The 920,628-nt window shown below is 44.9% G+C and overlaps 10 protein-coding genes and 1 pseudogene across 59 annotated transcripts; 6 read left to right on the plus strand and 5 right to left on the minus strand.

The window, feature by feature from the left end:
- Window positions 1-1,925: 1,925 nt before the first annotated feature.
- On the minus strand, window positions 1,926-8,586 carry NCBP2 (nuclear cap binding protein subunit 2). The gene is made up of 4 exons (XM_048864387.2): window positions 8,341-8,586; window positions 7,283-7,464; window positions 5,178-5,316; window positions 1,926-4,144 (listed from the first exon to the last, which is right to left on the minus strand). Exons 1-4 carry the CDS (start codon window positions 8,419-8,421, stop codon window positions 4,073-4,075), a joined length of 474 nt encoding a protein of 157 aa, XP_048720344.1. The 5' UTR covers window positions 8,422-8,586; the 3' UTR covers window positions 1,926-4,072.
- A 121-nt stretch (window positions 8,587-8,707) lies between these two features.
- On the plus strand, window positions 8,708-9,390 carry NCBP2AS2 (NCBP2 antisense 2 (head to head)). The gene has a single exon (XM_048864388.2). The coding sequence runs from the start codon at window positions 8,789-8,791 to the stop codon at window positions 9,068-9,070; it is 282 nt and encodes a 93-aa protein (XP_048720345.2). The 5' UTR covers window positions 8,708-8,788; the 3' UTR covers window positions 9,071-9,390.
- Window positions 9,391-33,779: 24,389 nt separating this feature from the next.
- Window positions 33,780-76,419, minus strand: PIGZ (phosphatidylinositol glycan anchor biosynthesis class Z). 3 transcript variants are annotated; one of them, XM_075131996.1, is made up of 3 exons: window positions 75,985-76,419; window positions 43,461-43,679; window positions 33,780-39,924 (listed from the first exon to the last, which is right to left on the minus strand). In XM_075131996.1, the coding sequence occupies exons 2-3, from the start codon at window positions 43,666-43,668 to the stop codon at window positions 38,312-38,314; spliced, it is 1,821 nt and encodes a 606-aa protein (XP_074988097.1). In that variant the 5' UTR covers window positions 43,669-43,679; window positions 75,985-76,419; the 3' UTR covers window positions 33,780-38,311. The 3 variants fall into 3 exon arrangements, with proteins under 3 accessions (XP_074988097.1, XP_048720749.1, XP_048720750.1); XM_048864792.2 differs by lacking the exon at window positions 75,985-76,419 and adding an exon at window positions 70,565-70,898; XM_048864793.2 differs by lacking the exon at window positions 75,985-76,419 and adding an exon at window positions 69,435-70,898.
- A 493-nt stretch (window positions 76,420-76,912) lies between these two features.
- On the minus strand, window positions 76,913-156,417 carry MELTF (melanotransferrin). 2 transcript variants are annotated; one of them, XR_007358497.2, is made up of 17 exons: window positions 156,143-156,417; window positions 146,273-146,427; window positions 139,495-139,594; window positions 126,742-126,924; window positions 125,329-125,485; window positions 123,689-123,756; window positions 122,462-122,649; window positions 121,318-121,477; window positions 113,349-113,500; window positions 109,325-109,421; window positions 95,144-95,338; window positions 93,535-93,691; window positions 82,679-82,746; window positions 82,390-82,577; window positions 80,457-80,655; window positions 79,362-79,484; window positions 76,913-77,000 (listed from the first exon to the last, which is right to left on the minus strand). XR_007358497.2 is itself a non-coding variant. In XM_048864475.2 (16 exons), the coding sequence occupies exons 1-16, from the start codon at window positions 156,186-156,188 to the stop codon at window positions 79,417-79,419; spliced, it is 2,181 nt and encodes a 726-aa protein (XP_048720432.1). In that variant the 5' UTR covers window positions 156,189-156,417; the 3' UTR covers window positions 77,642-79,416. The 2 variants fall into 2 exon arrangements, 1 of the variants encoding a protein (XP_048720432.1); XM_048864475.2 differs by lacking the exon at window positions 76,913-77,000 and having other exon boundaries at window positions 77,642-79,484.
- Window positions 156,418-171,770: 15,353 nt separating this feature from the next.
- Window positions 171,771-700,963, minus strand: DLG1 (discs large MAGUK scaffold protein 1). 37 transcript variants are annotated; one of them, XM_075132004.1, is made up of 26 exons: window positions 700,774-700,963; window positions 699,951-700,054; window positions 609,794-609,925; window positions 594,065-594,231; window positions 504,837-505,001; window positions 428,078-428,176; window positions 405,094-405,147; window positions 373,032-373,082; window positions 370,258-370,382; window positions 355,986-356,155; window positions 355,070-355,206; window positions 349,600-349,744; window positions 318,363-318,489; window positions 294,276-294,432; window positions 290,310-290,412; window positions 263,702-263,816; window positions 247,126-247,302; window positions 240,745-240,814; window positions 232,264-232,297; window positions 205,117-205,158; window positions 193,609-193,659; window positions 189,466-189,567; window positions 189,013-189,185; window positions 186,787-186,896; window positions 176,753-176,844; window positions 171,771-173,504 (listed from the first exon to the last, which is right to left on the minus strand). In XM_075132004.1, exons 1-26 carry the CDS (start codon window positions 700,929-700,931, stop codon window positions 173,398-173,400), a joined length of 2,967 nt encoding a protein of 988 aa, XP_074988105.1. In that variant the 5' UTR covers window positions 700,932-700,963; the 3' UTR covers window positions 171,771-173,397. The 37 variants fall into 37 exon arrangements, with proteins under 37 accessions (XP_074988105.1, XP_074988099.1, XP_074988106.1 ...); XM_075131998.1 differs by lacking the exon at window positions 232,264-232,297 and adding an exon at window positions 233,066-233,165; XM_075132005.1 differs by lacking the exon at window positions 205,117-205,158 and adding an exon at window positions 203,296-203,331 and having other exon boundaries at window positions 355,070-355,209.
- On the plus strand, window positions 610,573-738,206 carry LOC125642767 (uncharacterized). Of its 7 annotated transcripts, XR_012669823.1 has the most exons (6): window positions 610,573-611,097; window positions 612,553-614,012; window positions 619,632-619,776; window positions 694,689-694,835; window positions 735,241-735,370; window positions 738,026-738,206. XR_012669823.1 is itself a non-coding variant. In XM_075132011.1 (2 exons), the coding sequence occupies exons 1-2, from the start codon at window positions 610,573-610,575 to the stop codon at window positions 612,634-612,636; spliced, it is 609 nt and encodes a 202-aa protein (XP_074988112.1). In that variant the 3' UTR covers window positions 612,637-614,111. The 7 variants fall into 7 exon arrangements, 1 of the variants encoding a protein (XP_074988112.1); XR_012669822.1 differs by lacking the exon at window positions 619,632-619,776; XR_012669824.1 differs by lacking the exon at window positions 619,632-619,776 and having other exon boundaries at window positions 735,246-735,370.
- Window positions 738,207-738,794: 588 nt separating this feature from the next.
- Window positions 738,795-780,526, minus strand: BDH1 (3-hydroxybutyrate dehydrogenase 1). Its single transcript, XM_048864542.2, has 7 exons — window positions 780,419-780,526; window positions 768,674-768,805; window positions 762,007-762,079; window positions 757,908-758,018; window positions 751,204-751,345; window positions 744,434-744,586; window positions 738,795-741,200 (listed from the first exon to the last, which is right to left on the minus strand). Exons 2-7 carry the CDS (start codon window positions 768,757-768,759, stop codon window positions 740,731-740,733), a joined length of 1,035 nt encoding a protein of 344 aa, XP_048720499.1. The 5' UTR covers window positions 768,760-768,805; window positions 780,419-780,526; the 3' UTR covers window positions 738,795-740,730.
- Window positions 780,527-780,543: 17 nt separating this feature from the next.
- LOC125642758 (D-beta-hydroxybutyrate dehydrogenase, mitochondrial) lies at window positions 780,544-821,181 on the plus strand. 3 transcript variants are annotated; one of them, XM_048864540.2, is made up of 5 exons: window positions 780,544-780,734; window positions 795,029-795,139; window positions 808,433-808,574; window positions 816,196-816,348; window positions 818,021-821,181. In XM_048864540.2, exons 1-5 carry the CDS (start codon window positions 780,558-780,560, stop codon window positions 818,488-818,490), a joined length of 1,053 nt encoding a protein of 350 aa, XP_048720497.2. In that variant the 5' UTR covers window positions 780,544-780,557; the 3' UTR covers window positions 818,491-821,181. The 3 variants fall into 3 exon arrangements, with proteins under 3 accessions (XP_048720497.2, XP_074988113.1, XP_048720498.1); XM_048864541.2 differs by lacking the exon at window positions 780,544-780,734 and adding an exon at window positions 782,066-783,085; XM_075132012.1 differs by lacking the exon at window positions 795,029-795,139.
- LOC125642762 (large ribosomal subunit protein eL33 pseudogene) lies at window positions 810,182-810,518 on the plus strand (annotated as a pseudogene).
- Window positions 821,182-838,895: 17,714 nt separating the features above from the next.
- On the plus strand, window positions 838,896-882,145 carry LOC125642751 (very long-chain specific acyl-CoA dehydrogenase, mitochondrial). Of its 3 annotated transcripts, XM_048864527.2 has the most exons (20): window positions 838,897-843,014; window positions 843,295-843,409; window positions 845,713-845,776; window positions 846,675-846,747; window positions 847,393-847,457; window positions 848,147-848,281; window positions 849,779-849,923; window positions 850,549-850,678; window positions 852,352-852,474; window positions 855,150-855,348; window positions 856,802-856,906; window positions 858,631-858,717; window positions 864,879-864,941; window positions 865,092-865,193; window positions 868,380-868,477; window positions 872,098-872,170; window positions 873,901-873,973; window positions 874,933-875,005; window positions 875,586-875,661; window positions 880,567-882,145. In XM_048864527.2, exons 2-20 carry the CDS (start codon window positions 843,327-843,329, stop codon window positions 880,702-880,704), a joined length of 1,905 nt encoding a protein of 634 aa, XP_048720484.1. In that variant the 5' UTR covers window positions 838,897-843,014; window positions 843,295-843,326; the 3' UTR covers window positions 880,705-882,145. The 3 variants fall into 3 exon arrangements, with proteins under 3 accessions (XP_048720485.1, XP_048720484.1, XP_048720487.1); XM_048864528.2 differs by lacking the exon at window positions 852,352-852,474 and having other exon boundaries at window positions 838,896-843,409; XM_048864530.2 differs by lacking the exons at window positions 838,897-843,014; window positions 843,295-843,409; window positions 847,393-847,457 and having other exon boundaries at window positions 845,714-845,776.
- Window positions 882,146-888,588: 6,443 nt separating this feature from the next.
- On the plus strand, window positions 888,589-897,959 carry APOD (apolipoprotein D). Its single transcript, XM_048864544.2, has 5 exons — window positions 888,589-888,801; window positions 890,855-891,008; window positions 891,647-891,768; window positions 895,749-895,834; window positions 897,495-897,959. Exons 2-5 carry the CDS (start codon window positions 890,886-890,888, stop codon window positions 897,728-897,730), a joined length of 567 nt encoding a protein of 188 aa, XP_048720501.1. The 5' UTR covers window positions 888,589-888,801; window positions 890,855-890,885; the 3' UTR covers window positions 897,731-897,959.
- The last annotated feature ends 22,669 nt before the right edge of the window (window positions 897,960-920,628 follow it).

Genomic DNA, 920,628 nt, shown 5'->3' on the forward strand with positions numbered 1-920,628 from the left:
CAGAGGGAGGAGAATACTCCATCACAGGGATTATTCCACTATGCTCACTGGGACCCATCACCATAGGTCCCTAGCACCAATTCACCATTCCTGCTTTGCACATGGGAAAGTAAAAATAATACAGTGAAAACACTTGCCCAAAATTGTGCAGTATGTCCCTGGCACAGCCTGGTGTCCTGACTTCCAGCCTGGTACCCACGTGACTGGACCATGCTGCCATCGTTGTAGCTATGCAGGCCAAGAAAACTGCTATACTAGTGAAGGGCTTGAAGTAGGGTATGGGCCCTTTGAGACAGTGACAGTTCTGGGCCCTGCCCCCAAGGGCAAGCATGTTCCTATGCAGAGCACCCAACAGCTGCTTGATCACCAAAAATCCCCTCAGAGCATCACACTCTCCAAATCCCTTTAACTCATTGTTTATTTAGTTGTTTCAGTGTGCTGCAGCTTGGGTATCTCCCCTGGCCCAGGGTGGGAGGGAGAAGGAGACTGCCTTGAGCAAGGTCTGGCCTGGCTTGGCCTGTGGGAGCAACTGACCTTAGGGAGTATCTGGCCTTCCTGGAAAGGGGGTCTGGCAGGGTGAGAGGCTCAGACCCCAACCCCAGAAGTAGGTCCTGTCCCACATCCTAGACAGAGCAGAGAGAGGAGCGAAGACACTTCCACAGGAGCAGTATTTTTCCTGCCCCACTCATTACACAGAAGAGGGTACAATATGGGGTTGACAGGTGTCCCCACCCCAATATAACACATCCTGATACCCACCTCCATATCACTCCTCCCAAAAAGTTATCCTGCCCCACCACAACCATCCCCATTTATCCCCCCAATCTCCCCTCACACCCCTCTGCTCTAATTCACTATCACCTCCCAGCAATCATTTGCATGTGTAATTTATTTTCTTTCTAAAAATATTTTGAGCACCCATTGCATTTTCTGCTGTATTGAGATTACACCTCCCCACAATTAAAACAAAAACAACATCTTTGACACAGGCAGTTTGTAGCAACATGCCTTCTTTATTTCAGGTTTTTGCTTAGCACTGGATTTGAGCTCCCAGTACCTGGGTGTTGTTGAGGTTCAATGGCACACAAGTCACGTGCGTCATGGTAGCAATGGCCTCTCTTTGCACACATGCAGTGTAATCAGTTTGGCGTATGAGACTTTGGAATGTCTGGTTCTCAGTTTAGGCATGTACCTAACTCTCTTTCTAATACTATTCTGACTTTTGCTTCCCCAAAAAGGACAAGGGGGATGCTAGGCACTCTTTAGAAGTAACCCTCAAGCAGTAACCCTGATCCTTTGGGCCAGGATCTGAACAATGGTTTCACCTCCAGTTTCATGCAAAGATATATTGGTAAAATGTCAACCTTAAGAAAATCGGGAGGTGGGGGAGAAGAGAGAGGAAGCGGGGTAGTCAGAGAGTGTTGTTCTCAGGAATTGAATCTCAGGAAGTGTTGAATCTCAGGAATTCCTTGGCCAAATGACCCCAAAAATTGGAGCACTAGCCCAAGCCAGCACCCTCATGAGGCACACCAAAATTTTAAGGCAATCAATCAGAGTAAGCATACAAATTTTAGAACACTTATAGTCAAGCTATAAACAGAAAGTTGGTCCAAACCTTAACTACAGTAGGCAGGGCAGTCCACTATAATGTTATGTTCAGGCTGCACCCCTGGTACCTGTGACAGAACAAATTACTTTGTTATATTAAGTCATTCAGGATCTGTTAACAAGCGGGTATAGTTGTGAGACAGTGTCTTAATTAAGCGATAGGAGAGTATTCACTTTCACTAAATTATGGAACACCACCACACTGGAATTACACAGAGACAGCCCAAAAAAGGCGTTTGGCTAAGAATGTGCAAAATGTAGTTACTTTATTCCCATCACTGCTTCTGTTAAGAAACAAATGACAATCTAAAACCAAGTCAATTTGAGTAGTGCAGCTTTATTTTAAAGTAGTTTGTGGTTTTGACAATCTTTTCATAAAAACTTGTGCAATCACAGATTATCCTTCTGAAAATTGCTACTGGACATGTTACAGAGCAAGTGGTAGACAGATCTGCTCAAACACATGCATCATTAGGCAAGAAAAAAAATAAGTTAACTCATTCTCTTTATAGGACTTTCCCCTAATCAAAGATCCTAGTACTAAACATTTATAGTACCTTCCATGACAGGAGAAACTTAGAAATCCACCATTTTATCGTCACATCTAAGGGAATTTAAAATGGTGTGTGTGCGCATTTTACTTCACTGTACCTATAACTTAATTAAAGTAATAGGTCTGAAACATGATGCATAGAGGTACCTGCAAGATACTTAGAAAGTCTGATTAAAGCTCAGTCAGTTAGTTCATTTTACCCTTCTTTAAATGTGATGTAAAAATAAAAATAGTAAGCTTATACCTTTCACATGAAGGCCTGAAAGGTTTTATATTTCAAGAAAAGGAATACGTTAAGCTTTCTCTTTACATAAATGCTGGTGCTGTCAATCCCTAATATTATGATTGGAAAACCAGGAGAATTAGTGAAATTAGGTAACTGTCCAGAGGGCTAAGCAATTTGAGAGAGGAAGAAGTTTTTAGGCAGATGAGTCTTAAACGCTGCCGGATTAAGGTGTTTAGACTCAATATACATCTCTCAAGATTCCCAAGTCCTCAAGCAAATCCAGGGAAGCCCGAACTTGACATTGTTGAAATTTCCAGATTTTGAACGTTTTGAGCATCAGTTAATATTTTAAAGAGTCCATACTACTATACAATCACTTAAGTCAGTTTTGACACAATCCGCAAAAGTCATACATGAAGTCCTAGAGTCACTATATGACTTCTCATCATAATGGACTCCGAGGTAGGGCTGGAGTTTGAACCTTGGCTTTTGCCAGTTTGCTTGTTATTTGAAACCAAAGCAGGAATTAATCTAGCCTGAAACAGAAGACAAGAAACTCACACCCTTTCACCTTTCAGAACTACTTTCCTTTTCTTTTACAATACCCTGTCTCCTTAGACAGCCACCTTTTGGAGGTAACCATGCAAATTCTCCCATCTGTGGAGGAAAAGGAAAAAAAATTCATCCACATAATAAAATTATTAACAAATCCCTTTTACTGGAGAAAACTGACACAGGAGCAACCCTTAAAAAAATTTTAAAAGTAAGAGTGTTGCCAAGTTTACAGAGGTAGCAAATACCATCTAGCACCAGTTTTTAAACTCTCAATTCTCTACCTTCCCCTTGCTCTCAGCAGTCCCCCCTCCCACCCACTGGACAAAGAAACTTCACACCACCTGTTTTACAGTACCAAGGTGACAGCCTCTAATATACACACACTACAGATATTACTGGGTATCAGACCTCATACATACTAGACTCAGTGGAAATACATATGGTCCAGGTCTTCAGTTAGCTGCTATGCTCCTATTACTTTGATGAACAGAGACATAACCCCAGGATAAAGAGTTTGTTCAGATGTGCCCTTCATGTTTGCTGGCTGTTATCAAAGAAAGACCTCTTATTTCTTGCTAGTCAAATACACATTTCAGAGAAATCTGGACCTTCTCTGCATTTTACCAAAAAACCTCAACTATTTCTCTCCTCTTAATTTTTATGTTTGGTATACAACCCACTCTTACCCACCCCCTTCACTACTAATGTAAACAAACAAACAACCTGATGCTTGTGTATCAAGTTTTGACAAATGGAAGAAATCAACATACCGTTAAAGAATTCTGGCTCAGTCTACTATAACACTTCAAACATTAAAAAAAAGCAGCAGTTAGCAATCACATATGTCTCGTGCATCAGTGCTATAAGTTTTACTCCCAGATCTTCACTATATTCTATTAATCTACCCTACAACACTTAAAGTATAGCTTTGATCCTGATTTTGTAACTGGTCTTGAAAAATGTAAGAGACATTGAATATAGTTAATGATCTCAGCAACACTGAAAATAATCTTCTAAGCCTCAGTTACCTAAACAACATTCATCTGCAACAGACTCCCTTCACTGCTCATCATAAGATCTACCACGATGCAGCTACAGTTCTCCTGTGATGCTCATCCGTCATTCAATATTCACTGGGGTTGAACAACTTTGCCATAACCTCCTCTCCCAGCATCATAGTCCTGCCGATATTCATCTCGGACCTGGATGTGGGGGGGAAAAGTGAACTATTAGAGCAGTGGTTCCCAAACTTGTTCCATCACTTGTGCAGGGAAAGCCCCAGCGGGCTGTGCCAGTTTGTTTACCTGCCACATCCGCAGGTTCAGCCAATCGCGGCTCCCAGTGGCTGTGGTTCACTGCTCCGGGCCAATGGGAGCTGCTGGAAGCGGAGGCCAGTACGTCCCGCAGCCTGCATCGCTTCAAGCGGCTCCCATGGACCTGGAGCAGTGAACCACGGCCACTGAGAGCTGTGATCAGCTGAACCTGAGGACGTGGCAGGTAAACAAACCAGCCCGGCCCGCCAGGGGCTTTCCCTGCACAAGCAGTACAACAAGTTTGGGAACCACTGTATTAGAGCATTCCAGCAAGTAAACTATTGCACAAGAGTTAATATACAATACCAACAAGGTAGTTGTTACCTGGGACAGGTAACAACAGTCCAGGTTATACACCAGTACAAGCTGTATAATATTTAGGAAAATTAGTGACCGTTTCCTTCTCTAGTTCATACAGCAAGAGTAGCTGAAGTGCAGCCTGCAGCATTTGGTATCACAGCATACAGCTGCCGCCTTCTTGATATGAGGGTCCTTGTGAGGCATATTAAAGATGGACCATCCCATGATGAGACCTGTAATCTACATGATCTACCCTATACACTAAAGATAAGAGCAACTGCTACTACTCCAATTTAGACAAGTTAGGTGATGTCCCATGGTTTTTGGCAGGCTACAACATAGCTCTTAGCTGGACAGCTTTTATGCTTGCTTGGCAAGTATAATTTCTCTTCCCACAGCAGCTGAACACAAGAAAAGGAACATGACATACGGTTTTATTCTTGGTGGGTAAATGTTTAAATGCATTATATAATGGTCTCTTAGATGTGATGAAATTTTACTCTGGTTATGGAAGTTAGTAAAATTAAAGTTAACTACTAAGTGGTCACTCAAAAGTGAAGATTCAAGAAACATCACTAATTTCACAAGCAAATAGTGAAAAACAGATTCTGAAACAACTTACCTGACCCCCTGACCTTCCACGACCATACTGTCTGCCCTCTTTAAAACCTGCATCCCAATCTGTCCTGATGATCCTATCATCAAGCCGTGTCCCATTGATGTATCTCATTGCATTTTCAGCATCTCCTCTTGAGTAGTATCTTAGGATTATGTTAAAGAACAAGGTTCAACAGTCTTTCAAACTTCTATAGAACGAAAGTATTCAAATGAAATGATCTCAACAAATATTTGATTGAGTTTGACTCATTACTTGGTTAGATTTTAAAAATCAATTCTTTTTTCACAAATCAAATAACCTGTATTTTCAAGTGTGATAAATGGCAGTAATCCAGGATTGTTATGAATGGTATGAAATATCAGATTAATTGAGCCCTATGGTTTGCAAAATAAAAATTAAACTATTAACTCAAGAAGAAACAAGCACCCACCTGGGTGCTGCATTCCATTTGAAGTTATCCCAATAAAGTCAACAGGAAAATCAACTAGCTTCAAAGAGCCCAGAATTTAACCTAGTCAAAAAGGACAGGTTTGCAGGATTACTACAATGAATTTTACAGGAAGTTTGCCTTGTATTTAATGGAAATTCAAGACAGTCACAAAAAAAAAAATACCCAGGATCTGTCTACCTAGGCACTTATGATATATTTATAATTGTGGTAGTTAAGCATCTAGAAGGTATTTGATTTAGTCACAAAAATGACAAGTTAGCTATTAAGCCACTTTCAACACTACCTGACAGAATATCACATTCTCAATACCACTCAAATATACTATCAGATCCCAAATAATTAAAATAATAGGATTCCCCAACATCCTTTTTGAGACTATTTTACAATCTACTAGATCTCACTGTTAGGAAACTTTTCCCTGATATGCATTCTTTTTCTTCATTCAGTTGTATATCATTATTCCTTGTTATACTCTACAGTCACTAAAAAGCAGGACAAAATTTGAGATCTCAGAGCTAATGTTATGTTTGTAAAAGTATGTTCTTATAAAATACAAGACCATTAGAAATATTTCCATGTATTTTTTTATTCAAATACAAATGAACTTGTAAACAAACACCGACTGTATTATTACAGTATTTCCAATCCAAACTGATTTCTACTAGTGAAAAGTGCTAGACAAGAACTGGCTCTTATGAGTACCTCAAGTATAGCTTGGGTAATACACAGTTGAGACAAATGTCAAACAGCATACATAGTTAAGAATAAATTATAGTTAAAGATTTTTAATTACCTGTTTTTGTAATCCCAAAAAATAGTAACAAGTCTTTTACATCTATTATCTTTAACTTGATAATATCCCTTCCAACAATTTTGGGGGCCTGAAGTTAGCTATTTTATTCAAACTGATATGAGGAAACAGAGTTTGGCTTCTCAAGCTCCCTAATCATACATAAAAAGAAAAGGAGTACTTGTGGCACCTTAGAGACTAACAAATTTATTTGAGCATATGCTTTTGTGAGCTACAGCTCACTTCATCGGATCCACTGAATGCATCCGATGAAGTGAGCTGTAGCTCACAAAAGCATATGCTCAAATAAATTTGTTAGTCTCTAAGGTGCCACAAGTACTCCTTTTCTTTTTGCGAATACAGACTAACACAGCTGCTACTCTGCCATACATGGAACCCTTATATGCTCTACTTATATCAGCTTCTTTCTTGTACTACACTCCCCAGAACAGTGACCCAGTGCCCTGGAGAGAGATTAGCACAAAAATACCCAGTCTCACACAATAGAATCATTTCAGTTGTAGGTCCCATCTATACAGTAATATCTTGTGTTACAATTTAGTCACCCATACTTTAAAACTTAGGTTAAATCTTGCAGTATAGGTGGGACTGCAGTGTTTACCATATTCACAAAGAGCTCCTCAGTCTGAGACTTTATCACTGATGTAACTCTTCAGGAGCACAGTTCAGTCTTATCTGCACTGCAAGGCTAAGCTGTATTTTAAATGGGTTGGTTATCACATTGTAATTGTACCTACAACAGAAACAAAGCCAAGCCTTTACAACTCTTTTACTCTGGTTAGGGTTGGCTAGATTTTTGGCTTCCATACCCACTGTACAGATGTTTTACTTTGCAGACAAGGATACTCAACAAAACAGAAGCCACAAGCAGTTTTCTTCACTTTGTCCAGGCCCATAATGATTTTCTTTATATCCCCACTTTTACCAAATAGTTCATAGATCTGCTCTTCTGTTGTATAGAAGGAGAGATTCCCCACATACAGGGTGCAGCTCTTTTTCAGCAGTCGCTCCTGGTCGTATCTGTTACCCTGAAATTTCAAACAGTAAAAACCAACATTTAGAGTCCACCCCATTCAATATCTTCAACAGTAAAGTGGCAACATGTGGGAGGAGTTGATCTGCAATACCTTAATAGTATGGGGAAATATTTTAGATAAGAGGCTGAACAAACACACTAGCCCACACATGCCCATTAAAAAAAAATTCTAGATCTTATGGTTATAAAGATAATCTTCCAAAAATGAAGAGAATAGAATACAAGATACTTTTCCAAATTTGCAGAAAGCACCAGTACTGCTGCTGCTCAGAGCCTTGCAATGCAGTTCCAGAGTGAACTGACACGGAATCCTCTTTTCACTGCTTTTATTCCCAACTGCCAAGCAGCAGCAGAATGGGCCAATTAAACCTAAATCAGTAGAGACATCCCAGCCTCCCTCACAAGCCAAGAAGCTCAGCAACAAGAGGGAAAACAGAATGAAAGTGCCCCTTGTCTCCTCCAGGAGCCACGGGGGCTTGTGGGTATATAGTTTTTCAGATAAGCAGACATGAAGTAGACAGATGGTCATAAAGAGGAGGGCCAGCATGCCCCTTGTCCAGCAGCCGAGGTCAGCTTTCCCCTGGTCACTGCACCTGGACAGCAGAGATTCAGCTTTTTCATCAGTTTGTGAGGAAGAGTTTAATCTTGTAGCCGTTAGGCTGCTGGTAACCCCTACGTGCAGGGCCCAATATTTCCACCCCCCTCTTCCCCACTACCGCACATCCCCATCCGATCCCGCCACGCCCGACCCCCTACCCCGCCTCCCACCCCAATCTGCCAAGTCCCTGCTTCCCGCACACCCCTCCCCATCTCTCCCCCGCCCGCCCCTCCAGGTCGCCGGCTCCACGTCTCCGCCCCAGTCCCTCACCCGAAAGTGCTGGTCCCGGTACTGACTCAGCTCCACATAGGAGTCGCTGCGCAGGACGCTCAGCATCGCTACCGAGCACATGGCGGACGGGCCCCGGGCAGCGCCTCGCAGAGGCCGGCTCCGGCACGGGACAGCCAACCAACCGCCAACACCGGCGCACGGCTCGCGAACACGGCGGCTACTGTGCGAGCACGTGACCTAGCGCCCTGAGCAGCCAATCACAGTGAGAATCACAGCAAAGGCAAGGCCGCCTACTCTCTCCCGCCCAGACGGGTAGGAGCCAATCCCTGAGGGAATTGGGTCACGTCTATCTTCTATTGGCCTCCTTTAGCCGGGGGCTATTCAGCCAATCCCAGCTCTGGATTCCACACGTGATGTGGTTCTTCCTCCCTGCTGGCGGCCATAGGCGCTTGTGGGTGGCTGGCGCCCGCAGGATCGCTGCCGAGAGATGGTGCTGCGGCGCCTGCTCTTCACGCTGCTCAACAACCCGCGGCTCATCGAGAAGCTGTCGGAGTCGAGGCCGATCCGCGTGGCGGCCCAGGTCACTGCCTTGGCCCTGACCCGGGCCCAGCTCGGGGGTCGTGAGGCGGCGCGGCGCCTGCTGCGGGAGGGGGGCCTGGCCCGCCTGCGGGAGACCTTCCTGCGGGAGCTAAAGGATGGGGCTCGGGCCCAGGCCTGGCCCCGACCCCCTGGGAACAGGCGGGACGGGAGCGGACGCGGAAGCCAGTGAGAGGGCGGGGAGAGAGCGATTCAAGCCCCCGGACTTTCCAGCTGTGGGCGGGGGGTTTGCTCTTCCCCAGCCCCACCAAGGATCTGCGGCCAGGAGGGCTACGAGGAGGCAGCGCCGAGCCAGGGCCCGTTCGCCCCACGCGGCCCGTAGCTGCTCTCGTCTGCGCAGGGGTAGCCGGCAGCTTTGAGCCCACCCAGACTCTGTGCATCGGATTACACGCAGTAACCCGGATCTGCGTCCTTCGCCGCCCGTGAGATTCGCGCTGTCTGGACAAGGAGTTCTGCTCGACCTGCTGTGTTTAAAATAAACATCTGTGCATAGTTCTATTTCCTTCATTTCCCTACAAAATGCAGTGCAGACATCGCATGTCCTAGGGCAGTCCTTTGCTGCTTGACCAACAAATTAACACCGAATATTGTGGTGATCCGTTTGGAATTTGTTTTTTATAAAGTGGAGTGGTGGAAATAAAATGCCATGGATCCCAAGGTTTGGAATGTGGCATCTGAGTGAGGGGAAAAGGGTACAAAATCTTCTTGCCTGTGGTAGTATTTAGTTGGACATGGTTGGTGAGGTAGAATCTTTTATTCAACCAACTTAAGTTTTGAGCTAGGCAGAGCTCTGCAGTTTAATAGTAATATACATGAGGACTAAGATTAATATTCTAGCAGTATAAAATAATTAAGTGGATTAAAATCAGTTGGTGAATGGGAGTTGAGCTCTAGGAGTTGATTTATTTTTAATCCATAGAGGAGTTTATAATTTTAAGCCTCTTCAGTTAAAATTTTATGAATATGATCTGACTTGGACCTGCTGATAGACCAGATGTAGTATTTCAAATAAAATGATCCTGCTGCATGCAGGATAGATTAGGAAGGGAAGGGAAGATAAGACTGTTAGGAGGCCTAGTTATAATAGTATAGATGGCACCTAACCATCTTTCCAGAATTAGGTGAAAGAAGTAATGGAGATGCTGGTATACTTACTCCAGTAGCACCAGCTGCCTTCCCTGTAGGGACAGCATCTGCCACTTTAAATGGGGACAAAAACAGATGATCTAGTTGCCCCAGAGAAAAATGGACCTCCCTGCTGATGTCCCTGCAGGCCAGGTGTTAGTTGCACAGGTTCACAAAGTGGGAAAGGACAATGGGTCCCTTCTTGCCAGTCATTCCAGAGCAGTGATTTTCAACCTATTTACCACTGTGGGCTGCATATGCAGCTCTGTGTTAGGTAGGCTGCGTCCACGCAATATATATGCTTCCTGTACATCTTAAAAAAAGAAAAGAAAAGGTTAGTATTTGTTACAACATCAATATGAATCGTATCATATCTTTCATTTCAACTCTGGCAAATGTCTACCAAGAGCATTTTTAATTAGCAAAATAAGTCAGAACCTTAATTGTTAAAATTAATTTACTGTAAAGGTGGAATGGCATGATGTATTGCCACTTTCACTTCTGCGCTGCTGGTGGCAGCGCGGAGAGTATGGCTGCGGAGCCTGCCTGCAAAGATAGGGAGCCCAGCCTAGTGTGGGGTTGCCGCCCAGCCAGGGACTGGCCCACAGGTTTGCACAAGTGTCTGCCTTGCAGAGACAGGGTGCCCTGTCATGGGCAGAATGTGGTCCATCCTCTCCCCCCCCCCCCCAACTGCAACTTGAGACCATTACTCCTTGTCCTGTCCTCTTCTACCACTGAGAATAGTCTAGAACCATCCTCTCTGGAACCACCTCTCAGGTAGTTGAAAGCAGCTATCAAATCCCCCCTCATTCTTCTCTTCTGCAGACTAAACAATCCCAGTTCCCTCAGCCTCTCCTCCTAAGTCATGTGTTCCAGATCCCTAATCATTTTTGTTGCCCTTTGCTGGACTCTCTCCAATTTATCCACATCCTTCTTGTTGTGTGGGGCCCAAAACTGGACACAGTACTCCAGATGAGGCCTCACCAATGTAGAATAGAGGGGGACGATCACATCCCTCGATCTGCTCGCTATGCCCGTACTTATACATCCCAAAATGCCATTGGCCTTCTTGGCAACAAGGGCACACTGCTGACTCATATCCAGCTTCTCGTCCACTGTCACCCCTAGGTCCTTTTCCGCAGAACTGCTGCCAGCCATTCGGTCCCTAGTCTGTAGCAGTGCATTGGGTTCTTCCGTCCTAAGTGCAGGACCCTGCACTTATCCTTATTGAACCTCATCAGATTTCTTTTGGCCCAATCCTCCAATTTGTCTAGGTCCCTCTGTATCCTATCTCTGCCCTCCAGCATATCTACCACTCCTCCTAGTTTAGTATCATCCGCAAATTTGCTGAGAGTGCAATCCACACCATCCTCCAAATCATTTATGAAGATATTGAACAAAACCGGCCCCAGGACCGACCCCTGGGGCACTCCACTTGACACCGGCTGCCAACTAGACAGGGAGTCATTGATCACTACCCGTTGAGCCCGACAATCTAGCCAACTTTCTACCCACTTTATAGTGCATTCATCCAACCCATACTTCTTTAACTTGCTGACAAGAATACAGTGGGAGACCGTGTCAAAAGCTTTGCTAAAGTCAAGAAACAATACATCCATTGCTTTCCCTTCATCCACAGAACCAGTAATCTCATCATAGAAGGCGATTAGATTAGTCAGGCATGACCTTCCCTTGGTGAATCCATGCTGACTGTTCCTGATCACTTTCCTCTCATGTAAGTGCTTCAGGATTGATTCTTTGAGGACCTGCTCCATGATATTTCTGGGGACTGAGGTGAGGCTGACTGGACTGTAGTTCCCAGGATCCTCCTTCTTCCTTTTTTTAAAGATTGGCACTACATTAGCCTTTTTCCAGTCATCTGGGTCTTCCCCCGTTCGCCACGAGTTTTCAAAGATAATGGCCAATGGCTCTGCAATCACAGCCGCCAATTCCTTTAGCACTCTTGGATGCAACGCGTCCGGCCCCATGGACTTGTGCACGTCCAGCTTTTCTAAATAGTCCCTAACCACCTCTTTCTCCACAGAGGGCTGGCCATCTACTCCCCATGCTGTGATGCCCAGCGCAGCAGTCTGGGAGCTGACCTTGTTAGTGGAGACAGGCAAAAAAAGCATTGAGTACATTAGCTTTTTCCACATCCTCTGTCACTAGGTTGCCTCCCTCATTCAGTAAGGGGCCCACACTTTCCTTGGCTTTCTTCTTGTTGCCAACATACCTGAAGAAACCCTTCTTGTTACTCTTGACATCGCTTGCTAGCTGCAGCTCCAGTTGCGATTTGGCCCTCCTGATTTCATTTCTACCATGCCCGAGCAATATTTTTATACCCTTCCCTGGTCATATGTCCAACCTTCCACTTCTTGTAAGCTTCTTTTTTATGTTTAAGATCTGCTACGATTTCACCATTAAGCCAAGCTGGTCACCTGCCATATTTACTATTCTTTCGACTCATCGGGCTGGTTTGTCCCTGTAACCTCAACAGGGATTCCTTGAAATACAGCCAGCTCTCCTGGACTCCTTTCCCCTTCATGTTAGTCCCCCAGAGGCTCCTACCCATCCAGTTCCCCACCCGGAGGCTGCCCCCAGCAATTGCACACCCCAAGCACTCAACTGCCCCCATTCAGGGACTGTGCCCCAGTATCTAGCCCACCCATCTAGAATCTGTCCCCCATGCACCAGCTGCACTCCCCTCCCTGCAGCCCTAGTCCCCTGCACCCCACTCTTCGCTGATCTCTTACCTCAGCTGCAAGTAGCTCAGCCATTCTGCCGGCCTGCCGCTGCAATCCTAGTGCCTGGGATCCTGCTCCAGTCTGGGTCGCTGGACCTGCAATCCTGTGGGGTGAGGGGGTGCTGAGCACCCTGACCTCCTGGTGATGCTGCTGGGCCCCTGCCTGCTAGGGGGAGGAGGGGCCTGATGTTGCTGGGCCCAGTCCTGTGGGGGGGTTGATGCTGGGGCTGATCCTGCACTGTCCCATTTTTGTGCACACCCCCCTACCGGCTCTGTGCATAAGGCAGGTGATTCTCCTGCCCGACCCTAGTTACAGCCCTGAGGATGTCACATCGGCCCCAGTTGTGTGCTGATTGGGCCGCAAGAAGGCCACAGGTTGAGAACCACTTTTCCAGAGTATGGGGAAGAGACTAAGGCTCCTATTGTATTTTTCACTGACCAAATAAAAAATTAGTGCCCCAATTAAAATACATTAGGATACTAAGGTCCAAAAGGGCACTTATTGCATTGTGTTGGGAAATGGTCCTATGAGGTTAATGTCATATTTTTAACTTGGTAGGTGGAAAACATTATAGGACCTTAATACTTCTCCCTGCGTTAGTAATGAGATCCACTGCTTGACCTTAATATTGCCATGCATTCCTCTGACAACAATGTCATATATTAAACTGGTAGATTACAAACATAACAACCTCTTAGTATTTTACTGTATTTCAGGGACTGCCCTGTTGGACCGTAACCACCCTCTACATTCCAGTGAAGGAAGTGTCAAGTTCATGCTGGACCCAAACCTCTCTCTAAGACTCCTCCATATCACCAAAGCCCATCACCAGTTAACCCTGCTCTGTCCTTTAAGTCTTCTAGTTTGACCTGTTGACCCTAGTCTTCATTCTATCAATGAGTTCAGCTTTGATTGCCTGTTTGTCTACTTCTACAAGTGGCTCTATGCTTTGTCCCACACTGACTCCTGTTATATTAATTTAGGTAGAATATATGGGCTCAAAGTGTCAAAGGCATTAACGACCTAGTCACTGTAGTTAAACAACTGGTGTACAGGGTTTCATATACAGAGACCTCAGCCTTCCAGTACCATGGCAGACGCATTAGGAAATTCATACCAAAGACTGTGAATTTATTGATTGAAGCACACAAAAGGAAAAGAAGCAAAGAGCATTGAAATGAAAATTGGTTAATTATGCAAAACAGTCAAACCCTATCAAAAGCCCTTTTTTGGAGACTGAATATTGGTTAAAGTCTCAGTCAAAGAGTCCTTGATGGGGAAGAAAGGGTTAGTTCTTCAACTCTGGCCCTGTGGGTGCACCACAATAGGATGTGTGCATGCCTGTGCACTCTTGACCAGAGATTGTAAATAGCTGTGTCTGGGCGTCCGCATATGCACAGAGCAGTGCCATCTGCTCCCGTGCAAGGGCATATAAGAAGGCACCAACCTGCTGCCACTCTACTACCTTCTCAACTGTGGTGTCCACTGATTTCAGCTACTTCTCGCCTTTTGTGTTTACTTTGTTTTATTTAGTTAGTTTTTATTTCCTAGTAAAAAATTTTCTTAGTTGTAGTACAATTAGTGCCTGGATGGGTTCCCCCCTTCCCCAAACTTCTTGTCCCTTGTGTTCTCTGGCACTTCCCTGGATTACGCCTAAGACCCTGGGGTTCAAGCCTTGCCAGCCATGTCACAAGGTCTTTCCCCCCCGGTGACGGGCACTCTGTCTCCAGTGTCTTGGAGAAACTCATGTATCGTTGAAGTGTAAAGTTTGCACAGCATTCAAAGATAGGGCCCACAAAGATAGAGAGGGTAGGCTGAACCTCCTCCAATGGAATGTGTGCAAGCTCCAATGGAATCCATTTCTCCAATCTGTACCCCATACATCTCTGTCAACCTCCTAGGATGCCCCAGTGACTTCTGGAGCTCGAAGGGCAATTCCAGAGATGAATCCCTCAAAAAGAAGAAAGCACCACCCTCCTGCTACAGATTCTAGAAAGAGGAATGTTACCTCATAGAGCTGACTCTCGGGAGATCTTGCATCCCACAATGGGTATAGTGCAGTGGCTCTCAAACTTTTTTACTGGTGACCCCTTTCAAATAGCAAGCCTCTGAGTGTGACCCCCGCCTTATAAATTAAAAATATTTTTTTATATATTTAACACCATTATAAATGCTGGAGGCAAAGCAGGGTTTGGGGTGGAGGTTGACAGCTCATGACCTCCCATGTAATAACCTCATGACCCCCGAGGGGTCCTGAACCCCTGGTATAGCGGCTCCCTCTGATGCCAGTACTGAAGCCCTGGTACTGCCTGAGAAGCCCCAAATGGAGAGCCTTCAGCCAAATAACACCCAGAAGCCACTACCTTAGAACCATCTGACACCTCCAGGCACCAAGATACATCTAAAACTAGGGTCTCTAAGATTATCTCAAGGGCTCTGGTACCGTCATCTCAGAGTTGCAGAGACCACCCAGACCGTCACCTGGCTCCCTCCCCAGTACTGCTGTCCTCTTTGGAACATTAGCACTCTGAGAACTGATGTAGTCTCATTGTCTTCTCTGGTACATAATACAGCATCCACAGCCCTGTTACCAGGGCCCCAGTACCACCTCAGGATCCTACCGTCTGTTACCATAGTTCTCCAGCACCCTCCAGATTCTTTTCCTCTGAGGATCACATCTTAGAGGAACCAGAGTCAGTGAGGGCCCCTTCCCCACTACTGCTTTGAAAGCTGGTGAGAGAACTCTTTCTTATAATAACAGGATCTGATCCATTGCCTCCAGTACCTGCACTCGCACTGATGCTCAAAGCCTCCTTTCAGCTCGGGGGATTGGCACACCCTCAGACACGGAGGTCTCTGTAGAGGGGTCTGTTTTTGGGACTGTTTGTCAACTACCAAGTTGTGGGCAGTTTCTCGTAATGGTTGGAGGAAGAGTATGGCCTACTAATTAGAGCTGAACTCACCAGGGGTGGGTTCTGAAGTGGAGCCAAGGGTCAGAGGCAGGAGTCAGAAGCTGTCAAGGCTGATTCCCCACTCTGGCACTTCGAGTGCAGAAGGTGGTGGCCCACAAGGACTCTAAAACTTAAAACTTGCCACTCCAGGCTTGTATTAAACTCCCAAGGTTACAGCTTTTCTCTGACCTTGGATTGGTAGATGCCGCCACCACCCAAGTGCAGAACCCCTTTGAAAACCCAGGAAGGTGCACTTGGGAATTCTTCCTGTGGGGTACCCTCAAGACCTTTCACATACACATACCCCCAGGGAAGAGCTGAGAAAGGAAAGAAAAAAAAAAAAGAAATCAGCTGTTGCCACCAGCTAATTCAACAACACGTGCACAAACCTCTTAAGACACAAAAATCTAATTCTGTTCTTAAAAAAGGTAAATGTTAATTTAAAAAAAGAAAGAAAATACATCTGGGAACTTAGGCTTTTGCTAGATTTTTTTAAAAAAAACTACAAGGATTAAGCATCAAGAATAGCTTTCTTGAGGTCCAGCTTAAAAGATACAAGCAAAACAAAAGCACTTGGGGGTTAGCACAGGGGAGTCCACAAGCCATAGAGAAATAAAAAGAGATAAACCTAATCACAACTTCCTAGACATTTCCTGATCTACTTACATACCTGGGGTTCAAATGAGTAGTTTCTAGGTATGATACTGAGGATTTTTCATACCTGGCCCCAAGCTTCTTACAGCATAACTGCAGCCCTGTCTGCCTCTCCCTGGAGAACAACTACAGATAGACAAAAGGGGTGTCGTTTTTCAATTTTAAAAAGTTTTAGCCTTCTCATTGGCTCTTTTGGCCAGGTGTTAACTCACTTCCTATGCATAGCAGTGAGACTTTTTAACCCTTTACAGGTAGAGCAATTAGAGAACAGCTACTCAGAGGGATTTTATAGCTACTGGCTGGGTGGGTGTCCATAAAAGGGAGCTACCCCCTCCCTTCCTTCATTTATCACAGAAGCCAAAGACTAAGCTGAAGGGTAAACTGGAGTCAAAGTCAGAAGGTGTAGAAGAGTTGGAGCTGGGAGTCAGAACCCAAAACATAAGCCAAAAGGTTAGCCGGAGTCACAGTCAGGAGGTATAGCCAAGAGTCGGACCCTCATTTTGGCGGGTCAATTGATCACTAGAGCCTCTGTGCAAGCCACTCTCAATGCTGCTGACATGGCTTCACAGTCCTTACCCACTGCAGTAGTTATGTGGCGAACATCTTGACTCTAATATGCTGGCCTTATGAGGGAGGTGCAAAATACTGAGGAAGACTTCCCCTTTGAAGGGCTCAAGCTTTTTAGCAGCGATACAGACTCCTCGCTCCACTCCCTTAAAGATTTGAGGGCAATATTGCAGTTGCTGAGGGATATACATGCCTGCAACAAAGAGACATTTCAACAAGTTTCAAACAACACAGTTCTCCTGACCATTCCAGTATCACCTGCAACAGATGCATGCCGGCTCTATAGAGCACCCTTGAAGAAGATCCAGAGCCAAGAATCACCATCCTCTAAGACCACCATTTTGACAATCTGGTTGAGAGCATCAAACAACCTCTCCCTCCAGTTCCTCTACTGAACGATTCTGTTATCTCTCCCCCCCCCTCCCGGCCCCTTTTGGACACCACCTGTTCCACTTCCTACTTGCCTGGGAGCTCATCATCTCAGATAAGTGGATCCTGGAGGTGTTTGTCATGGGACGCTCCATTCATCTACAATCCATCCACCCCCACCCCCACGTCCTTTTGAGATTCCTTTCGTGAGCAGGAAGTCGAGTCCCTCCAGCATCTTGTAGCCCATAGTACAAGCTTGCCCATTATATTCACCCCATTATATTCACTGGTTTGTCTTCACTATATTTTGCTGCTCTGATTATATTCAGCTGTAATGCAAGAAACCTGCAGGCATGTATCCTGTAAGATATTAGCTAAAGCATAAGTTAGCATAAGTGTGATTAAGTAGGTTGTAACTCTTGGCATAGATCAACAGTTACCTTATGATTAGGGGTCTAGAACACATTTCTTATGAGGAGAGGCTGAGGGAACTGGGATTGTTTAGTCTGCAGAAGAGAAGAATGAGGGGGGATTTGATAGCTGCTTTCAACTACCTGAAAGGGGGTTCCAAAGAGGATGGCTCTAGACTGTTCTCAATGGTAGCAGATGACAGAACGAGGAGTAATGGTCTCAAGTTGCAGTGGGGGAGGTTTAGATTGGATATTAGGAAAAACTTTTTCACTAGGAGGGTGGTGAAACACTGGAATGCGTTACCTAGGGAGGTGGTAGAATCTCCTTCCTTAGAGGTTTTTAAGGTCAGGCTTGACAAAGCCCTGGCTGGGATGATTTAATTGGGGATTGGTCCTGCGTTGAGCAGGGGGTTGGACTAGATGACCTTCTGGGGTCCCTTCCAACCCTGATATTCTATGATTCTATGATTCTATTTTGGGAACTAAGAAGTGCTTGTTCAATGGTAGGAGTTAGAATGTTTCAGTAAGTGCTACTGCAAGGAACATGGAAGTAATAACTGCAAATCCGCTTAAGCAAGGGTTGATGGTATGATCATGAGCTGAAATGGCAGCTACACGTATCAATATGTTAGCCTATAGAATAAGTATACCTCAGTATTATGTTGGTGAAAAGGCTAAATGTGGACATGGAGGATTGAGCATGAGCAGATGATGCACAGGCCCTATAACACAGCAGTCACTATGTGGTCTGGGGCTGTTCTTTCCTGGTGCTCTTCCATTGCTATATGCTTCTCTACTGCTTGACCCTTCAATTCATTGAGGAACTTGGACCATTGGACATTGTGGCACGTAAGAGCCAGGGCTGGTCCTTTTGTCCTTTTGTCTCTTACCATCAAGAGCTAATAGAATCATACGACTGGAAGGGACCTTGATAGGTCATCTAGTCCAGTCCCCTGCACTCATGGCAGGACTAAGTATTATCTAGACCATCGCTGACAGGTATTTGTCTAACCTGCTCTTAAAAATCTCCAGTGATGGAGATGCCACAACCTCCCTAAGCAATTTATTCCAGTGCTTAACCACCCTGACAGGAAGTTTTTCATAATGTCCAACCTAAACCTTCCTTGCTGCAATTTAGAATCATAGAAAATCAGGGTTGTAAGGGACCTCAGGAGGTCATCTACTCCAACCCCCTGCTCAAAGTAGGACCAATCCCCAACTAAATCATCCCAGCCAGAGCTTTGTCAAGCCTGACCTTAAAAACCTCTAAGGAAGGAGATTCCACCACCTCCCTAGGTAACGCATTCCAGTGCTTCACCCCCCTCCTAGTGAAAAAGTTTTTCCTAATATCCAGCCTGAACCTCCCACATTGCAACTTGAGACCATTACTCATCTGTCATAAATATAAAGGGAAGGGTAAACCCTTTTAAAATCCCTCCTGGCCAGAGGAAAACTCCTCTCACCTGTAAAGGGTTAAGAAGCTAAAGGTAACCTCGCTGGCATCTGACCAAAATGACCAATGAGGAGACAAGATACTTTCAAAAGCTGGGAGGAGGGAGAGAAACAAAGGGTCTGTGGGTCTGTCTTTATGCTGCCTTTGCCGGGGATAGACCAGGAATGGAGTCTTAGAACTTTTAGTAAGTAAACTAGCTAGGTACGTGTTAGATTATGATTTCTTTAAATGGCTGAGAAAAGAATTGTGCTGAATAGAATTTCAGAATAGAATAGAATAGAATTTCTGTCTGTGTATCTTTTTTGTAACTTAAGTTTTTGCCTAGAGGGATTTCTATGTTTTGAATCTAATTACCCTGTTAGGTATCTACTATCCTGATTTTACAGAGGGGATTTCTTTACTTCTATTTACTCCTATTTCTATTAAAAGTCTTCTTGTAAGAAAACTGAATGCTTTTTCATTGTTTTCAGATCCAAGGGTTTGGGTCTGTGGTCATCTATGCAAATTGGTGAGGCTTTTTATCCAACATTTCCCAGGAAAGGAGGGGGGGCAAGTGTTGGGAGGATTGTTCATTGTTCTTAAGATCCAAGGGTCTGTAGTCACCTACACAAATTGGTGAGGCTTTTTACCAAACCTTGTCCAGGAAGTGGGGTGCAAGGTTTTGGGAAGTATTTGGAGGGAAAGACGTTTCCAAACAGCTCTTCCCCAGTAACCAGTATTTGTTTGGTGGTGGTAGCGGCCAATCCAAGGACAAAGGGTGGAATATTTTGTACCTTGGGGAACTTTTTAGACCTAAGCTGGTAAAGATAAGCTTAGGAGGTTTTCATGCAGGTCCCCACATCTGTACCCTAGCGTTCAGAGTGGGGGAGGAACCTTGACATCCTCATTCTGTCATCTGCTACCACTGAGAACAGTCGAGATCCATCCTCTTTGGAACCCCCTTTCAGGTAGTTGAAGGCAGCTATCAAATCCCCCCTCATTCTTCTCTTCCGCAGACTAAACAATCCCAGTTCCCCCAGCCTCTCCTCATAACTCATGTGTTCCAGTCCCCTAATCATTTTTGTTGCCGTCTGCTGGACACTTTCCAATTTTTTCACATCCTTCTTGTAGTGTGGGGCCCAAAACTGGACACAGTACTCCAGATGAGGCCTCACCAATGTTGAATAGAGGGGAATGATCACGTCCCTCGATCTGCTGGCAATGCCCCTACTTATACAGCCCAAAATGCCATTGGCCTTCTTGGCAACAAGGGCACACTGCTGACTCATATCCAGCTTCTTGTCCACTGTAACCCCTAGGTCCTTTTCTGCAGAACTGCTGCCAACCCATTCGGTCCCTAGTCTGTAGTGGTGCATGGGATTCTTCCGTCCTAAGTGCAGGACTCTGCACTTGTCCTTGCTGAACCTCATCAGATTTCTTTTGGCCCAATCCTCCAATTTGTCTACGGCACTCTGTATCCTATCCCTACCATCCAGCATATCTACCTCTCCTCCCAGTTTAGTGTCATCTGCAAACTTGTTGACTGCGCAATCCACGCCATCCTCCAGATCATTAATGAAGATATTGAACAAAACTGGCCCCAGGACCGACCCTTGGGGCAGTCCACTTGATACCAGCCGCCAACTAGACATGGAGCCATTGATCACTACCTGTTGAGCCCGACAATCTAGTCAGCTTTCTATCCACCTTATAGTCAATTCATCAAGCCCATACTTCGTTAATTTGCTGGCAAGAATACTGTGGGAGACCGTGTCAAAAGCTTTGCTAAAGTCAAGGAATAACACGTCCACTGCTTTCCCCTCATCCACAGAGCCAGTTATCTTGTCATAGAAGACAATTAGATTAGTCAGGAAAAACTAATTTAAGCCCATTGCTTCTTGTCCTATCCTCAGAGATTAAGAAGAACAATTTTTCTCCCTCCTCCTTGTAACAACCTTTTATGTACTTGAAAATTATCATGTCCCCTCTCAGTCTTCTGTTTTCCAGACTAAACAAATCCAATTTTTTCAATCTTCCCTCAAAAATCATTTTTCTATAGACCTTTACTCATTTTTGTTGCTCTTCTCTGAATTTTCTCCAATTTGTCCACATCTTTCCTGAAATGTGGCACCCAGAACTGGACACAATACTCCAGTTGAAGCCTAATCAGCGCGAAGTAGAGTAAAAGAATTACTTCTCATGTCTTGCTTACACCACTCCTGCTAATACATCCCAGAATGATGTTTGCTTTTTTTGCAACAGTGGTAAACTTTTGACTCATATTTAGCTTGTGATCCACTATGACCCCCAGATCCCTTTCCATTGTACTCCTTCCTAGGCAGTCATTCCCCATTTTGTACATGTGCAACTGATTGTTCCTTCCTAAGTGGAGTACTTTGCATTTGTCCTCATTGAATCTCATCCTATTTACTACAGACCATTTCTCCAGGTTGTCCCTATCATTTTGAATTATAATCCTATCCTCCAAATCACTTGTAATCTCTCCCATCTTGGTATCATCTGCAAACTTTATAAGTGTACTCTCTATGCCATTATCTAAATCATTGATGAAGATATTGAACAGAACTAGACACAGACCCAATCCCTATGAGAGCCCACTCGTTATGCCCTTCCAGCATGACTGTGAACCACGGCTAACTAGTCTCTTGGAACAGTTTTCCAACCATTTATGCACCCACTTTATAGTAGCTCCATCTCAGTTGCATTTCCCTAGTTTGTTTATGAGAAGGTCATGCAAGACAATATCAAAAGCTTTACTAAAATCAAGATATACCATGTCTACCACTTCCTCCCTATCCACAAGGCTTGTTACCCTCTAAAAGAAAGCTCTCAGGTTGGTTTGATACAATTTGTTCTTGACAAATCCATGCTGACTGTTATTTATCAGCTTATTGTCTTCTAGATTTTTGCAAATTGATTGCTTAATTATTTGCTCCATTATCTTTCTGGGTACAGAAGTTAAGCTGAATGGTTTGTAATTCCCCGGGTTGTCCTTATTTCCCTTTTTATAGATTGGCACTATATTTGCCCTTTTCCAGCCTTCTGGAATCTCTCCCATCTTCCATGACTTTCCAAAGATAATTGTTCAAATATCTCCTCAGTCATCTCAGGATGCATTTCATCAGGCCCTGGTGACTTGAAGACATCTAACTTAGCTAAGTAATTTTTAACTTGTTCTTTCCCTATTTTAGCCTCTGATCCTACCTCATATTCAGTGACATTCACTATGTTAGACGTCCAGTCACCACTAACCTTCTTGGTGAAAACTGACACAAAGAAGTCATTAAGCACCTCTGCCATTTCCACATTTTCTGTTATTGTTTCTCCCCCCTCATTGAGTAACAGGCCTACCCTGTCCTTGGTCTTCCTCTTGCTTCTAATGTATTTGCAGAATGTTTTCTTGTTTCCCTTTATGTCTCTAGCTAGTTTGATCTCGTTTTGTGCCTTGGCCTTTCTAATTTTGTCCCTACATATTTGTGTTATTTGTTTATATTCATCCTTTGTCATTTGACCTAGTTTCCACTTTTTGTAGGACTCTTTTTTGATTTTTATATAATTGAAGATGTCCTGGTTAAGCCGGGGTGGTCTCTTGCCAAACTTCCTATCTTTCCTACGCAGTGGATAGTTTGCTCTTGTGCCCTTAATAATGTCTCTGAAAAACTGCCAACTGTCTTTAATTGTTTTTCCCCTTAGACTTGCTTCCCATGGGATTTTAGCTACCAACTCCCTGAGTTTGCTAAAGTCTGCCTTCTTGAAATCTATCCCTGGTCTACAATACAGGGTTAGGTCGAATTTAGCCACGTTAGGTAGATTTTAAAATGAATGCGTCTACAAAACCAACCCCATTCCGTTGACCTAAAGGGCTCTTAAAATCGACTTCTGTACTCCTCCCTGGCGAGGGGAGTAGCACTAAAATCGACCTTGATGGGTCAAATTTGGGTTAGTGCAGACACAATTCAACAGTACTGGCCTCCGGGAGCTATCCCGGAGTGCTCCAATGTGACAGCTCTGACAGTACTTTGAACTCCGATGCACTAGCCAGGTACACAGGAAAAGCCCCAGGAAATTTTGAATTCCATTTCCTGTTTGGTCAGCGTGGGGAGCTCAGCAGCACAGGTAATCATGCAGTCCCCCCAGAATTGCAAACGAGCCCAGCATGGACCGAAAGGGAAACACTGGGTCTGATTGCTGTATGGGGAGAAGAATCTGTGCAGGCCAAACTCTGATCAAAAAGAAGAAATGCTAATATATATGCCAAAATCACACAGGGCAAGGTGGAGACAGGCTACAACAGGGACACACAGCAGTGCCACATAAAAGTTAAGGAGCTGAGGCAAGCCTACCAAAAGACAAAGGAGGCAAATGGTCGCTCTGGTTCAGAGACCCATACATGCCACTTCTGTGATCAGCTGCATGGCATTCTAGGGGGGGACCCTACCACTATCCCACCACTGTCTGTGAACACCTGCAAGGGGGGAGTCTCACGCAACAGGGAGGACGATTTTGTGGATGAGGAGGAGGAGGAGAATGTGCAGCAGGCAAGTGGTGAATCCGTTCTTCCCGGCAGCCAGGACCTCTTCATCAACCTGGAGCCAATACCCTCCCAAGGTGGGACTCCCGACCCTGAAGCTGGAGAAGGCAGCTCTGGTTAGTGCACATCTGTAAGTACAGTACAGGGTTTAAAAGCAATAGTGTTTAATGTTTGATTTGCCCTGTAGACTTGGAATGCATTCACGGCCAATACAGCTACTGGAAAAGTCTGTTCACATCTCTGGAGATGGAGTGGGAATCCTCCAGGGACATCTCCATGAAGCTCTCCTGGAGGTACTTGGAAAGCCTTTGCAGAAGGTTTTTGGGGAGGGTTGCCTTATTTTATCCTCCACCGTAGGACACTTTACCATGCCAAGCCAGTAGCAAGTAGTCTGGAATCATTGCAGCACAAAGCATGGCAGCGAATGGTCCTGGGTTTTGGTCACATTCAAGCAACATTCGGTCTATATCTTTCTGTGTTAGCCTCAGGAGAGTGATATAATTCATGGTCACCTTGTTGAAATAGGAGAAATTTTGTAAGGAAACAGTAAAAGGACCCCATTCATGCTGGGTTGTTTGCGTTTGGCTAAAAGGAATCATCCTGGAGAATAGCCACACGTCGGGGGGAGGGTTGAAGGGATCATCCCTGAGAATAGCCACGTGGTGGGGTGGGGGGAGGTGTGTGCTGCACATCCACCCGAAAACCACAGCCCCTCCTTTTAAATGCGAAACCCAACTGGCATTGCTTGCTATGGGAAAGGATGGCCCTGCAGTTTAAAACTATTCGCACATGTTATGAAAGCAGAAGAAGCCAACCCCGCTTACCATGGCTGCTTGGAAATCGAATTCTGTTTCCCAGCCGTCCCTGAGGTTATCACAGATTAGGAGGCGAAAAAAACGCACTCGCGATGACATGTTTTCCGAGCTCATGAAGTCCTCCTGCACTGATAGGGCACAGCTTAATGCATGGAGGCATTCAGTGGCAGAGGCCAGGAAAGCATTAAGTAAGTGCGAAGAGCAGAGGCAGGAGGTGATGCTGAGGCTAATGGGGGAGCAAACGGACATGATGAAGCATCTGTTGGAGTCGCAGAAAAGCCAACAAGAGCACAGACCCCCGCTGCATCCATTGTATAACCTCCTGCCCTCCTCCCCAAGTTCCATATCCTCCTCACCCAGAAGCCCAAGAACGCGGGGGGGGGGGAGGCTCCGGGCACCCAGCCACTCCACTCCAGAGGATGGTCCAAACAACAGAAGGCTGTCATTCAAACAGTTTTGATTTGTAGTGTGGCTACAATAAGCAATGTGGCCTTGTCCTTCCCTCCTCCTGCACCCCACCCCACCCGGGCTACGTTGTCAGTTATCTCACTTTTTTTTTTTAATTAATAAAGAAAGAATGCATGGTTTCAAAACAATAGTTACTTTATTTCCTCTGCCAGCTGTGATCGAAGAGGGGCGGGTGGTTGGCTTACAGGGAATTAAAATCAACAAAGGGGGCGAGTTTGCAGCAAGCAGAAACACACACAACTGTCACACTGTAGCCTGGCCAGTCATGAAACTGGTTTTCAAAGTCTCTCTGATGCGCAGCGTGCCTAGCTGTGCTCTTCTAATGGCCCTGGTGTCTGGCTGCTCAAAATCGGCCGCCAGGCGATTTGCCTCAACCTCCCATCCTGCCATAAAAGTCTCCCCCCTTACTCTCACAGATATTATGGAGCACACAGCAAGCAGTAATAACAATGGGAATGTTGGTTGCGCTGAGATCTAACCTAGTCAGCAAAGAGTGCCAGCGAGCTTTTAAGGCACATTCTACCACCATTCTGCACTTGCTCAGCCTATAGTTGAACTGCTCCTTACTACTGTCCAGGCTGCCTGTGTACGGCTTCATAAGCCATGGGAGCAAGGGGTAGGCTGGGTCCCCAAGGATAACTATTGGCATTTCAACATCCCAAATGATAATTTTCTGGTCTGGAAAGTAAGTCCCTTCTTGCAACTGCTCGAACAGCTCGGAGTTCCTAAAGATGTGAGCGTCATGCACCTTTCCCGGCCATCCCATGTTGCTGTTGGTGAAACGTCCCTTGTGATCCACCAGTGCTTGCAGCACCATTGAGAAGTACACCTTATGGTTTAGGTACTGGTTGGCAAGGTGGTCCGGTGCCAAGAAAGGGATATGCATTCTGTCTATCACCCCACCACAGTTAGGGAAACCCATTGCAGCAAAGCCATTCACTATGACCTGCACATTTCCCAGAGTCTCTACCCTTGATAACAGAACATCGGTGATTGCATTGGCTACTTGGATCACAGCAGTCCCCACAGTAGACTTGCCCACTCCAAATTGATTCTCGACTGACTGGTACCAGTCAGGCGTTGCATGCTTCCACAGGGCTAACGCCACTCGCTTCTCAACTGTCAGGGCAGCTCTCGTCTTGGTATTCCTGTGCTTCAGTGCAGGGGAAAGCAACTCACAAAGCTCCATGCAAGTGGTCTTACACATGCAAAAGTTTCGCAGCCACTGTGAATCATCCCATACCTGCAACATTATGCGGTTCCACCAGTCTGAGCTTGTTTGCCGGGCCTAGAATTGGCGTTCCACTGTATCAACCAGCCCCACTGCCGTCATGATGTCCCAATTGCCACAGCCCGTGCTTTCAGGAACGTCTGTGTCCATGTCCTCATCACAATTGTCCTCATGCTGGTGTCTCTTAGCCCAGTTCTGCACATACTCCAGGATAATGCACAAGGTGTTTACAATGCTCACAACAGCCGCGGTGAGCCGAGCAGGCTCCATGCTTGCCATGGTATGGTGTCTGCATGGGTAACCCAGGAAAAAATGTGCAAAACGATTGTCTGCCGTTGCTTCCACGGAGGGATGGAGGGATGGAAGGGCGACTGACGACATGTACCCAAAACCACCTGCGACAATGTTTTTGCCCTGTCAGGCATTGGGAGCTTAACCCAGAATTCCAATGGGCAGTGGAGACTGTGGGAACTGTGGGATAGCTACCCACAGTGCACCGCTCCATAAGTCGATGCTAGCCACGGTATTGAGGATGCACTCCGCCGACTTAATGCGCTTAGTGGGGACATACACAATCGACTGTATAAAACCGATTTCTAAAAATCAACTTCTATAAAATCAACCTAATTTTGTAGTGTAGACATACCCTTATTCTCTTATTTTGCTGTCCTCACTCCTACCATTCCTTAGAATCGTAAACACTACCATTTCATGATCACTTTCACCCAAGGTGCCTTCCACTTACAAATTCTTAACCAGTTCCTCCCTCTGCATAGAATGATACCCCAGATAAAGATAATACAGTGTTGCGGTTATCTTGTTATGTGGCTTGGATCTTTTCTAGCTTTATCCATTATTTTAATAAATGTATCTAAGGTTTTACTTTGCCCTCAGTGTGCATGTCCTTGTCATCCACCCTGATACTCCCCACAAAATATTGAACTCCATAATGTGAATTCTGTGTAGCCTGATTCTGGGGGAAGAACCCTATCACACTCAGATCAATTGGCCATCAACCCAAACATTACTGACCTTCATAAAAGGTCAGGCAACTATCTGTGAGCAACTAAGACAATTTGCCTTGAATTTGTTGGAACAGGGTTCTTTTCCAAATATTTCCTTGTTCCCAAAAGAAGCAACGTCTGATGGCTGATTTTTAGATCTTAGGAATCTGAACACCTATGTCCTACTGCAGCGCTTCAAGATGGTAATGCTAGCTTCCGTAATCCCATCTCTAGATTCAGGGAACTGGTTTGTTGCCCTTGACCTCCAAGACACATACTTTCATGTGGCTATGCATCCCTCCCACAAGCACTTTCTATGCTTTGTTATATGCTCAGACCATTACCAATACCATGTCCTCCCCTTTGGGCTCTCCACAACCCCAAGGTCTTTACAAAGCTTTGCTCAGCAGTAGTGGCTGACCTGTATCAGTGCAGGCATCACAGTCTGTCCATATCTGGATGCGTGGCTCCTCAGGAGCTGCTCTGCCTAAGAGGCCCAGTCAGATAACCTCCAAGACCCTAGCCCTATTTTAGTCCCTGGGCTTGTGCATCAATCTAAAAAAGCCTACACTAACACCAACAGATAGACTTCACTGGAGCCATGCTAGACTCCCTAACTACCAGGGTGTACCTACCCAAGGAAAGATTTTCCACTATGTCCAGCCTGATCTCTACAGTACAGCCGCCAAACAACAGGATAGGCCTGCTTACAACTCCTAGGCTACATGTCAGCATCTATGTTTGTTACACCACATAAAAGATTGCTCCTCAGAGGTCTTTAGGCTTTGCTAAGGACTATATACGCACCAAACAGATTCAATCTTTCCAAATGAAACACTGTGCCCCTGCAAGTACTAGACTCTCAAGTGGTGGAAAGACCCAATGAAAGTCTGCATGGGAACCCCATTCTCATGTCCACCACAGTCAAAAATCTTCATGACAGACGCCTCTCTCCTGGGCTGAAGGTAGGGTTAGGGTGTGCATCTACAAGGGGCCAAAGTACAGGGAAAATGATCCCCACAAGAGATATTGGTCCACAACAACATCCTGGAACTATGGACAGTATGCTGTGTGTGTCAGCACTTCCTTTATGACACAGAGGGACACTCTGTCAGGTAATGTTGGACAACAGGGAGACTATGTACTGCATAAACCAACAATGGGGAGCAAGATCCCAGTCCTTATGTGCAGAATTTCTGAGACTGTGGAAAATGGTGCATTTCCTATCACATAGAAATCTCCCTGGTTTACCTACCAGACCTTCAGAACACAGTTGCACACATCCTGAGCAGGAATTTCCATCAGGATCATGAGAGGGCATTCAACTGTTCTGTCTTCCACAGCATCTGTCAAATCTGGGGCCTCCAGAAGGTGGACCTCTTTGCAACTCCAACCAATGCCAAATGTCACCTTTTCTACTCCAAGAGACAATATGGCTGTAACTCCTTGGGAGATGCCCTGCTAATACGTTGGCCCAGCATCCTGCTCTACGCTTACCTGCATGTATCTCTAATTCGCAGAATCTCGCTCAGATTGAGACAAGAAGGGGCAAGAGCTATCCGGATAGTGCCCTCATAGCTGAGACAAGTGTGGTATTCAGATCTACATCTCTCTCTCTGTGATTATGTCACTCTGCCTTCCCCTCAGAGAGGATCACCTGTCACAGAGCTCTGGTGCTCCGACCCATCCCAGCCCTTCATCTCTGAACCTGAAGGCTTGGCTCGTTAGTGGTTCTCAGGCACAGAGTTAAATTTATTAGCCAATGTTAAGTCACATATTTTGTCTAGTAGAAAAGCTATTACTCACAACATTTACCTGAAGAACTGGAAACATTTCCATACCTGGTGCTCTCACCACTCTTTGTAAACTTCAGAAGCTTCACATTCAAGGATTCTGGATTACTTTTGGATTTAAAGACACAAGGTCTGTCAATGATCTCAGTCAGAGTACACTTAGTACTATCATGGTCTTCCATTCACCTAAAGAAGGGGTTTAATGTTTGGCCCACCCAAATATGATAAAACTCCTTGTACAATATATTTCCCCCAGTCTGGAACTATGCTCCACCATGGAATCTGAATCTGGTTCTCCAGCCTTAAGAAAACCCCATTTGAACCAATGCCTACCTATTCTTTCTCCCACCTCTCCCTTATGACCATTTCTAATAGCCATCATCTCGTCCAGAAGAATGGGAGAACTCGGGGTGCTCATGGAAGACTCACCATACCCTCCTTTCTACCATGATAGTATCACACTATGCCCACATCTTTGCTTCCTCTCTAAAGTCTTGTCAGCATTTCATATCAACCAAGAGATTTGTTTACCAGTATTTCATCTGAAGCCTAATACCTCAAAGGAGGAAGCTAGTCTCCACATATTAGAGGAGCCCTTGCCTTCTACCTTGACAGGACTAAGACTTTTAGCGCTTCTCTCAGACTCTTTGTATCCTTTGCTGAAAGGATGACATTTTCCACTCAAAAGATTTTCAATGTGGGTTTTAGGTTGTATCTTTACATGCTACAAAGTGGCTGAGATACATCCCCCTGGTAGAGTGACAGCTCACTGTACAAGGTCTCAGTCCACTTCCATAGCTCTCCTCCAGGACATCCCCTTAGTGGAAATCTGCAGGACTGCAGCTTGAACCTCAGTTCACGTTTGCCAAACATTGTACCATCATACCTGCATCCAGAGTTGATAGTACCTTTGGTGATGCAGTCCTCCAGACTCTCTTGGATTTCCTGCCTCAGCACCCACCTCCATGTTGAGATAGTGCTTGGGAGTCTCCTGTGGTGGAACACTCATAGGGACATATACTCGAAGAAGTTAACCAAGGGACATATACTCGAAGAAGTTAATCAAGTTCCACCACTTGATTTCAAGATGTTCTGTCCCTATGGGTACTCCACCTGCCGCCCTCCTTACCCTGTGCTGAGACGTCTTCAGGCTTTATGGTTAAGAAGGAACTGGAATGGCGGCGGGTCCACGCCTCATTATATGCCATTGCGTGAAAGCACCAGGTGCTGCTCTACACAGGCATGGACCTGTGGACCCTGCTAATTGCAATATCCAGTCAAGAGTACATTGTCGCACACAGATCCTATGGTGGAGGCACATAGGAGCAAAACATCCCAAGGAACTCAAGTTACAGGTAAGTACAGGTAAGTAACCTCTCCGTCTGTTGTTCAGTTCTGAGGAGCTGCTGTAGACAAAACAGAAGGGAGAGAAGTGATAGGATAGTAAAGATGGAAAAAGACTACTTTTATTGATGTTCTCAGGATAAAGGGCAGCTAGTTAGTCATGGACAGATAAGAACATAAGAACGGCTATACTGGGTCAGACCAAAGTTCCATCTAGCCCAGTAGCCTGTCTTCCAACAGTGGCCAATGCTAAGTGCCCCAGAGGGAATGAACAGAACAGGTAATCATGAAGTGATCCATCCGCTGTTGCCCATTCCCAGCTTTTGGCAAACAGAGGCTAGGGACACCATCCCTGCCCATCCTGGCTAATAGCCATTGATGGACCTATCCTGCTTTGGGCTGACAGGTTGGCCACAACATCTGTTGATTTGGATCCTGACTCAGCTCTCCAGAGACATCATCTGGTTGGTCTGGTTAGGTCCTTCTTCACTGGTCCTTCTCAACTGAGCAGAGCTGGATAGGCTGTCTCATCTTGCCAGGCTGGTGCCATGTAGTTTTCAGGCTCAGGTGAAAAGCCAAGAGAGAGAGATATAGGACAGCCATGGTTAAAAAAAAAAGTTCCCTTTTTCTCTCCCAAAGTCTCTTTTTAAAGGCTGCAAAAAGGCAATGTGCAGAATGGTCCATCCACTTACATTGCCAGCCAACTAGGCCTAATGTCTGGTTCTTACCTCTTCTTGTTTACTAGTCATAATCCTAACATAGTCCTTGAGTGGTATCAGTAAACCCTTTATGTTTAAATTAATTCAGCCTTTCTGTCACCTTTTTACATCTTTTCTTAAACAATTTTATATAACAGCTCATTATGACAATTCATGAACCTTTACCCACTTTTTGCCAGTTAGGCTAACAATTAAAGTAGGCCAGCTAGGGCTCGGCCCCAATTATTACACCACCGTCAATGCATGGGGGAAAAAAATCTGTAAAAATTGACAAAGCTGTCACCTTATCCTTTAAATCCCTCCTCAAAACCTAACTTTACTTACAAATCATTCCCATCTAGTATTAGTTAGGCAAATGACATCTTCCCACACCCTGTTTGTCCATATGTCACATTCTGTTTGACACCTAAACTACAAGCTTTCTAGGGTAGGACCTATGTTGTTTGTCATCTTTCTATATGCTGTCTAGCAAAATGGAGACCTGATTCCTCTTTGGTGTTCTAAGGCATTAAATAAATAATAACTCAAAGATCTTGATATGCACACAGAAATCACTATAACATTCATTTTTATTGAAGCAGAAAAGTCACACCTTTCATCTAGACTTCAGGATGACTACAGTCACTTGACGTCACCTGCCTTGTGCTGGAAAAATTGTGACACATCTCTGGTTTAATGCAGTCTGGTCACATTGCTTATTGACACCCCAGTAGAGTGTTAGAGGACTGCTTTATAAAGTGATTCCCTAGAAAAATGAAAATAAAAAAACTGTCCACAAGGAAAACTGCACTAGAAATCCGCTAGTAATAAATGTGTTTAAACATGGTAATAGCTTTCATAGTATTCATCCTAGCCTGGGAAGGGCCTGTAAATGTCAGACTCAAGCAACATGCAGCCCCATAGCTTTAAAACACAGTGAATAGTAGGCATTAGTTTACTCTTTGAATTGTGTCAGTTTATATAATTTGGTTATTATTTTCACTCACTGCACATTTCTTGTCTTTTAAGAGATTTTTTAAGCTTCCATCTCAAGAAGATTAATTCTATTTTTTTCTAGTTTTCCTATTACCCTCATCACCATAGTCTCGGAGCACCTTGGGCTGCTGTTCAAGTCCAGTTTAATTTTAGTAGCAGAATAATTACCTATTTCATACTAATGTCCATTTAAGACCAAATCCTGCAGGCTTAACCAAGTCCAAGCTTCCAGTTAAGTCCTGTTGAGTTCTGAGTAGCTATGTCTGAATTTGTTCCTTAGACAAAGAGATTCATTTTGACACATTCTTAGATGTGAATGGGTTTTTAGTAACACAGAGAAATACAAGTGAAAAAGTTCACTGGTGAATATACCTGTGATGTTGCACTCCATATGTTTATGGAAATATGCTTATGAGTGTAAATATAATGTAACTGGAATATGCTTTCTGCAAAAGGTCTCTTGTAAGGTATCGTTACAAAGTCTATAATCTACTGAGTGCGTTCATCCTATTTGTATGTATGTATCATTCCTGTATCTAAGTTAACTCTGAGATCCTATTGTAATTATGCAAAGTGTGGGCCATTAATGGTGGTTTAGAATCTTGATGGCACCCATTGACTAGGACAATTGGCTGTAGATGGTTTATTTACCTGCAAGCCTTCTTGCGGACATGGGGGCCAGCCTGTGGGTAATGAAGAATGAGGTCTTACAGTGACAAGTGATCATGTCACCTGGAACTGGAATCCATCTTAAACCTGGTGCTTTTCCATTTAGGAGGGGTGGGAACCCTGAGAGACAAAAGATTCCTGCCTTATGCCAAAGATATTAAAGGAGGTGGAACAGAACAAAGGTGGCCAGTCATGAGAAATCCCCTAGTTACCACCTGAGCTGGAACAGGGACTGTACCAGGGGAAAGGATTGGGCCTAGACTAGGAAGGAGTCTAGTCTGTGAAAGAAGCTTATTGGAACATCTCTGAGGGTAAGATTTACCTGTATTCAGTTTCTTAATGTATAGGCTTAGACTTGCGTGTTTTATTTTGCTTGGTAACTTACTTTGTTCTGTCTGTTATTACTTGAAACCACTTAAATCCTACTTTTTCATACTTAATAAAAGCACTTTTGTTTATTAACAAACCCAGAGTAAGTGATTAATACCTGCGGGAGCAAACAGCTGTGCATATCTCTCTATCAGTGTTATAGAGGGCGGACAATTCATGAGTTTACCATGTATAAGCTTTCTACAGAGTAAAATGGCTTTATTTGGGGGTTGGATCCCATTGGGAGCTGGGTGTCTGGGTGTTGGAGAGAGGTGACCTCCTGAGTAGTTTTTGGTTAAAGTCTGCAGCTTTGGGGGCATGGACCAGACCTGCGTCTGTGTTGCAGCCTGCTAACATGCCTGGCTTAACAAGGCAGGGTTCTGGAGTTCCAAGCTGGCAGGGTGGCTCAGAGGTAGTTTCAGCACATCAGGTGACAGTTCCAAGGGGGTCTCTGTGACCGAACCTGTACAATACCTTTTTTCCTTCCTCTCAAATATGCAAAACATGCTTGGGGTAACATTGTGCTAGATTCTAGATAGACATCTAGTAAAAGACAGTCCTGCCCCAATGACATAAATAACAGTGTATTTTGAAAGTTGTAAAATGTGCCCATTGCACAGTCTTCCAGAATATGTGTTGGAATAATCAATAATATCTGAAATTATTAATAATATGGGAGACCATCAGACATTAATTTAACCATAATTCCTTTATTAAGTCCAAAGGCCAAATGGTATTTTATACAATTGCTCTAAACATGCCTAACAACCTAAAAATAAGCAGTCACTACATCCCAGTACAGTAACAAAGTAGTTGTAAGCATCTGATCAGTATACTTACTTACAGACAGACCAGACCTAAGTAAAAACCCTCTAATCCTAGTGTGCTCCAGCATGATCAGACAGTGTCTCACAACCTTCAGATTCATGGCTCTCTTTATATCCTTCAGCTAATTTTCTATCTTGAGCAAAAATCCCATTTGAAGCAGTATATCCTTGCTATTTTCCTTCCTCCAAGGGCTTCCCTTCTTATCTCCTCCCCATTCCTTGCTTATCAGCAGAACGGTGGGAAGGTTCATGCTTGTTTCTTTTAAGACCGTTTTCGTTTGTTTGTTACTGTAGCTCTTTATTTTATTGGTTACTTTTTGAACCAAACATCCTTCCCACACTACAGGCAATAAGTAATACTACTTATTATTCTCATGGCCTTCTTTTACTTGCTGACTGGGGCCTTTTCCTTACTAGCCACAAACATAAAGCAAATATATTATTTGCTTAACCAGACTTAAGCTAACTTTAATTCTTTTATTTTCATAATTATCCCCACAATATGCATGAAAGCATAAAATAAGATATGCAATTTATTGGCAGAATGCAACTGTACTTTCCCCACAATCATAACCTTCAGGCACAAGACTGAGCAGGTTATGCTGTGCCATGTCCAGTTCACAGTATAAGAACATAAATAGGGCAGAATTTTCCTCTCAGTTATCCTACATTGAACTTAATTGAGCAGTTCCTGCTTTATTTTCTGAAGAAGCATGTGTCACCATTCAGGGCAACTGTACCTGTACCTCCCTTCTGTGGCACCCAATCTAAGCTTGTGACTCCTGAGCTATCACCTCTCTTGGGCAGAGAGCTGTATTTTTCTCCCTCCTGACCAGGGTTTTTTCCAGGTTGCACAGTTCCCCTGCATACACTGTGATATTCTCAGCAAGCCAGACTGCCTAAATAGGCCAGTGTCTGCGCTTTGCTTTCTCTTTGAAAGCTATGAACAGCTGTAATTGCCAGTAGTTATGCATTACCATGCAGCCCTTTACAAGCAAGCACATTTATTCATAAGTTGAAAGCATTACAGAGAAAACATATTAAAAACAATAAAAGGTCCTATATGCATGCTAAAAGCTTAGCAAATGTCCTCCATCAGTCTTATAGAGCCTAAGTATACCAAAGATCTTCCAACCCTCCCAGGAAGGATTCGGGATCCTCTGGGACAGAGGGTCCTGTCAGTTTGTTGGATCAGAAAGAAGGCCCTGAGTCAGTTTAAATTCAGGCTATTTATCTAAAAGTCCACTCTTTGTCTGTTGGTCTCTAGAGAATCCAGCTTGAAACAGTATGTAGGAGCCTCTCCTAGTGGTGGTAACTCTGGAGAGGTTACAACCTGAGTAAATTTTCCAAATCACCCCCACTGTTCTTAGTTCCTGGAGAAGCTGTGTTCGCCCACCCCCATGGAATTACATACAGTGCCTTGCCCACAATGTTACATATTGTGACAAAGCGCTGTCCTTGTCTCCGTGGGTCCCACATTTCCTGGCAGATTTGGCTAGCCTCAGGGGCTCACTGTGACCCTCCAGGAAGCCCTTCTCTCTCTCTAGAGGAAAGGGTCACAGCTTACTAAGCCATTTTCATCATAAGCCAGCAAGGGCGGTGAGGAGAAGCAACCCCCCCTCGCAGTGTCTCTGTTGTCTCCCAGTCTCAGTGATTAATCAAGGAAGGGAGGGGGGAGCCCTCTACTCTGGGCTCCAGCCCAGGGACCCTAATAGTAGAAGCTATGGTAACTGACTTTTTGGAAATAGGATGTGTAAAATTCCCTGGGCCACTTCCCCACAGCAGCCCCCACTCAATATCTCCTTCACCGTTACCTCAGGGCTTCCTTCCCTGCGCCTGATATGGATTTGTACTGCTTAGTTCCTCCAACAGCACAGCTTCCCTCCTACAGCTTCTGTCACGCACGCTTCACTGACTAACTGGGAGGCTTTTAACTAGTTCCAGCTAGCCCTTGATTGGCTTCAGGTGTCCCATGGTACCAGGGATTTGTTTAGCCTGGGGCCAACATACCTGTTCCTCACTACTTTACTACAGTCATCTGGCCTTGCCCCGTCACAATATACTTAAAACAGCAAGATCTCTCAAAGATATTGTAGTAAATTGCAATACCTGTCACAGCAGGCATCTTATGTACAATAGTAATACTTTGCATTTATAGTGCCCCTTTCATCTGAAGATCTCAAAGAACTTTACAATTGGTGTGGTGGCTGTGGTGGGGGCAGAAAGAAACTTCAGTATTAAAATAGCTCTCAGAATGTGCTATTTGAAAGAATTATATAAAATGGTTACTATCTTAATGGGCAATACATCATAATACAGAGGTATATTAACCTCATTTCCCCCCAGGCAGTTTCAGTTGGATATGGTATTTCTCACTGCCTGTTTTTAATTTGTGTAATGTTGCTGTGTGCTGAAGAGTAATCATGGTCCATTACAGTAGCAGCTGAATTTCCTGTGTATACACATAATTTGTGTATCATTTTGTATGCTTGAGATGAAGAATGCTATTGAAATGATAAGATTAAATCTGACACACATAGAGGCTCGTAGTGCATCCTTTGCACACCTAAAAACTCCACTTGATGTCAGTAGGCATTTTAGGTATGCAAAGAATGGAGAATTGGAGGAAAGATGGGTTTGAAATTAAGGAGATGGACTAGCACTCAGGAGAGCCAGGTTCTGTTCTTGGATCTGCCACAGACTGCCTCTGTGACCATAGAAAAGCCACATGATCTCAGTGTACCATAGAGAATAATAGTTCACTACATCAGTGAGAGTTATAAGGCTTTCAGTTATTACAGTGATGGAGGTTATATACACTCCAAGATATAGAAAAGAAGTACAATTCTTTATGAAGAGACTTCACTAAATTCTGCTATGAACACCAAGGAAGGTCTGAAATATTAAACATGGTTCAGAAAAGTCAGTACAACACTCCCCGCCCCATGATACAAAATGTATGGAACAAGATTCTTTCCAGAAATATGTAGCAGCATAGAAAACAAGATAATTAACCTGAAAAATACATTTGGTATAGTATCAAGGTGTTTTCATAACTTCTTCTAATGTTACATAAAACAGCAAAGCAAACAAACACACATAACCTACATGCATTTCCACAGTTAGGAAAAACAACTTTTCCCCCTAGCATAAAGTGCTTTGCCGAGAACAAAAACTATTTACATTGATCAGAATGCCAAGTCTGGACATAGTCTTCTGTGAAATTTCTGTGAAATTTGGCAAACGATAAATTCTTCATACTGGGACTTGGTCTTGATTTCCCTTTATAACTTGGCCCCATAAACTAACTTCATAGTCTATTATTTGGTCTGCTTGTAAAATTGGCATTTAAGACTTGCAACTTTATGTACCATGCCCATCGTGTAGTATGACCGGCATTTGAACAGGTCCCATTTATCATTGGCAGGTTCATCTGAAAGAGACAGGCTTGACATATAAGGTTTGGATCAGGATTAATATTTCCCCAAAGTCTGGAAGTGTTTGTCCATAATGGCCAGAACCAAACTCCTATATCCAAAGGGGTCACCAGTGAAATTTCTATCCAGATCTTGGTTCAACTTCTGCAATTCCCCACTGTAGTTCAGGGATCTGTGAATCCAGGTTCAGATCCACTCCAAATAGAAAGGCAATTTAAAATATACTGTTTCCACAAATAAATAGCCTTGTAGCAGGAAAAGCTAAATGAACATTAAGACTAAGCAGTGGCTAGTTTTGGGATTGAACCTGGGTCTTCCATTCCTAGGATCTGACTTGCTAGTGATAAAACATTAGACATTACTAGACAATGAAACTAATCCCACTCCCTTTTCAAGGACATGATACAGTCCCTTGAGAGGATATATCTGATCATGCACCATCCTGTAACTGAGGTGCTTGTAAAGATGAATTGTATATCATGACTGGAGCCTGCTGTAACTACTAGGAGGAGACCCTGAATGCTTAGCTGCAGCATTAATACATATAAATAAAGTATAATCCAAAAGAGACACAATAAAAAAAATCAAAAAAACAAAACAATACACCTGACACGAGAAGAACTGATCCAAAACTATCTGGAAAGTTTTGTGGAGAGAACTTCAGCTTTTTTTCTCTGATTTTCTCCTCTCTCAGCAGCAAACAATGTTAAAACGATGCTGGAGATCGAACGAGCTCACACTTAGATAGCATCCATCCAGAACAGGGCTGAGGAACACCGGTGAAGGTAATAGTGGGGGGACAATATGGGGAAGTTTGCACTCCCACTGTTTGTGCTGTACTTGTGTCTGTGAATAAAGTGAGAGAGTGTCAATCTCCAGAACTGTTGATCCAGCAACTTTCACCAGAACTAAATAAAATTAAAAAGTGAGACATAACTAAAACTAATAACTAAAATAACTAAAAGCTCTGATCATTTCTGTCTATCTGAAGGATGTATAGTCCTAACTGACTTCTCCATTTTTCACTGAATAGAAAGGATATTTGTGGTGGATCTTCCATTGTCAAGTGTGGAAATATTAATGTCTCATTCTTGAACAAAACCCCACATTTTTGTATTGTTGTTCTGACTGTACCGGGGGTTATAACAAAAAAATTACAAGTTCTTTCTTTATCAGTCTCTCTAGTCCCACAAGCAATGTTGTTTGCTAATTGTCCCAGCATTTGGCAGAGGGTGTTTTCTTCAGTTCCAGCCATATCAATTATTTCTACTAGTGGGTCTCTCTTATTGATACTGAGCAGAAACCTGGGAGGCATATAGGTATGAGCAAAGAGTAGAGTATAGTGTGTTGGATGGTTCAGGGATTCTGGAGAATGTATGAGCTGTTCTAAATGAGACAGGCATGGGATCAGCCCTCCCTGGTGTAAGCACCCAAATAAAAGGGCACCAAGAACATTGAAAATAATAATGATGGGTTTCCACTTCAGGGTTCTATTCTGCTGTGTGATCAATAGAACTAGTGGTAAAATAAGAGGAATGAGGAATCGAGGTTCTTGGTGGCTGAACAGGGAAAGGAATGCCAAAGGAACAAAATAGAATGATAATAATGTTGGATTGCCCTTGGCAAGCACCAACATTGTAGGTGGCCTATGATTATGTAGTCTGATCCATGATAATTGATGGATGTTTATTTTCAGCATTTCTAAACCAACACTGATGGCCAGAATGTGTAGGATCCCAAAGAGCATTATCCCATTGACTACAAAATGAGTAAATCGTGGATGAATCCCATGCTGTGCAAGATTATGGGGATTAAGGTTATAGCGGAGAAAATTAAAAGGGGTCACTATTACTTTCTGATTTATTTGAGCTATGGTGCTTAACAGGCCATTCTTTTTAATGCTGTATAGGCTAATCTCTGATCCAATGGAGGTAAAATATAATGTGTCAGCTGCTGTGAAGATGATGGCAGTGAAAGCTGTGCTTGAAACAAGCTTCAAGAGGTGGTTTGCAATAGTTTTAATGCTGTGCTGAGAAGTGGCATTTAAAACTGTCCAGTAAAGCAGTGGCATTAAAGCAAATGCCAGAAAAGTTGGCCTGTTGAAAAACCCAGCAACTGTTATAATCCCTATGAGACTGCTACTGGTAGGTTTCACCTGGCTGATGTCTGACTTAGGTGCTGTTCCATAACCAACTGCTTTTGGAGATACTAGTACCATCAGCAGGGCAAACAGAAGTCCTTCAAGTGTGTTGGTAAATGTTCTTGTGTAAAATACTAGTGTGACATAGGACCCAGCAAGCAGAACCAGGGCATTCCACTGATCTGCACCCCAGAAAGGAGCTAGCCGATACACGCTATAGTCTAGTATGAAAGAAAAGGTGGTGAGGAGAAGACGAGGTGACACAAGAAGGGTGTAGCTGTTGATGCCATTTGGCCACATGCCCAGCTGTTGCAAAGACTTGATCATCCAGTAGGTAAAGCCAGATGTAATTAATGGGAACACAACGGTTCTACAAGGAGAACTGGAAAGGAATTCCCAGGGATAATAGACTTGTAGGTCTAAAATATCTCCTGTGGAGGGAGAAGAAAAGCAGATGACACATTTTGGTAAATTGACCAGTATATGTGTATTAAAAATACAGTTTAGTGTGAGAAGCAGCATGGTTTAGCGGACAATAATACTGTAACAAAACTATAACCATCTAGGACTTCAGAGTAGTTATTATGTTGTCCATCATGGCTATTTAGAACTTCACGGTGAGAACAGAAAGAGAAATCAGATCTTCCTGTTCCCAAAATAAAAACTTCTACCATCTGAGCTGCTCCAGCCCTGGCAGCTGCTCCGGTTATGGGGGCTGCTTCAGGCGAGGGCCTGCTCCGGCCATGGGAGATGCTCCAGCCCCAGCTGCTGCTCCAGTCCTGGGGACTGACTCAGCCCTGACCACCCGGGGTGCTCCAATCCTGGCTACTGCTCTGGCCCTGGAGAGTGCTCCAGCCCCCTGCCGCTGCTCCAGCTGTAAGGACTGCCACTGTTCCAGCCCTGGCTGCTGTTCCTGCAGCCAGGGAAGAAGCTCAAGAACTCACAGGGGTCTGTTAAAGTCACAGAATCCATGACCTCCATGAAAAAATCATATCCTTAATTATAATACATACAGAACCCACCTTACATGGAGGTTGTGAGGATTCGTTAGTACTTGTATAGTGCTTTTTGTAGATGAAAAATATTATGAAGGCTAAGTATTATTAATCTAAAAATGTTCAAATGGAAAGTTCAGCTCTCAAAATATTTTCAAACAACCTGCCCATTTTATATAAATATACTAGACATAGGTTTGTTATTAATCAATTATAATTCCTAGATAATAGAATTAGGGTCCAATGCTACAGCCACCCAGCATGCAGAATATCCATTATCTTCAATAGGTGTTTTGCATACAGATAGCCTGAAGAATTCAGAGACTTTAAGGCCAGAAGGGACCACTGTGATCACCTAACCTGACCACTTGCTTAACAAAGCATATAGAATTTCAGTCAATATTTGCTGCATCAAGCCCAATAGCTGTGCATTGTGTGAAGCATTACTTCCTTTTGTTTGTTTTATACCTCCTGCCTATTAATTTTATTAGGTTACTGTGTTATGTGAAGAGGTAAATAACACTTCCTTATTCACTTTCTCTAGACCATTCACAATTCTGTGAACCTCTACCAACCCCCCACCCCAAATCTTCTCTTTTCCCAGCTGAATAGTCGCAATCGTTTTAATCTCTCTGGCAAGCTGTTCCATACGCCTAATCATTTTTGTTGCTCTTCTCTGCCCCTTATCCATTTCTAAGATATCTTTTTTGAGATGTGGGGGGAACCAGAACAGCACACTGTATTTAAGGTGTGGGCATAAATGTATTTATATAGTGGCATTATGATATTTTCTATCTTATTATCCATCCCTTTCCTAATGGTTCCTAACATTCTGTTAGCTTTTTAGACTTCCATGGCACATTAAGCGGATGTTTTCAGAGAACTATCCACAATGACTCCAAGATCTCTTTCTTGAGTGGTAACTGCTAATTTAGACCACATCATTTTGTATTTACAGTTGGGATTATACTTTCCAATGTGCATTACTCTGCATTTATCAAACTTGAATTTCATCTGCCATTTTGTTACCCATACACCCAGTTTTGTGAGATCCCCATTGTTACTCTTTGCAGTTTGCTTTAGACTTAACTATACTGTATCGTCTGCATCTTTGCCACCTCACCGTTTACTCCTTTTTCCAGATAATTTATGAATATGTTCAACAGCACTAGTCCCAGTACAGATCCCTGGAGGACACTGCTATTTACCGCTCTCCATTCTGAAAACTGACCATTTATTCCTGTGCTTTGTTTCCTGTCTTTTAATCAGTTACTGATCCATGAGATGACTTTCCCTCTTTTCCCCATGACTGCTTACTTTGCTTAACAGTGTTTGGTGAAGGATCTTCTCAAAGGCTTTCTGAATGTCCAAATACACTATATCTATTGCATCACCCTTTTCCATATGTTTGTTGAACCCCTCAAAGAATTCTAATAGATTGGTGAGGCACGATTTCCCTTACATAAACCATATTGACCCATTCCCAATAAACTGTGTTCCTCTATGCATCTGATAATTCTGTTCTTCACTATAGTTTCAACCAATTTGCCTGATACTGAAGTTAGGTTAACCAGTCTGTAATGGTCAAGATCGCCTTTGGGGCCTTTTTTAAAAATTGGCGTCACATTGGCTATCCTCCAGTCACCTGATACAGAAGCTGATTTAAGCAGTTGGTTTACATACCACAGTTAGTAGTTCCGCAATTACATATATGAGATCGTTCAGAACTCTTGAATGAATACCATCTGGTCCTGGTTACTTATTAATGTTTAATTTATCCATTTGTTCCAAAACCTCCTCTATCAACACCTCAATCTGGGAGAGTTCCTCAGATCTTTCACCTAAAAAGAATGGCTCAGGTGTGGGAATCTCTCCCACACCCTCTGCAGTTGAGAGACTGATGCAGAGAAGCTACATTTTGCAATTTTGCAAATCTTTGCAATGGCCATATCTTCCTTAAGTGCTCCTTTAGCACCTGGATTATCCAGTGGGCCCACTGATTGTTTGGCAAGCTTCCTGCTTGTGATGTATTTAATTTTTTTTTTTTTTTTTGGCTGTTAGTTTATGTCTTTTGCTAATTGCCCTTCAAATTCTTTTTTGGCCTGTGTAATTACACTTTTACACTTGACTTGCCAGAGTTTGTGCTCCTTTCTATTTTCCTCAGTAGGATTTTACTTTCAATTTTTAAGGGATGCCTTTTTGACTTTAACTGCCTCTTTTATTCTGTTGTTTGGCCATGCTAGCATTTTTTTCTGGACCTCTTTTTTTTTTTTTTAATTTGGAGTATACATTTAATTTGAGCCCCTCTTATGGTGTTTTTAAAGAGTTTCCATGCAGCTTGCTGGAATTTCATTCTTGTGACTATTCCTTTTGACTTCTGTTTAACTAGCTTCCTCTTTTTTATGCAGTTCCCCTTTTTGAAGTTAAATGATACAGTGGTGGGCTTCTTTAGTATTTTGCCCCCCACAAGGATGTTAAATTAAATTACATTATGGTCACTATTATCAAGCAGTTCAGCTGTATTTACCTCTTGGACCAGATCCTGTGTTTTAGGAGCAACAGGCAGATTTGCTGTTTATAGATTGAAGACCAGTACAGGGGGCCATCTGTGCACTGTTGTGTTTGTAACCATTCTCACATAATCAGAATAGCACAATAATCCAATCAGAATCCAGCTGTACAATTACATACTTTACAAACATTGATGATTTTAGCCTCAGAGTATATTGACCTAGTGAGGTAGCAAGTACTATATTATTCTAATGTTACAGATGGAAAAACTGAAGCAGAGAGGTTCAGTTACCTGCTCAGAGTCACACTGCCTGTCAAAGGGACAGCCAACTGCTCAACAATGCTGCCTTTTTACGTCTGATAATGTGAATAATGTAATGTTTCCTGCTTAAACCACTAGAATGTAGAGTTCTAAATGTGGGTTTCTAAAAATAACCGTGCACAAATGCAGGAAAATTTACCTGCCATGACCTCAGGTGATTGGAAGAATTCATCAGGATGAAGGTAACCTGTCTGAGGAAGAAGGCACCAGAAAATTCGGAGCAGAGCAAGAATCCCCCAGAAAGTCTTGGCTGACATCCTAAGTTCACTCCGCTTGCCAGAACTGAATGATGTCTGGGTGAAGTCACAGACTTGGACTATTAGAAACATCAGTTGCCATGGGATCATTAACTTTGACCCTGAAATGGACAAAAAGTTTATTACAGGAACAAATCTTGCCCATCAAAGAGAGAAAAACATTGTCAATCATTCCTAAAAACTATAAAGCAAAGGTACATGGAAGTATGAATGAAAACTAATTAGGGATAAAGTCTCCCCTCTGATGTACAGGTTTATGGCTAATATTGGCCTTGAATGGGTGAAGGCCTTGCACAGCCTTTACGGACACATTCTCACAGCTGGGCCCACAGGATGAATACACCCTATCACATCTTTTCCCTTAAAAACATGAAGTAACTGTAGGCCCCAGTATCCATTTGCAAGCTCATTTTACTCAATTTTCATGCTCAGAGAATGTATCTGCATTTTTACAGACTTACCTACTGCACTCAGCTGGGAAAATAGATTACTTCCTAATAAAATTAACACAACCCACTTAAAACTATGAGAGCATGTACAGTATGAGTATAGCATGTACACTATGAGAGCATGTACAGTATGAGTATAGCATGTACAGTATCAGTACAGCCCAACAGGAACGAATGGACAGCATTTATTTCTTTCAGAATAGCTAGATTAGATTAAATATTTATTGATGTTCATTAAGAAACAGGTTTCAGAGTAGCAGTCGTGATAGTCTGTATCCGCAAAAAGAACAGGAGTACTTGTGGCACCTTAGAGACGAACAAATTTATTAGAGCATAAGCTTTTGTGGGCTACAGCCCACTTCATCGGATGCATAGAATGGAACATATAGTAAGAAGAGATATAGATACAGACAGAGAAGTTGGAAGTTTCCATACAACTGTAAGAGGCTAATTAGTTAAGATGAGCTATTATCAGCAGGAGAAAAAAAACCAAACAAAAACAAAAAACTCTGTAGTGCTAATCAAGATGGCCCATTTAGACAGTTGACAAGAAGGTGTGAGGATACTTAACTTAGGGAAATAAATTCAATATGGGTCACATTTTATATATATATATAAAATCTTCTTACTAGATGTTCCATTCTATACAGCCGATGAAGTGGGCTGTAACCCACGAAAGCTTATGCTCTAATAAATTTGTTAGGGTATGTCTACACTACGAAATTAGGTCGAATTTATAGAATTCGGTTTTTTAGAAATCGGTTTTATATATTCGAGTGTGTGTGTGTGTCCCCACAGAAAATGCTCTAAGTGCATTAAGTGCATTAACTCGGCGGAGTGCTTCCACAGTACCGAGGCTAGAGTCGACTTCCGGAGTGTTGCACTGTGGGTAGCTATCCCACAGTTCCCGCAGTCTCTGCTGCCCACTGGAATTCTGGGTTGAGATCCCAATGCCTGATGGGGCTAAAACATTGTCGCGGGTGGTTCTGGGTACATATCATCAGGCCCCCGTTCCCTCCCTCCCTCCGTGAAAGTAAGGCCTTTTTTCCTGAGTTACCTGTGCAGACGCCATACCACGGCAAGCATGGAGCCCGCTCAGCTCACTGTCACCGTATGTCTCCTAGGTGCTGGCAGACGCGGTACTGCATTGCTACACAGCAGCAGCAACCCCTTGCCTTGTGGCAGCAGACGGTGCAATAGGACTGGTAGCCGTCATTGTCATGTCCGAGGTGCTCCTGGTCGCCTGTGTGAGGTCGATCAGGAGTGCCTGGGCAGACATTGCCGCAGAGACTAAAGTTGGAGTGACTTGATCAAGTTATTCTCTTTAGTCCTGCAGTCAGTCCCATTGAACCATCTTATGGTGAGCAGGCAGGCGATACGGATTGCTAGCAGTCCTATTGCATCATCTTCTGCCGAGCAGCCATGAGATGTGGATGGCATGCAGTCCTTCTGCACCATCTGCTGCCAGCCAAAGATGTAAAAGATAGATGGAGTGGATCAAAACAAGAAATAGACCAGATTTGTTTTGTACTCATTTGCAAACCCGCCCCCCCGTCTAGGGAACTCATTCCTCTAGGTCACACTGCAGTCACTCACAGAGAAGGTGCAGCGAGGTAAATCTAGCCATGTATCAATCAGAGGCCAGACTAACCTCCTTGTTCCAATAAGAACAATAACTTAGGTGCACCATTTCTTATTGGAACCCTCCGTGAAGTCCTGCCTGAAATACTCATTGATGTAAAGCCACCCCCTTTGTTGATTTTAGCTCCCTGAAGCCAACCCTGTAAGCCATGTCATCAGTCGCCTCTCCCTGCGTCAGAGCAACGGCAAACAATCGTGCATCTGAGTTGAGAGTGCTGTCCAGAGCAGTCACAATGGAGCACTCTGATGGGGCTAAAACATTGTCGCGGGTGGTTCTGGGTACATATCGTCAGGCCCCCGTTCTCTCCCTCCCTCCGTGAAAGCAAGGGCGGACAATCGTTTCGCACCTTTTTTCCTGAGTTACCTGTGCAGACGCCATACCATGGCAAGCATGGAGCCCGCTCAGGTAACCGTCACCGTATGTCTCCTGGGTGCTGGCAGACATGGTACTGCATTGCTACACAGCAGCATCAACCCATTGCCTTGTGGCAGCAGACGGTACAGTACGACTGGTAGCCGTCATCATCATGTCCGAGGTGCTCCCGGCCACATCGGCCAGGAGCACCTGAGCAGACGGGCGCAGGGACTAAAGTTGGAGAGACTTGATCAGGTCATTCTCTTTAGTCCTGAAGTCAGTCCTACTGAACCATCTTATGGTGAGCAGGCAGGCGATACGGATTGCTAGCAGTCCTACCGTACCATCTTCTGCCAGGCAGGCAAGAGATGAGGATGGCTAGCAGTCCTACTGCACCGTCCTCTGCGGAGCAGCCATGAGATGTGGATGGCTTGCAGTCCTTCTGCACCATCTGCTACCAGCCAAAGATGTAAAAGATAGATGGAGTGGATCAAAACAAGAAATAGACCAGATTTGTTTTGTACTCATTTGCTTCCCCCCCTCTGCAGTCACTCACAGAGAAGGTGCAGCGAGGTAAATCTAGCCATGTATCAATCAGAGGCCAGACCAACCTGCTTGTTCCAATAAGAACAATTACTTAGGTGCACCATTTCTTATTGGAACCCTCCGTGAAGTCCTGCCTGAAATACTCATTGATGTAAAGCCACCCCCTTTGTTGATTTTAATTCCCTGTAAGCCAACCCTGTAAGCCATGTCATCAGTCGCCCCTCCCTCCATCAGAGCAATGGCAGACAATCGTTCCGCACCTTTTTTCTGTGCGGACGCCATACGAAGGCAAGCATGGAGGCCGCTCAGCTCACTTTGGCAATTAGGAGCACATTAAACACCACACACATTATCCAGCAGTATATGCAGCACCAGAACCTGGCAGAGTGATACCGGGCGAGTAGGTGACGTCAGCACGGTCGCGTGAGTGATCAGGACATGGACACAGATTTCTCTGAAAGCATGGGCCCTGGCAATGCATGCATCATGGTGCTAATGGGGCAGGTTCATGCTGTGGAACGCCAATTCTGGGCTCGGGAAACAAGCACAGACTGGTGGGACCGCATAGTGTTGCACGTCTGGGGCGATTCCCAGTGGCTGCGAAACTTTCGCATGCGTAAGGGCACTTTCATGGAACTTTGTGACTTGCTTTCCCCTGCCCTGAAGTGCATGAATACCAAGATGAGAGCAGCCCTCACAGTTGAGAAGCGAGTGGCGATAGCCCTGTGGAAGCTTGCAACGCCAGACAGCTACCCGTCAGTTGGGAATCAATTTGGAGTTTCCACAGTATGCATCTGATGAAGTGAGCTGTAGCTCACAAAAGCTTATGCTCAAATAAATTGGTTAGTCTCTAAGGTGCCACAAGTACTCCTTTTCTTTTTGCGAATACAGACTAACATGGCTGTTACTCTGAAACCTGAAATTTGGAGTGGGCAAATCTACCGTGGGGCTGCTGTGATGCAAGTAGCCCACGCAATCTGATGAGGTTCAATAAGGATAAGTGCAGGGTCTTGCACTTAGGACGGAAGAACCCAATGCACAGCTACAGACTAGGGACCGAATGGCTAGGCAGCAGTTCTGCGGAAAAGGACCTAGGGGTGACAGTGGACGAGAAGCTGGATATGAGTCAGCAGTGTGCCCTTGTTGCCAAGAAGGCCAATGGCATTTTGGGATGTATAAGTAGGGGCATAGCGAGCAGATCGAGGGACGTGATCGTTCCCCTCTATTCGACATTGGTGAGGCCTCATCTGGAGTACTGTGTCCAGTTTTGGGCCCCACACTTCAAGAAGGATGTGGATAAATTGGAGAGAGTCCAGCGAAGGGCAACAAAAATGATTAGGGGTCTGGAACACATGAGTTATGAGGAGAGGCTGAGGGAGCTGGGATTGTTTAGCCTGCAGAAGAGAAGAATGAGGGGGGATTTGATAGCTGCTTTCAACTACCTGAAAGGGGGTTCCAAAGAGGATGGCTCTAGACTGTTCTCAATGGTAGCAGATGACAGAACGAGGAGTAATGGTCTCAAGTTGCAGTGGGGGAGGTTTAGATTGGATATTAGGAAAAACTTTTTCACTAAGAGGGTGGTGAAACACTGGAATGCGTTACCTAGGGAGGTGGTAGAATCTCCTTCCTTAGAGGTTTTTAAGGTCAGGCTTGACAAAGCCCTGGCTGGGATGATTTAACTGGGAATTGGTCCTGCTTCGAGCAGGGGGTTGGACTAGATGACCTTCTGGGGTCCCTTCCAACCCTTATATTCTATGATTCTATGATTCAATCAAAGATCTGCTGATATCAAGGGTAGTGACCCTGGGAAATGTGCAGGTCATAGTGGATGGCTTTGCTGCAATGGGATTCCCTAACTGTGGTGGGACCATAGACGGAACCCATATCCCTATCTTGGCACCGGAGCACCAAGCCTGCGAGTACATAAACCGCAAGGGGTATTTTTCAATAGTGCCGCAAGCTCTGGTGGATCACAAGGGATGTTTCACCAACATCAATGTGGGATGGCCGGGAAAGGTACATGACGCTCACATCTTCAGGAACTCTGGTCTGTTTCAACAGCTGCAGGAAGGGACTTTATTCCCAGACCAGAAAATAATTGTTGGGGATGTTGAAATGCCTATAGTTATCCTTGGGGACCCAGCCTACCCCTTAATGCCATGGCTCATGAAGCCGTACACAGGCAGCCTGGACAACAGTCAGGAGCTGTTCAACTACAGGCTGAGCAAGTGCAGAATGGTGGTAGAATGTGGATTTGGACGTTTAAAGGCGCGCTGGCGCAGTTTACTGACTCGCTTAGACCTCAGCGAAACCAATATTCCCACTGTTATTACTGCTTGCTGTGTGCTCCACAATATCTGTGAGAGTAAGGGGGAGACGTTTATGGCGGGGTGGGAGGTTGAGGCAAATTGCCTGGCTGCTGGTTACGCGCAGCCAGACACCAGGGCGGTTAGAAGAGCACAGGAGGGTGCGGTGCGCAAGAGAGAAGCTTTGAAAACCAGTTTCATGACTGGCCAGGCTACAGTGTGAAAGTTCTGTTTGTTTCTCCTTGATGAAACCTCCTGCCCCTTGGTTCACTCTACTTCCCTATAAGCCAACCACCCTCCCCTCCTCCCTTCGATCACCGCTTGCAGAGGCAATAAAGTCATTGTTGCTTCACATTCATGCATTCTTTATTCATTCATCACACAAACAGGGGGATGACTACCAAGGTAGCCCAGTAGGGGTGGAGGAGGAGGGAAGGAAAATGCCACACAGCACTTTAAAAGTTTACAACTTTAAAATTTATTGAATGCCAGCCTTCTTTTTTTTCGGCAATCCCCTGTGGTGGAGTGGCTGGTTGGCCGGTGGCCCCCCCACCGCGTTCTTGGGCGTCTGGGTATGGAGGCTATGGAACTTGGGGAGGAGGGCGGTTGGTTACACAGGGGCTGTAGTGGCAGTCTGTGCTCCAGCTGCCTTTGCTGCAGCACAACCATACACTGGAGCATACTGGTTTGATCCTCCAGCAGCCTCAGCATTGAATCCTGCCTCCTCTCATCACGCTGCCGCCACATTTGAGCTTCAGCCCTCTCTTCAGCCCACCACTTACTCTCTTCAGCCCGTCACCTCTCCTCCCGGTCATTTTGTGCTTTCCTGCACTCTGACATTATTTGCCTCCATGCATTTGTCTGTGCTCTGTCAGTGTCGGAGGACAGCATGAGCTCAGAGAACATTTCATCAGGAGTGTGTTTTATTTTTTCTTTCTAATCTTCACTAGCCTCTGGGAAGGAGAATATCCTGTGATCATTGAAACACATGCAGCTGGTGGAGAAAAAAAAAAGGGACAGCGGTATTTAAAAAGACATTTTATAAAACAGTTGCTACACTCTTTCAGGGTAAACCTTGCTGTTAACATTACATACATAGCACATGTGCTTTCGTTACAAGGTCGCATTTTGCCTCCCCCCATCGTGTGGCTACCCGCTCAACCATCCCCTCTCCCCGTGGCTAACAGCGCGGAACATTTCTGTTCAGCCACAGGCAAACAGCCCAGCAGGAACAGGCTCCTCTGAGTGTCCCCTGAAGAAAAGCACCCTATTTCAACCAGGTGACCATGAATGATATCTCACTCTCCTGAGGATAACAGAGAGATAAAGAACGGATGTTGTTTGAAAGCCAGCAAACATACACTGCAATGCATTGTTGTACAATGATTCCCGAGTACGTGTTACTGGCCTGGAGTGGTAAAGTGTCCTACCATGAAGGACGCAATAAGGCTGCCCTCCCCAGAAACCTTTTGCAAAGGCTTTGGGAGTACATCCAGGAGAGCCGCGAATGCCAGAGCAAATTAATCCTTTCACATGGTTGCTTTTAAACCATGTATAGTATTTTAAAAGATACACTCACCGGAGGTCCCTTCTCCACCTGCCGGGTCCAGGAGGCAGCCTGGGGTGGGTTCGGGGGTTACTGGCTCCAGGTCCAGGGTGAGAAACAGTTCCTGGCTGTCGGGAAAACCGGTTTCTCCGCTTGCTTGCTGTGAGCTATCTTCTTCGTCCCCAAAACCTGCTTCCGTGTTGCCTCCATCTCCATTGAAGGAGTCAAACTACACGGCTGGGGTTAGTGGTGGCTGAACCCCCTAAAATGGCATGCAGCTCATCATAGAAGCGGCATGTTTGGGGCTCTGACCTGGAGCGGCCGTTCGCCTCTCTGGTTTTCTGGTAGGCTTGCCTCAGCTCCTTAAGTTTCACATGGCACTGCTTCGGGTCCCTGTTATGGCCTCTGTCCTTTATGCCCAGGGAGATTTTGACAAAGGTTTTGGCATTTCGAAAACTGGAACGGAGTTCTGATAGCACGGATTCCTCTCCCCATACAGCAATCAGATCCCGTACCTCCCGTTTAGTCCATGCTGGAGTTCTTTTGCGATTCTGGGACTCCATCATGGTCACCTCTGCTGATGAGCTCTGCATGGTCACCTGCAGCTTGCCAAACAGGAAATGAGATTCAAAAGTTCGCAGTTCTTTTCCTGTCTACCTGGCCAGTGCATCTGAGTTGAGAGTGCTGTCCAGAGCGGTCACATTGGAGCACTCTGGGATAGCTCCCGGAGGCCAATACCGTCAAATTGTGTCCACAATACCCCAAATTCGACCCGGCAAGGCCGATTTACACGCTAATCCACTTGTCAGGGGTGGAGTAAAGAAATCGATTTTAAGAGCCCTTTAATTTGAAATAAAGGCCTTCACTGTGTGGACGGGTGCAGGTTTACATTGATTTAACGCTGCTAAATTCGACCTAAAGTCCTAGTGTAGACCAGGGCTGAGTCTCTAAGGTGCCACAAGTACTCCTGTTCTTTTCTCATAAAGAAACAGACAATGAAAAGTACAAAAAGGTAAATGACTTACATCTTGTATGTTTCCAAATACAGTTTATATTTCTTAAGGTACAGTGACACTTTAATACTCTTAGACCTTGCCTATATAAGAGCAAAGTACAGCTCTAAGACCCATTTGGGCCTCCTAGTATACATGTAAAATACCTTGAGTCCACAGACAAAAGTACTCGAACAGTATACATACATGTGGATAAGCCACAAATTAAAGACATCTCAGCCTGCAACATTTTAGTGATGGTGTGATCGGAAGTTGTCATAAACACAGAGCTAAGGGTAGCCTAGAATTCCTCCTTACCCGTAAGGGGTTAAGAAACTCAAATAGCCTGGTTGGCACCTGGCCAACAGGACCAATGGGGAAAGAAGATACTTTCAGATCTTGGGGGCGGGGGGAGAAGGTTTTGTTTGTGCTCTTTGTTTCGTGTGGGGGTTCTCTCTTGGGACTGAGAGGGGCAAGACTGAAATCCATCTTCTCCAACTCATCCCAATCCAAGTTTCCAATATTGCAACCAGTATAGGTAAGCCAGGCAGAGCGGATTAGTCTATCTTTTGTTTTATGTGAATTTTCCCTGTGTTAAGAGAGAGGTTTATTCCTGGTTTTTGTAACTTTAAGGTTTTGCCCAGAGGGGGATCCTCTGTGTTTTGAATCTGAATACCCTGTAAAGTATTTTCCATCCTGATTTTACAGGGATGATTTTTACTTTTCTTTTTCTTTTTCTTTTTTTAAATAAAATCCTTCTTTTAAGAACCTGACTGGTTTTTCCATTGTTCCAAGAGCCAGGGGTTTGGGTCTTTGATGATTTTTTAACCAGTTGGTTAGGATATTATTCTCAAGCCTCCCCAGGAAAAGGTGTGTAAGGGCTTGGGGGGATTGCTGAGGGAAGAGGAACTCCAAGTGGTCCTTTTCCCTGGTTCTTTGCTAAATCACTTGGTGGTGGCAGCGTTACTTAAACCCAAGGTACAAGGGAGAATGTGCGCCTGGGGAGTTTTTAAACCTAAGCTGGTAGAAATAAGCGTAGGGGGTCTTTCATGCGGGTCCCCACGTCTGTACCCTAGAGTTCACAGTGAGGAGGGAACCCTGACAGAAGTCATTACCCTAATAGCAGAAAGGCCCTTATATAAAAAGTGACACCCGACCCCACATTGAGATTTTAGAATGCAAAGACTTTACTCTGACTGAGTTAAAGTCTAATGTTTCATCTACATTATATGCGAAAATAATGCTGGTGAAAATTGAGTAGATTAAGGGGGGACAATGATTGTGCATTGTTAGTTCATCATTGTTAGTGTGATACATGAAGGGACGGGGGAGTAGCTCCCTTTGATGGACACCCAGCCAGCCAGCTAGCTGTAAAATCCCTCTTGGTCCGTTCTCTGCTTGCTTTACCTGTAAAGTGTTAACACAGGTAAAAGAAAAGGAGTTGGCACCTGACCAAAAGAGCCAATGGGAAGGTAGAACTTTTTAAAATGGGGAGAGAAACTTTTCCTTTGTCTGTTGTTGTTCTCTGGGCTGCAAGGATGGAGCAGCGATGCTGTGTAAGGCTTCAACCAGGTATGAAAATTCATCGTTCATACCTAGAAGAAATTATTTGGATAGGGAATGTTTAGACAGACACAATCAGGTTTATTTTGGCTTGCGGATCTCCTCTGTGCTAACCCTAGATGCTTTTGTTTGCTTGTAACCTTTAAGCTGAGCACCCAAGAAGCTATTTTGGGTGCTTGATTTTGGAATTGCTCTTTTAAAAATCTAGCAAAAGCCTAAGTTCCAAATGTAATTTTTTTTCCTTTTTGTTTTTAATAAAATTTACCTTTTTTAAGAACAGGATTGGATTTTTGGTGTCCTAAGAGGTTTGTGCATGTTATTTGATTAGCTGGTAGCTACAGCTAATTTCCTTTGTTTTCTTTCTCAGCTCTTCCCTGGGGGGTGGGGGCTGCGCACGCGCCCGGAAAGGGCTTGAGGGTACCCCACAGGGAAGAATTCCCAAGAGCTCCTTCCTGCGTTCAAAGGTTGGGTTTTTTGCATTTGGGTGGTGGCAGCGTTTACCAAGCCAAGGTCAGAGAAAAGCTGTAACCTTGGGAGTGTAATACAAGCCTGGAGTGGCAAGTATTAATTTTTAAAATCCTTATGGGCCCCCACTTCTGCACTCGGAGTGACAGAGTGGGGATTCAGCCTTGACAGTTTTAAGTAAATTCTATGTTAGCTTTTATAGTATTTCTGTAGCTTTTAGCTCTAGCTTCTTCTAAGTCCTAGAGGCCAAATTTAGGCTGCTAGGTAAGAGCTTCAGAGTAGCAGCTGTGTTAGTTTGTATCCTCAAAAAGAAAAGGAGGACTTTTGCATCCGATGAAGTGAGCTGTAGCTCACAAAAGCTTATGCTCAAATAAATCTGTTAGTCTCTAAGATGCCACAAGTCCTCCTTTTCTTTTTAGGTAAGAGCTTGAAGTCCAGGACCTCCACGGTAGCATTCTCTGAAATGCTTCCAGTTCCAAGCGCAGGGCCAGTTAGACAGGCAGAACAGCAGGGTCTCAATGCATGGATGAGATGATGGTGTAGGGAGGAGGGGTTTAGATTTATTAGGAACTGGGAAAACTTTTGGGAAAGGGGGAGCCTATACAGGAAGAATGGGCTCCACCCAAACCAAAATGGAACCAGATTGCTGGCACTTAAAGTAAAAAGGTCATAGAGCATTTTTTAAACTAAGGGCTAGGGGAAAGCCAACAGTGCAGAGGAGCACATGGGTCGGACAGAGACATCCCTTTGGGGAGGATCTACTAATGGACATTCTCTGTGTCCTGGTAAGAAGGCGAGTATGGAAGATAATAAAATACAGGTAGGATCTGATGAGAAAAAGTCAAATGAAAAAAGTCTCATTCAATTACATCATCTAATGGGAGACAGCTAAAAAGTGACAAGTTTTTAAAGTGCTCATATACCAATGCTAGAAGTCTAAATAATAAGATGGGTGAACTAGAGTGCCTCGTATTAAATGAGGATATTGATATAATAGTCATTGGTGGAATGAGGATAATGAATGGGACACAGTAATACCAGGTGTAACATTCTATACCTTGGGGGAGCATGCTGTAACCCCTGTATTCCTCATTTTCATATAATTGTGATCTTACGTATAAAGCATGCCTTGTAAGGTATCAGGAGAAAGGTTACGATCTGCTGAAAGTCATTTATCTGTCCATATATGTATATCATTAATGCATATGAAGTTATGAGAATTGTGTAGTATGGTTGTCACTAAAACATGCTGTAAGATGGGGAATCAGCCAGATATTAGCTCCCCAGAGGCAACAGCAAGGAAAGTAACCAACACCCAGGCAGGGTGTCAATCAACCCATCAACAGCCATTGTCCAGCAAGGGAGCTACAACGCGATGACTCACCCGCATGAGGCCACACCAGGAGAATTGCTCAACCTTGCTTGGAGAGACTCAGTCATGCTCACCTGACTCTGAAGGGGGGTAAGCAAAGCCAAGACGGAAGAAAAGACAGGAGAGACATTTGCCATGCTGGCTCTCTCTCTTCACCTACATCTACAGACACCACCAAGCACGGTAACAGGTTTCAGGGTGGTAGCCGTGTTAGTCTGTAACAGCAAAAACAACGAGGAGTACTTGTGGCACTTTAGAGATTAACTCATTTATTTGGGCATGTCAAGGTTCCTCCCCCACTCTGAACTCTAGGGTACAGATGTGGGGACCTGCATGAAAACCTCCTAAGCTTACTTTTACCAGCTTAGGTTAAAACTTCCCCAAGGTACAAATTAATTCTACCCTTTGCCCTTGGAATTTCCACTGCCACCACCAAACTTTAACTGGGTTTACTGGGAAACGTAGTTTGGACACGTCTTTCCCCCCAAAATCCTCCCAACCCTTGTACCCCACTTCCTGGGGAAGGTTTGGTAAAAATCCTCACCAATTTGCATATGTGACCACAGACCCAAGTCCTTGGATCTTAGAACAATGAAAAAGCATTCAGTTTTCTTACAAGAAGACTTTTAATAGAAGTAAAGGAATCACCTCTGTAAGATCAGGATGGTAGATACCTTACAGGGTAATTAGATTCAAAACATAGAGAATCCCTCTAGGCAAAAACTTAAGTTACAACAAAGACACACAGACAGGGATAGTCATTCTATTCAGCACAGTTCTTTTCTCAGCCATTTAAAGAAATCATAATCTAACACATACCTAGCTAGATTACTTACTAAAAGTTCTAAGACTCCATTTCTGTTCTGTCCCTGGCAAAAGCAGCATACAGACAGACACAGACCCTTTGTTTCTCTCCCTCCTCCCAGCTTTTGAGAGTATCTTGTCTCCTCATTGGTCATTTTGGTCAGGTGCCAGCGAGGTTACCTTTAGCTTCTTAACCCTTTACAGGTGAGAGGAGTTTTCCTCTGGCCAGGAGGGATTTTAAAGGGGTTTACCCTTCCCTTTATATTTATGACAGGGCATAATCTTTTGTGGGCTAAAACCCACTTCATCAGATGCATAGAGTGGAAAATACAGTAGGAAGAGAATTATATATACACACACAGAGCACATGAAAAGATGGGGGCTGGTAAGGGCTACTAGGATGATCTGAGGAATGGAAAACCTGTCTTATGAAAGGAGACTTAAGGAGCTTGGCTTGTTTAGCCTAACTAAAAGAAGGTTGAGGGGAGATAGGATTGCTCTCTATAAATATATCAGAGGGATAGGAATTATTTAAGTTCAGTACCAATGTGGACACAAGAACAAATGGATATAAACTGGTCATTGGGAAGTTTAAACTTGAAATTAGATGAAGATTTCTAACCATCAGAGGAGTGAAGTTTTGGAATAGCCTTCCAAGGGAAGCAGTGGGGGCAAAAGACCTATCTGGCTTTAAGATTAAACTCGATAAGTTTATGGAGGAGATGGTATGATGGGATAACATGATTTTGGCAATTAATTGATCTTTAAATATTCATGGGTCCAATGGCCTGTGATGGGATGTTAGATGGGGTGGGATCTGAGTTACTACAGAGAATTCTTTCCTGGGTATCTGGCTGGTGAATCTTGTCCATATGCTCAGGGTTTAGCTGATCGCCATATTTGGGATCAGGAAGGAATTTTCCTCCAGGGCAGATTGGAAGAGGCCCTGGAGGTTTTTCGCCTTCCTCTGTAGCATGGGGCATGGGTCACTTGCTGCAGGATTCCCTGCTCCTTGAAGTCTTTAAATCATGATTTGAGGACTTCAATAGCTCAGACATAGGTGAGAGGTTTTTTGCAGGAGTGGGTGGGTGAGATTCTGTGGCCTGAGTTGTGCAGGTCGGACTAGATGATCATAATGGTCCCTTCTGACCTTGATATCTATGAATCTTTTCATGTACTCTGTGTATATATATCTTCCTACTGTATTTTCCACTCCATGCATCTGATGAAGTGCGTTTTAGCCCACGAAAGCTTATGCCCAAATAAATTTGTTAGTCTCTAAGGTGCCACAAGTACTCCTCTTTGTTTTCACCACCACCACCAAGTGACTGAAGCACTGTTCAAAGGGGAGAGCCTGGCTGAAGAGCAGCCAGCCTGTGGTGAGAAGCATCTAAGTTTCTAAGGACATTGAAAGTGTTAAGATCAGTTTAGAATGCGTTTTGCTTTTATTTCATTTGACCAAATCTGACTTGTTCTGTTTTGACTTATAATCACTAAAATCTATCTTTATAGTTAATAAATCTGTTTGTTTATTCTACCTGAAGCAGTGCGTTTGGTTTGAAGTGTGTCAGAGACTCCCCTTGAGATAACAAGCCAGGTACATATCAATTTCTTTGTTAAATTGATGAACTTATATAAGCTTGCAGCGTCCAGCAGGTATAATTGGACACTACAAGATGGAGGTTCTTAGGGCCGTGTCTGGGACCGGAGATATTGGCTCGTATCATTCGGTTGCAAATAGCTAGGAGCAGCTTACATGCCAGAAGCTGTGCGTGAGCAGCCCAGCAGTAGGGGGTTCTCACAGCAGTGCATGGTAAGGCTGGGTCCCAGAGTCAAGCATTGGAGTGACCTAGCAGATCACTGGTCCAGATAACACCAGAGGGAAACGTCACACTAGGGTACAAAATATGCTGGAAGGTCAGAACACGTCGTGCTGGTGGGGGAGTGGCACTATATGTGAAAGAAAGTGTAGACTCAAATGAAGTAAAAATCTTACATGAACCAAACTTACATGAACCAAACTGTACCATAGCATCTCTATGGATACTAATTCCATGCTCTAATAATAAGAATATAGCAGTAGGGATATATTACCGACCACCTGACCGGAATGGTGATAGTGACTGTGAAATGCTCAGGGAGATTAGAGAGGCTCTTACAATAAAAATAAAAATAAAAAATAATAATGGGGGATTTCAACTATCCCCATATTGACTGGGTACATATCACCTCAGGACAGGATGCAGACAGGGACGGCCCACAACATTTTTGGCACCTGAGACGGGAAGCTCAAATGACAGCCCATGTCCCCTCGCTTGGGACAAAACTTTGAAAGGTCTCAATTCTGCCTTCTTCCTGTTCTACTCCTCTCATGGTATTGCTCTGCTACCTACCCCAATAAAGGGGAACTAACAACTTAAAATGCCTTGTTCAAAAATTTTAAACACTTAACTTTCAAATGCCTGAACAGCAAATGTAACTTTTCTTGTCTGCATAGTAAACCCTGGCATTTTTATCTGTTTGAATTAATCAAAGTGGTACTTCCCGTGCCTTCTTGGTTGCAAAGATTTGAACTGCTTCCTGAAGGTCCAAAGTCTGGGCCAGCTCATGCTCTATTGAGATGGTTGCAAGGCCGACCAGCCTCTCCTGTGGCATTGTGGAGCGTAGATGTGTTTTATTAACTTCAGCTTGGAGAAGCTGCATTCTCCACTGGCAACTGTTACAGGAAGTGTTAGAAGTATGCACAGAGCAACAAAAGCATTTGGAAACAGGGTGGTCATCTTATCTGTGCACATATATTCCAGAACAGCCTCTGGAGTTGATCCTGCTGAACTGTACCTTGAAAGGGCTTTCAGTTCATCACCTAAATCACTCGCATGTCACCATGTGTCAACACTGTCTCTAGTGACCTGCATTGCTGGTGTAGGTCTTTTTCAGGTATAGTGAGGAGTTTTGGAATATCATATAACATCCCAAATATACTGCTGTGTTCCTTGGGCTGCATGAAACATTCTTCAACTGACTGTATTGCACAATCTAGCACCTGGGTGAAGAATTCAACTTTGAATTGTTGTTTGGGGTCTCTTATGGGATTATCCCGTGCCTCGTAATCAAAATGTCATCTTCTTCGGTCACTCTTGTATTCTTGAATGGGTGGCAAAATAGCTTGCACAGAATAGCATGCACAGAAGTTCCTCTGCCAACTTCTGTGCATGCTTCAGAATGTTTTGAAATCCCTCATCTGACCGGTAAGACTGTACGTATGACTTTGCTTTGTCCAATTGTTCCACTGCTCCAGATATATCAAGATCTAACACCTTGGAATCTCTTGCTTTCAACATTTATTTCAAACAGCATGTCATGCCACAACACTAAGCCACACAGCAATTTGAAGTTATGTATGTTTCTGGTGATCCCATTTCCCTCTGCTACTGTTCTCCTAAGAACAGTTCCTGTCATAGCATTATCCTCCATAATGGCAACTATGGCATCATCTATCTTCCCAATTTGGTGTTTGATAGGCTTTATCGCCTCCACTTGACTTTTCCATTGTGTGGCACTCAGGGGTTTCAGTGTCAGAGAGGATGTTCCCAGATGTTGCTTTAAAATTTGCCATCGATGAGTTCATGCAGAGAAAAATACATAGATGCTTTGAATTACATTAAAAAGATTCAGCAGTCTCACTAGAAGCTGATGCTGCATCACTGACCACCAAGTTCAATGAATGAGAACTGCATGGGACAAAAAAAAGCTTGAGGGTTTAACTCTCTGATCCGTGTCTGCACACCTCTGTTCTTTCCTCTCATGTTGGCATCATCATCATAGCCCTGACGTCTCATGTCAGCTATAGCAATTCCCGTATCTTTCAGCTTTTTAAGCAGCACATTTGTCATACCAGCTCCTGTAGTATCATCAATGTCAATAAATTCTAGAAAATGCTCTGACAGTCACCATTGCTGGGACATTTTCACTAGGTTCTGCTGTTATTACAAAATGCACCATTAAAGCCATTTGTTCCGTATGGCTGATGTCAGGTGTGCAGTCCAGAACAACAGAGTAATATCTTGCTGACTTCAGATCTGTCACAATCCTCTGTTTGACTTTTGTTGCCCGTAACTGTATGATTTCATTTTGAATTGTTTTCCCAAGGTAGTGGTGTGTGTACATTTCTTGGGTGGCGACTCTTCTTAGATGCTCCTGGAGTACAGCACCAAACAGCCATCAACTCCACAATTTTAAGGAAGTTTCCATTGTTTGGCACATACAGCTGATCTTAAGTGCCACGCAGTGCTAGGTTTTGGATAGCAAGCATTCTCACAATGGCAATGAGCCTTTTCAGAAAATTTTGCCAGTAAAGAGACTCTGATGCAATCTTCTCTTGATGCTGATCATCCATGGTGGCCTTTAATCTTAGTTCCATCTCAAGCTCTTTCTATGGAATGCTCTCCGGTGATTTGTTGCCTTCTCATGGCATGCCAAATTTCTAGCCAGATTTTTCCAGTCCTTTCTTCCTTTAGAACCCAATGTGGCTGGAACATTAGACTGGCAGAGTTTGCAACAAAAACAGTATGCAGCATTCTGGGTTTTTGATTGAGTACATAAGCCATGGCCTCTCCACTTTGTCACCACTGGGGATTTCATGCCAGTAATGTGTTGGATGGAAACTTCTATTTTCATTGTCTTTGGGGAACATGAAGTTTTTCACTTGCTGTGGCCCATGCAGTACAAGGAAGCCCCTCAGGCTACTGCTCAAGTGCGTCCACAGTCCTGGATCATCTAGACTTAAGGAACTAAACTCAACAGCAGCAGTTTCTTCACCACACTCTTCTCTGATCTACACTTTTCTTCAGGAATGTGCATGGTTACATCCATTTGAGATGGAGATATGGATGCTGCAGTGGCTGCCAGGTCACCTGCACTCTGACTACCTGGAAGATCAGGCATCTCCTCTCTACTCACATCTTAACTGGGGCCAGAAGCCTCACTGTGAACATTTGTGTCTATGTATCTCAGAAGAGCTCCTTCCCGCTTAGATAGAAAAGCTTCCTTTGCTTTCTTTCTTTTTCTAAATGCTGCCCCAGAGGGACGTTTTCTTCTTTCACTCATGACTGCTGTTCTGTGCCAGCTATAGTGGCTCTCAACACTCAATTGAAGGAGACAAATAAGCAGGCTGGTAGCAGGGCCTGAGTGAGGGAAGATATCAGCGTCTTAAGGGCCTAACTCGTTCCTACTACTTCAGTTGACTGCCTGTTCTCAAGTGGGTTCAGGGAAGCAGCAGGAAACAGGAAGCTCCCTGAGAAGCTGGTGTTAAGCTGGACCACCGGACCAGGGGGATGAGGTAGATGAGGCTTTCTTCCGGCAGCTCACAGAAGCTACTGGATCGCATGCCCTGATTCTCATGGGTGACTTTAATTTTCCTGATATCTGCTGGGAGAGCAATACAGCGGTGCATAGACAATCCAGGAAGTTTTTGGAAAGCGTAGGGGACAATTTCCTGGCGCAAGTGCTAGAGGAGCCAACTAGGGGGGGCGCTTTTCTTGACCTGCTGCTCACAAACCGGGTAGAATTAGTGGGGGGAAGCAAAAGTGGATGGGAATCTGGGAGGCAGTGACCATGAGTTGGTTGAGTTCAGGATCCTGACACAGGGAAGAAAGGTAAGCAGCACGATACGGACCCAGGACTTCAGGAAAGCAGACTTCGACTCCCTCAGGGAACGGATGGCCAGGATCCCCTGGGGGACTAACTTGAAGGGGAAAGGAGTCCAGGAGAGCTGGCTGTATTTCAAGGAATCCCTGTTGAGGTTACAGGGACAAACCATCCCGATGAGTCGAAAGAATAGTAAATATGGCAGGCGACCAGCTTGGCTTAATGGTGAAATCTTAGCGGATCTTAAACATAAAAAAGAAGCTTACAAGAAGTGGAAGGTTGGACATATGACCAGGGAAGAGTATAAAAATATTGCTCGGGCATGTAGGAATGTTATCAGGAGGGCCAAATCGCACCTGGAGCTGCAGCTAGCCAGAGATGTCAAGAGTAACAAGAAGGGTTTCTTCAGGTATGTTGGCAACAAGAAGAAAGCCAAGGAATGTGTGGGCCCCTTACTGAATGAGGGAGGCAAACTAGTGACAGAGGATGTGGAAAAAGCTAATGAACTCAATGATTTTTTTGCCTCTGTTTTCACTAACGAGGTCAGCTCCCAGACTGCTACGCTGGGCATCACAAAATGGGGAAGAGATGGACAGCCCTCTGTGGAGATAGAGGTGGTTAGGGACTATTTAGAAAAGCTGGACGTGCACAAGTCCATGGGGCCGGACGAGTTGCATCCGAGAGTGCTGAAGGAACTGGCGGCTGTGATTGCAGAGCCATTGGCCATTATCTTTGAAAAGTCGTGGCGAACCGGGGAAGTCCCGGATGACTGGAAAAAGGCTAATGTAGTGCCAATCTTTAAAAAAGGGAAGAAGGAGGATCCTGGGAACTACAGGCCAGTCAGCCTCACTTCAGTCCCTGGAAAAATCATGGAGCAGGTCCTCAAAGAATCAATCCTGAAGCACTTGCATGAGAGGAAAGTGATCAGGAACAGCCAGCATGGATTCACCAAGGGAAGGTCATGCCTGACTAATCTAATCGCCTTCTATGATGAGATTACTGGTTCTGTGGATGAAGGGAAAGCAGTGGATGTATTGTTTCTTGACTTTAGCAAAGCTTTTGACACGGTCTCCCACAGTATTCTTGTCAGCAAGTTAAGGAAGTATGGGCTGGATGAATGCACTACAAGGTGGGTAGAAAGCTGGCTAGATTGTCGGGCTCAACTGGTAGTTATCAATGGCTCCATGTCTAGTTGGCAGCCGGTATCAAGTGGAGTGCCCCAAGGGTCGGTCCTGGGGCCGGTTTTGTTCAATATCTTCATAAATGATCTGGAGGATGGTGTGGATTGCACTCTCAGCAAATTTGCGGATGATACTAAACTGGGAGGAGTGGTAGATACGCTGGAGGGGAGGGATAGGATACAGAAGGACCTAGACAAATTGGAGGATTGGGCCAAAAGAAATCTGATGAGGTTCAATAAGGATAAGTGCAGGGTCCTGCACTTAGGACGGAAGAACCCAATGCACAGCTACAGACTAGGGACCGAATGGCTAGGCAGCAGTTCTGCGGAAAAGGACCTAGGGGTGACAGTGGACAAGAAGCTGGATATGAGTCAGCAGTGTGCCCTTGTTGCCAAGAAGGCCAATGGCATTTTGGGATGTATAAGTAGGGGCATAGCGAGCAGATCGAGGGACGTGATCGTTCCCCTCTATTCGACATTGGTGAGGCCTCATCTGGAGTACTGTGTCCAGTTTTGGGCCCCACACTTCAAGAAGGATGTGGATAAATTGGAGAGAGTCCAGCGAAGGGCAACAAAAATGATTAGGGGTCTGGAACACATGAGTTATGAGGAGAGGCTGAGGGAGCTGGGATTGTTTAGCCTGCAGAAGAGAAGAATGAGGGGGGATTTGATAGCTGCTTTCAACTACCTGAAAGGGGGTTCCAAAGAGGATGGCTCTAGACTGTTCTCAATGGTATCAGATGACAGAACGAGGAGTAATGGTCTCAAGCTGCAGTGGGGGAGGTTTAGATTGGTTATTAGGAAAAACTTTTTCACTAAGAGGGTGGTGAAACACTGGAATGCGTTACCTAGGGAGGTGGTAGAATCTCCTTCCTTAGAGGTTTTTAAGGTCAGGCTTGACAAAGCCCTGGCTGGGATGATTTAACTGGGAATTGGTCCTGCTTCGAGCAGGGGGTTGGACTAGATGACCTTCTGGGGTCCCTTCCAACCCTTATATTCTATGATTCTATGATTCTATTCTATGATTAATCAGTCCAAGCTCCTGTGGGTGCTAGAAAGTTACATAATAGGCTCCTCCTCCACTCTCCCCCTGCAGCTCCTGTTGCTTTCTGTTATTCCCTCTCACCTTTTCTCCTGCCTGCCTATGTCTCTTGTGCCCTCCTTCCTCCAGCACAGCACTCCACCCTCTCTGTGCATCTAGAGCAGAGAGAATACATATGCACCAGCAGCAGACACAATTTTCTAAACTCTGGGTCCTAGTGGTGCCCCCCCACAGTCTGGCACCTGAGGCAACCGCTTCAGTTTACCTCATGGTAAGGCCAGCCCTGGATGCAGAGATAAAGTTTCTTGATACCTTAAGTTACTGCTTCTTGGAGTAGCTAGTCCTGGAACCCACAAGAGGAAAGGCAATTCTTGATTTAGTCCTAAGTGGAGCAGAGGATCAGGTCAAAGAGGTGAATATAGCTGGACTGCTTGGGAATAGTGACCATAATATAATTAAAGTTAACACCCCTGTGGCGGGGAAAAAAAATCACAATGGCCCAACACTGTAGCATTTAATTTCAAAAAGGGGAACTACACAAGAATGAGGAGGTTAGTTAAACAGAAATTAAAAGGTACAACACCAAAAGTTAAATCCCTGCAAGCTGCATAAAAACTTTTTAATATATAAAACTATATATAGAGGCCACTATAATAGAGGCTCAACTTAAATGTATACCCCAAATTAAAAAGCATAGTAAGAAAACCAAAAAAGAGCCACAGTGGCTGCCAGGGTTCCTTCCCCACTCTGAACTCTAGGGTACAGATGTGGGGACCCACATGAAAGACCCCCTAAGCTTATTCTTACCAGCTTAGGTTAAAAACTTCCAAGGTACATGTTAGGATACAGATATTCAGGCCTGTCTGTAAAGGCCTTTACTCTAAGAATTTAGCTGTATTCTTATCACTTGGCTAGTTAGAGGTATAAAAGAAAGAATAAAAATCACTGTCTGCCAATGTAAGGTCCTTCTCTTACTGTGACAGTCTGAGGCCCTGTTCTTAGGCTAAGGCCTTTGGCTAAGCAACAGAGGCAGCCATAAGCTGGGAAGTGACCAGTCACCTCCTCACATTCCAAACTAGTCACATTGAAATAAGGTGCTATTGGGCTGTTAGGAATACAATCCTGTCCTGATAATGCCTGTCACCTCCAGAGAAAGGGAAGTGCCTAGAAGATGTAAAAGGAAACTTAGTTTGATAGCATCCTGTCTGGCAAGAACTCACTTATCAATAGCTGGGATGTGAAATCCTCACTTCTGTATTGTTTTGTCATTATAGTTCCCACTTTGCTGTGCCACAAGTACTCCTTTTCTTTTTGCGAATACAGACTAACACAGCTGTTCCTCTGAAACCTGTCACTTTGCTATTGTCTGTATAATCTCTGTCTGGTTCTGTGATTGTTCCTATCTGCTGCATAATTAATTTTGCTGGGTGTAAACTAATTAAGGTGGTGGGCTATAATTGGTTACATAATCATGTTACAATATGTTAGGACTGGTTTGCTAAATTTCAGGAAAATGATTGGTTAAGGTATAGCTAAGCAGAACTCAAGTTTTACTATATAGTCTGCAGTCAATCAGGGAGTGGGTGGGTGGGGGATGGAAACAGAGAATGGGGATGGGGAAATTGGAATCATGTTTGGCTAAGGGCAGGAATGGGAACAGGGACACAGGTGTAAGGCTCTGTGGTGTCAGAGCTGGGAAGGGGGATACTAAGGAAGGAAACTGGAACCATGCTTGCTGGAAGTTCACCCCAATAAACATCGAATTGTTTGCACCTTTGGACTTCGAGTATTGTTGCTCTCTGTTCATGCGAGAAGGACCAGGGAAGTAGAAGAGTGAAGGAATAAGCCCCCTAACAGTACAAACTTTGCCTTGTCCTTGAACAGTATGCTGCCACCACCAAGCGTTTTAAACAAAGAATAGGGAAAGAGACCACTTGGAGACATCTTCCCCCAAAATATCCCCCCAAGCCCTACATACCCCCTTTCCTAGGGAGGCTTGAGAATAATATCCTAACCAATTGGTTACAAAATCATCAAAGACCCAAACCCCTGGATCTTGGAACAATGGAAAAACCAGTCAGGTTCTTAAAAGAAGGACGGATTTTATTAAAAAAAGAAAGGTAAAAATCATCCCTGTAAAATCAGGATGGAAAATACTTTACAGGGTATTCAGATTCAAAACACAGAGGATCCCCCTCTGGGCAAAACCTTAAAGTTACAAAAACCAGGAATAAACCTCTCTCTTAACACAGGGAAAATTCACATAAAACAAAAGATAAACTTATCCGCCTTGCCTGTCTTACCTATACTGGTTGCAATATTGGAGACTTGGATTAGGATGGGTTGGAGAAGATGGATTTCTGTCTGGCCTCTCTCACTCCCAAGAGAGAACAACCACATAAACAAAGAACACAAAACAAAAGCCTTCCTTCCCCCAAGATTTGAAAGTATCTTGTCCCCTTATTGGTCCTTTGGGTCAGGTGCCAGCCAGGTTAGCTGAGCTTCTTAACCCTTTACAGGTAACAGGATGTTGCCTCTGGCCAGGAGGGATTTTATAGCACTGTATACAGAAAGGTGGTTACCCTTCCCTTTATATTTATGACAGTGGCTAAACAAAGTAAAAAGAGCAGTGAGAGGCAAAAAGGCATCCTTTAAAAAAGGAAGTTAAATCCTAGTGAGGAAAATAGAAAGGAGCATAAATGCTGGCAAATGAAGAGTAAAAATATAATTAGGAAGGCCAAAAAAGAATTTGAACAGCTAGCCAAAGACTCAAAAAGTAATAGCAAAATTTTTTTAAAATACATTAGAAGCAGGAAGCCTGCTAAAGATTCAGTGGGGCCACTGGATGATCGAGATGCTAAAGGAGCATTCACGGACGATAAGGCCATTGTAGAGAAACTAAATGAATTCTTTGTAATGGTCTTCACTGTTGAGGATGTGAGGGAGATTCCCAAACCTGAGCCATTCTTTTTAGGTGACAAATCTGAGGAACTGTCCCAGATTGAGGTGTCATTAGAGGAGGTTTTGGAACAAATTGATAAACTAAACAGTAATAAGCCACCAGGACCAGATGGTATTCACCCAAGAGTTCTGAAGTGGAGAGACTGATGCAAAGAATTAATTTAGCTTCTCTGCAACGGTCTAGTCTTCTCTGAGTGCTCCTTTAGCACTTTCACTGTCCAGTGGACCCACTGACTGAATAGCAGGCTTCCTCCTTTCTGATGTACTTAAAAAATTGTTTGTGTTTTTTGCTAGTTGCTCTTCAAATTTTATATTGGGCTACCTAATCATATTTTTACGTTTGACTTGCCAGAGTTTATGGTCATTTCTATTTTCCTCAGTACTATTTGACTTCCATTTTTTAAAGGATGACTTTTTGTCTCCAATCACCTCTTTCACTCTGCTGTTCACTCTGAGTTTTTTGTCCTTTAACTATTTTTTTATTATTATTAATAGTATTATCATTATTATTTGGGGTATTATATTTATTTTGAGCCTCTGTTATGATTTTTAACGAGTTTCCATGCAGCTTGCAGGCATTTCACTCCTGTGACTGTTCCTTTTAATTTTCATTTAACTAGCTCTCTTGTTTTTGTGCTATTCCCCTTTTTGAGTTTAACTCTTCTTTGGTGGGGTTTCTTTGATATTTCCTTCCCCCCGCTGCAAAGATGGTAAATTTAATTACACTATGGTCACTATTATCGAGTGGTGCAGCTATTGCCACCTCTTGGACGAGACCCTGTGTTCCATTTAGGACTAAATTCAGAATTGCCTCACCCAGTGTGGGTTCCAGCAATACATGATCCAAGAAGAAGTAATTAATGGTGTCTAGAAATTTTATCTCTGCATGCATCCCATCTTGAGATGACATGTACCCAGTCAATATGGGGATAGTTTAAAGCCCCCATTATTATTGGGTTCTCTGTTTTTGTAGCCTCTCTAATCTCCTGAGCATTTCACTAGCATCATCACTATCCTGATCAGTAGTATATTCTTATTGCTACAAGCATGCCATTTCTATCCACAGAGATTCTGTGGTAAAGTTTGCTTCATTTAAGATTTTTTACTATATTTGACTCCATGCTTTCTTTCACATATAGCACAACTTCCCCACCAGGGCAACCTACTCTGTCATTCCTATGTATTTTGTATTCTGGTATTACCATGTCCCATTGATTATCATCAGTCCATCAAGTTTCTGTGGTGCCTGTTATATCTTTATCTCACGCTGTTGCCATTGTTAACAATTACCACGTTAACTGGGACTCATTATATTCTCATCCTTTAATTCTTTATTGATTGAATCCCATACCATCTTTTCCATTATTTGGGCTGGGATTTTAATCAGAGTAGTTGACTAAATTACCCAGATCATGCTGATTGTCTTTTTGGAATACTGGCATAGCATTAGCATTCTTTCAGTCTTATAGAATTTCCCCAGTATTCCAAGATTGAGTAAAAATTAACTTCAACAGGGCAACAATCACCTCAGAAAGCTCTTTTAGGACTCATGTGTGCATGTTATTCAAACCTGCTAATTTTAAAAATGTTAAGCCCTAGTAGATACTGTTTAACATCTTCCATAGTTACTAATGGACTGAGAAGTACTTCCTCGTGCCCAAGTGATGTGAGTAAAATATCCTGCTTCTTTCTATATACAGTAGAGAAATATTTATTGAATTTTACTATCTTAATTTATCAGTGGGTCTACACCTTATTACAGGGGTTCCCAAACTTGGTTCATGGCTTGTTCAAACAAAACGCTTTGTTTACCTGAGCGTCCGCAGGTACAGCCGCTCACAGCTCCCAGTGTCTGCGGTTTGCCATTCCTGGACAATGGGAGCCGTGGGAAGTGGCACGGGCCAGGCCACTGCTTCCCACAGCTCCCATTGGCTGGGAACGGCGAACCGCGGCCACTGGGAGCTGCAAGCGGCCGTACTTGCGGACGCTCAGGTAAACAAAGTGTCTCACGGCCCGTCAGGGGCTTACCCTGAACAAGCCATAAACCCCTGCCTTATTTGGATTTCTTCTGTTCCTGGTGTGGTTAGAAACATCTAGTTATTATCCTTAGCCCTGCCAGCCATGGATTTTTCCGATACCTTTAGCCTTCATAATCAATATTCTACCCGCCATAATTTCTAGTTTATACTGATTGTGAGCTACTTCCCCTTTTTCCATACTTTATAGAATGTTTCTCCTTTCTAACTGCTGCCTTTGTAACACTGACAGACCCCAGTTGTCAGTGGGCGGGATCAAACCTGGGACCTCTGGAGCTAAATGCATTAGCTAAAAGCCATATGGCTGTTAGCTAAGGTTGTAGAGCAGACTCATTAATCTGTCTCTTTAAGTGGCCTTCTTGCCACTAGATGGGACAGAACGCCACCACACCCAGGAAGTGTGTGGGTTTCATACTTCCGTTAGCTGAGAAAGCCCACCCCGAACTTCAGAGCCTTCCCAGCTGAAATCCCGGACAAGCCCTCTATAAGGGAACTCAGCCAGGGCTCATCCCTTGGCGGCGTGGTGGGGCACCACGCCGCCTCACTACACTCTTTGCTGGGTTGGGGAATACCCAGTCCATGGCCCAGTCCTTCAGGCTGGGTCCCACAAGCAGTTCAACATAAGCCCAGGCTCTGGGTCAGGGCGGGGCAGCAAACAAACAGTCAGGGGCTCAGGCAGGGACTGAGCCAAATAGTTCAGTAGAAGCCCAGGCTCCTAGCTTTAGCAACCAGGGGGAGGGGGAGACTGCCACCCGCGAGGTGGGTGGCAGGGGGGACGCAGGCCCACCCACTCCACTGCGTCCCAGCCCGGGGCCCTAGCAGCGGCCAAAGACCCGCTGCTGTGTCAGTGGGGATCCTGGCCACAATACATTGACATTGGCTCTGGCAGTGCTGCAGCCAGACTGTGGTCCGCTGCCCCCAGGCTGCTTCTAGACTCCCCCTCGTAGGGTACCTGGGTCAGGGTGGCATCCTCGGAGGGTTCCAGCACCATGGGCTCCTCTGGGTAGCTGGCAAGGGGTAGGCTCGGTAGCTCCTCTGGGTGTCGGTCAGCATCAGGCATTGGCCGGTCCGGGTTGGCCGCGGCTTGCTGGGGTCTCCCAAGCCGGAGCCAGGCCACAGGCGTCTGGCCTCTCCTGCTGTCGCCCAACTGAGCTCCAGGGTTGGGCTTTTCTACTTCCTGTCCTGCGCCTTGACCACCGGGGGGCGGGCGCAGGATCCACTGGCTCCGCCCACTTTGATGTCTGGGGAGGTTCTTCCCTCTGCAGGGTGGTGGGGCACCACACCGCCTAACCACACCCCCACTTGTAGTGCTGACAGACCCCAGTTGTTGGGGAGGGGCAGAATCAAACCCGGGGTCTCTGGAGCATCTCTCTCTCTCTAAGTGGTCTCAGTGCCACTAGATGGGACAGAACACACACCCAGGAGGTGTGGGGATTACACCCTCACATTGCTTTTTAACCACTATGGGCTTTTAACCAAAGTTGGCCTGATTTGGAATTGTGGCTTTTTGACCATCTCAGTGGTGCTGGAACTAAGGGTGCTACCGCACCCCCTGGCTTGAAGTAGTCATAACAAACACCAAATACATTGTTTCCATCAGCATCCCCCCCCCATAAAAACTGTTCCAGCACCCCAAGGACCCCTACTTAACCTACTCCCAATTTTCATCAAATTTGCTATATGATTTTTTTTTACCAATTTCACTCATAATTTTCCTCAGCGTTGGGCAGTTAGCCCATCTGAAGCACCATACACAAATCGGTTTTCACTGTTCAAAGTCACCAGGTGGCCGAGAGAGGAGGCAATTGCTAATGGAAGGCAGACTTGAGCAACAGCAATATATGATGCCACTGCACCCAAACGCCCAGCCCAGGGGCCCTGCCTGCACACGGGGCTATGCACCCGCCATGCCAGCCCCCTGCAGCCAGGGCAGGTGCCTTCCGGAGGCTCAGCGGCTCCCCGTGCCTATCAGCAACTGGCTGCCCTAAGGCAGGCGCGCGGCTGCAACTCTGAGAGATGCGTCTAACCGGTGGGGCGTGTCCACGGGGCGGGGCTACCTCAGAGAGGCGTCGTGCCACACACCTGGGAGCCAGTCAGGCGCTGAGGGCACTCGGCCTGTGCCCATGTCAATGAGCTGCGGGGTGGTTGGACGCCGCCGGTGGCATGGGAGCTCAGGCTGCTCCGGGCAGGGCTGTGCCCACGTGTGCGGTCGCCGCCTCTTGACTCCGAGGAGATAGGCTCGCTCCCCCTCCCGCCACAGAGCCGGCGCGAGTATCTGGTCCTCCCAGGCCAGCGAGGCAGCCGGAACCGCAGGCCAGACAAGCCATTGGGAGCAGCCATAGAGCGCGGGGCCTCCGCCATCAGGGAGATGAGCCGAGAGCGGGCGGTTGGGTCTTTCCCCATCCCCAAACCCCCCCTTTCCACCCCGCGCCGCCTTCGGCTGCCCTGCCCTTGAGCGCCCTCTGCTGCCTCGGCTGCAGCCTCCGCCACCGCTCCGCCAACCCGCTGGGCCGGGCTTTCCGCGGCTCGGGCGCGCGGAGCGTTCACCGCCCCGACTGCGTCCCGTGCAGGCGCTTGCGACGTGCTGCCGCGAAGCGGACCTGGCCGCGCCGGCCCGGCCTGCAGCCGTAGAGGGTGGCGAACAGCGCTGGCGTTCACGTTGCCGTGCGGTTGCAGAGCCAACAGCCCTAGGGCGAGGAACGGGACCGCAAATCGCTGCATCACGTATCCTCAGCTCACGTTTGATGGCGGTTGTGGGTTTCTTGCAACCTGAAGCGCGGGAGACCATTTCTTTTACAGGGGTAGCTGACATTTTGGCGTACAAGGAAGCAGCTTCCATTCAATAGTGCTGAACTCCTGCCCCATGATCGGAAGGTCACTACATAGCTACATATACATATGAGGGTACCAAAACGAAGCATGCGTTCCTGTATCTTTCTGAACGTGTGTAGAGCTGATAACTGCGGCACTCTCTTCTTCAGCATCACCAATATCTGCTTCACCTCTCTCAAATTGATCCAAAATATGCCTGATAATTCCTTGTCCTTCAATCTAACAAGTTACTCACCTCTTTGCATCTATCTACTGGTTTCCTCTTGCCCACTGCATCAAGTTTAAAATTATTTTCACCTTCAAGGCCCTGCAACACTCAACTCTGGCTCACATCTCAAACCCTCTGTCTTAGATCAATACTGCACCAACAATGTCAGTCTCCACATCCTACAAGTCTACTGTTCACTTACATCTTTTTTTTTTTTCTACGCATGGAATGCCCTCCCCATCCCTATTTTTCCTAGTTACAACCCTTTCCTCATTCCAGCCCTAAGGACTCATTTCTTCTACAATGCTCATAACTCACAAGTAAATCAAATAATTCAAAAGCCTCTCTAAATTATTACTACTTCCATTTCCTAGTGAGTTTTGTCGCATCTAAATCTTCCCAACAGCAATCTCTCAAAGCGAGGGCCTCTCTATTTTACCATCTGATACTTGTCCATGGATGTGAAATTAGTCTGAAACTAGTGCCTAGTGGACATTTATTCACATTACAAAAACTAAGAGTTAGCACCTGTGGTTGAATAAATAACTCCACTCTCTGTTTCTCATCACACATGTGGGGAAGTTTGCTAAGGTTTATCATCATCTGCTCTGCCATGTCTTATTGTGGCCACAGAGTGATGCAATAGATCACAAAATCATGTATCCGAGCTTCTGTCCTGAAAGCTGACTTTCTGTACAAACTTAAGCAGGTGTGTCTCAATCTCTCTGACACAATGAAGCAAACAGAAGGCAGAATCTTTGTGGGATAAGCTCTACTTGGGGAGAAAAGTACACCTAAAATGGCAGACATGCTAGTGATTCTAAGCCACTGGCTACAGTTATTATCAGGCCCCCATTTATACTCTTTAGTGCAAGACAGGAGAATTCTGAAACTAATGTGCTAATATGAGGTGAAGGAACATAAGGAATCTTAAATAAGGTTGGAACAGCTCAATGCAGGGAACATTGTTTGGAAGAGGAAAACAAGCTCTCTCTCATTTTCAACTCCCAATCAGTTTATTAATTTTAAATTAACTAGTCATTGAACTGAACCAGCTGAATAAATCGAAATGAAGAAAATATTCTCTCTGCCCCTGCAGAAGAAGCTATTGCTGTGAAAAGCTTGTCTAGCATTTCAACAAATTCTGGTTCCAGGTGTTTAACCAGTGACTTCCACCAGGTCAGTGGTTTGACTTTCTTTAAAACTTCAGCAGAAAACATACTGCTTAATTTTTTTTTCATTTAACTGAGATTATTTTAATAAAGTAAATTTAGGTCATTTCAAATTTAGTAGTACCTGTAGAGGGGCAGCGCTTGAACCTCGTGGCCATAGCCCCTCCCCTGGCCACATGAGGTGGCATCACCCTGACCCCCCCCTCAATTCCTGCACACCTAATGCCCTTGAGATCAGACTCTGATGCAGAGGGGACAGAGGGTGGGTCATGGAATATATGTCTGCATCACATCTCGAACAACCACCGATCCAGTAAATAACCATTTCTTTCCCAAGTAGATATACTTGTGTATTCTACTTAGGTGACTTATAAGCAGTACCTTTCTTAGGAGGCGGGGCTCAGAGTCTACCTAAATAAGGATTGCAGGACTGCCCTTTCAAGGCTTGCATCTGCTCTAGTAAATGTAGTAATGGCATAATGCTTCATAAATGTATAGATGGATGACCATGTAGTAGCCCTGCAAATGTCCAATATGGAAATGCCACTGAGGAATGCTATTGACGTTGCTTGTGCTCTTGTTGAATGAGCTCACACCCATGGAGGGGGTGTAGCCAAAGCTGTCTCATATGCAGTCTTGATACAGGATGTTATCCATTTACAGACGATCTGTGAAAAGACTGCTTGACCCTTCATGAGATCTCATATGTCACCTTAAGTCTTTGGAGAACTGAGTATGTATGTCCTACTATTTACAGCACCTGAGACATAAGCAGTTCTGGATTTGTACATTAGTGGTAAAGAAAATCCTGTGAATTAAGCTTTGAAATGCCTGTTCATCATTTCTGACAAGGACACACACATGCTGCAAGAGTGCAATGCACATTCTAGACCAGTGGTTCTCAACCAGGGGTACGCATACCTCTGGAGGTACACGGTGGTACATCGACGCATCTAGATAGTTGCCTAGTTTTATTCTGGGCTACATAAAAAGCACTAATGAAGTCAGTACAAACTAAAATTTCATACAGACAATGACTTGTTTATACTGCTATTCCAAATTTATTTATTTTATAATTATATGGTAAAAATGAGGAAAGTAAGCATTTTTTTCAGTAATAGAGTGGCTGTGATACTTTTGTATTTTTATGTCTGAATTTGTAAGCAAGTAGTTTTTAAGTGAGGTGACACTTGGTGGTACGCAAAACAAATCAGACTCCTGAAAGGGGGTACAGTAGTCTGGAAAGGTGGAGAGCCACTGTTCTAGACCAGTTTTCAGAGGAACAGCCGTGTTAGTCTGTATTCGCAAAAAGAAAAGGAGTACTTGTGGCACCTTAGAGACTAACCAATTTATTTGAGCATGAGCTTTCGTGAGCTACAGCTCACTTCATCAGATGAAGTGAGCTGTAGCTCACGAAAGCTCATGCTCAAATAAATTGGTTAGTCTCTAAGGTGCCACAAGTACTCCTTTTCTTTTTGTTCTAGACCAGTGGTTCTCAACCTTCTTTCATTTGTGGACCCCTACAAAAATTCAAATGGAGGGGTGGGCTCCTTTGGAAATTTTAAATGGATGTGCTGATCTTTTTGGAAATCTATTGTCTGTATATATAGTAGACTTCTGTTCAGTCAGTTTTCAGTCTAAGTCTTTTGCAGACCCCTTAGACATAGGCTAAGTCATGGGGGTCCGTGGACCACAGGTTGAGGACCACTGTTCTAGACAGTCCCTCCCAAATCATGTGCTTTTATGTTTAACCAATTAGCTTTTCGAAATAAAGGCTCTGCTTAGATAAGTGATTACTCTTCATCTGCAATTTAGCATGATATAAAATTCACAAGTACGGGGAGCAGGGCTTGAATTGTTGGTGCAGGGTTCAGTATAACTACAACTCTTCTAAACTGCCCTTTTGTGCTCCAGAATCTACATTTTCATTTTACAAACATTTCTAGTCCTTATGGTTATGAAGATAACTTTAAAAATATGATACACATCAATAACCAATGCGGTGATGGCTGCCTAAAGTCTGCAGAGAGTCTGAAAGAATGCCCTTGAGATGGGTCAAATACCCTTGTGCATTTCAGATTAAGCACCTGTAAAAATCAGGACCAGATTCTGTGCTGCATCTCCTGAGACTTTATGTCACCTTTCTGCCATCCAGATCCTGGGCTGCTATGGAGAATGAAATTACTTCCAGCATAGGATAGAGGCCGAGTGCTGAGAGCATGCCATCACACACCCAATTTGTTTTACTTTATTTTATATTATTTTATTTTTAACTGCTGCCTTCACCTCAGAACAACACCTATGCTAGGGTCTCAGGTGTAGCGGGGGAGGGAAGGGAAGATACAAGGTCAGTCTCATAGACTCTATGCTGATCCTACACTGAGGAACTTCTCCCCCTACCCATTGCAACCCCTTTACATACTCTATAAGGTGCCAGATTGGCATATGGGGACAGGTGTGGAGGCCAGAATCTGGCTCCATGATTATAAATCCTTTGAGATCCTGGGTTAGTAGGTGTGATAGAAGGGCAAGGGCATAACAATGGTGTGTCTGGTAGAATTTTATCACTATCACACCAAAATTCTGACAAAATTAAAAACAACCCAAAATGTCCTCAGTTTTCCTCAGCAAAATGTAAGGTTCCTGCTTGCAAAAACTGCATCTTGTTTTCATGAAAAATTCAAGGCAAACGAACATGAACTGATAAAAATTTGACTTTTTTTGTTCCTGAGTGTGAGAATTCCCCTGGACTGTAATTTATGCTGATGACCAAATGCAATACATTCATTCCTTGTATTGAAGTGGAGCTACTCATGCAAGAATGTAGTGTGTTAATTGTGAGTAGGTTACAGTTTAAAATGAATTAATTTTATTAATTTGAGTTTATTCTAGTTAATTAATACAAGTCTAACACCACCAAATAACATCTGCCTATATAATACCTATTTGGAGATCATTAATACTATATAACTCTAAGGCCATAGATCAAAGTGAGACTTTATGGAAAGTGTAGGGGAAGTTACATTTCCAGTTACACATACATTATCTTCAACTCCTACCTGTCTGAGTGTTCAATGCAAAGCTGATATAATGAACTGAGGCTCAAGGGATTGGTGATGGCATTTCACCATTAGATAATTCAAATCAAGCCCGGGGTCAGTGGTAACTAAAGGGTGTTACAAGTGGATAGCTATTTGGTGGCCTATATGAAGAGTCCCAGTTTTTAGTGGCCTAACGTCTTCATCCCCCAACCCCCACATAATTGGTATATAACAGTTCTAGCCACCTACCTGATTATTTGGCCTCCATCCCCATAGTATCTGAGTGCCTCTCAAAGCGAAAAGAAAGAAAAGAAAAGAAATAATAATATAAAGTTACCACAGAGAGGCCAATGATTAAGTTGGTTGTGGATACCAAACTAATATCCCACACTTAGAGGTGATCCCATGAAAACATGGGCGAGGCATATTGTGGGGTAGCTTTCATTGCCTCTTCCTGTATTGTACCTGGTCTGTGAGTATAAGGATGACTTCACTGACTTGGCCTTTGTGTCTGGAGCACTAAATTTACAAAGACAATTTACTTTTGAAAGAAAGTATTAACATGAAATTATTAATAGTGCTGTTCCTTCATACAGTAAAAAAAGGTAACCTTTCTGCCCACATGTTGTCTGCAGCAAGATGGACCGGGTTCAATTTTCTAGGAGTTCTTTCTGAATGCTTACACCTGCTTAAGCCTCCACCACCCAAAAAACATCGTAAACTATATTTAACCCTGGATGACCTTGATGGTCAATATTTCCCACTAACAAGCACTGAGTCTAAAGATTTAAAACAATGAGAACTTTATTAGGGGTAGGGGAGACAACAGAATGAATTTCGGAAAGCTAGGAATTAATAAATTAACAATATCTATTAAGTAAGATTCCCCTCCCTTTTGTGTTTTTTTAATAATAGTCCCAACCTCAGTCCATCTCTTGCAGTTGTGAGTGGCTAATGCATTTTAGTCACTTCCCTCATCCCCAATTTCCCAACTCACAGTTTGTTGGCCAAGATTGGTGGAGTCCAAGAATTCTGGGAGGTCATTCTCTAGACGCAGAGAGAAGAGCTGGCTAGTGTTCTTCAGGGGTCTCTACCACCCAGCCCAGCTGAAGTTATTTCAGCTTTGATTGCTGGGTATGAAGACCTGCACCAGAGTCTCTGCTCATTACAGCTTCAGTCCAAGGTACCTCAGCACCATCATCTGCTTCAGCTCTGGTTGTTGCCTTGAAGCCATCCGCTCTCTTGAGACTAACTCTGTGCTGAGCCTTCAGAAAAGGATCAGTAGTATATAGAACCCTTAACAGAGTCCTCATCATCAGAGAGACACTCCCCATGGAAGATAGAAATCTATCTTTTCTGTCAGGTCTGTCCAGGCTCCCTTCCCTACGGGTGCCTGACTATGGTCTAGTCAGGGTGACCCCTTGCCCCAGGCATATTTCATGCAGTTCTTCCATTTTCCCACCAAGAATAATAGTATTTTATTTCCCCAAACGCAAAACTTAACTGTATTTTAACTAAAATGCCCCAAATTGTCACATAACCAAAATGTGAATGAGGCTGGCCTATTCATTTGGTGTTCTAAAGAATCTCTGGGGCACTCTTCTCCTTATTCACCAATTGGTGTCAGTAGTAAAGTCCCCACTCTCTAGGGCTTCAGACATGAGGCTTACACCTGGAAGGATATAGGCAGCAAAGCCAATAGTATTAGATGTGACTTGGGGAAGCCAGGGAGAGAACAGCCTTAGAAAAGGGAGTGAGAACCTGCAAAAGTACCCTGAGATCTTAAAAGGATTATCCACAAGCAAAGGGGAAACAGCAAAACATTTAAAGCCAATATTCATGTCCCTTACAAACACCGTCAATGCGGAATGATGGAGACATAGATAGAGAATTCTCCTCTCTGATGTGTGTTTAAAAACATTCTTTATTATTATTCTTTATTATTGCTGAAATAGGGGATCCCTTAAGAAGCAGGCACACTGACCTGGCAACTAAATATTAGTTACACAAATGCATATACATATTGCAGTTGTCTGATTTCTTGTACAGAAAGACATGCAGACCACAAGAAGCAGGGGATCTCCCAATGAAATTAATAGGCAACAGGTTTAAAACAAACAAAAGGAAGCACTTCTTCACACAACACACAGTCAATCTGTGGAACTTGTTGCCGGGGATGTTGTGAAGGCCAATACTACAACAGGCTTCAAAAAAGAATTAGATAAGTTTATGGAGGATAGGTCCATCAATGGCTATATGCCATGATTGTCAGGGATGCAACCTTGTGTTCCTACACCTCTGACTTACAGATGCTGGGAGTGGACAACAGGGGGTGGATCACTTGATACTTGCCCTGTTCTGTTCATTCCCTCTGACGCATCTGGCATTGGTCACTGTTAGAGGACAGGATACTTGGCTAGATGGACCATTGGTCTGACCCAGTAAGGTCATTCTTATTGTAATCTTAGCAGCTGTATGTGTCCCATTGTGACTCAGCTTGACACTGAGCAGGCCATTAATGTTCCCGATATACTCTTTTATAGGGACTTTATATAGTTGTTTGTGTGTCAAGCTCCATGTCACTAAAAAAGTGAAAAAAGTTGTATTGAGAAAAAAGTGTGTTTAAAAAAAACACTCAAAAGTTTTAGTCTTGAGTGAGCCCGGCGTGAGTGACAGTGCTATGCTGGGACTCAGAGTCTGACTCCTAATCTCTTCAATCAGGACTTGGGAGCACTAAAGGGTGGCAACTCAGCACTTTGTGACCTGGGGGGACACTTTGGCGATGGAAGAGTCGCAAGGAACTCTTCATGGCTTAAGGAACAGAAATCATAACTCAGGTCATTTGAAAGTGGGAGGAAAGCAAGTGGTAGAATGGTTTAAAAAAAGAAGTAGATATACTAACCTAATCAAAACTTCACATTCCCCAAATGAGAAGTGGGTAAGCTGAATTTATCCTGAACTACACTACAAGAAGAGAGTAAGTAATGGGATGGTGAGAAGAGAAGAGGAAACCTTACAAAGGAAGATGCTTATCCATGAAGCTCCTATTCGTAAGTATTTCAACTGAAATTTAGTTCTTCAGAGAACAATACAAAAATGGTGTGTGTGATTCAAGGCCATATACAGAAATTATGCCCACTTCAGGTACTCCTCTGTGACAATGAGAATGACAAATGGGAGAGTGCTACCAGAGGCCTTTAATCTCTTCCATCAGGAAATGTTAAATGTACAACTTGAAAAAGTTTGAATTAAATTCTGAGGGCACCTTTTAAAAAAAAACATGACCAAAAATTATCCGTAGTTGTGGGTATCAGAAACCTGAGTCTATTTTCAGGACATGCAACAACAGGATTGTATTTGGAGCCTATTTCCTTTGGTATCAAAGTGCCATGGCTGGGAACAGCATCCGTAAAACAAATGGAAAGGGTAAGAGAGGCAGGGAAGCAAAGGGAAGGAAGCCAGGATGAGGCTGCAAACTGCATCCTTCTCCCACCCTCCCAGATCTCCCATTATCTTTATGGATATATAGAGCATCAGGGAATGGTCTGGATAATTCTCCTGCTCTTCACATGCGTCTCTCATTCATTTTACATGTTTTATTTCATCTTATTTATATTATTATTTACCAGTATTTCAGGTTATTATGCTGAATATCTGTTAATCCAAGGAATGGCCTAATGATCACGAGTAGAATCTAATCAGAAGGACACTAGCTGCTGGCAGCACAACGATGTTCATGGATATTGCAGCTACGAATAAAAATACAAATTGAACACTGAGAGTTAGAAGTTGATTTGACTGCTAGCTGATTGTGAAATAGTTATACAGGAGCAGGCTAATCCATTTAATCAGCTCCAAATACAGTTTTTAGCTCCTCAGAGGCATTGACCACACCATGCAGAAAGGTTCTAGAGCCAGATCACACCCAAATGATCACCCAAATCACTCCTGGTGAAGGCTGCGCCAATTTAAATATCACAGAGCAAAATGACATCTTTCGCTAAGCAGGGAACAGTGATACTGAGGTGCAAATATATGCTGATTATTCAAATATAAACAAATTCAGTGAACACATGTACTTGACTCATCTGCTCCTGAGCTCTCCTTCCCAGCTGCAAAACATAACCCCTGCAATCTCCCTAGTTTTCCTCAGCCCCCAGTGAATGCTGGGATTTAGTTGGGGATTGGTCCTGCTTTGAGCAGGGGGTTGGACAAGATGACTTCCTGAGGTCCCTTCCAACCCTGGTATTCTATGATTCTATGATCCCTTGCTTCCTTCCAGTGGGTGAAGAGCCTCGCTGAATACCTCTTCCCAGCCACCAGCATCTGCATGATGCAAGAAGCTACTCTGGATTCCACACTTTATCCTCTGTCCACAGCCTGCCCTCCCAGCATACACTCATCCCCTGCTGATTCCCAACTTCTGCCTGAAGTCAGCAACCACACAAGGGGAGGAAGGGGATAAGCCAGAACAGAGCCAGTGAGAGTAGGACCATTCCCATCAAGATGGCCAGACTGGATTCACTAGCCAGGAGTCCCAACACTGCTCTGTCTCCCAAGGTCCAAAAACTGTCCCTCCTGCACAACACAGAAACCCAGTGTCCATGTCATGGAACCTGGGAATTGTCCAGTCCATAAGGATCAGACAGCACCTTACAATTAATACAAAAGAGGAAGAGATAGAGAAAATCATAATCTCACACCAAAAAATGCTGGCTCACCTGCCCCAGAGCACTGTGGTGATTGTATCCCTTCAAGAGAATCTACGTATTCACTCCCCAGCCATTCTGCATAGGTTGTTTTCTCTCCTACTGGTACAATCTTAAAGGTGGAATCTTTAAAGATCAAATCTGTTCCTAGGAAATCTGAGGAATCAAACATTTTGAATCCATTTCCATTGCTGTCATTTCCAAAGAAATCCTGAAAGCAATGCAGTTTCCATTAGTACCAGAGTTTGTATTATATAGCCAGTGCTATATTCATCTTTAGCAACATACATAACACAGTGGAAACTCACCCTCTCCATTTCTCAGAAGCTCACAGACAAACAATTCTAACTTCAAATTATTTGCCCTTTATATTGTCATAAGTTTTTAAAATCAATTTGGAGTAACCTTTTGTGTTAGTTAAAGGAGTGCAATAGAATATTCCAATTAAGGGTGAAAAGCTTCTTCAGTGTCAAGCCCATTCAGTTCAGGGCCAGTCTGCTGAGACTCCCAGTATTGGAGCCAATTAGCAAGGTATTTTCTGTGATCGTTATGGCATAACTTGAACCTTTTTTCTATCTGGAACTCCCACCATAGTTGGCTTTCACATCCATCCATCTATTTAAAATGTAATACATAAGGGCCAAATTCTGCTCCCTGGTTCTGTGTCAAAGTGAAGGCAGCAGTTAAAAATAAAATAAAATAAAACAAATGGGGAAAAAGGAATATAGATAGCAATCACTATAAATTGGAAGTTATGAAGTGTAGAAATTTGCTAAAGAAAGCTAAAAACATCAGAAAAAAACCATGGCCAGCAGTGACAACAAAAACAAGGAATTTTTAAAAGATACAAAAGAAATCCCAACAATGTTATAGGACCATTACTAGTATCTTAGTATTAGATAAGGCACAATTGTTAAAAATGATGAATTCAAATCAACTTCTTCCTCCTTCTCTTCCTCCTCTGTGCTTCCAGGGTGCTAACAGGGGGAGCATGGAGAGTCCAGGAGAGACAGTCTCCATATTCTTAGTTCCTGCGTGGGGCATCTCAGCCGCCCTCGATAGCCAGTATCAGGGAAAGCCCTGCTCAGCTACTGCATCCCTGCTATGGCACATGCTCAGTGGAGACAGAATCGTCAGAGAATTTAGCTGCCAAACTAACATACCACTACAGAGTACGTGCAATCTCAGATTTTCATAAGCTTGTAACTCAGCCATAGTTGGACAGATTTCCAGGGGGCTGGCAAAAGGCACATCCCTGACTATAGGCACATCCCTTCCAAATTTCAAGTCCCTGCTCCAAAGCATGAAGTCATTAGCGGTCAACAAAATGGTGTTCTATTAACATGAGCAAAACAATGTATTTTCCTCTAATCTTGTGCTCAGAGAGAGTTGAACCATTTAGTTGAAACTTTCTCAAAACATTCATCTTGAAGCAGACACCCAGCATGGAAAATTTTAGTCCCACTTGTTTAAGTTTAGTAAAGTTATAAGCAACTGAAAATAGAGTCTTATAATGGACAGTGTTGGGCAGCCTTAAGTTTAGGTGTCAGTACCTGCACCACCTATAATAAACTGAATAGTTTGAGGGGTTGTTGTTGTTTTGGAGAGTCTGCTACTAAGCCCTGGAGGCATTATGCTTTCAAAAGTCTTCTATGTAATTACAATAATTTATCATACATGCTCTTTTCTCATGTAACTGTTGCATTTCTATTCATGAGTTTAGGAAGATTTCAGGATAAACAAGTATTCTGGTTGTGCACATTTTCTTTTATATTTTTAAATTATGAAATTAGGAGCATTCCTTAGGCTTTTGGAAATTTGCCGTTGCAGCCTGTGATTGGGCCAAGTTTGGATACCCCTGCTCATGATGATCTGAGAACGGCCTGCGTTGACTTCTTATATAGTGCCTAACTACCTCATCAGGTGAACTAATTGTAAATTATACCTGAGCTTTGTCCAGTAGTCCATATACAGCAAAAATGTTGGTGTCTGGGTGGACCATGACAACCTGAGCAGGCACCTGAGCCAAGTGACACTGAGCAAACTGAGTGATTTCAGCACGGGCTCCATTTGGACACAGTAACTGGAAATCACTGGACTGCAAGTGAAGAGCCCAGGAATCAGCATTGTTACCTGAAAAAGGAAACTCACCATTATGACTCACTGAATGCTTTAGAATAAAGACGACAACAAAAATAATGAGTTGTAATAAAAAGTTATATAAAACTAAATACCATCAGTGTTCTCAAAAACTGTTGAGTGCTTGACAAAGGCCACATCACCAGAATCCTCCACCAGACACCTTAAAATAAATAAGACAGATAAAATTCAATGCAATACAATGCAATGACATACAAACTCAATACAGTGCAATGTCATGAATGCATCTTTAGTTTGTATAGTATCTTTCATAAAAACTGTCTACCAAAATACTTCATAAGATTAGGATCTGATATGCCATCATGTGCCAGCAATGCCCCTCTGCCATGTACATTGGCCAAACCGGAGAGTCTCTACGCGAAAGAATAAATGGACACAAATCTGACATCAGGAATTACAACATTCAGAAACCAGTAGGAGAACACTTCAATCTCTCTGTTCACTTGATTACAGACCTAAAAGTTGCAATTCTTCAACAAAAAAACTTCAAAAACAGACTTCAGTGAGAGACTGCTGAATTGGAATTAATTTTCAAACTGGATACAATTAACTTAGGCTTGAATAGAGACTGGGAGTGGATGGGTCATTACACAAAGTAAAACTATTTCCCCATGTCTATTTCCCCTCTTCACCCCCCACTGTTCCTCAGACGTTCTTGTCAACTGCTGGAAATGGCCCACCTTGATTATCACTACAAAACGTTCCCCCCTTCTTCCCCCACCGCTCTCCTGCTGGTAATAGCTCACCTTAAGTGATCACTCTCCTTACAGTGTGTATGGTAACACCCATTGTTTCATGTTCTCTATGTATATAAATCTCCCCACTGTATTTTCCACTGAATGCATCCGATGAAATGAGCTGTAGCTCACGAAAGCTTATGCTCAAATAAATTTGTTAGTCTCTAAGGTGCCACAAGTACTCCTTTTCTTTTTGTGAATACAGACTAACACGGCTGCCACAGTGATACCTGCTACTGTATTTTCTACTCCATGCACCTGATGAAGTGGGTTTTAGCCCATGAAAGCTTATGCCCAAATACATTTGTTAGTCTCTCAGGTGCCACAAGAACTCCTCATTGTTTTTGCTGAGACACATTAACACGGCTACCCATCTGAAACCTTACTGACTTCAATACTTATGTTCTTCTTGTACATGGTAGGTTGCAGTGCTGCTATTAGCAGGTCAGGCTGCTGTATAAGTTATGGACTGAGACAAGCACTTCTTCCTCAGAGGGATACACACCAGATGTGTTCACTGTAAGATCCGTTAATGTTCTGCCAAGTATGACTGAGAGTCACTTAAATAAAATGTTACACATAGCACCACCTACTGGTTGAACAGAAGAATACAGTTTAGCAATCCGTTTCATCTCCTTTAACTTCTATGTTCTTACCATATATAAAATTTACACTATCATATTGTCTTTGAAGTTCAGTCTGTAACATGTCTCTAAATCATACTGGTTTTCTAACTACACAACTCAAACACATAACAACTTGGTCATCTAGTTGTCGGTGGTTTGTAAGTCTTGAGTCATCGTCTTCTTGCTCTGCATCCCCCATCTTTAGAGTTTGCTCTGTTGACTGTATTTTCTGAAGAACAAACTGTAGATGTTGATAGTTTCTATTAAATTTTCCCATGTTGATCTCGATCACATATGGCCTAGGTGCTGAATTCTTTTCCTTTATGACAGCTGGACATAGGCGGTGTGTGACTCTTTCATTTGGGGAGGCTTATGTGAGCGACAGCAGCTCCCTCTGCCCTGAGGCCCTGCCCCTGCGTGGCCTGTTCCCCCGAGGCCTGCCCCCAAGCCACCTCTTTCCAACCTGCCTCTTCCCCCGAGGCCCTGTCCTCGCTCCACCTCTTCCCGCCCCCCACTCCACCTCTTCCCCCAAGGCCCCCCCCACCCACCACTCGATCCTCTGCATCCCCTCTCCCCCCATCACTCACCCTTAAGGCAGGAAAAAAGTGGGAGGGCATAGCCCATCACTTTTAAACGCGGGACGACTAAGCACTCCCTCCTTTTTCCTGCCTTAACAATGAGCAACGGGGGGAAGGGGTGGAGAGGAGCAAGTGGCAGGTGGGGGAATCTTGGGGGAAGAGGCAGAGTGGTGGAAGGAAGAGGCAGAGCAAAAGAGAGGCTTTCAGGGAGAAGAGGCAGGGTGGGGGTGGGGCTTCGGGGGGAAGAGGCTGAGCAGCAGCAGGGTCTCGGGGAGGACCGGGGTGGAGCACAGGCAGGGACACGGTCCAGGCACCGGTGCCCCGCCTACTTCTACGGCTCTTCTGGTGGCAGTGCTCCAAAGGCAATGGGCCAGCACGCCTCCAAAGGGAGGTGACCTGTGCTACAGCTGGCATTTCTTGCCCCCCTGCACGGCCAGCCTTTTTTTGGGGAGGCTAAACTTCCCAGCCTCTTATATGTGCCGCCCATGCAGCTGGAATTGTCCAAACTTCTTCTTCATCCAATTTGATACAAATGGAGACACCAGGTTCTAAACACTGCAATTTTCTAACTGAGTGTCATCTCTTGTAAAAGCATTCGTAAGCTCTTTTTGCCTTTCATCCAGTATGGCTACTTTCTTCATATCTGTCCACTTGGAGATAGATTCTTTTGCAAATGTGGAACTGTACTTCTGAGCTGTTTTACCCTCAGGAGCTGTGCTGGTCTACATTGACCAATATATGCTGGTTAGCATATATATATCTATATCTATATAAAACAATCAATATTTATATCTGTCTATCTCAGGGGTCGGCAACCTTTCAGAAGTGGTGTGCCAAGTCTTCATTTATTCACTTTAATTTAAGGTTTCACATGCCAGTAATACATTTTGACATTTTTTAGAAGGTCTCTGTAAGTCTCTATATTATATAACTAAACTGTTGTCATATGTAAAGTAAACAAGGTTTTCAAAATGTTTAAGAAGCTTCATTTAAAATTAAATTAAAATGATGATCTTAGGCCGCCAGCCCGCGGTTCCATTCACCTAGGCTGGCAGCAGGCTGAGCGGGGCCTGTGGCCGGGACCCCGGCTGGCAAGGGGCTGGCAGCCAGAATCCCAGACCAGCAGTGGGCTGAGCGGGGCCAGCGGCCGGGACCCCAGACCGGCAGTGGGCTGAGTGGCCTGCTGCCAGTCTGGGATCCTAGCCCTGCCCACATATAGTGGGTACCTACCTTCTCCCTGGTTCTAGCCCATTCTCTTCCTCTCTCTCTCTCCATTGAGCTGAGGGTGGGAGTGCACTGAGAACAGAGCTGGGGGTGAAGGAGGAGGCTGGGGCTTGAGGTGTAGGGCCTAGCCAAGAGCTAGAGTGAGGGAGGGGGCTCAGGGTTGGGGCAGGAGGTTTGGGTGTGGAGTGCTTACCTGGGCAGCTCCCATTTGGTGCAAGGGGTGGGGGTGGGAATGTGGGGGTGCAAGAGTCAGGGCATGGGGTGTGGGGGGGTGCAGGAGTCAGGGCAGAGGGCTGGGGGCATGTGAGAGGGGTGCAGGAGTCAGGGCATGGGGTGTGGGGGGGGCGGGTATGTGGGGGGGGCTGGAGTCAGGGCTGGGGTTGTGGGGAGTGCAGAGGTCAGGACAGAGGGCTGGGAGTGTGTGAGGGGGGTGCAGGGGTCAGGGCAGAGGGCTGTGGGTGTGGGCTAAGGTCATGGGGGTGCTCCCAGCCCCCTGCTTAGAGTGGCTCACGGCAGGGGACTGGAGGGGATATGCCCTGATTCCACCCCCCTTCCGCAAGGCCCGTCCCCACCTCTTCTCCGCCTCCTCCCCGAAGCAGCGAGTGCACTGCAGCTCGGCTTCCCCCCCTCCCTCTCAAGGGCCATCAGCTGATGGGCGGCAGGGAGGGAGAGGAGGAGGGGCAAGAACCCAGCATGCTGGGGGAAGAGGCAGGGGAGGGGGGAGCTTGCCTGCCCTGCAGCAGTAGCCAGCAGGACCAAGCTTCTTCACCCTGCCCCCGTGGGGGGTGGGGGGGTAGAGAAGAGTGGGCCGGGGCAGGCAGGATTTTTCATGGCATGCTGCTGCCTGCTGGGGTTCCGGCCTGGGTTCGGCAGCGGGCTGAGTGGGGCCGGTGGCTGGGACTCGGCAGGCAGCAGCATGCCATTAAAAATTGGCTCACGTGCCGTGTTTGGCACACGTGCCATGTTGGATCATATTAAAGAAGTTCTGTATTAAAATCACAAATGAGTGTGATTCCCCATAGTTTAAATTCCAGAGTATTACTCATTAAGAGGTCTCTTGGTTTTTGGTACTGTTTCTCTCCCTCTATGTGTGAAACCTGCAAGCTGCTAATTGCGTTAGTACATTCTAAGACAGAGTCTGTTCTCAAAACAATTCACACAGAGAGAGACTCAAAGCAATACTCTGCAACAACAGAAACAGCACCCAGAGACTCCCTGCCCTTCTGTTGTATTAACAATTGTGATTAAAATAGAGCTAGAGGATGTATGTGGATGGATGCTTGGAGTGGATAATAACTGAATGATCAGGGAGGTGCCAGCCTAAGAATCCAGTGTCCATCGGCTGAAGAAGGCGTCAAGTGGAAATAACCAGACAACCCCCAGAGGGCAGACTGGAATCCACCCAACAGCCTCAAGAATGGGAGAACCAAAGAACAAGGTAACATCTAGCAGCACGGAGCCATCAGGAATGTGACATCTGCTGATTGATTTAGCAACAGCATGATGAAGCAATTCCCATAGACTGGCCTAGGAAGAAATTTCTATAAAAATGGACTCTAGAAAGTGAGAACTTTGGGGTCTGATTCTGCAAACCAACTTCCAGGATTCAGAGTAACAGCCGTGTTAGTCTGAATTCGCAAAAAGAAAAGGAGTACTTGTGGCACCTTAGAGACTAACCAAATAAATTGGTTAGTCTCTAAGGTGCCACAAGTACTCCTTTTCTTTTTGCAACTTCCAGGAGCATCAGATGAGCATCTGACAAGGCCCTGCTCCCTCCTCATGTCCAGGCCACCTGGCCAGTGGCTTGGCATGAGCAACTCTAAGGCTGGTAACTATGATAACAACCTTGCAGAACCTATGGGTGTGTGTATGAATGAATGTGTAAATAAATATGAGATTGAATGGAATGTTATAGCTATAACTAACTGCTTACTATGATTCTTTCTGTATTCACAATAAATGTGGTATTTTGCCTTTTCCCCTTTAATAAGATCCTGCTGGTTTTTATTTTATTGGTATAACAGCCATAGGTTGCCAACCCCTGATCTATCTCATATTAATACGTATTATCCAGACCATGTATGTGTTAAGCACAAACAGCTTTAAGCACAAATATTATAGCAGTTTTATAGCCTAAATTGGCCTATAACTTTACTATAACCCTGTTCACTTATGCTAAATAGCCCATAACACCTTGCATTAGCTGAAATAAACTTTGGCATAAGCAGATAGGAAAGCTGTCAGGATCAGGACATATGAGGTATTTTACTATAGCAAAAGGTAGGGAGTTAGTCTCTCAGGCCAGTACTGGAATATCCCAAAGGAAGAGGACAAGACATAATGGTTGTTCTACCCTGGTACAAACCTAGAAGATACCTTCATGGACCAGTACCTGGAGTGCTAGTAGCCAAAACAAAGATAAGGAATGGAACAGGACATGTTAAGGAACTAGAACAAATTGATTAGTTGAATTTTAGTGACATGTAAATAAATAATAATTTATAAAATTATCCTACAAATACAATCAGATGAAATATGTAACTTTGGGAACACACCTTTTGCATAAGGTGAATGTAACAACTCTACATGAGATGGTTTCCTGGAGACTGGTATTGTATAGAGCCTTTTTCCTGTACTATGTTATTATAAGCTCATACCAATACATTTGACTGACATTTGATCTCCTGAGACTATTTCATGATGAAACAAAGTGCGGTCAAGCAACTGACTATACATTTTATCAATAACTATATCCAGTAGCTGCTATTGGTATTGATCTGTAACTCACAAGAGCAAGGAATGGATCTTCCTGCTGTAGGATTTTCTTGGCTGTCTGTACAGCTCTCTCAGCCTCTCCACATACTTGTAGGTAATGTAAGCTGCTAGTAATATGATCAAAATCATATTTGGTTCAGAAAGATTTAAATTCCATTGCATTGAATTGTGGTCTGTGGTCTGTCACTAGTTATTATGGAATACCTCAGTGAACAAAACTGCACTTCAGTTTCTCTATAACACTGTCATATTATGTCTTTCAAGTACATTATTTCTATATATTTGGAAAAATAGTCCACAAAGATGAGGTAATGATATCCTTTGAATTTACATAAATCTTCAGCTACTATCTTCCAAGGTCTGTTTGTTAGAGGTGTTTGTACATTGTATCGTTCAGTATTTTCTCAAGTTTATTTGTACTGGATCTCCTTTCCAAAGTCCAATATCCTCAAATACTCCATCGAATTCTTCCACATTTCTCACTAGGCCCATCAAGGCTGCCATGCTGCGTCTAAGAAAGTTTTTGGTCTTTGATCATAGAATCATAGAATATAAGGGTTGGAAGGGACCCCAGAAGGTCATCTAGTCCAACCCCCTGCTCGAAGCAGGACCAATTCCCAGTTAAATCATCCCAGCCAGGGCTTTGTCAAGCCTGACCTTAAAAACCTCTAAGGAAGGAGATTCTGGTGTGTGCTGTGAACGCATATCCTTTGTCTTTGTAAGTTATTTCCATAGTGAACTGGCCCATGCAGTTCAGAATACCTTCAGGGCTAGTCAGAGCTGTGTCAGGTGACTTCAGCTCTGAAAGGGGTTGAAGGTTATTATAAGTCCTGTCTGAGTTGACTGTGAGGTCTGCTCCTGAATCACTTTTAAAGTCAATAGTCTTTCCATGAATAGGCAAGTTTCACTCTCCAAGCAGGTTCCGTGTCATCACACATGATAGATCTTGTTCCAAAGAGGATGGCTCTAGACTGTTCTCAATGGTATCAGATGACAGAACGAGGAGTAATGGTCTCAAGCTGCAGTGGGGGAGGTTTAGATTGGATATTAGGAAAAACTTTTTCACTATGAGGGTGGTGAAACACTGGAATGCGTTACCTAGGGAGGTGGTAGAATCTCCTTCCTTAGAGGTTTTTAAGGTCAGGCTTGACAAAGCCCTGGCTGGGATGATTTAACTGGGAATTGGTCCTGCTTTGAGCAGGGGGTTGGACTAGATGACCTTCTGGGGTCCCTTCCAACCCTTATATTCTATGATTCTATGATTCTATGATAAACAGTGACTCTTGATTGTCTGTAATATGAGTCAACTCCCTAACTGCTTTGGTGAGACAAAGAGCCACAAAATGCCCATATGCTGTGCATTTATTACACCTGGAGCCTTTGGCTCGATATGCATCATCTCTTGGGATATGAATTTTTCCATGTCTCCCCTTCTTCCCTTTAGCCAGTTCTTTATCCACCTTACAATTCTTCTACTAATCCCCAGCTTCTTTAATTTAACTAATAATTTTCCATGCAGTACAGTCTCTAATACTTCACTGAAGTCCAAGTATATTAGATCTACTGTATTCCCCTTATCTAGAACATGAGTTATTTTCTCAGTAAAGAAAATCAGGTTAGCCTGGCATGATGTATCTTTGGTAAACCCATGTACTGTGAAACCAATTTATCAACAACCTTCTTGAACTGTGGACACCACAACTGGACATAGCATTACAGCAGTGTGTGTACCAGTGCCAATTTGGGGCCCCCGGAAAAATCTCCCTTCATCTCAGCCCCGGGGCTGGAGGAGCTCTCGGGGGGACAGAGCTTCCCAGGTCTTGGGGCCGCAGCGGGGGGTGGTGTGCACTGGAAAGGGGAGAGCGGCAGGGCAAGGGCACATTGGGTTGGGGTCATGGGCGCCTCAGGCAGAGGGGGCAGAATGGGGTGAGGCCACAAGCAGATAGAGCAGGGCTGTGGGTGGAATGGGGGCGGGGTCACAGCAGAAGGGGAGGAATAGGCTGAGGCCATGGGTAGGGCCATAGGTGGAAAGGGTGGGCTAGGGCCACAATTCTAAGGCCAGGACCCCCCACCCCCACTTGCTCTGCCCCAGGGTCCCAGTAGTAGACCTTAATCCATCTCTAGACTTGAGAAACCTTCATAGTGGTACATTATCTTAGAACAAATGGCACAACTCAGCCACAATGACATTTGTTGCTTATCAGTTTGTTGACTGCTAAATTATTATCTGAAGCTATGAAGTGTGACAGAAGGTCTGGAGTCCGCCACTAATATACATTCCATGGCAAGGGAAAATTGCTTAGGTGGTTAAAAAACAAGAAGTCTGGATGAGCTGGATGCAGCCAGAGAAAATTATTTGTAAAAGGCTGTGCTTGAGTTCAATAGTTAGGCACTGGAAAGACAGCTATTATCTCCTGGAAGGTGGAAAAGCAAGTGCTTGCCAACCCTTCTGTATGTGTATTTATCTTCAGAAAAGTGTTTTGGGAAAATAGGGCTAGAGCAGGGGTGGGGTGGGAGAGGTTTATAAGGGATCTAGGGTGAAGAAATGGGAAACAGCTCTCTCTTTGGACACAGGAGCATGAGACTGATACATTGAACAGCAGAGGTCAGAGAAGGGAGTTGCTCTTTAGACATGTAAGAGCATTCTTTCTTCTCTAGCTAAGCTAAGGGAAAAAACCTCTCTGGGCTCAGATTGAGTATCCAAATGAGGTATGTTATGCAAACCATTTATTTTAATCCTCTTAATTTGTAATAAATCCTGTTTTAAGGCAGCTACTCATAGACTCAGACTTTAAGTCCAGAAGGGACTATCATGATCATCTAGTCTGACCTGCACAACAAAGGCTACAGAACCTCACCCACCCACTCCTGTAATAGACCAATAACATCTGGCTGAGTTACTGAAGTGCTCTCATCATGAATTAAAGACTTCAAGTTACAGAGAATACACCATTTACATTAGTTTAAACCTGCAAGTGACCTCTCCCCATGCTTCAGAGTAAGGCGAAAAACCTCAGTGTCTCTGTCAATCTGACCCAGGAGAGAATTCCTTCCCAACCCCAAATATGGTGCTCAGCTGGACCCTGAGCATTTGAGCAACACCCAAAAGCCACACTCCAGGAAAGAATTCTCTGTAGTAACTCAGAGCCCTTTCTATCTAGTATCCCATCACTGGCTACTGGGGATATTTGCTACTAGCAGTCCCAGATCGGCTATATACCGTTGTATCCAGTCTCATCGTACTATCCCCTCCAAACACTTATCAGGCTCTATCTTGAAGCCAGTTAGGTGAAGGTTTCTAACCATCCAAGGAGTGAAATTCTGGAATAGCCTTCCAAAGGGAGCAGTGGGGGCAAAAAACCTAATTTCAAACTTAGATTCATAGATATTAAGGTCAGAAGGGACCATTATGATCATCTGGTCTGACCTCCTGCACAATGCAGGCCACAGAATCTCATCCACCCACTCCTGCGATAAACCTCTCACCTATGTCTGAGCTATTGAAGTCCTCAAATCGTGGTTTAAAGACTTCAGGGAGCAGAGAATCCTCCAGCAAGTGACCCATGCCCCATGCTACAGAGGAAGGCGAAAAACCTCTGGGGCCTCTTCCAATCTGCCCTGGAGGAAAATTCCTTCCCAACCCCAAATATGGTGATCAGCTGAACCCTGAGTATATGGGCAAGATTCACCAGCCAGATACCCAGGAAAGAATTCTCTGTAGTAACTCAGATCAAATCAGACTTGTTGATAGCCAGTTTACATCCATTTGTCCACATAGTCTGCCTTAAATGAGAGCCAAGTCGTCAAACCTCTTTGAAGAGGAACAGCATGAAGAAAGGCATTGTAAGCTGTGTACAGCCTTCCTGCCCTAAAAAAGTCCTGATAGGTTAGGGGTGGGGCACATACCACACCCTGGTTTTTTGCCGTTGGCCTGCCTCCCATTGTGGGGGTGGTATAGTAGCTGGAGATTGGCTACTGACCACCTGATCAGCGATCCCCCATTGAAGGGGAGGAATGTCACTGCAGAACAGAGAGGGAATTAGCTGTAGGTCACCTGGTTGCTCTAGGTCAATCAAGCTGGCATACGGACAGGATTGGGAAAGTGCTGCTGCAGTGGCAGGCTGTTTCATTTTGTGGTGGGAGAAAGACATCAAAGGAGGGGACAGCTGAGAGCAACTGTGGAGAGTCAGGCAAGGGGCAGCAGCATTCAGCACCCCAAGCTCCCAATGCAGCCCAGCATCTGTGACTTCAGCAAAGCGCCAGTTGGTACCCGGGATGGGACAAAGCACTCTGGGTCAGTCTTCTTGGGCTTTTAATTGGGTTAGAGAGCATTAAGCATTGGGGGCTGTGCATACTGTACTATTGCTAGGAAATGTGTATATGTAGAGAGGGCTATACTCCTGGAATTTGCCTTGATACTGAGTGAGATTTGCCCTGCTTAGATACGAGTTGTTTTATTATTGAGAGAAGTGTTGGTCCTGGGATTAACTCCTGCTTCTCCAAGGGTGGGTGTGTGCGTGTGTGCGTGCAGGGGTTTGGATAGGAACAAGGGGAGATAGTATTCCCAGACTCATGGTCTAGGATCTAACAGTTTGCCTGGAGTCCAACCCCCACCATCTCAATCAGAAAGGCATGGACAGAAGCAACTTCTTTCAGCAAGATGTGCTGCCCAAGGTTATGATGGGTGCACACAAAGAGAGATGCTTACTGTACCAAAGAGGAGGTGTGTCAACAGAGACGTGGATGACATAAAGTGGCAGCTTTTTGGTATATTTTTATTGCTGGACTTCTGAGAGAGATTTGTGGGACAAGTGCCATCTTAAACTTATTAGACAAGGTGGGTGAGGTAATATCTTTTACTGGCCCTCACCCACCTTGTCTCTAATATCCTGGGACCAACATGGCTATAATTACATTGAATACAATAATGCCTCATCATCTTTTGCAAAATACGCATCCACATTGCACAATAATTATGTTTGTTCATTACCTGAAGGCTCCACTGTAGCTATAATAACGTTCCTGGGTACTTGCATCACATTTATTGTTTCCACTGTTATCTCCGATGCAAAGCTCACAGAGTTTTGATGGGTAATTGTCCATCTTGGCTGCAGGCACACAGCTAGCAGAGAAAAAGTCACTCACAGCTGAAAAAAGAAAGATGTGCCAACAAAAAGCATGGATAGGTGAGTGTCAGCCATTCACAAAACACCTAGATTACAATATCATTTAATTATATGGCAATGCAGGTTTCACTGAAAAGCCAGCAACATGCATATTATATTAGGCTTACTGGGACTGACTAATTATATCTTTCAAAACATCTTCAAAATTCAGTCTAGATTGTTAGCTGGCGAGATAGGCTGAAGAATAGATTGGATCAGATTCTCCAAGAGCACATGCTAAGCTTATAGTTGGTTAACAGGGGGTACAAACTGCTTTGATTACAATAGACACTTCAGCTACATTTCTGAAAGTTGGTTTAAGATTTTGCATGTCCATTTTGTTAAAACAAGCAAATCAATTAATTCAGTGCAAAAATGTGCCCCCTATGTAGAAAATACACTTGCACATTTAAAGAAGGCTACGTATAATACTGGGCCTGCCCACTTCTTTGTTCATTAATTTGCACACACATTATTGATTAAAAATGCAATTGCAGGGGTAAAACTCTACTTCGAGAACTACTCATTCTGGGCCAGAAGCCTGCAGACCTTGTTTAATCTTTACTCCAATAAGGTCTTGATGAAATAGAAAGTTTTCAGAATTTGGCCCATGCACAATCTGTACACCCAATTAAGCCACAACTTTTCAAATATTTAGCCCAGAAGTCTGTTCTTGCTCAGTAAACATAGGTTGGAAAATACACCAGAACTGTGGGCCAAATTCTCCACTGACTTCCAGTAAATCCTGTCTGATCATATTGTCTTCATTGGGGTTACACAGAATTTGGCTCTGTGTTTCTTCTTCATTTGGGACTTCCATACAAAGTATCACAAAAAGCCTAATCCTGCAAGCCTTACTTACACAAGCAGCCCCATTGACAGCAATTATCTCCAGAGATTCACACTGAGGTATAGCGAGTTCATGACACTGTGTAACCCACACACCTCTTGGGTGTGGTGTTCTGTCCCATTTAGTGGTACCAAGTAGAGATTAATGAGTCTGTTCTGCACCTTAGCTAACAGCTGTATGGCTTTTGTCTCATGCAGTAGAGGCTCATGCACTAAGCTCCAGAGGCCCCAGATTCAATGCCGCCCGCCGATGACCGAGGTCTGTCAGCATTACAACTGCTTCTGTAAGGACTGCTTGCAGGAGAGGAAGGGCTGAAGGACTGGGCCCATATTGTTTTGCAGTGAGTTAACCTTAAGATGAAATGGAAAAAAAGGTTTTTCTACTCTACAAGAGGAATTTCTCATGCATTACTCCCATGAGTCTTCCCAGGTGTAACAGACCTATTCCTCAGGCATCAAGATAAGCATTTAATACCAATATGAAACACACACAGAGCTAGGAAACTTCTCTTGGGACTTTTCTTCCCTGAATAAAAAAGGCACAACCAACCTGTCATTGCATCTTCTGATGTGTAGAACCCTTACCTTGAGGAATATTGCAGTCTGTGAGCCTAATAAAGCCCCTTTTAATTAGAACACCAATAGGGATGTTCCATCCAGCCATTCTCCCATATCCTGTGTGGCAGGACTTTTTCCCTTTCAGATCATTGATGGTGAAAGCATTGGAGGTGTTCCGTTTCACTAATGCCACAGCATAGTACATGTTGCTGTTGTCATCAGCTTGTTGGGAAGAAAAAAAATAATTATGCCTTTTCCTGAGTGGCCTTATTGTTTCATGAAAACCTGATTGATATGGCAGATCAATTATATCTCATTTGCTGCTAAATTCCTAACTCATCCTACATGAAAGAGATTGCACCAACAATTCCAGGTTATGGAACGTAATTTTTCCTCCTTTCATTATAAATACATAATTCTTAATTAGCTGTTTTACACTAACAATCTGACATTCATGTGGAGCCTTTCATTTATATAGATGCCTTTACTGCTGTCTTAATATAGAGATGGGTCTGAATTGCTTTTTCAAATGCCATGAAAATATTTCTATAAGTTTTAGTTTTTAGGAATTACCCCCCATCTTTTTTCCCCTTTTCATTTTGCAAAATCCTCCATTTGGGTCCTAAGCTACGTGACTAAGCTGCTTTAAAAAGCACATTGCTCATATGTAACTTTTACAGATTTGGAGCAAAAGCTCTAAACATTTTGCAGATTTCTATAGGCTCACCTTGATGACAAACACCACCACTAGTCAGCCTTTTATCACTCTACTTTTGAAAAGTATCAGTGAGGGGAAGAATTTGATCTCAGCTAGAACTTAAAATGTAAATTTCCGTATTATTTTCTTCTGTGAAAGTTCTTTCATTCATCCCCTGGGTGAAAAATGATGTTTGACATAGACAACAAAAGCTATGAACTAACACCACAAAATTCCAGAAACCTTCACATCTTTGCAGAACTGGTGAAAAGACAAAAAGTCACCAGTAACATTTTGGATAAACAATGTTACTCAGCCCTTTATTTGCACCTCATTGCTAAAGCACAAAATATTTGTTGTGGGTGGGTGCACAGAAAGGGCAGTAAGACATGCATGAGGTCAGATCATCAAAGAATAAGCACATAGAGCAGCCAGGGTCTGCCATTGACTTGTTGTGAGGCCTCCCCCCTCTGTGCCTCACTTTCCCTATTTGTAAAATGAGGATAACGATATTTACCCTCCTTTTTAAAGTGCTCTGACATGTATTGATGAAAAATGCTACATAAATACTGTCAAGGTTCCTTCCCCACTCTGAACGCTAGGGTACAGATGTGGGGACCTGCATGAAAACCTCCTAAGCTTACTTTTACCAGCTTAGGTTAAAACTTCCCCAAGGTACAAACTATTTTACCCTTTGCCCTTGGACTTTCGCTGCCACCACCAAATGTCTAACACCGGTATTATTATTATTAGGAAAGAGTTCGTTTGGAAATGTCTTTCCCCCCAAATCCTCCCAAATCTTACCCCCTTTTTTCTGGGGAAGGTTTGATAAAAATCCTCACCAATTTGCATAGGTGACCACAGACCCAAACCCTTGGATCTTAAGAACAATGAAAAAAACATTCAGTTTCTTAAAAGAAGAATTTTAATAGAAGAAAAAATAAAAAAGAATCACCTCTGTAAAAACAGGATGGTAAACACCTTACAGGGTAATTAGATTCAAAAAGTAGAGAATCCCTCTAGGCAAAACCTTAAGTTACAAAAAGACACAAAAACAGGAATATTCATTCTATTCAGCCCAGCTTATTTTCTCAGCCATTTAAAGAAATCAGAATCTAACGCATACCAAGCTAGATTACTTACTAAGTTCTAAAACTCCATTCCTGTTCTGTCCCCGGCAAAAGCATCACATAGACAGACCCAGACCCTTTGTTTCTCCCCCCTCCAGCTTTGAAAGTATCTTGTCTTCTCATTGGTCATTGTGGTCAGGTGCCAGCGATGTTATCCTAGCTTCTTAACCCTTTATAGATGAAAGGGTTTTTCCTCTGGCCAGGAGGGATTTTAAAGGTGTTTACCCTTCCCTTTATATTTATGACAAATACTAAGTATGATTATTGTGCAGCCCAAGTAGTAAGCAGGCAAAGTCCATTGACTTCTAAGGAGATGTGCACATACTTAAGCAGTGGTGAATATGGCTATGTAAAATATGCCATTGACAAATGCGAAGTTCTAAATGTGGGAGAGACTAATTGGAACTATTCATACACCATACTGGGGGTGTCAGCTAAGGAAAAGAATGTGGGAATCATTGTAGACAGCTCACTGAAGACCTCTGGTCAATGTACATCTGCGGTTAAAAAACTAACAAAAATTAGCAATGGAATAGAGAATAATACAGAAAATATTATAATGCCATTATATAAATCAATGGACTGCCTCCACTAGAATACAGTGTGCAGTAATGGCCACCCCAGCTCAAAATGGCTATTGCAGAAATATATGGGTGTGTCAAAAATGGGTTACAAGAATGTTTGGGGCCTGGAGAGACTTTCATATGAAAAGAGACTGAAAAGGCAGGAACTGCTTAATAGATTATAAGGCCAGAAAAGGACCATTGTGATCATCTAGTCTGACCGCCTGTATATCACACGCTGAATAAGACTTTCTGAATTAATTCCTGGTTGAACTAGAGCAGATCACTTAGAAAAAACATCCAATCTTGATTTAAAAATTGCTAGTGATGAAGACTCCACAACGACCCTTGGTAAATTGTTCAAATTGTTAATTACCCTTTCTGTTAAAAATTTGTAACTTATTTCCAGTCTGAATTTGTCTAGCTTCATCTTCCAGGCATTGTATGTTGCTATACCTTTGTCTGCTAGACTGAAAAGCCCTCTATTATTAACTTTCTGGTCCTCGTGTAGGTACTTGTACACTGTGATCAAGTCACCTCGTAACCTTCTTTATTTTGGTAAGCTAAATAGATTGGGTTCCTTGAGCCTTTCACTATAAGCATGTTTTCCAAGGCTTTAATCATTCTTGTGGCTCTTCTTTGAACCTCCAATTTATCAAAATTTTTCTTGAATTATGAACACCAGAAGTGGACACACCAGCAGCAATCACATGAATGCCAAATGCAGAAGTAATATAACCTCATATAGGCACCAAATTTCTAATCTGCTGGGGGGTGCTCCCACCAGCTCCACCCAGGCCCCTTCCCCACTCCACCCCTTCCCCCAGTGTCACCCCCACCCTGAATCTTCCCACCCCACTCCGCCCCTGCCCTGCCTCTTCCCGCCCCCACCCCACCTCTTCCCTGCCCAGTCCCTCCCTAGGGTGACCAGATAGCAAGTGTGAAAAATCAGGACAGGGGGTGGAGGGGTAATAGGAGCCCATATAAAAAACAGCCCCAAATATCAGGACTGTCCCTATAAAATCAGGACATCTAGTCACCTTAGTCCCTCCCCCTGCATCCTCACACCTCCTGACACCGCGAAACAGCTGATCCATGGCAGGCAGTAGGCACTGGGAGGGAGGGAGAGGCGCTGATCAGTAGGGCCTGCCAGTGGCAGGAGGCACTGGAGGGAGGGAGAGGCCTTGATAGCAGGGCTGCTAGTGGGGTTTGAGCACCCACCATTTTTTCCCCGTGGGTACTCCAGCCCCAAAGCCCTCATGGAGTTGGTGCCTATGTAACCTCCTTACGTCTACCTGAGAGTCACAGAATCATAGGACTAGAAGGGACCTGTAGAGCTCATCTAGTTCAGTCCCCTGTCATGGCAGGATTAAGTATTATCTAGCCCATCCCTGACAGGTGTTTGTCTAACCTGCTCTTAAAAAGCTCCAGTGATGGAGTTTCCCCAGTCTCCCTAAGCAATTTATTCCAGTGGTTAACTACGCTGACAGTTAGGAAGTTTTTCCTAATGTCCACCATAAACCACCCTTGCTGCAATTTAAGACCATTGCTTCTTGTTCTATCCTCAGAAGTTAGGAGTAATTTTTTTCTCCCTACTCCTTGTAACAACCTTTTATGTACTTGAAAATTGTTATCATGGCCCCTCTCAATCTTCTCTTCTTCAGACTAAACAAACCCAATTTTTTCAATCTTCCCTCATCGCTCATGTTTTCAATAATTTTTATTACTCTATTCTGGACTTTCTCCAATTTGTCCACATCTTTCCTGAAATGTGGCACCCAGAACTGGACAAAATACTCCAGTTGAGGCCTAATCATTCTGGAGTAGAGCAGAAGAATAACACTCCTGCATCCGACGAAGTGAGCTGTAGCTCACGAAAGCTTATGCTCTAATAAATTTGTTAGTCTCTAAGGTGCCACAAGTACTCCTTTTCTTTTTACTCCTGCTAATACATCCAGAATTACGTTTGGTTTTTTTGTGTGCAAGTGTTACACTGTTGACTCATATTTAGCTTGTGATCCGCTATGATCCTCGCTAGGTAATCATTTTCCATTTTGTACATGTGCAACTGATTGTTCCTTCCTAAACAGAGTACTTTGCATTTTTCTTTATTGAATTTCATCCTATTTGCTTCAGACCATTTCTCCAGTTTGTCCAGATCATTCTGAATTTTAATCCTATCCCCCAAAGCACTTGCAATCCCTCCCAACTTGGTATCATCCGCAAACTTTATAAGTGTACTCTCTATGCCATTATCTAAATAATTGATGAAGATATTGAACAGAACTGGAGCCAGAACTGATCCCTGCAAGGCCCCACTTGTTATGCCTTTCCAGATTGACTGTGAACCACTGATAACTACTCTCTGGGAATGGTTTTCCAACCAGTTGTGCACCCATCATCTAGTAGTTCCATCTAGGTTGTATTTCCCTAGTTTGTTTATGAGAAGGTCATGCAAGACAGCATCAAAAGCCTTACTAAAGTCAAGATATACCCCACCTATCGCTTTCCCCCTATTTGTCAGACTTGTTATCCTGTCAACAAAAGTTATCAGGTTGCTTTTACATGATTTGTTCTTGACAGATCCATGCTGACTGTTACTTATCACCTTATTTTCTTCTAGCTGTTTGCAAACTGATTGCTTAATAATGTGCTCCATTTTCTTTCCAGGTATTGAAATTAAGCTGACCGGTCTAATTCGCCAGACTGTCCTTATCCCCTTTTTATATATTGGCACTATATTTGCTTTTTTCCAGTCCTCTGGAATCTCTCCTGTCTTCCATGACTTTTCGAAGATAATCACTAATGACTCAGATATCTCCTCAGGCAGCTCTTGAGTATTCTAGGATGTATTTCATCAGGCCCTGGTGACTTGAAGACATCTAAGTAGTTTTTTATTTGTTCTTTCCCTATTTTAGGCCTGGTCTACACTATGGGGTTAGGTAGAATTTAGCCGTATTAGGTCGATTTTAAAATGAATGCGTCCACACAACCAACCCCACTCTGTCGACCTAAAGGGCTCTTAAAATCAACTTCTGTACTCTTCCCCGGCAAGGGGAGTAGCACTAAAATCGACCTTGTTGGGTCAAATTTGGGGTAGTGTGGATGCAAATCAATGGTATTGGTCTCCAGGAGCTATCCCAGAGTGCTCCATTGTGACTGCTCTGGACAGCACTTTGAACTCCGATGCACTAGCCAGGTACATAGGAAAAGCCCCGGGAACTTTTGAATTTCATTTCCTGTTTGGTCAGCGTGGCGAACTCAGCAGCACAGGTGACCGTGCAGCCTCTGCAGAATCGCAAACGAGCTCCAGCATGGACAGAAAGGGATACACTGGATCTGATCGCTGTACGGGGAGAAGCATCTGTGCAGGCAGAACTCTGATCAAAAAGAAGAAATGCAAATATATTTGCCAAAATCTCCCAGGGCATGTTAGAGAGAGGCTACACCAGGGACACACAGCAGTGCCGCGTGAAAGTTAAGGAGCTGAGGCAAGCCTACCAAAAGACAAAGGAGGCAAACAGTCACTCCAGGTCAGAGACCCATACATGCTGCTTCTATGATCAGCTGCATGCCATGCTAGGAGGGGACCCTACCACTACCCCACCACTGTCCGTGGACACCTGCAAGGGGGGAGTCTCACGCAACAGGGAGGAGGATTTTGTGGATGAGGAAGAGGAGGAGGAGAATACACAGCAGGCAAGCGGTGAATCTGTTCTCCTTGGCAGCCAGTACCTTTTCATCACTCTAGAGCCAATACCCTCCGAAGGCAGGATCACCGACCCTGAAGGCAGAGAAGGCACCTCTGATGAGTGCACATCTGTAAGTACAGTACAGGGTTTAAAAGCAATAGTGTTTAATGTTTGATTTGCCCTGAAGAATTGGGATGCATTTGCGGCCAATACAGCTACTGGAAAAGTCTGTTCACATGTCTGGGGATGGAGTGGGAATCCTCCAGGGACATCTCCATGAAGCTCTCCTGGAGGTACTCTGAAAGTATTCTGGAATTATTTCAGCACAAAGCATGGCAATGAATGGTCCTGGGTTTTGGTCGCATTCAAGCAACATTTGGTCTAAATCTTTCTGTGTTAGCCTCAGAAGAGTGATATCATTCATGGTCACCTGGTTGAAATAGGGGAATTTTTGTAAGGGAACAGTAAAAGGACCCCGTTCATGCTGGGCTGTTTGCGCTTGGCTAAAAGGGATCATCCCAGAGAATGCATCCGATGAAGTGAGCTGTAGCTCACGAAAGCTTTTGCTCAAATAAATTGGTTAGTCTCTAAGGTGCCACAAGTACTCCTTTTCTTTTTGCGAATACAGACTAACATGGCTGTTACTCTGGATCCTGGAGAATAGCCACTCGGTAGGGTGGGGGGAGGTGTGTGCTGCACATCCACCTGAAAATCGCAGCCCCTCCTTTTAAATGTGAAACCCAACCCATTGCTTGCTATGGGAAAGGATGGTGCTGCAGTTTGAAACCATTCCCACATATTATGCGTAAGAAGCCAACCCCACATACCCTTTGCCTTACCATGGCTGCATGGAAACTGAATTCTGTTGCCCAGACGTGTGTGATGTGTCACCATACCAGCAGGCGCTCAATATAAAAGGCAAAATGCGACCTTGTACCTAAAGCACATGTGCTGTCTGCTGTGAATTGCTTGATTCACTGTGAAAGAGTCTCCCTTTTGTTCTCAGAAGTGTAACATCTTAAAATTTACTTTCCCTTTTTATCTCCCCCCATATCATCTCCGTCCCTGAGGTTATCACAGATTAGAAAGCAAAAAAAAACACACTTGCGATGACATGTTTTCCGAGCTCATGCAGTCCTCCTGCACTGATAGGGCACAGCTTTATGCATGGAGGCATTCAGTGTTAGAGGCTAGGAAAGCATTGAGTGTGAAGAGCAGGGGCACGAGTGCGAAGAGCGGAGGCAAGAGGTGATGCAAAGGCTAATGGGGGAGCAAATGGACATGCACCACTTTGTATAATTAAGTATTCATTGGGCCAGAAAGAGAGACAGAGGAAGACATGAGAGATTGACTGGAGTTTGAGGCGCAAGTGGTCTTCTCGTCCATCCTCCCCATGGAAGGAAAAGGCCTAGGTAGAGACTGTCGAATCGTAGAAGTCAATGAATGGCTACGCAGGTAGTGTCAGAGAGAAGGCTTTGGATTCTTTGACCATGGGATGGTGTTCCAAGAAGGAGGAGTGCTAGGCAGAGACGGGCTCCACCTAATGAAGAGAGGGAAGAGCATCTTCGCAAGCAGGCTGGCTAACCTAGTGAGGAGTGCTTTAAACTAGGTTCACCGGCGGAAGGAGACCAAAGCCCTGAGGTAAGTGGGGAAGTGGGATACCGGGAGGAAGCACGAGCAGGAGCGCGCGAGAGGGCAGGGGTCCTGCCTCATATTGAGAAAGAGGGACGATCAGCGAGTTTTCTCAAGTGCCTATACACAAATGCAAGAAGCTTGGGAAACAAGCAGGAGAACTGAAAGTCCTGGCACAGTCAAGGAATTATGATGTGATTGGAATGACAGAGACTTGGTGGGATAACTCACATATCATGGATGGATATAAGCTGTTCAGGAAGGACAGGCAGGGCAGAAAAGGTGGGGAAGTTGCATTGTATGTAAGGGAGCAGTATGACTGCTCAGAGCTCCGGTATGAAACTGCAGAAAAACCTGAGTGTCTCTGGATTAAGTTTAGAAGTGTGAGCAACAAGGCTGATGTCGTGGTGGGAGTCTGCTATAGACCACCGGACCAGGGGGATGAGGTGGACAAGGCTTTTTTCCGGCAACTCACGGAAGTTACTAGATCGCAGGCCCTGGTTCTCATGGGAGACTTCAATCACCCTGATATCTGCTGGGAGAGCAATACAGCAGTGCACAAACAATCCAGGAAGTTTTTGGAAAGGGTAGGGGACAATTTCCTGGTGCAAGTGCTGGAGGAACCAACTAGGGGCAGAGCTCTTCTTGACCTGCTGCTCACAAACCGGGAAGAATTAGTAGGGGAAGCAAAAGTGGATGGGAACCTGGGAGGCAGTGACCATGAGATGGTCGAGTTCAGGATCCTGACACAGGGAAGAAAGAAGAGCAGCAGAATACGGACTCTGGACTTCAGGAAAGCAGACTTCGACTCCCCCAGGGAATGGATGAGTAGGATCCCCTGGGGGACTAACATGAAGGGGAAAGGAGTCCAGGAGAGCTGGCTGTATTTCAAGGAATCCCTGTTGAGGTTACAGGGACAAACCATCCCGATGTGTCGAAAGAATAGTAAATATGGCAGGCGACTAGCTTGGCTTCACAGTGAAATCCTTGCTGATCTTAAACACAAAAAAGAAGCTTGCAAGAAGTGGAAGATTGGACAAATGACCAGGGAAGAGTATAAAAATATTGCTCGGGGATGCAGGAGTGAAATCAGGACGGCCAAATCACACCTGGAGTTACAGCTAGCAAGAGATGTTAAGAGTAACAAGAAGGGTTTCTTCAGGTATGTTAGCAACAAGAAGAAAGCCAAGGAAAGTGTGGGCCCCTTACTGAATGAGGGAGGCAACCTAGTGACAGAGGATGTGGAAAAAGCTAATGTACTCAATGCTTTTTTTGCCTCTGTCTTCATGAACAAGGTCAGCTCCCAGACTACTGCACTGGGCAGCACAGCATGGGGAGGAGGTGACCAGCCCTCTGTGGAGAAAGAAGTGGTTCAGGACTATTTAGAAAAGCTGGACGAGCACAAGTCCATGGGGCCGGATGCGTTGCATCCGAGAGTGCTAAAAGAGTTGGCGGATGTGATTGCAGAGCCATTGGCCATTATCTTTGAAAACTCATGGCGATCTGGGGAAGTCCCAGAAGACTGGAAAAAGGCTAATGTAGTGCTCATCTTTAAAAAAGGGAAGGAGGAGGATCCTGGGAACTACAGGACAGTCAGCCTCAGCTCAGTCCCTGGAAAAATCATGGAGCAGGTCCTCAAGGAATCAATTCTGAAGCACTTAGAGGAGAGGAAAGTGATCAGGAACAGTCAGCATGGATTCACCAAGGGCAAATCATGCCTGACTAATCTAATTGCCTTCTATGACGAGATAACAGGTTCTATGGATGAGGGGAAAGCGGTGGATGTGTTGTTCCTTGACTTTAGCAAAGCTTTTGATATGGTCTCCCACAGTATTCTTGCCAGCAAGTTAAAGAAGTATGGGCTGGATGAATGGACTATAAGGTGGATAGAAAGCTGGCTAGATTGTCGGGCTCAACGGGTAGTGATCAATGGCTCCATGTCTAGTTGGCAGCCGGTATCAACTGGAGTGCCCAAAGAGTAGGTCCTCAGGCCGGTTTTGTTCAATATCTTCATAAATGATCTGGAGGATGGTGTGGATTGCACCCTCAGAAAGTTTGCAGATGATACTAAACTGGGAGGAGAGGTAGATATGCTGGGTAGGGATAGGATACAGAGGGACATAGACAAATTAGAGGATTGGGCCAAAAGAAATCTGATGAGGTTCAACAAGGACAAGTGCACAGTCCTGCATTTAGGACGGAAGAATCCCATGCACCGCTACAGGCTAGGGACCGAATGGCTCGGCAGTAGTTCTGCAGAAAAGGACCTAGGGGTTACAGTGGACGAGAAGCTGGATATGAGTCAACAGTGTGCTGTTGTTGCCAAGAAGGCCAATTGCATTTTGGGCTGTATAAGTAGGGACATTGCCAGCAGATCGAGGGATGTGATCATTCCCCTCTATTCAACATTGGTGAGGCCTCATCTGGAGTACTGCGTCTAGTTTTGGGCCCCACACTACAAGAAGGATGTGGAAAAATTGGAAAACGTCCAGCGGAGGGCAACAAAAATGATTAGGGGCCTGAAACACATGACTTATGAGGAGAGACTGAGGGAACTGGGATTGTTTAGTCTGCGGAAGAGAAGAATGAGGGGGGATTTGATAGCTGCTTTCAACTACCTGAAAGGGGGTTCCAAAGAGGATGGATCTAGACTGTTCTCAGTGGTAGCTGATGACAGAACAAGGAGTAATGGTCTCAAGTTGTAGTCGGGGAGGTTTAGGTTGGATATTAGGAAAAACTTTTCTACTAGGAGGGTGGTGAAACACTGGAATGCGTTACCTAGGGAGGTGGTGGAATCTCCTTCCTTAGATATTTTTAAGGTCAGGCTTGACAAAGCCCTGGCTGGGATGATTTAGTTGGATATTGGTCCTGCTCTGAGCAGAGGTTGGACTAGATGACCTCCTGAGGTCCCTTCCAACCCTGATATTCTATGATTCTATGATTGATTCTATAGCCTAGTGGTTAGGGCACTCAGTTCAATCCCTGCTCCTAATCAGGGATTAAACCTGGGTCTCCCACATCCCAGGTGAGTGCCCTAACACCGGGTAGACTGGGACACACACATGTACAGTTAGCAGCCCAAAATCCTGACCTGCTTCTCCTGGCTGTCTTCTGTGCAGTTTAGGCCTGACAGCATGCATACTGGATTGAGCCAGGCAGCTGAAATAGGCTGGGGATTGCCTAGTTTGAGAATCCTGCTGGGTTTTAGGTGTGAGCTAGGGTGCCAAGCAACTTGGTGCCCTCAGGACTTAGGCAACTTTGCACATGCCCACCACTTATAGGGTGATGTGGCAGCCGAGTGATGGTTTTGTGAAGGTCAGTGGTGCCTAAATGTTGATACCTTTGTGCTTTTAGCCCTTTGTTACTAAATGTTGCATCTGACAGTATTAGAATGAATGTGGCTAAAATAAATCTGCCTTATCAAGCAATCCATATTGCTCTGTATAACTGACCTGCCTCCACCGTTAGTTACCACTCTACGAAATTTTTTTGTCATCTGCAAATCTTACTCACAATGATCTAATATTTTTTCCAGATCATTGATAAGATATTGAATAGCATTGGGCCAAGAATACATTGTTGTGCGACTGTGATGCTCTGTACCTCGGGGGAACACCCAGTACCCCCATGTTCATTCTTGTAAAATGATTGTGTGGTATCCAATGCAAAGTTTGTCATGTCGGGTGTCTTCAGAAGGCTCATGATGCACTGAGCATTGTTGTTATAGTTATGTTATGAGTTATAATTTCATGTATATAGTTATGAGGCTGAAAATGTAGCCTCATGGCTTAAAGCAAGCCCAGACAAAAACTCTCCAAGAGCAGAGAGGCAGTTCACACCTCATCAGGGCAGGTATGGGACAAGCCAAGCTCAGCTTCACAGGAACAAAAGACACTGGCTTAGGCAGCAACAAAAGAATCTGTTAGACTCTCCAGGGAGTCACCCCCTTCCTTTGGTCAGTTTGGAATTGTGATGAGGTAATGCTCACCTGACTCTGAAGGGGGGAGGGCAAACCCAAGAGGGAAGAAAGGACACTATAAAAGGGAGAGAAATATGCCATGCTCTGTCTCTCTCTCTCTTCCACTAACATCTACAGACATCACCACCAAGCGACTGAAGCACTGATCAAAGGGGAGACCCTGGCTGAAGAGCAACCAGCCAGCCTGTGGTGAGAAGCATCTAAGGGCTTGTCTACACTGGCAATTTACAGCGCTGCAACTTGCTTGCTCAGGGGGTGAGAAAACACCCCCGAGCGCAGCAAGTTTCAGCGCTGTAAAGCTCCAGTGTAGATAGTGCACCAGCGCTGGGATGATACTGGACTAGAGAGATGATACTGGACTGGACACTGGACATGATACTGGACTAGATAGATCACTTGGTCTGACTCAGTATGGCAGTACCTATGACCCTGTGACTTTAACAAGATCACTCTTTAATAGCACAGGCTCTTTCATGGTGAAGTAAGGTTACAGCTGAATTGTGAGGCTCCCAAGCATGGGCAGCATGTGAACCGCTGGCTGGGGAGGCCAGCTCCAGCCCCGCCCCTTCCACCTGAGGTCTTGCCCCTTACCCCTTCCAGAATCCCCCCCACCCCAGGTTAGCCCATGCAGCCCCAGCCCTGGAACACCTGGCTGGGACCGCCGCACTGGGGGAGCCGCAGAGGCAGGCCTGGGGTCAGAACTTTGGCAGGGCCATGCCTAGCTGTTTGGGGAGGCACAGCCTCCCCCAACCTATGATACCCGCCACCCATGCTCCCAAGTTATAGCCTAATTAAGAAAGAGTTCATATTGTATTATAAAATGCTAAAACTCTATTATAATTTATCATAATTTCAATAAATATAACAAATAAACATGTTACATAGGGGAAGGTGCACCATAGTGCAGATTAGTTCTCTACACAGTCCTGTACCCTTCCTCCACCAATGACTAATGCCAGAGGGTCAGAGAGAGAGAGAGAGAGAGACATAAACTTTCTATAATGCACCTAGTTGTGCAAGACTGCATGTTTTACTTTGACAGTATATTGTAAGATGTCCTAACTGGTCAGAAAGGAGATGGATATTATTGACGTTCATGCTCAGTACATGAACGTGGATGAAGGGAAAACAGTGGATGTATTGTTTCTTGACTTTAGCAAAGCTTTTGACACGGTCTCCCACAGTATTCTTGTCAGCAAGTTAAGGAAGTATGGGCTGGAAGAATGCACTATAAGGTGGGTAGAAAGCTGGCTAGATTGTCGGGCTCAACGGGTAGTTATCAATGGCTCCATGTCTAGTTGGCAACCGGTATCAACTGGAGTGCCCCAAGGGTTGGTCCTGGGGCCGGTTTTGTTCAATATCTTCATAAATGATCTGGAGGATGGTGTGGATTGCACTCTCAGCAAATTTGCGGATGATACTAAACTGGGAGGAGTGGTAGATACGCTGGAGGGGAGGGATAGGATACAGAAGGACCTAGACAAATTGGAGGATTGGGCCAAAAGAAATCTGATGAGGTTCAATAAGGATAAGTGCAGGGTCCTGCACTTAGGACGGAAGAACCCAATGCACAGCTACAGACTAGGGACCGAATGGCTAGGCAGCAGTTCTGCGGAAAAGGACCTAGGGGTGACAGTGGATGAGAAGCTGGATATGAGTCAGCAGTGTGCCCTTGTTGCCAAGAAGGCCAATGGCATTTTGGGATGTATAAGTAGGGGCATAGCGAGCAGATCGAGGGACGTGATCGTTCCCCTCTATTCAACATTGGTGAGGCCTCATCTGGAGTACTGTGTCCAGTTTTGGGCCCCACACTACAAGAAGGATGTGGATAAATTGGAGAGAGTCCAGCGAAGGGCAACAAAAATGATTAGGGGTCTGGAACACATGAGTTATGAGGAGAGGCTGAGGGAGCTGGGATTGTTTAGCCTGCAGAAGAGAAGAATGAGGGGGGATTTGATAGCTGCTTTCAACTACCTGAAAGGGGGTTCCAAAGAGGATGGCTCTAGACTGTTCTCAATGGTAGCAGATGACAGAACGAGGAGTAATGGTCTCAAGCTGCAGTGGGGGAGGTTTAGATTGGATATTAGGAAAAACTTTTTCACTAAGAGGGTGGTGAAACACTGGAATGCGTTACCTAGGGAGGTGGTAGAATCTCCTTCCTTAGAGGTTTTTAAGGTCAGGCTTGACAAAGTCCTGGCTGGGATGATTTAACTGGGAATTGGTCCTGCTTCGAGCAGGGGGTTGGACTAGATGACCTTCTGGGGTCCCTTCCAACCCTTATATTCTATGATTCTATGATTCTATGATGTAAACCTCATTCCCACCTGATTATCTCAGTTAACAGACTACCAGGGCAACCCAGTTCTATCAACACAGAGTCATGTAAGTTCAAGGTGTGGTTTAGCTTCTGTCTGAAAAATGATTTTCCAGACAGGTCCACTGACCTCAAACTATGTTTCTAGAGTGTTTTCAAACAGCCTGGAAATAGAAACCCTATGTTCTCTGCTCTTCTTACCAGAGTAACTTTCCCCAGCAGCTGGCACTAGGCCATACATCTTTCCAGCTATGTAAATATCAACTCCATCCACACTTACAGCATCACTTTCTTTTTTCTGAAAGGCAATGAAATTAATGAGTTGTGTGAAAAGAAATCTTTCCTAGACACAGTGATGACACACATCTAGTTGAAGCATCTCTCAGAGCAAGGATCCAGGAGGCACAATATCAGCTGCCTCATCCTCTATCACCCTAAAAATGAGTCCTGGCCCAGTAAAAATAATACTCCCAGGTTTTACTCCACAGTCCAAACAACTTTAATCAGATTCTTCAGCTGGTTGTGGATAAGCTGAAGTGATTTTTCTGTCAAATCATACCCATAAATTTCAGAATAAAACCTAATAACCAAACAGATGCAAAAATGCAGACATGCAATCTCAGCAGCAACAGATTTAACCCTTAGGACACACTGGCCAGTGTTAAGGAGTTAAGAAGGTTAGATAACTAGAGTAATTGGTGATGCTGTGGTGGGAAGGCTTTTGGCCACTGAAGGTATGTTTACACGGCAAAAATCCCCTGTGGTAGTCAGGCCTCAGAGCCCAGGTCTATAGATTTAGGCTTGTGGGACTCACACCATGGCACGAAAAATAGCTGTGTAGATGTTTGGGCTGGACCTGAAGCTTGGGTTCTGAATCTCATGCCCCTATCCGTACTTCAGTGCTCAAGCTTGAACATCTACAAGACTGTTTAGTTGATTTAGTTGGGGATTGGTCCTGCTCTGAGCAGGGGGTTGGACTAGACCTCCTGAAGTCCCTTCCAACCCTGACATTCTATGATTTTTAGCACTGTAGTGCTATCCTGTAGACCTGGGTTCTGAGACTCACTGCCGCAGAGTTTTTTGGTCACGTAGACATACCTTGGAAGGCCCAGTCAGATTATGATTTTTGCTAAAGTGAGTTTCAACAAGTCCCATATCCTTTTGACAGAAACTCCTCTCCTCCATGGCATTCCTCTTCCATTTTCCCACCACTAGTCCTGGCCACATTCTCATGCTAGGATCCAGCCCTTGGATGGTGGATCACAGGGAGCCCAAAGCAGCCCTGTGTTCTGACATGGAGGTGAGAATTAACTGGGAAGACATAGAGCTTGTTTTCACTGCAACAGTTAGCTTCAGTTAGCACACTCGAGTCACTGTACTTGAGCTAGCCTCGCTCAAGTGAGAATGACCACACTTCAAAACAGCACTGGAGTTACACATAGTGATTGGATTAGCTGCTTCTGAGTTGTTGTAACTCAAGCTGTTGCATCCTTTCTGCATTACTAGCTCCAGCATCAGCACTGCCTGAGAGCTTCAACCCCTCCACCCTTGCCACATGGGCCAACTAGTTCACGTTTAGAGCACCATTTAACTTGAGCTCGGGATTTTTGCATGTGGATAGGAGTCGAGTTAGGGGTAACACTTGAGTTACAACTCATGGTAACTGTGCTATAAAGATACATCCTTAGATGTCTTATTGGGTCATGGGACATGTCTCAGCCTCAACAGGAACAGGACACGGTGGACCTCAGTTTTATTATTGATGTTTTAGCAAGTTTCCTCTAAAATGGACAAATACAATAAGACTGAACTCAAATTCAACTTCAGATTGCTGAAGAATTTATACAGAGGCCATTATTACTTATTTAACTGTAAAATAAATTCTGCCCCATGGATAGTTTCATTGAATTTCTGTGTGTAATCTAGTGGCATTCTTCTCCCTTCAAAGCAGCACAGTGGCCATAGTCATGGTAGCTGCAATTTAATATTGGATGATAGAGGGAGATGCATCTTTTTAAATAAAGTGAGTACATAACTAATCTTGTTTGTAAGTGGCACCGATGGATTTCAGCTGATAAAGGATCTGTGGATACATAATATTGTAATGACAGGTTTCAGAGGAACAGCCGTGTTAGTCTGTATTCGCAAAAAGAAAAGGAGAACTTGTGGCACCTTAGAGACTAACCAATTTATTTGAGCATGAGCTCACGAAAGCTCATGCTCAAATAAATTGGTTAGTCTCTAAGGTGCCACAAGTTCTCCTTTTCTTTTTTCATAATATTGTAACAAATCTATAGCCACCTAGGGCTTCACAGCTATCACAATTCTGCACCTCAGAATTATTCAGAACTTTACAGTGGTAATAGGGATAAAACTCAGATATTCAAGTCTTTCCCATAGCTCTTAAGCTAAATAAATTTCTAAATTTTTTCTTGTAAAACAATTTGTGTAATCCTCATGTAAGATTGCATGATCTTAGACTAATAGCATATATTATACAAGTCACAACTGCATTTGATGCTTACCAGCATGATAGACTGGGATATGACTATCAAATTGTGAAGACTATTTTGTACCTGTATTTAAAATACTGGCATTGTGGCTATGTTAGTTTGGATCTACCATGGAGCAGCCTGTTATGTAATATTCCAGACAGCCACCTTGCCCACAAAAGGCATTTGACACCTTGCTGAAGGACCACCACTGAGCCATCAAGGTTAAAAATCTATTGACTTTGACTCTCAGCTACTCGCATGGAGCAACGGAATTTCTACACAGAGGCCTACAGAGTGAAAGCGGGACAGGCAAGCACACTGGTGTATTTGGAACTTCAGCTGGCACAAAAACAGAGGATCTACTTAAGAGCAGGGTTCTGCTCTGTATAGGGGGGCCAAACATTGCCACATGTAAGCAGGACTGCAGGAGAGGAGCGCAGGAGGGCTCTGCACAGCCTGAAATACTGACAAACCATGGACTGTACAGACAAGGTAAGCCCAGACTAGAGAGGGTGTGCCTTGGGACTTTTGTTATTTAAAAAAAACCTGTAACTTTCAAGTGCTTTAAGAGTAAAGTCACTGTGGCATAGGTATTGGAACCAGGGGTGCAGCCACGCCCTGGCTGGAAATGGTTTCCATTATAGACAGGGTTTACAGTTTAGTTCAATGGCTCTCAGCACCCGCACTATAAAAATTGTTCCAGCACTCCTGCACAGTTGTTAGGAAATTCTTTTTCTAAGCCTCTGTTCTTTGCTGTCCTGCCATGTTGATCCCAAAAGGGTTAAACAAGTATGCCCATAGCCTAAGTAGAACTGGGGGGTGAGGAGGCACATATAAGCAACTGGCGCACTCAGGAGGTCTCAGAATCTGATTCTGGATTATAGGGCAGCTGGGCAGCAGTACCCATGTTAAAAGAAAGGCATCAGACAAGAGGTCTGAGCCCAGGAGTATGCGCTAGACTGCCAGAGCTAGAAATAGTTACTTGACTCTCCCCAGATCCACTTGGTTTGAAGCACATGGGATCATGCCATTGGGGCCACTTACAACAGACTGGGGATTTTACAGTGTGTTACTGGGCCATTTTTTAACAAGAAATGTATTGACTGGTAAATGATAACATTAATCTATGTAGTGTGACAGAAGGTCTGAAGTCTGCCAGTAATCTACATCCCCTGGCAAAGAAAAATTGTGAACAAATTAAAAAAAAAAAAAAAAAAGGAGTCTGGATGAGTTGGATAAAGCCAGACAAAATTATCCATGAACTGCTGTACCTGTTGTCAGCAGGTAAGCATTTGAAAGGCAGCTATTAATCACTGTTAAAGGACTTTCTTTCTCTCAGTGTCAGACCACCTGTTGGAGGGTGGAAAGGCAATTGTTTGCCAGCCTCAGTGTTTGTGTATTTATCTTTAAAATATTTTGAGAAAATAGAAGTGCAACAGATATCAGAGGTTAAGAAATAGGAAACAGATATCTCTCTGGACACAGTAGCATGAGATACTCACCCAAAATCTCAGGCCTCTACCACAAGACCTCCAGAGAATCCTGTATAATCTCCTGGATTTACCAGCCAGTGCCTGCTGCTTACATACAGAACCAATGTCACACAATTGAGTAGTTCTGATTCTATCCAGCAGAGGACAGTTGTCAATGTACTCATTAACTAATGCATTACAATATATTTCATAGTCAAGAATCAGTATGGTTCATACAAATCATGGTAATAAACTCACCTGGATCATTTCCATGCACTGTTCTGTTGTCTTGGCTGAAACACACTGGATCTCTGGTTTCAAGTTCTTTTCTTTAAAGGCAACAGCCATTTCACTACATTTCCAGATCTCCTCAGTGAGCACAACGCACCATCGCAGGCTTTCTGGTAACCCTGCATTAAATTTGAAAGAAAATAATAGGGATTAAATGTAATAGATGTAAACATGTATATATTCTGCTCATTACCATACACCTGGGCCCCTCACCTTGTTAAAAATGCACACTTAGAAATGAACACAACGGTAGTAAACCTCACAGTACACAATAAAGAGGCCTGGGGTGTAATGAACATGAAGACGATTCTTTACTGATACTTATGGCACAGACAGACTGTATGGTTCTCTCTAGCTCCTACACTGAGAAAGCCCTGCCCGTGCTGCTTAATGGTTCCACACAGGGTCTCCCTAACCACTGGGCTAGACTTAGCAGCCACGGAAGGAACTGCTGACTACACTACAAGTCCACTCGCAGAGGGTGGATAAATGACTCCTGCTACTGTCGCCCTATCCAGTGTGCTACTGTGATGCCGACAGACCCCGGTCGTCAGTGGGTGGGATCGAACTGGGACCTCTGAAGCTTAGTGCATGGGCCTCTACTGCATGAGCTAAAAGCCAGCTGGCTGGTAGCTAAGGCTGTAGAGCAGACTTATTTTATCTCTCTCTTTAAGTGGTCTTGGTACCACTAGATGGGACAGAACACTGCACCCAGGAGGTGTATGGATTACACTATCTCAAAAGGTAAACCATAGGCCAGCCTGAACAGATGCATCTGGTGTGTTCCCTCCCTCCCAGTGCTTCCTGCCCACTGCAATCAGCTGTTTCGCAGTGTTCAGGAGGCTGTGCGGGGAGGAAGGAGGAGCGAGGATGTGGCGCGCTCGGGGGAGGAGGCGGACTGGGGCAGGAAGAGGTGGAGTGGGGGTGGGAAGAGGCGGGGTGGGGACAGGACAGGGACGCGGGGGGCAAGCCCTTGGGGGAAGGTGCGGCAGAGCCAGGGGCAGAGCTAGGGGTCAAGCAGCCACCAGCACATTGGAAAGTCAGTGCCTGTGTTCTGTATTATAATTAAGGCTGCGACTCTGTCATGAAGGTCATAGAATATCAGGGTTGGAAGGGACCTCAGGAGGTCATCTAGTCCAACCCCCTGCTCAAAGCAGGACCAGTCCCCAACTAAATCATCCCAGCCAGGGCTTTGTCAAGCCTGACCTTAAAAACCTCTAAGGAAGGAGATTCTACCACCTCCCTAGGTAACGCATTCCAGTGCTTCACCACCCTCCTAGTGAAAAAGTTTTTCCTAACATCCAAACTAAACCTCCCGCGCTGCAACTTGAGACCATTACTCCTTGTTCTGTGATCTGCTACCACTGAGAACAGTCTCGATCAATCCTCTTTGGAACCCCCTTTCAGGTAGTTGAAAACAGCTATCAAATCCCCCCTCATTCTTCTCTTCCACAGACTAAACAATCCCAGTTCCCTCAGCCTCTCCTTGTAAGTCATGTGTTCATAGAATCATAGAATCATAGAATATAAGGGTTGGAAGGGACCCCAGAAGGTCATCTAGTCCAACCCCCTGCTCAAAGCAGGACCAATTCCCAGTTAAATCATCCCAGCCAGGGCTTTGTCAAGCCTGACCTTAAAAACCTCTAAGGAAGGAGATTCTACCACCTCCCTAGGTAACGCATTCCAGTGTTTCACCACCCTCATAGTGAAAAAGTTTTTCCTAATATCCAATCTAAACCTCCCCCACTGTAACTTGAGACCATTACTCCTCGTTCTGTCATCTGATACCATTGAGAACAGTCTAGAGCCATCCTCTTTGGAACCCCCTTTCAGGTAGTTGAAAACAGCTATCAAATCCCCCCTCATTCTTCTCTTCTGCAGGCTAAACAATCCCAGCTCCCTCAGCCTCTCCTCATAACTCATATGTTCCAGACCCCTAATCATTTTTGTTGCCCTTCGCTGGACTCTCTCCAATTTATCCACATCCTTCTTGAAGTGTGGGGCCCAAAACTGGACACAGTACTCCAGATGAGGCCTCACCAATGTCGAATAGGGGGGAATGATCACGTCCCTCGATCTGCTGGCAATGCCCCTACTTATACATCCCAAAATGCCATTGGCCTTCTTGGCAACAAGGGCACACTGCTGACTCATATCCAGCTTCTCGTCCACTGTAACCCCTAGGTCCTTTTCTGCAGAACTGCTGCCTAGCCATTTGGTCCCTAGTCTGTAGCGGTGCATGGGATTCTTCCGTCCTAAGTGCAGGACTGTGCACTTGTCCTTGTTGAACCTCATCAGATTTCTTTTGGCCCAATCCTCTAATTTGTCTAGGACCCTCTGTATCCTATCCCTACCCAGCGTATCCACCTCTCCTCCCAGTTTAGTGTCATCTGCAAACGTGCTGAGGGTGCAATCCACACCATCCTCCAGATCATTAATGAAGATATTGAACAAAACCGGACACAGGCCCAACCCTTTGGGCACTCCAGTTGATACCGGCTGCCAACTAGACATGGAGCCATTGATCACTACCCGTTGAGCCTGACAATCTAGCTTTCTGTCCACTTTATAGTCCATTCATCCAGCCCATACTTCTTTAACTTGCTGGCTGGAATACAGTGGGAGACCATATCAAAAGCTTTGTTAAAGTCAAGGAATAACATATACACTGGTTTCCCCTAAGCCACAGAGCCAGTTATCTCCTCATGGAAGGCAATTAGGTTAGTCAGGCACGACTTGCCCTTGGTGAATCCATGCTGACTGTTACTGATCACTTTCCTTTCCTCTAAGTGCTTCAGAATTGATTCCTTGAGGACCTGCTCCATGATTTTTCCAAGGACTGGGTAGCCTCTGGGCCAGCAGCAGCAGTTTGGGTGCATGGGAGGGGGTAGAGGAAGGGGGGTGCAGGGAGTTCGGGGTGGGGGGCTCCCCAGCTCCCACTGGCATGGCTCTGCAGCTCCTAGGCGGAGGTGCCAGGGGGCTCCATGCGCCCTCACGCAGCTCCCATTGGCTGCGGTAACCAGCCAATGGGAGTTGCGCAGCTAGCGCTTGTGGCTGGAGTAGCCCCTTGGCTCCTCTGCCACCTTGGAGCTTCAGGGACATGTGGAGCCTGGTAGGCAGCCCCTGCCAGCCCCACCAACCGGCCCCCCACAGCACCAGCAGGGGTCCTGGGCCGCACACTGATGCCCACCCCCCCAGCACCAGCGGGGGTCCCGGGCCACCTCCCCCAGCACCTGCAGTGCCCCCAGACCACCCTCCCCCTCCCGCTACAGCACCTGCGGTCTCCCACCCAAGTTTTAGGTAGGAGTATGTAGTAAAGTCATGGACAGGTAACAGGCCGTGAATTTTTGTTTACTGGTCGTGACCTGTTTATGACTTTTACTAAAAATACCAGTGACTAAAATGTAGCCTTAATTATAATCTATAGTCTGAGACAGGAGTGGCAGAAGGCTCCTAAAAAGTGAGAGGACCACCAGCATCGGAAACATGGCCCCCACACCCACCCCTTCCCCTGAGGCCCTACTCTCGTGCTGTCCCTTTCCCCGAGGCCCCGTCCCCACCTTGCCCCTTCCCCCAAGACCCCACCCCCTGCTCACTCCTTTCCACCCCTCCTGCCCCCCCTCGCTCACCCTATGGCTGACAAAAAATGATGGGGCCATGGCCCGCTGGCCACCCCTATTCCAGAGCTCCTGGTCTGAGGCCCAGAGCCTTGGTCCCACTATTGTTAATGTATTTTCCTCACAACACTGGTAGGAAAGTGCTATGAAATACCCATTTAACAGATGGGGAACAGAAGCACAGAGTGGCTAAGTCTCTTGCTCAAGGTCACACAGGAGTTAAGTGGTGGACTTAGTGTAGGACATGAAGCCAAGCCCTACGCTGGTGTTGTAACCACCTCCATCCTCTCTTTATATATAAGCCAGCTCTATACCACCCATTCTCTGCCTCTTCGTTGTAGGCAATAAACTGTGGATGGGACAGCGCATGGTCAAAGTACACTTCAGTCTGGAGATCCCTGGTTGATTTAAGGGCTGTGTGTGGTTGTTACAAACCAGCACAGTTTAGAACAGTCCTGAGGCTGCTCATTCAGTCTGGATTAAGGTTTCAGCATTCTAGGCCTATGCCTAGGGCCCTAGTTCATAAAGTCAGATTCTGGGATCAGAATCTCAGCTCTCATTAGAAAAAATAATATTTTTAGGATGCATGGATGCAAAGAAAAGCTTGACAAATCTGAAGGTAACTAATGCCTACCAAAGTGTGCTAGAACAATGACTTCAACAGGTGTGAGCTGCCTCATTCCTCTTACTCTGGAACCTGCTGCCACTCCAAGAGTGACTGAGCCATGGTGTTGGGTCAGGGCCCTAGTGAGCCCATGCTAAGTGTGCCCAGGGCTCCAAATTGCCTTAATTTGGCCCTGGCTGTTCCAAATTAGCCTAGGAGCTGAACCACTTTCCTGGCCAGCCACTGAAGAGAAGGGAAAGAATGGAAATGTGAGACACACACACAAAGGGCACAGAGCACTGCTACAAAACACCTGAGTCCTGAAAATGCATTAAAACATCTCATGCATTTGGAAAAGGAGCTTCTTTGTTTCTGCAGCTGGGGGGAAGTCTTCTAGAAAGAAATAAATTAGTTTCTGTCAACCAATTAAAAAAATGAACCATGATTAATTGTGCAATTCAAAAAATTAATCATGATTAATCACGTGATTAATCACACTGTTAAACAATAATAAAATACTATTTATGTAAATATTTTTGGATGTTTTCTACATTTGCAAATATATTGATTTCAATTACAACACAGAATACAAAGTGTACAGTGCTCACTTTATTTTTGATTACAAGTTTTTGCACTGTAAAAAAACAAAAATAAATAGTATTTTTCAGTTCACCTAATACAAGTACTATAATGCAATCTCTTCATCATGAAAGTTGAACTTACAAATGTAGAATTATCTACAAAAAACCTGCATTCAAAAATAAAACAATGTAAAATTTTAGAGCCGTCTAGTCCACCCAGTCGTACTTCTTGTTCAGCCAATCCCTCAGACAAACAAGTTTGTTTACATTTGCAGGAACTAATGCTACCCTCTTCTTGTTTACAATGTCACCTGAAAGTGACAACAGGTGTTCTTATGGCACTGTGGTAGCCGGCATCACAGGATATTTTCGTTCCAGATGTGCTAAAGATTCATATGTCCCTTCATGCTTCAACCACCATTCCAGCAGACATGCATCCATGCTGATGACGGTTCTGCTCAATAACAATTCAAAGCAGTATGGACACATGTTCATTTTCATTATCTGAGTCAGATGCCACCAGAGGAAGGTTGATTTTCTTTTTTGGTGGTTTGGGTTCTGTAGTTTCTGCATCGGAGGGTTGCTCTTTTAAGACTTCGGCAAGCATGCTCCACACCTTGTCCCTCTCAGATTTTGGAAGGTACTTCAGATTCTTAAACCTTCGGTTGAGTGCTGTAGCTATCTTTAGAAATTTCACGTTGGTACCTTCTTTGTGTTTTGTCAAATCTGCAGTGCAAGTGTTCTTAAAAAGAACAACATGTGCTGGGTCATCATCTGAGACTGCTATAACATGATGTGGCAGAATGTGGGTAAAACAGAGCCAGGAGACATACAATTCTCCCCCAAGGAGTTCAGTCACAAATTTAATTAACTCATTATTTTTTAATGAGCATCATCAGCATGGAAGCATGTCCTCTAGAATGGTGGCCGAAGCATGAAGGGGCATACGAATGTTTGCACGTAAATACCTTGCTATGCTGGCTACAAAATTCCCATGCGAATGCCTGTTCTCACTTTCTGGTGACACTGTGACTAAGAAGAGCATTATCTCCTGTAAATGTAAACAAACTTGTTTGTCTTAGCGATTGGCTGAACAAAAAGTAGGACTGAGTGGACTTGCAGGCTCTAAAATTTTACATTGTTTTATTTTTGAATGCAGTTATGTAACACACAATAAAAACCCAACATTTGTAAGTTGCACTTTCACAACAAAGAGATTGCACTACAGTACTTGAATGAGGTGAATTGAAAAATACTATTTCTTTTGTTTATCCTTTTTACAGTGCAAATATTTGTAATAAAAATAATATACACTTTGATTTCAATTACAACACAGAATACAATATATATGAAAATGTAGAAAAACATCCAAAATATTTAATAAATCTCAATTGGTATTCTATTGTTTAACAGTGTGATTAAAACTCCGATTAATTGAGATAATTTCTTTTAATTGTGATTAATTTTTTGAGTTAATTGCGTGAGTTAATTGCGATTAATCAACAGCCCTAGAATAAATTTTCAAGCACTGAAGGAATAAACCTGCTAACAGAACATAATGTAGTGGAACCAAACAGTAGGACAAATCCTGCCATTCTTACTTAATCTTTATTCAAGCAAAAGGCCCACCAAAACAATGAGAACCCATCCCATTAGTTTGCCTAAAGGACAGCAGAATTTGGAGCTGTATGTTTCACATGTTTCTGGCTACGTATGATACTTAACTGACTGAAATGTGGGCACTCAGCATATCAAAATTATACAAAACAAACCCTAAGTGGTCCAGGAAAAAGAAAAGGAGGAGAAGCTGTAAATGAGGGAGTCTTTTCAGGCAACAATACCAATTTACCAGACTAAAACCCCTCCCACTCATATGGGCAAGATGGGTCTACTTTTCATGCAGTTTGCAATGAAGCTCTGCTGGTCCAAATTGCAGTTTGGGGATTTTTAATATGAGTTTGTGGTTCAACACAGAGGCTACAATCATTAATGTGGAGAAGGAAGACTGTCGTGACAGGTGCTCAGGTACCACTGAGAGGGGCATGCTGCAAGAATCAAGATAGAATAGGAAAGAAACCATGAGATCTCATCACCAGTCAGTGTACATTTCAGGACTTGGGAACTACTGATGTAGTTAACACAACACAAATCGGCACATTTGTGCTGCCCCACTTGCAAGTATTGTGCATTCTCAGGGCAGTGCAAGGAGGTTTCATGCCCTAGGCGAAACTTCTACCTTGCGCTGCCCCCCCTGCAGCAGCTCCCTGCCCCACCCCTACCCGCCACCCCCTTCCATGGCCCGGGCAGCCCCCCCTGCGGCAGCTCCCCGCTGCCCTCTCCCTCGGCCCGGGGAGCCCCTCCTGCGGCAGCTCCCCACCGCCCCCTCCCTCTGCCCGGGGAGCCCCCCCTGTGGCAGCTCCCCGCCGCCCCCTCCCTCGGCCCGGGGAGCCCCCGCTGCGGCAGCTCCCCACCCCAGCTCACCTCCACTCTGCCTCCTCCCCGAGCACGCCGCCACTTTTCCCTCCTCCCAGGCTTGCGGCACCAATCAGCTGTTTGGCGCGCAAGCCTGGGAGGGAGAGAAGCAGAGCGGAGTGGTGCCCGCCAACCCCCCCCCCCGTTACTTGCTGCAGGAGGCCCTCCCCGCTCCCTCCTGCCCCAGCTCATCTCCGCCCCCAACCACTTGGCACCCCAGGCAACCGCCTAGTTCACCTAGTGGTTGCACCGGCCCTGTGCATTCTGTCTCAGGGCCAGGGATAGATTACAATTAAACGGAGCATCAGTCTAATATTCAAGGGTCCTGTCTCTTTGGTCTCCCTCTGGTCTTTGTACTGAGCTCAGTGATCAGCATTCTGCTTTCTATGCACACCCTGTGGAAGAGGAGCCACGTCCTGATCAGTTCGCTCAGCACAGCGAGCTCCTATACCATGGTAGGTGGATCCTTGAAGCAGTGTTTCATGGTCCCAAATTCAGAGTGGTCTCCTCTCCCACTGCAGTGTGATGTTTGGGTCTTCATGCTCCAAGGATTCTCCAAAAGGTCAGGATGCAAACATGAATTCAAACAAAATAAAGGTGGTCTCTCTTGTAAGAGCACCTCTACTTGTGATTACAGAGGCAAATCCAAAGGCCCAACTTACTGCTGAGATCGCAGCTCAAGCCTTGCATGGCATGCATATATTCGTCACCCAGCCAAGCCTGGTAGTTCTGATTTGTGATTTGAACCAATTCTGTGGTGGTGTCTTTGAAGAGAAGATTCTTTGCATTGTAAGCAGCAGAATCAAACATCTGAAATCTTTGCTGTAACATTAAGGAAAGAGAAAGTGTCTATAAGGCAAACACACCTTTATCTAATGCTTGGTCTATACTTAAAAAGTTAGATTGACATGGCTCCCTTAGTGAGGTGTGTTTAAAAAAACATACCCCTGACTGACATAGCTCTACTGACCGAAACCCCAGAGGAGATGCAGCTATGTTGATTGGCAATGCTTCCATTGATACAGCTACTGCTGTTCGGGGAGGTGGCATCTTTACACTGATGGTAAAACTTCTTCTGTTGGCATAGGCTGCATCTACACTATGGGGTTATACCTGCATAGGTACGCCAACATGGCTATACTGATATAATCTTTGTATTATAGACATAGGTCCTGTCTACACAACTGCAGCACAGCTACCAGGCTGCTACTATATTACTGTAGTGCCACAGAGTAGATAGTTCCTACATCAATGGAAGAGGTTTTTCCACTGATGTAGGTAATCCATCTCTCTGAGAAGCAGTAGCCCAGTTGATGGAAGAATCTTTCCGTCAATCTAGCTGCATCTACACCAGGGGTTAGGTCAAACTAACTATGGGGCTTAGGGTGCAAAATTTTTCACAGCCCTGAACGAGTTGCTAAGTCAAACTACGTTGTAGGTGTACACCAGGCCATAGCCTAAGTAATGTTTAAGTCTGGGGTGAAAAGATCCATGTAGTTGGAAATCTTGGCATTAAGGGCACTATCTCACTTGTACCTTCCCAAGCCATAAACAGTTGCCCCTCAAGAAGTTCAAGCCTTTTTCAGTCTCTTCATATCTGGGGGCAAAGATAGTGGTGTGAGACCACCAGCCACATTTTGTGGCTGAAATCCATCTTTAGGCCCGATCTTCCTAGCTGCTGAGTGCCCTCCACTCCCATTTAATTCTCACTGAGCTGAAGGTGGTCAGCATCCCACAGGATCAAGCCCAGTGGGTGGAAGGGCAACTAAAAAAACAGTACAACAGACACCAAAAAACGTAATCCACCTGCCCCTGCTTAAGCATCTGGAAGATGAGTGACCCATCGGTGTCAGGTCTGACAACAACAGCATGAGCTGGGACTCGGGCCAGGTGGCATTTCCTCCAGTCTGTAACCTCAGCTGTGCTGCCATCGCGGCAGAGAAGTTGGAAGTCCCTGGAGTGAAGCTCTTGGGCCCATGAGGAAGGAGTCTGGCCTGAAATCAAATAGAACACAGTTATGATACAGCTTTCAGAATCACACTGATGGACAAAGAGCTGCTGATGCATCTGTCTCCCTCTGACCCTGCTCTACACATCCAGCCACACTATTTCTAAGGTACCTAATCATATGAGCAGCAATTCTCCATTACATTCTGCCTGATTTTCCCAACAGCTGCATAAAGCAGGAGGAAAGCTGGCTTAACTGGCTACCCGAGAATTCCCCCTGTCTAAGGGTGCTCTCTAAGAGGTGAAAAACCACCAGAGCAGCTGTAGGCCACCCTATCACCTCGTATTCCCCAATGTATGGTTGGGGGGAAATATATTATGGTAGAAGCTATTCCTTTGGCTTCAGATATAACCCTATGAGACTGTAGGCAGTTAAACATAAATTAGAACAGCGTTCAGGCAGCTCTGAATTATGCTGGGGACCACAGCAGTGCTGAGATGGTCCTAAAATCCAGGGGCCACAAGGGTGGCCCAGAACAAACTTTTACACCCATGCACCCTGGTGTCCTGCACTAAATGGAGCTCCACTGGACTTAAAAATCAGGACCTTGATATCTAAGTGGTATATACTCACAGGTATACTCAATAAGTGCCATGGGTATAAGGGAGGTTGCATTGATTAGTGGTACTACAAACTAAGTTCCCTTCTGCCTGTTTCTGCAGAGATTCCTGCGTAGAGAGGAGCCTAAGCCACAGTTATTTGTATTCAACTTTTAAAATATACCAAAGACCAAGACTGTTTGGATCCAGGATTTTGGTTCAGGTCAATCTCTGCTTCTAGACTGCAATTAAAGATCCCACTTTACTTTTTGCTGAAATCGCCAGTTGATTTGAAAATGTCTGACTTGGGGGCATTTTTCTTTCCCTTGTGTTCACACAGTGTTCTGGCTTTATTGCTTTATTCCTTGCATCAGAATAAATTCTGAACATATGACATCACTCTGATTGTTGGGGTCACCAGACTTGCAATGCTTTAGAGACTACAGCTGGACTTTCAGTTGAGAGATTAACCCTTACATTACTCACCATCTGTGTTTTCAGACACTGTGCTGTGCTTCACGAAGGCGACATCTCCAGCTCCTTCAGCCAAACACCTACCATAAATCAGACTATATTTATACACTATTAATCGTAAGTATGGAATACTGCTTGGTGACAACAGTAGGCCTGTGCAGTGCAATGTACCCAAAGACCACCAGTAGGAAGATGCTGAACTATGCTATTTTTATGCTGTGTGTAAGGATCAAGGCAGAGGCTAATGCAGGGGTGGGCAAACTAGGGCCCACGGGCCAGATCCGGACTGTCAGGGCTTTGGATCCGGCCTGCGGGACTGCCAGCCCCATGCTGCTCCCGGAAGTGGCTGGCACCATGTCCCTGTGGCCCCTGAAGGAGGGGGGGACAGAGGGCTCTGTGCGCTGTCTCGCCTGCAGGCACCTCCCACCCCCGCAGCTCCCATTGGCTGGGAACAGGGAGCCGCGGGCAGTGGGAACTTCGGGGGAGGTACCCACAGGCGAGGGCAGTGCACAGAGCCCTCTGCCCCCCACCTCTCCCAGGGACTTGGTGCCGGCCACTTCCGGAAGCCTTAGCCCCGCTGCGCACCACTGCCATCCTGGAGCCACTCAAGGTAAGCAGTGCCAGGCCGGAGCCTGCACCCCAACCCCCTGCCCTGAGCCTCCTCCTGCACTCTGCACCCCCTCCTGCATCCCAACCCCCTGCCCTGAGCCCCCTCCCACACTCCGCACCCCCTCCTGCACCCCAACCTCCTGCCCCAGCCCTACATTCATGGCGCTGCATGCAATTTTTCCACCCAGATTGGCCCTCGGGCCAAAATGTTTGCCCACCCTGGACTAATGGCTAGTAGGGCAGGTGATGACAATGCTTGGTGCTATACAAGAGATACATATCAAATGATTTCCTGAAAAGTCTACAGTCTCGGACAGACACAAGGCGCATTGGAAAATCTGGAATGAGGTGTCACTGTTTAAAATAAAATTATACAGATTTTTAAATTTGTGACATCTGTGGGGGCCTAGTCCAGGCCACGGGGATTGGGAAGGTTGGACACCCACACACACACGCACACACAGAAGAGAATAAGGCATGCACAGAGGAGTGAGAAAAATAGAGGAAGGAGGTATTGAAGTTGGCATTGGCAAAGTGGAGGAGGAGGGGAGCACAATAAGAGATAAGAGAACTAATTGCACTTGAAATGGGAAGCTTCAGATTTACCAAATAGCTGGCTAAGCCCAATGTTCAGGTGTGAAAACTGTCAGGGTCCATCAGTTCTTGCTAAGATGGCATCAAATCCAAGCATGTTAAGCACTTACGGATCTGTGCTCAGGTGAATATCAAGATTTATTTTCCCATGAGGTGAATATTGATGAAGACAAAAGTAACATCAATGGGATTTCCATGCACAAAACAAGTTATGTGAGCTAGAGTTTGTATAGAAGAACAGATATGCCTTTGGCCTTAGTATCTAGTGAAATTATTTTAAGATTACCTCAAATTATAAATTCACTTAGTTTTATGTTTTAACAGATTTTCTACTAGCATTATTCATTGGCTCTCTGGAATTCTGCTGAAAGTCAATTGGGGGTCAGATATCTTGCCAATTGGCACAGCATACACAGACAAATGTTAAAAATTAAACACCAAGACTTTACCTGAAAGCCCCGCTGTAGTCATAATATTGCTCTTTTGAATTTCTTTCACATTTGTTCTGCCCAGATGCATCCCCTTTACAGAGCTGACAGAGGGATTTTGGGTAATTTACATTATTGGCTCCAGGAACACAGCTTGCACTGAAATATTCACTAACAGCTATAAGTAAAATTAAGGTAACAATATTTTAGCAACTAAAACCAAAACCAAAAATGGCAAAAACACATTTTAACAAACCTTAATTATACATTTCTATACATTAAAAAAGTGATAATAGCTTCTATGTATAAACTGTTTTTAAAAGCCAGCAAATACAGTAGGCTAAATTCTGATCTGAGCTGCTTCAGGTCAATTCTCAGTTAGAATGAGCAACAAAAGAAGGGGGAAAAAATCAGCTAGAATCATAGAATCATAGAATCATAGAATATAAGGGTTGGAAGGGACCCCAGAAGGTCATCTAGTCCAACCCCCTGCTCGAAGCAGGACCAATTCCCAGTTAAATCATCCCAGCCAGGGCTTTGTCAAGCCTGACCTTAAAAACCTCTAAGGAAGGAGATTCTACCACCTCCCTAGGTAACGCATTCCAGTGTTTCACCACCCTCTTAGTGAAAAAGTTTTTCCTAATATCCAATCTAAACCTCCCCCACTGCAGCTTGAGACCATTACTCCTCGTTCTGTCATCTGATACCATTGAGAACAGTCTAGAGCCATCCTCTTTGTAACCCCCTTTCAGGTAGTTGAAAGCAGCTATCAAATCCCCCCTCATTCTTCTCTTCTGGAGGCTAAACAATCCCAGCTCCCTCAGCCTCTCCTCATAACTCATGTGTTCCAGACCCCTAATCATTTTTGTTGCCCTTCGCTGGACTCTCTCCAATTTATCCACATCCTTCTTGAAGTGTGGGGCCCAAAACTGGACACAGTACTCCAGATGAGGCCTCACCAATGTCGAATAGAGGGGAACGATCACGTCCCTCGATCTGCTCGCTATGCCCCTACTTATACATCCCAAAATGCCATTGGCCTTCTTGGCAACAAGGGCACACTGCTGACTCATATCCAGCTTCTCGTCCACTGTCACCCCTAGGTCCTTTTCCGCAGAACTGCTGCCTAGCCATTCGGTCCCTAGTCTGTAGCTATGCATTGGGTTCTTCCGTCCTAAGTGCAGGACCCTGCACTTATCCTTGTTGAACCTCATCAGATTTCTTTTGGCCCAATCCTCCAATTTGTCTAGGTCCCTCTGTATCCTATCCCTCCCCTCCAGCGTATCTACCACTCCTCCCAGTTTAGTATCATCCGCAAAGAAGCCAAGGTTCTTGTCCCTGTGAGTGCTTCCGCTATCCAGGAAGCCCATATTCATGCCAGTGGTCAGTGACAGGGACTCTCTGGAAAGCAGGTTACATCCCAGCAGCCCTTACCTTTTGGAACATTGCATCCCATCACTGACATGCGACCACTATCAATGAGGTAGCCAACAGGAACATTCCAGCCAACTGTTCTGTTGATGCCTGTGTGGCATGACCTTACACCCTTCAAACTGTTGATGCTAATGAAGGATTTTTTTCTGACAACAGCCACTGCATAGTATGAAGTGCCAATTTCTGCATAGGAACAAAAAGGGATCAAAATTAAACTAATGTAGAAGCAGTATTACGATAAGAGACATTGACCTGACACCTTTTCATAATCTTCCACATCCATATTCAAAGGGCACAAAGCTCACACCCCTGGTATGACGCCACTGACCTCAGTAATAAATTCTGCCTGTTGTTTCTTCCTTGTGTAAATGTTTTTGTAAATAAAGCCATATTTAGACTTTAATTTGTAAAAGAAATGCCCCATAATTACCTTCTAATTTAATAATTTTTATTTTATAGCATCAGAGCCCATTAGCACCAAGAGTATGAAGGGGCAAACATTATTTTCACCAGTTTATGGCTGATGTGATTCACAAATTCATAAAGCTTAATGCCACAATGGACCATTAGATCATCTAATTCGACTCCTGTGTATCACTGGCCATTACATTTCATCCAGTTACTTTTATATTGAGCCAAATAATTTGTGTTTGACTAAAGATAACTTGCATTTGACTGAAGCATACCTTCCAGAAAAGCATCCAGTCTTGATCTGAAGACATCAAGGAGAATCCACCACTTCCCTTTGTAGTTTGGTTAATCATGCACACTGTTAAAACTTTGTGCCTAATTTCTAATCTGAAATGTACCTTTTTGTGAATCTTAATCTGGAAAACTCCTGAATGCTAACTGCACAAGTCCCATTAACTTACTCTCTGAGGACTTCAGGATGTCACCTATGGCTTGTCTACACTCACAGTTCTCTTCACGTTTCTCTCCCAACACCCAGCTGCACTAGCAGTTCCACCAGTGGTATTGATGGCAATGGGGGGAGCACTAGTGTAGACCAACTAGCTACCGTTTAACCAGCATCATTAAAGAGCTGCTTTTAGCTGGGTCAGAGGAAATGGAGGTTAAAATGCTGGTGGACTACCTACACTAGTACTTCCATCATGTTATCACTTGGATGGCTGCATCCGTGACAATGGGAAAATTGAAGGAAAATGCTAATGTCTGAGTTCCCTCTTAGTGAAATAGGGTCAGAAGGTCAGATTTTACAGGCTGTACTGATGTTAGTCCCGCTAAATGCCAGGAGAATGATCCTGCTTCCATTGAAATAAATGGCAAACCTCATGTTGACTTTAATGGGAGCAGGATCAGGCCCTGTGGGACTGTTCACGTGAGTGACACATCTAAGACTGGGCCCAAGCATTCTTTCATTAACATATATTAACTTATTTGTTCATTTTTGCGTAGTGTTTGGAATATAGAAAGCACTAATGGCTAAGTATAATTAATATAACCAGCTTCGGATTAATACTGGACCCGTGCCCAGGGGCTCTGGCCAATTTGGGCGCCCCTATAGGAGCACCAGAACCTGTGTAGAAGTGTTGGGGGAGGGCTCTCCGGCGCCAGAACTGTGGCTCTGCCCCCTGCTCCTCCTTTTTCCCCTGAGGCCCCACCCTCTGGCCAGGCCAGAAGCCAGAGGCAGGCCATGGTAATAGCCACCCAGGGAGCCTGTGCTGGTATGGGGAGCTCCAGACCCTCCACCTGCCCTGGGTGGGCAGGGGAAGAGTGCCCAAGAGCAGCCCCTGGCTCATGTCTCTGCCCCTCGGGCCATTCCACCCAGGGCAGGTGGAGAGTCTGGGGCTCCCCACAGTGGCCCGGGCTCCCTGGGTGGCTCTTACCATGGCCTGGCTCCAGCTTCTGACCCAGCCAGGGCCTCAGGGGGAAAAGGAAGAGCAGGGGGCAGGGGCAGCCCATCCATATAGGCAAACTAGGCGGTCGTCTAGGGTGCCAAGTTAAATGGGGCACCAAATTCGAGGAAAAAAATCAAATTTAAAAAAAAAGAAAAAGATGAAAATAAAATAAAACAACAAAGATGTCATTATTTCAATTCCTGTGCACGTATGGTGGAAATATGAATTATAATTCTGAGAATTTTTTAATATGTCAAATCTTTTATTTACTGCAAAATAAATAATATTTTAGCAATTTTTTTTTATTTAGGGTTAAGATTACCCTCTCCACAATTTTGATAAGCAATAACTCAGCCACAAAGAAACACATTCGCCAGCGGCAAAAGCTGCAATGCTAGTGACACCTAACTCGAATATACATCAAGGCTGCATAGCCGGAAATTCATGTATAGCAGAGATATTGCGAGTTGATACATGTCAAACGGTCATTTGAACACACGTCGCAGGTAGATGGTTAAGAATCGAGCAAATACTGTGGAAAATTGTGTTTCTTGGTGCCAAAGAATAAAGAATAACATCTTTCAGCATTATAAATCCAAAATGTGAGTATCTTTAAGCATTATTAAACCTTAGCGTTTTTATTGGGCTCTATAATTATGAACTTTTCTTTGTTATAACTGGTTCACATGTAATAAATAAGGTCCATAACAGAAAAGTAACAGCATTAACGCTTAACAGACTACAAAAGTGATGACGTCACACTCCAAGCGAGTAACCGTGAGGAAGCGGATTACTTTCCAAACAACCGGTGTTGGGTTATAACAGGGGTGGTCAACCCGTGGCTCCAGAGCCACGTGCGGCTCTTCAGAAGTTAATCTGCAGCTCCTGGTATAGGCACCGACACCGGGACTGGAGCTACAGGTGCCAACTTTCCAATGTGCTGGGGGGGGGGGGGAGGGGAAACGGTGCCCATTGTTCAACCCCTGGCTCTGCCACAGGCCCTGCCCCCACTCCACCCCTTCCCGCCTCCTTCCTGAGCCTCCCATGTCCTCTCTCCTCCCCCTCCCCGCAGAGTCTCCTGCATGCCATGAAACAGCTGATCAGGAGGTGTGGGGAGGGAGGGGGAGGCGCAGATCGGCAGGACTGCTGGTGGGTGGAAGGCGCTGGGAGCGGCCGGGGGGAGGGAAGTGGAGCTGATGGGGGCTGCTGATGTATCACTGTGGCTCCTTGGAAATGTACATTGGTAAATTCTGCCTCCTTCTCGGGCTCAGGTTGGCCACCCCTGGGTTATAACGTCAAAAAAGGTTATTTTGTTTCCATGTAAATGCTGTAACTAACTGTTTTAATAGGTAATTGAGTGCATGTTACTAATCACTGAAACTTTAAGCAGTAAAAAGATGTGTTGGGATGGCTGCAAAGTGGTTTAAATCACCAACCATGTGGTGGGTGTGTCAGCCATCCTTAATGCGATAATGCTTGCAGTCGGGATCACAGTACATAACAATATTCAAATGCCCCTTAGCAGAAAGAGGAAAAAGAAAACCCTCAGGAGCTCAGTATTGTAAATGAAAGGCTGAGAAGGAAAAGGACTAAGCAAAACTGCCGGGATCCTTCCTGAAATATCTTCTCTTTAATCCAAATAAAGATGGAAGCAGTTCACAGCATCCAGATTAAGAAACTGTACTTGGAGAGGTGGTTAGCTCACATCTGTGTGGAAGCAGTCTAGAACATCAAGATAAAGGTATATTACTTAGAGATGAGGGTAGCTCATATCCACAAAAATGGAGTTTGGAAACTCAAGATGATCATAGAGTATCAGGGTTGGAAGGGACCTCAGGAGGCCATCTAGTCTAATCCCCTGCTCAAAGCAGGACCAATCCCCAACTAAATCATCCCAGCCAGGGCTTTGTCAAGCCTGACTTTAAAAACTTCTAAGGAAGGAGATTCCTCCACCTCCCTAGGTAACGCATTCCAGTGTTTCACCACCCTCCTAGTGAAAAAGGTTTTCCTAATATCCAACCTAAACCTCCCCCACTGCAACTTGAGACCATTACTCCTTGTTCTGTCATCTGCTACCACTGAGAACAGTCTAGATCCATCCTCTCTGGAACCCCCTTTCAGGTAGTTGAAAGCAGCTATCAAATCCCCCCTCATTCTTCTCTTCCACAGACTAAACAATCCCAGTTCCCTCAGCCTCTTCTCATAAGTCATGTGTTCCAGTCCCCTAATCATTTTTGTTGCCCTCCGCTGGACTCTTTCCAATTTTTCTACATCCTTCTTGTAGTGTGGGGCCCAAAACTGGACACAGTACTCCAGATGAGGCCTCACCAATGTTGAATAGAGGGGAATGATCACGTCCCTCGATCTGCTGGCAATGCCCCTACTTATACAGCCCAAAATGCAATTGACCTTCTTGGCAACAACAGCACACTGTTGATTCATATCCAGCTTCTCGTCCACTGTAACCCCAAGGTCCTTTTCTGCAGAACTGCTGCCTAGCCATTTGGTCCCTAGTCTGTAGCGGTGCATGGGATTCTTCCGTCCTAAGTGCAGGACTGTGCACTTGTCCTTGTTGAACCTCATCAGATTTCTTTTGGCCCTATCCTCTAATTTGTTTAGGTCCCTCTGTATCCTATCCCTACCATCCAGCGTATCTACCTCTCCTCCCAGTTAGTGTCATCTGCAAACGTGCTGAGGGTGCAATCCACACCATCCTCCAGATCATTAATGACAGGTTTCAGAGTAACAGCCGTGTTAGTCTGTATTCGCAAAAAGAAAAGGAGTACTTGTGGCACCTTAGAGACTAACCAATTTATTTGAGCATGAGATTTCGTGAGCTATGCATCCGATGAAGTGAGCTGTAGCTCACGAAAGCTCATGCTCAAATAAATTGGTTAGTCTCTAAGGTGCCACAAGTACTCCTTTTCTTTTTGCAGATCATTAATGAAGATATTGAACAAAATCATGGAAACTTACTTCTAGACGAAGCCAGCTCACAGCACCAGGCTGATATGGAAGTGGAGAAAATTTATTCACCTTCAGAGAGACATGCAGAAATTGAAGTAAATGAAGTAGAAGGAACAAAGGATGAGGAAGTTACGAACAAATTACAGTATGGGGACCCAGGTTCATGGCCCAGATGTAATGACAGTGTGCGGCAAATTCTCATGGAACATGAACCTGAACAAGTTCATGAATTTCCCTTTCCTAAGGATGGAAATAAAAGAAAATTCTCTGCTCAGTATTACAAGACGAAACTCATTAATGGGGAAGAAATTAATCAAAACTGGTTACAATATTCAGTGCTGAAGGACTCTGTGTTTTGCTTTTGCTGCAAGTTGTTTAGAAATCAAGCAACTGGTACATCACTTACTGAAAATGGTTTGAAGGACTGGGAAAACATATCTTCAATTCTCTCTTCACATGAAAGAAGTACAGAACATTTGGAATGTTTTCAAAATTGGAAAGAACTTGAATTACGATTGAAAAAAGGAAAAACTATTGATGAAGAAAATTTAGGTGTGATCAAGGAAAAAGAAGAATATTGGCAACAAATATTAGAGCGACTGATTACTTTAGTGAGAGTTCTTGGTGGGCAAAATTTAGCATTTCGCAGCCGCGGTAGAAATGAAAAATTATATGCTCCAGGTAATGGAAACTTTTTAAAATTTGTTGAATACCTAGCTTTGTTTGATCCAGTCATGAAGGAGCAGCTACGTAAAATAACTGATCATGAAACACAGGTTCATTACTTAGGAAAAAATAAGCAGAATGAACTGATTCAAATCCTAGCAAATGCCATTAAAAAGAAAATTGTAAAAGCTGCCCATTCTGCAAAATACTTTTCAATAATACTGGGCTGTACACCAGATGTGAGTCATGTTGAAGAAGTGACAATGATCATTCGTTTTGTGGATATGGAAAAGTCTGAAGATAATGCTGAAGTGCTCATAAAGAAACACTTTTGGGGTTTCGTACCACTGAAGGAGACGACTGGTGCATTTATGACTGAAACTATTCTACAAGCGCTTGAAACAATGTCATTATCTGTTGAAAACTTACGTGGCCAATGCTATGATAATAGGAGTAATATGAAGGGTAAAGACAATGGTGTGCAAAGGAGAATGATGGAAATCAATCCTAGGGCCTTTTTTGTTCCTTGCAGTGCACATTCTCTGAATTTGGTTGTCAATGATGCTGCTAGATGCTGTTTGGAGGCAAGCAGTTTCTCTGACCTGGTGAAACATGTTTGTGTGTTTTTCTCAGGCTCAACACGCTGTTGGGAGATTCCCTCCCCTCCCCCTCCTCAGACGTTCTTGTTAAACCCTGGATTTGTGCTGGAAATAGCCTACCTTGATTATCATACACATTGTAAGGAGAGTGGTCACTTTAGATAAGCTATTACCAGCAGGAGAGAGGGTTTGTGTGTGGGGGGATGGGGGGGTGAGAAAACCTGGATTTGTGCTGGAAATGGCCCAGCTTGATTATCATACACATTGTAAGGAGAGTGATCACTTTAGATAAGCTATTACCAGCAGGAGAGTAGGGTGGGAGGAGGTATTTTTTCATGCTTTGTGTGTATATAAAAAGATCTTCTACACTTTCCACAGTATGCATCCGATGAAGTGAGCTGTAGCTCACAAAAGCTTATGCTCAAATAAATTGGTTAGTCTCTAAGGTGCCACAAGTACTCCTTTTCTTTTTGTGAATACAGACTAACACGGCTGTTACTCTGACACCTGACTCACCATGTGAATTCTCTGTGAAACCACTTAGTCAGACAAGATGGGAGAGTCACATTAATGCTTTGAAGCCTCTTTGCTATGAATTTGGAAACATTTATGATGCCCTAATTGAAATTTCTGATGATACTACCTTTACTGGATCATCTGGCAATACGGCACATCCAGATGCAGAAGCTCTTGCAAATGGCCTTTCCAAGTTCAAATTTGTGACTTCACTCATTTTGTGGTATAATATCCTTTTTCTGATTAACCTCACTAGGAAATGTATGTTCAGGAAATGTATGTTCAGGAAAAAAAACAGAACCTGAACATACATTCTGCAGTTCAAAAACTGCAACAAATTAAAAATATTCTGGAGGAATTCAGAAGTGATGAAGGGTTCGAAAGAACACTGGCAGATTCTCTCGAGCTTGCTGAAGAAATAGACCTTCTGACAGAATTTGAACCAGAGCCAGTTCGCATGCGGCAAAAGAAACAGCAGTTTTTGTATGAAGGCCGAGACACACTCATTCAGAACCCAAAACAGGTTCAAAGTGAATTTCTACTTTGCAGTCCTTGATACTGCTATTTACTCGGTTAACGAAATATTTCAACAGATGCAGCAGCTAGAGTCAGTATTTGGCTTTTCTATCCACAGCTTGCAAAAGAAAACAGCAAAACAGATATGAGAACTTTGTATAAAACTGGAGTCAGCACTGACTCATGAAAATTCAAAAGACATTGATGCTACAGATTTGTGTAGTGAGCTTCAGGCTTTTTCAGGACGACTTAAGAAACATTACACTCCTGAAGAAGTACTGAGGTTTGTTTGTGCAAAAAAATGCACAGTTTTCCAAACATTTTTATAGCTCTACGCATTCCTTTAACTTCGCCAGTTTCCGTAGCTAGTGGGGAACTAGGTGGACTCCTCCTGAAGGTTGAGACAGCAGACTGGACTTCTACATAGAGTGCTTCCGCCAATGTGCATGGGCTGAAATTGTGGAAAAGCAGCATCACTTGCCCCACAACCTCAGCCATGCAGAACACAATGCCATCCACAGCCTCAGAAACAACTCTGACATCATAATCAAAAAGGCTGACAAAGGAGGTGCTGTTGTCATCATGAATAGGTCGGAATATGAACAAGAGGCTGCTCGGCAGCTCTCCAACACCACTTTCTACAAGCCATTACCCTCTGATCCCACTGAGAGTTACCAAAAGAAACTACAGCATTTGCTCAAGAAACTCCCTGAAAAAGCACAAGATCAAATCCGCACAGACACACCCCTGTAACCCCAACCTGGTATATGCTATCTACTACCCAAGATCCATAAACCTGGAAATCCTGGGCGCCCCATCATCTCAGGTATTGGCACCCTGACAGCAGGATTGTCTGGCTATGTAGACTCCCTCCTCAGGCCCTACGCTACCAGCACTCCCAGCTACTTTCGAGACACCACTGACTTCTTGAGGAAACTACAATCCATTGGTGATCTTCCTGATGACACCATCCTGGCCACTATGGATGTAGAAGCCCTCTACACCAACATTCCACACAAAGATGGACTACAAGCCGTCAAGAACACTATCCCCAATAATGTCACGGCAAACCTGGTGGCTGAACTTTGTGACTTTGTCCTCACCCATAACTGTCTCACATTTGGGGACAATGTATACCTTCAAATCAGCGGCACTGCTATGGGTACCCGCATGGCCCCGCAGTATGCCAACATTTTTATGGCTGACTTAGAACAACGCTTCCTCAGCTCTCGTCCCCTAACGCCCGTACTCTACTTGCGCTATATTGATGACATCTTCATCATCTGGACCCATGGAAAAGAAGCCCTTGAGGAATTCCACCATGATTTCAACAATTTCCAACCCACCATCAACCTCAGCCTGGACCAGTCCACACAAGAGATCTGCTTCCTGGACACTACAGTGCTAATAAGATATGGTCACATAAACACCACCCTATACCGGAAACCTACTGACCGCTATTCCTATCTACATGCCTCCAGCTTTCACCCTGACCACACCACACGATCCATTGTCTACAGCCAAGCTATATGATACAACCGCATTTGCTCCAACCCCTCAGACAGAGACAAACACCTACAAGATCTCTATCAAGCATTCTTACAACTACAATACCCACCTGCGGAAGTGAAGAAACAGATTGATAGAGCCAGAAGAGTTCCCAGAAGTCACCTACTACAGGACAGGCCCAACAAAGAAAATAACAGAACGCCACTAGCCGTCACCTTCAGCCCCCAACTAAAACCCCTCCAACGCATTATCAAGGATCTACAACCTATCCTGAAGGATGACCCAACACTCTCACAAATCTTGGGAGACAGGCCAGTCCTTGCCTGCAGACAGCCCCCCTCAACCTGAAGCGAATACTCACCAGCAACCACATACCACACAACAGAACCACTAACCCAGGAACCTATCCTTACAACAAAGCCCGTTGCCAACTGTGCCCACATATCTATTCAGGGGACACCATCACAGGGCCTAATAACAACAGCCACACTATCAGAGGCTCGTTCACCTGCACATCCACCAATGTGATATATGCCATCATGTGCCAGCAATGCCCCTCTGCCATGTACATTGGTCAAACTGGACAGTCTCTACGTAAAAGAATAAATGGACACAAATCAGATGTCAAGAATTATAACATTCATAAACCAGTCGGAGAACACTTCAATCTCTCTGGTCACGCGATTACAGACATGAAAGTTGCGATATTACAACAGAAAAACTTCAAATCCAGACTCCAGCGAGAGACTGCTGAATTGGAATTCATTTGCAAATTGGATACAATTAACCTAGGCTTGAATAGAGACTGGGAGTGGCAAAGTCATTATGCAAGGTAACCTATTTCCCCTTGTTTTCCTTATCCCCTCTCCCCCTCAGATGTTCTTGTTAAACCCTGGATTTGTGCTGGAAATGGCCCACCTTAATTATCATACACATTGTAAGGAGAGTGATCACTTTAGATAAGCTATTATCAACAGGAGAGTGGGTGTTTTGGGGGAGGGTATGGGGGGGGGGGGAGAAAACCTGATTTGTCCTGGAAATGGCCCACCTTGATTATCATACACAATGTAAGGAGAGTTATCACTTTACTTAAGCTCAGGTTTCAGAGGAACAGCCGTGTTAGTCTGTATTCACAAAAAGAAAAGGAGTACTTGTGGCACCTTAGAGACTAACCAATTTATTTGAGCATGAGCTTTCGTGAGCTACAGCTCACTTCATCAGATGTTTACCGTGGAAACTGCAGCAGACTTTATATACACACAGAGAACAGTGGGGTGGGAGGAGGTATTGTTTCATATTCTCTGTGTGTATATAAAGTCTGCTGCAGTTTCCACGGTAAACATCTGATGAAGTGAGCTGTAGCTCACGAAAGCTCATGCTCAAATAAATTGGTTAGTCTCTAAGGTGCCACAAGTACTCCTTTTCTTTTTACTTAAGCTATTACCAGCAAGAGAGTGGGGTGGGGGGAGAGAAAACCTTTTGTAGTGATAAACACCATTTTTTCATGATTTGTGTGTATAAAAACAAACATCTTCTGTATTTTCCACAGTATGCATCCGATGAAGTGAGCTGTAGCTCACGAAAGCTTATGCTCAAATAAATTGGTTAGTCTCTAAGGAGCCACAAGTACTGCTTTTTGCGAATACAGACTAACACGGCTGTTACTCTGAAACCTAGTGGGGATCGTAGCTTCTCAAAGTTAAAATTGATAAAAACATATCTGCGTTCAACAATGGTGCAGGAGAGACTTGTTGGACTTGCCAAAATGTCAATAGAGCATGAAATAGCTGGAAAACTGGATCTAAAAGAACCAGCTAGTGAATGAATTTTCAAAGCTTAAAGCAAGAAAAGTGATGTTTTAAGAGCACAGAGTGTTTTTTATTTGGAGTGTTTTGTAAATACAGGTTAAAATTCATTGAAGAGTTTTCTTATTTCTTTCTGTATTGGATGTGGTGGTAATGGCAGTTAAAGCAGGATAGCGTAATGGATGATTTTGGATTTGTAATAATAAAAATTATAATTAACATTTTAAATGCATTTTTATTTGAAATCGGACTGAAATATCATCTTGCTGTCATGTACAAATCTGATTTGAAAATTTCATGTCTCTATTTTATCTGATCTCAGAAACATTGGTTGGACGGATGGACAAACCAAATAACTAAGCCTCTGTTTAAAAAAAAACAAAAAACACTTAAAAACAATAAAAGGAAAAAAGGTTTCCCAATTTACCGAAAACCTCAGCCTAGATCTGCCCTTGGAGTTTGGAGGTGGGGGGGAGGGGGGAGTGCGATAGCATGGTTCACCTAGAGCGCCAGTTGCTGGCAGCTAGTCTAGGGCCACCCCTGGCAGGGGGCGGGGCTGTGACCCACCTCAGCCTTTCACCACCACTGGGAAGAGACTGGCGCCACTAGCAGGGGCTTCACTTCACTGCAGGAGAGCTGATCACCTCACCACAAAGTGCAGCCCCTCCTACCATCACTCCACATCTTCATCCACGTTAAAAAATGGGGGGGCATGGTCCCTCTTCCCCCTCCAGTTCTAGTGCCCCTGATTGTGTGGAGCCCAAATGTTCTTTGTGCTCAGGGCCCGAAAACATCTTAATCCACCTCCGCATATAACAAATCATGTTGTAGGGATGGGGAGCCAGACATAGGAGAGACTAGACTTGAGGAAAGACACATTTTTAATGGAATTTGTAAAAAGCCCTTTGACAACGTCTAGGTACCTGGGAGGAGTGTGGAGAATAGGGGGCAAATAAATTAATAGATTTTAAGACCAGAAGGGTCCCTTGTGATCATTTCCTATAACCGCCTGGATAATATAGGCCATAGGACTTCCCTGAATTAATTCCTGCTTCATGTCCAATAGCTGTGGTTGAATTACAGCATGTCTTTTAGAAAAGCATCCAATCTTGATTTTAAAATTGCCAGTGATGGACAATCCAGTACAACCCTTAATGAATTGTTCAGATGGTTAATTGCCCTGCCTGTTAAAAATGTGCATCTTATTTCTTGTCTGAATTTGTCTATCTTCAATTTCTAGACATTGAAACTTGTTATAACTTTGTCCGCTAGATTGATAAATTTCTGTTTGCACTTAGGTGCTTGTAGACTGTGATCAAATCACCCCTCAACTTTCCCTTTGATAAGATAAATAGATTAAGCTCCTGGAGTTTCTAATTACAAGGTGTGTTCCGATCTAATAATCATTCTAATGGCTCTTCTCTGAATCACTCCAATTTTTCAATATCCTTTTTCAAGAGTTTACACCAGACCTGGACACAGTTTTTTAGTAGTTGGGGGCATCAGTGCCAAATAGAGAAGTAATATAACTTCCCTACCCCTCCTCTATATTGCCTTGTTCAGACATCACATAGACCTTTTGGCCCCAGCATCACACTGGGAGTTCAGGTTCAGCTTATTATTCAGTGTGACCCCCAAGTCTTTTTCAGAGTCACTGCTTCCCAGGATGAACAAGTGTCGGACTCTTTTTCAGCCTCTTATAATTTCATAGTGTTTAAGTCCAGAAAGGACAATTAGATCATCTATTCTGATCTCATGTATATCGAAGGTCATAATTTTTCAACCAGCTATCCCTATATTAAGAACAGAAACATTAGTTAAACTAAAGTATTTCAGTCCTCAGGAAAGGTAAACTGTGTGCCACATGGATAGAATGGGACAGACCAAAGTGTCCCCAATGTACAAGACCCCTGCAATGGCAGGAAATTGATTAGGTGAGATATACCCAAGTGATCCCAGCAGATGAACGTATTAAGTAAAATGACTTAAAAAAACCCTAGCCCCCCTCCCCACACATTTCACCCAATTCTCAGGAATCTCTGGATCCTATATCTGGGCATTTTCCGTTCCTCTCTGGCTTAAGGAAATGAGGTGATGGGTTGTTTTAGGAAAAAATACAGTTTCTCCTTTGATGAAAGGACAAGGTTTCCTTTCCCTTAGATATCATCATATTGTGATCTTCCTTAATTTATTATCATTAATTACATTGCTGTAGCACCCAAAATATTCTCGGCACTGCATAAACAGGTAGGAAGACACAGTCCTCACCCCAGAGATTACACAGTACACCTTATTAATTCTTTTGTGTATATATACCTTGATCATATACTTCTCCAACCACAGGTTTCAGATTATGTTCCTTTCCAGCTTGATAAATGGTGCCACCATCCAATGTCACTGCATCTGCCAAATTGTTCTGTGTAAAAACAAAGTCAGAATTTATATTTCATCACAGTTATTAACATCCCTTCACCAGCTGAGGGCAGAGCCTTCATAAATTCAATAAACCCTTTATGTACATAGTAGATATTAATCTCTAGCTGCCAGGGTTCTCTCTCATAGTCTTCTATGGCAATCAGATTATTAATATACTGACAGAGAATATGTGTCACCAAAAATTTGTATAGTCAGATTTGGGTCTTTAATTTAAAAACAGTGGTGAGGCGATTCCTACTGCTGCTGAATAGCACAGGACTGTGGTGACCCCCATGGTTTGTGTACTCCTCATTTTCAGAAAGGTCCCTGCATTTTGCCAGTGTGCCTCCCACCCCTAAGTATCTGTGAGTGAGTTTGTGGCCCCACCATTTTTGATCAGTTGGGCCCACTTTTAGCTTTCCATTCACCTCTAGGTAATCCTCTCAAACTGGAAGGTAGGGATAAGGATAAGGGACCATATTTTTAAGTTAACGAGCTGAGCACTTTTGTGGCAACATTTTGTAGGGATCAAAAATACTGATACCAAAGACAACTGTGCTTTATTTTAAAAAAAAAAAAAAGTATGCTGGTATAAAATGTAAAAAAAAAAAACAAAAAAAAAACGTCAGCAGAGACCTGGGTATAGTTCTTGGAGAGGAGGGTTTTTCCCCTCGTAACTTTGTATCTGAATGAGTTCACCGTGAAACTTGGAACAAGTGCCATTCATATTCACTTCAAAGAAAACAACAGCTCAGAGTGTCTGCACTCATTTAATTTTTCTCTTCACTCCAAACACTGTTTATCATACTGAACATTCGTTCCATTAGACTGTTTGTTCCTAATAAACAACAAATTTTACTTAGTATAGAAATACTCTTGAACAAATACTTTGGAGTTTGACTAATGAAATAAAAAACTGAGACGTTGTATCTGCCCTAAAGATGATCTTGGACCATTAGGACTTCATATGAAAAACCGGCACTGCCTAGAAAAATACCAGGACATATGCTTCCTTTAGAGAGGGAGGTTTTCTGCTATGGGTTTGGGGTAGGGTTGCCAACTTAATGACTGAACAAAACCGAACACCCTTGCCCCATCCTGCTCCCTCCCTCCCTTGCTGTCTCCCACCCTCACTCACTCACACATTTTCACCGGGCTGGAGAGGGTCCCTTTTTGACTGGGTGTTCGGTTGAAAATTGGACACCTGGAAACCCTAGTCTGGGGCTAAGCACCAATGGATAGACTAATCACTGTGTACGTCAAGGAAATTATGTTACCAATCAGCTAAGAATATACATTCTCTGTCTGATAACAGTTATAGGGCCAATGTCCTCAGTGATTAGTCTATTTTATATCTCAAGCAAGTTTGGTTAATGCCTATAGTACTTGTGACCTAAGATGAAGTAAAAGAGGAAGTAGGAGGAGCAAGAGGTTCTGTTATGGCAGATTGTGTTTGGCCTGATGGTGGAGCAGAGACACCTTAAATTTTATCAGTGCCCTATATGCAGTCGTTTCAAGAGCCCTGATTTCTGGGGCTCAACCCACAACTTGCACTTGTTGCTACATTTTTATTCACTCTACAGTTTGGCCATTATCAGCTGAGATGTTTATGTATATGCTGTACCCCCAGGAAGCTCATCCAAGGATATTTTTATTTGCTGTATTCTGAAACTTTTTATCAGCCCTAATTTCTTTTCTGACCCAGATTATATCCACATAATAAATGCTGGTTGCAGTACTGCCTTATGTATTGTTGATGTCAGTGATACTTTTGTGGGAGACATCTAGGGAAAAACATCCATGGAAGTATTTCACATCGGGGTTTTGATAAATATATTAGCAGGGCACTACTTTATCATGTTTACTGTTTTCAGAGAAACCCTGTCTGTCTGTCACACGGTATTTGTAAAGTTCCCATCACAGTATCTATCTGCCCACTCTCAATGCTGATTCTGTTTTAGTTGGATATTAGTTAGGAACAAAAGGATGGAGCATTTAGCAAATGCTTTTGAAATAGCTTAGGCTATTGATGGAAATTATGTTGTACTTTACCCTTAGTATGAAGCATGTTGGTGGAACTAAGTCCAGGTAACGTGGCACTATAAAACAGCAGACCTCTATCCACAACCCTTACCTACAACACTAGCCCTTCCCTCCCCTCCTCAGAGAGCAGAGTTCAGTATATCTGCAGGCTCAGAGATCACATGCAGTCCTATATGTAGCACAGCAATGAGCAAATGTTTAGTAGATCATTAGCACAGGGAAAAAAAAGAAAGAAAAAAAAAAAACCAGCCTCAAGGACAGAGCTGCGCCTGAGGCATAACTGTGCTAAGTTTCCTTGTATCAAAAAGCTATCTATTTGTGTCAACTCTCTGCAGGATTCTGAGTTGATCCAGTAAGCAGGAGGGAAACTTCTGAGTTGATCCAGTAAACAGGAGGTTTAGTTGTGCTCTGAGCATGTTTACCAGATTGTGAATCATGCCAGGGTTTAGGCACGGATTAGGTGCTAAACTGCCTGGCAATGCAGGATTTAGGCAGCTCAGCTTCCAAACTTTAGGTAACTAGCTAATTTAGTCACCTACAGGGTCTGCAGGAGAATGGTACTCGAGGGGAACCAGCATGGGGGCTGAGTGCTCTATACTGGAGAGGGGGAAAGACTTAAAGGCAGCCCAGACAGATGATGAGAACAGGGCCCAGAAGGCAGACTGAAGAAAAGCCCATGAAACGTGGAAGACCTTTTTGTTTGTTGAGACTTTTTTAGTTGGTTTGTGACGTGGCTGGAGGGCCAACCCCCATCTCCAGCACTGGCCCATACTTGTGGAGTTTATTAAGGAGTCCAGAGAAGTTGAGGCACGGTGCTGCAGAGCCACCTCTGGCCCCAAAGGGGTGCTTGGGAGATGGCTGACCCTGTCACATGGCAGTTAGATGCCTAAATCTCCCTTGTGAATACCACCCCAAGAGAATTAGATCTGCTGAGCTTAATTTGTGGAAACTTCACATCTCAGTGTATGAACCTGGGGTAGTCTGCTTCCTAAATCTTTTCTCTATCAGATACCACAATGTCACAGCTCTGCGATTACTCTGGTTTATTGTTGCTCCAGATAAGTGGAAATAACGAATGCCATGAAGAGGGTATCTACATACCAACCCAGAACCTGATACGCTCAATCTCATATCATGATCCTTCTCAGCTCGGTTGTTGTAGCCTTTGTGTTGGAAGTGCAAAGGAATTGCTAGACCACTGCAGTTTGTGTTTATCCATCTGCAACAAAATCTCTTAGAAATTGCATGACAGAATTTTTTTCCCTGGGCATGTGCTGATCGGGATCCACTTGGGTTATTACATTCAGCACATGAGTTAGATCTTGCATTCTTTTCCCCTTGCATCACAGAAGCAGCTGCATTTTATTGCTGGGTAAAGTGTCTTCTATTTTTATAAGATCAAATCCCAAGGTTCTTCTTTCAATTTTAGTCAGCCCCAGGAATTTGAGTATGGTTTTAGTAAAATTTGAGTAGGCTTCAAGATTTAGCTCAGGATTAATATTTTGCATTTATTTAGCAGCTTGCATATCAGGATATCAAAAAAAATTATAAGCATGTATTAATTAAGCCTCACTATGTGGTAAGGAAGTATAATTATCCCTCTTCTGCAGATGGGGCACAGAAATGACCTGCTCCCTCCCAAGGACACAAATAATGTATGTGAATGAAGTATTATCTGTTCCACTGAGGCTGAGCAATATGACCAAGCCCTCTGGACTAACCCCCATTAATGCTGCCTACCAAGCCTTTTTGCTGTTTGTGCATATACATGTACTGTAGGGTATTAATAACACTTAGCTCTACTCTAGCACTTTCTCTGTTCCTAGTGCTTTACGCATATTTATTAATTGACCGAGAGAAGCAAGGCACGACACTCAACTTGATGGCATTTCTCTGTCTGATAACTTCTGAACACCAAAGCTAATCAATGCCAAAATTTCAGGGAATGTTCTAGGCATCAAAAGGCAGACATCTATTGATTTTTGTTGAAAATCTGAAAACTCAAAGATAGACAGAGACAAGCTCAGCTCCCCACACAGCAACAGCAGCTCCTCCTCACTCAGGGTACTACATGGCACCCTGGACACTTCCACCTCTGCGCAGGAAGGAATCAGGCCAACCCTGTGGAGAAATATACTTCATTGCTTATGACAGGTTTCAGAGTAACAGCCGTGTTAGTCTGTATTCGCAAAAAGAAAAGGAGTACTTGTGGCACCTTAGAGACTAACCAATTTATTTGAGCATAAGCTTTCGTGAGCTACAGCTCACTTCATCGGATGCATACTACATGCCTCCAGCTTTCATACCACAGGATTGTGTGGTGTGGTTGGGGTGAAAGCTGGAGGCATGTAGTATGCATCCGATGAAGTGAGCTGTAGCTCACGAAAGCTTATGCTCAAATAAATTGGTTAGTCTCTAAGGTGCCACAAGTACTCCTTTTCATTGCTTATGTAAGCTGAGCTGTAGATCCCTGCTTCATCTTTACACACACCCATGGCTCCAGGTTTCTGCTTCCCCCTCCCTGACCCCCATTCCATTCCAGGTCCCTGCTTCCCCACTCCACACAACTTCCCTTCCCTCTGGGTCCCTTCTTCTTCTTCACTTCCATTCCCCCACTTTCCAGATCCCTGCTTCCCAAATCAGTCACCCCACCCCAACCCTTCCCCCCCCTCACCTTCCGGGTCTCTGATTTCTCTTCCCTACTCTGCTGTCCCTACCCCCACTTTCCTCCCCAAATCCTCCCTCTAATGCTTTCAGTTGGGGATGGGTGGAACCAGGGACCCAAACAGGGGTGGGCATACAGTATGGAGAGGAAAGCAAGGGCCCAAAAGGAAAGGGAAGCAGGGACCTGGAATTGGGGGGAATTCAGCTTAGCCTATAAAAGCAATGAAGTGTGTGACCCTCTAGAAAAAAGGACACATACACACACAGAACCCGTGGCATAGAGGGAAAATGGGGGGCACACAGAGTTCCTGGCATGGGGGGGGGGGCTGGAGGAATGAGACGAGAGAGGTTGCAGGAAGTCCCTGAAATGGAGCGGGGTGGGAAGGTGGCACACACAGAGCTTTGGGGGGAGAATGGAGGGATACAAGAAGCTCATGTTGTGCACAATGAGCTCTGCTGACAGAAGCAACAAAGATTACAACCCTCTAGTTAAATTTCACAGCAACCTTATGTGGTAAGTAGTTAGAATTATCCCTGTTTTACAGATAAGGATGCTGAGGCAGAGAGGTTAAGTGACATGTCTGTAGCCACAGAGGCAGTCTATGCCAGAATTAAAGATTTCCTAATTTCCAATACTGTGGTTCTAAGCTCTTGCCCCTTCACTACCCCTCCACAACTACCTTCCAAGGAGGGTGTTATACAATTGCCTGAATTAGAGGATCTTTCTTTTAAAGGGAAGATTTAAGGTTCTTGTTCATATCCCCAGTGACTGGGTCACAAAATTTCTGTCTGAACAGAAAAGACAGGACCATCTTTTGTTTTAAACCTCAGTCTTATCTACTGAATGCAAAAATAAACAAACAAACAAACAAACAAACTCCCAAGGCAGGGGATCTTTAAAAGTATAAACACCTGTACAAGAATACTCTTCTGCCTGATTTTATCAGAAACTCGATGTAGAACAGTCAACTTTAGTGACTGGAACAACTGTTTTCGCTCTGTTGCTTATCTTCCAGTAAAGAAAGACCAGGTGGGTGAGGTAATAGCTTTTAGTGGACCAACTTCTGTTGATGAAAGAGACAAGCTTTCAAGCTACACAGAGCTCTTCTTTAGGTCTGGGAAAGGTACCCTAAGTGTCACAGCTAAATGCAAGATGTGACAAAGTAGGAATGTTCTTAATGTTTTCTCTGAATACTGTGTGGGTGCCTCAGGTGGTGGGATAAGCTGTGTGATTGTTGTAGAGCCCTAGAGGGCCAGTGTGATGCTGTCCGCACAGAGAATGGTCGACACCTGGTCTCCTGGCAACTGGTGGCCTGGGCCCCTCCTCTGCAAAGGTGCCAACTGAAGGTGTTAGAGAACAAAGAGATCAGGTGACCTCCTGGCCTGGGAAAGAGACAAAGGCCAGAGGAGGGGTGGGGGAGTTTCAGTTTGGAGCTGGCTGGGGAAATGGAGGGAGGCCCAGATGGGGCTCTGGCCTCCCTACCCCCACAAGACCGACCTGACTGAGTGGTCCTGTTCTCTGTACCTACAAGCTCTGTTTTAGACCATGTTCCTGTCGTCTAATAAACCTTCTGTTTTACTGGCTGGCTGAGAGTCACGTCTGACTGCGGAATTGGGGCGCAGGGCCCTCTGGCTTCCCCAGGAGCCCCGCCTGTGCGGACTCACTGTGGGAAGCACACGGTGTGAAAAGGGGATGCTGAATACTCCAAGGTCAAACCCAGGAAGTTCAAAGCTGTGTAAGCTTCTTGCCCTGGAGACAGTCTGGCCACAGAGAGGAGGCTCCCCCAGAGTCCTGACTGGCTTCGTATGGAGTAGTTCCAGAGCATCGCCCAGAGACTCCGTGACACAAGGTCGAACAGATCATGTAGCATAAGTACTTAGTACATATTCTAAGTGACCATGCAAGGTGAAGTGGCCTTATAAGGCATAGCAAGAAGCTATATCGACACTAATGTAATGACTTCAAACTCACCTTGATCATATGGATGCAGTTAATGGCTGAGCCGCCATTAACACACAATACGTTGGGAAAGATGTTGGCATCAGTGAAGGCTGCACTCATGTCATTACACTTGGTCTGTTCTTGTTCAGAGACAGTGCACCACCTCATATGCTGCAGGCTCAGAGCTGAAACAAAGCACCAAGGGAAAACTCTGTTAACAAACAATGCCTTTATAACTGCGCTCCCTGCATACTGATTACAGAAGAGCCAGACCACAGAAATTCATGGCCTGTTCAAAGCTATGGCCTTAGGGCCCACTCCTGTTTTCATTCAAATCAATGAGAGTTTTGCCATTGACGTAAATGGGAGCAGGATTGGGTCCATCTTTCATATTGTCACATGCTGATATAGGCGCTGCATGCACGACAAAGCAAATAAGTGCATACAAAGAACCCACACCACCTATGAAAATGATACAACCTTGATTCCTCTGTATTTTATTTATTCAATCTCCACAGTTCCCTTAGTTGTGGGGCAAAAAGTTGAGCTTTGATGTAGCTAGCACTGTCCTACTCTGAGTACCTTCTAGGATTTGTTAACCTGAAATTGCTAGAGATATTGTAAATTATCAGCAGTAAAATCCAGTCACTTAAGACATGGTGTCTTGGGTTTATCTAACTTTTTATTATCATGAAGAAAAGAAATATCTATTTAAACTACATACATAGCAAGAGTAGTAATATTTAGAGTGAAGCATTTGACCTGAGAGCTGTTGAATTCATCTGTCTGTAGAATCACTATGAATATGGGGCATACTCAGAAGGTTTTATCCGCAACCTTAAGAGCTGGAATAATTGTTTAAAATTACACTGTGCAGCAAATGGCTCCTATAGAGAAGTCCCAATCTAGCATAGCACTAGGTACTGGCTTGGGTCAAGCCCAGTTCCTTTAGCAGCTTAAACAAGCAAACAAACAAACAAACAATCCCTGATGCTCAGAGACCATGGCATAAGAATTGGAAGAGAGTAGAAGAGAAAAGTTGCCGACATGATATGGACCGAAAGAGGTCCTCCCCCCAGTCACTCAATGAGATATACAAATAAATACATGGGAACAGGTCAGACATGGTAGATTTCAGTTACCAACGAAGGAAACTGATCTGGCTATCTAAACTGTACCTGCTAGCTAAACTGTAACACTTGTTTGGGTAAACAGATATTTGCATATGTAACTTGGGTAACTGTACATACAAATGAGCATATCAACTAATCAGTAGCTACAACCAGGTTTTGTACATGTAGCTGGCCTATGTGCCTTATTCACAAATGAAAATTCAATACACACTTTTACAATTTTGACTTTTTATGGACCCGGGTCAGGATTTGCTCTTATTCGCTTGCTACTTGAGGCTTCCTCCCTTTTAGCCTCTCTCCAAACCTAATATAGCTTGTACTCATCCACAGTGGCTGTACGGTTTATAGTCTGTATCAGACTTTGCTGCCTTTGTTGAGACTATTCCACCAGCACTCAACAGGCCAGGGCTATGACAAATTTTCCAGTTTGAAAAACTCTGGGTGCTGCAAATCTAACGACCTCACTAATCCTATAAACTTTGCTTTGCACTGCACCAGTTACTAAGACAGAGAGCCTGATGTTACTTACACCACTGTAACTCAGGAATAACTCTAGTGATGTCAGTAGTCTAAAACCAGTGATGACAGTGATTTTACTAAAAAGAAAAGGAGTACTTGTGGCACCTTAGAGACTAACCAATTTATTTGAGCATAAGCTTTCGTGAGCTACAGCTCACTTCATCGGATGCATAAACTGGAAAATACAGTGAGGACGTTTTTATACACACAGACCATGAGGAAAAAAAAAAGTGAGGATGTTATTATATACACAGACCATGAAAAAATGGGTGTTTATCACTACAAAAGGTTTTCTCTCCCCCCAACCCACTTTCCTGCTGGTACTAGCTTATCTAAAGTGATCACTTTCCTTACAATGTGTATGATAATCAAGGTGGGCCATTTCCAGCACAAATCCAGGGTTTAACAAGAACATCTGAGGAACGGGGGGAGGGAGGAATAAACAAGGGGAAATAGGTTACTTTTTATAATGACTCAACCACTCCCAGTCTCTATTCAAGCCTAAGTTAATTGTATCCAATTTGCAAATTAATTCCAATTCAGCAGTCTCTCGTTGGAGTCTGTTTCTGAAGTTTTTCTGTTGTAATATCGCAACTTTCATGTCTGTAATCGCGTGACCAGAGAGATTGAAGTGTTCTCCGACTGGTTTATGAATGTTATAATTCTTGACATCTGATTTGTGTCCATTTATTCTTTTATGTAGAGACTGTCCAGTTTGACCAATGTACATGGCAGAGGGGCATTGCTGGCACATATCACATTGGTAGATGTGCAGGTGAACGAGCCTCTGATAGTGTGACTGATGTTATTAGGCCCTGTGATGGTGTCCCCTGAATAGATATGTGGGCACAGTTAGCAACGGGCTTTGTTGCAAGGATAGGTTCCTGGGTTAGTGGTTCTGTTGTGTGGTATGTGGTTGCTGGTGAGTATTCGCTTCAGGTTGAGGGGGGCTCTCTGTAGGCAAGGACTGGCCTGTCTCCCAAGATTTGTGAGAGTGATGGGTCATCCTTCAGGATAGGTTGTAGATCCTTGATAATGCGTTGGAGGGGTTTTAGTTGGGGGCTGAAGGTGACAGCTAGTGGCGTTCTGTTATTTTCTTTGTTAGGCCTGTCCTGTAGTAGGTGACTTCTGGGAACTCTTCTGGCTCTATCAATCTGTTTCTTCACTTCCGCAGGTAAGTATTGTAGTTGTAAGAATGCTTGATAGAGTTCTTGTAGGTATTTGTCTCTGTCTGAGGGGTTGGAGCAAATGCGGTTGTATCGTAGAGCTTGACTGCAGACAATGGATCGTGTGGTGTGGTCAGGGTGAAAGCTGGAGGCATGTAGGTAGGAATAGCGGTCAGTAGGTTTCCGGTATAGGGTGGTGTTTATGTGACCATCGCTTATTAGCACTGTAGTGTCCAGGAAGCGGATCTTTTGTGTGGACTAGTCCAGGCTGAGGTTGATGGTGGGATGGAAATTTTTGAAATCATGGTGGAATTCCTCAAGGGCTTCTTTTCCATGGGTCCAGATGATGACGATGTCATCAATATAGCGCAAGTAGAGTAGGGGCGTTAGGGGACGAGAGCTGAGGAAGCGTTGTTCTAAGTCAGCCATAAAAATGTTGGCATACTGCGGGGCCATGCGGGTACCCATAGCAGTGCCGCTGATTTGAAGGTATACATTGTCCCCAAATGTTAAATAGTTATGGGTGAGGACAAAGTCATAAAGTTCAGCCTCCAGGTTTGCCGTGACATTATCGGGGATAGTGTTCCTGATGGCTTGTAGTCCATCTTTGTGTGGAATGTTGATGTAGAGGGCTTCTACATCCATAGTGGCCAGGATCGTGTTTTCAGGAAGATCACTGATGGATTGTAGTTTCCTCAGGAAGTCAGTGGTGTCTCGAAGGTAGCTGGGAGTGCTGGTAGCGTAGGGCCTGAGGAGGGAGTCTACATAGCCAGACAATCCTGCTGTCAGGGTGCCAATGCCTGAGATGATGGGGCACCCAGGATTTCCAGGTTTATCGATCTTGGGTAGTAGACAGAATATCCCAGGTCGGGGTTCTAGGGGTGTGTCTGTGCGGATTTGATCTTGTGCTTTTTCAGGGAGTTTCTTGAGCAAATGCTGTAGTTTCTTTTGGTAACCCTCAGTGGGATCAGAGGGTAATGGTTTGTAGAAAGTGGTGTTGGAGAGCTGCCGAGCAGCCTCTTGTTCATATTCCGACCTATTCATGATGACAACAGCACCTTCTTTGTCAGCCTTTTTGATTATGATGTCAGAGTTGTTTCTGAGGCTGTGGATAGCATTGTGTTCTGCACGGCTGAGGTTGTGGGGCAAGTGATGCTGTTTTTCCACAATTTCAGCTCGTGCACGTCGGCGGAAGCACTCTATGTAGAAGTCCAGTCTGCTGTCTCGACCTTCAGGAGGAGTCCACCTAGAATCCTTCTTTTTGTAGTGTTGGTAGGGAGGTCTCTGTGGATTAGTATGTTGTTCAGAGGTGTGTTGGAAATATTCCTTGAGTCGGAGACGTCAAAAATAGGATTCTAGGTCACCACAGAACTGTGTCATGTTCGTGGGGGTCACGCGATTACAGACATGAAGTTGCGATATTACAATAGAAAAACTTCAGAAACGGACTCCAACGAGAGACTGCTGAATTGGAATTAATTTGCAAATTGGATACAATTAACTTAGGCTTGAATAGAGATTGGGAGTGGTTGAATTATTATAAAAAGTAACCTGTTTCCCCTTGTTTATTCCTTCCCCCCCGTTCCTCAGACGTTCTTGTTAAACCCTGGATTTGTGCTGGAAATGGCCCACCTTGATTATCATACACATGGTAAGGAGAGTGATCACTTTAGATAAGCTAGTACCAGCAGGAGAGTGGGGTGGGGGGAGAGAAAACCTTTTGTAGTGATAAACACCCATTTTTTCATGGTCTGTGTGTATAATAACATCCTCACTTTTTTTTTTCCTCATGGTCTGTGTGTATAAAAATGTCCTCACTGTATTTTCCAGTTTATGCATCCGATGAAGTGAGCTGTAGCTCACGAAAGCTTATGCTCAAATAAATTGGTTAGTCTCTAAGGTGCCACAAGTACTCCTTTTCTTTTTGCGACTAGAGACTAAAACGGCTGTTACTCTGAAACCAGTGATTTTACTAAGTCACTAGAAAAAAAGACCCAGAAACTTGACATTTCTCAACCAATTTTCAGACCAACATGCATTACTGAAGAGAGAAGCAAGCTTCTCACTAGGCCACTAAGCTATAGGAGGTCTGAGACCCTAAGAACATAAGAATGGCCATACTGGGTCAGACCAACGGTCCATCTAGACCAGTAGCCTGTTTTCTGACTGTGGCCAATGCCAGGTGCTTCAGGAAATGAACAGAAGACTTAGTAGAAAAGATAAGGCGTCCTGTAGTGGGACAGTTTGGTTTGTGTTAGGTGATCAGGCAGTTCATGGATGCTCAGGGATACATATTGTCTTCTTTATTATTCCATTTACAAGTTCACAATAATAATTTTCCTTCTTGTAGTGTGGGGCTCAAAACTGGACACAGTACTCCAGATGAGGCCTCACCAATGTCGAATAGAGGGGAACGATCACGTCCCTCAATCTGCTGGCAGTGCCCCTACTTATACATCCCAAAATGCCATTGGCCTTCTTGGCAACAAGGGCACACTGTTGACTCATATCCAGCTTCTCGTCCACTGTAACCCCTAGGTCCTTTTCTGCAGAACTGCTGCCAAGCCATTCGGTCCCTAGTCTGTAGAGGTGCACTGGGTTCTTCCGTCCTAAGTGCAGGACTCTGCACTTGTCCCTGTTGAACCTCATCAGATTTCTTTTGGCCCAATCCTCCAATTTGTCTAGGTCCCTCTGTAACCTATCCCTACCCTCCAGCGTATCTACCACTTCTCCCAGTTTAGTGTCATCTGCAGACTTGCTGAGGGCGCAATCCACACCATCCTCCAGATCATTAATGAAGATATTGAATAAAACCGGCCCCAGGACCGACCCTTTGGGCACTCTGCTTGATACAGGCTGCCAACTAGACATGGAGCCATTGATCACTACCCGTTGAGCCCGACAATCTAGCCAATTTTCTACCCACCTTATAGTGCATTCATCCAACCCATACTTCTTTAACTTGCTGACAAGAATACTGTGGGAGACAGTGTCAAAAGCTTTGCTAAAGTCAAGGAACACCACGTCCACCGCTTTCCCTTCATCCACAGAACCAGTTATCTCGTCATGGAAGGCAATTAGATTAGTCAGGCACGACTTGCCCTTGGTGAATCCATGCTGACTGTTCCTGATCACTTTCCTCTCCTCTAAGTGCTTCAGAATTGATTCCTTGAGGACCTGCTCCATGATTTTTCCAAGGACTGAGGTGAGGCTGACTGGCCTGTAGTTCCCAGGATCCTCCTTCTTCCCTTTTTTAAAGATGGGCACTACATTAGCCTTTTTCCAGTCATCCGGGACTTCCCCAGATCGCCATGAGTTTTCAAAGATAATGGCCAATGGCTCTGCAATCACATCCGCCAACTCCTTTAGCACTCTCGGATTCAACGCACCTAGCACCCATGGACTTGTGCTCGTCCAGCTTTTCTAAATAGTTCCGAACCACTTCTTTCTCCACAGAGGGCTGGTCATCTCCTCCCCATGCTGTGCTGCCCAGTGCAGTAGTCTGGGAGCTGACCTTGTTCGTGAAGACAGAGGCAAAAAAAGCATTGAGTACATTAGCTTTTTCCACATCCTCTGTCACTAGGTTGCCTCCCTCATTCAGTAAGGGGCCCACACTTTCCTTGACTTTCTTGTAGTTGCCAACATACCTGAAGAAACCCTTCTTGTTACTCTTAACATCTCTTGCTAGCTGCAACTCCAGGTGTGATTTGGCCTTCCTGATTTCACTCCTGCATCCCCGAGCAATATTTTTATACTCATCCCTGGTCATTTGTCCAATCTTCCACTTCTTGCAAGCTTCTTTTTTGTGTTTAAGATCAGCAAGGATTTCACTGTGAAGCCAAGCTGGCCGCCTGCCATATTTACTATTCTTTCTACACATTGGGATGGTTTGCCCCTGTAACCTCAATAAGGATTCTTTAAAATACAGCCAGCTCTCCTGGACTCCTTTCCCCCTCATGTTATTCTCCCGGGGGATCTTGCCCATCAGTTCTCTGCGGGAGTTAAAGTCTGCTTTTCTGAAGTCCAGGGTCCGTATTTTGCTTCTTTCCTTTCCTCCTTGTGTCAGGATCCTGAACTCGACCATCTCATGGTCACTGCCTCCCAGGTTCCCATCCACTTTTGCTTCCCCTACTAATTCTTCCCGGTTTGTGAGCAGCAGGTCAAGAAGAGCTCTGCCCCTAGTTGGTTCCTCCAGCACTTGCACCAAGAAATTGTCCCCTACCCTTTCCAAAAACTTCTCTGGATTGTCTTTGCACCGCTGTATTACACATAAACAGAGCAGCAGATATCAGGGTGATTGAAGTCTCCCATGAGAACCAGGGCCTGCGATCTAGTTACTTCTGCGAGTTGCCGGAAGAAAGTCTCATCCACCTCATCCCCCTGGTCTGGTGGTCTATAGCAGACTCGCACCACAACATCACGCTTGTTGCTCACACTTCTAAACTTAATCCAGAGACACTCAGGTTTTTCTGCAGTTTCATACCGGAGCTCTGAGCAGTCATACTGCTCCCTTACATACAGTGCTACTCCCCCACCTTTTCTGCCCTGCCTGCCTTCCTGAACAGCTTATATCCGTCCATGACAGTACTCCAGTCACATATCCAATCCCTGTGTCTGACACAAGGGTCTGTGAAGATAAGGGTGCATTGGGCAAGGTGTATGATTACCTCTTACATTAATCTGTGAGATGAAAGATAAAAGGCCCCTGCCTAGCTCCACATTCTTCTAGCATGTGTAATCATAGAATCATCGAATATCAGGGTTGGAAGAGACCTCAGGAGGTCATCTAGTCCAACCCCCTGCTCAAAGGAGGACCAGCACCCACTAAATCATGCCAGCCAGGGCTTTGTCAAGCCAGGCCTTAAAAACCTCTAAGGAAGGAGATTCCACCACCTCCCTAGGTAACGCATTCCAGTGCTTCACCACGCTCCTAGTGAAATAATGAAATAGCATGAATCCACCTCTTTCTTCCTCACTCTGTTTACAGGGGCTTAACTGAAGTTTCTCTCTTGCCAAACTGCAGCTTTTCTCCCAGCATCTGGCCAGGTGCCTACTTGTAACAGAGGATGCCTTTTAGTCTGCCAGTGGGAGTTAACCTATTTGAGGTGGGGCTAGAAACATAGAGATGACTTGTGGTTTGAGTCCTCTGCTACAGCTGGCCAAGCATGCATTAAAACAGCAAGCTAGTCTCTGAACCCAAGTTTACTCAGTTTTCTGGTCTTCCACAGAAGTACACTAACTATGAGGTGGTGGGGGCTAGTAACTTCTATTTGAAATACATTCCTGGGCCCTATGTTAGACAGACAGGTAAACAGCCGATTAACTCCTTTAGCAACAAAACAATACTAGGTTTGTGCAGTAGTGGTGTAATATACTGCAACTTACACGTGTCAGGAGAATGTCTGGGGCCATTGATATTCTGTGGGACTTTCAACAGGAGCCATCTCAAAGAGGACTAAAACAAGATTATTTTACACATAAACAGAGCATCTTTCTTTCTGAAAGATTTCAAAGTGCTTGAGAAATAGCCATCCAGTAGGCATAAGAACAGTCAATGCACCTTTGAGCCCCTGAACATTCCAAGCAAAACTGTTTTTCTGCCCTGTGCTCATTGGCTGTTTGCTCCAACCCTATCTCTCCCTCTCCCCTCCCCTCCCCTCCCCTCCAATCTCTTTACCACAAATTCACTCCACATTTTCCCCCTCCCATCACCCTCCCCTTCAGCTGATCCCCTCCTAAGTAAACCCACACACTCCTTCAAAAAAGAAAACAAAATTGTGGATGTAACATGGCATTTGCCACTACCTCATGTTCACTCTGTTTGTGTGTTCTACCCCTTCCTGCACCCTGTATCTGTCCTGTCTATTTAGACAATATTGTCTCTTTGTACTCTACCTCCTGTTTGTAGCCATCTGTTGCTGTTTCTTGTTTTATACTTAGATTGTAAGCTCTCTGGAGCAGGGACTGTATTTTTTTCCCTGTGTTTGTACAGCACCTAGCACAACGTGGCCCTGGTCCACAACTGGGGCTCCTAGGTACTACAATGACAAAAATAATAATAAAAAATGCAATCACCTCAGGGGTGAAGGAAAGGCAACACAAAGCATGGTACATAACAGAAAAGGTTGGGGATATTAGGGTATCATGGATCCACAGAATCTATGCTATGCCCCAGCTTTTAAACAGACCTTTGGAGGAAAAGTGTGCCAGATCCCCAAGGGGGTCCCACTTGTTCTTAAGCATAGGTCAAGGGGTTTGCAACACCTCTGCAACTGAGCCTCTTGGTGCTAGCACTCCTGTTTCACACCCATGAGCTCTGCCCAGCAAGTCCAACTGAGATAGTCTCTGACCAAGACTCTTTTCACTCTTCAGGGAACAATACATCTCAGCAAGTATTGGCAGACACCAGGTAGCCTTTTTAAAACAGAGTAGAATTTATTAGTCAACTGGCATTTATTAGCATAGTGCAATAAAGGTTAAGACATAGTCCATTCTGACCAAGCCAGTATTCCACCTGGCCAAGCTACCATGGAATCCATTTTTGGCCCTTTCCATCTTTGTCAGTCCCACCTGAGAACTGCTGTCTCTTTCCAAAAGCCAACTCTAATCCCAGCCACCTGACACATTTCAGTCCATTGTCCAACACCTGCAGAACCATGCTGAATTCACATATTCCACCTGGCAGAGATTTCCGTGGGTACGTATCAGTTGTTCACTCGTTGGGTTTCCCATTGTCTTTGCGGTCCCTCCACTAATATGGGTCTATTTTAGCCAGTTTTTTAACAATCCATTCATTCCACTCTACACACTTACATAACACAACACCTCATGTTTCCTGCTCTTCCTCACGAGCAGCTTTTTAACGCTTCTGAACTCACTGAGTAGCAATGAGAAGTACAGAGGGAATCCAAGGCACATAACTCAGCTGCCTGTTTTCCCACCATATCCCTCCTTCCTTCAGAAATAAAGTGATTCTGAAATTATTTTAATTCTCTTTGTGCTGTATCATCTCACAGACCAGTCAACCCCAGACGTACCAAGTGGCCCAGTGAACTCTTCCCTCGAGATTACCAGGCACTTACCAGTGTGAAAGAAACAGAGACGACAAAATATGCCCTGGAAGTTCATGATGAGAGCTGCGTGTTCTCTGCTCCGTCTCCAGCCTTCAGAATTCCAGCAATCAATGCTTTTATAGTTTATTCTGGTCAGTCTGCTCCTCTTCAGACCACTCCCTGTTGGAAATCAAGTCCCTCACACTGCATAACAATTACTCTTTGTTACTCCAGCACATTCTAAAGGGAGAGGGAAAAAACTGCATCCGTTTACATTAACTTCAGTCTTGAAAAGGAAATGCAAACTACAAATGCAAAATTCCTGGGACACTGAAACAAATTATGACTTAAGCACCACCTGCTGGGTCAAATGGGTAATAACATGTCAATTATGGGTGTAGAGTGAGATTGTGAAATAAAGTGTCCAGGAATTTTTTTGTTTTGTTTTGAGCAGGTGCTATCAAGCTTTTTCCACATGGAGATCAGGAAGTGCACATTGATGCTGTTATGCCTTTCACTCAATATCACAGGCATAGTGGGCATGATTCACAAAATAACTTATGCCTACCTGCCACTTCAGGTGCCTAAATCCCAGAAGCAGGTCCCACTGGGATTCACAAAAACCCCACTAAGCTGCCGCCAAAAGCTCTAGCTACTTAACCTCCCTTGAGGCCTAAGTTTTTGCTTCTGTGCATGTGCACTGCTGCTCCCATCTAGGCATCCAGATGTCTAAGCCCCATTGTGATGCACAAACCCGAAGACTGCCATTCCTCTATCGCATCTATGGGGTCTGATCGGATATGTATGTGCAGAGCTTGACTACTGGATTAGGCCCTATATGAGTGTACACACAAAACAGCTGGGGCAGGGGCTCAGAGGGAGAATGACCTCCCTCATAAGTTTTACCCCGCGTGGCTGGGGTACTCACCTGGGAGACCCCCCCCAGTTTAAGTCCCCCCTCCAGCAGAAAGGGAGCAGGTATTTGAACAGGGACCTACTATCCCTTAGGAGGCCACTCTAACCACTGGGCTATGGGATATTCTGAGGTGGTAGGGAATCATAGAATCATAGAATATCAGAGTTGGAAGGGACCTCAGGAGATCATCTAGTCCAACCCCCTGCTCAAAGCAGGCACAATCCCCAATTTTTTTTTTTTTTTTTTTGCTCCAGATCCCTAAACGGCCCCCTCAAGGATTGAACTCACAACCGTGGGTTTAGCAGGCCAATGCTCAAACCACTGAGCTATCCCCTCTCACTTCCTCAGTATCTCCTGTTGAAGCAGTTCCACTGTGGCATTAAATAATTAGAGAGCCATTGGGCCAGAATAACTCTGTGAAGTGTGGTTAGAGAACTTAGCTATGTGGTGGGAGACCAAGGATCCAGGCCCCGCTTCCCGCGTTCTCATGACTCTTTAAATTATTTATCAGCAGTGGAACAGCTTCAACAGGAGAGATTGAGGGAGCCCCACATCAGCATAGCCTATAGCTCAGTGATTAGTGTATGCTCCTGAGATGTGGCAAATCCTTGTTCAACTCCTTTCTTCCCTCTTCTAGTAAGATGAGGGCCTGAAACATAAGCCTTGTATCAGAGGCCCGGTATGAGGCCAGAACTACAGTAATGGTCAAGACTTTGCTAACCTAAAGGAAATTTAAGCTGTGAGCCAGAGGCAGGCCTTGCTCACAGAAGTTGGGAAGAAGAAGGCTGCTAATTAGACATATACACATGCCTAAAGGTATCGAGTTCTAGTAAGATGAACATGTGCCAGGATGGCACCAGAACATCCCAGTACAAACACATTCCACAGAGATAATAAGGAACATGCTGACCCATCCTAATGACAGGGACAAAAGGATAATATGATGGATAGAGTTGTTTGTTCAAACCAACATGTACCAGGAGAGAGACAGCATCCTAACACGTACAGGGGTTGTACTTTAATGGGTCAGGAGTGATGTGTAACTTGTTTGTACCTGTGTATAAAAATGCATCCCTGAGTGGATATCTTTGTCTGGTCTAGGGGGCAGTGGTAAGACCCACCACTGACTGAGCCGGTCCATTGTCAGGGGGCACATATTTGTAGTATGTCCTGTACAATCTGCGGGAAACTATTACTCTGCTTCATTTGGCAACAAACCTGTCCAGGTGCCTTCATACCTTATTAGAGTCTGTGGTCCTTGGGGTTTCTCTCAGGGTCTGCTGTGTCAGATATCTGCGCAGAGCTGGGGCAGCACACGGAGGGAACACATGCACGCATCCGACTGTTATCAACATTGGACAGAGCAGAGCACCACACTGGTGACGTCTGACAACACTGGTGACCCCGACCGCTGATCTAGTAAGTAAGCGAGCTGTCCGCTGTAGGGAATCCCCTTATCCCCTCCCATCAAACCTCCACAGAGTTTGATAACTCATGGCCCACTGGGTTGCTAGCAAAAGAGGTCCATGTGAATTAAAAAAAATATAGTGGGGAAGAAACATGTAATGAAATTTGTAAGGCTAGGGCAGAAACTGTAGCCTTGGAATGTAGAATACTGCAAACTATAACCCATGGCTGTTAAATGGTTAAGACAAAATGCCACAAAATTGACAGGGCAAGTAACAGAAACAAAGAAAGTGTTAAAAGAATCAGAAGATGCTACAAAGCCCTGGACTATTTTCACTCTCCTTGTGGGGTAGTAAGCAGTCCACAGACAGCAAGCACAGGAACATAATAAAACATTGAAAACAGCTGTAAGAAACCTGCAAAAAAGAGATGTGCTGTCCCCGGTTATAAATATTTGTGGTCAACAACAGGCTTCAGGTAGCTACCCTGAGCCTGAAGAATAGGCATAGAAATGGAAAAAGGTGGCCCTAGCAAAATTAAAAGATGAAACGGTGTCCACTGCATTGCAACCACCACTGTATGATAAAAGCCAGGTTCTGGTAAAACCTAAACCTAGATTGGTGCCTGTCAGAACGGGACAAGTAAGTGCACAAGAGGGGAAAGTAGCAAACAATACTGTCACTGAATTGGTAAATCAGATGAAGTTAAAAATGGAATGGTTCACAGAGCACATTAGGAGACAGGAGCTGGGATTCAATGGCAGGGTAGTAAATAAAAAAGAATTTCAAAGTGAAAAACCAAGATTAAGCAGGTTCCCTCCTATAATTAATATATTAACACATGGAGCTGCCCAAAAAACAGTTAACTGCAGCAAAAAAGGGCACTCCTGCAATCCATTTGGCATGCACACAAAAGCAACAGACACTGGGGGAACAAATTCAGGTTTTACAAGAGCAGGTAAACCCCCTCTCTCCTCTCAAAGCCAGGAGAAAAAACAGGGGCGTGGTTCTCAACTGCTTTGACCCACGGAACCACACTCGCACTCATATCTAAAAATATAACCTTCTTTCTTAAATATTTTTACATACTGCTTAAGTTTTTTCCTTTATATGCTTTCTCAGTTTGCTAAAGTCGCTGCTGCTGCTGTCTGTACTTTCAAATACCTTGATAGAGTTAATCTCTCTTGGCTCAGGTCTCGCTACCTTCCTAGGTTGCTCTTCACCCTCCCCCCTCACTTCCGCTCTCTCTCTGTTTTAGAAGTTAAAAGTTATAGTTTTTACAGAAACCTCCAAAAGATAAAGGAATTGAAAACAGAACAACAACAACAACAGAGAAAACAAGGTAAAAACTTTTACTTTAAATAAATCCAGTAGATTATTTTAACCCTTCAGGAATGCAACAGCTGGAATTACTCCTAACTTTTTTGAAAATATGGTTGCCAAGCAACAGAAATGCAGACTCTGCTTCTAATCCTAACCACTTGTTAGGATATAGATATTCAGGCCTGTCTGCAAAGGCCTATGCTCTAAGAATTTAGGTGTAGTCTTATCACTTGGCTAATCAGAGGTATAAAAAAGAAAGAATCAAAATCACTGTCTGCCAGTGTAAGGTCCTTCTCTTACTGTGACAGTCTGAGGCCCTGTTCTTAGGCTAAGGCCTTTGGCTAAGCAGCAGAGGCAACCATAAACTGGGAAGCGACCCGTCACATCTTCACATTGCAAACTAGTCACATTGAAAGAAGGTGCTATTTGGCTGTTAGGAATACAATCCTGTCCTGATAATGCCTATCACCTCCAGAGAAAGGGAAGTGCATAGAAGACGTAAAAGGAAATTTAGGTTGATAGTTTTTTCTGTCTGGTAAGAACTCACTTATCAATAGACACAGCTGGGAAACCCTTATGTCTTTATAGATGTAGTTGTGAAATCCTCACTTCTGTATTGTTTTGTCATTATAGTTCCCACTTTGCTATTGTTTATCAGCATGGTCTCTGTCTGGTTCTGTGATTGTTTCTGTCTGCTGTATAATTAATTTTGCTGGGTGTAAACTAATTAAGGTGGTGGGATATAATTGGTTAGCTAATCATGTTACAATATGTTAGGATTGGTTAGTTAAATTTCAGTAGAATGATTGGTTAAGGTATAGCTAGGAATATTAGCAAAAAGAAAAGGAGTACTTGTGGCATCTTAGAGACTAACCAATTTATTTGAGCATAAGCTTTCGTGAGCTACAGCTCACTTCATCGGATGCATACTGTGGAAAATACAGAAGATGTTTTTATACACACAGACCATGAAAAAATGGGTGTTTATCACTACAAAAGGTTTTCTCTCCCCCCCTCCCCTGCTGGTAATAGCTTATCTAAAGTGATCACTCTCCTTACAATAAGAAAAGGAGTACTTGTGGCACCATAGAGACTAACCAATTTATTTGAGCATAAGCTGTAGCTCACGAAAGCTTATGCTCAAATAAACTGGTTAGTCTCTAAGGTGCCACAAGTACTCCTTTTCTTTTTGCGAATACAGACTTACACGGCTGTTACTCTGAAACCTCTCCTTACAATGCGTATGATAATCAAGGTGGGCCATTTCCAGCACAAATCCAGGTTTTCTCCCCCCCAACAAACCCACTCTAACTAACTAACACGGCTGTTACTCTGAAACCTAAGAATATCACTATATAAATTAGGGGCAAACAGGAAGTAAGTTGAAAAGGAGTACTTGTGGCACCTTAGAGACTAACCAATTTATTTGAGCATGAGCTTTCGTGAGCTACAGCTCACTTCATCAGATGTTATACCGTGGAAACTGCAGCAGACTTTATATACACACAGAGAATATGAAACAATACCTCCTCCCACCCCACTGTCCTGCTGGTAATAGCTTATCTAAAGTGATCAACAGGTGGGCCATTTCCAGCACAAATCCAGGTTTTCTCACCCTCCACCCCCCCACACAAATTCACTCTCCTGCTGGTGCTAGCCCATCCAAAGTGACAACTCTTTACATAATCAAGTCGGGCTATTTCCTGCATAGATCCAGGTTTTCTCACATCCCGCCCACCCCCATACACACACAAACTCACTGGATTTGTGCTGGAAATGGCCCACCTGTTGATCACTTTAGATAAGCTATTACCAGCAGGACAGTGGGGTGGGAGGAGGTATTGTTTCATATTCTCTGTGTGTATATAAAGTCTGCTGCAGTTTCCACGGTATAACATCTGATGAAGTGAGCTGTAGCTCACGAAAGCTCATGCTCAAATAAATTGGTTAGTCTCTAAGGTGCCACAAGTACTCCTTTTCTTTTTGCGAATACAGACTAACACGGCTGTTCCTCTGAAGGAAGTAAGTTGGGATTCGAAAATAAGGAAAAAGGAACTTGGATTTAAGCTTGCTGGAAGTTCACCCCAATAAACATTGAATTGTTTGCACCTTCGGACTTCGGGTATTGTTGCTCTCTGTTCATGCGAGAAGGACCAGGGAAGTGGGAGAGTGAAGAAATAAGCTCTCTAACACCACCGATTAAGATTTGAAACATGGGCTTTCCTTATTTCCAGATAGCTGAGTTTTAAAATAAAGTTTGATATAAAGTAATAAAAATGCCTTACTTTACTAAATTAATACAAGAAATTTGGCAAATAACTTACTATCAATTTTTATTAAAACTTTTAAATAAAAAGGTAACATCTTTATTTATATGTTTAACCTTTTATTTATTTTTATTTTTTATTTTTGTTTGCCTTATGTTGTATAGTTATAAATAGAATTCTGGCACCATTTGTTTTTAATTGTAAGTTTGTCCTGTATGTTGGCCTGTGTTGTATGTTGTGAGTGTCATGTGACTACTTTCTATTATTTTTATTTTGTTGCAAACAGTCAAGTTTATACTATTTTTTTTAAAAAAAAAAGTGGTACCACACTATTTTAAGATTATGGTTGGGTATAACCCTCATATTATTACCATTTTTTTTTCAAAGTTCAAAAAGGTCTCAGTTATAAATATATGTACATATATCTCTGCCTCAACAAATAATGCAATTGCAAACAAAAATAATTTTCTTTTATTAATCTCAGTTTTGTTTTTCATTTTTTTTTTTATTCAAAGGAAGAAAAATGTAAGGGGAAACCTCAACATTAAGGTTAAGGTAATATTGACAAAACGTTAATTTCTTGTTTGGGTTTTTATAAACTTGCTTGCACTTTTAAATATAGTGATAAAAATGTCATAGCAAAAATGTGTAAACACAACGATTTATGCATAAAGCTAACCAAACAATTTCAATAGGTTTCCACCTTTCCAGCATGCTTCCACCTTTGTCTCACAAACACAACCTAGTGTCAGAAAACTTTAATACCTTCAAATCATTTTCATCGACCTGTATTTAAAGTTCATTTTGGTTTAATTTTTATTCTCTTTTAAGTTATGTTAAAGAGAAGTAGTGGTTGCTAACGTTTGTGCTTCTAAACAGTTAACAAAAGTGAAATTGATATCACAAGCAAATTAACTCTAAAAAGCTTGTTAAAATTACGTTACTAACTCTTTTGCTAAAACAAAGTGTTCAGCAAAGGAAAGCAATACACCTTCTCCTGGAAGATTGTGAGCATCTATTTTAGCGGTTAAGCATTTTATTTAGTATAAAATATTAGTAATGCACCTCAAGTGAAAATGAACGTCTATACAACAATTGCAAAAGTACAGCTTGAGTTATAAAAGACTTGGTCTCCATCACATCGTAAACAAACTACGTTAATCAACTGTATTAGATTTGGATTACTGAAAACAAGAAGAGATGTAAAACAAACAAAAAACTGTGTTATGTTAACTAACTAGCTGTTTAAGGCTGAATCCCACAGACCAAAGACACCAGAAATACCACACCACAAAAACACCAGGTGATATCAGTATACAGTGAAGACACCTCCCAAGCATCAAGAAAAGAAAAATGAAGTGCTTTATAAATAAGAGACTGATCAAATACACCTCTGTCTCCCATATATGGACAATTAAGTTGGCAATCAGCTAGAAATCCCTGTCAGTTAATTTGAATTTGGCTATTGTGTAAAAACAACCATTATTGCTGTATTACTGTATTATTGTTGTAGTGTTGTATTATTGCTGTATTATTGCTCTATATCATTTACAATGTGCACTAAACCGTTTAACCAACACACAGGTAAAAAACAACAAACGAATGGCAGCAAACAACATGAAGGCAAGGAAAAAACAAAAGCGGTAAAAAAAAAAAGTTACATAGTAACTACAAATTGGGTAAACAAATTGCCTGTTAGTCCCAGTCATAATTTGGGTCAGTGACACTGAAACCTAACTGAGGCACATGTTACTCAGAACAATCTGGATACCAACCCTAAATCCTGACGCAGCAATACCTGATAAATTGGTTACTGTCCATTCAGTAGGTTGTCTGAAAGACGGCATCCATAAACAACAACTGGATCTACGTCAACTATTGGAACAGAGAAGCTAGCAGTTCCTGTTTCCTGCCCAGCAAAGCTTACCAGAGCGTGACAACCAGTGGTAAGGGTAACCTAGAACATAAATGGGCAGTACTGTGTAGTAGCTAATTACAAGACATTTATATATAAAGGCCTCATTTGTAGTGTCATTACTCCAAATTTCTGTTTTACTTCTCATATACATAATACTGAGGAATACACAGAGGGAACACATGCATGCGGCCAACTGTTATCAACATTGGACAGAGCAGAGCACCACACCGGTGACGTCTGACACCTATCAGGTGGAAGGGGACTTGAACTGGGGGATCTCCCACAGCTAGGTGAGTACCCTAACAACTGGGCTAAAACTTACTCCTCCACCAGGCTTCTTGCAAAAATAGCCTAGGTGCCAACTCTAAGAAAGGGGAATCTCAAGCAAATGGAGCAGCCCCACCTTAGGTGCCAAACTGCCCGAGGGACTGGGCTCAGGCCACAGTCCTCACCTTGGCATCTCCCATTGGCTGGGTTAGGCAGGGCATCACCTAGCATACTGGCTTTTGTGAATCCAACTCTCAAGCAATAACTCTACCCCTTCATTGTATAGAGTGCCTAACTCAAGCTTTGTGAATCCCAGTGATTTTCTAGATGCCTTTGTAAATCTAGTCCAGTGTTGTTACAATTCACACGATCCTATTAAGAATAAACACAACTAATAAGCAAACTTTACCATGATGAAAAGTGATGGGTCTTTAAGCACTCTATACGTGGCATACAGTGTGTGGAGGAAGTGTCCCATGAAATTTAATAGCAAATTATAACATTTTGATTAAGAAAATTAGTAGAGAATTATATCCCTCCTGCAAGATGATTATAGAAAGTATCTCATTCACTATGAAATTCTAGGGGCTATTAGTGTAATTTCTATAGAACACTATTGATTTAATCCACATTAATGTAACCCTTCGGAGATGTATTGTCAGCAGCAAAAAGGGTCAGTTTAAGGGTTTTGGGGTTCCAAACACCAGCTCAAGCTCCTACCCAGAAACCTGGGAAACTAGATAGACCACCTTTTGCACCCTTGGTAGCTATACTTCCCCACTTGTAAGAACCGATTCCAGGGGGTTAAAACAAAACATTACTAAAGGGGAGACAACAGAACGAACTTGGGAAAACCAGCAATTATTAAATTAACAATATTAAGTAAGACTCACCCTCCCCTAAATGTCTTAACAACGGTTCCAACCTCCATCCTCCTCTTGCAGTTGTGAGTGGCTAATGCATTCTAGCTACTTTCCTCTTCTTCCCCTCATAGTTTGTTGTCCTGGTTTGGTGGAATCCAAGGATTCTGGCAAGTCAGTGCTGTCTGGGGCTTTACCATTTGAACCAGCTGAGGTGATTTTAGCTTTGATTGTTGGGTAGGGAGGCCCACACCAAAGTCCTTCAAATAGGCTGCTGCTTACTGTGGCTTCAGCCCAAGGTAAATCAGTGCCACTCTGCACCACCCATCCCTTCAAAGCCACCTTAGCTCTACACCACCATCCATTGCCTCAAAGCCACCTCAGCTCTGCACCATCCAGTGGCTTGAAAGCACTTCAGCTCAGTTCTTTAGAGAGGAATCAGTACCATACATGACCCTTAATAGAGTTCTTACCACCACAGAAGCCCTGCTGTATTAATTTAGATGGAATAAATGGGTCAAAGGTGTTTACATGACCTGTCATTGTTCAACATTAAAGTCTATTAAAGAAGTTTTGGCGTTTGGTATATAAAAAGTTCAGCCTGCTAAGTACCATTGCAAACACACCATTAAATTTTTATTAAAAATAAATACATAAAAACAGTTAAAACATTTGAGATGTTAAAGTAACATTAGGCTTACATTCCCCCCCACCCACCCCAAGTTCCCTTTTCTTTAGCTAGAGAGAGTTTTTAGAAGGAAAAAACCCACAACCTTGTTTGGCAGTCTCTTAGATGGCATCAAACATGGCAATAAGTATCTTCTGGAGAAAAGACAAGGATTTATTTGAGATCGGCTGGAGATGTTGTTGTTAAAGACTGATCCCATTTCATCTTAGGTGGTGTTCGGGATTCAGCTGGAGCCAGTAGAGGTAATGATGTTGTCTGGGTCCCTCTCTGACCTGGTCAGGACATCCCTCAGGATCAGGGTGACAAAGGCCTGTGGTCCCAGGAGCTGGTGGTGGAGGTAGCTATGATGGTGAAGCTCACTCCGGTAACCAATTTTTCTCCCTAAGGTCTCTTTTTTTAAGGACCCACAAAGAGAGTGGTGAGCAGAATAGCCCATCCCCTTGTTATTTTGTTCACCAACTAGCCCTCATTTCTGATACACTAAATTTGGTACACTTATTTCTGATTCCACATTTTCTTATCAGACATCATCTTAACACAGACCTTGAGTTATAGCAGTAGGACTTTTTGTGTGGACTAATTCAGTCTGTCTCCCTTCATACTTCCCCCATCATTCGTTATCATGACATCTTATGAACTTTCAAATTTTTTTTTTTACAGTTGAACTCATAATTAGGATACAACAGCACTCCTAACAAATGATATGTAGGTGAATAGATCAGAGTTAGCACCAACATTCCCTCTAATTTTTTCCATCCATGTGTGGAATAAATTTTGTTATGTGCACCTAGGTATATGCCTATGTGTGCCACCAGCAGAAACAAAAAACCTAGTTATATCTTTTTTTGAAGTTGCCATAGGGATAATTACTCCAGCCAGGACAGGCTAGGCATTTTAGAACTCACTACTCAAAAGAATTAAATTTAAGTATAAGAGAAATAAAAATTATGGAATGCATAAACCAGTCAAAACACTAAAATAACATTTTGAAAGAATAAAATTACAGAGACTATACGTGCATTGCAGGAAGTACCAAGAAGTAACAACAACAATAATACACGTATGTGTTGGGAGGTGAATGTGAGAGAGAGTGTGCGTGTGTGTGTGTGAGAGAGAGAGCTCTCCTGCTCTGTCTTGAGCCCTGTAGTCTCCCCTCCCCTGCTCTGCGGAGATGAGGTACATGGGGAGGGGGAGACTGAGAGAGAGTATGCGTGTGTATGTGTGTGTGAGTGAGTGTGTGCTGGCTGCTGGGGAAATCTCAGCAATGGTGCACTGTCTCTTTAAGAAAGGCACTCAGACACTCACCATTCTGACTGCAGCAGCTCCCAGTCCTCCTAAGCCAGGCTGTCCCTTCTGCCCTGCGGAGATGGGTACCGGCTGGGGGGAGGGGAATACCCTAACCTCAACTCCCTCCTCCCCCCCGCCCCACTCTGCACAGCCAGCAGCAGGGCCCTGGGAGCAGCTGCAGGATGGAGCAACGTGGGGGGAAGGGCACCTGACCATACGATGGGGACTGTGCCTGTACCCGCTCTGCTATCAGCTGGGTGGCACGTACATCTCTCCTGTGTGGCAGGCCATGTGCACAGCTTACAGGGACACAGGTCAGCTCTGGGTGCACCTGTCACCAGTCCTGTCCAGGCTCCCTTACCTGATTGCGGACTTTAGTCAGGTTGACCCCCCGCCCTGCCCCAGGTACATTTGATGTAGGTCTCTTGTCCTTTCATTTCACAATAGGGACAACAGTATTTTATGCCTCCCCCCAAAACACAACTGTATTATAACCAAAAGGCCCCAAACTTTCACAATGCAAATAAAGCCTCATTCAGTCATATTCTCTTGCTCATCAGCAGATGCTGGCAGAGAGCTCACTTTCATATGGAGTTCTCAAGCAGCTCTTGATCGGTCTTCTCTCTATTCACCAATAGATGTCAATAGTGAGCTCCCTACTTTACAGGACTTCAGGCCATATGGCTAGGGCCCTACCAAATTCATGGTCCATTTTGTCAATTTCATGGTCATAGGATTTTAAAAATAAATGTCATGATTTCAGCTATTTAAATCTGAAATTTCACGGTGTTGTAATTGTCGGGGTCCTGACCCAGAAAGGAATTGTGGGGGAGTCGCAGGGTGATTGCAGGGGGGTTGTGGTACTGCCACCCTCACTTCCGTGCTGCTGCTGATGGCAGCGCTGCCTTCAGAGCTGGGTGGCCAGAGAGCGGCGGCTGCTGGCTGGGAGCTCAGCTCTGAAGACAGTGTCACCACCAGCAGCCGCGCAGAACTAAGGATGGCCTGGTGTGGTGTTGCCACCCTTCCTTCTGCACTTCTTCCTGCAGAGCTGGGCTCTCAGTCAGCAGCCGCCGCTCTTCGGCCACCCCGCTCTGAAGGCAGCCGCGCAGAACTAAGTGTGGCATGGTCTGGTATTGCCACCCTTCCTTCTTTGCGGCTGCTGCTGGCGGGGCGCTGCCTTCAGAGCTGGGTGCCTGTCCAGCAGCCGCCGCTCTCCGGCCGCCCCGCTCTGAAGGCAGCCGCGCAGAACTAAGTGTGGCATGGTCTGGTATTGCCACCCTTCCTTCTTTGCGGCTGCTGCTGGCGGGGCGCTGCCTTCAGAGCTGGGTGCCTGTCCAGCAGCCGCCGCTCTCCAGCCGCCCCGCTCTGAAGGCAGCACAGAAGTCAGGGTGCAGTACCACTACTGCCCTAAAATAACCCTGTGAGCCCCCTGCGACCGCCTTTTGGGTCAGGGCCCCCAGTTTGAGAAATGCTGGTCTCTCCCGTGAAATCTGTTTAGTATAGGGTTAAAGCACACAAAAGACCAGATTTCACGTGTTTTTCATGGCCGTGAATTTGGTAGGGCCCGACACATGGCATATGTTAAATTATGTAGCACATTTTCATTAGGATTGCCAGACACTGAAACGCAGCCATCCTTGGGACTGATAGCACAGCCGTTTTATGCCAGCAACAGTATGTAACTGCTTTGAGGAGAGGACAGAAACAATGTTTTCATCTGAATTACAGAGAGGAATTTAGTTGAGCAGAATGTAGTTACTTGTGTTGGAATTTGAACAGAATACTGGGATTAATACCCTTTCTCTTGTGAACAGTGCCATAGGAGTTTTGATCGGAAGTAGGCAGGGCCTGTGTTTTGTCTCATGTGACACACAACACCCTATAGTAGCATAGTACAGCTCAACACCATGCTGAAGCATTATGGATTCATAAGATATTATGGCCAGAAGGTGCCTTTGTGATCATCTAGTTGAACCTCCTGCAAAACGTAGGCCGTAGGAATTCCCTGAATTAATTCCTACCTCAAGTCAATAGCTGTGGCAGAACTAGAGCATACCTATCTTTATTTAAGGATTTCCAGTGATGGAGAATCCACCATAACCCTTGGTGAGTTTTTCCAATGCTTAATTACCCTCACTGTTAATAATCTTTGGCTTGTTTCTAGTCTGAATTTATCTAGCCTCAACTTTCAGCCATTGGATCTTGTTATACCTTTGTTTGCTAGACTGAAGAACCCTCTACTATCAAATTTATGTTCTACATGTAGACACTTAGGGAGTGTGATCAAATGACACTGTGACATACTATACCTTGGGGGAGCGTCTTTTAACCCCCATATTCCTCATCTGTATATAACTGTGATATTAAGCATACAAAGCATGCCTCGTAAGATATCAGGGGAAAGGTTATGATCTGCTGAAGGTCATTTCTCTATCCATACATGTATATCATTGATGCATATGAAGTTATGAGAACTGTGTTGTATGGGTGTCACTAAAACATGCTGTAAGTTGGGGAATCAGCCAGATAGTAGCTCCCCAGAGGCAACAGCAAGGAAAGTAACCAACGCCCAGGCAGGGTGTCAAACAACCCACCTACAACCACTGTCCAGCAAGGGAGCTACAATTCAATGACTCACCTCTGGTGCCAAGGGACCAGACCCAAAGAAACCTGCCTATGAGGCTGAGGTGACAGTGTCACACTCAGAGCGGATGCAGAAGAGTGGCCAAACTCTGACCACACTCCACTGGGCTCCCTGGGCTAGACTCTCTTCAGAGTCAGGGAACATCCCTTCTCGGTCCGCTGCTTCTTATGATTTTTCTTTGGCACTGGTGAAGGAGAATCGTGCCGAGAATCTCTCATGATGGGAGGAGCACTCCTCACCGATGATGAGGTACTGGATGCAGAATCAGACCACCTCAGCTCCAATGAGGGATGGAGCGCCACCTCCATCAGGTGGAACGTCAACCTGTCCTCCCTATCCTTCTCTGTATGGGGCTCGAAATCCTGACAGATCTGGCAGCAGTCCCCGATATGAGGCACGTAAGACAACAGGAGAGCAGGACACTCTTAGGCACGGATTTGCTGCAGGAGGCACAGGGCTTGAGACCCAGGGACCAAGGCATGCCCCGGCACTGGGAGTGGACAAAAAACTCTGCTAACAGTGCGAAAAGCGCCAACTACCTATATACAACTAATCTACAACAGTCCAAACCAGAAAATTAAAGAACTGGGATAGGGAAACAAGGGAAAAGGACTAAACTAAGGCCACCGAGTAAGGGTTTGTCTACACTGGCACTTTCGTCGCTAACACTTTTGTCGCTCAGGGGTATGAATGACAAAAGCGTTAGTGACGAAAAGTGTTGGTGTGAACAGCACTTCACTGGCGGGACCCGTGCTCCGGTGATGAAGCTACGGCTCCTTAGAGGTAGTTTTATTTTGTCGCCGGGAGAGCTCTCTCCCGGGGATAGTGGCCATGCAGCGCACCATACAACAGTACAGCTGCACCGTCGTAAGGTGTGCAGTGCACACGTAGCCGAAGAGTTTGCCAAAGTAAGAGCAGCTGTTCCAGCGACTGTCACGGGTGGTAAGAAGGAACTGAGATGGTGCGGAGCCAGCCGGGCCCCTTATAAGCACACGGCACTAAAGGGCGCTAGAGCTGGCCCCCTGGATACCACGGAGGGAAAAATTCGCTGGTGACTGTGCATGCAGCGCGTGTGCATCTAACGTGGAATGGACATGAGCAAGCGCTCAAAGAAGAAGAGACCTGAACAATTGAGAGGGAAAGGGATTAGCTCCTGGTTGTTTAAAACAATTAACACCTGACAAACAAACGGGAGAAAAGCTCCATGAAATTGAATTAAACACCCCTATCCTTTCAAATGAAAGTGGAGAGACCTCCATCTCTAGTTCTTCCATCTTGCCAAAACTCCTCCAGCAAAAACAAAGAAGAGAACACATGCCACTCCTGATGGGTAAAAAGGAAGCACAAAAACATTTAAAAAAACAATAAAGAAAAGGCAGTAAGAGACAAAAGCTTTTTTCTTTTGTAAGAAAAACGTACCATCTAAAAGCCTCACTAAGTGACACCTCCAAAAGTGACTAGTGATTTTGAGGGGTCTCAATTTTTAGGTACCCAAACTGAGATACCTTAAAGTAGCCTGATTTTCAGAAATTACTGAGCATCTAAAAGTCACATCCTTTTAACGCGTTTCAAGTTGTGTACCCCAAATCACTTGTTATTTCTTAAAATTTAGGCCACTGGTGCTTTCAGAGCTTTAGCTAGAAGGCTTTAATTTTGATTCATGCTAGTTAGTATCTGATGACAATCTCAGAACACTTTATAATTCCAGCAACAGGCAGAGAAACCCATAAAAATACAGCAAGAATGCACTCTCTTTACTAATCCAGTATACAGCCAAGATGGATTTTTTCACAATCACTGCACATTAGGCTGTACATTTACAGGATTCCCAATCTACCAATATTTTGCAGTACTTTGTTCTCTCACACATGCTTATTACTTTTAACTCCTTGCCCCAAGATCTAACCTGAATTTAATTTAACTACACTGAACTTCTTTGGCCCAATATTAGTTTTTCAATGCTCCTCTATCACATAGTTGCTCATTATTTACTGTTCCTGCCAATTTATTGTTTGCGAGCTTAATTTCTTAATTCTACATCACCTGTATTTCAGATTATCTAATTAAAGACACACAAAAATATGTTGTACAATAAACTTTATTAGCTGTTCTCCTCTTTCTGACAAATGGAATGAATAATATTGATAGGTTCTTTTAAACCATAGGTAATTTGGTTGAGAAACTGCAATCAGGCTGTCAGGAGCACATCTTTTTTTAATAAACAATTGACTCCAAAAGAACCATGAGCAAGTACCAAACAATGTTATTAATAACTGGAGTATTTTTCACCACTGATGTTAGTTCTATATTTTGCAGAAATATATTTATAATTGCTCAGCTCAGAGGCCTGTGTCTCTCCAGTGCAGGGCCACCATGGAAGATGTGACACAGATGCAATCTGAGATGTACATGAAAACTGACTGTTGACTCTGAAATCTCCCATTGGTTAAAACATGCACATCACATGGAAAAGAAAAAAATCCCAAAACCAAACATCTGAAATTGTTTGTAGAAAAGAGGAGAACTTGCCCATATTTTTTTCTTGTAGCTAATATCCCCCAGATGTTTTACCCAGCCACCATAACCCATTTCATTTCACATGATTAAGGAAGATAAATTCTAATTTATATTTATTCTCAAAACAAACAAACAAAAAAAGCTAGGAATAGGTGGGAAAAGAAAAATATATATATTTTATATATATGTGTGTGCAACTATGTAAAGAAAATAATTCCCATAGGTACAAGTTTATAGTTAAAGAAAGTTTTATAACAAAATAGGCAATTATTGTGAGTAAAATATTCATTTAAATCTGACACCCCTAAGGAGAGACACTATTTTAAACTACAAATCTGACTCTTTTCCTATTGCCTTAATGATCATCCATCACTGCAAGTGTTTTCTGTTTTGTTGCCAAAGAAAATTTGCTATTCATTTGTAAAATATAAGCTTCCCTAGCACCTAAACATGTTTTCGACTCAGAAAAGAGTGAACTTTTGTAAGATACTGTAAATAGTGTTGCATGAGTAAGATTAAAAACATTAAATATCTTTATCCCTAGCAACTGTATATGCAAAAAATGAATAAAAATAGACTATAAGAATATCATTATGAAATTTTGAAAATGAATATCCTTTGTGAATTAATGGAAGTTAATGAATACATTAATTTGGAAATTAAACAAAAGTTACATTAACTGCCTATAAAGAAAAATATTTGCTGTGACAACAGAAAGTCAACCCACAAACTAAAACTTGAAATTAAATGCCTTGACCAACCCATGCTATTATAATTAAAGCGTGCAAAGTTGCTCACGATTTACATCATTGGGTAAGATGCCTTTTCTTTCATATGTGATGCAATTTTAAAAGAATGTATGTAAATCTTTTCTGAAAATCTCTGAAACTTACTTTCCCTTAAACATTAAGGATTTTACCATACAATTCCCCACCCCTATCTTAATAGCTGGTCAGGCCATTTGACCTTCATGTTTGAAAAATGTCAAATGAACGCTACCACACAATAACACAAATTATTCAAACTAAAAGAGACACCAAATGTAAAAAAAATATGGGAACTGCAGAATGTGATGTTTAGTGTGTGACCCACACTGGAAAGAGCTAGAGGCAGGCTCAACTGAAAAGGGTTACAAGTTGTCAATGAGTAGGTGATGTCCGTTAGAAAATGAAAACCAAAAATCTCTCAATTTTCATAATTTTTCCTTTGCTGGTACCCAGATGTAAGGCCCAGACTGTTCTTCTATGATCTGCTTCACCTGGTTGTATATCTCTTCCAGTGTGTCTCCTTGGACAATAGCTGCAAAACATAGTATTACAGTGAGCAAGCATTTTTTACTAGCTTTCACCTTGCGTGCAGACATTCTCAGCCCCCTTCCCAGGGTGGGGATTTAACCAGACTGGAGAAGTAACAGACAACACTGGGATAGTGGTTTATTGTGAGCTAAAGGTGCGTGACTGTTCGGGGGTGTAGGGCTTCCCCAAGGCCTTTGAACTAGCCAGTGTATAGCGTCCTGGGGTCAAGAAGGAATTTTCCCACACTGTAGATTGGCATGTGCAGCTGGGTTTTTTTTGTTTTTTTGTTTTTGTTTTTTGCCTTCCTCAGATACCTCCAAGGATTGGTTTGGGGGTGATTTGTTATTTTCTGATTTTCTTTTTTCGTTTTCTTCTAGTCCCAACTTTTGTGCAGGTATCCAGGACAGGAGGGTAAAAGAGCAGGGCTAGTTAATAATCCTAATCCAGACAAATAAATCATTGAGACTTGTAGCAAGTGAAATGGTGGTGTGAGCTTCCATGTAATGTAGATTTAGGAACTGGTCATCTGGATCACGAACCAGGACATGAAAAATAGGTCATCTGGTAGATTCTGGTTGCTAGCAGTGTCCATGATTTGGGATGGAAGGAAGGGGTTAACACATGCATTTCTCTAATCCTCTACATCTGAGGCTTGCTTTAGAAACAGTTAATAAAGTTACAATCTACACTCAGACCATACAGATTGTATATATTATCACTGAGGCTAGAGAAGCACTATAAATGAATCGAGGTGGGGTGTGTTCTGACCCAAATCAGATTAAAGTATGGTCTGATTTGAATCAGGACTAGGGTTCTTGCAACACTTTGGATCCAAATCACAAAAATCTTGATTGCAGCTTCGTCTTAACTGGGGTCTTCACCTCCAGGCTGAGAACCCACTTAATAGAGTTCAACAGGAAAAAAATGTATAATGCTGCTGTTTGGGGCAGCACACTGTATTCCTGTGTTTGTGTTAATACACACCACACTAGTACGATTACTGAGCTCTCATTACATGCTAACAGTTGCCTCTTACTCAGCTTCCTAACTCCCAAAACATTTAAAATCTATGACAGCATTTTATTTTACATTCAATGGTAACAAAGCTTCCTTAATGGCTGTTCTAATTCAATTTACTTGTCAAACCTCTTAGAAGATTCTTATTCATTTTACAATTAAAAATTTATGCCTTCTTTGTAAACACACATACATGCATTCTACATCATACCACTACCAAACATCGTTATTTCTGTTACTTGGCAAAATATTTTATCAATAGTCACTATTCAGAGCATCCCTTGTCGATATGGTGTTATAGGAACCATAGTAGTTTAAAATGATTTCTGATACTTGCATGATCATGTACACTACACATTGTACATGCTAGGTAGTATTATTAGATAAAGGTGAATTACAGGAGCTCTACTAGCTACCGGTATAATTATCAATACTGCAATAGTGCCCAAAAGTACCAATCAGAATCTCCCCAGCTCCTCAACATGTTGGTCCTTCGCTGAAGCTTGCCTCTCTATAGGGAAGATTGTTGAGAAGAGGCAATCAGGCTGTGCTAGACAGGAGACAAGGCAGAGGCAGTGAGGAGACCAACATGCAGCCAGTGTGTTTTGTGGCCAGGGCAATCATTGCCAAAGAGCCCCAGGTATTGAAGGAGAAAAGCTGGGCTATTGCAGATGGGGGTGCTGAGAAATTATTTTTTTTAAAACCAAGGGAATTAAATGTCCCAAAACTTTAAAGTTGTCCAATGCTGCCTTGTGCGCTTTTAGAATGTGGAGAGTGGCTAAATATATACCTCTGAAAACTAGGGAAGAGTTAAGGTATTACAAACTTAAAACTTCTGAAAACTAGGAATACAGAGTTAAGATACATGCCAACTTAACCTCTTTGAGTGATGCCCCAGGTCAGCTTTAACACACATGTTAGCATTCCATGTTTTCAGATAGTGCAGAGCACTCAGGGAATAGGGCACATGATCACTGTAGGGCAGTGTCTAACACTTTATCTTTACTGACACAAAACTTTTGACTTATGTTTAGGTAAGATGTACTGAACAGAAGCTACCTACTCTTGGCTTAGGCTCAAATAGAGTTTGCTCCATAGAAACAACCCCCACTTGCTAAATTTTACAACCCCTTCATTCTCTTATACCAAGCCCCCTTCATCCTTATACATAGGGTTCCATTTAACATTAAACTTTCAGGTTTCAGAGTAGCAGCCGTTAGTCTGTATCTGCAAAAAGAAAAGGAGGACTTGTGGCACCTTAGAGACTAACAAATTTATTTGAGCACAAGCTTTCATGAAGTGAGCTGTAGCTCATGAAAGCTTGTGCTCAAATAAATCTGTTAGTCTCTAAGGTGCCACAAGTCCTCCTTTTCATTAAACTTTCACTTACCTTTTATTAAATCCACAGACCACTCTCATATCCCACCTCAGTGATGATAATCCTATAGCAAGACCACCCCTATGGACTGCTACTGACACAACCGAGAGAACTAGGCACTGACTTGAGGCATAAGGGATCCCTCAAGGTACACATGCAGCAATTTTCTTTGATCACACACAGGGGAGAGGGCACGGAGAAGGGCAAGGCTGCCACAGACCACCTCATGTCACAATCACTGCTCTGCCAAGCTGTTCCAGCTAATCCCTCTACCATTCAAGACAGCTAAACCTATCAGTGAACACAGCTGGAGTGAATGTAGATAATCCCCAATGGCTATTGCCTGCTCCATGGGGGCAGAGTTAGGGCTGCCTTAGTGTGTACCTTAACTCTGTATTTCCTTGTTCTCAGAAGTTTAAGTTTGCATTACTGTAACTCTTAATTTTCTGGTTTTCAGAGGTTTAGCCACCCTTCACATTCTGGAAAGGCATGAGACACCAGTTGGTGACCTTTACGTTAAAAGTTTCCAGACTTTTAATATATAAATAAGACTAACGTTTCTAGTTTCAACAGCTAGCAAAAAGCGAAAAGTTCTCATGCTCTAAAGTATAAACTGGCACCAGCTTAAGTAAAGAAGAAATTTCATCTCAATGTTAAACAGTGAATTGATACAAATATTTAATGAACAGTTGCAGTGCATTATGATGGTTTTACATGTTCTAAAACGTTCATCATAGACCAGTATTGGAGACAAGATATATAACTGAAGTTTATGGGCTCAGTCAGTTGTGACAATTCTTATGGTCCAGAAAACACAATTCCACGCTTTGAAGGGAACTGTAATGAGGGATACAAACCTGTGAAATGTTCAGTAAATTCTTGCTCCAGTTTCATGGCTCTCTCAAAGGTCTTCCTGGCTTGCTCCTCTGTTAAACGTTTGTTCATTTCCCTGAGATGAAATACATTATAAAATAATAAGCAGTTACCAAATACTGCTGATTCTTTTGAAATAAGGTTATTAAACTGCCCTCTGAATACGAATCCTAGAAAAAAACCAGCCCCATCCTGTTCCTGAATCTGAGATTTATTAAACTCTTGAAGGGAGACTTAAGTAAAGGGAGATAGTGGGAGTGCTGTAGACTAGCCTTCCATTTCTTGGCATCTGGAAAAGATGCTGGGGTTAACACTGAAACCCACTAAGCAACCTCAATATAAAATTAGAGGTTACCTGCCTGTAACTGGAAGTTCTTCGAGATGCATGGCCCTTGTCTGTATTCCACATGTGGGTAACGCACGTGCACCATGCGTCTTGAGTCTGGAAATTCTAACAAGCAATGTCCATTTTACACATATGTGCAGTAGTTTGCTTCGTGCTCCAGAGAGAGGGCATAAAGCATGATGCCAAAGATTCAAATGGAGGTGTGGTGATCAGTGACAGGACAAGATAGATGTCCCATTGAGGTACAGGCTTGAGAATTGGTGGAAAGGTCCTGATTAGGCCCTTCATTAATCTAACCACTGTAGGGTGAATGAGTGAAAATGGATTACCTGTCTACTGGAGGAAGAAAGGCACTGACTGTTTCAAGATGTACCCGTAGTGAGCTAATGAAGAGACCCGTGTTATTTTAATAACAGGAGATAATCTAAAATGACTGGGATATCAGCAGAGTTTGAGGAAGACTGATGATGTTGAGCCCAAGCACAAAAATGTTTCCATTCAGGTTGGTAGCAGCTCCTAGTTTAATCTTTGCAACTTTGAATAAGAATGGCTTGGATGGCTGTTGAGCAAGAGAGTTCTGATGCTCATCCAAACACCAGGCCATGAGGTGAAGTGGGTATGGATTGGGATATCTGATTTAGCTTCCTTCCAAGTAAGGGGAGCCGAGAAGAGATAGATCCTAACAGGAGGATGGACTGACAGTCTCAGAAGTTCTGGGAACCAAAACTCTTTAGGTCAGTTGAGTGCTAGTGTTGGGATTTTTTTCAAGCCCTTTTTTTACTTGGCTTTCTAAGAACTCAGTTCGACTCCAGCTTTCATCACTCAGGTATTTTTATTTGGCATACAGCAGTGCTATACTGAGTTGATCAGACTCAAATGCAGTGGGGATGGATGCAGGATGTATCACAGCTCCAAAATTACACAGAAACCCTCTCCATTTATGTACATTATATTTCTCATTGCATTTACTATACATTGCATTACTCATTTTTGGATTGGCTTGGTTACTTTGCAGGAACCAATTCCTGTGCACGCACTGTCCATACTTCAAATTCATTTTTACCTCATCTTTACATTTACATTTGTCCCTTGTTATATAGTTCATAGTAATTAGTTCCTCGGGTGTTCTCCCTCTTATCTTAGTTGGCTTAGACATTTTGTCGTCTTAACCTAGTGACCTATCTTATTTAGCACAAACATTTTGTTTTCAACCTGATGATTCATTTACATCCCTAATTCTATCTTCCAGAAAATGAGGCCACTCTCTATGTGTTAATTACTCACATCGGGCCAGGCCTCAGCTACATTGCTCTGCTTCTGTCTTTCTTTTTATATTAGTATTTGTTTTATTTGCATTACACATTATATATATATATATTTTGTATTACACCATTATATATATATTTATTGCCCAGCAGCACATTTCTAAGGACCACTGTGGCAGCTATTATTTGAATCACCATTAACATTGGGCTTAAAGTACAAACCAGGAGGTGCAAACTCACTTCCTCTAGTATAGCCCATCACAGTGTTTTCTCTGTCCAAACAATATTATTTCTAATTGCTTGCTGCTTGACTATTAGTTGGGCAATAGGCCCCAACTGCTTGAGTCTCCTTTGCACCAAACTAGTGGTTGTAGTAGGAAGAGGGCCTGAAACATAAACTTATGTATCAGAGGCCTGGTATGAGGCCTGAGCTAAGGTAGTCAAAATTTTGCTGATATAAAGCAAAGTTAAGTTGTGAGCAGAGGCAGGCCCTGCTCACTGAATCTGGCAAGAACAGGGCTGATACTGCAGAAACACACATTCCTAAGAGGTGCTAGGCACAAGAATATATATGCAAACATATTCCAGAAAGGGGGTACCAGAACATCTCGATACCAAACACATTCCCCAAAGATAACAGGAACATGCTGACCCATCTTAAGGATAAGGTCAGGATGACAGCATGATGAATAGAGATGATTTGATCGAACCAACATGTACAAGGCAATGGGTGGTGCTCTAATATGTCAGAGGGCGGCACCCTGATACATCAGAGGCAATACGTAACTTGTTTGTGTTGGTGTATAAAGATGTATCTCAGAGAGGGTGTCTTTGGCCAGCTGAGTGGGAAATGGAAAGTCCCGCCATTCACTGAGCTGCATCCATTGTCACAGGCATACATGTGTTAGTATAACTGTAGACATTGATCTGGGGAGTTAGGACTGTGCTTCGTTGACAATAAACCTGGCTAGCTCCCTTTGAACCTTAATGGATCTTCTGGTCATTGGGCGGTTCGCTCGATGTCTGCTGTGTCAGCTGTCTGCGCAGAGCTGGGACGACATACAGAGGGAACACACACGTATCCAAACATCTGACAACAGCGGTGTTAATGGACAAGGGAGGCACAAGTGCAAAGAGATTGGTCACCGGTGACTCCAAGTCAGTGTTGTCTGTCACATCCTTTGTCACGTTCTCCTTCATCTGCACACTAGGCCATAGGGCATGGGTTCCCATCTGAGTCAGAGAAGTGAGGTTTAGACAAAACCTATCCAGCCTCCCCAGGCACGGTGCTGTCCCTCCTGAGAAGCTGTGGTATCCCAGAGCACATACTGTGTACCCGAGCTGTACCACCTCTTTAACTCTCCTTTTAATGACTAGTCAGGTGCAACCTCCTTCGCTTGTGGTCAGGTTTATATAGGCTGACCACTCAAAGAACCATCTGTGCCTGATTCATTTACAGCAGGCTGTGTTTATTTCATCTCCTTATGTTGCCATTTTTATACTGGAATAGTGCTGTTTATAGGTCCCATTATCTACTGTACACTGTTAACATATACTAATTCTTTAGGATTCCCTGTTCATCTAGGAACAGCAATTATAATTGGCACACTTGAATTACTAATTTTATGTGGTGCCCAAGTCCAGCACCTTTTAGCCTTGCAAATTTTCTTTCCCAATATTATGAATTCCTTCTTCCACTAATGTGGTCCAGGTAAGTGTGCTGTCTAACAACCTTGATTACTCCCCTTGCTTTATCTTTTCTATTCCCTCCATTAAATGCATAACAAGCAGAGCTCTTAGCAGCAGAAACCACGCACCCTCAACCCTGCTGGGCATGCTCTAACTGCTGCGGCAGTATAAAAGGGAGCAGCCTAGCTCAGTCTGGGCTGACAACCGAGGAGGAAGGATACACCTCGCTGGCTCCAGCTGAGGAGCAGCCAGGTACCTGGACTGAGGGAGCAGGAGACGCTGAGGCCCAGGCACCTGTGGATGCTCTAGGGAGATTGCAGCCGCCACCTGAGGCACCCTGAGACCCCGAAGACACCCTGACTTCAGCTACAGGAGTCATGGTAGGAAGTAGCCCCAGGAGGGACTACCCAGGGTCCTGGCAACAGTCGGCGTGTTGCAGGTGGATTCCATGCCGAGTTAGTGGCGAACTGCATCGCCACTACCAGGGCCCTGGGCTGGGACCCAGTGGAGCAGGGAGGGCTTGGGTCCCCCAACCTGGCTGCCCCTCCCTTTTGGGAGGGGGGGGCTTTCCCATCAATCCCTGCTGCTATGGACTTTGGCCATTGGGCCTTGCTTCCCTGCCACCAAGGGGGGTCCTATCAATTTTGGCCATTAGGCTTTGCTTCTCTGCCATCAAGGGGAGCCCTATTGACTCTGGCCAGTAGGCCGCACTCCCCTGCCGCCCCTGGGGCACCCTACTGACTCCAGCCATTAGGCCACACTCCCCCGCAGATGAGGGGAGCCCTAGTGGTGCCAGCCATTGGATCACACAGGCCTGAAGCTGAGTCCAGTCATATTGACTTAACCGAGGGGCTACCACAACCTCACCCCCCTGTTCCATGTGACAGGGGTGGGAGGTACTGGCCCTGCAACAGAGACCCAAACTCCCGTGCCTCCCAGTATGGTTGCCACAGTGTCCCTTCTGGCTTTATACTTTTTGTGGAACACTATTTAAAAAACATTTTATGGTAGATCACCATATTTGGGATCAAGAGGAATTTTTCCCTGGGTCAGATTGGCAGAGACCCTCGGGGTTTTTCACCTTCCTCTGCAGCATGGCGCACAGGTCACTTGCAGGTTTAAACTAGTGTAAATGGTAAATTCTCTGTAACTTGAAGTCTTTAAACCATGATTTGAAGACTTCAGTAACTCAGCCAGAGGTCATGGGTCTTTTTCAGGTATGGGTGGGAGAGGTTCTGTGGCCTGCAATGTGCAGGAGGTCAGACTACATGATCATGATGGTCCTGTCTGACCTTAAAATTATGAGTTTGGAGGTGCTTACTTTGGGCTGGGGCAGGGTGTAAAAAATTGTTCTTTTTAACCGCTGAGGATAGCACAAGATTCAGTGGGCTTAAATTGCAGCAACGGAGGTTTAGGTTGGACATCAGGAAAAATTTCCTGACTTGTCAGGGTGCTTAAGAACTGGAATAAATTGCCTAGGGAAGTTGTGGAATCTCCATCATTGGAGATTTTTAAAAGCGGGTTAGACAAACACCTGTCAGGGATGGTCTAGATAATACTTAGTCCTGCCATGAGTGCAGGAGACTGGAGTAGATGACCTCTCAAGGTCCCTTCCAGTCCTATGATTCTATCATTTGTTACTTGCCATTAAAACAGCTGGATTTTATTTACATACATGTTTGTTAATTATTCTGAGCCTGCTAAAGTACAATTGTTTTGCCTTAGAAAAAACCCAGACTTTTTTATATGCCACAACATTCCGCACCTTTTAAAAGTGTCTATTTGGAACATATTAGACCCATAAACTCTCAAACCATACAATACCTTCCCCAGTTGTCCATTTGGGCCCACAGATACCATTCAAATGCACCCCTTGTACTTCTTCAATAGCCTCAGATACTACCCCAGTGTCCAAAGACAACACATTTTTCAGAAAGGTAGATTGATTTTGTTTAGTTCCAGATGGTGGTTTGTAGACTTTCTTTTTGTTTATTTTTATGGTGCAACTGGAGCCTGTTGTACTTCTGTGATGGTCTTAGGACTGATGCATTACCAACTGGACTGTTTCTAACCCTTGGGACCAAGTCCACACCCTTCACATTAGGGCACACAATGTTGTAAGCCTCCATCACTTCATGGCTGCAAATTTGTAAGACAAAGGGAAGAAAGCATTTCTCACTTCTTTCTTTCCTTACTTAAGTGAGCTTTGAGTTGGGTTATTTGAACCCAACTCTACCCTTTACTTCTCAGGTCTACCAAGCATACAGAGGGACCAAGCTGATTCAACACCAAGCATGAAGTGTACCACTTTGACTTTGGGAAAGGGTGGTAGGGAGCTTGATCCTGGATTATTGCTTTTAGATTCCATTTGATGCTTGGTTAGGTCTCCTTTGGCACTGAACTGCACCTTGGACTTCTGTACTTCCATCTTGTTGGTTGACACATTCTTCTTTCTCTGGTCTTATTACAAATGGCATTTTCCCCCCCAATCTGAACCAGGTGAGTTGCTCCAGTAACTTCCTCAATAAAGATGTTGAGATTTCAAGGTCCAAAATTGGTGTCTTCCATCTATCTTTTTTGGGGCTAACATATAAAAGGAATAGAGGCCTCTCCCTTGATATTGAGGTGGCACTTGATATTGTCCCTCTTCAGAGGAGAGAGTCTGCCTCCTGCTGAAGAATCAATTAATCAAAGTGGTCCCTAAAGTGGAGTCAGGAATGGGGTTTGTGGGGAGGGAAGGAGAGAAATTGGATGGTGTAACCTTGATGGACGATTTCTAAAACCCAATGGTGTGTTGTGATAGAGTCCCAATTATGGGCAAAAAGTGAGAGTCAGCTCCCAAAGACAAGGAGGGTAGAAGTGGGTGGCTTCAATAACTGTGAGCACTTGTCATCAGAAGCAGCCCTTGGCCTCTGAACCCTGTGTCTTTTAGGTGGAGGTTTAACTGGACGCTGGTGGTAGAATGTTTGAGGAGGAGGCGGCCTTGACTGTACACCTGTAGTTCGTGTTTTTGTCTTCGGGACTGGAGTATAAATTCCCAGGAAATGGAGGCTCAATCTAGACTCTTTCAATGAGTATAGGGCCTCATGCGTTTTCTTGATAAACAAATCTGACTTGTCAAAAGGTACGTCCTGTATGATGATCTTGACCTCTCTGGGGAACCCCAAAGAGTGAAAGACTCACACCTCATAGCTATGCCAGTGGCTAAGCTTGTAAGGATGTTTCTGACACTATCTTGCCTTTCTTGATAGAAGGATTGAAATTGGGTTCCACTCTTTTTGAGATAGCCTTTCCCATTTCCAAGATGCTTGGAGGCAGATCACTACATACAAGTGGATCACAGAGGTCTTAACATCAGGCTACATCATTCACTTTAGGTCTCTCCCTCCTTTCCCTGACCCTCTCCTGGGAGCCCTCTCATGAGCTTTTACTGAGACAAGAAATAGACTCGTTCCTTCGATTAGGAGTGATAGAGCCAGTCCCAGCTCCTCACAAAGGAAAGGGGTTCTATTTGAGGTATTTCCTTGTGCCAAAGAAGGATGGAAGGTGCAGACACATTTTGGATCTAGGGCTACTAAACAACTTTGTAAAGTCTCAAAAGTTCAGGATGGTGACTCTGGCAGCTATGATCCTTTCAGTAGAGGCAGGAGATTGGTTTTTGGCCCTCCACCTACAAGATGCTTATATCCATATAGCCATACACCCACAGTTCTCCTTCACATAAAGAACTCCCTTGACTGGTGGAAAAATCAACTCAACGTTGGTGCAGGCATTCCTTTCGTTTACCCAACTCTAGCAACAACTGTGACAACATATGCATCCCTATTGGATTGAGGAGCTTACCTCGATGAAACACTCATGGCTCAGGATAGATGGTCACCTCAGGAAACCACTCTCCACATGAACCTGTTGGAACTCAGGGAAGTCTGGACTGCTTGCCTTCATTTTCTATCCCTCATCAGGGGAAAATCAATCAGGATCACGATAGACGATGTGGCCTGCATTTTCTAGATCAACAAAAAAGGAGGAGCACGATCTCCCTCCATGTGCACAGAAGCAATAGAGTATAGCCCAACAGATCCAAATTTCAGCCATCTATCTCACTAGTGTTCAGAACACCACTCCACTGCCTATACTATAAGCAGGCATTTCTCCCAGGACTGTGAATGGGAACTGGAGTCTCAGTTTCTCCATGGTATATTCCAAAATTGGTGATTTCCAGAGGTGGGACCTCTTTGTTACCTCCAGGGGACCACTTGTACCCAATGCCATGGGCTCCCCTCAGCCACTTGGCCCCTCCTTTTGGCTCTGCTGAGGCTTATGGGACTCCTATTGCAGATGCCACAACTCCATTTTTGAGTCACACCACACATTGCCTACTCAGCATCCACTGGATCCATCAAAATACAAGGAGGAGGATGTTGATCTGCATCCTCAGGTACTGATGGTACTAACAGAATCTCATCCTCATCTCTGGATGAAGCAGTCACTCTATCCTCACCATCTCCACCAGGCAACCAGAGACAGTACTAGGAGCTACCTCAGAAGATAGCCAATAATCTTGAGATCTCATTAGCGAAGGTCCAGGACCCACAACACTGACTCCTGGATATTCTGCAGCCTACAGGTCCTAGCAAGGTGGCACTCTCAGTTAATGAGTCCATCTTGGAGCCAGCTAGAGTGGACTGGTATACCCCAGCCTCTTGCACTGCCATACACAAAGGGTTGAGAGATAATATTTCATGCCCACCATGGGAGCCAAATTTCTTTTCTCCCTCCAGCACTCAACTCTCTGGTGGTACAAGCAGCGATGGAGAGAAAAAGGTCACAACATCAGAAGACCACTCCACCTGACAAGGGTTCAAAGAGGTTGGACCTTTTGGGAAGAAAGGGGTGTTTTGTTTTGTTTTCCTCTGGAACCCTGCAGTTCTGTGTCACTATCAGACCTTGTTAGCAAAATATGATTTTAACAATTACTCCAGACTCGCAGACTTTAAGACAAGCTTCCCCATCAGGATAGATCCCCATGAGTGGGCTGTGAAGAGGAACAACATTAATCCTCTCGATACTTATCTACTAACTAGCTAGCTCACAACTATCTCATACACACTAGTACTAAACTATAAACAAGAAGCTAGCCAAGGCATGCTCAAGGCAGACACAGTAGGGTTCCATCTCCGGCTGAGGGGTTGAGAAGGATCTAAGGACAGTTCACCTGTGCAGGCCTATAAAGTCTGCAAGTCTGGGTTCTTCGGTGGTGTGTGGCACAAGGAGGTATAGGACATATGTAGGCCAAATTGATTCTGCTAACAGAAAATCTCCAATCAAGGGCTCGAGAAGTGCATGTGCACATGAAGGGACTAGAGTGGAGCACCCCTAGATACACTACTCAAAGAAGAAAAGATGGTTCCTGTCTCACTGAAGTAGTCTCATCTTCCAGTGTGGCAATGTCCCTGGAAGGATCAGGCTAGAGAAGAGAGGGTGACTGGGGGAGAGGGAGATAGATATCCTCCAGGGAAGTGTAAGTGTCCATCCATTCTGGTGTTTGGGGTGTTCCGATGAATGGGACTGACAGTTCCGATGTGTCCCAAAAGATTGCAGTTGGGTGGCCCTTTGAGAGACGGGCCAGTACCGCCAAAGAATCAGGTCCTGCACTCTTACATGGAGCCAGCAGATGTCAGTCCTTGTGCTTAGGAGTCAGAGCCACTGATGGATCCTTTTTCTTTTGCACTTTACCCTCCTGACTCAGGGTTTTCAGTGTTCCTGAGCCCTTAGGATCTACATGTGAAGGCTTACCCGACCTGATCAGGAAGGGATCTCATCTTTTATGAACAGATCTGGATGGGGATCTGTCCTTGTGACTGTGAGAGTGCAGCCTACTTTCACTGGAAGCATTGCATGAGGAGTCCTTGAGCTTAGCAGCAGTAGTCTCAGCTCCCAAGCTCGTGCTTGGAGGGATGCTGTTTGCCTCTTGAGGCCAGTGTAGAGTGCAAGCATCCTGCCTCGCATCAGAGTGTGGTCTCAGCCTTTTCCATAAGGTGTTTCTTCAGTTGAAGCTCAGAAGCTTTGCGCGTTCACGGAGGAAAGGAAAGACAGATACTGCACTTTGCAGATACCCAAATGGTAGAGGCAGCTTTGGTGTTCGTTGTTCACAGTGAAGGAGCAAGGGCAAGAGAGAAACTTCCTGAAATCCAGGACACTGGGCATAGTCCCAGACTCTGGAGAGGGACTCCCCAGTATGGGAAAAGAATTATACTAACTATACTATATTAAGTAAAACTATTTACTATATCTATTTATAGGCTATAAAGAGAAAACTGGAGAAATCTGTGGACACAGGGATTCTGACTCAGGTCATGCAGCTGTAAGAAGGAACTGGGGAGGATTTAGCTTGCACTGCCTCCTATGCCCACAGTCTGGAGCAAAAGGAGAACTACTGTGCATGTTTGGGCCAATGGATGCGGCTTGTTAGAATTTCCAGTCTCTGGTGGATGGCAAGTATGAGTACCCAACTGTGAAATACATATAGGAACTAGGAATTGAAGAACCACCCAGCCTTAAAATCCCCTTGGGAATTCAATGTAGAAAGTTACATACACAAAACAATTTTTTTTAAAAGTGGGTTTTATATTATCTTTCAAATGATTTATAGATATGTTTTAAAAAACCTTCACCATCTTCGAAACAATTGAGCTTCAGGTACATTGTTTTTACTCACATGATGTTTTCCACTGATTTGGGTTTAATAAAAATGGAGATTGGGTACAGCTGGGCTATCTGCAACCTCTTGATCGCATTGCCAGAGACATCAAGAATGCAGTGTTTCCCCTAAAGCAGAAGGGGGCGGGGGAGAAGAAGGGAAGAGCGAAAAAAGTAAAGTCCTCAAGTTACACATGTGCATATTACATGCAATTTAGAAGTGAAAGCCTGGCCCCAATGAAATCAGTGGGAGTTTTGCCATTGACGTCAATGGAATCAGGATTTCATCATCCTAACAGTTTCCAGTTGCTGTCAAATTTATTTCAGTAGTACCCACTGATTAAAAAAATTATATCTAAGGATAAGGCATTATTCCAGTCAAAACTCCAGCCTTTAGAGTTGTGTTGGCCTTAACTAATTCTAATTGAATACGGGTTGATAACACTTTGCTTTATAACTGGAAGTGACACTGGCCTAGCTGTACAATGCCCTATTTTTCACATATCTGTCACATATGTAATGCAGTGTCAGTATTTCAAGAAATTACCTTGCCTTTTAATATTGGTTGGGGATTTTATTCTCTCAGTTTTAAATATACCAGAGAGTTGCACATTTTGTTCCTTCTAAGCATACTAGGCTTAGTGAATAGCACATACCAGGTGCTCCTTGCATTCCTCCATTCGTCCCACAAACTCCATAGGTGTCACCCACCTTTCTCCCTTTATTTCAGGGAAGTCTGTCCCAATGTAATCACCTTCACTGTTAAAATTTGTGCCTTATTTCTAATCTGAATTTGTCTTCGATTTCCAGTCATTAATTCTTCTTATGCCTTTCTCCACTGGATTAAATAGCCCTTTAGTACCTGGTATTTTTTCCCCATAAAGGTATTAATACACTAATCAAATTACTGCTCAATTTTTTTTGCATTTCATTTTGCATGTAGTCCTTTAAATCTCACACAGTAAGGCTTTTTTTTGCAGCTTCTGAATAATTTTTGTTTTCCTTCCATACACTCTCCAATTTTTCAGCATCCTTTTTAGGATGTGGACACCAGAACTGTATGTAGTATTCCAGAATTGATCTTTCCTATTCTGTATACAGAGGTGAAATCACTTCCTTACTTTTGCTCACAATGCTCCCGTGTTTATATAGCCAAAGATTGGATTAGCTCGTTTTGCTACAGCATTGTATTGGAAGCTTATGTTGTTTGTTTACTATGATCCCTAAATCGTTTTCATGCATTTGGCTTTATTAAAAACACATTTTGTTTGCATGGACGCAGGTTATCAAGCACTTCAGACAGTTCTGTATATTACTGCCCTGTCTTCATCATTATTTACCATTCCATCAATCTCTATCATCTGCAAATTTTATGTGCATTGATTTTACATTTATTTGCAGTGAAAAATATTGAATAATGTCAGGCCTATCAACAATCTCCATGGAACTCCATTAGGAACACCCCCATTCGATGATAGCTGCCCTCTGACTACTATTTTTTGATATCTATCAGCTAGTTCTTAATCCAGTTACCGTGTACTTTACTGAAATTGTATAGTGCTTAGTTTTTAATCAGAATGTCATGCGGTACTAAGTCAAGTGCCATTCAAAGCAGTAAGTATATCACATCTCTGCAGTTACCTTTATCAACCAAACGTGCAGAATGCAAGTTTGAAGAAGATGGAGTACGTGTTGCTTTTTGGTATTTATTAGAGATGGATTACGAAGTGTTAGGAGCGTGTTACTGACAGCACTGTAGGCAATATGAACATTGAAAGGAATGCCAGGGGTCTTTCCCCTTAACTTCTTATTTCCATTCTTTTAAGGTTTTGGGTGGATGAGGTGTATCCTGATGTAACTTTGTCATTAAATGCACTTTTTGTTTGTGAATAGACAAGGTCTTAGTAATATGAGATGTCACTGTATCACTCTGCTGTTAAATCCTTGCTAGAGAAAATAGATCTTTGTGTGTGAAGGAGCAAGGTTTTTCTGTACATAATCGTATTAAAATAGTGGATAGAATTGGTTGTGTGTATATGTATGTGTGTGTGTGTATGTGTATATATATATGTATATATATATATATATAGTATTCCTATTCTCTGTTTATAATTCTATGTATTTATGCTATTTATTATGCATGTTCAGAGGAGCATGGTATATAAATGAGGACCTACCCATATAGCTGTGAAGCTTAAAAATATAAATTCAAAAAATAGAAGTCAGACACTAGCACTAGATTTACCTTTTCTGCTACTTCCCGCACTGACTGGACACTTGTTCCATAAAGGTGATTGTTGTACTGGCCAGCCTCAATGAATTTGTGATCCTGAATATCCTTCTCCATTTGCTCTCGAGAGGTGACAAAGTGGTAATCCCGTCCATCCACCTCATAATCTCGTTTTGGTCTGGTAGTATCTTTAAAGATAAGTAAAAAGCTCTCTAACAAAGCTACAACTTTCACCACAAATTAAATGTTTTCTACAATACTTGGTGGCAAATATTTCCAGAGAATGTCTTCCATTTATACTTTAAAATTGTTAAATGAGAAATGGATACAAATTTCACACTTAAATAATTCTAGGAGATAAAGACATGTCACAATATAAAAATTATTGAACTCAACACAGAGAGGTCACAGTAGGACTATGACAGAGCTTATTTGATTAAATTCGCTATGGTATTTGCTGGGACTTACGTGGAACGCATGATCCAAATTTGTCTGGAAATTCTGAGATTAAATCATCATTTATTCTGTCTTTCATGGGTCCCAAAACAATCACTGGCCGAGTGTAATTGACTGTTAAAGATAGATTGATAATGTTTCTTCATTATAGTCTGATCATTAAAACACCTTCAAATTTCACCAAAACAAGCTTTATTATAATTCTGATTATAGATTAGTTATATTATATTATACCATTAAGATACAGTTAAAACAGACAAAATTTATTCCTGGTGGGAGAAATTATTGAAGGTTGTAGGCCAATTTATACTCCTGGGGGAATTCTGTGTCACTGCGTGTACAAAGAATTCATGTCCCCTGCAGATTTCTTTGCTTCTCCACATAAAAAATGACTTTCTGACAGGGTAGCAAAGGGAAGCTGCAAGAGCAGTCATGCACCACTCCCTAGCAGTGCAGGTACATCGTTTCAGGCAACTGGCAGAGAGATAAATCACCGCAGGGCTGGGGACACCCCAGCCAGTGGCTTCTATCCTGAACCAGGATCAGCTACTAATCCCAGCTGGGCTGGAGGCAGGAGAGGACAGGACTTCCTCTTCCCCTGCAAGGAGTTGCTTGCGCTGTGTCAGACCCACCTCCAGAAACCTCCCCCAGCTGCAGGAAGCTCAGCATCCTCCCCTGCTTCCTGCCCCCATCTCTTCTCAGCTGTGGGGCGAGGGGTCACTGTACAGGGAGCTGCTCCCCCATCCACCTAACCCCCCCGTTCATCTGGACCTCCCATACCCAGACACCCTTGCCAAGCCTCAGCTGGTACATCCAGAACCCCCCTAGCCCTCCATACCTAAACTTCACCCCACTGAATCTCAACCCCTGCACCCAGATCCCCTACCACCCAACCCTGCACCCAAACCACCCCCCACAGAGCTCCCTGCAATCAAACCCCACCCTGATGAGCCGTACCCCTTGCACCACCCTGAGCCCCCACATGCAGAACCCCACACCACTGAACCCAACTAGCTGCACCCAGACCCCCACCAAACCCAACTTCCCCAGCACTGAGACCCCCACACCCAGACCCCCCTGCTGAGCCCCAACCACCTTCACCTGGAAGCCCCTTGCAGAGTCCCATTGCCCCTGCACCTGGAACCCCCAATGAGCCTCTGCGCATCCAGATCTCCCCACATCTAGATCCTGCACTCAGTTGCCTGCACCCAGATTGTCCCACACAGAATCCTTTCACCTCACACCTGGATCTCCCAACACTGAGCCTGCCTGCTCCACACCTGGTGTGCCTGGCACAGAGGGGCAGGGCCTGAGGGTGTGTCTGGGGCAAGCCCAGGTCTTGTGCTGTGTCAGCGTTGGGTGAAGCCTCACCACTGAGTCCGTACCCTGGGGATGGGGGGGCTGCAGGGTTATTTTTATTATTTTTGTTATTTAGTAACAAATAAAACTAGCAGAATTTTAAAATATTATGCACAGAATTTTTAATTTTTTGGCACAGAATGCCCTCACGAGTAAATCTATAATGAAGTCAATGTGAGCTGCTGAGTGCTCCACAGCTTGGAAAAATTTATCACTTATTTACATGGTAAAGGGCAAGATTTTCAAAAGAGCTCATCATCCATCAGCTACATTTATGAATCTAAATATAGTTGCTGTATTTTCAGACTTGCTATTCTGAGAACAATGGGACCTGCAAGATGCTGAGTCTGACAAACATTGCAAATATCTTTGGGGACCAAATTGTATTACGTGTATGAACGGTTTATGTATGCAGCTCTGCGATGGCGGGGAGAGTTGCCAGAGCTTTACCAGGAACTATGACCAGTGGGGGATGATTAAGGTGAATCCCTTAGTCTTAAATACCTCCAGAGAGGTACCATTCCCTGGGGAGGCTTGCATATACTGGTTCAAACCGGATTTTGCAGACACCAACAGAAAAAGAAAGGGCTTTTGATTTAAAGCCAGATTTAAACTGACTCAGTGCCTTCTTTCTGATCCAGCAAATGGACAGGACCCTCTTGTCCAAGGGCCCCCAACTCCTGCGGAAGGCTTGGAAAGACTTTGGCCTATTAGGGCCCTTTAAGAGAGACGGGTAACCTCTCATAAGCTTTTAGCATGTGTATCAGAACTTTTTTTTTTTTTTTTAAATTCTCTTTAATGATTTTACCCTAAGAATAAAGATTCTTGCTTAGAAAGAGCTGTGTAGTAACTTGTAACTGCTGGCAATGCCCTCATAGCAAGCAAAGCATAAGTGCTGGCCTAGAGGCAAACTGGCTCGCTGGGGATATTGCAGTGTAAGGCAGGGAGCTGTGCAGCCTTAAAACACCAGTTAGAAGGGAGAGAGATATGGGTCTCCACACAAGAGAGGTAATGGCCAGGAGTCAGAAACCTTAAGTGGGTGCCATTGAGGGACCATGGAGGGAGAATTCAGGTGCAGTTATCTTGACACTGAGCATGATGCTGATTCTGAGAAATCTTAGGTACTCTGAAGACTCCCCCTGAAGATCTCTGAGGATCAGGATAATTTTTAAAAGTACAAAAGCTTTATCTTGCTATAACTTTAAAGTGGACACTTTATTTCTGATGTACTTTACAAATGCTATTTTAATTATATACTGCACATGCAGAGTATTCTGAACAGACAGCCCTTTTACTTTCAGATTACAAATATCTGGTATAGATCCCGAACAACTCAACACCCAGTACCTCAGAAAATCAGTCCACAAATCTATAGCTATTTGCCTTTGTTCTGACCCCTTTCTAAGTCTGCAAAGAATGAAATGGTGGTTGCACCTAGACATAACTTAAAATGTTAAAAAGCTGAGCAGGAATTTTGGCCAGTTCAAAATTAATTGTTATCCTATTAAGTTTTACAACATTTTGACCCCCCCCCATTTTCAGACACATTTTTGAAGCAAATGAAAGTGGTCATGCAAAAATGCTGGGGTGGAAAGGGATATTTAGAGTAGGAACAAATAGCCTCCTTTTTTCACTAAAAGTGTTCAAAAACCAAAACATTTAAAATATTTAAATGTTTCTGTGAAAAGTTCAATTTTTGAAAAATAGTCAAATTCAGTGGAAAAAAATATTTTTACCAGCTACAGTTGGAACTTTGAACAGGTCAATAATTCAGTGAAATATGACTTTTTTTTTGCTGTTCTGGAACCGGGAAATGGAATTAGAGCAGATTGGAAGATATTAGAATATTTAAAAATAGGTAATCAAGCTCTAGGATCTGATAGGATTCAAATTCAGATAAAACTCTTAAAAATAAATTATCCCTGTGTAAAGTCAGTGGTGTATAGATATTACTAGCGACTAGCACTCATTAGTATTAGTGCCATTATAATGTATGTACTGGAATAATATTGTAATTCATATACTGTATAATAGATTTTTGGGGTGTTAAGTGTAATGTCAGTGTCTAGGGCAAGGGTGGGCAATCTTTTTGGCCCGAGGGCCACATCTGGGTGGGGAAATTGCATGCAGGCTGGGGTGGGGGGTTGAGGTACAGGATGTGTGGGATGGGGGGAGTGCAGTGTGCAGGAAGGGGCTCAGAGCAAGAGGTTGGGGCAGAGGAGGGGTGCGTGGTGTATGAGGGGGCTCAGGGAAGGGGGTTGGGGTGCGGGGTGCAGAGTGCAGAAGGGGGCTCAGGGCAGGGAGTTTGGGGTGCAGGGTGCAGCAGGGAGTTGGGGTGCAGAAGGGGTTTGGGCTCCAGCCCGGCACCTCTTACCAGGAGCGGCTTTGGCGTGGCAGCGGCGTGCATCGGTGCTAGGGCAGGCTCCCTGCCTGCCTGCCCTAGCCCTGCACTGCTCCTGGAAGTGGCCAGCACCACATCCCTGCAGCACCTGGTGGAGTGGGGCAGAGGGGTCCGCATGCTGCCCTTGCCTGTGGGTGCCTCCCCTGAAGCTCCCATTGGCTGTTGTTCCCCGTTCCTGGCCAATGGGAGCTGCGGGGGGCGGTGCTGGCTGCTTTTTGGAGCGGTGCGGGGCCTGTGGTGCCATGGGGTGGCAATCCTGTGGTCTGGATCCAAAGCCCCGAGGGGCCAGATCCGGCCCATGGGCCGTAGTCTGCCCACCCCTGCTCTAGGGACACTTGGAACATTTTGATATCTCAACAAATATATATTTTTTAAATTTAATAGGTTCTACAAACCTTCCTGTTGGCTGACTGGTTCGTAAGACAGGACGTATTCTTCTTGTCCACCTAAAAATTTAAACACATACGTAAGGAAATTTGCTGAAGTGGTAAGTAGCTTTTGTTTTAAAAAATTTGGCATACATGTAAAAAATTTTAGTCCTTTAATGAAAGAAAATTAGATCAGAAAATCCTCAACAAAATATATGTCATGATAATACTGATGAAGGAAGTTCTCTATAGAGTGATACATCAGAAAAATCACAAAGATAATCCAAACAAAAATTTCGTAATAAAATGGACATACCCGTTTTATTAAATACATAAAGTGTGAATAACCTTATTTACAGCATGAAGATTTTTATGGGAAATGCTGTAAATTTACATGAAGCATGAGATAAGAGAAGTTTTAGGCGCTATTAAATGCTCTTGCAAATGTTTTACTGAACACAATGCATGCATGCTGTCATTCATTGCTAGATGCAGAAGCACTTGCATTGAGATCCTTTCTACACTAGAAGGGCCAGCATTTAGACTGTAGATTTTCTTGTTTTATATTTAAACAAAAAATGCCCAAAACTTGTATACAAATGTCTTAAGCTGTTGTATAAGCTTTTTCATAAATTGATATTTAGCCAAAATATCTTTATATAGTACAGTTCTTAATTAAGAAAAGGCATTTTTATACTGTATATGCAAAATAATGCTTATCAACACATTTTATTTGTGACAAAGGAATTTTAAATTTGAACTAGGAAAGATGTAAATACTGAAACTGTTCTCAGCTCCAGAAAGCACATCAGTAGTGAATGAGATAAAAACATAACTTAATACTGACCTTCAACAGCTGCAAGCTTTTAAAATGTCAAATGCAAGGATCTGAAATATACTTCAGCTGCCATCACTGCACTATTAAAAAGTTTAGTGTTCAACATGATGAAAAGCTCTCACAACAAAATTTTATTAAAATCTATTAATCAAGTCAACTAATTGACAGACTATAAAATTAAAAATTTAAAAGCTAGAAATTCAGATTACACATTAATTATTCTTTAAACAAGATATCCTTTTGAATGTTCAACTAATACAACTAATTTGCTTGGCTAATTTTTGGAGAATTCACTGAAGTTCACCAGACACATTTATGTGTAATAAGTGATCCTAATGCTGCTACAATGCAATTGTATATCAATGGATGACATCTGAAGGTCTTTCTAAATTCATATATTGCTATAAATATTCCCCTACCCTCTTTTATTTCAAAGCAAAGAGCATGCTTTTTTAAAAAAAATGAAGTTTGTAATCTCAGAGGAAATGGACATTACTTACCTCCCACTGGAGGTTCTTCAAGATGTGTGGTCCTATCTGTATTTCACACGTGGGTATGTATGGACACCAGGCACCTGAGTCTGGAAATTCTAGCAAATAGGGTCCATTGGTCCACACATGTGCCACAGATTGTCTTGTGCTCTGAACCGAGGGCATAAAGGGCAGCACAGACTGACACCTGTCCAGTTCCTTTTCTTAGCGCAAATCTAGACATGATCCACAGCAGAGGGGGCAGAAGGGACAGATGGCAGATAGAGGACCACACATCTTGAAGAACCACCATTCCAGTTATAAGTAACCAACCTCCATTTCTTCTTCAAGTGATGTCCTCTACGTGTATTCCACATGTGGGAGATTAGTAGGCAGTATTCAAGGAGGAAATGATGGGATGCAGATGTTATGGCTTTCTGCAAGATTGCTGTCCTCACAGCTGTATCTGTAGTAGAAGACTGGACCAAAGCAGTGTATTGTAAAAGCCTGTAAGGAGCTCCAGGTAGCTGCCCTATATTTTTCTACTAAAGGTATGTCTCACAAAGATGCTGTAGAGGTTGCTTGTACTCTGGTGAAATGGGCTGTCACTAGGGCATCACTTGGGATCTCAAGCAGGTGGCTGTGAAGTATAAAAAATTTACCTCATGTTTCCCAAAATTTTACCAAATAGCATCAGCTTTGCATGCTAACTAAAACAGCAATTCTGCAGCAGATTGGAGTGTCTTGTTCTGTGGGGTGGGGTGGGGGGGTGACTAGAATCCACACCTGGTATGGAGGCCATGCAGGCAGGAGGTGGAGTTTAGGGGCTGGGGGTGTAGAGTAGGATGAAGAGACTTGGCAGGGGGGAGGTAGATCCCAGCAGAGGGATAATGTTGGGGTAGACACCCTGAGATTGGGTCGTGGGTATAGAGGATGGAGTTGGGTGAGCCAAGAGGGGTAGGGGACGGGCCTTAACAGATGTAATAGGATTGGTGGTTTTCTGTGCCATCCCCCCACCCCATGGTAGCATCCTCTGGTGGCCAGGCTGGCCCTTCACTCCAGCCAAATGCCTGGGACTAAGCCAGCCCAGCCCTGCCCCATGCTGCCTCAGGCATTACTAGGAGATGGCAGCAGAGTCCTGGGTGGCACCTGCACAGGCTGTGCAATAAAAAAAGGCCTGGCAGTGGCAACCCTGTTCCCCAGGCCATCACCCCAGTACCCCTTTCCCAGAGCCCGCTCCAAGTCTTCGCGTTACCTCTTCTCTACGGACAGCATGCAGGGAAACCTAGAAAGGCAGCACCACCCCTGCTGACCATTAGTAGTAGCAGCCCGAGCGCCTCTGCCACTGCCGGGGGAAAGGAGGGAAAGGGAGCCTTACCTGCTCCGCACTGCCCTGCCTCTGAGGCCACCCCAGCAGCAGAACTACCAGTCTGGGGACACTGTTCTACCAAATCTGCCAGGAGTGAGTGTTGGGGGAGGGCTTCACCCCCCTCCACTCCCTGCGGTGGCACTCAGGCTCTCACTGCCTCTGCGGGAGGGAAGGGGAGAATGCGAGAGTTGATAGCTAAGGGTAATGCAGGCTGAAATCCATTTAGAGAGCCTCAGGGCAGATACAGCTTGACTCTCTACCTCTCTGTTCTGGTAATAAAAAGCCTGGGTGTTTTTCTAATTGCTTTTGTTTTTTGCAGATAAAAGGCCAGTGCCTGTCTGATGTTTCAGGAGTGAAGACTTCACTCCTCACTGGAGGCCTGCAGCTTTGGAAAAAATATCAGTAAGTAGTTAGTTTGACTGATAAGAAACTCTGTAATTACTTTAGGGGAGAATTTTTGGGAGAAGGCAAAGAAAGTCCTTTGCTTTATGAAAAGTAGTAAATAGCGGATCTGCCATGAGTGCTCCCAGCTTGCTCACCCTTCTGGTTTATGTGATGGGGCCTAGGAAGGCAACTTGCATCCTGTGATGGGTGGCTAATAATTTGAAAGGAAGTTTAGTAAGAGCTGACAGAAGGAGGTTGAGGGCCCACTGAAACATTGGCCTTACCAATTGTGGAAAAGATCTAACAAGTCCTTAAAGGAATCTAGTTGTCAGAGGATGAGTGAAAATAGTGTGATCCTCAATAGGAGGCTGAACAGCACTGATTACTGTCCGATGGATCCAAAGCTAACAGAGAGAGACCTGACATCTTAAGAGTAAGTAGGTAATTTAGGATAGCAGGGATCCCAGCGGACTCTGGAGATAACTGGTGTTGTCATGACCAAGAGGAGAAATGTTTCCATTTGGCTTAATAACTTTTTATAGTCGAATCCTTTCTGCTCTGGTTGAGGATGGACTGAACCGCTATTGAGCATAAAAGCGCTACATGTGATGTCTATCCAAATACAATACCAGGCCTTGAGTTGCACTGGCACTGGTTTGGGACGCCTTATTGTGCCATTGTATTAAATCAACAGATCCAGAAATGGTCAGATGTCGATGGGTGGACAGGTCAAAATTCTCAGGAGGTCTGAGAATCAGCCCTGACTTGTCCAACTGAGCTCAATAAGGATGACCTGAGCTCTGTCATGACAGATCTTTTGCAGGACTTGTGGTATCAGAGGGACCGGATAGGAGGTCCCTCCAGGGTAATAGAAGGGAGCTGCCCTTTGAGCCTAAGCGCAGAGCATTCTGGAGTAGTAAAAAAGACGTTTTCTGTTCTCTTTTGAGGCAAACAGATCCCATGACAGTGTTTTCCCTACTGGCTGAAGATGTTGTTGAGAACAAAATTGTGAATCTCCCACTCGTGGTCTGTTGAAATATATCTGCTGAGTGTCTGCTAGGGAGTTCTACATGCCTAGTAGATACACCACTAAGAGAGCGATGTGATGTCTGATAGTCAACGTCAAGTTGGTGTATCTCCACATGGAGAGGGAGTGATCTTGTTTCTCCCCTGCTTGTTTACACAGAAGACAGTTGACATATTATCTGATATTACTTGCATGTGACAGGATCGGGAGCAGAAGGAATGCAATGCAGGTCCAATGGACTGCCCTTAGTTCCAGTAAGCTGATGTACATCCCAGCCTCTTGATGGGTCCAAATCCTGGTGTGGTATGATTGTTTGTTTGTAAGAGCTCCCCAACCCAATATGGAGGCATCCGACTATAGTTGCCTCTGATATAGGAGTCAGGAAAGGAAATTCCATCCCAACTTTCTCCAGCTTTGTCCACCAGGTGAGAGAGACCAATACCTTGTCTGGAACTGTTACTTTGGCACTGACTTTGTCTTCTTCTGGTGAGTAGATGGATTGAAGCCAAGTCTGTAAACAGCAGAATTGGAGCCTGGCAATTGGTGTAATGTGGATTCATGAGTCCATGTGGCCAAGGAGGGACAGGCAAGCCCTGACAGTGGTATGAGGTTTGAGGGTGATGTGACATTCTCCACTCCAAGTACCCGATACTTACCATATTGATGTAATTATATGTTTTGTACAAAGTATGCCTTGTGAGGTATCATTCTAAAAGTCTTGATCTGCTAAACATTAATATATCATTGGATTGTATGTGCTGTCATTGTATGCGAAGTTATAAATTTTGGCTATGCATGTGTTATTGAAAGATGTTGTGAAGTTGGAAACACCCAGAACTAGCCTTTCAGGTATCTAGACAGTGCTAGTGGCCCATCAACAAAGACAGTGGACCATAGAAGAGCATATTCTCAGACAGCCTATGGATAATGGATGCTGTGACTCAGCAAGGCATGCAAGGGCATGTGACCAGACCACATGACACTGAACTCCATTTTGGTACCTGTATTTTTCCACAAAGGGGCTGGTAACTTGGCTTAGAACAAAGGGGAGAGTCTTGCCATATGGAGAGACTATGAAAGATGGGGAGCGACATCATTTTGGAGGCTCACTCCCCACACAAGAGAACACCTGGAAACACCTGAAGAACAAAGACTGAACTGGGAGAAGTGCTGGTCCCAGGCTAAAGTGATTTCTAGCCTGTGTATAGAAGCTTGGTGGACTGCTTGTATCATCAGTCAGGGTGAGATATTGCTGATTCAAATCCTATCTAGTATATTAGGCTTAGATTGCAGTTTTGTTTATTTGCTAGGTAATCCACTTTGATCTGTTCGCTATCACTTAATTAACTACAGAAAGATAGATTTTAACTTGTTTTGTTTTATCTTAACCAGTGTGTTTTTGAGTGAAGTGTTTGGGAAAAATCTCAGCTCAGTTAACAAAGGCGTTGTGCATATTCCTCTCCACGTAGAGGGAGAGGCGAACTGGGTAATACATTCATACTGGTCAGGTTTTTGACCAGGGCAGGACGGTACAGCTCTGAGGTCCTAGGCTGGGGATTTGGGGGTATTAGAGAGGGTAATAGCCTCCTATTGTTGATTCATGCAGTGGCTGGACAGAGCCGGCATGCAACTGCAGCTGGGTATGTCCCTGCCTGTGTGACTGCTGGTGGGAGTGTAGGACTAGGAGTGGTCTGCAGCTTGTCACAGCAGCACAGTGCGAGAGGAAACCCAGGCTGGTAAGTCAGAGGGCACAGTGGTACCCCAGTTCCAGTCGCACTCTTGGGGTGACTCGTCACCATGGTAAATATGGGGTACTTTGGAGTGCAGAATGTCAAGGTGATGTGTTTTATTAGATTGCTCATGATGTGGTATCTCTCAGTGGGAAGATAGGCTCTTGCTGCAGTCAAATCCATGGTTGCTCCTATGAAGCCCAAGGTCCTCATAGGCGTCAGAGTAGACTTTTTGTAGTGATGGAAATTCCCAGGGAAGATGGAGTAGGAATGCTGTTGCTGACTAGCCTTCTGTGATGGACCTGTCTGTCGGAAGCCAGTTATTGAGATACAGAATGATAGTAAAACTATTTCATCTCATCCAAGCTGCTACTACCGAAAGAACATTTGTGAAGACTCTGAGTGATGCAGCTAGTGTGAATAGAAGGACTCTGAATTGGAAACGGTCCTGCCCAATGAAGAATCTAGGAAATCTTCTGTGAGAAAGGTGAATATCTGTATGAAAATGAACATCCTTCATGTTGAGGGCTGCAAACTAAGTGCCCTCTTCCAGAAAGGGGATTATTGATGCCAGTGTGACTGTGAGGAATTTCCAGATGAATACATTCAGTTGGCATAAGTCGAGAATCAGTCTCCTTCCATTGGATTTTCATTGGGACCAAGAAATATGGCAAGTAGAACCCAGTCCCTTGATACTGAGGAGGCACTGGTTCTAAAGCCTCTTTCTGAAGAAGAGAGTTTACCTCTTGATGCAGAATTTCCTCATGAGCGTGGTCCCTGAGAAGGGGCCCGAAAGGTGGTTTGTGGTGGGCAGGCAAGATAAACTCAATTGCACAGTGTTGGTGGTTATGATGTTTAGTACTCACCTGTCTATAGTTATTTCTGCCCAGTTGAGAGCAAAGTAGTAAGGTGACCACCAAAAGCAGGGGGAGTAATGATGCATGGCATCAATGTCAGCATGCTGTCCTCAACCGTATCATCTAAAGAACCCTTTGGTTATTGGGTGGTGGTTGTAGAGGTAGAAGCAGCCATATATCTAGGTCTTTGAGTCCTTTGCTTCTTACATGGAGGTTCATGTGACTGATGATAGAACACCTAAGGAGGTGGTCTGGGTGTATAGTGTTGCTTATGATGATTCCTCTTGGGGGCTGGGGTGTAAATGTCCAGGGAGTATAAGTTTGTTCTAGGGACTTTTAGAGTGCGCAAAGACTTCTCAGTCTTTGCATTTAAAAAGGCTAGACTCACCAAAGGAAAGGTTCTTGATGGTATTCTGGACATCCTTGGGGAACCCTGAAGATTGCAACCATAACTCCTTAGGACTACAACTGTGTTGATGGCTCTAGAGATAGTATCAGCTGTGTCAACTGCCCCTTGAAGTGATGTTTTGGTCATCAGCCTGCCTCTGACAATGAGGGCTTGGAACTGGGCTCTGTCTTGCTAGGGAAGTTTGCCTTTAAATTCTGTACGTTTGGCATAATTAAGGAAATTATATTTTGCATCATTGCCTGGTAGTCAGCAGCTCTGAATTAGAGACTAGCTGAAGAGAATACCTTCCTACCCCAAAGGAAGAGGCATTTAGTGACCTTATTAGTTGTGGGATTATTGGAATACTGAGCCCTGGACTTCTCTGTAGCTGATTGCACAGGTGTTGGGTACTGGATGGGTAAATATGGATTTAGCCCCTTTTGCTGGTACAAAATACCATTTCTCAGCTCTCTTTGGGGTAGGGCAACAAAAGGCAGGGGTGTGCCACAGTGATCTGGTGAATTTCATGATGGCTTGGTTAACTGGAAGGGCCACCCTCGAAAGGCCAGAGGGCTGGAAGGTGTCCAGTAGGCCCTGTTGTGTGTCTTGAATCTCTCTGATGTATCTGCAGCTCAGCTGCTACCCTTTGCAACAACTCCTGGTACAATTTGTGAACATCAGGTGGACAGTGGGATGAAGGGGCAACTGGTTCATCCAGTGAGGAGGATGATATACCATACAGACCAGACTTGATGTCTTCTTCCTCCACAAATTCTGATGGAGCCAGTTGTTATTGGCCAGGAGAGGATTCCTGCACACATCCCAGGCCTCTGTTGTACGGATCCTACAAGCCCCAATAAGACAAGCAGAGATCATCCAGAGGGGGAGGAACCAATGGCATCAGGTACCAGTAGTCCCCTGGAAAACCATATTTGGAAGGAGGCGGGAGATTCCAATACCTTTTTCGATCTCTGACTAACCTTCCTCCCCTTTTGGGGGTGGGTGGAGGAGCCTCATCAGGAGCATCAGATTCACTTGACATGATAGGCACCTGTCCTACTGGCAGCATCGATGGAACCAGTGGGAGGACGTTAGTTATAGACATCATAGGGGCTGATATTCCTTCCCTCAGGGTGGTTTCCCTGGGTGCAGGAATGTCTCTACAAAGAGCTGGATCTGATAGCAAGGGAGATTGTGGGCAGGACTAAGTGAAGATACCTTCCAGCGAGGTGAAGTTTTCAGTCCTCCTTGGTACCTGGGGGGCTCCTGAGGAAGGTAACAGTGGATCAAAGTCATCCATAGGTCTAATGTTTGGGGGATCCTGCATGGAGAACATTGGAGCTGTTGGATGGGATCCCAGCATTGAAAGCCCAGACAGACGCATTGAGTTCCACTCCTCAAGTTTGTAGGATGGATCCAAAGCCAGAACCAATAACATCAGATCCTTCTCCTTCCATGCCTTTCGTTCTTGGACAGAAGATTTAGGGCTCACTGACTTTGACTGAGATGGAGAGGGGTCCTCTCTGAGACATATCTGGACAGAAATATGACTATGTTCATGACCTGTAGTCTCTTGGGAGAGTTTGTTAGGCTTAAGAGTTTTTGTCTCAACTCTGGAGCTTGCGCTCAGAGGGGTACTGCTCATTATTTGAGGTTGTTGTATGGGGTGGAGATGGGGTGTCTCCCTGGCCTGAATCTGAATGGGGTTTCAGAGCCTGCTCCATGAGGTGCTTCCACAGATGGAGCTCTCATCCGTCCTGAGTTCAGGGAGGGAAAGAATGGCAGATACTGCACTTTGTGGCAATATCCCAACGCCAGTGGTCATCTCTGATGGAGAAGGAATGGGAACAGGGGAGACAGTTCTTGAACCCTGGAACTCTTGGCGTAATCCTCCTTCAGAAGGAGAAGCATCCCAAAGTGGGGAGTAACTAAAAACTAACTGTAAACTATAAAATATTAAAATACTAACTACTAAACTATTTACAAATTGTATTATAGTTTCACAAAAAAAGGAAGACTGAAATGGACATGGGATTTCAACTCAGGTCTTATGGCAGTAATGAGGAACTGGAGAGATGTTAATTCGCACTGCCCCTTCATGTCCTCAATTTGGAGCACAAGGAGATCTATTGTGCATGTGTAGATCCTGCTCACTCGAATTTCTGGACTCAGATTCATAGATACCCATGTGTGGAATACACATAGGGACCATCACTTGAAGAAGAACTGTCTTTTATTTTATTTACTTTGTGGTCCGAGTCTATTATAGCAATAGATGAGTGCACATCAGTTTGAATTTTTTTCTTAGTAGTTAAGACAAGAAACATGCAACTTGGATAACTGAACACCTCAAAAAATAACTCATGCAAATGGACTTAGAGAAAGACAGTATATACTTTCAGAACCTCTTTTAGGCTAGAGAGAGAAACAAAGTCACTCAACTATCAACTCAGCTATAAGGGACTCCAGCTAATATGGAACGAAATACTTTTTGAAAGAAATCACTTTGCTATAAAGTCAAAAATCAGTTAAGCAAAACATTAAACAGAAACAGAAATAGCAAATATAAACAACCCACTGGTTGAGGGCAAAAAGTATATATTGTCAATACTGTTGAACACTTTAGAAAAACAGATATTAATAGAATGGACCTTTTGAACAACCATACTCATCTGTAATCAAGATAACTTTCATATTAGACAGCAGAAAGAAAAAATTAAAGAGGTAACTTTAATAAAAATAATCATTGCTTAGAATTACACATTCTGTCAAATTCCACAGAACATTTATACTGTGCATAAAGTTTTTGCCAATGAAGAATAAAGCCCAAATATCATCACCTATAATGAATCACCGATCATAATAGAAGCAGCACTGATGAGTGACTGGAAAACTTAAGAAAACAGCAGCTTTCAAGAGACACTGGCAGGTTAATAAAACCCAGTTTTTTAAGAGTAAATTTACCTATGTGGCTAACATTACCAATTAGTTAACTTTTCTTCATCCTTGCTGTTTCTATTTTGTGTTACTCTGTTTCTACAATACACAGACTAGTCAGTTTCGCTTTTGTTAATAGTTTCTTATCAATTTCACTTTCATTTTCTCAAGAGTGCAGCAATATCAGGGTTGCAAACACAGAGAATACTTGTTTGCTTAAAATATTTTCTATTAATGATATTTCTATTAGTAAAATTTTGTTTTGTACCAAAATTGACTTGGCAGTGTCCATTTAAAAGGATGCAGAGCTCCCAAACTCATTTACCTGTTGACCCATTCCCCTACCGTCTGTCCAAACTCTATAACAACAGTTACTAAAATATCTTTCAGGAATTTATACTTGGCAAACAGACAACAGGTGGTGAGCCGTGACTAAAACTCACAGTGCAAAGGTATGCCTGTCTGTTTTCTTCTTCAGCTTTATCTAATTTCCTGTATGTTTCATCTATCTGTTCTATTGTACCCTATGTCTTAATCCCAAAAATCACTGTGTTTGGGACAGTCCTGTGCCTGCTTGGAGCCTTAGTAATTTTGTTGGGTGGGGGTCTGGCCATATGAAATAAATTTCAGGATCGAAGCCCTGAATAGTAATCACTTTGGGAAAGGGACTATCTTTTTAACACTACTTTGTTCAGTGCCTAGCACAATGGGGCCCTAAATCCCTGTGTGGGCCTTAAGGTTCTACTGTAATAAAAACAACAATACTTAAACTCAGTCTAGTCTTTAAAATGTATCATGCAATTAGAATGACACAGTCCAGGGGTTTCATTTAACAACATTAATTCTGGTGCTAAATACCAGTAATCCATTGTATAGCCTTTGAAGACAACTCAAAATAAGCAGCCCTATTTCACAAAACTACTAAGTAAAAGCTCGAAGAGAAGTAGAAATGAATGCTAACTTACCCTCACTTTCATTTAAAATATTTATATATCACACTTTTAAAAAAACAAGTATTCCATATTTAAGTGTGCAATGACACATTGAATTTATCAGCTTACATTGTTAGTACAAAATTTACTAAGTGCTTGTCTACAGAAGAAAGCTGCACCAGTTTAACCAAATGTGATATTTTAAACTGATTTAGTTAAACTAGTACAAAAGATCAAGTGGACCCTCTTACTTCAGTTTAAACCAGGCTGATCTTGATTCGGTTTAAGTCAATTAGTCACTCTTATATCAAAATAAGAATGTCCACAAAGGGTTTGCACCAGTTCAACTAAATCTATTAGTAACAATCTATTTAAGTAAAAATGGTGCAACTTTGTGTTGACAAGGCCTAAGTACACTCAGTTATATAAACAGAAAAATTCTCAGCAACTCATCTGAGCAGATAAAATAAGACCACCTGATCAGCTCCAACTGCAATCCATGTTTATGTATCACGTGAATATCTGGAAAAAAATACCCAGACAAACCCAAACTTAAAGGTAGTAACAAGGATTCAAAATAAAGAAGGAACTTATAACACTTACGGTAACTACTTTCACTATCGCTGGCATTAGAAGTTACATGTTCTGAAATTGCAACAGAATGGAAAAATAATGAAAACACACTAAATGATGGGGGTTCAAAAGAAAAACTGACAAACATAATCAAGATGAAAGACAATACTGACACTGATCAAGGATATGAGACCCATAGATAATGCATATAAAAGTCTTAAGGTATTTCTGATAGCTCTAATCATTTAGCTCAATATTACACAAAAAGAACTGTAGTAATAAAAAGGAAACCATTAAACATTGTTCACATAAAAGTAAGACTATGAAAAAAATATAAATCCATGTTTCATGCCCAGTCCTGCAATCCTTGTGCATTTACCTCATGAGGAATTTTTGCTGTGCAAAAGCTGAAGGACCCCATCTTTATTTACCCCAAAGTATTGTTTCATATTCTCTGTGTATATATAAAGTCTGCTGCAGTTTCCACGGTATGCATCCGATGAAGTGAGCTGTAGCTCACGAAAGCTCATGCTCAAATAAATTGGTTAGTCTCTAAGGTGCCACAAGTACTCCTTTTCTTTTTGCGAATACAGACTAACATGGCTGTTACTCTGAAACCTATCTTTAAGGTATGTTATTGTCCAAGCTTGTTACTAATGTAGGATGCACTCTAGAGACATGTCACTAATCTGCACGGAGAGTCTAGCAGCAGAAAATAATGGCGTATACACTGAATATAGCAATTAGTTCAGTAGTAGATACTTTACTTTTTATGCTATGTTAATTAACCATTTATAATTTATCTGAGGTGCACTGCAGAATTAAGATCTACTTTGTTTTCTGTTTTGCTTTGAAGAACGTAACAGTCTTGTGCTGAGTATCAATGTGGAACTCACGCTTTTCACATAATAACCAACCCATTTTATGGGTTGTTTATCTTAATAAAAATGTGTTGTGTGGTTTATCTTAATTAAAAATGACTGATTTACCAGATGTGAAAGTTTCTATGCTATATGTTGTTTAAAAGTGAAATATACTTTGCTTTCCATTTTAGAGACTTAAGCACAGCAACAGTTTATTAACACAGGTTAAGGATGTACTGAAATATTAAACTGACATTTAACTTAGATGAATATTTACCTTTATTTTGTCGACAACTTTTGCAATTACTTATAATGATCACAATATTAAAATGCTTGCCATTTAGAGAATGCATAAAGGGTATATAAATCAGCTTTTGATACACTTTCAGATCAAAACAGAAGATGGAAGTTTACATGGGTAGGCTTTTTCTGTGTTCTCTTTATGTCTTAAAGAATAATATACATGTTTTAATAAGAATTTTCTCATTCCCTTCCCAGCTCAGCTTCTCATCCTACAGTGAATTACTAAGCCTGTACTTGCAAGCTTGTTGTCATGGAGAGTATTTGTGATCTCACAAATGCAGCATGGCTCCTTCACTCCAAGATCATAAAGAAAGTGGATTATGAAGGAGGGAATCCATGGTTGAAATATAAATAAGCTTTCAGTGATTTAGCAAATATAATAAAAGTAAGTTATGCACAGCATGACAGATAACCTGATTAATGTTTTCAATATAGCATCTGACCTAGAGGATTGAGTGATAGCATAGTGTTTTGCAAACGTATGCTCTGAGGCCCATATCTATCACAGGAATATTGTTCAGGAAGGCTATAGATGTAGCAATGGCATGTGCAGAGTGGGATCAGATCCCTGGTAGGTGTTCCTTGTTATGCAGTTGACAGCAGAGTTGGATACAAATAGAGGTCCATTTAGATAGTCTCTGGGTTGATATTGCACATCCCTTGGAGCATTCTGTTGTGGAAATAAATAGTCTTGAAGATTTCCAGAAGGGTTTGGTTCTTCCTAAGTAAAATGCTAAGGCTCGTCTGACATCGAGTCTATGTAGGATGACCTCTTGTGAGGTCCCATGTGATTTTGGGTAAAACAAGGGAAGGTGTATGGGTTGGCTTAAACAGAAAGATGTTGATACCTTAGGCAAAAAATTTGGATGTGGTCACAGCGTGACCTTATCTTTAGTGAACACAGAGTAAGGGGGTTCTGCTATCAGTGCACCAATTGCGCTGGTGAAGTACCAGGTTCAAGTCCCATGGGGTTGTAGGTTGTCGGACTTCACAGTACATGTTTTGTACACCAGTAAGGAAGCGTCTGTGATTGGGTGAGCAAAGACTGATGTTCCCTCCACCTTGTGGTGAAAACAAATGAGGAGTCCTTGTGGCACCTTAGACTAACAAACTTATTTGGGCATAAGCTTTCGTGGGCTACAGCCCACTTCATCAGATGCATGGAGTGGAAAATACAGTAGCAGGTATATTTATACATAGTACATGAAAAGATGGGCGTTGCCTTACCAGGTGCAGGGTCAGTCTAACGAGACAATTCAATTAATAGTAGAATACCAAGGGAGGAAAAATTACCACTACAAAAATGATGAGGGTGGCCCATTTCTAATAGTTGACAAGAAGGTGTGAGTAACAGTAGGGGGAAATTAGTATTGGGAAAATAGGTTTTGTAATGACTCATCCACTCCCAGTCTTTACTCAGGCCTAATTTGATGGTGTCCTGTTTGCAAATTAATTCCAGTTCTGCAGTTTCACGTTGGAGTCTGTTTTTGAAGTTTTTTTGTTGAAGAATTGCCACTTTTAAGTCTCTTATTGAGTGACCAGGGAGGTTGAAGTGTTCTCCTACTGGTTTTTGAATGTAATTCCTGATGTTAGATTTGTGTCAATTTATTCTTTTGCGTAGAGAGCGGTGGATCATCTGCTATTTAAGAATATGTTTCACTCATTCTGTACATGCTAATTTGTCGTGTTGGAACCACGTAGGAGCCATGGGATGATTTAGTTGGGGATCGGTCCTGCTTTGAGCAGGGGGTTGGACTAGATGATCTCCTGAGGTCCCTTCCAACCCTGATATTCTATGATTTTATGCTTTGAGGTGAAGTTTCTCTGGATTTGGGTGGAGAGTCCGATCTCCGTTCTGTGAGAGGAGATCCACCAGCAGGGGAAGAGCTCATAGAGCACATACTTCCAGGTGCAACAGGAACCTAGTTTGTAAGGGAACCTAGTTTGTCTTGGCCACGTTGGAACAATCAGTATGACATGGGCCTTGTAGTTCCTTATCTTGTGAATGAATCATAGAATATCAGGGTTGGAAGGGACCTCAGGAGGTCATCTAGTCCAACCCCCTGCTCAAAAGCAGGACCCATACCCAATTAAATCATCCCAGCCAGGGCTTTGTCAAGCCTGACCTTAAAAACGTCTAAGGAAGGAGATTCCACCATCTCCCTAGGCAACGCATTCCAGTGTTTCACCACCCTCCTAGTGAAAAATTTTTTCCTAATATCCAACCTGAACCTCCCCCACTGCAACTTGAGACCATTACTCCTTGTCCTGTCCTCTTCTACCACTGAGAATAGTCTAGAACCATCCTCTCTGGAACCACCTCTCAGGTAGTTGAAAGCAGCTATCAAATCCCCCCTCATTCTTCTCTTCTGCAGACTAAACAATCCCAGTTCCCTCAGCCTCTCCTCATAACTCATGTGTTCCAGACCCCTAATCATTTTTGTTGCCCTTCGCTGGACTCTCTCCAATTTATCCACATCCTTCTTGTAGTGTGGGGCCCAAAACTGGACACAGTACTCCAGATGAGGCCTCACCAATGTCAAATAGAGGGGGACGATCACATCCCTCGATCTGCTCGCTATGCCCCTACTTATACATCCCAAAATGCCATTGGCTTTCTTGGCAACAAGGGCACACTGCTGGCTCATATCCAGCTTCTCGTCCACTGTCATCCCTAGGTCCTTTTCCGCAGAACTGCTGCCTAGCCATTCGGTCCCTAGTCTGTAGCTGTGCATTGGATTCTTCCGTCCTAAGTGCAGGACACTGCACTTATCCTTATTGAACCTCATCAGATTTCTTTTGGCCCAATCCTCCAATTTGTCTAGGTCCCTCTGTATCCTATCCCTGCCCTCCAGCGTATCTACCACTCCTCCCAGTTTAGTATCATCCGCAAATTTGCTGAGAGTGCAATCCACACCATCCTCCAGATCATTTACGAAGATATTGAACAAAACCGGCCCCAGGACCGACCCCTGGGGCACTCCACTTGACAACGGCTGCCAACTAGACATGGAGCCATTGATCACTACCCGTTGAGCCTGACAATCTAGCCAACTTTCTACCCACCTTATGGTGCATACATCCAGCCCATACTTCCTTAACTTGCTGACAAGAATACTGTGGGAGACTGTGTCAAAAGCTTTGCTAAAGTCAAGATACAATACATCCACTGCTTTCCCTTCATCCACAGAACCAGTAATCTCATCATAGAAGGCGATTAGATTAGTCAGGCATGACCTTCCCTTGGTGAATCCATGCTGACTGTTCCTGATCACTTTCCTCTCATGTAAGTGCTTCAGGATTGATTCTTTGAGGACCTGCTCCATGATTTTTCCGGGGACTGAAGTGAGGCTGACTGGCCTGTAGTTCCCAGGATCCTCCTTCTTCCCTTTTTTAAAGATTGGCACTACATTAGCCTTTTTCCAGTCATCCGGGACTTCCCCCGTTCGCCACGAGTTTTCAAAGATAATGGCCAATGGCTCTGCAATCACAGCCGCCAGTTCCTTTAGCACTCTCGGACGCAACTCGTCCGGCCCCATGGACTTGTGCACGTCCAGTTTTTCTAAATAGTCCCTAACCACCTCTTTCTCCACAGAGGGCTGGCCATCTATTCCCCATGTTGTGATGCCCAGCACAGCAGTCTGGGAGCTGACCTTGTTCGTGAAGACAGAGGCAAAAAAAGCATTGAGTACATTAGCTTTTTCCACATCCTCCATCACTAGGTTGCCTCCCTCATTCATTAAGGGGCCCACACTTTCCTTGGCTTTCTTCTTGTTGCCAACATACCTGAAGAAACCCTTCTTGTTACTCTTAACATCTCTTGCTAGCTGCAGCTCCAGGTGCGATTTGGCCCTCCTAATTTCATTCCTACATGCTCGAGCAATATTTTTATACTCTTCCCTGGTCATATGTCCAACCTTCCACTTCTTGTAAGCTTCTTTTTTATGCTTAAGATCCGCTAGGATTTCACCGTTAAGCCAAGCTGGTCGCCTGCCATATTTACTATTCTTTCGACTCATCGGGATGGTTTGTCCCTGTAACCTCAACAGGGATTCCTTGAAATACAGCCAGCTCTCCTGGACTCCTTTCCCCTTCATGTTAGTCCCCCAGGGGATCCTACTCATCCATTCCCTGAGGGAGTCGAAGTCTGCTTTCCTGAAGTCCAGGGTCCGTATCCTGCTGCTTACCTTTCTTCCCTGTGTCAGGATCCTGAACTCAACCAACTCATGGTCACTGCCTCCCAGATTCCCATCCACTTTTGCTTACCCTACTAATTCTTCCCGGTTTGTGAGCAGCAGGTCAAGAAAAGCTCCCCCCCTAGTTGGCTCCTTTAGCACTTGCACCAGGAAATTGTCCCCTACGCTTTCCAAAAACTTCCTGGATTGTCTATGCACCGCTGTACTGCTCTCCCAGCAGATATCAGGAAAATTAAAGTCACCCATGAGAACCAGGGCATGCGATCTAGTAGCTTCTGCGAGCTGCCGGAAGAAAGCCTCATCCACCTCATCCCCCTGGTCCGGTGGTCTATAGCAGACTCCCACCACTACATCACTCCTGTTGCTCACACTTCTAAACTTAATCCAGAGACACTCAGGTTTTTCTGCAGTATCGTACCAGAGCTCTGAGCAATCATACTGCTCCCTTACATACAGTGCTACTCCCCCACCCCACAATGACTTGTGAGATTAGAGTTATCGGTGGGAATGCATACAAGAGTGATGTGTCCCATGAGATAAGGAAGGCATCCCCTAGTGACTTGGGTGCTAGTCCTGCCCTGGAGTAGAAAAGTGGGCATTTGTGGTTTGTTGCTGATGCAAACTGGTCTACAGATGGATAGCCCCATTATTGGAATGTCGATTTGAGGACACTGTCATGTATTTCCCATTCTTGTTCCTTGGAGAAGTGTCTGCTTAACATGTCTGCTGTCATATTCTGACACCCCGGAAGCTAAGATGGTTATGTAGTAGTGAAAGTTCCACAATTTCAGGGCCTTGGTGCAGAGTGAAGGGGAGCGAGCTCCACCTTGGCGATTGATATAGAACATGCATGCTATGTTGTGGGTCAGTATGCAGATCAATTCATTGTGTATGATTGGGAGGAAGTGCCTGCACACACTGCATGCCACTCAGAGCTCCAGAAGATTGATGTGGAGCTGAGTTTCCATCGCTGACCACTTTCCTTGTATGGTGTGCTTGTTTAAGAGAGCACCCCAGCCTATCAACGACACGTCAGTCGTGATGATTAGTGACAGAGGATCCAGTTGGAAAGGGATCCTTGTGCAGATGTTTTCTGGTTTTGTCCACCACTTTAGTGACACAATGACCTTTGAGGATACTGTCACTCTTTTGTTTAGACAATGTTTGCTGGGAGTGTACACAGTGCTCAGCCAGCTATGTAGGCAATGCATATGTAATATCATGTGTCTGACTACGAACATCGTAGCTGCCATATGACCTAATAGTTGTAGGTAGGTTCTGGCAGATATTTGAGGGCTGCTGGTGACTGTTGCAACAGTGCCCTCTCCTATGTGGAATCAAGATAGGACCTGATGAATTCCAGTTGTTACACCGGGATTAGTGTAGTTTTCTGTATATTTATCTGCAACCCTAGTGTCTGGAACAGTTCAATGATTGTCTGCACCATGTGTGTCGCTTCTTCCTGAGTTGTACCTTTCAGTAGACAATTGTCTAGGTATGGGAAGATCATCACTCCTGTCCTTCATAAGTGGGCCACCATTACTGTGAGGGTTTTTGAAAAAACTGGAAGGGCAGTGGAAAGGCGAAAAGGTAGTATTCTGTATTAGTAATGGTTGAGCCCTACCGCAAATCTTGAAAATTGCCTGTAATATGAAAATAAGAATTTTGGAGGTCGAGGGCTGAAAACCAGTCCTGCTTATCTAGCGCTGGAATAATTGTGGCCAGTGTGACAATTTTGAATCTCTCTGATTCTGCACAAATTTGTTGAGTTTCCAAAGATCTAAGAGGGTCTCCATCTGTCATTTTTCTTTTTGATGAGAAAATAATGGGAGTAAAAACCCTTCCCTTTTTATTGAGTTGGAACTTGCTCCACGGCACTCAATTGTAGGACATGGTTCATTTCCTGTTGTAAAGGTGCTCGTGAGAAGGGTCCCTGAAGAGGGACGGAGAAGGTGATAGGGTAGGGGGTAAGGAGAGGAAGGAGATGGTACAACTCTATTTTATAATCTCCAGTACCCATTGGTTCATTGTTCTTGGTGCCCAAGCATGGTAAAACAGGTGCAGGTGGTGGCCAAAAGGTTTGGTAGGAGTATTTGACAGCACAGTATTGTGGGGGATGTCACTCAGACCCTCACCGAAGACTTTAAAACTGTGGCTTGGCAGTAGATGGTTGTGAGGACAAGGACTGAGTTTGAGGGGCCCTACGTCTTTGTGAGCGTTGTTTATTTCTATTCTGGTCAAATTACTGTTGTTGTGGGCAATGGAAAGAGGTGTCTCTGCCCTTTTGATATGGTGTGTACCAGCGTTGCTTATCAGGTCACTTATTAGGCCTGAAGTGTGCAGGGTGGCCTGAGAATCCTGTACAATGTGAAGGACGTCGTCCATTTTTGCAGAGAAGAGCTTCTCCTGATTGAAAGGGAGATCCTCCACCTTGAGTTGGAGCTCTTTTGGAATATTGGATGACTGTAACCATGAGTCCCTCCGCACTACGATAGCTGTGGCCGTCATTCTTGCAGCAGTGTCTGCTATACCCATCGAGACCTGTAAAGCAGTACGGGCAATTAATTGTCCCTTGTTCATGATGGCAGCGAACTGGGGGCGTTTTCCTTTGATAGAACCTCAAGGAATTCTTGTAGTTTACTGTAGTTGTCAAAGTCATACCTTGCAAGAAGGGCTGAGAAATTGGTGATCCAGAATTGGAGTGTTGTCGATGAGTACATGAACCAAAAAGGTCTAAGCATTTGTGTTTTGTCTTGGTGAGTGGACCAGAATTCGGGTTGTTGGCTGTGATGGTTGGCAGCTTCCACCACCAGAGAGCTAGGGTGAAGAGGAAGTCCATCTCTGTAGCTAGTACAAAGTAGTTCTTGTCAGCTCTTTCCCTTGTAGGTGGTATGGTTGTGGGGGTCTGCCTAATATTTTTCTGCTGGCTAGATTATGGTATCATTGATGGGGAGTGCAATTTTGGATGAAGAGGAAGTTACTCAACTTGTGCAGTAATGATGTTTTTTTGAGATGGGTGTCCCTATGGGTGGCTCCACAGTAGGTGTCTGTGTGCCCCGGCACCTCTAATTGGAGACTTTTGATAGCAGTGTCCCATTGAGCCCACACATGTGCTCTCCCACCCTCATGGTCTGCCTCGAGGCTATTTAGCACTGCACAGGCGAACCCCCCTCACTTCCTTCTCTACCACAGAGCCCTATAGAGAACTTCAAAGTAGAGGGGAGGAGGGCGGGTTGTGGAGCACCCTTAGGGACACACATCTCGAAGAACCGTCGTTACTGTATAAGGTGAGTAACTTCCTCTTCTTCTTCAAGTAGTGTCCCTGTGGGTGCTCCACAGTAGGTGACTCCTGAGCAGTACCCACCACTGAAGGCTGGGACTTCGGAGAGGAGTCTTTTACTACAGAAAGTACTGTGGAGTCGAAGATGGTGTCAGCAGCCAAATCTTCAGTGATCACATAATGTTCTGTGAAAGTATGGTCAGAGGCCCAAGTCGTTGCTCTATAGATTGCTGAGGTAGGAGTATCCCTACAGAATGTGATTGAGGTAGAAACTGATCTCGTGGAGTGCGTATGGACTCTGGACAGAAGCAAGTTGCGCCCTTGATAAGTGATTAATGCAACTAGAGACCCATGTGGATAGTCTCTGAGCCGATATCACAGAGCTTTTGGATCTTTTTGTGGACGAAAGGAAGAGTTTAGGGGATTTCCTGAAGTCCTTAGTCCCGTCCAAGTAGAATGTTAATGTCCTTCTAATATCTAGCATATGCACAATTGTCTCCCAGTTGCTACAATGTGGTTTTGGGAAAAAACAGGGAGATAGATCTGTTAATATGGAAAGTGCAGAGAAAGTAGGGAGAAACTTGGGATATGGCCTCAGAGTTACTTTGTCTGGGGAAAAAAAAAAAGGCTGTGAATGAAAAGGCCTGGGTAGAGACCGTCGAATCATTGAAGTCAACAAATGGCTACACAGGTGGTGTCGGAGAGAAGGCTTTGGATTCTTTGACCATGGGATGGTGTTCCAAGAAGGAGGAGTGCTAGGCATAGATGGGTTCCACCTAATGAAGAGAGGGAAGAGCATCTTCACAAGCAGGCTGGCTAACTTAGTGAGGAGAGCTTTAAACTAGGTTCACCAGGGGAAGGAGATCAAAGCCCTGAGGTAAGTGGGGAAGTGGGATACCGGGAGGAAGCACGAGCAGGAGCGCGCGAGAGAGCAGGGGTCCTGCCTCATACTGAGAAAGAGGGACAATCAGCAAGTTATCTCAAGTGCCTATACACAAATGCAAGAAGCTTGGGAAACAAGCAGGGAGAACTGGAAGTCATAGAATCATAGAATATAAGGGTTGGAAGGGACCCCAGAAGGTCATCTAGTCCAACCCCCTGCTCGAAGCAGGACCAATTCCCAGTTAAATCATCCCAGCCAGGGCTTTGTCAAGCCTGACCTTAAAAACCTCTAAGGAAGGAGATTCTACCACCTCCCTAGGTAACGCATTCCAGTGTTTCACCACCCTCTTAGTGAAAAAGTTTTTCCTAATATCCAATCTAAACCTCCCCCACTGCAACTTGAGACCATTACTCCTCGTTCTGTCATCTGATACCATTGAGAACAGTCTAGAGCCATCCTCTTTGGAACCAACCCCCTTTCAGGTAGTTGAAAGCAGCTATCAAATCCCCCCTCATTCTTCTCTTCTGCAGGCTAAACAATCCCAGCTCCCTCAGCCTCTCCTCATAACTCATGTGTTCCAGTCCCCTAATCATTTTTGTTGCCCTTCGCTGGACTCTCTCCAATTTATTCACATCCTTCTTGAAGTGTGGGGCCCAAAACTGGACACAGTACTCCAGATGAGGCCTCACCAATGTCGAATAGAGGGGAACGATCACGTCCCTCGATCTGCTCGCTATGCCCCTACTTATACATCCCAAAATGCCATTGGCCTTCTTGGCAACAAGGGCACACTGCTGACTCATATCCAGCTTCTCGTCCACTGTCACCCCTAGGTCCTTTTCCGCAGAACTGCTGCCTAGCCATTCGGTCCCTAGTCTGTAGCTGTGCATTGGGTTCTTCCGTCCTAAGTGCAGGACCCTGCACTTATCCTTATTGAAGTCCTGGCACAGTCAAGGAATTATGATGTGATTGGAATAACAGAGACTTGGTGGGATAACTCACATGACTGGAGTACTGTCATGGATGGATATAAACTGTTCAGGAAGGACAGGCAGGGCAGAAAAGGTGGGGGAGTTGCACTGTATGTAAGGGAGCAGTATGACTGCTCAGAGCTCAAGTATGAAACTGCAGAAAAACCTGAGTGTCTCCGGATTAAGTTTAGAAGTGTGAGCAACAAGGGTAATGTTGTGGTGGGAGTCTGTTATAGACCACCAGACCAGGGGGATGAGGTGGATGAGGCTTTCTCCCGGCAACTCATGGAAGTTACTAGATCGCAGGCCCTGGTTCTCATGGGAGACTTCAGTCACCCTGACATCTGCTGGGAGAGCAATACAGCGGTGCACAAACAATCCAGGAAGTTTTTGGAAAGGGTAGGAGACAATTTCCTGGTGCAAGTGCTGGAGGAACCAACTAGGGGCAGAGCTCTTCTTGACCTGCTGCTCATAAACTGGGAAGAATTAGTAGGGGAAGCAAAAGTGGATGGGAACCTGGGAGGCAGTGACCATAAGATGGTCGAGTTCAGGATCCTTGACACAAGGAGGAAAGGAAAGCAGCAAAATACGGACCTTGGACTTCAGAAAAGCAGACTTTGACTCCCGCAGGGAACTGATGGGCAAGACCCCCTGGGAGAATAACATGAGGGGGAAAGGAGTCCAGGAGAGCTGGCTGTATTTTAAAGAATCCTTATTGAGGTTACAGGGACAAACCATCCCGATGTGTGGAAAGAATAGTAAATATGGCAGGCGACCAGCTTGGCTTCACAGTGAAATCCTTGCTGATCTTAAACACAAAATAGAAGCTTGCAAGAAGTGGAAGATTGGACAAATGACCAGGGAAGAGTATAAAAATATTGCTCGGGGATGCAGGAGTGAAATCAGGAAGGCCAAATCACACCTGGAGTTGCAGCTAGCAAGAGATGTTAAGAGTAACAAGAAGGGTTTCTTCAGGTATGTTGGCAACTACAAGAAAGTCAAGGAAAGTGTGGGCCCCTTATTGAATGAGGGAGGCAACCTAGTGACAGAGGATGTGGAAAAAGCTAATGTACTCAATGCTTTTTTTGCCTCTGTCTTCACGAACAAGGTCAGCTCCCAGACTACTGCACTGGGCAGCACAGCATGGGGAGGAGATGACCAGCCCTCTGTGGCGAAAGAAGTGGTTCAGGACTATTTAGAAAAGCTGGACGAGCACAAGTCCATGGGGCCGGACGAGTTGCGTCCGAGAGTGCTAAAGGAGTTGGTGGATTTGATTGCAGAGCCATTGGCCATTATCTTTGAAAACTCATGGCGATCCGGGGAAGTCCCGGACGACTGGAATAAGGTTAATGTAGTGCCCATCTTTAAAAAAGGGAAGAAGGAGGATCCTGGGAACTACAGGCCAGTCAGCCTCACCTCAGTCCTTGGAAAAATCATGGAGCAGGTCCTCAAGGAATCAATTCTGAAGCACTTAGAGGAGAGGAAAGTGATCAGGAACAGTCAGCATGGATTCACCAAGGGCAAGTCGTGCCTGACTAATCTAATTGCTTTCTATGACGAGATAACTGGCTCTGTGGATGAGGGGAAAGCGGTGGACGTGTTGTTCCTTGACTTTACCAGCTGAGCGGCGGCGAACCAGCTGAGCAGCGGGGGACAGCAGAGCAGCACACAGCAGGAGTTTGCCTGGGATTGGTGACTATCCGAGTGCCTGTTTGCTGAGTAAGTATCCGAGCGTGTGTTTGCTGGGAGGGCAGCGTGAGAGCCTGAGCGAGTGTCTGATTGGCTGGTAGCCTGCAGGGGGCGGGCAGTGGGGCGGTCTGTTTGTTTGTTTGTTTGAGGGGAGCCTGGCTGTTTAAAAATAGCCAGAGCTTCGTGAACCAGCTGAGTGGCGGCGAACCAGCTGAGCAGCGGGGGACAGCACAGCAGCACACAGCAGGATTTTGCCTGGGATTGGTGAGTATCCGAGTGCCTGTTTGCTGAGTAAGTATCCGAGCGTGTGTTTGCTGGGAGGGCAGCGTGAGAGCCTGAGCGAGTGTCTGATTGGCTGGTAGCCTGCAGGGGGCAGGCAGTGGGGCGGTCTGTTTGTTTGTTTCTTTCAGGGGAGCCTGGCTGTTTAAAAATAGCCAGAGCTTCGCGAACCAGCTGAGCGGCGGCGAAGCAGCTGAGCAGCGGGGGACAGCAGAGCAGCACACAGCAGGAGTTTGCCTGGCAGTTCGCCTGGAGTGAGCCCAGTGAGGCTTACATCTTGCCAACTTCTCTGAGGAAGCTCATAGTAAGAAGGTGATATGGAAGGGAGGGGTTCAGCTATTGTGACCTGCACTGGATGTGCCATGTTTGTCTTTCTTCCACAGGACAGAAGCGACTTTGTGTGTACAAAGTGCAAGCTGGTCTCCATACTGCAAGAGAAGATTGAAGGTCTGGAGCAACAGATAACGACCCTGCATTGCACACGAGAAACGGAGGATTTTCTGGACAAAAGTCAGGATATGCTTCTACGGGCACAAAGCTCTAAAGATTTAGAGCAGGTTGCACAGCGGAGCCAAGAGGCCAGTGAAGAAGCTTGGCAACATGTGACCTCCAGAAGAAGAAGGGAGAATGTCCGGGTTCCAGCAACACAGACACAGGTAACTAACCGCTTTCATGTTCTCTCCACAGGTACCGTTGCGGAGAGTGGACCAGATGATATGTCTGGGGGGAGAAAGGAGAAGGAGACTCCGCTGGTTGGAAGGCATGAGATGCGCTGTCCTGAGATGGGGGGTTCCACGACCACCACTCCCAAGAGAAGGAGGCGGGTGGTGGTGGTCGGGGACTCTCTACTCCGGAGGACTGAGTCATCTATCTGCCGCCCTGACCAGGAAAACCGAGAAGTCTGCTGCTTGCCGGGGTCTAAGATTCGCGATGTGACGGAGAGACTGCCGAGACTCATCAAGCCCTCGGATCGCTACCCCTTCCTGCTTCTCCACATGGGCACCAATGATACTGCCAAGAATGACCTTGGGCGGATCACTGCGGACTATGTGGCTCTGGGAAGAAGGATAAAGGAGTTTGAGGCGCAGGTGGTGTTCTCGTCCATCCTCCCCGTGGAAGGAAAAGGCCTGGGTAGGGACCGTCGAATAGTGGAAGTCAACGAATGGCTACGCAGGTGGTGTCGGAGAAAAGACTTTGGATTCTTTGACAATGGGATGGTGTTCCATGAAGGAGGAGTGCTGGGCAGAGACGGGCTCCACCTTACGAAGAGAGGGAAGAGCATCTTTGCGAGCAGGCTGGCTAACCTAGTGAGGAGGGCTTTAAACTAGGTTCACCGGGGGAAGGAGACCAAAGCCCTGAGGTAAGTGGGAAAGCGGGATACCGGAAGGAAGCACAGGCAGGAATGTCTGTGAGGGGAGGGCTCCTGCCTCATACTGAGAATGAGGGGCGATCAGCAGGTTATCTCAAGTGCTTATATACGAATGCACAAAGCCTTGGAAACAAGCAGGGAGAACTGGAGGTCCTGGTGACGTCAAGGAATTATGACGTGATTGGAATAACAGAGACTTGGTGGGATAACTCACATGACTGGAGTACTGTCATGGATGGTTATAAACTGTTCAGGAAGGACAGGCAGGGCAGAAAAGGTGGGGGAGTAGCACTGTATGTAAGGGAGCAGTATGACTGCTCAGAGCTCCGGTACGATACTGCAGAAAAACCTGAGTGTCTCTGGATTAAGTTTAGAAGTGTGAGCAACAGGAGTGATGTAGTGGTGGGAGTCTGCTATAGACCACCGGACCAGGGGGATGAGGTGGATGAGGCTTTCTTCCGGCAGCTCGCGGAAGCTACTAGATCGCATGCCCTGGTTCTCATGGGTGACTTTAATTTTCCTGATATCTGCTGGGAGAGCAGTACAGCGGTGCATAGACAATCCAGGAAGTTTTTGGAAAGCGTAGGGGACAATTTCCTGGTGCAAGTGCTAGAGGAGCCAACTGTGGGGGAGCTTTTCTTTACCTGCTGCTCACAAACCGGGAAGAATTAGTGGGGGAAGCAAAAGTGGATGGGAATCTGAGAGGCAGTGACCATGAGTTGGTTGAGTTCAGGATCCTGAAACAGGGAAGAAAGGTAAGCAGCAGGATACGGACCCTGGACTTCAGGAAAGCAGACTTCGACTCCCTCAGGGAACGGATGGGTAGGATCCCCTGGGGGACTAACATGAAGGGGAAAGGAGTCCAGGAGAGCTGGCTGTATTTCAAGGAATCCCTGTTGAGGATACAGGGACAAACCATCCCGATGTGTCGAAAGAATAGTAAGTATGGCAGGCGACCAGCTTGGCTTAACGGTGAAATCCTAGCAGATCTTAAGCATAAAAAAGAAGCTTGCAAGAAGTGGAAGGTTGGACATATGACAAGGGAAGAGTATAAAAATATTGCCCGGGCATGTAGGAATGAAATCAGGAGGGCCAAATCGCACCTGGAGCTGCAGCTAGCGAGAGATGTTAAGAGTAACAAGAAGGGTTTCTTCAGGTATGTTGGCAACAAGAAGAAAGCCAAGGAAAGTGTGGGCCCCTTAATGAATGAGGGAGGCAACCTAGTGACGGAGGATGTGGAAAAAGCTAATGTACTCAATGCTTTTTTTGCCTCTGTCTTCACGAACAAGGTCAGCTCCCAGACTGCTGTGCTGGGCATCACAACATGGGGAATAGATGGCCAGCCCTCTGTGGAGAAAGAGGTGGTTAGGGACTATTTAGAAAAACTGGACGTGCACAAGTCCATGGGGCCGGATGAGTTGCATCCGAGAGTGCTAAAGGAACTGGCGGCTGTGATTGCAGAGCCATTGGCCATTATCTTTGAAAACTCGTGGCGAACGGGGGAAGTCCCGGATGACTGGAAAAAGGCTAATGTAGTGCCAATCTTTAAAAAAGGGAAGAAAGAGGATCCTGGGAACTACAGGCCAGTCAGCCTCACTTCAGTCCCCGGAAAAATCATGGAGCAGGTCCTCAAAGAATCAATCCTGAAGCACTTACATGAGAGGAAAGTGATCAGGAACAGTCAGCATGGATTCACCAAGGGAAGGTCATGCCTGACTAATCTAATCGCCTTCTATGATGAGATTACTGGTTCTGTGGATGAAGGGAAAGCAGTGGATGTATTGTATCTTGACTTTAGCAAAGCTTTTGACACGGTCTCCCACAGTATTCTTGTCAGCAAGTTAAGGAAGTATGGGCTGGATGAATGCACTATAAGGTGGGTAGAAAGTTGGCTAGATTGTCGGGCTCAACGGGTAGTGATCAATGGCTCCATGTCTAGTTGGCAGCCGGTATCAAGTGGAGTGCCCCAGGGGTCGGTCCTGGGGCCGGTTTTGTTCAATATCTTCATAAATGATCTGGAGGATGGTGTGGATTGCACTCTCAGCAAATATGCGGATGATACTAAACTGGGAGGAGTGGTAGATACGCTGGAGGGCAGGGATAGGATACAGAGGGACCTAGACAAATTGGAGGATTGGGCCAAAAGAAATCTGATGAGGTTCAATAAGGATAAGTGCAGGGTCCTGCACTTAGGACGGAAGAACCCAATGCACTGCTACAGACTAGGGACCAAATGGCTAGGCAGCAGTTCTGCGGAAAAGGACCTAGGGGTGACAGTGGACGAGAAGCTGGATATGAGCCAGCAGTGTGCCCTTGTTGCCAAGAAGGCCAATGGCATTTTGGGATGTATAAGTAGGGGCATAGCGAGCAGATCGAGGGACGTGATCGTCCCCCTCTATTCGACATTGGTGAGGCCTCATCTGGACTACTGTGTCCAGTTTTGGGCCCCACACTACAAGAAGGATGTGGGAAAATTGGAGAGAGTCCAGCGAAGGGCAACAAAAATGATTAGGGGTCTGGAACACATGACTTATGAGGAGAGGCTGAGGGAACTGGGATTGTTTAGTCTGCAGAAGAGAAGAATGAGGGGGGATTTGATAGCTGCTTTCAACTACCTGAGAGGTAGTTCCAGAGAGGATGGTTCTAGACTATTCTCAGTGGTGGAAGAGGAGAGGACAAGGAGTAATGGTCTCAAGTTGCAGTGGGGGAGGTTTAGGTTGGATATTAGGAAAAACTTTTTCACTAGGAGGGTGGTGAAACACTGGAATGCGTTGCTAGGGAGGTGGTGGAATCTCCTTCCTTAGAAGTTTTTAAGGTCAGGCTTGACAAAGCCCTGGCTGGGATGATTTAATTGGGTATGGGTCCTGCTTTTGAGCAGGGGGTTGGACTAGATGACCTCCTGAGGTCCCTTCCAACCCTGATATTCTATGATTCTATGATTTAGCAAAGCTTTTGACACTGTCTCCCACAGTATTCTTGCCAGCAAGTTAAAGTAGTATGAGCTGGATGAATGGCCTATAAAGTGGATAGAAAGTTGGCTAGATTGTCGGGCTCAACGGGTAGTGATCAATGGCTCCATGTCTAGTTGGCAGCCGGTATCAAGTGGAGTGCCCCAAGGGTCGGTCCTGGGGCTGGTTTTGTTCAATATCTTCATTAATGATCTGGAGGATGGTGTGGATTGCACCCTCAGCAAGTTTGCAGATGACACTAAACTGGAAGGAGAGGTAGATACGCTGGAGGGTAGGGATAGGATAGAGGGCCATAGACAAATTAGAGGATTGGGCCAAAAGAAATCTGATGAGGTTTAGCAAGGACAAGTGCAGAGTCCTGCACTTAGGATGGAAGAATCCCATGCACCGCTACAGACTGGGGACCGAATGGCTAGGCAGCAGTTCTGCAGAAAAGGACCTAGGGGTTACAGTGGATGAGAAGCTGGATATGTGTCAACAGTGTGCCCTTGCTGCCAAGAATTCAATTGCATTTTGGGATGTATAAGTACGGGCATTGCCAGCAGATCGAGGGACATGATCATTCCCCTCTATTCGACATTGGTGAGGCCTCATCTGGAGTACTGTGTCCAGTTTTGGGACCCCCACTACAGAAAGAATGTGGAAAGAGCCCAGCAGAGGGCAACAAAAATGATTAGGTGACTGGAACACATGAGTTATGAGGAGAGGCTGAGGGAACTGGGATTGTTTAGTCTGTGGAAGAGAAGAATGAGGGGGGATTTGATAGCTGCTTTCAACTACCTGAAAGGGGGTTCCAAAGAGGATGGATCTAGGCTGTTCTCAGTGGTAGCTGATGACAGAACAAGGAGTAATGGTCTCAAGTTGCAGTCGGGGAGGTTTAGGTTAGATATTAGGAAAAACTTTTTCACAAGGAGGGTAGTGAAACACTGGAATGCGTTACCTAGGAAGGTGGTGGAATCTCCTTCCTTAGAAGTTTTTAAGGTCAGGCTTGACAAAGCCCTGGCTGGAATGATTTAGTTTGGGGATTGGTCCTGCTTTGAGCAGGGGGTTGGACTAGATGACCTCCTGAGGTCCCTTCCAACCCTGATATTCTATGATTCTATGATGGATGTGCCATCAGGGCCGCTATTTCTCCTATGTGCCTAGCTGAGGTGATGGCAATTAGAAATGCTGTCTTCATGGAGAGGTGTAAGAGAACAACTTGTCCTGGACTCGAGGGAGGTTTAGTCAAAGCTCTGAGAATTAGGTTAAAGTCCTAGGCTGGAGCGGGTGGTGTCACATGCAGAAAGAGATTCCCAATGCCCTTGAAGAATCTACCCATTAGTGGGGAGCAAACACCAAGTGGGAAGCCGTTTTTGCCAAGAGATGTACCTTAAGGGAACTGAGTGAGTATTTAAAATGTAGTGCAGAATCAGAGGGAGGAAAGATGAGGTTGGGTCTGTGTGTTTGGAATGACACAAACTTGGAGTCGTTTCCATTTTGTAGATAAGTATGTCGAGTGGTCAACTTTTGGTTGTGTTGCAACACGTTCAGCTTGTCAGAGCATTCTGCCTCTAAGCCTTGGGACTAAGAAGGAACCAAACCTGGAGGCAGAGGACCCGCGGGTTGGGGTGAATGGTCAGCCCATTGCTTTGAGAGAGCGGGTGAGGAATGGGCTGAAGAGAAACAGAAGGGCATATTGCCATCTGTGTCAGGTAAGGGAGCCATACTTGTCATGGTCAAGAAGGGCAATCAGAATAACTCTCGCTTTGTCTCGTTGAATTTTCAACAGAATCTTGGATAGAGTAGGAAACTTGGAAATGACATACAAGTGGGCCCTGTCCCATGGGAAGATGAGGGCAACTGCCAGGGAATGTTTCCCCAGGCCGGCACTGGAGCAGTAACAAGGACCTTTCTTGTTCCATTAAGTAGTGAAGAAATCCATAGTCAGGGTTCCCCATAGGGCGGATATCTTGAAGCATCTTTGAATTCAGTACACACTTGTTGTGAGAAAATTCCAACTGAGACCTTCGGTTGTCATGTTCTGTATCATTGGTAGATAGACAGCTGAGATGAGCACATTGTGATGGGTGCATCAATTCCAAAGTTTGAGTGCTGTCTTGTACAGGGAGGGAGATCTGGCAGGTCCTTGGCAGTTTATACAAAACATACAGGTCACATTAAGTCCTTCATGACTTTGTGTGTTGTTTTTGATGAAAGGCAGAGAGTATGCACAGGCACTCCTAACAGCCCTTAGCCCCAAAAGGGTGATATGGAAGGTAATTTCTGTGGAAGACCATTTGTTTTGAACCTTGTGGTTGTGTAGATGAGCTCCCCAGCATATTAGGGTGGTGAATGTGGGTAGTGAGAGGAACGCTCTTGCTTTTACTGCATCAAGTTGGTGCTGATAAAGTCCAGTCACTGTACCGGGGTTAGTATGCCACTACAATGAAGAGAACCTTGGAGAATACCCTGTGTGGAGCAGTCTGTACTGATAATGATCCTGCTCCAAAGGTAAGCAGTAGGAAATCTCCTGTACAATGATTGTATCAAGATATGGAACTAGGCACCCTGTAGGTTCAGGGCTAGAAATCAATCTCTTTGCTCTCGAGCTGGTCCTAATTGCTGTGAAGTAGGGTAAGGTGACTTCTGAATGGCATGACCGGGTATATAGATTGCCGCTGATGCTGTAAGGTATCATTGTTCAGGCCCTCGACCAGCTCACCAAAAGTACGTATAAGAGGCAGTTTGAGAGGTCATGGACTGGGGTGCAGACTGTTCCCACTTTTGAGCCCTGGCCCTCTTACACTGTGGCTCATAACAGCACTGAGATGGTGGGTATTGAGAAGATTGTGATCTGTTGTGCGGTTGAGAGGTATATCTTCTCTTCTGGCCCATAGTATAGATTCCTAAGGAGTGTAACATGGTCTGAGAATCCTTCAGGATGTGGAGAGAAAATCTGAATTCTCCGCAAAGAATTTGGCCCTTCAAACTGGAAGTCTGTAACTCTTTGAGCAATCTAGAGAGGTGTAGCCAACAAAAAAAAAAAAAAAAAAGTGTAGGATTTGTAGCAGCTTGTCCTGGATTTCTTGCACCTCCTTAATGGAATGTCTTGGCTGGCGGCTACTCTTTTAAAGAGTTCTTGAAATTGTTTCAGGTCATCCACTGTAGTTGGAGGCGGTGGTATGACGGCTTCATCAAGGGAGGAAGATGAATTCTGAGCTGGTGAAAAGCCTTCCTGGTCCAAGCCTTCTTCCTCTTCATCTTCCATGCCTTTGGATACTTCTGATGTGTCCCTACTCTGGGAAGGTGGAGGAGAGTGAATTTCCCCTCAGCCTGGAGTCAAGGGTCTAGTATATTGGGCCCTATGTGCCGCCCAGGGATCCTGGGGGGGGAGCACTACAGAGGGAAAGGCATCGGAGGGCAAGTCCAGGACTGCCTGTACCATTGTTGCATCTCTCGAGTTTGGTGGGATGTGGTCTTAACAGCCTTACTTGGAGGTCTCCTCTCCATGGGTGAAGAGTGCTGGGAAGAGAACTGACTCCCACATATGTCCTCTTCATCGCTGGAGAGAGGCTGGGGAGCAGGTGAAGTGGTTAGCTGCTCCATTAGTTGGCCTGGCGATCCCTTGGTGCTGAGCAAAGGCAACTGTGGTACCAAAGAAACCGCTATGTCTTTCTGGTGTAGGAACTGTTGCGGAGCTGTGTGCTTCCCTGGTGGTGCAGTTGCTGCCGATGCGGTCAGAGCTGTCCTTAGCCTGTCCGTCAGTGCTGATGGGGATGGCACTGCCTGTGGTACTGCTCTCAGTGCCAACTCTGAAATCTGATGAGGTTCAACAAGGACAAGTGCAGAGTCCTGCACTTAGGACAGAAGAATCCCATGCACCGCTACAGATTGGGGACCGAATGGCTAAGCAGCAGTTCTGCAAAAAAGGACACAGGGATTACAGTGGATGAGAAGCTGGATGTGAGTCAGCAGTGTGCCCTTGTTGCCAAGAAGGCCAATGGCATATTGGGTTATATTATTAGGAACATTGCCAGCAGATTGAGGGAAGTGATTATTCCCCTCTATTCGGCACTGGTGAGGCCACACCTGGAGTATTGAGTATTGAGTTTTGGTCCCCCCACTACAGAAGGGATGTTGACAAATTGGAAAGATGGCAATGAAAATGATTAGGGGGCTGGGGCACATGACTTACAAGGAGAGGCTGAGGGAACTGGGGTAATTTAGTCAGCAGAAAAGAAGAGTGAGGGGGGATTTGATAGCAGCCTTCAACTACCTGAAGGGGGGTTCCAAAGAGGATGGAGCTAGGCTGTTCTCAGTAGTGGCAGATGACAGAACAAGAAGCAATGGTCTCAAGTTGCAGTGGGGGAGGTCTAGGTTGGATATTAAGAAACACTATTTCACTAGGAGGGTGGTGAAGCACTGGAATGCGTTACCTAGGGAGGTGGTGGAATCTCCATCCTTAGAGGTTTTTAAGACCCGGCTTGGCAAAGCCCTGGCTGGGATGATTTAGTTGGTGTTGGTCCTGCTTTGAGCAGGGGATTGGACTAGATGACCTCCTGAAGTCTCTTCCAACCCTAATATTCTATGATTCTATGACTCCCACACCAGGGTGGTCGATGCCATACAGGAGGAGTGTCTTGACTCCATTCCGGAGCGGTCGGGCTCAGCAGAGGTCCACAGAGGGACAGTGCCAGAGGTGCCTGGAACCTCAAAGATGCTCACTCTACTCGAGCTCGGCACTGAGGATAATGACCTCGCCAGGCACCTTTTCTTTCTCTGCCTGTCCCTATTAGGGGAGGTTGCAGCTCGCTTCCTGGATGATTTGGAAGACTGAGCACTCCAATTAGCAGAGGTTTTGTTCAGGGAACCATTTGCTGCTGTCGATTTTTGTCCCTAAAGAGGAGGCTGAAGGGACTTTTCCATCAAAATCATCTTGAGGCAGAGATCTTGATCACGCCCAGCCCTGGCTTTAAGGTTGTGGCAATGGGCACATTTTTGAGGGATATGGGTCTCCCCAAACAACGTACACACAATGAGTGGCTGTCTGAGATGGGTTTCACCTCACGACAAGAGTCACATCATTTAAACCCAGGCAAGCCAGGCATCGTGGGCGTTAAAGTTTCCCAACTGGGAAAGTGTGGGAAAAATAGCAATTAAAAGAAAATATCTATAGTAATTTTTTTTAAAAGAATAACTAACTAACCAAACTAGACTTACTAAGCTACAGCTAATCTAACTATTTCTATAGAGAGAAAAATGAAGAGGCAGCATGGCCACTGAGTTCCATCTGCAGCCCAGGATGGTTGAGAAGGAACTGAATGGGTTGGGTTGTGTGTGCACTACATGAGGTGCCAATGGCACCACAAGATGACTATTGCACACGCACGCCCTGACCGAGCATTGCTACAGAAAACCTCCGATCTGTGGCGCAGGAATGCATCAACACCTAAAGCGGAGCACCCACAGGGACACTACTTGAAGAAGAAAATAGAGAGATAAAAGTCTACCTATAGAGCATGGAAGAAATGCATCCTGCGAAGGACACACCAAGCAGTATGCACCTTGGAGACACCATTTCATCAGTTTATTAGACTAACCAGTAGTGTATGCAGTGTTACAGCTGTGTTGGTCCCAGGATATTAGAGAGACAAGGTGGGTGAAGTAATATCTTTTATTGGACCAACTTTTATCGGTGAGAGAAGCTTTTGAGCTTACACAGAACTCAGGGGTCAAGAAGATCTCTGTGTAAGTTCAAAAGCTTGTCTCTCTCACCAACAGAAGTTGGTCCAACAAAAGAGATTACCTCACCCACCGTGTCTCTCTAATAATCAGTAATATGACACTATAGTAATGGGCACGAGTTGTAAAGGTGTAGGACTGCAGGGCTTAATATCAGCCATGAGAAGAGAAGGAGATCCAACTAGCAAAGACTGCAGCAAAAGCTTTTTGGGAACTATAATGGGATACAAGAAATCTGGTTGGGCTCCTCTGACCCAAGAACCTCTTAATATCAACTGGCAAGGGGGGTGCAGAAGGGTTCAAGCATCTCCTGATTATGATATGCACATTCTGGGTCACCGAAGAATGTCCTTTGAGGTCTCAAATGAAAGCCATCAATATCATTGTGAAAAGTATCTACATGTACTATGCAAGGAGTTATATGTATTAGAAAATTATGTTCTTAAGCATGTAAGTTAAAAGCAGTTCACCAAAAGATGACACTTAGAAAGATTCCTCCAGACAGGAGATAAACACGTATCTCTCTGTTGGAATATAAATTAAGCATTTTAGGCTAACACAATGGATGCTCATTTACTAATGAAGTCAAACACTTACGAAGCGATATGAATTCAACAGGGGTTTAGCTTTTTTATGAGTAAAGACAATGAACATTGGAGGTATTTCTAGAAGGCAAAGAGGGCACTGTGGCATCCTGCACCTACAAACTAAACGGACTGTGCGTTTGCTTTCATAAAAGGAAAGTCTCAGCCAACGCTGGTTGAAAACAATGAACAGGACTTTGGGCGAGAGAAAATGTTTTAGACAGGAGGTTAACCAGTTTTAAGTTTTGTCTCTAGATAGTGTGTTATGATTTTGTTTTATATGTAACCATTTGTTTCCAATATCCTTACTCACTCTTCCCGTGAATCACTAGTCTTTGATAATAAAACTTATTCTTGTTTTCACTGCCAGTGTATCTAAGTGCTTTGCGTTAAACAAAGTGCTGGTCTTGAGTTGAATCTTACAACCTGGTGTGTACTGTTGTTTGAGAATATCAGGCCCAGTGCATGAGTGTTCAGTGGTTCTCAAACTTTTGTAGTGGTGACCCCTTTCACACAGCGAGCCTCTGAGTGTGACCCCCCTTATAAATTAAATACTTTAAAAATATTTAACACTATTATAAATATTGGAGGCAAAGTGGAGTTTGGGGTGGAGGCTGACAGCTTGCGACCCCCCAGCTAATAACCTCATGATCCCCTGAGGAGTCACGACCCCAGCTTGAGAACCCCCGGTCTGGACACAGAAAATGCTCCAAGTATTCAGGGGTTGGTGTGTGCATCTTGATACCTGTACAGAGAGTGAGGTCTATGGAGGCCTGCAAGGTAGCACTTATGCTGCCAGAAGCTCTTCATTTCAGGAAGCGGTTCCATAGCAAGCACACACAAGACTCCTTGTGTTATGTGAAGGAGTAAGTAACACTTTGCTATTCACTTTTCCACACTATTCATGTTTTATAGACCTCTATCATACCCAACCCCCACCTTAGTCATCTTCTAAACTGAAAAGTTCCAGTTTTTCTAATCTCTCCTCATATGGAAGCTGTTTCATACTTCTAAACATTTTTGTTACTGTTCTCTATATTTTTTCCAATTCTAATATATCTTTTTGGAGATTGGGCAACCAGAACTGCAAACAGTATTCAAAGAGTGGGCGTACCATGGATTTATATAGTGACATTATTATTCTTATTATCTATCCCTTTCCTAATGGTTCCTAACATTCTGGTAGCTTTTTTGACTGCTGCTGCACATAGAACTATCCACAATGACTACAAGATCTCTTTCTTGCGTGGTAACAGCTATTTTAGACCCCATCATTTTGTACGTATAGTTGGGATTATGTTTTCCAATGTGCATTACTTTGCATTTTTCAACATTGAATTTCATCTGCCATTCTGTTGACCAGTCACCCACAGTCAGCTTTGGACTTAACTATCTTTACTAATAGTATCATCTGCAAACTCTACCACCTCACTGTTTACCCCCTTTTTCAGATCATTTATGAATCAGCCTAAAATTTAGTCATGGGTATTTTTGGTAGTTATGGACAGGTCACAGGTAATAAGTAAAAATTCACAGCCTGTGACCTGTCCATGACTCTAACCAAAAATACTCTGGACTAAATCTCTACTTCTGGGGTCCTGCTGCTCCAGAGACCCCCTGCTCCAGGGGACCGCTCTCCGGCCGGCCTCCAGGTGCCCCATGCTGCTGCCCCAGAACCGCTATTTTGGCGGTCCCCAGGGCACCCCCAGAACCGCTGCTCTGGTGTTCCCCAGAGCCAGCCACACCAGCTGCAGTTCTGGCAGTCCCTGGAGTCAGTTGCCTGGGGCCACCCAAGCAGCGGCCAGTGTGGTTGCCCCGGGGACTGCTGCTAAGATGCTTCCCGGGGCTGCTGCTTGGGTGGTCCCCAGGACCAGCTGCACCCTCGGCTGCTCAGGTGGCCCTGAAGTCAGCCGCACTAGCCACTGTGGAAGTCACGGAGGTGGCAGAAAGTCACAGAATTCATGACTTCTGCAACCTCTGTGAAAGGATTGCAGCCTTATTCATGAATATGTTGAACAACACTGGTGCAAGTACAAATCCTTGGGGACTTGGCTATTTACCTCTTGCCACTCTGAAAACTGACCATTTATTCCTATCTTTTAACCAGTTAATGATCCAAGAGAGCACCTTCCCTCTTATCCCATGACTGCTTACTTTGCTTAAGAGCGTTTGGTGAAGAACCTTGTTAAAGGCTTTCTGAATGTCCAAGTACACTATATCCACTGGATCACCCTTGTCCACATGTTTGTTGACCCCCCTCAAAGAATTCTAATAGGCTGGTAGAATAGAAAGTTAGTACTCACCATAATGTTTTGTCTGTGGCCTCAAAGCCTTACCAATCCAGAAGTATGAGATAATTTGTGTGTCTTGATCACCAATATTTTAAAACTAAGCTACTAAATTTTAACTTTACCCGCAAATTTTATCCTTTGCTGGATTATCATGATAATGCTGCCTGAACACCCAGACAATTATACACAGATAGGTCTACTAAAGTAATTGGTAGTTTTTAAAACTTGCTGTAATTTAAATTACAAACTAAATTTTTCAAAACATGGCTATTACTAATCCAGCATTACTTATTTAGCATCCCCAGTGCTATTATGCTTCATGTAATAAAACAGATATGGTTTTGTAGGAACTGAAAGTGATACTTATACAGGACATGTGCTTAATAATGACCTCCTTACTATATGATCAGTATTCTTATGTGACTACCACATAAGAGACAAAATAGATCAGATAGAACCTCCTCCCCATCTTATCTCTGCCAGAATGCATTTTCCATCATGTAAGAGAAAATGAAGCTATTTTTACTGCTGCTAATTTTAAAATATGTAAAGGCATTTTAGTAGTAGCAGCCATTAAAAATACGATATTCTACAATAATAATTAAAAACTGAAGCAAATAAGCATTATTGCAATGGTGTGGCTCATAACTGTAGAATACTGTATTTCTTAAAAAAATTTATGGTAAAACCAATATAAAAATGACGTACTAGAAAAGATACATTAACTAGTTCAGAGAGAGCAGTCGTTATCTGTGACATACAGTATCTTTGCGTAAGCTTCTAAACCAAAAATAAAAAGTGATTTTCACCTGAATTAAATGAAGTAGGAAGATCTTAAAAGATAAAACCCAAGAATGTTACAAATTAAGAAAAAAGAAAAGGAGTACTTGTGGCACCTTAGAGACTAACCAATTTATTTGAGCATGAGCTTTCGTGAGCTACAGCTCACTTCATCGGATGCATACCGTGGAAACTGCAGCAGACTTTATATACACACAGAGAATATGAAACAATACCTCCTCCCACCCCACTCTCCTGCTGGTAATAGCTTATCTAAAGTGATCATCAGGTTGGGCCATTTCCAGCACAAATCCAGGTTTTCTCACCCTCCACCCCCCCACACAAATTCACTCTCCTGCTGGTGATAGCCCATCCAAAGTGACAACTCTTTACACAATGTGCATGATAATCAAGTTGGGCCATTTCCTGCACAAATCCAGGTTCTCTCACCCCCTCATGAGAGAACCTGGATTTGTGCAGGAAATGGCCCAACTTGATTATCATGCACATTGTGTAAAGAGTTGTCACTTTGGATGGGCTATCACCAGCAGGAGAGTGAATTTGTGTGGGGGGGTGGGGGGTGAGAAAACCTGGATTTGTGCTGGAAATGGCCTAACCTGATGATCACTTTAGATAAGCTATTACCAGCAGGACAGTGGGGTGGGAGGAGGTATTGTTTCATATTCTCTGTGTGTATATAAAGTCTGCTGCAGTTTCCACGGTATGCATCCGATGAAGTGAGCTGTAGCTCACGAAAGCTCATGCTCAAATAAATTGGTTAGTCTCTAAGGTGCCACAAGTACTCCTTTTCTTTTTGCGAATACAGACTAACACGGCTGTTACTCTGAAACAAATTAAGAAAATTCTATAGAATACTTTGAAATAATTAACCTCCTTACGTCCGCAGAGCAATATCACCAGTCTTAAAATGGATCTATAAAAATTAAGTTTACAGATGGAGGTTAAATATAACTTGGGCGTATTTTGATCACTTACTCAGGCCTTTTGATCCCATGTCGTCAGGGATCTCCTGTAGAGTAGTCCCCAGAGGGCAAGCAATAAAAAGATAATCACAAAAAAAAAAATAACTGTCAGTAATGTATAAAACTGGCGCTACGGTAAGAGACAGTTTCAAGAACATTACAGGGAGACACAGATCTACAGAAAGTTTTTTCACAGTCAGCTCCTAGGATTTAAAATGGCTAGCAGCTGAAGTGTTATCACTGATGCAAAGGCAGAGGGATCTTATAGTAGGTAAGATCTGAAAAATCAACTTTATTTTTATTGTAAAAATAAGATTTCTGTTTCAAAAATACTTTTTTCCAATGAAGGCAATAAAGAATTAAAGAAACACCCTTAAAATTAGGACAGTATTAAAATTAAAGATTAAAATAGAACAAATTTCAAAGAATGAGTCTAAAGTGACTGGTTATAGTTCATTTATAATCTAACAGTTTTAAAGCAGTGCACTCTCTTTATGAAGTTATTGATAAGGTACAATTAACAGAGTAACAGAACTTAGTTATCACCTCCAATTACACACATAATCATCATCCCACAGTCCCATCCAGTTCACTATGAACAAGGCTGCTCTTGGATTCCAAGAACAGTTAGGATGCACTGTAATAGCACATGGATCAATTTATTGATTTAAAAGGCTGTTTTGTCATTCACTTTGTTTGAGTTCCATTAACCTGTTGCAGCTCTTGAAACTGTCTCCAAGGTAACACCCTACTGGAAGCTAGCAGGCCCTTCGGTGTGTGTATGTTTTTCTCTCCACTGGATTCCACGTACTTACGGTCAATATCACTGGTTTCTTGCTCACTCTGGTCCTTGTTCTTGTAGAAGGGAAATTTTCGGGAAAAGAGGTTCTTTTTACGCTTGTCATTGAATGACTGCTGAAGAAGAGAAGGAGGGGCAAAACAAAGGGTGTCTAATGTCTGTGTGTACAAAGGCCCAGCCCCAGCAGCTTTGTGGAAGCTGACTCCTATAACCACATAATGCAGTTTATATTTTAATTTAACGTCATCACCCCAGCTCATCAGAAATAGAGTGGGCTTTTGGTTATGCTCAAACCCTCCATATTTTGCAATTGGAAAAGAATTGGAAAGCTGGTATCCATGGTTTATCATCTGTGGCCTTATGCTTCACAATTCAGATCCTTTGCGAAGAGAAAAAAGTGAGAGCCAGTAGGCTGCTAAAACCATCAAAAGTAAAAACCATTTGATAAACAGAATGGAGGAAGTCACAGATATTAGCTAGTACAGGGGTAACCAGGTATTCACAGCATTATCTGCTTGCAAAGGCACAACTAAATATTTGAACGACAGCCAATGTATATGAAAGCAAAATAATTAAATGCTGATACTACTTCCAGAAAAAAGAGTAGTGAAAACAACAATTTTACAAAAAACAATAGTTTTGCTCACTTAAAACATTCATCATCACTTTAAAAAAAAAATCTCTGCATTTTCCTTAATTCTTCTGCATCACCAATTCCTCACAAATTCATGGCAAGAAATGAACATTGCAGCGGGAAAGTCCACATCCCAGTGCCAAGGTCCATTCTTAACACTTACTTATTTCATTGTTCAGATTGTTAATTTTTCTTCAGCATTGTGGGGATGGGGCATAGGGGTGGAACTGTCATTTTAGAAATCAGACACTGCAAAGCTCAGGATGGTATTCAGCAAGAATTAGGAATTCTGGTATTGATGCTGAAGGATTTGTACAGCTCAGATGCTTTATCCTGATTTAGTGAGGATTTTTTTTATCACAATTTTTTTCCATTTGAGCTCAAGCTATTATTACAATCCTAGGCTACTTTAGAAATGAGATGAATATACACCTTTATGTACACTGTATGTGGAAGATGGCAACATAGATTTAACTAAAATTGGTGATGTCCACTGCTGAAAATATGATGAAAACCTCCCATCCTTACAGCGTAGTTCTATTCTGGAAAGTGGCTATATTAAAATGGAACCTTCTTACTGTGCACAACTGCTCCCTGTATCATTAAGTGACCTGTTTAATAATCAGTCAGTGTGCTTCATCTGGCCTGCAGAACTTCTGTTACTGGTGATGATGTGAAAGGAGTGGCTGAGTTTGCAGAGTTTATTTCTAAATTAAAAACATGTGATATGGACACTGTGCCAGAAGCATGGAGCAACACAATGCCATTTCTATAGAGCCATTTTTCAAAGTAAATTCTTCAAAAGAAAGTACTGATTTTCAGTTCTTGCTATAAGGATTCTATTAATAGTTATTTCTAGAATCTATAGCATAACTGCAATATGCTTTGTCCATCATATTTTATCCAGTTGGACCTTACCCTCCCTTAATCACAATGTGATCCAGATGAAGGTAAGTCTTATTGGAAGAAACATGTACAAAGTGCTTTTTTCTTCCCTTCCATTACTCCATGTGGAAGGAGATATAGCAGCAATTAGGGGGTCAGGCAGCGCTGTGCTTCTTTGACTTGCTGAGCTCTTTTTTCAGGGCTAGTGCACAACCAGCACAATGATAAGCTTGGCATTTATTCAGTGAATGCCTGCAGTGTATCATGTAGTTTGCACTCTACTACAATGTTCACAGCCTTTCCGGCCATCTGCTTTAACACAGACTTGTTTAGCAATGACAGATGCTGGAGGATGAACTGATGTCATCACTGCCACTGTTAAAATAATGTATTTTGTTGTTTAAATATTACCAGGTGCAAAAAAGGCATATGGTACCAGTGGAGCACACTGAGGCCTACCAGAGAAGGGAGAGTTCTGGAAAAAAAGCACTAAAAATATTAATTAGGAAGTTCATAAAACCTCTTAACTGGTTGGCATCAGTGACTAGCAAAACTGGTATTCAGCTGTGAGAAGTATTATCCAGACATATGGGCACGAGAACTGGCACCTAACCAATCGTATGTTTGCATGAACTACAGGTGGTATGGGCAGGATTCTGGGCTAAGGTACTGAAGCTCAGGAGGACCAAAGCTGATGGCAGCAAGTCATTGCTACTTCAGCATAGAGGTCTATCAATCATTCTTAAAATTGAAATTAATCCTAGATCTCACAACCACGTACACCAAGCATGTAACATGGATTTCCATAATCGGAGGTTTCACATAACAAATGCAACTGCAGCACAAGGGCAAAGGCCACCATGGAGCATAAGTCAGACAAAATGTTTCAACTTCAAAAGAAGAACGTTATGGAAAGCTCTGACAAAATTTTGGTGCAAGTCAAATAAGGAAGAAAGATTTAGCTATCTTTGACAATTAGAACAACGCAGTGGTGCTTTTAATGCACTTCTGGCAGAATACTCATTTTTGTTTAGATACCTTTTAAAAATATTTGATAAAACTAATCTTTGATTTGACTTCCTCTATAGTAAATTTTATTGATTTAAAACCATTTAACAATAATTTCATATACTGCATATGTAATGGTCAGAGTCAGTTTCATTGCAAAATAAATAGTAATAATGTACCAATTTTAAATAAAACATTAGCCAAAAGATGATTTTTTTAAAAAAGATATGATTATAAAGGCTAGAGAGAATTGCTTATTAATTGTAGACACATTAATTTTATAAATATTTCATAAACCCAATGCAAATGATGGATAGTTTACACAAAAAATAATTTGTTAAAAACAGAAGCAGCGCAAGCAAAATGAGATAAATGTGTATATTAAAAGAATAGAGAAGAAAAATCATAATCATGCATGCTCCAGTTTCTCAGTTTTCCTTAGAATAAATGAATTGGCATTTTAATGTTTTCTCTCAATATTATATTTAGGGCTGCAATATTTACTTTATCATTACATAAAATCCTTTAAGTAAGGATTCTTGATACGTGATATTTGAAAACGTCAAAGAAGTATAATATAATACATATGTAAAATACTGCAGGTAGATATCTTTCATGCAGTTACATTGGGGGAAAATACCCACATGACAATTAGGCTAAGTCTTCACTATCCGCCAGATTGGCGGGTAGTGATCGATATATTGGGGATTGATTTATCGCGTCTTGTCTAGACGCGATAAATCGATCTCCGAATTGACACCTATACTCCACCTTGGCAGGAGGAGTAAGCGGAGTTGACGGGGGAGCTGCTGTGGTTGACTCGCCGCCGTGAGGACGGTCAGGTAAGTCAAACTAAGATACTTTGACTTCAGCTACACGAATAGTGTAGCCCAGACCTTACAGTGAGATACTAAGGGTATTTTAAAGAGAAACTGAAATATTAAAATTTGCAGCTGAAGCAAAAGACTATGAACAGCTTAAGATTAATGAGTGCTTGGAACAGGAAATGTTATTATAGAGAAAGAAATGCAGTTCTCTATCAATGGCAAGCGTAGTTTGTTTTTCCACTCAGTATTTCATGCATATTTTTGGTGCTGTGTTAGTACACAGTGACTGTGTACAAACTTTGTTACAGTCAACATACAAGACTATGATTTAAATACATAGTTAATTCAGTTAACTGTTTACAATTTTATGGTAGACAAGTTACAAAAACATGCGATTATCTTCTCAAGGAATATGCTGTATGGTAATGTTTTGCAAAATTATTCTAATTTAATTAAAAACAATCACAACAAATATTTAAATGTCTAAGAATATTCCTTTTGCGACTATCTCAGGTTGAGGATGTCAGTTACAAGTAACGTGAAAAACCTGAAGATTAATGTATAACTTTATCACTGTAAGAAAAGTAACCTGCTCAATGGTAAAATGTTAATGCTATAAAATTAAACAGTAAATTCAAAATATATAAAAATTACTACACCCTCAGTTGGCATGGTATAATATTCCAATATGTAATTTTGCATGTACAAACTGAAAAGATATAAACAATGATCCGAGTAAGCCTCAAGGCAGTATTAAATTTGGCCGTCAGAAAGTCACTAAAGGTATTTGTTTCCATCTAAAACAGATTATGTGCAAAAATGCAGATACACATTCAGGTGCATTTTACTATTAATACAACTAATTAAAACTTTCAATATGTAACATGGGCATAACATGCATTATCTAGTAAGCAGGTACCCAAACAGGCACTGTTTAAACTGCTCTTTTGAAAGCGCTGATTAAACAAAATTCTTTTGAGGTTGCTCAGTTGAAGATATGCCTAACGGTACACCAAGCTATCTTACAAATACCCATGAAAGGCACATTGCATTTGCTGACAGGAACCATGTAATAAAAGAAAGCAGAAGTTGGTCCAAGAAAAGATAAGTCTTACTTTATCAGGACTATATATTCATATTCTTATTACCTCGTCCCTTCAATTTGATTCTGTGTATTTATAGAAACCATATAAAGGAAATGATTATATCTAATTTACTAAGTAAACACAATTAAAAAGAAATCTTTGGGATCTATAGCAGTAGCCTACTCTGGATATTACTGCATTAGCTCTCTCCACTTTTAAAATGATTATAGTGTATTTATTTGAACTAGTGTATTTATTTCCAAAAATTATGAAGCATATTTTGGCTAAAATGTCAACAGATTAGTAATTTAGATAAGTCCTTAAACTGAAAATGTATTTTAGCTATGCTTATTAGCATATCAGTAGTTGTAGAAGATCTGGAAACATCTGTTACAATCCCTATTTTACGGGATTTTATTTGACTGTAAAACTGGAGTACTTAGGGAAGATGTGGACAAGTTGGAGAAAGTCCAGAGAAGAACAACAAAAATGATTAAAGGTCTAGAAAACATGATCAGTGAGGAAAGATTGAAAAAGTAGGGTTTGTTTAGTCTCAAGAAGAGGAGACTGAGAGGGGCCATGATAACAGTTTTCAAGTACATAAAAGGTTTTTACAAGGAGGAGGGAGGAAAAATTGTTGTTCTTAATCTCTGAGGATAGGACAAGAAGCAATGGGTTTAAATTGCAGCAAGGGCAGTTTAGGTTGGACGTTAGGAAAAACTTCCTGTCAGGGTAGTTAAGCATTGGAATAAATTGTCTAGGGAGGCTGTGGAATCTCCATCATTGGAGGTTTTTAAGAGCAGGTTAGACAAACACCTGTCAGGGATGGTCCAGATAATGCTTAGTCCTGCCATGAGTGCAGGGGACTGGACTAGATGACCTCTTGTAGTTCCTTCCAGTTTTACGATTCTATGAGAATCATAATCATGGCAGAATATAATTATATTCTAAAATTTGAAAAATGGTTAGGCTATTTTAAAAATAGTAGTAACAGATTCTTCCTGAGACTATTATGCATTATAATTCTGTTTTCTGAGCATTTGTAATAATTTGGTGAAACATTAGTTTCCTAAATATTACCTCAGAGTGAATTTTTATCATTTTTTCCTCTAAAATAACAGTCTTTGACATGCATAAACTACCCTTCAGTTTCTGATGAACCAATAACAAAAACTCTAGGTTAACATTTAACTGACAGTGAGAATCTCTCTCACATAGTCCTTAAGTGACTCAAAATGTAGGTTTATTATCCTCAGACAGACCTTCTGACAAAAAATGTTTAGACTTCTTCATTATTAAAAAAATACTGTATAGGGTAGCCATTTTTTAAAATGAAGGAGCAAAGTCACTCTCTCCCCCAAAAGAGACCATTAAGGCTCTGGTCCACATTAATGACCCATAACTTTCAAATACTACACAAATTGTTTTTTGGCATTAATTTATCACCATATAGGACCATTTCCATTTATGGCTTTCTCTGTATATTATATTATTAGCAAAAACATTCACGCCTAACTCAAAAAAAGTAATTGCGATAAAAAAATTAATTAATCGTGATTAATCGCATATTTTGGATGTATATCTACATTTTCATATATATTGTATTTTGTGTTTTAATTGAAATCAAAGCGTATATTATTTTTGCTTACAAATATTTGCATTGTAAAGATGATAAAAGAAATAGTATTTTTTAATTCACCTCATACAAGTACTGTAGTGCAATCTTTTTGTCATGAAAGTGCAACTTACAAAGGTAGATTTATGTAAAACTTCACAGCCTACAAGTCCACTCACTCCTATTTCTTGTTCAGCCAATCGCTAAGACAAATAAGTTTGTTTACATTTACAGGAGATAATGCTGCCCTCTTCTTATTTACAATGTCACCCGAAAGTGAGAACAGGCATTTGGCATGGCACTTTTGTAGCAAGGTATTTACGTGCCAGATATACTAAACATTTGTATGCCGCTTCATGCTTCAGCCACCATTCCAGAGGACATGCTTCCACGCTGATGACGCTCATTAAAAAAATAACCATTAATTACATTTCTGACTGAACTCCTTGGGGCAGAATTGTGTGTCCCCTGCTCTGTTTTACCTGCATTCTGCTATATATTTCCTGTTACAGACATCTCGGATGATGACGCAGCACATGTTGTTCATTTTAAGAACACTTTCACTGGAGATATGACGAAATGCAAAGAACGTACCAATGTGAGATTTCTAAAGATAGCTACAGCACTCGCCCCAAGGTTCAAGAATCTGAAATGTCTTCCAAAATCTGAGAGGGACTAGGTATGGAGCTTGCTTTCAGAAGTCTTAAAAGAGCAACACTCCAATGTGGAAACTACACAACCTGAACCACCAAAAAAGAAAATCAACCTTCCTCTGGTGGCATCTGACTCAGATAACGAAAATGAACATGCGTCGGTCCGCACTGCTTTGGTTTCTTATCAAGTAGAACTTGTCATCAGCATGGACGCATATCTTCTGGAATGGTGGTTGAAGCACGAAGGAACATGTGAATCTTTAGCGCATCTGGCACGTAAATATCTTGCGACACCGGCTAGAACAGTGCCACGAGAATCCTGTCCTCACTTTCAGGTGACATTGTAAACAAGAAGCGGGCAGCATTATCTCCTGCAATTGTAAACAAACTTGTTTGTCTGAGGGATTGGCTGAATAAGAAGTACAACTGAGTGGACTTGCAGGCTCTAAAATTTTACATTGTTTTATTTTTGAATGCAAGTTTTTTTGTACATAATTCTACATTTGTAAGTTCAACTTTCATGATAAAGAGATTGCATTACAGTACTTGTATTAGGTGAATTGAAAAATATTATTTCTTTTGTTTTTTTACAGTGCAAATACTGGTAATCAAAAATAAATATAAAGTGAGCACTGTACACTTTGTATTCTGTGTTGTAATTGAAATCAATATATTTGAAAATGGAGAAAATATCCAAGAACATTTAAATAAATGGTATTCTATTATTGTTTAACAATGCAATTAGTCCCACGATTAAGTTTTTTAATTGTGTGATTAATCACGATAACATTTTTTTAATCGCTTGACAGCCCTAAAAATTACCATTTGTTAAATAATAATTTTTAGAATAAACTGGTTTTGTCTGACAGATGTTTTAGTTTTTAACTGTTATCATTAAATAAGGAAAGTTAAATCCACATACATAAGCCACTCAAACATGTTACCACCCATGTTAATGAAAAAAGTAATTAACATTTCATAAACTCACCCCTTTATCTCCTCTCATTTTGGAATTAAATTTCACTGTCTTTAAGCGGGCTCGCTCTTTCTTCTCAACCCTAAAAGAAAAATGCAAAAGGAAAAAACGTTACTCTCTCAACATGATCCTTATACTGCCAATCCTAATGCTATAAAATACTACAGCTTTCATATTCTAATAATCTGTTGAAGATGTGCTTGCAGCATGATGGTATGAGGTGTGCACAAATACACATATTCAGTCTGCACAGGCCAATATGAGAAAAATTGATTTTAATTCTCAAACAATAAACTGTAGATTCTGAATGGCAGAGATCCAATAAGGACAGAGACAAATTAGAATCTTTTGGCTATGAGGCCACAACTTTCTTATTATTCTTTAGTTTAAACCAAAGAAACTCCTTAAGGCACTCTGTCTAGGCAACAGAGCTAAATGAAGGTAAGCAACAGCTATGCTGAGCTGTCACTTTCCTTCCTTCACTTTTGATGCCCAAATTTAGAGCATCCTGTCACTTCCCAGGACTAACTCAGGCCTGTAGCCAGGGTGGATAAAAATCAATGATTTTAAAAAAACAACCAGATTTTTTTTTTTTAAATCGGATTTGTTTAATAAAATCTTTTTGAGGAAAAAAAACCTATCTAAAGATAGTTTTAATTAAGATACATTATTGCTCAAAGATATCTCATCATGGAACAGGGATTATAAATTCTAATTCTATAGTATGAGACACTATATTCATGTAATGTTTAAGAAAAGTTTTGTAAGCGAGTTCCAATAGTTCATGGATTAGGGACCCAATTTTATAGGGTTCTAGGGGCTTCTGTATAGATTATTTAGGTTAATCTTTCTATCTACCCAATAGGACTCAGTGCTCAGTCTAGAAGATACCATCAGAGATGCTTAGTTTTGCACTTCTCAAACTGTGGATTTGTGTCTCCAGAGATAACATGCTCGTTAACAGCAAAAATGTTTTAAAATAAATAATATATGGAGGTGAGAAATAACAGACCTCAACCCTCTTGTCCCTCTGCAAATTTGTGTACACAGAGTCAATCCCTCACCTCTCTCTAAAAGTGACAAGTTTCAAAAAGTTCAGTGAAGATTGTTGGGGGTGGAATAGATCTGGACAAGGAGAAGAAGCCTGGAGATAAATGTGAGAAGAGAGGCAGTAGAAACAAAAGTGAAACTGTTTGAGCAGCATATTCCAGAAGCCTTGAAGTCTTTCTGAGTGTAGCTAGCCTTCATTGATTTGAAATCTACCATACCATTCTCTCACTAGAAGGGAAAATCTATAATAGCAGCAGGCTGTTAAAGAGACCCAGTTTGGGAATATTTTAATGAAGTTCCTCTATCTCTGGGTAAGACAGGCATGTGTGCAAAATGCAAACAGTGCAACAAAGAAATGCAAGGCCCAGTTGCCCGAATGAAACAACATCATGAGAAGTGTTCCTTCTCAGCAGGGAGCTCCGTTGAAGATGATGAAAGGAACATGTCTGAACATGCAGAATCTTCAGGTTGGTAAACTTTTTTATTTCATAGATCTTTCTTAAGGACTGCCTGTCTTCCTTCTGGACTATTCTTGAATTCTCATGTTTGAGCAAAAAAATGTAGTTGTTACTCTATGGTCCTGTCATTTTAGATGCAGTTGTGATAAAAAATAAATAGCTGAAATAAGCAGAACTTCCTTTTTCAGTTTCACCTTTAAAGTAGTACTGAGTGTCAGTGAATGCAATGAGTAATACTAAATGAGCAGTATGGTAATAATAATTAAATAACTGCATTGACTTATTTTGTTTAGGAGACTCCATCCCCAATCCCTTCAGGATTCCAAAGACCATCCACCTTCAAGATCACCATCATTTTCTATAGTTTCAGAGTTATCTACCAATGATAGTTTTTCAGTCACACCATATATGTCATATAGCCACAGTATATCACCTAGCAAAAAGAAAAAAAATCTTCATCATCCAGGAACAACCATAGATAAGTTTGTGATAAGAACTAGCAGATTACAAAAAGAGAGGTAATTGATGAAAAAATTGCCCGGTTTGTTTATGCAACGAACTCTCCTTTCCGTATGATTGAGAACCCACACTTCATTAACATGGTTCAGTCATTAAGACCAGGATACAGTCCACACGTTGCAGGCAAATTGCTGGACAAAGTGTATGAAAGAGAAATTGAGCAGTGTGCCAAAGGTCTAGAGGGTGAAATTGTTAACCTGAGTCTCAATGGGTGGAGCAATGTCCACAATGATCCTGTTCTATGTGCTTGTGTGACCACAGAAGAAGGGAATGTCTTCCTTACAGAAACAATTGATACACCAGGAAATGCTCACACAGCAAAATACTTCTAAAGAAGTTGCAGTAAAAGCTATAACAAACTGTGGAAAAAAAATTCAAATGTCTAGTACGCAGCTTGGTCACAGACAATGCCGCAAATGTATCCTAGATGAGAAGAATTTTTTTTTAGAAGAGAGTCCCAAGCTAATAACATACAGTTGCAGTGCTCATTTGATGCACCTCCTAGCCAAAGACTTCAGTGTTCCAGAAATAAAGACTAATGTTGTTGAAATTGCAAAAATACTTCCATAACAAACACTTTGCAGCAGCTGCTCTGAAAAAAGTGGGAGGAACCAAGCTAACGCTCCCACAAGACGTGCGATGGAACTCAGTAGTGGACTGTTCTGAGCACTGTATCAAGAACTGGTCTAATCTGATGATAGTTTGGGAACAAAATCATGAAAAAATAGATGGCACTGTCACAGCCAAAGTTCTCAACATTGGGCTTAAGAGAAACATTGAACACATGCGAGTACCCTGAAGCCTATTTCTGTAGCCTTGAACAAATGCAGGGAAATAGCTGTTTTATTGCTGATGCCGTTGAAATTTGGAAGGAACCGAGTGAGATCTCAAAAAGAGAAATCTGCAATGACAGAATTAAACTACAAGCATTAAAAAAACGAATGGGACAAGCACTATCTCCAGCTCATTTTCTTGCAAATATTCTCAATACTCGGTACCAGGGTCAAACTTTAACTGCTGAAGAAGAGGAGTTGGCTATGACATGGACATCCAGCAATCATCCCTCCATAACGCCAACTATAATAAACTTCAGAGCTAAGGGTGAACCATTCAAGAAATATATGTTTGCTGATGATGTTTTAAAGACAGTCACATCAGTGAACTGGTGAAAAGTTAAGTACTTGGATTCAGAGACCGTTGAAGTGATAATCTCACTTTGAACAGCAGTAGCTTCTTCTGCCAGTGTAGAAAGAATATTTTCTTCCTTTGGACTAATTCATTCCAAATTGAGAAATCGTTTGGAACCTGAAAAAGCAGGAAAGCTTGTTTTTCTTTTCCAGATTATGAACAAACAGGAAAATGATGATGAAGGCGACTGAGTTAGCTGCAAAAGCCAATATTTTAAGTTTCTCATGTTTACCTGGCTGACATAGTCCATTTAATTTTTTTTAATATTTAATTTAACTATTTTAATTAAAAACAATTTGAACAAAAACAAACCTGATTTTAAAGAACTGGAATGTTTAACTAAATTCAAAAATTCATACACTTGTTTTGTTAAAATATTATGTGTTTACTGTTGAAGAAAAAAAATCCAGAATATATAACGTTGTTGTTTTAGTTAAATAAAACAATGTAAATGTCTGTCTGGTAGTGATCTCCTCCTAAAAGAGCACGGCAAGAAAATCCTCCAAACATTAATGATTAACCTGTTGAATTGGAGATAGTTCACCTCCCAATGACTTCATAAATATCTGCTTCAATTACCTTTGGTAAATGAAATAACCAATCATTCATTTTGTGAATTAGCTGTAAAACTAATCTGAAAAGTTTTCAAAATAAATCACTTTAAAAATGTATTGTGTGTACCTTCTAAAAATGAAACCTACATCTATCCCTGAGTTGTGAAGAATATGTATTAAAGTTATAACAACCAACAAGAATGCGCTTTTATGTACAAATGCATGATTAAATCGTGTCTTCCTGACTAGCGATTTAAATCAAATCCACACTGCCTGTAGCTGTTCAAATTATTAGCAAAGGGGGTAGCAAGGGTGAGATGGAGCAGAAAGAGGCCTGCTCTGCCCCATACTGCATTTTACAGGCCTCCTACGGTGCCTGCTGGCCAATCCCACTCTTTGCCATTCCTTGTCTTCCAACAAGGAAAAGTTGCCAGTGGTTGACAGGTACAGTGACTCCAAATGGGATGTGGCTTATTTTCCCTGCCCCACAATTTGGGCTGGCTTCTTTTTTCTTTCTTTCTTTCAGTAAGACCATGTAAGATCACACTTCCATAACAGACTGATAAATTTGTTATAAATCTCCAACCTACTTAGAAGCTGTGAAACAGAATAAAGACCCAATCTTACAATGGAACCAACATGAATTCAACAGCAGGACTAAGGCCCAAATTTCTAATACAGTAAAAATGACAGTTCATACACAGAAGTTATATATTGTAATAGGTAGATACCAACATCAGGAATGACGAACGACTGGACTGTGAAACACCTACACAGCAATATAGGTTTTGCCATACTGGATCAGAACCATGGTTCATCTGTCCACTATCCTACCTCTAACAGTACCCAGCACCAGAGGGGTGCAAGAAACCTCACTTTACGCAAATGTGAGATAATCTGAAGTCTGTATTAGATCTGCTAATCCCGTTAGTTAAATATTGTCTTAAATCCTGAAGGCTGAGATTTAACACCTCTTCCAAAATCTACATTAGCATTGATAACAACAACTTTGGATATTCTTTTTAGTCATACAAATGTCAAATGTATTTTGCACCAGTATTTTGGTGTGGAAGGCCATTATTTACAGATTATAATTCTTTAATTACAAATGCGTGCTACAGGATGTTTTCTTATAGTGTGAATTAAATAAACCAGTTGTTTTAAAATAGAAAACTTGAAAATCAATGTCACCTGCAACCACAATTCCCTGCACTTGAGCCATCAGCAAGCTCTGCTCTGTGGACCTTGACATCCCCACTTCAGGTCTCTAGCATTTGAGCTACAGGAACAATTGCTAGTCTGTATTTAGTTCAGCCATCAGAGGAGAGAAGGCGTGATACACAGATTCCAACTGGGTAACACAACTGCTTGGGAGACAGTATAGCATACTATAGAACCCTGGTTTCTAGCCTTAGCTCTGGGAGAAGATAGTAGGTTAGTGGTCAGAAATAGGATAATCTGAAAAGGAGTTTGGCCTAAGAGAAAAGATTTGAGTCTACCATATTAGATGCCTCTCATGGAATCCTGGCCATATGAGGGCCAATGGGAATGTTGTCACGGATTTCAATATGGACAGGATTTCCACCCTTGGCTTCTAATCTTGACTGTGCGTACAGCAACTCTATGTAACCTCTCTCAATGGGGTGACACAATGGCTTTCTAGGATTGGGGTTAAGGATCTTGGAAATAATAAGACCTATGAGGTGCATGGGAAAAAAAACACTGTCAGAGATTTTGAACTCATGGGCGCCTGTTTCCCAGCTCAATGAACTTTCCTTCAGACATCTCTTTCCCTCTCAAAGTGGATACGTTACATCATCACTGCTAAATTTAGCAGGTGCAGCTTGATTTCTTTTCAGTTATTGAGAAAAAGTTAAAACTCATGTCACAGATAAACACCTTCAATATAAATTATATTGTATTATTCAGCACACAAGGCGCAACATGTTGAGCGATGCATAGATATCAGAGCGATAGATTTCTTGCAAAGGATATCTTCCCCTCCTCCCCAACCCCCTCAAAAACAAATCCTGTGAAAAACTTTAAAAAAGGGTCAATTTAGAATTACTATTTTTTCTGTATCATCCCATTTTCATCAAACCACAATGAAAAATTAAAATAGTACACAAAGTATACTACGTTTCATTTTTTGTCATTTTATTGAAATTTTCACAAAATAAAGTTTTAAAGCTCCTGTTAAATTGAAAACTTCTGACTCGACTAACTTTGAAGCCATGACCAACAACTCCATAAGAAACAGTATTACTTTCTACTTCTTAATTTGTAGATGTCAAAGCAGTTAAGGGAAATGAAAAATGATTAAACCCACTTTTAACAGAGGCACAAGAGGTTAAGTGACATTCACAAAGTGAGAGTTGGGAACGGAACTCAGGTCTCCTGTCTTCAGCCATGTGCTCTAACCCGGAGGCTGCAAATGCCTCTTACTAATATGTAATAATCTAGTGTAGTGCTGACTGGCATACTCTTCCAGTTTCTCACAAAAACACTTTGGAGGAGCAGATGAGGGACAATTAAATTGAGAAGACACATTCTTAATTTGTGCATGAATAGAACCACTATTTCAATGGCAAGAACTCAGACTAAACAAATACCATGAAATATACCTCCGTTTGCTCGGAATCACTCCAGTTTCATCACTTTCTCCATCTGGTGTCACCTGCCGTGCCTGCCACCACTCATCATCAGAGGCATTGATGACATGGAGGATGTCGCCAAATCTGAAGTTCAGTCCCTGACTGGGAAGGCCACTGTCTTTAGTCTTGTCGTAGTCAAAGAGAGCTCTAAATTCAGAAAAAAATCATTAAGTATAGAGGACTGGCAGGAACAAAACAGACGAGCCTGAAGAAACCTATATTTTCCAATAAACAAATCACTCAGAAGAATCCATTTTAAATTACTTTTTTGGTTTTGAGTATCTTTAAAACATCGGACTACTGAATTATTGGCATTTTTTACTGAATGCAGAATGCTTGGCTGGCCCTATACTGAGTCATAGTAGTTGCTCTCAAAGAAGTCAATTAAGAAAGATATGGAAAGAACAGCTTAATCACAAGTCTCATTATGGTTGGTGTTTTATTTAAAGCCACAACCCTGGAGTCAAGTGAGTAAGTGAAAAACTTTAGCTTTCACTACAAAGAAAAGTAATTTCCTAGAACTTGTGACTGTGGAGGAAAAGGTTGAAAATATGACCTGAGTACAACCTAAAGGCTCAAACACCAAAAACCAAATTAGAATACCACAATATTTGTCTTAAATCTCATTATTTTTAAAGCTAATCTCTCAATTTTCTGAAGCCTGACTCATGATTTTTGAATGCATGGGGTTGGCAATTTTGGCTCATGGTCTATTTGGGGGAGTCTTATTACCTCTCTGGTGGCACTTCACATAAATTCATGCATTTTAAGGCTAGAAGGGATTATGATCAACCAGTCTAAGTTCCTTCATTACACTGGGCAAAAAAATCTCACTCAGTGATTTTTAAAGTAAGTTCATAACTTTTTTTTTGAGCTATAGCATATCTTTTAATAAAATATCCAATCCTGATTTAAAGACTTCAAGTGATGGAGAATCCATAACATCTCTACGTAAGTGTGACCCAGGGACTTCTAGGTGATAACAGGCAAAGGCTCAGGGGTGCATAGGGTTTTGCATAGATCACTAGGGTCTGATATCCTCATAGCAGTTCACAAAAGGGTGGCATATGATACTAAACTGGGAGGAGTGGTAGATACGCTGGAGGGGAGGGATAGGATACAGAAAGACCTAGACAAATTGGAGGATTGGGCCAAAAGAAATCTGATGAGGTTCAATAAGGATAAGTGCAGGGTCCTGCACTTAGGACGGAAGAACCCAATGCACAGCTACAGACTAGGGACCGAATGGCTAGGCAGCAGTTCTGCGGAAAAGGACCTAGGGGTGACAGTGGACGAGAAGCTGGATATGAGTCAGCAGTGTGCCCTTGTTGCCAAGAAGGCCAATGGCATTTTGGGATGTATAAGTAGGGGCATAGCGAGCAGATCGAGGGACGTGATCGTTCCCCTCTATTCGACATTGGTGAGGCCTCATCTGGAGTACTGTGTCCAGTTTTGGGCCCCACACTTCAAGAAGGATGTGGATAAATTGGAGAGAGTCCAGCGAAGGGCAACAAAAATGATTAGGGGACTGGAACACATGAGTTATGAGGAGAGGCTGAGGGAGCTGGGATTGTTTAGCCTGCAGAAGAGAAGAATGAGGGGGGATTTGATAGCTGCTTTCAACTACCTAAAAGGGGGTTCCAAAGAGGATGGCTCTAGACTGTTCTCAATTGTAGCAGATGACAGAACGAGGAGTAATGGTCTCAAGTTGCAGTGGGGGAGGTTTAGACTGTATATTAGGAAAAACTTTTTCACTAAGAGGGTGGTGAAACACTGGAATGCGTTACCTAGGGAGGTGGTAGAATCTCCTTCCTTAGAGGTTTTTAAGGTCAGGCTTGACAAAGCCCTGGCTGGGATGATTTAACTGGGAATTGGTCCTGCTTTGAGCAGGGGGTTGGACTAGATGACCTTCTGGGGTCCCTTCCAACCCTGATATTCTATGATTCTATGAGATCTCTACCAAGAGCCAGTAGCCCACAGGTTGTCATAATTATTGCAAGATGTTTCTATGGGAAATAGTTTAAGAGAGATGTAAAATATTAGGTTCCAACCCTGTTGAGGTAAAGCTTGTCACCTGAGTCAAGGCAAGCCTCATGGCTAACTCAGTCAGTGTACTGAAACATCAACATCCATGGAGACAGGCTATGTTTACTAACTGGATGGTTTACAAAGACAAAGGAACTCCAAGATAAGTCTTGGAAGAGGGGATCTCCTGGGCTAAGAGACAATAGCCTGTAACTGCATAAAAAAAGTGGACAGGGGACAAGATTTTATCCTTCACCCAGGAGGCAAGCTAACAGTGTGGCTGTCCCATGAATAAAAGGGTCAGAGACAGCCTTTTATTTTATAGATAACCATTTGTTTCCAATACCTCTACCTGCAATTACTTGAATCTCTATGCTTCGTTAAATAAACCTGTATTAAGCAAACCAAAGTGCTCTGTGTTAAGCAGAGCAGTTATCTGAGGTGGAACAGGTAAGCTGGGGTATACTGTCTCTTTGGAAGCAGCGAATCTGAGAGTGTCCAGTGGACTGGACACTCCAGGTTGATGCTCAGACAGCTCGGGGGTTGGAGTGTGCCTGCTGCTAACTTGTAGCGAGACAGCAGGGCCTGTGTCGCCTAGAGGGGAATGCTCATGTTGCCAGTTGCTGGTGCAGATGGAGAGCTGAACCCTAACAGGCACAGAGAAGGCTTCCTCACACTAAGGGCAGATGCTAGTAGGGTGCTTCATAATCCTGGGTACCCCTTGGGAAGCATCCCTGTAAGTTGATGAGAAGGTCCATTATATCTTATTTCTAGTCTGAATTTTTCAGCTTCAGCTTCCAACCACTGGATCACATAATGCCTTTTTCTGGTGCATGAAAGGGGTCATAGTTACCACATTGCATGTTCAATTGGTTATTTGCTGTGACCCAAGTCCTTTTCACAGTCACTGTTTACAAGGGTACATTCCCATAAGTGTGACCTACATTCTTTGCTCCTGGACTTACATTTGGCTTTGTTAAAATGCATGTTGTTCAAATAAGCCCCTTACTAATTGATTCAGGTTGGTCTGTATAATGACTTGGCCCCCATCAATATTTACCTCTCTACCCATGTTTGTATTATCTACAGATTTTACCAGCACTGATTTTATATTTTCTTCCAGATCACTGATAAAAATATTAAATATAATTGGGGCAAGAACAAATACCTCTAGGACCCCACAACAAACATCATCACTGGATGACTGATCTCATAAACTAATTATAAATGGAGAGTAATCAGTTAACAAATTTAAAATCTATTTTATATAATACAAAATCATTGTAGTGCATGCTCATTGTTTTATATATTTTTATACGTACATATATATATATATATATAAAAGAATGTCATGGAGGACAAAGTCAAATGCCTTACAGAAGTATAAGTATATTATGTCCCTAAAGAGCGTGCTTTCCATAAACCCATGTTGATTGCCATTGGTATTCATCAATGTTGTATTAATATTACTATCTTTTAATTCTGTACTGACAGCACGCCATACTAGTCTTTCCACGATTTTGCCCAGGACCGAAGGCAGGCTAACCAGACTAAAAGTTTCTTGGATCATCCCACTTTCCCTGTTAAATATTGGCACAACACTGGCTTTTATTCAATCCTCCAGAACTTTGTGATTATTCCAAGATTTGTTAAAAAAAATCAACCTCAATTGTTCAGAGATCTCCTCAGCCAATTTTCTTAATAATTATCAGCGTAAGTTATCTAGTCTTACGGATTTAAAAATGTTTAACTGTAACAGTTACTTTATTATTATTTATTGTTTGTATTACCATAGTGCATAAGAGCCCAATCATGGACCAGAAAACCCCTGTGCCATGTACTGTACAAATATAGAATAAAAAAGACAATCCCCTGCCTCAAAGAGCTTACAATCTAAGTTTAATATCGTCCTTAATGACTGACAGAATAGAAAGCATTTCCTTATCACTAAAAGATATGAACACATCCTCCTTCTTCTGAGCTCAGAAAAGAAATATTTGTTGAATAATTCTGCATTTTTTGCATCAGGATTGAGTCTAGTATCAGACTTATACCACTGCTAGGATTTTGTTTGTTCCCAATCTATGTAAATAATTCCTTCTTATTGTCGTTAATCCTACTGGCCACTGATTTTTCACTGATATCTTTAGCTTCCCTTATTATCTGTAAGCATTTCTAACTGCTGATTTGTACTCACTGCTATCAGCATCCTCATTTTCCCATGTGTTATATATATAATTTTTTTAAAATTTATTGTTGCTGCCCTGACATCCCATCTCAATCAGGATTTATTTTTTAACCACAGGACTTAAGAACTGTGGGGCTTTTGGGTATTTAATAAAACATTTTTAATTTCTAATTATCATTCACATTTTTATGTTTAAATATTTCCTCTCATTGAATTTTGCTCATAATTGATTTCACCTGTGGAAATTTGGACTTAAGCACCAAATGTAGATATTACTGGTCAGGACTACATTCTGTTTGCTTGCAGAAAATGAAATTAGATTGTGATCACTTGCACCTAGGAACCATCCATTTTTCATTTAGAGATCAATTTATCTTTATCCAACAGAATAACCATGTTGACTGTACACATTTTCTTTACTGGAAAAGATATATAACTCAGCGCTATCAGCTATAAAGAAAAATGTGCACATATTGTTATGGTTTATATATTTGTAAATATTTACTGTGCTATTATATTTCATGTCCATGTTTCTAATATTTAATATTAAACTGAGGCTTTAAGCTTCAAATGAGTTTTCAGCCTTAATGTTTTCTTGAAATGCAGGCAGTTTTAGAACAAGATCTTTCACTTATATATCCAAAGCTACACTGAGGAATTAAACTCAAGACATCTCAAATTAAAGCAAATTCTTTTGCCAAAAGACGCTATAAATATTTGCAACAGTTGAACAAGTCTGATTCTTAATTCTGAAATAGCTCAGTGACTGCACAAATAACTTTTGAAAATAATAGATTATGTAATTCTAAACCTACACATTCATTCCTCAAACTCTACTTTGCATAACTTTGTTGTTAGAGAAGAACACTGCACACATGTTGATCTTTTACTGTTTCACTGCCTTAAAATTAAATTTCCCCTATTCCATTATGACAGATTTATTTTACTTGTATTTTGACATGACTATTTTAATGCATGATGAAAAACTACTTAGTGTGTAAAAGTTCCTGTTAGTGTTAGCCATAATTTCTACCAGCATTTCTTTTAACTTCTAAGCTTTAGCTTTATTACACAATTATGCTCTCTACCAGCCCTGAGCTGGGCATTACTCCATATGGTCACTTCCCAAGAAGATAACAGGATTAAAGAGGAGTAAAATGTCAAGAGACAGTAAACAATCAAACAGGGACAGATAAAGTCAGCCAACCAGTAAATAAGAACAAAGAGAAAGCTTCTTTCTACCCATTCTTTGCATGTGAGAACATACATCAAACTTTCCCCAAAATCCCTATAAAAGAACTGGCTTTTGCAGAAAGTTTGGGCTATTTCAGACTTAGGACTAAGAGTCTCTTTACAAGAGCAAGCATAATTTATCCAAATTTTTAGTAAAGTTTTCAATTGTAAAGTGTATATTGGAAAGCTGCAAGTGGATGGTGTCGATTTTCTTAAATACCCAGTTCATCTACCTAGTTCCATTCCTTTTCAGTATTGCAGGTTTCCTCTCCTTAAGGATTGCTTCTTTTACACTATATTTGCTGACCGGAACAATCAGTGGGAGAAATCACTATTTTCTGAGTCCTGCATTAGCTGGGAGAAAGTGACTATGTGCCTTCTCTCATTAAATAAGAATCCAACTACATGGTTAGACCCAGCTATGTGGCGGCATGCAACTATACCTGGGAAGGAATTGTAGGGCCCTTCCATGCATACCTCCCCACCTGTTAGTGCCAGGATTCCTTCCCCACCAGATTTAGCTAGTATTTCTCATTACTATTTCAAAGTTGCAACCTTTCCTACCACTCTGAAATGTAACTATTGTCTGCTCTCATTCAAGTATGCTTCAGACCAGTGGTTTTCAAACGTTTTCCATTTGTGAACGCCTAAAAATTTTTGAATGCAGTTGCAGACCCTTTTGGAAGTCTTAGACATAGTTGGTGGACCCATGGGTTCGTGACCCACAGGTTGTAAACCACTGCTGTAGATAAACCTGCATTTTTTAATGATGATCAGGCTTTCCTTTTCCAAAGGCTGATGGATAGGTAATATAATGCAAGCTAATGTGACTGTGGTAAAAAGTTGTGTACTTCTTTGGGAAGAGGAGGTTACTCACTCTGCGCAGTAACTGACGTTCTTCAAGATGAATCACAGAATATCAGGGTTGGAAGGGACCTCAGGAGGTCATCTGCTCAAAGCAGGACCAATCCCCAACTAAATCATCCCAGCCAGGGCTTTGTCATGCCTGACCTTAAAAACCTCTAAGGAAGCAGATTCCACCACCTCCCTAGGTAACCCATTCCAGTGCTTCACCAACCTCCTAGTGAAAAAGTTTTTTCCTAATATCCAACCTAAACCTCTCCCACTGCAACTTGAGACCATTACTCCTCGTTCTGTCATCTGCTACCACGGAGAACAGTCTAGATCCATCCTCTTTGGAACCCCCTTTCAGGTAGTTGAAAGCAGCTATCAAATCCCCCCTCATTCTTCTCTTCCACAGACTAAACAATCCCAGTTCCCTCAGCCTCTCCTCATAACTCATGTGTTCCAGCCCCCTAATCATTTTTGTTGCCCTTCGCTGGACATTTTCCAATTTTTCCACATCCTTCTTGTAGTGTGGGGCCCAAAACTGGACACAGTACTCCAGATGAGGCTTCACCAATGTCGAATAGAGGGGAACGATCACGTCCCTCGATCTGCTGGCTATGCTCCTACTTATACACCCCAAAATGCCATTGGCCTTCTTGGCAACAAGGGCACACTGCTGATGAGTGTCCCTGTGGGTGCACCACTTCAGGTCAAGATGCACCCCAGTGCCTTCGATTGGAGATTTCTACAGCAGTACCCCTACAGGCCGTGCACGCGTTGTGCCTGCCTCACAAGCTGTCGATGTTTGAATAGCGCATGCATGGCCCGGGTTCCTCCGTTCCTTCTCTACAACGGAGGAGAGCAGGTAGTGGAGCATCCACAGGGACACTCATCTCGAAGAACTTCAGTTACCGCATAGGGTGAGTAACCTCCTCCTCCTCCTCCTCCTCCTCTTCGAGAGAGAGAGATGTACCTGTGGGTGCTCCACTTCAGGTGACTGAAAAGCAGTATCTCTTATGATGGTTGGGACTTCAGATCAGATAAGAAGGCTGCTGACAAGACAGCTCTACTCATCTTGGTGTCAGACGCTGCAGTGTGCATGACAGCATAACGACTGGCGAAGGTAAGTTTCGATGCCCAGGTAGCTGCCTTGCATATGTCAGAAGTATGACCGTATCATAGAAGAACATGGTATACGGAGGTTCCGCCATGAGTGCTCCCATTTCTCCTACTCATCTGGCAGACGTGATTGCTATCAGGAATCTTCATGGGTAGGTGGAGAAGGGAGCAGGTAGCCATTGGCTCAAAGGGTTTATCCATCAGGGCTTTGAGGACTAGGTGGAGGTCCCAGGGCGCAGCCGGTGGATTTACATCTGGATATAATGTTTGGATACCCTTCAAGAACCTTTTGGTTACTGGATGGGCAAAGACCGTAGTGTTGTCGATCTTATGCTGAAATATGGTGATTGCTGCGAGATGGACCTTGAGGGAACTCGCAGAGAGACCTGATGTTTTAAGGTCTAGCAGGTAATCCAGTATCAGTGGGAGCGGGGCGGAAACTGGGGAGGTCTGTTTGGCCATACACCAAGATGTGAACCTGTTCCATTTATGTAAGTAAGTAGTGCGCATGGTGTGTGTCCTGCTGTGTAGCAGGACTGACCAGACTTGTTCAGAACATGCTAACTCCTCATTAGAGAACCATTGATTAGTCAGGCACTCAGGTGGTGTCGCTGAACGTTGGGGTGAAATAGCTGGCCCCTGTGTTGTGATAGGAGGTTGCTGGGGGAGGGGGGAAGAGGAATCGGTGGCTTGACCAACATCCGCATGAGGAAGGGATACCATGGTTGTCTGGGCCACGATGGGGCTATCAGAATGATGTTGGATCTGTCTGTTCTTTTCTTCTGTATTCCTCTGTTCAACAGAGATATTGGTGGAAACACATACATGAGAGTGTCGGTCCATGGGAGCATGAAGGCGTCTCCTCAAGAGTATTTCCCCAGGCTGGTTCTGGAGCAGAATGTTGGGCATTTTTTGTTTATTTTTTTGTTTATTGCCATGGCAAATAGATCTAGTTGGGGATAACCCCAGGTCTGGAAAATGGTGGATAGAATGGCGTCGTTGAGTTCCCACTCGTGCTGTATGGGGGGGGTTTGACTGAGCTCATCTGCAGTGGTGTTCTGAGAACTGGGCAGGTATGAGGCGGAGATATGGGTATTGTGTTGAAGGCACCAATTCCATAGTTTTACTGCCTCTTTGCAGAGGGAGTGGGACCAGGCTCCCTCCTGTCTGTTCACATAAAACATGCATGCAATGTTGTCTGTCATGATCCAAATTCTGCAGTTTTGGATAATGGGAAGAAAATGGAGGCAGGCATTGCATACGGCTCTGAGCTCTAGTAGATTTATATGAAGCTTGGTTTCCGTAGAGGACCAGAGGCCCTGAGTGGTGAGGTGCCTCATGTGCACTCCCCATCCTGTGAGGGATGCATCTGTAGTGATGGTCAGTGAAGTGGGTTCTTGTCAGAATGGAATCCTGGCACAGATGTTGATAGGAGAGGTTCACCAGAGGAGTGAGTCCTTGACTTTTGGAGGCATAGTTAGCAATTTGTTTAATATGTGGATATTTAGTTTGTATACTGTAGCTAACCACCCCTGAAGGCATCGCATACACAGGCAGGCATTTGGGACCATGAACATGGAAGCAGCCATGTGCCCTAACAGCTGCAGGGAATCTCAGACTGTAACCCGCAGGTAGGCACGTATCTGGGTAATTAGGGTACCCGTTGTGTGGAATCTGTCCTAGGGAAGAGAGGCAAGACCCGCGGTGAAATCGAGGTGTGCCCCGATGAAGTCGATTTGTTGGGTAGGTTGTAAGCTAGTTTTGTTTCTGTTTATTGCAGACCCAGGGTGTGGAAGCAGTGCACAGTTGCAGAAGTTGCTCAGATTGCCTCCAAGCGAGTGGGGGACTTGAGACAATAGTCCAGATAAGGAAAAATGAGGACCCCTTTCTTTTGGAGATGTGCTATTACGACTGCTAGCACTTTTGAGAAGACACGTGGAGCAGTGGAAAGGTCAAAGGGGAGGACCCTGTATTAATAGTGTTCCATTCCCACGGCAAATCTGAGAAAACGTTGATGGGAAGAGTGGATAGTGACAGGGAAATATTGTCACACCCCAATGGCCCCCTCCCTCAGGGAGTCTCCGGGGAAGATCAGCATTGTATGTGGCTAACACTGTTGCAAGCATCTCAAAACATTTTGGGGAGGGTCACAGGTGTGTGAGTGAAGAGTGGAAGTTTCCTTTGCAGAATACGAGAGGCCGGGGGGGGGAAGAGGGGGGAAGAAGAAGAGCAGAGAATGGGTTAACTCAACACTTCAGCTAGCTCTGTGTGAAGATAAGATGCTTTGATAGCTGCTTTCAACTACCTGAAAGGGGGTTCCAAAGAGGATGGCTCTAGACTGTTCTCAATGGTAGCAGATGACAGAACGAGGAGTAATGGTCTCAAGTTGCAGTGGGAGAGGTTTAGATTGGATATTAGGAAAAACTTTTTCACTAAGAGGGTGGTGAAACACTGGAATGCGTTACCTAGGGAGGTGGTAGAATCTCCTTCCTTAGAGGTTTTTAAGGTCAGGCTTGACAAAGCCCTGGCTGGGATGATTTAACTGGGAATTGGTCCTGCTTCAAGCAGGGGGTTGGACTAGATGACCTTCTGGGGTCCCTTCCAACCCTGATATTCTATGATTCTATGATGCTGGCCCCAGCCCAAGGTCATGGGCTTGACGAGAAATCAGCAGCTGCCCAGCCGTGAGAAGAGGAGAACCAAGTTGAGCAGAGCTGCAGAGATAGCAGCGAGAACAGTGAGAGCAAATGAGATGGCAACAGCAAAGGACAACAGAAGGGAAAACAAAGTCTCCGGAGCCAGGATGTTTCAGGAAACCGAGGAGGCCACAGCAAGCCGTTTGGACTGGCACAAAAGGCACCAGAAGCAAAGGTCCCTGAGTGGAATGCCCCCCTCCCGCACCCCAAGGAGCCCAGGACTTAAAACCCTCCTGAGAGCTGGAGCAATTCGGAGATCAACAGCGGATCCTCGGACGACCTGGGCATAGGACACCACTCCCATCCACCCTTCTTCTGACGTTAAATCCAGGCCTGGCCAGTCTTGAATAATGTGTGTGTGAGTATGAAAGTGGGTTAGGGCTTGGGGCACTAACACTTTTCCCCCCCTGAGTGACGTGGGAGCGTTCCCAGCATGCTCTGCTGTTATTTTATTATTTTATCAATAAAGCTTTAAAACTTAAGACACTTGATGTGTTCCGTACCTCCTCCCCAAACGATCCTGCGGCATCAGCCTGATCACCTGACGTCCCAGGCAGATTGGTAACGAAAATCTGTCACAGTATAAGTCTTGGAGGTCGAGGGTTGAAAACCCATCTCCCTGCTCCAGTGTCGGAATTATCGTTGAAAGAGTAACTATCCGGAATTTCTGTTTCTTGACTAAGTTGTTTAGACGTTGAAGGTTGAGGATAGGTTGAGGATCCACTGTTTTTCTTTTCTGTCAAGAAGTACTGCGAGTAAAACCCTTTCCCTCTGTTTTGGGCTGGCACCCGCTCTATCACTCCTAGTTGTATGAGGTGTTGTACCTCTTGACTGAGCAACTGTTCATGAGAGGGGTCCCTGAAGAGGGACTGGGTAGGAGGGTGGGTGGGGCATACGGAGAGCAAGGGGATGGCATAACCCGATCTGATAATTTCCAGGACACATCTTTCCATAGTGATGGCTTCCCACTTGGCAAGGAATGGGTGCAGACGGTGTTCAAAGAAATGGATGGTTCAAATCAACGCTGAAAAGGGTGGGAGGTTTTCTATACCCTCGACCAAGACTTCAAATTTGTTTGTTTGAGGTAGGAGGGTGGGTCGCCGTTGATTGTGGAGGGTGATGTTGTTGGGTTCTGGGTCTATGGCATTGTTGTTGCTGCGTATCATATTGTCTGAAATGTTGATTTTGCACAATAGCATGGTAGAGTGGCTGTTGGTATGGCTGATATCTGTACTGCCTCTTTTTTTGTGGCAGGTGGCTGGATGCCCAAATATCTGAGTGTAGCATGTGATTATTTCATGGAATGGAGGACCTCATTGGTCACAGAGGTGAAGAGCTTGTCCCCATCGAAGGGAAGATCTTCGACAGTTCTCTGTATCTCCTTGGGAAAGGAGGAAGAAGTACGTCATGTGACATGCCTCATGGTTACGGCCATGGATCTGGTGGCTGCATCCGCAGCATCGAGGGCGGCCTGAAGTGCTGTGTGGGAGATCAATTGGCCCTCAGACACCACCGCTTTGAATTGTTGTTGTTTTGTCTTCTGACACATTATCAATAAATTGCATTACTTTAGAATAATTTTAGTGGTCATATTTTGCTAAGAGTGCCGTGTAATTCGCTACTCGAATTTGCAAAGTGGAAGATGAATACAGTGGAGAACACTTCAATCTCTTTGGTCACTCGATTACAGACCTAAAAGTCGCAATATTACAACAAAAAAACAATGGAAATGATTAGGGGGCTGGGGCACATGACTTACAAGGAAAGGCTGAGGGAACTAGGGTAATTTAGTCAGCAGAAAAGAAGAGTGAGGGGGGATTTGATAGCAGCCTTCAAATACCTGAAGGGGGGCTCCAAAGAAGATGGACAACAAAAAAACTTCAAAAACAGACTCCAACGAGAGACTGCTGAATTGGAATTAATTTCCAAACTGGACATCATTAACTTAGGCTTGAATAAAGACTGGGAGTGGATGGGTCATTACACAAAGTAAAACTATTTCCCCATGTTTATTTCCCCCCCCCTACTGTTCTTGTTAACTGCTGGAAATGGCCCACCTTGATTATCACTACAAAAGGTTTTTTTTCTCTCCTGCTGGTAATAGCTCACCTTACCTGATCACTCTTGTTACAGTGTGTATGGTAACACCCATTGTTTCATGTTCTCTGTGTATATAAAATCCCCCTACTGTATTTTCCACTGAATGCATCCGATGAAGTGAGCTGTAGCTCACGAAAGCTTATTCTCAAATAAATTTGTCAGTCTCTAAGGTGCCACAAGTACTCCTTTTCTTTTTGCGGATACAGTCTAACATGGCTGCTACTCTGAAATATTTCGTAGTTGTATTAGTACAGATTCTAGTGTGGATGCAATTATACTGGTCTAAAGGTGATCCTTGGATGTATAAACAGGGGAATCTGAAGTAGAAGTAGGGAGAGGTTATATTACCTCTGTATTTGGCATTGGTGTGACTGCTACTGGAATAATGTATTCAGTTCCAGTGTCCACAATTCAGAATTGATGTTGATAAACTGGAGAGCCATGAGAATGATTAAAGTATTGGAAAACATGCCTTGCTGTGAAAGACGAGAGGACCTCAATCTGTTTAGTTTAATGAAGATAAGGTTGAGGGTGACTTGATCAGACTTGAACAGATGTATAAGTATCTACATGGGGAAAAGAAATTTTATAATGAGGGGTTCTTCAGTCTATCTGACAAAGGTATAATAGGATCCAATGTCTGGAAGTTGAACCAAGACATATTCAGACTAGAAATAACTTGCAGATTTTTGAGAGAGGATAAATTAACTATTTTCAAAACTGGATGTTTTTCAAAATACATCCTTTAGTTCAAACAGTAATTAATTTAGGAAAGTCCTATATGGCCTGTGCTATGCAGGTCAGACTATATGATCGCAGCGGTGCCCATTGGCCATAATATCTAGCAATCTATAAATAGAGAGGGGTTTTGAAGACATGGGAAACAAACAGTGTCGCTCTGCTGCAAGACAGTGGGAAAGCATGGATTCACCAAGGGAAGGTCATGCCTGACTAATCTAATCGCCTTTTATGATGAGATTACTGGTTCTGTGGATGAAGGGAAAGCAGCGGATGTATTGTTTCTTGACTTTAGCAAAGCTTTTGACACGGTCTCCCACAGTATTCTTGTCAGCAAGTTAAGGAAGTATGGACTGGATGAATGCACTATAAGGTGGGTAGAAAGCTGGCTAGATTGTCGGGCTCAACGGGTAGTGATCAATGGCTCCATGTCTAGTTGGCAGCCGGTATCAAGTGGAGTGCCCCAAGGGTCGGTCCTGGGGCCGGTTTTGTTCAATATCTTCATAAATGATCTGGAGGATGGTGTGGATTGCACTCTCAGCAAATTTGCGGATGATACTAAACTGGGAGGAGTGGTAGATACGCTGGAGGGGAGGGATAGGATACAGAAGGACCTAGACAAATTGGAGGATTGGGCCAAAAGAAATCTGATGAGGTTCAATAAGGATAAGTGCAGGGTCCTGCACTTAGGATGGAAGAATCCAATGCACCGCTACAGACTAGGGACCGAATGGCTAGGCAGCAGTTCTGCGGAAAAGGACCTAGGGGTGACAGTGGACGAGAAGCTGGATATGAGTCAGCAGTGTGCCCTTGTTGCCAAGAAGGCCAATGGCATTTTGGGATGTATAAGTAGGGGCATAGCGAGCAGATCGAGGGACGTGATCGTTCCCCTCTATTCGACATTGGTGAGGCCTCATCTGGAGTACTGTGTCCAGTTTTGGGCCCCACACTACAAGAAGGATGTGGATAAATTGGAGAGAGTCCAGCGAAGGGCAACAAAAATGATTAGGGGTCTAGAACACATGACTTATGAGGAGAGGCTGAGGGAGCTGGGATTGTTTAGCCTGCAGAAGAGAAGAATGAGGGGGGATTTGATAGCTGCTTTCAACTACCTGAAAGGGGGTTCCAAAGAGGATGGCTCTAGACTGTTCTCAATGGTAGCAGATGACAGAACAAGGAGTAATGGTCTCAAGTTGCAGTGGGGGAGGTTTAGATTGGATATTAGGAAAAACTTTTTCACTAAGAGGGTGGTGAAACACTGGAATGCATTACCTAGGGAGGTGGTAGAATCTCCTTCCTTAGAGGTTTTTAAGGTCAGGCTTGACAAAGCCCTGGCTGGGATGATTTAACTGGGAATTGGTCCTTCTTCGAGCAGGGGGTTGGACTAGATGACCTTCAGGGGTCCCTTCCAACCCTGATATTCTATGATTCTATGAAAGGAAAGAAGGGTGGTAGGAGTCCTTGCAGAAGGTCCTCATTTCCTGGGTACCACGGAGATGTACTCTGCAAAGACTTCATCAGCAGCACTGATGAAGCAGAGATATAAGATCTGGAAGGGTTGATAGACCCAAGACTACATGGAGTCATCAGAGATTTTTCCCCCATCAAAGAGTAACAGAGCATAAATGGCACTATTGCTGTGAACGGGCTCTCATGCTGCTCCAAAGCCTGAGAAAGAGGATTTATTTTCTCAAACTTGGTGGAAGTAAAAGACATCTTGGAATTTTCAGTTACATATTTCTTTATTATTCTGAACTTATAAATCCAAGTCAATTGTCAAAACAATTGGTCGTAGTGAATTTGGACTTGTGTAAGATTTTCTTTTATTAAGGTACCTTTTCTGAGACAATTTAGGGACATAGCTGTTCTGGAATCAAAGATTTAGAAAACCTCATTCTTCATCCCAAACCCTACCTTGTCTGTTAACTCAGCTCTGCTTACTAGTCTTAGTACTTTATGTAGCTCCATCCAATTTTACATTTAAAGCCTGAATTTCATAAACAAATTTAACATACCCTCTAAAACAGTGGCTCTCAGCCTTTCCAGATTACAGTACCCCTTCCAGGAGTCTGTTTTGTCTTGTGCACCCCCCAAGTTTTACCTCAGTTAAAAAGTATTTGCTTACAAAATCAGACATAAAATACAAAAGTGTCACAGCACACTACTACAGAAAAATTGCTTACTTCCTCACTTTTACCATACAACTATAAAATAAATGAATTGGAATATAAATATTGTACTTACATTTCAGTGTATAGTATACAGAACAGCATAAACAAATCATTGTATGAATTTTTGGTTTGTACAGACTTTGCTAGTGCTTTTTATGTAGCCTCTTGTAAAACTAGGAAACTATCTAGATGAGTTGATGTACCCTCTGGAAGACCGCTGCGTACCCCCAGGAGTACACGTACGCCTGGTTAAGAACCACTGCTCTAAAAGAACTATTTTCTCAAAAAAGTCTGATTGGATAAAGAGAGAACAATTTAGTGAAGAATTGGGAAGGATGAACCAGACAGAAGGAACGGCTGGGCAATGGGTAGATACAATACCAGAAAACAAAAAAGCAGCAGTTAGAATAACACTAATGTTTTGTCAGTTAGCCTTAATTATCTAATGTTGTAGTAGTTCAGCCTTGCAAAAGAGTCATGAAATTTTGCTAGTACAAACACAAAATGTACTTGCCTATCCTTCATAACCGTTATTGATAATAATGAAAAACTGGCTATATTTTATTCACCTGTTTTAAGTAAAATTACCCTGGGCAACCAGAAATTTGCTGTACTAGTCCAATATTGATATATCACCCTTTACAAAATGAACAGGTCAAATAAAGTCTGATTTGTTTTTAGCACATGCTTTTGTAACCAAAGTCTATAATTTGAATGTCACTGTGTATGGTAAGCTGCTATGGCAGTTCACAGTTGCATATTAAGAATCTGCATTTCAGCAAAAAACCCACACATTTCCTAATAATTTGAAACTCTTTTCATGGTTCTATTTTCTTTTTGCATTTTTTGTGCTTCCTGTTCCATGTGTACAAATTTACTGAAGATATTAGTGCTTGTAAAATAGCTTACTACCTTCAGAGCATTGGCTTCTTCTCCTGATTGCTATGGAAATGATTATGATACAACCAACTGTGAAACCACTAATGGAGAATTAAGATTTCTAAATATAAACTTAAGATATAATTGAATCAGGCTGAAGGAACTATGTTACACGAAAACTGATTCTGAATGAGTTTGTATTCACATAACATCATAAGGAAAACAGTATTTTCAAAATATTCTCAATATGTAAGGTAAATAGTGAAATTATATTCCCCCCCCCCCCCCCCCCCCGCAATAGGCAGCTGAGAAGGTGAAGACTACCATAGTTTTGCAAAGTACAACAAATTTGCTTGATACATATGGTTACTTTTTTTTTGCAGGTATATTTCATTTTCTGCAAATCAATTTTCACTGAAGCCCTTGTACATCTGCATTTTGTGCAATTTAATGAATAAATGGAACACTAGAATGCACACTTGAATTCAGAAACAAAAGTATTTAAGCTTAAAGGCATGTGTGTGAAATTTGGGGAGGAAAATGCTTACCTGACATATAGGGACCTCTTCTGGCTGGTCCGCAGAGATCCTGATCCTGAGCTAATGCTACTGTTCATCATCTGCTCCCGTAAGTCATGTATTTTAGCTTCAAAACGACTGTACTCTGTAACGTGGGGAAAAAAATCAAAGAACCATTTATTTCCCCAAATATCAGCAATTAAGTTATTTGGTAAGATGTTGAGAGATTTATTTTTATCAAATTTTAAAACATAAGTAAACCTCTTTAAATAAAATAACTAAAATGCTATTTTAATTACTAGTAGTTTTGTGCTATGAAAATTATATGTTACACACATTTGCATTAATAGGCATTCTTTGAAATATAAAAAGAAATAATGAAAAATTCTTTCAATAAGAAAAATATTTATGCTTTTCTGACTAATTGTGATGTCATCAATTTAACAGAATTTGGATTCCAAAATTTGGATTCTAGCATTCAGAAAAAAAACCAAATACATCTAAATATTCAGTTTACATACAGATTACATGGGTGGTTTCAATGCACAGTAATTCACTATAATGTATGTGGAATTTTGCTGTAAAGACAACTGTTTTTATTTAAAACAAAAGAAAACAATTAACCATGTTAAATACAAAAATCACTTTTTGCATTAACAAAAAAAGTTTAATTAATCCACATAAACTTTACCCCATAACCAAAAGAAAACCTCACATTATATTATTATTGTGTTTAAAAGACTATTGAACAAAAGATTATCTTTTAAACCTAATAAAAGGTCTGTCTTAGTAACATGAAGTCACTTCTTAAATAAATGGTAGTTTTTAAATGAAAATAGCATTGGATAGGTATTATGTGGAGTTATTGTGTTCCAAATCATATAATGCATTCAGCAGTAGAAGTGAGCAATATATAAAACAAATTTCCTAAAGTGACGTTCAAGAGGGAAAATAATAATGTAAAAGACAAGAAAAAAAACTATCTAGGAATTTTGCTACAAATTCTTGATCCACTTGTAATTCTTATTAGAACCAGACTCCATTTACATAATTATGCACAATGCTAATCCTACTATAAACGGATTGTGTTCTTAAGCAGCACTGTGTGTTAATATAACTGTGCTAAATGCATTTGATTTTACCTACAAATAGAGACAGTAAAATAATAGGATCCTCTTCATTATCAACATCTTCTGAAGTGCTGTACTTACATGTTATCAGCATAAAATGTCCAGTCATAACAAGGCAATTTTTCTTTCAGTTGACTAGTTTGCACTTCAGTATCTGCAGATCACTTCTAAAACCTTTCTGATAAAAAGAAACGTTCCACAGCAACACTGTCCACCTTGCCTAAAACACCACGTGACTTAAGATTAAGGCAAGTCTACAGTGGGAGAGCTATGATATGCTGGCACAGTCACTGAGCTGAATTTTTTTTTTTTTTTTTTACTTCTCTCCTCCCTCATCACAATGGAAATCAAATTTGCCCTGGGAAATATAAGAATAATAAAGAGCTCTTCCTCAATGTAGAAATCATAAGCTTTTCTTTTTTTCCCCTATAACACAATGTTTCTTCAACAACCACATTAAACACTATGTTAGTGATCTCATTAAAATTCTACAGAATTTTTTCATAACATTCATCTTTACAAAAATACAGTCATGAATAACCAAGATATTTAGTGTAACTATAGACAGGAGAAAAATCATTTCAAAATCTATGAACAGGCAGCATGGAATATTTTACAAGAGAAAATTCAATGATCTAGGCTTTTTCTATAGCATATTGACCTTGTTAGCCAAAGTAGGAAATAGCTTTCTATTAGTCTAATCAACCAATATGCTAACCATAATGATATCAGAAATACAAGGTGGGTGAGGTAATATCTTATTGAACCAACTTCTGTTACACCTTGTCTCTTTAGTATCCTGGAATCAACATGGCTACAACAACACTGCATACAACAATAATGATAGACAAATGGTTTCCTAAACTATTCTGATGATCCTTAGAAGTGGTCAGTACTTTTTTTTAAATGGTATGGATGATGTACAGATTTGAATAGTTCTCCAACCCTAATTCAGATGCAGAAGTAGTTCTGCAATAAAATGAACAAAATCCTATAAACAGCAGTTATTCCTGTAATTGTTCAAAGCTGTCCATGTTCAAAGTAATACAGTTCAAAATACTGGGGAGGGGGAATTAAACATTACGGAAGCAGCATTGTGTAGTGGAAAGACCATTGGACTGCAATTTAGGACGGCTGGGTTCTATTCCCAGCTAGTTACTGATGTACTGTGAGATCCTGTGCAAATCTCTTCCTTCAATGTACCTTCCCCCCCTCACACTGTGTGTCCTGTCTATTTAGAATGAAAGCTCTTTGGGGCTGTCTCCTATATGCACAATGGGGTCTCAATCTAATTAGAGCCTTTAGGCATAATTAATAAAATTATTAATAATAATTCAATAAAATTATAGTCTCTTTTTATAATAGGAGAAAGATACATAACCATAACTTAAACTAAAATTCATTTGGTGTTAAATCACCATCTTGAACATGAGAAGTCATAGACACAAAACATCTTTACAATTAATGGGTTTAAGTGTCTTGGATAGTTTTCTTCTATCAATATCAACACTGCTTATAATAAATGCTCCTTATAGATTTTGCAGCATATAGTCTTGTACCTTTAGTTGGTGTTGGTCCTCCTTTGAGCAGGGGATTGGACTAGATGACCTCCTGAGGTCTCTTGCAACCCTAATATTCTATGAATTTATAAACAGTTTTTCACTTGAGTTTGTCTTTGCTAAATTGGATTTGTTTTGTAGTTTATAAGAGAAAGAACTGTCAAAGAGAAATCAGTGAGTTTTTGAGAGCAAGGATAGTCCTGGGATTAGGGAATTACTCTAGGACTTGTGAGACATGGGTTTAACTTCCTGTGTGAGCAACTAGAGCGATGTAGTGGTGGGAGTCTGCTATAGACCACCGGACCAAAGGGATGAGGTGGATGAGGCTTTCTTCTGGAAGCTCGCAGAAGCTACTAGATCGCACGCCCTGGTTCTCATGGGTGACTTTAATTTTCCTGATATCTGCTGGGAGAGCAATACAGCGATGCATAGACAATCCAGGAAGTTTTTGGAAAGCGTAGGGGACAATTTCCTGGTGCAAGTGCTAGAGGAGCCAACTAGGGAGGGCGCTTTTCTTGACCTGCTGCTCACAAACCGGGAAGAATTAGTAGGGGAAGCAAAAGTGGATGGGAATCTGGGAGGCAGTGACCATGAGTTGGTTGAGTTCAGGATCCTGACACAGGGAAGAAAGGTAAGCAGCAGGATACGGACCCTGGACTTCAGGAAAGCAGACTTCGACTCCCTCAGGGAACGGATGGGTAGGATCCCCTGGGGGGACTAACATGAAGGGGAAAGGAGTCCAGGAGAGCTGGCTGTATTTCAAGGAATCCCTGTTGAGGTTACAGGGACAAACCATCCCGATGTGTCGAAAGAATAGTAAATATGGCAGGCGACCAGCTTGGCTTAATGGTGAAATCCTAGCGGATCTTAAACATAAAAAAGAAGCTTACAAGAAGTGGAAGGTTGGACATATGACCAGGGAAGAGTATAAAAATATTGCTCGAGCATGTAGGAATGAAATCAGGAGGGCCAAATCGCACCTGGAGCTGCAGCTAGCGAGAGATGTTAAGAGTAACAAGAAGGGTTTCTTCAGGTATGTTGGCAACAAGAAGAAAACCAAGGAAAGTGTGGGCCCCTTACTGAATGAGGGAGGCAACCCAGTGACAGAGGATGTGGAAAAAGCTAATGTACTCAATGCTTCTTTTGCCTCTGTCTTCACGAACAAGGTCAGCTCCCAGACTGCTGCGCTGGGCATCACAACATGGGGAATAGATGGCCAGCCCTCTGTGGAGAAAGAGGTGGTTAGGGACTATTTAGAAAAGCTGGACGTGCACAAGTCCATGGGGCCGGACGAGTTGCATCCGAGAGTGCTAAAGGAACTGGCGGCTGTGATTGCAGAGCCATTGGCCATTATCTTTGAAAACTCGTGGCGAACGGGGGAAGTCCCGGATGACTGGAAAAAGGCTCATGTAGTGCCAATCTTTAAAAAAGGGAAGAAGGAGGATCCTGGGAACTACAGGCCAGTCAGCCTCACTTCAGTCCCCGGAAAAATCATGGAGCAGGTCCTCAAAGAATCAATCCTGAAGCACTTACATGAGAGGAAAGTGATCAGGAACAGTCAGCATGGATTCACCAAGGGAAGGTCAGGGGACTTTTCCTGTGACGATGGCACCATTTCCACAACTTGATTGCTCCCTGACTGGGGAGATGAGCAGGCATTCCTCTTAATTGTTAATACAAATTGAGAGGGAGTGGTCTGTCAGGATCTGTACTGCAGTCCCTTTCAGGAGCAGGAGAAAGGCTCTGCAGGCCAGCTGAATCTCCCAGAGTTCCAGCACATTGATGTGGAGGGAAGACTTTTTTCAGGATCATATGTTTTGAGTTTGTAGATGGTTCAGAGCATCATAAGACTGGAAGGGACCTCGAGAGGTCATCTAGTCCAGTCCCCTGCACTCAGGGCCAAGGCGGGATTAACTCTTCTGTAGGCTCGGGGCTATTAGATTTTGTGGGGCCCCTGTATACAAGTATTTTCCTAAAATTAAATTTCCTAATTAAAACAAAATGATCACAATTATGGCATCGAGGCTATTAACGTTATACTAAACTTGCCTTTTAATTAACAAAGACTGTTCTGTGATTACATTTCAGTCTTAAAACCAGTTGCTAACTTTCACGCGGTAAATAAGCACCCCGACTTTCACAATAAGCCAAAAATCAAGCTAATCCCATTTCAAAACAAGGCCAAAACAAGCCAATCCCTAAGAACCACAACACTGTATGTGACTAGAGCCCCCCAGCACGCAGTCTGGGACCATGGTGGGCCTGCTGTGTACCCCTGACTCTCTCCCCCCCTTTGCCCCTGCTTGTCCCTTAACCCTGCTTGCCGGGAGCACATCAAAAAAAAAGAAGCAACAAGCTACAACAAATGAAAAACTAGCCAACAAGCAACCCACAAGCCAATTAAGCCAAAACCAAGCCCAATTTCTGCATTTTTTTCATGGGTTTGGCATGTCTGCTTAAAACATGTAGAATATAGTTAAGTTCATTCAAAATAGCCTACTTCTTACCTTAGAACAGCTGTTATATTAGTTTCTTTCTGGGAGGGAGTTTGGGTGCAGGAGTGAGCTCCAGGCAGGGGCAGAGAGCTGGGGTGCAGGGCCTGGGAAGGAGTTTGGTGCAGGAGGGGATTCTGACCTGGGGCAGGGGGTTGGGGTGCAAGAGGAGCGGTGAGGTGCATGCTCCAGCAGGGAGACGCTTACCACAGGTGGCTCCCAGCCGGCAGTGCAGCAGGGCTCAGGCAGGCCACCTGCCTGCCTGCCATAGCCCCACGCTGCTCCTGGAAGTGGCTGGCTGCTGGCAAGTCTCTTTGCGCCCCTGAGGGGAGGGGGACAGCATGTCTACATGTGCTGCCCCTGCCCGCAAGTGCCGCCCCCGCAGCTCCCATTGGTTGGTTCATGGGTGCTGCAGGGATGGTGCTGGGGGCAGGGGCAACACGTGGAGCCACCTCCCGCCACCCTCCCACCAGGGGCCACAGAGACATGCCAGCAGCCGGCTGGTTCCGGGAGCGGTGTGGGGTCATGGCATGCAGGCAGCCTGCCTGAGCCCTGCTGCACTGCTGGACTTTTAGTGACCCGGAGATCACGATTCACGGGTTGGTGACCACTGAATTGTATATAATTACGGATATTTTTGTGGGCTCCCACCTTAGCCTGAGGCTGCTGCCCGTAAATTAATCCGGTCATGCTCATAGCAGGACTAAGTATTTATCTAGACCATCCCTGACAGGTGTTTGTCTAACTTGCTCTTAAAAACCTCCAATGATGGAGATTCCACAAACTCGCTAATCAATTTATTCCAGTGGTTAACCACCCTGACGGTCAGAAAGTTTTTCCTGATGTCCAACCTAAACTTCCCTTGTTGCAATTTAAGCCCATTGCAGCTTGTCCTATCCTCAGAGGTTAAGAAGAACAATTTTTCTCCCTCCTCTTTTTAACAACCTTTTATGTACTTGAAAACTTATGTCCCCTCTCAGTTTTCTCTTTTCCAGACTAAACAAACCAAATTTTTTCAATCTTCCCTCATATGTCATGTTTTCTAGACCTTTAATCATTTTTGTTGCTCTTCTCTGGGAAGGGCAAGTGCCAGGGGGCATGAGTGCTGCCCCTACAGATTTGAACATTGTATTAAAACTAACGTTAAAAAAATTATGTAATACTTAGGTTGGGAAAAGAGTGTCTGTACATCTGGGTATAGTGCTTAGATCATCCACAAATACAAAGTTAGTTTTTTAAAAGTCATATGACACATAGAGTACATAATCAGCAATAATCCAAATTTAGGTGAATAGATTTAACAATGCAGATTAGATATTAGAATCTGAATACTCAGGTACATCACTCATGAAAAGTACAGAGATTTGGTTGTGGAAAGCAAAATATACCAATGAGTGGAGATTGTCCCTCAGTAATTAAGAATTAGGTTGGTTGTCCATTTAGAAAATACAATCCATGAGGAAAGTATTTGTTACTTTCCTGACTGCACGTCTCATCTGCACTCCAGCTCATCCCTCCTGGTATTGCCGACGTCCAGTGATGTGTTCTATGTAGATGTCCCTCGACCACTTGATGGCATCTGACACCATGAGTTGCTGCATCAGCCGAGTGTACCGTTGACTGATTCTGCATTCTCTCAGCACTCGCTCGTCACTGGGGTCCCATGCGCCTAAGGCTCCGATGATCAGTGCGTGTGTCTGGACCTGGTAACCCTCAGCCCTCAAAGTTTCGGCTAGCGGGGCATATTTCTCTACCTTTCAAGCTCGGGCATCGTGGAAGGCTGGGGTCCTGTTCTCGAACGTCACTGTGATGTCCACCATGATGAGCATGGAGCAGGTCCTCAAAGAATCAATCCTGAAGCACTTACATGAGAGGAAAGTGATCAGGAACAGTCAGCATGGATTCACCAAGGGAAGTAATCGCCTTCTATGATGAGATTACTGGTTCTGTGGATGAAGGGAAAGCAATGGATGTATTGTTTCTTGACTTTAGCAAAGCTTTTGACACGGTCTCCCACAGTATTCTTGTCAGCAAGTTAAGGAAGTATGGGCTGGATGAATGCACCATAAGGTGGGTAGAAAGTTGGCTAGATTGTCGGGCTCAACGGGTAGTGATCAATGGCTCCATGTCTAGTTGGCAGCCGGTGTCAAGTGGAGTGCCTCAAGGGTCGGTCCTGGGGCCGGTTTTGTTCAATATCTTCATAAATGATCTGGAGGATGGTGTGGATTGCACTCTCAGCAAATGTGCGGATGATACTAAACTGGGAGGAGTGGTAGATACGCTGGAGGGCAGGGATAGGATACAGAGGGACCTAGACAAATTGGAGGATTGGGCCAAAAGATATCTGATGAGGTTCAATAAGGATAAGTGCAGGGTCCTGCACCTAGGACGGAAGAACCCAATGCACAGCTACAGACTAGGGACCGAATGGCTAGGCAGCAGTTCTGCGGAAAAGGACCTAGGGGTGACAGTGGACGAGAAGCTGGATATGAGTCAGCAGTGTGCCCTTGTTGCCAAGAAGGCCAATGGCATTTTGGGATGTATAAGTAGGGGCATAGCGAGCAGATCGAGGGACGTGATCGTCCCCCTCTATTCGACATTGGTGAGGCCTCATCTGGAGTACTGTGTCCAGTTTTGGGCCCCACACTACAAGAAGGATGTGGATAAATTGGAGAGAGTCCAGCGAAGGGCAACAAAAATGATTAGGGGTCTGGAACACATGACTTATGAGGAGAGGCTGAGGGAACTGGGATTGTTTAGTCTGCAGAAGAGAAGAATGAGGGGGGATTTGATAGCTGCTTTCAACTACCTGAGAGGTAGTTCCAGAGAGGATGGTTCTAGACTATTCTCAGTGGTGGAAGAGGACAAGACAAGGAGTAATGGTCTCAAGTTGCAGTGGGGGACGTTCAGGTTGGATACTAGGAAAAACTTTTTCACTAGGAGGGTGGTGAAACACTGGAATGCGTTGCCTAGGGAGGTGGTGGAATCTCCTTCCTTAGAAGTTTTTAAGGTCAGGCTTGACAAAGCCCTGGCTGGGATGATTTAATTGGGTATGGGTCCTGCTTTTGAGCAGGGGGTTGGACTAGATGACCTCCTGAGGTCCCTTCCAACCCTGATATTCTATGATTCTATGATCTTCTTCCGGTCCTCCTTGGTGACGATGATGTCTGGTTGCAGTTGGCTATCTGTTCCGGGGATGACGGAGTTTACGATAACCTTCCCCACAGGTGGCGGGATGGCTGTGGCCAGGAGATCTTGGAATGCGTTGTGTCACAGCTGCCAAGCTCTCGAAAGGGACGCATTGAGCCAGGCACTGCGGATGAACCTCCAGTTGGCAAATAGGGTGAAACTGCTACCAGAGAGGAAGTGGTTGCTGGCTTCCCACTTGCACGTCACCTCAAACGCCTTGCCCTGGTCTGGCTTCCATTTCAGGTTTTCCACGTATTGTCAGCGGATGGCACCCTTCAGGGTCCTCTCCAGAATGGTTCTAGCTCTCAGAGTGATGATAGTGTGATTTGTATTCTTCACCTGTGGCACCAGGACTCCCAGCTCCTGGCGTTCCTTGCACCACGTCCAGTGACAGCCAATACAAGAAACCACGTCCAGTGGCAGCCGCAACAAGAAAAAGGTCAGGGAAAGTGTGGGACCTAGTGACAGATGATGTGGAAAAAGCTAAAGTAGTCAATGGTTTTTTTGCTTGGGTCTTCACAGACAAGGTCAGCTCCTACACTGCTGTCCTGGGCAACACAGTATGAGGAGGAGGTAAGCAGCCCTCAGTGGTGAAAGAACAGGCTAAGGACTATTTAGAAAAGCTGGACATGCACAAGTCCATGGGTCCAGATCGAATGCATCTGAGGGTGCTGAGGGAATTGGCTGATGTGATTGCAGAGCTATTGGCCATTATCTTTGAAAATTCATGGCAAGCGGAGGAGGTCCTGGATGATTGGAAAAAGACAAATACAGTGCCCATCTTGAAAAAAAGGGAAGGAGGAGAACCCAGGGAACTACAGACCAGTCAGCCTCATCTCAGTCCCTGGAAAAATCATTGAGCAGGTCTTCAAGGAAACCATTTTGAAGCACTTGGAGGAGAGGAAGGTGAGCAGGAACAGTCAACATGGATTCACCAAGGGCAAGTCATGCCTGACCAACTGGATTGCTTTCTATAATGAGACAACTGGCTCTGTGGATATGGGGAAAGTGGTGGATGTGATATATCTTAACTTTAACAAAGCTTTTGATACGGTCTCCCACAGTATTCTTGCCAGCAAGTTAAAAAAGCATGGATTGGATGAATGGACTAAAAGGTGGATAGAAAGCTGGCTAGATTGTCGGGCTCAATGGGTAGTGATCAATGGCTTGATGTCTAGTTGGCAGCCAATATCAAGTGGAGTGCCCCAGGGGTTGGTCCTGGGTCCGGTTTTGTTCAACATCTTTATCAATGATCTGGATGATGGGATAGATTGCACCCTCAAAAAGTTCGCGGATGACACTAAACTGGGGGGAGAGGTAGATACTATGGAGGGTAGCGATAGGGTCCAGAGTGACCTACACAAATTGGAGGATTGGGCCAAAAGAAATCTGATGAGGTTCAACAAGGACAAGTGCAGAGTCCTGCACTTAGGATGGAAGAATCCCATGCACGGTCACAGGATGGGGACTGACTTGCTAAGCGGCAGTTCTGCAGAAAAGGACCTGGGGATTACAGTGGATGAGAAGCTAGATATGAGTCAACAGTGTGCCCTTATTGCCAAGAAGGCTAACGGCATATTGGGCTGCATTAGTAGAAGCACTGCTAGCAGATCGAGGGAAGTGATTATTCCCTTGTATTCGGCACTGGTGAGGCCACATCTAGAGTACTGTGTCCAGTTTTGGGCCCCCCCACTACAGAAAGGATGTGGACAAATCGGAGAGAGTCCAGCACAGGGAAACGAAAATGATCAGGGGGTTGGGGCACATGACTTATGAGGAGATGCTGAGGGAACTGGGATTGTTTAGTCTGCGGAAGAGAAGAATGAGGGGGGATTTGATAGCTGCTTTCAACTACCTGAAAGGGGGTTCCAAAGAGGATGGATCTAGACTGTTCTCAGTGGTAGCTGATGACAGAACAAGGAGTAATGGTCTCAAGTTGCAGTGGGGGAGGTTTAGGTTGGATATTAGGAAAAACTTTTTCACTAGGAGGGTGGTGAAACACTGGAATGTGTTACCTAGGGAGGTGGTGGAATCTCCTTCCCTAGATATTTTTAAGGTTAGGCTTGACAAAGCCCTGGCTGGGACGATTTAGTTGCAGATTGGTCCTGCTTTGAGCAGGGGGTTGGACTAGCTGACCTCCTGAGGTCCCTTCCAACCCTGATATTCTGTGATTCTATGAACCTGGCTTGTTTAGTCTGCAGAAGAGAAGAGTGAGGAGGGATTTAATAGCAGCCTTCAACTACCTGAAGGGGGGTTCCAAAGAGATTGGAGCTCAGCTGTTCTCAGTGGTGGCAGATGACAGAACAAGGAGTAATGGTCTCAAGTTGCACTGGGGGAGGTCTAGGTTGGATATTCAGAAACACTATTTCACTAGGAGGGTGGTGAAGCACTGGAGTGGGTTACCTAGGGTGCTGGTGAAATCTCCATCCTTAAAGGTTTTTAAGGCCCAGCTTGACAAACCCCTGGCTGTGATGATTTGATGTTGGTCCTGCTTTGAGCAGGGGATTGGACTGGATGAACACCTGAGGTCTCTTCCAACCCTAATCTTCTATGATACACTTCTCCAGTTGTCACGTAGTGTTGTGGGCATGAGTCCAGAGCGGAGATGTTGGTACGCTTGCCCGTCCTCAAGGAAGATCATGGGTTCACCCTGCATCTGAAATGGCGTCGCCTGTACCGAATCCCTTCTACTGCCATCGATATGCAAGGAGGCACATTTCCTGGCACTGAAGCGGAGTCCCATCCAGCTGTCTGCTGGAGACTCTCAGGGGTGTCTGCCATCAGGACCAGATGGTCCACTACTAGGCAAAGTTCTCCAGCTTTGGTGCACTGTGTGTATGCACACCGGAGTGGACTACATGTCTGCAACCACTGAAATAAGAACTTTAAATGTCAACTACTATTGCATTGTCCAAGCCTCAGAACATGAGACTGAGGTGGAGAAATCCTATGTGTGGAGGAGTGCAAACTTTCAAGTGGCAAGATGTGGTATGTTTCTTTTTTCTATTGTTTTTTCTGTTACCTGGGGTTATGGCCTCTGTCACATGTGTACAGGTCTTTCCAAGCATATACTGAGCAAAGTTTAAAATGTTTATACAATGACCTACTACTGATTTCAGAGATGGATTGTGGATGTGGAGTGTGCAGAGGAGGAACAGTAGGAATAAATGGTAAATTTTCAGAATGGAGAGGGGTAACTAGTGGTGTTCCCCAAGGGTCAGTCCTAGACTAATCCTGTTCAACTTATTCATAAATGATCTGGAGAAAGGGGTAAACAGTGAGGTGGCAAAGTTTGCAGATGATACTAAATTGCTCAAGATAGTTAAGACCAAAGCAGACTGTGAAGAACTTCAAAAAGATCTCATAAAACTAAGTGATTGGGCAACAAAACGGAAAATGAAATTTAACGTGGATAAATGTAAAGTAATGCATATTGGAAAAAATAACCCCAACTATACATACAACATGATGGGGGCTAATTTATCTACAACTAATCAAGAAAGATCTCTTGGAGTCATCGTGGCTAGTTCTCTGAAGACATCCACGCAGTGTGCAGTGGCAGTCAAAAAGCAAACAGGATGTTAGGAATCATTAAAAAAGGGACAGAGAATAAGATGGAGAATATTTTATTGCCCTTATATAAATCTATGGTATGCCCACATCTTGAATACTGTGTACAGATGGAAAAGGAGTACTTGTGTCACCTTAGAGACTAACCAATTTATTTGAGCATAAGCTTTACAGCTTTACATAAGCTGTAGCTCACGAAAGCTTATGCTCAAATAAATTGGTTAGTCTCTAAGGTGCCACAAGTACTCCTTTTCTTTTTGCGAATACAGACTAACACGGCTGTTACTCTGAAACCTGTGTACAGATGTGATCTCCTCATCTCAAAAGAGATATACTGGCACTAGAAAAGGTTCAGAGAAGGGCAACAAAATGATTAGGGGTTTGGAATGGGTCCCATATGAGGAGAGATTAAAGAGGCTGGGACTTTTCAGCTTGGAAAAGAGGAGACTAAGGGGGGATAGGATAGAGGTCTAAAAACTTCCCCCCTTCTTTTTCCTTCTCCTTTTCTCCAAGTTCCTCAGCCTTTCCTAAAGTCTTAGCGTCTTAAATACCCCATTTTAATGGACGTCATTAGATCTGTCAGAACAGGGATCCTTTGCTGTGAATCTTATATGCCAAACAGATTTAAACTTCTGATGTTTATTTGGGCTGAGGGGGCAGGGAGGTAGAGGATAATTCACCATGAAAAATGTTTTAAAAAAGTTGAGAATCCGACCCCACCAACAGAAATATAAAAGTTTATTCAAAAGTCAAAATAAATTATTAGGTGATTATAAAATCACCAAGAGATCCATTTCCAATACTCTCTTACTAGTTATCCATTTTCATTGTTGTGCATATTTTACAAATTTTAGGGGGCACTGTTAGGTTTGCATGGAAGTGTAAATTGGGTTAGGTGAGAGCGAGTGGTAAAGGATTATATGGTAAAATGGATCACTTCAGTGTTCTTTTCCAGATATTCTAAAGTTTGTTTTTCATTCTAAGGTGTATAATTTTTGTAAAGTCAGTCATATTGGTTGGGAGCTTTTACTGTACTTCTCTGAAACCTACTTTTGCTATTAACTATTTTTTTTACAATCTTTTTTGTTTGCAAATTTTAGTTTAGTGTCAGGAAGGTTTTTAATGTGGGTACTGCTTAGGGAGGTATATTTTCATAAAAATAAATAACTCCTACTTTAATATTCTTAGATAATATTTGCTAATTAAGGACTAGTATATATGAATACAACCTTTAACCTACACAGTATCTAGATACCACAGGAGGTATTTTACAACTACCCAGACAAATTTCAGAGGAACAGCCGTGTTAGTCTGTATTTGCAAAAAGAAAAGGAGTACTTGTGGCACCTTAGAGACTAACCAATTTATTTGAGCATGAGCTTTCGTGAGCTACAGCTCACTTCATCAGATGTATACCGTGGAAACTGCAGCAGACTTTATATACACACAGAGAATATGAAACAATACCTCCTCCCACCCCACTGTCCTGCTGGTAATAGCTTATCTAAAGTGATCAACAGGTGGGCCATTTCCAGCACAAATCCAGGTTTTCTCACCCTCCACCCCCCCCCCCCCACACAAATTCACTCTCCTGCTGGTGATAGCCCATCCAAAGTGACAACTCTTTACATAATCAAGTCGGGCTATTTCCTGCATAGATCCAGGTTTTCTCACATCCCCCCCACCCCCATACACACACAAACTCACTCTCCTGCTGGTAATAGCTCATCTAAACTGACCACTCTCCAAGTTTAAATCCAAGTTAAACCAGAACATCTGGGGGGGGGGGATTCATTTGCAAATTGGAATTCATTTGCAAATTGGATACTATTAATTTAGGCTTAAATAGAGACTGGGAGTGGCTAAGTCATTATGCAAGGTAGCCTGTTTCCTCTTGTTTTTTCCTACCCCCCCCCCCCCCAGATGTTCTGGTTTAACTTGGATTTAAACTTTTTCATAACTGCATTTATACTTTGTTAAAGGCCAAAATGTATTTAAAAATAAGGAAACTAACAAATTAAAAAAATAGTGTAGGAAATGACATTTGAAAAGGTTAAAACATAGTAAGCCTTCTTATACCTTTGTCTGGGAGGACTATTTTTAACAGAACCCTCTCTCTATTCTTGAAGTACCTTTCGAATCTGTCTCACTAATTGACTAATCTGGATTACTCAAAAATTAACAGAAACAGGTATAATAAACAGGAAAATAACGGGAAACTGCGAATTGCGTACCTAAGAGCTGTGTAAACTGCAACATTGTAGAGAATGTGTTTCAGTTAGTGAACATGTCAGTCTTTCCATCTAGTTTTAATTGTTAAGAATTAACAGTTTCATAACCTAAAGTGAGTGAAGTTAAATCATTTGATGTAAAACAAATATTTGGATCTCCTTAATTTTGCTAAAGTGCTATTGGCTTTGTGCTGCTTTGTTTAGCGTCTTAAGGAGTGTACGCAAGATATTTCACAGCCTCTGCATATGAAACAACTCTAGGAAATTCACATATGAATTAAATACTAATTTCCAGAGAACAGGGTTCAGTTGTTTCATTTAACTACGTATATAAGACAATGCCGGGACCAAATTTCAAAGGCAATAGTATTTTTTTTAAACGAGCACGCGCGTGTACACATGAATTCGGTAAAATCCGAGAGAATCGAGCTAATGCCCAATAAAATATAATACCCAATAATAGTGACCCGTCCACTTCATGAAGCATTTGGCAAGGTAAGGTAGGCATGAAACATATGAAGTTAATTATTTTAAAATGATAATAAGATATAGCACAGATTTAGCAGATGTGCATCTTCTCTCAAACGTTGCTCACTACAATGCAGACTTTAGGATACAGACACCCTTCTGGCTGGTGCCTGGTGTCTGGCTATGTGACAATTTTATCTAATTCTGCAGGAAAAAAAACCAGAATATCTGTCTTCATCAGCAACATTGTGAATTGAATCAGTCAGTGATTTTGACTAAACACTTAAACTGGACTCTGAATACATTCTGCATTGAATACAGAGAGATAAAAAATCCAAAAGAGAAATGTTGTCCAGCTATGTGAATAACACAATTTTAAATGCAGTTTTACAATACAACACCTTCCAATCTCCTCTCTAGCACTTTGATCCATCTTCTCTTAATCACACACTGATCCATCAAGCACCTAAGAATGTTCAACTAATCAGATCACTTAACAGTCTTATTTTCTCTTTTAGAAATGAGGTCGACCTGTTCAGTAGAACTGCAAACAGAAAAACACTTTTACATGAACACTGCGTAATAGGTACCTGATGACAGCTCTTTCGCTATTGGAGTATTACTACATTCTTACTTTGGCCAGTAGCTCTGCTTAGACTTGGGGCCTTTGGGCCTTACCCAAAAAGCACATGCAATAACTCACTAATCGTAATAGCTATATTATGCACATGTATTTAGTACAGAGGTGGGCAAACTACAGCCCATGGGGCCATCCTGCCCAACCCTTGAGCTCCTGGCCGGGGAGGCTAGTCCCCGGCCCCTCCCCCGCTGTTCCCCCCCCTGCAGCCTCAGCGCTCTGCGAGCGCTCTGGCCCACCACTCCTGCCGGACAGCGTGGCAGCATGGCTGGCTCCGGCACGATAAGGGGGCGGGGAGCGAGGGGTCCCGGAAGGCAGTCAGGGGACAGGGAGCAGTTGGATGGGGCGGAGGTTCTGGGGTGGGCAGTCAGGGAATGGGGAACAGGGGGGGCTGGATAGGCGTGGGAGTCCTGGGGGGCCTGTTGGGGGCGGGGTTGTGGATAGGGGTTGGGGCAGTCAGGGGACAGGGAGTGGGTGGGGGGGTTGGATGAAGCAGATGTTCTTGGGGGGCGGTCAGGGAACGGGGGTGTTAGATAGGCGTAGGAGTCTGAGGGGGCCTGTCAGGGGGCGGGGGTGTGGAGAGGGGGCGGAGCAGTCAGGGAACAGGGAGAAGGGGCGGTTGGTTAGGGGGTGGGGTCCCGGGAGGGGGCGGTCAGGGGACAAGTAGCGGGGGGGAGCTGGATGGGTCGGGGGTTCTGAGGGGGGCAGTCAGGGGGCGGGAAGTGGGAGGGGGTGGATAGGGGGCGGCGACCTGGTTGTTTGGGGAGACACAGCCTTCCCTACCCGGCCCTCCATATAGTTTTGCAACCCTGATATGGCCCTCAGGCCAAAAAGTTTGCCCAATCCTGATTTAGTAAGAACAGTAGCAACAACTCTAGTTAATATGTGGTCTCTGCATTTCCACCTTCATCCTGTTTTTAGTTACTCAGAGCTTTCATCTATCTGGCTTAATTTTCAGGGTTTAGTCCTTGCATGAAGGTGAGTTTTTGGAACATTTCAGCCAAAATGGTCCAGTGGAATGAAGAAGCCAATTTTGCCCATTTAAATAATTCTTGTAGCATTTTCAGGAACAGCAGTACTCCTGAAGCGGCTGGGTACAGAAAGTGGGGAAAGAGGCCTCAGTGAGAAGGTGCTTTTGAGCATTCACGTGAAAACTGGTATTGCTTTAACAGCGTAATCTTACTTTTGCATGCGAGTGTGACTAAATCACATGTATATTGCAAGGCAGGACCATATCCTACTTTTTTGCAGGTTTTAGTATCAGACAATAATAGGATGGTGTGTGGCCTTCCCGGAGCCAACAGAAGACATGTCACGCTAAGACTAGACAGCTTGTGAAGTGGATGGGGAATGATCCATTGATGACGGTTAAGGCTGTGAGTTTGTCACGGAAGTCACAGATTCAGTGACTTTCTGTGACCTCAGTGACTTCTGCAGCGGCTTGTGCGCCTGGCCCGGACCAGCTCAGGAAGCCCCTGCGCCAGTCACACTGGCCGCTGCTGGGGCAGTCTCGGGCCACTGCCCACACCCCAGCAGCAGCAGAGTTTGGGTGTGGGAGGGGGCAGGGGGTTGGGGCACGGGACAGGGTGAGGAAGGCTCTGGGCAGTGCTTATCTGGGGGCTCCCCAGAAGCGCAGAGGCGTGGCCAGGCAGCTCTGCGCACTGCCTCCGCCTACAGGCATCGCCCCCGCAGCTCCTGTGGTTTCCAGCCAATGGGAGCTGCCAAAGCCGCTACTCTGGCCATGCCTCCGCCTAGGAGATGAGCGAGGGGGATGTCACCACTTTCTGAGAGACACGGAGTCAGGTAGGGAGCCTGCTGGCCCTGCCAACCCCCCACCTCTCCCCCAGCACCAGTGGGGGTCCCAGGCCTTGTGCTGCTGCCCCCCGAACCTCTGCAGCGCCCCCCCCCCCCCGAGCACCTGTGGTGACCCCGGGCTGCCCCCACCCCCCAATTTATTCAGGAATATATAGTAGAGGTCATGGACAGGTCATGGGCTGTGAATTTTTGTTTACTGCCAATGACCTGTCCGTGACTTTTACTAAAAATACCCGTGACTAAAACGTAGCCTTAGTGATGATTCATATCAGCACTAATGACATTGCATCGCAGAATATCTCACAAATAATAGATGATTTCAGGGACTTGGAAGTGAGCTGAACAAGAAAAATGTCCAACCAATCTTCTTTGAGAGCCTTCCTGTTCCACAAGTGAAGGAAGACAAAAAGCAGAAGATTCTGGAAGTGAATCTCTGGCTAGGTAAGTGGTATAGGATGTAGGGTTTTGGCTTTGTAGAACATTGCTCCACCTTTTATAGGGTAAGGTGTCTGTATAGTTTGGATGGCCTCCACAGTGCTCCACCTCAGCAGAAGGGGAACTGATCTCAGGAGAGGTTGGCTAGAAGAGTCAGGAGGGTGTGAAACTAATAATAAAACAGGAGGGTAAAAATAGGGACGATATGAACACTCATTTAGTACAGAATCAAGAACAAAATTCATCAAGGAACCAAAGGACATGAAGAGAAGAAACTCTTGAGTTGCTTATACACTAGTGCTAAGAGCCTAGGAAGCAAACAAGAGGATTGGGAATTGCATTTATGAGCATAAATTTGATCTAGTTGGCCTTACTGAAACGTGGTGGGATGATGCACAATTGGAATGTTAAAATCAGTGGTTATAACCTATCTTTAGGAAGGATGTAGTGGGAACGGCGCTCTATATCAAAAATAGCATTAAGAGTTTCTGCGTCACTGATAGAAGAAAATCTTCTTGAATGCTTATGGATCATTGTTCTAACAGATAAAGCACAAGTAGGGGTTTTAGCTGGTGTCTGCTACAGACCACCAAATCACCCTAGGGACCAGGATGACCATCTCTTTATGTACCTACATATGATGTGTAGGAAAGATAGCTGTGTGATCATGGGGGGACTTCACAGGGATTAATGCCCGTAGCGACCACTTGATCTAGTTTGACCTGTATATCACAGGCCACCAACGCCACCCAAAACCACACACTAAACCTAACAACAATGGAAATGAGACAAAAGTAAATGAGACCCACAGGAGAATATATTGTCATGTACCATAAGCAGAGACTAGGAGGGACAGAGGTGTACCAGTACTTGAGGCATCTGCACTGGCAAAGAAATGATTACATGAGTTATACCCAGATAATCCTGGCAAGTGACCAACCCTCACACTTCAATTTGAGTGACATGCTGGAGGTCCAGACCTCAGTGGGGACGGGGGACTCAGGGCTCTGCGCCGGGGCTCAGGCATAGGTGTAGTTTGACTTCTATCTTGGGTGGACAGGAGCCAGCTGGGGCTTGAGACAGCTCCACACGGCGGGGTCCGGGGAGGGAGCGCCACCTCCACCTCCTGACTCACCTCAGCAGGCCACCCACCTGTCCGGGTTGGGGTGGGGGCACAATCAAAAATTATAACTCAAAGGTGGGGGCTCAGCTGAAAAAGTCTGAAAACAGCTCAGGGTGAGGGTTAGCTAGGGGCTGTGTGCAGGCAGGGGAGCAGCTCAGGATGCAGGGAGAGGGGTTGCTAGGGGCTGTGTGCGGGCAGGGGAGTAGCTCAAGGTGCAGAGAGAGAGATACTGTGGGCTGTGTGCAGGCACAGGGATAGCTCAGGGAGCAGTAAGAGGGGTTGCTAGGGGCTGTGTGCGAGCAGAGGGGTAGCTCAGGTTGCATGGAGAAGGATGCAGATGGAGAAGGGCCGGACGAGTTGCATCCGAGAGTGCTGAAGGAATTGGCGGCTGTGATTGCAGAGCCATTGGCCATTATCTTTGAAAACTCGTGGCGAACGGGGGAAGTCCCGGATGACTGGAAAAAGGCTAATGTAGTGCCAACCTTTAAAAAAGGGAAGAAGGAGGATCCTGGGAACTACAGGCCAGTCAGCCTCACTTCAGTCCCTGGAAAAATCATGGAGCAGGTCCTCAAAGAATCAATCCTGAAGCACTTGCATGAGAGGAAAGTGATCAGGAACAGCCAGCATGGATTCACCAAGGGAAGGTCATGCCTGACTAATCTAATCGCCTTTTATGATGAGATTACTGGTTCTGTGGATGAAGGGAAAGCAGTGGATGTATTGTTTCTTGACTTTAGCAAAGCTTTTGACACGGTCTCCCACAGTATTCTTGTCAGCAAGTTAAGGAAGTATGGTCTGGATGAATGCACTACAAGGTGGGTAGAAAGCTGGCTAGATTGTCGGGCTCAACGGGTAGTGATCAATGGCTCCATATCTAGTTGGCAGCCGGTATCAAGTGGAGTACCCCAAGGGTCGGTCCTGGGGCCGGTTTTGTTCAATATCTTCATAAATGATCTGGAGGATGGTGTGGATTGCACTCTCAGCAAATTTGCGGATGATACTAAACTGGGAGGAGTGGTAGATACGCTGGAGGGGAGGGATAGGATACAGAAAGACCTAGACAAATTGGAGGATTGGGCCAAAAGAAATCTGATGAGGTTCAATAAGGATAAGTGCAGGGTCCTGCACTTAGGACGGAAGAACCCAATGCACAGCTACAGACTAGGGACCGAATGGCTAGGCAGCAGTTCTGCGGAAAAGGACCTAGGGGTGACAGTGGACGAGAAGCTGGATATGAGTCAGCAGTGTGCCCTTGTTGCCAAGAAGGCCAATGGCATTTTGGGATGTATAAGTAGGGGCACAGCGAGCAGATCGAGGGACGTGATCGTTCCCCTCTATTCGACATTGGTGAGGCCTCATCTGGAGTACTGTGTCCAGTTTTGGGCCCCACACTACAAGAAGGATGTGGATAAATTGGAGAGAGTCCAGCGGAGGGCAACAAAAATGATTAGGGGTCTGGAACACATGAGTTATGAGGAGAGGCTGAGGGAGCTGGGATTGTTTAGCCTGCAGAAGAGAAGAATGAGGGGGGATTTGATAGCTGCTTTCAACTACCTGAAAGGGGGTTCCAAAGAGGATAGCTCTAGACTGTTCTCAATGGTAGCAGATGACAGAACGAGGAGTAATGGTCTCAAGCTGCAGTGGGGGAGGTTTAGATTGGATATTAGGAAAAACTTTTTCACTAGGAGGGTGGTGAAACAGGGAGGTGGTAGAATCTCCTTCCTTAGAGGTTTTTAAGGTCAGGCTTGACAAAGCTCTGGCTGGGATGATTTAACTGGGAATTGGTCCTGCTTCGAGCAGGGGGTTGGACTAGATGACCTTCTAGGGTCCCTTCCAACCCTGATATTCTATGATTCTATGATAGCTAGGGGCTGTGTGCAGGCACAGGGGTAGCTCAGTGTGCAGGGAGGGCTCACCTGCAGTTCCTGTTACAGAGACAGCCACAGAGCCGGTTCCCCCTGTCCAGGCAGCTCTTATTGGCTGTGTGAGCAAAAGGGGCTGCTTCAACCCCCTGCACCAGCAGGAGACGAGGGAACACCGTAGCTGCCTGCTCCATGGCACCACCCAGAGCAGCAGCTGCCTGCACTGCCCGGCTCTGGATTCCCGACTCCAATCTGGCCAGGGGGTGGGAAGAGAAAGAGATGGGGGGATGAGTGGAGCTGCCCCAGGACTGCCTGGCTCCTGCACTATAGTTTCGGGGGGGGGGGGACGACACGCACATGGCCCCCCAACTCTTCCTATGGGCTCAGGGCTTCTGCCCCCTGGGGAGCACCAGAGCTCGGAGCTCCAGAATTCAGCCCTGCTGCTCTTGGCTTCAGCCTCGTGGGAGATGCTGGGGCTCAGGCTCTGGGTTTTAGCTGCGGGGCACCGTGGCCCCCCTGTTGAGAACCACTGTTTTAGAGCACTTAAAACAGTCTCCTTTTAAACAGAAAGTGACACTCAACCTTTATAGTAGAAGTGGCGCTCTAGTGTAACAAAGGTGGTTTTGCAACTAGGAAAGCATCTTGGGCTCTATTACTTTCCTTGATGACTTTCAGCCACTCTCAATACCGCACTGAATAACTGTAATGTTTGTTAAAAATTAATTTTGAAAGTGAGGGAAATTGCACACTGACTCCACAGAGACAAATTAAGGCATGCTTGTTAGAAATAGGCGTGCGTGCTTGCCACATGCACTAGTGCTGGAAGTTTTCCCCCTAGCAGTACCCCTCGTGACCGCTGGAGTGGCTCCTGCCTGGCACGGTAAAAGGGGAGCTGTGCGCTCCCCCAACCCTCAGTTCCTTTTTGCCAGACAACTCTGACAGAGGGGAAGGAGAGCAGGATGTGGAATAGACATGAGCAACACATCTTGAAGAACACCAGTTACGGAAAAGGTAACTGTCTTTTCTTCTTCGAGTGATTGCTCATGTGTATTCCACAATAGGTGATTCCAAGCTATATCTGTTGGAGGTGGGTAGGAGTTCACAAGTTCCCAGGACGGAGGACAGCCCTGCCGAACTCGGCGTCATCCCTGGTTTGGGAAATGATCACATAGTGTGAGGTGAACGTGTGAACTGAAGACCAAGTGGTGGCCCTACAGATGTCCTGGATGGGGATGTTGGCCACGAAGGCAGCCGACGAGGCCTGCGCCCGAGTTGAGTGTGCCCTCACAATGGGTGGCGGGGGGACACCTGCCAGCTCATAACAGGAGCGGATGCACGAAGTGATCCGATTGGAAAGCTGCTGAGTGGAAATCGGCTGGCCCCTCACACGCTCAGCTGAGGAGACAAACAGTTGTGAGGACTTTCTGAATGGCTTGGCCCGCTCGAGGTAGAAAGCCAGAGCCCACCGCACATCAAGCATGTGGAGACGGCACTCTTCACTGGACGCGTGAGGCTTGGGGCAGAGGACTGGTAGAAAAATGTCCTGACCCATGTGGTAGGCGGTGACCACCTTCGGGAGGAACGCGGGGTGTGGGCGGAGCTGGAACTTGTCCTTATGAAAGACCGTGTATGGCAGCTCGGTGGTCAGGGCCCTGAGCTCCGAGACTCGCCTGGCCGACGTGATTGCAACCAGGAAGGCCATCTTTCATGAGAGGTGAAACCAGGAGCACCTGGCCAGTGGTTCAAACGGGGGCCCCATGAGAGGCGTCAACACCAGGTTTAGGTCCCACTGTGGGACCGGGGGTCTAGAATACAGAAAAAGACGGTCCAAACCCTTAAGGAACCGGCCAGTCATAGCATGGGAAAGTACCGTGTGCCCTTGCACCGGTGGATGGAAGGCCGATATGGCTGCCAGGTGCACCTTGACTGATGAGGGCGCCAGACCCTGAGCCCTCAGATGGAGGAAGTAATCAAGGATAAGCTGGATCAGGGTGGCCACTGGGAAGACACCCTGGTCCGCCGCCCACCTAGAGAAATGGCACCTCTTTGCCAAATAAGCGCGGCGAGTGCAGGGCCACCTACTTTCAAGGAGGACACGCTGAACCTGTTCTGAGCACATCCTTTCCTCTCCACCTAACCACTGAGCAGCCATGCCGTGAGCTAAAGCGCTGCTAGGTTGGGATGGAGGTGGTGGCCCCGGTCCTGGAGCAGAACCGGGGGCATTGCTGGTTTTGCTGAATCGTGAATATGTCCACCTGGGGAGTTCCCCACCTTCAGAAGAGCCAGTGGGCCACTTCTGGGTGGAAGGACCACTCGTGTTGCAAGAAAAAGTCCCTGCTCAAGCGATCTGCCCTCTTGTTCCGGGCGCCCGGCAGGTGGAAGGCCTTCAAGTGGATGTCATGGGCAATACAGAAGACCCACAGCCTGAGGGCTTCATGGCAGAGGGCAGAGGATTGGGCCCCACCTTGCCTGTTGATATAGAACATCGAGGCCGTGTTGTCCATGAGGACCCTGACTACCTTGCCCTCCAGGTGCGAGCAGAAGGCCATGCACGCCAGCCACACTGCCCTGAGCTCCTTGACATTTATATGTAGGATCAGGTCTTGAGCCGACCACAGGCCTTGGGTCTGAAAGTTCCCCACATGGGCCCCCCAACCCAGGTCTGACGCATCGGACACCAGCTCCAACGACAGGGACCTGTCCCTGAACCAGACCCCTTGGAGTATGTTGTTTGGGGCGGACCACCACCGTAGGGAGGTGATCACAGAGTCAGGCATGGTGAGGACCTTGTCCATCCTGTCCATGGCCTGGGAAAACTTTGAGGCCAACCAGAGCTGGAGGGGCCTCATCCTGAATCTGGCATGACGGATCACGTATGTGCACGCCAACATGTGACCCAAGAGTTGCAGGTAAACCTGGCTGTTGTCACCAGGAACCTTGTGACAAAGTCGATGAGACCTTTTAGGGTCTCAAATCTGCCTGGCGGGAGAGAGGCCCTGGCCGACCCTGTGTCCAGCAGTGCCCTGATAAACTCTATGCACTGGACTGGAACTAACGTGGACTTGGTGTTGTTTACCAACAGGCCCAAGGTGGTGCACATGGACAGGAGGAGCGCCACATGATTCCCCACCTGCGACCAGGAGGTGCCCTTCACAAGCCAATCATCCAGATAGGGAAATATCTGGACCCCCCGCCATCTGAGGTAGGCTGCTACCGCCGACATGCATTTTGTAAACACGCTAGGGGCAGTAGACAGACCAAATGGGAGGACTGTGAATTGGTAATGATTCTGTCCCACCACGAAACGGAGGAAGCACCTGTGCCCCTCGAATATGTGGATGTGGAAGTACGCATCCTGTAGATCGAGGGCAGCATACCAGTCCCGAGGACCCAGGGAGGGGATGATGGAGGCCAGGGAGAGCATGCGGAACTTGAGTTTCACCATGTACTGGTTCAGACCTTGCAGGTCCAGAATGGGCCTGAGCACCCCTTTGGCCTTCGGGATAAGGCTGACCCTGCCATTCCCTGTGGGTGGGTATACAAGTACTCATGCCCTTCAGTGGGTACAAAGTACTTGCGTTCCACCTTTTTAGAGATGGGGGCCAACGAGGCCGGTGTTTGTGTCTATTACGACACAGAATACAAAGTGTACAGTGCTCACTTTATATTATTATTTTGATTACAAATACTTGTACTGTAAAAACAATACACAAAAGAAATACTATTTTTCAATTCACCTCATACAAGTACTGTAGTGCTATCTCTTTACTGTGAAAGTGTAACTTACAAATGTAGATATTTTTGTTTGTTACATAACTGCACTCAAAAACAAAACAATGTAAAAATGTATCCTTCCCCCAAAGCGTTAGTGGGTACCTACAGAAGTGGGGTAAGCCTATTCACCTACAGAGATTGCACTAAAATGGGGGGTGATGCTGATTAACTGGAATAGGGCGAATTGCTGGACAGATTAAAATGGCAGCCCAGAATGAAAGCAGTGGATGGAAACCTTACTATCTCCTTAGGCCAGCTGAATGCACACAGTCAGTGCCTCAGATAAGGGTGGCATTTAGACTCCCCACTCCTTTGCAACGGAGTTGAAATATTCAACTTTACACTGAGCCAGTTGACTCAATGGGGATCAAAGTATGACCCTAAAACAGACTACACAGTACTCCTGGGAGAATTTTGCGCCGCTGCGTGCACAGAGAATTCTCGTTTCCTGCAGATTTTCTTCCCCGCCACAGAAAACACGTTCTGCTGCAGAAGCTCCGGGGGCTGCTGTGGTGCCAGAACAGAGGAAGCTGGCTCACTGCTCACCAGCCATAGCAGGCAGCAGCCCATAGGAAGAGAGTAGCGCCTGCATTCCTCACAGCACCCGGCCTGCAGGGCCAGGTGAGGAGGCACGGGGGTGTGGGGACAGACAGAGCAGGGCACGCAGGGCTGTGTGGGGGGTGTCACATAGACTGGGGTTCAGAAGGGCTAGTTGGGGGGTGCAGACGGGAGTGGAGGGTGAATGGGAGTGGGTTGCAGGGACTAGGGTTGCCAGGCATCTTGTTTTCCACTGAAACGTCTGGTTGAAAAGGGAAACTGGCAGCATCCAGTCAGCACAGCTGACCAGACACTAAAAGTCTGGTTACCTGCAGTAACCAGCCTCCACCACCAGCGTGATGGAGAGCACCAGCTGCTACTGAACCCTGGACGAGCAGCTCTGCTTAGCAACTGCTGCTCTTCCCTTCCCTCAGCCTCATGGAGGGAACGGGCTGGCTCCCGGACTTGGCTTCAAAGTAGGTACCGGCAACATCCAGGGTGTGTGTGTGTGTGTGTGTGTGTGTCCGTGTCCCCGTCCTGTCTGCCCCACACCCCAGTCCCTCGCTCCAGAGACTCCCCTGCTCCGCTGTGCCCTGATTTCCCCTTCCCAGCCCCTCGCTCCAGGGACTGAGCCTGCCCCCATTTCCCCACCCGGACCCTCGCTCCTGAGACAGACCCCCCCCCCCCCCCCCATGCTGCTGTGCTCTGACCCCTCGCTCCAGGGACTGACCCTTCTGCCCCATGCTCCAGGGACTGCATCCCCCACTCCATTGTGCCCTGATTTCCCAACCTCAGCCCCTTACACTGGAGACTGACCCCTGCCGTGCCCCACTTGGGCAGGCTCCACATCAGCCCCTTCCACCCTGGCTCTGCAGGTGGTGGATGAGTCCCGGAGGATGGGGGAATGAGCGACAGGGGCACGGGTAGGGGTTGGGTGGACCAGATGGGGCAGGACCTCAGAGGAAGAGGGCGGGGTTTCTGGGGAAGGGATAGTGTAGGGGTGTTCAGTTTTTAGGGATTAGAAAGTTGGCAACCCTAGCAGGGACACACAGGTACAGGGGGGTGGCTGAGTGGGGGTGCAGTGACACATGACGATGGGGTGGCTGGATGGGGATGGGGAAGGATATGCCTGACTGATTGGGAGAGGCTAGGGGTCAGCCAGGTCTGCATGGAGGAGGATCTCCAACTGCCTAACAATCTCTCGCACACCCCTCCACCCCTTCAAAAACCTGTTCCATACTTCTCCCTGCCCACACCCAACAACCCTCCAGGTTCACTCCCAGGCTCCTTCCCAGCAATTTCTTCCCTGTCCCTCAGCTCCTCCATTACCCGACTCCTGTATTTCCCGCACCCCTCAGAAATCAAACCTTTGCACTGCTTCTGAGGGGTGCGGGAAATACGTTTGTGTATTGTAATTTAAATGAATTATTACTCAAAGTTCTGTATTAATATGAAGAGTAAGGAATCTATTAGTGAAAAAACATTTTTGAATCTTTTTTAGTTGTCTGTAGTGTTACAATCATTCTTGTTGAACTGGTATTTTGAAATAAATTACCAAAATAATTGAAACTGGGATGATTATATTGTGTTATTCTGACAAAATACGCAGAATTTTAAAATACTGTGCACTGAATTTTTAAATTTTTTGGCACAGAATTCCCTCAGGAGTAATAGATCAATGACAATTACATTTATTTCTCTCCTTCCCTCAAAGCAGGTCTAAGTTTTCTTGTAAAAACTTTGACATCCATAGAAAGTTAATTTTTAAAACCTTTATGCTACACAGATGTAATATGAATAGGAAGAATTCTCTTGCCTTCTGGACGGTATTGTGCAACAATGGTTACGGCTTGGCCTGCATTCTTCAAGGCTGCTGCTGCTTGTTCATGGGTTGCAGCTTTAAGGTCTACACCATTTACCTACAAATAAAATGTAAACATCTATTTATCAGAGTAAACAATAATGCTAATTGAAATTTATCACAGAACATTGTTTTAATATACAAGTGGGTGAAAATTCATATGAAGTAAATAGGGCTGTCAAGTGATTAAAAAAATTAATCACGATTAATTGCACTGTAAAACAATAATAGAATACAATATAATTTAAATATTTTTGGATGTTTTCTACATTTTCAAATATATTGATTTCAGTTACAACAAAGAATACAAAGTGTACAGTGCTCACTTTATATTTATTTTTGATTACAAGTATTTGCACTGTAAAAAAACAAAAGAAATAGTATTTTTCAATGCACCTGAACTTAAAATGTATAAGTTTCAGACTTTTTAATGGATGAAAACTCAGGTTCCATCCACTGGTATAAATTCAAGTTTGCATTATACTTTTTGATACTCTTATTCATTTGTTGTTTACGTAGTTCATAATTTGCACATTCTTAATGGCCATAGGATATCAAGACTACAGTGTAACTTTTGGTGCTGCACATATCCCGTGAAGCTGCCAATGTTCTGCAGAAACAACTTGACCGATTTTCATCTATCCTTATATTTCAAAATAGATAAAAGGCATTAATCTACATTATGAACTAATGACCTCCAAAACTTCAATTTAAACATGAAGTCATTTGACATGCAGTACAAAATACAGTACAACTTTAATAAAGCAGCCAAAGCAGATTTATAAATTATCAGAAAAAAAAAAAGCTTCAAGCTCTATAATCATAGAATATCAGGGTTGGAAGGGACCTCAGGAGGTCATCTAGTCCAACCACCTGCTCAAAAGCAGGACCCATACCCAATTAAATCATCCCAGCCAGGGCTTTGTCAAGCATGACCTTAAAAACTTCTAAGGAAGGAGATTCCACCACCTCCCTAGGTAACGCATTCCAGTGTTTCACCACCCTCCTAGTGAAAAAGTTTTTCCTAATATCCAACCTAAACCTCCCCCACTGCAACTTGAGACCATTACTCCTTGTCCTGTCCTCTTCTACCACTGAGAAAAGTCTAGAACCATCCTCTCTGGAACCACCTCTCAGGTAGTTGAAAGCAGCTATCAAATCCCCCCTCATTCTTCTCTTCTGCAGACTAAACAATACCAGTTCCCTCAGCCTCTCCTCATAAGTCATGTGTTCCAGACCCCTAATCATTTTTGTTGCCCTTCGCTGGACTCTCTCCAATTTATCCACATCCTTCCTGTAGTGTGGGGCCCAATACTGGACACAGTACTCCAGATGAGGCCTCACCAATGTCGAATAGAGGGGGACGACCACGTCCCTCGATCTGCTCGCTATGCCCCTACTTATACATCTGTAGGATGTAGGATCTGTAGGAGCCAGGCGTGTGGACTTCGTGTTTCTAAGCCCGTGCTTGAGCATCCACAGTGTATCGTAAACCTGGGTTTACGACTGTTGGATCCTCACAGCTGTGCTAACATGTCCATACTACACTATGCAGGCCTTCTGCTTGATCTGCATCCAAACTGCAAAATGATGGGGCCTGGACGTGACCCACAGTAGGACTTGGGCTCTGAGCCATCCCACCTAGCAGGGTTCTAGGATCCAGATTATGAGTGCTTGCTGAACAATGTACATTTATACAGGGATAAAACCCCCATGTCATGGCCCTGTGGTTTGGAGGCCCTCCCACATCACAGGGTTCCACAGCACAGGCTACTTAAGTGGTTCAGGACTATTTAGAAAAGCTGGATGAGCACAAGTCCATGGAGCCGGATGTACTGCATCCGAGAGTGCTAAAGGAGTTGGCGGATGTGATTGCAGAGCCACTGGCCATTATCTTTGAAAACTCATGGCGATCGGGGGAAGTCCCGGACGACTGGAAAAAGGTTAATGTAGTGCCCATCTTTAAAAAAGGGAAGAAGGAGGATCCTGGCAACTACAGGCCAGTCAGCCTCACCTCAGTCCCTGGAAAAATCATGGAGCAGGTCCTCAAGGAATCAATTCTGAAGCATTTAGATGAGAGGAAAGTGATCCGGAACAGTCAGCATGGATTCACCAAGGGCAAGTCATACCTGACTAATGTAACTACCTTCTATGACGAGATAACTGGCTCTGTGGATGAAGGGAAAGCAGTGGACGTGTTGTTCCTTGACTTTAGCAAAGCTTTTGACACGGTCTCCCACAGTATTCTTGCCAGCAAGTTAAAGAAGTACGGGCTGGATGAACGGACTATCAGGTGGACAGAAAGTTGGCTAGATTGTCGGGCTCAACGGGCAGTGATCAATGGCTCCAAGTCTAGTTGGCAGCCCGTATTAAGTAGAGTGCCCCAAGGGTTGGTCCTCGAGCCGGTTTTGTTCAATATCTTCATAAATGATCTGGAGGATGGTGTGGATTGCACCCTCAGCAAGTTTGCAGATGACACTAAACTGGAAGGAGTGGCAGATACGCAGGAGGGTAGGGATAGGATACAGAGGGACCTAGACAAATTGGAGGATTGGGCCAAAAGAAATCTGATGAGGTTCAACAAGGACAAGTGCAGAGTCTTGCACTTAGGACGGAAGAATCCCATGCACCGCTACAGACTAGGGACCGAGTGGCTAGGCAGCAGTTCTGCAGAAAAGGACCTAGGGGTTACAGTGTTCGAGAAGCTGGATATGAGTCAACAGTGTGCTGTTGTTGCCAAGAAGGCCAATGGCATTTTGGTCCGTATAAGTACGGGCATTGCCAGCAGATCGAGGGACGTGATCGTTCCCCTCTATTCGACATTGGTGAGGCCTCATCTGGAGTACTGTGTCCAGTTTTGGGCCCCACACTACAAGAAGGATGTGGATAAATTGGAGAGAGTCCAGCAAAGGGCAACAAAAATGATTAGGGGTCTGGAACACATGACTTATGAGGAGAGGCTGAGGGAACTGGGATTATTTATTCTGCAGAAGAGAAGAATGAGGGGGAATTTGATAGCTGCTTTCAACTACCTGAAAGGGGGTTCCAAAGAGGATGGTTCTAGACTGTTCTCAGTGGTAGCAGATGACAGAGCAAGGAGTAATGGTCTTAAGTTGCAGTGGGGGAGGTTTAGGTTGGATATTAGGAAAAACTTTTTCACTAGGAGGGTGGTGGAACACTGGAATGCGTTACCTAGGGAGGTGGTGGAATCTCCTTCCTTAGATATTTTTAAGGTCAGGTTTGACAAAGCCCTGGCTGGGATGATTTAATTGGGGATTGGTCCTGCTTTGAGCAGGGGGTTGGACTAGATGACTTCCTGAGGTCCCTTCCAACCCTGATATTCTATGATTCTATGTCTAACAGAAATTTTTCTACCCCTGGAGCTTGAGCCCCGCAAGCCCAAGTTGTAAGCTGTCTGGGCCAGCTGTAGGTTTTCTATCCCCATGTAGAGATACTGTAGTAACTGCTAAAGATCACACAGGAAGTCTGTGGCAGAGCAGGGAACAATACCCATGCCTCCAACGTCCCAGTTTAGTGCCGTAACCAGTGCACCATCCTTCCTCTCTGTACGCCCACAGGCAGAGCAGACTTGTGTGGCCTGTACACTTACCCATTTTATTTTTATGAATCCAAAAAATTGATTTTCCCCTAATTTTAAACACAGTAATTTTTTTACAAAAACAGGTGGTATCAAGGTTTGTCAGTTGTGGTGTGCATTACACCACCTCCCCACAGAATGTTTGGCTTTTAAATCAGGTCTCTAAATCAGATAACATGAAGCAGAATACTTACTCCTTGTCCCACATTCTCAAAATTAGTCCAACTAGTTCACTAGGTTCCCTTGTAATGAGCCATATAAGCCAACAAAGTAAAACAGACTAAGAGGAGGAAATACATGTTTTTAAATTTAATGAATCCTACCGAAATTATACGATCTCCTTTCCTGAGCTCACCACTCAGATCAGCAGGCCCTCCTGCGAGAATGAAAGAGATGAAAATTCCTTCTCCATCTTCCCCTCCCACAATGTTGAAACCAAGTCCTGTTGATCCACGATGTAGTACAACTTTTCTAGGTTCTCTAAAAGACAGAAAGCAATGATGAGATCCTGGTCATTATTCATGAATCAGTGTCAGAGAATCAGTGTAAGGTTTTCTATTAAAACAACCTTTTTAATAAAATAAAAATGGCTGAAGATTGTCAGATAGCACACTCATTTTAAGGAGCCGTGCACATTTTTTTCTTGAATGCTTACATAAAAATACCCACCTTCTGTTACATGTGTACACTCATATTAGTTTTTACAGTGTATAAATCTGTTGACATTCTATTAACTATTTATTAATATACGATATGCATTCTAAATTTAACACAATCCTACACTTCTACTTGCCACTACACTGAGTCACGGATCAGGGCCCCATTGTGCTAGGCACTATACAAACACAACTCCCTGCCTCAAGGAGTTTATAATCTAAGTATAAGACAAAAACCAGCATGTAGATACAACAAACAGAGAGGGAAGCATACTAGTCATCTTAATAAGCAGAGGGCACTGATGTAATAATTGCAGACTAACAGCCCTATCCCAAGTATAAGCTTAACTGTGGGAAACTGGAACATTTAATACCTTTTTTATCCAGTCATCTATAACAAATGTTAATGGGAAAGGCACAAAAGACTGGGCTATGCCAAACAAAAAGGCCTATTGGTATAACTCAGGGACAGTGTTAATGTAAGGGGGCTATTGCCCCCTTATTAACATTCAGTGGGGTGTTTTAGTTGCTAGCTGTCAGTACTAAAAAGGGGGAAGGGTTGATGGAGAATCAGGACCCTGAGACTGACAGCCCCCAGGAACAATGGGGAGAGGCTAATGCTACAGGTCAGCCTGAATGACAGGGCGGGCAGGCTAATCAGAGAGGAGGCCAGGGAGGTCCTGTCCTCCATGTGAGCTGTAATTGCCTGGGTGAAACAGAGTGGGGCCGAGCTAAGGAGAAAGCAGGGGCCCAAGCTAAGCCAGGGAGCAGAGCTATGCCAGATCCAGAGGGACCAGAAAAGCAGCCCAGAGAGAGCAGACCCTGTCCTGGGAGCAGAGCTGCAGCAACCAGAGCCAGAGGGGCCAGAAAAGCAGCCCAGGAAGCAGCTCAGTGCTGGGAGCAGAGTCACAGAAGCCTACAGAGCAGACCTGTCTTGGGAGCAGAGCTGTAGCAACCAGAGCCAGAGGGGCCAAAGAAGCAGCCCAGGGAGCTGGAGGCAGAGCAGCAGCAGCAGCTGTGTTGAGACAGAGTGGTGGAGCTGGGGCTGGAGCAGTCCGGAGCTGGGTGCGGTGAGCAGCTGGGGAGGGTGAGGGGGACCCTGGGCAGTGGGCCCAGCACAGGCAGACGCCTCAGCCAAGACTCTCTGCAGGCCACGATTGGATTGTAACCCCGCCAGGGCGGGGGCGACACTGGGAAGAAGGGTTCTTACCACTTAGAGCCTGAGAGCGTGAGGCCACCACCAGAGCAAATGTCCTGGGACTTACAAGGAACAGACTGTGAACTGCCCTGACATTCCAGAGACACTGTTTGTGATGTTACCTACCACAGAGCGGGTTGATGTGTTTCCTTTAACCTTTCCCATTTTTCCTTATTCTTTTTAAAATTAATTGTTGATTAAATAACTTGCATTTCCTTTAAATTGTATGTAATGGTCAGTGGGTCAGAGAAGTGCCCAGTGCAGAGAGAGTACCTCAGATCCTATCGCTAGCCCACTTCACCGGGGTGATGCAGAAGCCAGGAAAGTTCCCCACAATAGTGGGACTATTCCCCCGCTTACATTAATATCATGTCTGGTAAATGAGAGGAGTGTGGGACCTGAGATCAATGTACCAAAAGTGGTGTGTTGGACATTAGACATACTGGTGGACTATGAGGGAATGGGCTATTCAACCAATCATTCCCTTTTAGGGTCCTTAAAAAAAAGAGACTTCAGGAGAAGGATCAAATAAGTTAAGCAGTTGGGCTAGAAGATAGGTGAACTGGAAGGTGCAAGCTTTACCATCTCTTGGGACCCCAGGATGCACCTGTCACTGTCACCTTCACCTTCATAGAATATCAAGAATCATAGAATATCAAGGTTGGAAGGGACCTTAGGAGGTCATCTAGTCCAACCCCCTGCTCAAAGCAGGACCAATCCCCAATTAAATCATCCCAGCCAGGGCTTTGTCAAGCCTCACCTTAAAAACTTCTAAGAAAGGAGATTCTACCACCTCCCTAGGTAACGCATTCCAGTGTTTCACCACCCTCCTAATGAAAAAGTTTTTCCTAATATCCAACCTAAACCTCCCCCACTGCAAATTGAGACCATTACTCCTTGTCCTGTCCTCTTCTACCACTGAGAATAGTCTAGAACCATCCTCTCTGGAACCACCTCTCAGGTAGTTGAAAGCAGCTATCAAATCCCCCCCTCATTCTTCTCTTCTGCAGACTAAACAATCCCAGTTCCCTCAGCCTCTCCTCATAAGTCATGTGTTCCAGACCCCTAATCATTTTTGTTGCCCTTCGCTGGACTCTCTCCAATTTATCCACATCCTTCTTGTAGTGTGGGGCCCAAAACTGGACACAGTACTCCAGATGAGGCCTCACCAATGTCGAATAGAGGGGAACGATCACATCCCTCGATCTGCTCGCTATGCCCCTACTTATACATCCCAAAATGCCATTGGCCTTCTTGGCAACAAGGGCACACTGCTGACTCATATCCAGCTTCTCGTCCACTGTCACCCCTAGGTCCTTTTTCACAGAACTGCTGCCTAGCCATTCGGTCTCTAGTCTGTAGCGGTGCATTGGGTTCTTCCATCCTAAGTGCAGGACCCTGCACTTATCCTTATTGAACCTCATCAGATTTCTTTTGGCCCAATCCTCCAATTTGTCTAGGTCCCTCTGTATCCTATCCCTGCCCTCCAGCGTATCTACCACTCCTCCCAGTTTAGTATCATCCGCAAATTTGCTGAGAGTGCAATCCACACCATCCTCCAGATCATTTATGAAGATATTGAACAAAACCGGCCCCAGGACCGACCCCTGGGGCACTCCACTTGACACCGGCTGCCAACTAGACATGGAGCCATTGATCACTACCCATTGAGCCCGACAATCTAGCCAACTTTCTACCCAACTTATAGTGCATTCATCCAGCCCATACTTCTTTAACTTGCTGACAAGAATACAGTGGGAGACCGTGTCAAAAGCTTTGCTAAAGTCAAGAAACAATACATCCACTGCTTTCCCTTCATCCACAGAACCAGTAATCTCGTCATAGAAGGCGATTAGATTAGTCAGGCATGACCTTCCCTTGGTGAATCCATGCTGACTGTTCCTGATCACTTTCCTCTCATGTAAGTGCTTCAGGATTGATTCCTTGAGGACCTGCTCCATGATTTTTCCAGGGACTGAGGTGAGGTTAACTGGCCTGTAGTTGCCAGGATCCTCCTTCTTCCCTTTTTTAAAGATTGGCACTACATCAGCCTTTTTCCAGTCATCCGGGACTTCCCCCGTTTGCCACGAGTTTTCAAAGATAATGGCCAATGGCTCTGCAATCACAGCCGCCTCCAGTGTAGCACCTCCCTACATGCCCCCTTGACATTCCAGACCACATCCCTACCCCTCTGACTCCACCCTGGGGATGTCATGGACGACCACAGCTTCATATACCCTGTGAGAGCCACGGTCGATGCATGTGTAGCTAAAATGGACATGACTATTCCATCCCCTTCATTAAGATCTAGCCCAGTAATTTATTAAGGTTTTAATATATTTGCTTTTAATTTGCAGAATATTTAGAGTAAGTGTTTTTGTTACTCAATAAAACTCTATTGTTTGGATAATAATTCCACTTTATTACTTCCCAGCCTATGCTGCAGACTGGCTGGTGGTATGGAAAGCGCCCACTTACTGCTGTGCCCTGTGACACAACTCACAACCTTCCTGAGCCTCAGAGATGTCCTGACTAGAACAAGCCAGAAAGAAGGTCCTTAACGACATCAACTTCTCCACTGGTTCTGGCTCAATCCCAATCATCACCTGGAATGTGAAATTTAGGTTTCTGCTGTCACCGCTTCTGTCATACATCATTTTCCATCCCCATGTTATTTTTTCTCTTTCCTATTGCTCTTTTCTCTTCTGTGCAGTAAGAGTCTGGCTTAGCTGGCCAAAACTACACATTTTGTAACACTGCTGAGAACCCGTGGCCTGTGAGGTAGCTAAAAGCAATGTCCTAAACAGACTGATTCTGGTACAAATTTGCCACATCTTGGAGTGACTGATAAAAGTATGTGCTGTGTCTGTGTTTCTCCAATAGGGAGGATGCAAGTAAATGTCACCACCAAAGACAGAAGCTGGATTTTGTATTTTTGCTGTTCTTTTCTGTCTCCTTTTGTGTGTGTGTGTCTTGTTTTGCCTTCAAGAAAGCAAGACTGGACTCTAACAGCAGCAGCAGCTCCAACCAACCATCTCAGTTAACCTCTCCTTTTCCCCAAAAAAAACAGTTATTACCATTTTAATGCCATCTAAAAGACTGCCAAATGTGTGTGGGGGGTGGGGGGGAGGGAAAAAGGAACAGTATTAAAATGAAAGTCTGAGTTAATATTTTATATTTCAGATGCCTGAATTGTTTTTCCTTCTTTTTCTGGATCTTTAATAAAAGGTTAAAAAAATGTAATGGTGTTATTTTCATAGGATTAAGCAGGCCAAAGTCTATGTACTTGAAATGAAACCTTTAACTGAGTTTAATTGTTTAGTGCTATACAGTGACATGTCATGTTAACACTTTTGACTCTCTGTGCCCATTTATTCCAACAAAATTAACACAACAGAACAGGTTTCAGAGTAGCAGCCGTCTTAGTCTATATCCGCAAAAAGAAGAGGAGTACTTGTGGCACCTTAGAGACTAACAAACTTATTAGAGTATAAGCTTTCATAGGCTACAGCCCACTTCATCGGATGCATAGAATGGAAGATATAGTAAGAAGATATATTTGTATACTTACAGAGGAGGTGGAAGTTGCCATACAAACTGTAAGAGGCTAATGAATTAAGATGAACTATTACCAGCAGGAGAAAAAAACTTTTGTAGTGATAATCAAGATGGCCCATTTGGACAGTTGACAAGAAGGTGTGAGGCCAAACAGGACAGTCTCTACGCAAAAGAATAAATGGACAGAAATCTGACATCAGGAATCATAACATTCAAAAACTGGTAGGAGAACACTTCAACCTCTCTGGCCACTCAGTAGAAGATTTAAGGGTGGCAATTTTGCAACAGAAAATCTTCAAAAACAGACTCCAATGAGAAACTGCTGAGCTTGATTTAATATCCTAACTAGATACCATTAACTTGAATAGAGACTGGGAGTGGCTGGGTCATTACACATATTGAATCTATTTCCCTATGTTAAGTATCACAGAATCATAGAATATCAGAGTTGGAAGGGACCTCTGGAGGTCATCTAGTCCAACCCCCTGCCCAATCCCCAACTAAATCATCTCAGCCAGGGCTTTGTCAAGCCTGACCTTAAAAACTTCCAAGAAAGGGGATTCCACCACCTCCCTAGGTAACGCATTCCAGTGTTTCACCACCCTCCTAGTAAAAAAGTTTTTCCTAATATCCAACCTAAATCTCCCCCACTGCAACTTGAGACAATTACTCTTTGTCCTGTCATCTGCTATCACTGAGAATAGTCTAGATCCATCCTCTTTGCATCCACCTTTCAGGTAGTTAAAAGCAGCTATCAAATCCCCCCTCATTCTCCTCTTCCACAGACTAAACAATCCCAGTTCCCTCAGCCTCTCCTCATAAGTCATGTGTTCCAGTCCCCTAATCATTTTTGTTGCCCTTTGCTGGACTCTCTCCAATTTTTCCACATCCTTCTTGTAGTGTGGGGCCCAAAACTGGACACAGTACTCCAGATGAGGCCTCACCAATGTCGAATAGAGGGAAACGATCACGTCCCTCAATCTGCTCGCTATGCCCCTACTTATACGGCCCAAAATGCCATTGGCCTTCTTGGCAACAAGGGCACATTGTTGACTCATATCCAGCTTCCCATCCACTGTCACCCCTAGGTCCTTTTCTGCAGAACTGCTGCCTAGCCATTCGGTCCCTTGTCTATAGCGGTGCATTGGGTTCTTCCGTCCTAAGTGCAGGACTCTGCACTTGTCCTTGTTGAACCTCATCTGATTTCTTTTGGCTCAATCCTCTAATTTGTCTACAGCCCTCTGTATCCTATCCCTACTCCTCTCAGTTTACTGTCATCCGCAAACTTGCTGAAGGTGCAATCCACACCATCCTCCAGATCATTTATAAAGATATTGAACAAAACCAGCCCCAGGACCGACCATTGGGGTACTCTGCTAGATACTGGCTGCAAACTAGACATGGAGCCATTGATCGCTACCCGTTGAGTCCGACAATCTAGCCAACTTCCTACCCACCTTGTAGTGCATCTATTCAGCCCATACTTCTTTAACTTGCTGACAAGAATAATGTGGGAGACCGTGTCAAAAGCTTTGCTAAAGTCAAGAAATAACACATCCACTGCTTTCCCTTCATCCACAGAACCAGTTATCTCATCACAGAAGGCAATTAGATTAGTCAGGCATAACTTTCCCTCACTAAATGGGCCATCTTGATTGTCACTACAAAAGTTTTTTTCTCCTGCTGATAATAGCTCATCTTAATTCATTAGCCTCTTACAGTTTGTATGGCAACTTCCACCTTCTCTGTGGGTATTGTGACGAAGTTCCTCCTCTACCTTGGTGGATCTTGCGCTTATTGGAGGATTTGCTTGCCTTGGAGTTTCATGGCAGCCCTCAGCTTGGCCATTTTTCTGAACCCACAGTCCAGGTTGACTCCTCCTGTGTCTGACCAGGAGTTGGGAGGTTTGGGGGGAACCCGGGCATGCCCTCTACTCTGGGTTCCAGCCCTGTGGAATGCAGTTGTCTAGAGTGCCTCCTGGAACAGCTGTGTGACAGCTACAACTCCCTGGGCTGCTTCCCCATGGCCTCCTCCCAACACCTTCTTTATTCTCACCATAGGACCTTCCTCCTGGTGTCTGATAATACTTGTACTCCTCAGTCCTCCAACAGTCCATGTTCTCACTCTCAGCTCCGAGTGCCTCTTGCTCCCCGCTCCTCAGACGCGCACCACAAACTGAAGTGAGCTCCTTTTTAAACCCAGGTGCCCTGATTAGCCTGCCTTAATTGATTCTACCAGCTTCTTGATTGGCTGCAGGTGTTCTAATCAGCCTGTCTGTCTTAATTGTCTCCAGAAGGTTCCTGATTGTTCTGGAACCTTCCCTGTTACCTTACTGAGGGAAAAGGGACCTACTTAACCTGAGGCTAATATATCTGCCTTCTATTACTCTCCTGTAGCCATATGGCCCGACTCTGTCACAGTATATATATCTATATGTTCCTATATGTTCCATTCTATGCATCCTATGTATACATATAATATGTATACATGTAATAATTCTATATATGTATAGAATTATTATATGTATATGTATATACATATAATATGCGTGTATATATATGTATATACATATAATATGTATATACATATACATATGTAACATATAGTATACATATATCTATATGTTACTATATGTTCCATTCTATGCATCCTATGAAGTGGGCTGTGAGAGTGATGGGTCGTCCTTCAGGATAGGTTGTAGATACCCTTCTGGCTCTGTCAATCTGTTTCTCCATAGTGTCCAGGAAGTGGATCTCTTGTGTGGACTGGTCCAGGCTGAGGTTGATGGTGGGATTGGAAACTGGTGGCTGAACTTTGTGACTTTGTCCTCACCCATAACTCCTTCACATTTGGGGACAATGTATATCTTCAAATCAGCGGCACTGCTATGGGTACCCGCATGGCCCCACAGTATGCCAACACTTTTATGGCTGATTGAGAACAACGCTTCCTGAGCTCTCGTCCCCTAATGCCCCTACTCTACATGCACTACACTGATGACATCTTCATCATCTGGACCCATGGAAAAGAAGCCCTTGAGGAATTCCACCATGATTTCAACAATTTCCATCCCACCATCAACCTCAGTCTGGACCAGTCCACACAAGAGATCCTCTTCCTGGACACTATGGTGCTAATAAGATATGGTCACATAAACACCACCCTATACCGGAAACCTACTGACCGCTATTCCTACCTACATGCCTCCAGCTTTCATCCAGACCACACCACACGATCCATTGTCTACAGCCAAGCTCTACGATACAACCGCATTTGCTCCAACCCCTCAGACAGAGACAAACACCTACAAGATCTCTATCAAGCATTCTTACAACTACAATACTCACCTGCGGAAGTGAAGAAACAGACTGACAGAGCCAGAAGAGTACCCAGAAGTCACCTACTATTGGACAGGCCCAACAAAGAAAATAACATAACGCCACTAGCCGTCACCTTCAGCCCCCAACTAAAACCTCTCCAATGCATCATCAAGGATCTACAACCTATCCTGAAGCACGACCCATCACTCTCACAGATCTTGGGAGACAGGCCAGTCCTTGCTTACAGACAGCCCCCCAACCTGAAGCAAATACTCACCAGCAACCACACACCACACAACAGAACCACTAACCCAGGAACCTATCCTTGCCAAAAAGCCCGTTGCCAACTGTGTCCACATATCTATTCAGGGGACACCATCATAGGGCCTAATCACATCAGCCACACTTATCAGAGGCTCGTTCACCTGCACATCTACCAATGTGATATATGCCATCATGTGCCAGCAAAGCCCCTCTGCCATGTACACTGGTCAAACTGGACAGTCTCTACGTAAAAGAATAAATGTACACAAATCAGATGTCAAGAATTATAACATTCAAAAACCAGTTGGAGAACACTTCAATCTCTTTGGTCACTCGATTACAGACCTAAAAGTTGCAATTCTTCAACAAAACTTCAAACAGACTCCAACGAGAGACTGCTGAATTGGAATTAATTTGCAAACTGGATACAATTAACTTAGGCTTGAATAGAGACTGGGAGTGGATGGGTCATTACACAAAGTAAAAACTATTTCCCCTTGTTTATTCCCCCTCCTCCCCCCACTGTTCCTCAGATGTTCTAGTCAACTGCTGGAAATGGCCCACCTTGATTATCACTACAAAAGGTCCTCCTCTCCCCCTGTTAATACCTCACCTTAAGTGATCACTCTCCTTACAGTGTGTATGGTAACACCTATTGTTTCATATTCTCTATGTATATAAATCTCCCCACTGTATTTTCCACTGAATGCATCCGATGAAGTGAGCTGTAGCTCACGAAAGCTTATGCTCAAATAAATTTGTTAGTCTCTGAGGTGCCAGAAGTACTCCTTTTCATTTTATAAACTATGTTGTAAATAGTAAGTACTAATTATATACCTCTCCTGTTTCGCTAAATGTCAACCAATATCCATTTCTTTCTTTTTGCTGAAGATGACTCAGCTGATCTGTTCAGTATTCAGGAAGCGGCATGAAGGACTGTGGGAATTTTTAAAAAATTGTGCAAAAATATGATGGGATGGACATGAGGGGACTGTGGGAATTTGACCCCAATTCTCCCACAATTTCCTGAGAGAAGTGCTTGTGTCCCCCAACACACTGCAAAATATATCCCAGAAGGCAATGTGCTGGACAGTGGTGCAGGGTACACTGAGATGCCTACATAATGCAGCATGCCTTTTGCTGTGAGAATGCTTTGCACTGGCAAAGGCAGCCAAGTATGCACACACTATAGCGAAACTGCAACATCAGCAGCTGAATGCCAGCACAAATACTACTAGTAAAACTTTCTGATGTAGTCATGGTCTTAGTCTTACTGCTGCCAGTGGATACAGTAGCAAGGCGATGAAGAATTTCAGTAGAAGACAAGGAATTTAAAAATAGGTGAGAAACACCTGTCAGGGATGGTCTAGGTATACTTGGTCCAGCTCAGCGCATGGGGCCGGACTAGATGACCTCTGGAAGTCCCTTCCATCCCTGCAGTTCTATGATAGTATGAATTTTCTAATATTTAAGTAGAAAAATTCTGCACTACATTCAAATGATCACTAGAGTGCACTAAATAACTAGTCTCTAAACATTTCTGTGTTTGAAGAGTTCCATTGAAATGATGAGCCAAAAACAAGCTGTATTTTTCTATGTTGAGGTTCTTGTCTCCTGTTTTTCAGTATCTTTCCAGGATTCTCGATCTGTAAAATACATACTTTCTCCTTGCCTAGACCCCTGTACCGACTCATTGTTGAGCCACCAGACTCCTCTCCACCACTCACCTTCAATCAGATTCCTGCCTCTGTAGAGAACTCTCTTGTTGGGATTACAAAGGCATACTGAGAAGGTACCACAAAGTTGAATGTGGCTCTGTATGCAGCACCTACTTGTGTTTCACTTATCTAAATCCCTCTCTGTAGGAGCTCCATATGACTTTGTGAATCCTTGATTTTTGGCCTAGGCAAAATGCTGGAGTAAGATTCTTAAAAAAGTTTGTCTTCTCATTAAGCAAACCCAAGTAAGAAAGAAAACTTTATTTTTTCCTAGCTTTTAGTGGTGAAGAGAAGAAAGTAGGTTTTCAGTATGATTCTATTTTAGGGATTTATAAAGGCAACCATTACTTTGGACTTTAAGTGCTGGTTCACTAGGAGGACAAATGTATAGAGAAACATGGACAAATATCAAACATGATCTGCAGGTATGGTATGGTATCAAAAGAGGGGTGGTAGTGTTAAGCCTGCTACCTACAATTCGGGACTGTTTGATAAATCAGAAATCCACAAAGGTTTGCTATTGTCAATTTTGCTCTTTGTATAAGAAGTTCTGAACCTGAGTGTATGTAGGTACTTTAGAGAGAAATGGAAGGACTGGCTACAGGCCATATACATTTTTATTATCCATAGCATACGTGTATGTAGAATACAATATCAAAAGCTACAAACTACTCCCTACAGCAACATACTTCACAATACAGGACTGATTCAGAGCCATATAGAAAAGCCTCCTTTATATGCCAACCAGTTAACAAGATTTTACAACTGTCAAAAGTTAATCAGCTAACTGTTTCATACTGACATCACTGAACACTACTGTATGCCTTTACCTACACATTACTCCTACTTTTCATTCCTGCTTCTTCATACATTTAAGGACAGCAATAATGGCATTTATCTTTGAACCAGACTAGATGGAGGCTTGTTCAACATCGCAAGGTTTAGAGCGAAAATCAAGGTGAAAGAGCTGGTTCTGAGTGTTTTCCTGTTTGTGGGTGATGTGGCCTTAGTTGCCCATAGCTAATCTTCCCTGCAAAATCTCTTGCATGATGCAGAAAATCTACCCAAGAGTTTTGGGTTGAGAATTAGTTTCAAGAAGACTGTGATCATGTACCAAGGGGCGGAAGAACCAGTCTCTGACGTCACTCTGGAGAGTAAATCTCTTGGTGTCATCGACAGCTTTGGCTACTTGGGTTCTACGATTAGCAGGAATCTTGACCTTCAGACTAAACCGACTAACAGAATCGGAAAAGCAGCTTAAGAATTTTGGGCTATTACAGAGATGTGCATGGAATAACAGCAAAATATCGACTAAGGCGAAGATGTGAATCTACGAGACTTTTGTGCTGTCATCCCTGCTTTATGGTTCAGAAACATGGACTACATATGCTAGGCACATCAGGAGACTGAATAGCTTCCACATAAGATTCATAGATACTAAGGTCAGAAGGGACCATTATGATCATCTAGTCTGACCTCCTGCACAACGCAGGCCACAGAATTTCACCCACCCACTCATGCGAAAAACCTCTCACCTATGTCTGAGCTATTGAAGTCCTCAAATCATGGTTTAAAAACTTCAAGGAGCAGAGAATCCTCCAGCAAGTGACCCGTGCCCCATGCTACAGAGGAAGGCGAAAAACCTCCAGGTCCTCTTCCAATCTGCCCTGGAGGAAAATTCCTTCCCGACCCCAAATATGGCGATCAGCTAAACACTGAGCATATGGGCAAGTTTCACCAGCCAGATACTACAGAAAATGCCCGAGTAAGAGTCTGAAAATAAAGTGGAAAGACAAAATACCAAACACAGAGGTGCTGGAGTGCGCAGGACGAACAATTAGAAACCACTATCAAGAAGAGCAGGTTGTAATGGCTCAGTCATATCAGCAGAATGGGAGGAGACCATATGCTCAAGAATATTTTGTACAGTGAAATTCGAGACGGTTCTAGAAAATGGGGTTGCCCTTTATTGTACCACCACAAAATGTGCAAAAATGATATGAAGTCATTCAGTGTCAATACAGAAAGCTGAGAGGAGCGCGCAGAATCCTGTCCAATTTGGAGGGAATATCTGGCACTGGGTGTAGCTCAACATGAAGTGGCTTTAATCCAGAGGACTGGAGCAAAGCAAGAAAGAAGAAAGCAGCGTGCTGTAATCTTGGACTATAACTCAGACAACATATAGATCTGTGAAATTTTTAACAAGCTGTGTTGCTCTTGAATTGGGCTCGTCAGCCATAAGCGGATTCATCAGGCACCTGATTAGACCTCTTACATGTATATCATGGTCCAGTTTGGATCAATGGTTGCCAATGACCCTCCTACTTTTAAATAAATATATGTTTTCATTTTCAAAGTATGATCTGATGTAACAATTTTAAGTGAAAAAAACTGAAATAAATATCCCTTAAGTTTTTTTCTTGGGGACATTATTTCATACATCAAAAAACAAAACAAAACAAAAAAAAACCCAGAGGGTGAAATGCTGGCCCTACTGAAGTCAAGAAGAGTTTTACCTTTGACTTCAATTGGATCAGTATTTTACCCAATGCATTCTATTTCAGCATGGCACCATTTACTAAATCTCTTATGAGATACATCAACAATTTAAAACAATTTTAATTTAAACAATGGCTATTACAGATGTATACTTCAGTTTTTCCCTTTGCAAATATTTGAATATATTTGTTTGGGAGTGTCATAAATATAAAGGGAAGGGTAAACCCCTTTAAAATCCCTCCTGGCCAGAGAAAAAAATCCTCTCACCTGTAAAGGGTTAAGAAGCTAAAGGTAACCTCACTGGCACCTGACCAAAATGACCAATGAGGAGACAAGATACTTTCAAAAGCTGGGAGGAGGGAGAGAAACAAAGGGTCTGTGGGTCTGTCTATATGCTGTTTCTGCCGGGGATAGACCAGGAATGGAGTCTTAGACTTTTAGTAAGTAATCTGGCTAGGTACGTGTTAGATTATGATTTCTTTAAATGGCTGAGAAAAGAACTGTGCTGAATAGAATAACTATTTCTGTCTGTGTATCTTTTTTGTAACTTAAGTTTTTGCCTAGAGGGATTCTCTATGTTTTGAATCTAATTACCCTGTAAGGTATCTACCATCCTGATTTTACAGAGGTGATTTCTTTCCTTCTATTTACTTCTATTTCTATTAAAAATCTTCTGGTAAGAAAACTGAATGCTTTTTCATTGTTCTCAGATCCAAGGGTTTGGGTCTGTGGTCACCTATGCAAATTGGTGAGGCTTTTTATCCAACATTTCCCAGGAAAGGGGGGTGCAAGTGTTGGGAGGACTGTTCATTGTTCTTAAGATCCAAGGGTCTGGGTCTGTAGTCACCTAGGCAAACTGGTGAGGCTTTTTACCAAACCTTGTCCAGGAAGTGGGGTGCAAGGTTTTGGGAAGTATTTTGGGGGGAAAGACGTTTCCAAACAGCTCTTCCCCAGTAACCAGTATTTGTTTGGTCCACCCAAGGACAAAGGGTGGAATATTTTGTACCTTGGGGAAGTTTTGACCTAAGCTGGTAAAGATAAGCTTAGGAGGTTTTTCATGCAGGTCCCCACATCTGTACCCTAGCGTTCAGAGTGGGAAAGGAACCTTGACAGGGAGTAATGATATATCTATAAGAAGATAAAAATTTATGCGATTTACAAGCTGCAGACTCATCAAAATATAGTGGTAGCTATATAGTATAGTCAAATCTAATTTTTAGGCAATTTCATGACATAAAAAGGTTATACACTGAGCACAACTAGTAATAGCTACTATTGTGCTTGTGCTCAGTCTCATAGAGGCCCAATTTAAGAGCTGCACATGGATGTGTTCCAAGCATTTTTCAAGGGTGGAACAAATCTTTTGTTTATCTGTACAATCAGATCATGCAGCTTTTCATATATTTCAGGCAACTGAAACGGCAGAAGCTATAGTAAAATTCTTATTCAACTTCGTAAGTTGAGAATTTTTCAGTAAATAGAACGAGAGCTCAATATTCACTTTTAAATGGCCCTTTTAGAAAAAGAAAAATTACAGGTTTCAGAGTAGCAGCCGTGTTAGTCTGTATCCGCAAAAAGAACAGGAGTACTTGTGGCACCTTAGAGACTAACAAACTTATTAGAGCATAAGCTTTCGTGGGCTACAGCCCACTTCATCGGATGCACAGAATGGAACATATAGTAAGAACATATATATATATATACACATACAGAGAAGGTGGAAGTTGCCATACAAACTGTAAGAGGCTAATGAATTAAGATGAGCTATTATCAGTAGGAGAAAAAGACTTTCGTAGTGATAATCAAGGTGGCCCATTTAGACAGTTGACAAGAAGGTGTGAGGATACTTAACATAGGGAAATAGATTCAATATGTGTAATGACCCATGTTATTTTAATTATAATAATTACAATATTGAATCTATTTCCCTATGTTAAGTATCCTCACACCTTCTTGTCAACTGTCTAAATGGGCCATCTTGATTATCACTACAAAAGTTTTTTTCTCCTGCTAATAATAGCTCATCTTAATTCATTCGCCTCTCACAGTTTGTATGGCAACTTCCACCTTCTCTGTACGTGTGCGTATATATATCTATATCTATATATATATATATCTTCTTACCATATGTTCCATTCTATGCATCTGATGAAGTGGGCTGTAGCCCACGAAAGCTTATGCTCTAATAAGTTTGTTAGTCTCTAAGGTGCCACAAGTACTCCTGTTCTTATTGTAGAAAAATTAAAGTTTTCATAGAATCATAGAATATCAGGGTTGGAAGGGACCTCAGGAGGTCATCTAGTCCAAATCCTTGATCAAAACAGGACCAACCCCAACTAAATCATCCCAGCCAGGGTTTTGTCAAGCCTGACCTTAAAAACTTCAAAGGAAGGAGATTCCACCACCTCCCTAGGTAATCCATTCCAGTACTTCACCACCCTCCTAGTGAAAATTTTTTTTCCTGACATCCAACCTAAACCTCCCCACTGCAACTTGAGACCATTAGTCCTTGTCTGTCACCCGCTACCACTGAGAACAGTCTAGAACCATCCTCTTTGGAACCCCCTTTCAGGTAGTTGAAAGCAGCTCTCAAATTCCCCCTCATTCTTCTCTTCTGCAGAATAAATAATCCCAGTCCCCACAGCCTCTCCTCATAAGTCATGTGTTCCAGTCCCCTAATCATTTTTGTTGCCCTTCGCTGGACTCTCTCCAATTTATCCACATCCTTCTTGTAGTGTGGGGCTCAAAACTGGACACAGTACTCCAGATGAGGCCTCACCAATGTCGAATAGAGGGGAACGATCACGTCCCTCGATCTGCTGGCAATGCCCGTACTTATACGGCCCAAAACGCCATTGGCCTTCTTGGCAACAAGGGCACACTGTTGACTCATATCCAGCTTCTCGTCCACTGTAACCCCTAGGTCCTTTTCTGCAGAACTGCTGCCTAGCCACTCGTTCCCTAGTCTGTAGCAGTGCATGGGATTCTTCCATTCTAAGTGCAGGACTCTGCACTTGTCCTTGTTGAACCTCATCAGATTTCTTTTGGCCCAATCCTCTAATTTGTCTACAGCCCTCTGTATCCTATCCCTACCCTCCAGCGTATCTGCCACTCCTTCCAGTTTAGTGTCATCTGCAAACTTGCTGAGGGTGCAATCCACACCATCCTCCAGATCATTTATGAAGATACTGAACAAAACCGGCCCCAGGACCGACCCTTGGGGCACTCCACTTGATACCGGCTGCCAACTAGACATGGAGCCATTGATCACTACCCGTTGAGCCCGACAATCTAGCCAGCTTTCTACCCACCTTATAGTGCATTCATCCAGTCCATACTTCCTTAACTTGCTGACAAGAATACTGTGGGAGACCGTGTCAAAAGCTTTGCTAAAGTCAAGAAACAATACATCCGCTGCTTTCCCTTCATCCACAGAACCAGTAATCTCCGCATAGAAGGTAGTTAGGTTAGTCAGGCATGACTTGCCCTTGGTGAATCCATGCTAACTGTTCCTGATCACTTTTCTCTCCTCAAAGTGCTTCAGAATTAATTCCTCCTCCTTCCCTTTTTCAAAGATGGGCACTACATTAGCCTTTTTCCAGTCATCCAGGACCAACCCTGATCGCCATGAGTTTTCAAAGATAACGGCCAATGGCTCTGCAATCACATCTGCCAACTCCTTTAGCACCCTACTCTTTCACTCCTTTATATACATACATGCCTCAGAAAAGTGGTAGCTTATAATGATCTGGACATATAGAAACCAGTTTTCAATGTGCACACAATCACAGGGACAGACGTGGTGGGTGTGTGTGTATAAATTGGAATATGTGTGCAAATGGCCAAATAGCTGCATAAGTGTACATCAGTGCATGCAATTCCCCACATAGCATGCACAAAGTTAAACTGTTTACATGAATATTAGATATGCAATTGTGTGGGCAACTGCATGAAAAAGTTATGCTACTGTGCCAAGTTTTTTATGTAATATTATTTATAAGACCTAAGAATACTACCACTGAAAGATTAGTAGGAAAATATTTTCCTCTTTTTTTTCCAGTTTACTTTGTGCATTTGACAGCGTATATTTTAAAGCCAGAAGGGACCATTAGACCATCTAGTCTGACCACCTATAACAAAGGCCATAGAATTTCACCCAGTTCTCTCTGTCTTGAATCCAATAACTTGTGTTTGACTAAAACATATCTTCTAGAAAGGTCCAATCCAAGTCTTTGATTTGAATACTTCAAGTGATGGAAAATCCACTGCTTCCTTGGGTAATTTGTTTCAATGGTTAACCACCCTCACTGTTAAAAAACTGTGTCTAGTTTCTAATTTGAATTTGTCTGGCTTCAGCTTCCTGCCATTGGTTCTTGTTATACCTTTTTCCACTAGAGTAAAGAGTGAGTGAGTTAGATGAGAAATGAGGATTTTTGAAGCTGAATCCAGCAACCACCTCAACCAGCCCTGGTTTGTTTTTGGCAGCTTTCTTAGCATGGACATATTATTAGAATGGAAGTCTAATGAATTCCAAAGCTTGTGTATGAAGGAACACTTCTACAGAGCTGGGAATCACAAGATTGCCAGTAACAGACAAACTGAATATACAACCAGACCACCCCAAGCAGCTTGCCAAAGATGGATCTGGATGATATTCAATTTGCAAGGAGGTCACACACCATTTTGATGATGATCAGAATTCAGCATTTTGTCCTTGTGAAGACACTTATACACTAATCAAACCATTTCTCAATCTTGTTATAAATTTAATGGATTGAGCTCCTGAAGTTTCCCACTATGCATCATTTTCTCCAGCCCACAAATCATTTTTGTGGCTCTTCTCAGCACTCTCCAATTTTTAAACATCCTTTAAAATGTGGACATGGAATTCCAGAATCATCCTTATCAACACAATATCCAAAGGTAAAATCACCTCCCCCTAACTCCTCTGTTTATACATCCATAAATCACATTAACCCGTTTTGCCACCATATCACACTGGGAACTCATAAGACCCCTAAATCCTTTTCAGAGTCACTGTTTTCCAGGATACAGTCCCTCAATCTGTAGTATGGTCTACATTCTTTGTTCCTATATGCATTTGGCTGTATTAAAGTGCACTTTGTTTGAATGGACCCATCTCACCAAAGTATCCAGATCACGCTGAATGACTGCCCTATTCTCATCGGTATTTACCACTTTGCGTCACGTGCAAAATTTTATCAGCACTGATTTTATATTTAATTCCAGATCATTGATGAAAATATCGAATAGTGTCAAGCCTAGAACCACGCCCTGAAAAACCTGTTGTATTAATTTCCAAATTATTACAACAAACCTCAATAGAAACCCCTTCATTTGATGATGATTCCCCACTGACAACTAATTTTTGAGATTTTCCAGTCAGTTCGTAATCTGTTTAACATTTGCTACACTTATGCTGTATAGTGCTAGTCTAGCACTTTAGGTGTAGTCAGTTTCACTGCTTTTAGTGTTGTTTCATTTAGCAACAGGGGAGAGAACAACATTTAAAATAGGAAAATGTGACTGTAAAAATTATAACTGAGGTATCTGAAACGACTTAACTCATTTTCGGAAACTGCTAGATGTCAAGTGGATTGTGCCTGTTTCTTTAAAAAGTTTGGAACTAGAGTAACTAAAGGTGGTTAAACTGCCCAGAAATGGTATGAAAATTATGAGTATTTTTATTATTAAATCAGTTATGAGTAGATATATGTAATTCATATGCAGGCAGGGAAATGTATATATACCACTCTGGTTTAAACTAATAGAACAAATCTGTGTGTAAATGTCTATAATCTGTTGCAGTAGAAAGGGAACTTTTTCCCTTTAACAAAAAGAGGTCAAAGTCCAGTTAAAAGGTCTCTAATGGAAATCTGCCGTAAAGAAGTAAAACAAAAAATATTTCTGAATTCTGCAACTTGGAAGGGAATAAACTTAAATTTTTTAGTAAGTGTCCCTCATTTATTTTTTAAAATTTCAAGAAATAAACAAATCATTTTGTAAATCAATGTGTAAAAACTGCACCTAACCTAAGACCACGTATACTGAGTCTCACTTTAGAGTAATTTTTGTATGAGGAAATTACTAATCCCTAAGATCAAGGACTTGTACAGTCCGCAATGAATGATCCGTAATTATATATTTATTTATTTCAATTTTTAAAACTGCAGATAGACCTATCTAAGGCTCTAGGTGGCCTTACACACATTAATATAATTTAAGTATCAGCAGCATTAAATGATTAATTCAGCAGAAGCTCAGCCAGCCATCTACAAAAGTTCCTCCCAATGTCTTCATTATTGAGGAAGCACACCTTAAACACACCTTCTCCAAAAACCCTACTACAAAGATGTTTTTTGCAGTGTGCCTGGAAGGTCACCAAATTCAGGCTATTTGCAAACAAGGAGGAAGCAAGTTCACTTCTTTTTAAGAACATAAGAGCGGCCATATTGGGTCAAACTAAAGGTCAATCTAGCCCAGTATCCTGAGACAGTCAGGATTTACTAGTCCTGCCACCTGAAACAAATCTGCTGCCTGAGCTTTTGCAGCTTCTATGTTGGAGAAAAATAACTTTTTCTTTGCCTTCTGTACAGCCACAACATAAAAGTTAAAAATATTTATGGTGCAGCTGTTCAGCCTCTGCATGACATTTCCACCACTAGTGTACCAGCCCTCTTCCCTCTTGCCTCATTTGTTGTATATCATCTGTACAGCAGGATGACCTGAGAAAATGATGTTGGCAAAGAGGGCATCTACAGGCCACTTCTTCAAAGCTGCAAGATAGAAAAGTACAATAATTTTCTACCAAACTACTGAGGGACTGGACTGTTAGGGGCTCTCACAACAAATTTTTTGATGGCCTCAGAGTGCGGCCACCAACTCTTGATGGTGGCTGCTATGAGAATTTTTCCTAAAATACTTAATTAACTTTAGGAAAAACAAATAAATATGCACAGGCCCAAATCATACTGGTTGCTTTATTAGGCTTTTTTTCCCCCATAATAAAAATAATGTACAGTTGTTTCTATTCTTTAGTGGACCTAAACAGAATAGAAACACAAATAAGGTGCTTTGCATGTTCTTGTCTTTTGTTGTTGTTGTTTCTTTTGCTTTTTTGGTTGCAGTTTTTTTAATACTTGCTAGCTAGTAAGTCTGCTGCTTTGAAAAGTGATATTTGAATGTTTGTTAATATCAGTTTTTGCAGCAGCAGACTTGCTAGCTAGCTGGGAGGCAGTGAAAAGTGATTTAACAAACATACAAATATCACTTTTCACAGTAGACTTACTCAGCCCTCTCAAGCCGGGTGACAAATTAAGTCTTGGATGGGGAGGTGGGTAGGGAGGCAGCAGGGACCAGGGGTGATCGGGGGGGTGGTGAGCCCGGAACCCACTGCTGTGCTTGAAAGCCCAGAGCCTGCTGCCTAGGCCCCGCAGGGCTGAAGCCAGAAGCCTGAGCCCCATGACCTCCGGGAAGGTGGGGAACTCACACTGGCTGTCTGCTCCTCTGGTGTTTGTGGCTCCAGAGGGGAGAAGGGCCCAACCCCTCCAGGCGACCCCGGCGGGGCTGCAACTTCTCCCCAGGAGGCTGTGGCTGCAAGAAAAGCCCTTGATGGCCGTATTTGAAAAACGCTGTTGGTAGAACAAGATTCACCCTAAGAACCCTCTGGAACCTTTTTGGTCCATTAATCTTTGAGGGTAGACCATTAGAACAGCTCCCTCACCCTGACAGGAGAGATGAACCCCAACCTGAAACGATGAGAGGGAACAATCACTTTATGACAAATGTAAGCTTTCTAGGGACAGGTTTCAGAGGAACAGCCGTGTTAGTCTGTATTCGCAAAAAGAAAAGGAGTACTTGTGGCACCTTAGAGACTAACCAATAAATTGGTTAGTCTCTAAGGTGCCACAAGTACTCCTTTTCTTTCTAGGGACAGTGACTGTCTTTTTGTTCTGTGTTTATCCAGTGCCCAGGTGCTACGGTAATACAATCAACAAAGCAACCAACCTCCAAGCCTCCAGTTCCAACCCCAAACCCAAATCTTAAGCGTGGCCAGCTGTCTGAGTTGAGCCAGTACCTATCTGGGATAACCCCATAGTTGTCATGATGGCCACGAAATCATGACCACGGAAGCTACTAGATCGCATGCCTTGATTCTCATGGGTGACTTTAATTTTCCTGATATCTGCTGGGAGAGCAATACAGCGGTGCATAGACAATCCAGGAAGTTTTTGGAAAGCGTAGGGGACAATTTCCTGGCGCAAGTGCTAGAGGAGCCAACTAGGGGGGGGGGGGGGGGGGGCGCTTTTCTTGACCTGCTGCTCACAAACCGGGTAGAATTAGTGGGGGAAGCAAAAGTGGATGGGAATCTGGGAGGCAGTGACCATGAGTTGGTTGAGTTCAGGATCCTGACACAGGGAAGAAAGGTAAGCAGCAGGATACGGACCCTGGACTTCAGGAAAGCAGACTTCGACTCCCTCAGGGAACGGATGGCCAGGATCCCCTGGGGGACTAACTTGAGGGGGAAAGGAGTCCAGGAGAGCTGGCTGTATTTCAAGGAATCCCTGTTGAGGTTACAGGGACAAACCATCCCGATGAGTTGAAAGAATAGTAAATATGGCAGGCGACCAGCTTGGCTTAATGGTGAAATCCTAGCGGATCTTAAACATAAAAAAGAAGGTTTCAGAGTAACAGCCGTGTTAGTCTGTATTCGCAAAAAGAAAAGGAGTACTTGTGGCACCTTAGAGACTAACCAATTTATTAAAAAGAAGCTTACAAGAAGTGGAAGGTTGGACATATGACCAGGGAAGAGTATAAAAATATTGCTCGGGCATGTAGGAACGATATCAGGAGGGCCAAATCGCACCTGGAGCTGCAGCTAGCCAGAGATGTCAAGAGTAACAAGAAGGGTTTCTTCAGGTATGTTGGCAACAAGAAGAAAGCCAAGGAAAGTGTGGGCCCCTTACTGAATGAGGGAGGCAACCTAGTGACAGAGGATGTGGAAAAAGCTAATGTACTCAATGCTTTTTTTGCCTCTGTTTTCACTAACAAGGTCAGCTCCCAGACTGCTGCGCTGGGCATCACAAAATGGGGAAGAGATGGCCAGCCCTCTGTGGAGATAGAGGTGGTTAAGGACTATTTAGAAAAGCTGGACGTGCACAAGTCCATGGGGCCGGACGAGTTGCATCCGAGAGTGCTGAAGGAATTGGCGGCTGTGATTGCAGAGCCATTGGCCATTATCTTTGAAAACTCGTGGCGAACGGGGGAAGTCCCGGATGACTGGAAAAAGGCTAATGTAGTGCCAATCTTTAAAAAAGGGAAGAAGGAGGATCCTGGGAACTACAGTCCAGTCAGCCTCACCTCAGTCCCTGGAAAAATCATGGAGCAGGTCCTCAAAGAATCAATCCTGAAGCACTTGCATGAGAGGAAAGTGATCAGGAACAGTCAGCATGGATTCACCAAGGGAAGGTCATGCCTGACTAATCTAATCGCCTTTTATGATGAGATTACTGGTTCTGTGGATGAAGGGAAAGCAGTGGATGTATTGTTTCTTGACTTTAGCAAAGCTTTTGACACGGTCTCCCACAGTATTCTTGTCAGCAAGTTAAGGAAGTATGGGCTGGATGAATGCACTATAAGGTGGGTAGAAAGCTGGCTAGATTGTCGGGCTCAACGGGTAGTGATCAATGGCTCCATGTCTAGTTGGCAGCCGGTATCAAGTGGAGTGCTCAAGGGTCGGTCCTGGGGCCGGTTTTGTTCAATATCTTCATAAATGATCTGGAGGATGGTGTGGATTGCACTCTCAGCAAATTTGCGGATGATACTAAACTGGGAGGAGTGGTAGATATGCTGGAGGGGAGGGATAGGATACAGAAGGACCTAGACAAATTAGAGGATTGGGCCAAAAGAAATCTGATGAGGTTCAATAAGGATAAGTGCAGGGTCCTGCACTTAGGACGGAAGAACCCAATGCACAGCTACAGACTAGGGACCGAATGGCTAGGCAGCAGTTCTGCGGAAAAGGACCTAGGGGTGACAGTGGACGAGAAGCTGGATATGAGTCAGCAGTGTGCCCTTGTTGCCAAGAAGGCCAATGGCATTTTGGGATGTATAAGTAGGGGCATAGCGAGCAGATCGAGGGACGTGATCGTTCCCCTCTATTCGACATTGGTGAGGCCTCATCTGGAGTACTGTGTCCAGTTTTGGGCCCCACACTTCAAGAAGGATGTGGATAAATTGGAGAGAGTCCAGCGAAGGGCAACAAAAATGATTAGGGGTCTGGAACACATGAGTTATGAGGAGAGGCTGAGGGAGCTGGGATTGTTTAGCCTGCAGAAGAGAAGAATGAGGGGGGATTTGATAGCTGCTTTCAACTACCTGAAAGGGGGTTCCAAAGAGGATGGCTCTAGACTGTTCTCAATGGTAGCAGATGACAGAACGAGGAGTAATGGTCTCAAGTTGCAGTGGGGGAGGTTTAGATTGGATATTAGGAAAAACTTTTTCACTAAGAGGGTGGTGAAACACTGGAATGCGTTACCTAGGGAGGTGGTAGAATCTCCTTCCTTAGAGGTTTTTAAGGTCAGGCTTGACAAAGCCCTGGCTGGGATGATTTAACTGGGAACTGGTCCTGCTTCGAGCAGGGGGTTGGACTAGATGACCTTCTGGGGTCCCTTCCAACCCTGATATTCTATGATTCTATGAAATCCTGAGCTGCTTCAGAAAATTCATCATCTACATGCAATTTCAACATAATCAGTCTTTGCGTTTCCAATGCCAATATAGTGAGAAATTCAATCAGCTCACTACGTGACTTGGCAATGCAGCAGAGTGAATGCTACACTAAAAGCAGTGCCATCTTAATTCCATAGTGGAACCCACATACTGAGTGGGCACAGTATCTGATCCAGTTTGGAGAGGGGGACCTTGTATACTTTAGGCTGAATGCGATCAGTATGGCCACAACCACAGCAGTATTAGTGAGCACAACTAGAATAAATCAGCAAAACAGTTTATAGGTCTTATGGAAATATTCACTAGTATTAAAAATATTGTTAGATTTACATTTATTTCTTGAAACATCACACACTGACATTTTGATCATTTACACATAAAATGTTAACTTTCCTGATTAACTAACCTGAACTCATCAATTAAAGTTGGATTAACCACTCCTTACCTGGTAATTTCCTCATCTCCAACCATTCCCTTAGGAATTGGGGAATATCTTCCTGGTGATGATGGTGGCAAAGATTGTCCCAAGTAAGTAGCTGGACTGATATGGTTATCCACTGGCTGAGAATAAGCTTAAAATAAAAGAAGTGTTTAGGTGATTTAAAAAAACGTAAAAGTACTTGTGCAAATGTAAAATACAGTATTATAGGGGGTTGTTTTAAAAACAAACCTATGTTTCTCTTCAGTCTAATAGTTTATTTAAAATGTCTCAGGTTTAGGATACTGTGCCATCATGGAAGCTAAGCAGATTAATGCAAATTTCCCATATTGCTTCCTCCCATATGTAAATGAGTAAGTCAAATAATTGTCAATTTGCTTGACTATAACTGCAAACAGTCTTTTTTATTTATGCATTTATTTTTTAAACAACAAGCATTGCAAATAATAAGCACCAGTGAGGACAGGAATTATCTTTTTTGGCAAAGTGGCTATAACTTTATTGAACCCAAGATCTAAAAGCAACCTGTCCTGGTAGCAGTGAAAAGAGGTGGGGATTTAAGACCACTGCTACTGCAGGCTGTCACCAGTTTCCCACCCTTTCAGTACATAGATCCAGAGCATCCTAACATTTCCTAGGCCCACCTGGGCTAACCTGATTCCCAGACCTAAACAAAACCATGGTATCCTGCACAGCCACTGCATGAGGCAATTCCTGGGCCTTGTGTAAGTACCTGTAGGTCTCTGCAAATCCAGCCTCCTCCTCTGGTGAAGCTGATGCCACATTCACAAGAAAAGGAAGGGGAATTAGTCCAGCTCCTGACATCTGTGGGATTGGGAGCACCAATCACCACCATATTCATTTTATGTCCACTGTGTGAAAATCTCATCCATGCTGCCAGCACCGGCTGCCACATATTTACAGATTCATAGATTTTTAAGGTGTGAAGGGCCTATTATGATCATCTAGTCTGACCTCCTGTCTAGCACAGGCCAGAGACACTCATGCAGTGATTTCTGCATCAAGCACATTCACTCTGACTGAGCTATAGCACAGCTGTTAGAAAAACATACGATCTTATTCTGCTAGGTAAGAGATTGAAGTCCAAGACCTCCATGGTATCATTCTCTGAAATGCTTCCAGTTACACATGCAGGGCCAGTTAGACAGGCAGAACTGCAGGGTCTCAATGAGTAGATGAGATGATGATGTAGGGAGGAGGGGTTTTGATTAGGAACTGGGGAAACTTTTGAGAAAGGGGGAGCCTACACAAGAAGGATGGGCTTCACCTAAACCAAAATGGAACCAGATTGCTGGCAAAATTAAAAAAAAATTAATTTTTAAAATTAAAAAGGTCGCAGAGCAGTTTTTAAACTAAGGGCTGGAGGAAAGCCGACAGGTATGGAGAAGCATGTGGTTCAGACAGAGAGATCCCTTAGGGAAGGATCTATTACTGGAGATTCTCTATGTCCCAGTGAGGAGGAGAGGATGGAAGATAAAATACAGGTAAGATCTGATGAGAAACAGTCAAATGAAAAAAAGTCCCATTCAATTACATCATGTAATGGCAGACAGCTAAAAAGTGACAAGTTTTTAAAATGCTTATATACAAATGCTAGAAGTCTAAATAAGAAGTTGGATGAACTAGAGTGCCTCGTATTAAATGAAGATATTAATATAATAAGCATCACAGAAACTTGGTGAAATGAGGATAATCAATGGGACACAGTAATATCCAGGTACAAAATATATCGGAAAGACAGAACAAGTCGTGCTGGTGGGGGAGAGGCACTATATGTGAAAGAAAGCACAGAATCAAATGAAGTAAAAATCTTAAATGAACCAAACTGTACCACAGAATCTCTATGGATAGTAATTCCATGCTCAAATAATAAGAATACAGCAGTAGGGATATACTACCGACCCCCTGTCCAGGATGGTGATAGTGACTGTGAAATGCTCAGGGAGATTAGAGAGGCTCTAAAAATAAAAAACTCAATAAAAATGGGGGATTTCAGTTACCCCCATACTGACTGGCTATGTCACCTCAGGATGGGATGCAGAGATACCTTAAATGACTGCTTAAATGATTGCTTCTTGGAGCAGCTAGTCCTGGAGCCCGTAAGAGGAGAGGCAATTCCTGATTTAGTCCTAAATGGAGCACAGGATCAGGTCTAAGAGGTGAATATAGCTGAATGGCTTGGTAATAGTGACCATAATATAATGAAATTTAACATCCCTGTGGTGGGGAAAACACCACAGTAGCCCACCATGATAGCATTTAATTTCAGAAAGGGGGACTACACAAAAATGAGGAAGTTAGTTCAACAGAAATTAAAAGATGCTATGCCAAAAGTGAAATCCCTGCAAGCTGCATGGAAACATTTTAAAGACACCATAACAGAGGCTCAACTTAAATGTATACCCCAAATTAAAAAACAGAGAACCAAAGAAGTTCCACCATAACTAAACAGCAAAGTAAAAGAAGAAGTGAGAGACAAAAAGCATCCTTTTAAAGTGTAAGTTAAATCCTATTAAGGAAAATAGAAAGGAGCATGAACTCTGGCAAATTAAGTGTAACAATATAATTAGGAAAAAGAAAAGGAGTACTTGTGGCACCTTAGAGACTAACAAACTTATTTGAGCATAAGCTTTCATGAGCTACAGCTCACTTCATCGGAAAGCTTATGCTCAAATAAATTTGTTAGTCTCTAAGGTGCCACAAGTACTCCTTTTCTTTTTGTGAACACAGACTAACACGGCTGCTACTCTGAAAAATAATTAGCAAGGCCAACAAAGAATTTGAAGAACAGCTAGCCAAAGACTCAAAAAGTAACAGCAAAAATATTGTTAAGTACATCAGAAGCAGGAAGCCTGCTAAACAACGAGTGGGGCCACTGGACAATCAAGATGCTAAAGGAGCACTGAAGGACAATAAGGCCATCACGGAGAAACTAATTTCTTTGCATTCATCTCCACATCTGAGGGTGCAAGGGAGATTTCAACACCTGAGCCATTCTTTTTAGGTGACACATCTGAGGAACTGTCTCAGACTGAGGTGTAATTAGAGGGGGTTTTGGAACAAATTGATAAACTAATAATAAGTAACCAGGACCAGATGGTATTCACCCAAGAGTTCTGAAGGAATTCAAATGTGAAATTGCAGAACTGCAAACTGTGATATGTAACCTCATTTAAGTCAGCTTCTATACCAGGTGACTGCAGTATAGCTAATGTGACAACAATTTTTAAAAAAGGGCTCTAGAGGCGATCCCAGCAATTATAGGCCGGTAAGCCTAACTTCAGTACTGGGCAAACTGGTTGAAACTATAGTAAAGAACAGAATTGTCAGACACACAGATGAACATGATTTGTTGGGGAAGAGTCAACATGGTTTTTGTAAAGAGAAATCATGCCGCACCAATCTACTAGAATTCTCTGAGGTGACTAACAAGGATGTGAACAATGGTGATCTAGAGGATATAGTGTTATGAGATTTGCAGAAAGCTTTTAACAAGGTCCCTCACTAAAGGCTCTTAAGCAAAGTAAGCTGTCATGGGATAAGAAGGAAGGTCCTCTCATGGATCAGCAACTGGCTAAAAGATAGGAAACGAAGGGTAGGAATAAATGGTCAATTTTCAGAATGGAGAGAGGTAAACAGTGGTGTCCTCCAAGGGTCTGTACTGGGACCAGTCCTATTCAACATATTCATAAATGATCTCGAAAAAGGGGCAAACAGCGAGGTTGTAAAATTTGCGGATGAAACAAAACTACTCAAGATAGTTACGTCCAAAGCCGACTGTGAAGAGCTACAAAGGAATCTCACAAAAATGGGTGACTGGGCAACAAAATGGCAAATGAAATTCAATGTTGATAAATGCAAAGTAATGCACATTGGAAAACATAATCCCAACTATACATATAAAATGATGGGGTCTAAATTAGCTGTTACCACTCAAGAAAGAGATCTTGACGTCATTGTGGATAGTTCTCTGAAAATATCCACTCAATATGCAGCAGCAGTCATAAAAGTGAACAAAATGTTGGAAATCATTTAGAAAGGGATAGATAATAAGAAAATAGAAAATATCATATTGTGTTGAATACTGTGTGCAGATGTGATCGCCCCATCTCAAAAAAAGATATATTGTAATTGGAAAAGGTTCAGAAAAGGGCAAAAAAAATGATTAGGGGTATGGAACAGCTTCCATATGAGGACAGATTAATAAGACTAGGACTTTTCATCTTGGAGACAACTAAGGGGGGGATATGATCGAGGTCTATAAAATCATGACTGGTGTGGAGAAAATAAATAAGGATGTGTTATTTACTCCTCATAACACAAGAACTAGGTGTGACCAATGAAATTAATAGGCAGCAGGTTTAAAACAAACAAAAGGAAGTATTTCTTCACTCAACGCACAGTCAACCCGTGGAAGTCTTTGCCAGAGGATGTTGTGAAGGCCAAGACTATAACACGGCTCAAAAAAAAACTTGATAAATTCATGGAGGATAGGTCCATCAATGGCTTTTAGCCAGGATAGCCAGCAATGGTGTCCCTAGGATAGGCAGGAATGGTGTCCTGTTTGCCAGAAGCTGGGAATGGGTGACAGGGGATGGATCACTTGATGATTACCTGTTCTGTTCAATCCCCAATGAAGTACCTGTCATTGGCCACTGTCGGAAGACAGGCTACTGGACTAGATGGACCTTTGGTCTGATCCAGTATGGACATTCTTATGTTCTTAATTTAAAGATTTTAATTGATGGAGAAACTACTACACCCTTAGGTAAGTTATTCCAGTGGTTAACTCTACTCACTGTAAACATTTTTCACCTTATTTCTAGTCTGAATATGTCTAGCTTCATCTTCCATCCATTAGATCTTGTCATGCCACTGTCTGATTCCATTTGACTGTATTAAAATGCCCGTTCTTCAAATGAACTCACCTTACCACCTGTCATCATTCCATAAGAACGACCATACTGGGTCACATCACGGTCCATTTAACCCGGTATCCTGTCTCTGACAATGGCCAGTAGCAGATCCTTCTGGCAGTAGGAGCTTTATGGACGTCCAACAGATTGGGTTGTGTTACCTAACCATGTTGGCCAAATGCCATTGATGGGACTATCCTCCACGAATTTACCTAATTTTTTTTTAACCTAGTTATATTTTTGGCCTTCACAACATCCCATGGCAATGAGTCCCATTAGTCGATTATGCTCCATGTGAAGAAGAACTTGCTCCCCTATCCCCCCCCCCCACCTGCTGTCTATTAATTTCAGCAGGTGAATCCTGGTTTTTGTGTTATGTGAAAGGGTCAATAGCTCCTTCTCTATTCACTTTCTCCATACCACTCGTGATTTTATAGACCACGATTTTATAGACCATGATTCTTTTCCACTCCACCCATTTTTGTGTGTGAGGCCCTCTGCTAGAAGACTTGTGCTCCTGCCACACCCCGCCCCAGAAAAGGGCAGTAGAGAGGTCCTCCAGGCTGCCTAGAGCGGCTCTGTGGGAAGCAGCCAAACAGGGTCCAGCAGGTCAGTATAAGAAAAGCTGCAGGGCCAGAGCGAGTTCCTTGCTCGAGCTGGAGGAGAGTGGATGGTGCTCCAGGCTGGCTGCTAGGACTCCACAAGGACAAGGCCCTGAGGTAAGGGTGAAGAACATATGGGAGCCATGGGGAAATGGCCCAGGGAATTATAGCAGCAACACAGTTTATTTAAAGGGACATTGCGAACAACTGCTATCTATAGGGTCCCTGGGCTGGGACCTGGAATAGCCTGCCCCCCCCCAACCAGCCGCTGGTGAAAGTGGCCTGGACTTTGAGGCATCCCAGAAGGGGAACGGAACCATAGTGGCCCAGCTGAAGAGCTGGGGCCAGAAAGGCCCTGAGATGGCAAAGACACTGCTCCAGGGAAGGAACCCTGGGACACTGCAATATTCCGGAGCAGGGACAAATTGAGAGAGACATCTGTTGGACTTTTCCCAAAATCCCCGAAAGGGATTTGTGTTGCTTTTATCTCACAGACAGATTGTGTATAACTTGGCAGGAGGGCTGAGTCATTGAAGACTCACCACAAACAGAGAGAGAGTGCAACCATATGCACTCGACCCGGGGGCGCTTGTGAGAGATGAGTGCCACCCCATTACAGTGTCTTTTGCACATTTTACCACTGGTGATTTTATATATTCATCTGATCGTTAACTGGATAGCACGGTGCCAAAAACAGACCCTTGAGGGACTACAATAGGAACAACCCATTGGTCGTGATCCCCATTTACAATTACTTTTCTAGATCTGTCAGTTAACCGGTTTTTAATCAATTTAATCATTAATTATACTGTCTTCCTTTTATTCTTTATCGACTACTTTGTGTATCAGCCTTTCCATGATTTTGCTGGGGACTGAAGTCAAGCTATCTGGCCTATAGTAACCCAAGTCATCCAAGCTACCTCTTTAAAATACTGGCACAACATTAGCTTTGCTTCAGTCCTCTGGAACTTTCTCAACATTCCAAAATGTGTTAAATATCAACATCAATGTGTCAGAGAGAGTGCCTCTACTCACTATTTTAAAATTGTTGGGTTCAAGTTTTCTAGTCCAGCAGATTTAAAAGTGTTTAATGTCAGCAGTCACTGTTTAATAGTTACTGTTGAAATAGAAGATAATTCATTGTCACTGTAAGCTGTGAATAAGCCATCCAGCTTCTTTCCAAATATAGACCAGAAATATTTATTTAACACTTTAGCCTTTACTATATGATTACTGACAGTTTTACTATCTCTATCTAGTAATATAGGTGTATAACATTCCTAGAGTTTCTTTGGTTACTGTTATATTAAAAACGTTCCTTCTTGTTGTTCTTAACCCTAACAGCCGTAGCTTTTTCATTGATACTCCTAGCCTCAAGCTTAGCTGGCACACCTCACCAGATGCCAGGACTCTGCATATCATATTACTACATCCAAGAGCTCTACACCATCTAAACATATTAGTTAGAGACATTTGCAAGAGATGTGCTTCCATGTTGATGTCCAGTCTCTGGCCGAGCGGGCAAAAACCTCCAACTGGCTCATCAATGTAATTCATCAGGCAACTACCATCAATTTGTGCACACCTCACCAAATGGTAACCACAGGTTGTATGATATCAGCACAGGCAATGCAATGGCCACCTAAGTCTAGGCAGATCCTCTTGGTTTTCTGAAAGAGCAGCATGTTGCTCCTCAGTACAACTACATTAGCATCTGTAAGCCAGGCATGATGAACCTGAACATGCATGAGTGGGACTGAGGCTGCAGTTTATCAATCAAGAGGATCCATACATCAAAACCACCTATGGAAGGCCATCCTTGATCTGTGGCGCTGAACTGTGGGTCTCCTGAAATCCCACTTGGTACACCATACCCCATAATCCTCATAGAAATAGTAGGCTTCTGATTTCTCCCATCATTCCCTCCTGCAAAGCTGGGGAAAGGGTACAGAGAATAGATACAGTTCCTTAGCAAATTCAGACTAGGGAAAAGTGCTAAGCAAAGGCATGCTTGTTACTGGCAAGAGGCCTGAGCATGTGTGACTGAAGTCTGAAAGCATGATGAAAGTGAACTTTTTGGAGGCAGAATTGCATTGGAACACAACCCCCAATGGGGTTTGTGGCACTGGTGGGCCTGGCCTGGATTTCTTGTTCCCAACACTGAGAATTGGGGGTTCTGTCAAATATTGATGCACCCAGCCAGAAGTGATTGCACTGTTTGCTTTGTTCTGAAATTATTGGTGAAAGAATAGGATTGGTTTTATGTCAGTGCTAAGGTTGCTGTGTTCTGATGTGCATTAAACCACTTTTAACACATAAAGAATGTTTACTGTATGGACAGTGTAAGATTTACCATGTCCTTAACTTCCTACTTCCTTGCTTTTCAGAGCTTAGGTTTTGTAAATGATGTGACAGGTAAATATACTGTTGTCATTCAGCAACCATAACTGGTTCTTTAAACAGAGCAGTTTGTTTTCAGAATTTCCAAGTTGGCCAGTGTGTGCACGTCTATTTTTACAAAAATCTCTCTCTCACACCCTTGTCATTTTTCTTCTTTTTTTTTTGGTAGTAAAGACACAATAAAAAAAATTAAATAAGTGGGATGGGATATGTCCCCAGATTAAGCAAGTGAGTGGTGCTGACCAAACTAATAATCTCTCCTGAAGAGCCTGAGCCCTGCTTAATTCAAAATAACCCTGACAAGATTACACATTTATATATGGCTACATTAGCCACACACACGTTATCAGAACCTAGGTTCACTTAGTCCTGGTCTGCACTACAAGGTTAGGTCGAATTTAGCCGCATTAGGTCAATTTTATAAGCAATGCAGCTGCACAACCAACCCTGTTCCATTGACCTAAAGGGCTCTTAAAATCGACTGCTGTACTCCTCCCCGGTGAGGGGAGTAGCGCTAAAATAGTCCAGACGCAATGTTGTGCAATTTGGGGTAGTCCAGATGCAGTGTTGTGCAATTTGGCGGTATTGGCCTCTGGGAGCTATCCCAGAGAGTTCCAGTGTGACAGCTCGGGACAGCACTTTCAACTCTGATGCACTAGCCAGGTACATAGGAAAAGCCCTGGGAACTTTTGAATTTCATTTCCTGTTTGGTCAGTGTGGTGAGCTCAGCAGCACAGGTGACCATGCAGTTCCAGAATTGCAAATGAGCTCCAGCATGAACTGAACGGGAAACACTGGATCTGATCGCTGTATGGGGAGAAGAATCTGTGCAGGCAGAACTCCAAACAAAAAGAAGAAATGCTAATATATATGCCAAAATCACACAGGGCATGGTGGAGAGAGGCTACACCAGGGACACACAGCAGTGTCGCGTGAAAGTTAAGAAGCTGAGGCAAGCCTACCAAAAGACAAAGGATGCAAACAGTCACTCCGGGTCACAGCTCCATACATGCTTCTTCTATGATCAGCTGCATGGCATTCTAGGGGGGAACCCTACCACTACCCCTCCACTGTCCATAGACACCTGCAAGGGGGGAGGATTTTGTGGATGAGGAAGAGGAGGAGGAGGAAGAGGAGAATGTGCAGCAGGCAAGTGGAGAATCCGTTCTCCCTGGCAACCAGGACCTTTTCACATCCTGGAGCCAATACCCTCCCAAGGTGGGTTCCCGGACCCTGAAGGCAGAGAAGGCACCTCTGGTCAGTGAACATTTGTAACTACACTACAGGGGTTAAAAGCAATTGTGTTTAATGTTTGATTTGCCCTGAAGAACTAGGACGCATTCGCGGCCAGTACAACTACTGGAAAAGTCTGTTAACATGTCTGGGGATGGAGCGGGAATCCTCCAGGGACATCTCCATGAAGCTCTCCTGGAGGTACTCTGAAAGCCTTTGCAGAAGGTTTCTGGGGAAGTCTGCCTTATTTCGTTCTCCACGGTAGGACACTTTACCATACCAAGCCAGTAGCAAGTAGTCTGGAATCACTGCAGCACAAAGCATGGCAGTGAATGGTCCTGGGTTTTGGTAGCATTCATGCAACATTCAGCCTTTATCTTTCTGTGTCAGCTTCAGGACAGTGATATTGGGGGATTTTTGTAAGGGAACAGTAAAAGGACTCTGTTCATGCTGGACTGTTTGTGCTTGGCTAAAAGGGATCACCCCGGACAATAGCCATGTGGAGGGGGGAGGTGTGTGCTGCACATCCAACCCAAAACCACAGCCCCTCCTTTTAAATGGCAAACCCAACTGACATTGCTTGCTATGGGAAAGGAGGGTGCTGCAATTTGAAACCATTCCCACATGTTATGAAGGCGGAAGAAGCCAACCCTGCATACCCTTTGGCTTACCATGGCTGCCTGGAAACTGAATTCTGTTGCCCAGCCGTGTGTGATGTTTCACCATACCGGCAGGCGCTCAATATAAAAGGCAATATGCGACCTTATCCCTAAAGCACATGTGTTGTCTACTGTGAATTGCTTGATTCAGTGTGAAAGAGTCTTCCTTTTGTTCTCAGAAATGTATCTTATATTTTACTCTCCCTTTTTATCCTCCCTATAGGTGCAAATGTTTCTATGCTCCCCGTATCATCTCCGTACCTGAGGTTATCGCAGATTAGAAGGCAAAAAAATGCACTCGCGATGACATGTTTTCTGAGCTCATGCAGTCCTCCCACACTGATAGGGCACAGCTTAATGCATGGAGGCATTCAGTGGCAGAGGCCAGGAAAGCATACAGTGAGTGTGATCAGAACATGCAGGAGGCGATGCTGAGGCTAATGGTGGAGCAAACGGACATGATCAGGCGTCTGGTGGAGCTGCAGGAAAGGCAACAAGAGCACAGACTGCTGCTGCATCCATTGTATAACCGCCTGCCCTCCTTGCCAAGTTCCATATCCCCCTCACCCAGACGCACAACAACGTGGGCAGGAGGCTCCAGGCACCCAGCCACTCCACTCCAGAGGATGGCCCAAACAACAGAAGGCTGTCACTCAAACAGCTTTGATTTGTAGTGCGGCTACAATAAGCAGTGTGGCCTTGTCTTTCCCTCCTCCCCGACCCCACCAAGGCTATCTTGTCAGTGATCTCCCTTTTTAAAAAATAAATAAAGAATGCATGGATTCAAAACAATATGGACTTTATTTCCTTTGCCAGCTATGGTTGAAGTGGGGTGCGGGATTGGCTTACAGGGAAGTAAATTCAACAAAGGGGGTGGTTTTGCATCAAAGAGAAATGGACATAACTGTCACACTGTAGCCTGGCCAGTCATTAAACTATTTTTCAAAGCCTCTCTGATGCGCAGCGTGCCTAGCTGTGCTCTTCTAATGGCCCTGGTGTCTGGCTGCTCAAAATTGGCCGACAGGTGATTTGCCTCAACCTCCCACCTCGCCATAAACGTCTCCCCCTTACTCTCACAGATATTGTGGAGCACACAGCAAGCAGCAATAACTATGAGAATATTGGTTGCGCTGAGGTCTAACCTAGTCAGCAAACAGCGCCAGCAAGCTTTTAAATGTCCAAAGGCACATTCTACCACCATTCTGCACTTACTCAGCCTATAGTTGAACTGCTCCTTACTACTGTCCATGCTCCCTGGGTACGGCTTCATGAGCCATGGGAGCAAGGGGTAGGCTGGGTCCCCAAGGATAACTATTGGCATTTCAACATCCCAAATGATAATTTTCTGGTCTGGAAAGTAAGTCCCTTCTTGCAGCTGTTCAAACAGCCCTGAGTTCCTAAAGATGTGTGCGTCATGCACATTTCCCGGCCATCCCACATAGATGTTGGTAAAACGTCCCTTGTGATCCACCACAGCTTGCAGCACCATTGAGAAGTTTTATGCGGTTTATGTATTGTTTGGCAAGGTGGTCTGGTGCTAAGATAGGGATATGCGTTCCGTCCATCGCCGCACCACAGTTAGGGAACCCCACTGCAGCAAAGCCATCCAGTATGACCTGCACATTTCCCAGAGTCACCACCCTTGTTAGCAGAAGGTCACTGACTGCATTTGCTACTTGGATCACAGCAGCCGCCACAGTAGATTTGCCCACTCCGAATTGTTTCCTGACTGACCGGTAGCAGTCATGTGTTGCAAGCTTCCACAGGGCTATCGCCACTCACTTCTCAACTGTTAGGGCAGCTCTCATCTTGGTATTCCTGCGCTTCAGGGCAGGGGAAGGCAACTGACAAAGTTCCATGCAAGTGGCCGTACGCATGCAAAAGTTTCGCAGCCACTGTGAATCATCCCATACCTGCAACACTATGCGGTCCCACCAGTCTGTGCTTGTTTGCCAGGCCCAGAATTGGCGTTCCACTGTATCAACCTGCCCCACTGCCGCCATGCTGTCCCAATTGGCACATCCTGTGCTTTCAGGAACATCTGTGTCCATGTCCTCCTCATAATTGTCCTTGTCCTGGCATCCCCTAGCCAGGTTCTGCACATTCTGCAGGATAATGTGCGAGGTGTTTACAAATGCTCACAACAGCAGTGGTGAACTGAGCGGGCTCCATGCTTGCCATGGTATGGCGTCTGCACGGGTAACCCAGGAAAAAAGGCACGAAACGATTGTTTGCCGTTGCTTTCACGGAGGGAGGGAGGGAAGGAGGGGAGACTGACGACATGTACCCAAAACCACCCGCGACAATGTTTTTGCCCCATCAAACATTGGGAGCTTAACTCAGAATTCCAATGGGCAGCGGGGACTGTGGGATAGCTACCCACAGTGCACCACTCTGTGAGTCAATGCTAGCCACGGTATTGAGGATGCACTCCGCTGACCTACTGCGCTTAGTGGGGAAATACACAATCAACTGAATAAAATCGATTTCTAAAGATCGACTTCTATAAAATCGACCTAATTTCATAGTGTAGACATACCATTAGAATGTTGATTAACTGCTCTTAAAAAGTCTTAGTGAATTAAAGCAAATCCACAAGGATGTTGATACTTCGGAGAGGGTTCAGAAAAGAGCCATAAAATGATTAAAGAATTAGAAAACATACCTTATTATGATAAACTCAAGAAGCTCAATCTATTTAGCTTAAGAAAGAGAAGGTTAAGGGGTGACCTGATAACAGTCTCAAAGTACCTACATGGGGAACAAATATTTGATAATGGCCTCTTCAATCTAATGGAGAAAGGTACAACAAGATCCAATGAAGCAAAACAAATGCAGACTTACAAATAAGTAGGGCTGTCAAGAGATTAAAAAAATTAATCACGATTAATCACGCGATTTAAAAAATTAATCACGATTAATCGCACTATTAAACAGTAATAGAATACAATATAATTTAAATATTTGTGGATGTTTTCTACATTTTCAAATATATTGATTTCAATTACAACACAGAATACAAAGTGTACTGTCCTCACTTTATATTTATTTTTATTACAAATATTTTCACTGTAAAAAACACAAGAAATAGTATTTTTCAATTCACCTAATACAAATACTGTAGTGCAATCTCTTTATCATGAAAGTTGAACTTACAAATGTAGAATTATGTTAAAAAAAACCCCTGCATTCAAAATTAAAACAATGTAAAACTTTAGAGCCTACAAGTCCACTCAGTCCTATTTCTTGCTCAGCCAATCGCTTAGACGAACAAGTCTTTTTACATTTGCAGGAGATAATGTTGCCTGCTTCTTATTTACAGTGTCATCTGAAAATGAGAACAGGCGTTTGCGTGGAACTGTTATAGCCGGTGCTGCAAGATATTTACATGCCAGATGCGCTAAAGATTCATATGTCTCTTCATGCTTCAACCACCATTCCAGAGGACATGCATCCATACTGATGATGGGTTCTGCTTGATAACTACCTAAAGCAGTGCAGACAAACACATGTTCATTTTCATCATCTGAGTCAGATGCCACTAGCAGAAGGTTGATTTTCTTTTTTGGTGGTTTGAGTTCTGTAGTTTCCGCAGCGGAATGTTGCTATTTTAAGACTTCTGAAAGCATGCTCCACACCTCATCCCTCTCAGATTTTGGAAGGCACTTCAGATTCTTAAACCTTGGGTCAAGTGCTGTAGCTATCTTTAGAAATCTCACACTGGTACCTTCTTTGCTTTTTGTCAAATCTGTTCTTAAAATGAACAAATGCTGAGTCATCATCCGAAACTACTATAACATGAAATATATGGCAGAACACGGATAAAACAGAGCCGGAGACGTACAATTCTCCCGCAAAGAGTTCAGTCACAAATTTAATTAACACATTATTTTTTTAATGAGCATCATCAGCATGGAAATATGTCCTCTGGGATGGTGGCCGAAGCATGAAGAGACATACGAATTTTTAGCATATCTGGCACTTAAATACCTTGCAATGATGGCTACAAAAGTCCCATGCGAACTCCTTTACTCACTTTCTGGTGACATTTTAAATAAGAAGTAGGCAGCATTATCTCCTGTAAATGTAAACAAACTTGTTTGTCTTAACGATTCGCTGAACAAGAAGTAGGACTGAGTAGATTTATAGGCTCTGGAGTTTTGCATTGTTTTGTTTTTTAGTGCAGTTATGTAACAAAAAAAATCTACATTTGTAAGTTGCACTTTCACAATAAAGAGATTGCACCACAGGATTTGTATGAAGAGAATTGAAAAATACTATTTTATCATTTTTACAGTGCAAATATTTATAATCAAAATAATACTATAAAGTGAGCATTGTACACTCTGTATTCTGTGTTGTAATTGAAATCAATATATTTGAAAATGTAAAACATCCAAAAATATTTAATAAATTTCAATTGTTATTCTATTGTTTAACAGTGTAATTAAAACTGCAATTAATCGTGATTAATTTTTTTTAGTTAATCACGTGAGTTAACTGCGATTAATCAACAGCTGTACAAACAAGGCATAAATTTTTAACAGTGAGGGTAATTAACCATTGGAACAATTTACCAAGGGTTGCAATGGATTCTCCATCACTGGTCATTTTTAAATCAAGATTGTATTATTATTATTTTAAAGATATGCTCTAGTTCAAAAGGAGTTGTTCTGGGGAGGTTCTATGGCCTATGTTATACAGGAGGTAAGATCACCACAGTGTCTTCTGGCTTTGGAATCTATGAAGTGTCAGACTCAAGACCAGAACCCACACTGTTTATTTCTAGAGCCACTATGCCAGGATTCCTCCTAGTCAAGTTACTGAACCCCTAAGCCTTAGCTATCCTGTCTAAAAACCTGACTAATAATAATAATAATACTTTGCACTTACCTACTGCATCTACATGTGTGGATCTCAAAGCAGCAGATAATTAACTATCTAACTAAATACAGATATTTGACAAATGTTTATATGTGCCAGGTAGGCTCCAGTGGATAAGGTCTATGGCCTGGGTCTATTGCTTTAGAAATCAGGCTTGTATTTCCAGTCTGCTATAAGTACCCTATGTTTTCTACTTCTCCATTACTCAGTCTGGAAAATAGACCTGTCCACATTCTTGCTAGACACAGGGAACATTTTCAGTGAGAAACACAGGAGTGACTGAAAAGTATCTGTGACCAATTTTGAAGTCAACAATGAAAATATTCATTGATAGTTTTTCCTTCACAGAGAATCATATCTAGTTTTCAAACAACAAGCAATTTATTGAACATTTTGCTATGCCTGCATTAAAAAACTTTATCTTGCATTAACCAATGTTAGTATCTGCCTACATTTCGAATTTTAGGGTGCAGTGTTTTAATTTGGCTACATCAAAGAATACGAAGAAACAGACACTGGCAAAATAACCCGAGCTTCCATAATAAGCAATGCTTTTCAAATGAAATAATTACTGAACTGCACAACACAATAAAAGATACTATATATAAATATTGGCTGGAAAAAAATATTTACTGCTCAAAAATATGCCAGCATGTTTTGATTTCTGTGTGTCTGCTATTCTTGTTAAAACAAGTAGTGCTTTTTAAAATCAACCATAATATACAAAAATTAAGTTTCTATTTTGCTTTACTCACTTTCATTAGAAAATTATACAGTTCAGAATCTGATGGTTAGAAAAGCATAAAAAAAGAGAAATGTGGATTTTCATCAGCTAGTTTGCAATTAGTGGCAAATGTGTTTTAACAAGTGACTCACTATGCAGTAGTTCTGTATATACTGTTCACACACTACAAATCTTTCCATTTCACCCAAATGAATTTACATTTGTTTTTTAAACAGAGCTATTATAATGCACATCTTTTAGTAAGGCTGTCATTTGGTCTTTTTATACAAAAATTAAAATGGTCTTTGCTGAACTGGTGTTTTTCTTAAAAAAGTTTGTTCAGATATACTTTTTTAAATCTGATTTTCACAAGGAAATTTTGTGGGTTAATGTTAATAAACGTATGTATGTTTAGAAATGTATCATGAAGATTTAAAACAACTGAACTTGGCTGTCAAACAATATATTCATTATAGCTCAGGGTCTTATTCCACATCAGTGCTGGCCAAATCCTTTATATCGTAAATTCTTTGGGGAAAGGACTGTCTTTTTGTTATGTGTTTGTACAGTGCCTAGAACAATGGGGCCCTGAACCATGACTGGGACTCCAAGGTGATATTGCAATAAAAAGATAAATATTAAGTAATAATGATTAAAAACCTGGTGCAAAGAGGAGGCATCAGAAAAGTCATGGTACGCTCCTGTGCAGATTATATTTTCAGTAGTAGCATTATCATAGCACATAAGAGCCCCAGTCATAGCCCAGAACCCCACTGCACTAGACCAGTGGCTCTCAACCTTTCAAGATTACTGTATCCCATTCAGGAGTCTGATTTGTTTTGCATATGCCCCAAGTTTCACTTTACTTACTTACAAAATCAGAAATAAAAATACAAAAGTGTCACAGCACACTATTACTGAAATATTGCTTACTTTCTCATTTTTACCACACAATTGCAAACTAAATCAATTTGAATATAAATATTATACTTACATTTCAGTGTATAGTATACAGAGCTGTATAAACAAGTCATTGTCTATATGAAATTTTAGTTTGTACTGACTTCGTTAGTGCTTTTTATGTAGCCTTGTAAAACTAGGCAAATATCTAGATGAATTGATGTACCCCTGGAAGACCTGTGCGTACCCCTGGTTGAAAACCACTGCACTAGACGCTGTACGAACAGAACAAAAACACTGTCCCTATCCTAGACAGCTTAAAATCTAAGAGTAAGATTAAGAGTAATAGTTTACAATATAGGTTTCAGAGTAACAGCCATGTTAGTCTGTATTCGCAAAAAGAAAAGGAGTACTTGTGGCACCTTAGAGACTAACCAATTTATTTGAGCATAAGCTTTCGTGAGCTACAGCTCACTTCATCCGATGCATACTGTGGAAAGTTTAGAAGATCTTATTATATACACACAAAACATTCCACACAAAGATGGACTACAAGCCATCAAGAACACTATCCCCGATAATGTCACGGCTAACCTGGTGGCTGAACTTTGTGACTTTGTCCTTACCCGTAACTATTTTACATTTGGGGACAATGTATACCTTCAGATCAGCGGCACTGCTATGGGTACCAGCATGGCCCCACAGTATGCCAACATTTTTATGGCTGATTTAGAACAACGCTTTCTCAGCTCTCGTCCCCTAACCCCCCTACTCTACTTGCGCTATATTGATGACATCTTCATCATCTGGACCCATGGAAAAGAAGCCCTGGAGGAATTCCACCATGATTTCAACAATTTCCATCCCACCATCAACCTCAGCCTGGTCCAGTCCACACAAGAGATCCACTTCCTGGACACTACAGTGCTAATAAACGATGGTCACATAAACACCACCCTATACCGGAAACCTACTGACGGCTATTCCTACCTACATGCCTCCAGCTTTCACCCTGACCACACCACATGATCCATCGTCTACAGCCAAGCTCTGCGATACAACTGCATTTGCTCCAACCCCTCAGACAGAGACAGACACCTACAAGATCTCTCTCAAGCATTCTTACAACTACAATACCCACCTGCGGAAGTGAAGAAACAGATTGATAGAGCCAGAAGAGTTCCCAGAAGTCACCTACTACAGGACAGGCCTAACAAAGAAAATAACAGAACACCACTAGCCGTCACCTTCAGCCCCCAACTAAAACCCCTCCAACACATTATTAAGGATCTACAACCTATCCTGAAGGATGACCCAACACTCTCACAAATCTTGGGAGACAGGCCAGTCCCTGCCTACAGACAGCCCCCCAACCTGAAGCAAATACTCACCAGCAACCACATACCACACAACAGAACCACTAACCCAGGAACCTATCCTTGCAACAAAGCCCGTTGCCAACTGTGCCCACATATCTATTCAGGGGACACCATCACAGGGCCTAATAACATCAGCAACACTATTAGAGGCTCGTTCACCTGCACATCCACCAATGTGATATATGCCATCATGTGCCCGCAATGCCCCTCTGCCATGTACATTGGTCAAACTGGACAGTCTCTAAGTAAAAGAGTAAATGGACACAAATCAGATGTCAAGAATTATAACATTCATAAACCAGTCAGAGAACACTTCAATCTCTCTGGTCACGTGATTACAGACATGAAAGTCGCTATTTTACAACAAAAAAACTTCAAATCCAGACTCCAACGAGAAACTGTTGAATTGGAATTCATTTGCAAATTGGATACAATTAACTTAGGCTTGAATAGAGACTGGGAGTGACTTAGTCATTATGCAAGGTAGCCTATTTCCCCTTGTTCCCCCCCCCCCCCCCCCGACGTTCTTGTTAAAACCTGGATTTGTGCTGGAAATGGCCCACCTTGATTATCATACACAATGTAAGGAGAGTGGTCACTTTGGATAAGCTATTACCAGCAGGAGAGTGAGTTTGTGTGTGGGGTGTGTGTGTGTGTGAGAAAACCTGGATTTGTGCTGGAAATGGCCCAACTTGATTATCATACACATTGTAAGGAGAGTGATCACGTTAGATAAGCTATTACCAGCAGGAGAGTGGGGTGGGAGGAGGTATTTTTTCATGCTTTGTGTGTATATAATAAGATCTTCTAAACTTTCCACAGTATGCATCTGATGAAGTGAGCTGTAGCTGTGAATAAATTGGTTAGTCTCTAAGGTGCCACAAGTACTCCTTTTCAGTTTACAATATAAGAGACAACAGATGGGGAAATACAAGGAAATGACGACAATATTGATCAGCATGACAAGCAATGGTCTCAGCACAGCAGCAGTCTACCGCTGTCAGTTTTTTTGTAGGCATCATAGAAATGCCCTTGCTACCTCCCTATGCATTTGGGTCAGGGGTCACAGCAAGCTCATACTTTTCCCCTCAAGCATTTGAAATCAAGAAGGAACTGTAAGAGTGAGGAACTGTTGGACAGGGAAGGCAATTTGAGCATTTAATTGTCTGACTGATTGGTGGTGGGTTATGCTGAATTGCACTGTTGCATTTTAGTTTCATCGGGGTATTATTTATGATGTATTTTCAAGTTATGGGAAGGGATCCCAGAGGGTATGGATAGCTGCCCCTTTTAAAACATATAAACACTAGAGCTCAGATACATAAGTACACACTACAGTGCATTGTTTTGAAGGAGCTCAGGGCAGAGAGAGGGAAATTTGACAATACAGTTTTCTTCTGAAATAGCAAGAAATTAGATTCAAATGGAAAAAAAAGATTTTTTTCCCTACTGAGGTGTATTGTGGTCACTTACAAAGGCCCAATCAGGATCCAGACCCCTGCTGACTGTCCTGGCCTGAAACTAATTTACATTGGCCTCACCATTTTTGTAAGTATGATTGACCAAGCAGACATCACTGCAGGCTGGGCCACAGAACAAGTTAATAATTATAAGAATAGGTGACTACATAAAATGACTATATCAACAAGCCTCACTGCTACACATCTAGCCATTGTCAACTGGCAATTTCCTGTAGGCATGATGGGAGAAACGGGTTTTGAGGAGAGAATTAAAGGAGAGCCCAATAGCTTTAATAGACTAGATTGGGATGACATTCCAAGCATAAAGAAGGCACACAGATATCTGAAGGAGAAGCTTAGAAGCTCAATGTCTTGCCGGTCAACCTAGACATTTGAAATAGCATCCTGTAATCCCATAGAAACCTGGTATCTGGGGGAAGCTGGTTATTGTTGACCACAGCTCTGAATCATTGTATTTAGAAAGATGCTCATGTACAGGTAAAAACAGGTAAAACTCTAACATAAAAGTTTTTCCCATAATTTGGTCTCTCTCCATTGGTCCCTGAAAAAAAGTGTACAAACCCCCAAGATTTTCTACGCCACCTGCAAGGTTTAGAGGATGCACAGCAAAAGGAAACAAAGGTTCTTGAAATGAATTGTAAACCTTCACAGTAAACACCTACATTGAACAAAAGTTTAAATATGGTCATGACTTTAAGCCCCAGGGACCTTGGTTTTAGAACACTGTTTTTTACAATGAAAATACAAATATGGAGGAGTTTATGAGACAATTTGGATTCAGTGTTGAGGTGATTTGTGACCGTGGAAATTTCATAGTCATTTACAATTATTAAAACATACATAAATCATTTCAAATTTTGAGTGTAGGATGATACTTATGACAACAAAATGAGGCAGATGAGCCTGGCATCCATCCACAGATAATGGCTTAGCCATGGCATTAAGGACATTGGTTGATGAAAAATGTACTTGATCTTAGACCTTTACATGATAAATGACTCATTCTTTTTCATACCCCACACTTTGACAGAAACTTTCCAATGATGACCACTGCAAGATTTCTCCACCACTTTGAGTTTGGGTATGTCTACACTACCCGCCGGATAGTGATTGATCTATCAGGGATCGATTTATCGCATCTAGTGTAGACGCAATAAATCGATCCCCGATCGTTCTGCGGTCGACTCCTGTACTCCACCTTGGTGAGAGGCGGAAACGGAGTCATGAGGGAGCGGCGGCAGTCGACCCCATGCCGTGAGGATGCAAGGTAAGTCGACCTAAGATACATCGACTTCAGCTACGCTATTCTCATAGCTGAGGTTGTGTATCTTAGGTCAATCCCCCACCCTAGTGTAGACCAGGCCTTTGTATCACCAACTAGTATATTATGTGCATCTAAAACAGACTGTATATTCCTTGGAGTACGGACAGTGTCATATTTGCACACTACCAATGCTATAATAAAATGAATTCACATGTATCTCAACAGAATGGTGACTCATTTTACATACAGCAGGCATCCATGCAAAGAAAAGTTTAAACAAACGCCCTCTCTAATAATTTATTACCATGGTATACAAGTGCCTCAAACTTATTAAGCCTACATATATTTAACATTATCTTGCCTTCAGTCTGAAGGAATTGGACTTTATTATTGCTGTGTGGTGTTACTGTGGGGAGGCTAACTCAGTTCACTGAAAGAACACAGAGTTAAGGTTGCCTGGTAGTATCTTGTGCCCTTCCAGAATGAGTTCGGCAAAACTCTGAAAACAAGGAAACACAGAGTTAAGATACATGCCAACGCAACTTTAACTCTGCCAATCCTGGCAATAGCCACAGGGAATTATCTCCATGCATTCCAGCTGCATTCACTGTTTAAGTGTAGCTGTACTGAATGGTGGAGGGATTAGTTGGAGTCGCTTGATAGAGCTGTGATTGTGATATGAGACCATCTGGGGTGAAGTGTCTGAGCCCCTCTTCCTGGCTCTGCCCTCTCGTGTGTTAGCAAAAGAAAGAGATGCACACATTCTTCCATGTGACATATCTTATGTCCGTGCAGAGTTCTGAAAATTGGGTCAGTGGCAAGGCACAAGGGTCTTCTTATGATGGGCCCTGTCAGCAGTGAGGAGGGACTGAAGAGTAGTCTGGGGGTTTAATGATAGGTAAGTGAAAGTATATTGTTAGATGGAATCCAGTGCATCGGGGGCAAAGGTAAAATGTAGCAAGTGTGGGACTGTTTCTATGGTGTAGGCTCAGTGTTTGAGTGCAGGACAGATGTAGTTATCTTTTGTTTTTTACACCTCACCTAAACACAAGTTTTGCCCTAGCAAACAGGTGGCATTAAATTCTGTCCTACAGTGGTCATGTGTCCCGTTCACGGAGCGTTCTACATGATCTGCAAAGGCAGAGTGAGTGTTTGTGTTTCGGGCATACTGGGACATCACACAAAGATGGCAGCGTTAATGTTTCATTGGTATGTACCTTAACTCTATTTCCTGGTTTTCAGAGTTCATAATTTTGCTGAAGTCAGTGTTCTGGAAGGGCATGAGATACCATTGTGCAATCTTAACTCTGCATTTATGAAGTTTGACAATGAATATTATTATTATTATTTTTTAAGGAGTCGGTTGTCATTTAGTCAGTTGTTGCTAACACATAGGTTTGCAGTTGAGGTGCTACTATAGGTAGCTAAAGGATGTGATGCGAGTCCTTCTTAAGGTGCCCACTCCTCTTCTGTACATTTTGTTACAGTGAAATGGTAACAGTGATTCTGGTTTTAAATATTGGAAGGTGTAGTTGCTGACAGGGCACAACTCCCAAAATCTTGACAGTGGTTCTCGGGTGCTTACAATACCTGAAAGCACAGAGAAAAGACTTGTCTCTCTCCCCTTCTCCATTCTTGACTCCCACAAGATGTATCCCTACCCCCACCAATATCCTCTGCTCACCCCCAGTACGTTCCTGTCCCAGTAAGCTGTTCGCACTTCAGATGCCATTAACACACAAAAAATTGCTACTTGGTCTCTGTCACACTGTGTTGCTGCATACGCATCATAGGCAGCAGCTTACTAGAGAGTTGCAAGCCCTTGCTTATGTAGGACAAAGCTAAGGCCTCGATGCCTCAAGTAAGCAGACAAGTGCCATACACTTTGTGAAGACCCTTGGAGCAGATGAAAGGCTGAAGGGCTGCGCCATGAACTGGTAATGGCAGTGGGCCACTACGAATTGAAGGAATCTCCTGTGTCCATGGAAAGTAGAAATATGGAAGTAGGCATCCTTTAGGTCGAGGGCAGTGTACCAGTCTCCCGGATCCAGAGATGGAATAATGGAGGCCAAAGGGAGACCGTGCGGAACCTCAACTACTTGAGATACTGGTTGAGGCGATGCTGATTTAAGAAGGGCCTGAGACCCCCCTTGGCTTTCAGGGTTAGGAAGTATCGGGAATAGAACCCCTTTCACCTGATGTCTTGAGGAACTTCCTCCACAGCCCCAACCTGCAGGAGAGTTTCCACCTCCTTGGCGAGTAACTGCTCATGAGAAGGGTCCCTGAAGAGCGAAGGGGAAGGGGGGAGAGGTGGAGGAGAACTGCAGGGTGTAACCAGATGTTATGGTGTGGAGCACCCAACGGTCTGAAGTAATTTGGACCCATGCAGTAAGGAACGGGGACAAACAGTTCAAAAATAAAGGGGCTGGATCCTGAGGTGAGTCCAGTGTGCTGTCTTCGTGCGCACCCTCAAAATGCCTGCTGCTGGCCACCTTAGTGGCGAGTGGGACTCGACTGCAGGGCCAAGGAAGAGGCGGCGGAGTGGCTGTGTTTAAAACCCTCGTCGTTCCTCCTGTAGGAGCTCTGCCAAGGCAGACCTGAGTATCTGGGTGGTGGCAGAGGTGGCCAGAAATGTGTCCTTGAGGCCTGAGGCAGGCAGACCCCAAAGGAGTGCAGGGAGCCCTCAAGTCCTTTAGCCCATGCAGCCTGGTGTCTGTCTGCTGTGCAAACAGGGTGTTGCCCTTGAAGGGGAAGCCCTGGATCTCGTTCGAAAGCCCTGAGGACTGCAGCCACAAACTGCGCCGCATGGTGACAACTGATGCTATTGACTATGCTGCTGAATCAGCTGCTTCCAGCACTGCTTAGAGAGGCACCCTGGCCACTGCCTTGCCTTCTTCCAAGATGGCAGAGAACTCCTGTCTTGCCTTCAGGGGCAGAGAGTCTTTGAACCTGGCCATCGAGTCCCAAGTGTTGTAATCGTATCACCCTAGCAGTGCTTGCTGATTGGTGATAAGTAGCTACAGGCTGGCAGTAGAATACACTTTTCTGCCGAAAAGGTCAAGTTTCTTAGCATCTTTATTTTTAGGGATTGTGCTGGATTACCCCTTGTCTGTCCCATTCGTTGGTGGCAGAAACCACCAGCGACTCAGGGGGAGGGTGGGAATACATATACTTGAAGCCTTGGGCCAGGACATAGTACATTTTTCTACCCTTTTTGATGTGGGGGCAGAGAGGACGCCATTTGCCACCGTGCTTTGACGAGTTTTAGCGTGCACAGAAAAGGTGACCTTAGATGGAGTCACCGCAGCCAGAATATCAAAAAGATTATCGGCTGGCTCCTGGAGCTCCTCAATCTCTAGTCCTAGGTTGGAGGCCACTTTCTTGAGGAGTTCTTGGTGGGCATGAAAATCATCAGGTGGAAGTAGGTTGGCTGATCCAGCCACCGCTTCGTCAGGGCAAGAGAAGGAGGAGGCAGCCACAGGGCGTGTGGTTGGTTCTTCCTCCACCACCCGTGCTGACTGCACCAGAATCGGTACCAGGGTCCGATTCTGAGTCGGTCTCTGGTGCCGATCATTTTACTGTGAAGTCACCCCTTAACCTTCTCTTTGTTAAGCTAAGTAGACTGAACATCTTGAGTCTATCACTATAAGGTATGTTTTCTAATCCTTTAATCATTCTTGTGGCTCTTCTCTGAACCCTCTCCCCCTGTTTATCAACATTCTTCTTAAACTGTGGGTATCAGAACTGTACACAGTATTCTAGCAATAGCTGCACCAGTGCCAAATAACCTCTCTTCTCCCACTTGAGATTCCTGTTTATGCATCAAGGATCGCATTAGGTCTTTCGCCTCATTATCACACTGGGAGCTCAAGTTCAGCTGATTATCCACAACCCCCACATTTTTTCCAGAGTCGCTGCTTCCAATGATACAGTCCCCCATCCGGTAAGGATTTACATATATCCATGTTAAAATACAGATTAGCTTGTACCAGTTTATCGAGTGAGCTAGATTGCTCTGTATCAGTGACCTGTCTTCTTCATTATTTACCACTCCGCCAATTTTGGTGTCATCCGCAAACTTTATCTGTGATTATTTTGTTTTCTTCCAAGTCACTGATAAAGATGCTAAATAGTTTCTGGCTAAGAACCAATCCCAGCAGGAACCCACGGGAAACAGATCCATTCAATGATGATTCCCTGTTTAAAATTACATTTTGAGACCTATCAGCTAGCCAGTTCTGGATGAGGAGAGACATGAGGAGATCCCTTCTTCACCACGAACTTTGCCATAGACCTCACTGCAGTACCTACTGCATCCAGGATGGCCTGTAGGATGGATCTGGCTACCAGTTCACTTTGTTGATCCGGGCCTGAAATTACTCTCTACTGAGACACCTTCTCAAACACAGTGAGACCGTTGTAAATTATGAAATCGTACTTGGCCATTAGTGACTGGCAGTTTGAAATCCAGAACTGGATGGTGGCCAATCAGTAGTGCTTCCTCCCAAAGAGGTCCACTCTCTCAGCCTCTTTTCATGGGCATACATCTTGCCTGGTGCTGCCTGCTACCATTACGACCAGCAAATTGGGAGATGGGTGTGAGAAAAGCACTCTTCACAGGGACCAAATATCTCTCTTCTGACCACCTGGATGTCAGGCCTATAGTAGCTGGTGTCTGCCAGATCATCCTGGCCGGCTTGAGGATGGCCTTGTTAATTGGCAATGTGACGTTGCTCAGGATCCAACTGTGCAGGATTTCCAGTATTATATGCAGAGCCTCTTGGACCTCTTTCAGGGGAATATGGAGACACACTGCCACTCTACTCAACAAGTCCTGAAAGGCCCTCTGGTCATCAGGCTAAGATGGGGGGTCAGGATCATTGTATCATCTGGGGAAGATGAGGTCATGGTCACGAGAGCCAGGCTATCCTCTACTTCTGGCTGGTCCTCCCTTTAAAAGGGTTGCCACTGGTCCAGGAAGGCTGAGGGAATTCCTCCTTTCCCAAGAGAGCCTTTTGCTTCCAGGGCTCCCAATCCACTCACTGTGGCTGTGTGGGGATGCAGGTCCCCAAGGCCCCAATACTGCCATATTGGAGACTCAGACCCCAAGTGGGAAGGGCTCCAGTACATATAGAGTGGGTACTCCCTGGGCTGAATACTTTGATATCCTAGAGACCTGAGATGTCTGGGCTAAACTCACGTGAAGGCCCTCTTGGAAAATAGTCTGTGGACAGACCTTCCTGCCCCCAGTAGTCCTCAGCAGATTTGGAAGAGTGAGTCCAAAGGGGAAGCCCTTGGACTGGAGGAAGCAATGACCTGCCTCTACTTGTGGATAGTACCAATGGAGACCTCGCTTTGTTCTGGCTGGAAGAGGGAAAAGGGAGCTAGGTATCACACAGGGATGGTACCGAGCGCAATCTCCACACAGCAATAGTGTCTCCAGTTCCAGAAAGATTAGCAGATCATCCAGTGGGGGAAGGGTGGCAGCTGGTCCTTTCCCTACAGCCAAGCTGCCTGGTACTGCAAATACAGGTGATGACGCTGCCAAGCTCGACAAGGCTGCAGGAGGTGCTCTAGTGCTGTTTTTGGTACCGGCTGGCATTGAACTCTTGCCCTTGGTCAATGTCCCAGCACCTTGATCTTCAGCAGAATCAGATGGTACCAAGCTGGAATACAGGGTTCTCACTCAACCCCAGGGACCTCTGCCTTTTTTTGAGGACTTGGGAGTGTCTGTGTTCCCGTCTTCTCTGAGCCCGTGGGAGGTCAGGGGCCCTGGATCTGGTTGAAGCCATGCTCAAAGGGGCCCTTCTTGCCATTCTCAGGCCAATATACAGTTGGGGGTCTATCCAGTCAGAGTTCAGGTCTTCCCTCAAAGGCATGTCCATAAGGAAGATCTTGAGGTGCATCTCCCACAATTTCTTCATCCTCTGCGGAAACAACCTACAAATATTGCACCTGGATGGAATATGGATTTCTTCCAGGCACTACAAACAGGAGTTGTAGTTGTCATTTACTGGGAAGGGGCACAGACAGATGACACCGTTCTTGAAGCTGGGGGGAGGGATGTCTTTAGTATACTCTCCACACTGGAAAAAGTGAGTGGCAAAAGAGGGGAACAACACCCCCAGAGAAAAGAGGATCCTACGGGCACCCCTACAAAAATAACTTTAACCATTAACTAACTGAAAACTATTTCTAACTATTGACAGATAAGAGCCAGAAGAGTATGAGGAGAGCAGGGTTCGTGCACGGACCAAGCAGACACTGCTAGGAAGAATTCTCTGCTCTCATGGGCATGCATAACCTGAAGTGCAGTACCCATAGAGACAAGAACTCAAAGAAGAATTACAGTTAGTCACGACAGCAGTACTTTGAACCCCTACCAACTTGGTAAAGGTGTGGTGCCCTGTGAGTAACACAGTACTTGCCACACCTGATCCTTCAGAGGAAAGTGCAAGACACCTTGAAGCAGACAGTTTCAGAATAATGCACCCAAAAGGGGAGTTTCTTCTTAGCCCCCAAAAATTTAAAGGGCATGTTATGGCCTGAAGTATGAAGGTTTAGATGCTGTCAGAAAAACCTCTTTTATTACTGTTGTGGCTTATTTTAATTAGTATTAATCCTTACTATTAAAACAAAATAACCCAAAACGCCAAAATCACAAAACGTTAGTTAAAATCACCCTGGATAAGAAAGGAAGTGAAAGATGCAATAAAACAAATAAAAAATAACAGATGGAAATGGCAATAATTACAAATATGGAATTATAAAATTAAGACAACTGATAAAGTCAAATGTATCAAGGAAAAATCCATGGCTAGCAGGGCTGAGGACAATAAGAAGGAATTTTTAAAATATATCAAGAGCAATAAATAAATAAATGGTTTCAGAGTAACAGCCGTGTTAGTCTGTATTCGCAAAAAGAAAAGGAGGACTTGTGGCACCTTAGAGACTAACCAATTTATTTGGGCATAAGCTTTCTTGAGCTACAGCTCACTTCATTGGATGCATACCAGGGCCTGGAGGTTCACTCCAGCAGCAGCCAGTAGCACCAGACAAAACACCTGCTACTGCCTCCTTCTTCAGCGCTGCTTCCCTGCATAGTTGGTCTGCAGAAGCCTAACTGAATGCCATGACTTATCGGGTGGGGGGTCCGAGTTCTGAGGTGGGGGGGGGGGCGGGGGGGCTGTTATTATTTTAAATAACCGAGGCTGCGGCTCCCGCAGAAAATTCCCTGGCCGGCTCCCCTGCTGCGGCCCGGCAGGCCCCGCGCTCGGCCGCCGCTGCTTCTGCTTCTTCTATGCCCCGCTGGCCTCTCTCCCCCATCAGGAGCGAGCCGGGCCGAGTGAACGTGTCAGGAGCCGCTCCTCGGAGCTGCCGGTGGCCATTTTAATCCGCCTCCACTTCCCGAGTGCCCGGCTCCCAGCACCTCCTCCCGCCGCTCCGCCTCGATCCCTCCCTCTGCCTCTCTCCTCCCCCGCCGGAGTGGGAGCGGGAAGGAGAGAGAAGTGAGGTGGGGGCAGGTGGCCCGCTCCCAGACAGCGCTGGGAGTGCCCAGGCGCTGCGAGACTGGAGCGGGGTCAGGGAGGACTCCGGCGGGGGGAGGAGAGAGGCAGAGGGAGGGATCCAGGAGGGAGGTGGCAACGCTGGGAGCCGGGCACTCGGGAAGCGGAGGCGGATTAAAATGGCCTCCGGCAGCTCCGGGGAGCAGCCCCGGCAGCTCCTGACGTGTCCACTCGGCCCAGCCCGCCCCTGATGGGGGAGAGAGGCCAGCGGGGTGTAGAAGAAGCAGAAGCAGCAGTGGCCGAGCACAGGGCCCGCCGGGCTGCAGTGGGGAAGCCGGCCAGGGAATTTTCTGCGGGAGCTACAGCCTCGGTTATTTAAAATAATAACAGCCCCCCTCCACCCCCCTCGGAACTCGGACCCCCCACCCGATAAGTCATGGCATTCAGTTAGGCTTCTGCAGACCAACTATACAGGGAAGCAGCACTGAAGAAGGAGGCAGTAGCAGGTGTTTTGTCTGGTGCTACTGGCTGCTGCTGGAGTGAACCTCCAGGCACTGGTATGCATCCGATGAAGTGAGCTGTAGCTCACGAAAGCTTATGCTCAAATAAATTGGTTAGTATCTAAGGTGCCACAAGTATTCCTTTTCTTTTTGCAAATAAATAAATAAATCCTAGCAATGATACAAGTTACATGCTAGACAGAGATGGTAAAATTGCCAGTCATGGTACAGAAAAGGCAGAAATTTTCAGTAAATATTGCTGTTCCGTATTTAGAAAGGAGGTGGGATGATGTATTCATATCTAACTGTGATAATGAAATACCTTCTATGCCAACAATGACTAGGCAGCAGATTACACAGCATATACTCATATTAAACATTTTTAAGTTTGCAGAACTGGATAACATGTGGACCAAGGGGATCCAGTGGCTATAACATACTTAGATTTTCAGAAAGCCTTTGACAAGATCCCTCACCTAAGGTTCTTACACAAGGTAAGCTGCTATGGGATAAGAGGGAAGGTGCTCTCATGGACTGGTAACTGGTTAAAAGACAGGAAACAAAGAGTAGGTATAAATGGTCAGTTTTCAGAATGGAGAGAGGTAAATAGTGGTGTCCCCCAGGGATCTGTTCTGGGACCAGTCTTATTCAACATATTCATAAATGATCTGGAAAAGGGGTAAACAGTGAGGTGGCAAAATTTCAGATGATATAAAGATAGTTAAGACCCAGGCAGACTGCGAAGAACTACAAAAGGATCTTTCAAAACTGGGTGACTGGGCAACAGAATGGCAGATGAAATTTAATGTTGATAAATGCAAAGTAATGCACATTGGAAAGCATAATCCCTACTATACATATAAAATGATGGGGTCTAAATTAGCTGTTACCATTCAAGAAAGAGATCTTGGAGTCATTGTGTATAGTACTCTGAAAACATCCACTCAATGTGCAGCAGCAGTCAAAAAAGCAAACAGAATGTTGGAAATCATTAAGAAAGGGATAGATAATAGGACAGAAAATATCATGTTGCCTCTGTATAAATCCATGGTATTCCCACATCTTGAATACTGTGTCATGGTATTCAGATATTGTTGCCCCATTTCAAAAAAGATATACTGGAATTGGAAAAGGTTCAGAAAAGGGCAACAAAAATAATTAGGGGTATGGAACGGCTTCTGTATGAGGAGAGATTAATAAGACTGGAACTTTTCACCTTGGAAAAGAGATGCTAAGGAGAGATATGACGGAGGTCTTTAAAATCCTGATTGGTATAGAGAAAGTAAATAAGAAGAGTTGCTTACTACTTCTCATAACACAAGAACTAGGGGTCACCAAATGAAATTAATAGGCAGCAGGTTTAAAACAAATAAAAGGAAGTATTTCTTCACTCAACGCACAGTCAACCTGTGAAGTCTTTGCCAGAGGATATTGTGAAGGTCAAGACCGTAACAGGGTCCAAAAAAGAACTAGATAAATTCATGGAGGATAGGTCCATCAATGGCTATTAACCAGGATGGGCAGGAATGCTGTCCCTAGCCTCTGTTTGCCAGAAGCTGGGAATGAGCGACAGAGGATGGATCACTTGATGATTACCTGTTCTGTTCATTCCCTTTGGGGCATCTGGCACTGGCCACTGTCGGAAGACAGGATACTGGGCTAGATGGACCTTTGGTCTGACTCAGTCGGGCCATTCTTATGTTCCTATAGTGTCACAAGAACCTTAACTGTACATTTCCATACTTCTACTCTGCATAGGTTCATATACCACCCTCACCACTGTAAATTTTGAGAATTTTCCAGTGGAGCATTAAGCGATATGACCAGGCATCTGTCACATAAGGTTTATTCTCTAGCTCATGCTCTTCCCAAAAGATAATTGTGTCTGCAGTGATGTTGTGTCCTTACTGGAGAAAAGCAGAGAGAATGCTCACATGTTCAGAGTTAAGATAAATTGAAAAGAAAAATCTAGTTTCTGGGTTTGGAATCTTTTTTTGTGTGATAGTCAAAACAAATCTGTAAGATGTTTTACTCTTCAGTTACTGAGACGTTTCTCCTCTACCTTAACTCCAGCTTAACGTGTTTTGCTTCGTTTTTTGTCTGGGATTTATAATAATCATGTTAGAACTGAGACGAACTTCTGAAAAAATTGGAGACTTTCAATTTCAGATATTTATTAATGAATTTGAAAAAAAAAAACCCACGTTGCTTATTTACATCTTTGTATATTAGTTTGCCCATTAAAGAGACACAGAGGAAATATATGCAAAGTTCAGACCTCTGTGAAATCTGAGGTGAAATTTGGATGCAAGAAAAACAAGCAAAATGAAAAGTTAAAATGTCTCTAAATTCTACCCAAAACAATATTCTATCCCTTTACTCATTTCAAACACCACACCACGCACACACTGCTTTATGAATATCAAATAACCCTCACAATATCCATCAGAGGGAGGCAGTATTCCCATCATACAAATCTGATATTGAGACAGAAATATTAAGTCACCTGCCCTAGGCACAACAAGCCAATGGCAGACCAAGAATTATTACTCAGGAGTTCCTGACTGTAGCCTCATGCTCAACATGCTAGCCCATGATGCCTTTCTGCTTAATTGTTATAATTCTTCTGATAACATTTTCATACCAATCAATAAAATTCTTAATTTTAAAACTTGAAATAAATGTTTAAAATATGTTAAATATTTTGTGTTAACTAAAATTTTAAAGACAGATATGTCTATTAAGAGCTAAGTAGTAAAGACAAGCTAAACTTACAGTTTGTGATGTCTGGAGGGACATAACTATCATTCATGAACATGCTGGTGGGTTTTGCAACTTTCAGATAAACAAAATCAGATGTGTTTTTTAAGGCAGTCACTGCTTCTTCATGTGTAACTTCTTCTAAGCAAACACTGTTCACCTAAAGATAAAGAATAAATGAACTCATCCTTAACATAAAACTGTAAGCTTTCATAAAGTTTCACAGAAAGTTTCTCTTAAACTTTTTGGAGCATTCCAGGATCAGTAATCCTTACTTTTGGTCCACAGATCTATTAGGTCTTACAGCACCATAGTTGATGTATGATGCTTTGTTTACAAATAGAGATGGCAAGTTCCTGAACAAAGAGTAACATAATCTATGTTGGACATAGCATAGCAAAGGATGGCATACGTGGTTTTCAGATACTGGATGAATGAATGTTACTAAGAAGAGCTTCCCATAAACATCCATGAATCTACTTAATTAGCCTCCTTCAAATCCCTCCTTAAAAACTCTCCTTTGCAGTGAAGCCTACAAAAAAACCTGACAAAGGTTAGGCCACTGTTGTGTTGATACCACTGCCTGTCATGCTGACCAATATTGTCTCACTGTTTCCTTGTATTCCCCCATCTGATTGTATCCATCTTGTCTTCTACTTAGATTGTAAGCTCTTTGGAACGGAGACTGTCTTTGTTGTGTATTTGCACAGCACCAAGCACAATGGGGTCCTGTTCTATGACAAGAGGTCTTATACGCTATGGGGATGATAATAATAGTAATAATATATCAGAATTTGCTTTTATTATGATGGTATCTAATTTGTTCCTTATGAATACAGAATTTTTATGTATAGTAAGTTTCCATTTTCCATGAGTTAATGTATTATAGTTATCTGAGTCACCAAATTCCTGAAGGAATTAAGGATTAAAGCGGCAGTCAGCACTGGAAGGTCAACTGAAGACACACTATTCATATCCAAAACTGGTTGTACTGTTGAAGAGCCTAAAACTAAAATCAAACAGCCAGCTGTTTCTAACCTCGTATACAAAGTATTCATTTATTCCTGTTTTTTGGCAATCAACACAGTAATCTGATTTCACTGTATTTTAAATAGAAAGAGTCCAATCTAGGCTCATGATTGTCCCCTCAGTTACCAGCACATAAAGTACTTGAAACGGAAATGCCTCTTTGTCTAAAGGTATGTTTTATGTCAATTAGTAAACTGTGAATTAGTACACAGCAAATAGTGAACTGCATATGGCTTGAAAGCTTCTGCATGAACCAAAGCCAAAATATTTAAGTATATTTGGATGTATGTTTTAAGAACACCAGCAAAAGCGGAGGATCTTTAAAGCACAACTTCAATCTGAAAAGAGATTCTATAAAATGGTACCATGGAGATCTAGGTTTTTCTTTTAGGGACTACCAGATCAAAAAGAAAAGGAGTACTTGTGGCACCTTAGAGACTAACCAATTTATCTGAGCATAAGCTTTTGTGAGCTACAGCTCACTTCATCGGATGCATTCAGTGGAAAATACAGTGAGGAGATTTATATACACACAGATCATGAAAAAATGGGTGTTTATCATGCACACTGAAAGAAGAGTGATCACTTAAGATAAGCTATTACCAGCAGGAGAGCGGGGGTCGGGGGGGAGAGAGAAAACCCTTTGTAGTGATAATCAAGGTGGGCCATTTCCAGCGGTTAACAAGAACGTCTGAGGAACAGTGGGGGGTGTAGGGGGGGAATAAACAAGGGAAAGTGTGTGTGGGGGGAAATAAACAAGGGGAAATAGTTTTAGGGTATCCAATTTGCAAATTGGATACAATTAACTTAGGCCTGAATAGAGACTGGGAGTGGTTGAGTCATTACACAAAGTAAAACTATTTTCCCTTGTCTATTCCTCTCCCCCCTCCTTCACCTCCCCCCCACTGTTCCTCAGACGTTCTTGTTAACTGCTGGAAATGGCCCACCTTGATTATCACTCTCCTTACCGTGTGCATGATAAAAACCCATTTTTTCATGTTCTGTGTGTATATAAATCTCCTCACTGTATTTTCCACTGAATGCATCCGATGAAGTGAGTTGTAGCTCACGAAAGCTTATGCTCAAATAAATGGGTTAGTCTCTAAGGTGCCACAAGTACTCCTTTTCTTTTTGCGAATACAGACTAACACGGCTGCTACTCTGAAACCTACCAGATCAAATTATCTCAATTCAAAAGCAAAAGACTTTTTCTAAGTGCCACAATTTTGCACTCTGGCATCTGAAGATCATACGGAGTTCTTTCAGGTTCATGCATTATCACTAGAAAAAGCAGTTACCTACCTTTCATAACTGTTACTCTTTGAAATATGTTTCTTGTGTCCATTCCATGCTAGGGTGTGAAATGCCATGGGCATGTCACAGAGATTTTTTTTCTCCTTAGTGGTATCCGTAGGGTCAGCCCTAGTGCCCCCTGGAGCCCTGCACATATGCACTGGTACAAGGGTCACTGCTGGCCCCACACCCTCTCAGTTCCTTCTTGCTGGTACCTCTGATAGAGGAGTAGGAGGGTCTGTCATGGAATGGACATGAGAAACACATCTCGAAAAACAGTTACGAAAGGTAGGTAACCGTTTTTTCTTCTTCAAGTGCTTGCTCATGTCAATTCCATGCTAGGTGACTCCCAGGGGTTCAGGGGCCCCTGGGAGGAAGGGGGGGCATGAACAGGTTTCAGGGGGGCTGCCAAGTAGAGCCAGCTTAGACTTGCTGGGGCTCAGGATAGAAAGCCGAAGCTCCACCGCATGGGGCTGAAGCCCAGGGTCCTGAGACCCGCCACCTGGAGCTGAAACCTGAGCTTCACAGGGGCCCCTGTGGCATGGGACCCCAGGCAACTGCCGAGCTTGCTACCACCTAACACCGAGCCTAGCTTTTATATACAGAAAACCAGTTATTGTGGCACAGGAGGCCCGTGGAGTTTTTATAGCATATTGAGGGGACCTCAGAAACAAAAAGGTTGAGAACTCCTGGCATAGTGGGATGCGAAAGTATGAATGGATGACATGTCACGGCCCTGCAGATATGAGTGGGTGGGTCGTGACACATGATATTAATTCTGACATCGTTCTGAACTGGGCTTCTGGCAGGTATGCTCTGGCCTGCATAGTCTAACACCGCTCCTATAAATTCTATTCCCTGAACCAGTACTAGTGTTGATTTTTGCTCATTTATTAGCAGGCCCAGCTCTTGACAGGTGGCCTACACTAGGTCAATGCTGCTCTGAACCTGAGTCTGCGAGTGGCCTTTAATTAACCAATCATCGAGGTATGGGTAGATCTGGATACCTCAATGCCTCAGATAACCTGCAACCACTGCCATACACTTTGTGAAAATTTTTGGGGCTGCTGACAGTCTGAAGGGAAGAGAGGTGAACTGGTAAAGATGTTGGCCCATCACGAAAGAGAGGAATCTCTTGTGTCCACGGAAGATGGAAATATGTATCTTTTAAATCGAGGGCGGCATACCTTCTCCTGGATCCAGGGAGGGAATGATGGAGGCCAGGCAGACCACGTGGAACTTCAACTTCTTGAGGTATGTGTTGAGGTGAAACAGGTCTAGAATGGGCCTGAGGCCCTCTTTGGCCTTCAGGATTAGGAAATATCAGGAGTAAAACCCCTTCCCCGTCAAGTATTGAGGAACTTCCTCTATGGCTCCCACCCATAGGAGAACTCCCACCTCCTAGATGAGAAGTTGCTTGTGAGAAGGATCCCTGAAGAGGGATGGAGAGGGAGAGACAGAAACTGGAGGGTGGGACCAGCTGACACCATACTGAGCACCCAATGGTCTGAAGTTATGCAGGACCATGCAGTATGAAGGGAAACAAATGGCCCAAAACCAAAGGGGGGGATGGATCCTGGGTCGAGTCTGTAACACCGTCCTCAGGTGTACCTTCAAAAGGCCTGCCTAGCTCCATTGGGGTATCTACCCGAGCCCGACTGTGAGGCTGAGGTGTACAGCTGGGGTTGTTGGCATTTATAGCCATTGCCCTTCCTCCTATAAGGCTCATGTTTGGAAGGCCCTGAGAACCTGGGAGGTGGTTGTGGGCGGAAATTCTTCCTGGAGGTTGGGTGTGTGTATAAGCCAAGGAAGCATAGTGAATCTCTCAGGCCGTGAATCTCTCATAGTGAATCTCTCAGGCCGTGCAGCTTGTCATCCATCTATTCATAGAACAACGCATTGACCTCGAAAGGGAGGTCCTGGACCAACTGCTGCACCTTGTTGGAAAGGCTCATCGACTGCAGCCACGAACATTGCCTCATAATGACTGCCGTCGCCATTGTTCTCACTGTCAAATCAGCCACGCCTAGGGCTGTCTGGAGAGAGGTTCTGGCAACAGTCTTGCCCTTCTCCAGGATGATAGTGAACTCCTGCTTAAACCCCTGTGGTAGGGAGTTTAATTTTTTTAATCATGCCATTAGTCGTGATTAAATTTTCTTAATCGGTTGACAACCCTAGCAATAATATAAAATGAACATTGTACACTTTGTATTCTGTGTTGTAACTGAAATCAATATATTTGAAAATGTAGAAAAACCTTCAAAAATATTTATAATAAATTTAAATTGGTATTCTATTATTGTTTAACAGTGTGATTAAAACTGTAATTAATCACCATTAACTTTTTAAATTGGGTTTATTTTGTTTTGTGTTAATTGCTTCAGTTAACTGCAATTAGTTGACAGACCTACTTTATTCTATGAATAGCTTCTTTGCTTTTGCAGAGTAAGATGCTGTTCAGTGTGAATAGGTCTGGCCATGAGAGCTGGAATTAGAACCTGTCTCCTAGTCTCATGCTGAGATCACTAGAGCATGCTCTGAACACAGTAGGATTACTGGTGACATCTGGGGCAGTTGAAAATTATTTTTCTTTCTTACACACTGAAGTCAGCTTTGAAGTGTTTGCTTTGAGTGGAAAAAAAACAACAACACTAAATAAACCAGTGATGAATGACAGTGGATTTTGTAAACTAATATAAGAAGATGCATCTAATTCCAGGCCAGCCATCCCTAGTTACTGGTATGCAGAAAATAAGTAAGTGGGTTCCTTACCCTTCAGGGATTTTTAGTGCAGTAGATGGTAGTGTTACCAAAGGCTATTTTAAACGTTAGAATTGCCCCGTGCCTCTAGAGACTTAATGGCAAACTCTGGAAATAAAGCATGTTCATTGCTATAGGACACAGTTCTGGATTTTTAAATAGAACATTTAACCCAGTTTGAGATCTCAGAGATTTTCTGAGTTGAGAGGGACTGAAGATGGAGAATTTATTTTAATATTTACATTTCTTGGTAAGACTCAATTTGTACTAGAAACAGTATGTATGACGCATATGTCTTGCCAGGCCTATGGACAGCTCCCTTAATACTTAGCTGAATTACGGCATTGTTTTGTATGTACCAATAAGTAGTATGTGCAGAAGGGAAAGTACAGCCTTTACTTACAGCTAGAAGTTTGTCTCCAATCTGAAGTTTGCCATCTTTATGTGCTGCACCTCCTTCAATAATTTTGGTTACATAGATACTGTTGTCACCAGGAATATGTTGATTTCCAACACCACCAGCTATGCTGAAGCCAAGTCCTGCTTGAAAATAAAGTCATTTTTCCAGAGACCTTTTAAACTTTTAATATCAATTTGATGTCATTCACAATATAATTGTGCCCCATGCAACTATAGTGCTACAGAAATAATTATAATTTAATATGACACAGGTTATTGAGCAGGTATAGTACAGCTGTTAGAGCAGTAACTAATGTTTTTTAAACACAGTAAAATGATCAGAATTCCTCCCAAAAAAGAGATTTAATTTTTGATGGAGAAGCAACAAACATTTATAGAGAAAGGTAGGTGAATCACTCAATTGCAACCACACAGCTCAATTACAGTAATTGTAATGATTACCCAAGTCTACCACTTCAAAGAATAGTTTGTATCATCTGTAAGTATGGAAAGAAGCAGAATGGTTTCTTCAAGTAGTTTTTTCCACCTTTGAAGAAATATCCAGAGATTTCATATGAAAAGTTTATTTCAGTGCTATGACCAATGTATTCCTCTTAAAAATGACTATATTATCAAGGAAGTGATTTAACTCTGCACAAATTCCTTGCTTTTAAAAGAAAAATATTCTGCATGCCACATGGATGAGGGCAGGTCTTTGCCAGAACTATTGATAGCTTTACTACTGCATTTAAAATTTATCTGTCTTCATTTGCATTATTCTGATGCTGCCAATCCTCAAATGTTCCATTAGTAATGTGAACTAATAAAATTTTTGTGTACTCACCGAGGAATAATGACCTGCAACCTACTGGCAACTTTATCTTATTTTGTATAACAGCAGCTTTATACTTGCCACATACCTTTCGGCCCTTTCACAAGTTTTATCTCCATTATTTTTTCTGTGACTGGTTTTCTTCTTTTGACATACAACCGCACAATGGATCCTGCCTCCTTTAATGCTTCAACTGCTTTGCTGTGTGTCACATCACGAACATCCACTTCATTTACTCGTAATATGCAATCGTTAACCCTGAAGACACCAATGCTTTCATTTAGTTGAGGTATGATAGTTAAGGCTACGTTAATATCACGGAGGTCATGGAAGTCACAGAATCCGTGACTTGCAGAGACCTCCGTGTCAGCAGCGGGAGGGAGCCCCCTGCAAGGTTACAGCGACAGGCAACAGCTGTGGGGGAGGGGGCGGGAAGGGGGAGCATGCCTTGGGCAAGTGGCTGGGGGTGTCCCGTTTTCTCCACAATGGTGGTGGGGGGAACCATGGAGCCGCAGCAGCAAAAGTCACAGACAGGTCACGGCTTCTGTGAATTTTTATTGCCCGTGACCTGCCCGTGACTTTTAATAAAAATAACCATGACAAAATCTTTGCCTTAATTATAGTGTACTGAATATATTAGGTGTCCAACAGCATTTTAACCAGCTGACACTGTCAATTAATACAATTCATTACACTATTTTTTGAAAATATATAGATTAAATGTTATTCTTTAAAATAAAAACATTACTGAAAATGCAACATAAATAAGTCAGAAGGAAATAACAAATGATTTTAAAAGACTATTTTGTTTACAACTAAAGATCAAAATGTTTTCTGATAAAGAGGAGGTTACTTACCTGTAACTGGAGGTTCTTTGAGATCACAGAATCATAGAATATCAGGGTTGGAAGGGACCTCAGGAGGTCATCTAGTCCAACCCCCTGCTCAAAGCAGGACCAATCCCCAACTAAATCATCCCAGCCAGGGCTTTGTTAAGCCTGACCTTAAAAACCTCTAAGGAAGGAGATTCCACCACCTCCCTAGGTAACCCATTCCAGTGCTTCACCACCCTCCTAGTGAAAATTTTTTTCCTAATATCCAACCTAAACCTCCCCGACTGCAACTTGAGACCATTACTCCTCGTTCTGTCATCTGCTACCACTGAGAACAGTCTAGATCCATCCTCTTTGGAACCCCCTTTCAGGTAGTTGAAAGCAGCTATCAAATCCCCTCTCATTCTTCTCTTCTGCAGACTAAATCATCCCAGTTCCCTCAGCCTCTCCTCATAAGTCATGTGCTCCAGCCCCCTAATCATTTTTGTTGCCCTCCGCTGGACTCTTTCCAATTTTTCCACATCCTTCTTGTAGTGTGGGGCCCAAAACTGGACACAGTACTCCAGATGAGGCCGCACCAATGCCGAATAGAGGAAAATGACCACATCCCTTGATCTGCTGGCAATGATCCTTCTTATACAGCCCAAAATGCCATTAGTCTTCTTGGCAACAAGGGCACACTGTTGACTCATATCCAGCTTCGCATCCACTATAACCTCTAGGTCCTTTTCTGCAGAACTGCTGCCTAGCCGCTCGGTCCCTAGTCTGTAGCGGTGCATGAGATTCTTCCTTCCAAGGTGAAGGACTCTGCACTTGTCCTTGTTAAACCTCATCAGATTTCTTTTAGCCCAATCCTCTAATTTGTGTGGTCCCGATCTGTATTCCACACATGGGTATGCATGCATGCCATGCGCCTGAGTCTGGAAGTGTTTCTTACCAGTGTCCACTAACCCGCATCTGCATCCCCTCATGCTCCCAGCCAAAAGTATAATAGGCAGTGTGGGTCGACATCTCTCCAGTCTCCCTCTTGCTACCTTAGAGTGTAGTCCGAAGCAGAGGGGATGTAAGGCAGTTAGTGGAATATAGATAGGGATCACACATCTCAAAGAATCTCCTGTTACAGGTAAGTAAGCTCTTCCTCTTCTTTGAGTGATGGTCCCTATGTGTATTCCACATGTGACTCACGAGCAGAGTTGGTTGCAAGGATGCTAATGGAAGTGCGGTCATGAGTACAGTTTAGCCAACCACTGTGTCTGTAGCTGCCACTTACTTTTGTGATGGCATACTGGTTATGAAGATGTGGACAGAGCATCAGGTGGCTACATGACAAATGTCTTGTTAGCGGATGTACCCTGGCAAGGCTGATGTGGCAGCTTGTGCTCGTGTAGAGAGAGCCATGATTCTATCAGGTGTGGGTACTTCAAACAAGTTGTAGCATTCCAGGATGCACCCCGAGACCCATTTGGAGATTGGTTGAGAGGAGAGGGCTTGACATGTGGACCGTTTGGCAATGGCCACAAAGAGCTTTAGCGATGTTCAAAAGGGTCGAGTACTGTGACGGTAGAAAGCCAGTGCATGACGGACCTTGTCAGTGGGGGAGATGTGCAATTTGGGGCAGAAAACAGATAGGTGGATGCACTGGTTCAGGTGGAATTCCCAACATGACCTTTGGGAGGAATTTAGGATGGAGCTGAAGGGACACCTTTCCCCTTGTGAAATATAGTGTAGGGGGAGGATCTGCCATCATGACTATCAACTCACTGACCCATCTGGCTGAAGTTATGGCTACCAGGAATGCCACTTTCATCAAGAGGTGGGAGAGGGAGCATGTTGCCAACAGTTCAAAGGGTGGTTTCATGAAGGCGGAGAGGAAGGGATTAAGGTCCCACACAGGTGTGCGCTTTAGTACTGGTGGAGAGGTGTTGAACAAACCCTTCACGAAGCAAGCAATTGTGAGATGCATAAACACTGAAGTTTATGTGGAGGAAGAAAGGAGCCGACTGCTGCCAGCTGCACCCATATACAGGTGATGGCTGGATGTTTTGAGGTCGAGAAGGTAGTCCAGAACAACTGGTATAGATACGGTATTCAATGAGTGACGGTGAACCCATAGCATGAAGCATCTCCATCTTGCCTGATAGCAATTCTGGTGGATTCTCTCCTGCTCCGAGTAAGGATTCACCACACCAGGATGGAGCATGCATGGTCCACCGTCAATCCCCAGCCAAATACCAGGCTGTGAAGTGAAGTGGCTCGGACTGGGATGTAATAGTCTCCCCTGATCTTGTGTGAGTAGATCTGGGAGTGTATGAAGGCAGATTGGTATATGAGTAGAGAGTTGAAGAAGGTCCATGAACCAGAACTGACAGAACTAGAATGGGGCTATGAAGATCACGGTGGCTCTGTCCAGGCAAACTTTGAGGATTACTTGCAGGAAGTGCGGAATGGGAGGGAAAGCGCAGTGGAGGTCTCCTGTCCAGGACAGAAGGAGGGCGTCACCCTGCATGTCCACCCATACTGCACCTCTGGAACAACAGAGGGGCAACTTCTGTTCTCATGAGTGGCAAAGAGGTGCCGTAGTTCTCGAAGAGGCACTGTATCATGGCATTGTGCAACCCCCACTCGTGATTGATATAGAGACGGCTGAGCACATTGACTAGGGAGTTCTCAATGCGTGGGAGGTACATGGCTTGAAGTATAACATGGTTTTTGATGCACCAGTTCCAGGGGCAGATGAACTTGGAGCAGAGGGAGGAAGGCTTGGGGCCACGCTGCTTGTTGATGTACATGACTTCCGCGATGTTGTTGGAGAGAAGTTGAACATAGACAGATCAAATAAGTGGAAGAAAGGGCCAGCATGGTCAATGGATCACCCGGAGCTCTAGCATATTTATGTGCATCCTGGCCTCCCACGGCATCCACATGTTCTGGGCTGTGTGGTGGTCTACCTGGGCTCCCCAACCCGTGAGGGAGGTGTCAATTGTTAGGGGTGACCTGGGATGTGGGTAGAATGAAGGGGGTGCCAATTAAGACTTTGGAAGGATTGGTCCATCATGTGAGTGAGACTCTGGGTAATGAGGTCTCTGGTCTGCATATGGTCCATGCTGGGTTTGTAGGTGAAAAAGAGCCACACTTGGAGGCAACGCATGTGGAGACGTGCGTGTGGTATCACATATGGCTGAGGAGAGAGAGAGGCAGCAGTGGACCATGGTACCAGGCCTGCAAGGCAGGTCTGTAATGACAGACATCAGTGTTGCGAAGTGGTCTGGTGGGAGGAAAGCTCTTGCTGTGATGGAGTCAAGACATGCCCCAATAAATGGTATTGTCTGTGTAGGTGTAAACATCAACTTGTCCTCGTTGATGCAGATACTGCAGATGCCAACAGTGTGCAATGGACGAGGACTGTGGAGGTTACTTCCTGGTGCGAAAACCCCATGAGGAGCCAGTAGTCAAGACAGGAGTATACAGCAAAGACCTTCGTGAACACTCATGGAGCCACTGCTATACCAAACAGGAGGGTCTAAACCTGGTAATGGTGGTGTCCCACTCAAAAATGGAGAAACTTGTGGTGGGCCAGGTGGATATCTACATGGAAGTAAGCATCCTTCATGTAGAGAGCTGAGAACCAGGCTCCCCGGGGGAGGGATAATCAATGCCTGTATTACCACAAGGAATTTGGATTTCCTGATAAAGCTATTGTGCACCCAAAGGTCTAGAATACGACACTGCCATCTAAGATGCCCTTCTTCGGGATGAGGAAGTACAGTGAGTAAAAACCCCGTCTACTGTAGTGACGTGGGACAGGCCCGATGGCCCCCTGGAAAAGCAGACTGCCCACTTCTTGTTGGAGGATGCATTCATGGGAAGGGTCACCAGAGGAAATCCGGGGTGGGGACAATGAGGTGGAAATGAGAGGAATTCTATTGAATATCTTTGATGGATGATCTCCAGTACCAACTGCCATGTGGGAGTAAGAGGGAACTGGAGAGGCATTAACCCTCACCATGTATTATACTCTCAGCTGGGAGCATGAGGGGATACACATGCACAAGGGGGGGTCAGTGGACACTGCTAAGAAACACTTCCAGACTCAGAAGCATGGTGCACAAGCACATACATGTGTGGAATACCAATAGGGACCATCACCGGAAGAAGCAGCTTCAGTTTCAAAGTATTTTAATCAGAATGTTGCACAAACTATTTTTTACTTGCAAAAAAAATGTGGTCAGCACTTAAAGGAAAGAGTAGCTAACTACTGTTCAGCAAACTAGGAAGCACAGGAGAAAAAGAAGTAGAGTTTTAACAAAGAACTTCCTCTGCTTCTGCTGTAAAACGTTTCCCTCCTGCTTTGGCAGGTTAATTAGGTCACTGATGGCTTTGCAGTCCATTTAATGTGCTGCTGGTGCTGTAATGACATTGTACTAAAATAAACAATGTCTAGACATACCTGATATGCCTGGTCTGACTGCCAGCAAGTTCTGGCAGATGTCAGTTGTGCATCAGACAGCAGTCAATAGGTTAACATGGGGCCCTGAATGACATGTATTAAGATTCTAAAACAGCAACCTGCTGCTGTCCTGGGGTGCCCCCTGCCCAGATCCCTTTAGTGGCACAGACCAGCTGCATCTGCCTTGCCCCTCAGATACAGAAAGGCAATGCACTCCAACTACTTCAGGAGAGATTTCTGCAAGCCTACCTTCACAGCATTATTCAAACATGTTTCTGTATGCATGTATACGTACACCTACATGCCTGTGTCCAGATGCCACTCACCCATAGCTCTAACAACATGCCTCTTTCTGCATCACAGCATCCATCCTCTTCATCCTTCCTTCTCTCCAGTGGCTCCATTTCCTCATCCTTACCCCTCTATAGTTTCCACCATACTTCTTCCCCTCCACATCCCAATCTCTACCTTCCTCCTAACAGCACAAATCCAGAACCCACATCCACACCCTCCTCTGCCTATCCCTCACCTCTGACAACATCTACTCCAACCATGGCCTTCTCTCTCACACCAATTCCTGCCATCACCTCCGCCCCTTCGGCGCCACCACTCTTAACCTCATGGCCATCCCTCTCCTTCCCTTCTTAAGCTCCCTCTTTAAAAAGATCTCATCCATGACCTCTTTATCTCTTCCTCCCTTCAAGTTTCCGGCTCCCACAGAGACCTAGATCCCTTCATCTGACACGGCATCTGCCCTCTGACACACCTCACCAAGATATCACCATGGGCTTCTCTCCCATTCTGATGCTTCCAACCCCACTCCTCCTCCCCCTTCCCATTTTCTCCTTTTTTGAGCATCGCGTCTGACTCTTCTCTCCTCCTCCATGCTGCTGTCACCTACAGTCTACCCCTGGCTCTCTTCCTGTCCTCGGTCTCCCACACTCACTCTAGGTGACTTCAACTTCCATGCTGATGACCCACTGATCCGTTAGCTTACATTTCTTCACCCTAACCTCTTCATTCAACCTGCAGCTCTGGTGCAACACTGCCATTCAACAAAAGGGCCACTTGCTTGACTTGGTCTTATCCAAGCACTGCTCTCTCTCTGAACTCTCTGTTACTGAGTTTCTCCATAGTGACCATCACCTAATCTCTTTCAAAATCACCCACTAGTCCTCACTCATGACCTGTCACTCAGTTGTTCTCTGACTTCCATCCTATCAACATTGATGGCTTCTCGTCTGCTCTCAGCCCTGTCCTCCCTTCCCTGTCTTCTACTGATATAGTTGACGACTCTCCCCATGCTTTGCTCTCCTCCACCCTTAATCCTTTTACCTCTCTCTCCTTCAGCATGTCCTTCAGAGGATCCTTCTAATACCCTCATACTCTATCTTGGTCTCCTTCTCCCTCTATACCTTATATCGGGGTAATCTCATCTGCGAAAATGAATTCGACTACCATTTCTATGTGGATGACTCAGATTTCTCTCTCTCTACTCCAGACCTGTCTCCTTCTGTCTAAATTAAAATCTCAGCTTGTTTCTGTGATATCTCCTAATGGATGCATAGCCATAAGATCAAGCTCAACATGGCTAAAACACAGCTCTTAATCTTCCCTCCTAAATCCAATTTGACACCTACTGTCTCATTCGTTGTGGACAACACCACCACCCCGCCTGTCATCTTCAGCTGAGTTATCCTTCTAGGTTCTCACATCCAGGATATGTCTAAATCTTTCAGAGTCTTTTTGCATAACATCTCTTAAGATACAGTCTTTCCTATCCATCCACACAGATAAAACTTCCATCCAGGCTCTTATCCTCTTGCATCTGAATTACTGCCTCATCCTTTTTTTTGGCATTGACAAATGCAATCTTGCTCCTCTAATATCCATTTAGAATGCAGCTGTGAAGATCCTTTTCCTAGATCATCACTTTGAACACGAAACCCCTCTGATTGCATCTAGCTCCTTGTAAACATCCACAAAACTAACTCAACATCCTCCTTAAAACTCTACTCTGTCATAAAGCCTACAAAAACTGTGACAATAGTTAGGATGCTAGTGTGCTCAGACCACAGCCTACCATGCTGACTAGTATCGGCTCATTGTTTACTTGTACACTCCCATTGGTTTGGCTGTATCCATCTGTTGTCTCTTGTTCAATAATTAGATACTTTTGTTCTGACAATGGGGTCCTGGTCATTGACCGGGGCAACTATGTGTCACGATAATATAAATAAATAATAATATGCATAATCAATTCCAGAACTAGCTCTGTAAATATATATTAGAAGGAACACAAGTTTATCTTAAATCAGATTTTTGTTTTGCACAGTAATGCTGGCAAATTCTTGAGACTGTTCAGAATTAACAACTCCATAAAGACTTTTAGAAAAACCATTCGTTTCAAAATGCTTTTAGCACAATTCTGCATAAATCAGTGAATACTACCTAACTAACGAAGTGCCAACATTTTGACTAGATATAATGACGCATCTTAAATCTAAGCCTTTAATTTATTAGTGAATCACCTGTCAGAGAATTATTTTCCTTTCACTTCTAAATATTACATCATAAAAATGAGTTTGTATGGAAGACAGAGAGTAACCATACAGATGAACCTGGACTACAAAACTAATAATAATTTATTAGCAAACCTGCCAAAATTGTCCAATTCATTTGATCAAATCTTGTTTGCATGATCCGATGAGTATCTGGGGCAAGACGATATTAAGACTAGTTTGCAAAGAAACATGGAAAAGTTAAACCTGAATTCTAGAAAAGGCTGAGCTCCTGCAATAATTACAGAATCACTTCGCCCAATCCCCCCTCCATACTGAGGCAGGACCAAGTAACCCTGGACTAGACCTAATAGCCGTTTGTCTGTCCTGTTCTTCATATTCCAGTGCTGAACTATCTTTACAGTTAGCAAGTTTTTCCTGATATCTAACCTAAACCTTCCTTGCTGCAGGTTAACCCCGTTCGTTACTACTTGTCCTACCTTCAGTGGATACGGAAAACAATTGATCACCATCCTCATTATGATAGCCCTTAACATATTTGAAGACAGTTATCAAGTCCCCTCAGTCTTCTTTTCTCAAGACTAAACATGCCAACTTTTTTTTAACCTTTCATCAGAAGTCATGTTTTCTAAATCTTATCATTTTTGTTGCTCTCCTCTGGGCTTTCTCCAATTTGTCAACCTCTTTCTTAAAGTGCGGCACCCAAAACTGGACAGAGTACCTGAGCCTGAAGCCTCACCAGTGCTGAGCAGTGTGGAACAATTACCCCTCATGTCTTACATGTGAGTCTCCTGTTAATACATGCCAAAATTATAAAAGCTTTTTTTGCAACTGCATTACATTGTTGATTCATTCAATTTGTGATCCACTATTGCACAAATGCAAGGAGTATGGGGGGAAAAAGCAGGAAGAATTGTAAGTATTAGTATATAAGCCAAATTATAACTTAATCGGCATCACAGAGCCTTGGTGGGATAAGTCTCATGACTGGAATATTGGCATAGAGGGCTACAGCTTGTTCAGGAAGGACAGGTGGGTAAAAAGAGAGGAGGTGTTGCATAATGCATCAGGAGTATATACACTTATTCTGAGATCCAGAAGGAGGTAGACCAGTTGAGAGTCCGTGGGTAAAGGGTAAAAAATAGGGGTGACGTTATGGTAGTGGTCTACTATAGACCACCAAATGAGGAAAAGGAGGTGGATGAGGCATTTCTATAACAAATAACAGAAATACCCAGAACACAAGACCTGGTAATAATGGGATACTTAACTAATCAGACATCTGTTGGAAAAGTAAAGTGGCAAAACACAAAATTTCAAATAAGTTCTTGGAATGTATTGGGGACAACTTTTTGCTCCAGAAAGTAGAGGAAGTAACCAGTAGGACAGCCATTTTACACTTGATTCTGAACAACAAGGAGGAATTGTTTGTGAATCTGAAGGTGGAAGGCAAAGTAGGTGAAAGTGATCAGGAAATGACAAATTTCATGATTCTAAGGAAAGGAAGGAGAGAGAGCAGCTTAACAAAAAGGCAGACTTTAACAAACTCTGAGAACTGGTGGGTAAAGACCCATGGGAAGAAAATCTAAAGGAAAAAAGAGTTCAGGAGAGTAGACAGTTTCTCAAGGAGATAATATTAAAGACACAACTGCAAACTATCCCAATGCCAGGGAAAGATAGGAAGAATGGTAAGAGGAGCTCTTTAATGACCTGAAAATCAAAAAGGAATCCTACAAAAAGTAGAAACATGGACAAATTGCGAAGGAGCCATAAAAAAGAACAGCACAAGCATGTAGGAACAAAATCAGAAAGGCTAAGCCACAAAATGAGTTATACCTATCAAGGGATATAAAAGGCAATAAAAGGAAGTTACTCACCTCATGTAGTAATGATGGTTATTCAAGATGTGTGTCCCTATGGGTGTTCCATGGTAGGTATGCTTGCGTCCCTGCACTGCTGATCAGCGAACTTCTGTAGTAGTGTCCATTAGGCCCACTCAGGCACTGTCTCCCCTTGTGCGGTGCCACGAGGCTAGCCAGCACATGCGGGATAACCCTCCCCAGTTCCTTCTCTACCGCAGAGTCATTGACAAGAACTCCAAAGTAGAGGGGAGGAGGGTGGGTTTTGGATCACCCACAGGGATACACATCTCGAAGAACCATCATTACTGCACAAGGTGAGTAACTTCCTTGTGGTGCTCCATGGTAGGTGCCTTCTGAGTAGTATCCCTACTGGAAGGCGGGGACTTCAGAGATGGGTCAGTTACAGATGACAGTACTGTGGAGCTGAAGATGGCATTGAGGCACAGTCACCAGTGAGCACACAGCGTTTTGCGAAAGTGTGTACAGACACCTAAATTGCCGCTCTACAGATCTCTGAGATAGGGACATTCTTGAAGAAGGCAATGGATGAGGAGATCAACTTCATGGAGTGTGTACGAATAGAATCTGGAGGGGTCATGTTGTGAGCTTGGTAACACCGTCTAATGCTTTTTGAGACCCATTTAGACAGCCTTTAGGCTGATATTGTAGATAACCAGTAACCAGAGTGTAGCCATGGAATCCTTCAGGGTGCAAGGGGAGGCATCAGTCTTCTCCGCAAAGAGCTTTGTGCCCTCAAAGGGGCGGTCCTCAACAGTTGACTGCACCTCTTTTGGAAAACCCAACAGAGAGCCATGACGCTTGTTGCATCACCGTGGAGATGGACCTAGCTGCTTTGTCTGCCGCGTCAAGGGCAGATTGCAGCAGTGAACTACCTGTCCCTCCTATATAATGGCCTTAAATTGGTCATGATGTAACTCTGGCATCCCCTCAGCAGGGCCAGCTCTAGGCACCAGCAAAACAAACAGCTACTTGGGGCAGCACATTCCTAGGGGTGGCATTCCAGCACTGGCCAGGCCGCCCCTAGGAATGTGCCCCCGCTGCCCCAGCTCCGCCTCCACCTGCTCCCCTGAGCGCGCCCGCCACCGCTCCGCTTCTCCCCTCTCCCTCCCAGGCTTGCCGCGGCGGCACTGGTGGAGCGGAGGTGAGCTGGGGTGAGGAGTGTTACTTCCTGCGCTCCCCCCACCCTCGCTCATCTCCGCTCTACCTGCTCTCCTGAATGCGCTGCCTCTCCCTCACCTGAGAGGCAGGGGGTAGCAGGGGGGAGCCGCAGGAAGCAATGGGGTGGGGGGGAATGCGGCACGCCCAGGGATTTGGGGAAGGGGCGGAGTTGGGGCGGAGCTGGGGGACATGAAAAAAAAGCGGGGGCGGCCAAAAATTTTTTTGCTTGGGGCAGCAAAAATCCTATAGCTGGCCCTGCCCCTCAGTAAAGAAGACTGAGGGGGGATTTGTCAACTGTCTTCAAATATGTAAAGGGCTGGTATAAAGATGTCGGTGATCAATTTTTTCCCATGTCCACTGAAGGTAGGACAAGTAGTAACGGGGTTAACCTACAGCAAGGAAGGGTTAGGTCAGATATTAGGAAAAACTTTCTAACTGTAAATATGGTTACGCACTGGAATATGTTAATATGGGGGGTTATGGAATCCCTGTCACTGGAGGTTTTGAAGAACAGGTTGGACAAACATGTCACAGATGGTCTAATTTACTTGGTCCTGCCACGGGCAAGGTGCTGGACTTGAGTTCTTGAAATCCCTTCCAGCCCTACATTTCTATGATTCTAACACCCCCAGAGTCTTGTCCGCAGCACTAACACGGTATTCTCCATTTGCATTCATTCATCTCCATTTTTCCTTCCTAAGTGTAGTACCTTGTACAGTCCTGTATGGAATTTCATCTTCTTGATTTCAGACCAATTATCCAATTTATCAAAGTCACTTTGAATTCTAATTCTGACCTTCAAAAAGCTTGCAATCCCTCTCAGCTTGGTATCATTCCCAAATTTTATAAGCATACTCTACGCTCCATCATCCAAGTCATTAATGGAATAGTACCGGACCTAGGACAGACACCTATGACACCTTACTAAACATGATCTGACAATCTGATAGCGAACCACTGATAACTAATGATATTTAGTAATGATAATTTGTAAATAGTTTATAATGATAAACATTAAGATTTCAGCTAACTTCTACAAGAAGCATACCACTAGAAAGTGAAGTAAAGAAGTCCAAATGGTGAAATCAAAAATGGAACTAAATTAGTTCTATCTGCAGAACTACACTGTGTAAGTATTATTCACTGACAAAACCCTTCATTAATGCAGTTAAGATTGCCCAGAGTTATCTCATGCCCTTCCAGAAGGTCAAGTTTAGCAAAATTCAAACCTCTGCAAATCAGGAAATACAGAATTAAGGCACATGCCATTGCCACCTTAGTCACTGGAAATGATCTGAATGGACTCCAGGTGCATTCACTGTATTAGGTGTAGCTGTGCCAAATGGTGGAAGCAATAGCTGGAGCAGCTTAACTGTGATATGAGATCTGCAAAGGCCTTCCCCACCTTAACTATAGCTCTCCACATCCATCTGCTGCATAGAGGACTCAGAGAGACATTGTGAGGCCCATTATTCTCAATGAGATGATCTCAACTGAATGGGAATCATAGAATATCAGGGTTGGAAGGGACCCCAGAAGGTCATCTAGTCCAACCCCCTGCTCGAAGCAGGACCAATTCCCAGTTAACTCATCCCAGCCAGGGCTTTGTCAAGCCTGACCTTAAAAACCTCTAAGGAAGGAGATTCTACCACCTCCCTAGGTAATGCATTCCAGTCTCCCTAGGTAACGCATTCCAGGGAACACCTCCTGCAGATGAATGCAACCAGAAACAACAGCTCTGAGATGTGTTAACTGTTCCTTTTATGTCAGTGGGTGTTCCCATCCCCTCTCCCCAGTGCTGGAGAGATTGTGATATGCATCAAGCATGCTCATTCTCAACTCCTCATCCCAGTCTCAGCAGTGAGTTCTCCGTATATTCTCCCACTTTGCAGGTTCTCGGCTCTCCATCCAGAGGTGCAGGGCTTCCCTAGATAGAGCATGGTGAGGTGCTCAGACACCCTTACAGGGACAGGGTCCCTAAAATCCCAGTTCACATGAATTGGAGCAGGGAGAGGGGCTTAGACCCTCCAAACACCTGGTTAACAATAGGGGGTGGACAGTTACACCCACATAGATGAGCAGCCCCCACTCAGCATATACACAAGGAGGCAGGCCCCCCAGATCCCAGCACTCACACAAGGGGTCAGGCAACCCAGATCCTGCCTCACACATATAGGTGGAGGGAAAGGAAACAGCCCCTTCCCCTCTGATCCTAGCAGACACACCGCACACGAGTAGGGAGAAAGCAGGGCTAAGAGAACCCTCTGCCCCTATTCTCCCCAAGTCACCCTGCCATTCACCTGCATGTCCCGCTTCACTCCCAATCTCTGTTCCCAACCTCTCACCTGAGCCTCCCATCCTTCCTTCCCTACCATACATCCCCATTTATCCACCTCCCCATAATCCTTCCTCCCCTCACTGCAGCCTCAAACATCTCTCTCCTCCTCCCCCGCCACCGACTTGTACAACCCCTCATTCTCCTCTCTTCCTAACAAGCATTCAAATTTCTAATTCCTCCATCACTCAAATATTTTGACTATATTCACTCAAAGTCTAAAAAATAAAATAAAAGCAGTCAAACAAAAAAAACCCAAAACCACACCCTGACAAAGGCAGATTTTAGTAATATGCCTTCAGACCTTTTCCAGATTCCTGCCTTAGGTGGGACTCAAACTGACACTGGTTGTGTGGATCAGGTTCACAGCTGACTGCTTATCCCCTTCACCTATACAAATGTTGAATATGTATGGAAGAAAATGTTGGAAAAAATACATAAACCTTAAGAAAAGCTGTTTAATTCAGTGACTGTATCTTGGGAACCCTTGGCAAACTGACCCCAAATTTGGATTACTAACCCCACCCTGTGTCCCAATGAGTTCAGACTCAGGGCATCTGAAGAACTGGTGTAGAAAAGAAAGGTGCCTTTTTACTCCCACTCTCGTAGGCTGGCTTGGGGAGGGTCAGAATTTAGCGATGCTCAAGGTGTGCTCTAAATGGCAAGCTATAGAGGTCCCATGGGGATTTTTGTGTTGGTCCATAATCAGAAGAGTGCTCTGCCTCCTTCTGACATGACTCTTTCCTCAGGGTGTGTGTAGAGTGGATGATAGAGATGGACTCTACATCACCTGTGGATTCCCTGTCAGGCCAGAGCCAGGGTTGAGAATCTGTCCCAATCGCTTCTAGACAAGGGATGCTCTTAAACTAAATACTTACCTGTTGTCAACAGTCCTATTGAATTAAGGAAGACCAAGAAATTGGTACAATATATTTACACCATGTAACAGAAAACTGAATTCACTAAATTAGAGATGTTGGATTATATACAAAACAAATAAACCCTGTTTAATTTACGTAAAAAATTATTTATGTTACTTACTAAATAAACGCTGCATAAATTATAGAGTATTGTTTCTTTTAAATTATACCAGTAGAAGAAAAAATAATAAAACCACATGAAAATGTTTTGTCCTTTCCCTTCTAATAACAGGCACTGCATTCAATAACACAGTTGACATACCGTAATCTTCCATCCTGAGCAGCTGCACCCCCTGCTATGATTTTTGTAATGAAAATACTTGAGTCATCCCCAATGTGTGGGTTGTCCGTACCACCTGCAATGCTAAAGCCAAGCCCTGAATTTCCCTGAAAAATAAATATCACTTAGTTGCATAATTTTCTTTTAAAAATAAGTAGGGTAAAAGCAAATCAGGAGAGAAAACATTTTATGTTTTATCAAACAGATATAATTCCACTCCTAGTGGAATGCTGCTGAGCCTATATTATGTACTAGAGGATAACATTTATTTTTATTATTTTGGAAAAAATGGTGAGAAACTGACATGCCTTTCAAAAATAACAGAGAAACAGTTTCTACTATGGTGTAAACTCCAATTTGTTTATCGCTACAGGAACAAGTCAGATTGTGTCAATGTTCATGTTAACAATAACAACTAATCAATAAAGCTACTGTGGTTTCCTCTTTTGAGGCAAAAGAATCCATCGGTTGAAAAAACGCTCCAAACACACACACTCTCCAGGAACTGGAATGTCGGATTCTGATATTTTGTTGAAATGCTACAAATTATAGACTTTCTTATCCCATAAGCTCTGCAGAAATCACGTGCTCATTGTTTTCAGCAAATACCCTTCTCTCCTCCTGTTATAGTTTCAAAGGGGAAAAAACTATGTGGAAAACATAAAACATGATGAATGTTAAAGTATATGTTTTTAAGCCTGATCTAAATTTACTCTATTTGATTTTAAGTATCAGCTCACTGCTGACTTGCCTATATTACTGTCCTAAACCGTCTGTGGTTCACACTGCAAATTACTGTGCTATAAAGCTACACTGTTAGAGACTTTCTAGAGATGCTTTCCCACCTTGTTCTGTCCAAGTGTCTCAGTCTTACACTAACACAGAAGCTGTTTCAGTATCTGTCTTCTGCCAAGTAGAGTAATCATGGCCACATGGCTGACAGTTTTATAAAGTGGATAAATGAGTGGACTAGACTGAGACTACTTTTGCTTCACTTGTGAACTTAGTCAAACTAGAACAAATATTGCAATTATGCAGCTCAAAGAGATTTTAAAAATTCTCAAATGGAGAGAGAAGAATTAGTTACTGTGGCTACATCATTTGTGTCTCTATAACATGTTTGTTTTTCCAGTCACTGAAGTATTAATATTTTCATTTCATTTCAGATTTATTTTTGAGGTAAAGGAGAAAATACAAAATCTTTCTATTAATTTTGGATTCTTTTATACGCTATTTTACCCAAAGATATTTGTTGCTCCCTACCCCCACAAATCCTCCCAGGGGACAAAAGGGGAGTAAACAGTTTGCACCACAGATGAAGCTGTGAATTTCCACTATTTTCCTTGCTGTAAATCACCACTCTCCACATCAAGACATCATAACAGAAATACAAATTCTCCTTTCCTCATTAAGATATGAACTGAAATTTATATTCTAGAGCTTGTCAACTTTACTGCTTGAATGAGAAGGGTCCCTGTGGAACACCTCCATTTCTGCTAACTGATTATAAAAGAGGGTAGGTGCATTAACAAAATCTGGATCTCCCACTCTCTGCTATTTACTGAGTACTACTACTCTGCTAGATTTAGAGTCTGTTTATTTTATTTGTCATTTACAAATAAGCTGCAGGGCTTGTTTGATAATGCTATGGCTCTAAGTGGAATGCAAGCTCATGGAAGGACAATGGAAATTACAACAATGACAAATGAGCTTTATTGGTAAATGGGGAATGCTCAAACTGTTAAGAAAAATCCAGAAATCTTGAGCACAAAAATATCACTGCAGTTGCCATATACGCTGCTCGAGTCTAACAGAACCTGGAATGCACATAGATGTAAAAATGCTTGTTTTAACTGCAACATAAGGGTCCATTAGAGCAATGTGTATGAGAACTGTAGTGCCATTTTCATGCTTAAGGTTTTGAGATTTTTTTTTAAACCATTTGAGTTTTTCACAGTACTCAAATGTCAGAAAATCTCAAAAACAAAATAAAACTAATTTATTTAAATTAACTATATTGCCAGAGCACTGCAACAATACAGAGTCAAATATCACCATTTAATATTACAGATTAGATTTTCAGTCTACAATGTAAAGTACAATATACTATACTGTTAATGAATTCTCTGTTATTCTGTTAAAATGTTTATTAGGTAGGTAGATAAGAAAATCAAGTCATGACCTAATATATGTACAGATATCAAAATGTTTGGTTTAACTGCAACATTTAAGGATTTTTGTCTCACCCAAGCTAAAATACAAGAGCAGCTGGTAGACAGACTTCAGTACTTCTGCTGTCTATACCAGTGCTTAATTTGTAATTAAACAGATGCCAGGGCTCAAGCAATCTTTTTACTTTCACAACTGATGAAGCAAGCCCAGGGTTGCCAGGGCGATGAACTTCAAGCTTCACATGCCCTGGCACGAATTAAGCACTGGTCTAAACTGTACTGATATAATTATCAAAACTCACAAGACAGCAATTTTGGAATGGCTATGGAAGTTCCAGCTCAGTTATCCGAACGGTATTTAACAAGTATTAAATTAAGAATATAAAGCGTGTGCAAAAGCAATAAAATTTGTGCCCCTTTCATACTCACTATTCAATATATTTCATATTTAGGTTAAATTAATAGATCTAAAAATAAATAGCATTGCTGTTTAACCGCAGGCCGTCAAGAGGCCAATCTTGCCATATACAAATAGTATGAATTTCCTTCCAAATACAATTTATGGAATAGCATTTAGAATATTACCCTTTCAAGTGTAATTTCTTCATATTCATAATCTGCATCCGTGCCATTAACCTAAATGAAGGAAAAAGAAAAAACGTTCTGTAGAATTTTACACTCCACATAGCACAGAACATTTGCTCAGTACTCTGATGGCTTACTCCCCTCTCTGCAGATTGATTCAAATTCCCCTGTAAGCTTGTATGCTTCCCAGAGTACCCCCTACTCTAACCACTAGATTACGTACTGTACACTCACTTAAAATCTGAGTTTCAGCCAGGCTGATTTAGATTTAAGTTTTTAACCCCCCCCGGATGTATCAGTATGCATGTTAAAGATACAAGTTCTACATACTTTGGAGCAATAATCTTCTTTAATGACTTTGAACAAAATGAAAAAATCTCTAGAGATGAAATGATTTATTTTATGTTTAATCTAAAGAGATGCTGAGACCATCATCCTTGCCACTGTACCTATTCCTGCTAAGTGGCAGCAGGGAAATGGCAATTCTGCATATTGTCTGTCACTGGAAACTAATAAAAATACTTAAACTTTTACTCAACAGTCACAGTAATATTTGTCATTTATTATAGATTGTAAACCTTCAATAAAAAGAATAAAATAAAACAGAATATTTTGTAAATTAAACTTAAAACTCATATATTCTTTCCAAGTTTTGTTCCAGGATTTGGTGTAGCATGTTTCCGTCTTTAGAAATGAGTTGCAGTTAAGAGGAATTGTTTCAGAGTAGCAGCCGTGTTAGTCTGTATTCGCAAAAAGAAAAGGAGTACTTTTGTGGCACCTTAGAGACTAATCAATTTATCTGAGCATAAGCTTTCGTGAGCTACAGCTCACTTCATCGGATGCATTCAGTGGAAGTTAAGAGGAAAGCTTCCTCACCCCAAGGTGAGATGCCTGTTACTGACTGTGTTGGAGTTGAAATCCTGTGTCTTTCTTGGAGTATGAAGACCCATTAACAGTTCAGTGGAATTTGGCAGTAGCTTTTTGCTCCTTTTGCTGTGTTAGGGGTGCTCCAAGCAATGTCTTCAAAGCAGCTGTGTTGCTAAGCCAGTGTCTAAGCAAAACAGCATAGCTTCAACCCTTTGTCAGCAATAACAGCTCATTCAAGTTAGGCTTGGATTTCTTGGTGCCTCCATCTGACTGTTTAAGGTAGTCAGGAACCTTACCTTACCTCCCCTCATAGTTTCAACTATCCCCAAACTGGTATTTATCTCTATGATTAGCCTGATACCTTGTAGATATACTCTACTGACACCTCCGTACTCATTGCCAGTTGTTTACTACTACTAACTACTTTTGAGTACCATTTGACTCAGTTAGCTCTACCTTGTTTTTCAGTTTCTATTATCCAGTGCCCTCTAGATGTCTCTGTCAGTCACCTACTGAAATTGAAATACTGGTCTTTGTCATATTTATCTTGTGTTTCCTTTACTGGAAATAGATGATTTTACCTCACTTCTATGAGCATTTTGTAATTCTTTTTCATGCCTTATTTGATTCATTTAATTTTATAAGTTGGACAGACAACTGCCCAGATCTTCTGATCTCAAAGCAATATTGTCCATAACTTCTGGCCTCATTTGCAGTCCAATTCTCTAATCACATTTTAATTTTTCTCTGTGTTTAAACAGTTCATTCCCACTTCACCTGACTACAGGGGCTTAAAGTGACTTAAGCACTGATTTTGATAAATTCAAGACTGAATCCTGTAGTCTGTTGTACTCTTTTTTCCCCGCTAATGTCAATCCTTAAGTGAATTCAATTATATGAAGGCATGGGTGAGGACTTCAGCTGACACTGCATTGAGGAAAGCAATGTGTGGGAGTGATATAAAGAGAACGAAAATTCAGATTAAAAAGTAAATATCACCTTTATAGACATCATAGGCAGATGGAAGGTTTGAGTTGAAGAGAAAAGGAGTACTTGTGGCACCTTAGAGACTAACCAATTTATTTGAGCATAAGCTTTCGTGAGCTACAGCTCACTTCATCGAAAGCTTATGCTCAAATAAATTGGTTAGTCTCTAAGGTGCCACAAGTACTCCTTTTCTTTTTGCGAATACAGACTAACACGGCTGTTACTCTGAAACCTGAGTTGAAGAAATAAGCCAAAGAGGAGGAGTTGTGTTTGAAGATGATCCTTTTGCCCAAATGAAGCACTGTTTAACAAAAAGAAAAGGAAAGGCACTGAATGCATCCGAGGAAGTGAGCTGTGGCTCACGAAAGCTTATGCTCAAATAAATTGGTTAGTCTCTAAGGTGCCACAAGTACTCCTTTTCTTTTTGCTAATACAGACTAACACGGCTGCTACTCTGAAAACTGTTTAACAGTTAGCTGGTTGGAATTTGAGACAAAGTCACAACTTTCTAGGAGAGTAAAGGTTCATTAAAAGGCATTGAAAGATCTGTATGACATTGACAGCTAAGTAGTGTAGTACTGAGATCTTATTACTTATTCCGTGAACCATGTTGTTTGAGTGTGCTTCTAAAATTGTCAGTTTAATGAGCAACTACTTGTTAATGCCAATTCCTTGTTGCAATACAAGATGTTTTCCTCTATAATATTTTTAAATAGGCTGGTCACAGTTAATGCCATTTTCAAAGATACTATATTAAGTTCTAACTGTCATTTTACTACTTTACTTTCAATTGCTTCAAAGCTGATTCATTACACAGATTTTGCCACTTCTTTAGTCTTCCTCTGTTTCTCAAATCTGGGTTCAAAGATGCCCATTCTACAGAAAGCTTATCACAAAGCTTTGAAGGATTTGATCACCTCAAAGATCACAAGGCCTAACTTTAGCCTTAACTTTGCTAGATTTTACGGTATTGTGACACAGCCTGGCCAGAGGGCAGCAGGGGAGTGTTAGACGGGAGCCTTATTCTCTGCAGAAGGAAGAAAGTTTGCTATAGATTAATTAAAGCATCTGAAGCCAATTAAAGCACCTGAAGCCAGTCACCTGATAAAAAACCCCTGCTTCAGTCAGACAAGAGGAGGAGTTGAAGCAGAGTGGTTTGATGCTGGAGCAGAGAGCAGTTTGGAGGGAAACAGAGGAGAGTTTGGAGAAGTGCTGCAATGGGCTAAGACCACCAAGACACCAGGTAAAGGGACACCTGGTTTGTGCAGAGGGAGGGCAGGAAGCCCCACAAGCTGAAGGACAGGATAGGGAAGTAGCCTAGGGGAAGGAGCCGCTAGTTTAAGTGGTTTACCACTATCCCTACGGCCCCTGGAATGGGTCCCGGAGTAGAGGGCGAACCTGGGTCCCTCCCTCTCCACTCCCCTCCTCTAGAACACTAGTGGGGTAGTTAATACCCCAGTTCAGGGGCAAGAAATGGTGCCCTGAACCCCCACCCAAGAAGAGAAAGTGTGAGACCCATCATAGTAGTGCTGGCAATTTGCCGCACGTGGTGTCCGGGGTGGGATCTATGTGCTGGGGACTTAAACCAGGGTTAGCCAAAACCCTCCCATCCCTAAGATGGACGACATGGTCAAGGCCCTAATACATGCCACTGCAGCCCAGCAGCAGGCTATCTGGGTCCAAGCAACTGCCCAACAGGAGGCAACTTGGATGCAGCAGGAGACTAATCGTCTGATGAGTCAGGCTGTCCAGGACCAAACCAATGACCCGCTGTATGCAAATGTGAGGGAGGAGGTAGTGGAAGTTGTCAAGGTTCCTCCCCCACCCTGAACTCTACGGTACAGATGTGGGGACCTGCACGAAAACCTCCTAAGCTTGCTTTCATCAGCTTAAGTTAAAACTTCCCCAAGGTACAAATTAATTTTATCCTTTGTCCTTGGAATATCCACTGCCACCACCAAACTCTAACTGGGTTTACTGGGAGATGCAGTTTGGACACGTCTTTCCCCCCAAAATCCTCCCAACCCTTGCACCCCACTTCCTGGGAAAGGTTTGGTAAAAATCCGCACCAATTTGCATAGGTGACCACAGACCCAAACCCTTGGATCTGAGAACAATGAAAAAGCATTCAGTTTTCTTACAAGAAGACTTTTAATAGAAATAGAAGTAAAGGAATCATAGAATCATAGAATATCAGGGTTGGAAGGGACCTCAGGAGGTCATCTAGTCCAACCCCCTGCTCAAAGCAGGACCAATCCCCAATTAAATCATCCCAGCCAGGGCTTTGTCAAGCCTGACCTTAAAAACTTCTAAGGAAGGAGATTCTACCACCTCCCTAGGTAACGCATTCCAGTGTTTCACCACCCTCCTCGTGAAAAAGTTTTTCCTAATATCCAACCTAAACCTCCCCTACTGCAACTTGAGACCATTACTCCTTGTCCTGTCCTCTTCTACCACTGAGAATAGTCTAGAACCATCCTCTCTGGAACCACCTCTCAGGTAGTTGAAAGCAGCTATCAAATCCCCCCTCATTCTTCTCTTCTGCAGACTAAACAATCCCAGTTCCCTCAGCCTCTCCTCATAAGTCATGTGTTCCAGACCCCTAATCATTTTTGTTTCCCTCCGCTGGACTCTCTCCAATTTATCCACATCCTTCTTGTAGTGTGGGGCCCAAAACTGGACACAGTACTCCAGATGAGGCCTCACCAATGTCGAATAGAGGGGAACGATCACGTCCCTGTAAAATCACCCCTGTAAAATCAGGATGGTAGATACCTTACAGGATAATTAGATTCAAAACATAGAGAATCCGTCTAGGCAAAACCTTAAGTTACAAAAAAGACACACAGACAGAAATAGTCATTCTATTCAGCACAATTCTTTTCTCAGCCATTTAAAGAAATCATAATCTAACGTATACCTAGCTAGATTACTTACTAAAAGTTCTAAGACTCCATTCCTGGTCTATCCCCGACAAAAGCAGCATACCAACAGACACACAGACCCTTTGTTTCTCTCCCTCCTCCCAGCTTTTGAAAGTATCTTGTCTCCTCATTGGTCATTTTGGCCAGGTGCCAGCGAGGTAACCTTTAGCTTCTTAACCCTTTACAGGTGAGAGCATTTTTCCTCTGGCCAGGAGGGATTTTGAAGAGGTTTACCCTTCCCTTTATATTTATGACAGAAGTAAATGGCGTACCCGTGCAAGGAAAGACCAAAGGCCCAAGGCCATATTACGTGCTCAAATGCAATCTGTTGTACAGGATAGTGCAAATACGAAGGGAAGAAGTAGAGCAACTATTAGTCCCACGGAAATACACAAGGGCAGTACCAGAGTTAGCTCACAGTCACCTATTTGGGGGACATCTAGGAGTAGACAAGACACTGGATAGAGTCCTAAGAAGGTTTTATTGGCCAGGAATACGCGCAGAGGTCCAGCGCTATTGTGCCTCCTGCCCGGAACACCAGTTGCATAGCACCCAACCTCACTTGCAGGCCCCATTAGTACCTTTGCCTATTATTGAAATCCCTTTCGAGAGGATAGCCATGGACATAGTGGGCCCACTGGAAAGATCGGCACAGGGCCACCGAAACATACTAGACATCCTTGACTACGCCACGCGGTATCCAGAAGCCATTCCTTTAAGAAACCCCACATCCAAGGCAATAGCAAAAGAACTACTCCAGGTTTTTGCCAGAGTGGGCATCCCTAAGAAGATCCTGACAGACCAAGGAACCCCCTTCATGTCAAAATTAATGAAAGACTTATGTACCTACTCTGCATCCAGGCCATACGGACCTCAGTCTACCATCCACAAACAGATGGACTGGCCAAGCGGTTTAACTGTACCCTTAAAAGTATGATCTGGAAGGTGGTAGCAAAGGACGGAAAAGACTGGGATATCCTTCTACCGTATCTAATGTTTGCTACATGGGAAGTCCCCCAGGCGTCCACTGGTTTCTCTCCCTTTGAACTACTATACAGACGCCCCCCACTCGGAATATTAGATATTGCCAAGAAAGATTGAGAAGAACAACCCAACCCAGGAACGAATGTCACTGAGCACGCAACACAGATGAGAGAGCAAATAACTCAAGTAACCCCTATAATACGAGAACATTTGGAAAAAGCACAAGAGGCCCAGCAGACATATTACAACCGTCGGCCGAAAGTATGGAGATTTCAGCCAAGGGAACTGGTGATGGTGCTAGTGCTGACAGCAGAAAGCAAACTCCTGGCCAGCTGGCATGGACCATATGAGATACTGGAAGCCATTGGGGAGGTGAACTATAAGGTCAGACAACCAGACCGCCAAAGGCCAGAGCAAATCTACCACATCAACTTACTGAAGCCCTGGTGTGACCGGTCATTCGGGGAGCTCCACCCCAAACAGATGACCCACAGGGGCAGGTGAAGATATCTCCTGAGTTAACTCCAGAACAACGAACAGAGGTCATTGATATGATCTAATGGAACCAAGACCTGTTCTGTACACAGCCGGGCTGTACAACACTGGTCCAACATCATACTGTCACCAGTCCCAGAGTAAAAGTGACAATACGACTGTACCAAATACCGGAAGCTAAAGGGAAGAAATTAGGACAGAAGTGAAGAAGATGCTGGCACTCAGGGTTATTGAAGAATCCCACAGCCAGTGGTCCAGCCCTATCGTCCTAGTCCCCAAGCCTGACGGCATCCTGAGGTTTTGCAACGACTTCCAGAAATGGAATGAAGTATCCCAATTCGATGCCTATCTGATACCATGCATTGACGAGCTAGTTGATCAGTTAGGCAAGGCCCGATACCGAACCACTCTGGACCTGACCAAAGGATATTGGCAAATTCCCCTGGCCGAGAATGCCAAGGAAAAGACTGCCTTCTCTAAACCCGATGGACTGTTCCAATACACTGTCCTCCCTTTCAGACTCCATGGGGCCCCTGCAACATTCCAACAACTTATGGACAAATTGCTGCAAACCCATGCCAAGTATGCTGCTGCCTATCTGGACGACAGTCATCCATAGCCCTGACTGGGAAATGCACCTAGGAAAAGTAGAAATGGTGCTAGATGCCCTCTGGAAGGCCGGCCTCACTGCCAACCCTCTCAAGTGCGTGATAGGACTAGCTGAGGCCATATACCTCGGGTATGTAGTAGGGAGAGGTTTGGTGAAACCCCAATGAAACAAAGTGGAGGCAACACAAAGTTGGCCTCAACCAGTCCGCAAAAAGCAGGTCAGAGCATTTCTAGGGATAGTAGGATACTATCGGAGATTCATACCTCATTTCGCCACAAGAGCAGGGCCATTGACAGATTTGATAAAGGCTCACGGCCCTGAGATAGTAAAGTGGACTGATGCGGCAGAAGGAGCATTTGCAGATGTAAGGACAGCCCTTTGCTGCCATTCTGTACACACAGCCCCAGACTTTGAGAGGGAATTCATCCTATAAACAGATGCCTCAGAGGTAGGGGTGGGAGCCGTCCTTTCGCAGATGGTAGGGGAGGAGGAACACCCGATCTTGTACCTCAGCTGGAAACTCCTCCCCAGGGAACAAAAGTACGCAGCCGTTGAAAAGTAATGTCTAGTGGTAAAATGGGCTATGGAGACTCTCTGCTACTACCTACTGGGGTGGCGGTTTACCCTTGTGACAGACCACGCCCCACTCCAGTAGATGCACAGAAACAAGGAGAAGAACGCAATGGTGACTAGGTGGTTCCTATCCCTGTAGCCTTTCCATTTCCGGGTACAGCATAGGGCCGGAAGCCAACACGGCAACGCTGATGGCCTATCACAACAGCACTACCTCTCGTCCCAAGTAGTCCAACCCCATGGTGTTGTGCAGGGGAGCGGGATATGTGATGCAGCATGGCCAGAGGGCAGCAGGAGAGTGTTAGACGGGAGCCTTATTCCCTCTAGAGGGAAGAAAGTTTGCTACAGATTAATTAAAGCACCTGAAGTCAATTAGAGCACCTGAAGCCAGTCACCTAATAAATCTCCCCTGCTTCAATCAGACAAGACGAGGAGTTGAAGCAGAGTGGTTTGGTGTTGGAGCAGAGAGCAGTTTGGAGGGAAGCAGAGGAGAGTTTGGAGAAGTGCTGCGGTGGCCTAAGACCACCAAGACACCAGGTAAAGGGACACCTGGTTTGTGCAGAGGGAGGGCAGGAAGCCCCACAAGCTGAAGGGCAGGAGAGGGAAGTAGCCCAGGGGAAGGAACTGCTAGTTCAAGTGGTTTACTGCTATCTCTAGGGCCCCTGGGCTGGGACCCAGAGTAGAGGGCAGGCCCAGGTCCCTCCCTCTCCACTCTCCTCCTCTAGGACACTAGTGGGGCAGCTAATATCTCAGTTCAGGGGCAAGAAACAGTGCTCTTAACCCTTCCCCCACCCCCAAGAAGAGAAAGTGCAAGACTCATCATATTAGTGCTGGCAATTTGCCACAGTATTTAAGACAGTATTCTCATCTATTGTATTACTTGTTTTCTATTTTGGAGGTCTCAGTCTTCCTGTATAGTGTTAGATATCTTTCTTTTGTAGCCATTGTTTTCATGACATTTGTAAAGGGACTTTTTCCTGTTGTCATATTTCTGTTGAATGCTGCAGAACTCTATTCATAATTCAGCTACACAGACAAATACCATTCTATCACGGACAATTATGAGGTTTAAATTTTCCTACTTTTCTGATGTCTGCAAATATCAAGACTATGTCTGTATAACAGTATATACAGTATACAGTATATAAAATTAGTATAATTTTTTAATTAAACACGTATGACTAATATTTTGGTTATGTTCTTAGAGATTCCTATTGGTTTATCTTATTTGCTATGTCTACAGATCAACTATTTAAAGTATATCTCCAGAATGTACCGAGAGCTGCTTTTTCATTTTAATTTCAAAATTGAGTGTTCACATTAACTCAGTTGGTAACTTGTCAGTTTTACTTGTTGATTATTATAAACATGTGACATTTCACTCCTTGGCTAAAATCCATGAAGTACTCTTATTAGAATATAATACTACTGTAATGTCCATCTCACTAGGCTTCCTCCTCCATCAGTGCTCTTCAGTATATTTGGGTTCACACAACTAACCTCATTGCTCAGATATGGATATTTTCATGGTTAGCCATTACTTTCATACCTTTCCTAATTACTGACATGTTCAATTAAGTTTAACATTTATCAGTGGATTATTAAATTCCACATACCATTTCATCATTTCATCTGCACAATCTACTTCGCATTCTATTAATAATTTATCATTAACTTCCTTCTTTGCTTCCATTTTCTGGGTATCACGGATTTCCTTTTCTTCCTTGGAAAGCTCTTCCAAGAGACAATTGTTTTTAAATATTTTGGATTGTTTAGATTTTAGCTGATAGTAATGAATATAAATAAGAAGTTAGGAATTATAGAAAATTAATAAGAGAAGCCAAGGGACACTAGGAGAAACCTATGACTAGCAAAGTTAAGGACAATAAGGGAGTTGTTAAAAAAATATATTAGGAACAAAAAGACTCCTGACAACGGTATTCATCCATTACTTGGTGGAAATGGTAATATTATCCGTAATAATGCAGAAAAGCCAGAGATGGCCATTAAATATTTCTGTTTTTCATTTGGGAAAAAATCAGATGATACAGTCTCATCATATGGTGATGACAACACTCTTTCCATTTAATTAGCAGCTCTGGAGGGCATTAAACAGAAGCTACTAAAGATAGACATTTTTAAATTAGCTGGTCCAGACAACTTGCACCCAAATCTTAACAAGTTTAAAAGAGCTGACTGAGGTTGTTGCTGGATCACAATTGTAGTTATCACAGTTCAAGAAGGATGTTGTTAAACTGGAGAGGGTTCAGAGAAGAGCCACAAGAACCCTTCAATTATTAGAAAGCATGCCTTATAGTGATAAACACAAGGAGCTCAATCTATTTAGCTTAACAAAGAGACTGTTAAAAGGTGACATGATGATAGTCTATACGTACCTACATGGGGAAATAATATTTAACAACAGGCTCTTCAATTTAGCAGAGAAAGGTGTAACATGAGCCAATGGCTGGAAGTTGAAGCTACACAAATTCAGACTGGAAATAAGGCATACATTTTAAATGGTGAGCATAATTAATCATTGGAATAATTTATCAAGTGTCACGGTGGATTCTCCATCACATCCAATTTTTAAATCAAGATTGGATGCTATTCTAAATGATATGTTCTAGGACTTATTTTGGGGAAGTTCTATGGCCTATGTAATACAGGAAGTCAGACTAACTTATCATAATGGTCCCTTTGGGCCCAAATCATCTATGAATCTAGATTTAGTTGTTGTTTTAACATTAAGTGGATGACTTGAATGTAAAGTCAATTTCCATTGCTACTGAAACACAGTTTTCTTTAATATTATAAAGCCCCATGCCACATTAGATTGGCTTTCAAGGTACGTTAATACAAAATAGTAATTACTATCTTAAGTGCATTTCCTATATTCTTAACACCCTAAAAATCACAGCTTGAAAAACATTAGCTAAAACTAAACCCCTCCATAACATTTATGCAAAACTGTCATCATATAAAAAAACATACAGCATTTGTAAACACTGCCACAGCCCAGTACCTGAGATACCAGTTTTCCCAATACTTAAAAGGCAAAGTATCTGTGGAAACTTGGCAATTTAAAATAAAATGGTGACCACAGTACTGCATGCACATATTCTTCATTTAAAATGTGAGAGACAACAGTATTGATAATTATTTGTTCTTTGTAGAAAAATGTGTACATTATATTGAAATTGTTTCTATTCCATATGAAAATGCTTTTCTTTTTACCTCTTACATTTTGCATTAAATGTTAACAAACATAAAGGCTAGGATTTTCACAGGAGCCTACTGACATAATTTCAAAGGTTTAAGGCAAGAAAAGACCATTAGATCATCTAGTCTGACCTCCTGTACAGCACAGACCATTATATTTCATCCAAATATCCCTGTACTAAGCCCAACAAGTTTAGACAACAGTATTTTGGTCCTCAGGAGTCTAAATTGTGTGCCCAACCCACCGCTCACACAGGCCATAGACTTTCTAACAGAAACTGGATCAAAGCATATTGAACATATTTTCTAGTTCAAACAGAAATTATTTCAGGGAAGTCCTACAGCCTGGATTCTAGCTTTTCTTATTGGCTACATCTACACTGCAGACCTCTTGTGGCAGTGTCTAATGTAAGTGTAGCTACACACAACAGTGAAAAGTAGGCTGTGTCCACACTGCAGTGTGTAATCAGGTCAATGAAAGGCTCTGGCAGGGAAAGGCAGCAAGAAAAGGCTCAGCAGAGGGGAAGTTCCTGGAATCTTTCCCCACTGCCTCCCTTTGCCAGAGTCTTTCACTGCAGCAGGTAAAGGCTCTGGCAGCTCCCCATTACTGGAGAAGCCGCTGAAGTCTTTTCCCACTGCCAGAATCTATCATAAATTTAGGGTAAAAACATGATAGGGACGTTATAATTATCCAAGCACTACAAACTCATGACATTCAAAGTTAAGGGGTTACATTAAATCCAAACATATTAAGATACGTAAACACACAGTAAATGTGCCAAATAACCCAAATTCCACCCTATAGTGACAACATAAGGAGAAAAAAATGAGTTTAAAATCCAGTTTCTTTCACTCTAGATATCGAAACACTATTATGAACTGAGGTTTCAGAGTAACAGCCGTGTTAGTCTGTATTCGCAAAAAGAAAAGGAGTACTTGTGGCACCTTAGAGACTAACCAATTTATCTGAGCATAAGCTTTCGTGAGCTGTAGCTCACAAAAGCTTATGCTCAAATAAATTGGTTAGTCTCTAAGGTGCCACAAGTACTCCTTTTCTTATGATGAACTAATTATAATTAGATGTTTATTGTACTGTGTTACTACTGGGTGTATTAATTTTGCATTACCATACTTCAACACATTTTGACTGTAGCCAGGAATAGTGCTTGAAACACTAGAACAGCTGAGCAGAGTGTTGGGTGAATACTGTGCTCCCCGCTGAATGAGACTGTAGAGAAAGAACAGGTAGGGGTTTTTTTACACCTGAAATCAATAAGCAGAAGAGGAAACAGATACTTATGTTACTAAGCTGAGAACCTTGGCTTCCACATGTAACTGTGATCAGGGAATCTTATGTCTCCAGAGAAAGGGCTGTTTGTGAGACATGATTATAACCTAAGGGAGCAATTACTGATAAAAAGAGATCAAACCTTGGAGAAATGCGTCCAAGTAGCAAAGGCTGTTAAACTAACCAAGGAAAGGATCAAAACAATAACAGCCACCAATACTGAAAAAGTACACATACTCAAGCCAAAAGAACTTAAGGGGCAGGACAGAGACAGACCAACAGAGAGTGGAGGTATCATAGTCTAGAATATGTACTGGAAAAATGTCCAGACTATGGGCAATGGTGCAAGGAGGGTGGGAAACCAATCTACCAAAGAAAAATTCCAGCAGTTCATGCTGTGACACAAGAAACAGAAACTATCTTCAGTGTGACCATGGTAAATCCGAAGTCTCTCAATGTACATGCACTGGAGAAAGCAACTATCAGCTATTCAACCTCCATATTTGCAAATATTCTATTAGATCAATAACAAATGCGGCTCCAGATGAATTGTGAAACAACCTGCAACGTAGTTCAAGGCAGGGCAGTGCAAGCCATAGATTTGGTTGCAGGACAGCACGAGAAAAGTCTCAACATGACAGAGAACAGGACAGATTCTAACGACATAAAAGGTCATATTCCAAGGAGATATACATTTAAAGGACAAGCTTAAGTTGGAAGTGGCATTCCTATGTGCAACCCATGAGAATATCAAAACATAAAACTGCATTACCCCTTGTGGAGCCACACAAGAAGGAACTGGAATACCTGCAAACAAGAAGCATCATTTGCCCCACTGAAACTAGCACAGAGTTCATCAGCAGCCTAGTAGAGGTACAACAACCTTCAGGTAAAAAGGAGGTACAAAAACTGAGAAACTGTATCCCTTGGAGCACGGAAAAGCTCACTTACCCATTACCAACAACCAGGGTGGATTTGATTTAAATCACTAGTCAGGAAGACTTGATTTAATCAGGGATTTCTCCATAAAAGTGCATTCTCGTTGGTTGTTATAACCTTAATATACATTCTTCACAACTTAGAGATAGATGCAGGTTTTGTTTTTAGAAGCTACACACTATACATTTTTAAGTGATTTATTCTGAAAACTTTTCAAACTAGTTTTACAGCTATATCACAAAATAAATGATTGGTTATTTCATTTACCAAAGGTAATTGAAGCAGATAGTTCACCTCCCAATGACTTCATAAATATCTCCAATTCAACAGGTTAATCATTAATATTTGGAAGATTTTCTTGCCATGCTGTTTTGGGAGGAGATCACCACCAAACATACATTTAAACTGTTTTATTTAACTAAAACAACAACGTTATGTATTCTGGATTTTTTTTTTAACAGCAAACATAATATTTTAAAAAAACAAGCATATGAATTTTTGAATTTAAACATTCAAGTTCTTTAAAATCAGGTTTGTTTTTGTTCAAATTGTTTTTAACTAAAATAGTTAAATTAAATATTAAAAAAAAAAATCAACTATGTCAGCCAGGTCAACACGAGAAACTTTAAATATTGGCTTCTGCAGCTAACTCAGTCGTCTTCACCTTAATTTTCCTGTCTGTTCGTAATCTGAAAAAGAAAAACCAGCTTTCCTGCTTTTTCGGGTCCCAAACAATTTCTCAATTTGGAATGATTTACTCCAAAGCAAGAAAATATTCTTTCTACACTGGCAGAAGAAGCTACTGCTGTTAAAAAGTGAGATTATTACTTCAATGGTCTCTGAATCCAAGTGCTTAAGTGATTTCCACCAGTTCACTGGTGTGTAACTTTCTTTAAAACATCATCAGCAAACATATATTTCTTGAATGGTTCACTCTTACCTCTGAAGTTTATTATAGTTAGCATTATGGAGGGATGATTGCTGGATGTCCATATCATAGCCAACTTCTCTTCTTCAGCAGTTAAGGTTTGACCCTGGTACTGAGTATTGAGATTATTTGCAAGAAAATGAGCTGGAGATAGTGCTTGTCCCACTCGTTTTTTTAATGTTTGTAATTTAACTCTGTCATTGCAGATTTCTCCTTTTAAGATCTCACTTGGTTCCTTCCAAATTTCAACGGCATCAGCAATAAAACAGCTATTTCCCTGCATTTTGTGCAAGGCTACAGAAATAGGCTTCAAAGTACTCAGCGTGTGTTCAACGTTTCTCTTAAGCCCATTGTTGAGAACTTTGACTGTGACAGTGCCATCTATTTTTTCACGACTTTGTTCACAAACTATCATCAGATTAGGCCAGTTCTTGATACAGTGCTCAGAACAGTCCACTACTGAGTTCCATCTCACATCTTGTGAGAGTGTTAGCTTGGTTCCTCCCACTTTTTTCAGAGCAGCTGCTGAAAAGTGGTTGTTACGGAAGCATTTTGCAATTTCAACAACATTAGCCTTTATTTCTGGAACACCGAAGTCTTTGGCTAGGAGGCGCATCAAATGAGCATTGCAACCATATGTTATTAGCTTGCGAATCTCTTCTAAATAATTTCTTCTCATCTAGGATACATTTTTGGCATTGTCTGTGACCAAGCTGCGTACCTGACATTTGAAATTTTTTTTTCAGTTTGTTATAGCTTTTACTGCAACTTCTTGTAAGTATTCTGCTGGGTGTGCATTTCCTGATTTATCAATTGTTTCTGTAAGGAAGACATTCCCTTCTTCTGTCGTCACACAAGCACATATTGTGGACATTACTCCATCCATCAAGACTCAGGTTAAAAATTTCACCCTCTAGACCTTTTGTATACTGCTCAATTTCTCTTTCATACACTTTATCCAACATATCCTGGTCTTAATGACTGAACCATGTTAATGAAGCATGGGTTCTCAATCATACAGAAAGGAGAATTTGTTGCATAAATAAATCAGGCAACTTTTTCCTCAATTAACGCTTTTTGTAATCTGCTGGTTCTTATCACAAATTTATTATGGTTGTTTCTGGATGATGGAGATTTTTCTTCTTTTTGCTAGGTGATATACTGTGGCTATATGACATATATGGTGTGACTGAAAAACTATCATTGGTAGATAACTCTGAAACTATAGAAAATGATGGTGATCTTGAAACTGGATAGTCTTCAGAATCCTGTATGTTGAGGATGGATTCTCCTAAACTAAGTCAATGCAGTTATTTAATTATTATTACCACACTGCTCATTTAGTATTACTCATTGCATTCACTGACACTCAGTACTACTTTAAAGGTGAAACTGAAAAAGGAAGTTCTGCCTATTTCAGCTGTTTATTTTTTATCACAACTGCATCTAAAATGACAGGACCATAGAGTAACAACTACGTTTTTTTGCTCAAACATGAGAATTCAAGAATAGTCCAGAAGGAAGACAGGCAGTCCTTAAGAAAGAACTATGAAACAGAAAAGTTTACCAACCTGAAGATCCTGCATGTTCAGACATGCTCCTTTCGTCGTCTTCAACACAGCTTCCTCCTGAGAAGGAACACTTCTCATGATGTTGTTTCATTCGGGCAACTGGGCCTTGCATTTCTTTGTTGCACTGTTTGCATTTTGCATGCATGCCAGTCTTACCCACAGGTAGAGGAACTTCATTAAAATATTCCCAAACTGGGTCTCTTTTATGGCTTTCTGCCATTATAGGTTTTCCCTTCTAGTGAGAGAATGGTATGGTAGATCTCAAATCAATGAAGGCTACACTCAGAAAGACCTCAAGACTTCTGGAATATGCTGCTCAAACAGTTTCACTTTTGTTTCTACTGCCTGTCCCTCCCTTCTCACATTTATCTCCAGACTTCTTCTCCTTGTCTAGATTTATTCTGCCCCCAACAATCTTCTATTCATTGAACTTTTTGAAACTTTGCACTTTTAGAGAGAGGTAAGGGATTGACTCTGTGTACACATTTGCAGAGGAACAATAGGGTTGAGGTCTGTTATTTCTCACCTCTATATATTATTTATTTATTTTAAAACATTTTTGCTGTTAACAAGCATATTATCCCTGGAGACACAAATCCACAGTTTGAGAACTGCAAAACTAAGCATCTCTGATGGTATCTTCTGGACTGAGCACTGAGTCCCATTGGGTAGATAGAAAGATTAACCTAAATCTATACAGAATCCCCTGGAACCCCATAAAATTGGGTCCCTAATCCACCAACTATTGGAACTCATTTACAAAACTTTTCTTAAACATTACATGAATATATTGTTTCATACTATAGAATTAGAATTTATAATCCCTATTCCATGATGAGATCATCTTTGAGCTATAATGTATCTTAATTAAAACTATCTTTAGATAAGTCTTTTCCTCAAAAAGCCTTTTATCCAAAAAATCCAATTTAAATTAAAAAAAAATCAGATTTTTTTTTAAATCATTGATTTTTATCCACCCTGCCCACAACTGAGGATATACCTGATATATCCAGCCACCTTAACCATCTATGGTACACATTTGGGCAGGAATAGCTTTGGCAATCAGCCCAGCCCCAGGGCTGTTGCAATGTAAATCTCTCTCCAGATGGAAGCTGTTCCATACCCCTAATCATTTTTGTTGCCCTTCTCTACACCTTTTCCAATTCTAATATATCTTTTAGGAGATGGGGTCACCAGAACTGCATGCAGTATCTAAGGTGTGAGCATACCATGGATTTATATTTTGAGATTATGATATTTTCTGTTATCTATTCCTTTCCTAACAGTTCCTAACATTCTATTAGCTTTTTTCATTGCCACTGCACATTTCTTAAAGCATTTGATCAAACTACCCACAATGACTCCAAGATCTCTTTCTTGAGAGGTAACAGCTAATTTAGACTCCATCATTTTGTATGTATAGTTGCGATTATGTTTCCAATGTGTATAACTTTGCATTTATCAACACTGAATTTCATCTACCATTTTGTTGCCCAGTCCCCCAGTTTTCTGAGATCCCTTTGTAAATCTGCAGTCTACTTTGGACTTAACTATCTTGAGTAATTTTGTATCCCTGAAAATCTTTCCACCTGACTGTTCAACCTCCTTTTCTAAATCATATTCATAAATGTTGAACAGCACAGGTTGCTTTACAGATCCTTGGAAGACCCCTCTATTACCACTTTCCATTGTGAAAACTGACCATTTAGTCCTGCTTTTTGTTTCCTATCTTTTAACCAGTTACTAATCCACAAGAGACCTTCCCTCTGATCTCATTACTGCTTATTTTGCTTAAGTGACTCCGGAAAGGACCCTTGCCAAAGGCTTTCTGAAAGTCCAAGTACATGCTATCCACTGGGTCTCCCTTGTCCACATGCTGGTTGACACCTTCAAAGAATTCTGAGATATTGTTGAGACCTGATTTCCCTTTACAAAAACCATGCTGACTCTTCACCAACATATTGTGTTCATTTATGTGTCTGACAATTCTGTTCTTTATTATAGTTTCTACCAATTTACCTGGTACTGAAGTTAGGCTATTGGCCTGTAATTGCCAGGATCGCATCTGGAACCATTTAAAAAAAAAAATCGACATTGGCTATTCTCCAGTCACCTGATACAGGGACTGATTTAAGCTACAGGTTACATACCACATTTAGTAGTTCTGCAATTTCATAGGGGAGTTCTTTCAGAACTCTGGGGTGAATACCATCTGGTTCTGGTGACTTCTTATTATTTTATCCATTTGTTCCAAAACCTCCTCTATCAACAACTCAAATCTGGGACAATTCCTCAAATCTGTCACCTAAAAAGAATGACTTAAGTGTGGGAATCTCCCTCTCATCCACTGCAGTGAAGACTGATGCAAATAAATCATTTAGTTGCTCCACAACTACTGTGTCTTCCTTGAGTGTTCCTTCTGCACCTTGATAAACCAGTGGCTTCACTAACTGTTTTGGCACGCTTCCTGCTTCCGGTGTATTTTTTTTTAAAAATGGTTGTTTTGTCTTTTGCAGTTATTCTTCAAATTATTATTTGACCTCCCTAATTATACTTTTACACTTGACAGAGTTTATGCTCCTTTCTATTTTACTTAGTAGAATTTAACTTCCAATTTTAAAAGGATTGACTGTAGGCATCTCTTTTACTCTGCTATTAAGCCATGATGGCCTTTTTTCAGTCCTCTGACAGTCTGTCTTTTTAATTTGGGGTATACATTTAGTTTGAACATCTATTATGATTAAGGCTAAAATTATATCACAAATGTTATGGAATCTGGGACATTTTCTGCTCCAGCCCTGGGGTGGTGGGGCTGGAGTTGTCAGCAAATGGGGTGCCCCATGAGTTCCCAACTGCCATGGGGGGACCCAGAGCTCCCAGCTGCCAGCCCCAGAGCTCTCAGCCGTCATGGGTGGTGTGGGCCCCCGGGACTCCCAGCCACCGCGGGCACCAGGGAGAACCCGGAGCCCCAGCCACCTCCCTCTCTCATGCAGCAGGGGTTAAGCTCAGCCCCATTTGGTCCCAGTCATTTTTTCGTAAAAGTCATAGACAGGTCATGGACTTATGTTAATTTTTAGTTATTGCCCATGACCTGTCTGACTTTTACTAAAAATAACTGTGACAAAATCTTAGCCTTAAATACGGTGTTTTTAAATAGTTTCCATGAAGCTTGCAGGCATTTCACTCTTGTGATTGTTCCTTTTAATTTAGAACAATAAGAATGGCCATACTGGGTGACACCAAAGGTCCATCCAGCCCAGCATCCTGTCTACCGACAGTGGCCAAAGCCAGGTGCCCCAGAGGGAGTGAACCTAATAGGTAGTGATCTAGTGATCTCTCTCCTGCCATCCATCTCCACCCTCTGACAAACAGAGGCTAGGGATAAATAATTTCCATTTACTTCCTCATTTTTGTATAGTTCCCTTATTCGAAATTAAATGCAAAGGTGTCGTTTTCTTTGGTATCTGCCCCCTCTGAATGATGTTAAATGTAATTTACATTAGGGTTCCTGCTACTGAGTGGTCCAGCTGTCTTCACCTCTTAGACTGTCACCATCCTGGTCAAGTCGTAAGCAGAATATTCCTACTATTATAATCTTATTATCAAGCATGGAATTTCAGTCCATAAAGATTCTATGGTGCAGTTTGATTCATTTATGATTTTTTTACTATTTGACTCTGCTTCCTTTCACATATAGTGCCTCTCCTCCACCAACGTGGCCTATCTGTCATTCCTGTATATTTTGTACTGTGCTATTACCATGTCCCATTGATTATCATTGTTGTACCAAGTTTTTTTGATGCCTGTTATATCAATTTCCTCCTTTAATACCAGGCACTCTAGTTCACCCATTTTAGTATTTAGACTTCTTGCTTTTGTATACAAGTACTTGTGCATTTTGTCAATATTCAGTTGCTTGCCTCTCTGTGACATAACTGATTGGGACTCTTTCATTTGTCTATTTCTCTTCAGCTCCTACCTCTACTTTCTCAACTTCTATTCTCTCCTTTTACTAGGATATAGAGAATCCCCTTCAATAAATCCTCCCCGAAGGAATGTCACTGTATGAACCATGTGCTCCTCTTCACCTGTCAGCTTTCCCCTAGCTCTTAGTTTAAGAACGCCTCTTTTACCTTTTTAATTTTATATGCCCACAATTTGGTTCCATTTTGGTTTAGGTGGAGCCCGCCCTTCCAGTGTAGGCTCCTCCTTTCCCAAAAGGTTCCCCACTTCCTAATAAATCTAAATCCCTCCTCTCAACACCATCAACTCATCCATGCATTGAGACCCTGCAGTTTTACCTATCTAACTGGCTCTCTGAATGGAATTGGAAGCTTTTTAGAGAATACCATGGAGGTCCTAGACTTTAATCTCTTACCGTGCAGCCTAAATTTGGTTTCCAGGACCTCTCTTACCTTTCCCTATGTCACTGGTTCCATGATCACTGGTTCCTCCCTAGTACTGCACATAAGTATATCTACATGTCTTAAAAGCTCTGCAATCTTAGCATCCAGCAGGCAATTCACCATGTGGTTCTCTCAGTCATCACAAACCCAAACTATCTATATTTCTAATAATCGAATCCCGCATTACTATTACTTGTCTCTTCCTAATAACTGAGATACCCTCTCCTGGAGGGTTATACTCAGTATGAGAGGATATCATGACACCTGAAAGGAGGGTCCCAACTACGGGATGGTTTCCTTTTGCTCCAGCTTTTCCTTCCCCAAGACTTTCAACAGCACAGAGTCAGTTACACTAGGGGTGGGATATAAGAATGGCCATACTGGGTCAGACCAAAGGTCCAACAAGCCCAGTATCCTGTCCTCTGACAGTGGCCAATGGCGGGTGCCCCAAAGGGAATGAACAGACAGGTTATCATCAAGTGATTGATGCCCTATCACCCAATCCCAGTTTCTGGCAAACAGAAGCTAAGGACACCATTCCTGCCCATCATGGCTAACAGCCATTGATGGACCTATCTTCCATGAATCTATCTAGCTCCCTTTTGAACCCAGTTATAGTACTGGCTTTCACAACACCCCCTGGCAAGAGCCTGTACTTGGTCTCTGAAGGCCACGAGTTGCTTCCACCAAATGCGCACATATGCCACCTACCCACAAGGCAGGTAATCATACACGCTATATCCAGGTAAACAAAGCCATCAAGCTAATGAGCAGGGGAAAATACAGCCTAATGATCACAACAAGGAACAGATTCTGCACTCCAGGAAACCTTCCTGGCTCTTGAAACAGAGACAAAAGACCATGGGTCACATAAGGGGACAGACATTTCAATTATCCACCATTAGGGCTCCGTGTTTGTCATGGAGGTCGCGGAAGTCAGAGATTCCATGACTTTCTGCAATCTCTGTGACGTCTGCAGGAGCCAGTGTGGCTGACATCAGGGCCGCCCAAGCAGCTGACTCTGGGGCCAGCTGGTCAGGTGGCCCCAGCGAAAGGCAACCCTGAAGTGGCTCTGCAGCCAGCTGCTCCGGCACTGGCCACTGCTTGGGTGCCCCTGGCAACAGTCCGCATGTGGCCGGAGTAGCTGCTTCCCTGGGCAGCCCTGGCAGTGGTGCCCGGGCGGCCAGTGCAGCCACAGCCTGAGGTGGTCCCTGGATGGCTGGTGCAGATGCTTCCCCAGTCAGCCCCTGGCAGCGGTGACTGGGTGGCCGGAATAGCTGTTCCTCAGGCAGTCCCCGACAACTGGTGCTACGGCTGGCCCCGCATTCCCCCCAGAAGCAGCCCCTCAGGATGCCCCCCAACGGCAGCCCATCGGGGTATTTACAGTATAAGTCATGAACAGGTCATTAGCCTGTGAATCTTTGTGTCTTGCCCATGATCTGTCCATGACTTTTACTAAAAATACCCATGACTAAATCATAGCCTTTATCCATCACTGAGGGGATGATAGCATACATCACCCTCTGAGCCTTTGAAAGCTGAATCCTCTTGGTCGGGAAGGCAAGAGTTGCTGGATTCATAGAAGATTAGGGTTGGAAGAGACCTCAGAAGGTCATCTAGTCCAACCCCTGCCTAAGACAGGACCAACACCAACTAAATCATCCCAGCCAGGGTTTTGTCAAGCTGGGCCTTAAAAACCTCTAAGGATAAATTTCAGAGTAACAGCCGTGTTAGTCTGTATTCACAAAAAGAAAAGGAGTACTTGTGGCACCTTAGAGACTAACCAATTTATTTGAGCATGAGCTTTCGTGAGCTACAGCTCACTTCATCGGATGCATACCGCGGAAACTGCAGCAGACTTTATATATACACAGAGAATATGAAACAATACCTCCTCCCACCCCACTGTCCTGCTGGTAATAGCTTATCTAAAGTGATCATCAGGTGGGCCATTTCCAGCACAAATCCAGGTTTTCTCACCCTCCACCCCCCCACACAAATTCACTCTCCTGCTGGTGCTAGCCCATCCAAAGTGACAACTCTTTACATAATCAAGTCGGGCTATTTCCTGCACAAATCCAGGTTTTCTCACATCCCCCCCACCCCCATACACACACAAACTCACTCTCCTGCTGGTAATAGCTCATCCAAACTGACCACTCTCCAAGTTTAAATCCAAGTTAAACCAGAACATCGGGGGGGGGGGGGGGGAGGAAAAAACAAGAGGAAACAGGCTACCTTGCATAATGACTTAGCCACTCCCAGTCTCTATTTAAGCCTAAATTAATAATATCCAATTTGCAAATGAATTCCAATTCAGCAGTTTCTCGCTGGAGTCTGGATTTGAAGTTTTTTTGTTTTAAGATAGCGACCTTCATGTCTGTGATTGCGTGACCAGAGAGATTGAAGTGTTCTCCGACTGGTTTATGAATGTTATAATTCTTGACATCTGATTTGTGTCCATTTATTCTTTTACGTAGAGACTGTCCAGTTTGACCAATGTACATGGCAGAGGGGCATTGCTGGCACATGATGGCATATATCACATTGGTAGATGTGCAGGTGAACGAGCCTCTGATAGTGTGGCTGATGTTATTAGGCCCTGTGATGGTGTCCCCTGAATAGATATGTGGGCACAATTGGCAACGGGCTTTGTTGCAAGGATAAGTTCCTGGGTTAGTGGTTCTGTTGTGTGGTATGTGGTTGTTGGTGAGTATTTGCTTCAGGTTGCGGGGCTGTCTGTAGGCAAGAACTGGCCTGTCTCCCAAGACTTGTGACAGTGATAAAGGATAAAGATTCCACCACCTCCCTAGGTAACCCATTCCAGTGCTTCACCTTCCTAGTGAAAAAGTGTTTCCTAATATCCAACCTAAACCACCCCCACTTCAACTTGAGACCTTTACTCCTTGTTCTGTCATCTGCCACCACTGACAACAGCCAAGCTCCATCCTCTTTGGAACCCTCCTTCAGGTAACTGAAGGCTGCTATCAAATCCCCCCTCATTCTTCTCGTCTGCAGACTAAACTAGCCAGGTTCCCTCAGCTTCTCCTCGTAAGTCATGTGCCCAGCCCCCTGATCATTTTCGCTGGCCTCCACTGGACTCTCTCCAATTTGTCCCCATACTTTCTTTAGTAGGGGGCCCCAAAACTGGAAGCAGTACTCAGATGTGGCCTCACCAGTGCCGAATAATCATTTCCCTCGGTCTTCTGGCAATGCTCCTACTAATGCAGCCCAATATGCCATTAGCCTTCTTGGCAACGAGGGCACACTGCTGACTCATTTCCAGCTTCTCATCCACTGTAATCCCCAGGTCCTCTTCTGCAGAAGTGCTGCTTAGCCACTTGGTCCCCAGCCTGTAGTGATGCATGGGATTCTTCCGTCCTTGTTGAACCTATTCAGATTACTTTTGGCCCAATCCTCCAATTTGTCTAGGTCACTTTAGAGCCCACCCCTACCCTCCAGCGTATCTACCTCTGCCCCCTGTTTAGTGTCATCTGTGAACTTGCGGAGGGTGCAATCCATCCCTTCATCCAGATCATTAATAAAGATATTGAACAAAACCAGCTGCAGGACCAACCCCTGGGGCACTCTGCTTGATACCGGCTGACAATTAGTGATCAACAGCTTGATGTCTATCTGTTGAGCCCAACAATCTAGCCAGCTTTCTATCCACCTTCTAGTCCATTCATCCAATCCATACTTTTTTAACTTGCTGGCAATACTGTGGGAGATCGTATCAAAAGCGTTGCTAAAAGTCAAGATATATCACATCCACTGCTTCCCCCATATCCACAGAGCCAGTTATCTCATCATAGAAGGCAATCAGGTTGGCCAGGAATCACTTGCCCTTGGTGAATCCATGTTGATTGTTCCTGATCACCTTCCTCTCCTCCAAGTGCTTGAAAATGGTTTCCTTGACGACCTGCTCCATGATTTTTCCAGGGACTGAGGTGAGGCTGACCCGTCTGTGGTTCTCCTTCTTCCCTTTTTTAAAGGGCCTCCCCCGACTGCCAAGAGTTTTCAAAGATAATGGCCAATGGCACTGCAATCACATCCGCCAACTCCCTCATCACCCTCGGATGCATTAGATCTGGACCCATGGACTTGTGCATTTCCAGCTTTTCTAAATAGTCCTTAACCACTGAGGGCTGATCATCTCCTCCCCATACTGTGTTGCCCAAGACAGCAGTGTGGGAGCTGATCTTATCTGTGAAGTCTGAGGCAAAAAAAGCATTGAGTACTTCAGCTTTTTCCACATCATCTGTCACTAGGTTGCCTCCCCCATTCATTAAGGGTCCCACACTTTCCTGGACCTTTTTCTTGTTGCTAACATACCTGTAGAAACCCTTTTTGTTACCCTTCACATCCCTTGCTAGCTGCAACTCCAGTTGTGTTTTGGCCTTCCTGATTACACCCCTGCATGCTCAAGCTATATTTTTATACTCCTCCCTAGTCATCTGACCAAGTTTCCACTTCTTGTAAGCTTCCTTTTTGTGTCGAAGTTCATTGAAGATTTCACTGTTAAGCCAAGCTGGTCGCTTGCCATATTTGCTATTCTTTCTGCACATCGAGATGTGCAGACTTAATGGAAGTGAGAAACATGCTTAGACAAGATTGTAACTTCCAGAAATTAACTTTTAGTCACTAGAAAACATGTTTTATTTTGCTTGTAACTATACCAGTCTGTCTTATTCTTGCTTAGTATCACCTAAACCTCTATTCTTTAATAAGTTAATAAACTTATTCTTGCTGTATTACAGAACAATCTCAGGGCTGTGCATTAAACTGGAGGCGGAGTCCTCAGCTAGCCAAAAAGACTGGTGAATACTCTGTCTCATCAGAGGAAGACAACTTAATTTCTGTGAAAGTACACTGAGAGGGACTGAATACTCCAGGAAGACGTCCCTGGTAAACTCAGAAATGGGGATTCACTGACTGTTACCTGCAAGGCAGGGTTTGGACTGACGGAGTCCGATGAGTTGGCTGGCAAGCCAGACAGGCTGGTGTGTGAGGAAGCCAACACACGGCTTAGTAGCAGCAAAACACTCACTTGCTGAGGCAGAGAAGGAACACAGGGCTCACAATTTAGGGTACCCCAAAAAAGACACCACAGTACCAAATCAAATGTGTCACAGAATTATATTACATCAACATTATTACCTTTATCAACTAATCTTGTAATTTCATCAAAAATATCCAGTTAGTTTGACAGAATCCATTTTCCATAAAACCATTTTGATTGGTATTAGTTATCTTACGCTTGTGATTCTTTATTAATTGATTCCTATATTAGCTGTTCCATTATTCTGTCCAAGATCCAAGTCAGACTGACAGGTCTATGATTGCCTGGGTCGTTCTGTTCACCCTTTTAAAATATCGCGACAACACTAGCTTTTGTCCAGTCACCAGTGTTCCAAGGGTTATTGAAAATCAACATTTTACAGTCCAGCAGGCTCCTTTGTCAGCGGGCAATGACGTGAGTTTCACTGAGGCACTATAGGCACTGTTGGTACTCACTGCTCACGGAAAAGAAGCGTGGGCATGAAGCACAGTTTTTGAAGCCAACTTGCTGGGGCATAATCCCCAGGAGACGAGGTCTCCCTAACAGTGGAAGAAGTCTGAAAGCAAACCTAACTAACTAAAACACTAATACTCAACAAAAACAAGAAAAATTACTATCTACAACTATATACAAGAAGGAGGAACAGACAACCAACTCTCTTAGCTAGGCTAAGAACACAGAGGAACAGAGGTTCCAACTCTGGCCATGCAGCAATAAGAGGGAACTAGAGGTGCGTCAACCCGCACAGCCTCTTATAACCTCAGCTGCAGACACGAGGACAATACACAACTGCTACAGAACTGTTCTGGCTGCAGCGCGTGGCACACATGCGTACCCCATGTTTGGAATCCATATAGGGACCATCACCTAAAGAAGGACTTTTGGATACAAATTATCTGGACCCTCTGATTTAAAAATGTCTAACTTTAGAAGCTGCTTTTAACATCCTCCTGAGCTACTACTGGAAGGTAAAGTGTTTTGTCATCAGACATGACAATATCATCTTTTTCCCCCCAAATACTGAAAAGAAATATTTATTGAACATTTCTGCCATTTGCTTTACATAGAGATATTTAATTTATAACTGCCTTCACATTCCCTCTAAGTCAGGTTGTTGTTTTTAACCAGTGTGGCCTCCTTGATTGCGGCTTTTGGGGCATCTAGTAACTGGTGTCTTGAGCCTAATACCTTGTATTAGGCTAAAGCATCTTTCAGAAAGACATCCAAATTTGACTTGAAAACTTCAAGAGACTGAGAATCCACCACTTCCCTTAGTAGTCTGTTCATCTTCGCACCACCCTTACTGAACTATTCCTAAAAGCTATTGCCAGCTCTAGGAGGCAGCACTGTAGAAGTGGTGGGTACTTTAAATCTCTGAAAACCAGGACATACAGAATTAAGAAAAGGAGTACTAGTGGCACCTTAGAGACTAACAGATTTATTTGAGCATAAGCTTTCGTGAGCTACAGCTCACTTCATCGAAAGCTTATGCTCAAATAAATTGGTTAGTCTCTAAGGTGCCACTAGTACTCCTTTTCTTTTTGCGAATACAGACTAACATGGCTGCTACTCTGAAACCATACAGAATTAAGTTATCCAACTCACCATGTTCTGGAAGAACATGAGGCACTACTTGGCCAACCTTAACTCTGCATTAACAAAGTTTTGGGCACTCAATTTTCTTGTTTTGTTTTTTTAAAATCATTTCTCAGCCTCCCCATATTTCACAGTACAACCCTCCTCCTCCACTGCTCCTGATTGCTTGGCAACGTTTATCTCAGCCACAAAATGCAATGGCTGCATGTTGGTTCCTTCACTGGCTCTGCATCATCTTGTCTTCTCTCTGCTTGCCCAGCACAGTCAGGCTCTCCCTCCTCAGCACTCTTCCACTGGATAGGCAGTCATAAGCATGGGGCCCAGAAGCTGAGAAGATAGGGAGAGGATGCTAGGACTAGCATGAAGTCCGTGGGAGCATTTTTTGAAGGGAGGTAATGAGAAGGAGGATGATGCAGAGGTCAAGATCACGGACTTGGGAAACCAGGGTCCAGTCCCTTGCTCCAGACTTCCTTTTGTATGACCTTGGGTAAGTTCTTTAGTCTCTGTGTCTCAGTTTCTATCTGTAAAATGGAGAAAACAGCACATTCCTAACTCCATTGTACAAGGAGGGTGCTGTGAGGATAAATACATTAAAACTGCAAGGTGCTCAGAAGCTACAGTGTGATGGGGTCCAGACAGATACCTGTCATTGACTGAGGGATGTGGGGGTTTGGGGAGGACAGAACTGAAGTCCCCTCCCTCACCCACTGTACAGCTTTGACCCCTCCTTCCACCCAGCTCTTTCCTGCACTCTTCCAATTACTCTTCACACACACACACACACACACACTCTCTATTTCTCCTCACTGCTTTGACCTCCATCTCTCTCCAGTTACTCAGACTCCCCTACTACTGCTCCAACTCCTTCAACATTCCCTCCATCGTGCTCACTGCTCCAAGACCATCCATCCCCAGTTCCACCCTCGTCCTTGCCATTTCATGCCCCTGTTAAACTTGTGGAGATAGGAAGATGGAGGGGCTCTGAGGAGTGCATATACCAGCAGGAAGCTGAAGGAGAGTCGTGATGCAGAATCCATACCCTTGAGTCATTCACTTAGTGACAGACTGCCTGAAAACTTTGATTGTTACAAGAGCCCTAGTCTTGCTGCACATCCGCATTTTAATCTGTTTGGGAAAAGTGACTTGTAGATTCAAGCTCTCCATTTAGTAACTTAATTTAATAACTAATCATTTAATTTAGCCATACTCTAGCTAAGATAAATGCTGATAGAATGAGATAAATTGGGGGATTATTAGAGCCATGGTTTGAGCCCCAAGTGTGCGCAAAAAAACCTTTTAAGAACCATTTGATTTTCATATTTTTCATGTTTTTTGGGAGGTGGTACCTCAGAAAGCCCTTGCTAAATGACTCCACTGCACTACCAACAGTACCTTGCACAGCCAAAACCATGGCAAATTTCAAGATGATGCAAGTAACCATATGGAGCTTGGAGCACTTAAAATAGCTGACCTTAAAACAGAAAAAAATGCTCAACCTTAACTGTAACAGAGCTAATGCTCTGCTATAACAATTCAGAAAATTATTGTATCCATATGACCAATTCCATTTTGAATCTCGTCAAGTTCTTGGCCTCAGTAATTTGTGGCAATGTGTTCCACAATCTATGCGCTGTGTGAAAACATATTTCCTGTACAGTAATCAGTTTTAAATTTGCTGCCTTTCTATTTCATTGAATGTCTCAATGTTCTTGCATTATGATATAGGGAGAACAGAAGTTCCAGATCTGCCTTCTGTAGACCATTCACTATTTTGTATACTTTTATCTCGTTCTCTTATTCATCTCTTTTCAAAGGTAAGCAATCCCAGCCTTTTCACTCTCTCTTTGCATGAGTTTTTTTTACCAGGCCAGTTAACATTGCTGTTGCCCTTCTCTTAACCCTTTCTAGTTCTGCAATATCCCTTTAAAATGGAGTGCCCAGTACTGCATGCAGTATTACAGATGAGGCCACATTACTGCTTTATATAAAGTCATTAAACTATTCTTCATTTTATTCATCATCCCATTCCCTGTGTGTACTAAGATCTTGTTAGCTTTCTGGACTGCTACTGCATGGTGAACAGAGGTCTTCACTCAGATGTCTAAAATGATATCCTGGTTCATTTCTTGAGGTGATACAACTCATTTAGAACCTTGTAAGTTGTAGGGAGTTGTTCAAAATTTTTTCCCCAAAATGCATTACTTCGCATTTATTTACACTGAGTTTTATTTGACATTGTATTGTCCATTCAGCAAGCTTGGTCAGTTCTTCTGAAGTTCTTCACAGTGTTCTCTAGTCTTGACTAACATAAACAATGTTGTGTCATTAGAAAATTTTGCTACATCACTACTAAATGTCCTTTCCATGTCATCAATGAATATATTAAAGAATACTGAGACCTGACACACAACCTTGTGGCACTCCCATTGTCAACCATTTGTCATGAAGCAAACTGACTCTCAGATTGTACACTCTATTTTCTCTCTCAGCCAATTTTTGATCCATGACATTTTTCCTCTCATCCCATGACTTAGTTTCTTAAGCAGCCTCTTATAAGGTAGCCTTCCAAAGGCCTTTCGACAGCCAAAGTAAATTATGTCTTCCAGTTCTCCTTTTTCCACTACCATACTGACATATTCAACTAATTCTAAGAGAACAGTGAAAGACAAATTTTCCCTTGCAGAAACTGTGCTGGATAGACCCTACCATACTATGACCTTCCAGGTGTTTTATTATTCTTTTTTAAATGATCATTTCAATCAATTCGCCAATTACAGATGTAAGCCTTACTGGTGTGAATTCCCTAGATCATCCCTAGAGCCTTTTAAACAAAACATTTACAACATTTGTCACCCTCCAATCCTTCAGAAGAGTAGCAGTATTTTAGGAGTCTGCATATTATTGCTAGCAGCTCACTAACTTAATTCTTAAACTCCTTCAAAACCCTGAAGAGCATACTATCTGGGCCTGATGACCTGTTACTTTTTAAATAATCAATTTTGTTCCAGCATCTCCTCTTCCATTATTCAAAGACTTCAGTTTTAAATAAGAATTTGAGCATAATTGGTCTTCCACTGTATAACCATAAAGCAAAAGACAGACAGAGTCAACAGTAAAGACAGCCAAGAGACTGATAGCAAAGACAGGAAGATTTCCCTACCTGGCAGTGTTGGACCATTGCAATACTTCCTCCCAGGAATTAGAGAGGAGCCCAAGCACAGGCACTGATGGGACAGAGAACGAAGAATGACTTCCCATGAGGATTCTGCTGCAGCCCCACAAAGGAATGCTGACAGTACAGAGAAATACTTAAGAGAATGCCAAGTTAGGCAGCCAGGCGCACTATAACAAAGGAGCCAAGGACCTGAGACCATTACACACAAGGGAACATGTCTGTTTTCAACCATCAAACTGCTACACAAAGCAATGGCAAAGGCAACAGTCCAAGATGCACTGGGACACAGGTCTTATGATGTAGCTACAGACGCAAGACAACAGTGGAGATGAAACCAAAGCCCACTGCAGGGTAGTGGCAAACAGCTGGCACAGATCAGGCCAAGGACAAGACCAGGAGGATTTGAACTCACCTTGACCATCAGCTGGCCTGATGTAAGCGAGTAAGAAGCATCAGGGTATATGGACAATAAAGAGGATCAATAGAACACCACCCAAGAGAAAAAAGGCAGCAACATGTCTGAAGCACTGGTATGTATTCTCAATTTTACTTCACTTTAATGTAATTTTTAATTGGGAATTTCCTTGATTTTAAAATTTCATAAGTGAAGACTAAAAAAGAACCCCCCCCCAAATGTTAATGGGATATTTCTAATGATGTTAAGATATGTAGCAAGAATCTTACTTTTTTTCATTTTAATTTTAGGGCCAGATTCACTAGTACACTCTGGCTACTTTGGCCCAGACTCGAGCAGTGGCGAGATACCATCTTAGTGAGAGCACACCTTGCCTTCACTCTTTAGAGAGCATTGCTCCTAATGAGACAGTAGCCATTTTGAAAAGGGGCACTTTTGCTAAGGCCCACTGTGGCTGTAGCTCTACTGAGAACAAAGGGAGCTGATATCCATTTTGAAAGAGGGCAGTTCTGTGTTGAATGCTCTGTAGAAGAAAAGTATTCATCAGCCTATACTAAGAGATAAGATTTCAGCTATGAAAAATAGCGGCAAAAAATTACCACTAATCTTAAAAAATAATTTTCTAAAGTAGCCTGCGGACAAGATTTCAGAGAGTTAACCACACGGGAAGTATTAAGACTCATTTGGTATTAAGAACACTTAGGAGAAAAAAGATCCAGCACCAGGTGCTAAATTTCTTCCATGACTGATTTTTAAGTGATTACAATTCAAACTAATTAATGGATTTAGTTGTAAATTCTCAGAAAACTCGTTCTGTACTCAAAAAGAGTAAGTACTGTAATTTGAGAATATATTGTATTCTTCATATACTGTATAACAAAATGGTTAATTCCCTCCTTTAAGTGCAAAACTCAGCTCATCTTTAACTACAGAACTGTGAGCAGTGCTCCCACAGCAGGTAAAGATGAACTGAAATTAAGACTAATTTTCATCCCCACATATCTACAGTTATTGATTTAATGAATCAGGCAGAAATAATACAATATTAATGCATACTTTTAGAAAATTAAAAGTCTGATGAAACAGACTGCAGAAACTGCTACCCCCATAAGATCTCAAGCTGTGGTTCTCAAACTTATTATATCAGGGCCCCCCGACCCCTTCTTTGTGTCTATACTCATTTACGCCCCCCTCCCCAAGTACATACACTGCCACTCAGCTCTGAAGGCAAAGCAGAGAGCAGTGGCTGCTGGCCGGGCCACGTCAGCAGCAGCAGCATGGAAGGGAGGCAGTGTGAAAAGTGCGATTTGTCCATATCGCTTTTCACAGCAGGTTTAGTGCCCCACTGCCACCTTTATTTCTGCACTGCTGCTACAACCGCAGAGCCCCACTGCCTCCAGATGGGTGTGTATGGGGGGGGGAGAGGGAATCCCAAGCCCAGGTGGTGGGGCTCCGGCTGTCAGCCCCGGGGCAGTGGGGTTCCAGCTGTCCCCTTTATCCCCACCTCCCTGATAGGCATGGCCCTTCTGCATGAGCCCCAGCTACCTGGGGCTGAGAGCCACAGCTCTTTAAAAAAACAAAACAAAAACAAAACAAAAACATACACACACAGCTCACACCTCCCTTGATATATTCCTGTGCCTCCCTTGGGAGGCCCACCCCATAATTTGAGAACCACTGGTCTCAGGGGGTCATGTGACATAGCAGAGGTATAGTGGTGAAGAGGTCTATTTATTTCACCTTATGGAAGAGTATGACACAAACAGAAATTCTCAGGCTGTAAATGTTATTTGAGACATATGGCCACTATTCTATTATCTTTGAACCACCAGCATAAATTTGAGGTACATTAGCTGTACTCTGTAACATATGGGATGCTGCAGGCTACAAGGCAAACACTACCATAGAGTAGGTCATGATACATGCTTTCTCTTTTTAGTGACAGAAGAAAAACTAAACACTTGTGTATTAATATTTTGTTCTAAACACATAAAATAGTTGAAAGCAAATATAAGCTTACGTATGCTGGAGTCTCCAAAGCATCTGTATTCACCAGTACAGGAGGAGGATTTGCCTTTAAAGGAAAAATTTTTAAAAAAATGTAAAAACAGGAGTCAGAGGAAACATAACTAAAAGATTTTAGTAGAGATGAACACAGCAAGGAAATGCACTCTATAAGGGTGTGATTTCTAAAGTATACTAATGTGTTACACAATTAATTGGTCCCTGTAGACACTGCTGGTATGCTCTAACGTGGTGCTGTTTGAAACAGTACTGTGTTAAAGTGCACTAGGGAACCTTTAGTGCAAACCAGTAGGGTGAACTAGGACCAATTAATGAGCAACACAATCTGCTCCTCTGACAACCCTAGTTTATTAATGTAAAGTAATAAAAAGGACAGGTTAAAATTTGAACATTTAGAAATCTATTCTCCACTTAATCTACAAGAGAATAGCATACATAAAACTACTTTACATTAATAAACTAGGGTTGTCAGACAAGTTTTAATTTGCAATGTTGGAAAAAAAGAACAAATTAGTCCTAAAGTTTAACCAAGTGTTCTTACATTTTACACAGTATCTGCAACTCTTTTATTATTAAGACTAGATATTCTGTAATATCAGTTAAAATAATTAGAACTTTTCCCAGTAGATGAGATTTCTACAGCACTGTAAGCTATACGGAGATGATTAAACATTTCCCATCATTAAGAAAGTGAAGAAACACCAATGAAATTGTAGCAAAAAGTATAGAGGGTTTATAGACTCATGGTTAAGATTTCCTTCTTAAGTTCCCTTTAGAATAGGAAAGTTAAATTTGTTTCTAATTAGAGATGGAAGGGGCTATCTTATAGTTATATACTAGAAAAGTCACTATACTAAGAGTTAGAGCTATATACTATCCCTGTACAGAGATCATAAGAACATAAGGACAGCCATACTGTGTCGGAATAAAGGTCCATCTAGCACACTACCCTGTCTTCTGACGGCAGCCAATACCAGATGCCCCAGAGGGAATGAAGAGAACAGGTAATCATCAAGTGATCCAACCCATTGCCCGTTCCCAGCTTCTGGCGAACAGAGGCTCGGAACACCATCCCTGCCCATCCTGCCTAATAGCCATTGATGGACCTATCCTCCATGAATTGCTCTACTTCTTTTTTCAACCCTGTTATAGTCTTGGCCTTCACAACATCCTCTAGCAAGGACCTGTGCATTGTGTGAAAAAAATACTTCCTTTCGTTTGTTTTAAACCTGCCTATTAATTTCATCATAGAATCACAGAATCATAGAATATCAGGGTTGGACAGGACCTCAGGAGGTCATCTAGTCCAACCCCCTGCTCAAAGCAGGACCAATTCCCAATTAAATCATCCCAGCCAGGGCTTTGTCAAGCCTCACCTTAAAAACTTCTAAGGAAGGAGATTCTACCACCTCCCTAGGTAACGCATTCCAGTGTTTCACCACCCTCCTAGTGAAAAAGTTTTTTCCTAATATCCAACCTAAACCTCCCCCACTGCAACTTGAGACCATTACTCCTTGTCCTGTCCTCTTCTACCACTGAGAACAGTCTAGAACCATCCTCTCTGGAACCACCTCTCAGGTAGTTGAAAGCAGCTATCAAATCCCCCCTCATTCTTCTCTTCTGCAGACTAAACAATCCCAGTTCCCTCCGCCTCTCCTCATAAGTCATGTGTTCCAGACCCCTAATCATTTTTGTTGCCCTTTGCTGGACTCTTTCCAATTTATCCACATCCTTCTTGAAGTGTGGGGCCCAAAACTGGGGACAGTACTCCAGATGAGGCCTCACCAATGTCGAATAGAGGGGGACGATCACGTCCCTCCATCTGCTCGCTATACATCGCTATACTTATACATCCCAAAATGCCATTGGCCTTCTTGGCAACAAGGGCACACTGCTGACTCATATCCAGCTTCTCGTCCACTGTCACCCCTAGGTCCTTTTCCGCAGAACTGCTGCCTAGCCATTCGGACCCTAGTCTGTAGCTGTGCAATGGGTTCTTCCATCCTAAGTGCAGGACCCTGCACTTATCCTTATTGAACCTCATCAGATTTCTTTTGGCCCAATCCTCCAATTTGTCTAGGTCCCTCTGTAACCTATCCCTGCCCTCCAGCGTATCTACCACTCCTCCCAGTTTAGTATCATCCGCAAACTTGCTGAGAGTGCAAGCCACACCATCCTCCAGATCACTTATGAAGATATTGAACAAAACCAGCCCCAGGACCGACCCCTGGGGCACTCCACTTGACACCGGCTGCCAACTAGACATGGAGCCATTGATCACTACCAACTAGACATGGAGCCATTGATCACTGGTGATCATTGATATGGTGACCCCTAGCTCTTGTGTTATGAGAGGGAGTAAATAACACTTATTTAATTTCTCCACACCAGTCATGATTTTATAGATCTCCATCATATCCCCCGTTCGTGGTCTCTTTTCCAAGCTGAAAAGTCCCTGTCTCCATAATCTCTCCTTATATGGTAGGCGTTCCCTACCCCAATAATTTTTGTTGCCCTTTTCTGAACCTTTTCCAATTCCAATATATCTTTTTTGAGATGAGGTGACCACATCTGCACTCAGTATTAAAGATGTGGGCATACTATGAATTTATATAGAGGCAATAAGATTTTTTTTATCTTATTATCTATCCCTTTCTTAATGGCTCCCAAAGTTCTGTTCACTTTTTTGACTGCCACCACACGAGTGAATGTTTTCAGAGAACTAAGGTTTGATGTTGATAGATATTTGGCCGCGTGTGTGTGTTCCCCCTGTGTGCCGCCGCAGTCCTGCACAGACAGCTGGCATGGCAGACCTTGAGCAAACCACCCAATGACCACAAGATCCGTTAAGGAACGAAGGCACTCAGCCATGTTTACTGTTGACAAATCATGGTATTAGTATCCCGCAGACTCTACCAGACCACTAATACATGTATGCTCATAACAACGGACGAGCTCAGTGAACGGTGGGAATTTCCGTTCCTCACTAAGAAAAAAGATAAAGATACTCCCTCTGAGATACATCCTTATAACTCGATACAAACAAGTTAGTACTGCCCCTTTGACATAGTCAGTTATCACCCATCATCTTGTGCATGCTCGTTTGATCAAAACATCTCTATTACGTACTGTCATCCTGACCTTATCCTCCAGAAGGGTGAGTCTGCTCCTGCCATCCTTGGGGAATGCCCTGTACCATCCTTGATATTGGGATGCTCTGGTACCACTTGACATCGGGATGTGTCTGCGGGAGCACTAGCACCTTCCAGAAATGTGTATTTCTGCAATATCAGCCCTGTTCTTGCCAATCTCTGTAAGCAGGTTCTGCCTCACACCAGGCCTCTGACACAAGGGTTTATGTCTCAGGCTCTCTTCCTACTACAAGAACTATCCACAAGGACTCCAAGATAGAATCACAGACCTGGAAGGGACCTCGATTGGTCATCTAATCCAGTCCCCTGCACTCAAGGCAGGACTAAGTATAATCTAGACCATCCCTGACAGGTGTTTGTCCAACCTGCTCTTAAAAATACCCAATGACGGAGATGCCACAACTTACTTAGGCAATTTATTCCAGTGCTTAACTACTCTGGCAGGTAGGAAGTTTTTCCTAATGTGCAACCTAATCGGCCCTTGATGCAATTTAAGCCCATTTCTTCTTGTACTATCTTCAGAGATTAAGAAGAACAATTTTTCTCCCTCCTCCTTGTAACCAGCTTTTATGTACTTGAAAACTGTTATTTCCCCTCTCAGTCTTCTCTTTTCCAGACTAAACAAACCCAATTTTTTCAATCTTCCCTCATAGACCCTGTTTACTAGACCTTTAATAGTTTTAGTCACTCTTCTCTGGACTTTCTCCAATTTGTCCACAACCTTCCTGAAACGTGGCGCCCAGAACTGGACACAATACTCCAGTTAAGGCCTAATCAGTGCGGAGTAGAGCGGAAAAAACAGTTACTCACCTTCTCGTAACTGTTGTTCTTCAAGAAACGTTGCTCATATCCATTCCAATTACATGTGTGCACGCTGCATGCACAGTTGTTGTAAAGTTTTTCTCCTAGCAGCACCCGTCGGCTCGGCTGTGAAGTCCCCTGGAGAGGTGCCTCCATGGAGCTCAAGATATGACCCCGCTGCCTCAGCACCTCCTCAGTTCCTTCTTGTCAGATACTCTGACAGCGGGAAAGGCAGATGGGTTTGGGATGGATATAAGCAACACATTTCGAAGAACAACAGTTACAAGAAGGTGAGTAACCATTTTTTCTTCGAGTGATTGCTCATATCGATTCCAATTAGGTGACTCCCAAGCCTTACCTAGGAGATTGGCTCGGAGTTATGGAATCGCAGATTGGAGCACCACTCTGCTGAAGGCTGCATCATCTCTAGAATGCTAGATGATAGCATAATGACAGGTGAACGCATGTACCGAGGACCAACTTGCTGCCCTGCAAAATTTCTTGGATTGGGACATGGGCCAGAATGCTGCTGATGAGGCATGTGCCCTTGGAGTGTGCCATAAGTGCCGGGGATGGTATCTTGGCCAGCTTATAGCACGTGGGGATACAGGACGTGATCCAGTAAGATATTCCTTGAGATGAGACCAGTAGTCCTTTCATCCAGTCCGCTACCGCAAAAAACAGCTGATTCGATTTCCTGAACAGCTTGGTGCGTTCGATATAGAAGAACACTCGCCAAACATCCAAGGAGTGTAGCCTCTGCTCACAGCTACTGGTATGTGGCTTTGGATACAAAATGGTTAGGAATATGTCTTGGCTGGTATGAAAATGAGACACCACTTTAGGCAGAAAGGCTGGGTGAGGTCTCAGCTGCAGCTTGTCTTTTGGAAAACTATGTAAGGTGGGTCTGAGGTAAGGGCCTTCAATTCAGACACTCTTCTTGCTGATGTAATGCCCACTAAGAAGGCTACCTTCCATGACAGGTAGAGGAGGGAGCAAACAGCAGTGGCTTGAATGGGGGCCCCATTAATTTGGAGAGGACCAAATTAAGGTCCCATATAGGAAAAGGCTGCCTAATCTGGGGATGTAGCTGGTCCAAAAAACGGCAAAAACGGAGCACCCCAAGATTCTGGGGTGGAAAGCTGAGATAGCAGCTAGGTGTACCTTTATGGATGACACTGCCAGACCTTCCTGTTTCAGGTGCAGAAGGTACTCCAGAATAAGAGGTAACTTTGCCTGAAGTGGGGGTGTAAAATGCTTGTCACACCAGCAGGTGAATCTCTTCCAATTCGCCAGATATGTGGTCCTCGTGGAGGGCTTTCTGCTGCTGAGTAAGACCTCCCTCACCTGCTCCGAGCACAGCAGTTCCATGGGGTTCAGCCATTAGGCTTCCAGGCCATGAGGTGGATGGACCGGAGGTCTGGGTGATGAAGACGACAATAGTCCTGACTGATCAGGTCAGGGAGGAGTGGAAACTTCATCGGCATCTTCACTGACAGATCCAGGAATGTGGTGAACCTGTGTTGCCAAGGCCACGGTGGTGCCACCATAATTATCTCCGCCCCCTCCCTGCGAACCCTGAGTAGGGCCTTGCGAGGGATCGGAGGAAAAGCGTAGAGCAGACGGCCTCCCCAGGGTAGCAGGAACATGTCTGTGACTGGGGGGGAGGCATAGCTCTGTGGTTTGAGCATTGGCCTGCTAAACCCAGGGTTGAGTTCAATCCTTGAGGGGGCCATTTAGGGATCAGGGCAAAAATTAGGGATTGGTCCTGCTTTGAGCAGGGGGGTTAGACTAGATGACCTCCTGAGGTCCCTTCCAACCCTGATATTCTGTGATTCTGTGATTGAGCCCGGGCTGCTTTCCTGGAAGGAGCAAAACACTGGGCACTTCCTGTTGCTCCGGGTGGCTAACAGTTTGAACTGGGGAAAACCCAACCTCTGGAAGATGGAGTGAATGACAACCGGCCGGATGGACCCTTGTGGTTGTGGAAAGACCAGCTCAGGCGGTCCATCTGTACGTTCTGGACTCCAGGCAGATATGATGCTTCCAGGTGAATCGAGTGGGCTATATGGAATTCCCAGAGTCTGAGAGCCTCCTAACAGTGGGTTAAGGAACAGGTTCCACCCTGCTTGTTGCTGTAAAACATTGCAGTGGTGTTGTCCATCATGACTGTCATGTACTGGTCTTGCAGTTGAGTCTGAAAGGCCTGGCATGCGAGATGCACAGCGCTCAGCTCCTTGATATTGATATGGAGAGAGAGCTTGTCCTGTGACCAGAGGCCCTGCTTTTGGAGATCTCCCAAATGTGCGCCCCAACCTAGAGCTGACGCATCTCTAGCTAGAGACAAGAAAAGCTGAGGCCTGTTGAAGGGGACTCCTCGGCAGACTATTCGAGCATCGAGCCACCACTGGAGTGACTCTAGCACTTGTTGCAGAATCGTGACCACTAGGTTCAGGCTATCGTGCCTCAGGCGGTATGTCGAAGCAAGCCACGACTGCAGAGGCCTGAGGATCAACCTGGCATGCCAGACCACGTACGTGCAGGCTGCCATGTGACCCAGGAGACTCTGACAACTCCTCACTGTAGTGGTTGGGTACTTCCTCAGGCTTCGAATGATGCTTGTCATGGCTTGGAATCAGGACACCAGCAGACTTGCTCTTGCCTGAATTGAATACAACACTGCCCTGATAAACTCTATCCTCTGGATCGGTGACAACGTTGACTTATTCATGTTGAGGAGGAGACCCAGTCTGTCGAACATGGATATGACCAGATGGACCCTGCAACTCCACCTGCTCTCTGGTGCACCCCCTGAGCAGCCAGTCGTCAAGGTAAGGGTATACCTACACCTGCCTCCTTTGGAGGAAGGCTTCTACTACCAGCATGCACTTGGTGAAAACTCGTGAGGCTGTCAACAGGCTGAAGGGGGAGGACCATGAACTGATAATGTTTTTGGTTCATCACGAACCTTAAAAAGTGTTGGTGTGCCGGCCAAATAGCTCTGTGGACGTATGCATCTTTCATAATGAGGGCGGCAAACCAGTCTCCCGGATCCAGAGAAGGGATCATTGTACTGAGGGAGACCATGTGGAATTTCAACTTTACCATGAACTTGTTGAGTCCTCGCAGGTCTAGAATGGGTCTGAAACCCTCCCTGGCTTTAGGGATTAGAAAATAGCGGGAATAAAACGCCCTGCCCCTGAACTCCTGAGGAACCTCCTCCACCGTTCCTACAGTGAGAAGCGCCTGCACCTCCTGGATAAGGAGTTGTTTGTGAGACGGGTCCCTGAAGAGGGATGGGGAAGGGGAGTTGAAGGGAGAGTAGGAGCAGAATTGGAGAGAATATCCCACTTCTACCATGCGAAGAACCCAGCGGTCCGATGTTATTTGTGACCAAACACGGTAGAAGTGGGATAGACGGTTCAAAAAACACAGGGAAGAATCCGGCGTTGAGACTGGTGCTCCGTCCTCAGGCATACCTTCAAAATGTCTGTTCTGAGCCCAATGAAGGTTTAGTCAGACCATGTACCCGTCCTGACAGAGGGGTGGGAGGGCTTGCACCTGCCATTCTTACCCCTGCGCCTGTAGAAATCCTGCCTCGGCCGAGGAGAATAAGACCGCTCTTGCAGCAGTTGGGGCTTAAAGGGCTTTCGTTGGGTTGCTGGGGTATGGATACCCAAAGATTTCATTGTTGTCCTAGAGTCTTTGAGGCTATGCAGCCTGGATTCAGTCTGTTCAGCAAGCAGACCTACCCTGTCAAAGGGTAGGTCCTGCATAGTTTGTTGAACCTCAGATGGGAGCCCCGAGGCCTGCAGCCATGAGCTACACCTCATAACTATTCCTGAGGACAAGGTGCACGCTGCCAAGTCCACAGTGTCCAATGAGGCCTGTAAAGAGGTCCATGACATTGCCTTGCCCTCCTCAACAATTGCCCCAAACTCCTCCCTAGACTCCGCTGGTACCAGCTCCCTAAACTTCAGCATTGAGTTCTAGCAGTTAAAACTGTACCTGCTCAGGATTGCCTGCTGGTTGGCAATCCTGAGTTGCAAGCCCCACATAGAGTATACTTTGCGTCTGAATAAATCCAGGCACTTGGCGTCCTTAGATTTGAGTGCTGGGGCTTGCTATCCCTGCTTCTCTTACTGATTTACTGCCAACACTACCAATGAGCAAGGCTGTGGGTGAGTAAACAGGTAGTCGAACCCCTTGGAGGGATCCAAATACTTCCTCTACACACCCTTAGCAGTGGGAGGGATGGAGACGAGGGTCTGCCAAATGGTCTTTACATTGGCTTGAATAATTTTGATGAGTGGTAGAGCAACCCTGGAAGGTCCTTCTGGTGCCAGGATGTCCACCAGAGGCTCCTCCGACACTACCACCGCCTCGGCCTGCAGGTTCATATTGCGTGCCACCCAGCGCAGGAGTTCCTGGTGGGCATGACTATCTATAGGGGGCGGTCCCGAAACGGAGGTGCCCGCCACCTCCTCGTCCGGGGAGGACGATGAGGATGCTACTGGGGGACCTGGATCCTCCAGACCCTCTTGGTCCTCAAGGACCTTCTGCCCCACCTCAAGCTCCATACCGGCCACTCCAGGGATTGGCTCAGGAACAGGAGTGGGACTGACTGTTGACTCCTCTGCACCCCTAGGCGTAGGATGAATGGCCGCTGCCTCCAGCACCCTAGGTTCGGATGCCACGGAGCGTGAAATCTTGCATTAAGCACCCTAACCCTGGTGGTACGCCCAAGGGACCCAAAAAGGCCACTGCGGTGGCCCGTGTCACTGCACAGGCCATGGCCCTGCACCCACGTCAGGCCTTGTCATAAATATAAAGGGAAGGGTAAACCCCTTTAAAATCCCTCCTGGCAAGAGGAAAAATGCTCTCACCTGTAAAGGGTTAAGAAGCTAAAGGTAACCTCACTGGCACCTGACCAAAATGACCAATGAGGAGACAAGATACTTTCAAAAGCTGGGAGGAGGGAGAGAAACAAAGGGTCTGGGTCTGTCTGTATGCTGCTTTTGCCGGGGATAGACCAGGAATGGAGTCTTAGAATTTTAGTAAGTAATCTAGCTAGGTATGTGTTAGATTATGATTTCTTTAAATGGCTGAGAAAGGAACTGTGCTGAATAGAATGACTATTCCCGTCTGTGTGTCTTTTTTGTAACTTAAGGTTTTGCCTAGAGGGATTCTCTATGTTTTGAATCTAATTACCCTGTAAGGTATCTACCATCCTGATTTTTACAGAGGGGATTTCTTTACTTCTATTAAAAGTCTTCTTGTAAGAAAACTGAATGCTTTTTCATTGTTCTCAGATCCAAGGGTTTGGGTCTGTGGTCACCTATGCAAATTGGTGAGGATTTTTACCAAACCTTTCCCAGGAAGTGGGGTGCAAGGATTGGGAGGATTTTGGGGGGAAAGATGTGTCCAAACTACGTTTCCCAGTAAACCCAGTTAGAGTTTGGTAGTGGCAGTGGAGATCCAGGGACAAAGGATAAAATTAATTTGTACCTTGGGGAAGTTTTAACCTAAGCTGGTAAAAGTAAGCTTAGGAGGTTTTCATGCAGGTCCCCACATCTGTACCCTAGAGTTCAGAGTGGGGGAGGAACCTTGACAGGCTTGCTGCACATATTTGGAACCCACCTCCAAGCCCAAAGATGAGGACCGAGACCATGATGGCAATGGCAGGGCCAAGCACAGCTGAGCCAGGGAGCGGTGCCTTGAAGCTGAGGAGCGGTGCCGCAACCTAGATCGGTACTGCGATCTGGAGTGGTCCTGCTAGCGAAGTCTGAGCAGGGAGCCAGATCGGTGCGATGGGGCGGTGCCAAGATTGGGACTGACTGCGCGAACGCAATCTGTGTTGCGAGTGGATCGCCAGTGGGATCTGGATTGGTGCCACGAGTCAGACCTGTGCCACAAATGCGACTGGCGACATGAGTCCAAGCGGTGCTGGGAATCCGAGTGGCGCCGGGACTCCGTGGGCTGAGTCAAAGGACAAATCATCACCGGCTTTCCCCGGGATGGTGCCGCCTGTTGCGGTATTGGAGGCTTAGTGTGAAGAACCAGGGAGCTTGGTGCCGACATAGCAATGAGGTCTCTGGCAGCCTCAAAGGTGTCAGGGGTGGAAGACAGTTCTGCCTCCTCCACCACCTGACCCAGGGAGTCCAACTGCACCGGACTCAACTGTCCCCCTTGCAGGGCTGAAGTCAACGGTGCAGGCTCCGAAAATTTCGGCACTGGGGGTTCCGCCCTGGGACGCGCCCAACTGGCTGGCTCCGAGGGGGTGGGTCCTGAAGTCAGGGAACCACTCCTTCCTTGCTTCTGGTGCCACTTCTGTGCCTGTGAGTGGGATCAGTGCCGCGCCAGTCCCACCATCTTCTGTGCCGGGAAGCAATGGTGCCACGCGTCTCGACCAGACTCCTTCCACAGTGCCACTTCGGCCACTGCTGAGGGGGCACTGCACACTGATGAACTCGGTGCTAGGTCCTGCTGCACCGATGCAGGTTAGGTCTAAGTGCTGACTCCATAAAGAGCTGCTTCAATCTAAAGTCCTGCTCCTTCTTGGTTCGGGAATGAAAGCCCTTACAAATCCTGCACTTCTCTAACTGATGTGCTTCCCCCAGACACTTTCAACAAGCATCATGAGGGTTGCCCGTTGGCATGGACTTGTTACAGGACTTGCAGGGCTTGAATCCCTGGGACTTAGGCATGTAAGTCCCCAAAGGAGAATGCAGTCAGTGTGGAGGGTCAACCCCTCAGCCCAACAGCTAACTAACTAACTAGAACTACAGTCACAAAGAACTAACTAACTATAGAATACAAACAGTCTGAATCAAAACTAGGGAAACGTGGAGACCTTGCACAGCATGACACCACAGTTCCAACGACCATCACTGGCGGTAAGAAAGAACTGACAAGGCGCTGGGTCGGCAGGGTCATATATTGAGCGCCATGGAGGCGCCACTCCAGGGCGCTCCACAGCTGACCCGACGGTTCCTGCTAGGGGAAAAACTTTTCGATGACTGTGCATACAGCACACGCACACCTAACTGGAATTTATATGAGCAATCACTCGATGAAGAATTACTTCTCGTGTCTTGCTTACACCACTCCTCCTAATGCATCACAGAATGATGTTCGTTTTTTTTTTTCCAACAGCGTCACACTGACTCCTATTTAGCTTGTGGTTTACTATGACCGCCAGACCCCTTCCGCAGTTCTCCTTCCTAGGCAGTCATTCCCCATTTTGTATGTGTGCAACTAATTGTTCCTTCCTAAGTGGAGTACTTTGCATTTGTCCTGATTGAATTTCATCCTATTTACTTCAGACCATGTCTCCAGTTTGTCCAGATCATTTTAAAGTTTAATCCTATCCTCCAAAGCAACCCCTCCCAGCCTGGTATCGTCCGCAAACTTTGTAAGTGTGCTCTGTATGCCATTATCTAAATCACCGATGAAAATATTGAACAGAACTGGACCCAGAACTGATCCCCGCAGGACCCCACTCATTCTGACCTTCCAGAATGTCTGTGAACCAAAGATAACTCATCTCTGGGAATGGTTTTCCAACTAGTTTTGCACCCCCCTTATAGTAGCTCCATCTAGGTTGCATTTCCCTCATTTGTTTATGAGAAGGTCATGTGAGACAGTATCAAAAGCTTTACTGAAGTAAAGATATACCAAGTCTACTGCTTCCCCCATCCACAAGGCTTGGTACCCTGTCAAAGAAAGCTAACAGGTTGGTTTGACATGATTTGTTCTTGACAAATCCACGCTGTTACCTATCACTAAGAGAAGGTTACTCACCTTGTGCAGTAACTGAAGTTCTTCGAGATGGTTGTCCCTATGGGTGCTCCACTTTAGGTGTCTTGGCACCCTGCGCTTGTAATCTGAGATTTGTAATAGCAGTGCCCCAGTTGGCCGCTACAAGCGGCTACTTAGCATGCACAGCCAACCATCCCTGGGTTCCTTCTTTACCCCAGAGAGTCAGCGTGAAACTCTGAAGTAGAGAGGAGGAGGGAGGGTAGTGGAGCACCCACAGGGACAACCATTTTGAAGAACTTCAGTTACTGAACAAGGTGAATAACCTTCTCTTCTTCTTCGAGGAGTCTCCCTGTGGGTGCTTCACATTAGGTGACTATGGAGCAGAATCCCTCGATGGAAGGAGCTTCGGAGTATCTTTGTTTATGGTGGATAGCACTGAGAGTCCGAACTGAGTGTCAGCAGAGGAGTGTTGTTCCAGGGGATAGTGTTTGGTAAACGTGGGGGCTGAGGCCCAGGTAGCTGCCCTGCAAATATCTACGATGGGTACATTATTGAGAAATGCTACTGATGTGGATAGCGCTCCAGTGGAGTGTGTATGAATCCCAGCTGGAGCAGGAATGTTGCTCTGATAGCACAGGTGGATGCAGCCAAAAATCCACTTAGTCCATCTTTGTTTAGAGATTGCCTCACCCTTTGATTGCTCTGTGACTGAAAGAGATATCACGATTTTCTAAATGTCTTTGTTCTTTCCAGGTAGAAGGCCAGAGCTCTGCGGACGTCAAGAGTATGAAGGGATGCCTCCCTGGTGTCAACATGGGGTTTCGGAAAAAACACAGGTAAGTAAATGGGTTGCTTTAAATGAAATGAGGCTACTTTATGTATAAATTTAGGGTGGGCTCTTAGGATCATTTTGTCTTTATGAAATGTGGTATAAGGCGGATGTGCCATCAGGGCCCCTAGCTCCCCTACTCTTCTTCCTGAAGTGATTGCGATAAGGAAGGAGACCTTCATAGAAAGATGTAGCAATGAGGAAGTTGCAAGGAGTTCGAATAGTTTCCCATAAGGGTGCATAGCACGAGGTTAAGATCCCATATAGGAGCAGGATGTTTTAGAGGAGGGTAGATGTTGGTCATGTCCTTTAAGAATCATTTAGTTGTTGGATGAGCAAAGATTGTGGTTCCATCCACCCTACCATGACTGACGCTAAGTGTACCTTTATGGGACTACTGAAGAGGCCCGCCTTTTCAAGGCCTAGTATATTGTCCAGGACTCTGGGGCAGAATGAGGAGACAAATGGTGAGCCTTGCACCAGGTGCAGAAACGTACCCACTTCATAGAATCATAGAATCATAGAATATCAGGGTTGGAAGGGACCCCAGAAGGTCATCTAGTCCAATCCCCTGCTCAAAGCAGGACCAATTCCCAGTTAAATCATCCCAGCCAGGGCTTTGTCAAGCCTGACCTTAAAAACCTCTAAGGAAGGAGATTCTACCACCTCCCTAGGTAACGCATTCCAGTGTTTCACCACCCTCTTAGTGAAAAAGTTTTTCCTAATATCCAATCTAAACCTCCCCCACTGCAACTTGAGACCATTACTCCTCGTTCTGTCAACTGCTACCATTGAGAACAGTCTAGAGCCATCCTCTTTGGAACCCCCTTTCAGGTAGTTGAAAACAGCTATCAAATCCCCCCTCATTCTTCTCTTCTGCAGGCTAAACAATCCCAGCTCCCTCACCCTCTCCTCATAAGTCATGTGTTCTAGACCCCTAATCATTTTTGTTGCCCTTCGCTGGACTCTCTCCAATTTATCCACATCCTTCTTGTAGTGTGGGGCCCAAAACTGGACACAGTACTCCAGATGAGGCCTCACCAATGTCGAATAGAGGGGAACGATCACGTCCCTCGATCTGCTCGCTATGCCCCTACTTATACATCCCAAAATGCCATTGGCCTTCTTGGCAACAAGGGCACACTGCTGACTCATATCCAGCTTCTCGTCCACTGTCACCCCTAGGTCCTTTTCCGCAGAACTGCTGCCTAGCCATTCGGTCCCTAGTCTGTAGCGGTGCATTGGATTCTTCCGTCCTAAGTGCAGGACCCTGCACTTATCCTTATTGAACCTCATCAGATTTCTTTTGGCCCAATCCTCCAATTTGTCTAGGTCCTTCTGTATCCTATCCCTCCCCTCCAGCGTATCTACCACTCCTCCCAGTTTAGTATCATCCGCAAATTTGCTGAGAGTGCAATCCACACCATCCTCCAGATCATTTATGAAGATATTGAACAAAACCGGCCCCAGGACCGACCCTTGGGGCACTCCACTTGATACCGGCTGCCAACTAGACATGGAGCCATTGATCACTACCCGTTGAGCCCGACAATCTAGCCAGCTTTCTACCCACCTTATAGTGCATTCATCCAACCCATACTTCCTTAACTTGCTGACAAGAATACTGCGGGAGACCGTGTCAAAAGCTTTGCTAAAGTCAAGAAACAATACATCCACTGCTACTTATCCACTCATCCACTACTTATGAGCGTATGTTTTGCATGTGTTCAGTTTGCGACTATTCAAGAGAATGTCTTTAACCTCCTCAGAGTAATCCTGATCCAGACCCATTAGCCATGGAGTAACCAGGCCTTGAGATGGAAAACCGCTAGATTGGGGTGAATGACGTGGCTGGTGGCCTGTGTCAGGAAGTGAGGAAGTTGTGGAAGGGTTCAAGGAGGTTTCATTGCCATCTGTGTTAGGTATGGGAATCACATCTGTCTGGGCCATGTTGGTGCAATGAGTATGACCCTGGCTTTGTCGTGTCTGATTCTGTGTAACACCCAGCAGAGTAGAGTAATCGGGCGGAACATGTACATTAGCAGTGCTTCCCATTTTGTGAGCAGAGCATCGCCCAGTGAGTGGCGCCTGAGCCCCGCTTAGGAGCAATATTGAGGTATTTCATATCGTGAGCTGTTGTGAATAAATCTATAGTAGGGAACCCCCACTGGTTGAATATGGTCACGGGGGTTGGGTAGCCCATCTCCCACTCACAGGTTTGTAAGAAATGTCTGCTCAGATGGTCTACCATGGTATTCTGAAGTCCTGATAGGTAAGCTGCAAAAATGTCTATCTTGCTGGATATGCACCATCGCCATAGGTGCAGTGCCTTGATGCAGAGATGGTGTGATCGAGCTCCGCCCTGTCAGTTTATATAAAACATGCTGGCTGTGTTGTCCATGAGGACTTTGATGGTATTGTTGTGGATAAGCGGAAGGAAGTGTTCGCATGCTTTTCCGACTACTCGGAGCTCTAGAATATTTATGTGTAGGTTGGTTTCTGCTGGGGACCAGCGTCCCTGGATGGCGGTGTTGTCCAGATGGGCTCCCCATCCTCCGAGGGAGGCATCTGTGGTAAATGTTATAGTTGGAGCTTTTTGTTTAAATGGGACCCCCAAGCAGATGTTTTGTGGTTGCATCCACCGTTTGAGTGAGTCCTTCACTCTGCGGGGCATAGAGAGCCATTTGTGGTGGGAATGCTTGTGCGGTATATGGCAGGTGCGGAGCCAGGCCTGTAGGCATCTCATATGCAGTCTGGCATCTTTGAATACATAAGCTGTAGAAGCCATATGGCCAAGGAGTTGTAGGCAGGCCCTGGCAAACGTTTGGGGACTGTCTGTGATCATTGTTATCAACCTGGTTAGTTTGAGGAATCGCTGTTGGGGTAATCTCGCTTGTGCTGAGAGGCAATCAAGATATGCCCCTATAAACTCTAGTTGCTGGAGAGGGACCAAAGTCGACTTTTGGATGTTTATTTGAAACCCTGGGTTGGTGAAGAGGGTTATATTGGTTTGTGTAGCTTGTACTGCCGTCTGCTAAGTTGGTGCTCTTACGAGGTAGTCATCCCAAGTATGGGAAGATCATTTCCCCTAGCCTTCCGGAGGTGAGCTGCGGCGATGGCTCAGACTTTGGAGAACACCCTTGTGGCTGTCGACAAGCTGAAGGATAGTACTTTGTATTGGTAATGTTGATGGCCTACTGTGAAGCGCAGAAATCGCCTGTGTGCTGGATGAATAGTGATGTGAAAGTAGGCGTCCTGTAGATCAAGGGACAAGAGCCAATCTCCTTTCTATAGTGCCAGAATTAAGGTTGCCAGTGTAACCATTTTGAAGCGCTGCATCCTTACAAACTTTTTGAGTTTGCGTAAGTCCAGAATGGGAGCCACCATTCTTTTTCTGTTTGAGAAAATACCAGGAATGAAACCCTCTTGCCCTGTGTTGAAGTGTACTATTTCCACAGCTCCTAGTTGCAAGAGATGGTTTATTTCCTGCTCAACAAGGTGTCGTGAGAGGGGTCCCTGAAGAGGGACAGGGAAGGTGGGTGGGGTAAAGATAAATGGGATAGAGTAACACTTCTGAACAATTTCCAGCATCCATTTGTCTCTAGTGATATTCTCCCAGACAGGGTAGTGTGGTAGCAGGCGGTCTCCAAAGAGACTGGAGGTCATCTGATAATCTGGAATGGAAGAAGATTGAGGTCTCAAGCCCTTGACCAATACTTCAAAACGATTGATGGGATGTTGAAGATTTGAGATGTGACAGGTTGATCCTGGTTCTGCCTACACCTCACTTGTTTCTGGTTGCCGCATTCATCATATTATCTCTGAGGTTGGGAGTACGGGGTGGGACGGAATCTTTGGGTATAAAATCTGCCCTGTTTTTTCTTGTTGGGGGGGTGGTGCGTAAATACCTACGGTCTTCAAGGTGGTTCTCGAGTCCTTTAAGGTATGCAGACATGCATCTGTGCTTTCTGCGAATAGTTTTTGTCCCTCTAAGGGCAGGTCCTCAACTGTGGCTTGTACCTCCCTAGGAAATCCAGAGAGGTGGAGCCATGATGCTCAACACATGACCATGGACGTGGCAATAGACCGAGCTGCTGTGTCAGCGGAATCAAGGGAGGCCTGCAGGGATGTTTTGACAATAAAGGAGCCCTCTGCAATGTTAGCTTTGTATTGCTCCTTTGACTCCTGCAGCATTTGTTCAATAAAATGTGTCATCTTACAGGAGGGTGGGACAGTGGCAGGTGTCTCCCATATTATCTTTGCAGGATCCATTATAGCAGTGTTGATGGGCAGAGCTATCTTTGCTGATGGGGATGACTGCTAGATGTCAGTAAATTTGTGCTGGGTCTCTGGCTGCTCTGCTAAAGAGACGTTCATAGATTCTGCAATTCTTTTAAATAAGTCCTGGAAGAACTTGAAGTCATCGCCTTTGGTGCGAGACAGTGGTATAATTGTTTCATCTGGGGACAAAGATGAAATATGGGTGGGTAGTATTGTGTCGTCTTCACGAACCTCTTCCGGCTCTGCCCCCTCTTCCTCCTGGTCCTCCGATGGCGGTGGGTTCGTGGGTGAAGAGGACACGGTGGCCCTTGATGCTGGTGGGTTAGGGGGTTTAAGATTCTGGGCTCTCTAGATTAACCGTGGGTCCCATTTTGGCAAATTGGGTGGCATAACAACAGGCGGTGGCATTCATGGTTGTGCCTGCCAGCTTTACCCTTGCATAGGTGGTTGTTGCTGAGAGGATCCTGGTTTCAGGGAGGAATGATGAGGGGTAGAAAGAGCTGAATCACCCTCTTCATAGTCCTCACTAGATAATGGAGGTGCATATCCACTAGGAGTGCCTATTCGGCTATGTCCTGGTCTGACTGGGGTACTGTCGGTGCCAAAGACAGGGGTTCATGGCGTGGAGGAGATTGCTAGCAGGGATTTGGAGCAATCAAATTTCTGAATTGCTCCGCTCCGGCACCAATAGTGACTGCTCCAGCTCCACTCTGACTCTGCTCTCCAACTCAAATTAATTTTTAACTAAATAAAAAAGTGCATACCGTAATTTTGAAAAAACATTTTTATTCAAACTTTTAAAACAATTTAAATGTCATCAACAATGATACAAATTAGAATCATTCATGATTCATTCTGTAAAAAATTATTGCAGCAATCAAGTCATCTTTCATAGCCTGCCGCATATCGTTTAAAGTTAACTTTTAAGCCGAAAACAGTCGCTCTATACTAGCTTGAGCATGCTCGAAGCAATTCTACAGGCAGCCTGAATGCGGTGTGGGTAGCTGTGAATGGCCTCAAAAACAGACTTAACTTTTAGCCTACCAATAGGCTCCATCACCTCACAATCTTCCCGAAAGTTTCTCTCGAATAATGCTTCATTACAATTATGAATCGCAGAAACTTGCCAGCGTCTTTCTTGTTTATCCAATTCCTTTTCAAAGGCGCCATCTTTTGAAGAATTGGTGCTTGAATTATCTCCATTTCCCTGTGATGGTTGAAGACATCTCAGGGATGGACACTCAAACAAGTTCAGAGTGGAGATGGACGTTTGAGAACAGCCTGCTATTTCTGAAGGATGTGAACTTTCCGAAACTGCAAATTCGACTGTTGAGGACACCTTTTGTTGTGTTTCGTTTTCTTCAACCTCTTTCACAGAGTTCAAATGAAGCAATAGATTTTGTTTTTCGAGTCGTTGAGCAATATCAAGGAGCCCTTCCTTTGCATTTGGTATTTCCCTTGAGGTAAGAAGAATCCGATACCGTGGGTCAACATAAACTCCAGCAAGGAAATGAATATTGTCAAAAAGCTTCTCTTCGCATTTCTGCATGGAGGATAGAATTCCTTCTGCAATTTGTCCACCATTTTCTTTCAAGAATTTTGACAGTTTTCGCCATTCCTTCGTTAAAACTCCTGGGGTTACATTGACAGCTTGAACATTCAAGGTTGTTTGGATCTGCTTTGCCAAGAGGTCTCGCAGGTTCTTCACTTCGTCCCATTCAGCGATTGTTAACTTGAGTTCTCTTGTTCCAGCAGCAGCCACTTGTTCACAGTAAGATTGAAAAACAAGAAGCCGATCAATCATCACGTACGTTGAACCCCAGTGAGTCACAGTATCCAATGATTGAGTTACCACATGTAGATCAAGCAGAACACTTCAAATACTTGGGGTTTGTAGTTTGACAACAACTTGTCAAATTTTTGCCAGAAATTTCTTCGCATGTTCTTTGTTCAGTCCATCCCAGATTGTCAACTGAAGAGTGTGAATACCACACCTCATCATTTGGACTTCTGAGTCGTCCTCATGAAGCCATGTTGGAAGTATGAGACTAGGGTCATTAACCCATTGCGCAGCAGCATCCATGTTGAGTTCATCCATTCCTTTAGTTCTTTCATCAGGCAAAATAGCTTCAGTTCTGTCCACACATCCCTGTTCTCAGAGGCAGAAATAGTTTCATTGTCCTAGCTGAAATTTTTGATGGCACGTCATGTTTGCCGCATTGTCAACGCAGATGCTCAGCACTTGCATTTCACTGATCCTAAATTTTTCTAAAATAACTTTTACTTGACTTTTCACGTACAACGAATTGTGACGCCCTTCAGTGTAGATTATGTCCAAGGTTTTTACCACAGCTTTATCTTTTCCTTCTTCGTAGTACCGAGCATTGATTGCAAGGAAATTTCTGTTTCCACGGGTTGCCGCATCCATTTTCAGGGAGCACAATTTTCGCTCCAAAGCTTTCTTGAGCTTTTTGCGACCAGACTCAGCTGTGCTGACAACTAAATGATGAACCGCATTGTGCCCCGTCAAAAAGCCATTTCACCTGCAATTTTTTGGAATCCTTTGTTCTTTAGTCTGAAGGTAGTGAGCGGTGTTGAACTCAAGCAAACCATTTCCATCAGCCCTTCACAGAAAGTATTGGCATCCATGGTGACTGTAACCTTTGAGGACTTCAAATATGAGTCAAGTTTTGTTTGCTCAATTTTAGATTTCTTTTCAGATGAAGCTCCGCAAAAAATCTTTTCTCCAGGAGTTTTCAAAGAGCCAGATGAACATCATTTAGCCACGTCAGCTTTCTGTTTTGTCTCATCTTCCTGGTCCTCTTTTGTAACCAGAGCTGCATAGTTTTCAGGATGGTTACGTTTTACATGCTGCCAAAGGTTGAAACTTTTCACGACACTTGCTTCACTTGTCTTGAAGCTACATGTTTTGACAGACTTGCAGCCGCATTTATTACCAGTACTATCAATGATACAAAGAATGTCACAGTTAGTGTTTGCTGGTTACTTGTGATCCTTCCGCTGGCTTTGCAATAGCAGAACAATTCACATTATGTCATATAATGTTTTTCTTTAGTTTTTAACAACACAGCAAAAAAAAAAATCATTTTCATAAACATTGCCAGAGAGATAGTCCTTGAGACTGCATCTTATTTATCCATGAAACATGGTGGTCAGTGGAAGTTTTCTCATACTATTCCACCAGTGTGCCTCAACCCTGTGGAAGGAAAACCACATTTAAGGTTGAGAAGTAGTTCAACTTTCAAGTTTCTCTCTTAGTCTTTCTGCTGAGACTGCAAGAAAGGGTGCCAATTTTTATGTGAACACCTGTCCACTACAAATTGGATAAACCACAATGCAGCAGATGGTAATGACTTTCAATCACTATTAACCAGGCCCAGATTTAAACTGATAACCTAGATATAAAAATCTTCACACCTGTTACAAAAAACTTGAACCATCTAACCCTCTTTTTCTTAGTTCGTTTTACATGGCTTTTTACACTATAGAAACTATTCCCACCATATTCTTAACAATTTAACACCTGACAGTGTTCCTTTAACGTCAAATATGACATGATTATGAAATCATCCACAAATAAAGATTTCTGAAAATCATACATTCATGATTTGAAAGAGACAGTTGTATTGAAAGTCAAGAAGTCGCAGTCATTGTAAAAAGAGGGGGAACCAGGGAATGGAAAATTTGCATGTTTGGCGTACAGAAATACAGATCCTCTTTCACCCTGATTACCTCACTGCTGGCTGTGACCAAATGACACTGTTACACATTCAAGATAGAAATTCAAGCCCTTATTTCAGGTTTGCCGCTTCACATTCACTTGGCCATCTACCATAGCTTACTTCCTTCTGTTAAAATTATACAATCTGACTGATGAAGATCCAGAAAGAGTGTTGGTTTTATAGGCCTGAGAATAATGTGGTGGTACTGGAGGAAAACTGTACTAGAGCAGTAATAAATGTGTTATTGGTTATGTGTACATGATAGAGCAGACGAAATACAATACATCTAAAATCAACAGTGTCTTTTTTGACGGGCATGGGGAAAAGGGAGTGTGGGAATATGTGAGAGAATCCTAGTTTTTCTAGCCCTTCCATATTTGTTGACTCTAAGTAATTGTTTTCACACTATGAAAATATAAGCAATACCTTAGAGACAAAATACTAGCGTAATAAAATAAAATGTAAAAAGGAGTGAGCCACGTCATCACACTGCACTGACAGAAACAATGGCTTAGTTCTCAGTTTTACTCTTTTGCGTCCTAATTCAGAAAAGACTGACACTATACTAAAGAGTAGCACTGACAACAGTGACGGACTGAGCCTGGAACACTGGCATGCCAGAATCTGGGCTTTGTCTCTGCATGGGTCATCTGAAGCTATCCAGCTAAGGACAGTGCACTACTGGTAACAATTAACGATATTGGCTAGTGGTGGGAATGCAGCAAGGATAAGAAACAGACTTGATGGGAGAAGTGGTTAGCTGCCTCCACATCTTACCCAGGAAAAACAGGGGAGCAGTGTTGGCCCACATCCATGTCTCTGTAGCAACAACACCATTCGCCTAATTCAGTACGTAGTATGCATGGCAAATGAGAAGCATGAGAACCCACACTTCCACTTCAGCCTTAGCCAGGTGTGTGGCTTATATTTAGTTTTGGTGGAATAAGAGAACTTAGCTAGCCAGTGAGGGAAATAAGCCAATAGTGATCACAGGCATCTAGAAAAAAAAAAAACCAATAGCCTCAGCACCAGAACTCTCCACCAGCTAGCAAGATCTCCTTTCAGTGGTAGTGTGAACTCAAGCTCCAAATTCATACTTCTGTGGAAAGATAGTGGCATTCCTGCTGGGATTCTTAAAAGGAAGTGTATTAAAATAAAGGAAATTAGAGTCTGTAGAACATGCTCCTTCCGCCCTTAAAAAACCACAAATTAAAGACCACATAAGTAGAATGGCAAGCCAGCGCATTCTACTTTCCAGATTCCTTACTGTATATACAATTATTTCCTCTACTGAACCTCTGCTCCTGTCAGAGAAACCATTACATCATTAGAATACTGCAAGGACTGGATAGTGATCTACTTATTCAAAACATTACAGTATTTATATATTTAATTTCTCCACTGAGTAGAAAAGAGTTTACTCTGATTAACTGATCATTATTATTTCTGTTGGGACCAGAGACTGAGTAGAAGACAAAGTTGCAGACAATAAGAAATTCAGAAGTTTAGTCTCAGCTTAGTCTCCTTTTTTGCCTCCCATCTCATCTTTTTCTTAGAATAATGTTGCTTATCTAGTCCTTAGCATTTCATAGTAACTTAACTGTTTTATAGTGACTTTTGAAAGTCATATGTTTTTTGAAGCCCAGAAATATTATTCAAATACGGGTATTTTACCCTTTTTCTGTTTTTGTCAGAGTAGAAAGTTCCCACTTATCTTCAATGGTGTAATTTTTCCATTAGACTTCAGTATCACCTAATATGTTGAGAACTTTTTAGAAGTTATTGTCAGAGTATTTAATTCTACATGTAACTTGCACTGAAGCAATTGATTATGCACACTCTGTAGGGTCACTCCCACATCCAACAATCTTCAAACAATTCTTACATACTTCTATAGTGCTACATATGATTTTAAACATATTGATCATTTAGTGATACTAAAATTTATTTCTAATTAATTTATTTCCATGATAAACACCCTCAATAGTATCTCTGAAATATTTCAGCCTCCTTTGCTTCTTTAGGATATAAAACCTAACTAACTTGAAAGCCAGAGAACACAAATTAAGTTACAATGGTAACCCCAGACAAGCTGACACCTTGGAACAGGGATTTCTGGAAATAGTAATGTCCTGATCCGGCAAACGTTTATGCACAACTTCCTTAACCTTAAATGATCTAAAAGATACCTCAGAAAGGAAACTCTCTTAGGCTTACAGAACAACAGATTTTAAAAAGAAAGTTGTTCTTATATTTACAACTTCAAGCACAAACTGCAGTACTTCCTTTGCACTGTATATGGATTCACTTTATAATGCGTGGAACAAACCTGACTGCAACAATGGAAAAATGTTATTTAAAAGAACAGCTATAAAAATAAATAAAAAATGGGGAAAAAAAGAGAATAAAAACCTGTGATGTAGAGGATGGGATGACAGTGGTCTCAGCAGGGACTGGCGGGACAGAGATCACAGGGAGAATGGGAGAAGAGGGAGGAACAGCTTCTGTTGGCTAAAAATCATCAATAAAAAAGGTCAAAAAAGTGATACAAAGTAGAAAAACACTGAAACAAATAAGACAAATTGAGGAAATGTGCAACAGTCATATTTAAATGGATTTAGAGATTAAAAACATTTAACAATAAAAGTTGATATCTTTAAACAACAGACTCTTAAATACATAAAGATGTTATCTTACAATACATAGTGCATTCCACTATACAGTACCTACAAACACAGGGCTCCAAACTGAGACGTGATGTCTGCCCACAACATCTATTGTCAACAAGTCACTAACTTCACAGGAGCAGGAAGGGCCTGATCCAAACCCCACTGGAGTGAATGGAAAGACTTCAACTGACTTCAGTTGGCATTAGATCCAGACCACGACACACCATATGTTTATCTACAGCATAAAGGGCAAGTGAAAGGAAACAACTGGCAAATTGAACAACTAATGTAGTTTCTGGTTACTTCAGAAAGAAAAATAGTAAGGTCTGGACTACATGTTCTGCACTGATTTAACGAAACTGGTAGAAAAACTGATTTAGTGAAATTGGTGCAACTCCCTAGTGTGGATTCAGTTTTACCAATATAAAGTAGGGCTGTCAAACGATTAAAAACATTAATCATGATTAATCGTTGATTAAAAAAATTAATATTGAACAATCACGCTGTTAAACGATAATAGAATATCATTTATTTAAAATTTTAGATGTTTTCTACATTTTCAAATATATCTAATTCAATTACAACACAGAATATGTGTACAGTGCTCACTTTATATTTAATTTTTAATACAATTATTTGCACTGTAAAAAATAAAATAGTGTTTTTCAATTCACCTAGTACAAATACTGTAGTGCAATCTCTAACATGAAAGTTGAATTTACAAATGTAGAATTATGTACAAAAAAAATCTGCATACAAAAATAAAGCAATGTAAAACTTTAGAGCCTACAAGTCCATTCAGTCCTACTTCAGCCAATTGCTCAGACAAACAAGTTTGGTTACAATTTGCAGGAGATAATGTTGCCCCCGTCTTGTTGACAATGTCACAAAGTGAGAACAGGCGTCCTCATGGCACTGTTGTAGCTAATGTCACAAGATATTTACGTGCCAGATGCGCTAAAGATTCATATGTCCCTTCATGCTTCAACCACCATTCCAGAGGACATGCGTCCATGCTGATGATGGGTTCTGCTCGATAACGATCCAAAGCAAAGGAGCATGTTCACTTTCATCATCTGAGTCAGATCCCACCAACAGAAGGTTGATTCTCGTTTTTGGTGGTTCGGGTTCTGTAGTTTCCATATTGGAGTGTTGCTCTTTTAAGACTTCTGAAAGCATGCTCCACACCTCGTCCCTCTCAGATTTTGGACGGCACTTCAGATTCCTAAACCTTGGGTCGAGTGCTGTAGCTATTTTTAGAAAACTCACACTGCTACCTTCTTTGTGTTTTGTCAAATCTGCTGTGAGAAGTGTTCTGAAAACAAACATGAGCTGGGTCATCATCCGAGACTGATATAACATGAACTATACGGCAGAATGCAGGTAAAACACAACAGGAGACATACAATTCTCCCCCAAGGAGTTCAGTCACAAATTTAATTAATGCATTATTTTTTTAACGAGCATCATCAACATGGAAGCATGTCTTCTGGAATGGCGGTTGAAGCATGAAGGGACATATGAATGTTTAGCATATCTGGCACGTAAATACCTCACAATGTGGCTACAAAAGTGCTATGTGAATGCCTTTTCTCACTTTCAGGTGACATTGTAAATAAGAAGTATCTCTCGTAAATGTAAACAAACCTGTTTGCCTTAGCGATTGGCTGACCAAGAAGTAGGACTGAGTGGATTTGTAGGCTCTAAAGTTTTACATTGTTTTTGAGTGCAGCTATGTAGCAAAAAAAAGTCTACATTTGTGAATTACAGTTTCACGATAAAGAGATTACACTACAGTACTTGTGTGAGGTGAATTGAAAAATACTATTTCTTTTATAATTTTTACAGTGCAAATATTTGTAATAAAAATAATAATATAAAGGAGCACTGTACAGTTTGTATTCTATGTTGTAATAGAAATCTATATATTTGAAAATGCAGAAAAATATCCAAACATTTAATAAATTTCAATTGCTTAACAATGTGACTGGGATTAATATTTTTAATCGCAATTAAGCTCACGAAAGCTTATGCTCAAATAAATTTGTTAGTCTCTAAGGTGCCACAAGTACTCCTTTTCTTTTTGCAATTAATCAACAGCCCTAGTTTAAAGGTGTTCGTAACAAAAGAAAATATACAGCTATAAACAGCTTTATGGGGGGGTTACTCAGATTTAATTATATCAGTTTAGGACCCGAATTAATTAAGTCAAAGGAACAAAATTTGTAGATAAGTGCTAAAACAATTTAGGCACACCATTCTGTGCTAAAATTTCATGGTGTTAAATAATTTTTAAAGGTACATAATTTAAAATACTGTTCCACCACCAAGCAGTAAACAATATGAACTACAGGCAACATCCATTAAAATACTGATCCGTGTAATAGCAGAACAAAGTTAAGACTTACTGTATATCAAAACTTGATTTTCCAAATAAATTTAAGATAACATGATTTTAAGTGCAACAATACAAAAACAGCAAAAATTTTAAACCATTTTAAAGAATGATTAAATAGAACAAGAAGATTTCAAAATTATGCATAATATATTTTAAATATATTTCTGCCTATTTACACTATAAGAAAAGGCATTTCAGTAACACTTCAAATATTAAACTCTTAATATTAGAAAACAATGGTTTAACATTTTAAGGGATTACTACTAAATTGTTCTCTCAAAGGTATCAGAATATCCTTACAACTTTAAATACACAGCCTCACAATTTTTAAAATATTACATTTAACTGTAGAAACGAGATGCCTCTAGAAAGTTGATGGTACACAGATGTATCCAAAAGTAACAAAAGACAAATACATGCACAATATAACAGAACTCCAGTTATCAACAGGTCTTGGAGACATATGTTACCTTAGATAATGGTGATCTAGTTAACTATCTTGAGAAGTTACATATACTATAGCCTCCTGTATACAAATCTCTGGTCAACTCTTCAACCAACCTCACTTGCAGGTCATTTCACTCATTTTGGAATGCAAAGATGACAACCCTTTTTAACCACAATTTGAGCTATCTGTATTATACACTAAGAGCTACACTAAAAGAACATTAAGGTTGTAAAATAAATCCTCAAAAGTTAGGAAATTACATAATTAAAACTGTCTAATTTATTTTTAATAGTTTTTTGTTTGTGACTTCCTAGGTTTTTAAAAATGCAAATTGAAAATGATAATTTGATCCTGTGGCATTGTATTGACATCCAAATGGTTCATCAGCGGGGTTGGAGCCTTTAGATCTCTGCCACTTAAGCTAAAGGAGTAAACCAGTGATTCTCAACCGTTCCAGACTACTGTACCCCTTTCAGGAGTTTGATTTGTCTTGCATACCCCACATTTCACCTCACTTAAAAATTACTTGCTTACAAAATCAAACATAAAAACACAAAAGTGTCACAGCACACTATTACTTAAAAATTGCCTACTTTCTCATTTTTACCATATCATTATAAAATAAATCGATTGCAATACGATACTTGAGCCTGTTTTTCACTTGTGACCAGTGTCTGAAACCCGAGCCCTGCCACCTGGGGCTGAAGCATGTAACTTAGCTTTGTGGGGCCCTGGGCAACTGCCATGCTTGTCACCCCCTAATGCCGACCCTGAACTTGTGACCATCCTAAACCAGTCCCGTGACCCCACTGAGGGTTGCAACCTCCAGGTTCAGAAACTCTGATCTCGATTAGTTGAATACTCCCTGGAAGACCTCTGCATACCCCCAGGGATATGCACACCCCTGGTTGAGAACCAGTGGACTAAACAATAGCAGCAGGAGGTTGTCATTACCATGTAGACCAGTCGATTTGTTTGTCCTTTCTCCCATCGGCTCCTAGGCTTCCCTTCCCTGCTCCAATGTCTCCCCCACTCTCTGCCACTGGCCCCAGGTGTCCTTCCCCAGTCCTTCTGGTGAAGAACTGGAATGGGTTACCTAGGGAGGTGGTGGAATCTCCTTCCTCAGAGGTTTTTACGGTCAGGCTTGAAAAAGCCCTGGCTGGGATGATTTAGTTGGGGATTGGCCCTGCCAGAGGGTTGGACTAGATGATATCCTGAGGTCCCTCCCAACCCTGATATTCTATGATTCTCCAGGCTCTTACTCTCCACCTTCAGTCTTGTTGCCCAGCCATTCACAGCTTCTCACCCTGTCTTCCCAATACCCCACTCCCACCCACTGGCTCAGCTCCAGCATCCCATCCCCCTGGATCCCTGGCCCAGTTTCCTTTCCAGGCCCTGTCTCTCCTTCAGTTTCTCTCCCCGCCCCGCCCCCCTTCTACAGTTAGTCTCAGTTTTTTCTTTGCATCCCCCTCTCCCCCCACCGCTCCTCATCCAATCTGTCTTCCCACTGGAGCTATACGCTTACTCCAGCCAGCTTCCAGCTGTTGCTCCTCCAACATGAAGTGCCAATCTACCCCTACTTGAGCTCCTCATCCCAGTCTCCTTGACCAACAAATCCCAGTTCTCCCTCTGGCCCCTTGTCCTGTGTAAGACAAACCCCCATCACTGTCTCCTAATCATCCTCTCCTGCATCACCAGGATCTTTGTCCCAGTCTCCACCTCCCGTCCACCTCACATGTTTCCCCCCCTCCACTTTTCTCCTGGCTCCCTAATCCAGTCTGCCCCAATCTACCACCCCCCTACTCCCAGGTTCTCTTTACCCTTACAATCTACCAGCTCTCAGTCCCAGTCTTCCTCTCTCGCAGCCCTCAGTCCCTTTGGTCCAACCTATTCCCCACACCGCATCCCAGTCTGGCTCTTGTCCTCTCTATATTTGAGACAGACTGCTTCCTTCCCCATGATCCCTGGGCACTAGGAGGGCACTGAGAGCATAGGAGACAACCTCTCTGCTTTCAGTTCCTGTGCCTGAGCCAACAGTGGCCCACAGCAGTTAGGAACTGCAACTCCAGGGGAAGTCCTGCTCAGTCCCTAGAGCCCTGAACTGGAGTATGCTCAGTGCAGACAGAATCTTCAGAGGTTTTAGATTCTAGTGAGCACAAGTGAACTGAGATTTTTCAAAGGCTTATAAATAGGTCAAATTTTCACAGGGATAGCAAAAAGCACTTTCCTCACACAAGGATGACCTTTCCTCGTGCCAAATTTCAAGTCCCTGCCCCAAAGCAGGGAGGATCTAGAGTTTACAACCAATTTGTTAATATGGGCAAAACAATATATTTTTCCCTAATCTTGTTCTTGGAAATGTTGAACCATTTTTGCTAAAGCGTTCAAAAAAACCTGAGCCGGAGGCATACACCTGACATCATCTCTTAGCTGGAGTATGAAGCGTTCAGCTAGGAAACTCCAACCGGTACTGAATGCTGCACCACATCTCCTCAGCACCATTGGCTACCACAGACACATCAGATCTGTCCTGCACTCCCTACATTGGCTTCCCATGGAACACTGAATCAAGTTTGAGGTCCCAGTACATATTTTCAAGGTGCTCAATGGCCTTGGCATAGGAACAAAAGCACCACAATGAAGACTGGAGTTGACCACTTCCCTCCTCTCATACAATGAACTTCCTACAGTTAGGTTAAAGCTCATCTGTGTAGCAGACACAGCTTTCTAAGGGGTTCTGAAAGGAACTTCCCCAGGAAGTAAGACCACCCAGGAATGAAGGCCCACCACAAACTTCACCACCTGCCACTCTAAGTGCCAGGTGAATTTTTTTGACCTTGTCTTCTCTAACATACATACAGGAATGTGGGCGGGTATGGGTGTGGGTAATGTAAAAAAGATCCTAAACAAAATACTGCACTGCGCACACAATCTGAAGTATGCAAGGAATGAGATTTTTGCCTCTCCATAACTGCTCCTGCTACTCAGGGGGAAACCCATTGAGGGGGAAAAAAACAGTGACTTGTCATTAGTGGCGATCCAATTCCTTTCATGAGTGCTGAACCCACACAAATTTCTAAAAACTGAAGTTTATGGTTATTTTCAAATTATCTTCAAATATGCAAATTATCCCACTAATTTGCATAAAGTGTGATAAAGCTGAGCAAATCATGGCAGCTAAGCAAACTGCTGCCTCGTAAGACTCAGTCTTATTTATTTAAAAAACAAAACTGCAGCTCTGTATTCTATGTACAACTAAAGCAGTATGAGAGTGTTGAGACTTAGTAACAGTGGTTGTAGCAGTGTGCTGAAACCATCCTCACCAACACTGACTACTGTTACAGAATGTTTCCAGAATCAACTGAGTGAGGCCACAATGTGGTAGAAAGGTCTCTGAGATACATACAGTACCTATCAACAAATCCTATTAGATAGATAGAGATACAGTATCAGGCTTTGTTGAAGAGCACATATCAATTTGTGTCTTTTTGTGAAGAAATACTTAATACCAAATTTCATCAGTTTCACATGAAGTACATAGTTTTCACAGTTGTCAGTTCACACTAATCAATATTGAAACTGAAATGATAAATAACTTGAACTACATTCACAAAGATTGTGTGGAAATTTATATTTTTTAAAGACATCAAAAGTTTAAATGAGTTGGTGGAACAGGCACGCAACACACAATAGGCCTAAAAAACTTTGTATAAACTTGCATTCTTTCCCCACAAATTCTCCTATCGTGGCTTTTGATATATCACTGTGTGAAATATAAATATCTTTAACTGGTGGCATTATGATAGCATAGAGGCCTAAAATTTTTTTGAATCCCTGGTAAATTTAAAAGAAAAAATCATATTTTAGAATATAAAAATAGCATTTTGAAATGTGTAAGAATTTTGCAAATATTACACTGGTTTTGAAAACCTGTGTCTCCCCTAAAAAAAGTCTTCATTTAAAAATCGTTTATACTAATTTTCTCTTTTAATTAAGGCATTTAAACCCTGCTTTAAATGGATACAACACAACATGACCTACAGCATCAGTAGGGGGTTTATATATTTTGAATTGCATTTGCAGATTATGTATTATAATTTGGTACAATTTCTATATAATATACATTTCAGAGGAGCAGCCGTGTTAGTCTGTATTTGCAAAAAGAAAAGGAGTACTTGTGGCACCTGAGAGACTAACAAATTTATTTGAGCATAAGCTTTCGTGAGCTACAGCTCACTTCATCGGATATACATTGTTTTATACAGAAATATATATTACCACATTTTATACTACTAGTGTACTTCTTCTAGTGTTAATTTTTTTAAGCTATTTTAGAAATTTGCATTAAAGGGAGTTTTGTTCGATAATGTTGAAACATTAAGATAAACAACCTAATTGTTATCAGGTAAATGCATAGAGATTTTGCACTGGAATAGGCTAACCTAATTTTTGTAACCAAAATCAAACCATTTAAAAACTAAAGTATTAGATGTGATTTGTTTTATAAATAGATTATTTAAAACAGAAATAATCAATACATCAACTGGTGAGGCCAATGTAATGAGTGCTCCAGAATTTTCCATTAAAGACCAAGAATTTAGCAAAACAAGAATACCCTCCTTTCCCCATCCCCAACAAAACAGAACAACGAAGTAGCACTTGAACTGAAAACTACAAAAAGTATTGTGTGCGCATCCCAAAAAATGGAATTAAAACAAGGCATACTACAGCACTGCTACAGTACAAGCGTGGGATGAATTCCAATGCAAAAGGAATTCAGCCCTCCCTCCACCTTCAAATAAAATGCTTTGTGGAAAGCAAAGTGCAAATTTGTCCCTTATGGGACAAACAATGATTAGCAAAATTCCATAACAGCATGACACCTAAAATTTGGGAATATACCTTTTTCAGTGTCTCAAAATGGAATTCAAATGAAACATGCAGTAAATGGAAATTTGAAGGAAATATTACAGATAAGCTAGAGAAAACAAGAATATTAACATTTTCTACAGTTAGTACAGAATGCCCATTATACACTGTGTAACTTCATTTCTTTTCTGAAGGCATAAAATAATTTCCTAAGGAAAAACAACACTCTTTGTATCTAAAAACATGAGCTACTTTAAAAATACATACCTTTTCTAAGGAACAGTTAGGCCACGATCCATCAGAGCACCAGCCACTACTAGCTCTCACTTTGGCTGTGCTCTTTGTAGGACTCTTTCTTACACTATCACGTAGGTTTGTGAACTTGCCTCTGTGTATTGAGGACACAGGCAATGTTGCTGAACTAAAAGACTTATGAAGACCCAGTGCCTGCTGCTGATGCTGGAAAGGATGCTGTGGCCGTGTAAAATGGACACTCTGAGGCATTTCCATCCCGGGATTCCTTGTAAAATCAGCAAGCCTGATGGTTCCGATTTCACAGCCATCTGGAGCATCACATTTGTGGCCATGACAGTAAGAGGTCATCAGACAGGTAATCCACGCAAGCCTTTTCAGAAAATTAATGTTGTATTTTTTTTTTAAAAAATGATGTATGCTTATTCTAGAAAGGTTTCAAAACACTGTTTTCATTTTGTGAGTTATCCGATAGGAAAACAAAGAGCAAAATGCTATTTTAGCCAGTACTATGCATGTGTACACACGCGCTTGCTCTATTTAAAGAGCATCATTAAGCTCTACACATAACGGTCCCTTTGGAAGGCACATATAATCAATGATGTGCATGGATTATTGAGTAGATGGCAAAGGTCTTCTGACATTTCCACAGGTCTATGAAAAGCAGAACATTATCATTTTGAGACAAATTTATTCCTCCCCTAAACTTCTTTACTTTGTATTGGGACTATTTAGGCACTTTTAACCACAAAAGAATTTTATGAACTGCATAAACTGCTTGAGATTCAGTGTGAAATAGTCTCCACAGTTATCTGATGGTTTGGATATTAAGATACAAACAGGAACTGACAGCTACTCCTCTAATTATCATAGAGCTGCCATGTCTAATCATAGAATATCGGGGTTGGAAGGGACCTCAGGAGGTCATCTAGTCCAACCCCCTGCTCAAAGAAGGACCGATCCCCAACTAAATCATCCCAGCCAGGGCTTTCTCAAGCCTGATCTTAAAAACTTCAAAGGAAGGAGATTTCACCACCTCCCTAGGTAACCCATTTCCAGTTTCACTACCCTCCTAGTGAAAAAGTTTTTCCTATAATCCAACCTAAACCTCCCCCACTGCAACTTGAGAAAATTACTCCTTCTTCTGTCATCTGCTACCACTGAGAACAGTCTAGATCCATCCTCTTTGGAACCCCCTGACAGGTAGTTGAAAGCAGCTATCAAATCCCCCCTCATTCTTCTCTTCCGCAGACTAAACAATCCCAGTTCCCTCATCCTCTCCTCATAACTCATGTGTTCCAGTCCCCTAATCATTTTTGTTGCCCTCCGCTGGACTCTTTCCAAATTTTTCCACATCCTTCTTGTAGTGTGGGGCCCAAAACTGGACACAGTACTCCAGATGAGGCCTCACCAATGTCGAATAGAGGGGAACGATCACATCCCTCGATCTGCTGGCAATGCCCCTACTTATACAGCCCAAAATGCCATTGGCCTTCTTGGCAACAAGGGCACACTGTTGACTCATATCCAGCTTCTCGTTCACTGTAACCCCTAGGTCCTTTTCTGCAGAACTGCTGCTGAGCCATTCGGTCCCTAGTCTGTAGCGGTACATGGGATTCATCCGTCCTAAGTGCAGGACTCTGTACTTGTCCTTGTTGAACCTCATCAGATTTCTTTTGGCCCAATCCTCCAATTTGTCTAAGGCCCTCTGTATCCTATCCCTGCCCTCCAGCGTACCTACCTCTCCTCCCAGTTTAGTGTCATCTGCAAACTTGCTGAGGGTGCAATCCACACCATCCTCCAGATCATTTATGAAGATATTGAACAAAACTGGCCCCAGGACCGACCCTTGGGGCACTCCACTTGATACCGGCTGCCAACTAGACATGGAGCCATTGATCACTACCCGTTGAGCCCGACAATCTAGCCAGCTTTCCATCCACCTTATAGTGCATTCACCCAGCCCATACTTCTTTAACTTAATGGCAAGAATACTGTGGGAGACCGTGTCAAAAGCTTTGCTAAAGTCAAGGAACAACACATCCACCGCTTTCCCCTCATCCACAGAGCCAGTTATCTCATCACAGAAGGCAATTAGATTAGTCAGGCATAACTTGCCCTTGGTGAATCCATGCTGACTGTTCTTGATCACTTTCTTCTCCTCTAAGTGCTTCAGAATTGATTCCTTGAGAACCTGCTCCATGGTTTTTCCAGGGACTGAGGTGAGGCTGACTGGCCTGTAGTTCCCAGGATCCTCCTTCTTCCCTTTTTTAAAGATGGGCACTACATTAGCCTTTTTCCAGTCGTCCGGGACTTCCCCCAATCGCCATGAATAATCTTCTAATGAAGATTACTTTAATCTTCTGCTGAAAGTGTAAGTAATTGAGCTGTACAATAAGAAAAGGAGTACTTGTGGCACCTTAGAGACTAACCAATTTATTTGAGCATGAGCTCAAATAATAATATATTATATTTTATATATAATATAAATATTATTATATTATAATATAATTATTATATCAAATAATAATAATAATATATATACAGTAATATATATTTCTGTATAAAACAATGTATATCCGATGAAGTGAGCTGTAGCTCACGAAAGCTCATGCTCAAATAAATTGGTTAGTCTCTAAGGTGCCACAAGTACTCCTTTTCTTTTTGCAAATACAGACTAACACGGCTGTTACTCTGAAACCGAGCTATACAATGTATCACTTATGCAATGTTGAAACAGAGAGTCAAAAAAGGGATACTTCGATCTAAAATTCCACATGATTAGACAAGCTGATGGTTTGTTTAATTTATTTATTTATTTAAACTGTGTAGGGGCCCAGCCCTGCAACCACCTGCTGCAGAGTATGGCTCTTAAAAATGTGAGTAGTCCAATTGACTTCAGTGTGACATGTCACATAGGTAAAATTACAGTGGAACCAGGAGTGGGACCAATCATGCTAACACTGCATAAGAACTGACAGGTCAATATATCAACAAAGCACTAGCACAAAACTAAGCCACTATCCACTGAAGATCTTTATGGTAATTTGGTCTTTTAAATTATCATAAATTTAGTATTTAATCAGGCAGTTCATGACCTCCTTTTTAAAAGTATCTTGTACTAAAAAAAAACTTTAGATGCCTTTTTTTTGTAATTAACTTCTATTTTTTAAAAATGAAAGCTAATATTGTATTAAGACTCCACAAAAACAATCATGTTCTTGGCTCCCTCCTGTTGGCTTTGTAGCAGATATCAAACATTAATCCCAAATATTGCTACTATCAATTAATTTGAACAAAACCAAAAATTATGTTTTTCCACTCAATTTAACATAAAATATTTGTTAAATAGAAAAAACTTTAAATGATAGCCATTATGAATCATAGTAGTCTTTTCCTAATGTAAGAAGGGCTAGAGGTAGCTGACGTTTTATAGTTCATATTCATTGTATACTTTATTAATCAAAGCACTGGCCTTGCTCTACCATGTCTTTTCTTTGAACTGTCTGCTAGAGTGCCATAAGATGTTAGCGCAGTGGCTCTCAAACTTTTGTACTGGTAATCTCTTTCACATAGCAAGCCTCTGAGTGTGACCCCCCCTTATAAATTAAAAATATATTTTTATATATTTAATACCATTATAAATGCTGGAAGCAAAGAGGGGTTTGGGTTGGAGGCTGACAGCTCACGACCCCTCCCCCATGTATAACCTCACGACCCCCAGTTTGAGAACCCCTTAGCTGTTTCAGTGACCAGGCATGGTTTTGAGGACTCTGCACACATTTCCCAGTGAAGACTAAACACGACAATTCAGATCAACATTTGGGACCGTTATCTGTTCGACGGTCTGGAGCGGGTGGTAGTTATATCTGCCACCCACTCTCTCCAGGAAGATCAGCATTTGCAAATACTGTAACACTAGCCACTGAAGTCTGTGATAGTAACCCCTGCTATGAGGTAACTACAAAATATAACTTTTTGTAACATTGAGCCATGTTACTGGCAGGGCCCAGGAAATAAAAGAACAGCCTCTTACCAGAACTCCAGCAAGTCACATCTTTATTGTGGTATCAGATGTAAATATATATTTGGCAAAAATTTAATAACTTAAAAACCAAATGGATCCTTCAGCCTCGAAGGGAGTTTGGCAGACAGCTGGAGGAGGTGCTGTCAGTGCTTCCCTACTTTGAAATCTGTTGGGGGTAAAAACTTCCATACTGCTCTGTGGCAGGACCAGGCAATGGATGAAATCTATAACACAGTTGAGTGGGAGCACGAGCATAATTTTTGTTCTTCGAGATGTGCTGCTCATGTCCATTCCATGTTAGGTGTGTGTGTTTGCCACATGCACCAGTGTCAGAAGATTTTCCCTCAGTGGTATCTGCAGAGTACCAGCTCTGGTGACCTCTGGAGTGGTGCACATATGCGTCAGTATAAGAGGTGCCACCGGCTCCCCCCACCCTCAGTTCCTTCTTGCTGGAACTCTGACAGAGGGGAAGGAGAGCAGATCATGAAATGGACATGAACAAAACATCTCGAAGTAAGAAGTAACAGTTATGAAAATGTAGTAACCCTTTTTTCTTCTTCGAGTGCTTACTCATGTCCATTCCATGTTAGGTGACTACCAAGCAGTATCTCCAGAGGCGGGTAGGAGTTCATGGACCTGTCGGTTGCAACACCATGGATCGTGAAGGTGTGCACTGATGACCACGTTGCAGCCCTGCAGATGTCTTGGACAGGGACTTGCGCCAGGAAGGCTGCCGACGATGTCTGAGCTCTGGTCGAATGGGCCATCACTATCGATGGAGGTACAATCTGCGCCAACTTGTATCAAGTACGGATGCAGGTGGTGATCCAAGACGACAACCTTTGAGAAGACACTGGAAGGCCTTTCATCCTGTCAGCCACCGTGATGAAAAGCTGAGTTGATCTATGGAAGGGTTTAGTACGCACTAGTAGAAAGCCAAGGCCCATCTAATGTCCAGAATGTGCAAACGCCTCTTCTCATTGGACGCATGAGGCTTCGGGCAGAAGACCAGGAAGAAAACATCCTGGTTAACATGAAAAGGCAACACCAACTTTGGAAGGAAAGCAGGATGGGGATGCAACTGAACCTTATCCTTGTAGAACACCATGTACAGGGACTCTGACATAAGAACTTTAATCTCAGAGACCCACCTCGCTGAAGTTAGAGCCATAAGGAAAGCAACCTTCCACGACAGATGTGAAAGAGAACAGGAGGCTAGAGGCTGGAAGGGAGGGCCAATGAGCCGAGAGAGGACTAGGTTTAGGTCCCATTGAGGCACTGGGTTCCAGACCGGTGTAAAAAGTCTCTCAAGGCCTTTTATGAACCTGACCGTCATCTTATGCGAGAATACTGATCTGCCCTAGATGCAGGGACGGAAGGACAATATGGCCCCCAGGGGCACCGTGATCAAGGAGATAGACAAGCCCTGAGGTTTCAAATAAAGCAGGTAATTCAGAATGGACTGCAGAGAAGACTAGGTCAGAGAGATCTTCTGCTCCAATGTCCAGCAGAAGCACTTCCACTTCGCCAGGTAAGTCACTCTAGTGGAGGGCTTTCTACAAGCCAACAGAACTCGCTGGACTTGACTACAGCAGGCCTGCTCCTCCGGGTTCAGTCACACAGCATCCATGTTGTGAGGTGGAGAGAAGCAACGTTCGGGTGCAGCAACCTCCCATGATCTTGAAAGAGCAGGCCTGGATGGTTGGGAAGCGTCCATGGGGGTGCTGTTGCCAAGTCCATGAACATGTTGAACCAATGGCATTTTGGGATGCATAAGTAGGGGCATTGCCAGCAGATCGAGGGACGTGATCGTTCCCCTCTATTCAACACTGGTGAGGCCTCACCTGGAGTACTGTGTCCAGTTTTGGGCCCCCCCACTACAAGAAGGATGTGGAAAAATTGGAAAGAGTCCAGCGGAGGGCAACAAAAATGATTAGGGGACTGGAACACATGAGTTATGAGGAGAGGTTGAGGAAACTGGGGATGTTTAGTCTATGGAAGAAAAGAATGAGGGGGGATTTGATAGCTGCTTTCAACTACCTGAAAGGGCGTTCCGAAGAGGATGGCTCTAGACTGTTCTCAGTGGTAGCAGATCACAGAACAAGGAGTAATGGTCTCAAGTTGCAGTGGGGGAGGTTTAGGTTGGATATTAGGAAAAACTTTTTCGCTAGGAGGGTGGTGAAACACTGGAATGCGTTGCCTAGGGAGGTGGTGGAATCTCCTTCCTTAGAAGTTTTTAAGGTCAGGCTTGACAAAGCCCTGGCTGGGATGATTTAATTGGGGATTGGTCCTGCTTTTGAGCAGGGGGTTGGACTAGATGACCTCCTGAGGTCCCTTCCAACCCTGATATTCTATGATTCTACCAATCTCAAAGATCGAGTGGTCAGGCCCGACCGGAGCCCTATCGTAAAAAGGGCAAGGGCTACAAGCGCCGTCTAGGCCAACAACCAGTCTTGTCCTCCCACTCGGGCTCTTCCCGCACCCCATCTGGAAACAAGCAGTCGTTTTGAGGGTGCGCCCAAGGGTGACCTTCCAGTCTGCAGCCAGGATCCTGCATCCCTTTTGTTTTCAAACCATCTGTTTCCTTTCCTCCCTGCATGGACAGATATAACATCGGACCAGTGGGTCCTCAGCACAGTGGCAGTAGGGTATACCCTACAGTTTATTTCTATCCCCCCGCCCACTCCCCTGTTCCTCTTTAGGGACCCTTCTCACGAGCAACTTCTTGCCCAAGAGCTGCAAGCTGTCCTGTGAGTAGGGGCCGTGGAGCAAGTCCCCATGCATCTAAGGGTATGTCTTCACTACCTGCTGGATTGGCGGGCAGCAATGGATCCAGCAGGGATTGATTTATTGCGTGTAGTCAAGTCGCGATAAATGGATCCCTGAGCACTCTCCTGTCGACTCCTGTACTCCAGCTCTGCGAGAGGCGCAGGCGGAGTCGACGGGGGAGCAGCAGCAGTCGACTCCCCGCGGTGAAGACACCACGGTAAGTCGATCTAAGTATGTCAACTTAAGCTATGTTATTCACATAGCTGAAGCTGTGTCACTTAGATCAATCCTCCCCACTCTCCCCCAGTGCAGACCAGGGTTAAGAGGGAAAGGGTTCTACTCTCAATCAGTGTTCCCTCTAATTTTTTCCATCCATGTGCGGAATGAATTTTGTTATGTGCACCGAATTATCGCGGTAATGTGCAGATGTGCGCCACCAATAGAAACAAAAACCTAGATATAATACATATTTTTTAAAAGTTACGCTAGGGATAATTACTTCAGCCAGGACAGGTTAAGCATTTTAGAATTCACTACTCAAAAGAATTAAATTTAAGCCTAAGAGAGAAATAGAAATTATGAAATGCATAGACCAGTCAAAAAACTCAAATAACATCATTTTGAAAGAATAAAATTACAGCGAATATATGTGCATTGCAGGAAGTGTCAAGAAGTAACAACAATAATACAAGTATGTGTTGGGAGGTGAGAGTGAAAGTGAGTGTGTGAGACAGAGACCTGGACAAGGTCCTCACAATTCTGCCGCAAGTACTTACTGCTCTGGAATGGTGGTCCGAGCTGGGCAATATGTCAGAAGGGACACCCTTTGCGACTCTGAAACCCACAATGGTACTAGTGTCGGACACATCCAACCTGAGCTGGGGTGGCCCACCTCGGAACACTCAAGACCCCAAGGGTTGTGGTCCTGGGAAGAGCTGGCACTGCACATCACCATCACAGAGCTCAGGGCCATCCATTTAGCTTGCAAAGTGTTCCTTCCTCAACTGTCCCATCAGGCGGTACAGGTGTTGATGGACAATACGGCCTCCATGTACTATGTCAACAGACAAGGAGGGGCACGGTCTTGGCCCTCTGCCAAGAAGCTTTCCAGCTGTGGGAATTCTATATCCAGCATGCCATATATATTAAGGCTCTACATCTCTCTAGCATCCACAACATGCTGGCGGATCACCTCAGCAAGTCATTTTTTTCTCATCACGAGTGGTCCCTCCACTCGGAGGTCGTCAAAATGATCTTCCAAAGGTGGGGAACTCCCCAAGTGGACCTGTTTTCCACCAGGCAGACCAGGAAGTGCCACCGGTTCTGCTCCCTTCAAGGGCTCGACAGCAGATCGCTTTCCAGTGCTTTTCTACTGTCTTGAACAGCCGACCTGATGTATGCCTTCCTGCAATCCTGCTCATCAGCGGGGGCCCTCCGGAAGATCAAGAGGGACAAGGGCAGAGTTGTCATGTTTCTCCCAGCATTGAATCATAGAATCATAGAATATCAGGCTGCCTGAAGGGAGGGTCATGCCACATTCCTCCCTTCCTCTAAAATAGCCAGGAACTCCTGCTTGGAATCCTCCAGCAGCGAGTCTGTGAACTTGGCTACAGACTGCCACACGTTAAAGTCAGACCTCCCAAGTAAGGCCTAATGGTTTGCCACCCATAATTGGAGGTTGACAGATGTATAAACTTTTCTGCCAAATAAGTCTAGCCTCTTTCAGTCTTTGTTCTTGGGAGTTGGGCCAGGTTGTCCCTGCCTGTCTCGTTGGCTACAGAGACCACTAGAGAGTTTGGTGCTGGGTGTGAATATTCAAAGACCTTAGCAGGGACATAATGTTTCCTCTCTGCCCACTTATAGATGGGCAGCAGAGACAGGACGGGGTCTGCCATAGGGCTTTTACCGACTTTACCACTCCTTCGTGGACCGCGAGCGCTAACTTAGACAGGGCCACTGTGGCCAGGATGTTGAAGAGGACGTCAGAAGGTTCTGCCAGCTCTTCTGCTTCCAACCCCATGTTCACCACCACCCGCTTTAGCAGCTCCTGGTGTGTCTTGAAATCGTCCTGAGCACTGCCTGGGATGGTCTCACAACTGCCTCGTCAGGTAAGGAAGACAAGGAGGCGAGGGCAGGGGCTGGCTCTGCATCCCCTGCAAGGGTGGCCACAGCCAGGGCTGAAGGGTGTTCCTGGGCACCTTGCTCATACTCTTCCTCTGAGTCCTTAAGGGGGCGGGAGACTGTTGACAACCACCTCTCTGACATCCTCAATACTGAAAGATGCATCTGGGTTTCTGAAGCTTGAAAGAACCCCCATGGGTTCCAAAAATGCCACTGGCTATGCCACTGACCCTGGGACCATGCACCTGCTGGTAGCTGTGGTGGAAATCCCCCAGGTCTGGCATGGTGTGCCTGGCTCAAGGAACCTGCCATCTCCTCAGCCTCAGAGCCTGAGGAGGAAAGTACCCCCCTTGGGGACCAGGGCGGTGCAGATGCTGTATTCATATCCCTTCCGCACCTACCATGCCGGCGCTTGCTGCTGGGGGAGAGGTGCCAGGGTTCGAGGTCTCTGTGTCGTCGGTGCAGGGACCGGCGGTGGAGCTCCATGGATTGGCAACGGTACACCGGCGATCTATACCTAGAGCTTTGGGATCAGTGCCGGGACTCTGGCAACCAAGAATGGGATAGCAGAGAGCACCGTCTCGACCCCGGAGATTGGTGCCACGAGTCTGGTGATTGGCCTCTCAGACCTGAGAACCAGCTGCGTGGTTCCAGGGACCGGCATCGTGACTCCAGTGACTGCTGTTGCCCCGAGGAGTGACACCCATGCTCCAGCGATTGGTGCCATGATTCTGGGGACCGGTAGCATGTTTCGGGCCTGCGCTGACCACCTGGCAAGCGATGCCACGCCTCGGGGGACCTATGCAAAGAGTCTGGCTAATGGTGCCGGAAGCTCTGGCAGGTATGGGCACATCAAAAGCATGTCGCCGGGGATCACTGCTTCGATGCCAACTGCCGCGGTGCTGGGGAGTGGCACAGATGGGGAACATTGCGCAGGCCCCAGTGCCAGCTTCCCACATCTTGACGGGGCATCGGTGGCACCAGCAAAGACATCATGTCTTTAGCAGCCTGGAAGGCCTCCGGCCTCGATGGAACTTCCAAATGCCAGGACCTCTGCCACTACCTGGGGTGGCCGGTGGATCCCTAGGAGGCGTGGACAGTGCAGCCAGTGATGCAGGTGCTTGGCTCAGCTCCGGAGAAGATGTGCTGCCAAGTGCAGGTCTATGCTCCACTCTGGATTTCCCCTTCCCTGTATGGAACTTTGGGGAGTGCTCTCTCCTGGTGTGCTTCCTCTGCTTAGCAGATACCGGGGACGGCGATTGGCGCTGGGTGGAGACTAGTGCCGGCAGCACATTTCACACCAATGCCACAGTGCTCAATGCAGAGTCTGATCTTGGCTACTCAGAGGGCGGTGTGAGGGCCGACTCCACAAGGAGTGCTCTTAGTCTTATATTGCACTCCTTTTTAGTTCTTGGCTTGAAGCTTTTGCAGATGTGACAATTGTCGCTAACGTGGGTTTTACCCAAACACTTCAAGCAACTTTGATGAGGATTGCTGACCGGCATAGGTTTTTTGCAGCTATCACAAGGGTTGAAGCCTGGGGACAGGGACATGCCCCGTCCCTGGGCTAAGTCCTTCAGGGGACTATCTAACTTATCTACAGTCACTGTTACTAACTATCAAGAGAATAATAAAAAACACTTATCTAAGAACTATTTACACAATGGTAATAGAAAAAGAACAACTGGGTAGAGAATGCTTGGCGAGGTAAGGAGCTGTTCCAGCACCGTCACTGGTGGTAAGAGGGAACAGAGAGGCGGGAACCGGTGGTGCCCCGTATACCAGTGCATACACGCACCATTCCAGAGGGCACCAGAGCCGGTCCCCTACAGATACCACTGACGGAAAAATTTCCGGCACCGGTGCATGTGGCGAGCACACATAGCTAACATGGAATGAACGTGAGCAAGCACTCAAAGAAGGTTGCTTACTTGTAACTGATTCTTTTCGATGGACTTTACATATGGGATGTGCGGGCCACCATAGCTTTGAGGACAGAACCTTAACTAGCTGTGCTTACTGGAGCACTCTCACACCCTCTCCTACTGGTTCCCTCTCCATTTGCAAACATTCTAGGGTGAGACAATACAAGGATGTGAGGCGCTCCAGCCACCTCAGTTTGTTCCATCGCCTCCCTCCTCAGGTTCAATGATCTATTAGGACTCTGAAAAAAGGGAATGTGGGAAAGTAATGTGCGCACCCCCCCAGATTTCTTTGCTTCCCTGCAGAAAAATGACTTTCTGATGGGGAAGCAAAGGAAAGCCACAAGAGCGGTCATGTACCCCCAGCAGTGTGGGGGCATTGTTTCGGGTGCCTGGAGCAGCCAGCAGAGAGGTAAATCACTGGAGGAGGGGGGCTGGGAACTCCCCGGCCCATGGCTCCTCCCCTGTGCCAGGCTCAGCTGCTAGTCCCAGCTGAGCTAGGGACGGATTTCCTCTTCCCCTGGAAGGAGCGGCCAGGGCTGGGTCAGACCCATCCCCAACAACCTGTCCAGCTGCAGGAAGCTCCACACGCACACACCCAGCTTTCTGCCCCAATCCCTCCTCAGCTGTGGGAGGGGTCACTGTACAGGGAACTGCTCCCCTGTCCACCCAACCCCCATGCATCCAGACCCACCTCATATCCAGATCACCCCACCAAACCTCACCTCCTGCACCCAGAACCCCCCCACACACTGAGCCTCCTGCATCCACACCCCGACAAGCCTCATCCTCTGCATCCGGAGCCCCTCTGCAGCCAGACCCCCCCTACTGAGCCCCAATTGCCTTCACCTGTACCCCCTTGCAGAGTTCTATTGTCTCAGCACCCAGGACCCCCCCCCCAGCAAGCCCCTGTTCATCCAAATCCCTCCTACTCCCAGACGGCCCACCAAGCTACCCGCACCCAGATTACCCCACAGAACCCTATCACCTTACACTTGGATCTCCCCCCACTAAGCCCCTCCACACTTGGATCCTCCTGGGCTGAGCCTGCCTGCCTAAATCTAGCGTGCTTGGCATGGAGGGGCAAGGCCCCGGGGTGTTTCTGGGGCAGACGTGGCTCTTTTGCTGTGTCATGGTTGGGTGCAGCCTCACCGCTGAGTCAACGTCCAAGGGAAGGGGGCTTCAGGTTGATCTCCCATCTCTGTGCAGTGGCCTGTGCTACCCACTGCCATGCCACTGGGGCCAGTTTTGTTCAATATCTTCATAAATGATCTGGAGGATGGTGTGGTTTGCACTCTCAGCAAATTTGTGGATGATACTAAACTGGGAGGAGTGGTAGATACGCTGGAGGGGAGGGATAGGATACAGAGGGACCTAGACAAATTGGAGGATTGGGCCAAAAGAAATCTGATGAGGTTCAATAAGGATAAGTGCAGGGTCCTGCACTTAGGACGGAAGAACCCAATGCACAGACTAGGGACCGAATGCCTAGGCAGCAGTTCTGCGGAAAAGGACCTGGGGTGACAGTGGACGAGAAGCTGGATATGAGTCAGCAGTGTGCCCTTGTTGCCAAGAAGGCCAATGGCATTTTGGGATGTATACGCAGGGGCATAGCGAGCAGATCGAGGGACGTGATCGTTCCCCTCTATTCAACATTGGTGAGGCCTCATCTGGAGTACTGTGTCCAGTTTTGGGCCCCACACTACAAGAAGGATGTGGATAAATTGGAGAGAGTCCAGCGAAGGGCAACAAAAATGATTAGGGGTCTGGAACACATGAGTTATGAGGAGAGGCTGAGGGAACTGGGATTGTTTAGTCTGCAGAAGAGAAGAATGAGGGGGGATTTGATAGCTGCTTTCAACTACCTGAGAGGTGGTTCCAGAGAGGATGGTTCTAGACTATTCTCAGTGGTAGAAGAGGACAGGACAAGGAGTAATGGTCTCAAGTTGCAGTGGGGGAGGTTTAGGTTGGATTATAGGAAAAACTTTTTCACTAGGAGGGTGGTGAAACACTGGAATGCGTTACCTAGGGCGGTGGTAGAATCTCCTTCCTTAGAAGTTTTTAAGGTCAGGCTTGACAAAGTCCTGGCTGGGATGATTTAATTGGGGATTGGTCCCGCTTTGAGCAGGGGGTTGGACTAGATGAGCTCCTGAGGTCCCTTCCAACCCTGATATTCTATGATTCTATGCTGGAGCCTCCACATTTATTTATTGGCAAATAGAATTTGCAGAATTTTATAGTATTGTTTGCAGAAATTTTTTTTTAGGCACAATTTTTAATTTTTTGGTTCAGAATGCCCTCAGAAGTAATTTTAATATGCATTGTTCTTCTTGAAGAACCTCAGTTATTAGTAACCAACCTTCATTTTCTCCTTCAAGTAGCCTCTCCATATCACCACTACTGCGGTAAATTGATAAGATGCAACTTCACCATGGAACGTGGGACAAGAAGTCCTAATTAAAAAGTGAATTGTAAGAATGCCCTGCCAAATTGAGCATCTGACCCCGAGGCTAGGTCTAGGGAGTACCACTTGTAAAAGTGTGTACAAAATGCCAAGTGGCAGTCTTGCACATCTCTATAATCAAGAAACGTGAAAGACAAACAGAGGATGCTACTTTAATCCTAGTGAAATGAGTCCTTATACCTGGTGTATAAGAAGCTAAAGTGTAGGCTTCTTGGATACACAACCTAATCCACCTGGACTGAGTAGGAACATATAGTCTAGCCTTTCTTAATTTCAGTATAAAATACAAATAGCTTAGCAGAACTTCTAAACACTTTTGTTCTGTCTAAACAACAAGTCTGTGCTCTAAACATCCAATGTATGAAATCTGGCTTCATCCTGATGAGCATGTGTTTAAGGGAAAAAACCAAACACAACACACAAGAAAATGTACAGATTGGTTAACATGAAAATCTGTAACCTGATTAGGTAGAAACCAGGAATGAGGTCTTACAACGTCTTTGTCCTTAGGAAAAACTGTTAATATGGCTGACAAATTATCTTTGACTGAAAATAACAGTAACTCCGCACAATAGTTCCCTCAAAGGTGCACACCTGCATGGCTGTGCACAACAGAATGAAGGACAACACACCTAATTAGTGGAGCCGCGCAGACGTGGTTCCACTAATTAGGTGTCTCCTGGACCCTGGAGAGAGGACATGGAAGGTGAGGTGGTGGGGGAAAATAGGGTGTAGGTGGGGAAACTAAGTTTGGGGCATCCCAGGACTCCCAGCCCCAGCTGGGCTGCATGCGGCAGCCAAGGAGAGATGTGACTTTCCCCAGCAGCCACTTCTCTGCAGCCCTAGCTGTGCTGTCGCGGGAGGGAGAGAGGAGGGGAGAGTGAGTCTCAGTCTCTCCCAGCTCCAGTTGGGCTGTGAGGGCTCGGAACACCATTTCCTACTAGTACTGGCCCTACTGAAAGTGGCTGGCAGCTGAGCTCACTTAGTAACTCATGGCTTCTAGATCACTCAGGTGCACTTCCTTAGCCTGAGCAGTATCAGCCACTCAGACTCCAGTTGCTGCAGCTGGGAGGGGGCTTGGAAAGCAAATCTAATTCCTGCAGGCAGAATGTGGCTGTGCAAGGGTGGCTGGGCTCCCTGAGACTTCCTTCGTTTAACTAGAAATGGAGCCGTTCTTCCGGCTGATAAAGCTACCACTGCTCGTTCGGGGTGGGGTTTGGTTTTTTTAATCACCAGAAGAGCTCTCCTCCGGCGATAACCTATGTCTACATTGCCCGCAGCACTGTAACATGGGCCGAGTAGACATACCCTAAGTGTTTGTACTTTTATTTGTATTTGGGGATGCTGGGCAGGAGGGAAAACAATTAAATGCTCCAGTGCCTTTCTTCCCCTTGAGCTGTAATGAGACAGTGCATTCAGTTCTGGGCACCAAGGTACTGACAGATGAGAGGGCGCTTGTAGAAGAGTGACAGAAACAATCCAGGGACTGCATTATGAGGGAATGACTGGAAAAGCTAAATACATATCACTTAGCAGAATGCTGCTTAGAGAAAGCATGTGACAGTCCAGGTTACACCACTGAGTGGGATTGCTGAATATGGCAAAGCGCTGAGGGAGAGTAATTAGGAGTGACTGGATGAACTTACGAAAGGGAGGGAAACGTTTAGGCAGATCAGGAAAAGCTTTGTGAGCATGCAAAAGAGTGAGTGAAAGATTATCCCATTGACTGATTTCTGGGTGGTGGCCTGGGAAAGAGGAGAGTTCAACTATCAGTCTCTCCTAGCCCTAGCTGGGCTGTGGGGGTTGGGAGAGACTTCTGCTGGAGAAAAAACAGTTACTACTTACTGCAGTTAGTTTTTTAAGAGGAATCCAAATAATCTCTTCTCCTCCCCAAAACTGTCATTAAAAATCACATTTAATAACTTTTTTTATAATCAAAAAAGTGACAATGTATTATTTATGCCTAGCTTTTTCACTGGATGGCATTTGAGAATTGCTTAACTGTTACATAGGTTAATTAATCTAGTTCCTAAAATGAATGCTACCTCCACCAGCTGCTTAAAATGTTTGGATTTAGCTTAGTCTGGAAACATGTATTACAGCAGTTTTAAAGTTTGATTTGCAGTATCACTCTTGTATTTTCTAACCTGTCATGTCCCAGTCCCAGCCCCAGCTCCAGGGTTACAGTGGCCAGTGCTTCATCTTTTGAGAGCAGCTTTCCCTGAAGATTTAGTGGTCTATTGTAGGAGTAGGTTATTAAATTGGGCCTCTGGTGCATATTATTTATGCTTTCACTTAATGGCCATGCCTTTGTTTTATTTATATAGCTGTTTTCAGTATGCCACATTTTGGTGTGTTTACTAGCTTGAGTTGTTAGAAAGGATGATAAAAGCCATGTACTCCAAGGGCAGTGTTAATTTTTTTTTATTTGATTTCATATTAAACAAACATCTGAAGCAATGCACCTTGTTAATTAGCCCTTATTTTAATATTCTTTCTCCTTCCATAGCTGTGAACTTAAAAAAATCATATATATAGGTTTTTTGTTTGTACTGGTGGAGCATATCCGCACATTACCTCGATATTGGTGCACATACCAAAACGCAATCCACACATGGATGGAAAAAATTAGAGGGAACATTGCTCCGCACCCTTCAGCTGAAGCAACTACTCCAGTATATTATGGACTGGGGCCATGACAACGAGTATATTATTTCTTTCCGCCAATGAGGAGAACCTTCTCAAGGTCAAAATACATAATTTTCTACTTGACTCTTTTCGTAAATCAATTAAAACATTTTGAACTTCTGTTGAGCATGAGAGTTCCCAGTCTGTCAGAAACCTATGGCCCATGAGGCCACATGAAGAGACCCTGGGTCTGTAGGGTAGACTCGCCAGAACCAAGTGATGGAAAGTATCTTGAAGATTCCCCGCTAAGTTAAGTAGATCTGGGAACCACTTCTGTCTGACCTAAGCATGTACAATTAGAATAATTTTGGCTTGTCTGATCATGCAAATTATTTTCTATAAGAGGGAACTGGGAGTGGAGGGGGCAGAAGAGATACAGGTGCCCTTGACTCCATGAAATAAGGAATACAGCTGATATTGGTTGACTGTCCTTTCCTACCCTTGAACAAAACTTCTGACAATTCCTCTTCAGTTTGGTCACAAATAGATCCGCAATCAGGCAACCCATTTTCTACACTACTGACTCATGAGTGTCTACACTGACCCTGCTCAGTTGGTCTGCTACAAGATTGTTCATTCACACAGGGTGTACCACTACTGGGAATGTGAATTATGCACCATTCCTGTAACGCTTCTTTGCAAAGATGCGAAGAGAGGACATCACCTTATTTGTTTATATAATAAACCACTGTAGTATTGTCCTTGACTACTTAAACAACTTTGCACTGTACATGAGGCAGAAATGCTTTAAAAGATGCACAAATTGGCCCAAGTTCTAGTAGGTTTATATGGCATCATGTCTCTAGATGGGGACCAAAGTCCTCTGGGTGCAATGAGCTCCTAATGTTGGATGTAGCTGTCGTCACTTTTAGGGATGGAGATGGCGGGATGAATGATACTACCTTTAACACAGTCTGGGAATGAGCCCCCTTTGCTAATGAAAGTAGGGTTGGGGGGGGGGGGGGGATATTCAATTTGTGATTACAGAATAATGACACCCATTAGTTTGAGAGACTTGTATTCTTTGCAGGATGGGGGAGTGGTGTTGGAAATTTAATATAATAATAATATATAATATAAAGGGAAGTGTCTTTGTAGGTTCTAAGGTCAATTTCTTCTAATTTATCAGAAAACCTAGGTTCTGGAAGAGGATGCTTGTGTGGGGAAAAAACTTCTTTAAGATGATCTCTTGTTGATTCTTTCATTAGCCAAGTATGGGTCAACATGTAAGCCTACTCTTCTTAAATGGTCTACTACCATAGAGGTATTTTGGAAAAACACTGGGTGCTGTGGACAGACCAAATGGGAGGTTCTAAGGGACCATTCAAGGTGAAGTGGCCTGTTATCACCCCTGTAGTCACAGGACAAAAGCGGGGACTAGTGGGTTATAGATTGTTGTAAAACCATAATCCCAGTGTAGTGATTGAGTCTACACACACCAACTCAAAGCAGCACCAGACCGTGACAGAACAACAGATACAAAACCAGCAGACATATCTCCACTGCTCCCCCCTGCCCAACATACTTTTCAAGATCCAAGAATCCTAGACACGCCTACCACACCATGTGGTGTACCTTATCCAGTGCACTAAATGTCCCAATAACAACTACGTGGGTGAACCATGACAATCACTGCGCTCTCGAATGAAGTCGCACAGGAAAATGATAAAAGACAAAAACACCCTGTCACCTACGGGTGAACACTTTTACCAAAGCGATCACTTCTATATCTGACCTATCAGTCCTCGTCACAAAGGAAACCTACACAACACTTTCAATAGACAAGCCTGGGAGCTTAAATTCATAACTTTGCTAGACACTACAAATCATGGTCTTAATAAAGATATTGTATTTACAGCTCATTACAACAATCCCATTTGCATTTCTTAAGAAAGATCTGGACCAAAGGTAGGTTCTGAGTCTGTCAAAGATCCTGGCTGGAAGGAACTGAGGTGGCCGGAGCATCATTTCCTTTTACGGCTTTGCTGTAGAATGCTCGCGAATGATGAGGGAAGTAGTAGGAGGGGGCATGAAAGAATTCCAGTTGTTATAGTTAAAGTTTGTACACTGTCGGGGTGCACCAGCGGATGAAGCCCTATTATGGCAGATATACAGAAGCAAGTTTACGGAGAACTGCAAAACTGTGAGATAAAGCATCATGACAGATGTGAGTTTTAAGGAGAGATTCTTGAGAAGATACTGGCTATGCAGACTGTTTCAGGGAGTTATTCTAGTATGCATAAGGACCTCATGCAAGTACTGTAGTGCAATCTCTTTGTTGTGAAAGTGTAACTTACAAATGTAGATTTTTTTTTTTTTTTGGTTACATAGCTGCACTCAGAAACAAAACAATGTAAAACTTCAGAGCCTACAAGTCCACTCAGTCCTACTTCTTGTTCAGTCAATTGCTAAGACAAACAAGTTTGTTTACATTTACAGGAGATAATACTTCCCTCTTCTTATTTACAATGTCACTAGAAAGTGCAAACAAGCATGTGCATGACACTTTTGTAGCTGGCACTGCAAGGTATCTACGAGCCAGATATGCTAAATATTCATATGCCCCTTCATGCTTCGGCCGCCAATCCAGAAGACATGCTTCCATGTTGATGATGCTCGTTAAAAAAATAATGCTTTAATGAAATTTGTGACTGAACTCCTTGGGGGAGAATTGTATGTCTCCTGTTCTGTTTTACCTGCATTCTGCCATATATTTCATGCAATAGCAGTCTTGGATGATGACCCAACACATGTTCATTTTAAGACCACTTTCCCTGCAGATTTGACAAAACGCAAAGAAGGTACCAGTGTGAGATTTCTAAAGATAGCTACAGCACTCGACCCAAGGTTTAAGAATCTGAAGTGCTGGCCAAAATCTGAGAGGGACAAGGTGTGGAGCATGCTCGCAGAAGTCTTAAAAGAGCAACACTCCGATGCGGAAACTACAGAACCCGAACCACCAAAAAAGAAAATCAAGCTTCTGTTGGTGGCATCTGACTCAGATAATGAAAATGAACATGTGTCAGGCTGCACTGCTTTGGATTGTTATCGAGCAGAACCCGTCATCAACATGGATACATGTCCACTGGAATAGTGTTCGAAGCATGAAGGGACATACGAATCTTTAGCATATCTGGCATGTAATATCTTGAGACACCAGCTACAACCATGCCATGAGAACCCCTGTTCTCACTTTCAGGTGACATTATAAACAAGAAGCAGGCAGCATTATCTCCTGCAAACATAAACAAACTTGTTTGTCTGAGCGATTGGCTGAACAAGAAGTAGGACTGAGTGGACTTGCAAGCTCTAAAATAGTACACTGTTTTATTTTTGAATGCAGTTTTTTTTTGTACATAGTTGGAAGTTCAGCTTTCATGATAAAATACTGCACTCCAGTACTTGTATTAGGTGAACTGAAAAATACTATTTCTTTTGTTTTTTACAGTGCAATACTTGTAATCAGAAATATAAAGTGAGCACTGTACACTCTGTAATCTGTGTTGTAATTTAAATCAATGTATTTGAAAATGTAGAAAACATCCAAAAATATTTAAATAAATGATATTCTATTATTGTTTAGCAGTGGGATTAACTGTGCGATTAATCACAATTAATTTTTTTAATCGCTTGACAGCCATAATAAAAACCCATTCTGCCACATCAGAAACCTTGATTTAAATCACTGATTTTAATTGTGTTTTGCATTTGTACTTTCAGTTATGTTTGATTTGCAACTAAATATATCTTTTACACTAAATTTGGTGCTTCTTTTTGCTAATCAGGAGGATGTACACTATATATATATACATATATATATATATATATGTATTTATTTAGCAATTATACATCTTAATTTACATTTATTCAGATTCTTACGTTTTATATTTGTATTATGTTAGAAAATAGCCTATGGCAGGGGCCAGCAGACAGAGAGCAGTCTCTTACCCATACTTCTATGTGCCACTGTTTGGTATTCCTCTATACCTAAAGCCTTACCAAATTAGCGGCCATGAAAAACGCATCACAGACTGTGAAAACTGGTCTCCCTCCATGAAATCTGGTCTTTTGTGTACTTTTACCCAATACTATACAGATTTCACGGGGGAGACCAGTGTTTCTCAAATTTGGGGTCCTGGCCAAAAGGGAGTTGCAGGGAGGTCACAAGGTTATTTTAGGGGTGTCACAGAATTGCCACCCTTACTTCTGCTCTGCTGCCTTCAGAGCTGCGCAGCAGGAGAGTGACGGCTGCTGACTGAAGGCCCAGCTCTGCAGGTAGCAGCACAGAAGTAAGGGTGGAAATACTATAGGGTTGTGGTTCTGCCCTCAGAGCTGGGCTCTTGGCCAGCAGCTGCCCCTCTCCAGCTCTGAAGGCAACATCACCACCAGCAGCAGGAAGGGTAGCAGTACTGCAACCCCCCCTACAATAGCCTTGTGACCCCACCACCACCACAACTCCTTTTTGGGTTGGAACCCATATCATTACACCACCATGAAATTTCAGACTGAAATAGCTAAAATAATGAAATTTATGATTTTTAAAATCCCATGACCATGAAATTGACCAAAATGGATTGTGAATTTGTTAGGGGCCTATCTATACCAGTGGCTCTCAACCTTTCCAGACTACTGCACCCCTTTCAGGAGTCTTATTTGTCTTGCATACCCCCAAGTTTCACCTCACTTAAAAACTACTTGTCTACAAAATCAGACATAAAAATACAAAAAAGACTCAGAGCACGCTATTACTGAAAAATTGCTTGCTTCTCATTTTACCATATAATTATAAAATATATTAACTGGAATATAAATATTGTACTTACATTTCAGTGTATAAAAAAGTCATTGTATGAAATTTTAGTTTGTACTGATTTTGCTAGTGCGTTTTATGTAGCCTACTGTAAAACTAGGCAAATATCTAGATGAGTTGATGTACCCCCTAGAAGACCTGTGTGTACCCCTGGGTTGAGAACCACTGCTTTATACTCAGTATACTCAACACTTTAAAACAATTAATTTCTGTACCATAGACAAAATACTAGGACAAATTCTGCAGTAATATCATTGTGAATCCGAAAACAGCTGCACTGAAATCAATGGAATATTTTGGATTTCCACAGATTAAACTGAGAGTAGGAATGAGTACCATTCCTCTAATTGTACCTTAGAGAGCACTTTTTCAACTGCACATCATTTTTCCATTAAAATAACATAAGTGAAAATTCCATTTTAAAGAAGCACAGCTGAACTTTAATGAGGGTGATTTGTTTTCCACTCAGCCAACAAATTGATTCTCTAACCTAGTTTTCCCCACTGACAGTACAGCGCAATTAACTCATCTGAACTTAAAACTAAGCAAGACAACAATGAATAAATAAACTGAAAGAGAAAGTAATGACAGTAGAATCTTGAGAAGATATCAATACTGGCGAAGATTACTTGAAGTAACTTAAATGCAAAAGGGAAAATTACGCATTAGTATTTTTTGGCTGTAAGTCTCCTCCCCCCGCCCTCCCTCCCCCATTCTACAGAAAGACGGCGGGGCCAGTTTTTATGATGACTCCCCCTAGCAGAAGCAAGGAGACAAAGAATTCAAGAGAAAGAGCATGAGTGCTCCACTAAAGCCCAGTCAGCTCCCCACTTCTTCAGTTGGAAACAAAGTGCAGAAAGCAAAGTACAGAAAGCAGAGTCCAATACATGCCTGACTAATCTAATCGCCTTCTATGATGAGATTACTGGTTCTGTGGATGAAGGGAAAGCAGTGGATGTATTGTATCTTGACTTTAGCAAAGCTTTTGACACGGTCTCCCACAGTATTCTTGTCAGCAAGTTAAGGAAGTATGGGCTGGATGAATGCACTATAAGGTGGGTGGAAAGTTGGCTAGATTGTTGGGCTCAATGGATAGTGATCAATGGCTCCATGTCTAATTGGAAGCCGGTGTCAAGTGGAGTGCCCCAGGGGTCAGTCCTGGGGCCAGTTTTGTTCAATATCTTCATAAATGATCTGGAGGATGGTGTAGATTGCACTCTCAGCAAATTTGCGGATGATACTAAACTGGGAGGAGTGGTAGATACGCTGGAGGGCAGGGATAGGATACAGAGGGACCTAGACAAATTGGAGGATTGGGCCAAAAGAAATCTGATGAGGTTCAATAAGGATAAGTGCAGGGTCCTGCACTTAGGACGGAAGAACCCAATGCACCGCTACAGACTAGGGACCGAATGGCTAGGCAGCAGTTCTGCGGAAAAGGACCTAGGAGTGACAGTGGACGAGAAGCTGGATATGAGTCAGCAGTGTGCCCTTGTTGCCAAGAAGGCCAATGGCATTTTGGGATGTATAAGTAGGGGCATAGCGAGCAAATCGAGGGACGTGATCGTCCCCCTCTATTCGACATTGGTGAGGCCTCATCTGGAGTACTGTGTCCAGTTTTGGGCCCCACACTACAAGAAGGATGTGGATAAATTGGAGAGAGTCCAGCGAAGGGCAACAAAAATTATTAGGGGTCTGGAACACATGACTTATGAGGAGAGGCGGAGGGAACTAGGATTGTTTAGTCTGCAGAAGAGAAGAATGAGGGGGGATTTGATAGCTGCTTTCAACTACCTGAGAGGTAGTTCCAGAGAGGATGGTTCTAGACTATTCTCAGTGGTAGAAGAGGACAGGACAAGGAGTAATGGTCTCAAGTTGCAGTGGGGGAGGTTTAGGTTGGATATTAGGAAAATCTTTTTCACTAGGAGGGTGGTGAAACACTGGAATGCGTTGCCTAGGGAGGTGGTGGAATCTCCTTCCTTAGAAGTTTTTAAGGTCAGGCTTGACAAAGCCCTGGCTGGGATGATTTAATTGGGTATGGGTCCTGCTTTTGAGCAGGGGGTTGGTCTAGATGACCTCCTGAGGTCCCTTCCAACCCTGATATTCTATGATTCTATGATTCTACATCAACATTCTTCTTCAGAGTTGAGGAGGGGAGAATACAGGATGGTAGAAAAAAAGAGTCCTTTGGAAGTAGTTCTGACTTGTTGTACGTCCATTTTCTTTCATACTACAGAAAGACAGTAAGGACAACTGGCAGATGTAGCAAGTAATACCTGAGGAGGGCTTAACCTCTTTACAGGCGGATAAGTATAGGACCTTTTGGCAAAGGAAGTATCCGGCACAGGCAGAGGGCCCAACTCATACTGCTTATACTCTTGTACAACAGGAAGTTCAGCACTCTCTTCCCAGTAAGTGGATATTTCCAGAAGACCCTGATATTTGAGAGATGAGGGCAATTAGCCTGATCAAAAGCTAAAGTCTAATCACAGACACTCCTTAATCCAACTAATGATCGTAGCTATCTTGAGAAGGTTGGGTTGGAAGTGGAACATGCCATCCATCTTGGATGCTTTAAACAACAAATCCTGCATCTTGGTAGGGGCTAGATTAGATGTCCCTGGTGGTACCTTTAAACCCTATACTTTTATGAGACTAGGGTTATCTGATAACGTCGCTCAAATAGCTCAGGGAAAGACAACAGCGTAATCACAGTTAGGTTCATGATACCTGAGAACCAAGGGTGACATGGCCACCAAGGAGTCAGCAAAATCACCCCTCCCATTTCTACGTGTGCAAAATGTACAACATCAGGTCTTATGTATGTGCTCCCGAGATTATGAACGAAAGTAGAGGCTAGAGAGTCAGAATTATGTTCAGTACAGTCGTTTGTGGCAAATATATTTCACTTAAAATCTTTAATCATTAAAATGTCAAGTTGTAACATTAAATAAAAAAGATTTAAGTCTTGTCTAACCTTTAACCCTCTCTCAATGAGGGACTTAGTCTTGTGCTGGAAGGACTACCACTAAGGGTCAGAGTTCAGTTTCTGTGCTCATCAAAACTAAGATTATTTGCTAACCAAGTATCACATTCATTCCAACTGTGAAGATGTTCCTCCGCAAAGTGGAAATTGTGGAGTTGGAACTGGAGTAAGATCACCAACTCATTTCACCTGTGATCTGATAGCTGTTGTGATAACCTAAAGTCTCCAGTCACTAATAACCTCATGCAAATTTGAACTGACATTCCAATGACTCAAGTCCCACAGCCCATTACCAATCTCCTGAGCTATCTATTCTACTCCCCATAGACTTAATTGTATCAACCTTTTAGCTTTCATATTCTGTGTTGTAGTACACTGAAAAATACTGTCTGCATATGAGGCAGGGCTTCATCTGTCCTCAGCACCCACAGCTTTCATTGTCTTTAACAGAGTTTTTGAGCACTGAGCTCTACTGAAAGTTAGGCCCATCATAAAAGTTGCTTTAAAATCTCAAATTATAATCGCACACATTTTCTTGACTGTAAGTATCATCATGAAGAGTTTTAATGTCAGTTTGAACAAAGCCATTTTTTGCAGGCAATAAAGAAGTATTTTCAATATACAGACGGTTTAACATTTCTTTCTTTTAGAAGTCAACCCAGACCATAAGCTCAAAACAGAATATGTTTTACTGAATGGTTTGAAGTGCTCTAGATAATTCAGCATTTCAAGTTTGGATTTTTTTCGGCACTACATGACTGGAATCAAGCTTATTCATTTCATTTACAATTTACACAAACCCTGTAAGACCTAGAAAGCACCATATCAACCGTCAAAACAATTAAAGTCTAACACCATTCCAATCTATTGCTACAGAGCCCACTAAGAGCCAACTGTAAATTAAATATTAGCCCCTTTGAAAGGCCAAATGGAGTCTAAATGGACTAAGATGAGCTGAAGTCTAAATCACAGTAAGATGACGCCAGCTCTACAATGCCAAAAATACCTCTTTGAGATGACTCGGAATACTGGCATTGTGTGCCGGAGGAGGGAGCATTTTATTTAATTGGCTATTCTAGGGAAAGCCTGGCTATTGAACCGCAGTAATAAATAACAGCTCTTATCTTACATATTTGTTCGAATAAAAAGATCACTTCTGGTAAAGGATCTTAATACACATATCACACACATGTTCCACATTCCCCCACCTGTTTCCTGCTTTACTGATAACATAAGAAAGGCCATACTGGGTCAGACCAAAGGTCCATCTAGCCCAGTATCCTGTCTTCTGACAGTGGCCAATGCCAGGTGTCCCAGAGGGAATGAACAGAACAAGTAATCATCAAGTGATCCATTCCCTGTTACTCATTCCCAGCTTCTGGCCAACAGAGGCTAGGGATACCATCCCTGCCCATCCTGGCTAATAGCCATTGATGGAGCTATCCTCCATGAATTTATCTAGTTCTTTTTTGAACCCTGTTATAGTCTTGGACTTCACAACATCCTCTGGCAAAGAGTTCCACAGGCTGACTGTGCGTTGTGTGAAGAAATACTTCCTTTTCTTTGTTTTAAACCTGCTGCCTATTAATTTCATTTGTGACGCCTAGTTAAGGGAATATCACACATGCTCACATGCCCTTCCCTCCTTTACTCGGGAATATTTAAATCCTCTTAGACAGTACATCTGCTTATTCCTTTATAAATCATTCTACTGGAAGAGACTGATCTACCTCTGTTGCTGCTATGTGAAGAGAAAAGGAATACTTGTGACACCTTAGAGACTAACAAATTTATTTGAGCATAAGCTTTCGTGAGCTACAGCTCACTTCATTGTATGCACGAAAGCTTATGCTCAATTAAATTTGTTAGTCTCGAAGGTGCCACAAGTCCTCCTTTTCTTTTTGCGGATACAGACTAACACGGCTGCTACTCTGAAACCTATGTGAAGAGAATGAGCCACTCTCTCATATCAGGAGTGTTCGAGTGGCTACTCTATAACTACCTTCCTACCCCCCACCACCATGCAACACACACAACACAAAAGTTTTTTAGTGTAAATGTTCTTGTAATAGTCCTCATGCAAAATGCTATTAATGAAATATGAACGGAGGATTCAGCATATTAAGCAATTTTAAAATTTTAACAATATGCTGAACAAATATATTCTTCCCTTCTCTAGAGCTATGATGTTATTTTTCTGATGAGCTCCATTTGCAGCCCTCTGGATACACAAATCTAAAGATAAACCCTTCACCACATGACTAGTATCTGAGCTGAGTTGATTCACAGTAACACCATGGAAACACTGGCAGCTGCCTTCAGAGATTTGCTTCCATGAGATAAGGATACAATATTAATGCAATCTCAAGGTAATTACATTGCACAATACAGCCAAGTTCTGTATAATAATATGAGATATTAAAGCTCTATAAAAATTAAACATAGGTAACCTTTTTGCAGCGTTTAACAATCACTGTCTGCAAGCAACATTGTTTTATTATAGTAATTTCTTTAATTAAAATACTACCAATAATTATATTATTGTATGTTTCATTGCTATTTAATGTTACTCAAAGTGATTTTTATTTCATAAGTAAATAAGATTATTATTAATAAAACCAGACTTTGTGAGCTACAAGTTTCAAAGTATTTCTAGTAGGGCTGTCGATTAATCGCACTTAACTCGTGTGATTAACACAAAAAAATTAATTTGGATAAAAAAAATTATGATTTATCGCACTGTTAAACAATAGAATACCAATTGAAATATATTAAATATTTTGGATGCTTTTCTACAATTTCAAATATATTGATTTCAGAAACAAATCATAATACAGATGGTACTATGCTCACTTTATATTATTTTTATTATACATATTTGCACAGTAAAAAATGAAAAAAATAGTATTTTCCAATTCGCCCCATAAAAGTAGTGCATTGCAATCTCTTTATCATGAAAATGTAAGTAACAAATGTAGATTTTTTTTTGTTATATACCTGAACTCAAAAAAAAAAAAATGTAAAACTTTAGAGCCTAGAAGTCCACTCAGTCCTACTTCTTGTTCAACTAATCACTAAGACAAACAGGTTTGTTTACATTTATGGGAGATACTGCTGCCTGCTTCTTATTTACAATGTCACCTGAAAGTGAGAACAGGCGTTCGCATGGCACTTTTGCAGCCGGTGTTGCAAGATATGCTAAACATTAGCCACCATTCCAGAGGGATGCTGCTCGTTACAAATTTAATTAATGCATTATTTTTTTAATTGAACTCCTTGGGGGGGAATTTTATGTTTCCGGTTCTGTTTTACCCGCATTCTACCACATATTTCATATTACAACAGTTTTGGATGATGACCCACCACATGATCGTTTTAAGAACACTTTCGCAGCAGATTTGACAAAACACAAAGAAAGGTATCATTTTGAGATTTCTAAAAATAGCTACAGCACTCGACCCAAGGTTTAAGAATCTGAGGTGCCATCCAAAAATCTGAGAGGGGCGAGGTGTGGAGCATGCTTGCAGAAGTCTTAAAAGAACACTCTGATGAAGAAACTACAGAACCCAAACCACCAAAAAACAAAATCAACCTTCTGCTGGTGGCATCTGACTCAGATGATAAAAATGAACATGCGTCAGTCTGCTCTGCTTTGGATCATTATCGAGCAGAACCCATCATCAGCATGGACACTTGTCCTCTGGAATGGTGGTTGAAGCATGAAGGGAACACCTGTTCTCACCTTCAGGTGACATTGTAAACAAGAAGCAAATTGTAACCAAACCTGCTTGTCTGAGAGATTGGCTGAACGAGAAGTAGGACCGAGTGGACTTGCAGGCTCTAAAGTTTTACACTGTTTTATTTTTGAAAGCAGGTTTTTTTATACAGAATTCTACATTTGTAAGTTCAATTTTCATGATAAAGAGATTGCATTACAGTACTTATATTAGGTGAATTGAAAAATACTATTTCTTTTGTTTTTTACAGTGCAATTATTTGTAATAAAAAATAAAGTGAGCACGGTACACTTCGTATTCTGTGTTGTAATTGAAATAGATATATTTTAAAAGGTAGAAAACATACAAAAATATTTAAATAAATGGTATTCTATTATTAACAGCGTGATTAATCACAATTACATTTTTTAATTGCTTGACAGCCCTAATTTTTAGCTTCTTTGGGGAGGAGGGGCCCTGTGCTATGGAAAAAATTTAAATAATTTTGTGACAATGGAAAAGGCAAGCCCAGGCATCATTTAATTCTATAACACTGAGAGTGTAAATAAACTCGATTTTAAGTTCTAAGATCCTAAACTACAAAACTATTGAATTATTTTACTGAAAAAAATGGGATCTGTTAAATATTTCACATAGAATCATAGAATGTCACGGTTAGACGGGACCTCAGGAGGTCATCTAGTCCAACCCCCTGCTCAAAGCAGGACCAATCCCCAACTAAATCATCCCAGCTAGGGCTTTCTCAAGCCTAACCTTAAAAACCTCTAAGGAAGGAGATTCCACCACCTCCCTAGGTAACGCATTCCAGTGTTTCACCACCCTCCTAGTGAAAATTTTTTTCCTAATATCCAACCTAAACCACCCCGACTGCAACTTGAGACCATTACTCCTTGTCCTGTCCTCTTCTACCACTGAGAACAGTCTAGATCCATCCTCTTTGGAACCCCCTGACAGGTAGTTGAAAGCAGCTATCAAATCCCCCCTCATTCTTCTCTTCCGCAGACTAAACAATCCCAGTTCCCTCAGCCTCTCCTCATAACTCATGTGTTCCAGTCCCTTAATCATTTTTCGTGCCCTCCGCTGGACGCTGTCCAATTTTTCCACATCCTTCTTGTAGTGTGGGGCCCAAAACTGGACACAGTACTCCAGATGAGGCCTCACCAATGTTAACTAGAGGGGAACGATCACGTCCCTCGATCTGCTGGCAATGCCCCTACTTACACAGCACAAAATGCCATTGGCCTTCTTGGCAACAAGGGCACACTGTTGACTCATATCCAGCTCATGGTCCACTGTAACCCGTAGGTCCTTTTCTGCAGAACTGCTGCCGAGCCATTCGGTCCCTAGTCTGTAGCAGTGCATGGGATTCTTCCGTCCTAAGTGCAGGACTCTGTACTTGTCCTTGTTTAACTTCATCAGATTTCTTTTGGCCCAATCCTCCAATTTGTCTAGGGCCCTCTGTATCCTATCCCTACCCAGTGTATCTGCCACTCCCCCCAGTTTAGCGTCATCTGCAAACTTTCTAAGGGTGCAGTCAAGGAATAACACGTCCACTGCTTTCCCCTCATCCACAGAGCCAGTTATCTCGTCATAAATGCTTATACAGTTTAATGTTTCTGAAAAGATTTCAAGGTCCATCCATTTAATTTAGGCTTTTTCTCATATGAGACAGTTTTAGATCTCTCTTCTCTGATGGATTTTGGATCCTTCATTCAATTAATCTTGACCATAGGCTAGTTTAGACAATCATTTTTGTGTGTTTTCTCAAATGCTGTGTTTCAATACAGTTAGGGTAATTAAAATGTGCTATATACGAAACTAAAAAAAAAAAAAAAAAGGCCAAAAAAGGTAGCACCCACTTCACAAAATATGCAACAAGATAAATAAGAAGAGAACAGAAAGTTGTTCAAAGATGACTTGCAAAGGAAAAAATTAGTGTGTGTGTGCGGTGTATATATGAGATAAACTAATTTTTTTCATTTGCAAGTCATCTTTGAACAATTTCCTCTGTGTGTGTGCGCGTGTGTATACACACACACGTGCACACACACACAGAGTTATGATGTATAAAAGTCTGAAAGAACACCCCAACTTTTAAATCTCCTTTCCTACCCCCAAAAAAGATGGAGGTGCTGATTATTTTAAAATTTTGATTCAGACTGAAATTTTGTGGGGCTTATTTGTTTTGATTAACTCCCATTTAATTCCAACTAACACACACTCATTAGAAAAGATGCTTTCTGGGCCAAGAGGTGAATATAGCTGGACCCCTTGGTAACAGTGACCATAATATAATTAAATTTAACATCCCTGTTGCAAGAAAAACACCACAGTGGCCCAACACTGTAGCATTTAATTTTAGAAAGGGGAACTACACAAAATGAGGAGGTTAGTTAAGGTGCAGAGCCAAAAGTGAAATCCCTGCAAGCTGCATGGAAACTTCCTGAAGACACCATAAAAGAGGTCAACTTAAATGTATACCCCAAATTAAAAAACATAGTAAGAGAACCAAAAAAGTGCTACCGTGGCTAAACAACAAAGTAAAAGAAGCAGAGACAAAAAGGCATCCTTTAAAAAGTGGAAGTTAAATTCTAGTGAGGAAAATAGAATGGAGCATAAATGCTAGCAAGTGAAGTGTAAAAATATAATTAGGAAGACCAAAAAAGAATTTGAGGAAGTTAACCAAAAACTCAAAAATAGCCAAAAAAAAAAACAAAAACAAAAAAAAAAACACAAAAATTTAAGTACACCAGAAGCAGGAAGACTGCTAAACAACCAGTGGGGCCACTGAACGATCAAGATGCTAAAGGAGCACTCAAGGACAATAAGGCCATTGCAGAGAAACTAAATGAATTCTTGCATTGCTCTTCACAGCTGAATATGTGAAGGAAATACACAAACCTGAGCCATTCTTTTTAGGTGACAAATCTGAGAAACTGTCCCATTTTGAGGCAAGAGGCGGATTTACAGTAAAACACAGGGTACTATGGCACAGAGCACCCCCACGACCCCAGTCCACGACCCCAGTCCACACCACCAGACCCCTGCCCTCCCTGACTCCTGCACCCCCTATATATACGCAACCCCCCTATACCGTATGCCCTGACTCCTGCAACCCCCCCATCCCCACACTGAGCACTAAACAGGAGCTCCTGCACCACCCCCCACATTCCCACCTGCACCCCTCACACCAAATGGGAACTGCCCCAGGTAAGCACTCCACACCCCAACCTCCTGCCCCAACCCTGAGCCCCCTCCCAAAAACCTAATTCCTGGCCTGCTCCTGCACCTTAACTTCCTCCCAGGCCCTGCACCCCCAGCCCTGAGCCCTCTCCCGCACCCTAAGTCCTGGCCAGACCCTACACTCCAACATGTTTTTACCTTTTTTTTTTTTTTTTTAAAGTGCTCTTATTCAGAGTGCTTTACAATAGTTAGCTAATGGTACAAACAATATTTGGAAAGATCATTAAGTGGTCCACCAAGACCCTCAGCAATTTTCAAGTGGTCTGTGGAAAAATGTTCAGACTACAAAAACAATCAAGGTACCTCACTATATTTTCCTTTACATCCTGTTACTTATAGGAGGAGGATGAAGAAAAAAAGAATGAAAAACGGAGGTGGGGGGAAAATAAGAGAGAATGTTCTCTTTCTTGGCTGGGTCACAAGGAGGGGCCCCAAAAACGAAGCTGAGCACAGGGCCCCACGAATTCTAAATTCACCACTGGATTGAGGTGTCATTAGAGGAGGTTTTGGAACAAACTGATAAACTAAACAGTAAGAAGTCACCAGGACTGGATGGTATTCACCCAAGAGTTCTGAAGGAACTCAAATGTGAAATTGCAGGACTACCTATAGTAGTCTGTAACCCATCATTTCAATCAGCTTCTGTACCAAATGACTGGAGGATAGCTAATGTGACGCCAATTTTGTAAAAGGGTTCCAGAGGTGATTCCGGCAATTACAGGCCAGTAAGCCTGACTTCAGTACCAGGCAAACTGGTTGAAACTATAGTAATTGTCAGACATACAGATGAACATAATTTGTTGGGGAAGAGTCAACGTGCTTTTTGTAAAGAGAAATCATGCCTCACCAATCTGCTAGAATTCTTTGAGGGGGGTCAACAAGCATGTGGACAAGGGGGATCCAGTGGAGATAGTGTACTTAGATTTTCAGAAAGCCTTTGACAAGGTCCCTCACCAAAGGCTCTGAAGCAAAATTGGCTGTCATGGGATAAGAGGGTAGGTCCTATCATGGACTCATAAAAGACAGGAAACAAAGGGTAGGAATAAAAGGTCAGTTTTCAGAATGGAGAGAGGTAAATAGTGGTGTCCCCTAGGGGTCCGTACTGGGACCAGTCCTATTCAACATATTCATAAATGATCTGGAAAAAGGGTAAACAGTGAGGCAGCAAAATTTGCAGATGATACAAAACTACTCAAGATAATTAAGTCCCAGGCAGACTGCAAAGAGCTACAAAAGGATCTCTCAAAACTGGGCAACAAAATGACAGGTGAAATTCAACACTGATAATGCAAAGTAATGCACACTGGAAAACATAATCCCAACTATACTTATTGTGACGGGGCAAGGCCAGATGGTTATAGAAAAGTAGTGGGAGATAGATATATTGGCTCTAGGCTAAACAAATCCCTGGTACCAGGATAAGTGAAATGGAAGCTGCTCCAGGCCAATTAAGACACCTGGGGCCAATTAAGAACTTTCCAGAAGGCAGGGAGAACGCTAGGTTGATTGGGACACCTAAAGTCAATCAGGGGCTGGCTGAAACCACTTAAAAGCCTCCCAGTCAGTCAGGTGGGTGCGGATATCAGGAGCTGTGGGAGGAAGTTGTGCTGCTGGAGAGGCTGAGTAGTACACACCATATCAGGCACAAGGAAGGAGGCCCTGAGGTAAGGGTGAAGTGGAGCTTGAGGAAGTGAGGGGGAAGTAGCCCAGGGAATTGTACATGTCATGTTTCTAAAAGGTCAGCTACCATAGCTGATACTATTAGGGTCCCTGAGCTGGAGCCCAGAGCAGAGGGTGGGCCTGGGCTCCCCCCACCCTTTGCCCCCTGATTAATCACTGAGACTGGGAGACAACCAAGACTGTGCAAGGAAGGATAACTTCTCCTCACCTCCCTAGCTGGCTTATGATGAAAATGGCTCAGTAGACTGTGACCCTTGTCTCTAGAGAGAGAAGGGTTATGTGGAGGGTCACAGTGAGCCTCTGAGGCTAGCGAAATCCACCAGGAAACGCGGGACCCACGGTGGCAAGGACAGAGCTTTGTCACAATATAAAATGATAAATTAATCTAAATTAGCTGTTACCACTCAAGAAAGAGATCTTGGCATCACTGTGGATAATTCTCTGAAAACATCCACTCAATGGGCAGTTGCAGTCAAGGAAGCAAACAGAATGTTGGGAATAATTAAGAAAGGGATAGATAATATCTTATTGCCTCTATAAACCCATGGTACACCCACACCTTGAATCCTGTGTGTAGGTGTGGTCTCTCCCTGTCAAAAAAGATATACTGGATTTGGAAAAAGCTCAGAAAAGGGCAACAAAAATGATTAGGGGTATGGAACAGCTTCCATGTGAAGAGAGATTAATAAGACTGGAACTTTTCAGCTTGGAAAAGAGACAACTAAGGGGGATAGAACAGAGGTCTATAAAATCATGACTAGTGTGGAGAAAGTAAATAAGGAAGTGTTATTTACTCCTTTTCATAACACAAGAACTAGGGGTCAGCAAATGAAATTAATAGACAGCACATTTAAAACAAACAAAAGGAAGTATTTCTTCACACAATGCACAGTTTACCTGTGGAACTCTTTGCCAGATTTTGTTGTGAAGGCAAAGACCATAACAGTGTTTAAAAAAGAACTAGATACATTCATGGAGGATAGGCCCATCAATGACTATTACCCAGGATGGGCAGGGATGGTGTCCCTAGCCTCTGTTTGCCACAGCAGGGAATAAGCAACAGGGAACGGATCATTTGATGATTACCTGTTCATTCCCTCTGAAGCACCTGGCATTGGCCACTGTTGGAAGACAGGACACTGGGCTAGATGACCTTTGGTCTGACCCAGTATGGCCATTCTTATGTTCTTATAAAAGATTCAAACACCTTAAACACTGATATTGTTCACAGTTCAAACATGAAACATTGTGACTGTCTCTAGCAAAGTGAGGGAAGACCAAACTTAACATTCCTGATCTTTCTAACAGTAAAAACACAGCATTATTTTAACAAAACCTCTCCGACTTCTTTGCTACCTTATTATGATGTGTAAAGATGTGTCTGGACCCACCCTTGCCCACAGCAGCTGACAGCAGCAATTACAGCAAAAGGCTTTTAAAGAAAGGTCTCAAGAATTTTTTTAAAAGAGTAAAATAATGTGTTTTCTTTTCATGGAAGCATCTGAACAGTTTTGGATGAAATTTTCCAAAATTGATATGCAGTATGGAAAAATTGAACGCAAACAATTAAAGTTTGGCAAAGTTATAAAATAACTGAATATAGGGTATCATAAAGGGAAATGCTGGGAAACCTTAACAATAGATGGCAAACCCTCTAATACTGAATGACAATAACTACCATTATTTAGACTGGAAAGAGGAAAAAAATTAAGGAAACTTGAAAAATACTGTATAATTTTAAAAATCACAACTGAAGTCCTATCACCAAATTGTTTTTGTTCTTTCTTTAAAAGAAAAACAAAATACCTCAATCCACCTGACTGATTCAAAAATTAGAATGATATAAAATTAAATGGCATATGTTAAATGGATTAAAAGGTAGCTAAATGATAGGTTTCAAAATGTAATTATAAATGGGGGATCATTATCAAGCAGGTGTGTTTCTAATGGGATAACACAGGGACTGATTCTTGGCCCTGCGTTATTTAACATTTTTATCATTGACTTGGAAGAAAACACAAAATCATTGCTGATAAAATTAGCAGATGACACAAAAATTTGGGGAGTAGTTACGAAGAGGATAGGTCACTGATTCAGAGTGATCTGGCTCGCTTGGCAAGTTGAGTGCAAGCAGCAAATATGCATTTTAATATGGCTAAATGTCAATGGAACAAAGAATGTAGGCCATCCTTACAGGATGGAGGACTATATCCTAGGAAGCAGTGACTGAAAAAGATTTGGGGGTTGTGGTGGATAAACAGCTGAACATGCATGAGCTCCCAGTGCCACACTGTGGCCAAAGGGGCTAATGAGATCCTTGGATGCATAAAAAGGGGAATCGAGTAGGAGTAGAGAGGTTATTTTACCTCTGTATTTTGCACTGATGCTACCACTGCTGGAATACTGTGTCCAGTTCAGGTGACCACAATCCAAGAAGGATCTTGATAAATTGGAGAGGGTTCAGAGAAGAACCATGAGAACAATTAAAGGATTAGACAATGTACCTTAGTGACAGACTCAAGGAACTCAATCTATTTATCTTAACAAAGAGAAGGTTAAAGGGTGTCATGATTACAGTCTGTAAGTACCTACTACAAGGGGAACAAATCTTTAATAAAGGGCTCTTCATTCTAGCAAAGAAAGGTATAACATGCTCCAAAGGCTGGAAGTTGAAGCTAGACTAATTCAGATTGGAAACAAAGCATAACAGTGAGAGTAATTAACCACTCGTTACAATTAACCTTGTAAATTAACCACAGTTTACAAGGGTCATGGTGGATTCATCACCACTGACAATTTTAAAATAAAGAATGGATCTTTTTATAAAAGATCTATTCTCGGAATTACTCTGGAGAAGTTCTGTGGCCTGCGTTGTACAGGAGATCACTTTAGATTATCACAATGGTCCCTTAAGGCCTTGGAATCTAAGAAAAACTGCATTGAGTTTGAGATAGAAGTGGGAAGCAGACCTGTTGAAAGTCTATGGACAAGGACAAAAGGGGTACAAAACAAGGGTGATGTCATGGTAGGTGTCTACTATGGACCAGCTAACCCAGAAGAAGAGGTGAATGAGGCTTTTTAAAAACAATTAACAAAAACATCCACAACACAGGACTCGATGGTGATGAGGACTTCAGACATCTGTTGGGAAAATAATAGAGCTGGGCACAAATTATCCAACAAGTTCTTGGAATGCACTGGAGACAACTTTTTATTACAGAAGGTGGAGAAAGCGACTAGGAAATGATTCTAGATTTGATTCTGACAAACAGGGAGGAACTGGTTGAGAATTTGAAGGTGAAGAGAGGTTGGGTAAAAGTGATCATGAAATGATACCTTAGAGACTAACCAATTTATTTGAGCATAAGCTTTCGTAAGCTATAGCTCACTTCATCGGATGCTCACTTCATGCATCCGATGAAGTGAGCTGTAGCTCACGAAAGCTTATGCTCAAATAAATTGGTTAGTCTCTAAGGTGCCACAAGTACTCCTTTTCTTTTTGCGAATACAGACTAACACGGCTGCTACTCTGAAACTTGTCATGAAATGACAGAATTCACGATTCTAAGGAATAGCAGGAGGGAAAACAGCCAAATAAAGACAATGGATTTCAAAAAGGCAGATTTTAGCAAACTCACAGAATTAATCGTTAAAATCCCATGGAAAACAAATCTAAGGGAAAAAAGGGCTCAGGAGAGTTGACAGTTTATAAAGAGACATAGAATCATAGAATGTCAGGGTTAGACGGGACCTCAGGAGGTCATCTAGTCAAACCCCCTGCTCAAAGCAGGACCAATCCCCAACTAAATCATCCCAACCAGGGCTTTGTCAAGCCTGAACTTAAAAACCCTGTAAGGAAGGAGATTCCACCACCTCCCTACGTAACCCATTCCATTGCTTCACCACCTTCCTAGTGAAAAAGTTTTTCCTAATATCCAATATCCATTATTTTCCTAATGCTCTTTATTATGGACACAAGAGTAAATCTATCCCAGTGCATAGCAAGTATGGTAAGAGACCATCCTGGCTTAACCAGGAGATCTTCAACAACCTGAAACTCAAAAGAGAGTGTGTCAGGCAAAATATGGAAACTAGATCAAATTATGAAGGACAAATATAAAAAATAACACAAGCATGTAGGGACAACGTTAGAAGGGCCAAGGCAAAAAACTGAGATTAAACTACCTAGTGGCATAAAGGGTAACAATAAAACATTTTACATATACATGAGAAGCCACAGGAAGACCAAGGATCAGGCAGACCCATGAGGACAGAAAGACAATAACAGAAAACACAGCAATGGCTGAAGTATTAAATGCCTTTTATGTTTCCGTTTTCACCAAAAAAAATTAGCAGTGATTGGACTACTAACACAGAGAACTTCAGTGTAAATAAGGTAGGATCTGAGGCTAAAATAGGAAAAGAACAAGTTAAGAATTACTTTAAAAAGTTAGAAGTCTTCAAGTCAGCAGGGCCTGATGAAATACATCCTAGAATACTGAAGGGATCTCTGCACCATTAGCGATTATCTTTGAGAATTCACGCAGGACAGGAGAGATCCCAGAGGAATGGAAACGCGCAGAGAAAGGATCTATTTATAAAGAGAGTTATCAGGACAACCCAGGGGATTATACACCAGTCAGCTTAACTTCAGTACCCAGAAAGATAATGGTGCAAATAATCAATTTGTAAGCACCTTGAAGATAAGAAGATTATAAGTAATAGCCAACATGGATTAATCAAGAACAAATCATGTCAGACCAACCTAATACCCTTCTTTGAAAGGGTAACAAGTTTTGTGGATAGGCGGGAAGCAGAAGATGTCATATCTCAACTTCAGTAAGGCTTTTGATACTATTTCATATGACATTCTCAAACAAACTAAAGAAATATAACCTAGACAAAGCTGCTATATGGTGGATGCACAACTGGTTGGAAAAGCATACTCAGAGTAGTTAGAAACAAATACTTTACTGTAACTGTGGTTCCTCGAGACGTGATGCAGACAAGTATTCCACCTAAGGGTGTGCATGCCCAGTGCGCTGGAGCCAAGGAATTTTGTCTAGAAGTATTGCTCATCCTTCGAGTTCGGAGATGACCATGACATCTCTGGTTGGTTTGGTTTCTGTGAACACGTGAGTGGCTGATAAGGCCAATTTGAGCTTTGAACTGTCAGTGGCACACTGAACAAGAAATGTCGCTATGGATTACATGATTAACAGCAGACATGTTAGAGGACTTAGAAAACCTTTGTGCCTACTTAAAGCACTATAGTTACTGTTCTGCAATAGCCTATAATGGAACCTCTATAGACTTTCTCTTCTATCATCTCTCATTAATTTATAACGATATAAAACTGAAAGTGAAATCTGATCTGGTCATGAAAGACATCCTATTTATTCTAAATAAGTCAAAATAAAAATAGCAGCTAACAACAGCTAGGATATTGTTTACACTTTGAAACAGTTATGGATTTGCTATAGAGGTAAAGATTCCTAGAGCACACATTTGTAAATATATCTAAATATTTATATTTCTACATGTTTTCATAGTATCCCATGTTAAATAAGCTAAGGAAGTTGGTTATTTAGATAGTAAGAAATGAGTTAAAGTAAAAGTTGAATCCAGCTCATCAATAAACAAAATGAAGATAAACTCAATTTTAATACAGAACTTCTGAAATCTCCATATTTTCCCGGTGCTCAATGTTGCATTAAATATTATCCACAGACATATACTCATTGTAATGACATTACTCCTTTTCCAAAAATGTGAAGTTTCATAAACTTTTCCATTAAAGTCCCTTTCCTTCTGACTTCTCCAAAAAGCCCACAGAACCCAAATCTGTCATCCTACATCCTCTTTAGCTGTGTTTCAATATGGAATCACTCTCCTACATAAACGTGGCACTGGGAACATTTTAAAAACAGTTACATAGAAATTTTACTCTAGTTCAATCCTTAAGGGGGCCATTTGGGATCTGGGGCAAAAATTGGGGATTGGTCCTGCTTTGAGCAGGGGGTTGGACTAGATGACCTCCTGAGGTCCCTTCCAACCCTGATATTCTATGATTCTATGATTCTATATGTAAAACCTAAAAATGATAATACTAATGTATATTCCACAAAGAACTGTTCTACTATACACATTTTAATCTCATTTGTAGATTGCTTGTGCAGGATTAAGCATACAAGTATAACGCAGTAGTTTTGCTGTATAATGAATATTTATAATCTGTTTAAATCCCTGCAATGCATATGTTTAACTGACAATATCCATCCTGTTCATTTGAATTGTTATCTTGTAATTATGTTAATATTTGACAATAACACATCCTAATTATTTAACCTAATTTTTTTTAAACTGGACATTGAATTAAACCCTAGCATACTAGCTCGATTTTTCAATGTCACTAATTCATATTCAATTTTATATTTTAATGGTTTCCGTTTCAAGTGAGACTATTTAAAAAATGATAGGGCATTTTTGATATAATGTTAAATCAGTTTAATTCCATTTTCATGCAGTAATTCTAAAACATACTACGTCAAACTTCATTTAAAAGATTTAGAAATGAAAAGATAGATACACAAACGTTACTTACAGATTACATAGGGAATGTATATATTACAGCCTGCTATTTCTGAATTATTAGTAACCACAGAATGCACATACAAAATAATTTCAACAAGTCCTACATTACCTGGGTGGAGCTGGCAGCTACTGAAATGCAGTCAATGAAACCGTGTCCCCCTGTGAAAAATGCCAGTATCTGCTGCCAACGAGAAGGCTGAGCCTCAGCTCGTAGCTCGTCTATCGAGCCCTTTTTTGCCCACTGCTTCTGTTTTGGGCCTACAAAGCTATGGCTGGAGACAGTGTTGCTGCCTCGATTGGCACGAGAGTACAGGAGCGTGTTGTTTCCGAAAATGTAATTCATCTCTGCAGCTCTGCAGGTGGTTCCCAGGCAGTCTTACTTCCCTACCAACTGCTCAGCAATGAATGATCAGTAAAAACTGCAGCTAGAATTACAGCAGCATCATTTGTAAATCATGGAAACAACAACCTCTATAACTGAGGCTCCTTTTTTCCTCCAAGTTGTATCTATTGGCATGTAAATCTTCTATACCTGTTACTCATCTGAGAATGTACTCATTATTGCAATCAAAAATCAATCAAACCTGATTTTCTTTTGCACTATTATCCCTTCCAACGTCTGCAAGGATCGAAAGCTCTTGTTCTTTTGTTAGCCGGTAACTAGACAGACTGAAAGCCAGGAAGTGAGTCGATTAACAGGTACAGTAGGATGCTACAAGCGCTGGACTATGAAGACCCTCGGTGGCTGCCTGAAAAAATGCACTGGGTGGGGAAAGCCTGGATCACAAAATTACCAAGTTTCAATCACTAACAGTAGTAAAATCCAATTATATCTTGTCACTGCTTAAATTATAAACATGAAATGAACAAAAACAGAGAATATATATGTAATTGCACTTTTTCACTAACTGCACTAGTAAAATGTTTTTAACTGAACAACTAAAATAAGCTTATGGCATACTTACCCAAGACAACATTCCAGGAAAATGCTTAAATTACCATTGATTTTCTTTTTTAGTTAAGCAAATATTTTGCTTTAAAAACAAGGACATAAAGAGGATGGGGAGAGGAGGATATCCATCTTTACTGCAGCACAATCACTTCGTTCTACATATTTATATTTAACCTATTTACAGTGCTTTTGGGAAGCATGATTAAAGGCAGGAAACCATTAATTAGCAAAACTAACACTGCATTGCATCTTACAACTGATGGATTCATTTTGACCCCAGGTGGGACTAAGGTTCTAATCCATATCAACAATGTCATGTATGGTTATGGTTATTTTCAAATTTGTTTCAATGAGAACTAATTCCATATTATTTTTAATAACTTAATATCTAACAAACTTATGCATTTAAAATCTATTTTAATTTTAATGTGTATTTCCTCTCCTAAACCTTTTCTTCAGAACAGATGTTTTTAAAAACTCTTCTCTGAAATTCACTGGAAGACTTAGCCGCTTCTTAATAAAACAAGACTGAGATGCACTATTGCTACTGGGATTTATGTTTTACTTGCTCTACTTATCTTCATGGACAGAAATAAAAGCCTCATATAAGAAACCACTAAAAGGTCAAGGAGTACTTGTGGCACCTTAGAGACTAACCAATTTATTTGAGCATGAGCTTTCGTGAGCTACAGCTCACTTCATCGGATGCATACCGTGGAAACTGCAGCAGACTTTATATATACACAGAGAATATGAAACAATACCTCCTCCCACCCCACTGTTCTGCTGGTAATAGCTTATCTAAAGTGATCATCAGGTGGGCCACCTGATGATCACTTTAGATAAGCTATTACCAGCAGGACAGTGGGGTGGGAGGAGGTATTGTTTCATATTCTCTGTGTATATATAAAGTCTGCTGCAGTTTCCACGGTATGCATCCGATGAAGTGAGCTGTAGCTCACGAAAGCTCATGCTCAAATAAATTGGTTAGTCTCTAAGGTGCCACAAGTACTCCTTTTCTTTTTGCGAATACAGACTAACACGGCTGTTACTCTGAAACCTCTAAAAGGTCATTTACAATAAAAATTAACTTTGAGAATTTACACTTCAGATTTTTATAGCCAGCCATTCATAAAAGATATAGAACACCTCCTCTAATAGTGAGATTGAAATGAGTAATAAGGGAATGGAACAAAAATATAAAAGGGTTTAGCTTAAGCCTGTCTTTTTTTTTTGGATGATTGCAGAAAAGTCTACAGTACGTTTCTATATAAGATTATTTATAATGATATACAATCCAGTATGAAAATCTATTTAATAAAATAAAAGATCTGAAACCACAACTTCCTGACAAACAGTGGATGAATCACCACAACGCATACTTACATGGCTACCACACATTAAGAAGGATGCATATAAACAAATAACACAAGTATGTAGGGACAAAATTAGAAAGGCCATGGCACAAAACGAGATTAAACTAGCTAGAGACGTAAAGGGCAACAAGAAAACATTCTGCAAATACATCAGAAGCAAGACGAAGACCAAGGACAGGGTAGGCCCCTTACTCAAGGGGGAAGGGAAGGGAGGAACAACAACAGAACATGTGGAAAGGGCAGAAGTGCTAAATGACATTTTGTTTCAGTTTTCACCAAAACATTTAATAGCAATTGGACATCTAACAAAATGAATGCCTGTGAAAATGAGGTAGGATCAGAGGCTAAAATAGAGAAAGAACAAGTTAAAAATTACTTAAAGAAGTTAGATGTTTTCAAGTCACAAGGGCCTGATGAAATAAATACACCCTAGACTACTCAAGGAGCTGACTGAGGAGATATCTGAGGCATTAGCGATTATCTTCAAAAAGACAGGGAAGATGGGTGAGATTCCAGAGGACTGGAAAAGGGCAAATAAAGTGCCAATCTATAAAAGGGGGAAAAAGGACTATCCAGGGAATTACAGACCAGTCAGCTTAACTTCAGTACCCGGAAAGATAATGGAGGTAATAATTAAGCAGGAAAGATGTGGACAAATTGGGGAAATTCCAGAGAAGAGTGTCACAAGTACTCCTTTTCTTTTTGCGGATACAGACTGACACGGTTGCTACTCTGAAAAATGATTAAGGGTCTAGAAAACATGACCTACCAGTGAAGATTGAAAAAAAAATTGGTTTGTTTAGTCTGGAGAAGACTAAATGGGGGCATAACAGTTTTCAAATACATAAAAGGTTGTTACAAGGAGGAGGGAGAAAAATTGTTCTCTTTAACCTCTCAGGATAGGACAAGAAGCAATGGGCTTAAATTGCAGCACGGCCAGTTTAGGTTGGACATTAGGAAATACTTTCTGTCTGGGTGTTTAAGCACTGAAATAAGTTGCTTAAGGAGGTTGTGGAATCTCTGTCACTGGAGATTTTTAATAGCAGGTTATCCTGCCAGGTAAAATCTACATAATAATATCTACATAATATTTAGTCCTGCCATGAGTGCAGGGGACTGAACTAAAAGACAAGCAGAAAAGGGGGATTTTGACAGACAAGAAAATGATGAGATAATACACATCATTTGGAAAGGCAGTGGCCACAGTCTGCCAGATGCCTAGCAGATTTTAAGATTTCTTAAGGCACAGTGTCAGAAAAGAGTTTGGAGGAGGACAATGAGGTATCTTTGTGGATGCTTAGGAGAACTCATTCCATACATAGCAGGTGGCACAAGGGAAAGCACAAAGAAGTTTGTTTCAAAATGTAACATATGGGTTATGATTGCTGGCATCACTGGCAGAGAGGAGTTGGGAGTCAGTATCTCAATAGCATTAAAGAGATAATAGAAAGGTCAAACATAACCCGAGAAGGGCCTTGAAAGCAACGACAAATAGTTTGTTTTTGATACAGCTGAGAAAGGGGAGCCAGTGGAGGGATGCAAAAAGAGAGGTAATGTGTTTGAAATGACGGGGTCAGGAAAATTATCTTTGCAGCTGCACTTTGAATGGATATAGCCAGGGTAAAATGATGTGTGAAGGCCATAGGACAGTAGTCAAGAAGCAAGATAAGGGCTTAAACCAAAGAGTTTCATCTGTGTGGACAGAGACGAAATCTGGATCTTAGATGTGATGCATGAAGAAGCAGAAAGACTCTGAAGATACAGAGAAACGGCTGAGACAAACACAACATTTAGTTTACAGAACTGAAGAACAGGAAGAATGGTGTTGACCACAGTGACTAAGGAAGGAGGGATGGAAGGGAAAGATCAAGACCTTTGTTTTGGATGCACTGAGGTTAAACATTGGGCTTGACATCCATAAGGATATGTCAGAAAAACAGGCTGATATTTCAGCTTGGACAGGAATAGACAGATCTGTAGTGGCAAAGATCTGAGACTCATCAGAATAGAGGTGGTAGTTGAACTTCCCAGCATTCAGATGCAGAGAGAAAAGTGAAGAAGGCCAAGGATGGAGTCTGCTGGAACTCCCACACGAAGTTGGAGAGGGGATGAAGAGGTTACTCCAGGTGAAATGCTGAACAAAATTTCACAATATATTTTGTAACTAATGCTAAAAAAAGGCCAGCTTAGCTATTGATTTTTGTAACAATAAATCTGACATGTCTACAACTAAGCAACATAACTAGGGCCCAAATTCACGGCCAAGAAAAATGCGTCACGGACCACGAAATCTGATCTCCCCCATGAAATCTGGTCTTTTGAGTGCTTTTATCCTATACAATACAGTTTGCATGGGGGAGACCAGCATTTCTCAAATTGGGGGTCCTGACCCAAAAGAGGTTCTGGGGGAGTCCCAAGGTTATTGTAGGGGCATCACAGTATTCCCACCCTTACTTCTGCGCTGCCTTCAGAACTGGGTGGCCAGAGAGCGGCGGCTGCTGCCCGGGTGCCCAGCTCTGAAGACAGTGCCTCCCCAATAGCAGCGCAAAACTAAGGTTGGCAATACCATACCATGCCACCCTTACTTCTGTGCTGCTGCCTTCAGAGCTGGCGGCCAGAGAGTGGCGGCTGCTGGCCGAGGTCCCAGCTCTGAAGGCAGCAGCACAGAAGTAAGCATGGCAATACCATACCATGTCATCCTTACCTCTTGCTGCTGCTGGAGGTGACACTGTCTTCAGAGCTGGGCTCCCAGCCAGCAGCCGCTGCTCTTCGGCCACCCAGCTCTGAAGGCAGCGCTGCCATCAGCAGCAGTAAGAGTAGCAATACTGAAACCCCTTACAATAACCTTGTGACCTCTCCTTCCCCACAACCTCCTTTTGGGTCAGAACCCTACAGTTACACCACCATGAAATTTCAGATTTAAATAGCTGAAATCATTAAATTTACGATTTTTAAAATCCTATGACCATGAAATTAACCAAAATAGACTGTGAATTTGGTACGGCCCTAAACATAACTACAATTCTCATGCATGTAACCTACCCAGTTAAAAATAAAGAGGAGATCAATAATTACTAACGATCAATTATTACCTGTTTCTTTTAATCCTAAATTTTCAACCTCAGTTAAATGAGCTGAGAGGTTTGTTCACATCTTGCAGTGTACATACTACTGCATCACTTGCACTTTCTATATTTAACAAGGACTCTAAAGAACTGTTTACTATACATTGTACTAAAGCTCACATGTTCCAAATACAGGTTATACATCAACACATAGAACAAAACTGTTTAGATTATGTACATCTTCAACATCAATTTGTATTAACATGCTAGAGAAAACTATAGTGTGGCGTAACATAGTGTTTTATATCCCATTCCTGAAGAACATATATCAAATCATGAAACCAAAATAGATTTATTCTTGCACATTTAATTGAAATCTTAGCATATTCTATAATGAACAATGACAACTGCAAATGACAATTACATGAAAATAATTACTTATTTTGACCAAAGACAGCCAATTGCTTGAAAATCTTGTGTATAAACTACACTGACTAATAACATGCATCATCTCTTACCATCAATTAATATAATTAATTGTATCTGGAAAACTAAAATAAGCAGAGCAAACCTAATGAACTAACTGATTTACTTTATATAGGGAGTGCAACTTTTCCTAGAGAATAAGTAAACAAAGTTGGATATTTACAATCAAATCAATATAGAATAAAATAGATCGGTTATTTTTAGTTCCTTTAGCCTAGGGGTGGGAAAACTTTTTGGGCCAAGGGCCACATCTGGGTGCAGAAATTGTAATGCAGGGTCAGGGCAGGGGGTTGGGGTGCGGGAGGGAGTGCAGTGTGCAGGAACAGGCTCAGGGCAAGGGACTGGAGCAGAGGAGGGGTGCAGGGTGTATAAGGGGGCTCAGGGAAGGGGGTTGGGATGCAGGAGGGGGCCCAGGGCAGGGGTGCAGGAGGGGTGCGGACTGTGGGAGGGAGCTCAGGGCAGGGAGTTGGAGTGGAGGAGGGGTGTGGGGTGCAGCAGGGGGATCAGGGCAGGGTTCGGGCTCCAGGGTGGCAGCGGTGTGCACCGGGGCCAGGGCAGGCTCCCTGCTTGCCTGGCCTGGCCTCACGCCGTGCTGCTCCGGGAAGTGGCCGGCACCACATCCCTGTGCGGCCCCTGGCGGGTGGGTGGGTGGGTGTGTGTGTGTGTGTCTGTCACAGGGATCTGCACGCTGCCCTTGCCATGCCTCCAGGTACCTGCCCTGAAGCTCCCATTGGCCGTGGTTCCCTGTTCCTGGCCAATGGAAGCTGCGGGGGGTGGTGCCTGGAGGCAAAGGCAATGCACAAAGCCCTCTGCCCACCCCTCCCCCCCGGGCACAGGGACGCAGTGCCGGCCGCTTCTGAGAGTGGCGTGGGGCACCACAGGGGGCAATCCCGCAGGCTGGATCCAGCCCGCGAGTGTGAGCTGTAGTTTGCCCACCCCTCCTTTAGCCTCTTTAAAACAAAATTCCAAGGAAGTGCAATATTACTACACTGTAAATTTGTATACTCCTAAATATAAATCGGTATATCTGAAATGTAACAGATCTGTACAACTAGAAAAAGATATCAAATAATTAAAATTAACATCTTTAACACTGCTTGCTTATTAAAATATTTCATTTTAATATAGTTCGAACTGCTAGCTTAATACCCATGTTTTATGGCATACTGATTTTCATCTTATTATTATGTTATAAACCATTTCAGTACTTGAATGCTAAGAAATTATCAAAGCCCAACAATGCATGCATTAGACATATTTGTAAAGAACACAGCTAAACATTTATTTCAGATACACAAAGCAATAAGAAATATGCAAGTACAATTATATTAGCAAATCTATTCCAGTGCAGGACTATTTGCACAGGGCAATAAATTTATAATAAAATATTAATAACATCTCAACTGACCTACCAAAATGTGTAGATTAAACTGTCTGGATTTCCGTACATTCTTAATAAATTTCCTGCTCATCTTTTTAGCATGCCACATCGAAAAAAACATTCTGACCTTAAAGCAATTTTTGAGTTTTCTTGATGTACCAAAATCACCCAAGTCACTGAAAACCCAGAATGAAGATAAGCAGTTATAAAGATGACCAGATGCTGACTGATGTATCCTACTGCTGTTGCAGTCTCTTAATTAATTTAAGTTCCATCTGTTACAATTTTTCCATTTTTGTCTCCTCTTCAGATTCTGTTAATTATGCCCATACTAAGGAAGGGCAGATTTGAACTGCCACTCTAAACCAGATGTTCTATCATGGGGCAAACAAAGTCAGTTGCATTTTGATTACAAGAAAATATCAAGTATGCATTTTAATCACAGGCTGCTTCTTAAAAAAAAAAGATTATTGAATCAATCACTTAATGACTGCCTTGAATTTGTAATGTATGTGTAGCAGAGAAAATAAGTACTCCTTATGGAGCAGACGTGACAGAAGAAGAAATAATTTGATCTATTGTTCTGTTACAAACATTTTAGATGTCAGTAGGTAGTAGAATAGCACAAACTGTCTGTTCAAAGCTGTGGTGAGCTGAAATGAGGCTTTGTATCACCTATTAATGACTGAACAAATGAGACTTACTAAACACTGACTAAGTAAAAGCTGTACATTCTGCTTATGATGCTTATTCAAAATAACAAGAGACATATGAACACATTTTGTGTTTCTGCACAGCAATCAGAAAGACAATGTGGCCTTTTAAGAAAATATTTGATCATTTGCTTATGGAAGAAACTCTTTGCCCCAGAGTTCTATATTAATATTCTACAGTCTTATGCAACAAATAAGATGTAAATAGCTTCTGTAACTTTCCCAAGACATCCATTTAACACTAGAGAAAAAAGAGAGGTTACTTAACTTGTTGCTTGAGTGACCTCTTTTTATTCACTAGTGGGATATGGCACCCAAGGAATTGTCTTGAAAAGCTAAAAGAAAAAGGACTCATTGGTTTTTTTGCTGATACAGATTAACATGGCTACCACTCTGAATCTTGAAAAGCTGTGTCTGTTTGTTGTTTACAAGCAGTCTTCTTGATTTATATAAGGAAATGCACTCCCAGATTACCTCAGTTTCTTTCTTCCTAGACTGCAGAATCCTGATGTTGAACAGAACACTGAATAGAGGGGAAAGTGGGCAGGTAGTGTGAATTCACAGATAACTCTTGAACAACAACAGTTAACTGGTAAGTAACCCCTCTTTCTTCTCCAAAGGCATTTGTGCCCCATAAAGCGGAAATGGTTAAGGAGGTCTAGTTAAATAGACACAACTAAAGTTGCTGCTTTATATATCTGCACAAGGGACATAGGCCTATGGCATGCTACTGAAGCTGCTATGCCTCTTGTAGAGTGTCTAAGCCATGAGGCACTGGTACTATGTGTAAGGCGTAACAAAGCTCTACACAGCTCCTCATTCAGTGAGAGTTAGTAGATTGCACTTTACATCTCTCCCCATAATATAATATATTGGATTTTCTAATGGGCATAGTCTTTTCTAGGTAGAAATAAAGAGTGCTGTATATCTGAACTGTGTAGACAAGATTAAATGGTCAGTTTTCAGAATGGAAAGAGGTAAATAGTGGTGTCCCTCAGAGGTCTGTACTAGGACCAGTCCTATTCAAAATATTCATAAATGATCTGGAAAAGGGTGTAAACAATGAGGTGGGAAAATTTGCAAACAATACAAAATTACTCAAGATAGCTGTCTGCTATGGACTTAACTAACAGTTAAAAAGGAATCTCACAAAACTGGGCAACAAAATGGCAGATGAAATTCAATGTTAATAAATGCAAAGAAATGCGCATTGGAAAACATAATCCCAACTATATATGCAAAATATATGGGATCTAAATTAGCTGTTACCACTCAAGAAATATCTTAGAGTCATTGTGGATAGTTCTCTGAAAACATCCACTCACCGTGCAGCGGAACTCAAAAAATCTAACTAAGTTAGGAACCATTAGGAAAGGGATAGATGAGAAGACACTAAATATCATAATGGCTCTATATAAATCCATGGTAGGCTCACATCTTGAATACTGTGTGCAGGTCTCGTCACCCCATCTCAAAAAAAGATATATCAGAATTGGAAAAGGTACAGAGAAGGGCAACAAAAATGATTAGGGGTATGGAACAGCTTCCATATGAGGAGAGATTGAAAAGACTGGGACTTTCCAGCTTGGAAAAGAGACAACTAAGGGGGAATATGATAGAGGTTCATAAAATCATGAATGGTGTGGAGAAAGTAAATAAGGAAGAGTTATTTACTCCTTCTCATAACACAAGAACCAGAGGGTACCCAAAGAAATTAATAGATGGCAGATTTGAAACAAACGTAAGTAAGTACTTCTTCACACAAGGCATAATCAACTTATGAAACTCGTTGCCAAAGGGTGTTGTGAACGCCAAAACTATAACGGGGTTCAAAAAAGAATTAGATAAGTTCATGGAAGACAGGTCCATAAATGGCTATTAGCCAAGATGGTTGGGGATGCAACCCTATGCTCTGGACATCCATAGCTTCTGACTGCTGGAAGCTGTGAGTGGATGACAAGGGATGGATCACTCGATGATTGCCTATTCTGTTTATTCCATCTGACGCGCCTGGCACTGGCTTCTGTCGCAAGACAGAAAACTTGGCTAGATGGATGACTGGTGTTGATCAAGTATGGCCATTCTTATGTGTAGATAGAAGTGCAAATGCCTCTTCTCATTGGACACACGAGGCTTCGGGCAGAAGACCAGGAAGAAAACATCCTGGTTAACATGAAAAGGCAACACCAACTTTGGAAGGAAAGCAGGATGGGGATGCAACTGAACCTTATCCTTGTAGAACACCATGTACAGGGACTCTGACATAAGAACTTTAATCTCAGAGACCCACCTCGCTGAAGTTAGAGCCATAAGGAAAGCAACCTTCCACGACAGATGTGAAAGAGAACAGGAGGCTAGAGGCTGGAAGGGAGGGCCAATGAGCCGAGAGAGGACTAGGTTTAGGTCCCATTGAGGCACTGGGTTCCAGACCGGTGTAAAAAGTCTCTCAAGGCCTTTTATGAACCTGACCGTCATCTTATGCGAGAATACTGATCTGCCCTAGATGCAGGGACGGAAGGACAATATGGCCCCCAGGGGCACCGTGATCAAGGAGACAGACATGCCCTGAGGTTTCAAGTAAAGCAGGTAATTCAGAATGGACTGCAGAGAAGACTAGGTCAGAGAGATCTTCTGCTCCAATGTCCAGCAGAAGCACTTCCACTTCGCCAGGTAAGTCACTCTAGTGGAGGGCTTTCTACAAGCCAACGAACTCGCTGGACTTGACTACAGCAGGCCTGCTCCTCCGGGTTCAGTCACACAGCATCCATGTTGTGAGGTGGAGAGAAGCAACGTTCGGGTGCAGCAACCTCCCATGATCTTGAAAGAGCAGGCCTGGTTGGTTGGGAAGCGTCCATGGGGGTGCTGTTGCCAAGTCCATGAACATGTTGAACCAATGGCATTTTGGGATGTATAAGTAGGGGCATTGCCAGCACATCGAGGGACATGATGGTTCCCCTCTATTCAACACTGGTGAGGCCTCATCTGGAGTACTGTGTCCAGTTTTGGGCCCCCCCACTACAAGAAGGATGTGGAAAAATTGGAAAGAGTCCAGCGGAGGGCAACAAAAATGATTAGGGGACTGGAACACATGGCGTATGAGGAGAGGCTGAGGGAACTGGGGATGTTTAGTCTACGGAAGAGAAGAATGAGGGGGGATTTGATAGCTGCTTTCAACTACATGAAAGGGGGTTCCAAAGAGGATGGCTCTAGACTGTTCTCAGTGGTAGCAGATCACAGAACAAGGAGTAATGGTCTCAAGTTGCAGTGGGGGAGATTTAGGTTGGATATTAGGAAACACTTTTTCACTAGGAGGGTGGTGAAACACTGGAATATGTTACCTAGGGAGGTGGTGGAATCTCCTTCCTTAGAAGTTTTTAAGGTCAGGCTTGACAAAGCCCTGGCTGGGATGATTTAATTGGGGATCAGTCCTGCTTTGAGCAGGGGATTGGACTAGATGACCTCCTGAGGTCCCTTCCAAACCTGATATTCTATGATTCTATGATTCAATGCTGGGAGAAACATGACAACTCTGCCCTTGTCCCTCTTGATCTTCCGGAGGGCCCCCGCTGATGAGCAGGATTGCAGGAAGGCATACATCAGGTCGGCTGTTCAAGACAGTAGAAAAGCACTGGAAAGCGATCTGCTGTCGAGCCCTTGAAGGGAGCAGAACCGGTGGCACTTCCTGGTCTGCCTGGTGGAAAACAGGTCCACTTGGGGAGTTCCCCACCTTTGGAAAGTCATTTTGACGACCTCCGAGTGGAGGGACCACTCGTGATGAGAAAAAAATGACTTGCTGAGGTGATCCGCCAGCATGTTGTGGATGCTAGAGAGATGTAGAGCCTTGATATATATGGCATGCTGGATATAGAGGAAACACTGATCGAGAGTAGAACCCTTTCCCTCTTAGCCCTGGTCTGCACTGGGGGAGAGTGGGGAGGATTGATCTAAGTGACACAGCTTCAGCTACGTGAATAACATAGCTTAAGTTGACATACTTAGATCGACTTACCGTGGTGTCTTCTCCGCGGGGAGTCGACTGCTGCTGCTCCCCCATCGACTCCGCCTGCGCCTCTTGCAGAGCTGGAGTACAGGAGTCGACAGGAGAGTGCTCAGGGATCCATTTATCGCGACTTGACTACACGCAATAAATCAATCACCACTGGATCCATCGCTGCCCGTCAATCCGGCGGGTAGTGAAGACATACCCTTAGATGCATGGGGACTCCCTCCACGGCCCCTACTCGCAGGACAGCTTGCAGCTCTTAGGCGAGAAGTTACTCATGAGAAGGGTCCCTAAAGAGGGACAGGGAAGGGGAGTGGGGCGGGGGGATAGAAATAAACTGTAGGGTATACCCTACTGCCATTGTGCTGAGGACCCACTGGTCCGATGTTATATCTGCCCATGCAGGGAGGAAAGGAAACAGATGGTTTGAAAACAAAAGGGATGCAGGATCCTGGCTGCAGACTGGAAGGTCACCCTTGGGCGCACCCTCAAAACGACTGCTTGTTTCCAGATGGGGAGCGGGAAGAGCCCGAGTGGGAGGACAAGACTGGTTGTTGGCCTAGACGGCGCTTGTAGCCCTTGCCCTTTTTACGATAGGGCTCCGGTCGGGCCTGACCACTCGGTCTTTGAGATTGTTGTGACTTAAACCTCTTTCTATCAGGGGCCGGCATATAGAGACCTAGGGAACGCAGAGTAGCCCTAGAGTCCTTAAGCCCACATAATCATGACTCTATGTATTCTGCAAACAAGGCTAGGCCATTAAAAACAGTCCTGAACTGACTGCTGGGCCTCCGTCGACAGCCTTGAAGATAGCAGCCACGATGCTCATCTCATTGACACAGCCAAAGCAATGGAGCTGGCTGCTGAGTCCACTGCGTCAGAGGCTGCCTGAAGGGAGGGTCATGTCACATTCCTCCCTTCCTCTAAAATAGCCAGGAACTCCTGCTTGGAATTCTCCAGCAGCGAGTCTGTGAACTTGGCTACAGACTGCCACACGTTAAAGTCAGACCTCCCAAGTAAGGCCTAATGGTTTGCCCCACTTATGAAAAAGTGATAAGGTTACTGTTTGTTTCATAGAATCATAGAATATTAGGGTTGGAAGAGACCTCAGGAGGTCATCTCCTTCAATCCTGTGCTCAAAGCAGAACTAACATCAACTAAATCATCCCAGCCAAGGCTTTGTCAAGCCGGGCCTTAAAAACCTCTAAGGATGGAGATTCCACTACCTCCCTAGGTAACCTATTCCACTGCTTCACCACCCTCCTGGTTAAACAGTATTTCCTAATATCCAACCTAAACCTCCCCCACTACAACTTAAGACTGTTGCTTCTTGTTCTGTCATCTGCCACCACTGAGAACAGCCTAGCTCCATCCTCTTTGGAACCCCCCTTCAGGTAGTTGAAGGTTGCTATCAAATCCCCCCTCACTCGTCTCTTCTGCAGACTAAATAAGGGCAGTTCCCTCAGCCTCTCCATGTAAGTAATGTGCCCCAGCCCACTAATCATTTTCGTTGCCCTCCGCTGGACTCCCTTCCCTCCATCTGTTGGCAATGCTCCTACTAATACAGCCCAATATGCTGTTGGTCTTCTTGGCAACAAGGGCACACTGCTGACTCATATCCAGCTTCTCGTCCACTATAATCCCCAGGTCCTTTTCTGCAGAACTGCTGCTTAGCCACTTGGTCCCTAGTCTGTAGCAGTGCATGGAATTCTTCCTTCCTAAGTGCAGGACTCTGCATTTGTCCTTGTTGAATCGCATCATATTTCTTTTGGCCCAATCCTCCAATTTGTGTAAGTCACTCTGGACCCTATACCTACCCTCCAGTGTATCTACCTCTCCCCTCACTTAGTGTCATCTGTGAACTTGCTGAGGGTGCAACTAATCCCATCACTGAAATCATTGATAAAGATGTTGAACAAAACCGGACCCAGGACCAGCCCGTGGGGCACGCCGCTTGATATCGGCTGCCAACTAGACATCGAGCCGTTGATCACCTACCTGTTGAGCCCGACAATCTAGCCAGCTTTCTATCCACTTTATAGTCCATTCATCCAATCCATACGTTTTTAACTGGCTGGCAAGAATACTGTGAGAGACTGTATCAAAAGCTTCGTTAAAGTTAAGATATATCACATCCACCGCTTTCCCCATATCCACAGAGCAAGTTATCTCATTATAAAAAGTAATCCAGTTGGTCAGGCATGACTTGCCCTTGGTGAATCCATGTTGACTGTTCCTGATCACCTTCCTCTCCTCTCTTTTCAAGGACCACCACTCATGTTTGACCTGAAACTTTGTTCTGATTAAGTCATCTTCTCCCACTTGCTGGAAGTGATGTTGAATATACCAGAGAAAGAGTTTTCTAGTTTCTGTGGTCAGAATCTGGGAGTGTGCTCCCCCCCTTGCTGATGTAGTACATGGCCATGGTACTGACTAGTACAGGTACTCACAAACAATGGTGTAGGCATGGGCAGAGGCCATGAGGACCCACTATACCACTCTGAGATCAAATATCGTTATATGGACTCTGGACTCCAGAGCATTCTACTGGCTGTATACTTGGGAGATCCTGGTAGCGTTCACCCCAGCCCAGTCTAGCAGTATCATTACATTAATTTTTGTACTATTAGAGGAGGGAGGGTCTCCCTTGAGGACACTGTCTCTGTTCTCCCACAAACGAAGCTGCTAAAGCTCTCAGAGACATAGCTGAAGATGTCTCATTCGCATGCGAGCAAAAGGTGCAACTTAGGCAGATGAGGGTAGTAAAACAAGGAATATACAAAAAAACTGTGTGGTTTGTACTGTTTTTTTCCTGAGGATTACCAGGAATCTGTCCTTTAAGACAAAGTTCCGAGTGGAGTCTAGGGCTGCTCCAGTGAAGGTGATCCTCTGTGCAGACTGAAGAGACGATTTCTCCCTGTCGTTTAGCAGTCCCAAAGATTGCAGGAGGTTACATACGTAAGGAATCATAAGAAAGAAATTCCGCTGAGAGCTGGACCTTAGGAACCAATCATCCAGTTATAGGTAAACGAATATGCCTTGGCATCTGAGGTGTGCAGCTAAAAGGCACTTAATGAAGACTTGGTGCTGTAAACAAGACAAATGGAAAGACTAGGAACTGGTAGAGGCTTGCCCCTACACAGAACCTGAGGTACTTAATACAGGTGCGTCTGATTACCACATGGAAAAAGGTTTTCTTTAAGTTGAGAGCCGCATACCAATCTCCCTGGGACAAGAAAGGAATGTTGTCCCCTAGTATGAGCATCCTGACCTTGAATGTTTATGAATTTGTTGAGGTTTCTAATGTCAAGGATGTTCTTGGGGATTAGGAAATAACAGGAGTGGAACCTCTTTCCCGAGTTTTGCTGTGGAATCTCCTCTAGGGCTCACTTTTGTAAGAGGGAATCCACTTCCTCTAATAGGATTCTCTCATGAGATGGCTCCCTGAAGAGGGAGGAAGAGGGTGGATGGACATGTGCAGCAGGTAAAGATACCATGTCTGTCTGGGCAAAGCTGGGGCAATAGGTATGACCCTGGCCTTGTCCTCTCTGATCTTGCGCAGGACGCTGTGTATCAGTGGGACCAGTGGAAAAGCATACATGAGTGTCTTTCTCCATGGAATGAGGAACGCAGAGTAGATGGCATTTGTGGTTTTGTGTTATGGCAAACAAATCTATCGACGGGGTGCCCCAGTGGGAGAAGAGCTGTTGTAGTATCGTGGGATGAAATTCCCATTCATGTTCTTGAGAGAAGTGTCTGCTGAGTGTAGTGTTGTGACATCAAGGCAGGTAGGAAGCAGTGCTCTCCATGTAATGTTTTATGCACCAATTCCATCGTTGGGATGGCTTCTGTGCATAGGGAGTGCGATCGCGCTTGCCCATCTGTTGATGTAGAACATGCATTCTATATTGTCTGTCAAGACCCGAATAGATTTGCTCCATATGATAAGGAGAAAGTGAAGACAGGCATATCTGACTGCTCTGACCTCTAGAAGATTTATGTGCAGACACGTCTCTGATAGGGACCATCGGCCCTATGTCATGTAATCTCCTAGGTGTGCTCCCCAACCTATCAGGGAAGCATCCATCGTGAGCATGAGCACAGGAGAATTTTGATGGAAGGGGATGCCCTTGTATAAGTTTTCTGTTTTTGTCCACCATTGTAGGGAGGCTAATACCTTTGCTGGAGGAGTTAGCGTCATACGGAAGCTGTGTCTGCTGGGTTTGCAGCTGGAGCTGAGCCAACCCTGAAGGCATCTCATATGTAACCTGGTGTATTTGACCACGAAGGTGGTGGCTACCATGTGGCCAACAAGCTGCAGGCACATTCGTGCCTCTATTCTGGGGCGGACGGAGAGCGTGCGCACGAGTTGTGTAATAATGAGGAATCTGGTGTGTGGGAGTGAGGCTCTGGTCAGAATTGAGTCCAGGAGAGCTCCGATGAACTTGATTTGCTGCATGGATATCAAGGTGGATTTTTGGAATTTTATTTGCAGGCCTAGACTGTGGAAGAGGGAGATGGTAAAATAAGTTGCCTTTAATGTCTCGTCATATGAACCGCCTTTGATAAGGCAGTCGTCTAGGTAGGGGAAAAGTACAATTCTGTGTTTGCATAGGTGGGCCACCACACTACTGCTAAAGTCTTGGAGAACACTCTCGGTGCTGTGGAGAGTCTGAATGATAGCACTCTGTATTGAAATTGGTCATGTCAGAGTGTGAATCGCAGGAAGCGTCTGTGTGCTGGGTGAATGGATATGTGAAAATAGGCATCCTGTAGGTCAAGGGCTGTGAACCAGTCCCCCTGTTCCAGTGCGGGTATTATTCTGCCCCATGTGACCACTTTGAATTTCTGTACACGTACGAATTTGTTCAGTCTGCATAGGTCGTCATCCTCCGCCCTTCTTCTAGGTCAGAAAATAACGAGAGTAAAACCCTTTTCCCCGATGTGCCAATACAGATTCCACTGCACCTAGCTGTAGAAGATGAGCCACTTCTGCTTGAAGTAGATGCTCGTGAAAGTGGTCCCTGAAGAGGGACTGGGAAGGGTGGGCGGGCATGATATGAAAAGGATGGAGTAGCCTGACTGTACTATGTCCAGGACCCATCAGTCCTGTGTGACCTGTTGCCAGACATGGTGGAAAACCTGAAGGCAGTGGCCAAATGGGGAAATAGGCGGTGGTGCCGAGGGATGGTCACACAGACCTCTGACCAATGCTTCAGAATTGTTTGTTTCCCGATGTGTGGGATGTAGTTGGTTGCGCATGATTTTGCTTGTGCCTGGGACGTCTGTTGCGGTTCCTCCTAATATCACATGGTCTGGACTGGGGCCAGTGATATTGTTGTGTGTGGGACCTCTGATAAGGTTGATACCATTGTCTCCTGGGGAGGGACAGGTATATCCTCAGTGTGCACAGAGTGGCCCTAGAGTCTTTCACGGTGTCAAGGACTTTTTTTTTTTTTTTTTGAAAAAGGTTTCTCTTTATCAAAGGGAAGGTCTTCCACTTTGGTCTGCAGATCTTTAGCGATACCGGATGCAGACAGTCAGGAAGACCTGCGCATCACCACTGTGGTGGCAGTAGTGCGGGCTGCTGTGTCTGCCATGTCCAGGAATGCTTGTGGCACCATCCTAGACACCAACTGACCTTCGACAAGGACTGATTTAAAGTCCGCTCTTCTGTCCTCTAGGATAGGGGCAGTAAAGTCAAATAGCTTATTGTAGTTTTCATAGTCGTAGCTTGCGAAGAGGGCGGAGTAATTAGCAATTCTGAACTGCAGAGTGGAGGAAGTATAAACCTTGCAGCCGAGAAGGTCAAGCTGTTTGAGTCCTTGTCTTGTGGAGTGGTCCAGTATTGTGGCTGTTTTGTTCTGTGCATCGCTGCAACCACCACAAAAGAGTTGGGTTGTGGATGGGAAAATAAGAATTCTACGTCCTTACAGGTACATAATATTTACGTTCAGCCTTTTTACATGTCGGTGGGTTGGAGGCAGGGGTCTGCTATAGAGTGTCAGCACGTTCCAAGAGGGCTTCGTTTATGGGTAGTGCGATCTTTGAGGGAGCAGACGGTTGGAGGCTTTTGAGGAGTCTGTATTGTGTCTCCTGCAGTTCCTTTAATGGAATGTCCTGGCTGAGTGCCATCCTCTTGAAAAGTTCCTGGAACTGCTTAAAATCATCCACCTTCTGTGGAGGTGGAGAGCTTCATCTGCAGCTGATGGGGAGTTTGGAACAGGTGATTCAGGGAAAGGTTCATAGCCCACATCTTCAAGGGGGGGTTCAGGAACTCTAGATGTAGCTGGAGATAGAGGTGCAGAGCAGACTTGTGGCTGGAGGAGGGTCCGAGAGAAGGAGTGGCAGGAGGGGCCGACCAAGGGTACCACTGAGGCCAATGCATAGGGTAGGAAAAGTGGGGCCCCGACCATGGGGGGACAAAGTAGGGAAACTGAGGCTGGTTCTTGTGAGGTATCATGCCTTGAAATGGGTATGGTTCTGGTGTGGGTGGAAATTTAGGCAGGGAAAACTCTGCCTGCTGCTGCATGTCATTCTCACTGTCAGTGAGGGCGGCCAGGTTGGTTGGTGAGAGCGACTGTTCAAAGAGTGAACGCTCGTTGCCTAGGAGAGTCAGGTTCTGGGGCCACAGAGATATCAGCCTGATTTAAAACTGTTGCTGCTCCATGGGCTGCAGTGCTGTGGGTCATGGAGCATGAGCCAATGTCTGCAGCAATTTTGCCTTAGCCTTAGTGGGCGCCAATGGCTGTTTACAGGCACCCTGCAGAGGTTCCGCGTCTGCTGCAGGGATCATCGTCAGGCTCAGTGCCAACATTCTTGTCGGCACCAGAGTGGAACGCGCCACCTGTACTGGGTCCATCCTTGGTGCCGGCGGGACCAGTGCCGAGGAGAGCTGCCCGCTGTGGGAGGTCTGGGAATAGCTAATTGTTGCTGCTTATACTTCCTTTTTAAAATTAAAATAAATACATTCACTTTCCAATTTACTGAAAAGAGCCAATCTTAATTCATGCAGTTCATGTAGCTGTTATAATAAGGGATGCAGACATCCTCTGTTGTAGCAACACCACCTAGTGGCTGAGCTCTCTGAAAATGCATTGACATCAATTACATTGAAGTCAAATTACTCTAATCAATTTTTCTACCCTAGCAGTTTTCAGTATTTTCAATATTTCTACAAGAGAAATGTTTCAGGACTCTCCTCCCATCAAGCCATAAAGAAGGAAGGGTGCTTGCAACTCCGCAGCTCCTGCTTTGACAACCCATATTCAAGTTATTTTTCTTTCTTGGGAAGTAGGGATTATTTCAGTATTTTTCCACCATATTAATTACAATAGTTTGAATAGCTACCACCACAAAGAAAAAGATTTTGCAAAGAAAAAAGTATAGAAACGTTTTCTAGTTAATTTTTCTCTCCTTCCTGCCATTGCTTTGCAGATACTCCTATTTCCTCCAGTGCTTCTCCTGTAACCCAGATAAGTTTTTTCAAAAAGCAAGGGACATCTGCATTACATGTATGCACCTTGTTAAATAGTGTCTAATGTACCCTCTCTCCTCCTTGGACCTCCGTAATTCATTCAAGCAATAAGGTCTTTTGGCCACTGAGATGAAAGACACCAGCTCTCTACTACAGGAAGAATTGGCCTTCAGAGCCAAAACTTGTGAAGAGCTCAAGGGTGCTATGAGGTTCTCCCTGACCTCAGGAAACTCAAGTGTTCTTCCAGCTTCCCTCAAAGAAGAGAAGTTGGCCTCACAGAATTGTAAGTCTTCATTATCCATGTTTGAAAGAGGTTTTCAAAGACACAGAAAGGCAGTTAGCTGCAAAACTCCTATTAAAAGGCTCCTATCTCCCTTTCAGGATCTCCCCCTTCTGGCCTTCCTTTTAGGTTTCTTTGTAGTAATTGTTTTTAAAACCATTGCCACTATACCCAAATTGAAGAATCTGGCAAACAAATGGACAGTGGAGGTTTTGAGAACTGACAGCAGTTCACCTTGTGTGAAGTATGCCCATCCACACATATCTTCTCAATCATCATATCTCAGCAGAGGGGGATGGAGGGGGATGGAGCATGTTGACCCAGCTGAAGCCATTCTTGCTACCAGAACAGTTGGGTCCATGCTTGGGTGTTCTGTTACAAGGACTGATTGGTGTCCAAGCTGAGGATCTGACAAGATGGCCTTCTTTTCCTCAGATGCAGAGGAGTCCATCCCAGCACAGGGATAATAATCAGTGCTCACTCTTTCAACAGTATGACTGCATATAAAGCAAACTGAACCCTTAATGATTGGAATCAGTGGAATTTTATCTAGGGGTTTTTTTTTATTTTATTTTTTTTATTTTTTTTGCTATTTCTGAAGCTTTTCTCTGTTGTTTTAGCTATAAAGAAACTGGATGCTGCTCAGTCTGCCTCTGAAGAAGCAGAGAAAAAACAAAGCAACAGAGTTGGGAGCACAGGTAACCAAAACATGTTGAAAATCACTATTCAGTACAATAGAACACCAAAGTTACGAACTGACCGGTCAACACCTCATTTGGAACAGGAAGTACGCAATCAGGCAGCAGCAGAGACAAGACGGAAAAATAAAAAAAACGCAAATACATGTGCTAAATGAAACTACTAAAAAATAAAGGGAAAGTTTATATAAGATTTGACAATGTAAGGAAAGTGTTTCCGTGCTTGTTTCATTTAAATTAAGATGCTTAAAAACAGCATTTTTCTTCTGCATAGTAAAGTTTCGAAGTTGTATTAATTCAATGTTCAGTTGTAAACTTTTGAAAGAACAATCATAACGTTTTGTTCAGAGTTACGAACATTTCATAGTTACGAATAACCTCCATTCTCGAGGTGTTCAAAACTCTGAGATTCTACTGTAATTGGCTCCCATGCCTGTAATGCTGAATGACAGTCAAAAACAGATGTTACGAACTGGTGCCCAGAACACGCGACAGCCACCCATCTCATTCCATCCATGCTTACCTAAATTCCCTAGCATAAAAATCTTCCAAAAAGAAATGGGAACTCACTTTAACTAAATGCTAGCATATATTTGAAGAGCAGAGCCTGTGGTACAAATTTAGCACACCTCAAAATTTCACAAAGTTCCCTACAGATGTACTGAAAATGCTCACCTAAGACAGTATGTGCTCCTTATACTAACTTCTCCTCCATCTCAGATTTTCTTACATTTCAAATGAATTTCAGAGTACAACTTACATTATGTAGTCCACCATGAGTGCAGGGGACTGGACTAATTGACATCTCAAGGTTGGGGCTCAGTGGGGGGAGGGTGGACTCCTGATCCAGGGGGTGAGGCTTGGTGAGGTAGGAGGTCAGGGGGGCTTGGTGGGGGGTTCTGGGTGTGGCGGGCTCCTGATGTGGGGGGGAGGGAGCTGTGCAGGGAGCTGCTACACCTGTCCACCCAATCCAGATGCCCCTGCACACAACCCCCTCCCCGCCACCCCCCAGAACACTCCCCCCCACCCCCGCACCCAGACCCCTCCCCACGGTGCAAAGCTTCCTGCAGCTAGGGCAAGTTTCTGGGGGTTGATCTGAGTCAGCCCTGGCTGCTCTGTGCAGGGAAGGAGGAGGGGGAAATCTATCTCCATCCTCCTCTCCCACCCCAGCTGGGACTAACGCCCCAGGGCATTAGTGGTGCATGCTGGTGCATCCACAGACTCCCCCTCCCCCCAGTAATATATCTCTTCCCCCACTGCCCAAACAGATATGTCTGAGCTGCCAGGGAGGGGTGAGTGAGTGAGCACTGGTGCAGTTTCTCTTTGCTTCCCCTCAGAAACCATTTCCTGCAAGGAAGCAAAGAGAATCTATGGGGGGAGAGCATTTTTCTGCTGCGCTGCAGTGACACAGATTTCCCACAGGAGTAATATTAGTAGAAATACTGTCTCACAGGATTATCTCCTCTCCTGTTTGTGATCACACAGCTCATTTCTCCTCCATTTCTAATTGTATAACTTCCATGGGGCAACTACAGCAATTGCTTGTATTACTTTTCCAGGTAATAATTACAATATTTTTCCATATTTTCAGCTGTCTTTATAATCATAGAATCATAGAATATCAGGGTTGGAAGGGACCTCAGGAGGTCATCTAGTCCAACCCCCGCTCAAAGCAGGACTGATCCCCCACTAAATCATCCCAGCTAGGGCTTTGTCAAGCCTGACCTTAAAAATATCTCAGGAAGGAGATTCCACCACCTCCCTAGGTAACGCATTCCAGTGTTTCACCACCCTCCTAGTGAAAAAGTTTTTCCTATTAGCCAACCTAAACCTCCCCCACTGCAACTTGAGACCATTACTCCTCGTTCTGTCATCTGCTACCACTAAGAACAGTCTAGATCCATCCTCTTTGGAACCCCCTTTCAGGTAATTGAAAGCAGCTGTCAGATCCCCCCTCATTCTTCTCTTCTGCAGACTAAATCATCCCAGTTCCTTCAGCCTTTCCTCATGAATCATGTGCTCCAGACCCCTAATCATTTTTGTTGCCCTCCGCTGGACTCTTTCCAATTTTTCCACATCCTTCTTGTCGTGTGGGGCCCAAAACTGGACACAGTACTCCAGATGAGGCCGAACAGAGGGGAATGATCACATCCCTTGATCTGCTGGCAATGTTCCTACTTATACAGCCCAAAATGCCGTTAGCCTTCTTGGCAACAAGGACACACTGTTGGCTCATATCCAGCTTTTCGTCCACTGTAACCCCTAGGTCCTTTCCTGCAGAACTGCTGCCTAGCCATTCGGTCCGTAGTCTGTAGCAGTGCATGGGATTCTTCCGTCCTAAATGCAGGACTCTGCACTTGTCCTTGTTGAACCCCATCAGATTTCTTTTGGCCCAATCCTCCAATTTGTCTAGGGCCCTCTGTATCCTATCCCTACCCTCCAGCGTATCTACCTCTCCTCCCAGTTTAGTGTCATCTGCAAACTTGCTGAAGGTGCAATCCACACCATCCTCCACATCATTTATGAAGATATTGAACAAAACCGGACCACCAACTCCTTTAGCACTCTCGGATGCAATGCATCCAGCCCCATGGACTTGTGCTCGTCCGGATTTTCTAAATAGACCCGAACCACTTCTTTCTCCACAGAGGGCTGGTCACCTCCTCCCCAGGCTATGCTGCCCAGTAGTCTGGGAGCTGACCTTGTTCGTGAAGACAGAGGCAAAAAAAGCATTGAGTACATTAGCTTTTTCCACATCCTCTGTCGCTAGATCTTTAAAGAGATGAGTTTGATCTTTTAAGCATGCTGCTTCCTTTTGCTCTTCATTTCATCTCCCTTCCCATCTTTTCTCACCTGTAAATGGGCAGAGCCAGCACCATGTCACCAGCTGCTCCAGACTTAAGAAACTTTAATATGGCTATTAGCCAGGATGGGTAAGGAATGGTGTCCCTAGCCTCTGTTTGTCAGAGGGTGGAGATGGATGGCAGGAGAGAGATCACTAGATCATTACCTGTTAGGTTCACTCCCTCTGGGGCACCTGGCATTGGCCACTGTCGGTAGACAGAATACTGGGCTGGATGGACCTTTGGTCTGACCCAGTATGGCCATTCTTACGTTCTTAGCAGAACTATTTCAAATTAAGCAAACACACATGACCCAACACTCACATTGAGTTCTCTACTCCAAACAATATCTGAAATACATATTCTCTATGATGAGAGTCATTTTTATCATATTTAGTGTGAATATGGTTCTTGATGCAACTTTATAGTGACAAATCTGGGATTGTTTTGCTCTTCATTTACATCTGTTTGACTCACAGGTGTTAATTTGGGTAGATAATTTTTGACATGTTCCCTGATGAAAGGTCTCATTCTTGCAGGATGCAGAAGAGGCTGGACACATGACATGCATAGTTAGCACAAAGGAGGTTAGTGAAATGGGAGAAAAAAGTAGCTCTCCTATGCTAACCAAGAGTTCACATCAAGAAGTTTCCTAGAATAGACAGGGCCACTGATTGAAAGAACGGATAATCCTGATTAAACTGGGAGTGCAGCCTATAGCTAGATGAAACTCAGGGGCACAAATCTAGTCCAGATTCAGAATATTCTTATAAAATTCTTGAATGCATCTCTTTTTGGTGTCAAATTAATGTACATTTTTAAGATAGTTAACTAGGCTTATGTAACACATGTATGAATGGCAAGGGCAAAAGCAAACACTCAGCTGACAAGCTGTTCAAACGATGGGTGTCACAACCACATGGAATACCACTGGTTTGCTTGTAAACTAAGATTCTCAAATATCTAGCCTCTTTATCCTGCAAAATAGATACCTCTAATTATGCTGTGACTCCAAGTACCAAGAAACAGGAAAAAAGTCTATAGGTCCCTCCGCCATAAAAAGGATGATCCATCCATCACCTCTGCTGCTGAAAAATAGATAAGGAATGTCGAAGTATAGACACACCCTATGAAGTTATAATTTGGAAGCTTCCACTGAAACCATTAATAATCATGTAAAACGATCTCTTTTTGAACTGGATACTCTTACATGAGATTAAATAGATCTCTGAATCCTTAAACCTCCTTCACTGAACACTCAGTTTCACCTTAAATCATAGACTCAGAAATGTAAGGCTGGAAGGTATCTCAAGAGATCATCTAGTTCAGTCCCCCACACTCAGGCAGGACTAATTAAACCTATACCAATAAGATACCTGTAAGCTGTGCGCAGACACCTGTAAGCCACGCAGCAGACTATTTAGTACTGCACAAGCACTCAGGGAACCCGCCCAAGGACCTGCCGCAGCCAAGGAGCGGCCGGTGGAGTGGTGCCCCTTCCCCGGCCCCAACTTTGCTGAGGTGCGGCCCAGGCCCAGACCCAGACCCAGCCGCGGATGGAGTACCCGGACGTGCTGGAGCGGAGCAGTCCACGCCCAGCCTTATCACAGAACCATAGAATCATAGAAGATTAGGGTTGGAAGAGACCTCAGGAGGTCATCTAGTCCAAACCCTTCTGCTCAAAGCAGGACCAATCCCCAACTAAATCATCCCAGCCAGGGCTCTGTCAAGCCTGACCTTAAAAACCTCTCAGGAAGGAGATTCCACCACCTCCCTAGGTAACCCATTCCAGTGCTTCACCACCCTCCTTCTGAAATAGTGTTTCTTAATATCCAACCTTAACCTCCCACACTGCAACTTGAGACCATTACTCCTTGTCCTGTCATCTGCCACTACTGAGAACAGCCGACCTCCATCCTCTTTGGAACCCCCCTTCAGGTAATTGAAGGCTGCTATCAAATCCCCCCTCTTCTCTTCTGCAGACTGAACAAGCCCAGTTTCCTCAAACTCTCCTCATAAGCCATGTGCCCCAGCCTCCTAATCATTTTCGTTACCCTCTTCTGGACTCTCTCCAATTTGTCTACATCCCTCCTGTAGTGGAGGGACCAAAACTGGATGCAGTACTCCAGGTGTGGCCACACCAGTGCCGAATATAGGGGAATAATCACTTCCCTCAATCTGCTGGCAATGGTCCTACTAATACAGCCCAATGTGCCATTGGATCAGGCCCAGCCTTGGCCAGGGCGGCCCGGCCTGGCCCAGCCCCCCGGACCTGCTGGTGCGGCACAGGTGGACTGTCCCGGGCCCAGCCACAGGCAGCTCGGCCCCGTTCGGCCCCAGGCATGGCTGGGGCTGCTCTCCCCTGGCATGCTGGAGCTGGGGGAGGGGTTCTTACCCTGCAGGGTCCTTACTGTAATGACAACCTCACTACCGTAGCTCATCTCGGGGCCAAACCCTCTCAGACTACTGTATACTACACCGCTAAATTCTAGTTAAATTTCAAGCGATAGAACAGGCTAGTTACCTTCAGTGGACACAAAGAACAATTGATCACGGTCCTCTTTATCAAAGCCCTTAACATATTTGAAAACTAATCATGACCCCTTTCAGTCTTCTTTTCTCAAGACTAAGCATTCCCACTTTTTTTAAACCTGCTCTCCGAGGTCAGATTTTCTAAATCTTTTATCATTTTCATTGCTCTCCTCTGGACTCTCCAATTTGTCCACATCTTTCCTAAAATATTGCACCCAGAACTGGACACAGTAATCCAGCTGAGGCCTGACCAGTGCTAAGTAGGTTGGGACAATTACGTCCTGCGTCTTACAAACACTTCTGCTAATACACACCCGATGATATTAGCCTTTTTCACATACTGCAGCACATTGTTGACTCATTCAACTGCGATCCACTAAAACCCCCAGATCCCTTTCAGCAGTACTACTGATTCCCCATTTTGTACTTGTGCATTTGATTTTTCCTTTCCAAGTGTCATACTTTGCACTTGTTTTTATTGAATTTCATCTTGATTTCAGACCAATTCTCTAATACATTAAGGTCATTTTGAAATCTAGTCCTGGCCTCCACAGTGCTATCAACTGCTCCCAACTTGGTGCCATCCACAAGCTTTATAAGCATACTCTCCACTCCATTATGCAAGTTATTAATAAAAATATTGACTAGTACCAGACTCAGAACCAACCCCTGAGGAACCCCACTAGACACATCCCCCCCAAGTTTGACAGTGAACTATTAATAACAATAGTCCTCAACCCACGGCCCGCATGCGGTCCAATTAGCACAAAGCTGCAGCCCCGCTGTATGCTAAAGGCTGCCCAAGTGTCAACTGCAGCAGGATCTAGGGTCCTGGCTGCCCAGCCCGGTGGGGTCCAGGGTCGAGAGTCAGAGCTGCTGCCTGGTCCCATACAACAAGGTCCAGGTCGGGGCTGCCAGAGGCTCCAGGTTGTGGTTGGGGCTGCAGCACAGCCCTTCACAGCTGGGTCCGGGTTCGGGTTGCCGCCCAGCTGCCCTACCAACCAGCCCCGTGCCCAGGACTCCGCTCCTGGCCTCACTCTGTTGAGGGGTCTCTGGGTGGGGGAGGGCATAGGGGTCTGTGGGAGGGCTTGGGGAGACACTGTGGTTCTCAACCTGTGGCTCAGGTAACACATTCATAGATATTAAGGTCGGAAGAAAACACCATGATTATCTAGTCCGACCTCCGGCACAATACAGACCACAGAATCTCACCCACCCACTCCTGTGATAAACCTATGTCTGAGCTATTGAAGTCCTCAAACCATGGTTTAAAGACTTCAAGGAGCAGAGAATCCTCCAGCAAGTGACCTGTGCCCCATGCTACAAAGGAAGACGAAAAACCTCCAGGGCCTCTTCCAATCTGCCCTGGAGGAAAATTCCTTCCCGACCCCAAATATGGTGATCAACTGAACCCTGAGCATATGGGCAAGATTCACCAGCCAGATACCCAGGAAAGAATTCTCTGTAGTAACTCAGATCCCACCCCATCTAACATCCCATCACAGGCCATTGGGCCTATTTACCATGAATATTTAAAGATCAATTAGAATATTTAAAGATCATTGCATCCCACAATGATAAATAAGTTGAGAACCACTGATTAATAACTACTCTTGAGTACACTTTCAACCAGTTGTGCACTCATCTTTTAGTAATTTCATCTAGACCACATTGCCCTAGTTTGCTTATGAGAATGTCTCGTGGGACTGCGTCAAAAGCCTTATTAAAAAAATCAAGATACATCACATCCATAACTTCCACACACTCCAGTAGGCCAGGAAATTTGATTGATTTGTCATGATCTGCTGGACTATTCCATATAACCCTATTATAGGTTTAATAATTTCTTCCAGTATCTTTCCAGATATCAAAAGTTAGACTGTCTGAGCAGTCACATTTAATTTAGAAGCAAGTGACATACAAAATATTATTCTTTTTTTAACTTCTAAACTAGCTGTTGCTGTCAGACTACTGAAGGAGCAAATTCTCTACATTGCTACATTTATCAAGAGCAGATTGCACTTGCCACAAAATTGAGAGCCATTTTCTCATAATTTTTTTTCTTTTAAACCCAGCGGGGTTTTGTAAAATGGAAAAAGACTTAGGTGGATTAGGAACATGATGACTTTTTAATCAGTATTAAATAAACTCTTAAACCAAATTTTGTACTTGGATTTTCCTAAATTTCCCCTTTCATATGTTTTTTCTAAGATGACTGCTATGACTCAGATTAGGTTATCCATATCTCTCTTTGTAACTAAGATAAACTGCTCCTTGTTAAGCAAAAAAAAACCCACCTGGGTAAGCTGACAAGGCTGCTCTTCCTCCTATGAAACTGATATGCTTCTTCACAGAAAAAAAGCCTCCACTCTACTTAGACAACTAAATGTATCTTGCATGTCTCAGCTCTTCACAAAGCCCACTACACTGAGCCATATATTTTGTTCAAGGTTATAGCAATGCATGGTACAGTGCAATAAAATCTACTTTTCACAGAGACTGGTTTTATGACCGTCTGCAGTATCACTATGAAGAAAGAGTGAAGTATGATTATGCAACACAGACAAGCCATGTTCGTATCTAACAGTACATTCTCAAACTGTTTAGAAGAGGAAGGTACATCTAAAGTTCTGAATGCATTCAGTTTTGACAGTTCAAACACAGTAACTTTGCTGTTAAAGAGACACTGCTCCTATCAGAATGATAACATGCAACATTTTTATGCCCCTTCCCTGCACCAGTTTTACAACATCCTTTTAAAAATGTGGACAGCTGAACCACACATAGTACTCCAGTACTAGTTTCACCAATGCCATATAAAAAGGTAAAATCACCTCCTTACTCATACTGACTACTCACCGTTCATATTTAAGGATTGCATAATAGTCCTTTTTGCCACAGCACCATGATGGCTGCTCATTTTCAGTTTCCTGCCCATTATGATCTCTAAATCCTTTTCAAGTCACTAGTTTCCATACTACTCCCGCAGTCTGTAGGTACAGTCCGCATTCTCTGTTCCTACATATACAACTTCGCATTTGACTGTATTAAAATACCATTTTGTTTGAAAGGACCCTGCTTAGCAATTGATCCAGATCATTCTGCGCTACTGCCCTCTTCTCAGCATTATTAACTATGCTGCCAACCTTTGCACAACCCACAAATTTTATGAGCAATGGTTTTATATTTACTTGCACAACGTTGATAAAAACATTGAACAGCATCAGACCTAGAACTGATTCCTAGGGAAACTCACTAGAAACCCTCCCATTCAACGATGATTTTCCCATGACAACTGCTTTTTGAGATCTGTCAGTTAGCCAGTTTTGATCCTTTTAACATGTGTTTACTGATGTTTTGTTTTTTAATAATTTTTTCACTCCGCATGTTATGTTACTAAGTTAAACACCTTACAAACGTCTAAGTATATTTCCACTGAATGCATCCAATGAAGTGAGCTGTAGCTCACAAAAGCTTATGCTCAAATAAATTTGTTAGTCTCTAAGGTGCCACAAGTACTCCTTTTCTTACCTCAACATAGTTACCTTTATCAACTAAATCTGTAATCTCTTAAAAAAAAGAGGTTTGTCAAACAAGACCTATTTTCCAAAATACCATAAGTTGTTAAAGCAATAATTCATTGCCTCAAACACCTATTTAAAATAGTTTACATTAAAAAAATCCCTACCTTTACTGGTGAAATGTGACAGTGGGAAACAAATCCATGTATATTTTCAATCTGTGATAGGTTCTTCTCTGATACATGAACCAACTCTGGACCAGTCACCTCACTGGTAACGTGTGAAGAGCTATGCTCCTGTGAAGGTGTATCTTCATCCTGACACCGATATTTCTGTAGAATATACAAAAATTTCATTTTAAATATTAGCCCCATACAGATGGTTACACAAACAAAAGAATTCTTAGGAAAATTACTGTGGTAGATAGAGTAGGCGTGCTCTGGTGCCAATTCCACTATTCAGAGATCAAAGTACACTAAATTCAAAGGAATACCATCAACTTAAACATCATGTCTAATGTTTTATCTACTACTGTTACAAGCAACCTCTAAAATTCCTGTAACCAAAGACCTGTTTGTTTTCTTTGTGTATTTGACAGAAATTTGCATATAAGTACATTTCACTATCTCCCTGGCATAGTCAGTTTCCCCCTTATTTGTGAAATCTTTCACACAGCAAAAAAGGATTGAAAAATATTTTTAACATAGGAAAATGATCATAACACAAAAATCAACAGGGGATTCAGATATTGGGATAGTAACAAACTACTTTTAATTCTTTTTTTAGAACTTGGTAGATTTCAAATTCATGGTGTTCATTTAATGTTAAACATTTTTAGATTAAAACATAGTGGAAGGATAACTATTCTAGCCTTCATCTTCTCAAAATACATTTTTCCATGAAGATTACAAACTTTAGCCTTCCCAACAGAAAAACAAATTCATACATGCACTGCAAACAATATTCTAAGCCCCCAATAATACTTACAAACCAAAGCAAACACATTATCTTGTTGCCATTATTCTTGTCCTCCCTTCCTCCCAGGTTTTAATCATTTATTTTAGATAATAAACTTTTCAGGTCATGAAATCTGTCTTTCAGTTACCCACTTGAACCACAGACATTTATGATACTAAATAATAGTGCTAAATTGTAAATTGTATCTCCCAGACTTTTTCTAAGTCAGCAACAAATAAGTATACTTTTGTTTTCAAATTTTTCACGCAAATGAAGCACTAAGGAAAGCTGAACAAATAAATCCTATATATTCACAGACTGGTACAGCACTAGTGCAAGCTTATTTAGTGCCGTACTGAAATGTCTCAGCATTGCCATGGAACGACTACAACTCAGTTGCCCACTTTTAGTCTTGGCTTCTCTGCCAAGGCTCCGAATAAAGATGACTATTAGCCCTAAGTGTAATCGTGGGTTTTAGAAATGGACAAACCACCAATTCATTTCCCCATGAAGCCGCTAAATGGTAGCAACTTTCTCACTACTTACCTGGCCAGGATGTTAACCAGTGGCTTAAATATAAAGAAGTTATTTCCAGTTTCCTGAACTGTAAGTCCCCAAAAAGCCTACTTTTCACCATGCTTTTGAGTTTCTTTTGTCACAGAAAGTTGTCATTTTCCTAATTTTCTAGACTAAGTACATTTATCTAATATGACTTAGTCGTGTGTCCATAAGAAGCACTTCAAACTAACTGCCATTTTGAGTTTGCCAAACTTAACACTCTTACAAATCTGTTTTACCCGATTACAATGAAAGCTTAGCAAGGACTAATGTTTCTTCTGTCCACCACGTTAAACTAACATGAAAAATTAAACTTTCTAAGTTCCTTATAAGCAAAATAAGCATTAAACATTGTTTCTACTATAAACAAGGTCTATTTCCAATTAAAATGAGGCTAAACATTTTTCAAATAAATTGTAAGTGTCCAAATAATAGATACTTTAGTTTCTTAAAAATCTACAATAGTTGTATTAGGATTATATTTTTGAAAAGCCATTACAGCTATAAACTTGAGAGTATCTGAAAATAATATACCACAGAGAGAGGAAATAAAAACCTCACACCACACACACAACTAACTGGATCTTTCAGTACAGCAGCCAGTTTCAGATTATCAATTTTTAACTTTAAAATGCATTTCCAAGAATTAGCAATAGCATCAGAAAATACTGGAATTTCCCTCTTACACAGCCACACATGAAAAACACCCAAACAACATCTTACCCTCACTACTGTCCTTCATGTGATAATGAAAAAGATTCTAATATTTCATGTCTACAAAGTTTACAAGATGCATAAATTAAATTAGGAAAGCAATAAAAAACAAAAAACTGACTCAACTGATCAATACATAAGTTACCACGTACGACAGAGTTTAAATGTTCAAAAAAAAATTTCTACGGACTTCTCCATACAGAACAGAACACCAGCCATACTGGGTCAGACCAAAGGTTCATCTAGCCCAGTATCCTGTCTTCCAATAATGGCCAATGCCAGGCCCCAGAGAGACTGAACAGAACAGGTAATCATCACATCAGTGATCCATCCCATCACCCATTCCCAGCTTCTGGCAACCAGAGGCTAAGGACACCATCCCTGCCCATTCTGGCAAATAGCCATTGATGGACCTATCCTCCATGAACTTATCTAGGTCTTTTTTGAACCCTCTTATAGTCTTGGCCTTCACAACATCCTCTGGCAAGGAGTTCCACAGCATTACTGTGCGTTGTGTAAAAAATACTTCCCTTTGTTTTTAACCGGCTGCCTGTTAATTTCATTTTGTGACACCTAGTTCTTGTGTTATGAGAAAGGAGTAAATAAGATGTTTCATACCCCTAATTATTTTGTTACCCTTTTCTGAATCTTTTCCTATTCCAATATATCTTTTTTGAAATGGGGCGACCACACCTGCACACAGGATTCAAGATGTGGGTGTACCATTGATTTATAGAGGCAATAATATATTTTCTGTGTTATTATCTATCCCTTTCTTAATTATTCCCAACATTCTGTTCACTTTTTTGACTGCCGCTGCACACTGAGTGGATGTTTTCAGAGAACTCTCCACAATAACTCCAAGATCTCTTTCTTGAGTAGTAACAGCTAATTTAGACCCCTATCATTTTATATGTATAGTTGGGATTTATGTTTTCCAATGTGCCTTACTTTGCATTTCTCAACATTAAATTTCATCTGCCATTTTGTTGCCCAGTCACCCAGTTTTGTGAGATCCCTTTGTACTTCTTCGCAGTCTGCCTGGGACTTAATTATCTTAAGTAGTTTTGTATCATCTGCAAATTTTGCCACCTCACAGTATACCTCTTTTTCCAGCTCATTTATGAATATGTTGATTAGGACTGGCCCCAGTACAGACCTCTGGGGGACACCATTATTTACCCCTCTCCATTCTGAAAACTGACTGTTTATTCCTACCCTTGGTTTCTTATCTTTTAACAAGTTACCAATCCATGAAAGGATCTTCCCTCTTATCCCATGACAACTTAATTTACGTAAGAGATTTTGGTGAGGGACCTTGACAAAGGCTTTCCGAAAATCTAACTACACTATATTCACTGGACCCCCCCTTGTTCACAGGCTTGTTGATCTCCTCAAAGAATTCTAGTAGATTGGTGAGGCATGATTTCCCTTTACAAAAACCATGTTGACACTTCCCCAACAAATTGTTCTCATCTGTGTCTCTGACAATTCTGTTCCTTACTATATTTTTAACCAATTTCTCTGGTACTGAAATCAGACTTACTGGCCTGTAATTGCTGGGATCACCTCTGGATCCCTTTTTAAGAACTGGCATCACATTAGCTGTCCTCCAGTTATCTGGTACAGAAGCCGATTTAAATGATTGGTTACAGACTTCAGTTAGTAGTTCTGCAATTTCACATTTGAGTTCCTTCAGAACTCTTTGGTGAATACCATCTGGTCCTGGTGACTTATTACTGTTTAATTTATCTATCTATTTGTTCCAAAACCTTCTCTAATGACACCTCAGTCTGAGATAGTTCCTCAGGATTTGTCACCTAAAAAGAATGGCTCAGGTGCTGAAATCTCCCACATACTCAGCCGTGAAGACCGAAGCAAAGAATTCATTTAGTTTCTCCACAATGGTCTTATTGTCCTTGAATGCTCCTTTGGCATCTCCATTGTCCAGTGGCCCCGCTGCTCTGCGAGTGCATTACTATGCCATTCAAAGCTGATAAAGAAGGACCAATTATGATTTTTAGTTAAATCAGTGTAAGTGATCAAATTCAGGTCCAGTAAGGGGAGAAATAAGAAATGTTGAAATGAAGAAGGGACTTCCGAAGAAGGAATATGACTAGGATAATAGGTACAGGTATATCCTATATGAAAACAGGTATATCCTATATGAAAACTAACTCAGTCCTACTTCATGTTCAGCAAGTCACTCAGACAAACAAGTTTGTTTACATTTGCAGGAGATAATGCTGCCTGTTTCTTGTTTACAATGTCACCTGAAAGTGAGAACAGGCGTTCTCGTGGCACTGTTGTAGCCAGCATCGCTAGGCATTTACATGCCAGATGTGCTAAAGATTCATATATGCCTTCATGCTTCAAACACCATTCCAGAGGACACGCGTCCATGCTGATAAGTTGTGCTCGATAATGATCCAAAGCAGAACGGACCAATGCATGTTCATTTTCATCATCTGAGTCAGATGCCACCAGCATGAAAGCATGTCCTGTGGAATGGTGGCTGCAGCATGAAGCAGCATACGAATGTTTAGCATATCTGGGATGTAAATACTTTGCAATACCGGCTACAAAAGTGCCATGCGAATGCCTGTTCTCACTTTCAGGTGACATTGTAAATAAGAAGCAAGCAGCAGTATTTCCCATAAATGAACAAAGACATGTCTTAGCGATTGCCTGAACAAGAAGTAGGACTGAAGGACTTGTAGGCTCTGAAGTTTTTCATTGTTTTGTTTTGAGTGCAGTTATGTAACAAAAATAATCTACATTTGTAAGTCACACTTTCCTGATAAAGAGATTGCACTCACTACTTTTATGAGGTGACTTGAAAAAAACTATTTCGTTTTTTATCATTTTAACAGTGCAAATATCTGTAATCAAAAATAATATAAAGTGAGCACTGTACTTTGTCTTCTGTGCTGCAATAGAAATCAATATACTTGAAAATGTAGGAAAACGTCAAAAAATATTTAATTAATTTCAATTGGTATTCTGTTGTATAATAGTGCGATTAATGGCAATTAATAAACTGTGATTAATCAACAGTCCTAATATATATATATAAATATTATATAAATAAAAGGTAAGGAGAACCAATTATAAACAGAGTAATACTACAAAACTTCACAGTGGTCAGACTTCTTACAAATAGGCTTTGTCCGCAATCAAACATAATAAAAGATTACAACAGACTCCTCACTAAGGGGGATGATATTAAAAGCAGGTGGAGAGGTTACTGTGACAACCTGTATGCCTCACCAGTGTCATTCATAATTCAGGAAAACAGAAAAGCGTGGACCCAGAGCAGGAACCATCAATCCTGCGAGAGTACATGATACATGTTTTATGTAAATGAAACCACCTGGTATAGATAAAGTATCTGCAGAACTGTTAAAAGCAACTGGTGAATGTGGTACTGATCTTATGCAAAAAATTTGTAATGATGTATGGATGACTAGAAATTGGCCAGAAGACTGGACAAAGGGAATTTTTCTGTCCTTATCAAAGAAGGCAGACCTAATAGAGTAGTAACTATTGTACCAGCTCCCTCACATTGCACAAAAGCAAAGTTCTGCTCTCCATAATCCAGGATTGCATGAAAGCACAACTACCACTAGAAGAAGCTGGTTTCAGAAAAAGTCAAGATACATGTAACCAAATCACGAATATCCACCACATAATTTAAAAATGCAGAGAGTGTACAAATTGCCCATAAATCATGTGCTTCACTGGCTACTCAAAAGTGTACGGTATCACCCAACATGATCATCTTTGGAGGACACTGGTAGACAAGGGGATTCCAAAGCATATCATTGAACTCATCGCAAGTCTCTACCACTGCCAACAGACCATGATGTGAACAGCAGTACGTGACAGTAAGTAGTTTCCATTAGGCAAGGTGATGTGAAATAAGGGCATATTTTATAAGCATCTAACATATACACATAATTTAATGCGAAACAAGACTTGCAAGATTTTTGACAAAATGAAAGGAGCTGGGATCTCCACTGGCAAACGCATCTCAACAGACCTCAGATATACTGATGACACAGTGCTCTTTGCCACAATCACTGAGGCAATGTAACAAATGTTGGCGTATGTAAAAATAGTTAGTGAGGAATATGAATTATTCCTGAATGTGATAAGAACAAAATGCATGTACATTGACATGACTAAAAAAATGCACGTGGATATCACGATTAATAGACAAGCTGTAGAAGCAATAAACGAATTTAAAAATATTTGGGATCATATATAGCCAACCAAGGAGGCTATTCCAAAGAAATCAGAAGACACCTAGGGATGGATCATTCAGCTATGGCCTCCCTTAAGTAAGTGTGGAAAAAACTGTTCCTTGAAATGTACACGGTGCACCTGGGAAAAACCTAACTTTTTCCACAATTTATGTATGTGAATCCTGGGAAGTTAAGGCTGCTGACAAGAAGAAAATATTTTAAAAGTTATGATGCCAGTGAAGACTCATGTGCATCTCCTGAACAGAAAAACGACTAATGCTTATGTTAGAAATAATCAGCATGGATTTGATTTAAATCAAATTATGATTTAAATCAAATTGAATTAAATCACTAGTCAGGAAGACTCGATTTAATCATGGATTTCTACATAAAAGTGAATACTTGTTGGTTGTTATGACCTTAATACATATTCTTCACAACTCAGAGATAGATGTAGGTTTCATTTTTAGAAGGTACACACAATACATTTTTAAACTGATTTATTATGAAAACTTTTCAGATTAGTTTTACAGTTGTATCACAAAATGAATGATTGTTTGGTTATTTCATATACCAAAGGTAACTGAAGCAGATATTTATGAAGTCATTGGGAGGTTAACTATCTCCAATTCAACAGGTTAATCATTAATGTTTGGAGGATTTTCTTGCCATGCTCTTTTAGGAGAACATCGCCAGACAGACATTGAAATTGTTTCATTTAACTAAAACAACAACGTTATATATTCTGGATTTTTTTTTTCAAAAGCAAACAGAGTATTTTAACAAAACAAGTATATGAATTTTTGAATTTAGTTAAACATTCAAGTTCTTTAAAATCAGGTTTGTTTTTCTTCAAATTGTTTTTAACTAAAATAGTTAAATGAAATATTTTATAAAAAACAAACAAAAAATAAATCGACTATGTCAGCCAGGTCAACATGAGAAACTTAAAATATTGGCTTCTGCAGCTAACTCAGTCGCCTTCATCATCATTTTCCTGTTTGTTCATAAACTGGAAAAGAAAAACCACATTTCCTGCTTTTTCAAGTCCCAAACAATTTCTCAATTTGGAATGAATTAGTCCAAAGGAAGAAAATATTCTTTCTGCACTGGCAGAAGAAGCTACTGCTGTTCAAAGTGAGATTATCACTTCAACGGTCTCTGAATCCACATGCTTACGTGACTTTCACCAATTTACTGATGTGACTGTCTTTAAAACATCATCAGCAAACATATATTTCTTGAATGGTTCACCCTTACCTCTGAAGTTTATTATAGTTGACTTTATGGAGGGATGATTGCTGGATGTCCATGTCATAGCCAACTCCTCTTCTTCAGCAGTTAAAGTTTGACCCTGGTACCGAGTATTGAGAATATTTGCAAGAAAACGAGCTGGAGATAGTGCTTGTCCCATTCATTTTTTTAATGCTTGTAATTTAACTCTGTCATTGCAAATTTCTCTTTTTAAGATCTCACTCGGTTCCTTCCAAATTTCAACGGCATCAGCAATAAAACAGCTATTTCCCTGCATTTTGTGCAAGGCTACAGAAATAGGCTTCAAAGTACTCAGCGTGTGTTCGACATTTCTCTTAAACCCAATGATGAGAACTCTGGCTGTAACAGTGCCATCTATTTTTTCACGACTTTGTTCACAAACGATCATCAGATTAGGCCAGTTCTTGATACAGTGCTCAGAACAGTCCACTACTGAGTTCCATCACACGTCTTGTGGGACAGTTAGCTTGGTTCCTCCCGCTTTTTTCAGAGTAGCTGCTGCAAAGTGGTTGTTACGGAAGTATTTTGCAATTTCGGCATTAGCCTTTATTTCTGGAAAACTGAAGACTTTGACTAGGAGGTGCATCAAATGAGCACTGCAACCGTATGTTATTAGCTTGCGACTCTCTTCTAAACAATTTCTTCTCATCTAGGATACATTTGCAGCACTGTCTGTGACCAAGCTGCATACTAGACATTTGAATTTTTTTTCCCACAGTTTGTTATAGCTTTTACTGCAACTTCTTTTAAGTATTCTGCTGTGTGCACATTTCCTGATGTATCAATTGTTTCTGTAAGGAAAACATTCCCTTCTTCTGTCATCACACCAGCACATAGAGCAGGATCATTGTGGAAATTGCTCCATCCATCAAGACTCAGGTTAACAATTTCACCCTCCAGACCTTTTGCACACTGCTCAATTTCTCTTTCATACACTTTATCCAGCAATTTGCCAGCAATATCTGTACTGTATCCTGGGTGGACTGTATCCTGGTCTTAATGACTGAACCATGTTAATGAAGTGTGGGTTTCTCAATCACATGGAAAGGAGAGTTTGTTGCACAAACAAATCAGGCAATTTTTTCATCAATTACCTCTTTTTGTAATCTGCAGGTTCTTATCACAAACTTATCTATGGTTGTTTCTCGATGGAGATTTTTTTTTCTTTTTCTACATGTGATATACTCTGGCTGTGTGACATACATATTGGGACTGACACACTATCATTGGCATATAACTCTGAAACTATAGAAAATGATGGTGATCTTGAAAGTGGATAGTCTTCAGAATCCTGTATGTTGAGGATGGATTCTCCTAAACAAAATAAGTCAATGCAGTTATTTAATTATTATTATTACCACACTGCTTTTAGTATTACTTGTTGCATTCACTCACACACAGTACTACTTTAAAGGTGAAATTGTAAAGGGAACATCTGCCTATTTCAGCTGTTTATTTTTTATCACAACTGCATCTAAAATGATACTACCTTAGAGGAACAACTATATTTTTTGCTCAAACATGAGAATTCAAGAATAGTCCAGAAGGAAGACAGGCAGTCCTTAAGAAAGAACTATGAAATAAAAAAGTTTACCAACCTGAAGATCCTGCATGTTCAGACATGTTCTTTTCATCATCTTCAATTCAGCTTCCTCCTGAGAAGGAACACTTCTCGTGATGTTGTTTCACTCGGGCAACTGGGCCATGCATTTCTTTGTTGCACTGTTTGCATTTTGCATGCATGCCTGTCTTACCCACAGGTAGAGCAACTTCATTAAAATATTCCCAAACTGGGTCTCTTTTATGGCTTTCTGCCATTATAGGTTTTCCCTTCTAGTGAGAGAATGGTATGGTAGATCTCAAATCAATGAAGGCTACACTCAGAAAGACCTCAAGACTTCTGGAATATGCTGCTCAAACAGTTTCACTTTTGTTTCTACTGCCTGTCCCTCCCTTCTCACATTTATCTCCAGACTTCTTCTTGTCCAGATCTATTCCGCCCCCAACAATCTTCACTGAACTTTTTGAAACTTTTCACTTTTAGAGAGAGGTAAGGGATTGACTCTATGTACACATATTTGCAGAGGGACAATAGGGTTGAGGTCTGTTATTTCTCACCTCTATATATTAGTTTATTTTAAAACGTTTTTGCTGTTAACAAGCCTGATATCTCTGGAGACACAAATCCACAGTTTGAGAACTGCAAAATTAAGCATCTCTGATGGTATCTTCTAGTCTGAGCACTGAGTCCATTGGGTAGATAGAAAGATTAACCTAAATAATCTATAAAGAAGCTCCTGGAACCTCATAAAATTGGGTCCCTAATCCATGAACTATTGGAACTCATTTACAAAATTTTTCTTAAACGTTACATGAATATATTGTCTCATACTACAGAATTAGAATTTATAATCCCTATTCCATGATGAGATATCTTTGAGCTATAGTGTATCTTAATTAAAACTATCTTTAGATACTTTTTTTCCTCAGAAAGCATTTTCTCAAACAAATCCGATTTAAATCAAGCAAATCTGATTTTTTATTTTATTTTTTTAAATCATTGTTTTTTATCCACCCTGGAAAATAATACTGGAAAGAAGCAGACCCTGAAGTCGAGATCAACAGATGCAAACTGATGTACTTTGAGCACATTAGGTGTAAAGATGAGAAAGTTATGGAAGGAATGGTGGAGGATCATCATAGTAAGGGATGACCAGCGAGGAGACAGTTGTATGCCTTGTAGAAGACCACTGGAAGGTCACCAGCTGAGGGCTTGAAGTTAGCGAAGGATTGTGAAGGCTTCTGAAAATTCTACTATGACGACAATGATATTCAGACATGAATACACAGATGTGGCAACTACAGGCCAGTAAGCCTCATTTTAGTAACAGGCAAATTGGTTGAAACTATAGTAAAGAACAAAATTCTCAGACACATAGATGAACATCAGTTGTTGGGAAATAGTCAACATGGTTTTTGTAAAGGGAAATCATGCCTCACCAATCTACTAGAATTCTTTGAGGGAGTCAAAAAGGATGCGGACAAAGGAGATCCAGTGGATATAGTGTATTTAGATTTTCAGAAAGCCTTTGACAAGGTCCCTCACCAAAGGCTCTCAAACAAAATAATGCAAAATAAAAGCAGTAATGGGTTAAGAGGGAAGGTCCTCTCATGGATTGGTATCTGGTTAAAAGATAGGAAACAAAGGGTAGGAATAAATGGTCAGTTTTCCGAATGGAGAGAGGTAAATAGTGGTGTCCCCCAGGGATCTGTACTGCGGCCAGTCCTATTTAACATATTCATAAACAATCTGGAAAAAGGGGTAAACAGTTAACAGTGAGGTGGCAAAATTTGCAAATGATACAAAACTACTCAAGATAGTTAAGTCCCAGGCAGACTGCGAAGAGCTACAAAGGGATCTCACAAAACTGGGTGACTGGGCAACAAAATGGCAGAAAAAATATAATGTTGAGAAATGCAAAGTAATGCACATTGAAAAACATAATCCTAACTATATATATACAATGATGGGTTTAAATTAGCTGTTTCCAAGATCTCTTCCTTGAGTGGTGTCATTGTGGATAGTTCTCTGAAATCATCCACTCAATGTGCAGCGGCATCAAAAAAGCGAACAGAATGTTGGGAATCATCAAGAAAGGGATAAATAAGAAGACAGAAAATATCATATCGCCTCTATATAAACCCACGGTACGCCCACACCTTGAATACTGCATGCAGATGTGGTCGCCCCATCTCAAAAAAGATATATTGGAATTGGAAAAGGTTCAGAAAAGGACAACAAAAAATGATTAGGGGTATAGAACGGCTTCCATATGAGGAGAGATTAATAAGACTGGGACTTTTCAGCTTGGAAAAGAGGTGACTAAGAGGGGATATGATAGAGGTCTATAAAGTCATGAGTGGTATAGAGAAAGTAAATAAGAAAGTGTTATTTACTCCTTCTCATAATACAAGAACATGGGGCCACCAAATGAAATTAATAGGTAGCAGGTTTAAAACAAACACAAGAAAGTATTTTTTCACGCAATGCACTGTCAACCTCTGGAACTCCTTGCCAGAGAGTGTTGTGAAGCCCAATATATAACGGGGTTCAAAAGGGAGCTAGATAGATTCATGGAAGATAGGTCCATCAATGGCTATTAGCCAGGATGGGCAGGAATGGTGTCCCTAGCCTCTGTTTGCCAGAAGCTGGGATTGGGTGACAGGGCATGGCTCACTTGATGATAACCTGTCTGTTCATTCCCTTTGTGGCACCTGCCATTGGCCACTGTCAGAGGACAGCATACTGGGTACGATGGACCTTTGGTCTGACCCACTATGGCTGTTCTTATGTACTTAGTACACACCGCCGCCCAACAATAAAGAGGGAATTTTGGCTAATGATGCCCAGCTCACTTTATTCTCACAAACACAGCTACGAGATGGTTAATATCGACTCACAGCAGATGGGTCAAGTGTGGTTTTACTCTGAAAAGCAATTCTAAAGGAATCATTCTTGTCAAGTTTAGGGAGCAAAGTGACAGAGAGAGAGAGAGGCAGAAGTTATTTTGGGGAAGTTCTATGACCTGTGTTATACAAGAGGTCAGACCAGATTATCGCAATGGTTCCATCAGGTCTTGGAATCTATGAGGAGTGGCACACACCATGTATATAAATTGAATTAATCATACACAGGCCATACCCATAGATACTGGCACAGCAGGTATGCAGGCAGTTGAGACCCTCTGCAGCTGGAACGGAGACCTCAGCAGACAAAACCAACACCATCTGTCTCCACTCACCTTCCCTCCCAAAAAAACATGTTGGAGGCAAAAACCCCATATGTCAGAGCAGAAGAAGGGTGAGGCTGCTGCCCCAATCCAACCCTCTTACAGCTCTCCTGGGCTGAAGACAGCTCTCAGTCACAAGATGAGCTCAGCCGCAGCCCAAAGAAGCTACTGCTTCCTCCATTCAAACCTAGCTGCTCCAGCCTGGTCTGAAAGCTCAGCTGTCCAGGTATATGCTTCTGAACTCTGACTGTTTATAAGATTCAGCCAGGGAGAGGACAAGACAGAACAAATAATATGGAAACAGTGATTGTGGGAAGGGAACAAAAGGCAGGTAGCCAAAAGAGACAATGACCTAGTGGGAGGTACACAACCTCAGAAAACATTCAGGTTTTATAGTTAATCATCATAATTCTCAATTATGGCATGGTGTGCAAGAGACCCAGGTGTTCCATATTTTGGGTATCTACCATACACTTTGCGCTTGTCTGTGTCCATATGCTGACAGGTTTGAAGGTTGACAGGTATTTCATCATGAAGTTAATTCCTTTCATTCTGATACATCATATAATCAAACGTTCTGCAAACTGGATTAGGCCTTCAATGACACCTGTGTAAATCTACTGAACACTAAAGGCCAAATTCTTTGCTAGCGTAAATTGGAGCAGCTCATTTGACTTCAGTGGACCTGTATCAATTTAAACTAGCAAAGAATTTTGCTCAAACTCCATCACAGATGTCACTGAAGCCATCATTTGGCCCACAGAACCTTTATGGTTGGTAGTGATGATGTATGAGAAGAAAAGAACTCAGCTTGACTCCCAAATCGAGTTCACAGATCTGGCAGTTAGATTTTTGTTAAGTTTATAAACTGAATACATTTGATAGTAAATCAGTAAGGCAAACACGAAAAGGTATTATGGGTTTTCTACAATACCTGTTCAAAGTACAACTAATATTTTAAAGTTCTTGTACAGGATACGAGCACAATAAATGTAATGGTATTCAACTTATCCATTCAACCCATCAGAATTCACACCTTCCAGAGAGTATTTGAAACCTGATACATACATCACTAAGCCCTCCCCTCCAGGGATGAAGTTTGTTTGTTTGTTTTTTTAAATAACCGTTCTTTTAATGGCAAACCTCATTAAAACAGACGGCAGCAACAATCTCCACAGACAGCCAAAAACAACTGAAGTGGTTAAAACAAATAGCCTTAAATTGCAACTTCAACATAACCACATCAACAAAGAATTCAGCTTCTTGATAGACTTACGGAGACAACAGTCCAGATGGTTCATCAAGCAGAAAGTGAATTAATCAAAATCACATGTCCTCAGCTACCAGTTGGTCCACTGACAACACAAAAGACATGCATCCAATGAAGTGGGTATTCACCCACGAAAGCTTATGCTCCAATACGTCTGTTAGTCTATAAGGTGCCACAGGACTCTTTCCTGCTTTGACAACACAACAGAACTGTGATAATTAAAATTCTCTCAAGAATGGAAAGAATGTTACATACAATGTAATCTATCTTAAAAGTATACAGCACACCCCCCCACACACACACACAGTAATAAATCTTCACTAAGTGTTGTGGCATCTCAGTATTAGTTGAAGAATAGCAGCTCATCTTCTGCACAAATATAAATATAAAAACAACAAAATCTCTAAAAATTAGGGCCAGAATTTTAAAAATATGGCCTTGGGTTTTTTCCATTTAACACATTTGCAACTAATGTTTTCACTCTTGCACTCAACATTATGATTTCCATGTTATCAAATAGTTCAAAAGAAAAAATGATAAACAAAAAAGAAATCAGGCAAACAGGAACATGCACACTGTAAGAAGAGGAGGGTATCCTCCTCCGTATATAAAATCAAAATCTCATTTTGGCAAGGAAGTCAGTAAGTGATCCGGGGAGGTCCCGGATGACTCATGGCGATCCCAGGAGGTCCCAGATGACTGGAAAAAGCCTAATGTAGCGCCCATCTTTAAAAAAGGGAAGGAGGAGGATCCTGGGAACTACAGGCCAGTCAGCCTCACCTCAGTCCCTGGAAAAATCATGGAGCAGATTCTTAAGGAATCAATTTTGAAGCACTTAAAGGAGAGGAAAGTGATCAGGAACAGTCAGCATGGATTCACCAAGGGCAAGTCATGCCTGACTAATCTAATTGCCTTCTATGACAAGATAACTGGCTCTGTGGATGAGGAGAAAGCAGTGGATATGTTATTCCTTGACTTTACAAGCTTTTGATACAGTCTCCTACAGTATTTTTGCCAGCAAGTTAAAGTAGTATGGCCTAAAGGAATGGACTATAAGGTGGATAGAAAACTGGCTAGATCGTCATGCTCAACGAATAGTGATAAAAGGTTCCATGTCAAGTTGGCAGCCGGTATCAAGCAGAGTGCTCCAAGGGTCAGTGATGGGTCCGGTTTTGTTCAATATCTTCATTAATGATCTGGAGGATGGCGTGGATTGCACCCTCAGAAAGTTTGCAGATGACACTAAACTGGGAGGAGTGGTGGATACGCTGGAAGGTAGGGATAGGGTACAGAGGGACCTAGACAAATTAGAGGATTGGGCCAAAAGAAATCTGATGAGGTTCAAAAAGGACAAGTGCAGAGTCCTGCATTTAGGACGGAAGAATCCCATGCACCGCTACAGACGAGGGACCGAGTGGCTAGGCAGCAGTTCTGCAGGAAAGGACCTAGGGGTTACAGTGGACGAAAAGCTGGATATGAGCCAACAGTGTGTCCTTGTTGCCAAGAAGGCTAACGGCATTTTGGGCTGTATAAGTAGGAACATTGCCAGCAGATCAAGGGATGTGATCATTCCCCTCTGTTCGGCCTCATCTGGAGTACTGTGTCCAGTTTTGGGCCCCACACTACAAGAAGGATGTGGAAAAATTGGAAAGAGTCCAGCGGAGGGCAACAAAAATGATTAGGGGTCTGGAGCACATGATTCATGAGGAAAGGCTGAAGGAACTGGGATGATTTAGTCTGCAGAAGAGAAGAATGAGGGGGGATCTGACAGCTGCTTTCAACTACCTGAAAGGGGGTTCCAAAGAGGATGGATCTAGACTGTTCTCAGTGATAGCAGATGACAGAACGAGGAGTAATGGTCTCAAGTTGCAGTGGGAGAGGTTTAGGTTGGCTAATAGGAAAAACTTTTTCACTAGGAGGGTGGTGAAACACTGGAATGCGTTACCTAGGGAGGTGGTGGAATCTCCTTCCTGAGAAATTTTTAAGGTCAGGCTTGACAAAGCCCTAGCTGGGATGATTTAGTGGGGGATTGGTCCTGCTTTGAGCAGGGGGTTGCACTAGATGACCTCCTGAGGTCCCTTCCAACCCTGCTATTCTATGATTCTATGAAGTGTAAGATGAAGATAATAATCAAGCTATATGATCATCTATTAAAATCAATTTTTTTCAGAGGTCCTGATCGTTGGCAACATGTGGTACAGTGGGGGAGGGAAGGAAGGAAGGAATGGTACAATCTGGCTTTATGCCACTTGTACATGCCCCCAAAATCCCAAATCTTTGGGCTGGTTCACCGCTGGTCCAATCTGCCATTCTCACAACTGAGGATTGCCAGAACACAATGAGCCCTTTTGCCATGCTTTCAACACCCCACCCCACAGAGGGACCTGAGAGGGGATGCATCATAAAACCACATATGACAGCTCTACAACACCTGAGAATTTCACTCACACCAGAAAAATCCCCAAATAGCCTGTTTAACTGTCATTTCAACTACTTTGCACCACAGAGACACACTAACCAAAAGAGTAGAGGGGCAAAGAGCTGAACTAAAATTCCTAAAACTACCTCTACCCTTAGTTTACATTGTGTAAAAAAAATACAGTTCAGAAGGGGTCGAAGACATGATTTTACTAGACTATTTTCGCAAAGATCAGATTAATTGGCAAGTTGTGAAGGTTACGTACTCTACTTTTATACTTCAAAAAATGACTTGTTTTGGGTTTGACAGTAACAGACACAAAGTGACTGAACATGAGGTTTATCTCAGATTAGTTAGTGCCTTACTGGTTATGTCCTGTTTATATTTTCCCTAGTACGGATCCTAAAAAGCAGCAAAAAGGTGACAAAAACATCCCAAAAGCAGCACTAATTCTTAAACTCTGTCTTTCAGTACAAAGACTGGGCAACAAAATGGCAGATTAAATTCAATGTTGATAAATGCAAAGTGATGCACATTGGAAAACAAACCCAACTGTACATATAAAATGATGGGGTCTAAATTAGTTGTTACCACTCAAGAAAGAGATCTTGGCGTCACTGTGGATAGTTCTCTGAAAACATCAACTCAATGTGCAGCAGGAGTCAAAAAAGACAACAGCATGTTGGGAATCATTAAGAAAGGGACAGAAAATAAGACAGAAAATATCTTATTGCCTCTATATAAACCCATGGTACACTCACATCTTGAATACTGCATGAAGATGTGGTTGCCCAATCTCAAAAAAGATGCATTGGAATTGGAAAAGGTTCAGATAAAGGCAACAAAAATGATTAGGGGTTTGGAACAGATCCGTATGAGGAGAGATTAATAAGATTGGGACTTTTTATCTTGGAAAAGAGATGACTAAAGGGGGATATGATAGAGTTCTATAAAATCATGAGTGGTATACAGAAAGTAAATAAGGAAGTGTTATTTACTCCTTCTCATAACACAAGAACTAGGGGTCACCAAATGAAATTAACAGGCAACAGATTTAAAACCAACAAAAGGAAGTATTTATTCACAAAACGCACAGTCAACCCATGGAACTCTTTGCCAGAGGATGTTGTGAAGGCCTGGACTATAACAGGGTTCAAAAAAGAAGTAGATCAATTCATGGAGGATAGGTCCATCCATGGCTATTACCCAGGGTAGTCACAGAATGGTGTAAGTAGCCTCTGCTTGCCAGAAGCTGGGAATGGGTGACAGGGAATGGATTACTTGATGGTTCCCTGTTCTGTTAATTTCCTCTGGTACAGCTGGCACTGGCCATTGTCGGAAAACAGGATACTAGGCTAGATGGAGATTTAGTCTGACCCAGTATGACCATTCTTAAGCCTAGGCAGTTGGTCTATGGAATTGTGAGTTCATCTGGGGCTGAAGAACAGTGGAAGAACAAATCTTCCCTAAACCTCTATTTGGAAAAGTGGAAGCTTTGGGCCTCAGGGACTAACTCCACATAATGGGAAAATGCATGATGTCCAAACTAAAATATCAGTCTATCTCCCTGAAATCTCATGGATGTCTAGCTGTCAGCTCAAGCCATCTCCACTCCCTCCTTTCTCAATCCCTGTGGACACCACCACCATCTTAGCTATCACTGAGACCCATAACCTGGGTGTCATCTTCGACTCAGACCTGTCCCTAGCTCATCAAATCCAGGCTATGTCTAAGTCTTTTAGATTCTTTCTCCACAACATTCCTAAAATATAGCCTTTCCTATCCATCCATATAGCTAAAACTCTGTTCCAGGCTCTAATCTCATGTCTCAATTACTGTTATATCCTTTTCTCTGGCTTGAACAAATTCAATCTACCCCCACTCATATCTTTCAAAATGCTGCTGCAAAAATCCTTTTGCTAGCTCGTCACTTTGACCATGCCATCCCTCTCTTTGCTTCCCTCTACTGGCTCCTTCTTCGTTCTCATATAAAACATAAGCTGCTTCTCTTCAGTTTCAAGGCTGTTCACAACCTCTCCACACTCTCCCTATCTTCTCTCATTCAGCAACAAAACATCAGCTCTTGACTCCGATCACCCCATGGTGTCAGCTTCCGTTGCTCACTTGTTAAATTTCCAAACAAGCATCTTTGTACTTTTTCCCATATGCCCCTTACATCTGGAAAGAGCTTGATGCCAACAAAAAAAACCTGAGAATGACTAGGCTACTGCTAGTCGAGAGGTCATCTAGTCCAGTCCCCTGCACTCAAAACAGGACTAAGTATTATCTAGACCATCCCTGACAGGTGCTCGTCCAACCTGTTCTTAAAAATCCCCAATGATGGAGATTTCACAACCTCCCTAGGCAATTTGCTTAACCACTCCGACAGTTAGGAAATTTTTCCTTATGTCCAACCTAAACCTCCCTTGCTACAATTGAAGCCTGCTGATTCTTGTCCTATCTTCAGAGGTTAAGAAGAACAATTTTTCTCCCTCCTTGTAATAACCTTTTATGTACTTGGTAACCAATACTGTCTCTGTTTCTTTGTACTCCACCATTGTTGTCTGTAGCCATCTATCGTCTTGTGTCTTACACTTGGTTTGTAAGCATCTGGGAGGAGGCAGGGACTGCCTTGTGTTCTATATTTGTACAGCAACTAGCACAAAGGGGTCCAGGAAGGAAGCTTACAAGAAGTGGAAACTTGGACAGATGACTAGGGAGGAGTATAGAAATATTGCTCGAGCATGCAGAGGTGTAATCAGGAAGGCCAAAGCACAATTGGAGTTGCAGCCAGCAAGGGATGTGAAAGGTAACAAGAAGGGTTTCTAAAGGTATGTTAGCAACAACAAGGTGGTCAGGGAAAGTGTGGGACCCTTACTGAATGGGGGAGGCAACCTAGTGACAGGTGATGATGAGCAGGTGAGCAGCCCTAAGTGGTGAAAGAACTGTTAAGGACTATTTAGAAAAGCTGGGCATACACAAGTCCATGGGTCCAGATCTAATGCATGCGAGGGTGCTGAGGGAATTGGCTGATGTGATTGCAGAGCCATTGGCCATTATCTTTGAAAACTCGTGGCGATCAGGGGAGGTCCCGGACAATTGGGAAAAGGCAAATATAGTGCCCATCTTTTAAAAAGGGAAGAAGGAGAACCTGGGGAACTACTGACCGGTCAGCCTCACCTCAGTCCCTGGAAAAATCATGGAGCAGGTCCTCAAGCAAACCCATTTTGAAGCACTTGGAGGAGAGGAAGGTGATCAGGAACAGTCAACATGGATTCACCAAGGGCAAGTCATGCCTGACCAACCTGACTACCTTCTATGGTGAGATAACTGGCCCTGTGCATATAGGGAAAGAGGTGGACATTATATAACTTGACTTTAGAAAAGCTTTTGATACGGTCTCCCACAGTATTCTTGCCAGCAAGTTAAACAAGTATGGACTGGATGAGAAGGTGGATAGAAAGCTGGCTAGATCATCGAGCTCAACAGCTCGATGTCTAGTTGGCAGCTGGTGCAGTGCCCCAGGGATCAGTCCTGGGGCTGATTTTGTTCAACATCTTCATTAATGATCTGGATGATGGGACAGATTGCACCCGCAGCAAGTTCGCAGATGACACTCAGCGGGGCAGAGAGGTAGATATGCTGGAGAGTAGAGAGAGGGTCCAGAGTGACCTACACAAATTGGAGGACTGGGCCAAAAGAAATCTGACGACGTTCAACAAAGACAAGTGCAGAGTCCTGCACTTAGGATGGAAGAATCCCATGCACCGCTACAGACTGGGAACAGACTGGCTAAGCAGCAGTTCTGCAGAAAAGGACCTGGGGATTACAATGGACGAGAAGCTGGATATGAGTCAGCAGTGCGCCCTTGTTGCCAAGAAAGCTAACGGCATATTGGGCTACATTAGTAGGAGCATTGCCAACAGATCAAGGGAAGTGATTATTCCCCTCTATTCAGCACTAGTGAGGCCACATCTGGAGTATTGCATCCAGTTTTGGGACCCCCCACTACAGAAGAGATGTGGACAAATTGGAAAGAGTCCAGTGGAGGGCAACGAAAATGATCAGAGGGTTGGGACACATGACTTAAAGGGAGAGGCTGAGGGAACTGGGCTTGTTTTGTCTGCAAAAGATACAAGTGAGGTGGGATTTGATAGCAGCCTTCAACTACCGGAAGGGGGGGGTTCCAAAGAATCACAGAATATGAGGGTTGGAAGAGACCTCAGGAGGTCATCTAGTCCAATCCCCTGCTCAAAGCAGGACCAATCCCCAACTAAATCATCCCAGCCAGAGCTTTGTCAAGCTGGGCCTTAAAACCCTCTAAGGATGGAGATTCCACCACCTCCCTAGGTAACCCATTCCAGTGCTTCACCACCCTCCTGGTGAAACAGTGTTTCCTAATATCCAACCTAGACCTCCCCCACTGCAACTTGAGACCATTGCTTCTTGTTCTGTCATCTGCCACCATTGAGAACAGCCTAGCTCCATTCTCTCACCTAGGTTGTTCTCAGTGGTGGCATAGGACAGAACAAGGTGCAATGGTCTCAAGTTGCAGTGGCAGAGATCTAGGTTGGATATTAGGAAAAACGACTGCACTACGAAGACTTTAATATATGCCTCCACCATGTTCCCTTTCTGAATCTTTTCAGATGACTATGAAATAACGCAATATCCCCAGAGGTAGTCAATTATTTTTTGTCAAGATCCAAATTTCTTGGTCAAGGTACAGTTAAGGTCCAGGTTTCAGAGTAACAGCCGTGTTAGTCTGTATTCGCAAAAATAAAAGGAGTACTTGTGGCACCTTAGAGATTAACCAATTTATTTGAGCATAAGCTTTCGTGAGCTACAGCTCACTTCATCGGATGCATACTGTGGAAAGTGTAGAAGATCTTTTTATATACACACAAAGCATGAAAAAATACCTCCCCACTCTCCTGCTGGTAATAGCTTATCTAAAGTGATCACTCTCCTTACAATGCGTATGTTAATCAAGTAGAGTAGGGGCGTTAGGGGACGAGACCTGAGGGGGACGAGAGCTACTTGCGCTATATTGATGACATCGTCATCATCTGGACCCATGGAAAAGAAGCCCTTGAGGAATTCCACCATGATTTCAAAAATTTCCATCCCACCATCAACCTCAGCCAGGACCAGTCCATACAAGAGATCCGCTTCCTGGACACTACAGTGCTAATAAACGATGGTCACATAAACACCACCCTATACCGGAAACCTACTGACCGCTATTCCTATCTACATGCCTCCAGCTTTCACCATGACCACACCAAACGACTCATCGTCTACAGCCAAGCTCTGCAATACAACCGCATCTGCTCCAACCCCTCAGACAGAGACAAACACCTACAAGATCTCTATCAAGCATTCTTACAACTACAATACCCACCTGCGGAAGTGAAGAAACAGACTGATAGAGCCAGAAGAGTTCCCAGAAGTCACCTACTACAGGACAGGCCTAACAAAGAAAATAACAGAACGCCACTAGCCGTCACCTTCAGCCCCCAACTAAAACCCCTCCAACGCATTATCAAGGATCTACAACCTATCCTGAAGGATGACCCAGCACTCTCACAAATCTTGGGAGACAGGCCAGTCCTTGCCTACAGACAGCCCCCCAGCCTGAAGCAAATACTCACCAGCAACCACATACCACACAACAGAACCACTAACCCAGGAACCTATCCTTGCAACAAAGCCCGTTGCCAACTGTGCCCACATATCTATTCAGGGGACACCATCACAGGGCCTAATCACATCAGCCACACTATCAGAGGCTTGTTCACCTGCACCATCCACCAATGTGATATATGCCATCATGTGCCAGCAATGCCCCTCTGCCATGTACATTGGTCAAACTGGACAGTCTCTACGTAAAAGAATAAATGGACACAAATCAGATGTCAAGAATTATAACATTCATAAATCAGTCGGAAAACACTTCAATCTCTCTGGTCACGCGATTACAGACATGAAAGTTGCGATATTACAACAAAAAAACTTCAAATCCAGACTCCAGCGAGAAACTGTTGAATTGGAATTCATTTGCAAATTGGATACAATTAACTTAGGCTTGAATAGAGACTGGGAGTGGCTAAGTCATTATGCAAGGTAACCTATTTCCCCTTGTTTTTTCCTACCCCCCCCTTCCTCGGACGTTCTTGTTAAGCCCTGGATTTGTGCTGGAAATGGCCCAACTTGATTAACATACACACTGTAAAGAGAGTGATCACTTTAGATAAGCTATTACCAGCAGGAGAGTGGGGTGGGAGGAGGTATTTTTTCATGCTTTGTGTGTATATAAAAAACATCTTCTGTATTTTCCACAGTATGCATCCGATGAAGTGAGCTGTAGCTCACGAAAGCTTATGCTCAAATAAATTGGTTAGTCTCTAAGGTGCCACAAGTACTCCTTTTCTTTTTAGTTAAGGTCCAGACTCCGGAGGAACATGTTTTCACACCACAATAATGATGATAATAAATAGAAAGATTTCACGGTCTGTTCAAAAGTGTCTGGCGGTCCAGATTTGGCCCATGATCCACCTATTGACTGCCCCTGCCCTAGATGCAGAGGAATGCAGGAAGTTGCCTTTATGAGATGAGATCACTTATTTCACATTTAGTCATTGCATTTGATGGGTCAGATTGTGACAGAGCTTGAAATTTAGGCCAACCTCCCTGCAGGAAGGGCAATGTTTTCTGTTGTCAGGAGCAACAAATCTTGTTTTGGGGAGGAACAAGAAAGAGAACCTACCTAGTATCCTGGGATTTTATTTTTTTTAAACAGGAAGTAATCTCTGCCACAAAAAGGGTCAATTTAAAAGAAAGCTCAATATTAAAGATGTTTCTGATATACTCCCTAAAATCCTATGGATAAGTACCAGAAGGAAAAAGTAAAACTGCAAAAATGGAAAGACATGGGATAAGCACATTCAAAAAAGAACTACGCTGTCATGAGACAACATCTCATCATAACATAGGACACTGGAACAAATGTCTCAGAGAAACTACGGAGTAGTGGAGGACATGAAATCCCACCCAATATGCAAAGCAGGTGGTAATCTCAGCTGTAGAACAGATTAATCTCCATTTTTTTTATTGTGTTAGCAGTCATGGAATACCTCCTCCAAATAAACATCCATTTACTTTTCACAATAATTTGTTGGTTATAAGAGGAAAACCCAAAAATCTGAGTAAAATTAATTGTTTAAATATTCTCTTTCGTGTTTGCCACTTAAGGAAGGGAAAGTTTCGCTGCTTGGAGCAAACGCCATTTCAGCCAACACAGGACACTATACATGAAGATCCTCAGCTAAACATACCTTTCCTGTCACTAATGAATCAAGAGCCCATTCCTCTACTCTCCTTCACAGTTATACCTGACACTTATATTTTCAGTTTCTCACATCCTCTGCAAGTAAGTACTCAAATAACCAGAAATAATCAAAATATTATGTATTATATACCTGCCTTTTAAATATTCTACATGCAAACGTGACCAACTTGCTCATTTTATAACAAAGTACTAAGACAATATAGTAGTAACAATTAAATAATTATTTCCCTCGACAAATCAAACTTAAAATAAACGCTTATTTTAAAATGTTGTAAATCCGATCAGATTCTATTTGATGCAAGGGATCCATCTATCAAAGGTTATCCGCTTCTGAAAGTTTTAGAGGAAAAACAGAGTAATTTCCATTTAAAAAAAAAAATAATAAAAAACTTTCACCGCCAACTTGCTATCAGACAAATACTGACCAAGCTAGTGAACTTTCTCCTTCCCTGTACTTCTTGCTGTAACTTATTATCCTGTCTTTAGCACAGTGGTAGACAAGCTTCGTTACTAAACATTTTCCACATTTTTTTTTCTCTCTCACTTATTTTTGCTTGATTCACTCTATAAATCTCTGTTCAATTAAGCTGTGGGTTAACAGTATAGTTAAGATTTTATGCATATGTTTTCACATTAACAATGCATTCCAAACCAGAGACTAATATCTGAATATAAAAGCTAACTCAACATGCACTCACCAATCTTACCATTTAAAGCAAATTATAATGAACTAAATACAAAATCAGAGGAAGATTTTAGAGAATCATAAAAACAGTCAGGAAGGTTCTACTGTAGGCTTATGACTAGGCTTATAACTATTGCTTTATCCATGTACTAATTAGCCATTTATGTTTTTCTGAGCACGTCAAAGCCATGCACCAACTCTTAAAATTGCACAGCTTGGACTTCTTCACCATGAAGGAGTAATTCCTACAACAGCTCTGTTAAACTGCTTTTTACAAAAAAGAAATTGAGGGGAACATTGTTACCATACCCTCACCACCAATTTCCCTTTTTAATGAAACCAGTTTAACACAATAGACCTAGAAGATTTTCTTTTTACAATCTTTAGTTGAAAAGGCAGCCAAGGACCGTAGTGCTCCCTCCTATGTCAGTCAACTCGCCCTCTTATCTTCCCCATTCCATCCACGCTCCTAATTCTTTTTGAAGTTTACAGAATCAAAAGACAAACAGGCTATGGGCTTCAAGTGGGCTTACAGAAGAACAATGGAGATAAGGAAGAGCTACTTCCACCTCTCCACTACCTGCCCATCTTATTTTAGTTGTCCTTTCAACAGTACTGTTTCCAAGTTCTTGGGTTCATTTTAATGTAGAGAAACCAGGGCTTTTCAGTTTCTACAAAAACTACTGAGTTGAGAGTGGACTTGAAATGCTAATGAAAGGCCAAAAAGGCTCCCAGGAGACAGACAGCAAGTAAAACAATGGCCAAATGAGGCCTGGGAACATAAGAGAAATAAGAGAGAATATAATATATTTTGAAAATTGCACCCAAGGTGTTTTATATAACCTACTACTCAGTATTTCCTCCGACTGTTGTACTGCAAGGTAGTTTTCATAGTGGAAGGATATGATACATACATCCAAGAAAAAGCAGTGTTAAAATGTTTTTGTTTAAAAACAATTTAAAATTGAAGGTCCTCACCAACACCAACAAAACAGCAAGTACATTACTGAGCTGTTGGTGCACCTCACAATACACTCAAGCATACACCAACAGCATACCAATGTACTCCTTATAGCCTACAGTGAGGTCCTGTCAACTCTCTGATGAATAAGGCTTTAAAAATAACTGACATATTAAGTTTATTTATGAATGTGAGCATCCTCCTAACATGCTTTGGTTTTACCATACATTTATATTCCTTGAAATTTTTAAGTAACAAAATAATTAACTTACTGCATGACAGATTACTGAATCTATTCTTATTCCAAATACAAAACAAACAGCAAATACAGGGCAATACACAGTGCCTCTGTCCAATTAAAAGTCTCAACACTGCCAATATAGCAAGGACAAGGGGGTATGGTTGGTGCACTCCAGGATCCTATATATAAATTGCCACTTGGCTAAAAAAGAAATAATATATTAGAGCATCTGGGTCTCAGATAAGCCACAAGATCTTGTTTTCTGGTATCCAGAGTATCTCCTCCTTTGAAGCATGTATATCAAGAAAATAGACCCCTCAGATGCCTACAAAAGTGTTCATGTAGATTTTCATTTTGCCCAAAGGGTTGATCATAGTAACAGCTGCAATAAAAACAACCTGTTACTGAATAAAAGATCAGTGTTTAACATCTTACTGAATTTACTAACAGTTACAAAATTGTATAAGGGCAGAGAATTATCCTACCAGATTGAGTCTCATGGTTTGGTGTACTCAAACCCAGGAACCTGAGGAACCTTTTGTGGAATAGGTGAGTGTCCACATAAAAGCAAGAATCCTTCGTGTTGAAATCTGCAAACCATGTGCCCTTCTCCACAGAGGGGATTACTGATTGCAAAGTGATCGTGCAGAATTTTGATTTTCTAATAAAGACATTCAGCTGGAGTAGATCGAGAACTGGTTTCCATCCAATGTTTTTTTTCTTGGGAACTAAAAATGTAGGGAGTAGACCTCTTTCCCTTGATGATGAGGTGGCACATGCCTTACAGCTTCTCAGTGAAGAAGAGAGTCCACCTCCTAACAAAGGATCTTCTTTGAGAGTGCTCCCTGAAAATGGGCTGGGAATGGGGTTTGTATGATTGGGAGGTGACAAACTCAATTACATAGGCAGAATCAATCAACTCTAACACCCACGTGTCTGTCATTAGTGACCTCCAATTGTGAGCGAAGTGGGTGAGGCAGCCACCAAAGATTTGGGGAGCAGTGTAAAATGGCATTAACACAGGAACATAGTTCTCAAACATCTTGTAAGAAAGAAACACTTAGCTAGAGGGTAAGGCTGAGCTGTGGCAGAAGATGTGGAGAAAGCCAGGTGCCTAGGTCTTTGTATCCTCTGGCATTTATGCTGTGGTTCATAACAGTGCCGATGACACAATGGCTGAGGGTGGGGTGTCTTGCTCTGTATGCCTGTTTGTGGCATCTCCTTTCTGGAGCCAGCATATAAATGCCCAGAAAGCAGAGGGCTGTTCTAGAGTCTAAACAAGTGAAGAGACTCAGGGCACGTCTTCACTTCACTGCCGCAGCAGAACTTTAATATGGCTGTGTAGTCGCAGCACCAGTGCTCGGAGCTCACAAAAGCTTATGCTCAAATAAACTGGTTAGTCTCTAAGGTGCCACAAGTCCTCCTTTTCTCTCTCTAGAGCTCTCCCAGCGCTATAAAAAAAACCACCTCCACGAGGGGAGTAGCTCCCAGCACTGTAGCACTGTCTACACTGCCACGTTACAGCGCTGAAACGTGCAGCGCTCAGGAGGTTGTTGTTTCACACCCAAGTGAGGAAGTGGTAGTGCTGTAAAGTGGCACTGAACCAATCTTCTCACTGAACCAATTACCCTTATTAAATGTCAGCTCTTCAGTAATATTTGATATTACTGAGGAACCCCAAGGAATGTAGCCAAGATTCATGCCTCATGACGACTGGCCAAGCTATCCCTCCAGAAGCAGTATCAGCAGCATCCACTGGAGCCTGTGATGGTAGGTGCGATCCTTTCATTTGTGTGTCAAAACTGAAGTCAGTACTTACACATCCTTATTATTTCATGCCATACTCATGTGTTGACTAAGATGGAGTCAGGGATGGATCTCTTCTTCTAGGAGCAGATTTTGAAGAGGTTCTGTCTTTGTGCTTGTGAGTGCGCCCCTTGCTCTTGTGAGAAGCCTTGGGAAGGGATTCCTTGGGCTTAGAAGTTGTTACCTCAGCTCCTGAGCTTGTGCTTGGCGGAGCATATTAACATAGACATAGGATGTCCCTGGTCCTGATCCAACTAGGAAATGTTTTGATAGTTAGAGCTCTCAACCCTCATAGATTCAGGGAGGGAAGGGGCAAAAGTTGCTTGACATAGAGATGTGAGCCTCGCCAAAGCAGTGTTTGTCACTCATGGAGAAGGAGTGGGGGCAGGAGATACAATTCTTAAACCCCCGGACTCTGGGCACAGTCCTTGTCTGTGGGAGAAAGAGAGCCCCCAAAGTGGGAAGTCTAAGGTATACTAAATCTAATAAATACTAAGAAGTATTTACTATATATATATTTATTTACAGACCAAGATGAAAAAGATGGAGGTAGCTGTGGACACAGGATTACAACTCAGGCTATGTGGCGGGAAGAAGGAACTGGAGAGGCAGTGGTCCACAACACTCCTTATACCCTCAGTTCCAACTGCACAGGTGCAGACCAACGAACATCACTTGTTAGAAATCTCCAGCTTCAGGTGCATGGCACATATGTGTACCCACATGTGGAATGCCCATAAGAGCCAGCACTCAAAGCAGAACCTAGAATTTTCTGGAACTCAAAACAGCCCATCCACTTTAAGGTAAGGGTTTTTAAGATATTCTAGAATGATACCTTAAGTTGATAAATTTTAGCCTGGGATGATTTTTCTGTGGCCAAATTATAAAACCATAAAAATATGGAACTAACAGTTGAATCTGCAACTCACCTTAGCTAAGGTTTAAATGTGCCTCTGTAATACAAACAATAATAAAAGGAAGTGTTTCTGTAGCTTGTGTGTTTTCATACATTTCTAGACTGATCAGGGTATAAGGAATTCAAATATACATGGGAATTAATGCCCAATACATAACAATTTGATCCAAAAAGTTTATAATTCATACTCAACAACACTAACATGGTAAAATTTTGTATTTTGTGAATAGGCTTTTGCCATCAAATAATGGTGCTGGTGTTTCCTTTAACAACTAAGACAACAAGGGAGATGCCTCTAAGGCAGTAGCATAAGGCATCTGTCCAGTTCAGATAAGGGAGACAACCTCTTGCAGTTGCAGAATAGCTTTTCTTATGTGAAACTTCAAAGAAAGCATGAAAAGCATGCATAATTTCATTGAAATGCAGAGATTTTATGTCAGTTTCAAAAGAGACAAAAATGTAAATACAAACAATTGCAAAGGCATCAACAAAAACTTGTATGTGACAACTTTTATTTGTTCTCGAATTTCATCAGGAGCAAATAACTATCAAATTCTATATGGACTAATCAAGGAATCATGAATTTTCTTATCCATTTGAGTGTGTAGGGAAAAGATACTGCAAAACGGAAAACTTTTCATTTAATACAACTCTCCACATGAGCTCAGTTTGCTCTACGTGTGTGGAAATGAAAAGCTTATTCTCCCTTACTGCACCATAGATGCAGCTGATCAATATACTGTCATTTAAACATTAATTCTTCAGCTTTTTGATAACCTACAGTATTCAAAGTGGTTCATGTTTGAAGGTAATATTTTTACACTTATAAAAGAAATAATATCATTTATTAATGTTTTTCCCTTTTTAACATTTCACAAAATTCACAAATTAGGATTTCCGAATTACATTACTTCTGCATTATCTGTGCATCAGTCACTTCAATAAACAGTCAGTGAATTTAAGATTTGGGATTTGCATGGCTGCAATACAAAGGACATAGGTGCTGCATTAGCAGTAGTAATAATCTGTGCCTTTAAAAAGGAATAAAAAGACTGATGTTTAAGACAATTTGAGAGCTATAATAAATGTGGAACTGCTGGGAGTTTTATTACACTGAAAGGAAATATTCTCTTATTTTTCTGTCAGATGCATTTCAGTTTAAATGAATATTAGATATCCAAATAGCTTCACTAAAATCATTAAAGTTCTATGATTACGTTCGAAATCAGACCTTTTAAAAAAAGCCTCCTAGTTGTTCCTATTTCTGCATAGGTTGAAAGGATTAGTACTGGCAGCAACATCACTACAGGCTCCCCACAGCAAGGTCCTACAATGTTCTCTATAAAATTGCTTAAAAATACTTTTTCCTATTGTTCCACCAGGGGGCAACCATGACCCTCAACTGGTATTTAGAGACCTTGAAACTGTAAATGGTCATAGCTTCCGTTTCCACAACATATAGCAAGGCCAAGAATCAATCCAGAGCCTATAATACACATATTATACCTCTTCTACACACAGACACCATACCAGATATAACTTATTAAAGTTAAGGCTAATATAATTGGTCTATTCATCATCGTCATCATGTTCCCATTACGTCTCTGGCGATTAGGGCAGCGAGGAAGCTCCTCCACTCTTGTCTGTTTCTGGCAAGTCTTTCAATGGTTCCCCAGCTGTGTCCCAGGTTTTTCAGCTCAGCTTCCACAGCTCTTCGCCATGTTGTTTTCAGGCGGCTTCGTTTTCACTTGTGTTAGGGCACCCGTTAAAAAAAAAAGCAAGGAATTTTACTATATATTGAGTCACTCCCACCAAGCCCTTTAGAGCGGAGACAAGTTTTATAAGTTTGTAAAGTGCTATATAAATTTGTGCCACTATCAGAGATCATTAATAATAATATATTTGGACAGATGTAAAAATACAGATGCACAAATGAGAGCATGTACAGTGAAAACCGTCACCACTCATATCTGACAGAAAATAATGACTTTCAAAAAAAGAGGGTAGCTTCTAGATGTTTTATTTTGCACTTAAAAGGAAAAGGTTTGTCTCCACAATTTTTATATGGCAGACTTTAAGAACATTACATATTTTAAAACATTTTAACTCTCTCCTTGGATAGCATCATTCTTGAGTTACTACATATTACAGAACCTGCTACAATCAGAAAGGGCTTTTTGTTTGTTTTTTCATTTATTTAAAGGGACAACGGGAATCTCATTAAGTAATGTCTATTCCAGTTTTTTTATTTATATAAAAAAATTAAATTTTCAGACTCTCTAAAAGCATGCTGCAGAGGATTTGTTTGCAAAAAAAAAAAAAACCACCTAGCTAAATCCTTGTCTAATGGAAATGAAGGATTCAGATTTAAACATTATGTTTAGATAAGCAAATTAAACCCATTCATATAAATTTAGATTTACACTATGAGAAAATTCTTTGTGCACCATTCTAGGTATGTATTTTTTCTCTAATACGTAACAAACCCATTCCATTTTCAAATATCCCTCAAATCATTAACAGACTACATCAACCTGATTATATATAGGCACAAAACAAGTATTTCTAAATCATAATGAATTTACCTGAAGATTGTATTACATAAAGTTAAATGTAAAATTAAAATACATGAAGTCTCAAATTGCTGTGTTTTCAAACTACCTGTTTCATGTTCTGTTAAATTATGAACTTTGGTTTCAAAAGTAACTTCTACCCACACATATTCAATCTTTTCAACAGAAGGCTTTCAATGTCTTGAGTTCTATTAATATAATGTAATATATACACTAAACTTAGTACAGTAAAATAAATATTTTGGAAAACACTGAATTAAAGATATTTCATTTCATTATTAAGAAAATTATTAAAGTGTATATATTTTATTACTCTATAACCCAAACAGTTGATTTCAACCTAAAATGACTAACAGCCTGAGGGCACTGTTAAACCCAAACCTGCCACTAACATTTGCTTCTATCAGTATGATGTCAGGAGGCATTTCCAGCCCTGCATATCAATGGAAGTCTCCTGTGTATTTAATTCTTTACAGCTGAAGCAAATGAAAGCCAAGTGCAATAAACGATTACATGATGATTAATGGAGAATGACGACATTTTACATGTAGCATTCAGCAAATTCAAAAGATCCTTTTGCATAGCATCTTAACAGCAAATGTATATAATTCATTACTTTCGTCAGATTCACAGAGCACTGGTAATTGACTGTAATAAATGGAATAAAATACACACCATTTAATCTGAATCTTAATGTATAATCACATTACTTTAACAACATAATGACTTAATCACTAAAATTCTATTAAAAATTAAACTCAGATTTTCAGGAAAGCCTATTTAGACCCACCTTACATCCAAACATTAAGGATATGGTGTTGTTGGTGCATGCCACTTTACAGTGGCAGAGCATCGGAGAAAAGCAATCCAAGTTTTTGATGCTAGGAGACATTTTTTCAGACCTTGGGCACTTCAATCGATCCGTTATCGAGATTCCAGAAAAATGCCTCTGTAAATGTTGCTTGCTGCTTGTTTTTGACATTTAATCCAGGTCCATAATGCTGAAAGATAAGCTTTTATATAAAAATAGATTGCATTCTTCAGGAAATTTTTCTCCCTTAGAAATCAGTTCAGCATTTTAGGACTGCAATTGAAAAATCCTTGTGTCCATTTTCAAAACATTAGACCCCTGCTTTCTATTTAATTATAATGATAATATCAACATGAACGGACAACTGTACCAAGGCCCAAAGTCTTACTGGGATCCTCGCAGCCAGAACCAAGACTCAAATCCACCAGGGCAGCTCCACCTGCTGCAGTGCAAGGTCTGCTATCTCCTCCACAAGAACACAGGCAACTCTAGCAAAGCCACTATGCTGGTTGCTTAGGGGGAGGGGCACAAGATGTTGCAGCAAGGGACTCATTACATGGCCCGATAGAGATGAACCCAACACTCTTCCTGGAAGGTGCTTTCGCACTGCACCAGTGACCATAACAAAAATCTGATTTAAACACACATATGCATAACTATAAAAAACGGAATCGGTATGTTTGATGATATAATGTGTAATTTATATTAGCTCTTTCAGGGAAAAGATACAGGCAACAGTGAAAAAAATCTAGCTTCATACATACATAATGATCAAGATCTTAATCCTGAACAATTCCATCAAATAAAAATCAGATGAAAAATTAATATTGATCAGATATCTGTCACTATGTTAAAACAAATTATTAAAGATGGTTTAAGAAAGTTTTAGTCAACTCAAAATGTCCTCCCAAATTTAGTAGAACTGTTAAAGTTAAAAGACACAGCTAAGAAAATAAGTGTATTTTCTTGTAAAACACTCTGAACCAGATACTCTATAGATTTTTTTATTTTTCTCGACCTAACAAACCATGCATAATCTAGACTATGCAAACCATTCGATAAATACTAGGTTTTACACAGATATTCTACTTATTCAAACGAGAAGACATCTAAACATATTTTAAGTATTTTTTTAATTCAAAGACCACTAAAGCATTTTTCCCTAAAGCTAAAGATCTTTTGCTTTGCATTTATAGTATGTCAATACTTAGCTGTTGCACATTTTAAAAAATTAATCCTTGTTGATCCGTCAGGGTCCATACTAGGACTAGAAGTATAGCAGTATATTTTATATTATACATTTCAATTTACCTTTTTAAAAAAAAAAAAAAAACACAACCAATGAACTGGTTGTCAGAATTTCTAATGTAATGCATTAATTCCTTACAAATAAATTATTTATATTAGATACAGAGGAGAATGTGTCCCCAAGGGATTAATATTGCATGATTTTTCCTGCTTTCTCACAGCATAAGCTAATTAAGATTTTTTTAAAGACTTTCCCTTAATTACTAGTATTCCAGCCACAATGCATCTGTTTTTATACTGACAGATCACTGTTTAGGCTCCCCTGAAGACCTCTTCCACTTGGCTCCCCAAGAATTCAATTCAACTCGAATCTAGTTACTGAGATTCCTCTATTTGGCATACCGCAAAGCTACACTGAGTTGATCAGACTCAATATCTTCATAAATGATCTGGAGGATGGTGTGGATTGCACCCTCAGCAAATTTGCGGATGATACTAAACTAGGAGGAGTGGTAGATACGCTGGAGGGGAGGGATAGGATACAGAGGGACCTAGACAAATTGGAGGATTGGGCCAAAAGAAATCTGATGAGGTTCAATAAGGATAAGTGCAGGGTCCTGCACTTAGGACGGAAGAACCCAATGCACTGCTACAGACTAGGGACCGAATGGCTAGGCAGCAGTTCTGCGGAAAAGGACCTAGGGGTGACAGTGGACGAGAAGCTGGATATGAGTCAGCAGTGTGCCCTTGTTGCCAAGAAGGCCAATGGCATTTTGGGATGTATAAGTAGGGGCATAGCGAGCAGATCGAGGGATGTGATCGTTCCCCTCTATTCAACATTGGTGAGGCCTCATCTGGAGTACTGTGTCCAGTTTTGGGCCCCACACTACAAGAAGGATGTGGATAAATTGGAGAGAGAGTCCAGCGAAGAGCAACAAAAATGATTAGGGGTCTGGAACACATGACTTATGAGGAGAGGCTGAGGGAACTGGGATTGTTTAGTCTGCAGAAGAGAAGAATGAGGGGGGATTTGATAGCTGCTTTCAACTACCTGAGAGGTGGTTCCAGAGAGGATGGTTCTAGACTATTCTCAGTGGTAGAAGAGGACAGGACAAGGAGTAATGGTCTCAAGTTGCAGTAGGGGAGGTTTAGGTTGGATATTAGGAAAAACTTTTTCACTAGGAGGGTGGTGAAACACTGGAATGCGTTACCTAGGGAGGTGGTAGAATCTCCTTCCTTAGAAGTTTTTAAGGTCAAGCTTGACAAAGCCCTGGCTGGGATGATTTAATTGGGGATTGGTCCTGCTTTGAGCAGGGGGTTGGACTAGATGACATCCTGAGGTCCCTTCCAACCCTGATGTTCTATGATTCTAAGAATAATGGGTGTGCATAGGGCAGTGGTGGGCAACCTGCGGCCAGCAGGCAGCCCATCAGGGGAATGTGATTGCAGACAGTGAGACATTTTGCTGACATTGACCATCCGCAGGCACGGCCCCCCCAGTAGCTCCCAGTGGCTACGTTTTGCCGTTCCTGGCCAATGGGAGCTGCGCCAAGTGGTGGTCAGCACGACCCTGCAGCCTGATGTTTCCCACAGCTCCTACTGTCTGGGAACAGCGAACCGTAGCCACTGGGAGCTACGGGGGGCTGTGCCTGCGGATGGTCAACATCAGCAAAATGTCTTGCGGCTCACAGTCAGATCACCCTGATGGGCTGCATGCAGCCTGTGGGCCGCAGGTTGCCCACCACTGGTATAGGGTGTACCACACATCCAAAGTTACACAGCAAACCTCTTCCTTTATATACAGTTATACATTAGATTGCATTTACTGCACACTATAACACATTTTGGGACTGGCTTGGTCACTGTATAAGAACCAATCCCTGTACAGCCCACACTTTGTCCTTGCCCAACTTATTCTTTACCTCATCTTACCTTCCAAGCTTATCTTATCCCATTGTTATCTTGTCCATTGTAAATGATTCCCTGGATGTTCCCCCTTCTCTGTTGCTACTACAGACATTCTGTTTCTAGCCCTGATCCTGCCTCCCAAAAAATGAGGCCCCACCTGTGTCCAATTACTCACATCAAGCTAGGCCCACAATCACACAAAATGGCATCTAAAATAGAACACCCAAACTTTAAATAAAAAAATTGAGACGTGCACATTTCAGTATCTTTTAAAGCTTCTTCCCATGATCTCATACCCCCTCAAAACATACCTCTTCACCTAAACTCAGAACACTAACTTCACTGCCTGCTCTGACCTTTCACAATCTCCCTTTTAATTCATTCAGTTTACTTGGTAAACTCCTTGAGGGAGGGACTTTGTCTACATATTGTAAAATGGTAAACACACTTCTTACATTAGAAGTGAATAATAAAATTTCATAAGATCATGAAGTTACAATGGAAACCCACTTTGAAATAAAAAAATAAAATACACAAACTGATGAAACTAAAAAAAAAACGCCATATATTCTGGAGAATAAATAGCACCACCAACCCACCTAATAGATATAGCACCAGTAATAACACACAAATGACACCTCTGCTTCTGAAGACACTCCTTTTCCAGTAAGACAGACAAAGATTATAAATGTCAGCATCCCTATACTTGGAAGCTTGGGTTTTATTTTCAACTTGCCCCTAGTACCTAATCAATATCTCCAACTTCCCTTCAAGTTTTCAGGGAAGCAGTACATGAATTTCAGATTGGGGGTAGGGGCAGGAAAGGGGGGGGGGGGGGAAATCGCACTAATAACTATATTGGAACATTATGGAGAAAGATATTCACAATAATCCACAAAAAAACTCGCAAAGATATTAAATGATCACTCTATTCCCCGTTTAGCTACATTCTCACTATTTCGTGGAATTTTTCTACATGTACATCCAAGCCCAAGGACAAGCCAGAAGCGTACTAAAGAGCCCAGTCAATTTTAATAATTTAAAAACCTCTGCTCCTCCTTCAGCAGGTCAGAATCACAGTATGCCATTTGTAGTCAGGGGATAGCAGGGCTGGCAGAGCAAATTCAATGCACATCACTCCAAAACAAAAAATGGAAGACAATCTGTTAGTCATGGATCACTGACTGTACACCAACAGTGCAAGGAAGTCTCTGTCCCATAAATAAACCCTTTTCCAACCAAGGACACAAAGCAACAAGCAATCTTACTTCCATACCCCTAATGAAGAAACTCTTGGTAAAAAGAAAAAAAGTCATATTATATATAAATGACCATTTCATGATAACAAATAGGGTGAAAACAAAGCCAAATGTGGTTCTGAATGTTGCAGAAACAGCTCTCCAAGATGCAGAGAGCATAAGCTCTACTCTGCTATGGGCACAGCAGAATCAATAAAAAGGAAGATATGGTGTACACAACTACAAAGGATTCTATCAGTAAGATATAATGAAACAGAAAGCTTCAGTAACTTCAGGCAATTACATCTACATGGTTGATGAAGACTACATACAGACTCCAAATAACTTAGCCATACATCTGCAGCTGTAAACAGAACCTTATATTTCTGTATAATATTACTAATCCTTATAAAACAAAAATAGAGACAGTTCAGAACTTTTAAGGAAGTATCTTTCAGTGCACACATAAAAATTCAATATAATTGATCTTACACCACTAATATAACCCCATTCAATTTAATGAAGCAGTGTGAAACTTTACAGGGCCAAATCATGGGATTGAGGTTGATGTTGCAGCTGCTACTTTTTTCAGTCAAAAATGTGTTGTATTGGTTGAGGCTTTTTGTACACACCATGCAATGAATGTTATTTGCACTCATTTCAGACACTGTAAAGGCAGTGCTGTGATCAATTATCTGGTTGTGTGCAGAGAAGAGAGATATTCAATGCACTCTAAAACCTAGACAAAACACGAGGAGCCTGCACTGGAGCACTAAAGTTGAATATCCTTTTTTTAATTAAAACTAAACTATCACCATATCTTAAAATAGGATTTTTATTATTTTTAAAACAGTAAAATCCTAAAAAGACTAGACTGAGAAAAACATTTAAATACCATTAAGACATTAGTTCCTCAAGTTTTAAAGCTTCTTCAGTGTCAGTGAAACCATTTGAGAAATGTCTAGTTTGCAAAGTTTCAACCACATTTTACAAGAGCGCTAGCTCCCTTCAGAATGGAACTACTACGATTTATACAAAATGTTATACTTCTTGACATCATATGGAACATTCAGACAATGTTTTATAGATATATTTATAATTTGCATACTAATGTACTAGCACTGTGGAAAGGAAGGCACAGGGCACTCTACAAGCAACTCAATCTACATCAGGTTTCAGAGTAGCAGCCGTGTTAGTCTGTATCCGCAAAAAGAAAAGGAGTACTTGTGGCACCTTAGAGACGAACAAATTTATTTGAGCATAAGCTTTCGTGAGCATCAGTTTCAACTAGACAAGAGGCATTATTTCAAGGTCCAAATTTTAAGTGTCTTATTTATTTTTAATATAGAGTAGGTATCTGGTGGGTCAGTACTGAAAGATCTTACAGCATTTTAAGGAGCACAGTGTCCACAGAATTCTTAAGATTCTTAAAATAATCATGGGACATGTAGTAATAAACTGAATTCTTGAGTGTTCTTTACTACCATAAGCCACAAGAACAAACTGCGATTCACGGTAAACATACCAGATGACCATAGAGATAGTCTAATAGAACTACCTATCTCCCTGCAGAGGTCTTTTCCATGTTTCATTTTAACATACAAAGTCAACATACAAAGTTAGTTTTCAGGAAAAAGCAGCAAAAGAGGTCAAAAGAAACACACTTTAAAGCTTTCAAAAAAAAAAAAAAAAAAACCACCTGCATATGTTTAATCAAAAAGATACCAAAACTGACAAGTGTTCTGCTTATGACTGCATACATAAAATAAACTGCTTTTATTCCACGTTTACTTAACAGTAATTTGCATCCTACCTTAATAGGCAACAAAAATGACTCCCACTGCCCAATTAAAAACACGAACATCTAGGTGTTTAATTAGTGAGCAGGATTTATTTATTACAAACATTCTTAAGACAGGCAGAAGTAAATGGCTTCATTTTACTTGGTTCTCTCTTTCAGGCACCCCAAAACTCCATCATTAAGTTTTCTTCATAATTTTGGGAAATATTCATTGATGATTATTAGCTTGAAAAGAAATGGTTGTCTTTAGCCTTCTAGGCCAACTAATTTTTCTGTATTTAAATTAGGAAGTCATGTAGATTTACATTTAAAGAAGAAAGGGGGGGGAACTGTCAGTGGAAACAAGAAAATAAATGTTATTTTTAGTTACATAAAAATAGTATATAAAAGTCTCTTAATAAAGAAAACTATTCCTTTTTTATCCTAATTTCAATTACTGCAACTAGATTCTAAGTATGGTTGTTTGTAATGACCAGACCTAGATGTGCCAACACTGTAGAAAAGTATTATATATTTATATTTAAGATTAGATTTCTTCTAAAGGATGCAATATTGTTCTTCCATACCACCAATTACTCTTATACTTTGCGATTATTATTTTTATTTGTATAGCATTTCATACACTTTAAAAAGGAAACAAACATCTTGTTTTAGATCCTTTTCTAGCACAACCTCACTTGGACTACCATAATGGATCTTATACAATTTAAAGCAGGTCACATGCAAGTATCAGTTCTTTGGCTACAATTTAAATAGCATTTATCAGCATTATGAAAAGCATATGACGTTCTATAATTCATAGATTTTAAGGCCACTGGAAGGGACCGTTGTAATCAACTAGTTTGACCACCTGTAAAACACAGGACACAGAACTTCCACAAACTAAATTCATTTGAACTAGAGCATATCTTTTTTTTTTTTTTTTGAGAAATCCAATCATTATTTTACATTTGCCAGTGATGAGGAATCCATCATGACTGCTGGTAAATTATTCCAATGGCTAATTACCCTCACTGTTAAAAATGCATGCCTTATTTCCATTCTGAATTTCTCTAGCTTCAACTTCCATCCACCGAATCTTGTTATACCTTTGTCTGGTAGATTAAAGAGCCCATTATTAAATATCGGTCCTCCATGTAAGTACTTACAGACTGTGAACAAGTCACTCCTTAACCTTCTCTTTATTAAGACGATAAGACTGAGCTCCTTGAGTCTATCACTATAACGGAAAATTTCTTACCAATAATTTCCTTTCTGGTAAAGGCATCTTCCACAAGTCTAGACTTCTGGGCTGATCCCCCCTCTCTGCAGCTTCCCAGAGACAAATCACTGTTTTGGCTCCACATACTCTGACCACGCCCCCTCTGCTCCTACTTGCCACTACATGAGTTATTCCCAAGCTATAAAACTTGCATAACATCATTAACAAAAAAATATTCCAGACAGAATAATTATGTACATTAGACCACAGACAAATGGTCCTACGGTAATGGCTGCACTTAATATTTTACCCTTGGCTCATGAGCCATCTAGCATGTGTAGAAGTGTGGGAGATGCCGCTAGCAGAAAGGAAATTATTGGTAAGAAAGTTTGTTCTGAAACCCAGCATCTTCCACAGTTCTGAAGGTCTGGGAAGTAATCAGATGTAGGGAGGGATATGAAAACAGGAGTTCAGTATATGAAAAGTACCCCCCCATTTTAAAAAAGCAGAGAGTGGTCTGGGTGCAGGGGTGGGGGGTCTGGATGCAGAGGCTCAGGAGGGGTCCGGAGGCAGCGAGTTGGTAGGACATCCAGCTCGGTGGGAGGCTCCAGGTGCAGGGGGTGAGGCTTGGCAGAGTGGGGGTTCAGGTGCAGGGGGCTCAGCAGGGGTCTGGGTATGGGGGGTGTTCAGATGCACAGGGGTTGGATGGACGGAGGAGCAGCTCTCTGTACAGTGACTGCTCTGCCCGTGGCTGAGGAGCTAGAGGGAAGAGTGTGTGTGTAGTCAGGGGAGGTTTCTGGGGGTAGGTCTGACATAGCCCTAGCCACTCCTTAAAAGGGAAGAGGAAGTCCCATTCCCTTACCCCCACCCCATCCCAACTTGGACTAGCAGCTAAGCCCAGCACAGGGTAGGAGCAACTGGACGGAGCTCCCCCAACCTCATCCCCTGCATGATTTATCTCTCCGCTGGCTGCTCCGGGCACCTGAAACGATGTGCCCGCACTGCTGGGGAGGGGCGTGACTGCTCTTGCAGCTTCCCATTGCTTCCCCATCAGATTTCTGTGGGGAAGCAAAGAAACCTGCAGGGGACATGAATTCTGCATGTGCACAGGGGCACAGAATTCCCCCGGGAGTAATAAGTCTTTAACTCACTGTAAATTAAAAAAAGAAAAGGAGTACTTGTGGCACCTTAGAGACTAACCAATTTATTTGAGCATGAGCTTTCGTGAGCTACAGCTCACTTCATCGGATGCATACCGTGGAAACTGCAGCAGACATTATATACACACAGAGATCATGAAACAATACCTCCTCCCACCCCACTGTCCTGCTGGTAATAGCTTATCTAAGGTGATCATCAAGGTGGGCCATTTCCAGCACAAATCCAGGTTCTCTCACCCTCCGCCCCCCCCCCCCCCCCCCCACAAACTCACTCTCCTGCTGGTAATAGCCCATCCAAAGTGACAACTCTCTTCACAATGTGTATGATAATCAAGGTGGGCCATTTCCAGCACAAATCCAGGTTTTCTCACCCCCCCCCCCCACCCCCATACACACACAAACTCACTCTCCAACTGGTAATAGCTCATCCAAAGTGACCACTCTCCCTACAATGTGCATGGTAATCAAGGTGAGCCTTTGTCCTTACCCATAACTATTTTACATTTGGGGACAATGTATACCTTCAGATCAGCGGCACTGCTATGGGTACCCGCATGGCCCCACAGTATGCCAACATTTTTATGGCTGATTTAGAACGCTTCCTCAGCTCTCGTCCCCTAAAGCCCCTACTCTACTTGCGCTATATTGATGACATCTTCATCATCTGGACCCATGGAAAAGAAGCCCTTGAGGAATTCCACCACGATTTCAACAACTTCCATCCCACCATCAACCTCAGCCTGGTCCAGTCCACACAAGAAATCCACTTTCTGGACACTACAGTGCTAATAAACAATGGTCACATAAACACCACCCTATACCGGAGGTGGTAACACTTCAATCTCTCTGGTCACGCAATCACAGACATGAAGGTCGCTATCTTAAAACAAAAAAACTTCAAATCCAGACTCTAGCGAGAAACTGCTGAATTGGAATTCATTTGCAAATTGGATACTATTAATTTAGGCTTAAATAGAGACTGGGAGTGGCTAAGTCATTATGCAAGGTAGCCTATCCCCCCCCCCCCCCCCCCCCCCCAGACGTTCTGGTTAAACTTGGATTTAAACTTGGAGAGTGGTCAGTTTGGATGAGCTATTGCCAGCAGGAGAGTGAGTTTGTGTGTGTGTGTGTGTGTGTGTGTGTGTGTCCGGGAAAAAAAAAAGGGGGGGGGGGTGAGAAAGCCTGGATTTGTGCTGGAAATGGCTCACCTTGATTACCATGCACATTGTAGGGAGAGTGGTCACTTTGGATGAGCTATTACCAGCAGGAGAGTGAGTTTGTGTGTGTATGGGGGTGGGGGGGTGAGAAAACCTGGATTTGTGCTGGAAATGGCCCACCTTGATTATCATGTTTCAGAGTAACAGCCGTGTTAGTCTGTATTCGCAAAAAGAAAAGGAGTACTTGTAGCACCTTAGAGACTAACCAATTTATTTGAGCATGAGCTTTCGTGAGCTACAGCTCACTTCATCAGATGTATACCGTGGAAACTGCAGCAGACTTTATCATGCACATTGTAGGGAGAGTGGTCACTTTGGATAAGCTATCACCAGCAGGAGAGTGAGTTTGTGTGTGTGGTTTTTGGAGGGGAGTGAGGGGGTGAGAGAACCTGGATTTGTGCTGGAAATGGCCCACCTTGATTATCATAGACATTGTGAAGAGAGTTGTCACTTTGGATGGGCTATTACCAGCAGGAGAGTGAGTTTGTGGGGGGGGGGGGGGGGGGCGCGGAGGGTGAGAAAACCTGGATTTGTGCTGGAAATGGCCCAACTTGATGATCACTTTAGATAAGCTATTACCAGCAGGACAGTGGGGTGGGAGGAGGTATTGTTTCATGATCTCTGTGTGTATATAATGTCTGCTGCAGTTTCCACGGTATGCATCCGATGAAGTGAGCTGTAGCTCACGAAAGCTCATGCTCAAATAAATTGGTTAGTCTCTAAGGTGCCACAAGTACTCCTTTTATTTTTGCGAATACAGATTAACACGGCTGTTACTCTGAAACCTGTAAATTAAAACAGTTACATTTTCATACTTTCACACTTTGAAATTGCCTGTCTTTTAATTTGTTTCTAGAAACTTGCAAATAGGAAGCAAATAGTACATGTCCTTTGCTGTAGTCAGAATTCAGTAATAAATGGATTGGCTAGCCATAAGTTTTGAATAGGAGAGCAACTTGAAGCTATTTTCACAGCGAGTTCTTTCCTATTACCATATCTTCATTGTTTACTATTTTTAATTCAAAATCAGAGACATTCTAACTTTAGATATTTTATTGTATTTATAAATTTTAAGGATGTATCAAGTGAGGTCCTGCAGGGGTCTGTCACTAGTCAATATTTTAATTAACAATCTGGATGATAGAGCAGAGAGCACACTTATAAAATCTGCAGATGATACCAACCTGGACAGAATTAGAATTCAAAACTATCTTGATAAATTTGAAGAAGAAAGATTAAATTCAATAAAGCCAAGTACAGTGCACTGCACTTTGGAAGGAAAAATCAAACGCACAAATACAAAATGGGAAATAACTGGCTAGGCAGCAGTACTGCTGGAAAAGATCTGGGTGTTACAGTGGATCAAAACTGAACATCAATGTGATGCTTTTGTGAAAACAGCAAATGTCATTACAGGGGTTCTCAGGACAAATATTTTGGTAGCCTCACAGTGCGGCCACTAACTTTTGCTGATGGTTGCTCTCACACTTTTTCCTAAAATTCTTAATTAGCTTTAAGAAAAACAAATAAATATGTACATATACATGTCCAGATCATTGCAATTTACTTATTTCTAGCTAGTAAGTCCGTTGTGAAAAGTGATATTAACATACAACTATCACTTTTCACAGCAGACTTACTCAACCCTGCCAAACCTCGGGACAAATTAAGCCCTGAATGAGGGGCTGGGGGAGGCAGCAGGGTCCTAGAGCCTGAAGCCCCACCGTCAGAGCATAGGGCCTGCCACTGTGCAACCAGAGCCGGGACTGGAGCCCAAAGCCCTACTGCCAGAATCTACCAACCCATCACCCCTGGGCTGATGCACAAAGCCTGAGCCCCACAGCCCCTGGGCAGGTGGGGAACTCACCGCCTGCCTGCTCCTCCAGCGTTGTGCTCCAGGTGTCTCTAGAGGGAGGCAAGGCCCAACCCCTGCTGGCGGCCCCAGCAACCAACACCAAGGTGGTGCATCCAGGAGCAACAGGGAAAGGGAGGGGCTTTTACTCCCCACACACATACACAGCCCAGGAGGCTGTGGCTGCAAGAAACACCCCTGGTGGTTGCATGCAGCCATGGTGGCCACATTTGAGAAACGCTGTCTAGGATATATTAATAGGAGAGTTATATGTAAGGCATGAGAGGTAGTTGTTCCACTCCACTTGGCACTGGTGAGGCTTTAGCTAGAATACTGTACCCATTTTGGGCACCACACTTTTAGAAAGATGTGAACGAATTATATAGAATCCAGAGGACAGCAACAAACATGATAGGTTTAGAAAACAATACCTATGAGAAAAGGTTGAAAGAACTGGGCATGTTTAGCCCAGACAAGAGAAGGCTGAAGGAGGACATAATAGCACTCTTCAAATATGTAAAAAGTTGTTATAAAGAGGACAATGATCAATTGCTTTGCATGTCCACTGAGGGTAGGACAAGAAGTAATTGGCTTAGTTTGCAGCAAGTGAGATTTAGGGTGGATATTAGTAATAACTTTCTAACTTTTTAACTGTCTAAGGACAGTTAATCACTGGAACAAGTTACCAAGCAAAGTCGGAGAATCCCTATTACTGGAGATTTTTGAGAAGAGTCAAGACACAGACCTGTCGGGGATGATCTAAATCCTGCCTCATAACCACGGGTATGGACTAAATGATCTCCTCAGGTCCCTTCCAGCCCTACATTTTTATGATTCCATGAACAATTAATTAATGCTTGTAATATTCACAGCTTCAAAAGAGGCTTATTTTGGTTGGATCTAGATCTGTGGATCCTTCAGGAAACAATTTTATAAACAAGCGGTAAGGTAGCCTCTAGCATTCTCCTGTATGTCAAAATATGACACAGTATTATTTAGAAACAGACCGAACCTGAGGCTACATAGCATTCCTTAGGTTTCGGTGGCGATCACCTTTACTGGAGAACAGCAGCGAATTACGTAATAGATTTCAAACTCTAGAATAATTTTTTTCAGTCATCCTTCTACCACTTTCAGATTTATCTCAAACAGACCATCTGAGACCTTCTGAAATAATCAATCATCTTTCATTCTGCCTTTCAGTGAATATCAGTACGTGACATGCCACTGACATAATTTTACCTTGGCTGAAAAATTACAAAGATACTTGACAAGCCTAGCAAGAGAAACTGGTCAACTGATTTTTAGAATAATACTTAAGTTTTTGGTATCCATGAAAAATCGTTTTCTCAACAGTAATGTCCACAAAATGTAAAGCTACTTTATACTGTAGCAGATGCAATACAAGGAGGTTCTGCCTCAGGTACCTTCTTGTCACAGGGCAGCAGCATATTCAGCTAAGCCAACAAACTCAAACAAATTAGCTCAAGCATAATTTTTACTAGTTTTCAATATAAAGTAGGGTTGTCAAAACAAATTAACTAGATTTTAAAAAATAGTCGCGATTAATGACCGTTTTAATTGCACTGTTAAACAATAAGAGAATACCAATTTAAATTTGTAAATATTTTTGCATGTTTTTCTACATTTTCAAATATACTGTTTACAACTACAACACAGAATAAAGTGTACAGTTCTCACTTTATATTATTTTTTATTACAAATATTTGTGTTGTAAAAACGAAACAAAATAGTATTTTTCAATTCACCTCATACGCAAGGACAGTAATGCAATCTCTTTATCATGAAAGCATCTTACAAATGTAGAATTATTTCTTTTTTTTACATAACTGCACTCAAAAACAAAACAATGTAAAAGTTTAGAGCCTACAAGTCGAATGCATGAAGGGGCATAAGAATGTTTAGAATATATGGCATATAAATACCTCCTTGCAAGACGAGCTACAACAGTGCCATGCGAATACCTGTTCTCACTTTCAAGTGACGTAAATAAGAAGCAGGAAGCATTTTCTCCCATAAATGTTAACAAACTTGTTTGTCTTAGCAATTGTCTGAACAAGAAATAGGATTGATTGGGTCATGAATTATTGATTACTACATGTAATGGGTCTTCAGCCAATAAAAATTTTAAAAGTGTTTCCAATACACTACAATGCATTTATGAACGGTGTGGTTCCCCTGAGTTCATTATTATTATAACATAAAGTGTTAGGATAAAAACAAATGACAATACCTTAGACTGTTTATCAGTGAATTTTTCCAAATATATCACCACCTATTTTATGGTAGCACAGAAGGCAAAAATCTGAATTACAATAGATACATAAAATGTTATTTTTGAACTATGCTTTGTATTTAAACATTTCAAGTGCTGTGCAATCATGAAAGCTCTTACTACAATTAATATAACAAAACACATATAAAATTATTAAAATATAATACATGTATAGTGAAATACTGCAGAGGCAACATAAGCCATAATTTTAAGAAGTGAATATTAATGACACTGTTTCAGTGACATGACTTCCCTAACATGGAGATTAAGTTCACTGTACCAGGGAAGTCATAAGGGACTGTTATGGTCACCTAGTCTACCTACTTAACATTAGGAAAAAGCTGGATATAGTTCGATGATGATGATGAAGTCATATTATATGACTAGGATGAAGTTCTTTCCATTCCAACAGTAACAATGGCTGTTAAACAGCAGCTACTGAGGTCAGACATTTTAAAATCAGCAGATAAGGGAAACTTGCATCTGAGAGTTTTAAAAAAGCTGGCCAAGCAGCAACCTGAACCACTAAGGTTGATTTTCAGTAAGTCTTAGAACACAGGGGAAGTTCCAGAGGACAAGAAGAAAGCTAAAGTTATGCCAATATATTAAAAGGGTAAACATAGGCCTCTCATCCTGACATCAGTCCCAGTCAAAATAATAGAATGGCTGATATGGGACTTGATTAATAAAGAATAAAAGAATAATATAATTCATATCAATCACATGCACGTATGGAAAATAGATCCTGTCAAACTAACTTGATATCTCTTTTCGATGGGTTTACAAGTTTGATTTATAGAGTAACAGAGTTGACATAATAGACTTAAGACATTTGAATTGGTCCTCGCAATATTTTGATTAAAAAACAAGAAGGATACAAAATCAACATGGCGCATATTAAATGGCTAAAAACAGGCTGACAGGTCTCAAAATGTAACTGTAAATGGGGAATCATCATTGAATGTGCACGCTTTTAGTAGGGTCCCGCAAGGATAAGTCCTTGGCTCTACACTAAACATTTTCATCAATGACTTGGAACAAAACAAAATCACCACTGAAAGTTTGCAAATGACACAAAAATTGGGGAAGTAGTAAATAATGAAGAGGACAGATCACTGATACAGAGCTATCTGGATCGCTTGGTAAGCTGGGTGCAGGCAAACAACATGCGTTTCAATACAACTCTTCTTCTTCTAGACTTAGACCATCAGTTCTCATATGTGTTTTAATACAATCAAATGTAAATCTATTCATGTAGGAACAAAGAATGTAGACCATATTTACAGGATGGAAGACTCTAGTTTGGGAAGCAGTGAATCTGAACAAGACTTGGGGATCATGGTGAATAATCAGCTAAACATGAGCTTCCTGTGAGATGCTGTGGCCAAAAATGCTAACACAATCCTTGGATGCATAAACAAGGAAATCTTAAGTATGAGTAAGGAAGTCATTTTACCTCTGTAGTTGGTACTGGTGTGACACCTATTGGAATACCGTATCCAGTTCTGGCATCCACGGTTCAAGAAGGATGTTGATAAATTGGAGAGGGTTCAGAGAAGAACCATAGGAATGATTGAACAATTAGAAAACATGCTTTATAGTGAAAGACTCTAAAGTTGCAATCTATTGAGCTTAACAAAAAGGAGCTTAAGGGGTGACTTGCTCACAATTTGTAACTATTTACATGGGGAACAAATATTTGATAATAGAGAGCTCTTGAGTCTAGAAGACAAAGCTATCATAAGAGTCAATGACTAGCAATAAGGCACATGTTTAGGATAAACAGGCATAAGAGATAATATATCCTAACAATTACAATAATTTACCAAAGGTTGTGGTGGATTCTCCATCACTGGCAATTTTAAATCAAGACTGGATATTTTTCTAAAAAATATGTTCTAGTTCAAACAGGAATTAATTCAGGAAATTCCTATTGCCTTGTTATACAGAATGTCTGACAAGATGATCACAATATCTGGCCTTATAATTTATTAATTGTATACAATATGGGTTTTACCTGTCTTTATGACTCTTCATCCCCTCATTCTTTCAGAGACCAGGCAACTATACAATTTTCCCCAAAAAGCTACAGATTTCAGACCTTCTATGAGCCTATGGGGAAATACCCTATGATTAGCTTCCATTCTTCCCTACCCACTTCTCTCCAAGAAAGGCAGCAAATCAGAATTGTTCCACGTGCTGAAGAACACACACCCTGGTTCCTCAGCAGAGCTATTATATCATGTTCCTGCCAGAGACCCTCCTCATGGTCTGGAATTGCTTAGAGCAGTGTTTCCCAGACTTGGGACGCCGCTTGTTCAGGGAAAGCCCCTGGCAGGCCAGGCCAGGCCAGTTTACCTGCCATGTCCGCAGGTTCGGCCAATCGCGGCTCCCACTGGCCGCGGTTCGCTGTGCCCAGCCAATGGGGGCTGAGGGAAATGGCACGGGCTGAGGGACATATTGGCCACCACTTCCCGCAGCCCCCATTGATTTAGACAAAGAATCAGGGAAAGGACCACTTGGAGTTCCTGTTCCCCCAAAATATTCCTCCAAGCCCTTACACCCCCTTTCCTGGGGAGGCTTGAGAATAATATCCTAACCAATTGGTTACAAAGTGATCACAGACCCAAACCCCTGGGTCTTAGGACAGTAGAGAAATCAGTCAGGTTCTTAAAAGAAGGATTTTATTTAAAAAAAAATAAATAAAAATCATCTCTGTAAAATCAGGATGGAAAATAACTTTACAGAGTAACAAAAGATTCAAAGGTTTCAGAGTAGCAGCCGTGTTACCCTGTATTCGTAAAAAAAAAAAGGAGTACTTGTGGCACCTTAGAGACTAACAAAGATTCAAAAAACACAGTAGAACTTCCTCTAGGCTTAGTTTCAAAATTACAAAAAACAGGACTAAACCTCCCTCCAGCAAAGGAAAAATTCACAAGCAGAACAAAAGATAATCTAACACGCCTTGCCTGGCTTTTACTTACAATTTTTAATAGGAGAGACTTTTAGGATGGTTTAGAGGAGAAGGAGTTTTCTGACCTGATGCTTCTCTGCTTCCCAAGAGAACACACAAAACAAAACCTTCCTCCCCACCCCAAGATTTCAAAGTATTTTCTTTCCCCATTGGTCCTTTTGGTCAGGTGACAACCAGGTTATTTGAGTTTCTTAGCCCCTTACAGGTAATGAGCAATTCTAGGCTACCCTTAGCTGTATGGTTATGACAACCTCCATTTACTATTATAGTATGTTCCATGTAAACAGCAGTAATACCATCAGCAGAATCAATCCTCTTTTAACCATAGGTTGATTTGGGGGGTTTTTTAGCTCTTAAGATCATTTAGTTATTTACTATGCTTTCAAGGTATTGTAAATTATGAATAAAACACATTCACTCTTTAAATAAAGTTTAAACAGAACAGAACTTACAGGATTTCTTCCAAGCAAAATGCTAGAGAATGATTATTTAATATTACTGCACCTGTCTTTCCCCAGTGGTGCCACCAGCATGGAATAGAGAACTAAAATTGTGTCTAGTCAGTTTCACATGGCTGATGCCAGAAATGTGCTAATGTGCAGCAACACAGGTGTGTGTAACCACTGTGTACATTAATTATCCACTACTACTTACTTTTGGGGCTCTCAAGCAGAAATAATTCACCCCAGGAAGGCAAGAAAGGCATGTGTTAACTGGTGAGAGGTGAAGGGAAACAGAAGGTATGTTGGAAGGGTATATGTGGCTGGTGATGGCTGGGAAAATGGGGAAGCAAAAGAATCCAACAAAAAATAGCCACAAATACACTTTTGCAGTGTACGTATAAGGATACAGGAATTAAAGAAGTATACCATTTAAAAAGCGGTTTGAGAACAAAGAAGGCTGCATATATTTTGTTCTTTTTTTAAAAGGGTGAATACATTTTACAAGATTTAAAAAGATAGATTGATTATCCAAGTGCCCTAGAACTAGCAAAATGCTCAGTAGTTTAGCCACTTTGTCCATCCCAAAAAGACTCTCCTAGTTCAATGTACTGTAGTTTCATTGAATGATTAAATTGTCTCTTCCTTCCCCCGCCCCCCCCCCATCCTCAAATTAGGTCATCAAAGGTTTCAAAACCTAGAACATATAATAGAAATCATGCATTACTGTAGGAATCCTGTGAATATGTAGATTTGTGTTTCCCTCATTTTGTTTACTTAATGAGATATATGCTTAGTAAGCAGCAGAGGGCAGCATTTCTTCACCATTACTTCAGCTTACGATCCCCAACAGAGTATTTTGCTCATTAACAGTAACACTGTCATGGTCTTGATAACATCAAATGTGCAAAGAAGACCATGTCTTCAAGATGTCTTCAAGTCACCAGGGCCTGATTAAATACATCCCAAAATACTCAAGGAGCTGACTGGAGATATCTGAGCCATTAGCAATTATCTTTGAAAAGTCATGGAGGACGGGAGAGATTCCAGAAGACTGGAAAAGGGCAAATATAGTGCCAATCTATTAAAAAAAGGGAAATAAGCAAAACCCTAGGAATTACAGACCAGTCAGCTTAACTTCTGTACCCGAAAAGATAATGACAGGTTTCAGAGTAGCAGCCATGTTAGTCTATATTCGCAAAAAGAAAAGGAGTACTTGTGGCACCTTAGAGACTAACCAATTTATTTGATGCATCCGATGAAGTGAGCTGTAGCTAATGAAAGCTTAAATAAATTGGTTAGTCTCTAAGGTGCCACAAGTACTCCTTTTCTTTTTTTAAAAGGTGATTGCAACACTGGTTGGAAAACCGTTCCCAGAGAGTAGTTATCAGTGGTTCACAGTCATGCTGGGAGGGCCTAACAATTGGGGTCCCGCAGCTATCAGTTCTCGGTCCACTTTTGTTCAATATCTTCATCAATGATTTAGATAACGGCATAGAAAGTACACTTATAAAGTTCGCGGACTATACCAAGATGGGAGGGGGGTTGCAGGTGCTTTAGAGGATAGGATTAAAATTCAAAATTATCAGACCATTTCTCCAGTTTGTCCAGAAGTAAACAGGATGAAATTCAATAAGGACAAATGCAAAGTACTCCATTTAGGAAGGAACAATCAGTTGCACACATACAAAACGGGATATGACTGCCTAGGTAGGAGTACTGCAGAAGGGGATCTGAGGGACACAGTGAACCAAAAGCTACCTAAATATGAGTCAAAAGTGTAACACTGTTGTGAAAAATGCAACATCATTCTGGGGTGTATTAGCAGGAGTGTTGTAAGCAAGACACAACAAGTAATTCTTCTGCTCTACTCTGCGCTGACTAGACCTCAACTGGAGTATTGTGTCCAGTTCTGGACGCCACATTTCAGAAAAGATGTGGACAAATTGGAAAAAGTCCAAAGAAGAGCAACAAAACTGATTAAAGATCTAGAAAACATGACCTATGAGGGAAGATTGAAAAAAACTGGAAACTTAGTCTGGAAACTTAGTCTGCAAAAGAAAAGACTGAGAGGAGGCATGGTAACAGTTTTCAAGTACATAAAAGGTTGTTACAAGGAGCAGGGAGAAGAATTGTTCTTCTTTACCTCTGAGGATAGGACAAGAAGCAGTGGGCTTAAATTGCAGCAAGGGAGGTTTAGGTTGGACTTTAGGAAAAACTTCCTAACTGCCCGGGTGGTTAAGCAATGGAATAAATTGCCTAGGGAGGTTGTGGAATCTCCATCATTGGAGATTTTTAACAGCAGGTTAGACAAACACCTGTCAGGGATGGTCCAGATAATATTTAGTCCTGCCACGAGTGCAGGGGACTGTACCAGATGACCTCTCAAGGTCCCTCCCAGTCCTATGATTCTATGTGCTTAATGTTTTCAAGTTTATCTTTACAACGATTAGGTCCCACTCATAGTACAAATGCACTTCATGTGCATGAGACCGTAATCTTTGAAAAGCAGAGTTCACAACTTGGACCACACCTGTGCTGTGGCATGTTCTCATGCCGCCACACATCCACTCAAGGGCATAACAGGGAAGGTGGCTGCAACCATCCCTCGGTTCTCTCACCTGTTCAGAATCCCAAGGTAAAAGGATTTCAAAAAGAAAAGATAACGGGCGGGGCATCCAATCCTCATGTAGGACATCATCTCAAAGTAAGCATTTTTAATTTGAGTATGTTTTCTGTATGGATCCCACTCTGGGTGACTGATATGCAGTTCCTCACTTGTAACCAGATTGAGGACACAGTTTTAACAAAAGTGAGGGGATTACTGCAAGTAGCTCGCTACTGCAAGTAGCCTCTAATTCTTTGTTAATAGAGCCCAAATTAATCATTCAGTTATTTTGCCTGGGGTCAACATTAGACTAGCCTGTTTACAGTCCCATGGTCATCCCTTTTACCCTTTTGGAGTATCGGATTTACACTGGCAGTCCTTCAATCCTTTGGAATTTCCCAAATTTTCCAAGCTTTGTTAAAGATTAACTTTAGTGACATAAAAATAATTCTCTCTTCTCATTATTCTATATCTGCAGTCCATGTATTTGTGTGACATTAGCCACCATACAATCTGGACTAACAAACAGCTGTGTCACCTTAGTACTCCAACCTGGAGTGCCATTTACACTACTTTGCTATGACAGCTACCATTTCTGCTCTGCTCTCACACTGCCTCCGAGCATGTAAGTTACTCCCAGTTATGTTGTAGGAGTGCAATAGCCAGCCACTTTTGAATTGCACTGCAGACCAACACCAGCAAATTCCCAGTCCCAGACTTTCCACAGAAATATATGTCTTGTATTGTCCAGCTCTCTCCTGGAGAATACAAGCTCATATAAAGTCCGTCCTTTTATTAATAGAAACAGATATGCACAAATCCTGTTATTCCAAATGGAGTTTTCCAAACCCTTCAATCCAAACACAATGGTTTTGATAAAACAATAAAACAAGTTTATCAACTACAGAAGGATAGATTTTAAGTGACGACAAGTAAAAAAGCATAAATGTCTGAATTAGTTACAAGAAAATAAAAATAAAACATAACTAATGCCTAGATTAACAAGCTACGGGCTGGTCAACACTACAGGGGGAGATCAATCTAAGTTACGCAACTTCAGCTAAGCGAACAATGTAGCTGAAGTTGACATACTTAGATCTACTTACCATGGTGTCTTCACTGCGGTGTGTCGGGGGAGATGCTCTCCCGTCGATTCCCCTTGCGCTTCTCATTGAGGTGGAGTACAGGAGTCGATGCTAGAGTGATCGGCGGTTGATTTATTGCGTCTGTACTACACACAATAAATCGACCTGCGCTGGATCGATCACCGCCTGTTGGTTCGGCCAGTAGTGTAGACATGCTCTATGTGAACTCAAAGCAAAGATCTCTTTCATCGCATTTCAGTAGTCTTACTGTGTGAATTTCTTTCAGTCAGGATCCCTCCCCCAGTCCAATGCTGCTTCCTTTGTTCTTCAAGTGTCGTGGGTAGAGAGAAAGGGAAAGAATAATTTGGGACATCTAGTCTCCCTTCTTATAGTTATTTCTCTTCTTTGAGAAACATCTCTAGCTGAGGTTCAGGTGAGAGAAAGTCTCTATAGAATAAATGGACACAAATCAGATGTCAAGAATTATAACATTCATAAACCAGTCGGAGAACACTTCAATCTCTCTGGTCACGCAATCACAGACATGAAGGTCGCTATCTTAAAACAAAAAAACTTCAAATCCAGACTCTAGCGAGAAACTGCTGAATTGGAATTCATTTGCAAATTGGATACTATTAATTTAGGCTTAAATAGAGACTGGGAGTGGCTAAGTCATTATGCAAGGTAGCCTGTTTCCTCTTGTTTTTTCCTACCCCCCCCCCCCCCCAGATGTTCTGGTTTAACTTGGATTTAAACTTGGAGAGTGGTCAGTTTAGATGAGCTATTACCAGCAGGAGAGTGAGTTTGTGTGTGTATGGGGGTGGGGGGGATGTGAGAAAACCTGGATTTGTGCAGGAAATAGCCCGACTTGCCTATGTAAAGAGTTGTCACTTTGGATGGGCTAGCACCAGCAGGAGAGTGAATTTGTGTGGGGGGGTGGAGGGTGAGAAAACCTGGATTTGTGCTGGAAATGGCCCACCTGATGATCACTTTAGATAAGCTATTACCAGCAGGACAGTGGGGTGGGAGGAGGTATTGTTTCATATTCTCTGTGTATATATAAAGTCTGCTGCAGTTTCCACGGTATGCATCTGATGAAGTGAGCTGTAGCTCACGAAAGCTCATGCTCAAATAAATTGGTTAGTCTCTAAGGTGCCACAAGTACTCCTTTTCTTTTTGCGAATACAGACTAAGATGGCTGTTACTCTGAAACCGATCTCTATAGATTGAAATCTTTGTCAAGATGTAGATTTTTCACCCACACCCTCTTTCCTACCAAAGAATGGCCACTTAACCAGGTGATTTTGTTAACACCTGGCTGGGGTGTCAAGTAGCCTTTTTGTATCTCGGAAACTGGTTTGAGACTGCTCTCCCTAGACCATATTTTAGTAATTCAGGAGATTCTTATAACTTTACATACAATCTTGCCAAACATTTTACCAGGACAATAATGGTCAACGAATTATGAGCTTTCAAATGATACCTCACAAGGCATACTTTGTACAAAATGTATCACAGTCCCGTAAAAGGGGTGAACATAAGGATACAAACTGTCACTATTTCCTATTTCCCAAATCTGTACATTAATGATAACGTTTGTTTTACAGCTGTCAAAAAGGAACAACTTCTTATCAAAGCATTCATAAATCAAGGATTGCATCCAAATCACTTGGATGGCTTTCCAGTAATAGCTATATCTGAGCAGACATAAGAACGGCTATACAGAGTCAGAGCAACTGTCCACCTGGCCCAGTATCCTGTCTTCCGACAGCGGCCAATTCCAGGTACTTCAGAGAGAATGAACAGAACAGTTAATCATCAAGTGGTCCATCCTCTGTCTCCCATTCCCAGCTTCTGGCAAACAGAGGCCAGAGACACTCTAGAGCATAGTTTTGCATACAGCTTTGAAGCTATTTGGAAATTCAGTGCCAAACTAAAATATGGTTCTCTGAAGTATCTTAATCTATCTACAGTAACAAAAGTAGAACTGGAAAAAACCTGCCCTTTCTGTTCCCCGTGCAAGATGAGAAGTCTCTGAATCGGATGTCATATATTCTTTTTAGATATCTCTTACATACCTGTTTGACATGCAGGTCACGTTTTTCTCTTAATGGCAGCAGGGATAAGAGCGAGGGCAGAAAGGGTAAAATTAACTACTCAGTGAAGTGAAAGGAAAAAAGAGATGCCTTTGACCTATAATGAAGTACTGTTCCAAGTAGAATCTGGAATAGCAAGGAATTAACCTGGGTTAGGTAGAAGGAGCTTTCCACTGCTGGGATCTTTAAACCAAGGAATCTGTTCGTTTTGCTTCTGTGTGCACCCACCACAGCTGACACTGCTTTCTGCTGTATAGAGGTATGGGACCTCTAGAACAGTCTGACCTTCACATACACAACCCTAATCTGTCATGAGAGAACAAAGGGGGCTCCTGTAATACCACAAGTATTCTAATTTTTTCTTTTTGACTTCTGCTCTTTCAAGAGAGTTTCAAATGAGCGCCTGAGAAGCTTTTATGTACTTCCAGAAACGTGTCAGTCAATAGGCTACGGAACAATTCAGCCGAAGGCAAACAAGATTCTTAAAGAGAAGGAGATAGTTACTTAAAACCTGAGGAGATCTGCCTATATTTGCCAACAGGGAGAAATTGTACACAAACGTGGTTATTTTGCCTAACCTGAAGATAAAATCCCCATACTTTTCTAGGGAAAAAAAACCATTGGGAAAAGCCATTTAAGTTTTATTAAACACATTCACTTGGTATGCATATTTATTCCTCACACTTAAAGACACACATTGTCCAAGATAAAAAGTTACAGTACTGCTAAGTAAAACAAGAACACAATAAATCAATTCCCCAGAATACAAACTAATTAGCTACCACTTTCTGTACCTTCCCCTTGACACAGGCGTCCTTTTTGCAGCTTGTTTGGTTTTTCATCTCCTACTCAGTTACAATCTTTGGACCAAGCCAATCAAAATGTACTACAGACACGTCACTGAGCTGGCTGGAGAGGAATAAAGATCTTTTAAAAATCACAATTCTGAATTCAACTTTCTTGTCTTCTATGAATTTGCTTCCACAATTTTCCACCATTTTGAAGCCAGAAACCAAAACACAAACTCCTTTGCAAAGAGAGGGGGTAAAAAAAATAATTCTTCAATTTTAAAAACTAGAAGAAAAACAACTAACCTTTGGTTTGGGAGATTCCCAAACATGAGCCGTCTTTTGTAGGTGACAAATCTGAGGAATTGTTACAGATTGAAGTGTCACTAGAGGAGGTTTTGGAATTAATTGAGAAACTTAACAGTAACAAGTCACTGGGACCTGATGGCTTTCACCCAGGAGTTCTGAAAGAACTCAGATGTGAAATTGCGGAACTATTAACTGTGGTTTGTAACCTGTCCTTTAAATCAGCCACTGTACCCAGTGACTGAAAGAAAGCTAACGTAACGCCAATATTTAAGAAGGGCTCTAAAGGTGATCCTGGCAATTACAGACTGGTAAGTCTAATGTCAGTACTGGGCAAATTAGTCGAAACAATAGTAAAGAATAAAATGGTCAGACACATAGAACAACATAAATTGTTGCGCAAAAGTCAACATGGTTTCTGTAAAGGGAGATCATGTCTTACTAATCTATTAGAGGACGTCAACAAACGTGTGGACAAGGGAGATCCAGTGGACGTAGTATACTTAGATTTCCAGAAAGCCTTTGACAAGGTCCCTCACCAAAGGCTCTTAAGTAAATTAAGTTGTCATGGGATAAGAGGGAAGATCCTTTCATAGATTGAGAACTGGTTAAAAGACAGGGAACAAAGGGTAGGAATAAATGGTACATTTTCACAGTGGAGAGAAGTAACTAGTGGTGTTCCCCAAGGGCCTGTCCTAGGACCAATCCTATTCAACTTATTCATAAATGATCTGGAGAAAGGGGTAAGCAGCGAGGTGGCAAAGTTTGCAGATGATACTAAACTGCTCAAGATAGTTAAGACCAAAGCAGACTGTGAAAAACTTCAAAAAGATCTCGCAAAACTAAGTGATTGGGCAACAAAATGGAAAATGAAATTTAATGTGGATAAATGTAAAGTAATGCACGTTCAAAAAAATAACCACAACTTTACATACAATATGATGGGGGCTAATTTAGCTACAACTAATCAGGAGAAAGATCTCTTGGAGTCATCGTGGATAGTTCTCTGAAGACGTCCACGTAGTGTGCAGCGGTAGGCAAAAAGCAAACGGGATGTTAGGAATCATTAAAAAAGGGACAGAGAATAAGACAGAGAATATCTTATTGCCCTTATATAAATCCATGGTACACCCACATCTTGAATACTGCGTACAGATGTGGTCTCCTCATCTCAAAAAAGATATACTGGCATTAGAAAAGATTCAGAAAAGGAAACTAAAATGATTAGGAGTTTGGAACGGGTCCCACAGGAGGAGAGATTAAAGAGGCTAGGACTTTTCAGCTTGGAAAAGAGGAGACTAAGGGGGGATATGACAGAGGTATATAAAATCATGAGTGGTGTGGAGAAAGTGAATAAGGAAAAGTTATTTACTTGTTCCCATAATATAAGAACTAGGGGCCACAAATAAAAGGAAGTTCCACGGTATGCATCCGATGAAGTGAGCTGTAGCTCACGAAAGCTCATGCTCAAATAAATTGGTTAGTCTCTAAGATGCCACAAGTACTCCTTTTCTTTTTGCGAATACAGACTAACACGGCTGTTACTCTGAAACCTTCTTCACTCAGCGCACAGTCAACCTGTGGAACTCCTTCCCTGAGGAGGTTGTGAAGGCTAAAACTATAACAGGGTTCAAAATGACAGGTTTCAGAGGAACAGCCGTGTTAGTCTGTATTCGCAAAAAGAAAAGAAAAGGAGAACTGGATAAATTCATGGAGGTTAAGTCCATTAATGGCTATTAGCCAGGATAGGTAAGGAACGGTGTCCCTAGCCTCTGTTTGTCAGAGGGTGGAAATGGATGGCAGGAGAGAGATCACTTGATCTTTACCTATTAGGTTCACTCCCTCTGGGGCACCTGGCATTGGCCACTGTCGGTAGACAGGATACTGGGCTGGATGGACCTTTGGTATGACCCAGTATGGCCATTCTTATGTTCTTAAAAAGAAAAGGAGTACTTGTGGCACCTTAGAGACTAACCAATTTATTTCAGCATAAGCTTTCGTGAGCTACAGCTCACTTCATCAGATGCATACTGTGGAAAGTGTAGAAGATCTTTTTATACACAGAAAGCATGAAAAAATACCTCCCCCCACCCCAGTCTCCTGCTGGTAATACCTTATGTAAAGTGATCACTCTCCTTACAATGTGTATGATAATCAAGTTGGGCCATTTGCAGCACAAATCCAGGTTTTCTCACACACACACAAACCCACTCTCCTGCTGGTAATAGCTTATCTAAAGTGACCTCTCTCCTTACAATGTGTATGATAATCAAGGTGGGCCATTTCCAGCACAATTCCAGGGCTTATCAAGAACGTCCGAGGAAGGGAGGGGTAGGAAAAAACAAGGGGAAATAGGTTACCTTGCATAATGACTTAGCCACTCCCAGGCTCTATTCAAGCCTAAGTTAATTGTATCCAATTTGCAAATGAATTCCAATTCAACAGTTTCTCGCTGGAGTCTGGATTTGAAGTTTTTTTGTTGTAATATCGCAGCTTTCATGTCTGTAATCGCGTGACCAGAGAGATTGAAGTGTTCTCCGACTGGTTTATGAATGTTATAATTCTTGACATCTGATTTGTGTCCATTTATTCTTTTACGTAGAGACTGTCCAGTTTGACCAATGTACATGGCAGAGGGGCATTGCTGGTACATGATGGCATATATCACATTGGTGGATATGCAGGTGAACGAGCCTCTGATAGTGTGGCTGATGTGATTAGGCCCTGTGATGGTGTCCCCTGAATAGATATGTGGGCACAGTTGGCAATGGGCTTTGTTGCAAGGATAGGTTTCCGGGTTAGTGGTTCTTTTGTGTGGTATGTGGTTGCTGGTGAGTATTTGCTTCAGGCTGGGGGGCTGTCTGTAGGCAAGGACTGGCCTGTCTCCCAAGATTTGTGAGAGTGTCGGGTCATCCTTCAGGATAGGTTGTAGATCCTTAATAATGCGTTGGAGGATGGGGGGGGGGGTGAGAAAACCTGGATTTGTGCTGCAAATGGCCCAACTTGATTATCATACACATTGTAAGGAGAGTGATCACTTTACATAAGCTATTACCAGCAGGACAGTGGGGTGGGGGGAGGTATTTTTTCATGCTTTGCGTGTATAAAAAGACCTTCTACACTTTCCACAGTATGCATCCGATGAAGTGAGCTGTAGCTCACGAAAGCTTATGCTCAAATAAATTGGTTAGTCTCTAAGGTGCCACAAGTACTCCTTTTCTTTTTGCGAATACAGACTAACACGGCTGTTACTCTGAAACCTGTCTTATGTTCTTACGGTTTATGTTCCCTCAGCCATGTTTCAACCATATTTCATGTTCTTAGCTTAACAACTATGTTCTCCTTGGCTTAGATTCTATCACTTCTTTAATTTGTTCTTAAGTTTTGTCCTTATGTGGACCTAGTTCTTTGTTAATAAATTTGTAAGTCTCTAAGGTGCCACGGGTACTCCTGTTCTTTTTGCAGATACAGACTAGCACAGCTGTTACCCTGAAACCTAGTTCTTTGTTGTTAATTAAATCAAACTGGATTTCATACTAGACTGCAACAGTAGCATCACCAGCGTATAATCTGTTAAATCCTTATGAAACCTCCGTCAATTGCTTTCATAAATTTAGTTCCTCTGTACAGAGTTCCTTGTTCTGTAAAATGTATGTCACGTGCTACGCTTTAATCAAAGTCTTCCCCAATGCAGAGAGGGAATTTCACTAAAGTTACGGTAACTGGATGATAGTGTAGACACACACAGTTCCTGAAAACTCCACCAAATATCCACCAAATACTTGAAAGTTGGTACATCCATCCTTCCTTTGAAGTCAACTATGAACCTAATGGTGCCTACAGAGGAACTTTTGACATTTCACAAGGTATTACTTTTCTCTCAACAAGGCTTAAATAGCCTACTATACACTAACTGCACCTAAGAAGTTCTTATTTTCTTCATTTTATTTTCCCACTGACTAAATGGCCTCCTTATCAGACTTACTCTGAATTCCTGGATGGTATCTTCATCAATTGGACACAATATTCTGTCAGGCATCTTTTCAGATATAAAAATCAACAGCATGAAGAATGAAAAGGAGTACTGGTGGCACCTTAGAGACTAACCAATTTATTTGAGCATGAGCTTTCGTGAGCTACAGCTCACTTCATCAGATGCTGTAGTTCACGAAAGCTTATGCTCAAATAAATTGGTTAGTCTCTAAGGTGCCACAAGTACTCCTTTTCTTTTTGCGAATACAGACTAACACGGCTGTTATTCTGAAGCATGAAGAATGTAATTTTTCCCTGTTTAGATGCTTAGAATTATTATTGGGCTTTTGGCTGGAAGAGGAGAAATTCAGTCTTACCTTTTTTTCCTTACAGAATTCAGATATTTGGATTACCTGTTCTCTGACATTATGGGCTAGACTGCTCTATTGAATTGCTAAGGGAAGCTTACAGAAGGTGTGGTAACATGGCATGCTCAGCTCGGCTACATACACATACACTCCAGCCCTGGCTCTCGCACACAGAATCCTCAGGCTGTCCTAAAAGGAAGGTCGACAGATTTTGATTACTGAAAATCCAATTCATATGAAGTTCCCAACAGATTCTCAGAAGAAACACACACTTCAAAGCTCGGTGGTAGACAGTAACGTGCCTAAAGCGGCACACTCAGATGAAGGGAAAAAAACTTCAGAGATCAGAGCGGTGTTACAGCAGCACAGCAGAGGGAGTCTGAACTTAAGAGGAAGACTGTTTAAGCCTGAGTTGCCTCCATTGTGGAGAAATGAAGAGATCTATCCCGGGATGTAGGGGACATCCATATAGGAGAAAGGTTTTTTTTGGTCCATAATCCTGTTCACAAGTGTCAGGATTCGTACATAAGAATGCCATTTTTATAAAATCGGAAGTACAGGTCATTTTTACCAAAAAGCACAATGTTTTCTCCCAACAAACATGATGGGTTATATTTTTGCCTATTCTCTGTAGGTATATCAAGAGAACACAACTATACTCCAAGGATAGGATTTTCTCAAAGATATATCTGAGATTGCTGGTTTTAATGAGAGGAACTCTCTAATTTTAAAAACAAATCTAATTGCATAAACCACCAATTAAGCCCTAAAGAATTAACACATTAATGAATAAAAACCAAACTTTTTATGGAAATACCTGCCTTATCTTCAATGGAAAGTGCCTTTTTGCATTTCACTAAAATATAAATTTAGGCAATTTTTCATAATTCTTAATATTCTTTGTACAAACTAAAAATGAATCATAGAATATCAGGGTTGGAAGGGATCTCAGGAGGTCATCTAGTCCAACCCCCTGCTCAAAGCAGGACCGATCCCCAATTAAATCATCCCAGCCAGGGCTTTGTCAAGCATGACCTTAAAAACTTCTAAGGAAGGAGATTCCACCACTCCCGAGGTAACGCATTCTAGTGTTTCACCACCCTCCTAGTGAAAAAGGTTTTCCTAATATCCAACCTAAATCTCCCCCACTGCAACTTGAGACCATTACTCCTTGTTCTGTCATCTGCTACCACTGAGAACAGTCTAGAGCCATCCTCTTTGGAACCCCCTTTCAGGTAGTTGAACGCAGCTATCAAATCTCCTCTCATTCTTCTCTTCTGCAGACTAAACAATCGCAGTTCCCTCCGCCTCTCCTCATAAGTCATGTGTTTAGGGGGGAGGTTTAGGTTGGAGATTAGGAAAAACTTTTTCACTAGGAGGGTGGTGAAACACTGGAATGCGTTGCCTAGGGAGGTGGTGGAATCTCCTTCCTTAGAAGTTTTTAAGGTCAGACTTGACAAAGCCCTGGCTGGGATGATTTAATTGGGGATTGGTCCTGCTTTTGGGCAGGGGGTTGGACTGGATGACCTCCTGAGGTCCCTTCCAACCCTGATATTCTATGATTCTAGCACGGTTCTGGAGCTGTCAGTGGACACCCCGCTCGCACTGCTGCTCCTCCCCAATCTGATCACACAGGACCACAGTCACATCCTTCACCTGGACCTCCAGTCCCTCCATCTCATGGCTTGGAAGCTTCATGGTTAAACCCAACGGCGCTCCAATGCATGGAATCGGTGAGGGAGGTGCTGCTTGGTAGCAGGAAACCTTCCACCAGGGCCACTTTGCTAGCTAAGTGGAAAAGGTTCTCATGCTGGTGTGAGCAGAGTTGCGTACCTCCACTTCAGGCATCTATACATTCATCTTGGAGTATCTACTGCATCTGAAGCAGCAAGGTTTGGCTGGATCATCCATCAGAATACACCTCGTGGCCGTCTTCGCGTTCCACCTGGGAGAGTTGGGGCGCTCGGTATTCGCCGTTTCCTGAAAGGCTATATACACAGTCCTATCTGCTTGGGAGCTCAGTCTGGTCCTTGCTAGGCTAATGGGGGCCTCATTCAAACCACTGGCTACATGCTCCCTTCTGTATCTCTCATGGAAGGTGGCATTCCTGGTTGCCATCACATCAGCCAGGAGGGTGTCAAAGTTAAAAGCATTAACCTCTGACCCCCCCTACACAGTCTTACATAAGGACAAAGTGCAGCTCAGGCCTCACCTTTCCTTCCTGCCCAAGGTGGTATCCTGGCCAAGACATTTTTCTACCAGTCTTCTATCCTAAGCCACATGCTAATGCACTGGAGCAGAGGCTTCACTCACTAGATGTGCGGAGAGTGCTAGCATTTTACATTGAGTGCACAAAGCCTTTCAGGAATTTGAGCCAACTGTTTCTAGCTGTGGCAGATGGAATGAAGGGGCTTCTGGTCTCCTCACATTGCATTTCTTCCTGGATCATGGACTGCATCCGTACTTGCTACAACCTCGCCAGGGTCCCAGCCCTGGCTATTATGGCCCACTTGACACGAGCTCAAGTCTCCTCCGCCGCTTTCCTGGTCCAGGTGCCCATCCAGGAGATTTGCAGAGTGGCAGCCTGGTCCTCGGTGCCCACATTTACTGCCCACTATGCCATCACCCAGCATGCTAAAGAGGGTGCAGCTTTCGGCAGGGTGGTTCTCCAATCAGTGATTCCTTAACTTCGACCCCACTCCTTCAAGAGAGCTTGGGAGTCACCTGATTGGAATTGACGTGAACAAGCACTCAAAGAAGAACAGATGGTTACTCATTTGTTCTTCGAGGTGTGGTGTTCACGTCCATTCCAATACCCACCCTCCTACCCCTCTGTCGGAGTAGCCGGCAAGAAGGAACTGAAGGGGGGTCGGGTCATCAAGGTCATATAATGAGCGCCCTGAGGACGCCACTCCAGGGGCTCCCTGGCCGACCTGACAGGAGTTGCTGAGGAAAAAAGTTTCCAACAACTGGGCATGCAGTGCGCACACACTTGTTTGGAATGGACGTGAACAACACATCTCGAAGAACAACGGTTACAAGAAGGTGAGTAATCGTCCTTCCCAAAGAAGGACTTCAAGTTCATTGAGGAAAACTGCTACCTAAGCAGTCTATATTCATAGGTGATACCGCATCCCTCCTACTCCTTGATAATTCACCTGTTTATGTATTCAAGGACTGTATTAGCTCTTAGGCATAAAATTGCTCTGGGATATCATGTTGGATGACCAGCTAACATTCCTTGGTCCTTTTCAGTATTACTAATTTTCAGGATACAGCCCCACCCCACCCCCCATCTTGTATGACCTGCATTCTTTGTTCCTAGATGTATGACATTGCATTTGTGTGTGTTAAAATGCGTGTTTGAATGCATCCAGTTAACCCCAGTGATCCAAGTTCCTCTATAACTGGCATGTCCATATCAGGATTGATTCTTTGAGGACCCTGCTGACTCATATCCAGCTTCTCGTCCACTGTCACCCCTAGGTCCTTTTCTGCAGAACTGCTGCCTAGCCATTCGGTCCCTAGTCTGTAGTTGTGCATTGGGTTCTTCCGTCCTAAGTGCAGGACCCTGCACTTATCCTTATTGAACCTCATCAGATTTCTTTTGGCCCAATCCTCCAATTTGTCTAGGTCCCTCTGTATCCTATCCCTGCCCTCCAGCGTATCTACCACTCCTCCCAGTTTAGTATCATCCGCAAATTTGCTGAGAGTGCAATCCACACCATCCTCCAGATCATTTATGAAGATATTGAACAAAACCGGCCCCAGGACCGACCCTTGGGGCACTCCACTTGACACTGGCTGCCAACTAGACATGGAGCCATTGATCACTACCCGTTGAGCCCAACGATCTAGCCAACTTTCTACCCACCTTATAGTGCATTCATCCAGCCCGTACTTCTTTAACTTGCTGACAAGAATACTGTGGGAGACCGTGTCAAAAGCTTTGCTAAAGTCAAGATACAATACATCCACTGCTTTCCCTTCATCCACAGAACCAGTAATCTCATCATAGAAGGCGATTAGATTAGTCAGGCATGACCTTCCCTTGGTGAATCCATGCTGACTGTTCCTGATCACTTTCCTCTCATGTAAGTGCTTCAGGATTGATTGCTGTACCAATGTTGGCATGGCTACACAGGGGCCAGCATAATTGCCTCCGCCTTGTCTCTGCGGATCTTGAGCAGTACCTTGTGGACGAGTGGTATCAGCAGGAAGGCATACATTAGACGGTCTCCCCAGGGTAGCATGAACACGTCCAAGATAGAGTCCGTACTGTGTTTTTGGAAAGAGCAAAACAATGGACACTTCCTGTTCCTCCTGGTGAAGAACAGGTCTACCCAAGGAAACCCCCACCTTTGGAAGATAGAATGTATGACATCCGGACAGATGGACCACTCGTGGTTGTGGAATGACCTGCTGAGGTGATCCACAAGCTCATTCCATATTCCAGGGAGATGGGACGCCTCCAGGTGAATGAAGTGGACTACACAAAAATCCCACAGCTGGAGAGCCTCCCGACAGAGGGGAGGAGCGGGCTCTGGCCTGCTCGTTTATGTAAAACATGACGGTGGTGTCGTCAGTCAGCACCGCCATGCACTGACCCCGTATTCTAGTCCGGAGGGTCTGGCAGGCTAGTGTCACCGCTCTGAGCTCCTTTATACTGATGTGGAGCGATATCTTAGACTGATGCCACCTGCCCTAAGTCTGTAGATCTCCTAGGTGGGCCCCCCAACCCAAGTCTGACACATCCATTACTAATGTCAAGGACAGCTGAGAGGTGCTGAATGGGATTCCTTCGCAGACCATGTGAGGGTCCAGCCAGCAGCATAGGGTATCTAAGACTTGCTCTGGCATTGTTACTACCGAGTCCAAACTGTCTCGACCTGGGTGATAAGCTGAGGCGAGCCACGCCTGGAGTGGCCTGAGCCTCAGCCTGGCATGCCTGAACACATAGGTGCATGAAGCTATGTGTCCAAGGAGACTGAGGCCTGTCCTCATGGTTGTGGTGGGGTATCGTCTGAGAGTCTGAATGATGCCTGTCAGTGTTTGAAATATGAACTCTGGTAGTATTGTTCTTGCCTGAACCAAGTCCAGCACCGCCTCAATGAATTCTATTTGTTGGGTGGATGACAACGTTGACTTGTTCAGATTGAGGAGGAATCCTAGTCTCTGGAAGGTATCTCTGACTAACCGGACCTGGGACTCAACCTGCTCTCTGGAGCGCCCCCGCAGCAGCCAGTTGTCAAGGGTAGGGATATACCTCTACCTGCCTCTTGCAGAGAAAAGCTGCGACCATGGACATGCACTTGGTGAACACCCGAGGAGCCACTGATAAACCGAATGGGAGCACCATGAACTGACAGTGTATGCAGTTGACAACAAACCTCAGGAAACACTTGTGGGCTGGCCAAATGACTATATGAAAGTACGCGTCTTCCATGTCAAGGGCAGCGTACCAATCACCCAGATCCAGGGAAGGGATAATTAGGCTCAGGGAGACCATGCGGAACTTCAACTTTACCATGAACTGGTTGAGTCCTCACAGGTCTAAGATGAGTCTGAGACCCCCCTTTGTCTTGGGGATTAGGAATCAACAGGAGTAGAATCCCTTGCCCCTACGGCGAGAAGCAATTGCACCTCCTGGATAAGGAATTGCTCATGAGAGGGGGTCACTGAAGAGGGACGAGGAAGGGGGGTGAGAGGGAGGGGAGGAGCAGAATTGGAGAGAATATCCCACTTCTACCGTGCAAAGAACCCAGCAGTCCGATGTTATATGGGACCACGCATGGTAGAAGTGGGATAGATGGTTCAGAAAGTGGGGGGGAAGGATCTAGGATAGTGGCAGGTACGCCGTCTCGGGTGTCCCTTCAAAACCCTTGCTTGGATCCCAACGGTGGGTTGGTCAGGCCCTGCCCTTGGCCTGAAGACAGGTTAGGTGGTCTATGCCTATTGATCCTGCCCGTACGGAGGTACGTGTCCTGCCTCGGGCAGGGCTGATATTGCCTCTGCTGTTGCTGGGGTTGAGGCTTGAAGGTCTTTCTCTGGGTAGCAGCTGTGTGCATCCCCAGAGATTTCATCGCTGCCCTCAATTCTTTGAGGCTGTGAAGCCTCAAGTCTGTCTGGTCCTAAAACAGCCCTGCACCCTCTAAGGAAAGGTCCTGCAGGGTCTGTTGAACTTCCGGGGGAAGCCTGGAAGTTTGGAGCCATGCGGTCCTCCTCACGACCACCCCAGAGGAGATGGTATGTGCTGTTGAGTCTGCCGAGTCAAGGGAGGCCTGCAGGGATGTCCTGGCCACTGCATTCCCTTCCTCGACCAGAGCTGAGAACTCTGTCTTTGACTCTGCAGGGAGCAACTCCTTGTATTTGGACATAGAGTCCCAAGAGTTAAAGTTATACCTGCTGAGGATAGTTTGCTGGTTGGCTATCCTCAGTTGTATGCCCCCCGCGGCATATACTTTCCTGCCAAAGAGGTCCATACATTTGGCCTCCTTAGCCTTGGATGCCGGTGCCTATTGCCCTGGCACACCTTCTCATTCACCACCACGACCACCAGGGAGCAAGGGTGAGGGTGGGAGAATAAAAACTAATATCCCCTGCAGGGAACAAAGTACTTCCTTTCCACCCCCCTGGCGGAGGGCGGAATGGAGGCTGGAGTCTGCTGCAAGGTATTATAATTGTTATGAATAGTTTTAATGACAGGCAACGCCACCATGTAAGGACCCATTGGGGTGAGAATGTTCACCACTGGGTCCTCCATTCGATTACTTTTTCTGCCTGTAGGCCCACATTACAGGCAATATGGCAGAGCAAGTCCTGGTACACCCTGTGGTCAATAGACGGCGGACCTGAAGTTGACCCTCCTGCCACCGCCTCATCAGGCGAGGATAACGAGGAAGCGAGTGTGGGTACAGGGTCCTCATGGCCCTCTATCTGCCCGGGTTGCTCCTGGGTTACACTGGACTTCTCTAGTGGTCCGACACTGTCGGATGTGACCTGGGCTATGGGTGGGTCTGGAGCCGGTTCCACTGTATCCTCTGTAGTATGAGGAGGCAGTCTGCAGAGTGTTGCTTCCGTAACCCGAGGGACAGGTCTATCCATCGGTGACCAGGAAAGGTGATATACCAAGGCCACCAACTTATAAGCCCTCGAAGGGGTACCCTGCGCCTGATGGTAAGCCGAGGGGGTCCAGAAGGGCCATTGAGCAACAGGCAGCCGCTGCAGCTGCCAGGCCATTTGTACGTCTCTTCGGCGCTTATTGGACCTATGTCTACTGCACCTCAAGTAATAAGAGTCGGCCTCTGAGTCAGAGGATCCCGAGGGTGATGACCATGGCAGTGCCGATGACCCAGCGGTCAGTGCCATGAAGAGGAGGTCGAGGATCGGTGCTGCGATGATCGCATTGAGGATCAGCACTGGTTGTCCCGTGACCGAGACCGGTGCTGCGTGTCCGGTGCTGGGGAACGGCGACTATGCTCTGGTACCATGTGTCGGTGTGGGCCCTGCAAAGAGGTTTGCAATTGGTGCTGAACCCTCGGAGCCGAAGACAGATCATCGCACTCCTGGTGCCGGGCAATCTTGTACCAAGGCAGGTGCCAGAGTGTGTTGCAGCGATGGAGACCTGGAACAGTGCCGGTCTGGCAACAAGGAGAGCCTCATCATCGCGGGCTTGCCTCTGGACAGCACCCGTCTAGGTGGTGCTGGAGGCTTCTCTCTAACGGCCAGGGGCAGAGCCACAGTAATTTCGATAAGCTCCTTAGCAATCTCAAAAGTGTCTGGGGTGGAGGGGGGCTCCAATACCTCCACCAGGCACTGCCCCGCCAGAGAGTCACTAAGCACCGGGCTCAACGGTGCTGCCTGGGGCACTGAAGTCAACGGCAAGAGCTCTTGCTGGTTGGGAGCCAAGTCCTTCCTCTGGAGCAGCAAAGCCTCCCCTGATGGTCTCGCTCTCTGAGGAGTGTGTCCTCTGTCTGCCTTCTTATAGCACTTGTGGGGCACTGGAGACATGGATCAGTGCCAGAGCATTGCTCCTTGCTGCCATGCTGGGGATCTTTGGTGCCGAGGGTCTCTCATGCCAGAGTCCTTCCTTGGCACCGATTCATGGACCGATACCGGGGCGCTCCGCACCGAGCTCGGGCCCAGGCCTTGGCGGTCAGGTGCTGCTGGATGGAGCATGGCTTCCATCAGAAACCGTTTTAAATGGAAGTTGTGCTCCTTTCTACTTCTTTCCGTATACCATATCTCTGCAGACAAGAAGAAGGTAGCAGTTCACTCTTGACATTGAATTTGCACCATCTAAAGCCACATGAAGAGATGATCCTGCTAACAGGCAACCCTCGCTGAGCAGTGCCTGATATTCTCTCTACATCATCTAGTCTCTTGTCCACAAACTTCATCATTGTGTTCCAACTGGAGATATAATATCAGGCTAAAACAGCCTGATGATTCGCAATACTGAACTGTAGTCCCGATGTTGAATAAACCTTTCTATCTAATAAATAATTCAAGTCCTTATCTTTGGATATAGACAGACATCTCATTTTCTCATTCACAGCAATCACTACCAAAGATGCAAGGCTTGAGTGCAAATAAAGATACTCATGACTCTGGGAAGGAACTGGACATCTCTTTTCCATTCTCTTAGCCCTAGACAATAAAGGAGTCTGCCAAAGAATTTTAGTAAGTTCCAAAATGACCTCATCAATAGGTAAAGACACTCAAGCAAGCCCTGAGATATGTAAAACGTCCACAAAAACGTAGGTGGTTTGCTCTGCACAAGCTCGATCAAGATATTAAGAGAGCTTGCCACACTTTCCAGGAGCTCCTGGTAAGTCTTGTAATTGTCAGGAACAGGTGATGACAATTCCAACATGGCGACCTCTTCAGGAGAAGATAAGGAAGTGTTTGTTGAGTACAACACAGGGTCTACACCTGCTACAATGACTGCTGAACCTGTCAGATGGCTCATGTACCAAAGATGTAACTTCCACATCCTGGTCAGTACTGGGATCAGTACTGAATCAGTACCAGGCAAAACCTTTCATCTCTGAGTGGACTTGTGTTGCAAGGTCTAGGAGAACCTGACCCAGAGGCACACCCTACGGGTTGCAAAATGTTCCTGCAGAACATTACATGGCATCAGGGCCTAATCCCTTTCCCTGGATCTGCTCTTACACATAGGTACCAGAGTTTGTGACAAAGGAAGGCTTAGTGCTAAAACCTCAATGTCCTGCAACAAAGGAGAGTCTGAAACTGAGAAGCAAAGGTGGAACGTGGGTGCCACATACCCTCTGGCCTGGAGGGTACCAAGAGGAGAGGTTGGATTGAGACACACATGAAAGAATGTTGATGCTGTAGAAGGTCCCAGCAGTGGAGTCACTCTTAACATTACTGAAGTCAGTGCCAGATTCAATCCTCTAACATGGAAGCTGGAGTACTATGTGGAATCAGGGAGCTCCTAGCAGGAACAAGCGCTCTAGCCTTGGTATCTGACTTCTCCTGTGTGACTCCATCAGAGACCAAGACCTCATGGATGAAGAGGGCTTTTTAGGCCTAGAAAAATTAGAGGTATCCGACCTGTGTCATTTGCATGGTCATGGAGATAGAGAATGACACCTTCTCTCCATTTCCCCCTGAGGAGGGGAGACAGCAGTCGAATTTGAACCACCGCATACTATGCACCTGGGTTCCGAAGGGAGGGACAGTGCCACTTCTATAAAGTGGTGTTGGAGTCTTACCTCCCTGGATTTTCTTAGTTCTGCTTTTAAAACTCCTGCAGATTGGGCATCTACTCTTAATGTAAGCCCCTCTCAGGCACTTTAGGCACCATGAATGAGGGTCACTGAGTCACACAGTCTTATTACAGTCAGAACAGAGCTTAAATTGAAGGGATGTAGGCATATCCCAGTACAGAGCATCAAAGATGCTAAGCACATGTCCAAAATATAAGAAAAAACTGGTAATGAATACCATTAACACTATAACTATACTATTTACAAAATAAATTAGGAAAATATTTTGAACTTGGGGGTGGGGGGAGGGAGTTCAGTGACAAGACCCAGATTCGTAGATTCCGTGGCCAGAACGGATCATTGTACTCATCTAGTCTGGCCTCCTGTACAACATAGACTATAGAACTTCCTCAGAAGAATTCCTAGAGCACACCTGATCCTACTACTGCCTGTGGCTGGTGAGAAGGAACTGAAGTGGGGTCATACTGCTCCCACCCTTTGTATCGTGGGCTGGCAGCATGAGTGTAAGGAGAGCGCAAGCACAATTTCAATGGATACCACCATTATGAGGGAAAAAATCTCCAGCTTTGGTGCACATACACCTGAAATGGAATGGATATGTGCAATCACTCATTTCAGCTATAATTGAATGACAATGTTTTGAAAAATGTCTTTGAATTTTTTATCATACAAATAAGACATTCTACTCCTTTTCTTCTGTAGACAGTTACATTCAGTGCCACACCTGATCTTGAAAACTCAAACACTGATTTCCTACATTTAAGGTGAACATGAATCCTATTTTGCTATTTAACTATTGAAAATGTTGCTATTTTAAAAGCAGCATCTGTTTGTCACTACAGTGTTTCCTAACACTTCCTCCAACTTTACACATGTTGAGTCAGATATATTTACACCTTGATATTTGATAACTAATCACCAACTTGTGGTATTGATCAGCAGCTTTCACATTTACTAGAATTAGCAAGAGAAAGCCATTCAGTGAATTCATGTGAAAATTCTTTAAAATAAAATGAGTTAGCATAATTTTATAAAAAGCTGGCAATCAGTAGGGCTCTACCAAATTCACGGTCAGAGGATTTTAAAAATCGTAAATTTCATAATTTCAGCTATTTAAATCTGAATTTCACAGTGTCATAATTGTAGGGGTCCTGACCCAAAAAGGAGTTGTGGGAGGTCACAAGGTTTTGTAGGGGGGGTTGCAGTACTACTACCCTTACTTCTGCACTGCTGATGGCAGTGCCGTTGCCTTCAGACCTGGGCAGCTGGGGAGCAACAGCTGCTGGCCAGGAGCCCAGCTCTGAAGGTAGAGCCACCACCAGCACCAGCGCAGAAGTAAGGATGGAATGGCACGGTATTGCCACCCTTACTTCTGCGCAGCTGCCGCAGAGCTGGGCCCTCAGTCAGCAGCTGCCACTCTCCGGCTGCCCAACTCTGAAGTAGCAGCGCAGCAGTAAAGGGTGGTATGGTATGGTATGGCCACCCTTTACTTCTGCGCTGCTGCTGGCAGGGCGCTGCCTTCAGAGCTGGGCACCTGGCCAACAGCTGCCGCTCTCCGGCCATCCAGCTCCTAAGGCAGCCCAGAAGTAAGGATGGCAATACTGCAACCTCCCTAAAATAGCCTTGTGACCGCCCCTCTGCAACTCCTTTTTGGGTCAGGACCCCCAATTTGAGAAACACTTGTCTTCCCTGTGACATCTGTATAGTATAGGGTAAAAGCACACAAAAGACCACATTTCACGGGGGGGAGACCAGATTTCACAGTCCGTGACACATTGTTCACGGCCGTGAATTTGGTAGGTCCCTAGTTATCAGATACCTATTAACCACCTTCCAGATGCTTCTAGTCTAGCCCTAACAGCTCAAACTTCATCACGCCTCTTCTCCAACATCCAATAATAGCTGATCCTAGAAAACCTGTGGTTTTTCATAACCTTGATACTGACAGTTTTGGGAGAGATGTCATCAGCAGAAGGACTCACAAGCCTGCAATCATTCAGGAACTGCAAGAAAATGTCTTTAAAATAGATTGGTGCTTTGACAATAAAATAGTTCCATTTTTGAAGCATGTGCCTGGAGAAAAAAAACACTGATGTTGCTGCAACAAATTACAAACAAACGTATACGTTATCTTTAAGCGATATGGCAAATAGCACTGTACATCTGTTCAGTTTATAATCAAGAATCATATAAAGATACACCTACCACTACTTTGATTCTAAAAAACTGTACTAAATGTCAGAATATATGTATTTGAGTTATTTTTTAGAATTTATGCAAGATAGCTATTACCCGAATAGCAGCGTTACATTACTAATACAACAACACTTCAAACTCACAGCTGTTTCACTGGAAACAAACATTAATGTTACTGGTTAAGTAAGATAAAGTTGACTCCTCAAAAGCAAGTTTCTGATGCAACAGAATTTGAAAAAAATTGGTTAAAGATTCAATATTTTAAAGCATACGGTGCAATCATACAAAATTGAAAGCTATTTAAATATCATTGCTTTAGCTCAACCCACATTCCTGCTCTTAAAGAGTATCCATGGTTGCAGTGATGCAAATATGCCTACCTACACTAACACGCAGTGTGCCCACATAAGGAAAAACAAATTCACTCTGATTAATCTTTTATTACCAACTTCCAAAGCTAAAGCAGAGCAAGTTGGTAAGCCTTAAACATACAAAAAAGTAGTATTGTAAAGAACAATTTGCCAGCCAAAAAGATAGCCCTTCATTCTGAACTAACAGGTAAGTTAATCTGAACGATCAAAGATCGTCATTCATATTTCCACAGCAGAGGAAAAATAATATTCAGTTCTTCAGAAAAGCATGAGCTCAGTAATGGGATTTTTCTTCTGTTTCTACTAAACATCAAAAAAGTGTAATTATTTCAAACAAGGTTTCCTAGAGGCAGAGAGACCAGAAAAGTATTTATTCTTCTTTCCAAAAATGTTGTTTTAAAAAACTTTCAAAGCTGCTCCAACCACTTTGATTATGTTCATTTATTTTTACTTCTAGGTAAGAGAACCAGATATGTATATAACATTAAAGAACACATGCTATATCTGGACGTACACATCCCTAAACCTTATACATGCACACATTTGTATGGAAGCAACTGGTCCCGTGTACAGTTATCCTTAAGTTAAGTAATCTTCCTTGAGAGGAAAGAGGGCACACTGGGGAATTATTTATTTGAATGAACTCTGCTCAATGAAAAGTGCAACAGATGCAAATACTGTCTCTTGTACTAATAAGCAGGTTTGGCAAGTGTACAATACAGAATACCAGCAAAAGGCCAGGACATTTCTGTCATCGGCTCAATGGGTAGTGATCAACGGCTCGATGTCCAGTTGGCAGCCGGTATCAAACGGAGTGCCCCAGGGGTCGGTCCTGGGGCCGGTTTTGTTCTACATCTTTATTAATGATCTGCATGATAGGTTTAAATTGCACCCTCAGCAAGTTCGCAGATGACACTAAGCTGGAGGGAAGAGGTAGATACGATGGAGGGTAGGGATAGGGTCCAGAGTGACCTAGACAAATTGAAGGATTGGGCCAAAAGAAATCTGATGAGGTTCAACAAGGACAAGTGCAGAGTTCTGCACCTAGAAAATCCCATACACCGCTATAGGCTGGGGACTGACTGGCTAAGCAGCACTTCTGCAGAAAAGGACCTGGGGATTACAGTGGACGAGAAGCTGGATATGAGTCTGCAGTGTGCCCTTGTTGCCAAGAAGGCCAAGGGCATACTGGGCTATATTAGTAGGAGCATTGCCAGCAGATCGAGAGAAGTGATTATTTCCCTTTTTTCAGCACTGGTAAGAACACACCTGGAGTACTGTATCCAGTTTTGGTCCCCCCATTACAGAAGGGATGTGGACAAATTGGAGAGAGTCCAGCGGAGGGCAACGAAAATGATTAAGGGGCTGGGACACATGACTTATAAGGAAACGCTGAGGGAACTGGGGATATTCAGTCTGCAGAAGAGAAGAGTGAGGGGGGATTTGATAGCAGCCTTTGGAGCTAGGCTGTTCTCAGTGATGGCAGATGATAGAACAAGAAGCAACTGTCTCAAGTTGCAGTGGGGAAGGTCTAGGTTGGATATTAGGAAACACTATTTCACTAGGAGGGTGGTGAAGCACTGGAATGGGTTATCTATAGAGCTGGTAGAATCTCCATCCTTAGAGGTTTTTAAGGCCCGCCTTGGCAAAGCCCTGGCTGGGATGATTTAGTTGGTGTTGGTCCTGCTTTGAGCAGGGGATTGGACTAGATGACCTCCTGAAGTCTCTTCCAACCCTATGATTCTATGATTACTTACATTGCAGCTCTTTGGGGCAGGGAGGACCATCTCTTTGTAATGTTTTTGTGCAGTGCCGAGTACAATGGGGTTCTGGTCCATAAATGAGGCTTCTAAGTACAATAGTAATATAAATATCACAACCACACCACATCTAGAACTTCACATTCACCAGACAAGGGTGAAAATTTGATAAAAAAAATTAGTTTCTCCAAATGTGCCAGGAAGAATAAACTCCTAAACTCTCATAAACCAACTGCAGCCATTGGAGACTCTCATAAACCCAGCCAAGTACTGAACAGCCAAGCAGAAAAACTGTTTCAAGAGAGGGCCCTGGCTGGCTCTTCACTACAGTGGTATACAAACACAAGTAATTCTACAAAGTCAGTGGAGTTACTTGGGATTTATAACAATGTATTCAAGGTGAAAATCTGGCCCAGGATGACTAAGTAGGTAAATCAGTCCTCAACTTCTCATTTAAAACATTGTTGTCTCACTCTTCTGAGTGACTGGAGAAAGGAAAGTAAATCCTTGCCTGAGAGAACTAAAGTTAAAAACAAATGATCTCTCTGTTAAAAAAAAAAAAAGCTAGCATATGTGTCCAAATATATTGTTAGTTACTATGCAAAAATATTCTTACCAAATTCTTTATTAAGTACAGTAAAATAAAATAAAATAAAATAAAAAACATATGGAAACTAATTGCCAGCCAAGTAAAGGAATGAAAAGCTTATGTTTCCTATCATTTTACTTTAATAAAGGTGACAGTCTAAATGAAAGAACAATGGCAGAAATGCACCAACTGTGAATTTAATTAATCAAACTTTGGACTTTTACACCAATGTGTTTTATTTTTGACAATACTGAGCTCAGACATCAAAAGGAAAGGCATCTGGTGAAAGATGATGCGACTTCACCCACTCTAGTTGTCAAGGATGAATCCTTTGAACAGAACTGTATAAAGAGAATTAACCTAAATAGTTAGAAGTTGCACTTCTTACTGCCTATCCAAAAGACTCATAGGCATCCCTATTCATTGCCTTTAACAAAGGCTGTCACCAGTAAACCAGAATATTTTCCTTAAAAAGATGTAAAATATTATTCCAGTTTCTCAGAGAAAGACTTTCTGTATCACTTATACTACTACGTATACACTCGTTATTTAGGTGTTGTTGAAGATAGCAGTTGTTTTTAAAAATAAAAAAACCACTTCAAACAACATGAAGTAATTATTAAAATATATATTTATTTACAGGCAAAAGAGCAGAGCAATAGCTTGCCATTCCCATAAAAATGTTTCCAAAAACTAGTTCCACTTTCTCCACTTACATTCACATAGTGACACTGCATTCAGTTTATACGATCAGAATATTTAGGTTTAAGAATTGTAACTGGCTGTACTAGAAATGATTGCCAAGCATAAAGCATTACTCTAGTACCTCATGGATAACAACAAACTATCTGGGAGTCTATCTCACAAAAGCTAGGATGCCAAAATTACAGGATATTTTTTTAAAATCAATAATCCCTAATAGTACTTTCTCAGACTCAGACAACTATTTAAATAGGAAAAAATATTAAACATGTTCTGGGAAAGGTTATATAAATATAACATTTTGATTTACTCATCACAGAAGAAGCTGCTGTTACTTTAATGCATTCAGAATTTTAAATTTAGATAGAATAAACAGATATTTAGATATTATTTAGATAGAATAAAGATAGAAAATCTTGCTGCTGAATGATAAGAAATGCATCAGTTAAAAAAAAAATCAGTGCAGCAAAGTACTGCCATAATTAGCTCTTAGAGACACGATATTTACAAACAGTACCAGACGCTCACCTTAACTATAGGATTTAATCCAGCAAAAGAATTCAAATTAAAAATCAGACGACAGAAAGCTGTGACAAGGTATTTCCATTATGATTAGACAAAAAAAATATTTACAATAGGATTAGAAGGACCCAAAAAAATCTTGTTAACAACTAGTTCAAAGACTTTAGCATCTTACCTTGGTTGTTACAATACATAAGCAGTCCATCGTTTCAGCATAACAGCTATTTTTCTAGACATGAAAGTAGTTTATTACAAATCTATTGTAACTAACCACTGACTAACAAAGAACTCAGGACTGAGATAAGGTGACTCATTCGAGGTCAAAGCAGAAGAACTTATGGCAGGTTCTCTCCTGGATCCACACAGAGGTAGAAACACCAGCAACAATAAAAATATTTTAAATGTCCTAAAGCAGTCAAACTCTTTTACTTTGATTATCTGTATCGGAAGAGCTTGAATTTATCCCTGAACTAAAGCCACAGAAGATGTTAGAGTTTATTCCATACCAGTTAACTGTTTCCTGATATGCTGTTTTATTAATCACTCCTCTCCCAGGATTGCTTAACCCATGAGGTTCACAGGGAGTCATTTGATGAAATGCAATACAAAATGGTTTTCCACTGTACAAGGTCTGAAACTGGTTTTCCCTAGCCGGTCACATTCTTTTTTTAACACCCCCCCCCAAAAAAAATTGTAACTGCAAATAAAGATTTTTCCCATCAAACCATTTCAGCATCTGCAGCCTGCAAAATAATTGACTTTCTTAGGCAGTAACGAATGGAATAGTCCATGTAGAATTTTAGAAGAGGGGAGCAGGGAAACTGAAACTCATGCAACTTGCAAAGGGAAAAGACAGTCTTTACTAGAATTCTCACCAGCAACCACACACCACACAACAGAACCACTAACCCAGGAACCTATCCTTGCAACAAAGCCCATTGCCAACTGTGTCCACATATCTATTCAGGGGACACCATCATAGGGCCTAATCACATCAGCCACACTATCAGAGGCTCGTTCACCTGCACATTTACCAATGTGATATATGCCATCATGTGCCAGCAAGGCCCCTCTGGCATGTACATTGGTCAAACTGGACAGTCTCTACGTAAAAGAATAAATGGACACAAATCAGATGTCAAGAATTATAACATTCAAAAACCAGTCGGAGAACACTTCAATCTCTTTGGTCAATCGATTACAGACCTAAAAGTTGCAATTCTTCAACAAAAAAACTTCAAAAACAGACTCCAATGAGAGACTGCTGAATTGGAATTAATTTGCAAACTGGATACAATTAACTTAGGCTTGAATAGAGACTGGAAGTGGATGGGTCATTACACAAAGTAAAACTATTTCCCCATGTTTATTTCCTCCCCTCCACCCCCCACTGTTCCTCAGATGTTCTTGTCAACTGCTGGAAATGGCCCACCTTGATTATCACTACAAAAGGTTCACCCCGCCTCCCCCCCAGTCTCCTGCTGGTAATAGCTCACCTTAAGTGATCGCTCTCCTTACAGTAAAAAGAAAAGGAGTACTTGTGGCACCTTAGAGACTAACCAATTTATTTGAGCATGAGCTTTCGTGAGCTACAGCTCACTTCATCAGATGTTTACCGTGGAAACTGCAGCAGACTTTATATACACACAGAGAATATGAAACAATACCTCCTCCCACCCCACTGTCCTGCTGGTAATAGCTTATCTAAAGTGATCAACAGGTGGGCCATTTCCAGCACAAATCCAGGTTTTCTCACCCTCCACCCCCCCACACAAATTCACTCTCCTGCTGGTGCTAGCCCATCCAAAGTGACAACTCTTTACATAGGCAAGTCGGGCTATTTCCTGCATAGATCCAGGTTTTCTCACATCCCCCCCACCCCCATACACACACAAACTCACTCTCCTGCTGCTAATAGCTCATCTAAACTGACCACTCTCCAAGTTTAAATCCAAGTTAAACCAGAACATCTGGGGGGGGGGGGGGTAGGAAAAAACAAGAGGAAACAGGCTACCTTGCATAATGACTTAGCCACTCCCAGTCTCTATTTAAGCCTAAATTAATAGTATCCAATTTGCAAATGAATTCCAATTCAGCAGTTTCTCGCTGGAGTCTGGATTTGAAGTTTTTTTGTTTTAAGATAGCGACCTTCATGTCTGTGATTGCGTGACCAGAGAGATTGAAGTGTTCTCCGACTGGTTTATGAATGTTATAATTCTTGACATCTGATTTGTGTCCATTTATTCTTTTACGTAGAGACTGTCCAGTTTGACCAATGTACATGGCAGAGGGGCATTGCTGGCACATGATGGCATATATCACATTGGTGGATGTGCAGGTGAACGAGCCTCTGATAGTGTGGCTGATGTTATTAGGCCCTGTGATGGTGTCCCCTGAATAGATATGTGGGCACAATTGGCAACGGGCTTTGTTGCAAGGATAAGTTCCTGGGTTAGTGGTTCTGTTGTGTGGTATGTGGTTGTTGGTGAGTATTTGCTTCAGATTGCGGGGCTGTCTGTAGGCAAGGACTGGCCTGTCTCCCAAGACTTGTGAGAGTGTTGGGTCATCCTTTAGGATAGGTTGTAGATCCTTAATAATGCGTTGGAGGGGTTTTAGTTGGGGGCTGAAGGTGACCGCTAGTGGCGTTCTGTTATTTTCTTTGTTAGGCCTGTCCTGTAGTAGGTAACTTCTGGGAACTCTTCTGGCTCTATCAATCTGTTTCTTTACTTCTGCAGGTGGGTATTGTAGTTGTAAGAAAGCTTGACAGAGATCTTGTAGGTGTTTGTCTCTGTCTGAGGGGTTGGAGCAAATGCGGTTGTATCGCAGAGCTTGGCTGTAGACGATGGATCGTGTGGTGTGGTCAGGGTGAAAGCTGGAGGCATGCAGGTAGGAATAGCGGTCAGTAGGTTTCCGGTATAGGGTGGTGTTTATGTGGCCATCGTTTATTAGCACTGTAGTGTCCAGGAAGTGGATCTCTTGTGTGGACTGGACCAGGCTATGTAGACTCCCTCCTCAGGCCCTACGCTACCAGCACTCCCAGCTACCTTCGAGACACCACTGACTTCCTGAGGAAACTTCAATCCATCGGTGATCTTCCTGATAACACCATCCTGGCTACTATGGATGTAGAAGCCCTCTACACCAACATTCCACACAAAGATGGACTACAAGCCGTCAAGAACACTATCCCCGATAATGTCACGGCTAACCTGGTGGCTGAACTTTGTGACTTTGTCCTTACCCATAACTATTTCACATTTGGGGACAATGTATACCTTCAGATCAGCGGCACTGCTATGGGTACCCGCATGGCCCCACAGTATGCCAACATTTTTATCGCTGATTTAGAACAACGCTTCCTCAGCTCTCGTCCCCTAAAGCCCCTACTCTACTTGCGCTATATTGATGACATCTTCATCATCTGGACCCATGGAAAAGAAGCCCTTGAGGAATTCCACCATGATTTCAACAATTTCCATCCCACCACCAACCTCAGCCTGGTCCAGTCCACACAAGAGATCCACTTCCTGGACACTACAGTGCTAATAAACAATGGCCACATAAACACCACCCTATACCGGAAACCTACTGACCGCTATTCCTACCTGCATGCCTCCAGCTTTCACCCTGACCACACCACACGATCCATCGTCTACAGCCAAGCTCTGCGATACAACCGCATTTGCTCCAACCCCTCAGACAGAGACAAACACCTACAGGATCTCTGTCAAGCTTTCTTACAACTACAATACCCACCTGCAGAAGTAAAGAAACAGATTGATAGAGCCAGAAGAGTTCCCAGAAGTTACCTACTACAGGACAGGCCTAACAAAGAAAATAACAGAACGCCACTAGCGGTCACCTTCAGCCCCCAACTAAAACCCCTCCAACGCATTATTAAGGATCTACAACCTATCCTAAAGGATGACCCAACACTCTCACAAGTCTTGGGAGACAGGCCAGTCCTTGCCTACAGACAGCCCCGCAATCTGAAGCAAATACTCACCAACAACCACATACCACACAACAGAACCACTAACCCAGGAACTTATCCTTGCAACAAAGCCCGTTGCCAATTGTGCCCACATATCTATTCAGGGGACACCATCACAGGGCCTAATAACATCAGCCACACTATCAGAGGCTCGTTCACCTGCACATCCACCAATGTGATATATGCCATCATGTGCCAGCAATGCCCCTCTGCCATGTACATTGGTCAAACTGGACAGTCTCTACGTAAAAGAATAAATGGACACAAATCAGATGTCAAGAATTATAACATTCATAAACCAGTCGGAGAACACTTCAATCTCTCTGGTCACGCAATCACAGACATGAAGGTCGCTATCTTAAAACAAAAAAACTTCAAATCCAGACTCCAGCGAGAAACTGCTGAATTGGAATTCATTTGCAAATTGGATACTATTAATTTAGGCTTAAATAGAGACTGGGAGTGGCTAAGTCATTATGCAAGGTAGCCTGTTTCCTCTTGTTTTTTCCTACCCCCCCCCCCAGATGTTCTGGTTTAACTTGGATTTAAACTTGGAGAGTGGTCAGTTTAGATGAGCTATTAGCAGCAGGAGAGTGAGTTTGTGTGTGTATGGGGGTGGGGGGGATGTGAGAAAACCTGGATCTATGCAGGAAATAGCCCGACTTGCCTATGTAAAGAGTTGTCACTTTGGATGGGCTAGCACCAGCAGGAGAGTGAATTTGTGTGGGGGGGTGGAGGGTGAGAAAACCTGGATTTGTGCTGGAAATGGCCCACCTGTTGATCACTTTAGATAAGCTATTACCAGCAGGACAGTGGGGTGGGAGGAGGTATTGTTTCATATTCTCTGTGTGTATATAAAGTCTGCTGCAGTTTCCACGGTAAACATCTGATGAAGTGAGCTGTAGCTCACGAAAGCTCATGCTCAAATAAATTGGTTAGTCTCTAAGGTGCCACAAGTACTCCTTTTCTTTTTGCGAATACAGACTAACACGGCTGTTCCTCTGAAACCTCTCCTTACAGTGTGTATGGTAACACCCATTGTTTCATGTTCTCTATGTATATAAATCTCCCCACTGTATTTTCCACTGAATTCATCCGATGAAGTGAGCTGTAGCTCACAAAAGCTTATGCTCAAATAAATTTGTTAGTCTCTAAGGTGCCAGAAGTCCTCCTTTTCTTTTTGCGGATACAGACTAACACGGCTGCTATTCTGAAACCTGAGATCTTTTTGAAGTTCTTCACAGTCTGCTTTGGTCTTAGCTATCTTGAGCAGTTTGGTATCATTTACAAACTTTGCCACCTCACTGTTTACCCCTTTCTCCAGATCATTTATGAAAAAGTTGAATAGGTTTGGTCCTAGGACTGACCCTTGGGGAACACCACTAGTTACCCCTCTCCATTGTGAAAATTTACTAGCGGGAGGGGAGGTCACAAAACTAAGTGATTGGGCAACAAAATGGAAAATGAAATTTAATGTGGATAAATGTAAAGTAATGCACATTCAAAAAAAATAACCACAACTATACATACAATATGATGGGGGCTAATTTAGCTACAACTAATCAGGAGAAAGATCTCTTGGAGTCATCGTGGATAGTTCTCTGAAGATGTCCACGCAGTGTGCAGCGGCGGTCAAAAAGTAAACGGGATGTTAGGAATCATTAAAAAAGGGAGAGAGAATAAGACGGAGAGTATCTTACGCCCACATCTTGAATACTGCGTACAGATGTGGTCTCCTCATCTCAAAAAAGATATACTGGCATTAGAAAAGGTTCAGAAAAGGGAAACTAAAATGATTAGGAATTTGGAACAGGTCCCATATGAGGAGAGATTAGAGAGGCTAGGAGTTTTCAGCTTGGAAAAGAGGAGACTAAGGGGGGATATGACAGCGGTATATAAAATCATGAGTGGTGTGGAGAAAGTGAATAAGGAAAAGTTATTTACTTGTTCCCATAATATAAGAACTAGGAGCCACCAAATGAACTTAATGGGTAGCAGGTTTAAAACAAATAAAAGGAAGTTCTTCTTCACTCAGCGCACAGTCAACCTGTGGAACTCCTTCCCTGAGGAGGCTGTGAAGGCTAGGACTATAACAGGGATTAAAAGAGAACTGGATAAATTCATGGAGGTTGCATCCATTAATGGCTATTAGCCAGGAAGGGTAAGGAATGGTGTCCCTAGCCTCTGTCTGTCAGAGGGTGGAGATGGATGGCAGGAGAGAGATCACTTGATCATTACCTGTTAGGTTCACTCCCTCTGGGGCACCTGGCATTGGCCACTGTCGGTAGACAGGATACTGGGCTGGATGGACCTTTGGTATGACCCAGTATGGCCATTCTTATGTTCTGTTCATTTCCATGTTTGGATTGCTGTTAAATTTAATCCTCACTCTGACTTAACTACATTTAAACAACATACCTGTAGTGTACTTATCTTAAATGACTGATATGCACTCTGTAGGCTGGTGGGCTCCCTCACCAGACAAGGAAAAACCAGGGCCTCTTTCTGGCCCTTTCTTCAGGGCACAGTTTCAGTCTCTAAAAATGAAACTTAGACAAAACAAAGCAGCAACTCTGCCCACCGCAGGCTAGAGCTCCCAGAAGCTTATCCCCTTGCTTCTCTCAGGGCTAAAAAGAAGACGCACTCTTTCCTTAAATTTCCCAGCTTCACGGCCTACTGCAGGAGCCCATCTCCATCCTGCAACTCCTGCTCACCAAACCCTCAGCCTTTTATAGGGATCACAATGCACAGTGAACCGTGCAACTATTTGCCAGAGGATGTTGTGAAGGACACAACTATAACAGGGTTCAAAAAAGAACTAGATAAGTTCATTGAGGATACGTCCATCAATAGCTATTAGCCAGGACGGTGCCCCTAGCCTCTGTTTGCCAGAAGCTGGGAATCGGCAACAGGAGATGGATCACTTGATGATTACCTGTTCTGTTCCTTCCCTCTGAAGCACCTGGCATTGGCCACTGTAGGAAGACAGGATACTGGGCTAGATGGACCTTTGGTCTGACCCAGTACGGCCATTCTTATAGGGTTTTTTTGTTTGTTTATTTTTATGTTTACCTGACCACTTCCCAGCTGGGTCTGATAATCTATCAGTGTTGGTGGTCCCAAGCCCTCTGGTTCTTAAAAGGGGCAGTCCACTTCATTACACACACTCAACGGTAATACTATTTTAAAACTTTTTCTTTGGGAATTTTTATTGTTTAATTATAAGTTTCACATGTGAACTGAAAAAATGTGACAATTTGGAAAATCTGTCGATGCACAACTTATGAATTCTAGTTAATGTCATAAAGTTGCTGAACCCATGGACTGCTTCTGTGGTTGCAGAAACAATCACCTGCTGTCAGGACTATAGCACATCCCCCCTGGACCAAGTACAAGGGGGGCAGGGGGAGGAGTAAGACCATAACAGTAGGCTATTCCAGTGGAATCACCTTGGTTATAATGGGTTGGCTGAAACTGGAAAGCCAGTTTTCTCCAACTTTTCCAGAAGTGGCTGGGGTTTGGAAAGTGGAAAATCCCCCAACTCATAAGGAAAGAGAGTTTACTTACTTCTACAGTAACTTGAGTTCAAGATGTTTTGTTCCTATGGTGCTACACCATAGGATGTGTGCACGCCAATGCACTCCCAGCCAGAGATTGTGAACAGCAGGGTTCGCAGATCCAGGCCTGTGCAGAATTCCACACAGTGCTTATGAGGGTACATAAAGAGGCACAGAACTGCTGCCACTCCAGTTCCTTCTCGACCATGAAGCTTAGAGAATCCACAGCAGAGGGGAAGGATGGTGGGAGGTAGAGCACTCATAGGGTATGTTTACACAGCAAAGAAAAACCCGCAGATGGCCCACACCTTCCACACTGTATGGTCCTAAAGCGTGGGCCCAGAAGTCTATACAGCAATGAAACAGCCTCACACCCAAGCTCCATGAGCCCAAGTTAGCTGGCATGGGCCAGCCACGGGTAGACATATCAAGAACTCAAGTTACTGTACAGGTAAGTAACTTCTCCTCCTTCGAGTATATGCAGTTCATGCTATTAGCCAGGATGGACAGGGATGGTATCCCAAGCCTCTGTTTGCCAGAAGCTGGGAATGGCCGATGGGATGGATTTCTTGATTACCTGTTGTGTTCACTCCCTCTGGGCCACCTGGCATTGGCCTATCAGAAGATAGGATACTGGTCTAGATGGACCTTTGGTCTGACCCAGTTGGACGTTCTTATGTTCTTGTGTCCCTATGGGTCCTCCAACATAGGAGCTCCCAAGCAATATCTCAATGTGGAAGCAGACGCTGAGGACGTAAATCCTTGCAGGACTGCCTCAAAGGTAGTGTCAGTTCTGGATGCAGGTATAATGATGTAATGTTACGCAAACATGTGAACTGATGACTAGGTGGCAGCCAGGCAGATTTCTGCTATTGGGACATCCTTAAGGACTATAGAGGTGGACTGAGCCCTACAGGAGTGGGCTGTGACTCCGTGTGGGAGATGTATCCCAGCCATTTTGTAGCATGTCAAGATACAATCGGAAACCCATTTTGAAAGTCTGAGTGGAAACTGGCTGATCATTCATCTTTTCTGCAAAGGATACAAAGAGTCTGGGGGAGGCCCTAAAGGTCTTAGTCTTTTGAAGGTAGACGGCAAGGGCTCTCCTGACATTTAATATGTGAAGACTAGCTTCCTCTCTTGAGGTATGAGGCTTTGGATAAAATATCAGTAAATAAATACCTTGGTTGATATGAAATGCCAACAAGATTTTAGAAAGGAAGAGAGGATGTGGGCACAACATGACCCTGTCACGATAGAAGGCAGAGTATAGTGGATATGCCATGAGTGCCCCACTTTCTCCCATTCTTCTGGCCAAGGCAATGGCTATCAGAAAGGAAGTCTTGAAGGGAGAGGTGGGAGACAGAACAGGTAGCCATTTGTTCAAAACGGGGTTCTCCTAAGGCACCGAGAACCAGAGTGTTGACTGGGCCGCTTGGCCAGAGCAGCTCCTGGGGAGCCAGTTGTCTAGATATGGAAAGACTGCAATGTCCCAATGATGCAGGTGAGCAGCTACTGCAGAAAAACACCTGTGGAGAGCCCACAGGTGAGGGGACATACTGGTAATGTTCCAAGAACAGAAAGCACTTGTGCAAGGGATGCATAGCCACATGAAAGTACGCATCTTAGAGGTCAAGAACAGTGAACCAGTACCCAGATCTCGGAATGGCATATCGGTAGCTAGCATTATCTTTTTTAAGTGCTGCAATAGGGCATAGGTATTACGATTCCTCTTTTGGAAACCATGAAATATTTGCAACAGATTCCTCCCTCTGATTTACTGCTTAGCAAGAGAGAACTGGCTCAACTTCCCCCAAATGCAGGAGGTACTAGACTTCCTGCTTTAGAAAAACCACACAAGAAGGGTCCTGAGGCATGGGGTGGAGGGGCAGATGGACTGGAAATGAATAGAGTATCCTACGGCAACCCCCTCCAGGATCCATTTGTCTGAGACAATGAGCTCCCCAGCTGGTAGGAAGTCAGACAAGTGGTCTCCTGAAGGAGGTGCTAAATGACTGAATCTAGCACCAGAGCATCCAGAGGGAGAAGTTGTTTGAGTCCCACAACCAGGTTGTCAAAATGGTTTCTTAGAAGAAGGTGTAGAGGATGGTGTTCCCCTTTTTAAGGGTCTGCGTCTCCTTCTTGGGTACTCTGTAGATCTAGCATAGATCTGTTGTGAATGGTACTGGAATGGTCTAGAGTAAGTGCTGTCTGAGACTTGCTGAAATGTCTGTTTCGGGCACATATATTCCCAGCAACTGCAATGTTGCCCTCGAGTCTTTAAGGGTGTGGAGCAAGGAGTTCATGTCATCACTTAACAACTTAGGCCCTTCAAATAAGAGGTACTCCACAGTATTTTGCACTTCCTCTGGAGGCCAGAAGATTAGAATCAGGATGCCTGTCACGTAACTACTGCAATGACTAAGGACAGTGAAGTCATGTCAGTATTGTTGAAAGATGCTTACAGAGAAGACCTGGTGACCAAATGAGGGCCCTTGTGACAGTTGTTCAACAAAACAAGCAAAAACTTTGAATAATTGTTTAAAAAAAGTTATATTTTGTCATCAAGGCCAGGTAGTTCACAACTCAAAATTGAAGAGCTGCTAATGAACAACATTTCCTACCCAAGAGATGTGGGCATTTAGACTCCTCCTCAGAAGAAGGTCTGAAGCATGTTTGACTACTTTTCCTTTACTGCATCTTCCCCCAGGGAGTTGGGAGTAGGATGGGAGAAGTAATACTCCATTCCCTTGGCTGGAATGTAATATTTTTTATCTGTCCATTTGCAAGTGGGAAGAATAGTGGCAGGTGTTTGCCACAGAGTACATGCCGGTGACAACAGTGCCTTATTGATATGTAGGTGATCTTATCCTGGGGAGTTATATCTAAAATGTCCTCGGTGACTTAGAGGTGTCAGACAGTACCGAGGTAAGGGCTTCTCAGTGCTAGTTAGCTTACGGTCTCTCAGATCAGAGTTTCTTAGGGGGTATCAGGGCTTCGGTACCAGTGTCAGCTGGAGAATCGGCTGTACCCAAGGTGGGACAAGGGTCTTCTGAGAATCAGCTCTATGAGGTGACTTGCCCCTCTTTCTAGAGCCTCTAGAAAGGTGCAATCTCGTTTTTGAGGGTTTCATCTCTGGAACTGTCCTTGTAGCTCCAGAAGTCACTGAAGCGGCCTAAGAGGTTGAGGCCAACATACCAGGTGGGGCAGGAGGAATCGGGAACATTCTATTAAGAGAAGTTTCAGTTTAGCCTCTCTATCTTTGTGGGACCTATCTTTGAACCACAAGCAGACTTTACACTTTGATGGTTCGTGAGTTTCTCCGAGATACTAGAGACAACTTGAGTGCCCATCACTACGAGGAAAAGACCTGTGGCAGTTCTGATAAGGCTGGAACTCCAGAGTCTTAGGCATAACCCGGGGAACTGCCAGAGACCACAAGGGGCAAGAAATTTGGGGCAAACCCTAGCATACAATGTGCTACAACTAAAAAAACCAAATAACTAGAAAATAAAAACTATAACAAACAACACAAAAAAGGGAAGTAAACAATCAAGGCGGGAAGTAGGTTGAAAGCAGCAAAAAAAAATTACTCCATCTCAAACCATAGGCAGTCAAGAAGGAACTGAAGTGGTGGCAGGTCCACGCCTCCACATACCCCTTCACATGGGAGCACAAGGCACTGCACGGCATAGACCTGCAGACACTGCTATTTACAATCTCCGGTCAAGAGTGCATATGCACAAACACATGTTATAATGGAGCACCCATAAGGATGTACACTCGAAGAACAACCAAGGTGTTGATGTTAGCTTTTAAAACCAGACTGGGTGCCTGACACTTAGGCTGGTCTACACTTAAAGTTTAAGTTGACACAGCTATGTTGGTTAAGGGTGAGAAAAACCCACATCCCTGACTGATGTTGCTATGCCGACCTAACCACCAGTGCAGATACAGCCGGGCTGAAGGAAGAATGCTTCCATCAATCTAGCTACCATTCCTCAGGGAGGTGATGTACCTAAACCAATGGAAAAAGCCCTTCTGTCAGTATAAGTTGCATCTACACGACAGGATTATACCAGCATAGCTATAGTACTGTAGCTTTGCTGATATAGTCTGTATAGCTTAAAGCATGCCTACACTGCAGCCGTGAGCAAGCCTCCCAGCCCAAGTAGACAGCCTCACGCTAGTGGAGCTCAAGCTGACACCCTAAAAATAGCATCCGATTCCTTATGCACTCTAACCCCACCCCTTTTTTTTTTTTTAATTATTATGGTACATTGAGCATGTTTTCATTAAGCTAACCGCAGTGACACTCAGGTATTTTTCCTGAATGGTTACAGGTCATTAAGAACCTACTAAAGCATACAAGAAAAGTTCAAACTATTCATTTAAATGTGCACTACTTTACATGTGTCAACACAAAATTTCATCTCCCAATGCACATTCACCTACTTTGTAAGGTCCCCTCAGATGTTCTTCAGTTGTCTCTCGTCATGAAGAAACTCAATATATATTCTGCAAATTTTGCCACCCTATTTTTCATATTAAACAAAGAATCTTGGAGCATTCTTTACTCTTTTACCATGATGAAAATTTACCTTTTATTACTTTTTTCCTCTCTTAGTTAGTGTCTACTTCTCTCTCATTGCGTGACAGCTTCCACAACCACCTTTTATAAGAGATTTGTCAAAGCCCAAGTGCCAGCACATTCTCCTTTATTTTGTTCACATGCTCACAGTTTCTAGTAGATTAGAGACATGAACACGTGATGTGTAGATCATCTAGATGTCTTACAATTCTAGTTTTGCCATTTCAATCACTATTGTTAAAAAATAGGTAAGGTTCATTCCTCTACTTCCTAGAATCATATCTAGTGTATTTTTAAAGATATGTACAACATTTGCTACTTTCGATAAAACATGGAACCCCGGAACGAGGATTTTCAGCACAAACCACACTCTTTAAAAGTGATAAACATAAAAATTTTAACGAGGAAAGAATTCTAACTCCCCCAGCAGTAACAATATCCTAGTGCTAGCAATTTACACTGTCACATGGGAAAAAGTTATTTCAAGACTGAGATTTGCAAAGCCACCTAAGAAATTTGGTCCTCGAATTTCCTTTAAAATTAATGTGAATTGGATATCCAAAACTCCTGTATGGCTTTGAAGATACCACAGAGAAAAGGGCTGGAATTAATGTAGAGGCTGCACACTCAGCTCCTGTACTAGGAGGGAACGAACTGCTCAGCTTGACTCAGCCAACTGGACCTTTCTCCATTCCTTGATAAGGGTAACAGCATATTCTTAAGGGAGAGGGCCACCAATACAAATTGTTGGGATTTTCAAGCAAAGCATTTCAATGGAGTGAAATGCTGATAGATAGGAGCCAATGCTGGTAACATGTTCTACGCATGGCTAGATCTGATCTCAAGTTTGCATGGCTAGGCGTGGCGATTCTGAACTCATTAGTTATTGCAAAACTCTGATTTGAGAACAAGAGCCCTGTTTAAGGATACAGTCAAGAATCTGGAGTGCATACACCTCTTTTTGTTTAGTAAATACTCTCTCATATCCAATATTTTAAAAAGTTATTTCTACAATAGTCCTCCTGTGACTAAGATTGTTGATGGAAAAAAGTAATACAGGAATTTTTCCCAGGAATATAAATACTTCTGACAAGAAGAGGGAGTGAGGAATAAGAACAAAACTATACACGAGTTGATATCTTCAAACCAGCAGCGGGTTACAGCTCATAATACAGGAAATGTTTGATCAAGAACTGAGATAAATAGGAACATCAAACACACCATACCTCTATAATTGGGCTAACGCTGCTTGGCAGTGTTTCTGATGTCACTGTTGTGCTTGGAAGGCTGGAGAAATCCCAGGTATTCACAGGTTGTACTGGTTCAGATAGCTTAGAGTGATCAATACATTTTGGATTGTCCAGTAAGGTCACTTCATAAAATTCTTGAATATCTAGAAATGTAAAAATGGTTCAGAAATGAGATTTTATATCGCAGTACAATTATATTAGTAGTTACTTTTAGTAAGCTTTAAAACAATACACAAGACTATAAAATGTTTTAGAGCCATAACCAGAATAAAAACTGAGATGTAAAGCAGCATTGCCTTGGTAAAAGCAGTACATATCACTGATTGACTAATTAATACAATACAAAGCTAACAAAAAACAAAATTACTTACCAGTTACAACATTTCCAATTTTAAGAAATTTTCTTGCAAGAAAAAGGAATGCATTTTTTTCATTAAAGAAAACTCAAATTCTGCAAATGTTTTCAGAATTATATATATTTTTAATTTCTAAATGTGTTTTTATGGTGTCAAAATCCAGGCTTTGGGATAAATTCTGGAACTATAGCAGTGTTTTGTAACTTGTTTTAGCTTCAAGAAGAACTGTTTGCTTAATTTACTGGCATTAAATCGTGGAGCAGGTCCTCAAGGAACCAATTCTGAAGCACTTAGAGGAGAGGAAAGTGATCAAGAACAGTCAGCATGGATTCACCAAGGGCAAGTCATGCCTGACTAATTAAATTGCCTTCTGTGACAAGATAACTGGCTCTTTGTGGATGAGGGGAAAGCAGTGGATGTGTTATTCCTTGACTTTAGCAAAGCTTTTGACATGGTCTCCCACAGTATTCTTGTCAGCAAGTTAAAGAAGTATGGGCTGGATAAATGGACAATAAGGTGGCTAGAAAGCTGGCTAGACTGTCGGGCTCAACAGGTAGTCATCAATGGCTCCATGTCTAGTTGGCAGCCGGTATCAAGCAGAGTGCCCCAGGGGTTGGTCCTTGGACCGGTTTTGTTCAATATCTTCATTAATGATCTGGAGGATGGCGTGGATTGCACCCTCAGCACGTTTGCAGATGATACTAAACTGGGAGGAGAGATAGATACCCTGGAGGATAGGCATAGGATACAGAGGGACCTAGACAAATTAGAGGATTGGGCCAAAAGAAATCTGATGAGGTTCAACAAGGACAAGTGCAGAGTCCTGCACTTAGGACGGAAGAATCCCATACACCGTTACAGACTAGAGACCGAATGGCTCGGCAGCAGTTCTGCAGAAAAGGACCTAGGGGTTACAGTGGACAAGAAGTTGGATATGAGTCAATAGTGTGCCCTTATTGCCAAGAAGGCCAATGGCATTTTGGGATGTATAAGTAGGGGCACTGCCAACAGATCGGGGGACGTGATCGTTCCCCTCTATTCGACATTGGTGAGGCCTCATCTGGAGTACTGTGTCCAGTTTTGGGCCTCACACTACAAGAAGGATGTGGAAAAATTGGAAAGCGTCCAGCGGAGGGCAACAAAAATGATTAGGGGACTGGAACACATGACTTATGAGGAGAGGCGGAGGGAACTGGGATTGTTTAGTCTGCGGAAGAGAAGAATGAAGGGGAATTTGATAGCTGCTTTCAACTACCTGAAAGGGGGTTCCAAAGAGGATGGATCTAGACTGTCACACATTTGCCTAAAACACAGCAGAATAATTGGCTGTGAATTATAGTTTTTTTTAAAAAGTTAGGTAAGAGTTCTAGATTTCTTTGTTCCAATTTAGGTTTTACCATGGAGAATAAAAACAAAATTAAATATTACATTTAACACCTTCTCTGATTCAATGCACTTGAAGGCTGAAAGAAGTTACATATCTGCGATTTCAGATGGATTTTGGACACGTGCCCATGTATACGCCCAGATTCTGTATGAAATTAATGCCTGAGTTCATCTAGTTGCCTATTTTGTACCTGGACATTTTTAAAAATTTCACTATGTATCAAGACAATAACTAGCATACAATTTAAGGTGCACTTTTTTCAGTGACAGCGTCCACACTTTTTTTTTTTTTTGGGGGGGGGGGGGGAATATGATGAACAGTTGAAGAAAAGCAGCACCTAAGGCAAATGGACACACTGCTCAATAAGGATTTCTTTGGTGTATATCATGACTGCTTCCACCATGGATATTCTAGTTATGTGCCCGGAGAGTAAAGGTGAGCCTGTTGTGTTTCTTGTGTCTGATATTTATAAGGCTTCCTAAAGGTGCTTGGTGTATAAATCCCCAGTGACTTCAGGGCAATCGTCTTTTAAGAAGAGTAGTGCTTCCTCAGTCCTTGTACTGAAGAGCTCTATCACCTCAAATGGAAGGTCCAAAATGTTACCTCGAACCTCTGTGTCCTAGTCACTGCTGTGACCATCAACATTGCAACTGTGTCAGAAACATCCATGGCTACTTGAAAAGTTATTCTGGCAGCCATTTTGCCTTCTTTGATGATCTCCCTTTGTGTCTTATGGTACTCTTGACAAAAAGGGAGTCACACCCTTTATCACATTGCTAAGTATAGCCTAAACAATGCATGATATCTTGCCACCCGAAGTTGCAGTGAAACAGATGATTATGTTTTGCATCCAAAAGGTATAATTTCTTGAGATCCCTTGGGCGTGACTTTAGTTGATTTCAGCTTCTCCTGAACTGCTGTGAGTACTAAAGATCATGCATTTGGGTGGAAATGAAAGTATTCAAAGTTTTTCAGAGGTACTTGATAGTATTTTTCCACCCATGTGGACCCAGGCTGCATGGCGGCCAGCTTTACCAAAGACTCTTTAGGAGTATTATCATACACTCCTTAAAGGGAAAGGACGATCCAACCTTGGGCTGATGTGGTTAGGATATCAGAGAGTTAATTGGGATCTCTACATTATGACAGTCATTTCTATATCCAGGGTCCCACCAACGAAAGCCAGGAGATCCCATAATATTTAGGATTCTCCACTATCAGGGCAGAGGCTGGTGTGACGTAGGATGCAGTTTTTTTTGCTACTGCCAGCTCTTGCATGCTGATGTCAGGCTCAGGCCCCCTAAACATACCCCCGCCCCCTGACAGACTCCCTGGGACTCCCACGCCTATCCAACCCCCTCTGCTCCCCGCCCCCTTACCATGCAGCTCCAAGCAGCAGGAGCTCGCAGCCCCACCGAAGCCAGCCACGCTGCCTGTGCGGCGGCGTGGCTGCGGAGCAGGGGGGACAGCAGGGGAGGGGCCAGGGGCTAGCCTCACCGGCCAGGAGCTCAACAGCCAGACAGGACAGTCCCGCGGGCCACGCTGTACTTTACCCACCTCTGGACTAGATGATTAAATAGTAGCTTGTGGCTTTTCACTTTATAAATTAATTACTCCTCAGGGAATTCTGCACCACTGTGCAATGCAGAATTTTGCAGAAATTAACGCTGTGTGTGCAGAATTTCCTTTCCCCCACAGAAATGGGCTGCAGTGCTACTAGTTGCCAGTAGGAGCCACTGGACTCAGCAGAGCCCAGCTTGCACATAGAAGACAAAGCTGGGGGAAAGGAAAGGGAGCTAGAGGGTTCCTGACAGCTGCAGTTCCCAAAATGCCCTGAGGGAAGGAGAAGGTGGCAAAAAGAAACTCTGTGCAAGCCTGGGACCAAACATCAGGCTGTTTCTCCCTCTGGATCCCTGGGCTCTGGGGACAAGTGTCTGGACAAGGGGGGACCTCGCAGCTGGGTTCTGCAGAGGAAGAGGGCGTGTGGGTATCTGGGCTGGGGATAAGCGAAGTCAATGAAGAATTGATATCCCTTCACATTCCAGTGCCTTCAGTGCTTTAAAGCAATGCAGTGCACCATTCTACAACTTACATGCTGTATCTACTGTAGGCGTTAAATTTTATGAACTTCATTTTATGAATTCCACAATCCCCCATTAGCTTGTAAAATAGGGGTTCATCGATTCATAGATTCCAAGGCCAGAAGAGACCACTGCAATCATCTAATCTGACCTCCTGTCTAACACAGGCTACAGACCTTCTCTAAAGTAGTTCCTGTTTGAACTAGAGCCCATCTTTTAGAAAAAAAAAAATCCAAACTTGATTTTAATATTATCAGAGATTGAGAATGCTCCACAACACGTGGTGAGTTGTTCCAGTGGTTATACTCTGTGTTAAAAATTTACACCTTATTTTCAGATTGAATTTGCCTAGCTTCAACTTCCAACAACTGGATCTGTGTTTGCTAGATTGAGGAGCCCGTTATCAAATATTTGTTCCCCACGTAAGTAAACTAATCAAGTCACCCTTTAGCCTTCTCTTTATTAAACTAAGCAGATTGAGCCTCAAGTCTTTCACTATAAGGCACGTGTTCTAACCTTTTAATCATTCTCTCTGCTCTTCTCCAACCCATCTCCAATTTATCAACATACTACTTTAATTGTTGACACCAACAGTATTCCACTAGTGGTCGCATCGCTGCCAAATACAGAGGGGTTATAACGTCCCTGCTCCTAGTTGAGATTCTTCTGATGATATATCCAAGGATCACATTAAGCCCTTTTGGCCACAGAATCACACCAGGAGCTCATGTTCAGCTGATCATCCACCACAAACCCCAAGGCTTTTTCAGAGTCATAGAATCATAGAACTGGAAGGGGCCTCGAGAATCCCCTGCACTCAAGGCAGGACTAAGTATTATCTAGACAATCCCTGAGAGGTGTTTGTCCAACCTGCTCTTAAAAATCCCCAATAATGGAGATTCTACAACTTCCCTAGGCAATTTATTCCAGTGTCCCCTCTCAGTCTTCTCTTCTCCAGACTAAACAAACCCAATTTTTTCAATCTTCCCTCATAGATCATGTTTTCTAGACCTTTAATCATTGTTGTTGCTCCTCTCTGGCCTTTCTCCAATTTGTCCACATCTTTCCTGAAATGTGGTGCCCAGAACTGGACACACTACTCCAGTTGAGGCCTAAACAGAGCAGAGTAGAGCAGAAGAATTACTTCTTGTGTCTTGCTTACAATACTCCTGCTAATACATCCCAGAATTATGTTTGCTTTTTTTGCAACAGCATTACACTGTTGACTCATATTTAGCTTGTGATCCACTATGACCCCCAGACAGAGGAGTCCACTGCTTCCAAGGATAGAGCCCCTCATCCTGTAAGTATGGCCTACATTCTTTGTTCCTAGATGTATACATGTACATTTTAGCCATATTAAGAGGCATAATGTTTGCTTGAGAACAGTTTACCAAGCAATCCAGATCACCCTTTATCTGTGATCTGTCCTCTTCTTTATTTAATCACTTCCCAAATCTTTGAGTAGTGTGCAAATGTTGTCAGTGATGATTTTATGTTCTCTTCCTAGTCATTAATAAAATAGCATAGGGCCAAGAACAAGTCCCTGTGGGACCCCATCTAGAAACACACCTATTCAATGATGATCCCCTGTTTACAATTACAATGAGACTTGAGACAAGGTAGGTGAGATAATATCTTTTACTGGACCAAATTCTTTTGAGACCTCTTAATTAGCCAGTTTTAAATCCATTTAATGGAAGTCATTTTAATTTTGTTTTATTCTGTTTTTTTTTAATCAAAATGTCATGTATCATGAAGTCAAATGCCTTGTAGAAGTCTGTTACATCAACACTATTATCTTTATCAGCTTAACTTTTAATCTCATTTTAAAAGGTATCAAAATTGACAGGATCTATTTTCCATAAACCCATGTTGACTGGCATTAATTATATTACCCTCCTTTAATTGTTTATTAACCAAATGTTGTACCAGTCCTTCCATTCGTCTGTTCGGGATCAATGTCAGGCTGACAGGTCTATAATTACTTGGGTCATCCCATTTGCTCTTTTTAAATATTGGCACATCATCAGCTTTCTTCCAGTCTTTCGAAACTTCAGTGTTACCAAAAAAAAAATCAATGTCAAGGGCTCAGCTCGTTTAAAACTCTTTAGTGCAAGTTATTGAGACCAGCTGGTTAAAACGTGTTTAAAATCTTCCTTATTTACAACTGGAATGGAAAGTCTTTCATCATGGGGCATCTTTTTTCCACCAAACACAGAACAGAAATACTTACTAAACACCTCTGCTTTTTCTGCTTTACTATTGACAATTCTACCATTTTCATCTAGGAATGAACAAATACCATTGTTATGATTCTTTTTTGTTCCTAATATGCTTTTAAAAAATCCTTTTTGTCCTTTACTCTGCTGGCTACAGATTTCTACTTGTGTGCCTTTTTCCCCTTATCCGTTGTATACAATTCCTAACTTCTGATTTATATTTGTTACTATCAACTTCCCTTTTCTTCCACTTTTTTTAAAATACATATTTATAGCCGGCATTACTTCCTCCCTAAGCTAGGTTGATTTCTTGATTGTGGATTTTTGGGCATCAAGTAAAGAGTTATTAAGCACTTACCAATAATCATTCACATTTTTCTGATTAAATTCTTTCTTCCAGCAGATCTGGCTCATAATTGTTTTCAGCTTTGTGGAATTAGCCCTTTTAGACAACAAAGTGCGTGTCTATACATATGGAAGGTTTGGACTTTCTGTTTGCACATAACAAATGTGATCAAGTCATGATCACTTGTAGGTACACTATCGTCAATTTTTAGTTCTGTGATCAATTCCTCTTATCTGCCAAGATGAAATCTCCACCATGTTGGATGCAACATTTTCTAAGTTAGAAAATAGTCATCTATAATATACACATTTCAAGGATGTTTTAGTACTGATAGCATGTGACTACCAGCATGTGTCATTCAGACTGAAGTCCTCCATTATAATGTAGCTTTTTTTTTTTCTTCTCCACATTGTAAGTAGGCGCTTAAGGAACCAGAAGGAACCAGTGATCCTATTCCTTAGCGTGATTTGGTGGTACAAAGCAGACACCAACTCTAGTACCCCATCTTGTGCTTCTACACACATAGTGAGAAATTAAAGTTAGCAAGCCACCCTCCTAACATTTACATCAATTACTGTACCAAAATTTAAATGGTTTTAAAAATATATTCGGGGGGGACGCGAGAGAGAGAACTTCCTACAATTCCTGCATATTTTCAAAACTGTTCACGTAAGGGGGCCATGTACTTTTCCTGTGTCAGTAAATGAGTTATTTCACAATTTTCTTGCATTCCTCATACCCATGGTATGTTTAAAAAAGGAATATTCATTCCACGTTAAATGTCTTGCTTTCTGTGTGTGTCTTTTCACTGCACTGAAAAAAGCAGAGAGCAGGTAATGTGCACTCATGACTTTTCTTGAGACTGATCACTGCTTCATAAAGACCAAAGGGTCAGTGTGTTATTTCAGAGCAGGGCAGGCAATTCAAGACATGTGTGGCATTTGCCAAGCTCTCAGCTGCTCAGGATAATGAAGAACTAGCAGACGAAGTATAAGCAGAATCACAATGCCTCTCAGAATAGTAGAAAAATTCCCAAAACCTACAAAGGTATTCAGTCAAAAGTTCTGAAGAAATTTCAGCTCTCTACTGCTCCTGCACTAATCTATCCTTTGTGCTTACCCCACCTCCTACATCCAGTTTAAAATATCTATTTAATGCAGGTGACTCAGGGAATGTTATCAGCATGATAAGTGGATAAAAAGGGAAGGCAGGTGCATGAAATTAAACTGTCTGGAATATCTTTTTCAAAGCTAATTCCCCAACAAAGCTATATATTCCCATCCCTTCCCCACCACCACCCCTGTCTTTTGCTATGGTCCCCTGTGTAAAAAGTGTCAATGTTAGCATGGCAAAATGGAATTGCTGTTGCTCCATGTAACCTCTTCAGTTACAGTATATCATACATCTTTTTATAAATTTTATTTCTCGAAACTAACTAATACTGCTGTGCATACTTATGCATATATGTTTTTAATTGACAATATGTAAGGCTAAGATTTTATCATGGATATTTTTAATAAAAGTAAGGGACAGGTCAAGGGCTTCCGTGAATTTCTCTTTATTGCCCGTGACTTACTAAAAATATCCAGGATAAAATGGGAAGGAGCTGGGCAGCTCTGGGGTGACTGGGAGCTCTGGGGCCCCCACCACCCATGGGGGCTCAGAGCCGCAGGGATCCCCCTGCCCCGACAAAATAAACCACCTCCAACGAAGGGCAGGTAGCTTTGTTGGCGGGAGATGAAGATTTTTAATCTGGATTTGTCTAGCTGAATTTGGATGGAAACTGGAAATCAGTTAATGTACAAAAACAGCATTTTAAAATTGTTTTTGTTAGTTAAATAAAAGTACCTTAAATGTGCTGGTAACAAGAAAAAGCAATATCAAAACACATTTTGCTTTTAAAACTATTTATTAAACAAAGTATTAACTGCAGCTAGTGAACTGACTGTTTCTGGACACATTGGGTCAGTTTTTCAAAGGTATTTAGGTGTCCAAAGATGCCGGTAAGTGCCTACTGGGATTTTCAAAAGTGCCTAAAAGCAGGTTAGGAACTTAACACTTAACGATTTCAATGGCTGTTAGGCACCTAACCTGCCTAGGTGCTTCTGAAAATCCCAGTAGGCACCTGCATGCATCTTTAGGCACCAAAATAAATACCTTTGAAAATCTGGCCCCATGTCCTTCAATATATTAGAACTCATAGATCTTGTTCTCTCCCACCTGTGTTTTATTCCTCGATTGGAAGAGGAAAACAAGATTTCCTGCTTTTTCAACTCCCAACCGGTTTCTCAACTTTGAATGTACTAGTCCAAATGAAGAAAATATTCTCTCTGCATCTATTAAACTAAAACCAAAAGTAATTAAGGCAAAAGCATTTCTGTGCAACAGAAACTGATATTTACATTTGGAAAAATGTAAGTATCTGCCTTTGTACCATTGCAAAGACTGAAAAGAATATTGATACTTTGCAGTTCATAATATTGAGACACTTAACACTTGAGTTGACCTCAGACGTTCCCTCCTAGTTGTGTATATAATAAAAAAGCAGCATCCCTTTAACTCATTAAAATTTGAGGGCTCATTGATGCACCATATATTTTTATTTATTTAAATGATTTTAATAAATTATACTAAGTTTAGTCCTTAATATGGGTTTTCATAACTTCAAATTTAATTGAACAGGTTTATTTTTAAAATAAAAATAGTTTAAATTGGATTTTTATTTAAATTAGAAAAAACTGATATTCTTTAAAATCAGCTTTTAATCCACCCTTATGTGAAGGTCAGAGAGAAGTTGGTCTTCTGGACATATCATCTATTATATCAGAACTGCAACCCCAGGCTCTACATGTCCATAAACCTCTGACTGCGAGAAGCTAGAACTAGACAACAGTGGATGGACTTGATAATTGTCCTGCTATGTTCACTCCCTCTGAAGTATTTGGTACCTGCCATTGTCGGAAGGCAGGATACTGGATTAGATGGACCATTGGTCTGACCCAGTATGGCCATTCTTACGTTATGTTCTTAGGTACCGCACTGATGGGCGTAGGTACTGAATAGATTATTATGCCAAGGGCGATGCAGCTTGTTTCCGAAACACATGCAATACCTAGACAAAATGGAGGGAGTTCAGATTCACATTTAACCCTAAACTCTGCATTTCCTTGTGTTTTTTTAATGTAGGTTTGGTAACCTAATGTCTGTCACCTTTTCTATGTAAGGCTCACCGCCGAAAAGTGCTATTGTCATTACAGGTTTCTTTGGACATGAAATTTCAGTGGAAACATTCAGTGGACAAGTTTTAGATGCCTGTGATATGCTTTTAGTATCATATATACACACACATAATGACTTGTATATGAGTGCATAGCAAATATCATGGCTTTGTTAATGTGCACTTATGGTACATAACTATCCCTTTCCTATTGTATTATAAACACTTTCTCTTTGCATACAATGTATGAATGTTAGTGAATGGCATAATACTCAGTGAATGATTTACAAAGATAAAAAGAAAGAATCTAAATAAATGGATGTTCAACTGTAAAATTATTTAAATATATGTATACACGTGTAGCGTATCCTCCTGGTTAGCAAAAAGATGTGCTAACTTTAGCGTTAAAGCTATATTTGGTTGTAAATCAACGTTTTAATGATTATACCAACCAACAGAATGACGCTTTCCTGAAGAAAATGACTAAAAAGTACAAATGCAAACCGAGTTTAACATCATTTATACCAAGGTTTCCTGCCTGCTGATTAAAACTGATGATTTACATTAGCTTGATCTTAAAATCATTCCACCCAGGGTTACACCAATCTTACTGTTATTTCAGCTATAGATTTGAGACTTATAACGGACGTGGAATAACAGACACGCCCTGGAGTTATTTTTTCAGTCATCTAGTCAGTATACTAACACAGTGTAGAATCAATTAGGTCCAGATCCTGCAAAGGCAGCATCCACAAGGCATATCTTATGCCAGTAGTTTTCAAACTTTTTTTCTGGGGACCAAGTTGAAGAAAATTGTTGATGCCCACAACCCAACGGATCTGGGGATGAGGGGTTTGGAGGGGGCGGCTCAGGGCTGGGACAGAGGGTTGGGGTGCAGGGGTGAGGGCTGTGGGATAGGGCTTGGAATAGGGGTTCAGGGTGTGGGAGGGGGCTCTGAGCTGGGGTAGGGGCTGGGGTACGGGAGGGGGTCAGGGCTCTGGGCTGGGGCTGAGAGATTCGGGTGCAGGAGGGGCTCCAGGTTTGGGGGGTGCTCAGGGCTGGGGCGCGGGAGGGGGCAGGGCTCTGGGCTGGGGATGAGGGGGGTTTGGGATGCAGGAGGGTCTCTGGGTTTGGGGGGGGGCGCTCGCTCAGGGCTGGGGCAGAGGGTTGGAGTATGGGATGGGGTCAGTGCTCTGGGCTGGGGGTGCAGTCTCTGGGGTAGGGCCGGGGATGAGGGGTTTGAGGTGCAGGAAGGGGTTCCAGGTTTGGGGTAGCTCAGGGCTGGGGCAGGGGATTGGGGCATGGACTTACCTCCAGTGGCTCCCGGTCAGCGGTGCAATCGGGGTGCATCGCGGACCACACTGCTCCCTGGAAGTGGCCAGCAGCAGGTCTGGCTCCTTGGTGGAGGCAAGCAAGTGGCTCCGTGCAACTCTCAACCACAGGTGCCAGCCAATAGGAGTGCAGAGCTAGTGCTCGGGGTGTTGGCAGCACGCGGAGATCCGTGGCTCCCCTGCCGAGAAGCTGGACCCACTGCTGGCCGCTTCCAGGGCACAGCGCAGTGTCGGAAAAGGTAAGCACTAGCCTGCCTTAGCTGGGCAGCACCGCCAACGGGACTTTTAATGTCCCAGTCGGCAGTGCTGAACAGAGCAAGACAACCCAGCGCCTTACTTGCTGCAACCCAGTAGTGGGTCATGACCCAAGGTTTGAAAAACACTGCCTTATGCCCATGCCAAGTCCAAGTGAAGTTGGTGGGCTTCTGCCTGGGCATAAGGCCCACCTATGTGGATTCCAGATACAGATGTAGTAGCTGAACTTTCAACAACTAAAAATGTTTTCTCTGAAGGTGAAGAATTAAAAAGAAAATATATTTAACTCAGTCTACACATTCTTAGCTACAAAATTACTTAAAATTGCTGTATTACTTTGCTTGGAGTCAGAGAACAAAACTGATGCAAAAAAAAGAGGCAACAGAGCCAGCTCTCTACTGCCATGGTATAGAAAGAGCACTCAAGTTCCACTTTGCTTTACATCTGTGCTGATGAAAAAGGAAAGGAGCACTTCTGGAATCCACTCGCAGGAGAATGGACAATTCAGCAAATAGAAAACTGTCTCCTACAGTTATAAAAGAGTAGCATTTTCAGAAGACCATTTCCATTAAGTAGTCTTGCTAAAGCAGAAATGCCATTAAACAAAACAAACAGGTTTTGGTTATAAAAACAAATGATTTTCTCTCAGTTTATAAGCAGAAATCACTCTCTCTTTTTCCTGATAGCATCAGACCAGTTATGTAAATATACACAAATTCTTCCCTCCAGCCTTCCATCTAATTAAGATCAGATGGACATCAAATTTTTAATCAAACTAAGGTTAACAAATCCTATCCCTTCTCCCTCTATCACTTAATAAACTGAACCGCGACAAGAGAACTACTCAGAGTAACTAAAAAAGGCTATTCTAAATACAACTAGGAAAACACAAACTAAGAGAAGTTACTTATATTGAGAAAAGCTAATCCGTTATGAATGTCAATTTAAACTACACCATTCATTTTCAAACTGACATTAAGGTCACTATATTTGTATTAATTTAATGTTACCAGAATCCACTGCGGAAAGGTAGGTCTAACTGGATTGATTTCTGGGAAAATGGCAATTAAAGCAAGTCTAAATAAAAGCATTTCACAGAACTCTCTAAACTGGAGATAAACATGTGCTTAACTACCTCATTGTTTAATTTGGAAGTCTTCAGTAAAACGTTCCTGGAAATACAGTTTTCACCGGATTCCATATGCAGTCTGCCTTTTGGAATCTTCACAATGGCTAAAGACATCTCCAAATTCAGGGGGATGGTTCATTCACACCCCTGAGTGACAGAAGTTATACCAACGTAAGTGGTAGTGTAGACATAGCCTTAGAGGTATTAATGTACTGCAGGATCAATCTGCATGAGAAAATTTACAATAAAAACTCTCCAGAAAGGAAAAACTGAAGGTCCATTCCACTGCCACAGACAGCAATCTTTATCTTTACAATCAAAATGGCTGAAGTTTGTTTGCTAAATTAAAAAAACATTTAAAAATGAGACTGCATTAAAATTCATAGAACATTCTTAAAGGCATGAGTTTCCTCATCTTTGGATGTGGATTGCATCCCATAAAAACAATGAAATGCCAACTGAAGAATGACAAACTATTTCTCTCTCACCTGTTGTGGAACAGGCAGTTCCTGAACCACTGTATGTGCTACAATGCCTTCACACAAAGGGATGTGGGGTGAGCCTATTAACTCAATTACTGTTACAGTAGTGGAGAAACGAGGAATGCTAGAACTATACAGAATCATCATTCAAAAGACACTACATTGAAATATTTTTAATGAATGAGAAAAACAGGTATCATAGAACTGGAAGGGACCTCGAGAGGTCATCTAGTCCAGTCCCCTGCACTCACGGCAGGACTAAGTATTATCTAGACCAGTGGTGGGCAACCTGCGGCCTGTCAGGGTAATCCGCTGGCGGGCCACGAGACAGTGTTTACATTGATCATCCGCAGGCAAGGCCGCCCGCAGCCCCCAGTGGCCACGGTTCACCATTCCCAGCCAATTTATTCCAGTGCTTAATCACCCTAACAGTTAGGAAGTTTTTTCTAATGTAAACCTCCCTTGCTGCAATTTAAGCCCACTGCTTCTTGTCCTATCCTCAGGAGGTTAACAACAACAATTTTTCTCCCTCCTCCTTGTAAAATCCTTTTATGTACTTGAAAACTGTAATCATGTCCCCTCTCAGTCTTCTCTTCTCCAGACTAAACAAACCCAATTTTTTCTATCTTCCCTCATAGGTCATGTTTTCTAGACCTTTAATCATTTTTGTTACTCCTCTGGCCTTTCTCCAATTTGTCCACATCTTTTCTGAAATGTGGAGACCAGAACTGGACACAATACTCCAGCTGAGGCCTAATCAGCACGGAATAAAACGGAAGAATTACTTCTCGTGTCTTGCTTACAACACTCCTGCTAATACACCCCAGAATGATGTTCGCTTTTAGTTTTTTTGCAACAGTGTTACACTGTTGACTCATATTTAGCTTATGGTCTACTATGACCCCCAAACCCCTTTCCCCAGTACTCCTTCCTAAACAGTCATTTCCCATTTGTATGTGTGCAACTGATTGTTCCTTCCTAAATGGAGTACTTTGCATTTGTTCTTATTGAATTTCATCCTATTTATTTCAGACCATTTCTCCAGTTTGTCCAGATCATTTTGAATTTTAATCCTATCCTCCAAAGCACTTGCACCCCTCCCAGCTTGGTATCATCCGCAAACTTTATAAGTGTATTCTCTATGCAATTATCTGAATCACTGATGCATTTGAGCTGACAATTTGTGCGCCATATTGTATGCAGTGTAGTTATAGCCGTGCAGACCCAGGTTGTCTCTCTCACCAACAGACAAAGTTGGTCCAATAAAAGATATTACCTCACCCACTTTGTCTCTCTAACTTGTGCACCAAGCAGTTTCACCAAATTTGATCTGAACAGGACTAGCTATAAAGCCCTGCAAAGTGATTCATAAAAGCAACATTGACAGACCCCTTACTATAAATGCTACACATTGTCTGGTTAGTGCCACTTGCAGCAACACATCCTTGCTTCCTCCCCTTGCAAATAGAAGACAGCGCATGTTACTTCTCCTTTATATAATGTAACATCAGATCCAGATTAAAGTTTTGCAAGTTACAACAAAGCTGATAAGACTACTTTCCTACTTAACATGTCGATAGTGTGAGAGCATAAATGAAAAAAAGCACCATGGTTCACAAGCTACAGTATCAAAAGCCAACAACTGTCATGCAAGAGACCAGAGTTTAGGTCAGAAGTGGCCAACCTGTGGCTCCGGAGCCTCATGCAGCTCTTCAGAGGTTAATGTGCGGCTCCTTAGACTCTGGGGCTGGAACTACAGGCGCCGACTTTCCAAGGTGCCCGGGGGTACTCACTGCTCAACCCCTGGCTCTGCCACAGGTCCTGCTCCCACTCCACCCCTTCCTGCCTCCTCCCCCTCTCCCCCCAGAGCCTCCTGCACACCACGAAACAAGCTGATCAGGAGGGAGCGGGAGGCGCTGGGAGCGGGGCGGGGGAGCTGATGAGGGGCTGCTGATGTATTACTGTGGCTCTCTGGCAATATACACTAGTAAATACTAGCTCCTTCTCAGGATCAAGCTGGCCACCCCTGGTTTAGGTCCTAAGAACCAAAGCAGACAGCAATCAACTGTCTTGTCCTATACTGCTGTGAATCTCTGATCAGTTGCAAGGAGTGGCATTGAATGGTTTTGAGCCAGATTCAGCTGCTTTGGCCTGAGGGAAAGTCATTACATCTCTGAGTGGGAGCAGTTAGAAAAAACAATTTCTTGTTTGCTGGAGAGAGGGATCAAAAGGTAGAATTCTATTTTAGGGACTTCCACTGAGAAAAAGAATTGTAAGTCTGCTAGCCAATACAAAGTCTTCCAACTAAAATACTACAGAAAAGAAGTGCAAAAGGGGGAGAAGCACTACTTAGTGCATAACCCCAAATGCCTTAGGTGTAAAGCTTCAGAAGTTTGACCCACAAATTAACCCTGGTACATGTGTCCCTCAAAGCTTGGCTTAGCTTTTCACCACAAGATAGACTGCACCCAACTGACTGGCAAAGAGAAGTACCAGAAAAAGGTCTGAACTGTTCTGAATCAGAAATGTAAACTTGTGTTTGTAGAGAGCTTCTGAAATGGAAGTAAGCAATGAAGATGAGGTCATTGTCGCGAGCTTTTCTTTAATGAGACAAACTCAAAGCAAGACTAGGGTGTCAGAGGAAAAGGAGCAGGGGAAAAAACAAGTACATGCGTGCTTTTAAAGAAAACGCTGAAAACACAGTTCTGCTTATTTTGATTGCCCCTACGTTTCTACAACAGAACCTTGGTAATTTAAATCTTTTCCATTTAAATCTGTTACATCAAGAGTCACACTAAAAGTATAATACTCTGTTATAAGCTGTCCATCATACCACAATGTATATCTAAGGCTGTGAGCAAAAACTGGAATGAGTGTACGAAAAAGTTTTGACATCTACCTATCAAAGCCTGGAAAAGGTTGCTCTGGAAGATATTAATGACACGCTCTATGGAGTTTCTCAGCTGTCTGTCCTCACTTTGGCTCAATTTGGAGCGGTATTCCTCCAGGAGGCGCAAAGCTCGCTGGGTATCTGCAAAAAAAAATAAAACAAAAAATTAAAACTAAACACCACCATAACATAAGGGGAAAACGATCAGAACTGCACCAACTTTAGTCCATACAGCAGTTCTTTATATCACACCCTCAATTAACCCAACTTAAATAACTGCCAAGTTCGACAGAAGTTCTTTATTACCGGTTTATAAATTGCACAAGTAAATGTGTTTTTTCCAACAAGGCAGAAGATTTTTCTAAAGCAGGTTTTTTTTGGGAAAGAATTACGTTGCCCACGTGCACATCTGATAAAACTATCCAGCTGCCTCCTCCTTAACCGGCTCATCGGGTCCCAGGAACAAGCGGCACAGCTTCACACTTTAGCGGCACGAAAGGGGGGTGCAGATTTCCGCTTGGCGGACACGGATTTCCCCAGTACAAACACAGGGCAGGCTCTGTGTTACGTGAAAGAAAACGGCTGGAAGCGGAACCCCTGGCGCGCGCAGCGAGCGCTCGCGGGGAACGAAGAGCGGCACAGCCGTCCGCAGGGGCGGCGCGCGCGGGCGGAACAGCGGCTCAGGCGCCCCGAGCGCGGGGACTCGCGCGGCGGCGCCGAGAGAAAGTTCGCGGGGGGCAGCTCCCGCCGCGCGGGGCAGCGGGGCCTCACCTTGCTTCCGGACGGGCATGGTGCTCCCCGGCCGCCGCCGCCGAAGCCGAAGGGACGCCCGGGAGCGAGGCACGGCCGGACCCCGGCCGCTCGGCTCGGGCAGGGCGCGCACGGCCGCCGCCCTCCCCGACTTGGCGCGGGGCACGGACCGGCCGCCGGAGCCGCCCGGTCCCGCCGGAGCCTTTCCCTGCACTCGCGGGCGGGCGGGACGAGACCAGACCCCGGGGCTCCGGAGCGCAGCCGGGACGGGGCAGCCCGCTCGGAGCGGCGGCGGCGGCTACCCGCTGGGAGGCCCCGCGGGGAGAAGCGGGCCCGAGACTCCCTCAGGGCAGGGCGGCGCGGCGCGGCGGGGGCTGCTCTCGCGCGCGCGCGCTCCCTCCCACCGCCGCCTCGCCCCGCTCCGCTGGAAATTCCAAACTTTCCAGCCAAGATGGCGGCCTGGAGGCTGTGGAGAGACTCGCAGCCGCCACGTGACCGGGCCCGGCGGCCGCCCAATCAGGAGTCAGCTCGGCCCGGGGCTGGCACCTCAAGGGGGAGGCAAGGTGAGTGCGCCCCGCCGGCTTAAAGGGGCCGCGCCCGCCCCCCGGGGGAGGCGCGGCCGGAGCCGCGGCGGCCCCACGCGCTCCAGTCTTCGCAGAGGCGCAGGAATGTGCCCCGCCCGGCTGCCGCGTGCGGCGGCCCCGCAAAGCCCCGGCCACAGTGAGCCGAGCAACAGGTGCGGGGCCGCCGCCCCCTGCGGCGCGTGTTCTGCGCGGTGCGGGGCCGCACGGCCACCCGCGGCCGCTGCGCAGCTCCGGGGAGCAAGCCCGGGCTGCCGGCTGGGGTGGGCCGCGCACGCCGAAGTACCGAGGCGGGGACGCAGGGCAGGCTCCCGTTCTTAGGGTTATGGGTTGGTCAGCCGCTGAAAAAGTAGCGGGGGCTGCAAGAAAATTGCCGCGGGTCCCGCGCTCTTGCGGAGCCGTTCGTGGGGCGGCAGGGCTTCCTACGGTGCTGGGGCTGCGGGGTAGCCGCCCGTGCTCGCACGCGCCCTGTGCCTTCGCCGAGCAGTTAATACCCGTTCAGTAGGGCAGAGGGGGTGCACGAAGTGCTGAAGGCTGCTGGCCTCCTGTCACCACCCACGCACAATTAAAAGCCTATCATAAGGAATTTCTTAAAGAGACACTCAGGAGTGTAGACATTAAGGACCATAAACGTGTCTTTGCGCTGTCGTATTGGAAAATCTCAGCGACTCCCTCCCAAGAGCATGCAGTGTCTCAGCTGATGCAACCTACCGAGGAGAAGCAGGAACTAGTGGGTGAAAACAGCATGTGGCCCTAAAGCACTTAGATGCATAGATTTTTAATGCCAGAGGGGACCATTATGATCCTCTAGTCTAACCTCCTCTATAAGGTTTCAGAGTAGCAGCTGTGTTAGTTTGTATTCGCAAAAAGAAAAGGAAAGGAGGACTTGTGGCACCTTAGAGACTAACCAATTTATTTGAGCATGAGCTTTCGTGAGCTACAGCTCACTTCATCGGATGAAGTGAGCTCAAATAAATTGGTTAGTCTCCAAGGTGCCACAAGTACTCCTTTTCTCCTCTATAAGGCAAACCAGAGAATTCCACCAGTCCTTTAATCAAGACATAACTTCTCGGTGAGCTACAATCTCTCTTTTAGAAACACATCCAATGGCTTGAAGGGATGACAAATCTATCACGTTGGTAGGTAAGTTGTCCCAATGGTTAATGACTGTCACTGCTAAAAATTAGAGCCCTTTTCTACTCTGAATTTGTCGACCTTTAACTGCTTGGCATAGGATCTTATGATTTTGTCTGCCAATTTAAAGAGTCCTCCGCTATCAGAAATCTTCTCCCTTTATACATATTTTTATACCATAATCAAATCACCTCTAAACCTTGGATAAAATAAATAAACTGAACTTCTTTAGTCTTCCTCTGTAAGTCAAACTTTCCAGACTTCAAATCATTCTTGTACCTTTTTTTTCTGAATCCTTTCTAGTTTTTCAATGTCCTTTCACAGTGTGGACATCAGAAATGGACACAGTATTCTAGAAATGGTCTCACCAATGATGTACAGAGATGAACTATCACATGATAGAAAAACCATGACCATCAGACAGAATACAAAATGAAGTTGGCTTCCAACCTCCTGTGAAAAGTTAGCAACTGCTCTGTAGGTCTTCACATTAATAATCAATTACATAAATACAAAATAGGAAACAACTGTTAGGAAGGAGTACTACAGAAAAGAATCTAGGAGACAGTGGATCACCAACTTAAATATGAATCAACAATGCAATACTGTTGCAAAAAAAGGCAAACATCATCCTGAGATGTATTAGCAGGAGTGTTGCAAGCAAGACATGAAGTAATTCTTCCACTCTACTCAGCACTGATAAGTCCTCAACTGGAATATTGTGTCCAGTTCTGGGCACCACACTTTGGGAAAGATGTGGACAAATTGGAGAAAATCTAGAAGAGAGTAACAAAAATGATTAAAGGTCTAGAATACATGACCTACTAAGAAAGTATGAAAAAAATTGGGTGTGTTTAGTCTGGAGAAGAGAAGACTGAGGGGGGACATGATAACAGTCTTCAAGTATGTAAAAGGTAGTTATAAAGAAGAGAGTGATAAATTTTTCTCCTTAACCACTGAGCACAGGACAAGAAGTAAGACTGCAATCATTTAACAGGTTTCAGAGTAACAGCCGTGTTAGTCTGTATTCGCAAAAAGAAAAGGAGTACTTGTGGCACCTTAGAGACTAACCAGTTTATTTGAGCATCAGCTTTCGTGAGCTACCGCTCACTTCATCGGATGCATACTGTGGAAAGTGTAGAAGATCTTTTTATACACACAAAGCATGAAAAAATACCTCCCCCCACCCCACGCTCCTGCTGGTAATAGCTTATGTAAAGTGATCACTCTCCTTACAACGTGTATGATAATCAAGTTGGGCCATTTCCAGCACAAATCCAGGTTTTCTCCCCCCACACACACACAAACCCACTCTTCCTGCAATATCCTTGAAAGACTGTATTGTATTAAGTGTATGTATTATTGTGGGTTGGGAGTGTATGTAACCTTTCTGGGGGGAGATGTGACACATACTGCAATGGGGTCCATTGTTTTAAATGAATGGTTTATGTATGATTGTGTTCTACGCCAGCTCCTCCAGGAACTAAAAACACCAGGTGGTGACTAAGGTAAATCAGGCAGGTTGTAACTGCTTTCCCGTCACCCCACACAGAGGTATCAGCTTCTGGAGATGCTTTTATGTATCAAATCAAACTGGATTCTCCAGAGACCAATGGACAAAGAAAGGACTTTTGGATAAATAGCCTGAGTTTAAACTGACTCAGGGCTTTTGTTCTGCCCAAGGCAGGGAGCCCAGTCCTTGCAGAAGGATTGGAAGGACTGACAGCTATCAGAGCGCAATGTTGGAGTTGGGGGTGACTCTGGTAAGCTTTTTAACATGTGTTTCGCATGTGTGTTTTATTGTTTTTAATACGTTGCTCTGTAGTACTTACACATTAAGAATAAATGTAATTGCTTAAAAAGAGCTGTATGGTAATTTATAACTGCAGGACATTACGCTGTTAATAGCCTCTGGAGAGAAAGCAAAATGCAATGCTGGCCTTTTAGGCAGACTGGCTTACTATAGATAACACAGGTTTCAGAGTAACAGCTGTGTTAGTCTGTATTCGCAAAAAGAAAAGGAGTACTTGTGGCACCTTAGAGACTAACCAATTTATTTGACCATAAGCTTTTGTGAGCTACAGCTCACTTCATCGGATGCATACTGTGGAAAATACAGAAGATGTTTTTATACATACAGACCATGAAAAAATGGGTGTTTATCACTACAAAAGATTTTCTCTCCTCCCACCCCACTCTCCTGCTGGTAATAGCTTATGTAAAGTGATCACTCTCCTTACAATGTGTATGATAATCAAGGTGGGCCATTTCCAGCACAAATCCAGGTTTTCTTCCCCCTTCCATTGGTAATAGCTTATCTAAAGTGATCACTCTCCTTACAATGTGTTGATTATCATACACATTGTAAGGAGAGTGATCACTTTAGATAAGCTATTACCAACAGGAGAGTGGGTTTGGAGGTGGGTGGGGAAGGGGTGGGGAGAAAACCTGGATTTGTGCTGGAAATGGCCCACCTTGATTATCATACACATTGTAAGGAGAGTGATCACTTTACATAAGCTATTACCAGCAGGAGAGTGGGGTGGGGGGAGAGAAAACCTTTTGTAGTGATAAACACCCATTTTTTCATGGTCTGTGTGTATAAAAACATCTTCTGTATTTTCCACAGTATGCATCTGATGAAGTGAGCTGTAGCTCACGAAAGCTTATGCTCAAATAAATTGGTTAGTCTCTAAGGTGCCACAAGTACTCCTTTTCTTTTATAGATAACACAGAGTAGACAGGAGACAGTGCAGCTGGTGAAAACCCTGGTCATGAGGGAAAGAGATGCAGGTCTCTGCCCAAGAGAGGTGATGGCTGAGGAGCAGGGAACCTGCAGTAGGTGCTGTTGGTGGACCAGGATGGAGGAATATAGATGCAGTTGCCCTGAACTGTGACAGAGAGAACCTGCCCAATTGTGAATGGGAAGGCAGGTGGCCTGAGTGATAGTGAATGCTGGGAAGTACTCATGAGACAATATCCATTTTATAATGTGTTTTGTGCTAAAGAAGCTTAAGAATCATTGTCCCCTTCTAAGCATAAGCAATAACTATGGCTTCTCAGATACCAGTGTCTGGTAACTGTGCAAATGTTGACTTCTTAATGGTGATCACTGTTTGATTATTGAAACTGAAATAACTTTTTAAACCTAATTCACCTTCATTATGTTTGGCGTTTGTTAATTTTTGCAGTTCACAAAGCTTGTGTAAGCAAAATGCACTGGTCAGTTTCACATTTATTTTTAATTTTTAATTTTTATTTTTAATTTCTGGCTCTCATGCATGAGCACAATCATGTAATTCTTGGGTTGGAAAAATTATGGGGGAATTCAGGAAGGATGTTGATATATTTGAGAGGGTTCAGAGAAAGGTCATGAGAATGATTAAGGGATTGGGAAATATGCTTTATAGTCAACAACTCAAGAATCTTCAACTGTTTAGGTCAGTGGTTCTCAACCTATTTACCACTGTGGGCAGCATATGCAGCTCTCTGTGTGTTATGTGGGCCACATCCACACAACGTATATATTACCTGTATGGCCCTGAGGAGGTCACATGGGCTGCATATGAACACCAGAGTTACGAACTGACTGGTCAACCACACACCTCAGTTGGAACCAGATGTACACAATCAGGCAGCAGCAGAGACCAAAAAAGAAAAAAAATACAGTACCATACTGTGTTAAACATAAACTACTAAAAAAAATAAAGGGAAAGTTTAACAAAAAAGATTTGACAAGGTAAGGAAACTGTTTCTATGCTTGTTTCATTTAAATTAAGATGGTTAAAAGCAGCATTTTTCTTCCCTACTAAACTTTCAAAGCTGTATTAAATCAATGTTCAGTTTTAAACTTTTGAAAGAACCATAATGCTTTGTTCAGTCGCAAACATTTCCGAGTTATGAACAACCTCCATTCCCGAGGTGTTCATAACTCTAAGGTTCTACTGTACCTGGGGAACAGAAATTTTATAATACAGGGCTCTTCAATCTAGCAGACAAAGGTATAACATGATCCAATGGCTAGAAGTTGAAGCTAGATAAATTCAGACTGGAAATAAGGTGAAATTTTTAACAGTGAGGGTAATTAACCATTGGAACAATTTAGCAAAGGTCATGTTGGATTTTCCATCACTGGCAATTTTTAAATCAAATTTGGATATTTTTCTGAAAGATCTGCTCTAGGAATTATTTTGGGAACGTTCTGTGACCTGTGTTATACAGGAAGTCAGACTAAAAGATGATCACATTGGTCCTTTCTGGTCTTGAACTCTATGAAGATATGATATGGGAGGAACATGCATACAGGAAGAGGAAGAGCAGATGCTGCTGAGTAGTGCTATGGGGGAAAAAAATCAATGATGGAGCCAACATGAAGGATCAACAAGCCAGGAAGCAATTATTCAAACCTTATTGCACCTGAGAGAGTATTGTTAAGTTCCCAGCATTTCTATTTCAGCTATAGGAATAAACTATTAGGGTAAAGTTATTCCAGGATTTCGAGGAGTAATTGGCACATGAAGAGAAAATCTTCATGAAAGGAAGAGTGAAATTTTATTAGCATGTTTGGGGTGAGATTCTGTGCTGTGCCTCTTAGAGGCACAGTGCAGAATTCAGTGTGGGGGAGAGGGGATCAGGTGGATTTAACTAAGCCACGCCTTTGTAACCTCCCAGTTCTTGGTTGTTCCAGGGGCTGAAGAGGCTGTAATTTAGACACCCTTGGGGGCTTGTCTAACTTATGGCACCTCCCAGGGAAAGAATTTCTGCGATGCCGCGACCCCACCTCTGACACAGCCTCTCATCCCAGGCCCCCACACTATGCCAGGCCTTGCAAGCAACTCTTAATGAGGCCTTATAGCAGGGGTGGGCAAACTTTTTGCCCCAAGGGCTACATCTGGGAATAGAAATTGTATGGTGGGCCATGAATGCTCACAAAATTGGGGTTGGGGTGCGTGAGGGTGTGAGGGCTCTGGTTGGGGGCGCACGCTCTGGGGTGGAGCCAGAAATGAGGCATTCAGGGTGAGGGAGGGGGCTCCGGTCTGGAGCAGGGGAGTGGGGTGTGGGGGGGAGGGGGTGATGGCTCCAGCTGGGGGTGCGGGCTCTGGGGTGGGCTGGGGATGAGAAGTTTGGAATGTAGGAGGGTGCTCTGGGCTGGGACCAGGGGTTCGGAGGGTGGGAAGGGGATCAGGGCAGAGGGCTGGGGTGCAGGAAGGGGTGCAGGTTCTGGGGTGGGGCTGGGGATGAGGGGTTTGGGGTGCAGGAGGGTGCTCAGGTCTGGGATCGAGGGGTTCGGACGTTGGGAGGGGGGATCAGGGCTGGGGCAGGGGGTGGGGCGTGGGGAGAGGCTCAGGGGTGCAGGCTCTGGGAGGTGCTTACCTCAGGTGGCTCCCGGAAGCAGCGGCATGTCCCTTCTTCAGCTCCTACGTGGAGGAGGCCATTGGAGCACAGCCATGCCGCTGCTTCCGGGTGCCGGGTGGAGTGGCACCCGACCCTGCTCCCCAGCTGGAGCGCCGGACAGGAGCCATGCCATGGCTTCTGGGAGCCACATGGAGCGGCCCCCAACCCTGCGCCCTGGCCGGAGCACTGGAGTGGGGCCATGCGGCTGCTTCTGGGAGCTGCATGGAGCGGCCCCAGACCGCGCTCCCCAGCTGAAGCTCGAGGGCCAGCTTAAAATGGCTGGCGGGCTGAATTCAGCCCATAGGCCGTAGTTTGCCCACCCCTGCCTTATAGGTATCCTCCATGGTCCCTGAGCTAGTTAACAAGATACAGTTGCTGCTTTTCAAAATACAGTCCCCCATTCTATAAGACTGGTCTACATTCTTTGCATCCAGACATATTACCTTACATTTGGCTGTATTAAAACAGATTTTGCTTCAATGGGACCAGGTTCCGAAACAATCCAGATCGCTCTGTATGACTGCCCTTCCTCATCATTAATTACCACTCCACCAACCTTTGTGTCATCTGCAAATTTTATCAGCAGTGATTTTATATTTACTAGATGATCACTGACAAAAATAGTGAATAATGTTGAGCTTAGTATGACTAGAAACATCCCCCATTTGATTATGATTTTCTGTGGACAAGTACTTTTTGAGACCTATCAGTTAGCTTGATCTTAATCCATTTACTGTTTGCTTTACTGATATTGTATAGTGCTGGCTTTTTAATCGGAATGCTATGCGGCACTGAGTCAAGTGCCTTACAAAAATCTGAGTATATTACATTTACACAATTATCTTTATCAACCAAATTTGTAATCTCATGAAAAAATTATATCAGATTTGTTTGACAAGACCTATTTTCTATTATTATATTCCTATCTGTTAATTCTATATTAATTGAATCTCATATCAGCTTTTCCATTATTTTGCCTGGGATTATTTCCTGGGTTATCCTGCATGCCCTTTTTGAATATGGACAGAACATTAGCACTCTTACAGTCGTCTGGAATTTCCATGGTATTCCAAGGTTTAGTAAAAATTAACACCCATGAGCCAGACATCACTTCAACCAGCTCTTTGAGACTCTTGGGTCTCAACTTGGGTGCAAGTTATCTGGGCCTGCTACTTTAAAAATGCTTATCCCTAGTAGATGCTGTTCAGCATCCTACTTAGTTACTAACGGACTGAGAAGTTAATCATCCTCATGGATACAAATACATCATCCTGCTTCTTTACAGTACAGTACAAAAATATTTTTGAGCCCTTGAGCCTCATCTGCATTAACAAATTTACCATCGCTATCTAGTAATGGGCCTATTAGATGGTTAGGAATTCTTTTATTCTGGATATACTTAAAATCCATCTTGTTTTCTTTGCCCATGCCTGCTATGGAGTTTTCCCTAATGCCTATAGCTTCCCTTATCAACTTTCTACACTTCATAACTTCTAATTGATATTGATTGATATCTATTTCCCCTTTTTTTAAATGATTTATTTTTATATATAATTTATTTCTAATTGCTGCCTTCACTTGCCAACTGAACCAGGATGGGCTTTTAGCCAATATTACCCTCTTTTTCAATTGCAAAATCATGGCTTTATAGCCATCTAATAAACTCTTCTTAAAGAATGCCCAATTTTCATTCACATTTTTTGGTCTAAATTTTTCCTCCCAAAGAGATTCACTCAATTTTCCTCTGCTTTCGGAAAATAGCCCTGTTGATGCATTTACTAGTTGGGACTGTCCTCTGTTTGCCCATAACAAATGTAATCAAATCCTGAACACTGGTCCGAGGGCCACCAACTTCCAATCTAGGCATCAATTAATCTTCATCCATTGGAGAAAATTAATTCAATTTAATGGGGGATTTTGATATTTCAAAGTTTAGCTCTGTTCCAATTGGAAACAAAACCTAAACATTTCTTAATTCTCCACAAAAGGGAATGGAGTCCCAGCTTTTGGGCAGGCTGACTGGCAAGTTGACCTGGAGGTGAGACTCTGGAAGTCCTGGAGTCACTGGCCCTGGAGTAGTCTGTATGGTGAGCTGCTGATCCTGGAAATCCAGGCTGCCAATGAACTAGACAGGTAAGCTGGCAGGAACCTGATTGGCAGGCAAGATTTGGAGCCCTACCTAAATTCTATCAAAACTTTGACAAAACTGGAACATATCCATGAAACAGTCCAATTCTGCAAAATCACAAAATTCTGACTAACCAAATTTTTCCAACCAGCTCTAATAATAAGTTCCAAAATAATGTTACCTTGTGTAGGTGTCACGGAGTCCCTGGGCATTGCTCTGGAACTGCTCCCTACGAAGCCAGTCAGGACTCTGGGGAAGTCTCCTCTCTGGGAGCAGCCTGTCTGCAGGGCAAAAAACTCACACAGCTTCCACCTTCCTGGGTCTGACCTCGGAGCATTCAGCATCCTCTGCCCCTCCGTGTGCTTCCCACAGCGAGTCCGCCCAGGCGGGGTCCTGGGGAAGCCAGAGGGTCCTGCCCCCCAACTCCGCAGTCAGACATGACTCTCAGCCAGCCAGTAAAACAGAAGGTTTATTAGATGACAGGGACATGGTCTAACACAGAGCTTGTAGGTGCAGAGAACAGGACCCCTCAGCCGGGTCCATTTTGGGGGGCAGTGAGCCAGACAACCCCGTCTGCACTTCACTCCATGTCCCCAGCCAGACCCAAACTGAAACTCTCTCCAGCCCCTCCTCCTCTGGACTTTGTCCCTTTCCCGGGCCAGGAGGTCACCTGATTCCTTTGTTCTCCAACCCTTTAGCTCTCACCTTGCAGTGGGGGAAGGGCCCAGGCCATCAGTTGCCAGGAAACAGGGTGTCAACCATTCTCTGTTCCAGACCCCTGCACACACCTGCCCTCTAGGGCTCTGCAGTGATCATACACCCTTATCCCACCACCTAGATACTTAAGAACTGCATAGGGGAAACTGAGGCACACTCACAATATTCAGAGGAAACATTAAGGACAGTCCCGCTTCGTCACAGTATGTGCCATATCTTTGGTATTAGAAAATCATATATAATTTTTAGAAACTCTAATGATTTTTACTACTGACTCATGAAACCTCCAGCATATGTCTCCCCAAAATGAAGTCCCCCATTACAACACAATTTTTCTTTCCACATATTGCTTTAGGAGCAACGTATCCTGTTCTCTGGTTTGATTCAGTGGTCTCTAACAGGCCATGTGACATTCCCCAGCATGTAATCTGGTTGAACAGCTATGTCCTCTCAAGCCTCCAATCTGAGGTGCCTTTCACATTGCTTTGCCTGTTCATACACAGCCTCTAGCATACAAAAATCACTCCCAGCTGAATGATATGAGTGCTGTAGCAGTCATTCCTGAGTTATATTGCAGATCAACACCAGCAAATTCTCAGTCCCAGACTTGTCCCCAGAAATGTGCATCTTGTACTGCCCAGTACACTACTGGACAATACAAGCTCACAGAAAGTCCATCAGTTCATTAACGGAAATTGATATACACAAACCCTGTTATCTCAAATGAAGGTTTCCAAACACTTCAATCCAAACACACTGGCTTAGGTAAAATAGTAAAACAAGTTTATTAACTACAGAAAGATAGATCTTGCATGATTACAAGTAATGAGGCATAAAGTCAGAATTGGTTTCAAAGAAATAAAAGTAGAACACGAACTAATGCCTACTTTAACAAGCTAAGTGATTTTAAAGCAAAAGGTTTCTCTCACCATAGGCTTACAGCAGTCTGGCTGGATTTCTTCCCAGCCAGGACCCCTTCCCCAGGTCAATGATGCTCCTTTTGTCTTTCAAACGTTGTTGATGCCATGAGTGGTTCAGACAGAGATATGCCTTAGGGGAGGATCTATAAATAGAGATTCTCTATGTCCTAGTAAGGAGAAGAGGATGGAAGATGATAAAATACAGGTAGGATCTGATGAGAAACAGTCAAATGAAAAAAAGTCAAAAAAAAGTTACATCAGGTAATGGCAGATAGCTAAAAAGTGACAAATTTTTAAAGTCTTATATACCAATGCTAAAAGTCTAAATAATAAGATGAGAGAACTACAGTGCCTCATATAAAATTAGGATATTGATATAATAGGCATCACAGAAACTTCTTGGAATGAGGATAATCAATGGGACACAGTAATACCAGGGTGCAAAATATATCGGAAGGACAGAACAAGTCATGCTGGTGGGGGAGGGGCACTATGTGTGAAAGAAAGCGTAGAATCAAATTAAGTAAAAATCTTAAATAAACCAAACTGTAGCATAGAATCTCTATGGATAGTAATTCCATGCTCGAATAATAAGAATATAGCAGTAGTGATGTATTACCGACTACTTGACCAGGATGGTGATAGTGACTGTGAAATGCTCAGGGAGATTAGAGAGGCTATTAAAATAAAAAGATCAGTAATAATGGAGGATTTCAGCTATCCCCATATTGACTGGGTACATGTCACCTCAGGATGGGATGCAGAGATAAAGTTTCTTGACGCCTTAAATGACCACAAGAGGAGAGGCAATTCTTGATTTAATCTTAAGTGGAGCACAGGATCAGGTCCAAGAGGTGAATATAGCTGGACCGCTTGGTAATAGTGATCATAATATAATTAAATTTAACATCCCTGTGGTGGGGGAAACACCATAGCAGCCCAACACTGTAGCATTTAATTTCAGAAAGGGGAACTACACAAAAATGAGGGGGTTAGTTAAATAGAAATTAAAAGGTACAGTGCGAAAAGTGAAATCCCTGCAAGGTTCATGGAAACTTTTTAAAGACTCCATAATAGAGGCTCAACTTAAATGTATACCCCAAATTAAAAAACATTGTAATAGAACCAAAAAAGTGCCACCGTGACTAAACAACAAAGTAAAAGAAGCAGTGAGAGGCAAAAAAGGCATCCTTTTTAAAAGTGGAAGTTGAATCCTATTCAGGAAAATAGAAAGGAGCATAAACTCTGGGAAATGAAGTGTAAAAATATCATTAGGAAGGCCAAAAAAGAATTTGAAGGCCAGTTAGCCAGAGACTCTAAAAGTAATAGCAAAAAAATGTTTTAACTACATCAGGAGCAGGAAGCCTGCTAAACATCCAGTGGGTCCACCAGATGATTGAGATGCTAAAGGAGCACTCAAGGACGATAAGGCCATTGCAGAGAAACTAAACAAATTCTTTGTATCAGTCTCCATGACTGAGGATATTAGGGAGATTCCAAACCTGAGCCATTCTTTTTAGGTGACAAATCTGAGGAACTGTCCTAGATTGAAGTGTGATTAGAGGAGGTTTTGGAACAAATTGATAAACTAAACAGTAATAAGTCACCAGGACTGGATGGTATTCACCCAAGAGTTCTGAAGGAACTCAAATGTGAAATTGCAGGACTACTTACAGTAGTCTGTAACCTATCATTTAAATCCGCTTCTGTACCAAATGACTGGAGGATAGCTAATGTGACGCCAATTTTTAAAAAGGGCTCCAGAGGTGATCCCAGCAATTACAGGCTGGTAAGTCTGACTTCAGTACCAGGCAAACTGGTTGAAACTATAGTAAAGAACAAAATTGTCAGACACATAGATGAACATAATTAGTTGGGGAAGAGTCAACATGGTTTTTGTAAAGGGAAATCGTGCCTCACCAATCTACTAGAATTCTTTGAAAGGGTCAGCAAGCATATGGAAAAGGGGGATCCAGTGGATATAGTATACTTAGATTTTCAGAAAGCCTTTGACAAGGTCCCTCGCCAAAGGCTCTTAAGCAAAGTAAGCTACCACGCAATAACAGGGAAGGTCTTCTTATGGATTGTGTGACAAAGTTCCTCCCCTACCTTGGTGGGTCTTGTGTTTATTGGTGGATTTGCTCGATTTGGAGCTTCAGGGCAACCCTCAGTTTGGCTGTTTTCATGAACCCACAGTCCAGGTCGACTCCTCCTATGTCTGGCCAGGAGTTGGGAGGTTTGGGGGGAACCCGGGCCCGCCCTCTACTCCGGGTTCCAGCCCAGGGCCCTGTGGAATGCAGCTGTCTAGAGTGCCTCCTGGAACAGCTGTGCGACAGCTACAACTCCCTGGGCTACTTCCCCATGGCCTCCTCCCAACACCTTCTTTATCCTCACCATAGGACCTTCCTCCTGGTGTCTGATAATGCTTGGAGGACTGAGGAGTACAACAGTATGCGTTCTCACTCTCAGCTCCTAGCACCTCTTGCTCCCCGCTCCTTACACGCACACCACAAACTGAAGTGAGCTCCTTTTTAAACCCAGGTGCCCTGATTAGCCTGCCTTAATTGATTCTAGCAGCTTCTTGATTGGCTGCAGGTGTTCTAATCAGCCTGTCTGTCTTAATTGTCTCCAGAAGGTTCCTGATTGTTCTGGAACCTTTCGTGTTACCTTACCAAGGGAAAAGGGACCTACTTAACCTGGGGCTAATATATCTGCCTTCTGTTACTCTTCTGTAGCCATCTGGCCTGACCCTGTCACATATCCACCCCCTCTGCTCAACACTACGGGGTTGGGCAACTTGGGACGTCAGGCAGTGTACTCGTGACAAGCCATCTGCATTGCCATGGTGGCTTCCAGCCCGGTGTTGTATGGTGAATTGGAAAGGTTGTAGGGACAGGAACCATCTGGTCACCCTTGCATTCTTCTCTTTATTTCGCTGCATCCACTGGAGGGGTGCATGGTTGGTCACAAGGGTAAACTGTCATCCCAGAAGGTAATAACGTAGTGTTTCCATGGCCCATTTCACAGCTAGGCACTCTCTTTCAACCACTTCTGCTCTCTCAGGAGGAGTTTCCTGCTGAGGAAGAGGATTGGGTGTTCTTCATCTCTGACCATCTGTGATAGGACAGCTCCCAATCCTACTTCACATGCATCTGTCTGTAAAATGAATTCTTTTTGAAGTCTGGGGCTATAAGCACAGGGTTATTGCAGAGGGCTGTCCGTAGATCCATGAATGCTTTCTCTATAGCATCTGTCCACTTCACCATGTCTGGACCCCGGGCTTTTATCAGGTCTGTCAGGGGACTCACTCTGGTAGCAAAATGGGGAATAAATCATCGGTAGTACCCCACCACACCCAGGAATGCCCGGACTTGCTTTTTCCGATTCAGCCAAGGCCAGTTTTGGATAGCCTCTAGTTTGTTTAGTTGGGGCTTGACCATGCCCCTTCCTACAATGTAGCCAAGGTATTTAGCCTCGGCTAGCCCTATAGCACACTTGGCTGGGTTGGCTGTGAGGCCAGCCCATCTTAGCGTGTCCAGAACTGCTTCCACCTTTCCTAAGTGGGTTTCCCAGTCGGGGGTGTGAATAATCACATCATCCAGGTATGCCGCTGCATAACTGGTATGGGGCCGTAGGAGCTTGTCCATAAGACGCTCGAAGGTGGCAGGTGCCCCATGCAGTCCAAAAGGAAGAACTGTATATTGAAACAGACCCTCTGGTGTAGAGAATGCCGTCTTTTCTTTCGCATCTTTGGCAAGGGGAATCTGCCAGTATCCATTTGTTAGATCAAGGGTGGTCAAAAATCGGGCATTGCCCAAGCGGTCAACTAACTCATCGATACGGGGTATGAGGTATGCATCAAATTTGGATATCTCATTCAGCTGGCGAAAGTCATTACAAAACCTAGTGGTGCCATCGGGTTTGGGCACCAACACGATCGGGCTTGACCATTGACTGTGGGACTCTTCGATGACTCCCAGCTCCAACATCCTTTTTACCTCTGCCTTGAACTCCTCCCTTTTTGCCGCTGGGACCCGGTAGGGCCTTAAAGTTACCTTTGCCCCAGGGTCTGTGATAATGTGGTGATATGCTTCAGTGGTCCGACCTGGTTTGGTTGAAAACACGTCCTGGTATCGACTGATCATCTTAGTTACCTCCTTCTTCTGGTTTGGTGTCAGATCAGTGGATATCCTGATCTGCTCCTGCATGTTATTTCCCTGGATCGGGGTCTCTTGGGCCACTACACACGCCTCTCGTTGGTGCCAAGGCTTTAAGAGGTTAATGTGATAAATTTGTTCTTGTTTCCGGTGTCCTGGCTGCCGCACCTTGTAGGTTACTTCCTCCATGGGTTCAACCACCTCATAGGGCCCCTGCCATTGGGCCAAAAGCTTGCTTTCTGCCGTGGGTACCAACAACATCACCCAATCCCCTGGTTGGAACTGTCAGACTTTTGCCTGGCGATTGTAATGGGTTCGCTGGGCCCCTGCGCCTTTTCCAAATGTTCCCGTACAATAGGGGTGACCCGGGCTATCTGTTCTCGCATCTGCAACACATGGTCAATTATATTTCTCCCCTCATTGGGGTTCCTCTTCCCAGATTTCTTTTGCGACATCTAGTATGCCACGGGGGTGGCGTCCATATAATAATTCAAAGGGGGAAAACCCAGTTGAGGCCTGAGGTACCTCCCAGATTGCAAACATAAGGTAGGATAGTAGGGTGTCCCAATCCTTCCCGTCCCGACTTACCACTTTTCTTATCATTGCCTTGAGGGTTCGGTTAAACCTTTCTACCAGCCCATCAGTCTGTGGATGATAGACTGAAGTTATCAGGGTATGTATATGGAACAGCATACAGAGGTCCTTCATTAGCTTCGACATAAATGGGGTACCTTGGTCTGTTAATATCTCCTTTGGTAGCCCCACTCGGGCAAAGATCCCCACCAACTCTTTAGCTATCGTTTTAGAGGCCGTGTTCCGCAGGGGGACGGCTTCTGGGTAGCGAGTAGCATAATCCAGAATGACAAGTATATATTGGTGGCCCCGGGCTGTCTTCTCCAGAGGTCCCACTAGGTCCATGGCTATTCGCTTGAAGGGGACCTCTATGATGGGAAGGGGTACTAAAGGTGCCCTCAAGTGGGGACGAGGACTGTGCAGCTGACACTCCGGGCAGGATGCACAGTACCTCCGCACTTCTTCATGTACTCCGGGCCAGAAGAATCGTTGCAGGACCCATGCCAGGGTCTTCTCTACCCCCAAATGCCCCCCAAAAAGATGACTATGGGCCAGACTTAATACAGCATTCTGGTGTTTTTGAGGTACTAGGATCTGCTGTACCTTCTGCCCCTGTACTGGTGCAACCCGGTATAAGAGATTCTTCTTTATTATGAAGTAGGGTCCTGGTCCCTGGGTTTTCCCTTCCACGGGGACCCCATCTATTTCGGTCACCTCCTTCCTAATGTTGTCATACCTTGGGTCTTCAGCCTGGTCCTGTCCAAAATTTCCTCTCCCAGGGCTAATCTGCCCGAGATCTAGGTGGCCAGTCTCTGTTGCCTCTACTGGTTCAGAGGCATTAGGGTGTGGGTCAGACTCGGGTGCTTCTCCCTCCTGGGTGGCCTCCTTTTCAGCTGCTTGGGTCCACCTACCTATGAGAACAACCGTCTGGCTTTGGCCCAGTATTCGGGTTCCCAAGGCCTTAGCTGCCTTTCTTTCCCTTTTCGTCTTTCTACGCTGTCTGGGAGTGGAGAACAAATCTGGGGATATTTCAGAGAAGGTTGGGGGATGACAGTCTACTGTGGATGCCTCACTACTTTCAGGGCTTCCCCCTTTCTCCAATTTCCCTACCGGGAGTAAATCTTCAAACCCTGGGAAGTCCTTCCCTATGAGCACCCGATATGGGAGTTTAGGGACTACACCTGCTGCTACCTCAGTAGTGTTCCCCTGAATCTCAATTTTTACCGGGATGGTGGGGTAATAACCAACTGTCCCATGGATGCATGTTATCCCCGTACGCTTAGCCCACAGCAGCTGACTACGCTTCACAAGCATCCCCGAGACAAGCGTGATAGCACTCCCCGAATCAACCAGTGCTGTGGTCTCTACCGCATTTAGCTTCACTGGTCTGGTGTACATATGTGGGGTTAGTGACACCCCCACAAGGTGGATTAAGGAGCATGGGTCTGCCCAGTTCCTCAGGTTACACTGCATAGGCTCCTCGGCATTGGGACACTGTGCAGCTATGTGTCCCCACTCCTGGCAGGCGTATCATCTGTATGGAGCCCTAGGCGTTCCCCGGTCTCTGGGTTTGGGCAGTCTAACATCATGATCCTCTTCCCCCTCAGTGCTCCGACTCTTTGTGGCTTCTGGTGGGCCTTCAGCCCCTCTCTTTTTCCACCTGGGCTCTCCTGGTGGCCCCGGCACCCGAGCTCTAGGGCTTGGTGCTGCTAGTTTAACCCAGGGTGCTTCTTCCTTAACTGGTCGGGTCAGCTCCCTCGCTGTCCTTCACCTTTCTACCAGCGCGACAACCTCGTCGTAGGGGGAGGGTTCGTTCTGGCTTACTCAGGCGCGAAGGTCTGGCGGTAGTCCTCTCATGTACCAGTCAATGACCAGAACCTCCAGTATCTCCTCCGGACTCCAGGACTCAGTTCGTAACCACTTTCATGCAAGATGGATGAGGTCATATAATTGGGACCGCAGGGTTTTGTTTTCTTGGTACCTCCACTCATGATGTCGCTGGGCCCGCACTGCGGTCGTTACCCCAAATCTGGCCAGGATCTCTGCTTTCAGCTGGGGGTAGTCTGCTGCAGCCTCTTCAGGCAAATCATAGTAGGCCTTCTGGGCCTCCCCACACAGGAATGGAGCAAGGATGCCAGACCACTGTTCTCGGGGCCAAGCCTCCCGTAGAGCTGTCCTCTCAAAGGCCAGGAGGTATGCCTCTACATCATCCTCCTGTGTCATTTTCTGCAACCAATTGCTGGCCTGCATGATCTGCGTCCCATCATGGCCGCGGTTCAGCTCTGTAAGGGCCTTTACCTGGTTTACCAGTTCCCGCAACATAGCCCAGTCTTGAGCAGCCTGGTCCATCAGCAGGCGATTAGTCTCTTGCTGCAGCCGCAGTGCCTCCTGTTGGGCGGCTGCCTGGACATGAGTAGCCTCCTGCTGGGCAGCTGTGGCTTGTATCAGTGCCCGCACTACCTCCTCCATTGTGGTGAAAAAAAATAAACCCTCTCCCTTTTTTTCCCTCCCCCACCAACAGCCTCCTTCTTCCGCCACACTGTGAACACCAGATCCCACTTCTCACACCAGTTGTGACAAAGTTCCTCCTCTACCTTGGTGGATCTTGCGCTTATTGGTGGATTTGCTCACCTTGGAGCTTCACGGCAGCCCTCAATTTGGCTGTTTTCATGAACCCACAGTCCAGGTCAACTCCTCCTGTGTCTGGCCAGGAGTTGGGAGGTTTGGGGGGAACCTGGGCCCGCCCTCTACTCTGGGTTCCAGGCCAGGGCCCTGTGGAATGCAGCTGTCTAGAGTGCCTCCTGGAACAGCTGGGCGACAGCTACAACTCCCTGGGCTACTTCCCCATGGCCTCCTCCCAACACCTTCTTTATCCTCACCACAGGACCTTCCTCCTAGTGTCTGATAATACTTGTACTCCTCAGTCCTCCAACAGTATGCGTTCTCACTCTCAACTCCTAGTGCCTCTTGCTCCCCGCTCCTTACACGTGCACCACAAACTGAAATGAGCTCCTTTTTAAACCCAGGTGCCCTGATTAGCCTGCCTTAATTGATTCTAGCAGCTTCTTGATTGGCTGCAGGTGTTCTAATCAGCCTGTCTGTCTTAATTGTCTCCAGAAGGTTCCTGATTGTTCTGGAACCTTTCGTGTTACCTTACCAAGGGAAAAGGGACCTACTTAACCTGAGGCTAATATATCTGCCTTCTATTACTCTTCTGTAGCCATCTGGCCCAACCCTGTCACAATTGGTAACTGGTTAAAAGATAGGGAACAAAAGGGTGGAATAAATGGTCAGTTTTCAGAATGGAGAGAGGTAAATAGTGGTGTCCCCCAGGGGTTTGTATTGGGCCCAGTCCTATTCAACATATTCATAAATTATCTGGAAAAAGGGGTAAACAGTGAGGTGGCAAAATGTGCAGATGATACAAAACTACTCAAGATAGTTAAGTACCAGGCAGACTGCAAAGAGCTACAGAAGGATCTCTCAAAACTGGGCAACAAAATGGTAAGTTGAAATTCAGTGTTGATAAATGCAAAGTAATGCACATTGGAAAACATAATCCCAACTATATATATAAAATGATGGAGTCTAAATTAGCTGTTACCAATCAGGAAAGAGATCTTGGAGTCATTATGGATAGTTCTCTGAAAACATCCACTCAATGTGCAGTGGTAGTCAAAAAACTGAACAGAGTGTTGGAAATCATTAAAAAAGGGATAGATAAGAAGATGGAAAATATCATATTACCTCATGGTACGCCCACATCTTGAATACTGTGTGCAGATGTGGTCGCCCCATCTCAAAAAAGATATATTGGAATTGGAATAGGTTCAGAAAAGGGCACGAAAAATTATTAGGGGTATGGAATGGCTTCTGTATGAGGAGAGATTTAATAAGACTGGGACTTTTCAGCTTGGAAAAGAGACGACTAAGGGGGATATGATAGAGTTCTATAAAATCATGACCGGTATGGAGAAAGTAAATAAGGAAGTGTTATTTACTCCTTCTCATAACACATGAACTAGATGTCTCCAAATGAAATTAATAGGCAGCAGATTTAAAACAAACAAAAGGAAGTATTTTTTCACATAACGCACAGTCAACCTGTGGAACTCCTTGCCAGAGGCTGTTGTGAAGGCCAAGACTATAACAGGATTCAAAACAGAACTAGATAAGTTCATGTAAGATAGGTCCATCAATGGTATTAGCCAGGATGTGCAGGGATGGTGTCCCTAGCCTCTGTTTGCCAGATGCTGGGAATGGCCGACAAGATGGATCACTTGATGATTCCCTGTTCTGTTCATTCCCTCTGGGGCACCTGGCATTGGCCACTGTCGGAAGACAGGATACTGGGCTAAATGGACCTTTGGTCTGACCCAGTATGGCCATTTTTATGTTTTTATGAGTAGAGCTATGGGGAGAGAGGTGATTTGTGCTCTCTGTTCTCCCTTCTTACAGAATCATCTCCAGATGGGGTTGAGGCGACAGCAAGTCTGTTTGCCAAGATGTAAATTTCTTGTTCACATCCTTCTTCCTGCCAAAGAATGGCTGCTTAATCAGGTGATAGTCCATTTGATTTTGATGACATCGGGCTGAGGCATTAGTTTGCCTTTTGTCTCTGAAGAATTGGTTTGGGCTGCTTCCCCAGATTTGGATTATGCCTTAGTAACATCATAGAGTAGAATCTTATAACTTTACGTACAATGTTGCCACACATATTTTACCAGGACAATAAAGATCGGCAAATCATGAGTTTTCAAATGATACCTCACAAGGCATACTGTACAAAATTTATCATAGTCTTGTAAAAGTGGTGAACACAAGGGTACAGTCTGTCATAGGCCATCACAAACAAATTACAAATTTCATCCCTTCTCCTTCTTAGCCCTTCTGTTCATGGTACCCTGAGTTTGAGTTAGTACCACATTTGTCCCCTTAACACACTTCCCTTGAGTTAGTTTAACATCCTCACAACTGCCCAGTTAGTGCTGGACTACTGAATGTTATCTTCCTGATAGATTTCTGCTCTCTGCGGGAATACGGCAAATTCTACTGGACCATAGTGAACGTCTAGAAATGGGACTCTCCTGCAAGAAATATGGCTGTCCTCCTATCTGTAGTATTCTTCTAAGGCAGTGATACCCAAACTGAGGGCACAACCCCCTGAGGGGTGCAGAGGAACATTCGGGGGTCCAGCGGGCCCGGGCCAGTCCCCACGGGGGCAGAGAGTGAGCACGACCCAGCCCTGCACACAGCTGCGGCCCCAGCTCCTGGCCCCACTCCCAGCCCCGACCCTGCCTGCAGCCCTGACCCCAGACCCACCCCCAGCTGCAGCCCCAGCCTCAGCCCCCTTATCCCTGTCCATGGCGCCCCCATGGCGCCGCTCCCAGCCCGGGAAGCGCAGACAGAGTAAGGGGGATGTGACCCTGAAAAGATTGGGGACCAGTGTTCTAAAGGAACAAACAAATGATGACAGAGAGGAAGTGAAACATCACACCTACCTGCTAATGCTATTCTTTTCTCTTGCAAATCCCTTCCTGGTTCTTCATCACACAGATTTCTGTGTTTTCTCATTCACAGAAACTTTTAATTGCAACACTTGAATACAAAGAAGAACAAAACTACTCCAGGCTGAATTCTGCTCTCAGTTACAAGATTGCAACTCCCATTGAACTTGCTGGAAATGGCAACTGTGTAACTGAGGCTAGCATTTAGCCCTTTGTCTACAGTGAAATCTATTGGATTTCTGTAGTACTAATATCCCTGATTTATGGCATTTTCACTATACAGCAAAAGGTAGATTTAACTATAAATATTGTAACCTTATGCATCAGAATATTCCTTGATCTAAAATGGCATTGCCAGGGTAACCATAAATCATTTAGTGTCATCCATTTAGAAACAGAATTTTCCATTGAACATATGCCCCAGTCCTGAAGTTGGACCTATGAGGCTTTATGCAGTACAGAGGTCTGCCTGCACAGATCCAGTTGCAGAATTGGAGCCTTCATATTGCATCTGTTTTGGGGAGGGACAGTCTTTTTCCTGTGAAGCAACTATTGGGCATTATTTTGAAAAAATAATATGAATTTAAATTAGGACCAAATCTGCAACTGGGAATTGGTCCTGCTTCGAGCAGGGGGTTGGACTAGATGACCTTCTGGGGTCCCTTCCAACCCTTATATTTTATGATTCTATGATTCTATGCAATCGCCATTTTTATTCTGAGTACCTTACATCATGACTAGTCCTCGTGAACTCAGTGGGACAACTTATGGAGTAAGGTACTACTCAAGGGGATTGTAACCTATTTCTTACTGGGGAGTTCTGCTTAAATGGAAAGCATGATATGGCAAAATATTTCTATCCTCTCTTTGTAATACTGAAACAAACAGGCATCGCTAATTCTCATGAGACTTGTAAAATGAAAACTATTCTCTTCATAAAAATATAAGATTATTGTGCCACATAAAACCACATGAAAAGTCATGCATATACATGTCATATATAAATCCTTACCTGGTGTTTTTTGACTGATAATTTTCCCGTCTGTGTTATATACTGTTGCTTTGTATAAATTAGAAGTGGCCATTTATAACATGAAGAAGAAAGCTTAATGAATCAATATAATATGCTCTCAGCTCCTATAAATAACTGAAGTGAATTCCTCTTAGCAAAATCACAGTTTTATTACCATCACAACTGAACTCATCACGTCGAGTAAGTCAGAGGAGTTCAAAATATTTATTTCAGAATGTATTGAATCCTATCTCTGTTTTGGCCTCAAACCTGAACCCGTAGCCTTGCCTAACTGGAGCTGGATCTGAGCAGTGCCTCATTGGCACATGTCCAGTGGTCCTTGTATTTTTGCAACTATCTGAGTCTCACTGAGTATGACCATAGAAGAATATATGTCCTTGTTTTCATGGAGGAAGAGAGAGAATTAGTATTTGTATATACTTTTCTACAATTGTGTACTTTATGTATTTTACAGTTACCTGAGGAATTGTTGAATTAAGACTATACTAGCATGTGTTTAAGGTCATCTGTTCATTCATTTGCCTTGGGTACCATAGGATCATTGCCGAGTCTGGGACACTTACTCTTTATTTAGGGACAGTTGACAATCCCACTGTTCTGTAGGTTTTATTTCCCAGTAGTCTCAAACAATTAAAAACCACAGTGAATTTGCAATACATATTTGGCTTGTAATTAATTTTCAGTGTGTTTATTACAATATACAGGGATTTCTATTAACATGTGGAATTCAGTTGCTGGCTGGTAACACCCAATTGCTTTCTGCAAGGCTGTCAAATATCAAACATAAAAGTCTATGAAGCAAAATATATCCATTCATCTAAATGCCAACAATTACCACCAAGATGATAAGCATCAAACTGCATCTTCCTCCACATTTTCTATTATCAGGACTGCATTACATAATAGCAGCTTAACAACTTCTTACTTGACTTCCTGATATAAAGATACACATCATTATATAACCTGCATATTTTAACTTTCCAAGTCAAATAAAGCAGATATGTTGGCATTCTGTACAGTCTGTCTGTGTGAAAAAATAACCTAGGAGGCAACATGTAGGAGCTAAGAGTGAATTAATTTAGCAGTGATGGTTTTGTCCTATGAGAAGTACAGCAATCACTTTGGTACTTGTGTGATATGTGAATCGTCTAATAGTTGCAGCTGACTTTGGGAAATGAATTGCTGAAACTCACTTATACAACCAGGTAAACTCCAATTAAAGTGATATCTATTAAAAATAAACTTCAAACCACAATATAAACCAGTTAAAAAAACAAATCAGAATATATAACCCAATAGGAAGCTGTAAACAAATGCTAGAGGCATGTAGCTAGTCTGTAGTTCTGAGGTGCATCTCCCCATACGGAGCCCTGGAGGCATCCCAACACAGAGAAGCAGAAGGCCTCCTGGAGCTTCTTGGTTCACAGGAGGCAGCACAGTCTGTGACACCCCTTTAACGGTGCAGCCAGGCAGGGTCTGCGAACTCCATGCTGCCTTCCAGGCACATTGCTCCTTGGAGAGAATGTTTCAGTAACAGCACCTGCACTCTCCTAACACAGAGCCTGCAATTCTGGCCAGTCTTACACAGGCATTGTAGATGTCTGTACTCCTTCCCCTATTGCCCAGTCATACAAGCCTATTTCTGGGTTATGAGACACATGCAGGAGTGGCCCAGTGAGGAACTGGGAGGGTGGATTGGTGTATTTTCCCTGCTTTTGGTGGAGATCATCCCCTTCCAGAATGACTAAATCATACTTACCAGAGGCTCCATTTTTCCTAGTAGCTCAGCACAATACTTCCAGAATGCAAAAATTTACACCAAGCAACAGGTATTTTTAAGGAAGTTTCTAGATAGGACACTCAGCTGTCTGGACTCTCTCAGCTCCCAGACTCCTAATATTAAGCACCTCCTCCCTCCAGTATAACAAAGTGTTTTTGTTCAAGTGGGAAAATTAATAGATTTCCCCCTCCTCCCCTCAAACTCATGCCTTTTTGCTCTATAGGTTTTACAATAGGCTAAGGAAGAACATATTTATGGGAGCCCTTAGTTCAAATGTTGGCAGCAGCTTACTTGTCAGGCATTCGTAAAAAGACCTTATGCTTGTCACCTGCTGCAGGTTACATGGTGGTGTTACCAGTTACAGATAGGATAAGCTTCTCAGCAATATCTGAGAAAAATGTTAAACCTAAACAAAAAATTGTTACTGTATAACATGCTCCTCAACCAGAACCGGACACATTGCCCAGGGAAGAAACATACATTGCAGGTTAGGTTTTCTGCGGGGAGACACTGTGGAATACTTTTTGCTCTGTCAGCTTGATACCTGCACTAAATTCTGACTGGAAGTGGTCTATGCTTGTGTATGAAAGATTACAATAGAGCATGTTGCATTACTAAATAATTGCCTTAAGTTTCAGCGTCCAATAAGCAAAAACAGCAGCTCATAGCCAATTTATTCCACTGGGGGGAAAGGATTCTTTAGCCTTGTTCCAGCTTTCCTTGCTACTACTGCAAGTATTTTATGGTGCTTCTTATTAAACATATAGTGTCAATGTATGGTCTTGGTTACATCAGTTTAAATCTGGAGGAATTCCATTGATCTCCAAGAGGCTATGGAGTCAGAGATTTTAAGACTAGAAGGGACCCTTATCATCTAGTTTGACATCCTGCATACCACAGGGTATAAAATTTCATTTGTAATTCCTGCATCTAGCCCAGTAACTTCTGGTTGAGCTGCAGCAGATCTTACACACTGTGTAACTCAAAAGGAGCCAGATTCTGAGCTGTCTCTCAGGAGATAATAGTTCAGGAGGCACAGCCTGTGGGAGGCTGCATGTAAGCCAACTTTATGCCTCCTAAATTCTGGGCCTTGCTTGAGATTTGCATGGTCCCTAGCATAAATCCAGAGCAGCCTCTGGTCCCACTGTCACCTGTATGCTGTCCTGCAGACCAGAATAGCTGGAGCACAGAGCACTCTGGCTACAACCCAGGACTGCTGCTAGCATGCACCTACAATAAAGGTTGCAAGGGGGAGTGAATCCGGGCCACCTGCACAGCCCATACACTACCCAGGGACTCCCGCGCAACACTGGGGGAATTTCCAGCTGATTGAGTCTGGCAACTTTCCAGCCCCTTTATAGCACAAGTTTGTCTGCAAAAATGCACATGTAAATCTTTGCATTTGCACACAAATCTGGGAACTGAACATGCACATGCAGTCACCTACTTTACACGTGCAACTGCCACAAAGGACCCAAGTTTGAAATTTTTAGTCTAAGTGATGTGCTCAAGATCAGAAAATGAGTCAGAGGCATAACTGAGATTAGAAACCTGAAGTTCCTAAGGATCAGCCTATTAGCCCATGCTATTTCCCTTATGTAGGCCACCATTTCATAAGCAGCAAAAAGGTTATAGTAACCTTAAATCTTCCCTTTCTGTAGTGTTATTTCAACATGCAAGTAAACCATCTCACTCAATATGGGGAAAGGCATTTGCTGTATTCTTGATTACTCAGTAGCAATGAAAAAGCTAATTTTCCAATGTGGGTTTTAATAACTTCTTCAAACAGGTAGCTTCCGAGCTGTCTTCATTTCTGTATGACTATGTTAAACAATACACATGGGTGAAAATGTACAATTAACATCACTGGTACCTACTTCGTGGGTACTGTCTTCCTGTTGAATGCTTTTCATTAAGCCACCAGTTGAGATGCACTTGAAACAAAACACCTGATCAGAGTACATAGGAACCACGGGACAGTTTGGATCCCAGACTGAGTTGTTTGAAATCTGCTATCTTCGTTGTATTAACGAGTATTTTGAGCATACAGTATGTTTCTGCCTCCTGTTTGGAAAAGCATAACTTTTAGGCCTTACTACATGGGAAAATTGCACTGATGTGACTTAAATTGTTTTTTTTAAGTATTTATGTTAAACCAGTGCAAACTCCTGGGTGGACATTCAAGTTTTGATAAGAGTGGATTTATTTATTTAGCTTAAACCTGTTCCCAATCAACTTAAGCTAAACCACAATAAGCAACTCAAACTGAAATAAGAATGGTCACACAGGGATTTGCCCTGGTTCAATTAAATCAGTTTAAATTCATGCCTTATGTTTAAACAGTGCAACTTGCTTGCTAAAATAAGCCCACAGAATCAGGTTTCCAAAGTAAGTCCTTGAGAATCTGAATTCAAAGCCTATGTTTTCTTGAATGTTCTCCAGCCTATGTTTAAAGTGTGCTCTTTCTGTGACCGTTAACACCAGTAAACTCATTCACTAGAATATTTGCAGAGTGAATGCAAAGGGGGTGTGAATGCAGCAAAAATGAATGTGCTTAAAAAAAGCTGAACCCATATTTAGAGAGATATTCTCAGTGCTCACCTTGCTGAACGGGGGAACCTCAAATATGTTAGTAAATGTTTTTTCCTCTGACTGGTGTTTTTGTGGATCCACCCGCCTAGGCCTGAGAAAGGACCTTGTCTGAAAGCTGTATGCAATATATCATCAGCTTTCTCTAGAATTGCTCCTCTGAATCCCCTTTGGTATCTATGTTTATTTTCTGCTTTTGCTGAATGTATGGGAGATTCTCCAGGTACCATCTACACTGCAAAGTAAGCCCAAAATGCATCACTGACTCTCACACACATCTCCATTTCTGTGGACAAGATAGGGTTTTCATGAAGTGCCTTATCTGAGGGCTCTCCTCTGTTTGTTCAAACACTAACTTGCATTTGTGTGGTTTTCTTCCTTCCTCCACCACAAGTCAAAAATTACTGCAGCTGAAGTCAATAGGAGCACATAGAATCATAGAAATTTAGCACCTCTGAAAACCAGAACCAAGGTGTTGGATTTTCAGAATTAGATGCCACTTTTGAACATTCTGGGCCTAATCATTTTGTTGCTCTAAGCAACTGCCAGCACGGACTATGGTTACTAATACAGTAGCCACACTAGGGCTTAGAGATCTAGTTTTGTGTTCCTGAAAGGCTCCAAATCTAGCCACAATAAGCAATCTGACTCTCCCAGAAATGACAAGTTACAAGTTGCAGTGATATTTATATCCCTGGTTATTTACCTCCCCATTTTACTCTCTTCCCTCACCTATTTGTGATTAGTCCCAAGATCAACTGAAGCCTTTTCTTACAAGTGATCATTCTAAACTGTTTTTCCTATTTGCAGTTTCATAAAGAAAAAAAGGCTGTAAAATATCTTCAGCAAAACATGCCTACAGTTCCTGAAGTATTTTGTTTGGAGTCATGGGTGTGTAGCAGCACAGAGGCTATACCACACATTCCCCCAAGCTCACACTATTGTGACAGCAAAGGACACAGTACTGTACCTAGTCTACACAATGTTCAGTACCAAGAATGACTAATGTGCAGTGAAGGTTAATTGGTACAGACATCTGTGTATTTGCAATGCTTGTATAATTTCCTCATGTGTGCACAAACAGTTATTTGGCAGAAGATAATTGTTAACGTGTGATCAAATGGCTGTATGCAAGACCCTCCTCTCTGAAATGGTTTTACTACAGAGGGTGAAATACCAAAATAGCTGCAAAAAGCTTTTATTTATTTTTGTCATGGAGGAGCCCACGTGAACTAGGAAAACAAAATTATTTTCCTGTTTCCCTCATCAGTAAGTGGTACAGATTTATGGAATGTTACCAATGGAGTTTGAAGATTTTCTGGACAAAAGACACCCAAGGTTACATACTACTCTTGATCTAGATTGAAAACGGAGTGAATTTCGACAGCCAGGTCCAGGCTATGTCTGAGCTTCATTTAGTGCAGAATAGGAGCCAAGGGTAGCTTAAGCCACTCATATGCCTTCCCCACCCCCACCCTGATGCCCTCTAGCTACTGGGCAAGACCCCAATGTAGAGCAGCCCTGACGCTGTTTTATTTTGTGTGTACTGCCAAAAAACCTTAAAGACCATTTTAGCAGCTGAGAATTGCCATTCCCCCTAATGTAGGGCTGTTGGTAGGATCTCACTTCATCTTGGCATGTGGGTAGCATAGACGCTACATAACCTCAGGGCTTTCCAGCTGCTTGAGTGAACAAATCAGCTACAGTGGAGATCAGGCTCTGGCCTCATAGTCCCATTCACAAATGACACCATGGACTTGATTCTGAGCTCACACTCATCTACCACCTGTGTGATTCCACCATCTTCAGTGAAGTTATTCTGGATTTGCACTTCTGTTCAAGAGTAACACTTTCCAAGGATTGTAATGAAAAAATAGGGTGTGTGCTGAGCTCAAAGTATTCAAGGCCAAGGAATGGAGATCCTGGTGCGGTGTCACTCTACAGGCCAGCTGCAGCTCATAGGCGTGGATTAAAGGACGTTTACCTAGTTTCCTATTCAATGAGATCTTGCTGTACTGTCTCTTGGCATAATATGGGAACAAATGCATGTGTGGACACAGAGCATAACGCCTGGTGTTTCCAACTGGATTTTCAGATTACAGAGAATTTACATTTATTACCAATTAAATCCCCTTTCATTTTGACTAACACACACACACACACACACACACGGATTTAATTGCTCACAGTTAATTTTGACCCTCTCTGAAGATCTTCTGTTATTTAGAACAAAACCAAAAGTCAAAAGAAAGAAAACTGTATACTTATTTACAGCATTACATTGAAGTTCAGATGGGATTACTTGACGCTGTTTCTGATCTTAACTATACTATATGATGAGATATGCTTGCTGTGTTATAGTTTATTAAGACTATTTAGGCAGGATAAGTCTTTGGCACAGCAGTAGTGTGATTCTGATGTGCTCCTATCTCTACAGGCTTCTTTCTTCTTTGGTTTAATATTACTAAATGTGGGTGTGATACAGTCAAAGGGTTTCTATACAAAACCAGCCATATTCTGGTGCATATCCCCCCACAAAAACAACATATACCTTAAAGAAGTAATAACTTCCATTTGTTTATTTTTATTTGTGGTTGCAATCAGGTAGCTAGATGTCTAAATGGCATCAGTTATGGATGCATTTATTTGGACCCCAAATTGCAGGCACAAAAGGAGAAGCTGCATCTAAAAAGCAGGCCCTTAAGAGCGCAATCAGGCAATTCTAGCTCTATCTTTCTGAAATCCAAACAATCAGAGTCTGCTTAGAAAACCAAATAAAGTCACTCAGTGTTCAATTGTCCTGCCTTCTCTGGCCCCACATTGTCCTTCATTTGTGCCTGAGTCTTTCTGCCCTCCACAAAAGGAGCAAGCTTTATCTGGCAAGGTGACAGGGGGAACTTTCTCTCCAAATTCTGCCTGCATTTGTGTGGGACACACAAGCATATCATTTAACATACAACTTTTTGAACAACAGTCTAATCTCTGAGGGAAAAGAAGGAGAATGAGGGAAGACATGTTTGCTAATCTCATGAATGGATCCCAGCAGAGGATCAAAAAGAAGACAGGAGAACATAAGAACAGCCATACTGGGTCAGACACAAGGTCCATCTACCCCAGTATCCTGTCTTCTGATAGTGGCCAGTGCCAGGTGCTTCAGAGAGAATGAACAGAACAGGCAATCACCAAGTGATCCATCCCGTCACCCATTCCCAGCTTCTGGCAAACATAGGAGGGAAGGTTTCATGATAAAGGACAAGAATGAGAGAGAAGAGGACAAGGATCACTGTGAGAAGCTGTCAAGGGGACTCACAGAATACCTGGACAGCTCACACATTGCACCCTAACCAAAACATGGCCTGTAGATATGTCATTGTCGGAGCCCCCTTTCATGCTCCCAAACACAAGACACAGGACCTTCCCCCACCATTGTTCTCCCCCCAAGACAAAGAACAGCTGTGATTCACCCACCTATACATTCTTATGACCTCATGTGCACACTCCACAGTTTGTGCATTTCTGCTCCATTTCTAGTCATTTTAATTTTACAGTCTAGTTACATGTGAAATAAAAAAAACTTTTTAAAAATTACTTTCCATTACACTTGGTTTCGTTTCACTCGACTTTCATTAATCCCTTCCTCACATACATTCCTAATAAAATTATTACAGAGCGCTTATTCATGTCATTCAATTAATCTATTTCATTAGTTACATTATTCATTTTCTTCCAGTACACACCAGTCTTGAAGGGAACAGAATGCTTTCCTAACCCTGTTTCCTTGACCAGTTGGGACATTTTGCAAAGGCACGCCCTCTCCTCCTCCACCTTCCACCCACTGGTGAAGCTCTATCCCTTGTTCTCACAGATGTTGTACAAACCCAGCAAGTACCTATAAGATGAGGCAGATATTGCTCAGAAGCTTCCAGCCTTGTCCTGAGACTTTCCCTTCAGTCTTCTGAACACACACTCTGTGACCATTCTGCAGCTACTCTGGGTAGATGTTAGCAGCTTTTTTCTCCTGTCCAAATGCCTAGGAAAGGGCTTTATGAGCCTGGGAAGCAGAGGGGTAAATTGGGTCTCCTAGAATGACAGTAGAAATCATACCGTTAAGGTGCATAGTGGTTTGGGGGGGTCAAAAGTTCCATTTTTCATTGCATAAAAGTGGGGTGTGTTTCTAAAGATCCTGGCATCATGGATATTTCCAGAACACCCCACATTAATGTTAATGAACCTACCATGGTGATCAGCCAGACCTGGCAGAACTATGGAGAACTCAAAGCCCTGGTTGGGAGCAACAAGTAATAAACATTTGGGTTCTATCAATGGCTTCTATACAATTTGGGAATCCTAACTGTGCAACTCCATCAATAACCTCCTGTGCTTTGTCCTGCTTATGACCCAGGACAGCAGAACCTTCTTAATAGTATAATCCACACACCTCCTGGGTGTGGCACCCACCTGTAACACAGACAGACCCCGGTCATCAGCGGGATCGAACCTAGGAGCTCTGGAGCTAAACACGAGTCTCTACTGCATGAGCTAAAAGCCACATGGCTGTTAGCTAAGACTGTAGAGCAGACTCATTAATCTTTCTCTAAGGGTATGTCTACACTATGAAATTAGGTTGATCTTATAGAAGTCGATTTTTAGAAATCAATTTTATACAGTCGATTGCATAGGTCCACACTAAGCGCATTAAGTCAGCAGAGTGCGTCCACAGTACCGTGGCTATCGTCGACTTCCGGAGTGTTGCACTGTGGGTAGCTATCCCACAGTTCCCGCAGTCCCTGCTGCCCATTGGAATTCTCAGTTGAGCTCCCAATGTCTGATGGGGCAAAAACATTGTCACAGGTGGTTTTGGGTACATGTTGTCAGTCGCCCCTCCCTCCGTGAAAGCAATGGCAGACAATCGTTTCGCGCCTTTTTTCCAAGCAGACGTCATACTGCTGTCAGCAGACAGTGCAGTAGGACTGCTAACCGTCGTCATCATCCGCTGCTACCGCTGCAACTCTGCTCTGCTGCTCTTGTCTCAATAGCGAATTTCTCCACGTTGTCTGTCATGTGCTCCCGGGTACTTATGTTCTTCCTTGGGAAATGTGCGCGGTGTTAACTGTTGTCCTCCACCGCTTCCACTGCAACTCTGCTCTCCTGGTGCCATGAATCCACCTCGCAGGTCCTCTCGTCGTTCTGTATAAATATCTATTCTCGTGGCATCTGTCATCATCCACCGCTTCCACTGCAACTCTGCTCTCCTGCAAATGCCATACCACAGCAAGCATGGAGGCCGCTCAGCTCACCGCTGCTGTTGTGAGCATTGCAAACATCTCATGCATTATCCTGCAGTATGTGCAGAACCTGCAAAAGCTGGCGAGGAGGTGACGATAGCATGATCACGATAGTCTCTCAAAGCATGGGCCCTGGCACTTTGGACATCATGGTGGTAATGGGGCAGGTGCATGCCGTGGAATGCTGATTCTGGGCCCGGGAAACAAGCACAGACTGGTGGGACCGCATAGTGTTGCAGGTCTGGGACGATTCCCAGTGGCTGCGAAACTTTCACATGCGTAAGGGCACTTTCATGGAACTTTGTGACTTGCTTTCGCCTGCCCTGAAGCGCAAGAATACGAAGATGAGAGCAGCCCTCACAGTTGAGAAGCAAGTGGCGATAGCCCTCTGGAAGCTTGCAATGCCAGACAGCTACCGGTCAGTCGGGAATCAATTTGGAGTGGGTAAATCTACTGTGGGGGCTGCTGTGATCCAAGTAGCCAACGCAATCATTGAGCTGCTGATATTAAGGGTGGTGACTCTGGGAAATGTGCAGGTCATAGTGGATTGCTTTGCTGCAGTGGGGTTCCCTAACTGTGGTGGGCTGATAGATGGAACGCATATCCCTGTCTTCAGACTGGACCACCTTGGCAGCCAGTACGTAAACCGCAAGGGGTACTTTTCAATGGTGCTGCAAGCACTGGTGGATCACAAGGGACGTTTCACCAACATCAACGTGGGATGGCCAGGAAAGGTGCATGAAGCTTGCATCTTCAGGAACTCTGGTCTGTTTGAACAGCTGCAGGAAGGAACTTACTTTCCAGACCAGAAAATTACCATTGGGGATGTTGAAATGCCTATAGTTATCCTTGGGGACCCAGCCTACCCCTTAATGCCATGACTCATGAAGCTGTACACAGGCAGCCTGGACAGTAGTCAGGAGCTGTTCAACTACAGGCTAAGCAAGTGCAGAATGGTGGTAGAATGTGCATTTGGATGTTTAATAGCTCACTGGTGCAGTTTACTGACTAGATTAGACCTCAGCAAAACCGATATTCCCATTGTTATTGCTGCTCGCTGTGTGCTCCACAATATCTGTAAGAGTAAGGGGGAGACGTTTATGGCGGGGTGGGAGGCTGAGGCAAAGCGCCTGGCAACCGATTACGCGCAGCCAGACACCAGGGCAATTAAAAGAGCACAGCTGGGCGCCCTGCACACCAGAGAAGCTTTGAAAACCAATTTCATGATTGGCCTGGTTACGGTATGACAGTTCTGTTTGTTCTGTTTGTTTCTCTTTGATGAAAACCCGCCCCCTTGGTTGACTCTACTTCCCTGTAAGCCAACCAACCTCCCCCCTTTGATCACCACTTTCAGAGGCAATAAAGTCATTATTGTTTCAAAATCATGCATTCTTTATTAATTCATTACACAAATAGGGGGGAAACTCGCAAGGTACCCCAGGAGGGGTGGGTGAGGAGGGAAGCACCGGGTGGGGTGGTGGATGAGGGGAGGAGGGAAGGACAAGGCCACACTACAGTTCAAAACTTATTGAATGACAGCCTTCTGTTGCTTGGGCAGTCCTCTGGAGTGGAGTGGCTTGGTGCTCGTAGCCTCCCTCCCCCCAAGTTCTTGGGCATCCGGGTGAGGAGGATATGGAACTTAGGGAAGAGGGCAGGTGGTTATACAGGGGCTGCCACGGCAGCCTGTGTTCCTGCTGCCTTTCCTGCAGCTCCACCAGATGCCGGAGCATGTCAGTTTGCTCCCCCATTAGACTCAGCATTGCATCCTGCCTCCTTTCATTGTGCTCCTGCCTCCTCTCATCGCGCTCCTCCCTCCTCTCATCGCGTTCATTTAACGCTTTCCTGGTCTCTGCCTTTGTTTGCCTCCACGCATTCTGCTGAGCTCTTTCAGTGCGGGAGGACTGCATGAGCTCTGAGAACATTTCATCGGGAGTGCATTTTTTTCACCTTCTAATCTGCACTAGTCTCTGGGACGGAGATGATAACGGGAGCGTAGAAACATTTGCAGCTGCGGGAGGAAAAAAGGGGAGAGTAGTATTTAAAAAGATACATTTTAGAGAACAAAGGGAAGATTATTTCACACTGAATCAAGTGATTCACATTACATAGCACATGTGCTTTTGGTACAAGGTCGCATTTTGCCTCTTATATTGAGTGCCTGCCGGTTTGGTGTGAGACATCACACGCTCTCGGCTGGGCAATAGAATTCGGCTTGCAGTCAGCCATGGTAAAGCAAAGGGTTTCGGCTTCTTCAACCTTCATAACATGTGGGAATGGTTTCAAACAGCAGCACCTTCCTTTCCCATACCAAGCAAAGCTCTTTGGGTTGGCCATTTAAAAGGAGGGGCTGCGGTTTTAGGGTGAATGTGCAGCTCAACCCAACCCCCCTCCCCCAATTCTCTGGGATGCTCGCTTCACACACACCCCCACACCACGTGGCTAGTATCAGGGAAGATCCCTGTCAGCCAAACACAAACAGCTCAGCATGAACAAGCCTCCCCACACCATGTGGCTAACAGCAGGGAAGATTTCTTTTCAGCAAAAGGCAAACAGCCCAGCAGGAACGGGCACCTCTGAATGTCCCCTTAAACAAATTTCCCGTATTTGAACCAGGTGACCATGAATGATATCACTCTCCTGAGGCTAACACAAAGAGATAAAGAACGGATGTTGCTTGAATGCCACCAAAGCCCGTGCCAATTCGCTGCAATGATTCCAGACTACTTGCTACTGGCTTGGCGTGGTAAAATTGTCCTACCATGGAGGATGGAATAAGGCTGACCTCCCCAGAAACGTTTTGCAAAGCCTTTGGGAGTACCTCCAGGAGAGCTTCATGGAGATGTCCCTGGAGGATTTCCACTCCATTCCCAGCACGTTAACAGACTTTTCCAGTAGCTATACTGGCCACGAATGCACCCCAAGTCTTCAGGGCAAATTAATCATTAAGCATGCTTGCTTTTATACCCTGTATTATATTTACAAAGGTACACTCACCAGAGGTGCCTTCTCCGGCTTCATGGTCCGGGAGTCCGCCTTCGGTGGGTTGGGAGGGTATTGGCTCCAGGGTGATGAACAGTTCCTGGCTGCCGGGGAGAAGGTATTCTCCTGCCTTGCCTGCTGTGTGCTATCCTCAACCTCCTCCTCCTCATCTTCCTCATCCATAAAATCCTCATCCCTGTTGCGTGAGACTCCCGTCTGCAGGTGTCCATGGACAGTGGTGGGGTAGTGATAGGGGCGCTCCCTAGAACTGCATGCAGCTCATCATAGAAGTGGCATGTATGGGGCTCTGACCTGGAGCGACCGTTTGCATCCTTTGTTTTTTGGTAGGCTTGCCTCAGCTCCTTAACTTTCACATGGCACTGCTGTGTGTCCCTGTTATAGCCTCTGTCCATCATGCCCTTGGAGATTTTGGCAAATATATTGGCATTTCGTCTTTTGGAACAGAGTTCTGCCTGCACGGATTCTTCTCCCCGTACAGCGATCAGATCCAGTGTCTCCTGTTCGGTCCATGCTGGAGCTCTTTTGCGATTCTGGGACTCCATGGTCACCTGTGCTGATCAGCTCTGCATGGGCACCTGTGCTGATCAGCTCACCACGCTGGTGAAACAGAAAATGAAATTCAAAAGTTCCTGGGGCTTTTCCTGTCTCTCTGGGCAGTGCATCTCAGTTGAGAGTGCTGTCCAGAGCGGTCACAATGGAGCACTCTGGGATAGCTCCCGGAGTCCAATACTGTCGAATTGCATCCACATTACCCCAAATTCGACCCAGCGAGGTCGGTTTTAGCGCTACTCCCCTCGCCGGGGAGGAGTACAGAAATCGATTTTAGGAGCCCTTTAAGTCAACAAAAATGGCTTGGTTGTGTGGATGGGTGCAGAGTTAAATCAACCTAACGCTGCTAAATTCGACCTAAACTCGTAGTGTAGACCAGGGCTAAGGAGGAGTGTGTATTGCACACTTCCATGACAGCAGCCTCAACGGTGGATTTACCGACGCCAAACTGGTTAGCTACTGAGCGGCAGCTATCAGGGATGGTGAGCTTCTGAGTGTCAATGGCCACACACTTCTTCACCCCAAAGGGAACTCTCAAGTTGGTGTCCTGCTGCTGCACTGATCTTCAGGAAAGTAGCCTACTGCACCCTGAAGTTCTGCAGCCATTGCTGGTCATCCCAGTTCTGCAGCATTATCCGATATCACTAGTCAGTACTAGCTGGCTGAGCCCAGAAGCAGTACTCCACCAAGTGATGCTGCTCAAGAAAAATGTCATGCAGAGCTAATTGGCTGGTTTCATACTCCTCTAGGAGTATCTGCATAGCGCTATGGTGGTAATGAATTCCACTAGATGCCACCAGGAATCCCACAATGCACTGCAAGAAAAATCCCAGAAGGCATTGAGACTAACAGTGGAAAATTGCATTGTGGGATATCTACCCAGAATCCTGAGTGGTTATTTTTAAAAAAATGCAGAGCTGTGTGGACACAATGACTCAAAGGAAGTAGATTAAACTGGCATAAACAGAGTGGTGTGGACATGGTATTCCAGTATAGTTATACTAACATAATTATGGCAGAAAAACTTATGTCAGAAAATCTCTCCCACACAGACAAGCTCTGACTCCTGGTCAAATCATCTACCTCACTGCAAGCAGGGTGCTAGATGCCACCATGCTGATTTGTTCGTCTTTTACACCCACTTTGCACAAGTGCAAAAGTGACGCCATAGGAAGGAAGTCAGGGAGAATCTGAACCTGGTCATTTAAAAAAAAATAAATCTTGGACTCTGAGTTATCATTTATACCTGTGTAACATGGGAGAAAACCTACCAAGTTATAAATCTATGCTCGTTTGTACATATCTTCGTTCCTGCGTCCCCGGTGATGTTAATCAAGGTGCGAGGCTTTTCCAGCTCCTAAGAGTTCCACATACTCAGGCATTTTATTGGGCCTTGCTTCCTGTCTCAGTACAGAGGACACTTATGATTGAGAGCAGAATTTGACTCCTCATACTCCCTTAAACTCAGTGAGCAAATCAAAAGATATGTGTACGGATAGGAGGAGAGCCAGATGCACATATAAGGCAAGTCCATGAAAGCAAATCTGTCTAAGAGAATTTAAGGAAGTTTATGGGTGGCTAGACGGAATCAAAGTATCAATACTATGCTTGTTGTGGCTGCAAGAAGCTGTAAGTTACACCAGTTTAGACTCATTTCTGTAGTCAATGCAGCCACTCTGATTTATACCAGCTGAAGGCTTTCACCTTTGACTATGCCTCTTAAATTCTTGCTTATTCCTTAATTAGCTCTGTAAAAATATTATTAAAATAAATCTGTAAAGCATTTTGGAATACATTTTCTATAAAAGATACTGCTACACAGATACAATTGCACTGTAGCATACAAGTACAGTAATAGAATCCAGGGTATGCATGGAGACAACTTGCCCTTTGAGCTTTTTTATGCATCCATACTACTTGCACATATTCCCTTAGCTTTCACCTCCTGCATTTTATTTTTGCTTGCACACAATAAACCTTGCCAGTCATTAAATAAAATATAATTGAAGCAGTTTTTACATATTTTTAAAATGCATTTAGAGTTTGTGAAAGGCTCCATGTGGACATCTCTGGAGCCTCATGTTCCCTGCTTATACAGAGGACAAGTTCTGTATGGGTAGCAGCAATACAAGCTTCTTCTACAACATCCTATCAAAGTACCTCATCCATGCTGTGGAAGAACCCCATTAAAGGTGAGCCATTCTCCCTGACTCATTTACTCCTTGCCTCTTTGCTGAGACGGATATTAATTGTTGCCATATGTGGGGATGGTTTTGTGGCACAGATACGTGTCTACTACGAAATGGACTGAGCCCAACTCATCTCATCTGTACCAGAACTGCCATCAGATGATAAAACTTTTCCATCACTACCAATGAATAGTATTACAGTAGAACCTCAGAGTTATGAATACCTCGGGAATGGAGGTTGTTCGTAACTCTGAACAAAAACATTATGATTGTTCTTTCAAAAGTTTACAACTGAACATTGACTTGATACAGCTTTGAAACTTTACTATGCTGAAGAAAAAGGCTGCTTTTACCCATCTTAATTTAAATTAAACAAACACAGAAACAGTTTCCTTACCTTGTCAAATCTTTTTTTAAACTTTCCCTTTTATGTTTTTAATAGTTTACGTTTAATAATACTGTATTTGCTTTTTATTTATTTATTGTCTCTGCTGCTGCCTATTGCGTACGTCCGGTTCCAAATGAGGTGTGTGGTTGACCGGTCAGTTTGTAACTCTGGTGTTCATAACTCTGAGGTTCTACCATAATTGATTAAATATTGCATACGTTTCTCATGTTTCCTAACAGGTTTTCTTTAGAAATAGTACATTTGAATTTTTATTCCCATGGAAATAGCATCTTGAAACATACTGAATGAGGGCAAGTCTCAGAGCTGGACTCCAGATCTGGATTAACGCTTCAGCAATGTTCTGATCTGTTCATTTCTGGTGTTTCAGATCAGGCCCTTCTCATTTGTGAGAAAAGAAATTCTAAAGCATTAAAGTGTTGCCAAATTCTGTGCTTCCACTTGCCTCCAGTGAGTAATGTTTTTGGACAGTGAGTAAAACATCATTTGTTTTCTCACTATCCTCAGAATAAGGGCAAGTGAATAAATTTTGTGCTTGCTCTACTGAATATTCATGACATTTTACTAGGCTGAATTTCCATACAAAGTTCTCTACAACCTCTCAGTGGTTCTTTCAATGCTTTAAAACTCTCAGAGGCAGGCAAAAGCAACAAGGAAATGGCCACTACAATTCTTTCTGGTTGCATTAGGCCAACACTGTCACTGATTTTGGCCATACTGGTGGGAGGATATATGTGTCTTTAATACAGACAATCAACTAGTACTTTACCTAAAGGTTTACTCAGTGATTCCGATACTCCCATTAGACCCATTACAACTTATTTGCAAGTCTCTGTTTAAAGGAGAAAATAAACTAGGTGCTTCTTGCTTTTATTACTACAGGGTAATAGCTAAACAAAATTCATACTCATTTGACCCCAACCTCAAAGGCAGCAGCAGTGAATAAAAAAAAAAAAAGTCTCATGGGCCCAGTGCTCAGCACCTAGTACAGGTGCACGGGCAGCTTTACGCCATCGCTCTGCCCCCACTCCCCGCTCCTGAGCGTGCTCAGACCGTGCTAGTTCCTTAGCACACACTGAATGGCCTGAAAGCTGCTCTGACTTGCTCCTTCTGCCAGTAACCCTGAGGTATTGTAATGACAACTAAGGATCACAGTTGGCCCTGCTCCCCCTGTGTACTGCCTACTAAGAGAGTTAGAAGGGAGGTGGCACTATTGGAAAAGGACTGAGACCCCCACATATGGTCAGGTGTCCTGGGTGGGATGCATCTTAGTATCATAGAATCATAGAAATCTAGGCTGGAAGGTACTTCCAGAAGTCAAAGTCCAGCTGTCTGTGTTGTGGCAAGACCAAATAAACCTAGACCATCCCTGACCAGTGTTTATCCAACTTCTTTTAAACACTTCCAATGATGGGGACTCCACAATCTCTCTTGGAAGCCTATTCTAGAGTTTAACTATCCTTATAACTTCCATTCCATGCAAAGGGTCAGGTGGGCAGGCAGAACTGCAGGGTCTCAATTCGTGGATGAGACAATGGCTTAGGGAGGAGGGTTTTAGGTTTATTAGGAACTGAGGAACCTTTTGGGAAAGGATGAGCTGTACAGGAGCATGGGCTCCACCTAAACCAACACAGAACCAGATTGCTGGCATATAAAATTAAAAAGATTGTAGAAGAGTTTTTAAACTAATGGCTGGGGGAAAGCTGACAGGTGTGGAGAAGCCTGCTTTGGTCCTGCTTTGAGCAGGGGGTTGGACTAGATGACCTCCTGAGGTCCCTTCCAACCCTGATATTCTATGATTCTATGATTCTCAGCACATGGTTCAAACAACATGGGGTTCTCTATATCTTAAGCAATAGTACTTGGTAAAGTATAGGTAGGAAATGGAGAGGAACAGTCAAACAAAAAAGAGTCCAATTCAATTACATCACATGAAGGCAGGCAAGTGAATATTGACAAATTTTATAAGTGCTTGTATACAAATGCAAGAATTCTAAATACTAAGCTGCGTGAACATGAGTGTCTGGTATTAAAATAGGATATTGATATAACAGGCATCACAGAAACTTGGTGGAACGATGATAATCAGAGGAACACGGTATTACCAGGGTATAAACTATATAGGAATGATGGAGTAGGTTGTGCTGGTGGGGGAGTAGTACTATATGTGAAAGAAAACAGAGTCAAATATAGTAAAAATCTTAAATGAATCAAACTGTACCATAGAATCGCTGTGGATAGAAATTCCATGCTTGAATAATAAGAATATAGCAGTAGGAATATACTATCAAATACCTGACCAGGATGGTGATGGTGATTGTGAAATGCTCAGAGATTAGAGAGGCTATAACAATAGAAAACTTAAGAATAATGGCAGGTTTCAGAGGAACAGCCGTGTTAGTCTGTATTCGCAAAAAGAAAAGGAGTTCTTGTGGCACCTTAGAGACTAACCAATTTATTTGAGCATGAGCTTTCGTGAGCTACTGATGAAGTGAGCTGTAGCTCACGAAAGCTCATGCTCAAATAAATTGGTTAGTCTCTAAGGTGCCACAAGAACTCCTTTTCTTTTTTTAAGAATAATGGGGGGTTTCAACTACCCCCATATGGATTGGGTACACAACGGGATGCGGAGAAGAGAACTGTTCACAGAGGTGCTGCAGTTGCAGCTAACATTCTAGCTACATGCATGCAGACTAACTTCCTGGTCTCTCTTCCCTCTTTCTTCCAAGTTCCCTGGAGGTTGCTAGAGAGTGAGAATAGAATCCGGCCCAAGATACTCAGTAAAGGTAATTAAAGGTAACTATGCAGTATTTGACTATTTCTCACTTCCTCACTGTGAGGGGTGTAATGAAAATCAAACCACAGTTTCTTATGTAGCTGGAGATAGGACAAGAACTGGTAAAGAGCTAAAGCACTCAACAAGGACTCTAACAACAGAAACATACCAACTGGTTGTAGCCTATAGGGCTAGCCTGCTTGCTTGCATATATATATATATATATATATATATATATATATATTAGTATATAATACCATATGTATCTTTAGAATTATACTGTAGTACTGCATTTATAACTGATTATTTTACCATTTGATTACTATTTGATTATTATTCCATTTATCTCAATAAAAGTCTTTAAGGCTATATTTGTCTCAGTGTGTGTGTCCTGTCATACCCCCGAGGGTCTTTTGCAAACTTTGTGTAGCCTGATTCTGAGACCAGACCTTATTATCTTCTGATCAGATTAATTGAAGAGCCTATAATCCATACTATCCAAATTAATAATATTAACCTCATAAAATCAGGCAACAGGTGCTAGTGGTGATGGACTTTCTGCTCTTGAAGACCCCTCACTTTAGAGGATCTTGTGCTTTGTTGTTCTGCGTCAGGTGTCTGTTTGACAGCTGAAGTCAGTGCTCTGCAAGGGCTTAATCCAATTCCCAGGGAAGGCAGTGGAAGACTTTCAATTCACTTCAGATAGAGCTGGATTGGTGTGATGTGTCATCCCTGAGTGACCCCAGAACCTGCCGAGTCATCCCTGATACTGGGAATGTGACGTATCATCAGAGGCAATGACCTGCAGGTCTTGTGATAGGCCCAATGCCATTCAAGCAGGGTTCAGCCATTCCACAGGGGAGGACCTACCCACGTGATCCCAAGACAGGTATACAGGCTGCTTAGGGAAGTAGTTTCTCTCATTTGCTCAGCATCACTACCTGGACAGGAACACTCCCATTGCCTAGTAGTTCTGACAGACTGCCTTCATTTCTGCTGTAGCCCAGGCCTGTTTCCTGCCCCAGTCCACATCTGCTCCTGCTCAGTGAGTCTGACACTTGGACCCTAAATGAAGAATGGGAAAATTTTTTAACATACACAACTTTTTTTTAAATTGTCCAATGTTTCATAAGACTTGTAATGCCTTTGAGATTGCATTAAAAATAGACGTCATGATAATTTGCACAGATTTTCAGCAGTGACTCAAGGTGCACCTTGTACAGTATGTGATTCATGGATTATGTAGGCATATACAGGTGCGTGGGCTGACATCTGGAAGCCATACAATTTCCTGCTGAATCTGAATATCAGCATAAGATGTGGGAACGTATTTCACATAAAAAATTCACTTGAACATTGTGGGTTCAAGAATTAATAAGGGAACAGCTTTGTGAGGGTTTAATTCAGTTAGCCATGCAAAATAATATAGTTCCTTTGAAAAAGTGACAGAGATTTACAGTAACTCTGAAGCACAAAGGGGGTGGGAGGTAATTATATTTCAGAATGGTTTGTTTTTGTTAAAATTGGCCTTTACAGAGCTCCCTCTTGAAGGCCCATTGTGGTAGAAAAGTGACATCACTGGTGACTGGAAATATTTTGGTTTTGCGAGAGAAGCTGGAATCACTGTCAGTTGAGCTCTCATAACATCAGTGTTTAAACACAAAAGGCCCAAGCGCAGATGTCTTAAAAGCAGCTGTTATACCCACTGAAATCTGTGGAGTTACACTTGCTTATATCAGGTCTGATATTTAAATATTACCCTGGACTATCCTAGTAATAGGAATGATGGTGGGTTGGACCAACCAAAGTACCCGGCTCCGGATAAGGGAAAGCCAGTCCACCAGATGTGTAGTCTTTCTGTATGCTTTGATCCAAGACCAAGAGAGTAAAGGAAAGTATGAAATACTATAGCAGCAAAAGGGGTATTTAGCGTAGCCTTTTGGGGAGCTTTTAGGGTCAGTGAGCAGATTCTCCCCTCAAAAGAAACACAAAAACTAAAGAATAGTGTATGGCTGCAAAGGTAGTGCACCTTTTACATGGGTAGTGTGACTAGGGCAAACTTTCTGCCAATCCAAGGTAGCCTAAAAGTGGCAAAAAATGTGGCTATCAACATAATTTGTTAAACAACTGTGGTCTGGAGCCAGAAATAAAAGATTTCCTGTAGGTGAAAATCAAGGGGAGACAGTGAAATGATACAGAAGAGACTCACTTAAATATATTTGAAAAATATTCAATGGCTAGAAAAAATGCCTGACAGTGAGAGATTTACACTCAGTTTATCTCATAAAAAAGAAGATTAATCAAGGTACCTCTCAGTGTATAAGTATCTTCACGGGGAGAAAATACTACGTACAAAAGGACTCCTTAATCCAGCACTGAAAGGCTCAACAAGAAGCTGAAGACAAATTCACATTGGAAATAAGGTACACATTTTTAAACAGTGAGGGTGATTAGCCAGTGGAACAAACTTCTACAGGAAGAGGTGGATTCTCCAACTCTTGATGTCTTCATATCAACACAGAATGCTTTTCTGGAAGACATGCTTTAGCTAAACACAAGTTTTTGGGCTCAATTCAGGAGTAACCGGGTGAAATTCTATAGCCAGGGACATGCAGGAAGTCAGCCTATGGCCTTAAACATGATACTCCTTTATCTGGATCTCAGTGTAAATCATCCCAGCCAGGGCTTTGTCAAGCCTGACCTTAAAAACCTCTAAGGAAGGAGATTCCACCACCTCCCTAGGTAACCCATTCCAGTGCTTCACCACCCTCCTAGTGAAATAGTGTTTCCTAATATCCAACCTAGACCTCCCCCACTGCAACTTGAGACCATTACCCCTTGTTCTGTCATCTGCCACCACTGAGAACAGCCAAGCTCCATCCTCTTTGGAACCCCCCTTCAGGTAGTTGAAGGCTGCTATCAAATCCTCCCTCACTCTTCTCTTCTGCAGACTAAATAACCCCAGTTCCCTCAGCATCTCCTCGTAAGTCATGTGCCCCAGCCCCCTAATCATTTTCGTTGCCCTCTGCTGAACTCTCTCCAATTTGTCCACATCCCTCCTGTAGCAGGGGGACCAAAACTGGACACAATACTCCAGGTGTGGCCTCACCAGTGCCAATAGAGGGGAATAATCACTTCGCTCAATCTGTGGCAATGCTCCTCCTAATACAGCCCAATATGCCGTTGGCCTTCTTGGCAACAAGGGCACACTGCTGACTCATATCCAGTTTCTCATCCACTGTAATCCCCACTGTAACCTGGCTGATAGTGTTGGAAGGCTGGGGCTTGAACCTTCAGACTGTGGGATGGATCCTGGAGAACTAGAGCTACTCCTATTGCCCGTTCAATTGTCTGAATAGAAGAATTACACAGATTGGCAAATGACAGTCTGGATGATTAAGAGGATATAGCAGAGGTGGGCAAACTATGGCCCGAGGGCCACGTCTGGCCCACGGGACCATCCTGCCTGGCCCCTGAGCTCCTGGCCAGGGAGGCTAGTCCCCGGCCCCTCCCCTGCTGTTCCCCCTCAGCGTCAGAGCACTGTGCTGCCAGCGCTCTGGCCTGCTGCTCCTCCCGGACAGCGCGGGCAGCGCGGCTCGCTCCGGCATGGTAAGGGGGCGGGAAGCGGCGGGTCCCAGGGGGCAGTCAGAAGACAGGGAGCAGGGGGCGGTTGGATGGGGCGGAGGTTTGGGGGGTGGTGGTCAGGGAATGGAGAATGGGGGGGGCTGGATAGGCGTGGGAGTCCTGGGGGGCCTGTTAGAGGGCACAGGGGGTCGATAGGGATTGGGGCAGTCAGGGGACAGGGAGCGGGGGGGTTGGATGGGTCGGACGTTCTGAGGGGGGCAGTCAGGGGGCAGGAAGTGGGAGGGGGTGAATAGAGGGTGGGGGCCAGGCTGTTTGGGGAGACACAGCCTTCCCTACCTGGCCCTCCATATAGTTTTGCAACCCTGATGTGGCTCTCGGGCCAAAAAGTTTGCCCACCCCTGGGATATAGAGTCCACAGGATGCCTGTTGTAAATTTGTATGCTCAATGGTACCCGGATTCCGAGCTCAACTGTAAAAAGTATATTAAAGTTCATAAGATGTTACAATAACTTATCAGAAGAAATGTTGTGATGGAAAAAGGCACGAAAGAGTCAAAATAACTGAATTAGTCTAAACCAAAAGGCCAAGCTGATATGATTCAAGAACTGTGTTGAAATAATCTCATGTAAAACAGGAGATGTGGAGCCGGAAGTTAATGAGTCAAAATTGGTATGTCTGATACTAGGCCAACTTGGTGGACAAAATAATGAGGGGATGGGCTATTCCACCCACCACTCCCATTCTGGATACTTAAATGAAAGAAAATTTTTTTGTGGGGGGAGGTATGAAAGAACAAGAAGAACAGAGGCTATTGGCGCGAGCTTCCCCATCATGGCTGCCACCCCCACTGTTTCCTGAGATCCCAGGCCTTCATTATCCTGATCCTGGGAGGTGTCCTGACCAGAACACATCGCGGGAGGGGTGGGGGGTGGGGAGGGGTGTCCTTGATGACATCACCACCACTACTGGCTCCAGTTAATCCCAACCACCCCCTAGGATGCCTGTTATTACCATCTAACAGACTGTCAAACAAGGGGCTTTTCCTTCTAAGGCTGTACTTGAACAGCAGCAGCAGCAAAGACATGTTCAGCCCGTCTCAATTTAACATTTTCTCTTTCCTCCAAAAGGACAGTTATTACTATCTTTGATGCTATCTAAGGGACTGTTAAAGAGGACTTTTCCTTCTAAAAACTCTCTACAACTAAAGGGAACCAGGAAGCTTTTGGAATGTCTGCCCTATCAACTTTTCATGGCTTTCAACTACCTGAAAGGGGGTTCCAAAGAGGATGGAGCTGGGCTGTTCTCAGTGGTGGCAGATGACGGAATGAGGAGTAATGGTCTCAAGTTGCAGTGGGGGAGATTTAGGTTGGATGTTAGGAAAAACTTTTTCACTAGGAGGGTGGTGAAGCACTGGAATGGGTTACCTAGGGAGGTGGTGGAATCTCCTTCCTTAGAGGTTTTTAAGGTCAGGCTTGACAAAGCCCTGGCTGGAATGATTTAATTGGGGATTGGTCCTACTTTGAGCAGGGGGTTGGACTAGATGACCTCCTGAGGTCCCTTCCAACCCTGATATTCTGTGATTCTATGCTGTTAAAATGAAAGCCTTATTTAATACTTTACATTTCAAATGCTTTAACTGTTTTTCCTTCTTTTCAGTATCTTTAATAAAAGATGGATTTTCAAAGTACACTGAGGTTCCAGTTTGATTGTTTGGAGAAGAAAGGGGGTGGTTATTTTTATGGGGACTGGAAACCTCACAAGGGCAGGAGATATGGTGGGAAAGTTAGATCTGATCTGGCTTACTTCAGTAACATAAGGAATCTAAGGACATGTTAAGAAGGGTGTTGACTGTGTTTGGGATTTAATTGGCACTGGGTGCACAGAATTTGGTTTGAGAAGAGACTCGTCTAACATCGTACATAAGGAAAGGAACCTGGTTAGTCATAGGAGGTGGCAGGGTAGTATGTTCTGAACATATGACAGTTATCGCTTAGGCCCTCTGCTGGAGTCCTTACCCAGACAAAGCTCTCAAAGTCAATGTGTGTTGTGCCTGAATAAGTCCTTCAGAACTGGGCCTTTAAGACACTATTCCCAATTAGAGAGCAGTGAAACAGGGAGTTACCCCTAAATTCTGACAACAGTCCTTCACTAAGATTTGTGGTCTCTGTGTATCACACAGAATGTTAGAAAACAGTGGGTCTGGTTTGCCTGTTAGTGATGCAATCCCACACATTTCAATGGATTTATTCCTGATTTACCTTGGGGTAAATGAGAGCAGAGTTTAACCCAAAGTTCTTCTAGCATTAGCAGATAAGGTAATGACCAAGAAAGTGAGGATGTAAAATAATGATGCTGAGATGACAAATTCTATTGCTGAAACAGATTCAATGAAGGAAAGAAAGAGAAACAATCACATCAATCTAACAAACAAGAAAAATTTGAGGTGATACCTAGAAATAACAGTCTGAGCTTTCAGAGTATCTACACTGACATGGAAACCAGCTGAAAAATAGCAAAGACAAAAGGTGAGATAAATATTGAGGCCAGAATTAGCATTAACAGTGGATGCATCTAAAAGGGTTCAAAATTCAGATTTGGTTTTGACAATCATCCACAGGGATGGGCACTTATTGGAGACCTCCAGTCTGCAAGGGCAGGCTGGAATCTCATGACTTGGCAACAAAATGGCAGATGAAATTCAGTGTTGATAAATGCAAAGTAATGCACATCGGAAAACATAATCCCAACTATACATACAAAACGATGGGTTCTAAATTTGCTGTTACCATTCAAGAAAGTCATTGTGGGTGGTCCTCTGAAAACATCCACTCAATGTGCAGCACCAGTCAAAAAAGCAAACAGAATGTTAGGAACCATTAGAAAAGTGATAGATACGACGGAAAATATCATGATGCCTCTATAGAAATCCCTAGTACATCTGCATCTTGACTACTGCATGCAGATCTGGTTGCCCCATCTCAAAAGAGAGATATATTAGAATTGTAAAAATTACAGAGAAGGGCAACAAAAAAGATTAAGGATATGGAACAGCTTCTGTATAAGGAGAGATTTAAAAAACTGGGACTTTTCAGCTTGCAAAAGAGACAACTAAGAGGGGACATGATAGGTCTATAAAATCTTGACTGGTGTGGAGAAAGTGAATAAGGAAACATTATTTACTCCTCCACATAACACACAAACTGGGGTCACCCACTGAAATTAATAGGCAGCAGGTTTAAAACAAACAAAAGGAAATGCTACTTCACCCAATTTAGAGTCAATCTGCAGAACTCATTGCCAGGGGATGTTGTGAAGAACAAAACTGTGACACGATTCAAAAAAGAACTAGATAAGTTCATGGAGCATAGGTCCATTAATGGCTATTGGCCAGGATGCTCAGGTATGGAACACCGTGCTCTGAGCATCCCTGGGGGATTCGATTCTGGGAATCATTGATTCTGAAAAAGACTTGGGAGTCAGTTGATAATCAGCTCCCAATGCGACTATGTGGCCAAAAGGGCTACTGCAATCCTTGGGTGTATAAAGAGGAATAGCATGATTATATTACCTCTGCTTTTAGCACCGGTGCAACCGCTACTGGAATACTGGGTCCAGTTCTGGTCTCCAGCCTTCGAAAACTGGGCACATTTAGTCTAGGGAAAAGACAACTTAGCGGAGACTTGATAAGAGTTTTCAAAACTGAAAAGGGTTGTTGTAAAGAGGACTGTGATCTACGGTTCTCCATGTCCCCTGAAGTAAGGACAAGCCTTACATTTCTATGATTCTGCCTTTTCAAAAGAACAATTCTCAGTGTGTTATTAATGAAAGCTGGTGAAATTCACCTGCAGAGTAATTGGGGGGAATACAAGTGAGCTGTAGCTCACGAAAGCTCATGCTCAAATAAATTGGTTAGTCTCTAAGGTGCCACAAGTACTCCTTTTCTTTTTGCGAATACAGACTAACACGGCTGTTCCTCTGAAACAGATGCATAAGTATTTGATAAAGTGAAACCTAACCTGCAGCCAAGAAAGAACAGCCCTTGTACCCACTGCCCAAGGCTGGGGGTGGGAATTGTAAATCCTCAGTTAAAAAGCCAAAAATGTGGTGAGGGTTTTTTGTTTGTTTTCCTTTTTTAAAAAGAACTCTCAAGCACCCCTGGTTATCCCTATATTTTGCATGAACAGGTGAAAATGCAAACAAAAAGGAAAGAAGAATTTATTGATAACACATCCTAAATTATGTCTCTTATCCCAGAGGCCATTAAAGTAAAAAGGACATTCTTCATTCATCAATCTCTGATCCAAAAATATCACATGTATTTCTTAGCTCTATTCATTTGCCAATATCTTAATGCGAGAGCATGAATGTAGGACTATAATACACAAATATTTTAGGACCTGTCCTTATAGATATATAAAAACCATGGTGTAGATTTAATTGCTGAATTATAATAATTATAATTATATTATAAATTGGACCCCAAGTCCAGTTGCCATTTTGCAGATGCAGTAAGTGCAACATATTCTCTGCAAAAAACTAGTCACATGCAAATTGCTGAAAGGTTAAATGCTACCCCTTCACTATTAAATCCAAAACAACAAGTGCAACCATTAATCTACTGTATTTTAAAAGTCACTAATCTGACTCACAAGCACATGACATAGGTTAACCCCAAAGAAATGGTAGATAGAGTTTATACTTTGTTTATAGGCCATACGCTATGCCCACATGCTTGCTGTAAATAAAACATTCTGTCACCTTTGGGAGATATTGAAAATTGTAATGAACTAGAAAGAAAGCAGAAAGCCAAGTTAGCATCTGGAATACAGGTACCAAATTCAGAGCCTCCAAGGAGTGTGTGCATAGTATATCAAACTGTCATAGCGTAAGACATTCTGCAGCAGTCAATTTTAAGAGTCAGAGTAGTTGTGATGCCATATTATATAACTTTTGAGCAAAGATGATTTTGGAAGCATTTTAACCTCTTCTCTGCCACCTGCATTATCATATTATAGTGTAATAAATCCACCTATGACTTTATGGAAGTCTTTGTGTGTCATATCATGACCACTCAATACTTTATGGGCACAGCAGAGATAAAACTCCAGTGTTCCTGCTCCAAAAGCACAGGCCCCTACTAATTGACCTAAAGGACAAAGACTACCAGCAGGATAGGGTCTATGAAACACACATATGCAGTGATGCATACATACTAGCCCTTTCATTACAGTATATGGAGATGTCCACAGCACAAAACCACAGATATGAACTTTCCCTAACGTTGCAAAAGTTTGTAACTGGATCACATCTTTGCAGCTTAAGAGTTGGAGCCTAACTGCCTTTGAAAAACTTGTCCTAATTACATATGGGTTAAGACTGGTTTAGGAGGAAAAATTATCCTTCCTAATAAAGCTGTGGGCTAGTGTCCCCAAGAGAAGAGCTCGGTCTGTGTGCTATTCTCTTAGAGACAAGGTGAGTGAGGTAATATCTTTTATTGGACCAGCTTCCATTGGTGAAAGAGACAAGACTTCCAGCTACATACAGATGCTCTTCAGGTCTGTTCAGGTGTTGTTCTCCTATACTTCTGGGGAGGCCTGGGCATAGTTCCGTCTGCAGACCAATAATGGCATTCCTATGTCAATCAAAGGCTATGTCATAGCATGGGTGATTGCAATGCTTATGTTGCATTACTGTCCCAGATGAGTCCAGAGTGTGATATACCCCATTAGACCACCAGCCCAGTCAGAAACCTTTTAAATCACTGGAGACCATCTTGTTTATATAATAGACAAGAGAATGCAGGTAATGGCAAACTGCAACAGAATAATGATTTAGCTGTGTAGGCCTCACGGTAGGAGTTCTACTCAGAGGTAGCAGATTTTCAGAGGCTTGTGGCTTATTAAATTTAGGCTAATAGCTTGAAGGCCAACAGCAACTGAGAGTCTCTTTCCCTGTCTCAGTCTGCAAAGTCTTATTGACAGCGTGTGAGATGCCCACAGAGCCTATGTGCATTCAAGGGCTACCTGCAGAGATTCTGCACAGAGACAATGAATTGCACAGGAGAGGAGAGCGATGGCTGTTCCGTACCCTGAAGCGACTTAGTGACCCTAAATGCACATTGTTCACTAGGCCAGATGTTGTCTTGTCTCCCCGATAATCATTGCAGGCCATGAAGTTTGAGAATGAATTTCGCAACTCTTACAGAGGTTTTGTAAGGGCTTGATCAAAGGTGTCAAATTTGAAGAGCACCACTTTCCTTACAATATGTAATTCACAACCTTGCGCAGGTGTCATAGCCTGCTCCCAACACAACTTGCAGAGTGGATGTAGCTTGGTCCCATCTCTAATGACTTTAATTCCTGCAGAGTGCTCTGACCACAGTCTCATGAGAGTGGATGTTAGTTCGGAGCTGCTTTGATATCGATCAGAGGATCTTTTATCTTTTGACCATTTATTTAAGCTGATATTTTCCTTGATAGGAAATCAGTATCCTCAACTATTGTCATTCCTACCTCAGTTTCTGATCTTATAGTTTTGGCCAGATCGGTCACCTCATTCTGGAATGCAGCAACGTGTGATGGAATCTGTTGAAGTCAATGCATTGCCTCAGTCTCGGATCCTCCAAACTTCCCCCTATGAATTGCATTGGTGATAGCATTCTGATTTCTTCTAAAGGGACAGAGGGTCACTGCCCGCGAGTCAAATATAACATCCATCCCTATTTCTGCTCTATTTCCTGTAGTGCAGTAATAACTTTCATTTCAGCCACATAGTTTGAGCCAATATATCTCAAATTAAGGAATTTCATATAACCTGTTCTTCATTGAATTCTCCAAATTAAAATACCCCAGGCTTCCGGTAAGGCATAGCCCTTCTCCCTTATTACCTAGCCTGTCTCTCTCCATCTGCATGTGGCACATTCCCTTGTTTCCAGAATGAAGGCAAGGGTCCTGCTCCAGCTACAGCCAGAATGAGACTTGCTGCTCCTCTTCAACCAAACAAAGAGGGTATCCGACGAAGTGGGGTATTCACCCACGAAAGCTCATGCTCCAATACATCAGATAGTCTATAAGGTGCCACAGGACTCTTGGCCGCTTCTTCAACCAAAGAAATGCAAGCCTGTCTACCTGAATGACTCACGCTCGGAGGGGAGAGTTGGGCTATGTGAGTCCCTGTCTTCCAGCCATTCCCCTTCTCATGCCGGCTTCATTTGTCACATTATCAGGTGAGAAAAAAAAGAATTTGTAGGGAGGGGGAATCTGGAGAGTCGAGTTGCAGTGGTGGGATGACTCAGTTTTGCTACTCGAGTAAACATTTCAGCAAATGTAGGCAATGGTCAGAGTGGTCTTTTTACAGTATGTTAGCAGCAATATATATGCCATTAATCATTGCATTTTGTTCTGATTGGTATCTGATCTGGAATCTGAGTTAAAGGAACTAGCATAGCTTCATATATCTTGTATCTTTTGGCTCATACAGTACTGGCTCAAGTTTCCTGCATTTCGTAAAATCAGGAGCCTTTCAGCATCCAAAAAAAGAACAGGAGGACTTGTGGCACCTTAGAGACTAACAAATTTATTTGAGCATAAGCTTTTCTGAGCTACAGCTCACTTCATCCAACTCATTCATAGAGGATGTAATCTCTTGGCACAGGCTCTTTCCTCACTTCTGGGATACTTCTATTGTTCAGTCTCTGTAGATTCCTTAATACATCTTTCTTTTGGTAATTTTCAGTAAGGCTGCCCTTTGATGACTGAGGTGACTGGATGTCAGCCAGGCACTGTTAATTGAATTAAAATGTATCTGAATCTTAATTGCAGGTACACCCCTCCCATTTTCTCCTCCACTTCTATGAGCAGCAGTAAAAGGCATACTGTAGGCTCACTGCACCATCATTCTGCCTTTTCCACCTTTAAATCCTCAGTTTGTCTCATTACTTCTCTCCCTCCCTTCCATGAATTTGTATTAGGACCCTAGGAATGAAAGGAATTATTTTAGGGAGGTCAAAAGGAGCAATGAGATAATAGAGAAAGACAACGTAGGCTGGATATCAGGGAAAGCTTCCTGGCAGAGAGATGTGTCAGACTGTTACTCTGAAGGAAGGCCATGGTGACCATTTAGCAAGCAAAATTCTACAACTCTGGTGTGGGCTTGGGTCATCAGGTTTTGTTAGGAAACATACATGTGTAAAGGTACATTCACCTCAAGTGCCACTGACAGGCTGGGTGAGGTACTGTAATCCTTTCGTCATGCCTGGTGCTCCCTGAAGGCTGCTGGCCAACCTTGACTGGTCTTCAGTGGCTTGGACCTCCTCTGGCCAAGAAACAAAGTCCAAGATGTTAGAGTCCGTTGGTCCTCACTAGGGTCTTCAGCCCAGCTCTGGGCCCTTGAAATTCAGCCCTTTGTTCAGGCTCCCAAATAAGCCCTGTCCCCTTTTGGGGTTTATGCCACTTTACCTGTGGTGGTTACAGGAACCTGGGCCTGCCCACTAGTCCAGGTTCCAACTCAGGGACTCTATACACAGCAGCCACATACTGCTCAACTTCAATCCACTGCTGCTATTTTCCTGGGCCTCTTCTAGGGTGACCAGATAGCAAGTGTGAAAAATTGGGACAAGCAGGGTGGGGAGTGGGGGGGGGGGGGGGGAAATAGGTGCCTATGTAAGAAAAAGCTCCAAAAATTGGGACTGTCCCTATAAAATCAGGACATCTGGTCACCCTAGCCTCTTCTTACCGGGCCCTTTTATCTCCAGGCTTATCTCAGGACCAACATCCTCAGATTCTTGGCTCTCTGCACTCCTGGCTATGTAAGGTCAGCCAACCATAACTGTCTGATTATTGGGCTCCTTCGGCCAGACAGGACCACCCTTCTTTACTCCACTAGTCCCAGCCAGCAACTGAAATGCTAAAAGTCAAGTAGCTCCTTTTATCTGGGACAGCAGGCTTCTAATTGGCTGTTGCTAGTCCCACTAGCCCTAGAAGGACCAGGTTACTGTAGATTCCAAAACGGCTGCTCCAGAGGGCCCTCTCTATGCAGGCCTTGAGGATACACCTTCACTGCTCCGCTTCTCTCACATTGCTGCTTCCCGGGGCAAGGTGTAGGAAGACTGCAGTGTCTCCTGTAGGGAGCTGGAAAGGCCAGGTACACCCCATCAGATGGTAATTCTTATGTTTCATTTGAGCACTGACCATCTATTACTGTCCTTTGTCTAGCATGAATTCCCTGTTGAGACTGTTGACCTGATGCTGCTCCCTCTGAAATCAAGGCAAAACTCCACTGGAGGAGGAAGTCAACAAAGTTCAATGATTTTTTTCTTCTTCCAGATCATTGATAAAGATATTAAATAGTGTACGGCCAAGAACCAAACCTTGTGGGACCCCACAGAAAACAGACCAGCTCAGTGACTGTGATGTTGCACTCCATAATGTTTTTTGGAAATATGCTTATGAATGTGAATATAGTGTAACTGGAATATGCTTTATGCAAAAGGTCTCCTGTAAGGTATCATTACAAAGGTTATAAACTACTGAATATATTACTCCTATTTGTATGCATGTATCTTTCTTGTATCTGAAGCTAGAAATATAAAGTATAACTCTGAGGTCCTATTGCAATTATGCAAAGTGTGGGCCATTAATGGTGGTTTAGAATCTTGATGGCTCCTATTGACTAGGACAACTGGTTATAAATGGTTTATTTACCTGCAAGCCTTCTTGTGGACGTTGGGGCCAGCCTATGGGTAATGAAGAATGAGGTCTTACAGTGACATGTGACCATGTCACCTGATACTGGAATACATCTTAAACCTGGTGCTTTTCCATTTAGAAGGGGTGGGGACCCAGAGAGACAAAAGATTCCCGCCTTGTCCCAAAGCTCTAAAAGTGGGTGGGACAGAACAAAGAGGGCTGCCAGTCATGAGAAAACCCCTAGTTACCGCCTGATCTGGAACTAACAAGGACTGTACCAGGGGAAAGGACTGGGCCCAGACTAGGAAGGAGTCTAGTCTGTGAAAGAAGCTTATTGGAACATCACTGAGGGTGAGATATTATCTGTAATCAGTTTCTTAATGTATTAGGTTTAGACTTGCATGTTTTTGCTTTATTTTGCTTAGTGACTTACTTTGTTCTGTCTGTTAGTACTTGAAACCACTCAAATCCTACTTTTTATTCTTAATCAAATCACTTTTGTTTATTAATAGAACCCAGAGTAAGTGATTAATACCTGGGGGAGCAAACAGCTGTGCATATCTCTCTATCAGTGATATAGAGGGTGAACAATTTATGAGTTTACCCTATATAAGCTTTATACAGAGTAAAATGGATTTATTTGGGGTTTGGATCCCTTTGGAAGCTGGGTATCTGGGTGCTGTAGATAGGTGACCTGCTGAGCAGTTTTTGGTTAAAGTCTGCAGCTTTGGGGGTGTGGATCAGACCTGGGTCTGTGTTGCAGCAGGCTAGCGTGTCTGGCTCAACAAGGCAGGGTTCTGGACTTCCAAGCTGGCAGGGAAAACAGGTTCAGAGGTAATCTCAGCACATCAGGTGACAGTCCCAAGGGAGTCTCTGTGACCAAACCCATCACAGTGATGATGCCCTATTTACAGTTACACTTTGAGACCTATCAGTTAGCCAGTTTTTAATCAATTTTATATTGTTCTAATCTTTTAGCCAGAATGTTGTGCCATACCAAGTCAAATGTCTTACAGCAGTCTACGTATATTATGTCAATGTTATTCCTTTATCAACCAAGCTTGTAGTCTCAACCAAAAAAAGATATCCAGTTAGTTTGACAGGATCTATTTGCCATAAACCCACGTGGATTTGCATTAATTACATTACCTGACTTTAGTTCTTTATTAACGGAGTCCTGCTATCAGCCACGCCGTGATCTTGTAATCAATAAACCGCTGGGCAGTTTGGGTTGCTTCTCAGCCTGCCAGTCATGTTCTAATTGATACTGCATTCTCATAATCAAGTTTTGATTGCAGCAACATTACTGTAAAGAGCAGTCACAAAATGTCATCTTCTCCAGCTGCTGTTAATAAGACAGGTTCAGAAGAGGCTGAATGAACCCAGTTCTGCAACAGGACCAACTGGTGTGACAGGCGATGCATCCAGGAAACCTGTCACAGGCACTTTGGTTTTATTTTTCAAAGTCCAGTTGTGCAAGTGTCCTCTCCCATCTGCAGCCCAGACACAGAGAACCACTCCATGGATGGGAACCGTGGACCCCATTTTCCAATTACACACTGGACTCCCAGGACTAGATATTACTTAAAATGTAAATGTTAAGTACTGCCTAAAGGTCACAATCAAATTGGGTCCTATTGTGCTAGGTGCTGTACAGACATACAAGTGATATAACCCACTGCTGAAGTGTGCCTGCTGGGACACTTACAGGAAGTGCTTGCAATGGAAAGTTGGGTACTGCTCACCCTTGAAATCTGAGCTCCTCATGTCTATAGGAAACCTGGAGGTGGAGGAGGTATGTATGTATTTGTCACAGGGTGCACCACTCACCACCTGACTGGCAACTTCTCCAGGTACTCTGGTGATTAGCACGAGGCTAACACCTCCTTCCCCCATTCACAATTGTCACACTGGCAGTGTTCAGAGTGGTAGCCGTGTTAGTCTGTATCAGCAAAAAGAACGAGGAGTACTTGTGGCACCTTAGAGACTAACAAATTTATTTGAGCATAAGCTTTCGTGGGCTAAAACCCACTTCATCGGATGCATGCAGTGGAAAATACAGTCGGAAGATATATATACACACACAGAGAACATGAAAAAATGGGTGTTGCCATACCCACTATAACGAGATTGATCAGTTAAGGTGGGCTATTATCAGCAGGAGAAAAAAAACCTTTTGTAGTGATAATCAGGATGGCCCATTTCCAACAGTTGACAAGAAGGTGTGAGTAACAGTAGGGGGGAAAATAAGCAAGGGGAAATAGTTTTACTTTGTGTAATGACCCATCCACTCCCAGTCTTTGTTGAAGCCTAATTTAATGGTGTCCAGTTTGCAAACTAATTCCAGTTCAGCAGTTTCTCATTGGAGTCTGTTTCTGAAGTTTTTTTTGTTGTAGTATTGCGACTTTTAGGTCTGTAATCGAGTGACCAAAGAGATTGAAGTGTTCTCCAACTGGTTTTTGAATGTTATAATTCTTGACGTCTGATTTGTGTCCATTTATTCTTTTACGTAGAGACTGTCCGGTTTGGCCAATGTACATGGCAGAGGGGCATTTCTGGCACATGATGGCATATATCACATTGGTAGATGTGCAGGTGAACAAGCCTCGGATAGTGTGGCTGATGTGATTAGGTCCTATGATGGTGTCCCCTGAATATATATGAGGACAGAGTTGGCAATGGGCTTTGTTGCAAGGATAGGTTCCTGGGTTAGTGTTTTTATTGTGTGGTGTGTGGTTGCTAGTAAGTATTTGCTTCAGGTTGGGGGGCCTGTCTGTTGGTGTCCCCCCACCCCCATTAAGGGGGAGATTTCGCTCCTCAATAATCCTAGGCAGTCCTCTCACTCAGTGCCTCAGTGCCACTCGCCCAGTGGCTGGTCAGGGAAACTGTCTCTCTGGCCTCACCTCACTTCCTGCCACTGGGTCCCCTTTTCTTCCTGGACCTACCAGTTCCCAAAGCCTCCTCCCTCATCCCAGGGAGTGACTGCAGACTTCAGCCTGCCCAGAGTGTCTGTCTTTTCCTAGCAGCTCCTTCTGCTTTCAGCTCTTCGGCTTTTCTAGGCCCCACCTATTCCTCCACAGCTGAGCCTCTTTAATCAGCTGCCTAATGGGTTAATTGGCCCATCTGGCCTTCATTCAACCCTGCAGTGTATAATGAAATGCTACATAATTAACATAATGTCTTTAATGTGGGCTGCTATTGAGTCATCTGACACAGATGACAGCCACAGCAGAAGTGAGGCCAAAGGTGTCTGACAGCTGGAGAAGCCCTTTCTTATAAGTATTCTTTGATGCTATGAATATGATCCTAGTTACACTGCCAGAAAAGAGAAGGGAGCATTGCCAGCAGATTGAGGGAAGTGATTATTCCCCTCTATTTGGCACTGGTGAGGCCACATCTGGAGTTTTGGGCCCCCCACTACAGAAGGGATGTGGACAAATGGGAGAGAGTCCAGCAGAGGGCAACAAAAATTATTAGGGGGCTGGAGCACATGACTTATGAGGAGAGGCTGTCGGAACTGGGCTTATTTAGTTGGCAGAAGAGAAGAATGAGGGGGGATTTGATAGCAGCCTTCAACTACCTGAAGGTAGGTTCCAAACAGGATGGAGCTCGGCTGTTTAAAGTGGTGGCAGATGACAGAACAAGGAGTAATGGTCTCAAGTTGCAGTGTGGGAGGTCAGGGTTGGATATTAGGAAACACTATTTCACTAGGAGGGTGGTGAAGCACTGGAATGGGTTACCTAGGGAGGTGGTGGAATCTCCTTCCTTAGAGGTTTTTAAGGCCTGACCTGACAAAGCCCTGGCTGGCATGATTTAGTTGCTGTTGAGCAGGGGGTTGGACTAGATGACCTCCTGAGGTCTCTTCCTAATCTTCTATGATTCTAAGGGGCAACAACAATTACACAACCCAAACCTGAATCCAGGGCCCAGCATCCAGCCCTGCTCTCTGACAGGGCAAGAAGGTCTCCCCAAGCCCATATGCTGAACTCAAACAGGGAATTCCAGGCACAACCCCTGGTCTGGATCTGCATGTCCCAATTAGGGCCCAATATGTAATGATCCAGGCTGAGTCATTGAGTCTCAGCCCGCCTTTGGGGGTTGAGGTTTTCAAATTCAGACCCAAACCTAGACCTTGTTTGTGGTATGAACCCAACCCTATTTGTATTTGAATAATATTTACATATTGTCAACGAAAAAGGCTTGGACTGGCAGAGAAAGTGAGTGAAAGGACAGTGCATGGGTCCAAACCCACATATCAATGAATTTGTATTTTTCTTGGGTTTATTTGTCTCAGGGAGTTTATTTGTCTCAGGGCTGAGAGAGCGAAAGCATGAATACTGCCATCTTGGCAGACACCAGGGACTGAACCAGGGCCCTCCAGAGCTAAAAACATGTCCACATTGCAATCAGACACCCAGGACTGTCCACGCCAGCTGACTTGGGCTTGGGGGCTCAGGCTAAGGAGATATTTAATTGCGCTATAGATATTTGGGCTTGAGCTGGAGCCCAAGTTCTGGGACCCTCACATCTCGCAAAGTCCTAGAACTTGGGCTCCAGCTGGAACCTGAATATCTATGCTGCAATTAAACAGTCCCTTAGTCTGAGCCCCTTAGCCAGAGTCAGCTGGCATGGACCCATCATGGGTGTCTCATTACAGTGTAGACATACTATATACCTTGAGCTAAAGAGCCAGGCTGTCTAGCTGTTGGATGTACCAGACACACATCCTCTGCAGATAAGGCACCGGTGGGGGAAGGAAAGGAGGAGATAGACATAACACACTGAGCAGTGAGTTACATGAGATCTTGCCATCTCACGATATTTCCATCATTTATGACCTCGGCATGTGTTGAAGAGACCACGTCTCAAAATATTTTGGCCTCATAAGTGTCTTCATGGGACACGGGAAAAGCATTATCTAAATAAACAGATATTAGACTCCACACACACCATTCGACAGTGACACAAAAGTGCTAGAATACATTCACCTCTTGCGCTAGTGCTAATTCATCTGATTGAAGGGAAATGGGGGAGCACCACTCTTAGATAATAAGGGAGATCATGCATTGACATGTCCCACATTCTGTTTCCCCCTCTAGTCCTCTCATCAGGCAGAACATGCAGACAGGCTCCAGATCTGTACCTTCATATTATCAAAAAATCTAGTGTGCCTGTGGGATATGAACATACACCTGTAATCAGCATGTGCAAAGAGGTGGGGTATTTAATCTTAGGAGCAGGCAAGGAAGATGGGCTTTAAGAGAGGTATTTATGATTAAGTGCGTAGGCAATGAGTGAGAGGCACATTGGAATGCATAGATAACATTAGATTAGATTAAATTAGATTATGAAGAATACCGTAAGAACTAGGGCCTAGACCGTTAGATGTGGCTAAGGAGCACAGAGTGTACCTCACAAGGAGAATGGACAAACTGCTCGGAGCCACTTTTAGGCTCCCCTGATCCTGGACTAGCTAAGTGCCAGTCAGGTCTCTGGGACAGATTACGGTAGTCTGAGGGTTGTCCTACTTTATGGCATCTGCTAATGGCTCAGTATGGCAACCAGAGATTGCTGAAGAAGCAGGTGGACCGTAGAGTTCCATTCAGTCAGTAAAGTTTAAGTTTCAGGTTTCATAAACTTTTGAGCTTTGTGAAACATTTCCTCTTTAGATTAAACATTTTTTTCCAGGATAAAAATACGTCTAACTATGCCAGAGTCTGTCCTATGCCAACAATAATAGCATCTCATTTGAAATGAACGCTTGGACAGTTTCTAGGATGACATGGGAAATAAACTAAAAGCAAACACACACACAGCAGCCTGGAACATAGTTTATCTTGGTGTCTGCCTATTGACAAATAGAAGGTGAGCTTCTGAGCCTCCAAGTTCTAGTCTGTTAGAGCCCATTGTTTCTGAAAAAAGAAAAGGAGGACTTGTGGCACCTTAGAGACTAACCAATTTATTTGAGCATAAGCTTTCATGAGCCACAGCTCACTTCATCGGGTGCATACCGTGGAAACTGCAGAAGACATTATATACACACAGAGACCATGAAACAATACCTCCTCCCACCCCACTGTCCTGCTGGTAATAGCTTATCTAAAGTGATCATCAAGTTGGGCCATTTCCAGCACATTTGTGGTGTGCTGGAAATGGCCCACCTGTTGATCACTTTAGATAAGCTATTACGAGCAGGACAGTGGGGTGGGAGGAGGTATTGTTTCATGGTCTCTGTGTGTATATAAAGTCTGCTGCAGTTTCCACGGTAAACATCTGATGAAGTGAGCTGTAGCTCACGAAAGCTCACGCTCAAATAAATTGGTTAGTCTCTAAGGTGCCACAAGTCCTCCTTTTCTTTTCACCTTTTAATAGGGTCATGCCCAGTCTAGCATCACCCCCCTCTGCTGCCTCATTTTACCTTTTATCACACATCAAAAACCAGCACAGCTGGTGTTTTCACACTGCTGCTCCCCTTCTAGCTCTGTTTTGTTGCCATGTAGTAGCACTCTTTCAGCCCTCTTCCACAGGCTCAGTTAGATTTTTTAGTTTATAACAGACTTCAGCAGCCACATGACCCACTCTTTGGATTCTTTATCAGGGCTTATGTTTCCCTGCAACCCTCCTAGCTGACGGCTACTCCTTACAGACTTGCATTCCCCAGGCCCTTTACCTGAGAGCTAAGAGGACTCTCCACCTACATCACAGCTCAAACAGCTTTCCTTCACCTTGTGAATCTCTCCCTTTCTGACCTCTGACTGCCATTTCTGTCTCCTAGCAGGTCTGATTCTGAACCACATACACCAACTGCATAACCCCTGGACTCATTCCCTTCACCTGTGGAGGTGAGCTATCCCTGGCTCAGGTGAGGCTGAGCCCCAACCCTCTTAAAGGGCCAGCTCACACTGTGACACATCTGAATAGAGCAAAGAAAGCTCACCTAATTCTGAGAAAAATTGATAATTCCAACCTTTTTATTCTATTCCCTTAATGGGAGGGCAGAATGTTACTTAGTGCAGTTAATGACAGCTGCATTTAAATCAAATATAAAGAAATACAAATTCACCTAAAGCTGAAAAGTCCATCCATGGACTTGCTTGTCTCTTATACCCAGATCAACAAAGGGACTTATGTATTGTGAAATCAAACTTTTAGGCACTTGGCCATCCAGTGCAATATACAGACCCTAGATTAGGCACCTAGACTTCCTGTATAATGAGTGGTGAGAGATAGGCACCTAAGAATTGGATCCACAAAAGCCAGCAAGTTAGGCAGGGAGCTGCCTAAGTTAGCCAATAGCAGATGCTGATGAGAGGGGTGTGTGCTAAGCCCTGCTCCCTCCAGGGAATTAGGAACCTAAGGCAAGCTGGACTGAGATGCCTGTCTCTGCTTAGGATCCACAGCTCAGAACCCTCTGCTAGAGAGAGGTACCTAAGCCACTTCTTGCAAGAACAAGGGGGAAAAGGCCTGCATTATGATCTTTAGGTTAGCAGTTAGAGAGTTGATGTGGGACGCCCTACTTCAATCTCGCATCTCCCCATCTCTCAGAGGAGTGCTGCAGTGATGTGAGCACTCAGCTGTGAAAAGTGACTGAAAGTTCATAAGCTGTCACAATACCCTATGCAACTAAATGTTGATGCAGAAAGGTCCAAAAGGGAGACAAACTGAATTACTCTAAACAAAAGGACCTACTGATATAACTCAGGATTCAGAGTAGCAGCCGTGTTAGTCTGTATTCTCAAAAAGAACAGGAGAACTTGTGGCACCTTAGAGACTAACAAATTTATTTGAGCATAAGCTTTCGTGAGCATGCATCTGATGAAGTGAGCTGTAGCTCACAAAAGCTTATGCTCAAATAAAATTGTTAGTCTCTAAGGTGCCACAAGTACTCCTTTTCTTTTTGCTGATGCAACTCAAGGACTCTGTTAAGATCATGCTTGGTAAACAAGAGAAGTGTGGGACTAGAAATCCATGAACCAAAATTGATGTGTGGGAAATGATGCCTAACTAGTGACCCAAATAAAGCAGGGATGGGCTATTCCACCATCACTCCCTTGTGGGGGGGTCTTTAAAAGAAGAGACTGTGTGGGGAAAGCTAGCTATCATGACTGAAAGAAGAGGAAAGAGTAAGCTTCACCATCATAGCTGTGACACCCCCCACCCCACCATCTTCTGGGATCCCAGAGCTGCTGCTTCTCTATCCTGAGAGATGTTCTGGCTAGATTGGCCAGAGAGAGGGAGCCATGACCTCTGCTGACTACAGCTAAATCCTGAACACCACCTGGACTGTGAGACTTTGTCTTCCTGCTCCCACCTCATGTGTCCTTTTATTTCCCTACGTTGTTTCTTCTTTCCTAGCTCTCTCCTTTTTCCTTCTGTCTCCGGATAGATGGCCACAACTTTCTTTTTTCCAACATTTCTGCAAGCCTGTGACTAGAATGCTGCTAGCAGTTTGCCAGCTCTCAGAGTGGTTGATAAACCCATGTGCTGTTCCTGTGTGTTCCCAGCAGGGAGGTGCACATGAAAGTCAACACCAGAGACAGAAGCTGCATTTTCTCTTCGCTATTTTTTATTTTACCTTCTTTTGTGTGTCCCGTTTTACCTTCTCGGAAACGTGTTGGACTTTAACAACAGTTGCAATGGGCTAGAGCTGTCATTGTTTCTAACTTCTCTTTTCGCAAAAAGTTATTACTATCTTTAATACCATAATAAGAGACTGTCAGACAAGGGGTTTTTCCTTCAAAAGACTTTCTCTCCAGCTAAAGGGAACGGGAACAAGGGATGTTGTTAAAATGAAAGCCTTACTTAATGGGGTGTTTGCCCTGGTGCTAGTCCAGCTGAGGTCTCTCTATACTAAGCCCTGCATTGTTTAATGTTGTGCAGTGAGTGACAGGGTTAACACCTTTGACACTTTGGACCCTTTATTGCAGCTAAATTCATAGAACAGTAGCCTAACCACTGGACTATAAAGTCATTCTCACTAGCCCAGTGCATATTCATTTATTTATATGAAGTGGAATGGTTTGAACAGGGCAGATTGAAAGAGACTCTGATCATAATATCCCATGAGGCCACTTCCCCAAGGGATGGGAAACCCAAGTTCATAGAATCATAGAATATCAGGGTTGGAAGGGACCCCAGAAGGTCATCTACTCCAACCCCCTGCTCGAAGCAGGACCAATTCCCAGTTAAATCATCCCAGCCAGGGCTTTGTCAAGCCTGACCTTAAAAACCTCTAAGGAAGGAGATTCTACCACCTCCCTAGGTAACGCATTCCAGTGTTTCACCACCCTCTTAGTGAAAAAGTTTTTCCTAATATCCAATCTAAACCTCCCCCACTGCAACTTGAGACCATTACTCCTCGTTCTGTCATCTGCTACCATTGAGAACAGTCTAGAGCCATCCTCTTTGGAACCCCCTTTCAGGTAGTTGAAAGCAGCTATCAAATCCCCCCTCATTCTTCTCTTCTCAAATCCCTTTGCCTTAGCAGGCAGAGGGGGGACTTGATTTCAGGACTCCCACCTTCTGGGTGAGTAACCTAACCAACAGGCTAATCGTTTTAAGGGAGGCCTCTCCCTGACCATTTTATGTGGAGTTAGATTTGCTTAGACCTCATTTACCAGACTGACCTCCACAGGTAAGACAGGTGCAGGAACACCTATCTTCACTGGGTTGAAGGATTGTGCTGAGGCATAGGCATGAGCTAGGGCCCCAGGCACCTAGAATGAGGCAGAAGTGCAGATGCCTAGGCGGAGAAACTTAAGCACCTAGGGAAATTTTACAGCAAAAATTTAAGTGCTGAGTGAGTTTAGGCACCTACAGGGCTTGACAGCAGCTGCGTGGGGGTTTTGTGGATCGCACTAGTACCTAAAACAGATTTAGGTGTCTTAATCTGGTGTTTAGGTGCTCAAATCCTGTAGTGGCTCTGGGATTTAAATGCAGTAGCGGAGCTGTATGGGAGTGGAAGTTTGGGTAAAGATGCTACCTAGAATGAGGCATAAGGATGCCCTCTGCACCCTGTGTGCTTTGCAGAGGTGACTGATGTGCAGCTACTAGAATGAAGAGAGCGATGGTCCCAGAACAGGGTGGGCCAGAGGGACAGAACCCTCCCACTTTTTGAAAATGGACAGGCCTAGCCTGTACACTTTTCTCCATGACGGACCCCACCCCCTTTCCCTTCTCTTCACCCCAATGCCACACCCCCTGGCCAGGCCAGTGTGGAGCCCGGGCAGTTGTGGGAGCCATGCGGACCCTCCACCTGCCTGTGGTGCAGGGGGCCCATGTCTGAGAGCAGCCTGTGTCCTTGGGCTCCCAGCCCAGTGGAGGGTCCATGACTCTGCGCCGGCTCCTCCTCCCAGCTTCCCGCATGGCTCTGTCCCCAACCTGGCTCTGGCTGGGGTGGGGGGTCTTCAGAGCTGCAGCCTGGGCAGCTGTGGGGAGCTGTGGATGGAAAGCTTCGACACCATTTATGCGGATCTGTTTGGTTGCTTGCTGGTTGGGGTGCGTGAATTCCAAGCCCAGTCTGTCAAAAACTTGATTGCTGGATGAGCTCCATGAGCTGCATCCACCTCAGTCCATGGACACTTGCAGGCCAGGGCAGATCCTAACTTCAGCTGGGTTCTGGATTCTAGTCAAACAGTTCCCCAAAACGTCATTGTCAGTCTGAGTAATTCACACACACACAGGAGATCAGAGACTCTAACCCTGCCTCAGCATCTAAAAGTGGCAGGGGAATTTAACACCATGTTGCCCAAGTAGCAGTAGTAGCTGTAAAAGCCAGGGCAGGGAAATAGAATCTCATGCCTGAGGGCATCAGCTGTCCATGCAGGATGTGTGTGAGACAGGGAGGAATTCCCTCTGCCTTCCATACAAAGCCCAGTTGGCGAGGTTCACTCTGCGGGTGGGGGCTTTGCTTTCCTCTGGAGCATTAGGCAGGAGCCATAGCAGCTGAGGCAGGCTATGGGACTGGTTGGATTATTGGTCCAGTCTGGTAGGTCTGAGCTCGGAGTTGCTCTAACAGGATTTGTAGCCTGAAAGAGTAGAGTACAATCCTTTGAGAAAAGAAAAGGAGGACTTGTGGCACCTTAGAGACTAACCAATTTATTTGAGCATGAGCTTTCGTGAGCTACAGCTCACTTCATCGGATGTAGCTCACGAAAGCTCATGCTCAAATAAATTGGTTAGTCTCTAAGGTGCCACAATTACTCCTTTTCTTTTTGCGAATACAGACTCACACGGCTGTTACTCTGAAACCAATCCTTTGAGAGAGAGAGAGAGAGAGAGAGAGAGAGAACAACAAGAAGCTGAGAAGGGATTAGATTCATGCTTCACTGGCTTCTCCAAATTAAACCAACTTCTCAGTCAGTGAACTTACTTCTCCCGGAGTCCTCCTTATAGTCTAATCATGTGCTGGTAGTTTTCCTCTCCACCCCGCTGACTGGGTCAAATTCTTTCCAAATCCTTTTTTCACAAAAGTGAAAAAAACTATACAGACACCAATCCAGAGCTTCCTGGGGTCCTCTTTTACAGGCGTAACCCCAGTTGTGGAGAGATTAACTCTTACTGCAGAAATACCAGACTCTGAAAACAAATCAAGTGGCCTGTCATTCTAGACTTGCTTGGAATATTTAGCAATGGCAATCAAGGGCTGGGAAGGGGGTCAGGTCTTCCTCTCTACACTAATGACAAATTTTCCAGTACTTATAATAAAGAGGTTTTATAAGCACTTTTAAACAAAAGAGGAACGCTCCTTTCTTTGTCTAAAGCCAATATACAGATTTCCATGGTGCAGATCAGATCAATTCAAGGGCTCTTTAGGGACAAGAAAATTCTTTAACTGGAAAAAGGTACTTCCAAGAAGGAATCTTTCTGTTCTGCTGTCCACTCTAACTTACTATTCAGCCTCACTTCCCAGAAACAGCATGAATCATAATAGTCAAACAGAGCCCATCTGCAAATATCTGGGCTTCCATAACTGATAAGGAATGTAATAGATAAAATACTTAAGAAACAGCTTCCAAAGAGAGACCTCACTTTATAAACAGTTTTCCTCAATTTTACATTTTATATTCTTTATCACCGCATCTCTTTTTTTCTTATTTCCCTTCCTGTGCATTTATTCCAACCATGATTATGACCTACTGCAATGTTAGCTGCATTAATGTAAAATATTTGCACAACTGTTGAATTATTATGTCTATTAGAGAATCGGAGCTGATTCAAATGGGTGATTTACCAGTAGTTTTACCAAGTGACCCATCGGGGGTACAGAATGGGTAAATGAAAGTTGTTTTGGGGTTTGTTTTTGTTTTTTTGAGAGAGAAGCTAAACAGGTATGGATTGGAGCCAGCAAAATCTTTCCAATTTACCTTTTGCTAGCAGCAGCAAAAATTAACAATGAGAATCTCTTGCATTCTTATAGTTCTTTTCATACCAAGAGACCCTGAAGCACTTTAAAAAAACAAAACAAACTGCACAGACACATAGGTGGAGAAAAGGGGACAGTTGCATATAGGAGAGTCTATGTCTATCTGGTTATTTGTATTCTTGCCGTATCTACCAAGTGCTGGGCACCCACTCCTCGCCCTGAAAAGATTATAGTTGTTGAAGTCAGTAGACAAGGATTCAGCACCTCTAGAAGTCAGGGTACTTTCATTTAGGTGCTGACATGTGGATTTGGGAGCCCAAATTTAAGAACCCAGGTTTGACAATTTAGGCCTAAAAAGTTTAATTACCACATAAAGGCCATATTCTAGCCTTGATCTTTGTGCAAACTTCCCACTGCTATCAGTGGGAGGGGAGTATATGGCTCTAACTTTGTAGACCAGGCCAATTAATCATAATAAAAAATGTATTCAAATAGCATTCAAAGAATGGGTTTCACACCCTGATCTAATCTCTCTTTTCATAACTGTGAGGAAATATCTTGCACTCTTTTCTTCCTAGTGCAACAAGCTGTGTCCAGGTCCAAATGTGGCTGCCTTTGTGCAAGCAAACAGGTGCAAAGTACAAAAGAATTGGATATTTTGGATATTCAACCCTCCACTCCCTAACTGACACACGAGTGTGACATTCAGAGATACATGTTCTACTGTCTGTGAACAAGGGCAGCATCTAGCTAGCACTACTGCCGAAGAAAAGCAGGACACCCCCCCCCCCATTTCCATGAATGAAATTACAGGCTCAGCTGTTTCACGGTCTCTCTTGTTCCCATCCTCTCTGTTTTGCACTGAGATTATCTGATGAGGTCTGAAAGGGGTTGCCCTTGAGCTTTTGGATGTTTTGTTTCCCAGGTGTAGCTGTTTTCTAAATTGTTGTAGCTACTGTACAAAAGCATGTTGGGCTCAGCTCGTCTGATCACAGGAAGGGGCTTGTGAAACCATCTGCTGCTAACAGTCTTCTCACATGTTGCTTTTTTTGAGGGTGCTTTTATACAATGCACCCAAGAAATTTAAGAGTTTTGGCTTTACCAGGTCAGCACAATCTATTGCCTACACCACAGTTCCTCAGTTAAAAAATAGCACCAACAAAATTGCTGTAGGCGGGTATAATAATTGCTGTATATTGACATTACTGTGTATGCATGCACACACATAGATTAAAAACCCTAACACTTCATAGAACCATAGAATATCAGGGTTGGAAGGGACCTCAGGAGGTCATCTAGTCCAACCCCCTGCTCAAAGCAGGACCAAAACGAACTAAATCATCCCAGCCAGGGCTTTGTCGAGCCGGGCCTTAAAAACCTCTAAGGATGGAGATTCCACCACATCCCTAGGTAACGCATTCCAGTGCTTCACCACCCTCCTAGTGAAATAGTGTTTCCTAATATCAAACCTAGACCTCCCCCACTGCAACTTGAGACCATTGCTCCTTGTTCTGTCATCTGCCACCACTGAGAACAGCCCAGCTCCATCCTCTTTGGAACCCCCCCTTCAGGTAGTTGAAGGCTGCTATCAAATCCCCTCTCATTCGTCTCTTCTGCAGACTAAACAATCCCAGTTCCCTCAGCCTCTCCTCATAAGTCATGTTCTCCAGCCCCCTAATCATTTTTGTTGCCCTCCGCTGGACTCTTTCCAGTTTTTTCACATCCTTCTTGTGGTGTGGGGCCCAAAACTGGACACAGTACTCCAGATGAGGCCTCACCAATGTCGAATAGAGGGGAATGATCACGTCCCTCGATCTCCTGGCAATGCCCCTACTTATACAACCCAAAATGCCATTGGCCTTCTTGGCAACAACAGCACACTGTTGACTCATATCCAGCTTCTCGTCCACTGTAACCCCTAGGTCCTTTTCTGCAGAACTGCTGCCAAGCCATTCGGTCCCTAGTCTGTAGCGGTGCATGGGATTCTTCTGTCCTAAGTGCAGGACTCTGCACTTGTCCTTGTTGAACCTCATCAGATTTCTTTTGGCCCATTCCTCTAATTTGTCTAGGTCCCTCTGTATCCTATCCCTACTCTCCAGTGTATCTACCATTCCTTCCAGTTTAGTGTCATCTGCAAACTTGCTGAGGGTGCAATCCACACTATCCTCCAGATCATTTATGAAGATATTGAACAAAACTGGCCCAACGACCAGCCCAGTAGATATCGGCTGCCAACTAGACATAGAGCCATTGATCACTACCCGTTGAGCCCGATGATCTAGCCAGTTTTCTATCCACCTGATAGTCCATTCATCCAGCCCATACTTCTTTAACTTGCTGGCAAGAATATTGTGAGAGACCGTGTCAAAAGCTTTGCTAAAGTCAAGGAATAACACGTCCACTGCTTTCCCCTCATCCACAGAGCCAGTTGTCTCGTCATAGAAAGCAATTAGATTAGTCAGGCATGACTTGCCCTTGGTGAATTCATGCTGACTGTTCCTGATCACTTTCCTCTCCCCTAAGTGCTTCAGAATTTATTCCTTGAGGACCTGCTCCATGATGTTTCCAGGGACTGAGGTGAGGCTGACTGGCCTGTAGTTCCCCGGATCCTCCTTCTTCCCTTTTTAAAGATGGGCACTACATTAGCCTTTTTCCAGTCGTACAAGACCTCCCCCGATCGCCAAAGGGTATGCCAAAAAGGTAACGTATAACACACAGGTGACATTCAAAAGAAAATACATTTAAAGTAATTTTTTTTAAAAGGGAAGATTATTGGGGATATGGGAGGGTTGACTAGGGATGGGAATGGGGTTTGAAGCAGTATTCATAGAATGGAACCTTTCTACAGGTCCTGTATTCAATGAACCTTTTTGGAGGGGACACTCCTCCAAGAAAATATGGCTAATCTGGAAAAACAATGCATTGGGCACCTTCCGGAACACTTGTGCAGTAGGTCTGGTGCCATCAGGGCTGGAATGTAATAGCAGTATTTGCACTAACCGTTCATAGGACCGTTCAGCCGAATAGCCAACACACCCAAGGAAGGCAGTTATTACCCAAATATTATAGAAAGGGAAACTGAGGTGCTGACAAGCTGAGTGACTTGCTCAAGATGAGTCAGTGCATCAGGAACAGTATCCTTATTCCAAGTCTGCTTTTCTCCTGGCATACAGCAGGAAGATTTCTGGTGTCAGCAACAAACATGGTGAACTGCAGGGCCAGGCTCAGAGGTGAGTGAAGGTAAAAACTTGTGACATGGCTAACAGTAGAAAGAGAATCTTTGTGCAGGTGAGTTAATGAGCATGCAAATTAGGGAGACAGGGGATTGGAATCACAAAGAACCACATCTGTACAGGGTGCTGAATAATCAACTTGCTTATTTTCTAGAGCAGAAGTTTTGGGGAGTGAAGAGACCCCTTTGTGGCATCAGTTCAATTAGAGCCCCCTTTCTCGTATTTATCACCTACTGTAAATCACGGCTTATATTAAGCTCACATCCGCTTGCTTAGTTCTGTTCTTCTACATCTCGCTGCCTGCCGCCCAAAGCAGACGCTGCCGTTGCCGCAGTAGCATAGTACAGAGCCGTCGGGCAGCGGGGAGCGCTAGTGCTTTGTGAAATGTTCGACCCAAGCTGCAACTGCACCTCGCAAAGAGCCCGGCTCTGCGTTCTGCCTGTGCCGCGCACTTCAGGAACGATCCCTAAACACGGCCGGACGGCGACTGCGTGTAGGAACCTGGCCAACCCTCCGTTACCAGGTGCGACTGCGTGTAGGAACCTGGCCAACCCTCCGTTACCAGGTGCGACTGCGTGTAGGAACCTGGCCAACCCTCCGTTACCAGGTGCGACTGCGTGTAGGAACCTGGCCAACCCTCCGTTACCAGGTGCGACTGCGTGTAGGAACCTGGCCAATCCTCTGTTACCAGGTGCGACTGCGTGTAGGAACCTGGCCAACCCTCTGTTACCAGGTGCGACTGCGTGTAGGAACCTGGCCAACCCTCTGTTACCAGGTGCGACTGCGTGTAGGAACCTGGCCAACCCTCTGTTAACAGGGGCAACTGCGTGTAGGAACCTGGCCAATCCTCTGTTACCAGGTGCGACTGCGTGTAGGAACCTGGCCAACCCTCCGTTACCAGGTGCGACTGCGTGTAGGAACCTGGCCAATCCTCCGTTACCAGGTGCGACTGCGTGTAGGAACCTGGCCAATCCTCCGTTACCAGGTGCGACTGCGTGTAGGAACCTGGCCAACCCTCCGTTACCAGGTGCGACTGCGTGTAGGAACCTGGCCAATCCTCTGTTACCAGGTGCGACTGCGTGTAGGAACCTGGCCAATCCTCCGTTACCAGGTGCGACTGCGTGTAGGAACCTGGCCAATCCTCTGTTACCAGGTGCGACTGCGTGTAGGAACCTGGCCAACCCTCCGTTACCAGGTGCGACTGCGTGTAGGAACCTGGCCAACCCTCCGTTACCAGGTGCGACTGCGTGTAGGAACCTGGCCAACCCTCTGTTAACAGGGGCGACTGCGTGTAGGAACCTGGCCAACCCTCCGTTACCAGGTGCGACTGCGTGTAGGAACCTGGCCAATCCTCTGTTACCAGGTGCGACTGCGTGTAGGAACCTGGCCAACCCTCCGTTACCAGGTGCGACTGCGTGTAGGAACCTGGCCAATCCTCCGTTACCAGGTGCGACTGCGTGTAGGAACCTGGCCAACCCTCCGTTACCAGGTGCGACTGCGTGTAGGAACCTGGCCAACCCTCTGTTAACAGGGGCGACTGCGTGTAGGAACCTGGCCAATCCTCTGTTACCAGGTGCGACTGCGTGTAGGAACCTGGCCAATCCTCCGTTACCAGGTGCGCTACTCCTCAGCCCCAGAGCATGTGCTGCCACACCCAGCCTCGGTCAAGGAGCTTTATTTCTTTAACTGAGGTTATCAGCCCCGCAGAAAACGGTCTGAACTCCAGCCTTGTGCCCAGGGCCACCCCTCCCAGGGTTCTCCTGGCAGCTTCCCAGCCGCAGTGAGTTCTGCTCCCTCGCTAGAGCAGGAGGTGCAAGGCTGCTTGCTTGAGCCCCTGGCTCCGGAGACCCACCCCAGAAGCTAGCTCCACTCCAGTGTGGCTTTCCCTGCCCAGAGCACAGCCGGTCTTTGGCCGTCCTCCTCCACCCACCTACGAGTAGCCCAGCCCTCTTGAACTGGCTCACTGGATTGGCTTCATCTGCTCTAGTGAGGGGAGCTGGGCTTAGTCTAGCCACAGGGAGCAGTTGTTCTGCGACACCCTCCTGCTGCAGGGCCACCCGCTCCCCATCCAGCCTCTGCTGAATTAATTTGTATTGAGGAGGTGGGTTGGGGTGTAGGGTTGCCAGGCATATGGTTTTTGACCAGAATGCACAGTCAAAGAGGGACCCTGGTGGCTCCAGTCAGCACCGCAGTGGGGGCCCGAGGCTAAGGCAGGCTCCCTCCTGCCCTACCGCTGTGCAGCTCCTTGAAGGGGCTGCCAGGTCCTTGCAGCCCCTAGGCTCATGAGTGGCCACCGAGGCTCGGTGGACTGTTCCCTGCCTCTAGTGGCAGCTCTGCAGCTCCCATTGGCCAGGAATTGCAACCAATGGGCACGGCGGGGGCAGCTGCACAGAGCCCCACTAGCCCATCCATGCATCTAGGGGCTGCAGAGACACTTCCTGGGAGCCGCAGTAAGCACTGCCGGGACCCCATGCCCCGAACCTCCTCCCACACCCCAAGACGCCTCCTGCACCACAAACCCCTCAACTCTGGCCCCACCCCAGAGCCCACACCCCCAGCTGGAGTCCTCACCCCTCTCTGCATTCCTGCCCCAGCCTGAAGCCCTCTCCCATACCCTGAACCCCTCATTTCTGGCCCCACCCGGAGCCTGCACCCCAGCCTAGAGACCCCTCTCGCACCCCCAGCTGGAGACCTCACCCGAATCCCCTGCTCCATCCCGGTGAAGGGGGGGGGGAGAGTGAACGATAGAGGAGGGGGATGGAGCGAGAGGGGGCGGGGCCTTGGAGAAGGGACTGGGCAGGGCCTCTAGGTGTTCAGTTTTGTGCGATTTGAAAGTTAGCAACCCTATTGGGGTGCTTATGGGGGGAGCAAAGAGCCAGCAGGAGGGTGTGATGGGTTTCTCCCCCACTCTGCGGTGCCACCTGATGTACTGGGGTCCCACTGTGCCTACCTGTTCCACCAGCCTGGGCTCCCTATCCTGCTGTTCCAGGCCCTCCAGCCTCCTCTAGCAAATACACAGGTAGGGTCACACCCAGCTGCAAAAAGACACAGACACTGAGGTCAGCTCTGTGTGGGACGACTCAGCTTAGGGATTGCCCAGTACTCAAGTGCACACCCCCTCTGGAGTGTAAACCCAAAATTATATTGTCTTGCACTGCACAGAAAACTATATAGTGTAAACTCATAAAATTAGCTCCCTCCCTCGATGTGGAGAAAGATATGCACTGCTTTTTGCCCCCCCCCCCATTATGAATTGCACAAACTAGGTCAAACAGATCAAAGTAGATTACTGAGCAAATAAAGCAAACACGCAAACTAAGCTTAATATACTAAAGAAACTGGCTACAAGTAGTAATTTCTCACCCTAAGTATTGTTTTAAGCAGGTTGCAGAGATTTTTGAAGACAAACTTATTTTGCTTGCAGCTTAGAATTCCAGGTTTTCCTTTCACAGGACAGACACCTTCTAGCATGGGTTCAATTCTTCCCCAGTTCAGTCTTAGGTGTTTTTAGCTGCCATCTTGGGCAGCGATCTGGAGAAGAATGAGCCCGGATTAACTCACTGCCCAGCCTTAAATAGGATTTACATATGGCAGGAATCCTGTGTTTCCCAGTTTGATCCCACCCCCTACTAGTGGAAAAATACCAACAGTCCAAGGTGGTGTCCAGTGCCAGGTGACATGATCACAAGACCCTGCAGTGTCAAAGCACTATCCCAGGGAGCTTCTCAGGAATGTGGGAGATTAGCATCTTCAAAGACCTATTCTCCCTAAAGTTTTATTGACTAACCAGCCAGACTGATTGCATTATATTTGGTGGGTGTGCCCTACGTGCACACACTTATGCAATTGATACATAGTCAATATTCCTAACTTCAGATACAGAAGTGATACATGCATACACATAGGATAATCACATTCAGTAAATCATAACCTTTCCAGTGATATCTCACATGACCCATCTTACGTAAAACATATCTTAGTTATGCCATATTCATATTATAACTATCTCTATGAAGAATATGGGGTATAGTGTCACTTCCCCATCAGAGTTTGAGTTTTGTACTTGAAACCCAAGTAAATCCACAGCTGTCAGTTCCCTCTGGGACAAAGTGCAGAATTAGCTCTGTCAGGGAGCTGCAGTGTTTGCCCAGGGTGAGCAAAGACCATGTCCACAAGCTTCCTGCTAGTTCAACCCTAGGTGCCCTCTGGGTGGCTCTGAAACAAGAAAACTCACAGTAGGAGGAATTCATATCCACACAGAAAAGAGGAGAGAAAGTGTATGAAAAATGCTGGTATCTCCTTATCCTGTGGATGACACCACTAGTATTGCATCATAAAGCACAGTGCATGCAATCTCCACTGTGCACCCGTACTCTAATGGTGAAGACAGAGGAGTATGAGCCTCTGGCCCATGATACCACTTTATAAAAGTTATGGGGACAAATATTGGTTCCATAAGAACATAAGAACGGTCAGACTGAGTCAGACCAAAGCTCCATCTAGCCCAGTATCCTGTCTTCTGACAGGGGCCAATGCCAGGTGCCCCAGAGGAAATAAACAGAACAGGTAATCATCAAGTGATCCATCCTGTCACCCCTTCCCAGCTTCTGGCACACAGAGACTAGGGACACCATCCCTGCTCATCCTGGCTAATAGCCACTGATGGACCTATCCTCCATGAACATATCCAATTCTTTTTTGAACCCTGTTATAGTCTTGGCCTTCACAACATCCTCTGGCAAGGAGTTCCACAGGTTGACTGTGTGTTGTATGAAAAAATACTTCCTTTTGTGTGTTTTAAATCTGCTGCCTATTAATTTCATTTGGTGGGCCCTAGTTCTTGTGTTATGAGAAGGAGTAAATAACACTTCCTTATTTACTTTCTCCACACCACTCATGACTTTATAGGTCTCAATCATATCCCCCTTAGTCATCTCTTTTCCAAGTTGAAAACTCGCAGTCTTATTAATCTCTCCTCATAAGGAAGCCATTCCACATCCCTAATCATTTTGTTATTGCCCTTTTCTGAACCTTTTCCAATTCCAATATATCTTTTTTGAGATGGGGCAATGACATCTGCATGCAGTATCCAAGATGTGGGTGTACCATGGATTTATATAGAGGCAATATGATATTTTCTGTCTATCCCTTTCTTAATGATTCCCAACATTCTGTTAGCTTTTTTGACTGCCACTGCACATTGAGTGGATGTTTTCAGAGAACTAGCCACAATGATTCCAAAATCTCTTTCTTGAGTGGTAACAGCTAATTTAGACCCCAGCTAATTTATACCTGTAGTTGGGATTGTTTTCCAATGTGCATTACTTTACATTTATCAACATTGAATTCCATCTGCCATTTTGTTGCTCAGTCACCCAGTTTTGAGAGATCCTTTTGTAGCTCTTCGCAGTCTGCCTGGGACTTAACTATTTGAGTAGTTTTGTATCATCTGAAAATTTTGCCACCTCACTGTTTACACCTTTTTCCAGATCATTTATGAATATGTTGAATAGGACTGGGCCCGGAACAGACCCCTGAGGGACACCAATATTTACGTATCTCCATTCTGAAAACTGACCATTTATTCCTACCCTTTGTTTCCTATCTTCTAACCAGTTACCAATCCATGAGAGGACCTTCTGCTGCATTGCTGGACTTTTAGTGCCTAATAGCCTTTGGTGAGGGAACTTGTCAAAGCCTTTCTGAAAATCTAAGTACACTATAGCCACTTGTCAATATGCTTGTTGACCCCCTCCAAGAATTCTAGTAGATTGGTGAGGCATGATTTCCATTTACAAAAAACCATGTAGACTCTTCCCCAACAAATTATGTTCATCTATGTGTCTGACAATTTTGTTCTTTACTATAGTTTCAACCAGTTTGCCTGGTACTGAAGTCAGGCTTACTGGCCTCTAACTGCCGGGGTCACTTCTGTAGCCCTTTTTAAAAATTGGCGTCACATTAGCTACCCTCCAGTCATTTGGTACAGAAGCTGATTTAAATGATGGGTTACAGACTACAGTTAGTAGTCCTGCAATTTCACATTTGAGTTCCTTCAGAACTATTGGGTGAATACCATCATGTCCTGGTGACTTATTACTGTTTAGTTTATCAATTTGTTCCAAAACCTCCTCTAATGACACCTCAGTCTGGGACAGTTCCTCAGATTTGTCACCTAAAAAGAATTGCTCAGGTTTGGGAATCTCCTTCACGTCCTCAGCCATGAAGACTGATGCAAAGAATTCATTTAGTTTCTCCGCAATGGCCTTATCGTCCTTGAGTGCTCCTTTACCATCTCAATCATCCAGTGGCCTCACTGGTTATTTAACAGGCTTCCTGCATCTGACATACTTAAAAAAAATTTTACTATTACTTTTTGAGTCTCTGGCTAGCTGTTCTTCAAATTCTTCTTTTTTTATTCCTAATTATATTTTTACACTTCATTTGCCAGAGTTTATGCTCCTTTCTATTTTCCTCAATAGGATTTAACTTCCACTTTTAAAAAAGGATGCCTTTTTGCCTCTCACTGCTTCTTTTACTTTGTTGGTGGCACTTTTTTTGTTCTATTACTATGTTTTTTAATTTGGGGTATACATTTAAGCTGAGCCTCTATCATGATGTCTTTAAAAAGGCCATGCACTTTGCAGGGATCTCACTTTTTGTGCTGTACCTTTTAATTTCTGTTTAATTAACCTCCTCATTTTTGTGTAGTTCCCCTTTCTGAAATTAAATGCTACTGTGGCAGGCTGCTGTGGTGTTTTCCTCGCCACAGGGATGTTAAATTTAATTATATTATGGTCACTATTACCAAGTGGTCCAGCTATAGTCACCTCTTGGACCCAATCCTGTGCTCCACTTTGGACTAAATCAAGAATTGTCTCTCGTCTTGTGGGTTCCAGGACTAGCCTCTCCAAGAAGCGGTCATTTAAGGTGTTATCTCTGCATCCCAGTCTGAGGTGACACGTACCCAGTCACTATGGGGATAGCTGTAATCGCCCATTATTATTGATTTTTTAATTTTAATAGCCTCTCTAATCTCCCTGAGCATTTCACAGTAACTATCAGCATCCTGGTCAGGTAGTCGGTAATATATCCCTACTGCTATATTCTTATTATTCGAGCATGGAATTACTATCCATAGAGATTTTACAGTTTTACAGTAAATCTGTAAAAAATATTTTACAGTTTGGTTTATTTAAATTTTTTTATTTCATTTGATTCTACGCTTTCTTTCACATTTAGTGTCACTCCCACCAGCACAACCTGTTCTGTCCTTCTGGTATATTTTGTACCTTGGTATTCCTGTGTCCCATTGATTATCTTCATTTCACCAAGTTTCTGTGATGCCTGTTATATCAATATCCTCATTTAATACGAGGCACTCTAGTTCATCCATCTTCTTATTTAGACTTCTAGCATTTGTATATAAGCACTTTAAAAACTTGTCACTTTTTAGCTGTCTGCCATTACATGATGTAATTGAATGCGACTTTTTTTCATTTGACTGTTTCTCATCAGATCCTACCTGTATTTTATCATCTTCCATCCTCTCCTCTTGACTAGGACATAGAGAATCTCCATTAGTAGATCCTCCCCAAAGGGATGTCTCTGTCCAAATCACATGCTCCTCTGCCCCTGTTGGCTTCCCCCCAGCCCTTAGTTTAAAAGTCCTTAGTTCCACTGAAGTCAACAGGAATTTTGCCATTGATTGCAATGGGAACAGGAATTATCCCATAAAAAGAGAACTTTCAGTACAAAAGATTTATCAAAATATAATAGAATTCCCATTACCTTCATCTCGTTCCCTTTTCCAACCTTTGTCCATTAACTCCCAAGGCTGAAATTGTATCTTAAGACATTGCTTTTTCATAAGCAGCTTTAAGCACCGGCATATTTCAAAGAGTTTCTGAGGAGGTGCTACATCAGGAAATGAAATATGTGATACAGTGGACACAGCTGGATAAAGGTCATAGCAAAACCATCCAAAAATCAGCGTGTCAGCCGGTGAACCTCCCTTTCCACATGTTTGGTCTGGTGGATATGAATTTTTGCACTGGGTACCTATGTCAACCCTTTTTTGGAATCAGACATAACTAACAGAGTGTGCATAAAGATGGCAGTTATATGCCATATATTATATATTGGAGATACAAGAATATGGACTGCATACATAGGGAGTATCTTATCTAATCAGGATTTGAACTGCCTTATGCCTATGCCTAGTTACTTTGCTGCGCACAGATTAACCTGTTGCTAACACATACTGCAGTTATTGCTGTATTCACCCCCAAAGAGGCACAATGAGATGGCAAATTATTATTTATTTTCTGTTATATAATACCTTCATCTGAGGATCTCAAAGCACTCTGCAAAGATTAATTTAGCCTCAAAGCAATCCCTCTGAAGTTATTCGGTTATAAATGGAGGCAAAGCAAGATTAAGGGACCTGCACAGGACACATGACAGAGCTGGGACTAGCCTTTAAAGGGGGGGAGTAAAGTCCAGTGAGGTAAAGGGTGAATGACTGCAGATGCCAATGAGACCAGAAGTTGAAAAGGCTGAATGCATACTTATAAGTGTCACAAAAAGAGAGGGATTAATGTCCCTTTTGAAAGAACCATTCAAAGACAATAGAAATTTGCTAGTTTAAGAAGGAAACAGTTCTGCCTCAGAAAGACACAAGCAGCTATTATGCTGTTTGAACAGGATTCTTTAACGTCCCAGTGTCTGCAAACCACAACTTGAAAATCCTCCCTGCCACATAACATGCCAGACCACAATTGCATGAAACAAAAAAGTCCTGTTAGAAATTTCCAGAGCTGTCTGAAAACCGTGGAAAGTTTTGCGTCACATTGCAAAGGCTTTTCCTCTGGAAAAAATATTTTGCAACTTTCTATTAATATTGTTCTTTACTGTCAGTTGATGCTGGGGCTTTAAACTATTCTGGTTTCTGAGGGTTTTTCATGTTGCTTGGTAAGAACTTTGAACGCAACTTTATTTTGTAGCATTTCTCCTTTTCCATTAAGCTGACTCCTTTGTGTCTCCCCCATCGACTCTTCAGCACAAGTCAGACACTGAAGAGGATAGGAACTGAGATGCATGGAAACAGTGAGGTCACAGGCATGAGGAACTGAATGGCACAGCTGCACAGTCACCTAGGTCCCTGCAGCAATCAGTTGATGGCCTGAGGAGTTAACAATAAAAAGAACATTTTTTTTCTTATGTGAAGAACATTCCCACAAAAATCTCTGGAGCCTAACCAGCCTGTGATTCTTTATTTCAGTTTTCTGTCATGAAAATTATTGTGCAGCATAAAGGAAAAACAAAGATATGGTTTTCAGTGTTCTCCAGTGCTTTGAAGTCTCTGGCAGCTTACCACGATATCAAACATAAAAGACTGTGGCCCAAATAAATAAATGCCTTTGGGAGCGAGCAAAACCTCCTGCTTAATACAATACATATCTGCCCTGATACAAAACAGAATTGCAAAAAGTTTAAAAGGGGAAAAAAATTCTCCCTGCATCCTCACTATTGTTAAAGCAATGCACTTCTCTAGCTCAAACAGGAATTAAATCAACTTGATGAGCAGGGTGAGTGAGACAGAGAGCAAGGAGAAGGAGAAGGTCACAACCACAAGGGGAAGGGTGGTGGGCAAGGGAAGAGCAGAGTGGACTGAAGAGTGACCAACACAGTGAAGTAATGACACAAGGAAGTGTGAGTAAAGCTAAAAGCTGCTCAGCAGGCAATCCCAGTATCATCTGCTCAAAGAGCTCGTGGGGATCTCAGGTGCTACAGGCCCACTAAAGCTCTTACTCAGACAATACTCCCACTGGAGTTAGTGAGAGCCGCCCCTGCCTGCAGGCCTGGGGCCTAGTATATGCGTGAAATAGAAGAATGGGGGGTGGAGGGGCACAGGGGGAAAGAACAAAAAGACTCAGTCACGATGGACATCAGTAGGGTCCCCAAAAATCTAACATGTTGCTGCCTGAAAGGTCCGTGAAGGCTCCTAAAATTTCCCTCTCAAGGGCAAAAATCTTTATGAATCCCAATTCTGAGATTATGCTGCCATTTGAGGGCAGGACCCAGGGCTGGTGGGTAGGAGGGTGCAGGTGAAAAGAGTGCTAAGCTCCTGCCCAGGGGACTGCTGTTGAGCCTGCAAGTCCAGGACGTGAACAGGCTGGAAATCACTTCCTCCCCACCCCCTGCCACTCCAGAGCTTAGCAGAGGGGCGGAGAGGCTTTCCCATGCCAGTGCTGTGCAGGGCTTTGGCACATGTAGGGCTTGGTTCTTCCTGGCCAGCGCCCCAGGCCAGACGGTCTTGGGCTTTCCCGGGGCACCAGCCTAGCCAGACTCAAGGGGGGAAGGAAGGAGCCTGCTGGCCAGGCTATTGGTGAGCTGAGCGCTCTCACCAGGGGCTGGTTCGCCACACAGCACTGGGAGTGGGACGCACCCTGCCGGGGGGGATATGGAGGAACAGCGGGGCTGGAGCGGGGGTGAAGAGGCAAAGCAGGGAGAGGACAGTGAGAGGGGGAGCACATAATGGGCCGATGGGTGGGCAGCAGAGGCGACACATAACTGGCCACCACCTGGTGCCTGCCGGCACTCACCAGCCACTGCAGCTCACAGCCAGTGCCCCCTGGAAACAGGACCGGGGGAAAGACCCTGCTGGCCAGGAACCGGCACGCAGCGGGGGCTACGCTGATGAACCAGCAGGGGGAGCGGCCAGCCCGGCACGCTGCATCTTTGCCTCGCCACCAACCTTGAACACCCACCCCCATCGTCAGCCACTGGACCCCCATAAGAACATAAGAACGGCTATACTGGGTCAGACCAAAGGTCCATCCAGCCCGGTGTCCTGTCTGCCGACAGTGGCCAAACTCAGGTGCCCCAGAGGGAGTGAACCTAACAGGTAATAATCTAGTGATCTCTCTCCTGCCATCCATCTCCACCCTCGGACAAACAGAGGCTAGGGACACCATCCCCCTTGCCCCCCTTCCCCACTCATCGCTGGTGGGTGGGTGGCTGGTAAGCAGGGATCTGGCCAGCAGCAGGATCTGCCAATACTGATGGGGAGAGAGACAGAAAATACAGGACAATTTGCCCGTTTTAAGAAAAAGTCAGGACACCTGCAGAAGGGCTTAAATATGGGACTGTCCCTTTAAAAATTGGACGTCTGGTTCCCCTAGCCATGGGGGTGGGGGGGGGGCAGGGAGCTCCACGCACTGCCCCCGCCTTCAGGCACCGCCCCCGCAGCTCCCATTGGCCTCAGTTCCCGGCCAATGGGAGCTGCAGAGTTGGTGCTTGGGGTAAGGCCAGTGTGCCAGCCGCTTCCAGAAGCCCTGCGGGGCCAGAGCAGGCAGGAAGCCTGCCTTACTCCTGCTGCATTGCTGGACTTTTAGTGCCTAAAATCTCCCGGTAGGGCTTCAGTAGCCTACGGAAGATAGAGCCTGATTCCGGGAGACTCCCGGCAAAAGCAGGAAGATTGGAAACCCTACAAGCAGCTCAAATTTCAATGGAGACAATTAGCCTGTTTACTAGCAAAAAGCACCATGAGCCCGCCAGTGAGTATCCACCACCACAAAGCAGGCAATTGAGTTCCTGCCACAGCCAATACGTCTTCCCACAACGGGGCAACAACAGAAATGGGGAAGGGTGGAGCGCACTGGGAGGGGCAGAGCTGGGAAGGTGGAGTGGGCAGGCATCTGCAAACGTTGCCATCTCACGGTTTACCCCCTTTTCGAGATCATTAATGATTATGTTGAACAGCACAGCTCCCAGTACCTACTTTTATTCCTGTGTTCCCTTGTTTATCATTGTTCTACCAAGTTTCTGTGATACCTATGACATCAGTACACTCGTTTAATACCACCCACTCAAGTTCATCCCTCTTACTATTTAGACATCTCGTATATTTATACAAACACTTATAAAATTTGTCAATATGTGCCATCATGTGATGCAAATGAATGGGTTTATTTTTCATTGGCCTGTCTCTCTATATATCCTACCTGTACTTTATCAACTTCTTTACTCTCCTCTTTACTAGGATTCAGAGTGTCTCCTGTAATAAATCCTACCCTAAGGGAGGTCTCAAACCACCTGCTCCTCTGCACTTTTTGGCTTTCCCCCAGCCCTTAGTTTAAAAACTGCTCTCCGACCTTTTTATTTTACATGTCAGCAATCTGGTTCCATTTTGGTTAAGGTGGAGCCCATCCTTCCTGTATAGGCTCCCCCTTTCCCAAATGTTTCACCAGGTCCTAATAAACCTAAATCCCTCCTCCCAACACCATCAACTCATGCACGCACTGAGGCCCTGCAGTTCTGCCTGTCTAACTGGCCCTGTGCATGGAACTGGAAGCTTTTCAGAGAATGCTACCATGGAGGTCCTGGACTTTAATCTCTTATCTAGCAGCCCAGATTTGGCCTCTAGACCTCTCTCCTACCTTTCCCTATGTGACTGGTACGTACAAATCTCACAGCCACCAGATCCTTCCCAGCACTGCACATAAGTCTGTCTAGATGTATTGAAAGGTCCGCAACCTTCACACGTGGCAGGCAATTCATCACATAGTTCTCCGAGTCATTATTAACCCAGATATTTATATTTCTAATAACTGAATCCCCCATTACTAGTCTCCTTCCTAATAATTGGGGTTCCTGCTCCTGGAGGGGTATCCTCAGTGTAAGAGGATATGACATCATCTGGAAGGATGTTCCCAATTATGGGATTGATTCCCTCTGCTCCTCCCCAACAGCACAGAGGCTGTCAGATGAGGGGAGGGCCCCACTCTTCTGTGTCCTGGGAAGTCTGGTCTATGTACCTCCCTGCCTCCCTTAAGGCCTCCAGTTCAGCCCCTCTGGTTTGCAGAGCCTGTACTCTGTCTCTGAGGGCCATGAGCTGCTTGCCTGAAATGCACACACCTGGCACCTGCCCACATGGCAGGGAATCATACAGCTGCATTCAGCACAATAAACTGGGTAGTCCTCAGTGTGCTGCTGGATTTCTGCCAGCGTCACTTGTACTCCTTCAGGGTTTTTTGTTTGGGTGTTATTGGGTGTGGGGGATATTGGCCTAAGTTTAGAGACTGTTTATTGGGTGTATCTGGCTCTCATGCTCCCCTCTAAACTCCCTCACCAAACTCCCCTGGTCACTAGCTCCCGGGTCACTTGGCAGCTGGCTTTTTAAACCCTTGTTCTCCCTCAGTTAGTCCCACCCCTTTGTCAAGGGATCAGGGATCAAAGGATGGCAGGCTACAGCCTTGTTGGGAAGCGCTCAGCCTTGCCTACCAGGCCACTCGCCTCTGCACATGGCTCCCCAAACACTGTACTCCTTAGGTAATGGATGTTTCTCACCCTGAACAGGGAGTAGGTACTGGAAGTACATATGGAACTAAGAAAGGGGATATAGGTGTACAAATACAAACAGAGTAGCAAAAATTATAGGAGTTTTGTTTTGCCGACAAAGAGAAAGCTGCTAAGGATGCTCCCTGAAATGAAGGGCTCTGATCGTTGGCTTTATTTACACAGGCTCAGTCTGCTGCAATGTATGTTTATAACAGGAATGAATTTTACCCACTGGACCAAATTTAGCCCTAGGATAAACATGTGCACCTCCTTTGGCCTTAATGGAGCTGCATCCACTTACCACAGGGGTGAATTTGGCCTGTTATATGTCAGTTTTATGGGCCTTTTATAAAAATAGCTTATAATTATCCCAGCATGTTGATTTTATTTTATTTACCATATGTATTTATCCCATACAACATGACAGTACTGAAAGAATAATTATGCAGTGCACTGCATTATGCAGCACATTGCTGCGAAACATCCACACTGCTCAGATTTTGTGAAGCATAAAACTTTCCCAGTTTTTATTATTACGGAATAATGCTTTGCACCTATGCATTATGTATCATTGGAATGTCTTGCAGCTTTTGTACACTTTGATTAATGGAGACTTACATCACCCCTGGGAAACTGAAGCACAAAAAGAGGTTAGGCATTCCTTACCAACGCCAAAGTCATACAGTAAGTCAAAAGTAACTAAGAAAAGAACCCAGGGGTCCTGATTCATAGGCCTTGTCAACATGAGAAATCTGTTGGAAACCAATTTAGTTAAATCAGGGGTTTCCTTTGTGTGGACTGTTGTAATAATCAGGTCTACAATTTTACCCTAATTGTCAACTCAACTGTGAAAAGTGAGTAAGTCCATAGGAAGTCAAAATAACCAATAACAACAAATGTTGATGGGAAAAGGTACAAAAGGGAGAGAGAAAGACTGATGTAGCCCAAACAAAAAGGCCTACTGATATAACTCAAGGACCGTATTAAGATTATGCCTGGTAAATAAGAATAGTGTGGAACCGAAAATCAATGAACCAAAACTGGTGTCAGAAACTTGGCCTAGTTGGTGGACAAAATAGTGCAGGGATGGACTATTCCACCCATCAGTCGCTTTTGGGGTCCTTCTAGAAAGACACTTTAGAGAAAAATCTGGGAGTGAGATTTGCTATCATGTCTGCCACTCCATCTCCTGGGATCCCAAACCTTCTTCTTTCTAATCCTCAGAGATGTCCTGACCAAACTGGGCCAGAGAGAGAGGGACCCACACGACATCGTCCCTGACTGACTCCAACTAGCTCTGGTTGAATCCCAAACACCACCTGGGACGAAACAGGTCTGGCCTTTGACAACAGCAGCTCCAGCCCGCAGCAGGTAACCTCTTTTCCGCCAAAGGACAGTTCTTACTGTCTTTGATATCATCTAAGAGACTATCAAACAAAGGCTTTTCCTTCTAAAAACTCTCTCCAGTGAAAGGGAACAAGGGATGCAGTTAAAATGAAACCCTTACTTAATACTTTACATTTCAAATGCTTTAACTGTTTTTCCATCTTTGCTGTATCTTTAATAAAAGGTTCAAAAGATTTTTAATGGAGTGTTTGTACCACGGTACTAAGCAGGCTGAGGTCTCTGTATGCCAAACCCCAAACTTTGACTAACACAGTTTAATGTTGGACAGTGACAGGTTATGTTAACTCCTTTGGCCCATTTATTCCATCTACATTAATACAACAGAACCCGCTCTTATTGTGGTGTAAGAGTGCCTTATATTGACAGAGCTTACATTGGTAAGGAATGCATTTACGCTGAAGGCACTCAAACTGGAATGAGCGCACCCATCCCATGTGGCTGTATTAATTTAGTTAAGTTGGTACAATGGTCTTGTTGGTACAATGGTCTTGAAAAGAAAGGCATAGTACAATACACTGACCACCATTAAATGCAGGGTACTTACTACCTATAAAAGTGCTCTAATATGAAAATTCTGCTACCCACTCGTGTCTACACATAACTTCTACGTGATAAAGGTCCTAATAGCATATTCTATTAATACTTCAGAGTTGCAGCCTCCCATTTATTAAGGGTGAAGGGCCTAATTCTTGTCTCACTTACATTGCTTGTAAATCCAGAATAGCTTCACTGGAGTCATCAGTCAGGCTGGTGTGAGAGGAGAAGTAGGCCCAGGGGGTTCGGAAAGCAGGCGATTCCAGAATACAAAAATTCTCTTTCAGCTGTGTACAAGTGATGTGAATTGTAAAAGAAAAAAAGCAGAGTAACAAAAGCCTACACCAGCTTTACAGATATACAGGCACAGAAAGCACATGGTATTGGGCAAGTCAAATTAACCTAAATCCCAGGCATGTGCTCGCACCGCTAAACCACCATTCCTGATGTTAAAAGCTGAATTTAGAACATACTGGAAAGCCAGAGCCTGGGCGAGGTGAGTGGGGAATGGAAGCATTCAGTACTTCCAGCTATCTAGCTAACAGGGGAAGCACTGTTATTAACTACACAAACCAGCTGCTCACCATCCTGACAGCTGGGACAGTCACAGATCTGGTGATGGCAGCAATGGGATATCAGGTAGATACAGGGGGAGAGCGTATTTGTATTTCTATCTGCAGAGCTGACTAATTAGGATCACACCCGTGATGGGGCTGGAGCAGTTTCTGAATCCTCAAAGGAAGCGGCACAAACCCTTAGGCTTTGCCTACTGTACCACCTTATGTTGGTATAACTACGTTGCTTTGGGTGTGCAAAATCCACATCCCTGAGTGACACAGTTATGCCAACCTAACTCCCAGTGTAGACAGCACTTTGTCAATGGGAGGGCTTCTCCTGTTGCCATAGCTACCACGGGTGCTGGCTTCTAATTTTTACTGAGGGTGCTCAAGCCCCTCTCAGCTCTACACCCCACCCCAACTCTACCCCTTCTCCCAAAACCTCATTTCCGCACCACTTCTTTCCACCCCCGCTCCCATCCCACCCCACCCCACTCTGCCCCTTCCCCGAGGCATGCCCATCCCCGCTCCTCCCTCTCCCTCCTGGCGCCTCCTGCACGCCACTGAACAGCTGTTCCACAGCATGCAGGAGGTGCCGGGAGGGAGGAGGAGGAGTTGATTGGCAGGGGCTGCCAGTGGGCAGGAGTTAGAGGCAGGAGGAGACCTTGGCTGCTGGTGGGTGCTAAGCACCCGCTAATTTTTTTTCATGGGTGCTCCAGCCCTGGAGCACCCATGGAGTCAGCGGCTAGGATAGCTACTGCCTCTCGGAGAGGGGGAATACCTACACTGACGGACATAGCATCTTCACTAAGCTGCTGCACCGCTGCAGTGCTGTAAGTGTAGACAAGCCCTGAAATGCCTTTTACAGGGAACACGATGCTACTTCATTTGGATGAGCTCTCCCCTGACGTCTGGTGGCGAGTCATGGTGGGTTGTAGAAAAGAACTTCAGGGGCTGATCTCATTTGCATAGGCACATCCACCCCGTCTAGATGGTCACTTTGGCTGCTGTTGGAGCCCCAGTTTCTCTGTTATTGGGGCAGGAATAAACTGTTATTATCCTGATTATGTGAATCAAGGACAGTGGAACTGTACTTGGCCTTTTGTTATGATGGAGGGACTCACCATCAACTAAGCAGCACTCGCTAGGCAAGGGTCATGCATTCCAAAAACCCAGTGAATGGAGAGAGGCTGGGGACAAGTATTAATACTTGGTGGCATGGACCCCTGGTGAGGGCCTTATATGCTAATTGCATTTTCTTCTCTCTCCACTGTGGAATATCAGAGCTAATTTTGATTCTATTAGGAGTCTAGTTACAGGCTGCTGAGCTGAATTTGCTTTGGGCTAATAGTGCACCAGCACTGAGGCTCCCCTCCTACAAGCAGAAATCACGAAAGAGCTAAACTTACTAAGAGCTGAAATCACTGAGTGTTGTGTTAAGTAGTGGGGGAGCCTGAAGATATATGGCGGAGCAGTTTGCGGTATGGCTGGCAGAGGAGAGCGGCTGGTGGAGCAGAGCAGTTTCTCGGATGCCTGGAGCAGCTCATGGGGGTGGTTGGCAGAGCGGAGCCCCATGGAGAGGTGGGGCAATCAGCTTTGGACCACATAAGGTGCCCTTTAACCCCCCCCAATCTCCACCCAGGTTGGGAGGTAAAACTCTGCAGATAAACTTTCGAACTTTGGGGCTGCCCTGACCAGGGACAGAGACTTTGGGTGATTTTGGGTTGCTGGACTCAAGATTTAACTGGGAATTGGTCCTGCTTCGAGCAGGGGGTTGGACTAGATGACCTTCTGGGGTCCCTTCCAACCCTTATATTCTATGATTCTATGATTCTAACCAAAGGGAAAGGACATGCCCCAATTTGCATGGGGTGGGTTTTTTGCTCATGGGTTGTGTTAGGAATCCTGTTGGTGGTGTTTCCCCAACATAATGCCACATAATGCCACATTCTTTCTCTCTGTTATTAAAAGGCTTTTTGCTACACTCAGACTCTGTGCTTGCAAGAGGGGAAGTATTGACTCTTGGAGGCACCCAGCGGGGGTGGTATATATTTGTCCCAGGTCACTGGGTGGGGGCTCGAGCCGGTTTTGCATTGTGTTATTGGAATGGAACCCCTAGATACTGAACCCGGCCCTTGTTGCTGCCAACTCTGACGGGCAGAAGGGTTACACTTATTCATGCACTTGGATGGGAGTGGGTGAAACCAAAGGACACAGGGGATTTTGGTCTGGCCATGTTCTTTTTGGGTTTGCCCATGGCCTCTTTTGCATCACTGAACAAGCAAAGTGCTTGGAAGTGCTAAGGACCATAATAGTGCTTGCATTTAAATTAGTGTGTTCTATACCACTTCACTTCCCTTACATGCTGTGCAGGGGATGGGACAGTCAGCACCTTAGCTAAACATTTAGCACATATGACAGAAAGAGAGCGAACGAGAGAAACTGACTGTACCTCTCAGTCAGGGTGAAAAGCATAATGTGGTTTATAAAATAATAACTGAAGATTTATGGCAAGTCTACACTAAAAAATTAAGTTGACCTAAGGAACATCGACATACAGCCACCGCAGTAACTGAATTGGTTTTACACGTCCACGCTACGCTCCTAGTGTCAGCAGTGCTCATCCTTACCAGGAGCACTTGCACGGCTTTAACTGCATCAGGGACATTGCGGGATGGTTTCTGAAAGGCAGCAACAGTCGATACAGGCAAAGCACCGTCTACACTGACACTGCATCAACCTAACTACATTGATTTAAGCGCCATGCCTCCTGCAGAGGTGAAGATATTAAGTTGGTGTAGCAGGCAAGTTACAGTGGTGGGAGCTGTATTTTAGTGTAGACACTTACAGAGTTAGGGTAACGTAAGCTGCCTTACGTTGACTTAACTCTGTAGTGTAGACCTGTAGAAAAGATTCCCTTTGTGTTCTGTTTAGGTAAACAAAGTGAGGAGGGAAATGTCTCAGACATCACCAATCTGCCTATTACACATCACATTGTTCACATTTCTTTTCTTGCTTAAAAAAACCACAATGCAACATTGACACAAGAGGCAGGAACCCCTTTGCCATCAAATGGTGAAGAGAAACAATCCCTCTGCTCACTGCCTCACTACTCACTGGAGGGAGTGACTGGCCGAGTCACCACTACCAAGAGGTCAGTTATCCCATTGCCTCTCATTCAAACTCCCTCATGCAGGGACCGGATGGAGAAGCAGATGTTAAAAATCCTCACCTACAGTGAAATATTCAGTCAAACATTCATCAATGAACAATAGCACTAAAGGGGGGTTTGATGAACAGAGCCTCTGAGCAGAGACCATATGATTGGTCCAGCTGACTCATCCTCTTCTTCCCCTGCTTCCTTTGGCTTTTGGGGTGGTTGGGTTCCAATGCATGAAGACAATACAACAGCAAGGGTCAGCCCTGGGAGGACTCTAGATCAGAGGAGGCAGTGCAAATAGACAAGCACCTATTAGGAAATTGCTTTGCACGGCATTTTTTCTTCCCCGTAAAGCTCTCACAAATACTTGCTTTCTTTTTAGCAAACAGTGCCAACGTGACTCAGTAAAAGAAACCCCACTTTCCCCATACAGGCATTTACATCTCCTTCGTCTTCAGGGAGGGAAGGCATGAAATTCTTAATTCTTTATACAGGGCCAAGAGTTTGCTAAGCACTTTGCAGACAGCATGAAGGGAGGATCGCTGCCCCGAGCGCTTGCAATTTAAATATGCTCACACACACACACACACACACACACACACACACAGCCAAAATCTACTCGAAACAAGGGAGCTGAACCCAAGGGCAGGAACACCCCCCCCCCCACTTCACCCCTCCGCCAACCCAGTGGAAGTTCTTGTCTGCAAAATCTGTGAAGTAGCCTTTTTGACATCAATGCTGTTACATCAGGGATGAATTTGGTCTGGTATGTCTATCTCTCAGATTCCCTTCTGTAGCCATTATGGTACTGTAGGAAGACTGGCTTACCTGATCCCTCAGCAGATGTATGGCTATGCCTCACTTTCCATGGAGTGAGTCTTCCTGGGCTGGTGTGTGGATTTGAGACTTTAGTCACAGTCCCCCACCTCTCCCTGCAGAGGCAATAAAAGGCCAAATAATAACACATGCTCCTTCAGCTCACCCTGGGATCAAATAGTTCCCTTGGCCCAGCCCAGATAAAGTCCTTCCCCATGATCACAGGGGCTCCCCCTCCATAGGGGAATTAGGACCCTCCCTCAATTCAAGGCTCCAGGCTGGGACACAAAGCCGCTGTTCCAATCTGCCTTGCCACATAGTTCCCTGGGCCACTTCTTGCCCGCTCCCTGGAGACTTCTGCCAATCGCAGTCCTTCTACTAGCTCCCCCTCCATGGAGAACCACTGCAGGTCTCACTCCAGGCCCCCGGCTACTGGTGTTCCACAATTATTACTCAGTCCCTTTGTACCTGCCTCTCCCGCCCCCCGACATTCTGTCCCCACTTACCCTTCCTTAGGTCACTTACCCTTCCAGTACCGCCAGCCTCCAGAGATCAAAGATCATGAGTCAGACCCCCAGAAATCATGAGATTGGCCAGAAAAGTCTTTTTTTTTTTTAAAAAAGACTATTGTTATTTTTGGTGTTTTGATTTTTGACACACCCCTTTGCCCATTGTATGCATGTGTGCATGTGCCTGAGAGAGACAGAGATTTAGTGTTGCCTACTCTCCCCAGTTTATTGGGTGAGGTGATGTCAGCCCCTGTTGCAGGAACTCTCACCCCCACATCTGCCCAGCCCCTGTCCAGCAATAAATTCTGTCCCCAGCCCAGCCTCACCTCGTCTTCTCCTGTGACTCTTTACCCCCCTTTCCTGGGGCAGGGTGCATCAGGGTCTCCCCTCTTTCAGGCCGGGGTGGTGGCTCCAGAGGCTTTTCACCCACCTCTGCCCCTTCCCATGTGGGCGCTGAAGGGAGGCAGAGGAGCAGAGATGCCATCCTGTCCCCATTGCTCACAGGTAAGGAGGGGGAAGCACCACCTTCAGCTGCTGGGCTTTTGCTCCAACAGCTTCGGGTTGCTATGGGGAGAGAAGAGAGAGCTCTGCCTGCAGCAGATCTGGTTGGTTAGTCTCTCCTAGGAGGCGGGCAAGCAACCAACCAGAGGGCTCAAATTCAGAAGAAGGCGGGAGCTTTAGGAAGCACTGCCAGACTGGCTACAGACTCCAGCCCAGCCAAAATTCCCTCATTACCAAAAAGTTGGCAGTGGTACTAGTATGTTTTCTCAGCTCCACTCACCCTTCCTATAATGGCTTCCCCTCTCTTTCTACCCAGCTACCCCACATCAGCTATTGCAATGCATCTTCTGTGCCTTGTGAGACACTGGGTGAACAAGTATCAGAAGGGTAGCCGTGTTAGTCTGGATCTGTAAAAGCAGCAAAGAGTCCTGTGGCACCTTATAGACTAACAGACATATTGGAGCATCAGCTTTCGTGGGTGAATACCCACTTCGTCAGATGCATGTAGTGGAAATTTCCAGAGGCAGGCATAAATATGCAAGCAAGAATCAGGCTAGGGATAATGAGGTTAGTTCCATCAGGGAGGATGGGCCCTCTTCTAGCAGTTGAGGTGTGAACCCCAAGGGAGGAGAAACTGCTTTTGTCGTTGGCGAGCCAGTCACAGTCTTTGTTTAATCCTGAGCTGATGGTGTCAAATTTGCAAATGAACTGAATTTCAGCAGTTTCTCTTTGAAGTCTGGTCCTGAAGTTTTTTTTGCTGCAGGATGGCTACCTTTAAATCTACTATTGTGTGACCAGGGAGATTGAAGTGTTCTGCTTCAGGTTTTTGTACATTGCATTCCTAATATCTGATTTGTGTCCATTTATCCTTTTATGTAGGGACTATCCAGTTTGGCTGATGTACAGAGCAGAGGGGCATTGCTGGCACATGATGGCATATATTACATTGGTGGACGTGCAGGTGAATGAAAAGGTGATGGTGTGGCTGATCTGGTTAGGTCCTGTCATAAATATAAAGGGAAGGGTAAACCCCTTTGAAATCCCTCCTGGCCAGGGGAAAGCTCCTCTCACCTGTAAAGGGTTAAGAAGCTAAAGGTAACCTCGCTGGCACCTGACCAAAATGACCAATGAGGAGACAAGATACTTTCAAAAGCTGGGAGGAGGGAGAGAAACAAAGGGTCTGTGTGTCTGTCTATATTCTGTCTTTGCTGGGGATAGACCAGGAATGGAGTCTTAGAACTTTTAGTAAGTAATCTAGCTAGGTACGTGTTAGATTATGATTTCTTTAAATGGCTGAGAAAAGAACTGTGCTGAATAGAATAACTATTTCTGTCTGTGTATCTTTTTTGTAACTTAAGGTTTTGCCTAGAGGGGTTCTCTATGTTTTGAATCTAATTACCCTGTAAGGTATCTACCATCCTGATTTTACAGGGGGGATTTCTTTATTTCTATTTACTTCTATTTTTATTAAAAGTCTTCTTGTAAGAAAACTGAATGCTTTTTCATTGTTCTCAGATCCAAGGGTTTGGGTCTGTGGTCACCTATGCAAATTGGTGAGGCTTTTTATCCAACATTTCCCAGGAAAGGGGGGGGTGCAAGTGTTGGGAGGATTGTTCATTGTTCTTAAGATCCAAGGGTCTGGGTCTGTAGTCACCTAGGCAAATTGGTGAGGCTTTTTACCAAACCTTGTCCAGGAAGTGGGGTGCAAGGTTTTGGGAAGTATTTTGGGGGGAAAGACGCGTCCAAACAGCTCTTCCCCAGTAACCAGTATTAGTTTGGTGGTGGTAGCGGCCAATCCAAGGACAAAGGGTGGAATATTTTGTACCTTGGGGAAGTTTTGACCTAAGCTGGTAAAGATAAGCTTAGGAGGTTTTTCATGCAGGTCCCCACATCTGTACCCTAGAGTTCAGAGTGGGGGAGGAACCTTGACAGGTCCTGTGATGGTGTCACTGGTGTAGATATGTGGGCAGAGTTGGCATCAAGGTTTGTTGCATGGATTGGTTCCTGAGTTAGAGTTACTATGGTGCGGTGTGTCATTGCTGGTGAGAGAGAATATGCTTCAGGTTGGCGGGATGTCTGTGAGCGAGGACTGGCCTGCCTCCCAAGGCCTGTGAAAGTGAAGGATCGTTGTCCAGGATGGGTTGTAGATCACTGACGATGTGTTGGAGAGGTTTTAGCTGAGGATTGTACGTAATGGTCAGTGGAGTTCTGTTGGTTTCTTTCTTGGGCTTGTCTCGCAGCAGGAGGCTTCTGGGTACACGTCTGCCTCTGCTGATCTGTTTCCTTATTTCCTCGTGCGGGTATCGTAGTTTTGAGAATGCTTGGTGAAGATCTTGTGGGTGTTGGTCTCTGTCTGAGGGGTTGGAGCAAATGTGGTTGTACCTCAGAGCTTGGCTGTAGACAATGGATCATGTGGTGTGTCTGGGATGGAAGCTGGAGGCATGAAGGTAGGCATAGCGGTTGGTGGGTTTTCAGTATAGGGTGTTGTTAAAGTGACCATCACTTATTTGCACCGTGGTGTCTAGGAAGTGGACCTCCTGTGTAGATTGGTCCAGGCTGAGGTTGATGGTGGGGTAGAAGCTGTTGAAATCGCGGTGGAATTCTTCCAGGGTTTCCTTCCCATGGGTCCAGATGATGAAGATGTCATCAATGTAGCGTGAGTGGACGAGAGCTGAGGAAGCGTTGTTCCAGGTCAGCCATAAAAATGTTGGCATATTGTGGGGCTATGCGGGTGCCCACAGCGGTGCCACTGGTCTGGAGGTTTATATTGTCACCAAATTTGAAATAATTGTGCGTGAGGATAAAGTCACAGAGCTCAGCAACTAGTTGTGATGTGGCATCATCAGGGATACTGTTCCTGACAGCTTGTATTCCAGCTGTGTGTGGGATGTTTGTGTAGAGAGCCTCTACATCCATGGTTGGGTGAACAATGCACTATCAAATTAAATTGCATTGTTAAGAGGAGAAGGAAAGGACATTTGGACCGCAGAAGCTTGTGTATTATAAATTGTTTGTTGATGCAGGGAAAGATTATCACATTATCTCAGTTGTCAACAGCCAATTAAGCTCTAAGACACACTGGAGGCCCTTGCAATGATCATAACTGTCAGACAAATATTTCATAAGAATAAATAAACAGAATCATACAAAATGTTTTCCAGACATATTAAGCTTGGAAAAAACAGGTCTTTTAATTTTTTTAATCAAAGTTCTACCTAATGGCAGTTTGTAAATCATATTTTATGAGCTATTGCTTAGAAGAAAATATCATCACTATACAGCCTAATGTCAAGCTAGTCAGTGTCTTCTCTTATGTTTATCTTTAGTGTCCATAGGGCAGAAGGAAAGACACAGGGTGATACAGTCTCAATATGTCTAAATATGCCCATGAGCTCGTTTCCAATAAGCCATAAACACTAGCAAACTGTATGCCTCGTATTGAGCCAGGTCACCATAGCGTAACATTGCAAAAGTGTCTTGCTAGAAAGGAAACCAGTAGCAAACAATATCTGGGGTGCATACCACCTCCTGCTTCAAATTGCCCTGCAAATATCAGCTCTCCCCTCTTGTATTCTGGTCAGTATTTGGCGAGCACTGTGCCATTCAAGTTCTGTAGCAAAATGGCTGAAATGCACATAGATGTGTGAGAGATAAGGTTAGAGGTAATATCTTTTATTATCACAGAATACCAGGGTTGGAAGGGATCTCAGGAGGTCATCTAGTCCAACCCCCTGCTCAAAGCAGGACCAATCCCCCACTAAATCAACTTCTGTTAAATTAGACCAACTTCCGTTCATGAGAGAGCTCTGTGTAAGCTTGAAAGCTTGTTTCTCTCACCAACACAAACCGGTCCATTAAAAGGTCTGACCTCACCCATCTTGTCTGTCTCTGATCCTGGGACCAACACAGCTACAGCTACACTGCCTAAATAGATTTGCTAACACTCATACTCTGAAACAGGTGACTATAGGTATGACCCTGTTCCCATTGATGTCAAAGGGAATTTTGCTATTGAATGACTTCAGTCAGAAGAGGGTTTGACCTAGTGTCTCTAGCCTATCATTGTACTGCAGCTGACCTTTACATTATCCTTAGCCACCGGCAATATTGCATTTATGTATTTTCACATTTGCTTGTTATTCTTCATCAGTATATAGAGACACTGGCTATTTTAGCTAGACAGGAATGGGGTGGGAAAGGGGTTCAACTCTGGTTTACTTTGATTGCAAACCACACCATCTAGGAAATTCCCAGTTCCCACTACAGGCAAGAATGTATTAGCCTGATACATGGCTGTTTGCATTATAGTGCAAAAAGTGCTGTCTTACAGATAGGACATATAACTGAGGTCCCAATAATTTGTGATTAAAAATTTTCTGGCACTTTTCATCGGAGGGAGAGTATTAAGTCCAGGTGTCCTGACTAGATTCCAGTTGGATAATTACAATCTGCCAACCTGTAATATTCCCTGCAAAAGCTCTGGGGCTCTTCTGTTTCTGTTCTCAGCTGTTTGTATTTGGCAGTTTTCATCCATAGCTCTGCTTTACAAAGAAGTGGAAAGATCATCTCCCATTCCCATTTTACAAGAAGGAAATCTCAGTGTCCTATTTTTACAGGGAAGAACTCACATGCTAAATAAATGGAAAAGGTAGGAACAGAACCCTGGCTCACAGTTCAGTTAAACTAATGACCAAACCCTGTTGCCTCCTAATCAGTAGTACTATTGTACTCCATTTAAAAGACTCTGTATTGTACTTCCCTCTTGTAGAAGAGAGCAGAATGCTACTTTCTTGCAAGCCATCACCATAGCGCAGGTCCATGAGAAATCAATAGTGAGCAAAATGAAGCCCTCCCTGTTTATCGCACCTGCTCGTCCCCAAAGCTGAAAAGCATTCAATTTCATACAGCATGTTCTTTCTGGACAGATGTCTCATTCCAAGCAGAAAGGTTCATTTAATTAAATATGCGATACTAGGAGAGGGAGATATGATAAGTGTGCACTGTAGCATTTCATGGTCACGACGGGCAGGGGGTATGCCTACACAGCAACAGCTGTGCACATGCCAGTCTACCCAACATAAGTGGAATCCAGTTAGTGTAGGTAACAATCCCAGTGAAGTCAGCATGACCCAGGCTTCAGAGCAGAGGCATACCGAGGGCCCATGCAGGGCTTGTACTACCCATGCTGAAGCCCATACCAGCTGTTTTCATTGCTGTTGTTACCTGTGCTAGCTAAACTCAAGATGGCTTGGCTTGAGCATGGCAGCCATGCACATCTTTTGCAGTGTAGACATACCGTAAGAGAAAGGCTGGTGGCACCTGTTGAAAGAAAGTAAAAGAAAAAGTACCAATTCTGTGTGTTGGTGGTCTGTGTGCATTATAGTTTGCTATGGTAGGGTAGACATAACATCAGTCTAATATCAAATGTGTGTGTGTACTGGCAATATTTCCCTGTGAAATCTCTTATTGGTTTATTACTGTAAAAAGAATAAAGTTACAATTCCCATGTCATAATGTTGTTAGATGAGGTTGCTGTTATTGCATTGAGAGAACTCTTACTGGGTGACAAACATTCCAAAGGGATGGATTAATGTCTTTAAACCTCTTAGCTGACACTGCATAGTCTGGTTACTACTGAAAAGACTCCAGCAAGGATCAAGCAGTAAGGTGTTTGAAAGGCAAATAAAGAATTATCATAGTGAGCATCTCTTAAAGAGGTAAGCCTGAGAAACATCAACATGCCAGTTGCAAGCTTTACCTATCTGATTAACTGCAAATTGATTCCACCTTTTCTAAAAGTCTCCCCTGAAGTAAACAGAGAAGGTACGAACTTATTAAAATTACTTTTCCATAATGTGCCAAGTAATAATATAGCACCTAAACAAGGAATGTGATGCTTGTGAGAATATGCTCCTCCCCCTTGGAATTTAAATGTACTTACATATGCTTGGTGCATCATTAACTCCAGGGGGAATGGTTCTCTCACAATAATTATACCCTCCGCTGTGCTGGAGTGCCTACTAATTGCAGTGGCAACCTTCTCATTTTGGAATTTTACAGTCAGAAGTGGAAAATGGGTATTAATGTTCCTTCTGACCCTGTTCTGATTTGAATAAACCTTTTCTAGATGGGCAATTTTATCCCATTAAATAATGTTTGGTTATTATTCTATTTATAATATTACTAACCAGTCACAAATGACAAGGTTGCTATTACATCAAAGGGTTCTATTGACATTTCAAACCATGAGACTACAGCTGGAGGGGTTGTTTAGAAGTCATTAGAATCTCAAGCAGGTGTTAAATGATTTTAATTTCAAAAGTTATATTACATATAGTCATATTTCATATTACTTCCTAATGCATTTCCTTAATTGTACCATGCCAACATTCTTTGACTTATCTTAGTAACAAAATAAAATAGCACTTTACTCATGAGACCCTCAACACATTGTATATGTGTTCAGAAGCCTCAGTAAATCCCTGTGTGGTGAGCAGCATTATCCCCATTCAGAGAGGGTAACCTGAAGCGCGGAGAAGGTATGTCTTGCTGAAGGTCACACAAGTGTGGTGGTGGAGCAGGGAAGAGAACTCAGGAAAACCGTCTCTCAGCCCTTTGCTCCAACAACAAGGCAATAGTCTCTCTCATTCACAGAGGGAAATTTTGGCTTCCCGAGATACCACCTCCCTAAATGGATTGTCCAAAAACAATAGTGAGAGCAGAAAGAGATACCTCTGGGGAACAGCCAGCCCAAGTAACGAAGTAAGAGACAAGAGAGCTGTAACATTTGGTCTAGTTCTCTTTGTTGGGCTTGTTGTGGGCTGGTGTTTAGGGGCCTGCGACATACAGGAGATCCAGCTATATAATCCGGTGGTCCCTTCTGGCCTTAAACTCTATGAAAAGACAGTAAGGGACATCCCACACAGACTACAAAAAGCAAGTCAGCTGAAGGTCAAGGTGTCTGGATTGCTGGATCTATGAGGAAGCCAATTCTTTTCACTTGTTTAGTGTTTTTCATCAGAGGATCTCAGGTTGGCAAATATCCTCATGATATAAGTGGGGAAGCTAAGGCAAAAAGAGGAGAATGGTTTGCATAATGACCAAATTGGGAACAGAGACTCGGTCTCCTCATTCCCAAGTCCCTGGCTCTTCGACTCTTCTGACACCTAGCCTTTGTCTTTTTCATATTCCACAGTAGTCTGGCAGCTGGCGAGAGACCCGGCGGTACCGTGCGCTCTGGGGCATGAGGAAGTCTCTTGTATTGTGCTGTTGCTGTTCAACTGTCAGATGCGTTCACTAGTTTTGGGTGCCCACTTTGAGATGCCTAAAATCCAGGCTGGGCACTCGGAATTAGGGGAAGCTTCTGGCAGTATCAGCTTCAGGGTCCAAGGCCCTGCACACAAGAAATGTGAGTTTGGGCAGATGGTTCCGGTTTGGGCCAGTCTCAGCAGCGCGCTCCATTGCAGGGCTCTGTTAGGCGAACAGAAATGGGGAGCAAATGAAATGAAGTGCATTCTATTTAGCACTCAGATAACGCTTTCCCTGCTCAACAGGCTTCACAGACATTATCCAGTTACCCCGCATAACAACTGCCTGAGGCAGGCAAGTGCAAGAATAGGAAATTTCCCGGGGCATGGAGGGCATACCAGTCCTATGACCCCGACCTTGTGTGTGGTGCTGTCCTTGGTCTCCCAAGCAGCCAATATAACCTTGATCCTGAGCTTCCCCCACCCTTCACTGGGACAAGCGGGGGCAGCTGAGCTGACATTAACCCCTTGTTCACCAGGAAGCAGGCCCTGTCACAGGGCTAAACTCACCCTGATCTGAATACACCCAAACTTTGAGGAATCTTAAATTTTACAGCATATCTGAATTTTACAGCTAGGCCCATCTCAAATACAGTCTGATTCAATGGGAAGGTTTTGTCTGTGCAGCAGCTATTAGCGTTAGAAGGAGGTATGGCTCTGCTCCACGACTTGACTTAGAAATAAACCTCTAATAGCATCCTTTGATTGGGAAGAGAAACACATTCTTGTCACAAAAGCTATATTATGATTTTAATTATGAATGGCTATTATGAATGGGCCAGTAAAAACATAATTGTTACAACACTAATCCAAGCCCATGTTCAAACTCTGGCTCAGATCGAGCTGTTAATGTTCTTGAACTTTTCCAGAGCTTGGGTCTAGAGTTTTGGTTCAGTTCCTTCAAGAGAAGTGCTGTCTGCAGAATGTGGATCTGCACTTGATTTGCACCAAAGTTTGGCTATGTTCAGTCCATCTGTAGCTTCACTATTATCAACGTCAAATGTTAAAAAAATTCTGAGTCAGGCCCCAAACATGTTCCTCATGAGATTTTTTTTTTCCTGTAAGACACTTAAGCAATTAAAAAATGTAATACACACTGGGTTCTTTTTGTCTGCCTGCTGGTTTCTGAACTTTTAGAGTACAGTCAGGTAAGGTTTTCAGGTTTTTCTTCACAACCAAAAAGAGCTGGAAACTTTTTTTTTCTTTTTTAAATAAAGTGACAATGAAACCCAGGTTCTTCTGTAATCACTTGCCTCCAGAAGCAAATCTTATGACTAGGCTAGGACTAGAATGGGAAATATGGACATACTGCAAGAACACCTGCTCTCAAAACATGATCAGAAGTGGAATTCTAGGAATGTTGCAAGGGAGCTAAGTCCTCAAAAATCACAGCCCACTATTGCTAGACCCAAGAACCCACTAGCAGTGGGATAAGCCAGAATATTGGGAAGCTTCTCTAAACTGAGCCAGCAAACTGAATTTCACCCATCAGTGATTAGGGGACCGACACTGCTCCTCATAAAGCAATTAGGAGTTTGGCTATTGACTTCAACAGGTGCAGGAGCCATCTCCAAAACAAATATTAAAGCAGAAAATTTTTTTCAAGTCAGGCTCCCCATTGTGTGGGCTACAAGTGTATACACCTGTATGTTTAAGTTGCATGCAGTTACCATGAATGCACATCAGAAGACTGCATAGATGCACACTATACATGAAAGCGCATACTGCACACACTGGCTCTCATGGGGCACCCCCAACTGGAGCACCGTCCTGTGGCAGGCCACAGCATGACAGGCACACCTGCCTCAGTTTTTCTCCTTCAGAATCCAGAAATAGTCCAAAGCATCTTCCCAAGTATAAATACAGCCCTTGCAAGGTTCATTTATTATAAAAGAAAGCCCCAGGGCACACAAACAATAGCCCAGGTCTCATAGCCATAGTCCAGACAATACATCAAGTAGAGACAGAGCTCCCACACCACTTACCATGCCCCAGCTCTCTGGTACAGCTCCTGCATCCCTCACCTTCCTTCTCACCTTCTCTGGCCCCGAGATCCATCAGGCAACTCCCTCTACTTCTCTCAGCCTTCAGCTCTCTTCCACTTTCTCTGGCCATAGCTCTCTGGCTCAGAAAGGCAGTAGACTAGCTCTTCCATTAGCTCTTAGCCCTTTTCAGCCTCCCAGCACTGCTCAGAAAAGTCAACCAACTAGCCCCTTCACGGGTTTCCTAGCCCTCAGCTCTTTTCAACCTCCCAGCATAGGCTTTGACTATTGAAATTAGCAAGTCAGCCCCTCAACTGACTTCCTGATGATTTCTCCCTCCTTCCGGAGATGGTCTGCAGAGAGCTGTCTATTTTCTGAAGACTCTGTAGTTCTCTCAGGCAGCCCACGCCTTAATTTACCACTCTACCCTTCAACTTCCCTCTATCTCATCATGTCTCTCCTATTTATATGGCCCAAGTGCCCTCTCTTAAATTCCACTTGGAGTAAGCTGATGATTCACAGGTGCACAGGCCCTGCTCCCTCTTAAAAGACACTGATTGTATTGTCCATGCAATAGATGTCCATCATTTCTCAGCTATGTATGCAGTTACAGTAACTGATTAAAAATCAGCCTTACATGTTTCCCTTGTTCATTTACAAACATTCTAAAGCTCAAGACACTCCTTCTTTCAATGGTGAAACAAACATTCTTGCAGGCCCCCAGGAATTATCTTGTGAATTCATTTTCTTGTTGCTCTGTCAAACCAGTCGTCCATCATATTGAAAAATACACTGCAAAATCTAAGTAATCCCTTCAGGTTAGGGGTAGGACAGTACTGTTTTGGAGATGTAGTTTTCTGGAATGTTCATTTTTATGTGAGTTTAGGCATAGTGAACAGCTCCTAGAGGAGAAAGGATGCACAGGTTGTATCAGGACTCCTGGCTTCTTGGGGACTAGTCTGTCAGGTGGAATGGAAGTTTGCACACAGATATTTCATCCCAGCAAAAAATGAGTTTGCTTGACAGGATTGTTCCTCAGTGAATCTGGAAAAAGAGAAAATACACAGATAAATAGTTGGAAATGTGAAACCCCCCGAGGCACTTTATTTATTGGAACAGGGCAACAAAGAACTGAAGTTCTCATTAGATGCTAAAAGGACTCCAGGAGACACTATCCCTTTACACTTCCAGGGCCCGATTCTTCTCTCACTCACACACATATAATCAATGGATTCATTCCCAATTTAAACTAGTGTAAAGGCCCCTAGTATCTCATGCTAGCAGAGCACTAATGATTCTCATCTGTGACAGCACAGCAGGCTTTCCCAGTGGGGAGAGAAAACAGATCAGCAGCATAGGGCCATATGCCCGGGGCACAGTGCTGTATTCAGAATTGCATGCTCTAGGCCAGGTGCTACATTCATTCAGGCAGATTAGACTGAGAATTTCACATTTAAAGGATATCAAAATGTTACTGTCATAAATGTATAATGCCCTAGCCTACCTCAAACCCCCATTCACTCTCTGCTCCACCACAGTAACAGTAGCAATGAGGCAGGGCAGGAACTTAAAGCCAGGGAAAAGTGAGTTCTTGCAGCTAGCCCATGCAGCTGCCAGACTGAGATGGCTCAGCATGGCAGAGGAAACTGAGTCATGTATGCTGGCTGCAGCATGTGCAGATGGCAAGGTGACCATTGCGTACACAACTGCATGCAGTGTTCCTCATCTCGGTGCCTCAGTGACGTTACATGACTTCTTGTTGTTCTCTAAAGCTCCACTGAAATAAAATAATTATTGTTCAGATTCAATTCTAGTGTAATTCCCCTGAATTAAATGGAGTTACACCAGAGTTTAATTTGTCCCAATATTTTAGATCAGAATCCCTTCTGGGCCCGCCATGCCACCTGCTCACAACCCTCCTTGGAGCTGTGACTCCAGGGCTGAAAACTGTTGCCATAAGCATGTGTAGTCGCATGTCTGCTTCACTTTGCTGTCTCATGGACTTTAAGGTCAGAACGGACCATTGTGATCATCTAGTCTGACCTCCTGCACATTGCAGGCCACAGAACCTCACCCACCCACTCCTGTAATGGACCCCTAACCTCTGGCTGAGTTACTGAAGTCCTCAAATCATGGTTTAAAGACGTCCAGTTACTGATAATCCATCATTTACACTAGTTTAAACCTGCAAGCGACGCGTGCGCCATGCTGCAGAGGAAGGTGAAAAACTCCCAGGGTCTCTGCTAACCTGACCATGGGAAAATGCCTTCCCAACCCTAAATATGGTGGTTTGTTAGACCCTGAGCATGTGGGCGAGAAGCAAACATGATCTCAAAGGTGGGCAGAGGAAGCACTAAGCAGAGAGGATTACTACACCAGCCTTAGCGTGCTAAGCTATGCTATGCCCTTACCCCCAAACCTGTTGAGAAAACATGTCAGGGGAGCCAGGGGTTCCTCATGTATACCAGCCCCATGTTGTGTACAGGCTATGCACACTTGTTAAGCCAAATGGATCCGGTGCAAAAAGAATTCATTTCCTGGACCAAAGCCTGAGCCCGAACAGGGAGTTTTCCAAATGGCCTAGGAGTGGAACAGAACCTTCCAGTAGCCCGCAGAGCTGAGCCATGGTCACGCCTGCATCCCAGGGCACCTCCCATGTCTGGGTCACAGGATTTGGACCTAAATGCCAGTTGATGTAGACGCTTGCAACAATGGGTACGAATCACAGTTCTACCTCCCTAGACATCCAAAACAACAGGAGTTAAAACAACATCTCATCTGACAGAAAGGCAAGGAAATTCAGTGACCATTCCCCAAGCAATAGGAGACCCTATTCACTGAGCACATTAGCTAGCTGCATCAGCCTGCCCATGAATGGGGAGTCAGGAGCTGAGGATGAGTAATGTCAAGCTCAGCCACAACAGCATTACAAACAAAGAGACAATTCACTGAGCCTCATGGGCAGGGGACTTGCAACTCTCCCAGTCATAGTGTGGTACCAGTCTGCGCACAGCGGCTCAGCAACATGAGGAGGGGTCAGCTGTGTTGTCTGTCCATTGTACGAGAGGCTGAACTCTCTCTCACGGATATGTCTCCTGTTGTTCTCTGCCCTCCCGGCACTGAAAGAGACCCTGCCGAAACCAGGGGGCCTAAGACGCACGTCCCCCCAAAATTGCACACAGCGTCTTTCAGGGGATTCATCCACAGTGCAGCAGCGGCAATAATGGTCTGCACGGCCGTAGCGAGGGGAGCACTTCGTGAGCAGGAAAGCCTGGCTTCCCAGCACCCCTGAGGCAGCAGTTACTGTCCCATGGAAGCATCAAGGGGTTAGTGGCTTCCCCAGGCCATGAAGAGGAGGTGCTGGGAAGAGAATCTATTTAAGGTCTAAAGCTCATGCATCCAGATTCCCAGAGCCCTGCTCCTCAATGTCAGTGTATCAGACACACGGCTTAGTGAGCACTGCATTGCACACGCGTGCTGCTCCTTCTCAGGTGGCTCCGTGGCTCCCTCCAATGACACTGCTCTTGTACCTGGTCACAGCCAGAATACCCTGTGGTGATAGCAGGCCATGTGGCTATTCTAAGTTTATTCCTGCCCTTGGGGTTTACCTTTGCAGCAGGGCAGGAAGGCGGGTCATTAGAGACAGGCTCATTAGGGGAAGAATAGTTAAAAGGGAAATGTGGGAGGAAATTCAATGTGTGGAGAACTGAAAAAGGACAGAGTCTCCCTTACCTGTAGGGATACAGGCTGGGTGAGGAAGAATACAGCTGGACCCAACTCAAGGGACTGGGCTGCTGAGCCTTTCTGGCTCAGCAAGGGGTCCCCAAACCTCTTGGTAGCACAGCTCAGATCTTAACAGAGGGCCTGACTCAAATGCACCTTCCCTCCCATTCACAGTCATATGGACCTCTAGGGGAATCAAGTGCTTCTGGAGCTCTCCACACTGCAGTTTGAAGGCTCCAGCTGGTCCTGCAAACCCTGTTCAGGTGGCGGTGGTTTGCTATTTTAGGCAGAATGATGGAGCTAGCCTGTTTCTGACAGTTCCAAGGTGGGAAGCTGTGTCTCTCTCTTTAAGAGAAACTGGCTGAGGCATTCCTTGGCATGATTTAGTTAGAAGAAAATTGTTTGCAGCATGGAGGTACTTCTAAGTCACCTTCCTTCATGCACCTGCATGCAGGGTAACAACTAACACCCAGTAGCTGGGTTTGAAAGGGTGCTGCTTAAGCAGAAGGGAAGAATGCTTTGGGTATAGATATGTGCACAACGGCTAATCTAGGAACATTAACCCCCCCCCCAGCCACCTATCTGAAGCATGTCATTCCTTGTGTTTTATGCTGAGTACCTGAAACCAGAGTTACCCCCTTCCCATGAAGTCCTTCAGTAACTAGGAAACCAGGCAGCTTATCTGGCTTCTAAGTCTTCTATCTTCTGAGGGTGGGTCAGTAAGCATGTCTGGTTCCTGATAGGCTAAATTCCTGAATAGTGATTGCATCATGTGACACTGGGTGGGGGATAAGAGAGCTGGGAGGTTTCATTTCTTGTGTGTTAGTTGTTGGGTCTTGTGCTCTCTATGTTCCTACCTTCCCTTTTTTGAGTTTCTGTCTTCCTGGTTCTTTGGAAATTATTGAATTGTGGCTTTTAAGTGTGTATATCAGACTTTTAGTTCTTGAGTGTGGCTCATTTTGTGAGGAAAATGTTCGGCTTTGCCTTAGAGAATAACAGAAAAAAGTAAAACCTTTCTTGGGGCTCTCCAGATTCAGATGTCACTAGTTCCCACTGTTCTGCATATGATCCCTTGGTTGTCAGGCTACTGCAGAGTAAGATGGGGAGCCTAGCTGTGAACTGTTTCTTTTCAACAGCCAAAGGACAGGCGCTCTGAGTCAGAATAACCTTTAGTTTAGTTTGACAACAACACAGAACATGAATGAAGTCTTTGTAAGAAAGCACTTGCCTATCTCCTCTATTAAAAAAAACAATAAGGAGTACTTGTGGCACCTTAGAGACTAACAAATTTATTTGGGCATAAGCTTTCAGGGGCTAAAACCCATCTGATGAAGTGGGTTTTAGCCCCTGAAAGCTTATGCCCAAATAAATTTGTTAGTCTCTAAGGTGCCACAAGTACTCGTTGGTATTGCTGATACAGACTAACATGGCTACCACTCTGAAACCTACCTCCTCTATGAGGGCCCTCAGCAACAGACTGCAAAATGACACAGCAGAGAGCAGACCCCTCAGAAGAGCACTGCACAAAACAAAGCTATTTGCAGAGCTGAATACCACACCTCTGGAACCATCTGAAATCTGTGTTCTAAAAGCTCCTGTCCACAGACAGGAACCCCATGCAATTACTGTTTCTCTCCTGGTATAGTCTATAGAGGACACATTATAAGTTAGTTACATTTTGTGAAATAGGGTGGCTACTCTTGCTGAGGAATGATCTTCCCTAGATCCAGATGCTGCTAAGACAGTCACACAGACTATATGCTGCAATATTTGTACTCAAGTACATAAAATATTGTCAGTGAATGTATTAGCCTTTTTTCCTAACACACTTTACAGATTAATTGTAGGGCTCAGCTGAGAGCACATTGATCATGCTGATTAATGAACTTCAGGATACATGAGGGATCTCTCAGCAACACAAAAACAGAAGAAGGGTCAAGAAACATGGGAAGGATGAAATGTGAGAGGAGGAAGAAGGTGACATTCTTGGGAGAAAACTGGAGATAAAATGCATTTAATTTAATTTATGAAATTTATTCAAAAAAATCACACCTTCTGTCACTGGCTGTAAATACATTCAAAATATGAGATCAGTTCACAAAAAAATTAATCTGTAACACCTCCTGCCTGCCCATAAGCAGAATTCTGCTCAATTGAACAACTATTCTCAAGCAAAAGGCTCGACACATAGCTAGATCTGGTGTATCCTTAAAGTAAATAACTTGGATTTTCCTATAACAATGGGGGAAATGAATTCCAGAGCTGAGGACACCTGGCCAGGTACCACCCACAAGGATTGAAAGCAAAAGGATCTCAGTGGATCTCGCCAGCCTTTGAGATAGTCCATGAGGAGACAGGCAAGTCTCAAAGGTAGCTAGGACACATACAGCGTAGGGCTTTCTTGATGAAAATCAGCACCTTGACGTGCACCCAAAACCAAAGCAGTTCAAAGAATCTGAAAAATTTAGATGTTCTTTTGCTCTGGAATACTAACAAACTTTTTAAACTACAGGGGCTGTCCTTTGCCTTAGTACTCAGCAGGGGAAGGTGTCTTTGAGAGGGCCAAAGGAAGTTAATTAAGAAATTAGCTAGTTAACAAATCTGAGGAATTGTCCCAGATTGAGGTGTCAATAGAGGAGGTTTTGGAACAAATTGATAAATGAAACAGTAACAAGTCACTCTGACCAGATGGTATTCACCCAAGATTTGGCTCTAGATACAAACACTGTCAGTTAACAAAGCCCAACCTGGCGAGAAGATCGTTGCTATCTACCCGTCCCAAACACTTCCAACCAGCTACCACAGAAAATGCTCCATTAGTCTGGATCCTCCCCCTCACCATAGCTCTTATTGGTTTGCATTATATGCAAGTGACATAAAAACATAATGAGCTGTCTTAAGACAAGGCATAAACCCAACCCAACCCTATGCATGAGTTGGCAGTGCAAATCATAATCCACAATATAAAGTGCAGGCAAAGTGCTGAAACAGACAAAAATCCAGGCAAATAAGCAAACTCACAGGCAGAAACTTTTGAGAAGGGAGAAAAAAATCCCAAAGTTCTTGGAGTTTCTGTCCATATATAATTCCTTATCAGTAACCCCAAGTGTTCAGAAATCATGATCAAGTAGTGATCAATGGCTCCATGTCTAGTTGGCAGCTGGTGTCAAGTGGAGCGCCCCAGGGGTCGGTCCTGGGGCCGGTTTTGTTCAATATCTTCATAAATGATCTGGAGGATGGTGTGGATTGCACCTTCAGCAAATTTGCGGATGATACTAAACTAGGAGGAGTGGTAGATACGCTGGAGGGCAGGGATAGGATACAGAGGGACCTAGACAAATTGGAGGATTGGGCCAAAAGAAATCTGATGAGGTTCAATAAGGATAAGTGCAGGGTCCTGCACTTAGGACGGAAGAACCCAATGCACAGCTACAGACTAGGGGCCGAATGGCTAGGCAGCAGTTCTGCTGAAAAGGACCTAGGGGTTACAGTGGACGAGAAGCTGGATATGAGTCAGCAGTGTGCCCTTGTTGCCAAGAAGGCCAATGGCATTTTGGGATGTATAAGTAGGGGCATAGCGAGCAGATCGAGGGACGTGATCGTTCCCCTCTATTCGACATTGGTGAGGCCTCATCTGGAGTACTGTGTCCAGTTTTGGGCCCCACACTACAAGAAGGATGTGGATAAATTGGAGAGAGTCCAGCGAAGGGCAACAAAAATGATGCGGGGTCTGGAACACATGGCTTATGAGGAGAGGCTGAGGGAACTGGGATTGTTTAGTCTGCAGAAGAGAAGAATGAGGGGGGATTTGATAGCTGCTTTCAACTACCTGAGGGGTGGTTCCAGAGAGGATGGTTCTAGACTATTCTCAGTGGTAGAAGAGGACAGGACAAGGAGTAATGGTCTCAAGTTGCAATGGGGGAGGTTTAGGCTGGATATTAGGAAAAACTTTTTCACTAAGAGGGTGGTGAAACACTGGAATGCGTTACCTAGGGAGGTGGTAGAATCTCCTTCCTTAGAAGTTTTTAAGGTCAGGCTTGACAAAGCCCTGGCTGGGATGATTTAATTGGGGATTGGTCCTGCTTTGAGCAGGGGGTTGGACTAGATGACCTCCTGAGGTCCCTTCCAACCCTGATATTCTATGATTCTAAGTTACCCAAAACCATGAGTTTAGTTTCAAAATCATGAGATTAAAAAAAATCAGGGGAATTATTTGCCTTTGTTTTCCGAGCCACTAAGATCACGGTTTCAAGATTTTCTGTGCAACCATGAGGGGTAGAAAGGTCCTTAAAAAAAAAAATTAAAAAATTAAAGCTGAGATTCTCACCTAATCACTTGCCTCTGGGAGCTGGAGTTTTAACATAAACGTTAAATATTGGTTGGTTTGTGCTTGAAGAGGAAATAGCTCACCTTGCACAGTCTATCAGGATGAAAACTCATGAAGTCAGAATCACCAGCAAGAATAAATCATGAACCATATCTGAAAATAAGTTTATTGTAAATTCACTTCCTGCTAGATGGGAGGGGGAACCTCTGATCTGGTGTCAGAACCTTCCTCATTCAAAGGAGCCACGGCAATTGCTCCATGCATCCTCCAAGGGTCTCGCAATGGATGCAAGCTGCATGGTACTCTTGAAGTACTCCAAGCCCAGGGTCTTGCAGTTGTGAAGTTGGATCCCCTCTATCATTACAACAATAAAATGGCTAGAAAGGGGCTCACTTTTACAGGTCTCATGCTGTGTCATTTCTTCCATCATTGTAAGTTTATTGAATTTTGTACAGGATGTATTCCTGTCCCAGGAGGCCATTTTCCAGCTTGATTGCACCAATAACTGGTAGCTTAGGAATGCCATTTATTATCAGAGATGGGCTTCAGCTGCCAAATTCAAATCTAGATCATGAAACACAGGGTCTGGGGTTTCTAGCCCATTATAAAAATAGGAAAATACACATATGCATCTGTGCTGAGGTTTCAAGCTCCCACAGAGTTCATAAGATGTTTATATATGGAGGTTTCATTCAGCCCATCTACTTATTAGAAGCTTTATTTCCAGGAGCGTTTGCAGTCAGAAGCACTGCTCAGAATTTGACTTTCCTTAGCAGGGCTGAGCTAAATAAACTGAGTTTTTCCCTTTAAGAAACAAGCTGAGTTCAGTAGAACACTTTTAAATGTGATTTCTATCAGCAGAATTGGTTCCCAACCTTAACAATAAGAAAAACATGATTTCTAAGCTCCTTGGGGAAAGGACTGTGCCTTCATCTCTGCTCTGTACAAAGCTGTGCAGACTGACCGTGCTAAATAAGTAAGGATTTGGCTGGGGGAGAAGCAGCTGGGAAGTGGAACAGAGCGGCATCCAGTGGCACCTAGAGGAATGTGAACTGAGAAATAAGAGGATCTCTGTGTGCTATTACACTAATCAGAGTACATCGGGAGTAGCTCCTTACAGTTATTCTATATCCATGTCAGGACAAGGAAGAGCAGAATCAGGCCCATTATGTATGTCTGTGGGCCTGGTCAGATCCGCGCACTGGACTGTTGTATGGCGTTAGGCTACTGTATAGATGTGACTACCATACATTCTTCTCATGGATCCGCTCCATTACTTATCCGAGTAGAGCTGACTGTCTCCCTTTAGGGTGCAGGGTGAGCTGCAGGGGTCTCCCAGTCTCTCTTTGCTTGACTTGTGAAACTGAAGATACTCGGAAATGAGATTGCAGTGTCAAAGGAAGAGTCTATGTTTGAAGGGAGAACTAAAAGTTAAGCTTGATCCCTTTATTTCAGCAGCTTCTGTGGTGTTCCTGGCAATCCAACGAACTGCATCCAGTGCTGACTCAGCACAGTACCCCACAGGCATGCACATCCCAGGAGGCACATTGGCGGGGCAGGGCTTGCAGGCTGACTCTGTCTGGTGGCTGAACAGAAGACTTTGCTCTCCAGCCAGCAGCACTGAATATCCTTTTAAAAGAATAAAGATTAAAACAACAGCAAAAGACAAGAAAGTTGTGATATTACAACAAAAAAACTTCAAATCCAGACTCCAGCGAGAAACTGTTGAATTGGAATTCATTTGCAAATTTGATACAATTAACTTAGGCTTGAATAGAGACTGGGAGTGGCTAAGTCATTATGCAAGGTAACCTATTTCCCCTTGTTTTTTCCTACCATTCCCCCCCCCCCCCCAGACGTTCTTGTTAAACCCTGGATTTGTGGCTGGAAATGGAAATGGAAACCTTGATTATCATACACATTGTAAGGAGAGTGGTCACTTTAGATAAGCTATTACCAGCAGAAGAGTGGGGTGGGAGGAGGTATTTTTTCATGCTTTGTGTGTATATAAAAAGATCTTCTACACTTTCCACAGTATACATCTGATGAAGTGAGCTGTAGCTCACGAAAGCTTATGCTCAAATAAATTGGTTAGTCTCTAAGGTGCCACAAGTACTCCTTTTCTTTTTGCGAATACAGACTAACACGGCTGCTACTCTGACACCTGCCAGTCAATGTCGGAGCGGCTCAGCTTCCCTTAGTGCAGCAATATTGCTGGCTGCTGCGCTAGCTGTACAAGCAATCCACCAGGGGAACCAAACCAGGCGGGGATTCTCTTTATGGCTTCAGGCAGACAAGCTGCTTTTACACTCCATTAAAAAATTCATAGCGCCATGGATTATGCAAGAACCACCTCCAACAACAACATCAGTTTCCTCTGCAGTTAGAAAGCTTGGGTTTAAACTTCCCATGTAGTTTTAATTGAACCTGGGGAAATTAAATTATTTTCATAGTCATTATAAACTAAACCCATCTTGGTGGCTGAGTTTATATTTTTAAATCACTGTTTGAAAAGAGAAAACGGCATTTCTGTGATTCGTCAATGTCGGAGTTCTTACGAGGGTTCTGAGTGTTTGTAGGACTCCCTGGGAGCCTAGGCAATAAATAGCTTAGGCAGCACAATAATCAACAATTTAATTTCTTCTAAGGCTGACAGTCAATTTTAACTCAGGAAGCTGGTCTGACCTCAGGCAGCTTTTTCAAACGGCAGCTACATAATACTCTAAATCCACAATGCGCTTCACAAAGCAAGAGCGCTGTCACCCCTAGAAGCTGCTTTTGGAGGAAGGAAATATTAAGAGAATATTTGTCTCTTTAAAATAAATCTCAGCTATAGATTTGATTAAAAATGTTTTCTGACAGCTGAGTGCCTAAACTCTATAGCTCCATTGTGGAGGGAGTTTGGTACAATGGTTAGCCCAAAGGATGGAGATCCAGGGCACCTAGCTAATCTATCTGTTGAAGGATTTATATTGCTACCTGTCACCATAGTATCTTAGTGTCTTCCACATATAATCAATTCCACTAGTGAGGTCCCTGGACTTTATGAAGTCTCTGGCAGGTCTTTCTTTTTGGAGTAAAATTCTGCTGGGGGTATTTTTTATTTGTTTGGCTTTATTTGTTGGCCAGCCAGAACATATTACCCTTGTACCCCAGAGCCTGCATAGGTTGCCAATCAACTTTGGGGTGGTGGTGGGGTGGTTGCTCTTCTCTGGACTTTCTCCAATTTGTCCACGTCTTACCCGAAGCATGCTTGCCGTGACCTTGTGTAGCCATTGCACTAGCTCAAAGTGAGTGTAAAATTGTGTTTTAACACCCTGTTTGCACCATAAAAGGTGCAGGACAACAGAGACGCAAGCCCAATCTCTTCCTGTCTGCTCCACCCCATTGGCATTCATCTGATATGCTTTTGCTGTATTTCCCTAGGGTTCAAGGGATCCAGGCTCATGGTATTCCCTTTAGCTCATAGGTTCCCAAACTGTAGGTCATGACCCAAATGGGATCATGCCATCAGCAGATGGGGTTTGGGTCCAACGGGCCAGATTTGGCCTGAGAGATGATGCCGTCTGCCCCCGAAAGACGGCATCAGGAAGCTGCCATTGTGCTCTATAAAACAGCAGCCTCCTCACAGAGTGCCCTCTCAAGTACAGTGCACGTGAGGGCATGCTGTGTGGAGGCTGCCATTTTACAGATCAAAATGGTGGCCCTTGGTGCGGCGTTTGTGGGGCAGGTCCGGCAGTCTCGTGGTGCGGCGTTTGTGGGGCAGGTCCAGACGCGTTCGGCAGTCTCGTGGTGCGGCGTTTGTGGGGCAGGTCCGGACGCGTTCGGCAGTCTCGTGGTGCGGCGTTTGTGGGGCAGGTCCGGACGCGTTCGGCAGTCTCGTGGTGCGGCGTTTGTGGCGCAGGTCTGGACACACTGGCTGTGCAACGGTGGCTGTGTGGGTGCCAATTTAGCTATTTGCACCATCCAGCTGTACAAGTATCCAGCTGAGGGACTTGCATGCACAAGATCCTTGTCTGTGGACAGCAGCCTCATCAACAGAGCATCCTCTTTGTTTGAACTGGTAGGAGCCTATGCTAGTCTTTTCTGAAATGGGACTCTGTAGTGGCTTGTATGCTCCTGAAGGCAGGGCCCATGTCTTGTTTTATACCACCCTGAGTACCCTGCTGGGACCACCATTTCGGTAAACCTAATTACAAGCCCTTCCCAGAGCAGTCAACTCACCTGGAGATGGAGAATGAGAACCTTTCCGCGTGCAACATTTACAGAAGATTGTCAATGCTCCTTAGCTTGGCCATGCCACAGTTCCTTTGGTCTTACATTTAACACTATGGTATTTGTTCTTTTTTTAATTCATGTAGTGTAATTTTTTATCTATAGTCTATATAATAAAACATAAAATATCATAACGCCACTACATAAATCCATGGTACACCACATCTTGTATTCTGCTTTCAGTTCTTGTTGCCCCATCTCCCAAAAGATATATTAGAATTGGAAAAGGTTCAGAAAAGGGCAAAAAGCTACACAGACAGGCTGATCCGGGTGCGAAGCTGTGCAGCGTGAGACAGTAGTTGGAGGACTGCTGGATGCGGAGTCGTTAGGAATGTATCCACATGTACCTGAACCTAAACTCACTGCAAAGTGGAGATCCTCATGTTCTGAGGCGGGTTACTTATTGCGACCTAGGGCCCCAAATAATTAGCTTTTAAAAGCTGTTGTGTGGGGAGGCAAGGCACTGTAAAGCTAGTGCGCTGTACCATGCCTGCGCAGACAGGCCTTCGTCTGAGGTAGTGGTGTAGTGGCAGGGGCTGTGGTATCTGGGGGTCCGTCGTTACATGCCCCTTATCTGTGATGTTATTTGCTCTCACTTCAAAACCTGTCAAGTGCCTCCAGCCACGATGGGACCTTGTAACTGACCAATGGTTGATTTGTAAATGGGCGACTGTGCTGGTGCGAGCTAGGAACCACTGCTCCACGTCATGCTTTGTGGGGTGCTCCACGCTTCCCCTCACAATCTGAGGGGGACACCTCAGTGCTGGGCCCTACTGCAATGCTGCTGCTACTTTCTGTTCTGCTGGGTGCCCTGTCGCTTGCTTCAGGCCTCAGGCTGCTCCACACCCCACACAGTAAGGTCTATATCCGGTCACTCCGGATATAGGCAGCCCGAGGGATCTGGCACCCAGGAAGTGCCAGTGACCACTGACCCTGCCGGTGATTAAACCTGGAGTAGAGGAACTCTTGAGGGCCCTCCCGGCCCTACATTTCTGTGATTCTATAGCCACAGGGTTTCTAGTATCAGTGGAAATAGTTTATTGTCAGGACTGAACATTGGGGACCAAATTCAGCTCTGGTGTAATCAGTCACACGTCCCATTGACATCATTGGGGTTATACCACAGCTGAATTTAGCTCATCACCTCCTGCTAGTAAGCTCTCTTAGTTGCTAAATGTGTTTGGATGCTGAGCCACTGGCATTGCAAGCTGAGGTCCTTTCCTTCGAAGCGCAGGGTCAGCTGGGTCTGCGCTTACTGCTAAGCAGAGAAACCAGCACAGCCTCCAGCATCTCCCTAGGAAGTATCAGAATGCAGCACAGGATGGCCAGCCAGGTAATGTGGGTTAGTTGGTGATACTCTGAGCTATGCAGATTGTGTAGTTCATTATCTCCAGTTCCAAAAGAGCCTTCTAAGACTTTTCACATAAACTGACAGCTAAGGGGACATTTCTGCCTCTGTGCATCTGAAGACTCCAACTCCATCAAAACGGGAAAGCATTTTACACCCTAGTAAATGGTCCAGCTCTGGAATGAGTGGTGTATTAAGCCCCCAGGCATGAAAGAGTTGAAGCACCAGCTTTTGAGAAACTAGCAGGTTATCTGCAGCTCAGCTCTGACAGAATCCTACTATCTTCCACCCCAATGACAGGTGAATGTCAAAAGATACAGAGTCTGACTTTGATGCTGATCAGCTTCCGAAAGCCGACCCTTATCCAAATTATTCTAACTTTGTGGGGCTGAAATTTACAAGAAACTTTCCTGGTAACAAATTTTCTTATGAAATTTCTGTTACTTCCTGCTTCTGAGAAGTCTGGAATACCAACAGAATGATCTTTCCTGGGTACCCCAGTATTTCTATGGTGGAGCCCCGAGGAGCGGAGCAGAGCAGAGCTGAGTGAAAGTGAAAAATAATGATTAAAAGAAAGAAAAACAAAGTTCACCACATACTTCCAAGTCTCCAGAAAGGTTCCATGTGGATGTGAGGTTTTGGCAAAGGTGGGAAGGAGGGGCAGGGACTCGGACACCTTTTACTCACTGACACATGGTTCTGGAAAGCAAGGTGTTGAGGGATGTGACCCTTACTAAACAATGCTCTATGAGATTTACTGGGATATCCCGGTATGCGTACCTTGTAGTTCAGATGTGGGAGTTGTAGAGAGAAGTGTTCTTAGCCCACCACATAACTCATTCTTCTTCTGCTACCTGTAAATTGCTTCACTTAAGTTTGATTCAGGACACTGAGTTGTCTCATACATTAGGTTGTGTCATAGCAATGGGACCGCTTGCACTTCTGTCCCTTCTCTAGTCTGTGTGCATCCCCTCAGGTGTTGGCCTCATCCCCTCACTTGTCTTGGGGTGGAATTTCATAATTTTCCCAGTGTTAGAATCAGAAATTATCTGGGTATCTTCACCCTTTTCTGGTGGTAGCTGGATGTACAGGTGTTCAAAGCAACATATTAGCTTATCCGAGTACCTGCAACAAAGACCCTCATGTAGATCTTTGCCAATCCCTGGAAGAGGAGGACACAAAAAGAAAACATCTCATCAGCAGGCAGCATCTATGTGTCACACAGTTGAAAAGGAAACTGGGCCACAGTCCTCAGACCAGGCCTCAGAAGGGTTCCAGGCCAACATTCAGCATAGAAGAGCCAGATTCATATCAGAAGAATAACTGGGCATCAGTTTGGGAACTACCATGGCTTGGCGGTGACCAAAATGAGCACAGTTGTCAGCTAACAGATTGTGAATGCCACAGGGGAGGAGGGAGCCCAAAGGCCAGGCTTTCAGAGAGTGTCAGAAGAGTTGCAGCACACATACCTGCTGTTCAACTCTGGTTTCAACCTCAGATTCGCTTAACGGTACACCACAGTCAACAGGAAGGTACATGTAGGGACTGCGGCAGCGTGTGCTTTCCCTTCAGTGAGATGTGTGCCATGTGCCACAGAACGCTACTCTTGCCACTGCTTTCTTTTGCAAACTAGTATCTTGATGACAGATGGCTTGAATGAGAGGCCAGAAAGGGAATTACAGAGTTTCTGGCCTACTTATGGTATGTGACATTTTTATGTTACCCAGTCTCGTGGAATCCTCTTTTCAGATCACCTGGAGGGACTTTGGGCTTCCTGAGGAAACATCTCGCAGGTGTTTCAGGACAGGCACGTCTGAGCCAGGAAGACGGTAGGAAAGAGCCCTGCATAGGCAGAGAAGGTCACATAGACAAAATGACCAAATACATTTTTCCTCTCTATTTTTTATTATATCATAGTTAGCCATGCATTTTGCTTGTCTCAGCTGCTGCCCTACAGCCCAGAGAGGATCAGACAATGGCCGCATCTCTGGGGCTGGGGGTGGGGGTACCAACAAAGGTTTTGTGCAGAGAATGAAAATACCCCTGCCTTGCAGTGCGTCATTCTCTTTTCCTGTATTCATTAATGTGAGAGGGGGAAAGACTCCACCCACAAGCCTGTCAGCTCCTTACTGAGTTTGAAATAGCAGTTTTTTAATTAAATGCTCAGTAATCAGCACAAGTGCCAAATTCCATTAAATACTTTGCTAGCACAAAGCCAAAGGTTCAACTATCAGGACAGCTTTTGCTTTAAATACACCTTTGCAGCTTCCCAGGGGTGTGTGGCAATCCACTAAGCCCCTGCAGCATAGGGTGGGGAACTTGTAATTGTAGAGAAAAAACAAAAGAGAAGCACATGGAGTTTTCCTGCGAGTGAGCTGAATTGTGGGGAGCTACAGGCCCTCTGTACACTGTACCTGTAGGTCACAATCTTTTCCCTCCTGGAAAGCTAGCCAGAAACCGCCCCTCCCTGCATCCTGTTTAGAGGTCACAACCCATGATTTGCCTACAGCTGAATATACAGTTTGCAGCATGCCCTCCCCTGGCTTTGGTAGAACTGCAGAGCAGCAGGCCCCCATGATCACTGTGTTTGTATATTTTGACACCAATCATTTATATTATGGTGTAACCCTTCTGCCAGGTGGAGCCAGCAGCAACCAGGGCCAGGTTCAATATCTAGGGGTTCCTTTCCATTGATCCAACACAGAACTGGCTCGAGCCCCCACCCGTAACCTGGGAAATTTACACACCATGCCTGGGTGCCTCTGAGAGGCAATATTTCCCCACTTGCAAGCAAAGAGCCTGAGTGTAGAAAAGAAACTTTTAATAAAAGGAGGGAAGTAACTCGGAGTTAATTTGGGAAAACACCACAAACAGGGTTCATAAATAATAAACTGTGAGTAAAACACCCACCCTCAAGTAGGTTGAGCAGTGTCCTTTTCCCCTCCGGTTCTTAAGTCCAGCAACCCAAAAGCCCCTTTCACATGCCCAACCCTTCTCTGCACCCCACTCACAGTCGCTGTCCTTGGTCAGTGCAGACCCAGAGTTCAAAGGTGCGTCTGCAGCGTTCACCTCCCCCGGGAGGGGTAAAGAGGTATCTTACTTGCTCTGCTGCTTGGGCACTTGCTTGCCGCCCCTCTCCGCCAGCCACTCTGCTGGCTGCTCACTGGCTGCTCCTGCTGGCCACCAGCTCACCACTCTCTCCGCGCCTCTCCACCAGCCACCCTGCTGGCCGCTCATCATGCCTCTCTGCCACACCAGCCACTCGTTCACCAGCTGACTGTCATTTGCCTTCTGCTGCCATCTGCCTCTCTGCTGTGACCTCTGCACAGCCGTCTCTTAGTCATTTTCAGCTCTTTACAGGCTGGGCAAAAACACTGCCCCATCCCAAGTGATTTCAGCTGTCACTGATTTTTAGCTCTTAGCAGGTAGGGCAGAAACACAGTTCTACCACAACTGAGTTCAGCTCTGATTGAGCATTTAACATAACAAAAAGGCTCCTAATGAAGCCTATTTAGCTCTATTCTTTGAACAGTGGGGAGGAACAGGTTAAACAAGTCTATGGAGGACCCTTGAGAATGTGCAGTCTCCTGGCTAGGGATACTTGTCCCCACCCCTCTTACTTTCACAGGGCTCTGACATTCGAGCCCCTGCTTAACAAGGTTCTTTCAACTGAGGGTGGCCCCCCTCTTTTGGGACAGGTTAAGCACAGTCCTGCTTTCCTGTATTCCTACAATAATTACAAAATTGGTAACCATATTGCACTACCCTGCATTCAGTACAAGGTCATTTGTACCTAACACCAGACAAAGTTGATCCTTTGATACAGCTGTATCAGTTAGCTACTTCACAGATGATGATCTTAACAACATGGGTTACTTCCCATCATTGGGATTCAGAGTCGCCAGGCATTACTACCTGGGTTACATTTGTTCCTGTGCTGAAGGGACTGTCACTGGTCCATCTCTCCCACTCACATAGCCTGATTCATGGTTGACACTACCAACTTCTGTTGGTATAACTACATCGTGGAAATCCACACCCCTTAGCGACACAGCTTTACCCATCTAACCCCTGGTGCAGACAGCACTATGTGACGGGGAGGGCTTCTGCTGTTGGCATAGCTACCTCCTCTCGGGGAGGTGGATTAACGGTGCTGACAGGAGAAGCTCTCCTGTCAGCATAGGTAGCATCGTCACTAAGCGCGAGAGTGGCACAGCTGTACTGGTGCAGCACTGTAAGTGTAGACAATCCCTGAGCCTTCCTTTCCCCAGGAAAGTGCCTTCTCTCACCAGGATGTGAATGCCCCTGCTACGGGCAGCCCCCTGCTTCCTTGCCTCAATGACTAGCTGTGGCTGGAAGGGTGGAGTGGGGGAAGGCTAGCAGGTCTACCTTCCATGCCTGACCCCTCTTGCAGGTGCTGTGGGGTGAGGCTCATGTAAGTGCCCATCTCCTGGACAATAACCTGCTCCTGCCCTTTTAGCGAAGAACCTTTCTCCCTCTCTCTTACCTGACTGCACATGCAGATGGACATCAGGCCCATGGGAGAGCAGCCAAGGGGGGCATGGAGTGTGCCCTGCCCATGTACAGAGAGGGCCAGGGCTGCAGACAACAGCATAGCTACGCAGAATGTGGGGAATTTATGTGATATTCACATTCCCACAGCTGCTCCATGCTTCCCTGCTGAGCGGACCCTGTGGTCCCATCCTCCCGCCTCACACCTCAGGCACATCACTCAGGGTAAGAGCATCAGTGCTCAACTTACTTTCTCAGATGCTCACTTCAACAGGCCGGGAGAGCTAGCTGGGCCGGGTCCCTCAACTAGCACAGCTTGACTAGAATTGGGAGTTTCATCCTGGAATTGTCCGATGTGGAAGTGCTGGCTAAGGTTCAGCTCCAGTGTGATCTAATTTAATGGCTACAGAATAACTCTGTCCAGACAGTGCAGAAAACCCACCATTAGATCCAGATGACACGTTAATAAGCAGACAGAACCTTGTTTCAAAACATTTCAAAACAAAACATTACATTCATCACCCGAAAAGACAAAGACAGACAACAGGTCCTGAAAGACGGTGAAACCTCATGTTTTCCCTGATTAAGACCTGAAACAAAATGTAACAGCTGTGGGTAAAAATACCTCATCTTTGCTGCCTTCCACTCCATCAGGAAAAACTATATATAGACTGAAATGGTCTTTACATAGAAAGCCTTGGTGACAATCATCTTTTTTCCCTGGGAGCTGAAGCACACTGAGCCATGCAGTACTGCACCTAGAACAGAGAGATCCATGACAGCCTTCAGCGCTCGCACAGTCTGTGTTCCATAATTTAAGCAGTGAGTAATTATTTTCCCTTTTAATTTGATAAGACAAGTGAAGGCAGCTGCCTACATTTCTGTCAAACAATAATCAAAGGGACCTAATTTCCCTGCAAAACTGCATGCTGCAGTCGGCCCCAGATCACTCTCAAGTATTTTTGTGCCAACTGCCCTTCACGTAGAGGCTGGATTGGCTAAATTTCCCTTCTCCATTTACTATAGCTATTTATTCCACAAACTGGCTGATAAAATCAACTTCGAAGTGCAAAAGAAGCTATAGCTAATAAGTGGAAAGCCCAGATGTTGCAGTATATAGCAATGGTTGATTGTTACATCAGCGTTGAATGTCTTAACTTCGTACTAGGGGGAGATGTGATGTGCTAGCATTTTTCAGACAGGACCTATGCAGAGGATCATCTGGCCAGATGGTCATTAAGTGACAGAACACAGTGGTTGAACGTATTCATCTGCAAACTCACTCCTCAGAACTCCAGCTGCCTTGCAGCTACCTAACTAGTCCACAGATTTGCTTTGCAGCTGTCAGAACCCTCCCGCTGCCCGTGTAGCCGCCAGACCCATCTCCTAGCTGGTGACCACTTCCAGTTTCCAAGAATCACCTATCCAGACACTAGGTATCGACCTCAAGGTAAAAGACTAGGAGTACTTGTGGCACCTTAGAGACTAACAAATTTATTAGAGCATAAGCTTTCGTGAGCTACAGCTCACTTCATCGGATGCCGTAGCTCACGAAAGCTTATGCTCTAATAAATCTGTTAGTCTCTAAGGTGCCACAAGTACTCCTTTCCTTTTTACGGATACAGACTAACACGGCTGCTACTCTGAAAGGTAAAAGACTGCATACCACTTTTCACAAGAGCAGGGGTGTTAACCCCAGTGTACTGGCCAAATTCCAACTCAGCTAATTAGATTCTGCCTCCTGGACTTCTCTTTGCACTACACTGCTGTGCACATTGTCACATTTCTTCTGCAGAAGGAAGTGTCTGCATTTCAGTGGTGGGTGGCATTGCTATAGTGATCTCTGTGTGGGTAGCCTGCAAAGTACTTTAGAATTCTTTGTGATAAAGGATGTTTTGTAGATGTCAAGTGCAGTATCGTTATTTGGGTTTCCTGTCTGGCTAAGAACAAGAGTGGCACTGCTTCATGTCTGACGCATCATCTCTTCGGGATCTGCATGCTGCACTTGTAGAGAGGCAGGCTCAGCAACCTCACTGATCCGTGCCATGTCTAACTTTAATCATTCTGTATTAAACCAGATGTCACCTGTGCCTGGTGCAGCTTGGTGTCTGGCCTGCTGAACAGAATTACCTGTTCTGGGGTCTATGGATATTTTGAGGTCAAATACTTAGATTAAGAGAACTGGATTTTAAAGTATCTGTCAATGAACTGCTGTGTGACTTTGGTTAGGTCACTGCCCCTCTCTGTGTCTCAGTTTCCTCTCTTTTTCTGTCTTTTCTACTATGACTGTAATCTCTTTGGGGCAAGAACTGTCTCTTGGTGTGTGTGTCTGTATGTACGCACTAGCCAGCACAATGGGGCTGGGCACCTTCCTAAAAATCATCAATAACAGATTAATAGATTCCAAGGCCAGGAGGGACCAGTGTGATAATCTAGTCTGACCTCCTGTACAGCACAGACCAGAGAACTGCCCCACAATAATCCCTAGAGCAGAGCTTTCTGAAAAACATCCAACCTTGATTTAAAACTTGTCAGTGATAGAGAATCCAGCACACCGCTTGGTAAATTGTTCCAGTGGTTAATTGCCCTCACTTTTAAAAATGTACGCATTATTTCCAGTCTGAATTTGTCTGGCTTCAACTTCCAGCCATTGGATCCTGTTAGACCTTCCTCTGCTGGACTGAAGAGCCCATTATTAAATATTTGTACCCTCTGTAGATACTTACAGACTGTCACCAAGTCACCCCTTAACCTTCTCTTTGTTAAGCTAAATAGACTGAGCTCTTTGACTCTGTCACTCTAAGGCAGGTTTTGGATTTGTGCTGGAAATGGCCCACCTTGATTATCATGCACATTGTAGGGAGAGTGGTCACTTTGGATAAGCTATTACCAGCAGGAGAGTGAGTTTGTGTGTGTGTGTGTGTGTGTTTTTTTGGGGGGGGGGGGTGAGAAAACCTGAATTTGTGCTGGAAATGGCCCACCTTGTTTTTCATACACATTGTAAGGAGAGTGGTCACTTTGGATGGGCTATTACCAGCAGGAGAGTGAGTTTGTGTGGGGGGGGGGGGGGGCGGAGGGTGAGAAAACCTGGATTTGTGCTGGAAATGACCCACCTTGATTATCATACACATTGTAAAGAGAGTGGTCACTTTGGATGGGCTATTACCAGCAGGAGAGTGAGTTTGTGTGTGGGGGGGCGGAGGGTGAGAAAACCTGGATTTGTGCTGGAAATGACCCACCTTGATTATCATACACATTGTAAGGAGAGTGATCACTTTAGATAAGCTATTACCAGCAGGAGAGTGGGGTGGGAGGAGGTATTGTTTCATGGTCTCTGTGTATATAATGTCTTCTGCAGTTTCCACGGTATGCATCCGATGAAGTGAGCTGTAGCTCACGAAAGCTTATGCTCAAATAAATTGGTTAGTCTCTAAGTACTCCTTTTATTTTTGCGAATACAGACTAACACGGCTGTTACTCTAAAAACTTTTCTAACCCTGTAATCATTCTTGTAGCTATTCTCTGAACGCTCTCCAATTTATCAACATCCTTCTTGAATTCTGGGCACCAGAACTGGACACACCATTCCAGCTGTGGTCACACACCAGTGCCAAATACAGAGGGGAAAATAACCTCTCTACTCCTACATGTGATTTCCCTCTTTATGGATCCCAGAATCACATTAGCCTTCTTGGCTACAGCATCACACTGGAGCTCATGTTCAGCTGATTAACCCCTCCCCCAAAACACTGCTTCCCAGGTTAGAGTCCACCATCCTATAAGATGGTGTGACCCATAGCCAGAAAGGGTTAAGCAGCTTGCTAACTGACCCAGATTCAACCTTTAGGGACATATTGGTAGATAATGTTTGTGGTTTTGTGTGTTTACATATATATTGTTAGAGGTTAACAATGTAATCAAGCAGTCCCTGTCTGTGCTGTATTCTGTTAATTCAGAGATCAAAAGGAAACACTAGCATTTAACAGAGTAACAGCCGTGTTAGTCTGTATTTGCAAAAAGAAAAGGAGTACTTGTGGCACCTTAGAGACTAACCAATTTATTTGAGCATAAGCTTTCGTGAGCTACAGCTCACTTCATCGGATGCATACTGTGGAAAGTACAGAAGACGTTTTTATACACACAAACCATGAAAAAATGAGTGATTATCACTACAAAAGGTGAGTAAGGAGAGTGATCACTTTACATAAGCTATTACCAGCAGGAGAGTGGGGTGGAGGGAGAGAAAACCTTTTGTAGTGATAATCACCCATTTTTTCATGGTTTGTGTGTATAAAAAGATCTTCTGTACTTTCCACAATATGCATCCGATGAAGTGAGCTGTAGCTCACGAAAGCTTATGCTCAAATAAATTGGTTAGTCTCTAAGGTGCCACAGGTACTCCTTTTCTATTAACATTTAAATGAACTGTAAACATAGTGATATCACTGTATTCATCTCTCTTTGAAATGTACAGCAAATCACCTACGAATGGTGGAAAACAGGCAATTGCCTTATATTAATCCATGTAGCTAATTACTGGTGATGCTTAGAAAATAGGTTAACTTCAAAGTTTCTAGGATTCCCTATTGTTCGCCTAAGGATTGCAAGCTGTCAAAAAAGACATGGAACTGTATAAAGATGTCTGGGGTTCTGATCCTGTCATCTCAGATCTGCTTGATGCTTCATGCAGGGGAAGCTTAAGTCACAAGACTGAGATCTCCAGTCCTAATCTGGATCACCCTGAATATGAACATTGGACTATAACCTATGGACTAATTCTGAAAGACCTCTTTGCAATTATAAAGCTTACCATCTCTACTATTAATCTGATATCAGAACTGTACTCGTGTCTGTATGTGTACTGATCTTTTAACCAATACTCTCTCTTTTTTTTAACAAATTTTAGTTTAGTTAATAAGAATTGGCTGTAAGCGAGTATTTGGGTAAGATCATTAATTTGGGAGGTAATGTGTCTGATCCTTTGGGATTGGTAGAATTTTTTTATATGGTGAATAAGATTTTCAGTAATCCTCATCATATTTGACCTGGGTGTCTGGGTGGAGGCCTAAGGCTGGGTTGCTTTAAGGGAATTGTGTTATTGGCTTCTGGGCGACCCGTGAGATATCACAGAAGCTGTTTTGTGCTGGTTTGGTAAATCTAAGTGTTGGAATATCCACCAGCTTTGGGGATTATTTGCCCCATTCTTTGCAATTCACCCTAATTGAGTGACGTCAGTGCAGCTCCCTGGGGATCCTGATCACAGATGGCCTACATTCTTTGTTCCTAGATGGATATGTTGCCACACACCCCTCCCCCGCCTTCCTGGGTTACTCTGGGGCAGGCAACACTCCCTTGTGTGCTGGGGTGCCTGATGTTGACAGTAAAGGTGATCCTGAGTCTCCCAGTGGTGATGGTGGGTAGGTGGGGATCTGCTAGCCACCCCTCTGCTGCAGCCCTTTTACTTACAAAGGAAATGAAGCTTGGTGGTGTCTCCACCTAGCTGGGTCCTGTACACTCTCACTGGCCTGCCTTGGGAGCCTCCAGGAATATACCTGAGCTAAGCTATGCAATGGTCTAACCCAAAAGTACCAATTATAAACAATATACGAACAATCTACAAACACCCCTTTACTTAACCATCTAGAAAAACATGATACAAAAGACAGGTTTCAGAGTAACAGCCGTGTTAGTCTGTATTCACAAAAAGAAAAGGAGTACTTGTGGCACCTTAGAGACTAACCAATTTATTTGAGCATAAGCTTTCGTGAGCTACAGCTTATGTAAAGCTGTAAAGCTTATGCTCAAATAAATTGGTTAGTCTCTAAGGTGCCACAAGTACTCCTTTTCATGATACAAAAGACTGACCATTAAAATGTCACAACCACTTTAAATCAGCAGGGGGCACGTCAATAAATCATTTAATAAATGCAGTTTACAGTAGTAAACAGAGCTTACCCAACTCCCATTTACACTGGCACCACTTACCCCACTCCTGAGCGTGCAATCCTCTGACTGCAGAGTTGTGGGTGCGTGTGAAGACCTTAAAGCTGGGGCCAGCGCTCCATTGGTCTGGCTGAGACAACACGGGGCAGGGCGATTCTACTGTGAGATCTTTCTATGCCGCTCAGCCCCTCTGGAGATGGAAGCTGTTCTTCCCAGAGGCCAGGAACCTGGCTCCTGGCTAGACGACAAGGCCGCTTCGTCTCTTCTTAGACTCAGGCATGCCCTTACAGTCTTGTCCCTGTCCCCCTTCCCCGTAAGCACTTTCCCAACCAAGACAGGAGGTGGTTACTCCCACTGCCTGCACTGCAGGCCTGCCTCAGTCAGCTCTGGGCTCAGCAACAGTCTCTGCCCCTCTGCTGACACCCAGCCGCAGGCTCCCCGCCTGCACGATGCCCCTGCAGACTCTCAGCAGCTCGGACAGAGCGCCACAAACTGCCTGAGTCCTCTGGCCCGGCTCTCAGCTCCCCCACACCAGGGAGCCCGCCGCACGCTGCCTCTGGATCCAGAACGAGGATCCCTTCGCCGCGGACGCAGAAGTCTCTCTCTTCCCCAAGGCATCATGGGAACTGTCACCTCTGAGGGTGGACTGCAGCGTCCCAGCTGGAACACTCCCAGTAAAGTTCCGAGGCCCCGCGAATAGAGGGGCCTACATAGACATTTAGCTGCATTAAAAGGAATATTGTTGACTTGCACCCAGCTTATCAAGCGAGTCAGATCGCTCTGTGTTAGTGACCTGTCCTCTGCAGGCCTCCCCCAGTCTTTGGGTCGGCTGCAAAATTGGGAGCTTCAGCTTTTCCCCTCTTCTGTTTCCTCAGCACAGATACCACCATCCCCCTCAAGAGTGTGTACAGCATACGGCTGGCCGGGGAACGGATGAGGCCAATGTGTTCTGGCCAGCACTGAGCGCAGCAAGGACGCTAGCTGCACCACAGACGCCTTGCAGTGGTGGGTATCGCATTTGCCATTCAGACCAGCCCACTGGGTCCAGAAATTGTGCCTCTAGCATTGTTAATGCCGGATGCTCTAGAGGAAGGTAGCCTGCCTCAGGCCCCCAACAAACATCTGACAAACTACGGGTATTGCCCAGTACTTTGGGGGTGAGGGGGGTTCTACCTGACATGGCTCTTGCCCCTCCCTTCCCCTCGGCAAACAGCACGCACCCTGAAGCATGAGAGTCAATTGCACATTTTAACTCAGCCTGCAGCGCTCCAGTGCTCTTGGCAGCCCGGAAATTGCTCAGCCCTTTAAAGAACCCACCCACACTGTCTGACTGGCTGAGCCCCGGCTGTGGTGATTAACGCATACTGGCAAGCATCAGATACGGAGAGTGGGCAGGATTCCCTGGGTAGTCCAGGAGAACCCCACCCCAAAACACAGACCTCCACTAAGCTCTGCTTGGTCATCACAGCCCTCCCTCTGGGCCCTACTGCATCAACCAAGTCCATTCCCCAGGTAAGACGAGTGAGAGACTTTGTGCTCCAATCACTTCCTGAAACAGAGCAAGGCTTGGGCCAGGAAGTCATGCTGCAAATCACAATGATGTAGGGATGGATTCTCCCTCGCTGACCATTTTGAAATCAAGACGGGATGTTTTTCTAAAAGCTCTGCTCCAGTAATGACTGTGGGACAGTTCTCTGGCCTGGGCTGTACAGGAGGTCAGACTAGATGATCACAATGGTTCTTTCTTCTTCACTCAGGGCACAGTCAAGCTGTGGAACTCCTTGCCTGAGGAGGTTGTGAAGGCTAGGACTATAACAGGGTTTAAAAGAGAACTGGATAAATTCATGGAGGTTAAGTCCATTAATGGCTATTAGCCAGGATGGGTAAGGAATGGTGTTCCTAGCCTCTGTTTGTCAGAGGGTGGAGATGGATGGCAGGAGAGAGATCACTTGATCATTACCTGTTATGTTCAGTCCCTCTGGGGCACCTGGCATTGGCCACTGTCGGCAGACAGGATACTGGGCTGGATGGACCTTTGGTCTGACCCAGTATGGCCATTCTTATGTTCTTCTGGCCTTGGAATCTGTGTGTCTATAGCCAGATCAAGCCCATCATATTGGTAATATGCTCCTGTATGCGCTGAATCGGGACACAGTGGCTGGGAATCCCACTAAACCAAGGGGTCCTAAGCTTGGCAACATCAAGTGCTGCATTGGCAGCTTGCCAGGAGCCCAGGGTCTCAAGCAAATATGCATATAAATGTTCCTACTGTAAAATAGTAACTAAAAATGCACATGACCATGTCTGCATGCACTTGCATTCTCCTTGACAGAGATGTAGAAATTGCTAGCTTGAATTCATTAGCAATAAATACAAAGCAGTGCACACACATCGCTAGTTACTGTTTCAAACAGAGCCATGGTCTGGGTCCAGTTTATAGATCTCCATGCGGACATGGTGGGGCACCCCAGCACTCACAGCTATTGAGTCTAAGGGGTAGGCGCCCTTTGAATTGCTGAACCTGTCTTTTGTACAAGCCACCTTCTCTGCTGTGTTCCATTCATATCTGAGAGCGCATTCTCTGGCTCTGAGCCCCTGTAATCAGAACCCTGAGAACATATCTGTCCTACCTTTGTAGATAGCTCTGTGTCTTTAGGAAAGACTCCTTCCTTTCCTCATTGAAACAAACACACTACAAATGAGACAGAGCGCTTTGTTCACAATGTAGTGTCACGTTTTCTTAGCTGAATGTGGGATAATTCAACAACCAGAGTTTTCAACACCTTCTTTGAACTTATTTTTAAAAGTGGCTCCTCTTCACCATTAAAATACTGACTTGCTGACCCCTTAAGCACTGCCAATGCTTGTTTAGGATCAACAATCCTCGTTAGGGGAAATGTGAGCCAGAGATCTCAATTTAACATGCTTAACTGATTTGAACATAGTTAATTACTGAATTAGTCTGGCATTCTCATGGATGCTTTTTCTAGGGGGCTTCTGCCCAAACTCTACACTTATGAGTGTATCATGGGGGTCCTACTCCTCCCCCCCAATGCACATAGGGTGGCCACTGCTGCATCCCCAGACTACCAGACAGTCCGGTACTTCCAAGGATGGAGTAGGCCTACCCCTCCGGCGTGACCCTGCCCCTGCTGGCATGCCCTCATGCATACAGTGCCCACAGAGGGTGCCATTTTGAAGAGCACTGGGCCTGATTCTGGGAGATGTCCTGACCTGACCAAGTCAGAGAAAGGGACCCAGATGACATCACAATCTCCACCAGCTCAGCTAAATCCCAGCCAGCACCTGGCATGTGTCATTTCCTTCAAATCCCCCCCACCCCCAAGTTCTTTTTTTTCTCTCTCTCTCTCTCCTTTTGGCTTCTGTTTAATAGGAGTCTGGCTTTGCCAGACAAGACTGTATATTTTGTAATGTTGCTATAAGCCTCTGACCAGAGAGGGAGTTAAAAGAAATGCCATAAACAATCGGCTCCCGATACAAGTTTACCAGGTCTCAGAGTGACTCTTATACTATGTGCTGTGGCTGTTTCTCCAGCAGTGAGGATGCAAACGAGAGTCGAGACCAGAGACAGAAGCTGCATTTCCTATCTTTGTTGTCCTTTCTCTCTCCTTTGTGCCTGTGCATTGTTTTGTCTTTTAGGAAATGGGATCGGACTTCAGCAACAAGAGCTCCACCCCATCTCAACTAACTTCTTTCGATGAGCACATCGACTGTTATGCTATCTGAAAGAGCGTCGGGCAAGGTGTCTTTCCTTATAAAACTCCCTGCAGCTACAGGGAAAGTAAATATGGTTAAAATAAAGGCCTTATTTAATACTTTACATTTCAACTGCTTTTCCTTCTATTTTCTATAGCTTTAATAAAAGGTTAAAAGTTGTTAAAAGGCATGTTTGCCATGGTACCAATCAGGCTGAGGTCGCTGGATGCCAAACCCCGAACCTTACTGAAACCTGTTTAATGTTGGACAGTTTCAGGGTCCTGTTAACATCTTTGACACTCTGGGCCCACTTATTCCATCAAATTAATGCAACATTTTTGGTGTCCCTGGTTAGGCTCAACAGGGCTCAACCCTATAGCTTTTTAATGTGTACAGCTCTCATTGAAGTCAATGGGCATTTTACACAGAATAAGACCTAGATGTCTGGGTCTAAGTAGTCACTATGTGTGAGTCCGGTATTTGTCATGAGATAGACTAGACTGATTTAATTACTTATAGTCAGAGTCTTAAACAGCCCAACTTGGAATTTAGAAGACCACAGAAACCTATTACAATTCAACAGCTGTGTAAAGTGTGTGCGTGCACATGTCCTCTGGTACCAAACCTGCAGAACTCAGGTGTTAATGTTGGGCCAAGTCCAGATGTAAGCCTCTCACCTTAAATATCAAAAAACAAAAAGCTGGAGCCTGTGGACTTTATCACCATTAGTTTTAATGTTAATCAAGCCAAAGGATATTTTGATCATTTCCTCTTTCTACTTGCTACAGTACTTACAACAGTGCAACAAATCCTCTCTCTCCATTTTCTCTAAGAAAATTAACTCGCAGTTACATTTTTGCTCACCTCCCACGCTTGAAAAATGTAACACTCAGCACTCCTCTGAGAAAGACTTTTTTGTTGCTGGTGTTGATTTTTATGGATGTATTTTTCTGGTTTTTTTTTACAGTACAAAATAATGTTTCTAAGTAAGGCTGCGATGTTGGCAATTCTTTTAGTAAATTTCATGGCAGAGGTGTGGGGGAAAATGTATAAGTCACAGAAGAGGAGGGGTGGGAGATTGAGCCCACCCCACACTCACCTCACGGCAGTGGCTCCTGTCCTGTGCGGCAAGGCTTGGCTCCCTACTCCTAGCCTTGTGACCTGGCACAAGAGGTCTCAGTGCCATTCAGGTTTGGCCCTTTTGCACTTTTTGAGAGGGATCAATGGGCCAAACCTGAGTGTCACACCATGGATTAGGTTGCAACGTCACTCAGGTTGGAGGCCTAGTCAAATGTGTTTTTACAGCCATTTCCAGTATTTCATGGACTTTATTCAAATTCACAATTTCTGTGATCACTATGACCTTTATGACAAAATCGTAGCCTTATTTCTCAGTCATGTAAACATAATAACCATCATGGATATTAAACTGCCCTTAAAGTTTATTCCTTTTTTAAATTGATTTTCTACTGAAGATCATATCCAAACTACATTAGCTAGACAAATGTTTCAGCTCCATGACTCCTTCCGTGTAAATTATTACTCTTATTATGTACGGTTTGTACTGCAGTAGGCCTAGAAGACCCAATCAGATCAGAGCCCCATTGTGCAAGGCACTGTTCAATCCGCGCTAAGAAGGTGATGTAACTCTGAGGTCCCAAGTGAAAAAATGACATTCATCGTCAAGGTGAATGTAACGGTTGGTTCTGAATGATCCTGGCAAAATACAGGAAAACTGGTTCTCATATGGAAATGGGTCAGTGCTGCTACTGCACTACATTACGTCAACACTAGTGCAATTAAACATACTTCAAAGCTTTTTACTTTGAAGTCACAGCGTTCAGCTACTGCTGAAGAAATGAGAAATATTAACATGGGCTGATCCTGCAGCCTTACTCGCCTGTGCAATGCTTCTCACACTCATTGGCCTCAATGGAATACTCATGTGAGGAAAGAACAGCTGAGAATAAGGGCTTCAGGGTTGGGCACATGATCTATCCAACTCCTTGGAAAGGAAGTGTATGGGAGAGAAAGACTGAACAGCTCCCTTTGACACAGTTTCCATCTTCATAAATGTAATGATTAAAGGACAGGATCAGCTGCTAATTTCAGTGCTTAGAGTGCTGTAAGATGGGATCCCTGAATTAAAGAAACCAGCAGGATCTTGTGCTATTATGACCAGTCCCCGTAACAATCTTTGCAGCCCTTAGCCATCAATCTGCAGCAATATGCTATTGCGACAGGAGGGCCTGCGGTCTGTGGTGTGAAGGCTGCCTCCGAGTCAGGAATGGTCAAAGCTGGTGTAACTCGGTCAGCGGAAACTAGACTGAAAATCCCTTCAGAGCAATTGTAAATTCAATGAGGAGCGTAACTTGGCATCTGATTTTGGAAAAAAGAAGGAATATTTGAAATAAATAGTACAGAGCTGAGTCCCTACAATATACATAAACACATTCCTGCCTACGAAAGGTCCCATGCAACAATTACTGCCTTTTAAATTACATTCAAATGTTTAAATTAACCTTTTAGATCTAAATTATGGTACCTTGAAATCAGCTAAAAAAAATACAAAAGTGACTAATGGGAAATTTGTACAACATGCCCTTTGAAATTAACCTCCCACCTTGGCAGCCTAGCGACGAGATGCCTCAGTAAATGTAGATCCGATCCGAAATAGCAGCAGGCAAGTGCGTCATGATCTGCACGCGCAGCCACCAGTAGTAATCCATGGGGTGGTAGCGGGTGTAGGGGGAGGACGACGTCAGTGCATGGGTGATACTGTTGATGACTGGCGAGGTGTCTGGTGAGCCACTGTTGCAGTAACTCTCCATCTTGGTGATTTGCTCATCCAAGTACTTCCTGCCGTAGTCTTTGCGCACAGTCTCTGGAAGCTCCTTCCACATTTTCTCTGCTATGGCTTTAATTCGCTCAGGGGTGTACAGGTTGGTGGCTCCTATGAAGTTCCCAGGTTCCACCACACAGATCTTCACTCCTTGGGGGTGCATCTCGTACCGCAGGCAATCGGAGAAGGCTTCCACCCCAAACTTAGTGATGCAGTATGATGATCGAGCAGGGCTGCCCATCCGACCCATCATGCTGCTGATGTTCACCACACGACCTAGAAAGGTGACAGGTAAATCACAGGGACATCAGCAGAAGGAACGAGCACTACATACTCAACACATTCGATTGACTTCAGAGCCTGTTCTTATGCTCCTGAAATCTCCTGGGCCTTGGGCATTTTTTCTAGTTAGGTGTGGAGTACTGTGTGTAATCACTGTGACTGTGTGTGCAAATGGGATAACAGTGCATGTCAATTGCTAATTGTGGTAATCAGCAAACCAGGGACAAAAGGCTACTCAGCCAGTGAAGCTGACATGCCAGCGCAGGGAGGGACTCAGGACAGCTGATGGAAGCAAAGGAACCCAGTGCAAATTTCCTGAGAAATACAGGGCTGAGACCAGTTTCCTCATAGTTCCTTGGGCTCCTCTCAGTTCCAAGTCCCCAGCCCTTGCCCTTTTGCCCAGCAGCTAATCTCACCCCGCAAGGGAGGAGAATGGTCAGAGATTATCCCTGTGCTGGGATAAGCTGAATTTCTGTCTCATGTTTTTGTTCAGTTTTGCTGAACCAGAGGGTCTGTCTGGATTTTCCCTGGGAGGGGTGGAGCAGTGCAGCTGTGTTGTCAGTCGTACAGGTATGTGGCTGCACAGAGATACACAGTCCAGCTGCACAATGTGTTTCAAGGATGCTTAGTGCCTTGGTTGTATCCAAATTCATTATTGTTGCCAAAGGCACGGCAGCAGTGTGAGTGTACAGCAAAGTGCACCAGTCGTTACAAGACAGTTGCATATGGGCTGCAGCATATAGAGAGATTGGAGGGTCATCAGCAAAGAGCTAGATCTGCCTGAGTAGAAAACAGCCGCCAACCCACTGGAAGGGAGGAGGGTGTTTTGCAATCTGCCCCTCTGCCTGAAATACCTTGGAGATCATTCCTCTGTTTCCATAACAGCTGGCCATCAGTCACAACCCTTTCAGAAACGGTGTTTCAGCCACATGGACTGGCAGGACAGAGCTAATCGCCAGAGCTAGGCAGGACTCTAGGGTCTCTCTGAGCACCAGCCCGGGCATGCTGAGTTAGCAATACGAACACAGGAAAACAGCCGGCTCCCAGCAACAACCTTAGAAACCAGAGGCAACCCACCAACTTCAGTGGAGTGGCTCCGAGTTTCTGAGTGGGTAATCGAGAGCACAGTTTGGTATTTCATAGTGTATGAAAATATGAACAGAAGCAGTTAGGAGCTAAGTCATCCCCTGGGCATCTAGGAAACCTGTCGCCGGGCTGCACCGAGAGGCCTCGTGGGCTGCTGACCCCTGATTACAATTGCAGTCTGAAGACAGATTTAATTCTGTTGGTGGCTCTAGCTGTGGGTTGTTGCAGTGCAGGATGGGCACGTGCCCATGGAAAGCAGTGCAGTGCTCTCGACAGCCACCCGCCCGCCATGGAGTTTACATTGTTCTCCAGGAGGCAGATTTAAATAGCAAGTTAGAACTGACACAAAGTTACATTCTCTACATTCAGCTCCTCCTGCTGCCTCTGCTGCCCTTCTGCGTCACTGTCTCGGCGGGGAAGCAAACAAACCTGCCGGCTGCAAGGCACTCGTGGGCGTGTGCTGATTCCCACACAGCGAGGCTGTTGGCATAGCTGCTCCCAGAGCAGCACAGGGTAGTGCAGCCACCCGCATACCCAGCATTCCTGCGCCTGCCCAGGGCCGAGAACTACTAGGAAGAACCGGGAGCAGAACTGTGCGGCCAAAGTCAGCCTCACCCGGCATGTCTGACAAATGCAAAGACTGCAAGGAGGAGACAGCTGCAGGACATGCCCTTAGATTCTGACCTTCGTCACATCAGAATCAGCACTACATGCAGGGTGACAGTGAGGCACTAAGCAGAGGTTGGGACGAGGAGCTGGGCCAATCCTGTGCGGTGGGAATTAAGGGTGCTCAGCAGCAGGCCTTTATGTAACTCTCAGAGAACTCACATGAATGGCTGTCCTCAAAGCCCCTGAGTTTGTACAATAGTGAGGATAAAAGGTCCAGGGTGACGCAGGCTGCCAGGAGGAGACTTCCTGAGGACATGGACATGCAGTGAGTGGAGCAGCCTAAGGGTCCTTGCTGGTTTGGCAGCACCAAGTGCTATGAGCACACCTCTGCTGGGCTAGCAGGCTGGGCCCATGCCGCCGGGTGCAGCCCTGGAGGATTCTTTTCCTGCGATGGCATGGCTCGGATGCCCCCGGCCTGCGGTTGTGCCTAGAGGCCATTTGGAAACCTCGGCTAGTGCCATTTAATTGGATGTTGTAATTTCCTGCACTTTCTGTCTCTCACTGCTGTTAGTGTAACACCCCAGACACAGCTGTCATACCTGTAGTGTGCTTTGAGGTTAAGAGTTGAAATTTAATAGCTTAGCTGGCTCAATATGGGACTTTCTTCCCCTTACGTCTCTTTGCAAAATCCATGTGAACCCCAGGTTTGTGATCTTTAGTTTAGAAACCCCATTGCTGGCAGCTCCGCACTCACTATAACGAGCCACCCGACACTAACAGTCCCTGTGTCGGCTGCTCCGCACTCACCAGGACGAGCCAGCCGACACTAACAGTCCCCGTGTCAGCCGCTCCGCACTCACCAGGACGAGCCAGCCGACACTAACAGTCCCCGTGTCGGCCGCTCCGCACTCACCAGGACGAGCCAGCCGACACTAACAGTCCCCGTGTCGGCCGCTCCGCACTCACTGTGACGAGCCAGCCAATAGTAACAGTCCCCATTTCGGTCGCTCCGCACTCAGTGTGACTAGCCACCCTACAATAACAAACCCAGGGCCACCTGAGATGCAGCAGGAAACAATTTCCCTGATGCCACTGTAGCTTCTCCAGGCCAGCAAGAGCAGAGCCAGTTTATTTACAGAAGGGCAACTCGGGAGGTGCTTTTGCCACATATCTACCATGTCCAGCAACTCCAAAGCAGTTAAAAGGAGTTATGAAACCCATCTGGTGATGGACTAAACCCTGCACTCAGATATGATGTGATGGACAATAATATAGAACCCTGCCCTGCGGGGGAAAGTCACTCACAGACTGTTTGGGCGGCTTCTCTGTTGCCCTTCACTGAGTGGTGTTCTTTCGCACCCACTGTGTCCAGGTGCGAACACTGCCCTTTTCAGCTGGTAGCATTTCACACATCCCTCACACCAGGAGCAGGACAATGGGAATCGGCCCTTCGTCCAATAACACACCCGAGAAGCAGGAGAGCAGGGTTACAAACATACTTGGGGGATGCTAACATGCAGGAAATCACTCACCTTTGGCCCTCCGGATTAGAGGGAGGAAAGCCTTAGTGGTTCGGATTGTCCCCCACAGATTCACTTCAGCTACCTCCTTGTAGGTCTCCAAGCTGGTGAACTCTACTTCTCCGAACGTGGAGATCCCAGCATTGTTCACCAGCCCCCAAAGCCCTGCAGATTAAATCCAGCACGAAAAATCACCACTTTGCGATTAATGACAGAATCCTGGGAAAGGGCTTTCTAATGGATTATCGAATCATATTGTGCAGCTTTTAATTACAATAATACCAAGGTCTGATAGCACTTTTCATCTGTGGCTCTCAGAGCACTGTACAGAGGAGGTCAGCATCATTTCCCCCATTTCATAGATGGGGAAAGTGAGGCACAGAGACGTGATGTGATTTTCCCAAGATCACCCAGCAGGCCAGTGGCAGAGCCAAGAATATAACCCAGGTCTCTTGAGTTCCAGACTATCCACTAGGCCTCACTGCCTTCCCATCTTAACCCATAAAGATGAATTCCAGAGTGGAAAGAACCCAAATCTGTGCTCACCTAACTGAGCAGACCATCGTCACAATCTGTTCAGCAACACCTAACTCAGGGAGAGCATTACAAATCATGTTAATGAAATTCTAAATGAAATAAATACAGAATCTCGTTCCTTCTCCTTTATCAGATTAAAACATAGGAAAAAAAAATCCTGTCTCCAAAAGCAAACAAGAACTGGTGAGATCGAGCAGAGACAATGGAGTGTTGTCCAGAGTTAGTTACGTGCCGCAGTGCAGGCATACAAGGAAAGAGACACTGGAAAAAGAAAATGCCAAACAAACTGTCTCTGTAAATCCAAATTTATCATAGCTAGACTGGGCTGAAATGTCATGAGATCATCACAAGAGCATTAGTTCTCATACAACACATAGCTGCCCATATTTCCCGTGGCCTGCAATACTGTAAGAGCCTAACAGTACTTCGGTGCTTCCACTCAGGAGGTGCAGAGATCCTGAAAATGACTGAAAGGAGAAAGATCAAAGTTTGAGATCTGGATGCAGATTCAGATTGTCCCTTCCTCAGACCTCCATGTTATCTTCATGGTGAAATAAAACCCAGGTAACCACATTACAGGGCACAGTGCAGATCTGTGCCACTTTATTTCATAACCCGAGAAACATTCTTTGTGAATTGGACTAAAAAGAAACTACATCCAAAAGCAAAAGCCAGACATCCTCTCCATAAAGGGCTTATCTGCAATAGAGCTTTGCACCGCAAGGTTGTTAACCAATTTGTAAAGGCTAGTATGAACACTCCCCCAAGCCCTAAGGTAAATGACAAACTTTTGTAGTCTGGAACAAACATGTAGGAAGTGTCCAGACTAGCTTTTACAAATGGATTAACTGCCTCAAAGTAACTGTCAATCCGCTAATTTGAGCTAAAAATTCTAGTGCTAACATAAAAGCCAGAAGGTTTGCAATGCCGGGGGAGGGGAGTGTTTGATATGTGCACATCTCTCCTGCCTCTTCCTTTTGTTCTTTCTTCTAGGAGAAAGAAGTGGAAACTGACCACTGCTGTTCTCATCAGGCGTCAGTGATTACTGAATGGCTAGAGGAGGAATGTGACATAATTTGAACCAACTTGATACAGGAATCTACCTGCCATAAAAGACTATTGCCAAGTCCCATGAGATGGCTTCGCTTTGTTGTCTAGTAAAAGCCAAATGCTACCTGCTGATTGAGGGTGTTTGACAGAGCCCATGTTCTGGGAATTAAGCCACAGAGGGCAAACTCCTAATCTGCAGCTGAGAATTTTGGGCTGTTGGACGTTTAGACATGTACTTAATCACAGTAATGTGTTTATTTCATACAAATTACGGAACAATTAGTCTCTGGCTTCCTCTGTATTACCTCAGTTAGAGCCTTACTCTTCCCCGTGGCAGTTCTCTGCTACCAGGGCTGAATTAAGGACATTCTTTAGGGGAAGGAAATTGCCCGTTATCTAAGTGTTCCTAACATTCCATCAGATGCCCGTGGGCAGCTGTGGCTTTCACAGAGCAGAAGCTCAAGTGCTGTCCTCTCCTCACAGTGAGGTGTTTCCGGTGAGTACACGTCTTTCTCACGCAGTCTGAAGACAAGTCAATTCCGGCCTCCCCACTGGAGCCTGTACAATCTGAGAAAGCGTTAACGGTCCGAACCAGCTTTGCAGGAAACCTCCCAGAGGGGTCTCCGTTTCTATGAATTATTTGCTTAGCTGATGTGGTCTTCTAAAAAACATTGTCTCTAATCTCCAGTCATCCAGACGTGGCCTCACGATTGCCCTTCTGGGTTTACAAGAGAGCAGTATGGCATCCACCATTGGCCCAGCTCAGCACATGAATATGGGAAGGGAATCCATTAATGATCCTCCTCCCCAGGCCTCTGCTGCCTCTGAATGGGGCTAATTATGCCTGTTACTTTACAAGCTGCAATGTATTAATTAATAAACAAAACATAATTAGCACCGATCTTCAACCCTTTTCACCAACATTTGTCCCAGTCCTGCATGCCTTGTGCATCCAGAACTGTTGTGGATTTTAATGGCCTCAGTGGGAGTTCTGGGTGCACGAGGCCTTTAGGACTGGCTCCACTAACTAGTTAATGTTCACAGTGCCCTTGTGCAGAAGGCAAGCCTCAACGTCTGCATTGGGCAAATGAGACACAGCCTCAGCGGATGACTTGCCGTACGTGTCAGACCTGAGACTAGTACTCAGAAATTCCTCCCTCTCCCACTAGGGCATGGCCGTGTTCCCCCTCCACCCACCCTCTCTCCCTCCCTGTAAAGTGAACACCACAAAGACACAATGGTCTGATATAGCAAATGAACAGTGCAAAACAAAACTGCTGGCAGTCTCGCGATGGACAGCTCCAGAGACTGAGGGATCGCTCCTTCTAGGGGCGGAGCACTCTGGCCCCAGTCTAGCAAAGCACTTAAACTGGTGCTTAACTTTAAGCAGGCGAGTGGAGCCCCACTGGCTGCTGTTTATTCTGGGAATGGAGCAGCCTTCACTGGTACAAGCTTCCCCACACTGTCCTGGGTGCTTCAGCCGTGATCTTCCAGGATGACCAACTTCGGAAGCGAGTTCTCTCTCTACATCTCCACTGGCACTGCCAAGGAGGGTACCAATGCTGACAGGATTACTTTGCGATGTGGTCACCTCTCTGTTTGAATCTGGATGGAGACCCACCAAACAAACGTGAGGTGGTAGCAGCTTTCAGCTATACACACAGCCAATCTGGACTAGATTCCAATGGGCAGCCTGCAGGTGGGAGATGTGGGTTCTGCTTCCCAGATTCGCTATGTGACCTGAGGCAGGTCATTTAACCTACTTGTAAAACGGGACTAATGACGCTCGCTCCCTAGGATGTGGGGAGGTTTGTGAGGCACTGGGAGAACACAGACACAGCAGCACAAAGAGCCGTTATTACAACCCTGCAGATGAAGTCCCCTCAGCTTCCAGGAGGCCTAGCAGATGAAGTGAATCCGGACAGAACATGAGGAAACTTCTCCAGCCTCACAGTGGGGTTTATAATAGGGGCAGATTACACAGCTGGTTCCATGCCAACCTCTCCCCTAGTTTACTAAGAGGCTGAGCTCTGGCACGGCACCACCTGGTGCCCAAAGCGTGCATGGCACCAGTCCCGCTGATAACACAAGCAGGTTTTCCATTCAGGATGAAGAAAGGTTTGGCTCATCAAAACTCAGGGCCAGCACCCAGCTCGAGCCTGGCACCGCTGGCGTGAACCGGTGCCCTGCCGCCACTGGAATTTTGGGGGGATTTTTTGAAAGCCTGAAGTGGGGGTTTCAGGATGGGGTCCCTGTTGAGTATGGGTTGTAGTTGTTTGATGGTACCCCCATATGAGGGGTTCCAGTGAGGGCAGGTAGGGGACAACTAGGGGTGTGAGGTCAGAGGGGGTTTTATTTCTGTACTGAAGCAGGTTCTCTTGGGATCTTTGGGTGGCCTGTTCCAGGATACAATCCACTACATGGACACCACTTGACACCCCAACATCATCAATTTATCAGCGCTACCCCACGCCGGCGCTGAATTATCTGTCCTCTTCCAGGGGCTGAATTTCTGACCCACTACAGACCCTGATATCATACTAACATTCGGAGGACTAGAATTCCGGTAACTCTGCCTCAAAGAATTCTGTCACAGCAATCATGAGATCACCCACACTTACCATGCCCCTACCGACAGGCATAAGAAAAGAGAGTCATCTGACTGGACACCCTACACTCTTGATCGTTACATTGACTGCTTCAGGGAAAACATTGACTGTGAAACCCTAACAAACACCATATCCACACAATCTCTCCACTGCTGGGAGGGTAGCTATAAAGCCCCTGAAATCCAACCACCAGAGAGTGACCAAACCAGCAGGCAAAGGGGCCGCCATCGTAGTCCTCAATCATGATGACTATGCTAATGAGGCCAAACGACAACTCTTCACATAGCACCTGCTCTACAGAACTCAGAGAAGACCCCATACCAGAATTCACCCAGAAATGTAAGGATATCATCAAATCCTTCCCCAGACAACTCCCAAAGAAATCCTACAACCTCATCCCCCACAAGCCCACCACGGGGACCTTCTGCAAGCTTCCCAAGACACACAGACAAGGGAGCCCAGGCAGCCCCATAACTTTTCTAGGCCCTAAAAATTAAGATTTGAATAAAGAGACCGTTGGAATAAGACATGAATCTAATCTATAATCCACTAACACACCCCCGTACACACACAGCTGCCGCCCTCCCACTTCCCTTCTCCCCATGACTGGAGAGGTGTTAACAGGCTACTTCCCCTGAAACGGTCCCTTGAAATATGTGTTAACTCCTTATGCTAAACAATCTGTTCCACCTTGTGTATAGCTGTGACAGCTGAGTTCATCTCCCAGATCTGAGGGAGAGCTCTGTGTAAGCTCAAAGGCTTGTCTCTCTCCCACAACAGAAGTTGGTCCCATAAAAGATATTACCGCCCCCACCTTGTCTCCCTCATAATCCCCAGTACACATACAAAATGATGGGGTCTAAATTAGCTTTTGCCGCTCAAGAAAGAAAGCTTGGTATCATTGTGGATAGTTCTCTGAAAACAGCCAAAAAAAGCAAACAGAATGTTGGGAATCATTAGGAAAGGGAATAGATAAGACAGAAAATATCATATTGCTCCTATATAAATCCATGGTACGCCCACATCTTGAATACTGCCTGCAGATGTGGTTGCCCCATCTCAAAAAAGATATATTGGAATTGGAAAAGGTTCAATAAAGGGCAACAAAAACGATTAGGGGTTTGGAACAGCTTCCGTGTGAGGAGAGATTAATAAGACTGGGACTTCTCAGCTTGGAAAAGAGACAACTAAGGTGGGATAGGATAGAGGTCTATAAAGTCATGACTAGTGTGGAGAAAGTGAATAAGGAAGTGTTATTTATCCCTTCACATAAGAATCAGTAGTTACCCAATTAAATATATAGGCATCAGGTTTAAAACAAACATAAGGAAGTACTTCTTCACACAATGCACCGTCAACCTGTGGAACTCATTGTCAGGAAATGTTGTGAAGGACAAAAGTATAATTAGGTTAAAAAAGAATTAGCTATGTTCATGGAGGATAGGTCCATCAATGGCTGTTAGCCAAGATGGTCAGGGACACCCCCACGCTCTGGGTGTCACTAAACCTCTGACTGCCAGAAGCTGGGAATGGGCAACAGGGGATGGATCACTTGATAATTGCCCTGTTCTGTTCATTTTCTCTGAAGCACCTGGCACCAGCTGCTGTTGGAAGAGAGGATACTGGGCTGGACGGACTATTGGTCTGGCCCAGTATGGTCGTTCTTAAATCATGTTGTGGATATAGCCCTAAGTTTACCCTCACAGGCAATTTGCAACAGCATCCTCCCACTGGGGGTTTCACCAAATGGGGGATGTTCTCCCTTATGCTGGGGCTCCATGGCAGACCTCCAGGGGAGACTGTGAGATACACGCATCCTCTGGCCATTCTGGATCACTCACTTTTGGGGCTGTGCTGGCCAACTGTTCTCAGCTCCTGAAGGGAAAGTGGGAGGTTTCAGATGCTTTGCTCTCCCCTCCTGCAGGACTTTCCTCAGTGGGCCCCATGTGTTGGACTGTGCTGGTGTAGCCCAGGGCCAAAGCTCTGTACTAGGAGAGTGTAGAGAGCCAGTGGGAGTCACTGTTTAACTGGGAGAGTGTGGGAGAGGGGGATGAGTAACTGAGATAGCAGCTGGCACCCAGTTGATTCTTAACACATTTCAAAATGTAATTCCCGTTCAAACCATATCCTGTTGTCTACATTGCTTCAGGTGGCTCCTGCCCCACTGGGATGCTCCAGAAGATGCCCTGCTGTGCCTGGCAGTCACGGCAGGGCCCTGCTGCAGCATGAAAGAGGCTTATAAAGGCTCTGGCTGCATGCTGCAGCAGCTCGTGCTGAGGTATCAGAGCAGAGCTGGAGGTGGGCAGCACAATTCCCATGGGGCCTGAGCCATGTGGGGCACTCAGCATGCTCCTGGCAAGTCACACATTCGGATAGGTGAGGCTACTTTTAACCTTAGTGACAGAGAGTCTCACAGTGATCTGGGGGGTCTGGATGGGACAGCCTGCTTAGCACTGCTGCTGCCTGAAGCTTTATCCCCTTCACACACAGCTTTTGGAGCCTGCCCTGAAAATCATTTGAGGCTGAAGCCAAGAGAGTTCCTTCCGTGTAAGTCTGTGACACAAAACCCAATGAACAATCTCCCACCTTTCTGGGGGTCCTTCAAACTGGCACCCATATGCTCCACCGCTCGGTCAATCTCTTGGCTGTTGCAGACATTGAGCTGGATAGTTCTCATTCGCTCACTCTTCATATTGTCCAGTTCTTGAGAACCTGCTTCTCCTTGGTCCTAGGCAGAGGAAAAAAATCAGTTTACATCTGTTCGGGACTCGTGTGAAGTTTGTGCAAGAAGAAAAGGGCCAAACACAAGCCAGCTGCTAAAAGAAAACCATGAGAGTTCAGTGGGTGGTTACTGGATGGCTGGCTTGCCCCTGCAGCTCTGGGGTGGAGGGGAAAGCTCTTTTCATAAGGAGGGAGTTACTCCCCCTGGAAGAATATCCCTCTGGGAGACCCTCCCCTGACCATTTAGCCCTGGCTGCTGAGTCTCCCACTTAATCTGCTTTGAAGAACTGCTCCTTTCTGTGGGAAAGAGAGAGTGTGAGATTTACTTCCACATGACTCAGACTTATGGGGTTCAGTAATGCCCCACACTGAGAGCGAAAGGGGGCTGGGTCCCTCCTTCCTTTGGGCAAGTAACTCAGCTGAGTTGAGTTGAGTTGAGACTTGCTTTTTAAGATTCATGTTTGGCTGGGAAACGATAACATATCGTGTGCAGAAAATCACCCAGCAGCAAGAGTGGCTGCAAGCTTAGCACAAACCCGTCCTTAATCACAGAATCAGGGCTGGAAGGGCACTGGGGCACCTAGTCCAGCCCCTCATAACGTGTGGGCATCTCTGCACCCTTCTTTCCTATAAGCCACTGGCTATGCTGGGTTCTCACACGCAGAGGTGAACATGCAGATCAGAGGTGCTTGTGGCCCTGCTACTGCTCAGGATGGTGCCTCGAGGCGAAAGAACCTGGCTGTCCCTCTCTCTCTCAGCAGTTTTCCCAGAACAGATAGACCGTGGAAGAGGCTCTCCCCAGGGCCGGCTCCTGATCACTCCCTCTCTCTGTTCCTATCTCCCCTTCTTGGCACCTTTCTTCTCAGCTGAACATGCCCAATCCCCTCAGTGGGTCCTTTCAGAATTTACATCTTAACCCCTTCACCATCTTTATTGCCCTTCTCTCCAGCTGATCCAGGCCATCCGGCAGCAGGACACTCCAAACCGTTGACACTGCTCCAGAGATCACACATGGGCACATCCCCTTGGCTGCATTTACTCTCACTGCATCCTTTTATTACACACCTCTTTCTCAGCAAGCTCGCTCTCATTGATATGTCTGCTCTGAGCGGTTCCCCCAGCGGTGTGGAAATGCAGGCTGTGTTCACGTATCCACCTGGACTCTCATTCGGTCACGTTTTACACTGTATTCTAAGCTCTCTCTGCTCTTGCCTCCTGTCCCCCAGCACACGCCGCAGCTCCTCCCTCTCCACATGGCACGGTTTGGACCTGATGCTGAGATGTGGCTGTGAATTTCACAGGCTAATCCCTTCTCAGGACCAGTCCCTTGACTGGCAAGACAGCACTAGCTACAGGACAGCCGTGGCCATTGCACAGATCCCTTGGTGACGATGGTGAAAGTCTGGCTTGAAAAAGCCTTGTGTCCTCTCCTTATTGCGAGAAACTCCCTCTGCCTCCCCTCCACAACGTGTCATCGGGAAACAGTTCTCTTTTTCTTCTGCACAAGCCAGTCACACAGCTCGTCCCTTGTGTGACGGCAGCCGAGCTCCAGTCTCCTTCCTGCTGTACCCTCTCTAGCTGGCTCTGCATTAGTTCCCTGCTGGTTAGCGTTAATATGCAAGCACTTTAGGGCTCTTCTCTTCTGACCTTTTACAACTGATTTGGCAAAACATCCCTGAGAGAATAAAACTGCCCTCACCCTCCTCTCTAGACTTGTAGATGAGAGAGCTGGGAGAGACCTGTCAGAGCACCCAGCCCACAATGCTGGGGCAGGCCAGTTTCTGTGGCGCATTCTCCAGTGCTTTGTACTGTCTAGTTCTAAATAGCCCAAGTGACAGGGCTTCCCCTGCTTCCCTGGGCAGGCTATCCACCGCCTACGTTCTCCCTGAGACTGAGGATTGGTCTCTACTTGGAAGTGATATCAACATAAACTACACCGGTCATGGGTGTGAAAACCACAAATCCCTGACGGATGTAGCTATTCCGTGCTTCCATCAACACAGGGAGGTGGTGTTCCTGCACCGACAGAACAACCCCTTCCATCGGTGTAGGCTGTCTACACACTATGGGGCTATGCCGACATAGCAATGCTGATAGTCTCCATAGGGCGGACATACCCTCAGCCTACCTTTCCCCTAGCTCAGAGCCCACTCAACCAGAAGGCTGATCCTCCCATCTGTCCAATCCCAACATCTCACTGTGTTGGCAGAATGATGGCCGCTGGTCCCTGCACTTCTGCTTCTTCCAAGGATTCTCCTGAAGGCTCCTCCTTTCCCAGGCCTCATCTGCTCTGGTTCGTGGTAGGATTTCTCTGGAGTTCATTAACTCATATCTCCGATGTCTTGTCTATTCTCTTCTCCATCTTTCCTTGGCATGCCTCTCCTGTTCCAGTGTGGGCTGTGTTAGCAGTGATTAGCATTTGCCCTTATAAGAAGGCATCATGTGCTTGATTCACACAGAAACATTCTGAAGAGATGCATATGAAAATGCAGCATGTTCAGACCCATGTGTAGCTTTTTGGATTGCTTGTTTTGATTGTGATTGGAAAGACAGCTTAGTGCAGACGTTGGTTGCTTGCTCAGACACAGGTGGTGCTGAGGTCACTGTGTGTAGGCCAAAAAAGTCAAACAACACACATACAGCACATCTAGAGATGCCAGGAAGAAGTCACAAAATGCAAGCATGCAAATTCCTCACAATCAGAAGACAGGGCTGGAAGAAGTAAGAGAGGACAAGTGAAACAAAAAAATACCTCTCCCTGCCCCCACGGCAAACCTTGGAGAAGCTGGGAAATCAACTCCCAGAGAAGAAAATCGTGCAGCCCAGGTTCAGTGGGGTGGGTCACAATGACCATTTCACCAAGTGCTGGAGGTACTGGCCAGGACTACACAGAGAAACAGGCATCTTTTGTGAGAATCCAGTTCCCATTGCACAGCCCCCAGGCCTCTGTGCCACAACTACTTCTAGAGATACTTTTCAGCATCGTAAGGTCTCCTGGCCACTTCACCACTGCCCCTTCTCCCTCCCACAGCTACAGAGCTACCTTGGCAGGACCAGATTCTTCTGTCCCCCCACCCGACATGTTGAGCTAAACCCCACATTGACCCGTGCTGAGAAAGGGACAAGGGGTGGGACCCTGATGGCCAGGGTGGAGAACAAGCAGTGGCCAGGGGACACAAGGATGTAGTGCTGCCCCCTCTGGAAAGGAGCAGAGTCAGTTGTGCTGATCGCAGATGCCCTTGCCAGCAGACTATGCCCTGTTGGGGATACGGTGCATGGGCTGGCGCGGTACTCTGTTTTCATCTCCTAGTGACCTCTGGAGCAGTATCCAGACATCCTGCCCTCTGCTATGTGGAGAGGAGATGCTGTCTATGCCATTTCGCCATTGCATGCTGGCTCTACAGGGGCAAGATTTCTGCCCCGGATCTGAACCCTGCTGCCATCTTTCTGTTTCCCGGTTACCCTCCAGTGCCCCCGGGCTACGACCTGGTGGCCCCATCAGCCTGGTCATGGTGGCCCTGCAGTGCAGCATTTCATCTTCGAGCCCTGGGAGCCTCCTGTGCCATCCTATGGGCCTTTCAATAAACTGTTCACATGCTCATTTGCTACCCCATTCCCCTGGCTACTCACTCCCTAACAACGCCATAAGGCCTGAGCACGTGAGAGCAAAGCAAGCAAGGACTCCATGACACGCCTAGCAGCTGTGTAGATATCAGAGAGGTCCAATGGAGACAGATATGTTGCTGGAAAAATACCTTCTTCATCTTGTGTCATCTGGCTCCTATAGCTATTAACCAAAGAGGTGAAATAAGGCTGCTGCAGGGTGATGCTTACTTGGATCCAAGCTGCCATTATCTTTGGCAAGGAATCAAAATGTTTGGAAGCACCTGGTTGTGAAATGATGCATTTATAGAACCACAGGGGCAGATCCTCAGCTGCTTACTTGGTTTCCACTCATTCCTGATTCAAGACAAAACTCTCCCTGACTGAAGTTTGAGTTTCCCTGTGTAAAAATCAAGCAAGGAGCTCAGGGTTTGACCCCAACAGAAGATTTTGACTAATTAAAAAGTAGCACCACATGTTCATTGCACACACTCTATTTATTTGCATGTGGAGGAGGCCGCGGAAAAACGTTGTCAATCAAACCTATGGCCTTGAAGTGCAGCTATACTCTGCAAAGGTGACAACGTGAAAATGATACTCTGAAGTACTGCATTCATTTTCCACCAATCACTTCTAGATCAATTCACTTAATTTACATACTAAAAGACAACTCTTCTTATTCCCACCTCTAGAAATTCTATCTGGGATCTGAAAACTGTGCTGGGTTTCTTTCTGCCTCTAAGATCATCACCAGTATAATCGTTCTGCAATCAGAAGTTTGCTCAGTTTTGCTAATGATGCTTGAGGCATGAATCAAATTCAGGTCTCTCTCCCATAGCAGTACTGGTTCTGCAGGGCTAACAACAGAAACTTGGATTAGTCCATAATGTCAGGATATGACTTGAAGACTCACTGGGAGCAGATCTGCTGAGTAGGCTTTTGCCATTTTCACAGTCACTTTTCTGCTGATAACCCCTTTGAAGGCCTGTTGGCAGCACTTGCTATGGTCTCACTCTTTGAAGAACACACCAAGGGGAGTCCAGCAGAAAGTGCTACATCTAATTCCTGAGTGAGAGGCATAATGTGGAACACACTCTGCCGAGCGTTGGAATGGCGTTCACAACAATGCATCCCCAGAGCCACTGCCAGGCAGTTCAGGCCCAAAACATGGCTTATGTGGGAATTGTCACAGGCCAGGGTTTTCCGAAGTGACAGAGATTGTAGGTGCCCAGCTTGAGACACCATAAAGGAGCCTGAGTTTCAGACAGTGCAGATCACCCACCCTCTGAACATCCGCCCCTTTAAGGTCTCTCAGGTCGGCAGCCAAAAACCAAGGCCCCCCAAATCACTAGTCGCTTCTCAACATTTTTGCCGGATCTGCCCAGGTGCTGATGTTCATTCTACATCTCTTTCATCTTTAGTATCAGAGGGATAGCCATGTTAGTCTGTATTCACAAAAACAACAAGGAGCCCGGTGGCACTTAAAAGACTAACTGATTTATTTGGGCATAAGCTTTCATGGGTAAAAACCCCCCACTGAAGAAGTATTTTACCCACAAAAGCTTATGCCCAAATAAATCTGTTAGTCTTTACGGTGCCACCAGACTCCTCGTTGTTTTAATCTTTAGCTCTGCCACAGACTACACTGACAGACCATAATGTTTATCTTTTATTGCAAAAGCTCAGTAGAAATACTCAGAAAACAAGCGGCCACTGTTCTGTCCTTCAGGTAGTTTTAAAACAAGCAACAGTTTCCATGGACCTACAGTCCTCTGATGTTCTTTTGCTGCATAGCCAGTAGAGGGAGCCGGAGTTAATAAATGAACCCCTTTTCCAGAGCTGCTCTACCACAATTGACAGAGATGCTGAAAATCAAATTTCCTTCATTTGAAACAATGCAGGAGGGGGAAAAAATTATACAATTAAAAAAAATAAATGAAAAGGCAAAAACGAGGGAATTATATTGAAAACATTTTAAAAGTACCTGGCAGTGTCTCTTTGAAGCAAATAATTTGGACGTGGGCACAGTTACCACTCTTTGGCATCCTACTGAGAACAAAGTATGTTCTCACAAGAAACTGGGTTGGCAACAGGTTTCTGAATACCTAAATAAGAAAGTGGTAATGTGTTTGGACTTTGGAGGGGTGGGGGCAGAGATAGCTCAGTGGTTTGAGCTTTGGCCTGCTAAACCCAGGGTTGTGAGTTCAATCCTTGAGGGGGCCATTTAGGGATCTGGGGCAAAAATTGGGGATTGGTCCTGCTTTGAGCAGGGGGTTGGACTAGATGACCTCCTGAGGTCCCTTCCAACCCTGATAGTCTATGATTCTATGAAACCATTCCAGGGCCTCACGCTGACACAGTGGTCTGCATTCTGGCCCGTCTTACACCCCATTGAAACCCTCACTGTAATAAACAGGAAAATCAAGACAGAATTTGACTAGAAGACCTAGGAATTGACTTCACTTCCATCAGTACTACTGCCTTCACTGGAGTCACTCCTGATTTACACTGGGGATTAGACGTACCTCTGATTCTGGAAAATAGTAAATTTGCACCATGTGTCATCTAGTCACCAGAGGGTCAGGGGGTGGGTGCACTAATATATTAGTCAAAATACACTTTAAATAAATAGGCTTTATCAGATTAGGTCCAAAGACCCAGCCCGGAATTGACTCCAACATTCTGATTTGAGACAGTCCCAAGTCACTGTGTCCAGATTTTAGGTTCTGGCCCATTTTTAAATTGGCTCAGAGCCATGACATTTGGATCTGAATTCAGATGTGTAATTCCCCCAAATCTCAGGGTGGGTAGCTCTGGGGTTCTGGTCCTGGCCCATCTACGATTCTCATGGAAGTGAAACAAATGCTTGTGTCATTTCCTGGTGTGACACCCACTGCTCGGAAATTGCGCAGTGTGTTACAGTGCATGTGAATTAGATGAAGGACCAAGCTCTTTTATTTCCCTACCTTAAACAGGCAGCCAGCAAAGACAATGAAGCCTTTGGAGTGCAGGTGTTTGGCTAAAGAGAACCCAAATCCTGAGTCACAGCCAGTAATGAGCACAGCTTTGCTACCAATCTGTAAAACGAGATAAAATAAATAAAACATATTAAAAGAGAGTGTTTGAAACAAGTGAATTGCAGAGAAGGGATAAAACCCACATATGAGGTTAGAGGCATCCTCTCCCAGGGACGTCCTCCCAACTGTGGGCCAGTTAGTGGAATCTGGCACATCCCAAAGGCACCAAATATTAACCGCTGTATTCAGGGTTAGCTGAACCGAGCAGGAATGAATAAATGCAATATGCAAACAAGAATTTACAGGGGGAGAAATATGTCAATGTGATTAAAGAAAGGTTGTAGTTTAATCCTACTCACTGCTTGTTTCCTGTGGCCAACCTATAACACACAAACCCTCTAGTTACAGGTTTTAGAGTAGCAGCCGTGTTAGTCTGTATCTGCAAAAAGAACAGGAGGACTTGTGGCATCTTAGAGACTAACAAACTTATTTGAGCATAAGCTTTTGTGAGCTACAGCTCACTTTATCGGATGCATTCAGTGGAAAATACAGTGGGGAGATTTATATACACAGAGAACGTGAAACAATGGGTATTACCATACACACTGTAAGGAGAGTGATCAGGTAAGGTGAGCTATTACCAGCAGGAGAGCGGGGGAGGAATTCTTTTGTAGTGATCATCAAGGTGGCCCATTTCCAGCAGTTGACAAGAACATCTGAGGAACAGTGGGGAGAGGGGGGGGGGGGGGAAATAAACATGGGGAAATAGTTTTACTTTGTGTAATGACCCATCCACTCCCAGTCTCTATTCAAGCCTAAGTTAATTGTATCCCGTTTGCAAATTAATTCCATTTCAGCAGTCTCTTGTTGGAGTTTGTTTTTGAAGTTTTTTTGTTGAAGAATTGCAACTTTTAGGTCTGTAATCGAGTGACCAAATACACTCACATATATCACATTGGGATTGACAGAGCCAGAAGAGTACCCAGAAGTCACCTACTATAGGACAGGCCCAACAAAGAAAATAACAGAATGCCACTAGCCATCACCTTCAGCCCCCAACTAAAACCTCTCCATCGCATCATCAAGGATCTACAACCTATCCTGAGGACGACCCATCACTCTCACAGATCTTGGGAGACAGGCCAGTCCTTGCTTACAGACAGCCCCCCAACCTGAAGCAAATACTCACCAGCAACCACACACCACACAACAGAACCACTAACCCAGGAACCTATCCTTGCAACAAAGCCCGTTGTCAACTGTGTCCACATATCTATTCAGGGGACACCATCATAGGGCCTAATCACATCAGCCACACTATCAGAGGCTCGTTCACCTGCACATCTACCAATGTGATATATGCCATCATGTGCCAGCAATGCCCCTCTGCAATGTACATTGGTCAAACTGGACAGTCTCTATGTAAAAGAATAAATGGAAACAAATCAGACGTCAAGAATTATAACATTCAAAAACCAGTCGGAGACGACTTCAATCTCTTTGGTCACTCGATTACAGACCTAAAAGTGGCAATTCTTCAACAACAAAACTTCAAAAACAGACTCCAACGAGAGACTGCTGAACTGGAATTAATTTGCAAACTGGATACAATTAACTTAGGCTTGAATAAAGACTGGGAGTGGATGGGTCATTACACAAAGTAAAACTAATTCCCCATGTTTATTATCCCCCCCACCCCCCCACTGTTCCTCACACGTTCTTGTCAACTGCTGGAAATGGCCCACCTTGATTATCACTACAAAAGGTTTTTTCCCCCCCGCTCTCCTGCTGGTAATAGCTCACCTTAAGTGACAGGTTTCAGAGTAACAGCCGTGTTAGTCTGTATTCGCAAAAAGAAAAGGAGTACTTGAGGCACCTTAGAGACTAACCAATTTATTTGAGCATAAGTGATCACCCTCGTTACAGTGTGTATGGTAACACCCATTGTTTCATGTTCTCTGTGTATATAAATCTCCCCACTGTATTTTCCACTGAATGCACCCGATGAAGTGAGCTGTAGCTCACAAAAGCTTATGCTCAAATAAATTTGTTAGTCTTTAAGGTGCTACAAGTCCTCCTTTCCTCTAGTTACAATTTCAGCAGATCTCATAAGCTAAGCAGAATCTGACTGGTTTAATATTTGGATGGGAAATATTTAATATTTAATATTAATATTTAATATTTGGATGGGAAACCAGTTGGTTAATGTAAGATATTATTTTGCCTAGCTATTTTTCATTATGAAGGTCAAAAAGGGAAAGTTAATATTCACGTCTCCTCCTAAGAACATTGAATGGCTGGAGGTCAGTGGTGGAGGATGTTCAAATCCCTGTAAGTAGTGTGTGAAGTGCTCTGACATCCTTTAGGAGCAAAGGAATTGACTCCGCCATTTTGATTAGATATAGGCCCAGGCCACTGTGTCTAGGTTTGATGTGCTGGCCCAATTTGCGCCAGGCATTACACATAGAGAGGGTGCTGCTATTGGTACCATTAGTTAAGAACCATTTACCGTGACCTCTGTTGAAAACTAGACACTTGGCTTCCCCCAGGGCACACTGGGGCTGAGCGACAATGACATTAGCTAGTCTGACCGAACTCTCCACAAGATTCCGTCAGCCACTCGGGGTTGGAGCAGCATCTGTGATTAATGCAGTCAGGAATTATTATAATGTCAGGCCTGTGCCATGTGCAAAGGCAGGAGGGTACAAGCAGCTTTCCCTTCCCTATGCCTGGCCACAAGCATATCGGGGAACATGGCCCTTCCGGTGCTCCAGCAGGTAGGCACTAGCTGTCGGGAAGGAGATGAGGAGGGATGGGGCCATGCCCCTGATCAGCTAACAGTGCTATCTGTGTATCAAAGGGGGAGCACATGGTACCTTCACTAAAGTGAGCGTGGGGGAGGGTACTGCTCAGCCAGTACACCCCAGTGATTCCCAGGAGGCATTTGGGCAGGCTGATCTAGCTGTGCTCCTGAGGACTCCAGCAGGTGCATGGCTGCCCACCACGCAGGGCACAGGGCAGGATCTGACCCTTAATTAACTGTAATTTACAGCAATACAAATAATTGTGCCTGGTACTATGGCCATGGAGATTTTCTGTCAGAAAACACGTTTTAAACACTGCCCCGTGGTGAGTGTTTGGGAGGTGCACTATGCACATGGAAAAATGCTCCTTGGCATTTACATGGTGCTTTCATCCCAAAGTGCTTCACAGACCACAATGCTCCCAGCCCCTGAAATCCAGACACCAGGGCACCCAGCACAGTAAGAAGGTAGAACTGTGACCAAGGACACTATCTATGGCAGGTCCCAAGACCAGAGCGTGTGAGCGACGCACAATCCTTGAAATGCTGTATCCTCACCACAAGTGCTATTATTCCCAAAAGTCAGTGGGCTCAGTACCAGAGTAACTGGGTCTGTGTTATACAGGTGGTCAGACTAACTGACGTAATGGTGCTGTCTGGCCTTAAAATCAAGGAAAGAATTTCACACATAGGGATGTGAGAGACTAAGTGACTTGCCCAAGGTCACCTAGGAAGCAAGTACCAGAGCAGAGAACTGAACCTAGGTCTTCTGAGTCCCAGGCTAGCACCCTAACCACTGGGCAATGTGTCCGCTGTAAACCCCTCTTCTTCCTCAAGGTGCCACAGAACATATTGTCAGGTTTCAGAGTAGCATAATGTGGAGCTACACCAATTTCCACCAGCAAAGAATTCTGCACCTAAAATCCACTCACAGGGGGCAGGACTATTGTACATAGTCCTGTATACACTGTATAAACTTCCTTAGAGGGGAGCTTTCAAACTGGTGACTTCCTAATGTAGTAGAAAAAACACTGGTCTGGGTGTTCAATTCCCCCATTAACAGCACATGTTCTTCTCCGTCAGTGGACACTACACACTAGGAAAGAATGTGGAATATGCTGGAGAGGTCCAACACTGGCTCTGTAGTGCGGATCAGAGAGGAGAATTTTGTCACAAGGTTTCTATCTTTGTGTTAAAAATCCTAGCTCGTCAGAGACAGCTGTTTTAAAGTACTGTCACACTCACCTGATCTATTTCACTTGCATAAGAACGTCTGCCACTTGGAGTCAAGAAAGGAAAGCAAAATCCTTGCACAGGCCTGCAAGAGAAACGAGAACAATCAGATACAGACTTTCTCCCAGCCACCGACCTTGAAACCTTGGCAAGAGCCACAAAGAGGTAATTTAGTTTTGCTCCTGTCCATGGCATAGGATGTAATCTGAGAACAGAGGGCTCGGTCTGCAAATCTCCCTATACCTATTTCTTCTCCACTGTGTCAAGCATTTTTTCCCAAAAGACTTGTTGCTATTCCCAGTAGCTGAAGCTGCCAGGATACCACTACTGAACCTTATGAAACAGTCACTAATCTAACGCACACAGATACACCCAAACATGAAATGGACAGTACACAGAAAGCAGGTTTGGTGGCAATCATTCCACAGTCCAATAAAACTCACTGTTAGGAGACGGTCTGTGATATTCAGCTGAGGGCTTGGTTACGCTTGCGAGTTACAGCACAAAAAAGGAGCCCCGGGCGCACTAGCTCACTACCCGTCCACACTGGCGAGGCACGTAGAGCGCTCTGACTCCGCAGCTACAGCGCTGCTGTGCGAGTGGAAGAACGTTTGCTGCGCCCCTGCTGGAGCGCCATGGCGCCAGTGTGGACGAGGTCTTGCATTACTGCGCTCTGATCAGCCTCCAGAAACGTCCCATAATTCCTTTAAGTCAAGTGGCCACTCTTGTCATTGTTTTGGAATCGTTGCAGGAATGCGGATATGCCCTTTGAAAGCTCCGTTTCTGACAGCCAGTATGCTTACCTGCTCCAAGACAAAGCAACCATTAGTGTGAAATGCTGTCAGAGAGAGGGGGAAGGAGAGGGGGAGGCGGGGGCGGGGAGGGGGGTCTGCTGCTGTCTGAACTTACAAGACAGCATGCTGACATGCTCTCAGCCCCCCAAAACCCCACTCTCTCTCTCCCCTCACATACACACAACACACTCCCTGTCACACTCCACCCCACTCCCATTTGAAAAGCAAGTTACAGTCACTTGCATGCTGGGATAGCTGCCCATAATGCACGGTGCCCAATGCCGCTGCAAGTGCCGCAAATGTGGCCACACCAGTGCGCTTGAAGCTGTCAGTGTGGACAGACTGCAGCACTTTCCCTGCTGCGCTCTCCGAAGGCTGGTTTAACTCAAAGCGCACTACATCTGCAAGTGTCGCATGCCCTTAAAATTTCCCTTACTCAGTTCTACCTCATTACCCTTAATTACAGCCCCTCCCATCCCCTAAATAACACCTCTCTTGCCCTGGCGTCTGCACCAATCAGACGCTCTTATGGAGTTCTCACATCCCCTCTTAATAATTAACTAAGAGCTTGTGTGGCTTTGAGCCATGCCTGCCATACAGGTTACAATCCCCTCTGTACAGTTTATCTCCAGACATACTGCATTTCCAAATGCAGTGTGGCATGGAAGAGATGGTGCTTTCCACGGAATGAGCATCCATTAGAAAAGCTGTGTGACTGGCAACAACTCACTCGCTTAGCTCTTCCCTCAGCTTACAAAGATCGTTTAAAGCCAGGGCTCAGTCAGAACATCCATGAGAGCAATCCAAATTCCTTCCCCAAGCAATCATCTCTCCTCTGGGCTGTGTCAGTTTCTTTCTGTTTCCTTCACTCACTGTTATTGCTGCCTCTGGGCTGCATCTTGCTACAGTCTTCTGGCTCTCTCCCCTCGGTTCCCTGCAAGTATTTCAGCTTCCCTCTGTGCTTCATTAGCTATCCCCTGGCTGGGTCTCTCAAACACTTTTCCCCAGGGAGCAGTGCTCTCTTTCTCTCGTAAATTGGTTCAGCTACTTGCAAGCAGATTCTCATCAGATGCCAGAGGTCCCCCCTAAACAATGCGTGTGACGCTGCAGCACGTTGTACAAAGATCTACACATACTCAGCTTCTTCTGCTGCATCTAGGGCTGGATGGAGCTGTGACAGGAAAGGCGCTACGAATCAGTCGGGTAAGGTGGAATCCTCTCCTAGTTGGACGGAACTGATATTGGCAAGTTTGACCGATCGGATTACTACAGTTCACCTGCCATTCCACAGGCCAGCTCCTTCTCTACCTCAGTTGCAGTGTCACAAGCCCTGCGTCCTCTTGAAATAGCAGAAGCCAAGCATGAAGAGGGTTAATTGGTGCGGAGGTCAGGCGCAGGTCACAAACTGGCTGTGTCTAAGAATACTGAACTGAGATCCTGGCCTGGGGCTTTCATTTCTCTAGCTAAACATCTTTATGTATTCTAGCAGCTCACAACCTTTTCATAATGTTCATCTTAGTTGCATGAAACATTTTTATTTTTCAAAGTCATCTTTCGTTTGCGATTTACTTAAAACACATTGATTGACTGTTGTCTCTGTGCTGTTGCAGATTACTTTTGCAGATTACTGTGAATTTGGTCTACAATAAGTTCTCACTTAAAGTCATCCCGGTTAACATTGTTTCGTTGCTGATCAATTAGGGAACATGCTCGTTAGAAAGTTGCGCAATGCTCCCTTATAATGTTGTGGCAGTCGCCTGCTTTGTCCCTGCTTGCAGGAAGAGCAGCCCGTTGGAGCTAGCAGGTGGGGGCTTGGAGCCAGGGTGGACCAGCAGCCCCCCGCATCAGCTCCCCACCCCCCTAAGTTCCCTGTGTGGCAGCCGCTGGCCAGGCTACCAATTGCCTACAAATTGCCGGCAGTTCAGCTGACCCTCCCCCCACTGCCATGTGCTGCTTCTGCCCTCTGCCTTGGAGCTGCTCCTGGTTACTGTGCGGGGTGGGGGGAAGAGGAGGGCTAATGTCAGGGTGTCCCCCTCCCCCCACTCCTGCACCCAGCTTACCCCTTCTCCATATAGAGCAGGGTGGGGACACGACAGGGCTCAGGACAGAGGGAGCTTGCTGGCCGCAGCTGCTCTCTCAACTTGCTGATCTACTTAAAAAGGCAAAGTACTTAAGTGGGGTCAGCATACTTAAAGGGGCAATGCGTGTGTGTCTCTCTCTCTCACACAGGGTAGAGTGTGAGGCTACATTAACAATGTGTTAACCCTTGAGGGCTCAGCCGAAAGCTAGTTCATCATTTTGCAGTAAGGCATTCCCTGGGAAATATCCCACCCTCTTACTTCACCTCCTCAGCCAAGCTTCACACTCATCATTGCTGTATACAGTATTAAATTGTTTGTTTAAAACTTATACTGTGTGTGTGTATATATATATATGGTTTTTTTGTCTGGTGAAAAAAATTTCCCTGGAACCTAACACCGCCCCTCCCCCATTTACATTAATTCTTAGAGGGAAATTGGATTCGCTTAACATCGTTTTGCTTAAAGTTGCATTTTTCAGGAACATAACTACAGCGTTAAGTGAGGAGTTACTGTATCTTGTTTTGTGGGGTAGCCGAGTGAAATGAAGGTCAGTTGCTGATCAGTACTGATGCCAGCAAAGGAAAGTCCCAGCAAATGTGCATGATGCTCGGCCTCTTAATGTGCTTTTATGGTGTGAAGTAGGTTTAATCAGCCTTATACAACAACTGAATTCTAGCGAGCACATCAGAGACCTTTGACTCTACAGTGAGCTGAAGGTTATGGAATTTAATTTGTCCTCTTTAATCTATTAGCTTTGATTAATTTATCTATATGCAAATCTCAGACAGAATTTGTCATGATTCAAGTGTGCAAAACGTTATCCCATTGCATTAAAGCATTGACTATGCAACAGCACTACCATTCATGTCAACGGTGAGACTTCCATTGCAGCTCTGGCTAGCAGTCCGTGTGTGCGTTAGAACATGCAGAGTAGAGAAACAAGGTGTGCATTTAGGAAACAGAAATGTATTGTGAGCAAAGGTGACCGTAGCCCCACTGGGCTCCTCCTGGGTGCAGGTGTCTGCCTGGGTGGGGCTGACTGCAGTATCTGGACCAAAGTTTCATGCTGTTTGTACAAGAAATCTCTACAAAGTTGTTCAGTCTTCAGTGTTTAAAACTGTCAGCTCCATGAGCCATCTGCGAAGTCATTAGTAACCAATGCCAAAGCTTCCAATGTTTTTTAGGGTCCAATCCCACACTCTTCACTCAGGCAACCCCCCACCCCCAAAGTCCAAGGCCCTCTACCATCAGCAGGGGCAGACTCAGCACCTTTCAGGGCTGGGCTCAAAGTGAGATGGTCTGATAAACAAAGTCAGTGGGAGTTTTGCCTGAGTGAAGAGTCCAAGGCTGGGCCATTATTGACTAGTATTGAGGGGCCACAAATGCAAAGCCTGCGAGCTGCCATTGGTTTGATGTGGCCCCCACATCTTCCAGACACACATGGCAAATGGAACAGAACTATTTCCTGGTGCTTCCTACAAACCTGAATGCTTGGTAGGTGGCTTCCTGGGAGCCTGGCCGCCTCTCTCCCCATGTACCACCACAGAGTCAGGCTGTGGCCCTCCTGGTTTGGCCTGGGCGGGGCTGCTGGCACAGTGTTCTCTGTGAAGCCGCCCCCTCCCACCCGCATCCCTGGAACTCACCTGGGGCCATCAGAGCCAGAACATAAGAACATAAAAACGGCCAGACTGGGTCAGACCAAAGGTCCATCTTCCGACAGTGGCCAATGCCAGGTGCCCCAGAGGGAATGAACAGAACAGGTAATCATCAAGTCATCCATCTTGTCGCCCATTCACAGCTTCTGGCAAACAGAGACTAGGGACACCATTCCTGTCCATCCTGGTTAATAGCCATTGATGGACCTATCCTCCATGAACTTATCTAGTTCTTTTTTGAACCCTGTTATAGTCTTGGCCTTCACAACATCCTCTGGCAAGGAGTTCCATAGGTTGACTGTGCGTTGTGTCAAAAATACTTCCTTTTATTTGTTTTAAATCTGCTGCCTTTTAATTTCATTTGGTGACCCCTTGTTCCTGTGTTATGAGAAGGAGTAAATAACACTTCCTTATTTACTTTCTCCACACCAGTCGTGATTTTATAGACCTCTATCATATCTCCCCTTAGTTGTCTCTTTTCCAAGCTGGAAAGTCCCAGTCTTCTTAATCTCTCCTCATATAGCAGCCGTTCCATACCCCTAATCATTTTTGTTGACCTTTTTTGAATCTTTTCCAATTCCAATATATTTTTTTGAGATGGGGTGACCATATCTGCATGCAGTATTCAAGGTGTGGGCGAACCACGGATTTGTATAGAGGAAATATGATATTTTCTGTCTTATTATCATCGCTTTCTTAACGATTCCCAACATGCTGTTCAGTTTTTTGACTGCCGCTGCACACTGAGTGGATGTTTTCAGAGAACTATCCACAATGACTCCAAGATCTCTTTCTTGAGTGGTAACAGACAATTTAGACCCCATCATTTTATATCTATAGCCAGGATTAATTAACTTTCCAGGTATGCTGTAAAGTACTTCTTTCTTCATGAAGAAGAGCTCATTTCTCTCACCAACAGAAGCTGGTCCAATAAAATATATTCCCTCCCCGAACTGGTCTCTCATTTATCTTGGACATTCAGGGCTTGATCCAAGCCCATTGAAGTCAGTGGCAAGACTCTCATTGACTTCAGCCAGCTTTGGATCTGGCCCTGGCGTGGGAGGTGGATTTAGGAACAGCAGATATAGTCAGTTGTGGGCACATTAGAGTTAATATTACTGTGACAGGTCAATATCGTGCATTATGAATTTGGAGGAGGACTTGGTTGTGTGTCAGTCCTCATGCCCTGATTCTATTGTTATAAAGTACGATTTAATTGTTGTAAAAGTGCCAAGAGGAAAGGATGGAGATTTCAGTGTAAATCTAAAAAATTACATAAAAGAAAACAAGTGAGTTCTAACAACAGTTCTTGTTATTTAACTTGAGTTGGAAAGACGATCCTTCATAACATTTAAGTCCTTTTTCAGGGCCTGATCCTGCAAACATTTGCTACTAAACATTGTCCCATTGACCTTAAAGGACTACTCACGGCAGCAAGTGCTATGCTTGGTCAGAAATGTTAGCTAGAATTGGCCCTGAAAGTGAACAAATGCAGCCATTTTTTACACTATAATTTAAAATGAAATTCTGCTGGGCTACAAACATCTGACTTCATTATCCAACACCTGTCTTTATTTATAAATCAGTAACATATTTAGACAGCATTTGTGGGATACAGGAGTTTAGACTCCAACCTAATTTTCCAATTTGATTCCTCCATTCAAATTCCTGAATTTCAGACCAAACCTTGCAGTCTTAGCTCAAGCACAGCTCTCACTGCGAGTCCAATTCTGAGAACAAGTCCTGTAAAGTGAGGGGAGTTACTCTGAATTTAGACCAGTCAAACTCAGATCAGACTCTGGGTCCGAATTAAGAGGGTGTTTTGTCTGAGCCAGGATTATAGATCTAAATGGTTAATCTTCTGCTTGCATTTAGAGAGAAGCAACTTCATTACTTTGCCCAGGTCATCTTCATAAACAACTCCCTCCCTCCCTTCCAAATTTCTCTGTTGTTTTATTTGTTTCAGTACTTGTTTAATAGAGTCACAGAAATACATTGCAGCTGAGGAACTGGGACTAACTCTTACAGACGCAACTGGTCCCTACTCACGCAAATAACTAATCCCATTGAAATGAAGGAGCCACGTTGGAGCCTTGATGTGTGTGTCACGCTAGACCTCACACTCTCCCATGCCCCCCAGGTTCCTTACCTGAGACCATTTCCAATGTCCCTGAAATTCAGAGTTTTCATAGATAAAAGTGACAGAGGCCGGGATATCCTGGTAGCCAGCATCATTGCAATCCACAAACTGTACCAACAGCAAGCTCTTTCTCCTTTAGTTCTGAAACACAAGAAAGCACCTCTCCTTTATTTGCTCTGTACTTTTATAGTCATGCTGACTCCTAGTATTTTAACAATAAAATGAAGTCCAAAGTAGGCTCATCTTTTCCCCCCTCCACCCCACACAGAGAGATAAATAGCTCAAGCAACATCTACCAGTTTAAACTACTTTTTTTTTTTTTTTTTTAAAGTGAAGGGGTTTAAGCAAACAGAAAAGCAATGGGTCATTTTACAAAAAAAATCTCCATTTTCATTGATTTATTGCTTCCTAATCTCTGCATTTTCTTAAACATTTAGAAAAAAAATAAATTAATTCCTCAAGTAACATAGTTTTAAGTCAGCTGTCTGAAATACTTTACCGTTTTAATGTAAATCCAGTGTACTCAGCAAAGTTAAATCCTATATTTTCAAAACATTCCCTGGGCTTTAATGCCAGTGGTAGCCAGTTGGCTAAAAAATGTGTGCAGCTCTTTGAAATGTAATGCCCCAAATGGCTGGCAATACAGATCCAAGCCCAGGAAGTCACTGAAAAGGGTATTCTAAAAACGAAAACTGCACAAAAGCAGGAGATAAGAACAAGGGGCCTTTCCAAGAGTGAATCAATTTTGTATAAAACAAAATCTGATCTCAATTTTCTCCTAAAACCTGAATCAAACCTTTTTTCTTTTAAGCTAGAAAATACTGGTCCAGTTTTAATGTGTGTGTAGATAGACAGATAGATATTTTATTTTACGCTGTTATTGCACTTCTGGGGTCTGTCTGGAAACAGAGGTTGGCCAGAAATGAGAACATTCCATGAAAGGTGTTGTTGTGAGGGCCTTTACAGTTTGGTCAGAAGAGGGAAATACTGGAAATCTTGCAAGAAAGCCTGTTTTCATGAAAGTTTGTGCTAGACAGCTTTACAAACTCAGGTTTTCCGGGTTCCCATAAGCATCTGAACTTCGGGGTTCTCATACAGATCAAAGGTTCCATCATTGCTCAGGTCTGTTCTGCCACTGATGCTCAGGTGAGAAGATTACTGCATGAAACTGACGGGCAATACATTGAGAAGAAAGGAGAGGAATACCTTCTGTGGTCAGACAGTGGAGATACAGTGGCATGGGGGTGAGCAGAACTACTAATGCTGTCTAGATTTTTTTAAAAAATCCAAGAACATTTTATGACCATTCATAAACTCTACATCTATGGAAGCAGAGATAATGATAACGAGGGTAATAAACCCTCAGGCTTCAGGGTATGAGCGTTTTGTGTAGAAGAATTTTAACTCTATGTACATCATTGCACAACTGCCAAAGTGCAGAGCAGATGGATTTCAGCCCAGGTCACATGGAGCCTGGCTGCATGTCATGGGATGGTTGCAAAGGAAGGGAAGATGATTGGGGTTTTCTCCCCTGATTTGTACTCGCTACCTCCAATGCTGTCCATCCCACCCCTTTCCATGGGTGGGAGAGCAGCTTTCTGCCCATACTCTGAACTCCCCCCTTGGTGTCATCTGTCTGCCCCACACAGCCAGAGCCAGGAACAGCTGTTACATTAAACAGAAAAGGAGTACTTGTGGCACCTTAGAGACTAACCAATTTAGTCTCTAAGGTGCCACAAGTCCTCCTTTTCTTTTTGCGAATACAGACTAACACGGCTGTTACTCTGAAACCGTACATTAAACAGAGCGCTCTCTGGAATGACAGCTACCTCCCCTCTCTCCTCATGTGTCTCAGGGAGAGCCAGCTGTGTTCCTGATGGAAGTAACACAGGAGGGAAGAAGGTTATGGTGCATTCCCATGTGACTTGGAGGACTGGAGAAGGGGGTTGGTGTCTCCCAGTCGATTTCCTCTTCCTTTGCTTCTCTTCCAGCTCTGTTGTACCTGCTCTGCCCCGCCCCCATCCTCTGTTCTATCTGCCTTCCCACCACTAAATCTACTCTGCTCCTTCGCTTTAATCTGCTGTTCCCCTCTCCTCACCCTTGGTTGCCCTTCCCATCTCCCCCAACCCCCTCTCTGCTCTTCTCCAGGCCTGCTCACGCCCACAGGCTCCCTGCACTAGGGACTGCCATGTGAAACGTACAGTACTAGCTTGCTGCCCCTCATATTGTCCATGGAGAGTGACCGGTCCAGTAAAACCTGCTTTGGAGCATGCAGGAGACACAACAGTCTGTGGGTCTGAGCAGCAGGCCAGAGCCTGGCCAGGAAATGAGGGCTCAATCCTGTGCAGTGCTGAGCACTCCAGAGGGATTAGCTGGGCAGTAGATACTAGAGCAGACGGGCATTGGTCCCATGTGATATTGAAAATCCCATGTGCCTGCTCGAGATTTTTGTGCCTGAGTCCCCCTGCAGTTAATTTCTGCTAGCTGTAAACCCATTGTATTGATGGGAGAATAGCTTTAGAGCTGTGTCCAGGAGCAGCAAAGGGGTTCTCATTGAATGGGAGCTGCAGTGAGCCCAGAGAAATTGCAGGGTGATGCCCTAGCCCGGCAAGGGTGACTTTGCACCATGCATTGCGCTGTCAGGGCTTGGTCACATCAGCCTCGTGATACAAACACGCCAGGCTGGTTCACACTGGGTTGCCAAAGTCACAGCTGCAAAGACCCAAGCCCCGCCTCCCCAAGGCAGGCTTCGATGCTGCTGTATCTGCTCCAAAGCCAGGTACTGTGGAGGGGGCAGGTCGGGTGCAGGCTCCCAATGTTCTTTGCTTACCTTGTTATTTACACTTTTACAAACACTGCAAAGCCGCTGGCTGCTGCACAGGGCTCCCTGACTGACCCTCCCCCCGACCTGTCCTAGTCACAGCTCCCATGCGCGACCCCTCCAGCCCCTGGGGTGGCTGCTCTGTGGGCAGGAGAATGTCTCTCCTCCAGTCTCTGCTGGGCACAGCCAGCCTGAGGCCCTCAGTGGGAAGAGGTGACACCTCGGTGCCTCAGGGAGGGGGGCGGGCTGAGTAGAAACAGGGTGATTAGCTTCTCCCCCCTCCTCTTCACTCCCCCCCTACAGTCTCTGTCCCCTCATTACTTCCCTCCTTCAGGGCCTGTACACCCTGCCCCCATGCCCCTCTGGAGCCCTGTCCCCAAGTTACATCCCCCGGAGCCATGTCCCCCATTACACCTCCCTTCCTGGGCCCCCCCTACCCCCGTTATGTTCCCCCTCCCGGGGTGCTCCCCGGTCTCCACTTGTGTCTCTCCCTGCACGCTGGATGAACTGCACTCCCAGGAACCTGTGTGTGTGGAGAGCTGCACACACGCAATCAGGAGCCCCACAGGAAAGGGCGGATGGGTTGAGCCCACATCTGGGAGCCCTAGCCATTCTAGCCAGTGAGCCGCTGGGGATCCATGGGTCTGCAGGGGGCACATCACAGCCCCTCCCCCAGCTATAATCTGATCTCTCTCCACAAACCCACACCCTTGTTCTGAAATGACTGCTCCCCGTAAGGGAGTTACTCCTTTGTCTCAGAGGCCTGCACTGGTAGTGTCCAATGCCAGCCGATGCCCCTGGCAGGGTGGAGGGGCGGTCATTACACCAGCACGCTGAATTTAGGGTCTTGCTAACAAGGAGCTTTCCAGCGAGGCTTGGTTGTTCTTGAACCAGGCCTATGTTAAAGCAATGGCAGGCTGCATTTATTCTGTCTCCCTCCTTTGCTCGCTGTCACATGGAGGAGGAAGGGCGATGGGGGGGGGGGGGGGGAGAGATGACTGCTTTCCCTCTTCCAAGGCTGCTGGGAGCGAAAAGCAGGGATCCCAGCAGCTCCACTTCCTCAGTGTTCACTGATTTCAATAATGATTTAAATCAAGAAGCAGGAAATCCTTCATTGAAGTAACTGATTTTAATCTTGTTTTGCATTTGTATGTTTTAGTTCTGTTCCTAAACATTCTCATTGGTTGGTAATCATTAAAATGTGTAAAAAGAACAGGAGTACTTGTGGCACCTTATAGACTAACAAATTTATTTGCGCATAATGTGACAGGGTCAGGCCAGATGGCTACAGGAGAGTGAAAGAAGGCAGATATATTAGCCCCAGGTTAAGTAGGTCCCTTTTCCCTGGGTAAGGTAAAAGGGAAGGTTCCAGAACAATCAGGAACCTTCTGGAGACAATTAAGACTGACAGGCTGATTAGAACATCTGCAGCCAATCAAGAAGCTGCTAGAATCAATTAAGGCAGGCTAATCAGGGCATCTGGGTTTAAAAAGGAGCTCACTTCAGTTTGTGGCATGCGTGTGAGGAACTGAGAGTGAGAAGGCATACTGTTGGAGGACTGAGGAGTACAAGCATTATCAGACACTAGGAGGAAGGTCCTATGGTGAGGATAAAAAAAGTGTTGGGAGGAAGCCATGGGGAAGTAGACCAGGGCACACAGCTATTCCAGGAGGCACTCTAGACAGCTGCATTCCACAGGGCCCTGAGCTGGAACCCAGAGTAGAGAGCGGGCCTGGATTCCCCCCAAACCTCCCAACTCCTGGTCAGACAAAGGAGGAGTTGACCTGGATTGTGGGTTCATGAAAATGGCCAAACTGAGGGCTGCCGTGAAGCTCCAAGGCGAGCAAATCCGCCAATAAGCGCAAGACCACCAAGAGAGAGGAGGAACTTTGTCACAATATATACACAGAGAACATGAAACAATGGGTGTTATCATACACACTATAATGAGAGTGATCAGGTAAGCTGAGCTATTACCAGCAGGAGAGAAAAAAACCAAAAAACCTTTTGTAGTGATAATCAAGATGGGCCATTTCCAGCAGTTGACAAGAATGTGTGAGGAACAGTAGGGGGGAAAAATAAACATGGGGAAATAGTTTTACTTTATGTAATGACCCATCCACTCCCAGTCTTTATTCAAGCCTAATTTAATTGTGTCCAGTTTGCAAATTAATTCCAATGAGCAGTCTCTTTTTTTCCCCCTACTGTTCCTCACAGGTTCTTGTCAACTGCTGGAAATGGCCCATCTTGATTATGACTACAAAAGGTTGTTTTTTTCTCTCCTGCTGGTAATAGCTCACTTTACCTGATCACTCTCATTATAACGTGGATGATACCCATTGTTTTATGTTCTCTGTGTGTGTGTGTATATATATATATATCTTCCTACTGTATTTTCCACTGCATAATCAGATGAAGTGGGTTTTAGCCCATGAAAGCTTATGCTCAAATAAATTTGTTAGTCTCTAAGGTGCCACAAGTACTCCTGTTCTTTTTGCGGATACAGACTAACACGGCTGCTACTCTGAAACCTGTCATTAAAATGTGTGGATTTCCAAATAAATAGAGCCTTTACACAAAATTTTGTACTTCCTTTTGCTAGCCAAGAGGATGAATTACATCTGTACACAGAGAGCTAAGCAATTATATATCTTGATATACTTTTTTCAGATTCTTAATTTTTTACTTTTTTATTATGTTAGAAATTGGTGAATAACACATTTCTGATTTCCTAGATGGTAATTGTTTACTTGGGATTTGTGTCAAGCTGCCCTGGAAACTGAAATTCAATTAAAAATGTAGAAAGACAGCATTTTTATTTTTATTAGTTAAAAAATTATCTTAAATGTCCTTCAATACACGAGAAAAAAATGTTTTGCATTTAAAATTAACTGATTTATTAAACAAAGGAAATAGTCACAGTAGCTAGAGAACTGACTTTCTTGACACCACGGGCCACACTGTCAATGGTATTTAGATGCCTAAAGATGCACACTGGTACCTACTGGGATTTTCAAAAGCACATAAGCAAGTTCAGTGCCTAACTCCCATTGGAATCAATGGGAGTGGAAATCAAAGGGGGTTAGGCACCTAACCACAGGTGCTTCTGAAAATCCACTAGGTGCTTGTCGAAAAGAAAAGGAGTATTTGTGGCACCTTAGAGACTAACCAGTTTATTTGAGCATAAGCTTTCGTGAGCAAGCTTACGCTCACATAAATGTGTTAGTCTCTAAGGTGCCACAAGTACTCCTTTTCTTTTTGCGAATACAGACTAACACGGCTGTTACTCGGAAACCTGTCTAGGTGCTTGTCTGTATCCTTAGGTGCCCAAATCCCTATGATGATCTGGCCCCACATGCTTCAAGGCTTTTAGAGCTAGTCTCCCACCTGTCTTTATTCAATGATGAGACGACGAAAACAAGATTTTCTGTTTTTTTTCAATTCCCCATCAGTTTCTCAACGTTCAATGAATTAGTCCAAATGAAGAAACTATTCCCTCTGCACCTGATAGCTAAATTAAAACCAAAAGAAATTCAGGCAAATCCATTTCTGCACAAGAGAAACTGAAAGTACTTATATTTGGAAAAATGTAAATACCAGTACTCACACCCCTGAAAAGACTGAATATAATATAGGAACTTAATGCAGTGAGGATATTGTGACATATTGAAAAGGCCTGAGTAGACCTCAAAAGTTAAAGATGTTTCCCCTTCATTCTGTATATAAGTAAAAACGCAGCACCCTTTAACTCATTCAAATTTAAAGAAGGCTTATTGATGTAGCATATTTTAGTCCCTGCCCTAAAAGCTCAAAGACAGGGAGGGGATTAAACACACCAGATAAACCCATATCAATGGAAGGGCTCCTCTGCTCTATTAGGATCACTGTGTATTTAGTTACAGAAACATACATCAATGTAGCTGAGATTCTGCTATCTCTAGACATAGGTACATATTTACCAGTTGTTGTTTTTAAGTCCCTAACTACATAGAGAGATCCAGGATTACTCTGAAGAAGCCTTTGCAGCCATGAAAACGTGGATGGAATATGCATTCTCTGCCTAATTAACATCTTACTGTTTGTTTATATAAAGGGTTAGATTCTCAGCTGAGTCCAAGTTTCTGTGTCAGGAGGCTGGTGGCAGCTTTCCGGATGCATACCACCAAGCCCTGGTGTAAATCAGAGCTGCTGAGAAGCACCTGTAATTTATGCCACAGGTCTCTGAGTGATGGGATGCCAGTGAAGAGCTGAACCCACAGAGCTCCATTCTGCTACTCCCTGCCTGCCCAGGCACAACCTGACACACCTTCCCCCTATACCAGGCACGGGGAGATTGTGGTGACAGCCTCCTCCTGGGCCAGCAGAGCTAGGCCATCAAAGAGCTCCCCTGTGTGGGGGGTTCTCCATGTGCCAGTTTATGTCAACTTTGTTCTGCTCAAGTAGCACAAAATGGACTTAGCAAACCAGAGGCCAGCACTAAGAATGTTTACACCGGTTGCACCTTAGCATAGATGTGCAGCAGTGGTGCAAAGCCCTAATGCAGCTGTGCAGCACTGGTGCAAAGCCCCAGTGTAGATTCAGAGATGTTCAGGCCAGACGGGACCATTATGATCATCTTGTCTGACTTTCTCCATTACACAGGCCAGCAGACCTCACTCTGTAACTTCTGCAGCAAGCCCATAACTTCTGGCTGAACATGTCTAATAGAAACACAGCCAGTCTTGATTTAAAGACTGCAGGTGATGGAGAATCCACCACAGCCCTAGGTACGTTGTTCCAGTAGTCAATTACCTCAGTATCAAAAATGTGCACTTTATTTCCAGACTGAAATAAAGTTCTAGCTGCAGTTTCCAACCATTGGATCTTGTTAGGCCTTTTTCTTCTAGATGAAATAGCCCTCTGCCATCAGAAATCTCTTCCCAGGTAGGTAGGTGTAGACTGTGATCAAGTCCCCTCTTAACCAACTCTTGGATAAACTAAATAGATCAAGCTTCTTATGTCTCTCATATCAGGTAGGTTTTCTAGAAGTGGAATAATTTTTGTAGCTCTTTTACTATTTTTCAACATGGTTTTTGAAGTGTGGTCACCAAAACTGGACACACTATTCCAGTAATGATCTTGCCAGTGCTGTTACAGAGGTAATAGCACATCCCTACTCCTGCTTATACACCCAGGATTGCATTAACCTTCTTATGTACCGGACTCATGCTCATTGGCTATCTGTCGTGACCTCTACGTCCTTGTTGGTGTCACTGCATTCCAGGATACTCACTCTGACCTACAGTCTTTGTTCCTATGTGGATTTGGCCATATTAAAACACGTTGTTCAAATGAGCCACCTTACCAAGAAGTCCAGATCAGTCTCTATAACTGACCTGACCCCATCAATATTTGCCACACCACCAATTTGTATGCTATCTGCAAACTTTACTAGTAGTGATTTCATATGTTCTACCAGGTCAGTTATAATAGTTGACTGCATTGGTTGGACAGGGTTTACACCAGTGCAATTATCCCAGTTTCAGATTAGGGGAAATCCCATTGGTGCAGTGTATTTACAGTGGGGGGGCTGCACAAGTTCAGCTGCACCAAGGCAGCCATTCTCACGTAAAAAATCCCTAATGTAGACAAGTCCTTATACGGAACAGATTGGGGGCATGTCTACCCTTACCCAGGATCAACACCATGGCGATCAATGCAGGTCAAGAGAAGACCCACAAAATTGACCGCAGATCGCTTTCCCGTCAACCCAGGGTGGTGTAGACACCACAGTAAGTTGACCTAAGGTATGTTGCGTAACTTAGGTCGACTTACCTCTGTAGTGTAGACAAGGCCTGGAACACAAATTGTGTGAAAGTGTAGCAGTGATTGTTAGATTTCCAGCACCAAGTCACCTGAAGAAGCAGTGAAAACCTGGGCCCTCTTTTCTTCAGTTGTAAACTTGGTTCATACAGGAAACCCAGTGCTGTCTAGGGGCTAGTTAAGGCAGACAGACCTGAATTCCATTCCCAGCTTCATCAATGACTTGGTGTCTGACCTTGAGCAAATCAATACAAATTTCTGTGCTTCAATTTACCTGTCCATAAAATGGGGTCAATAAACTTCCTAATTTCACAGATGCTTATTGGGAGGCTTAATTAGTAAATATTAATAAAGATCCTGGTAGGAGAAATGCTATACATCATTAATTGTTTTGTGATTAATAAGGGTGAAAAATGGTCAAAAATGGCAAAAATATTTACATATTCATAAACTAATAATGTTTAACAGGTTCAGGTTGTGTAGATTTTTTTTTAATTTAACAAAATGAGGGAAATACATTGGACGATCTATTTAAAAGTACTGTATCAAAGAGGATAATAATACAAATTAAACCTCGTCCATTTAGGGCCAGGCTCTGCCCTTGATGCTTGCCACTATTTCCCATTGAAAAAAAAAAAAAAAGTCTCGTCTCATGCATAAAGTTACTCACGACACAGGGCTGGTGCCCTACTCTTACACTAACCCACGCACTACATCCACTGGGCCTGATTCTCCACCCCCTTTACACCTGGCGTAGTCATCTCCCCGCACAATGTGGGTATTAACCATGGCTGCTGGTGTGAGTGAGGGGGGAATTCTGGTGTGGCAGCATTTCCCCTCTCCCTAACACAGGTATAAATGAAGTCAATGGGAGACATGAGTGTGTTTTGTTTGGATCAGCAACAGTCCCTTGGCATCCGACTTTCTGGTTCCAGCGACACACTGCAGAGATCCGGTCTGGGCTGGCTACACACCCCAAGCACCCAGCACAAGGCTCAGACAAAGCAGAGTCCTTTAAACCTGCCCGGCCACATTTCAGCACAAGCAGCATCCCGAGCGCACACCCTGGGCTGGCAAGGGGCCAGGCGGAGCCAGCCCTCGGCATCTGACGAGGTGACGTGCCCGCCTCAGAACTGCATCATCGGCCTATCGGAGCAGGGGCGTGGGATGGAGGCAGCCTGGGCCTCGCAAGGAGGTGCCCTTGCTTGCGTGTGTCTCCACATCACGCTGCCAGGGACGCACAAGCGGTGCCAGCCCACCCGTCACCAGGGACAACAGCCAGCTCCCTCCGCACGCCCCTCCCGGCCGGCTCGCTGCCAGAGCGGGGCGCAGGTGGCATCGCCCTGTCTGACCTTCACTTCTCCACCAGGCCCGACCTGGAAAGTCCCCCAGCGCCTGTGCGCGCGCGCCCCTCTCTCGCTGTGTGTGTGTTGTGGTGCGCGTGCGCGCCCCTCTCTGTGCGTGTTGTGGTGCATGTGCGCGCCCCTCTCTCGCTGTGTGTGTGTTGTGGTGCGTGTGCGCGCCCCTCTCTGTGTGTGCCTGTTGTGGTGCGCGCGCCCCTCTCTCGCTGTGCGTGCCTGTTGTGGTGCGTGTGCGCGCCCCTCTCTCGCTGTGTGTGCCTGTTGTGGTGCGTGTGCGCGCCCCTCTCTCGCTGTGTGTGCCTGTTGTGGTGCGTGTGCGCGCCCCTCTCTCGCTGTGTGTGCCTGTTGTGGTGCGTGTGCGCGCCCCTCTCTCGCTGTGTGTGCCTGTTGTGGTGCGTGCGCGCGCCCCTCTCTCGCTGTGTGTGCCTGTTGTGGTGCGTGTGCGCGCCCCTCTCTGTGTGTGCCTATTGTGGTGCGCGCGCCCCTCTCTCGCTGTGCGTGCCTGTTGTGGTGCGTGTGCGCGCCCCTCTCTGTGCGTGTTGTGGTGCGCGCGCCCCTCTCTCGCTGTGTGTGTGTTGTGGTGCGTGTGCGCGCCCCTCTCTGTGCGTGTTGTGGTGTGTGCACGCGCCCCTCTCTGTGTGTGTTGTGGCGTGTGTGTGCGTGTGCGCGCGCCCCTCTCTGTGCGTGTGTTGTGGCGTGTGTGTGTGCGTGTGCCTCTCTGTGCGTGTGTTGTGGCGTGTGCGTGTGTGCGCCTCTCTGTGCGTGTTGTGGCGTGTGCGTGTGTGTGCGTCTCTCTGTGCGTGTTGTGGCGTGTGCGTGTGTGCGTGCGCCTCTCTGTGCGTGTGTTGTGGTGTGTGTGTGCGTGTGCCTCTCTGTGCATGTTGTGGCGTGTGTGCGCGCGCCTCTCTGTGCGTGTTGTGGCGTGTGCGTGTGTGCGCGCCTCTCTGTGCGTGTTGTGGCATGTGCGTGTGTGCGCGCGTGTGTGTGCCTCTCTGTGCGTGTTGTGGCATGTGCGTGTGTGTGTGCGTGTGTGCGCCTCTCTGTGCGTGTTGTGGTGTGTGCGCGCCTCTCTGTGCGTGTTGTGGCGTGTGCGTGTGTGTGCGCGCCTCTCTGTGCGTGTTGTGGTGTGTGCGCGTGTGTGCGCGCCTCTCTGTGCGTGTTGTGGCGTGTGTGTGTGCGTGTGCGCGCCTCTCTGTGCGTGTTGTGGCGTGTGCGTGTGTGTGCGCGCCTCTCTGTGCGTGTTGTGGCATGTGCGTGTGTGTGTGCGTGTGTGTGCCTCTCTGTGCGTGTTGTGGCATGTGCGTGTGTGTGTGCGTGTGTGTGCCTCTCTGTGCGTGTTGTGGCATGTGCGTGTGCGCCTCTCTGTGCGTGTTGTGGTGTGTGTGTGTGCGCCTCTGTGTGTGTGTTGTGGTGTGCGCGCGCGCGTCTGTGTGCGTGTGCGCGAGTCTCTCTCTGTGTGGTGTGTGTGTGTGCGCGCGCCTCTCTGTGCGTGTTGTGGTGTGTGGGTGTGCACGTCTGTGTGTGTGTTGTGGTGTGTGTGCGCGCGCGCCGCTGTGCGTGTTGTGGTGTGTGCGCGCGTCTGTGTGTGTGTCTCTCTGTGTGTGTGTGTGTGTGTGTCTCTGTGTGTGTGTCTCTCTCTCTCTGGGCTCGTGTCTCTGTCTCTGTCTCTGTCTCCCGCGCGGCGGCTCCATCCCCTGCCGGCGGCGGCTCGGTGCTCGCGGAAGCGCCGCCCGGTCTCGCCCGCCCGGCCCCCGCCCGGCCCGGAGTTACCTGCAGGAGCCGCGTGTCTGCGAGGCTCGCCCGGCGCCGGCCACTGTGCGACCCGCCTTCCCGCCGCGGGCTGAGGGGGCCCGGCCGGCCCGGAAGTGACCTCACTCCGCCCCGCCCCCCCGCCGCCGCCGCCGCCGCCATGGTGCGGGCCCCGCCGCCGCCGCTGCTGGGCCTGGCCCTGGCCCTGGGGCTCCTGGTGCTGGCGCTCCCGGGGCTGCCGCTGCCGCCCGGCGGGTCCCCGGCCGCTCTGCTGGGCCTGGGCGGCGCCCTGCTGCTGGGGCTGCTCCGAGCGCTGCTGCCCCGAGCCGCCCGCCCCGTGAGTACCCGCCGCCAGCCCCGCCCCGAGCCCCGCACCCCGCCGCCAGCCCCGCCCCGAGCCCCGCACCCCCCTGACCCGCCCCGAGCCCCGCACCCCCCTGACCCGCACCGAGCCCCGCGCCCCGAGCCCCGCCCCGCACACCGAGCCCCGCACCCCCCTGACCTGCACCGAGCCCCGCACCCCCCTGACCCGCACCGAGCCCCGCACCCCCCTGACCCGCACCCCCCTGACCCGCACAGAGCCCTGCACCGAGCCCTGCCCCGCACAGAGCCCTGCACCCTGCACCGAGCCCCGCCCCGCACCCCCCTGACCTGCACCGAGCCCCGCTGCCAGCCCCGCACCCTGCCACCAGCCCCGCACCCCGCAGCCTGCCCCGCACCCCGCCGCCAGCCCCGCACCGAGCCCTGCACCCCGCCGCCAGCCCCGCACCGAGCCCCGCACCCCGCCGCCAGCCCCGCACCGAGCCCCGCACCCCCCTGACCCGCACCGAGCCCCGCACCCCGCTGCCTGCCCCGCACCCCTCTGACCCGCACAGAGCCCTGCACCGAGCCCCGCCCCGCACAGAGCCCTGCACCCTGCACCGAGCCCCGCCCCGCACCGAGCCCTGCACCCCGCCTCCTGCCCCGCACCCCCCTGACCTGCACCGAGCCCCGCTGCCAGCCCCGCACCCTGCCACCAGCCCCGCACCCCGCACCGAGCCCTGCACCCCGCCTCCTGCCCCGCACCCCCCTGACCCGCACAGAGCCCCGCACCCCCCGCCAGCCCCGCCACGCAGCGAGCCCCGCAGCCTGCCCCGCACCCCGCCGCCAGCCCCGCACCGAGCCCTGCACCCCGCCGCCTGCCCCGCACCGAGCCCCGCACCCCCCTGACCCGCACCCCGCCTCCAGCCAGCCTTGCCCGGCACCCCCTGCCCGCAGCCAGCCCGGCCCCGGCCTGCGCCCCCCGCCTGCAGCCGACCCCACGCCTACTGGTGCCATGCGGTTCCCAGTGCAGTAACCCTGCACACTTGCTTCAATGAGGGGGACAGGGACCCACATATGTGCATACCCCCAGGGAGTGGCTGGGACCCACACATGTGAAACGGAGCTCATTTCTAGTTCAGGCCCATCTTTTAAAAAAAAAACTTTCGGAAAAACACTGCAGGGAAGGGTAAAGAATGAAGGGCAAGACCAAGGAATCCCTCACAGTAACTCCACCTTCCTTCTCTGCCCTTCCCTGTTCTGCCTTCCTTTCCTCTCAAGGTTCACTTCCATTAATCTTTTATTTGTGTCTTTCAATCTTTAGCCTCTTTAACTGACACAGAAAAGCTACTTTAACCTGACTCTTCTCTCACACCAGCGTAAATCAGGAGGAACTTCACTAACTGCAGTGGAATTATAGATTCACAGATTCCAAGGCCAGAAGGGACCATTGTGATCATCTAGTCAGACTTCCTGGATAATACAGGCCAGAGAACTTCCCCACAGGAATTCCTAGAGCAGATTTCAGAGGCTCTTGTTGAGCCCTGGGCTGTACCTGCCAGGAGAGAGATGTGGGACACGCAGCCACCATTTGAAATAACTGTGCTGCCCTCGCAAGGAACGCTGCATTTCAGGGGCCTTTGAGATACATGTACTAACCACCTCCTAAGTGTCAGTCGCGGTATTAAAGGGCGGTTGGAATCATTCCCCAGGATCAGACTGTGCAGAGAAATCTGGCTGTTTGCAGCTGACACCAAGCAAATTGTCACCGAATTTCTAAGATTTTCCTCAGCTCCTAATGGGCACTGCTGTATTTATGCTGCTGCTCCTGGCTTCTGCAACATACGGCCACATCCCCTAGCCACTGAAACTAATGCGAGCCTTGCCATTGACTTCAATGGCAGTAGGACCCGGCCTCTGAGTTCTGTCTAGCGTGCCTGACAAGCAGCAGTAACTCAGCTGTCTCCAGGATTCCTACCAGAAATGCACCACCGCCAAACAGAGCATTCGCTCTTTGCAGCTCTGCGCAGAGTCCTAGCCTTGCTGTCAGATTGTTCTGTGCTGGTCCTGGAATTACACAGAACAGTCAATCACATGGGCCAGAATAAATATAATTGGCCCTGGAGCCACACTAGGCTGGGCACTTGAGGATTTCACCATCCCTGCAGCACAGGAACGACCCTGCTGTTGTGTCCTGGCCTCGGCTCCTTCCTTCTCCCGGCTGATGCTGGGTCACACAAACACGTCCTGGACATTCTTCCTCTTCACATCTGTTACCTGAGATGGGTCACATGACAGTCAGAGCAGGAGCAAGCATTAGCCGTTTCCTGGGACGTTGTGTGCCTTTTCCTCAGCCGCCTCATGTTCCCTAGCAGCAAGCACGACCCGGTCAGTTCTGAACCCTTGGCATTTGGACAAGCTGGTGGGATTGAGCAGCGCATCTCTGTTACCACTGAGTACAGATGTACTCTAGTTATGTGGGAGAGGGGCCTTCCACTATTTCCCTTCCCCAGCTGCCTATAGGGCCCCGAGAACCCTGGGCCACAGCCCCTTCTCCAATCCGAGGGACCTGAAACGTAAAGAACCTTGGCCATAGGCTGGAAGTGCCAATGGGCAGCCAGTCCCAAGAGCTTGTTAGAATCATAGAATATCAGGGTTGGAAGCGACCTTAGGAGGTCATCTAGTCCAACCGCCTGCTCAAACGGGACCAATCCCCAACTAAATCATCCCAGCCAGGGCTTTGTCAAGCCTGACCTTAAAAACCTCTAAGGAAGGAGATTCTACCACCTCCCTAGGTAACCCATTCCAGTGCTTCACCACCCTCCTAGTGAAAAAGGTTTTCCTAATATCTTTCCCCAAGCTCACAACTCACTCCAGTGCTCTCACAGTTGCCCTGGGCTGCCCTTTACAGCCCATGAAGAGCACGGCTGAAGGTCTCTCCATTTCTGGGAGGACCCAGGTCAGATCACTGGGCAGGGATGCAGTCCTGCTCAGGGTGCAGCTATCGCAGCTGTTAGCACTTCACACAGCACAACAATGTACATTTTTCTTATATTTGTCCATTAGCTGCAGCCCTTTAGTGCAACTTACATTGCAGTGACCACAGAACCTCCCTTATGTGCTATGCTCCAGCCTAGAGTGGATGCTTCTTTATTTACAGCCACGTTCTAACCTCAGTTATGAAAGCGCTGACACAGCTCTAATGATTTCCACTCAAGTAAAAGAAGGAGCATCTCAGCAGCTAGCTCAGGAAGCGGTTAATCATGGAGAGCAGAACCGTATGAACCGAAAGAGGGATTTGAAATCCCACAGAGTGGAGATCTGCCCCCCTGTTTTTGGAGTTGACACTAATATGAACCAACCCAGATGTTAATTCCAGTAACATACTTCTACCTGGTGCCTGATGACTTTACCACCCACTAGGAGAGTAGAACTGATGAAAACTGAGCCTATGCAAGGGCTGTTTTCCTTTGTTGCTTCCTGGGTTTCGCAGAACGATATTAATGAGATATTAGCGAACCAGGCCCATGAGATGCGTGTGTGAACTTGTTCCCATGCAGAGTCCATATTTGCACTGTGTGGTGGGGAGGAATTTGGTGATCTCAGTTCAAGGTCCACAAAACCCACCACCTCAATTGCCCTGAGTTAGTGAAACTACTATCTTCAGCAGACAGACCAAGGAATGGGTGAGCACAGAAGCCTAAATTGCTCTCTCATGCCTAACAGCTGGGCCAAACTGGGGTAAGTCAGAAGAGGATCAGGTCCCTAGGCTGAAATCCTGGCCCCACTGAATCAATGGCAAAATGCCCTTTTACTGCATAGTAGCTAAGACTTCATCTCTAGTGGTTTAGTTGGGAAGTTCTTGTGTGCAATTTAATACCACGCAGCACTGCCTGGTCTGTTAGCAGTTATAGAGATTTATTGGCTGGATTCAAACAGATAGCATTACAAGATAAACTATCCCTCTGAGCCCAGGTTCTCGCCCCGTGCATATACCAATTTAAGGTGTATGTGATGTAAAAAGAAGTACACATGTAACACAGATACCAGATCTGATCTGGCAGCTGCTTGGAATAAAGAAGATTTAGCAGAAATGCTATTGTGGACATTACAAAGATGGGACACTTTAGTTAAACAGTGAGGTGGCAAAGTTTGCAGACAATACTAAATTACTCAAGATAGTAAAGTTCGAAGCTGAGTGCGAGGAGTTACAAAAGGATCTCACTAAACTAGGTGATCGAATTTCATCTGCCATTTTGTTTCCCAACGTTGATAAATGCAAAGGAATGCACATTGGAAAACATAATCCCAATGATTCATACAAAATGATGGGACCTAAATTAGCTGTTACCACTCAACAAAGAAATCTTGGAGTCATTGTGGATAGTTCTCTGGAAACATCCACTCAATGTGCAACGGCAGTCAAAAAAGCGAACAATGTGAGGAACCATTGGGAAAGGGATAGATAATAAAAGACAGAAAATATAATAATGCTATTATGTAAATCCACACCTTGAATACTGGGTGCAGTTCTGGTCACCGTGTCTCCAAAAGGTAGATTAGAATTGGAAAAAGTTCAGAGAAGGAAAACAAAAGTGATGAGGGGCATGGAACGGCTTCCGTATGAGAAGAGAATAAAAAGACTGGGACTGTTCAGCTTGGGAAAGAGACGACTTGGGGGAGAGGACAGAGGTCTATAAAATCATGGCTGGTGTGGAGAACGTGAGTAGGGAAGTGTTATTTACCCCTTCACGTAACACACTAACCAGGGGTGCACCCAATGAAATTAACAGACTGCAGGTTTAAAAGAAACATAAGGAAGTACTTCTTCACACAGCACACAGTCAACCAGTGGAACTCATTGCCAAGGGAAGTTGTGAAAACTGAAAGTATAACTGGGTTAAAAAAAGAATTCGCTATGTTCATGGAGGATAGGTCCATTAGTGGCTATTTGCCAAGATGGTCAGGGATGCATCCCCATGGTGTCCCTAAACCTCTAACTGCTCCAAATCACTGACTGTTAGAAGATAGGGTTGGACAACAGGGTGGATCTCTCAATAAATTGCCCTGTTCTGTTCATTCCTTCTGAAGCATCTGGCACAGGCCACTGGACTAGAGGGCTATTGGTCTGACCCAGTATGGTCATTCTTGTGTTCTTATGTACAGATGTACCTGAAGCATCAATATTTGGAAGAATTTTTTTGAAGTCTGTCAACTCTTGTAATAAGTGGGAAAAGATTGCATGGTATCTGGGATGCTGCAAAACTGAGCACTCTCTCACACAACTAAGACCTCGATTTTACTTAACAGACTCATAGTGAAAATAATGGAAAAAATGATTTTTAAATTTTTTTCGCAGTACTGTAAAATTAGAAATTGGTAGAAGAAAAAAGTGAACCTAGCGACTGGCACAGAATTGCAGACCTGATGTCCCACTTTATACTTTTTGAAATGAAATGTCTTTTGGTTTGTTTGTAAGCTTTGACAAATGTGCCAAATTCTGCTCTCCCAGACAGCACCACTGTAGTCTGTGGGGAGTATGTGAAAGTGTGTCTTTTGCTTATACAGTGACTCAAACTCTATGCTTGGTCTTGCTGCCACTGGAATTGCTCCCTCACATTGTGTGTCTCTGCTGTCTAATAATCTCCTGCCCCTCTAGTTCTTGTTCTCTGCCACCTGCTCAATCTCCCTGCTCCTCCAATGTTTCCCTGACCCCCACCCCTTTTATTCTGTTTCTAAACTGTAGAGCCCAGTGGAGGTGGCCGTCTTCCCCAAAGACAGCTGGGGAGACGGTAGTCATCTGTACCTCACTGCTACCTCCAGAGGCTGTAGGGAAAGGCTGTCTTAACTGGAGGCAGTTGTGGCTTCAATCAGTTGAAAGGGGAGGTAGATGGTCCAGAACACTAGCCTATGACTTTGGAACTGTGGGTTCAAGTCCCGCTTTGCCACAGACTTCCTGTGTGCTCTTGGGAGCAGGTCACTTACTCCAGCGTTGCTTAATATATTAAAGATCTGGGAAAGGGGTGAGCAGGGAGGTAGCAAAATTTGCAGATGACTCAAAGTTACTTAGGATAAGAGACGTCTGTGAGGAACTTCAGAGACCTAAACAAGCTAGGTGAGTGGGCAACACAATGGCAAATTACTTTTAATTTTGACAAAGGCAAAGTAATGGAAATTGGAGGGAAAAAATTACTCCTGCCACTCTCATGGTTCTAAATAAACTTTCTCAACTTGTCAGAGGGTGGCTGGCCCCTTTAAGGGAAAATGGGGCTTCAGTCTAACCTGTGACAAGGTCAGCTCACTTCCTCAGATGGCTGAGGTCATGTGATTAACTCAGGCCAGGCCTGGGGAGATGAGGGAGGAAAGGACAAGAGACCTGGGATAGTCATTGCAGAAAGGAGCTAGGTGGGGTTAGGAGTGCTACACATGACAGAAGCCTCAGAAAATATTGATCTGGGGTTAGGCCCTGAAAGGCCAATGTGTGTAAGGACTAAATAAAATGAACCCCAGAGGGGAAGAGTTTTAATTACCATGGGACTGTGATGTGGAGTTCTTAAGGGGACGTGAGCAGAAGGAGAAACCGAGGCAGGGCACTGCAGAGAAAGGGACTTGGGGATTATTATGGATAGCTCAGTGAAGACTTCTCAATACTCAGCTTTTGCTAACAATCAAGCAAGATGTTAGGATGCATGAAGAGTGGGATGCTGAATAATATCGAGACTATTTTAATGCCTTTATTTAAATCAGTGGTGTGTCCCCAGCTGTAAGTCTGCGCGTAGAACTGGCCACCCCATTTCAGAAGGGATAGTGCAGAACTAGAGTGGGTTCAGAGACGGGCAGCAAGAACTATCAAGGGCCTGGAAAAACTCTAGTACAAAGAGAGATTGAAAAGACTGTGACTGCTATGCTAGAAAGGAGATGAGTGAGAAGGGACATGATAAAAACTATGTAGAATGATGAGTTGTCGAGAGAAGGGAGATCAGGAACTGTTTTTCCTGTCTCATAGCACAAGTACAAGGGGACATTCAATGAAATGGAATGGTGGGCAAATCAAAACCGATTAAATTGAAACACTTTATGATTAAACACAACATGATTAAATGTGGAACTCGTTGCCCTAAGAAATCATTGAAGCCAAGAATTTAAGATTCAAAAAAGGACTGAGCATTTATATGGATATCAAGAATATGCAGACTTATAATTAATGATAAAAATCCTGTAGAAGGGACATCAAACCTTGCGCCTCAGAGCTTAAGACTGTCTCTAATGATTAGAGATCAGGATGAGCCGTAATGTTGAAGGCAGTATCCCACATCTGCTGCTGTGGGGTTCTTACACCTTCCTCTGCAGCATCTGGTGCAGGCCCCTGTCAGAGGTAGGATATTGGACTAGATGGACTCCAGGTCTGATCGAGGTTGGCGATTCCTGTGTTCCTCAATGAAGAGAAATACACTTACATTTTTAGGAAACTAAAGACCCGCCACTTTTACATAATGAACTTGTCAGAAAATGTATAAAATAAGCCCCTGTGCCTTTGCTGCCAGGAGTCCACAGACCCCAATCCTCACTGCATTTTCATGCAGTGTGTGCAGAGTACCCAGGAGGAGAACCCAGCCCATGCTCTGCTACCCATGGCCAAGAGGAGTAAATCTGATTTGTGCCACTGAGATCAGTGGATCTGGCTGAATACACAGAGGGACATGGGTGTTGGAACTTGGCGTGCTGGGGGTTCCGCCGCACCCCATGGCTTGAAGTGGTTTCCATCATAGACAGGGTTTACAGTTTGGTCCAATGGCTCTCCACACCCCCACTATACACATTGTTCCAGCCCCCCTACACAGGGAGCAGACCTCCTAAGCAAACAGAGATTCTTTTCACACACAAGCTTCTCAAAGCAGCACCACCCTGTTACTCGCTAATTCATATTATCAAGAACATTAGAAAAATCAGCAACTCAGAGGGGGGATCAGCATTCAGCAGAGGAATGTTACCAGACTCTGGATCGTCTCTCAGTAGTTATAATCCAGATTGGTTCATATTTTGTGAAGTTGCCTCAGTATTATGGTACATTTGAAACGGTTCCGTTACTAGGACAGAAGCCCTTAAGTGCCTGGTAAAGCAGTCTGAAATTAAGTGTTTGTTGTCGGAACAGACAAAGTTCAGTATTGTAACTGCTTGTTTTGAACTTAAAATGAATCCATGCTGCACCAGATAATAAGGAGGATGTCAAGGATGGGTTCACAGGGAATGGGACCTTGAAAAACAAATGACAGCGAGAGAGGGAATAGGAAAAAGTCTAGACGAGTGTGTGCAGGTTCTCAAATTATCTGGAAAGGCTGAGGTTATCCAGCTACTTTGCTTAACTTTGCCTCTGTTGCAATCAGTGGATCTAATTTTGAGCATGTGTGGAAATTGTTCAGTTTATTTTAAAGAAAATCAGACCCTTTTTTGAAAAAAATAAGTAAACTGTAAATGTGTTGATGTAGGTGCAGGTTTAAGTGAATATTTATTGTAAAGTACTTAGACACACAACTTGCCTTTGTGGAAAATGTCATCTAGATATAGCAGTGCCGTGCGTATAGATTAGTGAGCTAGCACACGTGATATCACTGAGTCATCCCACCAAAGCCATCACTAAGCCAAGAGTTCTGTGTTCCAGCATGTCAGCAGCTCCAAGGTGCGCTGGCAGAACTATGTGGGGTGAGTTACCTACACACTGGTTACTCTGTAACACCTGCTGTCTCCAAGCACTGTACAAATATTGGTGAGAGAACCCTCACCATCCTTTGAGCGGCAGCTAACTAGTAGTATCTTCATTTCACAGAGGGACAAACTGAGGCATGGAGAGGCTAAGTGATTTGCCTGAGGTCATTCCAGCAACTCGGTGTCAGGAATGTGGCCGGATTCCTGAGCTGCCTGCCAACCATGCTGCGTCTGCCTGCTCTACTCGGGACTGTTGGACCTTCACATTTACAAGCACTCAGGGCTTGTCTACGCTTACTGGGGATTAATGAGCAGCCGGCTATCAATGCATTGGCAGTCGATTTAGTGGGTCTAGTGAAGACCCACTAAATGGACCGCCGATCACTCTGCCATTGACTCCTGTACTCCACCGGATCAAGAAGAGGAGGGGGAGGCGACAGAAGAGCGTTTACGTCTCCTAGCGTGGACCCAGCAGTAAGCAGATCTAAGCTACGTTGACTTGAGATACGCTATTCACGTAACTCAAATTGCGTAGCTTAGATTGAATTTCCCCTGTAGTGTAGACAAGGCCTCGGTTAACCTGATTTTAAAATGTTGAGGGGTGCTGCTTGGGTGATGGTCATTTGAATATCTTATGAGCAGTCTTTCTATGAGCTGGAATAAAGAGCAGGAACATGAGGTATTTACACAGAGATCTATTTTGAAAGGTGTACATTTGCACAGCCACAACTCTGAATGGGTGTACAACACTGTGTGTGAGTGTGTGTGCTCATGGTGTTTGCTCACACAAACCAATCACTTGTACACACACACTGGGAGATGTGTGTGCAGTGCGTCTAACTACTTCTATATCACAGTAGTATCCAAATACCTCACAGTCATTAATGTATTTATTATGCTTATGGCACCCTGTGAGGCCAGGCAGTGCTACTGTCTCCATTTTAGATGGAGAAAACGGAGGCACAGAGCCACTAAGTGATTAGCCGCAGGTCACACGGAATCTGTGGCAGAGCCACGCATTGAACGTCCTGAGTCCCAGCCTAGTGCTTTATCACAAACACCCCTTCTCAATGGGCTTATTGTTGCTGGGAGGAACGGTAGATACGCTGGAGGGTAGGGATAGGATATAGAGGGACCTAGACAAATTGGAGGATTGGGCCAAAAGAAATCTGATGAGGTTCAACAAGGACAAGTGCAGAGTCCTGCACTTAGGACGGAAGAATCCAATGCACAGCTACAGACTAGGGGCCGAATGGCTAGGCAGCAGTTCTGCAGAAAAGGACCTAGGGGTTACAGTGAACGAGAAGCTGGATATGAGTCAACAGTGTGCCCTTGTTGCCAAGAAGGCTAAAGGCATTTTGGGGTGAAAAAGTAGGGGCATTGCCGGCAGATCGAGGGACGTGATCGTTCCCCTCTATTTGGCGTCCGTGAGGCCTCCTCTGGAGTACTGTCCAGGTTTGGGCCCCACACTACAAGAAGGATGTGGAAAAATTGGAAAGCGTCCAGCAGAGGGCAACAAAAATGATTAGGGGACTGGAACACATGAGTTATGAGGAGAGGCTGAGGGAACTGGGATTGTTTTGTCTGCAGAAGAGAAGAGTGAGGGGGGATTTGATAGCTGCTTTCAGCTACCTGAAAGCGGGTTCCAAAGAGGATGGATCTAAACTGTTCTCAGTGGTAGCAGATGACAGAACGAGGAGTAATGGTCTCAAGTCGCAGTGGGGGATGTTTAGGTTGGATGTTAGAAAAACCTCTTTCACTAAGAGGGTGGTGAAGCACTGGAATGGGTTACCTAGGGAGGTGGTGGAATCTCCTTCCTTAGAGGTTTTCAAGGTCAGCCTTGACAAAGCCCTGGCTCGGATGAGTTAGTTGGGAATTGGTCCTGCTTTGAGCAGGGGTTTGGACTAGATGACCTCCTGAGGTCCCTTCCAACCCTGATCTTCTATGATTCAGTGGGTAAAGGATGGGATGTAACTCATTCCCTTATCAGTTTCTGCTCTGCCTGCTTCTGTCTATGATCTGATCCTTATCACACTGTAGTTCTTCCACATTAATCCCCTTACCTTATTATTGCTACATACATCAGCAAAAACAAAAAATAGGAGCATGAGCATCTGGAAGGGACAGCTGGACAAGTTGCCAGAGTGCGAGGCCCTTATTCCAGAAACTGTCTCTTGTAGCGTAACACAGGGAATATTGGGTTGCAAGCCACTCCCCAGAGACATTTTAAACCTAAGTTCCTTATTGCTTCCTCTTACTATTTTTTATTCTATATCATCATCGCCTGAAAGATAGTGCCGCAAGGAAGCCTATACAAACTCTATATTATACAGCCCTAGCTTCAGTTTGGAGAGCTATAGAACATTACAGTCATAAACAGGACACACAATTTGGTGTTGCTGGCTCACTTAAGCTTTTAAATTTAATTGTTTCACATAACTGACAGTACCATGATGAACAGAATAGGGGACGGGGAGTTCAGTCAAAGGGGGAAGGAGTATGTCCTAGGGGTTAGAGCACAAGATTGTGTGTTTAAGGACTTCTGGGTTCTGTGCTCAAAATTACCACTGGCTTACTGTGTGACTTATTGGAATTGGAAAAGGTGCAGAGAAGGGCAACAAAAATTATTAGGGGCATGGAATGGCTGCCATATGAGGAGAGATTAATAAGACTGGGACTTTTCAGTTTGGAAAAGAGACGACTCAGAGGGGATATGATAGAGCAGGGGTCAGCAACCTTCAGCACACGGCCCATCAGGGTAATTTGCTGGTGGGCCATGAGACATTTTGTTTACGTGGACCGTCTGCAGGCACGGCCCCCCGCAGCTCCCAGTGGCCATGGTTCACTGTTCCCGGCCAATGGGAGCTGCGGGAAGCGGTGGGCCGCAGGGATGTGCTGGCCGCCACTTCCCACAGCTCCCGTTGGTCAGGAACGGTGAACCGTGGCCACTGGGAGCTGCAGGGGCCCTGCCTGTGGACGGTCAATGTAAACAAACTGTCTCGCGGCCCACCAGCAGATTAACCTGATGGGCTGCGTGCCGAAGGTTGCCAACCCCTGTGATAGAGGTCTATAAAATCCTGACTGGTGTGGAGAAAGTAAATAAGGAAGTGTTCTTTTCTCCTTCTCATAACACAAGAGAAAGAAAGAAAGATCTTGGAGTCATTGTGGATAGTTCTCTGAAAACATCCACTCAATGTGCAGGGCAGTCAAAAAAGCTAACAGAATGCTGGGAATAATTAAGAAAGGGATTGATAATAGGACAGAAAATATCATGTGGCCTCTATATAAATCCATGGTATGCCCACATCTTGAATACTGTCTGCAGATGCGGTCGCCCCATCTCCAAAAAGATATATTGGAATTGGAAAAGGTTCAGAAAAGGGCAACAAAAATTATCAGGGGTATGGAACGGCTTCTGTCTGAGGAGAGATTAATAAGACTGAGACTTTTCAGCTTGGAAAAAAGATGGCTAAGGGGAGATATGATTGAGGAAGTAGATAAGGAAGTGTTATTTACTCCTCATAACACAAGAACTAGGGCCCACCAAATGAAATTAATAGGCAGCAGCTTTAAAACAAACAACAGGAAGTATTTTTTCACATAACACACAGTCAACCTGTGGAACTCCTTGCCAGAGGATGTTTTGAAGGCCAAGACCATAACAGGGTTCAAAAAAGAACTAGATAAATTCATGGCGCATAGGTCCATCAATGGCTATTAGGATGGGCAGGAATGGTGTCCCTAGCCTCTTTGCCAGAAGCTGGGAATGAGCGACAGGGGATGGATCACTTGATGATTCCCTGTTCTGTTCATTCCCTCTGGGGCACCTGGCATTGGCCACTGTCGGAAGACAGGATACTGGGCTAGATGGACCTTTGGTCTGACCCAGTATGGCTGTTCTTATGACATTAGACAAGACATTGAATCATTGTGCATCAGTGTACCCACCCATTGAAAAAAGATAATACCAATCGAATACCTTAAAGCCAGATTAAGTGTTCATGCACTGGCAAGTTGGACTTTGCAGTGTATCAAAAAGACCTGCTAACATACATTCTGCATTCTTGCATGCCCTGTTGAATCACTCTAAAATATCATTAAGTAAGGTATTCCACAGAAATGATCAAACAATTAGAAAACCTGGCCTATGAGGAAAGGTTAAAATACTGAGCAGACTGGGGGTGCGGGGCGGGGATCAGATAACTGTCCTCAGATATGTTGAGGGCTCTTATACAGAGGACAGTGATCAGTTGCTCTCCATGTCCACTGAAGGTAGGACAAGAAGTGATGGGCTTAATCAGCAGCAAGGGAGATTTAGATTAGATACTAGAAAAACTTTCTAACTACAGAGGTAGTTAAGCTCTGGAAGAGGCTTCCAAGGGAGGTTGTGGAATCCCCATCACTGGTGGGTTTTAAGGACAGGTTGGATATACACCTGACAGGGTTGGTCTAGGTTTACTTGGTCCTTCCTCAGTGCAGGGGCTGGACTAGGTGACTTCTCAAGGGCCCTTCCAGACCTACATTTTTATGATTCTATCTTTCCTATATTGCAGCAATAACTGACCAGTTGTTTTCATTTTGAACATGTGAATAAGAATTCACAGGTCTGTTTATACATTAAACACAGGTTAATCTTTGTGAGTCGTTCTTATTATTTTAGTTTTGCACTTGCTCTTCACATGTACATGAGCAACTTTTGTGTCCATCCTGATGGGGAGCAATAACAATACCACCTAGCTCTTATACATCATTTTTTCATCCATCGAGCTCAAGCAACATAAGTAGCATTAGACCCATTTTTTCAGGTGAGGAAACTGAGGCACAGAGCAATGCGGTAACTTGTCCATGGTCACCCAGCAGGGCAGAGGCAGGGCTGTGAATAGACCCCAGGTTTCTGAAGTCCCAGTCCACTGCTCCTCCCAACTGCTGTGTCCAGCCTACTAAATGAGTCTGAATATGTTTTGTGGAATTTTGGTGTCATCTTCTCTTGTTGCTGGTGTCTGAAATTTTGCTGCCTTTTTCTGTCTCTCTACGTTGATTTACTTTTTAAAAAGGGAACTGTTGTCAGTGTCATTGTAACATAAATCTGGTTTTCTTGTTAGAATGGAAGCATGTATTATGTGTTGTACAGTGCATTTTCAAGAGAGAGCTCATTGCATTTCTGGACAAAAATGCCCACATTCTGATCTCAATTACACTGGTGTCAACCAGGAGAAAGTCAATGGTGTTAGACTGGTGTAAAATCAGTGTGACAGCAGTGTCAGGCCCATTGTGCCTTGCAGCTGGTGGTGTCATTTACAGCTGTGCACAGTAGGTGTGAAATGCTATAAATGTGTAGAGGGTTTTGAGTCTGGTAATGTCTCACACTCACTGTGCATGAGTGTAAATGGAAGTGCAAGGGGTGGGGTAGAATCAGGACAACTTCAAAACAACTTAGGGCTTGTTGACATATGGTGTAGCCAATATCCCTACTAAAATACTATTGACATGTGCTAAGCCTACTCGTTGGGCTGCGAGCTGCACCGGTGCTATGTATTGTAATTTTAATGGGCTTCTGCAGCATTGTAATAGCTCTTGCTATCACAGAGTGTATCCACTCCCTCTAAACTGTTGGCTTCCCCTGCACAGGTTGACGGGAAGGCAGTGCTAATAACAGGCTGTGACAAAGGCTTTGGACATGCCTTGGCTAAGCAGCTGCATGCACAGGGATTCACTGTCTTTGCTGGCTGTTTGCTGATGGTGAGTACTATGTTAAGTTAACTCTGTTAGAGGTTGTGAAGGGCACATTTTAATGGGATAGTAACATGCTGATTTAAAGCCTGTGATCAATGAAAATGTCTCTGCATTTTTAAAAAAAATTCAAATTAAACATATTTTTACTTAGACTTCCACATTTCTTGCTCAGCATTGCGGAGTCAAAGCAGCTAGCTGAGGAAAAGCCCTAACAGACTATCAAATCAATAGGTCTTTCAGCCAAGAAAACCATCCCACTCGAATCTCTTATTAGAGACATCATCGACAGAAGCAAATAGATGCAATGCCAGGTGGAACACTTTCAGGAACTCTGTTCATGTGAAACCACTGTTTCTGAAGTAGCTCTAAATGAGATCTCTAGATTACCCAAGATCTTGATATAGAACCGTCTGTAAAGTCAGTCACCTCCTAGCACCAGGAATGGCTACAGGAAAAGACGGAATTCCATCTGAAGTACAGAAGAAAGGAGGACAGGTGTCAGACTCTCTGGGCAGCCAGCTGAGACAGGAGCTGGCTAGCATGGAAGCAGGCAAAGGCCGGAGCAGGCTGCAACAGGATCAAGGGCTGGATGGAGTCACACGGAATCTGTGGCAGAGCCACGCATTGAACATCCTGAGTCCCAGCGTAGTGCTTTATCACAAACACCCCTTCTCAATGGGCTTATTGTTGCTGGGAGGAATGGTAGATACGCTGGAGGGTAGGGATAGGATACAGAGGGACCTAGACAAATTGGAGGATTGGGCCAAAAGAAATCTGATGAGGTTCAATAAGGATAAGTGCAGAGTCCTGCACTTAGGACGGAAGAATCCAATGCACAGCTACAGACTAGGAACCGAATGGCTAGGCAGCAGTTCTGCGGAAAAGGACCTAGGGGTGACAGTGGACGAGAAGCTGGATATGAGTCAGCAGTGTGCCCTTGTTGCCAAGAAGGCCAATGGCATTTTGGGATGTATAAGTAGGGGCATAGCGAGCAGATGGCGGGACGTGATCGCCCCCCTCTATTCGACATTGGTGAGGCCTCATCTGGAGTACTGTGTCCAGTTTTGGGCCCCACACTACAAGAAGGATGTGGATAAATTGGAGAGAGTCCAGCGAAGGGCAACAAAAATGATGCGGGGTCTGGAACACATGAGTTATGAGGAGAGGCTGAGGGAACTGGGATTGTTTTGTCTGCAGAAGAGAAGAATGAGGGGGGATTTGATAGCTGCTTTCAACTACCTGAGAGGTGGTTCCAGAGAGGATGGTTCTAGACTATTCTCAGTGGTAGAAGAGGACAGGACAAGGAGTAATGGTCTCAAGTTGCAGTGGGGGAGGTTTAGGTTGGAGATTAGGAAAAACTTTTTCACTAAGAGGGTGGTGAAACACTGGAATGCGTTACCTAGGGAGGTGGTAGAATCTCCTTCCTTAGAAGTTTTTAAGGTCAGGCTTGACAAAGCCCTGGCTGGGATGATTTAATTGGGGATTTGTCCTGCTTCGAGCAGGGGGTTGGACTAGATGACCTCCTGAGGTCCCTTCCAACCCTGATATTCTATGATTCTATGTATCCAGGTGTTTGGATGGCTGGAGACCACAGCTGTAGTCCCAGAAACCCCCGCAGTACAGTTCGAACATAACCCACCTGGCTGCCCGGTGTCAATGAAGGTTACGTTCTGTCATTGCACCAGAGAGGAAAGTTGGCCAGGCCAGATACCCCAGCTGACATATTTCATAACCTGGCAGAAGAAAGTCCTGTTGGACAACTGCCGTTGTGTGAAAATTTCCATCCAAAGGCTCTGTAAATCCTCTCTTACTAGCGTCATGCGGTGCTTTGAACTGGCCCTTCGCTGCTACATCACTTTTCACTGCAGCGTGCTCAGGCATGGGATGGGAGCAGCAGGTGGAAGGATGGAGTGAATGTGGAATCATTCTTAACAGGGAGGGCTATTTCAGGAGATATGCACACCAGTGGAGAGCAGAGAGGGCATTTGAGGGCAAATAAATGAACTAAGTTGACCCCACAGTCAGCCAGACTATCTCGAGTTCTGTATGACCAGTTTGGTCATTTTCAGAAGCAAGGAAGTTTCACCTCTTGGTCACAAGTTAAAACCTGACCCCAACCGGTATTGGCCTAGGAGGCAGAGTGGTCCAGTGCAGGGTTTCTCAGTCTTTTAGGTTGGTGATGCCTCCTTTAAAGTAAAAAATTATTTTCATCACCCCCACCATTCCTTACACTTACTATAAAAGTAAAAATAAAAAATGTCTCACTGATAACCATCCTAAGCCTACAGGACTTACAGCTGGATGTGTTTCTAGATGTTGAGAGCAAATTCTTGACCTTGAAGGGAAAAGTTTATGCAGGGAGTGGGGCAGCAAGTTTTTTTTTTTCACTTTAGAGATTGTTATAAATTTTTCAACCCCTTGCAACATCCACAGCACACGTCCCTTGCTTGCCTTTCATGACGCCTTGGGGTTGTGGTCCATTGGTTGTCTAGCATTTAGAGGTGGGGTCAGGGAATCAGGAAACGTAGGGTCGATGCCCAGTGGTATCATTGGCTTGCTGCATGACCTTGAGCAAGTTACACTAGCACTCTGTGACTCAGTTTCCCATATGTACAAAGAATGTAATAATACTCACCCATCCTTGTAAAGTGCTCTGAGATCCGTGGAGGAAAGGTCATATGGAATCATCACTATCACCTGTCTGTTTTGTGGCTTGCTGTTGGTTGCTTTATCAGAGCACAGGGTTTTTATTCTTGTTTCCCTGATGCTGTCACGTTCCAGAAACCTTACAGTCACTGAGAGGTCTCCACTGCCCCTTCAGCAATGGACGGTGGCAGGGTCACATTCCAAGGGAGCCATACCCCATATCTGCTACTTCTCACAGCTCCCGCAGTGCATTTTGGCCCCCATGGTAGTTATCGGGGCCCAAGTCATTAAACACTTCCTCTCCAGCTCTGTTTTATAGGCTGTAGCTCCAGATTGTCCTGCTGAGACAAATGGGCACAGCTGTTTTAAATTGCAGCACTTCCTCTGTGGGTTCCTCAAACAACAGGGATATGGCAGAGCAGCCTCTTGACTTGCGTGTGAGGTGGCAGCGAGGGCATGGTACAGGAATGGTGAATGGAGCCCCTCAGAGAATAGCAGCCCAGGCAGGGAGCAGCTGTCCAAGGCTGTGGGACCTGTTCGACACTGGTGGAAGTTGGGAGCACCTGGCACCCCCTGAGGTCAGGCCCTTCTGTAGTAAGATGCTTGGTCTTCAGCATTTCTTCCGAATTTGCATTAATGGGCAGCATTTGTGAAAACTCCCTGGTAACGGGCTTTGGGCTAAGGAGCCAATTTGGACTAAGCTATCACAAGTAATCTGATTCCAATAAGAATGGAAACATCCTGCGTCAGAGCTGGTGTTAGAGCCGTGTGAAGAGTCAATCCTCTAGGTCTCCCATGGCATCTTGGAAGCAGCGCTGATTCCTGGGCTACTCCCAATAAAACTCGCCACAACCACCCGGGCCTCCCCACATCCCACCTGCCCCACGACTCTGTGCTCCATGGGCCTCATGGTGACCCCCCCCGTCCCTCCCTGCGACACCGCACTCCACGGGCCTCCTGGTGACCCCACCACATCCTCCCTTGTGACTCTGCCCTCCGCGGGCCTCCTGGTGACACCTCCCCCACCCCACCCCGCCCTGCAACACCGCACTCCACGGGCCTCCTGGTGAAACCCCCGCACCCCACCCCACCCTGCGACACTGCACTCCACGGGCCTCCTGGTGACCTCCCCTGTCCCGCCCTGTGACACCGCACTCCACAGGCCTCCTGGTGACCCACCCGCCCTGCCCGGTGATGTTCCACAGGCCTCCCCGCGATCCACCTACGCTGCCCAGTGACATTGTGCTTCACAGGCCTCCCTCTGCGCCGCCTGCTCCACATCATGACACCATGCTACAAGGACTTCCCTGTGCCCTTCCCACCTCACGGTGCTGCGCCCCCCTGAGCATCCCCACCCCACGACACTCCACAGGCCTCCCCATGCCCTGCCCATCCCGTGACATGACCCCACAAGGGCATCGCTGAGACCTGCCTGCCCCATGACATGACCCCACACCACATGGGCCTTGCTGTGACCGGCCTGACCCACATCATGATCCGTGTCAGGACTGAATGGGCACTTCCCATCCCCAGAGAGAGGCAAGAACTGAAGGAAAGAACGAAGAGACTTGCCCACATGGAGGGGAAGGTTTGCTCTGCTGCTGGCCCCCAAGCACCAGAGCAGCCCCCGAGCAGAGGGGGTGGTGAGGACTGCACTGTGAAGGGCTGTGATGACACAAGCAGGCAGGGCAGAGCAAAGTCAACTCCAGTGAAAGGCGCCTGTGGTGAGCAGCTGGCTGCAGGCCCAGAGCTGAGCAGCTGCAGCAAGGAGGGAGGGCGAGCTTCCCAAGGGCAGAGGGAGGGAAGTGCGTGGGACATGGCTGTACCAGGTTAGCCACCCAGGAATAGCAGCAAAACGGGCACTAGCCACCACACTAAACTTTACTGTACACAAAGTGTAGCCTGCCTCCAACAGTCTGCCAAGATGTGTGACTGGACGCTTCACCCAGTGCCACCGAGTGACTACATGTTATAAGGCAGTTTAAGCTTCCCATCACATCTCCCCCCTTTTGGTCTTTTCTGTATTTTAATAACTTTAAAACTCTAAAACTGTTTTTTTTTCCAAACTTACTTTTTGAATGTCAATACATGTCTGTGTGTTACTCATCCCTGAATCATACTGGTTCTTCATATAGCCACAATGGGTAACATCTTGGCGACTAGGCTGTCTTTCCCTTGCAATGGCTCGCCTGGCACGTTCGGAGTAGATTCATCTTCCTCTTCCTTGTTCTGCATCTTGTTCTCAGTTGATTATTGAGTCTCAGGAACAAACTGAAGATGTCAATAGTTTCTGCTGAACTCCCTGCCATCTGTCTCAATGGTGTGTGACCTGGGCACTGCATTCTTTTTCTTTACAACAACTTGAGTTCTCCATCCTTTTCCTTCATGGCCATCGGGTTCCAGATCAGGCGATTCTAAGTGACATTGGTTGTAAAAATGTTCATAACCAGTTTTTGCCTTTTGATCTAATTCAGCCACTCCTCTCACTAGCCACTTTGGGGCTAGATTTTTTTCCAGGGTTAGAACAGTACATATGAGTTGCCTTCCCATCAGGAGCTGGGCGGGGCTATGCCCAGTAGTTACTACTGGTGTTGGCCTGTACCTGGGAAGAACAAGGAATGGATCTTCCTGCTTCAGTATTTCATCACTGTCTGTACTGCCCTCTCAGTTTCTCCATTTGCTTGTGGGTAATGCGGTCTGCTAGTGGTGTGTTCAAAGTCATACTTTGGAATGACGTAAATTCAGCTGCAGTGAATTGTGGTCTGTTGTCTAGCAATAATTGTTCTGGAATACCAGAATGGGCAAATGCGCTCTTTAATTTCTTGGTAACACTGCAACACGTTGAATCTTTCAAATATATTATTTCAATATATCTAGAAAAATGATCCATTTCAACTAGGTAATGATGTCCTCTGAATATGCATCAATCTGCTGCTAGCCTCCTCCAGGGGCTGTCTGGTAAAGGTGTTAGAGAGACAGGTGAGGGAAGTAATACCTTTCTTTGGACCAACTTCTGCTGGTGAAAGATGCAAGCTTTTGAGCTACATAGAGCTCTTCTCCAGGTCTGGGAAAGTTGGTAGAGGTATTGTTATTAGAGACTCTTTGTGTTATGTTGGTCTGTTAGTTCTGCAGTGTTCACATGAAGACATTTTATTCTTCATGTCCTTGCTGATTCCAGGCCACCACACTGACTGATTGGCTCATTCATGGCATTTTGCTAGTACTTGATGTCCTGGATAGATGAGGTCTAGAATTTCTCCTCTCAAAGCATTTTGGATGATAGTACAATTACCTTTAATCATTAGGCCATTGGACTTGCTTAATTGTCTGCGTACAGCAAAGCAGTCTCTTGTCACAGCCATTGTGTTCTTCAGATACTAGGGCCAACGTGCCCAAATGTAGCTAAAAACTTCTTAATGTTGCTCTTTGCAGCGGGTATAGTTTCCTGCCTGACACTTGTCTGTAAGTTCCCACAGCATCTACAAAAGCCTTTACATCATCTTCTATCCCACAGATATTTGAGTGCAATGTGGGGCTCCATGACAATGTGTCTGCTGTTACCAGATTTTTTACCAGGAGTATATTCAGTGATTGGGTTAAATTGCATGAGCCTGTTCAAAAGACATTGGCATCTCATTGATACTTGATAAAGGTCTTTTCCGTTGATAAATTTAGAAGAGGTTTATGGGCAGTTATCAGTTTAAAGGAACGTAATCCACACAGATATCTGTAGGAGTTCTCACATGCTCATACCCGTGCCAAGGCACTCCTTTTCAATCGGTGCATATCGTTTTTGAATGCAGCTGGTTTCCACTCAGACCCACATACCTGCAACAGTACACCACCAAGGACATAGCTACTGGCACTGGCAGTGATCACTGTGTGTTTGTTTGCATTGCTGAACATTGAAACTGGCCCTCATAAACTGGATGTATTGCACTTTACTAGTTCATTCAAGGATTTTGTCACTGTAGAAAGGTCTTGCAGGTATTAGCCAAAATAATGTACCATCTCCATTAAGCATCTCAGTTCTGGAACAAATGCATTCAATTCTCTAATTGCTTTTAGTTTCTCAGAGCGAAGACTAATTCCATCTTTGTTTATTATCTGTCCCCAAAATTCATTTTGGTGTAGGTGGAAAACATACTTTTCTTTATTTAGCTTGAGTCCAGGCTCACTGATTAAGCTCAGAACTTTACTGAGGGTTTTGTCTTGTTTTCCACTGATGACCCATATACTAAAATTTTGTCCATAAAAATGACAACCTCATTTATGTTCCTTAGCCGCTCTGCCATCTTTCTTTGGAAAATGTCAGGAATTCTGGTAATCCCAAAATGTAATCTTTGAAAGCACAGTCTCCCAAATTGTGTAATTAATGTAGTCAGTGTAGCACTCCCTTAGAAACCACTTGAGGCATCAAGCTTGGAGAACACAGTAGCACCTGCCATGTAAGGAAGAAAGTCTCTGGGTGCTGGAAGGATATATTTTTCTCTTGTTACTGCTTCAATAAGTCTTTTAAGATCCATGCAAGTTCGTATTTTTCCCTATAACAGGTACCATCGGTGCAGACCATGCAGTTGGCTCAGAGCTTTTCTCAATTCTGTCACTCTTTTCCATTCTCTTTAACTCCATTTCTACTTTATGAAGTAATGGGATAGGAATTCTGTGGGGCATATATATACTATGTGGTTCAGCAGCATTTCTACTGCATCTCCTTTTAAAAATCAAGTACACCAAATAGTCTGTCTCCTTCTTCCATCTTTCTCACTCCACCCATCATGGCAACCACACTGAAACAGAGGAGATTGTCAGCCTCTGATCACATCCACGGTAACATTAAAGCTTTTGTCTTTTGTGACAGGGTCGGGCCAGATGGCTATAGGAGAGTAATAGAAGGCAGATATATTAGCCCCAGGCTCAGTAGGTCCCTTTTCCCTGGGTAAGGTAAAAGGGAAGGTTCCAGAACAATCAGGAACCTTCTGGAGACAATTAAGACAGACAGGCTGATTAGAACACCTGCAGCCAATCAAGAAGCTGCTAGAATCAATTAAGGCAGGTTAATCAGGGCATTTGGGTTTAAAAAGGATCTCACTTCAGTTTGTGGTGTGCGTATGAGGAGCTGGGAGCAAGAGGCACTAGGAGCTGAGAATGAGAACGCAGAATGTTGGAGGACTGAGGAGTACAAGCATTATCAGACACCAGGAGGAAGGTCCTGTGGAGAGGATAAGGAAGGTGTTGGGAGGAGGCCATGGGGAAGTAGCCCAGGGAGTCGTAGCTGTCACACAGCTGTTCCAGGAGGCACTCTAGACAGCTGCATTCCACAGGGCCCTGGGCTGGAACCCGGAGTAGAGGGTGGGCCCGGGTTCCCCCAAATCCTCCCAACTCCTGGTCAGACACAGGAGGAGTTGACCTGGACTTGGGTTCAGAAAAGCAGCCAAGCTGAGGGTTGCCGTGAAGCTCCAAGGCGAGCAAATCCGCCAATAAGCGCAAGACCCACCAAGGTAGAGCAGGAACTTTGTCACACATTATAGGTTGTTTCTGTGAAAAACTGTCCAGTGCTGCCAGAGTACCTGGGGGGTTATTTAGGACAGTATCTGCTGGTTTCAGCTCTAGGAGAGGTTGAAGGTGATTAGAAGGCCCTTCTGGTATGACGGTTGCATCCACACCTGAATCTATTTTAACATTAAGTCTTGCCTCAGATACTCAGTTTCACCTTCCAGGCTGGCTCTGTGTCATTACATGTGACTGAGCCCAGAAAAAAGGTCTCTTGACTCGCAGTGTTCACTTCCTGTACTGCCTGTGTACAGCAGGGTGATGGGGTATGCAGACCCCACATGGACAACATGGGGTTAATGAGCTAGTGTGGGCTCAGGTGTCGCTGCCCCATAGCAGGTGTGAGAAATGGTAGGTTCGGAGGGAGGAGATGAAGAGGGAGAACCCAGCTCAGTTGTTGGCAGACCAGGGAGGAGAGCAGACCTTCAGTCCTCGGCTGCTGCAGAGAGGGCAGACTGGAAGCAGAGCTCCCCAGCTGACTGCTGCCCAACGGCCCCTTCCTGAGGGGAGGGAGGGTCAGATGCTGACTCACCTTGAGAGGGAACCACTGCCTTCTATTACCTGCAAATGCAGGTTAGGGCCCTAGACTGATGAGTGTCCTCTGAAGGAAGAGAGCCTTGACCCAGCTTTGGGATGAACATCTTTGTTAATTCCCCTTGTTTTTGTTCATTAACTACCCAGAAGAGGAGAGACTTTAAAGTGACCTGGCTGATGGTCCAAGTCACAGGAAGAGGCAGATGACCACAGCACTGGAATGACCAGCAGCAGAAGGTACATGATGTGGAGAGAATTGCTATGCCACGCCCAGCCAAAAGAAGGCGCTATTTGAGAGTCAACCCCTTCATGGGCAGACGGTGGCAAAATGTCCAGTTTTTATGCATTTATGACATGTGGCTCCTTTGGGTGGACAATCACCTCTTGGATTGTGACTTTTCCCACATCATACGCAGCAATTGTAATAAATCCTCAAAGCCCCAAACATTGCCTTTGAGGATTTATTGAATTGCTTTTTACAGCTGTGCCAATCTCCTGTCGTCACTCTGTAAGTCACTTTCTCTAGGTCTCTTTCTGGAAGCCTCTGGTCTCTCTTGATTTTTAGTCCTCTCCAATTGTCTTGTCATTTCTGTTGCTTTTTGAAGGGTTACATAGAATCATAGGACTGGAAGAGACCTCGAGAGGTCTTCCAGTCCCCTGCACTCATGGCAGGACTAAGTATTATCTAGACTAGTATTATCTAGAAATCTCTCTTCATTTGCAGTTTCTCTGATAGTCTGTTGCTAAAATGCCAGGCACTGTCTGTAGTCTGCTCTTCCCTTTTATCCTCAAAATCACAATTTTCTGCCGTGTCATACAAGCCTCCTATAAAAGATTCCACAGCCTCCCCCGTGTTTGGACATGCTGGTAGAAACACACTCGCTCATAAACCACATTAGGTTGAGGTATAAAATGCTCATCAAACTTAGCCAGCCCCCGCAGAGTAATTGTTCTTGTGGCTCTCGTCTCCAAAGGCCAAGGATTGAAAGACACATTCAGCTTCCCTGCCCATGGTACAGATGAGAGAACTAGCTTTCCCCTCCCCTGTCTCGTTGTGGAGTTTAGTTGTAATGCAAAAACATGCAAAGTGCTCCGTCCAGTTGGGCCAGTCGGACGGTCTGTTGAAGCTGAGTCTCTCTGGAGTGGGGGACCTTTAGCATTTTGACAAAATTCTGCCGTTTCTGTTTATCTTCTGACCCCATGTTGTGTTAGTCACACACACAGAGGCAAGATAGGTGCTAGTCACAACAGTTTTATTGTAAAAAAAGAGTGTCGACTGCCTCCATCACTCAGCAAAGATAGGGTGCAGTATGCTTCATACAGTACCACCTCATGACTAAACATTTCCCCAAACCCAAAGAAGAGCTCTGGGATGCTCGAAAGCTTGTGCCTTCCACCCACAGAAGTTGGTTCAATAAAAGATATCACCCCCTCACTTTGTGTCTGTCACACATTATAATGCAGTTTAAACTTCCCCTCCCAGCCTGAAAGCACAGAAGCCGTAGAAAGAACAAATAAAACAAAGAGCAGGCGAAGGGGTAGAAGTTGTATCTGCTGGGTGATGAGATGCTGCTGTTGGAATCCGGGCACCGAGCCCAGACTCTGCTGATAAATCAACACGGCGACATGGACGAGGTTTTGTGGGCACTTTCATTTAGCATGAGGATCTGTCTGCAAGAGGGACGAGTCCCCTGTATGGACTCACCAGGCACCAGGAGAGAAAAGGAGGCAGATGGCGCACTGGGAATACCAGGTCTGCATGCTTCCCTCCGTGTTTTGTACCTAATGTCCATTCTTTTGGACGACCTCTTCTCCCCCCCAGAGACCCGAGGGGACATCATGGTGCAGAGTCAGGAGCAGCGAGGGTCAGTGACACAGCCCTAAAAAACCACCCAGGAGGCAACTCAGGCAGACCCTTCAGGAGACACTGGGAGTAGGAGGCACAGAGCAGAACCGTTGGGGGGATATGGTGAGACACCCCAACAGTCCTGGGAAGCGTGCCTCGCCTGAGCACTCCCGCAGCCCTCCCAGAGCTCACATCGCCCCAGAGGGGTAAGGAAGAGGTGAACCATGGAGGGGCAGGGCCAGCCCTGCAGTGGGCAGCCATGTCAGACAGTTATTCTGATGCTTATTTGATATAAAAATAGACCTTCCAAATCAGTATACTCTCTCAGCACTGAGTGATTTGCAGGAGTTTAGGGCAGTAACTGATCCTCCTTGGCTGAAGAAGAAAATTCTTGTTTTAGGTGAGAAATACTAAAGAGCAACACTGTTTTTCCAAGTCATTGACCAATGGCTGTTTGGCAGAAGTACTGGAAATGTGTTTCTTTTTATTTTAGTAAGGGCTGAGGGGGGAGAAAACTTGCTTAGGGAGCCCTGGTTCTTAGCACTCTGAGCTAACAAGAAGTGCCTTGAGCCCAGATACAGTAAGTCTCTGTTCGTGAGCTGGATGGGCTTCACTTCGTTCACTGTGAAGCAGCTGAAAAGCTCTTTGTATGATCCAAAGCTAAGTTTTAACAACGTTTTCCCAAGATACAGTGAGCAGCAGTGTACCGCATATAAACAATTTGCTTTAAAAGGGAGCATAACATTGTGATGCTGACACAATGCCTACCAAAATGCCAACATCACACTTTGGGAAGTTTCCTTTCACGTACATAGAAAGGTGTGAGCAGTGCTGTCGTGTCTTGTGTCCAGTGACCCAGGAAGTTCAACTGCTTCGTCCTGTGTTTCTGTGATGCCTGGAAACATTTAAGTTTTAAAAGGAAATGTTGTGGGACCAGATCCTGATTTCAGTTACACTGGTGTAACACTGGAGTAACTCCACATTGAAGTTAATGGAGTTACCCCATCTGTATCAGCATGACTAAGGTGGGAAGTTAGGCCATTCTGACTAACCACATGACTCTTTTGCTTAGCTGAAGTTGTCAGAGGAAGGCACTTTTGAACAGGAGACAGGTAATCTGCAACACCAATAAAAGCAACTAAGTAAATATGCAATATTTACTTCAGCCTTCCTGCCAAGGCAGTGGAGCAGGTACCTGTGGGGTAAGACAGGCAATCTCCTCACCTACTGTAACATGACGTGGGACTACACTTGACTTGTCCTTTTTGCCCACAATAATTGGAAGCTAGTATGCAAGTACAGGAGAAATCAGATCAATCAGAAGTGCATCTGAAGAAGTGAGGTTTTTACCCACAAAAGCTTATGCTCAAATAAATGTTAGTCTTTAAGGTGCCACCAGACTCCTTGTTGTTTTTGACTAATAGCAGCCCATCAAAATGCAAATGTCTCCTCCCTGATAAAATTGATGATAAGAAGGACGGGAGGAAATGGTGACCTAAATATCAGCTCTAAGATTCCTGGATTCCCTGGAGTCCATGGCTGAGCTAAGGGAAATTGAATTCCACCTTGTAGAGGTGTTTGTTTTTTGTTCTGTTTTTCATTCCTTCCCCACCCCCAAAAAGACCTTAAAGCCAAGTCCCAAATCCTGCCTGCTTTGCCTGGCAATGACCAGGTACAATTTGGAATTTGGTCTCAAATATAAGTTTTGTTTAATAAAAAAAAAAAAAATACACAGCAACAAATACAAAATACACACAGCAACAAAACCAAAAATAACCCCAACAAAACTAAGCACCTAAGAACGGTTTCCATTATTCTATTTAAAATTCCAGGGGAAATATTGTCCCTCAATTTTCATTTCAGTGCTTGCAAACTAAATATTGCAGCTTTGTGCTATTGCATGAGATCCTGGAAGTAAAACTGGACAAGAAACTGGTCATAAAGAAAAGTGGAGTTGACCTCACTGTTCAGGGTGGAGTAAGCTTTTGTTCTGATGTCCTTACCCAGCGTTTCCTTTTCCCATCTTGCTGTGAACCAGGTGTCTGAATGGCTGCCACTCTCCCCACAGAGGTCACTGCATCTCCCTGATACTTCCATTACTATGCCTCCTGATCTCTTTTGTAAAAGATGCAAATTGTTATACAGAATGTTCACCTTTCAGTGTTTTATACCTTTCCTTTCTTATAGCACTAGACTGTTTGCTATCAGACTCAGCCAGCAAGGAATTGCCTTTGGCATTGTAGTCTTGCATTTGCTTCTGAAAGAGAATGAAAGAATACATTTAATTAGAATGGGTAGGAATTTTGAGAGTGAGCTATTCAGAGAAGCTGCCAGAAAAGCCTTTACTTTCAAGTCCAGAAAATCTGGACTTCTGTGATCCTTTTGAAAATGTTGGCTCTGTTACCCACAGAGCACTGACACTGGTCAGCACTTACCTAACTCTCTACACCCTCCAAGTGCGGGGCAAACAGTAACCAATGAGTCCACCTGTGAGGAAGGGAGAAACAGAGTCAGTCTATTTGCTGGGTGGGGAAATTGAGACAGAAATGGGAGGTAAATTCCCAAAGGTTGGACTCGCATTGTGTGATTGCATAGGCCATCTGGGCGCCGCCTCTGTATGCGCATTTCCAACAGCGCAAGCCTGTGTCCTTGGTGCGGGGCTAGATTACTGCTGTTCTGTCTGAGCAGGGCATCCTCTCTCTCCTTTCTCTCTTGGGCAGGGTGAGAATGGAGATGGCACCAGGGAGCTGGAGAGCATGAAATCAGATCGCATGAAAGTGCTGCAGCTAAATGTGTGCAGTGACCAAGAAGTGGCTCAGGCTGTGGAGTTTGTGAAGAACAATCTGAAGGAGCCGGAGAAAGGTAGTGGGGATAACATTACAAGCTGGGGGAGCCTTTGCTCTCAGGCCAGTTGCCTTTTTAATTCACTTACATTAACCCTTGTTAAGGAGGAATTACCCCACTAGGGCAGAGTTAAGTTTATCTGAGTGGCTTAGTAATGGATCTGACTGTTGTGTGGGAGGCATTTCCTGGCTTTAGTTTTTTGTTGTCACATTCTGGAAGGTGCAAAGGGGAGCTGGACTGTTGCATGACAGCAGACACAAGCTGGCAGACAGCAGCCACCTCTTACCATAGGCAGTGACTTCCCCCCTTCTGCCCCCAGCCCCATCCCCAATCCACCCCTTCCATGAGGCCCCGCCTCTTCCCACCCCTCCCTGCCCCTATTCCAACTCCTTCCCCAAATCCCCACCTCAGCCCTGCCTCTTCCCCGCCTCCTCTTCTGAGTGCGCCACGTTCCTGCTCCTCCCCCTCCCTCCCAGAGTGTGCTAACGCTGTCAAACAGCTGTTTGGCGGTGGCTGGGCAGGAAGCGCTGGAAAGTAGGTGGAGGAGCGGGGATGTGGCACGCTCAGGGGAGGAGGAGGAGTTGGGACGAGGGGTAAGAGGAGCTTGGCTAATTTTTCCCCGTGTGTGCTCCAGCCATGGAGTCAGCACCTATGCCTCTTACTACGAACGGCCTGGCTCCTGCTTGATTTGAAGAAAGTTACTACTCGGCAGCACTGCAGGTAACCAGGCTGGCTGTGGGGAATGGAGCTTGAAATGGGACCTCCCTGTGCCTCTCCATCTCTCCCCTCTGTATCTGAGCCTGCTTCGGGGAGTTTGTGAGGGTTTTTGGCCCCAGTGGATCACACTATGCCTGTTCCACTGTATTCATAGAGCCTGATCGGCCACCCACATGGGAGTAAACCAGCCACCAGCCTCAGACCAGGACTGATGATAAGCACATGACATGTCAGGGTAGTGAGCATCTCCTCACAGCTTTCTGTCCAGGGACATCCTCACAGGAGCACTTGGGGGTTTGCTCCATCCAAGAGGTGGGGTAGGGCCAGAAGTAGCTTTTTCCTTGGTCCTGGCAGGTGTTAAGGTGCTGGGCACATTAAAAGTGTGGCAGAGAGATAGTCCCAAACTTCATTCAAAGTACACAACAAGGTCCTTAATCCCTACATGAATGATGCTATTAAATATAAGGAAGAAATAACCAGAAGTCAATTCCCACCTCCTCCCCTGAATGTGCTTTCTTTGTGCACAATTCTGTCCTTCCTGCACAACCATTCCACACCTGCCCTGTCTCATCAGATTCCTCTCCACACCTTCTCACACCTCCCCAAACTTTTCACGCAGAACAGGTTAGCAGCAGCGGCCCAGAGCTATGCTGTACAGAATGAGAGCTTTCAGGCAAACCTCACTGTTGTTTCTCAGACAGTGGCAATGAGATAAAAGTCTGGTTCCTAGCAGGGATGGGCACAGTATCTCTTGTGTACTTCTCCATCTGATAGGTGGGCAGTCCCTCCTTCGTGGAGATTTATGTAGTCACTCACTGCCATAGGCATGCTAATGGCGGCTCCCTCTCACTGCCATCTTGGGCCAGAGCCATGGGGGCCTGTTGGGATCAAGACTTCAGGGCAACACCATGTCTGGGAGATTGTGGTCCAAGGTCATTTTTGCTGGCTATAAGTGTGGCCTCCAAAACAAAGGGATCATACTGCCCTTCTGAAAATTAACGGAGTTAGACCTGGGACAAGACTGAATTCTCCTTGGGCAAGAGATGTGCCTATGTGTACAGTACTAAACACCACACCGTGACTCTTGGTGGCAAGCCCAACACAACACAAGACAGCTGGGCGAAAGTAACACATGCCCATAGAAACAGTGGCTTGCTTTGTGCTAAGTTCCAGTTCCAACCCAACCTTCTTGACAAAACCAGGGGGCACAGAATCAGAGTGATGCTGTGTCCATTTAGAATCTAAATTTTTACTGAAAATATAATTCAGAATTTTACTCTTGGGGGAATTCTGCACCACTGCACATGCTCAGAATTTATGTTCCCTGCAGATTTCTTTGCTTCCCCACAGAAAAATCATAGAATCATAGAATATCAGGGTTGGAAGGGACCCCAGAAGGTCATCTAGTCCAACCCCCTGCTCGAAGCAGGACCAATTCCTAGTTAAATCATCCCAGCCAGGGCTTTGTCAAGCCTGACCTTAAAAACCTCTAAGGAAGGAGATTCTACCACCTCCCTATGTAATGCATTCCAGTGTTTCACCACCCTCATAGTGAAAAAGTTTTTCCTAATATCCAATCTAAACCTCCCCCACTGCAACTTGAGACCATTACTCCTCGTTCTGTCATCTGCTACCATTGAGAACAGTCTAGAGCCATCCTCTTTGGAACCCCCTTTCAGGTAGTTGAAAGCAGCTATCAAATCCCCCCTCATTCTTCTCTTCTGCAGACTAAACAATCCCAGCTCCCTCAGCCTCTCCTCATAAGTCATGTGTTCCAGACCCCTAATCATTTTTGTTGCCCTTCGCTGGACTCTCTCCAATTTATCCACATCCTTCTTTTAGTGTGGGGCCCAAAACTGGACACAGTACTCCAGATGAGGCCTCACCAATGTCGAATAGAGGGGGACGATCACGTCCCTCGATCTGCTCGCTATGCCCCTACTTATACATCCCAAAATGCCATTGGCCTTCTTGGCAACAAGGGCACACTGCTGACTCATATCCAGCTTCTCATCCACTGTCACCCCTAGGTCCTTTTCCGCAGAACTGCTGCCTAGCCATTCGGCCCCTAGTCTGTAGCGGTGCATTGGATTCTTCCGTCCTAAGTGCAGGACCCTGCACTTATCCTTATTGAACCTCATCAGATTTCTTTTGGCCCAATCCTCCAATTTGTCTAGGTCCCTCTGTATCCTATCCCTCCCCTCCAGCGTATCTACCACTCCTCCCAGTTTAGTATCATCCGCAAATTTGCTGAGAGTGCAATCTACACCATCCTCCAGATCATTTATGAAGCTATTGAACAAAACCGGCCCCAGGACCGACCCCTGGGGCACTCCACTTGACACCGGCTGCCAACTAGACATGGAGCCATTGATCACTACCCGTTGAGCCCGACAATCTAGCCAGCTTTCTACCCACCTTATAGTGCATTCATCCAGCCCATACTTCCTTAACTTGCTGACAAGAATACTGTGGGAGACCGTGTCAAAAGCTTTGCTAAAGTCAAGAAACAATACATCCACTGCTTTCCCTTCATCCACAGAACCAGTAATCTCATCATAAAAGGCGATTAGATTAGTCAGGCATGACCTTCCCTTGGTGAATCCATGCTGGCTGTTCCTGATCACTTTCCTCTCATGCAAGTGCTTCAGGATTGATTCTTTGAGGACCTGCTCCATGATTTTTCCAGGGACTGAGGTGAGGCTGACTGGCCTGTAGTTGCCAGGATCCTCCTCCTTCCCTTTTTTAAAGATTGGCACTACATTAGCCTTTTTCCAGTCATCCGGGACTTCTCCCGTTCGCCACGAGTTTTCAAAGATAATGGCCAATGGCTCTGCAATCACAGCCGCCAATTCCTTCAGCACTCTCGGATGCAACTCGTCCGGCCCCATGGACTTGTGCACGTCCAGCTTTTCTAAATAGTCCCTAACCACCTCTATCTCCACAGAGGGCTGTCCATCTCTTCCCCATTTTGTGATGCCCAGCGCAGCAGTCTGGGAGCTGACCTTGTTAGTGAAGACAGAGGCAAAAAAAGCATTGAGTACATTAGCTTTTTCCACATCCTCTGTCACTAGGTTGCCTCCCTCATTCAGTAAGGGGCCCACACTTTCCTTGGCTTTCTGACTCTCTGAAGGGGAAGCAAAGGGAAGCCACAAGAGTGGTTATGCGACCCTCCCCAGCAGTATGTTTTGGGTGCCCAGGGCAGCTGGCAGAGAGGTAAATCACTGTGGGGCAGGAGGCGGGACTGGGGAAGACCTGGCTGGTGGCTCCGACCCTGTGCCAGGCTCAGCTGCTAGTCCCAGCTGGGCTGGGGAGAACGGGTCTTCCTCTTCCCCTGCACGGCATCTGGGGCTGGGTCAGACCCACCCCCAGATTTCTCTCCCAGCTGCAGGAAGCTCTGCAAACTGCTCCCCCCTCCCCCCAGCTTCCTGCACCCATTGCTCCTCAGCTGCAGGGGGAGGGATTCCTGTAGAGGGAGCTGCTCCCCCACCCACCCAACACCCATTCATCCAGACCCCCTCATACCCAGATCCTCTCACTGAGCCTCACCATCCTGATAAGCCCCACTCCCCTTGCACCTGGACCACCCCAATGAGCCAGGTGCACCTGGATCCCTATCCCACTGAGCCCCACCCAGCTACACCTGGATCCCCACCGCACTGAGCCCCACTCCCGCAGCATCTGAACCCCCCACTGAGTCCCCCACCCAGACTATCCTGCCAAGCTCTAACCCTCCTACTCCCAGGCTCCCCCACCACTGAGCCCCAACCACCTTCACCTGGACCCCCCTGCAGAATCCCATTACCGTTACACCCAGAAACCCCCAACAAGCCCCTGTGCATCCAGATCCCCCCTGCAACCAAATTCCCCACTGAGCTGCCCGCACCCAGGTTGCCCCACACAGAGCCCTCTCAACCCACACCTGGATCCCCCCACATTAAGCCCCTCCACACTTGAATCCTGTCTTGCTGAGCCTGCCTGCCCACACAGAGGGGCAGGGCCCTGGGGTGTTTCTGGGGCAGGCTGGGTCCTTGCGCTGTGTCAGGGTTAGAATCATAGAATATCAGAGTTGGAAGGGACCTCTGGAGGTCATCTAGTCCAACCCCCTTCCCAGAGCAGGACCAATCCCCAACTAAATCGTCCCAGCCAGGGCTTTGTCAAGCCTGACCTTAAAAACTTCTAAGGAAGGGGATTCCACCATCTCCCTAGGTAACGCATTTGAGTGTTTCACCACCCTCCTAGTGAAAAAGTTTTTCCTAATATCCAACCTAAATCTCCCCCACTGCAACTTGAGACCATTACTCCTTGTCCTGTCTTCTGCTATCACTGAGAATAGTCTAGAGCCATCCTCTTTGGATCCACCTTTCAGGTAGTTAAAAGCAGCTATCAAATCCCCCCTCATTCTTCTCTTCTGCAGACTAAACAATCCCAGTTCCCTCAGTCTCTCTTCATAAGTGGGTGCAGCCTCACTGCTGAATCCATGTCCCAGGAGGCAGCTGCACAGTGATCTCCCACCTCTGTGCAGCCACTAGCCTGTGCTCTCCAGTGCCATGCTGGAGCCTCCACATTTATTTGACAAATAAAATTTGCAGAATTTTAAAATATTGTGCGCCAAATTCTAATATTTTTGGTGCAGAATGCCCTCAGGAGTAGAATTTGTTCCAAAACACACAGAAAGCACAGCATTCCAGACGGAGTGTCTGGGCTTTGAGATGCTAAACTCTTTGGGGTGGGTGGTGTCTCTGTTTCTCTTTGGTCTTGGGCGGCACCCACCAATGTTGACACTGAACAAATAATAATGATAATGCTCTTTAAACGTGTGCCGGATGACTATCAAAGTTATGTTACAGACTACTATGATATGATTGACTAATGATGGAATCTCATAAAGGATTAACTGCTTTAATTAGCTTTTTCATAAATGGTTCTAAATGTACTAAATTTATTATACAGGCTCTGGTTACAGAGAGACCTGTTCCAGAACATGGCAGGGAGCCAAGAACTCCTGTGCCAAAGCTCTGCTGTAAGCCCTGTTCTCTCTCTGCCTCGGGGAAGTCATGACAAACTCATTCAATGCAAGTCTCTGCCGAACTCTCTGACTTCTGTGAAATTACACCAGAGATTAATCAGGCACTCTGTGTCCTAATACCGTAGTACTCTTATCATTATTTATTATCTGTGGGTGCTACCCCAACACAGACCCTTATCAGGATCGGGGCCTCATTTAGCTGGGTGCAGCTCAAAGATATAATTTAAGATAGTCTCTTCCCCAAGGACTTTACAGTCTACAATAAGGACAATGCTTAGCAGGTGTGTGTGTAACACAGGGAGAATGTGTCTAGGGGATGGGAACAGTATGTGTAGCAGAAACAGAGACACAGCGTTGCCTGGATTAGCTATTTGTATAATTTACAATCTTCAATTAAAAATAATCATATGTACACAGACACCAAAATAAATGAACACGAGGTTTCAGTGGCTCTTCCAACAGGCCACCTGCCTACCTGTTACCTGAGCTAGCTAGCTGAGACCATCACAGTAGAAATGGGATTTGAGAAGTGATTTGAAAGAGGGTAAAGGAACTGAATAGGAGCGAGCGTTCTAGGCATAAGGAGCAGCATGGGAGAACTTGCTCAAAGAGGACAAGGGACATTGGAGTCTGCCATGGTTGGCTGGGCAGAGGGGCCTGTTCATTATGTGGTAGGACAGGTGAGCAGATAAGTATAATGGGGACCCTGATAATGATGGCCCTACCACAACAGAAATAATAATAAATACATGACTAAATAACTGGTCAGAATTTTGCAATGTCTGATCCTTGTTTTCCTATTGTTTGCTCTGTCATTATCGTTGGTTATTGCTTACATCACACCATATGGATATAAACAGGACTTTAGAAGAAAGACAGAGTCCTTACTCTGAAGAACGTAAAATCTAAGGACTCAATCCTGCAGACAATCCTAAAGACAACTGTGTCTTTAGTGCAAACGAATGAGGTTCTGCTGTAGTAAGGATTGAAAGTAGCCAAATTGTGGGCTGGTTACAAGTTGCTGCCCTCTGCAAACACCGGAGAAAGAACTTGGATGGCAGAACCCTGCAGAGGTGCCACGGTTAAGTCAGGACTTTCAAAAGTGGCCTCTGATGTTTTGGGTGACCATCTTGAGCCTGTTTATTCAGAGGTGCTGAGCACCCTCATTCCCCCACAAGTAGGTGGGACCCATGGCTGCTCAGCCCCTCTGGAAATCAGTCCCCAGGTTAGGCTCCCCAAATCAAGTGTTATCCTTCATCTTCTCTGGCTGGAAGAGGTCACTGTGCCGCTGCTGGAGAGGCAGCCGCTCTAGGGGAGCTCTTGCCTATTTCTCTTGTTTGTGCTCTTCAGTCAAACACCAGCCAGAGTGGGCCATGGTTAGTGGGACAGATACAGGTCCATCGCAGCCTCAGGAGAGCCAACGACATCACAGCAAGCAACGTTCCTGAGGGTCAGGTGCTGGCCTCTCACTAACTTCCCTGGTGCTTTGAGTCAATGCCTTGATGCTCTTCTGTCTCTCCAGTTTAGGGATGGAAAATGTTAACCGTTAAGCATTTGTCTTACTGGTTAACCCGCCTTAACTGTTAACCCCCACGCCGGCTGGAGCAGCCCCAGCCATGCCAACTGGCCCTTTAATCGGTTAACCGTTTAAATGAAATATTTTTAATCGTTTAAACAATTAACTTTTAAAACAATATTTACATCCCTACTCCTGTTATTCCCATGTTACAGTAGCCCACTGCGGTGTTGTTGGTGTATTTCACTGTCCTAGATGAAAAAGTCCTGTTTTTGCCAGCAGGTTGTTTTACCCTGAGAGAAGATGAAATCCCGGAAGAGCTGTTTCTCCCTGAGGGACCCCCACTTAAACCCTTTAACTCTTTTGTTTATTGTCAGGTCTCTGGGGCTTGGTGAATAATGCTGGAGTATCAGCCTTCGGAGAGGTGGAATTCACAAGCATAGACAAGTACAAGGAGGTGGCTGACGTCAACTTGTGGGGAACTGTCAGAGTGACCAAGGCTTTCCTGCCCCTTGTTCGCAGAGCTAAAGGTACAGATGGCATCTGGCATGGCCGCAGTCAGAGAGAAGCTTTGCAAAGCAACAGGGAAAAGCCACTAGAAACCATCTCAAGTTCTGCCTTCAGTGACACCTGTGCAAGCCCCTGAGGCTGTACAGGCATGATGGAGAGCAGTATTTGGCCGTAATATGAGTACTTTGCAGATCTATAGCAAATCACCTTGTGTAACTCCTGTTGTTGAGGGGACCTGAGCTATAGCAAGGATGATAAATGAGGTTATAACAATATCTATGCACAGAGCCATTTTAGATGCTTCCCAAAAAGCCAGCCCAGCTAAACATGCCAGTGAGGTAATACATATGAGGACTTTGGAGGCAGTAGGCGGATGCAAGCCCAGCCTCCTGCTCTGGGAAGGGAGACACAGACACACAAGAGGTGACACTGAGATGTTTTTTCCAGATATCATTTATATTGTGTGCTGCTAAATATATCCCAGCTGCCCTATAAGTAACTGCCCAGCCAAGTTTATATATTGTTATTCCTGTTCCGTTGTCATGGTGAAGGTGCATGCAGGGTGTGAACAACAGTGTAGAAACTAAGTGTGCCACTCTGCTCCATGTGGCTCTAACATTTCAAGCCCCAAAGCTTGGCCCCATAAAACTCCTTATTACTGCAATAGCTGAGAGGATTTTCAGGGTCAGTTCAGCTAATGTAGCTGAACATGCGGCTGCAGGCTCCCCAGGGCACTGCTCCCCAGGAGCTGGATGAAACGCTCGAGGAGGTTTACTGCTCCTGCTCCCAGCCCTGCTGGAGTACAAACCACTTTGCGCTGACAGAGCACTGTGGTGAGTATGGGCTGTCCCTGAGGGATCAGGATGTCTCTCCTTTATCATAGCTGCAGCAGGGCCGCAATCACAGCTCCCTCCCCTCCTGTTTAACAGGAAAGCTCCATCCCTCTCCCATCACTCTCCACACACGCACGCCCCAGTTCCAGACACAGACCAATATGTGAATGGGCACCAGAGAAACCTCCCCTGCACTGGCATGGGGAAGTGGGGGTGGGAGAGAAGGCCACCTAGAGAGTCCTGGGGCTCCCAGCTTTGGGCCCCAAATGCTCCTAAGCTTGCCCTGTCTGAGGTTTTGCTCAGTATTCATTATTACCTGGAAATGGGGATTGCAGCTCTTTGGTGAGTTTATGGAATGGATGGAGTGGCCGTGGCCCTCGGAAATCCCCATCCATGTGCCCACAACAAACATGGCTGCCTCATCTTCTGTCCCCTGCTCCTCCTTGGCTAACACCCAGCTAGCAAATACAACATGAGTATCAATGGAATTATTCCTGGTTTGGAGCTGGAAAGGGGCAAGGTCTTCCAGGCACAGGAAGGAGAGGGGGTAGACTGAGAGGATGACCGGTGATGAGATTAACCATGTTTGTGTCGGGGAGCCCTGACGACAGCGTGATTTCTGGAAGTCAGTCAGCAGCCAGGGCTGAGGGAGAGGATATGTCAGTAGCATGAGGATCAAAGGAGGGTGCTTGCTGCCATGTCTTGGCTGAGGAGCCCCTTGTCCTCCAGCACAGAGTTTATGTTGTCTGGAGATTATTCCCTGAACAGGTTATCCTGTCACCAGTCTATTCGGGTGTCTATCCTGCCTAGCTCAGAACAGAGGTTACCAGTTTCCTTTTCCTATCTCTATCCACTCCAGGTCGTGTGGTGAACATCACCAGCATGTTAGGGCGGATGGCCAGCCCTTCCCGCTCCTCCTATTGCATTTCCAAGTTTGGCGTGGCAGCCTTCTCTGACTGCCTCCGGCAGGAAATGTATCGCTGGGGAGTCCGCGTTATCCTCATTGAACCCAGCAACTTTGTAGCTGCTACTGGTATTCTGACGCGTGAGAGCATCGAAGCCCAAGCAGAGGAGCTGTGGAGAGGAGCCAGCAAAACTGTCCGGGAAGACTATGGGAAACCCTATTTCACACGCCAGATAACCCTGATGAAGACCTTCATTAACAGCGGCCTGAAGGACATGTCACTCGTCCTGAACGACATCACGGATGCGCTCACTTCCAAGTACCCTTACACCCGGTACAATCCCATGGAGGCCCACTGGCGCGTGAGGCTGCACATCATGACGCACCTGCCCACTGCACTTGCAGACTGGCTGTATATTTACTGAGCCACACTTTAAATAACTGGCCTGACAGCACCCACTCACTGAGTGTATTCGGATCTTAAAACTGATCAGTGGTAGCTAGAGACGGACCGGCTCTGGAACACCACGTCTCTCTGCACGAGGTGGTTGGGGCAGGATCAGGGCTTCGGCCCACATCTGTGTTGTGGAACACTGAGAAAAGACGGGGTCTGGCCCCTTCCTAGTCCTCACTCCGTCATACTCCCTGTTGTTCCAAGGGCATTTTCCACTGCGCTGTGGAGGAGGCAGGGGAAGGTTTGTTATAATGGGACAAATCTGTTCCTGGTGTAAAGAGGCCAGCTGAGCTCCCTCCAGGATGGATTTCTCTCATTAATGGGATCTTGCCAAGGGCAGGCTGGTTGTGGCAATGCTCATAGATATCTCAAAGAAAAGAGCTAAAATGGGAAACAAAAGCAGCCTTTTCCATTAGATCAGAACTAGGTCAGTCACAACTTCTCTGCTTCCCGTCCTCGTGATATTGCTGAGTCACACGGCTCTCTAGGGATAACAGCAGCATGACCTCTAAATGGCTTAATTATGCAGGGTCAGGTTAGGAAAAAGCTAGACAGCTCCGCAAGTGCAAAATCTCAGTAGAGAGAGGCTGTCCTCTCCACGCACTGTAACCAGGGAGCAGACGGAACCACTACTAGAGCCAGGGCCCAGACGTGGGCTGGGAGGGAGCACGTCTAAAGGGGTTTGGAGCCTTCCCTGACTCTCTCATTGGCTGCTGGAGTGACAGGCCCTGAGACCAGGGCTTAGATAGCCCTAGAAATGCCCCTTCGTGGGCAGACTTTCACCGCTGGAAGACAAACAGGCACTTGGCTTCTGGCCCAGTTTTGGAATAAAACCACATTAGGGCTGCCCCAGCAGCTGCTCCCATCTGGCACAGCTGCTCCTGCCCCTCCGGCCCCAAAGACACCAGTTGTTCCTACTGAGAATCTCCCACCCAGATCCACTGCCCTGGGGATGGGCCGGGCAGATTGTCACATCCCGTCCATTGTGACAGAGTTCATGGATCCTGCTGTAGCTTGGCTCACTGGATCCCATGGAGAAAGCCATGCTGACCAAGCCAGCAGCATGGAGATTTATGGGTTAATAATCCCTGTCAGGGGCTTGAGCATCTCAGCTGTGCACCTGGCTGAGCGAAGGCTCTCATGCAGCTGGGCCTCTTTAGTGCTCACTAGAGGGCTGGATGAGGGCCCTCAGAGGGAGAAGCAATGGTTTGCTGATCAAAAGTCAGGACAGGGCTCTCTGGAGATGGGTGGTGCTTCCTGGGATCTTGGCTGGCAGTTCAGTGTTGAGGTCATTAACTCTGTGAAGGGCTGTAGCCAGGGACTGTGCCATTCAGGTCTGTTGGTTAAACAAGAACCCCTGTAGGAAACAGCAGAGAGGGATTGTTGTTGTTGCTTAACCCAGGGTGTCCTGTGAGTACTTCCTGATCATGCAGCCCCCAGCCCTACTGCTGTCCTGGACCCCCTCTGGGTTGAGAGGGTAGGGATGCCACAGTCACTGGGTGCTCAGTGTGCTAGGGAGAATGAGTTGGGGTGGGGGAGGTTCAGTCCAGCTCCCAGTGGGTGGGTGTCCCCAGCACAAATAGCATCCTCATGGCTGGCACTAGCTGGCCCCCCTTTGGCCCTGCCTAGCCTGCCTTCTCAACAACCTTCAGACACCCACACTGAATAAGAACCATTCCCACAGGACACTGAAATGCCTGGATAGTCTGAGTACAAAGCCCTGAGTGGATGCTGCAAGGGGCACCATTTCTTTCCTTTTATTAGTATTTCACAGTGAAATGGCAATATGACAATAAGTGTCTCCTCAGAAACCTTCCTATTATCTCTGCAGCTAATGAGAGTAGATGTGTCTGGTGGCTCGGGGATGGGGCCTGTTGTTCGTACCATCGGGGTGCTTTGTCTTTGCTAGTGCTGGAGTTGCTCAGCACCTCACCCCTTCTCTAAGGAGTGACTGCTTGTAAGACCATGATCTGACTCCCGGCACTGCTGGTCAGGTTGGGGATCGATCGTCCAACTTCAGCACAGGTATACAGCACACACGCCCCCTGCTGCCGCTGTTTGTTCTGTTTCAAACTGATGTGAGATAAAAGTGAATTTCAAACCAGTTTTCAGAGTAGCAGCCGTGTTAGTCTATATTTGCAAAAAGAAAAGGAGGACTTGTGGCACCTTAGAGACTAACGGATTTATTTGAGCATAAGCTTTCGTGAGCTACAGCTCACTTCATCGGATGCATTCAGTGGAAAACCAGTTTGTCACTCATCCCGACCCTGCCCTCCTACATGAGTTACAGCATTTTATAGGACTCAGATTGTACCTGTGGCTGGATTCCAAATCCAGCTGTAAATGCTGTTCGATGTCGTGAAACCTCTTGAGAGTAAGGGAGGCTTCACATGGAGCTTGTGTGGAGAGGGCATGTGTTATAAATAAGGATTGGAAACGCTGGGCTGTAGGGCTATTTTCCATTGCAGATCACAAGTGTACAGAGAATGTCAGGGATGCAGGATGCCTGTTACTGGAAAAGATAAGATACCCTGGTGTCAAGCTACAGCACTGCACGTCTGCTGTCCTCTGTATCCTTTGTGTCACCTGCACTGTGAAATTCTGGGAACACTAAGTACCACTTCATTACACAGAAGGGAAAATAAAGGAGATTTATAGAGAACATGTTTTTTCCAATTCTTGTATTTTTTACATTTTCTCTTTTTCTCTGTGGGCTCTGTCACAGATCAGGGCATCTCTGGTCCAGCACAGCAGCCGCTCTCAAGCTCCCAGCTCCTCAGCCGCCACCTCTCTTAGGTGGAGACCTGTGTCACTCTCCCTACTGAGCTGCACAGCTCCCTGCCTCCAATGTGAATTCCCCAGCAGTCAGACTGCCTGAGCTGACTGCTGTGCCTTCCCCTCAGAGGCTCTCAACAGCATAATTATCCATAGGTGTAAGTTACTGGGCAGCCCTTTCTAAACAAGGGCATGCTTGGGGTGAAAGCAGGACAAAGAAAACACTGAAAACAATAAAAGAACCTATCTGCATGCTGAAGAGCTTACCAGTGATCACCCCAGCACCGGCTCTGGTAGGAATCAGTCCTTCAAATCCCACACCGGGGTCTTCCTGTGGGGACAGGTTCAGAACAAGCACCCCCGGGAGTAGGTCAAGTCCCTTCAACCCTGCCCAGAAAGGAGTGGGGCCCCTGCCTTGGATAGAAGGGCCTGTCCGGGTGCTGGATCAGAAAGCAGGCCCTGAGTCACTTTAGAATTTAGATGCAGCCGATTAACCGACAAAGAATGTACTTTTGGATAATCTAGAGCAGTGGTCTCCAAACTGGGGTGTGCGAGAGGATCCCAGTGGGTGCGCAGCAGCAGGAGCTCTGCCGGACGGCACTCTGCCATGTTTTTTCTTTGGCGGCAGCTATGCACGTCCACAGCTGGTGTTCCCCTCTGGTGGCCTGCCTGTGGCTGGTCTTCCGGTCGTCTTCCGGCAGCGGTGCGCCTGTGGCTGGTCTTCCGGTCGTCTTCCGGCAGCGGTGCGCCTGTGGCTGGTCTTCCGGTCGTCTTCCGGCAGCGGCCTGCCTGCGGCTGGTCTTCCGGTCGTCTTCCGGCAGCAGCCTGCCTGTGGCTGGTCTTCCGGTCATCTTCCGGCAACGGCCTGCCTGTGGCTGGTCTTCTGGTCGTCTTCCGGCAGCGGCCTGCCTGTGGCTGGTCTTCCGGTCGTCTTCTGGCAGCGGCGCGCCTGTGGCTGGTCTTCCGGTCGTCTTCCGGCAGCAGCCTGCCTGCGGCTGGTCTTCCGGTCGTCTTCCGGCAACGGCCTGCCTGTGGCTGGTCTTCCGGTCGTCTTCCGGCAGCGGCCTGCCTGTGGCTGGTCTTCCGGTCGTCTTCCGGCGGTGGCCTGCCTGTGGCTGGTCTTCCGGTCGTCTTCCGGCAGCGGCCTGCCTGTGGCTGGTCTTCCGGTCGTCTTCCGGAGGCGGCCTGCCTGTGGCTGGTCTTCCGGTCGTCTTCCAGCGGCGGCCTGCCTACAGCTGGTCTTCCGGTCGTCTTCCGGCGACGGTGCGCCTGCGGCTGGTCTTCCGGTCATCTTCTGGCGGCGGCCTGCCTGCGGCTGGTCTTCCGGTCGTCTTCCAGCGGCGGCGCGCCTGCGGCTGGTCTTCCGGTCGTCTTCCAGCGGCGGCGCGCCTGCGGCTGGTCTTCCGGCGGCGGCGCGCCTGCGGCTGGTCTTCCGGTCGTCTTCCGGCGGCGGCCTGCCTGTGGCTGGTCTTCCGGTCGTCTTCCGGCGACGGTGCGCCTGCGGCTGGTCTTCCGGTCATCTTCCGGCGGCGGCCTGCCTGCGGCTGGTCTTCCGGTCGTCTTGCAGCGGCGGCGCACCTGCGGCTGGTCTTCCGGCGGCGGCGGGCCTGCGGCTGGTCTTCCGGTCGTCTTCCGGCGGCGGCCTGCCTGTGGCTGGTCTTCCGGTCGTCTTCGGGCGGCGTGCCTGTGGCTGATCTTCCGGTCGTCTTCGGGCGGCGGCCTGCCTGTGGCTGGTCTTCCGGTCGTCTTCCGGCGGTGGCCTGCCTGCGGCTGGTCTTCCGGTCGTCTTCCGGCAGCGGCCTGCCTGTGGCTGGTCTTCCGGTCGTCTTCCGGCGGCAGCGCGCCTGCGGCTGGTCTTCCGGTCGTCTTCCGGCGGCGGCCTGCCTGTGGCTGGTCTTCCGGTCGTCTTCCGGCGGCGGCGCGCCTGCGGCTGGTCTTCCGGTCGTCTTCCGGCGGTGGCGCGCCTGTGGCTGGTCTTCCGGTCGTCTTCCGGCGGTGGCGCGCCTGCGGCTGGTCTTCCGGTCGTCTTCGGGCGGCGGCCTGCCTGCGGCTGGTCTTCCGGTCGTCTTCCGGCGGCGGCCTGCCTGCGGCTGGTCATCCGGTCGTCTTCCGGCGGCGGCCTGCCTGCGGCTGGTCTTCCGGTCGTCTTCCGGCGGTGGCCTGCCTGTGGCTGGTCTTCCGGTCATCTTCCGGCGGCGGCCTGCCTGCGGCTGGTCTTCCGGTCATCTTCCGGCGGCGGCCTGCCTGCGGCTGGTCTTCTGGTCGTCTTCCGGCGACGGTGCGCCTGCGGCTGGTCTTCCGGTCATCTTCCGGCGGCGGCCTGCCTGCGGCTGGTCTTCCGGTTGTCTTCCAGCGGCGGCGCGCCTGCGGCTGGTCTTCCGGTCGTCTTCCAGCGGCGGCGCGCCTGCGGCTGGTCTTCCGGCGGCGGCGCGCCTGCGGCTGGTCTTCCGGTCGTCTTCCGGCGGCGGCATGCCTGTGGCTGGTCTTCCGGTTGTCTTCCGGCGGCGGCACGCCTGCGGCTGGTCTTCCGGTCGTCTTCGGGCGGCGGCCTGCCTGTGGCTGGTCTTCCGGTCGTCTTCCGGCGGTGGCCTGCCTGCGGCTGGTCTTCCGGTCGTCTTCCGGTGGCGGCCTGCCTGCGGCTGGTCATCCGGTCGTCTTTCGGCGGCGGCCTGCCTGCGGCTGGTCTTCCGGTCGTCTTCCGGCGGCGGCCTGCCTGCGGCTGGTCTTCCGGTCGTCTTCCGGCGACGGCGCGCCTGTGGCTGGTCTTCCGGTCGTCTTCCGGCGGCGGCCTGCCTGCGGCTGGTCTTCCAGTCGTCTTCCAGCGGCGGCGCGCCTGTGGCTGGTCTTCCGGTCGTCTTCCGGCGGCGGCCTGCCTGTGGCTGGTCTTCCGGTCGTCTTCCGGCGACGGCGCGCCTGCGGCTGGTCTTCCGGTCGTCTTCCGGCGGCGGCGCGCCTGCGGCTGGTCTTCCGGTCGTCTTCCGGCGGTGGCGCGCCTGTGGCTGGTCTTCCGGTCATCTTCCGGCAGTGGCCTGCCTGCGGCTGGTCTTCCGGTCGTCTTCCAGCGACGGTGTGCCTGCGGCTGGTCTTCCGGTCGTCTTCCGGCGACGGTGCGCCTGCGGCTGGTCTTCCGGTCATCTTCCGGCAGTGGCCTGCCTGCGGCTGGTCTTCCGGTCGTCTTCCGGCGGCGGCGCGCCTGCAGCTGGTCTTCCGGCGGTGGCGCGCCTGCGGCTGGTCTTCCGGTCGTCTTCCGGCGGCGGCCTGCCTGTGGCTGGTCTTCCGGTCGTCTTCCGGCGGCGGCGTGCCTGTGGCTGGTCTTCCAGTCGTCTTCGGGCGGCGGCGTGCCTGTGGCTGGTCTTCCGGTCGTCTTCCGGCGGTGGCCTGCCTGCGGCTGGTCTTCCGGTCGTCTTCCGGCAGCGGCCTGCCTGCGGCTGGTCTTCCGGTCGTCTTCCGGCGGCAGTGCACCTGCGGCTGGTCTTCCGGTCGTCTTCCGGCGTCGGCCTGCCTGTGGCTGGTCTTCCGGTCGTCTTCCGGCGGCGGCGCGCCTGCGGCTGGTCTTCCGGTCGTCTTCCGGCGGTGGCGCGCCTGTGGCTGGTCTTCCGGTCGTCTTCCGGCGGCGGCGCGCCTGCGGCTGGTCTTCCGGTCGTCTTCCGGCGGCGGCGCGCCTGCGGCTGGTCTTCCGGTCGTCTTCCGGCGACGGCGCGCCTGTGGCTGGTCTTCCGGTCATCTTCCGGCGGCGGCCTGCCTGTGGCTTGTCTTCCGGTCGTCTTCCGGCGGTGGCTGGTCTTCCGGTCGTCTTCCAGCGGCGGCCTGCCTGCGGCTGGTCTTCCAGTCGTCTTCCAGCGGCGGCGCGCCTGTGGCTGGTCTTCCGGTCGTCTTCCGGCGGCGGCGCGCCTGCCGCTGGTCTTCCGGCGGCGGCGCGCCTGCGGCTGGTCTTCCGGTCGTCTTCCGGCGGCGGCCTGCCTGTGGCTGGTCTTCCGGTCGTCTTCCGGCGGCGGCGTGCCTGTGGCTGGTCTTCCAGTCGTCTTCGGGCGGCGGCGTGCCTGTGGCTGGTCTTCCGGTCGTCTTCCGGCGGTGGCCTGCCTGCGGCTGGTCTTCCGGTCGTCTTCCGGCAGCGGCCTGCCTGCGGCTGGTCTTCCGGTCGTCTTCCGGCGGCAGTGCGCCTGCGGCTGGTCTTCCGGTCGTCTTCCGGCGTCGGCCTGCCTGTGGCTGGTCTTCCGGTCGTCTTCCGGCGGCGGCGCGCCTGCGGCTGGTCTTCCGGTCGTCTTCCGGCGGTGGCGCGCCTGTGGCTGGTCTTCCGGTCGTCTTCCGGCGGCGGCGCGCCTGCGGCTGGTCTTCCGGTCGTCTTCCGGCGGCGGCGCGCCTGCGGCTGGTCTTCCGGTCATCTTCCGGCGGCGGCATGCCTGTGGCTGGTCTTCCGGTTGTCTTCCGGTGGCGGCACGCCTGCGGCTGGTCTTCCGGTCGTCTTCGGGCGGCGGTCTGCCTGCGGCTGGTCTTCCGGTCGTCTTCCGGCGGCGGCCTGCCTGCGGCTGGTCTTCCGGTCATCTTCCGGCGGCGGCCTGCCTGCGGCTGGTCTTCCGGTCGTCTTCCGGCGACGGCGCGCCTGTGGCTGGTCTTCCGGTCATCTTCCGGCGGCGGCCTGCCTGTGGCTGGTCTTCCGGTCGTCTTCCGGCGGTGTCTGGTCTTCCGGTCGTCTTCCGGCGGCGGCCTGCCTGCGGCTGGTCTTCCGGTCGTCTTCCGGCGACGGCGCGCCTGTGGCTGGTCTTCCGGTCATCTTCCGGCGGCGGCCTGCCTGTGGCTGGTCTTCCGGTCGTCTTCCGGCGGCGGCCTGCCTGCGGCTGGTCTTCCGGTCGTCTCCCAGCGGCGGCGCGCCTGTGGCTGGTCTTCCGGTCGTCTTCCGGCGGCGGACTGCCTGTGGCTGGTCTTCCGGTCGTCTTCCGGCGACGGCCTGCCTGCGGCTGGTCTTCCGGTCTTCACCCCGGGGGTGCATCAACCAAAAAGTTTGGAGACCTCTGATCTAGAGAATCCAGTTGGAACCAGTATCTGTGAGCCTTTTCAGGCAGTGGTGCCTGGCAGGAGTTGTTATAACATGAGTGAATTTGCCCCCCATTGTTCTTAGTTCCTGGAGACCCGAGGACTCCCTCCCTGATGGAAATTACAGACAGCCCCTGGCCCACAGTGACACACACATTTAACTCAATAAGGTTTGTCCAGGATATTGCCAGGTCTATCACAGGCCTGCAGCACTTACTTACCTGAGTAGCCCCATTGGAGTAAAGGGACTCAGGTAAGTAAGGGCTCCAGGATTGAGTTTTATGTGGCTTTTAAAATCGAAGGAGTTCATATTCTGTCACTGCAACGGACCTGCGCTCTATGGTGCCGATAGGGAGGGGAGGATGAAGAGGTATGTAGCCTGCCCTGGTAGCGTGGCTGTCAGCTACCACACGCCCCCACACACCCCATGCACTGAACAAATACTGCCGTGGCTCAGCGCCATTGAGGCTCTTGACCAGCGGTCTCAAACGCAAATGACCACGAGGGCCACATGAGGACTAGTACATTGGCCCGAGGGCCGCACCACTGACCACCCTGCCCCGCCCCGCTGCCCTGGCCCCACCCCCACTCCACCCCTTCCGTGAGGCCCTGCCCCTGCCCCATCTCTTTCCACCCCTTCCCTGCGCCCATTCCAACCCCTTCCCTGAAATCTCTGCCCCCTCCCTGCCCCCAGGGGGTGCAGAAGGGGTGGAGGGGGCTCAGGGCAGGGGATCGGGGTGTGGGGTACGGCAGGGGGCTCAGGGCAGGGGGTTCGGCTGCAGGAGGGGTTCGGGGACGGGTCCAGCCCGGCGCGCACTGGGGGCAGGGCAGGCTCCCTCCCTGCCTGCCCTGCCCCGCGCCGCTCTGGGAAGCAGCCGAGGCCTGGGGGGGCCGGCACAGGGGTCTGTGTGTTGCCCTGGCCGCGCCTCCAGGGACCTCCCCCGAAGCTCCCATTGGCCGTGTTTCCCTGTTCCGGCCAATGGGAGCTTCCCCCGCAACACACAGCCCCCTGTGCCCCTCCCCACAGCTTCCAGCCGCTTGCCAGAGCGGCGTGGGGGCAGGGCGGGCAGGCAGGGAGCCTGCCCTGCCCCCGGTGCGTGCCGGGCTGGAGCCGCCCTCGGTAAATGCTGGGGGAGCTGGTGGGCTGCAGAAAATAACCCCGCCAGCCGCGTGTTTGGGACCCCTGCTCTTGACAGACCCCCAACGCATGGCTGCAAACACCAGAGCAGGTCAGCGTCCATCAGTCGAGGGCTGCGGTTCACAGGCTCCCCAGCCAATTCTGCTCATTATTGTTTGGTTTAGTGGTGTTATGGTTGCCCCTGAAGGCCACATCCAAGATCTGGGCCCTATTGTGGTGGGTGCTGTGCAGATGTCCAGTGAGGTCCCCAGCCCCACAGATCTTAGGGTCTACGTAGGCAAGACAGAACAAATAAGGATTATTATCCCCATGTTATGGATAGAGGCAAAGGGGGTGACTGACTTGTCACACCAGGAGTCTCTGGCAGAGGGGGCTGTTGAACCCAGGTTTCACGAGTCCCAGGCCAGGGCTTTAACCACCTGCCCATCCCTCTGCCCTGGGTTCGCTGGGTTATTGAAGACTGCTGTGCAGGGGAGCTTTCCTCATGCAGTCCCAGTTGGTGCAGATGGGTGGAAGAGCTCCAGGGTCAGAGAAGTCTTACAAAGCCTGAAACTGAGCGGGTGTCCCAGAAGGGCTTTCTGAGTCTTTTCTCCGCATCCAGACGGGGCTTGGGAATCATTTCTTGTGGGTGGAACATCTTTAATCTTTGTGGTAGCAAGGAAACGTTCCGCCCGGCTTCGCTGTCTGCTCGGGTCTCTGGTTGTGGGGATGTCGCTGATCACTAAGCCACTGCTCCGTCAGTGCGCAAGGAAGCTCAGCGACTCAAACCGCAGCTTTATTTTATACTTTCCATGTCGGGTTGCCAACTTTCTAATCGCACAAAACCGAACACCTCCTGCCCCGCCCATTCTCCGAGGCCCTGCCCCCACTTGCTCCATCCCCTCCCCGTCACTCACTCTTCCCCACACTCATTTTCACTGGGCTGGGGCAGGGGGTTGGGTGCGGGAGGGGGTGTGGGCTTTGGCTGGGGGTGCAGGCTTGGATGGGGCTGGGGATGAGGGGTGTGTGGTGCAGGAGGGGGCTCCGGCCTGGGGCCAAGGGGTTTGGGGTGTGGGGGGGGTGGGCTCTGGGGTGGGGCTGGGGATGAGGGGTTTCGGGTGCAGGAGGGGACTCTGGGTTGGGGCAGGGGGCTGGGGTGCGGGGGGATGAGGGCTCCAGCTGGGGGTGTGGGCTCTGGGGTGAGGGACAGGGGGTTGTGCGGGATCCCAGTGGCGCTTACCATGGCTCTGAGGAAGTAGTAGCCAGGTCCCTGTGACCTCTAGGCGCTTGGGTGGCCGGGCGGCTCTGCAGGGCGTGCACTGCCTTTGTGTCTTCAGGTGCTGACCTCTGGAGCTCCCATTGGTCACAGTTCCCGGCCAATAGGAGCTGCGGAGCCGGCACTGAGGGGGGGCAGTGTGCAGAGCCTCCCAGTCCCTGGCCACCCCAGTGCTTAGGGGCCACAGGAACCTGGTGGTCGCTTCTGGGACCAGCACAGACCAAGGGCAGGTAGGGAGCCTGCCTTAGCCCTGGCCCCCAGCTGCACTGCTGACCGGACTGTTAACAGCCCGGTCGCCAATGCTGACCAGAGCCGCCAGGTTCCCTTTTCGACCGGGTGTTCTGGTTGAAAACCAGACGCCTGGCAACCCTATTTCCATGGTGCAATTTTCTCAGAGCACCGCCATTCAAGCTGACTGATGGTGCGCATTGACAGCACTGCTCGTCGGCTTAGCGTTCTGCAGACAATCACACAGACACAGAGCTATCGGGCCAGATAGAATTATCCTCTTTTCACAGATGGAGAATTGAAATTCAAAGGGTCCGTGACTTGCCCAAGGTGTCACTGCTAGGATCAGAACTCAGGAACTTCTGGGTTCCCAGCCTGTCCTTGGACTGCTGCTGCATGCCTCTTCTCCGCCCCTTTAAGAACTCTCAGATGAGAGGTCAATCACCAGTATCTCTTCCTGTTGGGGTGACAGCTCTGTGCAGACAACTCCCACCACTGAAAGGCTCAAACTTGCAGTTCTGGAATAACAAGTATCAGATAAATACTTCTTTATTAACAGTGGAGGGAGTTACGTGAACTGTGAGCAGGCAGGGGATGGCCAAGGCGGCCCAAGTGTTCTTTTCCATAGCTGGGTTCATGATTCTGTTGGTAGTCACAGTATGCCGTGAAGTTAAACTTTTGTTCTTATTATGGGGCTCATTGCTGTGCCTCCTCATGTACGGTGGCAGTGACTTTTCTTTCTGAACACGGGAGTATGTAACTGTTACGTGTGCAGACAGTCATGGGCGTGATAAGGGAGTTACAAGCTACAGTCAAATGGAAGTGCCATTGTGTTCACTTAACTTACATGTACAAATATCCCATTGTGTGCACCCAGTTTTCTCATTTGATGCACACATGAGCACTTGGACACATAATTGGTCCTGTGCACATGCAAACACCAGATCTGGGTGGGCTTACTGGGCACTTCCATGGGTGACTAGGTGTGTGCAAAGGTGTGTTCGCTGTTGGAGGTGCTGCACTTTGAAAATCTGGCTCCATACCTTTACTTTTTAGAGTTCACCAGACGGTGACTTGTTCTCCTTTGTCACCAACTGGAGCCAGGCACCAAGCTGTGGAAGCCAAAAACTCCTTGTAGTTCTTATTGAATCTGCTCTTTATACTTCTGCTAGGTATCTCAGTAGCACAGGGATTGGTATGTTTCTGATCTGAATCCCTAATGCTACTTCTTGGAATTAAAAGGAGTTTTGCAATTGACACTGACTTTGTAATATGAATAGAAAGGTCACATCTAAAGAACTGGACAGAGAGGAAAGCAGGACAGGAAAATACTGGGGAACCCGAGGGTTATAATAGCCATAGCATGAGAACAGTAGTGGCTGTTATATGATCAATATGATTATATGTAGGTAACATAAAGACGCTAAAGCAGTGGTTCTCAACCAGGGGCACGTGTACCCCTGGGGGTAATCAGAGGCCTTCCAAGGGGGGACAACTCAGCTAGAGATTTGCCTTGTTTTACAACAGGCCACATAACAAGCACTAGCGAAGTCAATGCAAACTAACATTTCATACAGACGCTGACTGGTTTCTACTGCTCTCTGTACGATACTCGGACATGTAAGTACAATGTTTATATTCCAATTGATTTATTTTATCGTATGGTAATGAGAGAAAAAACAATTCTTCAGTAATAGCTTGGCTGTGACACTTCTGTATTTTTATGTCTGATTTTGTTAGTTTTTAAGTGAGGTGAAATTTGGGGGTACACAAGACAAATCAGGCTCTGGAAAGGTTGAGAACCTCTGAACTAAAGAGACCCCTGCAGATGGAAACATGGAAGCTCACTGGATATAGACAATCTGTGGAAGGTTAATGGAAAATGAAGCAATTGCAGGAGCTGGCCATTTGTTTCAGTCTCTGGTTACTAAATGCAAACACAGTATAAAAAAGAATTCATTCCTAACCAGCTTGAATCACTGCAGCCGTAAAGATACAGGCTCTCGTGAATATTTGCACAGTAAACTTTTCATACCAGATAAGAAAATACTTAACCAACTGCAGAGAAATAGGAGTTTAAAGCAGGTGGGTAGAGCTGACTGGCCTTTCATCAGCTCCAAGCCAGAGCAGGTTAGTTAGACCTGCCCTCGTCTACAAATAAATCAGTTACTTTCCTGTTAGGCTGCAATGGTTTTTAATCCGCCTTGGTTTGTGAAGGAAATCTGAGTGCTATTTACACAGCTGCAATTTCTCTGTGCTCTTTCCCAGTTTTAGTCAGAGTGGGGAGAAGAAAGTGACTTCCTCAGCATGGCCGACTCTGCCAATTTTGCCGCCCCAAGCAGCCGCCGCTGAATGGCCACCGCCACAACAACTGCCACGGGACACGGAGCTGCCGCCCCATTCTAATTGCCGCCCCAAGCACCTGCTTGGAAAGCTGGGGCCTGGAGCCGGCCCTGTTCCTCAGAAATCTCTTGCAGACAGAGGCAAAAATCCCTGAAATGGGTCAGAGAAACTAAGTTCCTTTTGACAGGTTTCAAAGGAACAGCCGTGTTAGTCTGTATTCGCAAAAAGAAAAGGAGTACTTGTGGCACCTTAGAGACTAACCAATGTATTTGAGCATGAGCTGTAGCTCACGAAAGCTCATGCTCAAATACATTGGTTAGTCTCTAAGGTGCCACAAGTACTCCTTTTCTTTTTAAGTTCCTTTTGGATGAGGCAGAAAACTGAGGTCATGATGACCTGTGGTTATTAGAGCCCATGAAACACCTTGCAAGCGGAGGTGAGTTGGCCAAGTGTCTTGGCCAGATTCCAGGTGTGTAGTTGCTGGCTATCTGCACTCCCCTGCTGTTTTCAGCTGGATGCTGGATACGTCTGAGCCATTGTGGTCTTTATCATTTCCTAAATGCGCTCCCTGAACTGTTGCACAGGGAAAATGCTGTTTCACTTCGAGAAGTGGTTCCTCGTGGTGGTGGAGCATTTGCTGACACTCATTCACTTGTGCATCCCAGTTTCCCCCCCCCCCCACGTGAGTCACATCATGGCAGTCTCTGATCAGGCTCTGTTAGCAGGGCACATTTTTCTCCCGTGGGTTGCTGTAACCCCGATGGCACAGTGACTGATCCACTCCTGCTGTCGGTCTGGCAGCTCTTGTCTTGTCTTGTCTTAGTTTGTCAGGATGAGTATTTTGTATTTAAATATGTAACTCATCATAACTTCAAAATGGGTAAGTTTGGCTAATGGACCACATTGAAAGGTGCCCGTTTGCGGTGGTGCCGAGCTTTGCCCCATGCGCACACTCTAAATGTTTAAGGTGCCCTGTGTCAGTCTGAGCCTGACCCTGCTTCTGTGCTGTGACGCTCCTTGTGTAGCGCACATCAAAGGCACTTTCTGCAGCAGCCACCGCAGCAGCCAGTTCTGCCCTCCAGCAGCGAACCAACCTACCACTGGGAGCAGGATGCGGCCTTTGGGAGGAAACATTGTCTCTCCCTCCCCGCAGAGCATCTGTGCTGCTTTAGGGCCTGACTCCTCATTGGAGCAAGGGCTGCAGGGGTGGGCCCTGGTTTCTCTACCTAGGAGTAACACAAATGCACACAGAGCTGGAGGGGACCAGGTGAAGGAAAATTCCTTGAGTTTTCCTCGCAGAGTTCCTGCCAAACCCTGCTGCTGGGGGGTTCTGACCCCAAACCTCATAGATCTCCTAGGTTGCAGGAAAGCACAGGACTAGCTGTGCAGAGATCCCTTGCCTCCCATCTGTCCGTGGGGTCCCACCAGGCCCAGGGTGGCGCAGCCCTGAAGGAGCTGGGCTGCCAGAGATTCCCCATGGTCCATATTAGCTGCCCGGTGCACAGGGGCCCATAGAACTAGATCAACTTTTCCAGGTAGTCCATGTAGAGCTCTAGGGAGGACTAATGCACATCCTCTGCCCCCCTCACGAATGCTGCCCTGTGGAGAGCACCCCTGGCTCCCCTTTCTGCTCAGCAGAAGGGGGATTTGTGCACAGATCTGGGGAATGTGATGGGACTCGTTGTGTTTAGGTTTTCCCCTAGGGATTGCTCTAGTTCTATTCAGTGCAGGAAAGACCTCCCAGAATCTTTAACAGGGAGCAGGGTGCATCTGTCTGGACAGCCTGGTGCACTCTTAATAGCCTAAGGTTTTGTCTGTCTTGACCACAAAACAAAATTCCAAACCCCACAGCAGCTGTGATTCCAGCCATAACTCCAGCACTTCCCAGAGTGAAATAACAAGTAATAGCAAAGGATACAAGGAATCAAAATGCACAGGGGAGAAAATATGTGTTCAGAAGAGATGTGAACAAAGATTGTGAGCACAGGAGGCTCTTCTAGGTGTCTGGAACTGCAAAGGAAGTGGCTTGTGGCAGGCTGTTGACATGGTTTCTATTTCTAGGCACTCGCGTCAAAGTACTGAGAGAGACAGCAGGCAAACAGCAGCTGGGGTTGCCCCTTCTCCATAGTCTTGTAGTGTAGTTTCATTTTTTCAGTGAGAATTAGGACAATGGTGATTGTACAATACTGAATGTAAATTATGTAAAGTTATTGGGAGTCACCGGATGGTGATGTTACAGACAGTGCTATATCTTACTTATTTTAACATGTAGGCATTAGAATGGGGAGAAATGCTTATTGTCAGCTGTGATGCCCATCCTCTTAGAAGCTCAGAATGTAACCAATCAGAATAGTTCCCTGTTTTGTGTCTGTCTCTCTGAATTGTTCTTGGGTTATACCTGTGCAAGCAAACAAACCACAGTGGTGCCAAAATAGTAGCAAGTGCTGCTGTCTTCCACTGTCTACAGGGCTTCAACTGAGATTGAAATTGAGGTCTCAATAAATGGCAGGATTTGTGGACCACAGTCATACAGTGGCTGAATCTCTATTACCCACCTGTGTGCCTAGTACCACCTACTGATTCGTACTTCTTTGGCAGACATGGTAACATACCCCTTGTAATGTCTGAGATTCTTGGCACACAGCATGAGGAGTGTGTTTCGAGTTATAACATCCTGGGCCTTGCCTCGCTAGCGTGTGGGAGAGACGCTCGGGATGTGCCTGCTTTTAGCAGCAGCACTATGGGGCACCAAAGCAGGACACTCAAAGACCATCTAACCTGTGACAACCCTGGCATACTCTCTCTCCTCCAGCACCGGGGTGCAGGCCCACTCCCCGCATGGAGATTAGCATTGTGCATTTATGTCCGTTGTCAAAGCTTGCTCACTGCAGGGTCCCCCAAGCCCACAGCTCTCTGACCCTGCTGTGCTTGTTGTCTCAGCAGTTTAACATACAGAGCTCGCTGCATCTTCCTCCGTGTAAATATTTGATGTGGCAGCTACAGAATGCACCAAAAAACTCAGTCAGTCAAGGTGCCAAAATGAACATCAGCTCCGAGGCTGTGGATATCTTTGCCAATCTTTAAAAAAGGGAAGAAGGAGGATCCTGGGAACTACAGGCCAGTCAGCCTCACTTCAGTCCCTGGAAAAATCATGGAGCAGGTCCTCAAAGAATCAATCCTGAAGCACTTGCATGAGAGGAAAGTGATCAGGAACAGCCAGCATGGATTCACCAAGGGAAGGTCATGCCTGACTAATCTAATCGCCTTCTATGATGAGATTACTGGTTCTGTGGATGAAGGGAAAGCAGTGGATGTATTGTTTCTTGACTTTAGCAAAGCTTTTGACACGGTCTCCCACAGTATTCTTGTCAGCAAGTTAAGGAAGTATGGGCTGGATGAATGCACTACAAGGTGGGTAGAAAGCTGGCTAGATTGTCGGGCTCAACGGGTAGTGATCAATGGCTCCATGTCTAGTTGGCAGCTGGTATCAAGTGGAGTGCCCCAAGGGTCGGTCCTGGGGCCGGTTTTGTTCAATATCTTCATAAATGATCTGGAGGATGGTGTGGATTGCACTCTCAGCAAATTTGCGGATGATACTAAACTGGGAGGAGTGGTAGATACGCTGGAGGGGAGGGATAGGATACAGAAGGACCTAGACAAATTGGAGGATTGGGCCAAAAGAAATCTGATGAGGTTCAATAAGGATAAGTGCAGGGTCCTGCACTTAGGACGGAAGAACCCAATGCACAGCTACAGACTAGGGACCGAATGGCTAGGCAGCAGTTCTGCGGAAAAGGACCTAGGGGTGACAGTGGACGAGAAGCTGGATATGAGTCAGCAGTGTGCCCTTGTTGCCAAGAAGGCCAATGGCATTTTGGGATGTATAAGTAGGGGCATAGCGAGCAGATCGAGGGACGTGATCGTTCCCCTCTATTCGACATTGGTGAGGCCTCATCTGGAGTACTGTGTCCAGTTTTGGGCCCCACACTTCAAGAAGGATGTGGATAAATTGGAGAGAGTCCAGCGAAGGGCAACCAAAATGATTAGGGGTCTGGAACACATGAGTTATGAGGAGAGGCTGAGGGAGCTGGGATTGTTTAGCCTGCAGAAGAGAAGAATGAGGGGGGATTTGATAGCTGCTTTCAGCTACCTGAAAGGGGGTTCCAAAGAGGATGGCTCTAGACTGTTCTCAATGGTAGCAGATGACAGAACGAGGAGTAATGGTCTCAAGCTGCAGTGGGGGAGGTTTAGATTGGATATTAGGAAAAACTTTTTCACTAAGAGGGTGGTGAAACACTGGAATGCGTTACCTAGGGAGGTGGTAGAATCTCCTTCCTTAGAGGTTTTTAAGGTCAGGCTTGACAAAGCCCTGGCTGGGATGATTTAACTGGGAATTGGTCCTGCTTCGAGCAGGGGGTTGGACTAGATGACCTTCTGGGGTCCCTTCCAACCCTTATATTCTATGATTCTATGATTCTATGATATTGACACCATCTCTTCTGTGCAAGTTAAACGGGGTTGAAATGAACCTCTTGGGCCTCTCTGTTCACAGCTACCCACTGCAAGGTGTGCTGTCCAGGAGAGGAGGGGAGGAACAGCAGTAAAAACCTGGCCCCATTGGGTATGTAGGCAGCAGGAGGTGTTTCAGGTGAGAGGAAGGGTCCTGCCCATGGCTGAGCCAGCCTGAGCCTGTGATCACATGTTCTGCTCACCTGGGCTGCACAGACCCCTGGTTCATCCTGCCCCTTTCCTTACATCAGTGATTTAAAGCAGAGCCCTTACTGCTTGGAGATCTCACCTAGCTCAGGGAGCATTAGAGCTTACACCTGCTGTGGGCCAGTCCCCTCTGCTGGCTTTCCCTGGTCTCTCACATCAGACATAGGCTGCTTGTCTTCACCGTCACGGCCTGTCCCCACCCTACCGATCATCTCTCACTTGCTATCTATGTATCAGCTTCTAACTCCCGTCAGCCCATGAAGTCAGCCACTGTTGACCACCTGTTTAATTTTCAAACAGGCACCTTCATGCTTTTTTCCATGCTGCTCCTCATGCCTGGGAGGAGCTCATAAACAGCCACAAAGCTATCTCACCCTCCTCCAAATCCCTCCTCAAAACTCTCCTTTGCTGTGATGGCCACAAAAAACGTGACAGCAGTGACCACAGCCCATCATGCTGATCTGTATTTCCTTGGGTCCTTGGACTCCCCCATCTGTCTGTATCCGTCTGCTGTCTCTTGTCTTATAGTTAGATTGCACGTTCTTTGCAGCAGGGATCGTCTTTGTTCTGTGTTTGCACCATGCCTAGCACAATAGAGTCCTCCTGGTCCAGGACTGAGAGCTCTGAGGTTCTTTGATAACACAGATAATTAATGGTACATTTTGTCCATTAAATAGAGTGGCTGTTTATTTAAAATAAAGAAAAGTGCCTACAGTTATACACCAGACTTCTTCATTGGCTGATGCTGCCAAATTGGAGGGAAATCAGAGAAGAGCAAAAAAAATTAGAGAGAGACTGACTTGTAAGGAAAGGCTAAAAGAACGAAATGTGTCCAAATGATGGTGATGGGAGGGTTGTAATAAACATCCCTCTGTAGGTGAAGGGAGCAAAACAATCATGGGAAGGAGAATGGGGGAACCAAGGGGGTAGGAGAAGGATGGAATTAAACCCAGCCAAATAACAAAAATCCCACTTTGAATGAATCTGAGGGAAAACTCAGTAAGATGTGTGGTATCTGGCTGTGCAGTGGTCTCCCAAGGGACGTGTTGGAAACCTCACTGCACTGCTTGGGACAGTTAAAACTCAGCTGCACAAAGCATTCAGGAATCCATGCAAATTCTTCTTTGGCAAGGGGTGGACTATGGGCTTGGTCTTGCAACAAGCTGACCACTCTGGATGCCCTTAAGTGCCTAGTTAATTGTAAGCCCATAAATAGCCCCATTGAAGTCAAACTTTAAAACTTTTTATAGAGATGATTCTTCTGAAAATAGTAGGTAAGTAAATCCACTTGATGTGACTTTAAATCAAAGCTTAATTATATGTCATAAAGGCTAGCGTGATGGTGATACTGGGCTCAAATTCCGACCTGTTCTGCCGTGTACATCTCAAGAGACTCTTGTGTAAGTCAGTGCAGTTACTCCAGGGTTGTGCTGGTGTAAGGAGAGCAGAATGCACAGACTGAAGGAGATGTGACTATCCCAGATCTTGCTAGCTTCAGCCCTTGCACTCTGAACTGCTAACGTGTAACTCCCTCTACTGGCGGCTCCGCTACAATTCAGTATACGTGGGAGTCTGCTTGAGCAGTAGGCGCCAAGCGTTAGACCCCAAAACACCTGTGCATAGAGGTTGCCTCCCTGAATGAGGGAGGCAACCTAGTGACAGAGGATGTGGAAAAAGCTAATGTACTCAATGCTTTTTTTGCCTCTGTCTTCACTAACAAGGTCAGCTCCCAGACTGCTACGCTGGGCATCACAAAATGGGGAAGAGATGGCCAGCCCTCTGTGGAGATAGAGGTGGTTAGGGACTATTTAGAAAAGCTGGACGTGCATAAGTCCATGGGGCCGGACGAGTTGCATCCGAGAGTGCTGAAGGAATTGGCGGCTGTGACTGCAGAGCCATTGGCCATTATCTTTGAAAACTCGTGGCGAACGGGGGAAGTCCCGGATGACTGGAAAAAGGCTAATGTAGTGCCAATCTTTAAAAAAGGGAAGAAGGAGGATCCTGGGAACTACAGGCCAGTCAGCTTCACCTCAGTCCCTGGAAAAATCATGGAGCAGGTCCTCAAAGAATCAATCCTGAAGCACTTGCATGAGAGGAAAGTGATCAGGAACAGCCAGCATGGATTCACCAAGGGAAGGTCATGCCTGACTAATCTAATCGCCTTCTATGATGAGATTACTGGTTCTGTGGATGAAGGGAAAGCAATGGATGTATTGTTTCTTGACTTTAGCAAAGCTTTTGACACGGTCTCCCACAGTATTCTTGTCAGCAAGTTAAGGAAGTATGGGCTGGATGAATGCACTATAAGGTGGGTAGAAAGCTGGCTAGATTGTCGGGCTCAACGGGTAGTGATCAATGGCTCCATGTCTAGTTGGCAGCCGGTGTCAAGTGGAGTGCCCCAGGGGTCGGTCCTGGGGCCGGTTTTGTTCAATATCTTCATAAATGATCTGGAGGATGGTGTAGATTGCACTCTCAGCAAATTTGCGGATGATACTAAACTGGGAGGAGTGGTAGATACGCTGGAGGGGAGGGATAGGATACAGAAGGACCTAGACAAATTGGAGGATTGGGCCAAAAGAAATCTGATGAGGTTCAATAAGGATAAGTGCAGGGTCCTGCACTTAGGACGGAAGAACCCAATGCACCGCTACAGACTAGGGGCCGAATGGCTAGGCAGCAGTTCTGCGGAAAAGGACCTAGGGGTGACAGTGGACGAGAAGCTGGATATGAGTCAGCAGTGTGCCCTTGTTGCCAAGAAGGCCAATGGCATTTTGGGATGTATAAGTAGGGGCATAGCGAGCAGATCGAGGGACGTGATCGTTCCCCTCTATTCGACATTGGTGAGGCCTCATTTGGAGTACTGTGTCCAGTTTTGGGCCCCTCACTACAAGAAGGATGTGGATAAATTGGAGAGAGTCCAGCGAAGGGCAACAAAAATGATTAGGGGTCTAGAACACATGAGTTATGAGGAGAGGCTGAGGGAGCTGGGATTGTTTTGTCTGCAGAAGAGAAGAATGAGGGGGGATTTGATAGCTGCTTTCAACTACCTGAAAGGGGGTTCCAAAGAGGATGGCTCTAGACTGTTCTCAATGGTAGCAGATGACAGAACGAGGAGTAATGGTCTCAAGCTGCAGTGGGGGAGGTTTAGATTGGATATTAGGAAAAACTTTTTCACTAAGAGGGTGGTAAAACACTGGAATGCGTTACCTAGGGAGGTGGTAGAATCTCCTTCCTTAGAGGTTTTTAAGGTCAGGCTTGACAAAGCCCTGGCTGGGATGATTTAACTGGGAATTGGTCCTGCTTCGAGCAGGGGGTTGGACTAGATGACCTTCTGGGGTCCCTTCCAACCCTGATATTCTATGATTCTATGATTCATGCATGCGGTCCTGCAGTGACTGTGCAGAGCCAGGTCCTATGCTGTATTCAGAGCAGTCTGGAGGCTGCTGTAAATTAGGCCACACCGCAATAGCCACAAGAGGCTGAGAACACAGCTGAGTCTCTGCATAGTGCAGGGACACCCCAGCCACACCCACTTTCCACTCTCCCTGGCAGCAGGAAGGGTGTCTGCTGTCAGAGCCCTTCGGTTGGCTCCAAGCCACTGCAGAGCACCCACACATGGAGCTGATCCTCCTGGGAGGAGCAAGCCAGCTTTATGGCTGGAGTCAGTCAGGGGGTGCAGCGCTGCCAACCCAAGTGCCCAAAGGGTACGTTTACTCAACTGGCTCGGGCTGCGGGGCTGTAAGATTTCTGTGTAGGCAGCCTGAGTCCGAGCTATGGGAGCCCATAACCCTGTGAGCCTGAGTCAGCTAATCTGGGCCAGCCGTGGCCGTGTGTCGGGCCTTTTATTCCAGTGTGGACATACCCAAACAGCACAAGACTGGCTTTAAAACTGAGATTTTTTAAACTAAGAAATGTTGGGTGGTTTTTATTTGCTTTCTGGGTTTTGATCCTTTTTGTCTTTCCACTGTAAATCACTCAATCCCACCTTTGTGGGTCAGATGTCCAGATATGTGTGTTCAACTTTTCGCTGCAACCACCCGAGCTAGAAACTTACTTTTAAAAAATGCAAGCTGAGATTCTCACCTAATTTCTTGACTAAAGGAGCTGGGGCTTTTAGAAAAATTGCACATACCACAACAGTTAATAACATAGGTCTTGCCCCATCTCCAGATGCTTCACAGGGAATGAATAGAACAGGATAACTTTGAGTGATCCATCCCCTCTCATCCAGTCCCAGCTTCTAGCAGTTGGAGGTTTAGGGACACCCGGAGCATGGGGTCACATCCCTGACCATCTTGGCTAATAGCCATTGATGGACCTAACCTCCATGAACTTATCTAATTATTTTTTTAACCCAGCTATACTTTTGGCCTTCATAACATCCCCTGACAATGAGTTCCACAAGTTGACTGTCTGTTATATGAAGAAGTACTTCCTTTTGTTTGTTTTAAACCTGCTGCCTATTAATTTCATTGAGTGACCCCTGGTTCTTGTGTCATGAGAAGGGGTAAATAACCTCTCTTCATGGTGAAAACTGACCATTTATTCCTACCCTTTGTTTCCTATCTTTTAACCAGTTACTGATCCATTAGAGGATCTTTCCTCTTATCCCATGACTGTTTAGTTTGCTTAAGAGCCTTTGGTGAGGGATTTTGTCAAAGGCTTTCTGAAAGTCCAAGTACACTGTATCCACTGGATCAGCTTTGTTCACATATTTATTGACCCCCTCAAAGAATTCTAATAGATGGGTGAGGCATGATTTCCATTTACAAAAGCCATGTTGACTTTTCCCCATCATATTGTGTTTATCTATGTGTCTGATAATTCTGCTCTTTATGATAGTTTCAACCAATTTGCCTGGTACAGAAGTCAGGCTTACTGGCCTCTAATTGCCAGGATCGCCTCTGGAACCTTTCTTTAAAAATAGGCATTACATTAGCTACCCTCCAGTCACCTGGTACAGAGGCTGATTTAAATGATAGGTTACACACCAGTTAGTTCTGCGATTTAATATTTGAGTTCCTTTAGAAGTTTTGGGTGAATACCATCTGGTGATGTATTACTGTTTAATTTACCAATTCATTCCAAAACCTCCTCTACTGACATCTCAATCTGGGACACGTCCTCAGATTTGTCACCTAGAAAGAATGGCTCAGGTGTGGGAATCTCCCCCACATCCTCTGCAATGAAGACTGATGCAAATAATTCATTTAGCTTCTCAGCAACAGCTTTGTCTTCCTGGAGCGCTCCTTTGGCCCCTTTTCCACCCAGTAGCCCTGCTTACTGTTTGGCAGGCTTCCTGCTTCTGAGAGACTTAAAAAACATTTTGCTGTTACTTTTTGTGTCCTTAGATAGATGCTCTTCAAATTCTTTCTTAGCCTGCTTTATTACACTTTTACATTTGACTTGCCAGAATTTATGTTCCTTTATATTTTCCTCAGTAGGATTTGGTTTCCAATTTTTAAAGGATGCTTTTTTGCCTTTAAGTGCCTCTTTCACGCTGCATCTTTGGTCTTCTTACTGTTTGTTTGTTTGTAATTGTGGAGTATCCATTTAGTTTGAGCCTCTAATATGGTGTTTTTAAATAGTCTCCATGCAATTTCCAGGCATTTCACCCTTGTGACTGCTTCTTTTAATTTCCATTTAAATTGCTTTTTTATTTTTGTATAGTTCAGGGAATTTAAGCTATGCACATTGATAACCAACACCACTATATACTCACATTGCTGCAACCCTTCTCTCTTCCCCCAGTATTCAGTACCTTCCCTTGTGAAGTCTTGATAAAGGGCCCAATCCTGCAAACCTGTGTTCATGGGGTTATTTATGGGAATAAGGGGGTTGCAGAAGTGGCCCCTTTGCACCCAATTCTATTCCCATTTCAGTCAGTAGGAAAGTTCCCACTGACTTCAGTAAGAGCATGATTGGGCCCTGGGGGTGCTACTACATGGCCAGAAAGGGTTAATCTCTGCTACCTTGCTGTACGCTACCTTTAATGCAGTGACTGCAGATTTTTACACAGATGTAGATTTGGCCTTTGGTCTCCTTTTTGCATGGAAGGCATCATGTACCCTATGTCAGCATGTAAATAACAATAAAATCCTGCCTGGCTATGTGAGGTTTCCACATCCACACCTCTGGCAAATAAGGTTTGAGTTTAACCCTGTAATGATGGCTGTGATGATCTATACATTCCTGTGACTACCTTGTGCCATCCAGATCTGGCTTCCTACTCCATTTTCTACCAATCCAACTCAGGCCTGCAGAGCAAGGGTGAATAGCATCACAAGAGGCAGTAATGTATCTGCAGCTGAAACCACAGAAGCAAACCAGGAAATGCAGCATTTGCTTATTTCTCAAACCCTATTCTGAACTGGTACAGCTAGGAGCACAATTTATGATGCTAATTATCAGGCATTTCCATTCTGTTGGGGTGTTCTTTATTCACAATGATCTGGAAAAGTTCAGGATGTTTATGTGTCACTAGGTAGCATCAAACGATGCTTGGATGAGTTATTAGTGGAGAGAGATGTGCCTAAAGTGATCCCAGATCTATTTCCTCCTCCTTAAAACTCTCCTCTGCTGTCAGCTTATGACCAGCTAGCAGTGAGTAGGCAGGTGGTGCGATGAGACTGCTGCTTATCATGGATAACTTCTTGCTCATGTCACAGTTACTTCATCTTCCCTCTTTTCCCCACCTCTACTCCCTATTTGTTTATCTCATCTACCTGTTGGTTCTGATTACCAAGACTACTAGCTCGTCGTGGCTGACCTTTTATTGTATGCCTATGCAGCGCCTAGCATAATGAGGCCTTGATTCTTGATTGGTTCCCCTGGATGGTAATAGAATATAGATAATACAGGTGATGACATCATAATACCCTGAGTGACATCACCCCTGAAGCAATGATGTCACATTGCAGAAGCAAGCACTTCTTTATCAAGATTCCACGGCAGAAAAGCTCTGTGCCAACCTACTCAGCAAGGTGTTCCTCCCAGTGGCTTTCTAGGAGTAAGTCACAAGCCCACTATGGGATCGGGGCTGAATTTTGGGATGGGAAATAGTGAAGATCCTGTATAGGCTACACATGCCATACAATGGAGGCGGGAAAGCCCTGGTAGGGGCTATTTGGGATCAAGCCCAAAAAGGAGGGGTTGGGGGAAGGCTGTTTAGAAGGGAGATAGGTCCCCTGGTGATGTTGGCCTTGACTGGAGTGATGAAATGGTTCAGATTTCGGGATAAATTGCTACATACACCTTGTCTTGTGTTCACCCTCCTCCTTTTTCCGCAGAGGAAGTGAGCTGAGCAGTGCCTGCAGAGAGAATGCTTCGTTTGATCAGGACTAGACTGAGTGCCAGCTGGTGGAGGCAACTTTGGGCACAAGCTCTGGCTACGCCCCACTTCAGGTAGAGTAAACTGAGCTCAATTTATGAGTACAGCTGGCGGATTTGAAATCTTTACACCGTGACTTGAGGAGTTCAGTAACTCAGCCAGAAGTGAGGGGTCCATCACAGCAGTGGGTGGGTGAGGTTCTGTGGCCTGCCATGAGCAGGAGGCCAGACTAGATCATGATGCTCCCGTCAGGCCATAACGTCTATGAGTCTCTGTCCTTGCGCCATAGCTAAAATGCAGTAACTCCCTTCGTGGAGCCTGGCCCTGGGGGCAGCGCCAGGGATTCTTCGCCCCCTCTTGCCCTTTCCAGCACAGCTGGGCGGGGATGGAGAGGAGACGAGGAGGGAGCAGGCTGACCCATTGTTTGTATGTGTGTGTGTGGGGGGGGGGGGGAGAAGCAGGCTGACCCATTGTTTTCAGGGGGAGGGGGGACCAGGCTGACCCATTGTTTTCACAGGGAGAAGGGAGCAGGCTGACCCATTGTTTGTGTGTGGGGAGGGAATTAGGCTGACCCATTGTTTTCACAGGGAGAGGGGAGCAGGCTGACCCATTGTTTGTGTGTGTGGGGGGGAATTAGGCTGACCCATTGTTTTCAGGGGGAGGGGGGAGCAGGCTGACCCATTGTTTGTGTGTGGGGGGGGAATTAGGCTGACCCATTGTTTTCACAGGGAGAGAGGAGCAGGCTGACCCATTGTTTGTGTGTCTGGGTGGGGGGAAGTAGGCTGACCCATTGTTTTCAGGGGGAGGAGGGAGCAGACTGACCCATTGTTTGTGGGGGGGGGAGCAGGCTAATCCATTATTTGTGGGGGAGGGAGCAGGCTCACCCATTGTTTTGGGGGCGTAGAGGGGGGAGAAGCAGGCTGACCCATTATTTGTGAGGGGGGGAGAGCAAGCTGACCCATTGTTTTCAGGGGGAGGGGGGAGCAGACTGACCCATTGTTTGGGGGGGGGAGCAGGCTAATCCATTATTTTTGGGGAAGGGAACAGGCTGACCCATTGTTTGCAGGAGGGAGGGGGGAGCAGACTGACCCATTGTTTACAGAAGCAGAGGGGGGAGCAGGCTGATCCATTGTTCACAACATAGAACAAACCGATATGTTTTAACTGGGAATTGGTCCTGCTTTGAGCAGGGGGTTGGACTAGATGACCTTCTGGGGTCCCTTCCAACCCTGATATTCTATGATTCTATGATTCTATGTTATTCTTATAAAGGACAAAGAAACAAACGTGCCCATAACTTCCATCAAAATCAGTGGGAGCAGGATTGGACCCAAAACTACACACAAAAATAATCATCCAGTTTGCTTAATTACAGCCTATTTTCTTCAAAGCTGGCTAGCGCCGCACTCCAAGGAGCTGTAACTCGACCGTGAGGGTCCAGGGGCCAAACCAGAACAAAAAAAATTAAGAGAAGTCAGAGCTTCACCTCAGGGCACTTTAAAGCTCTGTAACTCAAAGACAGGTTGACAAGTTTTCTTCAAGGTGTGTAGAAACATTCTCCTTTGACTTTGGACGGTATCTGGCAGGTATCAGATCAAACTTATAAGACAAAGTTAAAGGAGGGCTTTATGGAAGCTGTTTCTAGCTAACACTTCAAATATCGAAGTATTTTTGGTGTGCCCAGCACCATAATACCTATGCAGCAAGACAGATGGAGTTAGATTCTAGAGGTATGTCTTCATTGCGCCCCCCCACCCCTCCAAAAATATGTGTGCTTAACCCAGGTTAGCTTGCTGGACTAAAATAGCAGTGAAGACATGGCAACTCTGTGTTTAACCCAGTTAGCAGGTCAAGTCAACCCCAGGCTCCCCTATCGGCTTTAACTCGAGTGGCTAACTCAAGTTAAAAGCCAAATTACTGTGCTTCACTGCTGTTTTATCCTGGGTTACCTAACCTGAGTTAAGAACATGCCCCCCCCTTTTTTTTTAAAGCAAAGACGTACCCTAAAAAGCCAACTCCAGTGCTAGTTCCCAAGATCCATATCTGTTTGGGGAGCCTGAGTAGTTAATTACTCTTACTAAATAAACTCCCGTCTGCCTGTTTTCCCCAATAAAGTACCAGCTGGCGAAAGAACCTAAAATACTGCTTTTGTGCAAAATCCCTGGTAGTCAAGATGGAGATCGGAGATGCCATTGAAGCAGATTCCTTTTACAGTTTTCCAGGTGGTTTCTCGGGCTTTCTTTAAAGGTGCTGTGCCGTGACCATCAAACCGCAGACACATGCCTTCCACTGCTGACAGTCACCCAAGTAAATGCTTGTGACTGATGGTGAAAATTGCACTTGCATGATGTCACAGCAATTTTGTTCTTTTCCCCAGACTGACATCGCCTCCATACTATATAACACATCAAAAAGGGAGATACTCAAATAAAGCGAACAAGGTAAGTCACACTGCTTGTATAATTTTGCTTTGAAAGCCTTGGGAAGTGGCTGCAGGTCTGCGCTCAGTGCTTTGTCCCGGACTGTGTTAATGACTGATGTTGAGACTGCCACTGTCCCCAGGGGGGACTCCTCCGTACTTCATAGATACTGTGGGCCTGATTCTCAGCTCACTCCTCTCCCATTGACTTCAGCTGGGCGTGGCAATCAGATCTGGTCAGCCTCAGAGGCAGTGAATAGCATTGGCATATAAAAAAATAAAGCACCAAAGAAGAAAATAAAGTGATGCCTGATGCTGCTTCTGCTGGCTCTAGGGTAACACAGCGGGTATGGTACTGTAATGGTGCCAAACCACACAAGCGTGGAGGCCTGACGTCTAATGAGATTCACGTTGTGTTTGAGGCAAGTGTGTGAATAAGAACTGGGAGGAAAATCTGAAAAGCAGCTCAATTCTTAACAGCCTCCCCGTCTGCTGCACAATGACAGTAAAGGGGGCTCTTGGCAGCCTCTCCCAAGAGGCCACACTGCAGAGTGACAATATGCCCAGCCAATGAAACACGAGGTGGAAGCATGACATCATCAGAACAGCTGTCCGTGATCTTGAGAGCTCTGAGCCTTTGAGAACAGGCGGAACCTCTCTGTGGGAGTTGGGTGCACCACAGTCCCGAGAGCTCCGCAAAGGCAAAAATACCCTCTTCACTTACGCACATTTTCACTGTGCTTCTCAGCATGTCCTGCAGGGTGCCATGGTTCTGCAGTCAGCACAGGAGCGGTTCTCCTCCTGGACTCCCCACCTCTGAGCTGTGCAGAAAGCATACCATGAACTTCCCTCTCCTAGTATCACTCCGCTCTGCAGGGCTCATGTGTGTAAGAGCTCTTGTTATCATCTGTCTCCTCCAGGAATCCACATCCTTTGTCATGAACCTGTTCAACGGGAAGCTTATACCTGACAATGTTTTTCCTTTTCCCGCAGGTAGGATATTTTTATTTAAAATTTCCTTATGGATTTAGTGCTGATGGTGACCTTTGCTGGTTTAATGGCATAGCAGAGCAAAGCCACCAAAGTCACAGAACACAGGCCATGTGCTCCTCCCACCTCCAGCGAGAGGCTAGCTGAGTTTCCATGGAGCTCTCGGCTCAGTCTGCTGACCAGACAGGGCCATCCCTACCCATACGCAAAGTATGCAGCTGCGTAGGACACCTGCACTGCTGCGTCCTGCTCTAGCCCCCCTCCACCTCTTCCCCAAGACCCCTGCCCTCCCACCCCTTCCCCAAAGCCCCCGCCCCTGTTCGCCCCCCCGCCCTTCCTGCCCCAGCCCCGCCCCATTCCACCCCTTCCCCAAAGCCCCCGCCCCTGTTCGCCCCCCCGCCCCTTCCTGCCCCAGCCCCGCCCCATTCCACCCCTTCCCCAAAGCCCCCGCCCCTGTTTGCCCCCCCGCCCCTTCCTGCCCCAGCCCTGCCCCATTCCACCCCTTCTGGACTACAGCAGATCTCTTAGACAAACATCCAGTCTTAGAAGGTGCCTCCTCACATAAGGGTGTTTGTGTCAAATCATGTAATAAAGTGATGAGGGTTAGACACATCCTGCTAATCTAGCTGTAACTTTGCCCCTCCCTAGTGCTCTCAATGGAGCAGATGCAGTTCCTGCAAGCCCTGGTAGATCCCTGCACCCGCTTCTTCAAGGTTAGTGGCAGTCTGCTGCCTGTTTGATTACGGAATAGCCTGAAGTGTGTGTTGTAAACAAAGGAAAAGGACTCCGTCTTCCTCAGACAGTGATGTGGGACGGCTGGCCTCACCACCATTAAAAAAATTACTTCTCCTGGCGAATCTACCCTCTTTCTGAAGCCTGGAGGATGCACAAGTGCACATCCACGTTCTCCTCCTGATTGTGATTTCCTGAGTGCCGCTAATGCCCATGTCTCATACAACGCGCCACCAGTCTGTCAGACCGAGGCGTGGGTTACCTGTTTGGGTGTTGGCAGTGAAGGAGTTCATGTGGGAGGCCTTTCCGCAGGGATATTTGAAAGACAGGGTGGCTCTGCGAGGCCTGGCCCTCCCCAGAGATAGAGAACAGGCTTGGAGGGAGGGAGCGTGGGGCAGAGGCAGAGGGGAAGGGCAATCAGGTCATAGATCGCTCACTCCGAGGCTTACCCCCCCACACACACACACTGACCCTCGGGCTCACTCGCACAGCAACAGCAGGACACTAACACACCAGTGCCCAGATTGCCTGCTCTAGGATCCAGCAGCTCCTTGGTGCCCGGTAGGCAATGCGTAAACGTCGACTTTGCCGGCCCCTCCGGCCTTGCCCCATGCAGCGTTCGCCTCGGCGTTGCACCTGCCTTTCACTCGCTCCCTTTCGTTACTTGAAGGAGGTCAATGATCCTGTGGAGAACGAGAAGCTGGAGAGCATTGAGAAGACCACCCTGGCAGGGCTGAAGGAGATGGGAGCCTTTGGGCTGCAGGTGCCTGAGGAGCTGGGGGGAGTTGGGCTGACAAACACCCAGGTAAGACAGAGCCTTGGGGGTGCAGGCATGACGGGACAGTAGGGGCCGGGATCTGAACTCACCCTGAGGTCGGGTGTTTGGAGCCAGTGTCTGGCTCAGGCCTGTGATGGGGGGGCCAGGCATGGAACTCAGATCCAGCCTCCCCTGGGTTTGACTCGGAGCGTGAGAGCTGTCCTGACCTGGCGGGCAGGTGGGCCCGTTCTCTCTTCTCGCGGCCCCTCCCCCACTGTAACATGGTAGAGTCACTTCCTGGAGGAGGTCGGGAGCAGAGAAGAGCGGGGCCGTGATTCAGAGGCGAAGGGGCAGTGCTTACTTTGTGCCAGAGCCTGGCAGTTCAGAGCCCAGCCCCGCTGGACTTGCTGCATCAGGTATGAAAGTAAAAAGTTGCTGGATCCCAGGCACCTCTTTCATTCCGAATGAAGCCCTGCCTGGGGAGCATGGCCGTGCTCAGCCTGACGCTGAAGTGCGTGACGTTCCATTCCTGTGGTCCTGTGCACCGGGCATATGAATCCAGCTTGCTGCGTGCTCTCAGTCCCCAGTGAGCCACAGACAGCTACGTGTCAGTTTGTGCGGACAAGCTTCACCTCCCTATGCAGCATCCAAGCTCTACCAGGGTTTAGTTGTAACAGCACAGAAAAGACGGTCAGCCAGTTTGTACCCACCTTGCCTAACCCTCTGGAAGATCTGAGAGCTCTGAAGCCACGTCACCTGTCAGCCCCACACAGACCAGGGCTGTCCCTACAGGCAGTAGACCAACAGTCACTGGAAAGCCTCCAGCTGCTGTGCTGAGCTCCACCAATCCCTCCAGCTAGGTTTTTATCCTGTGCCCGTTATAGTAGCTATGGAGTGTGAAAATATCACCTGAATAGTTCAGAGGTGAGGCAGTGTGGGATAGGGAACCAGCATGGGAGCTGGGAGAACCAGATTCTGTTCCCAGACCTGGTTTCCTCTTGCTATATGACAGTAGTGTAGTCACTTCCCTGAGTCTTGCTTTCTAGTAATTCCATCAATAAATATTCATTACCATCAATTCTGCAGTAGCGCATGGCTGGGTGTTGCTCGGCCAAACAGTCAGAGGCAGTCCCTAAATAGACAAGACAGACACAGTGGTAGACAGATGATGTATCAGTAACATCTCCAATGTGCATATCTCGCTAGGTGTGGGTTTTCTTTTTCCTCTTTTAAAAAGTTCTACCCAAACCTTCTCCTACCTCCTCCCCTCTGCCCTTGTGAGCCAGACACAGAGCGGGGCAGGGATCAGCCAGCTGAATGGGCCTGAGAGTGTCTGAAGGCTCCTGATGACTGGTCTGTGCCCCCAGTGTCCTGCATTGGGCCCTGGCAGGGGTGATTAGGAGGAGCAGATGGGAGCAGTGTTAATATTAGTGTTGATGTGGAGTGTTTGCTAGTCCCCAGAAGCTGTAGTATCTGAAGGTCAAACTGGGCAGCGGTTCCAACCTAATCCCCGTCCCCACCATTTCTCTTTTGCTTTCCCTTTAGTATGCTCGGATGGTGGAGGTGGTTGGAGTGCACGACCTTGGTGTGGGCATAAGCCTTGGTGCTCATCAGTCAATCGGCTTTAAGGGAATCCTGCTCTTCGGGACCCAGAGTCAGAAGGAGAAATACCTGCCCAAGCTAGCATCTGGTAGGAAACAGGGCCTGTTTTCTTCACTCTGTTGTGCCCTATGAAAGGTATAATGTAGATCTTTACCCACCCTCCTGGCTTCTTGCAGGTCTCCCAGACACTGCTCTGAGCTGGGCTTTCAGCACTCTGCTTGCAGGCTGTGGGGAGGGGTGGTGACGGCGGGCGGCTGACAGCAGTGGGGAGAGCTAGGTGTAGCACAGGCAAGCTCTGTGCAAGCTTCTCTGCACTGCTCTGCCAGTTCAGTGCAGAAGCCCTCAAGCCCCGTCAGAGCACAGCCTTCGAGCTCACACTGCAGGCTGGCATGTCGCTGTGCCAGCAGGGGATCTGCGGGATACCCAAGGCAAGGCACCGGCTGAGTTGCAGAAAAGTGCAGCTTTCTGTAGCTGTCTGTTTACATACGGCCAGCTGGTTGCCCTGGGGTGTGCATGGATGTACCCCACCCCATCCTCATCCCGCCCGACGTGCCTGCCTGCCATGGACTCACTCCCTGCTGTGTAGGTGGGGAGTCCTCAGGGCAGTGCGGGTCCTGGGCCCCCGGCAGAGCCCTGGCTGCGTGTGGGTTCTTTTGTGTTCTCTATGCTGTTAAAGTCTGTGCCATTGGTGACCGTTCTGCTCCCTTCTGCAGGAGAGACCATCGCTGCCTTCTGCCTAACGGAGCCGTCTAGTGGCTCAGACGCAGCATCTATTAAAACCCTCGCAGAGCTCAGCGAGTGTGGGAAATTCTACACGCTGAACGGCGGGAAAATATGGATCAGGTGAGAGAAGTCGGGAGGCTGAAAGGGTTCCTCGAGGTCCCATGAGAGCCGGGAGATTCTGCAGGCCCCGGTGACACAGGAAGCGTCCAAAGCCATCAGAGCTCTTGCTCAGCATAACAGCAGGAAATGCACTTCGACTGGAGCTCCCAAAGCCTGTGAGGTCCGGCCCAGGGTCCTCGGCAGGGGGGACGGGACGAATCCTGCAGCCTGGGCCCAGCCCTGCTTGGGGTCAGCCTCCTGTGGCTCCTCCAGTCGCTGGGGTTCAAGTGGGCCTGGGGAGGCTCTGAATCCCAGCACAGTCAAGGGCTGTAGCTGGCCCTCCGCAGGAGCTTCCCAGACAGGTCCTTGCCTACAGCCTCCAGCCCAGAACGAGCTGGGCTTCCTCCCTTTATATTGCTAGAGCATCTGGAGCATGCCCAGTCCCGCCGGGGAGGCAGGACTTCCGCTGTCAGTAATATGGACTTAACCCTGTCTGGGCTCGTGCGGAGTAAGCAGACCCCGTCACACCCTGGTACAGAGAGGCAGTTGTGGGCTTGGAAGGAGGAGGAGATGTGGGACTTCCCCAAACCTTATGGTGCAGAACTGGAGTGATGATTCAGAAGAGTAGTTTCTCACGTTGGTTGAACCAGCTCCCCTGCCCCTGCTGTTTAGGGTATAAGATGTTAGAGCATCCGTGATCAGGGCTAACTATAGTCCTGAGCCAAGATAGCATTTCAGTGCATGCTTAGGTCCCAGTGAATGAATCAGGATGTTTTCCTGTGGCCCAAGGAGAGGCAGTGTGGTAGAGTGTACTGAGCACCATGCTGGGAGTGAGGCGCTCCTGAGTTCTAGCCCCCATTCTGCCACTGAGTCCCTGTATGGCCTTGGGCAAGTCCCTTGTCTTTCTAGGTCACGTTCTAAGGTATGTAATGGGTGGTTCCAGCTGTATGTCAGTAATCAGGTGTCAGGGAAAGTTACGGTGAGGGGGTGGAAGAGCAGGTTTATATCAGGGAAGACAGCCAGCAGGAAGGTATAACAAGGTCTTAGCTAAAAGAAAGGGACTCGACTTTACCTTACCCATCCCTGGCTCCTTTTCCTGCTACAGCCTTCTCCTTCTGCCCCATAGGCCTGGTCCACACACAGGTTTGGCACTAGTATAACTTTGTCAGGTAGGGGTGTGACTTTTTACCGAATTGCTCACACTGGTACAACCTCTGGTATGCACTCAACTCTATTGGTATAAAGGGTCCGTATGGTGCTATAGCTTATTCCTCCTCCCATAGTGTCTGTACTAGGGGCATTGTATCACTTTAACTAGACCGGTGTGGGTAAAGCACGACAACTTGTGTATATATGCAAGCCTTAGTGTGTGGGATGCACTCATTCAACCAGGGTGTGTAATTTATCCACCATCTGCCTCACCTCTGAATTGTCTCTGGATAATGCAGTCTAATTACCTCCCTCTAAGGAGGAGAGGAAGATGAATTATTGTTTGTCTCTGACAGCATGAAGTGTTGTGCTAGGGCTAATTACACACAGGCTAGCTGCTGTTGTTATTAACTGCAGTAAAAAAGTGTGCGTAAACGGATGTAATGGAAAAAGGGAAATCACTGAGAGGGAAAGAGAAGAGCCTGAGTAAATACAGGTGGTCGGGAGCTGGGACTCACTGTTTCCCTCTTCGCTTTGGGTTCCAGTAATGGAGGGATAGCTGAGATCTTCACAGTGTTCGCCAAGACCCCGGTAAAGCAGCCAACAGGGGAAGTGAAGGACAAAATCTCAGCCTTCATTGTGGAGAGAGCGTTTGGGGGCGTGACCAGGTGAGAGAAGTTTATAACTTAACAGGCACGGTTTGAGGAGATATTAAAAGGACTGGGACTGTTCAGCTTAGAAAAGAGACTCAGCAGGATATGATTGAGGTCTATAAAATCATGACTGGTGTGGAGACAGTGAATAGGAAAGTGTTACCCCTTCACATCTCACAAAAACCAGGAGTCACCCATGAAATTAACAAGCAGCAGGTTTAAAACAAAAGGAATTATTTCTTCACATGATACATAGTCAACCTATGAAACTCGTTGCCAGGGGACGTTGTGAAGGCCAAAACTATAACAGGGTTCAAAAAAGAACTAGATGAGTTCATGGAGGATAGCTCTATCAATGGCTACTATCAGAATGGAACCCGACGCGCTGAGTGTCACTAAACTTCTAATTGACAGAAGCTGGAACTGGGTGACAGGGGATGGATCACATGATAATTGCCAGATTCTGTTCATTCCCTCTGGGCACCTGGCATTGGTCACTTTCGGAAGACAGCATTTTGGGCTAGATGATCCTTTGGTCTGACCCACTATGGCAGCGGTTCTCAAACTGTGGGTCCGGACCCCAAAGTGAGTCGTGAGCCAATTTTAATGGGGTCACCAGGACTGTCTTAGACTTGCTGGGGCCTGGGGCCGAAGCCTGAGCCCCACCTCCTGGGGCTGCAGCCAAAGCCCATGGGCTTCAGCCCTGGACATTGGGGCTCAGATTACAGGCTCCCTGCCTGGGACTGAAGCCCTTGGGTTTTGTCCTGCCATCCCACCCAGGGCAGTGGGGCTCAGGTGGGCTCAGATTTCAGTCCCCCCTCCTGGGGTTGTGTAGTAACTTTTGTTGTCAGCAGGGGGTCGCGGTGCAATGAAGTTTGAGAACCCCTGCACTGTGGCCATTCTTATGCTCCTATGTCCTTATGTTTACAAGGCTCAGCCTAGGACTAAGATCCAGGAACCGTGTTTCCAGCACTGACTTGTTGTATGCTCTTCGGCAAGTCTCTTAACTGCTGTATGCCTTGATTCCCTTGTCGGTTCAAGGGTGATAGCAATACTTCCCTGCCACCCAAAAGTGGTGTTATCATTGGCCAGTTTGTGCACTTTTAACAACGAAAAGTGTAATAAATATTAAGTGTTGTTATTTATTGCTATTTTCCTCATTGCATTATGCTTTTCCAGGATGATGGGTAAACATCCTCCCCATAAAAAGACAAAAAGTGGGGGAATGTAGAAGGAAGAGAGACTGAGACATAAGGCCTTGTATCAGAGGCCTGGTATGAGGCCTGAGGCCTGGGCTAAAGGCTTTGCTAATATCAAGCAAAGTCAGGCTGTGAGCTAGAGGCAGGCCCTGCTCACAGACTCTGGCAAGAACAGGGCTGATATTGCCAAAACACACATTCCTAAGAGGTGCTGGGCACAGAGCACTTGCACGAACACATTCCAGAAGGGTGGTACCAGAACACCCCGATACCAACACATTCCCTAAAGGTAACAGCAGCACACTGACCCATCCTAAAGATAGGGTCAGGATGACAGTGTGATGGATAAAGACGTACAAGGTGATGGAGCGTAACCGTCTACGTCAGAAGGTGTCAACTAACTACCTCAGAGGGGCAGTACGTAACTTCTTTGTATTGATGTATACAATCACTGCCTTAAAGGGAGTGTCTTCCCCTGGCCGAGGGAGGAACAGAAAGTCCCGCCGTTCACTGAGCTGGTCCATTGTTACAGGCATACAAGTATTAGTGGTCCGGTAGAGTCTGTGGGATACTAGTACCATATCAACAATAAACCTGCTTGGGTGCCTTCGTACCTTAACAGATCTTGTGATGACTGGGCAGTTTGCTCAAGGTCTGCTGTGCCAGCTGTTTGCACAGAGCTGGGACAGCACACTAGGAGAACGCACACTCGCAGCCAAACATCTGACCACACCATCCTGCCATGCCAAATGCCATGCCTGATCCTGGAGGGACTCAGCACCTTGTAGGGTCAAGCACCATAGTGTGGGACTTTAACCAGGGATGCTATAATGATTATCCAGCTGTCTATCAGGTGCTGAAGTCCTTGGATCTGCTTTCCAGGCCTCCAGCCACAAGAGGGTGCTAGACCATTATGTTCACGCACCACTTTCACTTTCCATTTATAACAAAATATAATCCATGCTCCTTTAAACTTCCCTCTGCTGAGCGATTTGCTACAATGAGTATGACAAACATTAGGAGAGAAGTGTTGGCATTACCAGGGGCACAGTGCTTGAGATTATGCAGCTACATGGTCTGGCATAGGGTACAACGTTCCAGAGCCTTTAGAAATGGGCAATGGTTATTTAGTTTATGTTTAAACTGCTCCCTGTTTCTATATAAGACATTGTGTTAACATTTTATTGGCACACAGAATTACCACATGTAAATGTGCACCCACCTTTGCACACTGCCAGGTTTTATCACATGTAGATCAAATAACTTGGATCCTACCAGAAGCTGAGTCGCCTCAACTTCCATTGACTTCACTGTGAGTTCGAGGGCACTTGCCCCTTTGCAGGGTCAGGGCCAGGGTGCGCAGTTACCAGCACGCATGTGAGAATGCTCATTTGCAGGCACAAATGCAGAAACTGCACATGCAGATAGGTGTGCATGTCCGAAGGTCACAGCCAGGCTGAGGTCATCTCTCGTTTCCTTCTGTTTTGTCAGTGGCCCCCCGGAGAAGAAGATGGGGATCAAGTGCTCCAATACAGCTGAAGTGCACTTTGATAATGTGAAGGTGCCAGCAGAAAATCTGCTCGGGGAGCTTGGAAAAGGCTTCCTGGTCGCCATGAACATACTGAACAATGGGCGCTTTGGGATGGCCTCCGCCCTGGCAGGCACCATGCGTGGAGTGATTGTCAAAGCCGTACGTTCTTGTTCTTGAAACAGGATTAGATCACGCGGATGGTTTGTGCAGGGCAAGTGACAATGGACTGTCTACTTGTCCCACATGTTAGTGTTAGGGAAAAAGGGTTCCCCTCCCGTCTAGGGTTAGGAGGGTAGCCTTCCCTGGACTTCTGTATTAGCCAAACAAAACACAGAGTCTTGGCTCTTTGATAAAGTGAGGCACTTTATTGCTAGCAAATACGACAGCTGAAGGGCTCACCAATTCCTTTTCAGAGGAAAATGGTGAAGCCCCGAACAAAGAACAGGGATGAGCTTTTATAGCTTGGTTCAACATACATTGTGATATCTCTTCCAGTTCGAACCGGTTAACCCAGTCTGTTTGAAGTTCTGGGGTAGGTACGAGCATGGAGGCTTATCTGTATAAGGAATTCTCTTCCCAAAAGAAGGGAGTGCAGGTTACACACAGTTCACATTCTTTCTATCCATAAACAAAGTAGAAAGGACAGATAAGCATAGAAAAAAGACAGCAGCGTAGCTTTACATGATTATAGGGTCGTTTTCTGGGTTTTTTTTCCTATCATTAGCAGAGCGTAGTCAGTGAGACGCAAGGGTCAGTTATTCTGTGGGACATCCCCATGGGGGAATGGCTCTGGGAAACCCATGTTACATGTGTATCCAGAGAGAGAGATAGGAGCTGATGCTGGAAGAGCCAACAGGTCAAAGATCTGCATTTAGACAAATAGAATTACAGTGAAATGTCTGTGTTTAATTTTAAGCATATGTCTGGTCCTGATGGCTTCAGTGGGATTCTCCGCATGCTTGTAAGACGTGTCCAGATTTGGGGCCTTAGTTTACTTAGCTGCATATGTTGGTTAGTCTTTTAGACAGAAATTCTTCTTGTTCTCTCTTTTGTGTAATGGGATGAGATTGGGCTAAGGGCTGGGGTTTTGGGGCTGGAGTTAAGTTGATGGCCGAGCTTACAAGACCCTTAGAATTAACTTGGTGGTGTTTCTGGTTGGATGTAATGTGATACCTTTGGAACGCTGTATCCAATCAATTGCAAAATTTCAGAAATTTTTCTAGGCATCACTGGGCAGAAGCCTATTGATTTTGGTGGAAATTGGAAAACCCAAAAGGGGGAAATGGAATATACACAGAGCCTGTGGCCTGGGGGAGCGAATGGGAGGGTTGAAATGAGTCTCTGCACTAGAGGGGGTAGGAGGTGGCTCACAGGGATCTTGTGGGGATGGGAGAGATGCCAGGAGCCCCTGGGGTGTGCAGCAAGCTTGGCCGACACAAGCTACATAGGGCTTGACATCCTAGTATAGATATTCCTGTAAACATTTGCTAACTTGATTTTGTTTAAAATTGAAATATATGGTCAAATCCTGCAGCTTGGACACAGACTAAATTCCTCTTGTCTGTATTACATTAGCTTCTTGCTGTGATCATGGGTTCTTATGTAACACCAGGTTGATCATGCTGCTAATCGTAAGCAGTTTGGAGACAAGATCAGCAACTATGGGGCTATTCAGGAGAAAGTTGCACGGATGGCCATGCTGCACTATGTTACGGAGGTGAGAAATTCCTCTTAATTGCAGGATCAAGACCATGGTCAACAACTCCATTGTACAGGCACAGCAGAACTCTCAGGGTAAAGCTTGTCTGTTCAGGAGACAGGGCGTTCTGGGGGGCTGGTCCCACCCCAGACTGTGGAATGAAGTTTACCATGGACTAAGAACCATCCCACACCTCCCTGCTTCCTTCTCAAGCCCCAGGCACATTCTCTGACCTGCCTTCTCTGATATAAACACAGAGCAGTGTTGTCATATAAATAAACACAATGAAAAAACAAAACAGTCCACTGCACACCCAGTTCTCCCTCTGGGGAGTGGATGAGAGAAAGTGACCCACACTTGATATTAGATGTTATTTAATGCATAGGTGGATGGCGCTCAGATACTACAGTGATGCAGATGGTATAAAAATCTATATCAAATAGAACAGATTGTACCTGCTGCCATCCCAGTTTGTGCTGGTGTCATATCTCAGAGGCTGAGCTGGCAGGCTGGGTTGGTTCAGTGTTTGGATGAGACTTCCAGGTGGTGTTGGCAAATCACTGGGCAGCCCTCATTTCTCTGGGCTTGATTCTGTGCTTGCCTACACTGGTGTAAAGTGGGAGTCGTGCCATAAAGACTCTGGCATAAAGCTGGCCTGAAACCCATGTGCATTTGGGAAGAATCAGGCCCTCTGACTCTGAGCCAGTGCCCCAGAGTGGTATTGGGAGCCCTGTGCTGAGTTTTGGCAATGTTCCCATAGACCAGTTCATAGGACTGGAGCTGTGTTAACCTCAGCATCCCGGCCAAATTCCAGCGTGAGTAATTCCATGCTGCCCACAGCTCTGGCCCTTTAAAATTCCTCTTGTCCTGCGGATTGGAAGCAGCCTTGGGTTTAAAAAAAACAAGCAACCCCAATCCTCCCAACAAAACACCTCTTTCCTCTCCCATCCTGGCCAACCAATCCAGGAACTCACAATTCCAGGGAATCCACCCTGCAGGAGAGGAGGACTGTATCTCTCTCTGTCACCCACACAGCTTCCTCCCACTATTACCTGAAACATGCATTTTCCCCTAAAGGCTGTGGCCAGTTGCTGAGCTGTGCAGGAGCGGCTGTGCCCCCTCGGGCAGTTGTGTGCTCGCCGAGGGTGAAGCGGGCGGCAGGATGACTAGCAGCCGTCTCTGTTATGAGCTGGTTTAAGGTGGTTTTTATTGCAGCAGTGCCCAGCTGCCCCAGTCAGGATCCGGTCCCCTTGTGCATCTGAGCACTGGGAAAGGCCTGGTCCCTGCCCCAGCATTTACAGTCTAATTGGAAATGAGATAGAACAAATGAGCGTAACGACCCCTGGCGGTGTGTGGTGGGAGGGGGATGAGGCTAATGATGACAAGATCCCAGGGTTACACAGGTTTGAAATCCACTGCATCTTCCTGCCCCTCAGCTTGCCCTTCGCTGACTGTCTGGCTTCCTGTGTGCAGGGCAGGGAATTGGGCTGAGGGGGGATGAAAGGAGGAGAGGGTAGTGCCCTTATGAATCAGGTCAGGACGAGCCTTGTGCCTGCAGGGGACAGCATGGGAGGACTAGATTTTGAGATGGGACCTCTGATGGGCAGTGCCCGCTGCAGAAAAGAGGGAGAGGATGGAGCCGAGCCAAGCCAGGCCCTCCATACAGCATACCTTGGGGTGTGGGATGGTGTCTTTGGCACATACACCGTGTAACCAAAGGCAAATGGCTGGCTTCCCTGCAGTCGATGGCCTACGTGGTGAGCGCCAACATGGACATGAAGGTGCCCGATTACATGCTCGAAGCTGCAATCAGCAAGATTTTTGCCTCAGTAAGTGTGTTTGATTCCCAGCGCAAGATGTCTCCGCAAGGAGGGGTTAGAGCAAGCATGGCCTGTCAGAGTCGGGCTCATGCTGCCCCGTTGCTGAGCAGTAGCAGGTGTCAGGGCTTTGCTACGTCGGTGTCCCACTGGAAGGGAAAGGCGTGCTGCAGAGACAAGCTATTCTCTCCTCTCTGGTGGCACTGCATCCCAGGGATTGCACCCGCAGGAACCCCGCCTGAGGCATCAACCCTGGAGCCAGAGAGCAGCTCCCTCCCGGACTGCGATCGGCCTCTCCTGCTTCTAGCAGGCGGCTTGTTCCTGTCCCACCCTTCTCCTGGAAGATCCCTCCGCCCCAAACCACCCAGTTCTCATTGCGCTCTCACTGCTGGGCATGGACAATGCAAAGGGAGACTGCTCAGGCAGGTGTGACTAAGCAGTGTCCACTGGAGCTGGCTTTCCTACAAGTCTCTCTCCAGACCAGGCTGTTTCCCCCAGCACTGCCTGCATTGATTGCCCAGCTGCCGCCCCAGTCCCGTGCTGTTGCAGCCCCTGTGGAGTCAGCAGCAGAACCCGGCAGTTCGGTACCTGCAGTTCTTCGTTGAGTGATTGCACATGGCCAGGCCACGTCAGGTGTCTGCATGCCCAGCGTGCTGAAGCTGGAGAACTTTTTCCCTGAGTGGTACCTGTCAGGGCGGCACGTGCGACCTCTGCACGCTCATGCTACCAGCTGATGGTATAAAGGGGCAGAGCCACCCCAGCCCCCCTTCAGTTCCTCCTCACCACCCCATGGTCGGGAGGGGGCGCATGTGTGCCTGCTTGCACAAATCTTCCCTTTTCCTCTGAGCGAAGTGTGTAATTTGTTGTAAATAATTTGGTTCATTGGTTAGATAGTGGCTCATTTCCGTCCATTTTCTCTTGGCTTTTCAGACTTGTAGTTAGCCCTGTCGATGCGCAGTGCCAGGGCATGTCTCAGTCCCCAGGTGTTAAACAAAGTTCTGGCTCTAATAAGTCTCTGTCTGTCCGTGACTCTCACTACCAGTGGCTGAAGGGTTTGGGGGAGGGCCATGTTCGGGGTAGGTACCTGATTTGTAGTGGGTTCAGAATTAGGACCAAACCATTTCAGGAAGTGAAATTTTCTTGTGTTCTGATGCAAGCTAACTTGCGTCCTCCCTCCGAGCCCTGTTGCTTGGCACACAATCCTTGGGGCTCTACTTCCACCATGGGGTGACCTCCGGACGTCTCCGTTATCCCTCCTCAGAGAGGTTCAGAAGGGAGACATTGTTCTCCCTCCCCAGGGCCCCAGAAGAAGCTGAATCCTGTGACCCACATGCCTCTAAGCCTAACAGATCTTCCTCATCAAGGATCTCCCAGTCCCTGACCGGCCCTTCCAGGAGTCAGTCAGGTATGGACCAGCCCTGGCTACGTGCTCCTCAGTACCACATGCTTCCTTGGCAATATGTGTAGAGTCTTGGACTCTGGTACCATCCTCTGTACCATTGAGACCAACTCCTTGGCCTGGGCCATCTGTATTGTCTGCATACAGGTACATGGCATCCTCGACACCAACAACAGCCTGTACGCAGCAGCGAGAGACTTGCTTTGCCTTTTGATACCAGACTCCCCGATTGTACAAGAGCTAGAGTCATAGGTAGCAGCTATTTCTTCACAAGCTTTGGAGCTGTCTACATCGTCAGTGACGCACCATTCGATTCCAGCTTCAGCACGGCAAATGTCAGTACCTATGATGAGTAGCTGGAACTCAAACACTTGGTACATTCCCGGGGTCAGCCACCATGCTGTCCCACTACTGCCACATCCAGCCACAAGTCCCAGTCACCTGCACCATGGAGCACTGTGCCTCCAAGGAATCTTATGCATCCCAGTCCTGTTGTAGGAGATCTCATAATTCTCTATCCTCCTCGCAGAGATCCAGATCTTGGTACCCGGGCTCTCTCAGGGGCAGGTCTAGAGACAAGGGGCCAAGGGCTACTTTTCACTGGGGCCCCAGGACTTATCCATGGGCCCTCTGGAACCCATGGAGCATTCCATCCACTTTACGTACTTCTCCGAGACCTCAGTTGTCTAAGTCACCTCTGAGACAAGGAGAAATGTCTGGAGAAATGTCTTACGTACCTCAGGACCTGGTAGAGTAGCTCTACTGGTTAATTAAGCCATCTTGGAGCCTACAAAAATTATATGGCAAACACCAGGATCACTTCCTCCCACTGCCAAGAGAACAGAGAGCAGATACCAAGTGCCATTCCAAGGTCATGAACATTTCTATTCTCACCCTACCCTGGGCTCGGTGGTGAGTGTAGTCAATGATAAATCACGCCAAGGTCACGCCAAATCCACCTCAAAATAATGACTTCAAAAAACTCTTTTACTGCAAAATCTTTTTGGAAGAAACATTTATGCAATGTCAGGGTTACAGGTCGGGATAGCAAATCACCAGGCTCTCCTGGTCAGATACAGTTTCCCAGTCTCTGTTAACAGGCTAACTTTATTGACAAACTGCCAGAAGATGTTAGACAGGAATATTGAGTTGTGATTAACAAGGGTTGTCCAATCTTCCCATCATGCCATCTTGAATAGGCTGAGGCTAGAGTGATGGCATCTGTGCCTATGATGTGACACTCTTTGTGGCTGCAAGCATCTGGGATTCCAGCAGAGATCCAACTGACAATTGACGATCTCCCATTTAAAGGCCCTAATTTGTTTACAGGGAAAACCAATGAAACGCTGCATTCCCTAAAAGATTCTAGGGCAGCACTTAGATCGCTGGGAAGGAACGTTCAGGCACTTTCATCATCAGACAACCCAGTGGTGCCATTTTACCCTCGGAGGCAGCCTGATCAAGCAGAGATGACATAAATTCCACAGGATAAGGCTATCTCCTCCTCCATCTGCTTCAACTTCATCAAGACAGTGTTCGACCTCTAAGCAGCCTATTGGACTTCTTAGTCGAGGCCAAAGCACCACTGTGTCTGGATCTCATCTCTCCTATCACTCCCTTTGGCAGCAGGTTAGCCCACTTCCTAGCTGATTGGACCCATATTTCAGCCAGATACTGGATACTGAGCACTGTGGAATGAGGATATTCCCTGCAGTTTGTCTCTATTCCCCATACCTACCTACCCAGCCCCAGTCCCTTTTCAGGGGCCAATCTCACAAGGCTTTTCTTATCCAAGAAATACAGTCTGGTTTACAGTTGGGAGCCAAAGAGGTCTCTCCTTAACGCTGGGGGAAGGGATTCTGTTCCCATTATTTCTGAGAGAAGACTCAAACCTATTTTGGACCTGCAAAACCTAAACAAATACATAAAGAGATAACATTTCCCCTGGTAACTCTAGCCTCTGTTATCCATCTCTAGATCCCAATGACTGGTTTGCCACTCTCAGCTTGAATGATTTCCACAAGGCTATCCACCAGAGCTGCAGGAGAAAGGTTCATCATGGCTAACATTCATTATCCATTCACTGTCCTGCCTTTCAGTCCATCTTCAGCCCTGTGAGTCTTTTCAAAGTGCATGGCTATGGCGACAGTGCATCTCAGAAAGGCAGTTGTCCAGGAATTCCTGTACCTGGATGACTGGTTGATTCAGGGACGCTCCAGACATTAGGGGGAGGTTGGCATCAACAAGATCCAGAGACTCCTTCGTTCTGACAAGGATAAGTGAGTTCTCACCCCTGTGTAGAAAATCGGGCTTATTGGGGCAGATCTAGACTCCACTTCGGCAAGCGCGCACTTGAGCCTGGCCAGAGTCCAAGCAAGACAGGACCTCTGTGCAGACCTCAGCGCCCATCCTTGCACAGCAGTAAGGAATCGCCTGAGACTTCTGGGGCACAGGGCAGCTGGCACATATGTGACTCAGCATGGCAGCCTTTTCACCACAGAGCCATGCAAGGCAGGTGGAGTCAATCTACTGACCATCTCATCACCCATTGGACGTGCTGACTCACGTACCTGCGAGCGGCTTGTCATCCCTAGATTGGTGGGTGTACTCTGCCAATGTATGCAAAGGGGTTCCTTTCTCCTCGACTCTGCCCTCCGTGACATTGGTCACAAATGCTTCATCCCTGGGGTGGGGATCCTACCTAGAAGACCATCAGACTCAGGGTCTTTGGTCAGATCAAGAACTCTCTTTCCACAGAAATGTTCTGGAACTACAAGCTATTCACTTGGCATGTCAAGCCTTCCTTCCACACCTCGAGGAATGTACAGTACCAGGTCCTCATGGACAACACTGCTGCTGTGTTCTGTGTGAACAGGCAGTGGAGTGCCAGGTGGGATCGCCTTTGCCCAGAGGCTGTAGATCTATGGGGGTTTGAGGGTTCCATCAAAAATACAATCACACTCAAAGCTTCACACCTACCAAGGTGTTCAGAACTGCCTGGCAGATTGTCTCTGCAGATCATTCAGCAGGGATCACAAGTGGTCCCTTAGAGCAGACATTGCAAGATCCATCTTTCAGTCGTGGGGGGTACCAGAAATCAATGTCTTGGTTACTCGTCTGAACAGGAAGTTTCAGAGGAACAGCCGTGTTAGTCTGTATTCGCAAAAAGAAAAGGAGTACTTGTGGCACCTTAGAGACTAACCAATTTATTTGAGCACCTGTTTTGTTCCAGAGCAAGTCACAGCCCAGGATCTATATCAGATGATTTCCTGTCGTCATGGAAGGACAAGCTACTAGATGCCTTTAATCCCGTCCCTCAGATTCCAAGAGTGTTATGCAAACTTGGGCAGGAGAACACCTTTATAATCCTCATCCGCAGCCATCCCTGTCGGTCTGAGGCCTTCCCCTTATCTCCTCAGTTATTCTCAAACCAAACACCCTCCCTCCCTCATTCCTTCTGGCCTTGCACCTCATTCTTTTCAAGGCCTTCCTTCTACATGCTAGTCAGGGCCTTTCTTCATATTACAGATATTTCCTTAACCAAACTTAAGGTAATGCTAACTCTTTAATGTCGTATTTATCCTACAGCTTTTGCCGGCTCTAATGGTTCCACCTTTTGAGCCGATGGCTCCACATTCCTTGCTCCATCTCTCCATGAAAGCAGAATTCCTGGTGGCCAGTGCTTCTGCCAGCAGGGTAGCAGAGCGGCGTGCATTAGATGCTGACCCTCCAGATGTAGTTTGCAGATGAGGTTGATTTGCATCCTCACCCTACATTTCTGACCAAAGTTGTCTCGCACTTCCACCTTAATTAGGCTACCTACTTACTGAGCTTTTTTCTGAAACCTCGTAACGATGAGGAGGGCTCCATGCTTGGGATGTCCAAAAGGCGTTGGCTTGTTACTTGGACAAGACCAAACAATTTAGGCTGTTTCCTCAGCTGTTCATTTCTTTGTCTGCCAGACTGAAGGGTTACCCTGTCTGTGGGCAGAGAATTTCTTTCTGGATCTCGTCCTGCACCCTACTGTGCTCTGCCACGGCTAAGGCCCCTCTGCCCGGAAGAGTTTCAGTGCGTTCTACAAGAGCTCAAGCAGCGTGAGCTGCATTCCTGCATCAGGTGCACATTACTGATATTCGCAGAGCTGCAGCCTGGTCATTGGTGCCTCCTTTCACTAGACATGAAGCTGTTTCCCAGGCACTGAGCGATGGTGATGGGTTTGGATGAGCGGTGTTGCAGTCCTTGCTCAGACAGACTCCAAAACCATCATCCTTGCCAAAGTGCTTGTGCGTCACCTGATGTGGAATGGGGATGTGCGATCACTTGAAGAAGAAAAAATGGCTACTTACCTGTTCTGTGACTGTTGTCCTTTGAGGTGTGTTGCACACGTCCGTCCCACAACCCACCTCCTCCCCTCTACACTGGAGTCAAACCCACTCAGGAGGGTTCTCCCTTTATACCCTCACCTGGTAACATGACCCTGGGGTGTGCACATGGGCTGCCCCAAGGGATTCTGCTGGGGAAAAGGGTCTCTGGTTTTGTTGCCCTGGGTGTGCACCCACCTGAAGTGGGATGGACACGTGCAGCATGTCACTAAGTTACAGCACAGGTAACTAATAGGTAACCACCTTTGCCGTTACAGTATTATAACAAATGCAGGCCCACCTAGGACTGCCCAGAGCCACCGGGCTAACTGCTATTATGCTGACACATCTGAGTTATCACATCGAGACTAGAAACATTCCCCTCTGCTGCACTGTGATGTTTTTATCTTTAGGAAGCAGCCTGGCACGTCACAGATGAGTGCATCCAGGTCCTTGGAGGAATGGGATACATGCAGGTAAACGACCTTGGCTCCATCCGCCCCGAGCAGAACCACATGCATCATTTTTAAGGCTGTATTCAGGAGCTCGCAGTGCTCTGCCAAGGCAGCTGTGTGCACTCCTCTTGCAGGGATCACTTGAGTCTATTAAGGTCTTTGTTTGCACAGGAAGCTGGTGTCGAAAGAGTCTTGAGGGACCTGAGGATTTTCCGCATTTTTGAGGGCACCAATGATATCCTTCGCTTGTTTGTGGCACTGACGGGCATTGAGGTAAGGGGCTCTCTGTGGGCAAATACCTCCCCTTAAAGGCCTTGGCATTTTCCGGCACAGAGCGAGCATTGCACGGCCCAGCTGGGAGAGGGGGCCAGGAATCTGCCCTGGGACTAGGAGCAGAGTCCCTGCACTGCTCCAGTGCCTCCAGCAACAGCCTCTCCACGGAGTGCGGAGGGAGCCAGGGTGGGGTGCGGGCAGGGCTATGCCTCTGCCCCACACTGGCCCGCTGGGCTGGCTGGATGCAGGGGGAGCACTCAGGCTGGTGCAGCTGGCTCTGAAGGGATTCTAGTGGAGTCAGCTATGAACCCTGCAGCCATAGTGCAGCCTCCTCACACCACCCGCAGCGCAGAGCGTTAGCCGCCGCTGCTGAAAGCCCTCTCCAGAATCGCGTGGGAGGGTAATGTATGGGCTGTAGAGATGGGCCTGAATCAAATGTGCTCAGGTCCGAACAGTCCCAGCACTGGGGGTTGAATCTAAACCCAGATCCAGATCCACACTTCATAGCTGGAGGGAGCCGTATGAAATTGGCTGAACCAGACCCTCCGTCCAAACACCCGAAGCTGTGACAGGAGGGGCTGGGTGGGGGGTTGGGCCGGGGGTGGGCAGGGGGATGTTTTGGAATTTGGAACCTGATTGAATTTTGTGGCAAAAGTCCATTGCTGATGGTATGGGCCAAATTCTGCGCTCTATTGACTTCAGTAATAACAGTCGTACCCAGCTCTTGTGCTGCTCCCATGTGGAGGGGTAAATAACACTTCCTTATTCACGTTCTCCACACCAGCCGTGATATTAGAGACCTCTACCATATTTCCCCTTCGTCGTCTCTTTCCCAAGATGGACAGTCCCGGTCTTTTCAGTCTCCCCTCATAGGTGTTCTATAACCATAGTCATTTTTGTTGCCCTTCTCTGTACTTTTCCCAATTCTAATTTATCTTTTTTGAGATGGGACGACCAGAACTGCACGCAGTATTCAAGATGTGGGTGTACCATGGCATAGGCGCCGACTTCTACTGGCGCCGGTGGGTACTTGACCCCGCTCTGCCCCCGGCCCCACCTCGACTCCACCCCTGCCCCACCCCCTCCCCCATTCCAGCCCCTTCCCCAAAGTCCCCCCCCCCAACTTCGCCCCCTCCCTGCCCCTATTCCGACTCCTTCCCCAAATCCCCACCCCCGCCCCGCTTCTTCCCCCTCCCTTGCTTGCTACAGCTGTTTGGCGGTGGCAAGCGCTGGGAGGTAGGTGGAGCAGCGGGGACACGGCGCGCTCAGGGGAGGAGGCAGAAGTGTCTTATTCTCTTATTTCTGTCTTATTATGTATCCTTTTCCTAATGGTTCCTAAAATTCTGGTCGCTTTTTTGACTGCCGCTGCGCATTGAGCAAATGTCTTCATAGAACTATCCATAATGACTCCAACATATTTCTTGAGTGGTCACAGCTGATTTAGACGCTCTCATTTTGTATGTGTACTTGGGATTATGTTTTCCGGTGTGTATTACTTTGCGCTTATAAGCATTGAATTTCATCTGCCATTTTGTTGCCCAGTCACACAGTTCTGTGAGATCCCTCTGTAACTCTTCACTGTCTGCTTTGGACTTAAATATCTTGAGTAATTTAGACGTATTGGAGCATAAGCTTTCGTGGGTGAATACCCACTTCGTCAGATATATGACAAAGTGGGTATTCACCCACGCAAGCTTAAGCTCCAATATTTCTGTTAGTCTATAAGGTGCCACAGGACCCTTTGCTGCTTTTACAGATCCAGACTAGCACGGCTACCCCTCTGATACTTGAGTAATTTAGTATCAAATGGAAACTTTGCCACCTCCTTTGTTCACTCCCTTTTCCAGATCACTTATAAATATGTTGAACAGCTCTAGTCCCAGTACAGATCCCTAGGGGACCCCGCTATTTACCTCTCTACACTGTGAAAACTGACTGTTTATTCCTACTCTGTGTTTCCTATCTTTTAAGTAGTTACTGATCCATGAGAGAACTTTCCCTCTTATCCCATGACTGCTTACTTTGCTTAAGAGCCTTTAGTGTGAGATCTTGTCAAAGGCTTTCTGAAAGCCCAAGTACACTATATCTACTAGATCACCCTTGTCCTCATGCTTGTTGACACCCTCAAAGAATTCTAAGAGGTTGGTGAGGCAGGATTTCCCTTTACAACAGCTGTGTTGCCTCTTTGCCAAAATATTGTGTTTATCTTTGTGTCTGATAATTCTGTTCTTTACTATAGTTTCAACCAGTTTGCCTGGTACGGAAGTCAGGCTATCCAGCCTGTAATTGCCACGATCTCCTCTGGAGCCTTTTAAAAATAAACTGTTATATTAGCTACCTTCCAGTCATCTGGTACAAAGTCTGATTTAAATTACAGGTTGCATACCACAGTTAGTAGTTCTGCAATTTTGTATTTGACTTTCTATACAACTCTTGGGTGAATACCACTTGGTCCGGGTGACTCGTCACTGGTTGATTTATCAGTTTGTTTCAAAACCCCCTCGGTTGACACCTCCATCTGGGACAGGTCCTCAGATCCGTCACCCATCTTAGACACATTCCCATCCCAATTTTTAATGCTGTAGACTTTGTTCTCTTCTGCAGTGAATGGAGCCCCCTTGTTGGGGGTGCTGTATATACAAACACTTAGGTGGATGGACAGAAATCTGGGTACCATGTAATGTTGTAATGCAGAAATGATTCTTCATAAATCCTTCATGAATCCAAGCAATCTGTTCCACTGAGCTAAGGCCCTGAAATATGGTTTAGTTGCAGAAAATAAGGTGGTAGATTTTCATATTTCGCTACTGCAGGGGTTCTCAAACTTTTGTACTGGTGACCCCTTTCACCTAGCAAGCATCTGAGTGCGACCTCCCTTATAAATTAAAAACACTTTTTTATATATTTAACACTATTATAAATGCTGGATGCAAAGCGGGGTTTGGGGTGGAGGCTGACAGCTTGTGCCCCCGCCCCCCCATAATAACCTTGTGTCCCCCTGAGGGGGTCCCGACCCCCAGTTTGAGAACCTCTGTGCTACTGTATAGTTAACCCAGAGATGCCCGGCACAACTCGGAACCTGCTGTATCAATCCCCTGAGGCTCATCCTGAGCATGTCCCTTTGCAAGGGTAGCCCTAAGAGTGTGTGTAATTAAATTCCTTTAATCATTTTAAAAACATTTTCAGTATGCTGGGGTCCAGTTAAAGAATCTGCGAACAACTGTCATGAATCCATCAGGGAAAACTGAGACCATCCTAAAAGATATTGGGATGAGAGCAAAGCGGTAAGCAGCACAGAGAACCTGTTACAGTTTGCCTTTCAGTTACAGTGGTGTAAAATAACATGCTGCTTCTACTGGCAGGGCGATGGAATAATGTTTCTGTATGGCGGGAGTGCAGAGAGCCGTTGAACCAAACTGTAAACCCTGTAAATGATGAAGCCTGCAAACTGTAAACCCTGTCTATGATGAACACCACTTCAAGTCAGGGGGTGCAGTAGCACCCCCTCCACCCTTAGTTCCAGCCCCTCTGGTCCTGAGAGCATGCAGTGAAATCAGAAGTGATGCTTGCGATGCCAGAGCAGAGGCTTAATAGTGAGCCAGTCTTCCAGCACGGAACCAGGGGCGCTGTGACACTGATGGTGCCTCCTTTCAGACCAGCTGTAAAACCAAATTCCTGAGCATTTGTGGTCATAAGGATCCTATAGCTAGGGTGTCCAGGTGCCTGGTTTTCGACTGGAAAGTCCGGTTGAAAAGGGGGCCTGACAGTGTCCGGTCAGATCTACTGACCAGACACCCAAAGACCAGTTTCTGCGAGTGGGAGAGGCGAGAAGGCACTGGTTCATCACCTGCTCCAGCCCTTACTCAGCCAGGACCTCCTCCTACCTTCATCAGGCAGCTGCAGCCCTAGCCCCAGCTCTGCAGGCAAGTCCCTCCTGACCCAGGCGGTGGGGGGGTTGGAGGGAAAAAGCAGTGAGCAACAGGTGGGAGGGGTAAGAGGAGTGGACAGAGGCAGGGCCTCAGCGGAAGAGGTGGGGTAGGTGTGAGGGCTTAGGGGAAGAGGTGGAGCAAGGGTGGGGCTTTGGGAGGAATGGGCGGGGCAGGGGTGGGGCCTTAGGGAGGATGGGGAGAGGCAGGGGAGGTTCCAGCACTCCTGCTGAAGTGTCTGTTTTTTAAATACTACCAAGTTGGCAACCTTCCTGTGATTGGTTCCCTCTGGGGTGCCACTTGGAACTGGGATACCACTGAGCTCGCCAGTCCCACCAGCCTGGGTTTCCCTTACTCTGTGCTGCTGTGACAGGGTCTCAAGCCCCCTTCCATCACACACACACACGGCTGCAGCTTCACACAGGTGCTGGGATCAGTTCTGCATGGGAAAACTCAGCTAAGGAATTGCCCAGCACTCAAGTGCACACCCCCTTTGGAGTGTAAACCCAAAATTGTGTCGTCTTGCGCTGCAGAGAGAACTACAGAGCATAAGCTCATTGAAATTCGCTCCCTCCCTCAATGTGGAGGAAGATATGCACAGCCTTTTGTCCCCCAGTTATGAATTCCACAGACTGGTTTTAGAGAAAACAAAAGCAAGTTATTAACTACAAAAGATAGATTTTAAGTGATTATAAGTGATAGCAAACAGATCAAAGCAGATTACTTTAGTAAATAAACAAAAACTGCAAACTAGATGGGTAAGATATAAATTAGCAAATTCTCACCCTGAGTGATAAACCGGCTGGAAGATTCTCAAGGTACAAGCTGCCTTGGCTTTCCCAGGTTTTCATACACAGGCTAAAAATCCTTCTAACCTGGGACCATCACTTCCCACAGTTCAGTCCTTGCCCCTCAGGTGTTTCCAGGTGTTGCAGGGAGAGTGAGGTACCTTTGTGATGTCATTTCCCCCTTTTATATCTTCTTCCCACTTGCTGGAAAGTTCTTTTGCTGTGACTTGGGTCAGACAGTTCCCACTGTGTCTCTGAGAGGTTTTTGTTGTACACAGTTCCTGGGTGTGCCTGCAAGGGTGGGGGAGATGGGGGATACCAGCGAAAGGATGACACTCAGGCCTGAAAACAGCAAGCTATGCTTTACTGAAGGAAGAAGTTACGCTCCAATCTGCGCGGGGAGTCCCCTAGGGCATGCAGAGGGGCTGCAGGGGACTCTCGCTGTTCGGGAGAGCTGACCAGGCAGGACTCCGCTGGGAGCAAGTCCTCTGCAGTGTTATATTCTCTGTGCTTATCTCGGGGTTACATAGGGTCAACAGCTGGTTACGTTCTTACATGTATGATTTATGCTTGTTATATAAACTGACTTGTTTACAGGCAAAAAATATGCTGAGCTATGCTAAGATATATATTTTGGCAGGGTCTGTCGGACAAAGGTCATTGAAACTGCCTGCCTCCTCCGCTTACATTCAGTCATGTACGCGATCCGCCACTTAGCTCCTCGCCAATCTTCCGCAACTTTGCCTCTACACTGGGGTAATCCTGGTGCTCCTGTTCACACTGGGGTAATCCTGGTGCTTGTGTGCATTTCCTCAACAAGCCATTAGCCTTGTTTGGCCATTTTACTGTTGTACCTGAAAGGCTGCTTGTGGGTGTGTTCAACCTCAGAACAGGTTTGAGTAACACACACAGAGCCAAACTTCATAACTTCACATACGATGATAGCATGTACAATCCAACGAGATATTACTGTCTAGCAGATCCAGACTTTTAGAATGATACCTCACAAGACATACTTTGTACAAAACATATCCTAATTACATGACAGTGGTGAATATTGAGGTGTCAGGGTGTCACACCTGCCTATAGCCCTTTTTGCAAGAGTTGGGGTCAGGGACGGCAAAGCTTTCCCAAAAGTGGGGGGCTAGGCCCCTTGCCCCTCTATGGCTCCATCCTTTGCCCCTGAGGCCCCATCCCCAGCCAAGCTGGAAGCCAGAGCTCGTCCAGGGAGCTGAGGACCCTCCACCTACCCGGGGTGGGAGAGCCCAAGAGCTGTTCCCAGCCTGTGTCCCCATCCCCAGGGCAGGTGGAGGATCTGTGTCTCCCACATGGCTGCCCGGGCTCCAGCTGCCAGCCTGGCCCCCCCAGTTCCAGCGCACCTGGTTGGGGTGTTAGACCAGGTGGTCTGGTCAAGTGTCCATTTAAGTGTTCACACTTTGCTACCTCAGTGGGAGTTTTGCAAGGTCAGACCTAATGTCCTGTGCCCAGAATGGTGTGCATGGTACGTCACATGCGTCATGTGATAAAGGTGGGAGGAAATTGTTCATGTAGAAAGGCTGATCTTGGTATGGGCACTTCCTGGAGATCGTGCACTGCCGGGTTTAGCTGCAGTTGTTTGAACTCAAACTCTTTTATGGTAGGAGTGAACCTCAGAAATGAGTTGTTGAAATAAGCTGACCAGATGTCCCAGTTTTATAGGGACAGTCCCGATTTGTGGGTCTTTTTCTTATATAGGCTCCTATTACCCCGCGCCCCCTATCTCGACTTTTCACACTTGCTGTCTGGTCACCCTATGTTGAAATGATACTGGGCCAAATTCATCCCTGCTTTACCTCCAGCTCCAGGGTATGTCTGCACTAGGAACCTGGCAGCATCAATAAAGACACTTACTACAGTGACACAAGGGGTTCTTCACTCGCTGTAGTAAATCCAGCTCCCCAACAGGTGGTAACTAGGTTGATGGAAGAATTTCACCTAGCGCTGTCTGCACCAGACTTAGGTCGGCTTAGCTACATCGCATAGGGTGTGAATTTTTCACTGCCCATAGTGATGTAGTAAAGCGAACCTAACTTTGTAGTGCAGAATAGTCCCCAGTGACTGCCATGCAGTTGCTCCTGGATGAGCTGCTGCGTTGTGTTTTAAACCCTTTGTCCTTTCATTTTTTTGCTCATCTCTTTTCTCCCTTTGCAGTAAAGTTGGGATTCCCACTGGCTTGTCTCTGGAGGGAATCGTTCACCCAGGCCTAGACAACAGTGCATACCTGGTAAGGGAATTCTTTCTGAAAGATTTATTTCTCAGAGCCTGACCCTGCAGCTGTTGGAGTCATTGGTAAACCTGCTGTCATCTCCAGTGCTGCAGGGCCTGACCCTTAAACTGTCTGTCGTATTATGAGATCTGAATTATTTTGTATGTTTCTTGCATTTTTAGCCTTAAAGCAAATAAATTTCATGACAGCATCTACTCACCAATGATGACGTTTTTGTGATTCACAGCATTCATCTAGCATCTGCTTTAGACGAAGTTCATGCAAGGAATGTTTCTGTAGCCTACAGTTAGGAATGAACCTGGAAGCCTGTGTTTTAAATGAAGTGTTAGCTCTTTAAAAAGTCTTTGCTAAATATGAACTTTCAAGATTCAGACTGAAACATCATTTTCACGTTTAAAATACCATTGCCCAGCTGTCATTTCACTCTTTCAGATTTGTCAATCTGATTTGTCAGATTTGTTGTCTCTGGCACAATAATAATAATTTACATTTTTAGTAGCATTTGGCATCAGCAGATCTCTAAGCACGTTCCATCACTCACAGTGTTAGAGAGGGACACACATGGATGGACATGCACACACAAATGGCCACACATGAATGTGAACACGGATACACACACACACACTCTCTCTCTCTCTCTGTTTTCTTGTAGGGGCTGTACTTTCTCCTGGGGGTTTTGCTTTACTTCATTCTTGTTGTTTTCCCTTCATCTAAGATAAAAGAAATTGTAGGCAAAGCGCACATGGAGACCCACAAGACAAAGCTGCCAGTACAGGAGACAAGCGTCCCCACCTACTGCCAGGGGGGCTGGAACAATTTGTATAGTGGGGGTGCTGAGAGCCATTGAACCAAACTGCAAACCCTCTATATAATCGAATCCACTTCAAGCCGGGGGTGTGGCAGCACCCCCAGCATCCCTAGTTCCAGCACCGATGCATACTGCCCTGCCAAAGTGATTGAGCTGTGCCCTTGCGGGGCGAGATGGCCATTCTGTCTCCATGGCCCATTCCTTTACAGGCCTCACTGCTGAGCATATCCCAAGGGCCCAGTTGTGATGGTGGTTTCTGGTCTGCGGAGGACCCCAAACCCTCAGCAGCTCTCCTGGAACCCTGGGATCCTATGTCACCGGCAGAGCTAGGGTTCTCCCTAGCTGGTTCCTGAGCACCAGCTCCCCAGCCCCACCCTGCTCTCTGAGTTTCAGTGACACCCAGAGGGCCAGTCCCCAGTGCCCGCCTGGGTGTTTTGTGTTGCTCAGGCAGCATAAAGCACAGGGGCTGCTCTGGGGACAACTGGGGAATCCCCTGGCCAAGAGAATCCTTGGGTGTTGTAGAGCAGCTGCAGCTGGCTTCAGACCGCGTGCTCCCAGCCCTCATGGTATGGGGGCCGGGCAGGAGTGCCTTGTGCTCCAGCAATCCCCAGCTGATAGAGTGCCCCAGGAGGCCAGTCCTGCCAGTGGAAGTTGGGGCAGCCTTGAGGCTGCTCAAAGTCATGCCAAGGGCTGAATCAGCTCCAAGCTTGGGGCTGGAAAGTGGCTTAGTGCCAATTCGCCTTCAGGTCCGAACACAGCGCAACTGGTCCCCAGGATCCAGCCCAGTGCCCTGTGCTGGACGCGCTTTTCCCAGTGCTGCTCCCTGATCCCCAGAGGCACCCACCCACCCAGCAGTGGTTGCTGAAAGTTACAGCTGTCTTGGAAAGGAAATGAACTGTTCTTCTGTGTCCATGTAAAGGTGACGAGGGCCATTGACCTGTTTGGTGAAGCTATTGAGAGCCTCCTGCTGAAGTACGGCGAGAAGGTGATAGGTGGGTGCCTCTGTGGCTGCTGTCAGCCCGCTTCTAACCAGCCATCAGATGACGTTAAACGACATTCCACCATTTGGCCTGTCGTAAAACCCATCACTGGGGCACCGAGCCAGGGCCCAGGGTGTGCTCCCAGAGTAGCACTTCTGTCACCTCCTGCAACGCTCTCTTCTCTCCCCTTCATCCTCTCCCCATTTCCCCTCTGAATTCCTTCCCGCGTCACACTCCTTGCTCTGCCCACCGCACCTCTCTCTGAATACAGACCTAGGTGGTGTGCGTCCATCCCTTGGGGATTGATATGGGTCTCCTCACTGCGGCACGCCGGGGTGAAAGCTCCCCCCGTGCCAGCCTGGAGCGTCGCTGGGCTGCAGGACTGCAGTGCAGCTGGGGTGTCCGCATGGCCCTGTGTACCTGCTCTGCATCCAAAGCCCCACAAAGCTCCGCAGGCCAAGGTCTGTGTGTAGCACCAGCATCATGCAGCCCTGATCCTGATGGTCTCCCAGGGCGCCTGAACAGCTGTACGTGAGTCGTATCCTGCCCTCAGTGTGCCCATGACATTTCATTAACACCCAGGGGAGCTGAGTGCGCAGACCCAGGATCCAACAGGGGCACCAGAAGTGATTGACCGATGGGTCTGGCTGGTTTGTTTAATTCGTTGGGGGCTGGGGCCGCACTGCAGGGTGCTGCTGAGCATTTGGCTCAGGAAAACGCTCCAGTCTGCGTGTTAGAGCCAACCAGCCCAGTGAGCGTCCTGTGCCAGGCTCCGGCGGCATCACCCCCCTCCCAGGGTCTCCAGTCAGTGGGTGGGTCCTTGTAGCAGTTTCTGGCCTGCCAATGTATCTGCACAGTGAGAGCCGGTTCACTGGCTTCCGTGCAAGTGCTGCGGAACTGCTGTTAGTTTTCACTAGCATAACACGTGCGTGTGCACGCATGCCCCGTCTCACCAACGTCTCTTCTCCCAGACGAACAGTTTCATCTGAAACGCGTGGCCGACGCTGCCATTGACATCTATGGCATGGCTGTGGTGATCTCCAGGTACGTGTGGCTAGCAGAGGAGAGCGAGTGCTTGGGAATGCCCTTCCTGGCCTGGCTGCCCTCTGACCCTCCCAGGCTGTGGAAGGCGCTTGTGGGCACTTGGTGCTTGTGTAGACTTGTCCCTGCCCCAATAGCTTGTCTGCCACAGCAGCCAGTGCAGAGCGAGTGGCGGTAGGAGAGCGCCTGACACACGTGGGAATTTCTGTGCACATCGAATGGGCTCATCCCTGTAGCACCTGGGAAGCCAAACAAAACCGAGTGAGATCCTATGTCCCTTGAAAGCCAGGACTGTGCCTTTGCTCGCCCAGTCTGGGCGTCTCTAATACAGGGTCAGATCCAGCCGCTGGTGTCGGGGTGAGCATGGTGGGAATGAGTGGGACATGCCACAGCTGCTCGTTCTCCAGGGAAGCAGGGGAGTCCAATCCTGTCCTCTGGAACCTGGTCGCTTTGGGGCGATGCTCTATGGCTGGGCTTGTTCCGCTTTCCTGCTCCAACCCGTTCTGACAAGTGCATTTTCTGCGCTCACAAAGTCCTTTGTCCCTGTGGCCCCTCCCTCGTGGCCACCGTCTTGTCTCCGCAGGGCCAGCCGCTCTCTGTCTCTGGGACAACCCACCGCTGAGCACGAGAAGCTCTTGTGTCAAACGTGGAGCCACGAGGTAGGCTACAGGCGGCTGAGGGGCCGGGTTTGGTTCACTCACTGTGGCAGGCTTATGGGCTTGTCAACAAGCCAGCCTGTGAGCTTGCTGCCAGCCTCTGCAAGAGAGCCCTGCATGGCCAGTGTGCGTGCCCTGGGCCCCACACACGCCCTGAGGGCTCCGCCCCCCGTGCATCCTGGGCATGCCCTGGGCCTCCCCCACACGCCCTGGGCCTCCCCCACACGCCCTGGGCCTCCCCCACACGCCCTGGGCCCCTGCATGAGAGCTCCACATGCCCCCCCCCGTGTGCCATGAGTGCCTCTCTGCATGCCCTGAGCTCCCCCATGCACACCCTGTATGAGAGCCCCGCGTGGACCCCGGGCACCTTTCCACGTGCTCTCTGTGTGCCCTAAGGCCCTCCCCCCGCATGCCTTGGGCACCCTGCACGGAGCCCTGCATGCCCTCCATGTGCCCAGCACCCATGTACAATATGCTGCCTCTGCCCCCATGGCCTCAGTGCGGGCTACGTGAGGGGCGTTGATCTGCCATGTGGTCTGTGCGGGGCCGTGGCTACGTGAGGGGCGTTGATCTGCCGCGCGGTCTGTGCGGGGCTGTGGCTACGTGGGGGGCGTTGATCTGCCGCGCGGTCTGTGCGGGGCCGTGGCTACGTGGGGGGCGTTGATCTGCCGCGTGGTCTGTGCGGGGCTGTGGCTACGTGAGGGGCGTTGATCTGCCGCATGGTCTGTGCGGGGCCGGGGCTACGTGAGGGGCGTTGATCTGCCGCGTGGTCTGTGCGGGGCCGGGGCTACGTGCGGGGGTGTTGATCTGCCGCGCGGTCTGTGCGGGGCCGTGGCTACGTGAGGGGCGTTGATCTGCCATGTGGTCTGTGCAGGGCCGTGGCTACATGAGGGGCGTTGATCTGCCGCGCGGTATGTGCAGGGCCGTGGCTACGTGTGGGGGTGTTGATCTGCCGCGCGGTCTGTGCGGGGCCGTGGCTACGTGAGGGGGTGTTGATCTGCCGTGCGGTCTGTGCGGGGCCGGGGCTACGTGCGGGGGTGTTGATCTGCCGTGCGGTCTGTGCGGGGCCGGGGCTACGTGCGGGGGTGTTGATCTGCCGCGTGGTCTGTGCGGGGCCGTGGCTACGTGAGAGGTGTTGATCTGCCGCGTGGTCTGTGCGGGGCCGTGGCTACGTGAGGGGCGTTGATCTGCCGTGTGGTCTGTGCGGGGCCGTGGCTACGTGAGGGGCGTTGATCTGCCGCGTGGTCTGTGCGGGGCCGGGGCTACGTGAGGGGTGTTGATCTGCCATGTGGTCTGTGCGGGGCCGTGGCTACGTAAGGGGCGTTGATCTGCCGCGTGGTCTGTGCGAGGCCGGGGCTACGTGAGGGGCGTTGATCTGCCGTGTGGTCTGTGCGGGGCCGTGGCTACGTGCTGGGTGTTGATCTGCCGCGCGGTCTGTGCGGGGCCGTGGCTACGTAAGGGGGTGTTGATCTGCCATATGGTCTGTGCGGGGCCGTGGCTACGTAAGGGGCATTGATCTGCCGTGTGGTCTGTGCGGGGCCGTGGCTACGTGGGGGGCGTTGATCTGCCGCGTGGTCTGTGCGGGGCCGTGGCTACGTAAGGAGCATTGATCTGCCGCGTGATCTGTGCGGGGCCGTGGCTACGTGAGGAGCGTTGATCTGCCACGTGGTCTGTGCGGGGCCGTGGCTACGTGAGGGGCGTTGATCTGCCGTGTGGTCTGTGCGAGGCCGGGGCTACGTGAGGGGTGTTGATCTGCCGCGCGGTCTGTGCGGGGCCGTGGCTGTGCAGGGCTGTGGAGGTGTGTGTGCGGTGCTCTGTAGCACTGTTTGCCTGGCCTGCGTTCGAGCAGGAAGGTGCAGCCCGACGAGTGGGAAGGCAGCAAGAGCAGAGTCCCAGATGCCTTTGCCCTGATCCTGCACTGCTGACGTCATTGGAAGCTTTACCCCGACTAGGCAAGTGACGGGTTAAGCCCTTCCTGCCTCGAGTAGCAAGTGGGCGGGAGGTGTGTGGCCCCCCGGCTTTCCTTGCAGACACCTACAGAACCCATGGAGGCTGGGCAGAGAGGGGAGGGGTGGGAGGGGCGGGCACACCGAGCCCCCGTGAGCTCAGGCAGTAAAGGGGGCAGAGCAGCAGAAGGAGGGGAGTGATGAGGAGGGAAGGCCCCCAGCCTGGATGGGGGATTCCAGTGGACTGCCCTTTTCCTCAGCTGTGTCCACAACAGACCCTGGCCCTCTGGCTGGCTCGGTGCATGGGCTACACAGACAGAGTTCAGTGTGGAGTTTGCTGTCAGCATGTGCGTACTGGCCACATGTCAGGCTTTGGCTGGCCAGCTCCACATGCTAGCACGTGGATCTCCACGTGGACGTGGGCCCTCCTGGTGGCCAGGAGTGGAGATGGGCTGTTTCCGTAGCCCGGATGGCACAAATGGCCTGGCCCGGTACAGTCGTCTCCTGAGGCTGCCTGTGACCAAGATGGTGATTTCCTGCACTAGCCCTGGGAGACTGACTGAATTCATTGTCAGTCTCTTTGGGGTCCGTAGTTCAAGGAACGGTTTATGAATCCCTCTGAGCTGGGGTTGTATGTAAGCCCTCCAGGGGTAGATGGGACAGAGGTGAGGCCTGGGGGATCTAGGGACGATAGTGGACAATGTGCCAGAAAGGAGTGGACTCTTGGACCAAGAAATGGTAGGTGGATTTCCCAGGGAATGCCTAGGGAGAGGTGGATGCAAACTCCGCACCCTCAGTGTCATGGTTTGGGGTGCAGTTCAGATGTGTGACTGGTTGTGTCACCACTTGGCCTGTAACCCCGAGGCCCGTAAACTGCTTTGCTACTGTTGCCACATGTCTGGACTCTGCGGCCAGCGGCCCTGCATGTCTGGGTGTTATGCAGCCCTGGGCCAGCAGCTCCAGCCGCCGGCTTGTTCTTCCACAGCCACACCCCGGTCTCCACCAGTGACCCCAGCACGCTCCCAGTCCCGAATGTCCCCCAGACCTTCTGCTCTGAAATGGCCAGCCCTATCTTGGGACGTTCAGAGGAGTAATCAGTCCATTGCTCCTTTAAAGAGACAAAAGCTGAGCAGTTTAACTGGAGTTAATAATCATGTCAAGTCAGACGCGGCACAGGGTTGGTTTAGAATAAAAGTGAAATAAGTTTATTTAATCAAAAAGAGAGGTTTGGTGTGAGTTCAGGTATGAGGGATACAGTCAGAAACGGCTACAAACAAAGACAAGTGGAAACATGCATCTACCAGGCCTAAACATAACCTAGCAAGATACAGTCTTTGTTCAAGATGGTTTCTCTCACCCCAGTCTCCTTTCCAGCTTTCACTGGCTCGCCTGGCCAGGACCCATCCCAGATCAAATTGCTCGGTTTCTTTGTCTCCTTAAGGTGAAGGATACCATATAGGGTTGCCAACTTTCTAACTGCACAAAACTGAACAGCCTAGCCCCGCCCCTTCCCTGAGGCGCCCCCTGCTCACTACATTCCCCCTCCCTCGGTGGCTCGCTCTCCCCCACCCTCACTCACTTTCACTGGGCTGGAGGGGGTTGGGGTGTGGGTGGGGGTGAGGGCTCTAACTGGGGGGTATGGGCTCTGGGGTGGGGCCAGAAATGAGGGGTTCAGGGTGCGGGAGGGGGCTCCAGGCTGGGGCCGAGGGACTTGGAATGTGGGAGGGGGCTGCAGGTTGAGGCAGGGGGCTGGGGTGTGGGAGGGCATACGGGCTCTGGGCTGGGGGTGTGGGCTCTGAGCTCGGGCCGGGGATGAGGGGTTTGGGGTGCATGAGGCTGGTGGGGGTGGGGATGAGGGATATGGAGTGCGGGAGAGAGCTGCAAGTTGAGGCAGGGGGTTGGGGTGTGGGAGAGGGTGAGGGCTATGGGCTGGGGATGAGGGGTTACAGGTGTGGGAGGGAGCTCTGGGCTGGGGCAGGGGGTTGGGGTGTGGGGGTGTGAGGGCTGTGGGATGGTGGTGCAGGCTCTAGGATGGGTCCAAGGATGAGGGGTTTGGGGTGCAGGAGAGGGCTCCAGGTTTGGGGGACTCAGGGCTGAGGCAGGGGGTTGGGGCATGGGCTTACCTCCGGCAGCTCCCAGTCAGCAGCGCAGCAAGGGTGCTAAGGCAGGCTTCCTGCCTGTCCTGGCACTGCGGGCTGTGCTACGCCCTGGAAGTGGCCAGCAGCAGGTCCGGCTCCCAGGCGGAGGTACCCATGCGGCTCTGCGCGCTGCTCTCACTTGCAGACATCGCCCCTCCCCCCCACATCTCCCATTGGCCTGTTCCCAGCCAATGGGAGTGTGGAGCCAGTGGTCAGGGTGGGGGTAACATGCGGAGCCCTGTGGCCCCCCTGCCTAGGAGCCAGACCTGCTGGCCACTTCTGGAGCACAGTATGCTGCCAGAACAAGTAGGGACTAGCCTGCCTTAGCCGGGCAGCACTGTCGACTGGACTTTTAACGGCCTGGTCGGTGGTGCTGACCGGAGCCGCCAGGGTCCCTTTTCAGCCGGGTGTTCCAGACACCTGGTCACCCCAATACCGTACGTACCATGGAGGGGGAATACAGGTGGAGTTGCACTGACCTGTGACACTGGCTTCAGTTTCTCTGTCATTAGCGTCACTGTAACAGCTCAAGGTGTGAATTCTGGATCTCTGCCTGTCCAGCTCAGGGACCCTAGCTCCTGTCACAAGCATTGCACTGGCTGCAGGAGGTGACTGATCTCTGATACCAGAGCACCAAGGGGATTTCTGATTGAACGTACGTGCAGCTGCAGAATGATAGTGGCTACTTGTTGTATGCACATGGAGCCAGTCCTGAAAGCTTGGCCCACTGCATGTAAAATCCCTCCCTCGGTCTGACTGCACAAGAGTTACAGCATGTGGTTTAATAACAAGTAAGTGACTGGGTGTTTCTTTGTCCAATGCAGGCATTTGAGCGAGTGAGAGAGAATCTCCGAGCAGTGAAATCGTCTACGTGGAATCAGTCCTTTGCTAACATGAAGCTAATATCTAATGCTGTTGTACGGAACCAAGGGATCCTAGCCGCACACCCACTGGGCTTCTGAACAGAAATGCTGCTTTGGTTGACAATGAGCAAAAGCTACAAATCAATCCTATTATATAGAGAAATATTACATGACACACAGTTGGCTTCTGTCTCTGAGAAAAGCCAACACTGTGCCACGGCGTCACTGCATGTGGGCTGCAGCGAGGGGCCGTGCGTCTGTCCCGCTTTCTGAGAACCCTGAGCACATGGACATAAAGGCCCCCCACTGTGGGTTGTTGGGGCAGCCTGCATGCATAGCAGCTCCCCGCCACTCCTCCATCCTGGTCAAGGAGATTAATTTGGGCCACATGGGTTCCAGCTGAGGGCAGGTTTTAACTGCCTCTTGCCTGGACTCTTCTAGCCTGCTCCAGGGGTCCCGCTGAGGCCTTTGCTGAGGGATAGAGAAGGTCACCCCAAGATGCACTGAGCCAAGGCTGCTAGGTCCCCCCATTGTGTCCGTGGTTCTCTGGGTGAAGGGGAGAGGATCCTGGCTAAGTCAGTGCACACAGACTCCTGGCCATCTCCCGGTCTTCTGCCTCGTGCATCACCGAGGGCTGCTGTAGGGTGAGCCTGGGGCTGTTGTGATCTTTGGCCGAGGGTTTTACTGACCCTGGCGCAGTGGACTGTGAGCTTCTCGCTGTCTTTACATGCCACGTGAGGTGAGCTCTGGTTTGGTGGGCTGGGATCTGGCTGCGGGAGGTGCCTTCTCCAGCCAGGGCTGCGTGCAGCGTGGGCCTGCACGGGCATGCTGGCTTTGGGGGTCAGTCTTGGTGACCGTCTCTCAGGGAGATGCTGCCAGCTGCCTGCAGCTCATGCAGAGATTAGATTCTGCCTGCTTGTGGGCTGGCGTCAAGGGGAGAGTCCGGGCAAGCAGCCCTCATCCCTGTGAACTCGGGGACTACCTTGGCAGGGCCAGCTCAGGTCGTGTGTAGTGGATGTGGGCCCCGGGGCTGGAAACGAAGGGGCTCGTGTTCTGGGAGGCCACGTTCTCCAGTGTCTGGTGGGCACATCCCTGCAGCTGTCAGCCTGCAGGCCTTAGGGGCACAGCCCAGTGACTCTCTGAGGCACACGTCCCTTGGGGCATGTGCACTGGGGTTTGCTCACAGAGGGCTGCATGGTATCAGCGGTGGTAACGTTGTTGAGCACTGCTAAGAGGCTGCTGCATTTCCATGATGGCTGGGGCAAGCCCTGCTTCTGATGTGTGTTGAGGGCTTGGTCCTCTTTGGCTGAGGTGAGCTGTGCACCCAGGCCCAGGTGCCGGGAGCAGCTGGGGCCCTGGTGATCTAATTCAGCAGAGCTGATTTAGGTCAGATACTAATTAAAATACTTCATGAATACTACCATTAGAGAGACAGGGTGGGTGAGGTATGTCTTTTACCTTCATTAGCGCTGTGTGGTTCCAGAGCTTGCCTCTCTCTCCAACAGACATTGGTCCAATAAAAGATAGTCCATCCCGCATATCCTGGGAGTGACATGGTTACACCACCACTGCGTATCACCCTGACTGTGTGAAAACAGAAAGGGAGGTGCTGAAAGCAGGCAGCCCCCAGGGGGAGCTCAGCAAGGCTGACACTCCAGATCCAGTGAACCAAGAACACAAACCTGTTTCCTAATCAGGTCCCACACGTTGGGCTCTGTGCTCGGTGGGATGTTTCCCACTTGGACACTCATCTGCCTTTGTCTCCTCCACATTAAACAATCAAGCACGTATCATTTGGCAGATTTAAATGCGGGCTCAGCCAGGGCTGCAGTCTCCCCCGCTCCCTAGAGGAGCCCATCGAATCCGGACCCCTGACACGCAGCACTTCCCTTTGTCTCCCGTGCAGCTGAGCTGTTTGAATGCTGTGTGATTCAGAGGCTGGTGCAGCGTGAGTTGTAGATTCCACAGGCAAAGTCATACACACAGAGCTCGCTGGAAATGAGGCAGGCCCAGGTGCTGCAGCCAATGACACATTTGGGGGTGAGGGTGCTGTACAAAAAGGATTTTTGTGGAATGCCACAAATTATTCATCTTGCAGCAAACCCTTGTCCGTGTGCAGGCAGCATCCTGGAGGCTGGAGCATGCATGCATGGCCCAGATATGGCTTGGAAAGCAGCTGCTGTTCTAGCAGAGTGGAGCAGAACTCTGCTTTAACAATAGAGCAGCTGGCCCTGGAGCAAGGGCAACACACTCCCACAATCAGGGTGTCTCCCCTGCTCCCCATTGTGTCTCCTGTACATTTCCTTGCCACATGGGGGAGATGTGGAGCAACCTGGTGGGAGGTTGCATGCCCATGGAAAGGCGTACCAGAAGCCATGCCCCATGCTATGGGAAGCAGCACAGGATACGTGGGGGAAATAAATCAGTCCCATGATCCTGCCCTCGGGCCAGATTTTAGAAGGGCAGAGCCCCCAGGATGGCAAATAAGAGCAATGTCTGTAAAACAGGCTCAGCGCCTCTGAAAGATCAGCCCCAGCTCACGCGCTGAGCAGGATGGGCAGGTCTGGGTGAGAGCCAGGGGGTGGAAGGGGCTGAGCCTAGCACTATGTGTCTCCCCAGCGCATACACACCTGGGCGCTGGGGAGCAGCCCAGGAAAGAAGCCAAGTGAAGCGGCTCTCGGGGCTTGTAGATGCAGGGTGGGCACTGGCCGGGGGAGGGCAGGAGGCTCAGCCACTGGGAGGCCAGGCTGACATCTCAATCCCGGCCTAGAGGAGGCCCCGTAGCACTAGTGAATGGCAGCAATCTGGAGCAGCAACTTCATTGTCACGCTGGCCCCAGGGCTGCGAAGTGCCGCTCCCGGAGGGGTCAGTGGGGACCCTGGGGGTATGGGACTGAATAGACACAGGAAGGGAATAAAGGGAGGGTGGCAGCACCAAGGAGCCCATCACAAGCAACTGATGGACGGGATCCCGACAGGGCAGTTGACCTGCTGTCTGGACACAGGATGTGGCCATGGGCACTGCAGTCCTGGAGTGAATGGCACTGGCATGGTTGTACGGCACAGTGCTGGGGGCCGGGGCCAGCATGGCAGGGTCGTGGGCAAACAGTGAGCCGGTGGTGGTCTCCAGGACAGCATCTTCTTGGGGCAGGCCATGGCTGACACACAGAGCAACAAGCCCGCGGAGCGGTCTTGAACAGCACAGGCGAGAACAGAGATGCCCCACGCTGAGCACACAGCACAGCGTTCATGAGCTGCAAGCAGAGGGCATCCAAAGGCAGGAGCTCCGTTGCACACGACTGACTGATCCCAGGAATGCCTGGCCCTCGGCCAGTACGCCCAGGCCATGGTCCCAGGTATGTTCATGTTAGTGTCACGGTCACAAAGCCGGCTCTGCACGTCCCAGCATGCAGGCAAATGGCAGATAGAGCAGCGCAGGGCAGCACTGGCCAGAGCGGGGCAGAGAGTCACGACTCAGCCTGCAGCCCAGCCAGGCTCTGGCCACCTAACGAGTGCAGCTGGCTGTAGCAGGTTGCCTGACTGGCTTCGGCCGGTTGGTTGGAGAAGTCAGCAGACTGGCTCTGAAGCAGCAGCTGGAAGAGGTTTTCTGCTTGCTTGTTGCCAGCCCTGCCTCAGACCAGGTAACCCAGTCCTGGCACGTCACTGATTTCTGCCTCCCACTCTGACCTTGGGTTCTGGCCTCTGGCTCGGTCCCTGACCCCTGCTGCAGACGCTGGTCATGGGGGCCGTGGCTGGTCACGGAGAAGGCTGCTGCTGAAGCTTCTGGCTCTCCCAATGATCCACTGGTGCAAAGCCCTGGCAGGCACATGTGGTGTTTAGACAAGGCTCAGAATCCCAGGGGCCCAGGGCAGACCAGGCCTCCCTGGCGCAGGGGTGCAGTTACCATCGCTGTGAGCACATGAGGAGGCCGATGCTGTCAAGTGAGATGCCACAGTCTGGCATCACGTTGATTGCCCGAGGCTGAGCACTCACGAGCCCTCTGGAGCCAGCGGGTGCTGCAGGGACCCTGCATCTCTGGCACTCAGGCTGGTTTCGTTTTGGTGCCTGGATCTAGATGTGGGGAACACGACTGCCATGTTGGCCTGGGTGTGTGGCCAGCTGGCCGAGAGCCATCGTGTGGGGGAAGGTGCCACACCCCTTGTTGCACAACCCACGTGGTATCACAGGGCCGAGGCAGCACGGCGCACGCTGGAGGACTAAATGGCTCCCTAGCCAGGCACTGCAGTAGGCCAGGCCCAGCCGGGTGCGGGGGAGGAGGCGGCGTGACCTCTCTGACTGGCTTTTCTGCAGAGCACAGGGGCCATGCGGTGAGGGGGGCTGCAGCCCTGCGTGCTGCTTTCTGCTGCACAGCACTGCGACATGCAGGCAACTGCAGTGGCCGAACTTGCTGCCAGCTCCCTTTGTGTGGGAAGGGCAGCGTGGTGGCTGCAGGAAGGGAGAAGGCAGAACTGGGACAGGATTAGCATGCGGGGGTGGCTGAATAACTGGGCGCAGAGGGCGCACCGGGCCTGGCTGAGTGCATGCATGTTTTCAATGGTGTTTATGGCCATCCTTTGCCGATGGGAGGACGGAGATCTTTCCGCGAGCGTGGCCACTGGCTCTTGCTGGTGTTGGCCAGGCTGTGGCCCAGCGTGGTGTGGCACAACGCATGGTTTGCAGGGGCTGCTTCTCCCCTGTGCGTGTGTGTGTGGGCACAGCGCATGCAGACCAGGGCATGACGGTGGGTTTCCCTAGGCTGTGGATGGGTGGCCGTCTGCCAGCCCACTGGGCTGTGCTCCCCAGTTACCGTTTGTCACTGTGCCTCAGTGGGTCATGCTGAGGATGCCAGATTCAGGACAAACTGCTGAGAAATAGGGCAGACTCACCCGCAAGTGGTGGTTATTCTTCCATAAGCTGTAACAAAAGCAAACTTCTGTCTCACCAGGCTGGCTAATGAGAAGTCAGGCATGCAGTATCCTGAGGAATCCCAGCCCTTGTCACAACCCAGACACCAGATGTAAGGATGAGTGGTTATTGAAAATCAATTTCACCGGACGGTTCTTCTAATCTCGAGATGAGTCACATACCCAGCTCAATGTATAACGCAGATCTTACCAATAATCACGCTGTTGCCAATCCTTTTGTATCTAATATCTAAAGATTTATTTTAGGGCTGTCAAGGGATTCAAAAAATGAATCACGATTAATCACATGGTTCAAAAAATGACCCTACAAGAAATGGGCTGCGGTATTGCAGTGCCAGGCCTGGAAGCAGATGGAAAGCAGTAGGAACATCTCCTTCCTCCAGTGCATTGCTGTGAAGATGCTGGCCCGTGGGGGAGGGAGTTTTAAAAAGGGCTTTAACAAGCAGTAGGGTGACCATACAAAGGGCAAATGGGACACCAGGCAGGGCCGGCCCGAGGCCCCCCCCCACGGGGCCAGCCTGAAGCCACCTTCCCCTGTGGGGCTGGCCCAGCCCAGCCTGCTCTCCTGAGCCCTCCCTCCCTTCCACTCAGGGCTGGCCTTGCCGCCCTCCCACCTGCACCTGCACATTCCTCTGGGCCCCGCTAGGGGTCGCACCCCACTTCTGGGGCAAAACTGGTCATGTGTCCTGTTTGCGCTTGCCATCTGATCAGCAGCTGGCAAGAGCTAATGGGACATATGCCCGGTTTTGGCAAAAAGAGTTGGGAAGGGTGGGACAAGGCTTAAGAAAGATCTGTGTTGTGGACGGTGGCACTGCGGAGCTGTTGCTGTGGGACCTGCGATGCCAGTAGTTGGGAGGGTCAAGGGGGTGGGGAGCGTGGCACGGGAGCCTTCGCATGGCTGCTCTGAGCCACTCCCTTGCAAGCAGCCATCTCGGCGGGGCTGTCACTTGGGGGAGAGGGAGGGACGGTGCAAGGGAACCATTCAACCCATGTGCATGCAAACACACACACACGGAACCAAACACTGAAGTTCTCCAAAACAAGGCATTCTCAGCAAGCTTTTTGCAGAGGGAGGGAAAAGTGAAAAGAGGAGTTTGCTGATTAGACACATTTGACAGCCAGCGGTACAAGACTGGAAGCTGCATGCAACTGCACTCCAAGAAATACCGCACCTTTTTCAATTATTCTGCATCATTCCTATAGCACTATAAGTGTGTCCAATGATTTACAAAGCAGAGGAGATCTCTTCGCTGCCCCGAAGTCCTTTCAATTTGAAATCCGAGCCCAGAATCCCATCTCACCCAGAGCCACACGGCTTAGGTTTATCAGACTCCACAACTATAAAATTATAACCCCCCCCCAAAAAAAGGAGAAATTAAATTTCACACCAGTACTCCCTATCTTTGTGATACCATCTGAGAGCAGGGCTAATCCCTTTGATTGGCTGAAGTGAGGGGGCGGGTCAGAAAGCTGGCAGCAGACTGCATTTCTACATGTGCCTGGCACATCACTAGGCTGAGCTGCACAACTCTTCACTGTCATGAGTACGTGTTGCACAAAGATTGAGAACTTCATTATTCCTAAGGGAAACATCTTCAAACATGTCAAAAACAGTTGTCTTCAGTAAGATCCTAGTCCAGGGGTTGGCAAACTTTTTGGCCCGAGGGCCACATCTGGGTGGGGAAGTTGCATGCAGGGCCATGAATGTAGGGCTGGGGCAGGGGGTTGGGGTGCAGGAGGGAGTGCGGGGTGTCGGAGGGGGTGCCGTGTGCAGGAAGGGGCTCAGGGCAGGGGGTTGGGGTGCAGGAGGGATGTGGCAGGGGACTCAGGGCAGGGGATTGGGGTGCAGGAGGGGTGTGGGGTACGGCAGGGGGCTCAGGGCAGGGGGGTGGGGTGTAGGAGGGGGTGCGGAAGGAGGCTCAGGGCAGGGGGTGGGGTGCAGGAGGGGTGCGGCAGGGGCTCAGGGCAGGGGCTGGGGTGCAGGAGGAGTGTGGGGTGCAGCAGGGGGCTCAGGGCAGGGGGTTGAGGTGCAGGAGGGGTGCGGCAGGAGCTCAGGGCAGGGGGTGGGGTGCAGGAGGAGTGTGGGGTGCAGCAGAGGGCTCAGGGCAGAGAGTTGGGGTTCAGGAGGAGTGCGTCAGGAGGCTCAGGGCAGAGGGTTGGGGTGCAGGAAGGGTGTGGGTGCGGCAGAGGCTCAGGGCAGGGGGTGGGGTGCAGGAGAGGTTCGGGGTGAGGGCTCCGGCCCGGCGCTGCTTGCCTGGAGCAGCTCTGGGGTGACAGCGGCATGCAGAGGGGCTAAGGCAGGCTCCCTGCCTGCCCTGGCCGTGCGCTGCTCCCAGAAGCAGCTGGCGCCATGTCCCTGTGGTCCCTGGAGGATGGCGGGGCAGAGGGCTCCACGCGCTGCCCTCGCCTCCAGGTACCTCCCCTGAAGTTCCCATTGTCCACGGTTCCCTGTTCCAGGCAAATGGGAGGTGCAGGGGCGGTGCCTGCAGGCGAGGGCAGAGCACGGAGCCCTCTGCCTCCCACCCCTTCCCTAGGGGCCGCAGGGACATGGTGCCGGCCGCTTCTGGGAGCGGCGTGGGGCCTGCAGCGCCATGGGGCTGGCAATCCCGTGGGCCGGATCCAAAGCCCTGAGGGGCCAGATCCGGCCCGCGAGCCATAGTTTGCCCACCCCTGGCCTAGGACATGAGACGATAGATGGAGACAGACGAGGTGCGCAAAGAAATGGCGATACAATGATCGGTCAGCATGACTGGCAGTGGTCTCAGCACATCATCAGCCAGTTACTCCAGCATAAATCCAGAGCAACTGCACTGGCCTTCTCTGGCGTAACTGAGATCGCAAGCTGGCCCCGATCTCCAGTCCCTAGCGGGGCTGGGAGCAGTTCCACCAGTGAGAGGGACATTTAAAGTCACCCTTTTAAAACTGGCTGTTTCAATAGTGCTGACAGCCCCTTGCCACGCAGTCGCTCGCAGCTGCAAAGTACCGCTGCGGCTGCAAGTGCTCTGCCCAGAAACACGTCTTCCCTTGTCTCCCTTTGGGGAGTGGCTGAAAGACAGAAAGTCTCTGCAGTTTTGCATCGGGTGCAGATTTAAGCCATCCGAGCTGCATTCCAAAAAAACAAGCGTGTCAGGGATCAGGGTGTGGCTTGTGCCAGCGTTAAGGAATGATGACCCCAGCATACTTATAAAATAAGTGAGGGCAACTCGCTAGACAGCTGTTCCTCATAACCCGGGCCTCTATCAACAGCACTTTGCTTCTCCTTCTCAGCAAAGGTATGTTGCCAAATTAATTGATTGAAGGTGCATGTCAGTATAAAATGGGAGCTGCTTTCTTGTGCCCTGTGATTGTCGTATTCCTTGTAGACAGGGGTGCTGACACTGTATTTCAAAAATAAAGGACTGTTTTCTTAGCACCCCTGCCCCACCCCATCCCGATATTTTTTATTATTAATCCTTAGCAGGACTCACCTTCATTCGCCATGGATATTTCTTGCTGCTTTTTGCAGCACTCAGCAACTCCCGATCTTGTCCAGAAGAAATCGTAAGTGCTGGAACGAGGGGTGCTGCGGGGGGCGCCACCCTGCTGCCTTGAAGTGGTTTCAGTCATCTACAGGGTTTACAGTTTGGTTTAATGGCTGTATTTGTGCCCCTGCCTGCAAGCCAAAAATGCTTTGATTGGATTTATTTTTAATGTATGTTTTGGAAGTGTGCTGGGACAGCCAGGAAAGGTTAAGGGCTGTCTGCCTGTCAGGGGTAGGGGGTCTAGGGTTGAAGATTTTCCTCGTATTGTTGCCAGTGAGTTGCACACCCTCTAATGCCTGGTGGAGGTGCTCAGCTTTGAAAGGGAGAAAAGAGAAATACACCAGAGCTCCTTTGGGTGCCGCCCAGCAAGGGGAGAGCGAGAGCCACCAGGAGGGAAACACCAGGAAAGGTGGCACTAAATGGTGGGCTGCATTCACACGTGGAGCCCACTGCTCTGTCTCTTTCACTAGCTCTCCTGTCTGCTTGCTTCTGTCCCAGAGAGCCCCAGCCGCAGGCAGCAAAGCCAAAGCCCCCTGTCTGTTTACAGACCCACCCTCAGGATGGGGCCATTCATTACAGCCCCTCAAAGTCATTCACTGACGCTCCCTGGGAGCAGGTGGTGGTGGGGTTTCTTCTCTAACCGCCGGTCAGCGTTTTACACAAAGTACTGATGCAGCTTCCCCTTGGATCAGGGCACTAGCCCAGCGTTTCTCAAATGTGGCCACCATGGCCGTGTGTGGCTACCAGGGGCTTTTCTTGTGGCCACAGCTTCCCGGACTGAGATTGAGGTGCCAAAGTAGCAGCCCCCCTCCCTGGTGCTCCCGGATGCACTGCCTTGGTGTTTGTTGATAGCTGGGGCCACCATCGGGGTTGAGCCCTGCCCCCCTCTGGATACACCTGGGGCACAACGGTGGAGGAGCAGGCAGCCATGGTTTCCCCACCTTCCCAGGGGCCGTGGGACTCAGGCCCTGGGGTGGTGGGGTGACAGGCTCTGGATCTGGAGCAGGGCTTCAGGCTTCAGTCCTGGGATCCAGCTGCGGGGCGGCAGGCTCCAGGTGCATGGCTTTGGGCTCTGTCCTCTGGCCATGGAGCTTTGGGCCCGGCCCCCCGCTGTCTTCCTGGCCCCAGCTGCCTCCCCCGATCCCCCATCCAGGGCTTATTTTGTCCCCAAACTTGCCAGGGCTGAGTAAGTCTGCTGTGAAAAGTGATATCTGTATGTTAGTTAATATCACTTTTCACAACAGACTTACTAGCTAGCAATAAATAAATTACGATTTGGACATGTATATGTGCATATTTATTTGTTTTTCCTAACGCTAATTAAGTATTTTAGGAAAAAGCGTGAGAGCAGCCACCAGCAAGAGTTGGTGGCCGTACTCTGTGGCCACCAAATTATTTGTCCTAAGAACCCCAGCACTAGCCTTAAAGCGCAAGCCTGGGAGGTGCTGAATGCCCTCAGCGCCCCTGGATCTCACTGCCGGTCAGGGCTGTGCAGTGCCTACAAACCGTTGTTTCCAGGTTGCTGTTGCTCTCCTCACCATATGCAGACGCAGGCGTGGCAGTTTGCTTCACCAGGAAGCATTGGGGATGGGCTTGGCCATGCTCGAGGTAGGCACTGGGCTATTGGCCATTTTAAGACTGCCTTGGCAGCGGAGTGCTGGTGGTTTCCGTCCTTCCACTCCTTTTCCTCTGACTGTGGTTTTAACCTCATCCTGTCGCTCACGCTCTGTTTGTCATCGTGTCACCTCGTGCACAGATTTGCTCCTCCGGGAGACCAGGCATTCTCTGTTTTATTTCTTTTTAGGTCCGGTTCCCATTTGCATCCACAAGTGACCATGCCAGGGACTTTGGCGCTGCTTTCAGTTCTGTTCAGTCTCCTCCACATCACCGAGGGGCAAACGTTCAGCTGGGGACCGTGTCCGGATCCACCCGTCCAGGAGAACTTTGATGTTACCAAGGTGTGAAGAACTCTAAAATCCTGCTGGCTCAAAGCAATTAAGGCAAAGAGGGTGTGTAAAGATCAGCCAGCCTGCCAGGGTGGCTGAACAGTGGAGCAAATTTTGCGCTCCATGTGCTATGCCTTCCCTTGTGCCCACTCCACAGAGGACGTGAGTCTAATAGTGACACCCTTCGCTCTGTGACAGTGCTTTTCATCCATAGGTCTCAAAGCGATTTACAAAGGAGGTACGTACCATATCCCCATTTTACAAACGGGGAAACTGAGGCACAAAGGTACATTGACTTGCCCATGGTCCTACAGCAGGCTAGTGGTAGAGAACCCATGTGTCCTGAATCCCAGTCCGGCGCTCTCTCCATTAGGCCATACTGGTACAGCCTCTCCTGCCTACAGAGCCTGGCTTTCTAGCTCAAGTTGTAGGGACACATGCATTTAATTCTAAAGGTTGCCAGTTTGGTCCCTTCTGTGGACCAGTGTGGTTATTCTCACACAAACGTAGAAAAGTTTCTTTGAACTGAGCAGAATAAGGACAATGTTAATGAAGGAACTAGACTGCCCTGTAGCCTGTTGATCACATCCATTGAATCCCTGTGAATCTGAGGACACTAACAAGGCTTGTTCTGGGTTTTCTTTTTTCAGTATGTTGGGAAATGGTATGAAATCGAAAAGCTGCCTGCAAGCTTTGAGAAGGGAATCTGCATCCAGGCCAATTACTCACTGAAGGAAAATGGGAAGATTAAAGTGGTAAATCAAGAGCTCCTGTAAGTACCTTTTTCCAAGCTTGTATCTTTGCTGCAGCAGGATCCCAGTGAGCCTTGAGTTTTCTTGCCGCTGAGCAGAGAGAATCTCTTAAATTACACTAACTGGCTGATATTGTCTTTCTCCATATCTGCCAACGCAGCCTCATCTCACTTCCAGAGGGCACCATGCAATGCAGAGGGGATGCTCACCTCATGGTTTCAGTAACTCAGCTGGCAGGACAAGCCAGAGATCTGTTGTCAGAGATAATGCATGGCCCAGCCGCACTTCATCCCTCTCCTTGTGCTTTAGCTTGGGTCTCTGGTCTCTGTGCTGTACCCTTTGAGCACCGGCATGTCTTGTCGCACTGCAAGCTTGACCCGCGAATAGGAAATACATCAGTGCGTACAGCCACTGGTAAAAGAGCATGCGCTGAGTATTACGCACTGTCCTGCAGCCCTCGCTGGCCTGAACCTGATGTGACTTTACTAGTCTCAGGGTGACGTTCATCCCTGTGCAGAGGCCGCTTGGTGCTGAACAGGCGCCTGGGCCCTGTGCTGGCCCCTTGCTCACGGGCGGATGCCACCAAAATACCAGTCAAGAGGCCACAAACCCAATCCAAGTATATTGGCCATTTTCAGTGAAGCAAGTATTTGTAAGTCTGTTTTTGCAGTATTCACTTAGCTCTGGTAGTACCTGCTGTGTAATGTGTGCCAGAAATAGCTACCCACGTAAATCAATGAGCATTGTAAATAGATTGTTTGTGGTAATTTACTTGTGTTTTGCAAGCCCAGAGCTCTTCTGAATTTTTGCAGAGACTGGTCCAGGTGTTTTTTCTATAGTGCTGTCAGATAGTCTCAGCTTTCACAGGAGGCTGTTGTGAGTGAACGAATGAAAGGTTCTTTGCATTCCCTGGCATGACATGGTGGCTTTGTTCTACTGCACATAACAACATTTCAGTCCATTCTTTGTGCTTGGCAGATGAGCAGTGCCCGTTTGCCTTTGTGCCCATTTTCCTCTGTATCTGCTTAGCACTGTCTCCTCTCCTTCTTTGCCAAAGAAGGGCCTGACAAACAGCAGGGTAATTCATTGAGTCCATATTAAACTGCAAGAGATGGGGGAGGTTGTAATGTGACTGACGGTCTGTGTAATGATTTCACTCTGTTCAGGATCCTGAGAGCTCCAGAATAACTCGAGCTGTTCGAGGTAAAGAACACCAGCCCTCCTGTGCATACAGCCCTGAATGCAATGGCAGATGGAGGAGGCTGCCACAAGAAGGAGCCAGGGATGTTTTTTGCTGTTTGCATAGACCCATACATTCTCAGCGCTCACACACACTTCAGCCCCTTCCAATCTCTCTGCTCTTGGTGGGGCAAGGCAGCAACCATAACAGATAATACTTGTCATTTTCTACCATTTTGTATGTTCAAAGCACTGTACTGGTACTAACAAACTAATTCTCACGATGGCCCCAGGAAGCAGGTGGGCAAGTATTATAACTTTCTCCTTTTTACTGATGGGGGAAACTGAGGCAAAGAGGTACAATGACTTGCCCAAGGCCACAGAGTCAGTGGAATAGGGAATAGAGCTCAGGATCTCTTGTCTCGTAATCCCATGCTCATTTCTTCAGACCATGTGACCTCTCCCTTGCCAGTCCCCAAAAGTGGGCAGTTCTTGTTATAGGGGTTTTTGCTGTTGAGTGGAGGTGTTGGGACGATAGTTCAGAGTCTGTAATTAAACAAATCTTACTTTATTAAACTGGGACATGTAATAAGCAAGGGGAATAATATGCTTTAATCTAAGTAGGACACAGGCAATTAGACAGGTGTGAACATGTGATACGATTGCTGGAAGCTGGGCAAGTTCTGTGGGAGTCGGAGGAGGGATGTCAGCATCTCCTACTCTTTAACAGCAGAGGCCTGATCCCCACTGCCTGGCATTGTGTGTGTGGCGGTTACATCAACCTCGCTCTGTCAGTGTCTACTCACTACAGTATTGCTCCGGCCGATGCAAGTCGCCCACTGCACCAAGCTAATAACTCCACCGCCGCGAGAGGTGTTGTGCTTCGGTCGATGTAGTTAGGTCAACGCAGTGTCAGCACTTCCATCGGTCTGTTCTGGCTGTCAGCCCCAGCAGCTGAAACCAATGTAATTACTATGTTGGCTGTATGTCGACATGACTTAAGTTTGTCACGTAGACTTGCCCTGATTCTCCTGTCGCTTACACTGACCTTGCACCCCGCCTCTCCATTCAGTGGTGTGTGTTTTTTTGTGTTTTTTTTTCTCAACAGCGGTGTCAGCAGCAGTCCAGGGAAGGAGCACTCCAGCCGGCAACAGCAGCAGCTCAAGGGAGGGAGAAGGAGCTCCAGCCAGCAGGGCAGCCAGAGAAGAGGGAGGGCTCCAGCCAGCAGGGCAGCCTAAGCGGACTGACCCTCCCTCCTGTACCTATTGGGTTCCGGGAAGTGGGTGGGCGGAAGCCCGCCCACTGCTATAGGACCCCCCAACCCCACCCCAGCCTAAGGGGAGGATCCACAGGACCTGGAAACCAAATGATTCCGGGGGACAACTAATGAAATAACAGGGACAGGAGTGCGGTCAAAGGGTTAAAAGAAGGGAGCCTGACGGGGACACCGAGCAGAGAACCCCGGACAGTGCCCACTGCTCCTCAAAGGCGTCAAGGGAGCCAGTGGACGCTGCCTGTTACTCCATATTCACACCAGTGTGAGTGAGAGGAGAGCTGGTGTCCTTGTGCTGCACCTCTTTCACCCATGCAAAGTGAGCGTGAAGTGCTGTCAAATCTGAATGCTCCAGACACTTAGCTTTTTATACCCTTTTTGCACAGGTATAAGTCTCCACCCAAAGCACAGGAAAGTAGAGAATTGGTCCACAGATGGTGGAGAATCAGGCCCTGGGGGCTATTTTATTATGAGTTAACTTTGTAAGGAAACCAGGACAGGGAAAACTGAAGCATCGTGGAAAGAACAATGACAATTTCTGAATTTTAAGCAGATCTGGGCCTGCTCAGGGGTTGGGATCTCAATTTCAGAGAGAAAGGAGAAGTGAATAGGAAATGATGTCTCTTAAACATTCCCTGCACAATGTGAGCACATGCAGGGCTATGCAATAGGATGGAGTGCCAAACAAGTCACACTTCCCCTTCCTTCCCCTCCTTCCTATTATTATTATTATTTTAAGGTCAGGCTTGACAAAGCCCTGGCTGGGATGATTTAGTTGGGGGTTGGTCCTGCTTTGAGCAGGGGGCTGGACTAGACGACCTCCTGAGGTCCCTTCCAACCTTGATATTCTATGATTCTATGATTCTATTATTTGCATTGTGATGGATCAGGGTCCACTGTGCTAGCCACTGTACAAATGGAGAAAAAAGGGCAGTCTGCCCCGAGGAGTTATCTCCTCAATCTTATCCTCATCACTGTCATGTCTGAGAGCTTTCCAGCAGTGTAGTAAGCTACATGACAAACATCTGTCACTTGCTTGGGTTTTTTCTCTCTTCGTCTCCTACATGACAATTTGGGGATTTTTAAATTTCTTTTCTTTATATTAATAGACTGTACACACACTATACCATGGGTTTATAGTTGCAAAACACACACTGACATTCTGCTGACACAAGCTGTTCAGTTCAGCAACATACAAAGCAGGAAAATACACCAGAGAGGCAGTTGGTTGTTCTGGGCTAAGTGGCCCCCTGCTCTGATCCTGTATGGCAATCCCGACGTTCCTATATTGCCATCTAGATTGCTCTGCATGGCATGACATCTAGAGTGTGCTGTTACTGGAAATCGAAACATGTCATCTAAAAGTTGATTCTGTGCCTATTGGGAAGCTGCTGTTAACTGGAACGCACGTTATGTGGGGTTTTACTTTGGATTTTAACCGACTATATGTAGATTACCACCTCAAGAGAGTGAGTTACTGGAAATAACTGTTTAAATGTGATTGCAAACCTGTGCCATTAATCTCCAAACCTCTTGTTCTCCCCTTAGCTCTGACGGCAGAATTAATCAAATCGAGGGGGAGGCTGTCCAGGCAGACAATGAGCTGGCCAAGCTGGGTGTCAGCTTTTACTGGTGTAAGTGTGTTTGTTTAAAGGCTCATCCTGGAAGAAGTTTAAAGACATTCCCTGCAGTGGGCCAAATCCTGCTCCTCGGGTCTTGCTATTGGCTTCAGTAGCACCATGAATTCTGCCCAGAGCTGGGTCCTGATTCTGTTTGCACACTGGTATAGATCAGTGGAGTCCCATAGGTGTAAAACTAGTTCAAGTGAGAGGAAAGCAGGCCCAGTGGTAAGGCCCCCAGATGAGAAACAGTTCAGGATAAATGTTTCTGTGGCGACTAGGAAGTTGGACAATGATTTTATTTTAATTTAATTATGTGGCTTTTTTCTTTTCTTTCACTTGTTATCATGCCATCAAGGCTTCTACCATCGTTGTTACATACCCGTTTCTCCTTGTGCACAATATTGTTTCAGAAAGTATTCCCTTTGTCCACCTTTACACTTGTTCCTCACACCTTCCTGCTGCCTTGTTAGAGGTTTGATGGCTGCTCTGATGTCTCCTGTGTGCGTGGAGTGGGGAAGGAGACTATTCTTATTCACAAAAAGTAATCCAGGGAAGGGCTAGTTCTGCGCTGCCATGCACGATGTCACTCGCACACTGGGGGAGTGAAACATGCTACCATTTTCCTTGGTACAAGGCAGTGGAGAATCAGGTCTGGATCAAGGGATGAACCCTGTAACCTGTGTTCTCACGAGTACGTCAGGCTGGACCAAGTTCCCTCCATCAGACTGATGTCAACCTGACCTAACTCGAACTCCATTTAAGTCAACAATCTAAATTTAGACCAGTCTCTTCTAACGGAGAGCAGAATTAGGGGTGTCAGCCAGATCCTCAATGAATAAATGGTGCTACTGTACCCTAAGTAGAGGGGGCTCTGGCTTCCCTGGCAGCCGGGCCTGGGCGGGGGGCAGCCTGCCACTGCCTCCCCAGCCAGGCTTTCTCAGGCAGCTGCTGCGCTGCATGGAGCGGTGACCCAGAATGGCTGGTGGCATGAGAAGTGTCTGGTCCCACCCTGTCCGCTCCCCCTGGGCCTGACTGCCAGGGGCAGAGTCTGCTGGGGGACAGGCGCAGTGGGAGGACAGAGCCCTTCTCCCGCCCTCCCGGTGGCCAATCGGGGGGGGGGGGACTTGACCCCTCCCCCCGTGTCGCCCGCCGCGTGTCTTTGACTGAACATCATGAAATAAAAACAGGAAAAGGGAATTACACTATTTGGCTTTAGCTGCAGGTCTGACCCAGTGACTCTAAGGGGGCAGGAGCAGGCACCAGGTGTGAGGTGTGGTGGAGTCATCTCTGGGCCTACCAAGATGACCGGTACCCCCTGATGTCTGTTCTCATGTGCACCAAACTCCCCTTCATTCCAGCCTGTGGGGGGGTTTTGGTTTTTAACTGTGGATTAGCTGTTGGCACTAGGCTGTATTACACATCCAGCATAACTAGTAATGAGTCTTTAGTTCAAAATTCTATTGGCTTTCTTGAATCTATCAGGTGTAACATGAAACCTCTACATAATAACTTCCTGCCCTTTCATAGGTCACACAGCAAGTCAGTAGCAAAACTGGGAAAAGAACCCAGGAGTCCTGACTTACCGTAACTCCTCTAACTGCTTAACATACACCAAGGAAAATCAAATGTTGGTTAATCATATTTTCTAATGATGTCCCTGCTGTTTTTCTAGTCATGCCCTCTAGCCCTTACTGGGTACTCTCCACTGACTATGAAAACTACTCCATGGTGTATTCCTGCACTACTTTTATCTGGCTCTTCCACGTTGAATATGCCTGGATTCTGTCAAGAACTCCCCAGCTGCAGCCAGAAACTGTGGAACGCCTGAAGAACCTTCTCCGTTCCTACAAGATTGACACTGAGAAAATGAGGCCAACTGATCAAATTAATTGTCCTCCTGAGATGTAGATCCCACTGTTTAGAAGAACAAGTCCAGGATAGTTATGAACTCTGTTGCTTTCTTAGTGTTGGTTAAAACCTCTTAATTTAGAATAACAAACTCTTTTGCTAATGGTAGCTTGTAAACCCTGACTGTAATGTCTACATGTGATAGCAGCTACGTAGCATTGGTACTCTGCCTGTGTAACCTCTCTCATGTACTTTGAGAAGCCTGAATAAATTATACCAAAACCCTTTCCATCCTTACTGTTCTTTCAGAGTTAAATAGGCTTTGAGTGCCGATTCTGAAGTTCTGTGGCCAATACAAGTTCTCAGGAATGGATGCAGGAGGATGTAGGCTGTAGCATACAAATGTCCCCTGGGGAAAACTGTTCTCATGGCATCTGGCAGGCTTGTTTCTTCGCATTTGTCTTGATGTCTGGTAGGCCTGTTATCAGCACACGGCTCAATCAGCGACATCATCACTATCGTCTCTCTAATAGCATCCTATTGACATAAGAGGGATTCTGTAGGGAGGCCAGAATTTGGGAGCCAAGATTCTCTACAGAGAGAACTTTTGTCCATTGTTTACGTTGGCAGCTCTATGGTGAGAGATGTTTATTTTTACTTGAGGAATGTAATGGCTTTGCCAGCATGGACATAAGCTGCTGTGAAGGCCACAGAACTCTTCAGTGATTTCACTGGTCTTTGGGTCAGGCCTTGTATGTCCAAATCTCAGATTGCTAAATACATCCCAGAGTGTCTGCACCAGTCGCCCATACCCCCGTCTGAGAATGTGCCCTCTCCTATCTGTAACTATGATGGAAGCAGTTTTGTAAGGGGAGAAGGGAGCAGCGTCTATTCTGTGTCCTAACCTAAACTGCTCTCGGCTTCTGAGATCTGTAAACAAGCAGGGAGAGAAAGAACATCTTCCCGCTGCTAGAGGCTGACCAAGTGACAGGCAAATGGAGCTCTAACCCTGCCTTGTAAGTGTATTGTACTTCAAGGATTTCATCTAAATACTCTGTCAATGGAAGGCTTTCATTCACATCCTGCTTGCTGCTTTTGTATTCATTGGGATATAGCCGGGACATCACCTTTTCCCCTGACAGATGTTCAGGAGTCAAGATGACTCTGTATACGTAGTAACAATACAGCTCCTTACAAATGAAACCAACGTACCTGCGGTATGGCTGCATAGACTTTTTCCTTCAGACATGGGGAATTGGGGGTGCATAGTCCTTCCCCAGAACGCAGACTCTGCCTCTCCCTGTAATGTCACACCGCTGACCAGTATCCGCCCATTCCGGCTCTTCCTATGTGGCTCCGCTCTCATTAGCTCTATGTCTTTGTCTCCTTTGGAAGCAAAAGGTGTTTTCCAGGAGAGCAGAAAGATTTACCAAGGTGGAGATTCCTTTCCGTTTGGCCATAAAAAGAAACAAAGCCAAGTCCACAGTGACGTACAGTAGAAAGCCTTTTGCTAGAAGCAGGTATCTCCTATCTGATGATGTAGTGGGGTGGTACTTGGAAAAGGCTTGGACTCTTCCAGCTGGTTTAGTTCAGGCTCATTCTCCAAGTGTTGCTTCCTCAGCATCTGCTTCTGTCAATAATAATTGCAATTATATACATAGTGTTTCCTCTACAGATGCACTTTACAGAAGTGGGATAAGCCTAATTCTCCCCCTTGATGGTATTTTATACAGATGACGTCACTGAGGCTAAGTGACTTGCCCAAGGTTGCACTGTGACCTCAGTGGTGATACCAGGTATAGGCCCCACATTTCTTTGTTGCCAGTCTTGTGCGCACTCTGCTAGACAACAGCTATCCCTTGTATGCCATCCTGTGCTGGGAACAGGGGGAACCAGGGTCACATTCTGGATCCTAGGATAAAATTAGGGTGATCAATCCCCATCCTATTTGCCCCCCAAACACAGTAGATAATGGTCATAACCTTTGCTAGGTGTCCCAGGGCACTGTCTTCACAAAGGAGATAACTTTCTGCAAGCTGTGTGTGATACAGACTGCTGCTGCAGTCTGGCCCCTGGAGGAGGAACCGCTACTGTGAATGGGATTTCCCTGGAAACAGTCACAACAAATGTTAGTTCCACAATAGCTGCAGAGAGAAGACAGGTGTGGCTGATGCTTAAAAGATGCCTGCAGGTTGTCAATGAGAGCAATTGTCTCAGGGCAGGTGCGTGCTGGGTCAGTGCTGCTCAAAGTAAAGCTGCCTTTGAACATACCTGTATCTGGTTTAATTCCCTTTGGCCGCAGATACTGCCCGGCCATGGGGAAGCTCAGAGACAGAGTGTGGCTGCCTGGTGTATGGGGGTGGGGGGAAGCATAAGCAATGCAGCTTCCCTAGGCCACACAGCTTCCCAGCCCTGTGCATTCATGCAAAGAATCATAGAATGATAGAAGATTAGGGTTGGAAGGGACCTCAGGAGGTCATCTAGTCCAACCCCCTGCTCAGAGCAAGACCAATCCCCAACTAAATCATCCCAGCCAGGGCTTTGTCAAGCCTGACCTTAAAAACTTCTAAGGAAGGAGATTCCACCACCTCCCTAGGTAACCCATTCCAGTGTTTCACCACCCTCCTAGTGAAAAAGTTTTTCCTAATATGCAACCTAAATCTCCCCCACTGCAACCTGAGACCATTACTCCTTATTCTGTCATCTGCTACCACTGAGAACAGTCTAGATCCATCCTCTTTGGAACCCCCTTTCAGGTAGTTGAAAGCAGCTATCAAATTCCCCCCCCCCCATTCTTCTCTTCTGTAGACTAAACATCCCCAGTTCCCTCAGCCTCTCCTCATAACTCATGTTTTCCAGTCCCCTAATTATTTTTGTTGCCCTCCGCTGGACTCTTTCCAATTTTTCCACATCCTTCTTGTCATGGGGGGCCCAAAACTGGACACAGTACTCCAGATGAGGCCTCACCAATGTCGAATAGAAGGGAACGATCACGTCCCTCGATCTGCTGGCAATGCCCCTACTTATACATCCCAACATGCTATTGGCCTTCTTGGTAACAAGGGCACACTGCTGACTCATATCCAGCTTCTCGTCCACTGTAACCCCTAGGTCCTTTTCTGCAGAACTGAAAAGGCCAGGGACAGTCAGGCTGTGAGAGGAAAGTACCATCCTGTGCCACTGAGTTTCTCTGTTCTGCACCTCTCCTACCTACCCCTTTTGTCTGGGGCTGAAAAGGGCTTCCTGCCAAACCCTCTGCTTAGAACAACCTCCCAGCTACTGTTTACTGAGGTGCCTCCTGGGCAAAACCTCCACCAATCCACCCATGCTGTGAAATGCATCAGCTAGAGCCAGCGCACCTATCTCTGTGTGGTCCCCATGGCAGGGATGTGTGGCAGGGAAGCTGTTTACAGCAGACGGTGTGTCACAGGTGTTACGTGCACACTTACAGCTCAGCATGTGTACACTTACAGAGCTACCGCTATGACAAGAGCAAAAAAACGCGAATGTCCCACCTGGTTATCTGAATTCTGGGGAGGCTGAAGTGTCAATGAAAATTCAATACAGGTCAAATTAGTCTCCAGAAATCTTGTCTATTAAACGTGAGCACCAGCTAGTGCACTGGAAAAAGCATTGTGACAGCCTTCATCCTTGTTAAAGACAGACAGCAGGAGTCAACGTTTGCCATCTATTCACTACTGTAAACAGGGGCTAATGCACAGCTGCCTACGGGATATTTATGGGACATATTGGTTCCTATGTCAAGAAACAAATGAGCGTGCTCAAGCGTGCAAGGCACCCTGTATCATCCACTCACAGTCAGTGGGAACCCCGGTCATTCAGCACTCTGCATCACTAGGTCTGTAGCAAATTCTGAGGGTGGACTGCAGCGAGGCAGTGGGTGAGGATTCCATATAGCATGCAGGTGCCATTGAGGGAGTACCTGAGAAGGCAACAGATTCAGAAACCTGACACAGGAAAAGGCCAAGAAAACATTATTGTCAAAAGCAAAACTAAATGCAACCGACATGATTTCAAGGTAATTGTGTGCTTGAGCGAACATAGGCTGGCAGCCGTCAGAATCTTTGTAGTGATCCCAGTTCCTGGCAGTGCCAGCTTAACTCAGTAGCTCAGTAATTCCAACAAACCCATATATTTGTTTTGGCAAGGCTGGCAATTGGCAGTAGTTTTGTTTTGTCATCTTTGCAATCAGCTACAACTGGCTAAGCTGGTACATACTCATTATGCGAGGATCCCTGATGTGTGTGGAGTACATGGCAAAGCATGCTCTTGCACTGAGGCATCCTGATAACACTGCAGGGAATCAGCACTGCATAAATACTTTGTCTCCAAAGGGAGGGATCTTGTAGCGATCAGAGATGCCTGCCATGTTTAATCTGTTATCACAGGAAAGCCCTAACTCCTACTGCCACAGCTGTCCTTGATGCAAAGTCTAGAGCCATATTCAACTGCATTTACAAACTGAAGCCCAGAACTACTATTCAGGAAAAGGATGCCCAGGTCATGGTGTCAGGAGAGCTGGGTTCTGCTTTCACTTCTGTTACGTACCTTAGGAAAGTGATTTAAACTTTCTGTGCCGTATTTCCCCATCAACACAAGCGAGATGATGATAATATATACCCACCTCTCAGGAGAGTTGTGAGACCACATCCATCACTGTTCACAGACATTCTCAGATGGCAGATGCTATAGAAATGTCACTCGGTAACATACATTAAATAACTAAACAAAGGGTTCTTGCCAATTCTTTCAGAGACGGAAAGGGAGAATGTTGGCTGGGGGCAGGTGCAGTGATGGCAGACCCTGTATAAACTTCCCAGTACAGCTCTGACTAAAGCACCTTCGCACTCAGTCACCACCGGGGCTTGCCTGGGCCTTTCTGAAGGGAACAACCTACCTACTGGGCTGCCTTACATGTGCCTGGCTAGCAGGGATTAGCATGAGGGCACCCAGCTCATTTCATATTTTATAATACACATGATTGAGCACAGATGTGGTAGGACAAAAGGCTGTGTCCGTGTGACCAGCAGTACTCTTCCACAAGCATGATTTATAAATGCAAAACTGGAGGTAAGAAGGAGAGGGACTTGCAATGAGTGAAGTTTTGTTTAAAATCACTATAAGAACATCCATGCTGGGTCAGACCAATGGTCCATCTAACCCAGCAGCCCATCTTTCAACAGGGGCCAATGCCAGATGCTTCAGAGGGAATGAACAGAACAGGGCAAGTATCGAGTGATCCATCTGCTGTCGGCCATTCCCAGCTTCTGGCAGTCAGAGGTTTAGGGACACCCAGAGCACGGGGTTGCATCACTGACCATCTTGGCTAATAGTCATTGACGAATCTATCCTTTATGAACTTGTCTAATTCTTGTTTGAATCCAGTTATACTGTTTTCCTTCAGAACATCTCCTGGCAATGAGTTCCACAGGTTGACTGTGCATTGTATGAAGAAGTACTTCCTTATGTTTGTTTTAAATCTGCTACCCGTTAATTTCATTGGGAGACCCCTGGTTCATATGTTATGTGAAGGGGATAAATAACACTTCCCTATTCACTTTCTCCACACCAGTCATGATTTTATAAACTTCTGCCATATCCCCCACTTAGTCCTCTCTTTTCTAAGATGAACAATCCCAGTCTTTTTAATCTCTCCTCATATGGGAACTGTTCCATCCCCCAAATCATTTTTGTTGCCCTGCTCCGTATTTTTTCCAAGTCCAATAAATCATTTTGGAGATGGGATGACCAGAACTGCATACAGTAGTCAAGGTGTGGGTATACCATGGATTTATATAGTAGCATTCTGATATTTTCTTTCTTATTATCTATCTCTTTCCGAATGGTTCCTAACATTCCATTTGCTTTTTTGACTGCTGCTGCACATTGAGCAAATGTTTTCAGAGAACTATCCACAAAGTTTACCACTTTTTCCAGATCATTTATGAATATCTTAAACAACACTGGCCCAGTACAGATCCTTGAGGAATCCCACCTCTCGCCATGGTGAAAAATGACCGTTTATTCTAACCCTTTGTTTGCTGTCTTTTTACTAGTTACTGATCCATGGGAGGACATTCCCCCTTATCTCATGACTGCTTATGAGCCTTTGGTGAGGCACCGTGTCAAAGACTTTCTGAAAGTCAAGCGCACTCTATCAACTGGATCACCCTTGTCCACGTTTTCTGACCACCTCAAAGAATTCTAGTAGCTTGGTGAGGCATGATTTCCCTGACAAAAGCCATGTTGCTTCTTCACTAAAATATTGTGTTTATGTATGTGTCTAATAATGTCTGTATGAAGAGATGTCCCTGATCATCTAGCAAGGATTCAGGAGAGCAAAATGGGAGGTGTTGTGTTATATATAGGCAAATTCATGTATGGAATTTGAGGTCCATATAAGAGAGAGAGCCAGTGGAGTGCAAATAGGAGACTGAACTGGCTTTGATCTACGGAGGAGAAGGTGGTTGAACAAGGGACACAGAAAGTGAAGTCTGCCCCCCCCGGATTTGAACTGAGTGAAGATTAAAAAAGATACTGCGGGGGCAATCTGAACCAGAGACCAGGTAAACTTTATAATCTACATCCCAGTGGCTAATAAAGACAGAATTATTGTTAGTGTAATTAGAGTGTCATAATAGCCAGAGTGAATGCTGCAGGGAGGGGAGTGAACACTGTGATGGGATGAAAAGCCTTTGCACAGCAGCCTGCAACCCACTCTGCTCGCAGGAAAATGTATGTAAGAAATGACGCTGTGATCATGTGCAATCACAGCTCCTTGTCTCTCATTTCTTCACTGACTGTAGGAGAGATGGAGAAGAAAGGGTTCCAGGAAGAGCTTTATGAAAGGTTCCTAAAACAGGTTTACAAAATCCAACTTGCTGGCTCTCCTGCACTAGGGCTTTTGTTCCTTTTCTTTTAGCCAGTGCATAAAATATCAGCAGGCTTTTTCTCCCCTAATTCTCAAGACAATTTTGCAAGGCCATGGTCACAATCACAGGTGGCATTGTGCTCAGAAAGTCTCTGTGTTATTGTTACTTCCCCACCTTCCCCTATCCCTTTGTTTATTTCATCATCCTGTTGTGTCATTTCTCTAATCTAAATTGTGAGCTCTGATACTGGGCTTGGATTTTTAATCCCTAGTTACACAGTGCCTAGCACAACAGGGCTCTGACTGAAGACTTAGGCACATACTGTGATGTAAACAATGAGTAATAACCAGATTAAGCAGTAGACTAGGGCAGGGGATGGGTTGCTCAGCACTGCTCCATACAGTGTAAGTAATGGCCATTTGGAACTACATATGCAAAAATCTTAAATCAGGGAATCAGTGTTGTCGTGCTGGGTCATGACTGTGAGTGCCAACCTCAGGGCAGACCCCCCAGACTGAGTGTAAGGTCTATCATGAGATTTCACCCACCCAGTAACAGATGGGAACTCCTGAAGCACTGTAAAAGTCTTACCATGGAGCCACAGACCGTCCCCTTGGGTACTCCAGTCTGTTGTACCATCCAGGCAAGCTGGAGTTAGTGACAGTTGGTTGCCATACGTCAAAGATCTCAAAAGATTCACATTGCTTCCAGTCCCAAGAGACCAGTCACTTACCCTGTCTCAATTTGTATCTCAGACCTCATACCAAAGACAATACATATAGCCAGTCCTAGAGTAAACTAACTAAGGATTTATTAACTAGGAAAAAGAAATGAGATTCATTATAGGTTTAAGCAGGCAGCCTATCTAGACAAATGAGTTACAGTCTATGGTTCCAAAAGGTTACAGAGCTGTAGTAATTTGCCAGCACTAAATGTCTTTTAGGGCTAACCCAGGTTGATCCTTGAAATCTTTGCTTTTCTTTCCTAACTCCGGCCCTATGAGAGTCCAAAGAGTAAAAGAGATGAAAAATTTTCATGTCAGCTATCTTTATTTCCTTCTTCCATAATTCATGTTGATGGGACAAGCTTTCTTGCAGGTAGCACCTTCATGGGAGTCAGAGGGCCATCAACCCAGTCTTTGTATTGTGATGTTTCATAATGGCCTGTTTAGTTTTGATGGTCCTTCTTGATGCATGCATGACTAGGAGAAGGCAACAGTCCCCTGATTCCAGGAAGAACAGCCCTAAATGGTGGAGAAGAGTAGAGAAATCCATCCATACAGTGATCCAGCGGTGGTGGAACATTCTCAAAAGTGGGAGGGACATGGCTTCTGGTCCCCCACCAGTTCTGATGCCCTTGGAGTGATCCATGCATTTGTCACCTCCTGGCTGGATTACTGTAGCTCATTGTATCTGAAATTGAATGTGAAGATGATGTGCAAGCTCCAGGTGGTACAGACTGTGTCTGCCCGCCTTCTGCATGGCTCAGGCTGCTGTGAGCATATCAGGCCAGTGCTCTCTCTCTACTGGACCAGTCAGCTTCCATTGCCAGTTTAAGGCCTTGTTTCTCATTTCTGAAGCAATTAATGGATTAAGCCCCACATCCTTGGTGACCAAATTTTGATCTATGAACCATTGTGACAGCTGTGGGTTAGAAATGTGGGTTAGAAATGTGGCTCTGGGAAGAAGGATAAAGGAGTTTGAGGCGCAAGTGGTGTTCTCGTCCATCCTCCCCGTGGAAGGAAAAGGCCTGGGTAGGGACCGTCGAATCGTGGAAGTCAACGAATGGCTACACAGGTGGTGTCGGAGAGAAGGCTTTGGATTCTTTGACCATGGGATGGTGTTCCATGAAGGAGGAGTGCTGGGCAGAGATGGGCTCCATCTTACGAAGAGAGGGAAGAGCATCTTTGCGAGCAGGCTGGCTAACCTAGTGAGGAGGGCTTTAAACTAGTTTCACCGGGGGAAGGAGACCAAAGCCCTGAGGTAAGTGGGAAAGCGGGATACCGGGAGGAAGCACAGGCAGGAACGTCTGTGAGGGGAGGGTTCCTGCCTCATACTGAGAATGAGGGGCGATCAGCAGGCTATCTCAAGTGCTTATATACGAATGCACAAAGCCTTGGAAACAAGCAGGGAGAACTGGAGGTCCTGGTGATGTCAAGGAATTATGACGTGATTGAAATAACAGAGACTTGGTGGGATAACTCACATGACTGGAGTACTGTCATGAATGGTTATAAACTGTTCAGGAAGGACAGGCAGGGCAGAAAAGGTGGGGGAGTAGCACTGTATGTAAGGGAGCAGTATGACTGCTCAGAGCTCCGGTATGAAACTGCAGAAAAACCTGAGTGTCTCTGGATTAAGTTTAGAAGTGTGAGCAACAGGAGTGATGTAGTGGTGGGAGTCTGCTATAGACCACCGGACCAGGGGGATGAGGTGGATGAGGCTTTCTTCCAGCAGCTCGCAGAAGCTACTAGATCGCACGCCCTGGTTCTCATGTGTGACTTTAATTTTCCTGATATCTGCTGGGAGAGCAATACAGCGGTGCATAGACAATCCAGGAAGCTTTTGGAAAGCGTAGGGGACAATTTCCTGGTGCAAGTGCTAGAGGAGCCAACTGTGGGGGAGCTTTTCTTGACCTGCTGCTCACAAACCGGGAAGAATTAGTGGGGGAAGCAAAAGTGGATGGGAATCTGAGAGGCAGTGACCATGAGTTGGTTGAGTTCAGGATCCTGACACAGGGAAGAAAGGTAAGCAGCAGGATACGGACCCTGGACTTCAGGAAAGCAGACTTCAACTCCCTCAGGGAATGGATGGGTAGGATCCCCTGGGGGACTAACATGAAGGGGAAAGGAGTCCAGGAGAGCTGGCTGTATTTCAAAGATTCCCTGTTGAGGTTACAGGGACAAACCATCCCGATGAGTCGAAAGAATAGTAAATATGGCAGGCGACCAGCTTGGCTTAACAGTGACATCCTTGCGGATCTTAAACATAAAAAAGAAGCTTACAAGAAGTGGAAGGTTGAACAAATGACCAGGGAAGAGTATAAAATGTTGCTCCGGCATGTAGGAATGAAATCAGGAGGGCCAAATCGCACTTGGAGCTGCAGCTAGCAAGAGATGTCAAGAGTAACAAGAAGGGTTTCTTCAGGTATGTTGGCAACAAGAAGAAAGCCAAGGAAAGTGTAGGCCCCTTAATGAATGAGGGAGGCAACCTAGTGACAGAGGATGTGGAAAAAGCTAATGTACTCAATGCTTTTTTTGCCTCTGTCTTCACAAACAAGGTCAGCTCCCAGACTGCTGCGCTGGGCATCACAACATGGGGAATAGATGGCCAGCCCTCTGTGGAGAAAGAGGTGGTTAGGGACTATTTAGAAAAGCTGGACGTGCACAAGTCCACGGGGCCGGACGAGTTGCATCCAAGAGTGCTAAAGGAATTGGCGGCTGTGATTGCAGAGCCATTGGCCATTATCTTTGAAAACTCGTGGCGAACGGGGGAAGTCCCAGATGACTGGAAAAAGGCTAATGTAGTGCCAATCTTTAAAAAAGGGAAGAAGGAGGATCCTGGGAACTACAGGCCAGTCAGCCTCACCTCAGTCCCTGGAAAAATCATGGAGCAGGTCCTCAAAGAATCAATCCTGAAGCGCTCACATGAGAGGAAAGTGATCAGGAACAGTCAGCATGGATTCACCAAGGGAAGGTCATGCCTGACTAATCTAATCGCCTTTTATGATGAGGTTACTGGTTCTGTGGATGAAGGGAAAGCAGTGGATGTATTGTTTCTTGACTTTAGCAAAGCTTTTGACACGGTCTCCCACAGTGTTCTTGTCAGCAAGTTAAAGAAGTATGGGCTGGATGAATGCACTATAAGGTGGGTAGAAAGTTGGCTAGATTGTCAGTAGTGATCAATGGCTCCATGTCTAGTTGGCAGCCAGTATCAAGTGGAGTGCCCCAGGGGTTGGTCCTGGGGCCGGTTTTGTTCAATATCTTCATAAATGATCTGGAGGATGATGTGGATTGCACCCTCAGCAAATTTGCGGATGATACTAAACTGGGAGGAGAGGTAGATATGCTGGGTAGGGATAGGATACAGAGGGACATAGACAAATTAGAGGATTGGGCCAAAAGAAATCTGATGAGGTTCAATAAGGATAAGTGCAGGGTCCTGCACTTAGGACGGAAGAACCCAATGCACAGCTACAGACTAGGGACCGAATGGCTAGGCAGCAGTTCTGCGGAAAAGGACCTAGGGGTGACAGTGGACGAGAAGCTGGATATGAGTCAGCAGTGTGCCCTTGTTGCCAAGAAGGCCAATGGCATTTTGGGATGTATAAGTAGGGGCATAGCGAGCAGATCGAGGGACGTGATCGTCCCCCTCTATTCGACATTGGTGAGGCCTCATCTGGAGTACTGTGTCCACATCCACACTTCAAGAAGGATGTGGATAAATTGGAGAGAGTCCAGCGAAGGGCAACCAAAATGATTAGGGGTCTGGAACACATGACTTATGAGGAGAGGCTGAGGGAACTGGGATTGTTTAGTCTGCGGAAGAGAAGAATGAGGGGGGATTTGATAGCTGCTTTCAATTACCTGAAAGGGGGCTCCAAAGAGGATGGATCTAGAGTGTTCTCCATAGTAGCAGATGACAGAACGAGGAGTAATGGTCTCAAGTTGCAGTGGGGGAGGTTTAGGTTGGAGATTAGGAAAATCTTTTTCACTAGGAGGGTGGTGAAACACTGCAATGCGTTACCTAGGGAGGTGGTAGAATCTCCTTCCTTAGAAGTTTTTAAGGTCAGGCTTGACAAAGCCCTGGCTGGGATGATTTAATTGGGGATTGGTCCTGCTTTTGAGCAGGGGGTTGGACTAGATGACCTCCTGAGGTCCCTTCCAACCCTGATATTCTATGATTCTATGACTCTATGAAATCTTTTGTCATCACATTGCCATCTTTAGGAAATGTTGCAAAGATTTCCGCTTGAGAATCTTTCCACTATACATGTCACTCTCAGTTTGAACATCCCTTTTATTCTCAAAACCCAATCCATGAGCGCTGACTGTGTGGGTGCTCCGGGGCTGGAGCACCCATGGGGAAAAAGTGGTGGGTGCTGAGCACCCACTGGCAGCCCTCCTATCAGTACCTCCCACTCCCACAAACGCCTCCTGCCTGCCAGCAGGACCCGCTGATCAGCGCCTGCCCCTCCCTCCCCGTGCCTCCCGCCCACCACAATCAGCTGTTTCATGTTGTGCAGGAGGCTGGGGGGAGGAGCAAGGATGCAGCACGCTTTGGGGAGGGATGGGGTGGGAAGGGGTGGGGTGTGGCATTGAGGGAAGGGGGTGGAGTGAGGGAGGGGCCTGGGGCAGAGCTGGGGGTCAAATATCCCCTGGCTCAATGAAAAGTTGGGGCCTGTGACCCAAGCAACTCCTCCCAATCTTCCCCGCCAAAACAAAACAAAACACAAAAACATACCCCAATCAGAGTTTTGACCCCATAAAGGGAGATGTGCCAGAGACTCCATGAAGTCCACCAGGGACTTCGCTATTCTATTGACATTATGTGGAAGGCACTCGATACTATAGCGATGGGTGGCAGTATAAATCCCTAACATAGATTAACGGGGGGAAAATAGAGGTAGAGCTCGACGGCCTCCCTATACATCTTGAGCAAAGGTAATGGAGCCTCTTGCAGCTGCAGTTCTGGATTTGAACTTCACAGGACAGAATGATCCACAATGTCCTTATTTAGTTTATCTGGCTTTACTGAGCTTGTTTCAACAATATCTCTTTGGGGTTTTTCCTCCTACACAGAATCATAGAAATGTAGAGCTGAAAGTGACCTCAAGAAATCCTCAAGTCCAGCCCCCTGCACCCAGACAGGTCCAACTAAACCTGGACCAGCCCTGACAGGTGTTTGTCCAACCTGTCCTTAAAAACCCCCAGTGATGGGGACTCCACAGCTTCCCTTGGAAGCCTGTTCCAGAGCTTAACTACCCTTATAGTGAGAAAGTTTTTCCTAATATCTAACTTCAATCTCCCTTGCTGCAGATTAATCCCATTATTTCTTGTCCTACCTTCAGTGGACATGGAGAACAATCAATCACTCTCCTCTTTATAACCACCCGCAACATATCTGAGGACAGTTATCAGGTCCCCCCTCAGTCTGCTTTTCTCAAAGCTAAACATACCCAGTTCTTTTAACCTTTCCTCGTAAGTCAGATTTTCTAAAGTAAGTCAGATTTTCTAAACCTTTGATCATTTTTGTTGCTCTCCTCTGGACTCTCTCTGGTTTGTCCACATCTTTCCTAAAGTGTTGCACCCTGAACTGGACACAGGCCTCACCAGCCTAAGTAGAGCAGGGCCATTACCTCCTGTGTCTTATGTACACCACTCCTGTTACGCTTTATTTCTTTGACAAAAAGAAAAGGAGGACTTGTGGCACCTTAGAGACTAACAAAAATTTATTTGAGCATAAGCTTTCGTGAGCTACAGCTCACTTTATCGGATGCATTCAGTGGAAAATACAGTGGGGAGATTTATATACACAGAGAACATGAAACAATGAGTGTTACTATACACACTATAACGAGAGTGATCACTTAAGGTGAGCTATTACCAGCAGGAGAGCAGGTGAGAGGGGAGCCTTTTGTAGTGATAATCAAGGTGGGCCATTTCCAGCAGTTGACAAGAACGTCTGAGGAACAGTGTGTGTGTGGGGGGGGGGGGTTTGGCATAAACATGGGGAAATAGTTTTACTTTGTGTAATGACCCATCCATTCCCAGTCTCTATTCAAGCCTAAGTTAATTGTATCCAGTTTGCAAATTAATACCAATTCAGCAGTCTCTCGTTGGAGTCTGTTTTTGAAGTTTTTTTGTTGAAGAATTGCAATTTTTAGGTCTGTAATCGAGTGACCAAATACGCTCAATTGCCAAGCAATATCTCCCTCTACTGTGTCACAGTAACATAGCAAGCTAACCCATCCACTCTTTGTAATCATCCCACCCTTATTCACAGCAGGTGAGATTCCCCCTTGTGCAGTAGGCTAGGACAAGGCCTAGTTACCACTTCAGTCCCACACAGTGCTCTTTTGAGAAGTCCCTTACTCTGTAAGAAGTCCCACTGATTACAGTGTATAAATAAGGACCTTGGAACCACTCGCAGAGGTAAGTACTACTCAGTGTTAGTGAGGGGGGCAGAATCAGGCTCTTGGAAAGCCTCATAAGCTATAGTAGTGCAAAGTAATATCCTTCTCCTTCTTCTACAAACACCTGTCCTAGATATATCTGAACAGTATTCTCAGGGAGCAGCAACCTGGTCACTCTCTGGATTGCTCTCTCTGAGGCCTAATTAAGAGAAAGTTTGCAACATTTCTCAGATCCTGTATCTGTTCTGAAATCTCCTGGATTTTGCTGCTTTAGTCCTGCTTGTTTTCACTTCTTTCCATGGTTTCAACATTTTTTTCCGTAATAACCTTACTCGAGGAGAGGGGTGGGCGGTGTCACTGTGCTCTGTGTATTGATTCTTTGATAACTGGTGCCTCTTAACTTCAGGTGACAGAGTAACATTACCTGAGGTGATAGACTTCTCTAAAAAATTATTTTGTATTAATGTAGGGCTGTGCAAGGTGTCTAAATACCTGCCTCACACTTCCACACAACCCCTCGCTGCTTCCACCCAAGCCACACAACCAATCAGAACAAACGTTTCCTTCTCCCTCTCCCATTTTCATGCCTTCTTCCATGCAGCCGTATCCCTGAAACTTCACCCTCTCCCGCTTCATGTTTCTCCTTCAAATGCACTTCATTATTTGTATTACCATAGCACATGGGGTCCTAGTTATAGATGCTGTACAGACACAGAACAAAGAGATGGTCCCTGCCCCAAGGGCTTACAATCTAATGATAAGAGAAGAGACTACAGTTGGCCAGAGACAGACTGATGGAGGAAGGAAACAAGGAAACAATGAGACAATGGTCAGTGTAGTAGATATAGTTTCAGCACACCAGCAGTCTAACTGTTGTCAAGATTTTTGATGGTATTATGGCAAAGGGAAGTTTTAAGGAGGAATTTTAGGGTGGATAAAGGGGTAGCTGTGTGGAAATTTACAAGAAGTGCCTTCCAAGCCTGTGGGCCAGCATGGGAGAAAGCACAAAGGTGTAGCATTAAAATCTTAAGAAGTGGGCAGATAGTGGAGGCAAGCATTAGCAGCTTGACAGTGAACCCCACAAAGCTTCATCTTCCCCCTTTGAAACATTATGAAAAACCACCACACTCCCTCATGCACCCCTGCTGGAGCAGCCAGAATTGGTCCCATAGTGCCTTACTGTCCACTATGAAATTTGATCCTGATCCATGGTTTTGTGGTCAACACAGTCAGAACAAACCAAATTCAACATCATGTCAGCTAATACAATTGTCAAGAGCTGTGTTCACACCTGGTACAGTTTTGTAGAATATGCTGTCTCTAACACTTCTCATAAATATATAAGAATGGCCCTACTGGGTCAGACCAAAGGTTCATCTAGCCCAGTATCTTGTCTTCCGACAGAGGCCAGTGCCAGGTGCCCCAGAGGGAATGAACAGAACAGGGAATCATCAAGTGATCCATGCCCTGTCGCCCATTCCCAGCTTCTGGCAAACAGAGGCTAGGGACACCATCCCTGTTCATCCTGGCTAATAGCCACTGATGGACCTATCCTCCATGAACATATCTAGTTCTTGTTTGAATGCAGTCTTGGCCTTCACAGCATCCTCTGACAAAGAGTTCCACAGGTTGACTGTGCATTGTGTGAAAAAATACTTCCTTTTGTTTGTTTTAAACCTGCTGCCTATTAATTTCATTTGGTGGGCCCTAGTCCTTGTGTTATGAGAAGGAGTAAATAACACTTCCTTATTTACTTTCTCCACTCCAGTCATGATTTTATAGACCTCGATCATATCCCCCTTAGTCATCTTTTTTCCAAGCTGAAAAGTTCCTGTCTGATTAATCTCTCCTCATATGGAAGCTGTTCCATACCCCTAATCATTTTTGTTGACCTTTTCTGAACCTTTCCCAATTACAATATATCTTTTGGGGTGACCACATCTGCACAGAGTATTCAAGATGTGGGTGTACCATGGATTTATATAGAAGTAATATGATATTTTCTGTCTTCTTATCTACCCCTTTCTTAATGATTGCCAACATTCTGTTCAGTTTTTTGACTGCCACTGCATGTTGGGTGGATATTTTCAGAGAACTATTCACAATGATGCCAAGATCTCTTTCTTGAATGGTAACAGCTAATTTAGACCCCCATCATTATATGTATAGTTGGGATTTATGTTTTCCAATGTGCATTACTTTGCATTTATCAACATTGAATTTCATCTGCCATTTTGTTGCCCAGTCACCCAGTTTTGAGAGATCCTTTTGTAGCTCTTCGCAGTCTGCCTGGGACTTAACTATCTTGAGTAGTTTTGTCTCATCTGCAAATGTTGCCACCTCACTGTTTACCCCTTTTTCCAGATCATTTATGAATATGTTGAATAGGACTGGGCCCAGTACAGACCCCTGGGGGACACCACTATTTACTGCTTTCCATTCTGAAAACTGACCATTTATTCCTAACCTTTATTCCCTATTTTTTAACCAGTTACCAGTCCCTGAGAGGACCTTCCCCCTTATGCCATCACAGCTTACTTTGTTTAAGAGCCTGTGGTGAGGGACCTTGTCAAAGGCTCTCTGTAAATCTAAGTACACTTTAGCCACTGGATCCCCCTTGTCCACATGCTTCTTGACCCCGCAAAGAATTCTAGTAGATTGGTAAGGCACGATCTCCCTTTACAAAAACCGTGTTGACTCTTCCCCAACAAATTATGTTCATCTATGTGTCTGACAGTTTTGTTCTTATGATAGTTTCAACCAGTTTGCCCGGTACTGAAGTCAGGTTTACAGTCTGTAATTGCCGGGATCACCTCTGGAGCCCTTTTTAAAAATTGGCGTCACATTAGCTATTCTCCAGTCATTTGGTACAGAAGCTGATTTAAATGATGGGTTACAGACTACAGTTAGTAGTTCTACAATTTCACATTTGAGTCCCTTCAGAACTATTGGGTGAATACCATCTGGTCCTGGTGATTTATTGCTGTTTAATTTATCAATTTGTTCCAACATCTCCCCTATTGACATGTCAATCTGGAACAGTTCCTCAGATTTGTCACCTAAAAAGAATGGCTCAGGTTTGGGAATGTCCTTCCCATCTTCAGCCTTGAAGACCAATGCACAGAATTCATTTAGTTTCTCTGCAATAGCCTTATCATCCTTGCATGCTCCTTTAGCATCTCGATCGTTCAGTGGCCCCACTGGTTGCTTAGCAGGCTTCCTGCTTCTTATGTACTTAAAATTTTTTTTGATATTACTTTTTGAGTCTTTGGCTAGCTATTCTTCAACTTCTTTTTTGGCCTTCCTAATTATATTTTTACACATCATTTGCCAGAGTTTATGCTCCTTTCTATTTTCCTCACTAGGATTTAACTTCCACTTTTTAAGGGATGCCGTTTTGTCTCTTACTGCTTCTTTTACTTTGTTGTTTAGCCACAGTGGCACTTTTTTGGTTCTCTTACTATGTTTTTTTAATTTGGGGTATACATTTACATTGAGCCTCTATTATGGTGTCTTTACAAGGTTTCCACGCAGCTTGCAGGGATCTCACTTTTGATGCTGTACCTTTTAATTTCTGTTTAACTAACCTCCTCATTTTTGTGTAGTTCCCCTTTCTGAAATTAAATGCTACCGTGTTGGGCTGGTGTGGTGTTTTCCCCACAACAGGGATGTTAAATTTAATTATATTATGGTCACTATTACCAAGCGGTTCAGCTATATTCACCTCTTGGACCTGATCCTGTGCTCCATTTAGGACTAAATCAAGAATTGCCTCTCCTCTTGTGGGTTCCAGGACTAGCTGCTCCAAGAAGCAGTCATTTAAGGTGTCAAGTAATTTTATCTCTGCATCCCGTCCTGAGGTGACATGTACCCAATCAATGTGGGCATAGTTGAAATCCCCCATTATTACTGAGTTTATTTTAATAGCCTCTCTAATCTCCCTGAGCATTTCACAGTAACTATCACCATCCTGGTGAGGTGGTTGGTAATATATCCCTACTGCTGTAGTCTTATTATTCGAGCATGGAATTATTATCCATAGAGATTCTGTGATACAGTTTGGTTCATTTAAGATTTTTACTTCATTTGATTATAAGCTTTTTTTCCACATATAGTGCCACTCCCCCCACCAGCACGATCTGTTCTGTCCTTCCGATATACTGTGTCCCATTGATTATCCTCATTCCACCAAGTTTCTGTGATGCCTGTTATATCAATATCCTCATTTAATACAAGGCACTATAGCTCATACATCTTATTATTTAGACGTCTAGCATTTGTATATAAGCACTTTAAAAACTTGTCACTTTTTAGCTGTCTGCCATTACATGATGTAATTGAATGCGACGTTTTTCATTTGACTGGTTTCAGAGTAACAGCCGTGTTCGTCTGTATTCGCAAAAAGAAAAGGAGGACTTGTGGCACCTTAGAGACTAACCAATTTATTTGAGCATGAGCTTTCGTGAGCTACAGCTCACTTCATCAGATGCATACCGTGGAAACTGCAGCAGACTTTATATATACACAGAGAATATGAAACAATACCTCCTCCCACCCCACTGTCCTGCTGGTAATAGCTTATCTAAAGTGATCATCAGGTGGGCCATTTCCAGCACAAATCCAGGTTTTCTCACCCTCCACCCCCCCACACAAATTCACTCTCCTGCTGGTGCTAGCCCATCCAAAGTGACAACTCTTTACATAATCAAGTCAGGCTATTTCCTGCATAGATCCAGGTTTTCTCACATCCCCCCCACCCCCATACACACACAAACTCACTCTCCTGCTGGTAATAGCTCATCTAAACTGACCACTCTCCAAGTTTAAATCCAAGTTAAACCAGAACATCTGGGGGGGGGGGGGGGGTAGGAAAAAACAAGAGGAAACAGGCTACCTTGCATAATGACTTAGCCACTCCCAGTCTCTATTTAAGCCTAAATTAATAGTATCCAATTTGCAAATGAATTCCAATTCAGCAGTTTCTCGCTGGAGTCTGGATTTGAAGTTTTTTTGTTTTAAGATAGCGACCTTCATGTCTGTGATTGCGTGACCAGAGAGATTGAAGTGTTCTCCGACTGGTTTATGAATGTTATAATTCTTGACATCTGATTTGTGTCCATTTATTCTTTTACGTAGAGACTGTCCAGTTTGACCAATGTACATGGCAGAGGGGCATTGCTGGCACATGATGGCATATATCACATTGGTGGATGGTGCAGGTGAACGAGCCTCTGATAGTGTGGCTGATGTTATTAGGCCCTGTGATGGTGTCCCCTGAATAGATATGTGGGCACAATTGGCAACGGGCACCTGATGATCACTTTAGATAAGCTATTACCAGCAGGACAGTGGGGTGGGAGGAGGTATTGTTTCATATTCTCTGTGTATATATAAAGTCTGCTGCAGTTTCCACGGTATGCATCTGATGAAGTGAGCTGTAGCTCACGAAAGCTCATGCTCAAATAAATTGGTTAGTCTCTAAGGTGCCACAAGTACTCCTTTTCTTTCATTTGACTGTTTCTCATCAGATCCTACCTGTATTTTATCATCTTCCATCCTCTCCTCCTGACTGGGACATGGAGAATCTCCATTAATAGATCCTCCCCTAAGGGATGTCTTTGTCCAAACCACGTGCTCCTCCGCACCTGTCAGCTTTTCCCCAGCCCTTAGTTTAAAAACTGCTCTATGACCTTTTTAACGTTAAGTGCCAGCATTCTGGTTCCATTTTGGTTTACGTGGACACCATCCTTCCTGTACAGGCTCCCCGTCTCCCAAAAGTTTCCCCAGTTCCTAATAAATCTAAACCCCTCCTCCCTACATCATTGTCTCATCCATGCATTCAGACCCTGCAGTTCTGCCTGTCTAACTGGGCCTGTGCTTGGAACTGGAAGCATTTCAGAGAATGCTACCATGGAGGTCCTGGGCATGAATCTCTTACCTAGAAGCCTAAATTTGACCTCCAGGACCTCTCTCCTATCCTCCCCTATGTCATGGGTACCTACATGTATCAAGACCACCGGCTCCTCTCCAGCACTGCACGTACGTCTATCTAGATGTCTCAAGAGATCTGCAGCCTTCGCACCAGGCACCATGCTATTTTCCCGGTCATCACAAACCCAGCTATCTATGTTTCTAATGACTGAATTGCCCACCTGTCTCTTCCCAATAACTGGAGTTCCCTCCTCGGAGAGGTATCCTCAGTGTAAGAGGATACCACAACATCATCTGGAAGGAGAGTCCCAACTATAGGATTGTTTCTCTCTGCTCCAGTTGGATGGTCTCCTTCCCTGAGACTTTCATCCTCCTCAACAGCACAGAGGCTGTCAGACTGGGGGTGGGACTGCTCTACTGTGTCCTGGAAAGTCTCATCTATGTACCTCTCTGTCTCCCTTAGCTCCTCCAGCTCAGCCACTCTGGTCTCCGAAGCCCGTACACGGTCTCTGAGCGCCAGGAGCTCCTTCCTGCATACATATGCCACCTGCCCATAGGACAGGTAATCATTCATGTTGTATCGGGTGCAATAAACTCGATAGCTCCCACTCTGTTGCTGGACTTCTGACTGTATTCTCTTTTTACTCCTGCAGCTCGTTCCTTTGTTGTTCTTTTGTTTTATCAGGGGGTGTTTATGGCTTTAAGTTTAAAGAATGTTAAGTGTATCTAGCCCCCCCCCCCCCCACACACACTCTGCCTCTAAACTCCCTCCCATTAGCCGCACCTGTTCCCTAGCTTCTCTGGTTGCTTAAGAGCAGGCTTTTTAAAGCTCTAGTCTTCCTGAGTAGCCCTGCCTCCTGGTTAAGGGTTGATGGGTGCTAAAGAGCTTAGGGATCAAAGCCTCGTTAAGAAGCTCTCAGCCTTGCTTAGCAGGCTGCTAGGCTCAGCCCATGGTACCCCAAACAAACAGACCATACGATATATTTCAGTCAAGCAGCAAACACACCACCACAAACACACACACAACAGACAACAAACTTACCTCAACAGTCACATAATTGCTCCTTCTTCACCTGGAGAACTCCCTCACGAAACTCCCGTTAGCTGCTCTTGTTCGCTAGCTCCCCAAATTAATCATACAATTCTCTTATATAAAAGCAATAAAATAATAATACTGTTTATTATGCCTTCTTTATCAAAGCATAACAAAAAGAAAATTAGAAAATAAATCCAAATTCCAGCATAATCCAAATCCACACAATTCTTGAGCACCAGCATCTCTGGATTCTACTTGTCAAAATTTCTGAAGCCCCAAAGGGGTAACTCAGACTGGGCGCTAGTGAAGCTGAGGGTAGGGGCATGCTCCCCAAAGTGGCTATTTGTTAACACCCTGATCATTTTCCTTATTGCACAATTTGTGGCTCTTGTTTTTGTGGCAGCCCCATGATGCTAGAAAGCAGCACATGGAGCTGCTCTAGGTGGGGTAGCTTCCTCAATGCCACCAGCCGAGTCCCAGGTGGCACCAGACAGGCTGAGGGGCCATCAGCAGGCTGACCAGAGCCTGGAATTGCAGGGGAGCTGCACGAGCTGGCTCCCCACGCAGGGGTGCTGGAACAGTGTGTGTAGTGGGGGTGCTGAGAGCCATTGACCCAAACTGTAAACCCTGTCTATGATGGAAACCACTTCAAGCCAGGGTTGCAGCAGCACCCTCAGGACCCCTAATTCCAGCACCTATTTGTCCACGCTGCGTGGAGAGGAGGCTGGGAAGCTGGTATATAGGGGGTGGGGAGTGAGCCTAGGGTTGCCAGGTGTCCGGTTTTCAACCAGAACGCTCGGTTGTTGAAAAGGGATCCTGGTGGATCCGGGCCGTTAAAAGTCCGGCTGGTGGCGCAGCGGGGCTAAGCCTGCCCTGGCTCCATGCAACTCCCAGAAGCAGTTGGCATTTCCCTCTGGCTCCTACGTGGAGGCACGGCCCAGGGGGCTCTGCGTGCTGCCCCCAGTTCTGGCTCCGCAGCTGCCATTTGCTGGGAACCACAGCTAATGAGCTGCAGGGGCAGCGCCGGCGGGGGGGCACGCACAGAGTTGCCTGGCCTTGCCTGTGCCTAGGAACTGGATGGGGGGACATGCCACTGCCTCTGGGAGCTGCCTGAGGTAAGGGCCACCCGGAGGCCTCACCCTGATTCCCCTCCTGCACTCCAACCCCTGTCCCAAGGTGGGGGAGAGCGAGCAACAGAGGGAGGGGGGATGCAGGGAGGGTGCGCAGGGCCTAGGGGCAGGCAGGGGGAGTTCTGTTTTCTGCAGTCAGAAAGTTGGCAACCCTAGGCAAGCCTGTGTCCAGAGGGGTATGCAGGGGAGGGCTGCAAATGGGAGCAACTGGAGCCCAGGGCACTGACCACGTAGGACACTATTGCCCCCAGCACATCATGTCTATTCCTGGGGACATACTGCACCAAAAAATTATAAATTATGCACACAGTATTTTAACGTTCTGCAGAATTCTGCAAATTTTATTTGTCAAATAAATGTGGAGGCTCCAGCATGGCATTGGGAAGCACAGGACACTGGCTGCACAGAGATGGGAGATGACTGTGCAGCTCTCCTCCAGGAGACAGGCTCAGCAGTGAGCTACACCCATCTCTGACACAGCGCAAGGACTGGGCCTGTCCCAGAAACACCCCAGGGCCATGCCCCTCCATGCCAAGTGACCAGGTGTGGGCAGGCAGGCTCCGCAAGGCAGGATCCAAGTATGGAGGGGTTTAATGTGGGGGAATCCAGATGTAGGTTTAGAGGGTTCTTCTGTGTGGGGCAATCTGGGTGTGGGAGGCCCCATGGGAGATCCGGGTGCGGGGGAGAACTGGATGCACAAGGGCTTATTGGGGGATTCTGGGTACAATGGTATTGGGAATCTGCAGGGGGGTCCAGGTGAAGGAGATTCGGGCTCAGTGTGGGGGTCTGAGTGTGGGCGGGATAGAGCTCGGCAGGGGGCCTGGGGAGCTCAGT

Source organism: Caretta caretta, chromosome 9 (genome assembly GCF_965140235.1).
Source record: "Caretta caretta isolate rCarCar2 chromosome 9, rCarCar1.hap1, whole genome shotgun sequence".
Classification (NCBI taxonomy): domain Eukaryota; kingdom Metazoa; phylum Chordata; order Testudines; family Cheloniidae; genus Caretta; species Caretta caretta.

What these genes read in the sequence shown, in the direction of transcription:
- NCBP2 (XM_048864387.2), bottom strand. Translation starts at nt 8,421, where the DNA reads ATGTGCTCGGTAGCGATGCTGAGCGTCCTGCGCAGCGACTCCTATGTG. An exon ending in TGTGGCTTCTGTTTTGTTGA is followed by an intron (nt 5,317 to 7,282) that starts GTATCCTTGTCT and finishes CATAATCCTAAG; the next exon opens with ATACTACTCAAGAGGAGATG. An exon ending in GTGGAAGGTCAGGGGGTCAG is followed by an intron (nt 4,145 to 5,177) that starts GTAAGTTGTTTC and finishes CCCCACATCCAG; the next exon opens with GTCCGAGATGAATATCGGCA.
- NCBP2AS2 (XM_048864388.2), top strand. Translation starts at nt 8,789, where the DNA reads ATGGTGCTGCGGCGCCTGCTCTTCACGCTGCTCAACAACCCGCGGCTC.
- PIGZ (XM_048864792.2), bottom strand. Translation starts at nt 70,607, where the DNA reads ATGGGCACAGGCCGAGTGCCCTCAGCGCCTGACTGGCTCCCAG. An exon ending in AGCGCCTGACTGGCTCCCAG is followed by an intron (nt 43,680 to 70,564) that starts GTGTGTGGCACG and finishes TGTCCATTTCAG; the next exon opens with GGTCAAAGTTAATGATCCCA. An exon ending in ATCACCTGAGGTCATGGCAG is followed by an intron (nt 39,925 to 43,460) that starts GTAAATTTTCCT and finishes CTCCCTCCACAG; the next exon opens with GAGATATTTTAGACCTACAA.
- MELTF (XM_048864475.2), bottom strand. Translation starts at nt 156,188, where the DNA reads ATGAACTTCCAGGGCATATTTTGTCGTCTCTGTTTCTTTCACACTG. An exon ending in GGGATGCAATGTTCCAAAAG is followed by an intron (nt 125,486 to 126,741) that starts GTAAGGGCTGCT and finishes TTTTACTTATAG; the next exon opens with CTGTTAGTGAATATTTCAGT. An exon ending in CTTGAGCTGCGATCTCAGCA is followed by an intron (nt 113,501 to 121,317) that starts GTAAGTTGGGCC and finishes AATTTAATGCAG; the next exon opens with GGTTACCAGAAAGCCTGCGA.
- LOC125642767 (XM_075132011.1), top strand. Translation starts at nt 610,573, where the DNA reads ATGGTGCTCCCCGGCCGCCGCCGCCGAAGCCGAAGGGACGCCCGGGAG. An exon ending in CACCTCAAGGGGGAGGCAAG is followed by an intron (nt 611,098 to 612,552) that starts GTGAGTGCGCCC and finishes AATCCTTTCTAG; the next exon opens with TTTTTCAATGTCCTTTCACA.
- DLG1 (XM_075131997.1), bottom strand. Translation starts at nt 700,931, where the DNA reads ATGGCATCTCTGCTCCTCTGCCTCCCTTCAGCGCCCACATGGGAAGGG. An exon ending in GCTCAGGATGGAAGATTACG is followed by an intron (nt 356,156 to 370,257) that starts GTATGTCAACTG and finishes TGGTGTCTTCAG; the next exon opens with GGTTAACGATTGCATATTAC. An exon ending in AGAAACCAGTGATATTGACC is followed by an intron (nt 205,159 to 233,065) that starts GTAAGTACGTGG and finishes TTGCAATTTCAG; the next exon opens with AACATGTAACTTCTAATGCC.
- BDH1 (XM_048864542.2), bottom strand. Translation starts at nt 768,759, where the DNA reads ATGATGCTGGCTACCAGGATATCCCGGCCTCTGTCACTTTTATCTATG. An exon ending in GACATTGGAAATGGTCTCAG is followed by an intron (nt 762,080 to 768,673) that starts GTAAGGAACCTG and finishes TTTCTCTTGCAG; the next exon opens with GCCTGTGCAAGGATTTTGCT. An exon ending in TTGCTGGCTGCCTGTTTAAG is followed by an intron (nt 751,346 to 757,907) that starts GTAGGGAAATAA and finishes TCCTCTGCCTAG; the next exon opens with GACCAAGGAGAAGCAGGTTC.
- LOC125642758 (XM_048864540.2), top strand. Translation starts at nt 780,558, where the DNA reads ATGGTGCGGGCCCCGCCGCCGCCGCTGCTGGGCCTGGCCCTGGCCCTG. An exon ending in TTGCTGGCTGTTTGCTGATG is followed by an intron (nt 795,140 to 808,432) that starts GTGAGTACTATG and finishes TCTCTTGGGCAG; the next exon opens with GGTGAGAATGGAGATGGCAC. An exon ending in TCTGAAGGAGCCGGAGAAAG is followed by an intron (nt 808,575 to 816,195) that starts GTAGTGGGGATA and finishes GTTTATTGTCAG; the next exon opens with GTCTCTGGGGCTTGGTGAAT.
- LOC125642751 (XM_048864527.2), top strand. Translation starts at nt 843,327, where the DNA reads ATGCTTCGTTTGATCAGGACTAGACTGAGTGCCAGCTGGTGGAGGCAA. An exon ending in TGCTGCACTATGTTACGGAG is followed by an intron (nt 856,907 to 858,630) that starts GTGAGAAATTCC and finishes GCTTCCCTGCAG; the next exon opens with TCGATGGCCTACGTGGTGAG. An exon ending in TGGCACTGACGGGCATTGAG is followed by an intron (nt 865,194 to 868,379) that starts GTAAGGGGCTCT and finishes AAACATTTTCAG; the next exon opens with TATGCTGGGGTCCAGTTAAA.
- APOD (XM_048864544.2), top strand. Translation starts at nt 890,886, where the DNA reads ATGCCAGGGACTTTGGCGCTGCTTTCAGTTCTGTTCAGTCTCCTCCAC. An exon ending in GTGGTAAATCAAGAGCTCCT is followed by an intron (nt 891,769 to 895,748) that starts GTAAGTACCTTT and finishes TTCTCCCCTTAG; the next exon opens with CTCTGACGGCAGAATTAATC. An exon ending in GGGTGTCAGCTTTTACTGGT is followed by an intron (nt 895,835 to 897,494) that starts GTAAGTGTGTTT and finishes CTGTTTTTCTAG; the next exon opens with TCATGCCCTCTAGCCCTTAC.